This window comes from Cygnus olor, chromosome 1 (genome assembly GCF_009769625.2).
Source record: "Cygnus olor isolate bCygOlo1 chromosome 1, bCygOlo1.pri.v2, whole genome shotgun sequence".
Lineage (NCBI taxonomy): Eukaryota > Metazoa > Chordata > Aves > Anseriformes > Anatidae > Cygnus > Cygnus olor.
In genome coordinates, this window is record NC_049169.1 from 156,014,595 (window position 1) to 157,082,094 (window position 1,067,500).

At 37.7% G+C, this 1,067,500-nt stretch overlaps 2 protein-coding genes, 2 long non-coding RNA genes and 1 pseudogene across 7 annotated transcripts; 1 reads left to right on the plus strand and 4 right to left on the minus strand.

Moving 5' to 3' along the window:
- Positions 1-27,691: 27,691 nt before the first annotated feature.
- Positions 27,692-794,764, minus strand: GPC5 (glypican 5). Of its 3 annotated transcripts, none has more exons than XM_040538873.1 (8): positions 794,018-794,764; positions 779,405-779,566; positions 671,074-671,768; positions 648,917-649,050; positions 644,754-644,879; positions 551,446-551,566; positions 392,047-392,209; positions 27,692-28,007 (listed from the first exon to the last, which is right to left on the minus strand). In XM_040538873.1, the coding sequence occupies exons 1-8, from the start codon at positions 794,172-794,174 to the stop codon at positions 27,850-27,852; spliced, it is 1,716 nt and encodes a 571-aa protein (XP_040394807.1). In that variant the 5' UTR covers positions 794,175-794,764; the 3' UTR covers positions 27,692-27,849. The 3 variants fall into 3 exon arrangements, with proteins under 3 accessions (XP_040394807.1, XP_040394823.1, XP_040394815.1); XM_040538889.1 differs by lacking the exon at positions 794,018-794,764 and adding an exon at positions 787,128-787,254; XM_040538881.1 differs by lacking the exon at positions 27,692-28,007 and adding an exon at positions 311,666-312,436.
- LOC121064223 lies at positions 496,942-497,061 on the minus strand (annotated as a pseudogene).
- A 21,613-nt stretch (positions 794,765-816,377) lies between the features above and the next one.
- LOC121060790 lies at positions 816,378-818,946 on the minus strand. Of its 2 annotated transcripts, none has more exons than XR_005814927.1 (2): positions 818,743-818,946; positions 816,378-817,625 (listed from the first exon to the last, which is right to left on the minus strand). It is a non-coding gene; the product is annotated as an uncharacterized LOC121060790 (long non-coding RNA). The 2 variants fall into 2 exon arrangements; XR_005814926.1 differs by having other exon boundaries at positions 818,544-818,946.
- Positions 818,947-897,623: 78,677 nt separating this feature from the next.
- On the plus strand, positions 897,624-898,710 carry LOC121060794 (feather beta keratin-like). The gene is made up of 2 exons (XM_040538915.1): positions 897,624-897,744; positions 897,961-898,710. The coding sequence occupies exon 2, from the start codon at positions 897,982-897,984 to the stop codon at positions 898,276-898,278; it is 297 nt and encodes a 98-aa protein (XP_040394849.1). The 5' UTR covers positions 897,624-897,744; positions 897,961-897,981; the 3' UTR covers positions 898,279-898,710.
- A 79,657-nt stretch (positions 898,711-978,367) lies between these two features.
- On the minus strand, positions 978,368-979,860 carry LOC121063460. Its single transcript, XR_005816011.1, has 3 exons — positions 979,640-979,860; positions 978,779-978,884; positions 978,368-978,664 (listed from the first exon to the last, which is right to left on the minus strand). It is a non-coding gene; the product is annotated as an uncharacterized LOC121063460 (long non-coding RNA).
- Positions 979,861-1,067,500: the final 87,640 nt, after the last annotated feature.

Sequence of the window (1,067,500 nt, forward strand, 5' to 3'; positions counted from 1 at the left end):
TTAGGTCAGAGGCTGGACTAGATGATCTTGGAGGTCTCTTCCAACCTAGACGATTCTGTGATTCTGTGAATCTGTGAAAAGTTGTTTTTCTTTTTTATTATTTCATTCTCTTCTGCTCATATAGCTTGACAGTCATTGAGTTATCATCCACTTACTACTTCTCAGTTGCTAGAATCAGTCTGTATATATATATATATATATATAAAAAAAAACAAAAAAAAAGTGTATTAGATTGGTTTTGATTAGATAGATGCCATGCATCTGATTACATGTAGAATAATCACGTGGTGACATTTGGTTGTGACTTTGATTGATTTAAATGAAGTGAATACTTTCCTTGATCAATCAGACTGAATAATGCTCATACACTTCACAGTGACTAAAATCAGTGTTCCCAGAACAGCACCATGTGACTTCATTCTTCAAAACAGACTAGCAAAATTCTCCACTGTTCTCACACCTGACAACTTTACTTTCACATATTCAATTTAGTAAAGCTCAAAAGAAATTCTGGAAGTTGTCTGTCTCATAAAATGTTAATCAGATCTCTTACCAAGAAAACTGTTCCACTGTAATGTTCCAAAAATAATGGAAAATAAAATGGACAAGAAAACCACAAGTGACTTGGATAAACAATGATATTTGCTTGAGATTGCTTATAGGTGTACATGGCACAAGCAGTTTTACACTCATTTTAAATAAATGTTTACTGTTGTAACAAGCAAGAAACTGCCTTTAACTTAATGCCTAAACCTGATCTTAAAGTGTTCTGAAGTACAGTTTACTTCAGGACTTTGAAATGTATTCAGAAAACACATCAAATAAAATCATTTATTAGTAAGAAAGGCTTCTAGGAGGGAAAGTTCACCAGGTACCAGTCCAAGCGTGTTAAAATGTGTATGAGAACAAGTAAAACTGTAATAATAAAAAAAAAAAAAGTCTATAAATATTAAAAATTGATGGGCATGTGCTAGGAATAGATACTAGACACAACTCTTCTGTATTTGGTACATGATTCTCAATGATATAAGGATAAAATTTTTATAACTAAAAACCATGTTTATGACTAAATTACTGATTTCATTATTTATTTATCAAATATTTATTACCATTTTCACTAAATACCTGTTGTTTTCCTTTTCTGTTTTTTTCTTGTTTCAGTCTTCTGCTGATGAACACTTCTGTTTTTCATGGTGTAACATAACAAGAAGCATCAATTACAGTAATATCATCAATACCAACCCAAATTAATAGCATCAATTCCATGAGCAGCTGAAAAGCCCCAGTAGTACTGGGATGGTATAACAAGAAGGTGCTTAACTGTTACAGAAACTGTTCTCTTCTATGGTGCCTTCTCTTAACTTGTCTGATCTTAAATTGTATCAATCATTCTTATTAACCGTACAAAACTATTTTTTTTATATATATTATAAGACCTTTACAAATGTCCTGCAAGTTCAGCCATTTTTTTGACAGGGTTTCATTCAAAATGTGGAGAGAGCCATTTCTTTCATTTCTCTTCTGTTAAAATGACCTAACCCTATTACATCGGTATTTAAAAGTACACTGAGTGCACATGTTGTATTCAAAAGACAGTGTCTGTTCATGAAAGCTCAATATAGGGTCTTAATTCAAAACCTATTAAAGCAGAGAAATCACTGGGAAACAAAAAGTACTGATTTCAGTGTCCATGGAAAAAGGCAATACATGCAAAAAAATGTGTTTATTACAGTACTGCTGTATACAACATTAAGGTACATTCATTGCAGTGAATGCAAGTAATGGACAATGGAAACCCATAATAATGTACTTAGCAGTGAGCAGAGTTCTCACAGTGTAACTGGGGTTCAGGGAGCAATTTGACAAAGAAGGTCATACAGCAGATGATTATCAGCTTGTTCTTGCAAGCACAAAGGGATGTTTGACAGAAAGTGCATGGCAGATTGTGTCAGGAGGAAAGATTCTCTCCCGCCAATAGAAGGAAACAAAATGAGAGATAGCGGGGAAGGTGGAGCAATAAAATGCTTTAAAGAGGGTTAATGTTATATTAAATTGGGGGAGTCAGAGACCAGATTGCAGAAAGGTAGAAAACAAATTCTGAGTGATAAAACGGAAGGTAATATTGGTGGCAGTATATCTGATCTCAAAAGAAAGAGAAAAAAATTGCAGTTCTTATGACAGAAAATGGCTGCAACATCATTGAGAGCTTTAGCTCTGTTGCACTGATTTCCTCACACATTTTTTAAAGGAACTAAAAGACAATTGCATCATATTCTAGTAGGGAACTGATATGAAGAATAATACATTAAATAAAATATAACAACAAGTTCTTTATTCTGGGAGTAAAATATTCAATTAAGGATTTAAAAGTTCTCTATAGGCCTGACATTTAAGACTGCAGGTTTTGTTAAGTAGTTAATTTACATGGAGACCTCAGATCCTAGACACTGTGCAGGGAGCTGCCTGGTAAGAATGATGAGTTTAGAGGTATATCAGAAATCCCATTATCTTGTTGTGCTGTAAGGGTGTGTGTGCATGTGTGTAAGTGCATTTTTCAACTGTTCATGAACCACAGATGATAGGTAGGTTTTGGGTCCTACCTTTCCTTAACAGCCGGTGGTGATGGCAGACCTCTTCACTCGTTTGTGACAGTGAAGTGGATAGGATGAATGGTCAGGAAAGGTTTCATACCTTTGCAGGCCAAGAGAGTACAAATTCACACCTCTTCAGATCCAAGAGGCTGTCTTCATCAACCTAATTTTCAAGCTACTATCACTTCTAAGATCAGGGATCCTGTGCATTTTTTGATCTCAAGTGGTGTTCTTGCAAGCAGTTGCTCTTAGAGCAAGTGGCACTGAGACTGAAAAAATAAAAGTAGATTTTGATTTTGGCTGGTTAAATTTCCAGTTGGATCAATAAGTTGGTCTGACTCACTACAGAGGTTAGTTGAAACTGGTTAGCTGAAGTGCAGGAGGCAGTGGGAATGTAAAACGATAGGTGTCAGACTTGTATAGGTTTGCACTGTCAGTGTAGGACTGTTCCACATGGGCTTGGGGCACTCAGGAAGTCTCTGCTGATGGGGACAGGGAGAGATCAGATTACATGTTATCCCACTGAACAAGTAGGGAAAGCGAAAGAAAACCAAGCACATAAGGTAAATAGTAAAACAAAACAAAACAACAAAAAAAAGAAGTTGAAATATTTTAAACAATTTAAAATAAATATATTTTTTATGTTTTTTTGAAGAATAGCAGAACTGCATGAAGGACAGATTGCCAGTGGGATATGTGAGATGTGGAGATGGAGGATAGATGGACAGTTACTGGGAACAAATGGTACAGCTGCAAATAGTCAATCATAGAAGATAGTGTCACACAGCTTGAAGTGTTTCAGTAAGGAAGCTTTACGGGGGGGGGGGGGGGGGGGGGGGGGGGAAGCAAAAAAAAAAGATATTTTTGTATTTGTTCATCAGAAATTGAAAAATATCTTCAGGAATACATGCCTTTCCTTTTATAACAATTTTACTCATCTAACTCGCTAAGGGAAGCCAGTGGGTGCGATCTTTTTGGATTTTGACAAAGTTTTCAGTCCTGTCTCTCATAGTATCTGTCCTGGTTTTGACTAGGATAGAGTTAATTTTCCAGTATCTGGTAGGGTGCTGTGTTTAGGATTTAGGATGAGAAGAATGTTGACAGAGACATCTTGAAAAATTAAAGAACTGGACAATCATGAAGCATAAGAAATTTAACAAGAGCAGGTACTGGATTCTGCACATGAGACAGGGCAATCCTGAATATATCTATAAATTGAGGGATGGGATGTTGAAGAGCAGCCCCACAAAAGGATATCCGGGGGGTTTAGTTAATGACAAGATCAATATGACTCAACAATGTGACCCTGATTCCAGAAGGGTTAACCAGGGGTGCATCAAGCACAGCACTGCTAGCTGGTTGAAGGAAATGATTGTTTCACTCTACTCTGCTTTTGAGCTCCACAATATAAGGACATAAAACTACTAGGGAATGTCCAAAGGAGGGCTATGAAGATGGTGAAGCGTCTAGAGGGGAAGATCACCCTCCTCATACATTGAGGAGTGGCTGAGTTCACCTGATTTGTTCAGCCTAGAGAAGAGACTGAGAGGAGACCTTGTGGTAGCCTACGGCTTCCTCACAAGGAGGAGTGCAGTGGAAGGCACTGATATCTTCTCTCTGGTGACCAGCAGTAAGATACAAGGGAACAGCATAGACAAGTGTCAGTGTCAGGGCAGGTTCAGACTGGATATCAGGAAAAAGTTCTTCACTGAGAGGGTGATTGGGCACTGGAAGAGGCTCCCCCAGGAAGTAGTCTTGGCACCTAGCCTGCCTGAGATCAAGAAACATTTGGACAATGCTTTTAGGTGTATAGTTTGATTTGTAGGTATTTGTATATGGAGCCAGGAGTTGGACTTGATCATCCTTATGTGTCCTTTCCAACTCAAGATTTTCTATAACTCTATAATTCTATGATACCATGCTACATTCTGATAGATAAATAAAAGTCCGATAGCAGAGGTTCCTTCTTACATTCTAACAGAGACACACGGAATCAGTGTAGTGAAAACTATGAATGTGAAGATGCACAAATATGCAGCAGTATTTGTACCAGACCTCTTGCTACCTGAGAGCTTTGTGTTTCATTACTACTTGAAAAACAATTTTGAGTCACTGTGCTTGATTTGTATCTTATATTAAATATTAACATAACAATATTAATTACTCATAATGATATTATTTTAAATCCCAAATAAATAAATGTTTACTTGTAGCAATTAAGGTGTTGATCTATAGATCTGTCATGTTATAATTTTTACACATAAAATGGACATTATTTGAGTGCACTAGAAGCCAATTAGTTTTTAGGAAACATGTGCATTCACGTCATTTGAATATATGACAAATTGGAAGTCATTTAAATAAAAAAAAAAAAAGGATTTTTCAGATGTTATATGAAAGGGCAGCTGTCCTGGAAATCCTGACTATAGTATCTGTTTATTTTTGATGTAAGACTTAGTTTATATCCTAACTAATAATCCTTATCTTTTTAATTTGCCACTTGCTTTTAACTTCTGGCTTTGTAATCAGTATGCAAATTTTCTTTCTGAATGACAGTTGAAAGAAAAGAAAAAAAATCAACAAAAAGGAAGAAATGCAAACACTATATACTTTCACTGCTTGCCAATACCCCATTTTGTTTTACATTTCATTTTTTTCAGGATCTCATAAAGACAGATATGTATCAGCACAAAAATTTAGTTCCTAATTCTGAAAGTCAATGATGCAGATAATAGAGAATCAGAATCTCTTTGCAGAATGTACAATGTCCTTATGGTCATAGCCAGATGTTTTCAAAAACAGGAAACTGTGCTATAAAACAAACAAACAAACAAACAAACAGCTTGAAGGAAAGGTCTCCTTAGCTAGATTTATTGAGGTCTTTAATATGCCGTATGGTGGCTTGGCTCTTCCAAGAAGCACAGATCTTTGGATGAATGTACTGAAGAGTGCTGAGCAGCACTGGTGGAAAAATTGATGCCACCCTGGGGAAAGACATGCTTTCAGCAGTATTTTTCACTAGTGTCAGTTGTGATGCATTTCCAGGTAGTCCGTTTTGCCCCAGTATGCTTTCAATCAAACCAGTGATCTCCATTTAGCCTGTTGTTTAGAGGAATCTCTCAACATCTTGGTTACAAGGAATGGAGGGCATTTATAAGGTTTGTCATGTTATCTAACACAGCTTGCTTTTATCAGAATAATTCATGCAGGAAATCCAAACAAAAAGATTTGCAAAGGTTTTAAAAGCCATTATTCAAGTAAATGGAAAAAAAGGCAGAGCTCACATTGCTTAAAGTACTGGGGAAATCAGCAGATATTTTTTTTCCTTGAAAATAACTGAACACAGTTAACTTTTACCTATTAATATTTTCTGTCATCCAGGAATAAATGGTTTTATAGCAGTGATTTCCAGCAGAGCATTGTGCTTCCCTTTCATTAGGGAACTATAGAATTTTATAGTTTTATATTTTTACAGGAGTTAGGAAGATGAGCTGTAATACGCATACTAAATGCATCCTCAAAATATTAAATATGGTCTTACAAACAGCTAGATTCTCTCTTTACAAACCACTAGATCTTATTCAATTTTATTTTATTTTATTTTATTTTATTTTATTTTATTTTATTCAAATCCCTTTTCTATTATGACATTTACTCTCAATGTCACATTACTTAACATGTTGTAACATTAGCCAGGCAGTAAAGAAACTAAAGAGAAATACTTAAAAGATGCAAGGACTTTCTCATTAAGAGGCTGATCCTGCCTGTGAAGGCAGTAGCAAAAAGGGAAATGGAGGTTTAAATCCCTTTCCTTTCCTTTCCTTTCCTTTCCTTTCCTTCCTTTCCTTCCTTTCCTTTCCTTTCCTTTCCTTCCTTTCCTTTCCTTTCCTTTCCCATTCCTTTCCTTTTCCTTTCCTTTTTGCTCCTTTCCTTTCCTTTACGCTCCTTTCCATTCCGCTCCTTTCTGCTCCTTTCCCCTCCTTTCCGCTCCTTTCCTTTCCTTTCCTTTCCTTTCCCCTCCTTTTTTTTCTCTCTCACTTCCATTATCTTCCTCTTTTCACTCTTCCCTCCCTCCCCTTCCTTCAACCTCCTCTTCCCCTTTCTCTCACTCTTCTCTCTCCTCCTCTCTCCCTCTCCTTCCCTCTCTTTTTCTCTCCCTCCTTTCATTTATCAACAGCTGTTAATAAATATTACGAAGAAAATTTCCCTGGAGATAAGACAGATCTTATGGTAAGGAAGAGAACACGTTCCTAAGTGTACCTTGTAAGCAAGCTATTTTGATTAAAAAATAAATAACTAAATAAATTACACCTGATTTTAGGTATCCTTCACATGTTTGTCATCCAAGCTGATCTTGACAGTTTTCAGAAAAAAATATTTTGAAGATCAAAAAGCTAATGCAAATAACCACAACGCTCCTTTTTGTTCACTTCTACTCTGACATAGCAATTGTAAAAAAATTGTTCAATACGCTCAAAACTTCTTGCCATTAACTTTTATAATCTTTCTAAGAGGACTTCTCCATCAATGAAGATAATAATAGGTGACAAAAATATGGTCCAGAAAACTAAATTTTATTTACCCTTTGAGTATTTTTAGAAGATATTTGTATAGCAGTATTTTCAGAAGACCATTCTGTTTATAAGTTGACAAGCTGTTAGCTCTATTTCCTCTCAAGCAACTGAGTGGAAATCACTTGCAGATCTTAAACAATACTAGACTGTTTATTGCCATTTAGTGCTCTTTACGGTTCATTTCCAAAACCAAGCAAACAAAACGATTTCCTTGACTCTGTGCTTTAGAAATGTTTAACTTTTATATCTCCAATGATATATATGAACAACAAATATTAATAATTTTTTCACAAAAGCATTTAGAATTTACACATTTACATGCTTTTCCCATAGCAATTGATGTTTTCCCTAGAAGCGATGTTGTTTGAATTTATGAGTTAGTGAATGAAGAAAAATTATCAGCAAATTAGAGATAATATAAACTTATTTTTAGTTTTGCCACTGGCAAATAGTGAAGTGTCATTTAGTATAAATCATTATTTCCTATATACTGGTATTTACAGCGCCTTTGGTTGGCACCTTTGGAAGTGCAACAGGTGAGCCGTTAAGGCCACAGTAGAATATTGGTATCCGTCTGTTTTGTGTATTACATTTATTAGATAGTTCCTGATATATTATGATGCATCTTTTAAACTGAGAATTAACAACTGGAGAAAACACATTAGGAAAATACTTAAATCTATGCTTACCTCTTCTGGCATAGTCTTAGCAATGTACTTGCAAACATGACGTCCTGGTTCATAGAAATCTCCTACTGTATGGAGTTGGAGGTACATAGCTTTTATTTTCTTGACTTTTTTTTTTTTTTTTTGAGAAAGTTCAGAATGAGCTGGGCTGTACCCTGTGCATGTCTAGATTTAATAACACCTAGAAAGATTTAAAGTAATTGTTTTGGTTTAAACTTTTAATTATAAGAGGAAGTAAGGGAATCTTCTGATATTCCAAAATGGGCACTCTTTCACAATGTCCTAACATAAAAGTAAATAAGTATATAAAAGCAGAGAGAATCCTTAGCATACATTCAAAGTTTCAATTAAAACATTAAATATGAAACAGATCAGGAGGTATGGTACAAATCCTGCCATGAACTTATATAGCATCAGAGAATTTTCTCTCTTGGAGAAGATAAAATATTTTTCAGAATTTTTATCTTTTAAAGGTTCTCTGCACAAGAAATTGGACATTGATTACACTACCCTATGGATTTCATAATTAAAGCTATTTTAGTCTTACAAAAGAAAGAATATAAGATCTCATGATGTGTTTACTGTGTCATAAAGAGTAGAACGACATTTAGATTTGAATTTGGCAAATTCAGTTTCTTTCAGAGACTCACTGTTTTGAAGCTTTTTGAATAAATGAGGATTTTTTTTTTTATTTTATTTTTTTAAATAAATGAGATACAGCCTGAAGGACAGAGAAATAAAACACAGAGATAGTTCAGCAAGCAAGAGTTTTGTTTTTAACCTCACAATCTGAGACTCACCATGAACATACATCATATAACAAAAGCTATAATTTGTGAAAAGCCCATGTCAGGCTTTGATGTAAAGCTATTTCAATACAATGTGCTGTAGATCACAAAACCTCAAGAACATTTTATCTTGCAGTGTTTGAGAAATGATAATTACTAACCTTCATGAAAAGTAGACTTAATTTTACCTTAACATTTGATAGCTTTATATATAAGCCTTTTATATAAGCCTTTTTTGTGTTTCTGAAATTTGTCAGGGTGACAGTACAAGAAGCTAACATCTTTTATCTAGCCACTGAACAAACAACACCCACAGCAACACTGCAGGCTCCCTGACATTGCCTTGCTAAAGAATCATCTTGAGCTCCATTTTGGAAGAATCAGTGATAGACGCTGGCGCAGTTCACCTTCTCCTTGTTCAAATCTCAGCCTTGTTGCTGAAAATGCCAATGAAATATATTAGTTGCAACGTCTACAACTGCAGCATTCTTCAACATATATACTCCAGAAAAATGTAGAAAATAATGCAAATGGTGTTACTAATTTGGCTAAAATTGTGTAACCTAAAATTGAAACATCTCACAGGCACCTTGGCTTATTCAACTTCTGTGATAATTAGGCTAGATTCCTTGGAAAAGACTAGCATATCATAGAGGTAAATTAATTTTTCTGGATTATAGATTTTCTGATAGGTGATAAGGTGATAACACATATCAAAAGGTCATATCTTATCAAGAAAATGGAAGTAAAAATAGGAGAAAAGAGCACTGTGATGAAGAAGATGGTGCATATAAAGAGAAGTATCAATATTATTGCCTACAAAGATACATATGATGGATATATGGAGAGCATATATTCTAGTTAGATTCTGGAGGCTGAAGCTGATTGGTTCAGCCCAGCAAGAATCAGACTATATATATATATATAATCTATAATCTATAATAATCTATAATATAAAATTAATATATAATATATAATATATAATAATATATATATAAGCAAGCGAGCTATTCGGGGATGTCAAACGCACACACATGCTTGAGCAGCAATAGAAAGACAAGGAATTTATTAATTAGTTAGCTTGTTAACATGTCGACCCCAGAGTGATGGCAAGGGTACCAACGAGCACGATGTTTTTCCCAGTCATTGATGTCCATTACTGTGAGACCCAATAGTTCGTAGATACTTGGCTGGGTCATGATAGGCGTCCTTCACTGTGGTAGGCATCAATGTCTTGCAGGCATCCCCGCGGAGGCAATGTTGACCTTGGTCGATGTTTTTGCCCACCAACACAGAGACACTTGCTCTGTTTATAGGTTTTGCCCCTGCATGTTCCCAAACCCAGGGAGCACATGACTGATAGCCTCGGCCTCAGGAAGCACTCGGCAATCCCTGATAGGCTACTGTGTTCGTGCACAGCCGCATGGATAGTGCGTGCTGTGCTGATGGCTGTATTATTTCATGTTGGATTACTTGCAGCGTGGTGCCATATTGCTGAACAAGCAATACGTACTATCGCAAGGTCAGAGTTCTGCCTTGCTAGCTTCACAACAATGCCTGTTTCACATTGGACCAACCTAATGGTTTTTAGTCCTAACACAGTGTAACACACCTAGCCACTTAACAATGAATGAAGAAATGCTATTTTTCTTTTGAGATAGAAGAGCATGAACTCACAGGAATTCCTCAGTCTTACATCATGATTTGCCCACCAGGGTTTGCTTTCTATTTAATTATGTTTTTTTTTTGTTTGTTTGATTGTTGTTGTTGTTCTTTTTTTACTATATATGAATAAGAAAATATATTGTGACAGTCATCATAGGAGATTCAGAAACTGCATCTTGGAGTGAAAAATGTTTTTTAACACAGGACAGGAGGGGACCTCTTTATTCATGAAATGTGGTTACTCACTATCTCAGTCAACAAACTCACATAATTACTTCCCTAAACATATCCAGACCTATCTGAAAAACAATAGTTTTGAGGGTTGGGTTTTGTTGTTTTTCCCACTAGTGTCATCAGGAAATTTGCTGAATAAATTTACAGTTTTATGAATTTGGAAGATTCTTCTAATTTCAAAGCTGAAGTTTGTTAAAATTACTGACAGATGTCAAAAGAAAAGTGTGTGCCTGGAAGCAAAAGCTGAATTTTTGCTTACCAGCAATATCTTGTACCCAGGGTCTTGACTGGCTTTCCCTCATATTAATGATTTTTTGGGCATAAATATTATGGGAGTAAGCTATATAAACCTAAATAATATTGGGATTCCCCTTCAGCAGACCATGAACAAACATACAAAGAAACAGATCTGCTCTGCATATCATTAGCCAAAGTAGAAATAAAATTCTAAAATTGACAAGTACAAAAATCCAAATAAAAATATTATGCAAAAATCGTGACAGGGTAAGACATGAGAGAAATAACAAAATGATTATGCAATTGCAGGGATGAACTAGTCAATGATTGTACATCTGTGTTTTTGCCTGTGTTGCCAAAGAACTTGACAGAGGTTATAGTTAAGTAGGGATATAAAAAACACTGAGGGTAATATGTTAATTAGTATTTTGGCCCAGTGTTGTTTAAGTTTAAATAGGGAAAATAAGAACAATGGATATTGATGACATTGGATTTTTCAGGGTCAAATTATGTCCTTGTTTTGAAACTAGATTTTTCAGTGCACAGATAAGCAATGTTTCTCACTGAAGATTGGTACAGAAATTGATAGAGATAGTTATGAAGTATGCTGATTTCTTTAGAGATCAAGATCACAATGAGAAAGTGAATGTTTATGCTGTGCTTTTCTCCTGAGAATTCAATAAGATGTATGGTGTGCTTTTTTTTTAACACAGAAAGATATTCTTCCAAAATCTTATTATGACTTAAAGAAGAAACCACACCTGTTAAAAAATAAAATAAAATAAAATAAAATAAAAATTAAATAAAACAAAACAAAATAAATAAATTAATTAATAAAAAATGCATAAAATCACATAACATAACATAAAAATAAAAATAAAAAAAATGGAAAAGAGTGCTGGTATTTTTAACTGATATATTAGCACTTGCTTTTTCATATATATATCCAAATATAAATATATATACATGTTTATATGTATTGTTATAAGTTATAAAATATTTTTCCTTTCCTCATTTCTGCCCTAAGTGGTACTTGGTTAGTATTTCAGTACTCAGAATTCTGATTCCCATTAGCAGAGACTTTCAGCTAGGACCAGGGAACCTATTACTAATCTTGGTTCTTCTCTCCTGGAGATTGCTGCCTTTTCAGCAGTGATATGAGTGACTGTCCTTTCTACAACAATTTAGATGCTAATGTGTTTCTTCAAATTGCTAGACTGTAAGCTGTGGCAACTCAGGAGCAGATATGTTACCTTCTAGGAGGACAACAGCCTCTCTTAGAAGCATATAACAAAAAGCTGCTCCACCATCAAAGCTCATAGACAATGTGATTTACACACAGACAGCCTGAAATCTTGTGGTATTCTTTATGGACTGTGTCAGTATGTCATGCATGAACAATCAAATATAAAATGCACACACCACTTAGGGAACCGGAATGGAATTTCTGAGGACTTTCATCAGAGATTTCTATTAAGATAATGTCAGGTTTTCATTTTTCTCTCTCTCTCTCTCTTTCTCTCTCTCTCTCTCTCTCTCTCTCTCTCCTTCTCTCTCTCTTTTGCTTTCATTTAATGAATAACAGTGAATTTGGCCTGAAACATTTATATTAAGTTAATACAAAACTAAAGAGAAAATCTCAGTAGATATGAGAAAATTTCATTTGTATTTTCTTGGTAAACCACAGATTTTGACATGGTTTATTTCTTTGTTATTACAAAATCTCTCTCTATTTGAAATAGTAATGAGCATTGCTCAAATTAGGATGTAGGTTTATGGGATTATAAACCTCTCAAATAAGATGATCTGAAATTCCAGTTGTTTTCTAGAAAACCAGTAGGTGATTTTTCTGTGATTTTCAGTTTTGTCACATATATTTATTTATTTTTACTGGGGAAGACCTTTTTTTTCTGCTCAGAATTTCTCAAAAACTGAAAAGATTTTGTAGAGCTAGACCACAGTGTGCTCCATAGTGTAAGCTTATTTTCCAAACCTCTGTTATCTTCATCTTAATTTAAAAAATGTGGTTAAAAGAGAATAAAATTATCTGGAATTCTTTCTCTTGCTCTTCACTGATAAGATTGTTAGCTTTTATACCTCCTGCTGTCCTGTATGTGATGTTTGGAAAGCTTCATTCTGGGACTAGCTGTATTTTTCTCTGTATATCTGGGGTCCACCACTGCTGGAAAGAGGAAAAAACATTAAAAAAAAAAAAAAAAAAAAACAGACCAGAAAGCATTTGTGTAAGTATTGAACTGTGATCTGTATGCCAATAGCTGTCATATATGAGATGTTCTTGGCAGAAGACATGAAAATGGTCATCAAAATCCAAAAAGAGTTGAGGAGGTTACTTAGGAAAAGGTGAGGATTAAATTTGGTAGTTAAACAGGGAGAAATGTATTTAGTGCTTCATGTGGCTTATAACAATCTTTAATTCTTCTGACAGAAACAGATTTCAAGCAAAAAGGACCAGATTCAATTTCTAGTACTCTTTTATTAAACTCAGGCAAGTGTGCCTAAAAACCCACCTAGAAGAACAGAAAATTCAATTGCATTGTTTGTGTACTCAGTGACTTTGTGTACTACTGCTTGGTAGAAAGCAGTAAGTTACATAAGTGGGACTTTAACAAAGTCAAGATTTAAATGAACCATAAGTAACCTAACTGTTTGGCAAACCTCAGAAATCTTTGAAAGACAAAGCTACTATTCTTCAAAGTACAAAGTCATTCATGGTGGTTAGGGAAGGTAGTCACTACTCTCTCAATACATTTTAGTCTTATTCAAAGTTTATTGATCAGCTTAGGACTGCAATTGTTGCTCTTAGCAAAGTCATAGAATCATAGAATACCCCGAGGTGGAAAGGACCCATAAGGATCATCGAGTCCAACTCCTGGCTCCACACAGGTCTACCCAACAATTCAGACCATGTGACTAAGAGGACAGTCCAAATGCTTCTTAAACTCCAGCAGGCTTGGTGCCATGACTACATCCCTGGGGAGCCTGTTCCAGTGCACAACAACCCTCTCAGTGAAGAATGTCTTCTTGACATGCAGCCTGAACCTCCCCTGCCGCAGCTTGACACCATTCCCTCAGGTCCTATCACTGGTCACTAAAGAGAATAGATCGGCGCCTGCCCCTCTACTCCCCCTCGTGGGAAAGCTGTAGCCTGTGATGAGGTCTCCCCTCAGCCTCCTCTTTTCCAGGCTGAACAGGCCAAGTGACCTCAGCTGCTCCTCTACATCTTCCCCTCTAGGGAAGATCATACATCTTCCCCTCTAGGCCCTTCACCATCTTTGTAGCCCTGTTCATCCATGAAGCAAAGAAGTCCATCCACAAAACAAAGAAGTCTGCTGCCTCTTAAAGAGGTGGTTTACAGGGCTCTCCTACCAATTTCAGCTTCAACAATCTCTGTCTTCCTGCTGAGATGGGAGGTCTTGTGGGTGGTAACAGACTGAAATTCTCATACCCTCTTTTGCTAGCATGACTTGTGTTAGGTGTTCATTAGATGTGAGACACTGTCAATAAAAAAAATGTTGTAGCAATCTTTCCACCTACCTTGGTTCCCCTCTCACTCAGGGGCCCCAAGGCCACGTTTGTCTGGGCAGGACTGTGTTTCATTTACCTCTTCTGTCTTGTGCAGCAACATCTTCTCTTCGAGCCTCTTCCAGCCCTGCTCCACCCTCTCAAGTTTTGTGTATGCTCTGTTCTTTTGTTATTTCAGAAAGGGTTAACTTACATGCAGGCTTTATTCACCAGAAATGGTGTCTGTCTCCCTGACTTTAATCCTGGCTTAATACCATTACCCCCCCCCCCCCCCCCCCCCTCCCCCCCCCACCCCCCCCCCCCCCCCCCCACCCCCCCCCCATGCACACACTTATTAAGCAGCTCCTTTTTTTCCCCCAAACATTTGCAAACAACTCTGAGAACCCTTTTTCTGCCTCAGAATCAGACAACCAAGTATGTGCATAGTAAAACTGATTTTCCTATAAGAATAATCAATAAATCCAAATAGATTCAGTAGTAATGGAAGGAAATTATATTCTCAACCCAAGAAGAAACTAAGGAAAGAAGAGAGAAAGAACTGGGTATTTGATTATTCCATCAGTGTTTTATTTTCTTTTTCTCTTTTTTTTTTTTTTTTTTTTAATAAAGATAATTGTTAACGGTATAAGATTTTTTAAAGATGTGAGAAAAACAAAAAACATATCAAGGATAATAGGATATAAGTAGAAGTTACAATCAAGTCCTCCCCAAGAGGTATGGTCTTTTGCATTTGCAGCTTCCTGTGGCACATATTCAGAAGTGGTTATTGTGCAGCTAGGAGATATGCATGAAATTCAAAGTTAAACATTTCTTAATGTACATCAGTGAAGCAAAAACAATTGGGCAGGTTATCAGTGTTTGTTTATGGCAGTTTCCAAGGATCCCCAAAGTAAAAGAGAAAAATGAAAATATCTTTAGAATATTAATAATAATCATGATAATATTTCACTTCTATAAAGTCCTTGCCTGGAAGATCTAAAAGCACACTAGAATTGCTAGTGATTTTAACTATATCCCTAGTCTCACCTTCTTCTGATGATTTCTGCACCTTTCATGCTATAATATATTGCAGAAGGATTCAACATCTACGTTTGCTTTTCAGATTAGAATGAGAGATCTAAATTATGTCAGAGTTAGATAAAGTGGCATATTTCTTTATTCCCTATTTAAGTGGATAGTAAACTAGAACCAAACTGTAGCATGATATTTTGTGGAATCAGTTTTAAAGCTTTTAAGAGGTAGGACCCAGACCAGGCCTGAATTTCTGGTGTTGTAGAAGATCAGTCCTGCTACTGCAAGTATCTAAATTCCCCAGGCAGTTAATGAAGAGAAGTAAATACATTAGACGTTATTTTTCTTCTAGCAGGAGAAGCTGGAAGGAATTAGCTGTATTTAATCCCATGCTAAAAGTGATATTACCTCTTTTCACTTCACACATTAAACGAGTCAGTCTTGAACTATTCATTGCCAGAAGAAATCTATATGACCATAGATACCATTCTGAGTATGAGAAGAATCACTTTTTTAAGGTGCTCCATTGATTATGAGGGCTCAGTTCAGCTGGCCACACAGAAGCTTCTTTTGCCTTTTGGGATTCCCTAAGGCATCTGCCAGGAGCTGGCAGAAACATTGCAGAACATGGTAATAAAAGCCCCTGCCTCTCTGAAGCACCCAAAAGGGTGCATCTGATCCTGGTATGATTGCATAGTCCTGTAACATGGTATTGCTGTTGCTGGTAAACTTCCATTAGCTTTGTAGCAAGTTTTCAAGACCTCTGGACTGAAGCTCATCAGACTTGCTCAGTGAACTTTTCCTGATGTGCTTGTAGTTTTGGTTTGCTTGGTTTAGTTGTGGCAGTATATATATACATATATATATGTACATATATATATATACAAAAGTATATATATATACAATGTGCTGTAGCCACCTGGTCAATTTATATACATATATATATATATAATATATATATAATTATATAATATATAATTATATATAATATAGTATAATTATAATTATAATAATATAATTATATATATATATTATATATATATGTGTGTATAAATTGACCGGGTGGCTACAGCAAATTTGTTTTACTTTTGTTTATCTTCATATGAGACAACCATAGTTTTATACAGACTGTCCTGGTTTCAGTTAGGACAGAGTTAATTTTCCTCCTAGTAGCTGGCAGGGTGCTATGTTTTGGATTAGAATGAGAAGAGCGCTGATAACATGCTGATGTTTTAATTGTTGTAGAGCAGTGCTTACACCAAGCCAAGGACTTTTCAGCTTCTTGCTCTGTCCTGCTAGCGAGCAGGCTAGGGATGCAGCAGAAGCTGGGAGGGGACAGACCCAGGACAGCTGACCCAAACTGGCCAAAGGGGTATTCCATACCATCTGACGTCATGCTGAACAATATATAGGGGTGGCTAGCCGGGGTGGAGGGGGGGCCGGCTGCTCGGGGATAGGCTGGGCATCGGTCAACGGGTGGTGAGCAATTGCATTGTGCATCACTTATTTCGTACACATTATTACTATTAATACTATTATTATTATTATTATTATTGTTATTCTTTTCCCTGTCTTAATAAACTGTCTTTATCTCAACTCACAGGCTTCACTTTCCCGTTTCTCTCCCCGATCCCGGAGAGGGAGGGGGGAGGGTGAGCGAACGGCTGTGTGGTGTTTGACTGCCAGCCGGGCTAAACCACAACACAGACAGAAGTGACAAGCAGTTAGTCTACATAGAATGAGATATCTATGACTTTAACACAATGACATAATGGAGAAAAATACAGGCTTAGTATAACAGCAGAAGTCTTGAGAATTGTAGATACAGGATGTGTTGTAGAGGAGCACAGAGACAAGATGATAAAGGACAGGGCACAGGGTTTGTAGTGGAGACCCCAAGGCTATAAACAACTCACCTGTGTTCAATTAGGGAAATGCAGACCTCAAGCTAGACAAAACTAGTTTTAAAGGTAACAAAGAGAACCAAAAAAATCGTATCTAACTTATATAAATAGCACCATATATAGTAAATTCAGATGTAACCTGGAGCCACGGACCAATGGTGGAGAGCAAAGGCATAAAAGCATGTTAGCCAACATATGCAAATGACACAAAGTGAATCCTAAGGTGAGAAAGAATAAACCATCAACGTCAGAATATTCATATAATCATAGAATTAATTGGGTTGGAAAAGACCTCTAAGATTATCTGGTCCAACCTTTAACCAAGTACTGACAAGTCCATCACTAAACCATGTAACTATGCTCTACATCTACGGGATTTTGAAGACCTCTAGGGATGGCGACTCAGCTACTTCCGTGAGCAGCCTGTTCTAATATGTCACAACACTTTCAGTGAAGAAATTGTTCCTAATATCCAACCTAAACCTCCCCTGGTGCAACTTTAGGCCGTTTCTTCTTGTCTTATCACTTGGTGACTGGGAGAAGAGCTTGATCCCCACGTCTCTATAGCTTCTTTTAACCAAACGAAGCATACACCTCTCCAAGCCATGAGCAGCCAGTTTCTCCAGGAGAAGGAGAAGAATAACTGAAGTCTAGGTAGATCACATCCACAGCCTTTCCCTCATCCACTGAACGTGTCACCATAAGGAATGTTTCCTTTTTTCCATATGTTTCCTTCTTTCATAGAAGGAGATCGGGTTCATCAAGCAGGACCTGCCTTTCATAAACCCATGCTGATTGGGCCTGGTCACCTGGTTGCCCTGTAAGTGCCATGTGATGTCACTCAAGATAATCTGCTGCATGAGCTTCCTTGACACTGAAGTCAGACTGACAGGCCTGTAGTTTCCCAGATCCTTCTTCCAGCCCTTCTTGTAGATAGGTGTCACATTTGCTAGCCACCAGTCAACTGGGACCTCCCCTGATGGCCAGGTCTGCTGATAAATGGTGGAAAGCAGCATGGTGTGCACATCTGCTAGCTCCCTCGGTACTTTCTGGTGGATCCCACCTGGCCCCATAGATTTGTGTACATCTAAGTGGTTTAGCAGGTCACTAACCATTTCCTCATGGATTATGAGGGCTTCATTCCGCTCCCTGTCCTGACTTGCCCCTTCTTCTAAAGGTCATAAACCCTCTTTTTCGTCCTGAGCTCTAGCCACTACTCTGTTTAGCCAGGCCTGGTCTTCCGCACTGGGTCTTCTTTCGGTATGTAGGGATGATCTGCTGCTGTGCATTTAAGATTTCCTTCTTGAAGAGCGTCCAGCCTTCCTGAATTCCTTTGCTCTTTAGAACTGCCTCTCAAGGGACTTCACCAACCAGTCTCTCAAGACCAAGTTGGATGAGGCCCTGGGCAACCTGATCTAGTGGGTGGCATCTCTGCCTATGGCAGGGGGGGGTGGAAATAGATGATCTTTAAGGTCGCTTCCAACCCAAGCCGTTCTATGATTCTGTGCTGTCTCTATGATTCTAAACAGACCTAAGTCTACCCTCCAGAAGTCCAGAGTGCAGTTCTGCTAACCCTCCTCCTTACTTTTACAAGAATCAAAAACTCTATTAATTCATGATCTCTATGCCCAAGTTGGCCTCTAACCTTCACATCACCTACAAGTCCTTCTCTTTTAACTAGTAAAAAATCCAGCTGGGCACTGTCCCTTGTTGGCTCACTTACCAGCTGAGTCAGGAAGTTATCTTTCACACACTTTAGAAACCTCCTAGACTGTTTCCTCTCCATTGTATTGTATTATCAGCAGACATCTGGTAAGTTGAAGTCCCCCACAGGAGCAAGGGCTAGCAATTGCAAGAGTTATCCCACTGCTTGTAGAATATTTCACCTGCCACTTCATCCCATTGTGTGATCTGTAACAGACTCCCACCCTGCTGTCTGCCTAATTGGCCTTCCCCTTGATTCTTACCCACGAACACTCAACCTCGCCATTGCCATTGTTCAATTCTAGACAATTTAAACACTTCCTAAGATACAGGGCTACCCCCCTGTCTCTCCTTCCTATCCTGTCCCTTCTAAAGAGTTTGTAACCATTCATTGCAGCATTCCAGATATGTGAGTGTTGTGGTTTAGCCCGGCTGGCAGCCAAACACCACACAGCCGTTTGCTCACCCTCCCCCCTCCCTCTCCGGGATGGGGGAGAGAAACGGGAAAGTGAAGCCTGTGAGTTGAGATAAAGACAGTTTATTAAGATAGGAAAAAAAGTAATAATAATAATAATAATAATAATAATAATAATAATAATAATAATAGTAATAATGTGTACGAAATAAGTGATGCACAATGCAATTGCTCACCACCCGTTGACCGATGCCCAACCTATCCCCGAGCAGCCGGCCCCCCCTCCACCCCGGCTAGCCACCCCTATATATTGTTCAGCATGACGTCAGATGGTATGGAATACCCCTTTGGCCAGTTTGGGTCAGCTGTCCTGGGTCTGTCCCCTCCCAGCTCCTGCTGCATCCCTAGCCTGCTCGCTAGCAGGACAGAGCGAGCAGGTGAAAAGTCCTTGGCTTGGTGTAAGCACTGCTCTACAACAATTAAAACATCAGCATGTTATCAGCACTCTTCTCATCCTAATCCAAAACATAGCACCCTGCCAGCTACTAGGAGGAAAATTAACTCTGTCCTAACTGAAACCAGGACAGTGAGCCATCCCACCATGTTTCTGTAATGGTCTCTGTCAAGCCTGTTTTTATCCCTTTCCTGCTTCAAATCTAGTTTAAAGCCCTATCAGTGAGCCTTGTTAATCCCAGGCAAGGATCTTTTTCCCCCATAGAGACTACCTGTGAAGATCCCCCAAATGCTGATAAATCTCTCTAATGCCCTCTTCGGCAGTCTGAAACAACCACTTTTAAGACTCAAACAAACAGTGGAAGGGTGAAAATAATATTAGAAATAAATAAATAAATAAATAAATAGAGACTAAGAAGTGTATTCATTACAATTTGTGTTGTTACTCTTGAGACTTTTTCTGTATAGAAATACTCTAACTAGGTAATTATGCTTTCTTTCTTTTTCTATAATAATTAAATTGAGACTAGTAATGATACTTGAATTACATCATTAAGATTTTAATAATATTAACAGTAAATTCTTGGCTTTATATATGGCACATTTCCTCTTTGTCCATAAACAAAACTTTGAGTATAAAATATGCACCTATATTTAAACAACTGGACTACTTCAGAGTGCAGAAGAGGGTCAGGCATTAGGTTCTAGATACATGAGTTCAAATGGATTTCTTTCCCCTTTGCCTAAAGAAACAGGTCTAAAGCAATTTTTTTTTTTATTACTTTAATCAGTGTGTTTGTGGTGTTTCCTAGGATTTGAAATTGCATAGATACTTACAGTCTTCCATAAAGGTGATGTCTTTCATTTTTTATTTATAGAACACCATAACTAATATGATACAGTGTAGGAATCTTTTTGCCTGTCAAGAGTATACCTCAAAATTTCTCATAGAAGTTTCATAGTGAGCAGCTGTCCTAGGTCTAAGTGGTTTTATAAACTGTTAGATTAAAAGAATTTTCAGGGCAAAAGATTGAAATCCAGGAAAATAAGACAGTATTTCAAAATACTTATTTTAACAAAGTAGTGTGCAAATCTACTTGCATGTTTGAGCACAAGTAGTTTCCTCTTACCCTGGCCATTTAGATTACTAAGACACTGAAATTTTTAACACAAAATTATGTATTTAATAGGAAAATAGATGTTTTGTTTTGTTTTGTTTTGTTTCATTTTGTTTTGTTTCATTTTGGTTTTCTGCAACAGTCATATAGGTAAGAGTACACAAAACAAATTTTTATTTGCTAAATTATTTTTTTTGTTTGTCATGGTATACTTATAATCATTTTAGAACAGAGAAATACAAATTGCTATTACCTGTAATGTTGGATGTCCCTCTAAAAACAATCCTATTCTATTAAAAATATCGTTTCAGTTTTGCATGTAAATAATACAAAGCCAAGCTATGCTTGCAGTTATATCCATGGAATTCAATACAGTCACAAATGTGTAAAAGAACCTCTCCCATGCAGTAGTTACCAGATCTAACAAATGCTCTGACAATACAAATACCAACATTTATTCTTCAGCGTCATGTTCTTCTTTGCTTTTATCAATGGACTGGTATCACATATTTTGTTTTACATTAATAGGTTTCTGATCCTTTTAAAAAATAAAATAAAATAAAAAAGTAAAAGACAAGGATTTTAGAAATAACACTCTCTACCAAAAAAAAATAATAAATAAATAAAAATAAAATGTCATGAAAAATATGTTTAAGAGCCAGTATAAAGGTATTGACTATATGTAAACCGACTATATGTAAACCCAGGAAATAACATACTCCTATTATACCATACCAATCCCCTACAGTCCCTACAGGGGACAAAAAATAGGGAAATGGCTCAGGCTAAGATGTACTGATGTATTGGGCAGTATGCTTCTACCCATTGGCTAAAAAGAGACCTGTTATGGTCTCTCATAAGTAGCCTGTATATGAATAAAATCAAGCTTAGCTTTGATTTTTTTTTTTAATGGTCATATCTTGCTTTAGATAATGAATTATGAATCTGAGGTGCAATGTGGAAGCATTTTTTGTATATATGGTTATGTTAATAAACTGTTCTGATGTATCTAATATTATGTCCATCTTCTACAAATGTTTTAATTAACCGCCATGAGTACTCTGACCACCAGCGTCATTTTCTGTGGAGATGCAAGGTGAACTAGACCAAAGAGATCTTTAGAGATCATCTGACCTGTTTCATTGCATGGTCCTGTAAACTCTTGTACCATAACAAATGGGAGGGAGTGTGGCACTGAGAGAAGACAGAAAATCAGAAGCTGTCACTGAAAAAAACCTCCAAGTGACTTAAATTCAAGTCTAACAATTGATTTAGACTGCCTGACAAACTTGGAGAGAAACAGCTGTGACACTTAAATTAGGCATGCACAGCAGGTGATCTTAGCATAGACCTGTGCACTGTAAGGGGTAATGAGATGCGTCGATCAAGTCCTCCCAGCCACAGAAGCTCTGCATGTTATTCCTCTTTAGTGTGAATTGGTACAAGAGCTTCATGAGGTATCAGATATATTGTCTCTGGCATTTCACATTTACAAGTTCTAAAATAGAGTAAAAGATAAAATTTCCAACAGACAGACATGCAATTTTTTTTCCGTATCTGAAAGTCAAGCAGAATTTTTGTTTGTGCATCATCATCAGGCAAAAAAATAACAAATAAAAAAAATAAAAGCTAGAACTTTATTCATAGCTAGCTAAGTTTTCCAAAAACATAGTCTGGCTTTTCTTAGAGCTACATTAGCCTAATGTAGTTAGAAAAAAGTTTTTGTTGCTGTTCCTGTTACCTTCAGATGTGAGTCAGAACACACAGAAAAAAAAAGCATCATTTGTTGAATAAGATTCATGTTTACACAATTATTTCAGATTAGAACTGAATGTTAAAACAACAACAACAAAAACAAAAACCCTGAGGCAGAGATAATATCACCCTTTACTTTAATTGATACTTCTAAGAAGATGCTATCGAAATATCAAGGCTAATCAGAAATCTTAGATAGGTAAATATAAAACCTGTTATAATCTGAACATATAAGTCATCTGAGTAAACATATGAAAATATTGGTATAAAGAAATAAATTAAATTTTATAGGTGTATCTCTCCCTTTCTCTCTCTCTTTCTCCAGCCTTTGCATGGTTATAGTTATGCTTCATCTTTTTCTAGTCACTAAAGGAACCATGATGCTTGTCCTAAGGAAATAAATTTATTTATTTTTTTTCTTTTTCATCAATTACACCCAGGAAAGTTGTCACTGTAAAATATTTATTTCAAGTATTAGGGCATTAGTTATGAGAAAAAAGAGTACTTCACTACTTTTTTTTTATCAGGTACAAGATACATTTAAATATACACGTACATCTAAATAAAAAATAATATATATATGAAAAAATTAAAGAAAAGAAAAAAAATGTTTGAGAAGTAGCTCATTCTTACCAAATAAAAATATCATAGATTTTTGAAAGGTTGTATTTTTATAATTATTCTTTTATTCAAGTATTTTTTTCCAAGTAACTACACTAAGAAATTATTCCTTACAAGTTTCTCTCACCTTATGCTCACTTCTATTTTTTATTGTACTGAAACCATATACACAACTTTAATAGTAATATCCTTTGCAATTTCAGTATAAACATCATTTGAATGAATTGTCTATCTGAGAAATGACACGAGTTGAGTAAAACATTCCTACTTTAAACCATATCAGCTGCAATACATAAAAAGCCTATTCAAAAAAAAAAAAAAAATCTCATTCAGCAAAGGTTTTTTTGAGATTCAGAGAAGTTTTGGACTCTTAAGATGCTTGAGTGGAAACAAATGAAAACATTTACAACAACCTAGACCCCCATGCTATTTCTCAGGACACCTGGGGATCTCAACAGCTGCCCTGTGCTGCCTTTATGATTTTGCTGTTGAGAACAGCCTCTGCATACCAAGGCTACTGAAGCTGACTGGCTTCATCCATACTGAATACTGTCCACTATTTTTTGTTGGTATAGATGTTTTTATACTGTATTGTCATGATTGCTAGTTTAGATTTGTTGTTTGTTTGTTTTTTACCTCCTAGTTTCCCTGTTATACTCTTTATTTTTCTACTCATTGCTTGCCAACGACTATTCCTCAATTCATTTTTGGCTTTAATACAGGCAACATTTCAGTTTTTGTTTTCAATTATTTTTGTGTTGTTGATTATTTTTGTTGTTGTTGTTTATTTAAATGTTGTTTTACAGTTGTCAAACTTGGAGCTACAATTCAACCATGTTCCCACAGATTCTTGTAAGGCTGCCTCCCTTGCAAGGTAGTCTTGAGACAAATTGCCGAAGAGCATAGGTCCCTATGTTTCTCAAGGCCAGGCTGGATGGAGCCTTGGACAACCAGATCTAGTGGGTGGCACCCCTGTCTGTGACAGGGGAGTTGGAATTAGATGGCCTTTAAGGTCTCTTCCAACCCAAGCCATTCTATGATTCCATGATTCTTTCCTTATTCTGAGATGTTTAAAAAATTTTTATAGTTTTTTAAGAAACAAGAATATTTCTTTATGACATGTTAGATATAGTGAAAGAACTGCATTGGAGTCTGGTAGACCTACGAGTTTAAGCAATGATGTGGTGTGTGGTGGTACCTAGAGAGGGTTAGGACAGGACAGGGGGGAATGAGGTCTACAGGTTGTTGAGGGAACTCCAGACTTACCACAACTGTATTTGTATTGCCTGTGGAAGTGGTCCAAAATCTAGATTGTTCATATGTGTCTGGAAAGTAAAGACCTAGTTTTCCACTCGAGAAAGGATCTTAGAAATAGCAGTGTAGACAATAAGGGGAACAGTCTATAAACAAATGAAGTGGTAACAGAGTAATAACATCTGAAAAGGCCTTAGGATATAATTGCTATAATTATTTGAAAATGAGGCTTGTATTTCTAAGGTGTTATAGAATAAACTGTAATCTTCTTGACTACCCAGTGCCACCGGTAGGTACTTGAATTTCATAAGAAAGTGTAGAATGGGAACTAAGTGATTTGGGTTATTAAATCTTGAGTAATGCATAGTTAGAATTCTCTGGTTAAGAATATCTTATACAAAGGTTTATTTCATCTCCCTTGAAGGAACTGGTACCTTAAAAAAAAAATAAAATCATAATAGTAATAATAAAGGTGCTGGCCTAGACAGATTACTGGTTTGAGCTGATATGAAAAACAAAATGAATGAAATCAGATTTTCTTTCCCTGAATTACCAATGTCACAATTTCAGTGTATGCTGAGATGATAAGTGAATTTGAAGGACTGATTTACAAAACCAGCAAAAATAAAGAGGTCAAGTAAAATCTACACCCTGGCAAACATGGTTATATAATGATATTTGCCTAAGCATGGAATTGCTCTTAGGAATGTTCATTTGCTTTTTTAAACATTATTTTTGTTTACTTGAATGTTATCTTGTGTTTACTAATGACTAATGAATACATTTGGAAATAAAAATATTTATATATGTTTCTTCATATTTGTCTCATATAAAATTAATTGCTTTTGCAGTCCAGGAAGAGTTCTAGATACAAGGTTAGTGCATACAATACTACACTTTTTTTTTCTTACTTTTTTGCTCTTGTAAAGGAAAAATAACTGCAAAATATTCTTAAATAATTTATTGTCAAAATGACATAGGAATTAGTCATGGCAGGATAATCAAATCTTATAACAGTTATACATAATATACCATTAGTACTGTGGAACATTTTAGCTTACTTCACGTTATAAAGCGTTAAGAACTTGAGCTGGAGTTCTGATTGTGATTCAGATTTGCATTCATGTGTCACCATGTCAGCTAGTTACCTAAGGTCTCGGTGTGGATGATGGAGATCTGACATACAATTCACTGGCCCACATATAGATTCCTAGATCTATTTGAAATGCTCAAGGTCATCTGGCCACCAGCTGCAACTCCACACAGATTCCTTTTAAGGAAGCTTCTGGAATTTCTTGTAAGTCCTGCATCCTTGTGAGGATGCCTTGGATGCTTGAGGAAATCTCAGGTTGAACTAGCCAGACACTTTGGGACAGCTGAGTTCTTTTCTTAGGTGTCTGCTATCATGTGAGCTCTTAGGGCTTCACTGACTGTGTTGACAAGGGACTCAGGTCTCTTGCTTATAGAAAGACTTGAGCCCCTTTGTAACAGCAGCTTGATACCTGGGAGATTTTCTTACAGCATCTGAACTGGCAATAGTTGCTGGTGTTTTAGCAACTAAATGTTACCTTGTTTTTTCACTGGCTGTAATGACAGCATAGAGATGTATAAAATATATAAACATCTGTATGTAGACATATAGATTGAGATATCTTAACATAGGATTGAATCCAAGCCTTGCTGTCGTTCACAGATAAAATGCAATAATTTCTATGTATGTGTATATATACGAAGTATAAATATGTAGTTTTTCTGAGCTATGAAAGGTAATCCCTACCAAAACTGAGTTTACACTGTGTTTGTTTGCTTGTTTGTTTGTTTGTTTGTTTGTTTGTTTTCTGAGAGGGAAGGAAAAAATCTACATTTTCTGTTTTACAGGATTCTCTTAAATGAAGATAGGAGTTTAAATACAATATTCATAAAGTGCTGTGCAACTGTTTCATCAGATGATATCACTTGTTTGTAGGGTTGTGATTAGCAGCACAGAGTCCACATGGAGACCAAGTTACACTTGGTTTACCCAGGAGTTGATAGTAATTAATTTCTTCTGAGAGCTAGGCAATGCAACAGCAAGTTCTCACAAATGATACAAAACTGGAAAGATCAGCTGATACACCAGATAGTTGTTATTGCCATTTGCAGGGACCTTGGCAGAATGGAGGGATGGCCTGACAGAAACTTCATGAAGCTCAACAAAGGGAAATGCTAAGTCCTCCATCTGGGGAGGAATACCTCCATGCAACAGTGCATGCTGGTGCTGACTGACTGGAAAGCAGCTTTGTGAAGGAGGACCTGGAGTCCTGCTGAACAGCAAGTTGAACATGACACAGCAATGTGACATGAAAGCAAAAGCAACCAACAGCTTCCTGCACTGAATTATGGAAATCATTGCCACAGGTCAAAAGAGGTGATCTCTACTGAGCACTGGGGAGACTACATCAGCAGTGTTGGTCCAGGTCTGGATTCCCTAGTAAAAGGGACATGGACATACGGGAAGAAGTTCTGCAAAGGGCCATGAAGATTTTTAAATGACGGGAACATCTTTCATTCAATGAGAGGCTGAGAGATCTGGGACTGTTCAGGCTGGAGAAGAGAAGCCTCAGGGGGATCTTATCAATGTATATAAGTATTTGAAGGTAGGGTGCAAAGAAGATGGTACCCAGGACAAGTGGCAATGGGCACAGACTGGAATATAATAGAATCATAGAATAGGTAATATTAAATTTTAAAAAAGAAAAAGAAAAAAGTGCTATGATTGTTCAAGCAATGGAAACAGTGGCCCAGAGAGGCTGTACAGTCTCCATTGTCAGAGATATTCAAATACCAGTTGGACTTGTCCTTGGGCAACTTTTTCTGGTAGCCTCTGCTGTGAGCTTAGGGTTGCTTTGGATGAGCTCCAGCAGTCCCATCCACAGTTCTGTGTATCTGTGAGTTTGTGGTCTCTTTTTACAAATCGCTTTTAGTGGGTAATATTGGTGGTAGGGGGACGGTTGGACCAGATGATCTTAGAGGTTTTTCCCAGCCTCAATGATTCTATGATTCCATGGTAGTCAACTTATTTTTTACACAAAATATTGCTAAAGAAAACATGATTTTGCATGGATATACAGATGTTACAAAAATACAACAAAAATATTATATAAACAATGTTTTTAATATTCATGCCTAAGATCAGAGAGGCTGACGTTATGTAACCTATCAAAAATACTACTTTATCCACCAGATCCTTTATTCTAGGCTTGTGAGTGGGGATAAGCAGATGACAATGAAACATATATCAAGACAGAGCTAAACAGTTACCAAAGACTGAGAAATAATGTTACCAAACTCATCAGCATACATGTCATATAATCAGCCATTGTTTTACTTCCTGCTCCAGTTGCGTCTAAAGTGCTGCCATCGTTGGTTTGATGGATTTGCTTTACGTCACTGAGGTTCATCTTGCCTGGCACCCCTGCTGAGACAAATAAGAAAATACAGTATGATGCATGCTTTGTCACTACTAGCAACATGCTATAGCTAGAAGGAAAAAAAAATATATATATTCTCAGCACATGGACTGTCACAGCTTGGTTTCTGATTCCCATGATGCTGCCAAATTCAAAATACTTTATAATTGCATCTAGAAACACATACACTATACTATATGGCTATTCATGGTTGAAAGTAATTCAGAGGCCTGCCAGCTCTGAACAAAACTGTTCTTGTAGAAATATATCTCAACAAACATTTGCAGTCTGAAATGAACAGTTTTGCAAGTCCCAGTTGTACCTAAAAGACCACTCACTGCTCACACTTTCTTGAATTCGAAGGAAAAGGGAAATAATTTAATGTCAAATTGCTTGTGTCTACATTCAAATAATATTCCAAAACAGCATATACCTGATGCAGGGTATATAACAAACTATGTTTATTGCTATATAAACCCCCCCTTTTTGGCATAATTTAAACAGACTTTAAAACATTGTAAGGCAAAATTGTAAACCTAACTTTAAGCAGGAAACCTTTTACTGAGTTCCGGCTGAATATTTTTACTGTTTTGGTCCAAAATAAATATTTCTCCATCTCAAAATAGTGCTTTTTATAAAACAAGTATGTAATCACCCATTTTATTTCCTCTTCATGCTGAAATAATCAGAAGGGCTTGGAGACGCTCTAAGATTTGGAAGCATTGTCAGCTACTTCTATTTTCTATTCATAATTCTAGACTGTCTGATCCCATATAGCAACTTGTGGCATGCCACTATCAATCAAAATTAACAGGTCTAAATCCAGTGTTATTACATGCAACCAATATTGACATTGTAATTACACTGAGAATGAAAAAGCCTTTATATAAAGCAAAGTCAATATTTATGTAATTAGGTCAATACATATATAATTCAGAAGGTAAGCTCTACTATTGGAACAGCACTACTAGAATGAAGCTCAGCTCTACTGAGTTTACATATTGATTTTACTGTCTCTGTTTCTGCATTATTATTCATTGTGTAGGTACTTCTTTCCTTTGTATCATTAGTAAAGTTGAGTAAACTAGTGATTTATTTTTTTTTAAAGGGACTGTGATGAAGTATAAATATTTTAGTCATGGATTTTTCCTCTTTGTTAAGCTAGTTTAACAGAAGCTACAAAGAATCACTGTGTTTGAAAGGAACAACTTTTTTGGTGCTTGTGTCAAAAATACTCTTTTCTCTAAAAGCAGCTTGAAAGCTGCTCTTTGTGAACTTGCTGTATGTACCTAAAATCTCATTCCTGGAGCTTTGAAAAAATGCATTAAGGGAAGAGTCAGATAAAGTCAATCATGTTGTCTGAAAAACCTGCTAGAATGAATTTGTCTTCTTTGCTGCTGTACTCAGACAGCAGAATAGACTGCTATTTTGTGTGGATTTATTGATGCAGTGCTCTTGCCTGGAATTTGTGAAAATTAGCTCCATGAGTACAATGCAAGTGGGCACACAAGTAGGAAGAGCAACAATAGAGGCTGAGAAGGAGTGAATAAATTCCTCCTTATCATGCACATTCAGTAGTAATCTGTCTAGAAAAAGATCAGTCACTCAACACTTCACTGAATGGATGTTTGGTAGATCACCAAAGTGGGTAGATCAAAGTGTTTTTTTTTTTTCTTTTTCTTTTTTCTTTTTGTTTGTTTGTTTCAAGGATGTTTTAGAAGTAAAACCAAAAGGATTTGGGGGGGAGGGGTGGAAGTGGGGGTGGGGGGTCATTTCTCCAGAGCATTAGTGAAGAATCCCCTTATCTAAAAAGCCTAATTTCAACAGTCAAAAAAAAACAAAAACAAAAACAAAAAACCTCACCTGTACAACAAAAAAGTTCACCAAGTTCTATAGGTATAGCAAAGCAGATTTTTCCCAGTGTATTTACAGATAATCTATCACATGAAATGTATGGCCTTATCTTAAATACCTATGATTTTTTCTACTTATAATTAAAGGTAATTGCCACAACAAGGAAAATTCCTAGATTTACACCTTAAAAATAGCGGTCTTCATCTAGAGTGTGTGGTCTGAATCTGAAGAAAATGAGACAAGTTATTAATTACTAACTGAAGAGTCATCTTTAATATCTAGTGAAGATTTCATTAACAATAATATGGAAAATACAAAAAGAATAGTTTTCTTTTTATAGGACATGTTCTCTCTCTCTCTCTCTTTTTTTTTTTTTTTTCTTTTTTTTTTTTCCTCTTTCCAACCTGAACTGAAAACTGCAGACTTTGGAAGTTCCCATGAAAAGAATGTTTATAAAAAATGTTCAGCCATAGCAATACTTTTTACTTTCATCAGTTGAAATACCATAGAGCTGAATATTTTCTCTGATCTTAAACGAATATACTTTAGGATTGCAGTATAAACATACAGCAAGACTTTAATCTATTAAGCCCCATAGATCTATGCCACAAATTTGACTGTATTGAAATGAGAAGTGGAAAAAATATACTTAGATATGATCTTAAGAAAAAAATCACTGAACAGAAAAACACTTAAAAACAGTATATTTTAACAGTACTGTTTTTTTTGTTTTCATTGTTGAAAAGAACAACTTTTTTTTTTTTTTTTTTTAGTTTTAATAAGTTTTATTCCTATACTATACTTTATGTTTAAATAAGTAAATTCTGTTGCCCATTATATATATGGATTTGAAAATGTATGCCATCTTTCACACATCATAATCAGTCATGGAAGTCATCTTTTCCTCTAAATGAGTGTAACTTTCTTAGTCCACAACAAACTTGTAATAGTTGTAAGACCTGTACAAATATTTGTATATAAAAAAATAAATAAATAAATAAATAAGAGCAAATGTTTGGATTTAGTTTCCTCACATTAGACACTGAAATTTTCTTAAAGAAAATGCATTTAAGATTGCCAAATCTTTTAAATGATCTGTGATAAATGTCTCATTTATATCAAAATCATACTAGAGCTAATATTTTGACTGGAAATGGTGAAATTCAGAAATAAGATTCAAAGTTCTTTCTGAAGGAAAGCCATAATTGGAGCACAGCAGAAGATAAATCTCTACAATCCAAATATAACATTTTCATGAACCTATATAAAATAAAACTGTCAAAGATCACATCTCTGACTCCAGCATTAGCTGTGAAACCCAGTTATCGGCTGCAATTTAAAAATTTCTCAGTCTGTTTTAGAAAAGATTAATCAGTAAAAGAATTATGCCAAACAGTGTGATATATATTACAGCATCTTATTATAATAGCTGCAAAGTATTTCTAATGATCTTTTAGCATCTTTTAAAGATATTTAAAGCTTGTGAAAGGTAGTGATACTGACAGCCTTGACACCTGACCTGCTAAATTTTCCAGAACAGCTTCAGCAACTATACAATATCCTTTCAATATTCAGCAGCAGATTTTAACTTTGATTTGAAAAGTCATACCTAAAGACATGGAAGATTTTCATTTGACATGGAAATTTTCTATTGAGATTGTCAAAATCTTGCAAAAATGGGCTATGACTTTTAAACAGTCTAGGAACCACGCTAGGATTTTAAACTTTTTAAACATTTTAAACAGAACGTCCTTTAATAGTGGCCTAGTTTGAAACCAAACCAGGATTTTTTTTGTGTATCTGCAGTCTAACCTCAAATATCTTGCTACCTTATCTGCTATTTGTTGAGTAGCATACGCCAGAGCTGAGAAGGCTTTTCAAGGGAACAAGAAGATAGCAAATGAATTTCTGTGGGAACCTGGTTGCACATAAACCCTATCAAAGCTTTACAGAGGAGGAAGTACTGGATTTCCCTCTGTGCATCTGTTGTGGTTTAACCCCAGCAAACAGGTGTCCAGCCACTTCCAGTAAAGCAAAGCTCATCATGCACAACAGTTTCTCAGGAGGAAAAATGCCATCACTCTAAAAGCCATCCCCTTCCTCCTTCTTTACCGCAAAGACATGGAATATATCTTTGGTCAGTCTGGGTCAGCTGTCCTGACTGTGTCCTGTCCCAGCTTCTGGTGCACCCCCAACTTCCTCACTGGCAGGGCAGCATGAGGAGGTGAAAAGTCCATGGCTTTGTGTAAGCACTGCTCTACAACAACTAAAACCATTGGTTTATTATCACGACTATTTTCACCAAAAATCCAAAACACAGCATCACACAAGCCTCTACAAAGAAAATGAACTCTATTCCAGCCAAAACCATGACAGAATTATTCTTCTTATGACATTCCAGAAAATTCAAAATACAGCTCTTGTGGCACAAGCATTTTTTATGAGTTTCAAATATGAGGAAGAACTTGAGAAAATGGGGTAGTGTTTCAGATAGTTAGGAAACAATTCTGGAATGTGGCTTTTACAAGACAATATTCCTGTGAAGTTGTATAAAATTCTCCTAAGCAGAGCACATAGTTATTTCAGTCATTATATAACTAATCTAAATTTCAGGATAATACGTGAGACATGGAAAAAAAAATAAATTGATAACTGGTTCAAGCAAAGTCCTGAAATTCAGAAGAATTATCATAAATAAGATTTAGGAGAGGCTAAAGAAATACATAGAGTTTAAATGAACAAAAGAAAAGGCTGATATACTGTAAACATATGTATAATATGAAGTTAGAAATATAATTTACAATAGCGAGATACCTGGAAAAAGACAACGTTGCAGGGAGTTGGACATGAATTTATTGATATCAGTAAGGGTCTACAACATTTTGGTGAAACAGAAACAGGTAGATTTGGATGCAACTGATAAAGTAAATGACGTAATTTATAGGAAAAGGCAAGAAAGACGACTAACATAGAGATTAAGAAGAATGAAGGAATGGTGATAACAGAGTAATAGGTTCAGATAGTAATAGTAATAGGTTCAGAGATTTATAGATAACAAGAGCTAATACTATCTCCCTATTGTGTCAAGAAAATACCAACATTGATGAATATCAACACATTTTTGTCCTATGAAGGAGAACACAGTATTAGTTTGATTCTTATAATTCACAGTAAAGGGGTCTCAATAATGATTATGCAACTAAACATTAAAAAAGGTATTAGTTGATTTTAACAAACAAACAAAACAACAAAAAGAACAACAAAAAAACAACAACAACAAAGAACTTTACATTGGCATTCCAGAAGTTAAAAATACATAGTAGTTACCAAACATTTTCTTGACTTGACCAGATTTTTGCCAGCTGAAACTTTAAAGCCCTTAATGGATGTCTTCTCCCTTTCTTTTACTGTTACTCCCAGCTTTATTCCTAATTCTATAATATACAAAAACATTTCTAAATATAGTTATGTTAACTAGATCATAGAGCTACGTTTAAATGCCTCAGACATGCTTCTGTTTATATGTAGTGGTTTCTGTGACAACTTCCATTTCTTACTTTAAGAAATATACATATTTGTTTACTAAAAAATCACAATATATATACATATATAAGAAAAAAAATATTCAGTATTGATCAGATCATTCTCCAGATGGTGTTTTAAAGCCATTTATCTTAAAAAAACTCACAAAATAATGGTATCTGATTCTTAGAAAGAAAAGTAGAAACAATGGACTATGAGTGGTATTAGTCAGAGACACTTCCAAGTGAAGTTCTTGTGATGATGGCTGTGAAGTCTCAATGAGGGGAGAAAAAGATGGCTGAGAAGAACTACCTTATGAAGGATATATGGCAAATGAGGCCATATTCATGTTTTTATGACTGTATCTATATTTGCAGAATCTAAGGTGTATACCTAAAAAGAAAGCATATGCATTTGTCACATGAACATAGACCCTTCTTATAGTGCACATATAGATCATGTATACATCTTCTTTAGGAATTCTGTGTGTCTTTAAGATATTATGTAAGTTTTGCCTTCTCCATTGAGCAGTAGCTGAAATGAAAAAGAGCAGAAGGTTGGAGTAGGTGATCTAAAAGATCCCTTCTTATCTCAACTGTTCTGTGATTCTGTAAGTATTAAATGTTTCACAATTCAGCACTGGTCATAAAGCAAATGAAAAACAAAAATGTCTTTCAATAATAAGTATTACAAAAGAAGGAGCATACATTACTTCACCATTCTTTGACTGAATGGCTTTAGAAGAGGAGAATAGTGATATAAGCCATATCCCTGTTGAAAATTATCAAAAATTAACATAGTGAAAAAAGTGTCTGTTTTAGTTTCTTTAGTTTTCATTTAATGAAGAAGAAATTAACAGCTGATTCACAGAGGCTAAAAAAAAAAAAAGTCAAAATTTTCAAGCATTTTTCCAGTGGAAGGAACCTCCACTGGGAGGTTTTAGGCCTTAATTTTAAAGAAAAATAAATTATCTAATAATGAATTTGTCATATCTGTATTATAAATCAGTTTACTCAGATGGACTTCTTAACATCTCAAGCATGTAGTCTTTCATTTAAGTTCTGTTTGCTTCAAGGTTCATGAGAAAAGGGCTTAAAGAGTCAAAATGATTCATTTAGAAGGAATGACGGCTTTTGCTTTATGGAATTTATAGCTGCATAAACTTTTGTATACTTGTTGTCCCTATCAATTAAATTAATGAATTAGCACAGAAAATAGGATTCACCAATATTAAAATCGTGTGTTGTAAGATGGCTCTCATTCCTATCCCATTGTGTATTTCTGTGAGGGTTAAAGTCTTAATTTGGGTGTAATAAATTATTGTATCTGATTGTGTCAATCCCAATAGGTTGTCAGCAACTGTAAGGTGAAAGAGCAGAAAAGGTTCAAAACCAAAATACATAGATTTTGCCCAAACACTAAAGTCTCTATTTCACTTATTGCTTCTGCCTGTGACCATTGCCTGATGCTTTAGAGGTGGGAGTAGTAATAGAATATAATGAACAATTTAGATAACCAGACCATTGGGACACCTAACTTATGGCATTCAGTGATTAATGTGTGTCCTGGAGCATAGGAATACATATTTATAATCCTTATAAAATGGAATGAATTATTCCATAATTCTCAAAAATTCATGCCACGTTCTCTACAGCTACTTTGCATCATGCAAGAAGAAAGCAAAGTAAAAGCAATGAAACAAAAACAAAACAAACAACAACAAAACAAACAAAAGCACCAAAAATTGAAAATGTGCTTACACCTTCACAGTTGCATATGATCATTTTTAACTATAAAGGCCAGAGTCTTTTAAATACATTAAAAATATTCAGTACAGCTTTTTTAAAATCACAGGTGAACTCATGTTTTGGCAGAGCAGAATTTCATCTGTTTTGCTATAGTGGCTATTTGCATCAGTCTGTATCAGAAATAATTAGCTTCAGTGTGAGCACCATCCCTAATGTAACATAAGGTAGTGTTATGATGATGCTAAAGTGGTGAGTTTAAGAAGATAATCACAGATGATACCTAAGGCATTATTCATTCCACTTCATTTTTCATTTCTATTCTGTATACATTACAAAGAGGATTTGGTTGCCTAAACATAGCTATCTACTCACATGTTAGATGCTGGGGAGGGGTGTATTGCACTTGGCATACACCTACCCATCCAAAAGAAGCTTGTTTCTTAAAAAGCCCTGTAAGGATGTTTTGGATATACTAGAGCATCTCCAGTGGCATTTGGCACTTCTGTTTAGACAACTGGATCCTGCCCTGCATCAAAGTTATTTATTGCAGCTTCCACCACAGTGAATGTAGAGACATTAGTAAATGCAGCAGAAGGAAATGGAGTACTCAGATGTAGGTATTTAGTCAGAATTTGATTACATGAATTCTTTTCTCATTCACTACTGAATGATCAAAAAATATTTTCTTTGACTTAAAGTCAAATCTTTAAGTCAAAGTCATAACTTTGACTTTAAGCATTTCTTGGTTTCAGCATTAAGTTTGTCTGGTGTTGAAGGTCAACATGAAGGGCTGCCATTTTATCAGGAAAATAGTCCGATGTGTGCAAACATCTCTGAGGAACCAGTACTCTATGAAAGTGTTTCCTGCTGAAATATAAACAGATCCACTGTAACTATATTTACATAACTAAATACACATCACACAAGGAGATCCTTGAGTTAAGGTGGTATTGAGTGGCTTATGTCTACCATGCTCAGATTTCAGTTCCTAGAAGAAACTGCTGAACAAATCACAACTACATAGTGCAGTGTCCTGCATCCCTTCTTAGCCACATGAGGTTGTCTCCTTGGCTAGAGGATCTAGTTATTATTTTGTTTTAGTTCAAAGTGCCTGGAAACAAACGAACAATCAAACGATCAAAAACAAGAGGCTGTGCTGCAACTCACCAGATGGTGTTTTAATAACATGAAACTGGAGGAGCATATTACAGGTTCTGGGATATGATATCCAGGCATGGGAAAGTGTTCTGAAAATAACAAGCCGACTGTTGAAGGACTTTTTCAGGCAGAGAAATCCAAACCTTCAGCTGTCTGGCTTGTGCTGCCTTTTGGAAGCAGTCCTTGCAATGAATTATCCACAGAACATGAGGTTTGTTTTGGAATGGGGATGGTTGTCCTTATCACCAAACCGTGGAGTGAACTGACATTTATGCTATGTGGAAAACTGGAACTGAAACCAGGAGACAAAGCACAAGCCGAGATACTTGGCAGTACAGATACAGCAAGTGAAATCACTGAAATTCAGAGAATTGCCTAGTGTCACAGGAAGGTTCTTGGACATCGAGGTGCTCGAGTGAGTCCAGAGAAGGGCAACGAAGCTGGTGAGGGATCTGGAGAACAAGTCTTACGAGGAGCGGCTGAGGGAGCTGGGATTGTTCAGTCTGGAAAAGAGGGGGCTCAGGGGCGACCATATCGCACTCTACATGTACCTTAAAGGAGGCTGTAGCAAGGTGGGGGTTGGTCTATTCTCCCATGTGCCTGGTGACAGGACGAGGGGGAATGGGCTAAAGCTGCGCCGGGGGAGGTTTAGGTTGGATATTAGGAAGAACTTCTTTACTGAAAGGGTTGTTAGGTTTTGGAATAGGCTGCCCAGGGAAGTGGTTGAGTCACCATCCCTAGAGGTCTTTAAAAGACATTTAGATGTAGAGCTTAGTGATATGGTTTAGTGGAGGACTTGTTAGTGCTAGGTCAGAGATTGGACTAGGTGATCTTGGAGGTCTCTTCCAACCTAGACGATTCTGTGATTCTGTGACATTATAGCAGCAATTTCTTAATGTCCTCACGTGTCTCACCTCTGTCACTGGCCAGTTATTTCTTTCAATGAAATGTAATCACATAGATTTTCATGTCTGTTCCTAAGAAAGGTAGGTCAGGAACCTGTTTCAAATCCCAGGCCAGGACCTTGAGTATAAACACCAAAGTATAAACCTGATTTATATGTTAAAATGCAAGGTAGGACAGTGAGATGATGCTTGCTTAGGAGCCAAGCCTATTGATAATTTACATCTATCTTGCCTTCACAAGGGGAGATAATTTATGACTAGGATTTTTGTTTCCATATACAAAGTATGATGCCAATCGTGCCATCATTACTTTTTTGTTTTGTTTTGTTTTTTTCCTTATAGTAATCTTTGCTTTATCCAGTCTATTCTTAAGTGGCAGAAATTTCAGCAGTTTCTCCAGGGAAAGTTATGCCACTGCCCATATAATGTAGTTCTCCTTAGCAAGGTGCAGGTAAGACCTCTTTGAAACACATTGTACTGAGCTGTTTTGGGGTTCTGCTCTATCTACGCACTAAATGATCCTAACAGTCTTTTCCAACCTAAATGATTCTATGATTCTATTATTTTATAAACATAGATATTGTTATGAAGAAATTTTCTGAAATAGGTAGTTGGTGTTTATTTGGAGGATATAATTTGATCTAAAATAATAATACACAATTGAACACAAATAACAATTTTAAATGCACAGGCAATAGCAAGATGCAAGTAATCTCACCTACAAAAAAGGAATGTTATTATTAGAAAGCAGTTAAGAAGCCTGCCTAATAGCATCAACTAAGAGAATTGTGCATGGTTAGACATATGCTTGGAAATGAATCTGACATATCATATTTAACAGCACATGCTTTATGAAATCTGTATATTAGAGAAAAAAAAAGTGTAACCAATGATCTTAATATAAGTCTGGCAAGTCCTTTGAACTACAAGAGCAGCAGACATTAAGTCTCTAGTCTAGTATTTGAAAGCTCTCATTCAAAGTTGTCAGTGGCATTTGTTTCACATTATATATTAATGAACTTAGTATTTCCATTTAGAAAGTAAAGCTTTTATGAGTTAATGCAACAAAAACAAGTGATGTCACAAACCAAAACATATCAATTTATTTTGCATTCTTTAAGAGTCACAAATAAATTACATTATTTGTTAAAACTGTTAACATAATTTTGATTTGCTTGTAGGTTGATTTTAACATATAGCAAAGTATTTCATGTGTAGAATGCTTGCTTTTGTTTTGGACACAAAGACTTAACTGTATTTTTCCTCCAAGGTAGAGAGAACCACTGTAACCTTCATTAGCTCTTCTGCTATTGCTTTCTCATCCAATAACCTCTAAATCCATGTTCATTATAAAACATGTTCATTATAACTTCAGTGCTCTTGGGAGCTGGAATCAGCATTGTCAATAATGCCAGTTTTAGATTAAGAAATCCATCTTTCAATCTTTTTTTATCTATTGAGGAACTTTTAACCTTTATCATTAACTTATGCAAAGGCTTCATAATCAATACAAAGTGATAATAGAGCTAATGTTCTATAAATCAGACTGCGTAGAAGTAAGCACATTCTTCGTTCTTTGAATTTTCATCTGTTCAGTGCTAATTTTTATCTTATGAGTCAGAATTCTCATATAAATTACTGTCCTTCAAAGTAATTTACCTACATGATTCTTTTCATTATTATTTTTTAAAAATCTTTCTTAAATTATCATTATTTTGCTCTAGAAGGTTTATAATCAACAATTCTGGTCTGAAGAAAGCTAACATCTAGAAGAGAGAGATGAATTTGAACTGAAACTTGTGAAAGTAAGACACAAACTTTGAGAAAGTTTGGGTTGAGGAAGAAAGTTACTACTTAGGCCCATTAAAAAAAAAAAAAAGTAATATATATTTTTTTGTAAACCTTTCAGATTTGCAAGATTTATGACCCAATTTCACTGCAACAGTTCATTATTTTACTGTTTGTCTAGATGTTGCTTTTAAAATAAAGAAAAATGTGTAGATGTGTGAAAGATGTGTAGAAAACACATCTTTTCTAGAAGTTAAGTTAAATCATTTTACATTTATAAAACGATGTAGTAATTTTAGCAATTTATTCTAGTTATTCCACCTAGAACACCAGTTATTCTACTATCTTTAAAGGAAATATAACATGTATATTAGCTTAATCTGCCCAAACACTGATATATTAAACTGTGTTTATTTTTTTTTTTCAGTAGTACTTGATATATATCATATGGGTGCTTGTAGTGATTTCCTCATCTTGTCTGCCAGATGTAAGAGTACAAACCCACCTGTTGCCATTCACTGACATGTGCAAGATCCCCATAGAGAACCAAGTCAGAGGGGTGAGTGATCAGTTCTATGATCTTTTTTTTGCTGAAGTAGTTTTATTGAATCTTAAGCTTACTTTTAGAACTACCTCAGTGTGGGATCAGATAAGTGCTGGCAAGAGAAATAAGGATCATGATATTTTAACCTGGAAAAGGACTTCTTCTGTCAGACAAACATAACACCATAAAGCACCCAGAAACATGGTGAGAAAAACATAATCTACTGCTGATTTCTGACCTGAACTCACATCAAAAACTGGACTACTAACAAAAAAGGAAGTGTGGAACAATAAAGAAGGTTGATGCCCATGTGTCCATTTCCTCCATGTAAACAAAAACTTTTTTTGACGTTGTTGTTGTTGCTTGGTTGGGTTTTTGTTGTTTGTTTGTTGGTCGTTTTTTTTTTTTCCTTATAGAAAAGAATGCAAAACAGAGATCCTCTTTAGTTACTAATTCCTCTTCCTTCCCGGGATAACTTTTGTTTCCTCAAGTTTTAGCTCAGCTATTATGTTGGAAATGTACCAAAAGCATATGACTCAAAAGAGTCTAATTCCCAGTGTCCTCTTAAAACTGTATTTTCTACTCAGATTATGAGGTCTAAAAAATACAATTTTTCATAGAAATTTTCATTTCAGAGACAGCCCTTTTTGGCAGAGTGTTTCATTTACTTTCAGATTAGATGAAAGCCTGTGAAAAATACTGTGTGTTTGCTGATGAATATTGATCCGCATCCCTCAGCGTATTTAGTGTTATGAAATGTCATAGAAAGTCTTGTGTATCAGTACATCCCACAAGTGTAAGATTTTTTAGCTGAAGGCACAAAACATGAGCATTTAAACATTGAAACAAGTGCATTCTTGAAATTCAAGGATAACCACCAGCAATTCAAAGACTAAACCTGTTACCTGTAGCAGTGCTACCTCTCACTGGCAAAGCTGATCTTGCAGAATTCATATCAATAGGCAGGTGTCACATAAATGTATGGTTCTTATTCAGCAACATACAAATAGTGGTGTTTTTCTGACTCCCAGACATCCGTACTTGAATACATCTGTTCTGCTCTTCACACCCCATAGCCTAAAGAAGCTGATCATCAATTTGATTAGCTTTTTTTTTGCGTGAGTAAGGAAAAGTAGTTTCTAAGAAAAGTTTATCTGTCACTTTTCAGGCTTATAAGAGAGAGAAAAAATAAATAAATAAGTAATATAATAAGAAGTCTCAGGAGAGCATGTAGGAAAAGAAAAAAAGAAAAAAAGAAAAAAAAAAAAGATTGAGGAAAAAGGTGATATCCCTGTTTTCCAGGTGAGTGGTGTAGATATGAGGGAAACAAACAGAGAAACAAAAAGTATATTGTTTCAAGAGTTTGTTGGCTTATTAAATTATATTATTATAAGTTATAATGTTATGTATTATAAGTTTTAAGTTGTATCTCTTCCTTACTTCTAACTGAAGAGGAAAGCCCATCTAACTTAAATTACAGTGAAACATTAAAAAAAAAAAAATCAAACAAACAAAAATGAACTGCTATTTCTGTTTAATTAATATTCGATAATTTATATATTTTTTCAAAGCAGCTTTTTACTCACAAGGCACCTCTTCATGAAGAACAAGAGTGTAGATAGATGAGAAACAGCTGAACGTTCAGAGTCTGAGTTTTAGCTTGAAGATTTTAATCCAAGACAAAAAAAAAATAAAAAAAAAAAAAAAATTGAGCGAACAATGAATGAGGGTTGAAAAGCAAAGAGAAGAGAAAAGATAAAGAGCTCTATATGAACTACTTTTGGTGCTTGGGATGCACTAAAAGTGCCATAAAGCCATCTCCAGTGGGACATGGTAAATTGAACTATAGTATTGTCAGTGAGAAGTCATGTGAAAATGTTAAAGAAACTATTTTTTCATGCATGGGTGACAGGATATATTGTGGAGTCATTTTGTATGCTTTCTTTCCATTTCAGGACTTCAAGCCCTTATCCTGACCATTTCCTGTTCTTTAAGCAAAATAAATGTTCTTCATGAATCTATTAACAAGTGAAGGCCACCAGTCTCCCGTTGAAGCATCAGCATTTTTTTAAGTGAGAGCAGCAGATGGTAACAGAATGATTTTGGCAGATAAAAACTTTTAGAAGAGAAAGAAGCATTATGATAAAGATTGGTCTCAGATTCCAAAGGCAGCACAGCAGAGCAGGCTTTACAAGAAGCTTATACCCAAGAGTTTATGAATGTACACCTGACAACAAAGAACAATAATTCATATCCCTACCCTTCGTGTATGTTTCCTAGACCCTTCTTAAGTTGAGGTGTTGAGGTGCCTAGCTCTTCTTAGACCTGACTTATTGGACATTAGTAGAAAGAGAAATATTTCCAGTGTAGTTGAGCCTGGATATGAAACAGTTTCAAACATATGATACCTCTCGGAGCCCTGAAACTACTCTTGTCCTCAAAAATTAGAGTAGGTCAATTGCAAGGAACTTTCAAAGATCAAGTCCACTTGTCTGACCTTTTCAAGGCTAACTGAAAGTCAAAGCATATTATTGAGGACATTATCCAAACGCCTCTTGAACACTGATAGGCATGGGGCATGAACTACCTCAACAGGGAGTCTGTTCCAGTGTTTGGCCACTGATGAGACAGTTCTCATTAAATATTTTTTTCCTTATGTCCAGTCTGAACCTCACCTGGCAAAGGTTTGTGCCATTAACACGTGTCATATAATCACAGAATCACAGAATGGCTTGGATTGGAAGGGATTTTAAAGATCATCTAGTTCCAACCCCCCTGCCATGAACAGGGATGCCACCCACAAGATCAGGTTGCCCAGGCTCTCATCCAACTTGGCCTTGAACACTTCCAAGAATGGAGACTCCACAGCTTCTCTGGGCAACCTGTGCCAGTGCCTCACCAACTTCTGCATGAAGAATTCCCTCCTAACAACTAATCTAAATGCCCCCTCTTATAGTTTAAAACCATTCCCCCTTGTCCTACCATTATCAGCCTGAGTAAAATGTTGCTCTCCATCTTTTTTATAAGACCACTTTAAGTATTGAAAAGCTTCAACGAGGAGCCTCCTCTTTTTCAGGTTGAAAATCTCCCATTCTCTCAGTATTTCTTCAAAGGAGAGGTGCTCCAGCCCTCTGACCATCTTTGTGGCCCTCCTCTGGACTCTCTTTAACATATGCACCTCCTTGTGCTGGGGGCCCCAGACCTGGATGCAGCACTCCAAGTGGAGCCTCACAAGGGCAGAGCAGAAGGAAACAATCACCTCCCTTTGACTTGCTGGCCACTCTTCTGTTGATGTAACCAAGGATGTAGCTGGTCTTCTGGGATGCAAACCACACTGCTGGCTCATGGTGACCTGTCTTTTATTGCCAGAGAGAAGTGAATGGAATCTCTCTCTCCACTTCCTCTCCTCAAGAAGTTGTAGAGAGCAATGAGGTCACCTCTTAGTCCACTTTTCTCCAGACTAGACAACCCAAGTGTCCTCAGCCTCTCCTAATAGAACATGCCTTCCAGACCTTTTACCAACTTTGTTGTCCTCTTCTGGATGCTTTCAAGTACCTTGACATCCTTTTTGGATTGTGGAGCCCAGAACTGTACATGATACTCAAGGTGAAGCCACACTAATGCTAAAGATAGTGGAATAAACACCTCTTTTGACTGGCTAGCTATTCTGTGTTTAATTTATCTTAAAATGAATTTTGCCCTCTCTGCTGTCAGGGCACACTGCTGACTCATGATGAGCCTGTTGTCAAGTGGCACCCCCGAATCTCTTTCCGCAGGGCTGCTCTCCAGCCACTTGTCTCCCAGGCTGTACCTCTGTCCAATATTATTTTGTCCCAGCTGCATTTGCTCTTGTTTGACTTCCTGCCATTAATGATTGCCTAGTGCTCCAGTCTATCTAGATCCCTCTACAAGGCCTCTTGTCCCTCAAGAGAGTCAGCTGCACTTCCCAGTTTAGTATCATCAGCAAACTTGCTGAGGACGCATTACAATCCTGCACTCAGATCATTGATAAAAATATTGCACAGAACTGACCCTAGAATTGAGCCCCATTCACTATGACCCTTTGAGCTCTGTTGTTCAGTCCATTCATCACCTCATGTAGCATGAACCTGTACTTCTCACACTTGGATAATTTGCCCAGAGAGATGTTGCAAGGGACCGTATAAAAGCCTTTAATAAATTCCAGAAAAATTATGTCTACCTCCTGCTCTCCATTAACTGAGTGACCTAATCATAGAAGGATATCAGATTACTAAAGCAGAATTTTTCCTTCATGGACCCATGTTGATTTTGCCTAATAAGAGCTTTATTCTCTAAATGTCTTGCAATATTCCCCAGGATAACCTTCTCCATAACTTTTCCAGGTACTGAGATTAGATTAACAGGTCTGTAGTTTCCTGGGTCTTCTCTTATGCCTTTCTTGTAGATGGGTATAATATTGGCTAACTTTCACTCAGTGGGGGCTGTAATCCTCTTCCAGCAAATGACAGCTGAGTAAGCACTGGACTGCTTCACAAACCACCAGAGATTCAGTTTTCATCCTGACACTAGGGATTTGTGATATTATGGAGATGTTAGAAGGGATGAAGTCACTGAGATAAGGGTGAGGGGCTGTTCGGGATGAAGAAAGCAAAACTTGGTGTAAATTGCATCTATTTCCATTAATATGCTAAGCGGAAAAGCAAGCTATTTTTTCATGCCAACTGAATTTTTCCATTTTGAAGGACACCAAATGGGGGATCTGGATAAAATTATCATAAGTACAGTGGGGAGGATTAGAGTTCCAGGGCCCTAAAGTAAAATAAGGAGCAATCAAACTGACAAACTAGATGTGTTCTTTTAACATTAACTCCTTAGGAGGTTCATCAGGTTCATAATGCAGGGGAAAAAAAAACTACCACTTAAGAAAGGAAAAAAAAATTATATATTTTCTCTTACACATTAAAAGTTAAAATAACAAATAACTCAAATAACTTCCTGTCTATTTGAAAGCATTTGGTTTTGGGGAGTGAATCCAAGTTGGGTATATTTTTATTTTATCACTGATAAATGTTTTTAAAGGTTTATGACAAAATTGACAGATGAGATCATGCTTTAATGTAAAACAGTAATGGAGACATTAAGAAGAGTACTGAACCATTACCATCAACATCTACAAACAGTGTAAGACCAAGGATGAGATTATACAAACTAGAAAGTGGGCACGGAAAATGGAAATTCTTACACAACTAAAAAAGCAGAATTGGAGCCAAATGAATGAATGCTTTCAAAAGGTAATGTAAGTTAAGCTCTCCAAAAATAGTTGAGTAGAATAAGCAGGTGAACTAAACTGCTGAAAAGGCAGAGTCTAGTATTTTAATAAGTCAATAAAACTGTAAGTCTAGGAATGTGATGTAAGCTTTTAAGTGGTAGTCATGACATCTCTTTCCTCCCTTGTGGTGTGCCCTCTCCTTTTGCACCTTTTTTTTCCTTCGGACTTCTGGATGAATCAAGTTATGCCATCCTCCTCCTCCACACGCTCCCAGGGTGTGTTCAGTACATGTCTATAAAGCTTCAGCAGTTTCCAGAGTTAGCTGAGAGTTAAGGAACAACAGAGATGCTCAATTTGTGTAGCAGGGGAAGAACATCAGATTCTAATGTCCTCCCACATAGCAGAGCAAGATGGTGTCTACTCATTTTACCAAGAAAACTAACAAGAAAGACAGCTCTGAGTGGGGGAGCAAGATTACCAAAGAAAGATGAGAGGTGAGATGAATTTTAGGGGCTACTGCTACACCTATCTGGATGCTGTTCATGACCCTAGCACAGCCCATGACATGTGCTGGTGGGGCACAGTTCTGCAGCATGGGAACAGGCCTGGGTTGGTGACAGTAGCAGTTTCTATTGACTATCCAGAGATCCTCAGGCAAGGTGAGATGTTGGATCAGACCCAGGCCTAGGCAAAAAGATCTTCCAGGAACAACAGAAGGAAATAGGTCCAGAGTCAGGACTGGAAGTTTCCAGCAATGTGTGTCTGGGGCCATTCATGAGACAAGACCAGTGGTAATTATATCCATAGCATAACTCAGGGAAGGTCTAGGTGCCTAGGACAGACCTGAAATGGGGTTCTTGGGCCCATAGCCAAGAGGGTGTGGGTGGAGGTCCCAGGTAAGGCTGGTCAGGACCATTGTCTTTGAACAGGGAACATCGGTATACCTCTGTAGCAGGTGTCTAGAGATAGTCCTTAACTTGCCAAAGTTTCTCAGCATGCCCAGCCTCCAAGCAGAACACCAAGACCTCACCCACTTTCCAGAGGGATGCCTAAGTCTGTACAAAGTTCTTGTTCCACTTGTTACCTTGAGTATTGTAGAGGCACACAACGTGGACAAGCAACTGGTACTGTGTCTCTTATGCAGCACAAAGTCTCCCTCAAGTCTCCCTGTACATGCACCTACCTCATTTCTTTCCTGTTGCAGTACTAACCATGGACTTTGGAAGAGATAAAAAGGTTCTTAGGGGCAGCCCAAGGGAGGTCCTCCTGCCATCAGGGTACATGCCAATAACTGGTGGGGCACTCTGGGAATCATCTCCAACCTGTTTTTCTAGAATAGAATCTTCCAATGAATGACTGCGGTCCAGGCATCATCATATATAGCTGTGAATTTTGTTGTCCAGGTGAACATAGTTGATAGAAAGAGTGGAAAGCTGGGAACAGCAGTACAGTAGTCTCCAGTCACTATGAAGGATTTGCATGCTGGTTTTAATTCTTCAAATATATATGAAGGGGAAATTCCACCTCCAGTTTTCCCTACACTGCATTTATATTTCCAGCCAGAATGAAACAGAGGATTTTCAGGAACAGAAATTGTCCTCTTTCACTTTCTAGGTATCAGCCTCACTGTAGGGTAGGTACATTGGGATTAAATAACTTTGAAGGAACAAGAGAAACTAGTCAAGGCCCTTCTTTTAAGTGGACAGACAGGTTTCATTTTTAGTTCTAAATTATCAGTTGTATCTATATAACATATTAGGATTTTTAGGGATGCATAACTCTTCTTCCGTGGGAACAAAGTGTAGCACTTTCTGTGTAGCTTTGCTCCCTGCTGCTCATGTGTGGAAAAAAAGGTGACAATAGCATCAGCTACTAGAGAGGACCATGCCCTACGTGTGGGAATGTAGCAAGTGAATGCAGCCAGCTGCTCCAAGAAGCACATGGACATGACCCCCGCCTCTCAGAGTTCAGCATTGACTTGATTAGACATAGTGAGCAGACACAATCCTATCAGAAGATGCTAACCTGTTTGACCAAAACCTCCCAAATTCCTCATATTTATGCATTACAAACAATGATTTCAATAAGCTGTTTAGCCAAATTTGTGCTGATATTCTTACAGAAATGTGTACCTGTCACTTCATCCAATGATACCATGCTATAGTCTTTCTGTTCCTTATTACTGTCTTTACTCAATTTAGATCTACTTTATAGTATAACAAATCTTTAGATGAATCTAAAGGCAGATGTAACTATTGCAAATAGTACAGTGCTTCTTGCTTGATTATGCAAGGCTTTTTTTCACAGGAACCTATTCCTTTGTTCAGTCTAAATCTTGAATTTCCTACAATATAAGGATTTCTGTTTAGGCAAGACTTCTTCTAGTAGGCTTCTACTAAGATTGTATTGTATATACTACTCTGAAACAGAAAGAAGTAAGCAAAAGAAAACCAAATATCTCATTATTATTTTCAGCAGTATTAAATCACTATTACAATATTTTAGTTTATGAAAATATTTCTTAACATTTTAAAAAAAATGTACTAAAGAATTTTAAAAAGAATCCTTAGTTTTCTTGAAAGAAATCTTGCCTGGAAGATTGACTATTAACAAACTTGTGCAAGTTTTCTTCATTCACAGTGGTGGTTTTGTTTCCCATTCAATATTATCCGTGAAAATTTAGTAATAGGATAGCTAGTTTTCAAGACCAAAAAAGGAAGGTGTGAAATTCATAACGTTTAAAAACACTGCATGATATATACATAATGAACAAAATAGATTCTTTGTATTGCTAGACATTACTGACAGTATTAGTTGCTGTTTAATCCTTTTATTGTCACAGTGATTAAGCCTCAAGATGCAAACTATTTTAGTGTCTTTCTTTGCAAATGGACTATGAAAGCATAAAAAAAAAAAAAAAAAAAAAAGTAGATTTTAGAAAGATGCAATTTTATTTATTTATTTATTTATTTATTTTATTTTATACAGGTGGTCTAATTTATAAATAGGCAATGAAAAACATATATATTTATGCCTTTGGTCAATCAAATCTTAGCAAACTAGGCATTGCTACAAAATTGTAATACTGAGGACTGATTTAATTCTGAATTTAAAAAAAAATAAATCACTTCTGCATTCAGTGAATTGCAACATTACTATTCTTTTTACATGCATCAGTAAATGCAGTTTTGTTTTTTTTTTGGTTGTTGTTTTTTAATCTGGCACCTAGAAAAACAACAACAACAAAAATTATTATAGATGTATTCTATTTTTTAATTTTTGGAGGCAGGCTCTGTGGTATTTAAAACTGTTTTTTTAATACTTGAGCTGCAAAGCCCCAAATAGCAAAAATCAAGAACAGTTAGTCAAAGTCACTCAAATCAAGGACAGTTAGTCAAAGTCATTAAAATTTTTGCCTAACTTGATAAGAAATTGTAAACAGGAATATGAAGACACATATACCTAAATAATTATACATTCCCAAACATGTTTGTGGATGATACATCTAGAATAAATGTGGATACCTTAATACAGTGTGAAGCTGGTGAAATTTAGTGGCCTGCATTATGCACATCACCAGACTAAATGGCCAAAATGGAATCCTTTTGTCTGTGGAACTGTTAATCTATATGCAGATTGAAATCCTCTTGAAATTGAATTAATACTTATTAACTGGACTTCTACATAATCTCTCCACCCAAAAGCTCTCCAATTATCTAAATTCAAGTATAAGTGCTCACAAATAGGATAGCCTGACCTGATAATCCTGTTTTGAGCAGACTTATGGAACAGTTTGTTAATTCTTGGAATACTTATTTTTAATTTTTATTATTTTAATTGAAAATATAGAAAACATTTCAAATACTTAATATTTACCATAAGACTATTATGTTTACTTACTTTGACATATTTTCTTGAACTTTTATAATTTGCAGACGACATTCATCTTTCAAAGACATATAGAACCAAAACCAAATTTAAATAATTTCTATTATGAGACTATTTATGTCAGGAACACTTTTGACTTGAAATGAATTCATATGTTTTAAAGAAATAAATTCCTTAAAATAGGAAATTCCTTTACTAGCTGAATGTTGACAGATACTTACCTGAAACACTGTACTTAGCACTGTCATAGTCAAATCCCCAAGCACAATCTAGGCACTAGAAAATCTGTTCTGAGCCTCTTCCCAATTCATTGTATTCAGATGACATTTTTCAAAGCGTTCCTCTGTGCAAATACTTTGCCCAGAAAGATATTGTAACTCTGGGAATGAAGGTGATTTTTATGGGTTATTTATTGGTGCTATGAACCTGAGAAACATATGACTAAAAATGAGTAACTTTGCTCCATGCCTGTCATGTGGTGGTCCTATACATATATATATATATATTTGCATATATATATATATATCTATTTAAGGAGTATTTTAAAATAATTTGTGGTCTAAATATTCCATAACAGTATTAAAACTACAGCAAGTTTGTGCTCAACATTTTTGCCCTGTAGAGTGAATATGAAGGAAAAAGATTACTATCCAAATCCACATTTCCTAGACCAAAATTTCAGTTTGTGTAACAGAAATTATTTGCTCCATCCCTTTCCCTTCCATCCCCCCCTCCCCCTCCCCCCCCCCCCCCCCCCCCCCCCATTTTTCACTGGTGGTCTCAGTATAGAAGTATGATGGAATCTGGCCCATGTTTTCTGATAGAACTGGTTCAAATGTAAATAAATACATATTTATTTAAGAATACCCCGGTGTATTTTCAGATATTTTACAAGAGAAAGAATAAATTGTCTTTCAAAAAAAAAAAAAAAAAAGCCTACAGTTGTCAAGATTAGGAATGTTGATGTAAAATCAAGATGAATGTTAAGGAAGGAGTGTGTTAGAAATCAGCAAGATTTGCATGATTACCTAATTTAATCGAGTTCACAGCATTTGGTCTAATTATGGATACCCTCTATACCTTTACAACACTGTTCCCATAGAGAAACATTTACAGATTTGCTGCCTCTACCATTTTGCATGACATTTGAGAGACTGGAAATCCAGAAATCCTAGCCCAGTGATCACTCTGTATGCACAGAAAGTCGAGGAAAACAAAGCAAGTGCCAACAAGCTTACCATAGGTTCATTATAACCACTTTTGAGCTTACTTTTGAGTTGGCAAGACTGGATTTACAAGGTCAGTGGTTTATTGTCTGCCTCCAACCATGAAGTGTGAAAATGATGATATTTTAGTAAAGCTTTCTCTTAAAAGATATAGTTGCTCTCTGGTGAGTTTCACTGATATTTCTTCCCTGAACAAAACTGTAAATTTTCCACAGGGCAGAAATTCAGCAAATTTACAGTTTCTTGAAGCACATGTTTAGTCAAAGATGTATCAATAGCAGATACATTTTTGTTGTTTTTGTTTTGTTTTTGTGGCAGGGTATATACTTTCAATTTCTATCCTTTGTAACTATTGAAATATTTCTATTAACATTCAAAAGTCTTGATTATGGAGATATTTCTGTGTACAATGTAGGTTTATATGTGGCTGTATTTATTGTATTACCTTTCTTGTATGCTCTGAAATACAACCCAAAACAAAGAAAACTACACACAAATATATAGATTTTTCATTATAAAAAACAAGCTATTATGTCATCATCGGTATTTTTGGTATAAATGATTTGAGTATAATATATTTCACTATTTTGACTATTTCTTTAACACATAGAGATAGTTACTCTCCACTTTATTATACTGATCTATTCTCATTTATGTCTTCCAATACACACAGCAATAATGCCTGTAGTGTTTTTAAGGGACACAGTCTGAGACATCTGAGACATGTATTTTATTATAGTTGTTAAAAATGTAACACTATATCAGTTAGTAACAAATGCTAAGCCACCGAGACAAATAGTTAAATAATTTAAAATAATTAATTAAAGTAAATAATATATAATATATAAAATAGAAAATAAACATATATAAATACACAACAATAAATATATAAACAATGTAGAAGAAATAGATGGAAAATATGGCATACAATGACAAAGAGACTTTTCTTGAAGTATTTTTGGTTTTGGAAGGGTTTTTTTTGTAAACCAAAGTAATGTTAAAACTCTCACCTTTCCTTGTGGGATTTAATGAAACTAAGAAATGCCATATTGTTACATATAATTTTAACTTGTATTAAATCTGAGTAATTTAAGTCTACTAGGGATAATGAATTTCTCACACTACCTGATGAAACTCAAAGTGAATTCTTCATTCCATGCCAAACTGTAAGGCAAATACTGCTGATGGAAATATTTCGGTGTTATTTGTAAAGACTTTTTTTTTTTTTTTTTTTTTTAATGACCCCTTCATCTACAGACTGAGATTAATACAAAGATCTAAACCTAGCACGAACATGACACATGAAGAATTCTTTTCAGCTTTCCAGACACATAGATTTGCTATGAAGTTGCCAATATATAGCTCAGTGAAACAGAAAACATTTTTTTTCAAGTAATAGTTCTTTTCTTTTTGTTTTTTTTTGTTTTTTTTTTTAAATTCTGTATTAAATAGATTTCATAGCTCCCTGCCAAAATTTATTTTTGGTTTACACAGCAATGACTAGCTGATGGGCAAGAATTACTAACAGCTAGTCTTTATTTAATTGTGTATTTTGAGGCTGGGTGGCTGTCTTTTGTCCTGTATTGAAATCCAAACAAAAGTGTTTATTGACTACAGTATTTCTAAGTTAGATGCCAATAAAAGCTGAAAAGTTACTTTTAAGAAAACTTTTATTTGTGTTATGTAATTACTTCTGAATCAACAATACTGAACTGTAATATATTAAAAAGAACTATTCTGAATATCTGCTGCTCTCTAAATATTTTCGATATTTACAGGACAAAGTTAACTTTTTTCCAAGACTGGAATTCTTTTGTGATCTTTTAAACAACGTGAAAATCAGTAATGTGTGAAGGTTTTCAAAATCCCCTCAAATATTCAGAGAACCATTGTTTCAAAAAGGCTTAGATTTTATTGAGTCTGCACTGATAATATCTAGCTTGAGACAGTACTTTGTATCACCGTTACTAACACTACCCAAATGACTAAACTATCCCAAATGGTTAACAACTGGAAGAATAGAAAACTGTCTTGAAGCATTTATTACTGGGCAAACTGCTTCATATCCTTATGTTCAGCACATCTATTTCAATTTGTTTCTGGTACAAACTAATACAAAAGCAAGAAATCACCCAGAGAAAGAAACAGGAATAATATTCAATGATTTCAAAGTACAAAATAAACCAATTTAGCTAATAAAACAGCTAAAAGATACTTTCAGCTGAATGTAGTTATGTCAGAGCATCTGGAAAAAAAATCTAGGAGCAGGAGAGATTTTCAGTATTTCAATCATTCTATGATTCTATGGATATTTAACTGAAGTAACTGTATTTTTACTTCTAAAATGTGTTTGTATCTTCATGTATGTGTATGTGTCTGTATTTGTTTATATCTTGCTTTCTGGGGGGTACACAACTACCTCAGGGAAGTTATATATCTGGCTGAAAAATAAATATATTCAGAGATTATAAAAAAATTACAGATTTCATAAATTTTCAATTTCAAAAACTGTTTTTTGTTGTTGTTGTTTTTGTTTTTCTTCCAGGAAGATAGGCTTTCAAATACTTACAGACAAAAACTGCTAAGCTACCTGTGAGTTTGCTGCCAATGGTCTCTGATACAATCAGACTACAGTTCTAGGAGCTGGGTACCTAGAAAGAATGTGAAAGACTCCAGTGTTGCCTTCTGCCTGTTACAGGCTGATAATGGGAAGAACATACTACAAGAACTTTACAAGCTAGGGACAGCTGAATAGCTGACAAGTTCAGAACTTTAGATCTTCAAAGATATCCTGAGTAATGGGATCAGCTGTAGAGACCCTGGTCATTGAAGGCACCTTTACAATTGATAAATGTCTGCATGGTGGATTTGCCTCTGAGTGTTGTCTCTAGTCCACTCTTTTTTAAAGCAATTTCTGAACAAACTGCAGGCATCACAGGCTAAGGTGGACAAACTTCCTGCAGAAGTTCCTTTAACAAAACAAAACAAAACAAAACAAAACAAAACAAAACAAACAAACAAACAAAAAAGTGAATCTTTACAGTGTTCAGCTGGAAGATATATGTGCAGTGAAGCCAACAATATGTACATAATTTCTGAGAAGTGAGAATGGATTCCCACACCCACATGACACAGATGACACAGGCAATTCCTGCATTTCTAATTTCTAACACAGTGTACTCAGACCAGTATGGAATTTACTGGGTTTATTTATTTATTTATTTATTCTTTTTCTTTTTCCCAGAATTTACTGAGAAAATTTGGAACAGCCTAAACATGATTTGGGTACTGTTCAAACTATCTATCAATACTGATGCCTGAATTCCAGTGTCCAGATGGGCATTCCTGATCACTGTTGAATTTCCTGGTAACCAAAGAATCAAGATGAGAAAACAGCATTTGAAGCATTTCTTCTCAGTACATGAAATATTTTTGAACATCTCTCAGACTTGTAGAAGCAGTATGGAAACATCAGTCTGACTAGTCAATATAATAATAAGAAATGTTAGTTTATGCAAAAGTAAAACAAAATATCTAGATAACGAGGAAAGACACATTGAAGTATATTCATGCCTGTGAGTAGACCTGTGGCTGAACAAAGGGAAAAAATAGATCAGAGCAAAGGCAAATAATTGCTAAGAGTGGTTGTTGTGGAGTGAGTACATTGTAACCCAATAAGATCTTTAGAAATTATTTCATGCTTTTGCTACCATCTGGTTGTTTGCATAACTTGGTGTCAAGGAGAACTTTATCCCTTTCTGCCAGACTTTTCTAGCAGTGGAAGGTTATATTTCTTGAACTGACCTCCAAATTCCTAAACGAAGATACTAGATTCAATGCTTTTAAGCATTCCTCTTGGTGATCCAACCATTCAAACTTGTTTGTGATACATGCTTTAGATTTATACATGCTTTTATATCTGCTCCACCTACACTTAGTTTCTTTGTTATGTTTTTTTTTGTTGTTGTTGTTGTTGTTTCTAATGTATCTGTTTGTGCACTCTGTCATTTCTTTGTTGCATTTACTAATTTCATAACAAGCACCTTAATTTTTCAAAGCAGGCTACTACTGTTAGGAGGAATGGAGATGAAACTGATGGAATATGGATTCTGAATGGAGCTTAGGATGGAACTGACTAAAATATGGATTTCTGCATTTGTTATGTGCATCTACAATGAAGGCCTTGATACATAGACCAGTAAACTACAGAGGAAGCCCTTGCACATATGTCCTTGCACTGGAGGACGTATCTGAAATGTTGAACCATGTAACAGGGAAGAAGCCTGGGTAAAGCATGAGTCTCCTGGGAGAATGAACAAGTCTCCAGGGTTTTTATGATGTCTGTGAATCCCAGCTGGGAAATCACTAGTATGATGAAATAGGAGCAGCACTTGTCTCCTGAATGACAATAAATGGTATGTGATTCAGTTACTTACATATAAATCATAGAATCATAGAACGTCTTGGGTTGGAAGGGACCTCAACGATCATCTAGTTCCAACCCCCCTTGCAATGGGCAGGAACACTTCCCACTAGATCAGGTTGCCCAAAGCCACATCTAACCTGGCCTTGAACAATTTCAGGCATGGGGCAGGCACTACTTCTCTGGGCAACCTGTGCCAGTGCCTCACCAACTTCTGCATGAAGAATTCCCTCCTAACAACTAATCTAAATGCCCCCTCTTATAGTTTAAAACCATTCCCCCTTGACCTACCATTATCAGCCTGAGTAAAATATTGCTCTCCATCTTTTTTATAAGACCACTTTAAGTATTGAAAAGCTTCAACGAGGAGCCTTCTCTTTTTCAGGTTGAAAATCTCCCATTCTCTCAGTATTTCTTCAAAGGAGAGGTGCTCCAGCCTTCTGATCAACTTTGTAGCCCTCCTCTGGACTCTCTTTAACATATCCACCTCCTTGTTCTGGGGGCCCCAGACCTGGATGCAGCACTCCAAGTGGAGCCTCACAAGGGCAGAGCAGAAGGAAACAATCACCTCCCTTAACCTGCCAGCCATGCCTCTTTTGATGTAGCCCAGGACGCAGTCTGCATACTGGGCTGCAACTGTGCAATGCTGGCTCATGTCAAGCTTTTCCTCCACCAGAACCCCCATGTCCTTCTCTGCAGGGCTGCTCTCAAGGAGTTCTTCTCCCAGTCTGTACACCTGTCTGTGATTGCCCCAGCCTAGGTGCAGCACCTTGCACTTGGACTTGAACCTCAGTCGATTCACATGGACCCACTTATCTAGCTTGTCCAGGTCCCTTTGGATGTGATCCCTTCCTTCTGTTGTATCGACTGCACCACTCAGCTTGGTGTCATCTGAAAACTTGCTGAGGGTGCACTCAATCCCACTATCTATTTTGTTGATAAAAATATTAAAAAACACCAGTCCCAAGATGAACCCCTGAAGGACGTCACTCATCCCCAGCCTCCACCTGGACATAGAGCCATTGACCACAACTCTGTGGGTGCAGCTTTCAAGCCAATTCCTTATCCACTTAATGATCCACCATTCAAATCCATCTCTCTCCAGTTTGGAGATCAGTATGTCATGTAGGACTGTGTCAAAGGCCTTACAGAAATCCCTGTAGATGTCATTGGTCAGTCTTCCCTTGTCAACTGATACAGTCACTTCATCATAGAAGGACAGCGGGTTGGTCAAGGAATTACTAAGGGATATTTCAGGCACTGTCAGGTATCCTGCTTAGCTACTTATTATCACACTAGAAGAATGGGGGCTTCGTGTTAAGATTTGTGTTTTAACTATCAGTCTCATGTTTCAGATACCTTTGTCTTGGACACCCTTGGATGGTGCTAGGCACCTATAAAAATAAGTATAGAAGAATCCCACTCTAGTTGTCTTCCACTCTGAAGTTATCAAAAGTTGGTGAGAGTTGGCATCATGACAATGTTTGTATTTAACATGTTTTCTTTATGGTTCATCTCTGTTTACCTCTGTTTAAGTGGATCATAGATATTCCTGCTTTTTGACATGATGAGCTTAAAATTTGTCTCTTTCTTTGCTTGTGGACAAAACAATTTCATTAAATGACTGTTCAGTTGTAACGAACAGATGTCTTATCCAGATGAATATCCAAAGGAACATTTATTAGAAGCAAAATGTTTCTAAATTTCTTCCAAGTCTGATAATTAGATCCAGATCTCACAGGTGCCTGTGAGAATGTGCAGTTCTGCTGATTATCTGACTGTTTGCTGCCCTTGGTTTTCAGAAATGGAATGGTGATGGATATTGATGATGCGCATATGAAGTTATGAGAGAATATACTGGTTGTCTGAAAGAGTTAAGGTAAATTCCTATTTTTATTCACTTCACACATTCTGCATGATCATTTGAAGATAGTCACTTGCATCCATACAGAAGTGTGTACAAGTGGACTGAATTTCTAATGTTTCATATGAAATTAAACTATTCACTCATATCTTCTTAGTTCATACTTTTTTCCATGTATTGCTAAATATTTATACATTATTATTTTATTTTTCTGTACTTATAGTTTATGATCATTTGCTACAAATCACACATCACATGGTTACTGTTATGAGCGTGTAAGTTTGGATAAAGCATTGATGTTAGACATTGAGGTTTTGTTGCTTCTTCTTAAGTGGTGTGTGATGATGATGAAAAGAAAAATGGTATTCTGATGTATACATTACTGGCAACTGGATTTTATCCCAACACCTGTAACTTGTTAAGTACTTTTTGTTTGTTTGTTTTTTTCCTTCCAGACAGCTATATTTCTTGACACAAATTCAGTTAACACAGAAGTACATGAGGGCATGTGTTTAGGAAGAATAATCAAGAAATGGCAGATCCTCCTGTCTATAATTGAAACTAACCTTACCCAAAAGGTCTGAAAAGAATGAGATAGCCAAAATGAGTCCTTTCCTTTTGTGCTAATCAAAATAAAATTATATATGACACAATTAGCACTGTTTCTATTAAAAGAAAAAAAATGGAGACCTGTATCTTGGTCATACTGACCTTCATTCAAAGTGACTTTCAGAAGAAGGGAGCTGGAAAATGGTTGTTTATGCCTCAGTCCAGTATTACAACTGATATGGCACCTTAATGCTACATTCACACCCTTCTGCAAGTTCTTCCAGAACATAAAAAACAAAAACAAAAACAAAACAAAACAACAAAAACAAAACAAAACATTTATTTTACAGATGCTTTCAATTTCCTTGTTTTCATGAAAACATGTCTAGTGTTATGTATTGCTATCTTATGAAAGTTCAGAACATATGTTGTAACAACAAGGTTGTGCTCTCTAATCTACGCTTATTGTTATTTGATATCTTTATAATCCTTTCAAATTCTACACCTGCACAAGAATTTATTTATTTTTTTAAGTACATTGTGATTCATGTATTACAGTAACTGATTTATTTCTTGCTTGCTCCCTCTCCAGCACATGGAAAAATATTGTTTAAATCAGGAAGAGTGGATAGTAGGGATGTGAAGGGAAAAGTGAGAGTCTCATTTAAGAGTCTCATTTCTGCTCCAATTGCTTCCACATACAGGTCCCAACACTGATTATAATATTTTCTTCAATATTTTCTATCAATTTAATCTCTGCAGGGTGTAAAATGTACTACATTTTCCAATGTCTTCCACACTATTTTTTTTTTCTAGAATCATTTTCTAAATCAGAAAATTCTGATTATAAGTGTATGTGGCACCTCAAGTTTGACAGAACTCCTTTATTGAGATATCAAAATTCACATAGCTATTAAAATGGAATGAAAGTATCTATCTTTCCTGAATAGATATCAAAAATAATATCCTGAATAATTCTGGATAGTAATATATATCTTGAAAGGAGCTTAATGTTGTTTGCCATCAGATGATCACTGGTGTTGGCGATATCCCCTTTAATTAAGGCTTTCCGGACTTTCCATTAATGATGACTAGCTTTATTTTTGCCAAAATTTAATTATTTAAACACAAAAATATCTGCATATTGTTTGTAGAATGAATTCCAATTCTATTTTTTATTTGGAAATGCTCAGTCATAATGATTAAAGTGTATCTGATTGTCAAGAGATTAAAGAAAAATATACATTAAACCCTAACTTTTTCATCTTTGGCAGACTTTTCTCATGTGGGATCATCAATCAAGTTTTGGTATGAAAGGGTTTCAGTGGTTGAGAGATTATGCTTTTAGTGACTTGTAAAATCTTTTTTATTCATCTGCAAATCTATGACTATGCCTAATTATGTATGTTTGAGTACACATGTATTAGAAAGTTGATTTTGTCACTTAACTGTCTGAAGAAACCATTCTTTTCAGATTCTTCTTGTTGTGACTAAACTCTGCCTGCTTCATTAGAGTTACGTAACTGACCATGCTTCCTGTGCAACATGGTGAAAGTTCAAAACTTCTCTCCAGATTTTTTCCAAATTTGCTATTTGATGTCCTTAGCTGAGCTGGAATTCATATCACAGTCTGAGCACTGTCAAAGAAAAAAAGGTGGTCTTCTCTCTGTACCATTCATGGCATCAGACAACACAGGTTGGTGGGGTGGCCGTGAAATAATCTGACCTATATATAATGGAAATAAATGTCTCATTGAGAAGGGAATTCATTGGCTAAAGGCACTAACTGATACCAAGACTATGAAACTGGGGAAGGAGAGGAAGGACGTGGAATCTGCACGGAAAGATAAGACCACTGGAAACCATTTGGCTGGAAAAGCACATTCAGTTCAATAGAAGAAAGTGAACAGGGTGGTGGTGAGACGGACAGGAAAATTACATTTGTGAATGAGGAAAGTAGCTAAGCAAAAAAATGATAGAGCAGAATAGTGAAAAGGAGAAGATCAGCTGGTGAGCCAAAGACTTTGACATGAAGCTAGAGAAGAAAAAGTAAAGGAGGGAACAAAATAGAAGCTTAAACACATGAAAAGTGTTAGTTTGTGAAGCCACGTGGAAATGACTGAAAAGACAGATTAAACAAAATCAGTTACCATTGGGTTAAGTGAGCACCAAAGACAGCACTAGAAAGGAGGATTATCATTTACAGTTGGAGGGACAGTAGAATTGCCTAACTGCTGATATGGTGTATTTTTTGTTTTGCTTCTGATGTTATTGTGTTATTTTAGTTCAACCAGGGGAGTTTTTGCAGTGGATTTGAAACTTTAAGTCCCACTGTCACATTAAGTAGTTATATAATAAATAAATAAATAAATAAATAAATAAATAAAAACTCTACATATGTTTTTGTTTTGTTTTGTTTTCTTTTGTTTTCTGAGATAATTTCTTCTTTACAGTTTGTTTTTTTTTAGACAAAAAGAAAAAAAAAAAGAAAAAAAGAAAAGCTTATGACCAAAAATTTTTTAGAGAATTATTATATGAATAAAACATTGTCCAGTTAAAATCATGAAAAGTAAGAATTAAAAATACTTCTACAGAATTGATATGGATCTTTTATTAGACATTTATTACTAGATTAGACAGAGTTAGGGAGTGTTCTGTTCTGAGAGTGAATCATTTGCAATTTTATATTGTTAGAATAACCCCTAGCAATTTTTGTCCTGAGCTGACCCACACTCTCCAAATCCACTTCCATTCACAGGCTGGAAAGCAGTATGAAACAGATACCATTGCTAATAGTCTTTTTGGATATGGCCACCCTGTTTTGGCGGGTAAGAGGTTTTAAATTATCCACATCACTTGGCTTCAGTGTTATAAAACCATCCTATATAGATTTAGTTTACTGGTATAGACAAAGCCATGTTATCCAGCCAAAGAGTTTTTTTATTTAGAATTCTCATAGTACTTTTTTGTTGTTGTTTGTTTTCTCTCTGCTTAAATTCCAACAGTTATAAATGACAACTACTCCATGTGATGATAAGTAATATTACCTGTCCTGCATAAGTAATCAATTGCCTATACAGTTTACCATGAAAATGATTCTAGAGTTTTCATTGTTAACAAACTAATTCAATTTTACTTTTACTAAAAAAGCATGCTTAGAAAACAAAAACAAAAAAAAAAAACAAACAAACAGTAAAAAACAAGGAACAGTATATTTGCTTGTACAGTCTGTCAGACGTGTAAGATGAGTGTGAAGAGTCCTAAAGACAGATGAGAGATTAGATTTGGGATTCAGAAGTTCCTTTATAGCACTTAGAATAAGCCTACTCTATTATGTGTCTTTTGTAACAGTCTAATGTAAACTTTTACAAGGTAAAAACTGGTGATACTGATCTGCTTGAAAAAATTGTACCCAGTTTGAATATCTCTGTAATAGTAATAGAAAGCATGGACTGGACATTCTGTGCAAGCCACAGAAATTGGACAAGAACCTTCTTCAAAAACCAGCAAGGACTAATTTCTTATAGCTATTCAACTGAGTCACTTACTGTAGAAGAAAAAAATCTAATAATAGGTTTACAAATGCACAACAAAACCTCCCCCACTAGTATAACAGAGTTTAGGCATCTAAATGCTTTTTAAAATCTAGCTACACACTCAAGGTGGAATAAAAAAATAAATAAAATTAAAAGGACATTCTCTACAACCAGAATCTTCTCGTTATAATCATCATCGTCATCATCATCATCATCATCATCCTTGTTTACCATTCTTTTCTTAGTGTGGCGTGAAAGAAATATAAAGTCTTCCCCCTCCAAAAAAGTAGCAAAGGCATAAATCTCAGGACGGAATCATAGACTCATAGACCTCATAGAATTACAGACTCATAGACTTGAATCATAGAATCATAGAATCATAGAATCATAGAATCATAGAATCATAGAATGGTTTGGGTTGGAAGAGACTTTAAAATCATCCAGTTCCTATCCCCCTGACACGACAACAGACACCTTCCTGGTCCACTAGACCAGGTTGCTCAAAGCCCCATCCAACCTGGCTTTAAACACTTCCAGGGATGGGGCATCCACGGCTTCTCCGGGCAACCTTTTATAGTGCTTCACCACCCTCTGAGTAAAGAATTGCTTCCTGATGTCTAATCCAAATCTACCCTCTTTTAGGTTAAATTAATTCCCCCTTGTCCTGTCACTATACTCCCTGATAAATAGCCCATCCCCATCTTTCCTGTAGGCTTCCTTTAGGTACTGGAAAGTTGCTGTAGCGTCTTTCCGGAGTCTTCTCTTCTCCAGGCTGAACAACCTCAACTCCTTCAACCTGTCTTTGTAGGTTCCCCTTGATCATGTTTGTGGCCCTCCTCTGGACTTGTTCTAATAGGTCCGTGTCCTTCTTGTGCTGGATGCTCCAGAACTGAACACAGTACTCCAGGTAGGGTTTCACAAGAGCAGAGTGGAGGGGTAGAATCATCTCCCTCAACCTTCTGCTGTGCACTCTTCTTTTGATACAGCCCAGGATACAGTTGGCTTTCTGGGCTGCAAGAACACATTGCCAGCTCATATTCAGTTTTGTCTACCAGTACCACCAAGTTCTTTTCCACAGGACTGCTCTCTATCCACTTGTTGCCCAGACTGAATTCATGTTTGGGATTGCCCTGATCCAGGTGCAGGACATTGCACTTGGCTAATCCCAGTACAGACCCCTGAGTGACACCACTAGTTACTGGTCTCTACTTGGATATAGTTGACCTCTTTGAATGCGACCATCCAGTCAATTCCTTAGTCACTGAGTTGTCCATCTATCAAATCTGTCACTCCATTTTATGGACAAGAATGTTTTGCCAGACAGTATCAAATGTATTGCATGAGTCCAGATAGATGTTATCAGATGTGTCATGTATAGGTAAACAGACTACTTGAAAAGAGGGAAACCCAAGTTCAAATATCTGCCCAAAGTACAACAGGGACTTGAATCTCTGCATTCATCAGCCCATACAAAAAAACCAGTCTGTAGGTTATTGTGTTTTTTTTGTTGTTGTTGTTTTTGTTTTGTTTTGTTTTATTTTTCCTTCAAATTTCTGTCTTTCTTCCAACATAGCATGAATCTAAAAATCATCAGTAATACAGTTTCCATCATGGTTTCATTTACAATAGCCTTTCCCATGAAAAATAGCTTTATCACAACCAAAACAACACAGAAAATCTTAAATCACTTTTCTTAGAACGTAATAGGTATGGTAGGACATAATCTCTCATTAGTTTATCACTGACAATAGGTCTTCATAAATAAATCACCTTGTTTCTGGTACTCATTACAACTCGAGGAATACTTCAATAAATAATTAAATAAAGATATTTTGAAGTGTATATTTCAGAAAATGAAGGAATGGTCTTCATGCTCATTTTAATTGTTGCACTGTTTTGTTTTTTTTTTTAGTTGTCTTAAAAAGGTATGTTGTGACACCTATATTAATACAGAAAAAAAGTAACATCCTGTGTGCAAACTACCGTTTCCCCTGTCACTCTGAACAATACTGTTCCATAGTGAGAAGTAAAATTTTTCATCTTCCTAACTGGTCAGCCTGTCCTGTAAGCAAGTCATGAGCTGACATATAAGTGTGTATGGAAGAAGCCAGTTTACTAGTGCATTTTACTCAGGGTCATTAGTTTCACAATGGTAAAACAGAAAACATGATCAATACTGTTGCAGCTAGACCCTACAAAATGGCAGATTACAATGACCAAAACATTCTTAAAATCATAAGGAATTTATAGGGAATGATCCTCGTGATTTTGGAGAAGGCTGATAGTCTAAAAAAAATCCAGTAGAAATTAATGACTTTTAAACCAAGCAGATACTAAATGACTTAACCTAAAAGAGGGTAGATTTAGATTAGACTTCAGGAAGAAATTCTTTACTCAGAGGGTGGTGATGCACTGTAACAAGTTGCCCAGAGAAGTTATGGATGGCCCATCCCTGGAAGTATTTAAAGTCAGGTTAGATGGGGCTTTGAGACCTGGTCTAGTGTACCAGGAAGGTGTCTGTTGTCGTGTCAGGGGGATAAGAACTGGATGATCTTTAAAGTCTCTTCCAACTCAAACCATTCTATGATTCTATGAAAAAAAGACAAAAATTTTTACTGATGGGCAACTAGAAAAAAAAAAATCTGCACAAAACTTCTTTCTCTATGCCCTAGTCTACCACCATGGACCAGTAAGAATAAGTATTTAAAATTTGTGCAGTTTGCTGCATTGATCTCAATAAAATAACTTTATGTCTGGTGAGATTGAAGGGTACACAGCATTTCACTTTCATTAAAAAAAAAAAAAACAACACTTGAGTAAACATTAAGAGGATTTCATTAAGATTGTGTGAGTTTTCTTGTTATTTTTTTATTATTCAGGACATGAAATGGGAGGATACAAGCAACTGGAAGAACTCCTAAATTAAGCATTTTATGTACTCTTTGGCTAGAGTACTTGGTCAGTGTTTTGGAAAAGAACATCCTTTTCTGAATCAATCTTTTCTGTTCAGAGAGGCTCTAATACTTCTCATACTGCCCCAGTCATATTCTTAAATAGCGGAACCTCTCCACTATTTATCAAATATTTCAAGCTGTTGCTGACATTTTTTTTTAATTCATTTACATAGCGTATTCAAAAATATAACCAGTCAGGATTCTATGTCATCTAAAAAAAAATATCCACAATGACATTGAAAATGGGTTTTAATGTACAGTAAGAAGATCACTACTTTCTTTTTGTAGCTGTGAAAAACTTGTGTGATTTTTTATTTTTTTTATTTTATTTTTCATTAGACATAAAAACTACATTTAATCTCAATTAAATTTATTCATCAAGAAGAAGCCAACATGGATGTTGGAAATTTAAAACAAAATATTTACAGTTCAAAACAAATACATTTCTCCAGAAAAAAAAAATGAGGTTTTTTTTGTGAAATAAAAGTATTTCCATGGACTATAGTGCTGCAACAAACAGAATGTCGAGTGAGAAATATATTCAACATCAGTCATGAGAAAATCTTATTCCAAAGTAGATGACCTATTTATTACACTTTGATATAATTTTTCTCTGAAAAATTTTGGTACAAAATACTAACTAACATAGATCTCTTAGGAATTATAATTTCTTTCTGCCTTTTCATTGTACACACTAATACTGCCTGCCTACCTACGTACCTACCTTACTACCTGTTTGTATTTATGTATATATGCACATGTATATATATGCCACTTACTTGGTATGTTTCATTTGGTTATGACTTTAAACAACACATCATTTCCGAAATTTGTAAGGCAGGTTTCATCTGAAAAAATATTTTGCGCATAATATTATACTTTCCTTAAATTCTTTCTTAAAAAAAAAAAAAAAAAAAAAAAAAAAGTGTACAAGAACTTGAATGCAATGACACTGTTCTCATTGCAACATTTCACATTATCAATCAGGCTAAACAAAATATAAAAAATATAAAATATAAATGATGGTTTATGGAGTTTGAACTAGAGGCATCCAAAGGACAAAAAGCATAGTAGACCTGTGCAAAACCTGGCAAGTGTGATTTTCTGAGTCTTAAACCTTGTTTTTCCCCCTTACTTATATGGTTTTAAAGTTCAGCAATCGCTTTAAGTTTTTGAACTATCTGAAAGAATTTTTTTTACCAGCTGCATGAGGCTATGTACCTGGGTTCATTTCATTTAGATTTACAGGCCAGATTTTTTGTTTATTTGTTTTGGAGTCTTTTTGTTTGTTTGTTTTATGAAATTCAATGTTTTGTTTTCAAAACGTGCTCCTTTAAAGAAGCTGAAATAATATTTTTCTAAGTTTGAGTTTTTTACAAAAGATGCACAGGCTCCAAAAAATTTTAAATTATGCCCAAAAGTAAGCCCATATGTTAACCAAAATTGAGTTTTAGATGATTTCCAGTTTAATTTCAAATGTTTTTCTATCTTTAATATGTGTGATTATAATGATGATTTTATTGACATAAATAATCTAGTAGAATAAAAATATAAAAGCAAAGCAGGATTCTAGAGAACACTAGCAGTTTGGACATCATTTCAGAAAAGCACTTAAAAGGAAAGTAACTTCATCAAGAGAGACAGTAGACTACATGAGACACTGTAGAATGTCTCAAAAAGTAAAAGATCCCAAGAGAGTTAGAATTTGGCAGGAGTATAAAGCCTCAAAAATCAAGTGAATGGAAATTGGCCAGGAATGAACGAGTATTTTGAGGCAACTAAGTTGTTTGGAAGGCTGTGATTGAACCTGAAAGATGTGCCTCAAACTTTACCAAAACTTATCTCTGTGATATTATAGATCTGGTCATTAGTATGAAATCCTAGTAGCTGGAGAGGACACTAAATAGTAAGACAGTCTACAAAATCATGATTAATTGAATAAAAAATAATTTTTCACTCTTCTTGTTAATAAAATAATAAAAGGCAAAGAAATTAACAATAGTTAGATGTGTGACACAGTAAGACAAAACATGTAAGATGAAAAACAAACAAACAAACAAAAGGGAAGTATGTTTTCACAAAACATACATGAGCTGTATGGAACTCCTTGCTACAAGATGTTGTAGACTTGATATTGTGTTACTGGAGTTCAAGAAACAGGTAAAGCTGCTGCAGGAAAACCCAGCCAGAACTATGAAATACAAAAGGCTCAACTTATTTACTTAAACATTTGGTGTTTAATTCAGATTTTTTATTTTTACTTTTTATTTAAGTATTTAGTGTTATTTCTGATACCTTAGAAACCTGCAAGTGACCAGTAAACCTGAAAGTGACAAAAAAAAATCCTTCCTTTCTTGATCAGAGTTGGTGAGATAAACTTGAGTACTTCAAATGAGAATAGGCATTTGTGCTTAAACATCTGAACACAGGATGTTTATTTTAGCATGAATTGGATCTCCCTTGAGGTTCTATTGACAGTCTTGACTAGACAGTTCATTAACTACATGCAAGTCCATTAACTATAATTAAAGCTTAGACATCTAGCTCACACCTAAACAGTTGCATGGAGACATCTAAATGATATCATATTAATGTTTCACTAAATACCAAAAGCAACTACTTCTAGCTCAAGAAATGGGTGAGTTGCTGACCCACCAGAACTGGGACAATATGCCAGGAAATGATCAATAATCATTGCATTCTTGCTGTATTTGTAAATCACTAACTAAAGCAGCTACTATTAGCCAGTGAATACAGATAATACACAAAATAGATGAAACTGATGTACCTTGAACCATCCCAGCATAAGAGCACAGATGTCTTTATGTTGTTCTCTGGGAACAGTGTGTTGTGTATTCTTTCGTTTGAAGTTCAGATGAAATCAGTAAAGAAAAGTTGTTAAACATGAGCTGTATGAAAATTAACTGTTCCTGAAAGGATTGGAGCCTTGTTAAAATTATAAATAAATAAATAAAACTACTTTCTGCAGGTCATGGCATTGATTTGTTTGATCTGCTTTGTTTGAAGGCATAAACACATGCAAAATATCAGGGACCTACTAAGTCTACATTTCCTAAACAACTTATTTTCCCCATTTCTCCCCATTCTGCCATTGCATCATTTGCATCATTGCATCTCAGTACTGCAAACCTTGGTGTCTTTACCTTCCAGCTATTTCCAATATTTCTTTACATGTTCTCTAGATCTCCATTTATAACAACAATTTGCACAAACCAAGAGCAACAGGTTTTGTCAGTGCCATCTTGGTAATGGTTAGTTCTGGCATGGTTTTAATCCACTTCTCCAGAGAGAGCCTAGGAGTCATTTGACAAAGAGAGTGCACCAGGGGATGTTCTCAATAGGCAGAGTATATAATACTTTTTTTCTTCTTGGAGAGGAGGAGTCCAGCCATATGACTTTAAAGTGTCCTAACATTCATCATGTTTTATTTACTCACACAGATGTAACTGAGTTTTGCTGTTTGTTGTTGTTGTTTTTCCCCAGAAATTATTTAACCCACTTCTCAAGCAAAGTTGCAAGCTACCCTGGGGTACCAAAACATATTGCAGATTTATTATTCTTTTCTCTCTATCCGTTATCTTTGCACTTTCTATGTGCTTATTCTCACATTAATGTTTTAAGTACCCTCTACATCTGATCCTGCTATGAGCTTCAGGTGGTTAGGTCAATCTCAGTGCTCATATAAAACCCCACTGTGTTTTCTGTGACGCAGCTAGTTCAAATGTAGATGCCATGAATTCTGTTACAGTAATCCTCTCTCCCCACAAGGAGAGATGGTTTTTAATAACAGCTACATCATGAAGCAGTGGTACAAAGACAAGGTACTTCCAGTAAATAATGCATGGAATTTCAGAAATGTGTGCACCAAGAAAAGTTATAGCTTTATCTCTAGAAGTAAAAAGAACAAATTCTTTAGGGAAAAAAATAATAATAAAAAAAATCTTTTTATTCTTTTCTCATAAATTGCCTAACCCACTGACATCCACTGAAATAGAGATGAAACTAGTCAAAGCAGTTACTGGATTGCAATGCCATTATGTACACTGGGTTCCAGGTACTAGTATGCATGTCACAGTAATAAATCTGATCATTAATCTGTTGAGAAGACTGAGATTTTCCTTGGATACTTATGGTTGTGCAATTATGCCATATGCATGGCCATATGTGACAGTAATAAAGAAAGCTTTGCTTTTCCAAAAAGTTTTAAAGGACAAAGAATGAATTAATTTTTTTTTAAAATGTCATAATGGAACTAACTTCTCAGACTGCTACTAAGAACACAGTCATAAGTCACATGTTGTTCACTCCAGAAACTTGGGAATTTGTGATAGGAAGATGTAAGTGTATTTAAATTCACACTGAGGGACCTATAATGTAATCATTTCATTTCTGTATAAATTGTTTTTCAAAAGTTCCCAGCTATATATCTAATAGTTTCTGTTGCCTTCTGAGTCTTAAAGGAGAAATGTTAACAGTCTGTGACTGACCCTGCACAATAAGTGATTTGAACTGTATCTTATATGATTGAATATAGCAAACACTTCAGAAAGTACTGTACACTAAGCAAACCACAATCATTTTTGTTCTGTTTTTTCCAATACTTATTTAAACTAAATGTACTTTTTAATCCATCAAAGTCTACAAGTCCTTGTTATAAAAGTAAAACAAAATACAGCAAAGCAAAACAAAACAAAACAACCTTCCCAAGCAGATATGACTGTGAAATAATAAGATAGAAAGTTGTGATGGTTTTACCTCACTGGGCAACTGAACTCCACCAAAACTGCTTTCTCACTCCCCCTCCTTAGAAGAAGAGGGGAAGAAGAAAGTATGTTGGAAAGAAAAACAAATAAACAAATGAACAAAAACCTCACGGGTTGAGATAAATATAATTTAATTAAAGGGAAAAGGAAAAAGGTTGGATGGAAGCACAGAGAGAGAGAGAGAAGAAATTACTCTCTACTTCCCATCAAAGAGCAATTTTCGGCCATGTCCCAGGAAGCAGGGCCTCAATAGCGGTTGTTTGGAAGTATGGAAATGGTCATAACAAGAGCCCCCCCTCTCCTTCCCCTTTCCCACATTTTATTGCTGAGTGTGACATCATGTCATGGAATATCCTTTTGGTTGGTTTAGGTCAGCTGCCCTGGTGATGCCCACCCCCAGCCTACAGGTTCTTGGGGGTGGAGGGTTGGAGGGAGTCCTGATGCTGTGCCAGCACTGCTCAGCAGCAGACACAACACTGGTGTGACACCAATGCCGTTCTAGCTACAAGTGCAGAGCACAACAGTGTACGGGCAGGGAAAGTTAACTCCATCCCAGCCAGACCCCGTACAAGAGTCTTAGTGAATTGTTGACCTTTGTTTACACTACTAGAAAAACAATTTTCTTTGAGAAATTCTGTGGTCTGACTAATTAAGTGCCCATTTAGATCCACTGGGAACTCTGCTTACTTTTGCTTTCAAAGAATCAAACACATTTAAAGAGACTTCTTCCTTCTTGAAAGTCATATTATGGAAAAAAAAATTAAAAGAGAAACAGTGTAGAAAAGTAGCCGAATAATATTTCCTCTAGACAGTATCAAGTCCAAGATAAAACAACAGAAATTCTACAGTTAAGAAATATTGCTCTTAACATTCGGTTGTATTATTGGCATAGCTGATAGTTTACAATACACAGTTGTTCTTTGCTCTTAAAAATAAGTGAGTTCCCTTTAAATAATGATGTCTACTGATTTAATTCCATTACGTACTGGTTTCTGGTAAAGGACCACCTATTAAGTTAACAGAGGAATTATGTGCAATGAACTGGAGAAGAATTCCATAGAAAATAAGAATCTTTAAAATGAAAACCTAAAATAGGAAGCTAAGCAAGGCTTAGCAGAATATATGCAAAATCATTTTGATTTTCACTGAAAAATATAAATTGGTAAAATACAAAAAATTACAGATGAAACTTCATTAGTATATCTAGTCATGGGTTAGTTTACATAAAAATCTAGATGTTAATCATAGAAAGATTTTTGAGATTAAAGTAAGCAGTCAAAACTGAGGGCATGTATGTATGAGCCAAATTAATTTTGAGGGATGTAAATTTATTGTTCTTTGATATGTTTGAGATATATTTAAATAGTTGGAATGTCCCAAATTTAAAAATTTCATTACTTAACTTACTAAAGGAGGAAGGACCTAATTGTAGATTGTACAGCATATTATTTTTTCTGTTTGCTGTACCGATTGTTCTATTTAGTGTGTGGAATTAAAACATTTTGAAAGATTAACAGCCTGAACCTCTTTCATCAGGCAGAACTGTCCGAAAATAAGCATGTGCACAATGTATAAAGTATTTAGAACTTGTTTAAATTGAATTCTTTCCAAAAAGTTACAAATATGAATTTATATATATATATATACTTCATAAAGCATTGTACAATTATCATCTCACATCAGATGCAATAAGAGTCCTTCCTCATCCTTCCCCAGTATATATCAATAGTAATCACAGAATGCACAGACATATGGTCATATGCCATTAGAAGGAATTCTGTGTTACACATTTGGTTTCACTGGAAACTTTTTCAGTGATATGTAAGATTACTTTGATTACAACCTCAGTGAAAAACAATAATCTTTCTGATCGCTTGTTTTTCAGAATGAGAAGAGTAATTGCTTCTGGAATATTATTTCACACACCGTGTCACCACTGGACAATTAAGCATAATATTAAGGTAAATAATTTCCTTCTGACAAAGAACTTCTAATCAATCCACCTATTTATTTATTTATTTTTTATTTTATTTTTTTTAGCAAAAGAAGACTGGGGCCATAATATACAAATCTTTTCGTTGATTTACTATTTTTACAGAAAACAAGGTTTACAGAATCTTTGAGGATGTGTCCATGCAAATAAATAAAAGCTTCCCCTTTGAGAAGGGGGAGTGAGAGAGTGGCTGTGGTGGAGCTTGGCTGCCCACCCAAGTAAAATCACTACAATAACCCATCAGAAAAACTCAATATACCAAATAAGCAGAAACATACAACAGGCAGCAAAACGGTCTAGGATTTAGGGAAGCCAAAGTAAGCAAGATTCTCAGGCAGCCACCCAACCCAGAATAGCTGCTGATTCCTAAAATATGTTGAAGATCTGCCCACAAATCAATTTGGTCACCAATCAATGAAAAACCCACAGATATGACAGAGACTTGTCCATTGTCCTTTGTCTTGCACAGACCACAGGGCAGACCGCTTGGACCATGTGAGAGTGTGGGTGAATTAAATCTCTGAGAAAATTAATGCAAAAAATCAATTTATTTACACACTTTGTAGGGAAACAAGTCATCTTCCTCTGCTGATTCAAGTCAAAAGAATTTGATTTTGACTGCACTAATTTAACTAATTTAACTATAATTCCTCTGTGATTTACCTTAACATATTTGAAGACTGTTACTGCAGCATTCTCCAGGCTTTTATTCTCCAACTCTGCAGCTCAAATATTTTCATTTTTTTCTCATAGGACATGTTTTCCAGAGCTTGTTGCTTCCTTTTATGCAATATTAAATACATCCATAACTTTTCTGGCCTATGCCCATTCCTAAAATCTCACCACATTTGCCTTAGAATAGTGGATGATCAGACAAGCTACCTGAATGACCGGTCTCAGGAAATAGTGGCTGATGGGTCATGCTCTACCTGAAGGCCAATAACAAGTGTAGTGCTGCAGAGACCTTGCTTTGAGCAGGAGATTCAACTATAGATCCGTTCCAGTCTGAGTTATCCTCTGTTTCTTTGGCTCAGTGCTCAAAGAAAAAAATTAGAAAGGAAGAAGGAAAGCGGTAAAAACTCTTACATGCCTTTGTGGTTTATATGTCCCAACAGATAAACTCTTCCTTCACAATGCTGTAATAAACGTAGGCAAACATTTATTCAGCAACCCATAATAACTCTGAGGTCATTCTCTGCAGAACCTGTTTTTCCCTATTTTGCATCTGTATTACAGTTTGTTCCCTCCTGAGTATAATCCTTTCTTTTGACTTAGTTATATTTTACTTACTCATATTACTACAATGAATCTTTATTATTATTAATTATTATTATTATTATACATATATAAATATATAACAATATTAATAACAATAACAATAACAATAATAATAATAATTTTATCTTATCTCCCAAACTATTTGCAGACCTAGAGTTTCATAACATCTGAAAGTTTAACAAAAATCTTTTTTATTCCACTGTCATGAGTGAAAAATGCTACCAAGCCTTGGATATACTTCTGTGATACCACACAATAAATGTTTTTTCAGTCTGATAATAAGCCACAGTTAATTCTTTCCTACAATATTTTTCCAACAGTTTTTAACCATGTTGCAATTGTTTAATCTGGACAGTATTTCTTTTGACTGTTTATAAGACTGTCATGTGATAACTTCCAAACCTTTCTAAAACACAGTTATAACAACACTATAAAAATATAACAACAAAAATAAAATGTAACAACACTACTCTCCCTTCATCCACACCTTTTATTAAAATATAATGGATGTTTAGTTGAAGACCTTTGTTTGCTTCCCATAATGTTGCCAATTACACAGTAACAGAGTTCAGTATTTCTGGAAATTCACGTTTCCTGAAGGTATTTAATAGAACTTAAATTTCAAGATTATTTGATAAAGTAAAAATTAAATGAAAGTGTCTGACTCTTTGAATTAAAAGCAATTTAGCAGTACAGGGTGCTGAAACCAGTTTAATTTGCTTCATATATTCAGTTTCTGCTTGCAACTAACTGGATTTTTCTCTATAAAATACTTTCAATTTAACATTATATTGTGTGAATCTATGCTGAGATGTAATTCAAAATAACTCATGCTTTTGCTATATTGTGTGCTTTTCTCTGTAGTGAAAAAGTTTGGTTTTGCAGAATACTGAGGGTAATTTGCATTGACACTAGGTTGATATTAACATCCTAAGGACAAATTACCATTTATATTAAAGACACCCTATGGAAAGCAAAAATACAAAAGGCAGACTTCCCATAAACTCATTTCACTTCATCATCTTGGCCCTCCAAAGGCCCAGGCCTTCCAAAGGCCCTCCAAATACTTCCTTCTATTACAGTAAATTGTGAATTATTTTATCCTGCAGTACAATGTCATATTCTATCAATGATATGATCATATGTATCATTTTTTTCCAGCTACATTAATATTCCTGAAGGTTCAAAGACATCACGTCATAACACTTGATGTTCATTTACACCATTAGTTTCAATGACATTTTGTGCTGAAAAGCAGCTAGAAGGAAGAGTAGAAGTACGCTTTCTGTCTTTTACTTAATTATTCACACAACACTGCAGGTAATATCAGTAAGAACATAAAAAGGGAAGCCAGTTGCAACTCATAGCAAAATTTTGCTGAAGCAAATTCATACTCGTTAAAGAAGAAGAACAAAAAAGATACTGGAAAGCTAGGTAGTCAGTATAAGAGCCATGGGTAAGCTGCATCATCACTGATGCAGCTGTGCTTCAGAGACACTTTTCTATTTTTTTTTTTTTTTCGTTCTTTCTTTATAGAAATGTGAATTTAATGCTTTCAAAAAGACTTTATGAGCAAGACCACTGCCATAGAAAGAACAGAATGAAGAAGATACAGTTGTGGCTAGTGATATCCTACCCTGTGTGATAACACAGGACTTCCCAGATTTGGTATGGGGACTAAACTTTTCAGTAATGGAAAAAAAGTGAGAAGCCTCACCCTAGCATAAGTTTTTTTTTAGAGTAATGCTAGGGGTACAAAATGCTGCTGGTACAAATACCAAAATAATGGCTTGTTTGGGGAGAATGTTAAAAAATATGGAAAGAAGAGTTTAATTTTTCTTCCTGTTTTCTGTTTCTATTTTAGAGTTGGCAAACATAGAACTACAAGGTTTTTTTTTGTGTTTTTTTTTTTTGTTTGTTTGTTTTTTGTTTGTTTGTTTTTTGATTCAAAGAGCGTAAATGCTTCTGTGTTCGGTTCCTGCTAAATAAAAGTGAGCCCACAAGTAAGGAAAAATATGTTCTTTTCAAATTATTTTCAACGAATGAATATGTTATGCTCTGCTAGAGAGAGAATCATAGAATCATAGAACCCTGAGTTGGAAAGGACCCATAAGGATCTTCAAGTCCAACTCCTGGCTCCACACAGATCTACCCAACAAGTCAGACCATATGACTAAGAGCACAGTCCAAATGCTTCTTAAACTCCAGCAGGCTTTGTGCCATGACTACGTCCCTGGGGAGCCTGTTCCAGTGCGTGACAACCCTCTCAGTGAAGAACCTCTTCTTGACATGCAGCCATATCCTCCCCTGTCACAGCTTGACACCATTCCCTCAGGTCCTATCACTGGTCACTAAAGAGAATAGATCGGTGCATGCCCCTCCACTCCCCCTCATGAGGAAGCTGTAGACCGCGATAAGGTCTCCCCTCAGCCTCCTCTTTTCCAGGCTGAACAGACCTAGTGACCTCAGCCACTCCTCATATGTCTTCCCCTTTAGGCTCTTTACCATCTTAGTAGCCCTAGGTTGAGCGGTTAATGCCTATCCTAGGGAAGTCAGTCTCACAGTGCAGGAAACATGAATCTGAACAGAGTGGGTAACAAGGGCACAGGTACCTGTCAGAGTGCATTTTTTCTGGTATCTGTGGGCATTTTTCATTTTGCAGCTCACAGAATGATAGAATATCCTGAATAGGAAGGGACCTACAAGGATCATCGAGTCCAACTCCTGACTCCTCACAGGAACACCCAAAACCCAGATGATTTGTCTGAGAGCATCATCCAAACACTTCTGGAACCCCAACAGTCTTGGTGCTGTGACCACTTCCCTGAGGAACCTGTTCCAGTGCCCAACCAATCTCTCAGTGAAGTACCTTTTCCTCAGTATTCACAAATCGCAGGGTGCTGATGCTCATAGAAATTCAGTTAATGGTGGGTGTTATTAAAAATCTCACTGGTAGAGACAATGATATACTCAATAAACAAAGGGAGAGTTACCATTAAAACTCTGTTCTCATTTAAAGTAAAACAAGAGAAAGAAAAACAAACAAAGAGCTAGAGATACAAATCTATTTTGTACTGTTCGGTTTACTTATTAACAAGAAAAAAAGAGAATGCTGTCATATTATCTTTGTTAGGACCAGCTGCAGCAGATGTAAGAATTTGATAGAGTAACTTGGAGATAATCAGTCAGGACCATTTAAACATTTCTGTATTTCTGATGTACTGGAAACCCCTTAAATCTGTGTCAAGACCTTAAACCAGATCCGTCCACGCAGTGGTCAGGCCCTTCCATGCATTTCTTTTTGTAGGAGCCTCATTCACCTTTAAAGTTCACCAGCAGATGCAGACCTGAGATCTCTTTAATATCTTCTTGCCCCATAGGACAGGGAAAGTAAGTTTCATGGTAGAAAAACACTAATGTTATGACACTATGTAGCATCATACAGAGCTTTCAGTAACCACTTTTAAGTTCAGGCTTGAGTCAGCTAGTGCAATACACTTCTGTCCAGACAACATTTAAAGACAGAGCATTAGCTGGTCCACCGCATACCTCAATGTCCTTATCAAAAGGTAGTTGACTCACAGATGATGTGCAACTGACCCAAAAGTTAAGTTTGATTTGAGCTTAAGTAAATCACTGAATCACAGAATTGTAGGGGTTGAAAGGAACCTCAAGAGATCATCGGGTCCAACCTCCCTGCTAAAGCAGGTTCCCTAGACCAAATTGCCCAGGTAGGCATTCAGACAGGTCTTGAATATCTCCAGAGAAGGAGACTCCACAGCCTCCCTGGGCAGCCTATTCCAGTGCTCTGTCAACCTCACTGTGAAGAATGTTCTTTCACATATTGGTGCAGAACTTCCTGTGCTCCATTTTGTGGTCATTGCCCCTAGTCCTGTCCCCACAAACCACTGAAAAGAGGTTGGCCATATCCCTTTGTCTCCCACACTTCACGTATTTGTAAACATTAATAAGATCCCTTTCAGTCTTCTTTTCTCAAGGCTGAACAGACCCTGGTCTCTCATCTTTTCCTCACAAGGGAGATGCTCCAGGCACCGTATCATCTTTGCGGCTCTCCGACGGACTCTTTCCTGGAGATCCCTGTTTGTTTGTTTTTTTTTTTCACTGGGGAGCCCAGAACTGGACACAGTATTCCAGGTGAGGCCTGACCAGGGCAGAGAAGAGGGGAAGGATCACCTCCCTTGACCTGCTGGCCACGCTCCTTTTAATGCACACCAGAATCCCATTGGCCTTCTTTGGCCACCAGGGCACACTGCTGGCTCATGGCCAACCTGTCATCCACCACAATCCCCAGGTCCTTCTTGGCAGAGCTCCTCTCCAGCAGGTAATATGATAGGTAAAGCTAATATGATATCATAGACATCCTCCAAGAATACAATAAAAAATAAGCATTTCATCCTCCAAGAATACAAAAAAAATAAGCATTTATTGAATATTTTTCTGGAATGGAATATTGAAATATTTTTCCTGGATGCCAGTTAAAGAAGGGAGAAATACATGCAGATCTGACTCTTCTTCCATTAGTCACCGGATAAAATGCTAATATTGTAATGGAAGCAGGAATGTCTACTCATAGTAGCTTTTTGTCCTTGCATATAAATAGACTAATCCCAGACTTCTCCATCTGTTTCTCTGAGTCATTTTTCTCTGTGCATTCTTATACAGCTTCAGTAGACAAATAGTAGAAAATTATGAGAACATGTCTTTTTAACTTCCAGAACTGGAAGAGGAAATGGCCTGGACTCCTGGACTCATCCCTCCAGGTTAGTATATAAAGGGGCTTCTACTAATGCTTTTAACACCCTGCCATCACCCACTAAAAGGCAGGTTATTTAGAAGAGCCCTCAGTTCACTTTCAGCTGAATAGAAGGTGTATACTTAAGTATGAACTGTGAACATAATCAGACACACAAGGAAGCATCCATAGATGGCACATTATGTAAGTTTCATGAATCAGCCCATAGCTCCATCTCGATTTCTGCTACAATCAGTGGTTCATCGGTTTAGTCTGAGATTACTAATTCTAGAAGACAAAAAGTGTGTGAGTTGAATCCCTTATTACTGTCACAGAGTAAACCCTTCTTTGTGAAGCTCACACTAAATATTTAATGCTTTAACCTGACATGATTGAGATTGTTTCTTTTTTCCATTTTTATAATGTCTCTTTGAAAATCTGGATTGTTTTTAATTTCTGTTTAAAGACATGTTTAACATGGTTGGCATGTACACAAAACACAGATACAAATGTAGAAATACAGCTGTATCCCGTTACCCTTCCAGAAACTCCTTACTTCTGGAGCTATACTACATTCATCCATATCATTTTAAGCTCACAGGAAATAAACTGTTTTGAAACAATATCTGGTATGCACCTAAAAAAGAACAATAAAGTTACAGAGTTTGCAGGTGATGGTTTATGAGGAAAGGCGGAAAAATCTAATGGGTATTCATTTAAAAATGTCTAAATAAATAAATAAATAAATAAATAAGCTAATCTGGTGTCTGCCCCTTCTTCCACTGGGCATAGACTCTCTTTTTCTCCTGGATACTCAGCAAAATTACCCTGTTCAGCCACTCCGGTCTTCTTCCCTGCTGGCTCATCTTATGGCACATGGGGACAGCCTGCTCCTGCACCTTTAAGACTTCCTTCTTGAGGAGCATCCGGCCGTCCTGGACCCCTCTGCCCTTCAGGACTGACTCTCAAGGGACCCTCCTGAACACAGTGTCCTGAACAGTTCAAAGTCTGCTTCTGGAAGTGCAAGGTAGCAGTTTGACTGACAGCCCTCATGACTTCACCAAGAATAGAGAACTCTACCATGTCATGGTCACTCCGCCCAAGACAACTCCCTACCACTACATCTCCCACTAGTCCTTCCCTGTTAGTGAACAGCAGGTCTAGTAGGGCACCCCCGCTGGTAGGCTCACTAACCAGCTGAGTAAGGAAGCTGTCTTCCATGCACTCCAGGAACCTCCTAGACTGCTTCCTCAGGGCTGTGTTGTGTTTCCAGCATATGTCTGGGAAGTTAAAGTCGCCCATGAGAACAAGTGCTGGCGATTGCACATCTTCCACCAGCTGTTCGTAGTGAGTGTAAGTCTCATTCCTAGTTTAATTTAAAAAATAGATGTCACCCCCTTATGGGCAGGTGTGGCAGAAAGATTCCAAATGGGTAGTCTCCGGTGTTACTGACACTCAGGATACTGTGCAACAAAGGTTTGAATCTTGCTCCCAATTATATAATAAGTTTATGGGAGCAAGATTCCACAAGCTTATTACATAATAACCACAGAGTGACCAGAAAAGTTCACAACTGTCTCTATTTAGCTGAATCAGGTTATATTTACTGAGATCTAAGCCAGCATTATTACACTGCTAGTTTTCTTTCTACTCCACTAGAATTTTCAGCTTTTTTCACACTTCTCTCAAAATCATAGAATATTTTTGAGATAACAGAGAACAATGTGGGTCAACACTGTCTAAGGAATTAATACTTGTTCCCAGAAAATAAGTCCAACTCCTAAGAGGATGTGCATGGCATTTTGAAATTATTAGTTATTCCTCCATTGATTTTGTGGGTTTCATTTCCAGGTTAACAGAACCATTAAAGATCTGTTAAGTCAAATTTTATAAAATTATTAATTTAATCTGGGATCACTAAACTTAGGTATTGTAAAAGTGAGACCACAAATATATTTTGGAAGCTGAGACTTTCCTTCAGTGACGTACTGGTTTTGCTCTACGAAAGTGTTCAGAATGTTAAGAGCTTTACCCTTGATGTTTCAGGAAAGTCTGAGTCCTGGTTTTGGTTGGGATATAGTTAATTTTCTTTCAAGTAGCTGGTATGGTTCTGTGTTTTGGATTTAGGATGAGAATAGTGCTGATAATACACAAATATTTTAGTTGGTGTTGAGCAGTGCTTACACAGAGCCAAGGGCTTTTCAGCTTCTCATGCTGCCCTGCTAGGGAGGAGGCTGGGGCTGCACAAGAAGATGGGAGAGGATATAGTGAGGACAGCTGGCCCAGACTGATCAAAGAAATATCCCATAACATATGATATCATTCTGAAAAATAAACTGGGGTGGTTGGCTGGGGTATGGAGGCACTGCTCAAGGACAGGCTGGTCATTGGTCAATGGGTGGTGAGCAATCATATTGTGCATCACTTGCTTTCTATATTCTTTTATGATGTTTATTATTATTATTGTCCTTTCATTTTCTGTCCTATTAAACTGTCTTTATCTCAACCTATGAGATTATTTTTTTTTTTTCTGATTCTCTCCCTCATTCTACTGTAAGGTTGGGGGGGACTGAGCAAAGAGATGTAGTAGTTAGCTGCCTGCTGGTTTAAACCACAACAGTCTGCTTACATATTTTTAATAAAAAAATGATCATTTGGAAAATATGATATCTGAAACTCGTATTTATCATTTAACAGTCAAATTGCATCTGAAATGGGTTGCAAAGAACTTTAACCTGTCTACCCAAGTTATTTAAAAATTATATATTTTGCTCAAATTATTCTTTAAAAAAAAAAAAAGTTGTTCTCTATTCCTGTGTCTAGTCCGCTGAAAAATGCCTATTTTAAACTAAACCTTGAAGCTATTACTCAAGATTCAGATCAATTAATTTCAAAGCCAGTGCAAAGTTTATTTCAGCACTGTGAGACAAAAATGGGTTTTGTTGTCCCAACATGAAGGCAAAATAAGATTTTTTTCTCCTCTTCTTGGAAGCAAAGCACAAATCTATGGCAGCAGAGAAGGCATAGAGTTGAAGGGGGTGAGCAATGGTGAAGGATGCCTGAACGGAATCAGGCAGATTTCTAGAGGTGTTTGACCAGGCTAGAAAGCTGCTGTGAAGAGTGAGGATGTCACTGAGATTGTTCATGGCAGGGAAAGAGGGTGTTCATTCCCTGAGGGCAGCAATGGGTCTTATGGATCTTAAGCAGCCTCCCCTGAGACTTCTGCCCATTGCCCTGGTCCTCCTTCAAGCTCAGCTCAGGCCCCTGATCCTTCTAGTCTTAGAAGACACCCACTAAGATACTCAGGAATTGCCCATAGTAACAGCAAAAAAAGAAAAAAAAGAAAAAAAAAAAAAAAAAAAAAAAAAGGACTGTGCTGATGAGAAGTAGAGAGCAGTTCTTTAGGCACTGTGCACTGCTAAAACGTCTGATACCCAAAGGTTCTGCCAAACTGCCTTTGGGCAACGCTAGCTTTCAGTCATGCTTCACTGTTACTAACAACACATATGTCTCAGTATCAGTTAAATGAATGTAACTACGGGAAAGTCAACAGATGCAAAAGATTTTTGTTTCAAATATGCATATTTAAAATAGAAGTTGGCAACAGGAAAGAGTGGACACAGAACTTATAAAAAAAAAAAAAAGTGATGGTTGATTTAACTGATGGTAGGAAACTTATATGTATTCTCCCTGTTTTCTTGAGAAGCTTCTTTAAAGGTAGAAGATTTATACTCCTGTTCCCAGTAACCAGTGTTTTCCTAATCAACCTCTTCTTATGCTGCTGCCGGGGAAAGGGGATGGGCAAGGCAGGGAAGGGGAAAATACTGCCTGCTTTAAGGCAAACAGCCAAAGTGTGCACACACAAGCACACACACATACACACACAAAGTCAATACCAGGAGAAAGAAGTAAGAAATCATGTCCAAAGTCAGCAGGAGTTAACTTTTCACAGTCTTGATGAATCTAGTCATAGTGAATCTAGTCATAGAAATCTTAATTGCACATTGTATCCTGGAGTTATTAACTTACAAAGAAAATATTATGTTGCAGTAGGTATGTTAGATTGCAAGTAATGCTGTTTGACCAAAAGGTTTACAAAATATAGTCTGCAGAGTGTACTGATAAAAATAATGTTTCTATAAATATTTCACCTATGTAGGAAGCTAAATCTAAGGTGTTATTTTCTTTGCATGGTACTTGAAGATCTGTCTTTGCTATTTATATTTACTGACCACTGAGGACAGTGCTAAAAGGTTAAACTATGAAATCACTTGCCGGTTGCTGCTGGCTTCTCCTCTGAAGGTTTCTGCCAGTTCCTTCCTGACTACAGTTGTGAAGGAGACCTCTGTTGCAAATTGTGCTTCTGCATTGCTCAGTGTCTTCTATCAATGCATGCTGTATGCCTTTTCTAAATGTGTAACTTTTTCCCAGTACAAACTTAAATAAAAAATAACTGTACTAAACATTTCTTTGCATGTTCAGGCACATTCTGCATCATTTTAATATTTATTTTGCTTCTTCAGATATTGATGTTAGTTCCATCATTTCAATACTTGCTCTGGCACTGCAGTGTTCACTGGATAAATTCACTCTTGTGACACTTTCATCCTACTGCTCTGGTTTCTGTCTTACCCTCTAGCACTTGTCAAAACCATGTATGACCCTTTATATTAATTTGCTTGACTATTTGCTTTTGATGCTCCCAAAATATGATGCTTTAAATTTGTCATATCCTCAGGAATCTCAACATATGCTACCCGTTTCATTTATTTGACAAAAAATGTGTGTCCTTCTCCCAGGCTAAATCTAGGAGACTATTTTGATCTGATTCATCCCACCTATTTCTGGGCACATAACAGAGAAACCTAAGGCAAAAATGTAGACACTTAGGGCTCCTTTATAGTCCACTGGAGACAGTAAATTTGCTTTCCAGAGAAAATTAGAATGCTGAAAATGTTTTAGGCAATAGTGAATTTCTTTCTCCATTGTCTGTCTTAAGAACTTAACATGACTGCAGTCCTAAATTAAATCCCTATAGTAAAGTGGCATGAATGCACTAGTTGTTGTTTCATTATTTTTTTCTTCTGATTTGTCTTCATATCATGATGAAAGACCTTTACATTCACAGAGATAAGCTATATCCATGAGGGAGGACCATGTTTATTTGGTTGTCAGGGATTTTCTTTACAGATGTCATCCCATATGCCAAAAAAAAAAAAAAAAAAAAAAAAAAGGAAGTGTGTCATGCCCTGTCTGAGCCATCTCAAGGAGATTTCTACAATATACACTGAAAAATCATCAGTATGTGAACAATAAGAACACAGTAAAACATGCAAAATAGTTTTAAAACATGTTACTTGTTCCTAAGTTAGTTTTATTAGTATTTGTATTCTTGTCTTAGCATTAAAAATTAAAAAAAATGCAAATAAAACCATGGGAATTTTATATTGCTACATAATGGGAAGAAAACAAGCATCAGTTATGGATTTATGTTATATTTTTGCGCTGTAAATGTCCTTTAGCAGAAGTTGATTTGATCTAAAGTATAACATTTTCAGGTACATTAATGCCAGATATGAAAGTCATAGTAGTTTATACAATATTGCTAGTAGAGTTTTTGTTGAAGCTATATCTTCCTGAACACTCCTGGAAGAATTTTCCTGATTATAAATTTCCTGAAACAGTCTCAATATAATACTATATTTTTATCGTGTGAATTTACTCAGACACTTGTGTGTGTGATATATTTAATAATACGTATTGCCATTGCTTCTCTAAACAGAGAAGCTGGACAAATAGAATATGGAAATTAGTTTTCTGGTTTACATCTAGAGAAAGACCTATTTTATGTAATCTACACAAACTTATGAATAAATGCATATACATGCAAAGGTATATGCTTTGATTCATTTCTTCCTTTTCTTTTTAGTTCTGTTTATGAATTTATATTTCATTTTGTTAAAAGTAAGATAGCTACCATAAACTGGCAGGCTAAATGCATGCAAAGTGTGATTGGGCAGCTGCTTTGTTTCATTGTCTCCCTGACTGACAGTTTGTGTTGAAGCCCATCCTCTCGTATCCAAAGCACTGATTTATATTGAGGAAATATAGGAATCATCTTTGACTGTTAGAATTATGAACATATCTGTTCCTGTTCCTTTTTCCTTTTTATTTGTCTAAATATTTTTTTTTCTTTTTAAGTTATAAGCCTCCTACAAATATCACTTTAATAGAAAATAGCTGGCAAATGTAAGTTCATATCCCTAGCCAGAATATAATTAATGTGGTTCAGTGAAAATAACATGGTCACAAACAAATAATCAATCCAGAAAAATATGGAGCATTACCAGTTCCTTTTGAATTCAGTAGAACATGAAGTTAATCAAAAGATCACTAGAAATATTCAACATGATAGGTAAAGCCCAAATGCACTGGAATTTGCACTGGTACTGCAGACCCTTTTTAATTTTAAGATTGTTTGTTTCTCAGTACCCCTCAAGAGAGCTTCCAAAAAAAAAAAAAAAAAAAAAAAGAATAGAACAATCCCAGTTTAATTAGTAAGTCAGCACTAAAGAGTAGTAAGCATTTTCAAAAAACATGTAAAATGAGTACTTCTGATCCTTTTCCAATCTATTAATCCTCAAATTAAAATAAATAAACAAATAAAATGTCAGGGTGATACTTCATTAAGGCTTAAAAGCAGTGGAGAAAAAAAGAAAAAAAAAGAGAAAAAAAAAAAAAAACCTTGAAAATCAAAGACAAAACATTAGTTTTGCAAAATAACATTAATGTTCATGAAATATTCTTAAAGTGGAAATTGTTTTGGGAATTTGGGAAATGTTCACATAGTGATATATGTTACCACAAGATGCAAAATACAACAATGGGTCAAGAGTACAGTTAAGGTAAATCCAATATTAAAAGAGTAAAAAAAAAAAAAAAAAAGACTAAAAAGTCCTGAAAATGTTAATTTATTCGGTAACTGCATTTTCTTTTCCACTTTCAGTAATACTTTTGATTACCAGCCTCTTCAACCTTTTTCAAAACAAATAATTAACAAAAGATTTGTTTAAATCTAGGATTACCTATATTAGGTTTATTTCAAGGCAAGTGTTTACTGCTTTGTTTATTTTGGGATGGAGAGTGTATCAGTAGGGTTTTCAAAATAAAGAATATAATTTTAAAACCTCTTTTGGTCAAGGAAATTTATTTGGATATTTTTGCTTCTGCATTTGTTATAATAACTTTAAATTGATTTAATGGACCAGTGACATCATTTGCATGTCAAGATTCACTAGGACTTTGAGAAATAGTTAAAACCTATTGATTATGGGCAGCTTCTATGTTTTTGGTATTTTTTTTTTTCAACTATAGCAGCTGGCAAAATAATAGATATTATCCCTACAGCTTTTCTTGCATTTATGTTTATGTTATCACAGCTAAAACAGCACTATTATTAGAAAATATTGTTGTGCCAAGGGAGTTATTCAGATTCTCCCTGTTGTGTGCTATTTAGGCAGAGGAAAACAACAGGCACTGGTGTAATCTCACCAACTGAGCTTCTTTTAGCTGCCAGTGCCTTGGGAAAAAGGGGCTCTCAGGCTCCCCCAGGGCCAGCCCTGCCTGTGCCTCGACTTCTACCTCATGCCTGCACCTGATTTACCAGCCCCTAAAAAGCTGCATCATTTCTGCGACAGAGATGCTGGAGACATTGGTGTGAGGACATATGACTTGGCCTGTCAGACATGTTGGAGGGTGCTGTAACTCTTTTTTTTTTTTTTTTTTTTTTTTTTGAAGCAGACACCCTTCTACTCTTGCAGGCCTGCAGTTCTGGTTTCTCAGTAGGGGTAAATAAGCCCAGGTCCTGTTCTTCCTACCTGTACTGCTCTCTGCAGAGAACAGAACCAGCACCTAGGCTTCTTTATGGGAGTGATACCATCCATAGCCGTCATCATTTACTGGTAAATCATTACTTACAGGTAAATTATAAACTACTGATCATCCATCAATTTTTGGTAAATTCCCTGTCATAGTGTTGGCCAAGGAACCTAGCTATCCTTCAGTAATGACTAGACACAGAGAAAGCACAAGTTAGTTGTTCCTGATGGCAGTTTGAGTGCAGCCGTCCTCTTCCAATGAAGAGCTATATGGGATGTGCTACACAATGACAATTCAGATAAGATCCTGATGTAGCCTAGGTACAGCCAAAGCAGGAGTGTGTCCAGCTAGAACTACAGCTAGTTGAAGAATGCAGGTTTCCATAGCAATAAGTATAAAACAGACAAACAAACAAACCACATTTCACTCTAGAAAATCCATGTAGAATTAATACGTGTTTTTATAGAATAATGATAAGAGTATAGCCCACATTACATTGTGCAACAAACTTCTGAAATGTATTTGTAGACAGCTACACTGTGCCACCTGGATTTTTAATAAACCAAAACAAATTATTTTCTCTCCATCTCCAATCATTTCATTTACAGATAAACTATTCAGATTTTGAGCAAGAGTTTAATTCCATGAACTATAGATACAGAATTCATGAATAGATTTGCAATGTTGTGAGGAAGGTTCATCAGCTATCCAGAAAGCACTATTAACTGTGTAATTTGTCAATATATTTTGAATGCTGCAAAAAGGAAGAAAAATGAGGTAGAGATTGGTGTAAAAGCGTTGTAGAAATGATTGTTCCCAAATATTTTAGATACTGATATTGTGGATAAGAATCACGAGAATTACCACTGCAGAGAAATCTACAATAATGACAAATGGCACAAGTGACACTAAAAGTTCAGTTATTTTGATCCTTTTCTTTACTTTCACTTCTGCCAGCCTGAACAGCTATTTTGGCTGTTGCACAGCTTTAGGTTTGTGTCTGGCTCAAATACACTTAAATAGATTGGTCTGAGATTGAGGTATTGCTCAGCTGCTCCTGATGCAATTGCCCCTCTTTAGGAAATGCTTACTCTTGTTTGTTGTGCCTTTTTATCTAGGAAAGCCACTAGCTGAGAGAAGACTTCTGTAGTGAAAATATTCTGTAGATTTTTATTTTTTTCCCAAAAGAGCAAATGGTTGCAGCCCTTTTGTCAGTTAAAATATTTGTGCTTTTATGGCATAGAAATGTAGCAAATACAAAAATGTCAATATAAATCAAATTCATTTCCTTAATAACAAAATATTTTCATTTTAGTCACTTGAAGACAGATTCCTACTTTAGCAATATAAACAGCTCTCAAAATTGATAAAGGCTTTCCAAGATAAGAAAGTTTCCAGCTGAACCTGGAAGAAATCCATCTATTCAGAAAATGAATATGACTTTCAGCTTTGCCTATCTAGTAAACAAAGAAAAGAACTACACAATCTGAAGGGGATCTGCAAGTATAAAAAAGTATATTCTTGCCAACGTTGTGAGAATCAAAATCTCTCACATGAACTGCCAGTTTCTACATTCTATTCCTTTTTTCACTTGTGAAAGTCGAATTACTGCTAGTATCAGGAGTTTCAGAAGAAACTTCAAAAACCCATACTTGGCATGATTTCCATTTTTCCCACTAAAACAGTACGTTAATTTAAGTGAAAGTAAAAGGGCTCAAAACTCACAAAAACAATATTTTTAAATACAGAACTATTTTGGAGTAGAGCTACCATTAAACAGTCTAGCCAAACCTTTTACTACTGCATGTAGCTTTGAGCACCAACACCTGCTTACAATATGGTTTAGTATTAAACAAGACCAGCGAGTCAGCTCTGTGGTTTGCCATATGGAGTCTCACCTGTTTTCTTTTCTACACAAAGTCTTGATCTGAGCTGCTCTTTTTGTTTAATATGTTAGTCTCCGGCCACAAGTCTACCTCTTCCTTCTCCGTCTGTCATCCAGAAAGAGTTGGAATAGTAAGGCAAAAGTACCTGATGAAACAAATGTGTCCTGTCACTGGTCAGAAACAACCTAGGTATTGAGGTAGGAGCAACAGTTTCTTCTATCGGCAAGCATAGCCTGTTTTCCCGATGGAAATCAGGAAATTGACGTCACATACCTGGACTTGCGGAAAGTGACACTGTCCCCCCATGGTATCTCAGTCTCTAAATTAGAGAGACATGGCTTTAATGGATGGACTACTCAGTGGGTAAGGAATTGGCTGGATGGTCACACTCAAAGAGTCCAGGTGGTCAAATGTCCAGGTGGAGATCAAAGATGAGTGGCATTCCTGAGGGGTCAGTATAGGGACCAGCGCCGTTTAACATCTTTGTTGGTGACATGGACAGTGAAATTGAGTGCACCCTCACCAAGTTTGCCAATGACACCAAGCTATGTGGTGCAGTCAACACACTGGAGGGAAGGGATGCCATCCAGAGGGACCTGAACAGGCTTGAGAGGTGGGCTTGTGTGAACCACATGAAGTTCAACAAGGCCGAGTGCAAGGTCCTGAACCTGGGTAGGGGCAATCCCATGCACAAATACTGGCTGGGTGGAGAAGATTGGATCTCAATGGATTGAAGGCAACTGTGATGAGAAGAACCTGGGGTTGTTGGTTGATGAGAAGCTCAACATGTGCTGGCAATTGTATTCGTAGCCCAAAAAGACAAACATATTCTGGGCTACATCAAAAGGAATGTGGCCAGCAGGTCGACGGAGATGATTCTCCCCCTCCACTCTGCTCTTCTGAGACCCTACCTGGAGTATCGTGTTCAGTTATGGAACCTCCAGCACAAGAAGGACATGGACCTATTAGAACAAGTCCAGAGGAGGGCCACAATCATGATCAAGGGGAACCTACAAAGACAGGTTGAAGGAGTTGAGGTTGTTCAGTCTGGAGAAGAGAAGGCTCCAGAGGGACCTTATAGCAACCTTCCAGTATCTAAAGGGAGCCTACAGGAAAGTTGGGGAGGGACTCTTTATCAGGGAATATACTGATAAAACAAAGGGGAATTAATTTAACCTAAAAGGGGGTAGATTTAGATTAGACATCAGGAAGCAATTCTTTACTCAGAGGGTGGTGAAGCACTGGAACAGGTTGCACAGAGAAGCTGTGGATACCCCAACCCTGGAAGCGTTTAAGACCAGGTTGAATGGGGCAACTTTGGTTTCTTCTCTTATTCCTTATCCGTTTATGCCTGGATCCTGCTGAACTACCCAGCATGGTGGGTAGAGAGATTGGGCAGGGAGGACCTCACCTGAGACCACCTGTGCTGATGATGCCACTGTCCAAGGCAACTGTTTCTGCTAAGCCCCAGCCCCTAGCGAAGCCTAATGAGCCTGATTTAGGCACTGCTGCTGCTATTTTCTAACAGTGCTCCGTAAAATAGTCTCAGGGTTTCCAAGAAAATATATGCAATTTTAAAATGTCCACCTATAGATACAAAAGTGTAGAGAAAACAACAATCATTTAAATGTTCAGATTAAAAAAAAAAATAATAAAAATATTTAAAAAAATAAATAATAAAAAAAATCAAATACACTTAACAGAAAAAAAAAAAAAAGACAATAGGCCAAGTGATATATTTTCTTCTTTATTTTAAAGACCAGATATTACCCATAGAGGTTAATGATTTCAAACATAAAATCAGAAATACTGTTTCAGTTCTCATTGCCTCCTCATGCTCATTTCATGTTCTCTGGCACAACTTTGACAAACTGTTTGGCAGTCAGTAAAATAAAAACTCTTGTAGGCACTTTAAGGAGTAAAAGCAAATTTATGAATGTGAAAACATAAGTCTTGCACATATTTTGTTAATGACTCTTAATATAGCTTTTTTAGGAGTTTTACCAATGAAAATATGCAAATGCCATTATTTTTTAAAGCACAAAAATAAGTTGACTACATTAATAAAAAAAAAAAAAAATAAAGCCTTCCTGAAAATAACAGGCAACTCACTGGGGCATCACTGACCTATTCCTTTCTCACTTATTAAACGAATCTGAGGACTGCTTTCGGATTGTATTGATTGTGTTTTAAAAATGACAGGTGACCTCCAGATCAGTTTACACACCAGTGCCTCTTAATGGAGCACAGAAATGCTTGTCAATGGTGCCCTCAGAACTGAAATAGATGTTGATGGACAAGACCTTCAACTGGCTATTAAGAATATTTATATTTCCCCAATTAAACTGATCTTTCCTTGTTGCTATTGTTTTTTAATGAGCTTTTATTGATTAAGTTTTTACTGCTACAGCATATTAAAGCAATGTTCACAACACCATGTATGTAATCACTGTCATTATAAAACTAAGTTTTGTCACAGGTTTATAAACAGGTTGATGTTATTAGCTATAAATATATTCCTCCCTAGTGCAGTACAAAGTGTACAAGCTTGACTTTTTTCTATTTTGAAAAAAAAAAAAAAGTATGAAATTTCTATCAGTAAAACAGGGAGATGCATAAAAATCTATTGAGCATTTTGTTACTTCTCACAAAATGTAGCAAGATTACTTCTAGAGTCAATATAGTCGTTGTATACCTCAAAATTTGCTAAGAATTTTTAGTGTTGAAAGATGAAAACAAGCAAACATTATTTTAAGCAACACCTATGATACTGTTACACGTAAATGCTATTTTTTTTCTTCCTACAGAGCAACAGTGCAAACCAAATAGTAGTTTTAGAAATTGTGGGTATTACATGCATTTTCTCAGTGCCTGCTTTTGCTGTTGTGACATCCATTGTCTACATAGTACTTCACTATGAAGTACTGTTCAAAAAAAAAAAAAAAAGAGATCTTGATCATAATTACAGCAAATGTTTATTAAATATAAGTAAAGGAAAAAAAATCATATTATTTATAATCATTCATTGTTTCTTGAGTTACTCTGCAATGGGGCTTTCCTGTTTTTGTTTTCATTTTCTAAGAGAGAAATAAGTGTTATAGAACTATAATTGAATCTACGCTGAAGCACATTAACGATTCCTCCAGCTTACGGTGACAATACTTTTTTAGAAGTACTATCAATCATCAAAAGCATTTGCTTTAAAAGTATTTGCATTTTCTCTCAGCTTTTTCCCTCTTTGAATTAGATTACCCTCCTCTGTGAGGAGAGCTGGTAATGAAAATAGTACTGGACCCAGATTGGGCTCGTGTATGAGGTTATAACACACCACTTTCCTGCTTGACAGTTTTTAGGTAACAATAATTCTCTGTGTGATTCTGGCTTATGTCAATTACACATACCTTTTTTACACTGTAGGTAAATCTGAAGTACTGCTGTAGTTATTTTTCTTCCCATTTTGCATTTCAACTCTTATGACTTTGGATTGAAATTCTTCACATCATTTGACATGAATCCCGTTTGTTCCATCCCAAATCCCATATTTTTAAGAGTTTAAGTGAGGTAATGGATATTATATATTAATTCCAATAAAGACATGAATTTCATTCCAAAACTCCTGGGGTGACATTTAGACTATCTTACTCCATCCAAGACTGGTGCAGGCAGACTTTGGACTCATTTGTCTTGGCTACACGAGTTAGGATGGACACAAGGTTCTCTCTCTGCAGTTTGAACTGAACGACCATGGACCAGTCCAGAAATCATGCAATTGCATTTATCTTTCCCCTGTGCTAATATATCTTGCCTCTCAGTAAAGAATATCCACTCTGTTACAGCATACTGTTAATGTGTGTGGAGCATAAACCAGACTCAGTTCAAGTCTAGCCAGCTCGGAAAACAGACAAAGTAAATTCAGAGTTGCAGAAGGCAATTCAGACTATTTATTTTTCAAGTGCCACCATTAAAAATATCTAAATCAGTTGTTTCTCACAAGTGAAGGTGAGCACTGTAAAAATAGAAAATCTGGGCTTTGCCCAACTTCTTTTAACTTTAGAGAATTAGTATTTTCAGTAACTGAGAATATACTGAATCACAGACTTTCTTTTTCTTATTCCATAATTTCATCCCAGGATGGGTGAGTGACAATAAATAAGTAGCTATATTGTGTCAACTGATGATTAAGACAAGTTAAATAGAGGAGGACAGTATCAGATCCTGGTACTTGCTCCAGGTACTGTTGTGCATTTTCCATTGTCATTAGCACGTAAAAGAGACTTTGAACAGGAATGAGAAACATGATATACATTCTCCTCACTCAGTTAATAAATGTGATCATTTCTGAGTGAGATGAGAAGATTACTTCTTGCTTAAGTGAAATAAACAAAATTGCAAGAGTATCAGAAAACAAATGACACTGAAAATGCAATGATTCATTACCTTAACATTTGTGATGCATCATTGCATCTTCAGCAATCTATAAATTTATTGGTAATCCCATAATGAAAGCACAGCAGCAAATTTTGGATGTTGGAGGGTGGCCTTGATATCAAAAGTGCTCACAAGTTCAGTAACATTATAAAAGGAAAACATGCAGGAAATAAAGCCTCCTCAGAATCCTTCAAATAATATCACAGTGTTGGAAAAGAATTCTGTGTTAACAGCTGAAATGCTATCAGCAATAGTCCTCTGACAAAGTGTTTTTTAAAAAGCATGTATTTTTTTTTAAGTCCTTCCAGTTATGAGAAAACAATACTTTAGAGATTATAGGTAGGTGAATAAATTTGTTGACAGAATTATTTTGATTATCTTCAACTCTTTGAATAGTTTGACCGTTTATCTGAAAAAAATATTATTTTCAATTTTTTAAAAAAGAATAGCATTTCATGACTAGGTGTATTTTCATTACATTTCTATAAAGAGTTCTTATTCTGTTTGTTTTTTAATTTTAAATGTATGATCACCATCCCTGAATGTATTTCACCATCCCTGGAGGTCTTTAAAAGACATTTAGATGTAGAGCTTAGTGATATGGTTTAGTGGAGGACTTGTTAATGTTAGGTCAGAGGTTGGACTCGGTGATCTTGGAGGTCTCTTCCAACCTAGATGATTCCGTGATTCTGTGATCACTACAACATTTCTAGAGCAAACAGCTTCATTCAAGGTCTTGGCAGAGGCTGAGAAAACTGTTATATTCTGCTTCATTCTAAGGCAATGACCAAAGAGTAAAGACACTTTATTTTAACATAAAATGGGAAATTCATAATGAAATTTTGTACATAAATTAATTGTAACAGTTACTTAACAATGATTACTAATCACATTATTTCCATATCAATTTTACACCTCTCAATGGGATTCAAATGGTATTTTTACGTACCTTGGAATTTTCTCAGTTTAATTATACTTTTAGCATTTAAAATTAAAGCCATCATTTTGGCATATAGTTGTTTTTATGAATTTTAAGTGTTCATCAAAAGCTACTGTGTCTAGTGACACAGCCACTTCATTCTAGTAGATAAAGAGATGCTATCTACTGAAATGCTAAAATGTTTAGGAAAAGTAAGGATTCAGAAAAGTCCCTGTCAAAACACTAATGCTATTCAAATATGTCTTAGATGCATTTAAAAGATTGCAATGGGGAGAAGACAAAGTTTCCACTTGGGACATAACTTGATCTGTATACAAGAGACAGGTTCAAAACTAATTATTCAAGTAAGATTGCTGGATACTGTTCACAGTCACACAGTCATGCAGAGTCATAAACCTCTAACCAACTGGGAAAAGGGGCCTGGCTATTATGAACACTCAGACTTGCAAAAGCCTGGATTTCTGTGATTCTCTTTCTCTCTCTCTTTTTTTTTTTTTTTCTTTTCTCATCATAAAATAAGTTAATGTTTAATTTAAAATGTATATCCTAGTTGCTTTAATTCTGTGCCTGTGAATAAAATTTTAAAAGGCTCACTAGCCAGGGCTATAGTAAATACACCAGGAAATGGAGCAATATGCATTCCAAGGCAAAGGCAAATTTCTGGTGGGTTACCATGTCTTCACTAGCTAACTGGACAAAAATAATAAATATTAAACTAAGGTGAAAATCACAATTCTTCAGCTTTGAATTTTAGAAGAAAATGCATTGAAATATCCCTTTCCTTAGACTGTTTCTTAATACAAGCAAGCATCTATGAAAAAAAAAAAAATCAATCAATCAAACAACAACAACAAAAAAAGAGGCTGACCAAAATCTGTAGCTTGTAGAGGCAACATCCTCTTCATAAGATAAAGTATCAACATTGTTGTAACTGTTAGAGTTGTCCTTCTGATTGCAACCCTCATATTTATTAATTTGATGCACACTTGTAATGGAAATGTATTTTGTAAATAAAATGAACTGTTCGTTATCTTCATTGGTTCATTTCCCAAAGCAAAATTTTTGGCATGAAATCCTGCCCCTATATATCCTACACTAAAATTTTCATTAATCCTAAAGCAGCTAGTGTTTCACCCTTTCTTATTGACCTTTAAAAGTATCATATTATGAAAGCATAATGAGAAGCTGATATACCTGTGCCATTAGTAATATAAGACTGTATCAGAGCTTTATGCTAATACAAAGCTTTGTGGTGACTTCACTCCTGAGGTTTCCTTGCATTTAAATGAAATAGAAAATTCCACTGATAATAATATAACACATCCTAATTAGGATGGTGGAAAATGAAACATGGTTCTCTTATTCCAAGGACCCAAGAACCTTTTAATTATTCTATAAATACAGCAGGCACATAATTTAAACAGGGTGTGCTAAGCCTTTATGTACCACTTTCTGTCTTCAAAGTCTTGAGCAAACACTGACTAAGTACACTAGGTATGCTGATACATTTGCATTAAGTGAAGGAATAGCTTTTCTGGCAAGGACTAGGAAGGCTAATTGCCATGGTACTCTGAGCTGTATATAAGTCAGAAATAGAGGCTCTAAAAAGTAAGATGGGGAAGTTAACTACAGAAGAGTAAAGAAAAACATTTCCAGATAAGAGAACTACACTTTTCAGCTAGAATACAGTTTGTGACTTCAAACAGTGAAAAATGAGTGGAGAGATGCTGTGAGAAAAGTAGTTTGTGCAAACAGGAGCAAGAAGTCTTATTTAGATTTCAACTCTTCTGTTCATAACAAACTCTGCTAAACATCTGAGTGCATTAGCTTCCATTTCCCCTGATATGTTTACACTCCTAGTTTCTAACATATGTTTATTTGTTTTGTTTATTTTTATTTGACACATCAAATGCTTCAAGTCTCATCAGGAAAATCTTTAATCACAGCTTTATCATTGGTTCATATTGACAACCTACAGCACTCAAAAGCAATGAATCTGGTGAAAAAAAAAATCATAAAAATAGCTCAAAAAAAAAAAAAAAGAGAGACAAGAAAAGAAATTAATAAACTTGAGGGCTCCATGTAGGCTGCCATCTCATTTCTGGGCTGTTATATTACACTTGCTTTATATATTAGGCTTTTATTTTTTCAAACTCATAAGAAATCAAAGTACATTTGAAGAATAAATAGATAAAATATGAGATTCTCAGGTTATTATATAAGCAGCTGAGGTTTAAGGAAAAATAGCTAATCTTATTAACACATTAAAATTGTGAATGTGGATACTAGAGTTTATTGAAAGCGTTATGTTTACTCCTGTACATTTTTTTTTGTTTTGTTTTGAAGTTTTTGCTTCAGCTTCATCTAGCTAAATGTGAAAACTTTGACTAACAGGTGGCCAAGCGTGTTGATTTGAAAGGAACTAGATGAACAGATACTGATAAAAGTATCTTCTCCTGAAGTATGTCTATGTGTAACTAAATTCCAGTGATTACTGAATATTAATATAGTGTTCTTGAAAATTATATTAGAAGATTGATTATTTTAGAAAGAAATATTAAAACAATATCTATGTTGTTGTACTTTCTGACTACCACAATACAAAATAGTTAGAACAAGCTGTTATGACTGATTTATTGATTTTCCCAATGTCCTAGTGCATTTTCTTAATGCAGCTAGACATTGCAAAAAATTCAAAACTTTTTTTTTTTTTTTCCTATACAAGAGCACCGGAAATATTGAGCTTTTAAAGAAGATCAGAAGTCACTATGCAGTTCCAGTTATAACATTTCTTCATCCATTTACATTTTACAGAATTTAATAAAATTGGTTGTAAGTTGTAAAACCAAAGTCCTGAATCATTTTGTGATGAATACTGTGTGGTCAGTGAAAGGCATAACATTGATCCATATTAAGCATCTATTTACTTATTTAATTAGCTACACAGATTCTGGCAACTGGTTCCACAACCAGGTAAGTGGCTATGAAGTGTCTCACAGTAGTGTCTCAGAAGCCTCAGGGTGGTGACGCTGAAGCAGGCTAGCAGACATCTGCATTCCACCCGCAGTCATCACTGGACAGTGATTTCCTCAGTAGAGCTGAAATTTTTGGTTTTGCTCTGTAAATTCCTGAGTGGATTGGCACTTGCTATTTCGGAACTTGTTTCTTTGTCCTTGCTCCTTTTGCCAGAGATGGATTGAGCAATCACAGTCAACCTTGTTTCTACTTGCTATATGAGCATGTTATCATAGAATCACAGAACCATTAAGGTTGGAAGAGACCTTCAAGATCATCTGGTCCAACCATCACCTTACTACCAATATCACCCCACTAAGCCATGTCCTTAAACGCCAGGTCCAACTTTTCCTTGAACACCCCCTGGGGCGGTGGTGCCACCACTTCCCTGGACTACCCGTTCCAATGTCTGAGTGCTCTTTCTGAGAAGAAATGTCTCCTAATTTCTAACCTAAACCTCCCCTGGTGCAACTTGAGGACATTCCCTCTAGTCCTATCACTGTGAATCCTATCACTCTGCGAGAAGAGGCTGACAGCCAGCTCCCCACAACTTCCTTTCAGGTAGTTGTAGAGAGTCATAAGGTCTCCCCTGAGCCTCCTCTTCTCCAAACTAAACAACCCCAGCTCCCTCAGCTGCTCCTCCTAAGGGCCTGTGTTCCAGGCTCTTATATGTAAAGGACTGCTCCGTTTGATATGTTCTTTTACCAAGGGCTGTAATTATTTTACAACCAAAACCAAAAATAACTCTTGAATTTGAGAGACGATACAAGCAACTAGCTGAATGTGGGAATTTCTGTTTACCATGGAAATACAAAAGGCAATTATAAACTGTGCTCAAATTCTTACTGGAAAGATCAGTAAAGTAAATGTTCATTTTTAATACATTTAAATTTTATGTTTTTCCATGTTAAATACATGCACAATATCACATATATTCACCTCTAGTAAAACCATTTTAACACTAACTGCAGGAGAACATTCCTCTATAATATGCTTCTATTTTCAGCCATTCTTTGTAGTACTATATGGTTATTCAATTTAGCAGCCTAGAAGGCAACTACTGTAAACACCACAAACCATTTAAGAAAGGTAAAAAAAAATTCATGGAATTTTTAATCCAAGAAAAAATGTTGTGAGTGACCAAATGGAACTGCAGACTGAGGCTTAGCTACTATAGGTCATGCTGTGTTAAAGATTTACTGAAATAAAAGGAAGAAGAAAAAAAAAAAAAAAGAAAGGAAATAATAATAATAGTAAGTGGTTTAAATACAAGTTACTGGTTGCCTCATATGTGCTGCCTGACAGGAAATTTGTCTGGGGAAGCTGAACACTCTCACAGATAAGCTATATGGGCATTATTCCTATCTTTTGAAATAAATCATCTATAGGAGTGTCTTTGCAGAAAAAAATCTTTACAGTGATTAAAATGTAATTGCTCACTGGGAACTTGTTGCATAATTCAGTATCTGTCTCTATAATGGGAACAAACTATGGTTTGAACATGCTTTTAGATGCAGATTGAGCTCTTTTCTATCTCCAAGATGAAAAGGAGCCTTGGACTTGCCTGATAACTGCATTTGATTTTAGAATGAAAGTAGACAGACAAATTGGGAAAGTAAAATTTCAGGATCAAAGCTCCATCACAGAATCTTTTACAAGCCTGAGAAACAGAACACAATAGTAAAGGTGCTTTTATTCAAAGGTGTATCAAATGTGCATACTGGATTGTAGAGACAGATTCACTTCATCTTTGAGCTAGCACAGATAGAGCAGAAAAATAACCATGCTCAGAAAAAGCTTTTGCTTGCCCATTCCTGAGGGTGCTCCTGATGTAAACTTCAAAGGAAGGTATTTACATCCCTTATATTTTAATATATTATTGTCTTTGTAATGTTTGCCAAGGGTCGTTAGGAGGCAAGGTCTAGAAATACTCAAAGCACTTTCATTAAATATATATATATATATACACACACATATATATTGGGCTCAGTTTCAGTCTACTATCTTTATTTTCTATTCTGAGTCTTTAGAAAAGTCAAAAAAAACAAAGAGGAAAGGGAAAGATAAGGGAGCTCCAATAAGCTCTTTTCACCTAACTGATCCATATCAAGATTAAATTAGCGTTTAGATAACCCAAACCACTCACCTATACTGCTATTGTTTCCTTCCTAGGTAGTTCTAGTGAACATGAAAAACACAATTTCATTTGTTCATATAAAAATAAAATTGGAAAATAAATTTTCAGAAAAGGCAATGCTCAAGATACCAGATATAATAATGTCATATATTTATGCAGATCACAGCCTATTGGACTCCGTTCTTTTGCAAAATTCCTAGGTTCTCAGAAAGGTTGTCAAGAATCAACAATATAGTGATTCAAACACACAACTGTACATGCACAAGGACAAATTTTGTCTCCTAAGGTCTATCCATGATCCATCACAGTAATCTCCCACCCCCACCCACCCAAAAAATAAAATAATAATAATAATAAAAAAAAAAACCAATCAAACAAACAAAAAAAACAACCTAGTTCCTCAGGGGCAGTGTATCTCCCAGAGACATACCTAGGCATATCCCCTAGGCATAGGTCACTTAACTCACCTTCCATCATAATTCAATATTTTGAGAAAGCAAAGATAGATGAAAGAATTAGGTGTGTTTGCAGCTGCCAATCTGTTTAGTAAGAGGATTTGCCATAAATTTTGAAGCAGGTGGAGTTTCCTATAGGATGATGGTTTCATACCCAGGTATGTTGCATTGTCTTAGCTCAAATGATAAAACATATCTGAGAGCAGGTTATAGCCTGCTAGCTTTTGAGCAAGTGGATGCACTGGTGGTTTTGTAACTGCTGATGTCTCTCACAGAGAAATCCAGAAGCCTTCTCCCTAATTAATTGTGGCCATGAAGCATCCAGATGTATCTGCAAACACGTCAAAGTATTTTTTGCACTTGACATAACCTCCGTCCTGTTTGCCTTCAGTATCAGTTCTTGACTTTTTCATCTGGGAGATGATCTCTGCTAAGAAATAATTTATTTTAGTTATGTTGGTTATGTTTGGTCTGGACAAAGAGATGACGGTGCTGAAGCCCATAGTGCTTCACAAGCTGATATACAGATTATGTTAGATGTTATATACAGCCAGACCTGCTCAGTGCCCAGCAATGTTCCTCTGCTGCCAATCCATGTGTGCTCACGTTTGCAACCATAAACTTATGCAGGAATCTTTAAGAATGAAGAAACCCTGCTGCCTCTTCCACAGAAAATATTTGAATTGCAGCTTCCAAAGGGAATTCCTTGAGCATATATAATGGGCCAGGAAGGAAGAGAATAGAGAAATCCCTTAACCTCCATGATCTTAGATGGAGTCAAAACAGCCCAAGGGTAAGGAAAAACAAGAGAAATATAGAACAATGTTGATCAGCTTCTTCTCTAAAAAGCTATTTGTTAGTTCTACTACATGTTTTTCCAAGACAACTACTGGTTATTTACTCAGGCCACCTACAGGCAATTTTTTACATCTCTGTAAAAATTGATGTTATAATTATTCTGTGACTTTGCAAGTGTTGGTTATGTTAAGGAACTGATGAGGCTAGGAGCATGTCAGAGAACTAATCTTGATTAATTTTGGCTTAATATAATGACAATTTATTTAATCAAGCAGAAAAATTATTTCGACAATACGGAGCATGTGGCAAACAATATAAGAAATCACAGTTGTTTTTTCATGTTGCTTTTGTTTTCTCTTTTTGTTTTCCTAAGGCCAAACTTCCATTACTTTTTTTTTTTTTTTTTAACCCAATTTCAGTTTGAAGTGTGCCACTTACCCATATATCTCCTCTTCTCTTAGTTTTACTCCTTTCCATGTAACAGTAATGATTTGAGTCACAGCTGTTTCATTGGAAAAACATACTCTATTTCAATGCAAAAAAAAAGTAAACCTGTCTTAAACAGCTTCAGTAGTAGATTAAACTAATCTATTTCACTTTCAACAGAAATGGACTGGAAATTAACATGATCAGTTATGGCATCTCAGCTGTGAGTCTAGTAACAAGCAGCTGTGAGGGATAATTTCATAAACTATTTCAGCTAGAGGCATAAGAACATTTCTGCTTGTGTACTGACATATTGAGAAGTCCTGTAAACTCTGTGGGTTAGTTGCAGGGCAAATGAATTTATTTATGTCTATATATAATTAATAAACAAATCACTGCAGACCTATTGTGAAAGCAGATCACACTTTGCAAATGATTATGATATTTGGGTAGTTAAGGAAAGATTCTGCAATAAAATGCATCTGCCCACATATGTAGATCAAGTCAAGAAAGCAGAGGTGTAAGTGGCAGAGCATGACTTTTGTGTGTGTGTGTGTAAAAGACGCAAAAGTACTTCCAACAAGACAAAAACAGTTAGAACAAGGAGTGTGATGGTGCGAAGCAAGACAAGTGAAAATTGAAAATTGGTGAGTGGTACCCTATAAGACATTGAATCTGCCATCTGATTGCTGCTTTCAAAGTTTATGGTAAAACGAAGACCTGAAGGGCATGCCTCACTTATCTTCAGATAACTGATGTGTAATCATGGATTTCTAAGTGTTTGAAATGCTCTAAGATATCCTCCTTGTCTTCTCAGGGGCTGCTCCCAAAGGGTTCAGAATTCCCATGGAATATGTGCCATTTTTGCCAGCTTTGTGTAGATAACATAGAAATGTTATGACATCTAAAATGGTACATGGTATATACATTTAGGCAATTGAATTTAGATATCTGAATCTAGAGCTGAATTCCAACCAAAGGCCTCAGCCAGGGAGAAATACTCAATGAAACTAGTAGAAAGAAATGCAAACTAAAAAACTTCTGGACTCCTAATCGTGGCAAGGATTAAACTTTGGTAAATGTTTTATCTGAGTAACAAATCAGTCCTCAGCAAAAGGATCTGATCCAGCTTTGGGATTGTCTTGTCTGTGGAAACAATCTAAAAATCTACTGTATGTTATTGCAAGCAAATACTGCAAAACACGCAAAAATAAAATGAACCTATGAATTTCCAGCTGTGTGATAAAACACTTATTTGGTTTGCATAATACATGCACAGAACAAAGCTGGTAAATGCTTGGTGTATGCAGTTGGAAAAAACAGAAACAAAACCAAAAAAACTTTATGACAAATAAAAGATCTAATGTAATCACAGCTATCTTACAGATAAAGAAACAGTGACATGAAAATGGTCCCTGTTAATCTGCTAATAAATTGTTTATTTTAAGTTGATAATTTTAACTTTACTATCAAAAACAGAAGTCATTTGTAGTGAGTAAAAGTTATATTAGAATGAGAAAAAAATATGAGTTGTCAGGAAACAGAAGTAACCATATAGTCCACCCCCTGCTCCCCAGCGTAGGCTCAGTTGCACGTAATTCCTGACAGACTTACCTAGCCTGCTTCCAGATGATGGAGGCTATGCAATGTCCCCAGCTACTTAATTCAGTACTTCACTAAGCTTGCAATTCACAAAATTGTTTGATTGTTTTCCCTAATGCATCTTCATCTTTTCTGTTTGATTTGCCAGTTATACACAATGTTCCCTTCCTGATGAGTTCATCAGGCAAAGGCTACCATTAACTCAAAACAGAGCTACATTCTTACTGTGTCTACACAAATCCAGTTTTCTCTTCAGACATGAACACATTCCACCACTGAAGGCTATTAGGCAACTAAAACAGGTACAGAGAAATTTAAGAGTGAAACTTTTATAGGGTTCAGGTCTATCTATACCTATGTATGTCTGGACTGTTATTCAGGTTCCCCAAACTTGACCTCTGACATTCAGGTTCCCCAAATCTGATATCCACATTTGCTCAGCTGACCAGGTACTATTGCCTGTATTAACTAGACAACCACTAACTACAAGGGCGTTTACATATTTACAGCTATGATCCTATGATCTCCATGGGCTACAGCTCTGGCCCGGGGTCTGCTCCTGTGGGGGCTCTCCATGGGCCGCAGTCTCCTCCAGGCCACATCCACCTGCTCCAGCGGGGCCTCCTCCACGGGCTGCAGCGTGGAGATCTGCTCCATGTGGGACCCAAGGGCTGCAGGGGGACAGCCTGCTCCACCAGGGGCCTCTCCACAGGCTGCAGGGGAACTGGTGCCTGGAGCACCTCTTGCCCTCCTTCTGCACTGACCTTGTGTTGTGGTTTAGCCCGGCTGGCAGTCAAACACCACACAGCCGTTCGCTCACCCTCCCCCCTCCCTCTCCGGGATGGGGGAGAGAAACGGGAAAGTGAAGCCTGTGAGTTGAGATAAAGACAGTTTATTAAGACAGGGAAAAGAATAACAACAATAATAATAATAATAATAGTATTAATAGTAATAATGTGTACGAAATAAGTGATGCACAATGCAATTGCTCACCACCCGTTGACCGATGCCCAGCCTATCCCCGAGCAGCCGGCCACACCTCCACCCCGGCTAGCCACCCCTATATATTGTTCAGCATGACGTCAGATGGTATGGAATACCCCTTTGGCCAGTTTGGGTCAGCTGTCCTGGGTCTGTCCCCTCCCAGCTTCTGCTGCATCCCTAGCCTGCTCGCTAGCAGGACAGAGAGAGGCTGAAAAGTCCTTGGCTTGGTGTAAGCACTGCTCTACAACAATTAAAACATCAGCATGTTATCAGCGCTCTTCTCATTCTAATCCAAAACATAGCACCCTGCCAGCTACTAGGAGGAAAATTAACTCTGTCCTAACTGAAACCAGGACAGATATCCACCCCTTATTCCATACCATTTATGTCATGCTCAGGTTACACTCTTTCCAATACTTTCTAATTAATCACCATTTTCATCTATGATATATAGCAACCATGGTAGCGATGACATACAGTGTTATATGATAATTAACATATTATAATTCAACTCATGGGCTATTCTCACCCAGTATTAGGTCCCCTTGAGGTACACACCGGACCTCCCCATTCTCTTGCATTACCCACCAAGTGCATCCAGGTCCCCGAGCAAAAGCAATCCCACGAATGGGCTTGCCTTTTCCTGAGGCGGGAGTAGCCCAGACTGTCTTACCCAGCATGTTTCTTACGTGCACTACAGGAACTTTATCCCCTTCTACAGTGCGTAACAGGTTTGATTGGGCAGGTCCAGCTCGGTTGGCAGATCCTCTAGTATTGACTAACCAGGTGGCCTTTGCCAGATGTGTTTCCCAATTTTTGAATGTCCCAGCACCCATTGCTTTCAGTGTAGTCTTTAACAGTCCATTGTATCGTTCAACTTTCCCGGAGGCTGGTGCATGATAAGGGATGTGATACACCCACTCAATACCATGTTCTTTGGCCCAAGTGTCTATAAGGTTGTTTCGGAAATGAGTCCCATTGTCTGACTCAATTCTTTCTGGGGTGCCATGTCGCCATAGGACTTGCTTTTCAAGGCCCAGGATAGTGTTCCGGGCGGTGGCATGGGGCACAGGATATGTTTCCAGCCATCCGGTGGTTGCTTCCACCATTGTAAGTACGTGGCGCTTGCCGTTGCGGGTTTGGGGGAGTGTGATGTAATCAATCTGCCAGGCCTCTCCATATTTGTATTTCAGCCATCGTCCTCCATACCAGAGAGGCTTTGACCGTTTGGCTTGTTTAATTGCAGCACATGTTTCACAATCATGAATAACCTGTGCTATAGTGTCCATGGTCAGGTCCACCCCTCGGTCACGAGCCCATCTGTATGTTGCATCTCTACCTTGATGGCCTGAGGTGTCATGGGCCCATCGGGCTATAAATAATTCACCTTTATGTTGCCAGTCCAGGTCCACCTGAGCCACTTCAATCTTAGCAGCCTGATCCACCTGCTGGTTGTTTTGATGTTCTTCAGTAGCCCGATTCTTGGGCACATGAGCATCTACATGGCGTACCTTTACAACCAGGTTCTCTACCCGGGCAGCAATATCTTGCCACAATGCAGCAGCCCAGATGGGTTTGCCCCGGCGTTCCCAGTTGTTCTGCTTCCATTGTTGTAGCCACCCCCACAGGGCATTTGCTACCATCCATGAATCAGTATAGAGATAGAGAACTGGCCACTTTTCTCGTTCAGCAATATCTAAGGCCAGCTGAACGGCTTTCACTTCTGCAAACTGACTCGATTCACCTTCTCCCTCAGCAGCTTCTGCAACTCGTCGTGTAGGACTCCATACAGCAGCTTTCCATCTCCGATGCTTTCCCACAATACGACAGGACCCATCAGTGAACAGGGCATATTTCTTCTCATTTTCTGGTAGCTTCTTGTACAGTGGGGCTTCTTCAGCACGGACTACCTCCTCCTCTGACGATATCCCAAAGTACTTGCCTTCTGGCCAGTCCATAATCACTTCCAGGATTCCTGGGCGACTGGGGTTTCCTATTCGAGCCCGCTGAGTAATCAGTGCAACCCACTTGCTCCATGTAGCATCAGTTGCATGATGTGTAGAGGGGACCCTTCCTCTGAACATCCAACCCAGTACCGGCAGTCGGGGTGCCAGGAGGAGCTGCGCTTCAGTACCGACCACTTCCGAAGCAGATCGAACTCCCTCATATGCTGCCAATATCTCCTTTTCGGTTGGAGTATAGCGGGCCTCAGATCCTCTGTATCCCCGACTCCAAAACCCCAGGGGTCGACCTCGAGTTTCCCCAGGTTCTTTCTGCCAGAGGCTCCAGGTGGGGCCATTCTCCCCGGCTGCGGTGTAGAGCACATTCTTTACATCTGGTCCTGTTCGGACTGGCCCAAGGGCTACTGCATGAACTATTTCTTGTTTAATTTGTTCAAAGGCTTGTCGTTGCTCAGGGCCCCATTCAAAAGCATTCTTCTTACGAGTTACTTGGTAGAGCGGGTTTACAATCAGACTGTAATTTGGAATATGCATTCTCCAAAACCCCACGACACCTAGGAAAGTTTGTGTTTCCTTCTTGCTAGTTGGTGGAGACATAGCTGTTATTTTGTTGATCACATCCATTGGAATTTGACGACGTCCATCTTGCCATTTTATTCCTAAAAACTGGATCTCTCGTGCAGGTCCTTTAACTTTATTTTGTTTTATGGCAAAACCGGCCTTCAGAAGGATTTGGACTATTTTCTTCCCTTTCTCAAAAACTTCCTCTGCAGTGTCACCCCACACAATGATGTCATCGATGTACTGCAGGTGTTCAGGAGCCTCCCCCTGCTCCAGCGCAGACTGGATCAGACCATGGCAAATGGTAGGGCTATGTTTCCACCCCTGGGGCAGCCGATTCCAAGTATATTGGACTCCCCTCCAAGTGAAAGCAAACTGTGGCCTGCACTCTGCTGCTAGAGGGATGGAGAAAAATGCATTAGCAATATCAATTGTGGCATACCACTTGGCTGCCTTTGATTCCAGTTCGTACTGGAGTTCTAGCATGTCCGGCACTGCAGCACTCAGTGGTGGCGTGACTTCGTTCAGGCCGCGATAGTCCACTGTTAGTCTCCACTCACCATTAGACTTTCGCACTGGCCATATGGGACTATTAAAAGGTGAATGGGTCTTGCTGATCACTCCTTGGCTCTCCAGTTGACGAATTAGCTCGTGGATGGGAATCAGGGAGTCTCGGTTGGTGCGATATTGCCGCCGGTGCACAGTTGTGGTAGCGATTGGCACTTGCTGTTCTTCAACCCTCAGCAACCCCACAACAGAAGGGTCCTCTGAGAGACCGGGCAAGGTAGACAACTGTTTAATGTCCTCTGTCTCTAAGGCAGCTATGCCAAAAGCCCAGCGGAACCCTTTTGGGTCCTTGAAATATCCTCTTCTAAGATAGTCTATGCCAAGGATGCACGGAGCATCCGGGCCAGTCACAATACGGTGCTTTTGCCACTCATTTTCAGTTAGACTCACTTCAGCTTCCAATACAGTTAACTGCTGGGATCCCCCTGTCACGCCATAAATACAGATGGGCTCTGGCCCTTTACAGCTGGATGGCATTAGAGTACATTGTGCACCGGTGTCTACTAGAGCCTTATACTTCTGTGCGTCAGACGTGCCAGGCCATCGAATCCACACAGTCCAATAAACTCGGTTGTCCCTTTCCTCCCCCTGGCTGGAGGCAGGGCCCCTCTAGTCCTGGTCAGAATCTTCATTTCTGTGTTTAAAAGACTGCCTGCTAGAAGTTGGAGCAGCAAACTTTTCAGAGAACCCCTTTCTCCCGATTGTTTTCTTTTGCAACTCACGTACCCGTGCCTCTAGGGTCTCAGTAGATTTTCCATCCCATTTTCTCATGTCCTCTCCATGGTCACGTAGGTAAAACCACAGGGTGGTGCGGGGTGTGTACCCACCATATTGTCTTCTTTGCATGGATGCACGTTTACCCCTAATAGCTGAGACGCTGGTTTGTACAGGTGGGGAAGAAAATACACTCTCTTTAAGTTGGTGGACCTCTTCAAAAAGTTTCTCCAAAGTATTCTCTTTTAGTTGGTGGCCACTGGTTTGTTCAGGTGGGGGGGAAGATAAATTCTCTTTAAGTTGGTGGAACTCTTCAGAGAGTTTCTCCACAGCCGAGACGCAGGCCTGTAGGGAAGAGGAGAGATTTCCTTCGTACTCCCGGAGTTGTTTAGCCATGTCACCCACTGTGGGATCTTCACCGTTTTTCCAGGTTATTATTGCCAATGTGCTGGCCCATGTTGATGGTGCATTCCGTACAAACTTCCGCCATATGGGTCGAGTACACTGGACTTCATCTGGATCTGTGGATGTTTGTGCATCGTTTAAGTCCTTATAAATTACTTCCCGTACGGCTAATTCCCTCAGGTACTGAATTCCCTTCTCCATGGTGGTCCACTTGACTGGTACACATACAAGTTCTTCCTTGTAGGGATACCTTCCCTTCACAGCTAACAGGAGACGCCTCCAGAGGCTGTGAGATCGTGCTCCATCTCCAATTGCTTTGTCAATGCTTGCATCTCTAGCAAGGGATCCCAACCGCTTGGCTTCCCTGCCCTCTAATTTCACACCATTGGCTCCAGTGTCCCAGCACCGGAGCAGCCAGGTGACAAGCTGTTCACCTATACAGCGACCAAAATCTTTTCGCACATCTCGTAGCTCACGCTGGTATAGGGTTCGGGTAGTTACTGTTGACTTACTGACATCCTCATCCTCATCTTCATCCTCCTGCACACTTGATGGCCCAGCCTCGTCTTCTCCAGACCCAGACTTAGCAGAAGACTTTCTGCGTTCTAAACGACCTGAGTCTCTATACCACTTTTTCACCTTTTCTACAGGGGCAACTTGCACTGCTACAGCTCGCCTCTCCGACCCAGCCACAGGGTCTGCCACAGGGATTGGAATATCCTCTGCAGGGTCAACTTGTACTGCTACAGTTCGTTTCTCCAACCCAGCCACAGGGTCTGCCACAGGGGTTGGAGTACCCTCTGCAGGGGCAACTTGCACTGCTACAGTTCGTTTCTCTGACCCAGCCACAGGGTCTGCCACAGGGGTTGGAGTACCCTCTGCAGGGGCAACTTGCACTGCTACAGTTCGTTTCTCTGACCCAGCCACAGGGTCTGCCACAGGGGTTGGAGTACCCTCTGCAGGGGCAACTTGCACTGCTACAGTTCGTTTCTCTGACCCAGCCACAGGAGTGGGAATGGCTGCGGGAGCTGGAGCCGGAATGGCTGCGGGAGCTGGAGCCGGGACGGCTGCGGGAGCTGGAACGGCTGCGGGAGCTGGAGCCGGGACAGCTGCAGGAGCTGGAGCCGGAACGGCTGCGGGAGCTGGAATGGCTGCGGGAGCTGGAGCCGGGACAGCTGCGGGAGCTGGAGCCGGAACGGCTGCGGGAGCTGGAATGGCTGCGGGAGCTGGAGCCGGGACAGCTGCAGGAGCTGGAGCCGGAACGGCTGCGGGAGCTGGAGCCGGGACGGCTGCGGGAGCTGGAACGGCTGCGGGAGCTGGAACGGCTGCGGGAGCTGGAGCCGGGACAGCTGCGGAAGCTGGAGCTGGAACGGCTGCGGGAGCTGGAGCCGGGACGGCTGCGGGAGCTGGAACGGCTGCGGGAGCTGGAACGACTGCGGGAGCTGGAGCCGGGACAGCTGCGGGAGCTGGAGCTGGAACGGCTGCGGGAGCTGGATCTGGAGTGGCTGCAGGAGCCGGGACTGGAACGGCCGCAGGGTCTGTCACTAGGTTGATAGTAGCATCAATTGCAGCTCGATAGGCACAAGCCAGACCCCAGCACGCCACAGTGATTTGTGTCACTTTGGAACTGCCAGAGTCATGACACCTTTTTTTCAAGCATTCTACCAGTTTTTTAGGATTTTGCAGTTGTTCAGGGGTGAATGTCCAAAACACTGGAGGTGCCCACTGCCCTAGAAACCTGCCCATATCCTCCCACACTCCCTGCCACTCGCAAATATCCCGCCTCAAGACAGATCTCCGGATGAGATTCCTAAGTAGTTGTTTAACCTTAAACAAAACCTGAAGCGCATTCAGGAGACATAACAACAAGAACATGCTGGTCTGAGTATCCCAAGGATATTCAACATCTTGGAGAGCTACCGTAACTAGCTCGGGGGATAAGAGGGTGGTGAAGGAGGAAGGGAGAGTGAACAGGTAGGAAAAAATATCTTCCCCTGTCCCCTCCAGAGACTGACTCCCTGATGAAAAAAGGCAATAGGTGTAATTGCTAATAGTTTCTGAGATATGGTTTCCGAAGTATAGAGTCGACGACAGTGCTGAGTACAAATACCAGGTTAGAGTCATGACCAGATACTTCATCATTTCATAAGCCATCGTTACACCACACAGTACCATAACAATCTTAAACCAGGGCCCGGAAAGGGTAAACAGCACGACAGGGAGCACATACAGAAAGTAACTTGCTATAAAACTCAATTTGGGAAACAGGCACAGCAGACTTGAGATTAAGGCAATCAACATTGTGACTAGCAACTATTAAGCAGGTCGAATACTTATACCAATTTTAGTTTAACACACTCTGGTCAAATCTGTCGATATCTCAACCCTTCGAGCCCCACGTTGGGCGCCAAATGGGCTGTTGTGGTTTAGCCCGGCTGGCAGTCAAACACCACACAGCCGTTCGCTCACCCTCCCCCCTCCCTCTCCGGGATGGGGGAGAGAAACGGGAAAGTGAAGCCTGTGAGTTGAGATAAAGACAGTTTATTAAGACAGGGAAAAGAATAACAACAATAATAATAATAATAATAGTATTAATAGTAATAATGTGTACGAAATAAGTGATGCACAATGCAATTGCTCACCACCCGTTGACCGATGCCCAGCCTATCCCCGAGCAGCCGGCCACACCTCCACCCCGGCTAGCCACCCCTATATATTGTTCAGCATGACGTCAGATGGTATGGAATACCCCTTTGGCCAGTTTGGGTCAGCTGTCCTGGGTCTGTCCCCTCCCAGCTTCTGCTGCATCCCTAGCCTGCTCGCTAGCAGGACAGAGAGAGGCTGAAAAGTCCTTGGCTTGGTGTAAGCACTGCTCTACAACAATTAAAACATCAGCATGTTATCAGCGCTCTTCTCATCCTAATCCAAAACATAGCACCCTGCCAGCTACTAGGAGGAAAATTAACTCTGTCCTAACTGAAACCAGGACACCTTGGGATCTGCAGGGCTGGTTCTCACTCCTCTCTCCCAGCTGCTGTTCCTCAGCGGGTTTTTTTCTCCCCTTTCTTAAATCTGCTCTAACAGAGGCACAGACAACATCGCTTATTCCCTCAGCTCTGGACAGCACTGGGTCCGTTTGGAGCCAGCTGGAACTGGCTCTTATCTGACATAGGGCAGCTCATGGTCTCTTTTACAGAGGCGACCACTGCAGACCCCCTGCTACCAAGACCTTGCCATGTAAATCCAGTACAACCATATAATGGTTTGGGTTGGAAGATCACCTTTATGATCATCTTGTTCCACCCCCCCTGGCATGAGCAGGGACACCTTCCACTAGACCAGGTTGCTCAAAGCCCCATCTAACCTGGCCTTGAACACTTACAGGGATGGGGCATCCACAACTTCTCTGGGCAACCTGTTCCAGTGCCATATTACCCTTAAACATTTTTTTTCCTCATATCTAATCTAAATCTATTCTCTTTTAGCTTAAAGCCATTGCCCCTTCTCCTATCAATACATTTCCTGGTAAAGAATCCTTCCCCAGCCTTCCTGTAGGTCCTCTCTAAGTACTGATAGGCCACTGTAATGCCTCCCAAGAGCCTTCTCTTCTCCAGGCTGAACAACCCCAACTCTCTCAGCCTGCCTTCTTAAGAGAGGTGCTCCAGCCCTCCAACCATCTTCACGGCCCTCTTCTGGACTCACTCTATTAGGTCCATGTCTTTTTTAGGTTGGTGGCCCCAGAGCTGAAGACATTACTGCATGTGGGGTCTCATGAGAGCAGAGTAGAAGTGGACAATTACCTTCCTCAACCTGTTGGTCATGCTTCCAGTCAGTATACTGTTGACTTTCTGAGCTGTAAGTGCACACTGCTGGCTTGTTCAGTTTCTCATCCGCCAACATCCTCAGGTCATTCTCCTCAGGACTGCTTTCAATCTATTCTCTTCCCAGCCTGTATTTGTATTTGGGATTGCCCCAGCCCAGCTGGAGGACCTCACACTTGGTCTTGTTGAACTTCATGAGTCCATCTCTCAAGCCTGTCCAGGTCCCTCTGGATGGCATCCATTCCGCCAAGTGTGTTGACTGCTCCATGCAGCTTGGTGTCATTGGTAAAATTCCTGAAGGTGCCACTCAATGCCACTGTCTATGTCACCAACAAAAATGTTAAACAGCAATGGTCCTCATATTGACCCCCTGAGGGTCCCTGAGGAACGCCACTTGTCACTGATCTCCACCTGGACATTGAGCCGTTGACTACAACTTTTTGAGTGTGACCATTGAGACAATGCCTTACCCACCTAGTGGTCCATCCATCAAATCCATGTCTCTCCAATTGAGAGACAAGGATGTTGAGTGGGACAATGTCAAACACTTTGCAGAAGTCCAGGTAAATGTTGTCAGTTGCTTTTTTCCCCTATCCACCAATGCTGTAACCCCATCGCAGAAGGCCACCAGATTTGTCAGGCACAACTTGCCCTTAGTGAAGCCAAGTTAGCTGTCACCAATCACCTCCTTATTTTCCATGTGACTAAGTACAATTTCATCAGCTAGGAGCATCAAGGCTACATGATCTTGCCAGACACAGCAAAGGTAGGACTGACTGGCCTGTAGTTCCCTAGGTCATCCTTTTCTCCCTTTTTGAAAATGGGGGTCATGTTTCCCCTTTTCCAGGCAGTGGGAACTTCACTGGACTGTCATGACTTCTCAAATATGATGTATAGTGGCTTAGCAACTTCAGCTCCCGGTTCCCTCAGGACCTGTGGATGAATCTCATCCAGTCCCATGGGCTTGTGCACCTTTAGGTTCCTTAGATGGTCTCCTTTAAAGTATGTACATAAAGAACATGAAAAACAGGAGGTGGGATCTGAAGATCCAATGGGTGATTAAGACATAAAAGTAATTCTTTGAGAAAATAAGGAGCTAGCTTAGAAGCTAAGTAAATGTATTCATAGATGTTCACCATGACAGAAATAAAGCATTTCTCTCTTTTTGCATGAGGAAAGACAGAAGAAGTTGGACAAACTGGAGAATCAGGAGAAAAAAAAAAAAAAAAGGAAAATTTGACAAAATGAATACTAACAGCCAGGACCTCAGATTGTTAATCCAATTGTTGATTACAGTATGTGACCTAACACTTTAGATGATTATTGGGATTAGAAAAATGGAAGGTGATAAATATAACCAGAGATGATTCATTTATAAACGAGTAAATCTGAATCAGTAAAGCTAAATCTCCTAACATACTCATGAAAATCACAGTAAAAACTAGGTGTGAAGAGGGGTAAGTCAACAAACTTTTTCTATAAAGATGAGACCTTCCATAAAAATTACACAATCAAAAATGTTCTGATTGGCATATTTTAGATTATCAAGCAGACATTTTAAAGTCTCCTATAAGAGGCTATTTAAAACAAACAAGCAAACAAACAAACAAAACAAGAACAACAAAAACCATAGACTTACTGTATCAGTCAAAGCAGATCAAAAATTAGGAAAAACAAAAACAAACGAAAAATAAACAACAAAATAAGCACTCTTTTTTTTTTTTTTCTTTTCCTTGCCAGCAGAATGCATTCAAATTAGGTCCCTCTTTCTCATAGTATGTGTTGTTCAGCATACTCATTAATTATCTGGAGAAGAAGGTAAGTAGAATAAAATTTGCTGATGTTCTTAAGTTATTTGGGGTAATAAAAGTAAAAGATGACTATAAAGATGTGTATGTGCACAAGGATGTCAAAATATTGACTGAGTAGGCAATAAAGTGGCAAATGAAATTCAGTGTTGATTAGTGCAAATTAGTACACATAGGAAAACAAGACAAACTATACACAATGACTGATTTTAAACAGCTCTATTCCCACAGAGGCAAGAGAACTTGGATTTACTAAATACAGTTTTATCAACAGTTTGATTCAATGTTCATCATTAAAAAAAAAAAAAAAAAAAAAAAAAAAAAGCAGATTTCAAGAACTATCAGACAAAGAACAGGAAAAACAAATGCATCCTTATATCTTGATGTGCTGAATCATCTTGAATATATGGACTTCTGATTCCCCTTTGTGAAAAAGTACAGTAGAAGAGGTACGGAGAAAGTAAAGAAGTTTTATTAAGGGTTTCTAAACAATGATGTGTGCAGAAAAAAAAAAAAAAAAAAAAGCCTTTTTATGTATGGAGAAATTGAACGCACCAGAACTCATTGAAAGAGAGAGGTGAAGAAGAACGTGAAAAAGAATCACCTGTATAAGAAATGGAATTGGAAATGCTTATTCACCTGATAGTAGTGCAAAAATTGAGGTCAACATTTTATTTTTGGGGGTAGTGGGCATTAAAAAAAAAAAAGCATGCATAATTAACTACTGCACACATCATTTCAGGATGTTAAACTCATGAAAGAAAAATATATCAGCTACTATTAAATATAAAGATACAACATTTGACTCAGCTGCCGATCTCCAAAGATGAGGAGTGGCTTGTACAGGCTAGTATCACTCTGTTCTTCTGCTCTTTTACTTCTCCCCAGACACTGCATATGTGACCCTCTTAAGAGATGTGTTACTGGATTGGATGATCAGGTTACAAACTCAGTGGAACTGATATAGACGCTCTTATATTCTTATAGCTGCATTCAGAAAATAATTTGATGATGGCAATAGTATGGAATACTTGTTTTGCCTAGAACAGAGTTAACGTCCTTTAGAATATATCACATGATGCTGTGTTTTGGATTTGTGACCAAAACTGTGTTGATAACACACCAATGTTTAGCTGATGCTGAGCAGTGCTTACATTGAGTCAAGGCTGTTTCTGCTTCTCATGCTGTCCTGCCAGCAAGGAGGCTGAGGGTGCACAAGAAGTTGGGAGGGGACACAGCCAGGACAGCTGGCCCAGACTGGCCAAAGTGATATTCCATACCATGTGATGTCACGCTCAGCAATAAAATCTGGGTTAATGAAGGAAGAGAGGGACATTTGGAGTCATAGCATATGTCTTCCCAAGTATCCATTAAATAGATGAAATCTGCATAATGGATGAATTCCTGATTTTGCTTTGCTTCTGTGCACAGCTTTTCCTTTATTAAACCATTTTTATCTCAACCCATGACTTTTCTCACTTTTACATTTTTGATTCTCTCCTGTATTACACTGGGGGGACAGGGGACGGGGAGTAGGCAAGTGGCTATGTGGGGCTTAGTTGCCTACCATGATTAACCCACAGTACAGGGTTAGACCAAAGACCCATCCACCACAGCATCCTGTGAAGAATAAGCCTCAGGGGAGGAGGAGCATGCTGGTGATAAATTGGCCACTTTTGGTTCATGTGTTTGGTGAGATGCAGCACCCTGGAGGCCTTAGGGGACTGAAGGGCACTGTTAAGGGCAGCTCTCCTTCATCACTGGTAGGAGGGCTGGCTGGGCCTCCTTCCCACTGCTCAGCAAGTTGAATTTCTGACTACAGCAGATGAAATAGCTTCTGTTTTCCTTCCACCACACTACACTCTCCGCATTCCCCAGATGAAAAAGCAGAAGACGTTAGCAGAAAGTAGATGCCTAAGGAAGAATCAAATAACAAGGAAAGCATTTAGGGGATACAATTTCCATGGAAAACTCCTTCAGCCTTAAGCAATCTGGGTTTTCAGTACTTCTGAAAAAGTAATGTCTTTCCACTCAATAGCCCTGATAGACTTCACATCTATAAATATATCCATGCCCCAGATCAAATCAGATCTGCACTCAGAACAAGGAAATGAGTGCACAAGTGACTTTAAGCTGCTCTCATATCCCAGTGCCCTGATCTAAAAGCATATTTAAGACATCTGAGGAGAGCTGTGGAGCATTAGGATGTCCTCTGTTCTCCAACATCTATGCCAGTGTTGTGGCTTGGAATATTGTGCACTGTCATATTGCTGACCATGTGTTATGGGATCAGATACCTCATTAGAGGGCTTCACTAGCCCATTTTATGAATACAAAAAAAAAAAAAAAAAAAGTTCTTTGTCTACCATATTTTCCTCTCTTTAGGAAAGATATCAGAGCCGATGTTAGAGATTGGACATAATGACTTTTTTTTTTTTTTTTTTTTTTTTTTGGATTTGCAGAGAGCAGTCAATAACAGCCTGCCCAGTGGAAGCAACCCAAATTATGGGAGCAATGATTTTGAGGCAAACACAACAGAAAGCATATTGTAAACACAGTGAGAAGCTGCTTGTAGTTGCAGTGTTGGTTCTTTTAATTAAAAATCAGTTACCTTTCAGACAGAGTGAGCCTTCTCGCTTTATTAGCCTGGAGGTGGTACATGCAATAACACTATAGCCCAGGAACTGGGAGACAAGAGCAGTTTTTCTTGCTTCATAAGAACAACTGGTGGCCTCCTTCTGCTTTCCTTTCTGTCTAAATTTAAACTGAAAAAAAATATCTTAATTCAAAATTGCTTTAACTGTACTTATTACAGGCAGAAAGCAGAGCAGGAAGCCTTACTTTCACCTCTGTTTTAAATCTACCAATTCCTCTGATTCACTGACTCAACTTTTTTATGTTTATTATACAAATGCTGTTTTACTTCAACATTAATGCTGTTCCATTTTCTTACTTTTCCATTTACATTTTTCTTTTCTCAACACATTTGATTGTTGAAATAAATGCATGGTTATGTAAAATGAAAAATCAAAGCAAATCAAGCTCCAGATAATGAAACCATGCTCATATTAACTGCTCTGCTCTACTTTGGAGTATTTCTGCAGTAGAGGGTTGGCCATACATGAATCTTGGCTGAGCTGAATTTGGAAAATCAATTCTTTTACTTGTTGATTTCAAAGATGGAAATTGCCATCTAAAAAATCTCTCTCTTTGGGCTACATATACTTTGATAGATGAAAATATATGCTGCAACTCAGGATCTACTCTCTTTCAGGACACTGGAATTTGTATCAGTTTGGACCAGTCTGTTTATAGGCTTACTGACAAAAAGGAGAGAAAGACATCCCAGACTGGAAGTATACAACTGCATATGTAAAACCTAAACTGTTGCTATGTGAAACAGCTGTCATCCAAACATAAGCTGTGCATGCACCATACTCACTAATATGGCAGTAGTCTGGTGTAATGCCCAAGAAATGATGAAATCAGAATATTTGCTAGGGTGCAGTAATAGGCTGGTGTACCCAGGGTGCATTTAAAGTGCACACTGTTAAGTCTACCTGGTTTAACACTGAATATAGCAACTTTGATCAGCTGTGTTAGTTCAGCTGTTAGTGTACTGCACTTTATTATGCAGTGTAACCATGCTGATGTATTTTCCCAGCAAACAAGAACTACTTGTTTTTAAAATGAAAGGTACCGTACTTTCACATCTTTCTTTGCAGTTACTTGCATTTACATTTCTGTTCCTACTTTATGTACTACCATAAACCCTATTTGTGTTATGAACCATTTTTATTCAACACATTCCTTGTTTATACATCACACATGATGCCCATGTAATAGAGGAGGATTTTACATTTTCTATTTTTTAAATGTTCCAATATAAAATTGAGACAGTCAGATATTCCATATTTAATATACTCTTAGTTCATCTATGCATGCAGTATTTCTGTGATTGAATCTCCTGTGCTGATATCTCAGTAGCAAACCACAAACACTCAATAGAATATAACACCCAAATACTGTGTCAAACGGACATTTCGCAGAAATATTTACAGGATGTCATAAACAGAAACAGACATTTAAATATTAAGAGGGAAATCAATACAGCTTCAATATTAAAAACTGATTGTTAAAGGAAAGCAATACTTTACACAGTTAATCCTTTATCCCCATTTTTCTATATTGTTGCATATGTTTGGGCAATAGCACAGATTCATGACATAAAATGAAGCCCGGGGACATGCAAAACCTCTTATCTTTTATGCCTCATATTTCACAAATACTTTCAATCTGAAATAAGCAAGCTGGTACACCTAAAGGTAGGAAGAAGAGCATGATCACCTACAACCCTTCTTCTAGGGGTAGAAGCGTTATATCCAAATATCAAGAGGCAGACATTTGCTGTGCCTTAAAGCTTCGGATTCCATCATCACATGAAAATATTACCTTTTGCTTTGTGTGGCACAATGTCTCCAGCATCAGAGGGATTTTTTTACTGAAGATTTTTTTTAATTCTCAATTTTTTTGAGAACCTAATTCATGATGATTGCATTCTTTCAGGTTAGCAATGATTATATTTTCCTATTGTTCTCCAGTGTTTTTTTTTTGTTGTTGTTTGTTTGTTTGTTTGTCATTTGTCTTTAGGAATAAAAGCTACCGCTGTGTTTTAATTTGAATCTGATTTCCTGCACTGATATAGCCTTTGGAAGCCAAACTTTGTCTCAAGAGAAATCTTACAGCTCAATTGCTTTTAAAGCTTTCAAATGATAATTTTTAGTAGAAATAGAATGGTATACTCATAGCAAAACATGCAATAAATGAAAAAGAAAAGATGATTTAAATTAATTTTAATTAGAAAACTTCTATTAAATGAGCTATTTTTCCCACAAAATGGCAGATATTCCAGTGGTTTATAAAACTCTTGAATAGGGAGACAACTATTAATTCAAACCTAGCAAGAAAAAGAATAATGTATTCTTCATGTAAAAGAGATTAAAAATAGATTGGACATTTTCTGTCAAAAAGACATTAAAACTGAGACGATGATGTTGCTGCTGTTACTTGTTTTAACATGTCTTTCAGTCAAATATTGAATAGACAGCATATATCTATGACTTGTCAAGTTCAGTAACAAAGTTTTTCAAGAATTAAAACCAGATATCTATAGTGATATCTGGAAAGTAGAATTTTTAGAAAACAAGTTCAACTTTATCTTCAATTAAAATCTCAATAATTCAATACATTCATCTCAATAAATTCCATAATGAAAATTATTCTTAGAATTTCAAATAAAATTTAAATATCAGAAACTAAGCCAAACGTTAATTTTTAAACTTTCATTTAGAAAAAAAAATCTAGAAAATATTTATGGGCTTGAAAATACACTTCCACTCTTCCACCATCATATGTTGTCAGCCTTCTGTAATAAAAAGAGTTGAATCAAAATAAATAAATAAACAAAATCTGCTTTTTTATTATTATTATTATTATTTTTTTTTTTTAGGAAAATGTGAATGTGTAAAGCTGTTCCCTCTTATAAGTGTGTGACAGCATGCAGTGGTACACTATAATTGCCCAATAAAAGCTAGTGGAGTGTGAATAAAAAAACCAATAAGCTTTGTGCCTAATCCTCTTTCAAAGACAGCTGCACCTCCTTTTAAAGAGCATCTAGTGAATTCTATATTCTAGTCTTTTTTTTTTTTTTTTTTTTTTTTTTTTTTTTTTTTTTTAGGATTTTCAATGCTTTTTATTTACGATGAAAATTTATTTACTGAGAAACAGAATGTTGCTTTCCTCCATGACTGTCTTACTTCTAGCTGACTGTGAATTATTAAAATGTGCTTATCAGAGTTTTATGGAGAATAGCCCTGGAGGTTAACTGCATATAATGCTTCTGATAAACCCTGAAAAGATGGAATTTGGGCTTGTCTTTCAACCAAGATTTAAGTAAGTTGGCATTAGTAAAAAGGATTTAAACAGAGCTATGCCCAAGTCTGACTCATCATTGACCTTACCCATATATGAGCAGGAGAGGGTGAGTAAACATGATTATATCCTCCCACTCTGGTTGTACTGCAGATATTTCAAACGGCAGTGTCTCAGTGCAGTATATTATGGCTTGTTTGCTGAAAGAAAAGGAGATTCTATAAAAAGAGGTAAAGAGAAAAGGAAATTGGCTCATGACCTAGTATTTTTCTCTCACCCACAGGAGAGTCACAAAAGGGTGTCAGGCTTCTCTGCAGGATCAATTTTCCTTCCCAGTGCTCAAGAAGTTCCAGCAGAGAGCATGGCACACTGACCTGGAAGAACTTGCTCTTGTAAACGTTATTTTCTCAATCACAGTGAGGTGCCTGACTGTTTTACTGCTGTTAAACTGTGACACAATCACTTTCCCTTATTTCTAAATGTGATAAAAGGTTTTCATAATGCACCACATAGTGTTAGTGCAGTCCCTACCACTGTGTTCTGTATTTTGCATCCTGAAATGGACTCTAGAAAATGTAAACAAAGCAAACAAGCAAACAAAACCTCCTTTTATCCTCTGGCCTTTTTCTTTCACTGGAACATAAATGCCACATTTATTCAAGAAAAAACATAAACAACATTGTCACAAATGGATGGTGTTTGTAGTAAAGCTCATGATGTTTTGAGGTAAGTGAAAAGACAATTAAAGCCAATAAAGTATTAAAGGAAATCATAGGGAAATTTAACATAAAAGTGAAAAGTAATGTAGAATCCTACATATCAGATTTGTAATGGAGTTCACTTTCTCTTCAGAGGAATAAAGTCAGATGCACAGAACAGTGACACAATGAACAGAAGTTTCTCTCTGCAAAGATACATCCGTTGCAAGAGTCTGATTGGGTACATGGGAAAAAAAAAATCACAGCAACAGAAAAATGTTTAAACTTGCAAGACCTGTCTCAGGTAGAAACTGTGCGGGGGAAGACTGCAAAGCAAAACCCAAAGTTCATTCTGACAAATGCAAAAAGGAGGTGCCTTACCATCATGGAGATATTGCAGTCTCAGTTGCGTTGTCAAAGCAAAGATGGATAGTTACATTTGGGCTGCCCTGGTTTTTACTTCCTGACTATGGGCTGCAGCTCCTGAAGGATGAAGGCCTCTTATATGGTATCTGCTGCCCTTCTGTGGGGTCCTGGATACATTAGGCCATGTCAAATAACACTGAATTGCTGTGTGTGTTGACTGTATCAACACTTTCATAGTTTGGTGTATATTTTAATATATGCAGATTAAGTTTGTATTTAGTGTATTTCACCATAGAAAACCTGAATGCAGTCTTCCTGGGCCTGCTTAATATATATATATATATATTTCTACACACTGATTGTACCTTCTTAAGTAAAAAATAAAGGAACAGAGGCCTGAAAGTAGAGCAAATCACATAGCAGAACAACATGGGTGAAGTAGGTCTGACCAAAGTTCATGTTCTGTGGGAACTTCTGTCTAATAATGACTTGTAGCTGATATTTAGGGAAAAGTTTGGAAAATGTGATACTTTTCAGGCTATTTTCTCAGCTTTAAACAATCTACAGTTCAGGGGCTTCCTCAGGGATAAGTGATATATTTGTGTTTTAAGATTTTTCTTCTACAACTATCAGAGGCCAAACAATCATTCATTCCAAATGAGTGATGTGACTGTTTTCTAGGAGTTTATTGACAAAAAAATAAATGTAGCTATTATGGATAAAAATGAACTTTTTGAGCAGTGCACGTGATATAATCAGCTTCTGGAGAGATCCTTAATATATATATGTATGTATTGAAAAAAAAAATCAAGATTTTTATGTTTCTGAACATAACGGGTTTACATGTCTTGAATTGGAATGTGTAATTTCAAATGTCACAATGCAACGGTGACAAAATGTGTTTTATGTTGGTTTCATCACTCAAAGCAGTATGCATTACATTTTATCAGAAAGGACACTAATGTCAGCAAGATGAATGACAATACCTGTTCAGGTATGGCCCAGCAGAGAGAGAATATCATAAAGGAATTTGAAAGGGCCACACAATTCAGTTGAAAGGTAAGTTGTTATTGACAGACAGCTTCTTTTTTACATAACGTCAAAATAAACTTGCCCAACTATTAATAAAAGACACACCAAAAGAGGATTTAAATTCAGGATTGGTTCTGTCCCACAGTGCATATCAAAAATTTTAAACTCTTATGGAAATAAAATAGTATTTTCTCTCTGCTTACATACACTTTACAGAACAATTTAACAAAATCATATGATAATCTTTTCAGTTCTTTTTTTTTTTTCATAAACTGTGGGCTTTGCTAATGACTACACACATTTTTAAACTGAGAATCTTAAATCCCTAAGATTGTATGCTATAAAAATTCTAAGACATTGCACTTAAACATCAATATTTTACTGCCATGTAAGTCAGGGAAAAAAAAATGATTTTAGATGAAACTCTTTTTCATAAAAAAAAAAAAAAATCACTTTTGTACATCTTTCCCCAAGGAGGAGCCTAAAACATAGCTCTTAATCTAATTCACTCACCCTCATTAAAGCTGAAAGAAAGAATAAGAAGAAGAAAGTGCACTGTGCTTTTCCATAGTTATCAAGTAGCATATTGTTTCAGCCATATGGTTTATAGCCCTATCTCATGAACATATACAGTAGTTTGACCTCTGAATGACCTAAGAATAAACTGTTTTAGGAATAGAGAGGAACAAGGGAGAGCTTAAAATTAACATGCTCCATGCAGGAAGATAAGAAGCCTGGTAACACATGCAGTGGAAATAATCAGGCTGAGTAAGCCTCTCAGGGAACAAACTGATGGTACCTTTCCCTCCCCTTACAACAAGCCACATAATCTTCCATCATTTGCTTGTAAGCAAACAAGCTCCTGAAATGTTTTAGGGTTTTTATTAATAGAAACATTGTAGGATATTTACCCAGAGCATACACACTGTGTATTAAAAGCAATCTAACACAGTACCAGCGTGGGATTCACTACCAGCCCTTGCTTCCAGTCGTGAGTAAGTAAGAACTTACTCTTCTAGAGTAAGAAACTTCTAGAAACTTCAACTTCTAGAAAGTCTCACCAAAGAACTGCAATTACATTTCAGGATCTCTGTGCTTGAAATACATGTCATGGAAAGAAAACCATGAGAAGAATATTTTTGCTGTTGGATTTTAGTGTATAACAAATCTTGTAACAGCACAATTCGGTGAACAATCATGGTGTCTGAGTGTCTAGATGTACCTCAGAGATATAGCTTAAGACAAGTACAGAAGTGTGCTTGTTGGTTGTGTTTTCCTCCTTCTCTTTTAAAATTAAATATATTCAAAGTTTGAATTATTTATTTATCTATTTATTTTGGATATTTTCAACTCTATTTTCTTTTTGTCTTTCTTCCTCCTAGATTCCTACTTTCCTTCTTACATATCTTCTTTTTCTTTTTGCCACTGGGGAAAAAAAAAAAAAAAAAAAAAAAAAAGTGGTGCTGGTAGAGAGAAACAACAACAACAACAAAAAAACACAAATTTACATTAATTAAAATATTATTATTATTTTAATGTGCTATTGATGGTAATTTTTATCTCTTGCATATATTCCATTTTATTTTTGCAACAAATTATACATCAAGAACGGGATTGATAGCCAGTCAAGGGAAATGATTGTCTCGCTGTACTCTGTGCTGGTGCGGCCTCACCTTGAGTACTGTGTCCAGGTTTGGGCACTACAGTATAAGAAAGACATAAAGCTGTTAGAGTGTCCAAAGGAGGGCAACAAAGATGGTAAAGGGTATATTTGGGAAGACGTATGAGGAGTGGCTGAAGTCACTTGGATTGTTCAGCCTTGAGAAGAGGAGACTAAGGGGAGGCCTCATGGTGGTCTGCAACTCTTCCTCACGAGGGGAATGGAGAGGCAGGTGCTGATCTTTGCTCTCTGGTGACCAGCAATAGTGCCTGAGGGAATGGCTTGAATATGTGACGGGGTGGTTCAGGATGGCTATCAGGAAAGGGTTCTTCACCAAGAGGGTGGTTGGGCACTGGAACAGGCATCCCAGGGCAGTGGTCATGGCACCGAGCCTGCCAGAGTTCAAGAAGCGTTTGGGCAGCACTCTCAGACACATGGTCTGCTTTTTTGGGCAGTCCTTTGGGGACTTGTAGTTGGACTTGATGATCCTTGTGGGTCCCTTCCAACTCAAATATGCTGTGATTCTATGATTCTATGATACTTTTTCCATCTCATATAGTGTGGAATTTGTATCATGCTAGAATGTCTTTAGAAAGATAAAAAGCTCTTAAGCCTGTATCTTTCAAAAAAAAAAAAAAAAAAAAGTAAATGTATACATGGATAATCTGAAGTTAAGACTGCTGTATTTTACATATTAGACTGAAAACTTTTGTAGTTCAGGATCAGCTTCTCCTTCTGTTCCTATTATGAGGATGGCATGGAAGATGGGAGGGAGAGCGTGAAGGGGAATGGTGGTGTTGAGCCAACACTCCCTGTCTGAAATACAGACTTGAATCATTAAGTGAAGTGCTGGCATCATGGAAAATAATGGAAAAGCTCTTATTAATTCATCAGAGTGTGAATTTCATCACTAGTTTAATGAGACAGCTAATGTGCAATGCATTAAACACATCTTTTGCTCGTTACAGATGCAGGCTTCAGACTCGCATTTACCTATCAATATTTAACTTACCCTTGTTCTATCATCTCACAGTATGTTTCACTAAAACTAGCACCTAAAAGGAGTCTAAAATACTGGATGAATCATAAAAGCAAATGCTAGAGAGAAAAGTAATATTTATATATATACATATTAATTTATTAAACCTAATGTTATTCATACCTCTTTATTCCACCTCTGGTCATAATAGCATACATTGTATTACCCTGTTTCCTAAGTAGTAGTAAATAATCATGAGTGACTGTGAATATAAAGAACACTATTCTATGCCACTGATTTTCATCTTACAGCAGCAGAGGGACCCTAGTAACTCATAAATATAATTTTCCTTTTATTAATCATTTTAAGTACACATGCAGAATGTTGTCAGCTCTCATGCTGTTGTCATGTCTATTAATAGATAATGTTTTACATCAATATCTAGCTCTTGAAAGAGATGATAATGTAAGTATTTCAGATTTCATTAAAGAGAAAAAAAAAATCCAAACTTAACAGCTCTAAACACCTAAGCAGGCCCCACCTCACAAGAAAGAGCCTTTTGCTTTTTCTCAAATTTTTAGACATTTGGGCTCAGGAATGATGAATATTTGGGCGCTTTTCCCCTATATCACAAGGTCTATTTGAGTAGGAACTCTGACTTAATTATTCTTTATTGGATGCCTTCTTTATCTGTCAGTTACTTCCACAGATTTATTCATCTCCCATTCACCCTGGTGTTACTTGTATGTCTCATGTCATGTGAGATGACAGTGCAGAGAAAATGAAAACACCCAAACTCTTCTTTCCTCACTGTCTTTTTATTAGTTTATTGGTACTCCAGCTCTACTGGAGCTGGAAGAAGAATTATTTATTTATTTATTTAATTCACAGGATGTCTTGTACTTCAAAAGCCCTTAAAGCTTCTGTGACTAATAACCTAGTAAGTTGTCTTCTGTTCTTTTAAATTTATTGCAGTAGACTTTATTCCCTCTAGAAACTTATCTGAAACTTACATGGCAAATTTTAAAGATGAATAGGTAACCTTTTTTTTTAGAACTTAGGACTTATATTTTATAATAGTAAAAAGTCTGACAAATTAAGAAAAAAATACATGGTACTCTATTCTTGGATTCATTTGTATATAAATCAACAGAAAGAAAAAAACAATTCAGTAGCAGGGAATTTTCAATACACAGTATTACAATGGAATCATCTTACTATAGATTTATAGATTTATAGATCTTACTATAGATTGTTACTGGCAATAAAAAGGGAAAAATTCAATAAAAGGGAAAGTATGATAAAAAATAAAATCTTATGAGTATTTTTTCTGTGCTATCTTATCCAGTAGCATTAAAATTTTCATTTTTAGACAACTAGAATGACTAAGGAAAACTTCTTTTTCTCATGTGTTAATCCTTTCTTTCATAATATAATTCTGTTTTTATATGAAATTTTCTAACCATTTTATTAGATACTATAGCCAGATCGTCCTGTAGAAAGGACATCTGCTTTGTCAAGTAATACATTTAAACAAGCAAAGGAACAATATTTCATGTTATCTTTTTGTATTGTTGTAAATGCATGCATATATGCATATGCATACATATATACACATATGTATATATGTGTATACACACAGATGATCTTCTTTCAATGACATCTCAAGGCATTGCTATGGGAAGATTGTTTTCTTTACCCTTGACTTATGTTAAGTATTCCACTCGGGTTAGGGAAGATGGTTGTCTGATTGCCTGCCCTATTTTTCTTTGCCAGAGCAGAGTATGCTTATCTATTAAAAGCACTCCAGAGCTACATTAAGCTTGGACACCTGTGGAGCTTGTCAGCACAGGTTCTCATGCAGGTCACTGGTTGCTGGGGCAGCTTCAAGAACAGAATAGCAAGAACTATTTGATATGGGAAACACACATTTCTGCCTTTTTTTTTTTTATCAGCATACTTATTAAAAATTCCCTTGGATAATGAAATGTAAAAGCTCTCTAGACAAACTTGGCTTTTGTGTTCAATTCTGTATTTTTTGTCATCTTTGAAGCAATTATTTTTATTCTTGAATCACAGAAAAATTTAAATCTTTGTAGTGATTAGGATACCTGTGTATCACCTCCAATTCTTCTTGGAGAGTTCTCTTTGATTTCATGCTGTGACTGAAAAAAGAACAAACAAGGAGGAAAATGCAGGCAGTCTTTCCTGTAGCTGTCATTTTTCGACAGAGTTTAGAAAAGAAAGCTCATAGACACAGAAAAAGAATTGGCCATCTGTGAAAAAGAGGGATTGGAATATGAGCCATAAGAGAGGATTTGGCATGAGGTCATGGTTTTCAGGGGGTTGTATTCAGTTTTCCAGTCATAGTTGCCTGGTGACCTCAGGCATCTGAGAAAATTCTTTGGATACCTAAGACAGCTATATGTCTCAGTCAAGAGCCATAGGAAAGTTATGGTCTTCTAGAATGGAACTAGGCAGGAGAACTCTCAAAATCTAAAAATATATGAGACATTTATGTTCAGGAAACTTAACTGGTCCCCACTAAGTTTTACTTTTCATTATTGTACTGCTATGTAATGGACATAACCCTTCCCTCAATTCAGGTGCTCATGTAGAGGTGTTGGTAAAAGTTGAGATTCTCAGTGACATCCTGCCTGGCGCTAGAGGGTCCTCTGGTGGTGGTGTCTCCAACAAATCCGTGTGTCAAAGCTGACACACGCAATTGTCTCAGCTTCTCTAGCACATCTCAGATAATACTAGATGCTTTGGCATGGACAGTTGCATCAAGCAGCTGAGTATAGCTGGTAATAGACTGTCCACTGTAAAGAAAGTAAAAATTGTGAGAATACAGCTATATTTTTTTCAATATTTTATATGAAGATATTCTTTACCATTCTGAGTAACTTCTGCATAATAGTAGATGCAGGATATTGCACTCATTTCCTATAATTCTGGAACTTCCAAATTATTTCTTAACTGAATGATTTTATTAGCCTTTTGTACAAAAAGGTTACCAGGACAACCAGAATTTCTGTATTATCATGTAAAGATCAGTGTATAAGTATTCCTATTTTCAGGATATACTTGAAATGCTTAAAGTTTTTGTTTCACATATGTCTGCTGTTATAAACCCTGGATATTTTAAAGAAACAAACAAACAAAAAACTAAATTTACTCATTAACGTATTTTCTGGCAATTTCCAATTAACAAAACTCTTACTTGACACTGTTCAGATTTCTTTGTAACAGACTTTAGTTGTAGATAAACATTTATCCCTACAGATATAAACCATAGCAGATTTGTTATTAGTCTACAATGCATAACCCTGGTCTCATACAATCACCTAAAATAGATTCACTAACTTGCCAGCAAACATCATGCAGTTTCTGGCTATCATCTATATGACATTTCCTTGTTTTATGCATCTGCTTCTTGATTCATTCATTTCAGGAAGCTTTTCACAAAATACAATTCTATTAAGTACACAATGGAAAAATTATGATATAATAGAAGTGAATTCTCATTATTATCATTATTTTGAACTTACTAATTTTGTTATGTAATTTAACAAATATTTTATTTAAACACTGAGACAGTTTGACCATTTTCTTTTACCTTACAAACTGAGTTTCTTTAAAGCATGGGCACTACTGGTAAATTTTGAGTATAAATATATAAATTGTATGGATGTTCTACCTTGTTTTAGGCACCGAATCTGTCCCATTTGTTGTAGGCAATAAATATATATAATATATATCTCCTAACCACAGATTTATCTTCAGGTAAGATTCATCAGCAAATGAATATATTTCGTTTTATAAGTGCTTGTCTCTAAGGGAGCTAAGAGTTATACAGCAAGTCCAGTCAAGCATCTGGTGCAAGTTTCCTACCTGAATTTTACTGTGGCAGTATTGGTGCTTGCATCCATGGTCAAGCTGAAGCTGTGTCAATGTTTATTTAATAAATTATTAAATAAATAATGTGTAATTTCTTTATATATGCTTCACCTATATCTCTCTAGAAATATAATAATAATAATAATAATAATAATAATAATAATAATAATAATAATAATAATAATAATAATAAGCTGTTTGGAATAGCTGATTGTTGATCTTTTTGAGGAAAGTTGTGACTTCAGGGACCTCCTGCATTTCTGTCTACTCCTAACTATCATGACATTATTAGTTGAAATTTAAGGTTTGCTATAAAGTTTCAAAGTATTAAGCAGTGACCATGTCCTGGGCATGATATCTGTAGATGCAAAGGAAGGTCCCTATCAGATACTTACAACCAACTTTGCAATGAACTAATATAGAATCAAAAGAGAACAAATAGCTTGTAGGAAAAAAGTCGAAAACTTCAGAGTTTGAGTAATGTACAGTATAGCACAGAAATAAAGTAAGTATTAGGAGGCATTGTTACTTTTTCCTGGACTAAAGATTCTTCTCGTTCTTCACATGGTTCTCATATAACATTAGTTTTCTGTATAGTTCTTCTTCACAGACAGCAGACTTGAAGTTCAGCTGGAGGCTAGTCACTTTCTAAAAAGTACTTAAGCAGCTTCCATGGAACAGTTTTACTATGATGGATTAAGGATGTCTAATGGTTTTCCTATTTTATTGGTTTAAGTGGCAATGTTTCGGTAGAGGGGGATCTGCAGGGCTGGCCTCTCTGAGAAAAGACCATGAGCTGTCCCGTGTCAGATCAGAGTCAGGCTCCAGAGCTCCAGCCAGCTCCAAAACGGACCCACTGCTGGCCAGAGCTGAGCCAGTGAGCAATGCTGGTTGGGCCTCTGGGACAGCAGATTTAAGAAAGGGAAAAAGCTGCTGTGCAACAGCAGCTGAAATGGTGAGGAGTGAGAACCAGCAGTATAGTATATATAGTATATAATATATAGTGTATATATATATATATATATATAAAGTATATAATATATAGTATATAATATATAGTATATAATAATATAATAGTATATATATTATAATATATAGTATATATAATAGTATATATAACCGTATATATTATAATTATATAATATATATATAATAGTATATATTTATATATTTATATATATATATAATATATATTTATTTATAGTCTACCCAGGAGGATGCCTAGGGCAAGGAAGCTGACTCCACGCCTCAAGACAGCCTCCACCAAGAAAGACAGAAGGGTGATTGTTGTAGGTGACTCCCTTCTCAGGGGAACAGATGGCCCTATTTGTCGACCTGACCCTACCCGTAGGGAAGTCTGCTGCCTCCCTGGGGCCAGGGTCTGGGATGTTGCCAGGAAGCTTCCCAACCTGGTTTGCCCCTCTGACTACTACCCTCTTTTGATAGTCCAGGCTGGCAGTGATGACATTGAAGAGAGAAGCCTGAAGGCTATCAAAAGGGACTTTAGGGGACTGGGACGGTTAGTGGATGGAGCGGGAGTACAGGTGGTGTTTTCATCCATCCCTGCAGTGGCAGGGAGGGGTACCGAGAGGACACGGAAAGCCCACCTGATTAACACGTGGCTCAGAGGCTGGTGCCAATACAGAAATTTTGTTTTTTTTGACCATGGGGCGCTTTACTCAGCACCTGGCCTGGTGACCGCAGACGGGTCCCTATCTCCAAGGGGAAAACGGATCCTAGCCCAGGAGCTGGCAGGGCTCGTTGAGAGGGCTTTAAACTAGGAAAGAAGGGGGACGGGGCTGAAATAAGTCTTGTTGGAGCCGTACCAGGGGGAACAATGGCAAGGCCAGGGGAGAAGGCAATGGCCCGACTGAAGTGCATCTACACTAATGCACGCAGCATGGGTAACAAACAAGAGGAGCTGGAAGCCATCGTGCAGCAGGAAGGCTATGACTTGGTTGCCATCACGGAAATGTGGTGGGACCACTCTCATGACTGGAGTGCTGCAATGCCTGGCTATAGGCTCTTCAGAAGGGACAGGCAGCACAGAAGGGGTGGTAGTGTGGCTCTCTATATTAGAGAGTGTTTTGATGTTGAGGAACTTGAGGCTGGGAATGATAAGGTTGAGTCTCATTGGGTTAAGATCAGAGGGAAGGCCAACAAGGTAAGCATCCTGGTGGGGGTCTGTTATAGACCGCCGAACCAGGATGAGGAGATGGATGAGGAGTTCTACAGGCAGCTGGCAGAAGCCGCGAAATCGTCAGTGCTTGTTCTTGTGGGGGACTTCAACTTCCCAGACATATTCTGGAAGCACAACACAGCCCAGAGAAAGCAGTCTAAGAGGTTTCTGGAGAGCGTGGAAGATAGCTTCCTGACGCAGCTGGTTAGAGAGCCTACCAGGGGAGGTGCCCCACTAGACCTTCTGTTCACAAACAGTGACAGACTGGTGGGAGATGTGGTGGTCGAGAGCTGTCTTGGGCAGAGTGACCACGAAATGGTTCAGTTCTCTATTCTTGGCGAAGTCAGGAAGGGGACCAGTAAAACTGCTGTCTTGGACTTCCGGAGGGCTGACTTTGAGCTGTTCAGGACACTGGTTGGCAGAGTCCCTTGGGAGGAGGTTCTGAAGGGCAGAGGAGTCCAGGAAGGCTGGGCACTCTTCAAGAAGGAAATCTTAATGGCTCAGGAGCGGTCTGTCCCCACGTGCCCAAAGACGAGCCGGCGCGGAACTAGACCGGCGTGGCTGAACAGAGAGTTGTGGCTCGAGCTTAGGAGAAAAAGGAGGGTTTATAATCTTTGGAAAAGAGGGCGGGCTACTCAAGAGGACTATAAGGATGTTGCAAGGCTGTGCAGGGATAAAATTAGAAAGGCCAAAGCTCATCTGGAGCTCAATCTGGCTACTGCCGTTAAAGATAACAGAAAAAGTTTTTACAAATACATCAACACCAAAAGGAGGACTAAGGAGAATCTCCATCCTTTACTGGATGCGGGGGGAAGCTTAGTTACAAAAGATGAGGAAAAGGCTGAGGTACTCAATGCCTTCTTTACCTCAGTCTTTAGCGGCAAGACCAGTTGTTCTCTGGATACCCGGTACCCTGAGCTGGTGGAAGGGGATGGGGAGCAGGATGTGGTCCTCACTATCCACGAGGAAATGGTTGGCGACCTGCTACAGCACTTGGATGTACGCAAGTCGATGGGGCCGGATGGGATCCACCTGCGGGTACTGAGCGAACTGGCGGAGGAGCTGGCCAAGCCGCTTTCCATCATTTATTGGCAGTCCTGGCTATCAGGAGAGGTCCCAGTCGACTGGCGGCTAGCAAATGTGACGCCCATCTACAAGAAGGGCCGGAGGATAGACCCGGGGAACTATAGGCCTGTTAGTTTGACCTCAGTGCCAGGGAAGCTCACGGAGCAGATTATCTTGAATGTCGTCACGAGGCACTTGAAGGGCAACCAGGCGATCAGGCCCAGTCAGCATGGGTTTATGAAAGGTAGGTCCTGCTTGACGAACCTGATCTCCTTCTATGACCAAGTGACACGCCTGGTGGATGAGGGGAAGGCTGTGGATGTGATCTACCTTGACTTCAGTAAGGCTTTTGACACTGTTTCCCACAACATTCTCCTCAAGAAACTGGCTGCTCGTGGCTTGGACTGGCGTACGCTTCGTTGGGTTAAAAACTGGCTGGATGGCCGGGCCCAAAGAGTTGTGGTGAATGGAGTCAAATCCAGTTGGAGGCCGGTTACTAGTGGAGTCCCCCAGGGCTCAGTGCTGGGGCCGGTCCTCTTTAATATCTTTATCGATGACCTGGACGAGGGGATCGAGTGCACCCTCAGTAAGTTTGCAGATGACACCAAGTTAGGTGCGTGTGTCGATCTGCTCGAGGGAAGGAAGGCTCTGCAGGAGGATCTGGATAGGCTGGACCGATGGGCTGAGGTCAACTGTATGAAGTTCAACAAGGCCAAGTGCCGGGTCCTGCACCTGGGGCGCAACAACCCCAAGCAGCGCTACAGGCTGGGAGATGAGTGGTTGGAAAGCTGCCTGGCCGAGAAGGACCTGGGAATACTGGTTGATAGTTGGCTGAATATGAGCCAGCAGTGTGCTCAGGTGGCCAAGAAGGCCAACAGCATCCTGGCTTGTATAAGAAGCAGCGTGGCCAGCAGGTCTAGGGAGGTGATTGTCCCGCTGTACTCGGCTCTGGTGAGGCCGCACCTCGAGTACTGTGTTCAGTTTTGGGCCCCTCGCTACAAGAAGGACATGGAGGTGCTCGAGAGAGTCCAGAGAAGGGCAACGAGGCTGGTGAGGGGTCTGGAGAACAAGTCTTACGAGGAGCGGCTGAGGGAGCTGGGGTTGTTTAGCCTGGAGAAGAGGAGCCACAGGGGAGACCTCATCGCTCTCTACAGATACCTTAAAGGAGGCTGTAGCGAGGTGGGGGTTGGTCTATTCTCCCACGTGCCTGGTGACAGGATGAGGGGGAATGGGCTCAAGTTGCGCCAGGGGAGGTTTAGGTTGGATATTAGGAAGAACTTCTTTACTGAAAGGGTTGTTAGGCATTGGAATGGGCTGCCCAGGGAAGTGGTTGAGTCGCCATCCCTGGAGGTCTTTAAAAGATGTTTAGATGTAGTCCTTAGTGATATGGTTTAGTGGAGGTTTTGTTAGTGTTAGGACAGAGGTTGGACTAGATGATCTTGGAGGTCTCTTCCAACCTAGACGATTCTGTGATTCTGTGATTCTGTGATATATATTATAAAACTATATATATATATATATATTATAAAACAATAAAATTGTTTTGCCCACAACAATAATTGGTGAGTGATCTCCCTGTCCTTGTTGCAACCCTTGAGGCCTTTTCATTGTATTTTCTCTCCCCTTTCCTTTGAGGAGGGGGAGTGAGAGAGCAGTTGTGGTGGAGTTCAGCTGCATAGCAGCTTAAAACCACCACACCTATGCATAAGTAATGTACATTAATTTATTACACATTAATTAATATTAAATGCAAATATTCACATAAGGTAGAGGTAGTCTTTTAAAAGGCACAGATAAAACAGGCCACCACATACATTAATTCTGAAAACACAACTGAAAAAAATCACTGGGAGAGTTGAGAGCCATTATATATAAAGAGATTAATAACATTATTTTTAACAATCTTGATCTCTTTCGAATGGATCTGATCTGAAATATGTAATGCAAATAGTTATATGACCCTATTAAAAAAGTCTGTCTTTATTAAAAAAGTCTGTCTTTAGTTGTATGTTTGTATGTTTGGCTCTTCCCCTGAAGAATATCTCTTTGATTCTTTGGGATTTGTAGTTTATAAATGTCAGGTCATAGTTCCTCATATTCTATTGTGAGAAATGTATTCACCTTCTATGACACTACACAAAAGTGTTTAGCACTCAATTAAAAAAAGTGTTCATATTGAATTGGAGATGATGCATAATTCATACAGTCCAATTTAACATTTTTTCTGGGCATTAGATGATAATTTAGAATAGGACATAATTAATGATTTCTGAGATAGTGACATTCAAGATTGTACACAGTAATATTTAGAAAATATACAAAACTATGCTTTCATAGATAATTTAATGCAGTGGGTACTCTGTGTCAGTCTTATGGTATATTAAATTGTACAGCATGTGTTTATGCTTTCCCCAGATACTTAGAAGACACTCAGCAATTCTAGCATGGAAATATAAGATGAAATATTTGTTAATATCCCATCAGTAGGTTTTGACAACCTTGGCATTTCCACCTTGCCTGTGAGAGGAATTCCAGACTGGTAAAATTATTTTATGCTTTTTTCCTTTAGTTTTTTACTACCTTTCCCTTTTTGCCTAATGATTTTATATATTATGTTGTATACAGTCTAAAATCAAGGCCCAGGACAGAAGTAAAGGAAATCTACCATGAAATACTACCAGTAATCCTATTAAAAGCCTTTTAGCTTTGGCATTTTTAAAATGAGTCAAGATTTCACTCCTGTGTTCTGTCTTAGGTTCCATCATAAATTTTTTACGTGACTTTGGGAAAGCAGCTTCGGGTCAATCTTTTCATATTGGGTATATGTCTATTTTTCTTGTTTTTCTCAGGTAAAATGGTTATAACTCCTTGTACCCGAAAAAGGGTGAGATTTTGCGTGTTTGACATTCATTGACATCACATTGAACTGGGGCATCAGAAGTGATCACTCTGAGGCATGGTGGTTCCTCTTCTGGAAGCAGGAAATCCTGTAGCAAGGACAAAACCTGGTACAAGTTTATGTAGGCTGCTGTGACGTGTTTTCATGTGCTGTTCATTTGACCCCGTCACAAGGGCAAGTCAGTGTGTAAGCAGCTTAGGTAGTAAGTGCTGCAGCTGGCCTAACATATAACGAAGCTGAATGTATGTTGACTAGACTGTATTATTGTTTTTAGTGACCACAAAATTTTACTCTCTTCCACGTTTCTTGAGATACTAAGAACAGACTTAAGCAGTACCTATTTGGAAACATCAGATTAAAGTTCTTGTAGAATAACTACCGTCAGCAAGTTCAGACAACCTTGACACCTCAAGACAGCTTTACTCTAATTCCACAATTTTAAACCCATTTCAGTTAACTGACTTTCATGTTGCTGCTAATGAATCCCACTGGCAGAGTTAAGAATTGTGTCCTAAAATATACTTCATTGTTATTCTCTATGGCTTTCTACTCTGGGATGGGGCAGGGGACAGAAAATTTTCTTGAAGAACAAAGCCTGTTGTGCTTCATAGGTCAGACAATCATATTGGTGTAGGGAGTGTCACTGATGCTCATTTTTCTTTCTGGAGACTCATTTATCTTCTACGAGTCAACCCCTTTCTGAACTAGAGTCAACCCATTAGTGATTGTCATCAGAATGCTGCTGAGCTAGCTTGGATCTCCTATCTTGTTTTACCAAATGTGATGAATGAAATGTATTTTGTGACAGTAAATCTAAAAACTAAGGGCTAAAACTGCTTTAGAGGTTTCCAGAATTCATTTGCAAGTTGACTTACACTATTATAAACTGCAGAATCTCAGAATTTATTTGATGACAAATGCTGCAGTCTTTCTTCTACTCTCAAGCAAAATACGGAAATGTCATGCTTTTTTTTTACTTCTCACATTGCATGAAAAAGATGTTTAACTGGAACATAATCATATATATTGGTATGGATGCTGAGAAGTAGGCAGCTTAGAAACCTTGTTGTAGGCAATAAATGAAAAGCGAAGGTGATATTCAGGAAATCATAATTTCTAGCACTGTGCTTGATATAGCAACACTTTCTTTCAAAGGAAAGTTGAAAAAACAGAAAATAAACATATTACTCCATCATAGAAATGTGTTTTGTTACATTTTGCATTATTTATTAATTATGATCTTTCCTCCAGTTTGAGAAATTTCTTGTTGTGCCTTACTGCTCAGAAAAACAGAAAATTGTAAAAGTCACATGCAGCAAAAGCATTTTTGGAGACTCAAACATAGGACTGGGTGGGAAATAGCCAAATTAACCTTAAAAGTTGTACAATGCATTTGGTGGCATTTTTTGCATCTAAGATCCAAACCTGTAGCTTGACATAGGACCAGGATTCTTTTTGTCCATCTGCAGCCTCACTAAAACTTGGGTTTTAAGAAAAATGCCTGGTTTTGCAAGAGTCTTCCATTTTCCATTTCCCAAAGTGTTCCTACTCAGCTCCTGAATTTCTTGACTTTAGGAATTTAATGAACGTACCTAATTTAGTAATGTAGTTGCTGTACGATTCCTGTATTGTTGCCAAAGAGACACTGGAAATTGAGTGATTTAGAACTAATTTATATTATTTCTCTCCATTCGCTGCAGAAGGAGATATTATTACTTCTAGCTGAAGAAATAGCACTGAATGAAGTGTTTATGTGCACTCAAGAACTATGCTAATACACAGATTATAAATATGTAATATATATAATACCTTTGCTATAGACAAATACATTTAAACTTGTGTAAGTACAAAGAAATAAAACATGGATGATTAAAGGATGCGATTTCTGAACAAGGAACATCTTTGAATGGACTAAGGGAATTTGGTTTATTTAGACTAACAAAAAAATAATATGGGAGATGTTCTGTAAATATTTTGGAATGCAAAAGACATAAACACTTCAGATAAAAAGGATTTACTTTGGCTGAAGAACATAAGGAAAACTGAGCCATAGATAAGATATATATAAACCAGGAAAAAAAAAAAAAAAAAAAAAAAAAAAAAACTTTTTAACCACCAAAAGTACTGTGACTGTACTACAACTTTCTAGTAAAACCTGGAGCATCATTCAGAGAAGTTCATATAACTGTATTTGAAGCTACATATGCATTGTGGCATAATTTCAGTACTGTCTTTGCTACAATTCAGCGATCTATAACATTGTGTTATACTGCATATTTAACAACAACAACAACAAATCCAATGGTAAATTAGTTTATGATTTAAAATATAGTCACTAGGATATATGGAATATATATATAGAATACTTTGGACTGGAAGGGACCTTAAAGATGACCTAGTTCAACCCCGTCCCTGTCCACCCCCCTCCACCTCCCATGACGTGCAAGGACATCTCTCAATAGATCAGATAGCCCAAACACACATCCAACCTGACCTTGAACGCTTCCAGAGACGCGGCATCCAGAACTTCTCTGGGCAACCTGTTTCAGTATCTAACCACTCTCACAGTGGTTTTCCTCCTTCTAGCCTCTTTTAGTTTAAAGCCATTACTCTTTGATAATGGCTTTAGTAGGTTTTGGGTTTTCATGTACTGGGTTTGCATGGCAAGGTTTTGGTAGAGGGGAGGTGCAAGGGTGGCCTCTGTGAGAAGAATACAGAAACTGCCACATCAGATCAGAGCCAGTTTCAGTTGGCTCCAAAAGGGACCCACTGCTGGCTAGAGCTGAGCCAATAAACAATGTGGGTTGTACTTCTGTGAGAGCTAATTTTAAAAAGGGAAAAAAAAAGTGCTGTGCAACAGCAGCTGAGAGAGCAAGGAGTGAGAACCAGCTCTGTAGACCCCCAAGGTCAGTGCAGAAGGAGGGCAGGAGGTGCTCCAGGCATGCAGCAGCAGTTCGCCTGCGGCCTGTGGAGAGGCCCCTGGTGGAGCAGGCTGTCCCCCTGCAGCCCGTGGGTCCTACATGGAGCAGATCTCCACGCTGCAGCCCGTGGAGGAGCCCCCGGTGGAGCAGGTGGATGTGGCCTGGAGGAGGCTGTGGCCCATGGAGAGCCCCCGCAGGAGCAGGCCCCGGGCCGGAGCTGCAGCCCGTGGAGAGGAGCCCATGCAGGAGCAGGGGGTCTGGGGGGAGCTGCCGCCCATGGGGGACCCATGCTGGAGCAGTTTTCTCCTGATGGATGGACCCCGTGGTACAGAGCCATATTGGAGCAGTTCTTGAAGAGCTGCTGCCTATGGGAAGTCCGCGCAGGATCAGTTTGGGAAGGATGGCATCCTGTGGGAGGGACCCCACGTGGAGCAGGGGCAGGGAGTAACTATGAAGGAGCAGTGGACAGAAAGCGTTAGAGACTGACTACAGCCCCCATTCCCCCATACCTCTGTGCTGCCCCGGGGGGAGGAGGTGGAAGAGGGTGGATGTGGGGAAGGTGTTTTTAATTTTCTTTTAGTTTCTCACTGCTCTAGCATGGTAGTAATAGGCAATAAACTTCATTAATCTCCCTATTCTGAGTCTCTTTTGTCTATTTTGTCCATGATGATAATTGTTGAGTGATCTCCCTGTCTTTATCTCAACCCTTGAGCCCTTTCCATCGTATTTTCTCCACCTTTTCCTTTGAGGAGTGGGAGTGAGAGAGAGGTTATGGTGGAGCTCAGCTGCCCAGCTGGGTAAAACCACCTCGGTCTTATCATTACATGCCCTTGTAAAAAGTCTCTCTCCATCTTTCTTATAGACCCCTATTGAGAGGCTGCAATAATTTCTCCCTGGAGCATTCTTCTCTCCAGGCTAAACAACCACAACTCTCTCAGCCTTTCATGGTAGGAGAGGTGTTCCAGCCCTCTGATCTTATATTTGTATTAATTAAAAATTACTTTTTATACTGTATCTTTATAATATTATTATGTACAATAAATATATGTACGTTTTTGAGTACAAATATTTATTTTTCTGAAATGTTAGAAAATATACTCCAGATTTTTTGAAGATACCACATGTATGCATACACATACACTTACACGTATATGTGTATAGGCACAGACATGTAGACATTTTTTGCATAACCTCACAAACTTTTTGATTTCAGCTTCCTCAGTTTTAGACCATGCCACCAGCACAAAAAAATCATTAATGTTTCTTTCCCTGTTGTTCCAGCTCTTATGTTCTTTTATGTTGCCTACTAAACTATACTACAACAGCTGAAAAAAAAAAAAAAAAAAAAAAAAAGGAGAGAAAGCTGATTATTGGAGAATAAAAGATACTAGGGAGAGGAGATCCAGTTTAATATGAAGGGACTTCTCAAGGAGTTCTTTTTTTTCTGAACCATCAGGAAGTTGTAATCTCTGAGCAACTAAAGGCAAGGTGAAGTTTATCATGTAGGTAATCAAGGTAGGAGTTCAGATGAAGGAACACAATGAATTTGTCAAAAGCAACCGAAAAATAATTAAACAAATAAATCGACCAATTTACTCAGTAGTGGAAGTGTTTGAAGCACTTATTATTATGTGTCTCATGTTACTTGCTAGATCTTCAGCCACATTTATAAATTTCACTTTTAACTTGACCCAACTTTGTTCCCATTTAAGTGGTAAGGAGTGACAGTGTCAGTCTTTTAACTACAGAGAGGAAATGACTGGCGTAGAATTGATAACAAAAATTGGATCTTGTTTAGCAATACAAATCAGAGCTTATGTAGAGATTCAGTATATTAAAAAGCACCAAATAGAACTGAGTTGACTTACACAACAGGACAGAGAAGATAATTGCTGTTTGTTTTGATGACTTACTCATAAAGCATATAGTCATTTCCTAAGATCCAGGTCGGAAATATAGTCAGGGTACACTTTTAAATCCATGAAGTTTTGATCATACCATCTCCATTTACTTTCAAGGGAGTTGTGAGTGAGATCCCAAAAGACATCCACAGTGTTAAGATTTGGACTACTACGAGAATTTCCAAAATTCTTTGTAAAATGTCTGCCTCTTGTATTTTAACTGAAAGTGGAATCACATAACTGAAATATATCAGTCGGTATTACGAAGAACATTTCACACGCTGGTGAGTCTAATGGAAAGTACAAGAGAGGAGAAAATGTATTATAGATTAGGAAGTTTGATCAGAATAGAAGTGACAGGTTCGTTTTTTTGAAGCATACTCTGTGTCTAGTGAAGACAATATTTTGAGTTATTCTATACACTAAAAATTATAAAATACTTTTTACTACTCTTTTCTGTGTAGCAAAGAATAAAAATGCTCTGTGTACCCACCAAAGAGGCCATTCTGCTGTCCTGGGCAAGTTCCCAGTATAATTTTTATTTTTATTTTTTCCAGTTGGGAGGCAAAAAGTCCAGGCACAAATACAACAAAACTTCTTGAAGACATGGCTCATAACAGTATAGATTGGCAGTGAGAAAGGAAAATGATGCAAAAGAAATTCCCAGTCCATTAGAAATCTTCCTTAGCAGCCTTCTGTATTAGAATATAGGCAGTGAAAATATGGACAATGAAGTCTGCCTAAAATTAACTCTGATGTAACAACAAGAGAAATGAATTGTAGAAACCTATGGCTTTGCTCTAAGGAGAATGTATCACCAGTCTCATGACATTTAAATTAAATGTAGAGGCTGTAAGTTTAAATGTCCCAGCTGATGTCAACTACTGATATAAAGCAAAAAGACAGAAGAGGTCTCTAAGATACTTAGGAGTCAAGCATTAAAAGGTTTTATGCGCAAAATACAGTACCTTGAAATGTACTTGGAAAAGAATGGGAAGACAGAGAAAATGTTTTAGGACTGGTGCAATGCTTTCTTGCCTGTAAAACAATACTAGAAGGGGAACAAGTGTATTTTTTTTTCAAAAATATCCTTTTCCTGAGGTTTTCAGGTGCAGATTTAGCTCAGTTCCGTTGTATGCATCTGTAAGTGGTCCACAAGTGGGTCAAGTAGCATTTGATAAAGAAAAAGAACAACCAGACCACATTCATTCTGATAAAAGCTCTTTCAAATATTGAAGTATTTCAAGTAATAAGACAAATTGAAAAGAATTATTTCAATGCACTTCTGAAAATATGTTTTCTTACTGTTATGTAATTAGGCTACTATGACTACTTTTTGTTTGCATTCACAGCTTCTCTGGACAACCTGTTACAGTGCCTCATCACCCTCTGAGTAAGAATTTTTGTCTTCCTTATATCTAATCTAAATCTACCCTCTTTTAGTTTAAAGACATTACCCCTTGTCCTATCACTACACTCCCTGATAAAGAGTCCCTCCCCAGCTTTCCTGTAAGCCCCCTTTAGGTTTTGAAAAGTTGTTATAAGGTCTCCCTGGAGCTCTCTTCTCCAGGCTCAACAATCCCAACTCTCTCAGCCTGTCTTCATAAGAGAGGCACTCCAACCCTCTGATCATCTTTGTGGCCCTCTGTCCTTCTTGTGCTGGGGCCCCCAGAGTAGAACACATTACGCCGGCTGGGGTCTCATGAGAGTGGAGTAGAGGGGGAGAATCATCTCCTTTGACCTGTTTGTCATGCTTCTTTCGATGCAGCCCACGATATGGCTAGCTTTCTGGGCTGCAAGAGCACATTGCTGTCTCACATGGAGTTTTTCATCAACCAACACCCCCAAGTCCTTCTCCTCAGGGCTTCTGTCAATCCATTCTCCACCCAACCTGTATTGCGTAAAATCATAGAGTATTCTGACTTGAGAGACCCACAAGTATTATTGAGTCAAACTCCTGGCTCCACACAGGACCACCCAAATATCAAACCATATTTCATATTTCTCTGGACCCTTCACCATCTTCACAACCCTATTTTGGACACTACCTGATAGTTTTCTGTCCTTCTGATATTGTGGTGCCCAAAAACACATACAGTACTCAAGGTGAGGCCACATCAGTGCAAAGTAAAGCACTTCCCTTGACTGGCTAGCAATTACGTGCTTGATGCACCCCAGGATATGGTTAGCCCTTCTGGCTGCCAGGAAACACTGTTGACTCACATTCAGTGTGCCGTTGACCAGAACCCCAAGATACCTTTCTGTGGGGCTATTCTCCAGCCTCCCATCCCGTAGTCTGTAAGCATATCAGGGTTATATCTGTAAGTATATCTAGGGTTGCAACATTCTCAGGTGCAGAATATGGCACTTTCTCTTGTTAAACTTTGTGTTTAACAAGTTAATTTGTTAATTTTGGGGGGGATTGCCCCAACCCAGGTGCTGGACCTTGCACTTGGCCTTGTTGAACTTAATGAGGTTCACACAGGTCCACCAGTTTTCTCAGGATCCATGGATGCATCTCATTCAGTCCCATGGACTTGTGCACCTTAAAGTTCCTTAGGTGGTCTCAAACCTGATCTTCTCCTACAGTGGGTGGTTCATCATTCTCATAGCCCCTTCCTTTGTCTTCTGCGACTTGGGCTGTGTGGCTAGAGCACTTGCTGATGAAGGTAGAGGCAAAAAAGTCACTGAGTAGCTCAGCCTTCTCCATATCCCATAGCCACTTCTCCCATTTCCTTCTGGAGAGGGCCTACATTTTCCCTACTCTTCTTTTATCACCAATTTACCTATAGAAGCTTTTATTGTTGTCCTTGACATCCCTTACCAGATTGGCTTTAGCTTGCTTAACCTGATCACTGACTGCTTGGACAGTTTCTCTGTGTTCCTCCCAGGCTACCCATCCTCGTTTTCATCTTCTGTAGGCCTTCTTTTTCTGCTTGAGTTTGGCCAGGAGCTCCCTTTTCATCCATGCAAGCCTCCTGGAATTTTTGCCTGACTTCCTCTTTATTGGCATGCATCACTCCTGAGCTTGGATATTAACCAACTTTCTGGGGCCCCTCTTCCCTTCAGTACTGTCCCACTGTGCTCTACTAAGTAGATCCCTGAAGAAGTCAGAATCTGCTCTCCTGAAGTCCAGGGTAGCAAGCTTGCTGTGCGCCCTTCTTGCTGCCTTCAGGATCCTAAACTCCACCATTTTATGGTCAGTGCAGGCAAGGCTGCCCTTAAGTTTCACATTCCCCGCCAGCCCTTCCTTATTGGTGAGAACGAGGTCCAGCATAGTTCCTCTCATTGTTGTCTCCTCTATCACTTGAAGAAGGACGTTATCAACAACACATTTCAGGAACCTTCTGGATAGTTTACACCCCACTGTGTTGTCCCTTCAAAAGATATGGAAGGGATTGAAGTCCCCCATTAAGACCAGGGCTTGTGAACATGAAGCTGCTGCTATCTGTCTGTAGAAGGCCTCATCCACTCAATCTTCCTGGTCAGGTGGCCTGTAGCAGACAGCCTCTACAATGTCACCTTTCCCTGCCTTCCCTTTAATCATCACCCATAAGCTGTCATAGAATCATAGAATCATAGAATATCCCGAGTTGGAAGGGACCCACAAGGATCATCGAGTCCAACTCCTGGCTCCACACAGGTCTCAGTCAGTTCCTTATCCAAGGCAGAGTTCCATGCACTCTAGCTGGTCGTTGACATAGGGGGTGACACCCCCTCTATTTCTGCCTTTAGCCCTTTTTTAAGTGCTAAAAAGTTATAATTTTTCCTATATGTATAGCATTGTCCATTGCTATGTACTTAATAAACCTGCTTATGAATTAACATCTCCATTTTCCAGATGAGAAACCTAAAACACAGATAAAATCCCACATGTATTTTGAGTTCTATTGTCCAAGTCCAAATGAAAAAATAAAGAAACAGAACAAAACAAAAAAACCTACAACTTTATTTCTCCATTGCAATTACATTGTTGAATAGATATCTGAAATGAAATGAAAAATCTCTTCAAATCTCCATACCCTGACATATCTATATGAGAAGCAATTCAGGTTTAAACAATGTTAAAATATATTTCAATTTCCTAATCTGTGAATTAGCAAGTCTTAGTTGTTAATTATCTCTGTTCATTTTATTTAGGTGACTAGAGGTCTCTGAAACATTTCTTTCCTCAAAAAAAAAATAGTGTTGTCTCCATAGAATAATTCATGGTCATGTGTCCTTTCAATCAATTAATTAAATTAATGAGACTTCACTGCTTTCACCCATGCACCCTTAATTAAAAAGGCAGAGGAGAGAGGCACAAAGAAATAACATGGCACTACTAGTGTTGTGCCCAAGAGATCTATTTAATAACAGCTCAAGCTAATTTGTTAATAAAACCTAGTCATTGTCTCAAACTGCATAGGATCGTATGGATAACCTGTGAACTTTATAAAGTTTGTTAACTATTCTCTGCATCAGTCTCGATGAATAAACATTCTACCTTCAGTAGCAGTAAGGTGGAATATTCAAAAGTCACAATGAAAAACCTGGATTTAATCATATCAGCACACATCTTGAACAGACGTCACAATATCTTGCCAATCTTCATTGCTGATGATGAGTTTTGGTTAGCTAAAACTGTGTGCAGATTGAGTAAAGCAAGTATTCTTCAGGGAGATACAGTCATTGAAGTGTATTGAAGAAAATATTTACTCAACATGTAATATAGTTTGTTTCTCACTGAATCATTTTTTGAGGTTGTTGGTGTAACCTAAATAAAATAATAAATCTTAGCGACCAAATGAAACAGCTAAAAATGAAATATATATATGTTTATTACTATTATTATTATTATTATTATTATTATTGTCATGCGAACAGTAGGCAAGTGTGGGGATCTGGAATAAAACAAATGATACCTGGAGTGTTTGAGAAAGTCAAATGAGTGACTTCTCTTAAATTATTGTCTTTTCCCCTCCTAATTTCCTGACTCTTTAGAGAAATGAGGGTTCTGCACAAACATTACTGCACTCTGTCATATGCACACACCACCATCCTGAATAAATCCTGTTGGGAATCTACTGGGAGACTGGTTTTAAGCTCTCAGCAAGATCCTTCAAGACACCTAGTGCACAGCAGCAGAGAGAAGTCAGTGGTGGCATGTGGCATAACCCTGGAGGCACATAGAAGTGTGGACAGAAAAAAAAGCAGCTAGAAATCACAAGTCTTTTATTTACAAATACCTAAATTATCTGACCTTGCCAGTGGTTCTGTGCATGCAATTGTATCTAAAGAAATGCTCAAATTTAATTCACAAGGAAAAAAAAAATAATTCTTGCTATCTCAAAGCTTTATTATAAAGTTCTTCCTTTTAAGGACAGCATAATCAATTATTTCTTGGTCATTTTCATTCACACGAGAATCATCTGACTCCCTGTTGGTAGAATTTCCCAAGTTCCTCCCAAGGAACTAAAATAATGCTTTGCAGATGGATTTTAGTGGCTGTATTCCAATCTGTTTGTGTTCATTGGCAATACATTATATCAGTATACATTCAGAATAATTTCATTCTCCATGACTAGTTTTCATTGAATGCTTTAAATACTCAGTGCTCTATTACATTTCTACTAATATGAAAAAAGTGCAAGCCATTCACATACATAAATATATTCATGCATGGGACTGCATAGACTTATTTTAATTAAACGACTCTCTATACCAAGGCAAATAAAACCAGATACAATAATTAATAATCAATAAAGCTGTATCTGTAGTGGATATAAGGCAGGAAATTTTGTATGCTTCCCCTCCCCCCCCCCCCCCCCCCAATCTTGCCAGTCCCCCCAGCTTTTTATTTATTTATTTTTCTTTATTACTAACAAAAGTTAATTTTAATAACATTTTTTAGAAATGAATGATAAAGCACCTCTTTAATTCCTCACTTTAATTCCTACACCAGTTATCTAGTGGTGGGAAATATCTAAATCATGCTTTCTATTTCTGTTATTTTCCAATAACAAATGTCAATAAAAATGGAGAGAAAGCAGATTTTTATTCAAAACCAGTGCAGAATTTTTCTCTATATCATTTTTACTCTATTTTATTTTTAACGTTTAATGTATCCCGGATAAGGAAACTTCCTGAAGATACTCTGCACTATTACTTAATTCTAGGTGTTTTAAAATTAAAACTAAACCATAATTTATTTCATTATATTGTCCTAGATCTTCTCTCATCCCAATACTCTTTTTATTGTTCTAGTCTTTCTGAGTATGTCCCTTTACCATCCACAAAATTTGCTTTCTTCTGGTTTAGATTTCTGAAATAACCACAAGGACAGAAAAGTGTCAGCTACTACAAAGAAGAAATCAGAAATGTCCAGACAAGTGTATAAGTGAAGAATTATTTGAAGTAGCAACACTGTAGATCAGCTTAAGCTGTTGTAGAACTGTACTGTCCATTGTTTCAAATACCTGTATTATACATACTCTGTTCTTAATGAGCATTTGGAGAAGCTAGACACATCAAGCCATTTTCTTTGTTCTACTTTCATTTCTTTTAATCCCTTAAACAAGTTGTGGTTCTTCTTGAAATTGCATTTTATTTCTTCTAAGCAAATATTACATCCATCCATTGGAGATATTCACAACTGGGAAATTTACAGAAACTTATTAATACATCTCCAACTCCTGTCTAATTTGTATGACATTAACAACAGGCCACCTCACCACTTGTGGTTGTGGTGAATTCTTTGCATTAGGTTAAGAAAGCAAAAGAGAGAGTGAGAATCTTAACTGAATTGTTTTGGATTCAGATAGTGGATCAAATTATGCCCACAATTTTACTGATTTATTTATCTGATCACTTTCCTGGCACAAAGGATTTCGGTTATACTGACATATCTTTTTGACATGTTTTTTTTTTTTAGCTTCCCCTTTTCAAACATCTGTTTTGAAATAATATTTTTTCTTCAACACACACACAAAAAAATAATAGTAATAGTGAGAGTTCACCAACAAAAACTTTGAATGAAATGGCACCACCTGCTTTGGAGACCTAGGACAGTTGTTTTAGGAAAGAAATCATGCTGCACTCTGAAAACCCTGAATAATTTTTCTGACAAATACACACATTTAAATAAATGTTCATGCTATACAATACATAGGTAAGACAGCAGCCATTTCCAGCAAACACCTTGAGCAAATCAATTGGACAGTACCAGAATTAACTCCTGCTTTACCATGGAGTGAAGACAAGATCCTGCTACTTGGCCATCTCCCTTTGCTCCCTCATAAAACATGCACGCAAACACTCAGCAGCTTGCTGTCACCAGTACTTCCACTAACGTAATATATTTGCCAAGTAAACTGGACGATTCCATCAAAATTCTAATAACTTGAAACCTTGTCTGTTTTCATTTAGCTAGAGATGGCAGACATGTCTCATGTGTCTCATGTAGTACACAGTAAAAAGGGTGAAAAAAAGAGAAAAACGAAAAAAAATAAAAAGACTAAGAGATCATTTGCAAAGAGACAACACAGTGGGCTATAAAGAATATAAAGACAAGGAGATTAAACAATGGGTTTTATATTTTCTATTGGTAGTTGTGTGCAAAATCTTGGTTAAGTTCTGTATGTCTCTAAAAGTAAAAGCATTTCAAACCAGTTTTCAACATCTGCTTCAATAAAGTCATTCAAGTTACACAATACCTGGCCTGAGTAGTCAGGCCAGTATTTGACTGGCCTGAGTAGTTTCAATCACTAAAGACAGGTCTCTAAGATTCCTTATGAATTATTTAAGAGGCATAATCAATGCATCTGAGGAGAAGAAACATGTTTGGAGCTAGTCTACAAGTGGTGAAACCTGTGCTCCATGTCTTTCTCACCTTTCTCACCTTCATACATATTTGGTATGACCAAATCTAGGCCAAGATGAAGAGCCAAGTGAAACCATTCTTATGTCTTTCACTAAAGTTGGATGACTGTGCAGAAATAAATGCAATGTGCACAAATCCAGGGACGTTATAAGTAAATGCAAATTTGTTTCTATATCCCAGTTAATAAAGAATCGGTTTTCTGGTCTATGTTCCAAAACCTTTCTGATTTGTTTGGTAACAAAGGCTAAACACATAATCTGGCAAGGACAGATCAAAAGTTTATTGATGTCAAAAGTTTAATGATGTCAAGTAATCTTTTTTCAACTTATTTCCTCCTGAGATTTTGAGTGAGACCCCAAAAAATGATACAGATTCTAGGTGTTTATTATCTCAGATGTTGCATGATTATTTTTCAGTATTCAGATCACAAAATAGTGCTAGACAGGTAGAAAAATGGATATGTTTGATGTTCTAAATATATAAATGAATGACTTTATGCTCTTTTTCCCAGTGCCGGCCTTAGACTGAGACATTTATGCAGTTACTCAGTTGAGCTTTTATAAGGAGCTGTTCTGTTCTCAGTCTCTTCAGGTGTTAATTTTCTATTTAAAATGTAATTATGATATTCCTAATCCCAGGTGCATTATTTTCTCTTAGTTGAGGATCATAAAATGGGAAGAGTAGGGGACAGCAGAATTCTATTTTTTAAATTAAAAACTTGGCAAGTCACGTTTTAATAGATTTATATATGCACAGGGACTTCTATATATGCAGTAAAGACATAAAAGTGGAGACAGCAATTAAGAATGATCCTATGGGATATTATTATGTGAAGCCATCCTTTCCCCATTTGGAAAAAAGCTGTGTTTCCTACCAGATGTCAAACAGCCTAAGCACCACTGTCAATAGGCATTAAAGGAGTAATCACTCTGAAAGTCATGGACAGCTCTATGCAGGATTGGATCCTAGATGCAATGAATAACGTTCTCAGATTTCAAATTATGCTCAGAATCATAAAGGAAAACTAAGATGAAAATAATTTTATTGTTCTTCTACATGTGGGCAAAAGACAGAAGTGTTGGTAAGGCGATGAAAATTCAGCCCTGGAACATCTCTATTCAGGGAACTGAGTGGAAGGGGAGAACTCATCAAAAATGTATTTGATCAAGCTAGCTAGCCTAGGATAAATTATTCAGCAAAAGAATATGTTCAAAATACCAAATGCTTTTGTTTCTTAAAAGATAGCTGGATGACTGTAAAATGTTGAATAAAAACCACAAAGTGCCTAGGATAGGGGATGGGAATCCCATTTTATGTTTGAACAGATGACCAACTTGTAAATTTAGGCTATGTGAGGCAAAATATAACTCAAGAAGGCAGAACAGAATTCTACTTTGAACATAGTTTTAGATTTTTAAATAAGTATTTAATTAGCCCTTTGTAAGCATTCTATGTGATACATCAGAAAGGTAAAAGCAACCAGTGACATTTGGGACAATGATAATTTCAGGAATTGTAAGTGAAGAGAAAATATCTAGTAAAGCATTAGTATAATGTTGGTGCTCTTAGGCTGAGAATTGCTCTGACCTTTATGAGGATTACTATGGCCAAGCCTTTAGTCTTGTAATTACAGGAACAGTTGAAGAATTGTCCTTATGTGACAAAACTCATAATTCCTTTAATCACTAGTCTTCAAAAAACAATAGTTTTCTTTGGGCTTAAAAAGGAATAAGAATAAGAATAAGAATAAGAATAAGAATAAGAATAAGAATAAGAATAAGAATAAGAATAAAAGAATAGAAATGCATGCATATAATTAAAATGCTAGTAAATTCAAAATGGGGAGAATAATAAATATATATGTATTATTTTTATTTCTTTTATGAGTCAGCCCCATTCTTTATTTAGGAATGCTTAAATGCTTGGTTTGAGTGGTTTATATCTCTATATCAATATATTTGATGCCTCTTCTTTCTTTAAAGTGCCTTACACAAATGACAACCTTCTTTGACTTTTTTTTCATACAGCCAGGATACTTGTATTCAGAAAGGCACCTGTAGTAATTCTGAACAGTAAATAGCTGTACAGGTAGTTAATAAAGAATTGTGAAGTGTGGTACAGATGTAATAAAAGATTATAACACAATAGATAAAAAGCACAGCAATGCTTTTCTCCCTGGGATTTTGAAAAGGACTTGACTTTTTACAGTCTTAGGTACTTTAATCCTCATTCTTTATTCACTGTAATAAATAAATCAGTAACAAATTTATTGAGTTAACTGATGAGAAATATTCATTATTTTAGACTATATTAACTCCCAAACTTCTCTAGGGATAGATCAGTTGTGTCAAACTGAGGTCATTTCTAAGATCTTTAGTAACATAAAAAAAAGAAACACATATGCTTACAAATGGAATAATATCTGCTTATTCCTTTTACATGGAGAACAAAAGACCTTTTGCTCAAGATTTCTTTTTTTTTTTTTTCAAAATTCAGTCTCATACTTTCCCTGAAATGATTTTGTTGCTTATATCTATCAGATCCACCATCATCACATTCAGTACTTAGCTAAGGGAATAACATTTGGAGTCTAGAGTTGTCTTAGAGCTCTCTTATGGTCACTGAGAGAAATATACATTTGCAGGAGACATTTTTTAGTATTCTCTTAGATTTCCCTGTGGAGTTGTTGCTGCAATAATGCCAGTGCATAGTATGTAAAATAAAGTGAAATGAGTCCATGTGACAGAGGTTAGCAAACATACTTGTTTTGAATCTTTAAGAGCACTTGGCCTATACACATTTAGGTCCATAGGTTCTTACTGTGCAAAACAATGCCACACTACTACCTTCAAGGGAGGTACAGGCATGTTGGCTTAACTCTTCCTTTAAAAGCAATTAAAGAAGGACATTTCTCTAGAATTTCTAAACACCAATGACCTGGCCCAAACAGCAGCTTTGATCAGTGGCCAAATATTTAAATGTTCTGAACACCACTGAGTGATCACTGAACGTATGCAGCCAGTGCAATGCCTCCAGAACACATGGAGCATATTGTATCCATGTCGGCCATCTGTGCAGCTCATGGGCAAGTGTTCAATCACATCCCAATGTAAGAGACTAATCGTATGTGTGTTGTACATCACATACCCTCAGCTTTCCTGAAAGAAAGAAACATTCACAGAAATGGTAGGAATACTTCTCAAATCACTTGATGCAGTTACACCAGTGTTAAAACCTCTTGTCCGCAATTAGTTTGGACGTCATTATCTACTTGTTCATGAAAAAACATCATACAGCAAAGGCTGTTCTATAGGCTAAGAATTACCTTCTCTTTAGTTCAAATCTCAGTTTTTCTGCTTCTCCTAAGTTAAGCAGTCCAAATATGTAAAACTTTCCTCACTTGGAATCCTTTGCATATTTCTAATTTTTTTTTTTTTTTTTTTGAGATGCTTTCTGGACACATGCAGAAAGTGCTGCAGAAAGTTGGATTGCCATGGACTGAAATCTTGCTTTTCAGGATAGGCTGCAAAGAACCTTTGTCTCATTTTCAGCATTGTATCTGCAACCAGACCTTTGTGATTTTGTCCCTGATTGCTCGGACAGTGGAGTTTCAGTGGAGAAGTTTTGAAAAGCCTGAGAATGAGCAGACAATATGACATTAATGTACCTTGAGGGTTGCACTGCTTTCTGGATCTATTCAGAATGAGGTCTTCCAGTGTGATAGAAGATGATTTGAGTGACAGTTCTTCTCCCCTCACAAAGTTCTCCTGATAGAGTCACACCCAGACCAGTGCTATAAATGTGGTGTATACATATGTCTACCACAAGGCATGGAGGGACAGGTAAGTAACTACTCTTGAGAACAAAATGAGGATATCCACTGCATGCACTGCAATCAGTGATATCAGCTGGTCACATATATTCAATTGATGAAAGCTAATTTATTAAGAGATACATAAAATCAAGCTCTTAAAAATAGTATCCTAGATATAAAGGCAGATTTACTTCTAACCTCACACTTATCCCTTCTTGTGGGACTGAGTTTTGTTTCCTTCTGTTTCAGCTATGAATCACAGAATCATAGAATATCCTGAATTGGAATGGACACACAAGGATCATTGAGTCCAACTCCTGGCTCCACACAGGTCTACCCAACAATTCAGACCATATGACTGAGAACATAGTCCAAACGCTTCTTAAACTCCAACAGGAGTGCTATGACTAACTATGTCCCTGGGGAGCCTGTCCCAGTGTGCAACCATCCTCTCAGTGAAGAACCTTTTCCTAATATCCAACCTGAACCTCCCCCTTCACAGCTTGACTCCATTCCCTCAGGTCCTACTGAAATTTTACTGAAATCCAAAAATATTACATTAACTGGCTTCCCTTGATCGACTAGACGGATGACCTTATAATAAAAGGAACTTTGCTCACCATAATTTTTAAAAAATAAGAAATCTTTATCTACAATTCCTGTTTAAGAAACAAATCTAATTTGTAAAACAAAATGACCCTTTATAATCCCATGATTCTTGCTTACCAAGACTTTATTACCTTGGAACTGTTTTTTGATTCTCATCCTAGGGTATTATTTTAAGGATGGAAAGGTTCTGGAATGGAAGTCACACCTATGGGACTCTGCCCACTATGTTCACTTCTTCCTCTTTTTAAAAGCAAAAAACAAAACTATCCAGGTATGCATTTAGTTTGCTGCCAATTCTCCTTGTTATCAGAAATAATGTCTCTGTTTAGTAAGAAGACCAAAATATGCAGTCATTGGGCTCTTGGCTGTAGCTGACTTGTGGAGCAGGACACCATTTGTCCTTCACACCTTTGAAAAATCTCTTCTACCTATTGAACAGTTTCATTAACAACTCAGGAAGCACAGCATCTCAGCTGGCTGATTTGCACATGTTCAGCCTTACTTTTACAGGGTTTTCTTTCCTTGCTGAGTATTCATATTATTTTTTTTTCCTCAAGAATATTTTCAAATGGAAATAATGTCAGCTATTTTTAAATTGCCACCTGTTTCATTGCCTGCACTATTTTATCGTTTTAATAGATCTATTTTCTCCCCATTAATTCATTTGCCACTGATGTATTTGTATAATATTTTCTCTTTCACATTGACCTCTATGGTTAACCTAAACACATTTTGATTTTTGCTCCCTGTATTTTATCCTGAACACCAATAATATGCATAACATTACCTGGAAATCCAGATAGCATTAATACAATTACAAGTCAATGAGTGTTTTCACCTTAGATAATAGTTTTTGCTGGAGAGTAAATTCAAAGACAAGTGTGTTAAGAATGCATAAATGATTTTGCCTGAAGCCTCAGCAGGTACTGAGTCACAACCCATTAATCTTTTCATATACTCCTCAACACAAACAATTAATATCTCACTATAATGAGTCTATTAAAAGAACTCATGATGTTAAATATTAAAATTTAAACAATCAAACAAAATTTTAGAGAGTATTAAATGAATATTAATTATTGCTAACCAGAAACAATACTGATTCAACTGACCAATACTGATCAGTTCAACAGAGGCTTACCATTACAAGAGATAATACACTTTCAGCTCTGAATACTGCCCCATAAGATTTAAATTACAAATGTGATCATAATTCACGCTAGTGATAAGCCAGATTTATATTGATGTAATATCACTGACAGCAGTAAGGATACATCTGCATGAACGCAGAGTAATGTATTATGTTGTTCATTTTAGTAGCAAAGGACTTAGCTAGCTATATAGCTATTCAGTTCAGTCCTAGAAAACAACAATGGTAGAATCATATCAAGAAAGAGGATTTAATGTTACAAAACATAACGACTACTATGTAAAATCTCACAGAAGGCATTTATGCACTGTTCATAAAATCAAAACAGAATTCTAGACCAGTTTGGGTCGAGACCCTGTTCCATAAAATATTGTTGGATAATTTGGGTTAACTACTGTTTAAAAAAAATAAAGTTATATACTGTAAAATGGCTGTGGATTTACAAACCTTAGCAATTTATTTATTTATTTATTTTTAATTATGTCTATAAGAAGTCAGGCTCTGCCACTATTACAAATTGGAACATAAATCTCTGTACAGTGGGAATGCTGCAGTAGGGACACTAGAAAACATGCTCTGGAATTAAAGGTTGCCATTTACCCTTATAATCTTGCAATATATTAAACTTTTGGAAAACAGGAAATTGGGTATTGTCTTATCTAATTTTGTCTCTTAATTGAACTTGTAATAAATAGATATAGTATCAGTATGAACAAGGAATTTCAATTGCTTGAAGGCTGATTTGTTTCAATATAGAGATCATGGTTATTTCAGAAACTGTAAGAAGTTCACTAGTGATAGTACTTAGTGTTCAAAGGCAGCAGCAGATTCTTGAAGAAAAGTTCCATCCTTTTTCCATGAGAAAAAGAGTCAGTCTCCTAAAATTACTTTTTAATGTTCATTACTTTTTCAATTAAATAGAAAAAGTTACATCAAAAATAGGACTAACCACTAATAATGTCAAACAATGTTTTTAGTTAAGACAAATTTATACTTTAGGCCCTTTATTGTCTCTGTAAGTTCTTGCTGTGCAGGAAAATGGAAGCTGAGTTTCAGCTCAATGAGTTTTCTTCCATTATGTCTGGACTGTCACCAAACTCATATTAAAAGATTCAAGTTAGCATCATAAAGCTTTAGATCAGGTCTCTATTAAGGTGTGAAAGACTGCTTTTTTCTTTCTCCTAAATAGTTTCCTGAATTTCTTTCTCTCTTATGATTTGGGAATGCATGTAGCCTTTGGATGATACATTTTTTTCTCTCCCTAGCACTCTTGAATAACACAGCTTCTGTTTAAGCTTTATGAAAACCATGCCACAGGAGCTCTACTGAAAACTGACCTTACACCTGAATGTAGATAAACTCTCCTAGAAGAGTAGGCAAGGTGGGAAAATAAGATGATCATGTCTCTTATGGAGATTGGGAAAGGAAGGTAGAATATTATAGTATGGATATTATCCATTCTACTGTTGCCTTTTCAAACAACTGAGACCATACTAAGCCTTTCTGCCAAACACAGAAAAGGCCTTTCATGAATTTCTCAGGATGCAGTTAAATTGCAACTGAGATTCAAATTTAACTCAGATGTCTACAAGTTAGATATCTGAGTTTATCACTCTAGGCTCTTAGAGGTTTTAGCTCAATGTAAAGTTTCTACCAAGATGATTCATCTTATCCTGAGAAGTATGCACATGAAAGATACTTTGGAATCGCCCTTTCCATTGACTCTAGAAGCTTAAGGTGACCAATTCAGACATCTCAATTTAGGTGAAATAAGTTGCAACATAAGTTGACAACCTCTGGAAATATATAAAATTTTATTCCTCAAAGCAAAATATCCTTACCTAAAAAAAATATAGCAATACATTGTATTAAAAATGTCTGGTTTACAAGGTTTCCTTTTCCTAACAATAAGGATCTTATTTTAGCAGACTGGGAACATATGACTTTAATCAAATGGTGTATTAAGTTAGGACAGATGAATCATTCCCAAAACACATCCAGCAAATGTCACTATTTTGGTACATGAATCATCTATAATTTCTAAAGGTATAAATTATCAGAAATCATTACCCAATGAACGTAGAATATAATTCTTGCTCAGTCATTTATGGGAATTTCAGTAAGTTTCTAAGTTATTTTGGACTGCCTAAGTAGGCCTCATGGAATATTTCTGTTCTCTGATGAGATGAATATAAATCCTGAGATCTGATGTGTTAACATATTTGAATGTGAGTTGGAAATTCACTTCTTGCATGATTTATATTAAATATGTCATTGACAAAGACATGTAAAAATGTGTGTTAAAACAGAGACATAAAATGCATGACATTCTTGCTTTTAAATTTGCTTCAGTGAAGTGGACATAAGCTATTTTTCATTACACGCTTCACAAAAAAAAAAAAAAAAAAAAAAAAAAAAAAAGCAGAAAGCAAAATAATCTGTGGTCCAGAGTAGACATATAATGAGAAGCAACAAAGCTTCATAGGTTCTGCACAATAAATATAGTCTGACCACTGCTCTTATTTTCTCCTTTTGCCTCAATATCTTTTGAATTTTTTGTTGCATGCAACTCAACTGCTGCCTGAGCAGCAGTTGCAGCATCCCTCTGGGGGATTCAAAAATCCAGTCTTCTTTTCCTAAATCAATGCTTTCACCATGGTATTTTGGAATGATGAGAGGTTTTCACTTTTGGTGCCATCAGATACGCTGAAGCATGGGTTTTAGCTCCATGGGCTGCAGATATTTAGTAGCAGGCAGCATGAAGACCCTAGGCCACACATGCTCCAGTTCTTACTGTTTCTTGTTTATGTCAGTCATGGTGACAATATACAAGTGAACAGCTTTTTAGGAGTGGCTATTTCATCTCCATAAATCATACAGTGATAAGTTTTCCATCCCTATACTGGCCTATATCCTGCTATTTATGGGGGCTACAGTGCTTGACAAGTCACCTCAGCAATCTGATTACAGCTGTATGACTGCATTAACAGTTTCAGGGTTGAATTTTTTTCCAGTCCCACAATTTAATACATCACTTGGAAGCCACACCCTGAGAAAATCTTGAATAAACAAAACAAAACAAAACAAAACAAAAAAAGGAAAGGTATACATAAACCAACAAGACATAGAGAGATTTATTATCAAGAATTTGGATGCTCACTATGCCCCAGCATTTTCTTTCTTTCAGTTATAGAAAGCCAAGCCTTTTCATCTGTGCCAATCAATTACCATTAATTTTAATGGAATATCTTCTGTGTGTTGGAGGTCAAATTTTTGAGTCACATAGCTTTATTTTTTTTTTAACTTTTAACTTTAAAGTACTCTGTGAAGCAATGTACTGTCATCTACTTTCTGCAGAGCCAGAACATAGATACTTTTTTTTTTCCAACAGATCATAAACCAGTTTGAAACTAAGTTATATTTTGAGATTAGGGGAAAAAAAAAAAAAAAAAAAAAAAAAAAGATTTTGTGCTAATACAAAATGACATACACAGAAATAAGTAGGACTGTAACTAATCAGTTTCATAAACCGGGTTTAAATTTTCTAACTTTGTAAAGTACATCATTAACTGGAAATAGTTAATTTATTTTTAAAATGATTTGTCCTCATTTAGCTTCTGCCTATTCATCTACATTGCAGCCATATTTTCCACAATATTTTCTAGAAGAATCTTTCATCTTCAGGCAGAATTAAAATCCATACTGGGGTTAATTAATGACTAAATGCATAGCATAAACCTCATGAGGGGTGCATACAAAAATAATTCAAGGCATAAACAAAAACTTTTCTAGATGAAATCATGTATGTCGTGTTACTAATTGAACATGCTGTTCCTTTTCAATGCTATATTTAATGATAATAAAATATCTTTATTGTTCGGTCATTTTAAACTGTCTTATTGGTCTTAACTTAAATGAAGAAAACAAATAATGATCATGAAAAACCAACAATCCCTTCCTAGAATTTGGTTTGGCCTTTTAAAACAACTAACATGAAACTTGGTACGTACAAACATGCTCGTTTCAGTACTCCTGTATTTTCACCAGCCATTCAAATGGTAGCTGAGCAGAAATAAGTTGATTTTCTAGTTTCTCACATTTGGATAAATAAACACCGAGATGAATAATTTAAACTTTGTGTTATGTATACTGACTCAGCCCAAGAAACAGAATATTGGTAATTTATACCACAGTTTATGATATTCATGACTTTTAAATTTTTATTCATTTATTTATTTATTTTGCCCAGTAAAAAGGGAAAATGTTTGCTTGTTTTAGGTTTGGTTTGGTTTTTGTTTTACTGTGATCTATCACAGAATTGTTCTAGGTGTTTGCATAAGCCACTTCACATTGCTTTTCTCATACAAAACACAAGTGATTACTAGGTACACACTTTTGATATCCATAGGCAAGAATTGTTAAGCAGGTGCTAAAAGTGCACAGTAGTAACAGTTACTACAGTCCTCATTAATGCTCTGTGCATGCTACTTCATTGTTGTCAATGTTGTTTGGAGCAGAGATTGTTACTGAACTTCTAGAAAGCAGGTAAAAGCAGAAATAGAAAGGAAAATAGCAGGCCTGTCTGCCACCGTACAAAGAATTTTTGATAGCTGCAGGGAAATCTGCCTCCATGAGTGGGCCGATCATTTGAACAAGGTAGGGAGAAAGTATGGTGCTCTGCCAGGACCAGACAAGCCCAGGGAAGCGAGGGACAGAAATAAATGCAGAAATCCTGCTCACCTCACATACTCTGTGAAATGGCTCTGATTAGTGTAGATGATGAGAAAAGAGAGAGAAGTGTTTTAGGAAGGTGGAAAGAATTTTCAGTCATACTCACTCAGCTATTTACAATTGTACTAAAACCTTCTGCTCATCTTCATCTTGCTCAGGATCCCTCAGATTTCTTCAAGACTACAATCTGTCCTCCCAAACACTGCTCAGCTAGTTTCTCAGGAAGTGGCATAGCATTCCTACCTGTTTGCCCAAACTTTCTAGCTTCCTCAAGTGCAGGATCACGAAACAGGTGCTCTTTTTCCCTGTGTTGTTTTCCCCACTAGTCTGTTCACATGTATGTTCATTCGGCTCCAAGTGGCATCAAACCACTAATATATTTTTTTCTCAGCTGAGTCTCCATAGCAGCAAATTATAGCCTTTTCAATCAGCCGGCACTGCTCTTAGTGCTCCTGGCCCTGACCTAACAAACATGGACGGGTTAGCCTTGGGATGGGCAGGGTATATGCGAGTGAAACAGAAACTATACCACAGAGACTAGGTGTAGAAAAAAACAAGCAAGAACATGCATTGCGAGTAAAATGTTTAAAGAAAAATATCTCCTTTGCATAAAAGGAGAGAAAACAGAAAGAGATTAATTACTATTTGCCAGTGACATAGGAACAAGGTTTGGGCCTAAGTTTAGATCTTCTGAATCACTGTCCACTGGTCACTCTATATTGCACTGGCAATGGTGAAGAAAAGAGCCAAATACTAATTGGTGCTTAACTAGAATTTACCTCCAGGAACTAATTTCACTATCTTTAAACTAAGGGTAATAATAACTGCTGTTCAGTTCTGACATAGGTAAAAACATTACACTTAACAGAGATCCATTTGGCTGGTGTTAGTGTGTTAAATGGTGTGTAGCCACTGGTAAACAGATGTAAAATTTTCATCCTTTCAGTTGGAAAATTAAAATGGGAAAATAAAGATAAAGTTAAGTGAATAGGATCTTTACTCCTGTGCCCTTATTTCTGAAGTGATGTAAATGCAAGATATATTTAAATTTTGCAAGCAGAACTATCTGTTAATTCGAAAAAGAAACAAAGCCGTCATGAGGAATCCATTGCATAATGGTATAAAATTTAATACCAGACAGTATTTATAACACCAATGCAAACCTCAAAAAATTTCACTTAGTACACTCTCAGTAAAAACAAAAGGGGAAAAAAAAGGAGGGCAAATATCAACAGACTTTTGAATATTGTAAAAATAAGTCGACAGTGGACTAAAGCGATGATAAAAGTCATTTTTTTATTATTGTTTTGTTTTGTTTTTCCAAGCGGTATTCACACTAATTTCTAAGCATAGTAAAAAGCCAGGAATTTTAAATCCTGATTTTACCCTTTTTATGGAGATACTTTGACCTGAAGTGCACCACAAGGATGATCAATGGGCTGGAGAACCTCTCCTATGAAGACAGGCTGAGAGCATTGGGGTTGTTCAGCCTGGAGAAGAAAAGGCACCGGGGAGACCTTATTGTGGCCTTTCAGCACATAAAGGGGGCCTAAAGGGGAGGGACTCTTTGTCAGGGAGTGTGGAGTGATAGGACAAGGGGTAATGACTAAATTAAAAGAGGTTTAGGTTAAAACTATCGGGAAGAAACCCTTTATTCTGAGGGTGGTGAGGCACTGGAACAGGTTGCCCAGAGATGTTATGGATGCCCCATCTCTGGAAGTGTTCAAGGCCAGGTTGGATGGGGCTTTGAGCAACCTGGTCTAGTGGGAGGTGTACCTGTCTGTGGCAGGGTGGTTGTGGTGGTTTTACCCAGCTGGGCAGATGCACTCCACCAAAACCACTCTCTCACTCCCCCTCCTCAAAGGGAAAGGGGTAGAAAATATGATGCAAAGGGCTCAAGGGTTGAGATAAGGACAGGGAGATCACTCAACAGTTATCGTAATGGGCAAAACAGACTTAGCATAGGGAGATTAATAAAATTTATTACCTATTACTAACAAGCTAGAGCAGTGAGAAACAAAACAAACAAAAAACAAAAACACACACACACAAAAATAAAAACACCTTCCCCCTCATCCTCTCTCTTCTAGCTCCTCCCCGCAAGTAGTGCAGGGGAACAGGGAATGGGGGCTGTGGTCAGTCCCCAATGCATTGGCTCTGCTTCTTCTTCATGGTCGCTCTCTGCCCCTGTTCTAGCATGGGGTCCCTCCCATGGGATGCCATCCTTCCCAAACTGAGCTTGCGGGGGCTGCCCACAGGCAGCAGCTCTTCAGAAACTGCTCCCACATGGCTCTGTACCACGGGGTCCATCCCCCAGGAGCAAACTGCTCCAGCACGGGTCCCCCACGGGCAGCAGCTCCCCCCAGACCCCCTGCTCCTGCATGGGTTCCTCTCCACGGGCTGCAGCTCCGGCCCAGGGCCTGCTCATGCAGGGGCTCTCCATGGGCCGCAGCCTCCTCCAGGCCACATCCACCTGCTCCACCGGGGGCTCCTCCACGGGCTGCAGCGTGGACATCTGCTCCATGTGGGACCCATGGGCTGCAGGGGGACAGCCTGCTCCACCAGGGGCCTCTCCACAGGCTGCAGGGGAACTGGTGCCTGGAGCACCTCCTGCCCTCCTTCTGCACTGACCTTGGTGTCTGCAGGGCTGGTTCTCACTCCTCTCCCAGCTGCTGTTTTGAGTAGGTTTTTATTATTATTGTATTTATTTATTTATTTTCCCCTTTTTTAAATCTGCTCTCACAGAGGTGCAAACAACATTGCTTATTTGCTCGGCTCTGGCCAGTAGTGGGTCACTTTTGGAGACAGCTGAAACATTCCTATGCGACAAGGGGCAGCTGCTGGGATCTGCTCACAGAGGCAACCTCTGCAGCACCCCGCTACCAAAACTTTGCCACATAAACCCAATACAGGGCTGGAACGAGATGATCTTTGAGATCCCTTCCAACCCAACCCATTCAATGATTCCATGATTGTACTGCCAAAAAAAGAGTCCAGCGGCAAAAGCTGAAAACCCGAAGTTCCGATAGAACGAGGGCTGCAAATTTAAAAAACCTTTGTTGAAAGAAGGATCATGTTAACTCATCAAATTACACTAGAAATGCTTTGACTTTGTGGCATTATTTTTCTCCAATAGAAATATTCTCATCAAAGAAGAAACAAGTATATCCAGCATATGGAGTTCAGATGCTGGAACTTATATATAGGCAATATCAGCTTTCTTTCATGACAGAAAATGACAGCAGAGCAAGACTGTTTATGTGGTATTGTTAGAACAATTGAATACAAGCAGGAAGTGGGAGGCCTCTTTGAGGGTTTAGTAGAGTTTCATCAGTTGTACCTGGTTTCCAGTTTTGCAATGCACATGTGAATATGCTTCAGTATATGCAGAGGCATCTAATATAATATGGAAAAGGAATAGCCTTTACTATGATTACATCAGTAGCCTTTATCAAGTATTGGATTTATAATTCCCCTTTAAAAAACTCTTCACTCTTTGGATGAATTGAGATATTTTCAGATTATAATTCCAATTATTCTAAGTGAGGGGAAAAAAAAAAAGGTTAAATGAAGGAAGATACTAAGGATTTTATCCATACTAAGCATTTTTGTTGAAATATACAAGCACTCTATTTCATAAAGCAGAAGCAGTGAAGGTTGTATTCAAAAAAAGATTTTTTTTTTCTGACCCCTTCTTCATTGTTCTTATAAAGTAGTCTCTGAGCAAAATGAAAATAAACAGTAAGAAAACAAGTCTAAATTTAACTAAAGAAACTGCATGAAAAAGTTATGTCTTCTATTGAAATTATTGTGCCATACTAACTGTCTTGATGGGTAAAAAAAAAAAAAAAAAAAAAGCACAATACTATTATTTGTTAATTATATAATACCAAAAAACAAAATGTTCTAGGCAGCTAACCCCAAAGACCTTCCAAATTAAAATTAATATTGTGACCTCACTAAACAAGTATTAGGAAAAAATACATTCTGTGCGGTTGGCTTATACTCTAAGCAGCTGCACTTGAGTCTGTGGGTTGCACAGGCTGTAACAAAGATTTTGTATGTACAGTATATAGTTTATCTACTTAAAAAGCTTTGTATGTCTTTTCTAGCCCAAAATAAACTTAATTTGTAGTGAAAAAGTCAAATGAACAGCCCTGCTCTTAAAAAAATACAGTGCATTAGTGAAGTAATTAAATACCTTTACTTCAGTGTTTATTATGGTATTTTTAGAAAACAATATTGGCTGTAGAGCTTGTTACAAAATTTCCTTATAACCAGATGCTCTTTTGAGACCAAAGTCCTGCTGACTGGCACAAGAAGCATCTGGCCAGCTGTCAGGATTGATTTGGCTCAGTAGAAACAGGCAGCAATAACAGAATGGACGAAGGCTGCAATTACACTAGGCAGTAACCCCTCCAATTCCAATAGGTATGAACTAACCTGACACCTGATAAAGAAAAGAAAAAAAAAAAAAAAAAGCTGATACTTGCATTAGCTAAAAAAAGATTTCATATAGTTCCACTGGCACTTTATCATCAGCACCCTACAACAATCCTGCAGGAGCACGAAATGGCAATGGCAACTGGAGAAGAAAAAGTACAATGAAAAAAAAATAATGCTGTACTTCCTCCTCTTTTTCACTATCTGCTTTATGCATAAGCTCTTTATGTGTTATATTCTGTGTCTATTAATGACTCACATTTGCAGTGTCCTCATAAGTACATTCTTGTCAAATGTTTTGGGCTTTGTTATGTGTATGTGAATCCTCCCATGACTGAAAACTCTGACTAAAAAGCATTGTGGTTTAACTCCAGCAGGCAGCTAAGTACTACGCAGTCACTTGCTCACTCTCCCCAGGTGAGATGGGGAAGAGAATCAGAATGATAGAAGTAAGAGAATTTGTAAGATAAAGACAGTTCACTAGGTAAAGAAAAAAACATGCATGCAAGTAAAGCAGAAAAAGGAATTCATTTGCTATTACCCATCAGCAGGTTCAGCTACTTCCAGGAAAGCAGGGCTCATCACATATAACGGTTTCTTGGGAAGGTAAACTCCATCACTCCCAACGTGTCCTCCCTTCCTCCTTCTTTACCCTTCTCTTTTATTGCCTTCTCTTTCATTCCATCATATGGGATGGAATATCTTTTTGGTCAGTCTGGGGCAGCTGTCCCGGCTGTCCCAACATCCTGTGCACTCCCAGCCTCCTCTCTGGCAGGGCAGCATAACGCTCTGTATAAGCACTGCTCTGCAACCACTAAAAATATTGTTGTGTTATCACCACTATTGTCATCACAAATCCAAAACACAGCAAACATCATACAAGCCTCTATTAAGAAAATTAACTCTATCCCAGACAAAACCATGACAATAGAAAAAGGCAGGAAGGAATCTCTCTGCTACCTGCAATGAGAAATGCAATGAGATGCAGTTAGCTGGCACATGACAGATTCTATGACAATTTGTATATGTCACTTTTGTACTGTCAGCTTTCACTGACATTAAGCAGACTGCAAGGCGAAAAAGGGGAAGGGAAGGAAAAAAAGGAACATATCTGTAATACCTCTGTCTGTCATCTTACTCACTTTCTTCTGTCTGTATTCACAGGCCATTATGTACTCTGGTATTAGAAACACCTCTATAAATATATGTCTATTTCATCTGTAGGAATATAAGATGTTGAGAGGATTTTAAAGAAAGAACAGACCACCAGCATACAGCAGGGATGTAAAATAGAACCAAATTATCTTTCAGAAATCTAGCTCCACCTGGGTGGAGCCCAGCCCAAGTAGACTGCTTCATGCTTATCCAGGTTTCAGTCTGTCACAGAGTCAACAGCAGCTCCTCTTCAAGGAGAGTATGTGCTGAAGTGCAAAAGACTGCAAATTTCTTCTTGTCCTACAGGTAGGGAGTACTACTGTTTCAGTAGAGAAACATTTTTTTATTTTTTTTTTTCCTGAGCAGTATAACCTGGAGGATATTAAGTTCCTTATAGAATAAACAGAATTCTAAAACTCCTGGAAAACTTTTTCCCCCTCTACATAGTGAGTTTATGTCTTTGAAAAACAAATAAACAAAAGAACATATCTTTAAATCTATAAATGTTTCATGGTAGAACTATTTCCCTACTGCTATCTATGCAAACAGTTTTAACTTTAAGAGGTGTATCTCTTAAAGCATATGCAAAAAAACACACACAACCAAACATTTTCACTGAATGTGTAAATAGTGCAGTAGTATTTTTCTTTGCTGCCACTGAAAATTGGTTTCTATTAGAACAGCCTGGGCTGTACTAAAATTCTTCCCTTACATATATAAATATATCACTCTTTGATAGTCATCAAAAGTGGAATAAGTGCTTTAAGAAATCCTAAACGAAGGAGATGAACCAGTCTGCATCCCTCAGGTCATACTAATGGAGACAGTATGCTTTGCTGGTACCACTACCACTGTTGTAAGGAGTTTGTACTTTCCATGGCTAGACATGCAAGTGCTTCGATACTGCTCAAAACTCCGTTACTTATATTTAATGGTATTAAAAAGTCAAAGAAGAATTACCTCTGTCTTGTTTACTGCCACCTCTTGCTATACTTGTTTACTTCAGCTACTAAAATGGCCATGGTAGGAAGCTATTGTTCAAATTTTCTAGGGCAGTATGCACTATTAGTTCAGATTGACATTGCTGTGTATCATAACTCATGAACAATGTCCATTAAAGGCTTTCCTAGTCTTATAATAAAATCGGTATTATCTTGCTGGAATGGGATCTCAGAGCTGCTTCTGGGAAGTGATTAGAGTCACAGAATGTTGCACGTAGAAGGGACCTCTGGAGGTCATCTAGTCCAATCCCCTGCTCAAGTGGGGCCACCTGGAGCAGGTTGCCCAGGACCACATCCAGGCAACTTTTGAAGATCTCCGAGGAGGAAAACTCCATAACCTCTCTGGACAATCTGTGCCTGTGCTCGGTTGTCCTCAGAATAAAGAAGCATTTCCTGATGTTCAGAGGCAACCTCCTGTCATTCAGTTGAGTCTGTTGCCTTTTGTCCTGTTACTGGGAACCACTGAAAAGAGTCTGCCTCCAACTTCTTTGCACCCTCCCTCCAGGTATACATTGATAAAATCCCTTCTGAGCCTTCTTTTCTCCCATCTGAACAGTGTCAGCTCTATCAGCCTTTCCTCAGATGCTCCAGACCCTTTATGGACCTTTATGGCCCTTTTCTGGACTCCTTCTAATAACTCTGTCTCCCTTGTATAAGGAAGCCCATAAATGGACATAGAACTCCATGTGTGGTCTCACCAGTGCTGACTAGAGGGGAATGATCACCTCCCTCAACCTGCTGACAACACTTTGCCTATACAGCCCAAGAACCATTAGCCTTTGTTTTTCCGAAGGCACAAATTATTGCCAAAAATTGCCATGAGCCCCAGGTCTTTATTTTGCCAAGCTGCTTTCCAGCTGGGTGGCCCTCAGCATGTACTGCTGCCTGAGGTTGTCCCTCCTTGTGTGTAGGACATTGCAATTCTCCTTGTTGAACTTCATGAAGTCTTTATTGGCCCATTTGTCTGTGCTGCCCAGGTCCCTCTGGATGACCTTCTGGTGTTATCAACCACTCCTCCCAGTTTTGTGTTATCTTCAAAGTTGCTGAGGATATACTCTGCCCCATCATCCAGATCATTATCTTTAATGATCATATTGAACACTCTATGTATTTGAAAATCATTGTAATAGGATTAATGTATCACTGTTGCATTATTGGCTGAAAACCTAAATGCAAGAGGTAGCCCATATGAAATGTTCACTGGGTTTTGAATATGAAGTCATATTTAGAATATTAAAATGATTACAAAATTGAAATATCTGAATATTAAAAATTGAAGAAATAACTTAAAAAATGACAGGCACACAAACAAATATGTCAACCAGAACTACACAGCATCTAGATGGAGATGTTCTGTAATACGCTATCGGTCTAAGGTATCACAGGAAAAAATAAAGGTGTAGAAGAGGACAGAATACTATGACCTATTTTTTCTATGGTGGATTTTAGTAAGCAAAGAATAAAGTGTCTATTCACACTCTCTTAATGGATTTAAACCATTGGATCAATAGTAAAGGATAAAACTAAACCACTTAAGAAGGTATTGCATTAATAAAATCCCTCTCACCTGTCTCTGTGAAAGAGGATAAACAGAGCAGAGTTTCAGGGGGTGATTAAGAGAGCATCAGGTTGCAGTGAAAGGCTTAAAGGGGACAAATTGGCCTTTGCTGTACATGGAGATAAGGCAAAGGGCTGCAAGGCTGAGCAACATATTACAAGCTTTTACAGCAGATTAAATAGGGTGTTTTTTGTTGTTCTTGTTGTTGTTTTGTTTTGTTTTTTAAGATACTATGGGGATATCATATGACAAAATATCTTGAGGCTGTTTATATAACTAATAAAAAAGATGGTAAACTGCTGTGCTAGAGCTACCCTCAGGGCTGCTTGTTGATCTTATTTATTGCAGCCAGAATTATACTTGATTCATAGGTGTTCTTGTATTCATTTTGTAGAATGCCCACTGGGATGTGTGGGGAAAAATTTGGAGATTCAGTATGATTTCATTGCATTTTAATGATAACATGTATTGAATGCAATACTTTTATGAGCTTGTTAGTTTACAAATACAATCCTCCCTTTCTCAAGCTTCAGTGATTGAATCCCTTATACCCGTGTCTTTGTGCTTTTTTTTTGTGTTGTTCTCAGATGGCAGCTGTCTTCAGAGTTTCACAGATCTCTGGGTCAAGAAGGCCCTTTTTTCTTGGAGGTGGATAACCACTCAGTTGTACTTCTATCCTACCATGACTGAATATCTTTCTGGAGCATTAAAGAAGATTTGGTTGACTAGGCCTATCACTAAAGGTTATTAGGTAAATTATAGAGTAAAAGGTCTTTGTATGTATTTAGAGATGATTATAAAAGAGAATCAGAAAGTGACAGTACATGGCCACTCTCCACTGTGAATGGAGTCCAGTAATGAAGTTCCTTAAGAATTTGTGCTGGGACCCACATCATTCACCATAAATTCATAAATGACCTAGAAAAGAGGGTAAGAGTGACCTAGGGAAAAAAAAATAAAATAAAAAATAAAATATATTGCTGAAGATACCAAGCTATCTGAAGTAGCAAAGACCAGGGCCAAATCTGAGGAATCTGCCCAAGGATCTTGTGGGATTTGGGAGGAAAATAATCAAAGATAAGAGATGTAGATAAATATATGTTCATGGGAAACAATTATCTTTCATTTTAAGCTCTGAGTGAACCACTATCAATCAGAGGAAAGATCTTGAAGCTATAACAGAAAAATATGAAGATATTAGGTGAATCTCAGTAGCAACAACTACTGAGTTATTAGAAATGAAACAGAATAATAACAGAATGTCATTATACAGCTGCATAAATAACTTTGCTTACTGCGTGTACTCTATGTCCCCAGAAAACAAGGGTGTAGAGGAACTGTGTATGGTTAAGAGTAGGGCAACAAATCATAGAATATGTCGAGTCCGAAGGGGCACACAAGGATCATTGAGACCAACTCCTGGCTCCACACAGGTCTACCCAAAAATTCAGACCATATGACTGAGAGCATAGTCCAAATGCTTCTTAAACTACAACAGGCTTGGTGTCGTGACTACGTCCCTGGGGAGCTCGTTCCAGTGCAGGACCACCGTCTTGGTGAAGAACCTTTTCCTGATATCCAGCCTGAACCTCCCCTGTCGCAGCTCGACTCCATTTCCTCAGGTCCTGTCGCTGGTCACCAGAGAGAAGAGATTGGCACCTGCCCCTCCGCTCCCCCTCCCCTCAGCTTCCTGTTTTCAAGGCTGAACAAACCAAATGACCTCAGCCACTCCTTGTATGTCTTCCCCTCTAGGCCTTTCACCATCTTTGTAGCCCTTCTCTGGACACTCTCCAATATTTTCACATCCTTTCTGTATTGTGGTGCCCAAAACTGCACACAGTACTTGAGGTGAGGCTGCACCAGCGCGGAGTAGAGTGGGACAATCACTTCCCTTGACCGACTAGCGATGCCATGCTTGATGCACCCCAGGATATGGTTGGCCCTCTTGGCTGCCAGGGCACACTGCTGGCTCATATTCAGCTTGCTATCAACCAAAACCCCCAGATCCCTCTCTACGGGGCTTCTCTCCAGCGTCTCGTCACCCAGTCTGTATGTATAGCCAGGGTTGCCCCTTCCCAGGTGCAGGACCTGGCACTTGCTCTTATTAAACTTCATGCGGTTGGTGACTGCCCAGCTCTCCAATCTGTCCAGATCTCTCTGCAAGGCCTTTCCACCCTCGGCAGAGTCAAGAGGTCCTCCCAGTTTAGTGTCGTCAGCAAACTTACTCAAAACAACTTCTAGTCCAAACCATTTATGAAAACATAGAAAGGAACTGGCCCTAAAATGGAGCCCTGGGGGACCTCACTGGTGACTGTCTGCAAGTCTGATGTAACCCCATTTATCATAACTCTTTATGCCCTACCCGTCAGCCAGCTGTTCACCCATCGTATTATGTTTTTATCTGGACATGTTTTTATCTGTATGCTGACATTTATTCCAGTAGGATCGTATGAGCCCATCATTAACATTGAAGACAGAGGCAAAGAAGGCATCAAACGTCTCTGCTTTGCCTATGTCCTTGTTTGTGAGGTGATCACCCCCATCAAGTAGCGGACCTATGTTTTCTCTGGTCCTCCTGTTTGCATATTTTAAAAAGCCCTTTTTATTGTCTCCCACAGATCTGGCCAGCTTCAACTCTAATTGGGCTTTGGCCGCACAAATTTTGTCCCTACAAATGCAAACAGCATCCCTGTAGTCCTTCCATGTTGCCTGGCCCTGCTTCCAGCAGCCATACACTTTCTTTTTATGCCTAAGCTCCAGAAGAAGATCCCTGGTCAGCCAAGCCAACCTTCTGCCCCGCCTGCTTGACTTCCGATATTTTGGAATTGCCTGATTCTGTGCTTTCAGGAGGCAATGCTTAAAGACTGAGCAGCACTGATGGACGGCAACGCCTTCAAAAGCAGTTCATAAGAATATGAAAACTATGAAATAGTTTCTCTGCAGGGAGTAAGTAAGTAGGCTCTTCAGCTTGGAAAAGAAATGACTGATGGGGGAATGATAGAGCATGTAGAGAACTGATCTGTTGTTCTCTGTTCCTTGACAGCAAAAGAACTAGCAGGCATCAAATGAAGCTGTCAGCTGTCAGGTTCAAAACAGAGTTACGGACAGACTGTGCATCTCCTTGACACAGAGTGTTGTGGATGATAAAAACATAAATGGACGCAAAAGAAGACCATAAAAATTCCTGTTGGAAAAATCTATACAAACCATTTCTGCCTCAGGTAGTCTTGTAGGCTAGAAGTATTACAATATGCTGTTGTGTTTTTTTTTTCCTCTGGACTTTTACTTATAGTTGCTGTTGGAAACCGGCTCGTGTTCTAGCTTAACCTTTGGTTAATCTTTTTTGATGTCTTAGTATCAGTTGCCCCAGTGATGCCAAAATCTACAAAATCTAACAAGACATCTATCAACAAAGAATGAAGAAGACAGTGAAAGCATTTATTGAGAACAAACAATATTCCTCTTTTTTCTCCCCTCTGAGCTGCCTTGGGTAAAGCGTTTCAGCTAAAGTTATCTTCAACTCACTTTATTCCTATGAAGTTGAAAATCTGTGGTCTAATGCAGGTAACTTTTTTTTTTTTTTTTAAAAGTCAATTACATTGCTCTGTAGGAATTTGATAGATTAATAATAACAGCGTCCATGGAGAAAGAAATCAGGCGTCTTACAACTTCAACTGTAGATGACATAAGAGAGTAGAATCCTAGAAAATGGGCTCATTGGCGAGCAGTGGGCATGATGTTCAGGCTGACCTGATGCTAAAAGTGCAGATGTCCACATGTGAGCTGTAGGTCTCTAAGTTGTGGTCAACAAAGAACCACTGAATTCATCCTTGAGGAGTTAGGGAATGATTCCACCAACAGGAGCTTTTCTATACCTAAAAAAAATGCATCTCGTCATTTGAAGTACTCAATAGCATTTTCCAAGGGATGGCAGAGATGCAATCTGCATCTAGACCTGGAACAGATCTGCATTCTTCTGGAATCTCAGCTGGAGGCTTGGCATCATGCATGAAAGCATCTCAAACATTTAACCAACTTCATGACATCCTGTGTGCCTACTTAAGGATGAGGTGATCATTTTTTACACTCTATTGACATTATCAACTACATTTTCATTTATGATAATCAAACTTTATCCATCTATTGCATATGTATATACCAACATTATTGTACCCCAAATAAAGATATTCTAAATCCCATCCTGAACTTTTAGTAGAAATACACAGAAAGAGCAAATTTACCTAGTAACATGATCTCTTCTATTTTGTGATTCTAGACCCCTCTCATTGGGTCATTGCTGTGCATCAACTATGATGTATTCAGCAAAATCTTTCTTCCAGCAGGCTTTTTGGAAAATCAGATATAGATAGGTAGATTGATAGATAGATAGATAGGTAGATAAACGTAAATATTTGCAAATAAATATAAAAATAAGCAAAACCTTAAAAACTATAATTCTAAATATATATAGTACACTTGTCTGACACAAATTTAACTGTGATAACATATAATGTATTTTCATATTTCACAATTCATTACAAATATCTTTAATATATTTAAAACCTATGTGTAATGAAAATGTCATTTTTCTGAAAATGAAGTAAGGAGAGTTGTAGGTGTTTCTGGTAGGTTAGAATAAGTCATAACACATTCAAAATGAAATAAAGACATATATAAAAGCCACCTAATGATTCTGTAAGCCATTTGTAATGAAATATATATTTCTTAACTAAAGAGAATGCATTAGCATATGTTAATATGTTAAAATTAATCTTTTTTTGAAAGTCTTATGCCTGTTTATAAATAAACTTTTCATAAGTCATTGACAGACAACCATTTAAGTCACTCCCAGAAAAGTATTTCAGATGTATGTCTATTACATTCTGTAGTTACAGCAAAATTTTCTCATACAATTTTTGTAAATGACAATTATTTGGAACAAATACTCCTTATTTTAAGATCTACATATGAAACAGTATAACTTAAAAAAAAAAAAATTGTAACAATGAAGTTAATACAATAGTAATTTGAAAGCAAATATTTTTTTCTGTTGCAAGTTTCATGTTATGAATCCAATTTTCCACTTGTGAAGGATACAAGGAATGATGATAAATTTTAAGATTGTGATCTCAAGAAACTCTGGAATATCTCCTTCTGATTACTTATAAAAATGCAGTATGTTTGTAACATTCTTTACTTGGACATACCATGTTTCCTTGCCAAAGTAATAAAAACACAATTGTAAAGCTGTTGAGAACAATGGAAAAAGATGATATAGAAGTCTGGAAGGTGTCACTTTTTATTAGGTGACTTTGCTGAATATACACCGAAGTTCCTGTTCTCTTTTTATGGCACGTTATAATTTATAACTTTTACACTTCTTTACTATAGATATTGTATATTAGTAGGACTGGATATGTGTTTTATGGATTACAGTGTATGCAGAATTTCAGAAATTGGATGCTGTGCAAATGCTTCAGGAATATATTTCTTTGATATGGTTGCCTGTCATGGGAGATAGCTCTTTTGTTCTGACGAAGCCCTTAAAGTGTCAAAATGTGGTTTGCAAGGCCACACTTATGAGGTTCTGCAAAATAAATAAATAAATAAATAAATAAAGGTTTACCTGACAGAGCAGCAGCCTGCTTCTAACCAACATAAGTGTCCTGAAAATAAGACTGAGGAACTTGCAAAAAGTTTCTAAGAACCATTATATGTTATGCTACCAAAAGGTACCATACCTTATGCTTGTTGCATATAAGATTTAATATTACCTAGTGAGTTGATTTTGGTTGTTATTTTCCATTTTCCAGTTTCTTTCCAGAGTCCTTTTTACGCTTGTTTCAGGGACTCTGTTGTAAAAGCCTTGGTTCTAACACAGTAAGGCAAAAAAGACTGAAGTGAGGTTTGTATATTTTGAGAAAGATGTTTCTCTTTTATAGAACAATAGTCAAAAAAAAAAAAAAAAAACAGACAAACAAACAAAACATTTCAACCAGGGTTATCACACAAGTGCAAAATGTATTTTTTCCACAGCACTGGAAGCTGTGGAAGCCCTGTTACTGTTAGCCCTACACCTTGTTAAATATGGCTGGGCTGGTTTTACATATTTCAGTCATTTTTAATAACGATGATTTACTCATTGTAGCATGAGAACTCTTCATATTCTCCACTTCTAGTTCCCTTTAATAAATTGCACCTCTGATCTTGCTCTCAACATATTCCATCAAAATTATGTCTTCCTAATTTCCCACACATGGCCACTGAAAGAAGAAAAAAAAAATGTAGGGGATTCTTACATTTTCTGTTGCCCTCTGAAAAATGCACAGGAACTGACACTAGTACCTATCTTCTGTAGGATATAGAACATAGTATATAACTTCCTTTTCAGCCCTCCCTCAGTAGAAGACTGCAAATTAAATGATATCAAGGGGATACCCAAGAATTTTATTACCAGTTTCACCAGTACTTTTTTTACATTAGGACATTAGGATTTCTTTTTCATTTGCACTATGACAGCAGTTTGGAAAAATAACTCCGTATTTTTGCATCTCTTTAGACAGCTTGGACTGTCTATATATCTCTGAGTTATGAAGAATGGGATTTTTACTTACATTGCTCTTTCCAATGGGAAGATATAACAAATGCCAAAAATAAATATATGTCTTAGCTAAGTCTGTAGCTACTTGAATCCTAGAGAAGCGTGGAATCAATGTAAATCTGTAGGGTCTTAATTATGGCATAATTTCATGCTCAACTTCTATAGCATCTGGCATTGCTGTGACTACATTACAGCCCTTTTATTATGCCTGTGTGGCAGAAGGTGTTAAAAAATAATAATCAGGTATTTCTTTTATTTGAAGTGATTCATTTTTTAGAGAAGAACACATTTGAAAAGAGCTCAGATTGACTGAGCTCCTTTTTAATGCAGATGGTCGGGAATTATTTGAAGCATATGCAGGGTGTTCATCTCTAAGGACAGTATGTACCATACTGGGACTTAGAGTATAAAAGGAGAAGCCAAGAAAACACTGAGGGGTGGGATTCATCTCATCCACCCTCAGAATATATATAATAGACATAATATACATCATCGACATCTGCATAACAATTAGCTGTTTAGATTACATCTATTTTCAGTGAAAAAAGCACTTCACATCACAGTTCATGTCATGCTAAGATAAATGTGGAATAAAGCTCGGCTAAAAAATTTGCTCTAGGAGTGTTTCTTCTTTTTATTGGCAGCTAAAGAGAGACTAGTCTCTCAGTATCTCAAGCCAAATGAGGTGGTTAATATTCACCCATCTGGTTAAACTTTTAGTGGTCAATGCATCTAGTTAAAGAGGAAGACAACTCAGTGTGTAGCATAAGTAAAAAAGTAAATAAGATATTGGCCATCCTCTGGTCTTGAGGCGAATGCATCTATACCCTCCCTTAAGTTCTCCTTCCCCAGAACATCGAAATTACCTTCAGGAGTAGTCCATGCACGTCCTGCCTAAGCATGTGTAGGAGTGTGCAAGCTAGCATGGGCCAAACCTGTTGGGGAGCAGGCAAACATACGTTTTACAGCCAGTCACTGGACAATGCTTGAGGACGTTCACTGACCCTGACCTTATATGCATGGCTAAAGATTCCTCCAGACTAGAGTTAGACTCTGTAGCATATACAAATACACTAATTGGTAGAACAAGAAATTTTGAAGTTAGGACACTGGATGGATCTACTGAAACCTTCTTTCTCTGAATGCAACATACTGCAGTTTATACCTGTGTGGAGTAAATTGTGTAGTTAGTATCTCCAGAGTACGGATGGTTCCCCAAAGTCCATACAAAAATCCTTTTACAATGGCCCATTATTTATTTATTTATTTATTATTTATTTATTTTTCACAGTACTTTGTGCAGAATTAGAGTTTAAAAGATTTCCATGCATACACATTATGGATTAACTATTCTTGATTTTCTGAGGTACATATCATTGTGATTATAGACGAATGTCAGGGAAAAATAGAATTGCACAATACAGACAGATTCAGCCTTGCCCTGTCTGTCATCTCCCAGATAGACTTACAAGGAATAACACCCTTGGGAAACATTATATGGTTTCTTAACCCAACAAAGAAGGGCATATGGAACTACATTGCCTATCTCAAATGCGCACTACAGAGGGGAAAAAAAAAAAAAAAAAAAAAAGAGAGAGATTCATTTCATGATGTATACATGCCAATGGTTCCTTTTTGAGAGCTGGGCTCTCTAACTGTTAGTAAAGTCCATTCCTAAAAGGAAACGGACTCAGGCTAAACCCAGATATTTGAATAACATGGTTTTAGCTCATTCATTTGGATACATATGATACAAAGATGTTTCATTCTATTCCACTGACCGTATTTTGCAACTTACCTCCCATACATATGCAGTCTCATTAAAAAGAAACCAGATATATATTTGGAAAAATGTTAATGACTAAACGATATTTCTATTTGCTCAATTCTGAAAAGTAGATAAGAAAGAAACAGTGCTAGAGATAATTACCAAATTTCAATATTTATAGAAATCAGGCACTTGTGTAGATAATAAGACAATTCTCAATGTGCTTTGATGATGATGAAGTGCCAGTTTTCTGTAAATATTGAAATAAGGTAATTATCACTTGAACTATTCATTATTTATCTGCTTTCAAATCTCAATGAATACAGTAAAATTGCCATTTTTTCATAGGAATGTGGATCTAAAAATAAGTATTGTATTAACCTTTTATATACTCTTTTCTTGGAAGTAGCTTGAAAAGAATTTTTAAAAATGTAACGAGAGAAAATCTGTAAATCCACAAGTAAGGACAAATTCATCAGTTTATTCTTGAAGTTAAGAAAGATTTTCTATAAAATGAACTATCCAACTGCTTTTTAATCTCTGATCCTGCAAACTCTGACAACCACAGATAAATCTATTGGCAATGTATACGCATAATCTAAGTATATGAGAGGACATATAAGGAGTCACTGAGTTTTGTACTTGTAACAACTGTGCCATGGCATAATAAAGCTGACAAGCATCTAGACCCTTTTTAAAACTGACTGTCTTCATTGACTCTGTTAGTGTGAAGATGGACTGCTTTTGCTTCGAATACAGTTTACTTTCATCATAGTAGCTCATATCGTGCTGTGTTTTGGATTTGTGACAAAAACAGTATTGGTAATACACTGATGTTTCAGGTATTGCTGACCAGGGCTTACACTAAATTGAGATCTTTTCCCTTCCTTATTCTGCCCGGCCAGCGAGGAGGCTAGGAGTGCACAACAAGTTAGGAATGTTGTATTGGGTAGCAAGGGCTTGGTAGCAGGGGGACTGCAGGGGTGGCCTCTGCCCCATGTTAGATAAGAGACAGATCCAGATGGCTCCAAAAGGGCCACTGGCCAGAGCCAAGCCAGGGATCAATGTTGGCTGTGCCTCTGGGAGAGCAAATTTAAGAAATGGAAAAAACTGCTGTGCAACAGCAGCTGGGAGAGCGAGGGGTGAGAACCAGCCCTGCAGACACCAAGGTCAGTGCAGAAGGAGGGCAGGAGGTGCTCCAGGCACCACAGCAGAATTTCCCCTGCGGCCTGTGGAGAGGCCCCTGGTGGATCACGCTGTCCCCCTGCAGCCCATGGGTCCCACATGGAGCAGATCTCCACGCTGCAGACCATGGAGGAGCCCCCGGTGGAGCAGGTGGATGTGGCCTGGAGGAGGCTGCGGCCCATGGAGAGCCCCTGCATGAGCAGGCCCCGGGCCAGAGCTGCAGCCCGTGGAGTGGAGCCCATGCAGGAGCAGGAGTTCTGGGGGGAGCTGCCGCCCATGGGGGACCCGTGCTGGGGCAGTTTGCAGTGAGAAGTGGCTATGTTGGAGTTCACCTGCTCAGCAGAGTAAAACCAACATGAGGGGATTTAGCCAGAACAGCTGACCCCGACTGACCAAAGGGATATCCCATACCATATGGCATCATGCTCAGCAATAAAAACTGAGGAAAGAAGCAATGGGGGGAACATTCAGATTGATAGTGTTTGTATTCCTAAATAACTGTTACAAGTGATGAGCCCTGCTTTTCTGGAAATGGCTGAACATCTGCCTGTTGTTGGGAAGCAGTGAATGAATTTCTTGTTTTGCTTTATTGGCATGCACAGCTTTTGCTTTACCTTTTAATCTGTCTTTATCTCAGCTCATGAGTTTTCTCACTTTTACCCTTCCAATTCTCTTTCCTTTCTCAATGGCAGGGAGTCAGCAAGCAGCTGTGTGGGACTTTGCTGCCTGAAAGTGTTAGACCACAACATAATGCTGTTTCAAACCTACTTGCTCAAAATGGAATCTTCAAATTCACCATTATAATTAATCCTGAGTAGTTGATAAACATTTATTCTAATGTTAGTATTGCTAAGCGTATGTGAAAACATTTTCAAGAAAAATTCTTGGCTTGTGCAAGGACTATATATTTGCGCTGTTCTTTATTTCATTTTAGACACAGAAATATTTAAATGCACTATTCTTTTTGTAGATAATAAGACACTACATCACTCTCTTAGTGCATTTATTTTTAGAATTTCTGATAAGTCATTAAGTGATACACTAAATTGCTTGCAAGAGAAGTCTGATAATAATTTGGAAACATAGAGACATTGAAATGCAAATTAGCATGCCAAACAAAGATTTACCTTATGATGAAGTCATACCTATAAAACATTAAGCTCTATAGTATTTTAGTGCCTGTGTACTACACTCAGAATTATATTTTATTTTTTAAAGCCACAATGAACACATATTTCTTTAGCACCTGCTCCAACGGTGTATTTTTAAGCAAGTAACAGGAACAGTTTGCTATAATATCAGATGCACTGACAAAATAAAAGATCATTTGATTTTTTTCACCGTCCATTTGAAAATCAAATATATTCCATGTTTTTTAAAACTGTATGATCACAATCCCTTAAAATATTCAGAGCTACATTTGCAGAAGGCATTTAGCTGGCACGGAACCTAGTCTTAGGAGTGCTGGCTCTGCAGGGGCAGACTTTGTGGATTTCCCTGCGTTCAACAATTTTCCCTTTTTCTCAACAACACGCTACCTCTCCTCTGCTTCTCAGACACACCTGTGTGGGATTCTTGTCTTGCTATCGATGAGACCCTTGGAAATGTTGTACGGATTGGATGTGGCTATACATGGGCACAACTCTGATTAGGTATTTTATTAAAACAAAGATGAGTTACTGTTAGTCTTATGCACCTAAAAAGACTTGAGATGAAAATATTCTTCTGTTTCTTTTCCTTGAAAGCACTAAAGCTCTCTATATAAGAGAATCTGTCATAAATGGGGAAAGATAAAATGTTTGGATAAAACCTTGCAAGACCTTACGACATTTCATTGAAGAACACTTAAAATAAAATAAAATATGCCTGCAAGCTCATGGTCATAGTCTTGGTTCCTTTTGAAGAAAAACAATTTATAACTGTGTATAAGTGAACAGACCGGGGAACATTACAGTGAAATTCTTTGGGGACAGGCTGTTAGTTTCTGGCTAAATAGCTCGACAGATCTGGCCATTGTTGTGGTTCAACCTGGTAGGTAGCTAAATACCACACAGCCCCCAACCCCTCCCCCCCAGTGGGATGGGGGAGAGAATTGAAAAGAAAAGTGCAAGAGCTCATGGGTTGAGATAAGGACAGTTTAATAAGAAAGAAAATAAAGAGAAAAAAAAAAAAACAAGCAAACAAAAGGCAAGGCAAGGAAAATAATAATTAAATATATATATATATAAATAACAACAACAAAAAGAATAAACAAAGCAAGTGATGCACATTGCAATTGCTCACCACCAGCTGACCAATGCCCAGCCAGTCCCTGAGCAATGGCACCCCCAAACCCAGACAACTACTTTCAGCTTTTATTGTTCAGCATGATGTCATATGGCATGGAATATCCCTTTGGCCAATTTGGGTCGACTGTCCTGGTTCTGTCTCTTCACACCTTCCTGTGCACCCCCAGCGTCCTCACTGGCAGGGCAGTATGAGAACTTGAAAAGTCCTTGACTTAGTGCGAGTATTGCTCAGCAACAATTAAAATCACAGAATCACAGAATCACAGAATCGAAGGGGTTGGAAGGGACCTCGAAAGATCATCAGGTCCAACCCCCCTGCCAAAGCAGGCTCCTTAGAGCAGGCTGCCCAGGTAGGCGTCCAGGTGTGCCTTGAATATCTCCAGAGAGGGAGACTCCACAACCTCCCTGGGCAGCCTGTTCCAGTGCTCTGTCACCCTCACCGTGAAGAAGTTCTTTCGCATGCTGGTGTGGAACTTCCTGTGCTCTATCTTGTGGCCATTGCCCCTTGGCCTATCCCCACAAACCACTGAAAAGAGGTTGGCCAAGTCCCTCTGTCTCCCACACCTCAGGTATTTATACACATTGATAAGATCCCCTCTCAGTCTTCTCTTCTCCAGGCTGAACAGACCCAGGTCTTTCAGCCTTTCCTCATGGGGAAGATGCTCCAGGCCCCGTATCATCAGTGTGTTTCATCCTAAATCCAAAACACAACACCATACTACTAGAAATTAATTCTATCCAAGATGAAATCAGGTCACCACAAATGGGATTTATGCATCTAAACACAGGCAGTTCACCCCATGTACCCAAAACACCTGCCCAAAGCTGGCAGATACCAAACAGGTGTTATGTCAGGGCCACACTCTGCAGCTAGAAACCTATCACACAGACTCTAAAAACAGCACTAGATGAATGAATTTAAGCAACTGAATCTAAATCATATAGATATCGTCTGCCATTGACATCTATGGCTCTAAATGTGTGCAAACTTCAGGCTGCAATGAGCAGGATGTTCTGCTTTTTGGTCTGTTGTAGTTACATGATATATAAATAAAATCCTATGGTTATTATGCAAGTGGTTGCAGCTTTCTTGTAAAAAAAAAAAATAAAATGCAAGAAACAGACCAGAAGAATACATTACCACATCTTCAGCATTAAAAAAAAAAAAAAAAAAAAAAAGAGAGAGCTTCAAGTTAACAATCCTAAGGGTTACTATTCTATTTCATGCAGACAATAATTGCCAATTTTTTCTAAATATATTGGAAGCAAAAATGAGTAGTGAAGCAATCTGTGGGATGGTCTGCAAAATTACATCTACAGAATAATTTCCATTTTGTTTCTGTGCAGCCTTTCTAAGGATGTGTGGCTTCTTTACATTTTTTCCAGTCTATTGTAAATATACATGCCATGGCTCATAGGCACTCTTGTATTTGCATGTGTGCATGAGGGAGTGCATATCCATGTACAATTACATGGGAGAAAAAAAAAAAATATATATATATATATATTGGTGGATGGGGGTGGCATAACAATGCTGCAAGCACGTGTAATAGAAATCCAGAAATGAACACAAAAGGCGTGTGACTCGATATGGATGAAGATATGAGTGAGTACTCACATGAACGTCAATTGCATATCAGTATTACAGCAGTATTAACTCTACAGCAATATGCTCTCTAGAAATAGGAGAGAATTCTTACGCCTGTTTTAATTGTTAAAATCCTGTTTCCACATGGGCTGCCTGCAGCTGGGATTTGTATCAGTGCCAGGTCCTACTGACTTCAGACAAGGATCATAACCATTGATAGTGTATTCATAGCACTACAGTTTGTTCCAGTCTGTGTATTATTAAAACACACATAAAACATACCACGTGTCCACCACACTCAGAATCATTACTTTAACAGCACATTGTTTTTAAGCATAGTATGATGAATATTATATTAGCTTTTGGATAGGTCTAATTAACTGCATGAAAACAGATACAGCACTGTGGTTTGCTCTTACCTGTATTCACACAGGTTACAGTAGTGTGCCCTGGCAACCTAAGAAAGATGTAAAACTATTAGAGAGCATCCACGGGAGGGCTATATAGATGGTGAAGATTCTACACAGCAAGACATATGAGGAGCAGCTGAGGTCCCTTGGTTTGTTTAGCCTAGAGAAGAGGAGGCTGAGAGGAGGCCTCATGGCAGCCTGCAGCTCCCTCATGAGGGGCAGGCGCTGAGCTCTGCTCTCTGGGGACAGCAACAGGACCTGAGGGAACGGCATGGAGCTGGGACAGGGGAGGGTCAGGCTGGGTGTTAGGAAAAGGTTCTTCACTGAGAGGGTGGTTGGGCACTAGGACAGGCTCCCCAGGGAAGCAGTTATAGCACCAAGTCTGCTGGAGTCCAAGAATTGCTTGGACAATGCTCTCAGACATACAGTTAGATTTTTGGGTGGAGCTAGGAGTTGGACTCAATAATCCTTGTGGGTTCCTTCCAACTTGGATATTCTATGAGTCTATAATTCTATTTGTAGTTCTTTTTTTTTTTTTCTTTTTTTTCTGTTATTAAAACAAAATTTGATTTCAGAATCTCTCTGCAATTCAGAATATCTCAGTCCTTAGAGGTGCTTATCAGCTTTTATAGCTCAGAAAATACAAAGCTTAAGACTCTCTAGAATAGTACCATATGTTGACTTGGGAGTTTGCATAATACTGAGAAAAAAAATGATTTTTTTTTTTCAGAGTATCCCCAAGATACACATTATTTAGATGGATACAAGCTGCAAAATTTACATCATTGCTATTTTCCAGACACATACTTGACCTTTTGGGTTTGTACATGTGCATATGGTACATTCAAAAATATGATTTTTTTAAGTATGTATCAGAGACAAGAGTCATAAGCTGTGTTTCATGGGCACCAAAGAAAGTTTCTGGCTCAGTTCCATCCATTCCACATTAACAAATTTAGATACCACCAGACATAGTGTCCTAAGAAGTGAAAAGGTCCATCTCTATTTGTTTCTACATGAGGAACAACGCAACATAAAGCAGGTTCATTGTGCAGCATTTGATGGAGCTGACTGAGCATGTAGTCTTGCTACAAGTAGACTTCAGAAGAGATATGAACATGATTTGTAGATTAAATTGCTTTAAGAAGTGTTTTTGTCTCTAGAGTAACATCTATCTATGAAAATTAAAGCATAAATAACTATAGAAAATCAAAGTATTTTTATCTAATTTATTGCAACAGAAATATTGCAGAGTTTTATATTTTTTAATATAAAACATTATACCAATTGATTTCTCAAGTTTATTTTTTAATTTAATGTTTATTTTTACGTATGCTAGAGAAACAGACTTTTTTCTCATCATTTACTTCTTTGAAGACATGAAGTTGAATGGCTTGTGCCTTAGCTTGATATATTGTCCTGACTGGCTGAATCAACAAGCATGCATATATCTTCACTGAGAAATAAACTCAGTTCCACTGAATCAGCTGATTTATTCTCCATGTCTTTCCTTTTAGTCTATGCATAGTGTGACAATCATAGGTCATACTACCTTTTTATCTATACAGGCCTATATATATACAGTATCTATACATTTATATCTAAATAGGGAGTATAATACATTCAAAAGGTAGTACAATTGTTTCTCGTTGTGGTTTAGCCCGGCTGGCAGCCAAACACCACACAGCCATTCGCTCACCCTCCCCCCTCCCTCTCCGGGATGGGGGAGAGAAACGGGAAAGTGAAGTCTGTGAGTTGAGATAAAGACAGTTTATTAAGACAGGGAAAAGAATAACAATAATAATAATAATAATAATAGTATTAATAGTAATAATGTGTACGAAATAAGTGATGCACAATGCAATTGCTCACCACCCGTTGACCGATGCCCAGCCTATCCCCGAGCAGCCATCCCCCCTCTCCACCCCGGCTAGCCACCCCTATATATTGTTCAGCATGACGTCAGATGGTATGGAATACCCCTTTGGCCGGTTGGGGTCAGCTGTCCTGGGTCTGTCCCCTCCCAGCTCCTGCTGCATCCCTAGCCTGCTCGCTAGCAGGACAGAGCAAGAAGCTGAAAAGTCCTTGGCTTGGTGTAAGCACTGCTCTACAACAATTAAAACATCAGCATGTTATCGGCGCTCTTCTCATTCTAATCCAAAACATAGCACCCTACCAGCTACTAGGAGGAAAATTAACTCTGTCCTAGCTGAAACCAGGACAGATATCCACCCCTTATTCCATACCATTTATGTCATGCTCAGGTTACACTCTTTCCAATACCTTCTAATTAATCACCAATTTCATCTATGATATATAGCAACCATGGTAGTGATGACATACAGTGTTATATGATAATTAACATACTACAATTCAACTCATGGGCTATTCTCACCCAGTATTAGGTCCCCTTGAGGTACACACCGGACCTCCCCATTCTTTTGCATTACCCACCAAGTGCATCCAGGTCCCTGGGCAAAAGCAATCCCACGAATGGGCTTGCCTTTTCCTGAGGCAGGAGTAGCCCAGACTGTCTTACCCAGCATGTTTCTTACGTGCACTACAGGAACTTCATCCCCTTCTACAGTGAGTAATAGGTTTGATTGGGCAGGTCCAGCTCGGTTGGCAGATCCTCTAGTATTGACTAACCAGGTGGCCTTTGCCAAATGTGTTTCCCAATTTTTGAATGTCCCAGCACCCATTGCTTTCAGTGTAGTCTTTAACAGTGCATTGTATCGTTCAACTTTCCCGGAGGCTGGTACATGATAGGGGATGTGATACACCCACTCAATACCATGTTCTTTGGCCCAAGTGTCTATAAGGTTGTTTCGGAAATGAGTCCCATTGTCTGACTCAATTCTTTCTGGGGTGCCATGTCGCCATAGGACTTGCTTTTCAAGGCCCAGGATAGTGTTCCGGGCGGTGGCATGGGGCACAGGATATGTTTCCAGCCATCCGGTGGTTGCTTCCACCATTGTAAGTATGTGGCGCTTGCCGTTGCGGGTTTGGGGGAGTGTGATGTAATCAATCTGCCAGGCCTCTCCATATTTGTATTTCAGCCATCGTCCTCCATACCAGAGAGGCTTTGACCGTTTGGCTTGTTTAATTGCAGCACATGTTTCACAATCATGAATAACCTGTGCTATAGTGTCCATGGTCAGGTCCACCCCTCGGTCACGAGCCCATCTGTATGTTGCATCTCTACCTTGATGGCCTGAGGTGTCATGGGCCCATCGGGCTATAAATAACTCACCTTTATGTTGCCAGTCCAGGTCCACCTGAGTCACTTCAATCTTAGCAGCCTGATCCACCTGCTGGTTGTTTTGATGTTCTTCAGTAGCCCGATTCTTGGGCACATGAGCATCTACATGGCGTACCTTTACAACCAGGTTCTCTACCCGGGCAGCAATATCTTGCCACAATGCAGCAGCCCAGATGGGTTTGCCCCTGCGCTCCCAGTTGTTCTGCTTCCATTGCTGTAACCACCCCCACAGGGCATTTGCTACCATCCATGAATCAGTATAGAGATAGAGAACTGGCCACTTTTCTCATTCAGCAATATCTAAGGCCAGCTGAATGGCTTTCACTTCTGCAAACTGACTCGATTCACCTTCTCCCTCAGCAGCTTCTGCAACTCGTCATGTAGGACTCCATACAGCAGCTTTCCATCTCCGATGCTTTCCCACAATATGACAGGACCCATCAGTGAACAGGGCATATTTCTTCTCATTTTCTGGTAGCTTGTTGTACAGTGGGGCTTCTTCAGCACGGACCACCTCCTCCTCTGATGATATCCCAAAGTACTTGCCTTCTGGCCAGTCCATAATCACTTCCAGGATTCCTGGGTGACTGGGGTTTCCTATTCGAGCCCGCTGAGTAATCAGTGCAACCCACTTGCTCCATGTAGCATCAGTTGCATGATGTGTAGAGGGGACCCTTCCTTTGAACATCCAACCCAGTACCGGCAGTCGGGGTGCCAGGAGGAGCTGCGCTTCAGTACCGACCACTTCCAAAGCAGATCGAACTCCTTCATATGCTGCCAATATCTCCTTTTTGGTTGGAGTATAGCGGGCCTCAGATCCTCTGTATCCCCGACTCCAAAACCCCAGGGGTCGACCTCGAGTTTCCCCAGGTTCTTTCTGCCAGAGGCTCCAGGTGGGACCATTCTCCCCGGCTGCGGTGTAGAGCACATTCTTTACATCTGGTCCTGTTCGGACTGGCCCAAGGGCTACTGCATGAACTATTTCCTGTTTAATTTGTTCAAAGGCTTGTCATTGCTCAGGGCCCCATTCAAAAACATTCTTCTTACGGGTTACTTGGTAGAGCGGGTTTACAATCAGACTGTAATTTGGAATATGCATTCTCCAAAACCCCACGACACCTAGGAAAGTTTGTTTCCTTTTTGCTAGTTGGTGGAGACATAGCTGTTATTTTGTTGATCACATCCATTGGGATTTGACGACGTCCATCTTGCCATTTTATTCCTAAAAACTGGATCTCTCGTGCAGGTCCTTTAACTTTATTTTGTTTTATGGCAAAACCGGCCTTCAGAAGGATTTGGACTATTTTCTTCCCTTTCTCGAAAACTTCCTCTGCAGTGTCACCCCACACAATGATGTCATCGATGTACTGCAGGTGTTCAGGAGCTTCCCCCTGCTCCAGCGCAGACTGGATCAGTCCATGACAAATGGTAGGGCTATGTTTCCACCCCTGGGGCAGCCGATTCCAAGTATATTGGACTCCCCTCCAAGTGAAAGCAAACTGTGGCCTGCACTCTGCTGCTAGAGGGATGGAGAAAAATGCATTAGCAATATCAATTGTGGCATACCACTCGGCTGCCTTTGATTCCAGTTCGTACTGGAGTTCTAGCATGTCCGGCACTGCAGCACTCAGTGGTGGCGTGACTTCGTTCAGGCCGCGATAGTCCACTGTTAGTCTCCACTCACCATTAGACTTTCGCACTGGCCATATGGGACTATTAAAAGGTGGATGGGTCTTGCTGATCACTCCTTGGCTCTCCAGTTGACGAATTAGCTCGTGGATGGGAATCAGGGAGTCTCAGTTGGTGCGATATTGCTGCCGGTGCACAGTTGTGGTAGCGATTGGCACTTGCTGTTCTTCAACCCTCAGCAACCCCACAACAGAAGGGTCCTCTGAGAGACCGGGCAAGGTAGACAACTGTTTAATGTCCTCTGTCTCTAAGGCAGCTATGCCAAAAGCCCAGCGGAACCCTTTTGGGTCCTTGAAATATCCTCTTCTAAGATAGTCTATGCCAAGGATGCACGGAGCATCTGGGCCAGTCACAATACGGTGCTTTTGCCACTCATTTCCGGTTAGACTCACTTCAGCTTCCAATACAGTTAACTGCTGGGATCCCCCTGTCACGCCATAAATACAGATGGGCTCTGGCCCTTTACAGCTTGATGGCATTAGAGTACATTGTGCACCGGTGTCTACTAGAGCCTTATACTTCTGTGCGTCAGACGTGCCAGGCCATCGAATCCACACAGTCCAATAAACTCGGTTGTCCCTTTCCTCCCCCTGGCTGGAGGCAGGGCCCCTCTAGTCCTGGTCAGAATCTTCGTTTCTGTGTTTAAAAGACTGCCTGCTAGAAGTTGGAGCAGCAAACTTTTCAGAGAACCCCTTTCTCCCGATTGTTTTCTTTTGCAACTCACGTACCCGTGCCTCTAGGGTCTCAGTAGATTTTCCATCCCATTTTCTCATGTCCTCTCCATGGTCACGTAGGTAAAACCACAGGGTGGCGCAGGGTGTGTACCCACCATATTGTCTTCTTTGCACGGATGCACGTTTACCCCTAATAGCCGAGATGCTGGTTTGTACAAGTGGGGAAGAAAATACACTCTCTTTAAGTTGGTGGACCTCTTCAAAAAGTTTCTCCAAAGTATTCTCTTTTAGTTGGTGGCCACTGGTTTGTTCAGGTGGGGGGGAAGATAAATTCTCTTTAAGTTGGTGGAACTCTTCAGAGAGTTTCTCCACAGCCGAGACGCAGGCCTGTAGGGAAGAGGAGAGATTTCCTTCGTACTCCCGGAGTTGTTTAGCCATGTCACCCACTGTGGGATCTTCACCGTCTTTCCAGGTTATTATTGTCAATGAGCTGGCCCATGATGATGGTGCATTCCGTACAAACTTCCACCACATGGGTCGAGTACACTGGACTTCATCTGGATCTGTGGATGTTTGTGCGTCGTCTAGGTCCTTATAAATTACTTCCCGTACGGCTAATTCCCTCAGGTACTGAATTCCCTTCTCCATGGTGGTCCACTTGACTGGTAGACATACAAGTTCTTCCTTGAAGGGATACCTTTCCTTCACAGCTAACAGGAGACGCCTCCAGAGGCTGTGAGATCGTGCTCCATCTCCAATTGCTTTGTCAATGCTTGCATCTCTAGCAAGGGATCCCAACCACCTGGCTTCCCTGCCCTCTAATTCCACACCATTGGCTCCAGTGTCCCAGCACCGGAGCAGCCAGGTGACAAGCTGTTCACCTATACAGCGACCAAAATCTTTTCGCACATCTCGTAGCTCACACTGGTATAGGGTTCGGGTAGTTACTGTTGATTTTCTGACATCCTCATCCTCATCTTCATCCTCCTGCACACTTGATGGCCCAGCCTCGTCTTCTCCACACCCAAACTTAGCAGAAGACTTTCTGCGTTCTAAACAAGCTGAGTTTCTATACCATTTTTTCACCTTTTCTACAGGGGCAACTTGCACTGCTACAGCTCGCCTCTCCGACCCAGCCACAGGGTCTGCCACAGGGGTTGGAATACCCTCTGCAGGGGCAACTTGCACTGCTACAGTTCGTTTCTCCGACCCAGCCACAGGGTCTGCTACAGGGGTTGGAATACCCTCTGCAGGGGCAACTTGCACTGCTACTGTTTCTGAAATAGTTACACATATTTTGAACGGTTGCTCTACTGCTCTAGCTAAACTTCAAGCTGACTTTCAAAATTGGTTAGTAATAGTAGAAAGGTCATTTGTAGATTCTTACAGGTAAAGATCCAATCTAAACAATTAAAAAAAAAAAAAAAAAAAAAGTTGTTCAGCAGTTGTTGAGAAAGCTGGAAAAACTAAGTTAAGGTGGAAATGAATGTTATGGTAAATAATTCAGGGAGCAAAAGCATTTTTGCTGGTAAAATAAAATGAAAAATTGTCAAGTTCTGTGTGATTTGACAGCTCTCATTTTATTATAAGGCCAAAGGCAACCAAAATCTGTTTTGGAAAGTTACATGGCTAAGAGGTAAAAACTATTTGCCTTGGAAAAAGCATGTACATGAAAAAGGATCAACAGAGAAGTATAGCTCATTTTCTGAACTGATGCTTGCTTTAGTCAGTTTGGCACCTCCTGTAAAATTTTAATTAGAATAAAATGATTCCAAGAGTGGTTCAGTTGCCTAAGAACAGGTTTTGAGTGCCATTTTAGATGCCCTGGGGTGTCCACATGGCCTCCAGCTGTCTCTCTGGAAAGACATCGAAGGAAAATTTATAGACACCACAGCGACCATTAAAATGAAATTGCCTATTTTCAAGCTTATATAGCATTATTTAATGTTTAAAAAAGGAAACAAAAAAAAAAAAAAAAAAAAAAAAAAAAGAAGATTCTTGAATTCTTGAATACACACAGACATCTATCATCTTTACTTTGTGTGAAGCATATTCTATGTCTACACACCTAACTTGGAACTATACAAAGTGTTGAAATCATCAAACCCAAATCTTAGACAATGCCTAGTAACTTGTGACACCTTCTGCTCAGAATTGTTCTAGGAATCACTATTCTAGTGACAATATAGTGTTCTTGAAACACGATATTAAAAAATAAATAAATCACCATTTCCTTGAACTTTAGTCTGGTAACTATGATGGATGAATTAGCAGAAAGTGTAAATGTGGCCCTTTGTGCATTTGCTTCCCCTAAAATATTAGTGGAAAACCTACCTGTCTCATATCATTGTTAATGCAAAGTTAAATTAATTTGTTAAATATCATAATGAGATGTGTGATATTGTTTTTATGTTATTATTTACAGATGTATTGAGGCCACTTCAGAGAAGTGGAAAAAAATATGTAAAAGGTGTTCCTTAGAGTCACTAAGGAAAGACAGGCACTTCTAGAGCTTCAGAACAGAAGCCTATTGTAAGACTTCTGAACTCTTTTTTAATCAGAGGAGGAATCTGGGTAATTAGCTGCTTGAGACTAGCTCTAGCCCTGTTGATCATGTCTATACTAATACGTAAAAGAGGAAGGAGTAACCTATACCAGAGGTTGCCCATGCTGACCTTCTGGCAGCAAATGTCCCGGCAGTCCTGGCACTTCTGGTTTACATGCTGTCTGCATGCCATACAATACACACAAATGATATTAATCCTTTCTTATGGCCAGAGTTGGTTCAGGGTTAGATTCTATGAAGGGGGAACTGTTTTTTCTTCAAATTCAGTGCCAGAACAGAGCCCATGGGCCTTATCTATTAGCAGTATGATCAAGCACTGTTGATCCTCTTTTTTAGCTTCCTGTCTTCTCTGTCCTTGACAAAGCCTCATCATTTGTTTTATGCCTGTGCCACCTTGTTTATAATGTGATTTAAAAACTTACGCTGCACTGATTTCAGATCTTGTGAAGATGTTTCTAGGGCCATGTCCAAAAATACTGTTGTCAATTATTCCTAAATAATTCACCTGAAGCTGCCTTCCTCTAAAGGTTTGATTTGGTCCCCAGACTATTTCAAATATAAAGCTGTGGACATGCATATTCACAATATCTCTTAGGTTTCTGTTTTGAGAATAAATGTATAGATATCTATTAGAAATCAATAACAGAAATAGTATAATTTATCAAGATTATTTTAAAAGGCTCAACAGACATGCACTTCCATTTTTTTTCTTCTTAATATCTCTTTTCCTATGTATAAATAATAAAATATAAAATAATAATATAAAATGATAAATATATAAATAATAGAAATGCATATGTATTTTTGCATATATATATTTATGTGTGTAATCACAATGGATCTACCAGAAGACAACATTGCCACCTTTTCTTATTGGATTTTTATGAAAGAAATAAGCATACCACCCTGAAAAATGGCAAGACAAGTTTCACCCTGTAATTCTTCCAAAACACAGTTAGTTTCCCTAGTTTCCTCTGAAATCTTCTCTTCACAGCTTGAGCAACCATTATTGATAACCCTGTTAAGCTGCATATACTTCATGCGTGACAATCTCTTCAGTGTCTCCCTTCCATCTGGGATTTCTTAATTTGGATTTATCTGAAACTCAGTGTCAGCTTGTAGCTCAAGAGGATGCGTCATCTTTAACATCCTTCACCTAATACCAAACATGACTCTTCTCCTTGACATTTGTTGTTTTTCTTTTTTAACACTTTAAGACAGATGAAAAAATGATTGTTTTTTAAACTGAAATTCATTGTGTTTACTAAATTTCAAAGATAGAACTGTAAAGACTTTATGCATGCAAATGCATGTTAAATGACAGAGACTTATTTTTGACTAACTTCTAATAGAGTGAAATCATGTTTGTCCTTACTGGAGATAAAAAGTGAAGATAGGACAAAGAGATATGCTAGCCACTTTTCTTTGCTGATCAAAATCCAGATAAGACATAATTTCTTCTGTGGAATTTTTGTGCATTTTAAAACGTAGTTTTTGCTACATTCTTTTATTGTCACAATGGTGCAGTTTTACAAAACTTTACAGTTAGAGATCCAACTGCTCATTTGTTTTGCAAGCCTTTCTGATAAGAAAATGGTTCTGCAGGATAAGTAACAGCAGGGATTGTATTTTTATTACTTGTGAAGTACCAGTGCCTTGCCAGAACAGACTGAACTTCAAAGCCTGACTTAAAACACTATACATAGTTTATTTGTTTGGAAGATACAAAAATAAAAGCCAGAGCTGGGGCTGATACAATGGTATTTCAAACAAGCTGTTGTGACAGCCAAGTATTTGTCAAGGGCTGAATAAGCTTTTCATCACCAAACTATTCTTCTGTTCCTGAAGTTAGTAATTGATCGCTGACTTAACTGCTTTATTGCTGCTCAAAGCGTCATACTGTATCCAGAGCACAGAAAAAAAAGAATTCATATTTATGAATCTATTCCATCCTTTTATTTTCTTTAATAAGCAAGGTTTCTAATAGTTGCCTAATCTTAAATTCCTGTCAGGCTCTTTTAATTGTTTTTTGACCTACATACTATTATGGGCCTGATTAACAATTCCCCAGTCAAAGTTGCAAAACATTCTTCTTTGTGTTCAATAATTTAGAGATCCATGTGGGAGATGTATTGTTGCTCATGGTCTCAATGTGAATTTAGTTCATTCTGTGCATGTATTCTTGAGATTCATTTGAGTCAAAGTAATTTCAAATTTAAAAAAAAACAAAAAACAAAACAAAAAAAAACTTCTAATATATACCCAAAGAATGCAATGAGACTGTAAACTGTATTTCTCTTTCACTGTTAAAGATAACTACAAATTCATTTGTCAGGTGTGTTGATAGTTAGAAAAATGGCATGTTTGTTTTACCAGAAGCATTTAGGACTAAATATTAGCACAATTACTTTGAACCATGTAGTCAGAGTGCTTTATGCTATTGAGTTGTAACAGGCAGTCTTGAGAAGAGCATTACGATTCATGAACAAGTCACAGAAGATGACATAACCTTTACTTCCCTCCTTCTGTACTGCCAGGAATAAAGGAGCAAAGTAAGGAAAAGCATCCTGGACACAAAATACTGAAGTGTTGTGTTTAGAGTTTTTTAAGGCCAAAGGTCTCTCCAAGCCTAATTGGCCTGTAAATCACTTTGTTTCAGTAGCCGCGAGAAAAAGAGAGCAATGCATGCAGCTTAAAGTCCATTCAACATTTTCCCATGGGAACAAATGCCATTTTTGAAAGACTATAGCCTACCAAGTCATTGGTCTTACAGGAAGACACCTTAATGACTTCAGCCCTAGTGTCTACTTCTTGACTCTTCCTAAATCAGCAACCCTGCCGTAGCAAGAACCTTCTGCTTTCCTGAAAGCGTTTTCCTTTCCCTTTAATCCACACAGAAAATTGCTGGCTTGGATTCAGATGTGTTTTAAATGTAGGGAATGCTTTCAGATCGTGCCTCAATTTCTTTGCAGTTTATGTCCTGTTAAATATAAACACAGGCAAATATTATATATGTGATCTCTTATATTTGTGATGATATTTGATTATATATGTGATCTCTATGATATGTTCTCTTATGAGATTCCAGTGATTGATTCATACGGTTGGACAGTTTCTTTCACAATTTGTTGGAAAGGAACCAAGAGTGCTGTAGCCGAAACTGTTCCTAAGTACACTGGCATATGAAGAATCTGGAGAAACACGTGGTACTGTGGACAAAGTTTTCCTCAAAAAATGCATACACAAAGTTTAAGTCAAGGTGTTTCAGCTAGTTTGCTGATGACTTTAGTTAGCTGTTTCGCAACTTAAAATAGTAGCTTTAGAATTACTTAATGAGCCTTACTTAATGTAGAATTACTTAAAAAGCCCTAAGACTGAAAATGAGGGAACACGTTCACCAATAAACCTGCGACCTGTTCTTTACAGCCAGGGAAATTTACATCTCAGAACAGACTTTTTAAAGAATAAATGCACATTCAGCCAGATGTCTGATGCTTTGCAAGTCAGTTTTCCTTCAGGGAACTATGTTGAAATCCATTATAAATATTCACCCTCAGACATGTCTGTAGATAAATTAATGAAATCCAATAGGTAATTACTTTTTGCAAGAATCATATGAACTATTTTCATCACCAACAAGACAAGAAAACTTTTATAAAATATATTCCTTGTGAATAGTGTGTGAGCAGCAAAAATTGCCTGAAAAGTTCTTTTAAACAATTTCTACAGCATAACATGAAAGCTGAAGAATGTTTGTTTCATACATTGTTTATATTTTTAATTTTCTTCAGTTTTTAAAAGTGTAATGTGTATCTTTTATTGTTTACTTTTGTATAAACTACAATTATGGAAATGCATTTGGTCCTTAGCATTGTTTCCCTACGTTGTGACAGAAGCAAATTTGCCACATTAAAAAAAAAAAAAAAAAATCACATCTAGCATGGCTACAGGGACTGTAATGCTATTTATGGAATCTAAGAGGACACAAAATAAATAAGATATAAACTTCAGAGTCAATTTTAAACTCAGCAGAAAGATTATATTAATAAAATTTAGACCCTATCAGATAGGCATTATCAATACAAAGGTTTTCAAGATACTATTTGGATGTTTATATTAAAAGCCCCGAACAGAATGCAAAAACTAAAATAGAAGATAAATAGACATAAACTAAATAGACATAAAAATAGAAACTGTTAGAGAAAACGAGTGAAAAACTCAGCATGTTATGTACTTTATGTCAAGGTTATAAAAACTCTCCCGTTTATGTACTATATTCACTATGTAACTGCAATAAATTATATGCAATATAACTTAATCTAAAACACATTATAATTTCTGAAGCTAATGAAGGATCTGGGGAAAAAAACTTCAGATAGCATAGAAATTAGCAAGAAAGCACTAGAGGTCTTAAACTATATAAGACAGTGAACTGTAATTGCTAAAAAAATATCTAAATGTTTAGTCAAGGTAAATGATGAAGACTACATGCTCAAAGGACTTTCCTAACGGAAAGTTTTCTCCTAATGGATGGAGCCCTGTGGTACAGAGCCATGTTGGAGCAGTTCTTGAAGAGCTGCTGCCTGTGGGAAGCCTCCGCAGGATCAATTTGGGAAGGATGGCATCCTGTGGGAGGGACCCCACGTGGAGCACGGACAGAGAGAGTGACCATGAAGGAGCAGCGGACACAAAGCATTAGGGACTGTCCGCAGCCCTCATTCCTGTGGGAGTGTGACCATGGGGGTCGACAAGCCCCATGGTTGGTGATAGCATCGGACTCATAAGGATGAGACCATCAGGAATGTAAAGAGTTTAGAGGGAACAAAGAAGGGTGATTCAGGAGAGGCCTTGCTGTCATGGACTGCTTGTTCTCCAGCCGTTAGGACATGGAAGTTGCTGTGTGTTTGCTGTTGCCAGGCAAAGTTGTTTGACCAATGTATAGTTAGTGGAAGTGGAGCGAATGGTATAGGAAGGGAGCCTGTCCTCAATAAGTAGATGAAGTTATGCCCTCAGTATGAGGAGGAGTTGAAGTTATGACATCAATAAAGTAGTAACAGTTACTGATCCTAAAAGAACCCTGGTGTCCGTGTGGTCGTTACGCCACACATTCCCTGTTCCCCTGCACTGCTCAGGAGGAGGAGGTAGAATAGGGCGGATGGGGGTAAAGATGTTTTTATTCTGATTTAGTTTCTCACTGTTCTAGTGTGCTTGGTTAAGGATAAAAAAAAAAAAAAAAAAAAAAAAAAAAAAAAAAAAAAAGTTTTTATAAATATATTAATGGCAAGAGAAGGTTCAAAGAGAATCTCCCTCCTCTACTGGATGCAGGGGGGAACGTGACTACTAAGGATAAGGAAAAGGCTGAGGTTCCTAATGCCTTCTTTGCATCTGTTTTTACTAGCCAGACCAATTATCCTTGGGGTACTCAGCCTCCTGACCTGGAAGTCTTGGATGAGGAGCAGAAGAATTCCCCCACAGTTCAGGTGGGAACAGTTAGAGACCTGCTGCTCCACCTGAACTGTCACAAGTCCATGGGGCCAGATGGGATCCACCCGAGGGTGCTGAGGGAGTTGGCAGTTATGATTGCTGGACCATTTTCCATCATCTATATCAGGGAACATGGTCATCCAGGGAGGTCCCAGAGATCTGGAGACTTGGTAACGTGACACCCATCTTGAAGGGTTGTAAAGAGGACCCAGGGAACTACAGGCCTGTCAGCCTGACCTTGGTACCAGGAAAGGTGATGGAACAGGTCATCTTGAATGCAATCACACAGCATGTGTGGGAAAACATGGGGTTCATGCCCAGTCAGCATGGGTTCATGAAAGGCAAATCCTGCCTGACCAACCTCATCTCCTTCTATGACCAGGTAACCCACCTGGTGGATGAGAGAAAGGCTGTTGATGTAGTCTACCTAGATTTCAGCAAGGCCTATGACACAGTCACCTATAGTACTCTCTTGGAGAAGCTGGCAGCCCATGGCTTGGACAGGTACACTCTTTGCTGGGTTAAAAATTGGCTGGACAACTGGACCCAGAGAGTGGTGGTGAACGGAGTGAAATCCAGCTGGCAACCAGTCACCAGTGGTGTTCCCCAAGGGTCAGTGTTGGGGCCCATCTTCTTTAATATCTTTATTGATGACTTGGATGAGGGACTTGAGTGTACCCTCAGTAAGTTTGCAGATGACACCAAGTTGGGGGGAAGTGTCGATCTGCTGGAGGGTAGGAATGCTCTGCAGAGGGACATGGACAGGATGGGTCACTGGGCAGAGGCCAATGGGATGAGGTTCAACATGACTAAGTGCTGGGTCCTGCACTTTGGCCACAACAACCCCATGCAGCACTACAGGCTTGGGGCAGAGTGGCTGGAGAGATGTGCAGAGGAAAAGGATCTGGGGGTGTTGGTCGATGCTCATCTTAACATGGGCAGGCAGCGTGCCCAGGTGGCCAAGAAGGCCAACGGCATCCTGGCTTGTATCAGGGATAGCAAAACCAGCAGGGCCAGAGAGGTGATCGTTCCCCTGTACTCTACTCTGGTGAGGCTACACTTCGAGTGAGAGGCTGAAGGGGGAGTGAGAGAGCAATTGTGGTGGAGTTCAGCAGCTCAGCAGGAAAAAAACCACCACAAAATAAATAAATTAGTTAAGTAAAACATAAAATGGAATTTAAAATATTAATTGAACAGAAAGGTGAACATCTGAATTAAAACCATGACTTTATGAGATTAAATGTTGGTTAAATGTTGAATAGGTTTTCAAAAACAAACAAAACCAGAAAATACTTATTTAAAAATTATTTTGTTAGAGAAAAAAGAAAAATAATAAAACAAAAAAAACCTTCCCATTTCCTTACACATTTTTCCAAGAGAACCTACATGACAAAGCATTCATAATTTTGAATTCTGCTGCTTAGAAAGAATACACTATGTAGAAAATACATAGCTTCATCCATATTACAGTGCATTCTCTATTGCCCTGTGCACTTTACATTTCCTGTGAATATTTTAACAGTGACTGTACATTTGTACAGTTGGAATGGGTGGTCAACTATTCCTGAGGCTATTTTTAGAATACATTCCGGTCTTTACAGATGGAGAGATAACAGAAGGAAAAAAAAAAAAAATGGGAGAGAGAGAGAGATAAGGTAGATAAAACATAGCATAGATCAGTGTATCTTTAGGGATAACAGCCAGCTTCAACCATGATGGAATTACCCTTGTCAAAACAGGTGGTATTAGTAGTGATCAATGTTGAAATTGTAGAGGTATTTAACTGAGTTCTCCAAGAACAGTATCTAATATTTTTCCTCTGTTATTCACCGACAAAGAGTGGACTTTGCAGGTAACCAGATCCTTGGTAGTAGCTACATTAGAAATGGTTCAACCTCATTTAAAACTCCATGATGTTTCCAGGCACAACGAGTCAAAGCCATCAGCACCAGAGCTCCATAAAAAGAGCATCTGAGAATTCACCTTTGGTAACACAGCTACTGTTGTCCAATACTACTGTTTGAAACAGGACCCTATAAGGTGACATCCTAAATTGCCATGCTCCATCTCCTTCCAGAGAGTGGGCCATTTTATGGTATAAGTGTGCCTTTCATCTTATGATAGAGCAGACATGACATTTTTTTTTAGTATCAAGAAACTTGTTTCTGAAAAAAAAAAAAAAAAAGAAAAAGGAAGGAGTATTTATGACTGTTGGGATTTATTTTAAGTATGAGGTATATTCTTGTGATAAAATTTTTAAAATTCACCTTTCTTCTTCCTTTTTCAGAGAGAGGAAACAATTCTTACTGTTTCCCTTCCCCCCGTCTTCAGACATTCAAGAGCTGTTCTGAAGATTTCCTCTTTAAAAACCTTATTGACCTCGACAGGTTGGAGAATTGGGCGGGGAGAAACTTAATGAAATATAATGAGGGCAAATGTAGAGTCCTGAATCTGGGCAAGAACAACCCCACATACCAGTATAAGTTGGGGACTGCCCTGCTGGTAAGCAGTGAAGGGGAGAGGGACCTGGGGGTCCTGGTGGACAGCGGGATGACCATAAACCAGCACCATGCCCCTGTAGCCAAGAAGGCCAATGGCAATGGCATCCTGGGGTGTATCAGAAGGGATGTGCTTAGCAGGTCGAGAGAGGTTCTCCTCCCCCTCTACTCTGCCCTAGTTAGACCACATCTAGAATATTGCGTCCAGTTCTGGGCCCCTCAGTTCAAGAAGGACAGAGAACTGCTTGAGAGAGTCCAGCGCAGAGACACAAGGATGATTAAGGGAGTGGAGCATGTCTCTTATGAGGAAAGGCTGAGGGTCTCTTTAGCTTGGAGAAGAGGAGACTGAGGGGTGACCTTATTAATGTTTATAAATATGTAAAGGGCGAGTGTCAGGAGGATGGAGCAAGGCTCTTCTCGGTGACTCTTTTTTAACATTAGTGCATACAAACTTCTTGAGACTAAGATATGAGACTTCCATGCTAGATGTGCTACACATCGAATTTGAAGAGGGTCCAAAGTTATGTCCTGCCCAATTAAAGTTGAAAATAAGTACACTTCAAATGCCATAGAACCAGTAAAAAAGCATGCGTTATAAAGGTTAATTCTTTAAACGTAAGTAAAAATAAAAAAAATAAAAAAATGAACAAAATTTTCAATTTCTTATTTTATTGATACTTGACCACGAAGTGCATTTGCAGCTGGAGTATTAAAGAACTGGGCAGAAAGCTCATTATGATATACAACAGTATCTTCAATAATACTTTCTATAACAAAAAGAGCTCTGCAGAAAGCTTTTTATGCAGTGAGTGTTTCATGGACAGACTTATTTACAACAAATCTTTCTATGTATTGAGAGAATTGTCAATAGTTTGGGGACAGAAGGCACAGAGGGAACAAAATGCATAGAAAGACAAATATATTTGTCACAAGAGAAAGAGAAGTATAAAAACATCTTCAAAATTCTTCAGAAAGAAAATAATCTCCTTTTTCCCCTTCTGTCTAGTGTTACACCTCAGACCTCTTAGTGGAGTGGAATGTTTTAATAGTTAGCATGAGTCTGGCCTAGTTAACAGTACTGTTAGTATAAGCCCCTGAAATTTAACCAACTTTTTGCCGTAGTAGTTTTAAACAAAATATCATCAACCATCTTCTCCAAACAACAGAATATTGGTTTTGTGTGCTCCAGGAAATACATAGCCGAACTACAAAAAACAACCCAGTTGATCATCATGAAGTGCAATCATACCCAGGAAAGTCCAAAACAACAAGACTGTGAACACCAACAGTAATAGCAAATCAGGTAACAACAGTGCAATTTGATCAGACTAACCATCAAGGAGATACCTTCTACCCAATCCTGCAGATGAGGACAAAAGAATACCCACAGTAATTGAGAAAAGCCAAAGAATGACACTCCACAGCGGACCCAGAAAAAGAAGAACCTGTGAGACTCTGAGGGGACCCCATGGTTCAGGATGCACCAGGACCTGTATTATCTCTTCAAAACCCCAACAGACCCTGTGACCCTACAACTGCACACACCAGACCACTGCACTAAGCTCCCTGACTTCTCTTCTGACTGCATCCTCTCTCCCATGAAACAGGGACACAGTGTAATTTGTAAAACCATGTATGCCTGTGATTTAAGTGTTTTGGCATTCAACTCCGTTTAGCATTCACACTGTGATTTGCTCTTAGACCACAAGAATTAGGTTTCTGTTGATTTTTTTTTTTTTCCTACACAAGCAAGAAAACAAGAAGGAAGTTTTTAAATTAAAAGTTCAAGTTTTGGTCCCCTGCTACATCACAAAACATATCCATGAAGTTCCTGAGAGTCTCTGCTCTTATAATCCACTTGAAAGGATGAAACAGCAAGACTGAGCAGGGACATGGGATGCAGGTCTGTATGCTCACTAGAACAGTCCTCTGGATAACCATAACTGCTTCTGCATCTTACCCATGCTACGATGTAGATGTCAGTATGCAAGCCTAATCTTGCAGAAAGGATCTTATCACACTGCTCAGGGCTAGACACATTAAAGTCCAGGCATTTTTCTGTTGCCTAGCACTTCTCCTGGATCTCTTGTGGGACCAAGATGTAATAATTATTTCATGTATTTTTCTAAATGGTCTGGGAGCAGTGTGCTGAAGCCTAACAAGCTGAGTTATACAGCATGAAACAGAGGACAAGTATGATATTCTGGAAATATGGCATGAAGAAATAGTGTATTTTTTAAGGCCTAGAGGTACTTATGGAAATTAGTCTTGTCTCATTTGTACTGACTGTAAAAGCTACTCAGGAACAAATTATCCTAAAATTCATTTGGTGCTTTGTATCAGTGAGAAAATTAGTGGCTCTACTCCAAAAATTATTCCAGGGACCCAGTTATCTGGCACATCTGATTTTACCAGAACAGTCTGGAATTGAGTAGATATATGGGTAGTTTATACATCATCATAAATCCTAGAAATTTTGCTCATGCAGACATAGCACATAATTTCACTGTGCTTGAAAGGTACAGCCAATCTCACTCCCATGGAACAATGCCTTAACCACATCTACCACACTATTTAAATCTGGTATGCTTGGTGCCCTCAGACTATGACATCTTCTAGAAATCCTGCATAACTACTAGGTTAACACGTTAAATAATTATCTTTCCATCTGAAAATAGTGTTAGACATTCAAGGCCACATCCATACTGTCACTACCTACGTCATTTTGTACTCCATAGAATCATAGAATCATTTAAGTTGGAAAAGACCTTCAAGATCATCAAATCCAGCTGCCAATCAGACCCACTGAGTGCCATCACTAAGACATGTTTCTTTGTGCCACATCCATGCGTCTCTTAAATACCTCGAGGGATGAAGTCTGGATTTTAAAAGTAACCATATAAATTAAATCAATTTACAGAAGCACTTAAGAAGCAATTTAAAAATACCAACATGCTTATTAAATCCTAATAAAGAAAATATGAAGAGGCAAACCATGTTTATCGTATTTTCAGAACCTATATTAGCATTTAACAGTTTGGCTATATGGAAGAAAATATTATTCAGTGAACTGAAGCATCACAAACATCCAAACACACTGGAAATGTAACAGTGAAACTAATCTAACAAGTAAATTCTCCAACAGATGTGACATTTTAAAAGATTAATTTAATTATTTAAATAGCCATTGGAAATTGAAGATGTTAGAATTTTTTCTGCTGCACTCAGTAACACACTGAAGTTTCTGACATTAGTAGAGTTAGTTGTAATCACACTTTTAGAGGAAATGTTTCTCAATTTGAGTACAAAGTAAAGAAACTGATGCTTCTGAAATTATATCCCGTGGATGTATTTATATATTTGATATCAACTTATTACATAATTATGAAGTAAGCTAAGAAAATGTGCATTTACCTTATCTGTAACTTCACTGACATGCACAGCGCTATACTAAGGAGTTTGGATAGGTAGCAACAAGAATATAAAGGCTGGGACACAAATATTAGAGTGGTGCAAGTTTATTCTTTATTTTTCTTGCTTGGTGCTTAAATAGAAAGTTTACTTTATGAAAAAAGCATAAGCCATAGAAATCTTCTGATCCATAGTCTGATCTGTACTTAAATGCAAAATTCCTCAGTAATGAGAGAACAAAGGTATGTCACCAAAATATGTAATCTGTTCTCTGAAGACCTCAACGTGCCTTTATGTTAATTCCTTGAAAGCTGAAAATGCACATGTAGAGTTCTTTTGACCAGAAATATTTTGATTTGTTTAGACGAGTTAATGCTGCATCTGTTTAACAAAATCCTGATTCACAAATTTAATTTCCCTTTATGATAAGATCACCCCCATCTAGTCAACCAAAGGAATCCAGTTGATGTAATCTTTTTGGACTTCAGTAAAGCTTTTGATACGGTTTCTCATAGGATCGTACTGGAATAAATGTCCAGCATAAAGCTAGATAAAAACATCATACAAGTGGTGTACAACTGGCTGACGGATAGGGTTCAAAGGCTTATCGTAAATGGGGCTAAATCAGGCTGGCAACCCATCACCAGTGAGGTCCCCAGGGCTCCATTTTAGGGCCAATCCTTTTCTATGTTTTCATAAATGGTTTGGATGTAGGTCTAGAAGGTGTTTTGAGTAAGTTTGCTGATGTTACTAAACTGGGAGGAGCTGTTGACTCTGCCAAGGGTGGAAAGGCCTTGCAGAGAGATCTGGACAGATTGGAGAGCTGGACAATCACCAACCATAGGAAGTTTAACAAGAGCAAGTGCTGGGTCCTGCACCTGGGAAGGGGCAACCCTGGCTATACGTACAGACTGGGAGACAAGATGCTGGAGAGCAGCCCTGCAGAGAGAAATCTGGTAATGAAAGTGACTTAATTTTTTTTCTTCTGTCTTCTCTTCTCCTTCTCCCATTTATTTATCCAACAATAACAACAACAACAACAACATAAATAATAATAATAATAATAATAATAATAATAATAATAATAATAATAATATAAAACTGTCAGCTTAGCTTGGATAATGGGAATACTACACATTGTCCCAGTAAAAATGCAAGCTAAAGCTTATGCTGACTGTGCAAAGACCTATCCTAACCTATTCTTCTTGTTATCAACTTATTATGAGAACTTGGTGTGTGAACTGGAGCTTGGTACCAGGTGTCTCCTGGTGTGATGTAGAGTTTAAGCAAGGGATAATAGAAATTGCCTTGAAAATATTGTTGATAACAAAGGAGCAAGACCTATAAACAAGCCACAGATGGTCAATTAATTACTGGTCACTGAAGAAATACAATTTTCACAGTGGGGAAAAGACTGCTTTCAGCATATGAAAGAAAAGAAGCTGGTAAGTAAGAAAAAACAGTACCTGTCTGTTAAAGTAATATCTTCTTTGTGGAGTGCATATTCCAGGGTGCAAAGGCTAAACGCTAAAACTGCCTAGAAGCTCAAACATCCTCTAAAATGACAGGATTTGGAATTGGGTGGGGTGGTGTGGGTAGTGTCAGGGGGTGAAGAGTGGGGTACAGAAAAGAGGAAATAATTATTACAGGAACTGTTCTGCACAACCAATATAAGATTGCTGGAGTTCCAAGGGTGCTGTCTGCTTTCCCTGCCTGCTCCAAGAGTAGAAGTTCACCCTCTCTCTTGTTGCTTGCCTGCTCCAGAAGCTCTTCACTCCTTAAAATAATCTTTTGACCTGCTAAGGCAACTGTCCAGAACTGTGTATGGAGGTGTGTGTATTTCTGTCTTTCCCTGCCAAATGTTATGTATATCTCCTCTGTAACACTCTAAACCCTTATTATACATAAACACAAATAAGACATTTTGTTTCCTCATTTGCTCTTTATTTGACTCTATGTCACTCAGTTCATGTACCCTTGTATTATACAGTTTGACACTGACTAGGCTATTTTACATCCCTGAAAACACATTTTGGTGACTCTTAACACCAGTCCAAATATTCAACATGTTATATGCAAGGAATTCATTAGGAGTTGATGGCTATCTATATCTGTCAGTCAGTTTAGCATTTTGTAGTCAGTGGTCTAGTAATGAGTTTAACCATTATTACCTCATGGCTGTCCCTGATCAACTTCTTTGAATCAGCTGATCTTCATAAATGCTTCTTTGCAAGTGAGGGGTCAATCAGAAGACAGAGCTTGTTCTGTTGCTGATGGAAGCTTTTCCTCTCTTTGAGGGCTGAAGAAGATAATGTCTCTGTAAGGTTAAGAGATCTTGATAGACTTCACAAGTCTCTTTGTTTTAAATCTATTTTTCCTGTATTTAATAAATCTGACTTTAAAAATTTGACTCTTACATGGATATTTCAGCAGTTCATTTCCAAGGGCAAAACAATCTTGAAATTACAAAGTAGAAATGTGAAATAAGTGCTAAATGACACAGTCAAAGGGCATGGGTAGAATTTGTCTGTACCACAAGGAAATGTTATGAAAAATGCAAGAGCAGATTTCACTCTATAGGAAATGACAACAGCATCATTGAGCTGTTAAGAGAAGTAAGATGCCTGGTTTGTAGAAAATTCTCCTGCTAGCTTCTAGTCAATAAATATTTTTGCTTTTATTATGTTTTCCCTTTTTCCTGTTTCTGAGGTGAAATAGCTTCCCAAGATCGAATAGGGTAAAAATTCCCAATAGTGAAATCTATTACATGGTGACATAGTCTCAAAAGGGAAGTAGTAGAGGCTTTATTGCTAGGTACATTTAAATCTGGATGAGACAAAGCACTGGAAAATATACTTTAGGGAACAATCAACTGAGTACATGAAATAGAAGACCAAATAGGTATTTTCAACTCTAATTTCTACCATTAACATCCATGTTATGGTACGAATTGAAGGTTATTCAGAGATTAATGAGTTACAGTGCTGCTAGATGAGACATTCATTAAGTAAAAAAAAACCCTGTATTTCACAACGTTGTGCTCATTATTATAGATTTTAGGGTTAGTAATTTAACCACACTTAAAAGGATGCATACATTAATAAGGATTGAGCCGCAGCCAAAAATATCCACCTGGTTCTAAGTGGTTGCTTTTCACATAGAAACTAGAAAATCACATTACTAATCTGGCCTTTCCTCATAATCATAGACGTTGCCAAGGAATAGCAATTCAAATAGCATGTCAATGAATAAATCTCCTCGTGTTTTAATAGTTTGAAAATGGATAACAGAGACAGAAACAAGAAGACAAAATTTCTGGCTGACAAATATCTATGTAATAAAGGGTTGATATTTATTTATTTATTTATAAGAATTGTAGAACTGGAATGCTTATATTGCTACAGGCTACAATTAAGCAATATAAAGAGGGGATACGGTATAGATTTTATTCTTCTTTAGGTTTCTTTTCACAAAAATAGCCAATTCAGATACAAGTGAGCACTCCTGACACAACTGAAGGAATTTCACAAACACTCTCTACTAAATAAGAGGCCTATCTTCCTATTCTTGGCACTTCAAACAGAGTGAAATGGATATAAGCCTTACATTTCAGTTTCAGATCCAGAAACTAACTTCCCCTCTGTCTAGAAGACACTTTATTTTGTTGCTTTATTTGTGGCTAAGAGTGATGGACACTTGGAATCTTTGCTTTTGAGTCTGTTTTGGCACTGGACTTTCCTTTTGATCCTTCTGCACATAAAAGATGTAACTGTATGTACGAAAAGTGGCAACCAGGAAAATCAGTCTTGCCTTTTTGGTGATGTGTAGTCAGAATTATTATAGCTTCAGGTGAGTAGTAATTCTTGAGCATGTTATATGAGGAGACAGATGGGTAAAAATCAGTGTGATGCAGTACCTTTATAATGACTCTGGCAGTGAGAGTGTGAAACCATAGAAACAGCTACCTATAGCCTTCCTAACATTAGAGAAGATCCATAGCGTGTAAAACCTCCTCTAAATCACGCAGGAAAGCTTTAATGTTTAATGTAGAACACTGCTGGCAGAATGTCGAAGATAGGACTAGAAAAGATGTGGCCACATGCCAGCTTCAGTGACAACATGAAAAGTAATACAGACAATAGATACAGCACGGAGGAGGAAAAGACAAGAGGAAGCAAGGAAAGGATTAAGCTAATTTTTCCCTTAGGTTGCTGTCTTCTTGGCATCTAAAAGGAGGTCAACAGTGCAGAAAGAATGTGCTGTTCTTACAAGACAGAGAAGACGAAAAACTTTGGATGGACTTGAATTAGTGCTTTGAGGCTTTCAGGCATATGTTGACTTGCCCTGGTCCCATGTTAGCGTTGCTGCTGCATAGATCATTTGGCAGGCCAGCTAATATCTTTGCCTTTAGCTTTTGCACACATCTCTTTTCCCTTACCATTCCCCTGCAGCCAACATACACGTACTAAAGAAAAAAAAAAAAAAAAAAAAAAAAAAAAAAAAAAAAAAAACACCTTCAAGCAGAAAGAAATGCAGGTTATACTGTAGCTTACCAAACTATCTAATTCATGTTGCTTAAAACACAGCTGGTGAGGGAAGAAAAACAGTTAATTAAAATAGATCAAGCAATCAAATTATTTAAACTAGAATGAAGCTTTATGTTTCACTTACCATCATTTTTCTTACAGAGTGAGTTTTATTCATTTTTAATGCCTAATTTGCAGTTTTTAACTTCAAAGAAAATATAAAAGGAATATTCTGCACCTTTTGTAGAAAACTATTTCAGTAGTTCTGAAGCTTCCACGTATTTTCATTTGTAAAACTGTGTGTTTACAGGCTGTATATGACTCTCACAGGAAGCAACCAAAAATCTTTCTATTTAAATAAGGTTCTTACTGACGGCTAAACCTAAAAGTGCCCTAATGAAAAATAGGCTCTGTTATCATTCTCTCTGTCCCTGGATGGCATTTGCTTTCAAATAAAATATGCTGATTTACCAACCTAATCCTCTACTGGCAGAAATATAATGTTATTCTGTATTTACTGCTGGGATGGTGTTGGAAGGACCTGGAAAAAGCACTGTCAGAAAATACATAGATCTCATCCAGACGGGTCAACGTTTAAAATTTACATTACAATAGGGACTTTACCCTTCTTACTGTTAGGATTATTTTTTTTCCATTGTGATTTCCAGCTGTATTTGAGACAGGGCCTGAAATTACTGTTGTGATTCATGTGCACTAAGGCTATGCTACACATAGCAAATGGAAAATTGGGGGAACTTAACGCTAGGAGTTTGTCAGCTTTAATGTGTACAAGTAAAAACATGTGGTAGGTAGACCTTAACCAGCTGCCAGATTCCCACCCAGCTGCTCTCGCTTCCCTTCCTCAAAAGCACAGTGGAGAAAATAGGATGAGAATCCTCATGGGTTGAGATAAGGACAGGGAGATCACTTAGCAGTTACCATCATGGGCAAAACAGACTTGACTTGAGGAAAATCAGTAGAATTTGTTACCAATTAAAATAGATTTAGATAGTGAGAAACAGAGACAAAATTCAAAAAACACCTTCCCCTCACCTTTTGCCCAAAGGCTCAACTTTACTCCTTCATTCTCAAATATTTTACATCTCCCTGCCTTGAGTGTTGCAGAGGGGATGGGGAATGGGAGACTGCAATAAGTTCTTAACAGCTCCTCTCTTCTGCTCCTTTCTCCTCAATTTTTTCCCCTGTTCCTGTGTGGGCTTTCCACAGGCTGTAGTCCTTCAGGAAATATCCATGTGCTCCAGCATAAGACCCTCTACCCACTGCAGTAAGTATCAGCTCCAAGATTTTCTATTCCACAGTTTGCAGGAAAATGCCTGTTCCAACATCTGCAGCACCTCCTCCTCCTCCTCCTCTGACCTTGGCATTCTTCCTTCTCTTTCTCACTTTTTGTTCCTCACTGTCCTGGTTTCAGTTAGGACAGAGTTAATTTTCCTCCTAGTAGCTGGCAGGGTGCTATGTTTTGGATTAGGATGAGAAAAGCGCTGATAACATGCTGATGTTTTAATTGTTGTAGAGCAGTGCTTACACCAAGCCAAGGACTTTTCAGCCTCTCTCTGTCCTGCTAGCGAGCAGGCTAGGGATGCAGCAGAAGCTGGGAGGGGACAGACCCAGGACAGCTGACCCAAACTGGCCAAAGGGGTATTCCATACCATCTGACGTCATGCTGAACAATATATAGGGGTGGCTAGCCGGGGTGGAGGTGTGGCCGGCTGCTCGGGGATAGGCTGGGCATCGGTCAACGGGTGGTGAGCAATTGCATTGTGCATCACTTATTTCGTACACATTATTACTATTAATACTATTATTATTATTATTATTGTTGTTATTCTTTTCCCTGTCTTAATAAACTGTCTTTATCTCAACTCACAGGCTTCACTTTCCCGTTTCTCTCCCCCATCCCGGAGAGGGAGGGGGGAGAGTGAGCGAACGGCTGTGTGGTGTTTGACTGCCAGCCGGGCTAAACCACAACAGCCCATTTGGCGCCCAACGTGGGGCTCGAAGGGTTGAGATATCGACAGATTTGACCAGAGTGTGTTAAACTAAAATTGGTATAAGTATTCGACCTGCTTAATAGTTGCTAGTCACAATGTTGATTGCCTTAATCTCAAGTCTGCTGTGCCTGTTTCCCAAATTGAGTTTTATAGCAAGTTACTTTCTGTATGTGCTCCCTGTCGTGCTGTTTACCCTTTCCGGGCCCTGGTTTAAGATTGTTATGGTACTGTGTGGTGTAACGATGGCTTATGAAATGATGAAGTATCTGGTCATGACTCTAACCTGGTATTTGTACTCAGCACTGTCGTCGACTCTATACTTCGGAAACCATATCTCAGAAACTATTAGCAATTACACCTATTGCCTTTTTTCATCAGGGAGTCAGTCTCTGGAGGGGACAGGGGAAGATATTTTTTCCTACCTGTTCACTCTCCCTTCCTCCTTCACCACCCTCTTATCCCCCGAGCTAGTTACGGTAGCTCTCCAAGATGTTGAATATCCTTGGGATACTCAGACCAGCATGTTCTTGTTGTTATGTCTCCTGAATGCGCTTCAGGTTTTGTTTACGGTTAAACAACTACTTAGGAATCTCATCCGGAGATCTGTCTTGAGGCGGGATATTTGCGAGTGGCAGGGAGTGTGGGAGGATATGGGCAGGTTTCTAGGGCAGTGGGCACCTCCAGTGTTTTGGACATTCACCCCTGAACAACTGCAAAATCCTAAAAAACTGGTAGAATGCTTGAAAAAAAGGTGTCATGACTCGGGCAGTTCCAAAGTGACACAAATCACTGTGGCGTGCTGGGGTCTGGCTTGTGCCTATCGAGCTGCAATTGATGCTACTATCAACCTAGTGACAGACCCTGCGGCCGTTCCAGTCCCGGCTCCTGCAGCCACTCCAGCTCCAGCTCCCGCAGCCGTCCCAGCTCCAGCTCCCGCAGCCGTTCCGGCTCCAGCTCCCGCAGCTGTCCCGGCTCCAGCTCCCGCAGCCGTTCCAGCTCCCGCAGCCGTTCCAGCTCCCGCAGCCGTCCCGGCTCCAGCTCCCGCAGCCGTTCCGGCTCCAGCTCCCGCAGCTGTCCCGGCTCCAGCTCCCGCAGCCATTCCAGCTCCCGCAGCCGTTCCAGCTCCCGCAGCCGTCCCGGCTCCAGCTCCCGCAGCCGTTCCGGCTCCAGCTCCCGCAGCTGTCCCGGCTCCAGCTCCCGCAGCCATTCCAGCTCCCGCAGCCGTTCCAGCTCCCGCAGCCGTCCCGGCTCCAGCTCCCGCAGCCGTTCCGGCTCCAGCTCCCGCAGCTGTCCCGGCTCCAGCTCCCGCAGCCGTTCCAGCTCCCGCAGCCGTCCCGGCTCCAGCTCCCGCAGCCATTCCGGCTCCAGCTCCCGCAGCCATTCCCACTCCTGTGGCTGGGTCAGAGAAACGAACTGTAGCAGTGCAAGTTGCCCCTGCAGAGGGTACTCCAACCCCTGTGGCAGACCCTGTGGCTGGGTCAGAGAAACGAACTGTAGCAGTGCAAGTTGCCCCTGCAGAGGGTACTCCAACCCCTGTGGCAGACCCTGTGGCTGGGTCGGAGAAACGAACTGTAGCAGTGCAAGTTGACTCTGCAGAGGGTATTCCAACCCCTGTGGCAGACCCTGTGGCTGGGTCGGAGAGGCGAGCTGTAGCAGTGCAAGTTGCCCCTGTAGAAAAGGTGAAAAAGTGGTATAGAGACGCAGGTCGTTTAGAACGCAGAAAGTCTTCTGCTAAGTCTGGGTCTGGAGAAGACGAGGCTGGGCCATCAAGTGTGCAGGAGGATGAAGATGAGGATGAGGATGTCAGTAAGTCAACAGTAACTACCCGAACCCTATACCAGCGTGAGCTACGAGATGTGCGAAAAGATTTTGGTCGCTGTATAGGTGAACAGCTTGTCACCTGGCTGCTCCGGTGCTGGGACACTGGAGCCAATGGTGTGAAATTAGAGGGCAGGGAAGCCAAGCGGTTGGGATCCCTTGCTAGAGATGCAAGCATTGACAAAGCAATTGGAGATGGAGCACGATCTCACAGCCTCTGGAGGCGTCTCCTGTTAGCTGTGAAGGGAAGGTATCCCTACAAGGAAGAACTTGTATGTGTACCAGTCAAGTGGACCACCATGGAGAAGGGAATTCAGTACCTGAGGGAATTAGCCGTACGGGAAGTAATTTATAAGGACTTAAACGATGCACAAACATCCACAGATCCAGATGAAGTCCAGTGTACTCGACCCATATGGCGGAAGTTTGTACGGAATGCACCATCAACATGGGCCAGCACATTGGCAATAATAACCTGGAAAAACGGTGAAGATCCCACAGTGGGTGACATGGCTAAACAACTCCGGGAGTACGAAGGAAATCTCTCCTCTTCCCTACAGGCCTGCGTCTCGGCTGTGGAGAAACTCTCTGAAGAGTTCCACCAACTTAAAGAGAATTTATCTTCCCCCCCACCTGAACAAACCAGTGGCCACCAACTAAAAGAGAATACTTTGGAGAAACTTTTTGAAGAGGTCCACCAACTTAAAGAGAGTGTATTTTCTTCCCCACCTGTACAAACCAGCGTCTCAGCTATTAGGGGTAAACGTGCATCCATGCAAAGAAGACAATATGGTGGGTACACACCCCGCACCACCCTGTGGTTTTACCTACGTGACCATGGAGAGGACATGAGAAAATGGGATGGAAAATCTACTGAGACCCTAGAGGCACGGGTACGTGAGTTGCAAAAGAAAACAATCGGGAGAAAGGGGTTCTCTGAAAAGTTTGCTGCTCCAACTTCTAGCAGGCAGTCTTTTAAACACAGAAATGAAGATTCTGACCAGGACTAGAGGGGCCCTGCCTCCAGCCAGGGGGAGGAAAGGGACAACCGAGTTTATTGGACTGTGTGGATTCGATGGCCTGGCACGTCTGACGCACAGAAGTATAAGGCTCTAGTAGACACCGGTGCACAATGTACTCTAATGCCATCAAGCTGTAAAGGGCCAGAGCCCATCTGTATTTATGGCGTGACAGGGGGATCCCAGCAGTTAACTGTATTGGAAGCTGAAGTGAGTCTAACCGGAAATGAGTGGCAAAAGCACCGTATTGTGACTGGCCCGGATGCTCCGTGCATCCTTGGCATAGACTATCTTAGAAGAGGATATTTCAAGGACCCAAAAGGGTTCCGCTGGGCTTTTGGCATAGCTGCCTTAGAGACAGAGGACATTAAACAGTTGTCTACCTTGCCCGGTCTCTCAGAGGACCCTTCTGTTGTGGGGTTGCTGAGGGTTGAAGAACAGCAAGTGCCAATCGCTACCACAACTGTGCACCGGCGGCAATATCGCACCAACCGAGACTCCCTGATTCCCATCCACGAGCTAATTCGTCAACTGGAGAGCCAAGGAGTGATCAGCAAGACCCATTCACCTTTTAATAGTCCCATATGGCCAGTGCGAAAGTCTAATGGTGAGTGGAGACTAACAGTGGACTATCGTGGCCTGAACGAAGTCACGCCACCACTGAGTGCTGCAGTGCCGGACATGCTAGAACTCCAGTACGAACTGGAATCAAAGGCAGCCAAGTGGTATGCCACAATTGATATTGCTAATGCATTTTTCTCCATCCCTCTAGCAGCAGAGTGCAGGCCACAGTTTGCTTTCACTTGGAGGGGAGTCCAATATACTTGGAATCGGCTGCCCCAGGGGTGGAAACATAGCCCTACCATTTGCCATGGTCTGATCCAGTCTGCGCTGGAGCAGGGGGAGGCTCCTGAACACCTGCAGTACATCGATGACATCATTGTGTGGGGTGACACTGCAGAGGAAGTTTTCGAGAAAGGGAAGAAAATAGTCCAAATCCTTCTGAAGGCCGGTTTTGCCATAAAACAAAATAAAGTTAAAGGACCTGCACGAGAGATCCAGTTTTTAGGAATAAAATGGCAAGATGGACGTCGTCAAATTCCAATGGATGTGATCAACAAAATAACAGCTATGTCTCCACCAACTAGCAAGAAGGAAACACAAACTTTCCTAGGTGTCGTGGGGTTTTGGAGAATGCATATTCCAAATTACAGTCTGATTGTAAACCCGCTCTACCAAGTAACTCGTAAGAAGAATGCTTTTGAATGGGGCCCTGAGCAACAACAAGCCTTTGAACAAATTAAACAAGAAATAGTTCATGCAGTAGCCCTTGGGCCAGTCCGAACAGGACCAGATGTAAAGAATGTGCTCTACACCGCAGCCGGGGAGAATGGCCCCACCTGGAGCCTCTGGCAGAAAGAACCTGGGGAAACTCGAGGTCGACCCCTGGGGTTTTGGAGTCGGGGATACAGAGGATCTGAGGCCCGCTATACTCCAACCGAAAAAGGAGATATTGGCAGCATATGAGGGCGTTCGATCTGCTTCGGAAGTGGTCGGTACTGAAGCGCAGCTCCTCCTGGCACCCCGACTGCCGGTACTGGGTTGGATGTTCAGAGGAAGGGTCCCCTCTACACATCATGCAACTGATGCTACATGGAGCAAGTGGGTTGCACTGATTACTCAGCGGGCTCGAATAGGAAACCCCAGTCGCCCAGGAATCCTGGAAGTGATTATGGACTGGCCAGAAGGCAAGTACTTTGGGATATCGTCAGAGGAGGAGGTAGTCCGTGCTGAAGAAGCCCCACTGTACAACAAGCTACCAGAAAATGAGAAGAAATATGCCCTGTTCACTGATGGGTCCTGTCATATTGTGGGAAAGCATCAGAGATGGAAAGCTGCTGTATGGAGTCCTACACGACGAGTTGCAGAAGCTGCTGAGGGAGAAGGTGAATCGAGTCAGTTTGCAGAAGTGAAAGCCGTTCAGCTGGCCTCAGATATTGCTGAACGAGAAAAGTGGCCAGTTCTCTATCTCTATACTGATTCATGGATGGTAGCAAATGCCCTGTGGGGGTGCCTACAACAATGGAAGCAGAACAACTGGGAACGCCGGGGCAAACCCATCTGGGCTGCTGCATTGTGGCAAGATATTGCTGCCCGGGTAGAGAACCTGGTTGTAAAGGTACGCCATGTAGATGCTCATGTGCCCAAGAATCGGGCTACTGAAGAACATCAAAACAACCAGCAGGTGGATCAGGCTGCTAAGATTGAAGTGGCTCAGGTGGACCTGGACTGGCAACATAAAGGTGAATTATTTATAGCCCGATGGGCCCATGACACCTCAGGCCATCAAGGTAGAGATGCAACATACAGATGGGCTCGTGACCGAGGGGTGGACCTGACCATGGACACTATAGCACAGGTTATTCATGATTGTGAAACATGTGCTGCAATTAAACAAGCCAAACGGTCAAAGCCTCTCTGGTATGGAGGACGATGGCTGAAATACAAATATGGAGAGGCCTGGCAGATTGATTACATCACACTCCCCCCAAACCCGCAACGGCAAGCGCCACGTACTTACAATGGTGGAAGCAACCACCGGATGGCTGGAAACATATCCTGTGCCCCATGCCACCGCCCGGAACACTATCCTGGGCCTTGAAAAGCAAGTCCTATGGCGACATGGCACCCCAGAAAGAATTGAGTCAGACAATGGGACTCATTTCCGAAACAACCTTATAGACACTTGGGCCAAAGAACATGGTATTGAGTGGGTGTATCACATCCCTTATCATGCACCAGCCTCCGGGAAAGTTGAACGATACAATGGACTGTTAAAGACTACACTGAAAGCAATGGGTGCTGGGACATTCAAAAATTGGGAAACACATCTGGCAAAGGCCACCTGGTTAGTCAATACTAGAGGATCTGCCAACCGAGCTGGACCTGCCCAATCAAACCTGTTACGCACTGTAGAAGGGGATAAAGTTCCTGTAGTGCACGTAAGAAACATGCTGGGTAAGACAGTCTGGGCTACTCCCGCCTCAGGAAAAGGCAAGCCCATTCGTGGGATTGCTTTTGCTCGGGGACCTGGATGCACTTGGTGGGTAATGCAAGAGAATGGGGAGGTCCGGTGTGTACCTCAAGGGGACCTAATACTGGGTGAGAATAGCCCATGAGTTGAATTATAATATGTTAATTATCATATAACACTGTATGTCATCGCTACCATGGTTGCTATATATCATAGATGAAAATGGTGATTAATTAAAAAGTATTGGAAAGAGTGTAACCTGAGCATGACATAAATGGTATGGAATAAGGGGTGGATATCTGTCCTGGTTTCAGTTAGGACAGAGTTAATTTTCCTCCTAGTAGCTGGCAGGGTGCTATGTTTTGGATTAGGATGAGAAAAGCGCTGATAACATGCTGATGTTTTAATTGTTGTAGAGCAGTGCTTACACCAAGCCAAGGACTTTTCAGCCTCTCTCTGTCCTGCTAGCGAGCAGGCTAGGGATGCAGCAGGAGCTGGGAGGGGACAGACCCAGGACAGCTGACCCAAACTGGCCAAAGGGGTATTCCATACCATCTGATGTCATGCTGAACAATATATAGGGGTGGCTAGCCGGGGTGGAGGTGTGGCCGGCTGCTCGGGGATAGGTTGGGCATCGGTCAACGGGTGGTGAGCAATTGCATTGTGCATCACTTATTTCGTACACATTATTACTATTAATACTATTATTATTATTATTATTGTTGTTATTCTTTTCCCTGTCTTAATAAACTGTCTTTATCTCAACTCACAGGCTTCACTTTCCCGTTTCTCTCCCCCATCCCGGAGAGGGAGGGGGGAGGGTGAGCGATCGGCTGTGTGGTGTTTGACTGCCAGCCGGGCTAAACCACAACACTCACACAGCTCTGTCTGGCATTTTTTCCCTTTTCTAATTATGTTTTCATGGAGGCACCACCACCTTGGCTGCCAGCTGTGCCCTGTGGTGGGGTGATTAGAGCTGGCTGGAACCGGCTGTGTCCATGGCCTCTCCTCACAGAGGCTGCCCAGCAACCTCCTGATACCAAAACTCTGCCATCTATACCCAATACAAAACTATAGGAAGTGGAATAGCCATCCTGTTGTTCTAGTCAAGTATTAATTTCAAAGATCTAGCTAGACCAGTTTTAGTTCCTTTCAGGTCAGCTTCTACAGGTCAGAGGAAGTCACCTTGTAAAGCCCATCCTTTCCAAAAGGATACCATAGCGTTATCAGGTGTGTTGGCTTCTCAGATCATAGAATTATAGAATGGTTTGGATTGGAAGGGATCTTAAAGATCATCTTGTTCCGACTGCCCTGCCATGGGAAGAGACACCTCCCACTAGACCAGGTTGCTCAAAGCCCCATTCAACCTGGACTTGAACACTTCCAGAAATGGGGCATCCACAACTTCTCTGTGCAACCTGTTCCAGTGACTCACCATCCTCAGAGTAAAGAATTTCTTCTTTATATCTAATCTAAATCTACCATCTTTTAGTTTAAAGCCATCACTCTTTGTCCTATCACTACACTCCCTGATAAAGAATCCCTATCCTGCTTTCTTGTAGGCCCCTTTTAGGTTGGAAGGCTGCAATGAGGTCTCCCCAGAGCCTTCTCTTCCCCACACTGAACAGCTACAACTCTCTTAGTTTGTCTTCGTAGGAGGGGTGCTCCAGCACTTTGATCATCTTTGTAGCCGTCCTCTGGACTCGTTCTCATACATCCGTGTGCTTCTTATGCTGGGGGCCCCGGAGCTGAATGCAGTTCTCCGGGTGGGGTCTCAAAAGAGCAGAGCAGAGAGGGAGAATCACCTCTCTTGACCTTGCTGGCCATACTTCTTTTGATGTAGCCCAGGACATGGCTGGCTTTCTGGGCTGCAGGAGCACATTGCTGGCTAATGTTTAGCTTCTCATCAACCAATACCCTCATGCCCTTCTCCTTAGGGCTGCTCTCAATTTGTTCTCCATTCAGCCTGTATTTTTGCTTTGGATTGTCTCATCCCAGATGCAGGACCTTGCACTTGGCCTTGTTGAACCTTATGAGGTTCGCCCAAGCCCACCTCTCAAGCCTGTCCAGGTCCCTCTGGATGGCATCCCTTCCCTCCAGTGCGTTGACTGCACCACACAGCTTGGTGTCATCAGTAAACTTGATGAGGGTACACTTGATCTCACTGTCCATGTCACCAAAGAAGATATTAAACATCATCAGTCCCAATACCGACCCCCTGAGGAACACCACTCGTTACTGAACTCCACTTGGACATTGAGCCATTGATCACAACTCTTTGAGTGTGACCATACCACCTAGTGGTCCATCCATCAAATCTATGTCTCTCCAGTTTAGAGACAAGATATCATGTGGGTTCTATAGGTTCTCATAATAAAGATCCCTGGTCCTGCTATACACAGGAGTAAGCAGAGTTCCAGGGAAGGCAAACAACTGACATTTGTGCTGTCCCCTTCACTGTTTTTAAACCCTGGTCATGTACATGTATGTAACACTTCCTGAAAAGGAGGGACTAGACTTAAAGACATCTGCAAATAGATTTTATTCCATATTTCTCAGCTACATAATGCACCAAGACTCAAAAAAGTTCCCAACCTTTTTTGAACAAGTCTGCAACTGAGGTACCAGAGAATCTCTCTGATACTGCTAGTAAGGATTTTGTATTGTTCTGGCTTTTGTCACAAGGGAATAGCAGAACAAATATAATTCAGCCAGGAACTTCTAATAGTCCTCATCTTGAGACGGTGAAGAGAAACTTAATGTAAATTTTATATCTGTTTCTTGCCTAAATAATATTTGTTGTTGTTGTTGTTCAGATATCTAAGCTCCCCAGAATTCAGATAATAACTCAAAATACATTGTTACCTTGCTAGACATTTACAAACATAAGATTAAAAAAACCACATAAGATTAAAAAAATAGTAATAATAAATGCTGGCTTTTAGCTTTCAAGGACAATACAGTAACAGAAGTAAAAGTCTCATCATCCAAAAATTCAGGAGTTTCTATGTGCATAAATTAAGATACCATTCCCAATTATATATTCTATCATTCTGCTTCACCTTTCCTAGAATCCTGATGTATTTTTTCCTCTTTCTTTGGCTCCTTGAATGATTATTATTAACATAACCATTCATCTTGTTGGCATAATGAAAGATATTATGAAGAGTTATTTAATGTAAAAAGTTTAGGGAAATATGTGTTGCTTGGGAACATGTAGTTCTTTTAAAGTCATTTGAAAATGTACACTCAGGTACTTCAAGCTTTATTTTCCTGCTAAGATTTATGCTGAAACCAGCCTTTTTGCATGATAATGAAAGGATGAGCTAAAGCAATGAAATATACTTTTACAAGGAAAAGATCCTCTCTGCACTAGTTTAGAAATATGGCTGGGAAACAAAATGCTAAGATTGTTTTTTCACTTTCTTGATTTTAGCTTTATGTGACCATGGGTTTAGTGTAAAATTCTAAGCTTTTTGCTGAGCCTTAGTTCAGAACCTGTATATGTATACAATTTTTTTTTTTTTTTCATGTATATTACAGAATATAGAGTCCAGGCACTTGCAGAGTCTTTGATACCAAGGGAAAATCATTTTACTTAGAGGTAGTCTGAACTGAGAAAATATGGTTGTTGTGGTTGTTGTTGTTTTGCTTGTTTGTTTGTTTAAGAAAGCCATTCACATGTTTCTGGAAGAGAGATGTACGAAAAATCATTATTCTTGACATGAATCCTTCATAAACACTTTTTTATATATTTTAATTGCTACATGATAAATCATAACACAGGAATAACCTCTATTGAGCTAAGTATTTCACAGCCCTTGGACTATTTGCAAACGTACATTTAAATCTTCCTAGGAATGATAGAAACTTTATGCTATAAATTCCTCTAACACTAGAACTATAAATATGACTTTATGAAGCCTGCTTCTGCCTGTGTTTTATGGGTTGCCCTGATTTGGCTCTTCTTTGAGGGATTTCAGATATTACCTGTGAAAGACATTAGGCTTTTCCTTCCCAAAACCATCTGCTGAGAGTCACTCCAGACATACCATCAAACAAGTATTAATAAAAAAGGCTTAAACATGAGATCAGTCACTGCTGAAATGGATCTCATTTTAAGTCAAAACGGGAAGAAAATTAAATTGGAAGTTAATGAGAAAAACTTCCTGTACTAGAAAAAATGTCATCTGGAAAACAAAGATAGGTTATTTCCAAAATAAATGATTTCTCAGATTCTGGGCTACCTAAGTGTTACCTCTAATAGCAGGCAATAATTTATATGTATTGAAGAATATAAAACAGGATGTGTATAGGGTTGGCCTACTCTTCCGTTTCCAGAATGTGGGGCTTTTACAGTGTGAACTTGCATCTGAATCGTGATGTCTGGTGCTCACAGACTATTCCTCCATGAACTTTTCCTCTCTTGACTGTTTTTGGAAGGTGCAATATCTTGTGCTGAGTGAACAAGTATTGGTGTAGCTTATTTTAAACCTATTACCTGAGAATTTATTCAGATCCTTCAAGGTTCTCACATTTCATGATATAGTGATAATAATCCTTATTCAACTCCATAATTTAAAGCAACCTTATATACCACTGAGGGTCAAGCAAGGCTTTCTAAATGGGAAAGGTAAGAGAAATACAGCATGATAGTTGCAAAATCACAGAATCACAGAATCACAGAATTGTAGGGATTGGAAGGGACTTCAAGAGATCATCAGGTCCAACTCCCCTGCCAAAGCAGGTTCCCTAGAGCAGGTTGCCCAGGTAGACATCCAGATGGGCCGTAAATATCTCCAGAGGAGGAGACTCCACAACCTCCCTGAGCAGCCTGTTCCAGTGCTCCGTCACCCTCACCATGAAGAAGTTCTTTCGCATGTTGGTGTGGAACTTCCTGTGATCTATTTTGTGGCCATTACCCCTTGTCCTGTCCCCACAAACTACTGAAAAGAGGTTGGCCAAATCCCTCCGTCTCCCACACTTAAGATATTTGTAAACATTAATAAGATCCCCTCTCAGTCTTCTTTTCTCAAGGCTGAACAGACCCAGGTCTCTTAGCCTTTCCTCATAGGGAAGATGCTCCAGGCCCCGTATCATCTTTGTGGCCCTCCACTGGACTCTTTCCAGGAGATCCCTGTCTTTTTTGTACCAGGAGGCCCAGAACTGGACACAGTACTCCAGGCGAGGCCTGACCAGGGCAGAGTAGAGGGGGAGTATCACCTCCCTTTGCTGGCCACGCTCCTTTTAATGCACGCCAGAATCCCATTGGCCTTCTTGGCCACCAAGTTTAGTTCTGTCAGTGCCTTGGCTTTCCTGATCCCATCCCTGCACATAGGGACAGCATTTCTGTACTCTTCCCAGGGCAAATGGCCCTGTTTCCACTTTCTGTGCATTTCCTTCTTTTGCCTAAGTTTGACCAGCAGAAGATCCGGTCCTTAATTTTACACACAGGCTCTCAACCTGCTCTTGGCTGTTTCTTAGAGGGAACTCTTCACAATCAATTTCTTAACATAGAGGGCAACACCTCCACCCTTCTTTCCCTGCCTGTCTCTCCTGTAAAGCTTGTAGCCCTCTATTTCGATGTTCCAGATGTGTAGTTTGTCCCACTGCATTTCTGTGATAGCAATTAGATCATAGTTTTCTAATTGCACCATGGATTCCAACTCCTCCTGTTTGTTTCCCATGCTGCGTGCAATATTTTCCCTTCCATTTGTGTTATCAGCTTGATAGGGGTATATTGTCATTCACCCACATTTGTCTCATTGTAGTCCCACCCTCATTATATTCATCATTACTCCCATGCATCTCAGGTACATTTGTAAATATGTGGATGAGAATATTCTCCTGATTTCTCATCGATTTCTTAATTTCTATTTCCTACAAAATTCATGAGTTCTATCCACATCTTTTTGCAGTATACCATCACTCCTGTGTCAAGTAGTTAATTTTCTTTAAGGAGTCTAATGATACAATCAGATATTTTAAAATTATAATGCCCACTTTATTCTCAAGCTACAGGTGAAGTGATCACAAATATCATTCTGGGACTGCAATTCATTCTTTTAGAATCCATGTCAGAAGTACCTTAACAACAGGAACAGAAGAATTTTATTTTTTATGACAGGTTTTAGGGTCACACTTCAATTTCTAATACTGATTGAATCACTTCATTTTATGTACTAAATTGCTTGTCCTTTTATGTTGTAAAATTGAGTCAACGTAGCAGGGTAATGTTATTATTCCCTTGCTAAAAAAAAAAAAAAAAAAAAGTTAACTGGAGGAAAGTATATAGTTGAAAAAGCCAACGATAAATATTAAAATTAAGTTGGTGGTGTGCCATACTATGGCATTTGCTTTGGAAGAATGTTTGAAAGAATAGCTGCAAGAAGCTTATTTGATGAGATTTTTTTTCTTGAGTAAAATATGTCTCAGTTCCCTAGGATGGGAGGTGCAAACTACAGGGAAGTGATTTTCTCCCTCATCTACAGTTCTGCACAGTGCTTTGGGATTTTTTGCTTGTTTGTTTGGTTGGTTGGTTTGTTGGTTTGGCTATTTGTCTGTTAGCTTGCTTTTTGGTTTTGTTTCTTTAAGAAATCTAAAAGCATATTAATAACTCTTTGAAATACTCTTATAACTCACAGTACCAGTGGAAGAATATTCTTCCTCTCTTCCTCTCTCTTATCATTTCTTGTTTGTCCATTCAGTTGCAGGTCACCCTTTTTCAAACAACAGTTGAATTATTTTAATTTTATTTCTGACTTTTTCTAGACTGACAGTAAACTTCTGTCCTGCTGGCTATGAAAAACATGGGGTACATACCCTATAATTCAACACATGAAAGGGAAAAAATAATAATAATAAAATATTATATTAATATGCCCTGTGTTTTATGTTTAAGCATAAGAAAAGGATAGTCATCTGTACAATTTACTGTATACAAAACCTGGTCCTTCTATTCCCATTTTCATTGAATAGTCTGCCAGTAAGAGTTAGTAGCATTGCCAGCACACCATATGGCAACAACACTGAACTAGGTGTACGCTCAGTCATGAAGACTTATTGTCACTGCAAGTAAAGAACATAATGCCTACTCCAAAGAACTGGCTCAGAGTCAAAAGTAGACAATAGTCAGAGATGAAGGCTTACTATGACTTCTTTATTGCCCTTTCTGCATAGTCTTTTTGCAGAACAATAAGGGATTTGTTCACTCAGAGGAAGATTTTGATGTTTTCTGCTATATTGAAATATTCAGCATAACGGGATTCTCAACAACATGGATCCACTTAATTAATACTGAATTACCCTGGAAATCCTACCAAAGTGCTTACAATAATTATAGTAATACCAAATTAATTCAGGGAAAGTAATGTTATCACAAGACATACTAAATGAATTAATAGTGGTAAAACACTAAAACACTCCTGGCCTAGAAATGTTGAATCCTCAGAAGCATAGTTCAACTGGATTTAAAAACCAACCAAACAAACAAACAAACAAAAAACTCCAGAATGTTCATATATGGAGGGATCGAATAGCATTTTAGATATTATTTACAGGCTTATATGCAAATTAAAGCTTATCCTACATATGTGAATACGTCCATATTTCTCAAAGATTAAACTAATGGAAGCTTAAAGCCTTTTCTAAAAGGCAATGTCAAAGCTAAAGAGAAAGATGAATTAGAAATGTCACCTTGGCATTTTCCTCAAATGGGGAGTGCTTGAGAAAATAAGAATTTCACATTAACCTCCTTCCATTGGTGGCTATAAGACCATCTGGAGCCTTGTAGATTAAGAATGCCAAGCTTTCCAGTAATGCTTTGAAGTTGGAGGTACTTGTGGTCTGTGGAAAAAAGTTCGTGTACGTCTGTCTTCCTTGTCTTTAATTGGGTGGGAATAACAAAGGAGAAGGTCACTAGTAATTAAGAAGTCCGCAATACAGCAACCTTGATGCAGACCCACAAGAAGGGAAGATAGTGTTAAGTCATCTAAGAACATACCTTTTTAGTACTTCACTGCCAGGCATGGATATTTTCAAAATTCAAAATTTGTCTGCAACTCCCTATGCATAAATGTTATTCATTCCTGAAAACAAGTATTCTATCCTCTTTCAATTTTCTATACGGAAGTCTTAACACACTTTTATTCCCCCAATGTCCAGTACTAGTAATACAGTATTTAGCAGAGCAGTTGGCTATGTAGGAAAAGAATAATTTGCCAAAGGACTGTAGGCAGAACCAAACTGTTGGGACCCAATTATAGTTGTGCATCACAGTATAGGCATTGTACAATATTTGTGGTGAAAAATAATGTGTTTTTTTTTAACAAGGCTATATGAATAAGGACTAAAAATAATTTTAACTATTCTTAAAAACAAACGAAAAAATCTCATTAGATGCCTCAGAGGAACCTTTTCTAACACATTATTTTGTAGGGGTTATACATATTTATTGGTCAGCAAAGTAAAGAGAGGGAACTCTAAGCCTAAATTTAAACACTGGAATTTGAAAATTCGATCTGGAAAAACTGTAAATTGAAAATGCAAAAGAAGGAAAAACTATAGAATCATAGAATCATAGAATCATTAGGGTTGGAAAAGACATCCAAGATCATCTGGTCCAACCATCACCCTACCACCAATGTCACCCACTGAACCATGTCCCAAAGCACCAAGTCCAACCTTTCCTTAAACGCCTCCAGGGACGATGACTCCACCACTTCCCTGGGCAACCCATTCCAATGCCTGACTGATCTTTCTGAGAAGAAATGTCTCCTAATTTCTAACTTAAACCTCCCCTGGCGTAACTCGAGGCCATTCCCTCTAGTCCTATCACTAGTTATCTGTGAAAAGAAGCTGACCTCCAGCTCCCCACAACTTCCTTACAGGTAGCTGGAGAGAGCAATTTCTATTTTTTTAAAAAAGCTCGGTGATACTTTCAGTAATGAATCTTTACAAGAAAGCTGGATTCATTATATAACTTGAATGTTGATACCATTTAAATGGAAAAGAACTTTAAAGTAAATTTAGATTTCCCCATTTAGTTTATATTACTACAATATGAACCAGAAAAGAGAGAGTAAGAATATAATAGAATCTATTTTGGGCTAGAACAAAGAATTATAAAAAATTCAATCCTATGTCTTTGCTGAGTTGATGAAATATTCAGTATATACTTTAAGTTTACTGTGTTGTTTAGATGCTTACTGAATTACAGAATTACCATAGCACTTTTTATCATGGAACTTCAACTTATTTTGCAGTATAATATAATAACATTACATATAATAAAATGATATTTTATTACAAATTGTCTAACAGAAACATATAGTTTAATATGAATATACTAATTAAATAGTTAATACAAGACTAAAACACCAGGTATTTCTTTATAATGAAGACACCCAAGAAGAATTGTCCAGGTAATTTGTGACACAAAGTACTTGTCAAGCAAACAGGGAATCCATTTCACTCAAATTGACTGACATTGCTCAAAGGGGAGATATTTTATTTGCCTCTTTTTTTTTTTTTTTTACCTTTTTCTTTCACTCTCAAAGTCTTAAAATAAATACTTTCAACTGACACATAAAAATAGATAAAAGTCCTTTATCTTGTGATAGAGCCTTTGCTACAAACAGCAATATTCACTGTAGTCATAATGTGGAAAATCCAACAGAGGAATAATTCACATTGAAGTATTAATTTCACAATAGCCATAAAAATGAAAAATACAAATGACAAATATAGAAAGAAACAGAGTAAAAAGATGGAGCCCTTACTAGAGATCTACAGTGTTTTCAGTACCACCTCCACTTTCCCCCCAAATAGAAAAAATATATATATATAATATATATAATATATATATAATATATAATATATAATATATAATATATAAAATATATAATATATAATATAATATATATAATATATATATTAATATAAATAATATATAAATATATAAATATATAATATAATATATAATATATATATATATATCAAAACAGGTAGTGGGGGTGCTTATAAAAATTTGTATCTCCATGTGAATACATTAAAGCACTAAGGAAGTGACTTTCAAGTAGCTGTCATTCTTAAGAATCACTTGGCTAATTGCTTATCTTATTATTAGGGTGCAGTGTGCATATATGATTGGCAATGACAGCATCCTTTGTTTTCTGACCCTTCTGAATCACTTGGTTTTGGTAGCCAGGTGGGGGGGGACTCCTTCTGTGAGAAAAGACCAAGAGCTGCCCTCATGTCAGACACAGCTGTTTCCAGCCATCTCCGAAAGGGACCCACTGCTGGCCATAGCTGAGCCACTAGTGTCACTCCTGTGACAGGATATTTAAGAAAGGGTAATAAATTCTGCAGAGCAGATGTCAGAGAGAAGAGTGAGAAAAATGTGAGAGAAACAACTCCTGCAGACACCACAGCCAGTGAAGAAGCAGGGGGAGGAGGTATTACAGACATCAGAGCAGAGATTCCCATGCTTCATTCCCCTTCATGGGGAAGAACTTGCTGGAGCAGGTTGTCCCCTGCAGCCCATGGAGTACCATGCTGGAGCAGATGTGCACAGTGCAGTCCATGGAGGACCCCACGCCAGAGCAGGTGGATGTGTCCTGAAGGAAGCTGCATCTCATGGAGACCCCATGTAGGAGAAGGTTTCTGGCTGGAACTATGGCCCTTTGGAGAGGAGCCCATGTAGGAGCAGGTTTTCTGGCAGGAAGTGTGGTCCCTGAGGGACACATGCTGGAGCAGTTCTTGAAGTACTGCCTGTGGGAAGGACCTGTGTTAGATCAGTTCATGAATCCCGTGGGAGGGACCCCACACGGGAGCATGGGAAGAGTGTGAAGATGAAGAAGTGGCAGAGACGAAGTGTTATGAACTAACTGCGACCACTGTTCTCCTGCGCTGCTTGAGGGGATAAGGCTAAGTAACTGGGAATGAATTTGAGCCTTCCCCTGGGGTGTGGGGAAGGTGTTCTTAGTTTTGTTTTTAGTTGTTAGTATTCTACTTTGTTATTAATTTGAAATGAATGAAATTAGTATTCCCCAAATCAAGACTGTTTTACCCATGATAGTAGTTAGCGTGTGATCTTCTTGTACTTGTCTCAAAACACGAGCATTTTCATTGTATTTTTTCCCATCTTGCTGAGGAGAGGGAGTGAGAGAGCAGCATGGTGGGCACATGGTAACAAGCAAAGGTTAACCCACCACACAAGGTTACAAAGTAGGTTAAAGTTTAATCTTATCTTTATCCTAATTAAGGGTTCCAAATAATATAAAAACAAATGCCAGACGTTTAAGGATGAAATTTTTATATTCTTACACACTACTGAAATACATCTTGTTCTGACACTTTTTACCTTGGGTGATGCTGCTTAATATGAAAAAATCTTAGAAGTGTCTCAACTGAGTCTATAAATGTGTGCAAAGAATTTTTCTAAAATACACAACATTATGAGGGATATTTTCAGTAATTGTTTTGTTTTGTTTTGTTTTGTTTTAAGTATTTCTAATACTTTCCACACATAATAAACTCTATACCCTATGGTTTAGTAGGAATGAATGCAATCATAAGAGAAAAAAACAAGACTATCTTTTATTAATTAAAGAAAGCTGAAAAGGTCAGAACATGACATGAAAAAATCTTAAGTATGTAACAGGAACAAGAAGCTGATGTATTTTTTGTGGCTTTTTCTATTGGTTTGAATGCTTTTCTTGTCACTGTATGAATCTCTGATGAACTGTGGGAATATGATTGACTGCAGAAGAGATGACCCAGTGCTCTGATGGGTCCTGTGTAAAAATCTTATATTCCGTTCTAGCATCTACTGGAATGAGAAAACTCCAAAAGGAAATCTGAGGAAAGAAAATGTATTGCAAAACAAAAAAAAAAAATCCTTTTAGACTAAAGCATGTTTTTTTTTGTTTGTTTGTTTTTGGTTTTGTTTTTAAACTAGCGAAAGGGAACTCGTAACACCGAGAATTTGATAGAAATGTAAGTTCTTTGACACAAGAAATAATGTCTGGTGATACTTTTACTGTCTTTTCAAAAATCTAATTTTGAAGAATGATAATTTCCTTCCTATATTAGAGAACGTTACAGTTTCTAATAGTTAAATGCAGGCATAATCCCGCAAACATGAAATGTATATATTCCTTTCTGAAATGCATAGCATTAATTGTAACAATCTTAACATCCATATAAATATTTTTGAATATATATTCTCCTGTAAAAATTTATTGCATGATCCAGCTAGAGACTGAGGTATATATTAATAAGAACTCAAAAAAAAAAATGTTATAATTCATTTTCCATGATTTTGCATAGAAAATTTTCTCCCTTTATCCTTTTTCTTAAGACAGTAACATCTACTTTTTATTGCCAACTTATTTATAGAGTTTAAAGCTACACAACAGGGTTTACAGTGTTTGCCAGATCACTAGCATAAGTGATAAATTACTTCTACTTTCTAAATATTATTTCTTTTTTTCAGCACTGGGAGGAATTGGAGTTTCTGTTTCATCGGGTGTTAGAGCACCCTTCTGTGTAATTTCAGCCTGTCACCATCAGAGAACCATAAGGCTCCAAAAATATTGCTGTATGACTTCCTTTTCTAATATATTAAAGATCCTGTGCCTCTAAAAGAGATAGAAATATACATATTAGAGTAAAGGCCTGATAGCACTTGCAGGAACCAGCAACGTAGTAACGGTGGTAGTGCCAATGAAAATATAAATGGCAAGTACTAAGCTTTAGGACAAGCCACAGTGTATTGAGTTTATGTGGCAAGGTTTTGGTAGCGGGGGGCTCCTCTCTGAGAAGAGCCCAGAAGCTGCCCCAAGTTAGATAAGGGCCAGTTTCAGCCTGCTCCAAAGGGACCTACTGCTGGCCAGAGCTCAGCCAATAAACAATGTTGGTGGTGCCTCTGTGAGAGTAGAATTTTAAAAGGGAAAAAAATGCTGTGCAACAACAGCTGGGAGAGCGAGGGGTGAGAACCAGCCCTGCAGACACCAAGGTCAGTGCAGAAGGAGGGCAGGAGGTGCTCCAGTCACCACAGCTGAAGTTCCCCTGTGGCCTGTGGAGAGGCCCCTGGTGGAGCAGGCTGTCCCCCTGCAGCCCATGGGTCCCACATGGAGCAGATCTCCATGCTGCAGACTGTGGAGGAGCCCCTGGTGGAGCAGGTAGAGGTGGCCTGGAGGAGGCTGCGACCCGTGGAGAGCCCCCGCAGGAGCAGGCCCCGGAGCTGCAGCCCATGGAGAGGAGCCCATGCAGGAGCTGGGGGTCTGGGGGGAGCTGCTGCGCATGGGGGACCCGTGCTGGAGCAGTTTGCTCCTGGGGGATGGACCCCGTGGTACGGACCCATGTGGAAGCAGTTTTTGAAGAGCTGCTGCCTGTGAGAAGCCCCCGCAGGATCAGTTTGGGAAGGATGGCATCCCGTGGGACCATACGTTGGAGCAGGGGCAAAGAATGACCATAAAGGAATGGCAGAGACAAAGCGTTAGGGACTGACCACAGCCCCCATTCCCCCAGTTCTCCTGCACCTCGTGGGGAAGGAGGTGGAAGAGGGGGGATGGCAGGTAGGTGTTTGTAGTCTGTTTCTTGGTTTGTTTGTTTCTCTCTGCTCTAGCTTGTTAATAATAGCTAATAAATTTTATTAATCTCCCTATGCTGAGTCTGTTTTGCCAATGATGATAATTGTTGACCTATCTCCTTGTCTTTATCTAAACTCTTGAGTCCTTTCCATCATTTTTTCTCCCCCTTTTGCTTTGAGGAGAGGGAGTGAGAGAGCGGTTGTGGTGGAGCTCAGCTGCCCAGCTGAATAAAACCACCACACAATGGAAGCAACTCGGTGCTCTGCAATTGCTTTAAGAGCATCCCTATATATAGTATGGGGTTTGGCTAAAACAATGGAAATAGTTCCCACCAGGAGTCAATTTTTACTATTTATTTTTGTAATATCTTGTTTTATTTCTTCTCCTTGGAAGGAAAAAAAAAAAATCATCTGTTCTAGTCTCATCTCATCCTCTTTCATGCAACTCTGATATGTCAAGGGTCAGGGATGGGTTCTGCTATTGCACTAGTGTAATTTTTCCTTTGCCCATACTTTCCCCATAAGCTTTAAATCCAGTTCAAACCAAATAACAGCGTTACCAATAATTGAAACCATTGTTGATCATGGCTAAGATGCATGTTTTTTAAGTTTTTTTTCTGATCACAGACTTAGTCCAGGAGACTAAGAAGAAATAAAATTAAAATTAAAAACAAGCACATATTTTATGTCCTGTTACTGAAAACAAACAAACAAAAACGCCAACAAACAAACGACAATGACAAAAAATGGCTTTGAATTAAGTTCTAACTTATGAAATATATGAGTCAACAGCTTTATCAGCCAACACTGCAAATGTCTGATTTGGGGTAAAAATTTTTTGCCCCTCTCATCCGATGACTAGAAAAATTGGTATTACAATGACAAAGAAGTCACAGCTATCATTTTAAAACTACCACAATTTCTTGGTGACAGCCACAAAACTATATGAAACAGAGGTTTGCCATTCAAATTTTACTCTTTTTTCTTTTCAGTATTAATTTGAGACCAAAATTATTTAGAACTGTATTATTAACCCCTTCAACTATCAGTTTCAAAATAAGGAGGTAATATTATTAGGAAAATATGCTTAGTTTCACCCATGGTAAAGCTGTGTCTGTTCAACAGATAATAGAGCTTCTTGTGGACGTATAGAGCAGTTGACACAACCGACCTCTTTCAGAGCTGTCACAGTTTGCAATGTAAATATGCATGAGATCCACATTTTTAAGCTGATAAAAGGCAAATTCAACACATTTGAAATGTAAGGCTCAAAGGTAAGTGCTGAATCAATGGAAAGGCAAAGATCATCACAAAGCACAATGAGAACAGAAGTTGCCTGGAATTTGTTCAAGGACAAAATTTTAGATAAAATTAGGGGCATTACACTGTCAGTAACTTATTGTAAAAAGTCATAAAGAAAAAAAAAGTTCCCCTTTAATTTTATACATTCACAAAATATTCTCTCCGTTACTCAAAATCATCTTAGCAGAGAGGCTAAACACATGAACAAGAAATCATCACAACAATGACAGCAAAATAATATTAGTACTGTAAGCAGAGAAATAAACAATATTAACCTCATTATAACTGGCTCCTGCTAAACTTTACATATTGTGACAATGCTTTTTGTAAGTCTCATCTGAGTAGAATCTCAGTGACATACCAAATGGAAAGTGCAGTGTGAGTGTACTTTTTTTTTTTAAATTATTATTAGTTTGCCTTTGCTAATATAGAAGCTGCAACAGGGAAAATAAAGCTTCAGTCATGTTGCTATAAACAGCATTTAGCAAACCAAACACAGTCACTGTCTGAAAAGCACATGAGAAATATACACAGATGAAGAATAATGACAGTGGGAACACTACATAAAAACAGCAGTCCAAACAAACAAACAAAGAAAAAGGAAAATATTTTCAGGTTTTCTGCATCTTTGTCTTTATTTTCCTCTATCTGTGAAACAAAACAGGACAGGTGATGGGAGAAAGGGAAACTGTAGAGTATGATGAGTTACTAGAGAAAAGATGAAAAAAAAAAAAAAGAACAAGTAAAGGAAATTAGTGAGAGAAAGGAAGACAGGAAGAGAACCACAAAGCAGGAAAAGGGGACAGTGCAAATCTTTTCCTCTAGTTTTCATTCATTTGTGGTGGTTTTACTCGGGTGTGCGACCGAGCTCCACCACAACTGCTCTCTCACTCCCCCTCCTCAAAGAGGAACGGGGAGAAAATATGATGAAAAGGGCTCAAGGGTTGAGATAAGGACAGGGAGATTGCTCAGTAGTTATCATGACGGGCAAAACAGAATCAGGCCCTGGCAAGCTCTATGGAAGAAGAATAAATGCACATACAATCTCAGGGCCCCAAGGGCAACACACAGACTCACTGTCCCTGACAAACCTCACCTAGGACCCTTTGCCCAGGGCACAGGGACCCTATTTTGTCTCTACTGGACCCCATTGCCATCACCTCCAGATGCATCACTTCCAGATGGTCCCTGGCTGGAGGGGGGTCTGGCCCACCTCAACCTGTAAGTGTCAGAAGCTGTTGGTGGCTCTGTTAATGGCCATGGCTCTGCCCACCACACTCAGGCTCTGGAGGACAGTGCTCACCAGGGGGGCCTTGGCCAACCCTAGGGTCCCTGCTCCCAGACCGCAAGGGAGTTTCTGTCCAGTGCAGCGTTCTGCCTTATAGCACAAAACCTACTTGTAAGAAGTAGCTCCTTCTCATGGACAGACACTCAGGGAAAGTTCAGGCTGGAACATTGCTTTGACCAGTCTGTCTTTGTGCCTTCATCACAGAGAAATGCCATGAGTGGCTAGAAAGCAAAGGGTTCCCTCACCTGGGTGCCATCTCCAACACCCAGCCACTGCATACACACATAGGATGTCCAAGACATTCTATGGGAGATGGACACACACCTGTGTATATTATGCACTACCATGGCACTTGGAGACATTGGGATTGCCTAGCCGTCTGCTGTGGAAAGCCATATCCAACCTCACCTGGGACTATGCTGCTAGAATGTGTAGGATGGGTACCAGCTTTTGCAGTGCCCCACCAACAGCTGGTTGTATGCTTTCCTTGTGAGAGCTGCAGAAGAAATAAATGAGCTACAATTTAAAATACCATGGATTAGGTAGTTAACTGATTCTCAAATTTGTGCTAACAGAATTACCCCTCATTGTGCATCATAATCCTACTGAGGGTATATATTTTGTAGCATACTTTTACTATAAATATTTGCTCCCTTGAAGTAGGGTTTGCTGATTGATTTATAGATTTAGTACAATATATATATATGTATAAGTAAACATTTGCTTTTACAGCATGTCTGTATGTATATATGTCTATTATGACAACTCTTATTTTGACTTAGACAATGTTGGAGAAAATCTTGAGTTCTTAGGGTCATCTGATGACACCACTTGTTAGTATGTATTATCTTCAACATGTTAACAGTACTAGTTCATATATTTATATTTACATTTTTATTTCTTATTTAAACTGCTAAATTGTAAAAATTTAGATTTTCCACTTCTAAAATTAGAAGAAAATATTACTTCCAATTACTTAAAATAACATGCTAATATAATGTGCTGGGACTTTTGTACATGTAGCCAACTGTTAAAATACAACTACTGCTGTATTTTTTTTTTTGATTATTTAACCCTGCTAGGGAGTAGTAAGTCTTATTTTTACATAAAATATTCACATGCTTAACTCTGAGCACAAGTAACCTCATAAAAACCAATGAGCTACACATATGTTTAAAATTAATCATGACAATAAATCTTCGGGGACTCAAGACCTTTAAATTATATGTACCAAAAGTATTATAGTAACTTTCAAGGAATGACAACAACTTTTATTAAAAAATGCAGCAACACCAAATTCCAAAACACTTCTTTATACATTATTGAGCAATACCTTTGGATATTTACTTTTTCCATTAAATATCCAAACCCTAGACCAAATTAAATGAAGCTTGTTACTTATAAAAGGAAGAACACTAATTAAGACACATATGTGCTAGAAGGAAGGAGAAAGAGGGGTATAGTACTCAGAAAGTCATAACTTAAAAGTAATTTCTAAACACAGTCTTATTCAGAAGAATTATAGGGCTGGATTTAAAAGTGTGTTATAATCATGAAGTGCAACTTATGAGAAATTTAACATTTAAGAAGGTGATCCAGACTTCATCACCTTACATTTTGTTTGAGTTTTTGCAGGTGCTTAAATTCCTGCAGTGTCAAATTATTTACATAGCTTGCACAAAGGAGCCACTAGATAAAATTCATAAATGGATGCAAAGAATGAGTCACAGCACAGGACCTTTTCCTGCCCCTGTTATGCCTACAAGACCCGTCTATGATGTTATGTTTATGATTTCCTACTTTTATCCCTGGTTCAAACATTCCTGTATTTCTTGGCTGCAATATGGCCCAACTTCAATCTCAGCTATGCATCTGTCACAGGCTGTATTGCAGCTGGAGAGGTAAGAATTGCATGTGCTTGAGCTGAGTAAGACATTGGACCCAGACCTTTTAATTCCTCAGCAAGAGTGATAATATGAAAGGTGAGAAGTGGAAGTAGTTTGCCCTTTGAACAGTGTCCCCCTCCTCTATGGCCATATAATGAAGGTAGAGAGTCAGCTATCAGTATCTGAAAGAATGATCTGAAGTACATCAGTATGGGTCAAACTGAGTTAAGATGACAGCTGCCCAAACTGGTAAAATACAAGCTAGCTGTAGTTTGAAAACCCTGTAGCTGGACTCTTGCAGATGACAGCCACAGCAGTGACCTGTTAAAGTCAGCCTGACTGATCTTTGTGCAGGTACAGACTTGGAGTAATGTTATGTATCTATTTTTAGACTCGATGCATCTTATGGCCTGCTTCTTCAATGTGTTAGTGGAAACCATGTGTCATGCTTATGCCTCCCTGTACTACCATGTCATTAGGCTCCTGAGTTAATTAGTTAGTATGAGTATGTGTCTTCCTGGGCAAGGATTTTAGGAAACTTACCTGTTTTTGTGGATTTCAATACAGAATTATAAACATTCCATAAGTACTTTATTTTGTTATACATAAATCCTTGGGACCTCATTTCCTTATGACTTAACAACAGGTATTTTCTCTGATCAGCTGGGAATTAGCAATTTTTGCTGAAACCACATGCACAAAACAGATCAAGTTTTCACTTTGTACATTGAAAAATCTTCTAACTAAATGTATTGGGCTTATGTGACAAGGTTTTAGTACTGGGGGGGTGGGGGGGGGGGAGGGGGGGAAGTGGGGGGGAGCTGCAGGGGGTTGTCTCTGTGAGAGGAGTCCAGAAGCTGTTACATATTAGATAAAAGCCAGTTCCAGCCAGCTTCAAAAGCTACCTGCTGCTAACCAAAGCTGAGGCACTGGGTAATAATGGTTGCGCCTCTGTGAGAGTGTATTTAAGAAATTGAAAAAATAGCTGTGCAACAGCAGTTGCACAGAAAGGGGAGTGAGAAACTGGGAGAGAAAAAAACCCTGCAGGCACCAAGGTCAGTGAAGAGCCGGGGGAGGACATCCTCCAGGTGTCAGAGCAGAAGTTCCCCTGCAGCCTGTGGAGGAGCCCCTGGTGGAGCAGGTGGATGTGGCCCGGCGGAGGCTGCGGCCCATGGAGAGCCCCCGCAGGAGCAGGCCCTGGGCCGGAGCTGCAGCCCGTGGAGAGGAGCCCACGCAGGAGCAGGGGTCTGGGGGGAGCTGCCGCCCATGGGGGACCCATGCTGGAGCAGTTTTCTCGTGATGGATGGACCCCGTGGTACAGAGCCATATTGGAGCAGTTCATGAAGAACTACAGATTTTGGGAAGTCCATGTAGGATCAGGACAGCCCATGTAGGATCAGCCCATGTAGGTTCAGGAAGAACTGCATCCCATGACAGAGACCCCACACTGGAGCAGGGGAAGAGAGTGACTGTGAAGGAGCAGCAGAGACAAAGTGGGACTGACTGCAGCCCCCATTCCCCTGCACTGCTTAGGAGGAGGAGTTAGAATAGGGTAGATGTAGGGGAAAAGGTGCTTTTAGTTTGCTTTTAGTTTCTTATTGCTCTAGTCTGTTAGTAATAGTCCATAAATTACATTAATGTCCCTATGCTGAGTCTGTTTTGCCCATGACATTAATTGGTGAGTGTTCTTGATCTCTGTATGTCAACCTGTGAGGTTTTTTTTCATCATAGTTTCTCACCCTGATTTTTTGAGGAGGAAGAGTGAGAGAGCAGTGTGGTGGAGCTTAGCTAAGTAATCAATATGAAACCACCACACTAAACAACCCTAGAGAAAACAATCTAGATAGCCTGCTGATCAAAATTAGAGAGAGGAACAAGTCTTGAATTTTTAAAGGACTGCCAGTCCTGGAAAGATATTTTTTTTCCCATAAACTTGGACCACAGCAACAAAAACATCAGTAAAATCATAGAATCATTAAGGTTGGTAAAGACCTCCAAGAGCATCTGGTCCAACCATCACCATACTACCAATGTCACCCACTAAACCATGTCCCTAAGTGCCAGGTCCAACCTTTCCTTGAATACCCCCGGGGACAGTGATGCCACCACTTCCCTGGGCAACCTGTTCCAATGCCTGACTACTCTTTCTGAGAAGAAATGTCTCCTAATTTCTAACCTAAATGACTATATCAATATATATATATCAATATATATAAATTACTATGTCAATGACTATAGCATCTTTAAGATTACTTTGTTATGACTTATAGGATGGCAAATATTTCCTCTGCTCTCCCACCTTCTCCTTTTATAGCAAAAGGCATACTAACGCTGGCCTTAATCCCCAAAATAAATCAACTGGTCAGCCTTTGGCATTAAGTAGCATGATGTTAATTCCTACAATCAAGAGATAAACAGATACATTTGGAAAGTAACATTAGGAAAGTAATTTCAAATTCACAGTGTGCTATTTGTCCTTTTTCATTGTCAGGAAAATCCTGATAATGTGAAGATGTTTGCTACTGCCCTGTTAATCTGATTTTACAAAGATCTGTCTATCCTCTAATCTTGCTATGAAGGCATTCTGCTCCTTGACTGTAAGAATTCCATTATATATAGACCTTGTAGGTTGAAACAAAGTTCTTGTCACTTTCTTTCTAACTTTTCAGTGATTTCTGTTCATAATCATACCCACATAATTGTGCACAAATCTAACACTAATTGTTAGGAGCATTAAAACTACTAACTCATTTTGCATATAATGGAAAATGCTGATCGATTTCTGTATTGTTGTATACATATACACATATGGAGAGCATATACAATACCTTTCAGGGCATGATGAAAATCAAAGGAAACTACTGATATACAACCTCCCTCTGACAGAACAAGGAGCCAAGCTTAAGACTGTCAGGCACTTCCAGCTCCCATCTTCATGACAAAAATCACTCTGGTACTCCTGGCTATACTAGATCTATTTACTTCTGGCATCTTGTGGGCAGTTCTTGCTAGATGGTCAACCCTGAAGTCACAGGTTCAAAATTTTTAGGTTACATAAATCATGGACTTGTGGTAAGCAGACATCTCCCAAGCCTAAAATGTGGTGGGTCTCCAGCTTGAGAGTTGCTAGTCAAGAATCTAACCAAGAAAGATTTCAGAGGATAAAATCTGTAGAAGTAAATGTGGTCATAATAGGGTTCAAATGTAGTAATGAAAATGGTAAAATATAAAAATAAAAGTGAAACATTAGGGGTTCAGCCCATGGATTTTCTAGTGAAAGCCTTCTCAGAAAATTTCCATTTAGTTCTATTTGGTATGGAAATTATCATGCAGCTGTATACCTTCCAGTCATGGGTTATATAGCAGTTAAGTCTATGTATATGTATGCAGATGTATGATATATGTATCAAGCACTTCTACCCTTCTATAACAATTTCCTGTGCCCTTTAATATGACAGAACTTGTCACGGATGAAGAATTCTCAAAGTCAATAGGAACACACACACACAGGTGAATATAGGTGTATGATGTGTTCATTCAGGAGTAAGAACAACAAATAAATCAGAACTCTGAAACAAGTCTTGCATATTTAGAAAATACAATGAGGCCCCAACTGACAAAAGGCATTGAGATGCCCAGCCCTAATTGCCCAGCATTAATCCATTCATCCATGAGTTTCAGTATTGAAATAATCACTGTCCTACATGGTTCATGATTTTGAAAAGGGCTTTATATTCCCAATAAGAGATTGCAATGCACAGGGGGGATCTCTGGGTAAGCAGACATCTTCTAAGAAAGTACATTATGGCATAGAAAATAAAGAAAATTTTAAAATATTAATTGCTTATGGAACATTATAGATAAATATAACCCTGGAATTAAAATGATAAACTAAGAATAACTGTCTTCAGTCACTAACCCATTAGCTAAGTCTCACATGCACTGACATAAGCTGAACAACAAAATTGGCACAGTGCACAGGCTGCTCCTGACAGAGAAGACAATTCACGGCACATTCCATTTGCCTTGAAAAGCTGATGCAAAACACAAGCACATCATCCACAGACACTGCAAGGGAAAGTGCACAATGGGCCATGGAACTGCTGAGACATTCTGGAATGTCACAGTCCACAGGTGTCCTTGCTTCACCTAACATGGTAGTATTGTGATCCCAGGATCTTGATCATGATTTTGTTTAATACTTGATAAAGCAGGGAGGCAGTGGAGACATATTTTCTTGATCTCTCTACCTGATGTTGACTACCTATGGCTAGGTGGTTACTATCTTAACAATCAATAAATATTAACTTCAAAGCTACTGGCAATTAATAAGCTTGAAAGTAAATACCTGTCTGAGCATCTGTAACTCAGACAATGATGATATTTGCATTTTCTTAAAAGCCCCAACTGCTGTGTTTAAATGAGAATATAATACTGTTATCTGCTTTCATTTATTTCATAATAATAGGAATATTAAAGATGTGGATGCTGCTTCAGGCTTTTATTACAGAATGGCTTAAATGTAACATAAAATCTGATAATTATCTTCTGATAATCTTCTGAAAATACCTCCAACTCAAAGAACTATTCATCATTAGATCTAAAAGCACTACATGAAAGCAACTGTGTTATCTCTGGGCAGAGAAACAGCAGCCATAGTTTCACACCTGTTTTCTTCTTTTGCTGCCCTTGAGAGGTCACCTCAGTTTAGAAGGTATAATTGTTTGCGACAACATGCTACAGAGTGGATCAGTATCAGGTAGCTGAAGTGATTTAGTTTAAAAGTGTATCTTGGGGGGGGGGGGAATAATAAAAAAAATAAAAAGTCTATATTCACTCATCATGCTACAGCAGAACACCCCAGACACATGCATACACATTTGCGGTGGTTCAAATGGAGCTGGGAAAGGGTATCTAGCAATAGTGGAGGAAATAAAACTCTGTAAGCTGATGAGAAAAAACAGACAGTATAAATGCCTGATGCGCTGAATGGTGAAATGTCTACCTGAAAATTATCCTGCTGAAAAGGAGCATAAATGGTTGCGGATCCTGTATCTTCACAGAATCCTTTTTTTTTCTCCCATTTGGCTAGAAACAACATACAAGAAACAGAACCCTACTTTCAGAAAAGAACAATGTCAGTGATTTAGGTTAATTACTTAAATGTTAATATTTGGGTTTGATGATATTACTAGCTGTCTGTCAGAAATACCTGCCGCAGGCTTCATTAGAGGAAATTAAATCAGTGACCTCCTTATTCTGTTTTAGAAAGGAAGACAGGTCTACTTTATGATGTATTAATTTCTTTAAATTACAGACTGCAGTCAGTTATACCAGCTTGTTGATTCTTTATAGTGCTCTCTGGAACTTCAGACAGAAATGCCATTAATTTACATGATCATTATTGGACCTTTCCCCTCTGCTTTTTTCAGAAAGGAATTACAGTGGGTTTTCTCTCAGAGGGTTCAATACAATATATTTCCTCTTGGGAAACTGGTTGGTATTCAAGGGTTTTCCTATTACTTGTGACCCAGGATATACACTAATACACAGATCCAGAATGGAAAGACATACATTCTAAGACTTCCTATTAGCACCCTGCTGCACACATGAGGGCTTCTCCAATATTTTTTAAACCACTATGTAAGCAAATTTAAAACATCAGACCTCAACTGGCAAATCTGCTGAGTAGCCATTTAAACATGTAATGGTAGCAAGCACAAAGGCAGAGACTCGTCAATAAATAAAGAACATTAACAATAGGTGAAGAGTATAAAGTGTTATTGGAGTTAATCTAAGAAAACAGGAAAAAAAGAAGAAAAAAAAGAAGATCCAGTTCAGATATCAGCTGACATTCAAACTGATTTCTACTTTGTCTGTATAAGTTCAGTCAAGCATAATAAATCCTTCACAAACAGTAAAAACTCACACAGTGAGAAGAATAGTATTGCTACTTGTCATCATAATAGAGGATCATTGTAGACTGATTTTCTTCCTGAAGACTTTATAAATGCATTGCAGCCAAACCTCTTTATGCCTAATGACAGGATGAACAGCTTGTAGTGAGTTACAATGTCTACAATGGGTAGAAAAATGTTAAAGTGGTACAATTTGATTATATTAAGCTAAATATCTAACACCCATTAAAATCTGTTCTGTTTCTGTTAATGAATTTTAAAATTATTTTAAAGCATTATAATAGACAGTTTTCTAGGCTCTCAGAATTAAATTTTGCAGCATCGTCCCACAGTCTGCAAAACTTTTCTTGTTGAACTGCTATTTCCAAGATTCTGTGCAGCCATTAGTACACTGTTGGGTTAAGCCATATAAGTATATAGCAAATCTTTTTTCTGTTACTGTAACTTACCCTCGGCTATAGAAATCAATATTTCTCTTTAGGGTGTTCTCCACAAATTATACTTGAGAAATTTATTGTATGTTGTACTATATTATATAACTATTGTATGTTGTACTATAAATAATAGAAAATGTTATTCCTCATTTATTTCATATGCAACGTAATTGTGATTTCTATAACTCCCCCTCCCCCCTCCCCCAGTCATTATGAAGTGCAAACTTTACCTGCAGGGTAAGTTAAAATATGTAATAAAATAATTGATATTATAGGTAGGTACAGCCAGTATGTTTTAACTATCTATTTCTTTTGCTAAATGATTATGAGTTGAAGCAGTTCAAAAAACCATCATCATAGCACTGCAACTTTACTATCAGACCATCAAAAGAGTAAACTGTTCTGTTCATGCACACGTTATTCATTGAGGCATCTTTCAAGTAGCTCTAGAAATGTGGAGTTTGAAGACTTACATTTAAATACACAGCCAGTAACTGTGAAGTCAAAACTATTATCAAGAAGGAACATCAAATTTCTGGTTGTTATTAGTCATAATGCTCTATCACATTTTGGTGTCCTAAAGTTAAAAGAGTTGTATAACATTGTAAATATCTCATAATTTTATTTTTTTCCCTTTTCATATAAATGGACAGTTTGATCCAATGAAGAATCCACATTACCTTTCTTTGGTCATATGGAATAATTCAACACCACAAAGGAAATGGAATGGAAATTGTAGGAGAGTAAATAAATTATTTGAATGTGTAAGTTTTCAATTCCATTTTCATTAGGATTATTAGTAAAAATAAACTTATTGTTTAGGCAAGCGTACAAGGATGAAATAGTCTGATCACTCAAAGAGGCAGGCTGCATAAGAACGTACCAAACATGATCAAAGCCATGAATGTGTTAGCCGTGGATATGTTAGAAGCATCTATTAGAAGCCGAGATTACAGTGCCTTCTGTTTTCTGTCTTAATTTTTACTACCAGTAGACACCTACCCTCAGCTAATATTTTCTTGTTGCACCTGGAGTAGGCTTCCATAATTCTTTCCAACACTTTTAAAAAGATAGAATAGGTGACTGCAGATCTTACTCTTCAGAAGAAAAAATGCCTGCAAGAATTCTGAGAACAGTCACAGTAAAGTTAGACACTATAATTTAGGCCCTATGAATGATCTAGAAGGATCCTCTTCTCTCTCAGCTATTAAATGCACATGCACTGAACTATACCTGTACCTAGAATAACAGAAATAGAATATATTAATTATTACAAGAAATGGTATATTAATGGAAGATATAGCTCAATTCTAGTCGAGAAGTTCGTATATCCAGTATCACCCAAATTAAATTATTCAAATGTATGCACCCTTAAGGTTAATCTGTGAAAGAATCCCATATTCTGTGTTTGCAGACTACATTGAGATAATAACTTCTACAATGTGCCTTAAAAGACTGTTTCCTGCCTCCTTCCTTCAGAATATTTCTGAAATTCTCATACACTTCTCCAGAAACTAATGTAGCCACTAAAGCTTTATATATATTTCTACTGTACAGTTGGTCTTAATACCTTAGTTCTGTTTTGATATGAAATTATTAGCCTGCTTGCAAAGACTGTCTATAAACATTACAAACAATGTTAGAATAAAAGTAGATCCAAGTAAAATGTGTTAGCTCATTTCACAAGATTATTTTTATCAAAAACTACTAAAGGTGTTTCATTAAACAAAAAAGGCTTTTACTTTCACAGTGTTTCTAAGATTTTATAAGAAGGATCAGGTTTTCCAGCAGCAACTGACTAGCAGTCCTATAGCTGGGGCACATTTTAACGCATAGAAGCTGTGAAAGCAGACTTTGTCAAGATTTTTATCAACAGATCTTTAATATGTTAGCCTATCAATTTTCTTCAGTTCCTTGGCTGTGTTTAAAGTGCAGCTAACAGAGTTCAGCTGCCTTCTGACTCTTTACTTGGCTTGTAATTGCATACTGCCCTCTGTGTCTTCTAATCTGTTTACTGACCGACAGTATGTGTTGGCATTTTGTGGCTTTTGGATAGGGTTGGGTAGGGTTTGTGAAAATATTTGCAAATATTCCTGCATCAGTGTTGCATAACCAACTGTGTGAGGAACTATTTGCATTTACAGGCAAAAAAAAAAAAAAAAGATTTAACTTGTAACGTTTCCATCTCTTATGTTCCACATATTCATTAAGATCATTCATCATTTCTCCCACCTCTTCTCTTTTTTTAATGGTCACATTTGATTGGACATCAAAAACAAACAAACAAACAAACAAACAAAAAGACCCTTTCACCCTTTCTTAAATATATTTATGTATATTTACATAAGTAGAAATCATCAAAATCTGTAAGTAACGTTTCATGTCATCAGCTTCACTAGCAAAGACCAAACAGTACTTATTTACCTTTCCACTCTCTCTCAGACCATAACCCCTTTAAGACGGATTTCATGGTCTGTGTGACCCAGTTCACAGTGCAGGAAAGAATGCCTAGAATAACCAGTAACAAGTACTTTGTAGATCAAATGAAAATTTGGGTCCACATCCAGATACAACTTTAAAACTTTTGGCAGCCTGAGATGTCTCTAATATATATGCATTATTCATATACTAGGAAAAAATCTTTCCATCAAGATTAAAGAATTTCCAACAGATACGTACTTTTTTTTTAAAAAAAATCTAAAGTATTATACCTTCTCTTACCCGTAATATTTTATATTCATTTTTTTCTTTCCTTCTTTCTATTTCTTTATTTCTTTCCTCCTTCCTTCCTTCCTTCCTTCCTTCCTTCCTTCCTTCCTTCCTTCCTTCCTTCCTTCCTTCCTTCCTCCAGGGAATAGTTTAGCACACCTCTGGAATGGTTTATCATTTCCAAGTAACTATTGAGGTAGCTGGAAGAGGAAACCTGTCTAAATTATATGAACAGTACAAGGAGTAGCTTGTTGTTTTCATATTAAAGGAAAACATGAATCTGTTTTTCTGGTCTGCTTGAAAGAGCGTTGTGGTACAATGTTCAACTTACATTTCTCCTTCCTATCTGGAAAATGGCAGCTTCCTGCTGCCAATAAACTTTCTTTCTTCTGACTATAGTAACTGCTAAAACACTGCTCAAAAGAGTCAGAAAAGCACAATTCAATGGGCAACCTGATCTGGTGGGCGGCATCCCTGCCCATGGCAGGGGTGTTGATACTAGATGGTCTTTAAGGTCCCTTCCAACTCAAGCCATTCTATGGTTCTATGAGAATATTTAAATTAGGCTTCTAAATCACCTTCTGGTGGTGCTTCTTTCTTTTCTCTTTGAGCCTACATATACAAATCTCATGATTAAGACACCTGTAGTGGAATTAGACTTCTGAGAACTTAATTTGGCTGTCTGAATCTATTCCTGAGTACTTGCCTCTCTTAACAGAATGTCACCTTTACTGAAGTAGCCAGTGCTTTCAATAACAATGTGTGGTCCTTCTGGTTTGGGCCTTCCAGATTTCTAGATTTCCAGAAGATTTCAAGGTGTCCAAGTTTCCATTGGAAACCAGACAGGCAGATTTCCAATAACCTCAAGTTAATGGACATAGTGCACATATGAAGAAGGTACCTGAAGGTACTTCAGTGACACTGACATGCAACCTCATTACAAATATGGTATGTAGTCTTGCACTAGGGTCTGTACTCATTCAGGCACTAAGTCTGATTGCTGAGTATACAGCAGTTATACTGCTTTTTAAATGCCAGTGTCAATAGGGCAGCTAGATGTTGGAACATATTCTCTTCATATGATTTGAACACCAGTATGTACCATCTGCCGTAGATAACCACATCTCTGAAATCTGTTTAACCATTACTGTACTCTAGAAACTCTGACACTGAAATGTTTGTCATGGTTTTGAATGAGATAGAGTTAATTTTCTTCGTAGAGATTCATACAATGCTGTGTTTTGGATTTTTTATGAAAACAGTGGTGACAACCCACCAATGTTTTTAGTTGTTGCAAAGCAGTGCTTTTAAACAGAGTCAAGGACTTTTCTACTTATTATGCTCCCCTGCCAGTGAGGGTGCACCAGAAACTGGGATGGGACACAGCCAGGACAGCTGACCCAACTGACTGACGAGATATCCCATACCATATGGCATCATGTTCAGCAGTAAAAGCAGGGGTAAAGAAGGGGGGGTGGAGGGGGTGGGGGGGTAGGGGGCACGACACACATTCAGAGTGATGCCATTTGTCTTCCTAATAAACCATTACACGTGATGAGCCCTGTTTTCCTAGCAGAGACTGAAAACTTGCCTGCAAATAGGACGTAGCAAATTAATTCCTTGTTTTACTTCGCTTTTGTGTGTGGCTTTGGCTTTACATGTTAAACTGTCTTTATCTCAACCCATGAGTTCTCACACTATTACCTTTCCAGTTTTCTCCCTCTTCCCACCTCAGGAGAGCGAGTGAGCAGCTGTGTGCATCTGAGCTGCCTGTCAGGGTTAAACCACAACCCTGCTTCTTCTCATTTGATATCTTTAAAGGTAGTTTTATTGTTTCCAAATACAAAGGTACAATTTCAAATTTGTTGTATGCTCTGAAGTATTTTTCATTTAAAATTCTAAGTTTACAAAATAGGATCTTAGGATATGTTCAGTAATATATGTGTTCTGTGCTGGGCTGAGCAAGCTAGCTCCTGCGAACTAGGAATATGTTTTCCCTGGTTCCTATGCAAAAAATAAATAAATAAATAAATAAAATAGCAAAGAATAATGTAGAAGTGGTCTCAAGTTGCACCAGTGGAGGTTTAGAGTGGACGTTACAGTTAACTAGCGATAGGACTAGAAGAAATGGCCTTAAATTGTGCCAGAGGAGGTTCAGATTGGAAATTAGGATAAATTTCTTCTCAGAAAGAGTAGTCAAGCATTGGAACTGGAAGCAAGAAGTTGCACTAGAAATTCTACAAGCGGTATTGTGAGGGTTGTATGTCAACTGTGAAACCTCAAAGAACTGTATTTTCAGTGGCGCTTTGCTCTGCCAGCTAGTTAAAATCTCCAGTGTCCCTCATCCTATTGTTCTATTTGGGCTTAGTTGTGTACTGAAACTCAAGGAAACATTTCCAATTTCATTGAAGTGACTAAATGGGAAAAAGAAGTGGTCTTCTGTCCTTCAAAAATGTGGCTGAAGAAGCTTACAGGAACTGCTAGTGTGTTTAAAGCCTGGTCTATGGGATCTGCGTTTTTTTTTCATTATAGATGCTATTTTTTATCTATATAGTTAGCAACGAAAAATATCAAAAATTAACTCAGTGTAAAGAACATGTTTTCTAATGATGGAATTGCCCATTATCGTTGTTTTATCCTTGAGAAATGGCTCATAGATGGTGCTAAGTGGAGTCAATTGCTACCCACTCTCTTGTGCTGACAGATAATCACATTGCTCTAAAGGGCATTTTGTACAGAGCAGAATTATTTTTAGTTGCAGATACTTGGGAACTTCAAGTCATTACTGTGACTCATATGACATTAAACACCTGCAGCAAACTGCCATGTCTGACAAACTTTACTGTGAACCAGGAGAGACCACGATGATCCTGTTTACAGGACCAGGAATGGCTAACCTACTTTTGATATTTCTTCCCTCTAGACTTATAAAAAGACTGTTAATTACATTGATGATATATAGTCACACTTTTTTTTCTGATAAAGATTTCAGTAAAAACCTATAGCTATTTATATCAAATATTACTACTTCCATCACTGACTAAAATTTAAGTAATTTAATTAATTTATTCCTTTGTGATATTTTGGAAATGAAGTAGCTCTGAAGTTGGCATTGAATTGAATCTTCTTAATATTCTACCAAAGTATACTGCAGCATAAACCTAATTCTCTCAATAAGATGACACTTTAAATATAAAAAGGTAGGAAAATTGAATCTTTTTCTGTTGTGGTTTAGCCCGGCTGGCAAACACCACACAGCCGTTCGCTCACCCTCCCCCCCTCCCTCTCCGGGATGGGGGAGAGAAACGGGAAAGTGAAGCCTGTGAGTTGAGATAAAGACAGTTTATTAAGACAGGGAAAAGAATAACAACAATAATAATAATAATAATAGTATTAATAGTAATAATGTGTATGAAATAAGTGATGCACAATGCAATTGCTCACCACCCGTTGACCGATGCCCAGCCTATCCCCGAGCAGCCGGCCACCCCTCCACCCCAGCTAGCCACCCCTATATATTGTTCAGCATGACGTCAGATGGTATGGAATACCCCTTTGGCCAGTTTAGGTCAGCTGTCCTGGGTCTGTCCCCTCCCAGCTCCTGCTGCATCCCTAGCCTGCACACTAGCAGGACAGAGAGAGGCTGAAAAGTCCTTGGCTTGGTGTAAGCACTACTCTACAACAATTAAAACATCAGCATGTTATCAGCGCTCATCTCATTCTAATCCAAAACATAGCACCCTGCCAGCTACTAGGAGGAAAATTAACTCTGTCCTAACTGAAACCAGGACATTTTCTTAGTATGAAAAAGCATGTGCAGTTCAGATACCCTGGCAAAATACTTCTGCTGAACCGTAAAGATTGATGGAAAACTGAAATTTACTTGAGAGTAGGTGGTTTCCAGAAAGGGTGCTCTCAGTGGCAGTAGTGATTCCACATATTTTACATATTCAGCCTCACTCAGAATCGATGGGTGCTACCATTAGTTCTTACTATTTTCTGGCACATGTTCAACAGCTAATTTTATTGTCTTCTCTTTTTCTACAGACACATTTCAAAAAATTCTCCTCAGCTTTTATATTTCTTTATGCTCTTTTATTGCTCTAAAGTTAGACCTAGTCTGCACCTGCTCTACTTCCACTTGCTCCTTTCTTTCACCCAGTGAAGTCATATGGGGCTTTTCTCAGACTTTACAAATGTGTATGGTTCTCCATAATGACTTCAGGGTAAAATTTCATTAAAAAAATTAACTATTAAAAGCTTTTTTTTTTTTTTCTTTTGAAGATAATACTCATGTATTTAATGGAAAAAAAAAATCTTCCTTAATTTTAAAGTAACATTTTCATGAACAGATTTTTTTTTGCAAATATAAACGTTTTTTTTGTTTTGTTTTGTTTTTGGTGTTTTTTTTGTAGCAAGGAAGCAATGTACATTATCTCTAGTAAAGGTAATTAGATATTTCCTATATGAGGATAATTTTCAATAATATTAAACCATAATAAGCAGACACATATATAAGCAAAGATAATTTTGTTTTTTTCTCAGATGAAGATATCTAAATATTTCAGTGAAGGGAGGGTACTAATAAGAATTATGATGATAACTTATGAGTTGGATACAGTGTGCAGTTATTGCACTTCCAAAAAAGTAAAAATAAAAAATAAAATCATGTTACAGAATTCTTTATTAATATCTATATGGGTCTCCTAATTAATAAAAATAAATGTGCACTACATCTAAATTAAAGCTTTGCTTTCTTTTCTCATTTTTAAACAACTACAGAGCAACATCAAAATGATGTAGGTTCCCAGAGTAAAATGCTAATCTTAATTTAAATTCTATGATTTCAAGTAACTATCTTGTTCATTAGTTTTTCTGCTTGTTTGTTTGTTTTTGTTTGTTTGTTTGTTTGTTTATAAGTATATTCATGCAGGCTCAGATGTTTTGGATGTTCCTAAACTACAGCTATTCTTTTTGACCAACATCGACATGAAACATAAAATGGGTACTCAGTTCGCATACAGACAGTTTGCATATGGTATTGACTGATGCAGCCTTGTACAGTTCAGAGAATCAGGCTCTTACTACGTCTCTTTGACAGTAACAGGCAGCTAAGTGCATGTTTAAAACTAAGCAAGTACTATGTGGTTTTTCTAAAAAATATATTTTTTAGGATTATGTACTTTTTTGAATCAATTCTCCAGGTTTGTGACAGGAGTAGAGTAGCTAAAGTGGTAGCTATGGTTATTACAATAACTACAAGTATTGCTATTTTATCTCCAGTGAGAATTGTCAGTGCCATCTTTCCATCTAAATATAACATAGAAACAATTGCCACAAAGGGAGTCAGGGTTTATCTCCTCCACACCAGAGAGAGAAAATATCTTCCTTCACTCTTTGCTACATGAATCTCATGTATTACTTGAAACACTAACAGTTTTGCTTACAAATTACTAATGACTGAAATTTCAGAGCATAAAGCATAAAATAAAATGATTTCCTCAAAACAGATGTGAACAGGAGATAAGTTGTGCATGGGCCAATATGGGCCATATGCACCAGGTAGAATCACCTGGTGTGAACAGGCCTCAATGTAACCCTGTTTCTTGGCACTGATTTTGAAACAAAGGGAGCAGAGTCAATGAAGTCTATTGCAAAGGTATCACAGCCAGCTTGGCCGTGGGAGGAAATAAAACATTAAGTCATTTCTGATATGACTCAATTTGGGGGTAATTGGTAGTTACCCTCTAAACTACCTGGCACTCTGAAGGCAACATATTCTAAATTTCTGGCAGCCGTTAGAATGCTAATGTTTAAGGTTGGCATAAATTATACTTACCCAAGCCAATCTATTTCATGCTACTATTACATGCTTTGGTTGAATGGCTCATGTTTTTGTTACTATTTTCTGTGGATTGCTGGTTTTATTTTATTGCTGTTCTCCAAGACAGATGCATTTTGTTTTAATTAAGTCATTACTGCTATCTGGTAGATTTGCTTAGCACTTTCAATGTTTAGCAGTAATCTACATCTGTAATCTTCATCTCTATAATTAATGTTATTTTTATGATATTTTAATGTGAAATCAGTTTGAGAAAGACATCCTTTAGCTGCTAATGTAAGCTTTAAAGAGATAAAGCTCCAAAGGCCAGAAACAGCTTTGATCCTCAAGGCTTATTAATGAAAGCAACACACTTAGAGCTGGGCTTACATATTCAAATATTTTCAGATAATCCGAATCAAGTCTCAAGGCTCTACAAATTTGCATAAGTGGTTCAAATTTCCTAAAGCTCTGAATAAACTGGCAACCTTGGGAGGTGAGCTGACAAGAATCTCATGAAGTTCAATGAGTACAAGTGCAAAGTCCTGCACCTGGGAATGAACAATTCCAGGCACCAGTACATGCTGTGGGTCACACAAATAGAAAGCAGCTCTTCAGAAAAGGACCTGGGGGTCCTAGTAGACACCAAGCTGAACGTAAGTCAGCAGTGTACCCTTGCCACCAAGAAGGCTAACAGTATTCCTGGCTGCATTAAAGAAAGTATTGCTAATATGTCGTGAGGTGATGCTTCCCCTCTACTCAGCGTTGGTGAGGCCACACATTCAAAATGGCCCTACTTCTCATAACCACCAATCCACCTCATTCAATTGTATCTGATTTACACTGACTTTGTAACTATGCATCTGAAATTTGCTCAGGAAGAAAGTACATGTAAAATGACAAGAAATGGGATGAATCACAGAACTCTGCATGTGCTCACTTCCATAGGCATAAATGATTAAAAAAGATCCCCAATTTTTGCAACAATTTCTTTTGATTACTTTGTGATTCTTCACAACACTCAGTTTGACTTTAATTTACTTAGCATCATATGCCTGGAGATCTTTTCCATCCCCCCTGAGCTGCTGCAATTTTTTCTTAAAATATTCCTGGCTTCTTACCTTTTTGATTAAATTAACTATAAACCAGATCAAGCATTAAACCTGGTATATAACAACGGAATTCATTATGTATGTTATGTTGCAATGTAATTTCAATTGATTTTATACTGTAGTTGTCCTAGAAACTTTAATCAGATTTCTCTCTTCTATTTGAAATATAAAACTGTCTATTAATATATAAAAGATACAGCAACTTATGAAGACACATGGAAGCTCTTTGCAGTCAATGTATTATTTTTAAAAGAATGGAAAGGAATCATACAGATTTATTTATTTACTTTTTTATTTTTTTATTTTCTGCTGGCAATTGTTGGAGTTTACATTAATTTGCAACACAGTGTAAGCAAAAGCACTTGAACACAAAAATGTAGAGTGTTTTCTTCTGAGATTAAAGAAGGCATCTAGGCCACTGCACAAATATTCATTTAAAAGCATTGCATTTCTGTCTGTTTTTTCATCATTCTGTTTTCATATAAATTTAATCTTGAATTTAAACATTATGAAAAAATAGACAAAAATTTTCAATATAGCTATGAAGGTGAAACTGTTCCAAGTTAGAATGGAAATGTAAGCACTGAAAAAAATATGAGCCTTCCTATTCAATACTGCCAAAAATTATTTTATTTCAAAATTTGATTAGATGATTTATAGAATTTCTAATTTCCAAAAATACAACAACAACCAAAAACACCGAATAATAAGTTGTGTCTCTATAAATGTTTTCAACAGCTTATGCAAATGAAATATTTGGACTCTTTTAATGACTATTTTATTAATGCACCAAGAAGGAAAACTGTGTCTAAGAAGGGAACAAAAGAATAACTCTGCACCACTTAATTCCTTTATTAAGCTTTCAAAAAACAAAAACAACAACAACAAAAGTTAAGTAAAGCAGAAACTTTTGTGCCTTTTTGTTATGTAAGAACAAAATATGTTAATATTTTAATATTAACATAATATTTTAATATTATAATAATATTATAATTGATGTTATTTAATTAATATTTTAATAATAACCAAATATGTTCAGACATATTGCCATTTGTTACTCGGATAGATTGTATTAATAACATATTCATTTGGCAAACAAAAAGCAGATTTTGTACATTCTTTCATAAGAAATCGAGATGAGATTTAAGTGTGACTGTAGTGCAGTACTGAAAGAAATTTTAATAATTTTTACTATCACAAAAGCGATTTACAGACTGGAAAGACTAGTTCATTGTATTAATCACCGATAGCCACATCACTGCTCTGTACTATTACTTAACCATTTGAATTTCAAGTATTTATAGTAAAAAACAGCAGGTGTATTGAAAGTCAGGTGGCTCAGTTTGCTTGACATACATTCAGATGGATAGGCCTGTTTTAGTCTATATCTGAACAGGAAGCCAGGTCACTCAGTAACGAATGGTCAATAAAAATGGTGAAATAGGTTTTGTCCCAAGGACTGATGGCTGGATAATTTGCGAAAAGGATGGAGAAGAATCATGAAATGCCTCTGGATCAATGGCTATTAATTTAAGAGCTGCACATTTCCTGGAATGAAACAGTTGATGTTGCTATGTGGAACAATTACCATTTTCAATTAACTGACATTTCACATAGCTTTGAGACTAGAAGAAGACAATAACCCCCAGCACTAATCTCAGTTCTCTGTTGGGTGAGTCTTTTGTCAATAGTTTTGTGGTATTATTTCAAAGGCAAACCCAATACACTGTGAGCAATTACTTTCTTTGTCTTAAAACACTAAGAACCACACAGACACAGTTCAGGCAGAGTTCAGATACAATGATCACTATGACAACCACAGCATTCCATGCATATAAATATATTTAAAAATATGTGTGTGTGTGTGGTTTTAAATAGCTATATATATGATTTTTTCTTTGTTTTTGTTTGGTTTTTAATCTTTATTGTACACTTCCCTCCATGGCATTTCACTAACACGAGCAGCTCAGTGAGCTTGTTTGTTAGTTATAGTATGTCACAATAAAATGATAAAATAAATATCAGTGATATAGCCAGTTATCTCATTAGAATAAAAAGAAGTTGTATGCCCATGAACACTAAGTTTTGTATCCGGCTGTATAAACCACCATTTAATTTTCGTAATTAACTAAATATAGTTATTGGGATAATTCAATGAAATAGTCTCAGACTGCTTTCTTTTTCTTTCATTAATATGGATTAAGGGGAGGGGAGGGGAGGGGAGGGGAGGGGAGGGGAGGGGAGGGGAGGGAAGGGAAGGGAAGGGAAGGGAAGGGAAGGGAAGGGAAGGGAAGGGAAGGGAAGGGAAGGGAAGGGAAGGGAAGGGAAGGAAGGGAAGGGAAGGGAAGGGAAGGGAAGGGAAGGGAAGGGAAGGGAAGGGAAGGGAAGGGAAGGGAAGGGAAGGGAAGGGAAGGGAAGGGAAGGGAAGGGAAGGGAAGGGAAGGGAAGGGAAACAACCTTGTGTTTCAAACTGTTAAATGTATAGAAAGATAAAGAGATGGTTGAAGGACAGTGGTACAAAAATGTAATATTACACTGTCAACATTATGCTAATAAGGGGATATCTCATACCATTTGAGGGGACAGAGTTAAAAATCAGGAAGAGCCTGATACAGGTTGCTCATCAACAGCTACAAGCTGGTGTAATTTTGCCCTAATCCGAATCTCAACTATATCTTTCTTGGTACTCAATTCAGTCATCCTTGGTTCCTCCGGACAGTCAAATACTGTTCTGTTGCATTGAACACTGAAAAGGTGGATGAAGTGTCCAGCAAACTCTGAAGCATGCTCAAGAAAGTGGAATACAAGTGACAAATAAAACAAAGGGTGGGACTGCAACAGCCGGTTTTTACATCGGTGTAGACTACTTTTTAGTTTCAGCCACATTAAGAAGCAGTGTATGCTACAATTACAGAGGTTAATGCATTTTTAAACATAGGAAAAATCATTTTCTTACCTTGAATATAAATTACAAACAATAGGACAAATTTTAATGAAAAAATATGAAGAATGCTACATGATATTTTTATGTCAAAATAAAAAGTTAAAATGCTTAAGAAATTTATCTGAAGTGAACCTCAATGTGGAAAAAAATATATATATATAAAACAGTAAAGAAAAAATTAACTGGGTTGTAAAATTATACAAAAGTATGAATTTGTCTTTTGAGTTTTGGAATAGGGTTCTGGAGAATTCAGGTAACCACTGATGTAAGATTTGACTACCAAGAAGTAAGCAACTTATTTTATATAATGAACTGAATAATGTAAATTTATTTTTAATATATTGAGCTCATGTACAATTTGTAAAAATATCAGCTCTTGGTGCAAAGCAGAAATCACAACTGGTGTAGAATTTAATCAGGAAATTAATAAAATAAATGAGTGAGGAATAAAAAAGAAAAATAAATAATTGTACTACTGCTTTCCAAAAAAGTGGAAATGTTCTCAGTTTGAACCAACTTCTCTGTGTGAGATCAAAGTAAAATCCCATCCAAAGATGCTAGTTTCTCTTGGAAAAAAAAAAAAAAAAAAAGGGCAAAAAAAAAAACACTAAATATTTTTTATTTCTTTACACGCTTAAATGCATCTGTTAGAGACAGAATTGTCAGAAGTATATTCCAAGTATTTATTTAAACTGGATTTAAATCTTAAATGAAATTTTGTAAATAATAAGCAAATTTGCATGTAAGACTATTAACCAGGATTATTTTAAGTTTTAAACATGTGGCCACTGATTTAAAAATACAAAATATTTGGTTTTTGAGTAGTAATAACAATATTTTTATATCCTGTATATCCTACATTATACTAATTTTTGTTTTATCAGAGTATGATACATTCCAATAGCATTCTAAGTAATGATAATTAATTATTACTGTTATTATTTATTATTACTGTGACAGTAATCTGTCACAACTGTGTTTATCACATATGTAGTCTCTCACCCTCTCTTTAAGGAGAACACACATGTTGCTCCATTTTGAATATTTCTAGTTTTGTTTTGCTCTAAAATCTGCACACTTCTATGCTGGAGAAGTCATTGTGAGGGGCAGGTGCCTTTTATTTACAGAAAGGTGTGGTAGGATTTCTTATAATTAACACTCATATAGGTGTTAATTATAAAAACATCTGAAATTTTTATACGCAGCAGAAATTATTTCCCTTTTTAAAAGATTTCTGCATGCCAGAACTGCAGAACGTCGGCCCTAATTTTCAACCTGGAATTCTTAGATGCTATTGGCTTGGTCCGTTGAGCAGATCTTGAATATCGTTCAATATATTTGTATAAAAAATAGTTTCAGGAAGTATGCAAATGTCCTGTAATCCATGCATAGTATATATATCCATGTAATAAAGTCCTATGCAGATATATCTTTCTGCAGCTAATGAAAAAAAATAATGATCTTAAGGTTGGCTTCTCTCAAAATGGGTGGAGTTCTGTTCTTGGAAATATAGTAGTATTTAGAAGGCTTTCATAGCTAAATCAAGATCTCAGATGCCTAAGAATTGGAAAACCTCACTTCAGATGTTAAGACAGCATCTCAGCTGTGGTATTTTAAATGTTGAGCACTAACATGAATGACAATCTCTTGCAGGATAAAGCTCTCTTCATCCTAAAATTTTCTTATTCTATGGTATACTTTTCTTCCAAAATAAAATAAAATTAAAATAATAAAATAAAAATAAAAACAAAATAAAATGAAATAAAATAAAATAAAATAAAAATAAAATAAATGAATAAAATAAAATAAAAGCATGTACGAAACTGTTAGAGAACACTGTTTTCAAATGTGCACCACATCTATCTACATACCATGCAGTCTTCTTAGCCTTTGCTTGTCTTCTGGTCCTCTAGAATTATATAATGGCAGCTATGCATTTGGCCAATATAAAGGAAATGGGGAAATATCCTTTAAGAACTCATTGAGTTCTATGGAAAACCTATTAGGTAAAGTTGCTTGTTATTTGTTAAAATGTCCAAGGAACATCATTGATAGATTTTTTATGTTCTTGCATTAGAAATGATCTGTTATGAAATAGCAGCAAAATTATAATTAAAGTTATCCATAAAAGTTATTTTATATATTATTATTTTATTATATTATTAATAATATATTCTTATGTTTTATTATATTTATATTATTTTATATTAATTATAGTTAAAGATATCCATAAAAATAAAAGTAATTATTGACAACATCTAAAATATATCAGGGTGTTGCAAATACATACTGGTAACATAGATTAAGAAATAAAAGAGAAATAATGTTAACCTTTGTACACTGAAATTAAATTGAAATGATTTCTATCTCCCCCATATCTATTGCACTTACTGCCGGTTTTCATGGCTTTGCAGTATTCCCTTTTTCTGCACATTTTAAATAAACTATAGATTAGATTTTCTTGCTGAATTGTGTCAACCAATCTCCCTTTCGAAATTAACCAAGGGTCCAGACAAATTTAATCTTTCTTCCAGAAGCTTTTATTTCCCCTTAAGCCAGGAGACAGTTTGCTTATTCTTCTCAATTGAAGTAAACATTATTTCACTTCCTTCTCTTTGATTAGATAATGTCTCCTGTAATATAGTGACTAACATTTCCTTAAAGTGTTTTGAAAAAATCTTATTTCTCTCCTATTTTGCTACTGAAACAAAGTTCCAGAAAGTAAGGTGAGATATTTACGATTTCATGTGCATCTGATCCAATCCTGTGGGTTATTGATTCCAAAAAAAAAAAAGAAAGCCGTGTTCCTCCTTGCATCCCAACTCCTGTCTTCTCTCTCATCTCCGTCTTTCTCTTTCTTGTTCTACTGTCTCCTCTCCTCTCCTCTCCTCTCCTCTCCTCTCCTCTCCTCTCCTCTCCTCTCCTCTCCTCTCCTCTCCTCTCCTCAACTCTTTGTTCTCTGCAAATTTGTTCTGCTCAGTAAATCAACAGAAATCTACAGTCAAAATTTGCAGTGAAGTTTACTTTCTGTATCACCTGGACATTAACAAATATACATTGTAAAAACATGTAAGTAAAATAAGCATATGTAACATCGCTGGCTCTTGGTTAAGATCAACTACCTCCAAGCTGAGGTAATTATTCCTTATTGTCTTTCTTCTAAGTTTGCTGTAAGCATGGGTGATATTTGTCTTGATTAAATCAAGATATCCACAGTGTAGGTGCCTACATGTAATTGTGAGCTCAATTAGCCAGCTAATTATACATATGTAGTAGAGTTTGAGATGATATAGAAAGTCTGAGAAAGTCACAAGCTAGCATTAATGACAGGACCTACAGAAGATGTGCACTGAAATGCAGACTTAAACATAAACAGATGAATCTCATCTGCTACACCTTGATTTGAATACATCTTTGAAGACTATAAATATAATCCTGAATCCCCATTTTAGAACTTTCAATTTTACAGGCTCATCTAAGTCTTCAATTCCTTATAAACAGGACTTAATTAAATAGCAAAAGGGGGCAAGAGATGCTAGATAGACCTGATTCCAGAATATGATTTTTTCCAATAGCTGGGAAAATTGTCAGATAAGGATACGCATTTATGAATATAATATAGAGAGATATTATAGAATATATATTTCATAAAAATGTATGGTGTGCTAAATTACAACTCAGAGACTGTTCAACTGTACTGATTTGGGTCTTGATCCCATATACACACATTTGTGTGTTTGTGTACAACTTGTGTTTGAACTAAACATCTGTGTAAAATGTGGTCAGATTAAGATCTTGGGTAATAGGCTCTATCATCTCAGAATCTGCTTTGTTCAAATCTTAATTAAAATAAGGGAACTATTAGCTTGAACTATAGCTCTTAAAATCCAGCTTTAATGTAAATGTCATATTAAATGATGGAGCCAATTTTTTTTTCTGATATACTAAAATTTACCTCCTGATAAGGAGTCCTGTTAGGACCAAGTATCGGTGTAAATTCCACAAGTCAAAAAACATTCCCTGTTCCATTTTCTAATATGAATTTTAATTTCATATGTTCTGTAATTATGTGAAGTAAGTTTAAAAGCTAATACATTTTCAAATTATCTCCATATTATAAAAGACATGAATCAATTCCTTAGTAAGTCAGACTCCCACGTATCAGTTGGTTTGTCATGAGGATCTGATGTTCTTTGTAAGGTATCGTTTATATGAAATTAAGATGAATGATAATCTTTCTACTATAATATTTAAATTCTTTCTTATTTATCTAACTAAACAGTCTTTTAGCTTTCTAATTGTTTGGATGAATGCTCCTTTGAGATATTCCCTCTTTACTGAGGCTCATACTTTGAGTCTTCAGGGAAATTGCTGGTTAAAGAACATATATTACCATTAACATTACATCACAAAGGTCCTGATTCTATCAGGAATCCCTCAAGGAGCTTACATTGCCACAAATGTTCTGCATTATTTAATTGCCTTTTTCTCAAAGTTATTCTGCAAGGTTTTTACAGGCACAGATGTTATCTTTTCCAAGTATACACTTTGGGCTAAATCTTCCATTGGGGCCAAATCAACAAAAATGTTATTACACAGTGTGAAAGGAAACATTTCCAAGGCTCTAAATAATGGCACAGTTAATCTGAACATCAACCGGTCTGAATGTTGTGTACACAAATGGTTCCAATAAAAATGTGGAGGCATTTTTTATTATCAGAAGCTGTTACATTTAGGTGCATGAATATCTCTAACATGGTGTGGTTGTACTTTTGGAACAGAGCCATATCTAATGTTACAAATGTACTCCAGGTGTTTGGTGAAAATTAATCTCAGGAATTTACTCAGAACTACTTGAAACCAGAGGAGATGGATAATTTCCTGTGTTACTTGGACATATGTTTAGGTCTGGCTGTTTTGAAAACTTGAGTTTTTCATTCTTGCCACCACAATAGATATATCCTCAAGGGTACACAAGGAATTACTAATGAATATCTAGGTAAAATTAATTTATCAGATCAGTGTTACATACTGAGAATAAAGAAAAAAGTGAGTGGATCTAAAGCCTGGGAACCCCTATAAAGAGATCAGCTACTACAAAAATCCTCCTGTAAAATTACTTGGAGAAAAAAAAATGTAAACGTAATCCAAAACCAAACGGAATCCCATCTATTATTTTAATATACTTGTGAGCCGTGAAAATTGACTCTTTTCTCACTTTTCTAAGACTGTGATGAGCATTTTAGAAAACAAGTTGCACTATTTGCAGGAAAAAATGTTGCTAGTCAAGACTTGTTTTAGCAATCTGGAGAGGGTCAGAGGTGCCAAAATACGGAACAGAGTAAATATTAACTGATCATCAATTGCTCCATATGGCAATTTTTATTACCGAAATAGCAAACCTGTAGCAATAACAGCCTCAAATCTACACAGTAGCTCCAGTTCATAATGATTATTAAAATGCAATAGACAAATTATATAGGGTTCAGCTTGGTGTACTGGTGTATACATCCAAGGCATACAATCACAAAAACAGACTAGCATGCAATTGTTCAGACAATGGCAACTGCAATTTACTGCAAATCTTGGTACACTGACAAGCAACTGAGTCTTTCAATAAACCATCCAAAAGCACTTTATACATAAACAGTAACTGTTATATCATCAAGCCCAAAAGTACCTGCCAGAAGAAGAAACCAACACCCTTTCTCATATTTTCAGAGACCCCTACATAGTGTGATTACAAAACTTATAGTTGAAGCTTATCTTTTATAGAAGCTTCCTGTTTTCTCTTGTTTGTAGTAGTCATATTTTTCCTCACTGGCTGAGACTTTGACTCTTGATTCCGGAAATACAATCCATAAAGACATCAATACCTAAAATCAACATCTCCTATTTTAGGTAGTCAGCCACTGGCTTGGAATCCATAATCCTGTATTAGGCAGTAAACTCCATCTATATTTTTATAGTGTATTGAAAAAGTAAGGCAATAGCTTTAAAAATAAAAAAAAATAAATAAAGAAAAAGAAAAAGAAAAAGAAAGAAAAAGAAAAAGAAAAAGAAAAAGAAAAAGAAAAAGAAAAAGAAAAAGAAAAAGAAAAAGAAAAAGAAAAAGAAAAAGAAAAAGAAAAAGAAAAAAAAAGAAAAGAAAAAGAAAAAGAAAAAGAAAAAGAAAAAGAAAGATGTAGAAGAAGAAAACGAAAACGAAAAAGAAGAAAATAAAAAAGAAAAAGAAAAAAAAGGAAAAAGAAAAAAGAAAAGAAAAAGAAAAAGAAAAAGAAAAAGAAAAAGAAAAAGAAAAAGAAAAAGAAAAAGAAAAAGAAAAAGAAAAAAAGAAAAAGAAAGAAAGAAAAAGAAAAGGGAAAGGGAAAGGGAAAGGGAAAGAAAAAGAAAAAGAAAGAAAGAAAAAGAAAAGGGAAAGGGAAAGGGAAAGGGAAAGGGAAAGGGAAAGGGAAAGGGAAAGAAAAAGAAAAAGAAAAAGAAAGAAAAAGAAAAAGAAAAAGAAAAGGAAAAGGAAAAGGAAAAGGAAAAGGAAAAGGAAAAGGAAAAAGAAAAAGAAAAAGAAAGAAAACTGAGTCCTAAAGTAGTCCAAAATGGGCAATAAATAATTTGGATAATAAATTACCTGAACAATAAATAATTATTTTGTCAGGAGATGAATTATGTCTTAGACCAACTTATTTGTACCTATTGACTGAAAAGAAAACTTCAGGTAGCTGTCATAGGTGTGGATATCTACACTATAAATTTGGTCAATGAATACCACCTTACGTGTTCTGCCTTTCTCTCTTGAGAATGCCTAATACAGATCAGTAACACAGAGCTTACTGCAAATGTGAGTGTTTTCTTTCAAAAGAAAGAATGGAAAGGGTGTTTTACCCATTTATTATTAGAAATATAAATTGCCAGATGAGGTCCCTCTGTAATATTGAGTTTTTAAAGAGGATGGATGTGGAGTATACCACATTCAATTGGCATGCCGGTGGGAAATAGGAGACACAAGTTTCTCCATGCTGAAAACAGTACTGAAGTAGGAAGCTCTCCTTTTCTCCTTCCTATTTCTCTGACCACTACAGTACTGTATAAAAGAAGAGTAACATGCCATCACCTAACCAACTTTAGAAGAAAAAGCAGGAACTGTAGACTTTGTGGAATGTGATCCTGCCAATCTTCATTAGTTGTTCTCAGCATACACAAAATGCAAGGCACTTGAGTGGAAAAACTGCTGATTTAGACCCTAAATTTAGTTGTCACCTAGATGTCAAATTTCTGTTCCACTCAACAGAAATTTGGAGCTTAATTCTCTTGCTTAAATATAGTGCTATTTGAGATGTATGTGGGTTTTCAAGACATCCACATAAGGCTGCCAGGTTTGATAAGAACTTACAGAGAATTCTAAGCCTTTCTGAGGTGAGGAATGGAGGTTAACTTAAGTCAATTTAGGTTCTAAAAGGTCACTTTCTATATCTCAGATGGCACTAGATAACAGCTTGAGGTTACAACAACAAACTGTAGATCTCCATTCATTTAGGCACCCAGTTTAAACACAGACATCTGAACATTTTAGTGTGACAGCTTAATCTTTCTCTAGTTTCTGAACCAAAGCAAAGTGGTAAATTTGTTTTCAAATTCTGATAAACATCTAAGCAGACCTGCACTGAGTCTAATCCTAGGTTCTTGTAACATAAATTAATACTTCATGTATGGTTCAATTTCTGTATTGATGTAAAGCTTACAGTCCTTTCTAATAAGAACTACGAATTTTAAGGTGGTAATAATATTTGGTTTGCCTGCAAAGGTAAAAAAAAAAAAAAAAAAAAACACTGCATTGTGGCAGTGTTTATGGATGGGGTACATGTATATCTTTAATGTGGGGTACACATAGAATAGTAATGTACATATATGTGATTGCAGATTTGATCAAAAAAGTTGTTTTTTTTCTCTGAGATCAGTCTTTACAAAAGCTTCCACATGCTCTGTACTCACTATCAATATGTTAGTCTAAACAAAATAATGGAGGGAATATTATAGAAGAGGATAAGACAAATTTATTTACAGACATGAGTATCACACACAGAACTGTTAGAAAAGCTAGAAACATTTATAGCTTTTGTTGGGGGAGCCATTAACAAGGCTAAAAATATCATATACCATGAAATGCATTGGAATTTATTGATGCTTGACTACACTTGGTCTTTGGACCACAAAAGTTGTGTGAATTCATTAAGAAAGCAATGCAAAAGAAGCTGGACCATCACAGATTTTATGTATATATGGAGACACTACCTCTAAAATATATGGAATTGGTACATTCTACTCTCAGCAATAAACTATATCATTGTAGGGGCTTTCTACAAACACAGTTAGGATTTCAATTCAGCATTCTTTTCCTAACACAGCTTTTGTACTGTCCTTTAAGAGAAATTAATATATCACAACTTATACAAATGCATTTCCTGCATTTTTGTCAAGGTTAACTCCGTAGAAAGCTGGTGAGAACAGGGCTGTGACATCTATACTTCAGTCCAGACAAATAAATGTTTTCTTCATTTTTCATGGGATTTTATTTTTAAGTATTTATTTCTAATTTTTTTTTGTTCATTGTAATGAACATTGTAATGTACTTTAACAGTTTTCTGAGGAGGAAAAAAAAAGCCTCCCACAGCCTTTCTTACCACAGAATTTCACTCCTGTTCCCCTAAATAGAATGTGTAGTATTAATGAGGAAAACAGTCTTACTGCATTTTTAACACAACATTTAGTGTTAGGCATTTCCCTACTTTTCTTTCCACTAAAATTAATTAGAATCTGTCAGTGTTTGATAGATTAGGAAAGGGAACATTTTTCACTTCTCACTTCTGAACTTCCATTTTCTACATTAAATTGTAGGGACCAAATACTTTTTGTAGGGTCAAATACTCCTGTCAAAATCTCCTTTTGACAGTAATATAAAATACCAGAGAGATGGTTAAATATTAGGGCTAAGACCAAACCACCAGAATTTGCGTGTGGAGCTCCAGATGTACATCCTCTCCTTACTTACTTACTTAAGAGCTTACTCCTAATCTTCTTTTGCACACAAGCATTTACAAGATTTCTTCGTGAATAATTTCTAGGATTGGAGTACAACAGGGCAGAAAGCTCACATTCTATGTGATATCATTTTGTCTATCTTCTTAAGACTGATGTTAAATAAATGGCTGTGTTTTGTTTGCTTGTTGTTTTGTTTTGTTTTCTTTTAAATCCCTGAATTAACACATGAAATATTCCTTCTAGGGAATTATGAACCTGCAGGAAATTCCTGTCTCATCGGTAGTCCTCTGTGACAAACATACAAGAATGCTATATTTTCAGCAATGTCAATATCTGCTTGTAAACATTCTGTCTATCTTGTATGGAATTGCATTACTCTAACACTTGTCTTTTCCATAAGTATTCATTCCTATTTAGCTGAGTATTTGATTTAGAATAACAGCTGTCCTTCTGAGTAGAAAGACTGACAAATAATAAATTTTGAAATCAAGCAAATATCCATACTATGCACTCCACCACTGCAGTCAATATTATAAGGATCTGTAATTTAAATTTTGTCATGTTTTGTTGTTGTTGTTGTTTTTGGTGAGGTGATCATGAGGTTTTTATGGTTTTTGATAGTCTTCATCAGTGTTATAAAACCTAAGGATGATTTTATCCATGAAAAAGACAGTGAAGGATTTCATCTGAACCATTTCACAGAACTAGATTTTTTAATTTGATTTTTTAAACATTGGTTACAGAGGATTTTGAGACCTATACTTAGTGTTTTCCTCCCCACATTTGTCAGGGTTAGTAAAAAAAGGAAGGGAAGTATTTCATCGTAGTGATGTATATTCTGGTTTTGCTTTTTTTTTTTTTTTTTTTAATTCAAAATCCAGCTTTTCAGACTAGTGTCACATAGAAACTAGGTTCGTGCAGTTACATTGTACATATTTATGTTTGCATGCTTTTAATTATGTTGTCCCCAGCAAATTTTTAATTTAATCTTAGTTTCAAAGAAGAATGATGAAAATGTTTATTTTAGAAAAGGTATTTTTAACATGTTGTTGAAAGTACCCTGATGGAAAGAGGAGGAGCTTACAGCTGCCCTAATTGATAGAGATGATGACGAAGTATTCACAGCTTTTCAGTTTATTCAATATATATTGCTGTAGTATATATCCCAGATAACCTTTGACGTCACACAGACCTAGAATTCTGATTAACAAGTCATATGCGATGGTAGCTGTTTGGGATGCATAACAGGATTTCCTTTGTGTCGATAGCAGAGTGAAGAAAGGGCATAGCTCTGATAGAGGTGGATGAGGAACCTAGGTTAAGAATCTCGGAAGCCTTGGAAGGCTGCTGGAACTGATGTCTTATAGACACAGCCAGATACATTTTATAAATACTTCAACCTACAATGAAAACTTTGACCAGAAACTGCAATCAACCATAAGACACAGCATTGAATGAAATAGGTTTCATTGTTTCTGATGTTCATGGAAAAGGAAATTGCTTGTATTTTCTTCGTGAAGTTTGGTATTTTTGCTTTTACAAAAGCATGAGGTAATTTCCCTCTGTGTTGTCCAGGCCTTTGTCAAGGGAAAAAAATAAAAAATTACTTGAAATGCATAACAAGCACAGTTATGTTAGGAATATATGCTTGCTATAATGTGGCTCAGTGCCACATCTTTTGCATAAAATACTTACCCCTCTCAAATGTTCAGTCCTTAAAAAACATTATCTGTTCACTGCCTTTTGTAGCAATAAGCTTATTTAAGTATCTCCCCCCCACCAAGTTTTATGTATAACATATGTTAAGAAGAATTTTAATTCTAAGCAAGATCCTTTGTTTTCACCTCTTTAAAGAAACAGCAGTTTTATATTCCTGTGATAAAATAGTTAAATTGGCTAAGGACCTTGACTGTTAACATTATTGTTATACAAAACAAAGGCAGCTGTTCCAGGTAGTAGATATAACAAAAGATCATAATAGCTATAGATTACGTGATAACAATATAAAACCAAATTATCAGCATATATGTTATCTGTGCTCTTTAGACCATATACAAAACACTTTTTTTTTCTTTTAATTCCTGGCTTTTGTGTAGACATTTATTTTGATTAGGGATGAAAAGTATTTTAACAAACTCTGAAATTCTATTCTTTGCATGACCACCACCAATGCAGTTGCAGTATGTTCATGTTTCACAAACATTAACCCATTTACTATTACAAAATCCCATGGAGACAGGAAAGTATCATCTCCACTTCTACAGATGTGGCCAAAGACCATGCAGTTAAGACTACATCAGACACTGGAACTGAAGTACTCTAAGCCACAGCCCAATGCCTTTCTGCTAAGACATATCCTCATAAATTTCCTTGAAGACTCCCTTTTCAGTTGTCATTTCAAACAACACTTTATAGCATGAAGTGGTAATTATGTAACCTTATTTAGCGCTCTTCAAGAGTTTCCACAACTTGAAACACAGAACATTTTCTTTAGTATAAAGGAAGTCAAGGTCACGTTTTCTTCTTTCCTTATACTTTAAGTCCAAGTAAAAATACTTTTAATTGGCTTTAATAATTCCAATATTGACGTTAATGCAATATACCTGATTACCTGTGTAGTACAATATACCTTCTAATAGAAAAAGGAGAAACAAAACAAAACAAACACAAAAAAAAAGAGAACATTTTAAGGGATGGGCCCTTTGATGTATCTGCCAGTGCTCTTACATTACCAAATATTTCATACCTATCTTGTTATGGTTGCATTTAATCCAAGGATTTATGTTGACAGACTGCTAAAACAAGGTATTTATGAAAGAAAAAAATAAAAATAAAAAACTTAAGATATCATACTTGCAATACAATCTTTTGTTCTTTTCTTCTGTAAAGAGTGGTTTTGTGTGTGTGTGTGTCTGCATTTTTGTTTGTTTTGTTTGTTTGTTTAATAGAAAATCTATATTTTCATCTATTAGTAATTTACAAGTTATTAGATATCTAGTAATTAAATGTTTAATTTTGCACTAGTTAATAATGGTCCCCTTTTACAGTCAATGGAGAAGAATAAGCAGCAAATGATTGATCTGACCCGCCTTGGAATGGGGTGAAATTTATTTTAGAAATGTCTCTATCTTTCTAAATGCACCAATAAAGATATTTTTGAGGACTCAGATTTTGACATCTAACTTTTGGATACACCTAAATTAAGAGAGAATAATTCTATCTCTATTTGTAAAAATAAATCTTCCTCATCTGACAGCAACATCCTGGTGCTTTTTCACTTCACTGCTATTCTGCAGAGCAATATGTATCTTATGACTGAATAACAATATAGTTTTTGAACTGTACTCCTTGGCAAGCACACTAGCACTTTATTTTAGAGAAAACTTTAAAGATAGATTTTAGCCAGTACAACTTTTTATACATTATGTACAATGCTTTAGGTGTTTATTCTGTTTATAAATTGAGAAATAGTGTTATTTTTATTCTGTCCTAAAGATTATATCATTTCACAAAATAGAATTAAGAAAGATGGTCTTCCGAACTGCATCCATCATATAATGTAGATAACTTCACAGTTCACATCTATTTCTATAAAAACTAAAAAAGAGAAACACTTTTAAAATGCACTTTCAGAGCAAAAAGTAGTTTACAGATTTTTTTTTTTTTTTTTTTTTTTAAGTGAGAATAGGAAATATTTTGTATTTCACAACCGGGGTCCATCTGGCAGGCAATAAAAAAAAAAAAAAATGTTTTCTCTGGTGAGCAGCTAAGACCATGGGGACACCTTACTTATTTAGGATGCAAGATGCACAGATGCAAGTCAAACAAGGAGATTATGGCTTATATCTGAAATTTGGTCTAGAACCCTCATGAATTCATTTGTAGCCATAGAGAGAAAGTGATTTTTACAATATTATTATATTATTAGAATTGATATTGTCTTTGTAGTTTAGAATAAGGCTAACATGATCAGAACACAACCAAGGTAATTTAAATAAATGCATTTCACTGGGCAAAACAATTGACAAGCAAGAAACCCACGTTTGGTTACTATGCTTTCAGGAACAGTAATAATTGGAATGTGCTATTGAATTGTACTAACAAAACAGCAAGCAGTAATCTGACCACAGCCTAAACAGGGCAGGCAGTCCCATATGGCTCTTCCTGGGCATTGCCACAGAGCAGTCAAATATCTATGATAATCCTTTGAGAAGTATATCTTCAGTGATGTAGGGCAGTCAGTACATTGGACTTCCAAGACTGAATAATACAAACAGAAAGGATCCATCAGTTGTCAGTTTCATTTCATTTACCTCATCCCGCACGTGTGCAGATACTGGAATACTCCAGAGGGAGGAACAGTAGGGGAAATATAGAGAAAAGTTTTCTCTTTAAGGCAAATATGAGTATAATTGCTCCCATGAAAAGTATGTCGACAGCTAACAGTCATTAAATGAAGCAGAAATATATTTCACCTGTCCACTTTTTGCTATAAACTGATTTGTTCTTAGTGTACTACATATGGATATAATGCTGCCTTTTAGCTACTAAGGGAAAGATATTTCTTTGGGGACAAAAACCTGACCAAAATACTGAATGGTGAGCTCATTTATGGATATTTTCTTTACTGTAATAATTCTAGGGTACCATGTGGGCCTATCAGCAATAGCTCTAGTGCTACCTTATGTCAGTATTTAGATGTACTTCATTTACTGTATGATCAGCTTTCAACATGTTTTAGAGAAAGTCTGAACTATGTTTTCAGTCTTTCTGTGTATTTAACATACTCAAAACTGGGTTAGTTTACAACCTTATTTAATTATGATTTTGATTTTTTCCTATGACTCACTGGGTCTTAGAAAATGGTAAATAATATAAATATTTCTCAAATGTAGTTAAAAATAATATTGAATCTGATAAAAGCAAGCTACTTCCAGCTATTACCTTTTGTATATTTGCCATTAGTACTTACCTTTAAACTGATTTTATAAATGGTATTCACACTTGTGTTACACATGCTGGGTGTTTTATTACCAACTATATCTATGAGAGGAGTTCATTAAATTATGATTGGGTGACAGCTTCCTAGTGTCTTGGATAAAGATTTCTGAGTAGGTATATTGAACATTGTATTTCTTATTTAGAATTATATATACATATTAGAATGCATTATCAAAAGTATATGTTCAGGCTTAATTGACAAAAAAAGCAGGACATCAAAATATTTTAAAATCTGTGCTTTCAGCTCTAAGGATTGCATCTTCGAAGACATTGATATTTTACAGGTAACTAAATAGTATCACACAATACACAGGCCTTATCCTGGTGTTCCTGCAGCCTTCATATTAAATGTAAAGGATGTTCATTCACCAGTGCTCTTAAAACATCTGTGTTGACAATCTTTACAGATCTGTTTGATTAGGGAGTCAAATGACTCTATGGGCCTTCAGACCTCTGAAGACCTACTTTGTCTCTTTGGAAGATCCTTCATAAGGCATCCACTGTAAAAGAAAGTGACTGCAATTTCCAAGGATTTCAAGGGTATTTAGGGCCCTAAATATCCTTAGGCTTTGGGGCCTTATTTGTTAAACATTTAGCGATGTGCTTAAACACATCTTTTTTTTTTTTTTTTTTTTTTTTTTTTTTCCCACTTAATTGTCACAGAAAGGAATGAATAAGGTGCTTCTGACTTTAAGTGAGCTTACTTCTATTTTTGTCATATGTGCATACCACAGAAAGAGACTGACCTCCTAAAGCAGGTGGTCACACAAGTGTCTAAATCTAGATAGGATGTACTGGCTGTCATGAATGTCAAGCAATAGGGACCTACCAATTTTGGTATGCTTTAAGTAACCCTTTCATCACCAGAAATATGTAATTTTGTTTTGTCAAAACCAAATAACTGACACACACACTCTTTTCATTCAAAACAAAGCTATTCTTTTAAGTATAAACAGAGCAGCAAAAATCACTTAAAAATATTGTTTCCCTAATGAAAAAATGCAGTTAGAGCAATTTCTTTACAGAATAAATTGACTGTAAGTGGTTTTAATATTAGTCCAGCTTTTCTTTGAATAGGGGAATATATCCTTTTCTGCTAGCTGGTGTCTTATTTAATACATTCATTTATCCTCCCCAGTTTTCACAGCCTACGAAGTAAGAAGTGTCAGATTCTTTTTCTACAACATAGCAATTATTTTTCATTCATTCACAGTTTTCATGGCTCATGACAGTATCTTAGTTATTTAAAAATTAACTCTTTACTCTGGAAAGTTTATTTCCTGTAAATGGTATGTATTAAGAAAATGTTTGTGTATTTCAAGTCAATTTATATGTTGATAAGGCAAGAACTGCAGAGATACTGGCATACTATAAAATAAATAATAAGGTTTATCTTATTCTTAGAATAAGAAATGAAGGAAGCTTTTATAAAAGATTAAAATGATCATTATTTGGTTCAAAACACAGCATTACACACAGGAAAGGTTTTATCTTCCTGTATCTGAAATGTGATGAAATAGTTGTGGTATTATTAACATCAATATTTATTGCACTACACTTACACACTTCTAAGTGAATATATTAAGTCTAACAGGAAGTAGGAGTTTTTCTATATGCTTATTATGATCACAGGACTTTAAAGCATCTCATGGACTGCTGAATCTGGTCCTCTTATGTAGCAGGTACACAAAAGTGTTTCAAGCCTTAGATGACAATGAATTAGCTCTCCTGTTGCTACCACTTCTGTTGAAAGGATTTACTGGAATTGTGTTCACATATCACTGTCACACCACCTCTTAAAATTCCAGACTCAAATTCTTCATAAGAAGTTACAAATGCTCATTCTCATTCGACACCATCTTAACATATAAACTTCTTCCTCTCTTCCCAGCATTTATTCCCTTGATCTTTTTATAATCTATATATCTTCTCCTAACGTTAACTTTGGTAGACTAAGTAAATTATATTATTTTACTCTCACCTTATAAAATAAAATATTCTTCATTCTCCTTATTTTGTTGAGCCATTTTTACATTTGTTCCTTCTTAAATTAATCTTTTTTGAATGTGAATGTCCAGAAATACACGCAGGACTAGATGATGCCTTGTGAGTACAATGCCTTGTATCACAACACTGATGTTTGTAATGTAAATGTTTCACATAATACCTGTAATATTTTACTTTTAGTACAAGTGCTTAGGAAAAGCATTTTGCTTTTCCTAAGATGCCTTACATTGTTCATAAATCTTGGGTTTTATATATATACAAAATAGAATCATAGAATGTCTTGGGTTGGAAGGGATATTAAAGATCATCTAATTCCAACCTCCCTGCCATTAACAGGTATGCTACCCACTAGATCAGGTTGCCCAGGGCCTCATGCAACCTGGCCTTGAACACCTCAAGGGATGGGGCATCCACAACTTCCCTGGACAAACTGATTCAGTGCCTCACCACCCTCTGAGTGAAGGCTTTGCTCCTAACATCTAAATCTCCCCTCTTTTAATTTAAAACCATTCCCCCTTGTTCTACCATTATCTACTCAAGTAAAAAGTTTTTCTTCATCTCTTTTATAAGACCCCTTTAAGTACTGCAAAGCTGCAATTAAGTCTCTCTAGGGCTTTCTCTTCTTCAGGCTGAACATTTCTTCATAGCAGGTCTGCTCCATACCACTGATCAGCTTTGTGGCCCTTCTCTGGACGAGCTCTAACAAGTCCACATCATTCTTGTGCTGGATGCCCCAAACCTGGATGCAGGACTCCAAGTGGGACCTCACAAGGGCAGAGTAGAGATGGACAGTAACCTCCCTCAACCTGCTGGACATGCCTCTGTTAATGCAGTTATATATACGTATATATATATATATATGTGTAATACTGAATCTTTCTTGGGTTATTAGTTGTTTGTTTGTTTTCTGTCAAACTTTTAGTTCTATGTTCAATGTCATTAGGTTTCATGAGATTGTTACGGCTCGGATCTTCAACAACAGTGATATTTCTACTGTTCCATATATAAATGTTGCTTCTGAGTTTGTCATCAGATAATTTCTTCACGGTTTGCCTGTAACTTGTGTTTAAATTCTTATTGAAAATATTAAGTAAGATTGTGTAATCCTAAAAAACTCCACTGCTAACTTTACAGATCCATATTTCTCCTGAAGGACCAGTTGTTATCATTAATATCCTTGGCTTTTCACTCATTTTATAATACTTGAAATAATCCCTATTTTTCCACCTAGAATTATGAAATCTCATATGTCACCAATAAAACGTGTTTCTGAAACCCAGATGGTAAATTTTGATACATTTTCTTGTTTTGGACAGTAACATTATATGTGTATATATATATATATATATATGGTTATTCTGGCCTTATTTATATTAGGTAAACCTAAGTAGTATTTCATCATGTTCTATTTATATTTTACAGTCCTTTGATTAATCTTTCCTTCCCAATGTAATCAAAAGCTTATAGAGGACAACCTATTAGGGTTGCCTGGTTTACTTCTTAATCATTTGCTATTATCCAGACATATGGTAATACCAGAGACTTTAAAATAAATATATTCAAACTTATTTTGGCCTAACTTTCAAAATGCAGACTAAGATACAATTCAGTTTCCTTTATTTTAGCGCATGGGATTTTTAATTTTATTTCTGTGTTAGCTGTGGTAATTTTCATCTCTATATATTCATTACTGTTAACTCTTCACCTTTGTCTCCACATCTTATATTATTAATTCCTTGTTGAGAACTGGGGCATACTTGAGATAAGAAAAAAAAGAAAAAAATAGAAAAAAAAAAAGTACAGATTTCTAGTTTATACAGCGTGCATTAGTTCCAAGACAGCAAAATCATAGGAGGGAGGAAATCATTTAGGTGGAGTGGGACCATAAGGGAAGGAAGAAATCAGTAGGGAGAATGCATGGAAGATGTAAGACATACTTATAGGAAAGATGCAAAAAGTCTGGTGGGCATAAAGAAGAAAATTATGCTTGACTGATACAAGTAATGTTCGGACATTAAGAAAAAACTTGCAAAGACTTATTTCTAGATGTTACCTTGGATAGAGTAAATAACCTTATAGTGATAAGCACACACTTTAGATGAGACACTTTAAAGCAAGTAACAAAAAGAACATCAAACAAATTACTCTGAAAGAAAATGTAATGTCCTCATTGTTAATGTCTAGCAACAATAACACATATCAATTATTTTCAGTTTTTACTTTCTTTAATTCCTATCAGTTTGTCACAGCATATCCCCTGAAAAATAGCTTAAAAAAATATTTTTGTTTTAAGTGTTTATACTGAGGTTTATTTATTAAAAAAAAAAAAAAAAAAGAAAAAAAAAGAAGAAAAAAAAAAGAAGGAAAAAAAAAATAAGAAAAAAAAAAGGTGGTTATCATACACTGCAGGTGTTTCCTTTGCTTGCTTATTTTTCTTTTTTACATAATAATATGGTGCTTCAAGCATTAGCAAAAATATTTTGTATAGTGTGTGCTTCTGGTATTTTACCCATTACATAATTTTTGTCTAAGTATCAAAGAACAGGCATTGTGAATCAAAGATGTTTGTACCTGGGTAGAGTTTGGGGGATGTGAGAGCAGAGGTATGGCATTGTGATGAGCTAGTGCAAATTTTGCAATACATGTCATTGTAGGAGGCTCCAGAAGTTTGACAAATGTTTGTTTCCTTCAGCTTCTCCTTTTCAAAACCCTTTTTACTGTAGGTATTGGAATGATTCCTTTTCTTGGTCTTGGAAGGTTACTTTCTCCTGTACTCCCTTAAATAAGCAATTTTCTTTCTCTTCTGTCTCCTTTCACACTAAACATGTGTGAGCTACTCAGACAGGAAAGATAAGCCATCTAATGCCAGTGCACTTCATGGGAAAAAAAAAAAAAAAAAAAAAAAGTTAAACATTGTCCTGGGTTTGGCTGGGATAGAGATAATTTTTTTCATAGTGGCTGTTATGTCTGCTGTTTTGTATATAGGATGAGAACAATGTTGGTAACACATCAATGCTTTAGTTGTTGCTGAGCAGTACAACAACTCAAGCCAAAGTGCAACAACTAAGCCAAAGACTTTTCAACTTCTCATACCACCCTGCCAGTGGCGAGGCTGGAGGTGCACTAGAAGCTGGAAGGGCAGAGAACCAGGGCAGCTGGCCCAAACTGGGCAAAGGGATATTCCATACCATATGGCATCATGATGAACAATAAACTGGAGGGAGTTGACTGGGGAGGCTGCTATTTCTCAGAGACTGGCTGGGCATGATCAGCAGATTGTGAGCTGGGGGAAGCTTTGTGCATCACTTGTTTTTATTTGTTTGTTTGGTCTTCTTTTTTATTCTTCTTTTCTTCCTTTTCTTATTAAACTGTCCTTATCTCAACCCAAAAGTTCTTGTACTTTTACCTTTTTCCCATTCTCTCCCCCATCCCACTGGCGGAGGGTGAATGGATGGTTGAGTGGTGCTTAGCTGCCTGCCAGATTAAACCACAACAACATAAAAAAGTGGTCTCAGATATGAAACCTTCTGTCTGATGGGTTATCTCTTTCAACAACATTTGTCACCTCATTTGCCCGGTTCTCCCTCAACACTGCAGCAGAAGACCATGTCAGCAAGAGGTAAAAATCAGCTGTTAGTTTTTGCAGTGATAGGCAAATGTTCTCTGGCAGCAGAGACCTGAGAAGATAGTGGGATTATGGGTAGCATGGCTGATCTCCAATTCCTCAAACATATAGAGCAGACAAACTTAATTTTATTTTAATGTTTACCCTGTTTCACTCCACTTCACTCTGGGAATGAAGAAAAAAACAAGCAAAAAAAAAAAAAAAATCACGGTTCAGAGTTTGGAACTTCTTTCTTGTGCTCAATATTTCTTCCAACTAACCATCCAACTAAACAAATAAACAAATGAAAAAACATTCATGAGCTTTCATTATTATTTTTTATTAGAGCATAATCTCCTCATGCATTTGACTCCCAAATTATCCATAATAACAAGTGATTGAACAACAATGTGGATTATTTTATATCTGAATATCAGAAGCATTTATTTATTTGAAATTTATATATTTGGGATTAATTTATTTGAGTTCCTTGTCATACCTATCATCTTTATCTCTAGTCTACATCCTGGATTCCCCACATAAATTCCTGTTTTAGTACCATTTAGTACCATTATTGCTGTAATCTAGTAACTCTCAATCTCTGATTTTGTCTAGGCTTCTGAATAAACTTTTCAAATACTCGTTCTTTAAAAGAGGGACAGGTTATCTTACCTCAGAGTTATATACATGTTTTTTTAAAGATAAATATAATATTAAGATCAGAAGTACAAGCAAATAATTCTGAGCTCATATAGCAACAAGATCCAAAGCAACATTAGGAGAGTGTAAATGAAGACTACAGACTCCAAAATTACACGTTTCCTGTACTGAATATATGTGTATATATATATACATAGATATAGATATAGATAGATATAGATGATATAGATATAGATAGGTATAGATATAGATTAGATATAGATTAGATATAGATATAGATGATATAGATATAGATGATATAGGTATAAATATAGATAGATATAAATATAGATATATAATATAGATAGATAGATAGATGCTTCCAGTACAAGAAGCATTCTGCTAGGGCAAAATCATTCAATAAAAGTCTAACAGAAATTCTCAGCAAAGGCCATAGAAATTTAATCTATATAGGGATTATGTAAGTATTGAGGTGTGAATGAATAAAACAGTAATGGAAGATACAGTTTCAATTCTGACACATATATGAGAGATACCGAGAAAACAGCAGGGATTTTTGAAGACAGGATTAATATGAAAGGATGTGTATTTAAGATGGATTGTACACTTCAAAAATAAAATCGAATTATTGCATTTCTTTTCATTTGGGGCTAATTCATACTGTCCTGAGGGATGATATGGTCTTTTTGAAATAAATGTTAAACACAGAGCATGTTTTCAATGAAAATAATTTCATGGTTACAGAAAAATAAAATAACTACCATGCTCCTAGAACTATGTCATCAAGTATCACAATACCCTATTTTGTCAGTAGTTTGGGAACTGTGGAAACAATGAAACACATTTTGATACTATGTGGTATCAGAAGAGACTCATTCTAAATGATAGGTAAAATACACTTTAGATAAGGTTAAGAAGGGCCAGTAGAAAATTTCCAAATACTTCATCAATATGAAGAGAATAATATGCTCATGTTCTGTGCGCTCTTCACTCACAGCATTTTGCAGGAATGGATTTTTCTTTCAGAAGTAGTAAGTTTTAAAAAATAACATTAACGGAGAATAATTAAGTGTATGCAATTCATAAACAGTAGGTAGGCTGCCATCCAGCCTTCCAGATATTTACAGAACATTTTATTTGGAAAAACAAGAATGCTACACCAGACTGTATAAAAAGGTAAATAATAAAACAGGAAAACATACAGATGAGGAAACTTATAACAGCTAAAGTTTTGTAAGACCCACACAGGTTATCAGGACATTTCCTGACACACTGCTTCCCTGTACACTGCATTTAGCTAATGGAAGGGGTTTTTGTTTGTTTGTCTGTCTGTTTTTGTTTGTTTGTTTGTTTGTTTTGTTTTGTTTGTTCGTTTTGTTTTGTTTGTTCGTTTGTTTGCTTTTTTTCCCTAACAGAAAAGGAAATTTGTTTTCAATGTGTTTTAATAAATACAATTCCATTGGCCTCTAGGGTTTCAGGAGGGAGCAATTGTATTGATTTCACAAACTGAATTAATCACAACAATTTATATGCATAACTATCCATTAGTGCATTTCAGACAACATTGCAATTTTTCATTCAGTGTATTTGCAGTGTCCCTTGTCCTTTGAGTTAAGACTCACCACAGAAAGTAAGAGGCAAGAAACTGACTCCAAAAATACTTCATGTTGCTTAGCTAGCTAGTACTTGCTGTTTAACAGTTGGGGCATTTGGTAGTTTGCTGTCAAGACGTTGATTAGAAAATTCACATTCTTCTTGAAGTATATGTTTTTTCTTCTAGGAATATATACCTATTTAACCTCTTTCAATTTTACTGCATTTACAAGCAAGTTTTACTGTGAAAAGAAAATCACATGGTAGGGATTGATAAACTGTGTTTCTTGCCACATTGAAATACATCTAGTATATTTTAGCTTATTTTAATTTTTCCATTATGAAAGGATCATGAAGGAAAAAAATAACATAGCTAAGAGTATTTTGAAGAAAACCACAACCTTTCATATTCTTCCCGTCACCCCAAGTTTAAAGATGAATAAACAAAATACTTATTTTATCTGCCATAAATAGTTGCTCTAATACTCAAGGCATTGTGGTTTGGGGTAAGGTTGTTTTTGTTTTTTTTTTAAGTTTTTAGTTTTTTCTGTGGCTGGAGCGATCATAAGTAGTTACTGTAATGATCAGTCAGATGTCAATGTTCATTGTGATATAGTTTCATGTAACTGGGTAATTAAATCTTGCAGAAGACCCAGAAAGTTCCTTAACAGTCATGTCTTTGTGGAAGGTCCAGAAAACTCAGATTTTCATTTTTTTGATTCTGTCCTTTTTCAGTTTATTATAAACAAACTTGTATCTTCTACTGCCTTCACTTGTTCTTATAGCCTTCTTTCCCTAATGACCCTGATTGTTTTACGTTTGTATGTCTATGACTATCAAAATCCCATCTGTAGTCCTAGTCTTTCCAGTTCCTGGAGCCTACTTTTCAGTGACTGTCCATTGCTCAAACAATTAGTAATTTAATTGAAGAATTTGTTGTTGGTGGTGGTGGTTGTGTTATTTTTCCCCATAGATATTTCCCATATCCATTATTTTTGGAGCTAATCTGCACCTTTGATGTAAAAGTGCTAGTCAGGTGTTTAAGTTCCAGCAGAAGAAACTACAGGGATTACACTAATGTTTATTTTTCAACATAAATTGAGTATTGGTCCCAAAAATCACGTTACAATTTTGACCTGTTTGAAGTGAAAGAAATCCCAAAATCTTACAGCACTTTTCCATGCACAAGAGTAAATCATTAATATTCAGCACTGATTTAAGATCAAACTCTATACAGTGGTCATGAATGGGTACCCTCTGATACAACAGGAACCTCTGAAAGAACCATAAATATTTTGAAAAGTTATGAAAAAAATCACATATCTCAGTCTAGAGTTGAATCCTACAGAAGATTATAAAGCTCTAGGTCCAGATTAATTCTTCCTAGTTCTAGATATATGTTTTAGGTGACTATTTCAGGAGACAAGTTATCACGGTAATCTTTATATGCACTCTTTACTAAAACAAATACTATTCTGAAGGGTTCAGAAGTACAAGGAATGTACTGACATGCAGATTGCCTCCAAAGAGTACCTCTAGTAAGATGAATCTGTTCTCTAGGTATCATGATGTACAGAGATGAATACTTATTCTAAAGTATAGACTCATTTTTAATGTAGCCTCCAAAAATGACTTTTTACAAAAGACTGCCAATGTAAAGTAATGTGCAAATGTAAGCTATCATATTCTGAAATGAACTAGTCAAATAGGTATTAGTCTGGTATATAAAAAGAAAAGACAGTCCATCTCTAAAGTGAAGTATTTAAATAGATAGTTAATCAGGGCAGTTAACCACTAATGACACCAATTAATCAAGAAATGAAAGCACATTCACCTTGTAACCCCCCCACACACACACCAAATCCATTACGTTTTGAAAGAGATTGATTGTGTTTATACAAAAAGCCAACATTGTAATTTAATTATTATAAGACAATATCAAACAGCTTGTAAATTTGGTATCAGAACTACAGTCCTTGCTCAGACTAGTCTTGCACAGTTGTTAAATGTTTTGCTGTGTAAGGAGTACAGGACTGAACACTGCTTGAATAAGTAAGAACTAGAAACTATAGGAGGAGAAAAAAAAATCCCCTGTGAAAATAAAATAATAATAATAATGTTCTTTTTAAAGTATTCTAAAAACAGACAACAAAAACTTAAGCATTGCCAAGATATAGATTTCATCCCAAGACTCATTTTTATACAGTTAATGAAAAGGAGTTTTACAGAAAGGTAAGATCAGTTTTTCTGATCCAAAGACATTATAAGATGGAAAAACATGGAATTCTACAAAAAGGAAAGAATACTGTTGATATTACTAGTGAGGCTGCCAAGAAAATAGGCATACCTATAGAAAACACAACACTACCACATCTCTGACAGAGACTATTAACCTATGTTAGTAAGAATCATAATTTTAAAATTGCAATTAACCGCTACAGTGACTGCTTGGCTGACATTATTTAATCCTTTTTCTCATCTATACAAGTTAATTAAGTCAGGATAATATATTTATTTGTATCTTTCTTTTTTTACAGAAAGATTATGATGACTGCTCTGCTTTTCCTCAGTGCTTTAATTTTGTTTACAACCATTTATGTGATCACAATGTTCTTCTGTGATGCCAGCAAGAACCTGCATCACTGAGACACATGCAGGATTCTGACAAATACAAGTATCCAGGAAAGGTCAAGAAAGATAAAACACAATCAGAATATACCAAACTGATGTACTGATATAGGAAAGATAAATCTGAGAACAAAATAAGAACAGAATTACCACTCTTCTATCCTTTCATTCTGAAACTTTCTGTAATGTTTTATTGTTTGCAGCATATTATTCATAGAGTGAGATATCTGATGGGCATTGCTTTCACAGAGAGGATACAGCTTAGCAGTACTGATGTGCACAGTCAAGGTGAAGATCTATAAGCTTCATGAGATCAATTTGATTTGAATCTAAATCTCATGCAGTGCACAAAAACAATAACAACAAATAGCAACAGCAACAACAACAAAACACAATCATTAGTGTGTATTCTTAATGGTGTAATGCAGCAAGACAACTCAAGAACAATATATGCTAAGAAAAAAAACTCTAATCATTATTATTAATATTTAAGACCATTGTATCCAAAAATTCCAAAAGATTTTAAGATATTTGGCAGTCATGTTTTTCAGATGCTTAAAATGAATGTTCAAAAGTTGCCCGCAATCACACTCTTAAAATACACTTTATATCTTGACTTCATCACAGCAAAAGCCTATTTTCTAATGAACAATGCACACTCTATATAAGAAAAGACTAAAGAAGGGCTTCTGCAACTGTATTTTTTTGATATGGTATATAGTACAGAAGATCATCACTGGCCTAATCTGATGGTCTGATGACCATCATCTGGTCTGATGACCATCATCTGGTCTAATGACCAGAAAGAATGCCAAAGCCCATTTCCCAACAGTACACAAAAAAAATTTGAATTCACCATCCATATATGTAAATCTGATATAAATAACTATGTTCCCTTGATGGCATTTCTGCTTTCATCTGATTTTGAAGAATTTTAGATTCTAAGTTTTATGGTTAACAAAATATGTTTCTTATTCCATGTAGCTGAACAGGTGCTACTGCACACCCCAAATCAAACTGATGAGTGCTAAGGATGCAGAATCAGCCCTTTCAATACAGTGGAGTAAATTTTATTAAAAAAAAAAAAAAAAGAAGAAGTTCTCCACTTACATGATGAAGTAAGTTCTAAAACTGCCTCGGGGTGGGGGTGGGGGGGGAAAACTTAGAAAAGACACTGATCAGGCAGGTTGGCTCTTTCAACCCTTACAGCGACTGGACTGCTGCTAAATTTAAGGTCACTGGAAGTCTAATAGCTCTTGGCAAGAAGCTTGACATATTCTCTAGCAGTTACAGTAATTTAATTGTAGTTATCTTACAATATTAAAGTGTATGAGCCAATTTCCTGTAATAAGCTTGATTAAGATGCTTCTCATATATCCACAGATACAGTTTTAAGTCTCCTTTGAAAAAGATAAATCATGACCAATAGAACCTGTTTCCCTTCATTGCCTGTAAAGGGTGCACAAGTAATTAGGTCACAGGTAAATGACTGCTTTGTAGACACATCTATTTGGCCAGCTGAAGATTATCCTTCATGTCTACTATATGTGTTTGGACACAAATGATTCTAAGGCATTGCATTCATATTTTGCCTTGTTTTCCATAGGAACCTACCTGTCTGCAAACATATCACTTCAAGCCCCAGCAACAGTAAGGTAAAACATCAGACTCAACCAACAATGAAAGAAAGAAAACTGAGGTCTGAGTCACACACGGATGGCACACATGGATAGAGGCAGAAAGTCATATCAGAAAAGTAAAAGACTTTTTCAAAGCATCAGATGCTTAAGCTACTTATTCATCCATGATTTTTCCACAGACTAAAACACCGTGCTAACTTAAGCACAGAACCATTAGGTCAGTGCTCAGTAATTTAAGTAAATATCTCACGTCTTTATGGGCCAGACCTTTTTAGTTCTAGTGAAGGACTAAATCATGTAATGTCTACCTGAAAGTCAGATCTTGCTAGTGACTTCAATTGTCAGCTGAACCACAACAAAATTCCAGTCTTGACAACGCCAAAGTATATAATTTTTTATATAAAAGTGTATATGCAGAAAGTTAAGGTGAATTCAAGTTTTTACGACCTTTTTACAAATCCATTCATCTACCTATTAGTCACAGTTATGAGTTAGAATCTATATAGTAAGATGAAGATATCTCTGTTGAAGTTATCCTTGATATCTCTCTTGAGACTTTTTTCATCTCCGTGAGTTGTAAATCGTTAGACAGCCTTATTTAGAAATGTCCAGGCTGTTTGTTATTAAGGTCTTAAGATGAGTATCTTATGGTGCTCTCATTTCATTGATTTAGACAGAATGAAAAAGCTGTGCATTGAATTCTTGAAAATCGTTTCCTGTATTAAACTAGTCATGAGTACAGACAGGAAAGAGACTTTTCTGAAAATTCTTTCGGGTTTTAATATCCTCGAGCCTGAGATGAAGAAAGACTTTGCTAAAGGTCATTATTCTGTCCATCATAAAGTCATCTGAAGATTCCTGAATTTTTGTTTGCCTTGCTTCTCACAGTTATCGACTTTATAAATGTTCTAACTGTTATGATTTAACTTCACATTTGTTTTCTGGAGGGATAATCTTTTGGAAAAAAAAAAATTGTTGATATCTTTAATATATGGAAATAGGGCATTTGAATGAGGGTTTGGTGCCTATAACGTTCAGATTTCACATTCGTAAAGGCAAGGGCAGAAAAACTGAAAGGCTAGAAATATGCCCTGCTTCTATTAAAGAAATGTAGTACATGAGGAACAGTGAATGAAAAGAACATAAGTAAAAAATAATTCAAGAACAAATATGGTTCGTAGACACCCATGGTGGAGGGCATTATTCATTTCAATAATGTTAGTTGTCTTCTTTGAATGTTCTACAACTATGACATGCTGTTTGCCTGCTGATAGTGGTCCGGTCTTCTCTAGGTAAAAAAAAAAGAAAGAATCTTGACAAACTCCTGAAATCATTGTGACACAGCTACTCTGAATCTATACTGAAAGGTTTTCTGTTCCAACATGAAAATGACACAGAATCATGAAAGAAAATGAAAAAAAATAATAATAATTTTAAAAAAAAAGATAACATTAGGCACAAATCTTTCTTTCAAGAATCAAGTTGTCACTTCATTTCTCCTCTTGGTACATGTTTAGCTACCAAGTCTTTGACAGTTTAAGTCTGTGCATCGTTTGTGCAAATAATCAGATCTAGGCTTCGACATCTTTGGATTTTGCTAAGCTAAGGAAAGGGATCTTTTACAAATGAACTACCTTATTAGCTAAAATCACTTCATCAATTGGGCAGCTATGTTAACAAGAGTCATATGTATCATTTTAGACATTAAAGTTGGTTGCATATAGCAAGTTTCCATCAGAGATGAAAGCATGAACTACAAAATAGCTGTCATAAAATACTTTAGAAAGAAGCACAAAAGAATTTACTTTAAGGCAAATATGGCATGTTTTTCCTCTAAGAAATACTTAGTTTGACTATAGCTCAGCCACATATTTAATCTCATATACACTTCTGCTAAAAGAGAAAAAATATGAGTTTCAGTTTAACTCTCACAAGCCTGTCTGCAGCAAGACAGACTATGTTATGTACAGTATGTGTTCAAATTGGTAGTGATCCCACTTTAAATTCCTTCATTGTACTACAGAGAATTAGAATTTTAGAAATTCAGAGCAACTTCAGTCTTCAGATAGCCTATTCTTCCAGGTTGTGTTTGACTCCAGAACTCAAAGAGGACTTTATTAAATGAAGTATTCAGGACCAAAATTTTCTTAATTTTATGATCTAGGATCGATTTATAATAAAGATTGAAGGGAAGGGAAGGAAGGGAAGGGAAGGGAAGGGAAGGGAAGGGAAGGGAAGGGAAGGGAAGGGAAGGGAAGGGAAGGGAAGGGAAGGGAAGGGAAGGGAAGGGAAGGGAAGGGAAGGGAAGGGAAGGGAAGGGAAGGGAAGGGAAGGGAAGGGAAGGGGGAAGGGAAGGGAAGGGAAGGGAAGGGAAGGGAGGGAAGGGAAGGGAAGGGAAGGGAAGGGGTAACATGAATCTAGTAAGTAAGAATAAAGCAAATATTTATAGCATATATAGAAAGAAGGTGTTATATCTTGTAGAAGGAATCCATAGAAAATGAGCAAGATAAATGAACTGAAATAGAAACAAGATGACAGAATCTTTGAAAATTGAAGATGTCTTTGTGTACCATTAAAATAAACACGTGTTCTTAATGAGGATTGTTACATCCATTTTTTAATTGCATTCTTAAATATGTAACATCTCTAGACTTATGAGTTGTATTTCTGTATTTGGTGTCACGATATTTTCTGTACTGATTATAATGTATAGGTACTTTAATATAGAGAAAATAATAGGTGGTAAAACATTTTTTCATATAGGAGACAGAAACATTATTTTTATTTTTAGGTGATTAGCTATTAATACAGACTATTAGTTAACAGTTAATTTACTTTATAAGTATGAGAATGAAAACCCAGAACTCGATATATTGGAAACCTATTAATTTTTGAGTATTCTCTGGTACCAGAAACATATTCTGGTCTTGCTACTATGCAGTACTGAGTGTCATTGATAATTTTTATGTTCAAACTATAGCTCACAACTTTTGGTTGGAAAATAAAAATGTGAGAAAATTCATATAGATCACCTTATTCCTGTAGAACACATGAGAAAGAGTGTAAGAACAGGATTAGCCTAAAATAACTCTTCTTCAGAACTGTCTCCTAGTTTCTAGAATCAAAGTGGTTTAGTTGTTGATACTTTGGTGTTTTTTGTTTGTTTGTTTGTTTGTTTTCTTGTTTTTCTTTTGGCTGTGGAGCAGGGGTGTTCTTAGATTTTAGTCTGAGGAGGTTTGATGATGATGGGGATACTCTTTTCATTTGATTTTCCCCAGTGATATTTTCTTCTACAAAATTTTCACAGTTGCTTTGTAAACTCATGTAATCACCTATGTGGTGTGGAATTACACAGAATACTGTGTGAATAAGGGTCTTCTTTCTGGGGAGGTAGAGTTAAATATGACTGCTGTTAGTTTCATTAGATGTCCCTTATTTTTGAAAAGAAAATGAACAGTCATTCCCTTCTTCTACTTTCAATGCCACTCAGGATTTTAGAGACCTATTTCAATCTTCTATCATCTCCTCTTTTGCCCCCTGACAATTTTCTACTGTATTTGCTGACTGACTGTGCAGAAAGCACACCATAGCTTTGGTTGCCTTAGCAGACTTTATGAACCATATCTAGACCTCAGGAAGCTGGATAAGAGTTCTGAAATTGCCCTCAATCATTAGTGTGCCAGTGCATTTATACAATAGCTTTAAGAATATTTTCTGCTTTGTTATCCATTCACTGTCTAATTGTTTTCAGTACGTTTTACTTTCATGTTCATTCCTACTGAGCACTGGTAGTTTCATAGAACTACCTATTAAAATCTTAAAATCTAATTCCTGAGTAATATTTTATATTTGTCATAAATTTGTTGACTTCAACTGCATGGGATTTCTACATCCAGATACATAACAACCTCCTCATGTTTTAGAACTAACCATTCATTCACAATTTTGTTGTTATTGTTATTGCTTCTTCACTTCTAGACTTTTTATAAGTCTTTAGTGGGGACTTGATCAACTGGTTTCAAAAATCCAAGAATACATCGTTGTTCATTCCCTGAAAGAACTCTAATAAATGTTGTGACTCGTGGTTTCACTTTAAAAAAGGCATTTCATTTCTTTCTCCATGTACCATATCAGTCCCTGGGTAGCTAATACATTCTTTAAAGTAATCTCTACATGTTTTATAACATGTTGGGCACTGTTGTGCCTTTGCCACCATTGTGATAGTGTCTTGGCCACTGCCAAGACAGTTTCAAACAGAAGTGTCCATGCCTATTTTATCCTTGAAATGTTTTACAACTCTTCGAACTTTGCTACAGTAATTTGTTATAGTTTTGTTGTTGGTGTTGGTGGTGGTGATCTGTTCTGCAATGTTTTCCAGAAATATTTTCTATTATGAAACATGATCTCTAATGCATTTCACATTAAAAGGTTTTCATCTGGGACTCTTCACAAGCTGTTCTCTGTGAAATAAAAACTGTGGAAAAAAATTATATATATATGCTCTGACCATGTATTATTTCAGTGCTCCTTCATATTTTAATTGTATACTGATCCTAAAAATAAACAAATAAGTAAGTAAATAATTAAATAAATCAGACAGAATGGGCAAAAGTTATTTGCAAGTGAATTTTGTAACTCTTTGGTTCAGAAAAGTGTTTACAAAACAAATGTAGGATACTGGCAGACTGAGATAACAGAATTGTTTCTACAAGGTATGTATTTGTATCATCATCAAAGTTTAAAATGGGACATTGTTTATCGAACTATATGTAGTACTTCTCATTCGCAGTTAACATTCTAGTTCAGTACACACGAAGCATTTTGTGTTTCAAACAGTTCTGGTGGAGAGGAAGAAAATGAATATATCAACATCTCACACCCATCCCCAAAGAGTCTATCAACCTGAAATCAGTTGTCAAAAATGCATTAAAAACATATTCCAAGAGATGAAAATTCACAGGAGTATTCAAAGAAAATAAAACATCAGAGCAGACCCTCTGACTGTTTGACCTACAGTCAGTCCCGTCTAATGTAAACAACATTTGATGTAGGTCAAAACACCGAAAATTTTTATTCTGAGTAGGCTTCAGTTGGGCAAACAGAATACTTTCTTTGAATGATATTTTTCCCTCTTGTGTACTCTCTAAATATGTGTGTGTGTGTGTGTATTCCAAACATAATACAGGTATACAGGTATTTTTATTTATGAAAAATAAATAAATAAATAAATAAATAAAAATTCTGGTTTTAGTTTAATACTCAGGCTTCTCAAGGTAACATTAAGAACCTCCTTCCTTCTCTTTATTATTGTAAAAATGCCTTTTCTATTCCTTTTGCCCTTTTTGCATTGTGAACACAGATGAGACTACATTCCAGCAGCAGATATGTCAGCTTTTTATCTTGCCAGGGTAACATAAAAATCTCTGTGCACAAATGTGTCAAACACTGGTATTTTTAATAATGTAATGGAAAAAAAGAACAAGCAGTCTCCAGTAAATTTGAATATGCATAAGCCAATTTTTAGAAGTGTTAGCCTTAAGAACTGCTGAGTTTGAAAGCTTACGTATCTCAATCTAGTATATATTTATTTATCAAAGATAAATTCTGAATGTGTGATTCCTTACAATAGATGTGTTACAGTGAAAAAATGATTTCCCACAGGATCTTTTTTCACTGCATTCAGACTAATGAGCATCTTCACAGAATTACTTCTTTCTACCTGTGTCAGTAGAAAATAAAATGATAAAAATAGAGATGATACTGTATTTTGAAAGCAGTATTTGTGACTACAATTCAAGATCATCTTTAATTCACATATCTGTGACACAGATACATGTGATTTTTTTTAAATTTAAATGAGATTTTAAAGATGATACTCAAAGTCAATTAATTTAAAACAATTCTAATTAAAATTTCATCGGTTATGGTATGTGAGTGGGAAGTCAATTTTTCATCTTCATGATTTTTTCTCAGACACTACAGTAATTCTGTTATACATCATTGTAACTTTGAACACCATTGCAGTTTGATGAGATCAAACAGAATGGTACAGAATAAAGCAGAGCATTGGGATGTGATGTGGCTCCATAGAACAGCAAAAAAAAAAAATTGTCTGCTTTTCAAACTATTTAAAAAATGAGTGAGAAACCTTCTTGGGAAAACTCTCAAATATTTTTTCAATATATGTGTATTTAAAAATATTGATTGATTTTTTAAATCATTCAACTTTTTAAATTTTTGTATCTATTTTACATATAGAAAAATAATTCTAAAGATTAAACTTTTTTTTTTTTGTAGAGTTCCCTAGTATTGTAGAAGCAAGTTTTACCTTGATAGATGAGTGTTTTGTAAGAAAGCAGGTAAATTTACAGTATAATAGCTACTCCTCTTGCACTTTAAATTGATAAACATTTAACATTCATCCTAACAAACCTTGGACAATGAATTAATATCTTAATTAAGTTGCAAAGAGGCCTACTTTTCTTTAGTGACTGTAGAGAGATTTAGACCTTTTGTCTTCATTTGGATGCCAAGAACAAAGACCTGAGCATCCTCGTCCAACCTCATGTCTGGCGCTGCTTTGAGCAGGAAGTTGGAGCTGGAGAGCTCTTCATGCCCTTCCAAACTGAATCATTCCATTATTCTGATAGAAGAGAAGAAAGATAGCCCCAAACCACTTTATGCGATGTTCATTGTTCCACTTTGATATTTCTTATGCTTCTGGTTGGATTTTTCATCCTCAGTGTGGTCCTGTTGCACCACAGTCACATGGATATGAATATATGAAATGTGACATTTAAAACTAGTGTTATTGCAACATGCGGTGTCACAGCAATCAGTATAATGGACACAGACTCTGAGAAAACAAAGGGGAGGGCTTGGGGTAAAATATCCAGTAAAGGGTCAGATATCTGGAATATATTGGGAATTATTATAAGCAGAGGCTTTGAGCGCACTTATCCTGTCTACATATTGTACAGCTGAAATTGCCCTTAATTTTGAAAAGCTTTGCCCCTTAAATTCTTAAATAAGGTACATATCCAATAGATGATTTACAATGTAATCAGAAAACATCTAAAAGTATTTAGTTCAGTGACCAGTAATACAACAATCAGTTTTTAATTTATGCTTCGCTATTTTTCTCCTATCTTCTAACACGTATCATTTCAGTTTTCAGAAGACACATTAAAATCACATCTGTTAAAATGAAGGCCTGTATACAAAACAGTCTAGTGTACTATGTTACAAAATTTCTCCCTGCTAGGCCATGCTTCATTACGTCTATTCATTTTAAACAATTACCTCTGAAGAAAATGAGCAATAAACAATTTATGTGAAGAGGAGCTGATAGTTATCTTGGTCCTCTAGAACATATGTTTTAATTACATGTTGTTTTTTTTAGTGTTTGTACTTTAAAAGCTCATAAAAAGAAAGTAAAATATGATAAAATAGAATACCATGTTCTTATGTAAGAGAATGTACATAAAGTAATGAAGGAACAAACATTACAACTTACTTTATTAAGTAAAAAAATAAATGTGACTAACCTTGTAAATTTTGGTCTTGAATAGGGGTGTATGTGTGTACGTGTGTGTAACTTGTATGTGTGTACTTGTGTGCATGAAGTAATAACAGTAGCAAATACATTGAAATCTTGAATCACATGTGCATATAGACTATGCAATCTTTATGCACAAAATTTGGGGGAATTATACAAGCATATAAAGAACACATCTTTAAAATATATATTACAGCAATAGAATGTTTTCCACCTGCATTCACCTTTAATTTTGCTGTTAGCAAATTGCATGTATTTTTAGTGTTTTTTTTGCCATCTATTCCTTTCATAGGTCATCCACTTATCATAGAATCATAGAATGGCTCAGGAAGGAAGGGACCTTAAAGAACATCTAGTTCCAAACCCCCTGACATGGGCAGGGATGCCGCCCACTAGATCAGGTTGGCCAGGGATGGCCTCATCTCAGGTCGGCCTCATCCAACATGGCCTTGAGGGAACACCTCCAGGGATGGGGCATCCACAACCTCTCTGGGCAACCTGTTTCAGTGCCTCATCAACTTTACAGTGAAGAGTTTCCTCCTAACCTCTAATCTAAATCTCACCTATTTAAAACCATCCCCCCTTGTCCTGTCATTATTTGACTGAGCAAAGAGTAGCTCTCCATCTTTTTATAAGCCCCCTTTAAATATATTACTTATAACTCTAAAATTCCACAGAGTCTATGCATGTATATGTATCAACAAGCATTACATAATGGAAGCACAAAGGCAGAACAAAGAATTAGAATAAAATGTCAGGAATACATATAAGTACATATAAGTGCTTAGAAATGAGAACGTCAACATACTCTTGAATTTTTACACAGACTGAATGTTAATGTTAAAACCCATCCCTTTTATTTTGATCATTATTTTTCAGTTCTTCCCACTGTGTATGATAAGGGATCTCTGAAGTATCTTCTATTTGAATTTTGCAAGAGATAAGCAATAAGCTTTTGTCTTCATTAAAAATGACTAGGTATAGAAAATTTTGTATATTTTTGTTCTCTCCAAATATTTTTTCTAGTTGTTTTTCATTAGATGTAAAAAACTGGATGACTAGTATAAATAAATGTTGTAGTAAACATCCATCCTACAAACAGGTAGTCAGATCATTTATATTGTTGTAAAGATAAAGCAGAATGTCCAGATAAAAGTCCTAAAGCCCACTATTACTTGAGAAACTGCAGTTGTGTAAACTTCATTTGATGATGTGATTCAGTGAGGTGAATTAACCAGTAATATACAGCAAATGCACTCACAGTTTATCTTTTTTTTTTCTTTTTTTCTTTTCTTTTTTTTTTTTTCCCTAACAGATTCTGCTGTGGTTTAGTCTATGTTACAAAGTCTGATATTTCTAATGCTGGTTTCTAAAATCAAGTACATTCAGAGTATTAGAAGAAAATACAACATAGCAGCATTTTCCCCTGTAGTGGCAAGCTCCTGCTGCTGGATAAATAGGTTTGTAAACTAAAGGTTTACAACTGTGTGTTTTGTGGACTGTATCAATATGAAGCCATGCACATTTAAAAAACAACAACAAAAGCAACAACCACACGCACACAAAAATAATAAAACTTTTTTTGTTGTTGTTGTCTACAAATAAGATAATTTGGGCATACATATTCTTGTTCTCTATAATCACTGACCTCCCAGAAAGTTCTGGGCCAGCATTGAAGTTTCTTAGGAACTTATCAAAGGTATAATGAGCTCAGTAAAAGCAGACAACAAAATTCCAGCATGGTCCAGTATTGACCTGGATCTGTTCTTTGATGTGTCTCTGTGGCTGCAACACCTGGCAGAGTGTAGGACAGGAGTGAGCATCCAAGAAGACCAGGGGAAGCCCATCTATTTTCATTTGACATTACTATCAGCTTATGAAGGTTTAAATGGATCATGAGTTTAAAGCTCCTAGTTCCTGAATACTGCTACTACTTTCAGTGGGAAGAAATAGCATTCACAGATGTGTCAGGCCCCTTAAAATCTAGAGGTATATATTTTCATCACTGAGTGGAAGGCAAATGGGTTCCCATCTTTGTACTTCAATTAAGCACTGAAATTAGCAGAGATGAAATTGAGCCTACGAAAATGGCAGAATTTTACATTTGAATGATTAATTTTCTCTTTTTCTCCAAAGAAAGGGTAGATAACTTGTTGACAGGCATTAATAGAAGTCAAATGTTTCACAGCATAGTTAATTTCAGAGATTACAATGAAATACCACATTTTAACTGCTTTGGACCTATGCAAAAATATTTTGAATGGATTCCAAAATTCTTTTAACATTGCAAATAACATCATTTTACCTCATAGTTTTTTGTTGTTGTTGTTTTTGTTTGTTTGTTTCCAAAATATTACTCATTATTTGTAGTCATTCTGCCACTGTCTTAGTTTCCTGTTACAGAGGTTGTGTTTATGTCAATAATGTACATAGTGAGTTGTGTATTACATTATTAAAAATTATGAAGCTACCATATTAGTAACTTCAATATTTTTAATATTACTTAGTGCTAAATAAGCATTAACTATAAAGAATGCTCCAGACATATATGGACCCCTAAAGCAAAAGAGAGTCATCTGAAAAATATGCTATATCATAACATGTTATAGGCAGTCTGAAGAAGTTTGAAGCAGATGATAGGAACTTCCACAAAATTACACAAAGTCCATATCTGAATTTTGCTACAGTAAATAAGAAAGGCAAATTAAGAGAATTCCAAAATGTATTATTATTGGCATCTGAAAATTCTTCAACTTTATCTCAAAAATTACAACATCAGATTAGGAGAAAAAGTACTCTTTCCCCATCTACATATTTAAAATTGTGCCAGAGAGAAACATAACAAATCTCTTGGACTTTCAAGTGTTCCATTTCCCCCAAGCCTATCTCACACAGACTTTCTTCCCCAACTGTCCCAGTGAGACTTTTAGCTTCCTTTTCATTTGATCCTTCCCTGACACAGCACACAATAAAATTCAATTTTCTTCCCCTAAGACAAAGAGGAAAAAAAAAAAAAGCAACACACCTTAATGTTTGCTTTGAAAGGAGAATGGAGAGAGAAATTTTAAATAAATAAATAAACAGATAACTAGATAAATAAATCAATAAAGGAATCAAATAATGAAAATAATCCAAGTAATAATTTATGTCTAAAAACTTCAGTATTAGTAGTGGCACAAATCATCACTGTCACAGATAAACTTGCTGCTTGATTTTTGTGGATGACTGCATTGATAATAGCACTCAGGATTAGTTGAAATCCTGTGTGTTGTTGGAAGCCAAACTATTCCCTAGAGGGATAGCAGTGCATTGAGCAGACTACAGTTACTACTTTTAGGCAATTTGTTTTCTGAAACCTCTTTTCTGATCTTCCCCAACATTTTAAAATAAACAAATAAAAACTCCCATTTCTGAATTTTGTACTGTCATGCACAGTAGTATCAAGCAAAGGGATGAGACAGAAGAGTAGAATTTCTACTATAGCAGAAATTTTACAGGTGTTAGAGAAATGAGAGTCTATTGTGCCAGTTCATTTAAGCTCCATTTATGCTCAAAGTAGTTACCAAGACACTAAAAGTGAACAAGTCCTGCTGGGCCTATTCAAAAACATTTGCAGTAAACCAGCCAGCACTGCTTCATTTAAAAGTTACAAGTTTTAATTTCACGTGGGAATAATGGGAAAATTTATGTCTACCATGATTTTATCAGACTGATTTTATCCCCCCTTATCATGCAAAGTCTCTCTTTATTTTTTTTTCCCATGCATAATTGGCACACATCATAGATATATCTCTAATCTGCCCAATTATCTACCTACACAGCTTTTCAATTAAAGGATCACGGTGTGCATCATGATAGTATATTCTTGAAAGACCACAGTCTCTGTATGCAAGCTAAGAGTTTTGTTATCAGAAGGGGCATGCACTGATTTTTACCTGACATTTCATCTTCACTGTAGCTCAGCATGTACAAGAAATATGAAAGAAGCAATCCTCAGTCTCTTTCGCTGACAAATATTTAATAGAACAGCAGTAGCTGTAAGTGTTGGTGGCCTTAGCTCTGAACTGAAATGTCAGTAGTAGCTCTATAATGCAACGTCTATCTGTTCAGACACTTCAGAGAATGAAATCTGAGTGCAATACTTATAATAAGACAGTAACATTTATCAGTGCACACAAGGACACATGCACAAAAAAGGCACAAAAATATATGAATTACTGTAAGATGCTTTAAGATATGTTATTAGCTACGTTTTCAAAGGTCAAGAAGAGATATATAATGAACATAGAATTACAGACTGCAACGTACTACCTGTTAACCAAATTAAAGCATTTTTAAGAATGTAAATTTAGTCCCTCCAAAGATGAAGCCTATATTAAAGAAAGTCAGTAATTATATTTGGAAGAAAAAGATACTGAATTCTGCATCACCTCATCAGCAAAAACCTCTCTCTCCACCTTTCTGGGTAATCTGGGTCCAAACCGTTTGCTCTTTTCAATAAACACATTTCACTTTTTATGCCGTTCATGTAGTGCAGTATTAAATAAATTATATAACCACGTCTTAATTAGTTTTGGATGCTTTTAAAAAGCCATAGCTTTTTAAAGGGTATCTAGGATGTCAAAATCAGGCTACCCATGTATAGATTGGACTACCACTTGACATTTAGGCTCCTGCTCTCTCACCCACACGTGCTTTATTTGACTTAAAGATATATTAACTCTGCTCTGGTTGATCTTCCACCATTTTCTTTATCCAGCTGTGTTATTCTGATCATTTAATGACTGAGTTTATTCCCTCTGCCCACTTTCTCAGCTTCTCTGATAAAATGTTGTTTTTATGTTCTCCTGCCCCTACGTTTACTGTGGAATTTCTCTAGGAAAAAGTCATGAAACAATCCGGCAAATTTTACTTTCCCATTATAATTCCTTCACAGATTGCCAATTCCAATGCTTCTCATCTGCCTTTTTAAGAGGTTTTATTTTGATCAGCTGTATTAAAGTAACAGATTTGAGTGCACTGTCAAACACAGAGCAGATGCCCGGGATATTCTTCCACTTTGAAACTCATTAGCAAAAATCTAATGTGCTAATTTAATACCACGTTGGGGCCCAGAGAACAGACGTAGATGATGTATATTTATCATGTCATCCTCTGCAGCTTTTTTCTCCAATTGCAATAGAGAGAGTGCTATAGCGTTCTGCTTGTAGAGGCATTAGCAAAGTAAATTTTAACCCTGTAGGTAATTCTAGCCATTACTTTCTTAAATATATATAGAGAGAGATATAAAATAATAAAAAGCTATGCAAAACTTACTATTTTTCCAGATTAATGGCAGTTACATACAGGATCAGATTCCATTCTGTGCTGTTAACACATGTTAACACCTGCCTTGAGGTTGACTGTACACAAACTATCTATGCATCTATTAAAATCAGAGGCTCTTTGGGGATCTATTCTATTTCTTAAATATAAGCTATAGTGTAATTTGACAAGTTTGGATATCAGTTACCATAAGTTCTGTTTCATGTTTAATATGTGGCATTGGACAAGAATATCCAGGCTCAATGACTCAATGGATTCTAAAGACTCCAGACTCAGGTTGACCCACTTTAGTGTTGGGGGAATAGCTCTACAAAATCTGTTGTACCCACCAGCTGCAGCTTCAGAAAAGGTGCATCCATCTTTCCTTAGGCTTCAAGAAAAAAAAAAATAGGGGGGACAAGATAAATGGGTAAGTAGAGTGTGACGTATTTGATAGCAGATATGTGGGATGCCTATATCCTTCTGGAGCACCAGCTAGATCTAGGCAGGATACCTTGGGGCATCTCAGAAAGCACTGAACATCTACATTTAGGCAATTAAATTCCACCCTGTTGTCTTGATCTCCACTGATTACAGCAGCCAGTGGCTCTTTCAATCCACTTGCACCTTGTGCCATGGAGGAGAGAACTCAGAGGAAAAGCAAAATAAATAAAAAAAAAATAAAAATAATTAAAATAAAATAAAATAAAATAAAATAAAATAAAATAAATAAAAAAAGGGAGGGATTGAGATAAAGACAGTTTAATAAGTGAAAGTAAAACAAACAAACAAAAACAAGTGATACAAAGGCAATCACTCACCACTTCCCACCATCAAACCAATGCCCAGTCTCCAAGACATTACCTTGGAAAGACTATCCCTAAGCTTTACTGCTGTGCACCATGTCATATGGTACAGAGTATCCCTTGGGTTGTTTGGGGTCAGCTGTCCTGGGTGTGTTCCCTCACAGCTTCTTGTGCATCCCCAGCTTCCTCGTTTTGAGGGCAGCGTGAGAAACAGAAAAGGCCTTGACATTGTACAGTCACTGTTCAGCACCAGCTAAAACATTGGTGTGTTATCAACATTTAGTCTCAACTCCAAAACACATCAAAATATGTGCTGCTTTGAAGAAAATTAACACCATCCTAGCCAGACCTAGTGCAAAGGATCTTTGATCATGTGTAAAATCTAGAGCCAAATTTCAGTCACATTTTTTTTTTTTTTTCCCCCAGCTTTTATGAAGTAGAAAATTTTAGAAAGTTTTGACACAGATGACTGAACTGTGAACTTTTTGGGAAAAAAAAATGGTAGTATGTACTGTGTCAGAAGGCAATATGTATCTCTGTATCTTTAATGTTTTTTTTCAGCCCTTATCTAAAGCAATTTACTTTAAATATGTGTTTTACTGGTGCTTTTATCAAAGAAAGAAATAAATAAGGAAAAAAAAAAAGGAAAAGGAAAAGGAGAAAGAGAAATGAACACTAAGCTATCTCGGCAGTGATCAGTCCTGATTAATTTAAAAAATACATAAAAGCAGAGGTAAAATGATAAGATTATAAAAAAATGAGTAAATTAGCCAAGTAAGCTGGGGAAGAGAGAAAGAGAAGAAAGCTATACCTGCCATACACATCATGTGTTTCTCAAGATTCAATCAAAAGAATAATAATCAATATTATTTTTAAAAACCGGAATCAGTTCTTTTAATTCCAAGTATTGTCAGAGTATGGCTGTGGCAGACAGAATTACGTAATTGCTCACATTGATAAGAGGAGTGAGATAACTGGGAAGAAACATACTTAAATTCTCAGGAGAGAAACATACTGTTATCACAAAATTTCAGATTCTTCTGTCTTTTTCTGTACAGTAAAAACTCTGAATTTTATCCAGGAGCTAAGAATATGGTTAGATTGATGAATGGTACCAAACTAATCTGTATTCCTGACAAAATATGGTTGCGGTAATAAAAGAGAAAGTCACAACCTTTTTGTCCTTGTGACTATAATAGCATGACTACAATATTCAAAAGGAAGCTTTGTTAAAAAGACATGTTATAAAGATCATAACGAAAATGAAAAATGTTAAGGAACCAACCAATTAATCTAGCAACCTTTATATCCTTGTCTCATGCTGCCTTTTTTTTTTTTTTTTTTGGCTCTGGACATGGGATTTTCATGGCACTACTCCAAGTTATCTTGTTCTTTTATCTGATTAAAGATGAAAGAAAAGAGAATTTTAAACAAATCTATACTGTTTCATTTCAACGGTGGATATGGGGGGGGGGGGGGGGGGGGGGGGGGGGGGGGGGGGGGGGGGGGGGGGGGGGGGGGGGGGGGGGGGGGGGGGGGGGGGGGGGGGGGGGGGGAGGAACGCACTCAAAGCCATTAACCAACATTTAGTTTTCCTGAGATATTCTAGGAGATTTTAAAGTGAGTAACAATACTAAAGTGAAGAAGAGGACAAAGTAGAAGGGAAAGTCTTTACTTATGTAACTGAGTGAAATACGAACACATTTATTGGTTTCTTTCGTTTCCAGAACACCTTGTGTGTTACTTAACTTTAGTGGCACTCTGCTCAGATGCCTTTACTGTCTAAAAATCAGTTGTTGTGTCACATTCTTTTTAGGTTCCACATATGAAAAGTTAGTGAGAAAGGCAGATTTTTCCAGCTTAAGACTACTCCTAACTCATTAGCATCTCAATAAATTCCTTCTGTTTGTAATATATGGGTAACTATCATTTGCACAACTAGTGTTTTCAGAGAATATCTTATATTTCTGTCTCTCACATTTGTTTCCTTGGTAAGCACCCCATCAGCCTCCAAGGATTTATTTAAATTACATAATTCTCTATTATTTATTTGCAAATGATTTTGCATTTTAATTTCCTGGTGAAGGTGGCAGTGTGATTCCAGCTCACTGTCTATAGTATGGCTTAGTTTTGTGACAAAGCTCTTAGATGTGCATCTATAGCAAACGTGATTAATGATCACTTGGCAAAATTATCTGGGTTAGTAAACTTGATTTTATTTTTTTTTTGTCCAAAATGTCATCCTAAATATGATAAATATACATTTTATATAACAACATAATTATGTTTAACTGTGTATTTATAAAGGTGTATTTACATATTTCAATGTTTTTTCTCTTATGTAGAGAAATGTGGAGGTATAAACATTCTTATTTCAAGTCAAAAGTACACAATAAAAAATAAACACAAAATTCACAGGAGAAATTGTCCCAAAAGCAATGTGCACAAAATAAATACTCAAAGGCTATATCAATGTAGCAATGAAGAGACCTGGGTCATAAAACTACAGCTCTTGTTAGTTTTTGACAGATCGCAAGAAATAACTGGTGGTTGTAAATTTTTAACACTACTATAAAGCTGTTGTGACAAGAGGAAAAACTGGAAATGAAAAGGAATCAGACAGTGTTGTATAACTATCTGTGTAACAACATCATTTGCAACTAAGTATATTTTTGAAAGCTAAAGTTTCTGCTTCTTAGCAGGATTTTATACTCAAATCTTAGGGGAAAAATAATGCTATCTACATCTATTCACCTAATGAAGTTGGGAAAAATTATATATTTCAATTGTCTTCAGAACTGTAAAGAAAAATATCATTGATAGTTGTTTTTTTTTTGTTTTTGTTTTTTAACATTTGCATTTTTTACAGAATACTGAGTATATTTTGACTCCTAGCTGTCATGTGGTGGCCCAAGTAATCTTTCCTCCTACATGTACCAACAAGGTTGCATCCAGATTTTGGACACCAATCATTACCTAAGACATACTTCATCTTGGTAAGAAATAATCACAACTATATTTAACTGATGGAAAGTTAGTAACTTATGCAAGCCTGCCACTTGAGGTTTTTTTGTTTGTTTCTTGTTTTTTTTTTTCTTTTATGAAAAGTCCAAGATGCATTTCCAGATATCTATCCATCCGAAGACAGACATACAAATAGTAAGGATGTCATCTTCTGAAAGAATCCTAGAATCCTAGAATTCTATGATTGATTCTATGAATGGCTTGGGTTGGAAGGGACCTTAAAGATCATCTAACTCCAACCCCCAATGTGTACTGGGTGTACACAATAGTGTACAATAGTGTCCAATAGTGTACTGGGTCGGGCTGGGATGTTAACTTTCCCTGCAGCAGCCCATACAGTGCTGTGCTCTGCACTCGTAGCTAAAACAGCAATGGTATCACACCAGTGTTGTGTCTGCTGCTGAGCAGTGCTGGCACAGCATCAGGACTCTCTCTAACCCCCTAGGGGTGGGCAAAGATGTGAGAAAAGAAACATCACCAGGGCAGCTGACCTAAACCAACCAAAGGGATATTCCATACCATGATGTCACACTGAGCAATAAAAGGTGGAAAAAGGAGGAAGAGGGGAGGGGTGGGCTCTCGTTGTGAAAATGTCTGTCCTCCTCCCGAACACCAGCTATGTGCGTTGAGGCCCTGCTTCAAGGACATGGTCAAGCATCGCTCATTTGTGGGAAGTAGAGAGTAATTTCTTTCCTCTGCACTTCCACATAGCCTTTACTTGTTTTGTTTAGTTTTCCCTTTCCCCCCCCTTTTCCCCTTTCCTTTTTTTCCCCTTTAGTTAAATTGTTAATTGTTTAGTTAAATTGTTTAGTTAAATTGTTTAATAATAATCTTTCCTTAATAATTATTTTTTTTTCTTCCTTTTAATTAAATCATCCTTATCTCAACCCGTGAGTTGTTCTTTCCTTTACTTCTTCCCCTCCTCATCTAAGGAGGGGAGTGAAGAGCGGTTGTGGTGTTCAGCTGCCTAGCATGGTAAAACCACCACACTGACATAGGCATGGACGCCAACCACTCGATCAAGTGGGCCAAGGCCCCATACAGCCTGGCCTTGAACACCTCCAGGGATGGGGCATCCACAACTTCTCTTGGCAACCTGTTCCAGTGCCTCACTACCCTTACAGTGAATAATTTCTTCTTAATGTCTAGTTTAAATCTATCCTCTTTTAGTTTAAGACCCTTCCCTCTTGTCCTATCATTATCTACCTGAGTAAAGAGTCCTTCTCCATCTTTTTTTAAGACCCCTTGAAGTATTGAAAGGCCACAATGAGGCCTCCCCAGAGCCTTCCCTTCCCCAGGCTGAACATCCCCAACTCTCTCAGCCTTTCTTCTTCATAGTAGAAGTGCTTCAGCCCTCTAATCTTTGTAGCCCTCCTCTGGACTTACTTTAACAGGTCCCATCTTCACTGAGCTGGGGGCCCCAAACCTGGATGCTGTACTCCAAATGGGACCTCACAAGGGCAGAGTAGAGGGGAACAATCACCTCCCTCAACCTGCTGATCACACCTCTTCTGATGCAGCTGGCCTTCTGGGCTGCAAGCATGCACTGCTGGCTCATGTTGAACCTTTTGTCTACCAGAACACGCAAGGCCTTCTCCACAGAGCTCCTCTCAATGAGCTCTTCTCCCAGTCTGTACTCCTGTCTGGGATTGCCCCGACCCAGGTGCAACACTTTGCACTTGGACTTGTTGAACCTCATGCGGTTCACATGGGCCCACTTCTCCAGCCTGTCCAGGTCCCTTTAGATAGCATCTCCTCCTTCTTTGGTATCAACCGCACCCTCAGCTTGGCGTCATCTGCAACTTGCTGAGGGTACACTCAATCCCATCGTCTATGTCGCTGATGAAGATATTGAAAAACACTGGTCCCAAGACAGACCCCCTGAGGGACACTCCTTGTCACCAGTCTCCACCTGGACATAGAACCATTGACCACTACTCTCTGGGTGCAGCCATCGAGCCAATTCCTTATCCACTGGATGGTCCACCCTTCAAATCCATGTCTTTCCAATTTAGAGATTAGGATATCATGTGGGACCATGATAAAAGGCCCTACAGAAGTCCAATTATGACATCAGTCGGTCTTCCCTTGTTGGCTGATGCAGTTACTTAACATGGAAGGCCATCATTGGTCATAGCGCGTGACTTGGGAAGCGTTGGGGAAGCCATGCTGTCTGTCCTGGATCACCTCCTTGTCCTGCATGTGTCCTTAACATTGCCTCCAGGAGGATTCGTTCCATGATCTTGCCAGGCACAGAGGTGAGGATCACTGGTATGTAGTTCCCCAGGTCTTCCTTTCTACCCTTTTTAAAAATGAGAGTGATGTTTGCCTTTTTCCAGTCACCTATGACTTCGCCTGACTGCCATGATTTTTCAGATATGATGGAGAGTGGTTTGGCAACTACATCAGCGAATTCCCTCAGTACCCTGGGATGCATGTCATCAGGGCCCATAGACTTGTAGTTCTTAAGTTGCATCAGGAAGTCCTGAACTTGCTCTTCACTTACAGTGGGAGTGACTCCACTCTCCCAGTCCCCACCTAGAGTTCAGAGACTCGAGAGAGGTGGGAAACATGCTCCTCTTAAGACTTGTCTTCCAGACACTTCATCAGCTTCGTAGCCCCTCTTCTGGATATTCTCCAAGGCCTTGATGTCTGTCTTGTAGGGAGGGGCCCGAAACTGAACAGAGTACTCAAGGTGCAGCCTTGCCAGAGCAGAGTACAGGGGGGTGATCATCTCTCTGGTCCTGCTGGCTACACTATTCCTGATACAAGCCAGGATGCCGTTGGCCTTCTTGGCCACCTGGGCACACTGCCAGATCATGTTCAGGTGAGCATCAACCAACACCCCCAGATCCTTTTCCTCTGCACATCTCTCCAGCCACTCTGCCCCAAGCCTGTAGTGCTGCATGGGGTTGTTGTGCTCAAGTGCATGACCCAGCACTTAGCCATGTTGAACCTCATCCTACCGGACTCCATCCTCTGCCCATCGATCCAACCTGTCCAGGTCCATCTGCAGGGCCTTCCTAAACTCCGGCATATCAACACTTCACCTCAACTTGGTGTCATCTGCAAACTTACTGAGGGTGTACTCAATTCCCTCATCCAAGTCATCAATAAAGATATTAAAGAGGATGGGCCTCAACACCAACCCCTGGGGAACACCACTCATGATCAGTCATCAGCTGGATTTAACCCCATTTACCACCACTCTCTGGGTCTGGTCATCCAGCCTGTTTTTAACCCAGCAAAGAGTTTACCTGTCCAAGACATGGGCTGCCAGTTTCCCCAGAAGAATACCGTGAGAGAAGGTGTCAAAGGCTTTGCTGAAGTCTCGACAGACTACATCAACAACCTTTTCCTCATCCACCAAGCATGTCACATGGTTGTAGAGGAAGATTAGGTTGCTCAGGCAGGACTTGCCTTTCATGAACCCATGCTGACTGGGCCTGATCCCCTGGTTGTCCCGCATATGCTGCACAATTGCATTCAAGATGACCTGTTTCATCACCTTTCCTGGCACCGACGTCAGGCTGACAGGCCTGTAGTTTACCGGATCCTCCTTATGACCCTTCTTATAGATGCGCATTATCTTACCAAGTCTCCAGGCCTCTGGAACCTTCCTGGATGACCATGTTCCTTGATAGACAGCCTGCTCCTGCACCTTTAAGACTTCCTTCTTGAGGAGCACCCAGCCTTCCTGGACCCCTTTGCCCTTCAGGACTGACTCCCGAGGGACCCTCCCTACCACTGTCCTGAACAGTTCAAAGTCTGCCCTCCAGAAGTCCAAGGTAGAAGTTTTACTGACCCCTGACATCACCAAGAATCATAGAATCATAGAATATCCCGAGTTGGAAGGGACCCATAAGGATCATCTAGTCCAGCTCCTGGCACCACACAGATCTACCCAATATTTTAGACCATGTGACTAAGTGCACAGTCTAATCACTTCTTAAATTCAGACAGGCTTGGTGCAGTGACTACTTCCCTGGGGAGCCTGTTCCAGTGTGCGACCACCCTCTCAGTAAAGAACCTCTTCCTGATGTCCAGCCTAAACCTCCTCTGCCTCAACTTGACACCATTCCCACAGGTCCTGTCACTGGTGATTAAGGAGAGTAGGTTGGTGTCTGCCCCTCCGCTCCCCCTCATGAGGAAGCTGTAGACCACAATGAGGTCTCCCTCAGCCTCCTCTTCTCCAGGCTGAACAGGCCAAGTGACCTCAGCCGCTCCTCATACATCTTACCCTCTAGGCCCTTCACCATCTTCGTCTCCCTCCTCTGGACAGTCTCCAACAGTTCCACATCCTTTTTGTACTGTGGTGCCCAGAACTGCACACGTACTCGAGGTGAGGCTGCACCAGCGCAGAGTAGAGCGGGACAATCACTTCCCTCGACCCACTAGCGATGCCATGCTTGATGCACCCCAGGATACGGTTGGCCCTCCTGGATGCCAGGGCACACTGCTGGCTCATATTCAACTTGCTGTCAACCAAAACCCCCAGATCCTTCTCTGCAGGGCTGCTCTCCAGCATCTCATCGCCTAGTCTCTACGTATAGCCAGGGTTGCCCTGTCCCAGGTGCAGGACCCGGCACTTGCTCTTGTTAAACTTCCTATGGTTGGTGATTGTCCAGCTCTCCAATTTTTCCAGATCTCTCCGCAAGGCCTTTCCACCCCCAGCTGAGTCTACAACTCCTCCAAGTTTGGTGTCATTGGCAAATTTGCTCAAAACACCTTCTAGTCCTATATCCAAATCATTTATAAAAACATTGAAGAGCTGGCCCTAAAATGGAGCCTTGAGGGACCCCACTAGTGAATATCTGCCAGCCTGATGTAGCCCCATTTACCACAACCCTTTGAGCCATGCCCATCAGCCAATTGCTCACCCATTGGATGATGTTTTGTTTAGTTGTATGCTGGACATTTTGTCCAGTGGGATCCTATGGGAAATTGTGTCAAAAGCTTGGCTGAAGTCCAAAAAGATCACATCAGCTGGTTTCCCTTGGTTGACTAGATGAGTGATTTTATCATAAAAGGAAATCATATTGTTAGGCAGGACCTACCCCTTGTGAATCCATGTTGGCTGGGACCAACGACTGCAAGAATAGGGAACTCTAAAGCTTTTAATTCCACAGCTCACATTTAAGTACCTAATTTTACACAAACAGACACACAGTATTCGTGGTCCAATTCAGTATTGTCTTGAACCAGGACCTAAATATTAAAAGGCTGTCCACGTAAATACCTTCTGTGCTAGATTTTTGAAGACTAAGACCATCATTAAAACATATCCCATCATCTACCAATCTCTGAGAAATCTTGACCTTTTTTGTTTGTTTGTTTGTTTGGAAAAAAAAATCTGCTCAATAAGTTAACATAGCCAGGACTTATTTATATTTAAAGTCAATCATCTAATTTAATCTATGCAATCAGTCATGTAGGTGTAATGCAAATGAAAATCTCAAAATTTATACTTGTACATAATCAGAGCTCTTTCTTAACGGAAAACCATTCCAGTTAATGAAAGATTTGCTATCTATTTTTAATTGCAGGCAGTAGAACAAAACATCAAGAGTAATAAATTAGATTTAATGCAATGTGTATATTACCATGCTTAAGAAAATATCTAGGCAGGATGAGAGAGCATTGAGTCAATATTTGTGTGGTTATGGAGAACCTCTATTTCCAAAAGTTAGGTAAAAATCAGTTTAAGCTTCTGTAGTGGCAATTTAAAGAGGGACAACATTCACAATACTAAAAAAAAGTTAAGTTTACATACTAGATTCCATGGTCTTAACCACTCTGTACATCATAATCAGGAAAAAATAATAGCCATAATGACCAATATCTACTGAATTACATATCCTTCTGAAGTTCCTGCATTACTTCCACATTAATAGAGATCCAGATTGGATGCAGTATTTCTAGTTCAGAACTAAACTGTGATTGTTAAACACTGAGGCAGTGTCCTGGTAAAAACACTGGAGAAATAACTGAATAAACTTCTTCAACACAGTGAAGCCTTTTTTTTTTTTTTTTTTTTTTTTTTTTTTTTTTTTTTTTTTCTGAAAACAAAGTACTCAGATCATCAGATAATTTGATTTTGTCCATGCAAAGTCATATAACATTGGTAGTAGGTTCTTCAATTTTCGTTTTCAGAGTTGATTTTAGGGAAATCTCAGAAACATAATTTAAAGAGTGCAGAAATATGATCTAAAATTGGGGAACAGAAGGTTTTTTACTTGATTTTGATGTATGGTGATATTTCATTTTAATTAATTGCATGTTTTATACAATCATAATTAATCTAATTTTCCTAGCAATATTCAGGTCAGCAGATATCCTCAATTTAATTTTTAAAAGTACAGTTTGTGTTGAATACAGTGCGCAGCAATGAAATTTAGCCTACATAGAGTTTATGTATGAAAATTATTAAAGGAAAACGAGATCTAAGTGAAGGAAACAACTGTAATGAATATGTGCAATACTTGAGCACTTACTACATTAATTGTTTATAACTAGAACAGTTATGCTAGGGTCAATAACAAACATCAACAGCACTTCTAAGGAAATGCCTACTAATTGAGATCTATGAATTAGTTCATATCCATGGATCTTCAGGATCAGAAAAGCTTCTGGCTTATCACACAACATGGCTGCAAGAGAAATAAGCTTTTGCTCATATCAAACAACAGAAAACTGGGACAATTACAACACAAAAAAAGGGTTCTTCACTAAGAGTGTGGCTGGGCACTGGAATGGGCTCCCCAGGGCAGTGGTCATGGCACTGATGCTGGAGTTCAGAAGTGTTTGGACAACACTCAGAAATTTGGTTTGATTTTGGGGTGGTCCTATGTGGAACCAGGAACTGGGCTCGATGTTCTTTTTGGTGCCTTCCACCAGGATATTCTATGATTCTATGATTTTATTGGAAAAAAAAAAAAAAAAAAAAAAAAAACTGTTTTCTTCCTCACTCTTCTAGGATAATAAGCCAAAAAGTAGTAGTTTATGAAAATAGAATCTATTCTTTATAATCATAGAATATGCCAAGCTGGAAGGGACCCACAAGGATCATTGAGACCAACTCCTGGCTCCACACAGGCCTACCCAAAATTCAGACCATATGACTGAGAGCATAGTCCAAATGCTTCATAAACTACGACAGGCTTGGTGTCGTGACTACGTCCCTGGGGCTTGTTCCAGTGCGACCAGCCTCTCAGTGAAGAACCTCTTCCTGATATCCAGCCTGAACTTCCCCTGTCGCAGCTTGACTCCATTCCCTTAGGTCCTATCGCTGGTCACCAGAGAGAAGAGATTGGCACCTGCCCCTCCGCTCCCCCTCATGGGGAAGCTGTAGACTGCAATGAGGTCTCCCCTCAGCCTCCCGTTTCAAGGCTGAACAAACCAAATGCCTCAGTTACTCCTGTATGTCTTCCCCTCTAGGCCTTTCACCATCTTTATAGCTCTTCTGTGGACACTCTCCAATAGTTTCACATCCTTTTGTACTGTGGTGCCCAAAACTGCACACAGTACTTAAGGTGAGGTTGTACCAGTGTAGAGCAGAGTGGGACAATCACTTCCCTCGACCCACTAGCGATGCCATGCTTGAGCACCCCAGGATATGGTTGGCCCTCTTGGCTGCCAGGGCACACTGCTGGCTCATATACAACTTGCTGTCAACCAAACCCCAGATCCCTCTCTGCTTTCCAGCATCTTGTCACCCAGTCTTTACGTACAGCCAGGGTTGCCCCTTCCCAGGTGCAGGACCCAGCACTTGTTAAACTTCCTATGGTTGGTGATTGCCCAGCTCTCCAATCTGTCCAGATCTCTCTGCAAGGCCTTTCCACCCTCGGCAGAGTCAACAGCTCCTCCCAGTTTAGTGTCGTCAGCAAACTTACTCAAAACACCTTCTAGTCCTACATCCAAACCATTTATGAAACATAGAAAAGGACTGGCCCTAAAATGGAGCCCCGGGGGACCCCACTGGTGACTGTCTGCAAGCTTGATGTAACCCCATTTACCATAACCCTTTGAGCGCTACCCATCAGCCAATTGTTCGACAATTGTATGATGTTTTTATCTAGCTGTATGCTGGATATTTATTCCAGTAGGATCTTGTGAGAAACAGCATCAAAGCTTTACTGAAATCCAAAAAGATTCATCAACAGGCTTCCCTTGGTCAACTAGATGGGTGATCTTATCATAAAAGGAACTTAAATTTATTAAGCAGGACCTACCCCTCGTGAACCCTGTTGGCTGTGAGCTATGACTCCATTGTCCCCCAGATAAGCTTCAATAACTCCCAGGATAATCTTCTCCATAATTTTACCAGGTACTGACATGAGACTGACGCCCTGTAGTTACCAGGGTCTTCTTTCTTACCCTTCTTCAAAATTGGCACAACGTTCTTCTTGAAAATTGGCACAACATTGTTTACATTTTTATTAAATATCTTATGAGATATAAAACGAAGAAATTTTAAAGAAAACTTTGAATGATTTGGTACTTCAAAATACTAAGAAATGTAGCATAGTTATAAAAATATCATTATAATGATTAACAATGGAAAAAATGTTATGCAACTTTTTCCATTGATCTGATTTTAAAGCCAGGACCCAAATACAAAATATAACCCAGCCTTCAGATGATGTCAGAATCTGTAGCTTGATAGCTTCAAAATACACTTTTCTCAATGCTAGTAGTCGTCATGACTTCTGTTGTTTTTTGTTTGTTTGTTTGTTTTGACTGGGATTTTCTTGGTCAGCTTGGAGAACAACTAGAAATGACTATTGTCCAACTTTTTTAGCTTTAGCCTAGCTTTGTACAATTGAGGGGTATAAAACTTTTTGTTACAGCATTTTGGTATTTTGTGCAACTATACAATTGCAAAAAAACAGTAGTTATTCTGTATAGTTATGGGGTTATAACCCCATAAACTGCAAGAGTCATAAGGTAACAATCCCCAGTAACAGCTGGGCCCATCCGAGTTACTGGATCCTTCCTATCATGACACCTTCTCACTTCTTGCATGTCATCTTCTGTCTTGAGGACAGATTCTCAGATATTTTCCTGGCCTGTTTATTGAAAACGGGATATTGAAGAGATACTTCTGACAGTGAGCTTCTGAACATACTGATGTGGGTACCACCAGTGTCCCCTGAGAAAAAAAAAAGCGGTGTCTATTTCCAGCTGTTTGTTTATACAGCGCAATGCAACAAGCCCTAAATAGAAAAAGGATGATCATTACAGACACCAGAGAAATCATTCCCTAGAAGTACTTTAATTTTCAATGTGTTAAGTGTCTGCTATTTGTTAGGTACTTTAATAAAACAGACGATTACTGAACAAATAGACTCAGTCCTGTTTGTATAAAGTGTTGGTGTTAAGCTCCACAGTAACAAGGATATACAATTCAGAGACCAATTCATCCTGTCCTAAGATTTGTCCATTCCTCTTGATTATAAAGGAAGGCTATACAAGAAGTAGCTCAGACTGTCTACCTGTCCTTGAGATTGTTATTTTAGTGATATACATTCAATCTATAATAAGGAGCATTCACAATCATTTTTCCCCTTCATTCATGACCGGTGTTTCAGGGTACATTTTAGTACCACTACATGCACATTATTTGAACATTAAAAAATAAATAAAATGAAATTGCATTTGCAAAGCTGGCCAGCTGTTTTTTTACTGCTTGTATTAGTGTATACTTTTTCTCTGTAGATATAAGCAGAACATAGTCATTAGCACAGAGATTGTTCACTATTTTTATTAGTGTTTTGATTGACTTGAACATTGAATTTACAGAAATGTTTGTTTTTACATTATTTTTTCTTTTCCTCACAGAAATTCTATTGCTCTGGAAGAAAAAGCTTTGCAGTTCTGATACTGCACTTTGAACATGAATTTATAGCAGTCAATATGACATGCAACTCATTTTTGCATGTAGTAAATTCACACTGGAATAAAAATATGTCTGAATTATAAGTTTAAATTAGATTAATGATCTTCCCCGTGTTCAAAAGTTTCTGATAAAATCTTCCAGAGAAGCCCCATCTCCTTTCTTAATAATAGTGTGATCGATCTGGAAGCATTAGAAAAGCTGAAATTGAAATTGCTTTACGTGAAAGTCTGCAGGAAAAAAAGAAAAAAAAAGTAACAGGCTAGTCAGAACCTATTCATCTAACATCATCTGTTATGTATGCATGAAGGCAGATTCCTAGTATTACTAGAGTGAAATTATATAGTAGCGCATCCAGCACAAAGTCTTGTCTATAAACTTAAGTCATAGAAGAAGATTGCTTACTGTTGAAAAAATGTAGTTGTCTGATAAATGTTCATAGATTCATCAACTATTGAATTTAGAAGTTTTCCATTTCTGATTTCTAAGTACCATACATTCTTTCTGGAGTTTTTTAGACTTTCTGTAAACATGTAGAAGTAATATGACATTTATTTTAATTTTTCAAAAAAAGCATGAGTTTTCACATAAGAAATCAGACAGCATAAGATGGAAGCTTACTAACATAAATTAATTATAAATATGAGAAACACAATAGCAAAAGAATGAGGAAGTTTAGTCCACAGAAGAAAAAGCTGTGCATGTATTATTTCATTTTTACTATTTCATGTCAGAAGACATTTCAAGAATTGGAAAATAATATACAGCAATTTTCTTCTCAATACTTTCATACATTATGCTCACATGGTGGCATTTTAATTCATAAGCAAAGTTTTTGTTTCATAAAGCTGTATAAACAATAGTTTAAGTACACTCATATTTAATTTCATATTCCAATGAGTGAACGAGTGACTAAAATATAGTTGCTACATAATTAAGGAAATACTAAAAATGCTAAGAAGTTAAAATTATGCATAGCACATTAATTTCCCTCCTCCTCACTGTTTTTCTTGTTTTTAAAGTTATTATTTACTTTGTTTAGAAAAGTTTTTGCTACAGCATACATTGAAGCAAATATAAATTTCAGGGAATAAAACATGTCCTAGGTAAGTATTTACTCATTCATCAACATATTTCAAAACTAGTTAAGTATTAAAAATCACAGATTACCAAAGGACTTTACAACAGGATATTTTGAAGCAGATTCTTTTTTTCAAAAATGCCTATATAAACGCTTATGAAATCAAAATATGCTGTTGTTACACAGTAATACTGCAGTTCCTTGGGGTTCCAGTGTTTTCCCCAGAGATGTGAAAATAAACGTGTCTTCATTTTATTATCTCACCTGTTTCTTTCTCATTTCACACTATTTATTTTCTCTTTTTTTGTTGTGCTGTAGAGAAAAGTAATCCCTTTTGTATTATGTGTCCAGAACATTTATAGATGCATTCAGAACTCTTTTTTACAGCACCTTAAGGATTAGACAGTGTTTTATTTCTGCTATTTATAAACAATTCTTTCAATATCTTGCAGATATTCTGCTGATCAGATTCAAACAAGATGAATAAAATATCCCCTCTGTTGCAATGATTTAAAAGTTTTATTGCCCAACTCAATAAACTCAGAATATATCCTGTAGGTTATTGGACATCAGTGAGATGTATGATATGAAGCGTTTTCTCCTAGCTAGTTTTATATTATCCAGTTTAGAGACAAGAAAAGTATAATTTTACCATCCAGTTGATTTTTGCTTTATTTAAACCAAGCAGTGTACTTTAGAAGTATAATTATAGAAACTTTGAAGACCTACTTTAAAAGACTAGCAGTTATCTACAAGAGTAATATGTAAAATGAGGAAGAGGGATATACCTAAAATGTATTTGGATTATTTATTTAGTTAGTTATTTTTGCTTATACCACTCTACAGTGGCTCCTAAACCTAAACACAGAATACCATTTTAATTCAAGGGTTAGGCCTCCTTAAATACCTCCTCAGAAAATTGATATTTCATGCCACAAAATGGTATATCTTCCATCTTGGCACACTTGTTAATGGAATTTTGTCCATTAGGCATAAGAGTTAATTCATTAATGTTAATTTGCATTACCAACAAAATAGTTGCCACTACTTCTGTGAAGTGTACCTTAACAAAATTTTAAAAGTTACATCAGTGCCTAGAAATGGGATGCCCTCGTTTTCTGAATGTTGCAAGGTTCCACAGTTGATTACTGGATTCCTCTTCATGATAAAACAAAAACAAACAACAAACAAAAGTAAATAGTTAATGAAAAACTAAGTTGAACAGACTGATCATTCTGATCATTTTCATATTCCAAACTACAGGCTGGTCAGCTCCACCTCCCACCCTGGGAGGGTGATGGAGCTGCTAATCCTGGAAACCATTTCCAGGCACAGGAAGGACAAGAAATTCATCAGGATAGTCAGTATGGATTCACCAAAGTTTCACCAACATGAAGTTGATGAAATCATGAAATGACTGGCTTGATAGCCAAGAGAATAGCAGTAGATATTGTCTACCTCGATTTCAGTAAGGCTTTTGGCATGGTTTCCCATAGATACTTATGGAGCAAATGTTGATGTATGGTCTAGATGAGCAATGAGGTGGATTGAAAACTTGGGCCCCGAGAGCAGTGATTAGTGGAACAAATTGTGGGTGGAGGGCAGTAACTAGCAGTGTACCCCAGGGGTTGATATTGGATCCAGTCCTGTTTAATATCTTCATTAATGATGTGGATGATGAGGCAGTGTTCCCTCGGCAAGTTTGCTGATGCCACATAAGTGGAAGTGGAAGGAGTGGCTAACACATGAGAGCTTTGTGCTGCTATACTTTAACATGGTACAGATATGGCTGACAGGAACTTTATGCAATTCAACGAAGGAAGTGTAGAGTTCTGCACGTCAAGAGGAACAACCCCAGTACATGTTGAGGGGCCACCCAGCTGGAAAGCTGCCTGGTAGAAAAGTATGTGGGGATCCAGGTGGACATGGAGTTGAACATGTACCAGACTGTGCCCTTGCTGTAAAGAAGGCTAACTGTATCCTGGGGTGCATTAGGCAAGTATAGCCAGCAGGTCGATGGAGGTGATACTTCCCTTCTACTCAGTCCTGGTGAGGCCAGATCTGGAGTATTGTGTGCAGTTCGGAGCACCCATACAAGAGAGATATGGACATACTGGAGCGATTCTGGTGAAGGACCACAATGATGATTAAGAGCCTGGAGCAACTCTCCTCTGAGGAAAGGCTGAGACAGCTGGGATTGTTCAGCCTTGAGAAGGCTGAAGGGGAAACATCAGTGCATACAATAGCTGAAAGAGTATGTAAAGAAGATGTAGCCAGGCTCTTCACAGTGGTGCCCAGTGACAAGAGGCAATGGGCACAGACTGAAACACAGGAGGTTCCCTCTGAATGTCAGAAAATGCTTGTCTACTCTGAGGTGACCGAGTACAAGCACAGATTGACAAGGGAGATTATGGAGTCTCCCTTTCTAGAGATATTCAAAAGCCATGTGAACATAGTCCTACGCAAGGGGCTCTAGGTGATCCTGCTTAAATTAAGTAGGGGTTGGAAATAGCCTCCAGAAGTTCCTTTCAACCTCAACTATCCCATGATCTGTGATAAAAATTCCTAGTCTAGAATGGAAAAAAAGTGTTTCGTATTCATTTAGGTTTTTCTACCAGACTGATCTCTTTGTTCTACCCAGGCCAATTTCAGTCCATCCATGTTTCTATTAACATAAATGAGTGACTAGGAAACAGGGTGCTCAGCTTACAAAACTTTTACATTTGGAAGTCTTCCTGTCATTCTGGTCTGTCCACTTTTGTAACTACATTTTAACAGAAATTGGCTAGTCTTCCAACCCTTTCCAGTTAAGGGTTATCTGAAAAGTTCTGACTGATAGAATAACCTCTGTTAGACTGCAATTTTTTTCATCTCACTACTTCAGTTGAGAAAGATGAGATGATACCATAGAGACCTGAATGATAGATCACCATTATTTCAAGCACAAAATGTGCATTTGAAGTTAATTTTCCAATCATCCCCATTTACCTGATTTAGTTCATATGGCAGATTTTGGAGAACAGACAAAAAAAAAATGTCCTTATTTGGATGAAACTAGAAGAGTCACTCTAGGAGTGAACCTACTGCATTACAACGACTAACATTCAGACCACAGGACCACCCTGGAGCTAGATAGCACTACAACGCTACAAGTATGTATCATAGAATCATAGAATCATTAAGGTTGGAAAAGACCTCCAAGATCACCTGGTCCAACTACCCCTACCACCAACATCACCCACTAAACCATGTATCTAGCACCATGTCCAACCTTTCCTTAAACAATTCCAGGGACAGTGACTCCACCACCTCCCTGGGCAACTCATTCCAATGTCTGACTGCTATTTCTGAGAAAAAATGTCTCGTAATTTCGAACCTGAACCTCCCCTGGTGCAACATGAGGCCATTCCTTCAAGTCCTATCACTAGTTATCTGTGCAAAGAGGCCGACCCCCAGCTCCCACGTCTTCCTTTCAGGTAGCTGGAGACAGCAATAAGGTCTCTCCTGAGCCACCTCTTCTCCAGACTCAACAACCCCAGTTCCCTCAGCTGTTCCTCACAGGACTTGTTCCAGGCCCTTCACCAGTTTCGTAGCCTCTCTCTGGACACGCTCCAGGGCCTTGATGTCCTTCTTGTACTGAAGGGACCAGAATTGAACACGGTACTTGAGGTGTGGCCTCACCAGATCTGAATACAGGGGGACGATCACCTCCCTGGTCCTGCTGGCTACACTATTCCTGATACAAGCCAGAATGCCATTGGCTTTCTTGGCCACCTGGGCGTACTGCCGGCTCATGTTCAGGTGAGCATCAATCAGCACCCTCAGATCCTTTTCCTCTGCACCACTTTCGAGCCACTCTGCCCTGAGCCTGTAGCTCTTCATGGGGTTGTTGTGATTTTATTCATAAAATGATTACTTTCTAGGAACAAGTAACTTTAACAAATACTTGATAGGTACAACCTTTTTTGATTGTTTGTTTTACTGAAAAATAGCATCCAAAATGGCCAACTGTAGAGAGTGGTATGGTTTAGTAAATTTCTAATTACCAAAAGTAAACACACACACAAAAAAAATCAAAAGACTTGAGCAAAACCCTTGGACAGAGTCTGGCATTGGTGGTGTTCTTCATGTTTAGAAGGAAGGCCCAGATGGGAGTGGTTTGTCAAGAACTCATCATGGACTGCAGAATGTCGTCTTTGCAGTCCCAGACAGAGGGAGAAGAAGAGCTGTGGAAGTAGTAGGTAATGCTCAACCAAAGACTGAATCACACTTAGTCTCATGCTTATTCTTAAGAATGCAGGAGTTGAATAATTTCATGGTCTGTGTAAAAGAGCTTAACAGGACACTTAAAAGTGGAGGTATCATTAAGCACTGTCTGGCAAGAAAATGGGTGTTATAAGATATTAAATGACTAGTGTAATGTGCCATGAAGCATGATGACTGCTTCATGATGAGATGAGTTTTCAGGATTGCTTTTGTTGGTGGTGCATAAGCAAGAAGCCAAAGGACAGGGAGATTTACTGCAGGATCAAAGATGTGGAAGGGAAGTGGCAAAAGGACTAACAGTCTTTCACTCTACTTTTCTTACAGTGCTTAGGATTATAAACAGGAGATTGCTGCAAAGCTTTCCATCATCTTTGTGGCTGCATCCACTCTGTGATGCTCTTCAGGTACTTCAAGAGTAAAAGAGGATAAATAATTTTTAAAAATATTCCTTTTACCTCTAGTTCACAGTATCAGAGAAAGAAAGAAAGAAAAGAAAAGAAAGAAAGAAAGAAAAGAAAAGAAAAGAAAAGAAAAGAAAGAAAGAAAAGAAAAGGAAAGGAAAGGAAAGGAAAGGAAAGGAAAGGAAAGGAAAGGTGTGGAAAGGAAAGGAAAGGTGTGGAAAGGTGTGGAAAGGAAAGGAAAGGAAAGGAAAGGAAAGGAAAGGAAAGGAAGGAAAGGAAAGGAAAGGAGCGTAAAGGAAAGTAAGGAAAGGAAAGTAAAGGAGCGGAAAGGAGCAAAAAGGAAAGGAAGGAAAGGAAAGGAAAGGAAAGGAAAGGAAAGGAAAGGAAAGGAAAGGAAAGGAAAGGAAAGGAAAGAAGAAAAAAAAGAAAAGGAAAGGAAAGGAAAGGAAGAAGGAAAGAGAAGAGAAGAGAAGAAAAGAAGAGAAGAGAAAGAAGAGAAGAGAAAGAAGAAGAGAAGAGAAGAGAAGAGAGAGAAGAGAAGAGAAAAGAAGAAAGAAAGAAAGAAAGAAGAAGAAGAAAGAAATATATTTTCAATTTAATTCAAAGTTAACACTAAAAAAAAAAAAAAGTGCAGATGATAGGCTCTTTTTAACCCAAAAGACTTGAAATATTCATTGATTCATGTCAGAAGACCCAAAGGCTACCACAATAAAAAGGAATGAATAGCAAATAAATTCTTCAGAGCAATACCTTCTTCATGAAATTGTTTACATGTTTTTAGGCAGTTTATTTGGGGTCTTAGGACAAGTTATACAAGTGAACTAAGAAGTGCAATTTTGCAAACTGTCTCTAATTGTAAAGCTTAGAAAAAACTTGTTGCTTGTCTCTGTGTAGAAAGCAATTACTATTTTTACCTTGGTAACTTTCTCTTGCTGTGCTTGATAATGTATTACATGCATTTATCCCTTTTGGAGTTCAGCTTAAGGTGTGCTGCATTCTTTAGATTAGTATTAAGCTTGCTGAAGAGATGTGTTAATAATTAAGACAGTTAATAATTATTGCAATCTCTAAATTGTTCTGTCCTTACACAAAGCTTTTATCTTTTTACTTTTCATTAACATTACACAAAAGCCTCAGATAAGGATTGTGGTCCTAAATTCATGATTCTGAAATGTTTAGGGGGGGTAGAGATTGATTTTTTCTTTAGGATTAAAGTTATATAAAATGCACAGGCAAAGGAACATTCATGAAAACATGATGTCTTCTTGTTCACACCTAAGAGTGCTACTTATCAGATGCAGAAACATGTTACTTCATGAGACTTTCCCCAGGATTTTGTGAATCTGAACTTCCTCCATGAAAAGAGGTCTGGCTTCAACAGGAAATAGAGGCGGCTCCCATCCACTCCACCCTAACTTATGGCAGGAGTTGTTGACTCGGCCCCAGTTTAGGCTACTAAAAATAAAACCCGGTCTCCGCTCTTGAAAAACTGCCCTTAGCCTTAAAAGTTACTGCACAACATCTTGGCAGCATCAAGACTAAAGGCTGCCTTTTGAAAGAAAAGGCTAAGTCAACACGGTAAAGGGGAGCGTAGCTCTGGTTACAGGAGTGTGTTTCACATGCTTGCAGTTGGAAGTTCAGAGGCTAAGTACAAGTGAGCCACTGTTTCAGAAATACCCCTTGCTTCCATGCCCTGTGCATCCAGGTCCGTACCCTGAGACTTGCAATGACACTTTGGGTACTCCCGTTTCCTTGATTCCACTCAATATGTCAAACTTATATTAGTTTGAAAACTTCATTTTGCAATTTTCATAGTGAAAGCCAAACACCAGTATATTATGGACTTAAACATTGTAAAAGGAAAGGAGTCAGAATGAGCAGAATAGGATGTGCTTGTGAAACAGATCTAGCCATGAGAGGTCTCTTTCAGGTATTAAAATGGGTAAATGGGACTTAAATATGCTTGAGAACAATACAAATGGAGAACATACAAAATCATTTTGATCACTGCCCAGCTTTAGAAACCATTTTGAGAGTCCTTCCCATAGGTATTTTTCAGATTTATTTTGAATATAATGACATATGACTTAAGAAGCACACTGAGTTTTTCATTACTCATTTGCCAAAACTGTGCTACCAGACCAACCTCTCTTAGCCTACTTAACAGCCTGAAGTTTGCTAGCATGATGCACAGGAATAAAATTAGGAATAGAGTTTACTAGGAGGACGGACTGTGGTAATCAGGCCAGGCTTTTCCAGACAAATATATCAACCAGCAGGTTGTTTACATGCGCCCATCTATCTTTATCTCTTTTCCTTCCACATTGTTCTCCCCAACCTAGTTTGACACCAGCTTCACTTAGTTTTGGTCCCTTCCTCTAGGCATCCTGTAAGAGTTTTTCTGAATCCAGAAAACCCCTTCAAATATCCCAAGATAAGTTTGCTTTTTCCCTTCCCCCTTGTAGTGGGTTTACATGTCAAGGGTTTGGTAGTGGGGGCTGCAGGGGTGGATTCTGTGAGAAGAATCCAGCAGCTGCCCATGTTAGATAAGGGCCAATTTAAGCGGGCTCCAAAGGGGAGAAAATAAAGAGAAAAAAAAAAAAAAAAAAAAAAAAAACGCAGCACTACAGCAGATGGGAGAGAGATGAGAAACAGCCCTGCAGAGACCAAGGTCATTGAAAAGGGGGGCAGAGTTGCTCCAGGCACTGGAGTTCCCCTGCGGCCTGTGGATGGACAGGCCCCTGGTGGAGCAGGCTGTCCCCCTAGAGCCCATGGGTCCCACATGGAGCAGATCTCCACGCTGCAGCCCGTGGAGGAGCCTGTGGAAGAGCCCCCGGTGGAGCAGGTGGAGGTGGCCTGGAGGAGGCTGCGGCCCATGAGAGCCCCCACAGGAGCATGCCCCGGGCCGGAGCTGCAGCCCTGGAGAGGAGCCCATGCAGGAGCAGGAGTTTCTGGGGGAGCCGCTCATGGGGACCCGTGCTGGAGCAGTTTGCTCCTGATGGATGGACCCCATGGTACGGACCATGTGGGAGCAGTTCTCGAAGAGCTGCTGCCTGTGGGAACCCACACAGATCATCTGGAAGGACAGCATCCTGTGGGGGGACCCCCGTTGGAGCAGGGGTAGAGAGTGGCCCTTGAAGAAGTTGGTGGATGAATGCTACAGACTGACTGTACTCCCATTTCCCCCATTCCCCCACCCTCTGGCACCACTCAGGGGGAGGAGGTGGAAGAGGGTGGATGGGGGGAAGGTTGTTTTGGTTTCTTTCCCTTGTTTCCTTCACTTTCCTAATTTGTTTGTAATAGGTAATAAATTTTATTCGTCTCCCTATGCTGAGTCTGGTTGCCCATGATGGTAATTGTTGACTGATCTCCCTGTCTTTAATCTGAAATCCTTGATCCCCTTTCCTTGTATTTTCTATTTTCTCCCCCTCTTCCTTTGAGGAGGGGGAGTGAGGGAGTGGTTGTGGTGGAGCTTAGCTGTCCACCTGAGTAAAACCACCACATCCCTGACATCCATTATATTAATTTCCCCCCTTCTTACCAGTTCAATCATAACCTACCAGTTATGATTGAACCTCTTCAAGGCTTCAAGTGGTTCCTTCAAAGGTCCATCAGGCAGTGACCCAACAGCTCTGGTCTTTGCTATTGTATCTCCTGCTTTTAGGGTTTTTGTACCTGGGTCCTTACATTATTACTTCTTGTACCTCCTGTCCTAGTTATTATTACTGAATAACCATTCACAAGCTAGTTTCAGAAACTAGATATCTTTACATAGCACATACCCTTACACGCTGAAGCTACATATCTTTCTGCCTACCTATTGAGATCATTAATTAAATCACATACCATAGAGCAACAGAAATCCATTTTAATAAAAGTAAGCCAGAAGTGTTAGTGAAATATGCAGCAATGTTCACCAGTCCAAAACCCATACACCATGAGAAACAACCAAGATGTGTCCCCATAAGTGAGTCCCAATCAATATTTCAATATCTAAAGTACTTACAATTTTGAAAAGAGAGGCTATTTGATTGTTTTACTCTTTGTCAATGACCATTTGACTAACAAGCCTATAAACAGGTCATTATTAAACTTTTCCATTTCATTAATAAAGGCAAATTTTATTTTACTTATATTTTTTTTTCATTGAATATTCATTTTTGGTGTGTAAGTAGCAGTTTTGTGTAGAATTTGAGCATCAGTGAAATCAGATATTACTCTTCTGTTTAGAATTCTGAAGCATTATATGTTTCCATGGCTCCTAAAAAGAAGAAGCTAAAGTCAAAGGCCCAGGAGGTATCCTTGTTATTAAATATATATAAATACTCACATGCACACATATACCCAGACATTCTGGCATGAAAGGACCTAGCTGAACACAGAAGTGTAGAATTGACTTTTGTGAGTCCTCTGTTAATATAACATTGAAAAAGGCAAATATTGTGTCTCTTCCCTATGAGGGAGTCATTTAGGAGGTGTCAAAGCATAAGGCACAACAGGAATATTACTAGAGCAGGTCATGTGTAGGAACAGAGAAAAAGAAAACACAATTTGATAGTACTTCATTAAATTAATTCTCCCAAAAAGCAAGGTTGTAAGAATGACTATATAGGACAGAACAAGAAAAAGCATAGCAAAAATACATAAAAAATCCATACTGTAGACTAGTGAGAAACAAAATCCTAAAAAATTGTACGAATTCATCATGTAAAGAAAAATAGATAATCTGAAAAGAAGACGGCATTGTCTGTTATAGATATGTCTATAAATGTCTGCATTTGGAACTTAGACGGAGGGGACAAGATTGCTTGTGTCCAAGCTGCTCAGAGCTAGCCCCTGCGATTACCCTCATCTACAAAGTCAACAGAAACTGTCCAAAATAGTATCATAAACCTAGCAATTAAGTAGTGGAAATGATCATGTCTTTATCTCTTAATATTGCCACAACTATTTTTTGTTTAGTTCAGATGAGTCTAGAATATTAATCTAAAAAGATTAAGAGAAAAAAAAATAGGAAAATAAAACATCTTTTAAAGCATCCACAGTTCTCATGAAATTTACCCCTTTTATCAGAGTTTGAAATGTAAATATAAATGTAAATGTAAATGTTCACTTTTAAAATGACAAAGAGAAATAACTAAGCAAAGGACTGCAAAGACACAAACAGAACACTGTAAGCTTCAGATATAGCTTTTTACAACATACAGTGGACTTCCAAAATAAACTTGTCTTTAAACATGTTGACTCTGATGAAAAAAGCGCTGCTTGTTTTTAGGAAAGGTGCAGTAGCACTATGTAGTTTTTCCACTGACATTGCAAATGGAGAGACATGCTCCGATAGAACAAAATTCTTATTACAACTAGGGAAAATGCAACATTTCACTTTCGTTTAATAAAACAGGAAGCTTTTTGAACAAGAATGTCAAGAAACAACTCTATCTTTTTCAAGAGGCAATATTTAACCTGTCTTCTCCTCACCACCCATTTCTAAGCCATTAGAGATTTTTTACTACCATTTTTCAAGTAACTCAGTTTCTCCAAGTGGCATATGAAGAAATAATGAAATGCTGATCTGTTCATTTATATATGTTTGAAAACTACTCTGTGACTTCTACCTGCAATACTTCTTATATTTAATAATTGTTTTCTAAGCCTGTGCAAACCATTAAATATTAAAAGCAGTACAGAAATGTACTGTACATATTTCTATTTCTCCAAAATAAAAGCGAGTGCTGCTATTAAAAACTTCCCAATGCTGAGTATGTTTATGTGAGTATTTGTGTAGCTAGTTCAACTTTATTTGCTGCAATTTCTCTGAATCATAATTTTGTTTTCCTGTTTAAAATGTGCATGATTATGTGGGAGGCAGCTAATGTGCAAAGACAGAGCTATTTCCCCGATGCACATTAAACTTGACTTGCATACCACCATAATATTTGTATGAAGAGCATCTGAATAATACTATATTAAGTTATGATTTTGAAAAATGGGCAGAAAGAACAAATGCTATAGCTGTATTGCAATTAATAATACTTATCAAAGATATGGTGCTCTTCTGTAGTTCAAATACACAACCATGAAATAACAAAATATCACCTGGGTTTCACAGCAAATAAATGTAAATTAATAAACACTGTTCTTTAGAAATAAAGACATTATCTTTCAACAGGACTGCAGATTTCTGTTCCAATTCTCCATGAATTAATCTGTGCAGAATAACTGGTCAAAAAATTTACACCTCATTGTTTCACTTCTAGTAAATATAGAAATTAAACATAAAAAGAAAAAAACTATATGGAGAGATTTAAAATGTTTTATAAACTAATGTAATAATAACCATTAGATTATATGACAAGCATATTATTCATGAAATATACTTTGATGCATCTCATTAGTGCAACTCATCTGCTGGCTCAGATTTTTACGAACATGTCTAATACTATCAATGTCACTTTATTGTCATACCAGCCATCAGACATTGGCCACACCCAGAAACTGAGCTGTTTCACTGCTACAGACAAATAAGGCACCTACCCTAGACTTGTTGAAAATCAGTCCCTAATGCACTTAGTTTAAGCTACAAGCATGGAATGTTGAATTTTGTCATAAACTGACTATCAGTAATTTTGTGATGCTTCAGCACTCTGCGTGAATAGGATAGGCAAACTTTTTTAAAAATAGTAGAATAACCACAATGAGAAGAATTGACTTTCTGATTGTATTGAATTTACATGGCAAGGTTTTAGTAGCGGAGGGCTGCAGGGGTGAGCAGATCTCGGCAGTTGCCCCACATTAGATAATGGCCAGCACCAGCCAGCTTCAAAGGTACCCACCACTGGCTGGAGCTTGAGCCAGTGAGCGATGCTGGCTCTGCCTCTGGGAGAGCAGGTTTAAGAAAGGGAAAAAACAAACAAACAAACAAAAACAAACAAAAACTGCTGTGCAACAGTAGCTAGGAGAGAGAGGATTGAGAACTAGGCCTCAATACACCAAGGTCAGTGCAGAAGGAGGGCAGGAGGTGCCACAGGCACTGGAGCAGAAGTTCCCCTGCAGTCTGTGGAGAGGCCCCTGGTGGAGCAGGCTGTCCCCCTGCAGCCCATGGGTCCCACATGGAGCAGATCTCCACGCTGCAGCCCGTGGAGGAACCCCCGGTGGAGCAGGTGGAGGTGGCCTGGAGGAGGCTGCGGCCCATGGAGAGCCCCCACAGAAGCAGGCCCTGGGCCGGAGCTGCAGCCCGTGGAGAGGAGCCCACGCAGGAGCGGGAGTTCTGGGGCAAACTGCCGCACGTGGGGGACCTGTGCTGGAGCAGTTTGCTCCTGACGGATGAACCCTGTGGTACAGAACCATGTGGGAGCAGTTTTTGAAGAGCTGCTGTCTGTGGGAAGCCCACACAGGATCAGTTTGGGAAGGACAGCATCCTATCTTATTAGTAATAGGTAATAAATTTTATTAATCTCCCTGTGCTGAGTCTGTTTCACCTGTGACGATAGTTGTTGAGTGATCTCCCTGTCCTTATCTCAAACCTTGAACCCTTTCCATCGTATTTTGTCCTCCTTTCCCTTTGAGGAGGGGGAGTGAGAGCGGTTGTGGTGGAGTTTAGCTGCCCCACTGGGTAAAACTAGCACACTGATGAAGTGTCTTACATATCACTCTTCACTAAAACTGTGGCCTTGAATGAGAACTATCCACAGAACAAAATTACATGATATCCTGAAACAAAGTTGAACTCAACAGAATTTTCATGGAAAATACATAAGGCATAAGAAATAATACTATAGGAAAAAAGATGATTTGAAAGAGAACAGTGGAACTAACATAAAATGTGCTTTTACTTGTCACACTAGAGAATTAAGTGGGAAATTATAATGAGCATTGTGGGAATTGTAGTCAGCATTGTGCAATGTATTACTGTAAAGTAAAAATAGGCACTTGAGTACTATTATAAATTTTTCACACAAAATATTTGCACAATATTTCTATCTTTTTTAAAATATGAAAATAGGAAATTTGCCTACTCATTTCAGAAATTTCTAAACTTAACTACAAATATAAAAGCAGACATAATTCACTGATTTCATCTATGAAAACTTAACTATCTATGTTTAATTTTCAGTGTGGACTGTAAATTTTGTGGTGTTCAAACAAACACCCACAAACCATATTTGCTCTCCATTTCCAGTCACTTCTAGTCTGCTAGAAAGGATCTGAAGTGCCATTTACTGCACAGTTGCTCATATGGTGTTATACTAATAAAAGCAAAACAAAACAAAAAAAAAATGGTTACCTGAAAATCACCCTGTGCTACCAGAGATTTACTCTGAGTATAGGAGCTGCAATACAATAGTAGAGGAGATAGGTGTGTCTAAATTGCGGACTTAGGCAGTAATAAAACGATTAGCTTGGGTACCAGGGATAGCAAGTTAGCAAGGAGGGTGTGGACTGCTTTGTGAGTTCAACTATTGTGATTGTCAAGTGGCTTTTAAGACCATTTATCCTGATCTAATGTGTTCCTTATATAGGGTTGTACTTAAATTATCAGTTTAGCAGTTGTCATTATCAGTTTAGCAGAATATCAAACACAGGAAAACATTTGAAATTAATGTCTACATTAGCAGAGACTGCAGCACATAAGTGGGATTTATAGAGTGTAGATATGTGGAATTGAGGCTGTGTACCAAAGCCCACTTTTCGCACATTTTAGTGTTTTATTTTTGATTAATTCCGGTTCATTATGTCTTCGCACTGGCAGGTAGAGGTGTGTTCTTAGGCAGCATCTTCCAGTCTGATTTCTTCTGAAAGGAATCCCTCCTGTTTGTATACTCTAAGACAGCTGCACTATAAGAAAGAGAGAGCAGTAGCAGGGCAATCAGAAAATATGTTTCAAGTGTGCATTCCTCACCCAAACTCAAATGTTAAAGTAGATTAATGCTTATAACACCTTGCACCTAAAAGTGCACCACTTTAGCACAAGGGGAGGCTGAAACTTTAGCACAGGTAAAGTAAGAAAAACCCAAAGCTCTAGTCCTATGACTGATTACTTACAGCTCTCTTTTCCGCTGCACTTGTTCTACCCAACCCGAATTTGAAAGCTGGGTATTTGAATGCAACATTCTGTTTCAGGGCAAAATCAACGGGAACAAAATAGTAATTAGGTTAACATTGCTTGATTTACATGGGAACTAGATTAAAAAAAAATTATTTCAGCTGGAGGAGGTAAATGATTACATAAGTATTTCTAGTCTGTATCAGGACAAACACAAGTACATTCATTTAAACCAGTAAATCAACCTTGCCTTCACGTGAACTAGGAGAACTCATACAGTTACAGAGGAGAAATGTTTTCAGAAGAATTCCTCACTGACTCTCAGCTATGAGCAAACATCTAGCTTAAGTGCAGTATCTGAATATAACACTGCAACTGGTTTTAGCAGATACTAACATATGAATTAAGGATATTAATTAGTGCACAATAAATCAGCTGTCATAAAATAAATAAATAAATAAATTAATTAATTAAAATAATGGTCTCATTCCTGCCCAGATTCATTCTCAACTACTCAAGAGCTTAACTTAACTAAAAATGTGCCTAGTTACAGATGTTGTTCCCTTGGAAGCATAAGTAATACAGTTACTTAAATTTTCTGTACAATCACTAAAGAGAAATAACCAACTCCTAAGAGCACTAGATGATAAGGCAATCAATTTACATTAGGAATCTTAAGAATCTTTAACTGAGGTTAGGCAACCAATAAATCAGGGCTGGTTCCTTTAGAAAGAGGAGAGAGCAGCAGTGTTCCCTCTCCACCACAGTTGCAAAACTATTTATTAATTGATATTCACTCTAGTAGTGGACCACCAGGTCCTCAGCATCATGAAGTTATAACTGATCTCTGAAGGGATTCCCAGCATGAGGCACTTTCCACTTCTTTTGTTGATACAGGCAATCAAGGAGAGGGATCAGAAAGGATTTGTGACTTTTTACAAGGGAATGAACAGAAGTGGGAGAAGAAGACTTACGTCCTTGGAATATAGATGTGAAACTGTCCTAGGAGAGGAAACTGTTGATATCATTCAGTCTTCCTTTGCTCTTATTCATACTCCAGCTATACTCGAGACTTGGATTCTTGTCACAGTGTCTCAGCTGTAATTAGTGTGATAGATTTTGGTGGCCCACTGGGGACCTTTACCAAAATTTGGATTGAAACATTGTCCAGGTTGAACTGAACTTCTAGATGTTATTTAAAAGTTTTTTGTTGTTGTTGTTTTGTTTTGTTTTTTCTCTTCCAGAAAGTTCTGGAAACTTTGGGGCCAATGAGGTAGGCCCACTCGCCTTCTGATCCAAGTGCTTAAAGGTTTAGTTTTCAGTTGAAAGTAAATAGAATAAAGTGGAGTCTGGGACTTGAATGGAAATTTAGCTACCCAATGAATGGTTTAGATAGGTTTTAAAGGTATCATATTTAGTCCTTCCTTCCTGTAAACCAGGAGAACCAACATCCCACAACTTAAACTCTCACTTTAGTTTTAACACTTCAAATCAATTTTGCCTGGTTGGTTCTTGTGTTTGTATGTGTGTGCATGTGTGAGTGGCAGTCTCTAGAGTAGCTAGTTCTTTGGTGGGGGCCAAACATTTAAGAGCATATGTCTAATACACTGGCTTCAGGCTAATCTGGATGCTGATCACATACAATTTTTGGCAAAAGACTGGATGAGGAGGCCTCTGCTCTGATAAAAAAAGACATTCAAGACAATGTGGTTTTGTAAGTGTCAAGGGTCAATATATGATTAAAAAAGCTTCTTACAACACTCAAGCTGGAACTCATTACAATCCTAATAAAATACTTGAGGAAAAAATCTGTTCAAGAAAAGAGTACATTTCTACAGTCTTTTCAAAACTAAATTAACACAAGCATACAATTTAAATATCATATAGATATACTGAAGAAGGAAAAATTACTAGGAAAACCACATTTGTAAAATGTACTTGTGTCCCAGGAAGCACGTCAACAGAGATTTAGAGCAACCAAAATGTTCCTATTACAGGTAACATACTAAGTGAATGATTGTATTAAAGCCAGATTATGTATTGCGTGTTTTCCATATATCAAGAAATATCTCCTCTTCCATAGGGGAAAAAAAAAAAAAAAAAAAGTGCTAAATTGTTCAGTGTATTAAAAATAGAGTATTTAAAAGCTCTTTCCTGTTAGCATTTTGGAGAGGGAAAATAATACAGTGGCATGTCAGCCTTGGATTTACCTCATACCTGGAAGGAATCACTTTCAGTTCCAGCATGGAAAAGTCTAAATGATTTTGACTGTAATCTAGGTGTAATTGAGTTCATTCACTCTGTGCAGTTTGTCTTGAAAGAATGTTTCTTCTGCTGAAGAGCAGAAAAGAGCTAATTAGATTTGAATGAAAGTTGTGTGTTTTCATCTGCTGGAGAAGAACTGTACCTCAAAATTGATGTGAGAGAAACAGGCAGGGTAGGTAAAATGAAGAAGGTATTGTACTCTGGGCTGGACAGATGAACATCAAGAGGCAGCTAGGATCACTTTTCAACAAATGAACATTCACTTGAGAAAAGCTAATCCCATATCTTGTTTTGTAACACTCCTGTGAGACCCCACCTAGAGTACTGAGTTTAGTTCCGGGGTATGCAGAAAAAGAAAGATATGGATCATTCAGAGTGGGTCCAGGGGAGGGCCATGAGGATGATCAGAGGGCTGGAATATCTCTGCTATGACGACAGACTGAGAGAGTTTGGGTTGTTCAGCATGGAGAAGGCTCCAGCGAGATCTTACACTAGCCTTCCTGTACTTAAAGGGGGGGTGACAAGAAGGACTAGGAAAGACTCTTAATCAGGGAGTGTAGTGATAGGACAAGGGTGTTAAACTGAAAAGGGTAGATTTAGATTAGATATAAGGAAGACATTTTTCACGATGAGGGTGGTGAGGCACTGCAACAGGTTACCCAGAGGAGTTGTGGATGCTCCATGTGCTCAAGGCCAGGTTGGATGGGGCTTTGAGCAACCTGGTCTAGGAGTAGGTGTCCCTGCCCATGTCAGGGGGTTGGAACTAGATGATCTGTAAGGTCTCTTCCAGCGCAAACCATTCTGACTTTATGATTGCAGTGCTCAGTTGGCATCCTTCAGTTTCCAAAGTGCATTAACAGATTTCTCTATTGTTGAGTTACATAAGCAGACCTGATATTTATACCACTCAACATCACCTTCTAAATTTTTCTAGATACAAAAGTCTCTGTTTATATTCTGTATAGTCTTAAAAATAATAGAAAACTAAAAATCCCACCATTATGTACAAGCACCTTAATTAGCCCCATTCAGGTAGGGTTGTTTGATTAATTTTCGTTTGTTTGTTTGTTTGTTTGTTTGTTTGTTTTCCCTGTCATTGTTTGCTGTCTGCCAGTCAGAATAATCTATTAGATCAATAGAATTACACCAAAATACAGTATTGATTCCAAGAAACAGTGAGAAATGTTACATTTGCTGCTGATTCATTCTTAAAAGAAAGGTAAGGAAGGGGTGAAAAAGAAAAAGGTATGTTCTAACTGAAATATTTATAGCTTTGCTATTGCTAGTAAATTGTCTACTCTCTTCTTGCATATCTACTAATATAGATTGCTTAATAAAACCTTTCCTTAGGACAGAAAAAATTGAAATAATTGAACATCTTACAGTAAGATTATCGTAAGATATACTGTATCAGAGGCAAATTGCCACAAACAAGATTATTCAGACAACCCATAATTTCCCTGATTTAAAGACCTTTAAATTCTTTAGTGTTAGTATCTATGGTGTAGCTGCAGCCAGTGCAAGTGAGTATCTATAATAATAGGAGTGTTCCTATACCAATTGTGGTCAATATTTTTCAAAACAGTATCCACCACTGAGATTGGTATTCATTTCACTTAACTGTAGACATCAGTATCTGATCTAATTATCTCTGAATATCTTTGCTAAAGAAAAATAGACATTCCTAGGACACATCTCACTCTAATATAGACATTAGTGCTAAATTCAGTTACCTAAATGCCATTTGAGATGCTCTAAGATATCAAAAACTTGGGAACTGTCAGATTTTGAAACAGCTTTCCTAACATTTTGGAAAAAAAAAAATCTTATGGGATCTGTGATATGTTTTTCCCTTCTGGATCATCAGCAGAAGGCCAGGTAGGATATCTTAGATCACCTCATGTCATTAGGCTTGTCTAGTCAGTTTAAGTGAGTTCCCGGGACTGTGGTGAATCGTCTCCTAAATGAGTCAATTTCTCTCCATTGTCTGTAAAAGGAGCTTTCAGAGTTAGCTTGGATGTAGATTGATCAGATGATCCTCCCTGGAAGTTGCAAAATGGCCTTCCTTACCACTGTAGGACTTAGTGTTAACCTGGGATATGCAAATTCCCGGTTATAGGTGTGTATTCCCTTGAGTTATCTTAGCATTTATCCTTGATGGATGAGCTGGATCATAAGAGTAAAGTACTAGAAAGTATAATACCAGTTCTATACTTTATAACACTATATAGTTATAAAGTTAAATGTGGCTGTTCATCAGGGTAGTGACAGGAAGGGGGTAAAAAATAATAATCTTATTGCATGTAAAAACTACATGGACACAACCTGATAAATGCATCAAAGACTTCATTTTGAACACCTCTTTTCTTTTTTTTTTTTTTTCTTGACAGTACTGAGTGTTGTTAGATTACTCACAGAACAGTATTGTGTTGAAAAAGCATTTAATAAACATTGCAGCAATGTCAATGCCTCCTACAACGTGTAATGCTCTGAAATGCTACTTGAGTTGGTGAAAGAAGAGGGTCTCTGTCACGTGAGAAATGAGCTTAACTTATCACAAGAGTCTCCAAAACTGAAGAACTATGCTGTTACTTTCTTCCAAAATTTTTACTGCATTTGAAGAAAGAAGGTTCTCTAGACATTAATGAAATATTGAGTAACATCTTTGTATATGTAGGGCTTTTCACTTATACTGAACATAACAGTGAAACTACAATAAACTGAGTAATGAAAAAAAAAAAAAAAGATGGATTCACATGTATAGCATAGGGAAGAACTGAGAATTTGCTTCCATTCGTATTGATTTCAGCAAGAACTGGATAAAGATAGAGCCCAATGCTGGAGTATGTATTTATATATTTATTCACTAAATGAATAAACAGAAATTGTTGTGACAGAAATGTACGTGCTGTGCACAAGTTGTGGAAAAGAGGTTAAAATAGATGCATTCACTTTATATACCAATTTTTGAAAGAATAATTCACTAGACTGCTCCTGGAGCAGAACAATGATTCTTTTCATGTTTCTGAAGAGTCATGGAAATGAACGTAAAAAGATTCTTTTGAAAAGACACACATATAAATAATATATATAAATATACAGAAATATACATATTATATATATATATATGTGCTCCAAGGACAGCTCCAGCCATAGATGATAATACTGTATAGCATTGTCTATGTCTGCAATAGATAAAACTTCCATAAAGTAATGAAGAATTCTTCTTTAAAGGGAAGTATTCCCCTATAAAAATGTATGAATGTCCATCTCAGCTCTTCTCCCCACACCACACTGTTCTCAGAGATCTCAATAGCATGACAAGTTTTTCCCAGATGTTAACAGGAGTTTGTTAGTAAAAACACAGTATCAAAAGCATTAATTATAATTATCTCCATATGTCCTTATGTTTTACTCCTTCCAGTCTCCAGATTAACAAAAAGCACAAAACTTTTTCTAAGTACGTTATGCAAGTTGGCAATATCCCCTTCTTTTCACACATACTGAGATATCTTTGCACATCTGCAAAGATAAATTTTAAATGATGCTTATCAGCACTTCAAATCCGTCCATAACATGGTAAACTTAAATTTAGCATAATCAATGTTTGATGTAATGAAAATCTCTTGACAGAAGTTGATACACTTAGAAATAAGACTCTGATGCTTCATTATGTATTCACAGAAAGGTGAAATTTGTGGTGATTATCCACACCTCTGAAATGTGTCTCATTGGATTAACAGCTATAATTAGCATTTAAATTTATGAAAGTCAGCTTAAAATATTACTTCTTCTACCACAGATAATACTCTTATTGTTAATAATATTTTATTCCGTGAGCAAAAATAAAGAAAGTACTATTATTTTGCAGAATAGCAATTACTGTATTAATTTATCACTGATTGAAAAAGCCAGGCTTTTTTTCAGTCTGGAAGCTTTTGCTGATCTAAATTATCTGTATGCACAGCCATGTTTTCCTCAACCCACTCCAAAAATGCTAGGGAAGCAATTTCAAAGCACTACTTTCTATGCCGAAGAGAAATAGGGACTGTCTTCTAGAAGTAAAGACAGTCTCAGTAAATTTCCATGACCAAATCTCGGAGCGTGTGCTTCACATTATTTTAATTAAATAAAGAAATTCAGAAGTAGCAAACTTCAAGTAATGGCTGTTGAAGAACATGGAACAAATGTTTATGTAATGCATTCAGGAAACCTACACTAGGTCACCGTGGTGGGATTCAGTGCTACAGTAATGGCAACAGATTGCACATGTCATTTGGAAGCAATGCAACAGAGAAATATTTTTTGCTAGACAGATGTGTAAATAAATGATGTCTGTGTGGCCTACTGCAGCACTTTTTTAAAGGGATGAAAGACTGTAGAGAAAGGTAGTACTTAATCCTTTCATTAAAGCGGTGAGAATTTTTATCTAAATGATTTGTCTGTATGCAACATAGGCAAATATAATGTATGTGTTTTAAGCATTATAATATATGCGGATTATTCCATCCAGATTGAGTTTTTCAAATGATGGAGACACCTGGAATACTGTTCAATCTCAGTCACTTAGGTAGCTAGTAATTTTTTAATTCCACAGTCTAAGTATATGTAACATCTAGAAAGTAGATATGTTCCTGTTACTAAATGAGAAATATTTCAGGAAAAATGATGAAAAAAAGGTTTGCATTTAGTTGTCATTTAATTACTATCTTTTATCCCAAAAAAATATTTTATAGATTCATAATTTTGGTGTTTTTGGTGTTTCTAGCAGACACTTGTTGTCTTATAATCCTCCACTCAGAAGGCCACTGATGGAGTAGCAGCTTCTGTATGCGTTGCCATTAGCTACAAACCTTCATAGTCTCTGTTCATTATTCCTATGTTAGTGCACTAAATGTAATCAAAGCTTAGTCCTGGGCACTGTCACTTGACCATCCAAGATGTTAAATTGCAAGCATGGGGCTGGCACAATTTTGGCCTGAGACAAGTAGCGCTCCCAGAAAAGCTGGTTATGATTTGAGTGTTAGCATAGATGCAGGGTAAATCTGAATAAGCCATCTGCATGTCGGTATTTTTGGGGAGAAGGCAGGAGAGTTCCACTTCTGTAGGTGAGCTGTGCCATGCCTGCTGAGTTCAGAACCAGTTTCTGTATTTGCTCCAAAATATATAGGTTAGGGAGTCAGCTCAAGACACTAGGGCAGTTGCAGGCTACTATATATTCCACTCAAGATACATTGGTTTTGTAATGCGAGTTTGCATCCACACCTATAGTGGAAGGTTATACTAGTTTTTCCTTCCTTTTTTTTTTTCTTTTTTTTTTTTCATTGCTAAAAACATTTGATTACCAGATTATGGTTGGTTACAACCAGTTTTCCTTGTAATAAATTATTTTTTTTTTAAGCATAACTTAATGATTGTCTTTAGTTGTTTTTATTACTAGATGTGTTATAGAAAATAATGATTTTGTATAAGCCTGTCTTTTGCCTGTCTAGAAAGGTCAAACTCTTTTAATCTTTTCATAAAGTAAGTTCTCTAATTCCCTCCCCAGAGAAGTACTTTTCTTTACTAAGTCAAATCTGAAGTAATATATATTTTTTTTAAATTTCAAAACGTGGTTTACAGGAGCCCTGTAGAATGAACTAAAATACTTAATGTGATGCATCCAGAATAATGCTTGCTATTCTCCACCATTGCCTATATTGATAGTCATAGTCACTTGCAACTAGCTAATATATGCACTGTTCTTTATTGTTTCTTTTCACTACCACAGTACTTCAGTCAGTCTATATTATTGATGGTTTTCACCAATTACTGTTATTCAGTCACCAAATATCTAGTTATTCCTGTGAGATATTCCAAACCTTCTCTGTACTGATGAGAATGTCATCAACAGATTTCATGACTACATTCCTGATCTCTGCGCCAAGGTCATTTAATCAAAAATTATAATAAAATAATCTTCATTCCTAAGAATGATTGCTGTGGAACTCAACCAAACACTTCCTTATGGGCAAAGCTTTGCATACATATGGTACCAAGTTGTCTTTGATGTTTATCTATGCATTTAGAAAAATCAGATGAAAAGAAGATGAAGAAAACTGACACATACTCATATTTCCAATAAGCCTCTGATAATGGGTTATAATTGCCTTCAGCTATAGAATGAAAATTTGAGGCTATTGATGATGTACTTTAAAGAACATTTTCAGGATCACAAACTCATTGTATCACAGAGAGGAGGAGAAAATACATAGAAATGTTGGAGTGCTGCATTTACTTATTCCACCACTATTTTTGGATATAATAGGGAACCAGAAGTTCAGATAGGCAGAATTTAATTGCTATAACTAGTATATATGATTTATCAGGCTTACAAAGGGTTAGTATCTACTCATTTTAACTTAAAAGAATTTCCTGTCTTTTTCCAGGGTTCACATCAAGCAGATTTAAATCAAAGCATGGCAATGCTTCGTTAAAACTTTGACCTTTTAGAATTATATTGACACCTTACCAAAGTTTCCTAAAATAAAGGTAAATTACATCTATTATGGTACCTTTAGCTTTATCTCTCTTTTAAAACACTTTAATTTCCCAAATGTGCTTAGCAGAATTTGGTAGTGCCAAAAACTCAGTGGAGTTTTGTATTTATCTTGCTGTATTGTATTACCTTTTTGTATCTGTATTTTCTGTCTGCAAGTCAGATATTACTCATATACTGGGTTTTGGCTACAGATGTATTAATCTCTATTGTAATAATCACCATAGATGGATATATGTTTAACATATAAAAGGGATAACCAAAAAGCAGTCTTGAAAGTGTAACTTAAGTAGCATTAGGAAATAGCATATTTGGGGCAGTGTTTATCACATCAACTCAAATTCTAAAGATTTTGTGCTCTGTGAACAGAAAAGATTATGGAGTGTTTAATAATACTGAATTGGAAAAGACATCTCTCTCCATCATGTAGGGCATTTTGGGACCCCCTGGAACACATTTTACCAAGGTGCATTTAGATTGTGCATTAAACTTACATATGGGAAAATCAGCTCTCAGGATCTCTGTGAATGGCTTATTGTACTCTTGTCATTAGAACAAAACATATCCAAGACGGTTGAGCTGTGAAACATGGTATTTCAAGAACAGACAGACACAGGACATAGAGGATTAGTTTCAGATTTAGTTTTGGACCGGTTAGAGGGGATCTGATTTCAATGCTTGACTCTTGCTTTAACTTCTTTTAATTTTAATGCCTTCATGATATGTGATCCTAAACTAAGGAGTAGCTTTAAGTTTTATATTTTGTATCATTTGGAAGCAATTAACACTAAAATATTTACAAATACACTAGATAGCTAGATGACCATGTCATACAACAGCTTCTTTTTGCATGATGTGTGTGCACTCTGTTAAAACTACTGAGCTGCTGGAAATCTACACAGTTTATACTCGCATTAGTATCAGTATCGTAAAAACAGGATACAGAAATCCTTGTGCAAATCTGTACGGTACTTTTAATTTTTCAGAAAACAAAAAGTCCTATTTTCTGCATTTCTGGGTAATCTTTCTTAGCACATTAATATGTAATTTTTTGCCATCTTTAGGAATGCTTCTATTATGGTTTTGTTTTCTTCCAAATACTTTTATTATTATTATTGTTATTTCATATATTCTTATATTCTTGTAAGTATCCGGTAACTTACTGGCATGACAAATGATCTTACCTGGCCTTTATTATCAGTTATTTCTAAATGCCTGTTTAGTAGTGATGACTATGATTTCACGTTCTCCCAGTACAGCTTCAGGAGTTGTAGAAATAATGTCAGGCATTGTTGGCTATTGAATATACTTGACCTGCTTAACTTCAGATGATCACAGACCTTGGAAATCAGTGAACTCCTAAACCAGTGCATTCTAAAAATATATAAATATCATTTTATTTATTCACTAAAGTCTTTGAAGAGTTTCAGCTATTGAAATGTAGAAAAAATTTACGAAAAGCAGGAATTAATGTCCTTCTATTTCCTCCTCCCCCCCCCCCCCCCCCCCCCCCCCCCCCCCCCCCCCCCCCCCCCCCCCCCCCCCCCCCCCCTTTTTCTCTCTTTTTAATCCTGGCATCTCTTTTCTGGTACAAAACAAGGTATGGTGAAACTGACTTTCTGTCAGCTTAATAAATACTGATGTATTGGATGCAGCCAAGCATCACCCTACATGATCCATCTTTAAAGGTAAAGTTGTTTTGCAGGATGGCCACAATTATTTATTGTTCATGCATTCTTTCATCTTTGGAAAGAAATCATTATGTAAATATTGAGAACATTAATGAATAGATATAGAAATATTTTGGGTTTCTTCTTACAAGTTTAAACTGGTAAAATCCATAAAGCTGCCAGCAATATAGTGAGACTTTTTTTTCATATTTTCTCTCTAGTGACCAATATTTTTAATACATTTTTCAGCATAGCATGATTCAATTCCATTAAATGAGTCTAATGTGCTTATTTAAGTATATTCTTTACTAATTCTACTTAATATTTGTAGATTTGCTCCAATGTAAAAGTGGTCTGAGATCTAATTTGGATCAACATTCAATTGTCAATACAGTAATACTTTCAACACTAACACAGTTATAAATCCCAACATTTTGGAAGAAAAAAACATTTATTATGCCTTCAAACTGAATGCAAGCCAAAGGTATTCCAGGTTCCAAAAGGTTAGGCTCATTCCCTTTTGCATTCTCTCTAGGTCTAACAAAGTGATACAAGAAGAAGAAATATGACAGAAGGTGTTTAAATAAAATATGCAATTTATTTTTTTTAAATCCATATCTCAATTAGTCAAAGTCAAATTAATCCAGAGAGTCAGAAACAAACTGCAAATTGGGAAAAAAAAATGCCTTTGGCCATTGGCCTTTACATGAAATTTCCTGCTAGCTTCTATTAAAAAAAAGACCATTATAAATTAAATTTCTTGTTTTGTATTAATCATAAAATATCGGAATTCCAGGATAAATGCAAACATATGTAAAATGTTTTAAGAAGGATGAAAAATCTGATTTGTCCTTGCTGAATTGGTTTGAGCTATTTTTATTAATTTACTAATTTTATGCAAAAAATTACAAATTGTCTTAATATCTTTCCTCATGGTTAAATTCCTCACTATTTTCTGTACTCTGAATGCAGTAATCTCACTTATCTCTTTTCAAATCCAGCTCAGTTTTCAAGTGCAGCTCAGTTTTATCATAAAAAGCTTGTAGTATGTTATTGATAGTGTCCTAGTATATATGTAGTTTATTGAAAAGTTAATTTAAATATGTCCTGGTTTAAACTAGGATAGAGTTTTTTCCTTCTTGTAGCTGGTATGGTGCTGTGTTTGAGATTTAGGATAAGAATAATGTTGATACCATGCTGATGTTTTAATTGTTGCAGAGCAGCGCTTACACCAAGCCAAGGACTTTTCAGCTTCTCGCTCTGTCCTGCTAGCGAGCAGGCTAGGGATGCAGCAGGAGCTGGGAGGGGACAGACCCAGGACAGCTGACCCAAACTGGCCAAAGGGGTATTCCATACCATCTGACATCAAGCTGAACAATTAATATGGGGGGGCTGGCTGGGGCCGGGGGGACTGGCTGCTCAGGGATAGGCTGGGCATCGGTCAGCGGGTGGTGAGCAATTGCACTGTGCATCACTTGTTTTGTACACATCATTAGTAGTAGCACTATTATCATTATTATCATTTTCCTTTCTTTCTGTCCTAATAAACTGTCTTTATCTAAACCCACAGGCTTTCATTTTTTTATGATTTTCTCCCCCATCCCACAGAGGGAGGGGGAAGGGTGAGCGAAGGGCTGTGTGGTGCTTAGCTGCTGGCCAGGTTAAACCACAACACAGTAGAAGAGTTTTCAAGTAAAATATTTTCTTGCCGTAGAATTCTGTAAGATAAATCAAAACATTTTTTCTAACTTTTAGAACATTTTAGAATATTTGGTTTAGAACTTTTAAGAATATTTCTAATTTTGGTTACTATACAATAGCTTTTATTTAAGACTTTTCCTTAAAAAGTAGTGTTCCTTAATATCCTATTCTACAACCAAACAGGATCTTTCCCCAGTTTAGAAATGCATTATTGTCATGCAGTAACTACCTAGGAATGGCCAGAAATGGTTGCCTGAGGAAAGATTTCTTACACTATTACCAGGTTTCACACCTCTGTCTTCAGATGATATGTGTGACTACTCTGGACTAAAGCTGAGCAGGTAGAAGATCACTTTCACCCACGTGTGAAAGCTAAAAGTTGCCACAGCTGCAGAGCAGCCTGTGCCTTTGGAATTTGTTGGAGATAACAATATCTAGCACAGAGCAGTGAGATGCCAAAAACAGTATATTAGAAATTGTGAGGATGATGTATGATCTGCAGCTTTCCTCCAGGGATCTGAGTCAGCAAATCATACATAGCCCTTATTCCTTGCGTTGATGTAAGCATATGAGCCCTTTCAGAAGAGGACGTCAATGTTGTACTTTAAAACAGGCTCTCAGAAGACTAGGTAAAGCAGGCAGTGCTGGAAGCACCCGTGTTTACACCACAGGTACTGGAGACGCGACAGCCAAGAACCAAGTGTCACCTCATTCAGCTGTCAAGGAGCACGTGCTCACCTCATCCTTCCCATTCTGCCATCATTAGTTTTAACTAGAAAATGTCCCCCTAGGCCTAGTAAAAATAGCATTTTCCAGGTGGAAGTACTTTTGTCTGATATTCTCACCCAGATCTTTTTTTACAATTTATACTGACCACTGTTTTGATTTTCTTTCTTTAAGAAATAAGACTGCAGTATTTAAAACAGAGGTTAAGACACAAACGCTTCTTAAAACCTTCATTTTCCTATCACACTTAGAGCTTATAAAATGCCAAGATTTAATTGGCATGATAAATTATGCCAGTGTACTATGCCAATCATGTATCATAAATACATGATTTAATTGCATTTTAGTTTGTTTTGTTTTTAGTTACTGTAGTAAAAAGAAGTTGTGGACAGCAATTCAGTGAGGCAGGCTTTTACTTTTTCCCATAATCATTGCTAACTGAACTTCAGTGGTATCCATTCTATTTTCACACAATGTTCCATCAAGCCACTTTTTAAAACTTCACGCAATGTTACCATTTGTTATGATACTGCATTGCAAATTTCATGTATTACTTTTTTATTTGTATAGACTGAATTTTAGCATATATGGCTTTACAATAGCTTCTTTTTTTTTTTTTTCTGCAATACTTATTCTAAATTTTAAAATTTTATGAACTTAATTTCTTCAAATTTTCTTTCTTTTTCTTTCATACAGAGAGGGTTTTTTAACCAACATTTTAACTTGTTAGACCTTATCATAGTTTTAATTCTACAATGAGCTCTTAAGTTAGCAAGGTGTAAATTTCATAACCTGCTTACTTTTACCTGAAGATAATTTTACCAACACCCCAGGGTCCTTCTCAGAGCTGCTCTCAATCCATTCTCTGGCCAGCCTGTATTTGTGCTTGGGACAGCCCTGACTCATGTGCAGGACCTGGAAAGCAGCTCTGATGAGAAAGACCTGGGGGTGCTGGTTGGCGAGAAGCTCGACATGAGCCGGCAATGCGTGCTTGCAGCCCAGAAAGCCAGCCGATGCAACTGCGCTGCATCAAAAGAAAGCTGGCCAGCAGGTCGAGGGAGATGATTTTCCCCCTCTCCCCCTCTTCTCTGCTCTTGTGGGACTCCACCTGGAGAACTGCTTTCAGATCTTCCCAATATACATGGAACTATTAGAGTGAGTCCAGAGGACGGCGATGAGGATGATCAGAGGGCTGGAGCACATCTCTTATGAAGAGAAGCAGAGGAGATGGGGTTGTTCAACCTGGACAACAGAAGGCTCCAGGGAAACATTATAGCCTTCCTCTACTTAAATGGGGCCTATAAGAAATCTGGAGAGGGACTCATTTTCAGGTACTGTAGGGCTAGGACAAGGAGTAATGGCTTTAAACTAAAAGAAAATAGATTTAGATTTATATAAGGAAGAAATTCTTTACTCAGAGGGTGGTGACGCACTGTAACAGGTTACCCAGAGAAGTTGTGTATGTCCCATCCCTGGAAGTGTTCAAGGCCAGGTTGGATGGGGCTTTGGGCAACCTGATATACTGGAAGGTGTCGTGCCCATGTAGCGGGGTTGGAACTGGGTGATCTTTAAGGTCTCTTTCACCCAAACCATTCTATGATTTTATGATTTTATGATACAATTAATTCAACGAAGTTGAATTTCACGAGGTTTGCACAGGCCTCTCAAGCCTGTCAAAATCAATGGCATCCCTTCTGTCCAGCATGTCAACCACATCACTTAGCTTGGTGCTGTTCACAAACTTGCTGAGGGTGCACTCGATCCCCCTATCCATGTCACCTACAATGATGTTAAACAATGCCAGTCCCACTAAAGACCCCTGAGGAACACAACTCATCATCAGTTTTCACTCGGACATTGAGCTGTTGACTAAAACTCTTCGAGTGTGACCATTCAGCCAATTCCTTATTCACTGAGCGGTCCATCCATGAAATCCACGTCTCTCCAATTTAGAGACAAGGATGTTGTGCCGGACAGTATCAAGTGCTTTGCACAAGTACAGGTCAATTACATCATTTGCTCTTCCCTATCCACCAAAGCTGTAACCCCATTGTAGAAGGACACCAGATTGTCAGGCACTATTTGCCTTTAGTGAAGCCCTGTTGGCTGACACCAGTCACCTCTCTATTCTCTCTGAGCCTTAGCAGATAGTTTCCAGGAAGATCTGTTCCATGATTTCTCCCAACAAAAATGGAGACTGTAGAATGGAGTTCCACAATCTATTATGTTTTGGGATGTGACTTCCTGTTATGAACTTTGAATGTCAGAACAGTTCACTGGAGAGGTCATTCCTGCTCCATGAAATATTGCTACATCACCCAGTTTGTATTCATGTCTGGGATTGTCCTGACCCATGTGCAGGACCTTGCACTTGGCCTTGTTGAACTTCATGAGGTTGATATGGGCCCACTCCCCAACAGTTCCCACTGGATGACATCCCTTCCTTCTATCATGTCAACTGCACCACTCAGCTTGGTGTCACCCACAAACTTTGCCCCTGAGGGACACCACTTGTCACTGATCTCCACCTGGGCATTGAGCAGTTGACCTCAAATCTTTCAGTGTGACCATCCAGCTAATTCCTTATCTGTCAAATAGCCCTGCCTTCAAATCCTTCTCTCTCCCATTTAGAAATGACCATGTCATATGGACAGTGTCAAAGGCCCACTTAACGAGTTTGTCTTCTCATCTATCAATCCTTCCACATCTTCAGAGGCATCATAGCAGTTATCAGTAGCCATTATCAGTGTCCCATATATAACTGATGAACATTCTCTTTGTTTTCCTACTTTCTGAAACCCCAGGAATGAATGTGAATCTAAAGAGTTTTTTTTTTTTTTTTTTTTTTGTCTTAAAATAATCATTCTCTTATGTTGAGAACATACCTAGTAACAAGAGTGGTGGTGTTCAAACTGAATGCTAGCTTTAAAATAGCAGGGCTCTTGTTTGGCTGGAGAATTTCTGGAGCTCCAACACAGTTGCACATAATCTGCAAATGCAAAATCAAGTGAATTTCAAAGAAAATTTCCAAGGCACATTTATTTCCTTGGACTTTTTGGAGTTAGGACATTCATGAACAAAATCTATAAATATTGTTATACTTGTCTGTTTGTTTGTTTTACATTGTGTCTCCTATGCTAGGTTACATCATTCTTTCTTGTAAACCTTGGATGGTGTTTTGCTGATGAGGTGCTTGCTTGTTACTGTATTCAATCCTGCCACTCATGGTCTGGAATAAGCAAATTTTTATTTCTATTTTTATTTAAGTCTAAACACACAATATACAAGTAAAATGTCCTCAAATAAGTTGATAATGCACTATTTTACTAGGATTCACAGTACAATTAAACTTCTGTAATGGCTTCTGAGCCAGTACCTTAGAGGATAATACCTCCACTAACACAAAAAGAGGAGATAATTAAAATCTTTACAAAGCATCTGTCAGCCGACTATACTGATGAGGTGTTATGAAGACTGCAGATTACAAGAATAACGAATGAATAAATAAATAATCAGAAGTTCATACATAAAAATAAAACAATCTTTAATGAAAAACAAAAAGACAATGTTTTAACCTTCACAGAAATGCACAGATGTACTAAATCAAAAAAAAAAAAAGAAAAAAAAGGAAAAAAAAAACTATCTTTCAGACTTTCAGTATCATTTTGATGCATAAAAGAAACAATCACCATGTAGCATTTGCTGCGAAAAATCAGAATGATGAGATAGTGTGGATCACAGATTATTGCATTTATAAATGAGCTTAGACATCTGTGAAATTAAAACCCCAAGGCCAACAATTTATGTGACACTATGTTGAGAAAGGAACAAAGCTTTGAGATGCAAATTCCAGCTTTACATTGCGTCAGAGCAGGTAACCTTGCAAACAACCTTCACACAGACCAGTCCCCTCGACTCTGACTGATGTCTCGCATATGTATCTATTTCTCCTTTCTGTTTTCCAATCAAGTTGACAGCAATCCCCAGTTCATTTTCTAAAGAGACTGATAAAAGCCAGGCTGGACCTGTACCTATCATTAACCTCTGTTGTACCATTATTACTTATTTTTCTCCTTTGAGATAAGCAGTTACATTGCACTTGCTGATTTTTGCATGTGATGTGTTATTACATAAAAATGGTACTGCAAATGTCAGCCTATTACTGGTTCATTAAAGTCAGGTCATGATATTTGAAAATTTGATGTTCTTAACCTTTTCAGGAGTTAACCAAAATATATTATGGGTTTATTTGTCTTTGTTGTTTTTGTTGTTGCTGTTCCTCACATTAACTATTCATGAATACAAAAGACTATAGTACACTAAAAAAGATTTCATGAAATTTAATTGATTTATACATGTTATTGAATAAACTATGATTTAATCATTAAACATATTTGCATTATTACCTTTACTGGCCAGTTTGAGGCTCCCTCTTCATTATTTTGAAGGAATAACTTTGAACTCTACATATGCACAAATAATTTGCCAAATCTTTTCAATATATACTACGCAAATATAAATGTCATTGTTCTGTTTTGTTTTCTGTAAGTAAATAGGGTTTTCCTGCCTATCACTAGCATAATTGTATCTTCTTTTCAGTTATGTACACCTTCATATTTGTCACAAAACAGTGCTAAAGAAGGTTAAGCTAAGCAGAAAATAGATATTTCCCATTTTTAATTACAATTGGAAATATTCAATAAATATTCAATAAAAGGTATATATGAAAATAGGCTGGCATGATATTTTGCAGATACAAATTAAATGCAAATCTAAGCTAATATCTGAAACCTATCCTGTCAGAGAGGCATTATAAGATGCCAAAAACTGTGATACTTTCTTTTAAAAGATCAGTCCCAAAACATAAATATCTCAAGAGTTAATTGTTTTTCACAAGACTAGCATCACTTTGTGTCAGCACCTGCTGGGAAAAAAAAAAAAAAAAAAAAAAAAAAAAAAAAAAAAAAGAGTGGGCTTGAAATTGTATCAGAAATATTTCGGGAAACTATTCAGAACAGAGTTTAAGAACCCAGACTCCATCTTCCACTCAGATAGTCAGATTCTCTAATAAATCATTCCAAGAGTATACACTTCAATTTCTTGACTTTCGTACTTAACACAGAAGCCTATGCTTTCTTCAGACAACCTATTAATATGAGTTGTCTGGTGCTTTTTTTGAGGTATCAATTTGAAATTATTATGTAAACAACATACAGAGAATAAGTTTTCTAAATGTCTACATAAAATCATTTTATATATATATTTTTAAAATATGTTAAGTTTTATTGATTTGTTCAACATACTTAATGAAAAGAGGTAATTTAGAAAATCTATGAGAACGTTATTTGGTTGCTACTAAATAATTTTTGGAAGTTACTGAAGAACCCATATTTATACTACATTTTATAGATGGTTTTATAGATGAATACCTATGGAATGCTGACCATCTGCTGTCCAGCTTTAAGAAGTGAATTTTCATTCTTCATCTCTAAGAAGATATCACTTTTTTCCTCTTATATCATTATTCATGGACAAATGCTCCTGAAAATTTGAAACAAAACCCAAAGGGACTATCCATTTTTTTCAGTTACAATATTCAAACTCACATAAAATGTGCAATTGATAATACCACGGTAGAAAGAATGCTTTGCTTATCTTTGAAACAGAATCTCCATAGATGGAACAATATAAAAAGGCAGTTTTACAAACTAATGGTTAAAGAAAAAAAATTAAGCATTTCTCAAACTATAAACTGCACAAGACTGCAGCATTACTGTATTAATCACTTTAATTTATGAGAAAAATGGCATGAAATTGTTATAACTCCTAGGCAAAGTAAGCTGTAAAATATCACATAGTAATGACTCTAGCAGTCAGGAAGATCTAAGCTCCAGAAGTGATTTATTGCCTTCCTGGTAAAGTGGGTGAGCACCATGTGATAAACCAATTCTGAGTATGTATATTTTTATGGGAAGCTTTCCTTTCACGTTATCACAATAAGCTCTTGGCTCAGTCTCTGAATGCAACACAAACAGCCAGGTCTTCATCAGAGGGTCACTCACCTGGTGAAATGTATTATTCTTCCTGGTAGTACTGATATGGTGAAATTGTCTCCAAAATGCAAGCAGTATGGCTTTTCATATAAGGCTGACTATGCTTTAGTTAATTTTTCTCAAGCTTAGTTGATTTTTCTTGAGTAGTTACTACTTTGTGGAGGAAGCTTCTTTTGCCTTTTGTTACTGTGTTATTTCTGCCACTGGTAGAAATCCAGTGGAAGTGGAATGCTAATGTATGGCGTACTGTGATATTTGAACTATTTTCTTTCTTTAAGAAATCCTCATCTTTTATGTTTATCTTAGACCTTTTATTTTATATTTTTAAGATGGTCTGAGTTTTTAGTCAACATTTACTAGAACAAGGATGCACAATCTGCCTTACTTATGAAGTAAACATTTCTCCAGAGTTTTGACCCTTCCCTCAGGGAAATATTCCCCTGCCACACTTGAGAGAGAAATTGTTTAAATGAACTTTCTAATAACTTTTTACACAGTATCTAATTGTGGACTAGACTAGCAGGCAGCCCCAGCAGGTGCATTTCTTTCAAAATAATTTCACTGCATCTTCTATATAATTGAATTGACTAAGTTCTGCTGCATCTTGATGTTTTCTCTCATTATAATGACTGCTGTGATATATTGCAAGTTAGTAGCTCAAGCAGGAAAAAAGTGGGAAAAAGAGTGAGACAAAAAAACATCCAATTCAACTATAATTCTTCAAACTAAGCATCTGGAAAAAAAATAAAAAAAACAATGCCAAGATAAGTGGCCAATAAGCTGGAGTATTAAATATTTTGTTCAAAAGTACCTAGACTACCTGCACTTAAAATATTATTATTTGTGAGAACAGAAAAAAATACTAATGCCTTTCTTAGGTTTCTCAGCAGTGGAACGAGCTCTGAAGTTCTGCAAGGTAGTGTAAATCAGTTTTTCTTTCACTTTTTTCACCAAGAACACCCATTTCAAAGCATTCAGTTAATATAAGCAAAAAATATCATATGAATCATCTGAATGTCATACTGTAAATGCAATTTGCAGCCTTTGAGAAAGTGCCCTAAGAGTATTTTGCTTTCAAAAAGGGAGCTTATTCATAAATAAATAATTAAATAAATATGCCTCTATATCTGTTTTCAGGAAAGTACAGGAGTGATTTATTGTGACTGAGAACAGTGACTGCTGAATTAAAGCAGTACCATATAGTACCAACATCATAAGTAGCTTTTAGACTCAGCTGTATTGTAGTGTGTTCAGTTTTCTAATAATCAGAAATAATCTTCCTCAAATAGGACTTATTATACTGCCATAATTATATTTTTTATACTGAATAATACTTTTTATTTCCATTTGTAAACATATGTGACATGAGAGATATATAAATAATAAGATTGTTGAGCTATTAACTAATTCACTTGTCATTACCAATTCTCAAAGATTTCACCTGATGTGACAAATTGCTATAGTTCAAAACATCTTTTAAATGTTTATCAGAAAGTATTTGCATGATTATATTTTACATTCCCCAAACATGTTCCCTTTCTCAAAACCTTTTAGATACATTGAGCTACTATCTTTTACTACCCTGTGCACTACCTTTCAGAAACAGACAGAATGATGATATTAGACACTTAAGGATGTGGTGGTTTTACTCAGCTGGGCAGCTAAGCTCCACTACAACTGCTCTCTCGCTTCCCCTCCTCAAGGAGAAAGGGGGAAAAAATATGATGCAAAGGGTTCAAGGGTTGAGATAAGGACAGGAAGATCACTCAACAATTATTGTCATGGGCAAAACAGACTCAGCATAGGGAGATTAATAAATTTTTTTGCCTATTACTAACAAGCTAGAGAAGTGAGAAACGAAAGAAATGAAAAACACCTTGCCCCCATTCACCCTCTTCCACCTCCTCCCCGAGTGGTGCAGGGGAACAGGGAATGGGGGCTACGGTCAGTCTGTAGCACTTCATCTTCGCTGCTCCTTCATGGTCACTCTCTGACCCTGCTCCACGTGGGGTCCCTCCCACGGGATGCTGTCCTTCCCAAACCGATCCCGGGGGCTTCCCACAGGCAGCAGCTCTTCAAGAACTGCTCCCACATGGCTCTGTACCACGGGGTCCATCCCCCAGGAGCAAACTGCTCCAGCACTGGTCCCCCACGGGTGGCAGGTCACCCCAGACCCCTGCTCCTGCGTGGGCTCCTCTCCACAGGCTGCAGCTCCGGCCTGGGGCCTGCTCCTGCGAGGGCTCTCCGTGGGCCGCAGCCTCCTCCAGGCCACATCCACCTGCTCCACCGGGGGTTCCTCCATGGTCTGCAGCGTGGAGATCTGCTCCATGTGGGACCCATGGGCTGCAGGGGGACAGCCTGCTCCACCAGGGGCCTCTCCACAGGCCGCAGGTGGACTTCTGCTGCACAGCTGGAGCATCTCCTGCCCTCCTTCAATGACCTTGGTGTCCGCAGGGCTGTTTCTCGCTCCTCTCTCTCCCAGCTGCTGTTCTACAACATTTTTTTTTCCCTTTCTTGAATTTGTTCTCACAGAAGTGCAGACATCGCACATTGGCTTGGCTCTGGCCAGAGGCAGGTCCCTTTTGGAGCCAGTTGAAACTGGCTCTGATCTGACATGGGACTGCTTCTGGATTCTTCTCACAGACGACACCCCTATCCCACTACCAAAACCTTGCCACATAAACTCACTGCATTGGAAAGATTTCAGTTTGTGCAGAAAGGTGGGCCCAAAGAAGAAAAATGTAAATTAGTTGTATGCATTCTACGTGAGACTCTTTGCATATGCATGGAGGAGATGTGGGGGGGGGTTTTTTATAGCTCCTCATATGAATGACACGCAGACCATATGTACTGCTCTGTTGCCATCAGACTGCTCCCAGCTGCCAAGTGTTCCTCTTTCCTTCTTAAGCCAACTAAAGATTCAAGATTATGTAATGGTGGGAGGCCTGAGAAAACCCCAGGGAAAAATAAATAAATAAATGATGCCTTCAAGGAGGTTGTTGCCCCAAGTATAACTCAACATATTTGCTTACAATTTGTTCACTGCACACTTAAACCTTTTTTAGAAATGCTGACAAACAGGAATAGGCTTCAACATTTAGTCTACCATCCTGCCTTAAGTGGCAAAGCTCACTCCATGCTGGAGAGTGGCTCTCTCCATTGACTTTAATCAAAATTTATAAACCTAACTCATATGTAGACACAAGCTCAAAGTGTCATTTGAGAAGCCTTCGCCTGACCTGTCAGACAATGAGGAAGTGGTTTATTGGATCAGACATGAATGTCTACAACAAAGGTGTCTACATTTGCTTTTATGTGCTGCATTGAGGAGTTTTTGGGTGAACAAGACAAAGATATCCTTGGAACAGGAACAAAATTCTAGCTCTTCCTTGTTTCTACCTAATCCAGAACTGTCAGGAATTGTTTCTTGATTTCAGTTTTGCCCCATCTTAACATTGCTGGCTTTGCAACAGAATGACTTGAACAGAAAGATACTACATGTCAGTGTAGTCCATAGCTTGAGAATTGTCAGACTCTCATGAGGATCCAAGCTTAAACACCACGGGCACAGCGAGAAAAAAGATTCAGATATTCCATTCCTGAAAATCTATTCCACCACTCAAATATCAAGACGGTTGAGAAAATTTTGGCATGTCAGCACACATTACTGTACCTTCTAAAATGCAAATTATATCATAAAACATGAGACATTGATGAAACTCTCCAAGTGGAGATAGGAACAAACTGATCTACGTGACCCTATCAACCTACCTGAAAAGCTGATGTGCCATTTGTTTTCACATTTTGCCATAGACCAGATGTGATTTGATACACAATATTTTGAACAGCTAATTAATATTTGAAAGTGTCATTCTGGCATATTTGGTATAAACACACATTTGGAAAACACAACATCCTGTCAAATATAATCTAAAAAATAAGTCTAGCTCATGTTCAGTAAAATGGCTACAAACGTCTATAGAGTTGCATATGATGTGAATACTTCTGTCTTTATTGAAGACAACAGACACACACAAAAAAAAAAATCTGTCATTTTTTTCTCTCTTCCCTCAGAAAATTAAATATCTATAGAATCACCTTCATGTTTTTAAATACAGTGAAAATGTAGTTTCAATTAAAAAACATCTGAAAAATATCAGTTACATCTATCTGTCTTTAAAATAATTAAATTTTGCTATTCAAAATTAAAAAAAAAAAAAAACATAAATACTTTCTTAAAATAGTTTCAATGATTTAATTTATATATAATTTTAAACATTAAGCAAACTGTCTCCCTCTGAGGAAAAGGCATGTAGTAATAACTTAGTTATGTAGAAAGAAAACCGAAATTATATCTTTAATTCTGAATTAGTACACCGAATAAATGTTTAATATCTATTGAACTATGAGTAACCTACAGTTAATAAGTAATTTATAAATTTTAAATCTCAATATACTATTTTCTTAAAAGGTGATTGACAGAAGTGTTCCGTCTACCAATTTTATTCATACTTATTCAGAAATTAAATTAAAGTTCACTTTATTTCTGTCACCATTAAAAAAAAAAAAAAAAAAAAAAGGGGCCATCTGCAGTGATGTCTTCCAGGTTATTTAGTTACAAACAAAATATACGAAAGAGAACTACTCAACTGCCATAATGCAGCTATGGTTAAAGAAGCACAGAGCATCAAGACATGATTTCTGAAGCTAATACTGTTTTTATCTTAAAATGGAAAATGCCAGGAATTGCCATAATGCCCAGTGCTTAATTTCCATTCTGTCTTTACCAGTTCTTTGAATTTTAACAGTTCATTAAGTGGAAGAATATGGAAGTCCACTGAAATGTTAACTTTTGTAGCCAACACCTTCAGGAACTTTTCTGCAACACTGGATATAGTACAGCTACAATATCAACCACAAATATACTTTTTAGGTTTTATCTAGCCTTCAGTATTATAGGTAACTTCCTTTTTTTGTAACATTTCTCAGACAGTTAGATTCAAAATTTCAGAATACATAATGAATGTTTACATACCTGTGTAACTATAATCACAAATAACTTTGACAGAAGTAACTAAATTGAGAAAACATTTTTATTCAAACATATACCAATCAGTAATAATAGTAAATTACAAAATCTGAAACCTAAAGCACCTAATATCTTTTAATTCATTTAGGACAGTTTGTGGAGTTGCACATGTGGAAAATCTACTTTGTAATGAATAAATTAATGGTGTGAGAATAAGGGGTGGTCTATGTAACCATAAATTGATCTATCTTATTCAGGTCATGGACCCTAGCATTATAGCTGCATGGAGGCATAGCTGAATAGCTTTGTAAGCTAAATGTTTTCTACAAAAGACCATAAAAAAGGTGTCAAAGTAGGGTGATCAGATGATAAATATATATATATATATATAAAGCCAAGATATAATAAACAGCTGTACTTCAACAACTTATCCCAATAACAAACCTATATTTTGTTAAAAGATTTACTAGTACAGAGGTAATACATATCACATTTTACAAAAAAATATTAAATGGCAAGCAGTGATATGTGGTATATTTTGCTATATTTTACATAAGAAAAGTTGAGGGTACAAGTAATTTCTCCCATATCACAGAATATGTAGAATCTAAGGAAGAAAATTTTAGAACCCCTGTTTTCAAGGAATGTACTAAATGTTGTCTTGCTCATAAAATGTTAAATAGATCAGAAGAATCATTCTCTAAACTGCTTGTTGATATCTACAGATTACAAAACAGTCTATCTTGTTTAAATTGAGATATCCTATATAGCATGCAATAGCTTAGAGACATTAAGATGCCATCAATTTTCTTAGGCAGTGAGATTTATTTAGTCTAAGGTTCCCATTTCATTTTGGCTGCACTTAACTGTGCAGTCAGATATTCCCCCAAAAGATACTGAAATCAAACATGTATACTCCTTGGCATGATTTCAGTAATGTCCAAAGACCTGCTTGAAGTTGGTCATCTGGTTTATAGTTCTGTAAATGTACTGAAAGCTATGCTGTCGACTTTTATTTTTTCCCAAGCATGTTTCAAAAAAAAAGTTTTTCCTGCCCAAAGTATCCTGTATCTGAGAAACTTTGGGTGAATTCTGTATTTACTAAAGAAGCAGCTATGCACTGTGCATAATGGTCAGAGGCAACATGTTGATTCATTAAGAATCACAGTATTGCTGACTTTCAGTAATGCATTCAGTTATATTAACATCCATTAAATATTTGATAAAGTCCATACTGTAGACATTTCATTATCTAGTCACAGTTTAAAATATATATTTTAGGATGCAGTAGAGATCCTTCCAATCTGGATGATGGGGTAGAGTGCACCCGCAGTAAATTTGCAGAGGACATGAAACTAGGGGGAGTGGCTGGGGGCCTTGCTGCTGTCCAGAGTGACCTGGACAGGCTGGAGAGATGGGCTGACAAGAATCCCATGAAGTTCTATGAGGAGAACTGCAAAGTTCTAAACCTGGGGAGGAACAGCCTCAGGCACCAGTACATGCTAGGGGCCACCCAGCTGAAAAGCAGCTCTGCAGAAAAGGACCTATGAGACCTGGTGAACACCAGGTTGAACATGAGTCAGAGAGAGGGCAACTGTTGACATACATCAACCTAGTTTTTTGTTTATTTTTTTATGTTTTCAATATACTAGTTGGAAAACACACCACCACCACCCAAAAAAAAAAAAAAAAGACATTGTTTTTAGTTCCATTTTACTAGTTCCATGAACTTCGAGTACAAAATGTCTCTGAATTATAAGTAAAAAAAAAAATTAAAAATAAAATAAAAAATTGATTCACTCCTTTTCATAGATATATATGATAAAGGGATGCTGAACAAATGGTTTTAAACTAAAAGAGGGGAGATTTAGATTAGAGGTAGGGAGGAAACTCTTCACTCAGAAGATGGCGAGGCACTGGAACAGGTTGCCCAGAGAGGTTGTGGATGCCCCATCCCTGGAGGTGTTCAAGACCAGGTTGGTGAGGCCCTAAGCAACCTGATCTAGTGGGTGGCATCCCTGCCTATGGCATGGGGGTTGGAACTAGGTGATCTTTAAGGTCCCTTCCAACCTGAGACATTCTATGATTCTATGTTGACATTCAGTAGACTCTTTTCTCTCTCAATCTGCTGTTACAGCAACGTAAAGTATAGCATTAGATCATGAACTATTTCGAGAGTGGTTTTTCAAAGCAGATTGCATGTGTTTGTTAGGGCCATTGACACTGTTCTCATAATTTTCCCCAACAAATTTTTATTTTGTTTTTAGTTTTGTCATTGAAATAACTGTGTGTTCTGTGTAGTAAAGTTAAGTATTGTTGGGTTGCTGTATTGAATTTATCTTTTATCTTTGATGCACTTGCATTTCAGAGAAACATGAACTCTGTTTATTGTATGAAGTTTCTAAAGCCCTTCCCTGTGGAAGACAGATTGTACATAAACATAAGATGCTATAGCAGAAGACAGAATAACTTTTCCTTTATCCATACTCAGCTCATGTTTCTGGGTGAAATCCTGACTCAAAATGAATTAAATGGGAATGATGCCATTGACTTTCTTAGAGCTGGAATTTGACTCAAGTTTCTCTCCTTCTCAAGATCTCAAGAATCTCAACAGATTCTTTCGTTTTTTCACACTTGTATTTTATTTATTGTTGAAAGAAGTCAGTATCACTGCAAACTCATTTTGAGTTTTCATTAAGGACTACACCACCAAAGCACCTGGCAATGTTGCTGCTCAGCTTTATCACATGTAACTTTCAAGTTCCTGCCCTCCATAACTTACAGCCCTTAGCTAGCCTTTGAGTTAAAATCTTTTCTTTGATTTTATGTCAACATTGCTCCTTTGGGGAGAGAGCTGTCTCTCTCTATTCTGATTAAAAATAGGTGGAAGACCATGCTCTTTTTTTTTTTTTTTTTTTTTTTTTATGTTATCACTTTGAAAATTCATCATCTTTGCAACTATAGCCATATTATATTGTAGACATTTCTGAGATAGCCTACTGTATAGTCAGTCCATGGGCAGAAAGAAATAGGTATTGCTAGAATTCATTCTTCAGTAGATATCTAAACTAGGTCCCAAGCATTAAGGTATCTTTATCAGAGTCAATGAGGTAAAGGTGAGGAATACTGGTATACATCAAATAGTTGAACAAAGAAGTGTTTTTCTCAGTCATGATGCATTAGAGCTTTAGCAGTCATTTGCAGATCTGTAGCTTACTTTAAAGCAAAGTTTTAAGTATGCTTGTATATGTATGAAGAGCATCACCAGAGTACCTGGGATGTATCACATATACTAGCATAAAAATATTACATATCACTTTATCCAGTATGTAAGTATATGAGTGGTTCAGTCAGAGATAATTTCCTTTTTATATTCCCAGCTTTCAAATATTGCTATAGTTAAATATAATATGATGTAAAGTTTCATATTAAATTTTAGTTAAGCTATTTATCTCTAATTTCCTGTTGTAAGAACTTCTGGGACAGTTTAGATGAAGGCCCTAGAGAGGTGTGACCAGACAATTTACCATATCTATCTGGTAACTTGGGAAAACCTATGAGCAGTAGGTGCTGATGGACCCTTAATACTGAAAATGAAAACGAAACTACATTGTTCCTCTGACACTAGACATGTACTGGATGCCTGGCATTGGTAGTCAGATATTGGGAAGCTTAACTGACAATGAATTCTAACAAGATCTTTTTTAAGGAACACGGGTTGAATGGTGTAAAACACAATTAATTGCAATGAACTTCCAAATCCAAAAACATGAACCACTTCAACCTCTTCCAATTTCTTAAGGCCCATGAATTCTAACTGCATTATTAATATTTGCCCTTTTTCTGTTAGAGCAAGTGCACTCAATAATCATATGAGGTGCTAAAAAAATATCAATACCTTTGAAAAGAAGCATGAATTAATGAACAGACTGTGATAAAATGCATGCTGAAAGAAGATGCTGGATAAAAACGTGCTTGATATCCTTTCTCCCATTACGTGCTCTACCAAATTTTGCAACATCAATAACCTAAGAATACCTGAGCAAATCCCTTGCTCCAGTATGCATATTGCTGTTCTACTAGATGAAGATGCCAACTTGCATTTGTTTTCAAAATATTGAAAACTAGACCCATGACTGTTGTAAAGAAATTATTGTGAATGATTTTTTTTAATAGATGTGTACTAAAGGAATTAAGTTTCTCAGGATGAATACTTTTTAAATTCTACCCATTACCCATTTGTTTTCCTCCTTTTCTCACTGCTATTTTTCCTCCTAGTACTTTTGTAATGTTCAATATTTTCGCACTAAATTTTTCTTCCAAGAAACATTAGTCTTCCAGTTCTACATTCTGTGTTATGTTTTTTGATTTAGTTTATCTGCTCACTTTCACCCTCAGGTCAGCTCAGATCACTGTTGTCCACCTGACCACCTAGCCTGCCCTGACTGTGAGGTACTGCAGAAGCCTTATCCACCTTACTGGCTATGTTTACATTGCTAGATGAAACAGGAACATGGTACATTTTCCAGCTCTTACACCAAATAAATGGCATAACTGAGCCATATCCACACTACACCTGCTTCTGGCTGTAGTATGTATCCCCCTTCAGATTTGTCTCATAATTTGTACTTTCTGTATGTGTTTCATGTTCAAAATGACAAATAATTGGAGGGTCGTGTTGAAACCTATGAGCTTAGTGCTTTCATAGCAAGAAATGGAGGAAGAGGGCGAATGGCTGCAGGGACATTTCAAGGTGCAATGCCTGCAGGCACAGCACTGAGCAAGTGGGTAGATAGCATCACAGACAGAAAATGGTCTTGCCTCTACATTCCACTTCTCGCTCTGCCTAAGGGATGTCTGGCATAGTCCCTGCCCAAACTGTGCCTGAAGGGGGATCTGAGAAGTATGGCAGTTACTTGCTTCCCAGGCCTCTTTTGGCAATATATATATGCTCCCTGAACCCATATAATTTCAGAGCAAATATCTTTTTAAGGAGAATAACCTGAGGTTCTTTCTTTTAAGGTGTTCCGGGATTTTTCCCCCCATAGATACCTCAGCTGCAAGATAAAATATCTGTCCTGCAGGAGAAGAAAGAACAACTCTTGACAACATATAGGAAGGCTTTCAACAACTGTCAGCAATCCTGCTGATTTGCACCTTCTCTGAAAATAGATGGCTACGAAATGAGATCAGATTCTGCCTATACGATAAGAGTTTAACTTATTGTTCCACTCAGAAAATGCAATCTGGCCAACTTTATAACTCACACAACACCACTTTCTCTTTAGATGTCCCCACTCAAAAATCATTAAAGCACTTTCAGATAAAAATTAAGAAAAAGTAGAACAATAAGCAAATAGCCATAATCTAGAAAATATCACATTACAGAGCTAAGTGTATGGCAATTTCATATTTAGATCATATAAACTGTTAAACCTCTGAACTCTACATTTTTAGAATATTCCAGGGTTCATCCAACATTGTTTATGGACCAAAATTATCAAGCTATCACTTCCATACCTGAAGAAAAGTCATCTCTTCTACTAAACAAAATATTTTAATAGGCTAGTGTTCATATTGGTCTTTATGTAGCTTAATGAAAACAAATCTCAAAACTATACATTTTTTTATCAAGTAAGCTGAGAAAAAAAAATGGTTAATGTTGAGTATTTCTGTAAATCCCTTGGAAGCTTCATGGTAACTGATTTTCATTTTTTTTCAAGAACAGAAATTAAAGGTGGAGTACTTTTATTCAGATCTGTAAAGTACACATATCAATTTGTAAATACAGATCATAATCCTGAAATTCCAGTGATATACATTGCTCCTCTAACATGCTCCTCTGTGCCTGAACTGCCATTCCAGAATCAAAGCTGAAAATGTTATGTAACCATACTAATGAAGACATCATTGAATGCTGACATTTGCACAATCCGGTCTGTGAGTTTTGTTTATTCTTTAAACAAAATCATCACCATATCACAGGTGGACAGAAATACGTACAACAATTCATGTTGCATTTAATCCCAGGACCCTGTTTTTCTTGTCTAACTTTTGCTTATCTGGCCTGTATTTTACAGTATTCTAGGGTTAATATACCTAACTAATTTAATCAAAAAGTACAAAAAGATTTAATATGATAAAAAATATTTTTCCTACTTTCAACTTGTACAGTCTTTCTGGTTTATTAAAAGGTAGTTATTACAAGATATGCTCATCATTTATTCATGAACATATAAATGTATATGAATCATGAAGGAAAGAAAGGAGATAGTTTCCTTTTCCACATTTTCAATATAGATAATGCTATATCAGATTTATAAATCTAAACTGTTTCATGCTTTATTTCTGTTCAAAAGTTCATTTTTACTTGGAATTAAGTTTTTATTTATATATGATACTCATAGCAAGTTTTGTTAACTTTTAAGTTAACTTTTCATTAGTTTGCTGCATTAACACAGAGCAGATTATTTTTGAAAGGCACGGTTTCATACAGCCACAGAACCTCCAGAGAAGAATATGTAATTTCAAAAAATAAATCTATTATTTCATAATAGCTATTCTTTGAATGAAGTTTGATTATACAGGATCAAATACAAAAGCTAGAAAATGCTGGGTTTCTTTTAATACCCTTTTTATATATATTTTTAAACAGTACAACCAAAAAAGATGCAAATATTACAGCAATAAATATTTTTAAAATTATAGCAGCAAATATACTGAACTACCTTCCGTTTACCAGTTTCCTTCTCTGTGGCTGTACATTTATGTTTGCAGTATATTAAATACTGAGCTCAAGTTCTCTGTATTATGGAAGTCACAAAAAGTTTCTCAATACAGTATCGTAATAGATAAAAGTATATGCATATGTAATGGAAATTTATAACAGCTAGATTAGATTTCCAGTGATTTCATGTGCATATAACTACTCTGAATGCAACAGTTCATAAAATGAAACACTGCTTCAGTGGTATTTGGATTCATAAATATTCTAAAGAGTTTTTATAAAGAGTGATAAATATAAACTCTTAATGCCATTTAATATTCTGAATTGCTAATTTCAATTTCTTTTCCAGCACATACAGTAATATTTTCTTTATTATTTTTGCTTCTTTGCACAACACAATTTTGGCTAATACCAGCAAAGTAATTCAAACATGGATGAGGAAGATATGATGTGCCTTATTTCTCATAATACCTTATTGTTTACATGAATATCTAAGATGCTGAAGACAAGCACTGAAGAGTTATGCTTACTTATTTAATATTTTAAATAATTACAAAATTAGAGCACATAGTTGACAATGTATAGCTCAGGGATAATTATATTTGTTATGCAGGTTCCATTGGTATAGAAGTACCGTGAGAAATCACAAAGTAATATAGCTGTAAACATTCTTGATACATATGAATTAAACTGAAAAAAAAGGCAATATAAACCACTATTCAGTAAAACCTCCTTACACATTCATATCATATCACAGAGAATAAACTATATGTAACTTTAAATTTTTAGTGTTGACAGTTAACGAAAAGGATTAGTGTACCAAATCTTCTACAGTTAAGATGAATTAATTTAAAAATCAGTGATAAAAACAAATGTAATAAACTTGAAATGTAGTGGAAAATAGCTTTTTGAAACTAGAGATTTAATACATTAGCATTTTCTGAGCAATTAACAAATGACACTTTAGGGAGTTTAAAGATGTGTATGTAACACTCAACAAACTGTAGATCTTAGGTCAGTGAAGAACAAATAAAACATTTTTTTAATTTCCCAAATTAAGATTATGCATTACGCCATTCGGGAGCTAGTGAAATACAAAAAATTCACATTTCTGTGGGTGTAAAAAAATAGCCAAAATATTTTTTACTGTGCCTGCAGACGTTGGTAGGAAAAAAGAACAATGTCAAGTTGTTATCCTCAACCTTTCGAGCCCCCACATTGGGCCCAAAATGGACTGTGGTGCTCCAATATGGGTCTGTACCACAGGGGCCATCAATCAGAGCAAACTGCTCCAGCAAGGGTCCCCCCATGAGTGGCAGCTTCCCCCAGATCCCTGCTCCTGCGGGGGCTCTCCATGGGCCACAGCCTCCTCCAGGCCACATCCACCTGCTCCACCGGGGCTCTCCACAGGCTGCAGCGTGGGAGATCTGCCTCCATGTGGGACCATGGGCTGCAGGGGGACAGCCTGCTCCACCAGGGGCCTCTCCACAGGCCACACGGGAACTTCAAGCTGTGGTGCCTGGAGCACCTCCTGCCCTCCTTCTTCAATGACCTTGGTGTCTGCGGGGCTGGTTCTCACTTCCTTGGTCTCCTAGCTGCTATTGCACATCATTTTTTTTTCCCCTTTTCTTAAACCTGCTCTCCCAGAGGCAGAACCAGCATCGCTCACTGGCTCAGCTCTGGCCAGCAGAGCCAGTCTGCTGGGAGTTTGGAGATGGCCCTTATCTAACATGGGGCAGCTCTGGATTCTTCTCACAGGACGCCGCCCCTGCAGGCCCCCACTACCAAAACCTTGCCACGTAAACCCAATACACATATAGAATAAGGCAGTGGTAATAACCAACATTTATCAGGAAACTGACACATTTTAACTTTGCAATCTAGGAATTTGGATGTCTCTGGGAGTATTTTCTGTGTTCCAAATAGATAAGTTTCTACTCAGTGCTAGATTCTGCCATTTCTTCCTCTACTTGCTCAGGTGCCCTATGTTCATCTGGAAAAGCTGTTTACACAACTACATTGAATGTTTATTTTATTTTATTTTTGTTTGTTTGTTTTGTTTTGTTCCGTCGTTTATTTTTTTTCATAGTTTTCATTTTAGATAGGTCAGTTTCTCAATCTAGATCTCTGCACAGCTGCAAAAAATGCCCATGCTAGCACAGAACTGATGAAGGTGCAGCTGGGGTAGAACAGGGTAGAACACAATGAAATAGACACATTAACAGCAAGTCACAGCAAGAATTAGGAATGGCAATTAAAGTTTCCTAAGTTAGATACCTATAGACTCAGAGTCTCAGATTTCCTACATTCTACTGCCCAAAGTATAAATTTAATATAGGTAACTAGGATAAAAGACAATAAATAAATAATCTAAAAGTCTCAGTGTTTGTACAAACTAAGAATTCTACTTCTAAGAAGCACTCCAGAGAAATCAAAGGTATGTTTTCAGATATATCTACCAGCAGGAATAAAAATAACAGGTGTTTCTTTCCTCTTTATTTAAACCATATCAGAGGTTGTGCTTTTTTTTTTTCCTTTCTTTTTCACTTCAATGAAGGAGCTCATTTGCTGTTTCTTTCTAGAAAGAAGTAAGAAAAGAATGTAGTATTTTTTTTTTTCAGTTTATTGCAATGTTGCTTGGGGAACTAGCTGGCTGTTAGCTTTCTGTGTAGACTGACTCACATTTCACTTCTCAGCTGTGAAAATCTTCCTTTCTGCATGAAAATCCTTTCCTATTACAAAGATACTTTTTCTTCCATTCTGGTATGCTGAGGTTCTATTAAGACATAATCAGTTAAATCATCAATTTCTTTTCCTGGTCCATGTACTAATAGCAAAAGCTATATGTATTCTAGACAACACAAAATACATTATGGTTTGGGAGTTCAATTTACATTTCCAGTAAAACAGCTGTAGCAATGCCTATGTAGTAGAAACTGAGAGGGAGGACAGCAAAGTGCAAAAGAAACACAGAGCTCATCCCAAACATAATAGGCCCCAGTCAGTTTGTATCTGGAATATCTGGAATTAGAGAAGCTGGGACTCCTTTAAATCAAAGACAGAAAGAAAGAAAAAAAATAGGCCAGTCTGAAATTTTCTGGACATCTTGTGTCTACTGCTGAGAGACATTGGTTCAAACACTCAATGGCTATGTCATAACACTGTTATATATATGAAAAGTAATGTGGTATGGAAGGCAAGTGGTCTCAAATTACACATCAAAAATGTTTACATTTTTTCCTGAAAGAATAAAGGTTAAGAAATTGCCCTAAAATCTAGTGCATTAAAAGCTATGCAGCACAGGGTTCCCACCATATGAGCATTTTCACAGGATCACAGCTCATTCAAGATCATTCAAGCTCACAGGACAAAAATTAAGGTTCACCTTTTGTTTCCTAACTTCCAGATGCAAATCCAAATTTAATTATTTTAATGTATTTTTATATGGCATATATTATAGAAGAAGTAACTGGATCTGAAAGGAGTATTTAATAACTACATAGCTGCAACTTGTTTGCTCCTGGGCACGCTTTGCATGTAAAAGTGAAAGTGGCTTGTTTGGTTTTTGTTGTTGTTGTTGTTTTGTTTTGTTTTTGTTTTTTAAATTATAGCAGCAGAAACATCTTACCCTATTACTGAATTAAATCCACAATTAATGAACAATTTAATTGATCAGATTACCGTACAAAACACTCAAAAATCTTGAAATTTGAATGAAAGTGTTTTTCTTTCAAAGTTGTCTTCTATTTTTAAAATATTTTTGTTAATCTTTTCCTGATAACTAAATTTATTCCCTGCCTCACACACACATGAACACTCCAAATTAAAATGGACTTTCTCATGTATTCTTAATGGGATGAGGTTCAATATGGCTAAGTGCTGGGTCCTGCATTTTGGCCACAACAACCCCATGCAGCACCACAGGCTTGGGGGAGAGTGTCTCGAAAGCTGTGCAGAGGAAAAGGATCTGGGATGTTGGTCGATGCTCATCTGAACATGGGCCGTCAGTGTGCCCGGGTGACCAAGAAGGCCAAAGGCATCCTGGCTTGTATCAGGAATAGTGTAGCCAGCAGGACCAGAGAGATGATCGTCCCCTGTACTCTGCTCTGGTGAGGACGCATCTCAAGTACTATGTTCAGTTTTGGGCTCCTCACTACAGGAAGGACATCGAGGCCCTGAAGCATGTCCAGAGAAGGGCTATGAAGCTGGTAAAGGGCCTGGAACACAAGTCCTGTGAGGAACAGCTGAGGGAACTGGGGTGGTTTAGTCTGGAGAAGAGGAGGCTCAGGGGAGACCTTATTGCTCTCTACCTGAAAGGAAGATGTGGGGAGCTGGGGGTCGGCCTCTTCGCACAGATAACTAGTGATAGAACTAGAAGGAATGGCCTCAAGCTGTGCCAGGGGAGGTTCAGGTTGGAAATGAGAAGACATTTCTTCTCAGAAAGAGTAGTTAGGCATTGGAATGGGTTGCACAGGGAGGTGGTGGAGTCACTGTCCCTGCGGGTGTTCGAGGAAAGGTTGGACATGATGCTAAGGGACATGGTACTACTCTAAGCAACTGTAGCTATGGATAAGTCCATGCCACAGCAGGTATGTATACATCTGAAGTGGGTGTGGCCCATTAATAGGTCCACACCAGAACAGGTAAACCTCAAAGTGTCTGTGGCCATGGATAAGACGACGACACAGTAGGCAGACCTCTGAGGGGACTGTGGTCAATGGACAAGCCTAGGCTGAAGCAGGAACAAGGAGAGGAGTTCACTGCAATGTTAAACCCTATGGCCTGGTCCAGAAGGACAAGAGGTGGAGATTGTAATGGATATGCCTCTGAATTGTTGTAACCCATGACTTGAGTTGCATGTTATAGGAAGCAGTATAGTAGGGACCCCTTGCCACTTGCCAGGGGAGGGGAGGAATTCGTTGTAATTTTAAACCCTGGTTTGAAGCTCTCTGAGTAGATCAGTTTTCTACCTATATAAATTGGCAGCATACCACTAGGAAATTCCTGCTGTTGAAAGGTGCTGGTTAGGGCCTCAACAGGTTTTAAGGGTTTAAGGTTTTAAGTAATTCTGATCTGGATAGGGTGACAAAAAGAATCTTCTGATAATCAGTATATGAGCTACTTCAAGTTGTGGGAAGTCTTCAAAGACATCTTTAAGGAATAAATGAGGGAAACAGAAATTCTGTATTTTTTTCACTATCTTGGAAATATCTGAGATATTTCTTTTTTCTTCAGTGTTCCACACGGTGGAAAAAGTAAGCCTTAATCAGAGAAATAATTTTTTGGCAAAGTTTAAAAAGTAAGAAAAACTATTTATAAAAGAAATTGCTACGTAACCTTGATCGCATTCAATTTGCCCAAGTGAAGATTAGGGAGGATTTACAAATAATTGAGGCTAATAAACACTCTTCCTTGTCTACCCCCAACATGTTCTGAATTAGGAGTATAAATGAGAAGCAATAATTTGTTTTGAAAGTTAAAAACAACAATCATAACTTGTTTGTATGGTACATGTTACTCATTTTGAGTAACACCTTCCTCTGCAAATCCTTACAAAGATTTCAAGGGGATTATCATGGATTAGATGACTGTTCAGAGTAAGACTGGCAGAACTAGGTCCTAGGAGATTTCCTGTACTTTGCTCTGTTTCCTGAAGAGGAGTAGGAATTACACTATTAAAATTAGATTTATCATTTAATATATAGTTTAAGAAACATTCCCGCAGTTGAATGGGAACAGACAAGAGGACTTAAAGACTTAAGAGTACACATATTTTTCTCATATGTAATTCATATGATACTTTTAACTTGATCCTTGTCAAACATAATGCTGTTTAATTTTATTTTTAAATCCAATGAATTATAATTCTTTCCATTACTGGAATATATTAAAATTATTGTCTCAAACCTTGAATCCATTTACAGAAGGGTTTTATCTCCTTTTCTTTTTCTTTGTGGGGAGGGAAAAGGAAGGGGATGCAACCATGGACCATGTGATGGGAGAAAGTAGGAACAGGAAAATTATATTGTGATTTATCTTGGGAAAAGGAAATATAACACCTCACTGCACACTGAAAATGAGATATTTGAGACACTGAACAAAGTGAATTTCACTAATACATCACATCAATAAAGAAATACTAAATGAAATAATTTGATATGTCATCTACTGTGAATATTTTCAGTGTTCAGTAACTTGCATTTCCTTTTATCTTACATGCTTCTTCAGTATTCGTAGTCTCTTATTGAAATATTACAGTATTCAAAAGTTATTTGAAATGCTTTCTGTAAGATTTTTTAGAATAAGTAAAGCATTGCAAGTCTGCATCAAGAGCACTGTAAGGACCTTTGAAACTATAAATACTCTACCAAATTGTCTGTAGTCCTGATATCACTCATATTTTTTCATGATTATGGTTAAAAGACAGAACAAAATGCCACCTTGTGATCTGACATATCCTTGTAGAGGAAGTCTATAAACCTAGGTGTCCTACAAAAATCCCTTACTCTTCTGTTTTATCTTCTCTTAATTTTCCTTCATGTTCCTTTTTTAAAAATTATTATTATTATTTTCCTTTGTTTTCATGGAATCATAGAATGGTTTGGGTTGGAAGGAACCTTAAAGATCACCTAGTTCCAACCCCCCTGCCATGGGCAGGGACATCTCCTACTAGACCAGGTTGCCTAAAACCCCATCCAACCTGACCTTGAACACCTCCAGAAATGCGGCATCCACAGCTTCTCTGGGCAACATGTTCCAGTGCCTCACCACGCTCTTAGGTAAGAACTTCTTCCTTATATGTATTCTAAATCTCCCCTCTTTTGGTTTAAAACCATTACCCCTTGTCTTACACTACGCTCCCTGATAAAGAGTCCCTCTCCAGCTTTCTTGTAGGCCTCCTTTAGGTACCGAAAGACTGCTGTTAGGTCTCCCCTGAGCCTTCCTGTTTCCAGACATTTGGGAGTTTTGTTGTCATTTGGGGGACTCTATTTTTTCTTTTTTGTTGTTGGTAGTTTTTTTCTCCCCGCCCCCCCCTTTACATCTGACATAATCTATAAAAACACACATTATATAACAACATGCTTAAACCACAGTTAAATGTGAGCTAGTGTTGAAGGGAAGCGTTTCTGGAACTGCTATGAAATGAAGGGCATTACTTACTGAACTCAGTGCTGTGTCTGAAGAAGTGGAATCTGTGCCTCTAAGGAGCAAGAAGAACTGTATGCTTCATGATATTCTTCAATAAATAATATGACAATGAAGAAGCACACAGATGCCTAAGAAGGAAAATCTAACCTCAAATCAGTTTTGCTTTTACTTTGATTTTCTTGATTCACCTTGATCCAGCTCTGTTTCCCAAACAATCACAGTAATTATATTTAACTGAAGATTTGTGTAACGTACATATAAAATATGATGTATTAAAAAAAAGTTCAAAAAAAACCAAAACACCACCCATCACCACCAAAACAAACAAACAAACAACAAAAAAAAAAAGCCACAAGAGTTAGCACATTATCCAGATAGCAATACAGGTAAAATATTGCCTATAATCACAAGAGTATGCCACCCGGTATGTGTTGAGAATCACTCTTACTGCATGCAAATCAGTTGTTACCATATGAATGCACTCTTGAGTAGGCAATTTCCTCATCTGCATGAACAAACTTGGGTCTCAAACATATAAAGGTGTTTTTTTTTTTTCAAAATGCAAATTGGATTTGCACACCTGCTTGAATCTTTGACCTTCTTTAGAGACTTATTCCTTTCTTTTTATAGTCTCAACATTATTGATTTTATTCCTACTGCTCTTTATTTATATTCTTTTTCTAGGTCTCTGTATCTGGTTTTCATTTTTCTGTGCTTGTTTCTCTTGCTTGTTTATTTTTGCAGTTCATTTCTAAGAGCGCTCTGCCATCCCCAGTAGCTTCTGCTGATTGTGCTTCCTACTTTCCATTAAGTATTGTTTGAGGCAAGTGGGATATCACTGGGCCGTGATATGTTACAGAGGTACTGCAGACGCACTCTTCCGCTCTCAACCTGTCCTCGACAAATACCCAAATTAGCCACATCCCAGGGGAGATCTTTCTCCAGGCTGCCCTGCTCCTACCTACACCTGCATCTCTCAGGTATATGATTCTCTCACCCTTTCACAGGGTCTGCTCGCTCACAAAAGACTCTTCTTCTCCAAAGTCTGTCCTCTTTCTCCAACTAATAGATGTTAATGATGTTCTTCATTTCAGTTTTCCAGTTCAGAGCTGCTCAAATAGCGTAGCTACAGAGGCAGGATCTTGTTTCAAGCTGTTCCACTCAAGGAAATAAGGAGTAAGGATAGGCTGGATCAATGGCCTGGTGGAAGGATCTATGAAATCCACACAGGGCTGAGAAACTGTGATCAACCAATGTCACCAGTTCTCCCATGTGTTTAGCTGCTTATGCAGAAGGTGTATGTCTTATTTTTTTGACAGCGTGTATTGGGTTTACATGGCAAGGGTTCGGTATCAGGGGGGCTTCAGGGGCGACCTCTATTAGCAGATCAAAGAAGTTGTCCCATGTCAGATCAGAGCCAGTTCCAGCCAGCTCCAAAAGTGACCTGCCGCTAGCCAGAGTCGAGCCAATAAGTGATGTTGCTTGCACTTCTGTGAGAGCAGATTTTAAAAAGGGGGGAAAAAAACTGCTGCGCAACAGCAGCTGGGAGAGCAAGGACCGAGAAAATGTAAAAGAAACAGCCTTGCAGACACCAAGGTCAGTGAAGAAGGAGGGCAGGAGATGCTCCAGGCACCTCCTGGAGAAGTTCCCCTGCAGCCTGTGGAGAGGCCCCTGGTGGAGCAGGCTGTCCCCCTGCAGCCCATGGGTCCCACATGGAGCAGATCTCCACGCTGCAGCCCGTGGAGGAGCCCCCGGTGGAGCAGGTGGATGTGGCCTGGAGGAGGCTGCGGCCCATGGAGAGCCCCCGCAGGAGCAGGCCCTGGGCCGGAGCTGCAGCCCGTGGAGAGGAGCCCACGCAGGAGCAGGGGTCTGGGGGGATCCTCCGCCTGTGGGGGACCAGTGCTGGAGCAGTTTGCTCCTGGGGGATGGACCCCATGGTACAGAGCCATGTGGGAGCTGCTGTTCTTGAAGAGCTGCTGCCTATGAGCAGCCCCCGCAGGATCAGTTTGGGAAGGATGGCATCCTGTGGGAGGGACACCACATGGAGCAGGGGCAGAGAGTGACTGTGAAGGAGACGAAGTGTTAGGGACTGACCACAGCCCTCATTCCCCGATTCCCCTGCGCCATGCGGCGGGAGGACATAGAAGAGGGTGAATGGGGGGAAGGTGTTTTTTAGTTTTATTTTCTCACTTGCTATCTTGTTAGTGTGGTGGTTTTACTCGGGTGGGCGACCGAGCTCCACCACAACCGCTCTCTCACTCCCCCTCCTCAAAGAGGAACAGGGAGAAAATACGATGAAAAGGGCTCAAGGGTTGAGATAAGGACGAGGATATCGCACAGTAATTATCGTGATGGGCAAAACAGACTCAGCGTAGGGAGATAGTAAGATTTATTGCCTATTACTAACAAGCTAGAGAAGCGAGAAACAAAGGAAAGAAACCAAAAACACCTTCCCCCACATCCACCCTCTTCCACCTCCTCCTCCCGAGCGGCGCAGGGGAACGGGGGAATGGAGGTTATGGTCAGTATATAGCACTTCTTCGCCGCCACTCCTTCTCAGCCACTCTCGTCCCCTGTGCTGTGGGGTCCCTCCCATGGGATGCAGTCCTTGCTGAACTGATCCAGCGTGGGCTGCCCACAGGCAGCAGCTCTTCAAGAACTGCTCCAGATATGGGTCCATACCATGGGGTCCGTCCCTCAGGAGCAAACTGCTCCAACCTGGATCCCCCACGGGCAGCAGCTCCTGCCAGGTCACCTGCTCCTGTGTGGTCTCCTCTCCATGGGCTACAGGTCTGGCCCGGAATCTGCTCCAGCAGGGGTCTTCCACAGCCTGCAGTTTCCGTTGCTGCAGGTCCACCTGCTCCACCGTGGTCTCCTCCACAGGCTGCAGGGTGGAACCCTGCTCCACCGTGGTACTCCATGGGCTGCAGGGGAACAACCTGCTTCACCATGGTCCTCACCACAGGCCGCAGGGGACTTCTGCTCCAGCACCTGGAGCACCTCTCCCCCTCCTTCTTCACTGACCTTGGCGCCTGCAAGGCTGTTCCTCACTCCGCTCACTCTCCCAGCTGCTGTGTGGTGCAGCTTTTTTTTTTTCCCTGTCTTAAATATGCTCTCACAGAGGCGCAAACAACATCACTTACTGGCTTGGCTCTGGTCAGCAGCGGGGCCCTTACCTAACATGGGGCAGCTTCTAGATCCTTCTCACAGAAGCCACCCCTATGGCCCCCTGGTACCAAAACCTTGCCACGTAAACCCACTACAGTTAGTAATAGGCAATAAATTTTATTAATCTCCCTATGCTGAGTCTGTTTTGCTCATGACAACAATTGCTGAATGATCTCCCTGTCCTCATCTGAACTCTTGAGCCCTTTCCATCTTATTTTCTCCCCCTTCCCCTTTGAGACGGGGGAGTGAGAGAGCAGTTGTGATGGAGCTCAGCTGCCCCAGTGGGTAAAACCACCACAGCAATATTCAAAATTTAAATTTGGGGTTTCGCATTGCATTAAAATTTGACTACATGAATTTCAAGTCAGACTATGGCTTTTTTAATCCATTTTTAATGCAAGAAGCTTCTGAGATTGTTAAATAAACTTGACCTTGCAGCAAGCTTAATAGAAATTTTCAGTTATAACCAAAACCCCAAATTTTATGTTGATCTTTATGAATGACTGTACTTCTAATAGGCATGGAGTATTTAATTTTGTTACTGGAATAGCAATATGATAAAGTACAACTTGTTTGTAGTTCATTAACCTATGCAAAGGTATTTTATGTACAGCTTGTTTAACTTCATTTCAAAAGAGAAAAAAAAATAAAACTAGCAATAGATTGCAGAATAGACCTTTGTTTTCTGCATCTTATATGTACCTTTTTCTATGTACGTTTGCCTGAGGTCACTCATGGATTGTACTTTCAAATACGTAGACAGAGGTAGTATTGAAGTATTACTGAGAGAAAGTCCTTGTATCAGTCCTGTGACTGATCATATATATCACAACAAGCTCAGATCATCTACCAGCAATGAGGTTTTGCAGATCAAGTACTTTCAGGAATAGAGATATGGAAAAAAAAATAATAAAGGAAAACAGTTCTGGTTTTAGTTCCAAAACTTAATAGGATATCCAAAATCTCCAACCTGGCATCAGACAGATTTTCATCTTAATGGCTAATTTCTCCTCATCTTCCTTTCCTTCTCCTACTCAGAAACCTTACCAATCACACAGATCCCTCCAGAACAATTCTGGCACTGTTCTCATTTTTCATTTTTTCTAATTTTTGCTTCATTTACCTCTAGAGCACCTATTTTGAATCAGTACAAATTGATTCATATAATCATGTGCCTTCCAGAAACAGGAAGAGAAAGAAAACCAGCAAAATACGTGGGAGAGAAAAGAAGACGGAGTAGTTAGGACAAAACTAGGGTTGGAAACATCTGGTAATGTATAATTAGCACGCACCATGTTCTAAAATCCAGATTATTAACTCTGTAACTTAATAAAGTAATTCATATAATTCTGAAGTACTTAGCATGGGCGGTGATAGCATGAGATAGCCTTTACATATAGATACTGTGAATACAAATCACTGCTTCCTTCTAGTTTCACTCTTGTCCAAATTTTTATACAATACAATCAAGTTTTTATACAATACAATCTTGCACCCCTATAGAGGCAAGAACTACAGACACATGTTATGGTGTTCTGACCAAGCAAGCAGACTTAGAGGGATATACTTATACAGGATAACAATTTACTTATGGTAAAAACATAGAAGGAGGTTAATGATTAGGAAAAGTAATTATCAGAAAACAATATAATGAAGGTCATCACTTAAGCAAAGGTGTTATTACTGTTTGCAACAGCATGAATTTCATAGCCTTGGCCCAGCCCTTTGTCTGTTATCTTTACAAATGTCTTAGGAATTCCTCTATAGGATGTTCATCATGGATAATATTATAATGAAATTGTTCACGCTGTTGTAGTTAGTGATGTGCCAGCAATTTCTCTGTAATCTTTGGTTACACGGGTTCACAACTCTGTAGTAGAAGTGCTCCAGAATGAAGCTCGGCACACCAAAGTTCAATCATGAAAACACTAATTCAAAATATGAAGAAAAATGTGTTTGTTCAGTTTCGAGTTCTGACAAGAAAGGAGTTAAAGTATGGCAGTCTAAAACTTATTCTATTATTTTAAAATTAAGAAATATGTCAAGCTTCAGTGTGCCTTTTTCTGTGTTTTGATCTGCTTCTTAATGAAAATAGGTTCACTGTGACAGACTAACTTACTTAATTTTTTTTCAGAAGTATTTCAAGTTGTCCAGTCCTCTGCATGTGTTCACTACTATGTCAGCAAGTATCCTGCAGTGATTTTTAGCCTGCTAATCATAGAATTACAGAATCACAGAATCACAGAGTCACAGAATCACAAAATCGCAGAATCACACAATCATAGAATGGGTTGGAAGGGACCTTAAAGATCATCTAATTCCTACCTTCTTGCCATGGGCAGGGACACCTCCCACTAGACCAGGTTGCTCAAAGCCTCATCCAACCTGGCCTTGAACACTTTCAAGGATGGAGCACCCACAATTTCTTTGGGCAACCTCTTCCAGTGCCTTACCATCCTCTGAGTGAAGAATTTTCTTGTAACACCTAATCTAAATCTTCCCTCCTTTAGTTTAAAACCTTGTCCTATCATTATCTGCCTGAGTAAGAAGTTGTTCTCCATCTTTTTATAGTCCCCCTTTAAGTACTGGAAGGCTGCTATAACATTTCCCTGGAGCCTTCTCTTCTTCAGGATGAACAACCACAAGTCTCTCAACCTGTCTTCATAGGAGAGGTACTCCAGCCCTCTGATCATCTTCATGGCCCTCCTCTGGACTCACTCTAATAGTTCCATCTCCTTAAACTGAGGGCTCCACAGCTGAACGCATTACTCCAGGTGGGTCTCAGAAGAGCAGAGCAGAGGGGGGGACAATCCTGTCCCTCACCCTGCTGGCCACTCCTCTGTTGATGCAGCCCAGGATGCAGTTGGCCTTCTGGGTTGCAAGCGCGCACTGCTGGCTCATGTTGAGCTTTTCATCCATCAGAACACCCAAGTCCTTCTCCACGGGGCTGCTCTCAGTTTGTTATTCTCCCAGTCTGTGCTCATGTCTGGGATTGCCCCGACCCAGATGCAGCACTTTGCACTTGTCTTTGTTGAAACTCATCAGGTTCACATGGGCCCAATTCTCAAGCTTGCCCATGTCCCTTTGGATGGCATCCCTTCCTTCTATTTTATTAACTGCACCACTCAGCTTGGTGTCATCTGCAAACTTGCTGTTGGTACGCTAGATTCCACTGTCTATATCACTGGTAAAGATATTAAACAGCACTACTCCCAAGGCGGACCCCTGAAGGACACCATTCATCACTGACCTCCACCTGGACATAGATCCCTCAACTACAATTCTCTGGGTGCGGCCATCTAGCCAATTCTTTATCCACCAAATAGTCTACCCTTCAAATCCTTTTCTCTCCAGTTTAGACAAGGATATTCAGATATCCATGAAATAAGCTAAATAACACTAGGTAAAGGCAGGAATAAAGATGTAATGCTTTAACCTCAAATAGTTTTACATTTCAATCCCCCCCCCCCAAAAAAAAAAAAAAAGGGGGGGTCACAATTATAATTTTTGTCCTCTTAGTCATTGTATAAAAGCCAAGATTATTTTAAGCACCTCACAAATGTTGAAAAAGGGACATCGCTTAAAGTAATTCTTAATTTAAGGCTACTTTATATACTTCCATTCAAAATATTTCATTAAACTAAATGTTCAAAAGGCATCGGTAACAAAGGCCACAAGACTTCCTTTCTTGTAGCAACAGACAAGAAAAAAAAAATATATATATATATATAAAATTCAAAGTTTAAAGGACATTGGCAAGATGAATGTTATTTTTAAAGTGGATGTCATTTCTTTTGCTACTAATAACATTAGACTTACAAGGCTGAGAAAGGAGAAGTTAATTTAATTTTCACAATTTGTGTTGTCTGCTGGCAAAGTTCAGTGTCTTTGGAGAGCATTCTCTGTATCTGCACTTGATAGTATGTGAATAAGTTCACAACCAATTCCACCAAAAGAAACAAAGAAAAATGACATTAAAAAAAATCTAATGATTCAACTTGTATTTAATAGGAGAGATGAAGTTTTGCAAAGCACTGAGCTTTGGAGTAAGCAAACATACTGTTTACAGGGCACATACTCACTTGGAGCCCAAAAGAGTTAATTATTTACTAACAACAGAAGAAAGCATACTGCTAAATTTACCATCTTAGTAGATCTACTACAGCAAAGTAATGCCTTCTTTTTCCCAAGAAGCTGTAGGTCTCCAGACAATTTAGAAATCCAGAACTGATAATTCACTCCAGACTATCTTTTCTGCTTATAACAAATGAATTTGGAGCTGAAAGAAATCTTGTTGCTACTTAACCTTATCAGTGTTATTGTTATTAATATGTAGATTGTACTATCTTAATAGAAAGAGACCATTTAATTGTTCATTGCTTTAGTATCCCTAAAGAGAGCAACTAAAATCTATTATAGCAAACAATAAATATGTATCCTGCCTCAGATAATGTCCAGAAGGGCAAAGCTACTATAACTTTAATTATTCCTTTCTTGACTGAAGAATGAGAAAGGCACTCCAAGTAGCAGTAAAGATGCATGACAAGACAGTAGTGAGAGCTCTTGCCAGTGGGTGCGCTTGTCTATGAAATGGTTAAGAATGGAAACAGAGACCAATGCTGCTGGAGTGCAGCAAGAGTACATAAGCAAGGGGTGGCGAGATCAAAATTGTTTACAAAATTGTTGCGAAGGGTAGCTTGCTCCAGCCAAAATCAGAGGCAACAGAACAGAGTAAATGCTAATGTAAGAATATAGAAGATAAGACACTGCACTAAGCAGATGACAAGCCAGCAGTCTTGTGCTCCATATACGTTCTTAACTTTCTTTAGAGCACTAATACTTCTAGTAATAATCTACTATAGGACACTTATAAAAGTGTAAGTTATGTCCATCCATAAAAAGACACCATAGCAAGCCTTTGCAAATACAGTAATATTAAAGTTTCTATCCACAAAAACACCCTATTATTCTTACAGAGTCCAACTGCTGTTTACAAAGAGCTAAAGAAATCTAACTAGAGCGTAAATGACAACTACAAATATTATTTGTCTCCCATAAAATACAATTATTCTCTGAGATTTAGAAAGAAAGGTATAAACAGAAAGAATAAAAAGTACAGTGATACTTTGCAAAATTCATGTTAATACGATTTTTTTTCCTAGATGCTATAAGTTCATCGTGTCCATGTAAACAAAGAAAAAGAATTTCATTACAGACTAAGCTTTGCATTCGACAAAAATTAAGTTAAAAAAAATACATAAAAGTAAATTAAATCCAATGGAAAAATAAACACATTTAAAAATACTATTCCTTCATAGTTCAATTAATTCACGTTATTCACAGAAGGGATGTTTCTTATACTGTCTCCATTGGGCATGCTAACTTAAGTATGAGAGAGCTGTTTTCTTTAAGGAACTGTTTTAGATAGTAAATAGTCTGCACATAATTGACAGGTCAAGAGTGTAGGAGCCCCTCAGAGGTTGAAAATATCCTTCTACATTTGTAATATTAATGCCTAGTTTATTCTTGCAAAGAAACAAAGACTGTGTTTCCTGTTTATTCTGAAAACCCTTTTTATGTTGAAATCCCTTTTTCAATGAATTATGTGAGCACTTTGAGTGCTTAGCATGGACTGGTATTGTCCAGGATAAGAAATGGAACAGATTGGATTTGATTTATTAGGTTCTTGTAACAGTTGTACTTACTGGAACAGACAGAATGAATGCAACTTAAAACTGTTAAATCGATTATGAAAAATTACACAAAAGTATGAAGAAAATGGCATGCATGAATTATTATATTACATGAAACAGTCTCAAGACATTCATAATTTTACATCTGTTTACGTATGTTCTTAGAATTTTCTCATGAATGTACTAGAGATTTAGGTCTCCAGTGTTGCCACAAAAAATTACATAAACAATGAGTTCTCAATGGACTTTTTATGTGCTAATATAGAGAACTTAGCAAGCATGCCCACAATCATAATTTAGCAAAATAAATACAAATGCAGTTGTTGTTTTTAAAAAAGAAAGATTGAAAGGTCATGTACACAGTTATGTAATGCACTGCATATTAGAGCCATTATTTTTGTAAAACAAGAATTGATTTTGGCAAAAAGCATAGGTTATTATTAGCTGTACAGTCTTCACAGAACCAGTAAAAAATGCATTAAAACCAGATAGTTTTCACCTACATCAACTCCTTTGAGAAAAGACAGAAGAAAAAATAGTCATTGTACATTAGGAAGTCTAATCTCCCAATAATATCCTAATCTCCTAATAGTCTCCCAAGACTTTCCTAAAAATGCATTTTTATGTTACATATCTATTTGTGTTTATAAGTCAGTTTGCAAACTCAGCCTCTTAAATATTTATTATGAACCAGTTTCCTCTGGTTCATCATTTAGCTGTATGCTGGACATTTTGTCCCGAAGGATACTGTGAGAGACAGTATTGAAACCTTTGCTAAAATTCAAAAAGGCTACATCAACTGGTTTCCCATGGTCAACTAGATGGGTAACCTTGTTGTAAAAGGAAAGATCAGCATTATTCCAAATGACAAGCAATCTCTTAATATAAAACTTTGAAGACAAAATATCTGTCACTGACTTCAGTTTGCCATATATTTGTCTGCTATTACATATTTCCTTTTCCTTTCCTAGTATCTGTAGCTAATTATACTATACTCCAGGCAAAATGTAAGCAAATATAAACAAAAAGTTTAACTAAGGTTTAAGACTCAAACATAGACTTCATACAGTCTTGTACCAAAAATAAATAAATAAATAAATAAATTGGAGTAATGTATGTCACATCACATTTCTATAATATTTCTATAATGTAATCAGAAAAAACATATAAATGACAATATAAGTTTTTTCCATTGACAACCGTTTCTCATAGCTAAGTACAAAATACTTTTATACTTAAAGTTATGTTTCTTCATTGTTTTTGCTTTATAATTTAAAATAATTTTATTCACATTTTTATATCCATTTTTCTTCTGATGTAATTGTAATGTTAAATCTTAAAAAAAAAAAAAAAAAAAAAAAAAAGATTGAGTAAGTTTAATAGGACTATTTTGTCTGATTACAACATTGAAATGTAATGAAGGTTCTTGTCAAATAATGTGAATTGTTTCATATCTATACGACTTTCATAAGTCCTTTCAGCCTATTCAGGCTCAAGTAATTATTTAATTCTAAAAATAAGTTATCATACTCAATATGGCTGTTAATATATTTTTTTTTCCTCTGGATTTCCATTACTTTAGATAAACATCTTACTGTCACTGTCTAGTTTTGGATATAATTGAGTAATTTCATGTATTTGAAGGCTCTTCTCAGTGATATGGATATATAACAAAATTTCTGTATGCATAAAGCTATATAGGAATATACAAAAATAAGAGAAAATGAATTCCGTTTCATCTGTGCAATGACTTACTCTCTCAACCTGATCTTTCTATATAATACTTTCTGGGTCTGATGATGGGAAAGAGGATTTTACCATCGTACACACATATATTCAATCTCACGTCTACTGTTGTGCTGTTTTTACCCAGCTGGGCAGCTGAGCTCCACCACAACCATTCTCTCACTCCTCCTCATCAAAGGGAAAGGGGAAGAAAATGATGAAAAGGGCTCAAGGGTTGATAAGAACAGGGAGATCACCCACCAGTTATCATCATGGGCTAAACAGACTCAGCATAGGAAGATTCATATAATCTAGTGCCTATCACTAGCAGACTATCACAGTGAGAAACTAAAAATAAACTAAAAACACCTTCCCTTTCATACACCCTTTTCTACATCCTCACCGCAAGCGGCACACAGGAACGGGGATGGGGGTTGCAGTCAGTCCACAGCACTTCACCTCCGCTGCTCTTTCACAGTCACTCTCTGCCCCTGCTCCACGTGGGGTCCCTCCCATGGGATGCCATCATTCCCAAACTGATCCTGCAGGGGCTTCCCACAGGCAGCATCTCTTCAAGAACTGCTCCCACATGGCTCCGTACCATGGGGTCCATCCCCCAGGAGCAAACTGCTCCAGCACAGGTCCCCCACGGGCGGCAGCTCACCCCAGACCCCTGCTCCTGCATGGGCTCCTCTCCACGGGCTGCAGCTCTGGCCCGGGGCCTGCTCCTGCGGGGGCTCTCCATGGGCCGCAGCCTCCTCCAGGCCACATCCACCTGCTCCACCAGGGGCCTCTCCACAGGCCACAGGGGAACTCCAGTGCCTGTGGTACCTCCTGCCCACCTTTTTTGCTGACTTTGGTGTCTGCAGGGCTGTATCTCACTCTTTGGTCTCCCAGCTGCTGTTGTGCAGCAGGTTTTTTCCCTTTCTTAAATCTGCTGTCACAGAAGCACAAACATCACCCATTGGCTCAGCTCTGTCCAGAAGCGGGTCCCTTTGGAGCCCACTGAAACTGGCCCTTATCTAACATGGGGCAGCTTCTGGATTCTTCTCACAGAAGCCGTGCCTGCAGCCTCTTGCTACCAAAACCTTGCCATGTAAACCCAATAGAGCCGTAAATTCTAGAAATGAATTCAAAGTTCTGATGTAGGGTAAAATTTCTCTTTAAACTCATTTGATCACTTTTTCCATATTACATTTTCTGAAGGCTGTTGCAAAAACATTGTTTTTATTTTTTTTTTTTAACTAATTAGCGTTATTAGAAGGTAGAAAAATGCCATATCCTTACTTTCAAAGAATTACGGAAATGTAATCCTGCTACTGAAAATCACTATGTGTTTCTTTTAGAATGTTGTAAATCATTTTAACAGACCAAGTAAATTTGAAATATAGGACATTTTTTATCAGTGATTCAATTCCTTCTGATTAAACCTTCTGATTAATCAGTAAAGGTATACTTCCTGCTTAGGATTCTCTAACTAGACATGCTTTAGCAAAATAAAATGGCAGACTGCCAAAAGCACACCAGTTGGCATGAATGCAAGAGATAAACCACAGTTAAAACAAACAGGAATTTAGATTCAGTAGTAGTCTTCCAAATCGATTTAAGAATAAGGACTGTTTTGCTAAGAATAAGCTCAAACATAGAAAGGGGAGTCTACAGAAAAAGAGTAAGTCAGGAAAAATGAAAGCAATTTATTAAGGATAAGTCAGAGCAAGACAATAAAAAATATATGTGAGTTTGAAGGTTTAGATGATTCACAGAAGTTTAAAGTAGAAAATACAATTTAATACTGTGGGAGTACAAGATCAACACTGTTTTGCTGTACTTGAGAGAAAATGAGGGGTTAGTAGAGAAGGAAGTTAGTTTATAACATTTTTAGCTTGAAAGTGTTTATACATGAATACACATCAGTATCTGAATGACTAATGTGATTATATTCATAAATATTCATGGATACTCAAAGTACAAATGAGATGGTGAGATCCATAGAAGTGATTTAGCAGCAGCAATAGGCTTTGTTCTTTCTAGAACATCATCCACAATACTGAAGAACATTGCCTGACTTTCGCCAGAGCCATAGTACACATCCTGTAATAAAAAATAATAATAATAAAAAAAAAAGTCTCCAAAAATAGAATAAGCAAATAAAGTCTAAGAGATCTGATAATACTGGTTGATTAATTTCTGGAGATGTGCTGTTCTGGTGGAAAGGAAAGAAAAGTTATTGCATTCTAGAAAAAGCAAAGATTCCTCTTGAAAAGACAGAATTTCTAGTCTTTGGAGTCCTTGGTAGCTGATCCACCTGGAGATTTTCTTCTTGACTTTCAAAAGGTGATGTGCTGGAGGAAGGTTTCTGAGAGAATAGTCTAGGTACAAACCAAGTTGTAGTATCTTGCAATTGGGAAAGTCTTAGGGTGTACACTGACTATAACTACCGAGATTTAACTGAGAAGTGATAATGTATCAGGCTCCTAAAACTCAATTATGTGGCTTACAATTAAAAAAGAAAAAGAAAGAGGAACAAAAAAAAAAAAAAAAAAAAAGGAAGAAAATATGTAGAGTGATTAGAATAAAAAATCCACTGCTTTCTTAACTAAAACTCTTCTGTTTCTGCATTTTCCTTTATAAACATTTTATTCAAATTATTCACTCTGGAACGATCGGTTCTTAATTTTATAAGCGATGAATGTTAAGCTAACACTTATACAAGCAAAGATTTTAAAATCTCTTTGGATCTGCTCAGAAAAGATAAAAATACATGCAAAGTATATTATTCAAAACTCTATTTAAATATGTAGGTTAGACAAGTGCACACCACACTGAATTTGAGGGGATTGGTTGGGTTTGGCTTTGAGTAGGAAACTCCCAGGCAGAAACTGAAAAAAAAATAAAAAAATAAAAAAAAAGTGTGGCATTAGCATTTCCTCATGTCTGTTTTTATCCATTCTTATTTCTAATGATCTCATCAGAATGTCATTTTTTTTTTCTCTAATCATCCTTCTGCCCTGGCAGAATTTGAAACCATATGGGTGCCTTCTGTTGGAAGCAAAAGTATATACATGTTTTTTTAGGATTCCTTGAAGAGGTAATGGATAGCATGCCTTAGTATACTTTAAACATTTTTTATCTTAAATGCCACATACCTGCATGGATATGATTTTATCTCCAACTGAGAGAACTGGGCTAATCACATACTTCCATTTAGAAGTTCTCTTTAATGACAGCCCAGGTTCTGAAGCAAAATTACAAACCAAGTCTTCATTCTTACTAATCTTTTTGCTTTCAAATTATCTATAAAATATTGTAGCTAACTGTGGAGGAGAAGAAAATTGTACTCAAAGTAAATAAATAAATTTTTATACAGGTAAACTTTTTTATTTTATTTTATTTTATTTTATTGTGGTCAAGGGAGAAAGATGTTTGAGGGAATTACAGAGTTCTGGTCTGATGTCTGAAGGATTACTGAAGTCCTTACCCAAGCCAGAAGGACCATCAGAAGCAAAGCCTCTCACACTTCAGATAAAAGATGCAATTCTTTGACCCTGATTTGTAGCAAATAAAAAACTCCAGTACACATGTACTTCCCCTCAGGAAGAGGAAAAAAAATAATATCTATATATATGATGCAACGGATCATTAGTCATGTTACTTAAGTTAAGTAGTGATTGTGTGTTGATAACCATGATACAGAAACCTTGTAGAAGATAAATAGCAAATTCTCCTTCAATAATCAGCTATTGGAACAGAATTATCTTTGATCTACTTTTGGAGTCAGTTGACTCTCACTGTGCACTCCTAGGTAGTCAACACTAATCCCTATAGGTGGGTGTTTTTTTGTTTGTTTGTTTGTTTGTTTTTCCCGACTACATAAACAGCAACTCTCATTCTCAATCTTTGACTGACTTCCCTTATAACATTAATTCCTTTTCAGTGTTGACCTATTTTGCTTAAAAAATAAGGCATTGCTAACGTTACACTAATAGTTTCTGTGTGTTTTACCTAAGCTATACAAAGCAAAAAGAAGGGTGTATGTAGTTAGTCAGTATATGTTAAATTGCAAAAACCTAAGTCAAAAACACTAAATAGGGCATACATGTCATTGAAAAAAAAAAAATAATAATAATAATTCCAATCAATGCTCACTGTTTAGTTAATCGAATCTTTAGTAACTTAGTTATTTATAATTTTATAGGGTCTTTTGATTAAAGAACAAAAACCTGTTAGTTGGAAAAAAATAAGTGCACAAGTCACTATTTGATTTTAAATGTATTGAAATATTTCATTTGGTTTTACATAAATAAGTGCATTCAGACCAAACAAGCTAACTATGTTCATTCACTATTATGTATGGCTCAGTGCCAAATAGTCTACTAATAAAATAAAATTACAGGAGCTGGTCATCTTTACAGAGAGAGAGTCAAGTCTCCAACTGCTTCTTCCCTCTTCATTGTCTCAACAAAGTATGGAAAAAGAAGCTGTGATCCATTTACTATTTCTTCAGTTCTTGATCTTTTTGAAAAAAAAAAAAATATATATATATATCTTATTTTTTTCTTTAAACAGATGAAGAAAAGGAAGAGACTGATTTTGTGTGTGGTATAGTCAGTGAATTAGACTAGACTAGACTGTTCTAGACCAGACTAGACTAGACTAGACTAGAATAATTCAGTTGGAAGGGACCTTCAAAGATCATCAAGTCCACCTGCCTGACCTCTTCAGGGCTAAGCAAAAGTTAAAGCATGTTACTGAGGATGCTACCCGAATGCCTCTTGAACACTGACAGACATGGGGCATCAACCACCTCACTAGGAAGCCTGTTCCACTCTTTTTGACTACCATCACAGGATAGCAATTTTTCCTAATGTCTAGTTTGAACCTCCCTTGGTGCAGCTTTGTGCTGTTCCCTTGTGTCCTGTCATCAGAGAGAAGAAACCGGCACCTCTCTCCCCACTTCCCCTCAAGAAGTTGTAGAGAGCAATGAGGTGGCCTCAGCATTCTTTTCTCCAGACAAGACAACCCAGTTGTCCTCAGCCTCTCCTTATAGGACATGCTTCCAGCCCTTTCACTAGCTTTGTTGCCCTCCTTTGGATGCTTTCTTAACATGCTTTTTATATTGTAGACCCCAGAACTGCACAAAATACTCAAGGTGGGGCCATACCAATGCTAAAGATAGTGGGAGAATCTACTTGTTTGACCAGCTGGCTATGCTATGTTTAATGTGTTCTAAAATGAAGTTTGCCCACTTGGCTGCCAGGGATACTGACTCATGTTGAGTTTGCTGATGACCAAATTCCTTTCTGATGAGCTGCTCTCCAGCCATTCATCTCCCAGTCTGTACCTCTGTCAATCATTGCTCTGTCCCAGGTGTAGAACCTGGCATTGTTCTTTGTTGAACTGCATGCCGTTGATCATTGTACAATGCTCCAATCTATTGAGTCCTCTCTGTGAGGCTTCTTATCACTCCAGAGAGTCAACAGCACCTCCCAGTTTAGTAGAATTAGCAAACCTGCTGTGGGTGCCTTTCACTCTTGCATCCAGATCATTGATAAAAATGTTGAACAGGACAGGCCATAGAATTGAGCCCTGTGAACACCACTAGTGAGCAGCCACCAGCCAGGTGTCGCCCCATTTATTATGACCTTTTGAACTCTGTTGTTCAGCCAGTTCATTACCCAGTGTAGTGTTAAACCCATTTATCTCATAGCTGGATGATTTGTCTGGAAGAATGCTGTGAGGTACAGTGTCAAAGCCTTATTAAAATCCAGAAAGTTTACATCCACTGCTTCCCCTTCATCCACCAAGCAGATGACCTTATCGTACAAGGAGATAAAATTACTAATGAAGATTTTCCCTTGATGAACCCATGTTGACTATGCCTGATTACACCTTTGTTCTTTAAATTCCTTTCAATATCTCCCAGGATATTCTACTCTGTAACTTTTTCAGGGACTGAAGTTAAACTAACAGGCTGGTAGTTTCCTCTTCTGTCATGCCCTTTTTCTAGATGTGTATAGCGTTGACTAGCTTCCAGCCAGCATGGACCTCACTGGACTCCCATGACCTTTGGTAAATGGTGTTCAGCAATAACATCCACTAACTCCTGTCAGGAGTGAATTCTGGCAGGTTTCATGGACTTACGAACATGAAGCTGATATAGCTGTTTGCTTAGAATTTTGGTGACCACAGATGGAAAGTCACTGCACCACCAGTCATGGTCCTCCAACTCTGAGGTTGGGGCAGCCCAAGATCATTTGTTAAAACTAAAAACTGAGGCAATAAATAAATAAATAAATAGGGCATTTAATGCCTTTTCCTCATCTTCATCCTTACTTGTTAGGTGACCATCTGCTGCAAGTAACAGTCCAATGTTTTCCTCTGATCTTCTCTTTCTGCTACTATACTTTAAAAAGCCTTTTTTTGTTGTCTGACACCACACTGGCCAATGTCTACTCGAGCTTTGGCTTTTCTTGTTTTCTCCCTGCAGATGCAAACTGCAGCTCTGTACTCTCCCTGTGAAGTCAGGCCTTGTTTCCAGAGATCATATATTTGCTTTTCTAACCCATTTCCAGGAGGAATCCCAATTCAGCTAGGCCAGTCTTCTGCCCTGCTTACTTGACTTGCGGCACAATGGGTTCACCTGCTCCTGGGCTTTCAAAAGATGGTTCTTGAAAAGTGACCAGTTTTCATGGATCTTTAAACCCTCTAGAGCCAATTTCCAGGGAATGCTACTAACTATTTCCCTGAGAAGCTCAAAGGTTGCTCTGTTAGTGTCCACGGTGGCAACTCTGCTCACCATCTTTCTCCTTACACCAAGAAATTTGAACTCAACTATTTCATGATCACTGTGGCCAAGACAGTCATCTATCATCACATCTTCCATAAGGCTTTCTGTATTCTCAAACTATAGATTTAGAGAAATTTCAAAGCTTTGAAAATTTAACAGCTTAAAAACAATAAAAGTGGGATAAAAAGAAAGTACATTTAAATACTCATGGGGAAATTCAAACCCTTTAGAAATTTGATTTTTGAGCAAGTACATTTTTAATGGATATTCAGTGAACCTTGTTGAAGCAACATGAGGGTCTCCCTTTATTTAGAAAAAAAAAAAAAATTAGATATAAGCATATACTAGTCAGAAAACTAAAAAAAAAAATCTTTGTTCAATATGAGAACAGGGAGATTACATCCTAATGAAAAGGAACTAATAACACAAATTTGAAGACTCACTAAATAATTAGGTCACTGTGAGAAGCGAAGTACAGAAAAATGACACAAAGGTTTCAAGAAGAAAAATCCAAATATTTACAATTTTTGTTTTATTTATTTCCTATTGCAACTAAAAGACTGGATACGATCTCAGTACACATTAGTAGGATATCTTTCAATGCAAATAAAAATTCCAAAGAAAAATATATTCTTGGTGAAGATTGAACTTTCTTTAAACCAATAGTCAAAGGAAATGAGAAGTGATGCAGTCTGAACAAACAGTATGTTTCCCTACATAGTCGCATGAGATACTGACCACACAAAACATTAATACAATATTCTATATATGCTTTTTTCTCTTCGTAGGATTTTCTTATTGATGTGTTGGAAAACTCTTCTTCAGAGCTTATAGTAATGTATATACTACAGTAGACACAATGTACATAAACTACTGGTTTAGTTGTAAAATATCTTACTATTGTGATTGATGGTAGTTTGACTCCAGAACATTTTGGCAAAAAATTAAAAGGATTAAAAAAAGAACATGCAAACAAACTATTCCCCATGACTTTGGGAAAAGTGATTAGTCTGATCAAATCATTTCTTTAAAAGCAAACCACCTGGAAGTTAAATGATGATCTGTTTCCTGTTTTCCCACATCTATATTACATCTCACAAAGCCTGACAAAATAAGGCTTTTATTTTATTTTATTTTATTTTATTTTATTTTATTTTATTTTAGCCATCTTGCCCTCACTGCCTGGATCTCCAGGTCTTCTACTTTCAATCCCAGCTTTGAGTTTTTCCCCACTGACCTGAAAAAATTATCAAAGTCAAAATATATGACACACTCCCACCCAAACATCAAAAATGAACTAAAAGCTCATGCGTGTTCTCTTTCTTTCTGTTTTGTATCCCTCCTGTAATTTAATGAAGTATTACTGAAACACAGATAATTTATTAAAAGGGAACATTCAGGAGTGATCCATCAAAGTGTTTCATTTTAATTGCTTTCCACATTTTCTCACAATACTTACCAGTGCTGTTTTCCAAAATAAGAAAAGACTGAGAAATGGCTACAGTTGTGACAAAATGCTTCATCACAATGATTTTATCCATTATACTTTTTATATAAGCAACAGATGAAAACAATGCAGTGAATGAAGAAATGAGCAGTTTGTCATTACAAAATTGATGTGCACAGTGACATATTATTTGTTGGCCATCTCTCTTGCCCTGCATTTGGGTAATTGAAAAATTTTCTGTTGCTTACCAAATGCCTCAGCCACACAGTACTCTGACTCACAGGTACCCACAGGTGCTGCTGAATAATACATTTCTTGCTGAGCAGCAGTAAACATGGAACCCATAGACTATAGTATAAACAATGTTAGGTGTTCACTAGTATCAAAATTCATTTGGGCCTTTATTTTATTTTCAAGCCTTCCTTTATGTTTAGCTGTACGTAAGGTAAATATTTTTTGGATCAATCCTATTTTCCAAAGTTGTTGTAGTTACTGATAGAGGGCCCTAAGTTTGAAAAAAAATGGGCTATGTGATTTACTTACTTTATATTCTGTATCCAAATGTAAAGTAATTCTGTGCATCAGAAAAATGCTGGTTGTGCATTTCTGGCATGAATTTGCCTTTTAATTATAAAAATGTAATTTAACAATGTAACTGTATTTTATATCCTTAGCTTTAGAGTGTGTGTTTAGTATTCACAAAATCAAAAAAATGCACAGATGAGATCTTATGAAGAGGTAACGCAAAAACAGTTACCATGATAGTAAGCAGAACAAAAAGGCTCTATGCATAATTGCTATAACACATTTTATGGTGAGTCTAGCAAGAAGGCTAAGGTTCAATCCATAGGACTGCCATCACTTAAGACAATTTTGTGTTATTAGACCAATTTCATAAGAGTGTTCAAGTCCTTTGGCTGTTCCAACAAAAAAAAAAATATATATTTGGCAGAAGAATATTTTAATTAAAATTATAATAGGCATATAATATGTGAATTGTAGTTATGTCTCATAGTAATGAACTGTTCAATATTCTGTCACTTGATTAAACATTATTTCCAGTTCCTTCCTACATGGTACCTCACAAGTTTGAAAGAAAGGACAGACTGATCAGCTAATATTTACGAAAACAGCTAAAGCATAAATTTCAGTATTGTAAAAAGCATCCTCAATTTCTCCATATTTTGGTAGAGATCAATGTGCGTTTCAAAGCCATGCACAGAGACCACCCTCATATTCCACATGGTACCTTCAGAATTCTGATGACAAATTCTGTTATTTGCAACTAAAGAGATGAAAACTACTTCTAATAATCAATCTACCTAGCTTACAGAACAGGCTGAACAGTTGTGCTGGAAATGGAAACATAACTTTTGACCAACTGGAAAGAACCCATCCTCTATACCCAAATTCCATGTTGAGTTAATTTATGCCTATTTCTAATAGGCAGAAGCACCATCAACACCTGCTTAACCTCAAGACATAAAGTATGTAATTACTGAAAAATACATCTTTTTCCCTGATGACACAACATAGAATTTGCATTGTACATACCTTATTTGGTTGGTTTGTTTGGTTTAGTTTGGTTTGGTTTTGGTTGTTGTTTGTTCGTTTTTGTTTTTATTTAAACCTCAATGTGTTCTAAATGTTTCATAGTAGAAAACACTGCACAGCTGTGGTGGTTTTACCCAGCTGGGCAGCTGAACTCTACCACAACCACTCTCTCACACATGCCCCCCCCCCCCCCCCCCCCCCCCCCCCAAAGGGAAAGGGTGAGAAAATAGGATGGAAAGGGCTCAAGGGTTGAGATAAGCACACTCAGCAATTGTTGTCACAGGCAAAACAGACTCAGCAAATAGGAAGATTAATATAATTTATTGCCTATCATTAGCAGACTAGAACAGTGAGAAAATAAAGTCAGAATAAAAACACCTTCCCCCTCCATCCACCCTCTTCTTCCTCCTCCTCCCACGTGGCACAGGGGAATGGGGAGTGGGGGCTGTGGTCAGTCCCTAATACTTCGTCTTCTTCACAAACACTCTCTGCTCCTGCTCCACGTGGGGTCCCTCCCACGGGATGCCGTCCTTGCCAAACTGATCCTGCGGGCGTTCCCCACAGGCAGCAGATCTTCAGGAACTGCTCCAATATGGGTCCGTATCACGGGCTCCATCTGTCAGGAGCAAACTGCTCCAGCATGGGATTCCCCACGGGCAGCAGCTCCTCCCAGATCCCCTGCTCCTGCGGGGGCTCTCCATGGGCCACAGCCTCCTCCAGGCCACATCCACCTGCTCCACCAGGGGCTCCTCCACAGTCTGCAGCATGGAGATCTGCTCCATGTGGGACCCATGGGCTGCAGGGGGACAGCCTGCTCCACCAGGGGCCTCTCCACAGGCGCACCTCCTGCCCTCCTTCTGCACTGACCTTGGGGTCTGCAGGGCTGGTTCTCACTCCTTGCTCTCCCAGCTGCTGTTGTGCAGCTGTTTTTTTTGTTTTGTTTTTGTTTGTTTGTTTGTTTGTTTGTTTTCCTGTCTTAAATCTGCTCTCCCACAGGCAGAACCATCGTCACTCATTGGCTCAAGCTCCAGCCAGCAGCAGGTACCTTTTGGAGCTGGCTGGATCTGGCTCTTCTCTAACATGGGGCAGCAGCCAGGCTCGTCTCACTGAGGCAACCTCTTTGGTCCCCCTGCTACCGAAACCTTGCCACGTAAACCCAGTACAACCGTTAAATTTCAAGAACTCATTCTGGTGACATTTGATAGTGAATAGCACTGTCACACTGTAAAACTAACATGCACACATGCTTTGAATATATATGCTTTTTTTTTACATAGGCATCACTTTATCTCTTAGAACAAACAATTAATTGAGAGCTTGTTCAAAGGATATGATTTTAAAGAGGCTTCTTCTATTGATTGTATGTCTTTACAGATGATCAATCTGAGCTTTTTTTGACCATCAGTGGGGCTGATGGTAACCTCCCTCCCTCTTCTCTTCTGTCACCAGGAAATCATACTGCTGCCAAGAGGTAGTAGTTTCAAATTGTTCAAAATAAAATAAAATAAAAAAGCATCTTTTTTTGATAGATCTTTGGGGGAAGTTTGTGGGTTTTTTGTTTGTTTGTTTGTTTGTTTGGCTGGCCTGTTTATTTATTACCTGGGGAAAAGCATAGTTTCTAAAGCTAGTGATGGACTGCTAACTACCAGCATTTTCTGAGAAAAAGGTTTAAAAAAAGGAACCATGACACCACTGTAGATAGATGATATTGAACCTCTCTGCGATTAGCTGGGTGTAGAAGAAAATGAAATAGTAACCTAAGGACATAATTTTTTTTTAAGTGATTTATACAGTACATTAAACAGTGGGGAAATCCTTTCTAGAAAAACCCTCTTGAGAAAGAACATTTACTTACAGTGATGTTTGCTACAATGTTGTTCACATACATATCTATGTTGGTTAATACTGTACTAGGATTTCAGTTAATAAAATTACACCAAAAAATAACTATTCCCTTTAATGCCTGAACTCCAGATGCTTTTCTTTTCTGAAAAAAAAAAAATATATATATATATATGTATATATATATATTTCAAAATCTCATTCTCCAACAAAATTAAGAGCCTTGACTTTTAGGATACTCCCAATAATATCTTCTCAGGAGGAATCAATCAGATGCTGCACCTGATAATATTCCTACTCTTCACCCCTGCCATCATTCTTTCCTGTTTGTCAGTGAGTGCTACAGTGGCATCTTCTGGCATACAGAAGAATTAATAGCCATCTCGCTGTGAAAGAGCATCTCCATTAAAAGCATAAGCTAAAAAACAAGCTTAAAGAACTGAAATAATAAAACACCTGTTGCTCTTCTTCAATTATTCTGCTTAGACCAATTGAAACAATAATGAATGATGAGAAATTTAAATCCAGTGGTTTGATAAGTGGCCATTTGGGCATGAGAGTTTACGTATGAGGCAACTGCTTCGAGGGCTATTAGTATTCCAAATAACAGCTTTATAATTGTATCACTTGACATAAGATGAGAAATGATAGTTAATTAGAAAAAGGGAGAGCAAGAAAAAAGAGAGGTAAAGGCAACATATAGGACTACCAAAACAAAACAAAACAAAACCAAAAAAAAAAAAACCACTTGAAACTGATTATTATCTCTTTTTGAATCCATCTCTCTAAACACTTTCTGTTATGACTTATATTTAACAGAAACATTTAACAGCTGTTTCCAGCCAGCTCCAACAGCCCCAATGCAGGGCATGGCTGGGCCCAGCAGAAAAGATGGTGGTGCCTCTGGGGTAGCAGATTTAAGAAAGCAAAAATCATTGCCTGGCAGTGTGAGGAAGACAAAACCCCTGTGAATTTCAAGGTTGGAGAATAAGGAGAGGGAGGAGGTGCATCAGGAGCTGGAGCAGAAATTCCTGCAGCCCGTGGAGGATCCCACACTGAACTGGGTCAGTGTTCCCCAAAGGAACTGTACCAGATGGAGAAGACCCACGTTAGAGCAGTTCTTGAAGGACAGCAGCCCAATGAGAGGGCCCATGCTGGAGCAGGGGAAAATGTAAATAAAGGAATGGCAGAGATAAAGTATTATGATCTGATCACAACCCCCTATTCCTGATCCCCCCTGAACTGCCTGGGAGGGGAGGTACAGGAATCAGGAATGAAGGAATGAAGTTGAACATGGGGAAAGGGGATGTGTGGGGTAAATGTTTTAGTTTTTGTCTTTGTTTCTTACCATCCTGCTCTATTTTAATTGGCAATAAGTTAAATTAATTTTCCCCAAGTCAAATCTTTTTTGCCTGTGATGGTAACTGTTAAGTGATGTCCTTGTCTTTATCTCAGTCCACAAGATTTTTCCTTTTTTTTTTTTTTTTATCAACTCTTCAAGAGGGGGCATGAGAGGGCAGCTGGGTGGGTATCTGGCAGTCAGCCAAGGTCAACCTAACATAGCTATATTCATGTACAGCAGAAGTATATTTGGTTTGCCTTAAAGTGTTGGTCTCCAAATTGTTTTGGTTGATTTCCAGTATCTTGCATAGTTCCACTATTTCGGCTAGGGGAGACACAGCTCCAGAAGAGGTGCAAAGTGATCAGCAGAAACTATCTTATTAACTAAATCAGTTTGTAAAACAGGAGTCGATGCTCTTAGTTTACCTATATTTAAGGTTTGTCAAAGTGTCTTGTGCGTCTCAGTCTTGAAAGAGAGAGACTAGCACAACATAAACTGGAAACCTATCAATGTTTTTTACTATCTTCATTTAAATATATGAGCATGCATGTTTAATTATTGAATATAAATTCCCTGATGTGCACTTTTAAATAGCCAACATTTAGCAAACAATATATGTTTTAACAAATCTCAAGTACTTCTGCAAGTCACAATGTATAATCAATATTTTTGTCTATAACTAGGTTTTGCTGAACAATTTGATTAGGAAACCTTCACCTTAATTAATAGTTCCTCCTTCCTTCCTTCCTTCCTTCCTTCCTTCCTTCCTTCCTTTCTTTCTCTTTCTTTCTTTCTTTCTTTCTTTCTTTCTTTCTTTCTTTCTTTCTTTCTTTCTTTCTTTCTTTTTTCCTAATGACTGAATTTGTCTATGTAAGGTATCCACAAAGTATGTACAAAGTGATTATTAGGCAATTATTTAGTTCATATGTAGCTTCTTCCTTTGTAAACAACTGTATTTTTCTGATTTTGCTTCCCAGCATTTCAGAAATGGTCATTTTTAACAGGCAGCTGTCTCCATGCTGTCTGAAGACTGACATATTTTCCAAATGTCACCGTTGCAATCTGTAAAACACTCTTAAGGGTGTTATACTTTCTATATCACTACCACCTGTGTAAGTGTCATATACTGTGTTTCTCACATACAAAAGCTAGTCACAGGATCCACCCTTTTGTCTTGGAAATGGAGTCGTATATACATCAGCATTTCTATTCAAGGCTACAAACTTAAGAAATGGTAGAATAGACACAATAAAAGTAGTGAAGAAGGAAGTTTCTACCTATTTCTCATACATCTTTCTCAACTCAGACTTGTTCCCATTCAGATATTCCAGTCATACTTGTTCCTCAAGAAATTCTTTTATTCGCCTCCAGATTTTTATTCTTAGGGTTTCCATCTCAGTCTATGGCCTTTTATTAAGGCTAAAGTTTTGCTCTTCTAGGTTGGATCTCAGGCACATTTTGGCCCTGAATTACAATGGCATTGATTGATTCATGCCCATAATGCCTAAGGGCATTATTGATAATTAAATTTAAAAAGGGCTTGGTGCCCTTCCCTGAAGCCTGGCACAACTTTACGTATGGTTTGTCCATGCTCACAGCATTCATAATTCCAAATCACGTCTGAATGAGAAATGTACCAGCTACTCAGGGAGCCCTTACTTTAAGGTTGTGCAATAAAAGCAGTTACCTAGGGATGGCTGTATACAACACATGACTGACAAAGGAAGCCAAATGGGAGAAAAGATATGTTTTAGAGACCTAATGGATTTGACATAAAAAATACTAGTGACTATATGGTGCCACAAAGGATGTATTTAATGAAGTTTGTGTCTATTGAGCTGTGGCATAACCCTCTGTGCCTCCAACTGGGTAAATCACAATGAAGCAGGAAATATTTTCTTCCTTAATCACCTCCACTGGCCCTAAGCAGAATCTGCTAATGGGACTCCAAGTTTAAAAAATGACTCATGTTTAACATGTCTACTGTCACTGCTACTGGCCAACATCTGGCAGAGCATTGTTCTACTTAGCTAACCATTGAAAACACAAAAAGTGGAATTTATCTTCAGATTCAGTTACCTAAATGTAGTTGTCTACAATACAGGGTTTAATGTGAGCTAGCTATTGTTGCTGGAGACACAGTTCATACAGTTAAAAGAAACCAGTGAGCTATTCAGCACATACCGAAACAGATTTGTGAAATGATCTGCAAAAATGACAGCATGTCTAGGCAACTGAGTTCCACCCCCACAATTAGGTGTCTGATCTGGAGGGGAAATCTTCCCAGAGGATCAGGACACAGAGAACACTCTTTCTCTGCATTTCTTCCCAGAAAGTACAAAACAGTACTCATGCCTGTTAGAAGACTAATTCTAGCAAGCAGGCATCAAATTCATAGGTCCGATTGGAATTATACTGACCTCTAGCCACTTCCCTTTAAAAGAACAGAAGAAAAGGGAAACTCAGTTGCTGCCCTGTGGATACATTGCTTTGGAATATGTAGGTCATAAGTATGACTACAGAGTAGATTCAACCTTCTTTGGGAAACTTTTGCAGAATTTTTGTTTGATAATTACACACCTTTTGCAAATTTTAAGAACTAGGTCTTGCATATTCCTATCTCATATGTTATTTCTAAAAAAAAAAAAAAAAAGTACTAAGTTTATGTGACAAACAAAAATTGATTAATTCTCTCTTATTTAAAAAGTTAAAAATGATCTGAACATGAATTATCAATAAACAGATTATTCAAGGCATTGGATTTGTAATTTGTAATAATGGAAGACACAAATATGAAATTAATCTAAGTCTGCACACGTTGCAAAAGAAACTCTCGAAATCATATACTTTGATTTTTTAAACAAATATAGTAAAGACTGGAGACATACATGCCATGCAGAGGAACTACTTTTCATTATAAACTATCTTTGATTATACAGATGTGACATTTATCATGGTTGCAACCTGTTCAAAAATAGATTGAAAGACAAAGGTCTGCTGTGATTCACAGTTTTGAGAATGAAACAGATTCTCATAAGCAGACAAAAAGTGTTTTACTGTTCCTCTTTAATTCAGTGAAATGATTCATTTTTAATTTAGTGGTCTTGATAGTTTTGGTTTGCTGTAGATTTAACATCTATTTGTCTGTATTTCAAATCTAGAAAAAGATAAAACAGACACCAAGACACTTTGAAAACCAAATATACCATGGGATTCAAAGCCACTCATACATCCATTTGCTCCAGTAACTATTATCCCCATCACATATGATGGAAAAAAGATAGATTTCTTCTCCTACAAAATGAGTCTTTTCAAACAATCTGAATCCCATTTTACAGACATTATTGTCTGTATTTCCAAGTAGCTCCTCTGTTTTATGTTGCAACAAGACATTAGTGATCATTATGATAAAACCATAATATACATTGAAAAATATTTAACCCTTACCTAAAAATAAACAAAATGAAATTAAAACCAAAGCAAAAGCAAAAGAACCTAACTTGGATAAGGATTTGTCTAACTAACTTTGGATATCTTTGCTTGAGCTACCGAGGCTTGAGTCCTTTTACAATCATTTGAGAGAAATAGGATTCTAGGTCACAGCTTTCATCCTAATAGAGTTGCTTAATAACTAACGAATTGTGCCGTCACATATTTACTTGTTTCCAGTGAAATATATCTATTCCTTTCCAGTGACAATAAAAGAAAGCTAAATTCAGGCATAGATATTTACATTACCAATGGCTAGTATGAAGTAAGAAAAATCCTGTGCCTATATCTATTATGCTTAAAGTAAGATTAAATACTGAGGAAAACAGAAATGAACAGTAATGTATAGCTATCATCCAACATTCATATTTAGATTTTGGGTGGTAAGAATGTAAAGTTTTTATTGTAACATTAAAGTAGCTAACTGCACAGATGAGGGAAATGTTACTAGAATATGATGATCCTTTCAAAATTCATAGAGGCTAGCTTTTTATTTCCTTTCCCTCAAAGTAATAAGAAGAGTCAATTTCCACCAAAAAAAAAAAAAAAAAAAAAAAAAAAAAGCTTCTTCCTTGAGACATTTTCTTTGAGGCTTTATGTCAGTAAAGTAGAAACACAATAGAGGAGTAAAAGGGACATAAAAAACAGATCATAAAAGCTATCACAGAAAGTACGAGAAATGAAATATCAACTGTGGGACACTGGTCTGGTTTTTGTGCGTGTTTTTGTTTGTTTGTTCATTTTGTTTTATTTTCCCATAGAAAATTAAATTAAAATATAGAATAAATCTATTTCTGAATATTTTTATTTGTATAGAACAAATATATATTTAAAATATCTATAAATTAAATGTTATATATGTAAACATTTTTGTGAGAAACCTCATGCTCATTTTTATTTTGTACAAGGGAAATAATATAAATTTTACTTCACCGAATTTGTGGAAGAACTTAGTAGAACAATAAAGATGTTTTGGATACAGGTTGGGAGACCTGGTCACCCAGGATATGGAGAAGGCTGAGGTACTCAATGACTATTTTGCCTCAGACTTCACTGACATGAGCTCTAGCAACATGGCCCAGGCCCCAAAAGGCAAAGGCAGGGACTGGAAAAATGATGAACTGCCCAGTGCAGAAGATCAGTTTCAAGACTATTTATGGAACCCAAAGGTGCACAAGTCCATGGGACCTGATGATATGCAACCATGGGTCCTGAAGGAAATGGCGGATGAAACTGCTAAGCCACTATCCTTCATATTTGAGAAGTCATGACAGTCCAATGAACTTCCCACTGACTGGAAGACAGGAAACAGAAACCCCATTTTAAAGGGGGAAAAAATGGAGGCTCAGGGAACTACAGGGCAGTCAGACTCACGTCTGTGCCTGGCAAGATCATGGAGCAGTTCCTCCTGAAATCTATGCTAAGACATATGGAAAATAAGGAGGTGATTGGTGACAGCCAACATGGCTTCACTAAAGGCAGATCATGCCTGAAAAATCTGGTGGCCTTCTACAATGGGGTTACAGCATTGGTGGATAGGGAGAGGGCAACTGACGTCATCTACCTGGACTTGTGCAAATCATTTGACACTGTCCCCCATAATATTCGTGTCTCTAAATTGGAGAGACATGGATTTGATGGATGGACTACTTGGTGGGAAAGGAATTGACTGAATGGTCGCACTCAAAGAGTTGTGGTCACAGGCTCAATGTCCAAGTGGAGATCAGTGATAAGCGGTGCTCCTCAGGGGTCAGTATTGGGACCAGCATTAACATATTTGTCAGTGACATGGACTGTGGGATTGAGTGTGCCCTCAGCAAGTTTGCAGATTACGCCAAGATGTGTGTGTGGTTGACATGCTGGAGGGATGGAATGCCATCCAGAAGGACAGAGAGGTGGACCTGAGCAAACCTCATGAAGTTCAACAAGGCCAAGTGCAATGTTCTGCATCTGAGGTGGGGCAATCCCAAGCACAAACATAGTCTGGACAGAGAATGGATTGAAAGCAGCCCTGATAAGAAGGACTTGTGTGTGCTGGTTGATGAGAAGCTCAACATGAGGCGGCAATGTGTGCTTGCTGCCCAGAAAGTCAACCCTATTGAGGGCTGCATCAAAAGAAGCACGGCCGGCAGGCTGCGGAATAATTGCTGGAGGTGACTTATTGAGGCTAAACGTATGTCCACATCTTAAGAGAATGTTCAACACTGAGGAAACTTCCAGGGTGTGGTGCATCAGATATGCAAAGAATCTGTTCCATGACAGTCCCTTTGGTGACAAAACCTGCAACCTTAGGTATTGATAACAGCAAGGGAGCTTGGTGTGCCGACTCTAAGAGATATAGCACAGGGACTCTAAGAGATATAGTACAGTATAGAGTGGAGTGAAGACACAGCGGCCAGGCTCTTTGCTATCACTGTAGGCAAGGGGAACCTGACGGTACTGTGGAACTGATAGACTGCACGGTCAGCCCTGAGTCTAACTGATAACCAAATCATGTCCTCTGGGTGAAATTTGCTCATTATAATCTCATTGTAATGCCAAAACACACCACAAAGGCTACCCGCCTCCAAGGTGAGACCACCCCTCACTGAGTATGCACTCTGAATTTCTCTGAGCCTATACCTTTAAAACAAAAGCAAGAAAAAATTATACCAATCACAACAAAGACAGGTGTGACTAGAGGCACTCAAGTTCCGCCTAAAAGTAAGAAAATACTATAATAATGGCTCAAGAGGAGAAAATGTCAGGGAAGAAACCATCACAGACAAGTTGGAAGGAGATCGCTGAATTCTGGGATCAGTCAATGGGCTGAGCCTCTCTTCCCCCTCCCCCCGCCCCTCCCCCCCCCAAAGGGACACCTATGGGGTGAGATTCGAACTATTGGCTATACCAAGTGGTTCCCTGGGAAACCTAGCATTCTCTATAGAGTTGTTTCATAAGTTAGCACATGTGTAGTTGGTTGTGTTTGTCATATTCTTTGTATTTGCACGTGCTTTGCAGACAGTGTGAATCCAGTATCACTGTGAATCCAAAACAACTTGTAATCCTGTTGCTTCAGTAAACCACACCAGCCATTTACTAGACGGAAAGTGTATTGCGCTATTTGTGCATCTGTGATCGTGATAATTCAATATAATTAATGCAACCAGACTTATAGTACTGCAATATTGTGCTATTTGTGCATCCATGATCATGATGATTTAATATATTGAATGGGACTGGACTTATATTGCCAAATTGGGCATCACTCAGAATTTAAGCCCAGCCATGCCCAGCCCCTCTAATATCCAAGGAAAAGCTGGAACGCAAGGGGGTTTAGGTCCTGCAAAAGTTCCTTACCCCTTAACACATCACAGGTTGAGGGAGGTGACCTGTGAGACCATCTATCTACTCTGCTCTCGTAAGACCCTACCTGGAATTCTACATTCTGCTCTGGGGTCTCCAGCGCAAGACGGACATGGAAATATTAGAACAAGTCCAGAGGAGGGCCCCAAGGATGATCAGAGGGCTGGACCACCTCTCCTACAAAAACAGGCTGAGGGAGTTGGGGTTGTTCAGCCTGGAGAAGGAAGGCTCTGGGGAGACCTTATAGCAGCTTTCCAATACCTAAAGGGAGTTACAAGAAAGTTGGGGAGGAACTCTTTGTCATGGATTGTAGTGTTAGGACAAGGAGGAATGGCTTTAAACAAAAAGAGGCTAGGTTTAGAAAAGATACAAGGAAGAAAATCTTTTCTCAGAGGGTGGTGAGGCACTAGAACAGGTTGCCCAGAGAAGTTGTGGATGCTCCATTCCTGGAAGTGTTCAAGGTCAGGTTGGATGGAGTTTTGGGCAACCTGGTCTAGTGGGAAGTGTCCCTGCCCATGGCAGGGCAGGATGGCATTAGATGATTTTTGAGGTCCCTTCCAACCCAAGCCATTCTATGATTCTATGATACAGTGATCCCAAGAGTCATAAAAATTATTCTTTTCAGATCCATAATACATTATAATAAACTACTTTTTAAAAAAACAGGTTACAAATAATAACAAATATGATTCAGTGAAATAATGTTAGAACTCCTGCTAAAGTCAGTATGTGTTTTCTCAGGAAAATACAAGCTCCTATGAAGTCAGTGAAATGATGCTCACTGATTTCAGAAAGAACCTGATCAGAATTTATTCAAAATGTAACAGGTGTTACCCATAGTACCATAATATTTTGCAATGGGCCAGACTTTGCATAAACGAGCATTGTATCTTGACTTGTTTTTGCATATCTCAGATACACAGTAAAAAAAAAGTTAAAAATCATGAAAACAAAGTCCTAAATTCCCATCAGACACTAGTGAAGTGGTTGTTCAATTTCCACCCCACATACTAGCTGAATGACTTTAACCACAGCTGTAGAAAGAGCCTGATTATTATCTCCCTCCTGTTTTCCCTCATCTATCCAAACTAAAGAGTCTTTGGACCAGAGTGAGACAGCCTTATAATAAGTAAAGATGGGAGACAATGTACTTGGGCACAAGCTGCTTGGGCATAGCCTTCTATGATGAGATGACTAGCTGGGTAGATGAGGGGAGAGCAATGGATTTGGTGTACCTTGAGGTAGACCTTGAGCAAGGCCTTCAGCAAGGCTTTTGACACTGTCTCCCATAACATCCTCATAGACAAGCTCAGGATTGTGGCCTAGATAATGTGGACAGTAAGGTGGATTGGCAATTGTCGGGATGGCAGAGCTCAGAGTGTTATGCTAGGTGGTGCAGAATCTAGCTGTAGGCCTGTAGCTAGTGGTGTCCCCAGGGGACAGTAATGGATCCAGTGTTGTTCAAGTTATTCACCAACGACCTGGACAATGGAATGGAGCGCACCTTCAGCAAGTTTTCTGGTGACACAAAGCTCGGAGGAGTGGCTGATACCCCAGAGGGCTGTGCTGCCATTCAGAGGGACCTCGACAGGCTGGAGGAATGGGCCGAGAGGAACCTCATGAAGTTCAACAAGGGCAAGTGTAGGGTCCTGAATGTAGGGAAGAATAACCTGAAGCACCAGTACAGGCAGAGAGTGTGTGTGTGTGTGTGTGTGTGTGTGAGCTGCTGGAGGCCAGCTGTGCAGAGAGAGACCTGGGAGTCCTGGTGGACAGCAGGCTGACCATGAGTCAGCAATATGCCCTTGTGGCCAAGGAGGCCAGTGGTAGCCTGGGGTGCATTCAGAAGAGTGTTGCCAGCAGGTCAAGATCCTCCCGCTCTACTCAGCCTTGGTGAGGCCACACCTGGAGTATTGTGTCCATTTCTGGGCTCCCCACTACAAGAGAGACATAGCACTTCTGGAGCGAGTTCAGAGGAGCGCTACTAAGATTAGAGGACTGGAGCACCTGTCGTATGAGGACAGGCTGAGAGAACTGGGCCTATTTAGCCTGGAAAAGAGAAAATTGAGGGGAGACCTCATGAATGTGTATAAATATCTGAGGGGAGGGTGTTGAAAGGATGGAGCCAGTCTCTTTTCAGTTGTGCCCAGCTAGAGGACGAGAGGCAACAGGCACAAACTGAAGCACAGGAAGTTCTGGCTCAATATAAGGAAGCACTTCTTTACTGTGAGGGAGACAGAGCACTGGGACAGATTGCCCAGAGAGGTTGTGGATTCTCCTTCTCTGGAGATATTCAAAACTGACCTGGATGCCATCCTGCTCAATGTGCTCTAGGTGATCCGTCTCAGCAGGGGGGTTGGACTAGATCTTCAGAGATCCCTTCCAACCTTGGCCATTCTGTGATTCTATGCTGCTTTTTGAAGGACTAACCTTAATCAGTTTTCCACTGGCTCATTTAAAGGGATTGGATTAGTAAATAACACAAGTGTAATCATATTACATAATACATCAATAAAGTCATCATAGGTTAATATTAACTGGAAGGCTATTGTTATCTCATCATTCCTTGCCACAGTAAAACTGCCATAAACCTCTCCTCTCTCTCTTTCCCTTGTCTTTCAGGAACTGAAAGTCTTTTGAAGAGAAGGATTTACTGTAATCAGTACATTCCTGTGAAAAATTTGCATTTCACTAAATCGGTATTTTATTTCAGAAAGAAGACACATATTGTCAACATATATGAAGTTCAAAGATTCTTCTGTATGCATGATACAAGTGTTGGCACAGAAATACAAATTATATAAATTATTGAAGCATAAAAAAAGCCACAGTGGTACCCAAGTTCCAGTGATTTCCATGATAAAATCTCACTTGTGGACTACGTACAGCCCACCACCAGTCTATGAAGTTTGCACAGGTAAATCCATTGAATGTATGTTCATGTATAGACATGAAGTCATGAAAGAACAAAGCAATTCCATTTGAAATATCATGTGAAAACTGAGATAAATTAAAAGATAACTTCCTTGCATTTTATTTTACTAAAAGGTGTACTGACATGTTCATATTATCCATTGGGAAAACCAAATGATGACATTTCCCACTCCTGCTGTACTCTGTGCTGGTGTGGCCTCCCTTCAAGCAGTGCTTACAGTTTTGGGTGACACAATATAAGAAAGATATAAAACTATTAGAGTGTCCAAAGGAGGGCAACAAAGATGGTGAAAAGAAGCCAAAGATGGTCTGGAGGGGAAGATTCATGAGGAGCAGCTAAGTCATGTGGTTTGCTCAGCCCAGAGCAGGCTGAGGGGAGGCCTCATGGCAGCCTGCAGCTTCCTCAGGAGGGGAGTGGAGGGGCAGGCGCTGAGCTCTGCTCTCTAGGGACAGCGACAGGACCTGAGGGAATGGCGTGGAGCTGGGACGGGGGAGGGTCAGGCTGGATGTTAGGAAAAGGTTCTGCACCCAGAGGGAGGTCGGCCCCTGAACAGGCTCCCCAGGGAAGAGGCACCAAGCCTGCTGGAGTTCAGGAACCATTTGGACAGCGCTCTCAGTCGTATGGTCTGATTTTTGGGTGGTCCTGTGTGGAGCCAGGAGTTGGACTGCATGATCCTTGTGGGTCCCTACAAACTCAGGATATTCTATGATTCTGTGATTTCAATTCTGAATTGCTTCCTATTTAAAGAGTATCAACTCTCCCACTTGAACACAATCATTTGTCAGGAGTCAACATCTGTACATCTTGTGTAATGAATTTAACTTGATTAATGGATTAAAGCTGAGCTGTCAACTTGGATCATTACTTCAAAAACAAATAAAGGGAAGGGTTATGTAAAATTTGCTGAGGGAATTCACACAGGCTGAAATAAGGTCAGCTAATGCAAAATCTTGTACATTTCAACAGTGCATTGTCTGGTATTGATATGTTATACTCAGTAGGAAGATTAAATTATGACAAACTACCACAAATGCAAACAAAAAAGCACAATTACTTTTCAAAGGCTCTAAGTTATCAAAAAGCATTTAACAAGTGTACTCACTGGTCTAAAACACAGCACATCAGAGCAGTGTAATTATTACAAATTACCTGCATTAATAACATGAGGTTATATTTTACCCTATAAAAATACCACTAATTCTGAAGTTACCAGAAAATTGGAGCCTTTTACTGCACATATTATTTCACTGCAACCCATGTCTTAATATTCATATTCAGAGTTACCAGTAAAGAGACAAACTTTCCAGCAAAGTACCAACATACATTGCTTCCTTATTTATTCTTCTACATTTCCTGAGGAAAAGGAATAAGCTAATAGTTGCTATAACTATTTATCTGGATAGAGAATGGCCTGAAGGCTTTCTGCAGCAGAAGGAAAGTAGCCAGTGCCACTCTTACAGAAGAGTTACTGTTAGTGTTCAACCACCTGCCTCTTGAACAAATTCAGCCTTACTACTTCTCAGTTTTTAGTAGCTTTCCAAAAAACTGCTTCCTGCTTTATGCTTTCTGAAATAGAGCACAGAGGATACACTCTATTATGTCCTTTGTGTTCTGAATTCTCCTTGTGAAGGTTACAGCTCTTCAGGAGCTCCTTTTTGGAATAGTCAGAGAAATACAGAAAATTATATTGTGTGGTCAAGGTATGATGTAGCTTGTGTATCATCTGAACTACTTTTAAACTAATGGGCTATATAAGAATAAAGTCGTCATCCTGGAGATATTCACTTTATGTGGTACTGGAGCAGTAAAAGGTTAATTTATCAATCTGGAAAATAGTGGGGTTCCAATTAACAGGGCAGGAAAGAATACTCACTCCTTTCTATGGATTCATTCACTTATAAATTTTCCTTCACACCAGCTGGAGCACCCTTCAGGCTGTTTCCTTGATCAGAGAGGGGAAAATAGAACAACCCAAATTCTGATCTTCCAGATATGTAGACAACCTTGGGCTGTTTGAACCAACAAGTTACATACTGAATGAAGAAGTAATACACTGTTTGCTTGTTTCACCAGAAAGGCAGTTACAGATACAGTCCTTGCTCAGAACAGACATGACAGTGACTACTATGCCAAGACTCCCACTGTGGACTTTAAAATTGATTCTGAATGGTAGTCCATTTACATGAGGGTAAAAACACTTCTGTGTGAAAGTATGTTTTTGCCTGGAATTAATGGAGAAGTCACAGTGGGTGCTACAAGGGGGGCAATGCACTCTCTGCTTGCATTTCAAAATGGAATGGATTGTTCCGTAAGATCCCTCATCTTTCTGATCCTCCTCCACCATCATCTTTTAAACATTCTCTCAAAGATAACCCACCAACTATCAACAGAATTATTAGACAGGGAATAAACAAAGTCAAGAATTTCATAAGGTTAAAATGCCATTAAATGCCATTAGGTTAAAATGCATTTCAATCCCATTAACATAAAACAAGAACTATTGTTAAATATCAGTTCTTCTAGCTAAACAATAAATGGTTAATCATACTCATTCCATAAAACACAATGTAAAATCTGAATAAGAACATTTCACATTAACAGTAGGGGATTAAGAAGAATACTGTTGTGTATTAACAAAATAAAACCTGAAACCCTACTTAGGCATAAAGGTGCTCTTCCTTTACTGAAGTAATAGAGAATGCAGATTAGACTTTAAAACAATGTAACAGATGGCAAACATCATAACAGAGATTTTAGTGCTTTCACTATCTGGTGAATACCATTAATCGTAAATCTTTGAATCCCAAGACACTCAGAGACAGCAGAAATCTACTGAGAAGCCCTTCACCACATTGCTTTCATGATGGTTTGGACCACAGCACTGCTTTATTTTCGGAGCTGAGGATGGTGAAAGGGGTAGAAATAGCAGAACAGATTGTCCAGAAAACAAAGGAAGGTATTCACTGTGTTATATGACACCATGTTGACAACTTATGACTGGAAGTGTAACTTTCAGAGTTACCTACTTACTAGCTTTTGTCTTCCTTTTTTAATTGGACAATAAATATTTAAGGAAAGTGACCTGTGACCTGTGCAAAAGATGCTAGCGGATGATATTGCTACTACTTTAATATGACTTAATCTGGTGATTAAATGACTTTTTAAGATTAAGATTTTTAGATTAAATAATCTGGTGATTAAATGACTTTAATATGACTTTCTGAAACAAAGATATTGTTCTTCCAATATACTGCGATAAAGATGCATTCAAAGACACCAGACAATAACATGTTTATTGTTAAATATCTGTGACAGAAGCACTGAAATATTTTGAAGTAAATCATCAGATTCAGATTGGACTTTGCAAATAGAAAACCCTAAAAAATACTTTTGGATAAGCCATTCTCCAAAAGTCAGATCATTAAAGCAATTATTCCTAATAAGAATGTTGTAACCTATATAATTTGTATACATATATTCTTAAATCTGCATCCATATGAGTTAAAATATAGATTAAGTTTATGTTTTATGATTAAAGATCTCTATTGTTTAGATGTTTAATAATCATCTAGAGTCTCTTCATTTCATGTTTGACATTCTGTGTGGTTGTATATCACTTCCACATCAGACTGTAAATCCTCATCCTTCAGATTAAAATTTTATAGTGAATCTATCTCAATCTAGTGTTGTGATGATTCATTTAAACCCTACCTAATTAATGACAGATGGATTTTTATAATAAACACAGATCTAGGTAAATGCAGTCAATTTGTCACATTTACTTTTGCTGCCTAAAATTTTCGTGTCCCAGTCAAGCACCTTGAATGAACATTACCTCAGTGAAATCATGTGTTACAGTGTAGCTAAGATTTGTACTCAGCCTAGTTATTTTGTTCAGTGAACAGTAACTGGTCGATTTCAGTACTTCTAGGACAGGAATGAGAATGGCTGATGAAGCACTTGAGAAAAACAGCTGTACAAATGGCTGGTACCATTATCGCTGTTGCCATTGTACTGGGGAAGGGAAGAAGGGAAGGGAAGGGAAGGGAAGGGAAGGGAAGGGAAGGGAAGGGAAGGGAAGGGAAGGGAAGGGAAGGGAAGGGAAGGGAAGGGAAGGGAAGGGAAGGGAAGGGAAGGGAAGGGAAGGGAAGGGAAGGGAAGGGAAGGGAAGGGAAGGGAAGGGAAGGGAAGGGAAGGGAAGGGAAGGGAAGGGAAGGGAAGGGAAGGGAAGGGAAGGGAAGGGAAGGGAAGGGAAGGGAAGGGAAGGGAAGGGAAGGGAGCCAGCCATACTGAAGTAAGTGAAAGAGGAGAAAAAGTGTCTGCAACTTGAGAATGCAGTACAAAATCATATAAGAGACATAGATTAGTTTATGTGTATCATTGTACCCTCTTTTTATATGGAGGTCAAAACATAAAGCCTTTTCCAACTTTTATCACACTATTGCATAATCTGAACAAGACAATAATTATCAATAAATTAAGTAGTCATAGAAATCAAACATTTTGGAGACTTTTTTCCTCAGACAGAGTGAATATCAGATGAGATAAAAATCAAACAACTGAGAGACAAGATTTGCCTGTATATACAATAAGCACAAAGCATAATTTTACATATATGAGCCCTGAACTAGGACATGGCTGTAACTGTAGTAAAGCAATAGCTGCACTGAATTTTAAAACAACGAAGAAGAAAGACAAATCAGTGGTACAGCACTTTTCAGAAAATTAATGGTCTTGGTGTAAGTCCTATGAGAATTTTGATAAAACATATTGAGTACCTCAGAGGAGTGATAGCAGGATTAGCTCTTCCTTGCACAGCTATTTGAAAATAGATTCAAATCAATATATAGGTAATAAGTATTTGTCGTTATTACCTCTTGAATTCTGAAGGTGGTTGTTTTTTTTGTTTTTTTTTCTTGTGTGTGTGTGTGGAGGTAATTCATTGTGACACATGAAATAGTCCTGTGGGAATTCCTTGGTTAGGGTAGAATAAAACTATCAAATGAAGTGTCAAGACTTTATACTACTGTTTATTTTATACATTTAAAGTGCACTATCGCTTGTACCATTCCTCCAAAGGACGGCATCAATTTGCTATATTTTAAAGCTACTTGCAAAGAATGAAGCAGTCAGAGCAATTGTAGGACTTTGAAACACCAAATGACTGTTAGATATGAAAACAAATTTTCAAAATACAACATATTTTAAGCACTGGTATAATGCTAGGGCTATCATTTCTGAGTCATGAATAACAAATCTCTTCATTAGCCTTCCAAAGTCTAAAGCTTGTCACCACAAATTTGACACTCTCCAACACTAAGTGAAGACACTTCTTACATCTGTAATACTGAATGGAAAAATAAGTCATCTTCAACTTCAGGGATTGTTCACATAAAATTGCTAAATTTTTATCTTGGCAAAAACATCTTCCCCTTCCTCTCTGTTCTTCCCAAAGCTGAGAATCATACACATTCAGAAGACAATGACATGGTCTCAGAAAAGGCAGATACACATCTGCCTTTACATTTTTTACCTCTATACAAAGTAATGTGCTTAGAAGGGATAATTCTGTATCATACTTTATCAGCTTATTTAGATTATAAATTTGTTGGAAACAGGACCGTTCCCCTTCGTGAACATCTTTGGAATAGCTAACAAAGGGGAGAGTTGGCTTTGTATAAGGCCCCCAGACTTTACTATAATACCAAATACGTAGCAATCTCCCTTCCTTTCCCGGCTGATTATGAAAAACTGAAAAGTTGACCAGAAGCAAAAGACTATGAAAAGTTTCTTAGGTAAGGAAAAAAATAACACCATCTGTATGCCTGCGTGTATCAAAAGAATATAAAGTAAACTTTCCATGTGCATAATGAATCCAGTTAAAATGTGTATGTTACTAAACTACATAAATAATCTTATTCACCCACTAATGTGACTTGCTAAAAAGAAATAACTATGATATAACTCTCCATTTTATGTCATAATTCTTTTTTGAGCTTCAAAAATCATAAATGCATCTTTAAGTCATAATTATAATGTTTATATTTGAAAATAAAGTAAATATCTCAATCCTGGAGTTCATTACATTCTTTTAAGACAAAATGACTGTAATAAGAGTATGTGTTCTGCATGTGAACTGCAGTGGTAAAGGTTGACTTCATGTTCCAACATTTAAACTATTTGTTACTTCAGCACAAAAAGCATCAGAACTAACAAACTACCTAACTAACAGGTTGACCATGCCTGATATTTAGTCATGCTTTACAAAGAGCAGTAATCAATACAGGCAGCATAAATCTATCATTTCAATTTAGAAATAGGGAATTCAGGATCTGCTTTAGCTTGGAATCAGCAGCAGTCATCTGAAGCTAAGAAATTTCCACCAGATTAAATAGTGATGATATTTATTTCTTAACGTTTTCATTCTTGTTCATCACTAATCTTGAAAATATATTTTTGTTTGCTTACTAAAATAGGCTTATTTTACTTTTTTTGGACTTTCAATTTCATTTTTAATTCCTAAAATCCTACTTGTATATCCCAGAGATGCACAAGAATTATCTGAGCTCCAGTTTGTTATCTGAAGTATACACTTAAATGATTTCCCAAGAAAAAGATTTTCATGACCTATATTGTAACAAAATTCATACTACATGGAATCTTTTAATAGTTCACAACAGGTAACTCAAGCTACTAGTAAATCAAAAAATATACAAAAGTCGTAATACTAAACAGTATGGACTCATATTTTTGTTTACTAGTGTCTTAGAAAAGGTTTGAATGAAACAGCATTAAATGCAAACTTGCCTAATACATAGTTTATAATCCCAGAGATGCATGTAAAATAATGAGAATACAAAGTTTAATTAGCTATCTTTTTGACATTTTGAAAAGATTACACTGAATATATTAATATGAAGAAAAATCAAATGCAGAAGGAAAAAAAACATGCAATTCATTCAATATTTTTGCAATGTAATACTTGTTTAATATCCCTAGTCATTTCTAAGAATATTTTACAGTTTGTCCATACCATTGAGTGTCATTATCAAATAGATATAGTATATCCAGTAGTCCGAAGTACAACTGCTTTTAAGTATTTGATCTCTAACTTTTTTCTCCGAGTTTATATGTACAAAGAAGGCACTCTCAGGAAATAAGTGCTTGTTAACATTCCATCTAAAGAAACTTCATCAGGCCTTGAAAATATATATACTAAGTAGCAGTGCAACAGCATCTTAGGCTGAATGCAGACTGACCTGCTAATGCATGCCCACAATGCTCAGAGTCTCATTTCTCCAATTATTTAAATCGGAATTAGGCAAGATTGCAGTACGACTTCTCTGTGACTGAATTTCTAAATTGTCTCTTCACTATCAAATCAAGAAGGACCTGTCCTCAGAAACTCAGAGCACACTCAAATTCAGTAAATATAGGTAAACTCATGGATTAACAACAACCTTTACTTCTTAGATATTAGTACAGAGTGTTTAAAAATATAATTTTGATGATAGCAGGAATCTATTCCCATCATCTCTGCCTATATTTCTTCACTTGGAAGAGAAGTAAGAGATACGCAATATAGCACTGATTCAGAGAACCGGACAACTTATTTGTGCTTCAACCCAATTGCTCATACTCATATTTCTATGTCACTGAAATGTATAAACAAAGGTCTTACAAATATTCTTCGTACAAAATTCTTACAAAAGTGGTTCAGGAAAAAATAAAAAAGTAAGCAAGGCAGAAAGAAGTGTAAGCAGTAATAATGGCACTGATGCTTAGTGGGCTACAGCACATTGATTCCAATAGTTCTCTAAGAAATTCAACTCCCACAGCTAAATCTTAGCTTTTTGCCATAGTTCCATTACAAATTAGAAACAATTTCTGTGTGAAACTTCCAAGTAATACTTTTCATGCTAAATCAGTAACTCACATAAACATGTCATTGTATTGACTTCTAATGGGATAAAATACTGTGTTGAGGTCAGTCTACATAATGCAAATATGCATTAACATATGCTATGATGAAACTGATACTTATCATCGTACCGTCCTCATAGAAGTCTTGTAATTATAGTCCTATTCCTGTATATCTTGGAAACATTATACAGACAACTTTTCCACACCTGTTTCAAGATAATTCAGTGGTATTTCTTAGTGGAAAATATGTCAAATTCACTCTTAAAATGTATGAAGGAAACAGAATCATGGACTTACAGTCTGTAATTTTCATGACTCTTTTTACTTCTCCACTTCCTGATCCTCCACAACCATCTTCATCATCACAATCTCCACTGATTTGTTCATCCACACTTCCACCACTGCCTGTTTGTCGCAGATCCCAGTTATCATATTTAGGAAATGATTTGCTCTGCAATAGCTGAAGACAAGATACAGTGTGCAAGTTAGCAATACAGGTGGAAAACTTCAGTGAGCAGCCAAAATTTCAGATATGTCTCTCTGATATTTATCTGCTTTAAAAGGAAAACACCAGGTTCCACAGAAAGGTAATTCTGATTTTTTGTTTCCTCTGGTTTGCAGTCAGATGTAAAAGAGTGGTATCTGGACATGTATACTTCAGTTTTAATTTAAAAATGTGTAACATTTCTGTGTCTATACTGCTAAACAAGAGAGGATAAGGCATTAATCCCTAGCCCAGAGGCAAAGTCGCATGGATAAAGACACGTTCTTCACACCTTCAGACTAGTGTCCTTTAGAGCAGACAGACAGCATCCAAGCTACATAGCAACTGGCCCTAGATCTTTTCCAGACCCACGTGGTGTCCACATTCTATGATTCAATCACTAGGAATGCGTGGGTTTAGTACAGTCCTGTAGGGATGGGTAGTTCTTCCAGATTATTTATGATTTTCATTAATGACCTGGAACGGAGTATAAAACACAAACCATGCTGATAAATCTTCTACTGCTACAAAAAATGCAGAACTACTAAGTAAAAAATAGAAGTGGCAAACTGTCTAATAAGGTACCTCATCTGGTAAGCCAGGCAATAGAATGAATTTTTAAATATATACTATAATAAAACAGACAAAAGTAAATTTGCAAGTCTAAATATTGTATTACATTCATATTAGAAGATAAAATATTCTGTTCTATAAAATAGTCGACTATGAATTATCAAGACTAGTGTTCTAGCCAAAGGTTTTAGTGGGATAGCTTTGAAGACAGAAATAGGAATACTAAATCAGATTAGTACCACAATTAATACCAAATCAAGGTCTTGTTTCCTCTGTTCAGAAAGGATGGCACAGAACTGAGTTCTCCTGGAGTGTTTAAAAAAGGGAATAAACAAAACAAAACAAACAAACAAACAAAAAACTGTTATTTTTAACCAATGTGAAAATAGCAAATGAACCAAAAGCTTTGATTTATTCATTCAAATTAAATCAAACAAATCCACATTATCAATATTGTACATTAAAAATAAACCAAATAAGGGTTGTTCTATATCAAAATAATGTATTAACAGTTGTGGTCAAGTTCTTCAATATATATATATACATATATACATATGTATATATTCTGGTTCAGACAGAGGTTTTAGTCTTAAAGCAGGAATTAATTCAGAAGTTCAAGACCAGGATATGCAAGAGGTCAGAATAAGTAACCAAAAATGGCCCCTTCTGGCTCTCAAGAATGTATGAATCCATGTAACTAAATTTGGTTTAAATGGAAGACTGGATTCTTTTTGATTTCCTGTGCTTGCAGAAAGTTACAAGTGAGTTCATCTCTCATGAGTGATGAACACTGAAAGGCAAGGGAGCTTATGTTTACGCTGTTGAAACTTATATGATACTGATTCCCTTTCAACAAAAATCTAGTATCCCATTTACTTATCTTACACATCATACACCTTCAAGGGAAACATTGTTTTTTATTAATTTAATTTTATTCTTTTTTAATAAAAACATCTTGATGATGTTCTGCTGCAGTCAATGTGAACTAAGCTCAGTCATAGTATTTCTTCTCTTTCATTTATGTGCATATCTTAAACACCTGTGGAGGGAATCCCAAAGGAGACCAGCAGTAAATCAAATTTACTTAATCAAATCAAACCTAGAAGAACTATTTCTAGAAGCATGACTGTTTTGAACTCTTTCAAACCAGAAGAATAAATTATGCTAAAGTTTGTTCCTCTGCTTAGTATTATATACCTGAGTACTTAAAAGGACAGCATTTCTCTTTAAAAAACTACTCATGCGTCAGTCTTCTCTATTTTAAAAATCCTTCTTCATATCTGGGAGCACATTATACAGCTAAAACCCCTCAACTCAGGTTCTCACATGATTTCTGTCATGAGCAACTGATTTTCTTTCCAATTATTACTGGATTTGAGTGAAGAGAGAGGCAAAAGGCTCTTGTCCCTTGGTACACTTCCTACTAGCCCAGCTATGCACACTATCAATTTGGTTATTTCACAAAGTATTTAATTTTTTGGTCTTTGGGAAAAACAAACAAACAAACAGAAAACAAATGAACAACAACAAAAACATGTCTTACTAACATCTCACTGCAATTTAAGTCATCCTCAGGAAATTAAGTAAATGAGTCAGGCATTTCTAAGATAACCAATGTAAGCAAAATTAAACCCTAGCTTGTACTCTCCTTTCTGTCTAGGTAGTAGAAATAGCAGAACAAAGTCACATTACGTATGATTAATGTTTAGAGACTAATGTTCTTTGCCCGTTTCACCCATCCATGAAGATAGCATAGCTACAAACAGAAATAAATGAGAAAAATAACAAGAGAAACATAAATTTAAGAGGTAATACAGGCCAACAACAATGGGAAAAACAAACAAACAAACAAACAAACAAAAAACAGCAGCAGCAAAATTTCATTTAAAAAATTTCTAAAGTTATTTTATGAGCATTTTTAGTATCTCTTCTATAGAGCTATTGATCTGCTTGGATTTTTTATTTCACTGTTCTTTACTGCTCACCTGTTTCATTGTATTTGTTTTAAGGTTATTGGTATAACCCCCTCCACTAGACAGAGCAAATATTTTGCAGATAATTTGCTAATAATTTTACCTTTATCTTATTCTTGTGTGAATTTTACACACTTCTCCCTTGGTAAGAGTGGATACTAATAGACAGGACATCTACTAATTCCCTATTTCTACCCTACTGTGAGTGAGGAAATCGGTGATTTATTTAAACAACGGATTTCAGTGAATGTAATTCAGTGGCTGATCAGGGGAGCTGGTTCACAGCAAGCAGTACTGCTTCACACAGTTTTCTCTTACATACCAGAAGCATGATAAAATTACTTCTTCACAACAATTCCAACCCCCATCTGAGTGGATTCTGGTACAAGCGAGGAGAAGATGAGATCTTAGAATGAGATAGACTAATTCCAATAAAACACAGCTATTTCACTCTATTGGCAAGAAAGACAAGTTCAGATATTGAAGATTTGACCATATGATTCCTAAAATTTCACACTGTTGGGAAGGTATGCAGGGCAATTAAGGTATCTCATAAGGAATGCAGTTTTATTTGCCTTCCAAATTATGCCAAAAGGTAGCCATTGCTAATTTGGTTGGAAATCAGTTATGGTCATTTGCCCTGGGAAGTCAAAGATATCCAAAACTGCTGGTAACAGCAGATGTTCTTTTGCTCCTGGCTTGACAAAGTGCATGAAAGCCCTGTGAAGTGACTAAGCTTTCAATGAGTATTTCCTCATTGTAACACACAGTACAGAACTTTAACTTAAAGAAAAAAACAAAAACAAAAAAAACACCACCACCAGCAAAAACATGCTACATCTTAATTATCTGTTTTATCTGTACCATTTGGTTGTATAAAAATGAACAAATAAATTCAGGTCAATAGATTTCATTCAGCTACTCCGGACAAAGAACTGACTGAATTTTGTTCATCTTGATTTATTGGCTAACTAATTACATCCTTTTTAATTATTGAGAAATAAATTAATTCTTGAGAAATAAATTAATTTCTACCTATTTTGACATTATAATTTAACTTCACATCCACCATTTTACAATTTGAATAAGCTCCATTGAGAGATCAAAAGTACATTACATTCAGGTGAAGCCCTGTGCATGTTTGATACACAGCAGTGGGTAAAGCTATCTTGGATTATAGCCTGGTAGAAAGCATAGCTATGTTAAGGCAGTTAGAGAATGAATTCCTCATTTTTGCCACTTCCCAAAGTGGAAGTTCTTTCTCCAGTTCTATGGCATTTTCAGATAGCACTTATCCGGATCTTTGTAAAGAAAAAGGAAATCAAGAAGCAAAGGAAATAACGTTTGTTTACATGAAATGGAAGATGACCTTCCAAGGGAAAAAAAAAAAAAAAAAAAAAAAAGACCACTCAACCACTCATCTGAAAGCATCTACTTTGATGTTAGAATTTGGACTAATCCACTGGAACCATGATTATTAACAAAACATAGTATGAAAGATGCAGATGTGAGGAATGATAGCTCCCCATAAGACACACTATAGGAAAGTACTCCATAGTCCGGTCTGAAATATGTAGGAGAATCTCACAGGGCAGACATGCCCAATTTGTATTACTCTGATTATTAAATAGTTTCTGAATAGAAAAGCAGGAAAATAATATTACAGCAGGAAATAAGTCAGAAAACAGCAAAGAAAGTTGTTTCTGTTCAAGTATAATGCCAATCTAATATTGCGCCAATTTGCAGGCTCTTTGCACCTGAATTGTTCTGACAGGGATTCTGAGTGCCCCAGTTCTGAATAAGCCACGAAGCTAATGAATGATTATAAAGTCTATTCTCTGACAACTAATGATGACACCATGAAATAATTCACCCACAGTTTATCAGTACAATCAGTGAGAGATGATAGGTACCATTATCACTGGTGCCTAGCATATAATGCAGACTAATCAACAAATTATTGACAAACAGGACACAGGATACTCTTAATTCCTCAAGGAGATAAAAACATCTTTCTTTTAGTCCTAAAGAGTAGGACTCTTAGGTAACGCAAACTGGAAGTAAATTACAATGGCTACTGGCATATAAGAGGTAGACTTTATATTCATACACATCACTGATATCCACAGCAGCACAGTGGACGCGAACAGCTCAGGGAAAAAATTAGCAGGGCCACAAGCTGTGTTTGTAGGAGTCCTTAACATTTCAGAAATCTCTGCATAAATGTCAGAGTATGCCTCTAAGACACTTAAGTCTACCAACAAATAATTGCTGTAGAAGGCTACCTCCACAAAAGTGTTGTGGTCTGAACTTACCTGGGAATACAGAATATTCTTCTAAATCCGAAGCATTGATCCTTATAGAGTCTAGATCTGGAAGAATGATTACAGAATAATGGCTTATGCAGATTTCCACTAGCTCCAATCGAACGGAGGCATACACAAACAATAGGTGCTACCACAAGTGATTTATGCACTCAGAGAAAAGAGAGACTCTTATGTACAGTTATCACTGAATTACTAACAGCAAACTATGACACACTTCATCACATCTCATTATGTCAGAATTTTATAGGCTACTAAAAAAAAAAAAAAAGGTAAGTCTTTCAGCAAGACAAAAAAAAATATTCAGACTGTATTTTTATAAAACTGGTAGACTCCCAGAAGTATTTGAAACCAAGTTAAATAAAAGAAGGCAGTAGAAGGAATCCATTACTTTTGCATTAGCCATTGTTCTGTAGATAATGTATGTTAAAAATGGTCCCTCATAGTTAACAAAATATAAACATTAAAAATACATTTGCATCAGCAACAGCTGCACATGTACTTTTTTTTTCTCATATCAGAGCATTTCAAATTGATATAGAAGATGATGTGGGAGTACACACCTAAAAAAATAATAAAAAACAATTACTATGGAAGAAAAACCTTGAAAGTTCATTTATCTCACAATGAACTATATCTGTGTTGATTATAGAGTAGTTTTGGTGGGGAGGGATTATCTGCGCAAAAGTAATTTCCCCCCCTACTATGAAATAAACTGAGCAGAACCTTAAAATTATTAATAATCGAGAATCTCCTTAGGTAAGTGAGCTCAAGTAGCAATTACAAAAGCATATCACCAGTCCTTAACAGTGACTGTGCCTGGACCAATCTTTTATGAAGAGTTTGCTGCATTTCTTTTCCACAAAACATCCCATAGCAACAACATACGTCAAGAGGCCTTCTACATTATTTACCAAGTTTTTCTTAAGGTCCTATATATCTTCTTTTCATTTGCAGCATATATCCTTAAATCACAAAGCTAGTAAAAACTCTCATACATCATTTACGCCCCACTTAAGCCTTACAGAGAAAGTTTTCCAGTTTCCTCCCAAACAAGGCCTTTCTGCCACACAATTTACCCCCTGCTCCTGTTCCTGAGTTGCCATTTATTTTTGTGACTTCTATATAACTATACTCCTCTGGCTATGCTCATTGTGTAGCAAGGCTGCTTTGCATAAATTGAGACTCATCACATATGAAGGGCTATATTTTTAAATCCTCTTTACCGCCAAACTATTCTTGAAATAGACCTTGCTACTGCCTAGTCTTGTCAAAATTCATCATGCCTGTTTTTCAAAAACTTCAAGAGAATTAAGGTATTCTAGAAGCATGGAAGTGGTGGAGGAGGGGACACTATATTAGTTGAAGAACAGTTTTCTTGGTATATAAAGAAGTGAACCATTTGCAATCAGAGCCTTCTGAATGGTTTGATAGAACTATTCTTTAAGGCCCCTTGGGTCTTTGTACGTGTGATAAGATTGTAACTTTTTTTCAGAAAAACTAGCTTCAAGTTCAAGTAGCTGCCTATGCTATTTGTCTGCAACATTACTTATTCAGATGCAATCAAGTATCATGCAGAATATTATCACATAGAAAGAGTCTTTTTTGAAATTCCTGAGAAAGCCTGGCTCATCCGTTTTGCAGCTGTAATATGTGCGCAATACTCTAATTATAGTAATCCTAATCTATGCAGACTATGTTATTAAACGTGACATATACTTTAATTGTTGACAGATGGCTTTGAACCCTGCATAAATATTTATAAAGTCATATGTATTCCTATAGCTAGCACACACAAAAATTCCAGGTACATTAGTATTTTCAGAATCCTTTCTACAGGCACATGCAAGCTTAGGATTTCCATTATCATAACTATTTTATTGTTTAGGTTATCTAAGTCTGTAAAGGGACCACTTTCCTCCTAGAGTGAAATGAGTGGTGCATAGGTTATGGACAGTTTTTATTATTTTGGAAATTGAAGAATTTTTCAGCAGTACATTGTATTGTGTTAGGCCATGTGCTCTCAGTTATTAAATATTTCCATCACACCATTTATTTGTAATTAACCCTGTTCTTCCTGCTACCAACATAGGAGAAATTAATAGAAATCTTTCAGTCTTGAAGAACAGTTCAGAATCAGGATCAGTCCAGCAACACTGTTCATTGACATGTGAATTTAGTGCACTATTTCTTCTTTTTTAGAATGCAGAAATCCTAGTTTTATGACATATAGAATAAGAAACTTGTTTATATGTGCATTATAAAAACAATACAAAAAAAGTAGAAAATAGGTAGCATTTAGGTAGTAATGTATAGAATATTGATTGAGTAGTTGTATCTGAGCTTTTCAAAGATATCCTAGAATAGGCTTAAACAAAATGAAAGGTTAAAACTAAAGGGCTCACGCCAGTCTCACAAACTGCTTATGTATCCCTTCATCTCTTAGGGTGGGAGTCACTTAATGTAACTTTAGCAATCTAAACTTAGGCATCTATTTTTGCAGAAGGACAGTTAAATCCAGGGATTCGTTCATCTCAGTCTAAAGTAAAATGAAAGATGTTTATCAAAGCCAAAAGTCAGATTCACAGAATCACAGAACGGCCGAGGTTGGAAGGAACCTCTGAAGATCATCTAGTCCAACCCCCTTGCCAAGCAGGGTCACCTAGAGCACATTGCGCAGGATTGCTTCCAGGTGGGTTTTGAATATCTCCAGGGAAGGAGACTCCACCACCTCTCTGGGAAACCTGTTCCAGTGCTCTGTCACCCTCACAGTAAAAAAAGGGCCCTCTCAAATTCAACCAGAAGTTCCTGTGCTTCATTTTGTGTCCATTGCCTCTTGTCCTCTCACTGGGAAAAACTGAAAAGAGACCAGCTCCATCCTCTTTACACTCTCCCCCCTGCTCTAGTCTCAGTTTCCAGCTAAGAATACAAAAAAACAAAAAACAAAACAACAACAACAACAACAACAAAACTAGCTTCTATGTACAAATGAGGTTTAAATGTTCTTCACTGTAGGATTTGTGTACTAAATTTAAACATCTGCAGGCTAGCTAAATGGTACTAGACACCTTTTAGGGTCACTAGATCTTTCATAGTCAATGGAAAGAACTAGGTGTCTTCAGAAGGTTGACCTCATCCTACAATAAGACATGTAAGAACACACAGACATGTTACTGATTTTGGAAGGGTAGCAGCTGGCACTAAATATTCCAAAGAGGGCTGATTATTTCATTGAATTCTTGCACTAAAAACTCATTCTAGCAAAACTGACTCTGTCAGAAAATGTAGGATGGGGGAGGGGAAAGTGACCATTTAAAAGAACAAAGTGAAAATGAGAAACTTTACTATGTAACTAGGAAAACTAATACTAATTCCTGCCAAGGTGGGGTTATAATTTCTTCCTTCAAAGTCTCATGAAGAGATCAATAAGAAAGGAAGGAAAGAAAGTAAATGTCAACCTTTCGATGTCAGACTTCCTACTGTCTCAAAGACAGAGAAAAAAATGTTTATAAGTTCTATCTGAGAGCAAATTACAAAAGAATTCATTTTATTCATTTGGCTTGCAATTAATATATATATATGGTAAGTTTTATGCATTGCTTTAGCACAGCAACAGTAAGCTTTGAATGCTTTTTCTTATATGCAAAATACTTCACACAAAGCATGCCAACAACTAAACATCAGAAATAGGTGAGTCAGCATTCTACAGCTTTTATGAAACAAAAAATTCTGAATTCCTTTAAGATGAGCTATTCTTATTGTATTTTTTTTCCTCCCACATAGAACATTTAATCAGAAGAATACTAGAAACACCTATTCAATGCAGCTATGTATTTTTTTTTCTTTTTGTTGGGAGTAAGAATAGCATTAAAGGCCTCACTACAAAATTAAGAAAATATTGTTAAAGCCTAGAAGAATATCTTAAGACTTTTTCTAAGACACTTTCGGTGTTTTCAATCTATTATAATCCAATTACATATGTGCATATCCTTGCTGCTCCAGAGATAATATATGACAAATGGAGTTTGGATTTTGTTTCAAATGCTAGTAGAATTTCTTTATAGCACTTAACCTGACAAGGATTTCATTATTGCAATGCATTCATTTCTGCATGGTTCTGTAGTGTAAATTTATGTAGAAATAAGAATCATCACAAGATCAAGTATTAATGCAGAGAAATACAGAACACCTTTGATACAATATAAATCATAACGTATAAAAAGTCTGGGGCTTAGTTTCTAGGGTTCAGTGTTCCCATTTCTCTTTATATCTTTAAAACATCAAATGTTTAATAAATTATAAGCTGAAAAGGTGTTTGAATCAGGAGTGTTGCACACAATCATTTCAATAATAGACAACTTGAATACATGTACTATAGATGTTAGTATAATACAGTTGCATTTATAAACTAAAAGTCACTAAAAGATCATCTATCTATCACATATAGCAAAATGCTATCTTCTTTCTTTTGTAGTTTTATTGTAGTGTTCTTTTACATCCAGAACTGGGCTATACTACTCTATAAATTACAAAGAAAACAAAGTAGTTTTAATGGGAGCTGGTAGAGTGTAGTGCAGTACTAAGCACTACCAGTAGATTAACAGCTTGGTAGAAAAATAACCCTCATAATGTCCCCCAAATGCAAAGATAATTCATATAGGCACAGCATTATGGAAGCAGATACAGAATTAAGAATCTACATGTTTCACTGTTTCCTAAGTTTCAGCCAACAGAAGAACAGATATTGCTCATTATCTTTCATATAATAGCTTCATTATTAGGGTTTTTATGCAGAAAATGGGAGATTCAGATTGAAGCACTTCCCCTGTCCCCAGTGATTCATACCCACATTTTCTCCTGTTGTCTAACTCTCATGCTGTATTCTAGTTTTATTAAGTTAAAGGAAGATGTGTTCTCAAGCTACTCTTATGAAAATGCAACGGTGAAGAATAAATTACTAATATTTTCTGGGCCCAAAGTTCTGAAAAGAACGCATAGATTTGTAGCCTTATAGTTAAGGTCACAATGGTCATCTGAATGTTATACTTACAGAAGGATAAACAAAGTTCTTCCTTCTCAAAGATTCTACAACTTTGACATAAAGGCTCTCTCAATGGAGGAAGCTGAACTAGGATCTCTTACTTTTCAAGCTAGTATTTTAATCATTAAATTGTTATTTGAGGGGAAAGAAGAGAAAGAGCAGCAACTTTTTCCCTCAGATGTTAGAACACTTCACTATTTAGATAATGTGATTAAATGATACTCTTCACTAGTACAAAGGAACATATTGACACAATGACTGGAGGGGAACCTCAATAACCCAATCAGAGCCCTTCCCAGAAGATCCTCAGTCCCATATTCTGGGAGAACACCCACCACACCCACTGGGACACGATTTCCACAGATCACCTCAGAGACTAAGGTGGTTACTCCATAGGTGTTGTGGAACACATTACGTTATGCAGGGGAAGGGCATTTGGGATTATACTAGACTGAATATGAGATGCTTAGAAACATAATATGGGATGCTTAGGGGGAGAACCAAAATTGAGGAACAGGAGAGATCAAGGGGATTTAGGAAGGAATAAGCATGGGAAAATAGAATCAGAGAATCATGGAATGGTTTGGATTGGAAGTGACCTCAAAGATAACCTAGTTCCAACACCCTTGTCATGGGCAGGGACACTTTCCACTAGACCAGGTTGCCCAAAGCCCCATCCAACCTGGCCTTGAACACTTCCAGGGATGGGGCATCCACAACTTCTCTAGGCAACCTGTTACAGTACCTCAGAGTAAAGAATTTATTCCTCTAATGCCTAATCTAAACATACAATTTTTTAGTTTAAAACTGTTATACCTGTCCTATCACTACACCCCTTGACAAAGAGTCCCTCCCCAGCTTTCATGTAGCCCCCTTTAGGTACTGGAAGGCCACTATAAGGTCTCCCTGGAACCTTCTCTTCTCCAGGCTGAACAACCCCAACTCTCTCAGCCTGTCTTTGTAGGAATGGTGCTCCAGCCCCTTGATCATCCTAATGACCCTCCTGTGGACTAATAGTAATACGTCCATGAGATATATTAGAATAAAGGGATAAAGAATAGAGAATAGGGGGAATAAATAATAGGTAATAAGTAGATGGTTAAAGAAATGAAAAGAGATAGTCATTTGTAAAAAGGGGCTTGTCAGTACACATCTGGCCATGCCCTGCACATTGTCATCACAGATCTGCCCTGTCTTCTCATTAAACATAATCTCTAACTGTTATTTAGAATGAGGGACTCTATTCTGTGTTTGTGTGTATATGTGTATGAGGGTCTGAGTGCTATCCACTGTCTTGTAGACCATCAGTCACATGGATCTGTGTGTCTCTGGTACCATTGACAGGAGGCACTGGTTTGGGTTTTACCTTTTTTTTTTTTTTTTTTTTCATTTTTGTAATATGGGGTGCAGGGGGTGGTGTCTATTTCCTACAGAGGATGAACAGAACCCTGAAGAGAGGCCACAGTCACAGCAGATACACTTTTCTGTTTGGTAGGTTGTGCAACTTCTGTGATTCTGTTAGAGTCTTGCATACATCAACAAATACAAGCAAACAGTACATAGTCAACATCAGAAACATGGCCATTCTTTAAGAGGCACATAAACTTCCCTCTGGCTTGAGCTCTAACTTTTTTTTTTAAGCTTGATTTCACAGAGCAATTACTTTTCAGACTTGATGTCAAGGTTCAGATTCACAATTAATTTTTCCCTTTTTTCCTAACTATTATGCACAAAAAAAAAAAGGGGGGGGGGGGGGGGGGGTGTTGAGTCCTTAACTGCAAGATGAAATACATATACAAATCTGTATTTCTAAAGAGTTCATACAAACTGTTGGCAAGTCTGTCATATGTCAATGGCTGTACGTCGGCTGGCCCCCCATATGCTTCAGTATAGATCTGTTGTTTTAAAGCAGTTTTGACATAAATTAACACACTTGTTATATTATCAGTTAGTATGTGAGGAATCATTACCATTCTTTGTATAAAGAACAGTGAAATGTGTGGTATAAAGTAATGCTAGAACTCTAAAAGTTTCTCTTCTCCTCTAGCCAGAACAATACTCTCACCGTTTTCCTCACAGTTCCACGCAAAATCTTGACTACAGACTATTTGGTCCAGATCACTAAGACAACATAAGTTAGGCTTACTATGTAGCCCATTAAGACTTAGAATTAGATATAGAATTAGGTATATCATTTTGAAAATACCCATTACCATAGTAATTAAAATGTAAACATTGCCAGGGTTTATTGTATTTACTACACAGGTCCCAAGGACATATTTATATTTCAGCCTACATTTCAGCCTTACTCACATCGAATTAAACTTCTCATAGGTCTTTTAAATCTGAAATGATCATATCTTTCTTAGTCTGTTAATGAGAATTTCGTAACTTTGGTTTATATGCTGTAATATATAACATCCAGATAATCTATTCTTCACTTAAAATGAGTTGTTCAGGATGGGAAATTAATAAACTCTGTACCAACAAATTGAAATCAAACCTTGATCAATGACTTTTCAACAGGACTATTCCCTATTAGAATTCTAGTACTTCTATCTTCACTTCTATTGAAGATATTTTATTCTTGCCCAAACACATAATATTGTTGTCAGTTTTTATTTATGCATAGATTTGGACCAATTTCACAAGTCATTTCACCATAAGCTTTACAGTAAAATCTTTGCATATAACTCAGCTAATCATGAGATCATGAGATCAGAGAGTTAGCATATGTGTAACAATATTCAATTCAGAAGAATTTTAGCTTAATGTTAAGTATGTTTACAGAATTGCTAATGATTCAGGGCTGTAAAACTATTAAGAAGAACCTCCAAGCTAGTTTTACTTAATAGGCTAGTTTGAGACCCTCTCCTTATGCATGGACAGACTCAATGAAGTAAATTGGAAAAGAAAATAAGATGTGGTATGCAGAAGCTCATTTTCTTTTGTTCCTAATATTGTTTCCACTAAGTTTGCCATATAGAGTTTTACCCAAATACAAGAAAGACATACCTATACATATTCAGCACAAATTCTTTCAAACATTTCAAAGACTCATGAAACTTCTTGAAGTATTCGCTTTCCTATTATTTACAGAAAGAGAGAAACTAGCTTAATTTTGAAATAATATCATAACTGTGCTTCTGGGTTTGTAGGCCAAGTTATAGTATTAGGCATTTAATGGGTTAGTTGTTTCAACCTTCATTTCTCTTGCTGCTTGCAAAATATTCTTGGCATGTGTAGCCCAGCAAATTTCTTCCTTACTAAGAACAATCAGCTTTCTAAACTTAGCTTTGTACAAATTTTCAGTGAAGATATGACTTCATCAGAGAGCCAACTGTTTGCAGTTGGTATAAAAGGGAAAAAAAAAAATATATGTTCCTTTGTGGAGTAGAATTTTATTATTAATTTTCCCTCCTCTGCCCCCATTAATAAAACTGAGCTCTCATTATTGCAATTAGACATAGGGTTCAGATGAAGGAGACAAGGCAACACTGTTTAATATATATCTTCCTCTTCCTTGGGGAAATACAGACAGTGTTCATACAGAATGAGCACACCTTTGGAAGAAAAGCTAAAGATCTCAGGTTTTACTTGCTTCCAAAAGGCTAATTTTTCGCCCTTTCTGACTTCTATAATGGATCTCCTACCTTCCTGGTAGGAGCCTCATGATTCCAGCCACATCAGGATTTGGATGAAGCAGATTTAATCCCTTGTTTTCAGGGCAGACCACTAACCCTTTGCTGCTTTAGGAATGCAGTCTTCCCAAGTCTATTACACTGGTCTCTGGAAAACATGTGAGAGGATACAATCACAGGTTTAGCTACGTGATTTGCGAACAATCCAAGCAATTTCCTTAAGCTCCAAAATGCATTAAGATCATTTTGAGGATGTGTACTGGAAAGTCTACTCCACATTTTACTTCTGTGCACAGTGGCTCTACTTTAATTCTTCTGTCTACAAATTGGACAATTTGCCTCACAGTAGGGTTCTTACCATCTACCACAGATTCTATCCCCATCCTCCTACATGGGTATTTAACAGATATAGCTTAAGGTAAATATTTCCTAAATTTCTGGTGTGCTTGCAACAGTTCCTAAAAGCTTTGACTATCAATTACCTGTAAGTAGTAGCTCTAAATATATTTCATATGTTTAAATTATAAGTTAATAACAGAGAAAAATAAAAATGCTGTTAACAATATGTTAAGTAGTATGTCCTTTCATATGCAATGACTTATGTACAATAAAAAAGTCATTAAATAGTTACTGGTGTGATCAAAGAAAGTCCTCATTGGATGAAAATTAAAGATTTAGAGATCACATAGTCAAGTCTATAGATTCACTTCACTATCCATGACTGAAATACATATTAAATTTCTAATTCAAGAAAATGAAGAACAAAATAATTACCGAGGGCTCCAGAGGCATTTTATTTGTATTTGCTGTCTAGTTAATTGTAGAAGAATATATTGAGATGTGAAGTAGTGTTGTTCAGCACAACCTTTCTACTCCTGTAGTTTTGTCATTGTTCACAGTCCAGTTTAGGCACTGATCTATAATACTGCACAACTAAATTAATCAGTTTGGTATTGGGTTTTGTTGTTATGTTATTTGTTTGTTTTTTGTAAAATTTGCTACATAAGCCAGGACTCAAACAGTGCATCCCAGAGTCCTGGTGCCCTGATTGTCCAGGTCATGCAGACAATAGAGTGTACCATGATCTTGTGTCTGCCTATATGTCAAAGTTTTTTCAACTGAAATCAGAATGCAGGTATGTCATGGTTTCAGCTGGGGTAGAGTTAATTTCCTTCATAGTGAAGTGCGTGGGAGGATATGGGCAGGTATATCATGACTGTCACATCCAAAAAATCAGGCAAAGCCATCTGGGCTGATGCACAGTGGCAAGTTATTGCTGCCTGGGTAGAGAGCCTAGTTGCAAAAGTACACCACATAGATGCTCCCATACCTGACGGCCTGCTGTCTGCCAGGTTAAATCACAAGTGAATGTATAAATGAAGAAGCTGAACACCCAAGTTTCCTCCTGAAATGTAGTCTACAGATAGCAAGAATGTGAATGCAACGTATAGATTGAGAAAATGCTCTCTAGACCTGAAATTTAGAAGCACCCTACAAATATCAATCATGAACTGAAAATATAAATGTGTTTCAAAAACCCATAATGTGAATACCTTAATAACATTTCAATAAAAATAAAAGCAATTTATCCAGCAAATGTTCTTTATCAAAATCCAGTTCAGTCCTTTACCCAAAGTTTTCTGTAACGTGTCAAAGGGTCCACTACACTAGTCAGCAGAATGCTTCAAGCCTGCCAGGAAGGAATTCCGAGGGTTCTGTGTTTGCATCAGGCCCAGAGGTAAAAGAAGCAACCAAAAAGCACTCCAAGACTAGAGAAACATGCAAAATACAGTGAGGGGTCATGCACTTAATGCTCTAGAGGAAAGCTTCTATTTCTCTGGATTCCAAGAAAATTGATCTGAACATCATAACTGACAAGCATCTTCACTGGTTGAACAATATTGAAATTTTACATCGAAGTCTCTTTTTATCAAAGTAAGATAGCCACTAGATATGTCAAGATTCCATTGTGCATGTCGATCAAGGCTTCAGCAATGCTTCCCGTCTTAGTAATTTGATCTCCTTCTATGATAAGGTCATCTGCTTGTTGAATGAAGGGAAGGCAGTGGACGTAATCTTTCTGAATTTCAGTAAGGCCTTTGATGCTGTCCTTCACAGCATCCTTCTGGACAAATTGTCCAGCTGTGAGATATTGATTATATTCAGTCAAATATTGTTTGTTGCATGAAAATCTGGAACAAACCTGAGCTTCTTTCATATCAAGTGTATCGATATAATAAGAATAAACAATGTTGAATCCCCTTTTCCTTATGTAGATTTAAGGCCAGCTCGTTTCCTGATCAGAACATAAATAAAAATCAGCTTCGTAAAAATTATCTTTATCATCACAGACAAAATAATAGAGGGGAAAAAAACAGCAATAATCATATTCATATCAGTGAAATGATAATACCTGAATGTTGCAGACTTGTATCCCCATTACAAACGTTATAGCGGTAGCAAGACCATGAACAGCAGCAAACGAAGAGATTGAATTTTCTTCTCAAATGGTAACTGCTGCTGTAATCAAAGCCTCCATCTCATAATAATTGCAATATGCTGAATTGAGATGAATCCCACCCTAAGTATAAGCAAATCCATGGTAAGTGTCTATGTGAATGATTTTAGCTAATGCACTATTGCTTGAGTTGTTAGCTTTCTATCAGTAAAAGTTATACAAACTCAATCTTGTCCTGGTTTATGAATGTGTATGCTCATAATTACTGCATACAGTAACTGGTTCAACAGTTAGCATATAGCAGTTTATTCCTGTGTTTAAGCCATAGGTTTGCAACTTCAATTATGGATGCTGCTGTAAGGCTATATTTGCATTAGCAAATTCTGTGGATCAACAGAAACAGAACTAAAAAGCAAGGCAGTAATTGTAGTCTTAAGCTAAAGAAAACAAGGAAACCTTGAAGAAAACAGGGAGACTGGTGGCCTTGAGCTAGTAAAAGCAAAGGAGATAAGGGATGAAAACTAGAAAACAAGAAGGAGGAAAACAGCTGAAGCTGGATTACAGACTGACCTATGGTTACCTTTCGCTCATTAAGGTTCGTTAACATATTAAAAAACACACCCATCAAAATGCAAATGTATGGAAACGTGGGATTTGCTGTGTCCCCTCCCCTGATTGTTCTCTGTAATGTGCATGCTCAATAGAGATAAGTGAGCTAAAACAACCATTCAAAAGCAGCCAGAGAGGGGTTTCACAAGTTAGCTGTGTATATATGAAGGTGCTTCAAGGCAGAGGTGTGCTTGCTTTGTGAAAAATTGTCAAGCACCTGATTCTGCAGAATTATATAATTAATTATTTAATTAAAAGACCTTCCTTCTCTTTAATATCTTTATCGATGATTTGGATGAGGGAATTGAGTGTACCCTCAGTAAGTTTGCAGAAGACACTAAGCTGGGGGGAAGTGTCGATCTGCCGGAGGGTAGGAAGGCTCTGCAGAGGGACCTGGAGAGGATGGGTCGCTGGGCAGAGGCCAATGGGATGAGGTTCAACATGACTAAGTGCTTGGTCCTGCACTTTGGTCACAACAACCCCACGCAGTTTTTCAGGCTTGGGACAGAGTGGCTGGAAAACTGTGTAGGAGAAAAGCATCTGGGAGTGTTGGTTGATGCTCGCCTGAACATGAGACAGCAGTGTACTCAGGAGGCCAAGAAGGCCAACAGCATTCTGGCTTGTATCAGGAATAGTGTAGCCAGCAGGACCGGGGAGGTGATAGTTCACCTGTATTCTGCTCTGGTGAGGCCGCACCTTGAGTACTATGTTCAGTTTTGGGCCTCTCACTACAAGAAAGCCATCAAGGCCCTGGAGCGTGTCCAGAGAAGGGCTATGAAGCGGGTGAGGGGCCTGGAACACAAGTCCTGTGAGGAGCGGCTGAGGGAACTGGGGTTGTTGAGTCTGGAGAAGAGGAGGCTCAGGAGAGACCTTATTGCTCTCTCCAACTACCTGAAAGGAGTTGTGAGGAGCTGGAGGTTGGGCTCTTCTCACAGATAACTAGTGGTAGGACTTGAGGGAATGGCCTCAAGTTGCACCAGGGAAGGTTCAGGTTGGAAATGAGGAGACATTTCTTCTCAGAAAGAGTGGTTAGGCATTGGAGCAGGCTGCCCAGGGAAGTGGTGGAGTCACTGTCCCTGGGGTTATTTAAGGAAAGGTTGGATGTGGTGCTTAGGGACATGGTTTATTGGGCGATATTGGTGGTAGGATGATGGTTGGACCAGATGACCTTGGAGGTCTTTTCCAACCTGAATGATTCTATGATTAGTGTGGATTCTGTCTGTGTGTTTATTGGTGAGGCACACTGGGCATAAACCTATGGATAATAGTTGGTGCTGACAACCTGCTCCTCACTCTTTATACATTTCATTTTCTACTTTTGAGAAACTCCAGTTTAGTCCCTTGGACTGGATTCTCCTTTGTGACTGCGTTGCATTAGATTTGTGAGAGGAGTGAATTTTCCAGTTAAAATTTATCCAGTTAAAAAGTAAAAGGAATTCTCTGGAGGGTAAGTGAAAAGAATCAAGTGGGCTCCTGATATACATTTAAACACTGTTCCAGATGCACTTTAATAGACTTGGAATAACACCAAGTGTGCATGTATTTGCAACAATAACACTAAGAGCCATCAAATAGGTATCTGTGGAGTTTTACAAAAGCCTATCCATGTTGGTCATGGGTGTTATTATAGTACTGAGTGGATGAGGAGTAAAGCAAGAAAAAGAGAATGATATGATTTTTCATTTATCCAAATCTTTCCTGTCCTCTAACAAGAGAGGTACCATTTGGAAGTAAAGTAATTTTGTTTTGCTTTCTTTTATTGTGTTTAAACAAAAAGCTCCAATTTGTTGTCACAGAAGATGATGAAGATGCACAGGGTAAAATATACAGACAAATTGTTCATTTGGGGCATTTCAAATAATCATCAGAAATGTGGCAAAGAATGCAGCTTGCAGTAGCCCACCAGATTTTGAGATAGAATTTATTCTGGCATAATAAAAAACCTCTGCTTTCACAACATTACTACTTCTATTATTTAATTGAGTCACTGTCTTATTTTCTTTCAGCAGATCATTTTTCCCTGATTCAAAACTTCCAAGTAACACAAGTCAGGAATACCAATATGAAAACCGGATATTAAAGCAGACATATTTTCTATCAGGAAACCTCAAAGCAATAGATGATCTAGGAGAACGTAATTTCACCTATGTAGTTTAGACACTAAGGCCTCATTTTATGATTTTAATTATTTTGTTTAGCCATTACAGTTTTAAGTGTTTTGCGGTAATCAGCAGAAACTAATTAGACATAAAACTATAAGACATTCATTTTCAAACACTTTATCTTAATTACATTGCAAACGCCAATATTAACAGATTACACAGCAGTTTGTTTGGCTGCTTCATTAAATGATTGCTAGAGAGTGCTTTAGAAGCAGTAATAAATGCACACTAATGCCTTCAGAGTCCACAGTAGATGTGGACAGCTGAAGGAAAGACAGAAATTATATACATATACCTTCAAGTGCAATAGATACAGAAAGGGCCATTACTTATATCCCCAAGGTTGCAGAGTTATTTCAGGGCCACCTTTCATCAGTAAGGACAACAAAATGTTCTTGAACATGAATGGATAAAACAGAAATGTGTCTACCACATTAACTCTGAATTGTAAATCCTAATAATTCAAAACAAAACAGAAGACAGCCTTGAGCAAACAGAAAAAAAATAAAAATAAAAAAAAATAAAAATTGAAATGGCATTCAATTACATCAGTGGAATAATTCTCTCAGCAGTGATAGGACTACTTAAAGGACAAATGCAGCCCAAAACATGAACAAATATAATTACCTTCAGTTATTTCTAGGTAATTATGTAGTTTTAAAATGCCATCAATTTACTTTGGCAATATCTCTGTGACAAACTGTTATTATGTTGCTGAGAATTTTTCTCCTGCAACAGGAGGATTATAAAAAAAAAAAGCTAAACATACCAATGTGACATGCTATTAGAACAAAACATACAAAGAACCTTGGCTTAACCCTTGCAAATACTTCTTTAGTATGTTGTGTTTATTCCAGAAGTCCCAATTCAATAATGGAGTAAAATTTTGGCAAATCAAACAGAAGACAAAACATCTGGATGCATTCTTTCCAGGCAGTTTCATAGTTCATAATGCACATGCGCACACACACATAAAATATGAACAGAAAATAATTCTTAGATTTTTACCAAAAATCTTTACCTTCACATCTAAACACTATAGTGTAACCTCACTTTTGTCCAGAGAAGGGCAACGAAGCTGATGAGGGGTCTGGAGAACAAGTCTTACGAGGAGCGGCTGAGGGAGCTGGGATTGTTCAGCCTGGAGAAGAGGAGGCTCAGGGGAGACCTTATCGCACTCTCCAGGTACCTTAAAGGAGGCTGTAGCGAGGTGGGGGTTGGTCTATTCTCCCATGTGCCCAGTGACAGGATGAGGGGGAATGGGCTCAAGTTGTGCCAGGGAGGTTTAGGTTGGATATTAGGAAGAACTTCTTTACTGAAAGGGTTGTTAGGCATTGGAATGGACTGCCCAGGGAAGTGGTTGAGTCACCATCCCTGGAGGTCTTTAAAAGACATTTAGATGTAGAGCTTAGTGATATGGTTTAGTGGAGGACTTGTTAGTGTTAGGTCAGAGGTTGGACTGGGTGATCTTGGAGGTCTCTTCCAACCTAGATGATTCTGTGATTCTGTGATTTTCCTGAAATTGACCCATGCTTACTTCAAAGTCTTTCTGCAAAACAATTAGCATGCCAAGAGGTTCAACAAAAACAGTAAGTACAAGACTAATTTTAACTTTTCATTATCAGAAGAAATCATGGGAAACTATTACAGACTGCAGTTAAATTTAGAACAACTTTATTTTCTCTGCTTTGAATGCAGAGCATGAAAGTGAATCATCACAGTTTTGTATGAGACAAAAAAAGTAAGAAATATAGGGAATGACAGCATGTATAGAATGTTGTGAAAAGTTAGTATTTGACCACTGATACTGAGCAATCACACTATCTGTTATTCTAAATATAGAACAAAACTCACCATATACTGGTGACAAAGCTGAATTTTAGCTGTATCAATTGTACATTAACAATCTACACACTGAGGATCCTTTTTAAAGCTGGCACAGAAAATAAGCTCAGCAATTTCAAAGACTGCCATGGAATTTGTGAAACAGATTTTACTGAAATAAATAAAATGTGAATAACTTCTATAATTTAACAAAAAATATTTGAAAGACTGGTAGATAGATGTTGTCTTGATATGTCTTTCACTTTTGAGTTTAGGAATTTACTCCCTAATCAGTGTCTTTTAAAGATTTGTGTGCATAATTTACTTGTATTCTGTAGAATCCACCCAAGGATATCTGTACCAGTTGCTTAACTGGGCCATAGCTGTTGCTCAGTTGTCAGCCATAATCTTCCCCTCTTCCCCCAGAAAGCTGCTTTCTCAGACAGTTCTTCATCTTCACTATCCTCTAGACTGTATCAGTCGGCAAGGGCCTTAAGTTCCGAAGAGTATATTAACATTTAAACATTATGGTCAATCTTATGTTAGTGCCTAGGCTGGCCCTGTGCCTTTTCCCAGTGTGGATACAGCCATCCATCCAGTCTAGCAGGGTGACATTTAGTGTGTCCATGTGAATTGTCATATAATAAACAGGATATTGACAAACGGAAGACTGAGACAGTAATTATCACAGAGCTGTTGACACCCAGGGTTAGACTGCCCAAAGTTTCTAAGCTCAAATTCATACAAAAGAGAATTTGGTCTTCATTGCAATACTTAGTCTCATTGAGACTCTATTCCTAAAACATTAAAAACAAAATGCTTGATATAAAGGTTGGTGAAATCAATTAAGCAACTTTATCTGATTACAGAGGCTGGTGAATCAGACTGCAAATGTGTGGAATAGTTATAGTGTGAAACAGTGAAAAAAAAAAGATGTAAATTGAAGGGCATAATTGTTTTAAATGCAACCTCTGTAAAAGCAAATGAATGATTTAATATGTGGGACTCAGACTAGAAGTAATTGTCAGAAGTAAAAATTGATAGATTAGAGAAGAATTGCAAAATTTCAGCATGACATACATTATATTAAAATGTGCAACTGACTGCTGGGAGAAGAGTTGAGAACTGAATTATATTCAGTTTGTTTGCACAAAATATGAAGAAATACTAGTGAAAGCTGGTATTTGCTTTTTCACTTTCAAATAAACTTTTTCAGTTTCAAATTCATCATTTGAGTTCTAAGTAAGCTACAACACCAACTCAGTCTGGAATTCACGGTTCATATTATTCTCAGCACAATGCTTCCTAATCATCCATTATTGCCTACAGGCATGAAGCCAAAGAAGTCAGCAGAGTAAAATGTATTTATTTATTAATTTTAATCAATGCAGCTAATGTCAGGACCTTTAAACCATCTGCTTCAGTTAAGATAAAGGTATGGACCACTGGTGATGTTACCACTGAAAAAAGCATTTAGAGGAGAAACATATGTTCTGATGGCATTTGACTCCTGAGTGCAGAGGAAAAGAGGTAAACACTTAAAATACAAAAACAGGCTCTATGGTTACTGTTCCAGAGTTATGAATATCCTGAATTGCCTTCCTTTTTTTTTTTTTTTTTTTTTCTACATGTCTGGTAATGCTCAAGGTGGTAAGGGAACAGAAAAAAAAACCAACACTGCAAGCAGCCAAAAACTCTCATAACGTACATGCATGCACATTTCAAAAGAAGCACACGTACTCACATGTTGATGACTGGAACAGCAACCTAATTTGGCTCACTCAGACACATTCAGAATAAAAACAATGGCAAGCTTACCTGACAATTAACATTATGGTTTAACATGGGTACAAACTTTTAACTTAACCTCTGTCACTGCCACTTTTACTATTTCCTGGTTTATCCACACATTAGGAATCCCAAGTTAACATGGTTGTAGAAGGCCATTAGGCTTCTCCATTTGGGACTGACTTGTGTCTGGGGACTGCATACAGAGGCAACACAGTGCAATGTGGGCAACTCTCATGAGAGAAATTGTCTTGTCAGCATCTCGGTTGCGACTCCCACCCTTCCTATCCTTCTTTACTGTAACTAACAAAACTGAAAGCACTTCTTCATTGAGATTGCATTGAGGCATGCCTCTCCACAGAAAACATGAAAAGGCAAACAGAGAAAGAATCTCCTATGGAAAGAGAACTGACTGAAAAATAATCTAAAAAATATTTGTCTGTGACCTTGTTACTGCTAAGTAAATGAGGACCGAGAACGAATCCCTCCTCTGAGCTTTATATTGCTTTAAGCAAGCTCTGACCCCAAGATGCAATGATTCTTTCATGGGACTTCTTTTTACTTCATTGGTTAGAATAACATGAGGGAGCTGTGCCAGCCCATCATCTGTGCTTTTTCTATATTAAAGAGCAAATATTTGTGGCAATTTCTCAGTTGCAGTATGAGTATGTGGTGGTGCCTGATGCTCTAAAGCCTGCTGAGGCACTGCTGAAGGTCTGCAGAGATGCAAGGAGCCAGACTTACATGAGTAGCAGTACAGCCTAAAAAAAGCACTCTCTAGAGTGTAGTAATCTTGGACTATGAATTGGAGAAAGACTGTTCTTTACATATGTAAAACATACATTTGTGCAAATGGCATTTACACACATGTATTTGTTGTGATTGACAGTCCTCATAGGAAGCCTTCAAAAAAATCACTACAGTGCAGTAAGCAGCTGAGTACAAGATCAATCACTGAGAGGCCATTCATGTGAAACGAATAGAATTTGGTATTCATTAGGCAGCATGCTCTTAAATGGCATATACATCACGTACAATGGTATATGTGGTTTTTTTTAATAAAAAAGAATTTCCATGGATTTCTCTGTTTTTACAGATCATGAATGTTTCATATGAAAAAAAACAGTTGCTATTTATTCTGTATGAAAACTGAACTGAGATGACTGTACACCCTGTAAGGATTTGTTTACGACATCAGCATTGTCTTATCCTTCATTACACCCAGCAGGCATTGTGTTAAATGCCTAAGGAAAAAAATTCCTAGAAAGGTTTTCTGAAGGAAAACGTAATCAGAATTCTAGCTACAATATTTTTTTTTCTGTTTGAAAACTGCTACAGAATATGGTCCTTTCAATATTAAAAGTATAACTGTAAAGAAATTCATTGGGTGTACATACTTATGCATGACATACAAAGTTAGAAACATGTATCTGAAATCTGCCAGCATGTAAAACTAAACAGGATTCAACATTTACATATTTCAGAATTATATTGTTTCACCAAAGCATAAAATTTTAAAGGTATCACCGTACTGAAGAAAAATGGCAATTATTTTGTTTTTCCCATTCAGTCAATTCCTAAGGGTAAAACAAACAGACAAAGAAAACAAACAAACAAACAAACATAGCTGCTACTTAATTTTCATTTCTGTAGATAATACTAAACTCTTTCTGCTATTCAAATGCAGCGTCAATGGCAAGGCCCTCTAGAAAGACTTTGCAAGACTGAGTGACTGGCAGATACAATTCAATGTAGGTAAAGAAAGTACCATCGCTAGAGAAAAATAATCTCAGCCAAGACTATGTGATGCTCAGGACTCAGTTACAATTCAGAGAGAGGATTTTGAAGTTAATTTTGACAAATCTTGAAAATATGACCTCTCAACAAAGTCAACAAAGTTCTGATGATATTTCATGTATTGTTAGAAAGGATCTAGTGACCAAGGTGACATTTTATTGCCATATCAAATCTTGGAACCTTGGCATCTTGCATGCTTGCAGTTCTGGTTTCCCTTCATCATCCTCTCCCTCCCTTTCCTCCCCCGCCCCCTCCCCCCCCAAAGGAAAAAAAAAAAAAAAAAAAGGTAGGGAAGGTATAGAAGGATAACAAGGATGGAGCAACCGCCACATCAAGAGACGATGAATAAGCTGGCACTCTACAATTTGCAAGGGAGGCAATTGAGCAGATATGTTATTGAGGTGAATTAAGCTGACAAAATAGAAGTGTGACTGAGTGACTGACAGGACAGAGGCATAAGGATTGATGATATGCTGAATGCAAAGATATTATTCACCAAATTCTGCAATATTAAAGTTGTGCAAGAATGTTTTTGATGATACTAATAATAGATAATTTCAGAGAGATAAAAGAAAGTAGATCAGGAAGTTCATTTGTGGAACTTTTTGCCATAGGAGACTGTGAAGGTGAACAGTATTGGAAGTTTCAGAGAGGAATTCAACAAATTCCTGGATGACCTTAAACGTGTCCATTAACACGTATCAAAAGGGACAGGCAGGAATGTATCTGCTAATATCTCTAATACAACTATTGTGAATGCTAGAAGAATGTAGCAGGAATGGAGCAAAGATGGTGACCAGGATCACATTCTCCCCAAATAGCACCTCCTATTGCTACTATTAGAGATAAGGTATTGGACTCTGGATCTATTTAGATCACTGGTCTAAATGGAAAGGGTATTTCTGGTGTTCTTAATCATTTTACACTGTAGCAATATACATTTGAAGGGAAAGAACAGAAAATTCTATACATAGGATTAAACAACACTATATCGGTGGTAAAAAAAAAAAAAAAAGTACAAGAGAGTCTTTGAAAGGCAGAAGAACAGGTCTGCTTTAAGGCTAGAATAAAGATGATGCTATATTTCCATATATTTTAATATTTAAAAGCTGCCAGTGTAATTTCTAAGTAACATCACATCCTGGCCTAGGAACATAAACAGGTTTGCTATACTGTGTACTGTCCAAATCCATATAGCACCTGATGACATAGACATCATTGTGCATAAGCACCTTACCGAGCTTCAGACATTTGAATGATAAGCACATGGGGACAAAAATACAGGGCAAACATTTGCATAGAAGTGATTTAGATAGAACATTTGAATTTAAAACAGATTTTGAGCATTTGGATTAAGAACCAAAACTGAGTGAGAGGGATGAAGACAGATTAGACCAGAGGAAGTTATCTTTGAGCAATATGCCTTGAGATGCATAACTGTAGCATTTATGAATTCTAGGAATAGTTTACACTTGAGATGTTTTCTCAAAAAAAAAAAAAATCTCAGGAATTCATTCTTCAGTCCTTCACATTCTTCCCCCATTTTAATTTATCCAATTTTCAAACTGAACCAAAAAAAAAGATACCTAATAAATGTCATTACTGTACAGCAGTCACAACTGTACTAATTAGCAGAAGTTTTTTAAGAAAGCATTATTCACTTATCACTTTGAACAGCTAAATTACAATTTATAAATTATAAATTTAGTCTGAGTTAAAGACCAGAAGAATTAACGGGATAACAGTTAAGTTGCTTGTAGTTTTTAAACAGGGTCTTATTCAGTGGTATTCTAACAAATTTCTGACTAGTCATACTCAAAATAATCACAATTTGTTTTTCTACGTACATGTCATGATTTAATATGATACAACGATGAAGAAAAAAAATCTCTGCAAGAATTCTACCATCTAGAAATAGCTGTCCTGGTACAATAATCAGGAATAAACAATTCTTTCCTTCCCCTGCATTGGGAATAATGAAGGTTCATGCAGTCCACAATGTAGATTCCCTCCTCTGGATAATTCAGGCATTTGGCTGTAAGGACAAGCACACTACTGCTGATCCATTAGCAGATGTCCTAAGATTTACTCTTCCCAAATACAATGTGGATGTGCTCCAATCAGATTAAAAGTTTGAAATATGGATGGAAATGTTTAAATCTTTCAGCTTGCTGTTGGTCACTATCTTCATACAACAGTAAACATACAGCTACTTGCAGATTAAGGTGTAAAACCCAAACCTCTGCAGTCTAAACCTTATATCCACTGTGATGATAACTATAATATCTGATCAAAGATCTTGTAAAAGTAGAGAATAACCTCTGATATTGACATTAGTATTAAAAATACAAACACAGCATGATGCAAACAGAACATGTTCATGATAAAATACTGCTCTAAATTGAAGTAGACCTTTCAGATAGGCTGCTGGTTGACAGTATACAACATGCAAGGCACAAAATATGTTTTTGCTTTCGCTAAAACATGTTTGGCTTTTACAAATAATATTTTTCCTAATATCTTATCAGTGACATTATAGTAGTAGTATCAGTGGGGCTAGTGACACCATTTATGGAAAGAAATAAAAAAAATAGACAACAAACATGTTTTTTTTTTTTTCCAAAATAATCCCAAGGAATGATATTCCATGACAAAGCTTCCATTGTTTTTTATGAAGCATAATGGGGCTCTCAGTGATAGAAAAAAAAAAAAAAGCCACATTTCACATTTCTGTGGTACCTAGACTGCAAAAAGAAATAGCCACTTAAAACTAAAAGTTTTTGTTTTGAGTAATGTTTTATGAAAAAGATATATGACACAATTTCATTCTGACAGAAACAACACAGTGAAATGACCATCTGTGGGGAAAATGTTTCTATTAAAATTAATTTCTGTTGTGACTTTTAATTCTAAATATAACTTGGGCCATACAAAATTTAGTCACCACTGTGGTAGCTAGTAGCTGATGCAGAACTTATCACAGAAGTCATATGGATAGTAAGAGTCCTTAGCCTAAAGAAGGAAATTGCCTACTGTGATATTTTATTGTAGTTACAACACAAATCAAACACCAAAACCTTTGCTCTTGCCAAGCATAAAAGGCCAAGCATGGCCAGAAGAAAATAGAAACATGGTAGCTTTTGGTAATGGCTTTATTTTAAAGAGGATGGATAACCAACATCTAGTCTGGTGAAACGTCTTACTATATGCTTAACTTTTTGAATATTTCCATTACAGTCAATATGATAATTTAAATGCTTCCAGGATGAAGAGTATGTTGAACATTTTTTACCACTGAACAATCAGTTAGAGCAATGAATAGTATAAACATTTTGAACCTGATCCTCAGAAGCTACACAGATTTACAGCCACAAAATAAATAGAGGACTAAAAATTGTTAAATGCAAAGTATGGAAGAAGTGCAACCATTTAATCATTATTTTCTCTCTATGAAAGCAAAAAGAAATAATTTACATTGATTAATAAGACCATGGATAGATGCTGCTTTCTGGTAATATTCCATTCATTTCCATCACACAAGCTAAATATTCCATTAAAATTGAGCTAATAGATTCTGCAAATTTCATAATGTAGTAAGATTAAAAAAAAAAAAATTGTTATTAACAAATAAATAGTCATCTTTTAATTTTTCTCAGAGATTCAAATACCTTCAAGGAGCTAAAAATATATGAAAATCAAATAAAAAGGATTTGAAAATGACATTATTTAAGCATTGAAATACATTATGCACAACAACAACACTAGAGAATATAATCTGTTCTGAATTTCTGTCTTATTTTCTAATTAAGTATATGAACCGGCTTCTACTGACATTTTTAAAAAGCTACTTTTAGAGTCATGCCATGCTTTAAATTATTCCAGTTTGAAAGAATTGATTCATGACCAGTTTATCTGATTTACTTCCCTGCCAGATGGTTACAAAGAGACAGCAATGTTCTGTGTCACCAGCTGTGCTACTGGGTCTGGGAAAATGACTGGATTATTTTATGCATGGCACCTGAAGTGGCTTTCAGTGATAAGAACTCCATAAATCAGCTTAATAAATAAATTTAACACTTAGTTTGCAATAGTTATTGTTCTTAAGACTACAGGATAAGAAAAGTATTTCTTGAATTGTGTTAACACTTATGGGATAACAGGTTCCCCTTCTGGGTATCATGAACATGCACTTTGAACAGAGAGTCTCATTTTAGTGTGATCAAATGCAGAATGCCAGCAAAGCTTTTATTAATGATATCCCATGTGGGGTACATATCTGAAATTGAGATATATAAGCTTTGAAAATTCCAAAAGATAATGATATAAGAAAACAATTGAGTCTGGCTTAAATTCTGCATTTCAATATGCAATATGAGGGAAAACTTAATCTGGCATCAGTTTTCCCAAAGTCCCCCACATAAAACTTTCCTTGCCAAATTAAATGTCATTGAGAAGAGCAGTGCTATAAAATTAATAATAATAATAATAATAATAATAATAATAATAATAATAATAATAATAATGTTTTATATACTTATACATAGATTTAAATTCTTTAATTTTTTCTTTTCTGTTTTCATCACATACTGCTTCATAATAATTTTAAGATGAATATAGGAAAAACAAAAACAAGAACTGTAACTTACAGAAAACAGCACTTCAGCATTTTCCCTCTATGACTCTCTATGCAAGCACTCTTTAAAAGCTCCAAATTTATCCATAACACTGACATCTCACGTGCAACCTACAAACAATGGCTCAGTTAGCATCCAATTCATTCAGTATGACTTATTTTTTCTCATTTTAGTATGCATATATTTAAAATTATGCATATAAACATGTACATTGCTCCTCCTTTTGGCCTAATACGTTAAATGGGTACCTTAGTCATGCCTGTACATCTGCAGTGGTTGCCTTTGTTGTACAATTCAAAACGACTAAGTAAAAATCTAGGCCGATGTAGAGGACATTCGATAGCCTAAAACCTCATTGTTATCAATGAAGCTGTTTAAGTCCACAAGCGTGGGAAAAAGATCAGCCAGTTAGACTGTTTTGGACACTTTATCCATTCAAAACATTAAAGGGGTTGTCTGATTTTTCTAAAGCCATATATAACAACAGAGCATCTCCCTGGCATGAAGGTAAACTGGCAATAATCATGAAACTAGTGCTCTAACCAGAACAGTGAGCTACACCCATGGAAATTCCCTCCTGAGAAGTTCAAGAACAAAGTTCATTTATTAAAAGCCTTTGGTGGCACCTGCTGCAAAGGAACTACAGCAGCCTCTGAAGCCAAAATCCCCCATTCACATTGTGAAAGAAAAAAAGACAAAGTATCTTTAAGCCCAATGCTATCATTAAAGTTAGTAAACAACTCTGTTCTTTATAAATAAAGTGCTATGTAAAATCTTAAACAAGCTGAGAGAAGGTGCAAAAAATCTTGATGTAAAGCCATTAGCATAAAACCAAGTCACATAATCACCACAAATATTATCTTGATCAGGTGTGATTAGCATGCTAGGCCACCTGATTTTATTTTAATTATTGTCCTTTAACATCTAAGAAAAAAAAAAATAAAAATAAAAAGGAACGCAGTAACTGAAAGAAAAAAAACTAAAAATAAAGGTTTTTTGTTGAATTCTCTACCTTCAAGCTAAAATCAGCAGAATATGTAACAAACTAAGGCCAGAGATGAATGCTAAAGGTATAAAAGTATAAATATGGCAACATATCAGTAGATTCTGTTGTTTCTGCTCCCTCAAAAGATAAATGAATAGCAAGAAGGAGCTGGAAGTGACAAAAGTAACAGATGAAATGTACTCATAGAATCATAGAATGGTTTGGGTTGGAAGGGGCCTTAAAGATCACCCAGTTCCAACCCCCATGCCATGATCAGGGACACTTCCCACTAGACCAGGTTGCCCAAAGCCCCATCCAGCCTGGCCTTGAACATCTCCAGGGATGGGGCATCCACAACTTCTCTGGGCAACCTGTTCCAGTGCCTCACCACCCTCTGAGAAAAGAATTTCTTTCTAACATCTAATCTAAATCTACCCTCTGTTAGTTTAAAGCCATTACCCCTTGTCCTGTCGCTACACTCTCTGACAAAGAGTCCCTCTTCAGCTTTCCTGTAGGCTCCCTTTAGGTACTGGAAGATTGCTATAAGGTCTCCCTGGAGCCTTCTGTTCTCCAGGCTGAAAATCCCCAGCTCTCTCAGCCTGTCTTCATAGGAGGGGTGCTCCAGCTCCTTGATCATTTTTGTGGCCCTCCTCTGGACTTGTTCTAACACCTCCATGTCCTCCTCATGCTGGGGTCCCCAGAGCTGAATGCAGAATTTCAGGTGGGGCCTCATAAGAGTAGAGGGGGAGAATCACCTTTCCTTGACCTGCTGGCCATGCTTCCTTTGATGCCGCCCAGGGTATGTTTGGTTTTCTGGGCTGCAAGCACACATTGCTGCCTCATGTCAAGCTTCTCGCCAACCAACACCTCCAGGTTCTTTTCATCAGGGCTGCTCTCATGCATTCTTTGTCCAGCCTGCATCTGTGCTTGGGATTGCCCTGACCAAAATGCCCTTGCACTTGGTCTTGTTTAACTTCATGAGGTTCACACAGGCCCACCTCTCAAGCCACTCTCTGGATGGCATATCCTTCCTCCAGTGTGTTGACCACACCACACAGCTTGGTGTCATCAGCAAACTTGCTGAGGGTGCACTCAATCCCACTGTCCCTGTCACTGACAAAGATGTTAAACAGTGCCGGTCCCAATACCAGCCCCTGAGGAACATTACTCAATCCTCCTTGAGGATCTCCACCTGGACATTGAGCCATAGACCACAACTCTTTAAGTGCAACCATCTAGCCAATTTCTTAGCCACCAAGTGGTCCATCCATCAAAGGAGAGGAAACACCTTGGGAAATATATACCAGTATTTCCTATTACTATTACACTTTGGAAGTCTCAGTAGATCTGTCTCAAATTGTCAGAATTTCCACTAAGGGGATGTCCCCAGTGGTGGAGTGGCTGCAGTTCAGTGTAGGGGACGGTGAGATGCACAGCTAATCTCTTGTGAATTCAGTGGCAAAACAACATAGGAGGAGCACATGGGAGGTCTAATTACAGAGCCTGAGCTATTTCATCAGATTCCCAGTCTGGCCATTTGCTGAGAAACAGCCCTGGATGGCTCCAAGCACCAGGACAACTCTTGACACCATTCAGGGCAGGTTACTGAGGAGCTTGTTAGGCAGTTTGACACACATTTGTGATATCAAAGCACAGAGTAGTAATGAAATGTTAAGCATAAAAATATGCTCTGAGGTACATCCTCCCATTGAAACTACTGGAACTAATAAGAATAAGCAGTGTTAGAAACCACTGAAAAAGTTACAATTATTGAGTGACAGTTATTTAAGGATGTTGCATAGGTATTCCAACTAGTAGTTTCAGATGCATAGTTGTCTGCAAGGATAAAAGCACATCCACACGCCACATATAATCATTGTTAAGAAATGGCATTATTTGCTATCTTGGCAGTTGAAACCTGTAACTCATTTTTCAAACCCTTAAAGAATTTTGAACTATACATTATCAGATACGTAAGCGGAAGTGTACAAAGATGTTTTATTTATGTTATCTTATCTCCTCAGCACATTCCACAGAAATTTAGGCTATACTGATATTGTGTCACTTGGGAGCACTTCTGATTTCCTGGACTTAGGTGTTAACACCAGCCATGCTGTCTCCATCCTTAAGGATGAAAAGGGCTGATACCCAATGTTGAGATCAGACAAAGGAAAATCTTTTCTTGGAAATTAAATGCAAGCATCCCATACAGACTGACTCAAGCCATGCTCAAGGTTCTTAGTTGGGATCATCTGTTGACAAAGATATGTCCTGCCTCAGCTTGCCCCAGCATATAACATAGCCATATCCTTAATTTTATTCTGTTTTTAAACATAAGCCCCTGTTTGTGCATTATAACAATACACTCAGACTTGGTTTCACCGTAGTACATTTGTGTTTATAGCCTTCTGCATGCTGCTATTCCAACAAGATATACTCAGAAATTATATTGAACATGTATTTACTTTAACATTCTAACTACTTTTTCCAGATACTCTTCTTGAAACTGCATACTTATTCAGTTTCAAGAGAGAATAGTTTCCATATTTCATTGGCAGATTGCAAATTTAATCTTCATGATATGTGGATTTTGTTCAGGGATCTGCCAAGGAACCATGCATCAGGATTTTATATTCATATATTTCAGCTCATTTTAAACTTCAAATAATGCCTATGATTAAAAGACTGAACTTCTGACAATATGTCTCTGATTGTACATTCGTTCCTTGGGGTTCTCTAGGGCTGTAAAGTATAGCTCAATAAAAAGCTTAATATAAATGTATGTTGCTCATCATTTAGAAAAACAGAAGGTCTAAAATCTTACAGAATCTAAAAAGTTCTTTTTACCAGTAACCCCAACTTTTTCTGTACCAAACTAAGATGATTTTTCTTATTTTACTTCTAGTATTTTCAAAGACATGGAAGAGCTGATCTGGTCTGTTAATTCAGTTTATGCAGAAAACTGCCTTGTGCAACAGATAGCACTCCTGTGAATTTTAATATATTTAGTCTGCTGTACTACCAGAAGACTAACAGCGTTATGCTGATACTTCAAAGAGCAATCAGTCAGTGCTCTGAGTGAGCAGGAGGTGAGCTCTGGAACCTTTCCCCAGCAGCATCGCAGCTTCTGTGCTTTAAAATTAAAGAAGGTTTCTTACTGCTTATCTTGACCAAATGATGAAACTAAAATATAAAATGCAAAATGGGAACTGAAATCCATTCTAGTTGCAGTAAAGGGAGGAGAAAAAGCCAGCAGATTCTTTAGTGAGTTTCTCCTGCTTACATCTTTTTGCTCTGAACTATGTAATCAATCTCTATCATATTTACCCATTTGACTGATTTTGAAATGGAACCACTGTCACTTAAAGGCACTAGACAGAATTACTATGCATTTTCTGCTGGCCTCTGCATTACTTATAATATCTGGTCTTCATTTGATTTTTCCTTTTTGCATATTTATTTTAGCTTGTTCCTGACCACTGCCACCACTATTCCTAATTGTGCTCAATACTTTGCATGTACTTGAGGTTGGATTTTCATTATTTAACAATAATTTACCTCTCAAATGCTCATAATTTACAAGGTTACTGCATAGCACATTGTATATGGGAATATGCATATGGGAGTATAATAATACACTTTGAAGCATTTTCTTCATGTTGTATTCCAAATCTTACTCCCTTTGACACCTTTGCTGCATTACTCTCGATTTGAGGAAAGGGATAGGTCTATCCTTACCACAGTCTGTGTTGACTTTCTTTTATTCCCTGAAGATTAGTTGAAACAGTTGATTTTTAAATAGCTTTTATAAAGTAAAATAAAGGCTTTTATAAAGCAGCTTTTATAACCATTTAGCTTACTCTACTTTATTAGCAAAACTGAAAACTGCAAGGATCAAATTTCAGCATGACTAAAATTTCTGATGCCAAAATATAGAGTGATCAGAAACAAAAACAGAGCTTGTTAGATCAAATAATTCCAATGCATGTTTCCAAAATTATAAATTATAAAGCCACAGTAAATACTACAGTCTTCCTAGCTAACACTTGTTCTCACAGCTTTTGGCACTGGCAACAGGAGCATATGGGTCCTAGCTAGATCTCTTCTTTCTCCCATACAGGAGGAAACCATTACCCTCACACCCTACACTCTCCCATTCTGTCACTAGGACCCTAACCATGCCTCCGGTTTACAGTTCCCTAGTAGGATCTTAACCCCACACCACCAGTTTTTTCCTGCCAGTCCTTCAAAGAGGTACCCTCTCCATCCATTTAACTTCCTGACATTCTTTCTACTGATAGCTGTAATCACCTATGGGCAGGAATGTAATTTCACAGCCAGAAGCCAGAACCTCCATACAGGCAGTTATTACTCTGAGATTGTTGAGCTTCAGAGATTTAGATGTAGGACCTTCACAAAGACAATCATTAATCACTAGTATCTCCATTATCTAAGGCATCCACCCTGCAACTCAGGTGAGCTTCTCAACATAGGCTATGGGATCTTACAGACATGTTTCTTGTAATACCTTTTTCAGGGCTCAAACAGGCTGGGAAGTCTGTAGGGCAGCTGAACTATCAGATTTGATAAAAGATTTATAAGTCAGTGGTACCATAGTTCCTCTTATTTCTCAGAATTTTAAAATGTAATCAAGATACTGGCCCGGAGAATCTTGACTGGACCAGAATAATCCAATCCAGACTAGTGAAAGTAACAGTTTCTAAGTGTTTTGGGTGGGAATTGTGTTTGCATATTTCATCTTTTCTCCAAAGATATGAGAGCTCGACATTTTCTGTCCTGGAAGAACAGAAGAGGATTTTTTTTTTAGAAGAACTGTTCTTTTATTGCCTGACAGCACATACCTAATAACTTTTAAACGCAGTAGTGAATTCCAAGCAAATTTGATACAGGTACTGGAGTCCAGTATTCTGTGGAAGTCTGGAAATCGATGACTAACAGCCATTTCAAAAGGCAGAAAGGAGAGTTTAGTTGTGGTTGGCCATGGTCAACTAACAAGTTGTGACTTGACAGAAGTGAAGTGAAGGAAGTGGGAGTGTTCAAAGGGCATGTCTGCAATATACACTATGAACAGGCTTGTGATGATAATGGATTAGAACTGTGCCTATTTTAATGATAAAAAGTTCTTAAACAGTAAATGAAATGTCTAGAAATAATCGAAAACTTTTGCCAGCCTAATGAACAAATATGGTAATTAATTAATTTTATTAGTTCAATAATGCTCATTTCAAATTAGAAATTACAAATTTGTTTACCTCTGTTAATTGTTTTCTTTTTTCCATCAAATTTAGTGTCTAATAGCTGTATAAGACCTAGAAAATGTGAAGTGAGCGCATGAGTATCCTTTGAGAATGGGCATTAGGTTCTACAAGTCCAGAAAGAAAAGAAAAAGAAATAAATGTTCAAGTAATTGTTGGAGTCTAGAAAGATGAGAAATCAAAAATAAAATGTTCAGAAACTGGCATTTGAGTAATATATATATATATTTTAATTAGCAATCTGGTTTACTACTGAAATGCCATTTTCTCTTGAACAAATATAATAGCACTCCGACTAGAAAAGTCTCAGAGAGTTTTATTATGCATGGATGCCACCTACTGGAAATCAATGAAAGCAGAAAATCTGATCAGTGCTCAAATACTCAAAAGAAAATGAGTGAATTACTATACTATATAATGTCTAAACTCATAAGCCTGGGGTCAAAATACAGGCAAACTCACTGCCAAAATTAAAAATACAATACTATCTAGGTCAGTAACCTAAGGCAGTGCTAGGAATATCATATACCAAAGCATAGTAATCTGTCAATTCCCAACTTTGAACTCTAAACGAAATGACAAAAATGATCATCAGTGCTTACAGGATTCTGAAGTGTTAATTGCTTTTGTGCAAGGTAAAATGATAAAAAGAATGCGACCACAGGAGACATTTCATTATAGCCTCAGGCCAGGAGCAAAGATAATTTCTGTGGTAAGATTTGAAATAGACCTTCCAAACATATTTGGTCAAAAACACGTGAGAATTCCTAACAAAACAAAACAACAACAAAAAAAAAAAACATGGAGCAACAGACTGTGTAAAATGAAGTCACAATATTATATCAAGAAGAGTTAGTAGGGCCTCCAGTGTATCCCTAATGAGGAACTTGAGCAAAATACAAATTCCCTTGAATAGTATTTATTGACTTGAACAGCAGCTAGTATAGCCACTTAATCAACAATTTATGTTCTAAAGCAGAACGCGGGTCGTACTCCTATTCAGACTATTAACATCTTTTGTTCTTTTTTCCTCTCACAGATACCTCGTTTTTGTTTTTGTTTTTTTGGGTTTTGTGTGTGTGTATGTGTGTGTTTTAATCACAAACATACACACATAGTGTACATTCTAGACATAAATACTTTGTGACAGTTCAAAGGGCCTGTGAAGTCAAACTCCAGGCGTCCTAATTATATAGCTCAATTCCTACTGTCACTCAGATCCTGCCTAGCAAACACTAGAACACTTTTTAAGTACAAGTTAAAGTGTGAAAGCACAAATCACAAATGATATAAAATGATCTTAGATATTCTTAAAGGCAATCAGTTTGAAGTCACTACTGCTCCTAAAATACCATTCTATGTTTGGGGGTATTGCAATCTTTTTAACAAAAATAAAAAAGAAAGGTTGTGCTTGGTTCTTAGTGTCTCTACTGCTCTGGTCTCTTCAACATACCTAGTCTCCCCAACACATCTGAATAGGTTACAAATAACTTATACAAATGAAATGCTTCAAACAGAATTAGAAATGGGAAGAAGACATGGAAGAAATGCAATAAGAATGGAAAGAAGAAGAAAGGAATTTGACCGAGTAGTCTTGCTATAATAGCTTTACTGAAACAATATATATATATATATAAAACAAACTAAATAGAATGTGACAAGAACAAATCCTGTATTGGATGTTGAATCAACTAAGAAATAGTTATTTTTTTTAATAATGCACTATAAATAATAACATATATCAACTGTCAGTTCCTTACCAGATTCATCTACAGAGCTTTATCAGTTTGATACAGTATATATCTCAAGAAATAAATCCTATTCCAAAGAAAAGTGTTGTTCCCTTGTAAAATGTCAGTATTTTTGCACTGCTGTTGGCAAACACAAAAGTAAAGCGTAAGGGAAAGATTTCGACAGTGATAGTATCCTGCTAAGCTGTAAGCACCTTCTAGTAATTCTTGCATAGGAAAAAGCATTGTGAAGGGCTGTGTAGGTAAGATACGTGCTGAACAGAAATTGTAAAAACAGTAAGTCTGGTCCTAAAACTATGCAGAATATACTTTACAGTTACTAACTGATCTCATATATGCAGTGACAGTATATTCCTGCCAGGATAAGAGAACATGGAAGCTGTTTCCATAATCTTAGCATAGTTATAGCAATATTGAAATTCTTTAAAGCAAGCACAGAGTGATTTTGTCTCCATGGCTGCATTCTCTGTGCATCAGTTCTCACTGATCTTGGAAGAAGGAATTTTAGATACAAGTACAGAAAAGTCAAACCCCATGTCTCCTTATATAACATTTTCAAGTAGTACAGATGAGCAGAACAGGTCTGACAAAGTACAACTAGCACTGAACATAGGGGATGCTCTGAGGCATAAAGTAAGGTCACTGTAGTTCAGGAAATCCAAGCAAACAAATAGATCTGAAAAAGAAAAAAGGGAAAACAAAATTTCAGGAAAATCAATACATGCAATTGTCAGAATGGAAGAAAACCTGACAACTCCCTGCTCTCAAACCTCACACAACATGAAAAAACTTAGACTTCCCCCACCACCAAACACTTTCATGTCCTTGAATTTTATAAACTGTATGTAAGATAAGGAGGAGTCATGCCCGACCAACCTGATAAGCTTCTATAATCAAATCACCAGCCTGATGGATGAGCAGGCAATATCATCTTCCTGGACTTCAGTAAGGCCTTTGACACTGTCCCCCATAAGGTCTTCATGCAGAAACTGTTGGAAAATGGGCTGGATGAGCAGATAGCTTTGCCTAATGCAGCCAAATGTACAGTTAAATATATATATATATATATATATATATATGGAGTTCTGCAAAAAAAAATAGAGGTCTAGATCAAATGAAGGTCCCTGTACCTCCAGCAGAACTGATAGTGAGTTGGGTAACTGAGCTCTGTACAGAGAGCAAGACAAGAAATAGTTATCTAAAAACCATAAACATGAAGATGTCCCTTGGCAGGGGGCACAGCTCATAGAGAAAATGTGCAGAGAAAAGAAAGAAGAGTATGAAATCCTATCATTTTTTCCAGTTTAAGTATCCACTGTGGATTCCATTTCCAGTAATCACCTTTTAAATATTTACAACTGTTCTTTCAGATAAATAAGTAACTAGAGCACCCACGCACTCCTTCTGGTTCTGATTGTGATACCGCATCCTAAGTGTGTGGTACTCCTCATGCTCCTCTTAAAACTGTTTTAACTGCTCAGCAAAGAATTTAAGCAATAAGATGAGTAAACACCTGAAAAAGTTACTAGTGGCTACAGCTAAGAAGACACCTGTTATGAGTTCTTGTTGCAAGGGATGCACATAAGTTTTTATGCAGTTATGTTTAAAACAGGAACTAATATTCCTGAAATAAAATGCCAAGCATTTGCATATTGAAATGCTGAGTTGTTTATCTTAAGGTCCTTATGAACTGCCCATGGTTCTTAGGTTGGACATGTTATAGCCAAATTCCATGAATGTAGGAGAGAAACATGTCTTTAATTAAAGACTTCTAAATTGTCCCATTAATACTATGGTTTAACCATAATACTATGGTTAAAACCTGGTGTACCTTGGACTTACATCTACCTTCTCATATGCTCCCTCTGCCTATGTTCACTGAAATAAAACTGCGTCTCACCTCCACCTCATCCTTACAACAGCCCTGCTGCAATTCTGTTCTCCTCTGACAGTTCACCATCCCGCAATAGTATTGACAGGTCCTGCTACATCTACGCCCCCTGCTTCTCAGAATTTAGCAGTCTTTCATCACCAAATCCTCCCTATGATCCTCAGTTCCCTCTAGCAGTAGTTCCTCCAGCTTCAGTACTACTAGCTCCCTGCCTTCCTTTTTGGTACATGAATCAACTTAGTCAAAATCCTTGCAATTTCCCATGACTGAGTGGCATCTATTCTTTTGTTAAATGTGGCTGATGAAGGCTACAAGATCCAGAAGCTACCAGGAGAACTGGAAGATGTAGCATCACTGCACAGACTTGATTTTTTAAGGAAGCTACAAAAATGTTCATGACTGATTAGCAAATCCATTACTGTAGGCATCAACATTTGTATATTCCCCTTTTCTCTAAAATCTACTTTCTGTTGCAAAAAATGGGTTCATTCAAAATATCCAGATGTACTACTGCTGGGAAATTTTTTAACACATTGTATTTAATTAAGTCAATGATTGGCATGTATCTATACTGTAGTCACAAATATAATTTTTGCTAACTCTTTTGTATCCCAGCAATAATCTTATGTACCTTATATGCATGTCAGTGATGCATATTCAAGTTTCCCACTATAGAGACACATGCTACAGGCATATCAGTTTTAAAGCAAAAGAATTAACAGATTTACTCCAGCTTGAATCCAAAATGGTACTCAGACATGTTAGTCCAGTTACCAACACCGTCTGCTATTCAGGTTCAGCTTGCAATGTGGTTTTGTGGAATTTTAAACCACATCTTTCTTTCATTTCAATAGACAATTTCCTCATCTGAAAATAAATTACTCTTGGAGATATTTTGGTGAAAGGAAAAAGTTTCCAAGCATTTCGCATACATAAAATATATCAAGTACATTTGAAATGCCTCAAACAGAACACTCAGCTTGTAGCAGTGGCTTTCTATTTTACCTTTTATTCTCTGTAATAGTTACAAGCAGTTTTTCCCTTCTTTTCTGTATTTGAATGGCATATTTCATTTCACACATCCATTGCTTTCTGCCCAGCACTGTAATTCAGCTAAAGAAAAAAGCTTAGTATTTGAAAATGTCAGCTGCCCAAAACATATTTGGAAGTCTGTGAATGTTAACCTTTCTAACATTTGCTTAAAGCCATCTGAAATTAATTCTCTTCTCTGCCTTCCCGTATCTAAATAAGGAGAAAGAACTATTCCAAGATGCCTATTTAAGCAGAAACTGATACAAAATGTAGTATCTCTTTGGGGAAAACAGGCCTCCTAATACATGTATATAACTCCCATTCACGTTACCAGAATTGCAAAGGAACAGATTATTGTGCCCCAAGATAGTTATTCAGTAAAATAAAGTTATGTTCACCCCTCTCAGTTCCTCGTACTTAGTCTCATAATAAGTTTTCTCTTCTGATGTTCTGTGCACACCATTTTTATTAGTTCATTATACACAAAACTAAATGAATATAGATATACAAATAGTTTTAAATAATCTTAGAACTCTGAACATTTGTTTTAACCACTGATTATCAATTCATCAAGTCAGGAGTACTGGCAAAGACATAAATACTGAAGAAAGCTTTGAAATGGTTATCAAAACAAACAATTAGGGCTTCATTGTTTAACCACAAAACACAACCGAACGACAAAGTAAAATACTTTAAATTTCTGGGTCATCATTAACATGAGCCTGAGACAACATATTATATGTTGATTGGATCCTCTCTATAAGAAGTAAAATGAAGCTTTAGTTCTGATTAAAAAAAAATAAAATAAAAAAGTAATAATTTCAAAGAAACACAACAGAGATACAATTGTTTGTGAAGAAAAAGTAATGATCTTAAAATGATTTATGTTTGAAGGAAGTAACTTTTTGTTATTGATACAGTTTGTTCTCTCTATCACAAAAGTGTGTTTTAAACTTTGCCTCCAAAAATAAATACCATTTTCTTGACATAAATAGGTTCCATTTGGATAAAATTATATGAGTCTATAAAGGCAAATCTGAAATGTTTATTTTTTCTTTTCCTTCTGTGGCCTAGAAAAAAAGGAAAAGGCACACTCTCTCCAGATGATATATAATCATAGCCTTCTGCAGAAAAGTTGCTCTGGGCCACGTAAGTGGAAAAATGACCAGGGCAGTCAGAGCCAATATTAGACAATGTAAGGCCAAAACCAAGACTTATATAAAGCTCTACATTTTTCCTTCTGAAATACTTAGCCTGTGCTTTTCCTTTCAGAATCACACCTAAGAAGCATCTATATCTCTCCATCATCCATTCCATTTTCACATATCATTATCTTCCCAAAACATGAGAGAGCTTGATGTCTAGCCTCCTACCTTGACTGTCCTACCAGACATCCATCTTCTCAGCCCATGATAGGTACATCCCAAGTGTCCCCCAAGGAAGACCAGAGTTTCCCTTTTGCACAGCTGAGTAGTTTGTGTGTTAAACTGAGATTGCAACAAGTGCTAGCTGCCTTCTTGGTCACCAATACTTTGTGGAAGGAAGACAGGGCAGTTAATATCTGTTAGCTATAGTGTGTAGAACAGACATCTTGCAGTCTTTGCAGAACAGCTGGCACCAGGTATACATCTACAAATGTAGCCGTTTTGGTTTGGTTTGGTTTGGTTTGGTTTTTTGTTTGTTTTGCACATAGTCTTCACCTCACAGGAGGCATAGTTCCATAATATATGGGCGAGGGAGACATTGCCATATTTGAATTGGGAATAGATAATTATGTTCTTCAAAGAAAAAAAAAAAAAAAAGAGAAAAAAAAAAAGCTACATCTATACTAAATTATTTGTTTGTACTAGGCAGCATGCTCTTGCTCTCAAGTCTACATGCTATCTAAGTCTCAGACACACTGACCTGGCCGGTCCAAATCCGAATTATACATTGGAGAATAGGTATTGAATCATAGAATCATAGAATGGCTCAGGTTGGAAGGGACCTTAAAGATCTTCTAGTTCCAACCTCCCTGTCATGGATAGGGATGCCACCCACTAGATCAGGCTGCCCAGGGCCTCATCCAACCTGGCCTTGAATACCTCCAGGGATGGAGCATCCACAACTTCTCTGGGCAACCTGTTCCAGTGCCTCACCACCTTCTGAGTGAAAAATTTCTTCCTAACCTCTAAATCTAAATGTCCCCTTTTTTAGTTTAAAATCATTCCCCCTTGTCCTGTAATCTGACTGAGCAAAAATTTGCTCTCCATCTTTTTTATCAGCCCCCTTTAAGTATTGAAAAGCTGCAATGAGGTCACACTGGAGCCTTCTCTTCTTCAGGCTGAACAGCCCCAGGTCACTCACCCTGTCTTCGCAGGAGAGGTGCTCCAGCCCTCTGATCAACTTCATGGACCTATTGGCCAACAAAATATCCAGCAACACTTCAAACATATCATAGTATCAGCATTTCTACTAGATCACAATGCCAATGATCTAACCCTCGTGCACCATGTAAGGAAACATGCAACACACGTGCTTCTCTTTGACATTCATTTTGAACACATCTTCTTACTATTTCTACTCTGCTGTTTCTGCTCTTTGCATATATCTTTGCCATAGAGACAGACACTTCTGACAGTTTTACTCCTGGAAGAGTCTTTACTAAAAGGATGGATCTGTCATCCTTAAGCAACTAGTGGGGCAATTGGCAGAAAGTCAGGGAATATCTGCCTGGAACATTTCACACTATTCTGCAAGTCAGGAAGTCCCTCTATTCTTAACAGAAGATTTGGCACAAAGGAGATCTGCTCCTATGTGTATGATCTTATTCTGTGCAACTGAGAACAGTATAAATGCAAGGCATTTAGGAATGGCAACATTTAAGGTCTTTTCCTAGGAGGTAATACAACCTTTCAAGAACCTCTGTCTATTGAGAAACAGTCCCCACTATTGCAATTTATCAAATAGATTATTAATGGGCAACAGACAGCCTTCTGAGGTAACCAAATTCAACATGGATCTGGTGGTAGCCAAAGCCTAAAAAGAGTTGTTTCTCATGTCATTAGACTTAATATGGTTTGCATAAATCACACCCACAGCATGAGGCAGGTCTTCACCCAGGCTGAATTCCTCAACTCTAGGCAGGTATTAGGGGACTGACTCATAAACACAAAATACCACTAGATTCAAGATAGACCTTCATCTCTCAGGTCCTTCAACAGAGATTGCCGGTGTGCACGGTGAACCATATCCTCTTGCTGTTTTAAGATGTAGAGTAATATCTATGATCTGGATATCTGCAGTTTTCAGCCAAGACTGAACTACTGTACAGCTCTACACACACCTTCAGACAACTTACTAGATGCTGAAGGACTCTCAGGGACAGTTATCATGCCTACATACTTAAAACCATAAGGATTATCATGGTTTATTGTACCTTGCTATATTTTTGAGAGGATTCTTGAGAACTAAAACATATGCACGAAATCAAAATATCTAGTTAAACTTCTAGTTGACCTGGGACAACTGCTGCCAGCTGTTCTGGTAATCAGGAAAGGAGACAAATGAAACGTGCACAAAAAAAAAAGGTCTGGAGGCAGCACCACCGCAGCTGCCATCAATGGCCCTGAAACTTTATTCTTCACTACATTCTTCCCTCTAACAGGAATTCTGCTCTGCTTTTCCTACCCACACAGGAAAAACAGGAGGCTTATTAACAGGACACTACATCTGCCAAATAAATGGCTTTTGTTTGTTTGTTTGTTTGTTTGTTTTCCCAGTCATTACACACACATGCACACACAGGTAGATGACATAAGGAAAGTCTCTCTAAAATCCTCCCATGTGCAATGTAAGCTGACCACTCACCAAACCTGCAAAACCTCATAAGGGGAGAAGACCAATAGTATTCTTGCCTCCCCACTGCACCCAGAGTTTGACCCCCTCAGACTGGAGGTGGATTTCATGCCAGTCTGATGTGAAAAATTTTGGTCACGTGGCAGCATGCCAAATCAGAAATCCCACAAGACTGGCAACCATCACTTTTCTGTTGCTGCTTATTTCTTCTAACCATTGACCTATCTGGATGTGAGCCCCTGCGGGCTCATGCCTTCCAAGAAGATTGCGCATTCATGCAAAAAAATGTAACAGTGGGGAGAGAAAGAAATGAATCACACAAGTTTCTAGAGAAGAAAACGACAGCACAGCACATACTATCAAAATGCAAATTGATTTACAATAAACTATTCTAAGGGGCCAGTGTAGCTTAAAATTAAGGCGCTAGCTAATCTGTCACTGACTCACAGAATCAGCCGGTCTGGCTGGAAGAAAATAAAGAAGGGGATGGAGAGGGAAAGAACATACACTCTGCCTACCTGCATCAGCCACATGACAGTCAGCCTGACTGCTGAAATGAGATGAGTGATGGTATCCACGCATCTGTCTTGCCCCTGGGTCTCATGTGATGCTTAAATTACATCCTATATGTTTCTAGGCCTTGGTACAGCTTTGGCAATGATTTTATAGTTAAAGGCCTGATATAAATTGATAAAGCATATATGCCCAGCTGTCCAAATGGCAATTTTCTAGAGACTTTTTCCTGCAGCCTTCAACTGTTCTACAGATGGGTATGCTTAGGAACAGTGGGTTTCTGACAGGATTGGTTATAGCGCTGCTGCAGAAGTGAGCTCTCGGGGTTAGGCTGGTGTTACAGAAACTCACAGGTAAGAACAAGCTGTGGCCAAAGGACGATCCTCCTCCTGTCAGGTCCTCAGATGCAGGTTCCCACCATCACCTGGCGTTAGACCTAGCTACCATGCAGCTGAAAACTAAATCAACCCAAACTGCAGATCTAGCAGAAATTGCCAGAGCCCTGAGGGTACCACCAGGCCTCTCCGTCCCTGCCCAGCTTCCCCCACTCTGCCCAGGACCCCATTTCAGCACTCAAGGCCGTCAGTCCCTGCCCCAGCAAGGTTGCAGCTGGGCTGGTCTCCAGCTCCACACAGCACTGCCCTGCCCGGCCATGGGACCTGATAAGCTAGACCCATCTGCAGGGCCATGTCCTGGCCCAGTCTCAGCTCACCCCTGGCCCCAGGGAGGTGTTCAGTGCCTGTGGCTGGCTCTGTCCCCAGTGCCCCTGGCTGCCCTGCTCCTGGCTGTGTTGGTGGGACAGGCCCTGGCTGCCAGGCCTTGCCCTGATGGCCCCCAATGGGTAGCCCCTGCCACCCCCAGCATCCTGGCCCATGGGAGCAGCTGGCCTGCACAGCGGAATGACTGAAGCCTTTTTCTGAGGAAATGAGTGTTGAATCAGGTGAATGTACTCTCCTCACAGCCCTATTATCATCAGCTCCAGAGCAAGTGAAAGAGGAGAGGAGACAGTAAGGGTCATGATGAATTCGAAGGAGTACCCTTACAGCTTCCTCTGAAACTCAAAATAAGATATTAGATGTCTCAGAGCTAACAGACTGGTCCTACAAAAGCAAGATTTAGAAAGCTCTTCTCCACCACCTGTCTCTGTCCCTCTCTGCTTTTGGCTGTATGCTCCACATACTTTCTGTTCATTCTGCAACACATTGTGTGCAGCTCAACGCAAGTTGATATAATTGTCCATTCGGTAAAACACAGGAGGAAAGAAGGTGAAATTAATGTAGACCTTGTAGATTTTCATGCTGATATCCATATCACAAACACTTTAATTGTCATCATTTTGCATGGCAACTAAAAGATGTAGCCTTGCCTCTGCCTTCTCCCTGACTTTCCCGTTGTATTTTTTTGTTGGTGGTGGCGGCTTTTTTGTTTGGTTGTTTTTTCGTTGTTTTGTTTTGTTTTGGTGGTTTTTGTTTGTTTGTTTGTTTGTTGTTGTTGTTGTTGTTTTTTGCCTTCACAGAGCTTGTGCAGCCAGGCAGAGAGCTGAATCTGAAAAATAACTAGTGCTAAAAGAAACCCTCTGAATATGTCAGTTTTAACTTGCATCAGTTGCCTGATACAGTTCACTGTGTGGTCAGATGAATATACATGCTAGCAGAAAAGATGTAGCTGTGCTGGGCAGGGGAGAGGAAAAAATGTCTCTTTCAGAAGCTGTGTCATTTGATACCAACTCAAAATGTGACAGCCCGGTGAAAGGTAGGGTAAGAATACTAGTCACATATTTCTAAATAGCAGTTAGGAAGGATACGTACGAAGAGGTGTAGGAAAATGTGATTAGGCATCTGCATCTCATTACAAGCCAAAGACAGGAAGACCAACTATACATTTCAAGCGTGAAAACCTGTGCAATCTACAGAAAATATTATATTTAATTGCTCTGACATCACAGTGGTACTAATAAGCTCAAGTGTGTGTCAGTAACAAAATTATGTATAATTGAGATTGTTATGGGCATTAGGAAATTTCTAAACTAAACTGACAAAATAATACTTGTAATGACCTTTTATCCTCACTCAACTGCTCTTGATATGATTTTTGGAACACTGAAATTTGGTAACAGCAGTAACAGCATATTTAAAATACTATCCTCCTTCCTTCTTTTTTATGACAAAATCAGATTTTCCACAGATGACTTCAGTATGAGTTTATGGTAAAATGTAACTAAAAACTCTTAAAACCTTTCTTGAACTGACTTCTTCCAAACATTCTCTCAAAGATTTTTCCATCCAGCATACCCCAAATAAAATTTTGCATCCTTCCAAATACACTTTCTTGTGTGGTAGAATGTCTACCACCAGGCCTTGCCTTGAAGCAGTTCACACATAGCTCTTATTTGAGGTCAGTGTATGTTCAGCTGCGAGAAGTCCAATTAAACAAATTCTCAAATAATAAGTTCTTAGAATAAGAACAACTGAGTATATGACTATGTGCATTTTTAAGGTGCTGGGGTTTTTTTGGTGTTGTTTTTGGTGTTGTTTTTTGTTGTTGATGACATTGGTAGTTTTTTGTTTTGTTTTGTTTTTGGTGATTTGTGACTAAAGTCAACTTGCAGTGAAAATATCTTATAAACTGGTCAATTAAAAAAGAAAATGTATGAAAAGTTCATTAAAATCTATTGCGTGGACAAACTGAAATGGTTCATCTCAATTTTATGAGCTGTCTTTTTTAGTTAAAACTCATGAAATTAACTAAAACTGTGAAATAAAAGCAATTTCAAACCAAGAAATGATAACATTTACTTTTAAAAATCTTAAACTCTTTCAAATATTTCTTTTCAAAATCAGAGGTTTGGTCAAATTCATGAATACTCATAATACAAACTACTGCTGGATTTTCATATTTTGTCTGAACAAGTTTGAAGAAAAATTGCACTCACTTTTAATATTTTGTTGTAATTACATTATTAGGTGTAAATTACAATATTGTACAACCCAATATTCCATGAAAGAAATAACATCAGTAAAACTTAAATGTAAACAACATTAGTAAAACTGAAATGTAAAGTGTCTCTTTAAACTTTGATGAGCTCTTTTGTATACCAAAAAATGAAGCAAATTTTCTCTGTAAAGCACACAGTTATACCAAGAGGTGTGTAACTGACTAGATATAAACAGACAGAAAATAAAATAGAGAATGACCTTGAACAGATTGTGTTCCAATTTTGGACATTTTCAGTTAGGCAATTAAAACATATAATAACATGGGCAATTTTTGTGAAGGTCTCAGTTTATGATCGGTAAGGTACGACTTGTAACTACAGTGGAGGGGGGACAACTAGAGGAAAACCAAGAAACAATATGAAGAACTCAGGATGACAATTAACTTCACGGATATCCTGCTACATGTCTGTTTTGCTCAGGGTGATATGTGAAGACTTAATACTTTCTGATTCCGAATAGTGAACAGAGAGAAAAAAATATGAACGGGGTGGGGGGGGGAGTTTTAATCTTGGGACTGGAACCTCAAAAAAAGTGCGGGCTTAGGAGTCCATGTATGGCTCAATATCAGTATCAAAGATCAATATAAATTCTACCATAGCTGACATTGAGTGACATGACCCATTCAAAACCAAGATGCAGACATCAGTTTGCCCCTCCCATTTACCTATGAATTCTATGACACATCCTAGAAAAGCAAATCTACTTCATCCAACTGAATTCAATCTTCCAGACTTCTCTTCATATCCTTTTATGGTATGAAATAGTTTCTTGTTTTTCAGGCTTCTTTTTATTACTGAATATAACACGTTATACATGAATAAAAAAACCTAAAGATATGTATATAAAAACCTAAAGAGGCTTTTAGCTAATTTACCATAACTTAAAAGAAATTGCTTATACTTTTGTAAACCCGATGTTCTAAAAAACCTGATACCAAAATGCATTTGTGGTGATGTGAGATATCACAATAAATTCATTAGAAACAACTAATAGAAATCACTAAAATTCAGGATTCAAATGATCTTTTGAATTCCAATATTCCTACCACAGTAACTAGTAGGAAATATGCTCAAACCCATGTTACTGAAAATAATACATGAAATTTTCAACTTGAAAGATAATCATAAAATATCATAGGATATTCTAAAGATATGATTTCTTTTTTATGAAGTCTCATTTCAGAGCATTTAATATGTTAGCATTGTAGTTAGCAACAAATTCCCAGTCTCTTAACTTCCAATGGTGATCTCAAATGAAGAAAAACAGATTAAATGACAGATGTTCCCAGTTGTTGCCCAAACTTCAAAGCACTGTACTAAACATATTGAGCATTTTAGATCCTAAAAAACTTCTGCAATAAATTCACACACTCAGTCAAAAAGACTGAAAGCAAGAAAGAGAGAGAGAAAGAGAGAAAAAGAGAGAGAGCGAGAGAGCGAGAGTGAGAGCAAGCGAGAGAGCGAGCGAGAGCTACAGAAAGAAAGAAAGAAAGAAAGAAAGAAAGAAAGAAAGAAAGAAAGAAAGAAAGAAAGAAAGAAAATTTAACCTTGAAAGAGAAATACTGCAGTCTTTGCATGCATCTGTATATTTCTGTGCACATTGCTTTTCTGTGACTATCCACAATTGAACACATGGATAAAAATTAAAACAATCAAGGCTTTCTCAAATTCTCTTGATTCTGCAGAATTGAACCATGCTATGGGGTCTGGCTTGGCATCTGTCAGCAGGTGTACTTGTGCATTTGCTTAGTATATTCCTTTATCATAATTATTATCATTATTTTCCCTTCCTTTTCTGTCCTATTAAACTGTCTTTATCTCAACCCAAGATTTTTACTTTTTTTTTTTTTTTTTTTTTTTTCTTATCTCCCCTGTCCCACTGGGGGAACTGAGTGAATGGTTCTGTGGTGCTGAGTTGCCTGTCAGGTTATACCACAACTTTTTATAGGGTATCAAGGTCCCGTGGAGAGTGGAATGGGTGCTCTCTGAGATCCTTCTGACCCAGGCGTGTGGGAATCAGAACTCTGTGATCCACACAGCACCTTCCTAAGCCTATGCTTTCATACAAAAACAATAATTATACTTGTATGTTCAAATATTGAGCAAACATCATGTGTAAGTAACAGTGTTGAAGTTTTTGTTAATACCTAAAGGATGAAATTTTTACAAATTTAGCTATCAGCAGTGAAATGGATAAAGTTCACATACAATCCTTAAATAGTATACAGGAGAGACTTGTAAATAAAGTGGCAATACATCTGTTCTGACTTTCAGTCTGTGTATTATATATGGAACACAGAACTTTTAGAAATTTGTCAAAAGAAATGAAATCAAACAACAGATTATTTCCATCAACTCCTTACATTCTTATAGACTTTTACCACCACAAAGTAGTTAGTGTAAATTTTATACAGACCCTGAACCACATATTTTATGTTATGGCTTCTGGAACTCTGAAAATGAGATTAGAAGTCAGTGATGCTCAATTACTTAAGATGATATCCAGTTTTATCCTATGTTAGTATTAAAAAAAATCCACCAGAGACATTCTTATAATGAGCAAAAAAGTACACATAGGTCAGTGTGAATGGACACAGCAATTAAAATGTTGTAACAATGTCATTGGTGAATCACAATCATTCTGATTAAGTAATCTGAAATATTCATATCAGCCAAGCTTTATTTCAAAACACTGCAGTTTGATTGTGATATATGAAAGTAGGATAAAGTTAACTGATACAATTACATATAATTCTCTTAGTTAAACCATGCCAGTTTAGTGGGCAGATCGTCCTGACTTCAGTGAGTCTGCGCTAGGGGAACTAAAGTGATGTTCTTGGCATTTGCAGGTGTGGTCACATGTCTACACTGAACAACAGGAAAATTAGGCTAAGTTGCTAAAATATATATATCACGTATTTAATTACTAGTTGTTATTAATGATTTCTGTATTTTGAGAAAGTTTTATTGCTGTAGTGCTACACTTCAGACTGATATTACAACTCTCTTTTCAACAAGGAGAAAAAAAAGGAAAACCTAGGGAAGTATCTTGAAACTGATGATGCTACTTTTCAGGCTGAAAGCTAGTTCTTTATATCCTAATTTGAACTGACCACCTATAAATCATAGCCTTCAAACCTGGTCTCCAATATGAGTCTATACATATGAAAAATGTAAAATTCCTTAACCACGAAGAAGCTAAAAGCAGGATGACATTACCGAGCAGCAATGGGTTTGCTGGGGGCCAAAGAGAAATGTCACCATCACGCTTTTGAATTCTTACGCTTCACTCCTTGCTAATTATTTTATAACTTCACTACAGTTTTAGGCTTTACTCTTGAAGATTTCATAGTGGTTTAAAGTTCAGTTTAGATTACCACACGCTGGTACTCATAATTGCCATGGGCTTCACTTCTGTGTTAAAAGGGAAGGTAGTCAGAGTATCATGTGGAAGGCAGTGGAGGTCAAAGCTAGCCTGCAGAATACATTCTAAGACAAATAGGCCTTGCATTTCAGATGTATGTTGAACGATAAACTGACACTTAGAACTGCAGAATTCTCTTGTCTGATGTCTTGATTAAAGTCTCTGCTTGAAAAACAAAAACAAAAATACCATAGAAATCTCAGTTTGTTATTTAGGTCACAATACATTTATTTCTCTCTTTAAATGATGGTTAATAGCTAATAAAACTCTACGAAGCATTTCCCTTAAAAACAATTTGTGTAGGGAAGCAGTTAACTACAACAGACACTTAGCTAAAGACAGATGGGACTCAGAATCCATGATTTTAATTAATATGTTAGCTAATGTTATGTAAAAGATTTAAAAGATCTCACAGTTAAAAGTTTTTGTCCAGATGCAAAAGCTGCATATCTACCCTCAGCTGTTAGAGAGATGTTTCGAAGTACACTGAAGAAGTTATCATCAATATTAACAATGCTAAACAACATGAAAAATAATGTGTCCCATTCACTTGCAGTAGCTATCTGCACAAATGAAGTCTGTTTATAAGGAAGAAATAAACATAGCATATAGGAGAACTTAAAATGATCTCCAAGCATCCCTAGCAAATTTTCAAGTCTAGAGGACTCTCCAGAAGAAATAATATTTCTTCTTTTTCTAAGAAATTTCCTATTGTTATAATAATTCTTGTATGTTATTCTCTATATAGTATATATTATCCTAACAATAGCAATTATTAGAAATTAAATTTCTAATTGTTATTTAGTTCTGTGTCTATGGAAGAGGTAACTAGAGTTTTCTACAACAGTCTGTTCCTTTCGAATAGATTAAAAAAAAAAAAAAAAAGTACTGATATACTAAACAGATGGCCAGATCATGGCTTATTTTGTAATAAAGAACATTAACCTCTATTGTTTTGCACCAGGATAGATGTTGAGAGCTGTCACAAGCCATAAGAAAAGAACTTTCTTATCTTTGGACATCAAGAGATACAGAGCACATTTAAAGCAGCTCACTGGTTAGGATCCACACTCAGTCTTTTATATGTCATGATCTCATCATTCTTACAGCAGAGGTACAAAGCCCTGAGCCTTTATGCCAGGTTCATTAACTTGAATAACAAGTTAATTTGAAGTACAATATGAGGTGCTTTTTGTCTGGTTATCTCTCAAAAATCAGCTATATGTGAGAAACATTCAAGGAGAAAATCCAGAAGGTGTACTGAACCACCCTCTAGAAATGTCTTCCTCCCTGAATAGGCAACTGTATTTGCCTAATTACAGAGACAGTATAGGAAGGACCATTCCTAATTTAGGTGTTTTGGTTAAATATTTAAAGGTAAGTGAAATTGATCTAGTCTTATAATGTACTAGAATTTTGGACACATATGCATAGGCACTGGCCCAAGATCTGAGCAAGTTGTCTCAGGTGCTGAAAGCAACACAGCTATGCTAGTACAGTGCTTCAGGCAAAATAAATATACCGCTGATAAGCAAAGTATATTAGCTGAGACAGAGCATCATACTAATAAGGATGGATGGCTTCCATCATGCCAGCTAATTTCATATAAAATTGATTTAGACAGTTTTATGCTCCTGCAGCAATGGTGTAGGCTCACCTCTTCTTTCATGTGCCCTGTATGTTCTCCTTGATTTCCTTGAAAAAGTAGATCTTTGAGCTATGAGACATATATTGAAGACCCACCAGCTAGCTTTGCTGTTGTGACTGGCAAAACCAATTAACAATGTCTACAATACTACAAAATTATTTATTAGCTTAGAAGTGGAATTTTCAAAGATAGTTTCTTTTACTCTCCTGAACTCAGTAATGATTCTCCCACTGACTGCTTTTGATATTTTATTCTAAAATGAAAAATTTGGACAAACATTAAAAAAAAAAAAAGAAAAAATTATTAAATGGAATTTTTAAAATCAGACTATGGGACTTTAAGTTCTACTGAAAGTCAATTGGACCTGTGCTTTTTAGCCATTTAGATTTTAGTAAAAATATTTCCTTAATATAGACATATCTGTACTTTTCTGCAATTAAAAAAAATGGTAGATGAAACAGACAAAGGGAAACGAATCTGTAGGAAAAAAAAATTAAAAATAAATCAGATCACGTATTTTGGGGGTTATATTTATATCTCCATGCTAAAACAGTGTATGCTCTTCAGACTAGAGAAAAATTCAGTCATGTACACTACTTTCAAACTTTCCCATTCACACTGGATGCATACCAAATTCCAGAGTCCCTGGTTGTTTAAAATGAGACTTAAACTATGACCTAATCTTGAATTTCTCTAATCTGAAAAAAGATATATATATATATATTCAACATTTTCAGTCCAGACAGCCAACTCTATCTAGTTCAGCCTTCTTCTTAGAAAAATTCTGTGTATATATATATAAATATTTATATCAGTCCTTTAGAATTTTAACTTACATCTATGAGAAACCACAAAATTAAGTAGTTAAGTCAAGCATCTTCATTTATCAGATATTTTTAACTGTCAGCTTGGAAATTCAGCGATGACAAATATTTCCAGTGCTTCTTCAGCACTTTCCATCACTGAGCATAATTTTATGCTAGCAAAACAACAGACATGCAGCTCATGTCTTCAGCGTTAGAAAAAACTTTATTCAACACATCTTTTGATTTTGCACTCAGTAGTGGTGTGCACTTTCATAAGTGGATAATAAATTTTCAAAAAATATGTGTTGCTTCCCTAGTTCCAGCTACATCTACAGGTGGCCTTTAACAACAGCTATTTCTTCTTTTGCACTGACTTGCTGTGTAACAAAAAATCCGGTCTATTCCTGTACAATATATGTATCACTTGCTGTTACCAACAGCTTGTGAAGTTGAACATATAAAGGAGTTTTTGCCATCACTCCCACCAGTCAACATGCTGCAGCTGTAGATCAACAGCAAAACTGTTGTCTGCATAGTCCTAAAGTAAAATTAAAAGTTGAGTTTATCAATAAAAAGCAGAATTCTAGTTTTATTTTAGATTTTTGCATTTTCAGTTTGTTGAAATAACCTGAAAGTATACTGGGAAAAAAATAAAATAAAATACATATTTATATATTTTAAGGTGGTAGTTCCTGCAACTGTCTCAAGGCATATTGCTACACACAGGCCTGAAATCATCATATCAATTTCTGAAAGCAAATGAGACTGGGGAAGGAAGTAAAACTCCCTTCTTCGTGACTAGAGAGAAAAAAGAGTCTATCAATTTAAAAGAACATTTGTGTAATATGCAGAATCCCTCTTTGCTCTCAAAACTGGCAACTTCATGTTTTTTTTTGTTGTTGTTGTTGTTGTTTTTTTTTCCTCTTTAAAAACTGTAGTAGTGTCTGTAAACTCAAAGACAGAATGATGCTCCTATAAATCTACCATCTCATACCAAACTCAGTGAATCATATCATGTGCATGTTTTTACCTCAGGATATTTCATTTTTCTGCAGAGACCTCTTCTAAACAGCATGCTTCTTTTAGAGGCCTTACTTGCAGCAAAAAATATATATACATATATATATATATTTTTTCCTCTTAAAGACTGTGTTACTGTGAAAAAAAAAAAATAAGTAAGGCACATTACAGACTTGTGCATAACTGAGTACTGTTTTTATTTGTCTTTAAAGTCCAGTCCAATAAAAAATAAATAATCTAATTTTAAAAGAAAATCACAGTTTCTGTGTAGATGGCAAAGAACAAAATGAAGACTTAAGACTTATTGTATGGGAAGCATAACAGGGCATAGTTAGACAATTATTACAATTCTTAATTGCCAGTTGAGGCACAGGGTCAGTGACCTTCAGCCTTCAATGATTCATTAAGAGCAACATAAAAAACACTGTGAAATACCTCCTTCCAATGACGTAATAATCTACCTCTATTTGTTTTTCCACTCAGAAGAGTAAACAAACTGTTCTTATTAAAAACACACAACAAAAATATTCTTTCAAAAGCATACTCTAAACTCCTGTTAGTGTTATTAAAACTGATAAATGTTCACTGAGAAGAAAAACATACCCCAGTGTAGGACCTGGGTTAGCTATCAGTGAAGCATTACATAAAGTGGCAGAGACCAGGCTGGTAGGAAGCTCTGTGAAATGCAGACTTATTTTGACCTGTGGAGTACAGGGTGTGCAGTACTCAGTGATGCTTTAATTGCATCAATGCACCTATCAACTGGTGGTATTAAAAAGGCTTATTCTACAGCATTCCATGGTGTATAATATATATTGCTAATAATGCTAACTTACAGTCTGTGTGGTAAGTTTTATTATATCCCCAGTTTCTTGGGATAGAAGTATGAAACAGAAATTTCAGCAAGCCAAACAGCATGCATAGTTATTGCATTATAATTCTACCAAAGGTAGAAAGAGGTGAAACAAAATAAGTCATATTTTGAATTCCTTTTTTTTTTCTTTTTTTTTTCTTTCTGAAGGTAGACCTCCTCAGATATCAAAACTGGAACTCTATGTTATGTTCCAAACATAAAAGTAAAGTACATAATCTGTAAAGTTCCTGCCTCAAAGAGCATAAAATATGTGTAAGTAACAGAAGAAAAGGATAGGAAAAAGGAAGCTCTGTCTAAATGTTAGAAACCCTAAATTTAGACCCAGTGAGATTCTATAACCACCTAACCATTACTAGAATGGGACAATAACCAGGGAGTTACTGATGTCTATAAGTACTAATGAAAAATCAGTCATCCTGGCCTCAATGTTCATAAAGATCCATAAAGAGTCTTAAGCACTGTTATACTGAATTCCGTGACTTCTACCCAGACATGCATGACTCGGTTTGCTGTAGAGGTTGGAGGTCACACAAGACATTCTGTGCCACAGAAATCAGTTACAGAGAAATGCTGAAGAGAGGTATATCTAAAAGGACATCCTTCTGAGTGGTCTAGATACTTCGGTGTGCTTTAAGGATTGCTATCAGAATTGCAAATAACAGCATTTACTGTAAGGATCAAGCCCATCCAAAATCTACAGTTTTAGAATATATAAAGAAATAAATTAGGAATGGATTTGAGAAGATGCCTCGATTTGAGTGTCTAAACTGTACAGACACTGTAAAGACACATTTAGTCTCACCAGGCCTATGTCACTGTGAATTTTAACTTTAGTAACCCATATTTCCTGAATTCCAGGCAAGTATTTCCACCACTAAGCCATCATCTTTTTTATATAAAGCCTTAATACTGTAGGTAATGAATGCACTTGATGTTAAAGTCTAATTCTTATGGTCCCTTAAAAGCCTTATAATTTCATTCTCTGTGTATATAAGCATGTATCATCTAGGAATCCCTCTCTAGCAGACATCTATTTTTGTTTGTCGTTATTGTTTTTTTCTGTTTCAGGTAGAATCATCATGGTTTGTTCCAAACTGAAATGGACAACCTTGTATTACACTGACATCTCATTAGTTCATTAATTGAATTGGGGTGGGGAGTAAGGGAACAAAATAAGTAATCAGATATATTAATATTTATAGTATGGCCATTAACACTTCTTTTTTTACAAAAAGAATGCATTCCTCCCCTCAGATCTATTTGCAACCAGGCAGTTGCACCAGTGCTATAGGTTTGTGGGATCACTTAATGAATAAATTATCCAACTGTAGAAAACCTGCAGTCAGAGTCCATCAAAAAAACACAACACCCTAAAACCACACGTACAGGAAATGTTCATGTGTTTTGTAAAAATGTACCAAAAGACCACAGTTTTAACAACTGCATTGTACTGACTACATTTCATTAGCAATTCTTTCCAGAGTGTTTCAGTATGTTTTGTCACTGGAGAAAAATCAAAGAAAATATTTATTTAAAAAAAAAAAAAAAGATAATTATACCACCTTACAAAAGAAAGTAATGCTTAAAAATTACCTAAATTATTCAAATTATTTTAACCATGCACCAATCACCTAATAAGATTCTGTCTTTTTGTACTATGTTTATATCTTGTACTATACCTAAAAATTAAAAACAAACAAAAAAGGCACTAATCCATAGAATCACTCAGTTAAATTTAATTGTTGGAAGAAAATTTCCTGTGTACTAGGAAGAGAAAATAAAATAAATGTGATGAAATCACTTAACTCTATTACATTTAATTAGATAAGGTCAGACTTCATTAGCAATTTTGAACTATTCAGTTCTGGCTGAAAAAAAAGATTCAACAAAGAGCAGTGATTATTTTTTAGTATACAGAAGCAGAGCAAGTGTATGTTCCCCAGGTATTCAAGATCTAGTTGATTCTAGTTGTGTATGTTGTGGCTTAACCCAGGAGGCAGCTAAGCACCTGTTGTGGTTTAGCCCGGCTGGCAGTCAAACACCACACAGCCGTTCGCTCACCCTCCCCCCTCCCTCTCCGGGATGGGGGAGAGAAACGGGAAAGTGAAGCCTGTGAGTTGAGATAAAGACAGTTTATTAAGACAGGGAAAAGAATAACAACAATAATAATAATAATAATAGTATTAATAGTAATAATGTGTACGAAATAAGTGATGCACAATGCAATTGCTCACCACCCGTTGACCGATGCCCAGCCTATCCCCGAGCAGCCGGCCACCCCTCCACCCCGGCTAGCCACCCCTATATATTGTTCAGCATGACGTCAGATGGTATGGAATACCCCTTTGGCCAGTTTGGGTCAGCTGTCCTGGGTCTGTCCCCTCCCAGCTTCTGCTGCATCCCTAGCCTGCTCGCTAGCAGGACAGAGAGAGGCTGAAAAGTCCTTGGCTTGGTGTAAGCACTGCTCTACAACAATTAAAACATCAGCATGTTATCAGCGCTCTTCTCATCCTAATCCAAAACATAGCACCCTGCCAGCTACTAGGAGGAAAATTAACTCTGTCCTAACTGAAACCAGGACAGATATCCACCCCTTATTCCGTACCATTTATGTCATGCTCAGGTTACACTCTTTCCAATACTTTCTAATTAATCACCATTTTCATCTATGATATATAGCAACCATGGTAGCGGTGACATACAGTGTTATATGATAATTAACATATTATAATTCAACTCATGGGCTATTCTCACCCAGTATTAGGTCCCCTTGAGGTACACACCGGACCTCCCCATTCTCTTGCATTACCCACCAAGTGCATCCAGGTCCCCGAGCAAAAGCAATCCCACGAATGGGCTTGCCTTTTCCTGAGGCGGGAGTAGCCCAGACTGTCTTACCCAGCATGTTTCTTACGTGCACTACAGGAACTTTATCCCCTTCTACAGTGCGTAACAGGTTTGATTGGGCAGGTCCAGCTCGGTTGGCAGATCCTCTAGTATTGACTAACCAGGTGGCCTTTGCCAGATGTGTTTCCCAATTTTTGAATGTCCCAGCACCCATTGCTTTCAGTGTAGTCTTTAACAGTCCATTGTATCGTTCAACTTTCCCGGAGGCTGGTGCATGATAAGGGATGTGATACACCCACTCAATACCATGTTCTTTGGCCCAAGTGTCTATAAGGTTGTTTCGGAAATGAGTCCCATTGTCTGACTCAATTCTTTCTGGGGTGCCATGTCGCCATAGGACTTGCTTTTCAAGGCCCAGGATAGTGTTCCGGGCGGTGGCATGGGGCACAGGATATGTTTCCAGCCATCCGGTGGTTGCTTCCACCATTGTAAGTACGTGGCGCTTGCCGTTGCGGGTTTGGGGGAGTGTGATGTAATCAATCTGCCAGGCCTCTCCATATTTGTATTTCAGCCATCGTCCTCCATACCAGAGAGGCTTTGACCGTTTGGCTTGTTTAATTGCAGCACATGTTTCACAATCATGAATAACCTGTGCTATAGTGTCCATGGTCAGGTCCACCCCTCGGTCACGAGCCCATCTGTATGTTGCATCTCTACCTTGATGGCCTGAGGTGTCATGGGCCCATCGGGCTATAAATAATTCACCTTTATGTTGCCAGTCCAGGTCCACCTGAGCCACTTCAATCTTAGCAGCCTGATCCACCTGCTGGTTGTTTTGATGTTCTTCAGTAGCCCGATTCTTGGGCACATGAGCATCTACATGGCGTACCTTTACAACCAGGTTCTCTACCCGGGCAGCAATATCTTGCCACAATGCAGCAGCCCAGATGGGTTTGCCCCGGCGTTCCCAGTTGTTCTGCTTCCATTGTTGTAGCCACCCCCACAGGGCATTTGCTACCATCCATGAATCAGTATAGAGATAGAGAACTGGCCACTTTTCTCGTTCAGCAATATCTAAGGCCAGCTGAACGGCTTTCACTTCTGCAAACTGACTCGATTCACCTTCTCCCTCAGCAGCTTCTGCAACTCGTCGTGTAGGACTCCATACAGCAGCTTTCCATCTCCGATGCTTTCCCACAATACGACAGGACCCATCAGTGAACAGGGCATATTTCTTCTCATTTTCTGGTAGCTTCTTGTACAGTGGGGCTTCTTCAGCACGGACCACCTCCTCCTCTGACGATATCCCAAAGTACTTGCCTTCTGGCCAGTCCATAATCACTTCCAGGATTCCTGGGCGACTGGGGTTTCCTATTCGAGCCCGCTGAGTAATCAGTGCAACCCACTTGCTCCATGTAGCATCAGTTGCATGATGTGTAGAGGGGACCCTTCCTCTGAACATCCAACCCAGTACCGGCAGTCGGGGTGCCAGGAGGAGCTGCGCTTCAGTACCGACCACTTCCGAAGCAGATCGAACTCCCTCATATGCTGCCAATATCTCCTTTTCGGTTGGAGTATAGCGGGCCTCAGATCCTCTGTATCCCCGACTCCAAAACCCCAGGGGTCGACCTCGAGTTTCCCCAGGTTCTTTCTGCCAGAGGCTCCAGGTGGGGCCATTCTCCCCGGCTGCGGTGTAGAGCACATTCTTTACATCTGGTCCTGTTCGGACTGGCCCAAGGGCTACTGCATGAACTATTTCTTGTTTAATTTGTTCAAAGGCTTGTCGTTGCTCAGGGCCCCATTCAAAAGCATTCTTCTTACGAGTTACTTGGTAGAGCGGGTTTACAATCAGACTGTAATTTGGAATATGCATTCTCCAAAACCCCACGACACCTAGGAAAGTTTGTGTTTCCTTCTTGCTAGTTGGTGGAGACATAGCTGTTATTTTGTTGATCACATCCATTGGGATTTGACGACGTCCATCTTGCCATTTTATTCCTAAAAACTGGATCTCTCGTGCAGGTCCTTTAACTTTATTTTGTTTTATGGCAAAACCGGCCTTCAGAAGGATTTGGACTATTTTCTTCCCTTTCTCGAAAACTTCCTCTGCAGTGTCACCCCACACAATGATGTCATCGATGTACTGCAGGTGTTCAGGAGCCTCCCCCTGCTCCAGCGCAGACTGGATCAGACCATGGCAAATGGTAGGGCTATGTTTCCACCCCTGGGGCAGCCGATTCCAAGTATATTGGACTCCCCTCCAAGTGAAAGCAAACTGTGGCCTGCACTCTGCTGCTAGAGGGATGGAGAAAAATGCATTAGCAATATCAATTGTGGCATACCACTTGGCTGCCTTTGATTCCAGTTCGTACTGGAGTTCTAGCATGTCCGGCACTGCAGCACTCAGTGGTGGCGTGACTTCGTTCAGGCCACGATAGTCCACTGTTAGTCTCCACTCACCATTAGACTTTCGCACTGGCCATATGGGACTATTAAAAGGTGAATGGGTCTTGCTGATCACTCCTTGGCTCTCCAGTTGACGAATTAGCTCGTGGATGGGAATCAGGGAGTCTCGGTTGGTGCGATATTGCCGCCGGTGCACAGTTGTGGTAGCGATTGGCACTTGCTGTTCTTCAACCCTCAGCAACCCCACAACAGAAGGGTCCTCTGAGAGACCGGGCAAGGTAGACAACTGTTTAATGTCCTCTGTCTCTAAGGCAGCTATGCCAAAAGCCCAGCGGAACCCTTTTGGGTCCTTGAAATATCCTCTTCTAAGATAGTCTATGCCAAGGATGCACGGAGCATCCGGGCCAGTCACAATACGGTGCTTTTGCCACTCATTTCCGGTTAGACTCACTTCAGCTTCCAATACAGTTAACTGCTGGGATCCCCCTGTCACGCCATAAATACAGATGGGCTCTGGCCCTTTACAGCTGGATGGCATTAGAGTACAGTGTGCACCGGTGTCTACTAGAGCCTTATACTTCTGTGCGTCAGACGTGCCAGGCCATCGAATCCACACAGTCCAATAAACTCGGTTGTCCCTTTCCTCCCCCTGGCTGGAGGCAGGGCCCCTCTAGTCCTGGTCAGAATCTTCATTTCTGTGTTTAAAAGACTGCCTGCTGGAAGTTGGAGCAGCAAACTTTTCAGAGAACCCCTTTCTCCCGATTGTTTTCTTTTGCAACTCACGTACCCGTGCCTCTAGGGTCTCAGTAGATTTTCCATCCCATTTTCTCATGTCCTCTCCATGGTCACGTAGGTAAAACCACAGGGTGGTGCGGGGTGTGTACCCACCATATTGTCTTCTTTGTATGGATGCACGTTTACCCCTAATAGCTGAGACGCTGGTTTGTACAGGTGGGGAAGAAAATACACTCTCTTTAAGTTGCTGGACCTCTTCAAAAAGTTTCTCCAAAGTATTCTCTTTTAGTTGGTGGCCACTGGTTTGTTCAGGTGGGGGGGAAGATAAATTCTCTTTAAGTTGGTGGAACTCTTCAGAGAGTTTCTCCACAGCCGAGACGCAGGCCTGTAGGGAAGAGGAGAGATTTCCTTCGTACTCCCGGAGTTGTTTAGCCATGTCACCCACTGTGGGATCTTCACCGTTTTTCCAGGTTATTATTGCCAATGTGCTGGCCCATGTTGATGGTGCATTCCGTACAAACTTCCGCCATATGGGTCGAGTACACTGGACTTCATCTGGATCTGTGGATGTTTGTGCATCGTTTAAGTCCTTATAAATTACTTCCCGTACGGCTAATTCCCTCAGGTACTGAATTCCCTTCTCCATGGTGGTCCACTTGACTGGTACACATACAAGTTCTTCCTTGTAGGGATACCTTCCCTTCACAGCTAACAGGAGACGCCTCCAGAGGCTGTGAGATCGTGCTCCATCTCCAATTGCTTTGTCAATGCTTGCATCTCTAGCAAGGGATCCCAACCGCTTGGCTTCCCTGCCCTCTAATTTCACACCATTGGCTCCAGTGTCCCAGCACCGGAGCAGCCAGGTGACAAGCTGTTCACCTATACAGCGACCAAAATCTTTTCGCACATCTCGTAGCTCACGCTGGTATAGGGTTCGGGTAGTTACTGTTGACTTACTGACATCCTCATCCTCATCTTCATCCTCCTGCACACTTGATGGCCCAGCCTCGTCTTCTCCAGACCCAGACTTAGCAGAAGACTTTCTGCGTTCTAAACGACCTGCGTCTCTATACCACTTTTTCACCTTTTCTACAGGGGCAACTTGCACTGCTACAGCTCGCCTCTCCGACCCAGCCACAGGGTCTGCCACAGGGGTTGGAGTACCCTCTGCAGGGTCAACTTGCACTGCTACAGTTCGTTTCTCCGACCCAGCCACAGGGTCTGCCACAGGGGTTGGAGTACCCTCTGCAGGGGCAACTTGCACTGCTACAGTTCGTTTCTCTGACCCAGCCACAGGGTCTGCCACAGGGGTTGGAGTACCCTCTGCAGGGGCAACTTGCACTGCTACAGTTCGTTTCTCTGACCCAGCCACAGGAGTGGGAATGGCTGCGGGAGCTGGAGCCGGAATGGCTGCGGGAGCTGGAGCCGGGACGGCTGCGGGAGCTGGAACGGCTGCGGGAGCTGGAGCCGGGACAGCTGCGGGAGCTGGAGCCGGAACAGCTGCAGGAGCTGGAGCCGGGACGGCTGCGGGAGCTGGAACGGCTGCGGGAGCTGGAACGACTGCGGGAGCTGGAGCCGGGACGGCTGCGGGAGCTGGAGCTGGAACGGCTGCGGGAGCTGGAGCTGGAGTGGCTGCGGGAGCCGGGACTGGAACGGCCGCAGGGTCTGTCACTAGGTTGATAGTAGCATCAATTGCAGCTCGATAGGCACAAGCCAGACCCCAGCACGCCACAGTGATTTGTGTCACTTTGGAACTGCCAGAGTCATGACACCTATTTTTCAAGCATTCTACCAGTTTTTTAGGATTTTGCAGTTGTTCAGGGGTGAATGTCCAAAACACTGGAGGTGCCCACTGCCCTAGAAACCTGCCCATATCCTCCCACACTCCCTGCCACTCGCAAATATCCCGCCTCAAGACAGATCTCCGGATGAGATTCCTAAGTAGTTGTTTAACCTTAAACAAAACCTGAAGCGCATTCAGGAGACATAACAACAAGAACATGCTGGTCTGAGTATCCCAAGGATATTCAACATCTTGGAGAGCTACCGTAACTAGCTCGGGGGATAAGAGGGTGGTGAAGGAGGAAGGGAGAGTGAACAGGTAGGAAAAAATATCTTCCCCTGTCCCCTCCAGAGACTGACTCCCTGATGAAAAAAGGCAATAGGTGTAATTGCTAATAGTTTCTGAGATATGGTTTCCGAAGTATAGAGTCGACGACAGTGCTGAGTACAAATACCAGGTTAGAGTCATGACCAGATACTTCATCATTTCATAAGCCATCGTTACACCACACAGTACCATAACAATCTTAAACCAGGGCCCGGAAAGGGTAAACAGCACGACAGGGAGCACATACAGAAAGTAACTTGCTATAAAACTCAATTTGGGAAACAGGCACAGCAGACTTGAGATTAAGGCAATCAACATTGTGACTAGCAACTATTAAGCAGGTCGAATACTTATACCAATTTTAGTTTAACACACTCTGGTCAAATCTGTCGATATCTCAACCCTTCGAGCCCCACGTTGGGCGCCAAATGGGCTGTTGTGGTTTAGCCCGGCTGGCAGTCAAACACCACACAGCCGTTCGCTCACTCTCCCCCCTCCCTCTCCGGGATGGGGGAGAGAAACGGGAAAGTGAAGCCTGTGAGTTGAGATAAAGACAGTTTATTAAGACAGGGAAAAGAATAACAACAATAATAATAATAATAATAGTATTAATAGTAATAATGTGTACGAAATAAGTGATGCACAATGCAATTGCTCACCACCCGTTGACCGATGCCCAGCCTATCCCCGAGCAGCCGGCCACCCCTCCACCCCGGCTAGCCACCCCTATATATTGTTCAGCATGACGTCAGATGGTATGGAATACCCCTTTGGCCAGTTTGGGTCAGCTGTCCTGGGTCTGTCCCCTCCCAGCTTCTGCTGCATCCCTAGCCTGCTCGCTAGCAGGACAGAGAGAGGCTGAAAAGTCCTTGGCTTGGTGTAAGCACTGCTCTACAACAATTAAAACATCAGCATGTTATCAGCGCTCTTCTCATCCTAATCCAAAACATAGCACCCTGCCAGCTACTAGGAGGAAAATTAACTCTGTCCTAACTGAAACCAGGACAGCACCACACAGCTATTTGCTCACTCTACTCCTCCACCCACAGTGGGATGGGGAATTGGGAGAAAAAAAGGAGAAAGAAAAAAAAAAAAGTACAAGTTTGTGGGTTAGGATAAAGACAGTTGAATAGGACAGGAAAATAATAGGAAAATAATGATGATGATGATACTAGAATGTACAAAGCAAGTGATACACAATGCAATTGCTCACCACCTGCTGACAGATGCCAAGACCGTCCCTGAGCAGCGGTGTTTCCTCTACCCGCCCCCCAGTTAGTTGTTCAGCAACAATATTAGCTGTTCAGCATGATGACATGTATAATGGAATATCCCTTTGGCCATTTTGGGCCAGCTGTCCTGGTTCTCCCCACTCCCATTTTCTTTTGAGCCCCCAGTCTCCTCGCTGGTAGGGCAGCACGAGAAGCTGAAAAGTCCTTGACTCTGTGTAAGCACTGCTCTGCAACAACTAAAACATCAGCATGTTATCAGCCTTATTCTCATTCTATATCCAAACCACAGTACCACACCAGCTACTGGGAAGAAAATCAACTCTGCCCCAGCCGAAACAAGTACAATGTATCTGGAAGAAAAAATGATATTTTCCATCTTTGAAATACAGGGATATCTGCACTTTGCTAATAAAGAAAAGAAAAATCATTCTTCATGAAAATTATTTTTATTATTATGGTTGAAATAGGCAATTGCTCTTTGGCTAAATGTGTAGAGACAGAAGGACATTTAACATTATTAATGGCTAAAATTGTCTTTCTATATACAAGCACTTTTTTTTACACCTAAGATTATGTTCATATGTTACAAAAATTAAGTTACTAAACAGATTAACCAGCTTTCTTTCTAAAATGTAGTATTGAACTAGCTGCATATGTCTCCTTTAGACTTTGCACATGCTTCTAAATTTGTTTGAAAAGCACTAGGGATATTTGTACTTTGAATAATTTCAATATTGTTTTTAAAAGTTGAAACAGCTAATTTTATTAACATAGAAAGAGATGTAACAATCATTATAAGTGTTTGAGATTAACCAATACAAGGTTTAAAAAGTATTGTGTGTTAGTGTGTAAAACTATTAAACTTGGAAATAGCAAAATATTTAGTAGTTACATATTTCATCAACTTTTCAACAACTCATTAAGCCAAAACCACTGATAATGAGGAGCTTCAGAAGAAGCTAAATATGGTGAATAAACAGGGGAACTAAACATATAATGAAAGTGCCGGAAAAACAAAATAATTTGCATTAAAATAACTCTATTGATAAGTCACTCTGAGATCCAGCACTAGAGAAGTGACTGCAGAATAATTAGGGATAGATGGATTCTTCCAGTCAAGAAGACCAGCAGTATGATAAGATTATTTGAAAGTGAAAAAGGAAAAATACAGCCCTCTCAACAATCTACATTGGTAGAAACTTTTTTCACCAATGCTGCATAGAATCTTTTTCAGTGATATCAAATGGTTATAAAATGGCTGCTCACTTCAGCAACTAGTGAATTCAGTAGATAGTGGGTCAGGTCATATTTAATTTGTCTGATTGAAAAGACAGTTTCAAGAAACTGAAATAATGGTCTGGCCTGAGAAAATTCTAGTGGAGTATTATAACTGCTAAATCATTAACATGAAGACAGTGAGCAAAACTCAGAATTTTTCATAAGTTCCTTTTCCTTCTACTTAAATTTCTAATGAGTAAAACGGAAATACAAACATTTTGCCCGTGAAATTAAATATCACTATCTTCAGGATGATAAGGTATTCCAAATATAAAAATTTATCAAGCAGATGCTTCCTCAAGTCCATTTTTTTTATTAAAAGAAACAACATACAACATACATTTCCTTTTGTGTCATATACAGAGATGAGAAGCAGTAGCAAATCATGGGAGATATACCAGCATTTCTGCTTCATAGTAGCTGTAGTTCTGTATTTATGTCAGACATCATGTCTTCTTAATTAAGTAACTAACTGTTCTCAGTGACATATCAGTGGGGCCCAGTCTGCAGGTTATTTCTGCCTTTCTTTCCTCACCCTGTAATGAATAACTGAAAAGGAAAAGAGAATCTTCGAAATAGGAATGCAAGGAGGAACTTGAAAATTCAAAGACCAGTGCAAGGTGATCACCATGATGACAAGCCAGTAACTATATTCATTGCATATTACAATTTAGGATATTGTACATATTTTACAGGTAAAACATTTTTTGTAGACTGTAGAGAATACAAGTTTTATTTTCAATATAAAAGAATAGGGCACTATTAAATTATTCTAATATAAATTCCACATACATTCCAGACAGTTTTTATTTGTAGGCACCTTATTTTGAAAACCAAAATTCTCTTGTAAAACGTATGCAAATATATATATGTATATGTATGCATATATATATATATGTATATATATAAAATGCCAATATACATGACAGGAGGATTTTTAGTAGTGTTCCAAATTATAACATTATAACTTCTCCTGTGAAGATCTATGCACTATGAATAATGATACTACAATATAATGATACACATGAAATGCACCATTACCGGTTGTTTAGGCCTACAGAGCTGAACCTCTTGCACAGAGTCTTTTTTGAGACCTGCATTATCTTCAGCGCTAAGTTCTTCATAATGTGTAATTTGACCCTTCCTCATATGAATAATACCTTATTATTTTTTGTCCCATCCATCATGGCAATAAAGAACAAATATTTATGTTCCTCTTTACAATAATATTTTTATAGACCTGAGGTCTCATATTTCTATTTAACTTTCTTTTTGTTAGCCCAAACACTCCAATTCTTTCTTAGATTATATTTTAATAAACATTGACTACTCTTTTTGAGGCACACTTTACAATCATAATATTGTCACAATACTCCAGAAGATAACTTATTAATATATATGTAAGAGCTAGAAAATCCCTTGCATAAATTCAGAATGCTGAGGGGTGACATGATCTATGTTAATAAGACTTTCTAATTTTCCCCTTGCTATTTCTGCAATATACCCTCAGTATGTTGTATAGTTAAGAAGTCATTGTAAAGGCAGTGTTCACTGAGGTGGAATTTTCACATATATTAAAAGTATACTACAAGAAAAATACAACGAATATATTAATGTTTATGAGAATATTCACTTAGAACTACCTAAGTAAAACTATGTAAAATAAAATCTCTCTGAAGGATGTCCTATAGAGATCTTTAGTGCTCAGTAAGTTTAAGTTTGTATGGGATTTTTAGACAAATAGAAATTCTACACTGTAAGTATCAATGACTTCTCTGAGTAGATAACATTAAATCCAATAACTGAGCTGCATACATTACATATCAAGCTGCTCCCTGTACTTTCTAAATACATCTACATCTCTGTTGCTGATTTATGATTAAATGTGATTCTACTAAACCAGTGAGTCATAAAAATCCTATTTTTTCCCATGAAGATAAACATAGGCATGAATTTATCACTACAGTTATAGTCATATGAAAAATATGAGATTGGAACTTGAAAGATAAAGATATGTTTTGTTTCTCTTTGACAACAGTAAAATGTTTTCCAAACTAATAGATATAAATATTTGTTTACACCTATAATTACTGATTTGAACCTTGACAAATAAAGAATACTGTATGCTACAGAAAAGTTACCCCTGGGAAAAATAAATAAATAAATAAATAAAATCTAAATACCTTACAGAATAATTTTTCTAAAGTGTACAATTAAGAGTATAAAGGTTTCCCATATTCATATTTTGATCAAACTCGGGAAGGTACACAAGCTTTCATTATGCTGTGCCTCATGCTGTTGAGATCTTATCTTTTATTCTTTTATGTCAGAAATAAAGACAAGTTGATATATACCTTGACAAGCTGTATGCATACCAATGCCACAAAATCCTTGCTTGCATAAATTTCTGAGAGCTGAATAGTGTTATTTACTGTAGGTACTCCTATTCAACTAAAAACCAAAACAGTCCAGGGAGGGGTCCACTCAGCTTTGGAGAAGTAGCAAGAAATCCTGCTAATTTTGGTCATGACAACTGCTGCAAAATTCTTGGCCCAGACAAAAAAAGAAAAGTTTATATACGGATTTTGTATATATTGTATAAATTGTGTATTATTAACATAAATCATATATTACACTTTGTTTTACTTACTAGTAAACTTTTGGTAAGTAAATTTAACACCTTAGCCTTTGAGGGAGAATGTTATCACGAGATACTAAAAAGTGTTTAGTTTTGTCTGCTTGTAGAGTTTTCACAGAATCACAGAATTAGTTTGGTTGAAAGGGGCCTCTGCAATGGCCTGGGCCAACTTCCTGCTAAAAGTAGGACCTACTAAAACAGGTTGTTCAGTACCTTGTCCAGTTAGGTTTTAAATATATAGCCAAGGATGGAGACTCCATAATGCCTCTGGACAAGCTGTTATAGTGTTTGACCACTCTCAAAGAAAAAAAGAAAAAAAGAAAAAAAAAAAAAAACTTTAATTCCTTTCATTTAGATAGTATTTTCTGTATTTTATTTTGTGCTCGTTGCCTCCTCTGTTCTGTGCACTAAGCATTGTTCTGTCACTAGGAGACTGACTCTTTACTACTCCCACATCAGGTAGCACATACTAATAATATCCCCGAGCCTTGACTTTTCCAAGCTTTTCCACCTCTCTCATCTTCTTTTCATATGAGATTTTTTTGAGATTTTTTTTTTCCAATCCCTTCATCATTTTCAAGACACTTTCTTGAACTTGCTCTGGTATTCCTATGGCTCTCTTGGACTGTGGAGTCCAGAACTGGGCATAGGACTCCAGGTGTGGCCTCACCAGTGCTGAGTAGAGGGGAAGAATCCCCTCCCCTGACCTGCTGGCAACCAACCCTCTTCCTAATGCAGTAAGGAGGCTTGTTTGCCTTTGCTGCAAGGACGCATTGCTGTCTCATGTTCAGCTTATGTCCAAGACACCAAGTTTTTTTCTGCCTTCTACAGGCCTTCTAGCCCGTCTGCTCCCAGCATGCAAAGGACTTTGTCTTTCCCTTTGCTGAACTTCATGAAAGTCCATCCATTTCTCCAATGTCAATCCATTTCTCCAGCCTGTCAAGGCAGCACAACCATACAGTGTACCAGCTATGCCTCCTAGTATTTTGGAAGGCTCCTGCAGAAGCAGTTCACCACATCTGTATTACAACAAAACAAATGGTCTCCTGATAATGCCTGTTTCTCACCACTAATTATACAGGAGTCTAGATGACTAGCTCATGCTATACACAGAACTTTCCAACCGGCAAGCTTAGGCAAGATGAAGCTACGCTGAGTGTCTACATTATGTGTCAGAATAAAGAACTATGGGAAATCCAAAAGTGTATAGCTAGTTCATCAGAAAAAATGCTTCACTTTTCTCAAACTTTCTCTCTTTAGTAGTGGAAGTCTTGGATTGACATTTTGTCATACATTACATCTTTACATTTTATACATTAAAAAAGAAACAAACAAAAAAAATCCATTCTTATTTACCTAGTGTAGCATTTGTATATCAGTTCAATAATTCAACTTAGCATCTAGATTTCATTAGCCTGTTGGCAGACAAATATTTATTGAAATTTTGCTTTGTAAATCCTTCAGATCAAGGAAAAGATCATCTTTTAAGGATTTTCCAAGGAAAATAAGAAGATACGTTCACAGGGTAAGAAAATATTTGTCATTTAGCCTGACAGAATGAATGATCTTTAAGACAGGAGGCAAATATATATGCCGTGGCATATGTAGCATTCATTACAGTCTACATATTCCCAAAGCAAAGTTGATTCTGTTTAGGTATCTGGGTTATACCTACTCAAATATTATCAAAGTTTTGGCCTCATCACCTCTTACACATTCTGTTTGATTTTTTATCATGTTTTTCTAGTATTCATGACTTTGGCAAATGTTAATCCTTCAGGCTAAAACTTCTCAGAAAAGAAATCATATTGTCAGCGTAAATCATAAAAAATGCCCAAGTTCAATCTCAGACTATCATAACAAGTCCAATTTCATATTGGACACCAGATGGGACACACCAGGTAGAACAAGAGCATTCTGGGCAGCAAGCTGAACTTATTAGCAGAGCTTTAAACTATGTTCAGCAGAGGAAGGGGGTGTACCTCTGAGTGACAGAAAAGAACCAGGGAACAGCAACACTTTAGGAGCAACAAGATACACCTGTGAATTGTCCCAAAGTAATTAGGGAGGGCTCCTCTAAAAAGGTGATGGGGCCAATAGCCCAGCTGAAGTGCCTCTACACCAGTGCACACAGGATGGGAAACAAGCAGGAGGACTTGGAAACCATGGTGCTACTAGAAAACTGTGACCTAATTGCTAGCACAGAAACATGGTAAGATGAATCAGACAACTGGAACACTGGAATTGAGGGCTACAAGCTTTACAGAAGAAATAGGCAGGGAAGGAAGGGTGGAGGTGTTGCCCTCTATGTTAAGAAATGGATAGGTTGCGAAGAGATGCCTCTGAGAAACAGCCACAGACAGACTGAGAACTTGTGGGTAAAAGTTAAGGACCAGACCAACAAAGGACACCTTGTGGTTGCAGTCTACTACAGGCCACCTGACCAAGGGGAGCCTGTTGACGAGGCCTTCTTGCTTCAGCTGTAAGAAGCATCGTGCTTGCATGTTCTCATCCTGATGGGGGATTTCAACCACCCAGATGTATGCTGGGAAAACTGCACAGCAGGATGTGAGCAATCCAGGAGACTCCTAGAACGCATTGAGGAAAACTTCCTGGTCCAGGTGTTAGACAAAACAACTAGAGAAACGTTACTGGACCTAGTGCTCCCCAGTGTGGATGATCGCATTAAAGAGGTTATGACTGGAGGCAGTCTGAACTGCCATGTCCATGCCCTGGCTGAGTTCATGATCTCGAGGGATAAAGGCCTGGCAAAGAGCAAAGTCAGGACCTTGAACTTCTGAAGAGCAAAATTCCAGCTGTTTAAAGCAAAATTCCAGCTGTTTAAATGCGATGAGATCCCCTGGGACACTGTCCCTAGAGACAGAGGAACCGATTACAGAAGGTAACTCTTTAAGAACACTCCTTAGAGTGCAAGAGCTCTCCATCTCCATGTTTAAGAAATCAGGCAGGAAAGGCAGGAAAACAGCATGGCTGAGCAATGACCTGTTCATACTGAGGTGTAAGAAGAAAATACACAGGCAGTGGAAGCAGGGACATGTGGCCTGGGAAGAATACTGGGATGCCATCTTTATATGCAGGGATGGGATCAGGAAAGCCCAGGCACAGATGGAACTGAGCTTGGCAAGGGATGCAAAGAATAACAGGAAGGGATTCTATAGGTACATTGGCCAGAAAAGAAAGGCCAAGGAGCGTGTGCCTCCTTGATAAATGAAAAAGGAGAACTGGTAACAACAGACATGGAGATGGCTGAGGCACTCAACAACTTCTTTGCCTCAGTCTTCACTGCCAGTCAGGCTTCCCACCTCTCTTGAGTCCCTGAACCTGTAGATGAATGATACCTCCCACTGTTAGCAAAGAGCTGGATCAAGACCACCTAATGAAATTAAACAGGTACAAGGCTATGGGGCCTGATGACATGCATCTCAGGGTCTTCAGGGAATTGGCTGATGGAGTTGCCAAGCCAATCTCCATTATATTTGAAAAGTCTTGACAGTCCGGCGAAGTCCCTGGTGACTGGAAAAAGGAAAACATCACTCTCATTTTTAAAAAGGGTCGAAAGGAAGACCTATGGAACTACATACTGGTGAGCCTCACTTCTGTGCCTGGCAAGATATGGAAAAGAACCTCCGGAAGAAATGTCAAAGCACATGCAAGACAAGGAAGTGATCTGAGACAGCCAGCATGGCTTCACCATGGGCACATGGTGCCTGACCAATTGGTGGCCTTCTATGATGGAGTGACTGCCTCAGTTGACAAGGGAAGACCAACCAATGTCATCTACCTAGACTTCTGCAAGGCCTTTTACATAGTGCCCCATGACATCCTGGTCTTTAAATTGAAGAGATATGAAGAGTGGACCATTCATTCAGTGGATAAGAAATTGGCTGGAGTGCCACACCCAGAGAGCTGCATTCAATGGTTCTATGTCCAGGTGGAGACCAGTGAAGAGCGGTGTCCCTTGGGGTCCATCTTGGGATCAGTGCCCATGGCAGAGTGGTTGGAATTAGATGATCTTTAAGGTCTCTTCCAACCCAAACCATTCATTGACTCTATGATTCTGTTACATTTTTAATATACGTTCTCCCTTTCTTTTTTTTTTTTTCTATGTATTACATACATATTTCTGCTCTTGAAAACACTTGCAGACCTGCTGGACTCAAACTTTAAAATGCTGGGTGTGACAGTACCACAATTAGAGGAAAAAAATACCTGGGATTGTAAGCAATTCTATATCTTTCAGTGATTTGGGGGATTGACAGTGTACATAATAGGAGTGCTACATGGCATATGAGTTCATACAGACATATTTTCAATCAACCTATAAGTTTTATTGGCTTAATAAGATTCTTTTTTAACTGAAGAAGCTCTCTTACTTTGTTACCTGCAGAATTATAATTTGCTGTTATACAATAAAGCTCTCTACTTTTAAAATGTATTTATGATATATCTTTTCTTGCTTAATTTTGATCACAAATTTTGGCACTTAAAACACCTCTGTTTTTGTGGTATGTACTTTTTGTCTTCTTTTTTTTTTTTTGTCATTTTTTTACAACTTTTACTTGTGTCTCAGCATCTGAGATACAAAAGGCTAATCTGTGAACATTCTGTAATTCCATGCTGAAAATGTCTATTTATAAAGAAAGCAATTGAAAAATACAAAAGAAAAAGATTTGACCGTGACCTTCCAACACTCAAAGAAGAAACACTTATCTGTTATAATCAACAGAAAAATGTTGGTTTGGATGAGTGAAAGTAAATAGAGGAGATTTATTTTCACTGGAGGCAAGGGTGAGGAATGACAGTTTGGCTAACCACTTGCATATACATCCACCTAGCCAGCATGCACCTGTGTAGTTGAAATGCAGGTCCCTTTTCTGTTAGTACATTTGTTTTGTTTTTGCAGGTGAAGGAAACCATAGGGGGATGTTTAATTGAACTCTGGTGTGGAGAACAGACACAGGGAAAGCAGAATGGCTAGCAGCTTTCACTTACAAATTAAACAAAATCCTAAGGGATCTTTAACAGCAGGCATTTGGAGGAAATTAAATGCTAATGGGTGCAGTTGTACTTTTTACACCCACAGACATCAAATATATAAAGACATTAACTCCTCTTCTGTTGTAGAAAATTCATAATATATGCACAAGGTATAAGGGTAAATCTTACAAAGTAAGGTAGGAATTCAATATCAAACCATGCACTTGCAATTTAACATGAGCCCAGACATCTTCAACCTTAAACTGTTAAAATAAATGACTAACACTTTTTATGTGCAGAAATATGGCACTACTGCAGAATTAGAGAAGGTCCTTGTCGAATACTACGATGTGAATTATGCCCAGGAGAATACAGTAATTGAGATTCTGGGATGGCATAAAAACTCTTATGCATAAGATTTTGGTAGTTCCATCCAGAGAAGAAAAACGTTTCAAATATTTTCCACTTAAGAGACTTGGAAGAGACTTTGGCAACTGAGGATAAAGAGCATCTACCAACAATGGCACAGGATGAATGCTGGTCACACTGATTGGAAAGGTCACATGCTTTATCATAGCCTTTTTTTTTTTTTTTTTGCAAGTTATGAAGAACCTGTGCATGTATATAAAAGACAAATAATGATATTATTATTAATGTTTTATTACTGTCAACTGGTATCTTTAGGAGAGAGATGAGAATGCAAACAGCCATCTTGGGAACTAGTTGCAGGGCAAAATGGTTTGGGAAAGCACTGGATGACCATATAAACAGACTTCAAGAAACAAGTCAACCACTGAACATATAAAGAGATGACAAATCATGTAAAACGCATGCTTTAAAATAGGAGGAAAATTTGAATTTAAAATAAAACATTAATTCTTAGGTTTTGGTTTTCTGCAAAGAACAAAATAATACAGCTGTCTCCTTAGAAACCTAATATTGGATACTAGGGTTTGTATGACCTAGTTGCTATCTAAACCTGAGCTAGGCTGATTTTGCTGTCAGTGAAGAGAAATAGCTACTTAAAAAGTCAACCTAGATGACTAATCTTTAAGCCTTTAAAGTTAACTAAGGTGAATTCCTTCCCAAGTTCTTACTAACATTTATGCTTGACATTATTGAACTGCTTGGTATGGAAGTCTATAGTACTTAGGCCAAAGTGAAAACAGCATTAGAATATGAAGATGAGTACAATACCTAAAGTTAAGTGTTTCAATGGTGTAGTCCTTTTTTTTGAGTTTAATCTTTTGTAAGCACAGAAAATCAAAACAGAAATTCATGGAAGAGGATTCAGATAGTAAAATGTTAGAAGAATCTGAAAAAAATAATAATTGGAAAATAAAAGTAACAAAATGTCCTTTGAAAATGACATAGGAAAAGTTAATGAATAATTCAAAGAAATGCATGCATGTATAGTCAATACATCTGATACACAAACTCCCAGTATAGGCCCAGTAGCGATACTGCTAAGCTGTGTTGGATTTCTGTCTCAGCTTGGTCCTCTCTCTGCATCACTGTGTAACATGACTCTTCTAATTGCTCTTCCTTGCGTGAAGTCTCTCTCCTCTGGTCTCAAATGTTTCTAATAAACGTTAGGCTGCCACTCCTTTTACATCCCTTGAGCATGCTAGTAGCATTTTTATTGGAAATGTAGAACATTTTCTAGAAAATGAAAGCAGGATGTGGAGTCCCCACCCTTGCAGATATTCAAAAGCCAACTGGACAATGATGTGAGCATCCTGCTCTAGTTCGCTTTGCTTTGAGCAGGGATATTAGAACAGATGGCTTCTAGAATCATCTAGTTTCTCTTTCTGAGCATAACTTGGTGTTCAAAACGAAGGCTCTATATGCCTTGGAAGAAATCTATTCTGCCACCTGCAAGCTGGACCTACAGTCCTCATAGGCTGTGAAACCTACTGTGAAATAGCAGACCAGAATTAGAGCTGCACTGACAGTTTCACCCAGAGAGAGAGAGAATTACATCAACCATGAAGAGAATTTTATTGAGTGGCCAAAAATTATCTTTGCACATCTCTTGTTCTGGCCTCCCATTCCGGCTGCCTGACAGTTTCTTGCAATGTCTGTAAACAGAACCCTTGAAATTATCATTGTTCCTTTTGCTTTTGTTTAGTAATAAAGCGTTCAGATGCTTGTAGAGTTTACTCAGGTAAATTAAGAGTTTAAGGTTGAAATGTGCTTAGAAAGCCTTTCTTATTGCTACAAAAATACATGCTACTAAATTAAAAACTGTCTTTTTGAATGTATTTTTTGTTGTTTTTAGATACATAACAAACAAACAACACAAATAAATAAATAAAATAAAGCAAAACTGAAGCACACCAGCAAAGAAAGCAAACTGAAGAGCGCACATTTTCTTTTACCTTATATCAAAATGTTGCTCAGCAGAAAAGGACCTGGGGGTGTTGTTCAACAGCCAGCTGACCATGAGCCAGCAGTGTGCCCAGATGGCCAAGAAGGCCAGTGGCATCCTGGCTTGTATCAGAAATAGTGAGGCCACCAGGACTAGGGATGTGATTGTCCCTTTGCACGCAGCACTGGTGATACCACACCCTAAGTACTGTGTTCACTCTTGGGTCACTCACTACAAGGATATTGAGTTGCTCGAACATGTGCAGAGGAAATCAACAAAACTGGTAAAGGGACTAGAAAACAAGACTTATGAGGAGCAGCTGAGGGAACCGAGGCTGTTTAGGCTAGCGGCTGAGGCCTCCTCTCTGTAATATAGGTATACCTCATCACTCTCTATAACAACTTGAAAGGAGGTTGCAGTGAGGACTAAGTCAGTCTCTTTTTCTCAGGTGACAAGTGGTAGGATGTGAGGCAATGGCCTCAAGTTGTGCCAGTGGAGGTTTTGATTAGATACATGGAAAAATTTCTTCACAGACAGAGTGGTTAGGTATTAGAATGGGCTGCCCAGAGAGGTGTTGGAGTCATCGTCCCTTGAAGTATTTAAGACATGTGTGGTATGGTGCTTAGGGATATGGTTTAGCAGTGGACTTGTAGTGTTAGGTGGATGGTTGGTCTTGACGAGCTTAAGGTCTAAATGATTCTATGAAAATCAAGGATCTTTTTCCTTACTAAGCAGGACACTAAGTGGCACTGCTTACTCACTGTCTTTCAGGTTAAGAATTCTGAGAATGTTTTTATAAAATTTATTATCATGACCGAATGAATTTTAACACTTTTAAAGAATACTCTTGATGTTGTCTGCAAACTAAATCCCCTCTACAATAGGTTAAGCTCCATTCCACTCCCGTGAGTTGTTTTTTTTTTTTTTTTTTAATACTAGAACAGTCTAGTAAAAATAGAAGACTTCTACTCCTTTAGAACTTATCATTAGTAGGCAATGAGAATATCTCCCAAATTGATGAACATCTTTAATACCATATATGTAATGAGCTCTTCCACAACTAGTAACTTAAAATAAAAAGTCTTTGCTGAAGAACAGCCATGGGATTCCAGACAGGAAAAGAGAAAAGGTTGATGTTTACTTGATGTCAAAATATTTCCTTGTTCACAGAAAGATATGTGCTTTACTAAATTTCCAAACTCTCTGTCTTCCACAATACTCAAAATGTTTAATACTTCTATTCCTGACTAGTTATGCTCCCATAGTCACACTGAATTATGCCTTCACTGAAGCTAAGATGCTAGCCAGATGGCTGGAAGCTATGCAATGGTTACTTAACAGAACCCAGGCAAGATTTATGAAAAACTATTGCTCATAGGACAATATTCACTCTTAAAAAATGTCAGTGAGTGAACTGGTTTATATCAGAAAAGTGAAATTCATATTGCAAGTCATAGCATATTTTAGGTTTAGTTACAGCCATGTACTAATGTCTATCATTATTCATTTTCAGATCAGACATATATGCATTGACTTTACTTTTGTTTAGGGATCTCATTTCCCATAGAACTTGACTGCTGTTATAGAAGAGCATAAAAAAATTGCTGAGGACACATCATGAATTCATGTACAGTTTAGTTACTTTTCAGGAACTTACAATGCCAACTTGTTGCACACTTAGTCATGCAGGGTACAAAGAATGCTTTGCAAAAAGACTGTTCCATATCAGGAGTTTATCTTCCATGAAATTCTAGAAAAATCTAGGACTCAAAACAAAGACGCTTGGAGAAGTATTTTATTAACTGCTGTCTCTGAAAAGAATGCACATTTCTCTGGACAAAAAAATTAATATTCATGGTTTTAGAAGTACAGTCACATACTAGAGTTTTCATGCCATAACATGCAAAGATGACTGAAAGTTTTCTACTGAAATGCAGATGATGAAAATGCATGTAGGCTAAATGTACATTTTCATCTTTCCAGGTTGCAAAGCATTCTGTGATCCAAAAGATTAAATATAACTTTGCCTACAGAACCCCATAGAAGATCTCCACAGAGGCTGAGTTGCCTTTTAAAAGAAAGGACCATTTCTCTTTCCTGACTTAAAAGACAGAATAAGTGTTATCTCCAAGGCAGACTTTCAAACCATAAATATTGTCCTCCAGGCTATGAGGCAGAGCAGACTGAAACCACAGGTCTGTCAGCCCATGTATTCTGTTCTAGGTAGTTTGAGGCACTTCTGCTGTCTCTGTGCTGCATATAACAGAACTCATTCTAAAGCACCTAAGTATCCACATGCTATTTATTTTGTTTAAGGTCCAATAATGTTAAATTTAGGAGTTGCAGCATCAGCTCAGGATTCTCCTCCAAACAACACAACAACAAAAACTTGAATTCTATATTCCAAAGGAAGAGAAAAATTGAATCCTTTCTTCTCCTTTTTGATATAGCCTATTTTATTTAAATCAAGAACCAGCATTCTCCATCTCCAGAAAAAATATCCCAGTCCTAAAGTCACTGAGGTCTCTGTCCTTTCTGTTCATGGTTTCCTGCAACATCTGTAATATGGATGGATACGTAGTTGATTTTTATGTTGGCCAGGTCAATAGAATAGGAACACATATGTGTGCTGACTTATTTCTAGCGTTCCTTGTTTTCAAAATTCCTACTGGAACATGTTCCACAAAAAATTAATCTAAAGAAATGTATAGACTAAATATGCTATGGTGGGTTTATTTATTCATTTTAACGTAAAATTTGCTAACTTAAGTAACTTTGTGTGCTATTGGCTATCCATATCAATATTAGGAGGGCAGCTATTACCTACTCTGATCTGGGGACCTCAACTTGTTTTTATATGGCACTTTGCATAGCCCTGTGCTATACTGCTATACAGGTTTACCAGCTAGCTCAGGGATCTTGCAACAACATTGCACAGACATTACTGTTCAGTGAACAAAAAAAAAAACATAACAAAAAAAAAAAACCTCATTGGTTAGAACTGTTAGCAGAACTGGCCTTGACAAAAGAAGACAAGCTAGGGCAAAAGAAATGACAGGATTGGGGCTGGGAGCTCCATGCCTAAGAAGAAAATGACTGAGCAGAACCTACCTGTGGTACCAGCTGGGAGTAAGTATCACTGGAGAGGTTTTACCTCTGTAGTGGCCCTATATAGTTGAACTGCTGTTATGATGGAAGTTAACAACTGTACTTTATGGATATGGTTGCAATAACAGTGTAGATTTAGTAAAATATACAGACATGGCAAGAAACATTTCGCCTTTGCATTAAAAAAAAAAAAAAAAGTTTTAATTGCTTTGCTACAGAATATTGTTTTCTATTTATCTGAACTATTGCCAATCCATTGGAATGTTTGTAATGAATAAAATGTATTATTCAAGGCAAAAGTATTTTGGGGAACCTTGGCCAAACTAGTCTACCATTATTATAAGGAAGAATGTAGGGTTTGTTTGTTTGTTTGTTTGTTTTTTCTGAAGTCCCTAACTGATTTGGAAGCATAAGTCCTGTACACTTTGAAACATCTAGAAATTGTACTATACTGAATATGTTTTTCTTTCTCAGATTATGGGTTTTAAAAACATACAAGGTGTGAAAGATGTTCAATGAATACCATACTAGCAAGTGTAATGCAAGAATATAACAGGCTGTTATATCCCTGAGAAAGTGGGAATCTGCAACTGCTATTGGTTGTTCAAGCTGATAGAATTGAAAATAGTCCGGAAAAATAAAAATCTTGTCTGAGAAAATATAAAAGCATCATCTATTGGCTGTCACAGAAGAAAAACAGAAATTAACAGCATCTATTGGCTACTTAAAGTGGTATTGTTCTACACACCCTTAGGTCTGTATAATATAAAAATGGCCTGATTTCTACGCAAAATGGAGCTTCTCTAAGAAACTTCCTGTGCTGCACATACTTCGCTCTGTTAAATAGGCTGAAACTTTACTAGAACACTGGTTCCACTCTTAACTCTGCAATGCTATGTTAGACTAATGGTTAAGCTCTATGATGCTCCAAACCCATGCAGATCAACCTCGAAGTGACTTTCAGTCTGTTATTTTATTGGTTACCTTTCTGGTCCCACTCCTGGGGGTTGGCCTTTTCTGAAGTCATTCTTTACTGGTCCTGTTCTGAGCTTGGTTTTCTTAATTAGGCCCTTTGAGGTTGGTTTGTCCCCCATTTCTGGGATCCACTTGATGCAGCACTTGGTAGTGGTCATTTTATTACATATATATATATATATATATACACACATAATCTGTCATAAGTATAGTATTGTTAAGTATAACCTGTCATAAGTATAGGCTTGGTAGATACAATGATACAATAAATCATAGAAGGTTGGAGAAGACCTCTAAGATCATCTATTCTGATGTTTAACCTCATACTAAGGTCCACCATTAAACCATGCTAATAAATTCTACATCTACACATTTCTTGAAGACCTCCATGGATGGTGAATTAACCACTTCCATGGGCAGCCCATTCCAGTGCTGCACAACCCTTTCAGTAAAGAAATTTCTCCTAATATCCAACCTAAACCTCCCCTGACACAACTCAAAGCTATTTCCCTTCATCTGATCACTTGGTGCTTGGCAGAAGAGCCCGATCCCCACCTCGCTATAGCCTCCTTTAAGGTACATCATGATAAGCTCTCCCCTAAGTCTCCTTTTCTCTAGGCTAAACAACCCAGCTCCCTCAGCCACTTCTCATAAGACTTGTTTTCTAGCCCCTTCACCAGCTTTGTAGCCCTTCTCTGGATATGGTCCAAGGTTTCAAGTCTTTCTTGTAGTGAGGAGTCCCAAACTGGACACAGTATTCAAGGTGTGGCCTTACCACAGCCAAGTACAGAGGGACAATCACTTCCCTAGTCCTGCTGGCCAGTGTTTCTGATACAAGCCAGGATGCTGTTGGCCTTCTTGGCCACCTGAGCACACTGCTGGCTTATATTCATCTGGCTACAGACCAGTAACTACCTGCAAGCCCCTTTCTACCAGGCAGCTTTCCAACTACTCTTCCCCCTGCCTGTAGCGTTGCATGGGGTTGTTAAGCCCCAAGCACAGGACCTGGCACTTAGCCTTGTTGAACTTCATATGGTTGGCCACGGCACATCAGTCCAGCCTATCCATATGCCTCTGTAGAGCCTTCCTACCCTCAAGCAGATCAACACTTGCACCTAAGTTGGTGTCATACTGAGGGTGCACTTAATTCCTTCATGCAGATAGTTGATAAATAAAAACATCTTCCCCTCATCCACAATCTCTCCCACCTCCTCCCCCCAAGCAGTGCAGGGGAACAGGGAATGGGGGCTACAGTCAGTCCCTAATGTTTTGTCTCCACCACTCCTTTACGGTCACTCTCTGCCCCTGCTCCACGTGGGGTCCCTCCCACGGGATGCCATCCTTCCCAAACTGATCCTGCGGGGGCTGCCCACAGGCAGCAGCTCTTCAAGAACTGCTCCCACATAGCTCTGTACCACAGGGCTCATCCGTCAGGAGAAAACTGCTCCAGCACAGGTCCCCCACGGGCAGCAGCTCCCCCAACAACCCCTGCTCCTGCATGGGCTCCTCTCCACGGGCTGCAGCTCTGGCCCAGGGCCTGCTCCTGCGGGGCTCTCTATGGGCCGCAGCCTCCTCCAGGCCACATCCACCTGCTCCACCAGGGGCTCCTCCACGGGCTGCAGCGTGGAGATCTGCTCCACATGGGACCCATGGGCTGCAGGGGGACAGCCTGCTCCACCAGGGGCCTCTGCACAGGCTGCAGGGGAACTTCTGCTCCAGTGCCTGGAGCACCTCCTGCCCTCCTTCTGCACTGACCTTGGGGTCTGCAGGGCTGTCTCTCATTCCTCTCTCCCAGCTGCTGTGGTGCAGCACTTTTTTTCCTTTTCTTAAATCTGCCCTCCCAGAGACGCAACCACCATTGCTCCTTGGCTCAGCACTGGCCAGTGGTGGGACCCCTTGGAGTCAGCTGAAACTGGCTCTTCTCTAACACGGGGCAGCTTCTGGACATTTCTCACAGAGTGGACCCCTGCAGCCCCCCACTACCAAAACCTTGCCACATAATTGAAGTACAGCCACCCAGACAGTTTTTAATCCAATGAAGCTTACACACTTCCAGTCCTTGAGCAGCCAGCTTCTTCAGTAGAATGCTGTGGCAAACAGCGTCAAAGGCTTTACTGAAGTCTAGGTAGACCACATCCACAGCCTTTCCCTCATCCACTGGGCGTGTCATGTTGTTGTAGAAGGAGATCAGGTTCGTCAAGCATGACCTGCCTTTGATAAACACATTCTGACTGTGCTTGATCACCTGGTTGTCCTAAGTATCATTGTTATAAAGTATCATTGCTATACTATTGATGCGTGCAGTCCTTGCTAAGTATATTCATTGCTCTAGTATTGATAAGTTTGTTGAACCTATAATACCACCCTATATTTGCTGCTCTATTACTGATTTTCAGTACCTCTAATTGCTTTTCTACTACTTCTAATTCCTGCTACAATTAATTAGTGCTACTCCCTCAATATCTACTGCAAATATATTTGCTTTCCTGGTAATATCTATTGCTTGTATCTCTATATATACCCACCGTATTAATCATAGTATACAGAATCACAGAATCACAGAATCGTCTAGGTTGGAAGAGACCTCCAGGATCACCCAGTCCAACCTCTGACCTAACACTAACAAGACCTCCACTAAACCATATCACTAAGGACTACATCTAAATGTCTTTTAAAGACCTCCAGGGATGGCGACTCAACCAGTTCCCTGGGCAGTCCATTCCAATGCCTAACAACCCTTTCAGTAAAGAAGTTCTTCCTAATATCCGACCTAAACCTCCCCTGGCACAACTTTAGCCCATTCCCCCTCGTCCTGTCACCAGGCACGTGGGAGAATAGACCAACCCCCACCTCTCTACAGCCTCCTTTAAGGTACCTATAGAGAGCGATGAGGTCGCCCCTGAGCCTCCTCTTCTCCAGGCTAAACAACCCCAGCTCCCTCAGCCGCTCCTCGTAAGACTTGTTCTCCAGACCCCTCACCAGCCTCGTCACCCTTCTCTGGACTCTCTCGAGCACCTCCATGTCCTTCTTGTAGTGAGGGGCCCAAAACTGAACACAGTACTCGAGGTGCGGCCTCACCAGAGCCGAGTACAGCGGGACAATCACCTCCCTAGACCTGCTGGCCACGCTGCTTCTTATACAGGCCAGGATGCTGTTGGCCTTCTTGGCCACCTGAGCACACTGCTGGCTCATATTCAGCTGCCTATCAACCAGTATTCCCAGGTCTTTCTCGGCCAGGCAGCTTTCCAACCACTCATCTCCCAGCCTGTAGCGCTGCTTGGGGTTGTTGCGCCCCAGGTGCAGGACCCGGCACTTGGCCTTGTTGAACTTCATACAGTTGACCTCAGCCCATTGGTCCAGCCTATCCAGATCCTCCTGCAGAGCCTTCCTACCCTCGAGCAGATTGACACATGCACCTAACTTGGTGTCATGTGCAAACTTACTGAGGGTGCACTCGATCCCCTCATCCAGGTCATCGATAAAGATATTAAAGAGGACTGGCCCCAGTAGTGAGCCCTGGGGGACTCCACTAGTAACCGGCCTCCAACTGGATTTGACTCCATTCACCACGACACTTTGGGCCCGGCCATCCAGCCAGTTTTTAACCCAACGAAGCGTACGCCAGTCCAAGCCATGAGCAGCCAGTTTCTTGAGGAGAATGTTGTGGGAAACGGTGTCAAAAGCCTCACTGAAGTCAAGGTAGATCACATCCACAGCCTTCCCCTCATCCACCAAGCGCGTCACTTGGTCATAGAAGGAGATCAGGCTCGTCAAGCAGGACCTACCTTTCATAAACCCATGCTGACTGGGCCTGATCGCCTGGTTGCCCTATAAGTGCCGCATGATGACACTCAAGATAATCTGCTCCATGAGCTTCCCTGGCACTGAGGTCAAACTAACAGGCCTATAGTTCCCCAGGTCTACCCTCCGACCCTTCTTGTAGATGGGCGTCACATTTGCTAGCCGCCAGTCAACTGGGACCTCTCCTGATAGCCAGGACTGCCAATAAATGATGGAAAGCGGCTTGGCCAGCTCCTCCGCCAGTTCGCTCAGTACCCTCGGGTGGATCCCATCCGGCCCCATCGACTTGCGTACATCCAAGTGCTGTAGCAGGTCGCCAACCATTTCCTCGTGGATAGTGAGGGCCACATCCTGCTCCCCATCCCCTTCCACCAGCTCAGGGTACCGGGTATCCAGAGAACAACTGGTCTTGCCGCTAAAGACTGAGGCAAAGAAGGCATTGAGTACCTCAGCCTTTTCCTCATCTTTTGTAATTAAGTTTCCCCCCGCATCCAGTAAAGGATGGAGATTCTCCTTAGTCCTCCTTTTTGTGTTGATGTGTTTGTAGAAACTTTTTTTGTTATCTTTAACGGCAGTAGCCAGATTGAGCTCCAGATGAGCTTTGGCCTTTCTAATTTTGTCCCTGCACAGCCTCGCAACATCCTTATAGTCCTCTTGAGTAGCCCGTCCTCTTTTCCAAAGATTATAAACCCTCCTTTTTCTCCTAAGCTCGAGCCACAACTCTCTGTTCAGCCAGGCCGGTCTAGTTCCGCGCCGGCTCGTCTTTGGGCACGTGGGGACAGACCGCTCCCGAGCCATTAAGATTTCCTTCTTGAAGAGTGCCCAGCCTTCCTGGACTCCTCTGCCCTTCAGAACCTCCTCCCAAGGGACTCTGCCAACCAGTGTCCTGAACAGCTCAAAGTCAGCCCTCCGGAAGTCCAAGACAGCGGTTTTACTGGTCCCCCTCCTGACTTCGCCAAGAATAGAGAACTGAACCATTTCGTGGTCACTCTGCCCAAGACAGCTCCCGACCACCACATCTCCCACCAGTCCGTCACTGTTTGTGAACAGAAGGTCTAGTGGGGCACCTCCCCTGGTGGGCTCTCTAACCAGCTGCGTCAGGAAGCTATCTTCCATGCTCTCCAGAAACCTCCTAGACTGCTTTCTCTGGGCTGTGTTGTGCTTCCAGGGTATGTCTGGGAAGTTGAAGTCCCCCACAAGAACAAGCGCTGATGATTTCGCGGCTTCTGCCAGCTGCCTGTAGAACTCCTCATCCGTCTCCTCATCCTGGTTCGGCGGTCTATAACAGACCCCCACCAGGATGCTTACCTTGTTGGCCTTCCCTCTGATCCTAACCCAAAGAGACTCAACCTTATCATTCCCAGCCTCAAGTTCCTCAACATCAAAACACCCTCTAATATAGAGAGCCACACCACCACCCCTTCTGTGCTGCCTGTCCCTTCTGAAGAGCCTATAGCCAGGCATTGCAGCACTCCAGTCATGAGAGTGGTCCCACCACATTTCCGTGATGGCAACCAAGTCATAGCCTGCCTGCTGCACGATGGCTTCCAGCTCCTCTTGTTTGTTACCCATGCTGCATGCATTAGTGTAGATGCACTTCAGTCGGGCCATTGCCTTCTCCCCTGGCCTTGCCATTGTTCCCCCTGGTACAGCTCCAACAAGACTTATTTCAGCCCCGTCCACCTTCTTTCCTAGTTTAAAGCCCTCTCAACGAGCCCTGCCAGCTCCTGGGCTAGGATCCGTTTTCCCCTTGGAGATAGGGACCCGTCTGCGGTCACCAGGCCAGGTGCTGAGTAAAGCGCCCCATGGTCAAAAAAAACAAAATTTCTGTATTGGCACCAGCCTCTGAGCCACGTGTTAATCAGGTGGGCTTTCCGTGTCCTCTCGGTACCCCTCCCTGCCACTGCAGGGATGGACGAAAACACCACCTGTACTCCCGCTCCATCCACTAACCGTCCCAGTCCCCTAAAGTCCCATTTGATAGCCTTCAGGCTTCTCTCTTCAATATCATCACTGCCAGCCTGGACTATCAAAAGAGGGTAGTAGTCAGAGGGGCGAACCAGGTTGGGAAGCTTCCTGGCAACATCCCTGACCCTGGCCCCAGGGAGGCAGCAGACTTCCCTACGGGTAGGGTCAGGTCGACAAATAGGGCCCTCTGTTCCCCTGAGAAGGGAGTCACCTACAGCGATCACCCTTCTGTCTTTCTTGGTGGAGACAGTCTTGAGGTGTGGAGTCGGCTTCCTCGCCCTAGGCATCCTCCTGGGTAGACTTTCTACCTTGTCCTCACCCACCGGTCTCTCAAGCTCCAGGGCCTCAAATCTGTTATGTAGGGGCACCTGGGAAGGAGGGGCCTGTGGGGGGGTGCGTTGCCTGCGAGGTCGAGCAGGGACCTGTCTCCATTCCTCCTCAACTCCTAGGTCCCCTCCCTCTGCCCGACAGCGACAGGGCAGGGGGTCCACCCCCATTTGGGGTGTCTCACCCCGGTACCTCTCCTTCAAGCCCTGCAGGGAGTCGCTCCATCAGTCTATCTCCCGCTCACACTTCCTGATAGCCCTCAACCTATCCACCTCCTCTTTGAGTTCTGCCACCAGGCGGACCAGGTATCCACCTGCTCGCACCTCACACACACGGTCCCTCTGCCTCCCTCAGATGGCAGCAACAGACTCAGACACTCCCGCACCCAGAGACCTGAACTGCCGCATCGTTGAGTAGGCGGTCAGTCTGGGTGGTTACAGACTTTCTAGAGAGAGTGCTCTGCCTGGTGTAGACCATTGCAGCCCAGCTAGCGGTCGACAGCCGTTAAAGGTGTTGTTCTTATGGGCGGGGGGAACGTCCTGCGCTCTCAGCCCTCCCTGCTCGCCCAGTGGCAACTGTTGTGGCAACATACTCGCTGGTGACAATCTGTAATAAAAATAACTTTTAGAAAATAAAGCCTTCACGTCCTTCCACATTATGGAGTCCTACCACTGTTACTATCTCTGCACCTACAGGTCAGGTGACCCTTTAGATCATAACATTGTCTCAGGTCCTGTCACTGTGCACCATTGAAAAGAGCCTGGCTCCATCCTCTTTGCACCCTCCTTTCAGGTATTTATGCACATTGATGTGATCCCCTACCAAGCCTTCTCTTCTCCAGGCTGAATAGTCCCGGCTCTGTCAGCCTTTCATCACAGGAGAGATCTTCCACTCCCTTCATCATGTTAGTTTTCCTTCATTGGACTCTCTCCAGTATGTCCATGTCTCTCTTGTACTGGGAAGCCAGAAACTGGACACAATACTCCAGATGTGGCTTCACCAGTGCTGAGTAGTGGGGTGCAGGAAATAGGCTGACAAAACAAAACAAAACAAAACAGAAACAACAACAACAACAACAAAGCACCTAACCACCTTCAGGTGTTCAATAAGGGGAAGTGCAAAGTCCTGTATCTGGAGTGGAACAGCCCCAGTACCAAGGCATGCTGAGGGCCACCTGGCTGGAAAACACATTAGCAGAAAAGGGCCTGGGAGTCCTGATGGACACCAAGTTGAACAAGAGCCAGTATTCTACAGAATAACCTCATGCCATTACATTACATTCCAGTCCCCAAAAGTCCTTTCAATATTTTTGCCAAGTTTCACAAAATTGTATTTTAAACTGATTTCTTTAATTCAAATAAGCAAATCAAAACAGAAATCAAGATTGTAGTATGTGTGATCACAACTGAGTAGCAACCTGATGCATATTCTTGTCCGTCTGTTTCAGTGGAACTTCTTCAAGAGTCAAGTGCTATCTAAAATAAGTATATGATGTTCTCTCATTAAAACTGTGTATGGACTATTAGTATGGAAATTAGTTGGGAATGTACTCATTAGCCTATATCAGAAGTAGAATTTAATATTGGTTATTAGATCATGACTAATTTTGGTTTGATTTTATTTTACCTGTTTCTATTAAAAATAAAAAAAATAAAAAAAATAATAAAAAAACAATGGGATCACAATTGAAAAGAAATTATAGAAATGTGAAATAGTGATAGCTTAGTAGGGAGGAGAAGATGGACTGCTACAGTGTTGTTTAAACCCACAATTTTCCACATTGATCTTACTTCCAACTATTCTGCAAGTCCTTCAGCACACCCATACATTCCAATACTTTGCTTTTGTGAAATCCTGGTAAGAGTTATCAAAATCAGAGTGAGATCAAAACAAATATTTGCTCTCCAAGACCTCTGTAGGGAAAACACGACCAGAGAAATACACTATAAAATGCTTTTCCAGTTTTAACTTAATGACAGGGAACTGCCAACAACATATAACACCAGTGGAAAAATGGAGAAGCTGACAGCCATGTGTACTCTTTGACAGTGAGGAAATACAAATAGTTGATAAAAGAATCTAAACATATTCATGAAACTTCTAAGGCAGGTATTAAGACCAATAAGTACTACACTTCATCTGGAACAACAAAAAAAAATATTCTAGCACTGACATATGACCTAATGTTGATGCAGATGGCAAATTCGTCAATAAATCATAATGAAGCATACCAAACGAGTATAAGAATATTTCTATGTTTGGAACAAAGAGAGGTGAAATATTCTGCTGTTAGTGATAAAAAAAATACATCTTATCCCATCACTAAATAAAATTATTTTAAATGACAGCTGTTAAATATTTAAAATAGTTTACTTTTAAATTATAAAATATGGACACTGAATTTCGCCACAGCATAAACTGAAAAAGTTGTAGTAGGTAAGTCAGAATATACATGCAAACTAATCAGAGTAACTTGTAGGAAAGAACATTGAAATAATGGATCGAGTTGCAGTTTGGATGAACGATGAAGATTCTTTAACAAATTTCAGGCTACAGTGTAGGGTCTAGGGAATTTAAACAAGCTAATGCTCTCCTCAGTATTTTAAAAGGAAAATTGGTTGTCTAAGGCAACTGTGGGTCTGTTACATCAATCTCATGAAAAAGAAGAAAAAATTGATATGGGATACAGTCTATAAATACTTAACAGATGGCAATACAATCTTTGCCAATTTAACATGGCTTATATATATGTCTTCTTGGACAAGATTTATACATGTGTATGTTCTGATATGAACTCGTTTTTATGCATGTATGATCATTTATATGGGTGCATATATTCATATGAATAATCATCATTCAAAACAAAGAAAATTAGCAATAAATTAAGAATTCCATTGAATAAAGCACTCATGTTTTAAATGTATTTAGTAACCAAGCTGTCATTTATTTCTGTCTTGCATTACATTATAAGAATGTTAGACTAAACCAGGGACATCCTTTTGTCATGTTAAAATCATGAATCATCTATTCAAACAAAGCAACATACCATTACAAATGCTTGTGCTGATCTCTCAGGCAGGAAAGTGTTTTAGCTGTCTGTCATGATGGGGGGGGAAAAAATAAATCTTTGGTGATAGTCACACTGAACTTTTTTTACTTCCTTTTAGGAAGGAAAGGTGTTATTGGCTTCTGTTTCCATCTTTTTCCTATTAGCTTTCATAAAGTAATAGTGTATAAACACGACAGACATGCAGTTTATCTATTTGCTGCTAGAAACAGAAAATTTTAAGACAACTCTGTAGAAGGCCAGACCTGATTTCCTTGCTAAAGAGCTAGTACTGCACCTGTTATATGAATTCCCTGTCCAGAACCAGGTGAAGCAAGAACAGGAAATGAATGTTGAGCATGCAGGTTAAAATCTTCCTGATCATAATTAAGCAGCTGACTGACTTAGAGTTTGGCTAGAACAAAAAGGGGTGTAGACAACAAGGTAGGCAGAAATGAATACTCAAAACATACAGGTATACCTTATGTATACATGCATAGCTGTTGTTCCAAACTTCACCCTAGAGGTATGCAGTAGAACTGATTAAATGTGTTGGAGCATTTGACATGGAAGGTTTTTTGTTTGTTTGTTTGTTTGTTTGTCTTCTTCCGTTGGGGAACGATGTGAAAATCCCAATTTCCACAGAAATTCTAACCTCTCTTGTAGCAGTTACATACTGCTGTAGTTCCAGTTTTCCAGAGATGAAATACAGGAACTAAAGCTCTTAAAAAAAGATAATAAGAATGACTATTAATTCAAGAGAAGTAAAGGTATGCTGACTCAACAAGCAGTGGTTCTCTTCTGCTAAATCAGTGGAGGAAAAAGGAGTTTCTATTTTCCTTCTCTTCAGGATTCTTCTAAATCCACATTCAGAAGAATGTTGAGCTTGCTTGTTTTGTTTGTTTGTTTGTTTTTCCAATCCTCACTCACATAGATCTCATAGAACTTTAGTCTCATAAATGTATGTACTAAATCTCTATTTCATTTATAAGAAGACTTGCCTTCTTTGAACAAGGCTTGTTCATACATTTTTTATTTTTTTAGATGAAATGTAGATATTACTTTTACAGCCTTTCATGAAATGACTAGCAAAATAAACATGTCTACTGAACACTATATAAAGTTGTGGCACTATGAGAAAAATCTCAATAATTTTCTTCAGACAGGACCTTCTGTGAAGCTATTTTATTCACGATTGCAATGACGGGTGTCCTGCAAGCAGGAGTGCACAGTAAAAGTTTATCATAACCTTAACCATAACCCCATTACCCAACACCTAATTTCTCTCCTGTTTCCTCATTGCCTGAGTACTACAGGTTCACAACCTACTCGACGCACTTCTGTATGTACAATTTAATTTGACCAACCGTTAATTTCTCCTTTTCCTTTTTTTTCCTTCTGTCGTGACTAGAGGGTCCGTGATTTTTGTTTTTACTGATTTTGTACTGCTTGTCCTGTTTTTCTTAGCTATCCTCCTTATTTTGGGACAGTGGGACCTTCCCCTTATGTGCTTAACATACTCCCCACTGCTGTGCTGCACAATCACTTTTGAATATGCAAGGTTAGTGGAATTTTCCACTGCAAAAACACCTTCTATTGCAAAAACACAACTTTATTTCTCACAGCACAGTCTAGTTCCCCCCCCTACAGTCCACACCTCAGTGTTCTACTTAAGAAATTTTGGAAGAAAAAGCTGAGGTGTCAAGGAGTGAATGAGTTCCAACATGTGTGAGTGACACATCTTTTACAACCTCTTGTTAAGACTGAATAAAAAACAAGTCCAGCTCTTCAACTCATTTACTAATAAAGAATAGTAGTTACATTTACAAGCCTTGTAAATTCTCTTTAGGCATGTCCACTGCATAATGTGAGAGAAGTAAATCCCTGCTCTTCTTGTCAGGATCATTAAAGGCAGTCTGAAATCACTGAAGTATTGTCTTAGCAGAACTTCAGGAAATCTTTCTTAAACCTGTTTTGCTTAAATAAATACTCATTTTGCTCTTGGTTTGCGCTGATTTTTGGATTCTTTGGCTCCATCTGTATTTTCCTTGCAATATCCACAGGAGGATCTCTTTTTTTGCAGTTCATTTGGTACAGGCTGCTTGTATCCTACTCATTGTTAGACTCCTCTACAGTGGACTGACTACAATTCACTCCAGGACCTGGAATTAGCCTTGGCTTGGTAATTAAAGGCCCTGTAGACCTTTATACCTATCCATCTACAAGTTCTTCAATGCTTTCTACATACCATGCATGGTATTTTTCTGCTCAAAAAATGCATCAAATTGTGCAGTTTAAATATATTGTTTGTTGTTGTTGTTGTTGATGTTGCTTTGTTTTGTTTTGTTTGTTTGTTTTTATATATCAATGAGCATAGCCTGGGGCTGCACTCACACAGGTCAGAACCACCATCTGCAAATGTAAAAGGAGCTATAAGTTGTTGATTTGCCATGAGAACCCATAATAACACCTTCTAGACCTGAAACATTTAGAGATTTTTTTAAGCTGTTTTAATAACTTACTAAGCAACACATTAAGAAGAATGACATACACAGATGGAACTCAAAAGGCCAAGAACTGGGATAATGCTTGGTTTTAGGGTTGGACAGAGGATGTTGCTCATGATGTTATTTGTTTCATTTCTTAACTGGTATTTTAGACATAACTGACTACGCTATTTGGACCGGTAACAATACTGAGCTAACTACAAACTTTGATTAATACATTACTTCCCCCTCAAAAGTTCATTTTCCCCTTCAAATTCATTACATTCCATATGTTATTTGGAGGTAGATATTGATGCCACCATCTAAGTAGGAGCTAGGTATTTTGAATACATTTCAGAATATCAGTTTATGCTATTGGAGGATTCATTATATTGTCAAAAGGATCTTTCACCTAAAACAAACAACACTAGAACTGGGACAGGAACCAACCCCAATACATTGTACTTTTCTATATACATTAGGAAACAGAAAGATGCTCTGTTTTGCTCACTCAGTCATTTTATATCACTATTATTTATGAAATACTAAGACACTTCACACAGTATAGGCAGAGATCTCTCTCAGCCCTACCTGACCACAAGGCTTTCCCTAAATCTATTCATTGATGAGATAGGTGGTTTTGAAATTCTATACGAAGACGGAAAAACGAACAGGTAACCTCCCTCTTGACTGGTCTGTGAAGCACTTTTATATTTATGACAATATGGACAAATCTCTTCATCATTTAAAGTAAATGATGGGAAAAGCTGTGGTTGTTTGTTTGTTTGTTGTTTTTGTTTTTTACTTTGTCTGTTAGGTGTATTTTTAGCATTCCTAGTATATCAGGCGATTAAGGAACATAAGTAAAGATACAAGTGTCTAGCCTCAGTTTCATTTCAAACCCACTTAAGGTACTTTATGTAATTACTGATTCTTACCTTTTTTGCAGATTTTTTTGCAATCTGCAGATTATTTTGTCTAGCTCCTCATCTGTTTTCTACCTGCCTGCTATATTTCTTTAGCATGAAGACAGATTAAAGAAGATGGAATTCTTTCCATGTGCCTTAAAATCAACAGCAAGAATCACAATGGAAACAAAGGTGGATGTTAAACATAGCCCATTGTTAACTCTGTATCACTTAGTTGTTCATTGTTTCCTTAAGAACCTTTTAATTGTCAGCTTTCTCAAGCTGCTTATTTATTCATTTAAGCAGAGAAATAGAAAATCCTGCTTTTTGCAGGCAGGAACTGAAGTCTATCACCTAAAGCCTATCTATTCACCTTTCAACATTAGTCTGAAGCTCTTTTTAAGGCAACTGGCTTTCACTTAGCAAGTGGCCTTAAAATAAATAAACAAAAACTTGTCACAAAATACATGTAAAGACTGTAATATCTCATGGCAACAAACCCTTCAAACCTTATCTAGTTAATGACTCTAATGCTTCATGCCTACATTTTCTTTTTTTCTCTTGAAATTACCAAACCTTGCTTAAAAATAAATAAATCATCATATGTGGATAACAATATTATCACATTCTCCCTAACTTACCTAACTCTCTTTAAGACAGATGTCCCACCATTCTCAGAACATACTTTGCTGTTTCCTATTTCTATCATTTGTTATAAAAGAAGCTGAGTGTTACCGGCTTCTAGACTTTGATTTTTAGATATTTTAAGTTATAGGATGTAAATCCCACCGAAAGTATAGTTTTCGTTAGTTTGTATTCTGTGTAATCCATAATGTTTACCATTAGATGCTTTGAGTATAGAAATTAATAATAGTTAATTCTGTGATTTAGTAAGTGTTACAGAATTACTAAATAGAGTTCAATCATTTCAAAATTTCACGTTGACAGAAACATTTCTACTAGGTGTTTATAAATATCTCACTACGATATTTATTTAACAGGTAGAAAGAATCTACAACTATTTATCATTATAATTAATGGCAAAAAGCAAGGGAGGTAACTTCTGTGAAACCTACTGAAACCTACTGAAACTGAAACCTACTCCTCTGGTTACCATGTTATATTTGACAGTGGGTTTTTTAGCATCCTAGGTGAAGCGAAGATTGAGATATAGTTTGAAACTCCGATCTGGTTAGTATTGTGTTCATGAGTCCAGGTCAGAAGCTAGAGCACTAAAGTCTATCCTGAGGAATATCGTATTTTAATAAACAGTTAGATGGCTCTATGTTCACTTATGTTAGATTTATAAAGCAGATAACTAATATACTAGAGACTGTATCACCATATTCCGAATTTTCTTTATAGTTCACTTCTTCAGCCCTAGCTTGTCTTCTTTTTTCAAGCGCCCATAGTAGTTTTTCCAAAGCTATCAGGCACAAAAAGGGGCAGTGAAAATAATACATATAACAAAATAGTCCTGTTAACAGCGCTCTGTCATAATTAGAATATCTGAAAATAACTCAGATCTTTAAGTCTTTTTCAAAATATTAAGACTCAATTAAAAGAACTTGTACTACTGACTCTTATACAAAACAAAATGGAAGACATTCAAAATAAATGTAACGATTTTATTTTTCAAGTATGAAAATAACATGAATATTTCAATGAATACAGTATTTATTAATTCATCTTAAAACTATGAAGATAAGAAATATGCATGCAAGACTACCCTCAATGGTTAGCCAAACAATGAAGATGCTAATTAATCATGTCATTGCCTTCTGATTTTATGCACACCTGACTGAAAATAACTAGATGTACTATGGCTTACAGAGTGTTTAGTTGTGACTGTCTGAAATTATGGAAATCAAGACTGATATTTTGAATGCATTACCTTCTTCCTCTGTCCAGCCCTTGTGGTATTTACAAGATTTTCAATCTCTAAGAACTCCAGAAGTCTGATGGATCTGAGACCATTAAAGACAACGTGAAAAACTTAGCAAACTTCAGTGAGCTCAAATCAGATTCTGGGTAAGAGCAGTAAAATAGTTTTTCTCTCAGAAGTGTTATTTCTTAATTTAGCAGTATAGAAAAAATAATTACAATTTAAGTTTAAAATGCATACATAGAACTATGACAATAATAATTTATTTTTCTTTTAAAAATCTTACAGAAGAATAAAGAGATTTTTGGATAGTGTTCACTTTAACCAATTCATTCACTCCCATCTTGTTTGAATACGCTACATTTTGTTAATAGGCAGCTAGATCTTTTCCCTTTTAAATTCAGTCAATTAGATATGTATCATTGATTTCAGGTGAGGGATAGCAGGGAGCCTGGACATCAAAGGGCAAAAAAGAGACTTAAACACATTTGTTTTATTGATTACAGTTGACCACAACCACAAACCCATTAACAGCTAGAGAGGAGAAGAGGCCTTGGCTTTCTTATTGTTTTGGAAAGGAAAACAGAGTGCACACAAAAGTGAGACAGTTATAAGAAATGAACTGGTTTTGCAGAAATTACATTTTCTGAGTGATAGCAAGGCTCAACAGGCATTCTATGTATGTATATATGTTTAAAGTATGTTTAAAGTATATGTTTAAATCCAGCTTTTAAAGTCTAAATATATGTTAATATATTGATACCCTTCAGAAGAGAGCAGCTAAACTGAATTCCTGGTACTTCATTGGTCAGTACTACTCAATTTCTCTTTATAAAGTTAAATTGTTGTAATTAATTCACAAAATGTTATAAAGTTTTTATGATAAAAAGTTGCTTAATCCAAATCTCACAAAAAGCCTAGTAAATTAACACATTAAATGATTCATGTTCACTTTTTCTTTTTTTTTTTTTAAATTTCAAAAGTTAAAATATCACAGCAAACTAAGAATTAGTAAATAGGACCCGGAACAGATACCCAGACACAAGATTTGAAATCCCAATAGCAACATTTTGGGAGGGGCTAGGGGGGGAAGAGAGGGGAAGGGCGTGCAACAGAAAGAAAGAAAGGAAAAAAAAAAAACTGGTAAGGAATTTTTAGGTTGTGGTCAAAAAGTGGTAGCTGATAAATCAGATATTAAAGTGAGCTGGAATGCTAATAGAACATTTCAAGTGCAGCTGAGGGATAATTATCACTAAGTTAGTGAAACAACTAATGAAAAGATATGCTTCCTCTATCATCATTGCCTAACTTGCATTTATTCTTGTCCTGGTTTCAGTTAGGATAGAGTTAATTTTCCTCCTAGTAGCTGGTAGGGTGCTATGTTTTGGATTAGGATGAGAAGAGTGTTGATAACGTGCTGATGTTTTAATTGTTGCAGAGCAGCGCTTACACCAAGCCAAGGACTTTTCAGCTTCTCGCTCTGTCCTGCCAGCGGGCAGGCTGGGGGTGCAGCAGGAGCTGGGAGGGGACAGACCCAGGACAGCTGACCCAAACTGGCCAAAGGGATATTCCATACTATCTGACATCATGCTAAACAATATATAGGGGTGGCTAGCTGGGGTGGGGGGTCCGGCTGCTCGGGGATAAGGCTGGGCATCGGTCAGCAGGTGGTGAGCAATTGCATTGTGCATCACTTGTTTCATACACATTATTATTATTATTATTATTATTTTTCCTGTCTTAATAAACTGTCTTTATCTCAACTCACAGGCTTCACTTTCCCGTTTCTCTCCCCCATCCCAGAGAGGGAGGGGGGAGGGTGAGCAAATGGCTGTGTGGTGTTTAGCTGCCGACTGGGTTAAACCACAACAGTCCTTTTTGGCACCCAACGTGGGGCCATGCTAATCTTCTCTGTATCATTCCAATTTTAGTTTAACACACTCTGGTCAGATCTGGCGTTATCTCAACACTTTGTGCCTCCATACATGTCATGAACAATTATTAATAATAATATTGGATTTCAAGCTCCAATTGCCTAAGTGTTAAATAACATAGCCACACTTGGATCTGTATGGACCAACAGAAGCAAAAGGTTACACACACATATTGTTCCAAAGCGGAGCACGTAACAACTAACTTCAAGTCCTCAACTTAAAATATAAGATTCAGTGTCACAAAATGAGTTGATAAAGTTACTGGAGAAGAATCCTACTTTACTCTTGCTCAGAAATTTAAGACAAGAATGGGTCAAAAACTACTTACTGTCAAAAATAGGGGGTGAGGGCCTTATAGTTTGTAAACACTTGCTGCTCTGCTGTTCAAGTATGACCTGTCCTAGACACAGCCATAAAGTTGTACAGCTCCACCCACTTATATCTGAGCTAAGTCTATCCTGAACAAATGTGACCAGTTCTGTGAATTAAATCCAGACGGTGCCATAGGAATATCCGTTCCTTAAGTACGAAAGACCAGAATTTCCAAACGACATTCACAGGAAGATACTTTGGATAATCCAGGCCACTTACAAATACTGTGGACTATTTTCCTCGATGACTGAGAGAAACAAAACGGTCGGTAGGACTTCACCCTGTCCTTCTTTACTACATTTTGTTCTCCAGTAGTATATATAGCCTGGACTCTACAGTGCCTTGATGTAGAGAATGATATGAAGGGGAACAAAAAAGTAAGCAAGCATGACACACTCCACTTCTCAGGGCTGAGGGAATAAATGGATACAGGGTATGCTTATGTTCTGATAAATTCTGAGGCTATCTGGAGTCAGCTCAACCCAGCATCAACTTAAGAAGCTAAAGGTTTTCAGATTTATAGTCCCCCAAATTAATTTCCTGGATACTGTTATGGTAACTAAGAATTCTTGAAGCACATCCAGCTATTACCTATATAACTTCCTTTTCTGAGAAGAACAGACCGAAGTCAGTAGAGGGACAGACTGATGTAAAACAGCATCCCCAAATCACCATTCTGGCCCTAAGCCCAAACAAGTATATTCTCATTTCAGCAGTGTCTTCAGGTCATTGTTTTATTCCAAATTAATATTTTGCATACAAAAAAAAAATATATATCAACACTCGGCCTTTATGCAATACATTGCTAGCCTGTTACCTGAACAGCTCTAACAGTGCCAGCACAGAAATATATTCAGTGCCATATGTCAAATGAAAGAATGAAGTACCAAGAAGTGTTGTGCACTGGATACGCAGACCTGCCTATGGTGCATGATTAGCATAATTCTGTGACACAGGTTGAACAATGAGGCAATTACAGGAACCATCCTGCATTTCACAATCATCACTTCAGAAAACATTTTGTACACAGACAGTCATGTTGTTTGGAAAAGAACTTATTTTCAGGAGAGAGTAGAGCTGATTGATTCAAGTCTCTACAGAGAACATTTTAACCAAATGTGCTTTACTACAGCTTACCGCACTTTAGTTTATGTTTATAAACATGCAGTGCTGAGCATTCATTCGTAGACAATGATGTCTCTGTCACATGACTATTATGATACTGTGACTTTGTTAGCACGTAAGCCCTTTTATATTAAATTATTTGCATCATATTCAGTTCTGATGCAACTCCAAGGGTTTCACTGGGCAAGGAGATGAAATAGAGTTCTACAGTCTAGTGTGATATTAGCTCAAAATTAAGGAGTAAAAAAACGTTGAAAACAATGTGCTTTCCACTGCTAAAATCAATGGTGGCAAATCATGCTATTTGTAAAATGTAATCTGAATTTAAAGTTATCTTAAATATCAAATTCATTTAAAGTTAATTATACTTTAAATCCACCTAATACTCTGTAATAAATTTTATACTTGTAATGGATAGGCTCAGCCCATTAAAACAATAACTTTTTATTACTGAAATGAGACCAATTTAAAATAAAATGAACCTGTGGATGGAACGAGGATGGAATTCCAGTAGTCTAATATCTCAGACACAATATATACTTGCCAAGGGCACCCCTATCAGTATGCACCATATCATTCTATAGTGTAAAATATACTGAATTTGTCAGCCTTTTTATTCTACTATGATGGCCTCCAAGAACTGGCTTTGGCTTTATATAGAATAAGAACTGCTTCACACTAAGTAGGGAAAAAAAAAAAAAAAAAAAAAGTTCATTTTGGAAACAGTTGTTTTTCATTTCAAAAAGAAACAATGAAAAAATGACAGTCAGTTCTGGGCCTCCATATAATTTCTGTCAACACTTTCAAGTGAAGCTTGTGTTTTCTAATACATTTGCAGAGAACAGTAAACCTGTTGTTGCAACATACATAAACAAAGACATTTTTAGGCTATTCTTGATATAGGAATTAATACTTCTTAGCTTTCTTTTTTGTAGCAAATTTCCAAACTTCTCAGGAAAACACTAAGAGAATCTGATGCATCACTCTTGCCAACTGATTATTTCTTTCAAGACTGGCTCCATATGCTGTAAATACTTAGTGACAGTTTCTTATGCCCAAAATTCCTTTTTTCTTTTTTCTTCACTTTAGGTAATGTGAATTCTGCATTTTGACTTAAAAGTTTACATACAGGAGAAATAGGATTAAAGCTTCTATAGCATCCTAAAGCTTTTCTCTTAATCATATAAATTATTAATTCTGTAAATGCTAAAAAGTCAGGTAACTTACACTCCAAAGGAGCCACAATGATTTATTATTATAATCAGCACTACAGTAGCTTTCTCATTGATATTAACATTAAGCTGAAATGGTGTGGGGGGAGTGAATTAAAAAAAAAAAAAAAAAAAAAAGGTATTCATCATGACTTTGCCTGAGATCTTATATGTGTTTTGGCAACTTGCTGATCCGTTTGATTACTGCTTAAAATTGGTATCTTACAATACCTTACAATAGGTTTAAGCATTCACTTCTAATTTCCAGCAATATTCCTTTTTGGTTTTTGGCTGTGCTTACAAGTACAGAACAACATTTGCATTATTACATAGATTATGGCATTCCTACCTATGAAATTTGTTTTAATTGGCCTCAAGTTGCACCGGGGGAAGTTTATGTTGGTTATTAGGAAAAAAAATCATTACTGAAGGGGTCGAGAAGTATTGGAACAGGCTACCCAGGGAAGCAGTTGAGTCACCATCCCTGGAGGTCTTCAAAAATGTGTAGACGTAGAGCTTAGGGACATGGGGCTTGCTTAGGGATGCGATGAGCTTGCCTGTGCTAGGTTAAAGGTTGGACCAGATGATCTTAGAGGTCTTTTCCAACCTAAATAATTCTATAATTCTGTAATTCATTGCAAATTTTAATAAATATTTCACACATAAATTAGCATTTTACTACTGAGCACTTCTCTGGAGTTAGCAGTCAGATATTTTACCTGCTTTTGCATAACTACTGCTGTATATAACCTTTCACATTATAAACCTTATTTAAATGTTACAGTTGCAAAGTCAAATAAAATTGTCTGTCACACTGATTTAATTCAGTTTCTTACTGCATGCATATGTATTATAATCATCTTACTGAAGTTAAAATGAAAGTCCATAACATAGCCAAGAAGATAGCCCCATAAGATTCCTCTTCTATATTTTCAACATCAGAAAAAATAATTGCTTAGCTTGAAACCCTCTAACTCATTCAACATTCTTGCTCATCTTCAGTCCTGTCTCTGAACAAAGGCATATTCAAGCGCCCCAGAAAATATTCCTTCCCTACTTGAATTTTTCAACCCAAAGCCTATAGCTGGATACTGTTAAAGTATTTTATTTCAGAAACCAGAAATAAGTGCCCTTTTCATTCAGAGCATATTTCTCGCACAGGATGATTGTTTGTATAAAACTCATTGCCCATTTCTATCCTAAAGCCAAAAGTTAAGTGATTAAAGATGTCCTCCATCCTTTGTAATACATTGGCTCGTTTTAAATCCACATTTCTCCAAATGGTGTTGTAATGATCAGGTATAAATATTAGGGGTACTTTCAACTTCTGTAGCTGAAACTTATTCTTCACACATATTCACAAATATTTATATGCTAGAACAAGCATGACTATTGCACCTTACCAATTAGCATACTGAAGGGAGGGGTTGTACAGCACTCATTTCTGAATCTACTGTTTAAATGAGTTAAAACTAACCATGATTTTCTCGTTTGAAATGCTAATTTATTTAATGGTAACGGCTATATTATTGCTTGTTGTATGCAAATAAAATACTGAACAATTCCTCCTACCCATTCCACTTTTTTTCCCCATCCCTCTTCCCTTTTGACCTTACTGCTAGGTAAAGACCTTATAGAACACATAAGAGATGATTACACATTAGAAATGTAAGGTTTACATCATGTGTCTTGATTCCCATACAGGCACAAAGGGCTAGAAAGTAAGTCTAAGTTTTACTTCTCCCTTTTATATTGTCAGTAATAAAGCTTATATAATAATAATAATAATAATAATAATAATAATAATAATAATAATAAATATATATATTGGTAGGCCATTAAACAACTACAAATTATACCAAACTGATCTTAGTCAAGCTTTATAGAGTCATATATTTCTCCAAGGAACATCTAAATACTGTTTTGATATGTTTCCTTTGTTGTTCTCATTTGGCTATTTAAATAAAAATCATAGAATGGAGTTATTATAAATCTTTCCATTGCAGAAAACACCTGAGTATCAGGATGAGAATCAAAATGTTATACTGAATACAATGATCTACTGTACTGTTCACCAGCAGGGTTTCTGCCACTTTCTTTTTTTTTTGTTTGTTTTTCATTTTCACAGTCCTTAAAGTGTCAACAACAGACACTCTTTTCTGATCATGTAAGAATCAACTGCTTTATATTAGATAGTGATTATCACGTGGACAGCAAAAATAGAGCTATATCTTGTTTCTCCAGAATTCAGTTTAAACCTGTTGCTTTATGATAAGCTATTAGTTGTTCTTTTCCTTATTTGATATGTTTATGATGTGTTCATTTAATATAGATCGTTAGTCTTGATATAATATAAAGCATTATTACTGAAGAATATTGCAGTAAAAATCAATAGATAATCATAAGCTGAAATTACAACATCAGGCACCATCTTAAAAAATAAAGGAAAAAAATCTATTTCACCCCTTTTACACAAACACTTTCACTGGGCATATTGAAGTAGTCTATTTCTGGATTGCAGTATTTTTTTACTACAGTAAATGGTAAATGTGAATGTCTACAAAGTCCATTATTATGTTAGTATTGAAATATCTCATCATCTACTGTTTAAATTGCATTCATTAAATTGCGTGACTGTGTTAAAGATGATTTCTAAACAGTTTTGAAAAAGGCAATGTAATTACACAGCTGAAACTGTACTTTGCATATAGCAATATTTTGTATTTACATTATGTAGGAACGTGTGTTAAAAATAATAGGATGTATTGATCTGTACATACCTACATCTCAGCTATGTATCAAAATTGGTTTTGTAATCAGCGGAAAAAAAGATACTTTTAAGGCATAATAATAAACTGCCAACACAAGATGGTATTTACATAAGAGATCTAAAAGATTTCAAAGATAATATGGTTGAACCAACTACAGTCACGTTATCTGTTACTTACAATAGCCTTTGTATCTGAGGACTGGGAATAGCAAATATGATACCTGTGTTTAAAAAAAGAAAAAAAAAAAAAAAGAAAAAAAGAAAAGAAAAAAAAAAAAAAGAGAAGAAGAAGAAAGCACTCTGCAGTATCTTAGAATCTGAAGCCTGTAATCCTGATTTTTCTTCAGCCAACAGAAACTATGAAACATAGCTAAATGAGTGGGTAGCAGTATATATATATAATATATATATATATTAACAAATCTCCTATGAAGAAAAGCAGAGAGATCTTGGGCTGTTCAGCCTAAAGAAGAGAAGGCTCTGGGGTGACCTTATTGAAGCTTTTCAATACTTAAAGGGGGCTGATAAAAAAGATGGAGAGCAACCTTTTGCTCAGTCAGATAGTAATAGGACAAGTGAGAATGATTTTAAACTAAATGAGGGTAGGTTTAGATTAGTTGTTAGGATGAAGTTCTTCACTCAGAGGGTGTTGAGGCACTGGAACTGGTTGCCCAGAGAAGCTGTGGATGCCCCATCCCTAGAGGTGTTCAAGACCAGGTGCTGGTTGAGGCCCTGGGCAGCCTGATCTAGTGGGTGGCATCCCTGCCCATGGCAGGGGGGTTGGAACCTGATTATCTTTAAGGTCCCTTCCAATCCAAGCCATTCTATGATTCTATGATATATATTATATTATTATTAATACTATATTATATATAGTATTATTATATACAGTAAATATATTACGCAATATACATATTATATATATATATATATATATATTGCTTTCTACAACTACCTTAAAGGAGGTTGTAGTGAGGTAGGTGCCTCCATGCCTCCATTCTTGGAGGAGTTCAAGATTCCATTGGATGTTACACTGAACCTAATATAAAACATGCTTTGAGGAGGCTGTTGAAGGAAGTGACCTCAGGAGGACCTTTACAACTAACCTAAATTAAAATTATGATTTTCAATGTCTTCATTAATACATACCTTGAAAAAGAAACTGGCAGTGAAGTCTGAAGGATATTTTATGTTACAAAGTTACTCAGATGAATAAGGTCAAGGTTCAACTATGATCACCTGCGGAATTATCTTATAAGTGATTTGCCGAGAGAATGGGTGGTGTCATTAAACGGGGACAAATAAAAATTGGTTCATATGTTAAAAAAAAAAAAAGAAAAAAAAAAGGAATTCTAGCTTAATATCTATAGGTTTTGATATGTTTTTTTTTTACCAGTTTATAATCTTAGGCTTATGACAACCAGTTCCATCAAAATAGCAGATCAGTAAGTAGTATAATCAAAAAGACAAAACATATGCTAGAAATTATTAGGAAAGAATCATGAAACAATACAGGAAACCCTAGAGAACACTTAACCATTTCAAAATTCATGTCACACATATATTTAGTTTCGTGTGCAGTTCTGGTCACTCCTATTAAAAAAATAAAAATAATTTAAAAAAATCATAAAATCTTGAGTTGGAAGGGACACACAAGGATCGTTGAGTCCAACTCCAGCTCCACACGGGACCACCCAAAAATCAAACCATATTGCTGAGAGCATTGCCCAAACACTTCTTGAACACTGGCAGGCTTCACGCTGTGACCATTTCCCTGGGGAGCCTGTTCCAGTACCCAACCACCCTCTCGGTGAAGAACCTTTTCCTAATATTCAACCTGAACCTCCCCAATGCAGATTCATGCCATTCCCTTGACTCCTCTCTATTCACCAGAGAGATCAGTGCTTGCACATCCACTCCCCCTCATGAGGAAGATGTAGGCTGCCATGTCTTCCCTCAGTCTCCTCTTCTCTAGGCTGAACAAACCAAGTGACTTCGGATGCTCCTCAACCGTCTTGCCCTCCAGCCCCCTCACTACCTTTGTAGCCCTCCTTTGGACACACTCTAATACTTTTATGCCTTTGTTATATCAGGGCGCCTAAAACTGCCCACAGTACTCAAGGTTGCACAAGCGCAGAGCAGACTGGGACAGTCCCTTCACTTTACCTGCTAGCAGCAATGCCATGCTTGATGCAGCCCGGGATAGAGTTGGCCCTTTTGGCTGCCAGGGCACCCTGCTGACTCATATTCAATTTGTAGTCAACCAAAACCCCCAGATCCCTTTATGAACTGGAGACTCAACCAGTTAATGTAAATTAATGGTTATTGGATATGCAGAAACCACACTGCAGTGTAATGAGCATTAAATGAATGTATTTTCCTTTTTCTTACTCTTCCTTTGGTCATCTGTTCTAGCTAATGTTGGAGATGGGATGTTGGACTACACAGACCTTTGATCTGACCCTGGATAACCATATCGAGTTTTATGATAGGATTCATCTGTGTGCCATAATAAAGCTGAAACTCCCTTCAAAGGGTGTTTGATCTGTGTGCCACAAATCCCATTATCAGACAAAGTATAAAAAACGAAAGTATGTCAGTCAAAGGCAATTATTATAGAATCATGGAATATCCCGAATTGGAAGGGACCCACAAGGATCATCGAGTCCAACTCCTGGCTCCACACAGTTCTACACAAAAATTCAGACTATATGACCAAGAGCACAGTCCAAACGCTTCTTAAACCCCGACAGGCTTGGTGCCGTGACTACTTCCCTGGGGAGCCTATTCCAGTACACGACCACCCTCTCGGTGAAGAACCTTTTCCTGATATCCAACCTGAACCTCTCCTATCACAGCCTGACACCATTCCCATGGGTGCTTATCACTGGTAACTAAAGAGAATAGATTGGTGCCTGCCGCTCCACTCCCCCTCGTGAGGAAGCTGTAGCCTGTGATGAGGTCTCCCCTCAGCCTCCTCTTTTCCAGCCAGAACAGACCAAGTGACGTTAGCCACCACTCCTCATACGTCTTCCCCTCTAGGCCCTGCACCATCTTTGGAATTGCCTGATCCTGTGCTTTTAGGAGGCAGTGCAAGACTGACCAGCACTGATGGATGCGATGCCTTCAAAAGCAGTTTCCCAGGGGACCTCTCTAACTAGTTCCCTGAGCAGCCTGAAGTCTGCTCTCCCCATATCCAGGGTTGAAGTTTTGGTGGCAGTTTCCCTCCCTGTCACCAAAAATTTTCAACTCAACCGCTTCATGGTCACTATGACCAAGATGGCCGCCAAAACAAAACTCTGCCCTACAGCACCCAGTATTCCCAGGAGGTCACCCCTCCAAGTACTAACCAGGCCCAGCCCTACTTAACTTGCAGAGATTTGATGGGATCAGGTGTGGTCAGTGTGGGTTGGCTATAGGCAGCCACAACTGAATGGACCCTCCACTTAACAGCACGGTGCAGTTCCTTCACTGCTAGCCAGGAGCTGGGAAAGTGACAAAAACGGCTTTGGGGGTTTCTGTGAGCGCTTGGAGGAATGACAACCAACTTAAAGGGCGTGCTGATGATGCTATCTTGCAAATGCTTCGCTTTATCCCCTCAGCACCTGGACCACATTTATCCCTCACTTGCTTCTTGGCAACTGGAATTAAAAATAGACAGCATGGATTAGTTGCAAAGGGGAAGAAGAAAAAGTACTACAGCAGAAATGTTTCTGAGAAGAGACAGAGAAAGAAGAGGAAAAGTCTAGGTTCAATGCATTATCTACAGCATATAAGGAAATAATCACTGAAGCAAAAATGCAGGAGGGAAGAGCATGGCTGCTGGAGACAGGAACAAGAAATTACTTTTACAAAACACACTTCAGGGAAGAGGTCATTGTAATGTTTGTAATGATCTCAATCAGCAGCCAAAATGAAGCTCTCGCTGATATATATTGTCTGGGGCAAACATGTTCACATAAGAATGCCATAGAAATGTGTGGGTGGGACGCTGCTGTACAGCGACGGTGGCTATGATCAAGTATTATGTTTACTTTTGTTTTCATATTGCATCACAGTAAATGTGAAGGGGAACTTTCAGATGTGTATTTTGTGCTGGATCACCAAGGGATGTTTATTAAATCACGGTAATTTAAAATAAAGCACTATGATGTTCTGTTTAAATTTACTTTAAAAAATCCTACTTATTTTACAACTAGAAATTCCCCATGGTCATAACATGGAAGGGAATAATTTCCCTGTAATACTTGGATGGATAAATAAGAGCTGACAGATGGTATAATGCTCAACAAAACTTCCTATTGAGTTCAGAATATATATTACACAAACACAATACACATGTTCATGTATTCCCAGTGGCACTGATCTAGATCCTAGTGAAATCATCAGGACTATTTCCATTAAATCTGTTGTATAGCACAAGAAATTTAACTCTTTTCTGGTAATTTCATAATCAAAAATTAACAGAAAAATATTGTTTGTATAGAGTATTGAGAAGCATTGATTTTAATAATTCATGATCCTTCTCATTGTGTTTTATGTAGTACAAGCTGAAACCATATGATTAAACAATTATATGGAAGACATATGTGCAGTGGCTGAAATCACTGTGTTTGTTCAGCCCAGAAAAGAGAAGACTCAGAGGGGCCTGCAGCTCCCTCACGAGGGGAGCGAAGGAGCAGGTGCGGAGCTCTGCTCTCTGGGGACAGCGACAGGACCCGAGGGAATGGCATGGGACGGGGGAGGTTCAGGCTAGATATCAGGAAAGGGTTCTTCACTAAAAGGGTGATCAGGCACTGGAATGGGCTCCCCAGGTAAGTGGTTACAGCACCGAGCCTGCCAGCATTCAAGAATTGTATGGAGAGTGTTCTCAGACACATGGTCTAATTTTTTGGGTTGTCCTTTGGGGACCCAGGAGTTGGACTCAATTTTCCTTGTGTGTACCTTCCAATTTGGGATATTCTATGACTCTTTGATTCTATAAGCAAACTATATAGTAGTTAGGCCAGCAAGAATGCATAAAATATATGTAGTAATAGCAACGTTTAATTTGACTCTTTGAGAATGGATTCACTCTATGATGTCCAGAAGAAACACAAAACTGTCAATAAATAAAGCAATGTAAAAAATAGTTAAAGCTGATCATTACTAAAATGATAAAAAGAGGGGAAAAAGAAGTTTTTCTTTATCATCAACCATCATTTGGTTGATGATAGAAGTCCCAGCTCAAAAAACAATATCTGTCTAGAGAATTTAACCTGTAAGTACTACTTCTATTGTTCTGGGGTTCTGTTTTCCTAGTTGTTAACTGTAAGCTAAATTTGATTAATTGGTAAATAATTAGAAGATTTTGAATTTTATGCATAACAAAAAAAAGGAACATGAAACTTCTTCCTATTTGTATTTGGCAAGTAACTTGATAGCTGTGACAGAAAAAGGAAGATTTCCTTAGAAATTATTTTCTTTCTTGTCCCAGAAAATTGTTTCCTTTTTAATAGCCGAAGTAGAAAAAATAGCATGTTCAAGGAAAAAATTGTAATTATAAAGATCATTGCACTTTTTGCGTTAAAACCAATCAGTTGATATACCAAAGAAATGAGAAATTACCAAAAAAAAAAAAATTTACAAATTCTTTCAAAAGGTGTAGGACACCATAAACCTGGATTTTCCTTCATTTCATTTACCTTATTCCTTAGCTTTTCAAAAAGCAGTTTTATTTATTCTATTTATTTATTTATTTTTATGAAATGTTTGAACTTGACAGCTTTAGCAAAATGAAACTTCAGGTAGACATGAGGCAGACCTCAGTGATTGTGTTTGTCCTTATATGCAATTATCTGTGGAAATGCTAGCTTTGGTGAATGTCCTGTTCCCTTGTAGCCAAATAAAATGAGCTCCCAAGGGCAACTCTGTGTGTCATCCTTATTGTGCTTTTTGATCTGTTCAAACTGAATCTTTTATACTTGAGGTGTTCTGTTAAGTTGCCTACTCCTTGGGTTTTCCATAGCTGTTTCTGAGATTTGTGTCTTCATATGTTTTCAGTGCCACCTGGGTCAAACACAGCCCTAGCCACTTTAAATTATTTCTGCAAGTTTAAATATTTTTATCGGTGTATTCTTGTTACTTTTTTCTGCTTCTATTTTTCAATGATTTTCAAGTCAGAATTCTTATGTATTTTGCAAACTTGCAAGGAGAAGATGAGAGGGCAGTAGTTGTGAAAGCCACTCATTCTGGTCCATCTGTCTATTAAGTGCAAGCTCATGCATTTCATAAAGTGAAATTGTGAATATGTGATAAAATTGTATTGCCAGACATTAGAAGGCTAGAATTTGACAACAGTGGGTTTTGAGAGATGTACTTTTCTGCATGGTAATCTATAAAGAAAATAGGTGAACCATTTCAAAATATCATAGAATCATAGAATCATTCAGGTTGTAAAAGACCTCTAAGATCATCTAGACCAACCTTTAACCTAGCACTGCCAAGACCACCATTAAGCCATGTCACTAAGCTCTACATCTACACGTTTTTTGAAGACCTCCAGGGATGGTGACTCAACTGCTTCCCTGGGCAGCCTGTTCCAATACTTCACAACCCTTTAAGTGAAGAAATTTTTCCAAACATACAACCTGAACCTCCCCTGGCACAACTTAAGGCCATTCCCTCTTGTCTTACCACTTGGTGTTTGGGAGAAGAGCCCAAACGCCACCCCACTATAGCCTCCTTTAAGGTAATTGTAGAACAAAATAAGGTTTCCCCTGACTGTCCTTTTCTCTAGGCTAATCAGCCCCAGCTCCCTCAGCCACTCCTCATAAGACTTCTTCTCCAGACCCTTCACCAGCTTCCTTGCCCTTCTTTGGACACGCTCCAACATCTCGATGTCGTTTTTGTAGTGATGGGCCCAAAACTGAACACAGTATTAGAGGTGCAGCCTCAACAGAGATGAGTACAGACAGATATGGTAAACCATGAAGTAAGTTAAGAGTAGAAAAAATATTTGATTAGTTTAAAAAAGATTACTTGAAACAAAAAGTGGAAAAAAACAGACCTTGAAAATTTTATATATTATTATATAATAATATAATATATATTATATAATAATATAATATAATAATTATAGGCAAAGCAATCACTGAACTTTGAAATTGCCAGAAAAGAGAACTGCTAAACAATTTCCAGAGGTTAAGTTGCTTTATATTTTAAATTAAGTATAATAAACATCTTTCAGAAGAAAAAAAAAAAAAAAAAAGCTGTGAAGAGATTTTGGAAATAAAATAATAATAACACAGACTTATAGTTCAGATAGATCTACTGCTGATCCCCTCTGCCTGGACTTTTAGAATAACTTTTCATGAAGTCTAGAATAGATTAGAATAACTTTTAATGAAGGTTCTTGGATAGTGAGTGAACACTGGAAGAAAACTGAAGTGCAAGGAAAAGATATTCCAGTAAAACAAAGATGGAGCTCTTTGCAGATGTTATTTTACACCGACATTTCTGCAATTTCAGCAACCAGTAGTTGGAGCATCACAATGCTCTTTGGTTCTGTTTGGGAGTAGTGGTTGGATAAATTATTGTTTAGGTCACTATGACTTTAAATAACAAACAAACAAAAAACTAAAACTCCTAGCTGCAAACTATTACACAGTGATTCTCTGTTTGTTCCCTAGGTGAAGTGAGACGAAGAAGGATATGAACGTATTTATCTGCATCTCCCAGTTCCTTGCCATAAAACTACTCACATATCCATGTCAGAAATAAAATTTTTTCTCAAGATGCTCAACTTAATCTACAAGATTTTGTGTGTCACTGAGAATTTCTAAAACTCTATTTTAACAGGAAGCCGTTATTGTGCTATAGCATAGGAGCAAAAGATGGAGACTGACCATCTGAGGCCAATACTTCCTCCAGGCTAGAGCAATGTTATTCTGTCATCCACATGAGGTAATTCATGTATGCAAGGATTCAGATCTAGCCTACAAGCATAAGTTTACCTCTAAGGTAGGAGTCTAAACTATCATTATATTCAGTGAAGATCCAGTCAATACAATGAACAGAGCTATTTGTGTCACTGTAAAACCAGACATTGACATTTGATCAGCTGGTTCCCTAGACACTATTGTTGCGCTGCCAAGGGGCTCAATTCATTTGACCACAGGTATTGATTTAGTGTCACCTGAAATGGCGAAGTGTATCCTGCCTGGCTTCCAGCTGTTGATTCTATATGACACTTGTAGATTCTATGTTATATTTGCCAGCCACGTGCAGGTGCCTGAGGCATGCTTATTCCTTTCACGAGCCTATGTCTGGGCAGCAGAACTGATGCTTCACTATCTGAGCATGTATGTTGCAAAGGAAGTGAATTTCATGGCACACCCATTTCCAGCCTCCTTCATACTTATCCTCTCCCCTCCCCATCATGCAAACCAGGATATTTTGGGGGCATAATACAGCTCTCTCATATCAAGTACTGCCACCAAATCAGAGGTTGGGACATGAGGAGAATAATTTATTTTCAGTTTACAATCCCAGCACGTTTTCCTAATGTATGAAACTGAGACACTATGTACCAGTATTTGGACATAGCCTTAGAAAGCAAGGTCAGTGATACTATTCATATTTAGTTGGAGTGTTCTTTTTACCACATTAATAGCATGTTTGCAATGCAGAAATATTCACTATTAAGTAGCCATAACCATAGACAAGACTGACTCAAAGTCAGAACAAAAACTCACTATTTCTTGAGTAGTGAATGTTCTGTTAAGTAAATTACTTATTTCTACTGGTTTTACTCTGATTATGTGCAGTATGATTTAGAACATACAAAAGTGGGATTTTTTATTTTTTTTACATTTTGAAATTATATATACTATGAGACAGCTGTTAAGCTTTTACATCTAGGAAGCTTCGGTAAGTCGAGAACTAAATTATTCATATTGACAGGTATAAGTTAACGTGACACCATGTTTTCATTTGGAGCATTTTAGAATGGCAGCCTTCAATTGTAAATTTTAAGACTTTAAACATCTAAGCTTTAGGTGTGCTTTAAGTATTTATTTTAAAACAGCTAAACAGGATTAAGTTAATCTGTTTTCCTAAACAACCATTAAAAACAAAATAAAAACTCATAAAATCTAACAAAAAATCAGTACAATAAGTGCTTTAGATTATTAAAATTAAATTTCAGAAGGCTTACTCATTTTTTTAAGTGTTAGTGCAATTTGTGATTCACTTATTTATGATAATGAAAATAAACTAGTCAATTTTAATTTTGGTTATATATGTTTGAGTCTTGTAATCACTAGCTCTGTGCTTCACTTTCAACTGCAAAATGGAACTAAAATAAATAATGGAATATTTTGACTTTGAGTCTGAATCTATCCTTTTTCATACAAAGGCTGGATTTGACTATAAATTGCACTAATAGAGTTCAGTATTTTTTTCTAATGCAGTATTTGATCGTATAAAAGCAGAAACAGAGTCTGTAAAGAATTTAGAATCTCACTTTTTCAAAAATGTAAAATGTAAAGAGATGTTTTTCTACTGGTACCAATAAAATTACCTATAACTGTTTTTTGGTTTTTGTTTTGTTTTGTTTTGTTCTGACAGAGTAGTGAGTAGGTATTAGGATTATGTTTCAATGTTCAGCATTATCCAGATTACAGAATTAAGGGTATGTTTAAGAATATTTCATAGGAAATGGAAGTTTAACATAGAAGTCACTTTTAAGACAAACTGTAATAATCTAGTTGGTTATTTATTTATTGTTAGTTTTTGCTCTGTGTGCTTTTACAAGGGAAGTTAATATGGAATGAGAAAGTATCTGAGTTTTTGAGATGCCTTAGGATGCCCTAAGATATCCAAGACATTCTCACTGAGCAGACATGCTGTGGGATGAATGACTGAACCATAAACTTCTATTGTGGTAGGTAGAGGCCAGGCATTTCAGATGGCACAAGACACATGCATGCAGTAAAACTAATTGAATTCTTGGGACATGTTCAACTCACCTTCAATTCAAACCCTGGACTTTTAAGTATCTGTCGCCCTCTTATATATTTTATGCAGGCTCCGCCTGCCTCTACAGGACAAGAATCTCCTCTAGGTTCTGGATTTGCAAGGTGTGCAAGCTCCATGCAGATAACACTTAAAGAGGGCATTTGGAACATCAGTAGGTATATATTTTCAGGAAACTGAATCCTGCCTATTGTATCTAAAAAAGCTCTTTCACTGAGTACATGTCAAAACCTGCAGTGTAGATGCTTACTTTGAGATATCTGAATCTAGAGGTCAATTCCACTGTTGGTTCCAGACAGTGTGAACAATTTGTGAAAATGCCACCTTCTCCTTTGATTAGAATGTATTTGTACTTTTTTTGATTCAAATCCTTAGTCAAAACAAAAGACCAGTTTTCACTTTCTCTACAGCTGTTTCAGCATACAGATTTTTTAAAAAGGATAAAACATCAAAAGATATGTTTTTTAGTTTTTGAAAAGTGAAATCTCTTTAGTTATTGTTTATGTTGAATACAAATGGGTGATACTGTTTGTGATGCTTTGATCCCTTCTTTTTGCAGTATAACTACTCAAATTTCTTATATTTGAACTAGTGCCAGCAATACTTTATGTATGCAAAAGCAAAATTTCCTTTATTGGTCCTTAAACAACTTGATCAAAAGAAGAGCTCTGAAACTTATTGTGAAACCATAAATGTTGCCCTTTTAACTTTTCTTTTTCCCTTGGGTTATTTTTTGTTGTTGTTTGTTTGTTTTGTGGTGTGTGTGTTTTTTTCTCCACAGTACGAAAGGAACTGTCATTAAGCTCTGTTAACTGAGCATACCTTGTACTTGCAATTATCCTATCCCTTGTGCAATTCTCTTTACAGTATCAACTGAAGTGCTGAATTTTCAGTTTACTGAACTGCTTATCTTAATATTTGGATTCATGCCTACTCTATTTCACAAATTCAGCATTGCTCTTCCTTACCATAGTCTAGATCAATGTACATGACTTCAGAGTCCACTTCTTCCATACTGGGCTCAGAGCTGTATTTCTAACATTCCTGGGAATTAATTTCCATCCTATTCATCCAATTTCTCATCCTAAAAGCTGACTTCCATGTTGGCCTTTCATTCTGTGATTTCTCTGTCCAGTGATTTTTCCTTTCTGTGAGTCCCTGCTACAGATACTCTGGTTTCCTGGTTGAAATTGATGCATCTGGACCATCCTTAAGTGTCTAGGATGTTATAATTGCTTCCTCAACAAAGATTTCATCTCTTATTGTAAGTAATCTACCAGAATGCTTCCAGACAAGCTTTGATTTATTTGACAGGAGTAACATCCCCCCAGGGTTCATCTATTCTTCTGCATCAGCTTACCCTTTTTAACTTAATGACAACTGAAGAGCATGTGCTGGTTGCTGAGGCATTCAAGTTCATAGCCTGGCACATTCATTTCTTGTGCCACTGGTTTTACTTTAAATAGATATAGCAGGTGATGAACTTTGAATTGTAGCTATGTGCTTGCTTCTGGCAACTCTGGTTTCATTGGGGCAACTTCTGGAGAAAGATACAGCTGAAGAGATGTCAGAAATAACCTCTTTAATTACATGAAGAACAAGAGTTTGTCTGTAGTTATTGCCACCTTCTTGGAAAATATCCAGATCTTATTTTAATTCCTTAAGTGAGGCCTTCAGCTCCTTAAGTTTTACTTCAAATTTTCTGGAACATGCTTGAATTCCCCATTCCCCATTTTCTGTTTGATTTTGTTTCAGAAATGTACAAGTACATGCATTGTCTCCACGGAAACTGAATCCTGTGGTTGTCATCAGTACTACCCTTTTTGACCTACTTGATTAGAAAAAGTTCAGGGCTGTGTGGAGTCAAACAGTCCTTATGTGAACTTTATTTACTAAGGATATGCAGAGCTTTCTTTCCATGGACACAACAGAACTCAAACGAGACATTTTCTCTATATAGTGGCAAATCTCTTTCAGGCAACACTTAGTCCATAATCTTTCTTCATTAACTTTCTGTTACTGTTGTATTGCCTTTTCTCTCCTTTTCTTCAGTCCTTCTGTTCTTTTATGGGAAATATGAAGCTTCGCAGAAAGTTGTCAAAGAAAATTTTCCTCCATGTGTGCCTTTATTCAGGAGGCAACACCATCCTGAGTTTGAGGGAAAGGCTCCTATTTTTGTATATATTGAAGGTCTTCTTACAACTCTTGTCAAATGAGGTAAAAGGTTTATACTTCCAGAACCAGGGAGGATGAATCTGGCTTATAATAGCACCAGGAATCATGGAATCATATTGATTTCGAAGACAGTTTACATTATATTACTGTAGATGTTGAACAAAGCAAGTTTTCTTTTATTTGTACTCAGATTTTAATGTTGTGACACATCAGTTTTCCTAATGTTTATCAATGCTTGTGGCTTTTTGCCAGTGTGCTCTTTGCTAGAGTCATAAAAACTCCAATGAATGGTAACTTGTAAATAGTCTTGCTCTAGTATAGCTAAGCAACTTATTCACTTTCCAATTAAGTATTTAGAGTAGATAAGAAAAGCAGTCAAGAATACCTATAACATTTATCTAGACATGGTTAGGACTGAGGTGATCACTCTGGCAGATTTCATTCTTTTGGTTGTTGATTTTCTGTTATAGAATAGAATATATAGTGTGATATAACTACTGAACCTAGTTATATCTTATTAAAATTCTCTTCAAGTGTTCAGAAATGTTTCGAGGAGCTCGTTTCTTCACACTAATGTCTAGCTGCCTGATTATCAGTTCATTTATGCTTTCCAAGGAATCGTTTATTTTTTTAAGACAGTGTAATTTTTGTGCAAGCCTGACTGTTATCTCATTTGCTTGTAAAGTGACAATTAATACCTGATATATAGCCTCTAGTGTACAGCCCTTGTCAGTTACACAGTGAAATGTTCAGACACTTGCTTGGAAGTCTGTAAGAAAAAATTACTAAAACTTGTGTAAGTCTTTTATTTTTTATTTTTTAATACAAATGAAATTAATGTAGCCACATAGGTTTTGCATATTAACTACAGCAAGGCAATTTTTATAAATTGTATTCAAAACTACATTACTCCACATCTGATGATGCTGTCATTTCATTTTCTTTTGAAATTTTCCAGAAGAATGATGTTTGAGACAGAAAGTTCCTGAGAGCACTTCCTTAAGATGCTTGCTCTAGAAATTAGCTGTCTAGTGTGACCATCTGTTTGAAAGCTAGTTGAGTTAGTAAATTACTTTCAAACAGAAAATTACATTTAAAAACTTTAAAAATATATAGGTGACTTAACTTCCCCTAAACACTTAATTGCTCATTAACACATATTTGGAATGGAGTGTTTCTGACTCAGGTTAATAGGAGTTATGCCTTTGACATCAATGAAAGCCATAGAAAACATTCAGAGAAATGTGGGAGATAGAAAAATATCAGCCAACACAGCAGACATCTTTAGATGGTAAACTTCGATGGACTGAAGCAATATGAAGGGTATAAAATATGAATATCATTTTTAACTGAGGAAGAATTCCCTCAGAAAAATATCGAGGCAGGCAGACAGCTAGAGAAAACAGCTAGAAGACAGCCTAAAGAAGCCCTAGCAGACCATGCAGGGAAAAAAAAAAAAAAAAAAGTAATGTAGAGAGTAGTGGAACATAGATTTCAGTGAAATTTACATATTTACATCAGTAGAAATACTCTAGATTTGAAAAGACAGGAAAAAAAAAATGACAATACTAATCTGCAGCCTTGAACTGAACTCTGTTCCCATTCCCACACCTGTAGGAAGTTTCATTTTGTTCAGTAGAACTAGTTTATTTTGCACCTAATTTTGCCTTTAGATTAGCTGCCCTTGTCCTAAAACAGGAGATTACTAAAACATGTTGATGATAACTTCTTGGTACAGGTACTAAGGGAGCCAACTAGGAAAGATGCCCTCCTAGACTGTTGCTTGTAAACAGAGAAGGTCTTGTGGGTGAAGTCGTGATCGGTGGCTGGTTGCCTTGACCAGAGTGACCATGAAGTAGTGGAGTTTAAAATCTTTGGTGATAAGAGGAGAACTGCCACCAACACTTCAACCCTGAATATGGAGAGAGCAGATGTCAGGGTGTTCAGGGTTCTGAACTTCTGAAAGTTCTGATTTTCTGAACTAGAAGATCAGAAGGCCAGCTTGGCTGAGCAGGGATCTTCTTCCAGGTCTTAGGCAGAAAAATAAAGTATATGGCCACTAGAAGTGAGGTCAGCTGATGTGAAAGGACTACAGAGATGATGTTCATCATTGTAGGGAGAAAATGTGTGTGGCCAAAGCTTACTTAGAGTAGAAACTGGCCAGGTCTGTGGGGTACAACCAAAAGGTGTGTTGTTTTTTAATCTGTTAATGGCAAAGGGAGGAGCAGAGATAGCACTGATCCATTATTTGCTGAGGATGGTCATCTCACAGATAGGGATGTAGACAAAGCAGAGATGTTTAATGCCTTCTTTGTCTCTGTCTTCAACATCAATGATGGGCTCTGGTACCCCCAAGTGCCTGGAGCTGGAGGACCATTACAATAAATTCCCAGCCAACACCGAACTCTTGTGGGATTTGCTACTTCAGGTGGATACATATAAGCCTGTGGGACCTGGTGGGATTCACCCCAGGGTACTTGGAGAGCTCACTTATGTCACCATGAGACCTCTCTCAATTATTTTTCAATGGTCTTGGGAATCCAGAGAGGTCCCAGTCAACTGGATGCTGGCAAACGTTGTACCAATTTTCAAGTAGAGTGAAAAGAAGACCCTGGAAATTACAGGCCTGTCAGTATTACTTCAGTGCCTGGTAAAATTACAGAGAAGATTATTCTGGGAGTTACTGAAAAACACTTGTAAGAAAACACAGTCATTGATCATAGTAAGCAAAGATTCACGAGGGGAAAGTTGTGCTTAACTAATTTAATTTCCTTTTATGACAAGGTTACCCACATAGTTGACCAAGGGAAGCCAACTGATGTAATCTTTTTGGAATTCAGCAAAGCTTTCAATACTTTTTTTTTTTTCTTTTTTTTTTCACAGTATCCTTCTGGATAAAATGTCCGGCATACATCTTGACAAGTACATAATATTATGAGTGAACGATTGCCTGATGGGTCAGGCTCAAAGGGTTATAGTAAATAGGGTTACATCAGGATGGCAGCCAGTCACTTGTGGGGTTCATCAGAGATCCATTTTAGAGTCAGTTCTCTTTTATGGTTTTATAAATGATCAGGATGTAAGACTTGAGCATATACTGAGTAGGTTTGCAGATGATACTAAATTAGGAGGAGGTGTTTACTCCTTCAAGAGTAGAGAGGACTTGCAGAGAGATATTGACAAACTAGAGATGCCAGATTCTGCATCTAGGACAGGACAATGCTGGATATATGTACAGATTGGTGGATGAAAGGCTGCATAGTAGCCCCGCATAAAGCAATATGAGGGTCCCAGTTGATGGCTAGTTGAATATGAGTCAGCAGTGTGCCCTGGCAGCCAAAAGGGCTAACTCTATCCTGGGCTGCATCAAGCATGGCATTGCTGCTAGCAGGTAAAGTGAAGGGACTGTCCCAGTCTGCTCTGCGCTTGTGCAACCTTGAGCACTGTGGGCAGTTTTAGGTGCCCTGATATAACAAAGGCATAAAAGTATTAGAGTGTGTCCAAAGGAGGGCTACAAAGGTGTTAAAGGGGCTGGAGGGTAAGACAGATGAGGAGCATCCGAAGTCACTTGGTCTGTACAGCCTAAACAAGAGGAGACAGAAGGGAGACCTCACGGCAGCCTACATCTTCCTCATGAGGGGGAGTGGATGTGCAAGCACTGATCCCACTGGTGAACAGAAAGAGGAGTCAAGGGAATGGCATGAATCTGCATTGGGGAGGTTCAGGTTGAATATTAGGAAAAGGTTCTTCACCAAGAGGGTGGTTGAGCATTGGAACAGTTTCTCCAGGGAAGTGGTCACGGCACCATGCCTGGCAGAGTTCAAGTGTTTGGACAGTGCTGTCAGCCATATTGTTTTACTTTTGGGTGGTCCTGTGTGGAGCTGGAGTTGGATTCAACAATCCTTGTAGGTCTCTTCCAGCTCAGGATATTCTATGATTCTAAATTACAGCAAAGCTAACTGCTACGCATATATCATTTTTTGAAATATTTTTTTCTACTAAAAAAAATAGTAAACAAAGTCTTTGTAGCAATAGTATAAGGATTCCCATTCTCATCCTACTGAAAGTAGCAGTAAAAATTGAAGTGTTTTTAATGAATTTTGTCAGTGTTAATGAATATTTAACCAGAATAATAAGACATCTGTCCCCTTATCTAGAGTAATGGATTCTAGTAGCAAAAAGAGAAGGAAGAAAAACTATAGAGTATTAAAAGATAAGAGCAAATCCAGAGCTAACATATATTATTTACCAGACAGAGGCTCCAATTTAAAGCCCAGGAAACAGAATAAGCAGGAAACTTTGGGTTGATATTGCTGAGCTTTGCATGACTATGATAATGACTTCACTAATCTGCAATTGCAAAGAATTAATTTCCATTTGTTTCCCTGTCCAAATTCTGCTATTTTTTAAAGCTCCTAATGCATCCCATTCTATACAGAGGTATGTCCTTATTAAAAATATATATTTACATACACTTAGCAACTTGGAACTATACTTGAAGAGTTGTTTTTCAGTATCATCACTAATATAGCAATGGTAGGACAGGAAAATAATTTGATCTGGTGAAACATATGATAGAACAAATTTATCTTTGAGCTCAATCAGACAAATCATGAGAACATTAAACATTTAAACTCTATGCAATAACAGAGCATGATTGGCATGTATATGTATATATGCAAAGTCTGTATTTTATTAGGAACTTTCTCATCTCAGTAGGCATGTGCACACACAAGGATTAACTATTCATTTCTTTTTTTCCTACCTCTCTTGTAGTTTCTGTTTTTCAATAGCACCCAATTCTTTCCTTCCTTGGGGATAAACTGTCTTACATTTTTTTCCCCATTTTTAAGTGTTTTTTTTCTTTTCTTGTCTACATATCCCATTAAATATTTACTAGCATTTCCCATTTTTCCTTTAGATCTTCTGTTGTCTTGCCACACTTTTTATCTACCTTTCACTGAGACTTTGTAATTTCTATTTTTCTTTTACACTTTTCTAGACCCTCTGTTCCCGTTTTTTCTCCTCCATTCAGTTTTTTAATTATTTCTATTCAGCTTTCCATTTGTAATAATCAATTTTAAGTCAGACTTTTTTTTTTTTTTTTTGAGTCATGCAGGTCTTCCTGGATAGTTGTGAATTGCATGCAGCACAATATAAGCATCACATTACCTGTTCTAAGACAGGTTTCTCTGTGAAGCTTAAGTTACACTTTAATTCATTTAAATATGACAGCAATAGATAAGACTAGGCAGAAAAAAAAAATCTGCTTCAGCATATTTGGGAGTTGTAGTGAGGGGATATATTACTTTAATAAATTATCTATTGCATTCAGTTTAAAGTTATTTTGAAACCTGCACTATTGTCATTCTGTTCATACTCTTCCCTATGTAGCACTTCTTGTTGATCTCAAAGACTGTCAATAAGAACTATTGCAGCATTCCTTGGACTCCTCAGTCTTGTTTTCTGCATAGATATCAATTTGTTAAACAACCTGAATCTTTGACAACTTACACAACAGTTCAGCTAATGGTCCATGCTTTAATGCATCTTTTCAACTGCAAACATCTGCCTAAAGATGGCTGTGCTTTCATGGCTGTCAAGCTCTAGGGAAAATGTGAAGTTAGATGTCATTTTGTTGATTGGGTTTAAAGCAAGAACGCAAAGATAAAAGATTGCTGGCTCTAAGCAGAAATTCCATGTAAATTATTTATAGTCTAAAAATAATGCACTATTCAACACTCACAGGAAGGAGCCTTCTTTCTGTGTCTGTTTTCTAACTGTTCCTTTAGAATTATTCCAATTAATATTCAAAGATTACCAACTACCTACTTATAAATGAGTTGCTTATTAATATAACATAAGCTGTCCTCCTTTCTTCTTAAGAGGCAGAGCACAACATGCTGTAAATAGTATTGACAGGAAAATACATGGTCTGGAACTGTAGTGAAGCCATTTACCATTCATGAAGTCTTACCAATAATCATTGTCTGCTTATGAATTTCTCAGTATGGTACTAAAAAGAAAATTCTAATGTTAAGGTTTTAACAGGGCACTGAGGTCAAAAAAAAAAAAAAAAAAAAAAAAAAAGTGAACAGTAGTGAATGACCTAGAACTTATTTTATTTTAACTATATATATATACACAGAGCTATGTAGATTAAAGTGTTCATTTTGATTTCCACATGCAGATATAAGAAATGTACTTTTAGTTAGTTGGAAAAATCAGCAAAGAAATATGGCCTTACCACAAGCTAATGCAAAGCTCAAAAACTTGCAAATAGATCTAATCTACTGGCCATAGCTAATAAATAACAAAAGGGTGTCCTTCCATCAGTATGCCTTCGGGGAAATAGAATAACTATTCAAACAGGACAAATTTAAAACAATTAACAATACTCTAATCAGTGGTCAAAAGCTAAGTAAAGGTTACGTTTCATAATGATTTTACAACTCAGGAAGTAAACAAAACAAAACAGCCTACATCTATTTGCCTAAAAGCATGTAAAAATCAAACACAATAGCAATAAATGTAAAGCAGCACTACATTGAATGCAACTTCATAACTACATGCTGATTATTTTGACAAGTTCAGCTGTTCAATATCATGCCTGACTGCTTCTTTATGGTTGATGGTTTTCTTTTCTTCAATATGACAAGGCTAAATGAATTTGAACCCAAGTGAATTAAAACTGTGATTCACTTACTTTGGCTAAAACCCCTTATGCACAAAAGAAATGTGGTTGGTTTTGTTGTTGTCATTGTTGTTGTTTTTCTTCTGCTAATTCATTGGTAGAAACATTTGACTATCAAGGAATAACATCTAGTTTTTGCATATTCCATACTTCTTTTGCACAGGACAAAAGACTCAGGCACTATTCTTCAAAGGAGTGACTAAAGTCATCTTATGGCTAAAACTAATTTTTTAAAATAAGTAAGTGATGAAGATTTTGCTGGCTCTTGATATAAATTCAAATCAGTTTTGTAGATAATAAATATGGTATAACTTTGAAAATAGAAAATCGTATACTATAAGCGTGAGAATAATGTTTCCTGAAGGACACAAAAAGATTGCTAAGGAATGAGCAGTTTCTGTTCAGGCAGAACAGCTAAACCATACCAGGATGTAATATTTTATAAACTAAAGTTAACCAGAACACCATTGGGATAGGAAGGAAAACATGTGATGGCATTTTCTTTACTTAATATAAGCATCAGTGACTCTTTAATTCCTCTCAGGAGGATCACTACTACAATATTGTCTTTCAAAAGCCCCCCAGCATGAAAACAAATTGAATACAGACTAATTTTTTCTTAAATTAAAACATTTCCATAGCAATAGGCAGACACACAAACAAGAGAGTGTAATTGTTCTTTAAACCAAGTCTAATTTTTGTCCAGTTCTTTGTATACAGGTGATCTACGTGCTTAGCTCTGTAGAATGTCATCATATCACTTTCTATATTTCCTCTACATGTTGCAAAATGCTGGCTGAACTAATGTAGTGGGAGATAAAAAAGTTATAATAAACAAAAAAATGGGAAAGACAAAGGAACTAGAGGTATAAGAAACCAGGAGGTAGACTGTTGTGCAAAATAAATAGGAAAAACTATCCTTTCTTGAGTGGAAGTCATTACAAATTTTTTCAAGCCTACAAAAATATTTAAATAAATCCAGTAGATTCCAAACCAAAACCAAATAAAACAAACAAACAAAAAACACAGATGCATGAAGAAAAAAAAATGCACATTAATTATTTTTATTTCAATTTACAGAAGACCAGTGTTACCTTCAAAAACTTCTAGAAACATTTTTGACATACATTATAAGTACAGCAATTGGCTTAGCCAAGAAAATTCAGTACTCAACCATAAATCTCCCACTAAAATCCCTACTTCTCCGTCTTTCTCCCTCCTCCATCCTCTGAAAAATCTTCAGATAGATAAAAACTCATTGCAGACATTCCTGAAGGTAAGCAACTCAAGCCTTTGGTAGATGAAGAGATAGCAGGTAGATGTGCTATAAATGAATTTCTGAACACCTACTGCAACAGCAGGTGTGACCAAGTCCTGTGTTTCAGGAGAAGAACCATATTGATGTGTGCTAATGATGAGGCAGTGGACAACAGCACCAAGCTATTCCTGATGTGCTTGAAATTCTGGTTTTGTAGGAGTTTGCAGCATGACAGGGCTTTGGTTAAAATAATTTATTTTCCTTATCCTACAAGTGGTTCTTTCAAAGGGAGACATACTGTTTATTCACAACCACCCTTCCCCACCCTCTTGCAATAAAAGCAGACAGCTATGATTTTCTATATTCAATATAAGATAAGGCAAAGATATTGGATGTGTTTAGTTAAATCTAGAAAGCTTGGGTTTAGTACACTGGAAGGAACTCCATTATTTAAGAAATTTTTTTAGTTTGAAAGCCGAAAGCTGTTAGCAGATTCATAAACTGGTTCAGACACACACAAACACAAGACTTTAATACTCCATTGTAAAAATTCAGTAACTTAAGCCAACTTTTTACTCATTGAAAAGATATATTTATTCCATAAGCATATTGCATACATTCCTTTAAAATTCTAGCCAAACTTCAAGCCTGATTAGGGGTCTCCAGTGACTGTCAGAATTTTTTTTGTTTGTTTCATTAAAACTATACATCCCCAAAATGCTTTTGGTTTGGGTGTGTGAGAAAAAAAAAAAAAAATCTCCTCTGTTAGCACCACGTATCGTCTTGGGGGACATGTGGAAAATGTAATTTCTCAGGCAGTCTTCTGTTGGTTTTGTTGTTGTTGTTGTTTTAAAGGAATGCTTTGATTAAGTAATTCATTTGGAGAATTTAAATAATTGTCCTTTTGGAAATCTGGACTAAGTACAAAGTCTGCTTTAGAAATAAGTTGCATAAATTTGAGGGGCTTCTGAAATAAAAATAAAATAAAATCATACAGAACAAATATTTCTCAGGGAAAAAAAATATTCCCATGGAGAAATTTTGCAGTGAATCTTTTGGAGATATTTTTTCTTTAAAGCATTGTAAATATTTGGAACATCTATTCTAATCCACTGTATGATAGCTTATATTGTTTACATATACCTGAAATAACATGGAAAGTTACTGCATCATGCACTGCTCTAGTAATGTTTTTTAGAATAACATTTTACTAAAATGTTCATGTTCCAAAGAGAGGTTATAAATTCTACTATTTGACAGTGGCTTCGGAAACATTGGTAAACTGGTATGTACAGAGGTTACTATACTTCACAAATCTTTCTGAGCTAACTGATTTAAAAATTAAAGAAAACCCTTTCAAATATTTTCTTTTTTTGGAAAGCAAATGGTAAAGTACTTCCTGCTTGATTTTCCTACAGTTTAAGGCAGTAATGTCTTTTTCTTTTTTATGTCTCTTTTCCCCTTTCCTTTCTAAGGAACCAGATAAGACTTTTAAAAACTTTCAATATTTTTATTAATTTAAATATTTTTCTTGTAAGCCATTTATTACACACAGCCCTTCCTTTCCAGTATCCCATATACATTATGCAATCAGATCCCCTCCTATGCCCCCTTACTGCACGTTTCCCTGAACTCCTTCCAATAAAGCATTACTCCCTGCTTAGCACCATCATACCACACAATCACAGAGTGAAAGAATGACAGGACAGTTGAGGCTGGAAGGTACTTCTGGAGGACGGAGGATGTCTAGTCCAACTCTTCTGCCCAGGCAGGATCACCTAAAGTCACTTGACCAGGACCATGTCCAGACAGCTTTTGGAGTTCTCCAAGGAGGGAGACTCCACAACCTCTCTGGGCAACCTGTCCCAGCACTTGGTCACTCTCACTGTTTTCTGATGTTCAGAAGGAACTTGTTTTTTAGTTTGTGCCCATTGCCTCTTGTCCTGTCACTGGTCACCACTGAAAAGAGCCTGGCTCCATCTTCTTTATGTCCTCCCTTCAGGTATTGATAAGCATTTATAGAATCACCCCTAAGCCTTCTCTTCTTTAGGCTGAACAGTCCCAGCTTTCTCAGTCTTTCCTAATAGGAGAGATGCTCCAGTCCTGTCACTGCCTTTGTGGTGCTTCATTGGATTATCTCCAGTATGTCCATGTCTCTCATGTACTGAGGAGCCCAGAACTGAATGCAGTACTCCAGGAAGAATCCCCTCCCTTTACCTGCTGGCAAAACTTTGCTTAATGCATTCCAGGATACCATTAGTCTTCTCTGAGTCAAGCATACATTGTTCATTTGTGTCCAGTTTGGTGTCCACCAGAACCGAATTTCTTCTCTGCAGAGCTGCTCTACAGCTGCATGGCCCCCAGCATGTACTGCTACCTGAGGTTGTTCTTTCCCAGGTACAGGACTTTGAACTTCTTGTTGAAGTTCATAAGGTTAAATATTACTCATTTTTCACCTTTTGGAAAAAAAAACAAATAATCTACCTTTTTTTTTCTTCACTTCCATCTTTTTTAATTCTATTGTGAAAAATTACAGAAGCAGTCATAGTACTGACAACTTTAGAGATCTACCATACTAATGCAGGATATGAGCTATTCAGTAAATAGCTCATACATCAGTACACAGATGCCTGAGCAGATATGTAAAAACAAAACAAAACAAATCAAAACAAAACAAAACAAAACAAAAAATGCACACAAACCTAAGTTCTGAGCTGCCTGGAGTTTAAAAACCAGATGTGCTTTTCAGTAGAAAGAATAGATAGCTTTGTTAGCTTTGTTTACCTGAACAGCAGTTTCCTAAAGTGTTTCAAAAACATAAAAGGTATGGTCTCATCAATTGTGTTCAGGAGTTCAGTTAGGTGACAGACTAATTGCTGCAACTTTGGATTCATTTGTGGCCTTATAAAGCAAAGGAACATCTGGTGTATATTTCTGTCACGTCCTCCTTCAACAACACAATGCACTATGTCATCAACATCACGTATGCTTGTTCCTAGGTTATACTTTTTTTCTTCCCTGCATGGTTTCTATAGCCCATAGGCTATATAAAGTAATTTGGATGCACAAGACAGCAGCTCGTCTATAATGCTGTTAGCGCTCCTGGGATTCATCTATGTTTGAGCATAACACACTGACTCTGAAAAATAAAAACATACTTTTTGGAATTACAACTACAAGTGGGAATACAAAATGAAAATGAAAAAAATAAACAAGTATTCTTTCATACATAACTTGTTTTCACTAGTCAACAAATAGAGAATTAACTTGTGTCCATTTTCACAAAGCTCTGATGATGCAAACACACCTATCACAGTTCAAAAAATTCTTAGATTCTTATCAGTTTGTACTGGGCAGACCCCTACTGATTTCAATGAAAATTTTATTGACTGAGAATTAAGTAAGGCCTGCACATTTCAGCTTTATAGTATTACACTTCTGGATAAAGGCTTAGTGCAGAAGCAGGTCTACAGGGTAATGATGATGTTGATAATGCTGCAACTTCCATCGTGGTTTACTGCTTTAACATGATAAAAGACATAAATCACTGATATTTAAAATAAGGAGAAACAGTTTTGATGAAGTAGTTAGAAGTGCGAGTACATATATTTACTTGTATCTACTTATATACATATATAGATACAAACATATGTTTAAAAAAGTCATACTGCTAAAGAAAATTTTGAAAAGTGTGACGACCTTAAGTTGGAAGTTACAAAATTGTTCTCTAGTTTCAAAGCCAGTCCTAGTTTATGGATATACTTTTTAGAATGTTTGAGAATATGTGCATCCTGAAGGAAGTATACTTGTATACTCTTGTATACTCGTCTTCTTCTTCCCCTTCCACAAAAGGGGTATGTAGTTCTTTTCTTGTAAGAGTCCTAAGATTCTGTCAGGGTGCAGACAGGAGAAACATAATTCAGTTCCTGTCTAAGGAGAAAAGGCAACAGTAATAACTACACTTTCATTGTATGCCCAGTTTTGTGTAGAGAAATTAAAATTAGAAACCACAAAGCCCATACATTTGCAAAAAGTGATTTCTGAAGCTCTGGTAAATCCATACAATTCAGAATTCCAGTTAAAATAAACTATTAACAATCAGCTACAAAATAATTAGTACTGTCATTAAATGAAATGACTTCTAAGCATTTTCTTTTATAATTGATCAAAGGATACTGAATTTCAGCTTTCCAATCTTTTTTTTTTTTTTAATGTGAGCATCTCTTTGGCTGCATGAATGTACAGGAAGCAGAAACCATTAGTGGATTCTACACTGTTCCTTCCAGATTAAGACCCAAGAAAGTCAGCACACTCTTAAAGCATCCTATACATATTTTAATGTTGTTCGAGTGGTAACAAGATAAATACCCTTTGTGCCTTCTTACTCAAAAAACATAATCATTTTCTCACTTAAGAAATTACAGCCTTTGATGAAACTGAATTAAAAATCCTAGTTTCTGTTACGTTAGTTTTTTCCTGTAGAAACATACACTGAAATCCCTCACCACATTCACCAATATATATTTTTTAAATATGTAGGATATGTTAATTGTGCTTTCTTTTCATAGTGCACTGAGAGAAAACTAATTTTGGATGCTTAACTGTATTTCTCATTCCTCAGACTAGAAAAGCCACATGTATGCATGAATTTAGCAGGTAGGCATTACAGTGTCTCATCTGAGAAATGCTCTAATACCCTAAAAACTAGAGGTCAAACTCACTGGAGGGGCAAACTGGGACAGCTCTACAACTGACATCTTTTTCACCTCAAACCAATCAAATCTTTCTCTTACAAAGAATTCTATTGCTGTTGAGCTATCAAATTATTTTTTGTTTCTTCTGATATCTTCCGTGCAGAAAATACGAAAGGCTACCTTTTCTTTTCAATCCAAAATTTTGAATGTGTGTTCTTGCATGTTCCATAAGCATGCCAGACCACCATATGGAAAACATGGTATGTGAGGATAGATGTAGGAAAAAACATAGATATGAAAAGGAAGGAAAACAAAAGACAAATACATTTTCAGAATTAGTGGCATGGATCTGCGGATGTTTTTAGAAAGTGACTAGGAGGTAAAATAACAAGAGTAAAATAATTAGGATCCTGTTCTTAGATTAAACCTGGTCAAAATATAAACAGGAAGTTCTTATATTTTGCTACCCTTTTTTGTCACTAATAGTGGACAAAAAATAAACAGGATTTGTTGTTGACATGTTTGTTTCATTTAAGCTTAATTCAACAGCTATGAAGCCTTCTGTGGTACCCAACCATTTTTTTACTTATCTAGTTGTCTACCCATCCAGGCCATAGTGTTCCAACTCAGACACAAAAGTCTAACTGGAGTTAGTGTTAAGTACCTTCCTAACATTGAGGTAAATGGCATCTACTTCTTTACTTGTCTGCAAATCCAGTGATTCTACCACAGAAGACAATCAGGTTGGTCAGGCATCATTTAATCCTAGTAAGATGACTTACACCATGGTTTTCCCAGGGAACAAAGTGGAGCTGACAGGCCTGTAGTCCCTTGGGTTGACCTTTTGACATTTCTTTTTTACCAGTCATTGGGTGATGGCATGAATCTTTATGTCCTTCCAAAGATGATGGAGAGCAGCATTGCAAGGATATCAGCCAATTCTCTAAACACTCCTGGATGCAGCCTATAGGGTTCCAAGGACCTGTATGAGTTAGTTTTTCTTTTGTAACTGTCCCCGTTTCCACCCCAGTATGCTGCCTTTCCTCACTGGAGCACTCTCATGAGCAGTCTGTTTAACCAAGCCAGTCTCTAGTCTGCTTATTTCCCTGTATATCATGATGAACTGTTTTTGTGCTAGAAAGATCCTGTCTTTAAACACCTGTTGTCTTTCCTGACCTCTGCCCTTCTGTGCTGCTTCCAATGGGATCCCACCAAACAGTTTCCTGAAGAACCCAAAGTCTGCCTGACTACCGTCTAAGGCCTGAACTCTCCTGCTGCTCTCCTACTTACTACTCTTTGGATCCCAAACACCATGATTTCATGTTAACTGCAGCCACAGCTACCACTGGCTGCCATATCCCTAGGCAGTTCTTGTTGATGAGTATCGGATCCAGCTGTGAGTTGATCCATCCCCTAGCTGACCCTTTTGATACCTGCACTAAGAAACTATCTCTGGCACCCTTTGGAAAGCTTGCTTGCATCTTTCTGTGTAGCTCTTCCAGCAGATGGCAAGGAGTTTCAAGTCTCCCATAAAATCCAGGTTCTGCAATAAAGAGATTTCCTCTAGTTATTTAAAAAATTTGTCATCTTCCTGAACCTGATCAGGTGGCCTGGCAAAATTTCCCACCACAATGCCATGTTCACTGGCCATTCCTCAGATTTCCAGGTTACCACAACTTTTCAACCATCCTGCTGTCTGCTGTATACAAGACTTCAAGCTGCTCCTTTGCATTAAGGGCAACCTCTCCTTGATTTATTCCCTGCCTGCCCTTCCTGAAGAGCCTGTAACGATGCATCACAGCACTCAAGTTATGCAGGCTGTGCCACCATATCTCAGTTATTTCAGCATCAACGATGTCACAACTCTTCATCTGTACATGGAGCTTTAATTTCTTCTGCTTCCTTCCAAGGCTGCATGCATATCAGAAGGGCCTTCTTTTGCCCCATTTTGTTGTTCCTAAAGTGTCTATTTTTCCTGGCACTCTGAACCATTTGCTTTCCACCCCTGTCAACAGCTTCCACACTTAACTGGGTTGTAAATTCTCTCCACCTAGTTTAAAACTCTCCTCAGAAGGTTTGAGGTCTTGGCCAAGAGCCTTTTGCTCCACTTCACCAGGTGTGTCCTGTCGTTACCCAGTAGCCCCCAGGTTTGGACTACTTTGACTGCAGCTTTGTTAAAAAACAGAATGAAAACGTGACATATGAGGCAGAAAGATTTCCTGAAAAACATTGATCATAAAGCAAAGTGATATATAGAAAAAGAAAAACACATCCACAAAGCTAATAGCAATACAGTTATTGAACTTAATGAAACTGAAAAGAAATGGACAAAGTTAAAAGTTACAAAACATTAAAAAATATACCAGGCCAACAACCAGGATTTTGCCAACTACAACAGTTTTTGATAAATGTCTAGCCCAAGTAAATGGGGAACTTTTATTTTGGTAATATATTGCATCTTAAAAATGAACTCAGTTTTTATTGATTTTGAAAGTAACACTTGCAAGTATGAAGGTAATAGCTTTTTGATTGATTCAGTCAGGATGAGTTAGGCTTTGTGAATAAAGGGGGAATTAATCAGTAAGGGTTTGATTTAGGACCTCTTTCATAATATAGACTTCCATTTTTTTGTGTCATTGTTCTGTTGTTAAAGACCTGATGGACTGTTTGCACTGAGGTGAATGATTAAATGACTGTTACTGAGAGTGACTGAAAAGTGAGGCCATCTCAGAAGAATTAAAGTCTTCCTGAAATTAAATGCAACAATCAAACTCAATCTAAGAAAGCCTGCAGGAACTTATATAGTAAGCAAGCAGAAATTGAAACATTTTCCATTCCAAGCAAAACATCTCAGAAAAGAGACAGAAATGGTTCAGAAATCAACTTTCAGAGAGAGAAAGAATTGTTTAGGTGGAAATACATAGAGACATATATTGAGGTATTTGTGACAGGCATTCAAATGAGTGACGTACTTCCAGTCCACATCATTTGTATTGACAAGAATCACTGTATAAATCTGTTCCATATTGGCTTTTGAGATTCTCCCCTTCCCCCTCTCTCCCCATGTAGATAAATGCTATCTTGGCAAGGTGTAAAATATTATTAGGCTTGCTAATCTGTGGTTGAAACAGAGATCCTTGGATACTGAGCTGATCAAGTAGCCAAAGATTTTTTTCTTTGTCTTCAGTGATTAAAAGTAATTATTCAGGAGAAGTTAAACTATGGGAAGTAGATAACATTTCTTTGTTAAAATTCTTGAACACAAATTGCCATTATACTGTGTGACTAATTCTATTACAGGATAATAATCTATATAAAACTACAAATAATATTGATTTCTTACCTCTTAGGAACATAAGAGGCCCCTGTTACCTACTACCCATGAGCAGAGGACAATTCCACCACAGCTCTTTATCTATTATTATTTAATAATGACACATATCATAATTTATGAACTCATGTCCTTCAAATTGTGATGGTTCATAACATTGTCCCCAACATCTCTGCAGTATCATAAAGGTAGCATTAGGAAAAAAAATTGTCACAGAAAATAATTTAGAAATATTATTTCCAGTCCACATGTTGTGCACTTTTACTAGGTTTATTGTAGACTTTTAGTTCTAATAAAATTTGAGTTATAATATTATTACTAGGAAATTATTTTATGATAATAGGTAAATTATTGTAGGGATTTATAACCACTAACATTTCAGAGTAGAAGAATAATTGCACATTGCAATAGGCAAATTTGTGTCTGTAAAAGCAAACTACATGATACCAAAGAAAAACAGAGCAGATCATGTGAAGTAGAATCTAGTGACAATAGTATAAATAAAAACAAATAAGAAAAACCCTCAATAGGTTTTAAATTATTTAAAGGTTCCAGAAGTCATGTTGGGGAAGTTTTTTGCATGGGTATGAAGGAGTGTTGTGGGAACCCTGAGACCCTGTGATCATAAGATCCATGCAAAGTATGTTTGGGAAATAATTAGACAGAATCAACGTCAGGCAAATACTTGGCATGGGTTTTGGGGTGGGGGTTGTGCACAGGCGAACTGCCAACATTTTGCAATATGAGTAATATTTGTACAGAAATTGCAAATATCTATTTCCTGGAGCTGACTTAACTGCTGATGAATGGCTAGTCCCTTTTAGAAGCTAGACTTCTTTAAGACAGCATAGATTAAGAAAAACAATAAAATATGGCTTCATGATCTAGAACTATGATAACTGTGACATCAGATCATCTGAACAGAAAACTTGATTCTGGCAGACAGCCTACATTGGACACAGAAACCAACCATTCTAACAGGGATCAGACGGTGTAAAATAAGAAAGATGGATAAGAATAACTTTTCATTTCTTGTGATGAATGGAACAAGTATTTCCTTGGGGAGTGGGGGGTAGTTTTGCTTTGTTTTGCCTTTCCAGATTGCCATATAGTTTCTACAAGTTTAATTTACTACATTTGATTAAAAATGTTATGGTTAGGCATCTGTGTGGAAGTCAGCTTTTCTATGTTGGCTGCTGTCTTCCAGGTCAGCTGGATATTTAATAGAGCAATCTAATGAAACAAGATAGATAGTCAGATTCACAAACAAGCACAAAGAAACATTGGCATAAGGATTTCCTGGACTACGCAGTGCTGTTCCCTGTATTCCAAACAGGGGAAAGTCATGAATAGCACTCTCACCAATGCACCATGAGAAAACTGTAGCAAAATACAGAGAATCCTGTGTAGTCCCTCACACTCCAAAAGAACCTACTGCTGTAGGCAAACACACAGAAAAGATAATGGATCCTTTTTCCCTGAAACATAATTGCCAATTTCATCATCTGGTTTAGCATCACTCATATTTGGCACCACATATGCCACACTAACCTATATAGAAGAGGTTCTAGGTTAACACAAGAGAACCATTTGCAGATATTTTTTTTTTAAAAGAGATCTTTATAGGTATTTTGTTTTTTTCTTTTTCTTTAAACAACCAAAAAGCTTGTATGTGCCTGTTTTTGTATTATTTTGTTTTAATATGTATAGACTGCATACAAATGGCAACACAAAAGGTAGAGAGCTGCTGGGTAAGGCAGGGGAGTCAGTTAAGGGTCCAACAGGTTTCCTGCCAAATACCTGCAGATCCCTGCTGTTCTGTCAATGTCATTAGGACAGTTGAGAAACAGTCCCACAAATTCTAGTGGATCTCCCAAACTCTAGATCAAAGAGTATTGCTGCTAAATTTTCAAGCATGCTGTTTCAAGTATGCTGTTTGGACAGGAGTCTCTTTACCCATGTCTCTATGTCTGTCACCTCTGTTCCCCCTGACTTTACATGCCTCAAACAGCATTTTGTAGAAGGAAAGCTGTACTGAGAAAGTCATGTTCTTATCCTTGCAGACTACTCTGCCAATGAGGATGATATCTTGGGTATCAGCTCAGTATTCACTATACCTTTGTCACCCATCAACAACATATGAAAAAATGAAACCTGTGTGTTGGGTGCTTTCAGATGTATTATCAAAAAAGCATAAAAAACAGTGCTAAAAATTATACAAAGATGGCATGACAAGAAATTCCTTTCTTTTGCTGAAGCAGATGTACATTTTATGAAAATTTGGGAACAGAGTATTAAATTAATGGATTTTCAGACAGAATACTTTCAAATATCTTTTAAAAGTAGCTCCAATATCTTATTTTCTACTGCTCATTTTATTTTATTTTTCTTGCCAACAATAAGCAATAGTGTCTTTTGTTGTTGTTGTTGTTGTCATTTTGTTTGTTTGTTTTTGTTTTGTTTTGTTTTGTTTCCTGTGGCCACTGTAATAAAGGTCTTCTTAAGAATGCAATTTATTTTTTTTTCTGGATATGTCCAGTAGAGAACTGTGCTATAAACACTTGGTAAACACTTGGGCATACATTTTTTTCCCTCTTTATGCCTGGTAGTATATTGCACAGACAACTGTTTTGCTAAACACTCTTTAAGGACACTTCTCAGTATTTTCTATTACTAATGTACTGGAAGCAAGTTACTTTTTTTTCTTTTTCTTTTTTTTCTTTTCTTTTTCTTTTTTTCTTTTTCTTTCATTTTCTTTCTTTCCTTTTCTTTTTCTTTTTTCTTTCTTTTTCTTTTTCTTTCTTTTTCTTTTTCTTTTTCTTTTGCTTTTGCTTTTGCTTTTGCTTTTGCTTTTGCTTCTTTTTCTTTTCCTTTTTCTTGGAGAGGCATGGATGCAATGGGCTGGAGATATACAGTTGGAATTGTTATGAAGTGGTATTAGGTTTTGAGTTCAAAGGATTGAAGATTTACCAAGATATTTTCCTCTCTGAAGGCATATTCACCATTTCTGAAATATTTTAATATATATTTTGAGTTACACTTAGTGTTCAAATACATATTATTTGCTCTCTAAGCATGTCTTTCTAATAAATACACTGCAATTAAATATGACGCCAAGACATGACTATATGAACTCTGAAAACTCACAGCAATACTCTGCTCCAAAGCGTGTGGAAGTTACAGTCCAAAAACATATAAGCAAAGCAATCGTACAAGGCAAAGATTTTTGGTGAGAACATTTTTTACTTCAATAGAGGGACTTCATTAGAATAAGGGGAGAACCAGCTATCAGAAGACTCTGTAATCAATGACAATCGATTACTTGGTGAATTGAAAACTGACTGAACTGGATAGGCTCAGAGGGTTGTGATCAGTGTTGCAAAGTCCAGGTGGAGGCCATTTACTAGTAATGTACCCCACAGGTCAATACTAGATCCAATCTCACTCAATATCTTTATTATTGATCTGGACGACAGAGCACCGAGTACCCTCAGAAGTCTGCTGATAACACAAAATTGTGAGGAGTGGCTGATACACCAGAGGGTCTTGCTGCCATCCACAGTGAGCTGCACAGGCTGGACAAATGCTCTGACAGGAACCTCATGAAGTTCAACAGAGAGAACTATGAAGTCCTGTACTTGTGGATGAACAGCCCCAGGCACCAGTACTTGCAAGGGTCACTGAGCTAGAAGCAGCTTTGCAGAAAAGTGGATGAGTTGAACTTTAACCAGCAATGTGCTCTTGCAGCAAAGATTACCAACTGCCTCCTGGGCTGCGTTAGGAGTGTTAGCAGCAAGTCTAGGGTGGTTATCCTTCTCCTTCATTCAGCACTGGTGAGGCCACACCTGGAATAATGTGTCCAGTTCTGGGCATAGCAATACCCAGATAAGTATGGAGCTACTGAACAGAGTCCAACAAAAGGACATAAAAATGACCCTTTCATATTCACATTTATAAAAATAAAAGCAATAATTTTCTAATAATAACTGACGTGTGAAAAAAGAAAGATTGGTTCGAATGTTATTTCTCAAGAGAAAAAAAAAAAAAGGTAAATATAGCATGTTTATATAAATCCAAGTCACTATTGCTCTCACACAGGTAACAATACGTTTAAGATGGTTAGCCCTTATTGAAATAAGTACAATATAAAGAAAAGGTTTTTTATTTACCTTCTTTATATCAAATTTAGAAGACTTCTTGAGAACAGCCATTTTAAGCTATGCTTGTTTAAAAAAAAAATAAAAGTAGTTTGGAGAACCTCAGACACAAAGGGATTTCTGAATGAAGTTCATGCATTTTTTATTAACAAACAAAAAAAAAATCACCATCCATTTGCAAAAAGGTAAAAAGAGAAACACTGAAAATTATTTTTGTTAGGAATCATTAGCATTCACAGAGGCTAATATTCCGTATTGTCTACATTTATGCCTAAAGAGTGATTACAACTAAATCAATATTTTTCATTGTCGCATTCATGATAATATTTGAATGAACACCCTAGAGGTGAAAAAAAATCACCATTTAAAACAATTACTTCAGAATTCCAGTTTTAATATATTTTCCTGTAAAACGGAATTCATAATAAATAGAATTATGTCAGCTTTTGGAAAAGAAAAATCAAAAATAAAAATAAAAATCCAGCTTCAGATTAAGCATAAGTCATTGAAAAATAAAACAAATAATGAATGATATAGCTAATGAAGGTAGGTATTTTAATTAATGCTTTTATTAATTAATTAAGCTTTTTAAAGCATTTTTATTAAGCTTTACACTTACTAAGGGAAGAGAAAAAAACTTTGATTAGGTATGATGTGAATATGAAAAAGATACAAGATATAAACAATTAAACATTTCATACAAAGCCTATTTTCCACCTCAAAGTTGACTAATCAGAGAATTAAGAGCTGGAAAGTTACTTGGGAGTTCAACAGGATTTTCTTTTTCTTGGATGATCATTTTATTTCTTCAGAGAAAAAAAGGCTTTATCTGAAGCCTTTAAACTGAATATATTGGCTTACTAAGAAACACTTTATATATATATATATCTATTTCATTTTGCAAAGTCTCACATGACTTATAAGAATTTTACAGGAAACTTGGTTCAAAATTCACCATTCCTACAGTTTAAAATGTTCATGGACAACCACATAGCAAGAGAAACAAAATGTTCAAAAAAAGTTTTCATGACACATTTCTGATTGCAAATTTTCCCATGAAAAATTCGTGTGAGGGAAAAGTTCCTTATGGTTCAATTTTATCTTTCCTTATCTATGTAATTTGGAAATCACATGTGCAACTGTGTATCTGTGTAATTGTGAAATATCCATGGACAGAAAATGATTAAAGTGATCTTCACATCCACGCAAGGGTCAGCAGACACTGAATTTTAATAAGAACTTTTAAATATATTTTAGGGCTGTGTATGAAGTTTGGGGTAATGTTTGGGGTTTGAAGTAATCTGAACCTTCAATTCTACTAAATTTACTAATAGTAGAAATATCAATTCTGTCAAGACAATAAACTCTGAAATAAAATCAGTTCATCAACAGCATTTCAAAAGAATGTGGAAGGCACTATTACAGTCATTTTTAAAGTACTATTGATTTAAGTCCCGGCTATTCTTATTCATGTGATTTAATGAAAAGCTCCTCAAAGTAACACAATCATAATTTTCTGAGAAGAGAAAAAGAAACGAGGAGAGGAGAGGAGAGGAGAGGAGAGGAGAGGAGAGGAGAGGAGAGGAGAGGAGAGGAGAGGAGAGGAGAGGAGAAAGCATTTTTTTCATTGCTAATACTGGAAAAAAAATAATTTTTAATATCTAATTTTCAAGAAGCAGGCTATCATAACCAATTTTGAATGAAACAAAACAGTTTAATATTTATATATTGATTGGAAGTACTTAAATATTTTAATAAAACAGAAGTATGTAAATAAAAATTTACACTAGCATCTCTTCCTTGTAATAATATGAATCACTAAAATTAAGCATAGAATTTGAGAAACAGTCTGGAAAGTTGAAAGGATTTCTGTTTCAAAAAATAATCAAAGTATATTTTTACCCAATGGTTCCCTTCCCACACTGAAATACACTATCATATTAATAATAATATTATTAAAGACTTTCTAAATAAAAAAGCATAAAAATAAAAAGGGATAAGCAATAACATACTGAATTGGCAGAGCAAAAATAGTAAATTTTATTTTATATGGTTTATAATTCTAAAAGAATATTTAAACGTGATATAGCTTTAGAAAAAGCATTGAAGTTCCTTCTTCCCCTAAATGCCTATGTCATCATACTTTAATATGATACAGAAAATAACTGGGAAGAAGATAAATACATATTAAGAAACCATCCCCGGATCTGTAGCTGTGCTGAAGATAATAAGCTTCCCATGAATCCAAATTACAGGGGAATGTAGATGGCTCAAATCAATTTTCTGATCAGTTACCATGGTCTTACCTTCCTCATTTGCCTCCAGCTGATGAGCTTCAACCTCATGGAAATTCTTATTACTAACTGGAAGGCTGTCTCTTATGCACAAGCTTACCTTTCACATTTTCGTATTTCATCCTATTTTTATTGCTGCAGGACTTAAATTGTTTATTTGTTGCTGTACATTCTGACGTGTTTCTGATTGCCAAATCTCATGTGTGCTGGGTCTGGCTGGGATGGAGTTAACTCTCTCCACAGAAGCCCATATAGTGCTGTGCTCTGCACTTTTAGCTAGAACAGCATTGGTATTGCGCCTATGTTTTCTGTATTACTGAGCAGTGCTGGCACACTGACTCCCTCCAAACCCCCCATAGGCCAGTAAGCTGGGGGTGGGCAAGAGTTGGGGAGGGGACATCATCAGGGCAAATGACCTAAACCAGTATGACATCACACTCAGCAGTAAAAGGTGAGAAAGGGGAAGGAGAAGGGGGAACTCCTGTTATGAAGGCATCTGTCTTCCCAAGCAACTGCTGCATGTATTGCTTCCAAGATGTGGCCAAACATTGCTCATTGATGGGAAGTAGACAATGATTATTTTCTCTTTTTGCTTATGCATGGCTTCATGGCTTTTGCTTTTTTGTTTTGTTTTGTTTCTTTTCCATTACTTATATTATTCCTTATCTCAACCCACAAGCTTTTCTATTTTCTCACCCTGTCCTTCTGAGGAAGGGTAGTCAGAGAGCAGCACAGCGGAGGTGAGCTGCCCATTGGTTGTTAAACCACCACATCATGTTATTTCCAAACTCATAAAATGAGTTATTTTTAAATGAAGACTGTTAAAGAAAGTATTTAGCACTGGATGTAGTGCCAATATTTGAGGAACTTTCTTAATAATCTTCCTACAGCCTAACAACTGCTTTTTTAAACACAGGTGTTGGCTTCCTTCCTTCCTTCCTTCCTTCCTTCCTTCCTTCCTTCCCTCCTTTCTTCCTTCCTTCCTTCCTTCCTTCCTTCCAATTCCTTAACTACAAGGCCTATACTACTTATAGTTTTATCTAGGGCAAACAACTCATACAACATTATAGCAACCATCTTACTGACACCCAGAAAATTGTCCTATTATACTCCTTCAAGCAAAGAAAATACAACAGGTCGCTTGCTTGGAGTACTGGCAAGAAACTATCTTGCTACATCACAATAAACTCTCTGTAAAGTCATGTTGTCTCTGAGCACATATTCTGTTTTCTTCTTCTTTCACATTTTTCATCAAACTGATTCACAGAGGTGTGGTCCATCTCTTAGGTGTATAGAAGCCTGAACTGAGCTTACATTTTTTTTTCTTTGATCTTAATCACCTATATTTTATTTCCTTGACCTCATTCCCGTAACTCATTCTCCCTTATTCAACATCAGCTTTTTTATTGGAAATGTTTGTATTCAGTTCTCCCTAACTTGTTTTTACTAATCTTGATGAAAATTTTTATTACTATTGGTATTACTATTCCCTGCAATTTTAAGTCAGCTTGAATTTTCACAATTCCATGTTATCCCTGCACTTTCTAACTGTATATATTTCTTCTCTTTATTGGTCTTCCATCAGATCTCTTATTTCCAGTAGGCTTTTCAATTTCTGTTTATCCATTGCATTTGGATCCCCATGGTGTTATTTTATTTTTCCTACTGTTTCTTGACGTTCAAATTAGAGACAGCATCTACAATTCAGATACATTCTGTATTCAAAATTATGAACCTCTCAGCAGATTTGCTTTCATGTCCCTTATTTTTTCACAGTTTGAAATAAAAAATAAGAAGAAAAAAAGATAGCTACAGAACTTTTGTGCATGAATGACTTCTTTTTCAGCAGTATGTTAATTTAAAGTGTCAGGTTTTAAGGTGATAAAAGCAATTCAGTAAGGTGGGAAATGATCTATTGATGTCACTGCCAGCAAAGCATACAGGACTGCATTTAGATTCCTTTTAGTAAAGAAAAGCCCATTTGAGTGCCATCTATTTAGGTGAATAGGGTATAGACTATACAGAAACCTTCATAGTGACACAACATTTCCTCCTTGCTTACTCTTTGTCCATAATTAAAGTATAATTAAAGTATATTTCCTGAAAAGCATGGCATATCACACTCTAAACAAAACAAAACCAAAAACAAAACAACAAAAAAGCATTACTGGATTGTTCTTGCAAACTTTTGTTGCTATAAATTTTACAATAAAAATAAAATAAAACAAAAAATAAAAACAAAACAAAACAAACAATTCAGCCCTTCCATCAGTTCTGTTTGGGAATTATAGAATCCCATATTCTTTATGAAATTAGCTTTGGGTTCATTCTTACCCTGCTTTACAAGGGCCTAGAACTGAAATTTTACATTTCCTCAGCAAGCACTATAGTCACCAAGTTATCAGCTGAAGTTATTTTATGTGATCTCAGCCCTGATTTTTTCTCATCCTTGGAATTAGTTCACTACAGTCATATCTGTATTAAGAAACATTATTGATGGGAAGAAAAATTTTGTCCTCATCTTGGCAGTCCTGAGATAACTGGGGACCTCTACTGTAGAGTATTTCAGAGCTGGGTAAAAGCAATCCTCTCCTACCTATTCATACCCCACCCTCTCACACCAAAAACAAGCAAACAAACAAAAAGCCAACCAATCAAAACAAACATACAAAACAACAACAGCAAAAACAGATAAACCAAAGACTCTGAAAACAAGAATGAGGAAAAGAGCACTGAGGAAATCCTTTAGTATTTCTGCTAAAGCTTTATATTATGAAAATATATCCTGAGTTAATTAAGTACACTCAAATTACTCCTAATAAATCAGCTCATCGGGTTTTTTTAATGAAATCTGTGTGTCTGGGGAGCTGATAAATGGTTTTAAGAACCTACTGTGTTTTTGTGGTTCTGAAAAGTAAGTTGTTAATCTGTTCTTGAAAGATAGCTACCAAAGGTCAACATGAACAGATGTAAACTGAATTTGGTGTCAACCATAATGAATGAGATTTTATGTTTTCTTCCAAACACATCCCATCTCAATATGATATATCTCATCTGAGATTACGCCGTTTGGACTGTGATCATTCTAGAATGCCAAAACAGAAAAATGAGACATTCTAGAGTGTAACTGAGGTCATCTCAAGTGTCAATTTATTCCATAGGTGCCTTTTTCCCTTTATTAAAAAGAAAGTCTCAGGAATTCATTAAATGATTCAAGATGGTTTGACCCCAGGTTACTACATTGCTTTCAGTACCAAAGGAATGACAGCTATTCATGTTTGCTTTGCTTTGTGTTGTTTTGTTTTCTAGAAATACACTCAAACCCAATGAACTATTTTCCTGTCCTGAAGGACCTTGCATATTTCACATCCTGAATAATGGAACTGTCATACAACTTGGAAAGCAATAAAGGTAGGAATCAAAAATAATTATTGTAATGCTTGAAAATTGCTATTTTAAATACAGTGGCACACAAAAGAGAGAAAGAAAGAGATGGGAAAGGAGCATTGAGCTGCATAAAAATTAAAAAAAAAAAAAAGCTTTACATGTGAGCCACCCATTCCTGTGCAATATAGAAGTACAAAGGTAAAGAACACAATCTCAGGATTTGCAGATGACATTCCATGTTGCTTTATGACAGACAATAGCCTTGAAAGTAATTAGATGGTGCTTTAGCTAGAACTTCCAGAAATAAAAAGTAGTAATGAAAATAATTTCCTGTTATTTGCAGTATTGGTCCCTTTAAACAGACCCAAGTCTTTCATATTAGAAAACTCATCTGAAATGATTAAAAAAAAAAAAAAAAAAAAAGTATTGCAAGATATATCCTCTAAACCCAGTTATTTAGTAGCAAAATCAGCAACAGAACTGAATAAGACTTTTTTTTTTTTTTTTTTTGGTATGACGTGGATCATCAGTAGTTTAAAACTACTAAAACTTTTTTCTGAAAATTCTCTGAGGGTTTTTGTTACAAGTAACATCTAAGACCACTAAGGATGAAAAAGAATATATTCCACTTGCTCCATTTTTAAAAATTATTTCATTTTTCAGGCCCTTATACCCAGATATATTCCCTCTAGGTTCTTAAGAAACGCTTTGTTCACCTTACTTCTCCATCCCCTCACAGCTGCAAAATTATCTGAGCCAGGAGGATGCTCGCACACTAGTATCTAACTGGATGGTTGCGCTCAATTACCATGGGGAGAGTTCCATTTCACTCCACCAGTTATGCTCTTCTTACAGAAGTCTGTTTGTAGAGGAAAGGAAGTAACTGGATGTACTGAAGCTGAGAACCTGGTGGCACCTGGAGTGCAGGGGATGTGGAACGATTCAAAATAGCATTTCCAAGAGTTGATGAAGAAGTATTGCTGGGGTAATTCTACCAGTTCTCATAACAGTCTAAGGTACAGTTTAAGGTGTAAAATTTAATACCTGGAGCATAAGGAGAAAGGTAAACATAGATTGCTGCATTCAAGGGACTTAAACAGTATGATTAAGGGTCTGACATGTGCAGGCTCAGCAGTTCAGAAAAATATGAGTATGAATTGAATAGACAGAAAGACTGGCAGAACACAAAGAACAGATCATTAAGCCATGCACAAAATGAAAAGATGAATAATTCACAGCACATGAAAGAAAACTAGAAATCAGAATTTCAAAAGCTTTAGAATATATTCTGACAGACATCCTGAGAACTTCATACACTACACTAGTGCAGTCTCAGCGTCAAATACAATATACCAATGGGGAGCAATAATACCTTTCTCATAAATATTAGTTCTTCTGTATTTATTTATATACGTGTACATATATATATATATTTATACATATACACACACAAGTATCTTAAATCTTTCCTGGAAAAATCATAGAAAGCTTCTTTTTCTTCACATTGTCTTTAACTGTAGATTCTGAAATGTTCAAGAAAATACTGTTATTTTGAAAACAACAGTCGAAACACACAAGTGCATGCGCGTGCACGCACACACACAAAACAAACAGTCATGCTGATATGCAATTCTTTGGAAGACGTGGACAAGCTATACAAATTTGTCAAAATTAGAAATCTTCAGTTATGTCTCTTTTAAAACAATACAGAATCAAAAATTAAAAGAATGGTCAAGGGAAAAGTTTTGAAGAGAACCTATTATATAAATATCAAATAATGGTAATATAGAATTGCAAATATTCGCTGTTTCTTATTCATTCTTTTTTTCAGTAAAAAAAATATTATTCTAGAAAAATGTAATTTTTATTTTTACTTCAGTAAAATTTTCTTTTTTTCCCCTTGAAAAACAGTGCTAGAAAAAAAATAAAAAAAAGTAAAACAGAAATTGAATGTAATAGAAAACGGAATAAGGCATTAAAAAGTAGACAAAGTTAAAAAAAAATCTTTTCAATTGTGTCACTTAAGACAAATACTTTTTCTCTTTTTAAAAGCTCCAGATAAAAGCTTCCTTAGAATCCCCTCAAACTGTCATTTTTACTATTTCTTAGATTTATGCACAAAACATCGTTTCTTGATAACTTGATAAGACTTCTGTTCCCCAAATGCTTGTAACTGAAGAGATCTCCTCCTGCATAAGAAGGTACAAATCTTCCCACTGATGCGTATGAAAATTATTTTCTTGCAACTGAAATTCTTGAAGGTGACTTCTGTACATATACTCCCTCAGGATATATCAAACTGAGTATTATTCAGCTCATATTACCTCTTAATTTCAGACACCAAAACACAAATGTATGTTTGTAACATCTGCAGACTTTAACTATAGTCAGCTGAGAGAAAAAGACACTTTCAGGGTACAGTGTGACCAATCCAGTACCCTGTAACTGCCAAATGAAGCAGTGTGAGTTATGAAAGTAGGTTCTGGAAACTGTGGAGATGTCTGCACTTCACCAGCTACATCCTAACTTTACAATCTGATGTTAGCAACCTCCTCAAATAAGACTACCTTAAAAGGATTGAAATACAGTCAAACATAGTAGCGAGTGATTTCTTGAAGGTTTTGCACAGAATACTAGTATAAGTAATATAAGCAATACCAAATGCAATCTTTATATGATATGGAGTAACTAACTGATACTTGACAATCAAGGTTTTTGCAAGTTTTCTTTTTTTTTTAATGACTCCAGCATAATCTTTTTTATTATTATTTTTAAATTATATATATATATTATTATTTTTTAATTGTGGTACTGAATTTAGAATAGCATGACTGGAGGGTCCTAGCATTTTTTTGCAGCCATTGTCTGTAGCCACTGAATTTCTAATAGAAGACACTTAATGAATTTGAACACCCTAAGATCTTTCTGGTCCCAATAAAGTAAATCTGGTACTCAATCTTTCTGGTACTCAATAAAGTAAATAATTACTTTATTGAGTAAATACCTGGAACTGTGTGTCAATAAAAATGTGGATTGCCTCCAAAAGGATCTTAAATATTTTGTGGTTCATGTTCTGGTTTATCTGATATTCCTCTTACAAGGTTCAGTGAGCACATATCTTCACTGCAAACATATCAAGTATTCCAGGAGAGCCTGACTGTTCATATGACTCTTAGCATAGCAGCCCATTTCATAAAAGTTAAGGCTGGGAAAATAAGAAATATTCTTGAAATTCCCAGGTGACTCCAACACCTACTCAGTTCTTCACCAGTCATGCACAGTATGAGCCATGTGTCTTCATGAATGAAACTACACCACCTGTATAATGAAGTGGTTTGGTAATACATTGTAAAGATAAAATCTGAAAAGACTTTTCAAAAGTAGTAATTAACCTGCCTTGTAAAGAGATATATAAATATTTATTCAACGATACCACTATCAAAGTCATGATTTGTTATATATGTAATGAATCTTGTCAAGTTTTTCTCTGTGAATGATTTTCCTCTTTTTATTCTGTGCTTATTATAGAAGCAACTTAGAATCATTTTGGTTGGTTGGTTGGTTGGTTTTTGTTTCTGATAATGTACCAGTCAGCTGAATACTAAGCAGTTTAATACTTCTCTTCCTGGAGTACTTTCACCACAAACATAAGAAATAACTTCACTCTGCTAGGAAGTATTTGTATTTGTCTGTATTGTCTCTTGAAACAAAAACTAAATTAAAAATTGCATAGCTCAGCTTGTTTATGACACTTTAAGCCATAATGCTGAATGATGAGGCTTCATGTAAACTACATGCTTCCCCTTCAGCTCTGATTCTTCAGCCAGGTGCTGGCTGGCTCTTAAGATAACAGCAAGGCTTTGCTGAGCAAAATTTATGCCCTTAATATATTGTATAGTTTAAAATATAGATATATAAATATATAAAAATAGATTTCACATGCACATCGCAGAAGTGAAAAGTAGTTTAATGCACTGTACTATCGTGCTCTTCTACAATTTTCTACGTTTACAGAGAGAAAAAGACTAGGCAGATGAGTTCTTTAGGCAACAAACAACTCTCATAGATAACATGGGATTTTTGTTTATAAGATATCCAAGTAACAGATTGTTTTCCAGACTATTTCTTGTGCCTGCAGAATGCATTGCTTATTGCACAGACTGACAAGGAGAACAAATTATGATGATACCTGCAGCAAATGACTTGCTCTGTACTGCTGTCTACAGGCCACTGACTTGGAGGATTTCCCAGGGCTGAGAATAGAAGGAAATAACCTGTCTCAAATAGGAAACATTCAGTATGCTCAAAAACAATGTTTCGCTTTTCAGTTCAGAAAGTCTGTGGACATCAACTTTTCTCTCTCAGTAAGTGACTGCATACCACTGAAATACTGCTACAGTTCCTTTTTTGTAGTGTGTTGCACTACTGTAGTACCTGCTTTGTTTTAGATGCCGTAGTTTTGCACAGTGAGCACTGCATGTATTCTAAAAATATTTTTATGATCGCTGATAAAGAAGACTGTTTCCCATGACTTTCTGTTTTGTACTTGGTGACAACCTGTTTTTGTGGTTACAGCATTTATAATAACTGTTCCATGTGTATTATTTGGTGTTAATAATGTACAAGTTCACACAGTAGTGCTTTCCAAAGCTGTAGAGCTTGGACTGGCAAGAGGTAATATATTTCCATTTTATCAACACTTAGAGAAATGTGATTATCTTTGAAATGATCTCTGCTGCTATACAGAATCCACAATCAGTAAAATAAAGTGGAGAAAGTACTGATCATCAAGCAGTAACACAGGAATGTACACACAGCACAGTCATCTTGCTTATTCCCTTAATACATCAGCCTAGAGGAACTGCTCACTCAGTAATTTCCATAGTACTGGTGAGACCAGAGTTTCTAAGTGCCACTTAGATCTTAATGGTATCTACTGTAATTCCAGTTACTGTTCCAACTCTTTTTTTTTTTCCTTTTAAATGAGTTTGCTTGCATACAAATTATTTTGCTAATGTTTTTATGATATTGACAGACTACATCTGACATTAATTAGTATTAACAGAGGCAGTAAGCTGCTTCTCAAATTTTTGTTGATATCTTCCATACAGATGTGATATTTACTTGCTGAGCCTCTACTCAGAAGAGACTGTCAATGAAGCTGTGCAATGGTTTTATGATATGTATCAGATTTTATAAGTTAGAATCACTAATTTGATTCTCTCTTCTGGCTAGAGAGTTGATTTCCTGCTGTATTTAAATCTTTTAAAGTCTCTTTTCATAGGAAAGTCTACACCTCTCTTTCCTTTACCAAATATATTGTCCCAAGTATGTCAGTTTGGGAATATCTTATTCTAACTTTTATTAATTTATTTTTTTTATTCTCTAACTTTTATTACATTATTTTTATTATAATTATTATTCTCTAACTTTTATTCCTTTATTGTAGAATCATCATAGGATCATAGAATGGTTTGAGTTGGAAGACCACCTAGTCCAACCCCTCTTCAGTGGTCAGGGACATCTTCCACTAGGCAAGGTTGCTAAAGCCTCATCCAACCTGGTCTTAAACACTTCAGAGATGGGGCATTCACAGCTTCTCTGGGAAAATTGTTCCAGTGCCTCACCACCCTCTGAATGAAGAATTTCCTCTAACCTCTAATCTAAGTCACCCCTCTTTTAGTTTAAAACCATTCCCCCTTGTCCCACCAGTATCTGCGTCTGTAAAAAGCCACTTGCCATCTTTTTTATAAGCCCAATTTTAAGTACTGAAAAGCTACAATAAAGTTCCCCTGGAGCCTTCTCTTCTCCAGGCTGAAAAGCCCCAGCTCTCTCAGCCTGTCTTCATTGGCGAGATGCTCCAGCCATCTGATCATCTTCGTGGCCCTCCTCTGGACCTGTTCTAACAGTTCCATGTCCTTGTACTGTAGGCCCCATACCTGGATGCAGCACTCCAGGTGGGGCCTCACAAGGGCAGAGCAGAGGGTACAATCACCTCCGTTGGCCTGCTGGCCACCCTTCTGTTTATGCATCCCAGGATGCAGTTGGCCTTCTGGGCTGCAAGCATGCACTGCTGGCTCACAGCTTTTCATCCACCAAAACCCCCAAGTCCTTCTCTGCAGAGCGGCTCTCCATGAGTTCTTCATCCAGTATGTATTCATGCCTAGGATTGCCCCAACCCAGGTTTAGCACCTTGCACTTGGCCTTGTTGAACCTCATTAAGTTCACGTGGGCCAATTTCTCAAGCTTGCCCATGTTCCTTTGGATGGCATCCCCTCCTTCTGTTGTATCAACAGCACCACTCAGCTCAGTGTCATCTGCAAACTTGCTGAGGGTGCACTCGATCCCACTGTCTACGTCACTGATAAAAATAGTAAACAGCACTGTTACCAAGACAGAGCCCTGAGGGACACCACTTGTCACTGATCTCTGCCTGGACATTGAGCTGTTGACTGCAAATCTTTGAGTGCAACCATCCAGCCAATTCCTTACCCACTGGTCCATTCACCAAATCCACGTATCTCCAATTTAGAGACAAGGATATCGTGGCCACTAGATTTTCCTGTCACGATCTGTCCTTAGTGAAGCCATGTTGGCTGTCACCAATCACCTCCTAATTTTCTGTGTGCCTTAGCACATTTTCCAGGAGGATCTGCTCTATGATCTTGACAAGCACAGAGGTTAGATCGACAGGCCTGTAGTTGTTTGGGTCTTCCTTTTTAAACATGGGGGTTATGTTTCCCCTCTTTCAGTCATTGGGAACTTCACCAGACTGCCATGACTTCTCAGATATGATTGATAGGGGCTTAGTAACTTCATCCAATGGTTCCTTCAGGACCTGCAGATGTATCTCATCAGGTCCCACGGATATATGCACCTTCAGGTTCCACAGATGGTCTCAAACCTGATCTTCCCCTACACTGGGCAGTTCATCATTCTCGCAGTCCGTGCCTTTGCCTTCTGGTAACTGGGCCATGTGGCTGGAACTCTTGTTGGTGAAGTCTGAGGCAAAATAGTCATTGGGTACCTCAGGCTCCTCCATATGCCCACCAGGGCTTTGTCCCATGGTACTCTACCAACCAGACCCATGGTACTCTACCAAGCAGACCAGAATGAAGAGGCAAAAGTCTGCTCTCCCACAGTCCAGGGTAGCGAGCTTGCAGTGCTCCCTCCTTACTGTTCTCTGAATACAAAACTGCACCATTTCATGATCACTGCAGCCAAGGCTGACATTGAGTTTCACATTCCCCACCATCCCCTCCTTGTTGGTGAGCATGAGGTCCATCACAGCACCTTTCCTCATTGGCTGCTCTATCACTTGGAGAAGGAGTTTAACATCAACGCATTCCAGGAACCTCCTATGCCCTGCTGTGCTGTCCCTCCAACAAATATCAGGGTGCTTGAAGTCCCCCATGAGATCCAGGGCTTGCAAATGTGAGGCTGCTTCTATCTGTCTGTAGAGGGCCTCATCTGCTTGATCTTCTTGATCAGATGGCCCGTAGCATTCTCCTACTATAATGTCCCCTGCTGGCTCCTGGTGGGTCTCTGCGCTCCCTTGCGGGGGATGTTGCATACTTGTTCTGTTTGAGTTTTGCTCATTCATGCAGGTCTCCTGCCCCCTTTGCTTGCCTTCCTACTCATAGGGATATATCAGTCTTGAGCTTGGAGGAAGTGATGTTTGAATACTGACCAGCTCTCTTGGACCCCGCTTCCTTCTAGGGTCCTAACCCATGGGATTCTTCCAAGTAGGTCCCTGAAGAGGCCCAAGATTGCACTCCAGAAGTCCAGGGCTGCAGTCCTACTTTTTGCTCTGCTTCTTCCTCACAAGATTCTGAACCCCACCATTTCCTGGGCACTGCAGCCAAGGTTGCCCCCAACCTTCACATCTCCAACAAGACCTTCTTTGTTTGTTAGTATAAGGTCCAGCAGCACATATCTCTTTGTTGGCTTCTCCACCACCTGTGCCAAAAAGTTGTCATCAATGCACTGCAGGAACCTCCTGGACTATTTGTGCCTAGCTGTGTGATCTTCCCAGAAGATAATAGAATGGTTAAAGTCCCCCATTAGAACAAGGGCTTGTGATTGTGAGGCTACTTCCAGCTATATGTAGAAGGCTTCATCTACGTCCTCTTCCTCATTGAGTGGCCTGTAGCAAACACCCACAACAGCCATGGCAGCCTGACCATTAATCCTTACCTGTAAACTCTCAGCTTGCTCTTCATCCATCCTTAGGCAGAACTTGATGTATTCCAGTTGCTCTCTCAAATAAAGAGCAACTCCACCACCTTGCCTTCGTGGCCTGTCTTTCCTAAGAAGATTGTAGTCCTCCATGACAGCATTCCAGTCATGTGAGATATCCCACTATGTTTCTGTAATTGCAATAAGATCATAGCCTTGTGACCGCACGCAAATCTCCAATTCTTCCTGTTTATTTCCCATGCTGTGTGCATCGGTATACAAGTAATGAAAACAATGAATAATGCAGTTTGTACTGCAAGTAGCTGATGCTTGCATGCATCTCTGCAAAGTCCAATTTTTGTTCCACATGAGAAGATGTGGATGTGGTTCTTCAATCATAAGAAGAAAAACTCTTTAAACAAATCCAGATTCCATTAGGCAGGTCACTTTCAAGCTGAATTCCTAAACTCATTTCCAGTTGATTATATACTAATTGGCATGGTTGCCATTGCAAAGCAATCGATTCTCTAAATGGAAAGGCCAACAGCAAAAGTAATCCACAATACCGTTCCCTAAAACAATTGTCTACTGAAAGTGTCCAGAGACAAGGCAATTCTTAAATTGGCATTCAGTGGAAATTAAACGTATTTCCTTCACCACTTTTCTTCTCCCTCTTGAGAAGACATCACAAAGGTTAAATAAGTTGTTATCCAATTAAAATATGAAATTTGACAGCTTCATCTACATGTAAGGTTAGCTAAATAGACCTTTATATTTAAGAAGGCTTTTTTTTTTTTTTTAACTGTGAAAAGCACACATGCCAAAAAGAATCCCAGGATATTTTGGATGAGAGATTCTCTCAGTACAGTTAGGTAGTTAAAAATCTGACAATGTATCCACTGTCATATATTATGCAGTATAAGTCTCATCCATGTGTACAACTAATGGGGCACTAACTCATTGAAAAAAGAAGGGCTTTTCTGTTATTTGATGAAATTATAGAAGAAAGCAGAAACTTCCAGCATTCACATCAAAGTTAAGGAGGTTGAGTTAAGAAGGTTGAGTATGCACCATTGTACTACTGTGTCAGGGCCTTGAAGCCCTCTTGAACTCTGTAGTCTGTCTCTATTATATATCATTATGTATATTCCATTTCTTTTTTAAACTGAGATTGGGTATTAAGGGCATCAGAAGCTCCTTTTCACTTTCAAAATTGCCATTATTTCCATGTGGTACGGGAACAAAACCCCTTCTAGTTTTATTAGCTATGGCCACAGTTATGGGAAGTCTGAAATAAAGTATTAAAAATAAATAAATAAATCTATTTTTATCAGAGTCAAGGAGCATAAACGATTAATTATAAATAAGAAAAATAAAATTACATGGTTTTGCAGACAGTAACGTAGAACAGGTTTTTTAAAGTAAGCATCAAAAAAACCTGTGCCCTGACTATATTGTTTGTCATAGAAAAAATCCAAAAATCTCAAAACCCTCCTTCCTTCACTTAATATTGTACTTAAAAATAAGAAGATAGAACAACACTTCTCTTTCAATACTTCTGAGAAACCCTAACACAAGCAGTTTTTACCAGCTATAGCAGGAAGCAATTTAGGTGCAAAATAGGCTTTTGTAGAGAGAATCTGCGCCATAATGAATACTTTGTTTAGTGTCGCTGTCCACCTAATACTGCTGGAAAAGTCTGTCTTGTTTTCTGTGTCACTGTTTTCTGCACTAAATGGGTAAGAATTGATATTATCTCCCCATTGCATCAATGTGCATGTTTTCTCACTGTGCACTGTGCAGTGTTTTATAAAGCAAAAGAAGGAGAAAAAAATAACAAAAATACAAATGTTAGTTGTTTTGTTTTGATTTGTTTTGTTTTCAATTAGCTTTACACAAATTTGGACCTTAGCCTGAGTTCCAGAAAGCTCTGTAAAATGTACATTACTTTCTTTTGTTAGTCACATTTAGGAAAATCAAAAGCTTTTCATTTAAATACAAATAGTATTTTAAATCATTTGTGTAAATGACTGAAACTCCGATTAGCCTTTAATAATGTTGGTAAACTTCCTAGTGAAAAACAAAATAAAGCAGGAAAAAAGATTATCGAGCTTTTATTTAAATTACTGGGAAAAAAAAAACCTCTATGTGGCTAATGACCATCGATTATTTACCTCCTAAGCATCCCAACATTGGGAGATGCATGCTCTCAACTTCATGCCCTCATAATCACTTTTTCTTTCTCCGTCTTCATTCTGTACACTATATAGGTTTGAGATTACACATAGTTTTCCAGGACATGCAATCATCTCAGAATGTTCACATAAATTTTAGTGTTTTGAATTTCAGGAAGAGAAAGATCACCTTTGTGAACAACAAAAAGAACAAATGACTTCATTATAATCTCAGAACTGTTGAGAGAACCTTTTCACTCAAGAGATTCAAAAACATCAGCAATCCTGAACTTTTGATATTTATTTTTGAGGTTGAAGTGTATTGTAAAAGGAGGAGGATGTAACTCAGAAAAGAATTTCCCATCTCATTCCTAGCTATTTCCTACTCTGCGGAAATTATGTCAATATTTTATGAACAATGGTAATACTCAAAATATGTAACATAAGTTCAGCACCAGCTAATAGTCAAATCAATACTATGTGATAAGCCAGCTCTCCATAGATGTGCCAAAACAAACAAACAAACAAAAAAACAGGAACAGCTTACAACAAATACAGAATAGGTTTCTCTGTCAAGTATGAATATCCTCATATGACACATCACTCTGCTATCATGCCTTGCCATAGACGGAATCAGAAGTACAATGAAAGAAGAAGCAAGCACATAAAAAATTAAAGGGAGAGCCAACAAATCACTGGAAAAAAAAAATAATGTAATGAAGATATTGAGCTCTTCTCTACCTGCAGGAGTGTGATAATTTTAGAAGAAAAAAAAAAAAAAAAGTGGAAAAGGCAGAAAAAAAAAATCTAAAGCAAAATTAACATTTAGGTATGCATTTGTAACATGAAAAACAAAACAAAACTTGTGTAGCAGTCTTTTCTATTGAAAAAGAAACAAAAATAATAAATAAGCAGTTAGGTGCAAACAGATGAAATCAAATCTTGCACAAGTGAATGTTGAATGGCTGTTGCACAAAGTGCACTCAAATTTTACTTCCCAATTACCTCAATGGGATACCTGTTATAGAACAGTGCAAAGTGCAGGCTAAAATATATCAACAAAAAATTTTTGAGTAGAGGAAAAAAACGTTTTGGAAGTGAGTCTCAAGAGCTTGTCCCTGTTTCTGAAGAGTATATCGAACTAAGGCCCTAAGTATCTGACTGTTAAATGCTGTACTCTTGAGAATTCACTTGTTCCATGAGAAAGAACTGCATTTCAGTCATGAATAGTCACCAGCATGTACAATTCGTTAAATTTATACAGCAGTTTGAACTGTTCTAAGAGGCAGGGGGATTTTAACTGTTAGGCAATTATCATAACACTAAAGAAGGCACAAACATGTTATCAGTGATCAAAGGGAAGTACAACTGCAAGTACCACATCTTGCATATGAATAATTTAAAAACACAGTTCTTTGTACGTATAGTTGAGAACTCAGGCAATGTTTTCCATCACCACTTCCAATATGTACTTGGCAATATGTACTTGGCTCTCAGGAAAACACATATTAATTTGCCTGTGTTGTGGTTTATTAATAAAACCTTTAAAAAAAAAAAAAGCTGCAAAGCGTAGTTAGTATGAAAAATCAGTTTCAAAATAAAATCTTACTATTTTTGTGACATTTTTGAGACATGTAAATAGACAAATGATGGCATGGTCAAACACAGTGCTTACAACATTGTAATAATGACCACTAGTAGAGGAAAAATAGTTGTCACATTTAATGTCTTTTAAAGTAGTGTCACCTATTTATTCACTTAAAGGCTATAGACACCATTTTTAGCCAAAGCCTAAGCTTGGTGTGCACATGTAGTCATAAGAAAGTTAAGAAATGTTAAGATTCATAAGGAAAGAAATAGACAAAATTATTTAAGGAGGCCAAATTAACTACATTTCTGCCACTAAAATTTTCTGAGTCATCCCTAGGGAGTCTCTAACAATAGGTAACAATAGAACATGATATTAGATTTAATAGCCCATAGGTCCAATCATAGAATCATAGAATCATTAAGGTTGGAAAAGACCTCCAAGATCATCTGGTCCAACCATCACTCTACCACCAATAACACCCACTAAACCATGTCCCTAAGCACCACGTCCAACCTTTCCTTAAATACCCGCAGGGATGGTGATTCCACCCCCACCCCCGGGCAACCTGTTCCAGTGCCTAACCACTCTTTCTGAGAAGAAATGTCTCCTCATTTCCAACCTGAACCTCCTCTGGTGCAACTTGAGGCCATTCCCTCAAGTCCTATCACTAGTTATCTGCGAGAAGAGGCCAACACCCAGCTCCTCACAACTTCCTTTCAGGTAGTTGGAGAGAGCAATAAGGTCTCCCTGAGCCTCCTCTTCTCCAGACTGAACAACCCCAGTCCCCTCAGCCGCTCCTCACAGGACTTGTGTTCCAGGCCCTTCACCAGCTTCGTAGCCCTTCTCTGGACATGCTCCAGGGCCTCAATGGCCTTCTTGTACTGAGGGGTCCAAAGCTGAACACAGTACTCAAGGTGTGGCCTCACCTGAGCTGAGTACAGGGGGACAATCACCTCCCTGGTCCCGTTGGCTACACTATTCCTGATACAAGCCAGGATGCTGTTGGCCTCCTTGGTTACCCAGGCACACTGCCGGCTCATGTTCAGGCAAGCATCTATCAGAACCCACAGATCCTTTTCCTCTGCACATCTCTCCAGCCACTCTGCCCCAAGCCTCTAGCATTGTATGGAGTTGTTGTGGCCAAAGTGCAGGACCCAGCACTTAGCCATTTTGATCCTCATCCCATTGTCCTCTGCCCATTGATCCAACCTGTCCAGGTCCCTCTGTAGATCCTTCCTACCCTCTGGCACCTTGACACTTCCTCCAGACTTGGTGTCATCTGCAAACTTACTTAGGGTGCACTCAATTCCCTCATCCAAATCATCAATAAAGATATTAAAGAGGATGAGCCCCAACACCGACCCTTGGGGGACACCACTCATGACCAGTCGCCAGCTGGATTTAACTCCATTCACCACCACTCTCAGGGCCTGGCCAGCCAGCCAGTTTTTAAGCCAGCAAAGAGTGTACCTGTCCAAGCCATGGGCTGCCAGCTTCTCCGGGAGAATACTGTGGGAGGCTCTGTCAAAGGCTTTGCTGAAGTCTAGGTAGAATACTTCAACAGGCTTTCCCTCATCTACCAGGCAGGTCACCTGGTCATAGAAGGGGATGAGGCTGGTCAGGCAGGACTTGCCTTTCATGAACCTATGCTGACTGGGCCTGATTCCCTACCTGTCTTGCACATGCTGTGTGATTGCACTCAAGATAATTTGTTCCATAACCTTCCCTGGCACCAAGGTCAGGCTGTCAGGCCTGTAGTTCCCCAGATTCTCCTTATGAGCCTTCTTATAGATGGGCATCACATTAGCAAGTCTCCAGTCATCTGGGACCTTCTCCAGTTGATGTTGATTCTATGACTACTGGTTTGGACTGCATTCTGCTTATGACACACACAAAAATATGTACTCTTACAAGTCTGCACTGTACAACTTTTCCATTTGGCATAGCATAGTTACTCATGGATTTGGCCAAAACTTAGGCTTCAATTACTGCCGCATAATCTTAAAAATTCTTTAATCTGATACTATTTATTTCACAAACCCATTCAGCTTTTATACAGTTAGTCATTTGAATGCTGGATTTAGTCTCCCTTTGGGTTTTAGAATTTCTATCAATAACAAAAATACTATATTATTCTCATTTTGGAATAAATTTTGCTAGTTATGATCAGATAGCTTTTCCATTAGTGACATTTTTCAGCCCTTCATGGAAAAAATAAGTATTAATCCATGTATATCAGCTAGTGATCCAGGGGTTCTGCAATGTAAGATGTGACCCCTTCCAGATAACTTCAGGTACATCTTTTGCTACACCTAGAAATAGGAAACTATTATCCTAACTGAAGTGTTTAAATTTCCAGTATAGTCAGTAGAGGAAGGTGCCTGTGGAAATCTCCACAGGGAGATTCTGTCTGCCTCATATTGGCAGACATACACAGTGGTATTTTCTACTATGGCAGGATTTTCTAAAATTAGGAAGTCTTTATTTCACCTGTTAAAATGAGCTCCAAGTAATGGCTATTATTTTCAAAAACAGTACCTCTCTGAGATTATCTTCTAAAAGAAGAAATACATTGAAATGACCAAGATCCAATTGCCTGTAATCACAGCACCAAAATATCATACTTATTTCATAACCTTAGTATTTGTACTTGAAGGCAAGATAAATCATGTTTTTAAATTATTGGGGAAGAAAGAAAAATAATTACCATTATTATTGCTGCCATATGCAACTGACTTTGCTTATCATGACTGCCTATTAAATAAGAGTGATAGCTGCTGATTGCAGTATATAAGAGAATATGCACTGAACCCATTGTTGGCCTGCGATGAAGACAAATGAATGAGGAAGAGCCCATCATTTAAGAAGCTCTCCAAAACACCAGACTGTACAAGTGAGGATTTTTACAAAAGAAGGTGACTTTGTCAAACCATTTTCATCACTGACTGGTTCACCTGAATTCATGCTAGCTCCTCTAATTGCACTTCACTGCTGGGAGTACAAACCTGTGGAGTCCAGAGCACAGATTATAGCAGTCAGGGTCCAATGGAATCAAAAGTTCTATTGATTTTTGGTAAATCCACTATTTACAGAAAAAGAAGGAGGTTTACTGTGAGCCTCTCACAAAGGAGAAATGACATATGGGCCACTGTGGCATATACTGAAAAGGTCTCTGTCATAAAGTTTGTGAACAGTTGTTACTTAACCCTTGCACAGTAGCCCAGAAACCAAACCCTACTGGAAAGAGATGTTCTCCTTTAAACAACAAATTTAAGCAATGAGTTTAAATTTTTTAATTAATAGAACCTAGAAAACAGAGACTATGTTTAAGCACCTCTCCTGGTTTCAGTTAGGACAGAGTTAATTTTCCTCCTAGTAGCTGGCAGGGTGCTATGTTTTGGATTAGGATGAGAAGAGCGCTGATAACATGCTGATGTTTTAATTGTTGCAGAGCAGCGCTTACACCAAGCCAAGGACTTTTCAGCTTCTCGCTCTGTCCTGCTAGCGAGCAGGCTAGGGATGCAGCAGGAGCTGGTAGGGGACAGACCCAGGACAGCTCACCTAAACTGGCCAAAGGGGTATTCCATACCATCTGACGACATACTGAACAATATATAGGGGTGGCTAGCCGGGGTGGGGGGGCCGGCTGCTCGGGGATAGGCTGGGCATCGGTCAACGGGTGGTGAGCAATTGCATTGTGCATCACTTGTTTCGTACACATTATTATTAGTAATACTATTATTATTATTATTATTATTATTGTTATTATTTTTCCTGTCTTAATAAACTGTCTTTATCTCAACTCACAGGCTTCACTTTCCTGTTTCTCTCCCCCATCCCGGAGAGGGAGGGGGGAGGGTGAGCGAACGGCTGTGTGGTGTTTAGTTGCCAGCCGGGCTAAACCACAGCACCAAACATTTACATATTTTAAAGCAGATTCTTTGCTAGAGATTTTTACACACTTGTATATCTACCCAGTAAGAAAAGAGGAAATACTAGGAGACCCTTATTCTTTTCTGCAAGCAGGTCAAAATATTATTTGATCTGTTTTCTCATGTACACATTAAAGATGACCAGGAAGCGATTTTTAATGTATCTGTTCTTCTTTTGCTACTTGATAATATTTAGTCATTTGTACAATAAATATGTATAGTTCTGAGAGCTTGCTAGGTCCTCCTTGAATGAGCCCTCCCTTTACATCTCCAAATATTAACTTCACTCCTACTCTCCTGCTCAGATCCTTGAAAGTACAAAGAAAAATGTAGTGCAATTGGTGAGAAAAGGGGTCATCTGGTTTGATAACAAAGAGAAAGGAACATTTCAGAAAACTATGTATTTCTTCTACCTCTTCATAGCAGAGTTACTTTTTCTGTTCTAAAAGGGCAAAATATAATCAGGGTGTATTTCCGAATCTGAGTTTAATTATGTGTTCTAAATACCAGACTGGTCATCCTCTTCAAACTAGTCTTTCTATAATTTACCTTCTTTCTTTTTTTTAATGATTAGAAAAGACTACATAATCATAAAATCAGAAATGTGTCAGGAGCTCCCCAAATGTTTGGACATACCTTTTTGAGTTCCTGGCTGTCTGAACTGTACCTAAGGTCTCAATCATTTCACGAAAATTAAAAACCAAACAAATAAAAATGTATCCTAAGTACTTCGGCCCAACTCAGACACCTGCAAAAGCAAAAGGCTTCATTTTCCAGTAGACATTAGGTTGTTTTATGGTTTGATAATTCTGTGGTGCAACATACCCTTTGAAAAAGCAGAATGTAGTAGTAGAATAAGAAGATACAGTGTACCTGCTAAATATTCATTAGAATTAGAAAAGGACACATTTCTAGTTTGTGTTTTCCAACTGGCATCCTCTTGGAAAGGGGTCAGAAATACGACACAAGGTGAAATCCTTCAGATCAGGCACTTAACTGCAGGTGTTTACAATGTAGATGCCAACATGTGGGCAATATACCCAAACTCATTTTATATAGTCTGAGGCTAAAGACCTACTTTTCTTATCCTGAAGCACACACTCAGATTTAGCCAAATGAACAGCTCTCTAAGCTTCATGGACTAGACCTGCATGTGAGGGAAGCTTAAACACCTAAATGCATGTCTCATTACAGAAATGAATCCTATCCCAGCTGCAAACAGATGTTCTATGTTATCACTGATTACATAACATTTCACTGCATTTCACCATATTTATTGTGCGAAGTACCAGAAGCAAAACCTCTGATTCTTTTCTGGACACTGATATTCACCAAATGGTAGAGGCTTTTCATTCCTGAAGGTCTTGGTACCATGACAGGCTATTCAAGCAGAAGAAAATCAGACTATACTTACACCGATACACACAGCTCTAACCGTGATTGGAAGGAAGGGCCATATCCTCTCATGGCACCATGAGACAGAGAGCAATGCTGCTTTGATATCTTGTATGGTGTTTAAAGGCTGATGTAAAAGGTCATATAAACCTGAATTACCACCCATTTCCATTTCCTAACACAGACAGTAAATTGCCACATTTCATGCTCCATATAAAACACAAATAACAAAAATGGACTTATTAGAAAGCAAGGCTACAGCAACATGGAATTTATATAGATATATATATAGTTGCCTACACAAATAGAAGGTTACACATCATGTTGCCAGCCTTAAAACCAAATTAAAGTATATAAACCTTTATAAATTACAGGTATTATTCGTTATGAAAAGTAGGACAAATATGATTTTTTTTCTACCAAAATTACCTGTTTAAGCTTTTGTATTGCATAATACTACTCAGATAGAGTGCTGGAATTAAGTAGATAGAACTAGAACATATACAAGAGGTGACACCACAATCCATTAAGCTCCCCTTATTTAATCTGTCCTTCATAAGCTTAACATGTGATTCATCCTTTTCATATCACAAAGGACAAAAAGGTGAGCTTTTGTATTCGAATCTCTAATTTACCCTCCCCATCCTCCTTTTCCAAGCAGTAAAAGCTAGAGAAGAAAGCTTTTTCTGCAGTTTCTTCAGCCCTTTTATCTGAGGAAAAACAGTTATATATTGGGTCTCTAAGGTATTTGATGCTCTCTTTATCCACTGACCCTATTTCCATACTCAGAGCTACAAGAAAGGAAACTATCACATAGAAAGATAATATATTTACAAGTTATTAGGACTTGCAGTATGTAGATTATAAGTCCTTCTTTCCAAGACCCTCTCCAGTCTTCTGGGACAAGGACAAATAATCTCTCAAAATGAAATGCTTTATATTGGAATTGTTCTATTCCATTTGTTTAGATCCTCACCCAAGGAGGAAACAACACAAATCCTAGCCTCTAGAGGAAAACAATACAATAAACTATACAGTGCAGGTTTAATATCAAAGGACAACATTCCTGACAGATAAAAGACCTTGAGATTTACCCAGTAAGATTTGCAACATATTTCTTTGTAGAGTAATTTTTAGTTCTTAATTAAGTCATAGCATCTATTTGGAGGCAAAATTATATTCATTTTCTTACCATGGTAGTCACCATTTTAATAAGAAGTAGAGACAAAAGCATGCTGAAGCTGGAGGGCTAAATACAGTATTTCATTTTAGGAGGAAGGAATAATGACTGCCTTTGAGCTTGAATCGGGATTCCACTTATCCCAGAAAACAACCCTACTGATGGAAAAGATTTTATTTATTTATTTATTTATTTATTTATTTATTTACTATTTCACCAATTCTTTCCTTTTGTTGTCAGTTATTTTTTTACCAATAGAGAAATAAGAACCCAGAGAGTTCACCATGAAGTTATCAGTAATGTTAGAATGGCTTGCTTATTTCAACTCCAGAAACCATTTTGGAAACTGTACTTAAGAGCAGCTGTCAAGAAGATGGAAAAACAAAATTAAAGAAGCAGTCTTTAAATGGAACTAAATGCACTATGCAAGGAAGGGCTGACTAATATCTCTAATTCTCATGCTTGGAAAATGAGGTAGAGAAGGGGAATGGAGAAGGTAAAACTGCCAAGCTTGCATGCCCTCCCTGAATAGTCTCTTCTTTTCACCAGTGCAGATGAGAAGTTGCTGGACTAGATGGGTCCATGGCATGAAATGCTAATAGAGTAGTTCTTATCATTCAGTCTTCAGATCATGGTGGAAAATTTTATTTTCTAACTGAAATACAGAATTGCCAGCAAACTTATTGTTGCTTTCAACAGTCAGGTTTTTGTCCTGTAGTTATGGTTATCCATGATACAGATGATAACAGTATAACAAAACATACATGTAATCTTAAATGTATTACAGTTCTACAGTTGTGCAGGTTCATATTGGAACTGACTGCTTTATAAGCCTTAAATTTAGTAACTCACAAATATGCAATGAACTCCAATTTCTTTAGCAAGCATGCTATTCAAACTTTCTAGTGTTTCTATCTGATTTATAAACAATAAATCTTGCAGCAAGATTGATTAAGAAAGAATCTCAATTTAGTATAGATGGATGAGGGAAATTATGTTTTATTGTTTATAAATGTTAACCCAGTTAATATCGCTAAATTATACTGTTTGTTCTTCTGTACACTTAATGAAATGCTGAACTGGTACTCACAGGTACAGGTGGCCCAGCTGACAAAGTCTTACTTCCTACACTCTTTAACCATATGCAAATTTTTGACATCATTTCCAATAACTGAAGTGAGAGGGAGCAGATAGGTTTTTGTTTGTTTGTTTGTTTTGTTTTTTCTGGTGTTGACATACATTGAGCAATGACTTGAATTAACAATTACCCTTTAATGTACAGTAAATTCATACTTTTACTGGAGTTGTCTTTAATATTATACTATATTTATAGGTAAAAGAAGCTTACCTGAATTATGTGTTTCAGCTTGTCAATAATTTGATTTATTACAGGATCTGTTCCTTTCACTTTTACTTCTGGATTCCCAAACTGAGCTTTGATTCCACTGCCAACCACGCGAAGAGTATAGCTATTTCAACACACAAATACACACACAAAGATGATTTAGTAAGTTATTCTGCTCTCAGAGAGTCATCTTCTAGTTCATATTAACTCAATTCTCATGGCACGAACATTACATTTTAATGAGATGCATTAATTTTGTGCACATATTTTTAATAGAAAAGAAATATAGCAGAATATAATTACTTCATTCCACAAAGTTGTGTTATTTATTGCTGCTTTAATTTTACTGCAAACTTTAACAAGAAAAGAGTAGTTTACATTTTGAAGGAAGAAACATTTCTCTCTGAATATTTTTTGTGTATGAACTGTCCTTCATTTTGGTTTTGTTAAATACAAGCTAAACAGTGATTACCTAAAAGCATGACATATCAGGTTAAAAACAAAACAAAACAAAACAAATAAACAAAACCCTCCAGAGTCTACACACATGGTAGGTTCAGAACTATATCTGAAGTTTTCTCATGTTTTTGTGAATGCACATGCAGCTAGAATATTTATTGCAGGACAATAGACAAATTGTGCGTATATTATTTGACATTACATAACTGATACAAGTACAGAGAAGGACAAAATTTACTTCACAGACAGATATGTGCAAAAGAAACAATGGAAGCCAGATATATTCTCATTCAAGAAAGAATTTACATAGTAAGTAAAACATTGGTTCTAACATGCTAATATATCAAAACTCAAAATATAGACACTAACCACTTCGCAGAATTCTGTGGCTTATGAAGATGCAATTCTACATTCAACTTCCTATTTTTTAGGTAATAGTCAAGTTATGCAAGAAAAAATGAATTGCTACGTTATCACAAATACTGTCCATTATGCAAATACCCTCCATATGTTATGTTTTGTCTGCATACTCTGCAAGAGGATACCTCTATATATCTCTGTCTCAAAACTATTTTGCCAGCTGCTAAGCTGTAAGAAAAAGAAAGGAAAGAACACTATCAGGAATGGAGTACAGAAATGCCTAATTCCTGCCTACCTGCCAATGTTTTATGAAAAACATTGCAAGACCTCTAAGCTCAACAGGAAACCTTCCATATATGAAGCAATCATAGGAAGATTAGTCTGCTGCCTGAGTTTGCAGAGAGACGTGGAGTATAATTCTGAGGAGCAAGGACTGTTTGCCTTTTGGCCATCATATATGGAAAATGCCCAAGGAGAGCACTTTATTTATTTATTTATTTATTTATTTATTTATTATGGATCTGTCTGACAGGTGGAATTGAGAAAAGGAATTACCAAAAGGATGAAGGGGGCTATGAGCTGAGTTATTGTTAGTGGGAATTAGCACACAGAAAAGAATATAGAAAGAAAATGAGAGGAAAACATAAAATGGCAAGAACAAAGAAAGAAAAAAAGGAGGATGGGAAGAGAAAAAAAAAAAAACACTTGCAAAGTATATGCCTGTTTTCCCCACTTAACTGTACTTAAGAGAATGCTAAATACCGAATGCTGTTCATTAAAGCCAGGTTGCCACATAGCAACATTTTTTTGTCGTTGACCTTTGCTTAAATATCACCTTAAGTGAGACTGAGGATATTTCTAAGAAGGCATACAATGATCCAGATACCATTCCTAAAGTGATATTGGCCATGTTCATGGATATAAATTTACTGTCATACAAAATGACTCGTTTTCCATAGGACTCAGAGAGCAATTCGCCTTCATACAAATGTTACAAGAAGATACCTTTTGGACTGCAAAATACTTGAAAGGTGAATTAATTCTGAGGCACAACAAAGTTTTCACTGACTTTTAAGGCATCACAATCCAGCAGTCTTTGATTGTTTAAGTCCTTTAAAGCATTTGGTTTCACATAGAATGCTGTAAAATTCTGGACCTAAATACACCTCTGCATGTTCTATTGAGGGCAAATGTTCTATTTCTTCTGCACTCATTCAAGTTCACTACATGTAAATATACCAAATTTAAATTTAATTATGTATCAAGATATTGCATCAATGATTACCTGGGATTAGTCACAAGTTAAAGATCCCAGCTTTTTTCATTCTTCAGTACAGCAAATACATTGTCAGCTGTATTCAGCTAAAGTAAATACTAAAAGTAATACGCCCATTACTAAAGCCCTTACTGAGCCTATCACTGATTCAATAGCCACACTCTAACTTGGAATAGCTGTTAATACTGCACAATCAGGATAGCAAGGCTTAATGAGCATAACATAGTTCACTGGAACATGGTCGTTGAAATGAGTTGTTTTTTTTTAAAATCTTCATAGCAGTGTTGAATACACTGATTATATGAATGGCTCACATTCTTCACAGTGAAGTATTTTGGTTTATAGCAGATTTGAGAAAATATTTAGCACTGTGATTTGAGTGGAGTCAACAATTTTTCTGGTAGCTCCTAAGAAAAAGAAAGAAAGAAAGAAAGAAAGAAAGAAGGAAAGAAAGAAAGAAAGAAAGAAAGGAAGGAAGGAAGGAAAAGAAAGGAAAAGAAAGAAAGAAAGAAAGAAGGAAAGAAGGAAAGAAGGAAAGGAGGAAAGAAAGAAAGAAAGAAAGAAAGAAAGAAAGAAAGAAAGAAAGAAAGAAAGAAAGAAAGAAAGGAAAAGAAAGAGAAAGAGAAAAAGAGAAAGAAAGAAAGAAAGAGAGAAAGAGAGAAAGAGAGAGAGAGAGAGAGAAAGAAAGAAAGAAAGAAAGAAAGAAAGAAAGAAAGAAAGAAAGAAAGAAAGGAAAAGAAAGAAAGGAAAAAGAAAGAAAGAAAAGAAAGAAAGAAAGAAAGAAAGAAAGAAAGAAAGAAAGAAAGAAAGGAAGGAAGGAAGGAAGGAAGGAAGGAAAAGAAAGAAAGAAAGGAAGGAAAAGAAAGGAAAAGAAAGAAAGAAAGAAAGAAAGAAAAAGAAAGAAAGAAAGGAAGGAAGGAAGGAAGGAAAAGAAAGGAAAAGAAAGAAAGAAAGAAAGAAAGAAAGAAAGAAAGAAAGAAAGAAAGAAAGAAAGAAAGAAAGGAAAAGAAAGAGAAAGAGAAAAAGAGAAAGAAAGAAAGAAAGAAAGAAAGAAAGAAGGAAAGAAGGAAAGAAGGAAAGGAGGAAAGAAAGAAAGAAAGAAAGAAAGAAAGAAAGAAAGAAAGAAAGAAAGAAAGAAAGAAAGAAAGAAAGAAAGAAAGAAAGAAAGAAAGAAAGAAAGAAAGGAAGAAAGAAAGAAAAAGAAAGAAAGAACCTCCTCCAATGCTTTCCTTCGGAAATCCATTTTTCTTAGTCATTTGTGTACATCAAAATAGATAATTCAGAATGGATTTACAAAGCTCACCTCCCTTCTTCCCTCCTTCCTTCCTTTTCCGGCTGAATAGTGCAGTACATGGACAAGTGCTTTAACTAAACACAGGAATTTTTCTTCGTACTATATAACGCTATAAAAAATTCTTAAAAGGTTATGGCTATCCATTCTTTACAGTGCTCCCATTTTCTGTATTGCAGCATGCAAAACCTATATTCCTCTTACTTTCTGTCACTCAGAGTTTTTCAGTTAACACCTTTTATGAAATGCTACAAAACCAAACTACTGCACATTTGCCTATGAAATGCAGAACCATGTGAAAAAGAATCTTTTTTTTTTTTTTAATTCAATTGATAATACTCATTTCTCTAGCCATGCAGAAAGAAATAAGCCATTGTCTTGGCTACAGTTTTATTAATTTAGCTCAGCTGGGAATTATCTGGCAATGACTCATTCAAGGCTGGCCATCATTCCATTTTCAGTTATTTCCACAATTAAATCTGCACCTTTGCACAACCGGTCTTTACTGTACGACTAACTCTCTCCTTCCATGTGAGGGAAAGGGACACTGTCTTGAGAATGAAACAGATACTAGGAATGTCAGTCATGTTCCCTAAGCTTTTCAGAACTTTCATCCTCTACATTTCTCTTCAGTACCAATGTATCTATGTGGGCTAAAAACTTAACTGTAGAAAGTGTTGGTTCCTTCTCTCCCACTCCTAGTCATTCTGTTGTAGTCGTTTTTCCATATTCTCTCAAAGACAAGATATATATCTGCTCCCTAGGCAGAGAAGATCTAATGTCTAGTGGTTTTTTTGTTTGTTTGTTTTTGTTTTTTTTCCTACACGGTTGATTCTCCTTTCTCGTGAAAATAAAATAAAGTAAAATAATAAAATAAAGTTAAATTAAATTAAAACACCCTTTTTCAAATTTACACATTTTCAATGCTTTAAACCTTGTGTGGCCCAATGGCTCTTCACAATTTTGGGTTGGAAGCTTCAAGTCATCCCAGAAAGAGGCTCAAATTCCACTTGAATATTCTCTCAGTTCCGATGGCTAAGCCAGTTCCTATACAATGTTCAGATGTTCATACCCACATAACAGCACTGCTCATAGCAAATCTCTCAACCTTCACCTCTTTTGTTCTCTTTTGTGAGAAAATGCATCTCTGTACAGAAAGCAGATACACAGTATGAATGGGCATGCTCTAGTCTGGGAATATCCCTGTCCTTTCCTTCATTCTTGTGCCTGCTCTGGCAGCTTTGTAAAGAAATCGACTTTGGTAAGCATTTTATTCTTTTACAATAACTATCAGGCTACTTTTCCTTCCTGTTGGGAAGGAAATCCATTCAGTCACTTGCCTGTCAACCTACTCACACTAGTTACCTAAGCTGCACCCTTGCTGACTGATCTGAGGTAGGGTTTGCTCTTCCAGTTGAGAGTGGGGAAGGGTTAGAAGCTGAAGCAGAGATGGCAGGTGCATTGATGCAGCGACAAGCAGCACACTAATGCTTGGTAATACCACCATTTTAAGTGTGTTAGCATTGAAAAAGCAGATCCTTAGGTACTAGAAGTAACAGGCTCTGTATTGTCTGGTGTTACTTGCTCTGAACTGTCTAAAAACATTCTTTCTACATTCTTTATCTCTCTTGGCTTTTCTCTGACCCATGGCTGGTGTGATCCATTCCATCTCTGAGAGAAGTGATTTTGTGATCTGCTTCCCAACCACCTGCAGACTTCTTCTCCTCCACAACTATATTCCTAAGCAGAGCAGAGCACCTCCACAAACAAAAACTTCATAAATGCACTGTCTGACCCCATAACAGTTCAAAACTTGCTCTGTAACAACTGACACATTTTAGCCCATCCTTCTGACATTTTTGTCTGTTACAGGCCCCAACATACTGCAAATAACACACAAGGTTACAGCCACAGTAGCCACAAGGAAAGCTTTGTGTCCACGACTGATACAATCACTACTCATTTCAAATGCTTCTGATTTATCTTCAGGTCTTGATTTATCTTCAGGTCAAAAAAACACTTGTTTGGATGGAACAAAAATAATACAATAATACAAATGCATTGCTAGATGATGGAGGTCTCAGTATAGAACACATTGGAGTAAATGAACCCATCTGATTGCATTTTTTCCTGATATTGGAAATCCTAATCCGTGTTAAATTTACCTTCCCTGCAAAGTGATCTGGCTTTGAGCAATTGATATTAAAACCCATCCTTTAACCTTGAGTCTTTTGTAATTACAGGCTCCAACAAGTAACAAGGCAGGTTGACCCCCTTTTTCTTTCTTCAGATTGATAATAAGGCATTGACAAAGCCTTATGAAGCATTGTTTTATTGATTCTTACCATGAAAGTAAATTTATGAATGTCAGCCTCTTGTTTAATACATATTTTTTGCTGATTGAAATGATATTTTTTGCACAAAAATTATAACCTTACTTATATACTGCTGTTTTATTTTCCACATATCATTGTGTTTAATTAACAAATATCTATAAATATAACATCTTCAAACACTCTAATGTGGACTAAATGATCTGTTCGAACTAAATGAGCTATTGGGAGTCTAAGCCTGGTACACAAAACTTCATCCCTGTAGACTTTCATTTACATGCAAAATATGTTTCCATTTACTTGGCTGAAAAATACAAAAATCTCAGACTCTTGGTTTGAAAGCCTTCATTCATTATAAAGTTTTAATACAGCATTAATCACTTTCTGTTTTCTTTACTCCAAATGTGCAAATAATGGAGAAAAAAAAAAAAAAAAAAAACATTTTAAGGACTCCCACAGAGGTAGACCAACTTGAGCAAGTGTTGCTCAAATTTGAATCCTGGGGGAAAAAAAAAAAAAAAAAAAGAAAGAAAGAAAGAAAAAAAAAGAAAAATTTCATGCTAGAAATAATAGACCCACCATCTGTGCTCATTTCTGTGCAAATATGGTAATGTATCATAGCACTTTAATAGGCAGACTTGGTCCCCAAATACTATTCATTTTCATCAACACAAGAAAAAAATTTAAAAAGCACCAATATATTTGTATCCTATAAACATGTTTTAAAATGATGAATAACAAGTTGCCCATTCTCGAAGTTCAATATATGAATATTCATATAAATATGCTATTGCTCTTTATTGTATCTATGAATACAGTTTTTAATTTTTACATTTGATTTTATCAGTATCTCTATTAAAAGAGAAGGTCATGCTCTATTGGCTATCACTTGGTTCTTGTAATTAGAAAAGCTAATAGAAGTTATATAGATATGAATTCTCTTGAGAATCTGCCAAAATTGTGGACAAAGTGCTTAAAAGATCTGTATCTCTATATTACGTCAACATAAATAATCTATATTATATTGTGATGACAACAAACACTGATACATTATATTTATTGTCAGCAACTAACTGACCACGATTTTCCATTCCTTTGCACTAGCTTTATGGAGTTATATCAGCATAGAATCACAGAATCACAGAATCATTAGAATAGATGCAGCAGAGTATGAGATTGATGCTAAAATGGGTCTGAGCCATAAAGTTTTGATCTAGATCCAAACTTCCCCAGAATTCAACAGGTAGTGCCGGCAGCATTTTCCTTCCTACATGTTGCCTGGGGAACAACCCAGAGCTGGACAACTGGACCTGCTAGGAACAGGTGCTACCAAGCTCTTTAAGCCTTTCAAGACCCTAACCTAAGTTTGAACAGTCAATAGCTTTGACAGGTGGTAAGGATCCTGAACTCCAAGATATCTCCAATCATTCTGGAATTCTTGACTCTTTATCCCAAACTGTGAACTTGTTTGGTTTGGTTTGGTTGGCTGTGCTTTCCAGTTAAAATCCAAAGTTAAACACTTAAGTGAGAAGCAGGGTTTTCCAGCATGTTTGTAGGGGCACAACATCATGTCTTCTGAGTCACAGCAGTATGGCATAGCCCTGCCACTTCACAACACAAGTAAAATGAGTGCACATGCTCCATAGACTTAGCAATGAGTCCAAGGGATATCCATGCAGTATTCATCCATTAGAGATGGAAAGCAGATATACAAGTAAAGGGAAAGTAGGAGGGGAGTATGGTTAGGATAGACTTGTTTCTAATAGACTGGCATCTAAACAGGTATATATATATATATTTAAAAATAAATAAAAGAATAACTAGTGGTTAAATAGAAATCTTATGTTTTTCCTTTTCCAACATAATAAGAACTGTGATGTAGTGAAGTAAATGTGTATAGTGCCAAGGAAAAGACGACATAGTCATGAAAAAGCCCAGATGAGATCTCAGGCTTAGTTTGACACTTTCTAATAATTGCACCAGTACAACCCTCTCAGCTGTGGGAAAGCTGCATCTTTAAAGTATAGGAAGATTTCAAACTGCTAAATAGTTTCAAAATGTTGACAAAAGTACATATTGTTAGAACAGAATAATAAGAATTGTGTAGACAAAGATGCTTATGTAACTATGAAGATCATTCATGAGTCAAGTATTTAAAGAAACTCATTTTGACTTGGACTTGAAGACAAGGTGCAGCATTATCTGAAGAAAATTACATATAGTTGTATATATAGAAAGTATGTGTATATGTAAACATTTTAAACATCAAGGTTCCCCCACACACACACACACACACACACACTGTCTCATTCTGCTGATTGTCTGTAGGTTTGACAGGATTCAAGCCCATGAGACAAACCTACAGAACTTCTACTAAGAGAGAGAGAGAGGGGGAGGGAGAGAAATTTTCTTCAAGCAGCTACAAAAGCTAGGAACTGTTGTCTCTGAAATCGAGAGGTCTTGCACTGTGTTTTCATAGCTGTGTAGAGTCTGAATAAGGGTCCAGTATTCATGATCTTCTTTGTCTAATTGTTCTATTTCCATGTCCTTCATATTCCTAACTACTGAGGATCCCAGCCTCAACAGGAGAAAGACAGAGTGCTCCATGGTTTTCAGGAAATTTTTCTAATAAGCAATCATTATTTGCTGAGTTGCCATCAACACAGATTTTCAGGGAAACTGCACACCACCAAACACCATGGTTTCTTATTTCCTTTTTAGTGCAAATAATCCTTTTAAACAAAAGCAAATGGATTCAGAGCGACCACAGACTTGAAATTTATCTTCATCACATATCAGACTGCAGGAGAACTTGGGAAGTCTTTACCCATATTTCTAGCAAAAGATGCTTCTGCATGCTTTCAAATTCCTGGGAATCTTCAATGAAAAATGTGGGCACAAGTCAAGCTAGTAACTTCCTCCACTTACTAGCAAAAAAAAAAAATCAACATCTATAACAGTTTGTAATAATAACATTTATTTCTTATGTATGTAAGCTTGAAACACTGAACAGACAAGCAGGTGAGAACTGCATTCTTCCTAATGATGCTGAAGAAAAGAAGTGAATGACAGAGTGATTAATCTTGCCTTTAATGTTTTCAGGTTTACTGGGTATGTGCAAAAGGACATCAAGCAAGCACATCCACCAAAAGATGAACAGAGGATACTGAGTGGAATTCAAACTTGCTGTTCGGAAGAAGTGATGTTGAGCTTCTTTTAGAATTTGGACCATGTCCCACATGTGACATTAAAGTAACAAAAAGTGTATTAGCTCAACAGATTATGTTTTCTGGAACAACCTTAAGACAGCCAAGCCTCTCCTGAAAGATCTGGTGATGTTCTACACTTCAGCAAGTTCAGCTGTTCCTCTTAACCTAATGTCTCTCTACCAGATGCTATCATCGCCTTCTACCACCACCTTCTTGGGCTTGTTAGTGCTTGGCCCTACTGAGTTACTCAGGAATCTCTACCTTAAGTTGCCCAGTTACAGGATCATGCTATTGAGAAAATTTCTCTGGTTGTAAAGGGTATAATCAAAGGGCTGCATTGCCTTACCTCTGATATGTCTGTGTTTATCTGCTACTAATTCGGCATAAATGAAGCAATGTTGATTTTCATCAGCTGACTATTTGAAGTAAGCACATAAATGCTAGGGAAGTTGTTTGAAACTAGGTGCCTACTTCCTGTAGGTTCCTTTGAAAGCTCCAGTCAGACAATATTATATACAGGAGACCAAATAATATAATTTTAAAAATAATCGATTTACTGTATTTACCCTTTTAGTAAAAACCTTTAGTTCACCTCCTTTAACTGACACTGATACAGTAATCAAGATACACTTTTCTGCAATATGTGCCTCTTTCACAAACTGTGCTTTCTTGTTTTCATGTTCTAGTGTGGAAAAGTGGGTATTGAATGCTAAGGGATTTATTTCATTCAGCTTCTCACTTTAATTGAATTCTAAATTACTTCACGGCTTAGGCTGCTGGCACTCAAAGTTACAAGCAAGCACCTGTATTTATATAGTTTATATAGTTTCACTGTGGTTTAGGAAAGTATGAATACAGTGTGTCTACTTTTTTTTTTTTCCATTTATTTTCAAACTGGGGAAATACATGTATACATATTTTTAAACAACTCCTTCCTAGCTTGCTTTCTTTATGATTGCTGATAACTGCTGTTTTACACCTGCTATTGCTAACATCTTCATAACTGCTGGACACTTCAAGATTACAGGTAACTTTTAATTGAGAAATCAACCATTACCTGAACACTAGTAAAAATTAAACATGTACAGGAAAAAAAATAATGTTTGAGTGTTTAGTAGTCCAAATTTTAATTAATAAAGCTCAACAAATCAAAGAATCACTTCAATCATCAAAAACACTTGGAGCTTGGACAGGGGTGTTGGCTGGCTTTGTTTAGCATATAGAGAGTTTTGTAAAACCAAATACTATTGCAAAGCAAGCCTCAGAAAACCCATCAAAATATTTTATACCTAGTTATCAGAGACAGCAATTGTACTATTTCTGGGACAGATACCATTTTTCCTACACATTTCAAATACTTCTAAATTGATCAAACTTATTTTTAAAGAAAATGAAATGGCTTTGAATTTTTGAATGAGAAATTATTTTTAGGTCTATAATGTGGTATTTGTTTGGGAAAAAAAAAAAAGGTGATTGTATACTCTATTGTTAAATTTAGAGAAAATATTGTGTGGAAAACAGTTGACTAAAAATCGCATAACTTGTGTTTTATAAAACAAATCCTATAATCTTTTAGGTTAAAACATGTCTTATAAAGTATTTATATTTATTTTTTTCATCATTGAATAGAACTGCCTCTTAAATGGAAAAATAGCAAGTCAGCCTTTAGGTTTTCTGCTCTTGAAAAGTTAGTGACATTTGACTTCAGAATACTCCACCTTAAATAGATATTTCATAAAAACCTCCCTTGTTTGGAACTAGATCCATGTGAATGAGACAAATCACATAAAGTAACATTTGCAGAATCTTTCAGAATATTTGAAAGAAACTCTGAGTGTAACCTACTGCATATTGAGAACTAGTACAGTTTTGAGCAGTTGCCACAGTTGTGACAGTTTTGAAATAAACCAAATTTGTCAGGATCTTCATTAATTCATTGCAGCAATCTATTTCAACCTAAACTTGTATAAAATGTTTTAAGAACACTATCTTTTCCTGCTGCTTTTCCTTCTCCCTTTTCTTGGATTTCATCTGAATGAAGTAGGCCACATGCATCTACTAGTAGAATCCTAAAATAATTCTACCCTATGATAAGAAAGCTTAAATAAATTTCCTTGTAACTAATGTTATTTCCTGCTGCAAAAATTCTGTATTGTGTTATCAACCTCAGGGAATTTTTGTGTGTGTGTGTGTGTGTGTTTTTTCTTTCACAAAATTTAATCTTTGCATTGTTTCAAAAGTTCAAGAACTACAGGAATTCTCACTTGAAAGATAGCATGGAAATTAGTCTTCTTTTCAGTTAATGGTAACAACTGTAATAATTATCTAAGTATCATCTATCTGTGCTGCAAAATGAGCTCCACAAAGAACAAGACAAAACACCCTAAATATTCTGCCACTATTCTGCCAATGAGAAGCTTAAACTCTGTCAAGTGTTACACACCCAAAATCATTTAAGGAAAATGGGGGAGTTTCTCACTACAATGATCTCCAAATTCTACACAGAGGCAAGAGAAGAGGCATCTGAGAGGGAATCACTATCAATCTGCAGTGCTCCTTAACAAATAAATATGTTCTAGTAATTGCAAGCTCTGCTGAAGAGAAAAGAACTGAAGGTGAGCTTTGAGACAGATATTTCATTCAAACTAGGTGCCTTGGGTAAGTCACATTTACAACTGAGAAAATAAATTCTTACTACAATAGAAAATAACTAAATAGAAGACATATGCAAGTACACTAAATCTACATATCTAAGGACAACAACATCTCCATCTTCTTGTAGTATTCTTGAAATCTTCCTATAACCTTAATAATTCTACTGTAGCTTCACTTAACTGAGCAATGAAGAGAGATACATTAATTATCATAAACAAGCACATAAATGTTTATAGCAGGTAGCTGACAAAACAAAAGGAATTATCTTGGAGAAACAGTATAATCAACTTGGAAATACAAAGCTGTCAAGCCTAATTAGTCTAAAATTGGGAAACCTGCTTCCATATAAGACATAAGAAAAGCTCTGCTTGGAAATGGCAAAAGGGTCATGTAACTATGGCATTAGATAGGACACAAAACCTTGGAGACAAAAGTCTGACATTTCATATTTTCTCCAACATGATGCTTCAGGACACAAACCAAAGTACCTGCTAGAGACTTGGAATGTACCTGATAATTTTGGGACTGATGCCTGACACAATGCTGACATGGTCAATATTTATCTCACAGCAACATGGGAGTTACTCAAATACAAATCATGTCAAAGGTGCATTCCCACAATCCATTCTTTGTTATTGAGTGGTTTGGTTTTTCTGAAGTTATTTATGGAAAATAACCACAAAATGACAGTTAAGTTATGGTGAAGGACTATCAATAAACTTGAAAAAGATTATTGTCAAAAGAAAGTTACTCAGCAAATAAAGGTCAAATGAAGGAATCAGCCTAAGTTGCTGTGCAATGCCAAGTGAAATGCAATTTCAGCAAATCCCCTCACATGAGCCACTTGACAGATCTTCCCGTTTATTCTCAACAGTGAAATTCCCTGTGGTGGTGAAGCTGCTTTTTAATGGCCCTCTTTGTTGGCAGAATACACTCAGTTAGCAAAATATTGGTAGATTAATAATCAGTCCATATAAGTCACTGATCCATCTCTGTGGCACTGGATTCATTGTATCATCCCAGTTTATCTGAATGTGCACAAACGACAATGCTGCCAACTAGGAATTGATGACATGTATCGAACACATTGTGTTTTTCATCTTAAATGTTTTATGACTCCTATGTTCTTCATACTAATTGCGAGGGGGTTTTATACATATTTTTTTTTCACAAATAAAACATTTTCATCTAAGACATTCTCAGTTTTAATACTGCAAAATCCTAGAGAATATAACACTGTCTTCAGGACACATAATTGTATCTTCATTTAAACCAGCTTTACATTTACTCAAGCATGCTGTCTTCTTGTACATCTGTATGGGAAGAAAATCAGTCCACAACTGTATTAATACACAGTTTGGATTGGTTTCATTTTCCTACAAAGGATATCACACAAATTACAGAAAAAGTGTTTTCTCAACAATGAGAAGTTTGTTCAGCTACTAACCCATAACTGTATTCTTATCACAGCTTTGTAATTCACAGTGCCTCTCCTGAATGCATGTTACCTGATTTGCAAAACGCCTGCATTACCACTTCTTAGAGCGCAGTGAATAGCTTGTTTAACACACGTACAGCGGTACAGGTCAGAAATTCTACAGCATACTGTATTCTATTAAATAACAGAAATGAGCATTACAGTTTAATATGTGTTATGTGCTTGTCTTAGTTAATCTCTATGGGAATTTAAAAGCTTTTTTGAATGGCACAAATTGCAATTGAATAAAGGTCTCATTCGGTACTAGTCTTTAACTGGTCTTGTACCAAAGATAAATATAGCTGCATTAACTTTCTTAATTTTTGACACTTTTTACTGTCCACGATGGTAGGAAATTTTTAAAGCATTTCAGGACAAATCACAAAGAATACAGACTTTAAATAAAGTCATATTCAAAGACACTGGTGTATGCATGAGGAGCTCCAATTTCAGAAGAGACTTTTATCAGAGTAGTCAACTGAAGAGTCTGTAGAAGGTTAAAGGGTTGTGTGTGAATGCACTAAGAAGGTATCTGAATTGGCTTATTAAGACCTCTATCCTTCATCTCAAATTTTGTTAGACAAAATCATATCAATACTACACAAGCATATTTTAGATTATATGTTCTTTATATCAGAAAAAAGAATAGGAAAAATATAACCACTGTATAGTACAGGGAACATAAGAAGGGATAAAAACACCTTTGAGAATGTTTCAGTGTTTTCCACATTTCAGCCTGACTGTACTTGCACCCATGTATAATGTAGCACCATCTCTTAATGTTTCTTTAAAAATGAGAACTCATTCTTCCTCCTTTGTGTGCATAACCTATATATATATTTATATGTATGCGAGCTAGTAATCCCTTCATAACTAATATTAAATTATTTAAAGTTAGCGATTGTATTGGAGGTTTAAGAGCTTTAATCAACTTTTTGTTTTTCCTTTCTTCATAACCTCTCCTTCTTGTGTCTTTTTTCAAAGACTTTTTTTTTTTCAAAACCAAATAAATTTTCAAATTTCACTTATCACATAGAGTTACTGTTTTATTTTAGATCTAAATCAGTGGATGTAGTTAAATGTATTCCTTTTCTCTTTGGTGAATAAAGGTTCACCGTACAACAGCAACAAAAATAATTTTTACAGAAGAGTAAAGAAGATCATATTATGAAGACCTAATGAAAATAGCTGGTTCTCATTAGTTGCTCTTTGTTTCACTCAGTGATAACAATATTACAATGAAAATATGACAGACTCAGTTTCACATTTTTCTTCCCATTCCCCCAAAACCTAGCAAAATAGAGACTTTAGACAAATATGACATCATTTTCATCTGAGAATGCCCCTATAAGAAGAAGAAATATGACAAAATGACTTTCAGTTGTACTGAAAACCCTATCATCCTACACATCCTATCTTTAACTATTTAAAAATAAGGCACCTATTTCCTAAGGACCTATTGATCAAACTTCCCCTATAGTCAGAGTCGGGGAAGAGAGAGAAAAGAGAGAGAAGAGCCAAGGCTTTGGTGGACATTCAGCACCTACGGTAAGATGAAGTTATGACCATCTCTGCTGGACATGTCTCCTAAACAACTAGCCTGGACGCTATACTGTTTAAATAACTAAACTGAAATAACCTCATTTGCATTAGCCTTGGGGTGCTCATGCTGAAGTCATAGGGCTGCTGCAGCAAGCCTATTATTGCCTCAGCTTTCCAGATTTCCATTTCTAAAATCATAGTAACTCTTACATACCTGCGTCATGGCAGGTGCAATGAAAAGACAATGATAAAAGTTAAATATTATGATGCATCTAGATATTCCAGTAATGGGAACTGTGTATCTGAGCAGCAGTAGGATATCAAAGAACTTTGATTTTTTTTCTGGCACATGCAGTTCAGTGCATTCTACAAAATAGTGCAGCTAATGGCAAGCTTTTATCTTCCTTTTTCTTCCTAATGAAGCTTGAAGTATTTCATTTACTGAAATACTCAGTAGATCCTGACAAATTGAAGGACAAAACTTATAAGAAATTTATACAGATTGTAATGGACTGCTGGAAGCTAAACTCTTCCTAACAGAAGGGTTCCACTTTCATCCTTTGGGATCAAAAGGAGAAGTCTATTGTCTGCTGTAAGTTTGGAAGTGTCTGGAGTGAAGCTCTGTGTGACTGCTTAGTGTGCAGTCTAAAGGGAGAATCAATCCAGACAATGCTATTCTCAGAGATTTGATTTTTAACTTCACTTGAGGTATTGTCTTGGTTACAGAAATTAATGTCAAGTAAGTAACAAGGGGTTCAAGGATAATGTAAGTCAAACAGGCTATCTTCCCTAAGGAAAAAGCTGCCAAAAGAAGAAAAGAAAATGGGGTCAAACTGTTGCCAAAACTGTCAGGGAAACAGCACCCTGCAGCAAGTATTACAAGTCTGAAAACATTAAATGAATTTTGTGTTGCAAAAATATATACCTTTGTATAGGTGTGTATTTGTATGTGTATCCATATGTGTATGTGTATCCATATGTATATTACATATATGTACAGATGTACATTTCTGTTATGATCTACATGTTAAGCCAAACTTAAGTATCTCCCTCCCATATCATAGAACTTAAATTATTAGAATATTTATGAGCAATGGCTGGATTTTTAAAACACTGTGATAATGGCAACCTTCACTGAGAGAAAAGGCATGCTTCAGTATCATGGGACTTGGAAAAGTAGGATTTGTCTTATGTCTCCACATATTCCTGATTTGACATTGAAGAAGAAACTAGAGACTAGGTCTTTAACACTACAACAATGTTGCAGTGACATTTCTAGTCATAAGTTTTAGGTCACTGGCTGACATCAGGAAAACCACAGCCTAATTTCTTACACAAAATCTTTCTCGAGAGAGCAATTTAAGAAAGGGATTCACATGTCCAATGTCAATGTCCAGCACAGTCAGTTTTGGTAAACAGAGGTTTTTGGTAAACAGTTTTGACATCCAAAATAGTAAGGATGTGTCGTCTTCTGAAAGAATCATAGAATCCTAGAATGGCTCAGGTTGGAAGGGATCTTAAAGATCATCTAACTCCAACCCCCCTGCATAGGCAGGGATGCCACCCACTTGATCAACTTGGCCAAGGCCCCATCCAGCCTGGCCTTGAACACCTCCAGGGATGGGGCATCCACAACTTCTCTGGGCAACCTGTTCCAGTGTCTCACTACCCTTACAGTGAAGAATTCCTTCCTAATGTCTAGTCTAAATCTATCCTCTTTTAGTTTAAGAGCATTCCCCCTTGTCCTATCATTATCTACCCGAGTAAAGAGTCCATCTCCATCTTTTTTATATGACCCCTTTAAGTATTGGAAGGCCACAATGAGGTCATGTTTCTTTACTTTTATTTTTAAAGTGCTTAGAATAAACATAATATGAATTTTCTATGAATCTAAGTGATAATAATCTCACGGAGCATTCCATCTTAATTTTATTGGATTTGTCTTTATTCAACTGTCTATAGAATCCACTAAATTGAACAATAAACTATAAGATGGTTATTCAGCATCTTGTAATAAACTGAATTGACCATCAGTGCTTTCAGTAACACTTCAGAATCTGTCTGTAATATACAATTATTTAGGAACATATCCCTTTATGTCAGAAAATATTTCTTAACAGAATATAATGTATCTAGAGATCTTATAAAAGGAACCTGGGGTCCTGGTAGACACCAATCTGAACAAGAACCAGCAATGTGCCCTCCTTGCAGCAAAGTGGTGCAACAAGTCAAGGTGGATAATCCTTCCCTTCTACCCAGCACTGGTGAGGTCGCACCTAGCAGACTGAGTCCAGTTCTGGGCTCCCCAGGACAAGAGAGACATGGAGCTACTGGAGAGAGTCCAACAAAAGGCCACCAAGATGATTAAGGGAGTGGAGCATCCCACATAGGAGGAAAGGCTGAGAGAATAGGGACTGTCCAGCCTGGAGAAGAGAAGGCTCCAAGGGGATCTTATCAATGTGTTTAAATATCTGAAAGGAGGTTGAAAAGAGGACAGAGCCAGGCCATTTTCAGTAGTGCCCAGTGACAAAACAAGAAGCAATGGGCACAAACAGGAACACATGAGATTCTGTCTGAACATCAGGAAATACTTTTCTGTTGTAAAGGTGGCTAAGCACTGGCACAGGTTGTCCAGAAGAGTTGTGGAGATCTTCAAAAGCTATGTGGATGTGGTCCTGGGCAAGGGGTTCTAGGTGGCCCTGCTTGAGTAGGGTGGTTGGGCTAGATGACCTCCAGAGGTCTCTTCCAGACTCAGCCATCCTGTGATCATGTGAATGACACTGCATTGAGTATTATATTTTTATCATTACAGTCTTACTCACATATACAGCTGTGTATAACTGAACAGTAATGTTCAGACTAATCATTGCAACTGTGTGGTAACTGTGACTTCCCTCAGTAGAAAAATTAGTCTTTATTTTTTGAGTGTGTAAATTCTATTTCAGACTTGAAGAATGTTGAAAAATGCAGGTTTTCTAGGTTTGTAACCAAAGAGTTTTTTTTCCAGAAAATTCTCAGCCTGCTACCAAATATTTGGCTACTTTGCCATTGATTAAAACAGTCAGAAAGTTGAACAACTGATTCAAAAAGTAGACCGCTTTACACATTGTTTTTCTCAGTGGACTTGAGCAGAAAGTAAGTTTCTTGCATAATAGAACAGGATGCTAAGCAGCTTACAAACTTTGCTTTTTTTGTAAACTGCCAGGCATGTTGCAGGCTGTACCTACAAATGAATGAACTGCTTCATAGAGTGGCATCCTTGGAAGAACACAGTGATTATTACTTTGTATTTGGGAGGTCAACCACATAATAAAATGGCCAGTGAAGCCACACAGGTACTAAGAAGAGCAGCCCAGAACTCCGCAAATCATAAGAGAGAGCAGAAAGCTGGGTAGGGGAATGGAGTCTCCAATGGACTAGACCACAAACGAAAAATAAAATAAAATAAAATAAAATAAAATAAAATAAAATAAAATAAAATAAAATAAAATAAAATAAAATAAAATAAAATCAGGACCCCACGAAAGTTTCATTTTTGACAATGTTTTTTCCACAGAAAACTATTTCATAAGACAACTTTTCTTCACACTCACCTGTTTCTAATAAGAACACATATTAGCTTGTCAGCTAGTTTTTAATTCTGTGATTATGTATAGTAGTTGAGATGCATGAAGATCTTGGTGAACACGTTACACAGACTAGATTATAGTGCCAGCTCTAAAATACCCCCTTAAAGTTGGATATTAAGTGGGCCAGGCTCTAAGTATGAATTAAGAATGGGTTCTTTGGCTGCAGTTTAACAGGATATTCAAACACTTGAAGCTCAGTGTTAAGCATAAATCTTAAATTCTCCTTAAATTATCTTAAATTCTCCTATATGCTGCCAAACACCACCCTAATCCCTCCAGCAGAGTAGACATGAGATTTGATTCAATGCATCCAAACTGAAAGTAGTTTCCCTAGTGGTATCAAAGACTGACAGAAAGTGCTGTATATAAAGTACGAAAAAATCCCTGAACTGAACAGTATCACTGCTACATAATTCTCAGCTCACTTTATGAATATACCAAGGAACTAACTAGACAGCAATTGCACAGAAGGAATTGTGATAAATTCATTAAATATATATATATTCAAATCATATTTCTTTTCACAATCCCTGGAATCTCTTAATCTAAAGCTTGGCCTGAGAAGTGCAGGGTGTATACTTTGGGGAAAATACCTACATTTCTGTTCTGGTACCTACCTCAAGCCCTTTAATACCTTTTTTCCAAGAAAATAAGTTAACAGTGCTTACTTTCTACTTGTATGTAAGGTTAAATAAATCTACCAAATAACTTTCAGAGTGACTAACAGGTTTTTTGAAAACTTCATAACATTGATGGAGTGATTTTCAGAATGCAAATATGAGATAAGGAAGTTTACTTTCTGATTCATCTTCTGGAAGTGTGATTCCAAAACTGCCTCATAAATAAAGCTTTTTGTCCCTCAGAAAAACATAGCTTTTAATTCTACATTTCTGGCTTTTACTTAATTTTGATACTTTCCAATATGATTCATGGTGATCTGAATTTTAACTGCTAGTTCTCTTCAGTCTTCAATTTGTCCCATATGGCTAACTCTACTTTTTTAAAAACATGTTCTCTTCATTCCTGCTCATGAGTCTGTTCTGTGCTTCATCCTTGCAAATAATTTTTGGGGAATTTTTGTTTGTTTCTTTCTTTCTTTCAGGCCAACTGTTCTTTAAGTGTATGCATAGTTACTGCACAGCCTCACTGGCATAGCCCTGAAATCCTTCCATGAGATACATTCTCATTTTGTCTGAAAAGCAGACAGCCTGTCTTTACAGACAGCCAAAATTCAGGATAGCAATATTGTCCTACTTCAGTTCTTAGTAGCAGTTGAGGACAAATCCCATCTTGTCCCCCATATTCCTGTTTGTAGCCCTGAAAGCTTTCACTTGCCAGGTCAGATTTTGCTCCTTACTAAAAATCCTACTGGTATTGTTCTTTACCAGACTACTGGTAAAATCTTGTGCCTGAACAATTTTTAAGAACTTAAGGTTTATCACATTTTCTTATATACAAAGGGCTTTTATCCCTCCGCTCCGCTCCCCTCCCCTCCCCTCCCCTCCCCTCCCCTCCTCTCCCCTCTCCTCTCCTCCTCTCCTCTCCTCTCCTCTCCTCTCCTCTCCTCTCCTCTCCTCTCCTCTCCTCGAGTCTCCTCCCCTCTCCTCGAGTCTCCTCTCCTCTCCTCGAGTCTCCTCTCCTCGAGCCTCCTCTCCTCGAGTCTCCTCGAGTCTCCTCTCCTCGAGTCTCCTCTCCTCAAGTCTCCTCTCCTCTCCTTTCTCCTCCCCTTTCCTGCCCTGCCCTGCCCTTTCCCTTTCCCTTTCCCTTTCCCTTTCCCTTTCCCTTTCCCTTTCCCTTTCCCTTTCCCTTTCCCTTTCCCTTTCCCTTTCCCTTTCCCTTTCCCTTTCCCTTTCCCTTCCCTTATTTTTTTTTAACCTGGTGGTAACATAATTAAATCCCAAGAAATTAAATAAATAAATAAAAAGAATCAAGATTTCAGTGATGTTTCTTGGCTGCAATTTCTAGTCTAATTTCTAAATATGTTTTAAGTAAATGAATTTCTATATTAAATTGCAGGAATACTTCAAATATACAATGTAAACTATATATTAGCTTTGCTTCGTCAGTTTGCCCCTAAGGATGGGACAATAGCTTAATGAATGTAGCATCTTTACCATTTTTAGTTTGAGCTTCCTTCTGTTTAGTTATTAATCATAGACTGTGATAAATAAATAGTACCCGGAGGCATATTTTGCAAAATTGTCAAGGGCCAACACTACAGCAAGGTTCGTATGTGAAGGAGACCTGTCACAGGAGCAAGCATTGAGGGAAATGAATGGAAAAGCAAGGTCAGAGTTGCTGTATTTCTCTCTGAAAATGTGTCTTGAAAAGTTTGGTCACTGAGGGATTGACTTGAGAAACTTGTGACTAGGAAGTGCTTTGCTAATATGGACCACTGATGGAGCATTTCTGCTTGCCTTTCTCTGTGGTTATTTATTAATTTTTAATTGCTTCTGGAATGGTTTCAGCCACCAAGCTTTATTATATTGCAGCCCATATTGTGATCTATGGAACATAAAATCAAAAAGGAATGGAATAGTTTTGAGAGCTTCACAGTCTCTCTCCAAAGTTAACACTCACAGGTTTAGCTTGTAAATTGCATGGATCATTCAGTCATAAACCTGGCCACACACTGGGCTTAGATTTGATTTCCTAAGGAGCTAAATGCTTTCTGAAAGGCTTGTAGGTCATTTCACTTAGCTAGCTTTGCATTAATTGTTTAGATTTCCTTTTCCTTTAATTAGAAGATCGACCATGTCCAGAAGTGTTTTTATCTCCTTCAGCTATACACTCAACCTAGTGTGCCTTAGCTCAGCTGCAGACAGCTAGGATACAGTTCAAATTCTCACACACAAGTGCCTAGTGACACTTCAAAAGCCTAGGATGTTTTCCATAGACAGAACAGATTTCAGATCTGACAGAGGGGCTAGAGGAGACCTGCACCCTTCTGGTATGACACGTGGGTGCCCAACAGTGAAAGGCACTGATGTCCAAGTACCTCAAGCAAACCCTGCGTGAGACCCATGCAGATCTCATCAACATATGTAACAGGCCACTGTTAACTGGAAGAAAGCACAAAAGACAGCAGACCCTTTGGTTTAATAGACTCTGTGTCATAAATGTTCCCATGTCTGAACCCCACAGACATTTCAAGTGCTTGAACCTGAGCTGACATGACATACAACATTGAGTCAAAGATATTAATTCTTTAAAGGGTGCTCAAAGTAATCCAAAATGTTCCGCCATTTAATCCATATAGTGAACCTTTTGAAATAAGACCAAAGAATTTGCACTGGAAATATGTTACAATATAAAATATCTTTATGAACTAAACGTAGTATACTAATAAAATGAATAATATGCAGTTTTAAAATATTTTGGTGGGAAGTCAGCCCCTGAATGAGAAATTCAAACAAATATGTAGACCAACTTCCAGCGGCTCCTCCAGGCAAACAGAGGTACCCTAAAGGCCGTGCAACATTTCTGTGTCTATCTCCAGTATCATACTGCCAAGGAACTGAATTGCACCCTGGAGATACAGTGATACCTCTCAGCAGAGTTTAGAAAGCAGATCACCTCACTATAAAGCAGAAAACTACATTTCATCATCTGAATCACTTTGTAAACATTGTTAATTGTATTGATTGAATTGTCTAAACATGGGTGTCTAGTGCTATTCAAGATGACATTGAGTATCACATCTGGTCAACAGCTGCTGCTTCAGAGCTGTGCAGATCTCCCATGCTATATCTGCCTGATCCACGCAGGTCATCCTAGATACTTACTGCAAACAGCACACCTTACTAAACTGTAAGGTTTAGCACCTAACTAAACTGAAGGTCAGTGTTACAAATTCCAGACCAACAGTGGAAAAACCTAACATATTTATCTGTAGTTTTAAACTAACACTAACCTAAATGTATTCAGCAGTTTCTAACATCTGTGTTGAATGGGACAGTTGAATTTACTTGTTATTTAAAGAAAGGTCACACTCAAATTTAACTCTTTGATTATTTTTTTTTTTAAATCTGTGTAAATTTCATATGTGCTTTTTTAAAAAAATTTTCAGTATTACCCTCTGGGTCTTGCATGCCTCCTTTGCCTGTGCTCCAAGTTGGATGGATGCCAGCCAGCCCTGATCTGAGGATTGTGAGCTCAAGCTAATATGGTAATCCTAATGAGAGTACAGTACCGTGCTAACAAAGATGCACAGCTTTTGGATTGAAGTTTACTGGCCTTCAGCCAGCTCAGAGCACAAGTTAAATGACTGTAGGTTTGTCTTCAGAAGGCTAGGAAGATATGATGTGACTTGCAATAAGGCAGATTCCCAGCACTTCATAAAACGATCAAGTTATTGTCTCAGCCAGGTGTTGAAGGGCAAAATCTCTGAAAACAGCTGTGGCTAATGTTTGAATAAATACAGCATATATCAAGACACCTTTCTTGATGCTATAAGTCTTCTAACTTTATAGAAATGAAAGAATGAAAAATTAAGTCCTCGTGATATCTAGCAAAATGGAGTCTTTTTGGTATAGGCATATAAACTATATTTACAGGGTTTTTTACCCATGTTAACTGGGGATAAGGTACAAAGATAAAAATGCATACATACTGGGTTTAGGTGGCAAGGTTTTGGTAGCAGAAGGCTGATGCAGTGGTGACCTCTGTGACAGGAGCACAGGAAACTGCCCCATGTCAGATCAGAGCCAGCTCCAGCCGGTTCCAAAAGTGACCTGCTGCTGGCCAGAGCTGAGCCAGTGAGAAATGTTGGCTGTGCCTCTGTGAGAGCAGATTTAAGAAACAAACAAATAAAAAAGCTGCTGTGCAACAGCAGCTGGGAGAGGGGAGTGAGAACCAGCCCTGCAGACTCCAAGGTCAGTGAAGAAGGAGGGCAGGAGGTGCTCCAGGCACGTAGCAGCAGTTCCCCTGCAGCCTGTGGAGAGGCCCCTGGTGGAGCAGGCTGTCCCCCTGCAGCCCATGGGTCCCACAGGGAGCAGATCTCCACGCTGCAGCCCCCCCGTGGAGGAGCCCCCGGTGGAGCAGGTGGATGTGGCCTGGAGGAGGCTGCGGCCCATGGAGAGCCCCCGCAGGAGCAGGCCCCGGGCCGGAGCTGCAGCCCATGGAGAGGTGCCCACGCAGGAGCAGGGGGACTGGGGGGAGCTGCCACCTGTGGGGGACCTGTGCTGGAGCAGTTTGCTCCTGGGGGATGGACCCCATGGTACGGAGCCATGTGGGAGCAGTTCTTGAAGAGCTGCTGCCTATGGGCAGCCTGCGCAGGATCAGTTCGGGAAGGATGGCATCCTGTGGGAGAGACTCCATGCTAGAGCAGGGCAGAGGGTGTTTTTAATTTGCTTTTAGTTCTCACTGTTCTATTTTGTTACTAATTGGCAATAAATTAAATTAATCTTCTCCAAGTCGTGTCAGTTTAACCTGTGACAGTAACCAGTGAGTGATCTTCTTGTCCGTATCTCAACTCATGAGATTTTTTGTCATACTTTCCCCCGCTGTTCTGTTTTTTCTGTATAGTTTTTAGCAAGAAGAAAACATAATTTAAAGAATCAGGAAGAAGTCAGGATTTGAGATAGCGATCTAGTGGGAGGTGTCCCTGCCCATGGCAGGGGTGTTGGAACTAGATGATCTTTAAGGTCTCTTCCCACCCAAACCATTCTGATTCATTTTGTAACCACTTGAAATTGCCTAAGAACTTTGCCTATGCACAGAAGCAGAACTTCTGGTTCCCAGTTAAATTTTGTGATGACTGTTGGTGCCAAGGTAGGTATTTTGATGATCACAGTTTCTTACATGTACACACAAATCCTTTTGTGGATCAGAGCCAAATTTATTAACTGACTTGTGATGCAGAAAGTCTCTGGCAGAGGCTGGGACTTGGTGGATACTTGGAAGCAAAGGCAGCTCATGATTACAGACCTGATCTGGAATTAAGGAAACAGCTGTTTTAATTCCCTTCTCTGTCACAAACTTTCTGTGACCTTGACCAAGTCATGCTGAGTACATTCATTTACATGTGTAGGTACATCCAGCTTTCTTTTAAATGAATTAGTCTGAATCTCTGAAGCAACTCTAGTTACATACACACAGACAGACCTGTGAAGCACATAGCTCTTTGGAAGCTAATTCAGTCCATTTCTCTTCCAGTATTTCTTTATCAGCCAGACTGAAGGAGTGGAAATATTTAAAATAATTAAGTTTTAGTACTATGAAATCTTTCTTAATGGAAAAAAAAAAAAAGGCAATTTAGTTACCCTCTTTTCTACTCAACATGGACCAAATATTTACGTGAAGACACTTCCATCATTCTGATTCAGATACAACCAGATGGTATTTCCTGCTAAATTTTACTCTTTACAGAGCTGCTACTTCAGTATGACTAGCAAATGGGATCTTGGATGATAGCTTCACTGAGTCCTATGCATCACAACAGTTCACACAGTAGATAGACATCATTCCTTCGGTCCTTAGCATTATTGGCTAGCATTGATCTGCCAAGCTGAACTTTCCTGTTCAAGTATCCTTAATAGAAATAATGCAGAAGGATGACTAGAATTTTATTCTGTCACCTCTTCAGTTTAAAGTAATAAAAAACTTGTATTGCAATTCAAAGAATAAAAAATTAAACATTTCACAAGGGATTGAACAGGTTTAATATAATATATACTTTTCCAGAAGTCAGAAAATACTACATAGGTGTTTTAAGACCAATGATCTTAAAATCAAGACAAAGATTATCATTGAATTTTTATTCCTACTTAGCACTTTTGTTTCAGGCTCTGGAAGAGTTGGACAGCAAAGCAACTGCATAAATAAACCTGTCATTCTTTTAAGTGTTTTCAGAAAAAAAATTATGATAGTGAAATTGGAAGACTTAAGGAAGGCCATTTATGTTACCCAGGAGAATACAAATCAATAAAAGTTCATGGCTCAGAGATTCTCATTGATTGGAACATACTGGTAGCACGGTAATTTCAAAAACCAATGTAGGGTTTGCCAACCACACCGCATTTTCTGATTGTACACAATAAAACGTTATGACCTAGAAACAGCTCTCTACAGTACAGGCCTTTGAATGTCTTAATGTGTTTGACTTCAACATGGATCAGCTGAATACTGACTGCTTGAAATGTATTTCAGAGAATTATAAAACTTGTATAACATAAAATGTTTAATATAAAAATCTATAAAATATCCTAGGCTGAGAAGCATAGACATTATAAAGACAACAGAGAAAAGTAATATTTCAAGGAAAATTGTATTTTGTAAAAATGCACTTGGATACCATGTAAGACCCTTCAAAAAAGTACCTAACTAAACTCTTCTGTTAATTCATTACTTGTTGAACACAGTATTGGCTGTCAGAGTCAATTCATGCATGTCACTATGACAGTAATTAACTTTAGGCCAGGGTGGGCAGGGAAAAACAAGCACTCCCATTGCTTATATATATATATCAGTTAAGTTCTCAAGCAAAAATGGCCTACTCCATCAGCTGTTGCTGTGAAAAAAGCAGTTTATGTCTAAGCTGTATTGTAGCTCATTCAGACTTATGGGACACACTGTGAATGGAAACAGTTTCAAACCATGGAACAGAGGCCTACATAGTACATTCACTCCTGCTGAACCAAAACACAATGTTTAGTTGAAGAATAAAGAAATAATATATAATTTTTTCCACTTAAATTTACTATAACTGTAATCACTTTTGAGTTATGATAAAACATGCTGCTTTGTGAGGAAAAAAAGTTAAAAATAAAAGAAACATAAAAGAGATCGTAAAATAATATAGCATATGGTATCTTAAGTATTTTCCAACCTTATTTCAAATTCATGCTAAATAGGAAGATCATTCATTTTCAAGCAAATGCTTGGTTTTGAATCTTAGATATAATTAATGGGTTTAATGCAAATTCCCAGCACTACAGCAAGGATAAATCTACTGTGAAACACCAAGAGTGCTCTGGTAAATCCAAGAATATGGTTTACCTCATTTTCTGTTTCACGTACTCTTTCACCACTGGAGGTAAATGAAAATTTATTGAAGCAATGAGTCTCTTTTCATTGGTTAAAACTTGCTTTAATAATGAGACGTGCAAAGTAACTATAAAATAGATAATAAAATAAAACTCATAAAACATAAACATCGTTAGGAAGGATACATTGAATTCCCATCTGCGTTTTAATTTTCACATTTATGCTAGACGTTCCCCTTCACACCAAGGGAGGTTACCAGACTGCCTTCCTTGTCCTCAAGGAATCGACAGGATATTTGAACAGACCAGTTAAACAGGTAAAAAAGTAATCCTAGATCTGAGACTGCTACCTGTTTGCTAAAGTGCAGTACAGTTGGTGGTCAAGCATTCAAGACTCCTCATTTCCTGGGCTGAAAAAAAACAACTGAAGAGCAGCAACTCTACAAATGTTATTTTTCTTTTTACACATTTTGGTTTAAAGCAACAAGCAGGTTTTGCATGGATTGAATATGCGGTGATCCACCGTTAGCTCTTACTCAGTTTGGCTTTATCCTGTCTAATCCTCACAGTCAATAACTTCATATTCCTTTACTTCCCTCTATCACATGTGCCATGTCCACACGTATATTCACCAGCTGTTCTGCAGCTTTTGAAGGATGGTTTCTGCCTCACTATCTCTGTCCAGACTTGATAAAAGATTTCGTAAGTTCCTTTTTCATTGTCTGGAAAAAGACTTGACAGTGTCTTTCTTCCAGTTTCTTTCTTGTTTCTTCTAGTGTATTTTGAAAAGCACGTCTACCAGACTGCTACAGACAGTTCATCCTACACCTCTGTCCCTAAAACCATATAGGAGATGGAAGAAATTGCTGGTGTCCAAAAATGGATTTATTGGTAAGTGATTCTGGTTCATTTCTCATCTGCAGCCTCCACATCTCTCATTAGAAGTACTGGATGCCAACAAAGCCAGATACTCCTATAACTTCTGAGCCTAATTTGATCATTCTCTAATTTATTACTTTCACTTAAATATTTCAGGCTAGAAAATCCCCCAGTTTGTCAGTTTGCTTACTCTTGCTTTTCACTTTTCTTTCTTTTAATTATGTTTGTAATAATTAAATTATATTTGCATGTAATCTAAAGGACCATTAAAACATATTCCTTAGTTGTGAGCCAGAAAATTGACTTCAAGCCAAGTGAACATATATCCTGCCAGGTTTTTTTTCTCAAACCACCTGAGAAATCTTCTCCACCATAAGTGTGTTCTGTCCTCACACTGCACATGGAGTCTAAGCAGTCTTCCCTTCTTTTATCTTTTCATCTTTTGTCTTCTCCTCCTCCTAGCAGCCCCCTCCTCAACACCTTACATACTCCTGAAGTGAAAAGCTGTGCAATACAGCTTGGCCTATAATATAGCTAATTTTTCTTAGTCATACTGCAGAGCATCTAAGAACCAGCAGAGAGAGCGTCAGTGGAGTTTGAGAAGCCCTGTGGCTGCCCTGAGTTGCAAGGTTTGGGGCTGATGTCTGAGCGCACTTTAAATAGGGTGGAAAGCAGTGTAGAAGGGACAGACAACACCTTTCATAAATACAGAAGAGAAGAAAAGGCAAAACCAAGAGGTAATTCTTCTGCTAGAGTCAACAGGATAGGATTTACCAGGTTTCTTCTTTAAGGCAGGAAAGAAGATTAAACAGAGGAAGAGGGTTGAAAGCTGTACAGAGGAAAAGGTTTGGGGTTGCTAATTGATGCTTGCCTGAACATGAAACAGCAGTGTGCCCAGGTGGCCAAGAAAGCCAACGGCATCCTGGCTTGTATCAGGAATAGTGTAGCCAGCAGGACCAGGGAGGTGATCGTTCCCTTGTACTCAGCTCTGGTGAGGCCGCACCTCAAGTGCTGTGTTCAGTTTTGGGCCCCTCACCACAAGAAGTGCATTGAGGCCCTGGAGCGTGTCCAGAGAAGGGCTACGAAGCTGATGAAGGGCCTGGAACACAAGTCCTGTGAGAAGCGGCTGAGGGAACTGGGGTTGTTGAGTCTGGAGAAGAGGAGGCTCAGGGGAGACCTTATTGCTCTCTACAACTACCTGAAAGGAAGGTGTGGGGAGCTGGAGGTCGGCCTCTTTGCACAGATAACTAGTGATAGGACTTGAGGGAATGGCCTCAAGCTGTGCCAGGGGAGGTTTAGGTTGGAAACGAGGAGACATTTCTTCTCAGAAAGAGTAGTCAGGCATTGGAATGGGTTGCTCAGGGAGGTGGTGGAGTCACTGTGTAGTCCCAAAGGTTGGATGTGGTGCTTAGGAACACGTTCTAGTGGGTGACATTGGTAGTAGGGTGATGGTTGGACCAGATGATCTTGGAGGTCTTTTCCAATCCTAATGATTCTGTGATTCTAAGGTGCTTACTTCAGACCTAGACATTAGCCTTATCATAAGCTGAATGGCACTATGGGGAAACTTTGTAGTTGTCCTAGTTTCAGTTAGGACAGAGTTAATTTTCCTCCTAGTAGCTGGTAGGATGCTATGTTTTGGATTAGGATGAGAAGAGCACTGATAACATGCTGATGTTTTAATTGTTGCAGAGCAGCGCTTACACCAAGCCAAGGACTTTTCAGCTTCTCGCTCTGTCCTGCCAGCGAGCAGGCTAGGGATGCAGCAGGAGCTGGGAGGGGACAGACCCAGGACAGCTCACCTAAACTGGCCAAAGGGGTATTCCATACCATCTGACATCATGCTAAACAATATATAGGGGTGGCTAGCCGGGGTGGGGGGGCCGGCTGCTCGGGGATAAGGCTGGGCTTCGGTCAGCGGGTGGTGAGCAATCGCATTGTGCATCACTTGTTTCGTACACATTATTATTAGTAGTACTATTATCATTATCGTTATCATTATTACTACTATTATTATTATTATTATTGTTATTATTATTTTTCTGTCTTAATAAACTGTCTTTATCTCATCTCACAGGCTTCACTTTCCCGTTTCTCTCCCCCATCCCAGAGAGGGAGGGGGAAGGGTGAGCGAACGGCTGTGTGGTGTTTAGCTGCCTGCCGGCGCCAGTCCTTTTTGGCGCCCAACGTGGGGCACGAAGGGTTGAGATAACGACAGATTTGACCAGAGTGTGTTAAACTAAAATTGGTATGAGTATTAGATCTGCTTAATAGTTGCTAGTCACAATGTTGATTGCCTTAATCTCAAGTCTGCTGTGCCTGTTTTCCAAATTGAGTTTTATAGCACTTTACTTTCTGTATGTGCTCCCTGTCATGCTGTTTATCCTTTCCGGGCCCTGGTTTAAGATCATTGTGGTACTGTGCGGTGTAACAATGGCATATGATATGATGAAATTTCTGGTCATGACTCTAACCTGGTATTTGTACTCAGCACTGTTGTCGACTCTATACTTTGGAAACCATATCTCAGAAACTATTAGCAATTACACCTATTGCCTTTTTTCATCAGGGAGCCAATCTGTGAAGGGGACAGGGGAAGATATTTTTTCCTACTTGTTCACTTTCCCTTTCTCCTTCACCACCCTCTTATCCCCCAAGCTAGTTATGATAGTTCTCCAAGATGTTGAATATCCTTGGGATACTCAGACCAGCATGTTCTTGTTGTTATGTCTCCTGAATGCGCTTCAGGTTTTGTTTAAGGTTAAACAACTACTTAAGAATCTCATCCAGAAATCTGTCCTGAGGCAGGATATTTGTGAGTGGCAGGGAGTGTGGGAGGATATAGGCAGGTTTCTAGAGCAGTGGGCACCTCCAGTGTTCCAGTGTTTTGGAAATTCACCCCTGAACAACTGCAAAATCCTAAAATACTGGTAGAATGCTTGAAAAAAAGGTGTCATGACTCTGGCAGTTCCAAAGTGACACAAATCACTGTAGCGTGCTGGGGTCTGGCTTATGCCTATCGAGCTGCAATTGATGCTACTATCAACCTAGTGACAGACCATGCAGCCGTTCCAGCTCCTGCAGCCACTCCAGCTCCTGCAGCCGCTCCAGTTCCAGCTCCTGCAGCCGTTCAAGCTCCTGCAGCCACTCCAGCTCCTGCAGCTGCTCCAGCCCCTGCAGCCGCTCCAGCTCCTGTGGCTGGGTCAGAGAAATGAGCTGTAGCAGTGCAAGTTGCCCCTGCAGAGGGTATTCCAACCCCTGTGGCAGACCCTGTGGCTGGGTCAGAGAAGCGAGCTGTAGCAGTGCAAGTTGCCCCTGCAGAGGGTATTCCAACCCCTGTGGCAGACCCTGTGGCTGGGTCAGAGAAGCGAGCTGTAGCAGTGCAAGTTTCCCCTGTAGACAAGGTGAAAAAATGGTATAGAGATTCAGGTCGTTTAGAATGCAGACAGTCTTCTGCTAGGTCTAGGTATAGAGAAGACGAGGCTGGGCTATCAGAGATGCAGGAGGATGAAGATGAAGATGAGGATGTCGAAAAATCAACAGTAACTACCCGAACCCTATACCAGCGTGAGCTACGAGATGTGCGAAAAGATTTTGGTCGCTGCATAGGTGAGCAGCTTGTCACCTGGCTGCTCCGGTGCTGGGACACTGGAGCCAATTGTATGGAATTAGAGGGGCAGGGAAGCCAGGCGGCTGGGATCCCTTGCTAGAAACACAGGCATTGACGAAGCAATTGGAGATGGAGCACGATCTCACAGCCTCTGGAGGCGTCTCCTGTCAGCTGTGAAGGAAAGGTATCCCTTCAAGGAAGAACTTGTATGTCTACCAGTCAAGTGGACCACCATGGAGAAGGGAATTCAGTACCTGAGGGAATTAGCCATACGGGAGGTGATTTATAAGGACCTAGACGACGGACAAATATCCACAGATCCAGATGAAGTCAAGTATACACGACCCATGTGGCGGAAGTTTGTACGGAGTGCACCATCATCATATGCCAGCTCATTGGCAATAATGGCCTGGAAAGAGGATGAGGAACCCACAGTGGATGAAGTGGCTAAACAACTCCGGCAGTATGAAGAAAGTACCTCCTCTTCCCTACACAGCCTGTCTTGGCTGTGGAGAAACTTTATGAGGAGTTCCACCAACTTAAAGAGAATTTATCTTCCCCCCGACCTGAACCCCTGGCCACCAACTAAAAGAGAATACTTTGGAGAAACTTTCTGAAGAGGTCCACCAACTTAAAGAGAGCTTATTTTCCTCCCCACCTGCACAAACCAGTGTCTCAGCTATTAGGGGTAAGCGTTCATCCGTGCAAGGAAGACGATATGGTGGGTGCACACCCCGCGCCACCCTGTGGTTTTACCTACGTGACCATGGAGAGGACATGAGAAAATGGGATGGAAAATCTACTGAGACCCTAGAGGCACGGGTACGTGAGTTGCAAAAGAAGACAATCGGGAAAAAGGGGTTCTCTGAAAAGTTTGCTGCTCCAACTTCCAGCAGGCAGTCCTTTAAACACAGAAACGCAGATTCTGACCAGGACTAGAGGGGCCCTGCCTCCAGCCAGGGGGAGGAAAGGGACAACCGAGTTTATTGCACTGTGTGGATTCGATGGCCTGGCACATCAGACGCACAGAAGTATAAGGCTTTAGTAGACACTGGTGCACAATGTACTCTAATGCCATCAAGCTATAAAGGACCAGAGCCCATCTGTATTCATGGCGTGACGGGGGGATCCCAGCAGTTAACTGTATTGGAGGCTGAAGTGAGTCTAACCGGGAATGAGTGGCAAAAGCACCGTATTGTGACTGGCCCGGATGCTCCGTGCATCCTTGGCATAGACTATCTTAGAAGAAGATATTTCAAGGACCCAAAAGGGTTCCGCTGGGCTTTTGGCATAGCTGCCTTAGAGACAGAGGACATTAAACAGTTGTCTACCTTGCCCGGTCTCTCAGAGGACCCTTCTGTTGTGGGGTTGCTGAGGGTTGAAGAACAGCAAGTGCCAATCGCTACCACAACTGTGCACCGGCAGCAATATCGCACCAACCAAGATTCTCTGATTCCCATCCATAATTTTATATGCTTTGTCAGCTCTTCCTGATGAATTGTCTGTGAATTGCACCTTTTCTACAGAACTGTATCATTGTCCGGTTCAGCTTCATATTAATTATTATGATTTATTTATTGTTTATTTTTATTACTTATTGTCATAATCATTGATAAAATCCCCAGGTAGTTACAGACTAGCACTACAGATTTTTGGAGGATCCTGGACATTCTGTTAGGCTGACCCTATGGTCTGAGCAGTAAAGTTTTGACAGCAACTTCAGAGAAGAGGTCCTTAGAGGAGTTTCAGAAGCTGAGACCGATCTCTTCCATATAAAGCCTGTGTATAATGGATATCTATGAAGCTAAGCCTTTATTTTATGGGGATTCTTCTCTGAGGGTGACAAAACTGAGCGGAAGTGAGCACCACTAAAGATACGTCTTCACTGCTCTCCCAGGTGGCAATGTCCCCAAAAGCAAATACTGGCTTACAGAGCTTGTCAGTATATATCAGTATACCCCATCAAGGTGGAGAGGTCTCGCTGCAACCTCCATCTGGTACTTCATTATATATTTAAATATAACTATGGTAAAACAAAGGTTAGATTAGAAGAAGTATCTTCATGTGCAAAAGTAAAACCACCATCTTGCAAATCACTCTCACTTTTGTTTTTAAGCCAAAAAAACAGCACATCCTACTGCACAGATATCTCAGTTTCCAGACTTAAGAGGCTACGAAGTAAATACAGATTCCCCCAGGTTCCAAAATTAATCATAAATTGATGAGATTTCCTTGCCCCAAATAATTACGACTTCTAATTACAACAAGGTTCCATTTGTGTATATCCCAGTATTATAATGCAAACTAAGAACAGTTAAGGTATGTTGAAAAAAAAAAAGGCTAAGAATAGGCACCCAAGAGGATAATTATAAAAATATGTTTCTGTATCACCCGTCAGTTCAAAACACCTCTACATATAGTCATGGTTTAATGCTTCCCATTTCTCTTCTCATGTTCTTTCAAGTCCCCTCTGCTCCAACTAATAGGTTGGAGCCAGCGAGCATGGTGTAAATCACCCCCAAACTGGTGCTTTTATGATTTCTCCTGCTGTTGTTCTTCCTCTTCCAGCTGCTTCTCCTTCTGCTCTTTTGCCATTGTACAGAATAAAGGTGATACTCTGAATTTTGCAGGCTCATCAGTTGACAAATATTTTTGAAAAAGAAAGCCAGCCTTTAAGAATACCAGTTTCCAAAATGCTTTTTTTTTTGGTAATTTCCATAATAATTTCCAATCTGGTAGCCACTTTAGTACTGAACACTATATGGAGGCTCAAATGGAATTGTTTTTGCCACCGTAAAGTCATACAAGTTGCCAGCAATAACTTGGCATCCTTATTTTTCTTTATAATCTTTAGTGATCGAAGGAAAACTGCCACTAGAACTTCAACCCTGGCTATACGTACAGACTGGGGGATGAGAGGATAGAGACAGGTGCTGATCTTTTATCTCTGGTGACAGCAATAGGACCTGAGGGAACAGCATGGAGCTGTGTCAGTGGAGGTTCAGGCTGGGTATTAGGAAGTTTCTTCACTGAGAGGGTGGTTGGGCACTGGAACAGGCTCCACAGGGAAGTGGTAATGACAACGAGCCTGTTGGGGTTCAAGAAGCATTTGGACAATGCTGTCAGCCATATGGTTTGACTTTTGGGTGGTTCTGTGTGGAACCAGGGGATGGACTCGATGATCCTTGTGTATCCCTTCCAACTCAGGATATTCTATAATTCTATGATCTGCAGTTGAATTTCATATGGGAAACATGGCAGCATGGACTTTTGTGAATGGTATAGATTTCATCTAAAGATTACCATCTTTCATGGTAAAAATTTCATCTAAAAATCTTGAAATTTTTTGTGTCCAGTTACCATAGAGACATACAATATAATTCAAAACACCCATGTTTTCCTCTCTACTATGCAGAAGCCATAGCAACTGAATACTCCTGTAGCCCTGGATTAAAATTTGGAAGACTCATTTAGGAAAGAGACGTTGTCCCAGTGTGCCATCTTTTCCTCATAAAGCAACAGCTTCAACAGAACAGCCATCAACTAGTCCTGCTATTATTTCAACTAATAGGGCTATTTAAGGCAGTAGATAATTGGGTACATCACGGCTTCATCTGCTCTTCATTTCCAGTACTTGAAAGATTAACAAAATGAATCTAACTGGCAGTAAAATTTTTAAGAGCTGAAACAACTATTTGGAATATTGCCAAAACTAAAAGTAGTATCTGTATCTTAAAATGCCTCATTTGCAAAGCAACAGTTCAGTATATCTTTACCTGAATGACATTTATCAACTTGCTTCTCATTTAGCTACTCAGAAGAAATCATGCGTCCTTACAAGAGATCACACTTTGCTGATTTTGCAGGTATTCATTTTGTTGATTGTTTTTGTTTTGTTCGTGTTTTTTTTTTTCCTGCATCTTTTATTCTGTATCCGTAGCCCAAGAAGAAATCAAAATGGCCAGTTGTTTTACAGCAAAGATCATAATGAATTGTAACAAGTCTGTCTTGATAAATGTCAGTTCTTTCTGTATTTATCTAAAATGAAATAAATGATTTTATAATAACAAAACACAAAATTATGTTTAAAAAGAGAATGCATGAGCAAGTAACAAGATAGGGTTACCATAACATTCAGTGTACTTCCCCTTGTAATGCAAGAACAATCTTTTTAAAATAGTTTCTATTACCGTTTTGACCCTTGTACACAATATCTTCCTTAATGCAATGTCTCTATTTTGTAATAAATCCTGAGAGTTTCTCCCTCCAAAAGGAATATACTACATTTTCTTGAAAAAAATATATATATATATTTGCAATACATTGAAAAAAAAAACTCTTTTATCTCTGAATACAAAAGTTTGTTATCACATCCAATTAGTCAAAACTAAATTGAATTCTATGTATACTGGTCATATCTTTTTGATGTCTGGGTACTGAATAATGAACACACTATTACTAGACTATATAAAGAAGGATACAGCCTCCCTGCTTCATATGCATTTTAGAAAATCACTGTAGAATTTTCTTTCTGCCTAGTCAAGCTGCAAGGTAATACACAATTGGCTAAGTAGGAAATGTAACAGAAAAGAGAATATTTATATCCTGCAGGGTCAAATCACATTTTGAACTGTTCCTCGGCAAGGACTTTGAGTTTGCAATCTTCTCTTTAGCAGACTTATAATATCCCCTGGTTCTATTCATTTCAAATGCCTGCAGAGACCTTTTTCAGTCTTTAGAGAACAATTGAAACTTTTCATCTTTCATCAGGAGTCTTTGATGATGCATTGACTACAATGAGGTGCATAATCATAAAGGCTTCTTAAGTCCTTCACTGACCTATTCATTAAATGAGATATCATATGAGCAGCCTTTAGAACTCCTTCTGAATTTCTGACCACATGGGAAAGAAATACAGTCATAGAGCATAACAGTAGCTTCCTGCCTAGATGATCCATTTTCAATCCCTTCCCTTCAGGTTTTCTTTATAATCCTATTGTATATGTTTTGTTCCATTCTGTTCCATTTAATTCACGTGAAATACAGTTTAACATTTCTAAATAAAAAGACAAATCAAAATAAAACTATTCCTTTCCATAAATAGAAGAGAATTATTTTTTGTTACATTTTAAAACTTTTTAACACTTTTAGTTGAATTTTGCAAAAATTGGTGGGTTCCTCAGGAAGGCTGCAATTTTCAATAAGAGGCTGGTATTTTGAAATGAAAGAAAAAATCTTGTAAAGAGTATTTCACTTGGTAATCACCTGTTGCATAGTACTTTTCACAAGCCATGATATGCATGTTTATAGAGATAAAATATACATGAATTAATTCCAATTTTTTATGATGCAAACTCATTATAAGTGATTATAAGTTCATTGTTTTATATTTATAAATGAAAGCTTTGCTGTGCATACATACAGTGGTATAGTAAATCATTCAGTTTTTACAGGATATATGGGCACATTGGTCTTTGTATATTGTCCTACATCCAAAATTGCTCTCCGTCACAAGTCTTATTATTGTAACCAAGTGGACTATGATGCTTATCTCTCCACTTCCATGCAAAAAATGTGGTCATCAAAACTCCAACAGGGTCATTCCTGAACTAAGAAAAAAAATGTGAATTTAAATTCCAGATGTATATTTATTACCTGGGTAAAAATGAATTTATTAAAATAAATACGTTAGTGTACGTTAATACTTTTTAAGCATACATAGAGCTCTTAACCTTCTAATTCGTTTTAAATTCATTTCAAAGTAAAGGCAAGACAAACTTACTCAAGAGCTTGAAGAAAGCAGAAACATGCCCTCAGTAGACAGAGAAATGAGCATTGCATTAAGCATTTTTTAAAAAATCAATATAAATATTGCCTACTATTTAGGAAAATCAGGATTTTCTGAGACAGTTCTATTACTACAAAAAGACAAATTTCCTTATTGTTCAGAACTTGGAGACTTACTTGACACCAATGCTTCAGTTTTCTTTTTTTTTTTTAATGAAAGACTTCTTAAGGGTATCTTTATAGGTTACTTCCATTGAATAAATGAATACTGTATAAGTATTTCTCAGAATGTTCTCTTGATTATATTTAACAACACTGTTTCTTGGCCTGCTAATAAAACTAAATCTCCAAGGCGCAGCTTTTTCCAGCTCTGTAAGATCTGCAAGAAACTATTAGCATTACAGATCCTTCAGCAAATTCCATGTTTGCACTCCAGGCTGTGCCTATTTATCCATTGTCAATACTGATGGCTCCAATGCATATGTGTAATCCCACCACTTTTAGGGAGCAGACTCACTTGGCTCAAAATATAACTTACTAGACTGAGATCAGGACACTTAAATTTCATTGGCCATGTGAGACAATGTCAACTCACTGGTGTAAATAAAGGCATTGAGCATTATCTGAGATCCAGTGTATCCGATACATGGGACTGGCAAATATAATCCAAAATCTAACCTGTACCCATAAAGGTATGTCCTTACAAACTGGCAGGTAGGCAAGAAACAACACAATAGCTAAAACAGTGCTAAACACTCTCTTTGGACAACTCAGTAGATCTGCAAGTGTCTGACCAGCTGGATCATTCTCCATGTACTACTGTCCAGGCTGCTGATTCATTGGCACAGAAGTTGCCAATGAACAGAAGCTCAGGTACTGAACTTTCCTGCAAACATATATAAAGCTACCTTGCATTTCCATGTGTGCTGGCCTCGATGAAAGAAAGGTAGCCTTGCATTGTCCCACAGATTCCAGGATCCATTACACACACTGGGGAGAAGAAAGCTCTCACCTCCAGATTTCTGAGTTACTCTTTAAAGCCTCGCAGAAGCATTTCACACTGTGGCAAAAAAAGGTGAGCGTAGGCTTTTAGTTTAGGCAGCATTAATCACATTGCTTAAGTGTCAAATTTGCTTTCTAGATGCAGGTTCCAAAAGTGTTTGGGCAGTATTAATGAATTAAATTCCATGACAGAGCAGAGTATAATGTATCTGTTGAATTTTCCACATGAATTCCAAAGTCCTCTCTGCAACATATAACACATTTTTCTTTATCAACTACACTTACTGTTGCAGAACCCTATCTCCACTTCATCTATCACAAGACATGTGGTATGTGTTCAACTTACGACAAGATTCATTGAATTCTACACTCTAATTTGTGATTTTAAAAAACATGTATTTTACAACCCTGGACTAAAAATCAATTTTTCTTATCTTGCATAGAAAGATAAGAAAAGATGAAAAAATAAGATTTTTCTTTCTTGCATAGCAACAATCCTGTCAGAGAGTATCTTAATTCATCTGTTTCTTTGAGAAGTCCCATCCATATGTTGTTTCAAACTATATGGATAATTCTGTATGCATAACGACATTCCACAAATCTAGCTTTTATCATATACTGAAAAATTGAAATATTTTGCAGTTCTCTTGCTAGCAGATGATGAATTCCCTGTTGATCATTTTTCTTAAAAAAGTAGCCACAATGCATAAAATATGTGAAAATTATACTTAAAAGCCTAAGAAATAAACTTTAAATATATGCATTTATTTAACTCAGTGTTTGCATTTGTCTCCACATGTTAAATCTATCCTGACCAGACCAAAAACTGGAACTAAGAAATTCTGGTGATATTTGACAGGAGAAATATTTTATGCTGGAAACCAGAAATCAGACATCCATATGAAAGGAATTTTTAATTAATAAATAAAAGAATCTTAAATGTAATCCCACAGAAAAATGTTTGTGAAATGTTTCTTCAACTTTTATTATAGATACATACATAGATTGATAATTAGATAGACAAATATCTGGTAAATATTCATGTATATACCAAGCCATTATGGTTTTTGAAGTTTTGGAGAAAAAAAAATTGTACTCCTGAATGTTTCTGACAACTTTACAGCACAAGTAATTCTTAAAAATAACAGATGACCAAAACACATTTTTTTAATAATGGGATGTTACTGAAAATGTAACAATATTTTATTTTCTCTATATAATAATAATTAGGAGAATGTTTCTACCAGTTGTGTAGTGAACATTTTTGAAAATAATTATATCACCCATATTGTGGTGGTACTGTGGTTAAGACCAAGACTGCCTGATGAGTATCAGCCATACTTGTTCCCCAGGGTAGGCCACAGCTTCTATTTTACCAACTGTTTCAGATCTGCACTCAGAAAGACTGCCTATTTTTTTCAGATATATAATTTGATTTAATAAAACACATTAATTCTGTCTACAAACATTCTTTTATAAATACCTCGAATGATGTATTTATCTGTTCATCTGAGATTCTATTTATTTGTATAATGCAGTAAACAGCATGATGAATATCCAATTTTCAGTCTTCTGATTCACATTTAATAAAAGATCTCGCCAAATTAGAGTATCCTATGAAAACTATTTTAAATCTTTACCAGTACAGCATATTCTGATTTACATATAACACTGAAAAGAGTTTTTGAAACATTTGGACTTTTCCTAAATGAATATATTTACTCTGTTATGATATAAGGACTGCAATTATTAAGATGAATTCTCTGAATCTTTTTACCCCAATAGGCCAACAATGACACTACTTCTTTTGGATTTGTGGCCAATAGATACATTTTCTGTCCTACACTGAAAGTGCCTCACAATTTACTCCGCAGTTTCATGATATATACATTCTCTCCATTGAGAAAAAAACAAAACAGCATGGTCCTTAGGGCACAAGCTTGAATCAAAGGGATAAAACATACTTTAAATTGCTTTACTCTTTCCTACAAAAAATATGCTTTCTCTTCCATTACAATTGTGTAAGAGAAATAACTCCTGACAAATTTCAATTACCACTTGATAGGCTTCTGAGGAACTTTTAATTTCATCATTACATATTACAGTGCAGTACTGTGGTACTCAGTTTGGTTTTCTGGCTTTTCTGGCTTTTTATATTTCATTCAAAATAAACACTTTCAGAGTTCTGTAAATGTACGAGTTTCCCAAAAGAGAAAGACTATCTTAAAATAATCTTTCCATTAAAATGTTAAATTTCATAAATTAATAAGGGGGGGAGATTAAATTTCATAAATTAATAAGAGGGGAGATTTAGATTAGACCTGAGGAAGAAGTTCTTTACTCAGAGGGTGGTGAGGTACTGAAACAGGTTGCCCTGATAAATTGTGGATGCTCCATCCCTGGAAGTGTCCAAGGCCAGGCTGGATGGGGCTTTGGGCAACCTCGTGTAGTGGGAGGTGTCTCTGCCCATGGCAAGGGGGTTGGAACTAGGGGATCTTTGAGGTCCTTTTCAACCCAGACCAGTCTATTATTCTATGATGGTTGTATGAAAAAGAATGTGAAAAGACTTAGTTATCAATGCAAGACAATATTTAAAGTTTATATTTTAAATACTTTTAATATGTATAAGTAAGGCACCCCTTTATCAAGCAATGGTGTTTGTATATCCTTAGTTCCTCATTTGAAATATTTACCTTTAAGTTCTAAAATTAAACCAAAAAAAAATGCAAAGCCCTCAGTTCCTTATGACAAAATTCTATAGTGGGCCTGTTTCTCATTTAAACTGAAGGCCATTTACACATTTCTGGCAGGGTTAAGGAGACTTTTAGTGAGAGTAAATGTAATTTATGCTCAGCTAAAATTGAAGAGTTGATCTCTCCCTGTTCTGCAGTTACATTCTAATGCATAATTTACATATATCTGAAACATTAATGTCAGCTGAAATAATTAATTTTCAAAATCCTATATAAACTTAGTACTAAACTTCATCCTTAAACAAGTTGCTAGATGGACTTTAATTTATATGATGTACAGTAACCTTTTCCACTGGTAAATGTGCAGTTTGATCTGTCAATTAAATTAAAAAGCTATTCATGCCAGGGAAGATGTTCAAAGGATGAGCACATTCCTGACAGGAATACCTGTAAAGCTTCTTTGCTTCTCAAAATATAACAAGAAAACATTTCATCAGTACCTAGCATTAACACAGATTTTGTTTTATGTGATGCTGTCCTCTAGCAAGTATTGCAGAAGAAAAAAAAAGAAAAAAAAAGAAAAAAAAAAGCTTGATGATACTAACCACAGTATTATCTTATCTAATCCAGACCTCCACTCTTGAGAAATTTCTTTGTATTACTGCTACCTCTTCAAATTTTGTTAATGTTGAGCTCAGTATCTGAAGACTGAGACAAAAAATTAACTTACTTCTGAAAGATAATGCTAAGAAATAAGAATAACCACAAGTTACAGAAGTAATACATAAAAATATAAATAAATGTGAATTACAAAATGATTTTAAACATTGAATGAGTAACATACACGTCCCCTTAATCCTAATTCACAATTTTTTCTTTTGTTTCACTCTGAGACTGCATATATATCTAATAGTTGATCTTTCTCAGAGCTCCCATAGGAGGATGTGTCCTGCAGTGTGTCCAGGGCCCAGCCTATCCAGATGACTCGTGTGATTGAGCTTGCCATTGTGTCTGTCTGGGTAACATTTACAGATTTTATTTCTCCGAGGAAACTGGTGCATTGGTTTCTTTCACAAGACTTAATCAGGATGCAGCCCAGATGTGCTCCAAAGCTCCAAAGCCCTGACATCCCTGTGCCATCAGCAAGGTATTGGTATGGTCAGGGAAGGAGACCATATGACCAACCATGATCATATTAACGGAGGTAGACATTGGGAGTTTTGGTTTTTCAAGCAGCTTGCCAGGTATATTTTATTTAAATGTCAGTATTCTGTTAGAATCAGCATACTCAATTTTGCTATAAACTTCCATATCAGCACTAGTAAGTGCATGTATCATCTGAGATGTGATGGAGCAAGTAGATCTAACATGAAAGACCAAGAAAGAGTGACCATGCGAAATGGATGAACTTAAGAAAATGATCTTTGCAGAATCAATGACTGGGGCAAAAATAGACATGTAGGTCTAGTGATCCTAGCTAGCTCTTTTATTAATCTTACTGCGTCATTATCATTCTGGAACTATATTTTGGAAATTTTGGGTAAATGGGGCCAGTTTCTTTGCTGCTGTAAAACCACAATGCTCGTTTACACCACATGAGAATCTGGTCCACTGACTACAACAAATTCTGTCCACTTAGCTAAACTAGTTTGATGTGAGTGTATTCTATTCCATTTATTAGCAAGGAAAAGATCTATGACCTTGGTTACTTTCTTGTGAAAGCAGTCCTTTATCTCAGGATACAGAGCAGAAGTGTGATGTGAATAAAGCTGCTAAATAGAAACCTGAGAGAGAGGGCTACATGGGAAATATGGAAATAATGTATTGGGAAATCCCCTATGAGCTTCACAGTCTGGCATGTGTGCCTGAAGGCACTATTTCTCTGTAATGGTGACATTCTTAATATCTTGAGTGTGAATAAAACAGGCAGCTTCCAGGACAACAGCATTTTGATATCTGCGAGCAAGTTAAGGCTGTGACAAAATATAAAAGCAAAACGTAAAAGAAATTGACATGTAATGTTTTTGCTCCTAATGTTCTAGAACTTGCAACTGGAATATGTTTCCATTATGTTGGAGTGTGTATAGGGATTATATGGAAATTGTTTGTTTGCTTTTGTTGTTTGTTTTTCTTTTTCTGTAAAGATTGCAGCAATCTCTGTTCCTGAATTCCTTATTACAAATTTATATTGCACAGCTGTGTTCTGTATAAGCCATTGGGCATTTGTTGACACTACGCTGAACAGGTATATTTACAGTTCTCGAGAGAGAATGGTATTGCATTTGTTTTCAAAAAACTCCTAAGATATCTGCAAGATACAATGAAAAAAAATAAACAGAGTACATCACCTCACTTCAATCAGCAAATGCTGACTATTAGGAATTAATTTACCTTCTACTACACCCTTGATAGATTATAGTCATTTATCTTATCTGCCAGATAAGGGCAAGACCAGATTAAAGTTACCCAGAAATTCAGACATTTCAGGATGGTAAAAACTATAGGAAAGTATAAATGGAAAATTCTGTCACTAGACAATTTTGTTCAACCCTAGTGTAGAAAAAGGAACAGATACAATCAAGTTCACTTGGAAAAGATAAACCTACCAAAAGTTACTGTTTTACTATTTGGGGGAGCTATTTCAAAAATCAACAAAAATAGCACAAAATGTCACCTTAATCTGTTCAGAGTGATGGATGCCATGTAAACTTGGGTTATAGTTATGACTGAAGTCATATTGCAACATTAAGTGTTATTATTGCAAAGAAATAGTAAAGTCCATGTTTGCAAGGGAGACTAATCAAAATGGTGGATAAACAGAAAAGCTAACAACACAGGAGTGCCTATAGACGTCAGTATTTCTGATCAGTGAAATAAGCATCGGTTGTGCTGTGTTTTAGTAAGCTTTTATTTTCTGAGGGTACATTCTCTGAAATAACTCAAATGAAAAAAAAAAAAAAAAAGAAGAAATTACCTTTTCAAGACAGCAGAAGAATTATAAGACTTAACTGCTCACAGCAAAGGGCACGATAAACATACTGCTGTGATTATGTGATTTTGGTTTTTGTGGCAGCATGGAGCAGAAGTTCATTACACAGTAGACCTCTTCCAGACATATGTTCTTATGTCTGACTAGTTGGTGTTTGATTAATTTGAACAAACATATATTTCTAAACATAAGAGATTATTGCCATTAGAGATACCTATGTTTCATTAGAGATACCTACGTTTCTACCTTTTAAACTTCATCCTATTTATGGCAACTAGATTTACTGAATACCTTTAAAGAATTTAGGAGGAAAGTATGCACTTCTTGACACAGTCAAGGGCATTTGGGAGTCCTGGTCATTTTGACTAACCCTCTGCCAGTAAATAAACTGGACCAAGGCCTATTCCTGCTCCAGAGAAAAAGTAGCATGATGCAGCCCTATACAGCTGTCTGCTCCTCCTTCCGGTGGTGAGGTGATCATGCTAGTACTTGAGTAAATATTCTTTTCCCTACAGGTGTGTCTACTTTGGGTATGCAGCAGAATACCCCAAATTAAAGAGTAGTTTCTGCTCACTCTCCTCATGCATAAAACTGATAGGTAAGTCTCCACTAGTCAGGAGGCTTACGCACCTAGAAGGGGCCAAAGCAGACTGGAAAGAGGGAGGGAAAAATTTGCAGTGCAGGCATGGACCTCAGAGAATTTCTCCAGTCTCTTGATTCCTTGCTATTACCACATTGGGTGTAAATATCTTTCTGTACGAGTCTGCAAAGGGCCTCGATCCTAACTATTTACTATTAATTCTGTACTCCTGACTGCATTCAGTCTAATAAAGAATAATGATGATATTGTGAATCCTACTCTGAAAAGCCTACAGGATTGTTTAAGAAAACTCTCCAAATAATCAAATTAATATAAAAGTATTTTGCACTCTCAGTCCTTTCCCTAAGAAAAACTGGCCTGAACATCTTACAGTGCTGCTACCATTCTGTGAGACATAGTTAAGATGATTTGCACATTTGTGTACACTTTTGTAAATTAAAATTGTAGCGGTTATATGTTCAATGCCTCCCAGGTTAAGGGGCATGTTTCAGCAAGAAAGCTTGCTAATCTTTTCATGGTTGCGCTGCAGGTAAAAAGTGCAGATAGTGACTGGTCATCTAACAGTAGACACAGTGTCTACTGTTAAAAGCTTCATTTGAAAGTATTTTTCACTGATATTTTACTCATAAAAGACATTCGCTTTTGGAAGGGTGAGCAGAAGCAGCCTTCCTTTTTTTTGCTTTAATTCTATAAACATTTTGTATGGATTCTAGTTTAGAGCAACAAGTCCACTTTCAGCTTTTGTAAATCAGAATCCGTGAAGATTCTCCTATTATAACCCAACATGAGAAAAATCAATGAGTGTTGAATTTCTCTCTCTGGATGCCTGCTAGACAACGTTTATGAAAAATGCTGACACCAACAATGCAAAGGGAGGCCGTGCTAATCTGTAAGGGAAAAAGGAATGCATTCCTTTTCCTGTTGCCTTGCATTCTGCTTCAGAAAATTGGTATCCTGGATGCTAGAGCACATCTTCAACTCTCCAGGTTGATTACTTGGTAACAGAAGTCAGGAAAGAAAGATTTATCAGCATATTTAATTATTTTTGCCTTGCATACAGTACGCTGATGCCACCTATAGACACGAGTAAAAGCATTCCTAAATACATCCAATTCAATCTGTGAAGCTGCTACCCTGGATATTAATTAACATGTTTATTTCACTGACTGTGACTAGACTACTAATAGCTTACCCATTGGAGATCAGATCCCCTTTGACTAAAATAAAATAAATGTCTCTCACCAGTTCAGCAGAAACTGAATCAGGTCCTGAATCAGTTTTTCAGGCTTGTAATAAACCTCCCTCCCATGCCCTGCAAACCAAATTATATCCTCTAATTTTACTACTCAAGACAGAATGTTCCCTCACGTGCAGATGGTTAATTTCATTTGATTCTGACCAAAGCCTTATGAACCATAAACTGTTCTGTTACATCATGTATATCATTTCAGCAGACTGTCTCTCACATGAGCTTATCCCAACTAAACAGTCTTACCTGACAAATGCCAAGAAAAGACTAGCACTGTAAGGCATACCCTCGGGCATGGCCCTGCATTGCTTTCACATTCATAGATCATTCAGGCCTTTGAAAGGTTCCTCTTCCACTCACTTATCTCTATTTTAAGATTAAACAAATGCAGTCTGATCTGGTTTGGATTTTGTTTTGCATTTTTTTCTTTCCTTTCATGTCAGTCAAACCTAGAATAAATAAGGCCCTCTTAGCCTTCATTATGTCCCTTGAGGAATTCTGTTATCTCACCTGTCACTAAAATTTTGTTCAAGATATACTTTGTAACTGCAAAGCCTGTGACTGTTTATTTCTGGAAATATCATGCTGAATTCAGGCATAGTCACTAGTTCTTTTTCAGTAGATACTCTTTAACTTCATTTTCAGCAAAGCTGGAAGTGTTCTGTCTGTTGCATAATGTCTGATGAGGGAGGTTCTTGCCAAGATATCTGAAACATGGCTGAATGAATGTCACTAAAGTGTGCTCCTTCCTTTGAGATTGCACTTTCTAAAATAAATTTATGTAAATAAATTGTACATTCTTTATTACTTACCATGATATAAGCTGTTTACACAGTCAAAATCATTATATGTATAACCTCTTTTTCTATATTGCTGCAAATGTGGAAAAGGTCAGGACCACTGAGAATAGTCAGCACAGATGTACCAATGGCATATTGTTCCTGACCATCCGGGTAGTCATCCCTGATGAGGTGACTGGCTTTGTGGATGAAGGGAGAACAATGAACGGTGTATAACTTGACTATAATAAAGGCTTTGCAATGGTCTCTTACAGTATCCTTATAGCCAAACTGGTAAGCTATAGTTTGGACAAATGGACTGTAGAATAAACGTAAAATTGTCTGGACTACTAAGCTTAATGACTTGTGACTAGTAGAACAAAGTTTAATTGGAAGCAACTTCAGTGGAGTCGATAGTGGAACTGATGTTGTTTAGTGGCTTTATTAATGACCTTAGAGATGAAAGGAAATAAATGCACTTTCAGCAAGTTTGTGGATGATGTCAAGTTGTGGAAGAGCAGGCAATCTGTTGGAAAGCTTGGCTGCAATCCAGAGGCATTCCTACAGCCTGGAGAAATGGACCAATATACACCATATCCATGCACAGTTATTTCATAATATCCCTTATTCACCTACGTAACAGTAGAAGATGGGAGAAAAAATGTCATTGTGAAAAGTCCTGCTCCAGAAAAATGTGTATAGCAGCAAATACCATAACTATGTTGGAGAGAGAAATTCCAATGAGACGAGTGCTGCTGTATGGGTGCCAGGATGATGAAGTAAGGATTAATGCCACCAAATCAAGCATACACTGAGAATGAGAATTTTATTTTTGTTCTGTTTTGTTTTTTCAATCTTGGAAACGATCTAAGAAGAAAGGAGTAAACATCCTAGAGGATGTTAGAGTTCCGTCTTTAGGAAGATATAATTAGTTAAACAGAAGGAAAATGTTGGCAAAAGAAATAAATATATAAACTGGAGAATTAAAACATTTAAACTTAAATCAAGACTTTATTAACCATTAGTAAAACAGGATTCATAACACTATTCCAACCATGAAATACAGGAAAAAAGACTAATTCATTTTCAACTAGAACTTATTAAGATTATGAAAGAATAAATATAACACCATTGCTGCTGACAATAAAAGTGCACAGTGATCCAAGTTGCCTATTCCAATCCCGTGCCTCTTACTTTTGTTTGTCACAGTGACTCCAAAACTGAAGCCTTATTGTACTCTGTTTTTTCAAAAAGAAGATGGGTTGCCTAGGCTTGGATCTCACTCAGTGATCAGCTTTGCAAGGATGTGTGTTTTCAGGAATTATTAAAGGCTCTTACAGCCTTCAGTCAGTATGGAGAGAGATGTAAGGATGCAATCTGTGAGGCAGAAAATAATTTTCTTAAATAAAAAGGCTTTTAAAAGAGAGTACAAGGAAATACAGAGAGATATCTCCAAAACTAAAACAAGGCAAAGGTAATATTTTTTCCTTAAATTCATTTTGTATAACACAAAGAATTGGTACCTACAGCTTCAGTCTAAAGGAGGAGCTATCTAGGCCTTAGCACTGCTGGAGACAGTAGCTGTTCTACCTTCACCCTGTACTCCCTTACAGTGCAATGATGATGATGACTAATATTTTGTCAAAATTGGTGGAAATGAAAAAAATTCTGCACATTTCACTTTAAGTGCATAAAAGTGGAAAAGAATATTCAGATAGTTAAATGAATTATCCAATTTGTTTATACCATGCTACTATGTAGAAGTGTTTGCTTTCTTAATATATACTTCTTTTATTATTGGTTGAGATTGAAATATGAAACAGCCTTTTTTTGTTTCCTTCAGCAAAGCAACAAAGAAAACAGCTACATTTACCCAGTTTGAACATGTTTTAGTGAAGATTTTTGAGATGTGTATATGTAACTAGAATATATGCTATAAAAGAAAAGGGTACTAACATAGATAAACTTCTTTCCTTTTAACTTTATCTTGTTAAAGAAGATGTTAACATAGCTGTCAGAGCTCATAAGCTCCAGCTCATATGATTCAAAGCGACTAGGATAATTTTGCTGAGAGAGCCAGGGAGACTCAGCTGATGTATGCACATATAAAAATTTAGAATAGCACAAATGTGAGGTGACTGGTTTCACTAAGAACATGCTGCATTCTGTGCATACAGAAAACAAAAATAGCCTCCAAAATGCACTGGCTAGTCAGTTGATTAACAAGCATACAAAAATGGTTATATAGTTGGACAATTAAGACAAAATCTTGGTAAGAATGCATATTGAGAAAAGAGCACTGAAGTACATATTTGCACAATGAAGTCTGTGAAAAAGCAAAACTCACGACATTTTGAACTTAAATATTGTGATCTGAATAACTATAAAGCGAAGGTTGAAGTTACTGTATGAGGCAGAGTCACATTGCAAACTGACATTTCTATTGGTCAAACTGTTCTTGTGTCATCTGTGACACAGAGGTGGCTATGTTTTCTGAAATTCAAATGATCAAAGTTGTTTTGTAATATTTAAATCTGTTGATGTAAATGACATCACAAGAATCATCTTTTTTTTAGGAAGAAACTTCTTCAGTCAGTAAATTGTGAAAGGTGACTTAGAAAATTTTCTATCCAGATTTGCAGATTTTTTTTGACATTTGTTTATTAAACAAGGAAGATACAGCAAAACAACAGAAGAAAGAAATGGATATGCCAAAAATAAATAAATAAATAAATAATATGATTAACTGAAAAAGTCTGCAACTATTTCCAATATCTCTAAATACCCATAGATCCATACAGTTGCTACAAACTGACCACAACCAGCATACTCTATCCAAATCAAAATATTTATGCATTTAAATGGAAAACAGATATTTTTATACTTGGACTTCTCACAATTGTAATATTATATGGGATCATTTTACTGTAAGCATTCAATTACATTTTAAATTCTTAAAGAGATTAATGATGTAGGTATAGATTTGGCGCCAGCTATTTTCCAGTCTTTAACAAATATGATTTAGCAAGTTCTTGAAGCTGGATGTCATATAGATTGTATAATCTTGACAAAAGTATGTAAATGCCAGTGTCTGTAATTCATTTTAAACAATTTAGATGAACATGGAGTAAAATGCTAAAAGTTAAACAGCTGTTTATCAAATTCCCTCTTAATTATTTTTGTGGTTGCAAAATCTGTATAAATTAAACATTATCTGTGGGAGGAGTTATAACCATTCTACCAATGAAAAAAAAGAAAAAAAGAAAAAAAGAAAGTGAGAGAGTTCCAGTCAGATTTCAGATTTGTAAAACACTGGAGGAGATCTGCTTTTACACTGAAACTTTTTTGAAGCCATTTACAACTAAATTTCAATTTGCCAGGATGATTTCTGAGATAAAAAAAATTTAGGGTCCATCAGGTAGCTCAGGGCTGGGCGGCATGGTGTGAGAAGGACTTTGTGCTATCAGAGAGCATCCAAAGGAGGGCTGCAAGGATGGTGACAGGTCTGGAGGTGGAAATGTGAGAGGAGCAGCTGAGGTCCCTTGGTTTGTTCAGCCCAGAGCAGAGGAGGCTGAGGGGAGGCCTCATGGCAGCCTGCAGCTCCCTCACGAGGGGAGCGGAGGGGCAGGCGCTGAGCTCTACTCTGGGGACAGCGACAGGACCCGAGGGAACGGCATGGAGCTGGGACAGGGGAGGGTCAGGCTGGGCGTTAGCGAAAAGTTCTGCACTGAGAGGGTGGTTGGGCACTGGAACAGGCTCCCGAGGGCACTGGTCATGGCACCGAGCCTTCCAGTGTTCAAGAATTTTTTAGACAGAGCTCTCAGACACGTGGTCTGTTTTTCTGGGTGGTCCTGTACAGACCCAGGAGTTGGACTGCATGAACTTGTGGGTCCCTTCCAACTCAGTATATTCTATGATTCTTTGAGCTCCAAGACACATGTGCCCATATGTAGACTATCTCTTCTGAATGGTCCTTCAACTTTTGCTGACTCCAAATTATCAGAAATATGACCAGCCATGCTTTGCAAGACTGCTGTGTAGCACAAAAGTGCACCAAGCCTTGTTCCAACAACATAAAAGTAAAATTGCTATAAGATTCAGCACTATGCTATACAAAAATATATATTTTTGTGCGGTGTAGAAAAGCTTATGCCTTCCTAGAGACTATAAATCACACGTATGTAAGCTAGTCTCCTTATGTAGTTTCTAAATGTTAGATATCTAATGTCAGATGAATCTGACTTCTAAAATAAGAGATAAATACTTGTTAGTTAGCACATACAATATCAGACACTTTTGCATATCACCCTGTTGTTAGGAAGTGATTGGGAAGATGCCAGTACAATCAGGCCAGGAACAGGCACCAACACAGTGCCTGTGTTGTTCACCTGCTAGCCAGGAAAATCACTTTGCTTCATCCTAGACATATTGGAGATTTGACCTTTAAACATAAGTTCCACTTTAAATATTTGCTAAGTTACATTGAAATTAAAATGGAAAGGTATATTTGGATGGAGTCCTTTTGATAATGGTATACTTTATTGTAACTTGGAAAATTCATGGTGCCTGTGTGTTATGAAAATGTAACACTGAAGCAGATGGTCCACTGTGACTATGTCCAAATACAAGTCACACTAAGATTTGTGGATTATAGAAATGATGTAAAATATGGGCAGCCTAGGTCATTTGGACTGTAAGCAAGAGACTGAAAGCAGGTTAGAGGAAATTTAAGCAATTTTGATATACATTATAGAATGGTTGTTTCAGACTGTCAATGCAACACCTGGGTTTCTTGTGTGCTAAGGACCATAACCTAGCTGGGAAGGACTACTAGCTAGCCAGAAGAAGGTCTAACGATTTTATTCCCAAAAGATAGATTAGGAGAATCGGTCATCCAGAGGGAACATTATTTGTGGAAGCAGGAAACTTTTATGGATGAAGATGCATTAATAATAATAATAATAATAATAATAATAATAATAATAATAATAATAACAGTAATAATAATAATAATAATAATAATAGTAATAATAGTAATAATAATAATAATAGGTATTTATAGACTACCCATGTATCACTAAAGCTAAAGCCATCTCAGCTGGATATAAAGGTCACTGCAGCATAAAGTTTACAGGAAAGTTACAAATAGTTTGATTAGTCCATTAGGGATGGTAAAGAAAGAACTTAGGGGGAAAACTGAAACAGTAAACAATGGAATTGAAACTCAACAATGTTTGGTTAAGGACTAGAACAAGAAATGCAAGGCTCAGCTGAGTGCCTCCATTGCACAGAAGAGCACTGAGCCCCCATAAAGCCCTACAAACACTAAGATTGTTTTGCAAGGTGGTCAAACAAAGGTGCAGTTAAGGCTTAAGCCAGGGAGTTAGACCAGAACCTAGTATTTGGATGGGGGACAAAAGATTTTGTAACTGAAGAAGAGAACTGATGTACTAGGCACTTTAAACTCTAATTTAGATTCCAGAAGTGTGTTAGCATGTACAGCAGAGCTGTATGGATTTGGAAAAATGTATTGTTCTTGATGTTTCAGTTTTCCATCTGTAGACTGGCAGTAATATTGTCTTTCTCTTACTGAAGTTTTGGGAAGACAAATCAGCTAATAGATATATGGCTGCCCAACTATACTGACTGACTGACTGCACAAGCCACAAGCACCAGTGAGTTCTTGAGTGCAGTGAGTATTTGTCTGAAGAATTTCTTCCCGGTAGTTTTAACCTAAACCTCTTTTAGATTAGTCATTCCCCCTTGTCCTATAACTCCATTCCCTGACAAAGAGTCCCTCCCCAGCTTTCCTGCAGGCCCCCTTTAGGCACTGGAAGGCCACTGTAAGGTCTCACCAGATCTTTCTTTTCTCCAGGCTGAACAACCCCAACTCCCTCAGCCTGTCTTTGTAGGAGAGGTGCTCCAGCCCTCTGATCATCCTTCCGGCCCTTCTCTGGACTCATTCTAGTACTTCCATGTCCTTCTTGTGCTGGGGGCCTCAGAGCTGAATGCAGTTCTCCATGGGAGTTTCACGAGAGCAGAGTAGAGGGGGAGAATCACCTCCCTTGACCTGCTGGCTATGCTTCTTCTGAAGCAGCCCAGGGCACAGCTGGCTTTCTGGGCTGCAAGCGCGCATTGCCAATTCATGTTGTTCAGCCTGGAGAAGACTCCAGGGGGGACCTCACTGCGGCCTTTCAGTACTTCAAGGGATCTTATAAAAAGGATGGAGAAGGACTCTTTACTCAGATAGATACTGATATGACAAGGGAGAATGCTCTTAAACTAAAAGAGGATAGATTTAGATTAGACATTAGGAAGAAATTCTTCACTGTAAGGGTAGTGAGACACTGGAACAGGTTGCCCAGAGAAGTTGTGGATACCCCATCCCTGGAGGTGTTCAAGGCCAGGTTGGATGGGGACTTGGCCAACCTGGTCTAGTGGGTGGCATCCCTGCCCATGGCAGGGAGGTTGGAACTACATGGTCTTTAAGGTCCCTTCCAACCCAAGCCATTCCTTGACTCATTCTATGATTCTATGATTCTTTTCATCAACCAACACCCCCAGGTCCTTCTGTTCAGCGCTGCTCTCAATGCATTCTCTGCCCAGCCTGTATTTGTGTTTCGGATTGCCCCAACCCAGATGCAGGACCTTGCACTTGGCCTTGTTGAACCTCATGAGGTTTGCACAGGCCCACCTCTCAAGCCTGTAAAGGACTCTCTGGATGGCATCCCTTTCCTTCTGTGTGTCAACCACACCATGCAGCTTGGTATTGTCGTGTGTTGCCATGTCTCAGTTTAGCATCTAATTTAGAATGCATCCATTTAGATGTATTCAACTTAGAATACACTGTATTCATTTACTTTAATGCAAAACCAAGAAAACTAAATGCTAAACTCTCCAGCAAAGGCAATGTGAGGCTGGGAAACAGACAACTGAAGGAAAGATAATTACACTGAAATGGCAAATATCCAACCTACATAGAACCTGATTACTTCAATTCACTATCTGGTATACCTGATCTGTCTGTATTACATTAATTGACATTTGTGTTCTATAAACATTCCCTGACACCAAGATAAACAGTTGTGGAACAGCCCTTGGTATGCTAGTAAAATCTCTTAGCCTTCAAAACTGGGTGACTGCAGCATATTGCTTATTGGGAACAGTGCCTAGAACCTTCTGACTCCCAAATTATGCCTGGGAATTGTTTGGGAAAGTGACAGTTGACACAAATCCAAACCATTCCAGAGACTGTTGTAACAACGCAACAGTGATGATCATTTTTCAATGCCTAGGAACATTCCTGAACACCATCTACTTTACTTACTTTATATACACGTGTAAAGAATGAACGCATACATATATATACAAAAATACACAAGTATGTGTGTGTGTGTGTGTATATATATATATATATGTCACTCGTGTGAGCAGAAGTTCTGCTTGGCCAGAAGCAACTAATTTTCCAGAAAATCCAGTGAAAAACTTAAAAATAATATTTTGCTCCAGATTCCAATGACCAGAACTTTACTTGTCTTCTTCTATTGCACTGGACAGCACTGGGCATTGCCAATAGGGAAGCAGGACAACAGGGTGTAAATACTGGCTTAGCCTCTCCTTCCACTTTCTGATGGGAAACATTTATTTATAGAAGCATACTTCATCTAACTGTGGAACCGAGTGACTTGTGTAGAACACAACAATAATTTATTTATTTATTTATTTTTCTGGATTTTGAATACCTAATGAGCAATCACCGTGAATAAACAGAAAAAGAGAACTGTCAGCAGGGGAGGCACATGTCAGCTTCCACAAGAATATTTAAACATATACAATCTGGGCTTGGGGTAGAGAATAGAATTTGATTTTTTATCTATAAATTCCCTAATGTCCTGCAATTTACTTGGTAGATGGCTGTTGTCCCCTCCTTAGGCAGTACTCTTATAATAAACAATGGGGGTAAAAAACTCCCTGTATATCTTAAAGAGTTGGATGCCAAACAGCATCATACATATGATTCCCTTCCCTTTGGAATTATCCCTTTATTTCTGGATCTAACACACCCCATAATCTTTCAAACAGGCTGCACAGACTGTCTTCTCAAGCCAGCTCTGGTGTGGAATTTCTATTGGGAAAAAGAAGGGATGCAGTGGGATATTCTTAAAGTCAGTTCATTGCTAATGAGTAGCATCTGTGGCTGGAAGGAAAGCAAAATGTTGCTGGCTTGATAAAATTTGTTTTGTACCTGCTTTTTCTTGTGTTCTGAAAATAGATATACACAAAACCCTGGACTGGCATTCTTTGGAGAGGAACTCTGAGAACTAAAAAAGTTTTTAAAAATACTAAAAAATTGAAGGGAACTTACTGATTAAGTGTCCTTAATAAGAGTAATTTCCCTAAGTATGCACTGCCTATATCATATGCAAGGCAATTAGCATAATACTGCTACTTCTCATAATCTACAGATGAAAGCATGATGACTGCACATGTCATTTCCTCGGCTACCACTAGTGCTGTCCTGTTCGAACAGGGCCATAGCCCTGCTCTAGACAGGACTTGTATTTCCTGTGAATGACAAAGTACTCCGAAAACAACTAGTGATAATGGCTTTATATGGAGGGCAATCTTCATCTGGTATTTTTTAGCAAATAACCAAGAGAATGCCATCACTTTCTGTAAGCAAAGACATGTCTACAGCTCATATAAAGTCAGATGACTGAAATCCTGACAGAAATGCAATCTAGTAGGGTTATTTTATTTTATTTTATTTATTTATTTATTTATTTATTTATTTATTTTTGCAGCCAGGAGCTTGACTATTCATACAGGTTCCTACATAACTGCAACATCCTGGACTCCATGCTATCTGGTTACAAACCAGTCCAGTATATATACAAAAACTGAATTGTGTTGCACCATTGAATGTAATACAGATATAATCCTCAATAACACCGCTGGTATTTTTCATCCATCCATTTCAAGAACATGGTTAAATATATACCCAATTCAATGGTACATACTGTGTCCATTCCTAATAGCAGACATAATTTCTTCCACTTTTTCCATCCTTAGAACTCTTGGAGAATAAAAACAGTCCTAATCGTGGTTAAATCCACTGCGCTGTGGGACTGTTTTTTGTTTCTTTGATTTTTGTTTGTGTTTCTTTGGTTGGTTTGGTTTGTTTGGGGACGGGGAGGCTGGCTCTACACCAGCACTAAGCTGTTAGTCTCTGCTCTGCCTCTATCCCCTCTAACTAATCAGGCAATGAAAAATTACTTAAAGAAGAACGTAGGTATCTTTGCTCTGTTCTGGAGCTTCTACCTCTGATCTGGAGCCTCTGGGCTGGGGCTACAAGATACTACTGTTGCATCGCCGGACTACAGTGCCAGAAATCTTGGCAGACAGACAAAAGCTAATGAAAATTTCAAAAGTACAAGGCTCTTCTTGGAGCTGCAGAAAGTGACAGGGTTGTCAGAGGGATCATAACAGAAACACCTAAGTAAAAAGGAAAACACCACCAATAAAATAAAGGTGTTTTTTTTTTTTTTTTTGCTTTTTTTTTTATTATTCCCAGAGAAAACTAAGAGTCAAGTTTACAAATATTGTATATGTATTTTAAAATAAAAATACCTTCCCAATGCTCAGGAGGTTGTTGCTATTAAAGGAACTGGCATAGAAGGGAAAGTGAGGGGTTTTTTTTGTTTGTTTGTTTGTTTTTTTAAGGGCAGAAGAAGTACGTCTCACATTAAACATTTAAAAGTCTGGCAGGACTGAAGAGTAAACATACAAACATGGATGGCATTCTGTGTCCCGCAGTGTAAATGTCTCTGAAACCACAAATATTTAGCTGTTCCTCAGTCTGGTCTTTAAAAAGGGAGCTACATTTTCAGACTGTAGACACAAAAGGAATTAGATGCAATCTTGCGTATGTGCTGTGGTGTATTTAAAATTCGTCATGTACTGATCAGAAAAATAACACTAAAATAATATGAATATCCATGTATCTGTGGATTGATTTATCAAGATAAATTTTTAAATCATGACGATTTTTAAATTTTTAGTTTATTAACCTGAGACTCAGACTTCAGTACGCTTCAGAAAATAAGCTTGTGTTATATATACTGTATTGAAAACAACCTGCCTCAAGCTTTATGATAAAACATCCTTTTGAGAACTCACCAAATCATAGCCTGTGCTTTCAGTTCTATTTATTATATATGCTTCATAGATTTACAAAATCAGATTAAGGAAAGTATCTGACAGGGAGAGAAAACTGTTCTATATGACGTACTTTGCTCTCATCCAAAATGTCATTTCAAACATTAAACTATTACTAACTTCACCAATAGTCACATGGGCAATGTAAGGGTAAGAAGAGAAGTAGACAGAGAAATCCCTCCCAAACCCTTTCTAAATCTCCCCTTCTGCTTTATGGCTTAAATAAGCAGCACAAGCTTTCCTGCAGCTGCCTCTGTGTCACAGCTGGTGCAGCAAGAGCTCCCCCCTTTGTTTTCACAAACTTGAAACACTGCTCACTTCTGAGAGGGATTCTAGACTCTTGAAAGAAAGAAGACAGGAAAAAAAAAAAAAAAAAGAACAAAAAGAAGCTGCTATGCCTTATCGGTGGTGGGGAGAAGGAAGGAAGGAAGGAAGGAAGGAAGGAAGGAAGGAAGGAAGGAAGGAAGGAAGGAAGGAAGGAAGGAAGGAAGGAAGGAAGGAAGGAAGGAAAGAAAGAAAGAAATCTAGTTAGCTATTGCAGCAGAAAATATGTAACCTGCGTGTTTTGGGTTCTCTATGTCCGTAGTAGCCTTTACAAAACTGGCCACTTCATGCCAAGCTGGGCTTGCTTAGGTAACAAGATGTTTTGAAGTGTTCAGCTTGTGGAGAAATGAGTTTGTATGGCAAATACTTCAGAAAATGTCTGATAAGTCATTTTTTTTATTTTTATTTTTTTTCCCTAGATCAAACCCCAGAACCTTCTGAAAACAAATGAACACCTGGCATTTCTTAAAAGATCTGAGTTTCCACAAGCTGCTAACACTTCAGCCAACAATCTGGCTGCGAAGCAAGGACCTCTTAGGTTGAAGTGGCTTTTACTGAAAGCTGAAGCAGACATTTGAAGAATTCAAGTACATCCTATGAAATTCAGTAATGCACATCTATTGAAATGCAGTAAAAATAACAAGAAATGACAATCAATTCCAGAAAATCACCTAAGATAGGTAGGAAAAAATCCTATTTTCTCTCTAAAAATGAGAGTAAATTTTTGACTAAGAACAGTTACTGCGAATTTCAGTAACTATAGTAATTAAGACAGATGCTGTTAATTATATTTCATTGGGCATAAGCTGATGACAAAAAGGAAGACTTCTGGGGCTTTACTACCACTTATTTAGGGTAATGTGCCTTATTCTCAAACTCTAGCTGCATGAGTCAGGAGAAAAGTCGAGGTGCATCTTTTTAAATAGAAGATGCTTATACTATCATATGATTTAAAAAAAAGAAAAAAAGGGGGGGGGGGTCTCTCCTAATCAAATTAAAATGCAGTTGCGCACACAGCTACACCTTATCTAATGCACTGGCTCAAATGCTGCTGTTTCAGGGAACGTGTCAGGGCATCTCTAAAAGTTTCTGACTAATTTAGTTGTAGCTCCACAATGTGGCCAATGTGAGAATATATTGAAGGAGAGTGAAATTTCCAGTGAATTTCCAGTTGTTATGTGCATGCATTCTCCAGCTAGGCATCAATAGCCATGTGCATAGCCTCTTCTCCCACCAGTAAAGATTACAGGCTAATCTACTGATGGTCTTTTTGCCAATATTAACTTCAGGAACTTCACAATATTAACTTCAGGAAGCTTAATGACTTTTCATATCCTGTAAGATGATGGCTTCTTTATACAACTTCATACAGCAATAAATAAATAAAATTAATATACTATTGACAAAGTCAAAAGATGCATCTACCTAGTAGAACGGCTTTTCATTTCTTTGGTAAAATCATGGAATGGCAAGGAGGGAAACTGTGGATGTTTTAAAGACTGTAAAAATGATTGGTTGTTACTCTGGAACAATCTGCTAAATGAGATAAATATATTACATTGAATTATGGCTCATTGATCATTAAATTGTCTTACAAAATACTATATTATTAAGGTGAATTATTTGTTTGAAAAGTTTAAAGGTAAATCCATTCAGATTATTTGCTGTAATATCTATATGTGTGCCTAAGCTTGTTTGATTTAGAGTTGGACCACAGATGTAGATTCAAATATTCCTTGAGGTTGTTTGGAGACAATACTGATCCATTGTTCATTCAGTGTAAGTACTTATTGCAATGAACTTTTAGAATAAATATATTAAGATTTCCATTACTCTTAACTGCAAAAGTGATTAAATGTTCTCAGAGTTTAGAAATATAGTTAATTCTGTGCTACTGTTGCTGAACTGATTCATTCAAGTCAGAAAACTTTTAAACTGGCAAATTACTATATACTTAAGGTTGCCACTTTGCATTAGTTTATCCCTAGTTAAATTTTTCAGGCATTCATAAATTGACCATAAAGATTTGCTCTGGCCTGGGGCCACTGTGATATATATTAGGCTGACAATCTGTTCTCTATTCAGTTTGCTATGTCTAGATAAGATATATCACACGTTATCCCAAGTCTGCCTGCAAAATCTGACAATGGTATGAAGTTAAGGATCCAATGACAGATTTTATCTCCGGTTTTCTTACATCAGGTGACAGTGTTCTATACAATTTTGGTCACAGACTTTTGAATATCTTCACAATAATAATAACAGTAATACTTCACCAGAATACTTTATAAGCATGATTTAATGAATATTCATCATACCTTGTAAGGGGGTATATAAGGTAAGTGTTACTATCCTTATTTAGGGAAACAGAGAAAGGCAAAATGACTTGCAAAATACTGCATAATGAATTCACGTTAAAACAAGATTAAGACTGAGGCTTTCCTGACATACCCATTTTTCCAGATTATACTTCCTTATGTATCTATTAATCAATCAATCATATTTTAATTCATAACTTTTTTATATTTTCCTTTGAAATTAAAATAATTTTACAAAGCAAATATGCTTTTTTGTCATATATACTATTAAATTTTTGCACACTGGTGAATTCCACAAAACAACAGTAACCTTCCCATTCTGTCTGTCTTACAGCATAACACAATTCTTCCATATTAAGACATTTGATACTATGGATAATATTTGTACAATATACAAATGTAAATTCATTATTCCTAAGGTCATAATACCGTTTTGTTCATAATTAGTTTTGCGATCCAACTAAAAATTGGGACTGTATTTTCATTTTAAAAGAAACATAAGAAAATTTCAGTCATCACAAGTACATGCTACACAAAAACAGACTACAGGAACACACTCATAGGCTACATTTCACTTCAGTTTATGTTACACCACATAGACTGCCTTGGAGCTAAGCATCACAGGGGACTGCTTATTCTCTGCATTGCAGCATGCCGCTTGCAATGGCCTAACTCCCTCTGCAAACCATCATGATGTAAGGGGCATAGAGCTATCTCCTGCCTGCCTCGTTCAGAAGAATATGAATGGACACTTCTGTTTTAGAACGTCTTCCAGAAAAATCTAGTATTGCTAAAAGAAAGGATGAAGTATTTTTGTGAAGGAACAGAAGAATGAGAGAGAATCAGTTTCAGAAATAAAAGTATTGAACATTGTTTTAGATTTAGAAATTAAAGAAAATCCTCCAAATTGCACACTAGTATCCTTTTGGGATTTAATGATTGATGGTATGACATTTAGCCAAGGAAACACATAGCTTTGCTGAGTTTTTAATTATTATCATTTGTGGATCACCTATTGAAGTCATTAAAAACAGAGTACAGCAAGTATAAAAACAGTACCATTTCTAAGGCTTCATGGATAATTGCAGCCATAGTCTTCTGTATAAGCTTTCCTTAAGCTTTCTATGCTTTTTTTTTACATTTTGGGAGTATCTTTCACTGGCAAAGAGTGGATCATTTCCTTTTATCTTCCATTGTCATGTCATCAAAAGATGTGAATATATGCTGTATTTTAGTTTGTATAAACTTTTTTTTTTTTTCTCTGAAAGCATGAAGAAATATCAATTCAGGCTCTGTTTCTGTGTTCCAGAGACACAGAAAAAAAATCTAACTAACACAGTGAAAAAGAAGAGATAACCTTGACAATATTATGTTAGTAAGAGCACAAAAAGGGCATCGTAGAAGGAAATCTCTAAAGCACCTAGCGGCTGTGCCCCAAAAATCTTCCCAAAAAAAAAAAAAAAAAAAAAAAAAGATTAGTAAAAGAGAGAAAGGAAGGAAAAAAATAGTCCACATGGATGAGTACTCTCATTAAACTGAAAATCTGTCAATGAATATTTATCTTTGTTCTCCTGCCCAGAAGGGATGCTGGAGAAAGACTGAGCAAAAACACTTATTTCTGTCAATGAAGCTTAGTAATCAGCTCCATCACCAGAAGTCCTCTTACTGCCAGCTGTCATTCAGATGACAGGTTATTTCAATATATCAGCAGAGGGCCAGCTGGCAGGAGGATAGAAATGACATCCTTGCTTGAACAGTGAAAAATATTTTCAGCAGAATTAGCATGGCTGAGTTGTCTGTATATGTTTGGGGATACTAGTCAAGCCAGAGGTGGAAGGTATTTTAGCAAATAAGCATATTTATTCTCTGTCTTTTGATGAAAGTAAAGAAATATTTTCTTCCAAATAGCAAAAAGTATGCCACCTGTAGATAATTTAATGTTTGATCTGCTTAGTAGATTACCTTTTCCTTTTCTATGTTTATTTTTCAGTGTTATTCTCCTGCTCATACATTAAACTCTTAGAAGTTTCATCTCATCCCTGTTTCATTGCATGATACACAGTGTTTTCTTTGGACTTCTTTTTGCCATTGTAACTTTCCTTTCCCTCCCTTTCTTTTAAAGATTCTAGCTCTTATTTTATTAGTTATCTCAGATTCCTCTCAGTCTCGGCCATTTCTTCCTACTTTGCATTCATCTGAATTCACATTACCTTAGAGGTTTAACTCCAGTTGACTTTGAAATGGGGTGCTTTTGAATGGATAAAACTCGTGCTTTAAGAACTTCACCAACTAGTTTGCTATGGTGTAGTGCAATCATATGAAATTTGCACTGACTTTATCTGGAACTGAAGGTATCAAAAATTGAAAACCAGTCTCTAGTTGCAAGTATAGGCAAATGAAAACTTGACTTTCTTCTGCTACATATTTTGTGCATTTCTTTCATTTTTCACTTATACTACCTCATGTGTGTGGCACTGGAAAATTTAATTTTACAGTCTTCTGTGAGTTTTTGAGATGTAATGACTTTTGACATCTTTAGTTTTGGAAGTGTCTTTTGAATATGTCTTTTCAATTCTGACTTATTTCCATTAAAATGTTCACAAGCCCCTTTACTGAAAGTTTCCATTTTCACAGACAAATTGTGGATTTAAAGTGATAAAATCAAATTAATTGGAATTCTGCATCCTACTCCTGGATTTCAATTGTACTGTATTAAATAATAATTTTCACCAATAAAAACAATCTTGTAGAATTCAAAATGTAAAATACAAGATGCACATAGGTTCCACTTCCTTCAATTTCCTCTAAGGAAATCAACTCTAAAATAAATATTGTATTTTATATACCTCTAGTCACCTGAGTTTACTGAGCTATATAGTATATTGTAAAAAGCACATAAAGCGTTTGGAAATTGGAAAAAGGAGGGAGCTCATATAAAGGCAAATCATACCAAGTATTTCTCGTGCAGCAAATTGCATTACCTGGAGAAGAAAATATGCCTAGATTAATGTTTCTTGTCATACGTGTGCCCTCTCCCATCTGTTGTTTGTGAACATGATCCCATCATCACAGATCACCACAGGTTGGACTGTGAGAACAACACAAATTTCTGAGCAGTACCTGGACTGAGTATCAATATCCACTTTGTTCCCCCAACAACATCTTGATATGTTATTTATATATTTTTATGATGCCCCAGGGTATATTTTGGTAGTCTACTATGATATGCCTTGGATAGGTTCAGAGACATAAGGTAACAAAACCGCTATCTTCAACCATCTGAAGAAATTTATTAATTCACTAAAAATACCCTAAATTGTCCTAATTTTATAATGGTATATAGGTTTTTAATTTTAAGATGACATTTCAATAACAAGAGGCTATTTAAAACATAACACCTTTCAATTTCTAGATTATTTACCATATGAAGTATAAGATAAAATACCAGTATGAATAGTTTTCCTTTTGCCACCTAGAAGTCTTGCACTGCTCCATATTGACTTTCAAAAATGTAAAGCCGATGTCAGTAAAAGACTGAACAAACTCCAATGCTGATTTCAAAATATACCTTATAATATCCTTAACCAGCTTCTGAATATTAACAGCGGGTTTGAAAAAGACTGGGAAACTCTGTGTTTACCTGTGAGATGTATCTGCATTACAACATTTGTTTTCCTTCATTTGTACAGAGGTATTTGCACAGACCTGGTGGCACCCCTCAAGGGAGCAGCCCTGGGTCTTTGGAGGTATTTGTAAAGGTGCATTTGACACAGCCCATTTACCTGGCACTGTAACACCTTTAAGTAGCAAGTAGTACTGCGGCACCAGCAATGCAGCACTTCCATATCAGTGTTTCTTTGGAGTGCCTGGATGCTGGCACTCCAACTCTGCTCCTGGCTTTTCAAGCATGAACACCAAGACACATGAGCGATTCCAATTTTCTGTTCTGTTCCTAATTGCCTTGGCATCACCTTCATATGTGGATCATTTTTGTTCTCTCCAACCATTCTACCCTTCTTTCCAAAGGCTTTCTATCTCCTGATGATATTGAAACAATTTTCATTAGTACCTCACTTGTTTTGGCTGGCTGTTAGGAATCAGGGAAGTTCTGGCCACCTCTGTGTTTGTGTGTATGTATGAGTGAAGGGATGTGTACAAGCTCTATATCTGGATCTCTATAAGAAAAACTGTTAGTGAAGTTTAAATTTGTGGGGTTAGAAGCATTATAAAAATGTCTACTGAAACTTTTAGCTGTTATTCTGAGCAAAAACCAAAATGTTAATTAAACTTTCTGCTGTACTACGGATGCAAATACACTAAGTACACCACCTCAACATATCTGTTGGAAACCATAAAATAAAATTTAACAACGTTTTCACAAGAATAAAATACTAAAATTATTTAGTGTTTTTGTAAGGAACTATATAATCAACTGCAGTGGGTTTATGTGGCAACACTTTGACAGTGGGGGGCCATAGGGGTGGCTTCTGTGAGAAGAATCCAGAAGCTGCCCCATGTTAGACAAGGGCCCTGCCGCTGGCCAGAGCCAAGCCAGTAAGTGATGTTGGTTGTACTTCTGTGAGAGCATATTTAAGAAAGGGGAAAAAAGCAACTGATGGGGAACAGCAGCTGGGAGAGGAGTGAGAAACAGCCTTGCAGACCCCAAGGTCAGTGCAGAAGGAGGGCAGGAGGGCTCCTGGTGCTGGAGCAGAAGTCCCCTGTGGCTTGTGGTGAGGCCATGGTGAAGCAGGCTGTCCCCCTGCAGCCCATGGGTCCCACATGGAGCAGATCTCCATGCTGCAGCCCGTGGAGGAGCCCCCGGTGGAGCAGGTGGATGTGTCCTGGAGGAGGCTGCGGCCCATGGAGAGCCCCCGCAGGAGCAGACCCTGGGCCGGAGCTGCAGCCCGTGGAGAGGAGCCCACGCAGGAGCAGGGGGTCTGGGGGGAGCTGCCACCAGTGGGGGACCCATGCTGGAGCAGTTTGCTCCTGGGGGAAGGACCCCGTGGTACGGAGCCATGTGGGAGCAGTTGTTGAAGAGCTGCTGCCTGTGGGCAGCCCCCACAGGATCAGTTTGGGAAGGATGGCATCCCATGGGAGGGACCCTACGTGGAGCAGGGGAAGAAAGTGACCAAGAAGGAGCTGCAGAGACAAAGTGTGTTTAAGTTTCACTTGGGTGGGCAGCCAAGCTCCACCACATTAACAAAAAGCCAAATATATATTTTGGGATGGACAGTTGAGAAAGCAGGAAAATTATTCCTGATGCTAATATAATCAGGAAAGGAATTTGAGAAAAGTTAGCATTCAACTGACTGATACTTGAAAACCAGAAAGTTAAATAACTTAATTGCAAAGCAATTTCATAGAGATCTCCAATGTAATAGAATCTGAAATGGGAAAAATCTAAGGTAATGATAGCAGTATATCTCCAACACTTTTCTTTCAACAATGATTTTTTTAACATAGTTTTTAATTGGACAGCATTTGAGGCAAAAATGATTTAGTACATTTATTTTCCAAGCAACTTTGAAGACATGAGCACAGGTATCACTTAATATTCAAACAAACTATTTCATTCCAAGAGAGGGGATGGATAGCTCTAAAGAAAAATTAAAAAGCAATTATAATAGAAAATAATAAAGACTTGTAGTCTTGATTAGTTTTGTGCTACTGAAAAACTATTCCCTGTCATCAATTTATCTTTTTATGTGCCTGTGAAGCCATAAAAAGTCACAAATAGCTTTTTCAGCATTCTACTTAGGACATTGTTCTTAACTGAAGGCATGCTAAGATTTCTCAAGATTTACTTGAAGTCTTCGTTTTTCCATTCTCCTACCAAAGCTGTAGCCTGCATGCAAGCCCAGTTACCTCTTCTGCTTCCAACACCACCAACTTCCAATAGCAGGGATGGGATTCAGTTCCAGACTGCAGACACACAAACGTTGTTGTCTGCCCAGGAGATCAGTATCTACACTCCTACTACAGTAAATTAAATTTAGGGCTCAATTCAGTAGTTTGAGTAGAGGCATCCAGTGCCATTTGATGGCATCCGGAAAGACATGGTCTCTCAGGTCTGTCTCAAAGACCAGAGGACTTGGACTAGGAAAACACCAGAGGTCCTTTCCAAACAGCATTTGTATGAATCCGTACTTGTCAGCTCAGTGCAACATTTCAGACACCCTTGACATCTCAACTGGGGCCTAGTGTCTATGCTTTTTACATATACAAGATGTAACATTTAGCATATTTTTACAGTATAACAGAATTGTTATTGTACCATTACAGTAACATTTATTCAGCCACCAGTCTGCAGCAGAGTCCTACCAAACAGTACACTCTTTCTCAGTGTCTTAGTAACAACTTAGACAAACTGCTCATGATTAACTTTTTCTTGCACACTCTTTTCAGATTAGACCCTCCAACCTCATTCTGTGTCAATACATTTTTTTAATTCTTCCTAAAATATTTACCATTACTATTATAACGCTATACAGATATGTGTAAGCATGCTCATTATTAATAACAGTGTGAGAACACACTTTCATTTAAAAAAATAAAATAAAATAAATAAATGCAGCTATTAGTAGTAAATCACATTCAGTTATCAAAGGCAGGTAGCAAATACTCTTTTATGAAATATACAACTGACAAATATGATGTGTTACCTCTGGGTTTACATGGATACTATATAAAATATTTTATTTCATTAAGAATCACATATTGCATATGGATGGAGCCCTTCAACGCAGAAGTACACAACAGTCACAGCTGACTGAGTAATTTGAGGAATGATCACGGGAGGATCATGAGAACAGAACATCAACAGAAAATGTGGAATAGAGGGAAGTACTCCTCTGCATTGGAGTCTGTGGGGCTATTTAATTCTAAATTAATCTCTACTTCCAAGTACCATGCAAAACCCACTTCCACTATCACATGATAAGATATCACACTGTCAAAAATATTAAGTCAGGAGCCCATAGGACAATTAATATGTTCTATGACACTGAGAGGGGTGTGTAACAATGAGAAACAAAAGAAAACAAGATTTGTCAAGGAACAAGGAGGAAAACAATACATGAGGACATGTTAGACCAAGCTTTTACCAATCTCCTATATTGCTTCTACAGGTGTAGAATCATAGAATCATAGAATGGCTTGGGTTGGAAGGGACCTCAAAGATCATCTAGTTCCAACCCCCCTGCATAGGCAGGGATGCCACCCAGTAGATCAGGTTGCTCAGGGCCTGGTCTTGAACACTTCCAGGGATGGGGCATCCACAACCTCTCTGTCTCACCACCCTCTGAGTGAAGAATTTCCTCTTAATCCCTAATCTAAATCTCGCCTTTTTTAGTTTAAAACCATTTCCCCTTGTCCTGTCATTATCTGATTGAGCAAAGAATTGCTCTCTGTCTTTTTTTTAAGGCCTCTTTAAGTACTGAAAAGTCTCATTAAGGTCACCCCAGAGCCTTCTCTTCTTCAGGTTGAACAGCCCCAGCTCTCTCAGTCTTTCTTCATAGGAGAGGTGCTCCAGCCCCTTGATCATCTTTGTAGCCCTCCTCTGGACCCACTGTAACAGATCAACACCCTTCTTGTGCTGGGGGCTCCAGACCTGGACACAGTACTCCAGGTGGGGCCTCACAAGGGCAGAGTAGATAGGGACAATCACCTCCCTCACCCTGCTGGCCACTCGTCTTTTAATGCAGCCCAGGATTCAGTTGGCCTTCTGGGCTGCAAGCACACACTGCTGCCTCATGTCAAGCTTTTCATCCCCTAGAACCCCCAAGTCCTTCTCTGCAGGGCTGCTCTCAATCAGTTCTTCTCCCAGTCTGTACTCATGTCCGGGATTGCCCCAGTCCAGGTGATGCACCTTGCACTTGGCCTTGTTGAACCTCATTAGGTTCACATGGGCCCAATTCTCAAGCTTTTCCAGGTCTTTTTGGATGGCATCCCTTTCTTCTGTTGTATCAACACTCAGCTTGGTGTCATCTGCAAACTTCCTGAGGGTGCACTTGATCCCACTGGCTATGTCATTGATAAAGATAGTAAACGGTACTGGTCCCAGGACAGACCCCTGAGGTACACCACTCATCACTGGCCTCCACTTGGGCATAGAGCCATTGATCACCACTCTCTGAGTGCGACCTTAAAGACAACTCCTTATCCACTGAATGGTCCACCCATCAAATCCATCTCTCTCCAATCTGGAGACCAGGATATCATGTGGGACTGTGTCAAAGGCCTTGCAGAAGTCCAGGTAGATGACATCGGTCAGTCTCCCTTTGTCAACTGATGCAGTCAGTCAGTCATAGAAAGCTACCAGATTGGTCAGGTGTAAAAACCACAAAGCAGTAATATTGTCTAAACATTGTTTGCCAAAACTCAAATAATGCCAAGTTTTAAGCCTTGTCTTCAGTCAAATGCAAAACAGCCAAGTGAAAATCCTACTATTTAGGATCACAGCTTATAACTTCCATTATACAGTAACATGAAGATATGCAACCAGAAGCATGCCAGGTTCCTGTAGTTTCAATCACCTGATTTCATCAACTGGGACAAGGAAAAAAGATGGCTTAGTACAAACATCTACAGTATTGAATGATTTTCTGATTTTTTTTTAACAAAAACAACATTTTTTGTATAGTGTTTAATTGTTATTACCATATAAATACTGACTGCACTGGGAAAAATAAAAATAAAAAAATAAACAAACAAAAGAAACAGGAAATAACTCAGTTTTCAAGCACTCATATATCAAAACTTCAATGAATCTTACTCACAGTACCTACTTTTTCTTCCTTTACTGGAATGCTGACACTGAACTCTCACTATTAGATTTGCTTGCCATGCTTTACTTTAGAGGATATCCCAGCAAATTGCCATGAGCTCTCTTCCTTTGTAAAGCGAGGACTTAGAAATCTCAATGGTCATTGAAAGACTTACTGTCTCACACCTTTCCCCATGAAATATTCTTTGAAAACTTTCTAACTCTGTACCCCTAAACGTCAAAACAGCTTTCCTCCCTGAGTGCAATGCCGCTGCTTCAAAAGGTGAAACTAAGTAAAACTGCAGACATGACCATTCCCTGTTTCTCATGACAGAAGAAAAGATGAAACTGCTGCTTATACTTTGACCAAGCAGTACTCAGTGTTGTTTGGTACTTCGACAGTAGAATGACAAGTGAGATATAAATACATAGAATTGCTTGAAAGCAAACAATAAGAATACTGATCTAAAACCAGTCTTTAAAATGCATGACTGCACTATGTTTCTAATAAAGGCACCTTGAAGACAGCATTACTGAAAGCACAGAGTGGTTCTGAGTACCCTCTCCCAGTCCTCTTGGGAATTTATTACATTATAGAGAGAGGGGGGGAAAGGTAGACTCTTCTGAAATTAGATACTTGAGAATTCCATGCTGCAGCTTATGGCATAATCATTAGCATATTATTTCAAATATAAAAGAAACATTAAAGGATGTTATAAGAAAATGAACTTAAACAAACCACAAATCATATAATTAGTTTTTCCTTTTCTGGTATGCATCTCTTCATTTTTCCTCTTATCGTCCCTTCCCTGAAATCAACAGAAATTGCTTCAAATCCAAACAAACCCACCCAAGACAACAAACAGTGTTCAGGACTGGAGTCAGCCCAGTCTCACTGGGACATCTGCTCATTATGAATTCAGTACCCCCCATCTACCACATGTGCAGTGTAATGCAAGAATTAATATTCACATGGTGGCACCTTTCATGTTAAAAGTGAAAAATAGCATAAGAAAAAAAAAAAGTGATAATTTTCATAAAACTCAAAAAGATATGCTTAGGAAAAAAACATCCAGAAAAACACAAAAACAAATTAAACATGCTGTGGGAAGAACTAAACCTGAAGTCTTTTCAGAGAACTCATCTCTGCAAATCCACAGAAGTATATCAACCCACTGAATTTTAAATTACTGCATGGAATGTGCTTTGCAATATTTAAGTACAATCTTCAGAATTTTTAAACTTCTGACAAAATAGATTTTAAAAGGTGATTGAATAATCATCATCAATGATTCAAGAACGTCTAAAGCAAAAGAGGATGCTGCAAAGCAAAGCAGAGAGGCACCCAAAATGCTGAGGAGGCTGCCAAAAGGCTAGTTTTGAATGATATCATCTGATAAAGAAATTAATAAAACAGAAGTCATTAAGGAAATAAACCCTTTCGTAATGCACAACTCTGCTTTCACTAACCTTGCCAATATAAAAGAGTTAACGTACCAAACGAACGTTTGGACATACACTCCTAGTTTTTATGAATCTTTGTCTGAGACAGGCAGAGATAAAAATAGTAATAATGAAATATTAGCTCATGTAAATATTTAAGGAAAAGTGTAAGTATTTGGTTGGCTGTACATTGTAGGCACCACTGAATACTCAGTCATGAAATTTGTTCAATGGTCTCTGTGTTCCCTGCCTTCTTTTTTGTCTGATATTCCCTGAGAAGTAATGATGTATTATTTATGTATTTTTAACTCCACCAGATGTTGAAGACTTGATTTAGTTTCTTAGAGTCTCCCATAGATTTAACATATCCCCTTGTGTCATGTGGTGCAGCCTAGTTAAAACCATTAAAGGATGTCATATATATATAGAACTAAAGTGATTTAAAGAATTGGTGCCCCTATAAGGTGGTCATCAATGCAGAAACTGACTTTCTGGGCTTTTTTCAAAATTCTTTTTCATTCCTCTTCTTTCCCCATTTCACACACTTGATCCATCTGTCCTTTTAATAACTTGCCCCATGGTATCATTCATCATTCTCTACCCAAGCTGCAGTGAAAATCTTCATGTGAAATTTTTCCTGCCTTCTACAACATGACAATAATCTCCAGTTTTGTCTTTAACTCCCACTCTATAATTGTCCCATACAACCTGTGTTCTGCTACAGCTCTAATGGTGCTTCCTTCCCTAGCACATTTCCATCCCATGACTGGAGCGATACTTGATCACCAGCTATCCACCAATCACATCATCAGGTGCTGGGCTGCTTTACTGACCTGTGATTTTATCTGGCCACTGATATGCTGTACATGTTGTACACATCACCCTATTCCAAGACTTCTGAGAGTTAAATGGTAGTGTTTTCTGGTTCTGCTCAGTCCATTTGCAACAGCTTGTTTTGTACCAGATGTTTTCAAAAGAAGCAGTGTCTGGTAAGATATTCAGCAGTTATGGAGGTTTCTGTCAGAGTAATTAAAGGTTGCACATATAAACATAACTTAAATAAACTCATGTGATGCCACGTCCAGCTGCACTCTGTCCAAAAAACTTCAGTGACTTAAGCCTGAATATTGTAGAAAGATATAAACATAGTTTTGCAGCTGTGCTAACGCTGCACATCAGTAATTGCACTGGGATTTTATGATATTGCCAGGGAGGTAGGAAACAGCTGATATTTACATGTGAATCTATAAGCCATTTTTATTCATGCTTATTCAACTGATTGATTTAAATCAAAGTTAATCCTCTAATTTATGGAACCCCATTCTGCCTGTTTGACAATTACAAGCATAATTATTAATACTATGCAAGTAATTTACATACAGGTATAAATGCATAAATAATTACATTTATACACAAATAATTAAATTTACATCCTCAGCTACTTCAGCAATGAACAGGCAACGGTTTCACAATGGTCTTACATGCATTCCCAATGTCTTAAACACTTGAACTGACAATTTGCAGGTATTTGATTCTACTTTGATTATTTGTTGTATGCACTTTTATTATTTAAGACAATAATCATCTTTTTTGGGAAAACAATCAGGAAATATTAGCACATTTTCATTTATTTTTCTCTAGGTAAAGAGATTCTGTAGGAAAGAAGAATGGGAAGAACATAAGAAAATGAGTTTAAGGACTGGATTTTATGACAATGTTTACTTTGCTGGCATTGTTAAATTAATGTTTGATATTTCCTTCTAGAATGAGGAAAAGCTTAAATAATAATGGCCAAATATAAAAAGCAATGTACTGAAACTGAGCACAAAAGGATCTTAAATTCATAAAAACTAAGAACTGAAAAAGGAGCTGGAAATTTTCAAAACCACTGAATATTTCAGATACACAAACATATGATAGCACTTTGAGCACAGTTTGATATTTCAGAAAGAAAGTTTTAAATAAAAGTTGTTGCCCCTAAATTGGCAAACCAACTTCAATATTCATATTCTCAGGCATGTGATTTGGGCATAATTTCCCAATGCTATCAATTTTTCAGGTAATACTTTACTACTCTGCAAACCTCACTCCCTGTAACTGCTTAGCAAATACTTAGAACTACTTCATGAGTTTAATTGCATCTGCAGATGAGTAAGCATTTTTAGCATTTCATTCCCAAAGAGACTGACATTTAAATTCCATAATTTTTGTGTTCCTTTCTTCTGTCTTCAAAAATGCTTGGTCTCTTAATATTTTGCCCACAAATAGTAATTTCAAAAGTCATGTTAATCATTCCTCAATATATGTATCTCATCCAAATACCTGTAAAGGTGGTGAGAAAAACTCATGTTGCTTCCTCGGACAACAGGGATAAATAAGACAGGATTTTAAGAGAAAGAGATTGGTCTTCTTAAGGAAAAAAACAAAAAAGTTGTTGATCCTTTATCACTTTAATCACTTGCAAATCTTTACAGAGTACACAATATAGACGTTATGCTTTTAGAACAAAGTTCAAATCTTGATTTTATATATGACAGGTGTATCAATGCAATACATTGGTTATACAATCAATTATATTTATTATGTTTATTATACAATACAATTAAAGAATATAAGAAAATCAATTGCTCTTGTGAAATTAATGTGCATTGTAATTAAACAGCTTGTGACAACTGGGTGTTGGAGTCCTGGATTGGATATTATAACACAAACAATAATCTTCAAAGTTGTTTCAAATGTTTTTGGCAGAAAACCAAATAGGTATAATCTCACTCAGCTCGTGACAAATAAATAAAATTGTGCTTATGAATATTACTTGTTAATAACTATTTCACCCCATAGAAGAAAATACATCTACTGAGGGGAAAAAATGCATTAAAAATAAACCATTTTCTTCATTTAATTTTGGGGGAGCAGCGTGGTGCCTGTGGTGGATTTGTTTCCCTTGATATTGCGGCTTTGATATTGTGCCATATCAGGACTGTTTTAGTTGGTTTACATTCTGCTTGCAGCACCCACTGGCCCCAATGAGTACACCTAATAAACTGCCAAGGAAGTAAATGTCTGGTATAAGAAATATACAAAGTGAAACGGTAAATAATTTTTTTAATTTTATGTTTGTCTCATAGATACACCTGTCCAGTCCTTAGAGTAGCAAAGTAGTCAAGTTTTTAACACAGAACTCTTCTCCAGAAATAAGGCAATCCTACACCTTCCACTTTGTTTCAGGGTGCCATTGGCCTTAACCAGAGATTAACCTGTGGTTTCTGTCAGCAGGCTAACAGCCAAGTTACAGATTCAAAAGGGGAAAAAATGATACAGAACGTATACTAATTTTATATGAATAATAGAAAAAATATGGAAACAGTTATTATTTTATACAAAAGATTTTCCAGTTTGACAGTAATCCTAGCTCTTGCAGTCTGTGCCTGACCTTGAATAGGTCTTTTAATAGTTTCCTTCTACATATACAAGGGAGACGGGGGTAAAAGCTGCAGTCAATCATCTTCTGCTCTAGTGATCACAACCAGGTCAAGCGTAACTGTCCAGTATCAGAAACGGTAGAGTGAAATAAACAGAAATAATGTCTGTATATGCATGTGGATATGGCAATACGGTTGGAAATTCTTTATAGATACAGTTGTATCTATGAAATACAGTAGTCTAGTTCTTTCTCTGTTTATCATAAGACCCTTTACACAAAAGTAAAACTGTCATCCTCTGGTGAAAAGCACATGTAAAATATTTGAGTGACTGTGGCTTTTAAAGTTTCAGTCAATCTTTGCAGGAATTTCAGCATAAATACATTTTTTATCTAAACATAAACATGAAAAGAAATACTACGGTTATTGATTGCAAAAGTAGAGCCTGCTGCTTACTATTTATTTAACAAATAACTCTGCCAAACATAGAGCTTGTTCCTCAAAGACTTCATTATCTAACACCCCAGCTTTGCAAGTACTTTTTTTGTGTGTGCTTACACACATAAGCAGTTCCTTTGATTTCAGCAGTATTCCTCTGACTGCATTTACCTTCCAAAATGCCTTTTCATGGTCTGAATTTAAGCAGATGACAAAGACAAGGGAAAGGAAGCTTGCAAGAAAGACAAATTGGGGGATTTGGGCAAGGCTTCCTATGTTATCACAAGAGAGAGGTAGGTGCTTCTTCAAACTGACTTCAAAAGAAGCAGCTTAACTCAGGTCTTCCCAACCACCTTCCTGCAGAGCCTGTCCAGCTCTATTTGCTACTTAGGAAGCCTAAAATTAGTCTAGGAAAAAGCCCAAAGTCAGATGCCTAAACCAGAGATTAAAACCATTCTCCATTGTTCCCGCTGCTTGCATACCAAGAACTGAAGCACATGGACATCCATCTTGTGGAACCATTAAAATGTAGCTTTTTGGACTCTTAATCTGCTTCTCTGACTAGGCTAGAGAATTAATATCCTAGAACATGAAAGAAGGCTTCACACCCAGATTTTAGAGAAGAAAAAGAGTTTGTTTCCTTCTTCCCACATGGATGAGGTAGGCAGAGATGCCAGTTTGCGAAACATTTCCCTCTCAACATGAAAGAGAACTGTTCCATTAAGTGTTTTTATGGCGATGTGCCTAGTGCAGCAATCTGGCCCCAAAACACTTTCTGCACCTAAGAACTATTTCAAAATATTGAGATATTTTTATAATTAAACTTTATAAAAACTTACAATGTTAGGTAGTTTTCATTTCTACATATTGTGGGCCAGACATTTTCTTCTTGGTCTTTGATAATGCACTAAGAAGACGCACACTCAAACACACATATATGGGAATGACATATTCATCTAATAAGGTTTTTTTTGGTAACTGATATGTTATATATACCTACCGGTGTTACAATCTTTTTCGTATACTTGGTGAACATACAAATGCTTTGAGTTTATAGAATTTTCTTTTTTTTCCTCCTCAGATGTGTCAGCAGGTACACAAAGCTAATACATATGTACATATCTTGCTGTCAACCCTGTATCTAAAATAATGTATATTCAATTTTATTCAAAAACCAAAGACTTAATAGTTTCTAATTTTATCAAGTAATGTACTTCACATAGCTTAAAAAAATATCAACAAGTTTGTCTTCACAATTCTTAACAAGTACACGATTTTAACAATTGCTTATTTTGTGGGGTAAGATTAGAAAAAGAAAAATTATATGATAAGATATATAAGATAAAAACTCAATCATACAAATATGCAATTGCCTTCAAAATTTATAAAAACCTTTCTCTTTCAAAACCACTAAAGACTTAGAAGACTAAAAATTAATTTTTTTCTTTCATTTTTCAAAATATTTCAAATCTTTACCTCACCCCTTGTAACCACTGGCTGAAAGAAAAGATCTGAGTGCTCATGCTTTACAGTCATTAGATTTTAGCAAGAGGCTTGCACTGAACATGTAAAAGAATAAATATATATCATAAGGAGAAACTACTTAATCTGGATGAATCCCACTTTAAATGCTGTTTTATGAATGACGAGTTTCATTGATCAGTTGTTATTTCAAAGAAACAACCAACAACAACAGTTAGTGACATTTGATATCGTTTCACTAAGCAGTATACACACTTCAAAACTGGAAAAAAAAAAAAAAAAGAAAAGAAAAAAGGTTACCTGTCACTTTTTCTAGTCATCGGTCTCTTGATTACACTAAAGTGCCCCTCACTGTAGATGACTGTTCTAAGATTTGGGGCAACAGGAAAAAAACATCCCACTGTCCAAGGATTTTTTTCACCTCTGAAACAAATACTAGAGAGTTCAATCCAGCGACAGAGATATTTGACTTTTCAAAAAACAATGCAATCTGTATGACTGCAGTAATGCAAAGCAACTGTTTCAAAATACATACACACAAAGTCTATTAGTCTGCACTTGCTGTCTTTTCAGTAGTGGAAGAAAAATAGTTCTAACCTACCACACAGCCAAGCACATTCGGACACCCTTATATGAATCTCCTGCATTTTATCTTTTCCTCAAGCTATCACATAGCATTGTAGCATTCATTCATTCCGTTTGTCTTCTTTGCTTTATTTATTAGTGCTGGACCAGGTAGCCTTTTGATACTGCTTACTGAAATGAAAGCACTAGCAAATCACTATCTTCGGTGCCCCACTTTCAAGTTCATTTTTCCCCCAACAGTCAAAAATTTCTCTGCTCTGCTAAGACGATCCCTTTGTTCCAGATGATCATAGCAGTAGGATTTCAAAAGATGTCAGTTCCTTTATTATAACAGAAAAACAATGGCAAATACCTATCACAAAGCACAGATAAGATTGTGAAAATCACAGATTTTCATACTCATAACAACTTTGGTAAAACTAGTAATTTCTTAATCAGTACAACTAAATGAATCCCTGTTATATCTGCAACAATTTCAGCAAAAATGCCTGATACCTGAAGATCTTTCACCTTACTTTAAAGGATTAAACCGTTCTGTTGCAGGCATCTTTACACCCATAATATGGAACCCACACTGAGTGAGTGTCTGTACCCAGGGAGTATAACAAGCAAACCTTAATAACAGACTCAGCAAGAAATCTCAGTCACTTTGATATCTTTTTACAGAAGACAGGCTGAGAATGCACAAGGAGCAAAGCCACAAGTAATTTGTAGCATTTCACAGCTATATTAACACCTCTAATTGTAACTGACAGGGCAATTAAGGCAGAAAAACATCCCACTACAGCGGCTTGTACATGATGATTGCCCCACTGAAACAACCAATCATGTATTCCATTTGGAGGAAAACTGTTTCATTTTATTTTCCACCCTTGCAGTGTATGTCCCAGTTCATCATGTCTCATTAAAAAGGTCTGTGTTGGTATATACATTGTAATTTCAAACAATTACAAGCCTTTACATCTAGTATACAGTTTAACAATTCCCTTCTCAACCCTGGTATCATGATTCTTTAAAAAAAAAATTAATTACTATATATAATCAATTTAAATAACAATTTTTTGAATAATAAACAGGCAATATTCTGAATACAAATATATTTAGGACACATGCTCCCCCACTTTTTTTTTTTTCTTTTTTGAATGAAATCTAGGTAATCCCCCTCACGTGCCTGCGTTTGCCAAGTTTTGTACAGAGGTTTTCCCCTGTGGAACTGGTACTATTTTATCTCCAATCTAAATCATTGTACTGGCAATTCACCCTCCTCCCTTTTGCTCTCCTACCACCCCCCAACATACACAATTCTCTATGGTGAGGCTATGTCCAAAATCAGTAGGGAGTGAAATTGTGTAACAACAAATTTACAGAAATTTGTTTCTGTAAAAACAAAGGACTCTATATCTTCAAGACTTGTATTTGGAGATGAGAGAATGTTTCCAATTAGATCTACTCTAATCCCAAGGGACTGAATGTTCATTAGTAGTTAGGTTGTGTTAGGTGCAATCTTCAGTCGTATCTTTCAATTGAGTTTCTTCAGAAAGGAATCCAATTTATTTGCCTAAAACCACTCCACAACATGAACTGAAGTGCAGCAACAAGGAATGAATGAGAGATTTCCTTCAAAAGTACACTCCTGATCCAAATTAAAATGCTACTCTAGATGCATCTGTATCTGCTTCTTCACATAGAAAGCAGGTCAGTAACATGTCCTTAAATCAGGAGGAAATAATTCCCCTCCAGTTCCTGCTCATCTACTTCAAATTTAAAATGGGTGGATTTTTTTTTCTCCTCTTTTTCTCCTTTCTCTCCTGTCTCTTAGCTGTTGACTGTTTAATTTTTCAACTGCATCCTACTATACAAATGTGTATATCAAACATTAATAAAACTGTCCATACTTTACACAGCTGAGATTATAAACATACAGGGGAAAAACAAAATCAAAACATTAAGCCCAGATCCCAAAATGCTATCCCACAATTACAATCTTAAAAACAAGAACTAAAAATGCCTGAAAACTGAATAAGGAGGTAACTAGTTCTGGCAACTAAAAAATAAACAAAATGACTGGCTTTACAAAAATACTGGAACCTATGACCAAGGTGAGATAAGCAATTTCAGAATGTGAGTTTATTACCTTTCCCAAATTACACTCAGGACACTCAAGGTGCATCCAAGAAAATAAATTAATAAACAAACAAAAACCCACAACACAGCAAAACAAACAAATAATCACAAAAGTCATGGCAACATATGGTCCTTTATAGGCCTGAAAAGTGAAGTGAATCCATTAAGATGCCACCAAGATGTTTAGAGAACTTGACATATGAAGAAAGGCTGAATGAACTGTTTGTTCAGTTTAGGAAAGACCAGGCTCGGGGGGATCTCATCTCAGACTTTAGTTTCTAAAATGTAGGTACAAGAAAAGAAGGGGATACTATTTTTCCAAGGATGCAAAGACAGAGCAAGAGTTAACAGGCACAAGTTGCTTACGGGAAATGTTACTTGTCTATAAGAAAACATTATTCATTATTCACTGTGCAAAGAATTGAACACTAGAATAGGTTGCCCAGACAAGTGGTGAAATCTCTTGTCACTGAAAATATTCAAGAGTCAACTTGACAAAGTCAAGCCTATGGCCCTGCCTTGAACTGAAAGTTGATCTCCAGAGGTCCCTTCCTCACCCAGGTTTTCCTGTGATTCTGTGACCTGAGCAATAAAAAATGTCTACATAGAAGTGGAAAAAAAATAAAAAAAATCCCCTTTGGAATCCTGAACTGTTGCAATTTGTGCATTCTTTTACTTTAAAAGTAAAAAGCAGTCTGCATTTTTTGGGACATAAAACAAACAACATATATTTAGGCATAAGGGCTACATGAGACACTGAAGGCAGAATCAGCCTTGCCCTCCGCTCCTCTCTCCAAACAAAGACATTGGGGGAATAATGTGAAAAATTGAAATACTGGTCATTTAGTAACAGACTAGAGAATGGGCCTGCCTTTCAGCTGCAAATATATGAGGGACAATTTGAAAAGAGTTTGAATTTCTGTTGCTTTCAGAATTTCTAAAGAAAGAAAACACTCTGAGATTGTGTTTTGTAACTTGGCTTTGGTCATGGCAATGGCCTACTGCAGACTTCCAAAGTGAAGATTCAGCCATCATCTTATTTCATTTGTGTTTGGTCTATTCTGGAAACCCGTGGACTCATGGACCAGGGCAGAATGATGGCTGCTCAGGAATTGCTTCTGATACGGAAGCTACTAGTCACAGTCTTCCATATTTGTTCCTTAGAGTGACCAGTGTCCTTGCTTTTGTCTTTTTTTTTTCTTTTTTCCTTTTCTTTTTTTTTTTTTCCTGTAGGTCGATTCAACTTTATCTTGTGTCTTTCTTCCTTTAAATACTTCAAGTATTTCCTCATGATATACTACTTAAATACTGGTGGTTGCCAACACTTGCCTAACTAGCTTTGTATAGCTTTCCAAACACTCAGTGAAGTGAGTACAGAATGAGTCAGATGATTCAGTAATATAAACTGGAAACCTATTTTGTATTGCTTTTTCCTCAAAGCTGTGAACTGGTTGTTTAAACGTAGCTAAGGCCAAATGAAATCACCACTCAGCATCTGTGTTAGAGAGATTTTAACAGCACATGGCATAACTAAAAAAAAAAAAATCTTGAAACTAATGTGATCGTTTTGTAGAGTTCAAAACCCTGCTACAAATCACAGCTCTGATCCGTTGCCATATTAATCACTTTTTAATATTAATATAAATGGATCTACACTGTTGAATTAGGATGTTGTATGTCATATAACACACTGGTCAAAACTGAGAAAGATGTAGAGAATACACGTAAACCCTGGAGGTTTTCTACTTAAGATGCTGTGCTATTACTAGTTCACCTTATAAATCTGAATTAAAGCTGAATTAAAGCTACTGAAAACAACAAAAGCAAGTACAAGTACTGTATTTACTGAAGGCCACCCAGAGTTTTTACCCTGCATAATAAAGGCAGCCTCCATGTGAGTAACGAAGCTTCTTTCTGCAGCAACTAGAATTTACAGTCTTCTCCACTGGGTGGCAACCTAGGATCCAGCAACAGAATGAACAGTTTTCTCCAGAGGACCGCCAAAACGAGAAATCCACCGCTGCAAAGGTTTACCTAAAGTTTTTGCATCTGTTGCTGTTGCAGTTTCCATGCTATGAACATGAGAAAAAAATGAAACCTCGAACAATGGTGAATGATTATGGCCTCATCAGGGTGAGGTTCAAATAAGTACTAAAATAGCCCTAAAAAAATCCCATTTTGTGTTTAACTGTTTTTCTGTGATTTGTCCTAATAGTGTCACGAAATATGAACTACAGTTGCCATTAGAAGTACTTGAAAGTAATGCTGATTTCTGGTAAGCATTTTGTCACATACATCATGAGTACAGTTCTGCAAGTTCTTTTAGAAAAGAAATAATTTTAGTAGTCACTTGAATTTGTAGTAGGAAAATGTAAGATGCAAATGGTGGGGTGGGGAACAACAGATCTTATGTCTCTGATTTGTTTAAACTGCAGAATGCAATTTCTCTCTCAAAAAATGAGAGGAGGAGCCAGATTAGAGAGAGGGGAGGAAAAAAAACTCACACAGGCATTTTTTTTCCAGAAAAATAACAGGAAATTATATATAACTTTGAGCTCTTTGTACTATATGAAATTAAGAGAAAAAATGTTTCTACAGTGAGGAAGCCTCTAAGAGTTGAAAACATTTCTGCTATCACCTCTGGATCTCAATTCCCAATTCTGAGCAATTGCTGAAAAGCAGGACATTGCATAGCCTTGATAGCAAGGATGGCCTTGATCATTAGATTAAATTGTTTTCTTGATCATTAGATTAAATTGTTTTATATTCGAGTGCCCATCAATAACCTTTTTTTTTTTTTTCTTTTTGCAAGATGAGAATGGTTCACTGCAGTATCATGGACAAGAAGTTAGAATAATTCTTGAAGAAATATCTCCACTCAGCAAGCTTCAATCTAGTAGCAGCAACCACTGTCTAAAGTTAGCCAGCAAGAACTTGTTAAAAACATAATACTACACTTTCTCCCTCTTCTTCCTTTGGTATTGTCTCCTGGTTTATGGCAATTTATAGAAAGCAGAATTAAATCATAACTTCATCAATAGTCATTGATGAATTCTTCCATTAACTTGTCTAGCCCTTCTTTGAACCCAGGTACACTTTTTGTTTCCACACTATCTCAGCACAGTGATTCTGTGATTTAACTACATGCTCTGTGAATAAATATCTTTATTTTTAAGTTAGCTGGACAGAAATCATTTATTGTTGGCAACTGTGAAGAACTATTGCCTATTCACCTTTTTGGCAGTTTATAAGCTGGAAATCTGTTTTGGAGTTAAGATCTCCAAATCCTCCAGGAAAGTGATCTCATTTAAACAGAGCCATAGTGTCTCAGAAGAACCTATAATTGTCACTATTCTCTTGGTGTCCTTGTGTGGTGTTTTTTATGTTGTTGTTTAGTTTGTTTTGTTTTGGGGGTGGGGGTTCAGTGGGCAGCAGGGAGGTGGAAAACATGTCTCAAGATAATAGGAACACTAATTTTAACATGGCATAACATAATAGCTTTTAATGTGGATTTGTCAAGGGTTATTTTCATTGTGACTATTTTGGTGCTGGATTTTTGTTTGTTTGGAAACAAAATTTTCCAGCAGAAAGTTGTTTCTGACCTTATCAAGATATAATTTGTTTGATCTGAAGAGAAAAACTAAGGTAAAGGCAGAAAAATATATATTTTTAATTTTACTAAATGTAAAGTTTTATAGAATAGCAATGATATTTAGAGACAGATTTGGGTAATAAAGATATCATGCCTTACCGGAATTCTAGCTTTCCAGGTGCTTCTCTGTTCCCTTCAACTACAAGCCAACCTCAAGACTTTTAGCGTAATTTCCCACAGCTGGAACCTACATTTGACAATGCCAGTCCGCAGGCTTATCTTCCCCAAATGGAAGCTGACTTCAGGGTGAAATCTCTACTTTTGTCTGATCATCTCAACAGATTTCAGTTGAGGATTTCATTTATCCCCCAAGTTAATCTCCCCACAATTAATTCAACTGGGGAATTTATCTAAGTTCACATGTCTCCTGAAAAGCAGAGACATGTCTCTCCCCAGTAGAGTGAATTTAGCTATGTTCAACACGTTCCTGACATAAATAAATAAAGAAAGAAATAAAGAAGTAATTCTGACTACAGTATGCATGTGTACCTCTTCATTGCAGACTGACAGGTGAAGTTGCATTATTCCCAGATACACAAAAGTTTAAATGCACTAGCTCAGGACAATGTTATATGCACATAAAAAATGAGAAAAATGAATGTGGTGCTTAATTACGCTGTGTATTTATCAGATGAGACTTCCTAGGACATGAGTTGTCCTGTCCCTTGAGAAAGAATTTGTTCCTGCCCTATGAAATGATAATCTTGCTTATGCAGAACAATACTAACTGCTAACTTTTCTATACTCAAGGTCTATTTCCTGTTTATGTCAATTCTAATCCCAAACAGTTTAAAATTTGATGGAAGTATTAGAGAAAACTGCTCATTTGAACAACAAGTGCAGGATCTTTTTTACATATGGCTTCTCTTCATGTCTTCCACTCTAATTTGTGTACACAGCTGAGACAAGAGTTTTTCCAATCATAAGCATCTGTTTGACTCATAGTATGTGCTCTGTCTATCTCTGTGAACTGTTCCAATGGCAGTGCTGAAGCATCTGCCACAGTGGCTCTTTCTCTACAGTGGAGTTCAAATCTCCTGCAGAGGAATTTGAAAGAAGGATGTAGGGAAAAGCAATTCATTGAGCTTCTGCTGATGTTCACAAAACTTGTTTTTCTTTTACCTTCAGTGGTCATCTTCTGGTGACTGAGTATGGTGCACAGTGTTACACCTTTAACTACAGCTCCCTGAGGCCCAGGGTAGAAGCAGCCCATTTCTGTACTCTCTTTCTGAGAGTCATGACATATGTTTGGAATTCTTTCTGCTTGTCCTTTTACGGTGCAAACCTTTTTCCATCTGACTTGCATCTCTGTGAGGGCATGATTCAGATCACCTAAGCCATGTAGCTCTTCTGCACTGATCATCTTGGCTCACTCCCAGTGATTACAATGGATAGAAACAGGCAGTCCACAAGCACTAATCAGGATGTGGCACACTCCATTGACTATACAGACTCAGGGAGTCCAGATAAGACACCTCAGTTTTGCATAGCTTAAAATGTCACTTGAATTTCATTCCCAAAACAAAGTCTTCCTTTGTATACTCAAATATGGCATTATAAAGATAAGAAACCAAAAGAATCAACTGTATCGACTGAAGCATGAGCTGAATTTTTTTTTTCAATCTTTCACAAGTGTCTAAGCAACTTCTCATTGTTCTACCAAACTTTTTTATTCCTCAAATATATTCCCCTTCACTAAGAAATTAAAAGTAGAGAAGAGGTGGCACAGGCTACCTATCAACTCTTGAAATGGCTAGGAAAAAATTCTCATTTGAAACACTAATTCTCTAGATATAAAAATATGGGTTCGAAGTTAAATGAGTACTGCCAAGATCTCTAAGTACAGTCTGTGCTGTCAAAAGGCTGAAGGGCAGTACTCCAGAATGAGCTTTCGTTGGTTTGGATCATAGTCAAATCTTTCCTGAGCTAGATATGCATGAAATCAAGAGCCAGTTGCCCTGATCTTGGAATTGCTGTTCAAGGAACTGAGGAAAATATAGTGATAATCTGCAAATATAAAAGACCTTTGCTCAAAAAACAACTGTAATGATTTATTCGTTCTTTCTCCATTAGCTGCTCTTCAGAACTCTTGTACGGTTCAGTACTGCTCTTCTACCATATGGTATCACCACCTGTTAACTGACCACATCTATAATACTTCTGAATGGAAAATGAAACATCCTTATATCAAAAGATTTTATTTGTTTGATTTTTTAATTAGTTTTTATTACTTCAAACAGCTTCTCTGCAAGGACTTCAGGATGCACTAATAATATACTATTCTTCTGTAAGTAGAATATAATATGCTGCTTTGATGTTTGAACTGAAAGCAATAATCTTAGGTATCTGCCATGATATCTTTGTAGCTTCCAGAAATATTTCACTAAACAAAAAAAAAAAATGCAGTTTTATTAGACTGCAACATAGGATAGGCTTATTACTTCCTCTGTTACTGCTGTCCTTATGTGTGATTCAGAGAAGATTTTAAAGACATCAGGATATGAAAGTGAGACATATTAATAGGAGGATGAGTAGAAACATACTTGTGTACAGGAACATAAGCTTCCCTCAAATATTGTTGTCATCATATTTCATAAAAGGACATGAACATACCAATTTTCATAACACTATATTAGAACTGGAAATTTAAGACCTGAGTTCTAGATGCTATAACCTCTCCTACAGAGAAAATCATAGATTGTCTATGATAAAATAGGCTTAGGAAATATAGGGAAAGTGAAAGGAAATTTCTATATTCTTTCCAAAAACACTCTAAGTCTCTCCAGATCCATTACTAATTTTATTTAACCTTTACAAACAAACAACTTCAAAAAATTATGCAAAACATAAAATTGTATACCTTATTCAAGAATATGTTTCATCTTTGACCAAAGTTACTGAGAAAGAGCTAGTGTTGCTTGGTCCTGCACACTTTTATCCCAAAGTTATCTTCATACATCAATTTAACCAGAAGACCAGTACTATCAGAAACTGATCAGCACTGCTATATATTACTTTTAGAATATAGATCAAATCTATTTTGGTAAAATAGCTCAAAGACTTAAGCATAATGGGTTTGGATCAACCTCCCAGGTTTAACACCCAGTGTTTAGGGTATTTTGGTTTTTCATCTCAGTGTAGATATATTGTATTGTTGCTGAAAAACATCTAAGATTCTAGATGTTTTAGACTTAGACAATATAAATTCTACCACTACCTTTAGACATCTACACTGATGCCCTTCATAGCCAATGGAGAGAAACATGACCTTCTAGGAATTTCTATCCAACTACTTAAAGACTGAATGAATTGAGTCCTGCAAAGGCCCACATATTTCTTTACTGAGAAAGGCCAAAAGGCCAATTCAGGTATGCATTTCTTCACACGCACCTGGAATAGAAGAGATGAAGAATACCACAAATTTCAACGGTGCAAGCTCTTACTAACATAAGACATTAATGTTGCCAAAGCATGTGTTTAAAAACTAACATGACAGAGACTCAACCCTCAGATTCCTTTGGTAGATACTTATTAGGAAGAGCAGTATTACACAGCAGGATGCTATAGTGCAATTCCTCCTCCTGCAGGCATATTTTTTTCTTAAATATACATAATGAGTCCTAACAGTCTGATGGAAGGGCTTGCTGGCACTTATGTCTTTTACAAGCCATGCAGCAAAGGTGTCTCTTTTACTTAGGAAAGATTAAACTCAAAACATCACATAGAATATATTAAAGATGCAAATACATTAAATGGGCTAGCAAAACATCATTACATTTCTGTGTGAGAGACCACACCTTCATAATAAAAATTCTTTCTGAATCAAAGTGTCTTCAATTTGGTTTTGTCACTCAATGAACTAAGTCAAAAATGAGTTAACATCACTGATTTCTAAATTCACAGCCTTCATTAATTCAGCATAATTTTCCCCGAGTGCCCGCATTTGGACAAGTGCTGAAGTTAGACCTTGAGAATGCAGTGTTAGAACAGCAACAGCTACAACAAAATGGTTACTTTAATGAATACAGGCCGACCTGTGCTTCTCATCATAAAATCCTAAAGGAATACAAGAAGCTGAGCTGCTAAGGTAGGCAAGAAATCGTAACTTTTATTAAAGAGACCAGACAACCCTGTACTTTTGAAGTAGTTGCTCGTGGACTCACAGTTGTGAATGGCATATTAGTTTTAATTCATTAAAGAGAAAATAATGATTCTTTTAACTACAAAAGCAGCAAGAATAATTTGATACAATTGGAAAGAATAATACTAATTTACAGAATAAATAAAGTGAACTGTCATTCTTTGAATGCATTAATAAAATTACAATAATACCAATTTATCAACTGTATTACATAAATGACATTAATGAAATGAGACTTTACACATAATAATTTACAGAATACCCAGCAAAATAGGGCTACAAAGCAAAATTGCTCTTATATACCAATATAAGAGCTGAGAACAGCTTACTGCAAATTTCACAATTAGACATATAGGAAAAATCAGTGGTTTTCTCATATGATTCCTGACCAATTTCCAGATTTCTAAAATCAATCCTGATTTAGGATAACAGAAGTAACTAGGCCTGCTGTGGAGATGTAATAAATAAGTAAAATAAAATAAACAGCAGAATCTTAAATTTCACTAGTATAGATCCAGTCAGTACAAGATGCTCATTGAAAATCTGACCTACAACTCTGTCGAGAGGAAAGTCGTTAGCTAATGAAACATACCTTTACAAAGGTGGGAAGGAAAACCTGCAAATGCTGAAGTCCTGAACACTTGCGCAGTCATAAGTACTCAAAAGGTTCCTGCCTGGACTAGTAAACCTGCAGTGTTTATTCAGGACTGCTGTGAACACTACAGTGAAAAGAGGACCCCTGAGAAGATTTTTCACAACCCAAAATATTGTTTAAATAATTCAGTGAGAACTGTTGAATTACATTGCCATGGCTAGAGATGATAAATAATTTGCATTTAAAAATATAAAATGCTTCAGAACATCACTGTGCAAGGGGTCTTATTGTAAAATATCACTAAATATATTACTTGAAAGGTATCGTGTATATAAAAGTTTAATCCAAGTAGATTGTATTTCATTTATAAGAACTATATTTATAAGGCACAAATACACAAATCTTCTGTCAAGTATAATCAGCTATGATTCATATTTATTTTACGTTAGGCTTACTTTTGAACTATGCAGCATGAGTTTTCATTGGTAATAATGTCAAACCTTACTATACAAAAAAACAGATGACAGATTTTTTGCCTCCATTGTTGCATTTCACAAACTATGGTAAAGTGGCCCTGAACTCCCTAGAAGAACTTTTAATAGTCAACAGATCTCTAATGCTAAATTCTGGAGTAAATCTGTGGGTTTTTGTTTGTTTGTTTGTTTGCTTTATGGCTGTGTAAAATGAAAGAACAAAACACTCCAGAATGAAGGTATTATAGTGCCAGAATTCAAACTCTTAGAATACCCTTGGTCACTGTTCTTTCTCTTGTCTATCTTTCAGACTTTATATATGCTAGCAGTTATTCAACACAGCTCAAATCATGCTTTTCAGTTTAAAAGACAATACATTTTGAAAGTTATTGCCAACTTATTAAAAATAAATTCACCCAGCATTAGAACCCTTCCGTTATAACTTCTGCTGTGCATGACAAATGACAAAAAGTACAGAAAACTATGCATTTGCTCAAGTAAACAGAAGGATAACCAGATCATTTATTTACAGATAATCAAATGCAATACATATTTTTCTGCTTTTAAATAATTAAATAAATTCTATTCTGAAATGTCATGAAACTTATCTAAGTATATACTGAAAACTGACATTACTATTATTAAAGCAGGAATGATTTATTACGTGTGTATACTTCCTGACAAAATAGAGAACAAGGCCCACAATTAATGTAAACAAAGGAATTATATAACATTTCACTTTTCACCTAATATCAAACTTGGATCTCCTAAAAACAACTGACAAAGGGTTCAGAATTTCAGCTTTTACATAAACTACATAGTTTTTATACAATCTATTATCAAACCAGTATTTTTCTTTCTTCTGTTTTTTGCCTTTCTCTGGAATAGTTCAGATTATGTCCTCCCCTATAATTCCCAAATTCATTAAGATAATGTAAAAATAATATTTCAAGTTTCTCAAAAAAAAAAGGCAAGAAAAAGTTACTTCCAGAAAACCAGCAACTAGACAAATATCGTTATTATTGAATTACACGTTGATGACAAAAATATAAATGTCTTTTGTTTTCTGTGATGACAGAAAAAAATGTCATAAGACCCTCTCATTCTCACAACCAAAATAGGATCAATATTAACTTAATGGTGTTTCTTTTTGGGGCTGTGGGTGGGAGTGGTAAAACTAATGGCATTGCTGATTAGACATCGAATATAACCTGACACCAGCACTTTTCCAAATGCAAGTTTATAAATTGGAATGAAAAAATTCTCCTGAATTCAGGGAGGACCTTTTGAGCTACATATTCTTACAGGTTAGATGTCTTCATTCTTCATTATAGCTCAGGTGCCATATGCTGGTGACCTCTCTTCCAAGTATCCCTAAGGGGGCTGCAGCAGTTCAAAACAAAAATATTTCAGACTAAAGGCATCTGGATTTCTTTCAATGGGAGGTCAAAACAAAACTGTGAACAATTCTGATTCCAATTCCTAGTTTTAGAATGCTAGGCTTGTTTTGGAATGCTGTCGGCGCTAAGATTTCATGGATTCATGAGAAGACTGAACATTCACTGTTCTGGGGCAGGCATTGCCAAATTCGCCAGTTATGAGGAAACACAAATTTACAGTTGCTTTTCTCTAAGCATCTGTTGTTGGTCCTTGTTGACAATGGCATATTAGGCAAAGCAGTAAAAGCCACAGTTGGCTATTCTTACATTTCAATTTGCTCAGGTTCTTTTGTTTTTTTGCATAGGTTGCAAGTGGTGCCTTCCATAGTAGTTTCACCTCTGCCTCAATATGATGTGAGAGCTAGTTCATATAGAAGAAAACTAAGAGGAATTCATTATATCTCTTTATATCACCATTTATCTGCTTTTGTTGGCTAAGAACTAATTTGGGATTGAACTCTTGTTTCAGAATATTTAAGAGTCTAAGGAGAAAATTCCTTCCCCAGCATAAGAGCTGAGCTAAACCTAAACATTTCTTCGATGATAGATGCTTATTATAATCATTTTCTAACAGCTTGCTCAGCAATTAAAATCAATCAGGCTGTTTAATTCTTCTTAATTTGGATACTTTTGATATGTGTTTCATATGAAACTCTTCCTTCCAAACTTGATTAGCTGTTTTTAATAATCCCTATTACTTTTGAGTCCTTCAACATGCATAATTTTACTATTTCCTTCCCTCACATCTATTTTTGTTTCAGTGGAATCACTGGTCTCAAGATGTAAAGTCTACATTCAGCTCTCCTCTGTGGACTTTTAATTCATCCCTGTTCACGTTCTAGCCATGTGCTCTGGACAACCAAAAATGTATAAATGTCAGTTAAACCATCTCATGAATGAGAAGAAATCTGGTAAAAGGGCTGGAAGGCAGGTCCTGTGAGGAAAGGCTGAGGACACTTGGGTTGTCTACTCTGGAGAAAAGGCTAAGAAGCGATCTCGTTGTCCTCTACAACTTCCTGAGGAGGGGAAGCAGAGAGGGAGGTGCCTGTCTCTTCTCTCTCGTAAATGATGTCAGGACATGCAGGAATGGCATAAAGCTGTGCCAGGGGAGGTTCAGACCGAACATTAGGAAAAATTTCTGTACCATGAGGGTGGTGAAACACTGGAACAGGCTTCCTAGCAAGGTGGTTGATGCCCCATGCTCCATGCCTGTCTGTGTTCAAGAGGCATTTGGATAATGCCCTGAATAATATGTTGTAACTTTTGGTTAGCCCTGAAGTGGTCAGGCAGTTGGACTACAGGATCGTTGAAGGTCCCTTCCAACTGAATTCTTCTCTTCTCTTAAATAACATGAATACAGCAGTTTAGGGATTCTTATCTCAGTTTTGATAAAAGTGTGAACCTACACCATGTAACAGGCTACACTCAGAACAAGTTCTAGTTTCAGAGTCGAGGGCCGAATTGTTATGATATTATGGTTATTTAAAAAATATATGTGTATTAAGCCAAAAAGGAAGCAGCTGAAGCATATGAAATGTAAACCGTTAAGAAAGCTTTCATTTAAATAATACCCTCTTTTCTATTTTTTGACCTTTTCCCATCCAGTCTTGATAATCTCTTAGGTGGTATGAAATATGGCAAAAGGTACAAGATTTATCTGATTTATGGTCTTACAGCTAGCAGTTAAAACCCTAAACTAAAAAATGCACAGAGGAGAAAGAAGAGAAGCAAAGATTTTTTTTTATTTTTTTATTTTTTAACATATCCATCTTCTGTCTCCAGGGCTTATTGCTGCTTGCAGTTTTAAACACAGATACAGCAAACATTCTTAGTGATCTCTTCAGGTGCTGATACACATGCACCAATATTATGTAGCCTATGGAAGGGCCAAAATTGCAGTCATCAACAGCAATGGTACATGATTTTTAAATAGAAAGCAAAACCAGAGAGAGATGAAGAATGTCGAAACAGATAAAATCCATTTACATTTAAGTAGTGTGAACAATACAGATTTTTCCCTCCTCTCCCTGAGTAGCCAGGAACACTGCACAGACAAATTCACTAAGTGTGTGTATGTGTGTGTGTGAGACAGAGATGATGTCTGCTCACATCATTATTGCTTCTAAATGTCACAGTATCCTAGGATCATGAGAACAGAAGTTGAGCAACACAAGATTTAGATAATTCTAGATTCAGAATCCGAAGGCTGAACGAGCTCCTAAGAGGTTATCCAATTCACCTCGGTATCTCTAAGGAAAAATAGTTTTTTGATGCATTATTTTGCAGTACCTTGCTTTGCCTGTTCTTAAACATCTTCCTGCAGGCAAATGCCAGACCCGAAACTACCAGTTTTTGTCGTTTACCATCCTCACCACTAGAAATCTCTCTCAAATATTTAATTATAATTTACATGTTATGTGTCCTAGCCATTATAGAAACAGATAATAGATACTTTTCTTCCCCTTAGCAACAGCCCACTTGCGCTTTGTTTTTTCTCCCATTGCTCTTTCTTTTCCAGGTTAAACAGATTAAGGTATTTCATTCCTCTTATGTAGACTGAGTTTCCTAGATCCTTGATTGCTCTCATAATGCTCCTGAGAATACTCTTCAAGTTTGCCACTATTTTCCTGAAAAACCTGTAACTGGGCTTATGCTGAATTTCATCAAGATGATTTTGAACCACTTGCCCTGTTTTTTGTATTTCTATTCATTTTGTCCCTTCTAAATTGGTTTGTCTGTACAGTGGTTAGGATCACTGCCTTCAGTCTATGTTCCCAAAGCCTGATATCTTCATTTCTCTTCAAAATATCCTCAAACACCATCACTTCCAATGCTGCTTGACTGCTAATGCAATCAATTAGCTGATTGATTCATTGATCCATTCCAACTGTCATTTTCCAGCACAATATTTGGAGGAGATTAGGAACCTTTCTTGCTCGAACAAATTCTCCTTGTGTTTAAATTTGCAGAATTTGTTTGTTTAAGTGTGTTGAAAGTGTTTCTGAGACATAGTTTGACTTTCCATAACCCAAGAGAATACTCCAGGCACCACACACTTGATCTGTGCTCCTGTCCTGAACTCGTGTTACATGTGCCTTGTTTTCATAGCAAGCACATGAAACTGCCTAAGTGTAAAAATAAGAATGCCCTTTTTTCCATAGCTTAGCAATTCAGTAGTAATAATAAGAAAAAATAAACGATTTCAGGATGTGCAGGATGGACTTTTTTCCCCTTCAGTTACAAACGAACAAATAAAAAAAATAAAAAAAAAATGACAATAGGACATTTTGATTGAGTAACAAGGCAAAACAAACGGGAGGAATGGGAGGAAGAGGACAGATGTGAGAAAACAGTCATACAGCCACTGAAGCAGAAGAATATGCATCGTGATATAGTGTACAAGTAGAGGTGTTGAGTTGTGAAAACTAATCTACAGGTCTCAGCTCCAGCTGATAACCTAGAGTAACCCAGAGCATTCCGCTCTTCTGGTTTTAATCAGCTCTCTCTACTTCTAAATATTATCTACATACTACTGTTAGCTCTTTCACTAAGTTAACATTAAAATTTAGAGACAAAGTCAATATAAAAATGATATATATTTTTATATAAAAATAAAATACCTTAGTAAGGAAATGTATAAGTTAAATTAAGATCCAGGAGGTCTTTCATTTAACATATGGAATTCTTGTCACCACCCATATCTTTAGGCTGAGCCGCAAATAAATTGTGCTAATTATATATTTTAATCAAATAAAATTACTTTTAAAAAACACTGTAGTCTAGAATTTAATGAGATGTTTCATTGATGTACAAGGACTGAAGCTTCTAATCATACTTCTTAAAATATAACAGTGTAATAACAGTAACAATGTAATAATATAATGACTAAAATATAATAGTACTGTATAGTAATATAGTTTTGAAAATATATAACATATTAATAGTAAGACCATATGCGTATAAAGATAAGAATACAAGAAACTTGTTCTTAGGAAATCTGTAATTACAAGATACTTACTTCAAATTCTTACTGAAACATTTGGTAGGAGTACTATAACTCATTTGGGGAAAAGCATGAAAATAAAAGCCAGAATGTAAAGTTGCAATTAAATCTGAAATACAGATATCTAAGAAAGGATAATTCATCCTGAGAAGATTATTGACAAATTAGGACAATGAGAGTATTAAGGGTCCACCACTTATTGGGCCTTAGTGCTTGCAAAGCATTGGACTACCCAAGATGATAAACAAAAGCAGATCTGTAGCTGTTTGCTGAAAGGATATCTACGATTTTCTTAGACATCACTAATCAATACATTACAGCTCCTACATAACCTATTTAGAGATGCCTGAATCATAAAATCATAGAATTATTTAGGTTGGAAAAGACCTTCAACATCACTGAGTCCAACCATCAAGCCAACTTACTGAGTACTATCACTAAACCATGTCTCAGTACCACATCCACGTTCTTAAATAGAATCATTGAATCACTAAGGTTGCAAAAGACCTGCAAGATCATTTGGTCCAACCATCGCCCTACTACCAATGTCACCCACTAAACCATGTCCCTAAGCACCAGGGGATGGGGACTCCACCACTTCCCTGCGCAGCCTGTTCCAGTGCTTGACCACCCTCTCCCTTTCTGCTGGGCAGCTTTACAGTCATTCTTCCCCAAGCCCATACTGCTACATCAGGTTGTTGTGACCCAAGTGCAGCACCCAGCATTTAGCCTTGCTGAGTGACTTGCAGTTGGACTCAGCCCATTGACACAGCCTATCCAGATCCCTCTGCAGAGCTTTCATATCTTCAGTGGTCCTGCCTAACTCAGTATTGTCTGCAAGCTTACTGAAGGTACATTTGATTCCCTCATCCAGATCATTGATAAAAATGTTAAGCAAAACTGGACCCAGTGCTGAGCCTGGGTGACTGGCTGCCAAGAGGATTGGACTCCGCTATGACTCCCAGCCATCCAGCCAGTTCTTCACCCAACAAACTGTACACCTGTCAATGCCAGGAGCAGCCAGTTTCTCCAAGAGAATACTGTGGCAACCAGTGTCCAACACTTTACTAAAATCCAGGTAGACAACATCAACAGCCTCATCTACTATGCCTATAATCTTCTTCTCATATAAGGAGATAAGGTTAGGCAGGCAGGACCTGCTTTTAATAAACCCATGCTGAAGATGCAGACTGTCATTGCCTGATCTGATTAGTACCAGCTATCTCCCATTTTACTAATACACCTTTACAGCCTTTACCCACCTTCTTTGATACTACCTTATCTTGGTAATAAGAGCATGATCTTTACAAAACATAATTGCAATGAACCTCTTAATATTTTCATGTCACCACACAAAATTCAGAGAAATGCTTGTTTTCTTGATGAGAGCAATAAAGCAAAAACACAGGTATCATTTCTCTGAAAATCCATCTGACATTCACAAATGATAGTGTCTTGGAAGTTGTGAAACATATCGATTCCAGAGATATGCATCCAGGAGCCTAGCAATTTATTTTTATCTCTTCTTTGCCATTGCTACTGAGTGATGTCTCCCAAGCTAGTGCATACATAAAACAATACATGTGTTTCACCTTTAAAACATTTTATCTCGGTGCCTTAACTTATAGTGCTCTCCTGAGACACCACATATATTAAGAGATTAGTTCATTCTTCAGAGCCAGAGAAAGTTTTAAGCAAACAGCTTATCTGATATCACAAACGCTGTATTACACGGAGCACTTTATAAAAATCATCCTTTAAAAGAAAAATCCATATTCATTTTTTCCAACTATATTTTGTAATTGCCAGTCCATCTTTTCCTAACCAGTGTAAAGTTAAGCTCCATAATTTTGAAGCAGAAATGTCTGAGGACCAGTAAGATTCTTTTTTCTTTAACACATAAATACAGGGAGATTTTTTTTTATTCTGTTTATAGATGATGCCTGAGAGAAGGAAACCCATGCTGACTTGTTTTTCAAATGGGCTTTGACATATATCCAGAGAAACAATGCACTTGACTCCACTTGGCTAATTTAGAGCAATGAAAAATAAAGAAGAAAAGACAAAAGTGAGTGAAAAAGGTACCTTCTTACAACATCTTCTCCATTCCAACACGGGAGTCCATCAGCAGCTGCCAACTCATTACCGCACAGCTGATCAGCCAGCCCGCCGTAAAAGGCTCTGTAGAGCCGGAGGTGGCTGATAAATTCTCTGCACAGAGGAACATGGGAAACAATAGACAGTGTCAATCAATAACATTAAGCAGTTATGCTGTTGTGCATGTCTACAAGAAGATACAGAATATGCTTTTTCTAATGTTCTCTCTTGGTTCCAATGATGTTTTAAATCAATTTGTCAATTTCTTATTATCAAAGTTAGATTCTCTCTGACACATTTCAGTAGTTTACAGAGTTGATATTCTTATTGTCAAAATTAAACAATTTATTCATGCTCTGGAACAGGGGTTATTTTCCTCCATCCTGAAATTTTCTTGCCTAATTTTGATACAGCTTGCAATGCTACACTTGCACAAATGTAATAAAAAATGATCCAAAGGAAAGCATAGCAAATAAAAAAGCAGGTGTATATTAATGTCATCCATTTTTCAGTGCTACTAACTGGTCCCCTACACAGTCTTACAAATACTAGAAAGAGTATTGGTGAGAGTTATGGAGTAATTCAAGATTTAGGTAGGATGGGTTTAAGATGTAGATGTTAAATATTTAGTGGATACTTAAATTACTGTCTGCCAAAAGACATCAATTTTATCGTGTTATGCTGCTAAGTTATAAATTATGTATTGCTATTTTAAAGAATTGCCAAGTTGCCCAGAGCTAATGATAAGGTTTTGCACTTAAATCAAAACAAATGAATGACTTTTTAGTTAGTATGTTTGTAACTGGATTGAGATATTTCTGTTTATAAATTGTTTGCTTATGTATTGAAAAATCTCTTCCTGGAAGATCCATTCCTGCTGTGAAAAATTAAAATACTTATTTATTCTGGTTTAGAATATCGCAGTATACTGAGTTATCTATGATCCACAGGCATGAAGAAGAAAGGGACCAACAAATGCTGTGCTCGCTGCTCTGTAAGCCAGCAAGCTTGTCTTTATGTTAACTTCTTGAATGCTGTCTGGAGCTGTAAAAAAAAAAAAAAAAGCTCCAGAAGTTCTAGACGTTTCATTACATTTAGTTAAATAGATCTAAAATGGAATTAAATTTTTAATTTTTGCTTACTCAAAATTAACACAGATAAAACATGAGTAATTACACATAGTCTACCATTTAAAAAGCCACTTTTTAATTGTAAGTGTAGGGCAAATATTCTACACAAAGCACCGTGATTCAGATTTATTGTGATTATTTAAGGTGATCTAAGTGCATTACTGTCTAAAACTGCTGCTCTGAAAATCTCAGGTAGGGTCATTTTTGACTATTCATCATGTAATTGTATATGCACAGTTTATTTTAAGTATATAAATATGATTCACCTGCACTTTCCCAACCATGTATAGTTGTATCCTGTATTGTTCCATCCCCCAAACTGCATATAGTACACATAATATGTTTGCAAATTTCTTCCATTTCCCATGGAGGGGGACTGATTTTGATTTTGACAATGCATAGTGTTTTTGTTCTGGATGAAGACTACTGATTAAAGTCTTCTGATAATAAATAGTTGAAATTTCTTCTTCTGTACAATTAATCCATGTATAATACAGAAATGGAAATAAATACAGCTGCTACAATATATTATCCCATATTGCGTTGTAACAGAAAGGTCAGTTATTTAGTTTATTAGCAGATACATCCTGAGGCAAAGATGAAGTTAATACAGAAGTAATAACTGATTTCAGCCCCTGTAGATGTCTGACCAAAGTAGTTAGAAGGGCAGATGGTTTGAATGTCAATTTTCATATCAACATCTTTTAGACCAGATAGCATGTAATTATAGGCAACTGAGCACAAATGTGCAATTCCAGACAGTGCAAGCTACAAATATTTCTTATCTGTTTATTTGGCAATGTTTTTGTTTGTTTGTTTTTGTTCTTACAATTTTATTCTCCTTGTTATAACCTATCTGCAAAGCTAAGTTTTGGAGCAAAAAGCATTATATATGTTTTAAGATCGCATGCTATTATGTAATATTCTGCTTAGCAATTTTTAAAATTCATCTGACATTTTTAAGTGTCTAAAGCAAAGTGGAATTTCCTTTTCTTCTTATCTCACATACTGCTAGAAAATACCTGCCTAAGATGTTGATGTTTAAATTGATGGTGTTTCTGATGGTGAAAATAATTTAGGAAAAGTTCAGGCAGAGGTAGTCCAACATGTGCATTGTTCTTTAATGTACATGTACATGTAAACTTTCATCTGCAGGTGGATTTGAGAAAAATTAGGAAACGGGATCTCTCGGGAGTCACACATTTAATGGAGTCCTTTTGTTCTCTTGTTTTTTTCTAAGATAATTGTCATTGATCAAGCCTCCACCATTTAGGAGAAGCCTATTCTCTTCTGCTAAAGCTTGTGAAAGTTGCAGAGAGCAACTCTGCTGCCAGAGGTAAGCAGGTCAGAAGGTAAAAAAAAGTGGAGCTTGACTGGGAGAATCGTGCTTCCTTAAAAGCAGGCTGTAAGGTTTGCTGAAGTTGCTCTTCTGTATGAGGAATTGTTACAGTTCCCATGGGAATATAAAGACAAATATAAAGTGGTTGTGACTGATAAGGAAGAAGGTGATCCAGGAGGTTGCAAGGGAAGATGATATGAAGTTGATAAACTGAAATCTTTGCCAGTGGATCTCAAAAACTTTTCTTCCCCTCATTCTACATCCCCCATCTTTTTGGTGTAGTGCCTGTTGCAAGCCATAAAGTGGTTCCAGCTTCTCAGACAGGGGTAAACCATTGGAAAACAACATTGTTTTGTGCTGCCCACTGCCTCTGGTATCCCATAAGATCTCACTGAGGTCAGCCTAGACACTATTTTTTTGAATCATGGATCAGCCCTTGATAAATTGAGATATTAGAATACAATTTTATGTTTGCAGAGTGCTAGCAATGAGTAAACATCAGAAACTTGCTTAGGAACATGAAGAACATTGCACTAGCTAGAATGGTCTGCCTTTGAAGCTCAGGGGCACATTTGCTTCTCCAGACATCAGAAATTAGTAATTATTCCTTGGAATTCTCTCATTTCAGTCTCCTTTTGCACTGCAAACTGAAATGAAAGAAAAAGAGGCCAAAGAAACCATCTCTGTATTTTAGTGGACGCTGTGATGGGAATGAAATTTCTGATTTTTCCTTTGCATATGATTTGCATTAATAGAGCCTTTAATCTCACCAATAATACTATCCTTACTCCTTACAGTGCAATTACTCCTTACAGGCATTAAAGACTTGATTCATTTGTCTAAAGATAGAATATCTGGTGGCCTTTAAGGTGCCCTCAGCTATCCAGGATCTCTGCGCAAGGCTGCAGCATATGGCAAAACTTACAGGACATCTGTATCCTTCTGGGCAGCAGATCAGTTGGGATACCTTAGGGCATCCTCAAATGGCACTGAACTCATGCTGTTGTGTGGGCAGCTGTACTGAGTCCTCCTCCCCACTGAATATAATGCCAGCTTAAACACTTAGCTCCTACACAGTTAGGGAAAGTTTACGCTGTAATGCTGAACCAGATATAAATCAAATACCTAAGTCTTTGCAGTCACCTGAATTCACTGTATACTGGCTAAAGAACCAAAGAAAAAAATCTGCAGGATTTGCTTCAACAAGAACTCCAGGACTTAACCCTAAATACTTATTTATCTCATTTTTCACAATAGAAAGGTATGTAAGAATGAAGTCATTATAATTTTTGTCTGGTCAATTTGTACAGTCTTTTGGTAAAAGGGACAATCAGGTCTTGACAGATGCAGTAATACCCAATGATGTGCCATTTAAATGTAATTTGAAAATTTACACATAGAGCTGATATTCTTATTCATATTCATATTTTAGTTATCCACTCTTTCAAATATTTCAAAACACCCCAAATGACCCCACTCATACATCCATTATACTGGAAAACATAAAGTCATAAAGTCATAAAATGACTCTTTCCAAAATGTAACCGAGCAGGCTGTGTTGCTGAAATGCTTCATTCTTTGCAGTTGTTATTGCATGCCACTGCACTGAATATAAGCTATTCTGTTGTAAAATTAATGGCTTACTTTATTCTTTCTTTCTGGCTGTAAAACTAATGTCTTACTTTCTTCTGTTGGCAAGGGTTTCTTCACTGTCTCTTGAGAACATCTTCAGCCCTTCATTATCTTTGTTCTGATCAAAAGAGCAACTTGGAGACTGTGCAGGCTTCCTTACAGGAGGGCCACATACCTTGTTCACCTAAAGGAAAAATAGTCATAAGAAGGAAAGAACATATGTAAGCAAAAAATATTACATATCCCTCAATTCAGTTTAAGTCCATTTTAATAAGAAAGAAAGTCTGTGGACATATGCTAAAGATTAGCTACAAAAAATATCATTAGTTATCATACTTGTCAACAGTATGTCTATAATGAATGCAGTAAACACAATTCTATTTCATTTTATAAAAGAAAAGAACAAACAAAATCACTCCTTTTGAAGGAATATAAGGGGTATAAGCAAGTCACCACATGTATTTTATTGAATGTGGCTTTTTTGCTTTTTATCAAGAAACTGTATGTTTATGCAGACAGTGACAGTAACTTCAGAGATCACAACGTGTTGTGAACAGCAGCATATTTCCATTTTTCTGTATTACACCCCAATCACATTTTTAATATGTATTGAACTCTGTGATTTCTTTCAGGGTTGATGAATTATTATGGCACGTTCAGCACAGATACTCAGAGCGTATAGTGAACACTTAGCATGTTGGAAACCTGCATTACAACTTTGCAAGATGTAAATTTAATGATCCAAGATGCATGTTTAATGATTCAGACCACAGATGTTGAAAATACCAAGGGATTTTATATGCCTGGTTTTCTGATCCAGATGTCAATAGATACAAATTCACATGAATTCCCATTTTCTTCTTTGTAAAATGTGATAGTGAGCATTTTGTGCTATAGACGATACCAGTTCATGTTCATAACTCATTAGTCTTCCTAGTCACTGAAGAAAAATAATTAGTGCCATACATATTTATTAAGTAAGAGATTCTTCATGGTGAGGATCACATCAGACAGTATGTTAAACAGACTGAAGAGCACATATCTTCTTTAACCTAGCACGTATGCAGTACTGAAAAACTAATACTGCATGTGATTTATTAAAACTCAGTTTTGATAAGTAGTCAACCTTCTTAAATGGGACAGAGGAGATCACTTCGGGCTCTACAATAGGTATACAGTTTTTGAAAGACAAACACAGGCAAACTGCTTTCACAAGAAAGAGGAAAGTGTACATATATTATAAAACAGGGATTATCGTTCCCTGCTGCATTTTTTATCTCCAAATACAAGAACAGAGAAAGAAAATTAATTTTACATTTCAAGTTACAATTACACACCTTAATGAGTATCACACAATTTTATGCCTAAAAACTGATATGGTGTTGGTTAAGATACATATTTAAAATTTAAAATTAAGTGAACATATGCAGTTTTGATGCTTTTCTTTGCTGTTATGCATGGTGGTGTAACTGGTGTAAAAATGGAAGACTTGTTGAATGTTACTAGCTTAGAAAAAATTCTGAAGGAATCAGAATTACTACTACATATCAATAAGCCTTATGAATAGAAAGTGAGAGTAAAGTTGAAGGTGAACAGCCCTTTCTGACTGTGAATCATGTGTGTTAATTTAGGTGGCCAATATGTAGCTTTAATTCCCTTCAAATGAGGTGCATGAATTTACAGTTGCCTCTCGACATATGGTTAACAGGATACACCTTACACATCATGTTAAATATTCACCTCATCATTTCCTATCAGAATCAGTGTCTTGCTGGAGAGCATCTTACATTTGTTCCTGCCCTCAAATTCAGTTTCAGATCTCCCTCACACTTCTTCCACAGCTTCCCCCGTTAGTTGTTCATCAGAGCAGATTACCCTACACTCTTCCTGATTTTTAATGGGCTCCCATTCCCTCCTTCCCCCTGCATGCTCTTTCTAGGCTTCACCTATTCTTGTGCAAGCTTGCCCCAACATTTTTCCAGCCGCTGCAGCAGTCTACCCCCTCAGCCACTCTGCAGCAATCTGAAAAAACACTTTTGTCATTTTACTTGACTCACTTTGCTCATACTGTCTACTGAAGTGACACTGGCGTGGGAGTGTTATAGGTATGATCAGTTTTTATGACAAAGCAACTGATGTTTTGGGTCGCCTCCGTCCTAGCTTGCCATACACTCTTTAACAAGTTTTGCCTCGTCAAGAATAAAAATAAGGGTTTAACAAATACTGAGCGTCAGATCCAGATGTTTGGGAAGGAGCATCTGTCTCATGACAGGCATAGGTTAGGTGTGTACATTGTGCCAACTTTGGCCCTTGGATGTCTGAAAGAGATGCCACAGCTGTCCTGGCACTCTCAGAGAGTGCATGGTGTGAGCCTTTTAGGGACAGAGAAACATGGTGTCAGCGATTTACCAGCTAATACAGGCTCTGAGGAGGTGAGTGATGGTCCTTTGGGAAAGAGGAAAAGGAAAAGGGGAAAAGGGAAAGGGATATTTAGCTCCAGCTATAATAAACTGAAAAAACATATGTATTTGTTGCTCCATATGTATTCCTATTGCTCCCCTAGGAAGGCAGGAGAATCCACAGGTATCTATATTCCTTGAAATTAAAATAAAATGTCTTTATGTTTTACTCCAACTAAAATGAACAAATAAAGAAAATGAGTAGCATTTACAGTCACAGTGGCTTGCAGTACGGACAATGTTCATTTTATACATTATATGGCTGCTTCAAAATATTATCTCATGACCTTTCTCTCTGTTTACTCACTTTGAGTGAATGTCTCAAGAAATGCATAGCATGATTTGGGGAATTTTGCATTCACTGATACATTTACAAATAAACCTTCGTTTCAAATATAAAATCTTTTTCAAAAAATAGTCTTATATAAACTTTGCATACATATCTATGGAATATTCTGAAAATACCATTAGTTAAATTGTAAAAAGTGCCTGTGCAGCACCACACACACCTTTGCCATTCCCACAAAGAAGTACACGCCAGTAGTCATACTGCTGAGAGCTGTTATATTAATGATAGCAACAGCTCTTGCAGCTGAAAGTTACCTCACTAACTTTTAGCAAAGTCACTTCCTTCTTCAGACAGAGTTTCTGCAGAGTGAGCTACTTCAGCATGTACAACCAGGTACTCTGATAATGTCTTTGTCTGTTACCTTTCTCTTTTTTTTATTTTTTTTTTATTTAAAATCCTGGGAACACTGCCTGCCTGGCTAGCTTTGTGTGGTGTTGGTTTCTTCATTTTATTTGACACGTTACACTTGCATCACTCACCCACCTGAACCTGATCTGTTGCTTTTTGTTTGTTTGTTTTGTTTTTGTGTGTTTTTTTTTTTTTTTCAGCTGTTCACTGGTGGCTGTCATCTTTATGTCATATTCAAACCATTAACTGTACAGGGATGCCAGATGTACCTTTGCCTCCCTCACTGGCCCAGTCTTCACTGTCACACAGTTTCTTCAGTAAGCTGTTGTGCACATTAAAAGGTCATGTAGTACTATCTTGCCTTCGGATGCCTGCTATGTCTGTGAGCCAAATATTTTAAAACTAAAATGTCAGAATTTCATTTTCCACTGTAGAGCTGATGATACACTTAAAAAAAAAAAAAAAAAAAAAAAAAAAGGCAAGCACACTTTTCCATAATAATGTCTACTCGTTTTTGTATGTATTCTTTAAGTATCTGGAAAGTGTACATGGTACAAGTATAATGCCAGCTAGTTGTATTTCCACCATTTCCAGAAGGATTTTAACAGCCTTTAGCCACATTGTCTCAGTATTCTTAGCCTTTGGGCTGTAAAAAATTCATCCAGTGCTATTACTGTCAGTCCTTGGAGGCAAAGACTTGAATCTTCACTTTGGGAGAAGGGGGTTGCTCTCACTACACTAATGAGCTAACAAATGATCATTTTGCAGCAATATCTGATCAGAATGTATTCTTATCGTCCTGCCCTCCAGTTGCACTGAAAGGGTATTCACACTGAACACTCCCACAAACATTTGAGCATGTTTCTTGGCCACAAACACAAGATCCTTGAAAAGTATATAAAATGATTCTCAAAGGGGACTGAAAACACCCTGAGGAAAATGACACTGAAACAATTACCAAAAATATTATTCTAAAGAGAATTACAAATCTCACCAAATTTCAGAAAGAATTAAAGACCACTGTAAAATTTTAAAACAGATAAGCCTAAGCAACTTCCTAGGATTTTTTCTTTTCTCCCCATCTCCCCACTTTGGTCCAATTTTCTTAAACAGATACTGCACAATATTTAATGGCATAAAAGGAAACCTCAGAAAATTATAAAACTCCCGATTTTCACAGTTCAGACAAACCTATTGTCATTATACTCAGCATGCTGTTATTATGCACAATTTGTATGCCACAGAATGATGACTGGGTTAATTAAAAGCTCTTGTAATAACCATGCAGTTAAATTGCAATTAGTGCCACACACGAATTTTATGACAGTTTGATTTTGCTTGGTGCAATTTAGTTGAACATCTCTGGTTACACACAGTTTGGAAAACTTGAGTGTCATAAACCTTTACATTTAAAGAGAGCTGGACAACGATGTGAGCATTATGTTGGTAACAGCAGGACACCGCCATATCAGTTCACAGGTTCAATAGGGCCAATTGGTCACATCCTTCGGGACCTTTTTGCACTGCAAAAATGGTTCTTTCTGACCTCAGCATTTCTACCGAAATTATTTCACTTTTTTTTTTTTTTTTTTTTTTTTTAATTCTGAAATGCAATGATCATTCCTACATTTAATTTGAAGACTGAAAATAAAAGTGCCACTCCTATTCACTAGGCTAGGACACAGCCTGCTTGGTGTGCTTTCAGTAACTGATCGATAGCTTTCGGTCTAGCTATCAGATCACAAATTTGCCATCACCCCTTACAGTTAAATCCCCTCAAACACTTGTGGGGGAAAAAAAAAAATAGCAGAACAACTTGTTGAAACTATATTACCAACAACAACAATAAAAATTGGGGTTAAGTGAATGTTTTTAGGTTTTCTAGGAATGCACAAGTTGAACACTTTCTTCAAGAAAGAGATTTTTGACGTCACAAGGGTTTCCAGCAACTGATTACTAACCAAACTGCCCAAAATGTTTATCCAGAAACACAAGGCAGTTCAAGTTTACAACATTTCCTGATTCAGATTCAAACCCTGCAAGTGGATGTGCAGTCCTTGCAGGTAGATGGCTGTGCATCATACGGAGGACAAAAAGAAGAGCAATACAGGTGCAGGACAAGAGTGTCCTGCACCTCCTTCTGCTAGGCGGCCATTGCCAGCAGCAGAGGAAAGGACGGCTTCTTGGCGTTTGTCACTTTTTGGTCATCTAAGCAGGTGACAATGACGATTTCTCAAAGCAAGATTAGCTTCTCCTCTTAACTTGTAATAATCCCCAGCTAAGCTCCTGCAGCAGGAGCCGGTATATCAACGTACTTGGCGCTTGTTTAACTTGCTTTTTCTTCTTTCAGTTAAACCACAAGAGGGAGCACCAACATTTCAGTATTTCCAAGGACTTGAGCAGGCTTTTATCGTTTATTGTTTGTAACAGTTGCTTATTTAATATCAAACTTCTTTTGCAACGAAAAATGTATTTTGAGATGTCAGAGCGTGCAGAGGTGCATGAAAGAGTAAAGGACTCCCTAATGAGACAAAGTTCAAGTTCTTAGATACTATGAGAACAAGCATTTGTTAAAACAGGATGTTTTTTCTTCAGAACGGGAAAAAGATGTTAATGAGATTGTCTGAGGAAAGAGCAGTGGTATGTCACCAGTGTTAGCAACATAGGAAGATCATGGGGAAATACTGTATTGTTTTCTTTGTTAATTCTTTTTCTGCAACTAGTCTCTTTCTCTACTGTAGTCCCAGGATTCTTGGTAATACATCCTAAACATCCAAAGCTTTAAACTCCAGAGTTACTGCGGCAACCTAAAGTTTTATAAGTTTCACTAACAGGTTTCATCATTTTACAGAACTTATGAGAGAAGTCCAGCATAACCTAGAAGTGGAAAACGTGAACAACAGCCTAGAGCATTACAGACTAAAGCTGATAATTGAATGATGCTTGCACAAATTATTAAACACTCAATTTATAATCACCTGCAAGACTTAAATGGACTTGTTAAATAATTACGAATTAATTTTATTCAAAACTATAATTAGAAACTCAGCTGATACATGAGAAAGTGTATTTACAAATTTTTCAAGTAAGATGGAGTTGTGGTGGTTTTACCCAGCTGGGCAGCTGAACTCCACCACAACCACTCTCTCACTCTCCCTCCTCAATGGAAAAGGGGGAGAAAATACAATGGAAAGAGCTCAAGGGTTGAGATAAGGACAGTGAGGTCACTCACCAATTAGTGTCACAGTAAAACAGACAGCATAGGGAGATTAATATAATACATTGCCTGTCACTAGCAGACTAGAGCAGTGAGAAACTAAAAGCAAACTACAAAACACCCTCCCCCATCCTCCCTCTTCTACCTCCTCCCCCCAAGCAGCACAGGGGAACAGGGAATGGGAGATGTGGTCAGCCTCAAAATGGGGGTTGTGTCCAGTGCAAAGAAGTAGTAGCCTCATCAGGAAAAAAAAAAAATAAAAATAAAAAAGAAAAGAGGATTATATGTTGGAAAAAAAAAAAAAGGAAAGGAAAATCTTTTCTGAGATATATAAATAAATGTACCACTGGAGAACTAATTATTCCACTATGTTTGGTAGTAGTGGGGCATCAGTGTCATTGCCATGCACTTTTCTGGGAAATGAAATCTATACTCAGGATGGAGGACCAAAGAAGAGACAATAACAATAGGTATTTACAAAATATATATTTTTTTTTAATCTTTTTTTTTTTTTTTTTTTTTTTTTAATAGGGGTTTGCAAAAGACTGCTGTCCAAGCTGTTGGATTGGGACCCACAGTTCATGGCTTGCATGTGACTGAGACCTGTATCCTCCTCCTCTACCAAAACCAGTGCTTCAGCCTGGGTTCTTCAGGCTGGTCTCATGTCTTAGTCTTTAATTATCTCTGATTTCCTTCCTCATTCTGTACATTGTGATTATAAAATAAAATCTGCTAGTTCATTAAGTATGAGTTACTTAATATAATTTTAATTTAAAACTTCCACTTTTTAATTATCAAATCTTAAATCGTTTCAATTCTGCTGCTCCTTTCACGAGGGACTAACAGTAAGTCTGGCAGTAAAAAAGAGCTTCCTCTTCTGAATGAGAGTGAGAGGGAAGTGATTTTTTTTTTAATGGCTTAATGTTAGGGGAAATCCTAATGTTCTTGGCCAAGTTATCCTACAGCCAGAATACAGCACTGCCAGTTCAGACTCCTCAAAGGCAGTTCAACAAAACTGCTTCTTGTGAGAGGCTGCCAGCTCTCCCAATCCAAGTCTGCTTCAGTGGATGCCAAGGTGTTTCATTTATGTTCAGTGAAAACACTCTGTGGTTCTCCTCTGAAAAGCAATTATATAAAACCGGCAGTAGTCCTTTCCAAAGATCAGCTCCCTGTGTGTACCGAGACTGACATATCTGTGCTCTCTAGTGGTTAAAATATACTTTATTGCTCCTTATTTCTGTGTGCCCTGCAAGTATAGCTCTGACGTAGAGGGTTAACATTATTCTGCCTTCTCATCTGATACCCACAGAATTGTTCATTAAATCTAAATATAAGTCTATCCAGAGTCACCAAAAGAAACTCAGTAGGAATGCAACTGTCAATGAAAAGCAGGAATGGGGCTCTATAGCCTTTATCAGACATGCTGCTCACTTAAAAGAAGAAACACATCACAATTTACAACACATAAAAGAGTTTGTGGAAGCAAAACAAGTTCACCGCGTTTGCATATTTGCTCTTTGGGCTTACACTTTGTGGCAGGCTCCAATTTAAGTTTCAAAATTGTGAAGGCAACAGTAGTTTTGAAAACAAGATCTGTAACAGAAGTATGTATGTCAATAAAATCATGCACATTTACAGTAACAGTCATAATACATTATTTCATTCAGTGTAGGTCACTGCCATCCATTCCTTAGATAACTGGAGGTCTACCTTTTCATGATAATAAAGAATCAAAAAAACACTGATTAAAAAAAAGGTGTGGGGATGGGAGGGGAGCCCCGCTATTGAGACAGCTAACATTTCAGAGAACCTATTTTTTTTTCACCCTTTTCAGACTGCATCTCATGAGATTAGTGTTTTTCCTTCTTTTGTCTGTATGTTACGTGCTTCAATGTCTCCTCACCCTCTCATTTGAACCTCAAAAAACAGTTTTCTATGAAGATCTTTATTATGTACAAAGCAGTCACTTATTCATACATGTATATGTCATGTAAGGGACCAAATTAGTCTAAAAAATTAATCTGCTTCACAATCTCTGGATTTGCCATCATATAGTTTTTCTCTTGCAGTACGAAGAGCTGATTTAAGGGCCAGCTGAGAACCAGAAGACTGCTCAGCTGAGTAGCTCACTATTAATCTGTTTCAGAGTGAAAAAGGAAGAGCAAAGAAAAAAAGAAAATACAGACTACAGAAAGGATTTGTGGTTCACTTCTTCCTTTACACTTGTTCGAGCTTCTTATTTGGCTTATGGAAAGGAGTGCAAAGCCATCTTTCTTCTCTTTCTGCAAATACAAAGAACCACACTGTTGCATTTTCAGCCTCTTGGACCATCTTCCTCACCTTCAGTTAGTTTCCCAGTGAACACATTCAGACAGCTTGCCATGGTGCCAAAGCAGAATTAGACATCCAGTACGCCATCTAAACCCAGAATTTGACGGCAGTCCAGAATGCTTATTCCACACTATTTTTCAGACCTCTGAGTCTGAAAAGATCAATGGAATGCAGTCAATGGAAAGAGGAGGACCATTTTGGATCTGTGCATTTTGTCTAAATTGTGCATTTTGTCTAAATTTTGCCCAACCTTCTGTTAAATGTGTCCATCCCCCCCCCCCCCCCCCCAAGAAAGAAGGTATATTAAGGACTCTATTATTTCCTGACAAAGCACATCTCAATTTTAAAAAGGAAGTGCAGCAAACTTGAAGATTTAACAAAAAATGTTTCAAATTGTGATGCACATTTGATTTAAGCACATTAAACAGGAATGCATAAAGCATGCCATGATATGTTTCTACATTATTTGGCAGTCTGTATTGAACTTACCTTATGCAAAACTGCACTGCTTGCTGTTGCTTGCCAAAGCCATGTCTGTGTTGATCGTGAGGGGGTGGAGGACAACCTGCTCCACCAGGGATCTCTCCACAGGCCGCAGGGGAACTTCTGCTCCTTGCCTGGAGCACCTCCTGCCCTCCTGCTGCACTGACCTGGGGGTCTGCAGGGCTGGTTCTCTCACTTTCTTTCTCATTGCCCTCTCTCACAACTGCTGTGTAACATTTTTTAACCTTTCTCATATATGTTTTCCCAGAGGTGCCCACCCATGGCTGCTGGACCCAGCTGTGCCCTGTGGTGGGGCTGTTGGAGCCCGCTGGAAGTGGCTGTGTCTGGGGTGGGGCAGCCCCTCAGAGGAGCCCTGCAGCCCCCTGCCAGCACCGTGCCATGGACACCCAATAAAACGAGTATCTCCAGCAAAGCGTTGAAGAAGAGGAACCCAGGCAATTTGGCAAATGGTTTGAAAGAAGCACAAAGCTTTTCAGAAAGGCGTGAGACGTGAACTTGACACTGGATTTGAACCTCTTCTCACCAAGGGTGAGAAATATGTTCTCTCGCATTTCCATAAATGAAAGGAAAATTGGCTGAAAGAAGGGGAATTGGAAATGATGCATCTTGAAGCAGGTATTGAAAGCTGTGCCACCATATACTCAAATACTGAGAAGAAGAGAAATGAATGTAGCCGTCAACTTTATTTGATAGACATGGTTCCATGGCTTCATGTTCTGCTCTTGTATTTAAGAAGTTCTTGGCAGAAACAAGTGCTTGCCACACATCTGTTGGTGTACCATAAACCTTAAAATAAAGACACTAACAGAATATTAACAAGCATATATTCAGCATAACTCATCATTTTTTTATTCTTTCCAATTTGCATTTGAAAAGTGATGCCCTGCTAAATGAAAGGGATGGATCGTATCCTAACATATATTTTTTCCAAAATGCATGCATATTTATGGATGTATTACCGCTTCTGTTAATATTTATTCTATCCATGGTTGGAAACCTTTTTTTCTACACATTAAAAGCAAATAAACCAATTGCAGTGGAAAAGGCACAAATTTTGGGCTGAATTCTACAGAACTGAGCATACAACAGGGATTCTGACAAACAAGAAATGCTGAGGGATGTTTGCTACAATTTTTATGTTAAATATGGTAGCACTATAAATGTCCATGCTGTTTTATAGATTTTGTCATTATTTGGAAAACACTGTTTTTAGTTACAAAGTCTATAAAACATTATGGACATTTATAGTGGTAGAATATAGTGTGTTGTGAAGAGGGCAAGATTACAGAAACAAGGGAGATTAAGCAAGAAAAAATAAATGGGAAAAAAGATAAGCAGAGTCTGGAAATGACTTCTTATGCATAAGATGAAATGATGTAAACATACTCAGTTGTTATCCTTTATACAAACATCTTTCAACTAATGTCTGCCATACCTGACTTTTTGTTGATCATTTCATATATTTAAAGAATAAATTTAAGCATATATATTCAAATTGTTTTGTATTAGACAACAGAGCATTCTGTCTATTAGAATTTAACTTTGGTTTCCTCTATATTTCACTTTAGAGTTGGAAAAGACTTGCAAATCAAATTGTCTATCATTTAGGCTATCAATATCACTGAACTTACACAACACCCATGAAAACCTCCACACAGAATTCCAGATTTTAACTTACATTTTTGATGCCCTGGGTAATTTATACTCACCTAAAAATACAGTCAATGATGTCTCAGAAAATCAGCTCCTGAAAGTTGTTCCAAAATAGACCATGCTTCAGTATAGTAATCTCTAATGCTGTTTTGTATTTTTACTTTATTTGCGCACACAAACCAGGACCCTTAGTTGTGTTTTGTTTTTGTTTTTATATACAACCATGCAATAAATATATATGCAATATATATATGTATATTAACATGTAAATTTTCCATAATCCTCAGAGTTTCTGTAAAAATGTTTGTCAAAGACTACCACAGTAAATACTCTCAGGTTGCCTGGCACTAGGGAGACCTGGGTTTCTTTACTTGAAATTTATTTTCATTTTAAACACTGACTTTCTGTAAAACTTGTGTCATATTTTTCCATGTTGTATTTGCATTTATTTTCCTTAATACCTGCAGAAGTGGACTGTGAATTAGTTTGTATGTTGCTTTGTAAGTACTTAGTATGCACAGGTTTCCTGAAAAAGGTCTTTATTTTTCCAGGCAATATTGTGATTGAGCATTGCTCATTTAAAACACCAAACAGCATAAAGTTTCAGGATCAAATATGAGACTATTCATCTTCGGATCAGCGGATGCATGCTTCTGTGGTCATATAGGTGATGGTGGTTTTTTTTTTCATTTTCACTTGGAACCCTGACCACAAGTTTTATTCTCTTTCCTCAAAATTTTCAATAGGCTTCAAAATTTACCTTAAAATTCCTCTTATCCAATGCTAGCTGAGAAGAGTTTATATACTTCAGTGTTGCTGTGACTGCAGTGGTGAGAAATAACACTTGTGATCTCTTGGCTGTCCAATGACTTCCCCTCTTCATGTCAGACATGAGACATGGCTTAAACCCTCCCATGCTTCTTACCAACTATTTTGGTAATTTCACTAGTTCCAAGCAAGTGATAAAAACTTGCTTTGTTGATTTTCACTGTTTTCAAAATTTTCTATTCTTTTTTCTTGTGATTGAAGCTCAGTTAAGCCTCTGGAGAAAGCTTCTTGACAGAAGCAAGGAGCTTTTCCACTTTGAAATACGGGGGAAGTGAAATATAACACTAGAGGAATCTGAATTAGGTGGAGGTCATGACTGCAGTACACTTGCTCCTTGCTACATTCAAAAAATGACTGATGTATAAAAATATTTTATATAATTTATTATATAAGCACACAGTTTTTCACAGCTGCAGTTGGATGCTTATCTGTGGATGGAGGGAAATGGAAGGTGATGGTGTTCAACTGTGTATTAAGTTAGGTATCAAACCTTCTTTTACAACACAGTGAGATTAGAATACAGAAGTGTTTAAGATGAAGACTTTAAATTCAATTACTGTTCAGCAGCTTCCACAAATCAGTTTATATTGATCTTCTGAAGTAATTTAAATTTATCAATTTATCAAGTTATTTAAATTCAACAAAGTAAAGATGGCACAAACATAAGCCAAAAGCTTCAGGCAGAACTCCACAATTTTACTCCAAAGTCTGCTTTGCTGAAAATTACATATTTCAGATTTTCCTTTTTTTCAAGAAGTATATGGCATGTAGCTCACTCTGGTTCTGTCTTTTGAAAATTGTTAATGGGAATACATGCTTGCTTAAAGTTAAAAGCACACAAGGCTGAATACAGTTAGACATTTTGATACGAAGAAAAATATAATTAATTTTATGATTAAAATTAAAGATATAATACAAATCGTAATTTTAAAATATAACTAGTTTTATAACTAAAGCACCCCCAGATCCCTTTCTGCTGAGCTGCTCTCCAGCCACTCTTCTCCCAGCCTTTACCTGTGTCCAGAATTACTCTGTCCCAGGTGCAGAAGCAGGCATTTTCCTTTGTTGAACTTCATGCCGTTGATGACTGTCCAATGCTCCAGTGTATCTAGATCCCTCTGCAAGGGCCTCTTGTCCCTCCAAAAGTCAACAGCACCTCCTACTTTGGTATCATTAGCAAACCTGCTGAGGATGCATCCCACCCCTGCATCCAGATCACTGATAAAAATGTTGAACAGAACTGGCTCTAGAATTGAGCCCTGGTAACACTGCTAGTGACCAGCTGCCAGCCAGGTGTAGACCCATTTCTTACAACCCTTTGATCTCTACTGTCGAGCCAGTTGTTGGCTCAGCATAGTTTGAACCTGTTCATCTCACAGTTGGATGATATGTTTTACCTATGGAAAGTTGGAAGAGACCTCTGGAAGATCATCTAGTTCAACAGTCCTGTTCAAGCAGGGTCAACCTGAAGAAAGCAGCTACAACTTACCGCACCTGCAATGCACACTATATTCCTGATAAACTATGGGATGTTGCTGGCAGTGGAACCTGGCAATGACCTTGCTCCTCTGCTGCTGCTGTAGTGTAAGCCTGAGAAGAGCAGAATGTTGACAGAGTGTGCGGCACCTGCACATCTTCCCCAGGATCCACTTCCCTCATGCCTACTCATACTCCCTTTCACAGAATCACAGAATCATTAGGGTTGGAAAAGACCTCCAAGATAATCTGGTCCATCCATCAGCCTACTACCAATGTCACCCGCTAAACCATGTCCTTAAGCACCACGTCCAACATTTCCTTGAACACCCCCAGGGACGGTGACTCCAACACTTCCCTGGGCAACCTGTTCCAATGCCTGACTACTCTTTCTGAAAATAAATGTCTCCTAATTTCCAAACTAAACCTGTCCTTGCACAACTTGAGGCCATTCCCTCTAGTCCTATCACTAGTTATCTGCGAGAAGAGGCCGACCCTCAGGTAGTTGTAGAGAGCAATAAGATCTCCCCTGAGACTCCTCTTCTCCAGACTAAACCACCCCAGTTCCCTCAGCTGTTCCCCACAGGACTTGTGTTCCAGGCCCTTCACCAGCTTCATAGCCCTTCTCTGGACACTCTCCAGGGCCTCGATGCCCTTCTTGTACTGAGGGGCCCAAAACTGAACACAGTACTCAAGGTGCAGCCTCACCAGAGCAGAGTAGAAGGGAAGGATCACTTCCCTGATCACTGCCCTGATCCTCCCTAACTCTCTGCATCCTATCTCAGAGAAAATTCTCCTTTGGAGTTAAACATGTCTGTTTTCCTTTCCAGCAAGAAACTGCAAGTAATCCACTATACATACAACATGGGCATACATACATACTTTTGTATGCACAGTGTGATTTGGCAATTCAATGCCAAAAGTAAGCATGCTGTAAATCATCTTGTCTCCCTATCACCCAGACTGCTAGTGGCAACAGGACTGAAGTTTGGGAAGAGCTATCTAATCTAGGCCACTGGTCCTTACTATGGCCATCCTGTGATAGAACACTCCATCTAACACGGACAGCACTTCTCCTTTCAGCCCACACAAAGTACAGCTGGAGACTTCTGTTACATGAGACTCTCTTGTGAACAGAGAGGGAGTGATCTCAAAGGTAATAAGAGCAATCACGACCAAGGAGCAGGAGCGTGTGTAAAAGGATGTCTGGGATTTGAATGCAGTAAGTTGTTCCTGATCTCAAGCTGCTTTTTTTTTTTTAAACTACGGCATTGGAGAACTCCCTCATAATGATGCTGCCTGCATGTCTCTGCATTGTGCAAATGCTAAAATATGATGCCTACACAGCAGCAGATGAATCATAGACAGATGAAGTCAACTATTTGGAAGAGCCAGCTAGATATTTGGCTCTACTTATCTATTTCCAATCAGATAAAGTACGCCTAGAATGTCTGCAATAGAGAAATTTACTGTGCAGTTTAAATACCAATAATATGTATAATAAACCAAAACAGTCATAATTTGTATAGTGCAGTGTAATCTGCTTAATGTGTAAAATAATAACTGAATAGGTTACTCTGTAATAATTGCCAGTTTTGCTCTAGTATATATAGGAAATTGGGCTGTGAAATTATCTTTTCACATAGTTAATTCTTCTTATGTGTAGAACTTTTATTTCTTTTTAACTAGTGTTTTGATTTTCAGGCTACGCTATTTCATAAAAACATCTAAACAGAATTTTTTATTACATTTAATTTACAAATAACAAAACCTTGAATGCATCAATTTCAAATGTTTCTCATTTCATTTTATATTAAGGGAATGAGAAGACTGAGGTGGCAAGAGAAAAATGCATAAAATTAAGGTTAAAGCCCTTATCCATTTTGATAAAGGTTATGCAGCATTCCCATTCATAGTCCTCAAAATCAAGGAATGATGAATTGCTGATTACTCCAGCCATGAGTCAAAATAAAAGAAGTTGGTGGTAAAATAGTTACTGTAGTTGATAACAAATGTGTGTCTCTTCTGTGTGTATGTTGTTAGGTGCACTGAAACATACAGAAATAGTATTAGAAGACATTCATATGGCAGTGTTTAATTAGACAGACTGAATTGTTTTAGGGTAAATGTTTATTATTTTCCTCATTTACTGCGTTTTTCTGAATCTTCATTTTTAATGGAAGTGCTTTTTTTTTTCTTCTATTTTCCTGAATTTTCATTAGATGGTTAACTCTTAAGTTTTTCAAACAAAATCAAGGGCAGATATTTTAAATAAAACTTAGAAGTACAGCCTAATATTTTCCTTATAGTAAAATATTGTATCTCTGATTGTTATCAAATCAACAACTGTTTTTGGTAAACGCTGTACTGTGTGTTCTTATAGGCATCCGATACAGACGTTCATTTCAGGTGGGCTGAAAATAGCTCATGAGCTACAACTTTGTTTTTAAGTGATGAATTTCAGATCTCTTTCATGACCTGATTTATGTAGTAGATTTATTTTCCAGTATTAAGATTCCTTTAAAACAGAGCAATGAAAGTTTTATTTTTAATATGATCAAATAGCTTGTGAACTTATTTAACACGAATCCACTCTTAGCAAGCAACCAAAGTGCAGTAACTGTGAAGCAGTATGCATAGTACTGCTATATTTGGAGGTATATAAGTAAATAAAATGGATTTAGATAGTAAGGCAGTGGATTCACAGGATAGCTATTTCAAAAGATGCCGATTTCTTGCAACTCTTTAAGTGCCTCAACCTGTCAAATTATGAAAGTTACTAAATATCCAGGTATGGCACTTCCCACAATTAGAAATACTGTTAATTTGGTCTTTTGTTGACTGTCAAGCTTCCTCCTTCCCCAAAATAAAAATTGCAATTGTACTGTTGCTTGCAAGTATATAAGTGTGTATTTGGGTCATCCAAATGTGTTTTTCATTGCCTTCATTCAGTTTCTTTTTTAAATCTCAGGAATTAATTGGTTTAGTGCATTTCTATAAGTACTTTATATTCTGGAATGGCATTGAATAAGGTTGTGCAATTTGGCACTAGAAAAGCCCTAGTAAAAAGTAGCTACATAAACCAGATCCTAGAAGGAACAGAAAAATAAATATTCTATTGATAATGTTTTTTAATATCTCTCCTCATGGGAATATGAAATTCAGCATGTCACTACTGCAGCAATTCAGACTGCTTAGGTGTTTATAGCTAGTGTGGTGGTTTTACCCAGCTGGGCAGCTGAACTCAACCACAACCATTCTCTCACTCTCCCTCCTCAAAGGAAACAGGGAAGGACATATGATGAAAAGGGTTCAAGGGTTGAGATAAGGACAGGGAGATCATCCAGCAATTACTGTTACAGGCAAAACAGACTCAGCATGGGGAGATTAATATAATTTATTGCCTGTCACTAGCAGATTAGAAGACTGAGAAACTAAAAGCAAACTAAAAACACCTTCCCCCAACGATCCTGTACCACCTCCTCCCCCCGAGCTGCGCAGGGGAACGGGGAATGGGGGCTGCGGTCACTCCCTAACGCTTTGTCTCCGCCGCTCCTTCGCAGTCACTCCCTGCCCCTGCTCCACGTGGGGTCCCTCCCACGGGATGCCGTCCTTCCCAAACTGAGCCTGTGGGGGCTCTTCAAGAACTGTTCCCACATGGCTCCGTACCACGGGGTCCATCCATCCCCCAGGAGCAAACTGCTCTAGCACGGATCCTCCGTGGGCGGCAGCTCGCCCCAGGCCCCCTGCTCCTGTGTGGGCTCCTCTCCACGGGCTGCAGCTCCGGCCCGGGGCCTGCTCCTGCGGGGGCTCTCCATGGGCCGCAGCCTCCTCCAGGCCACATCCACCTGCTCCACGGGGGGCTCCTCCACAGGCTGCAGGGGAACTTGTGCTCCGGCTCCTGGAGTACCTCCTGCACTGACCTTGGTGTCTGCAAGGTTGTTTCTTACTCCTCTCTCTCCCAGTTGTGCAGCTAATTTTTTTCCTTTTCTTTAATCTGTTCTCACAGAGGCTCAGTCAACATTGCTCACTGGCCCGGCTCTGGCCAGTGGCGGGTCCCTTTTGGAGCTGGCTGGAGCTGGCTCTGACCTGACACGGGGCAGCTGCTGGGCTCTGCTCAGAGGCCACCCCTGCAGCCTCCCTGCTATCAAGCCCTAGCCACACAAGCCCAATATAGCTAGTCATTTCAAGAAAAATAATAAGTAAGCAGAGTTCTAAATATAGTCTATTAGCTTCTTACTGCTGGCATTCTACAGCACAAGAAAGATTTTTTTTTTCTATTATCAACAGTATTAAAAAAAAAAAGCAGGACAAAAGTCTATTTCTGTACAATATAATCATGCACATTTTCAGAAGACATATAACACAATTTCTTTCAGGATTAGGCTAAGATAAGAGAAATATATGCACATCTTTGTATGCATATATAGCTTTCTACATCACAGTCACATACTTCATTTTCCTCCAGATCCCCAAATCATGAGTGCCCAGAATATACAATGAACAACTAATCAATATTTCTTTTCATCTGTTTTACTCAGTATTAATCTCAGACACCATTGATCTTTTGGGATTCAACAACAATAGCTTAATGTTAAGTTTAGTTTGGAGGAAAGATTTTAATTATAAAGGCTTATGCTTTTTCTCATTTTTTTCTTTACTGATCCCTTCCCCTCTTCCTTCAGCTCTTGCCTCAAACCCATTTCACCTCCTCTCAAGTCCTCCATACTGCTTTACCCAGCACATGACAGCACAATTCCTAACACCATGAAACCAAACCAGGGCTCCCTGAACCAGCTTTTTTTTCAGCTTCCTAACCAGCATCCACACAGGGAAAGGGATGGAGAAACATAACTGAGGATGATGCCAGACCAAGACTTAGCAAGCCAAGGTGAGGCTGGCTTAAGCTGTCATTGAGCCACACTGTGAGTGACATGGGAAATTGCCTTTCCGTGGCATGTGACTCTACCTACCATCAGCGCATGCATAAAGGGAGCAAGTACATACTTTTCCACAGGGGACAATATGGTCCATCTACACTAGAACTTTAGAAATCTTACTAAAATCTCTCTTTTTCCTGCTGTCTCACGACTGAGATGCAGTGTCTAGCATCTGTAGATGCAGTGTCTAGCGTAACATCTGTAAAATGGAAGTAACATGAAACACTTTATGATTACTTGTAAAAAGTTTCCGTTTTTTTTTTCTTTTTTTTTTTTTTCCTTTCCCTTAAACAATGTTTAAATGTATTACAAAGTTCCTGCATATTCATTGGACTGTATGGTTGCCCTCACTGGGGATTTTCCTGACTATGCCATAGCTCACACAAATCGGCATGTGGCTTGGCACAGACAGCATAGGAAGAAGTTACAAGGTCCTATATAGAAACAGGCATTTTTACCTGTTATCCAGTGGATAACAACTGCACAGTATAATCTTTTTCGATTATCTTAATAATAAACAGCTTATACTATTCTCACTTTGTACGATGCTGCTCTCTTAAAACTCTATGGCATTACGTTTGCATGAGTGTACATGCAGAAGACTGCTAAAAATGTTTCTGTTTCAGCTCCTACTAGCTAAAAAGCATAAAGCCCGCTGCACTGAGCATAAACAGTGCATAAATGGGCATACGTAGGCTTCAGGAGCACAGAACAGAACTGGCATTAATTATGTGCCAATATGTATATGTGAGCATATATAAGTATGTGAATATTTGCACAACCCACAAATTTCCACTAGAGTCCATGGAATAGCATGGAAAAATGTCCAGGTATAAAGATGATGAACTTATGCTTCATTTATCTGTCAGTAAATGGAGCTGTGGGAGGAAGGAATTAAAGGTGTGAATTCAAAATAGGAAGAACAAAGGGAAAGAGAGATTGCAACTGTAGACAGTGTGGCACTGCTCTGCTGACCCAAGAAGAAAAGTGAACAAGTTGTAAATTACTGAGGAAAAAAAAAAAAAAAGTTTTGTAACAGGAAGTGGTGTTATGCAGGCATTGGTCTTTCCACACCAAACAGAACAACATAACGTATGAATATACACTAGATTTAAATACAGATAAACACACAGCATGTTAGAAAGAAATCCTTTAAGTACACTTATTTACACAAACATACATATGATTAGATACAGAGCTATACAAATCCATGTATCACTGAACAGGATACACTGCTGATTCTTACATTAACATTTGCATATGCATATTCCATATTTCCATACATTTTAAGATATTTTTTCTTCTATCTGCTTCTTTAAGATTCAAAAAAAGTACTTACTGTGATGAAATTCAGCTTTAAAACTGCGGAGACTGCTGAATGCCTAAGCAAGCCATTATTTGCTGGCTCATAATCATCTCTGTGTCTGTTAGGATCACTGATGCATTAATTGCTTATCTAAATTTGAAATAGTTCATGAGTCACTCTGAAGATAAATAAATAAATATTAATGAGCCAATTTCAACAGAAATCATATCCTCTTCTTCTAAAAGCTGAGAGACTGTTTTTATTCCATGTCAGAATCAGCTTTTATACGTAATGTATGGGCAAGTCTGAACTATACTCAAGCCATAATCAACAGATCAGTACTGACCAACTAAATCACCATGTTTGAAGGGATCAATGTATCACAGTCTTATTGACCAAATTACATATCAAAGAAGGAACGAACTGATCAACTGTAACAAAGAGATTAAATGAAAGATGCCATAAGGTTTATGAATAGTCTAAACAAATGGATCTGATGCAGGTTGAGTGAAAAATGAATTTTTTAGCTTTTCAGGTTTGGAAATGATTCTATATGAAAAGATCTTACTGCAACAGAAGTAAACAGTTGATCTTCAAGCAAATACATTGCCACAAAATATCACTGCATAAGAAATTTTTGTGTTTCTGATGTCTTGTGAGGGAAAGGGACAAGAAAGACAAAGTTTTCAGAAATATCAAAATAAAGCATTTTGGTTTGGACCAATCTGAAATTTTCATAAAGCCAAAACACTGGGTGAAGGACTCTTCACTCATTTAGTTTTTCATTCAAATTGCATGAAAGATACTATTTTGGAGAGTAAAAACTTCCATTTTGAAAACACAAGTGTGCCAAGAGACTTTAAGCCTGGGGCAATGCTGGTATACGCTTAAAAATGCAACTCTAAATCTTGAGTGGGGAGCTTTTTTCATACCAAATGACCCAGCATGAAGCAGGAAAGAGGCCCATCCTTGAATCTTTACTTGGTTTTCCTAGCTTGTTCCTGAAAATTGTAGGGTAAAAGATTTTAAAAAATAATAATAATAAATAAAATCTTAAGAGGAGCAGGGACTATCCCTAAAAGGCAAATGTAGCTTGGGAACACATTAGGAATTGGACAGACATCACTGAGGCATCTTTAAGCCAAAATGTTAGATAAAAACCTGTTCAAAAATCACAGTTTTTCTTAATACAGTTCAGCAGCTAGAGATTCTGGCTAAAGTAGCTGGCTTGTGTAAAGTAGATCAAATGGGAAGTTCTGAGAAATGGTCAATTTACCTATTACTCACTGACTACAAGCAGGATTAAAAACCTGTTTTAATAGACTGTGGGTTTTAATACAGTAGGAAATTATTAATCCTCTATTTATTATGCTAGGGCAAGTAATTTATTGTCAGCTGCTTAGCAGAAAATGCTGTTTCAGCTTCAGCTAGTCAAGTAAGGAGGAAAGTTGTAGTACTCCTAGAAGTATTACTGGTACCTGCCACCCCACAGTGGTGCACAGCCATAAATGGACCTGTGTACCCTCCAAAAGTGAAGACATCTACCTAGACCAAGATATCCAATCCAGCTTTAAGAGCAGAATATGCCACTGTCAGTGAAATCTGCATGAAGAAATACAGAGAAAAGTATACTTACAAAACATATCATGGATTAAATATAGGAAGAATTTAAATTCTGCTACTTACACGGCTTTAATGAATTTGCAGGTATACTTTCATTCTAATGTGTAGCTAAATACTGTGTATTTTCCCAAACCATATTTAAATTCTTCACTTCAGGCATTCACAGATAAGATAGCTGCCACTTAACTTGCTTTTTCCCTTGAATTTATATAAGGAAGGACTTAGTTCGTGTTGCAGATGAACTGTGCTACGCTTCCTCTGAAACCCATATTATGCAAATAATATACTCTACATCATAGGTTCTGTGAGGCAGGCCATTGGAATCTAAAGTAAGAATTGCTTGTATTTCTTGTTATGAGGATATAACAATAACATGATCAAACAATTTTCTTATGTGGAGTTCATGAAAAACAGGTTTTTGTGCTCTGAAAAGCTGTAAGAAGATTCCAGTCTGAAAACAAATATTAATGCTGAGACTTACGCTGTCATTTTTACAAACCTTGGGATATTATTTTGTCTTTAAAGAATATTTGAACATATGGAGAATATATATTTGTGGAGTTACTTTTCACAAGATAATTTACTCTCCTCCTTTTAATATTTTAAGCTTCCAAACTTTACAACACATTCCATTTTTTACACTTGGTCAGTGTAGAAGAAAGATAAGATAACTTAAGAGATGCAGCTGTAAAGTTAAACCTAAAACTATTCGGTACATCTATTGAAAATGTCAACTTCTAAACAAAAAGGGTGAAGGAACTGAAGTTTCCATTCAGATGTGCAACAAAATTTTCACTCAGCAAAATTTTGAAATATCTGTGGTTTCAAGGGAAAATATTTTTTGACATTACTTCAAATATTTAGATGATTCTGATTTTAAAATACCCATGTATGAATTTCTTTCATTTTGAAAATCCTTTAATTTAAATGCTGCCAAAATGTTGAATCTCAACTTGATGCCAAACTTGTAAATTCATTATGTGAAATTAGAAGGTCATGTGGATGATTAAGGTACATCAAACTACAGTGTTGGAAAAACACCTTGTTAAATAAAGCTGAATTTGGATACAAATGTGTTCATTGCCATGAAAAAGGCCACACAAGTACTAGCTATTAGTGCTACTTTTTCTGGTGTCCTGTTTGCACCAAGCATGGATAACAACAGCTTCTTACCTGCTCAGATAATTCAGGTCCGTGTACATGAGCTTTTATAAGAGCATCGTTAACAACTGAATGAAAGTTTAGAAGCACGTGCTCAATGTCGTATGTACCATGCATGGCGCTTGAGAGCTCCTCCAAGGACTGAATGTACTCCTGCCAGTGAAGATCAACTTCTGCCATGTAGGCTAAGCAGCCTCGGATGACATTGAGGCAGTAGCCCATACAGGGCTTACTTGAAGTCAGCCCTTGGCAATGGGGGCAGTACTGCATTCTCAGTAAAGCTCTGCTGCAGTCTTTAGAGAAATGCAGATGATCTGTTGTATTGATCACTTCAATCCCCAAATTAAGAGCCTGCAGGAAAGTCCGGCTGGGTAACAGTGATCTTCCCATTTGTCCTATGACCTTCTTGGGAATGTTACCAAAGGGTCTGATATCTCTTCTTGCCATTCGGAGGCACTCCGCATATTCCAGTGAAACATCAGTCTGACCAGGGTTAATAATGTGATTGTAGACCACTGGGAACAGGTTGTCAAAAAATCTGTTGACAAATTCCTCTGTGCTGATGTCTGTGCCAAATATGAAGAGTCCAACATCTGTGAAAAACTCCTGAATATGTGTAGCAGCCTCAGCAGCCATGTTCCTATACACATTGCAGAAAAGCGTGCTTGTGTGATTTTCAGCTAGTCTGATGAGTGTTTCAAAGGTCTCTGTAATTAAAAACAAACAAACAGAAATTAGAGCAGGAACTTAAAACAATCACACAATCTTACAATGTAAATCTTACATTTATCCTGAAAGCATTTTTGTAAAGATTATGACTTAGAATTTATGGAGAGAGAAAATACAAACTCTGACAACTACATTTTCTATATAAGCAAACACCTTAAAAATAAGGTTACAACACTGTAATAATACACCTGTTTTCCTGAAAGAATTTATTAAGTACAGTCTAAACAAGTATAAAAGGAAATCAGTTGTAAGCTGAGTTATTAAGCTACAAAATAGAGCAAAGCATTGATGTACCTGTCTACACATATACATGTGATCTCTCTCGTCCCACAACTCATTGTCCAACTTGCAATAAAAAGTGAAATGCTCTTAGTCATTCTACCTCAAGTCTTTCCTCTTGATATCTTAAATGGTTGGGCAAAAGTAATATTAAACAATTGAAATGACTCTTCCATTCCATTAAAACTTAACTTTTAAAAGACAAAGAGTTTGTCTTGTCTTCCAAAGGAAGGAAATGTACCAAACACACAAGAGAACATGCTTTTAAATAACGCTGCTTAGACTGTCAATTGCTGTGGTCAAAGTGATGGAACATGGAGAATTTCTCTCACCAGTCATTGTGCTGGATACACCCTCTCTAAGCGTCAAGATCTCCATTGCCTGTTAAGCTTGAATAGGTAAATTTGTACTTAGTTATATGTGTTAGGTGATAATACTTATGTACACTGAGTAGTTTTTATCAAAACAGCTAAAATATATTGGAAAAGAATTCAGTCCTGACTTGATCTATGATTTACAGGTGTAAAAAGAAAGGAAAAAAAAAAAAGCAGTTTTCAAAACAGAACAAGAGTGTTTGCATTGAGGAATTCCAAGATCTGCCTGAGAAGTTTTCATTTCAGGTTAGGCAAAGGAGCAGTATAGAAATCAAAAGGAAACTTACTTGAGAGTTGAAAATAAAAACACAGTGAAACATCATGTATTACAAGTATTAACTCATTTTATCCACTAGACAGCTATGGCTAGGTCCTTTTCAACCCAGGCCATTCTATGATTCTATGATTCTATAAATCTATGATTCTGCAATTTGATGATTCTATGACTTGGTAAGTTTATTTCATTCATTCAATATGGAATCTAATGCCTTAGAATTAAAATTCTGTGTTAAAAAAATAAAAATAAAAGTAAAAAATCTTCAGAAGCAACATAGGATAGAAGACAAATAGACAAAGGGAGGGGCTCATAAAATGCAATAGTATAAATGGAGCAGTGTTATTAGAAAGACTGTAGCCTGGTCTTCAAGGGAACTCGACACATTTAAAAATTCTTTTCTTTTTTTTTTTTGTTCCAGTTTTTAAATGGAGCTCTCCATAGAAATAAAGTTGAGGGAAAGCATAAAGTACAGTCAATACTGTCCAACCAGTGATGTTAAAAATAGGAAGAGTCAAATAGTGTCAAAAGTTATCATGCAATTACTGAAGCAATTTGAAGTCTGATGAATAGGAAATATTCAGGAACAGCAGAACACCAAGAATAATTCTAATGTAGTCACCAAGAGTAGCTATCATGTCTTTAATATACATCTATACATAAGAATAAATGTCTCATTTCCAATAAAAAGCTTGTTCAGGTCAATGAAATAACTCTCACTGACTTCAGAGGGTTTGAAATTGCCATCTTTATGAAGAGAAAAAATCACAGACAAGCCATGTTTCACTAATCTGCTTATACTTTCTATGCATTGTTTTTTCCAATAAAAATGATATACATGCTTAGGTAAGAATATGTCATTACCTCTATTGCTCTGTTGCCTATTACCTATTAATTCTCTTCCATCCTCAAGAAGGTGGAAGGATTTTGCTACCTCTCTCTTTTCCATTCTTCTAGCATGTACATTAGTAAGAAAAAAAATGCTGACTGCATCCAGTAAAGAGTAGGAAAGTGCATTCAATTTGTCTCATTCTCATTATTATGACACATACATATGTGCCTCTCTTGTAAAGTGAATTTCTCTATAAGCATGTACACATGACAAATACCACAGTGCTTCAGCAAAAGGTTTGATCTGTTTCAAAAGTTAGACTCCTAAAGTTATGAGTCCACGTGCAGCTAGGCTCCTACCATACCCCATGGAGACAATTCCTGGATTCAGTACAGGAAACTACCTTCAGCATATCCCGTATGTTGACAAGGGGAAGTCCTAGCTGACTAAGACACAGTATCAGATTGACCAAGATGCTCACCTTAAGGCAACTGCACTGAGGATGACATCTCCACCAGCTATAAAGGCAGCCTCTACCACAGAAGCTTGACTTAGTTGGCTGAAGAGCGTTCAGTACCATTTCCAATGGTAGATGCCATTTAGCTGCCTGTCCAGAAGAGCATGGGTATCCTGCAGGTCCTACATCACACCTGACAGTTTAATGTGGATATTATGTAATTAAAATAGTACTAGACAGCTGTGTCTAAAGAACTGAAGTAAGTTCTAGGTATCTAGTTATCACTGACTGAAGAACCCTTAATTTGAAAGCCTGAAGTAGACAGAATATCAGACAAAAATTTAAGTCATATTGATTCCTGTTTGAGATGGTTTAAAGTAACAGCCAGTCAAATGGCTATTTTTGTAACTGTAGATCCAGTCTACACAAATTTTGCTAATGCTTCAGATGAAATTTATTCAAGGAGGTAATGTTAGTAAAATAATGATGTTATACTAATCTCTTTAGAACGACATGAACAAGACTTCTATGATCCTTTTCAATTTTTTATTATTACTTTTTCATGGATGAAAAACATAAAGTATGTGATCTAAAATGTCTGCTATAATCTATGGCTGCAATATTCTATTAACAAGAGCACAACTATTAGATGAAAGAATAAATCATGCTGCACATGGATAATCAATGTAGTGGATTTTACAATGTAGTCTAAACAATAACAAACTTCTGAGATTGAATTACATTTTAGTACCTCAGCAACCCACAGATGAATGGGTACAATAATCAGCTGCATGATTTATTGACTATTTGTGCTTTTCTAGACAGCATATGGTAATACTGGCCACTTGTGTTTACAATTCTGCATCACACTGTTTAATTGTAATTTTAGCATTTTATTTTGTTTTTTAATTTGTTAATTGGACTTATTCTACTGGCACGTTTCTTGTTTCAGAACTTCCAAAACTACTCAAGAAATTTGTTTTGCCCACAGACAGCTTGAACAATGACAGAGAGCAAAGCAGATCTATGTTTACTTACAATATTGAACAGCTCCTGTGAACATTTACAACGGCAATCTATTTACAACACTTTCAGAGACTTCAAGGACTAACCAGGTTATGCTGATTCAATACTGCAAGCATAAATTTAACAATGTGTTTCTGTATCTTTTTAAGTTTATAGGCCCAGACTAACATTATCAGTCTTGATTACTGAGCCACAAAAAATAAGTGGCAAGTTTTCAATCAGCATAAAACCAATACATATAAAAGACATTTTAAATATAACTAAGATGAGCCATACAAACTCTTTTTACTGTTATTAAATGCTCACTTGTTTATAACTGCTTCTCTAATTTTCAGGCACACAGGTGCTCAGTGCCTCTTATCTCCATCCTTTATGAGATCTTTGTTGTAACTACTATTGATACTTTCTGCAGCGCTATCATGAGTAGTATCTAGTATTTACCATGGGGAACATGCAACTATATATTTTTGCTAAAACAAAAATTATGATTTGTACATTCCTAAGTCAAAAATCAGGGCTGTCAATATACTAGCCCCTTAATTTTTTGAAAAAAAAAAATCTTTCTGGTTTTGCTAAGAAGCAACAAAACACAAGACTAAAAAAACAAAACAAAACAAAAAAGTAGATAATTCCTTACTGCATTTATTCAGAGGATTCTTCATATCTGGATTCATTTTTTTTGTTGATAATAGCATATTTAACTAAGTGATTACAAAGCGTGATGGAAAACAACTATCTGGTCTTTGTTTTAAAAGAATTGCAATCTTTCACTTCCTTTAATATTTTTGTTTCTGAGAGCCACAGATAGTTTTAAATTGTAAAGAAACCATAATATAGTAATCAACCCAGTAGATTGCTGGCTTTAAAAAGAGGACACAAAAGTATACATATGCCTTGTTTACTATTACAAGGCAAGGAGAGAAAGAAAAAAAAAAAACATATTATTTTTACTCCTGGATTTTAATCAAACGTAAGGGAAATATTACACCACTGAATTTGGATTGATTTTAAACCAGCTCTGCAATTTTCATTCTTAATACTTTGGGGGAAGTTTCCTTCTAGTACACATACCTTAGAAAATTAATTTAAACCAAATTTCTATGGCATCACATTTTTATAATGACTGCATTTTCTGCAGTTTACCATTTCTTCCCACACATAAGTGTTATATACAAGCTGCCAAATGAGAACATGTATGGTTGAAATTCTGTATTAACTTTTGAAACATCTATAGTGCTTTCCATAAATAGTTTAGTAAATGAAAATTACAGTATTAATAGTGGGCCAACAAGTTGTGAAGTCTTGTAATTCAGTTGTAAATCAACAGCCTACATTATATAATATATACTTAGGATACTTAAACTTAGTCAAACCAAGATACAGAATCACAGAATCAAAGAATGGTTTGGGTTGGAAGGGACCTTAAAGATCATCACCTGTTCCAGTGCCTCACCACCCTCTAAGTAAAGAATTTCTTCCTTTTACCTAATCTAAACCTACCCCCTTCTAGTTTAAAGCCATTACTCCTTGTCCTATCACTCCACTCCCTGACAGAGTCCCTCCCCAGCTTTCCCACATTTAGGTACTGGAAGGCCACTATCAGATCTCCCTAGAGCCTTCTCTTCTCAAGGCTGAACAACCCCAACTCTCTCAGCCTGTCTTCATAGGAGATGCTTCAGCCCTCCGATCATCCTCATGGCTCTCCTCTGGGCTCATTCTAATACATCCATGTCCTTCTTGTGCTGGGGGCCCTGGAGCTGAACACAGAACTCCAGGTGGAGCCTCATGAGAGCAGTGCAGAGGGGGGAAAATCACCTCCCTCGACCCGCTGGCCATGCTTTTTTTGATGCAGTACTGGACATGGTTGGCTTTCTGGACTGCAAGTGCACCTTGCTGGCTCATGTTGAGCTTTTCATCAACCAATGCCCCCAGGTCCTTCTCCTCAGGGCTGCTCTCAATCCATTCTTCTTCGCCCAGACTGTATTTTTGCTTAGGATTGCCCCAGACCAGATGCAGGACCTTGCACTTGGCCTTGTTGAACCTCATGAGGTTTGTACAGGCCCACCTCTCAAGCCTGTCCAGGTCCCTCTGGATCACATCCCTTCCCTCCAGCATGTCAACCGCACCACGCAGCTTGTTGTTGTTAGCAAACTTGAACTAGAACTATGTATTATAACCAGAGAGGTTAAAATCCATCCTTGAAATAATGGACATAGCATTTAGCATGAATGCTTTCCCAGTCCAAAGGGGATCCAAAAATGACATGTATGGATTACCTTAAGTATCAGCCCATAAGAAACACGAATCCAGATGACAGAATTCAAGCAAAAGATGAAAAAAAAAAAAAAAAAAAGGTAGTAATATAATGAATTAATGCATTATGACTCAAAAATCCTATGGGAAAGTATTAGCCTGTTGCTACTTTATGTTAATGTTCCGTGATCTAATGTTTTCCTCCTCTTTACAAACAGCAGAAATAATCCAGAAGCATCAAATACTCTCTACTAAAGATATATAGTCTGAGAAATTCCACACTAAAAATCATCACACAAGCCAGTCAAAGAAATCTGAGGAGATTGCTTATTTGTTATATGACTACATGTCATGGGTTTCAAAGAGCGTCCAAAGAGTTTGGTAAAGGATTAGATGAATTTATTATCTTTCACCTACTTCACTTCACTTCACTTCTTTTCTTTTCTTTTTTTTTTTTTTGAGGGGAAAAAAAAAGAGAGAGAGAGAATAAAGTATCCATTAAAGCTGCATTTCTTAAACAAACACCCATGTTTTCCACAGAAGATTCAGGAACACTGAATTTTACGAGTGGAATTGCATTATGCTGAAGTTAGTTTTATGTTTCTCTGCAACTACTAGACATCAGGAAGAAAAAATGTATGCACAGCTCTGGTATATTAGTGATTAGTGATCTAATCACTATTAGTGCTTAGTGATATGTGCAAAATTCTACTTGATGTAGGCAATGTAAAACCTTTTTGTTTTATGTCATATATTTCAGTACCTACTTTGCAGAATGATGCAAAACATAAGGAATGAATTTGAAGTATGCAGGTGTCAGATACGTTAATAAATGTACCTTTTCTAACTTGACAGTCCCAACACGCTCAGCCTCTCCTCATAGGAGAAGTGCTCCAGTCCCTTGATCACCTTGGTAGCCCTTCATTGGACTCATTCCAGTATGTCTAGGTCTCTCTTGTACTGGGGGACCCAGAACTGGACACAGTACTCCAGGTGCAGCTTCACCAGTGCTGTGTAAAGTAGCTCATTTCTACACTAATTCATGAGCCATTCTTCAGAAATCAAGAACTAAAAAAATACATGTTAAAAGATCCATTGCTGCTAGTAGCTTTGGCGCTTCCCTCTAGCTCTCCTTCAAATTCATATGCACTTTTTACTATAGTCACAGCTGAGGACAAAAACAAATTTATTCTTTTCACTTGTATTATGCTTGCTGCCAACTGACACTCTTACAGGCTTCCACAGAATCACAGAATATCCCAAGTTGGAAAGAACCCATGGGATCACTGCATCCAACTCTTGGCTCAACACAGGACTACCTAAAAATTAATCCATAAGTCTGAAAGTATCGTTCAAACACTTCCTGAACTCCTGCTGGCTTGGTGCTTTGGCCACTTGCCTGGGGAGCCTGTCCCAGTGCCCGACCACCCTCTGGGTGCAGAATCTTTCCCTAACACCCAGCCTGACCCTCCCCTGTCCCAGCTCCATGCTGTTCCCTCGGGTCCTGTCGCTGTCCCCAGAGAGCAGAGCTCAGCGCCTGCCCCTCCGCTCTCCTCGTGAGGGAGCTGCAGGCCGCCATGAGGCCTCCCCTCAGCCTGCTCTGCTCTGGACTGAACAAACCAAGGAACCCTAGCTGCTCCTCTCACATTTCCACCTCCAGACCCTTCACTATCCTTGTTGCCCTCCTTTGGACACTCTCTAATACTTTTATGTCCTTCTTATATTGTGGAGCCCAAAACTGCACACAGTGGTCAAGGTGAGGCTGCACTAGCACAGAGCAGAGCAGGACAATCCTTTGCATCAACCAGCTAGCAATGCCATGCTTGATGCACACCATGATACAGTCGGCTCTTTTGGCTGCCAGCGCACACTGTTGACTCATATTCAACTTGCTGTTGACCATAACCACCAGATCCCCATCCATGGGGCTGCTCTCCAGCCTCTCATACCCCTGTTTGTATGTATATCCAGGGTTGCCTTGTCCCAGATGCAGAATCTGGCAGTTGCTCTTGGTAAACTTCATATTGTGGGTGGTTGCCCAGCCCTCTACTCTGTCAAGATGTCTCTGCAAGGCCTCTCCACCTCGAGAGTGTAAACAGGTCTTCCCAATTTAGTATCATCAGCAAACTTACTTAATACGCATTTGAGTCCTGCATCCAGATCACTTATAAAAGAGAAACCCCACTAGTGACCGGCTGCCAGCCTGATATAATGTGATGGTAATGTCGCCATGGCATTAGCCGGCTCTTTGAGTACCCTGGAATGAATCCCATCAGGCTCCATAGACTTAAGTGCATCCAGCTGGAGCAGCAAATCCTGCACAAGGTTAGAGTTGGATGGGAGTTTATAGTTACCACAGTCATAGTCCTCCAGCTCAGGGCTCCAGGGGGTCTCAGGGCCCATCATCAGCATTAAAGACAGAGGCAAAGGAGGCATTAAACCTCTCTGCTTTATCTACCTTCCTATTTGTGAGGTGACCATCCTCATCGAGTAACAGACCAATGTTATCTCTCGTCTTCCTTTTGCTGGTAACGTACTTAAAGACCCCCCAACCTTTTTTTTTTTGTGCCCAGCAGTACTGGCCACCTTCAACTCTAATTCAGCTTTGGCTGCATGAATTTTCCCCCTTCAATGGGGAATAGCATCTCTGTAGTTCTTCCATGTCACCCAACCAGCTCACTTTTCAGTCTAGCTTTCTAGCCTCATGAAACCAATGAACAAAAAGTCAAAACCTAGATTTCCTTATGCAGTTCACATATGTGGTCAAGATGCAGACTACTTTATGAAAATTTCTGAAAACCTATCTTTTAATAGCTGTTGAGACTTTTCATGAGATTATCTCATGAATTACTACCTGATTTTGGTTGGCAAGATGCTTTTTAATGACTATTAAAGTTTAATTAGAGCTCACTGAATGGACCCTAGAACAATAGAGGTTAAATTTAGACACAAATCAATAACGTTTATTGTGGTATAAATAATTATGTAACTATGGGTTAATGTGCTTATTCCCTTGAGCTTTGTATTTCAATGCTCTTTAACCTTCACCAAATTCTTTTCACACATAACCAAAAAAAACAAACAAACAAACAAAAAAACCTCTCTGTTTTAAATGCTACATTATTTCCATTTAGAGACACCATTGGTATAATAATACATTATCTATTTTTACTATCCAGCTTCACAGGGGGTGCTCATAGCCTTTCACCCTATTTGTAGATGCTCTGCTAAGCTGTGTTTTGCAAGTCCTGCTACAGCACTGCCAATTAATACATTCCCAAGGCACGTAATGGCTTCCAGGAAGGAGATGGATATAATAGTTGCTGGGAACGTGTCTCTTCCAAACTATAACCCCCGTGTGAATTCCACTCTATTATGTGATTCTACCCCATCTTGCAATACAAAAAGGGGTTCGCGTCTATTGTACAACTTAAAATTGAATGGTTACCTCCCCATTCCCTTTACATCTGTGTAACCTAGTTTATGAGAACCTAGAATCTGTCTCAGTAAGTTATAAAACCACATAGAAACAAAGGGCTAGGAGGAACACGAGATGTCCTCTAATACATCCTTTGAACACAGGGCAAGTTTAACTATATATATGTTCTCATATATTAACACATTCATATAACTTATTCTTAAAAAAAACACAGGGAGGCCACAATCTCCAGGAAAACCATTCCAGTGCTTCACCATCCTCTCGTATATTCACACCAATGCAAATAAATTATTTACTTCTTCCTCCCTTTAGGTATTTCAGCTTAGATCACCCCCACTTGACTGCAAACATCTACAAAGCCCAAATGCAGCTCTGAAGTAGATGTCTGCATCACAGCTAATCAGTAGAAAGGAATGGGCATGATTCATCTGACCCAGTTTAGGTGTCCACATGGAAATAAGACGAATCACGCTGCTTCTCCCCTCTAATTATAGAGAGAAAGAGGTTGATTAGTTCGGAGAACATATGTAAAGTCAGGTGATTACTTAACACCTAAAGGTGTTACTTAACATCTCTTCTCACATACCCACAGTTTGGTTCCCTGGCATACAGGGAAATGAGATTAACTTGGCCCATCTTGTCCCCAGTAAATAACATTTCATTGTTTCTTATCAACTTGATATCTTCTTGTACTTAGTTTCTAAATATTTCTGCCTGAAATTAAGCTAACCGGTCTAAAATGATCTATCTGTCCCCTTTTTTATTTAACAAAACAAAAACAAACAATTGCCTATTTCAGTCTTTTGCTACCTCTATATATCCAAAGACAACTACTAGTATACTTCAAAGCATGTATTTTGACAAGTAAAGATCCTTTACATGCTTCCAACCCTGCTCCATAACTGTGCAGAGGTCCTTCATCTGTTAAAAGTGTGATTAACATTGGTGATATCTGGGCTTGAACTATTTCAAGTGGAACCTGGCAGAACACGTGAGAACACCTGAACATCTTGCTCTTCAAATGCTCTGCATTTTTGAATGACTCTGCATGAGAATCTGATTTATATTATTATAAGTAATATATATTGCCATGTCAGCTATTAATACATATTTATCTCTGTGCTACAAATTATCAGGCACATTATGGTGCCTTCCAAAGAATACCATTCAATTCATAAATAATTTTGAACGTATGCATGCCAATACTGATGAAAGCAGAGATGGTTACTAAACAATGAGAACTTCCAAACCCCAAACCCACAAGTAAAAAGGGCAGCAAAAGATTACATCACCTTATCACACCTATCACACAAGTGCACAGGGTGGTGATTCATCTCAGCTACCACCTCAGCTGAATACCACATTCTCTTTTTTTTCTCAGTGGAAAGTAATAGGGATGTTTAAGGTGTGACTCATCTTACCTATTTTAGATGTTTATGGGAAGATGAATCATGCCAAAATGTTTATGAAGAGATGAATCATGCCAAAAAAGTGTCTCTCCCAATTTACTATAGAGATTACTTGAGGGTGACAAGCCTAGCAATCCATTATCGTCATTAGTTTTGCCATTTCACCTGTATAACTCAGTTATCTTAGTTACATATTTACTTATAAATTATGTATTATTGACATATTTACTTATATCTTCTGCATTATTATTACTTATAACTTCTGTATTAACCTGTAGCATCTACATCTGAATTTCCACTGTAGAAAATTAGATCAAACTGTCTCCTCCAGAGATTTCTGTCCAAAGACTTTCCTGTAACTAGAACTGCTTTTAAAACATTATATTCATTGAAATTCAACTGCACAAATGCAATCTATAACACAGAAAGAATTTTTTGATGAACTCTTAAAGAAAACATACATCCTGTAAAAAAAAAAAAAAAGCTGATCAATATGCCTCAGTAAGTTAAAAGTGATGTCCCATTTCTTTATGAAGTCTACAGAGTTTAATGTTGGCCTACCAGCCACACAAATGTGTGTTCATCGACTTTTATATGTGCATATTGAATATACATGCACTTGTATACCCTATATGCTATTCCTTCACTAGAAGAGGCAATTTGGAAAAATATGTATTACATTATCAACTATAGTTCTTTTATCTTTTAATTTCTGTCTCTGTCAAGCTATTTTGATTCTGTGTTAATAACCAAACCACGTCAGATTAAAAAGGGTGCAGGACATATTGGAGGTGAATTTTTGCTTATGCAGACAGAGGAATTTTAGTGCCTTTTTCACTACCAGTGACTCTACCAGCACAGACTCTCATATTTTCAACCACTCTTCATAAGTAAAATGTGTCATGAAAATGTAGTCTCGTTTTTCAAAATCTCCCTTCTATTCACTCTGAACATGACTCTCTTCCAGAATACCACTACAAAAGATGTGCAGTACATAATGTAACTGTCAATACTTGAATGCTAATACATCAAGTAACAAGCCAGAATTCCAAAAGGAATTCTGTACTTTGACAGTACTTACAAAAGATACATGCAGAATCTCTCTGTCTGAAAAAAAAAATATTTTCTAAGACACTGAAGAAAGACAGTGTATTTGTAACATTAAATTAGACTGCACTACCAGCATCCCACACTTCTAAAGCTATCCAACAATAATGAGTAACAAGCCCACTGTGGAAAAGAGGTCTAGGGAAAGAATTTGACCACAAGAGCCATAACCAATAGTTTTCTCTTATCTTTTTTTTTTCAGGTCATCCCTACTAATTCTTTCCAAGGTAACCCGTGTGATTCTATAGAGAAGATCTACTACAGGTACCACTCCCAAAACACAGTATGGATAACACTGTGTAACTTTGGGCACTCTCCAGTTTTCCAATATTGCTCCAGAAAGCTCTATATCCTCTATATCCTTCTGACACCCCAGCACAGCACCTCAGGTTCATTTTGGTTGGTGTAGTACATTCTTCATACTATTTCAGACTGAAACAAAGAATTAAAAAAAAATTAAAAAATCATGTAAAATCAAGAGTGCGCACACAACCAAGTGGTACATGAAAGGATGTGGCCAATCTGTTCCAGAAGAAGCTGGCCCTAAGTGGTATCGACACAAGCAACACCATTGTCTGGCCTGTGGCCTGGTAATGTCTCTATAGATCTGCACAGACAGCAGTGCTGATATGGCTAATATGTCCAGTTCTGGCCAACTTCCTTCTATTATCTGGGAGAGAGTGCTGTGATGCTCTGTCCGTCTTGTATGCCTTCCATCTCTGTGCCAAATTTTTATTTGGTTCCAGAATGGCTGATGGGGCTCCCTCAACCCTCTCCTAATAGAGATGGAAGAAATAAAAGAAGTACAGGGTAGATAAGCATTGAAAGCTGTGTCCCTTACATTAAGAGTGGTGGTCCTATTTTCCACTCAGTTTAGCAGACACATTTTAACCCTCTGCCAAATCCCGTTTCACAAGAAGATTATATATTAAACTATTTCCTGAACTGGCCACTGACAAAATGGTTGTAACCACAACTCTTCAGCACACTGTTGAGAACAAGAGCAGGGGAAAAAAAGAGGAACAACAGAGAATATTTCTCCGTTGTGACCATCCAAGGGAAGAAAACTTCCAGTTCCAGCAGTATGTTTCTCTTATAAGAAAGGCATGTCAATTCATCCTACTTTAATCCTAAGGGATGGGTGATAATTCAGCCCCTGAACACAGAAAGTTACTCTTGAACACAGGGTACTCCAAAGATGTAAAAGCTTTCTGCATGACCATGAAAATCATCTCTCTAGAAAACAACATTCTGCCTTCTCATATCCAGTGCATGCAGGAAATACACTTCCAAATTACCAAAAAATGTTCCGTGAAAACAAGAGAAGGTTGAACAGCCAGGGAAATTCTTGAGAATCTTAGATGTGTCCTGCTACTCGCTTCGCAAGTTTGTGTATATTAAATGTTACAGGAATTTTCTGTTGTGAAAACTAATTACCTTTTTCACTTTATTTGTATGTCTTATTCAAATGACATTTATGGCACAGATACAGGAACAGCTTGCTCTTTTTTAAATGTCCTGTATACTGTTACCAGTGGTTCAAGGAGAATCCCCAAACCAGTGAATGTTGATGAAGGACTCTCGATGAAGGACTCTCCTTGAGGAAGGAAAATGCATCCAGAAGCTGTCATTTGACTTGAAGCAAATGGCATGGAAGGGCCATTTCCCTTTCTCCTTTAGCGGGCAGATAATGCGCATTAATATCCCTTAATGCTGTTCATGTAAATACATGACTCTTAATCCCTTAATGCTGGTCATGTAAATACATGACCAGTCACATGCTAGGAGGGTGAAGAACAGAGCATGTGTGCAATGAGTAGCACTGAAGTGTGCTTCTGAAGCAGCAGTGAGCATCACTTATCTAAAGTTGAGTATCAAGCCATTATTTAAACTACTAATTCTTAGATTCTTTGAGTTCTTCCTTTCATGAGTTTGGTTGGTTGGTTGGTTGGTTTGCATTTTTTTTCACTTAACATCTTTCTGCATGTTTTGGTTCAGCTGTACAAATTTCTGTACGGCATGAGCAACAATAGTTGGTCATTTAGGAACTTGGAAGAAAGCAGCATTTCAAGAACCATCGTGGATAAACTGGAAAAAAATGGATTTAGAAAAATTCCATCTACCTGAAAAAAGGTGACAACCATAACTATTTTTTTTGTGGAAAAATGCACCACAACATAAACCATTCCACTGAGCAGATACAGGGCTGTGAACACTCATGTTACAGTTATATGTCTTTATTGATGGCATGTACAAAAAAGGATTCAGAGGAATAATGAAAAAGGTAAAATCTATACAAAAAGAAATATTGTATTTTTTTTTCTCTTACAAGAAGAATGCTCTCTGCTTCTTGGCCTATACTGGTTTTAGCTTTTCTAGATATGCAATAAATAATAACACAGTTTAAAAAATGCAAATTTCTAACTTTATTGTCTTTTAACTATTGATGCAGTACTTTATTTCATGCAACATTAATACATTGCTTCTACAATCCTGTAAAATCTATAGTCTTCAATTATTAAATATATATACATATATTTCAAATTTCTCCTGGATGGCTTAGTTTATATAGGTATGTAAGACAATTCTAAAGTTTGAATTTGCCACTGATGATGTCCTGAGTTGGGGGAAAAAATAGATTAGATAATATTTTGTCTTTTCTATATGTTTAAAAATGGTAATTCATAGTACCATAATAATGAGGTAATTTCTGCGAAAATGTCTTTTTTTTTGTCAAAGTACAAAGCAGGATTCACTTCACCTTACTTTATCCATCTAGAAGTTAAATACTTAGTCTACCCTAGCTATGCAGATGATCAGTGACAGGCAACTCCTCATATTTTATCTCTGAAGCAAATTCAGGAATACTGATTAATTAAATAGATGCTTTAACTGTGCAAGCCATAGTTCCCACTCAGACAGACAGCTCTGAAGGGCAATTCATCCTGATTATGGCAGCCATCCACTTTAGGATGGGATGAGTTCCACTGTAAGTTGCATTTATTTCTTCATGAACTATGTTGAGCCTAAATGATTGATAGATTAGATACTCCTTTAGCTACTTTGTGCGTTGCTAAAATTAGAAAAGATGAATCCCACTCATACAGTCTGCAAATTCAATCAGGTTTAGTGCTAAGTAAATTTAATACTGACTTTACCTACATCGCAGGTCTTCAATTGCCACAAAGATATTTTCATTGAATTATTTTATAGGTAAAAAAAAAAATTACAATAAGATTCTTCCTTATTTGGGAACCTTTGGCTGTTAAATTAATTTTGCAAGGGCCTTCAAGTGTGGGTGACTATCACAACTGTGAAATGTAATTTTTCCTCCTACTCGATTATGTGCTAACTCCTGGTGAAGACCAAAAGGTCTAACCCATTACATGAATTAGTTAGTTACTTTCAGCAAACATTCCCAAAACCTCAGGAATCATGAGGGAGAAAAAAAATGACAAAAATCTCCTCTTAACGGTGCACTGATTTTGTCCAGCACAAATCAGGCATGTTGCTATTCATTTGTTCAGTCAAACCCTGAAACACTGAATAGCATTCAATAAAGGGCAGAGGAGACTCTTCTTAAATCCTATTAAATGTATCCGACTAAATCATTAGTTCTTATTCAATATATATTCTTGTTTATTCTTATTTATTTATATTCTTATTATTCTTATTGAATGTATACGAACAGGTTTATCTTTTTTTATTATCATTTAGCTTACATTTATCAGTAATATATACATATATATAAACTTTAATGAGTGTGTTGCTTGATATACTGGTCAATTATCACCCATTCAAGAATTTAATAATATACATTTTCCCCAAGGTAAGGATGCAGCACACTGTTATTTTAATATATTTTTCCTAGATAATACACTACAGTATTATTTACTGGTATGATTTACTGGTATGATACTGGTATGATTTTTTCTGATTCATCCCATAGTACTAGGTAATTGGAAAAAAAATACTGCAGTAGCAACTGTCTGTATTGTGCTGACTTTATTTAAGCTACCCTTTTATAGCAAACAATTATTTCCATTGCAGTTCAATCACAGAATCACAGAATAGCTGAGGTTGGAAGGGACCTCAGAAGATCATCTAGTCCAACCCCCCCCGCCGAGCAGGATCACCTAGAGCACATTGCACAGGATGGCACCCAGGCGGGTTTTGAATATCTCCAGAGAAAGAGACTCCTCAACCTCTCTGGGCAACCTGTTCTACTGCTCTGTCACCCTCTCATATTCAGATGGAATGTGAAATGACTTTCTGAACTACATCTTGACTTCTAAAAAAAATCATCTGCAATTAAGTATTCTGAGTATCTTTATCTCCACATACCCCAGAATTAATTTTTCCTGGGTCTGGCTGAATGATCAGTTAATTCCCTGACCTGTGCTGGGACAAAGCACAGCTACATAGCAATTCCCTGTCCCAGAAAATAAACTTCAATTAATTTCCCCAACAAGGCCCACAATCAAAATATCCAGGAGAGCAAGACCTGAAGGTAGGAAGCCACTGATTATCAAATAATAACACTTCAGTTTTTCAGGAATGCTGGTATACTAAGTTGAGCTTGCTATATAGACATTTCTAAACAATACCCTAGCATACTGAATGTGAAAGAAAACTTTTTTATAAACTGATGCTATTTGATATTTCTAACTTAGAAACAATCCAAATACCAAAGTTTTACTGACACTTTGGCCAGCAGAGTCTTTTACCTTCAGTGGAAGATGGAGAAAGCAGCTCGCATAACTTCTCAGAGTTATTTCCTTTTGATCACTTCTACCATGCATAAGGGAGATGATTATTTAAAAGTTAATATCCCAAAGACATTCTGACACCTAGTTATGTGCACCATTGGAAAGTAAGACACAGCAACCTGTATTGTTAATGTGTAAGTGCAGCCAAGGTTGTGGCATCCATCTATCCCACACACCAGCCTCTTTTACAGCATAAGACAGAAAAAGTAGCCTGGTTCCACTAAAGCTCCATAGATAATGGTTTTCAGACCAGAGTAAAAAATATCCAGTAACAGTTTCAAAGTTCCTTTGAGAAAAATGATGCAAGTCACTGCCCTGTTGGATCATCTACTTCTGCTTTATCATGTAATCACTTTCTGATCCTTGATCTCGAAGGCCAGAGGGGAGAATGAGCTTGGAAATTTCGTACTGTTCATAGAGATAAGGAAGTCATTGTTTATTGATGTTACCGGCTCTTGATCTTTTTCTGTGCTGTACTGTGGTCTGATCCTTGACTGTGAAACACAGGAAGTTCATTCATGTCATGTATTGCTGGAACTTGGTGATTACTCTTTCATTCTGTCCAGGAATGAAAAACTGAGCATGGGATGATAGCTGGAAAGAGCCTGGGTCAAAGCTGCCAAGAAAAACAATTGCATTTTCAAATAATGTGTTAAGTATGCTTATCTGAAGGAAATCAATTATTTGGATTGATAGTGAGAATAGTGTTGTTCTTTTATTTAGCAGAAATGAAAGAAAACTATTTCAGAGAGTAGAGTTTGAGAAGTTTTCAAAGTTGCCTGAGTTTCAGCTTGCATTTTCATGATGAATGAGTCAAAAGTAGTGAAAAAAATGTTTTTAATTCCTTCAGATAGAAAGCAACTGTACCTGAATCTCCTATATTCTGTGCATCGTTATAGATTAGTACATCAAAGGAGACTACCAGTACCACAGGAGCTTCCAAGAAAAATGCCAGGGCTGCCACAGTATTTTGTAGTGAGCCTAATCCTGCATACTGAACTTCTGTGACATTCAGGATCCCAGGAAATTTGGAACAGGGAGCTCTAATTTTCATATGCCCCTACAGTTAGGTTAAAAGCTTGTAAAGTTAATTAGAAATCGGATGCTTTTACACACTTATGCCAGCGTAACTTTTTAGTACCTTTGGGATTTTAGAAACTTCATTGGCTATAGAGTGTCAGCTAAATGCCAGTTTTTTCAGAGTACAGTTCTGGATATAGACAATCCCATTTTCTCTAGCTTCTGGTATTTCACTATCAGTCTGAGATAAGTTTGTGAATGAGTCATCCAAAAACACTGCTGTTCAGCAGGACTTGATTGCCTCCTGGCATCACATGAAAGTCTGAAAGTCACAGTTGTCAGCTGTACACATTAATCCTATTCACACACTTGTATCATGAATGTCTGCCAGTTTACAGGTTGATATAGAATATAAGCCTCAGCAGGCTGACACACATCACAGTGAAATTTATGTGTCAGACCTTAATATGGGAAGGATGCCTGAACCCATGGAAGTCAGTTTTTAGCTACTGTGTTCACTGTTTAATTGCTTCTCTGGACATAGCTTCTTAATCTAACTTTAAAGAAATTATTTGCATACTTAGCAGCTTTATTTTCACTGAATGTCAAGTACTAAAATCCAAACAAAAAATCCATTTTAATTATTTTTTTTGTACAATGTGGTAATATAAATCACTTGTCAGTCATACAACATAGTGAGCTATTAAATGGCACTTTGAACTGTGTATTTTATTGAGTGAACAGGTTAGACTGCTCATATTATTAAAAGCTATCCAATCTAAGATGAGATCTATTGGATCCTTATTTGTGTAAACAGCAGTTCATAGTATTTTTTTAAAAAAAAAAAAAAAAAAAACTACAGCAAGAGCAGGAGGCTTTTGGATCATGTTCCAACTGTGTTTCAGTAACAGAAATACTCACAGACTGTACAAAACTAGCAGTTATTCTTATCAAATGTGCTGTTATGATAGGGTTTTGTACAAAATCTTTTCCGCAGTACTGCAATATAATTACATTATAGTGGCAAGCTGCCTCTGAGATAACAGACTGAACTGTAAGGTATGTTATTCAGGATTGAGTACTGAGGGCCAAACAGAGCTAAATGAGGGTATGGAAAGGAAAGTAAAATAGTTACTACCTTTCATAATAATCTGTAGGGCAACTTGGATTGCTGAATAATATTGGGAATAAGGAAGCCTCAAATTCCAGGAACTTCCAACTGATGTTTATTCCAGCAAGATTATCTGGTGGAGGACTTCTAAGTTGGGTGACAATCACAAGAAACACACCTCCCAGACACATGAATTGGTGGGCTATCAGCCTGGACTTTGTAATTGATAAGACTGTGAACCCAGGGCCCCAGACTGGGAGGGTGCAGAAACTGCAAAGCTCTGCAAATCCATGGGGGTGTGCAGGGGGGAACCAAAAGCAGGGATAGGTAGACAAGGGGATAAAGGGGCCAGCTGCATGTAAAACAGGCTGATCAGTATGCTTGTCTGGCTGAGCTCTGCGCCTGATCACCAGTCTGTCCTATCTTCTTATACCTTTCATTAAATCTTTCCTTAACTATCTCTGTGTGTATTTGCACACTCTCTCCTGCGTGTACACGTGCTGCAAGGATTAAGTGTGAGCTACTGGCGAGACGCAGAAGTGGGTGAGTGAACCTCAGCAACAGCTCCTGGAGTCAGGCTAGGCGGGGTGTAGGCCCTGTGGACTGAGGTGCCAGCTACTGGAGTGAGCGAGGTCCTAACATCAGCTACTGGAGGCAGTGGGGTCTTCTGCTCCCAGCCACTGGGGCAAGACCAGTATGTGCTCCTGGGTTCTGGGGAAGGGCCCGGATGAGTGAGGTGACTGTGGGGCTCCCCACCAGTGGCTGGAGCGGGGCCACAGGTCACAGCACTTGTGATTGGTGCTGGCTGCTAGGGGAGCCAAGTGCTGCCCACCGGACAGGGGGGCCATGCCAGGTGCTCGAAAGATCCGTGAATGTATGTGAGCTTGTGAACCTGGAGAGTGCTGTGTGTGTGCCTTCAGTATCTCTACCTGCCAGAGAGGAGAAAGGTGTCTCGGCTGTCTGTGTCTATGTCTATGTGAGACCTGTGTGTAAGTTTTGTTGAAGGCAGCCCTTGCCTGGGGCAGCCTGTGTGACCAGCCTGTTTCAGTACATGTCTGTGTGTCTCTGGGATACGTACTCAGCTTTGCTACCAGTTGAGCCTGCAAAAGGGAAAGCAGCAGCTGCATCCCGTTGACTGGGCAGAGACCCCAGGTCCCAAGACACTGGTCTTGGCTCCCCATGGCTGGGCAGGACAGGTCCTTGGGCCAGAGTGGCTGGAGGAGGCAGCTGTGCTCTCGTCACTGTTTATGTAACAGTCAGACCACCAGGAATATGTACAGACAAACTAAGAAAAGCAAAGGCACAAACTGTGGAACAGCTAGCAAGGAACATACAAAGATAAACAAACAAAAAAGATCAGTAAGTACATTAGTTGCAAGAGGACAAAGGAAAAAGCTGGTTCACTACTCAAAAGGAAGAAAGGCTATTAAGTCAATGCACTAACAAAACCCTAAATGTTTAATACATTCACTACTTCAATCTCTACTAAAAAGGTTAGATGCAATCAGGCAGGTAATGCAATTAACATGAACAACAAAGCAGTAAGAATTTAAGACAGAAAAAGGAAGCAGGTTAGAGAATACAAATGTAAATAAGTTAGTTAGTTTTAAATCAACCAGACTTGATGAAATTCAGGTAGGTTAGACAACAACCAAATATTAATTCACTGAAGTAGTATCAGAAGCACTTAAAAAAGCTCATGAATGATGAATGGAATTCTGGAAGACTAAAAGAGATCAAACAAATTACCTTTCTATCCTTATAAAAAGGGAAAGCAGAAAGAGCTTTGGAGTATGGTATAACAGACTAATTTCCATTTCTAGAAAAAATCTAGAAAATGTTAGCAAACAAAAATACTGCGAGCCTCAGCAAAAGGGACAATGACTAAGAGCCAAAACAATTTTCAAAAACAATTCATGTAAGTTTGGGAGGAGGTAAGAAAGAGACTGGAAGTGCAAGTACAACCATATTTGAAAGAGCTTTTAATATGGCTTCTGATACATAATTTTCTCATAAACTGTCTTTAAAAAGTTCTACATGAAGTTCCTATTATATGCAAAACTCATTGCAGCACTGTATTTGGAGAGATTTCAGTGATTCCCTGTTAAATATCAAGAAAATACTGATTTGAGGTTCCTGTTGATCTGCTGTTGGCCTAACCAATATTTTCTTCATGATAATGATAAATCGAAAGTTTTGAGAAATGTGAAATTACAAAATCTGAAGGTGTTGCCACACCTGTTGCCATAACTGTAGGCATTGTTGCTGACAGAACTAAAATTGGAAAGGACCACCACATATTGGATAAAAGTTCTTTAAAAGCACAATGAATTTCCACAGAGCAAAGTGAAAAATAACTAGACTTGGCTAGAAGTCACCAATGGCACAAATGCAAGCTATGGGGTAACAGTTTGTAGAAAAAAAAAAATAATCTGGAGGCTGTAGTGGATATCAAGGTGAACATGAGTCTTCTATGTCTCATCAGAAAGAAAAAGACCATGCTACTAGTGTATAAAAAAGAGCATATAGCACATATAATATGTAAATAATCATTCAATTGTAGCTGGCTTTAAGATGCCTTTGCCTAGAATACTATGTATGAATTTGTACCAGAATTCCCAAAATAAGTGGATTATCTAGAAGGAATAAAGAGCACATCAACAAAAATAATCAGAGATAATGATTAACCATGACTTGTAATGAAAAATACAAGTAACTGGGGCTGTTAAATACAACCTAAACGTGAAGAAAGACATGATAAAAACTGCAGAGAGGAACAGAATAAACTATTTTTCATGTCCACTGTGGGTAGGACAAGTAATAATAAGCTTTAACTGCAGAAAGGGAGATTAATTTAGACATAAAGAAAAGCCTACCAGAAGTGATAACTATGCTCTGGAACAGATTGTCTTGTAATGCTGCAGATAATCCATCAGTGGGGATTTTAAAAAACAAGCTAGACAAAAGCTGTCTATTTTTGTCTGTTGTTCACTATCACCTACAAAATTTTGAGAGATTCTATCTTGAAAATATAATGCCACCTTTGCTTCCTAGATTTCCTGAGCTTGTTGGGGTTCTTGGTACCCTCATAACCTAAAGGGGCCCCAGTACCTAAAGGGGGCCCACAGGAAAGCTGGGGAGGGACTCTGTCAGGGAGTGTAGTGATAGGACAAGGAGTAATGGCTTTAAACTTAAAAAAGTTTTTTTTTTAGTTTAGATTATATGTAAGGAAGAAACTCGTTATTAAGGGGGTGGTGAGGCCCTGAAAGAGGCTGCCCAGAGAAGCTGTGGATGCCCCCTCCCTGGAAGTGTTCAAGGCCAGGCTGGATGGGGCTTTGAGCAACCTGGTCTGGTGGGAGGTGTCCCTGCCCATGGCAGGGGGGTTGGAACTGGGTGATCTTGAAGGCTCCTTCCAACTCAAACCATTCTATAACCAATTGGGGAGGGAGTCTAGTGACCAGCGAGACCCTGTAAAGGTAGAAAAGAAATGCAAGAAGGAAATACTGACTTGTTGGTCACACAGATGAGAGAGATGAAAAGCTGAGGTTGGCTAGCAAACAAGTTGGAAAATACAGAACCAAGGGTCAAACTGAGCTTACCAGCCTTTGATAGCCAGGATATCTCAGAAATGAACAGTTCAGCATGGATAATATTAAGATGGTAACGGGTTTGGATGACAGGTCAAAACTAAAGAGGGAGCAAATGAGTCCCAACATCCAAAAGTCAAAGTCCCTGCAGACTGCAGTAGGCTTATAGAAAATGAGACTGAAAACATGTTAACTCAAGGACACTTTCTGAGTTTTTTGTCAAAAGTTTTCACAGAATCCTCATAGAGAGTGGTTGAGGTTGGAAAACACCTTTAGAGGTCATCTGTTCCAACCCCTCTGCTCAAGCAGGGATACACAGAGTTACTTGCACAGGACCATTCCCAAGCAGCTTTTGTAGATCTCCAAAGAGAAAGACTCCATAACCTCTCTGTGCAACTTGTGCCAGTGCTTGGTGACCCTCACAGTAAAGAAGTGCTTCCTGATGTTGAGATGGAACCTCTTTTGTTCCTTCTGTTTGTGTGCATTCCCTCTTGCCCTGTCACTTGTATTTCAATCTTGTATTTTACTTGTACAAGAAGCATTCAGACAATGCTCTCAGACACATGTTCTGATTTTCTGGGTGGTCCTCTGGGGACCCAGGAGTTGTACTTGATGATCGTTGTGGGTCCCTTCCAACTTGGGATATTCTTGATTCTGTGATTAATCAACACGTTCCTGTGGAATATGTCTGCCACTGGATCAGCATTTTCTAGTGAATCTGCTCCCCTAACAAAATACTGAAAAGCAGTTTTCTGTAATGGAAATGTCTTGGTAGCACGGGGGCTATAGGAGTAGCCTTTGTGAGAAGAATCCAGAAGCTGCCCCATGTTAGATAAGAGCCAGTTCCAGCTGGCTTCAAAAGGGATCTGCCGCTGGTCAGAGCCAATAGGCAATAAAATATTATAAGTAATCAATTATTTATTGCCTAGTGATAGTCAATAAATTATATTAATCTCCCTATGCTGAGTCTGGTTTGCCCGTGACAATAATTGGTGAGTGATCTCCCAGTCCTTATCTCAATCTTGAGCCGTTTTCATCATATTTTCTCCCCCTTTTCCTTTGAGGAGGGGAAGTGAGAGAGCAGTTGTGGTGGAGGTCAGCTGCCCAGCGGGGTAAAACCACCACAGAACTAGATCTCAAAAAGTTGCAAGGGTCTTGTGCTCCTGAAGTCTTACAAAGTCTTTCAAATAAAAAAGTGGAACAAAACTTTTCTCTGAATGATACCACTTCACATGCTCTTGCTTAAAAACTTATCTTTCTTGTCTAAAGACTTGTATTAGGTGGCAGTGATGTTTTTATTATTTTCAGATAAAACAAGTTTCAGTAAGTAAATGCAACTTACAGTTGAGTAAAGAAACAAGAAAGAACTTTTGGCTGTTAATGATTGATATATCACTCTCTTATTCATGTGACTTATAATGCTAAGATAATCATAGAATCATTTAGGTTGGAAAAGACCTGTAAGACCATCAAGTCCAACTGTTAACCTAGCACTGCCAAGTCTACCACTAAACCATTTCCCCACGCACTACATCTACACATCTTTTGAATACCTCCAGGGATGGTGACTCAACTACTTCCCTGGACCGCCTGTTCCAATGCTTTACAACCCTTTCAGTGAATAAATTTCTCCTAATACCCAACCTAAACCTCCCCTGGTGCAACTTGAGGCTATTTCTTCTTGTCCTATCACTTGGTGCTTAGGAGAAGAGATCATCCCCCACCTTGCTACAGCCTCCTTTGAGATAGTTGTAGAGAGCAATAAGGTCTACCCTGAGCCTTGTTTTCTCCAGGCTGAATGACCCCACTTCCCTCAGCTGCTCCTCATCAGACTTGTTGTCCAGACCCCTCACCAGCTTTGTTGCCCTTCTTTGAACATGCTCCTGTACCTTGATGTCCTTTTCGTAGTGAGGGGTCCAAAACTGAATGCAATATTCAAGGTGCGGCCTCACCAGAGCCAAGTACAGCGCGACATTTCCCTAGTCCTGCTGGTCACACTATTTCTGATACAATTAAGAGGCTGATTGGATCATGGGTCACTCAGATTTTTTGCTGTTTCTCCACAGTGATTCTATATTCCTTACCTGCTCCAAAAATTTCGGCAGGAAGAACCAAATCTAGGGCTGATTTTTCCAAATGGCTGCACCAATGGAGGTGCATAGCAGCTGTCAGCAGCATGTTAGGCACACGGATGGTGGCAGTTCAAGGGTCAGGAAGAGCTGAGCAGCCCTGCTGATGGTCCCGGGGTAAGCAATCAGCACAGGCAGGGCACGGATTGAGAGGAACGGGGAAGCTCAGTGGTGTGTTACAGGGCTCACAGGAAAGTGGGATAAGGTCTTGGGACAGGACGTACTTGGTACTTGATGTGGATGAGGTTTGGGAGAATTTAGTCCCCGAGCTGTAGTCTCGGGCAGGAGATTAAGAGGAGTCATGGGGCTTTGAGTTTAAAAAGCTCGAAAGAACTCTAAAAAACTACGCTTTAGAGCTAGTCGGACAGGGAGACCTACAACAAACTTAGTGGACCTCTCCTGAGAAGTCATCAAGGCTCTTGAGCAGCTGTGGTAATAATTAAGTTCTGGGTAAAAGAATTACGGTTTGGCATGTGAAAGGCTCTGGGTCAGGAGAATACTGAGTTTTTCAATCTTCTTCCTCCCTCTAACCATCTATAACCACAACCTTGGGTCCTGATATAAGAAGGAATTACAAATACACACAGCTCCTCCTTCAGCTGACGTAAGTCTGCTGTGTTGCCGTACTGAACTTCTAACATGTTTCTGAAGAACATTTATCTTCCTTAATTTTAGATAACTTCTGTGTAAACATCAAGATATGAGTTAGCTCTACAGCTTCTCTTTATTGTCTTTACGGAGAGAAATATACTGAAATATACCCCTGTATGATTACTTCCATCCTAAAATGTACAACTAATACAGAATAGATCACCCACGAACTGCAGATGTCAACTTCTTTCCCCTACTATACAAAGATTAACTCAGATATAAAAACTTAGACTAAAAACATGTATAATTAGATGAGTTGAATCTCAGTTCTTTGCATGATAAATCTGCTTCTAAAAATACTATTCAGAACCATTCATGTACATTAATTTTTAAATTTAAAACTGGATGAATTAATGCTAAAATTAAATAAATACTTCTTGTAATTGTTAAAGAAAAAAAAATACTGCTACAATTTTGGTGGTGTGAGCACATGTCCAATGATCACATTTTTTCTTAGGTTAAATATATTATTATGCTTCTATTTCTCTTTGAGCTTAGTCGGGTTACTATCTATAATTACATGCCCATCAGCAGCTCCTAGGCCTTGATTAAATATGGGGGCCTATCTTGCACAAACAAGGAATTGTCTTCAGCCTTAGATACCCAAAAATCATATTACAGAAACTGATTTGTAAAACTTTACTACTCCCCTTTGTCATGTTAATACAGTTCATTTTGATTCATGTTGCCAATAAATGAATCCCTGTGAGACTTTCAGAGAAGACCACAACTTCTGCAAATTGCCCAGAAACTCAGTGCTGGTAAGTGGATCATGCTTCAGAAGCTGTTCTGTTTTGCATTCCAACAGCAGTTGCCAGTGCTTCCTCATGCATTTGTTATTACAATGCTGGATTGAAATTTCTCTCATTAACTAATAACATTATGCCGTTTGTTTTATTACTGTCATTTGGAAGCATTGCTCTGCTGTGCTTTGTAGAATCCGTTGTGTATGCATACAGTTAATCAATGGGTGGCAACCACTTTGTAAAGCTAGATTTCTACAGTTCTATACCTGTTCCTATCTCGTCAGAAAATGCTAAAAGCAAATATCAGTATCGTTTATGAAACCCCACCACAATATTTATTTAAATCATTTTACTAAATATATTCCATTTATTAATTACTTTAAAAAACAAAGATTGTATTTCTCTTCTGAAATCACTGCATCAGGAGTTTTAAAGAAAACATTTTGGTGTCACAGAAGAGTATTGGTAGAATAAATTATAAAAGTATAGATGCTGTTTTCAGATAGTATTTGCAACATCATACATGGACATTTTTGGACTTTTTTCATATTGAAATATCCTTTAAATATGTGCTCTCCTTTCCTCATTTCTTATTTCTCAGTGCCAAGGTATACTAAATATTGTAACAGTAAAAATAATATAACAAATGATTAAGGAAATCATTATCTTTCTTTTTAAAAGTCTCAAACACTTCGATGTGGTTCAGAATTAAAATTCGAAACATGATAAAATTAGCTTTAAATTAACTAAATTACTGAAAAAAGCAGGATCAGTTCTCACTTTCAAAGTCACCTGTAACTGGTTGACAATGTGCTAGAACATAAAGCCAAATTTACATTTACATTTACATTCAGCAAATAACAATAGAAAAATATTTAGACTACTTCTAGTTACTTCAGAGTACTCCTTAGGTTTTCCAAAATTGAGAGGGGGATGATTATTAGGATGATAAAGGTCAGATTATTATGAATTTAAAACCACCAACAACAACAATAAAACCTGTACAGTTCTTAGTGATATCACTCATGTTCCTAGGACAAATCATTTGAACAGGATTTGTATAAACTAGCTAGACAGATTACAAAATTTACGTGTAGAAGAATGACTCTGTCCCTGAAGCTTGTTCAAGTTAATGGACATTTTTCTGTGACTTAAATGGACTTTGGACCAGACCTTCTGTATATACTGAATATGTAGTATGTACATCTCACATTGAACAATATTATCAGAAGACTGAATTTTCTTCCAAAAGGAGTGTTGTGGTTTAACCCGGCCAGCAGCTAAACACCACACAGCCGTTCGCTCACCCTCCCCCCTCCCTCTCTGGGATGGGGGAGAGAAACAGGAAAGTGAAGCCTGTGAGTTGAGATAAAGACAGTTTATTAAGACAGGAAAATAATAATAACAATAATAATAATAATGATAATAGTATTACTAATAATAATGTGTACGAAACAAGTGATGCACAATGCAATTGCTCACCACCCGTTGACTGATGCCCAGCCTATCCCCGAGCAGCCGGCCCCCCCAACCCGGCTAGCCACCCCTATATATTGTTTAGCATGACGTCAGATGCTATGGAATACCCCTTTGGCCACTTTGGGTCAGCTGTCCTGGGTCTGTCCCCTCCCAGCTCCTGCTGCATCCCTAGCCTGCTCGCTGGCAGGACAGAGCGAGAAGCTGAAAAGTCCTTGGCTTGGTGTAAGCACTGCTCTGCAACAACCAAAACATCAGCATGTTATCAGTGCTCCTCTCATCCCAATCCAAAACATAGCACCCTGCCAGCTACTAGGAGGAAAATTAACTCTGTCCTAACTGAAACCAGGACAAGGAGAAATACTTCATAATAATTTTCACAGTGCAAAGTAGAATTTTTATGCATTAAACTCATTTTCATGTTAAAAAAAAAAAACAAACTCAACTACATATACGTGTAGTATCTAGTATATACATACATAATTAGGAATTAATCTACTGGCATATCCTTGAATGAGAGTGTAACTGAAAGTATGTCTTCACTGTATAAGTTGTATAATGGGCTCTTTTACTCTTAAATTCTTGTATCACAGCTGCATTATCAACACCATGCTTGCTCATTTTATTGCATGGCTGGCTGAAGAGCCCAGAACAGCCTGATAGACATCAACTACGAGAAAATACACATTCACTATCTTCTTTCCTAGCTGCAGCAAATGAAAGGCATTTATCAGATGAAAAGTTATTTAGGAACTGGGCATATATGATTATTTTGAAGAAATGTTTTATTATATGAATCTTCTGAATGACAAGAAACTGTTTAAGGTTCTTGAGGATTTGCTCTCATGGAAGGGATTTTTTTTAACATACTTGAAAGGAAAATAGATGACCAATTCAATTGAAAAGGTAAATGGTGGGATGTCTGATCTCACTTTGATTGTTAGAAAATACAATAGATAAAAAGTTATACTTCATTCTTCATTGCAATATAATACACTATTGTTATTATATTCCCTTTCCTTCCTCTCTTTTGAAAAAAAAGTTCTCTAAGGTACAATTTCTACAGCATCTAGACATATTACTCTACACAAACTCTCTGCAAACATAAAACTTTATTAACTGAACTAAAACACCATCAGTATGATGAACACATGAACTTTTAAAAAATATAATTAAGAAGATGTATGTTTTTGTGCATCTTAAGTTTTTTGTTCACATTTTGAACAGTTTTAAAACCAGTTGTTCTAGACAAGAAGGTAAGAGGTGCAGACTAAAAAACATATTTAAGGATATCAGAGAAATTAAATTATTTTGGTGTTGAGGAATGTCTTTCATATATGTGCTGGTTATTCCAACTTTTTCATTTACATGTTATCAATACTATCCTTGTGTGAAAGCCTTCACTATGCATAATGCATTTTTTTCCTGAGACAATCCATTAGCTTGCAGTGCTTTTGCTCTGAGTAATTCCCCTTCACCTCCAGCTAACACTTCTCATCCTTGAATTTTGGCGGGCAGAGGGGTCTGGAAAGTTTTGGTCTGTTTGGCTTTCTAGATTATTTCTAATTGATTTCCTGATTTCTTCTATTTCAACCCATCATTCTTTCTTTTAATAAACAGCATTTTTTTCTCTCAGCACTTAGTATCAAGAACCAGTGCCTAATTCTCAAATCCAGAGATGGACAGCAGAGATGGACAAACATACTTGTCCTACTCCTGCTACTAAAAAGGGAAGCCAGTCTCAGGCCTGAAACACTGACAAGATTAAGTATAAAATTCAGTTAATTAACTTACCTAAATTCTACATAATTTACATTCCATTTTACTGTGTCTAAACACTTCAGATCTGTACTCAGCATATGTTCTGGTATATTTAAAATCCACAGGAACTAAATATTTTTAAATGGCTGGTAACTGTTCACCGTGACAACAAATCTGTGAGCTTTCTGAGAATACTCCACAACAATGTTAAATTCAAAATAATCTCTCTATCATACTCAAAGTATACCTCTTCTTGTGTGATTAATATAAGAAAAGACATATCTGCAGTGTAGATGTCTATTTCAGCTACCAATTCTAGATTTTTTACAGTGGCATCTAATGCAGTTGCAGTGAAATAAGTCTGGAATATGCCTTGGTTGTTTTTTTGTTGTTGTTGTTGTTGTTTTCCATTGACTACAAAAGGAGTGGGGATGACAAATTCAAATGTAACTGTTTATATTATAAATATGAAAGGTTAGATAGGAGAAATTCTAGACTATGTTCTTGAGTATTATTTTTCCTTTTGCTTGCCATAAGGCAAATTTTCTTATCACATGTAGTGCCTCCATGCGTTGGAAAGTCTGTAAAACACTGGGAGATGAAATGTGCTATGGCACACCAAATACAGTCTACAAATTTAGTCTGAACTTTCTTTAATTCCAACATATTCCACCTTCCAGGGTTTGTTATGTGCAAAACAAAATGACTTTAAAGGAAATGCAAGTAAAGTCTGAGAACATTATATAAAGCAACATACTGATAAATTTAAATCTGGAAAAAATGTGGAGAAGACCAAAAAGCAGTTTGTGACAATAAAGTAAATTAATTCATTCCAAATGTTACGCTACGGTAGGTTATATGATTCTGCCAGATGTTTCTCTTTACATGAATTTTATTATGCCACAGAGGGCAATTTGTTTTAATGAGAATATTTTTTCAGGGCAATATTTGTTCCGGAAGGCAGTACTTTTCTAGCTTCGCATTCTAATGAGTACAATTTCCTTTGATTCATTGGTGTTAGTATTCTTTTGTTGACTCAGTCAAAACACCAATTAGCTGTATGAATGCTGCAAGAGTGAGAAAGTGGGAAAATGCTGATAAGGGGCCCAATCCTCAAAACTCTTGAGCAATGTCATTTACTTCAGTGGAGTACTTTACATGAACTGACTGCGTGATAAGGAGCTTAAAAGATGGGAACTTAAATGTGTAATTCCAAACACAGGATCAGATTACTTGCCTCTACATGTGAATAAACTTCTCAAGTCCACTTGGTAGGTATCTTTTAATTAAAAAGTTATGAATACCTTACTGCTATTGTTCATACCGTGTTATCTTCAGCTGTTTGACTTTCTCAGGTATACTATTGTTGCAACCCTTTTTCTTCAACTCACTGAATATTTGTCTCTTAGGTGTTACATGTTACCCATCTAGTGCTTCAGATTTAGAATTTGAAATCTCTCTGATATAAAGCTGGGACAAAATTAAAATATATAACTACAAGTGCTCTGTTTGGTCCATCTTCATCTCCCTGCATTTACTCACTCTCCTTCAAGCTGCTACCAAAAGGGCTACAACAACCTGTATTTTATGCTGAAAAGATAAAATGTAAAATAAGTGATTTTATGGAAGAAAATGAAGTTGTTTTCACTGGGATTTGGCTTGCAGTTTTGTTGTTGTTGGTGGTGGTGGTGTTTTTTGTTTTAATTTATTTCTAGTTACTTTGGTCAACACAGATTTTCTCAGGAAAAAATAAAATTAAAAATTAAAATTAAGTGTGTGTTAGGTCTAGAAAGATTCAGGTGTTTAAGCAAGGAAAAGAGAGCTTAGTTTATCTTTCACTGCAAGAACACATCTCATAAATTTCTGCATGTTTTAAAAAGTGTCTGTCAGAAATAGGAATCCCACAAAATTTATACAGCATATTTATCATGGATAAACTCAGAGTTGTTCATTTCTTGAATTAACAGGTCATATAAAAATGGTTTGCTGTTTACAGAGTAATCTCTATAGGTGATGCTGGCAGTTATGAAGTTTTACTTTGAAAATACATTATATTTTAATGACTATTAAAACTTATCATGTCATTTTTCACAGCTGGATTGCTGAAGGCTTGTCTTCTGACGCTGACTGCAATGTTATAAGCAAAATGATACAGTGTTCTCTTACTCCAAATCTGAATCATAAAAAATCTGGTAGAGACCAAATTTTAGCAAACAGACATATAAATGGAAATTACAATGACCAAGGAGAGATTCTTCAATCTTTCATTTTGAAATTCCAGTAACTTGCAGCAAATAAAATAGAACAACAGACTGAGTGATGTTCTTTATATAGTAGCTCTGAGAAAATACCTCCAATAAGGATAACGAGGTTTGACAGTTTTATAATAAACTCAAAACCAAAATTATACTGTAAATGTGATTTTTGCTTTTACACATAAATGAAGCAAGGCCGTTAATTCAAAACTTCTATTACTTTCTCTGGGTTATTTTATTTAAAAAAATATCAGTTACATAGTTCAGTAAGAGTCAGCTAACTTACTACATAAATGACCAGGAATCTCTTTGAAATAAATGGAATTTTAAACTTTGTTTTAAAAAAAAATCAAAGAATCATAGAATCCTTCAGGTTGGAAAAGACCTTCAAGATCATCAAGTCCAACCATCAACCTGACCTACCAAGTCTCATCACTAAACCATGACCATTAGGGACATATCCACACATCTCTTAAACACCTCCAGGAACAGGGACACCCCCACTCCCCTGGAAAGTCCCTTCCAAAGCTTGACTACCCTCTCCATGAAGAAATTTTTTCTCATGCCCAATCCAAACCTCCCCTGGAGCAACTTGAAGCCATTTCCTCATGTCCTGTCTCTGGTCACCTGAGAAAAGAGACTGACATCCATCCCGCTGTGACCTCCTTTCAGGTAGTTATAGAGAACAGGGAGGTCTCCCCTCAGCATCCTTCTCTCCAGGCTAAACAACACCAGTTCCCTCAGCTGCTCCAAGTCTTGTTTTCTAGTCCCTTCACCAGCTTTGTTGCTCTTCTCTGCACGTGCTTGAGCAACTCCATATCCTTTTTGTCATGAGGGCACCAAAACTGAACAGGATATTCTAGGTGTGGTCTCGCCAGTGCTGCATCCAAGGGGACAATCATTTCCCTAGTCCTGCTGGCCACCCTATTTCTGATGCAGTCCACGATGCCATTGGCCTTCTTGACCACCTGGGCATACCGCTGGCTCACGGTCAGCAGCTGGCTGTCGACCAATACCCCGAGATCCTTTTCTGATGGGCAGCTTTCCAGCATCTCTTCTCCTAGCCCATACTGCTGCATCGGGTTGTTGTGACCCAAGTGCAGCACCCAGGATTTAGCCTTGCTGAGTGACTTGCGATTGGACTCGGCCCATTGACACAGCCTATCCAGATCCTTCTGTAGGGCATTCCTACCCTCAAGCAGATCAACAGTCCTGTCTAACTTGGTATCGTCTGCAAACTTACTGAGGGTGCACTTGATCCCCCCATCCAAATCACTGATAAAAATGTTCAGCAAAACAGGCCCCAGTACAGAGCACTGGGGAACTGCACTGGTGACTGGCCACCAACTGGATTGATTTCCAGCCAGCCAGTTCTTCACCCACCAAACTGTTCAGCTGTTCAAGCTGTGAGAAGCCAGTTTCTCCAGGGAATACCATGGGAAATGGTGTCAAACGCTTTACTGATGTCTAGGTAGACAACATCCACCACCTCTCCTTCATCTACTAAGTGGGTCACCTTGTCATAGGAGATCAGGTTAATCAGGCAGGACCTGCCTTTCATAAACCCGTGATGGCTGCATCTGATCACTCCATTGCCCCTTATGTGGAACATGGTGACATTCAAGATGATCTGCTTCGTAACACTCCCTGGTACTGAGGTTGGACTGACAGGCCTGTAGTTCCCTGCATCCTCCTTCTGGTAGACTGGAGTCACTTTTTCCACCTCCAGTCAACTGGGACCTCCCCTGTTGGCCAGGACTGATGGTAAATTATTGAAAGTGGTTTGGTGAACACTTCTGCCGGCTCCTTCAGTACCCTTGGATGAATTCTGTCCAGCCCCTAAGACTTATGGACATTCAAATGATGTAAGAGGTCACTTCAAGTTTCCCATTACATTATAGGAGCTTCTTCTCGCTCCCTGTCACCGTCTTCCAATGCAGGGGGCTGGCTCGCTTGAGAACAATTGGCCTTACAAATAGAGACTGAGTACCTCAGTCTTTCTCCTCATCTTTTGTCACCATGTTTCCCATCACATCTTAGAAAGGATGGAGATTCTCCTTAATCCACCTTTTGCTGTTAATGTATTTACAAAATCAATTTTAATTGTCTTTTACTGCATTAGCCAAACTGAGTTCCAGCTAGATGTTAATACGCTTAAGGGTTGCATAAAAATATGGAATAGGTTGTTAAAAAAATGTGAGCTTCAGCCCTGACAACAAGGTTTTAATAATAAGATTACTGATGCGCAATTTGAAGGAAAAAATGGGTTGTTACCTCTGTTATATCGGTTTCCTTTATTATGCAATACTGCGGTTCACAATGAAACATAGCTCATCTTTCCTATTCCAAACTGATCTCAATGGTAATTTTGTACTACCTAAATAAATCATATTTTATTACAACAGCACTCATTCATCCAAATCAGAAAAAGAGTCTCATCATGCTATATAAAATATACATTAGATATAGCTCATTGCCTATGACACGCTAGAGGGAAGGAATGCCATTCAGAGAGAGACCTTGACAGGCTTGAGAAGTGGGCCTGTGCAAACCTCATGAAGCTCAACAAGGCCAAGTGCAAGGTCCTGCATCTGGGTCAGGGCAATTCCAAGTACAAATACAGGCTGGGTAGAGAATGGATGAGAGCAGCCCTGAGGAGAAGGACCTGTGGATGCTGGTTGATGAGAAGCTTGACATGAGCCAGCAATGTGCGCTTGCAGCCCTGAAAACCAAACATACCCTGGGCGGCATCAAAAGAAGCACGACCAGCAGGTTGAGGGAGGTGGTTCTCCCCCTCTGCTCTACTCTTGTGAGACCCCACCTGGAGTACTGCATTCAGCTCTGAGGCCCCCAGCACAAGAAGGACATGGAAGTATTAGAACGAGCCCAGAGGAGGGCCATGAGGATGATCAGAGGGCTGGAGCGCATCTCCTGGGAAGTGTGGAGATCTGCTCTGCTGTGGGGCCCATGGGCTGCAGGGGGACAGCCTGCTCCACCAGGGGCCTCTCCACAGGTTGCAGGGGAACTGCTGCTCTGGCACCTAGAGAACCTCCTGCCTTCTTGCTGCACTGACCGTGGGGTCTCCAGGGCTGGTTCTCACTCCTCTCTCCCATTTGCTGTTGCCCGGCAGGTTTTTGATTGTTTGTTTTCTCCTTTCTCAAATCTGCTCTCACAGAGGCGCAAACGACATTGCTTATTGGCTTGGCTCTGGCCAGCAGTGGGTCCCTTTGGAGCTGGCTGAAACTGGCCCTTATCTAACATGGGGCTGCTTCTGGATTCTTCTCATAGAGGCCACCCCTGCAGTCTCTCACTACCAAAACCCTGCCATATAAACCCAATACATAATGATAAAAGAAAATACAAAGCAAGCGAAGCACCATGCAATTGTTCACCACCTCCTGACAGATGCCCAGCCAGACCCCAAGCAACGGCAGTTCCTGGAGCCAATTCCCCCAGCTTTATTGTTCAGCATGACACCACACAGTATGGGATGTCCCTTTGGCCAGTCTGGGCCAGCTGTCCTGGTTCTGTCCCCTCCCAGCTCCTGGTGCACCCCCAGCCTCCTCACTGGCAGGGCAGCACAAGGAGCTAAGAAGTCCTTGGCTCTGCGTAAGCACTGCTCTGCAACAGCTAAAACATCAGCATTCTCATCCTAAATCCAAACCACAGCACCATAGAAGAAGATTGACTCTATCCCAGCCAAAACAAGGACAAAACCAAATTATATATTCCTTCTAAAGTCATTTCATTGTGGTTTTTTTTTTTGTTTATTTGTTTGTTTGTTTTAGCCAATTATCTAACTAATGCAGTTTAAATATAGAGAGTACATTAAACACAAAATAGGTTTATTTTAATTTTTGATGCTTACTATGTTGATTTTTAAACTACTGTGAATGTATATTATCTTAAGGTAATGACCCTAAGCCCACAGGTAAAATTCAGAAGGAACTACAGATGCAGCACACTGATAGCAATCAAGCAAGGTAACAAGAATCAAGTGCCTGAAGGCTTTTCAGTCATTTTATACATATTTATAATAGTCTATGTAGCATGTATATCTTGTCATACTCTGAAGTGCAGCTAAGCCTGTAGTACTGTTAGCTTGATCAGCACATGCACTGCTGCTGGTTATCACAGCACTTTCCACAGAAAGAGAAGAAAGAAATAACTGCAATCTGTTAAAGAGGAAACATCTACCAACATCAGTATAATTATAATTTCTATTTTTGCTTTTGCTATTTGAAGATGAAACAAAAAAAGAGGAAAGAGGAAAGAGGAAAGAGGAAAGAGGAAAGAGGGAAGGGAAGGGAAGGGAAGGGAAGGGAAGGGAAGGGAAGGGAAGGGAAGGGAAGGGAAGGGAAGGGAAGGGAAGGGAAGGGAAGGGAAGGGAAGGGAAGGGAAGGGAAGGGAAGGGAAGGGAAGGGAAGGGAAGGGAAGGGAAGGGAAGGGAAGGGAAGGGAAGGGAAGGGAAGGGAAGGGAAGGGAAGGGAAGGGAAGGGAAGGGAAGGGAAGGGAAGGGAAAAACACTATTACTAGTATTGTAGGACTGATCCTTAAGTGACTAGCTACTTACTGTAGCTAGTGGTTTCCCTAGTGTCTCATGTTTGGCTGGATTCACTAGAAAACTAGCAACTGGAAATGTAAGCATTTCTGGAAAAATGAAACAGACACTTGAATTTCCTGTATATTTACCATTCCTAGAAATATTCCTCAATATCAATGAAGTCTGCAAAGAGATGTCCTTCAGCAATATTTGCTAGAGAAGTGGTGCCTATTTAAATAAATATTTTTCAAGATGAATGAAAATATTATAGAAAGAAATGTAGGTTTAAGTTTTTTAAAGCACAGAACCATATGACGTAAACATAGAGAAGTTAATGGAGAGACAGAGCTTCTATGCCAATTCCAATAAAACTGCTCTGCTTTCCAGATTTCAGATTTCTCACTTTTGCCTGTTTGAGATTTTTTTTTCTTCCATAAATCCCTTCTCTCAGTCCCACTACATTGTTTCTATCCCAGCACACTTTAATCCTAAATATTATTAAATATATAAAGTAAAACTTGATTTAACATAAACCCATTTGTCTTATCCTGTATTCTTCCTCACTGTATGAGTAGGTTATTTGTTGCCTTATTTTTACATTATTAGTCTGATTGTCCCCTTCCAACTGCAGAGCCTAAGAAATACCTTGAGGGGAAAGAAATACATAAACACATGCAGAGAGAAAAAGACAAAGTTCAAATATACAGTGGTAACATATATGTAGAAATAAGTATATATACATACAGGAATGCAAAACTAATTTGTATGAAAAAGAGTTTGTTTTGACTGAATACAGGCTGAGAGATGCTTTCCATTATTTCATTTCAGACTGCTTAGGACTCTAAAGACAGTTTCCAATAGCACATATTTCTATCTGAGAGGGAAAATGACTATGTTATATCTAATCCCCCTCTCCCTTCAGTCTTTTCCTTTTTAATCACTGACAGTAATAATATTCTAGGAGTGCAATTCATTACTTACAATATCGTTCTACTTAGTGGACATGGGTCTTTTTCAAACTAGCCGCCTACTACTCTTTAATTTTCTGTTTGTTTCTAAGGCTATTTTTCCTACCCTTAAGGACTTAACTTAGACTGAGAGGACAGGATTTATGAGGATCAGTGCCCTCCCGCCCCCTCTTCTTTTTGCAAATCAATGCAACCTTAGCTTTCTCTCTTAATCCTCCAGTGCCTTCACACTTTTTTTTTTCAGCATAAATTACACTTGCAGCCAACTGTGTATAAACGCACAGGGTCCTTTCATATTTATGCAATTTGCAAATTTCTTTTTGTCTGACCACTGTTAAGTCCAGCTGTCATTTACCCTTCTTTCTTTGCTAAGGGCAAGGCCGTGACCAAGACCACAGCAGAGACCAGCAGGGCCAGGGGTCCTCCTGAGCAGCCCCACATGGGTACCAGCTGCAGCCCAGGCACCAGCAGAGGCACCATGCTGTCACTCCTCACTGCAGACCATGCACAGAAGCCGCGTGGTCGTGACTGACAAACACAAAGGAAGCAAAGGCCAAGCTATGGATCTCGGCCATCTGATGCAGTGACTGCTTTTTGCCCCAGACTGCACAGCTACGTCTCACCTGAGACTCGGGGTAGGTCCCAGTGTGCCGATCCACTCCTGTTTGCTCATGACTTTCCTTCCCCCACTGCTCACCAAGATTGATTTTTTAAAAATCACTTAAGCACTTGGCCACTTAGAGTCATTAATCATTAATTTAATCCACCTCCTCATTTATTAATAAGCTTACTTTCTCTCAAGTCCTTCATTTTCCCTTGATAGTCCTCTAAAAATTGTATCCACTCTGGTTGACATTAATCTGCTCTGTTTTGCTGTCCTTACCTTTTCCCTGAATTTTACATCACCCTATATCCATTCACAGGTGCCCCAAGAACAGACCGTAGCTAGCAAATGTCAACTGATCTGTTTTTGCACAGTCTCATGTTTATATATGATAAAAGGGTGAAAGACTGTATGTGGAGTAATTACTTTAAACCTTTACGCATTCGGCATCTACCCTGCGATCCAGTTGTTGGTCACCCAGCAAGACACCTGCTGCACTACCTACAGTTTGGGTGGCTGAAAGCACCAGATAATATTTGAAAGGTGCAATAAAATTACCTTGGGGGAGAACTACAAAAACAGGAAGATAGGCTGAGAAATGTGAAATTGCATCGACGAAGGATATTTTCTATTATTGTTGTTTCTTTCCTGATCCAACTATGGCTTATACTTTAAGCAAGCTGTTAGTGAATGAGCAGCATTTTTTAACAAATAAAATGTGAAGTCATAGTGATTTAAAAAAAAAAAAAACAACCTACAGGTACAATAAACTATGTAAGCGAGGAAAAGCAACATTAAATTGAGGCAGATTTCAATTCTGCAGGTTTAAATGTATTCTAGGAGTTAAGATGTAGTTTCTATTTTCTTTGAAGTGTATTCTTACATCTGGAATATTTTGGGCACAGTACCCACCTTTTCATGCAAGATTAGATTTTTTTTTTACCTTCTCAGCATTGAACTGTAAATGTAGTAGAGAGAGGCTGGCCCTTGCTGTGCCCTGATGATTACAAAGCATTTAAGTATACTGCCATGTAAACCTTGTGGCAAAAAGTGGCAAAAAAAAATAACGAGATTTTTATGTGCAGAAACAGGCAGGTAAAATTTATACACATGGCTTCAAAAATAACAGTTTTACAAAAACATAACCCTACCAGAAATAACAATCTTAATTTCTATAAGCATGCCTGTTATCACATCATGACAGAAAGCACAAGCTGTCTTCTACTGATTGATCAGACCCTACATAATAAATAAGGGAAGTGAGACGCTTCCCTGTGCTGCATGAATCTTGACCATAGATTTGGAGTTGAAACTTGACTTCAGTCAGACCAGCATCTCATTGTTCATTTCTTTTAAGAACTGACCCTTTAAAAAATTAAAATAGCAAAGAGTAACATCCACCCTAAATCCACATTAATGTGTCAAGACCAGATGATGTCATCACAAAGTCCCAACAAACCCATAGCATCCATAGGTGTACTACAAGACCCAGTCATCTTTCAAAAGAAAAAAAGCTTTCTTTTTTTGCAGTATTTTCATCCTAGCTACAGTTACTATTACAAAACAAAGATCCAAGCAAACAAATCAAAAACTAAATGAAAAAAGTTTAAAGGGATGGGAATGTTTTGTGTCTTTGCTTCTAGAGTTTATGTGTCAAGTAAAAATTAGCAAAGATATATTGAGTTTAGCTGAATGTTACCATCAGTGCTAACATGAGTCAGTGTTTTGAGGTAGATAGGAATACTTCCCGATTAGATTCATCACTTTTGCCAATGCAGTAATATTTAAAAGGAAACAATTATTCTCAATAAATAATGGGTTGGCTGTTTTGGGATTTCTTTTCTGCTGCATTTAACTAATTTAATTAACTTCAAGGCTGACCTTATTTATCATTACAATGAAATATTAATTTAAAACATTTCAGAGATTTGATTCCTCTGGCTGCTGCCATATACAGGGTTAGAATTAATTGTACATTTCTTCGATGTCTTTGCCTAGAGGCCTGAATTACCCAACCCTTTGCTCTTTTTAAAATCTATCTTTCTGTTATATTTATTATTCTTGAGTCTTATAGGCATTTTGGAATGGTAACATATTTTAATTTTGTTGAGAATTTGCCAGTGGAGTCTCTGTGAGAAATGAGAGCTACCTAAATATACATTGTTATCCTACTGATGTTTCATGGTGTATAGGATAATTACCCTGCTAGGTCTACTCTACTGGGGCAGAGTCAGCTCTAGAGTCATCAGCACCGTGGGTCTGGCATAGGCATGCAGAAATAGGAGAACTCACTGTATCCTGTCTCCTCCTGGGGGGCTTCAAAGCCACAATTTGTCCCTTCCCATGTGAGCATTAAACACATATTTTTGATGGCATTATTGTCTCATTTCTATCATGAGATTTGTATTTTATTTCATGCACTTTGCTTAATAATTTCTTCCAATACATACGGTAATGTGATGGGAGCATAAAAGCATGAATCACTAACAGAATCAACTTAACATCCTACATGAGAACAAGGACACAAAAAGTAACATTTTCTCAGAAAGAAACAGGCCGCTGTCATGAGGAAATACAAATACAGCTGTGTGGCAGAAGGCTAGGATTGACACTGAAAGGACAGTATTTGGATGCATTAAAAAAAAAAAAAAAAGGATTGAAACAGGAGTGAAGATGAGACAAAAAGGTAAAAAAGGCATAATAATAGTAGCACAAAGAATAAATTATGGCCAAGAGATTTATGTAGATGTACAAAAGAAATGCTGAAACTATGAAAGAAAATGAGAGATGACGATACACAGAGGTAGGAATCTTAAATCACTAGTACATCTGTACAGCATAAATCAGCCATGTTCTTACACTTTTCCTTCATGAAACAAAATGCTGATACTGCTTTTCCAGAGATGCAAAGCATCATTCTTCCTCTCTAGAAAAACAGGTCAAGTAAAAACTCCTCAAAATAAAATGATTCTAATAGTCTGAATCACTCAAAGTTTAATTCAGACTGTTCTACAACAGCAACTCCAAGTAAATGATCTTTCCAACCTCTGACCCTGCTCCAGCACTGCAGAGGTGCACCTGCCAGGCTGGCAGGACAAAACATCACGTCTGAGTTCACTGAGCTTACACATGCACATAGCTGCAGCTCCTACTGACACATGCCATGGCATGTCCGAGGTCCCTGGAAAACAAAACCTTCCTCAAAAAAACAAAACCATGACTGACACAAAAGAGTTTCAGAAAGATGTCAAAATCTTCACAGCATTTATCCAAGTGGCAAACTCCTGGACAAAGGAAAATAAAGCACACCGATGGAGTTATGAACTATTGATTCAAGGAATCAATATTTCGTAATAGTAATCAATATATCAACTATCCTCAAGGAATCATTGTGAGTCATTTACCAAAAGTGTCGTCTAGTTTCCTGGCAACTGTCAAACACGGAATTTTAAGAATTACTGTGAAAGAAAAAAGAAGAAAATAACTAATACCATCTTCCACGGCATGAATTACTAGGTATGAAGTATTACATATAAGAAGTACTCTAGGCAGTCACGCCCTAATCATCACACATCCAGAAGAAAATGGTAGGGCTGGAAAAGGTGTAGAGGACAGCCAAGTACATGTACATTTCAATTTCAGTTCCAATACTAGCTTACTGGTATGTCATGGCTGATGACAAATTAACAGCAAAAGAGAGACAATATTTTGCAACTTAAACATCCAAAATGTTAACAGCAAGTGAAAAGTGATTCCGTTTTTCCTTATAATGAAAACTCCATAAAATTTTACCTTCAGCAGTTCACCTACATGTTAAAAATAAAAATCAAAACAAGTAAACAGCTAATTTATTTTTCTGGTCACAGTTTGTTTCTTAAATGCGTATTGTTTGTATTGTTTGCAAATAGCCTACCACAGTCTAGATCAGTTAGTGGTATCTTACAGTCTAGCTATTTATACTTAGTTTAACAATCTTTTATTCTCTATATTTTTGTCTTAGCCATAAATAATCTACACCTTTGCGATTTCAGAGGGTGCCATCTTGCAGGAGACAGGATTGGCCAGCCACACACTTTCCTCTCCAGTAAAATATGGATGCATGCCATATTGTGTTGTAAAGGACAACTTCTCAGTAAGTTCTTTTTTGTAATGACGTAATTACAAACTCTTACTGGAAATTCTCACAGTTACTCACAATTATGTGAATTTTCCTACTACTCCCAGGTATTAGAGGGAAGTCCTTGCTTATTCAAGGAATTCCATGCTCAATAGAAAATCTGAAGAACAAAAGAACTAAAAAAAACTAGCCTGATGCAGTTCAAAAGATGCAAAGAAATGCTTAGGGATACTGCAATATTGCAAGAATGTCTTTGCGGATCTACATGAAGCATGACAGGTATAATCCAAGCTTTGACGGGAAAGATTAGTAAAAATCATACCACAAAGACATGCAAAACACGAAACTATGCTGTCATTAAAACATTACTTTTTAATATGTATTCAACAACACTTCAAAATATATAAATGACTCAGTATCGCTAGGGGGAACCTCTACTGCATATCATATTGTATTGCCATCATTCTTTAAGAATATGAGTTGTAGAATGAAGCAACAATAATACAGTAATTGAAATAAAAGTAATGGACACTAGATTATCATTCATAAAATGAATGGCTTTGTTCTTTAATATTTCACCAATTACCTGTGGAACTTAAAGGAAGTCAATTTATTCCTTTGTACTTCACTTCTCTTTCTCATTTACTCACATTGTGAGCTTCGTATGGTTGAGACTTTCCTTACTATGCCTGTACAGCACCAGAAGCAGATATCTGTCAGTGAAATACATACTTTGATGTGGTCCAATAGCTATTTTAGTAGTAATAAGCTATTTTATATACATATATATATTAGCAGTGCCTAATTTTACAGATTCAGACACTTCTTTACATGCTTCTTTGGTTGTCCTGAAAGTCTTCTTGATAGAAATCTATAGAATTTCTTGTATCCTAGGTCAGAAGTGCTCAGAAGCAAGCACGCAGCTGGCTGATTGCTTCTTAGACTCCAAAGAAATCTGGTAACTATTCAAATGACATCCTTCTTTTACCTAAATGCCTGGAAAAACACCCAAAGTCATTCACAGTCTTTATGGTAACTACCTACATTTCCCACAAAATGATCCAAGTTAGACATAATTTTACTTAATGGTCACGTTGTTAGTGCATTTTTCCTAGAAAGTAAAACAACTGTAATCTAGGTTCTCAGCTTGCTAAAGTCTGAACAGAGATCTTCCCTCTCAGGGGAATGCCCTTGTAGGTGTAGGAGGAAGGTGTGTGTCTGCTCCTTGGCAGGTATCTGGTCAAAGGAGCCACACACTAGAACATATAAAGACAAACCTGACAGATACTTGCTAAGGGAGGGCATGGTAAGAACAAACCTGGTCAGTGGCACTAAATAGTAAGGATACGTGGAGTGTGCACATGTCTATCTTTTTCAGTTGGAAGGATAAGTAAAGAGAGGTAGACGCACAGAGTCATAAAACCTGTCCAATTAGCATTAACAATGTCAAAAAAAAAGAAACAAACCTAGTCAGTCACACCAATTGATGAGCTATCAAGAAACTGCAAACAAGCACTTTCCAACTGATAAGGATGCAAACTTGGGGGGCACAGGCTGTTGGAGGAGGTCAGTGGGACTGTGCAAAGCAATGGGGCAGTGTGCAGGGGAAGGGTGAGCAGGGAAGAACAAAATGGGGGTAAAAAGGGGTACGATTGGGTCCAGTTGACTGTAAAATGGGGTCAGTCAATACACTTGTCTGTCTGATCCCCACTGTCTGTGCTGTCATGTCATATTCTCCTATGAAAACAGACTGAGAGAGCTGGGGGTGTTCAGCCTGGAAAAGAGAAGGCACTGGGGACACCTTATAGTGGCCTTCCAGTACCTAAAGGGAGCTATAGGAATGCTGGGGAGGGACTCTTTGTCAGGGAGTATACTGATAGAACAAGGGGGAACGGCTTTAAACTAAAAGAGGGTAAGTTTAGATTAGATATAAAGAAGAAATGGTGGTGAGGCACTGAAATAAGTTGCCCAGAGAAGCTGTGGATGTCCCATCCCTGGAAGTGTTCAGGCCAAGCTGGATGAGGCTTTGAGCAACCTGATGTAGTGGGACATGTCCCTTCCCATGTCAATGGGGTTGGAACTGGATGATCTTGAAGATCCCTTCCAACCCAAACCATTCCATGAGTCTATGATTTTACAATCTTCCTATTAAATCTTTTCCTAACTCTCTCTCTCTGAGTATTCTCACTCTCTATCCCCAGCAAATGACGCCAAATACTGGAGCCAGTGCAGGTCCTGGAGTCAGTAGTTGAAGGGGCAGTCCTTCTATGGATCTTAGGGAAGGTCCCAGGGACTTCCAGCATGATTTATCAGCTACTGGGGGGACTGGTATAAGTGGTCTTGGAAATAAAGGCAGAAATGCAAGAATCATTGTACCCAAGGAGAGCAACAACAACAAAAAAATCTGACTTTGTCTGTCTTTATCACTTGGGCACTAAGCTGAAAGGAAAAAACCAGAACTCTGATTCATTTATTTCTGAAAGCATATATATAATACCCAGGCACTCCAGAGACAGAAATTGATGTCTGCCGCTGGCCTCATGACTTATTTTTTGACTGTGTGACACAACGGTATTTTGCAAATTATCACCAGAGTGTTTTTTTCCATTCAGACTGGAATGAAAGCCAGTTACCAGTAATCTATATCTAGAATAATCTTTCTCCTTCATGTTAAATTTTGAATTTTTGCATTTTTCATTTCCATTTTAAGTTCACTGTATGATATTTTAAAAGTCATAATTGCTCATGAAAAAGATAAAAAATAATTAAAATAAAAAGATTAAATGAGTTTAGTTGTAACAAAATAAAATAAGGTTTATTAAGGTAGTATAAAACTACTACAGAGATCAATTTGGAATGAGAAAGATGAACTATGTTTTATCATGAATGGCAGTATTGAATAATAAACTGATATGACAGAGGTAACAATCCATTTTTTCCTTCAAGTTGTGCATCAGTGATCTTATTGTTAAATGTTGTCATCGTATGTTGTCATATCAAATGTTGTCGTTGATCTTGTTGTCAGGGCTGAAGCTCACATTTTTTTAACAACCTATTCCATATTTTTATGCAACCCTTAAGCATATTAACATCTAGCTGGAACTCAGTTTGGCTAATGCAGTAAAAGACAATTAAAATTGATTTTGTAAACACATTAACAGCAAAAGGTGGATTAAGGAGAATCTCCATCCTTTCTAAGATGTGATGGGAAACATGGTGACAAAAGATGAGGAGAAAGACTGAGGTACTCAGTCTCTATTTGTAAGGCCAATTGTTCTCAAGCGAGCCAGCCCCCTGCATTGGAAGACGGTGACAGGGAGCGAGAAGAAGCTCCTATAATGTAATGGGAAACTTGAAGTGACCTCTTACATCATTTGAATGTCCATAAGTCTTAGGGGCTGGACAGAATTCATCCAAGGGTACTGAAGGAGCCGGCAGAAGTGTTCACCAAACCACTTTCAATAATTTACCATCAGTCCTGGCCAACAGGGGAGGTCCCAGTTGACTGGAGGTGGAAAAAGTGACTCCAGTCTACCAGAAGGAGGATGCAGGGAACTACAGGCCTGTCAGTCCAAGTTCAGTACCAGGGAAGGTAATGGAGAAGATCATCTTGAATGTCACCACGTGGCACATACAGGACATATATATCAAGTATAAATGCAAAATGGTGTGTCTAATTCAGGTAAATATACATGATGATCAGCATCTGAACCCTCTTATATTCAAAAATGGCAATAGTAAAAAATGCATAATAGTCCCCAGCAGTATATTTTTGAAACATCACTATCTGTTTCACCTTGTGTAAGGCTGTTAAATTTCATGTTATGTATGATACATTGCCTCAAGTTAAATAAAGAAAGTCAACATCTTAGCATCAAAAATTAATATCTGCAAATATAAAAATAAGGATTTTCCTATACAATCTTTAATGATGTTATTTTCAGTTTACTCTAATAGGCAGTCCTTTAGAAAACAAAAAGACAGTTCTATTTCCTTCATTTCAGTCCCAGAAATCTCCAGAGCTTGACCATTTATTGTTCTGGAAACCATTAAGTTTACCAACTGCATATATCTGAGATAACTGTGAAAATATCATGCCTTGCTTGATAATAGTAATTTTTAATTTGGTTCACTGTGCTTAAGACCCCACTGTGTCTGACAGTGATTTGGATGAGGTCACAAATAAACACCAGAAAACAGAAGTGAACTACACCCATGCCACGCTGATCTTCAGCCGGTGTTAATGCCAACTCATCTGACTGACAGTAGTTAGAAATGTTGTCTTCTTAATTTATTTTCTTGAACAATTTAACCAAGAGTGATTCAGAGACCCTACACAAACTGGACCCATTTACCACACAGCTTTCATTACAGACAGCAGAATCATACGTTGAAGACCATCAACACTCAGAAAGCTTTGAGCTGTGTCTGGAAACTTCTGTAATTGTGTTCAGATACATTAGCTCTATTACCCTTCTTGCTTGCATAAACTCCTACATTAGTCTACTAAGATCATTGAGTTGGCAAGATTTAGGTTCCAATTCAGCTGAGCATTTAAATACAGGTTTATATAAATTGCTGTCTAGGAATGGGTTTAAGCACACGGTTAAATGCTTGGTGTGCCATACCATAATCTTTACAAACCCAAAGTACAATGTCATTTTTATTTCATAAGCTCTTCTAAACATTTACAAAGTCATATAAAATAGCATAGTATTCCATTTTTATCTTTGGTTGTTTAGCCTTCATAATCAAGGAGATATAATGCTCTGAATAACAAAGTGTCAGACTCTGCAGAGCTCTACCAGGAGAGGCTCCAAGTGTGCAGCTCTCAACTCACGTCAAGAGGCTTTCTCCTTCCACATCCCAGACCACTGCAGAAATGAGCTTAAAAAGATCCCAAAGTATAGTCGTAAATCCACAAAATCATTGCTGGCTTCTTCTGTTTAACTTTTTTTTAAATTTGTTTTTATTACTATTCAGTATAAAGAAACACTTTTTAGAAGTCCCAACAATGCTCCCAAACTAGCAACAAATGTAGCTTATCTCCATTTACCTCATTAAGTCAGAAATTAAATGTACTGTTTTCCCTTTCGCCAAGATGATTAGCTGTCACATTAAATAGAGATTTTCATGAAAAACATAATCCAGATGTTACTAAAAAAGCTAAGTGAACCATACATGGAAATTCTCCCCTCAAAGTTTTTTTTTTTTTTTTTTTTTTTAACGTGGTGTACAACTTACCGCTTATTACAGCTTTTTAAATATCCACTTTCTTCTGCAATACATTAAGCAGAAATTTCCAAAGCAGGCATAATGCATACTGTGATATGTAATTCCCAGGATTCATTCTGCACAACTTCGTAACAAATTTGAGAGCTACTACCCCAATGGTATTTTATTTTGTGGAAATCTAGTTTCCCAGCAAAACCCATTACTGTGTGGGTCCATCCCTTGCCCATGGTCTCTCCTGGAATCTGAAGATTCCCACTTACAGTACAGAAGTAGGAATCCTTTTTCTTCTGAATTCCCTTCCTCCATTTACTGCCAAGAGGTCACGTACGGTCATACTTGACCTGCTAAGGCTACAGGGAATGAATAAGGAATGTCAGAATACTTTGTTCTCATTGGGCAAAATGTGTTTTTGAATGAACATACTGTATGTGAAATAAAAGTATTCCTAAAACAGAACCTTGGACTTCTTTTTCCAATCAAAACTGTGCATCTGCACTGAAAGCAGGTTCTAACCTACCCACACTACATTCATTCCCATGACCTTTACATGCCTGGCCATATAACACCTCAGCTTCAAGGGGAAAGATGAAAAATACTCTCTTCAGTATAAGCTAGACCAGGGTTTCCCATATTGAAAAAAATCATGTCTCTCTGCCTCTGGCTGGCTGGATAAAAATAAATTAATGGTGGGACGCTCACTTAAAAGCTACCTCTTCTATCATGGAATCACAGGATGGATCCACTGCAGGATCAGACAGGATATGAAGGTATTTTGTAACTGTTGTAACTGAAGGGTTAAATAAAACCTATTAAAATGATTGTGAATCATCTACGAGATGAGAAAAGTAGAAAACTGATGTACATCCCTTGCAGTGTCAACTCCTGAGCAGCATGATATTGCTAAGGTTTGGTGAGATAACATGTCCATCGTATTTGTTTGCTGGTATTGAAAATTAAAGATAAAAGGACAAGGCACCCATTGCAATCAAGAAATACCATTAATGAACATAGGGTGAAAACAATGCCAAAGTGAAAAATATATATATTGAAAAGGTAAAAGAACCTAAGAGCAGGTACAGTAAGAAACACAATAATTTAGTTTTGATAGTCAAAGCATAATCTAAATGTTCGAATGTGTGTGTATGTTTTATCAATTACTTTATCCATATTTTATGTTTTGCTGTCATTTCATTTTATTTCCTGTTAAAATCAACTCTCCTTAAACAATAGTTCCTTTCACTTTGTGCTTTTCTATGCAATAACAGATGTAAAAATAAAACATCTGTGAGTCAGCTAAGGAGAAGAGTCTGTTACACGAAGGTCAATTAACCTGCCCATGGAGTCAGCATCAGAAAGGCTTTTGACACCGTTTCCCACAGCATTACTTTGAAAAAGATGGCTGCTCAAGGCCTGGACAGGTGTTCATTTTGTTGGGTTAAAAACTGGTTGGGCCCAAAGAGTTGTGGTGAATGGAGTTAAATCCAGTTGGAGGCCAGCCACTGGTGGCATCCCCCAGGGCTCAGTACTGCGGCCACTTCTCTTCAATATCTTTATCAATGATGTGGACAAGGGGATTGAGTGCACCCTCAGAAAGTCTGCAGGTGACAGTGAGTTAGGTGCAAGTGTTGATCAGCTCAAGGGTAGGAGGACTCTGCAGAGGGATCTGGATAGGCTGGACCAATGGACTGAGGCCAGCTGTATGAAGTTTAACATGGCTAACTGCTGGGTCGTGCACTTGGGGCACAACAACCCCATGCATTGCTACAAGCTGGCGAAAGAGTGGTTGGAAAGCTGCCTCAAGTAAAGGGACCTGGTGGTATTGGTTGATAGCCAATGAGCCAGAACATGAGCCAACAGTGTGCCCATGTGGCCAAGAAGGCCAACAGCATCCTGGCTTGTATCAGGAATAACATGGCCAGCGAAGTGATTGTCCCTCTGTATCCATCTCTGGTGAGACTGCACCTCGAGTACTGTGTTCAGTTTCAGGCCCCTCAGTACAAGAAGGACACTGAGGTGCTGGAGCGTGTCCACAGAAGGGCAATGAAGCTGACGAAGGATATAGAAAACAAATCTGATGAGGAGCAGCTGAGGGGACTGGGGTTGTTTGGCCTTAAGTTGCACCAGGGGAGGTTTAGGTTGGATATTAGGAGAAACTTCTTTACTGAAAGGGTTGTGCAGCACTGGAATAGGCTGCCCAGAGAAGTGGTTGAGCCAGTATCCCTGGAGGTCTTGAAGACACATGCAGATGTAGAACTTAGTAGCATGGTATAGTGGTGGACTTTAGTACTATGTTAAAGGTTGGACCAGATGATCTTAGAGGTCTTTTCCGACCTGAATGATTCAATGATTCTATGAAAAATGAATTTTCCAACAGAGTATATTCCATTTCAACCCATTCTTCACAGTAATTGCTTACAGATAATGGTAGAGCACTCAGTAGAGGGTACATACAACAACAGCTCTGAAAGAGAAGCAAATTTCCCTCTTCTTTGTTTGAACTAATTTGAACCTAGCACAGAGCGTACAAAGCTAACAGTCTGGTTAAGCTCTGAGCTTCTTTCCTGACATTCCAGGTCAATGGAAAGAGACAACAGGCCCATACAAGACTGCCAAAATACAGTAAGGTATACAAGGAAGTGATAGATACACGTGTTATGGATACACATGTATTCTTGTACAAACAATATTGTTTCCTATTCCCATGAAATATTTATTTTTCACAAAAGTAAAGACAAAGCAAATGACATGACAAGGAATCACTGCTGTCACACCATTTAAAACTGTAGTGCCCACCCCACCCACCAAAAATAACTCTTAGAGTGACCCCAGACAATAAATAACATTGCATGCTACTTCTATAACAAGCAGCAGGCAGAGGTATGTCCACAATCCATTGACAATAACAGTTTTAGGAAGTTACGTTGGAAAAAAACAATGTTTGCATTGTTTTACTCAGAAAATACACTAAGTTTAAATGGATAACTAAAAAAAGAGAAGGTTTGATACCAAAAAACAGGTGTAAACGTCTGCCTAAATATCTGCATATGTGTCTTATTTATTCATGATTTGAAAAAGTTATTTCCTTCCCATAAAGGAGACACTTCTTACATATTCCATAATTAGGTCACAAGGCTTAGCATCCACAGAGAACAATTTTCTGAAGAACTCTGCAAATTTCCAGAAATACTGAAGCAGAAATGAACTTGTTATTCAGTGTAGCTGCCGCTACCGTGACAACATCTCGACTTGGATGCTAAAATGACTTTTTATTTCAAAGTACTCTAGCAGTAAAAGAGCAATCTGAGAAGCATAAAATATAAACAAGCGCACACAAACAGAGACGCACGAATGCTAGCGTAGAATACTGAACTCAGTAAAACTTGTCCTCAAATATATACATGTTAGTAGTGCATGGGCTGCTTGGCAAACAGAGAAGATGCTGTTTAGCAGACCAGTATCAGCCTCTAGCGTTACGGGCCAACTGTGGGTAAGATCAAGAGTGTCCCCAGCTATTCAGAGCGTCTCCAGCTCTCCAGGGACACACATTGTGACCGTGTCCTAGGTGCATGTTGTGATGAGAGGTGGGTGTGCACACAATGGTTGTCCTCGTTACCATGAACTGGTTGCCATTGGAAGAAAGCACTAACCATTAGGCAAAAAAGGAGCCAAGGAGCCAAGGACAAGCGAATCTGTTCTGATACTGACTGTGGCTTCCCAGGTGTGCAAAGGTTTCAGAAATATACTGAAAAAAAATTTAGAACTCTCTCTTCAGTTTTCCTTATTTAAGAATTTCCAATGAACAAGACTGGCAAGATGAATATTTTTTAAAAACAGCACTACTACTTAAACTTGGATGACAGCAAGGCCTGAAATTACCAACTGGAATAAATGCAGAAAAAACATCTTCCATGTTCTTACATACTGAAAAATACATTAATGCACTTATGCTGTTGATCTCTTTAAAGAAATAACCTCTAAATTCAGACAGGAGGAATCCCTCTATAGAGAATGTTGTTTGAGAAAGCTGCTGTAAGAAAAAGGGAAGCAGAAATTCTCCCTAACTTAAAAAGCTGCTCCCACTCTCCTAGTAGTCCATGCCTGTAATATCACTCTGCATCAACCAGCACATTGTATTCTAAAAGATTTTATTGTAGAATATTACATCTTTATTATGTGTTGTTTTTTTTCCAGTTCTGAAAACACTTTTTAAGACTAATTTTCTGTAAAATGTAAATAATTATGTACTTTTCATTTTTAGAAAGATAAGGGAAACTGAAATGTGAGTCTTTCTTATTACAAAACTAATGATCATGAAAATACTACAGAATGTGCACCAATAAAATTGTTATTAAAATTATATCGTAATAACTGAGAAGCCAACTATCGTGCAATCCATTTTATTTTATTCTTTATTGTTGCCATTACATTAGCAGGAAATAGAATGAAATAAGGTGTAACAGTTGGCTATTAACAAGGAGTTAAACTAAGAAGCAATGCATGAATTCCATGGAAAAGTACTTGACTTTTTAAACTTTTTTTATTTTTTAATTAAACTAATTATTCTTGCACTATCTAAATCCTTCTGAAATAATTTCATACTGGCTGAAGGAAAATTCACTGCTGGGAGAAAAATCAGCTGATTCTTTGAAAGATGCCTGAACACACACACAGAAGATGCTTCAGAATTCAAGCGGTTTTCAGATTCTAGGATTAAGAAAAGTTTACATTAATGTCTTCCAGTGGCATTATTTGCAAAACCTGACATCCTTGAGCTTTGCTGGGCTCTGAGGTCAGTAAGAAAGTGATATAAAAATATTGTATTTGTTATCACAAATAAACCTATGAGTTTGTACCAAACTCTGAGAGCATAGTATTTATACTGCTGCCTAACCCATTGTTTCTACAATGCAGTACATTGAAAGACTTTTGTCATCATGGATTTTTGAAGTCTACTTTTTGTAACTTAAAAGAATATATACTGTGTAACACGTTGCATACTGAAAAATGAAAACTGAGTACAAGTATTACTAAAAATATGAAGAATTAAAATCTTTTAGAAGTATACATCTGGACAGGAAGGGAAATTCTTTACATAGATCCTCATAATATATGCATGGCTTTTCCCTATTACATTTAGCTTTAGTCAGGGTACAAGAAATATAAATACTGCCATGGTAAACACGTTATCATCACAGCCATGTGAGCCAACTGATTATGAAGACTGATGGTTCCCACAGACCACTGCAGATCAGTCTCAGTAACAACAACAAAAAAATTAATTTGTTCTCATTCTAAGACATGTTTCATCAACTTTCTTTAGTAATAAAATTTATTGTGTGCTTCTAGATGCACTTTCAATATTTGGAAAATTGGAAAGGAGGATGGAAGGCAAAAAGGATGTGATGGATGTTGCTTTTCATGGTACTGTTTCTGGAAATTAAAAAGTTGTCAGTTACTGAAAGGATGGCCATGAATACTAACTATTGCTCCCAATAACCAAGTGACCAGTCCTGAAATGAAAGCAAAAAGCCTACAATATATGCATTCACCCATGTTTTTTATGAGAATTTTTCTTTGGCTTACTGATAGAAAATGGGTGTGAGAACATGTAAATCCTTCTTATGGTTCCACAAAGTTACAAAAAATATCCCTGAACAGGATATACAAACTTTCAGAATGCCTGTTCACATGAATCCCTCTTTGCTCTGGAAGCTCCTTTGCCATTTAATTGCAATCTGTTGCATTTCCTTATTTCCAAAAAATTTTGCTCTTTTCTGCTGCCTAGAACAGCATTACAATACAAGTTTAAGTATACAGGCATTAAGACTCCACCTACCATCACCAAGGGGAATGCCAAAAACATGTGTCATCTGCAGCATGACGTGTAACAGCTATTACCTACATTTTGCATGGTATGTTTGTGTTCAAAAACAAATTCTAGCTCCTAAGCAAACTGAAGGGGATTGAATCTTTTTGGACCCTGAACACTTGGACATACTTAGTATTTTCAGCCAAAGAAGGAACCTAAATCAGTCAGACTGGACTGTTTGCCTGAGGCCATTGTCTCCACTAATTGTATAGGAAACACCCAGTTTTGCACAGCAGACTGGATTATCCCCACCCCTAGGGCCCAGCAACCCAAAAGTGAGACAATGCCTTACTCAGCATCTTCAGTCAGGCAAGCTGTATGCCAAACTGTATTCCTTTTGTGACCTTCTCTTCTGTGAGGTTACTTTATTAATTAAAACCAAGCTATGTGCTGTGTGCTCTTACAGAAATTGAAAGAGTTCATTTTCATTTTATTATCAAAGGAATGAAAATCAGCAGCTCAATACTTCAGTGACAGCAGAAAAAAAGAACATTAGGCAAATATCGGGTCCTCTCTCTAAATGATATGCTAGAAAGGTGAAGAAAGCTGGGGAGGGGCTCTTTATCAGGGATTATAGTGATAGGACAAGGGGGAATGGTTTTAAACTAAGAGAGGGTAGGTTTAGATTAGATATAAGGAAGAAGTTGTTTACTCTGAGGGTGGTGAGGCACTGGAACAGGTTGATTCTATATGTATACAGACTGTATGAAAGGAAGATAACAAAGATTTGAACATCTGGATTTATTTCATTTTATAAAAACATATCTTATCTGTAAAAGTCCTTACTACAAAGGTCAGAATGCACCCAGTAGCTTCTCAAAGCCATAAATATGTGCAAGGGAGTCTAAAGAGCACTTAGTTTCTCTAAAGTCACATGGAAAATATTCAAAGGCAAAGAGTGAGATTTGAAATTGAAAAGTGGAAAGCCAGAAAACACAAAAATATAAAAGCAACAAATCTGTATAAAGTACGATTGACAAAGGAATGAGGAGTAAAACAAAATATGATTCCCAGCTTGGATCATCTCTCATTTTATTCATGCTATATGCAGGGCTTTTATTTTGTTTGAATTTCCTAAAACATCCACCCCACAAAATTCAGAAATGATCTAGAACAAAGAAGAAAACGCACAGGGGAAAGAAATGAGAGCACTAATTGTGTGACATTCAGTGCTCCTAGCTCTCTTTAGATTTTCTTTTAAGTGGACCAAGGCATTTCCCAGATATTTTGTACTACAAATTAATCTAAAATCGAAGTCCTATAAGATGTCTCTTTCTCCTGTAGTCACCACTGAAAAATCTCCTTGGCTTCAAAGATTTTACTGCTCAAGGAAGAATTGTAGTCAGATAAAAGTAACATGACACAGCATCAGTTTCCTTAATTACTTCATTTCAAATTCATCTACAACTTTTATCTTCTACGGGTCAAATACCCGTGTTTGGCTTCCTTCATATAGCTATGAAAAACCTTGGCTTATGACATGACTTAGAGAATGAGAAGACCACCAACATGAATTAAAAAATAGCTTTATTGAATAATTCTTGCCAAGTGAGAAGTAATCTCAGTTATCCTCTCCATATATGCTTCCTAATGTAAGTTATTTTTCTAAAGTTATTTTTCTAAAGAACTGCATGGGCAAGGTTCTAAGCCAAAGGTTTACTGTAATTACTTCTGTTTAAAATAGCTACCAGGTGAAAACAGAGTCCTTAATATTTCTTAACTTAATGAGCGCACAACAGAGGTCTCTTTAACAGTAAAAATTACAAGAAGAACATGTAAATATAGTAAACCTTTTCCCCGAGCTTCCAGTTGAGAGCAATTATCTTTGTCAGTAGCTGACAGCAATTGATTTACTGTGATCTCAACACTAATTATGCCTATAGGGAGTCACTGCTCTGATAAATTACTATTTACTTTCTCATGTGGATTCTAAACAACATGATCACAGTTTGCTGAATAGCACTCTCTCTCAATAACAGCCTCGTATGCTTGATTGAAAGTATAAAGAACAGACCAATTATGAGTGTCCCTTAGTTATTTCACTATTCAAAGCCCTGGTAGTGATGGACTCTTAAGAATATGAACGGAAGAGCCACGTTGTGACACAACAGGCGATCCTTTTTCCTTCTCCGAGAAAAATTCAGAAAGGGTAAGTTACCTATAGGCTACTGGTGCACAGTACCTATTAAGATGATAAAACGAGGCTGCAGCAGTCTGAACGGTGCATTTTGGGTTGCTTTAATGATTTCTTACACTTCCAATTCAAATCACAGTTAAGTCCAAAGTGTAATGCTTGATTTCCGAGAGAGCATCTGCTTGAGGGAAGATGCTCTAGAGCATGAAAGCTAAGTTATACTATAATTGGTGTTTTGACAATCTGCATTAAGATGACCTCACCATTTAGCACCTTTAGCTAAAAAATAAAGCATGAACTACTGAACAGTTTGGATCCTTTGACCTTAAATCATAAAAATCTAGAAATTTCCAAGACAAACAACTTCTGTCTGTATTGAGAGTGTAGCTCCAGAAGTAACGTACAGAACAGAATGTTTCAGATAAAATTCAGGAATCATTTTGGCAATTAGGTTATCTGTCGGCATATATGTGAACTTTTGTGTAGGGCGTATCAGTCTTAAGTGCCTCTGATCTTTGGCTAAAGTACTGCCAGCTAAGAAAACTGTGATATGACAGAAAGAATATTACAAAAAATGTTAAGAACTATGGAACTCATGAGGATTCCTACCAAGATTTCAGGCAAAAGTGCAATCTGATATGCACAGAGATCATAAGAATCTATTACAAAACTTGTATAGCATTAGAAAAGATATAACATCACCAGTATCAGGAACTTAATGTGGAAGCAAAAAGCATAGACTGTGCAGATTTCTCTCCTGAAATTACCTGCTCCTACTTTTTTGTCACATTGCAAATTTTACTTTTGTATATTTCTAGCAGATTTAACAATAAAGATGAGTCAAAAGATTATTTGTGAGCTGATTAAAAATGAAAATGTTCTGAAGAAAAGCCTATTTCCTAAGTTCCTAATCTAAGTTCTAACTTGTCTCTTTCCTAAAATATTATATTATTGAGCAGGTAAAGCTACCTGTAAGATATAAGAATCAGTACTTGCTAGAGAACATTTCATTTTTTTAAAATCTAGACATGTGATACTGCCAATACAGCCAACATGTTTCAGGTCTGATCAGAGAAATACAGTGAGCTGAGTATCACTTAAATGCTTCAGGGTCAAATTTCACAGCTATTGCATGCTGCCAATGTGCTGTTCATATCTTCCCTCTCGACACAATAACACAAATTCTTTCCACAGATTATAACCGAGGTGAGGATTTACATCACATATAATATCAGATTTTGAGCATGGAACACTTACTGATTTTAACAGCGATGACTAATTTGATGAGAAATATTTACTTCTAGTAAATTATTAGTGAGCTAACAGTAAATAAACTAATAGTAAATAAATAAATAGTAAATAAATAGTAAATAAATAAATAGTAAACTAATTAGTAAACTAATAGTCTCGTAAACTATTAAGATCATTACTCCTCGCTTATCATCACAGCACGCTTATATCTAATAAATAAAACAAGGCATTCTTCAAACTATAGGGGTAAATAGCACACAGGAATAAATTTATCATCACTTAATGAAGAGCTTGGTCTATTTTAAGTGCAGAAAGTATTTATTGATCTTTGACATCAGTAACAGCATCCAGTGTCCAACTATTTGGAGACTTACAGTTTCAAAAGTGAGTTGTTGTGGCCAATGACATTTTTCTGCAGAACAGCCTTGACTGGCAAAGAAATTTCTGTCCATGGTACCAACCAAATGAACATCCTGCCAGGACGGAATAGCTTTGTCTGTAAAACATGGTTTTGCAAAACCTATGTGCCAGAACCCTGGCAGAAGGATAGGCTGTAGAATGGCTTATCAAATGAGTCTATTATGGACAGGAGGAAACAGTAAGAGTAATTTTTATTCTACAATTTGTCAATATCACTTTGCAAAGTCTCATAAACAATGGACACCTTAATTTCTTATCTATAAGTAATCTATAAAATGTACCAATAAGATTTTTAACAGTAGTCCACCACTTAAATAGCTTTGCTTACAGTGGCAGGAAAGACTGATACAAACAGTATTCCTGATAGGCAACTGGTCAGCTCTCCAGAAATTTCTTGCCTTGCTGTTCCTTTCTAGCAGATAATGAATAACCACGGTTATCCCATGCGAGGGAATGCCAAGGATGCCAGGTCTAGAGTTTGGTACTATACAAAGAAGAAGTAAGTGAGATAAGAACTACAGCACCCAGAAGTGACAGACAACTGACCACAGAGTTCGCCAAACAAGTGAAGTCTGGAAAGCTATGCATTTACATGACAACCTCTGGCTTCGTTTTATTCCTGTTGGGTTTGATTTTCTCCTGAGGAAGAGAAAATGCATCTCTAAAGGGATGTTACATGAGGGTATGCCTAGTTCTCCAAGACACCAAGTGACACTTGAAGTAGTTCTAGGAGTGAATCTCACATGAGACTTGCAAGTATGACACACTGCCTATACGACTCGCACCTTTCTGAACTAGCAGGTCGTGATCAGACAGGATCACAGAATCACAGAATGGCTGAGGTTGGAAGGGACCTCTGAAGATCTTCTAGTCCAACCTCCCTGTCAAGCAGGATCACCTCAAGCACATTGTGCAGGATGGCATCCAGGAGGGTTCTGAACATCTCCAGAGCCTCTCCTAGAGGCACAACCAGCACCGCTCACTGGCTTGGCTCTGGTCAGCAGCGGGTCCCGTTGGAAATGGCTGAAACTGGCCCTTACCTGACATGGGGCAGCTGCTGGATTCTTCTCACAAAGGCCACCCCTGCAGCCCCGCATTGCCAAAACCTTGACACATAAACCCACTACACCACCCCCATGATGATTTCCTCCAACTCTTTCCTTTTACCTTGGAGGACTTTAAAGCAAGGGGAATGTGAGAAAGAGTACTTGGATACAGGAAACTGCAGTCTTACAGCTTAAACATGGGTGAGGAGAGTGATATTCCTTGCACCATAAAACATGAACTATGTTAGCAACTTGCAAAGTGCTGTTGGCTTATTTTTCATAATTTTAACACCTCTGGATCTTGATGCCTTAGTGTACTTTCCTGCATTATACCACTGGACATAATTTTAGTTGACCAGGGATGGATTTTTAGGCTTTCGAGGAACAGGAACCATCACTGCAAGCACTGTAAGAAGCTCCGTATTAATCAAAGCATGCACAAGCTATGTTTATCCTTGAAGGAAATAAACTGGACAGGATGAGTTTCATCTCACACTAGTTTAATACTGCTGTTTAATAAAGTTGGTTTAATCTATAAGTCATACACACTCACTTTATAGTGAATGATGGGAAAGAGATACCTTCAGAAGACAAATTGTTTCATTCTGAGAGAAATGTTTTAATAGATCAAATGAACTGCTCATTGGAGAGCATGCATGATTCCTAAGTGCAAAAAGAGCCTTTTCCAGAAATACAGAAATTGTGAGAGACACTAAGATTTACCTGCCCTGATGAAAATACCCACATCTGAACTAATCACACTAGTTTATGCTGTTAGCATTGATATGGACAATTTAGCATTTCAAACCACAATATATCCCCTTCTAAAGTGTACAGTAAAACATGTTGCTGGGTAAGTGCTTCTTTCTCTCCAGTGACTTTAAATGAAGTCTGGAAACCTAGCTCAGGTAGAGATCTGCAAATTATCGATACCTAAATTTGGGCAAAATTAAATTTCACCCGAAGTACAAAAAAGCTCAGACCAAATGAGAGGGACTGGACTCCCTGTGAGAGCAACACCAACCTGGTTTACACTCATCAAGAAAACTGACAAGAAAAGGAAAATTATGTTAAAGAAATAGAAAATGAAACTATATTGTTACAAAGACATTTTATTCTACAGAATTATACTGGCCAGCAACTACTACATTTTTTTCAGTGAAAAGAATTACCAGATGTTCATCCAAGGCTATTGAAAATTACCTCTAGATCAAATTATTTGGATCTTTAAAAAATAATTGATTCTAGGGAACTTCTGAAAGGTTGAAAATGTTGTGATGACATTAAAAAAAAAAGAAAAATGATAGAGTTCATTCATTTAACTTACACTACCCTGATGCTATTTCCAGACAAAATGGTGTAGGTGTTCCTGGAAAAGAGAAATTCCAGAATGTTCTTAAAAGATATAGAATAAAAGCACAATTAATTCCAATATGCATGACTTTGTGGAAAATAGGTCTGCTTGGCAACCTTCTCATTTTTTAATGAGATCAGAAGACCTTTTAGTTGATAAAGGCAAGTAAGAACCTAAAACTCTTTACATTAATAATTAACACAAGAACAAGCACTATTTGAAGCAAAAATGGAATTCTTATCATTGTTGGATCGCTACAATTAATCATGAGGTTTTCTAAGATCCTGTGTGTTGACTTACTGCTTTTCTTAGAATAAATGATAAAATCACTGCTGATATAATTTGCAAATGACATTTGCAAATGACTTAAAATTGGGGGAGATACAAATAATGAAGTGGTCATGCCAATCCTACAGTTAAATCTGGATCTTTTGGTAATATGCAATTATTCGCACAGCCTAAGACAAAATATAGCTGTCAAACGCAAGGTCAAAGGCATGTAAAGAGAAGTAATGCAGTATCTTGAAATAAACTGATACTGAGACACAGAGAGCTAAGCTCTTTCATGACAGTGTAGTTATAAAGGATAACACAATCCTTAGGAGCATATTAGGTCAGAATTGATACACACACATTTGTCCTTTGGAAATCTAGCTAAGTAACTATTTTTGTCATATGGTTGATAGCTGATTTGTTGTGGTAATGGTTGTAACATCACCAAAAAAATTAATTCTGCCATCCAGAATTAGACTAGCTCTAGAAGGTGCTTAAACCTTGTTGTAATAACCAACAGGAAAGATCAAAATCACCAGTAACATACTGCCAGGCATGAACTATATCATGCATAATACCAAAAAGCAGAACAATACACAAAAGGAAAGTGAAGATACCAAATATGCACCCTCTGCATTTATTGCAGGAAATGAGTAACTTAACAGATGCAGAAAACTAATTAAACAATTATGCAAATGTGTGCCTCCATTAAGAATCTTAAGACAATCCCTCACATGCAGCAACTGCTGCAAAAAAGATTTTATAATGCTACTGAACAGATAACAGTAAGAAGGTAAAAATATCAGGCATTTTATATGAATAAGGAGTATTGTTTTTTAAAACAAAAAGACAACTTCATTCTGATAGATGTCCTTGTTTCATATTTTTTTCTACTTCCCATTTTGTGGTATAACCTGACATAACATGGGAATAAGAATTTCAAAGTTCTTAGAAGTGATATGAATGAGGCTACAACATGAACTGAAATCCCATTTCTTCCATGTAAAGACAGAAATGATTGTTTGTAAGAAAATGACAGGAAGGAAAACAAAACAAAAGAACAACAACAAAACATACAAAAAAGAAAAAAGAAAAGAAAAAAACATAACTCTGCTTCGGTAAGGACAATGACAACTATAGAGACACCTGACAAAATATGACCTGAAATGTCATCACTTAAAGGTTGCATTTAATGTTGGTAACCTATGAGAGATTCTGTATGTACAAGAATAAACCAATTTCAGAAATGTCATTTGCAATGCATGGAATCACATTTATCCTCGTACTGGCTATGTCCAAGTATTGCTACTAATCACAAAGCTTATAAATAAATTGGGGGTTTAAGGTTGAGAGGTAAAATAGATAAATTCAGGTACCTGACATTCTCTCCTGCAGAGTTCCACATTTTCTTTGCAGTGTTTAACAGTGACAGAAATCTCTGTTTCAACCATTGTCAAAGGCATACAGAAATAACACGAGATCAATCAGATAGAGATTACTCTCTGCAGATGACAGTAACACATTGTCCCAACATCTCAAGTACAAACAAAATAAGCAAAACGTTTCAAGTCATCACTCTTCCTGCATGTAGTATTGACAGGTAGCAAAGGACAGAGGTCACAATACTTGATTAAACTGATTTTATTCATTCTTCTTCCTTCTTATCTCATCCCACATTAAAGAAGCAAATTTATTTTCTTTATGCTTTTTTTTTTATTATTCACAATATTTTATTTCTTTCCTCAGAAGTATTGATTTTTTTAACAATATATATACATATATATACAATAGATATACATATCTCACGAAACCCATCTTTATGAAAATCTCTCTGCTTAGTCAGTTTTTATCAATTGGAATAATTAGGATCAATTTGTGTATTTAAATATTGTCTTATGAACATCACCTTATTTGGCCTGAATTTATACTAGACATTTTAGACTAAATTTTCTGAGTAGTATGCGTCAAATTCTAATATTAATTGCAAATTACACAGAAATATTAATAAAACATACAAGTTCAGATGCCACAATTGTGTTATATATATATATACACAAATATATGCCACCATTATGACACAAGAAGGTTATAAAGGCTAATAAACAGAAAAGCCAAATCATCAGTCTCAAAGGCTATAAAAGTGTATCATTATCTTCACAAATACCTAAAGTATATGCTATTCTTAATATATACCTCGAGAAGCTATTTCCATTCCCTCATGTGAGCACAAATATGTTCAGTTTCATGTTTTTCTTTATTCTAGGGGTGCATTTCAGAGACCACATACTTTGATTTTAAGTAAAATGCATAACTTCATCCTACTTCAGTCATGTTCACTGCTTCAACTAGCTTCAATGGAAAACCAATATATGCAAAAGCAACACTTTGAGATCCCGTTTGTGCCAAAGTTTAGGAGACTCACTGTGCGCTGCAATACATTTTCTCTTGAGACATACTGTAAAAGCAATGGAAAGCCAAAGTACTTTTCATGCTTGTTTTTCCACACTTTCAGTGCAATGCTAGTTTTTATTTTTCTAGTTCTTTGGCAAAGACTGCAGCATAATTTACCATTACACAGATTCTAGATAACCTATAAACTCATGAACCACCTAAGTCTAATTATTGTGAAATAATTAAATCATTATTATTTAATATTTGCATATTATTTATTAAATAGAAATTATTGGACTTCCAAGTACTTACCACAAAAACAAGACAATTGTTCCCCTACTTTTCTCAGCCATGACTGGCTCTTCACTCCTGAAGCAGATACAATGTAGTGCCTTTGCTAATGAACAACTCTTTCATTAGAATTAAGTTTAAGACTGAATAACTTTTATGTCAGGAATGAATGACAGGAGGATTCCATTAAAGTTACTGAAACTCTGTGCATTGATCACATGCTATTTCATGTATCATTTCTGAACATCAGCCTCACCTTTGGACTGGGGATCATTTTTAAAGCCTTTATGAAATACAAAGAATATGACCACTATACTTCCGCAGTGATCTGTCCAAATAATAATGAACAGCTCTGGAAGTAGTTTGCTATTAAATGGCTTTGTGCACCCTTCATGTTTGCTCAGCACATTCTTTTGCAAAATCTAGGAGACGTATTCCATTGACCAAGGTGTTGCTTGGTAGCAGTTTCATCATTTGATTCTTACTGGAAAGATTAAAACTAGAGCATTTCAGCACTGCAGTCAATTTCTAACACTGTGAGTCAAGAAAGAAAGGCAATGAAGAAAAGACCTAATCTGAAATTCACATTAGCACAATTGCTAATCAGATGCAGCTTCTGATAAAAATTCCACATAAAAGCTTTTTGCTTTATATATCACAGGCCAGAAGAAAGCACAGTTGAGCACAACATTAAAATATGTCTTCAAACTCCTTGTGACTCAAAAAAAGAAAAAAAAAAAAAAGAATCCCAAATGTAAATGCTGGTAGGTAAACTTTCTAAGAATTTTAATTATGTGCTGGTACAGTAGTGTTTTATTAAAAGTAGACTATAGGCAGGTTGGTAGAAATGATGTAAGAGTAATTTTCAGAACTTTAGGTCTACAGGCACCTAATACACTTAAGCTTCGTGTTTTACTAATAAACTGAACGTGGCTGTGACTACCCTTAGTCACTGAAGCCAATTTTCATGGAGTGGCCAACATACACTCCAAAACAGCATGCAGACTCCAACAGCAGATGTTCTTGACCCATACTAACTGCACAGCTGTACAGAGGAAGTTTGTGGTATTGCGTTACTCACAAGCAATCAAGGGACTATTCCAATCATTGAACAACATACTGAGTTCCAGAACACAGGCACGTGCTCTAGCATTTTCTGGTTAATCAAAAACAAAACAAAACAAAACAAAACAACTTTAATTTCCAAAGACTTAAAGTTCCTAGATGGGACTTAAATGGAGCACAAATCACAATTAACAAGTGGAAAAACAGAAGTAAACAAACAGACAATGATGAGGAATCTAGCTGCACCAGGGGATGTTTAGGTTGGAAATGAGGAGACATTTCTTCTCAGAAAGAGCAGTCAGGCATTGGAACGGGTTGCCCAGGGAGGTGGTGGAGTCACCATCCCCGGGGGCGTTCAAGGAAAGGTTGGACGTGGTGCTCAGGGACATGGTTTTGTGTGTGACATTGTCAGTAGGGTGATGGTTGGACCAGATGATCTTGGAGGTCTTTTCCAACCTTAATGATTCTATGATTCTATGATCCCTGACTTTGGAAGAGTGGCTCACAGAAACAGTGGTGAGTGAAATAATAAGATGCCACACAAGCAGTGGGACTAGGTGTACACCTCCTAAGCATATAATGATTTCATATTTAATGATTTAATGCTTTATTAACAGTGGGGTTCTTCTGTTGACAACCTACAAGTAGTAATATATACCTTGAGTAAGTACTGGAAAATCCTGAACACAAAAGGATTCCAGCATTCCCATCTTCTGTGGCATTTTGGTGCCTTATTCAAGACTTTGCATTAAGTACCTCCAATTACTTGCCACTTACAGTCCATAAACAAAAATCACTTTCTGAAAATCTCAAACAAAGTGACTAAGCCACTACTAGTGGCTGTGGCAGCGTATAAAATCTTTATCTTGTTTAGACAAGAAGGGTGAAATCAACTCCTTGTGTTCAAAGAAGTAAGCAGGTCATGTCTTCAAATTCTTAACCTTAATTTGCAATGAAAAGGGGAATTTAACATAAATACAAATTAAATTTGGGGTGACTATCTCCTATGATAAGGTCACCTGCTTGGTGGATGAAAGGGAGGCAGTGGACGTAATCTTTCTGGATTTTAGTAAGATATTTTATACTGTTCCTCATGGCATTCTTCTGGACAAATTGTCCAACTGCGAGATGAACAGGTTCACACTATGCTGAGCGATGAACTGGCTCAACAGTAGAGATCAAAGGGTTGTAGTAAATGGGTTTACACCTGGTTGGCAGCTGGTCGCTAGTGGTGTTCCCAGGGCTCAGTTCTAAAGCCAGTTCTGTTCAACATTTTTATCAATGATCTGGATGCAGGGGTAGAATGCATCCTCAGCAGGTTTGCTGATGATACCAAAGTAGGAGGTGCTGTTGACTTTCTGGAGGGACAAGAGGCCCTTGCAGAGGAATCTAGATACACTGGAGCACTGGACAGTCATCAACGGCATGAAGTTCAACAAAGGAGAATGCCTGGTTCTGCACCTGGGACAGAGTAATTCTGGACACAGGTCCAGATGGGGGATGAGTGGTTGGAGAGCAGCTCAGCAGAAAGGGACCGGGGGGTGCAGGTCGGCAGCAGGCTCAGCATGAGTCAGCAGCATGCCCTGGCAGCCAAGAGGGTAAAGTGATTTGGGGTGCATTAAACACAGCACAGCCAGACAGTCAAAAGAGGTGATTTAACCACAATATTTATCATTGGTGTGGCCTCAGTTTGAAGATTGCATGTAGTTCTGGGCTCCACAACATAAAAAAGATGTTAAGGTCCTTGAAAGCATCCAGAGGAGGGTAACAAAGCTGGTAAAAGGGCTGGAAGCATGTCCTATGAGGAGAGGCTGAGGACGCTTGGGCTGTCTAGATTGGAGAAAAGAAGGCTGAGAGGCCACCTCATTGCTCTCTACAACTTCCTGAGGAGGGGAAGTCTCTGTGATACTGGTCTCTTCTCCCTGGTAACAGATGACAGGACACGAGGGAAAAGCACAAACCTGCACCAAGGGAGGTTCAAACTGAACATTAGGAAAAATGGCTTTATCCTGAGGGTGGTAAAAAACACTGGAACAGGCTTCCTAGAGAGAGAGGTGGTTGATGCCCCATGCCTGTCAGTGTTCATGAAGCATTTGGATAATGACCTTAATAACGTGCTTCGACTTTTGGTTAGCCCTGAAAATGGTCTGTGCAGTTGGACTCAGTGGTCTTTGCAGGTTCCCTCCAACTGAACTATACTTCTCTATTTCTTACTTGGGAGACAAAGCATTACATTTCTAAGTTTCACTTCAGACAAGTCTACAACTTAAAACAAAGGGTTAACCCAAAGTAACATAACTGAAATATACCAAAAGGAAACAGGTCTGACTTGCCTGACAAAGCCGGTGGCCTTCTACAGCGGGATTACAGCACCGGTATACAGGGGAAGAGCAACTGACATTATCTACCTGCACTTGGGTGAAGTGTTTGACACTGTTCTCCATGATATCCTTGTCTCTAAATTGGATAGACATGGATTTGACAGATGGACCACACGCCAGGTAATGAGTTGTCTGGATGGTCCCCCTCAAAGAGTTGCAGTCAGTGGCTTAATGTCCAGGTGGAGATCAGTAACAAGTGGTGTTCCTCAAGGATATGCTCAGTACTGAGACCAGCACTGTTTAACATCTTTGTCAGTGACATGGACAGTGAAATGGAGTGCAACCTCAGCAAGTTTGCAGATGACACCAAGTTGTGTGGTACGGTCGGCACACCGGAGGGAAGGGATGCCATCCAGAGGGACCTGGATAGGCTTGAGAGGGGGGCCTGTGTGAACCTTATGAAGTTCAACAAGGCCATGTGCAAGGTCCTGCATCTGGGTCAGGGCAATCCAAAGCACAAATACAGGCTGGGTGGAGAATGGATGAGAGCAGCACTGAGGAGAGGGACCTGCGGGTGCTGGTTGACGAGAAGCTTGACATGAGCCAGCAGTGTGCACTTGCAGCCCAGAAAACCAAACATACCCTGGGCGGCATCAAAAGAAGCGTGGCCAGCAGGTTGAGGGAGGTAATTCACCCCCTCTGCTCTGCTCTTGTGAGACCCCATCTGGAGTACTACATTCTGTTCTGGGGCCCCCAGAACAAGAAGGACATGGACCTATTAGAACTAGCCCAGAGGAGGGCCTCAAAGATGATCAAGGGGCTGGAGTACCTGTCCTATGAAGACAGGCTCAGGGAGTTGGGATTGTTCAGCCTGGAGAAGAGAAGGCTCAGGGGAGACCTTATAGTGGCCTTCCGGTACCTAAAGGGGGCCTACAGGATAGCTGGGGAGGGACTCTTTGTAAGGAAGTGGAGTGACAGAACAAGGGGGAATGGATTTAAACTGAAGGAGGGTAGGTTTAGATTCAACAACAGAAGAAATTCTTTACTCAGAGGGTGGTGAGGCACTGGAACAGGTTGCCCAGACAAGCTGTGGATGTCCCACCCCTGGAAGTGTTCAAGGCCAGGCTTGATGGGGCTTTGGGCAACCTGGTCTGGTGGGAGGTGTCCCTGCCCATGGCAGGGGGGTTGGAACTGGATGATCCTGAAGGTCCCTTCCAACCCAAACTGTTCTATGATTCTATGATCCTAAGGTCATCGCTGATAACTAAGTAAAAGAAGAGCATGTGCCCTACCCGAGGATATTACTTACTCATAGGACATACACATAGACTATAGTCAGTAGGATGAAGCATTACTCATTTAATGGACAATAGATAAGGAAATAAGGATAAATATGCCAAAGCATGAAATTAGCAATCCCCATGCATTCTAATTTGCTATCTTGGTTGTGGGGTTGTTTTTTTTTTTTTTTTCATTAATAGGGATCTACTGACCTCTGACATAACAGAGAAGTCATGTTTAGACAGTTTTGTTGCAGAACAGAATGTTGTTAGTTCACAATAACATCGGGCTTACTAGTTATGACAACCTACAACACTGCAAACTAGCTCATAAATGCAAGAGCAAGTAGCGTTCACCACAACAAGCCTTTGAAAATTTTTGAAGTGTACTTTAGTGTTAAGTACTTATGCTAAAATTATATTAATGTACTATGTACTCAACAAGTATTCCATGTGATATTTGTAAATCCAAAAAGGTTTTGTAACATGACTTATCACTACCATTCTGTGTTTTTTAAATCTTCAGTGAAATATATGAAGTGTAAATTATGGCAAGTGTACATGTGATTAACTTCTATATGAATTTATAAAGTTATTTCTCAACTGAATACAACAATATTAATTAAATAAATTTCATTCTAAACTTCTATAATGTATCATTTAAAGTATATATATGTTAATATCAAAAATATTTTGCCTGATTACCGTATATTTAAAGAAAAGAATCATCCTTAACTTAAACTGATATTTCCCAATTAGCATGTAGCAAACATAACAATAGTTAAACTAAAAAAATATAAAAATATCATTTTTCAATGTAGTTCTCACGAGCGTGATACTTTAAGGAAAACAATGATTTTTCCACTCAGAACACCATAAATGACATTTTGATTCCACTTAATCTCGTAACAGCCTGGTTGGCTCTATCATAACTGAAGGGATTGTGGAATATCTAATTTACTCATAAAATCGCAACCCTTCTTTCTTTCTTTTTTTTGCACATTTGTGGTTAAAATGTTTTTCCATCTTAGGATACTCATACAAAGATGTTGGTGGGGAGTCCCTTGATTCTGCTTTATGCTCTGGAAAGTACTTTTTGACAGAGGGGAAGAAAAAAAAAGTTTGTTGAAATGCTCTCCTTCCTGCAGATGTAGACGCTGAATAGAATAATTAGACTCTCCTACTTTTCCACTGAGAGAGTTTTATGAGCTTTAAAGGATATTATCCAGATCACCAAGATGTGTAAATTCAACATCTGGCATGTGATCCTTCCCATAAAGCTGTGCTCACAAAAATGATCCTTCACCTAGAATAAATTATCCTTTCCCAGGAACAAGCTAATGGGGTTCTTTGTTTATTACGTTCTGTTTGCAAGAAAGATATATGAGATCTCTATCAGACTACGCATTTTGCATTTATTTAAGGCAATTTGGATATGGATCCAAATAAGTTCTACATCACATGAAAACAAGTTATCTTGTCTCATATCCTTTTAAAACCATCAGTAGAAAATTAATTCATAGTATTAACATTTAAAATTACTGTATTTCAATGTTAGTGCTAATATTATAAGGAAAACCCAGCTCCAGCTTATGAAGCGATTGCTTTTTGTTTTCCTACAGATCTATTACAAAACCACATTATACTTTTATATAAGAGGTAAAATCTTTTTCAATGAGTCTGATGACAAACCCTGCATTAATTTCTCACCCCTAACCTTCAGAGTGTAAGGAAAAGTTGAGGGGAGAAAAGTGAAGAGTCTCTTCACCTTTTTGGATGTAGCTACAGAAAGGAACAAGAGCTTCATGGAACAAAAAGGAGAAGTTCAATGAAGATCCATGGTTTAAGGTTAGGGCACTCAACCATAATGCAGAATATTGTGTCTTCCTCCCCTCACTATTTCTATTTTTCTTGGAAGAGAACAGTGAGGCATTTTATTAAAAAATAAAAAATAAAAATGAAGGCTTCTGCTGCCAGTAGAGAATTCTAAATTACGTCTTATAAGACCAAGACATCTGGCTGCTTTGACTGTATCAATGATACTTTGAAGGGGAAAGGGGTAAGGGAACAGATTTTTTTATTTTTTGGCATTCTATACCTACATGGTAAAAATACAAGGCAGTCTGCAATCACTACATACAATTTCAGAATAAACCTTATCACCTACCTACAGCAATCTGCATTTCAGATCCTTCACTAAGAACCAGAGTGAAAAATTTAGGCATGGTAGTAGCTGACCTGCAAGTAGGGGCTGCACATAGTATTTGAACTTACTCCACTACCAAATTTAAATGAGTTTTTCTACAGTTCATACCTCAATCAATATTTCAAGATGAAAATACAGCAGTATTAATCAGCACCTACTGAAAATAAATATTAACAAATCCTCCATATTATGACTTGAGTACTGCTTATGAAAATTTCTAAAAAAATTCTGTTAGACAAACACTGGCAACATGCCTGTGCAAGACATTATGTACCTTGTTACTAGAATAGACAACGTGGTGAGCAGATAGAAGATTTGCATGCTTGTCTTTTAAAATAAAAAGGAAAAATATCTGGGTTTGGAGAAAAAGTAATGGTGCTGTTAACTAAAAGAAAAGTTATTCTGTTTGATATAATAATTACAAACTCCCACTGGCAAATATATATATTTTTACAGATTTTTTTTACAGTCTTTAAAGAATTAGATAATGGATACCCAAAATTGTCTTCTGTAATTTATGAGAATTATTTTAAATGCGAAATGACTAAAGATATTTAAAAAAAAAGAATATCTACTAGCAATTCTCGATAAATAAAAAAATCCTGAATTAGCATCTCTTTGGATTTTTACTTCCCTATCTTTAAATAGTTGAGTGTAAAAGCATAACGTCATTCCCCACATTTTTTCCTTTAGCCTACTTTAAGTTTATATTACTTTTATGATCCATATCAAATAGAGGAAATAATTTCATCTGCTTATAATACTGAACTGCATCAGAACAAAAATCCATCTACATCCATATTGTGTCCGAAGTGGTGGAAGAGATGCCTATTGAAAAGCATCACACCAGAGCTGCCATTCTCCAGGACCCTTTCCTAACTTCCAGCTATCTGAGACTGTGAGATTTCTTTAGCCAGGGGTGGTAACTTTGCACTTACTAGTGAACTGCTCTGTGGAATAGAATAGATGTAAAATTTTTGCAACCACTCCAGCCTGATGCCATCAGTTTCACACCTTGTGTGTTCTGAGAAGAGCCACCTTCTGGTAGGTTCACCTGATGTCCCCTACTTCTTGTATTGGAGGAAAGAGTGAAAAGCAGATCTCTGTTTATCCTCTCCATGCCACTCAGGATTTTATACATCTTTAACATATCCTTCCTTGTTAAACCCTTTTCTAGGCCAAAGAGCTACTGTTGTTAAAGACTTTTCCAGAACTAATTTGTCACTCATCATACGGAAGTCTTTCTGTATCCGTGATACCTTGTTTCCCTATCTGAACCTTACCAGTTCTACTACAAAACCCATTCTGAGATGAATGAAAAAGCTGAAACTTTCAAAAATGCAAGCCTACTGTGGCTTTTTGTTCCAATATCTAATGCTCTATTTTCTTCTCTTTTTGCTGAATTCCTAACACTCCATTTGGTTTTGGTGGTGTTTTTTTTTGTTTGTTTTGTTTTGTTTTTTGATTTGTTTGTTTTTACTCCTGTTGAGCACTGAACTGACTGACTTACAAAACTATCACAAACCCAGTATCTCAGCACTGAGTGGAAACAGTTCAAAGTCACTTTTTTTAAAATAAAATTCATATTTTTCTTTTTCCATGAATGCCATTAATCTCATACTGTTATCTAGCTTTCTAGCTTTCAGTTGCTCTACCTCTCAAAAGATACCTCTGCAGCCCTGCACAGTTGGTCCTGATTTTACTACCCTGAAATACTCACTACCAATAACTTTCATGTTGCTGTCCCCTTTTCAGATTACTTAGAACTATGATGAGCTGCATAGAGCCCAAAACATATCCAGCTAGAAGTTTTCCTTCCATTCTGAGAATTGAGTATTTTTTTATCCCTTAATTCTTACCTGTTAACTTATTATTCATCCATACAAGACCTTATACTTTATCGTATGGCTGAGTTATTTGTCAAAAGCCTTTTGGAAATCCAAGTAAACTATTTCCATTCCAGATTATCTCCTTTACCTAATTACTTCCAAAAACTACAATAAACGTGAAGGATGACTTCTCTTTACAAATCCACACTGGCTCTCCGCCCACATTACTTATATATATATTCGCTAATTCTGTTCTTCACTACAGCATCTACCAATTTGCCCAATGTATCCTTTCCCAGATGGAAAATGTCTGCAAACCCTTAGCTGACTGGAAGAAGTTGTGAAAGCCCTAAATAAACAGAAAACTTCCATGCTTGGTAGTATGATACTTGGTTTATTGTGTAACAGAAGTGATATCAGCCCTGGTAGCACACAGAACAAACTGAAAACCAAAACTATGAGTAAAAGTCTATTATGGAACCAATGTGCTCTTACACTCTTCTTAGAATTACATAAAACTTACAACATATAATTCAAGGGCACACATTCGTCTTGTATTTATTTGTAGGGAAAAGGGAAAAAGAGAAAAAGGGGAAATGGGAAAAGAAGTCTGGAGAAGCAATAAAATGTAGCTGGAAATGCTAGTGTGAGATACTCATTGTAGTAGTACAGTACCAAACATTTGTATGAAAATACCCCGGATTCACTTTACACTTTGATGTGCAGTGTTTGTTTCCTGAAAGTGTTCTGCATCGCACTGATAACTCCACGTACTGTTTGATGCAAGACTGGTTATGTAAGTTGCCCTTAATGAATTCCCTTTGGGCAGCTATAACCTGTGCTCTGATATTAAAAGAATAGACTAACAACTTCTCAAACTAAAAGGCTGAAATCACAAATCAATCTATAAATAAAATGGTATTTTCATGGACAACCTCAGGTAATTTTAAATTTCCACATTTTCTCCATCTTTTATACTAACAGACTCTCAGCTACAGTTTTGTCAGAAAATCATAGTATTGACTCAGTACAAAGACATGGGGAGTTTCTCACATGCTATTTTATGTAGTTCCAAAATATATGTCAACACTTGATCATACTTTCATTAACTGGTAACAGCAGCCAGCTTTCCAGAACAGCAGTATCCTATAAATCACTGAAAAACACTGCAGTGGATTTCCAACAACTGTGCTGAAGACTGAAAACAGAAGTCAACACTGACACTGATTTCCTTACAGCTCCTCGTGGTAACTTCCTGATTAAACCTTAAACAAAGTTCCCCTTTGTTCTGATTCAACACCTCAAAGTCTTTGTATTATTTATCAAATTTTGTATTATTTTCAAGTAAAATCTGCCACCTCCCCTCACAATCCTGTGCAATATTTTCTGGAAATCTATTTTCTATCTCATGTTGAGAGCAACTCGATCACTGGTTTCAGAAATCTTGTCTCAGTCAAATTCATTCCAAGAGTAACTGGAAAATATTGTAATAAATTAACAGTCTATTCTGAGAGATTTCCATCAAGATACACCATCACTTGTATTTATATCATCTGGTACAGACAGGAAAACTCATAATATGATATCTTCATCTGAATGCCTTTTATCCTATAAACAAATTAGGACAAAATTAGATGAAGTTTGAGCTAAAAAGCTAACTCCCGATTCCCATTAGTAGCTCATCATTCCCTGCTTAAAGCACTGCTTTCTTTCACTCTGCACCATTGTATCTTTGAAAACAAATTACTTAAAATCTCACTATCATTTCACAGAATAATAGTATGGTTTTGCTTGGAAGAGACCTTAAAGACCATCTAGTTCCAAGCCCCCTGCCTACAGGGACACCACCCATTAGGTCAGGTTGCCCAGGGCCTCATCCAAGCTGGCCTTGAACACTTCCAGGTATAGGGCATCCACAGCTTCTCTGAGCAACCTGTGCCAGTGCCTCACCACCCTCACAGTGAAGAATTTTTTCCTTATATCTAATCTAAATCTACCCTCTTTTTAGTTTAAAGCCATTCCCCCTTGTCCTATCACTACACTCCCTGACAGAGATCCTCCCCAGCTTTCCTGTAGGCCCCCTTTAGGTTCTGGAAAGTCGCTATAAGGTCTCCCCTGAGCCTTCTCTTCTCCGGGCTGAAGAGCTGTGGTGGTTTTACCCAGCTGAGCAGCTGAACTCCACCACAACTGCTCTCTCACTCCCCTTCCTCAGAAGAACAAGTGCAGAGCACAGCACCACATGGGCCATTGCAAGGAAACTTAAGTCCATCCCAGCCAGACCCAGTACCACAACCCCAACTCCCTCAGCCTGTCTTCATAGGAGAGGTGCTCCAGCCCCTTGATCATCCTTGTGGTCCTCCTCTGGACTCACTCTAATAGGTCCATGTCCTTCTTGTTCTGGGGGCCCCAGAGCTGAACGCAGTACTCCAGGTGGGGTCTCACGAGAGCAAAGTAGATAATTATTTCAGGAGAGTAGAGAATTATATTTCAGGAAAATATGTTTTCTAAACATTGCTAAAGATATTGGAAATTGCCTCATCAGTTTTCCGTGGAAACAACTGATTTGATCTCTAAACAACGAACTCTTTATAAACATACTTTGTTTAGTCATTACCTATTGAAAGTGACTGGAAAAATCCAGCGAAACTCTGAAGGTTCAATCCTGTAGGGAAGGTCTAAAGTAAAGAGATAGGATTGCGTGTATGATAGCAAGCAGCTAACACCATGTAACCCAAGCCAACAAAATACATGAATACAGGATATATGCCCACCCAAACCCAAACAAAATCTTCTTGGTTTGGGTACACATATATTCTGTAAATATATATCCTATGTAACACTAGATTCTTCCCTCCTATTTGGTTTAACTAATTACTCTGACATTTATGTTCACTGTTACTCTTTCTCTGAATAGGACTGCTGAGGTACAATCAATCAGGTTACTGTAAACAGCCTAAAAATAAAATAAAATAATAAATTAAAGTGTGTTAAATATCAATTAGAAATATCCATTAGCTTATGACATTAACGCTCCCCTACAAAAGAAAGGCTTCTAAATTTACTATAATGTATGCATAAATGCCTTTAATTCAGATTGTTAAAAGGAAGATAAGCAATAGTTAAGAGCAACGGCTACACTTTCATTTCAATAAAACAGTATAAATGGATGGGAATTAGATGGAAGTACTAGACGCAAATAGAATATATCGAGAAAAACTTGTAATAGGGGCCTAAAAAGAGAGAGATTCGTAACACTGCAGAGAATAGTCAGACTTCTTAGTGTCACTGATAAGCATCAGCCTTGGACAAGGGGGAGCTGAGCAGCTTGCTCCTGCTTCTCTCTTATACAACATTTGTGGATGGAGGTCTGCAAGCTTGGTGGGAGAGGTTACTGAAGGAGGGAGTCTTGTGGTGGCAGGACGGCCCTGTTTTGGTGGTGGAACAGGATCTTGAAGGCCACGGTGCCCCGAGTAAAACCTTTTGCTTCATTATTTGTAAAATTAATATTAAAGTTAACAATCCTGGATATAACAATGAGCTTAATGAAGAATAGGCTAAACATATATAACGATAGTACTCAACTCTCCACCCAAATCATGCTAAACATTGTCCTGGAGGGAAGAGGGGAGATGACAAATAAGGTAAAAATATTAAGGAAAAGAGGGAAGTTAGTATTAGGGAAAAGAGCCACTGTTAGCATTAGCAGTTAGAAAAAGTGAGAGAAAAGAAAGAGTGGGGAGAGAAAGAAGAAACTGGAGACCTAGAAGAGACAATTGATGGGCTGTGCTCCTTTTCCTCCACCAAGAGAGGGACACCTTCTTGGTAAGCTCTGTGCCTCCGTCCTTTAGTGAGGAATACCCAGGATAGCATTTATCTCATTTATCTTGCACTATTATCATATATTTGCACTATTGCAGTAAATGTATTTATCAGTGGCAATTCCAAATCTGTTATATCTGTTGCCTTACTAAATATTTTCAACTTCGCAAAACTGTCTCAGTGCAAAGCCCTAGGCAGATCTCTGAAACAGGAAAACATTTGACTCTGATAAGTACCCTTTAACGCGCACATATTACCATGCAAAATCAATTGATGCACAACTGTTTGAACAGAGGCAGACCACTTCCAGTCATGAAATGACAGAAATCAGTGTGCCAAATTTGCAGAAGGAAATTATTAATAAAAAGCCTGCAAACATTAAGAAAGATTTGGAAGGGGAATTCTCTTCATTCTCTTATCATTGGTAGAACACAGAGGGAAAAGTAAACACCTCATATCTCAAGTCAGGAGATGACAATGGGAATCATCACCCCTAAAGGCACTGAGAAGAAACTGTTATCCCATCTTGCATTCACCCTGAACATATAAAATTTACAAACAGTATTCCATAATCCCATACAGTCCCCGTGTTTTCAAGGGTCTTAAAAGTTCTTGTTTATTGGGAAAATGCTGTTTATTGGACTTAGGATGACAATTTTATTTGTATATAACTTAGTGGAGTTTGGTTTTCAACTTTCCTCCTTTGACTCATTAGTTCTACATGGCATGCTTTCAGGATCAGAAAGACATTATCTGTATACTGCAGGTATTTAAGACCATTGTTTCTTAAAAATTCTCCACAAGTTTCACTCAGCAGTAGGTGAAACCTTGAAGTGTTTGGGTAGGGGACACTGTGGAGGAAAAAGTTCAGTCACTTCTCATCATACTCAGCTAATCCTGAAAGGAAAAAATGCAGTATGAGATGTGGTAACAAAGATTACGGACAGGTTCAGGAAAAAAAACAGTTATACACAAACAAGTAATAAGAAGAATGCAATAGAAGTACAAGAAGTACAGAGAAAATGTAACTTCTGTAAATGGCATTGACATGATTGTTACCATAAAATCCTATGTAGTTTTTAATTTTTTGTTAAAAAAAAAAAAAAGATACTGAAGAAAAGAAGCAGTAAAACTATTTGAGGATCAGATAAAATGTTTTACAGTAAGGCACTTAGCTAGTTGCTTCACTTACTGAAACTATTATTGAGAATTGTATCATTACATTCATAAGGAGAATATTATATTGAGAAAATACTGAATATTAAAGGACTCTTTAATCTACCAGAAAATATGTTCACATACACTATAATTACCTACTTGATCTAATTATCAAGGAAAGCAATGGTTTCATCCTCTCCTCATGAAAACTTCAAAACAAAATCGGATTTCTCTCTGGAAAACATTTAGTTAAATTTTACCTATTAAATTCAATATACACATAATTATATAACATTTGACTAGATGATCTACTGAAGCAACTTAGTCAAAGATTTTACCACAGTTCAGACAGGGCTCCAGCTGTCAAAAAGTACAAGCAAGTAACTATATGAGCAGGTCTGTGGGAGAATAATATACTTTTCTCACATGCGGGTGATGATAGTAATGGTGACTCCCCAAAACTTAGAGCTGGTAATCAAAAAGTACAAACTAGCTACACATCACAGAGTTACGGACTAGTACTATAGCAAAGCAATGCAACCAAACTGACACAGGGAGTCGTGTCAATATGCACCTTAAAACATCTGGATTTCTGTAGAAACAGTAATGGCTGCAAAAGGAATAATTCAGCCCTGCAGGCTTGACCTCATTTAGCATTTATGTCCTTTCAAGTTCACAGTCCAGAAGCTGTGCATTATTGTTATAGCCATAAGTAAGTGAATGAACACACTTGCAGTTATTACAACAGAAAACGGAAATTTGCTCCCTCTTTCTTACTACATTTAATCCATCTCATAATGTTTCTTTTAATGTCGCTTTTCTCATATGTTGGTATTTCATTCCCTGGAACATTGGCTTATGTATTTTATTCCACGGGATTTTAACACAACAAAAAGCGATTTTGTATATTTTTTAACTATTCCAGGGATAATGTATTATTTGAAGGGCAAATCAATTCCAAAATCAATTCTAAAATCCAATTCTGTAGTGTGAGTGAATTTATTTATTATACAATAAGTCTAAGAAGGTTAGTAATCTAGATTCCACGTTTTTAATGTGCATTACTAAAGGTTGCATATAGCTAACTGAATAGGAGGGGGAGGAAAAACCTCTAAAATAAACAAAAAATGCATCTCTTTAGATGTGATTATGAGTAAGTGGAAATGGATAGTGTGTAGTAACTGCAAGAAACCAGATTATCCTTATCTAACAAAATCATATTTAAAGGAATACTTCAAAATATGTGTGACAGATGCACTCTCTTTATTCTATGCTGGCAGCTCTCTGGCTCAAGCATTGCTGATAATTGGGACACAAATGCTGTAAAATTGTAGAGTCACACCTCAGAAGAACTAATTCATGTCTAACGACATGAATTCCTATGCAGAGGCGGTGTGGTTGAGAAACTACTAATGAGAAAAGAAATAATCAGCCTGTATTGCATGACTGTAAAAGGAAGAAGCTTGACAACAAGTCAACAACTTTACACTATAAATATTTGCAGCCACTAGAGCCCATTGAGCTTTCTTGTATGGCAGAAGGCTGCATGGCTGTGATCTCCCCTTGAGCAAGGATACTTCTCAAGGTCTCCTCAAGAGAGGAGAGATCTCTTACCCGGCATCTGATGTTTGCAGAGAGGTAAGTGACACTATTTATATGCATGCAATATTCATATATATCAAGTTTAAGAGATATGTTGTGTAGCTATTAAGCTATCTTAATTTTTAGACATGTTAAGTAGTACAGTGTTTGACTATCATTAAGCATCAATTAACAAGCTCTTTTGGCTAATCCCACGTCAAGGACTTGCTTCAGTAATTCACCTGCAACAATATGCCAGCCACAAAACGCAGTAAGGATAAAGAAGTTTGGTCAGGTTCTCTGTCTATTCATACCCATCACCAAGAGTAATTTCTAGGTCCTCACACTTCCTAACATCTACGACTGTTGTTTTTTTTTCCTTTTGTCTTCTCTAGCACAAGACACAAGTGGCACAAGAAAAAACCTTGCCAAAGAGTGTAATAATGCTTGGGCAACCTGTATAAAAAATAGCTTCCATCTTCCTCACAGGCAGTGCATTATTTATTAGTACAGACACAGCCTCAGAGTTAACCGAAGTTAGGAAGTATGAATATCATGGAATCATAGAAACACAGGGTTGGAAAGGACCTACAAGATCATCTAGTCCAACCACCCTCCTATCACCAATACTACCCACTAAGCTGCTAAATTGTATCTCGTAGCACCTCATCCAGGCACTTCTTGAACACCGCCAGGGACAGTGACTCCACCACCTCCTTGGGCAGGCTGTTCCAGTGCCTGACCACTCTTTGAGAGAAAAAGTTTTTCCTGATATCTAATCTAAATCTCCCCAGGTGCAACTTGTGGCCATTTCTTCCAGTCCTATCATTAGTTATCTGCGAGAAGAGGCCGGCCCCCTCCTCATCACAACCTCCCTTCAGGAAGTTGTAGAGTGCAATGAGGTCTCCCCTGAGCCTCCTCTTCTCCAGACTACACAATCCCAGCTCCCTCAGCCGCTCCTCACAGGACTTGTGCTCCAGACCCCTCACCAGTTTTGTTGCCCTTCTCTGAACACATTCCAGGGCCTCGATGTCCTTCTTGTACTGAGTGGCCCAAAACTGAACACAGTACTCGAGGTGCAACCTCACCAAAGCTGAGTACAGGGGGACAGATCACCTCCCTGCTCCTGCTGGCTGCACTATTCCTGATACAAGCCAGGATGCCGTTGGCCTTCTTGGCCACCTGAGCACACTGCCAGCTCACATTCAGCCAAGCATCGATCAACACTCCCAGGCCCTTTTCCTCTTCACAGTCTTCTAGCCACTCTGCCCCAAGCCTGTAGCGTTGCATGGGGTTATTGTGGCCAAAGTGCAGGACCTGGCACTTGGCCTTGTTGAGCGTCATCCCATTCGCCTCAGCCCAGCAATCCAGCCTATCCAGATCCCTCCGAAGGGCCACGCTACCCTCAGGCAGATCGACACTACCTCCCAACTTGGTGTCGTCTGTGAACTTACTGAGGGTACACTCAATCCCCTCATCTAGGTCATTAATAAAGATATTAAACAAGATAGGCCCCAGTACCGACCCCTGGGGGACACCACTTGTAATGGGACGCCAGCTGGACTTAACTCCATTAAACGCTATCCACTGGGCACAGCCCTCCAGGCAGTTCTTGACCCAGAGAAGAGTATACCTGTCCAGGCCATGGGCAGCCAGTTTCCCCAGGAGAATACTGTGGGAGACCGTGTCAAAGGCTTTGCTGAAGTCTAGGTAGACTACATCAACAGCCTTTCCCTCATCTACCAGTCTGGTCGCGCGGTCATAAAAGGAGATGAGGTTGGACAAGCACGACTTGCCTTTCGTAAACCTGTGTTGGCTGGGCCTGATCCCCTGGATGCCATGCACGTGCCGTGTGATCTCATAATATGAGCTTAAGATCATAATGTTGTCACCCTGGATGAGAGCACCCAGGTGCTAGAGGCATGTCTGTGGTGCGAAGTCGCATCTGTGTGACCGCATATGTGTGCCAATCACACCTTTCTCTGACTCAGAACTGTCAACATAAATCTACCCTTTGCTCTCTAGCTCAATTATGCTTCTTTTTGTTTGACAGGCTGCAGATATCCAATTGCTACAGTTTTTCTAAAGAGCTGAGAACTGGTGTATTTTCAAGCAGAAGGGACTTTTCTTGGTAGGGACAACATACATCTAGAAGGACTTGCCACATTGAAACAAAAAGGATGTTTATGACAGCAGCTAATATAAACATTTGCCTGTTTCTCTCAGTTTTAAAATCTCTCCAGAAAAGGGCTTGTCTACCCCACATTTTGTGGGATACTTCCTTACCTAGGAAAAAAAAAAAAAAAGGCATCTTTCACATTCATTTTTAATTAGAATTACAATTTTATGAACATGATGAAGCTACTAAAAGCCCAGCAGACTCAGGGTATGACATTACTAAGAATTTCTTTGATTCATAAGTGTCTTCTGAATTATTATTTATCACATTATATGAACATGTATTTTTGGTAAACCTAATCTTTATTACCTTTATTTTGAGATAGGTGTTAAACTTCAAAATTCTATTTTCTTCAGATGGATGCGACAGTGAGACTTTGAGGGATAGAAGAAATATTTTAAATGAAACATTAGTCACATCTTCCATCATTGCAACTTCAATGCACCCCTAGCTTTTACTCTGAGTTTGAGTTCTGCTGAATTTCAGAGTTCAGTTCAAAAATTTTACAGTAACTTACAGATCCAATTTGTGGATCACTCACATGTGACACCAGAAATCTCTAATATAATATTTTTTCAATTATTGCTATTTTCTTGATAGAATTATGTGTATTGATTAACTACCAATATATTTTCAGTCTGCATTGTACAGAACTCAAGTAACAAATTTTCATATAAATTCTTATGAAGTTGAAATACTGGTTCTCATCCATTTTATATTTACTTGAATATTAATATCCAATATTAATTAAGCTATTCTATGGACAAACTATGCCTATTTTTCAGTTAAATAGGTTTTGATGTTAGTTACGCAAAGCACTTGATGTGGTGATACTACTTCCCTTCCCTGAACTTGAAGTAGCCCATTTGATTTACAGTAAACAGACACAATTAATAATTACATGTTGGGATGAATCTAAATATCTATTCTAATAAGATTATGAAAACACAAGTTATGACAGACCCATAATCATAGCTGTCTTTTAATTATAAGCACTGGAAGTAGCTCAAAAGCACTGTGTCTAAGGCTATGGTTTCACAGATCTCTGGCTGCAGTATCAGACAGACATGCAACTGTTTGTGCAGCTGCTCCGTGAAGCAGATCAGGAAAGTATCCAATATAAAAATAATACAGAAGGAAAACTATCCAGCACCAGTTTCCCACTCTAGTTCACAAAACAGCCACAAAAGTGTCTGAGCTACCACAAAGAGTGACAGGCACAGCACGTCCTGTCAAAGAGGCTGGAATGAGCAGCAAGGAACAGGAAAACCTTAAAGTTCATATCTATGATACAAGTAAATAAATAGAAAATTTAAAACAGCTTTATGAATATTCAGAATCAAAATCAGTACTTTACTAAAAATTGCCAGTAAAAGCTATCCCCTCCTGCTTCAATGCAATACTATTCCTCAGCATAAAAGTTTGTGATAGGAATCAATGAAAAATAGAGTCTGGTCAGTAAAACCAGACAAAACTAGCTACTTCTGTTAAAAGCCATCTCCAATACTCACCTGGCATGCAAGCTTTTCAATATATTTCATCCTTCCAATACCACAGATACTCAATGAGGTAAGGAGGTATTATATAGAGGTATTATATAGACCCGGGGAACTATAGGCCTGTTAGTTTGATGTCAGTGCCAGGGAAGCTCATGGAGCAGATTATCTTAAGTGTCATCACGCGGCACTTACAGGGCAAGCAGGCGATCAGGCCCCGTCAGCATGGGTTTATGAAGGGCAGGTCCTGCTTGACGAACCTGATCTCCTTCTGTGACAAAGTGACACGCTTGGTGGATGAGGGAAAGGCTGTGGATGTGGTCTACCTTGACTTCAGTAAGGCTTTTTACACCATTTCCCACAACATTCTCCTCAAGAAACTGGCTGCTCGTGGCTTGGACTGGCGTATGCTTCGTTGGGTTAAAAACTGGCTGGATAGCCGGACCCAAAGAGTTGTGGTGAATGGAGTCAAATCCAGTTGGAGGCCAGTCACTAGTGGAGTCCCCCAGGGCTCAGTACTGGGGCCAGTTCTCTTCAATATCTTTATCGATTATCTGGATGAGGGGATCGAGGGCACCCTCAGTAAGTTTGCACATGACACCAAGTTAGGTGCGTGTGTCGATCTGATCGTGGGTAGGAAGGCTCTGCAGGAGGATCTGGATAGGTTGGACCGATGGGCTGAGGTCAACTGTATGAAGTTCAACAAGGCCAAGTGCCGGGTCCTGCACCTGGGGCGCAACAACCCCAAGCAGCGCTACAGGCTGGGAGATGAGTGGTTGGAAAGCTGCCTGGCCGAGAAGGACCTGGGAGTACTGGTTGATAGTTGGCTGAATGTGAGCCAGCAGTGTGCTCAGGTGGCCAAGAAGGCCAACAGCATCCTGGCTTGTATAAGAAGCAGTGTGGCCAGCAGGGCTAGGGAGGTGATTGTCCCCCTGTACTCGGCTCTGGTGAGGCTGCACCTCAAGTACTGTGTTCAGTTTTGGGCCCCTCGCTACAAGAAGGACGTCGAGGTGCTTGAGAGAGTCCAGAGAAGGGCGACGAGGCTGGTGAGGGGTCTGGAGAACAAGTCTTACGAGGAGCGGCTGAGGGAGCTGGGATTGTTCAGCCTGGAGAAGAGGAGGCTCAGGGGTGACCTTATCGCACTCTCCAGGTACATTAAAGGAGGCTGTAGCGAGGTGGGGGTTGGTCTATTCTCCCACGTGCCTGGTGACAGGACGAGGGGGAATGGGCTCAAGTTGCGCCAGGGGAGGTTTAGGTTGGATATTAGGAAGAACTTCTTTACTGAAAGGGTTGTTAGGCATTGGAATGGGCTGCCCAGGGAAGTGGTTGAGTCACCATCCCTGGAGGTCTTTAAGAGACGTTTAGATGTTGAGCTTAGTGATATGGTTTAGTGGAGGACTTGTTGGTGTTGGGTAGGAGGTTGGACTGGGTGATCTTGGAGGTCTCTTCCAACCTAGATGATTCTGTGATTCTGTGATATACAAGCACAGAAACAGAAGATAAAAAATCATGCTCACAAGAGGATGAAATTCTTACTGATTTAATGTAGAAGCTACATAAAATAAGTATGCCAGAATTGTTGGGTACCTCAGATAGCCAACAGAGAAACTGATTTCTGACTGAATCTACTGAACCTCTATTTGCACAAGGAGTCAGAACATAGATATTAGAAATCAAAATACTTAAAGGTAGTGAGTATACCTTCTAAATACCTAAATTCACAATGCCAATCCTACTCCTTCTGAAATCAACGGTACTTGATACCTCAGTTCATGTTGTCTAACTTTAGGTACCAACTGAAGCATCCTATCATGTCACCAATGAAGGAGGAGAAGCAGACTCATCTCCTGCAGATATCTTTCTCTCTCTGTAGACTACACCACAGCCCTGAAAAGCTAAGCTCCTAAACTTAGGTGTCTCAGTTAAGAGGAAAGAAGCTGGGTTCTGAAGACTTTGTAGATTTTGGACAGCAACTCAAATGCACTCCACTTAAATGCAGACAGTAAGGAGTATCATGGCCCCAGGCTCTTTCTGGTGTTAATGGAGAAAGGTATCTCCTGGACTCTGACTTGGGTGCACTGCGTTATCCTTTCTCTCTACAGTCTACAAAGGGACTTTAAGTCCCTAATTTAAAGCAGAATTACATTCAACTAATTTTCTAAAGATTAAAATCACTAAGTGTGAGCAGACAACAGTAAGAAATAGGTACCTTTAAACAGCTAAGTCAGACGACTTGTCTCAGAAAAGCCTTTTAGCATGTCCTCAACAGATGACTTCATTATCTCAGTGATTCCAACACTCCGCTGTCGAGTGACTTAATGCTAAATCGCCATACTATTAAGCTAATTTCAGTGAGGTGTACCCTCCACTTACCAACTCTCAGATGAAAAAAAAAGCATAGATCCTGGACTTCAAAGTCTTCACACATTCAGTGTATGCACATGAGGGTGGCAAAAATACCTGTCCTTTTCATAAGAATTTATAAAAAGAAAAAAAAATATATATGTATATATATATGTAACCTGAACACAATTGTGTACGCTGCAAAAACTCCTGCTTTTTATGTACCAGAGGAGACAACATGCATTGAACTCTGCTGGGTTACTGTGCTTGTAGGTTCAAAGCTACAGCTGTTTACCGATAAATGTTCCTCAAACCCCTTTTCCTTCAGACTGACAGTGCAGGTGTTCAAAGCAAATATTTGTAACCTTTGTACCAAATGCAACCACAATGGCTTTTTTATTCTTCTCAGAAGAGAAGTATTAGAGAAACATATTTATAAACCACTACATGCAATCATTCACGGTTATTCTTAAGAGATTTTTATGTGAAAAATTAGTAAAGAATAGAAACCATCAGTATTCACTTACATGTATTTATAAGTGTGAAGGAAAGGATCAAAGGCAAGAGTAGAACTTCTCACAATACCTTCCTTGTGAACAACAGCTGAGAAGTCTGGAAAGCAAACTAATTGCTTTGCTTTCACATTATCAACAAAGCCGTCTTTTGAAAGTGCTGTTAAAATTTCGGTCATCTGTTATGTTTGAGCAAGCTAGTTTGGACTGAAATGCTCTAACTGTCGAAAAAGAGAGTTCTATTTTCTTTAAAGAGTTTCAGAGGCTCTTAAGAAAATCCTATTTCCTTTGACTTCTGAAACTTTTGGGAAGAGGTTACAGGAAAAGGAAACCTCAAGTACTACCCATCAGATCAGTCTAAGTGATGAAACAAAATCATACCAAGTTAGAAAAAAATATACACTGAACAATGAATGTCCATTTATTATATTATCTCGTCTTTCTGATACATTATCATTAAAAATTAAGGACATGTGATTCTATCACTATATATGGCACGTCAAACAGAATGCATGTTTCAAGTCCCAATCAGCATAAAGGCATCGCCCAACACAACTCCTCTTGACAGGATTTTAATCTGGCTCCCAGGTATTTTAACGAGCAACAGTATTGGGAAAAGGAAAAGGAAAGCTGAATTTCCACAAAAATACCCAACTAGCTCTACATTAGGCCATCTGTGTGATTCAGACACGAGTCACATTTCTTTGTCCCACCACTGACATCAAATCCCTCTTTGCAGGAATCAAGACACTTTCTAGTAGTTATGGCCCTTTGATTGCTGCTGTCCTTTTATCCTCAGAAAACAGCTGTGTAACTTCAGCAATGCTTCAGCAAAGCATGTCAATGTATCAAATACCTGCTTGCTCTTACTTGGGAAGACAGATTTCTGCATGAGTTCCAGTACACTACATACGTATGCTAAAGCTTTCCTGTCAGACCAGTAAAAAAAACACTTATCCTCCCAGTCTCAGTGTTCAGATAATTCCTGAGTAAGTGTTAACAATGTTATTAACTATCAGTTCCACTGCCATCAAAATCACTGTCAATAAAATCTGCTTTAAAGAAATTTGAATGGTCTTTAGCTACCTAAACACAGACATACAGTGAGACTGCAAAAAGCCCCTGAATACCCATGACAGCCAGGAAGATGTGGCACAGGATCTCCAGATCTCCAGAACAGCTAATTGAGGCCAGTTAAGAGGTTCCAGGTCATCAAATACAGTGTTAGACACTTGTGCTTAGGAAACTAAACCACAGCTGCATAGTATGTCTGATATATGGGAAAGGAAGAGTTTTGCTTTTAAGTACAGACTTTAATCTCCGATTCAAGTGAAGGTATTAGACAAAAATCATCAAACTTAAATTAAATATTGAAAAGAAAGTTATGAACACTAAAAGGTAAACCACATAAACCAGAGAGGAAATGTCTGAGCAAGAGAATGAAGTATTCAACTTAAAGAAGTACGACAATCCACCAAAAAAAAAAAAATACTCATACTCTGCAAGCTGGCTTTGCACTGTTATCTTTGCATGACTGGTATGTTTTTATTCCTTCCCACTTTTTCCAGTGAAGAACTCAGCACATCCATTAAATGGGGAAAGGGGGTCATCAAGGATTCTCCCTCACCTGAGAGTGATTACCACCGGTGTTTTCTGCATTTCCTTGGCAATATAACAACATTTATATTTGCAAGACATTTACTTTCTGAAACTGGTGAAGAGATGATGCAGAGTACAACTGCTTTAGAAAGAAGGAAAGAAGGACCAAGAACTTATCTATAGAAACAAAAGAAAATGACTAAAACAAAGGGCCTGCACACACATTGCAATGCTCCCGAAGTAAAATGTGCTGGAGCTTCCTAGTACGGTATTTGGGAATGAAGTTTAATTTTCTTCCCTGAAGATCACATTTCTCCCTCCAGCTTAGCAACAGGCATTTCAATCACTTTTTAGCTATATATTCAAGCTCTCCTCTTTGCAGCAAAACAACTCAGTTGTTTGTGACCTCCTCCGGCAAGGAAGAAGAAAACAACTGTGCTGTACTTAGAACTAAAGCAACAGTAGAAGGGATTGGGATCTCCATGTTGTTAAAATACCAAACACCTAAAACATTGCCTGTTTTCTTGAAGATGTGTTAAAAATAACAGAACTGAATTAACTCTTCGCACACGTTACTCAGAGGAAAAGCAATAGAACTATTAAACTATATATATTTATTGATTAAAAAAAAATAAAATCATTCCTCAGATTAAAATGTAAGTGCTCTGTTCTCCTCATGAACAACTTACAGTTTCTATGACCACATAATAAACAACTGCCAGATTTGAATTCTCCCGAAATGATGGCTGCTATGAGCCTCTGCCCTGTGGTTTCTGAAAGAATTTTTTCTGAAAGAATTTTCTGAAAGAATTTTTTCTGAAAGAATGATTATAGAATCACAGAATGGTTTGAGTTAAAAAGGACCTTAAAGATCACCTAGTTCCAACCCCATTCCATGGACAGAGACCTCTCCCACCATATCAGGTTGCCCAGGGACTCTTTCAACCTGGCCTTGAACACCTCCAGGGATGGGGCATCCACAGCTTCTCTGGGCAATCTGCACCACTGCCTCACCACCCTCTGAGTGAAGAACTTCTTCCTTATATCTAATCTAAACCTACCCTCTTTCAGTTTAAAGCCATTACTCCTATCACTGTCCTATCACTACACTCCCTGATAAAGAGTTATGTTACTTACATTCTCCCAACAATTTAATTTTATAAAATTCCTTTGCTTAACACTGAACCAAGTCCAACCTATACTTAGTCATAAGCCTGTTTTGAAGAGCTAGTGCCTGGATCAGGGATGTGCTGTTCTGCTCTTAAAGAGTCTAGCACATAGAGTGTCAAGCTAAGAAAAGATATGCACTCAAAAGGCAATCCAGTAAGATAATCTTACTCTTTTAGCACTACTACAGTCAATTTCTGACTTTCTTTCCTTTTTTAATGACAGTAACCTCAGTTATCATTAAAATCCATTCCAAGCTGAACAGCTGGAGTTTGTAAATCCTCCACGCCTAAATGCCACCAGAAGAAGGCTCAGCTGAAAGGATGGACCAACTCATGTATGTCTGGCTGTGTTTTACCAGCTGTAACAGTGCTTGAAAGAAGTACTCCTGAAACATTCATATTGAAAATAAAAATAAAAATCCCCTCCAACCTTTCCATTATAGAGACCTATAATGATCACCTGAATTCCACCTTTGTATTTAGGTGTGCTGGCAAATTCAGATTGTGTCCAACCACCAATGATGTTACAGGAAGATTCACCTCCACCAGTGCTGAACCCTCTAAAAGCTCAAAACACCACAGCAATATTAGCTATGACTAAGTTTAACCTAAACAGTCCCACCTTTCTCTACTTTTGCTTTTACGAGTGATGCCCCAGTCCCTTCATCATCTCCATGGCTCTCTGCTGGAGTCCCTCTTATAGCTGTTGCACCATATAGTTGCACCGTATCTCTCTTGTACTGGGGAGCTCACAACTGGACACAGTACTCCAGGTGCACCCTCACCAGTGCTGAATCATCAGGTTCATCAACAGGTCATCTCCCTCAACCTGTTGGCAGCAAGCCTCCTAATACAGCCCAGGAGGCTGTTGGTTGTCTTTGCCAAAAGTGCATATTGCTGGCTCATAGAATCATAGAAAAATTAAGGTTGAAAAAGACCTTCAAGATCATCTGGTCCAACCATCACCATACTACCAATGTCACCCACTAAACCATGTCCCTAAGCGCCACGTCCAACCTTTCCTTGAACACCTCCAGGGACGGTGACTCAACCACTTCCCTGGGCAACCCGTTCCAATGCCTGACTGCTCTTTCTGAGAAGAAATGTCTCCTAATTGTTTTAATTGTTGAAGAGTAGTGCTCTTTGTTCAATTCTTTGTTTTAACTGTTGAAGAGTAGGGGCATGGCATTTCCATTTTTCCACTCACCAGGGACACTGCCCAAATGCCAGGGCTTTTCAACTGCGATGGAGAGAGGCTTGGCAACTACATCAGCCAGTTCCCTCAGGGCCCTGGGATTCATGTCATCAGGTCCCATAGACTTGTACTTGTTTAGATTCATCAGGTGGTATCGAACCTGCTCTTCACTTACAGTGGGTAGGACTTTGATCCCCCAGCCTCCATCTACGGGTTCAGGGAAATGAAAGACTTGGGAAGCCTGTCTACCAGTGCAGACAGAGGCACAGAAGTTGCTGAGTACCTCAGCCTTCTCCATATCTGTCATTACCAATTACTCAGATATAGAAACTCACTCCTAATATAAGAAATTAGGCATCTATAATCGTTTACACACTACTATTTTCACCCCTCAGTCTATTTTCACAAATGTTAAAGGTGCATGATGGCCCTTGAGGACTCCTCCTGTCACTCCAGCGCAGCAGCCCGAAGGAAACTGGGTCCTCTCTTGTGATCTTCCTTGAGGCTCTGTGCAGAAGGGATGCCACCTCTGACACAAGGGCTGGGGGACGGCAAAGAAGCACTCACACAACCCCTGAGAATCGGCAAGAGTTCTTTACTGCCAGGACATCTTTCAGGTGAGCCTGCAGGATGTCCGTGGTGTTTGATGGCTCTAAGCTAATGCTTGGGATGGAGCTTGCGCGACGAGCAGGGAGCTCGCCGGGCACTCCTGCGACGCTGTTGGTGTGCTCGCATGGCAGAGAGCGAAGAGGTGCCGGGGTAGTCAGAGGTCTGGTCTGGCCGAGGTGTATCCACCTCCATTGGTTCCTCCACATCTTCTTGTGGATCCGGCTCCATGGGCTCCAAGGTGTTTGGCAGAAGGACAAGCCAGTCCTTGCCCGGGACTGCCCAAATGGGATGCCTTCCATCTGGAACGTTTTCAGGCCAGGGTGCTGAACCAGGGGGTCATCCAGTTCCGTGCCTGGGTCCCATGCCACTGTCCAGTTCATTTCATATAAGGATAGCTAATTCCTTGCTAGATAAGGCTAGGGCTAGCTTTGTGACTCAAGGTCACACAGGCTATGTACATTTAGAAGCCCTGTGGCATAATAGAAATGTATCTACAGAGTGAAAAAGTTTACACAGATGATCCATTGTTCACACTACTTGCATTTTGGAGGACTTTCCTTCAGACAAGGTCAAGTCCCACAGATCCCATGCTCACTAGTGGCTGGAGAAAAACTGATGTAATCTTAAAATGCATCTTTCAGTTCAGATTCATCTGTAAGGAACTGAGCTTGTGAACTGCAGCTGCAACTGCTCTGTGATCTGAACCTAAGTGGAGTCTGTGAGAGCAACAGGGGGAATCAGTTTTTAACAGACTTCTCTTAATCCAACCTGAAACATTAATGTAAATGCACCCACACAAGCCCACAGAGCAGACTTTCTCATTTCTCCTGTCCTCTATTCCATCAGCTTGGCTTTAAATCCTTCCCTTCTCTCTAAGCAGAAATACACATCAAGGGCAAACATATCTATTCACTTTAGACACCCACATACTAAGGTAGCATTGAAAAGTAGTTTGTCTGCATCACTGGCTAGAATTCAGCTATACTTCTGATGGCTTAACTTTAGGTAGGCCTTAGACTGAATTCTCCCAGGGTGACTAAATGACTTCTTAGTCCACATAGGAAATCTATGGCATTATTTATGATTGAACACTGTGGTCCAGCCTACTTTATTAAAACGTAGCTACTGTTCTGACACAGTATTATATAAAAAGATCAATTCTCAGGTTTCCAAACAAACTACTTAATCTTACTGGGAAAAATACAGTGCTGTATTAAGCTTATGTACCCACAAACAAGAAACAAACAAACAGATAAATATATTAAACCACTAATTTACATACACTGATACACACAAATCCAAGCATTAAGTTGCATTCAGTCTGGAAATGCACAAATTCTCTCCTTTAAATTTGGAGAGAGTCAGATGGGGCTCCTCATATGGCTACCAATCAGCATGGGAGAAAACACCTTCCACCTCTCCTGTGAAAGCTCAGGCAGTCACCCTCTGGCCTGGAACGTACGGCTCCCATGGCCTGAACGAAAACAGGCAGAAGAAACCTAGCTCTAACTGATTGATCAAAAACTCAGATAAGAGCAGAAAGACTCTGTTTCCAAAATCTGTTTCCAAGACAGAGAACAAGGATGTCATGTCAGTGTTGGGAGCATTCCTGTTTCTACTGTTGTTTTGAATCCAGTGGCCCTCCAAAATAAAACAAAATACATAAATACTACAGAGAGCAGAGTCCAAGTCCCCCTACTGTCCATTTCTAGGAAGGCACCTTCTCCCTCCTTGAATGGAAAGAGATGAAATACATGTTTGCATAAAAGTAGCATAATTAAAGCTTCATCAAACACCTTACCAGGTCATGCTCTAAGTCCAAGGAAGATTTTTTACCAATGCAATCTCAACAAGTGAATACTTAGAAGCAGGTGCTACATTTTTTAAAAGCTTACCAAAGTGACAAGACAAAAAAGTCAGTCACAAGTAAAAATCCTAGAATTTTCACTTAATGCATTTCTCAACGGCATAATTTTACTAGGTTAATCATAGCAACTTGATTACAATAGGCTTTGGTCTTCACAGGGCAACTAGACACCGGTATTAGAAATAGACCTGAGAGTGGACAAAGAAAAACACTCTTTCAAAAACTCCTGAAGCAGAACTTAACTGACATAGTACTGAGACAAGAATTTTGTCTTCAGATTGATTGTCATTTATCTAAAATCTTTTATCTTATAACTCTAGTGACCTGATGCAATAGATAAGGCCAGGGTTTGTAGACAGAGGTATTAAGAGCTCAAACAATACAGTTGAAAGCTTATCCACTCAATTCAGAACACGAGACATTACCCCCACCAATTTTTGCCTTATTTTATGTAAGAAAATACAACAAAAATTCAAATTTTAATGATGCTTTACATGATATACAAGTTCTGTTTTGCCATCCTAGCATGTTCATCTCCTTCAGATAAGCATGTTCTCAATTCTATATACTTGCTATAGTAACACTGAGTCATGTATCGCAAAAGATAAACTGGATAGCAAGAAAGAACATCTGTTCTTCACTAGAGAAGATTATTTCTCCATGAAATAATGTTCACTGGAGAAACATGTATACAGTATAACCAGGTTTCACTTAATACACAGGTAACTTATAATGTTTTTTTAAGATTTAGCCCACTAAAGAAAGGAGGGGAAATGTTATCTCATAAAGAGTAAAGAATCATTTAATAAGTAATAATAAATCATAGCAGCTTGCTTTCATATTTATTCTTTCCTTATATTATGTTACGGATTTCATTTGATAACCTAAAGATTGCATGGGGGAATATTGGAAGGGAGATGTTTCTTCATCATAAAATAACAGCGTTGCAATATTTCAAGATGCTGAAACTATCTTAGACAGGTAAGAAACAAAGCAGTTGTCATGAACAATCTTTCTCCATTTGTGACCAATAAATCCCACTTAGTTGTAAAACTGCTCGGAGAACCTGAATTCCATGCAGGAACCAGGTATTCCATTAACTATTTGCACAAGGAAGAATACTATGGGATAATGTGCATAGGGTAGACTGCATTCAGTTTTCTGATTAAATTGATGTTATTCACCTATCAAGAAACCATTTTAATTCCAGATTATACTACTGTGAATGCCTTCATATGTTCGCATTCGCTGTTTTTAAGGCTCAAGTGGGATCGTAGAATCTGACTGCTCTAACACACCTTGGGCATGCAAGAGATTTCTTTGTTAAATAAGGCAGTGGCTGGCATTTGAATACAGCACATCTTCAAAAGCTGATGTTAAACCTGAACTGAAAAACTTGAGGTGAGGTTTGATAATCTATCACTCCCACAGATAGTCTGTTCCAGTGGCTCTTCTAGACAGGCTTGGTTCCCTCCAGTCTATATAGCTCACCATCAGTATTCCAGCAGCATTTGCCACTCAAGCACCACCATTTGCCCCAATACCATACCCAAGAGTTTGCAGCACATACATTTGACGCCATGCTATAAAAACACTACGTGGATAGGTTACCATCATCATTTCATTCTTAAGCATTAAAGACATTCTTAAGCAAAAATGAAAACCTAGAAAAACGGTCACGTTACGGAGTACAGGGACAGCATACAGCACAGCTCAATGCTATGAAAATGGATGTGGCTAGTCTGCTACAGAAACGCTGTCTTGAATATTGCTTATGCCTGGATATTGCATATGCCAAGTTGCCTCACCATACGTGGATGCTTCCTCACGGTCAGGGAACACCCCCTTAGGATTTGCATTTAAAAGTGTATTGTTAATCTATGCATCGACCAGATCCATATCCTGCATGCTTTAGGTAACAGTGTTTACCCTATGAAAGTGAATACAAACAGACTGCAAAACAATGCCACTAACACTGCAACTCCATGTTAAAAAGGCAGTAATGACTTCTACATTTTAAGATAACAGAAAATCCAGATGTAGCTCTGTAGAGCACATATAGCACCGTAGAACAGCATACATTTTTTTCCCAGAATTTGTACAAATTTTAAAGTTTTTGAGTCAGATTAACCATTTCCACTTTCTCCTACAGTATTGTTTGGGGAAATTCATTTCACCTTTATGGGAACTGAAGAAGGTTAACAGCTTTTTTGAGAAACCACTTTGAATTAATCCCAACATGTTCTATTTTGAGTGCTTTTCTTGCTTCATTTTGCTAGAATATCAATTTGACTTTTCTTGGTCTTAGAATTTTATTTTTTTCAGGAAATGTTCTAACTCTGTTCTTATGCTGTATGAAATTTCACACTTTCAAATGACAAATTAAAAAATTATCAGCTGTTCTGAATCCTTGGCGTACACAGTGAGAAAATGCTGTGGTTGTCTTTCCTTAAACGTTACAGAATAGACTTGCATGTAAATGGTCCAAGCTGGAGAAGTATCCCTTACAGCCTCTAGTGATAATGTGTTTCAGTGAAAATTAATGCTAGATGATACAAAGAGAGGAATCAGTCTCTAAAAAATACAATCAAATTTTCTTTTCTTCACAGTACATAAGAAGAAGCATTCGCATTTGAAGAGTGGGAAAAGCAATTTCCTGGATTCTCTGTGACAACCTGCTGATTAACTGGATACACCAAAATCTTAATGCTGTCTTCAAATTCTCCTTTCTGTTACTTATTCATTTTAGGCTGTAATTTCTCCAAGAAAGGTCTGTGTTATGGTCATATACTGCAAAGCATGATGGAAATGAGAGCACAAAGTTCTATAGAAAAGGAAAAAAAATGAAAAAGACCACACCTATTTCCCCTTTTCTCTTTTCTTCTTTCGTCCTAAAGCTCTCATTCTGTACTTCTCCCATTACTTCCCTAAGGTTTTGCTTTCTAGGATTTATTCATATTTGGTTTGTTGTTTTTGTTGTTGTTGCTGTTTAATTGATCCATTTCTTGTTTGATTGCCTTTACTAGTGCACTCACTTAAGCTGATGCTTTGATTTTTTTTTTTGAAGATCTCTAATTGACATGGATATGTTTAATTATTTAAGTGACTTGTGTAAGTGCTCTTGATCGGTTTTATGAGAGGAGCTGAGTTTTAAGAAGAGATGCAAAAAGCTTAAGCCTAGGTGCATCTTCCTAAATCTGCTCGACAGAATGCTCCTGTTCCAGTTGCATTAGGTACCATAGCAACTGCAGGGAGAGAAGCGGAGAATCAAAGAACTATTTCAGCTAGGGAAGCAAATCTGTAGTTAGAAGCAAGAACAAACCTATGATCATGATTTTTTTCCCCTGCTACCTTGTCTGTTCTGTATCTAATTCAAAAAGTGTGAGGTTCAAGATGAGCAGCAGTCTGAATTACACTTTTTTCTCCTTCCCGTCCCAGGCTCCAGTGACTGTTCTGTACTGGTGGCATTGTGTAAGGCCTTAATATTGCTGAGTCCCTTACTTTTTAAATATTAATATACACTATATACACTGTATGTAAGTAAACTGTACACCATTAATGTAAGTGCAGTCACTGGAGCCCACAGTGCATCTTAACTCCACTTAAAACAGACATACTGGATCTTATCTTTGGTTGTTATGGGACCAAATGCCCCTAGCTCACATACAGACACCAGATGTGAGCATCTACAGTCTGAAAGAGTGAACTTCAAACTTTCAACAAAATTATGATGTCATTTGCTATTCCCTGGGTTGTGCAGGACACCCTCCGCAGGATTGGCAGATACAACAGAAGACAGACAGGACCAGCACCTCTGCACAGGTAGGTCTGGAGGATGGACAGGACACCAGAGGGCTTCTGAAACAGAACTAGAGATGTCTGTACACAATCAAATTAAGCCCAGGATTTTATCCCAATGAATTGCTGCTAACACCTTTGTCTCTGGGAAGGCCACACTCTATTATATCACTACCTTTCCTTATTCTGTTAACAGCTGCCTCCTCATGGTCCCCTTCTAACTTCACACTATTTCTATTTGCTCATACTTGGGCAACTCAGTAACAGAACCCATAAAGCAGGTTTAGATTGCACAGTACCATCCACTGAGAGTGTGCCTCAAAGTTTTTGACCTGTCATTCAAAAGTAATTGAAAATCTGTTTGATAAAGGAAAGAAAATAAACGAAAGGAAGCAAAATTTAAATTTTTTAAACCACAGGAGTCATTAATCTATTTCACAGTAAGGACTAAGCTCCATGATTGCAGCAATGGCTATATTTAAACCTTAAATTATAATAAATACTTAAGAAAACATTATCTTTAAAAGAAAACAGCAGGTTCATTATCACCAGGTGTAAAAGAAAAAAAGAAAGAAAAAAGCCAGCTTAATGCACCATTAAATATAAAATGGAAATATTAAATGAAAAACAAAATCTTTCCCAAGGGGATAATTCCCACAAAAGTTCCTTAAATATTAGCTTCTACCTATTAACAGAGTAAAGGAAAAGCCCTCGAATAAAACAAATTACAAATCTTAATCCTCTACATTAAAAGAAATCCTTAGATTAGATGGCTATTTCAGTTTATTTTTAAAACAGGAAGAGTAAGTCATGAAAAATCAGGTCCCTTGTGAGACTGATCAAAATTGAATTTTCAGTTTTCTATACTATGCTGACAATCATTTACAATAAAATCAGAATGATAAAGGGAAATTGTCTGTGGGGACCACTGAGCCAGGTAACAGCTTCAGTTTAACACAGTTATACTGAAAAAAAAATGTAAATAGAATTTTAATATGGCTGAACGAGGCCTTACTTTGCTTACAGATTTTTTGCTTGATGCTTTCAAATAATATATCAGGAGTGACAAAACTGAATACCGACTGGTGATAATCAGGTGTCCTACATTACCTGCACTTTGTTTAAAATAACATGAATTTAAAGCTGTGTTAGGCAAAAACAGAAAAACTGGATTACAAACTACATTGTTTAAAATTGCCATGATATATCAGGAGCACAATACAAAACCACGCTATACCTTAAAATTTCCAGTCCTCCTTTGCACATCTACAAACCTTGCAAATTATAACAATATATTATTATCCCAGCCTCCAAATCACAAAGACTGCATGATTTATAAGCACAGCATAAAAAAAAATACTTGCAATGTTTAGTTATTTTTAGTTATCTAGCAATAATTGAATATATTTATACAAACATACTGCATTTTACATAAGCAGAGAACAAATACATGCTATATTCTGAAATAAAAATGACACATTGATTTGATTTGAAAGAAATTTATTCAGCCACCTAATTAGCATGATCTTGCAGAACATGTATTGTATAATTTGCAAAGTTTATCTCATTCAAGCCAAACAGGCAGACCACAACTATCACAGCGGTGGTAGTGGAGGGGAACAACCATCTGGAATTTACATTCTCCCTTCTTTCCGTTTGAGAAGTTAGTTGGCTCCTGTTCAGCACATAATTCCTTCTTTTCAAAGTCCTGCTGACAGTACGTGATCCATTGAAAAGGGCAACAACAAAATTGATGAGAGCTAGATAACTAGAAGTATAACCAGCCCAGAATTCACATGTGCCTTGAGAAAAACTTGTTCTACGGTGAGTCAGGCCTGCCAGGTGATGCTATGCCAGTGCAGTCCGTGTTTACAGATAATACAAACAAAAATACTTACTGGAGCAGGAACTAGCATCTTTCCTTTGTTGCAGATGAATACCTAGCTACTGAACTACAGTTATTTTTTCACATTGCTTCTGTCACAATGAATATTAAGTAATTATACAGAACAGAACAGCTGTAACAGGAAAGTTTAAGAGTTATATGCTGCAAAATAAGAAAATAACCCAGAAAGCAGCCCACTCTACTCAGTAATCTGTATTTTTAGACATTACATAAAAATATTGCACAAATAGCTACTATACATGTACTAAACTGCTATGCAGCTGATCTACAGTAAACCTTAGAATCCATATCACTATCTGCTATGCATGTGTCATTTATGCACGTGTTTTTAAATGCATGTGCTCAAAAGAGTGAATATAAAATATTCTCCTTTGCCACTCCAGAATCAGCAGACCTCTATCATGGCACTCCTCTAGTCTGCACAGACCTAAGTGCAAGCTTTTAATGCAAGCTGAAATTTGTTGATTTATTAAAAATTGACACTACTTATATGCATATTCTTTTAAGGATCAAAGTAAAGATACCTATGTCTGCTGCTGAACTGTTTAATATCAGTAAAGGCTTGTTTCATTACCACTTTTAAAATTACTATACCACCTACTTTATTCCACGAGATGGACGTACCTTTCTGCTTCATTACAGGGAAAAAAAAAAGAGTGGAAAAAAAAGAAAAGGAAAAAAAGTAGAAAATCATTTCATATTTTGCATGTCTGGCAGGAGGGAAGTAGCAGTAAACCAGGTTTCATTCACTTCAGGGTAAAAGCAATCACCTCTTAGTAGCTGATAGGCTGGAACCTTAAATATCAGCTTACTCCTCAACAACCTGCTCGTGTTGCCAGACCATAATCACACCCTTGAGCTACATTAGACCTGGCTGCTGTAAGATTTCAGAGAGCAGGGAAGTTCTGGGGGCTGTTACTTTGGCATGTGTAATATACACCCTGGCACAGCTCCAGACACCTCAGCGTATGCATCTAAATACTTGCGTCCACGCTTTCAATACTGTCAAGGACGACAGAGGGCTCGGTTCAGTTGCTTCACCATAGGTTTCTAGTGGCATTCAACATGCCCTAAGGTATTTAGCAATAACTTTGGATTCTTTATCTCCACATGAGCCAAAATTCTCTTCCCAGCTTTCTGCTTGCTATTCAGATCTTTTCTGCAGATTTCCTGGGTTATTTCTCTTTTTATCACTCATCTACTTTTCAAAGTAAAGGTGTAGTCATATACAAGAAAAACTCAATACTTGCTTTCTTGAATTTTGTAATAGTGTATTTTAATGTTTGATGAATTTCAATTTGATGCAAATCTGCCCCTCACTTTTCCTTTTTTTCTATTTTAACATGATTGTTTTCTAATTAAAAATAGCACTTAAAATACAATTATATTTACCTGATTAAGATGTAAAAACATTAAACTTTAAAAATTTCACCTAAATGCAGATTATTTTAGTTTTGGTGGGAAAGAGAACTGTTTTTACTTCTCACAAAGCCTTCAAAAATGCAGTACATGATTCCATTTCTCCTAAGCATTATGCCAGGTTCACTGAGATGCAATTTGAGAAAAGAAATGGGGGTAAAGATAAGACTATATTTCAAAAACGACAAAATTCATTGAATTTCCTGTGTGGAACATGGAGTTCTTAATAACATAATTAATAACTGCACATATTTTGTAGCTCTATGCACAACAGTTTCACTGTAAAAATAATAAATAATGAAATTATTTTGGGGGTACAAAGTTTTGAACAAATGACTGTTCATTCATATAAATATATTCCTATACTATATAGGAATATAGTATTCTAAAGTTCATCTTTATGTCTGAAGCAGTCCATCCCATTATGTTAGAGTACTTACCTTCCTGGAGATAAATTAATGAACTCTTTTTTGTCAGATCATGAAGCAGGTTGAGCAGTCTAGACTATCCTCCTGCCCCAAAGCATGATCAACCATATCTACTATATAATTCTTGGCACACATTGTCTTGTACAGCTTGTTTCTAAGACATTTGGACATTGAAATTCCCTACTAGTTTACTCAAATAATTTTAATGTTGTCATTGGAAAATATTTCCTCATATTGAACCAACATTTCCTTTGCTACAATATAAAAAACTTTTTTTTTTTTTTAAATCCACCCCGCATAACAGACTACAGATAACTACGTTCTTCTAGATAGTTATGGATAGTTATGACCCCTATTTTTTAAAGAATAGTGTAGTTCTTCCCTAGGTCTCTCATTTTGAAGGAACCAGGGCCGTCCCTTTTTTAAGCTACATGTTTAGATTTCAGAGCACACTTTTGCTCCCTTTTCTGGCCCATTTTCTTCTTCATGTAAGCTATTCAAAACCGAACAGTCTTCCAGCTCAAGGTTTATCAGCACAAAACAGACAAGTTTCAGTTTACGAATCTTATCTGCTGTCTTTCTGTTTAAGAATCCTGAGACGATAGCTGTCTTCCTCACAACAGCAAGAGATTACTGACTTCTGTCAACTTTTGATCCATCATTATTCCAAGAACTTTTCTTACAAAACAGATCCACAGAAAGTTATCCCCCATCCTGTTATTTCTTCCACTGTTTCTTCACGATTAAAGGTAGCACCTGTATTTGCTCCTAATGAACACTGTTTTTCAGGCTTTGTTTCCAACTTCTCAATATTACTTTAAGTTCTGTCTTCCAACAATAATTGACTGGCAGACAATTTATTTCATTTTCTTAACAGAGAGAATAGAAACACTAAACAGAAATATAACTTTTCCACTTGTACTTGAAAATCCTGGAAATCTAAATGGCTACAGAAAAATGCTATCTTTGAAACAACACAAAACAGTTGTCCTAAACTACCAATTTTATACTGTCTTCTCTTGGACTTCGGTCTCCTTTCAATCTCCTACATTCTACCAAGAAATCAGCTTCCCAAAATTTTCAGAATAAGCAGTATGCAGGCATCCACAGTTACATGAAAATGCAAGCCACTGCACAGAAGAAAATGATGTTTTAAAATTGTACATCACTTTTCTTTTTTCTAATGCATAAGCACAGCATAAAGTATAAAAGTTTGAGATTAGCATATGTCTATACTGATCACTTTGTTACAAAGATCTAAACCAAAATCGCAGTTAGCTGGGTATTAATATATATATTATATATATTAATATTATTGTTATATATATACATATAAATGTTATATATTGTTATGTCAAAATCTTGGTATTTAACCAGCATTTGACTCTGAAAATTTAGCTGATATCCATGATGACAGGACTGCATAAGTACCAGTCTATCTAAGTCAGCTTAACTGTAACTCGGGTATTACTGCAGCTAGTAAAAATAATTAAGTGATTGTAAGTAACCATAGCTTGAGACAAGAATCTGCAAGCCTAAGAGCACACCAGAAGAAATACAATTTTAAGAAAAGACTGACGTGTTAAAAACTGTTATTACAGAATCCCAGTGAATCCCTGTGTTTATAAACCTCAGGAATGCCTGTAGCAAAGCATACATGTATGCAAATAAGTACCCAAAAGGTAAGAATGAAATACAATGAAAGTAAATCCTTCCAGAATCATAAAAGACATTTTTATTATCTGCAATACAGAAATAAAACTCAGGATTAGTGCTTAAAAGTATTAATCTAAATATTGAGATTTCTGCACTTACAACAGCCCCTTAATGCTGTGCTTTATGTGTATATAGGCATACTGGGTCCAATTCTAAGTTACAATAGTACACTGCTTATCCTGCTTTTGCATTATACAGAAAACAAAATACCACCTGAATAGATGATTTCTGAAGTTAATAAGGATTCTGTAACAACTTTGCTCCCTAGACCAACCAGTGGGTATAATCATTGCCTTGCTATATTAACATTCTCTACTTTTATTTGAAAATTCATAACAGACTGGTGAAGTTGTCACTGACTGGAAGATGGGAAACAAACCCCCGCTGCTTAAAAAGGGAAAAAATGAAGGCCCAGGGAACTACAGGCCAGTCAGACTCACCTCTGTGGCTGGAAAGATCATGGAGCAGATCCTTCTGGAAAGTACCCTTAGGCACATGGAAAATAAGGAGGTGATTGGTGACAGCCAACATGGCTTCACTAAGAGCAGATCATGCCTGGCAAATCTGGTGGCCTTCTACGACGGGGTTACAGCACTGGTGGATGGCGGAAGAGCAACTGACATCATCTACCTGGACTTGTGCAAAGCATTTGACACTGCCCTGCATGATATCCTTGTCTCTGAATTAGACAGACATGGATTTGACGGATAGACCACTTGGTGGGTAAGGAATTGTCTGGATGGTTGCATTCAAAGAGTTGTGGTCAATGGCTCAACGTCCAGGTGGAGACCAGTGACGAGCGGTGTCCCTCAGAGGTCTGTATGGGGACTAGTACTGTTTAGTATTTCTATTAATGACATAAACAGTGGTATTGAGTGTATCCTCAGCAAGTCTGCAGATGACACCAAGCTGTGTGGTGTCAGCAACACACTGGAGGGAAGGGATGCCATCCAGAGGGACCTGGACAGGCTTGAGAGGTGGGCCTGTGCAAACCTCATGAAGTTCAACAAGGCCAAGTGCAAGGAACTGCATCTGTGTCAGGACAATCTCAAACATCACTACAGGCTGGGTGATAAGTGGATTGAGAACAGCCCTGAGGAGAAGGACCTCGGGGTGCTGGCTGATGAAAAACTCAACATGAGCTGGCACTGTGTGCTTTCAGCCCAGAAAGCCAGACGTGTCCTGGGCTGCATCAAAAGCAGCATGGCCAGCAGGTTAAGGGAGGTGATTCACCTCCTCTACTCTGCTCTTGTGAGAACCCACCTGGAGTACTATTTCAGCTCTGGGGCCCCCAACATGAGAAGGGCATGGACCTGTTGGAGCAGGTGCAGAGGAGGGCCATGAAGATGATCAAAGGGCTGGAGCACCTCTCCTATGAAAAAAGGCTGAGGGAGTTGGGGCTGTTCAGACTAGAACTCTGGGGAGCTCTTAGAGTGGCCTTCCAATACCTAAAGGGGCCTACAAGAAAGCTGAGGAGCAACTCTGTCAGGGAGTGTAGTGATAGGAAAAGGGGAATGGTTTTAAACTAAAAAAGGGTAGATTCGGATTAGATATTTAGAAGAAGTTGTTTGCTCAGAGGGTGGTGAGGCACTGGAACAGGTTGCCCAGACAAGCAGTGGATGCCCCATCCCTGGAAGTGTTCAAGCCCAGGTTAGATGGGGACTTGAGCAAACTGGTCTAGTGGGAGGTGTCCCTGCCCATGGCAGGGGAGTTGGAACTAGATGGTCTTTAAGGTCCTGTTCAACTCAAGCAATTCTGTGATTCTATTCCTCAGCCCAAGAGGTAATACTATCATAGCTATGGGGAAAGTTCCACAGGGTAAGAGAATGAGGTGTGTAACTCCAGTGAACATGAGACGTTTTTAAGACCCTTATCCCTCAGAACAACAACTGAGCGACAAGTGGGTCTCAGCCTGTCCACTTTCTTGACTTTTAATATAATCAGTTTCATTTATTTAATGGAAGTTGGGATTCATAGGTACTTGGATTTTAGCTTATTTTTATCACACTTAAAATACAAAGGATTACAGAGTACAGAAAGGGAAAATGCTGGAACTTCAAAGCAGCTCTTTGCATTGCAAATTATACAGAGGGCAATCATCATTTGAAACCTTAAGTGAGATACAGCAGATCCTGCTGAAATAGTTTTCTAATTTTCAAATAATTCTTCACAGAACTTCACAAATGGAAAACAATTGAAACAGTGCCAGAGCAGATATAGTATTACAAGGATGAACAAAATTTTATTATTTCTTATGGCTTAGCATGCTACCAGAGAAAGCAGCTCAGAAGTTTTCAACACATTTTCTAGTTCATATAACTTACTTTAGCTACGGGCTACAACTTTATCATATTTAAATGTAGGAAGTGTACTGTGACCTCAAACAATCTGATATAAGTTTGATTTCACTTAATTCTGATCAAGCTTAAAGTCAACATTGATCTATTATGCAGGAAAATTATACAGGGGAAAAAAAAAGAAACTGGTTTGGGGCAAGGTGATTCAATATACTCCAGAACTTACATCACAAAAACTGTAGAGTTTTCCTACATAGTAGTAAAAGTGTCAGGAAATACTGTAGTGAAAGAATGCCATTTATTACCTCTTTCTTACAAAGGTATATTTGCCAAGCCCGCCATTTTGGTGAAAGGCTGCCACATTCATTAACAATCCAAGGTTCCATTTTGTAAAATCAATTTTACAATACTAGAGATCCCAAACACAGTAGCACATACCAAAGTCCATTTGCTTTCAGACTCTCCAATCTAATTATCTCTCAATTTCCCTTTCAACCAGACAAGCTGCTATGTCATATACTGCCACCTTCTAAACAGTTACATGCTCTGTGTGAAAAAATAACAGTGACACAAGATCTGCTATCCTTTGCCTGTAGCTCCATCCCACTCCAAATCACCAGCTTCCTAGATGACTGACTATTCAGTTCTTCTTCAAGTGGTTGGAGAGGAACTCCTCTCTGTTGTGATTTTTTTTCCCCCTACACATAACTTGGCACTGCACTGTGACTATACAAGAGTCATACATCCATGACATGGTATGGCTAGGGGGGTCAGAAGGAAGCCCTTTTCATGGGTATAAGACATAAGTTCTTTCTAGTCATCCATACCCATCATTTTGGCTGCTTATTTTTATTTCAAATGTTACTATGTGAGCACTGGTGTTAGGTAATAAAGCATTTTATTACATGGCAGCTTGCGTCACCTGTGATATGCCATCGCATATGAAAACTCTTCAGGTTTCTCTTTCACATTCACAATATTGCTCTGCATCATGTCTTACTGGACTCGGCTATAAGCATCATTTGGGGGAGAAGGTATTGCCCTCACCTCATTAAAGAAAGCCTGAAATACAGAGAATTTAAATGTTTTACTGCTTTCCCTTGTCGAAAACTGCAAACGGTGATCCAAGAGTAATTCAGAAATCATCCCTTAGCGGATTGAATGACACCCACCGAGGTTCACTAGCATTTAGATACCAGTATTTACTTATTTCAAACCAAGCTCGCACACATAATGCACTCTTATTAAAGCCTTATCATGGTGAAATTCAAATGTGTTTTCCTCATGAGAATCAAAGGCTCGTTAAGAATTACCTCAATGCTAAATTTTAACTTTCTCTCCCAAATCTTTTGAATTCTAGGATGGTTCAAATCTTGAAGAAGGTATTTTCACATGAGATAGGCAGGAAGCTTCAGCATGATAGTTTATTGACAAGACTGTGCTGAAAACTCCATTTTAGTCTCAACCACCTATCCTGTTCTGCAAAGCCTATCTGGCCTGAAACAGGTCAGACATTTTTTTCCAAAACCTTTGCTTTGCTCACAGAATAAACATTTTTTCTGCTACAGGTCACTAGTGATTTTTTTATTTTAACTGCAGTTCCCATCCTCTCATGAACCTATTGCAATGCCAAATAGTGAAGAGACTGTAAAATAAGAAAACCAGATACAAATTATATTGGTAGAAAGCATTTCATAAATTTGCACTTCGATCTTTATGGTAATAGAAAGGTTATTCCTAGTAATATTAAAGGAAGCTACAGGCTAGTGCCACTTTAGTGTTATATATCTGATTCCTGAAATCTAATTCACAAATCTGTGTCCAATATTCCTGTTTATTTTACAAGAAACAAAAGGTAAGTATCGCAATAGCACTGTCATGATTATAAGCAATAGTAAGGCTAGCCAGTAAGAAACTAACAGAGTGATGGTTGAAATCATTCTTCTGAAGTCCAGAAGTGCAGTACTGCTTATCCAACCACTCTTTAAGCAAAATAGATAAGCAAAACTGCGTAAGGTGACTGATTGCTGAGTCTTTCCCTGTCTAGGCCACATCCATGTCACTTCCAACCTTAACCAAGCAACAACCTCTCCAGCAGGTCCCAGGCTCTGACAGGGGACACACAGCATCCTCTGCCCTGCGCCAGTGGTAGCTGACCCTGCAGGTGTGAACACTTCCAGGCAGGGAGCCAGACAACCATTTCTGCCTCCTCCCTTCTGTGTTGGACATCTCCACCCAGCTCTCCCTGGAACAATGCCAAAATATTTTGAGAGGAACGGTTTGTGCCAAGATATCCTCTCAAAAGACAGTATGAGCAAGTCAGGTTTAAACCTCTCAACACTACAACAGCTCAGCAGACCTAGCTATCATACATCTATGTTCCCTCCTAGATGTTCATGTTAAGGAGGCACTTCGGTGAACTGTCTTCACATGAGTACAGATACTTCAAACTAAAAATAAAAAATAATAAAAAATAAAAATCTGCCAGCCCAAGACTCATCCCAGAGGAAACTTCTGGCCAAGTGCTACACAGAGTGTCTGGAAACCATGGGTCCTACAAGCACCGCTTCCAAGCAGGACAGTCACAAGCCAGACCATGCCAGTTGACCTCTGGTAGCCCTCTGTCTTCCTTCATTTGGAGGTATCAACAAGAGTCAGTGTGAACTTTGTGTAGTACCTAAGAACTCTGCCGAAGAAGTATATATATATAGGTCTACAGCATATAAAATAAAGGTTAAAAAAGCAGTTATGTGGTTTTATGGTTTCCCCTAGAATGGAGATGGCATTGCAGTACCTGCACAGCACTCACAGTCCTTTTCTTACTTGTTATTAAGACAACAAATGCTAAAAATGCAAAGATGTGCAAGAATCCTATCCTACCTAACATAACTGTCTTGAAACACTGTTAGCATGCAGCCTAAGTTTTGTAGTCACCTTCCCCAAGGGAAGAATGATTTCTTGCTCTCCACAAAATATATCCCACTTACTAGATTAATATCTAGGCTGGCATATATTATCTTTTTTAACTTCACTCTCTCTTATCCTTCTGTTCCCTCATCGCTCTTCAAAGGTATTAACAAGAATCAAGATGTGGAGTGAAAAAGCAGACGTACATTTTAAAATGCCCTGAAATGTAAGGAAAAACCATAACAGTATTTGCTAAGAAGCAGTACACAAGTGGTACAATTTACATCATTTAACCTGACGTGTTTTAAAAAGCCTGGATGGAATTTTTGCAACATTTGAAAACTGTCAATAGAAGGCAATGCTTATCACAATATAGTACCACAGGATTTAAAGAAACAATAAAAGGTGGCATAGACATATCATATACAGGTATTTTTACTCTCATATGAAGAAACATGCACACAGAGTTAACAGATAGACACAGATGCTTTATGAGCAAACACAGTGATCCTAAAGTACTTATTGATCCTTTAGTACTTAGTATGTCTCGACTTCATTTAATGCATACAGAAAACACGCCCCTGAAGATCTCCAAAGGCAGACACAGGTGACTTATTTTAACTACTTCTCACTACTGAATATGTATGAAACTGAAAGAAAACATTACCTATTTGTTTCACTTGGAGCCAGTCCACCTCTTTCAGGCCAAGGCATCCAACCTCAACAAACAGAGGCAGGTAATAACTGTGGTGAAGTCCATGACACCTGCTCCCATCTGCACACACCCCAACAACCCGCTTCACACTTTCTGCCTAACTGCTGAGATGCCTGACCAGTTGCCAAAGTAGCAGGAAAGTTTGGTGAAGTTTTCACTTTGAGGTAATCTCACTTCCAGCTGCACAGCCCAGCCTGAAAAAAAGGTAAGGGGAATGCCTAAAGGTGTGATCTTTCTCCAGGTGGTGAATGCTGAGACAAAGGCACTGGGAAGGGCCTTCAGGAGGTCTCCAGTCTAAACTCCTGCTCAAAGCGGGTTAAAATCTGAACTCAGACCAGGTTCAGGATTTTGTCCAGACAGAAATATGTCTATGTTCCTAGAGTTCAAAACCCAAAAAACATCAGCAACATCATTTCATGGTTTCTGAATCTGAAACCATACAGCTTGAATTTCAGTTAGCAATGGGAGCAATTCTTCAATTCTTCAAAAATGGATAGTATGTACAACTTCATGTTTTCCCACAAATTCCTACTTCAAAGGCAAAGAAGGTTTTGTATCTCAGCAACTCTGGAATCTACAGAATATTCTCTCTAATTCTACTTCCTTGCATAGATGGAAATATAAGACAAAAGTACCAAATCATGTAATTTAAAATATTTGAAGTATGTAACATATACAAAATATATACTTCATAGCATATGCATTGAAAAATATTAGTTTAAAAGCAAATAATGAAAAAAAACTAGTGGGATTAGTACTGAGTAGTTAGGCTACAAATTTCGGAAAGATGGCTTGGGTTCCTGCTACAAGCACTGCTCATGTGTTTTTCACCAAAAGATGAAAAAATGTAATCCTCAAGAGGTGCTCAAACCATCCCTCTAGTAGGAGGATGAATCATCACTAGTGCTTCTTGAATCCTTCTACGCTGTAAAATGGCATTAGTGGGAGAATTTGAAAGTGCATTTGCTCCCTATTAGCCCCTAAATTGGTGATTAGGGCACCTTCCTGAACTTGCAGGGGTTACAATTAAAATCCTTATAGGCCAAAAAGAGCCACATCCTGAATAATTGCTAAGATTGTACATGAGGGAAACACCTCATCATCATTTCTCCTCAAAGTGATGCATACTCCTGCCTTTCAGAGAGAACTCAACTACAGGGGTAGGTATATGCTCTGCACACAGTCTGAAAATATGCAACAGACTGAACCTCTCAGGATATAAAAGGAACAGAAAAGTCAGTTTCTGGGTCCTGATTTCACTTAACATCACTTTAATTTCACTTAAATCCAATTCCTGTCAAGACTGAGAAATTCTGGGATTGCACAAGTATATAATCTAGGTGTGTAAAGGTGGTTTTTGTTTTTGTTTGGTTGGTTGGTTTTTTGTTTTGTTTTGTTGTCCTACGGCTGAGGGAAGGCAGCAGGTGTTAAAGTCCCACAGTAGAAAGCACAGCCCTCACTTAAGGAAAGTACTGCTGGTTCCTCAGCTCTACAGAGTCTACAGCCTCAGATCAGCAAAGCAACACAGCATGTTGCAAAAAAAGAAGGCTAATTTACACAAGCTGGAAGGAAGAATGAAAGCAGATTACAGGGAGGCAGAGCTTTCTTTGTGCACTTTACCAATGATCTCCTGACCATGACACACACTGACAGCTGTGTTATCCAGGCTAAATGGCAATGCTTCCAGAAGGCAGACAACAACTTGGTCTTACCATTAGACAGAACCTAAACTTCAAAAGAGGGAAGTCCTTAGGAGCTCAGAGTCAATTTTGCGGCCCATTTATGAGCAGTTGTTTTCAATCTGCTAATCATTTTTGATTCAAAGGTTAAAAACGAGAGCCACCAGAGGGACAACTTCCTAAGCCTGTATATCTTACCCTGTTCACCCAAGTGGCCATAAGTGCATATTAAGGCTGTAAGTACACATTAATAGACAAATGACAAGACTGTAGGGCTTTGTCCTTAATACGTGTGAATCCTATTTCACTTTCCATCACATACAACCATACATTGCCACTATTTCTCACATATTCCCAGTTCCTGATGAATTTCCGCATTAATTGATGCCTTATAAATTCAGAGTAAAATGAATAGAATGCAGGAAAATTTCTTAAAGGCAATCCCAGCAACAGCTCAGACAGCTTATAATTCATGAGATAGTTTCCTATCATGCATTGAAACAAATGAAATTCACCAGACTCAATTTCATTTCAACCAATTTCAATTCAACTGAAATTCAATTCAATTTGAAATTCAAATTTTATTTATTTTTATCTTTTTTTTTAAAGAAATTCAAGAACTTACATAACTGGAACAAAATTTGATCCCAGAAATGTACCTCAGGAAAAAAACACCCAAGTATTTCCATTAAAACAAGACAATGTGATGAGCAGAAATAGAATAACAAAATCTGTTTTGTAGCACACTAGGCAATAGTTTTGCCAAATTAATTAAATTATCATCCAAATTAAAGAAGTCTAGGAGGAAAGCCAAGGTAGTGGTTTATAAGCTTAATCAAATCATCTTTTTAAAACTGCTTCTTTCTTTTTTTTTCAAATATTATTTTTCAAAAGTCACTAGTTCCAAAAGCAATGCAGTTGCTTATCACCTACATGATTCAATGCTCCTTCTGCAGGGAAAAGAGAAACGAAAAAATAACAGATAACTTTTATTATACACCTAAACTAATCAAAGATTAAAATCAAGAAAAGTATGAACAGGTTTGAAGACAAAAAGCAGAAAGCCTTACCTTGAAATGCAGCTGCATTACGAGATATTAAAAATTTTAATGTAGCACTTGATGTTTGAAGCACTTGGTGTATATCTTGCTTTGCTGCGGTCTGATATCTTTCTTCCATCTTTTTGTTGCAGCATGTTGGATTTTTTGAAGTACAAACCTGGAGATCAACCCCTAGAGAAAGAAATAATTACAATGATTACAACGGAACAGAGGTACACAATATATGAAGGCATAGAAAACGTTTTTTGTTTTTAGCATAGGTATATATACTTAAAAGAAATACCCAGAGCTTTAAAGACATCAGATCTTGTTAAACAAAAATTAGATGGGGGTAGTAACCAAAATTCTGTGGGAAGAATACACTTATTACAGTTAATTAGTGTCATATAACAGCATTTCCTTGACACTGCGATCTTATTTCAGCTTGAATATTACTAGCTAACATTGGTCAAATACATTGGATATGTGCTGTATATCACCTAGAATACTGATCTGCTGGGCTAGCTCATGTCTGGCATTCTTGTTCTCCTGTGAAACTTGGGCTGGAAAGAGCTAACTACTGCCAAATATTACAAACACGACAGCAGAAAGCCCATTCCTGATATGAACATTCTCATATTAACTTTTATATGGAGCAGTCCTAAATTCCAATCTAATTTCTCTTACTGGTTTTCTCTAATGTCTAACATTCCCATGTAACTGTCATGCCAATTCACTACTTCACTACTGCGATGGGAAAAGTTCATAGAAATGAACATCTTTTCAAGTTGTTGGCACACTGAAATTCAAGAGGGGGAATTCAGTACTGTTCTGACAGCCGTTTCATTTTTATTTTTTTAATAACTGGAGATACTCAAGCATGAAAACACCTTATTTGCTCTCTTTGTTATCATGTGGCATTAAAATGTTTTACATTGTATCAAAAAAAAAAGTTTTCTAAAATAAAAAAACAAACATTCCATGAAAGACGAAAGATGTGAGAATTTAAATGACATTAACACAAAAAGTGTACTGTTCAATTCAAACTCTGTTCTGATACACTGTTTCACTGACAGGAATCACATTTTTATCTGCTCTGTGGGCTGAATGGTAATTCAGTGGTTGTGTGTATATACATAATTCTTTCTTCATAATAAGTAGAAAGGGAAGATCATGATGGGAATAAAAAAGCAAGACATTCTAAAATGAAAACTTAAATCTGTGTCATCCTTGACTCTATACTCACTTTCAGTTCTTACACTACCTCCCTGAAGCTAACCTTTTTATGTTAGGCAGGTGCCCTAACATTCCTTTTAAATCATACTTCTCTTTTTTTCCTCCATATTTTTTCTGAAAATTCGTTCAGAAGTAGTATGAATATAGTTATGACGAAAGAGAGGCCTTACACGTTTGTACCCTCAATACTCCATTAGTTATTTAAGTTAGCTGGTTTTAAATAACATATTCCAAAAAGCTTAAAAAAAAAAAGCTACTGATCAGAGTACTCTTGGAGAATGACAAAATGTTTAAATTCATTATATTGAATGTATGTTCCTTTATGCATGTGCTGGTTGAAGACATCTTAATGAAGAGATTCCTGGTCCTGGAACTTCACTTCAGCTACACAGTGGGAAAAATGTTATTTACAGACAGCAACGCCAAGCCTGAAACAGGAACCCACTGCATCATATTCAGGCAAGTAGAAAACATTCAGAAGATTCCTTAAAAATCACATTTAGAAAAGCATGAGACCAGAATGAAAAAGGTAAGTAATATAGACCATTCAAAAGTTGTGTTCATCTAAGACTCTAGATAAAACTTGTCTCTACAATACTCTCAGAGGTAATTTAATTCCCTTGACAAATATAGCAAATGACAGATAATATGGTCTCTGATTTGCTCAACATTTCCTTCTGGCATTGGTGGTTTCCATCATCACAATTCCCTTGTTCCTCCATCCCAAAGCAGGTATGGAAGAAAGATACATTTCAACCTACAGTGTTAAATACTACATAATTTCTCTTCATTTTTAAAGAATCTTTTTTTTTTCTTCATGCACATTTTCAGGCAAAATGAATTATTGCAGTGAAGAGTGCTGTTCAGGAATTGATAACACTGCTTCATATCTATGAAGACAACTGTTTGACTTCATATACATGACAAATGTTTGACCCCACATACACAGGAACATTTCACCGCCCATGTTAAGAATGTGTGCCTTGAAATAAATCCATTTCACAGACATGAGCAGGAGTAAATCTCATTATGTTAAGGGTAGAGCAGTAGATACTTTAAGAAATCCTGCTACCATACAGAATTCAGAAATCTGAGATTGCCTTCATGGAAGCATGCAAAAGCAAGAATGTGACCTCTGGATATGAAAATGAACTCAGGCGAGTGGTATCCCTGTAAATCTCTTTGAAGTGGTTCTTGGCGGAAGCATAACACAGCGATTGGCACACCTACGTGCCACAGTCCAGGAAGCTGAACCCAACAGAAAGATAAAACTTTATTCTAATGCAGCCACAAATCACTGAACTTCTGCAACTATTAAGAAATTATATTTCTTAAGTGTTCTAGTAATGCTACAAGATACCTTTTTCATCATACTACTAGATGTTTTTGAAAGCTGTTTACCCTTATTGTTTATTTAAACGTGATTTCCATGTTCTTCAGTAATCAAATTTTTACAGCTTACGAACTAATTTCTCCTGGCAAGCTGCCTTTGGATGTACACATCCCATCCCCAGACATTCCAATTCAGCAGACAAATTAAAATAAAACTGCAAAATTAAAGGTGGTCTATTACATTACCTATTAGATACTTTTGCATTTGCTATGCACGCCAAAGAAAATAGTTAGCATCAGAGCCAGCTTCTCCCTCTCCTTCATCTCCAATGCTTCCCCAAGCCTTGGAGAAGTCTTCTGACCCTACTGACTCCAACCTCCCAACCCATACCGAACCTCCAAACCAAGTCCCCTAAACTGACCACCTCTAACTTCCCACAGCATTCCCACATTCCCAGTCCTAGGCAGCACCCCCAAATACAGAGACTCCTCTCATCCCATTTTGCCTTGCAAAGACAAGGGCACACCAAATCGCAGCCCAAGATGCAACAAAGCAGGCATAGGAATTGCTGCTTCACAAAAGAGCAATATAATGCCAATTCACTGCTCTGGGTAAGGGCCCCTCTGCAGAGGGCAATTGCTATAGAGCAGCTGAAACACAATGAACAGAAAGAGGAGCAGCAGCAGGGGGGATGAACCAGGTCATGGTACCGCAAGCACATACTTCAGATGCTTAAGGCTGGCCACACCTAGCATTTAAAACAGGCAAAGCTGGAACCTGAACTGCATGAAAGTCTGTTTTTCTACAACCTATGCTGAAACTTTTATGACACTTGTTTAAAAGTTCTGTGTTGTTTTTTTTTGGTTTGTTTGTTTTTTTTTTGTATCAGTGCAGTGGTCATTTTGCTTAAGTAAAGTTTGGTCCTGTAAAGAGAGAGCAGGTTACTCCACAGAATGGGTCAAGAGGACAGATTAGTGATGCCTGACTCAAATCAAAAAATATAAGGATTTAAACTATGTTAATGCACTCTGTTCCAGGGGTGAGTTACACCACATGTATATAAAACACTTATCATTTCAGGTGCAATATCTCATATGCAAAACATGTCCAAGCTGACATTGTCTAAGGGATTAAAGCACTGCAAGCTTCTATTAAAACTTTTTAAATCCTCTCGCTTATGATCAGATACATTTGCTGTCATAAGGAATACTAATTAATTTAAATATTAGCTGCATTAAATGAGAATTTTAAAATAACATACTGTTAAAGCAGCAAGAGGCAAACTGGACTAATAATACCACCCACCTACATGCAAATTAAAGGAATGATAATAAGCCTGCAGCAACATTTACTCATCATACCAGAAAGGTCTATTCACAGGTACAACACGCAGTTCTCTCTCTGGCGTTTTTTTTTATTCTCTTCGAGTTTATCACAGAGAATATCACAGTACAGGGCAAGCCAAGGTATAGGCGGTAGTATGCCAGCAGCAATACATCTACAAACATCAAGAGAAAAAATGTTTATACTGATAGCAATATTCACAGTATTGCATTATAACAGCCTTTTTTTTCCCTCTCTTTTTTTTGGTTACTGAGTATTATCTACTGCTTGTAACAAAAATCAACCCACTGCTGTTAAAAAGGCAGGCAGCTACCTAGTCATGTAACTGACACTGGAAAAGAGAGGAACCATGTTATTAAGTTGTTTGGACACATTTCAATGCCATAGCAATTTCAGACTTACTATATTCTTTATTCCCCTACATGTGTTCTTTAAGTTCTTTACTGAAAAGGAAAGGGTTTATTTATATTTTCTTATTTAAAAATGGATTCTGAACTCAAATGGTTTTTGTCTGTTTTTATTATTATTATTTGTGCACAGATTTTCTCTTTCCTAACCTTCAAATAAACCAGCAGGGAGCTCAAAAGGAAAGAATTAGTCCTATAGTCAAACCTGATCTACTGGGCTTTGTCTATTGGTCTTACATTGACATAGCAGGCAGTTTTACAATTCTTTGCAGTACTTGTTCTTTCTTAGAACTACATTCCTGCTTTTTCAGGGAAGTCTCCTACCTTCATAAAGAAGCTTCCAGCCAGCATGACTTCAGAAGAGAAATGGAGGGGAGGCCACTGATAATAATACAAATCTAAAACAGAGTGCTTTTTAACCCAGATGCATGAATAAGATGTCCTCAAGAAATAGAAGTTTAAAAGTTAGACAAGAATACATCATTTTATCTAATCAGACTAACATATGGATTAGATTACGAACTCTTATGTTGCTGAAACCTCTCTGGCTATTAGAAATTGTACTACGTGATGTGTGTTAAATTCATGTCTGACCTTGCCCAAAGCCTGTCTCTGTCCAGAATCACGCTCAGCACCTACTGACACAGAAGCTGAACTGGAACAGCACAGAGCTTGGATTTCTCCCAAAGCTGCAGCAGTTTTATAGGGACAAAAACATTGTGAAATGAAAAAATTATTTCATTTCTAGTTATCCAGAAGATAACCCAATGCTCCTACACTATTCTGAAAAGAGTCTCTCCACTCTTCCTGCAGTTTGCTCCTCTAGTTTACCATTAGCTCACGACGACTTTGGCTTCCAAACCAGCACGCTCCTCTGACTTCCAGTTTCACAAAGCAGCCTGATCCATTCATCTTTTACCTCTCTTTCATAAATATTTGATATCATTATATATCTATATTAAAAGAAATGTTTTCTATTATAATTCTTAGTATTTTTCATGTTTCTTGATTTCACAGTTTTGAAGTTTAATATGCTTAACTATCCTTTTTTCTTCTTGACCTAATCGCATTTGATGTATGAGCCCAAAAAATTGTTAAGATTAAGAAACACAACAGTTGCTTGAACTAGAATTAAATCACCAAGAGGTTTTATCTAGATTAATCTATTATTAATCTAGATTAATTTTACTAAGTATTGTCTACATCAGGATTTCCCTGCAGAGAACTTGATGACAAAGAAAAGGTGTGACAGAACTAAGCAGTGTCACACTGAAGACTCACATACTCCACTATGCTTTTTGCAACTTGCTTTTCTGCAGTGAAACATCAGATATAAACATTGTCCTGAGATGAATTCAGACACAAAAGTCTGCATTCTATATGCAGCACATTTTGAAGGCCACAAACAACTAAAACAATCACACGTAGTTATAAAAGCAGAAAAATTTTGAGGGTTAGACTGTTAATTCGCAGGTGTAATGTAATTAATACATTTCAAGCCTGCCTTTCAGGGCTAGATTAGCTGGTTTAGAATAGTTGAAGCGAAAAGCATTAAGAATCAGAGGGATAATTAAAATAATAAAAATCAGACACCTCTACATTATCATCATGAACAAGAATTTAGAATTTCTAGTTAGACATTCCCCAGCAGCACCTAAACAGAGAATAATCAGTCTTTACTGACTAGTTTTGAACTTGGTCTCTGCTCTTACATATTAGTCTGAAATATCAAGTGCATCTTTTTTAGAGTGTCACAAGACTATTTTCACTGTATTTAAAGTATCACAAGCAATTATTCTGAATTTCTTTATGACATTGATTACTTATTGAAGAAGCACAGTTGGTAAGTGCCTAGAGTAAAGCTGATCCAAATGGAGCACAGAAAATTGTTTTATCCTGCTTTTACTTCTTCTTTTCTTTTTTCTTTTCATGGGTGACATCTGCAAATGTCTTCTTGTACTGTTTTTTGTTGTTGTTGTTGTGTTTTTTTGTGTGTGTGTGTATGTAAATATGGTGGGAAGCAGGGAGAAGAATCAGCTATGAGTGGTGGGGGGAAGAGTTGCAGCTAGCTAAATTGCTTCAACCATGACTGAAGAGCTAGAATACAATTTTTGGCTTGCAACCCCTAGGGAAAAGGATGGCAGCAGCTACAAGGCAAGAATAACAAAGCAACCAAAAACCCAATTAATGAAGCAACCCGTCAAAGCATGCAGAACGCTCGCTTGAAACTGGTAATTCACAAACTTGCGATGTTCCCACTGCTGCTTCGTTTTCCTGCTCTGAGCTGCGTGCAGAAGGGCAGCGCGCCGACAGAGAGAACTCCTCAGTTTTAACCTCGGCAGTGCCACAGGGGTGTTTTAAGCCTCAGCCACGGGGCTGCAGGTCAGCAGGCAGTGGGTGAAGGGAACTGCGTGGTACAGCTCCACAAAGACTTGAGGACTCTCACACATTCCGGTTTAGTTGTTACTGCAGCGAAGATCAATTCACTGATATTAAAATAGGGAAAGGGCTATAGTCGTTCACTTTCTAGCATTGACTAAAGTCTGTGACGACTAAACACACACGGAGATACAATGTTTTATTCCCTGAAACCCTTCCCTGAGAATTTAAAATTTCAAACACTGTACCCTCCTGGATGGCTCTAGGCTCTAAATTTCCTGAAGAGCAATTCTTGTCCTTTTTGACATTCATTTGAGACCACATTTATCACAGTGCTTTAACTCAATTCTGTTTCTAGACCAGATTAAAAAGGGGGGGGGGGGGGGGGGGGGGGGAAGAATGCCATGTTTACCTGATGCTCTCCTCAGGTCTAACATACAACACTTTGGTTTACTAGCAACATACTGGCATCGCATTTTACAGAACCAAACTGCAGTCACTAATAAACTTCAGAAGATTTTTTTTTCTTTTAATTAGAAGATTCCTTGAAACTACAATCTTTCTTTAGTTTTACATAGAAGAGAACAAGCAAAGCACAACTTCAGCAGCTCAATTTATGTATTTTATGATTATTTAAAGCTGATTTCATTTATTCTTCTTCACACAATCCACTTATTAATTTAAATATGCAATAAACTATTCACGTTTCCTATAGTTATTTCAAATATTCCTGATCTAAAGAAGGTCTGATAGTTCAGTATTTGACTTTCCAAGGCCAGAAGTATTCAACTAAGTTTGGAAAGCCTGCTTTCTATGACACAACATAATCTTTATAATTTATACTGCTCCAGACAATACTGCAGTGGATAAATACTAAACTTTTCAATAAACTTATTTCACAGTCTGTATACCAAAACATTCAAGAACTAAAAATCTCTCTGAAAAATCTAAAAAAGGAAAACTAGACATAGTGAACTTCTCTTACATCACTGTAGTCTTACAATTTTCTGATGGGTGACTTATTAGAAAGACATTGTAAAATATTGTGCATTACAGGAGTCTCTCCGGTAGAGCTCCTCAATCTTCAGATTCCAACACAGCTCATATATGGGCCCAAATGCCAGCAGGGGGCTTACAGCTGTTCCCAGTGAGGGAATATAGCTGTGATGGGTTTAGAGAGGCTTTTTGCCTTTTTTTTTTTTGTCGTTTGTTTTTCCTTATAAAGTGCTTAAACAGACCAAAAAAAAAAAAAAAAACAAGAAGGAAAGAAAAAAGACTCTCAGTACCATGTGTGTAAGACGACTTGCCTCTCTCCAAATCTTAGCAGATAGTAACTACACATAAATGTCCTCTCTCTGCTTGGAACCAAAAACATTACAGAGAAAATTTGACCAAGTGTTATTATTGGGTTGCCTAAAACTCAAATAACACTATGTTGCATATAGCATCATTTTGCACGAGGGCATTGTTGCACAATAAACCATAATTTTGTGATGAGAAGTGTGTAGCTGTAGTCACATTAAGCTAAAACTAGAACTTCTAAGTACTGCTCCTCATTCTCCTACTGAATGGCAAGTGTACCTTTCACAAATAAGCAACAATTTCATTTCTTAGAAGCAATGACTTCCTTTTCCGTATGAAGTTCAGAAAAGCTGACCTTGCACAAAACCTTTGTACCATTCTTCCAACATGTAAAGTATAAACCCCTGCCCTTATTTCATCTTAGTTACTAACAAACAATATACACAGCATCTGCTCACATGCAGTTCTTTGTGCATATAGTCACACATACGCATGCTTGTTTAGTATTAAAATTACATCACTACAAATTAGGTGTATTAACCAAACTGTGCTTAATATTTTAAATAAACATTAGGCACTGCTTAGCTTTCAAACTTTGACATCTACTCTCTCATAAAGCAGGAATTAATATGAAATTTTATCCAGGCTTGTTACAGACTAGCTTCAAGAAGACATTCAGATTTTTAGCAAAACTATAGCAATAATGATTTTTTTTATGGTTTCAGCTGACTCTTCAATATTCTTTTCTCCCTTTGATTTTATGTTTTTTTTTTTTTAAACAGCATATTTTTAACATGGATATCATTCCTAATCCTAAGGGAACTGTGTTTTTACTTTAAGACTGCTAATCACGTACATATACAGTACATTTTATTGACTTAATTCTGTTCCAGCTCATTAAACACAGCTGCTTTCAATGGTCAGGAAAAAATAACTGAAAACAACATGCAAAAGAACCCAACCAACTAAAAATTGTGGCGTTGCTCAAAATCTGCAGAGGGGCTTTGTAGTTGTTTCTTAGAGCGCTACGGCACAAGCAACAGCTTAAGGACAGCGTTTCAGGAGAGCACAGAAGCAACTGATTCAGGTCATCCCATTTCAGTACAAACAATATAAAAAAACACACACTTTTATGTGTTTTCACATCTAAGAGTCCTCCTGTTTTCAACAAGAACTGTTTATCGACAGCCATTTATTCTGAAATACAGTGAGAGAACAGTTTCTACTGTAATGAGCAATTGCGGCTCTTTTCAGTACCAAATTCTGAAGGCACTATAACTGCAACCTGAGTTTTTTATAGAAAACCACAGAAGAAAGAAAGTAAAATAACTTAGTCTGTTATGTATAGATAGATATTAAGATATACAGTTACAGTCTAGGAAAGGTTTCATAATTGAAAACAATCTAGATGGGTGCAGAAAAAGAGCTCGGCAAGAATAAAATGTAATAATTCTGAGGTATAATTTTACCTATTTCCAGAAGATCTGGAACTGATTTCAAACTTTCATTCATGGTCTCAGCCCTACAAATCCATATTTTCAGTAACTTGAGATAAACAAGTGCTGACAGGATGATGATGTTAAATGCCAGGAAGAGAAAATACCACGTGTGGTATTTCTGCTTGTCAGCTTATACAAATACTTTCATGAGATCAAATCCAGAGTCTGATAAAACCCAAAACAGACCTAGGATTGTCATGATAAACAGTCTTTTAAGAGACAGCACTGAAATGCCGCAAGGTCTGGAAGCTGTTGTTCAAACAAGTGGTTTGCTGCAAAATGGACTTGCAACCTGTGTCAAACACGAGTCTCTCATGCTCGCCCTTTAAGATCTATTTGCTAACTCATCTTGGCTAGAGCCACTGCTCCACACTCAGCATTCATCACCACCATTAAGACTCCTGTAAAACACTTCAGCTTGTTAAATAAAATAGGTAAGGATCAAACTCAAGCACATGACCCTGACTGCCCACACCGTTGCATTATTTACCCAACCTTCTTCTGTGGCTCTGTTCAGACAGTTCCAGTGTGTCGATCTCCTAGAGAAGGTGCATTTTGTATATGGCCTTCAGAGGACACCGCAGGCAGCAGGTCTGGCTCCTTAGCACCCTCAGAGATCACCTTCCTACTGGCAGGCACCCTAGCAAGGTATAAGCACCTCTAACATACCCTCATGCTACAGCTCAAGGCACAAAATGTGCATTCATGTCACGCTACACACAACACCTCCAAAAATACTTTCAATTTTTAAGATTGTTTAAATTGGCAGAAGGGTGAGGACACCCCAAAACACCAGAGTACCTTGGTATTACAAGAGTATTACACTGGATCTAGAGAAAACTCCAGGGCAAACACCAAGTAGTGAGGACACAGCACGTCTGAGAGGATACCAGCCTTAAGTACCACAGACACAAGCCAACCTACTCCATTCAGCACTTTGGTCCCATCCTCTATTTCGCAGTCCAGACACCACTTTTCAGGTCGTCCCAGACAGATCAAGGCTTCTCAGCACTACTGACTTCCTAGAGAAGTTGAAATATGGGAAATAGATATGGGAAAGCTGCCACACTGCTGATTCCCATTTTTCTGTTGTTTTTAATCCCAGAATATTTTTAAAAATCTTTTTTTTTTTTTCCCCAGAGTGGTCATTTTGTGGATCCAGGGGTGAAATGCTACTTGCACTCAGAAGCCAACAGCGTAACAACATAGGCAATAATCCCCACAAAATACATGGATGTGATAAAATGGACTTTAACAACTGATACAAGCAAGCAACCGTTTCCATTCCCACCTAAATCCTTTTCTGGAGATCTGCATGCGTTCAACAAACAGCACAATCAGAAGTAGGCATATGCACACACAAATCCTTGATTTGACCTCCAATAAAACCAAAACCCAAATTACCTAAATTTAGATCATAATTAAATTTAGATCAAATTAAAATTCAAAGAATAGTTTGGGGTTCCATCAGTCTGACCCAGATCTTTAAATAACAGTAAAAAATCAGTTTAAACTGAACTAGCAAGAATATTTTAACTTGAATTAGCAAAAAAAAAAATAGACACCAACTTTTTCTGAGATTATGTCACCCTTCAAGCAGTTTTTTGCCTCAGTTATTCAATTTCATATGTATAACTGCTTTCCATCAAAAAGTCTTTGCAATAAAATTTATACTAATCAGAGTCTTCACTCTTTTTATTATGCTTTTTGTTCTTATGACTGCATAAATGACCTCCAAAAAACTACTGAAAAGAACCCTAGATTGATTCCTGAAGGTAAAAAAAAAAACGCTTAGAGTTTGGAAAAATATCTCAAGTGCTTTTTGTCTACATCAGTAGGAAACGCTTGATTCTACAGTTCTAGGAAATGTAACTTTTTTCAACAAGCCATGGAACTCAGCTTTTTGGTGCAAAGAGAAGCCTGACAATTTGTTCACTGACATACCTAGTGGAACTTAGTGTGGCAAGGGAGACTGGTTTACCATTCATTCTATTCTGCTGTTCTGGGGGATTCTGAGAGAAGGAAACAAGAAGGAAACAATCTTATTTGCAACTGAGAACAAGGAGATTTGAGAAATGAGCTTTCCAGTTAACCTCTCTGAAAAATGAGCTGATGATATAAGCTAAGAATTCTAGCTTTACTAGCATATATGGGGTAAAGAAGTGGAATTCTTCAATAGACTATAATATCAGAAATAGAGCCTAGGAAATAAAAATATCTTTAAAAAATAATTTTGCAAACAGCATTTTTTTAAATAATCCAACAGTCATACATACACACACACAAAAGGAGGCCTTTTTGTATTTACTTCATGCTTTGCATATTGTTCACTTCTCCACTACAATTAAAATGGTCTTTCAGAAATTGAAAATCATCAAGTTTTACTGTACAGTCCCAACACCACTACACTTGTAGCACAGAACCAGACAGGCAGGGAAACAAAAAGTATTTTTGCAATTATCATTTAAAATCAGCATGACAGTGATAAATGTTTCATTATAGCATGCAATGGGGCTGACCACAGGTCTGTACACAAATCACTGCTACAAGATTGAACACAGTTAGACAAGTTTTTCCATTGCAGAGGGCAGCACTAGAAACCTTGTTTTTGTTAAGGATATTCATTTATCTTGATTATTAGTTACCAATTTCAACACCAATCCTGTGTTATGTGAATGATAACACAAACTCAAACATGAAGTCCCTGTATCCTTGATGATCATCTTTGCTTCATGCATATACCAGGCATTTTTGCATACAACGAGAGATAGTTTTGCTCCTTTAAATATACAGAAACTACACAGAGGAGCTGCAAAACTAATTGTACAAACTGCATGTTTTTTGAGATGATGCATATTCAAAATAAGGACATACACCAGTCCCTGAATGAAACGTAATTACAATTTGCATGATTTGTCGATATCAGGCTGTTTCATTTCTTTCAGCACTAAGAAAAGGGAAAAATAGAAACTACAAATGCTATTCTTTGAATTCACAAAAAGAGAACAAGGCCAAAATCAGCCAACTTTCTCCCTATAATTTTACTGACTGTAGAGTTTACCTTCCACTGCATGCCAGCGCATATCCCAACATTCCCACTCCCCTTCAGCTAGTGATCCTTCTCCACATGAAAGGTGTGATTCAGCTTCACACATTCAGAAGAAGGTGTCCTTACATAATAAGATGGCACTAAAAGAAATGCAGATAATACAACAGAGGCGGAGGGGCTGCACAGCTCACCCCCAAGCTGCCACCCAACATCTGAACCAAAAAGGAGGAGCCCCCAGGCTGCACCCACCACTCAGTGCGGTCACCCACCTGCGGTGCCAAGGGTTCCCACCTGGCTCTCCCACTCCACAAGGTGCCTCAGAGGGATGGGACCTGACAGCCCCACGAAGATGCTCCAGAGGCTGCAGGGAATCCCCAATGCTGCCAGAAGCCTATGTTTGGGCAAGCAAATTGAGACCCATAACTGCGACTCTGACACCTATTTTCACAAGTAGGCACCTACCTAAGGTGCTTATATACATACATAGGATACACACATTTCTAAATGCCTTCAGAAAGAGTTTTAAAATATTTTTCACTTCTTGCCTCAGAAGAAGGCTGAGTATAGATCAACAGCAGAAGTGACACTTCTTTCCTCTTCCCATTATGTTTCCAACCTACAAATACCTTTTATCAAACTTAAATCATCTAAAATACTCATTTAATCCCCATTTTCTTGTCATCCAACTCTGACCAGATTTTAGCGTTCAGAACCATTTGTTTCATGTACCTCTGGGATCAAAGATACTCAAAGCAAGAAATCGTGCATGTGCTCGGCTCCTTGAGGTTTTCCACGCTGCCCACAGCACCACAACTCCTTCAAAGAGCGAACGGCTGCACCGCACCTCCTGCTGACCGCTGCTCGCAGGGCACCAGACGAGAAAGGCATTCTGCTACTCTGCACAAAACCGGTTTTTGCTTTGGATCAGGAAATTCAGAAAAGTCAAAAGAAGAAAATGAGTGGTGGCATGAGACTTATAGAGAAAGGGGGGAAGACAGAAGCAGGGCAGAAGGAACGTGCATAAAGTACTACAGTTGTTTCCTCTGGAGGCAACACGTTTCTTCCCTGTCTGCAGTACACAAGTGAATGTCTGGTGCCAAAATAAATGGTAATGGCAAAAGAAAGTGCAACAGCTATACCAGACTATGTAATGAGAACACAACCACAATAGCTCTATCATTCATCCTGATGTCATTCATGCAATTAATCAACACCAAACATTTAAATCACTGACAGGGCTTTGACTCAGATTTCAGTTTCCAGATGAAGTATCTTTATTTGCACAGTACCCATCCAGCCAGGCTTTCCAACAAAAGCAATTTTTTCCTTTTTTGTGAAGATGATAAAATCTTTAGCTAGAGACAAAGTAAGAAGGCTATGTATATTATTATAAGTACTGGTGACTGAAATATAACAGATAATCTTAAATGTAACGCAGCATTACAGTGCACAATTTACAAACCAGAGTCTTTAAAAAGCTGTATTTTAAAGTGATTTCTCAAGGAATAAACACAGCATCCCTTATCGTGACTCACAGAATGAATAAAAACTACGCAGATCAACTTAAGCAAAGGAGGAGACGGCTGATGTTTCCAAGCAGGGTGGATGTTAATTCAGCTCCCGCTGTACACAGAAGTCATTTTCTACCAGGAAAGCATCAACTCGCATTTACTAGCATGCCTGACACCTAAGATGAATGGATTTTACACGCAGGTCTTCATTTTAAGTTTGTGAGGAGCACCACTGAACCCAACCGAGGTACTCACACGGCTGGAGAAAGAAAAAAAGCAAGCAGCAGATCCCAGAAGGTAGGTCTCCTTGATGCGATTTGCCACATCACTTTGCATGCGCTTACAAAGTTTCGCTGCCCGCATAACGCTGGGCTGCACTCCCAGTCCTGCTACTTAACACGTTGCTTTCCGAGGGAGTTTGTTTAATTACAGCTACAGCGGTGCAAGCCCCTCTCCCTCTGCACAAGGATAACCCGGCTTCTCCTCGCCCCGGTCCAGCGGCACCACGACCCCCTGGCTGGGCGAAGCCCCCTCCCCGGGGCAGCGCCTCCTCCCCGGAGGAAGGGGCCGGAGACCCCCTTACCTGCCCGCGGCGAGTCCGGCACCCCCCGGAGGGGCCCGAGCTGTCGCAACTGGAAAACTTTCCGCACCGCCTCACAGCCCCGCGGCTCCCCTGCCCCGAGGGCTTCCGTGGCGGCCAGGAGGAGCAGGATGACGAGGCCGAGGCTCTTCCCCGCCATGGCCCCGCCAGCAGCCGAGGCGGCGGGGGGAGGCCGCCAGCGTCGCCCCCTGCGGGCGGGACGGGACGGGGACGGGGACGGGACCTCCCCCGGTCCCCGCCCGCAGAGTGCGAGGGGGATCCCCGGAGCCCCTCCGGGGGAAGGGGCTGGCCGCCTCTGGTGGCCCCTGAGGGGATGGGGGTTTGTAGAGGGCCCGTCCGAGCCCGGGAGCGGCGCTGAAGGGAGAGGAGAGGAGGAGACCCCCGCAGCACGGGTGTGAGGGGAAGGGGCAGCGCAGCGCTGTGTGAGGAGGAAGCCCGAGGAACCGCCTTTAGGACAGCCCTAAAGCGACCTGCTTTCAGAGACGCTGCACAACGGGCTCACAGCTGGCAGCAGTGGTCGCGGATCGGTTTTGTGAGCTCGCCTTCTGATGCCAGGCTCGCGCTTTCCTGAAGAGTGCCTCCGAAAACTCAGCTGCCTCCAAGGTAACTTCAAAAATTTCGGTTTTCATAGGCAAACGTGACAGAGGACTGGTTTACAAAATCTCTGATTTTAGAAGCCAATGTCCAGTGGTAGCTGTCGGAGAAACCAAGGTTCTCTCTGAAATTGCTCCCTTGATGCCAGAATTCAGAATCCCCTCAAGTTGGATTCCCTTATGAAGCCCACAAGTTTTAATGATGTATCTTACCCCATTTAACTGGAAATATTTTCTTACAAAGTTTCGAAACTGCCGGTGGTCATTCAGAACTTTACAACATCAGTCTATCCTAGCTCACTTAAATCTTTCCACTTAAATCTTTTAACTGTGGCAGCAGTTTCAATGCAAGACTGCAAAAAAACGTGGAGAATGTGTGAATTATTCTACACATCCCTTTGAATAAGGGTAACAAATTGACACATCAGTTATTAAAAACTGCATTAGAAATCAACTACTTCACTGCTGAGCAAAGCAATAAGAAAAGGGAATCATGTTGACATCCCATGTACTGACTGACGATTCGTAACAAGTGGAAAGAACCAGCATTTCCTTTTTTCAGCCACCTATGCTCATGGACTTGGCAGTTTTCTTCTGTCAGCAAATTCCAACATATATTATTTGAAATGTCCTTTAACAGAATTTGTTCTACTGTTCTTCTACTGTTGGTAAACAGAACCATGACATTTAATATAAAGAGTGAACGCAGATGACAGGTTACAATCTTTTGATAAAACAAACTACAGCAAAAGATATTTGGGGCCCTTTATGAGGAAAAAGAGGGGAAAGCAGAACATGATGTACCCCTGCAAATAAAAAGATTTGTTTTAGACCAAAATAGAAATAATTAAGAATGCAATACCTTGTCTGTAAGCTGTTAATGGACAACAAATCCCTTGTCAGCCAGTAGAGCACAAGTTCTTAAATAGAATACTCTTAAATATTGAAAAATAACACTGGGGAAAACAATTTGGATGTGGGAGCCAGAAAGTGGGGGATCTTATTCAGCAACTCGAAGATTGTAGAGGAAATTCTGGGAATCGTGAAACGCCAACTTCAACACCTAAGATAAGACATGCACAGCATTCACAATAAATGTATGAAAGTTATAAGAGGAGAGGGGAAAAGTCTTGCAGGATAAGAAATACAAGTATTCCTACTTTAAAAAAATGCAGGTTTCTTGTTTACATCACAACTGCACAGTAGTTTGCCAACAGCAACAGATGATCCTGGACTCCAGGGATTTACAGTGAACTGATCCCGTCTTCTGCCAGTTACAACTCATTGAAATCTCTACCCTCCAATTCTACAAATTAAGGGGAAAGTGAGGGTTTTTTGGAAAGAAGTTGTATATACATCTTTTAGCTATCTCATTTGAGATGAAGAAGATTCAGGTTTAGTACAAAACTTTGTTTTGTTGTGGGTTTTTTGTTTGTTCTAAATGACTTTAGCATAACAACTATGAAGGAAACAATTAACTAGCCTAATAAAGAGACCCAACTTATTTTTCTTGCAGGTTTTACACTTTGAATCTTTCCTGATTTTAGTGTTATAGAAAAATATATATATCTTCTAGCTCGTATGTTTTATGAAACAAATATTCTGGACAAAGTTTCTGCATATGTGCAACAATACACATAAGAAAGGAATTTTATTTTAACATGAGGATATACAGGAACTTGGTGAGAGAAAACATCAGCATTAGCTACAGTCTTGCCTCTTTTCCTGACCAGAGCTTTGACACATACATTGGTGTCCCCTCACTGATATCTGGCTGTCAGCTCAGAATGACTAAAGAATAGCACTTTCACACATTCTCATTTTGCCTTCATCATCATGAACACTACATTACCTCAATCTCTAGTGCAACTCTCCTCTCTGAATCTCATCAAGCTAAAATGAAACTTTATTATTTTGGCCATACAGCACTTAAGTTTCCTACTTACCTACATATCTAACATTGTCTTCTTAAGACTGCCATCTTGCTTGCAAATACTGAAACCCTTTATTTGGCTGTGCTGCCTTCCCTGATTGTAGCAGCTCCGAAAGGATCCAAAAATAACTTTCCTGACCCACTGCTTTATCCACATCTACTTTTTGCACATTCCTTTTGTCATGTCAAACACAAGTCTTTGATCGCATATCCCTTTAACTGTTCCCATCTCACCAATGATGCAAAAAAATGTTCCCACTACAAGACCTGCCTCCATCTTCAACTTCTGAAGTGAGGAAATACTTTCATACTATCTCCTGTTTTGTTTCATGTATCTGAAAGTAGTTCAAACATCTGTTAAGCTTTCTCATTCTCCTTTAAGTCATTCTTCAAGGCTTTCTTGGTGCTGAGTCATAACTATTATTTTTTACACGCATCATAGCGATTAAGGAAGCTTTATCAAGACCATGGACTGTTGTGTTGACTAGTATGTTCACACCATGTCCCTGTGGCAAATTCCATGCATCTATTTCTGGTCTAATGACCAGAGCTCTTTGTAAGTTCTTAATTCCAACACTGTCCTTTTGCTTTGAACAGAGCGGGGGATCCTAGCACACAGATGGAGCTCCTTGAAGAAACAACAGGGAACTATATATAGTATAAATATTTATTTCCTCCAGTTATGCGGAACTATTCTACAGTTAGTAAGGTGTTTTTTTCTCCTCTTACTTTAGGTTGAGCTAATTAAGCTAGTAAACAAGAAGTAAAAGCTATGCACCATTTGGTTTCATAACACTACCTTACTCTGCTACCAATGACCCCATAAATTTATGAGGCCAGTAAAATTGCACACTCATCTCTAAGTTTAGCTCATCTAAGAATCCATTAACTGCAGCACTGAAAGAGTTCATATCAGTATTGTGAAAGTTTGAGAATGTGTTTACAAATACAGGTCAAAGTGTGGATTTTCTTAATGAGCTATTAAATTTTACCAAAAAAATCTATGAAAATGTTAACAGGGTTTTTTGTTGTTGTTTTATTCTTTGTAATTACAATGAATAATCAACATGGAGACAGCTGATACAAAATGCTGGGGAAATCATTGCTGGTAACAACAGAGCATGGTCTTTTTTCTCCCACCACCACCACACCCACACCCTACCACACCCCACTGTGGTGGTTTTACTCAGCTGGGCAGCTGAACTCCACCACAACCACTCTCTCACTTCCCCTCCTCAGAGGAAGGGGGGAGAAAATACAATGGAAAGGGCTCAAAGGTTGAGATAAGGACAGGGAGATCACTCAATAATTGTTGTGACAAACAAAACAGACTGAATATAGAAAGATTAATACAATTTATTGCCTATCAGACTAACAGACTAAAGCAGTGAGAAAATAAGAGCAAGCTAAAAACACCTTCCCCTCTCCCCAACCTCTTCTACATCCTCTCCCCAAGCAGTGCAGAGGAACAGTGAACAGGGGCTGCGGTTAGTCTATAGCACTTCACCTCCGCTGCTCCTTCACAGTCACTCTGCCTCTGCTCCACGTGGGGTCCCTCCCACAGGATGCCGTCCTTCCCGAATTGATCCTGCGTCGGCTTCCCACAGGCAGCAGCTCTTCAAACACTGCTCCCACACAGGTCCGTGCCACAGGGTCCATCCTTTGTGGAAACCACATAACAAACGCCCTTCTGCTATTATTGCAGAACGTTAATCGACGCTTACCCCCCCCACATTTTGCCCCAACCACCCCTTGTTTCCCCGTTCCCTGTCCCTGCGCATCTCCTCGCAGCATCGTCCCGCTCCCCACGATACTACCAGGGCCGGATCCCCAAAAAGCCGCCGCCGGGCCCCGAGCAGCGCCGCTCCCGGTCACGGCCCCGGGGGGCAGCCCCCTGCCGGCTGCGGGCAGGGGGAAGGAGCCTTGTCCCCTCCCCCCCAACTTTTTTTTTTTTTTTAAAATCACTGCTTCCCTTAAAGGGAAAAATGGTTTTATAAGTGTAGGCAATGCATGCTGCCTGCCTAGAAGAGCTTCGGTTCTTTACAGTAATTTATGAGTTCAAGCATTCACAGAGGAATGTTGTATCCCCAGTGTAATTGCATATTTTTTTCAGTTTTTTTTAAATTAATAATTTACACTTAAAGCATGGCTCAGCAATCAATGTACTTTCAAAAGTACTTCTCCTTACCACTAGGTATAGTGTTCCCATAGGGACCTCCTCAGATATCCTCCTGTTGAACATTCTTACTGTTTCCTTTTGATTAGTATCACTCGTCTTGCTTTCAAGATATTTAACTCAGGACCATCCAATTAAGACATTATCAGACAAGACCATCTGCAGTGTTTCTCTAAGAGGGAATGCCCAGTAAGGAAGACTACAGCAAAGGAAAGCAGCAACTTACACAGAACACTCACATGCAACAAAGAAAGGTGGGTGACATGTAACTGGAAGTACAGCTCTGCATTCTGATCCTAATATAAAAAGAGTCTGCATTCAATATCACCATTTACCAGCATCAGTATTGAAAAAAACATGCACTTCTGATGATACTTAAATACTCTTCTTTGAAAGATTTACACAAGGTTAACACACTATTTTGGTCACCCCTAAGAACATAAGACACAGGGAGCACCTATGCCTTTTCCTAGGTGTCACAAAGGGAGAACCATTCCTATCAGTTGATAAAATATTCAAGTCTCATCTTGCCTAGAGAGGTGAATTGATTTCCCTTAGTCCACATGTGATATATGAATTACTTTTACTTCATCAGAACAACGATGCCCAAGAAAACTTTGCAATCAGACTTGTTCAAGAAGAGGACCAGGCACCATCCTAATGAATTAGCAGGTAAGTCAACGTTCACATGTATAAGTGCTCATACTGTAATTTGCATCATTCATGATGTCTGTTACTATTCCTTACACCCTTGCAACTGGTGAAGCATATATTCCAACTCTGTAGCTGATGCCCAGCTTTTTTTTTAGGTGAAGAGAATATGAAAAGCTACGAGGTATAGTCCACAGGACTTACATCTAAACAATGTACTTGATCCTTCAACTTTGTGCAACTGAATTAAGTGCTTATATTGTCGTGAATTTTAGCATTCCCCCTTTCTACAAGTGGGGAAGGAGGGCCCAAATATGCCAAAAAAGAGCATCTCACAACAAAAAAAGATCTTTATTTTATTGATTTACTAAATTCTGAACAACTGTAAATCTCAAGTGTTTGTTTTGTCTTGCAGTTATGTGTGAACCTTACCTATACAAGCTCCAAGGTAAATAGCAAACTAGAGTTACATTCATTCTATTTTAAATGGCACCAAAAGTTAAAAAAAATAGTTTGCACAGAGTGCAATTTCAGTCCTAAATGAAAAAAACTCAACCCACAGAGCTACGACCCTTTTTGGTGTTTTTCCCTCAGCTCTCATGTTTTTCATAGTATGGTTTACAGTTTGTAGAACAAAACTGAAAACAATCCTGCCGCATCTCTCAGGTTTTATTCTACACCAAGTTCTGCTAGTAGGGATCAACACTTCATCACTTTATTCACTTTATTGCTTCCTAACCTGGAATCCTAGTTCCAGATTTATGAGATGTAATCCAGGCTCTTAAAGGGGACTGATTCATTAGCATTACATACAGAATTCAGTCATTCTAAATTGTCGTTTAGACAAACCTAGGCACTGCCAGAAGTCAATAAGGGCTTAAGTTTCCATCAGTAACGGCTCTAGACACTTTTGTTTAGAAACAGACTGTTACTAACTACACCCTGCCAGTGTTGAGCAGGTGACCTATACCTAGTCACTAGGTCCCACCTGAATCCATAAATTAAGTGAAAGAACGCCTTCCAAATCTAGAGTTCAGTCCAAAATGCTGTAATTGTCACGTTTTGTGGTCAAATATCAATGAGGGTGTTTGCACCCATTTTTTTGGTTTTAGTCCCATTAACACATTCAAAACAGAATCTGGCAGCATTTGTCTGTTTGGCATGATTCAAGCCTTCCACACCTCTCCCAGGTGAACATACCAGATATTTGTTTATTTGGAAAGTGATAAGGCTGCACAAAGTCCTTCTGAGGTTATCCCAACACATACTATAGTAGTTGTACTATAATAGTTGTAGCAACTGGCCTGAAGGAGAATAGAACTTCAATCCACCAAGTTGAGGTACTGGAAGTCAGTACTGGACTCCTTTGACTTATGATCAAGTATTTCATCTTGAAGTTCTAGTGCAGATCTCTTTCTGCACTATAAATAAACAAAAATAGAGCTGTAACTTTCTATTGAAGGGCTGTTGAGCCTTCCTAACTGCACCTCGTGCTCTCTTCATAAATCACTGTATATTTAACAAGATGCAATTTACACCACTACATAAAGCATTTATGACCTTGGTAAGGAATTTCAAAACTTAAGTCAATTTCCAACCTTACATTTCATGAAAACCACACTGTATATAATGATGTGAATGTCCACCTGCCCCTAATTACTAGTTAATGGGTACTTCTGGGGAGTTACAGGTATGAGATCAGAAATGCCTCTTACAGAAAAAGCTTCAAGTGGAAGTTTGATTACTTCAGACAACAAAACCAGCCACAAAACTAGAATGTTTTCTGCTGTTCCTGAACTACCTATTAAGTTGTACTTCTCGTTTAGTTCTCCACTTTGTGAACAAATAACCTAATGTGTGGAAATAGTTAGGCCTAGGTCCTCATTATAAAAAAAATGAAAAACAGCATGGTTATGTAGATACAGAGATACCACCCCTTATCACTACCCAAAGAAACTGAGTTTCCTCTTGCATATGAAAAAAATCTTTTATAAGCTGGAACCCCTCCCAGTTAGTGAGCTGACTAGCTCAAGGCATACCCTTGAAAAGGATCTCTGAACTGCATGCATTTCCTAGCTTGCCAATAGCATTAACATACATTTCATGGAAACTAAATATTGCATGTGAGTGAGGAATACCTACTTGGGTCTTACAAATCCACTCTATGAACAAGAATTGGACATTACAGCATGTAAATATTTAGAAAAGTTAGCCTACTGTTATCCACCTAGCATTCCAAAGCACTGTAAAGACAATACAGAGTATCTAAGTTTAATCTTAGGTTTCATCAGAATTCATGAACACTTGGTAGCTTAAAATACTAGAAATATTAAAATAAGACAAAAATGGAAAAAGAACATATCTGTGAACTGTTTCTATAGGCTCAAAGGAAAAGCTAAAGCAGCTCTCCTTCATGACTCCAGCGTTGTCTTTAAGTGCAAGTCCTGGATGACTTTATATACATCAAGAAGAGTCAGAAGAGTTCAGAAATCTTAATTTTATAAGCCAAAACAATGAAGGTACATGTTGAATGATACTTATTTTTGCATCATTTAGCTAGAATATACCATTTGATGAAATATTGCAAAGATAGCATGATGTTATAGAGCAATCTGAACTGTTATGCAAATTCTGCTCAGCAGGGCTATTTTTGTTCTTTTCTCTCCTCCAGGAGACAGAAAAAAGTGTCTTCGCAAGGAATTTTGTTTGCATATGGCCAATGCTGCCCCCCCCCCCCCCCCCCCCCCGCCACTGCCCCAAGTGAACTTCATCAGTGTGTAACACTCAACCCTACAGAAATAGAAAAGCTACAGACTGCACTCTCACCTTGACTCATAGTGACCTACGACTTCTCAGGCTGCTCTCTACCTCACTCTAGTTCTAAGGGCTAAACCGTATCTGAAGGTTGGTCTCCTCATGCTTTTGTCCAGCAGGGCTGTTCCATGATAAGCTACAGAAGCTTAAAGAAGGAAACATGGTAATACAAAAACAGGTGAGAAACAAGGCAGAAATGAAAACAGGAACATAAGGTACCTACAGTAGTTCAGGATGGCGTAATACAAATATTTCAGTTAAATTATTTTTTTTTTTAAAGAAAGGAGAAATTAATTCTACGTTTTCATTTTCCTGCAAAACATGTAAACTCAGGAAGAGTTTTCCATCCTCTTCAATTACATTTTCAGGGACCAAAAAGTTAAAAAATGACCCAAAAAATGCAACACACATCCCTGGAAATTTCTAGTCTAATTTCCACTTTTTTTAATCCAAGGCTTTTTCCAGATTTCTAGAACTAACACCTTCTACAAAGTTCTCAATTCCATTCAAGTTCTCTGTTTATTAAATGTTCATGCAGTCACATGAACAAAAGTGACAGCTCACCAGCATGGGCTCTTCTCTTAAGTTATGATCTTACTCTATCAAACTTCACTGCCCTCTAAACCCTTTGTTTCAAGCCAAAAACATTTCCCTTTTTAGGCATATAAGCAGTTGCCTGTCTCTCAATTTAAAGATTGACTACATAGTAGACATGCTCCTCTCTGCCTTTTCCCAGAAGCTGTTTGACTATTTTCCCCTGCCCCCCTTTTGGTCAGGATAGCTGTCATCTGTCTTGCCTGTGCAATCCTGCAATATGGAGTAGGAGTGGTCTGTCAGCTGTGCTGGTTTCAGAAACATTGCTACCAATTCTGAATTGGCATTTTGCAAGGTAGACTCTTACATTTTATCCTAAGTTTGACAGGAATATTGGAGTTAGTGCTTATTTAAATATTAAGAAGGGTTCTTCCATAATGGCTTAAAGTGCAAGCTGGGAGTGTTTGGCTATTTACGAAGTCTGTCATTCTAAGCTTCTAACCAGTTCAATATATACAGCTAGAACTGAATTAGCTTATTTTGGCATTATGCATACTGACAGCTGCAAAGCATTGGAGCCACCAACTGTTCGAACATGGCAACAGCTAGCTAACTTCTATTCCAGAGCAGTTTATACAAAACACAACATGCAAAGTAAGTTCTGTCACCACTGAGTTTCCCTCATTTCTTAAGAGGCAATATTATAATACTTATCCTATTAAAATTCTGAAGACTTTGCATTTGACCAAACAAAGTTGGGTATTTAAAATATTTCTACCTCTAATGACATAGCACGAACTTAACAACCTAGAAGCTCTTCCAGTTCTCAGTTCTATTAGGCACCTAAATTAGAGACAGAGTGCCTGGTAGAGGTATATAGCAGATATAGTTCCTGTGTACTAGTTCATTCAAACAAGTTTACACAAGACTTCAATAATTTTGCACATTTATCACTACAAGCAAATATATCAATTATTTTCAAATACTTAATGGAAACTTAACAACAGATTAATCAGCAGAAAAAGTAGTCCTTTCGGAGCATACTGGTTAAAAAAGTGTTCTGCACAATGTATACCTTGATATTGGATCTAATAATATTGCCCAAATTTTAAAATTTATCTTGAACTTTTATCTTGAAATCTAGATCTGCATTAATTTCCCTCTATTTCCTCACAGATCCTACTTTACCCATTATTTTCCATTATTAAGCTGTACCAATTCAGCTGAGGCAGCCAAATTTGTCAGCTGTTGTGAGCCCTGCCATTGTCACCTGCTGAATTCAAGTCAGCACAGATGATGAAACCTGGACAACATGAACTGGCAACTTTATTAGGATATTTAACCAGCATACAACCAGATGTACTGCTAATTTCAGTCTGCAAAACATCCCGGAGTAAGCTCAGTTTATGTTACAGCATTCCAGTACTGAGGTACTGGAACAGTCCTCAACATTTGTTGTCAACTACAGAGGAAAGCTCTTAGAGGTAAGTCAACCACACAACACAACTTAAGTCTGGAACTTACAAACCTTTAGCAGATGCTGAACGAGGCAAAGGCTCAGGTCATAGGAACAACCACCAAGTTCTTATAAAATTGGAGGGGGAAATCACAAAGAGAGGAATCAAGATTATCACATTTTTACTATCACTTTGCATGACATTGCACTCAGTGCTTTGAAATAACAACTGATAAGAAAATAATTATAGACAACTGCAGCAGACCCTAGTGAGAAAGAATCTCATTAGATCAACTTCAAGTATTTAAGTTGTCTTAGCTTTCTTAGTGTTATACCACCAATTCCATAATGTCTCCATCAAGGAATACATAACACTCCCCCTTAAGAATATAAGGAGGGCTGTGGCAAGGTCATACCACAGCTCTGTTCACTCAGTATCCTAACTCTAATAGCAGCTCCCTAGGGAAGAATCTAACATTTCCCTCAACGTCCTTCCAACCAATCATCTGTGACTTTAGAAATACTCAAATTACCAATTACATATATATATACATATATATATATATTAAAGAAAACATCCCTTAATTGATATTCTCCTCCCATTCATTTCTTCCAGTGGCACCCCACACCACTCAGGACACACTTGAGCATCTTTCTACGATTGCTCTCCAGCTAATGAAAAAGCTCAACTTTCCAATAGTTCAGGGAATTCAAGAAAAAGGAAAAAAACTTGTGTATTTTGTGTACCTCCAGGTTCAGCACCTGCACTGTCCTCAGCTGATTTCAGTCATCAGAAAATGCATTCAAGCCAAAAAAAGTTTCTTCCCCTCTCAACTGACAGGTTTTCCTGGAAGATTTTAGCTTCACATGCACCACCAACAATGTAAGTATAACATATGCACGGAACACAGAAATTCTGTCAAGCAACAGTGAGTTTTTTTCCTCCATTTCCTGATCTTTTGTAGCAGATACTATGCAGGAAGGCATTTTACTAGCCAACCTGTTCTTTGCAATTGTGAAAATATGTCAGCTTTTGTGTATTAGTAACATTCCCCTTTATCTTTTGGATGTGTAAATATAGGCATATGTACCTATACACATACACACAGTAAGAAAAAGCATAGACTAGGGAAATCAGAAGCAGCTGTGAAGAAATACCATTTCCTTAAGTTTGAAGAAATTAAGAAGGCTCCTGATTTGTTTGTAACATTTCGCAGCCCCCTCAAGGATAAAGATATAAAGTCATTAGTAAGTATAGTTACTTTTTGGCCTTGCATGCTCAGGAAAAGGCCAGCTGTAACAAAATAAAAAGTCTGAACTATCAGAGAAATTGTAAACATCTGCAGCTTCATTAAATGTCTCCTATGTTTGGTGGAATCCATGAAAAATTTATTGGAAAACTGAATTGCATACAGCAAGTCAAAACTAGATTTTAATATTAAAGAATCTGTATTCTAAATAATGCTATAAAATATTTTTAATTATTTATACCTAAATGGTGGGATGGGGAACTACAGGTAAGTGTACAATATTAGTACATCTTGCAATGACAAATTCTAAATCTGGAAAAGCATGGTTATGGTAGAACAAGAACATGAAACGTTGGCTGTGCCAACATCCAGTAATTTCCTTGATTTGGAGATAACTGTAAGTGACCTTCCAAAGGTATACTCAAGTTTAGAAACAGGATTCCTGATACCTACATAAAAAAACACCATCAAGTCCAAAGGAAGATCCTCTCCATAGTCTCTCCAACCTGAGGCTTGGAATCCGAGTCACAACCCATGGGGAAACAAATATCTTTGCTAAAATATTACAGCAGTCCACACCTCCTTACGCTAAAAAAAGGGGGCTTTCCCATCTTGAACACACATTCATCATAGTGTTGTGCAGGTTCTACAGATGAACACAAAACCTCCCCACACAAAGTACTGGACAATCAGATTGCAATGTGGCAGTTTGACATGTGAGGTAAAAGGTATCAAATATTCCATCAAAAGGATGTCTACAGGTTAGAAGTAACTGAGTTCAACTACATAAAGTTAAATCTATTAGAATGAACGCTGTTCTCACCTTAGTTTTGTCTTCATGATACATCCAGAAAAGTTTTGGAATACTTACCTCACACTGAGGAAATGTGTTTTTTTTTCCTTCAAGTCTTGAGAGCTTAATCCATCAATTTACAGCTCAGTACCTCTGAGTTTGTTTCTGCTATGCCTAGACAAATTAGGTGGGAAGACTGGAAGCTCCAAGGGCACAGGGGTTGGAAGCAGCACATAAGACACCAGTTTGTTGTGATTTTACTTACTTTTTGGGCAGCCTAATGAAGTAAGTCTCCAGGTCTTAAGACTTTGCTAGATGTTCATAAAACATGGGACTCACCCGTTTACTCATCTTTGCCAGCACTCCCATTGCTTAACACATTCCCTCCTAGTTCCACATCGCTGAGATCTGTGAGCTTCCAGATCGACGTATTTCTGGATTATCTGCCACATTCTTGCAGATTTGTGTTTGTACATTTAAGTCACTTTCATTGTTAGTACAGTACTACATCATTCCACTGCATACTAATACTGGTCCTTAGTCTAAACTCCCTTATTTGACCAAGAAGCATGCTTCATACGCTGTTATTTTAGGCAGAAAGCCTCATTTTACACTAGCATCACAGTGGACTAAACTTCCAGGTGTACCAACGTTCCTAGACTTTGTTGCAACTGCTGCACTTTCAGATCTATTGGCAGACTTAAGAAAAGGAGTATGAGAACTTTGCAAAAAAGGCAAGCATAATCCTGATACTAGAACAGACGGACCTGGTCGATCAAGGATGAACATCTGCATGGTTAGTATTTCTGAAACTCTCAGAATAAGGTAATGCATTAACTTCCAGACTGAAAACCAGGAGCACAAAGCCAACAGATGTTAATCTCAGTCTCAGTAACATCAAGATAGATCTCTCCTCAGTGAATGAGAGTAAAGCAGCTAACCACTGTCCTGACGGTGTTCAAATTGTCTGGGAGACTCATGCAGTGATAAATGCACCAGTTCTACAGGTTACAGCCATACTGCACATGCTTTTCCTCACCAAGCAATGTGTGAGCTCACACTGCACATGCTTGGTATCACCAATACAAGGCAGTATTGCTGCCCTATGAAGCTGGCACTGCACACCAGCTGCACACCTTTCATGAACTCTGGCATAGTGAGGAGCTGTCGTTATTTCTCCAAATACCAGTGGACTTGGACATCAGGCCAAAAAGGGCATCCACAAACAGGAAATTCTTGGCAACCCAGGTGAGCAGAAGACTTCAGAAAGTCATGCTTCCATGCCTGGTCTTATTGCAATGGTAAGGACCATTTAATCTCAAGGAATGTTTCTTTCAAAGCAGCGCCTTCTCAGTTTGGGACTGTGAACCAGCACCGCTGTCTGATGGAAGCGGTAACAAAGACTAATTGTTACAACAACAGTTCTAAGGATGATTGATTGATCTGGTTTTCTGTTCTGGGCACAAAGCAAATCTTAACAGGTTTCCTTCTCACTGTTGGAAGCCAATAAATATTAAGAAAACACTGAGAAGGGACAGGTATTTTAATTCCCATTCAGCTTTTATAGTTTTCTCCTTTCAGCATGGTAGTGTCCTTTGCTGTAAGGAAACAAAATCTTCACCAGTAACAGTCCTTTAACATCCCTCTCCCCAAAAGGAGAGTGCACGGAGTCTCTGGCTGGCAGACTACGCAGCCTTAACACTACTTTGGTAGCTCTGCTACAGCACCAAGCTCTCAGCATTTCCTTCTATCCCTCTTTCAGCACAGGAAAGGAGTAGAGATGTATATTTTTATGCACCTTTGATTGTTTGTTCTGCTGTGCTTCATTAAAACCCTCTAGATTACTAGGCAAATAGCTTTTTACCCATTTATTGTTTAGACTGTTTTGCTAAGACTCCTTTGCATGTACCTTTTGTAAAGGCGAGGCAGATTTTCCAAGCCCTTTACAGGCTATAGAAGACTTTATCACCAACAGAACTTAAGATGAGTAGTCCCCATGTTTTATGAATAAAGCATATCCCTTAAATTTCTCAAATGCTAGAAAGTTTTGTTTCTGCAATGCCTGCAAGACTACGCTAACATCCTGTTGGCTCCCCATGCTTCTTTTACAACATAAGGCAAAATGTAACCTAATTTAAATGTCCTATTAATCTGCAAACTTCTAAAAGTAGGTGAAATTTGCTATAGCTTCCTTATCCCCCAAAGGGGAACAGGCCTACAAATCACTATATATTCCAGACTTTGAACTCTTTAATTCAGTACTGGAGATGCACATGAAGTGAAACTACATATATACACTGATGGAGCAGATTATTTTCACGATTTTCAGATTAACTGATTAACTCCATGTGGCTCCATTACACACCATGTCACCCAACCATCAGTACTGAACACCTCTGCATACACTTCTGTTTGCAGTTCCCACACGCTGTTTCCCCAGGGGACCACTCACATGTCAGAGGCTTGAGGTTTGTCTGTCAAGGCCAGCAGTGCTGCTCCAGTTTGGGTGAGAATTATACTGGGAGGTGAAGGGTCTAGCCCAGATTCCAGGTTGTGCCCAGACGTGCTTTTCTGACAACCACTACATGAAAGCAACCCAGAGAAACATCCAGTCAGTGTAAGGGTTACCTCTTGGTATACTGAGCTAGCTACACTGCCTGGAAACAACCTTAAGACTAGATAGAAAGAGGTAGTCTTAATAGAAGATAGAATCACAGTCATCTTCAGTTGGAATCCAGGACAGTATCAATTCTCTAGGGCTATGAATCCTTTCTAACCATTATTTTCCACTCTCATAAGGAAAAAAACTATTTTTATTTTTTTTAATTCACAAAAGCCAATTTGAAGTAGTGACCTGCAAGACTCTCAGTATCCAAGAAAGTACAACTGATTCATGTCAAAAGAAAAAAAATCTTCACTTATTCATTAGCCCAGTTCAAAAATTTAGTACTCTAAATTTTTACCCTCTTAAAAGAAATAAAAACACAAAGCCTCCATATGTAATACATCACCAGAGCACGACTGGATACTTTTGAAAAGTCTAAATACTTTAGACACATTCAATACCTATGTTAAGATGTGACATTAAGGAAGAATTAAGAATAGTCCACTGATCCGGCATACAAAGCTCTGAAGGCTTTTGTCACCCCTCCCACCTCCCTGCACCAAAACCAAAAAGTAACAAAGAAAAATAGAGTTAGAGTTCACTTTTAATGAAACTAGGCTTTCAACATACACCTCTACAGCATTGTGGAGATCCAGAGTTCCAAAACTGTTTCTCACAAAGCACTCTCAGCGCTTTCTTGAAAGAAGTTTAAACCTCCCCAGCACGTAGACTTGTATTCCACTAATGATTTTTCTCCCCTTCCCTACTCTAGGGGAGACTTTTAACCTCCATCCATCTCAACTTTCTCTCACGTTTAGAAGTGTTTTATTCACACAAATGTGCTATGAAAAAGTGTGTTTCTCCTCCAAATCACAAGGGAGTCCATGTATAAGCATCTTTCAACTGACTGGGTGCTTTATTGGTTAAATTTTAATATAGACCTTAAAAAAAGGACAAAAATAACTTTAACAGTAGACATTAACAAATGAACATCTGTTGTCAAAGCCATCAGTACAATCCTTAGACGCGAGTTGCTAGGAAATAGAGGTAAAAAGAAACATCCTAACTCAAAATTCAGCTTCAAAGAGAAGCTGACTCAGGCCTGGTCAGACAAAGAACACGCTCACTTTTGTTTGCACCCATCTGCGTGGATAACCCGTTACAGATTGCTCATGCAGTCTCACTGAGCAGAACCTGCTTTCACTATCCTGCTGAAGCACCCTCTCAAACACTGACCATTAGGATGTATTCATAGTTTGACCACTTGATCTCACCTCGGATCACCGGGTTTTCTGCAGATGGGCATATGAGAGTTGGGAGAACAGGAAAGAACTACTTCTCTACTCCTCCAGACACAGATATTAAAGCACATCAACAGAATTAGAGGGTTGGGCTTGTTTGTTTGTTTTTACTACCTCCAGACCCAGTTTGCCACAGAGTCAGGAGTGTTTGCAAGCTCACAGGCTGACTGTTGATAGTACTCCAAACGCCTCTGGTATGTTTGTTGCTCAGGACAACTCTAAAATTCTCTCTACATGTATTCTTGCAAGTACGTCAGTAAGCACATTTGAGCTTTCTAACACCTAGCTAGTTCCTAGAGCACAGTCACCTGCACAGCAATCCAGTCCAGCACTTTCAGAAACACTAGCAAGCTGTTTCTACAGGACCAGGGCTGTATTCCTACTAGAAGAAACTGAAAAATACAAGGAACACATAGATAGTGATACACAGAAGGTATGCTAAAAACCTTCAGACTGGAGCCAACTTAGGAACTCAACAGTTCAGAGAGGCAAAACTTGCTCTTGGAAGTTAAGCACCCTGAGCAGTATTATACTGCAGTAAGAACTCGCAGAATTTTTATGCGATGTTTTAAAGGGGGGCACTTCGTAACACAAAGTGCTAAAAGGGACCACTTCCTGCCACAGACCTTAGGAACGTAACCATCACGCAATTCTGAGGAGTTTCCATGACTCGCATTGAAACAGCATTTTGACAAGACACACAGATACATACTTCACAGGTTGCTTTCATGCATTATCTAATAATACCGATTCACATGAAACATTTCAGAATCAGAGTAGTACCTTGCTTACTATCCTATGTTGTATCAGTAACTATTTAATGTAAAAGAAATATGCAGCTGCATCTCATATATACCAAATTTCACTGAAAACAATTTAGGCACCAATTACTGTTTCAATGAGCATGTTCTCACTGAAAAGCTTTTGCAAGATAAGAATTTGGGAGTTTTTACCTAGAGGTTGGTTATCCACCAATTAGCAGAGCTTATCATAGACACTGGCACTTACCTCTTTAACTATGCTTTTATCTTTTATTTTATACTTTAGTTCACACTTCATATTTTAATAGTGAAACACTAGCTTATGGAAAGCTTTTAAGTGTTTTGTTTCAGTATTTTTACTGCACTAATAGAAGAAATCTGATGAGCCACCTAGTAGCACTGATTTCTAGAATTAACTGTAGACAATGAGATATTTGGAAAAAAACTCTTTTTGGGATGCGGCATTTTTAGTCATTAGGAAAAAAAATAGGAAGGCCTGTAGAACTTTAGAAAATATCTACACAGTCAACTCTACTTCAAAGTATTTATAGCCTTTAAAATATTAAAAGGATACTTGGAAAACTGGAGTAAAGGTTGATTTCCCACAAAAAGTATGGGCCTTTGCCAATATACTGTGTATATGCGGGAATGGGAAGGAGAGGGGAATAGAAGAGATGCACATACCAAAACACAAGTAATCAGTGACTCAGTACTTCCGAAGTGCTCATATTTTACAGCTCTGCAGAGAGGACAGTAAAAAAAACTAGAGAAGTGCCTAGAAAAGTACACTAAACAGGAACTAGCTAGATTTCTTCTATAGCAGGGAAGGGAACTGTAATAAACACACTTAAAAGATGTGGGTATCTGGAACCTTTTAAAGATTCTCTAACATGCCACCCAAAGGATTTCTTATTGTTGCATGGTGTCTTATCCATTGTTAAAATCCAGACCATTCCTATCCAAACTGCTGACATGCCCCACAGCAGGACAGTTGTTCTAACATTCTTGTCAGTCACAGCAGCACAGAAGGCATAGAAAATACCAATTATTAAATAACACAAGTTATAGTAGCCTCCTGCTTTAACTGAGCTTTATAGTCCCTTTTTCTTTTCCCTGTCCATTCTTGTATTCATCTTCCCTCCCTTCAATGGCATCCTTGATCTCCTCCCATCTCCCAGGCAAGGCAGTATCACACATTTTCCAGCAGGCCTGTGTATTTCTACTGTAAGTAGGACATGACCAGCCATCACTTATCTGCAGGTCAGACTCCATGTAACACACCTCTCTTCAACCAAACCCAGGAGAGCAAAGACATACTTTAGTAACTTTACTCTCCAACATTACACCATTAATGGCTCAGAGTATGCACTAGCTAGCACTGATCAGCTAAATGAGCTGGCAGCAGTCAAAGCCAGTCTGAACCCCAGATATGCACCAAACACGCATCTCAACCGGTGGTTTCTTCAGTTAAAATAGTCTCAGCTATCTCTGTTCACCAATCTTGTGCAAGAATCTGTGCATTAAGATGGCTTTCGGTAAGAGCCATTAAGAACATAAACTATGGAGATGCCTTCCCTCAGCCTCAGTGGATCCTCCCTAAACCTGGTCTAATTTACAATGGTTGAAATAAATCAGTGGTACTTTTTTCTAGTAGTGAACAGAAATGCTAACCTCCTCAAGTGAAAGGAAATATTTAAGGCTACCCAGATCACAGCTATTTGCTTTTATGGCTCTGTCTACACAGTTTGCTACATATTTATAGAACCTGATTCAGTTCCTAAAGAGCCTGAAGAAGTCGGCATGTGGCTGTAACCAAGCATTCTGTATTTGGATACTTACACTTAAATTACCCATGTGTCATGTCACCCTAGCAATTTAAGGATAATGAAAAAACACCCCACCCTGAGAAGCAGGTGAGCCTGAAAGGAGACTGAATTTACAGAACTGTTCACCCATTAAATCGTTTTGGGACGCTACAGAAAATGAGTTTTGTTTAACAGTAAGTTAAACACTTTTTTGAGAGGCCCAAAACTGAACACAGTACTCAAGGTGTGGCCTCACCAGAGCCGAGTACAAGGGGACAATCACTTCCCTAGACCTGCTGGCCGCGCTGCTTCTTATACAAGCCAGGATGCTGTTGGCCTTCTTGGCCACCATTTTCTGTTTGTCCTCTGTGTCCCAAAGTACCTTCTAGAACCAGAAGCTTCAGAACTGGCAACATAAAATGACGCTAGGGTGGGAACTCATTTACAGCCTCGGTGATGCCAGACCAACAATTCTCATGCATGTAAGCAGGTATCATTCTCTACTCTTCTGTTCACAACACCAACTGAATCAAGACATACTTGTTAAAATTGCTACACAGAAGTAGAAGACAAACTCAACAGATAATTCATCAGCAAGGTAAGAGAAGTATGTACTAAGTGGACTAGAGAGAACCTCAGACACATTTAGTATTTTTCAGTACCTTCTTACCTAAACCTCATCCTAAATAAATTGATGAAGCAAGCCACTGACCAGAAATGAAAACTTAAGAACACAAGTGCAGACTTCATAGCAAAGCTGTGATAAAGAACCAATACACGATGTAAGCCCACTGCTTTATGATCAGCTGCTTTATCTCCTCTATCAAATAACATTTATGTATTTTACATGGTGAATAATATTTGCATCAATTATTCTGAAGTTACTAAACCCAAACATATATTTATGAAGGGGAAAGCTACAGGAATGAATTCTAGTAACAGGGGGTGGCGCAGAAACAAACCCTGATTTGAAGAAATCTTCGGGTCCTGGAGCGAGACTTGAAGACATCATTTACAAACTACAGGAAGAGATGTGATGTACTTCAAAGACAAGAATTAGTGAAAAACAGAACATCAAGTGCCGTGTTAGGTTTCTCATGATAACGTCAGCTATGCAGAAGAGACAACTCCATGCTGCCACAGCAGGGGATGTCCCCCTCTAGTTTTATGTTCATTTAATGACTATGAACTAGCTATTACTCAAAATGTCTGCTCCTGACAGTCATCTCACTAGTTGCTTTGATATTTGCAAGTCAACACAAGAAAGTCAGTTCTAAAGAACTGTTTTTTCGGTATCATCCAGTGACAAATCAGTGAAAAAGCCGCATAATTTCCCATCATGCTTTCAGATACTAGGAGTGTATAGAGAAAAAAGTTTTCTATGATTAACAGACAAGGTTTTCCTTATAAGGCTAACTGCAATCGTGCTAGAAACTCCAGGCAATTAACACTGCTTGGAATTTCTTACTTTTCTGCTCACCAAGACAGACTAAGTTACAGTCTTCCTGCGTAATACAAACTCAATCATTTTATGAAATTCCTAAAAATTTCTGCAGGCTTATCTTCATTAGTGCCAAGCTTACATCAGTGTATAGGGCTCAAACTAATTCGTAGCAGTAGATTACTTGAAAAAATGATTACCTGTACCAGCAGAAATAGGAGCTTCCCATCCACATGAGCATTTTAAGACACAGCTGAACACATCTGCAGAAAATACCTACTTTGGTATTTCAAATGTTATTTTATTTCTGCAGGTTTTTTAAACTGGCACTTGTTTCAATTATCTAACCACTCCATTCCAGTCAAACTTTACAGAAAGAAGAGTGACAGGGCTCTCAACTTAATTTATTAAAGCCAGCTGAACTTCATAGCAGCATGATTTCTTACACTACCACTGTTATTCAACTAGTTTAATGTCTTCACTGAAACTAACATATATTGAATAACAGTTATTTCTGTGGAGTTAAGCAATAAAAAAAGTGAGAAATGATTTACAGAACTTGATGTGACTTACTATATATATAGCCATCAGAAAACTACCAATCTGTTGGAATGAGTTGAAACCCAGAGTAGATTTAAGTTCTCCCTCAAAAAAAATAAAAATCACGGGATAAGCTTCTGGTAACATTTCACAATTAGTAACACAAAGCTGCATTGAAAGCATGCACCTAAGATTGTTATTACAGTTACAAACGCATTGTTATAATTACCCCTTGACATAGCATAGCTAACTAAGTCTTTAAAACACTACATAAGTTATAAAATTATTCCTCACAGACTTGCAACATTTTTTGTGCACGCTTTTTTTTTTTTTAAGGCTGGGCAATTAAAGGATTAAATGAAGGGAAAAGTAATAATTGTGACACAGTTGGTTTTTTTATACAAAGGTATTAAAACTAGGTAGGTACTCTCCAACAAATCTAATGGACGATTTCAGACTCCATGGGTATAAAAACTGCTTCCGTAAGTGCTCCGGTTTAACAAGGTTTGCTGTCTAAGATGCATCTTCATGAAGTTAAAAAATGGGATGCTTAAATGGCAGTATAACCATCACCACGTATTAAAACGGTTCCTGCATTTCAACTTCTAAGAATGCTGCTTTCAAATTCAAAAAAAGGAGATAAACCTGTTAGTACTAACAAATTACTGCAAAAACTTATTGAACAGCAAGCAGGACATGAGACACTTGCCTTCTTCACCTGGTGACTTCACTGAGACAAGCCTCCTCTTTTCTGTAAACCTAACAAAAATTTTAAGCTTGGGAAAAAAATGTTTCGTGTAAGAAACCTATCCAAGGAATTTGGAGTAGGAGGAAGAGGGGCAGAAATGGAGTAGCACATAGTTAAAGACTAAGTTGGCTTGGCTACTTCAGAAATAAACTTAGAGATGCGAAATCCACCTCTATCTTCTACATTTTGCTAGACAATGAAGTAATATTCCATGCAGCACCACAATATACATTGACTGACTCTGGAAAGCACTGCCTTGGAAACAATAACACATTTAGTTTAATGTTGTTTTAATTTGAGGTAAGAACAACAAGCAAGGGCAGCATTGACCCACATATCCTTACTTTTTCTAACACACAGGTATTTTAAAAGGACTATATAGTTTGCATAGTTTGGCAGCTTTAAGCAACAAATTTGATACTTGTCTGAATTTACAGCATTATTTCTCAGGAAGCCTGTCTTAGAGAAGAAAACCATTGACGTTTGAGCAAGAAATGCAGTTTACTAACATGTGGCCAATTCAAAAAAAACTAACATGTGCCAAATGCTCCACTTACAGATTTTATACTTATGCTTCGTAAATAAGCCAGGTACCCAATCTTCCCCAACCAGCCTTATGATGTCTTTTTGAAGCAGTGGTATGGGTGAGCTCTTCAGATAGCTCTAGAGATGTTCTACTTTCATTGCTATGCATCCTATCATAAGCGAATTACTCCAAAGCCTGCAAGCTGACTAGTCTTAGACTCACCACCAACGTGGATACTTCACAAGAAGTGGACACCTAACTAGTATTAAACCTCCATAGGTGAGGCTTGATTAAGGCCCTGCCTGTAGCCTCCTTTACTATGCTTGAACTTGGCAAATTCCAGACGAAGAACAAAGATTAAATGCCCATTAGAACATCCAGTTTCGATATAATAAAAAGCAGTACAGAAGAAAGCTGAAGAATCCTTCATGTAATTTGATTTTGAGAAACAAGCTTACAGCAAACAAGTAAAAATTTTCATCAGGATTTTTTGATGCTTACAACCCATTTCTTCCCAACAAATTAATGGAGAAGAAATTGTAAAATAGTATCCACCTCAGTTTAATAGAAAACTCATAACAGCCTTTTTTAAATAAAAAAACAAAACTCACACTCAAGGACTTCAGCAAGTACTTATTATCAGCAACAAATCCAATGCATACAAACAAGCCAGGTACAGAAAATGAAAGTCTAGTTACACAGAAAGTTACATGACACTTTTTTCAAGAAGAAACTTAAGGTTTTAAGGTTTCCCGGATCAGTGAAGGAGGGAGAAATTCCTTAAAGCTATGAAGTGTTTCAGCCTCTATCCCCACCAACCTCAACAGGCCGGGACAAGTGCAATACCACAGAAACACACAGCATTGCAACTGATCCCAACCTGTGTAGAAAGGGGTACAATTTGTCCGCATTTACTGACTGACTTGTCACTGCCACAGTCAGTTTTGCATGGATTTGCACAGCAGAGTATCATACAGCTGGATGCAAACCTGCAAAACTAACCAGAGAACAGTGTTCAATTAAACAACAAATAAACTCCGAGACATGCTGAATGTGTAGTTCTACAGCTAGCAGTACTTTAAGTGCTTATAATGCAGTAGATTAGTGAACACTACCTGCACTATAAGCACTTTAGTGCTACACAAGCTGTTATTCACTAGATTGCTGTTAAAAGTAAGAAAGGCCACCAAATATCCCATGATCAGCAGAAATCATTCAGACTCCTTGATGTAGATTATAACAGGCCACCATCAGTTTTGCATAGATTTGCACAACTACATTCTTCTTGTAGTGCAACTATGCAAAACTAACAGAAGACTGCAAAGCAGAAAACTACTGGAACATCTACAGTCTTAACCTGAGTGACTGGATGAAAACATAACTTCTTATGCCAGAAGGAGCACTTAGGGCAGTAGATGCTAATCTACTTCACTATCTGCACTAGATGCACCTTAGTACAAAAAGCACTTGACACCACCACACTGTACCTTTCCAATCTCTGAAGTCCTGCAAGATCTCCCGAGGCAGTTGTCAACATAATGCTACAAGTGCCTTCACTGCAGTAGGTTCTACATATCACTACCTGCACTGTAAGCACTTTGACATTACTCTGACGCAACCAGCGCTTTTAGTAATTCAAGATACGTCGTCTACTTAGTACCTGCTGAAAGAAAGAACAAAGTGAGTATTTGATCAAATTTTGAATGACAGTTTTGACAACAAAGCTTTGAAACAAACATTCAGGACTTTTGTTTTTGTCTGCGCTGAAGACCTCCCTCAGGAAAAGCTGAACCACTGCATTACCCCATCCAGGACTCTCACACGGAATTACCAGGAGAGCCAAAATCAATGCCTATGACAGCAGAAGAGCCCAGTTGTGAAAATGAATCAACTACTTCTCCCATATGATTCTCATTCTCAGAACACCAAATTGCGGAGGTAAAAATAACTATTAGTTTTCAGAGACCAATCTGAAGTAGGAAGGGCATTCTCCTTAACAGAAAAGGAGAAGGCCAGCAAATATTAAACAAATATAAACAAAGTTAATGCCCAATTTAGGTGATTAGACATTTAGATGTTATACTCAACAACTCATACCTCTTAAGCTCAGACTTCTTAAGTTCAGAAAGCATCCTGTCTACCACATGCCAGGTGCTCTGTTATGTTTTCTACTTATTCACCTTGCTGGCAGAATACAGCATTTACTGCTACAGTTGCCTTGCCTCAAACTAGAATTCCTCCCACTGCATTTAGATTGGCCTACCCTGAACTGAAAAAGTTTCTAATGATGGCTCTATATGCAAATATGTAATAGCCACAACCAAGTTATGGCTGCTTACTACTGACTTGAGATACTATAAAGCAGGAGAGTGCTATATGCAAAATTTGAAAGCACATTATTTCTTCAATATGGCGTATTACATCACTGTAAAGTCTGTCTTACCTGATACATGCAGCAAACTTACTATCATAGTTTTAACCTACAATAGAACTTTAACTTTTGTTCAACTTCAGAATGAGCTTTTCCCCAAAAAAATAAAATCCCAGATATGGAATTCAAACATTTTGAAGACTTCCTCACCATCCAGCTGCTTCAAAATGTGTGCTCGAAAGACTTGGATTATTCTCCTCTAAATGAGAGGAATTGTGGGCTGCTGAACCTGCCTCCAAACCCAAGAAAGTGTTTGCAATTTAGTGCTCTTCACCAAAGTCTCAGGCTTTGACTCTGATGCACAGGCTCTCCCTCTACGTTAAAAAAATAGTAAAAACTAAATACTTACCATTTTCTGCAAAAAAGCAACTTTCTCCACGAATCCTCTACCTCAACGTCCCCAGCAAGCCTTGTTACCTCCCGCCGCATGTGTCCACGCTGCGAAACCACCGCCGAGCTCCTTGCTTTCTGCCTGCTGAGCAGAGAACAAAGTCACACACCGAGTTCCCCAACACCGTCGCCTCCCACCCGCGCTCCGCCCGCCACGAGGGCGCCAAACGCTCGGCTGCCCCCGGAGCACCTCAGAACACCCCCCCCCCGCCCCTCCCCACACCCCCAGACCGCCCAAAAACCCCTCCCCGAGCACCCCCACATCCCCCTCCCATTGGGGACTCCCCCGGACTCAGACCGCTGCTGGAGGCCCGCGGGGGCCGCTGAGGAGCGCGGGCAGGGCGCGGGACGGCGTGGCCGTGCTCGGCGGGCCCCTTCCCGGCCGGGCCCGCCGCCCTCCCGCCGCAGCACGTGTTCGTGCCGAGAACACAGGGCCGGCGGCGCGGACCAAGTCCGCCAGGGGGCGCCGGCAGCGGCGGCGGCAGCGCGGAGGTCACAGCCCGGCTACAGCGTGACGCCCCCCCGGGCCCGCCGAGCCCCGTAGCCCCGGCGGAGGGGACGGGAATGGGGCCGGGCCCGCCCGGTGCCCCCCCCCCAGCGCCGCCCGGGCCGGGAAGGGGTCGCGGAGCACCGGGGGGGAGCCGTCCCCGCGGGCCGCCGCTGCCCACACGCGGCTCGGGGCCTAGGAGGGAACAATCGGCCCCAGCACGCAGCCGCCGCCATGTCCCCCGCCTCCCTCCTCCCCCTCCCCAGCAACATGGCGCCGCCGAGGCCCCGCGCCTGCCGCGGCGCCGATTTCGTAACGGAGCCGCCGGCCCTCGCCCGGGCCCCGGCCCACAGCCCCCCGCCGCCCTCCCACGCCCGCGAACCCCCCCCCCCCCCCCCAAAGGCCGCCACCACCGCCCAGCGCGGCCCGGAGAGGGAGAGGGGGAGGAAGAGGAGGGCCCGCCGCCCCCGCCCCTCCACGAACAAAAGCCCACGCGGAGGGGCCCGGGACGCGATCGCAGCCCGCGGCGCTGCCCCCTCCCCGGGGCCCCGCGCCCCCTCCCCCGGGGGGCGGCGGAGCACAAAGCCGGGAACTCCCCGAGAGGCCCCCCCCCCCCCCCCCCCCCCGCGGCACCACGGCCGCGCACACCCCTCCCTCTTCTCCTCCTCCATCGCCTCCTCCTCCTCCTCTTTTACCGCCGCCGCCGTTCCCCGAGCTGGGCGTGGGCGGCGAGCCGAGCCCCCGAGCCGCCGCGGCCTCTGCCCCATGTGCTGCTTTGTTCTGCTGCCGCCAGCTCCCCCCCGCGCCGAGCCGGGCACGCCACAAACTTTCCCGGACGGGGCCTTCCTTCCCGCTCCCTCCCGCCCCACAACCCCCCCCAAAAAAAACACCCCCCCCGGGGGGCAGCAGCCCCCTCCCCGGCACCCCCACCCCCCCCGCCCAGCTCCCACCCCCGGCCCCCAGCAGCTGCCATTGTGCTGCGCTCCGCTCCGCGCCACCCGCCCCGGGAGACTCGGCCGCTCCCGGAGCCCGCCCGGCGGCTCGCCCCGGGCCCGGATCGCGGCGGCGAGGAGAAAGGGGAGAAAGATGGGGAAGGGCTGCGGGGGCGAGGGAGGGGGGCGCCGGGACTCACGGCGGCAGCGAGCGGCGCGCACGCTTTTCAAATCTCCCTCATTCCGGCCCCTCCCGCCCCGTCTGCGAGCTCGGGAGGCGCCGCCGCCGCGGCGGCCGCTGCCATGCGCCCTGCTCCCGCTCCCCCCTCGCCGCCCACCCACCCACACCCCCCTGCCGCCGCCGCTGCCACCGCCCCCCGGCCGCCCCGAGCCGCCCGAGGCACCCCCCGCGCCGCCGCCCGCCCCCCGCACCGCCGGGCGGCTCACAACAGGTCTCCCGGCAGCGACACTCACCAGCGAGCGAGCGGCGGCCGCCACCATCTTCCCTCCTCCTCCTCCTCCCCCCTGCGGGGCGAGGCGAGGCAGCGCCGCCGCTACCCGGCGGGGCGGATGGGGGGCGGGGGGGAAGCGGCGCCAAGGCCGGTCTCGGTGCTGGTCCCGGTCCCGGTCCCGGTCCCAACATCGGCTGTGGAGATCGGGGACCATGTGGGTGAATGAAGGGCGGCGGCTCCCGCCTCAACGTAAATATCCACAAGCCCCGCTCCGCCCTCATTAGAATAGAAAACAAAGTGCTTCCGAGCGCCGCGCCGCCCAATCGCCGGCCGCAGCACCCCCCACCCCCAGCGCCAGCGCGCCCCCGCCCCGCCGCGCTGCAGCCGCACGGCGGGCGGGCGGCACCACGGCCTGGCCCGGCTCGGCTCGGCCCGGCATAGTACGGCCCGGCCCGGCCCGGCCCGGCTCAGCACGGCTCGGCACAAACTTTGTCGCCCGCCGCCGCGGGGAGCGCGGTGCCCGGCGCCCCGCCATGCGCGGCTCCTGCTGCGGGATGGCGGCGCTGCGCGCATCCTGCCTGCGCAGGCGGTGGGGAAGGGGAAGGGGAGGGGAGCGGGAGGAAAGGAGGGAGGGGAAGGGTGCGGTGCGGGGGGTGCACGCGGTGGGGAGGGGGCTTGGGGGTGTCCTCGCCGCCGCCGGGGGTGGGGGGGGATATGGGGGAGCGCGGCCACCATTTGCTGCGGGTTCCCCCCGCGCAGAGCCGAGGCCCTGAGGAGCGGGGACGGGGCGCAGGCAGCGCGCCCCGGGTGGGAAAGTGACAAAAAAAGTGACAAGTGGGTGCGGGGGGCACGGCCGGCCCCTTCCCCCACTGACCCCGCTGCTCCGGCGGCAGCTGGGTGAGCTCCGAGCCTCGGGGTGACGCAGGAGCCTGCTTCACAAGAATGCACTGAACTCACGGCTCTGAAGGGTGAAAGTACCTCAAATTTGGAGTGTTTTACGCTGTACAAGGCCAGCAACATCTCCACAGTCCCTTCTCTTCATATAACCGGGGATATCACTTTATCTTTCAAATAAAAAATGTCAAAAATGATAGCCTGAATTTGCCCTTCCCAAAGTGCCTGGAGTTTGTGTTTGCTGCTGTCCCACCACAGTGATTTCTGCAGACACTAGGATATATTTATTTTTACCTGTTATGCTGGTTACCTGAAGTATGTATCAGGAAAAAAAGAAGTGTGCTTGTTCTCTGTGTTGTTTGGTGGCTGTTCGGAGCAGAACACACGTGGTTCCCAAACTGCTCGGTGCATTTCATTAGAGCTACAGCGTTATCTTTCAGATGGCTTTGCTGTGTTTGAGCCCTCAGAAAGTGATGCACATTCAGTAGTATTTTTTAGCATTTATACGTGGTGTTGAGTCTCATGGGCACAGACCTTGAGGTTTCTTCACCCACACTCCGTAGTTTGGCTTTTTTTCTTTTAACTTAAAAGAAACACTTGTATACTTGTTGCTACACACAAATTTATTTTACAAAGCTGTAGTTGATAAAGGACCATTTCAGTTGAAAGCCATAGCTGCTCATTTACACCACGACAGTATAAAACATAGTCGTTTTTGTATCGTATTTTAGTAGTATTGATGTGGCTCTCCCTCACAACCGAGATGTAGACGCTCTTCCCACTCCTTAACCCTATTCCTCCACACTGCAGTTTCCTTCTTTTGCCTTTTTTTTTCTTGCTTTTTATTTTCTGTTTCACTTTTGGCAAAAAGGCCACCAAGAGGTAATAAGATTCACATATAGACATATTTTTGTTCTTGCTGCTTTGGATGAAATCCAGGCCTTACTAGAGTTGGTGGCAATATTCTTGCTGGTGGAAACAGGTAACATTTCAGTCCTTATCTTCCATCCAGAGATCCCACAGAGCTTTTGCAAAGATGGGCAAGCATCATCTCAGAATATAAAATAAATGAAGTGGTAAGGAAAGTAAAGTCACAATCACAGAATCATCTAGGTTGGAAGAGACCTTCAAGATCACCTAGTCCAACCTCCGACCTAACACTAACAAGTCTTCCACTAAACCGTATCGCTAAGCTCTACATCTAAACACATGATACCTTACTAGTGAAAAGTGTGCGCAAGAACAAATAAAAGTGTAGGGTTTTGTTATGTTTTGTTTTGTTTTTCCCCCAATGACTTTGATCATTGGCAACAGAGGGAATGTACTGAATTCAGGAACCAGGTTTTTGTGTCACTGCCACCATACCGTGCCATTGATGAAGAGAAAGAAATGTGCCCAAGTAGTTGTTCACAGGGAACAAAATCTGGATCCCACTGAAATCAGCGGAATGATGTTCGTAAAATTCCTGGGCACATAGATTATCTGCAAAACACACGTGTCCTAGTATTTTGTGTTTCTGAGCTCTGGGGGATTCTACTGAAAACTTTCTTTGAAAGTATCTTTGAAATACAATCCACTACATTAAAATGGGTCTCCTAAAAGGAAGAAGTCAAAGTCAAGTTTCCCTTAAAGTTGAAATATGTGTTAAACAGTAAATACTGTTCTGCATCTTGCAGATAAAACTCATATACAAAGGTCCTAAGGTCAGTCTTCTTTAACATGCGCTAACTCATCTTTTTGTCCTTTATGGAGTGCTACCCATCTTACTTTTCTTTACTAAAGCAGCTGAGCACATCACATTTATTACAATATTTACCCTCACAACACAGTGTGGCATAGCAATTGCCATTCCCACATTGCAGATGAAGAATCTGACACAGTAAGGAACAGACCTCGGCTCTTTCACAACCAAGGCTGACACCGTAAGTGCAGCTGGTTTTCTCTGTTTTAATCAATACAAAGAATATGGAATAAATCATTATACGTCAGTCAAAATCATGGGCAATATTTATGTTATGCAGTACACGCTGATGAGAAATCTTTGGAAAAAACTAATTTACCAAACACTTGTAACCCCTTAAAAAAAAAAAATAAGTTAAAGATCAAAAACTTTTATAACTTGGTTAAACAACCATAATTACCAAAATGCATGTCCAGTGGTGATGCCAGCTCCTTGTCAAATTGCAATTCCTGAGCTAAAGACAGTGAGGGATATTCAAAAAGGCATTTGTAACATTCTTTTTGGTGACTTTAGGGTTATTTGTTCTTAAAAATAAATTAACTGAGTGAGTACTGACAGACTGACAGAAGTTGCTCTATTTGGTATTTTACTTCCAATGTTTTAAATTTGCCTTTCCTTGGATCCATATGATTATTTTGAAACTTCACAAACTGTTTATCTGTAGCAGAGATGACAGATTTAGTAGATTTCAGTCAGAAAAAAATGAAAACAGGACAAAAAATAATATCCCCAAATATCTTTTTATATTTCCCTCTCTCAGCTAATGCATAAGTCAAATAAAAAAGGAATTGAAAAAGTAAAAACTTTTGGTGTTACTGATTTGTCAGAGCTAATACTTACTCTGTTCATAGTTTCAAGTACATTATATTAAATTGACTAAACAGCAAACAAACAAAAGCGGTGCAAAAATGGCTTCTCTGTTTTTAGGATTAAAATACACCTTCCCGTCATGCTGGTTTTTTTTAGAATCAAGCCTTTAATTCCTACATATTTTATCATACTCCAGCACACATAAATCATAATTTCAAATATTTGTATTTTGAAGGAGGCATGCACTCTGTAGGGGGGTGAGTTATAACAAGATATAGGAGTCCTCAGTCACAGACAGTTAAACACCTATATCTGATTATTATTCTTGGGAGTTTAGTGCTGTTCAGCCATTAATTTAATTTCCCAGTGTTTATGATGTTATCCTGACTGGAAATCAGTGTTTGCACAGACTCTACCTATTCATTTCACTTGTAAAGCATTCCCCTTTAAATATTAGCTTCATTTGAAGTATGGAAGTCTTTAATTTGTGGATACATTTCAGCATCTGCAGAGAGATGAAAATTTCACAGCTTTCACAGTATGGGAAGAGGGAACACTTACAAATGGAGAGTGTCAGCTTTGCAGCATCGCTTCCCCTATCTCTATCCTGCTCTAAGGCTCAGGATTTGCTTACTCTGAGGCTGGGGTGGCTGGGTACAGTCAGGACGATGATCATGCCGGTCAAAGTTGTCTGCTTCTGTGATTTTTATGGAGCCAAGTTTCGCTGCAAGGTGCCTAGGCTTCTTCAGAATGCCAACAAGAAACTGGAAATGCTTCTTCTAGTTAGGATGTTGGGCTATTCTGAAATACTTCAGAGGGATGTTACTGTGATCTACACTCGGAAGAAGCAAACAAGTTGCTGGGAAAAGAAGAACTAAAGATAAGCTGTCTCATCGTCAACTGTTCTGTCCTCTGTCTCACAATTTTTCTTTCTTGGCTGTTGAAATTCTCACTCCTTACTGTTTTAAGCTGTTCACTGCCTTTCCTTCTCTCAGTTCCTAAGGATCCTCCCTGTGCTCTCTTAAATAAGCAGTCTAGGGGGATGTAGCATGAAAAGCACTGAACAGCTGGAAAACAGGAGATGCCACAGAATTTACTTCTGAGCATGTAGATTTAAAAGCATGGGGAATAAAAGAGCATGGGTGCAAATGTGGTCTTTAAAAAGAAGGGATTTCAAAAGCAAGAAAAAGATGCTGAAGAAGCAGCTCTGAAATAAAAGGGGGAATTAAAACTGGAGAGCAATAGGGACCGGATTTCTCCAGAATTAATCCGTGCTCTGACATTTTATACAAACATCCAACAAAATCTGTCCACACTTTTCAGGTACTTTTCGGTGTAGTTCTTGCCTTCCGTTCCCTTTGCATTCATGCAAAAAGTATGTACTTTTTTCTGCTTTGTGAATATCTGCATGAATGAGAGCATGGTTTAAAGCCTAGCGGTGCTTGTTCGAAGCTAGATCAAAGAAGATGCCAGGAGAAATAAAGCATAATAGCTGGTGTACTGGTAATGTTGCAATGCCTTCCTCAAAATCACCTCTCTACACTCTGTGGGATAGACTTCTTCCACTGTTTTATAGGAATGAATCCTGGTGCATTAACACATAAAATTATGTAATATACCTTCACAGACGTGTAAGAACAATTATTAAAATAGATGCAGTTATAGAAACTTGGTTATCTTTTAGAGATTCCTGTAGCTATCTCAAATGCTGCATAGATCTACCTGTCTCCTGGATTAATTGGAGAATGAAGATGAGCAATGAAGGAGTGGGAAAGGAGGAAAAGAGAACACGGAAGGACAGGGACACCACATGTACTGCATGGGTTTGGGAACCTGACGGTTAATAGACTAAGGGAGAAAGAAAATTAGTGTATAAGAGGGAGTTGTTGTGTAATGTAGAGAAAATTGCAAGTGGTGAAAAAACTGTGGGAACTGGAGAGATTTTATGTGTTCATGTCAGAGCAAAAGCTGAAAGCCAACGTTCAGTGGGACCTTGCAAATTATACACTAACACCTGTAGATATCATTTTAGATATTGTTCATAATATTTTTGATATTTGTATTTAAGGACTTTACACCTCTGGCTGTACACTGAATCTCTAGGACTACTGTAAAATTGTTCTTCAGGTCTTCTTCTGAGATCCCTGCTCTGTTGGGGCACTTTGACCCTGAAGTTAGCCACTGAGCACCACCAGCGTGGCACCAGGACCAACATAATGTCTAGTAGCCAATGATAATGTTTTTTTGAAGCATTTTCCAGCCTTGTTGGCCAAACATAACCATGCTGTCCAACCAGAGGCCTGAATAACTGGGCTGCAGAATGGACTCAGATGACTTGAGAAACATCTGTTTATGGAGGATATGCAATAACAAATGTTACCTTGCCCTTGTTGCCTGCTTCTTGAAACATAAATCTAAGACATCCTTTGGTAACACCTCCTGAGTGGTGCCCATGCAGCTGGGGATCATAGAGGACACCCCAGGGTGCCCTCATTCCAGGGGAGAATGAAGCCATTCAGCCTCTGCAAGCTGTGTGCTCTCCATCATGGCAGACCGTGCCCTTATTTTGCACTTCTGGAAATGCTCACTCCTCCTTGTCCTCTCCAGTGACATCCTGAGCTCCTGCAAAACCTTCTGCTGCAAAAGTCCCTTCTTTCTGAGATGGGACACTATGAGAAGGATATAGATGAAAAGGATATTCACAAAAAATGTATTCTCATTTAAAATCATTTGGAAACTACTAACATTAGTCAAAATACGATGAAACTTCATGAATTGGTTTGCTCCTCTTTCCAAACCTTGTTACTCTACCTATCGTAACAAAATATAGTAATTTAAATATATATATATAAATATATATATAAAAATATATAGTAATTTTAAAAATATAGTAATTAGTAATACTCTTCAATTTACCTGGACAGCTGCGTGATCTGTGTACAGACTTTTAAAAGGCACTCTCTGTTGTTAGTGAGCAAAGTTGTTCAGTAAATTAAAGTGGATGGCTATTCATATCTATGTATTGAAGACCACAGTGACTCTGCCCTTCACTGTGGGACTGTTTTTAAAATACTATACTAAAAATGAAACAAAACAAAACAAACAAACAGAAAAACCTGAAAAGTATATATAAGTGCATTCATGCACCAATAAGGATGTTATTGATGCCATAAACACTCAGCTTGCCCTAGTCTACTGCAAAATATTTGGCTAAGTTTTCAGATTTCTCCGTAGATTTTTGTCAGTGAGACTAATGGCTCTTGGTGACATCAGTGTGCCCATAGATGAATGCCCTGTGCTGGGTCAGCAACTTGTGAGAATTTATGACTATTGCAAGCTGGGTTGAATACACTGGTTCTAGAAGAGAAGGATGATAGGTCCTTTCATACGAAGACATTCTTCTGAATTGCTTAACCACCATTTTAGATGGCTTCAGGCATTGAACTAAATATATTTTCATGATTCTAATTGCGATCTTCCCTAGCTGTTACTAACAACAAGTTGTCTGTATCAGTGTTGTGTATTGTTCAGCTGACTTCAGCTGATGAGTGCTCTGCTGCTTACAAGGTATTCTTGACTAGCCCACAGCCTCAGCAAGGATAGAGTGGTAAGGGAGAGGCTGAGTGTGCATTTGTAGGAAGATGTGTAGCAGGGAAATAGGAAATAGTAGACAACTATTGGCCTAATTCTGTGACTAGTCCTTGCCTCTTCTTCCTTCCTCCTACTCAAATTGTTATGGAAACTATTGAGAAGTTCAGAAGCGAGGTGCTGGACTAGATGCTGTCACTGTGCTGACAACACACAACTCTCCATTTTACATGTCTCCTGTGCTATGATTCGCATTGCTTCAGTAGAAAAGATAATACAGCATCTGCTGGAGACCAAGGCTTGGACAAGAGCTGTCTGGTCAGCTAACATTGCAGTAACAGAGCTGGGAAAACAGAAGGGAAAAAAAAAAAAAAGGTTCTTTGTTTTGATTAATGAGTTTGACTACCATTTGTGACATATATTTTGGACATGCAGTTAAATCCAAGGCTATTTGTGCAGATGGATACATAAGTAACAGAAGCAAATAAAGATGTGTTTTCAACTACATTTAGACAAATTACATCACCTTTGCCGACAGTCAGCAAACTGTTCTCCAGTTGTGCACCTCACTGTTGAATATCAGTTGTAGTTTTGCAGTACAGTCTGCAGTGAGCTCCTCTGAAGCTAGTCCAGATTCTTTCTCAAACAGGGATTCATCTCAACTGAATACAGTGTTTGTGTTCAAGAGCTGGGCTAAATTGTAGCATGGAACTTAAAATATTAAACTATAGCAAAACAAATATCACACTCTGCAAGCTTTCAGATACTACAAGTCGCTTCCATGCCCTTTACATATGGTGTTTATTATCAGAGTGAATTTGAAAAAAGATATATATTGAATCTGTATCTTATCGGTTTTTTAGAACAATATAAACCCACAACTTTTTAATCTCATAAATTAGCCTGAAAATAGCACAGTACAGAAACAATTATGAATTTAATGCGTGAATGAAAATACAGATACAATAGTGTCACAGACAAATTCTCTTTTGAGGGATCCAACAAATACTATTTGAAAATTAAAAAATCAAAAATCACAACTTCTGTATTTAGAGGAGAGAGATACTTTTATTAAATGCTATAATAGAATGTAATTAATTTTTAAACTTATTTCATTTATTCAAACATAGTTAACCATTTTGCTTTTAGATACTCCTTCAAATTCTATCACAATGTATCTTTTTAATATAGGCTTAAAATTTTTCTTTTTAATGTGTTATGTTTGGCTTTAAAGACAGTGAGGGAATCCATAGTTTGGTTTAGAAGAGGAAAGCAGAACTCCATTGCCATTTAGGTAGTTTTTCTTGTTACAATAAGATTGAATTTTCTATTAAATCTATTTTATAGTGTGAAGTATGACTGTAAAAATAGAATCTGCTTATTTAGTGGATCTGCTCCTTGCATATAATCTGAGTCATATTTACTCACTTGATTAACAAGATCTGTTTGGTTTAATCCTTATTCATTACACCTTAAAAAACAGTGTCCATGAGAGATTGTTGTATATTTTCCCCATTTTATTTTCATAATCAACAGAGCTGTTAAACATTTCATTTGTAAAGAATGCTTGAGGCATAACCCAACAATATAGTTTCATATATTTGAACAGTGATAAGCAACTGCCTGAAGATAAAAAAGCAAAAACCAAAAAAACTTATATGTAACCAGTTGCATTTGCTGTCTCATTTTTTTTTCATTTAGTGAAAATCAGCTACACATATTTCAAGTGTTGAATTGCCTTTAATGAAAGAAAGCACATGAATAAAGTTAGAGACTTGCACAACAATGTGTTGTAACTGTTAATCTTAACTGGCAAGTTAAAAATTAAAGCTGGTAATGATGAATCGTCAGCACTAGACATGTGTGCAAGTAAAAAGAAAGATCAAGTGGCTTTGAAAATATGTGAATAATTTAAGTTATTTTTTCCAGTCATTTTTATAATGAAAAATATTTGACAATATTGTAAAGTTCAATTAGTAGAATATGATCACTCAGGAGTATAAAAAAAAAAAAAGTTCTAGGCATTAGTGAACAAATCTGGCATCTTTCTTTTTGTCATGGAATGATATACCAAAAGTTAAGAACGTGCTAAATAATTTGGCTAATGTGCCAAATAATTTGAAATACTTTAACATAGCATTATGATTTAATTGGAACAAATACAAGACAAATACAGAGGCAAAAGTAGAATTTTTATGAGGAGAAAGAAATAAAAATAGCTCATCTTTCTCTAAGAAATTGTTGTAGTCATTAAGACACATACCGATTATGACTGTTAGCTATATTTTTAATAAAAATGGTTTGAAGAGTTCTATATTAATTAAGCATAGTCATGTTCCTTTTGGAGCAACGGGAAAGCTATTTCTGATCTCAGCTGCACTATTTCCCAACATGAGTAAAACAATCTTATATTCTATATTTTCAGCTTTGATGGAAGACTAATTGTCCAAAAATATCCTGGCCTTTTTTTTTTTTTTTTTACATTTTTAAACATGAGCATGTGTCAAAATGAGCAAGTAAGATAAAGTGTTCCAGCGAATACATCAATAAAAGTTTCAAATACTTTCTCTACTTATCCTCAAAATATTCTCTCATTTTATTTTATTCTATCATCTCCTCTCATTTCATCTGCATCACACACTGTTTTTTTTTCTCAAAAAGATTCTTCTGCCCCATAATTAGCACAAGCATAATACTGTTTCTAGTGCACAAACCAAGCACACTAGCAGCTACTTTATGTATCACAGCATCACACTGCATTGTAGTAGCCTGTGGACACACTTGCAAGGCACATTTTTTTCAGAAGTGCTGAGCAGCAGTAACTCGTGAAACACTAAGTGCCCCGCTCCTGATTGCTCGCACTGGGGTGTAAATGTACTTATTGCCTCCCTGTATACCCAAATTGTGTCCTTCAGTCTTGAAGAGTGAAACTGATGTTTTGATGTAATGCCAAAATGAAAAATATTTAAATTTATTTTTACAGCATGCATATCCATATGCTATTGATAAAGTGATATTGATGACAATAAATCTGCAGTGATAATTGTAGTTAATTTTTTTGTTTTTTTTTTTGCGAGATTGTCTCATTTTTCTCTGATGAATGCAGCACTTAAAGTATCCAGGTTTTTTACTTTTACAAAATTATTGCTGCTTTGGTCATCTATACCATTCAACTGTAAGTTTATCTGGTGAGCAGAAAACCTATGTTAGCAGCTTGCAAGTAAGCTGAATTTAAGCTCTTGTATTTTGTATAGAATGAGCTGGAAATATTTGATTTTTGAACTTTACCTATACCGTTGTGGCAGGTGGAAATAGGTTTAATTTTTCTCACAACGAGAAAGAAGTTTTTCAGGACCTCTGAACTTCAGGCTCAAACTCCTGTGTATAAGAGGCATAAGCAGTATGAAATAATGACTTGGTACAATATGTACAAACTTTTCTTTTTTTTTTTAATCCATAATCTAAAGGATTTTAAGGTACTGCTTTACTAAAAAAAACGTTTCACTACTCCACTTCCCCACCCCACCCCCACCCCCAGGCCAGTATCTAAGCAAAATATTTGATATAACACTGATTTTTCTCAATAGTTTTTTCTGGCCGGTAACCGTGGGACAGATTTATCAATAGCATAAATTTAGTAGACTTTTGACACCTTATGGTAGCTAACAACTTGATCCAACAAATGCAAGACTGAAGATAAAAACAAATCCCCTGCAGAATGTAGAAAAGCATGCAAACTGATATTGACAATATAAAATGCATTATAACCCAAGTCCTTATGCTCTAACAAACTGAGGAATCAAATCCATAGACAACAGAAGAGAATAAAAATGTTATAGATGTAATCACAATGTAAGGAGAACTAAAGAGAACAATAGCAAAGCATATCGATATTTAAATATATTTTCAAAAAATACAAGGATGTTCAGTTAGTTCAACTTTAATATCTTTGTCTTTATTCTGATTTAGAAGATTGTGGTTAACGTGAGATGTGAGTTCTCCCATTCCTTTCCATATGTTCCTAGACCAAAAATAGTTTCCTCTCTTCATAGGGATTTATCCAAATAAGGAGTGAAGAAACTGTAAATTAACTTCTCATTACTACAGAACAAATGCATACTTCCAATATGCTGATCTGGGGGGAGAGTAGGAATGAGGAGACAGCTCTTTGGAAAACTCTGTTGAAATCTGTCTTCTAGAAATCTCCCACTTAATTACAGTATTAAAAAAAAAAAAAAAAGTCTTTAATTATTTGCCTTTATACATATAAAAGAAGAAAAAAAAAAAGAAGAAACCCTGCAACTTCAGCAGAAGGTCAATAAATTAATTAAACTAGATTTTCCAGTGTGTTTCATTACATTTGTAAAGCCTTAATTCTGATTAGAATGTGGTAAAACAAAAAGTTAGGATGATCCTATCAAAAATCCCACACGATGGAACAACATAAATAGTAGTGGCCACCAGATAGGAAACTAAGATAGAAGTGTCAGGCCAAACTGAACTACACAGTCTGCTGTAAAGAGACTCACAACAGAAAGCTAAATAGTTTTCTTGTCATGTGCTGTTATCCAGACCTGTGGATCTTCAAGAAAAGATCTTTGGGAATGACAGATTCTACCTTCTCTTTCTGTTTTGATTATTTCTTCAGCACCACTTGTCCTTTAATGCACAGGAAATACAACATCTGTTACAAGATGTAACAACATCTGTTGTCAGCTATTGAAGGAAAATAGACGCAGCTAGATGTGCTAGATGATCCAGAATGACAGCATTTATGGGTCTCTAACACAAATACGTACAATTGAAATTAACAGCAAACATAGAGTTTCACATACACTAGGACATTAGCCTCTACTGTTCTCTGAGAAAACATGATACTTGGATGGAAATTTTTCTAATGGCCATACTGTAGCTTTTTGGAAAACGAATCCCAAAGTATAATCTATTCAGGAAATTATGTATGTGCATATACATGTTTAGATATGTTTAGATTTAAAGATACTATGCATTATATTATGACAGTGTTGGCTTGAAGATCCTTATACCCTAGAAAGTTCTAATAATGTTTTTTTTTTCCTTTCACTTACATATAAACTTCTGTACATATGTGTATATAAGCTAATATACATATTGATAAGCAGATATATTTTCTCGTTAATTCAAATGATTTGACCTTTACCATTAGCCTATTTACCTGACATTTTAGCTCGATACCCTACTTGAGCTCAAAAACAGCATCTGCTTCCCCATTGTTTTATAACAAATCTTCTGCAGAACAAATAATTGCTACACTCATTGCAAGCATGGAGGTTAAAATCAAGTTCCTGACCTTAAAAGTCAGTAAACAAAATTATCTATTAGAGTCCTGTTATTTTTACCATTTTTCCTCACATTAAAAAAAAAAAAAAGCATCTACTGCCTTATCATCTTTAGCCCTTTTTGTTGATGCTGCTAACTTTTCCTGGTATCTTCATCTTGTTTATTTTGAAATCCTCATTTTTCAGTATGAACAACCCTGTACTTTTCAAGGTTTTCAACATTTTCAAATATATATTTTAATTTCCCACATGTAAGATTTAATTACTTTGTTACTGCATTTTTGTTTACACAAACTCTGTTTTACCTTCTTGTTGAAATGCATGGAAGTTGCTGTATGAGCTGACTTATGGCATTTCTCTAAATTAACAGGGTTCTCAGATTGTGTTTTTGAGAATTAACTGTTCTCCAATTATAAATTGCTGCTAAGTGGAGCTGAATTTGAAATTTATATAGTGTGCTATCTCATTATTTGATTCCATGTCTTATAAAATACTGTTTTTTTTTTTTGGGGGGGGGGAGGAAGAAGGGGAGGTTTTTAGGTGCCTCTTCAATCATATGTAAGTTTGACATTCATTTAAAAAAGTTTTAGCTTTCCTGGATGCAGAATACAACTTGAAGCCATATATGCTGTAATGCAAATAACAAAATTATATTACATTGTAATATGATATTGTAATTATATTTTTTATTTTATTACATTTCTTTTTTTGGGAGGGGAGGAATGCAATTTATTTTTTTTAACAGTTTGGGATTTTAGCATGATTTCAGATTTTAACTGATGTTTGTCTTTTCAATTCTGCAAGTTTGTATTTTTCATTTAGTACTGATGCCTCGACTCTTATAGATGATGATTTAAGGGATAGCAAAGATAGATATGCATTTCTAAGTTGATAATAGCTCAAAATCCTGAAAATGAAAAAAACAGGAGAAGACTGCTGATTATGATACTGGGCATTAGTGCTATAAAGGACTGAGCTTTCCAGACATGCTGGACAGGCTGCTTGAGTAGTCTGTCCTTATACCTAGTTGGAAATGGATGAGGAATAATTAAAAAATTACCCTCAAGCACTTCAAGCATTGTATGCCATCAGACACTGGATGCTATATATAAATCCTTACAATGCTGACCTATGCAGCAAAATTAGTTATATTAACATAGGCATCCCAACTAGCACTCAGATCTTGCTCCTGTGCAAAGTTATCCAATTAAAATGAAAGGCAAACAGTGAGATTCACATCTTCAGTTATGAAGAACTATTGGAGAAACTGAAGGCAAAATTTATATGCTCAAATGCTGATATAATATCAAAATGTGTGCAGTTCTCTAAGTTGCTCCTGGATGACTCCAGGAACATTTAAAACTGTCCCCTTTTGTATGGATAAAATAGGAGTACAAATGGCTTAGGCATCAATATCAACAATACCTGACAATCAGCAAGCTCAGATAAGATTTTTTAGTTTGTTTGGTTTTGTTTTTTTGTTTTTCTTTCATACGTGTGAAACCTATTTCTTTGTTTATGGAGGGGCTATTAGCTGACATTAATCATAAAACAATTAAAGATGTTGCCAAAGATCTAGCAAATACTTTGCTGCACCCTGAGAATATAGAGATTCATAGTTATAAATATGCAGTGTAAAATCTACATATACAAGTGAAATGAGTTGAATGAATCCACATGGGTGAGAGAGGAAAAATACTCTAAGAACATATATATTTACTTTTTTTTTTTTAATTACAACAAAAACTTGTTACTTATTCTAAAATAAAAATAATAATAAAAAACCCTTATGTGTTCTAGACTTTTTCCTTCTTCCAAGCAGTAGCTCTACTAGAAACTAAATAGGAGATTGTACGTGTCTGATCCGTTTTACAGATGCAGTATTTGACTGTGACTTAATTGTCATGAATTTTATTTCTTTTATATGAAAAATAAGTTTAGTTATGCAAGCATGAGCCCACATTTAACTTATCTAAAATTATACCATTATTAATGTACTTGATATAAACCGATGGCAAAACAGATTCTACTCCATATTTAGCATTTAAATTGTGGAATGGCACTTACAGAACATGTATTGTCTTCTCTTGACATTTGTTCACAGAAGCTGAGAAGAAAAGAGACAGCATCACCTCTCTTTGCAGATAAGTGAGTGGACAAATAAAACAAATTAAACCATAAACTTCAGAGTACGTGGGACTTAGCACCTCCAGGATACAGTGAGGCTGGAATTCTGGAGGGCTCTCAATAACAATTGTGACTGCTTTCCCAGTGTTGAGTTGGTTATAAGTATTTTTATGAGGTTAATGTTGGCTTTTGGCGTGTTACATTTTTGCTTGGTACAAAAGACCTTGTGCCACTTGTGCCTTGGAGGGCGAGATTCACAGAAGGGATCCTGGATACGAAGCTCCTATCTTTGCTGGCTTGTAACAAGACATAATAAAACAGAGCTCTCGCAAGCACAGTCAGAGATCCAAAAATGCATCTTGCAGTGCTTAGGGACATGGTTTAGAGGGCAATACTGGTGATAGGGTGGTGGTTGGACCAGATGATCTTGGAGGTATTTTCCAACCTTAATGATTCTATGATTGATTCTACGATTCTGTGATACTTTCTGACTGATGCCAAGGGAGCCTTACTTGGTACGTTCAATTCCATTTCACACATCTAAAAGTTAGATGTGAATATGTTAGATTTTACCATACAAAGTTACTTTTTTGATGTGGATCTCAGTGAATTCGATCCTGCTAATTTTTTATCCTACTGCTCACATGGAGAACTGCTGTTTTTTGTGGTTTCTAGAAATTTGTGTGTGTGTGGCCATTACTAAACTCCAATACATACTTTTTTTTTGTCCTGGTGTTGTTCTACCCCATGCAGAATTCATCTTAAATTTCCTCTAAAATCTGAAGGGTTTTACCTTCTAATCTTTACATTCTAATATTCTTGTGAAGTTAATGTGCTATATTGCATGCCAAATTTAATATTTTTTTTCACAAGCATTATCTACAAATGTTCACGCTATACACACAATGTTAAAACTTTCCCGTACCAAAAAATAACCAAAGAGCTAACATGAAATCCATCCCATTTCTTCATCAGTCACTAACTGAGAAACAATTCTAGTGTTTAGTTACTGTCAGGTGGTCAGCCAGTATAAGTCAAGACCTTTGTTGGCCACAGATGAACTTAGTCACAAAACTGCTGTTGACATTCACCTTATTAAATGTATGTGTAAACTGTAGGTGTCTACATCTGATCTAGTCATCTAGGCTGCATTTTTATACACTACAGAAGAACAGTTTCTTTTAGCTTGGACTTTTTATATCTCAAAGTCAATATAAAAAATTCCTAGAAGTGCCTTTTCCTTTCCTTTGATTATAAAGGAAGTCTGTGCTGACTGGCTCACATTTAGATACTGTAGATACCTAAAGCTCCTTGAGATGTACCACATACTGGCAAGATGCTTAGTTCTGTTTTCCACTAAAAATAACATGTGTTCATATAACTGCTTATTAACCACTAAGATCTAATCTAACAGAAGTAGCTTTCAGCCCTGGAAACCACAAGTACCTTTGATCACATTTTACTCCCCAAAGCACTACACTGTATGTAGGTATTCACAATAACTTGTATACCTTGGGTCTTCAAACTCCTCCCACACACCTGGGGAACAACACTCTTTTATGCCTTGGCATATAATATACTATACAAATGTGTTATGAACTCTGATTAAATATGATAAAAAATCCAACTTCTTTAGAGTTTAAATTCCCATTTTGCTTGATCTTTCTTCAGGTTTTACAGTTCTGGAGTTTGAAATAACAGGATTATTACCTCTACTTCAGTGTACTTAGTGTCTGAATGTAGAAGTATTTTGAAGAGCTTCAAAGTGAAGCGAGAAAATTTTACAGTTCAAAGAGGAATATTAAATTGTGTCAAAGTATACCTTAGCAGCTGTTCTTTCAGTCTAGAACTATGCAGACAGGATGTTACTGTAGAAAGAATATAAAGAGGCTCAAGGTAGGAGCAGAGACAGAAATACTGATCTTCTGGTACCTTGACATTGATAGGTTTATGATCAGTTGTGGAATATGTTCTGTATACTGATGTGAGCAGGTAATTCCACTTGAAGTGGTAATGCAAGGAAATATGTAGTTCTGTAGCTTGTATGATGGTGAAGATGAGATATGATATAACTTGGTAGAAACTGTCCATATTGAAAAAAATGGTGGGGCATGAAATCTCACCCCCGTGAAAAGAAGATGCTTTCTTTATAATTACCATGCACAATATTACGAAAAATTTGGCGATGTTGAAATCTTAACATCAGATGAGGGTAGCTGTGATTTTCCCAACTTCTACTCCTTTCACTTCTTTCTTTCTGATATGCTGTTCAGGCTAGAGAAAGAAAAATGTATTCCAAGGCAATTTTGAAAATGTAGAGAACAATACAGCTCCGATGAAAAGAACAACAATATTTATATAAAGCAACAATATTTATATAAATGTTTAAGAGTGTATGGCTGTGTCCTTAGCAAAAAATACATTACAAGAAAAGTGTGTTTAAATACACTCCCTGTTATCTCAAGCCCCTTAAACAATGCAGTAGTCTCTGGTCAGCATAGCTCTATCATTGCTCTCACTCTACCCAGCTTCCCAGGTTCTGGATAGTGATAAAACATGCTTTCTTAGCTCAGTAAGAGATCCATGAGTTCTGTGATGATTTGATAAAACCAGCTTCCTTTTGCTGTCAATGTAACTTGAAATCCCTGTTACCTTTTTTTTTTTTTTTTCCCAAGAAGATGTCTCAAATAATTAGCCTTTCTTCCACTGGTTCTTGAAGCAGAACATCATTTTAAGGTTGTGGATGCAACTGGAATTACAAGCTAGTTCCTTTTATAGTTAGTGATGTATGGTCTCTTAAATGGATGGCTCTGGTTTTCTAAGATAGCTGTTTAGGATAACTGGCATACATCACCCTTAGACATTCCTGTTTCTCCACAGTGACCAGCCTAGATCACTAGTATCAGCCAGATACAGCTTTAGCTTGTTACGGCTGGACCATGTTAATTCCAGCCTCAGAAATTAGACTGCCATTGCTTATCTTTACTAACCCCCTTTCTCTCCAGAAATGTTTTGAATAGATGGAAACCAAAACAAATGCCATGTCTTCCTATTGTGCCTATAATGAATGGCAACATGCTTTTGTTCCAAAGCACCTACCATTGGTATAACTGTGCCACTGGGTACGAGTTTGACGTTGTGAGGAACATCAAGCCAGCATTTGGCCACTGGATGATCACTCCAGTGAATCTGAAACACAGCAACAGAAGTGGATGGATGACTTGACAGTGCTGCCAGCAGTCAGACATACCAAAGAGACAGAAGGAGACATGAAGGAAGGAAAGAAATGAAAAATGGGAGGCAAAGAGATTGTGGAGAATCACAAAAAGACCATAAAATGCTGCTTCAGAATATCTCTGACATGATTATGAAATGAACGGGTGAGACATAGATTTTTCATGGGACATGTTTAAGAGAGTATGTAGTTAGAAGAAAGAAACCTCAGTAATATAAACATCTGTGGTTTTGTTTCTGCATAATCATGGACTACAAAATATGCAAGCAATATTTTGGAAAGGGAAAACTAGCAAATGAGGCACAACCCAACAAACCATTAGCAACATAGACTTCATTCTATCTCTATTCAAGTCTCTGAAATAAAAACAGATGCAGTATAATAATGCTTATAGGAGCCCCCAGTAACAAGTTTTAATCTTATATCTGATATTTGCACATAACTGATGAGTTTAGTGCAACTGTATGCCTGCTTTTCTAGGTTCACTGAATTTAAACGCAAATAAAGAGAAAAGTGACTTTATTTCTTAGAAAGTAAAAAATATTAGAGTTGAATACAAAAACAGTGGACTCAATGTACCATACAACAGTCCAAATTTGCCATGCCACCTGATTATTCAACCTGATTATAGTCTCCAGGCAGCTTGCACATGTGACTTAAAACAGCATCCCTAATGTCTTCATAGTAACAGACGATGTCAGGAAGAAATTCAGTTGGTGGTTGCTTGTATGTAAACGACACTTTCAGAACTCATAATTCACATAACATCTTAAATTTAGGAAGGTGATCCACCCTCCCTGAAGACCATAAGCATCATGATGTACTTACCATACCCAATCAAATGAAAGACAGGAGTAATGCTGCAGTTCAGATGAGTCAATTAGAAATGCCATCTTGCTGTAGGGCACCTTTTGCCACAATCTGCAGAGCTCAGAAAGCAGTTCAATTAGACAGATAATGTAGTCCAAACAGAAAATTTCCCAGCTGTCCAGTTTAAAGACCAAGTTTAAAATTGGTATGCATCTTATTTTAAATTTGATTCCAACATGGAAACCTGCTGAAAGACATAAAAGTTTGTTTTAAGGAAATATTTCAATGATACATGCTTGTTTATTGCAAACATAAAGGACAGCATACAAGAAACCATAAACTGCCATAAACTGAAAGTAAGAAAAGTTAAAGTGAATTATTTTAGACAGAATTTTTATGGGAGAGAATAGAAACAAATGAAAATCTTTTACATTCTTTTTATGTTAGGATATTGCTGCTTCCAGCTGGTTACAACATCATTGGTCTTTGGTCTTATGAAATGGTAAAAACGACACTAGCCGAAGTTGAAAGGTCTCAAAGAGATCTCACAGTAACCTCACAGTATGTTAAGCTGGGAGAAAAGCTCATTTCAGGGTTTTGTGTATTTTGTGATATCTGAACAACTGTATTTATGGAGCTTTCATTTGCAATTTACTGCTGTTTGGGTCTACTATCACTATGTTGGGCTCTCATTTGAAATAATTTGCAAATACTTAACCTAGGTGAATATATGTAGAAGACCTTCAAAATGACCAGTCATGTGACTCTGAAGGTGGAGATTGCGGATGGTAACTTTTGGAAAACTATATTATATTTTGTTTGATACCTTTCTGTATGTTTAACATACTTTGTTATTCCAACCATTTTTCTTCTTCATTTTTTCCTTATAAACATTGTTTATAAAAATATTGGTATAAGTGAGTACATTACATGGTAATAAGTATTAGGCCAGCTGTACATATGTTCTCATAAGAACCTAGACACATCTTGAAAGAACACTTATTTCTTCACAAATATCTCAAAATTGTTGTCAATAAGGAGGTAATGCTAGAAGGAAATTCATTATTCCCACGAAAATGACGTACTTTCTTGACTACTGTCACTTAAAAGTTACATCATTAACATTTTTTAAAGTTTCCAAAATGAACAAGGATGTTTATATCACCCTAGTGATATAACAGTTGCAATACTAGCATGGCTTTTTATTGCTATTGCCTTTATTGAATATTAATAAAAACTTTCAATGATCTCCTATGGAGACAAGACTTCTGTGACCGCACTCGCTGTGTGAGCATGGTTGTGTATTCTACTAACATTCAAACACGCAGCTTAATTTCAGTCACTCCTAGTAGAGCTCTAAGAGTCAAAAATACTAAAGTTCCCATGAGTTTCATAAGAATAAGTACTTGGGAAGGGAAAACCACATCAGTCTTATTAAAAGAAAGGCTTCAGTATTAATTCAGCCCATGAAAAAGGCCAGGGAATGTACAGGGACATATGATGGGAGATGTATGTACCACTGCTAAAGAAAAAATAAGGAACACAACTTTACTCAATTGGTAAGGGGTCCCAATTCACTGCCAGGTACAAAGCTGTCCAAAGATGAGTAAGAAAATTCAATTTACCTGACTTAGACATCTTATTTCCACCCATAACTGGGATTGGAGTTACCTCAACATCACCAGTCAACTAAACATTAGCTATTTACCTCTATATGTGGACATATAGGCCATATCTGTTGTGCTGAATGAAGCTCTGAACACGAACAGCACTGAATAGCAGTGACTAATAGCACTAACAACCGTCCAGGCAACAGGTACTCTTTTGAGAAGGACTGTTTCTGCAGACACATGAAATTAGGTGTAAGGTGGCTGATAGAGATGGACTGAGTTCTGCTTCAGATTTTAATTAATTCTGGTGTTCACTGAACAACTTCAATATCATTAATTGCATGTGCATCTTAAACAATGGATTTGGCTGGGAGAAAACAAGTTGTAACAATCCAAGGCACTGCCAGGAAGGCAGTAAGCAATTATGTACTGTGAATAAGTAGGTATCCAGTGTTTGAGCTCATTCCCTGATGCTCTTTTACTTGACAGTAGGGTATCTACAGTCAGTGCAGCTAATGGGCATCTCCAGAGGATGAGATGAATTATCCTCTGGAAAGACTTACCTCTGCTGTTGATCATAGTTGAAAACTAAGCAATAAACTTAGATTAAACAATCAGCTTTTAAACAGTTTGAATTAGGTATGATTAATCCCATCCTGTAAACTACTGAGCTGCTCTGAGGGCACCTGAGTTCCTTGTGCACTCAATGAAGGCTAGGTTTTCTTAAAGATACCGTAAGGAAATCCAATTAGCTTAACTTTGTTTGTTAAACTGAAGTAGGTAGAATCACCCTCTTGAGGTCTTCAGATGAAACAAACTCTTATTATTGACTATCCAGGAAACTTAAGCACTTGTTTTATAAAGATTGCTTCAACTATCTGATGCAATTCAGGTGTATGGTGTCTAATAAAGGTGCATTGACTTCCCTTCCAGGTTTCAGTGAACAACCTTAACATCATTAGAGATATCAAAGTTTAATATTAAAATTTATGCTTATACTGTCGTTTTTTCACTATCTGTTACCACAATGGCAGAAGATCAAAAACTGACAAAGATATGCTAGAGAAGACAAAGCATTCTAAAATGTCCAGTTTTTCAACCATATTGTCAACATAATTTGTATTATTGACATTATGAACTTGTCTATATTGAGGAACCCAGGAACATTTTCCAGGTATTGGATACAGGTGCATAACCCAGCTGCTTCCTAATTACGTGGCAGTAGTTACAGCGTTTCAAAGGGAAATGTGAGTGCATAAGAAGGGAAGAAGCTGTGCAAGAAGACATGTTGCTTTGCGCACCTTCTTCAGAGTTTGGGCTGTGAAGATTTAAACAAAAGTTAAAGACATCAGTTTGGCAATATGTATATATATATATATATGTATGTATGTAAAATACTTCTTTAGATACAATTACAAAACATTATATGAGTTTTGAAAACAGTTTTGTTAGTTTTGTTAACTAGAAGGTCATTTACTCTAGAAGCGACATGCACAGTAGCAATCAAACAATTTCCCTGAAAGTAGTACGATGAGGTCTGCTTGCTGAATTTGCTCTGAATAACAGACTAAAAAGAAAGAGAGGATACATTTGTAGCAAAGGGAAGTAAAATTGCTCAAGGCTGCAGCACTGTGAAGGCTTGGGAGAAATGGGAGTGTTTTCAGTCGCTAGGGAACTTTGGAAACGATTCCAAAAGGCAATACTTCAGGATGGGCTGTAGCTGAATCGTTTCCTCATTTTTTATGGCTAAGATACACATTAGGGAAATCCTTATGGATAGCAAAGAACAGACTTTAAGGAGTTATTTTGAAGCATGTTCTAAATCTGCCTTTTACAATTTTTGTTTGCTTGTTTATGGCTTTTGTAACTTTGATTCTCTCACTCAGAAGTTTACCCTTCCCCTTTGCTAGGACAGACCCGTTTTCTCCCTTAGGCCTGTCCGTGACATTAAGAGGAATCTCAGGTAACAAACAGAAGTCACAAGCACTCCCAGTAAAACAATGCTGTTTTATTTGGCTATCCTCTGGCTACCAATAAACTCGGGTGAACCTTGAGGCTACATCTATATGAATAAATAGAAAGGACAAGGTGTTGTCTGCTGGCTCTGATGGCACTAGCAAATGTACCTATAAAGCTAAAATCGTTTCTCATTCCAACACACGATGGCCTCATCCTTACTGCCTAGGAGAGAACAGTCTCTGTCCGGTGGTATTTCCTAGACAGAACCTAAACATAGTCTCATAGGGCTTCGTCAAGGACTAAAAGCACAGGAGGTTATGTGCTAGTAAATCACACTGTATGGGAGATGGTGTCCTGGTAAGACCTGAGCATGTGCCATGTGGCCTCATCCTATTTATTAGTACTACAGACACAGGAAGGGTCCAGGCAAGATTCGGGGACAGTATTTTAACAGTTCTGGTTTCTTAGTTACCTTTAGTTATTACAGCATTCATATATGTTGTATAATAGAACTTCTCCATACTAGGAGCTGAAAAGTAGACCTTAAAGAAAAATATCAACAAGCCCCGCTCCCCAATATCTTATTGCTCCTTCCAACCGTCTTTTCTCTTTCCTCCACAGATATTCTAGAAAAAAAAAATGCAGGGAAATGGCAACCATTAAAACTAGAGTCAGTATTACCAATATAAAACCAAAAGCAACCCCTCAGAAAGAACAGCAACATAGTTATGTAGAAAGCCCTTGCTTTTTCACTTTTTTATATATATAAGTATATGAAGATCAGTTTTATTAACTAGTGGTATTGAGAAAAGACAAACAAACACATTTTAAATTACATTATAGCTATATTCTTAAACTATTCAGAATAATCAATTACTTTGGTTAATGATGCACAACACATTACTTGTCTAAGCTATTACATGTCAGTGTGGTTTGTCACAAAATACAATATTTTAAAGTATTCACACTTGACCGCATTTATCAAATTCTCTACTTCAGGGGGAAAAAAAAAGCAATGAAATGCACAGATGAACAGACAAGTTTGGAAATGGATCTATGTTTTCAACACTGTATTTTCAGTAGTGCAGTTTTTATCTGGGAAACAAGAATCAAGAGTTTTAGCTCATCATAGGTTTCTAAAGAATCTGTTTCAGATGAGCTGCCATTGTCAATGCTGTTTGAAGGCAGAGATTTGAACTCACAAAGCAGGATTTCAGCTTATTCAACTTTATATATGAGGCTTTAGTAGCTTTGTCAGTCTATAATATCTGGGATCTCTCTTTCACTCATTGGAAAGGAACAGCTAACAAATCAACTGGAATTCAGTTTGGATGGCAAAGTTTTGTCTGTAGTGTTATTTACAGAATACTTTCTCTAATGAGTTCAAACATCCCTAACAGATACATATGATATCAGGATGTTTGGTTCCTCAGCCAAAACTACTAGTGCCATTCTAAATTTAAAGCAGTCTGAAGGATAGTAAAACTGATCAGTCTAGGTTTTGGTTTCTGGACAGCTATTTGTTTAAGAAAGACAGAAATGTTAGGGTAAATTAAGTAAATGTACGTAAAGACAGAGAGATCAAAGCTACTTTCCAAACAGACATAGTAACAGTCACTGCACATACTTTGTCAGTTCTATATTTTTACTTTCTAAAATTAGGATAGCTAGTAAGTTAAATAATAGTTTTTTTTTTTTAAGTTTCTATTGGTAATATTTTGATAAAGATGTCACTTGAAGATGACAGTGCTATTGAAAAATTTAGAGTTGTATGGAGTGAAAATTAAAAGTTCAGTCGAGAAGATATATTTTATTTATCAATGAAAATATAAATAACCATTGAATCATTGCTTGAAGTTGATTTCATGATATTTGATGTCTGCTATGGCTATCTCTATAGTAGATTTCAGTCAATAACCACAATATTGCAGGTTTCTCCACTAGGGGAAATATTAACAAAACAGATGTATTGTAAAATGGAAAGTAAAACAAAACAAAACAAAACAAACTTATTGTAATGATTAGCAGAGAGCTGAACATGATTAGTGAGCATCCTAAAAAAGCTGAAGGGCCAGAAAAATCATTCGTAAGATGAATGCTTATCTGAAACTTTTGTGACTGGAAGCTTGGTATAGAGATTTTGTTCAAATTGCTGATGTAAAATGGATAAAACAAAAGGGCAACAGAACAGAGTCATAATCTAAGACACAGGAACAGCAGTGAGGAGACAGTAGAAAAGGGAATAATGTGCGAGTGCGAGTTTCCCTAGTCAATGGAAAGATGGATGTGTGTAAAGTTAGATTTATTTTACTGAGGATTGCTCTTTTTCTTCAGTACTGCTATAGAGACATGGAAACAGATCTATAGTAGGATCTTTTTGAAATGAGTCAGAAAGCCAGGTAACATTAACGACAGCTTTTTTCTTTTTTCTTTTTTCTTTTTTTTCCCCATCTCTCTTTTTTTTTTTTTTTTTTTTTTTTTAAGTTGATGAGCATCTTGCTAGGGATTTATTTTATTTTATTTTATTTTATTTTATTTTTAGATTTTGGTAGAGTGGATTCTTTGATACAACTTCACATTTGAATAAAAAATAAATATTTTGTTACATTTTTAATTTTCAGGCTTCATTTTCTACAAAGATTGACAGAATGATATACAAGTTGATGCTGATTGTTCACAAAAGCTCTTGTAAACATATGTAATCCTTCTTCACCTTAACTGTGATAGCTTTGCTCAAATTTTCTAGCTTCAGCAACACGATAAAATTTTGAAGTAAAATTCTGTAAACTGATATGTTATACTGTTATACCGTGATCAGATATACCTGAAATTGCAGACTGTGAGTGCTGTGCTGGTTTTATACATGTGATTTTGAGGTAGCGATGACATCTTCCAAGCACAGCGATACTCCAGGTAAATGTAGCTTTGGAACAATCTCCTGTTGCACTATAAACCAGACCCAATATTTAGTGCAACTTAAGCTTAAATGCCAGTTCACACTGCACAATTCCAGTTACATACACAGATCTTCCTGATCTGCTATTTCTGCATGGATCTGGGTTTTCATGCATGCATTCATTCTTTTGCAGTGTTGAAGATTTCCATTTGAGACACACGGACAGAGCCATAGAAACAGCTTTAGAGTATCTGTACATATTTCAGAAAAATTAGTAAAATCACGGAGGGGGAAAAAAAGAAATACGAGCCAAGGAAAAAAATGAAGGTTAATATTCAGTAATCCAAGGTACTGTAGATAAAAATTAATGCTCTGATAAACATAATAATTCAGGCTCTGATAGATTTAACTCAAATGATGGTGAAGCTGTTACACTTCAAAATAAATCTAGATCTCTAGCAATGCAGGCAAGATCTACTCTACTGATTATATTTAAATACAAGGCAAAGCTCTACAGAATGGCTGGGTGACAAAGGGTAGGAAGCGTGTTAGTTATTTCTTTGTCAATCAGTGGAAAGAAACAGGTGCTTCCTTGGTGTAATTCATCACACATTAATAAAGAAAACTAAAGCTGGCCAGATGAATTGTACTCCAACAGTACTTCTCTCTTTTGATTATAAGAGGGCCTAGGATGACTAACTCAAGTGTAATTGTTTGCATAACTGATGCCTAAAACCTGCTGAATATTTTACCCTAAAAATCACAATGGAACTAAGCTTCATTTGTTATGTATACCATCTTACTCATTAATTTTGATATTAACTTAACATGTAAAGTAACACATTTATGTAAAGAATATTTTGTCTTCCAGTTTTAATTTGAAAAAGCGATGTGAGCTGGTACTATTTCCAGCTGAGTCTTAAAAAGTTATGCACATAATGTATGGAGCATAATCATGCTCTCTGTATCTCTGAGGTAAAGTGGAAGTATTAGATTTGTTTTATTTACACGGAAATTAACAATGTGATGTTAAATTTAGCTGAAATATTCCCCAAATATACCATCTTCCAAACTTCCTTTCTTAAGTACCACTTTGTACACGTAATGAATAAGCAATATTTGGTTGATTTTCAAAAGGAAAACTTTCCTGTCATCACATATAATAAAGTCTAGAAAATTATTTATATTATTTTAAAATGACGCATTATCTTTACATTCTGAAAAGGTCCAGCATCATACTTGCCATTAAATCTAATTTATTCCATATTTTCTTTTAGTAAACTTGTAAAATGGATTTTTTTCATTAATTAGCTTTAAACATAAGGCCTTTGTTACATTCTGAAATATGAAAAATAACCCTTTGATTATCAGAAAACTGTTCAAAGTTTAGTGTATGTATGGATATTGCAATTATTAAGTAAGCACTGAAACATTTATGAAGTAAAAACACTCTGTTTATAGACTTACTTCAAAAACACACTCATCTAAAAAAGTGGAATCTGACATTATTAATAGCAAAATTTCCCATTTGATGAAAGTGGGAAAGTAAGCTCTGTCAAAATATCATTAAAAGCAACAATCTAAGGCTACTTACAGGTCAGCTGTGTTTAATGCCAAAAAGTGGTCAGCTCTATTCTCCATTATAAAAGTAACATGTTCACCAAATCAGTCATGCGGTAGTATTTTCTTACCATTTTGAAAAGCTGAAAAAAAATAAAAATCCAAACAAACCATTAAACTGTATTTAAGTTTGACTTTGGATACTTGAGGAAATCTTAAAAATCTCAAAAGGATATCTAAATTATCAGATGGCATACCTCCCAAGTTCACTTCTGAGCCCTGATCTTGTTATCACTTACACAGTGTAACTCTCAATTCACTTATGGGCTTTCTTTTCAAAAAAATACCCTAACTTCTTCTGAAAAAAAAACCGGGATGAACTTTGGGGGATTGTTCACCTTACTCACAATTCTAATGCATTTTAGGTCTAATACTAACTGTTCTTAGTAGAATATTTAGTAGTCAACTTGTGGATGGTTTGAGAGAGGTTTCTGAAAGGTTTGAGAAAACAGATCTGTACAAATCACAAACCATATTGGTTATTCATTATTGCAACACTAAAAAAATGAGAGTATCCAACTGTTTTATGATGGAAAACATTAAAAAGAAAAAAAAAAAAGCCTTTGCCCTGTATTGTAACTTTATCCTACGCTCCCCTTTTCACGTTTAGCTTGAGTTGCCATGTGTCTGTCTCTATGATATCAGAAACAGCTAGTGAAATCCCCATTGTAGGGCTACAACGCAGTACACACCAGCTCTGGTGTATGCATCTTATTCAGGTGTGTTGTTGCGCTGGGCTTGTTGCGTGCACTTAGCACAAGAGGGAAATAAGACTGAGGAATTTTTTACCAAAGTTTCTAAAGGTTTGAGAGGGATGGACCTCAACATCCACAAAGAAAGAACCACACTCTGGTACATTGCAGCATTATTCAACCATAACCCTAACTTTCTCTGATGTTGCTCTGCCAGGCTAATCAGTTATTCCCATTTATCTCCACTTATTGGAGACACGAAGGGTTTTGTTTTCTCTTTCTCAAAAATACTTAACATCACTATTAGTGCTTAAATATTTTATTTTACTTTATCTTATTTTATTTTATCTTATTTTTATTTTATTTTATCTTTGCGGTGCTTCAGGACAGGGTTGTAGAACAGTATTAAGGACATTAAGGTGAAGAAAATTGTCATTCAGACATACTACTTTTTTTTCTGTTACCAGTTTGCTTTCAGAAAGAATTGAGAATTGGTATCACATCCATGAGTAAGGAATTTCCTTAGGCCATTCTTCACCTCCTAGAAGTGTGTTAGGACACATTTCTTACTTAGTCATCTTACATATTGAAAAAGACTGTTGTGTAGGTAATAACTACTTCCTCAAGAAAACTTAATATTCATGATCTTTGATGGATCCTGATGGAAGCCAGCTGAGGGCTTAGAGCACAAAGATGTTGTGGAATGCAATAGTAAACATTATTTGCTATGAAATCCCATGTAGGATGAGTTCATTTTCACTTCCAGTCATTCTGATTAACACAGAAACACTAACCCTAAAAAAAAACAATAAATAATAATACTAAAATAAAAATCAGAAGCTATCTTGATGTTGAAGAAACAAATACTGTAAGCTGTGTTAAGTCACTTATGTAAACAAGATTTCTGAAGAAAGAAAAAATACATTCTGAGCTGTAAATTTAATTTATTAGGTTCTTTATTAACTCCTCAAAATGTACGTTTAGTCCATGACTGTTGAATCATACAGAGATAACTTTTCAGATCAAATCTTTGTTACTTCAATCATGAATGTTCACACTTGTGGAACATACAAAACACAAAAACAACAACAGCAACAAACAAAAACAAAAGTCACTTTTTTTCTTGGCTAAAATGAAGCAGACCTAGAATGCTCTTTTTATATATTGACTATAACTTTATAATGACATTAACTATAGATCAGTGATTATGTGATTAAAAACACCCTACTTTCTGTCACTGTTCATCAGCATTTGCAGAAATGCAAGGAGATTTCAGTTGTTTAACCCTTCCTTCCTTACTAAATATTGCAGCTGGATAATTTTCATTACAGAGCCAGCAGTCATGCTTCAAATTTCTACTTTTATCTAAAGCTACAGTTTCTGAAAACTGATATTCAATTTTGCTTCATAAGATGAAGAGCATAATAAAGCCCACACCTTTCAGGACTAAATGAGAATTTTCTAGCTAACTTTTTGCTTTTCAAGACGCATGTCTGCTTCTGGAGGTGGTCACTTGAATAGAGTCCACTGTATTATCACAAATTGAATTAATTTCATGGTTTATATAAACTTTTTGATAAATTAGGCTCTGTAGTCAGGAGTTAATAGTCACAGTTCTCATCAGCACTCCTTGATGATACTGAAGAAAATTTTCTGTGCTGTCTAGATTCAGATTTACCACTTGAATACTCCCAGAACATATTCAGAGATCTACATCTTGCGACCAGGAGGCATAATGTAACACCTACTTCACAGAATTATTATCTTATAACAGCATATGATGTCCAAGGCAAAGTTACAATCTTTTTAATGCTAAGATTTACAGTGCTTTAAAAATCCCACCCAACCGAATTGCTGAGACTCAAAATAGGTCAACTAATTTATTTCATAAGTAGTCGCAGGACAGGGATACTTATAAGCCAATAACTCCCGTTAAAGGTTTATCCCAAAGGATATTTTTTTTTCACCATAGAAACAAATGAATACTTAATCTCATTCACAAAGCTATAAATGCATCTACAAATGCAGGGACATGAAGTAGTCATGTAACAGTAATGAACAATGTATTGTACCATATACTTTGTACAATAAAAATACAAAAACTTACCGGTAAATTCCAGCGTATTTTTGTGCTTTTTCCATATATTCTTAATTTGTGTAGAAATCCAGGTCTGTCAAATATGACAAGCATACAAACCTTAGAACTGCCAAACATGGGTTGCAAGAGGTTTCTGGAGATCATCAGGTCCAACCTTCTAGTTGAAACCTTACCATTTCCCCATTACCACGTTAGCTTTGGGGTTTGAAGCCCTCCAAGAACAGAATCCTTGATGCTAGTAGGCAACCTCTTCTAGCCTTTCACAACCCTCTTGACAGGTCTTTTCTTTGGTTGGTTGCTTGGATTTTTATTTATTTTTTGTTCCTTCCCAAAATGAAATCTGTAGCATTTGCCTGCTTATTACATCTTCTGGCACAACTGTTGTCTTTGTAACTGCACTCCAGGTAGTTACAAGCAATTGCTAGGTTCCTCCTCAGTACCTCTTCCAGAGACCACAAAAGACCAGGTTCCTCAATCCCTTTTTTGTAGGGCATGTTTTAGGCCCTGACCATCTTGGTGGCCCACTACTGGATCAGTTTCTCCTCATTCTTCCGTAACTTGGAGGCCCCAACACTCACCATTGTACTCTGCGTACCAGCAACACATAGAGGGGCACAGTAATTTCCCTCAAACTGTTGGCCACCCAGACTCCTTGTAACGGAGCCTAGCATGCAGCTGGCCCATGAAAACATGCTCTGGGCTCATGTTGGCCTTGGCATCTGCCACAGTGCCCTGGTGCTTTCCTGCAGGCCAGTTGCTTGCGGAACGGTGGGGATGCGGGGTGACACCGTCCTGGTGTGAACCCTGGCACCTCCCCAGACAGAGCCCCAGAAGGCTTCCCTTGGCCCCACCAGCCCTGGGCGCTTTCTGGCTTGTGACCTAACACGGGGCAACTAATTACTCTGGCAGCATTACCCGATGGGAAACAGTGACTCTCTTTGAAAGTCAGACCTCTTTGTTCCCGGGACAGAAAGTAGCGTGATGCCAGGAGCTGGTGCACACCAGCAAGCAGCGCTCTGACAGGGCTCCCGGTGAAACAGAAGCTTTAACCTGCCATAAAAAATCCACTTCCACGGCACTGCCCGCCGCAGCTCGCCCTCTCCCGCGGCTCCTCCTGACGGGGCGACACCGCTACCTCCAGCGCACGGTACCCACCAAACCCCCCCGGCCCCACCGCCTGCTCCGCCCCGGTCCCTGCCATGCCCGCCCCGGCTCGGGCCCAGGCCTCGGTCCCGGTGCTGCCACCCAGCGGCCGCCGGGGGTCGGGAAGGAGGCGGGGGGCGGCCGGGGCCGGGAGCACGGCGGGCCGCGGTCGCGGCCTGCGAGGGCGAGGAGGGAGCGGAGCGGGCCCGGCCGGGGGTGCCCGCTGTGGGGCACGATGACAGATTCCGCCCCCCTCGGGGCGAGCCGGGGGCTGCAAGGACGCCGGGCAGGGTCTGCTCAGGGTTCCGATGCCACCAGAGGAGTTAAATAAAACGAGAGTTAAACCAGAAGGGAAACGCCGCCCGCGAGTTGTGGTGGTTGTTAATCCCGCACCCGAACTGGTGGCAACAAAATAAATAAATAAAAAATCGATATCAGATTTTTATATCTAAACTGGCCAGTGCTTAGAAAAGTCTTGCTCTATCAATCCTCCTACTTTATTTGAGGAAAATCCCTCCTGTATCACTTAAAGAGGGGTGTAGTTTATTGTGTACTGCCTCTTTAAAATGCTATATGTAAAGTTTTGTTGCCTGGTTCCGTTTTTTTTATGGATACCAGATGTAGGGGGAAAAAAAAACAGTTTATGTTCCAACAAGTCTACAGAGTGGATGTACGCTTTCTAGCTGTTAGCAAAACATTTGCTAATTACGATACTTATTCCTTCGTTCTCTGTAAAACATCGATATCCTGCAAAGTGTGCTCTTTGCTCATGTAACCGAACATTATGGTATCAGTGCTATTTTTTCAACGAAACAGCTCAGAAACTGTTGAAAATTCAAATAAGCTCAGTAAATACCTTAATCGAGATTGGGAAGAGCAATTTTTGTTTTTGTTTTCCCCGTTCGAAATCTAGAGAAAGTGACATCTGAGTCGTGAACAGATGGCATAAATCAGTCAGTACAAATCCTGCCTAACGTTGGTGTTACCGTGTAGTACTTTACTCACATAGACCTTAATATTGGACATCGACAGAATTAGTAAGGAAGTTTGGAGGAGTAAATTTCTCCACATGCGGTATATGGCTTCAGTGATTGCAATTTTTTATTTTTGGAGTGGATGAATAAGCAAATAATTATTAATACATACATATAATTCCTAAATAGATGGGACTTTTTCTTTGTTTGTTTGTTTTGGTTATTTTATTGAACAAACTCAAGTTTTAAATAAAGCTGCTGATAACTGTGACTGACAAGATTACCCAATGGATTATCTCTGTTCCTCCTATATACACAGTGCAGGGCAGTCTCTTTTCACCTAATGGCTTTTTTTGGCCATCTTTAGTGTATTTTGCCTTTTCAGTAGTGTATCAATCAGTCTTTCTCCAATTTTTTTTCCCCTTGCCAGCCTACCTTCTTCTTCCCACATGCATGGGGAAGGGGAAAATTGCCTCACATATTCTGATCTCCCAGCAGGCGAGTGGGAGGTGTTTTATGATACCTTATTCCTCTGTAATAGGGAAGCCACAGATTTGCCCTACTACCTACACTTACTCATATCTCTTTTTAATCTAGAAATGTATGCACACATTTTAGGAGAAAATAGTTTTCGAGAAAGTAAGCAAAATGTGTAATTTTGATTTGGATCTAGTCTTGTGTGAACTGAATACTGAACAGGGCTATGCTTCCCCCTTTTTCCATAAACCGTTTTGAATGACTCCAGTAAAGGCTCACCATGCATTGTGCATTATTGCCATGCAAGTGGCTGTTGTGGTAGGAAAGAGATTATAGTCCTTTCTCAAGCTTCAGAGTGGGGAGGACGCACACAACACTCACTGCCCTTGGGGCACAGCTGCTTTTAACACCCTTTTGCTGTGCGAAGCAGTACTCCATCACCACCTGGGAACCCAGGGAGGCCCCAGGTCCCCCCTGCTCCTGTTCCTGGACCTCTGTAATCACAGGCACACTCTGCCCTGTGCTCCCTGTTTATCCCAGATCACATCTCTCACACCAGCTACCACTGCTGCCAGCTATCATGTTTTTATTACTTGCCACCACATACTTGCTCTTTACAGTTATTGTGACCAGACCCCAGGAGTTCTGCTTTCCCACAGAGGTGTGCTAGGCTGGAGAATGAGGTTGTTTCTTTTTGGCTTTCTCTCTTGAAATTATGGTTCTGTTCCCCATGTGGTGGCCCAGCAGTCTCTTCATACTTGCTCTTAAGGACCATCTCAGGAAAACAAAGTTTCTGGTTGAAACCCCTCTGAGTGAAGCTGGGCAGCATTTCTCTCAGTGAGTGGAGAGAAACTGTCTGCTTATTTACAGCACTAATCTCAGAGATGCCTTAGGAGGAGGCTGTAGAGTTTTCTCTGCTGATTGTAAGGAGTTTGAATTAATGTTTTTAACTCTGATGAGGACTTAATATATGTAGGAGAGAAATATTCAGGAAAATGGGTTGTGAGGGAAGGAGAGCAATGTCTCAGTCATCCCAGCTTCTGACAGTAGCAAACAACAGTTTGTCATAGATTATTCTAGTGGGTGGTAAACCTCAACCAAAGCCTCTTTAAGAACCAGTTATGTTGCTTTTAGCTGCTGATTACAATCAGAATACAGGCTTCTAATTCACATGCTAAGAATATGGTTGCTGAGTTTAGATGGCTGCCCTCTATGTCCTGCAAAATGAAAATTAAGAGCCTAGACTTGACAGTTTGAACATGACCTGGACGGAGATGCCCATCAGAGAAGAACCTATTTAGATCCTCTCATGACTCAGTTTTCACAACTCTGTGCTTTGCTCTGTCTCTGTCAGCTACAGGTACCATGCATCATGCACCCAGCAAAGTATCAGCTGTACAGGTACTATGCAGAACTCTATGTTCACATTCATGGAATAAGAATTTCAGAATATTTTAAGAAGTATGAAGATAGAATTTTTTCCCCTTTCACAGTAGGTTAATGACAAAAAGGATGGTGATTTCAATGAATTTGTTTTTTATAGGGCAAGTCTCACTATGCCTGAAAGCAGCTGAAATAGGAGACCAACCTATAATCACTTTTTTTTTTTTTTTCCTTTTAATGAATAATTTGGAAGGGAAACAAAGTCAGAGGTGTGGAAGGAATGAGAGAAAAAAAAAGAAAAAAAGAAAAAAGATTTTGATAGCTGAGCTGTAACCAAACAGGAAACTTTTTTTTTTTTTACTTTTTTTTTTACTTTTTTTTAAAAATTGCTTTTCCCAACCTCATGTTTCTTACCAATGAGAATGGTGGTAGTACTTTTTAAATTTTGAAATTATTTTCAACCAGTCATGATCCTGGAATATCTTATTCCACAGCATTCCATGGAAAATGACATATTTAATTTGAGAACAGTGTACAGAAATCCCTCTATGTGATAATACTCAGAGAAAATGTTAAAGCAAAACTAAACCAAACCAACCAACCAACCAAACAAACAAAAAACAAACACCGAAACTCAAGGAAAAGTATAACAAGTAAATCCTCTCCAATAATGATAAAACTTTTAACAGGAACAGAGTTTTCTTTCTTATAATATACATATTTTTGGGGGCACGGGCATGTGATTGCTATAACTGTGACAACCGAGGGATATATCCTCAATTATGCTATGAAAGAAGAAAATGTTTTTCAATTGCTGGTGATTTTAGTTGTCTGTATTATAATCTGAAGAATATTAAAATATCTAGATTATACTGAAAAAGAGCAGTCTGGAAGGAAATGTAACCATTTTTCTTGATAAACTGTACAGCAAGAAAGATTACATGTTTTTGTTTTGTTTGCTTTAAAACTAAATTTTTTTATCTTCCAGAAAAATGTCAGTAAAATGCACTGCAAATGAGAACCTTCTTCTATGGATATTAACAACCTACCCATATTTTCATGAACAGTAAGATCAGAAAAAATCCTCTTGTGAAGGAAGCTTTACGTTACACCAACAAGGATGATGTTTAAAAAATTTTGGGGAGATAAAATATTTTATCATTATGTTATTTATTTATTTATTTATTTATCTACTTTAATCAATCGCTCCAAATGCACTATGTTAAATCCAAGAGAGATTTCTGGAACTTCAAGAATCTGAACATGATGTAGTTGGAATAGATATATTCTTACCTCCATTCTTAAGAAGAAACAGTCACTTTGATAATGATCCTCAGGTAGTAAAGTTATTCAAAACCAACATTCACAATTTTAATACAATTTTAAGCCAAGAGTCACACCTTAGCTCTTTAATGAAATCACAAAGTGAAAAGGAAGAATATACAGCTGCAGCAACAATAGCAGGAAACCAGAAGAAAAAAGGGGTGGGTTCTACCTCTGGATCTGAATATAATCAAGCTAAAAGTAAATTTAACCTGCTTTGAAAGTAATTGCACAACAGATGTCCTGTCTCTGGGAACATTTTTTTTTATCTTTTATTTTTTCCCCCACAAGTATCTAATAGTTAAGACTTGGATTCCTTAGCTTTTTGACAATTATGGAATTAGCTTTTCAGCTATTTAGAACTGAACTGATTTGGGGGTCCCAACTAATAACACTTCTGTGTTTGACTCAGAACTGAAGAAACAGGAGTTGAGGAGCACTACAAAATGGTGCATTTTTTCTCTTTCTGGTGCAGTCTCAGTTTTCTTATGGCTTCAGGACAGCAGAACCATGCAGATTCTCCAGGGGCCACAGACATCAGTGTTTTACTTTGGAAACAGCTCTTCTTCCCCTTCTCTCTTCAGAAAAATAAAAATTTAGGGAAGTCTGGTCTCACTCATATTAGGAATGAAAACAAATATTAGAAAGGTAAGTTATTTTTCAAACCTGGAAATATTTAAGATTAGGACTGTTGCCATTTCCCTAAAGTCTTCCAGTTCTAATTAGGTAGTGTATTAGGCTGTATTAGTTCTATTAGGCTGCTACAGCTATCCTAAAGGATGTCTCTTGTGTCCAAACTATAACATTGTTCTTAGTTTACAGGTTAATTTTGATTTTGCTCATTTCTCTCAGACAAAAAAAATGTTTTGAAGAATATACAAAGTGTATAAGACAAGAAAGATCTGTATTCTATAAGACAAAAAATATCTATATTCTCCACTCTATTTTGTGTGAGTTCAAAGTTTTTCTGAGCTGTGCATGCTATGAGTGTATGTAGGAATATGTAAGATATTAATACTCTTGAAACTTCAGAGTTTTGGCATAAAGAAGCATATATTATTCTGGAAGCTACCTGAAACAAACAAACAAACAAAAACAAAGTTATCACAGCACTTCTCCATTTCCTCCTGTATACTTGTATAAAATGCTCTTACACACAAAAATGTAATCATGAAGAACTTGGTCTCTCCACACCTGTAGCGTGCAATACAAGCAGTTCATTCAGGTATGTCCTGACTTCAACCTTGGCAAAAAATGAGTAAGGATTGAAGGGACTGAAGTTTGGTCACCAGCCTCATTTCATTTAGCTTGCTCAGGAAGGTGAATCTTGGCTCTTGATAGCAGTCAGGGATATCTTTTGTACTGAGGCTAATAAATGATTCTATGATTCCATACAGGATTGTGTTCTTGGCTACCTTAATGCAAATCTTAATTATTTTACTGAGTTTTTCCTTGAAAATAGGACTAGATGTTCAGATACCATAGCTATAGACAAAGAAGGCCTGATTAGGTTAATCTGCTACAAGAGACAGATTTTCCTTAAGGACTCAAGAGCTTCCATAAAGTATAAAACATCATTGAAAACAAGGTATTAACTGACATTTTCAGTTTGATCTCTTTACATCTGTTTTTTGACATCTTTTTCAGGCACTTTTTTTTTTTTTTTTAATATGTATGTAGCTATTAAACACAAGCAATTTAGTCTCATATTATTGTTCTTTCAAGATGACCTCTGTCACCTCCAGTTTTTTCTGATGGTGCAAAAAAATGTCACAGTTAACTTGGAAGCAACAAGGGTGAGCTTAGTGCTAGTACTGAAATCAGTTCTTTGTTGTCCATTTTAAAACTACAAATGAATAACATAACATGAAATAAAATTTTTAAAGAGTGATTTTAAATATAAATCTATCTATTATTTTTTGTCCTTTCATATTAACTATGAAATTTTGAGGATTTTTTTCTGAAGCTATCAATATTTATGCTTGTAAAGGTAACATTAAGGTGTGCCAATGCTTTATATCTATATATATATGAAATAAATATATTGGTTTTCTACTACTAAAAATGGCTACTACAGGCAAGTGTTTCCAATAAGTTTGAAGCAGCCTGTCCCACATTACAGATATGGTGGGGGCAGTGATGCAGGTAGAATTTTATAGCAGTGGAGTCCTAGAGAAGGAGTGACATTGCAAAGGGATGGTGGCAGATGAAACACTAGAAAGACAGAAGAAACCACAGAACAAAATAAATGTATCCAATAGATTGCCACTAAGCACTGTGAAGGTAATTAGGCAGGAACAACAAGAAGGGGAAACTTGGTTGTAGTGACATGCATGACTCTGAGAGAATAAGACCTCATATGTTATTTGGGACTCTGGGAAAGAAGGTTACAAAAACATTTGAAGCTCTTGGCTTTCAATTCTTTCATTGATAGCCTATACTGATAGCCAGGTATTCATTATCAAATGGCTAATTACTATTACATTCTACACTGAGTTAAAATATATATTACCTGCATCCTAGTCAAAAACTGATATGACAAAAGAAAAAAATGTATGGAATATAATGGGTTTGCTTAGTTTTATGATGCAAACCATGCTAGTTCTCATTCTTTCAAATCACTAAGATAACTCATGAGGAAGTTGGAAGTGCTTCTGAAAACCTGTGAGTTGATACTGGTTTAGGGATGAGCTTTGAGTAAGGAGAAAGAACCTACACTATACTTATCCTCAGTGTACATCAGTTGCAGGCTATATACATATTTGCTTGCAGGCACAATTTGTCCATATACCATTTTTTCAAACCCTGTGCTTATTCTGATCTTTTTCTATATGTATCTTTGCTTGCCTGTTGCCATGATCCTGATATTAAGAATTAATTCTCTGTCAGTTAGGTTCTGTGACAGCGTCTCAATTTCAGCTTTGAAAAGCCAATTCATTACAGCCGAAAGTCACTTCTGAACAACTTGTTTTTGACTATTGGAATATGCTCTGCAAGCAATGATTACTTAAACTTGGCAAAGTCAATATTTGAGTGGTTGTGTTTTTATAAAACATCAGTAATATTGAATTAATGGATAATACCAAGGCTAGCTGACCTTTGGTCTTAAATTCCCTGACTATTGGAATGTAGACCACTGATTTTCTTCATGTTTCTGTTCATGTGTACATAATAGTAACCAAAACAGATCCTGTGTTGTTTTTAACCAGTCTCAGAGGATTGAGGGCATATACTGTAAGAACTGACCGTACATCACCCCTAGCTTCTCTTCTGGATGCCCCTGAAACAATTACATGCATGGAAGTGCTTTCCAGCAGACCTTTTGGTCTGGATGGTAGGGGATCAGGACTGAAGAACACGTCTTCATTTTAGGTACAACTCTAAGTTCTATATGGCAATAACAACACAAGAATAACTAAAATGTATATATGACATTTTCTAAATCAGGCCACAATATTGCTGAAAATTTATTATCAATCACAAAACCAGTATTTTCAAAACTGCTGTCAAGTGGCATGCCCTCCTGCCAAAGTATAGGTAGGGAAGAAAATAATATCAACCATTTATAAAAACACATTTTTTTTTGTCTTACTCTCTAGGTGGGTACGATGTTCATGCATGTCTGTGGAACTCTAATAGAAGCTGAATCCAAAATATCTAAATATACGCAAAATCTAGCAATTAGAAGAAACTACTTCAGACAAATAGTGCCTTTTACAAAAGTGCACAAAATTCTGATTACTTTGTGTTCTTCAAGAGCAAAATTACTCTTTTTCTTTATTTCATACCAAAATATAAAATTATGTTTGTATTGCCTTACCTCAGTGAAAAAGAGTTTCATAAATTTGTAAGGTATGTCTCAGAAGGAAACCAGAAGTGAAAATTAATGACTTGTCCATCTCCTCAAAGACAATAATAAAAAGTGGTGGAGGTTGAGGTTTTCCCCTCTGTCTGCACTGGTTGTCAATAAATATATTTTTCCTGTCTTAAAATGACAAAATACTATGTGTTTTCATGTTACAGAAACACAGCATGGTTGAGGTTGAAAGGGACCTCTGGAGGTCAGCTAGTCCTGCTCAAGCGAGACCACCTAGAGCCATTTGCCCAGGACCATGTCCAGGTAGCTTTTGAAGATTTCCAAGGAGGAGACTCCATAACGTCTCTGGGCAACCTGTGCACATGCTTGGTTACCCACACAGTAAAGAAGTGTTTCCTGATGTTCAGGAAGAACCTCGTGTGTTTCATTTTGTGCCTATTGCTTATGTAATGTCACTGGGCACCACTGACAAGAGCCTGGCTCCATCCCCTTTGCACCCTTGCTGTTATTAGTTATAGACACTGATAAGATCCCCTCTGAGACTTCTCTTCTGCAGGCTGAACAGACCCAACTCTCTCAGCCTTTCCTCATATGTGAGATGCCCTTCATCACTGTTGTGGCCTTTTGTGCTGGACTCCCTCCTGTCGCTCGTGTAGTGGGGTACCACAAATGAGCATAATACTCCAGCTGTGGCCTCACCAGTGCTGAGTGGTGGATCTTTTCCTTTCCTTTCCTTGAGGAAAGGATCAATGCCCTTGACCTGCTGGTAACACTCAGGCAACACTAATGCAGCCCAGGATGCCATTAGCTTTCTTTGCAGGGAGGGCACATTGCTGGCTCCTGTTCACCTTGGTGTCCACAGGTCTTTTCCTGCAAGGCTGCTTTCCATCTGGGTGGCCCCTGGCATGTCCTGGTGCCTGAGGTTGTTCCTCCCCAGGTGCAGGGCTTTACTTTTCCATTTGCTGAACTTCACTAGCTGGTATGCTAGCATCTGTATTTTTTTTGGTGTGTGTGTTATTATTATTTATGTAAATCAATTCAAATTTTTGATTCTTTGAAACAGTTAATACAGAAGCTTCTTGCCATGTTTTTGAAAAACTCTAATCACTGCTTTACGTATACAGGTCCGCCTGTATTTAATTGTACTTCACGAATCTAAGATAAGAAATACTTGTCTGATTCATGTGAGTTAGGTTGCAATAATTGACCTCATACTAGTTTACTGTTTTTTACACTCAATTTGCTTTTTTGCTAAAAAGTTCTGTTATACCTGAACGTATTTTAAGTCATTTAAAATGATAACTATAAATCTTTTATAACTAACAACAAAGGAGCTGAAGAAACTGTAAATAAAACAGAATAATTCTTTTACCATTAGTTCATATCTAAATACACTTCAGATAACCACATTTATGATCAAAAATAGCATACAGGTCCCATTTCAGCAAAATACGTGAATATGTAATTTAGTTTTGAGTCCTTGACTGACTCTCAAAATAAGTAACTCATACCTAATACCTTCAGTTATTTCTATTAGACTTGCATATCTCATTTATTTCCGTATACAATAATGTTACTACATAGATATCCTGCAGTGCATGTCACTTATTTCCATTAATCTAAACAGTAAGTTTAACATTTTTGGTGCTACTATCTGAAAAGAACACTACTTAGTCTAAAGTAGCAATTCAGCTGCAGTTTTTGGATGGGATGGACAAAATGAATTATTTAGAAACACTTTTATTTATTGCAATAGACAGAAAACTCCAATAACATTTGTTTGCCTTATTCTGGGTCATATACAGTATTAAACATATGTATATATATGTGCATATGTGTTATTGCGTGTTTTGTGCTTATGAATTTAGTTTTTTTTATGCACCTGGTTTTGTTAATACAGCAAATGTCTTTGTCTGTGAAGCACAGTGTGTATTTTTCACAGTAAAATATGGATAAATTATAAACCTAAACCCTGATATTTAGCTTGTAGCAACGTACATTTTTTCCTCTAGATGGCAATATATTGCAAGAAATATTGTCAATCTGTTTGCAGTACTTTTAAACAATGAATTTGACACTCAACAGAAGGTATTTAAAGTGAAACTACTCTTTACTTTTTTTTTTTCTCTTGAAAACATTACGTAGAAATGCAGGGATTCATGATAGTTATGTACCAGCTTATAGAAATCTGGAACTTATATATTTATCCGTATGTTTTTAGAAAATGCTGTATGCACCTACTGAAAAAGAAAAGAAATGAGACACTGTTTGGATTCACCTATAAGAAGCTATTTGAGATATCCTTTTTCTATACATGAGTTTGATTTTTCCCTACAAATAAAGAAAAATAAATACTGATGCTTTATCTGAAAGATTTTCACCTTCACTCTTTTCAGCAGAAGCTGACAGAGCAATGAATCAGCCCAGAAGATTTATTCATCATTTATCTTTCCCCTTAAACTTCTAGTATAGATTCTTGAGGAATTACTCAAATAAATGTTTTTCCCTGTACTGGTAGTATGAATGTCAACCTTCACTTTTGTTAAGTGAGGAGATGATCTGGTAGCATCATAATGAGGACACAGCAAGGGAGATGAAACAGCTGTGAAGTATGGCCATAAGAGAAAATGGGAGGGGGCAGAAAAAGGTGGCTGAAATGACAGTTTTAGGGCAACATGTCTCCAAATTTATGAAAGTTAGTCATATATTTTGCCTAAGGAAAACTGTGTGGGTTTAGAACTGGATTTCTCATTACAGTTTATTTGCCCTCTTGAAAAGGAAGTGTCTAAAATCTTATGTTGAACTGGTATTATTTGATTGTTGGATCTGATTAGGAGAAAGGGGTGGTACCTGGGGCTAACAAATACGGAAGGGAAAGGCACAAATAAAAGCAGCTGGGTATTGGATAGTGCTGGTGAAAAAGATGTGGGAGTTTCCTTTGAGATGGTGAAAGAATGATGAGGACCTGACTGTTGATTCTACAGATTTTAAGATGACTCAAGTGAGGAAAAGATTAGAAAACCAGCTAGCTGATTTCACTGTACAAAAAGGATAAAAGCTGCAGATAGCTGAGAGTTAAGAGTACAGAAGAGAATTTTGCTAGCTGGTTTCTTTGAGATAAAAAACCACAAAGGTTAAAAGACTAGAGGAGGGACTGAACTGTTGAAAACAAAACATAAATAGCATAGATGGAGCTATACATCATGTTCTGGGCAGAACACTGGTGGAGAAGCAGAGGAGTTAGTGCAGAAAGAGGAAAAAAAAAAAGGCAGAACTTTTCCTCTTAGCTAGCTAGAATGCAAAATCCCCTCTTTGGATGGTTGCCGTTTCAGAAATTTGGAATTTAATGAGTTATTGTGACATCTGGAGCCTATTTTTTGTGTCCAGCAACAAAGTACTGGAAGCAGAAGCAACACTGGAGCTGAGCACTGTGTTGAAATCCTTGAAGGGCTATGGAAAGAGAAGGGGTGTGACATTGCTGCAGTGGTGCATCTTCTGCAGAGGGTGTTGGTGTTCAGCAGTCTTTGTGAAGTCTGGAAGTGTTCATATAGCACTTCTTTCTTAAACTACTTCAGACTCCACTGTAATACATTAGCAATACTGTATTTGCCATTAGGAGTCAATGCTATGCTCTCACTGCTACTAAGTAGGTGTTAAACATCAAATTGCCCTTAAAAAAATCTTGCCCTTAATGCTGGTGAAAGATGCATGCTTAAGACAGAGAAATGAAGCCCCTTGTACAAACCTACAAGGCTGCAATGATACAAGTATGTCATACACATGGCCTCTGTGCTGTGGCATCCCTCTGGAGTATATTTCTCCTGGTGTAAAGTTATTGCAGAGCAAATCTGAGGGTAAAAAGGACAAGGAAATGGACTAGTAGGTTAACCCATCTGCTAGAATAGAGATATGAAACTATCAGATGCTTCTTTTTACTATTTTGTTTCTTCCTCCCAAGAATCAAGGGACAGCTTTTTCAAGACTTAGTTTGGAACAAAGACACAGATGTGGTGTAGCTCTTACAATATAGCCTTTCTTTGTTTGAGGCCTAAGTGAAATTGGTGATCTCCAGCTGCTAGATTAGACCTAAAGGATAACTTGTCAGGATAAAAGTCTCAGGCTTTTTTTAGCACTACTGAGAGCTCATCGCCTTCCTCTGTCTTTGGGATAAGTGAACTGTGTAACAAAAGCATCAAACTGACTTTGCCACCAGCATCTTTGGCATTTATGTTGCTTAATGAGGTTAGACAAAGGAAGTATTATGCCAAAGCATGAATCAGTAATTATAAAAGTATATGTTATTTAAAATGTAACTATAAATCAGAGAAGGATGCAATAATGGTTAAGATTCATCTGGCTACACTAGATTTCTAGAATTTAGTCATCCATTGTCAATACTGTTTACCTCAGACTCCTTTGATAGTAACTATGGAAAACCAGGAAGCTCCAAAAAGTAATTAATCTCATCCTAAATTAAATATTTAGGACAGATCTGACCAGAAAGTGATCATTTCTTTCTGTTGACTAGCTTAGTTTTAGACACCTAAATTTAGACGAGGTGAATCTCACTCAATGTCTGCTCTGAACAGCCGTAGCATGTGTTATCAAACAAAACTGCTCTAGGATCTCTCTATATTAGGACCACTATTATGATTATAATGAAGTTACAGCAGAGTTACAGCAGTTTAATGCGGGGAGAGGTGGCTTGTGATGCCATTATAATGTCTGGAACATTACATAAAGTACCGTATTTTACTGAAATGCCACCAGTTCATCATATGAGCTTGCTAACATTTATAAATTAGGGTTTACACAAAGGCAGCTGAATTTGTTAGATATTTTCATATGCAAATTTCTCTAATGAAGACAGATCCTTAGATGCTGTAAAAATAATACTCCACTGTCTTGCAACTTTTAAACTCATTTTGATCTATGCTAAGTTCAAATGCATAATGCTGTAAAACAGCAGTATCTATTCTCTTAACATTTGTTTTGAAGATGCCTAGTAAATGAGATAAATGGCAAGGAAGATAACAGTGATATTACCTTGCACTCACGTTGCACTTTTCATCTGCAAAAGGTGGCACAAAATTGAAATAATTCATGGAAGACTTGGCTCTTTACTTCATGTTCAGAGGAGAAACTAGTTCTATGAACTGTTACTTAAGGAATCTGATTTTTGATGTTAGTGCTAGAATAGTTATGCAGTTATTCACTGAGAAAGTTCTCTCATCTATGTTTCCCTTGAAAATACCCTTTCTGGTTATTTCACTGTTTCACTCTCTTTCAAGAACTACTTTTTCATGTGTTACCTCTGATTGACATAACAGGGAATATATCATTCTTGAAATTCATGATGTCTCATCTATATTTGTAAAGACATTGTGTAGTATCTAAACATATTTAGGAACCTGTTACTGTTTCTAGAAAGTACAACACCTCTTTGATTCATTTAAAAAATAGGGATGGATGAGAGAGCATGTTGTGTAATGTGGATGAAATAATAGGAATTAGCAAAATTCCATACAGCTTTTGAGAAAGATTCTGTGGAATGTGGCTACCATTAGGACTGTGTCCTGTACTGATATTCATCTGTGCAGTCAAACTAATGCTAAAAATGCTAGACAGCTTTCTGAAATACCAGGTCAGCAACAGTCTCTCCTTCTCTACTTTGTGCACAGGCTCATTTGACTTAGTCACTGGACTGAGAAAGGGACTAAATTACTTTTGGCATTCAACCAGAATCTTTATGAAATCCTGAGAGTCTGGGGCAACAATGTTCATATCTGAGCTGTTTCAGATGATGCCAGTTCTGAGCCAGAGGATTACACATAGTTACCACCACTCAGTGAAGGGTACAGTGTGGCCTGGTTTGTGCTAAGTACATGTATTCTGGATGCTTAAATCCAAAGTTTTCTCTGTGTAACTATTAGGCTGAATTGTAAATGATTTTTTCTTTAGCATATTTAATGGCAAAATGTGATCAATCATGACAGTTAGCCCTTCTCCTCCAAAACAAGTGTCTGTCATCCCCTGCCTGCTCAAAGATTTCTATCACCTTGCTGTTGCTGGTACTGATGTTTGCAAGACTGAGAACTAGCACCGGACAGAAACAAGCCCCAGCGCTATCAGTTCCCAGAGCTGTCTCACCGCCTGAATCCTTGTGTATGCACAGGGAAGACAGCTGGAATGAGAGAAGCTCATCAGTAAACTCAATTTAGTTTAGATTAAAATAACTATGTCTTTTGTTTGCACTAGCATAGTTCAAAATTGCACATAGCTGGTGAGTTTTTCTCATCATGGTGAGTTTTTCTCATCATAGTACTAAAACTCCCCCTGGAAAAGTAGTGTTAAAACTTTCAGGATATTGTCCTTTTGCACATTTAGAAGGAAGACAAAGCAGTTAATCAAACATTCTAACAATATATCTTTAATTTAAAGAAATAATAAAAGTCCAAACCAACAAATCCATTGGTCAGACACCATCCTTTTCCTTTGTTTTCCCATTTGGTCTTCTGTCTGTCTACTGCTATTGATTAGTACTCAACGGTTACTTTGCTATGGTAATTATATAAGACAGTTCATTAACAATGCCTAGAAGGAGTAATGAAAAAGGTTATAACTTCAGATATTTTAAAGAAACCATTTGGCAAAGGCTTGTTTCCAATAGTAAAAGCCAGATAATAAGATACAAATTATTCCACCATCAGACTGAGACAGTAAATAAAATGTATTGGAATAGTTCAATTTATTTTTACTCAGATGCTATCAATTGCTGCTTTCTTGCTTAATGGAGAAAACAATGAAATTCTGTTATTTTTAAATGACACATTTTAGAAGTCAGAATACTTGATGTTTCTGTACGATTTTTGGAGGATACGGGCCTGAGTTTCCTGAGCTGTAAAATGGGAATATTTTTTGACAGGGTTATAAAAAGTCTTAATTAATTAATATTTAGGATATACTTTGAGATCTACGGATGGAAAACTCTTTAAGTTAGTGCTTCATGGATAGTGTTCCAAAGAACTGAGTATGCTGCTCATACTCACATCTGCCAAAATATTCTGCCAAATATGCAAGTATCAATCAATCTTTAGAAGTGAAAGCAATTCAGAATTGCTAAAACTGGGTACATCATGGAAACTAATTAAATTAACAGAAAATGGAATAACTTGCTTCCAATATGGAACAGAAACTACCTGACTTGTGATTATTATGAAGGAAATCTTTTCTTCTACATGTTTAATACAGGTTTTTATTTTAGGATACAACAAAGAAGCTACTCTCTTTACAGAACAAACCATCGAGATTTGAACATTAATTGTAAAAAAAGGGTTTTATTTTGATGATCAATTAAACATGCATTTTGTCTCTAATGGTGTTTAACTACAGATTGACCAACTTGACTTTAAGAGAAGTGCCAAACTGAGAGTGTAATTGTTCAAACCTCCCTGAGTATCTGATCAAGAGAAATAAATATCTCTGAGGACAGCAGTGATTGTAAATGTATGGAATCATTATTTAAAAATACTTATTTTTATCTGCTATGTATATAGGGAAATTAGTTTGACTGTAGCCCAGTCCCTCAGTTGCTGAATCTACTTCTTAAAAGATATCACCTATTAAAGGGGCAAAAAGAAGTGCTAGCAACGAATCCAGCTGTTGTACCTGCTTGTAAGGGACAAAAAAGCACAAAAAAAAAGACAGAATGTAACAAATACAGAAACATCATCATCAACAACAAATCAATAAACAAACAAAGAAACAAAAATCACCAAGAGAGATGTCAGCTTTCCTGTTATTGAGTATAAAGTATATGTACTTTATTTTTATAGTGGTGTTCTGATCATGCTGAGGGAAATCAGCAAAAACATTAAAAGAAGCAGATATAATATAGGCAATGAAAAAAATACTGTGCCAAAATTCTATTTGGGTATCATTTTATACATAATGGCATCACTGCACAGCTCAAAAGCAGACAGATAAGCCCTTAGTTTATCAGGAGTTCAGGGAACAAAAAAGCAGCTCGCTAGCTTCCTCCACCTGTGTCAGGCACAAACACATTAGCTAAATGCTGAATTTTATTGCTAAATAGAAAGAACCAAACAGTGAAATTTTAGCAGAAAGCAAGAGCTAAAGCTGGCAGCAGAATAAAAACAGTAACATTCAAAAAAATAACAGCAACAAGAAAGGACTAACACTGTCCAAAAATGAATAAAAGACAAGGGACCACATCCAAAAACAGACAAGGTTATAAAACATGGTTAGAGATAAAATATTCCCATTGGAAGTAAATGGGAGAAGCACTATATCTCATAATGTGGCCAAGCAGAGAATTCTACAAATCAGCCTTTGTACAGACACCAAATTACACATTGACACATTATCCCTTCATTGTTGTCCCTTTTTAGATTTTAGGCATTGTATATTTCTTCCCATGCTTTTTATTTGGGCACTATTTTAATCTATTTTCTATTTTTCTGTTCTTTTAAAAATGGCATTTATTTATTTATTTATTTATTTATTTTTAAGGTAGCTTCTTTTTAACCATTACAGTCATCTTTAATGGGGAGCTATCAACACGGATTTTTAGGATATCCCTGCTATTGGCTTCATCAACTTGGCATATTTTACTATTTTGGGTACTGAAATAGCTGTGTGAGTGAAGCCCTTTCTCTTCATTTAAAAAAGTTATAGAAGCTTGATACGATCTCTCATAAGTCATTTTCCTGTAATAAAAGAGAAGGAGCCCTCAGCTCAAAAATATCTGCACCTGGAATGGACGCAGAAGTCAGCTATCTCACAGAAAATTTAAATAAAGCAGATATAGATGTATTGAATATTGGTCTAGTGAGAAGCTACACATGTACAGATACAGTTCAGCAATATAGCTGATGTATTATCTGACTGCCACCAAAGTCAGATGGTTCATGCTCCTCCTACCCCTATCCCTGTGTTTCTCCTGCATCTGCTCTAGCACTTATTGGACCTTCTGATGAACAGATTGTTCAATAAATTAACAGTAATTTAGCAGGATACAGAAGGGAGTAGTTTTCAGCTCTTTTAAAGGCTGAAATCAGCCAAGCGGGCACTTCCAGAAAAAAAAACAGAAACGGGGCAAAAGAGGGACATGGACTGTGCAGTTTGAACTGCATGGGTATACAGACAGAAACCAAGAAGTGTTTGTTGGGTGTCCGCTGTCACCTGATGTAGCAGTAACTGGCTCAGCTCTGCCACTGAACTGCATCCTTAGAGAGAGAAAATCCCCAAGAGCATAACATAACTCCCCTGATAATGTAACTGTCATTGAGGAAAAGCTGGAGAGAGAGCTTTTATGTTGAATGTTAGTAGTTCCAGTTTCCCAACTCTAGGGATGAAGACTGTGTGTAGCATTTATAAGAAAAAAAATCTTCTTTCACCAAAGAAGTGACCAGTTCTAAGAACAAATTATTTTCTGAATTGAAACAATTTATATTCTGAGCTTTTTTTCTGTCTATGTAGCTCAAAGAGAGGTTAACAAAAATGTTACTAATTGGTCTTATTTTTAAGAAAGAGGTCTGGAAGCAAGTCCTGATGAACTTGCTTGGGTAAATGATTCGGAGAAAGTATCTATGGAAATCTGGGATGGGCAAAAGAAACTAATAAAAGTATCCTAGTAGAGACCAAATGGAATTTAAACCTCACAGTTCCCCCCCCCCCCAAAAAAAAAAAATGCAAGAAGAGGTGCAATAAAGTCTTTGCTAGACCCGTATAATGGATGGCATCTGCTTTATTATTATTATTATTTATTTTTATTTTTATTATTTGATATATATTTCATAATTTGTCAAGCAAATTTCTGTGGATGACCAGAAGACTGATTTGACTGTTTGGCTTGCCTAGGCTGGAGCAGAATGGGTCAAGGTGAATCACACTGTAGCCTAGCAGGGAGCACAATCCCAAAGAGTCACTCAACAGGGCAAGGTAGGTTTAGATGTGCAACTCTTGCTGTGCAATATTATGAAAGCAAGAAATGACAGAAAACACTTAGAGTGATTCCTCAGAAAGGAACAAGTGAGTTGCCAGACTCAAGATGGTGGGCAAGAAGCTTTTTCTAAGGACGATACCTCAGATGAAGTGTGCACATTTTTTTTTGCAACCAATGAAAATCACTGAAAGCTGTTAGGTTGAGAACAGGTGTGGAAAGATGTAAGCACAACTCTTTTCTACATTTTCTCTCACCAGTCTTATTGGAGGGGTTCTGCATTTTCATGAGGTAATTTGTTCAGTTTGGTGTTACAGCAAGATTGGAGAACTATTTCCTTTAGGGAAAAATTCTCTTGAAAATTCTGTCTGCTGTAAGCATTTTCTCTAGTTGGTCATGAAAGCACAGCTGAAAACCAGAACTAAATGAAACCAGACTAAAACAGGCAGACAGAATAGGTGTCCAGCAACCTAACTGCAATGTAGAAGAGGTTTTCTCCAAAAAAAGCTTTGCTCAAATAACTGACAAAGATGGGCAGTGCAGGAAAGACTGGCAGTGTAAAAGTATCATGCAGTCACAGACCTTCATGATGGCGAAAGGTCTAGCGGGGAAAACATATGGGGAGTGGCTGAGGTCACGTGGTTTGTTCAGCTTAGATCATAGAATCACAGAACTGTAGAATCATTCAGGTTGGAAAAGACCTCTATGATCACCTAGACCAACCTTTAACCTAGTATTGACATGTCCACCACTAAACCATGCTACTAAGCTTTATATTTACACATTTCTTAAAGACCTCCAGGAATGCTGACTCAGCCTATTCCAGTGCTGCACAACCCTTTCAGTAAAGAAATTTCTCCTAATATCCAAATTAATCCTCCCCTGCCAGACATAAGAGAAGGCTAAGGGGTGACCTCATCATGGTCTACAACTTCCTCATGAAGGGGAGCAGAGGGGCAGGTGCTGATATCTTCTCTCTGAGGACTAGTGATAGGACCTGAGGGAATGGCATGGAGTTGTGTCAGGGAGGGTTCAGACTGTGTATCTGAAGAGTCTCCCCAGGGAAGTGGTCATGACTGTAAGCATGTCAGAGTTCAAAAAGCATTTAGACAATGCTGCCAGATATACGGTTTGATTTTTGTGTGGTTCTGTGTTGAACAAGCAGTTGGACTCAATGATCCTTGTGAGTACCTTCCAACTCAAGATATTCTATTCTATGACTCTATGATTCATGGAAAAAGAGCCACTTTGTTTTATGATTGGGCTATCCAGAGAATTTACATTGGATTGGATATTTTGCAACTTTTTTTTTTTTTTAAAACTGAGACTTGCTAAAGAAGATTCAATTTGCAGTGAGTGAATTTTAAATATTTAGGAATATGAAGTGGATTTGAAATTGACTGAAGATAGGATTAAGTCACTTAATTGTTGTGAAATTTGCTAAGCTATGAACATCCCTGTAATAGAATATGGTTTTTGTGTTTTGAATGAACAGAAGAATCATGTAAAATTAAATTTTTGAAACAAGGGATTATAACAATAATAGAAACGTAGTACTTGAGTGTTGATAAGTAAGCAAAATACATCCACAAAAAGGTATTTTAGTCAGCCTGAACTGAGCATTTTTTTGTTTTGTTTTGTTTTTAAGAAATCTTACTGCATCAAAAACTGGATGAGCAGAGAAATTTCCTTTTGACATTATTTGTTTATTTAATATCTCATGGTTGAAAGATAATGATAGGAGTATTTAGAAATGTGTTGGAAAGCTGCAGAAATGTTGGGCAAGTGAAGAAACTGAAGGTGCTGGATCCTGATTTATTAGTGAGCTGATTAATAATAGTTATGAAAGAAAACCATTCAGTCAGCCATAAGTGAAAAGAGCAAAGTTAGTATGTGGTATGCTTAAAAATTCATATTTGAAAGGAAATCTGGGCAGATGAGATAAACCATAAGACAGTCTCCTATGAACTTCAGGGTTCAGTGTGATGTCTCAATACTTAACTGCATGCTAGAGGTCTCTCAGTCCTTGCCACAGTCACTGGAAGACGCTTTTGCCTTCTCTGATGCCCATGGTACCTGTTGTTCTTCTAGCCCACATTGTTCAAGTGAGATGACACTCTCATCCTTTGGCTACAGCGCAAGACAAACTGAAAGAAATCAAACAAAATACAAATTTAGTCTAGTTACACTAAAGTTATGTAAAGTCTCTGCTTTAATAACTTGACTTACATCCTTACTTGTAGGCTTCTTTCATGCTTGCCTTCTGCATGGTGTCAAATATTCTGTCTCTTATACGCAGTCTCCTCTTCAAAGTCTTTTAGTGGTTGCAATTAAAAACAGGCTGACCCTCCTCTTAATTGGGGTTCATTTCCCTTCCAGATACATGCAAATTCTTTCTCTCTCTCATTACTTCTTCCTGTCTGTGTTTCTTTGTCTTTCTTCCCTTTATTCTCTTTCCTTGTTTCACTCTTTCTCTATTTTCTTTTCTCTCTTTCTTTCCCTATTTGTCTCTCTATTTTAAACAGCTGGAGTTGAATATACTCCACTACCTTCATTTAACAAGTCCAGGAAAGCAGAAACTATGATATGTTTCATAGATGGAATGGTAAAATTCTGGTTTAACATCATGAATCTCTGAGAATTCAAACTGTCAGACCTTTAACAGGTTAAAATGTGGAACAAGTTAAATTCTTGCAGAACAAGAAGATTCTCAAACACATTAGATATGAAGATATGAAGAGGTTTGTAGAACTTGTTACAGAAATGGACTGTGTGCATTTCTGCACGTTGCAATACCACCCCATAGGTGAACGGGAGACAGTTTAAAAGATTTAAGCTAACATTTTTGTACTTGAAAAGGCTGTTACTAATGCTTGTGTATGTGTTTCAGGAAGTCTTTTGTATTGGAAATAAATATTATCACTTCTGGTTTGAGAGCAGTTAAAAGAATGATGGATTTTTATAACATGATTCTGAGTTGTCCAAAAAGAAATTTTGTGCTATGAAATAGAGTTCTCAGCAATTCTGAAAGCTGAGGAACATTGCTTTCACTGATTGCCTGAGCGGAAGTTCGTGGTCAGGGGAAAACATGCATCTTAGCATGTGTCTTTAAATACAGAAATAATGAGAAGGGCAACTCATGAAGAGACTGGAAAAAATACAATTTAATGATTAGAAAATGCATAAGGACATGAAATAAGGCTAGCATTGTTGAGACACTAATTATAATGCTCTAAGTGAGAAATTGAGAAACTGTTTACTGAAAAAAATATTAACTCAGATACAGAAACAATCTACTCTTGTCTTGTACATTTTACTGATTGCAGGAATGGTGTTCAGAGCAATCAAAACCTATCAAACACAGGGTCATGCTAACAAAATTGTAGGTGATTGTAAGATGATGTAGCAAAGTGTTACCTAGAAAGATTTTTTTTTTAAACTAACATCAATATTGCAGAGGCTTAGCAGTATTTGCAAGGTTGAGCTGGTTCTTTCCCTTGAAGAAGGCATAAGTTTGTAAGAGTGGCATGCTGTATTTTTTTCACTGAGTTTTTATTACACAGTCAGCAAGAATATCATGTGTGACATTTTACTCCCAATCCATAAGACTCAGTAAAGAAATCTGTCAACTCCTTTGTGTGAGGTACTGAAGAAATCAAAGAGATTTGGATTTTGAAACAACATCCTGTTTACAGTTGGATTTTTTTTTTTTTTTGAGGGATTGCCGTTGATCTATTAAAGAGCGATAACGGGAACAGTTAAGAAAAGGGATAATCCTGCCATTAGTTGCACAAACACTGAAAAGGACTATAAACACTACTGATCTGAGTATATGTATACACACATAAATATATATAAAGTGACTTTACAAGAACTGATTGGATCCCATGCCTACCCCTATGGACCTGTGAGAACCATCTGATTGACCAATAATCAGCTTGTCTGAGGAACTACTAGCTACAGGAACTGAAATTAGTTAATAGAACAAAGATTGCTCTCTGAAAAATAATTAACAGATGCTTGGGAATTGCTGTGCATATCATTTGGGCTTGCTACAAGGGGACTTCTCAGTCCGTTAATAGGGAACCAGAGGGGTCTTAATGAAACTTTTAGTGTTTTAAGATTGTTATGAATAACTGGTACAAAGTATCCTGACAGAGACAGTACTGTTGCATGACTGGCTGGAATTTGTTAGGTTAGATCTTCTCTTTCTGTTTGCAGAATATTTCAATAGTGCTCCTCAAACTGAGAGTTATGAAAACTAAAGGGTGCTGCAGGAAGGTTCTCTGAAGTCAAAAAATGTTAGAAAGCTCTGGATAATTTTAAAAGTTTAAACCATTATTATAAAATTTATAAAAAGAAAAAAAGAATATAATTCATGTTCTCTTATCTATTTCTAGAATTCAGTCAATTCCTTTAGCATGAGGAAGTAAGAAGCATCTATAACTACTGAGCAGGGTACAGTTAAACTACCTCTAGTTGCTGCCAGCAATGTAACTACTTCAGGAAACTGTGTTTCCTCCTGCAGTCAGGAATTACAGCTCTCTGACATGCAAGAAATGAATTGGCAGTAGTCAGCATCAGCTTTCTGGTTACTGCGTTTTACTGACAGAGATGCCCCAAAAGCAGTATAGTCCAAGAGGAAGTCTTGTTTGAGCAATGCTTTAGACCTTCATCATTTTGACAATGAAGGCAAGTTGGCTTGCAAGAGATATGTACAGGCTGTTGTGTCTGTGTTTTGTGTCATTTCCTCCCTCTCTCAGTTCCTCCCACCTCCCGTTGTTATACTTAGGTGCTCTTTTTGTGATGCTATAAAACAAAATAAAGTGTTGTTATTGTCTCTGATGAGTATGTGGCGTGTCTATTTTTCTCTAAATACCTGTTTTGGTCACAATATTTTTGGTTGCCTAAATAGAGAGAGCTTTTAATGATTTGAATTATAAAAAATAGTAAATGTCACCATGATATTTATCTTTGTATTATTTTTTCAGTCAAATAATCTTATTACTTTTTCATAGATCTGGATTGTTCTTCCTCAGATAAAAACTGCTTTTTATTACTTTTTTTTTTTTTTTTAAGAAGTCCCTTTGACTACAGTGGAAACAGTTATTATGAACATTACTATTCAGAGTGAGTAAGGGCGTTGTAATCTTGTCCTTAATGTGTATCCTTTCCAGAGCTTATTTTAAAAAAGATTTTTTTTAATTGCTACCTTGGGAAAAATGATCAGAGGAACAATTTTTCAAAGTTCCTTATGATATAGCTAAGGGAGGGAGGGTAATTTCTGACATCATTGTTTCTGTATATGTTTAGTACCATAGAACTGTGGGTTTTATTTATTTATTTATTTATTATTTTTAAAAATCTTCCTTGATTCTAACATATTTTGTTGACACAGTAGTTATTAAAGACCAAAAATTAGTGAAAATGTTAATGTTTTCTAAGTGACTACCCAGGGAAAATGCAATAACCATTATTGTTAAAGCTCCTGCATCGGCAGAAAGGATGGCAGAAAAACTGGAATGTATCAGTACTTTAATTCAGTTAAATTGAAATGTAAAGCATCCAAAAGAAGCTTTGTTAGGTTTTTAAAAAGCTAGCACTTGCGTTCATACCCAGCTGCAATGGCACAGTGCAGTACTGTCTATTACTAGTGCCAGTATAAATGAGAGTGTGCAAAAAAGGTTACTAAATATCCCTAGCATCATTTGGTCTGTAAAATGAAGCCCTCATCCAAATTAACATCTTATCTCCTTGTTATGAAGACAGTACATTGAGAGCATTTACTAATGCATTATCCTTCTGTTGTGTTTAATTATCACTTTCATCCTTTTTTTCTGTCATACTTTATAATTTTTCTATTTTCTCCCCCATTTTATACCTTAAATGTAATAAGGTTCAATGTGATAAAATGAAGTGTTTATAGACATTACCTTCCAATTACACACTCCACACACCAACATTTAACTTGACGCATTTCTGTTTTAGTCATTAAACTGAATGGCAATCTGCATATTATGGCTTTAAAAAAAAGCCTCTGGCTCCATGCAAGAGAATGAGAATGGAAGAGATTTAATTTGAGTTCTAGAGAGTTAGCTGTAACTGCTAGGACAGTGACTCAAACATGTGGGTGGATTTAGGTGTTTTTCCCAAAGCCTGCCATTCTCATGTCATTCTTATGTACTGGAAAAAATTACATTTGTTCCTGAGCAGGTGCAGTTTACAATCAAGCATGTAAAACATAAACCATATCATTTGCAGTTCAAGTTCACAATTATGTACATTTTGGGGTCTCTATTTACCAATATTGTTTCCCCTCATAGGTGAGCAAGGCTAGAAACTGGTCATTTACTGTCTTTATTTCCCTTTTCCAGATGGCATTATGCCAGCAAAGGACAATTTTGAGTTGCAATTGTATCTCTGATTTCAGTGAAGCTCCATTTGTCATAAAACTTGGAGATTCAGTTGCAAATCAGACAATATATTCTGTCACTGAAAAATTCAAAGACTAGTCTTGCTGTACAGAGAAGGAAAAAATTCCACAGTTTATAGGGTGGCATAATAAAGATTTTAGGATGCTTAAAGAATAATAACGTAACTTACAGTTTAAAGCAGTCTCAATATTTGAGTCTGCTTCAGATAGAGAGAAAATAGACTTCTGCTGTAGAATTTTAAGATAGAATCAGGTGCAGTAATGTAAACTTATGTGAAATACCAAGAAAACAGTGGTTCCTCAGGAAGTTATGAATGATTTATTTCTCCTCATAGATGGCTTATGATAATGCTAAGCTAGTTTTGCTATTGTTTGATATGTTCTTTCAATATTATAATTGTAAATTGGAGTGCGTTAATGATTAAAAAAAATCCGTTGCTGAAAAACCAATGGTCTTTTAAAAAGGTAAATCTCAACAATGGTTTGAAGTGAGTTCGAACCGTGTTCTCTGGAGTATCTTGTCTGAAACCTGGGTTCAAGCACAATCTAGCTTGGACTAGCCCTAGACTGTAAGTTTCTAGGAACATGAATGTTGCAGGCTGACAAGGAAAGGAGAGAAGTTTGTCTTTCTGTTAGGATGCATTGTAATGTTATACTCAATATCTCTATCTCATATGTGTGAATAAAAAAACACAGCCAAGCAAGAAAACACCGTTGCTGACAAAATGGTAAACACTCAAAACTGGGAAGTTGTGAGGAGTGTTCTTGTCCTTACTTCTAGAGAATGAGAGTATGCCTTGTTTTCTTCTTTATTTATTGAATGCTAAGTATATTGGGACCCTGAATTTCTGTTGTTACCTCATGTAGCAATTGTTTTTATTTAAATATGGAATGTAGATATCTATATCCTTTATATCTTATTTTTGATGATACAAATTCCCAGTTCATATTTATAATCATATCTTTACAGAAAAAGGTGTTTATATTTTTCTGTATATATATTGTACACCTAAAATAAAATGTGTGTGTATATTTTGAACATAATTTTTCTATTGCTATGTTCAAACTATGTAATTTTAGATGTTAATTTTACTTACAGATGATCTGCTAAGAGGTTAAGTACAACAGTTGCTCTTTATGGTGTGAGGCAAGGTTGAAATTTTGACTGAAAAAAGTATTCAAATAAGGCAACTAAATCAATGTTTTCTCTGCATATCTTTAGTTTGGGCATATTACTGTGCAAAGGTAAAGGTATAAATTAAGTATTAATTAAATGCTGATTTGTTTGGAAAGGTTCTACTTCACTCATCATCTCTGTCACACACACACACACACACAGGTTGAAAAGCATTGATTAAATAATGCATTGAAACAAAAATCCAAAAATCTTGTCAGTTCCAGTGTCCTTTAGGGGAGTTCCTATAGAAAGCATTTTTTTTTTTTAATAACACTAACCACTAACTCCATCCCCAAAGCGATATGATTGGGAAATCCCATCTGTGCATATCATCTGCTGCCTGTTAAATTACTTTACTCAAATTGGTTTTCAGTTATATTTATCAAACTCAGGCTTAATGCAATTCCTATGGAGGTGGTTAACGTTAACATCAGCTACTGGCAAGAGTTTAAATTATCATTGTTCACAGGGTACTAGGACAAATTATTTTATAGAAATATTTTAGGTTTATTTGAATTAAACAGCACTGAGATATAGATCTGAATTCACAAATTTGGAAAGGTACAAGTTCAGCTTGCTTACAAGAGACAATCTTCTCTTCATGCAGAACAAAATAGAAGCCCTTGAAAAGATTAATATAATGTTAGTAATTCATTTACTTCAAAATTAATTTAATAGCAGTAAGTTGCTGTGAATTAGTATGAGAACTCACTACCCACAGAAAAGACAATTATTATTACGAAAGAAGCAAAATGAAGAGTGGCAAATCTTTGGAGAAAGGGACCAACAAACTTCATTTACTGACTTAATTGAAATGATAGTGACCAGGAGTCAACTGCTAATCAGCTGATAGTCCTTCTTGCACCCACTGGTGTTGGATTGGCTCCTTCTGGATAAACCAAAGCTGAACTTCATAGCAGACCCTTTCTTCTAAAATTGATTAACCAAAATTTTGTGTCTGATCAACTGGAATGTATTCATCTTTAACTATTAGCTGCTAGAAAATCATAAATTTGAATCTTCTCATTTCACTAAGGCTTGTTTTGAAGAGCTGCCAGTAAAGCAGTGGTTTATCAGGTAACCTGTCAGGTAACATTCTCTTTTATCTTTTCAAATTGTAATAATCATGAACTGTAAAGGCAAAACAGAAAGTAGATGGTACAAATAATCCTGTTTACTTTATGATGATCTTTTTCTGACTCATTGAGAGGACCATAGAACAGATTTATTTATTTATTTATTTATTTTTTTCATGTTTTAAGACATACTGCCAGATAGGAGTAGGCAGTAATAGTGATGTCAAGTTGAAAAGGTAAGAGTAAAACATGGAGCGAATGAGCAAAGTTATTTAAAATGATCAGAAAAAGAAAAAAAAATGTGTATATTTAATCTGTTTAAAGGATGACTTAAACAGTGAAATATGGAGATTGTTTTGAATATACATATATGTAAAGTCTTGATTATTATTTTTAGAAACAGAGAAATAAAATATGAACTAGCAATTCATTCAAATTTGCTGGACTTCATTTCCAAAGAACTCAACAAATATAATACACTGAAAAAGACAGTATAGCAAAATTTATAAAAAACCTGCACAAAGTTTGATTAAAAAAAAAAAAAAAAAGTAAACATCTACATCAAACTACATACTGCTCTGGAAGGAAGTTAATAGTGTTGAGGTTCACACAAAGGGATGTCAGAGATGTAATCTGACACATACTAAGAGGTCTCCCTCTGCAAAAGACTTTGAAAGAAAATGTGTTTCCTCTCATTCTCTTAAGATTATACAATATTTAGAAACAGTCAGTAGTTTCAGCTTTAGTACTTCCAGTTTGTGCCTGTTGTAGGTTAGTCATGTATTATTTAAGACATGCAATGCTAGTATAGCAAAACTATGAAACAAGTTTCAAGATAAAAAGTAGGTAATGTAGGTTTGAGCATAAATGTAGGCAAAAAGATTCAGCTTGAAACTGAAAATACTCAGAATTAGTCTTTAACTTCTTGACAGCCAGATATATTAGCCCGTGGAACGGCCTCCCAGGGGAAGCAGTGAAAACTCATATACTTGGTGTATTTAAAAGTAGGTTTGGCAAATACGTATTAGATGTATAATAGCAAGCAATACTGCTTTGGCAAGCAGAAAGACTACGCAAATGTCACCCAAAATGCTATTTCATAAGCTTGAGGAATATAGTTTCTGTTAAGATGTGTCCTAGCATATACCTTTTGCTTAGCTAGAAGTGAATATTGTAGTTTTGAAATTACTTTGTTATTGATGAGTTTTGCAGTTTCCAAATAGCAAGGATAGAATTGATCAAATTAAATAAAACAAAGGATTTTTTTACAGAGGTAAAAAAAAAAACAAACTTTCAGAGTCTGGCAATATTTCCTTTCTTTCACTACCCCTGGGTCAGGAGAGGACTTTTTGTTTGTTTGTTTGTTCTCCAAGATTCACAAACTTGAGGTTTCCTTCTGTTTTCCTGAGTTTGTCTCTGTGATATTTTGAGAATCCATTTTTGAAACGTATCTCAAACATACATTTACAGAAATGGTCTGCAAATGCATTCCCATAGTCAGGACCTTGCGTTTTATTTATTTATTTATTATTTTTTGTTTGTTTGTTTGTTTTATTTTATTTCATAGGCAGAGCAGTGGGATTCATCACTGACACACTGTTCTGCATGACCTTTCCTGAACGGGATATTTATCAAATGTATCTGGCAAGTTGTGCCATGATCTTGTCATCCCATAGGTTTCTCCCTGATGAATCTGCTTTCTCTGTGAGTAGTTTCTGAGGCTCTATAGGAGCAGCAAAGCATTGGCAGACTTTGGGTGATGCCACAAATTTCTTGCGGGGGGAAGGCTACGTGGGTAAGTTGAATAGCTGGTACCCTTTCTTGATTTAATTTTAAGGGTGGCTTGAGACTGTTACTGTTATTCCACAATGAGGTTTATGTCCCTATCAATGAAAGCAGAGCCATCACTTTCTTTTGCCTGACACCAAAACTCGTTTTTTCTCATACATTCCCATAGAAAAGCACCAACATTTTCCCTAAAGTAATCTCAACTACCAGGGCTTGTCAGCTAACCAAGACTTCTGCAAATGTGTGAAACACTTGCTATTGTAGCTTCCCAGCTAGCTCCCTATTTGTAATGTACCCCATAAAGCAATTACATCTGCAATCTTTTTACACTTTTTTTTTTTCCTTAGTCACACCCAGATGCCCTCTCCTAAAATTCAAATAGAACTGAAGCTTGCTTATGTGTTATCAATCCGCAATCAGCCTGGAGTTCTCTAATGCACTAGCAATGTGACATGCATCATTTCAGAGAGGTCCTAAGCAGTACCTGTTTAAACTCTGCAAACTGACACAGTACCTAACCCTAAAAAAATCTGACTCTTGGGCTCTCTGATAAGGAGGACATAGCTGACATAGTCTTACTTATTTCCTTCAGCTGAAACTCTGACAGCATCAACAAAAGTTAACAATTCTAATGTCTTACAGGTAGTCTTAGGAGCCTTGTCATAGTCATCAAACCAAGCAGTTGATTGTACGAAGAAAAGACATGGTTTGTAGGTTGAGATATTATTTTTTTCTTTGAATAGCCTGTATAGTTGGAAAATGAACATGCGAACTCTTCTTAGGTTTGCTGTCAAAGCAACAGACTTCAAAGCTAAATATGAGTTGACGACACCTGCTCAATTTGATTTATATTGGTTTCTCTTTACGTTTGTGCCAAATTACTGGCTAGTGGTAGCAGAAAAAGAAAAAAAGAAATGAAAAATAGTTGTTTTTTCTCTCTCTCTTTTTTTTTTTTTTTTTTCCCCACAGCTTGTTTGCTTCATCTTTGTTTGGTTCCTTCTACTTGTCACTGCTGTCGGCTGCATTATTTACTCCTCTCTTGTGCTGTCTTTAGCATTTTGTGGGATTGCAGCAGATTCAATTCTTTAACCTGGCCAACCCCCACCCTGCCACCTCTGTTATTTTTTCTTTTCTGCAAAGTTAGTTTTTTTTTTTTTTTTTTTTTTTTCTATTTTAATGAGGTGAATCAGTTTATTTTGTGACCAAATCAACAACAGCACTTGTTCTAAGTAAGCTGTAGGAGTGTGGGGTAGTGCAAATGGAAGAGAAAAGCAAAACTTTCTGCTCTGAGAATCAGAAAGCTGTTCAATTCAGGCCTGAAATATGGACAAATAAATGTTTCCACCAGGGTTAACAGAAATATTTTTTAAGCTTACAGACATACCTTTTGCCATATATTAAGGGCGAGCTAAGGGATGGTGTGCTAGAATCAGAGGGACTGTGTCCTAGTGAGGCCCTTCGGTTGGACACACAAGGTGCTGCGTGTAGGGAGGCGCATTTGAAGTGCTTCTACACAAACACACGCAGTATGAGGAACAAAATGGATGAGCTAGAAGTCTTGGCCCAGTCCCGCAGCTACGACATCATCGGCGTAAGCGAAACCTGGTGGGATGAGTCCTGTGGCTGGTGTGTTGCAATAGATGGTTACAGGCTCTTCAGGAGGGACAGGCAGGGTAGGCGAGGTGGTGGGGTGGCGATGTATGTGAAGCATGGGCTGGACTGTGTGGAACTTCAAGTTGGCGATGGCAAAGTTGAGAGCCTCTGGGTAAGGATTAAGGGATGAACAAATAAAGGGGATGTCGTTGTGGGAGTCTGTTACAGACTGCTTGGCTAGGATGACAACGCTGATGAATTATTCTTTGCAGAACTAAGAGACGCCTCGAGATCGACTCCCCTCGTCCTAATGGGGGATTTTAACTTGCAAGACGTCAACTGGGATCACCACACAGCTGACACGAGCAAGTCCAGGAGGTTCATAAAGCACCTAGATGATAACTTCTTGGTGCAGGTGCTAAGGAAGCCAACTAGGAAAGGCACCCTCCTAGATCTGTTGCTGGAGAACAGAGAGGGTCTTGTGTGAGACGTGGCAATTGGCGGCCGTCTCGGTCATAGTGACCATGAAGTGGTTGAGTTCAGAAACTATGGTGACAGAAGGAAAACTGCCACCAAAACTTCAGCCCTGGATGTGGGGAAAGCAGACTTCAGGCTGCTCAGGGAATTAGTCAGCAAGGTCCCCTGGGAAACTGCTTTTGAAGGCATTGGTGTCCATCAGTGCTGGTCCATCTTTAAGCACTGCCTCCTAAAAGCACAAGATCAGGCAATTCCAAAATATCGGAAGTCAGGCAGGTGGGGCAGAAGGCCGGCCTGGCTGACCAGGGATCTTCTACTGGAGCTAAGGCGAAAAAAAGAAAGTGTACGGCTGCTGGAAGGAGGGTCAGGCGACGATGAAGGAATATAGGGATGCTGTTCGTGTTTGTAGGGAGAAAATTCGTGTGGCCAAAGCCCAACTAGAGTTGAAGCTGGCCGTGTCTGTGGGAGACAATAAAAAAGGTTTTTTTAGATATGTGAACAGAAAAAGGAGAACCAAAGAAAACATAGGTCCGCTACTAGATGGGGAGGTCTCCTCACAGACAATGACATAGGCAAAGCAGAGACATTTAATGCCTTCTTCGCCTCTGTCTTCAACGCTGATGATGGGCTTCGGGACCCAGGGTACCCTGAGCTGGAGGACCATGACTGTGAGAATGACAAACTCCCAACCGACCCTGAACGTGTGTGGGATTTGTTGCTCCACCTGGATCCATACAAGTCCATGGGTCCGGATGGGATTCATCCCAGGGTGCTTAAAGAGCTGGCAGACGTCATCGCGGGACCTCTCTCAATTATTTTTCAACAATCTTGGGAATCTGGTGAGGTCCCATTGGACTGGAAGCTGGCAAATGTTGTGCCAATTTTCAAGAAGGGTAAGAAAGAAGACCCTAGCAATTACAGACCTGTCAGTCTCACGTCAGTGCCTGGTAAAGTTATGAAGAGGATGATCCTTGAAGTTACTGAAGCGCACCTGGGGGACAATGCAGTCACTGGTCCCAGCCAACATGGGTTCATGAGGGGTAGGTCCTGCCTAACAAATTTGATTTCCTTTTACGATAAAATCACCCATCTAGTCGATCAAGGGAAACCAGCTGATGTGATCTTTTTGGACTTCAGCAAAGCTTTTGACACAATTTCCCATAGGATCCCACTGGACAAAATGTCCAGCATACAGCTAAACAAAAACATCATATGATGGGTGAGCAATTGGCTGACGGGCAGGGCTCAAAGGGTTGTGGTAAATGGGGCCACATCTGGCTGGCGGATGGTCACTAGTGGGGTCCCTCAAGGCTCCATTTTAGGGCCAGTCCTCTTCAATGTTTTTATAAACAATTTGGAAGTAGGACTAGAAGATGTTTTGAGCAAATTTGCCGACGACACTAAACTTGGAGGAGTCGTGGACTCAGATGAGGGTGGAAAGGCCTTGCAGAGAGATCTGGACAGATTGGAGAGCTGGGCGATCACCAACCACATGAAGTTTAACAAAAGCAAGTGCCGGGTCCTGCACCTGGGACAGGGCAACCCTGGCTATACATACAGACTGGGCAATGAGATGCTGGAGAGCAGCCCTGCAGAGAGGGATCTGGGGGTTGTGGTTGACAGCAAGTTGAATATGAGCCAGCATTGTGCCCTGGCAGCCAGGAGGGCCAACCGTATCCTGGGATGCATCAAGCACGGCATTGCTAGTCGGTCGAGGGAAGTGATTGTCCCACTCTACTCTTCGCTGGTGCGGCCTCACCTCGAGTACCGTGTTCAATTCTGGGCACCACAGTACAAAAAGGACATTAAACTGTTGGAGAGTGTCCAGAGGAGGGTGACGAAGATGGTGAAGGGCCTAGAGGGTAAGACGTATGAGGAGCGGCTGAGGTCACTGGGCCTGTTCAGCCTGGAGAAGAGGAGGCTGAGGGGGGACCTCATTGCAGTCTACAACTTCCTCGCGAGGGGGAGTGGAGAGGCAGGTTACCTATTCTCCGTAATCACCAGTGACAGGACCCGTGGGAACGGTGTTAAGCTGAGGCAGGGGAAGTTTAGGCTGGACATCAGGAAGAGGTTCTTCACCGAGAGGGTGGTCACACACTGGAACAGGCTCCCCAGTGAAGTAGTCACTGCACCAAGCCAGTCTGAATTTAAGAAGAGATTGGACTGTGCACTTAGTCACATGGTCTAAACTTTTGGGTAGACCTGTGCGGTGCCAGGAGTTGGACTTGATGATCCTTATGGGTCCCTTCCAACTCGGGATATTCTATGATTCTATGATTCTATGATAAGGATAAATTTAAGGGGTAAATATAATGGTTTGTGGAAGAGGGAACTGAAAACATAGGAACCACCATTTGAAATACATACCAATTGCCAAAGGTGGAAGCAAATGGTACTGTTGGAAGTGTTTTCCTTAACATACTCATTCTAATGGGGCACTGTGTCAATATTTGCTGAAGCTATACATATGACAAACTAGAAAAATTACATACATATGGAAGACATCAAGGAAGATCCAGAGACATATACATGAGCCCTTATCCTGTGACCCACTGCTTAGCTATGAGAGAGTAGAGCATTAGCAAAATGAGATTTGGGATTCAAAGCAGTGGTGTTTTTTTTTTTTTTTTAATTTGTTGATATTTATAGACACAAGAGATTATTTAGATAATTTGGAAATAAATCATATTGTATCACAAAAACAAACAAACAAAAAACAATAACAAAAACCAAAATCAAACAACACTATAAAACATCAGCGTATAAAAGTGTGGACTCAAATCATGGTAAATCATGCTTTTTTTTTTTTTTTCTGATGTTTCAGAATTTGTTTATCTGATACCTGTCAAATGGTTCCTGAAATGGTTCCATTTTTACAATTTTTTATGGAGAAAAGTATGTAAAGGGAGACATAAACTTTTTCCCTCATTTCCCTTTCTTTTACCCTCATTTATTTATTTATATATTAGAATCATTAAGGTTGGAAAAGACCTCCAAGATCATCTGGTCCATCCCACTACCACCAATATCACCCACTAAACCATATCCCTAAGCACTATGTCCAATCTTTCCTTAAACACCCCCTCCTCTAATTGCCAGATAATGCAGTTCAGTTTGTTACTTTGGGTGTATACATTCCGACCAGCCACAATACTGGGTAGTATTGGAATGAGTATAGCGGTATGAACTTAATGAGGAAGGTAAATCACATCAAAAACATTCCAGTCAGCACTTTGATTTTAAAATGCTTTTTATTTTGCCTTAGATGATAATAACAAGTATTTTTGAGACAGAGAAATGTATGTATTTTTAGAATCATAACTTTCTTTTAGAATTTCAGGGCTTCTTCATCCTCTTTCTATTGATTCCTTGTCTCTCACGGTTATTTTTTTTCCATAGAGAAGGAGCTATATTTGTTGGAAAAAGTAACAGAGACAAACTGAAGATTTTAGGTGCTCTTTCCATGCTTTTACCTCCCTTTTCTATCTTCGGTAAAATTGATTAAAAACATTCTTTTCAAAATCAACTTCTACCTTTCAGTTCTCATGCTTATCCTGTCCTTTTTTTATTTTTTAATTTTTGTTATTATTATTATTATTTTAAATTTTGTGCTCTTTTTATTTCTCAGGGAGGATAAAGGGGATGAGTAAGTAAGGCTCCTCCACCTCTCTAATTTCATTTTTATTAAACTTGTCTCATACCTTTCTACTGGAAAACTGAAAGTGAACGTGAAAGAAAAAAAAATTAAAACATTTTTCTATTGTTTCAAAATTAGAAAAAAATCAAAATAACTTGAAATCATAACTTTTAACAAACTCATTTTGCATAATTTTTACTCAGCCATATTTTGTAACTGAAAAAAAAATATTTTTTTCTTTTCCTTTTTACCTCTGTTTAGTGTAAGCACAGTAGTTCAGGGTGTCTTATTACTGAGTATGTGCAGCACCCAGCACAGCGGAATCTGAATGATGTTCAGAACCTGAGATATGCCAGAGGTGGACTGTTAATAAAAGAAGTAACAGGGGGAAGTACAATCTTTAATTATTTTGTAGTAGTCAAAAAAGTACAGAAATAATAATGCAAAAGCTGCCTATTTAAAATTTAAGAAACTACTTATGTCAAACATTCTATAATATTTGAAATAAATTACAGAAATATCTTTTTTTACCTAAAGAAATTTTGAGGAATATGTATTTCTAACCACTGTATATTTATATAAAAAATTTACATTTGCTTCAAAAAAAAACACAAAAAAACCACATGAATTTGTATTAATGAAGCTAACTACAGTAAACTAAAGGAACACCTGGAATGGATATTTTACTTGTCAAATAAACATACACAAATATATATATATATAATTGTTCCTGAGAAATGAAAAAAATGAATTTTCTTTTCATCAAAACATCTTGTGAAGTGACCCATTGTTTATAATGTGGAAAAAGACTAAGAAATGCTTGCATAATTTTTAATTTCAATATTATTGTAGTTTACACTTTGTCAAAAGTACTAGTAATTGTTTTAGGGTGATACTAAAATTATTTTGCTTTCTGCTGCCACTCAAACCCACACTGCTCTGCCCCTTGCCCCATCCTGTTCTGTCAACAAAGACCTTGTTTTTTTGTCCTCAAAGAAGCTTCCTGCTTTTCATGAAAGCAGTGCTTTCAGCTAGCACCTTAATATTCGTTTTTCTGAAATAACGTGTATAGAGTGTGGAGTTTCTTTGAACAGCAGAGAAGCCATACAGAGAGCAGGACTGGGAGAAGAACAGAGATAGCTGCCATCTGCCACTTTAGCTAAACTGAGACAAATTGAAAAGGCTCTTTAACACAAATTCTTCTTTCTATTTATTTAAGCCCATTTTATAGAATAAGCAACAAAACCCCTTCAGTTAAAAAAAATACTTTTTCTGGCACTGTATCTTGCTTTTACTGATTAGACAGGGATATTTTAGGAAAATAATATACAGTGTATGACACCATATTTAGCTGGGATTGAGAGCAAAGGATATGATCACATCGTACCCATCAACATACATAGACGGAATGTAGAGATTTGCTAACCTGTATACAAACTTAATCCAAATACTCCATATTTTCAATTTGAATGTTTCAATAATGAGTTGGAAAAGTAGTCCTGTAAAAGAAGGGCATATGCTTTTAAGGTTAACATGAGGAGAGAGAACCAAGAAACTGCAAATGCTTGTATTAACCTACATGAGTAGTCCTATGGTACTTATCCTTAGAGCAAGTAAGAACACAGAACATATTTATGCCTTTGCAAGAATATAATGTTTGGGACTTTGATCAGTCAGTAGCTGTAGTCATTGTGCGAGTCTTTTGTCTCTCTAAGTCACAAAAGACTAAAATGAACTGAAGGCTCAGGATTATTCTGTATGTTTCTGAAAGAATTGTAACTTTTACATCATTATCATTTTCAAAAGTTCATATCTGAAGGAAATAAAACTAACAGCAAGTCTTGTCCAAATATGTGTGTTCATGACAATAAAATAATGAGATGCAACAAAGTAATAATGATTTCCAGGAAGGTCCCTAAGAAGCATTCTGTTTGTGGTATATTCACAATAAATTCATACAAACAGGTCCATACAAATATCTGAATAAACTCATTTATGTAGCAAAGCTGTGAAATTTATGAAGGAGAGCATGAAGTTTTTAAAATTGGAAGTCCATGACTTAGCCAGTGAAATTCACCTATTTAGCTGATAAACTGTTTAATAGAATGTATGATCTTTTTTTTTTTTTTTGTAATCTTTTCTTTTTCCCTCATATTTTTCAGGAGATGATATCTGTAGAAACAGAATGTCTGAGAACTATACTCTCAATCTGAAGGTCAAGTGTTAAATATAATATGAAATGAAGAAAAATAATAAGGAACTAGACCATTTGAACTCTAACTGTATATTATAGTGTGACATTAGAACTATGCCTATCTCTGAAAATCCCAGGAGTAATGGGAAAAAAATTAATTTGGAAAAATAATTTGACTCTCTCTTTATTGATTACAAGGTAATCCAGATGATATGTCTTTAGTTGTTTTGGGAAACAGGAATATTGTAGTTATCATAGTTTCTTATTTTCAGAATACTTAGTCTTTGTTTTTGTTTGGCTGTATGTGATTTTAATGGTTTGAGACACTGTCACTAACAAGAAATGCAATATATGTTATATCTTTCTTCAAAGTTCTGATTTTTTTTTTTCTTATTTTATTTCCTGGTATTCCATTTCTTCCTGATGGATCCAAGTAGGTTGATTTCTCTTAAGAACATTCTATTTGCTTCCAATTTAAATATATTTATATCATCCTATATTTGAGAGACCAATAAATATAAAAACTGCAGACAAAATATGTCCTATCATCATCTGTGGGATGAGTTCATTTTCAGAAGATTTGACTGAGCAAAGGGAAAGATGTGACTATTTTTAAGGCAGTCATTTATGAGGCCATACACATACACACAGGTAAGGAAATTTGATTTGAAGTACCTACAGTTTAAATATGCCTAGAAATTTAGAAAGATTTAGGTAGTATGACAGTGGGGAAAACAGACTTTCATTTGTTAAGAGCTTTTTTAATCATTGAAGAAGTAAAATATTGACAGAAAAATGTAAATACAACTACGTAATTAATGCCACCATTTAATTTTATATTAGGATCTGTAGATAAGTTCCCTTAGCAATATGAATAGTCTCACAAATCTTATTAGGAAAACCTGTGCAGGTAAATTTTTTGTATTTGATTGATACTGTGTTCTCCAAATGAGAATTCAAGCTGATTCTACAGACCACTGAAGTCAAACCATTCAATGCCAGTTGTGAAGAATATAAAGTAAAAATTTGTGTTACATTGAAGTTATAAACCTGACAGGTTTTTAGTAAAAGTTATAGATAACAATAACATGATAGAAGTCTGAATAGCTACTCATTATGGACTCAGTATGACTTGAAAATGAATACATAGAGAAGCATTAGTTAATCACAGCGCATAGGCACTGGCAAGCAGCAGGGAAATTTTTTTTTCCTTTTTTACTCTGAAATCATTGAAGTGAGAATTAGTTAACACTTTTCAACAAAAACTATAATAGCCATTTCTGTGAAGTAGTTTTTAGCTATTTTACTCAAGTGGTAGAAAAGGCTTGCACACACAGAGTTGAATTTGCAAAGGGCTCTTAGTTTTGATCTAACTGTTTTCTTGTGGTCAGTTGTTTTACAATTCAGTTTCAAAAACAGCAGACATAAGTCACAGCTCAAGGCTTTTGAGAAAATATATACTTAGGAATTTTAATGTATTTGCTAGGATTTTCAAAGTACTTTGTGAGTACAAGCTCCAAGAGTATGAGTGGTGGGTGACAGGGACTGGAGATCTCCTCCTGAAGGAGATGGAGGCACCCATCTGCCAGCCAGACTTGCTTTCATAGGAGGTTTTGTGTCTGCTAGAGAACTGAGATTTTTAAAAAAGAATGTTAAGCCTGGTCTGGCCCCTAGGCAAGCCTTTGTTACTTACCCATGTGGGAGCTGTTGACGCTGCAAAGGGAACAAACCAAGAATGACCAGAGAGACTATAAGGAGCCCTGGTTATACTCCTCTCCTTCTAAAAGGCAAAGGGTGGTCTGCCTGGCTCACAGGCAGTACTTTGGTTTTTGACCATGAGTCCTTCTTTACAGAGGAGAATTGTAACTAAGAGAGGGGTTCTGTATCTGGAAACCTGTTTAATTTTGGTGAAGAATGACTGTTTTGCATTGCATTAGAGTCTAGGAACCTACTGAGTATTTGGTATTGCTCAAATAAATCTTGATTTCATAAGACTATGATGTCTTACAAAGCTAGACCCAGGAATGGTAAGGACTTTTTGACTCCAACAGAAATGGGAGGGCAGCTTTGGAAGAACTTATACACATTTTTTTTTTTTCATGAATTACTGAAAATTTGCTTATCAAATTGCTTATAATTAGTTTTCACGTAGAAATTAAGAGATGGCCCATACATTTCACACATGTGGCAAGAACGCATTTTGTTTTTTAAAATTTATTGCCTAAGTCAAGCGCTTCAGCCTGAAAGGTTAAAATGTCAAAAACAAAAAGGCTTTTGTTCTCTTTTCCTTCAGAAATTTCTAGTTAAAACCTAAACAGCTATAGATTATTGCACATTACTTTGTTACTTTGCATGTAATTAAGAAGATATTTATGGATTGTGATATAAATATTCCATATAGGGCTAACACACATCCTGGAAGTGTTGTAGGTAGTTCGTCTTAATGATTTATTATGGCTACTAACAGTATACCAGTCTGACCTGTGGTTTGCACTGAACACCAACTGCCATCTGCTCTGATGTATTATCTGCTAACATCATTGCCTCCAGATACGATAACACATTTAGTTGAAAGTGGCAAGGCATTTCCTGTTTATGGTATTCCCGGTTAAGGAAACCTGTGAAATGATTAGAAATAACGCACAGTTAGATGGAACTGAATCTTTACTTGTGGATTTTAATGGGAACAAAGAAAGCAAAAATAACAAAAATCTGGAAAAAATTTAACTTCCTTTTTATAAGTTGTAGATTACTTGGTTTTGGATGGAAAACAAAATACCGCAATAAAATGAGAGTTTCACAACTGTGGTATGTCTGAGCTAAATGAACTAGTAAGACTTTTCATACATGTGTATGTTTACACAAGACTTTCGGATGTGATTCCATGTTTTTTATTTAAGCATTCTACAATGGTGGAAGATTTACTTGTTCTTCATTTATTAATGATTAATTAACATAAAAACAGTGAAACCAGTTCAGTGTAAATCAAAAGATATCACTGACTAAGCCACAGAGACCAGTGCAAGCTTTATCTCTACTCAGGTCAAAACCAAATGTGCTGAGGAATATGAATCAGAGACACCAGATTTTTTTGTTTGTTTGTTTGCTTTGTATTGTGTTTAAGCTGTTCTTAAGTTGCAAGGTGAAGTGTATGGAAGCTTAATATTGCATAGTTTGTTGTGGTAAACCAATATTTTACCTTTTAGTGTTTTTTTTTTTTTTTCATTTTTGTTTTAAATTAATTTTGATGTGTGAGGGAAGTGAAATACAAAGTGATATTGCAGGTTATTTAAGTTGTAAGCCTAAAATAAAAATAAATGGAGAATGCAAATTAAGGCTTCCATAGAAATAGTAGTTTACTAGTATTGAAGATTTGATGTGTTTGCAACTGTTGATGGGACTATTGTGTACTTTGATGAATAATTTGTGCATTTGAAGAGTTAATGGCTCTGTGGAAACCTTCAGGTCTTATGTTTACTGACTGTAATGGAATAAATAATTTTCTATTCAGTATTATTTTCCATTATTTTTTCACAATTGAAATGTTGAATTCACTAAAGAATTAAAACTTCAGCTTCTTTACTATAGTTACTTTTAGTGTCTGATGTGTTTATATGTCAATAACAGCTGGGTGTACTCCCCTCTGTATCCTTAGAGACCCTTATCTCCTTCCTCCCCACTCTGTATCCCTAGTTATTATAATTAGAAGTAGTTGAAAAAACAGTAATTGGTTGTTCTCCATACTCCCTAATAAATTAAAGCTAAGTGCACTTAATTGGTCTTATTAAGCTCGCTCCCTTCATTGGTACCACAACAATCTTTAAATATCTTTAAAATTTCTTATATCTATATTATACATATTTTTGTATACGTAAATTTTTAACTCTCTTGTCCTGAAAATGTTAACGACAATCTTGGTCTTGGTTAGCTGGTTAGCTAACCAGCATAGTTAGCATCACTAACTAAACTAAGTAAACATGAAACAAAACTGTTGCGTTAATTTCATAATCTAACACTCAAAACAAAGTAATTTCGTAACCTGGAAACATTAAAGGATGTGGTGGGAGGCCTGTCAATCACAACCAGAAGACCACTGTTACCACAGCATCCGATTCCTGCTAGCCGTTATCTCAAGGAAGATAAAGGGTTTCAGTTCACCTATATTATATACAAGTCTTGTCTCACTGACTCAGATGGAAACCTTTTACAACCTCTAGGTAGATATTTAGTCATTGAATACAATTTTAATACGATACTTGTGGAAAAAAAAAAAAAGACAAACTCAGCTTTTTAACTTGCAGCAGAGCATAGCTTAGCAGTAACCATTTTTTGATTTTTAGTATTGAACGAACTGAAGCATGGACAATGATCTGGACATAGAGAAGGGATTTTATAGACACATTTTCAAAGAAGCTTCATGACTATTTAAGAATAATACTTTTCCTGTTTTCTGAAGACTTTCATTTACTACTGTAATGCTCCAAACCACTGCTAGGATATGTATGTAGACTTTTGCTGTAGAGTAAACGAATACATTATATTAGCTGCAGGCTAGTGTTCTACATATATCTGTTCTATAAGCAAAGCAAAGTAATTTGTATTTCAAAGTTTTGAAAGCTGGGAGAATACTGCAAGTTACAAAAAAAAAAAAAAGTCTGTAAGTCTGTAAGTTACAAAAAAAAAAAAAAAAAAAAGAGGAGAAAAAGAAGTTTAGGAAGATTTTTTGCTAAGCAGACTACTTAGCAATGAAAGAGGGCTGCCGGGTAGTATCTGGTACTGCACTTCTATTGCATTCCTTGTTGTATCTTGAGAATTAGGCAGTGACGAATAAGTGTGAGCTTTTTAAAGGTACATTAAGTAAAAAGAGAAAAAGTTATGTTTTGACATTCTTTAAAAAAGAAGATTTTTTTTTTTTCTTTCTGTTGAAATAATCTTATTCTGGAAATTACAAAAATTTAAGAAAATCATATTTAAAAAATACCTTAAATGAAGCATTTTGGTAAAGTCTTGTCAAAGAAAAATTAAAAGAAAAATTTAAAAAAATAGGTTATTTTTTTTTTTTACCTACTGCTGACAAGTCCTGAATGGAGCATAGACCAGTGCATTCACAGCAAACCAAAAGAAGTCAGTGGTGCTTGACTAAACATGAGTGAAGTTTAACTCTCCTTGCTTAACTAGCTAGCAACATTTAAGAACTGTGTGTTTTATTAACTGTGCATAAAACAAAGCAAGACTGCAAGGCTTGTCCAGAATTGCTCATACCTCCTATATATTTAATTAATGAGAAAGCAATAGCATATTAGCCCACTTACGTAAAATTAACTAGTGCAACTCGGAAACTGGATAGTGAGTTCTCTAGTTGACTATTGAATCCAACAGTTACTTGCAGTAATGATATTAGTGGCTGATTTTCAACTGCATATGAAAAATATCATGCCCTGCTCTTCTCAGTTCACAAAAAGAAAGATAAGCTGAATTAATACAAAATTACAACTACACATTCTAAAAACATAAAGAAGTTGGAATATGAAGCTGTGTCATTTTGTGTCATCTTGTTATTTATAGAAAAATATTTTATGTGTATACATATATGTATATGATTACATATGTCATCAGTAGAGGGCTGATGACAGCAGTTAAAGCACCTCATTGACAGGGGCTACACACATTAGTTTCATTTCATTTCATTTACTAGAATCCACAATTCTCAAATCACATTTAAAATACAGAAGTAGCCCTAAATTCTGAATAGATGAGATAAGAATCTTTTCTCATTTTTAATTTTTACTAATTTTCCCATTTTACAGACCGAAAAAGAAACTCTTTCTCTGTGTATATACACATAATGATGTGTTCAAGAATACAGAAAATGAGGATGCAGGGCAAAAGGCACATCAGGATATCCTTACTCAGAAATTTATCTCTAGGCCAATTCTGTTTCCCAGATTAGGCAAGAGGATGATTTAAACTTTTGTTGTTGAGAGTTGGGTCAAGTGATCAAATGCTCTGTTGCTAAAATTGCCTGTAGCGATGCAACAGTTTTGAACACTAACTTGAATACTATAGTTATTATAAAGTTAATATTGTCTGCTAGACATTCTGTTAAATAACTATTTAGATATTTTAATCTGAGTGTTTATGTCCCATTTTCCATTACAATTTTAACTAACAAGAATAAGAAGTAAAAATAAACTGAATGTAGTCCTGGGAAATTATATACTGTCCTGGGAACTTTTTGATAGGAATAGTTAAAAGAGTCATGCACATACAGGGAATTCCATCAGGAAAACTGTATTGGAGAAGCAGGTTGATAGCTTAATGAAAAGATTTTCATTGATTCTGACAGTAATATATTTAACTATTGAGTTTTCTGTTAATATTTCATTAACAGATTTTTACAGTAACAACTATGTCCATATCAGTCCAAAATTCGAAACTGAGGAATCTAGGAGTACATTTGAGCTTCATGATCTCAATCTGTATTGGCACTGGGAACTCCATGGGAACCTAGATTTGCAGACTTGCTGTTCCACTTTCCATGAGAAGCAAAGGGTTCTTGAACAGGCTCGAGCCCCATGGTTGCACTGGTTGACCAGGAAAACAGAGAATGTGAAAGCATAGGAGTATGCCTGTATAGGCACAGATTATATGCACTACAGTCTAAACATATCAGAGCCCAGACGGACTGCTCTCTAGCACCACCAAGTAATTCGACACAGTACAGGCACAAACTCGGAGATTATAGAATCGTAGAATCATTAAGGTTGGAAAAGACCTCCAAGATCATCTGGTCCAACCATCACCCTGCCACCAATGTCACCCACTAAACCATGTCCCTAAGCACCTCGTCCAACCTTTCCTTAAACACCCCCAGGGACCATGACTGCACCACTTTTCTTGGCAACCTGTTCCAATGCCTGACTGCTCATTCTGAGAAGAAATCTCTCCTAATTTCCAACCTAAACCTCCCTGGCGCAACTTGAGGCCATTCCCTCTAGTCCTATCACTAGTCATCTGAGAAGCCACTAGCCATCTTCAAGCCACTGAACCAGTTTCTCCACATCTGAGACACAGGCCCATAGGGAGAAAGAGAGATTTGCTTCATACTGACAGAGCTGCTGGCCAATCTATCCACTGCTGAGGCCTCTATATGAAAGGAACTGAAAGGTCAGTTCAACACCGGTCAATATGAAACGAACTGAAAGGTCAGTTCGACATTGCCAGTGTGATGATGGTGTGCTCCATACAGACCTCTGGCACATGGATCATGTGCACTGGATGTCATCCAGGTGTTTGGATACCTGATTGTTGTCCAGGTCATTATAGATCACCTCCAACACAGCTAATTCCGTCGAGTACTGGATACCTCCTTCCATGGTGGTCCACTTGCTTTGGAAATTTACATTATTTTCCTTTCCAGGATACCTTTCTTTCATGCCTGATAGGAGTTTCCTACAAAGGCTAAGGACTTCTTCCCCTTTTCCAATTGCTTTGTCAATGGCCTTTTCCTTAGAAAGGGAACCCAGCTGATGGGCTTCCTTGCCCTCTAATTCTTGATTATTACCCCAGTCAGAGCAACAAGGTGACAATGTGCTCTCCTAGGTGATGGCTGAAATAGAATCATAGAATCATAGAATCATTCAGGTTGGAAAAGACCTCCAAGATCATCTCGTCCAACCATCCCCCTACTACCAATGTCACCCACTAAACCATGTCCCTAAGCACCATGTCCAACCTTTCCTTGAACACCCCCAGGGATGGTGACTCCACCACCTCCCTGGGCAACCCGTTCCAATGCCTGACCACTCTTTCTGAGAAGAAATCTTTTCACATATCTCACAGCTCACTCAGGGACATGGATAGGGTGTTTTCTGACTCAGTTATGATTTCTGTCTGCAATTCCTGTTCTGCTCTGATGCAGAGCAGCCTGCCTCTTCTGATTCTTCCTTCTGGTCCCTCTTAGGAGAAGCTTCTTCCCTTACTAAACAAACTGACTTCTGCTTTCATTGTTTCTTCTTGTCTATAGGGGTGACTGATACAGTTGAGGATTGGCTCTCCAGTTTAGCCTTAGTGTTGTCAGACCCAGAGACCTTATCTTCTCCTAGAGGGTACTGAATAATGTTGAATACAGTTTGAAGGTGTAAGCCAGTCCCCAGCACAGATTGTTAAGAATTTGTATCCCAGTAAGAAAATGCTCTTGTCACTTGATATGGCAAAGAGATTTTGGCTGGTTCCATCACTGAGAAGATGGAGAACTTCACTTTCCTGAATTTCTGAAGCCTAGGGTGTCATAGGAAGTATAGTATTGCCACGGGTAAACAATGAAAGTGTGTTGTATTGCAGTCTGCTTGCTGAGAATGGAAAATCAATACGTATGGGATACGTGCATAAAAGCAGGACTCTACAGGATAATAAAAACTTGCTGATTACCATCTCTTTCTTGATTAATTGCTAATTATCTGCTTCTTTTTTCTTTCACTACCAGACTGCTGCTTCTGGACAGAGCAATTATCATCCATGTCCATCTAATCCATTTTTCACTGTTCTCAGCTGCTGGGCAATAGAACAAGAGATACTGAGGTCTGAAATGAGGTCGCAAAAGTGTCTGACTTTCATGGGCATGCTGAAGAGGAAAGCTGAGCATGTCCTAGAGAAACTGGAAAAAAGTGGGCAAAGTAAAGATGAATATAACAAAAGGTAAATTTGTCTCCTACTCCCTCATTCCTAGCATAAGCATTCTTAATACAGTAGTTTAGACACATTTTTAACTTAAAGAGACTACAAAAAAAAGTACAGAAGTACTTTTTTTTTTCTCTCTTTTTTTCTCTCTTTTTTTTTTTCTCCCTCAGTACAGGAGTTTTAGTGTTTAGATGGGAGATTTTTTGGAAGCTGGTATCTAAGACTGTTTGATTTTGAGGTGGAGTATCTCAAAAATCATATGAAAACTGAACTTTTGTCAGACACTATGGTGATGAATCAAAACCAATACCAAAGTTGAGGGCTAGAGCTAGAACATTGGCAGAGAAATTGTTTAATTCTGTAAACAAGACTGAGTATTGATAAGATTTAGTGTAAAAATGCAAAAATGCAAATAAACATTAACAAGCAAATGATCCTATTTTAGTCATCTATGAAAGTAATTGTCAGAAGGCTTCAATTAATAGTACATTTTATTTTATTTTATTTTATTTTATTTTATTTTATTTTATTTTTTATATTTTTATTTTTACACTGATAGCAGTAAATTACCTTTTTCACTTTTTGGGTCCATGTCTCTATCTACCCTAACCTACAACTTAGAAGACTATCCTATGCAGAAACACTGTTTCTGAGAAGGCATAAAAGTTTACATGGCATCATAACAGAGATCTAACACAGAGAAATATCCTGAAGTCAGCAGATATGCCCACAGCCAAAGCCCACTGCCTCCTGTGCAGGTACAAGGACCTAACAGGAGAGTTGAAAATTAAAAAAAAAAAAGAAAGAAGAAAAAAAACACTCTGGGGAGAATAGGGACATGATAGGTGAGGTGTCCCCCAGTTAGTGTCCTATGCTAGTCACACATACACATCACTGTAGCAAAAGATTAACTCTAAAAGACAAAGACTTTAAATGAGAGCTAAGCAATGTAAGAAATTCCAAACAACATGTGAATTTCTCCTGATGTTAGATTGCAGACAGTCTAAATGCCATCAGGGTATCCAACCTGAATGGCAAGTTCATACTTAGACAGAGTTATGTATCATGTGAAGCTTTGGTGGTGGCCACCCCTGTCATAGGAAAGTGTTTTCAAGTCTTGCCTTGTATTTTAGGATGGGAAGGAAATGTGTGTTAAGCATTTTTAAAATCCTCAAAGCAAGTCCCTTAGGTTATGAGGCTGTCATCAAATCCTGTGGTTGGATACCCCTCATCGCAGGCTGCATCATTTTCCTGTGCTGATGTATCATTTCCAATGGAAATATTTTGGTCTCTAATCCTGTCACTTGAAAGGAGCTTCTGTGGCAAAATAGGCATGTCATGAACAGGGAAATTAAAAGGTAGCATTACTGGGAACATAAAACAGTGTTCCCATTTACTTAATTTCAGTGCTTTGCATACAAGATGAGCTTGTAGGTAAACACATTACAAGTGCAAATGGTGTCTCTGGACCTGGGGCAGTCTGGAGCACTATAAAAGCCCGTCCAACAGCAGGCTTCCTCATCGACTTCTCTTGCCTTCTCCTCCTTCGTGAACAAGGTGAGCTGCAGTTGCCTTCTCCTCACTCTCTTCTTTCTCTTGCTTTATCCTCTTGGTCTTCTGGCCTCAACCAAGTCTTTGCTTCCATGTAGGTCTTGGTGTGATCCTTGTTTGTTGACTCTGCTCCCTCCATCACTGTTCTGCTTGCCACTGTGGGGAGAGGCTGTCAGGCTGCTGCTCACACGCTGCATGTGCTTTCCCTGCCCTCTCTCCCAGGTGCACTTCCATCCCGCAGCCATGTCCTGCTATGATCTGTGCCGTCCCTGTGGCCCGACCCCTCTTGCCAACAGCTGCAACGAGCCCTGTGTGCGGCAGTGCCAGGACTCCCGGGTGGTGATTGAACCGTCTCCTGTGGTGGTTACCCTGCCAGGCCCCATCCTCAGCTCCTTCCCCCAGAACACCACCGTGGGATCCACCACCTCTGCTGCTGTTGGCAGCATCCTGAGTGCTGAGGGAGTGCCCATCTCCTCTGGGGGCTTCGGCCTCTCTGGCTTTGGTGGCCGGTACTATGGCAGAAGGTGCCTGCCCTGCTAAAGCCCATGAGGAAGTCCAGTGAGTGCATCAACCGGGAAGCCTGAAGCCAGATTCCAAACTGAGGATGGAGCTGCTGGCTGGGGTTTCCAGATGGGCTGAGCACCCTTGTGCCCTCCTGCAGACCAGAGAGGGAAGGCAGGGTGCCAGCCTGTACTGTCTGGAAACACGGCCAACAGATACCTTCTTCTCTCGTTTTCTTCTCTGCACCACGAGTCCTTGTTGTCTCCTGCTGTCCTGTGCCATGGGTTCATCCAGAAGAAAGTGTCCTGTTCCTTCTCCCTCTTGCCACATGAGGGAGGAAGACATGCATCGCATGTGGTGAAGGGGTGTCTGACTGCCAGCTGCCCTTGTGGCAGCCTGGACCAGATTCCTTCCAGCATTCACTGCTTTGATTCTTTCTTCATACCCATTAAAGTTTATGCTGCATTGTAATCTGAGTCTCCTCATGTTCCTTTTGCTATCGGGATGCCCAGCCAAGCAGTCCAGGGGGAAATGCAGTATCTTGGAGTGGAAAAGAGTAGGTGGATATGCTCCTAATGTGGACCTCCTTCCTGGCTGGAGGAGTTAGCTACCCTCAAGGGAGATGACTACTTTCCTCTGTCCACTGTTATTCCATAAAAGTAATAAAGGATAAAAAGAAAAGTAAGAGACAGAATTTTTCTTAAGAAAATACCTTTTTGTAATTTCCAGTAAGTCTCCTCTACTTTTAATGTAACAATTAAACAAAAATTAGATCATCTATTTTTCATGACCTGGCTGAATTTCACATAGTTATTTCAAAATAATTAACAGATTTTAAATATATGGCTTCAGATAGATATTGTGGAGAGATGGAATTCGTGGTGTTACATTTTTTTTCCTGCCAGTTTCATGCACAGAATAACCTGTTTATCGCTGTTTTATTCAAGCTATTTGAGGGTGCAGTTAAGTGCTTTTTCTTTATTGGTGCCTGACATGGTAGGACACTTTTGCCCAGACACAGATCAGCACAACAAGTTGTGAACAGGAGCTTACCTAAGCAGCTGGAGAGGTTTCCTTTTATACACATGGAAATGATAACTGCAATATTTAAATTTAAACGAACAAAGCAATGCATGTAGTTACACATCTATATCTATGTGTAAGCAAGTACGAAGCCAGGGCATATTTCTGTGGGTCTGAAAACAACTTGACAGTGAGGGAAGCAGTGTGAGTGCTGCTCTGGGAGGAAGCCAAGAGAGAGACAGAGTGAGCTTCTTTTAGGCATAGAACTGACTGCAAAACAGACTTGGGTTTTTGAATAAAGAGCTGGCCTGCTGTTGTTTATTCTGTTTGAAGAGAGGATACTCTGTAATTTTCCTTTGCAAATAAACAGATTGGCACCAAAAGATACCTGAATTAAGATTGTTTCCATCTCTACCTTTTTTCTTTTTTTCTTTTTTCCTTTATTTTATGGGAACAGCCTGGCAAGGCAGTTAACATTGGTTCATTTCCAGCAGCAACAGCAGCTTGTCTGAGAAGTTATCTTTGCAAATAGCACGTAATAGGGATTGCTGACTCTATCCTGCCTTCAGAAAAGGGGAAGATCAGAGATAAAATTGACTACTAGAAGAAGGGATACATACACAGATGTAATCTAAGTATATTCACATAAAAATGTTGGAAAAGATATGGTTTCTTGAAGGCATGGCCACTTGTAGGTGATGTGGTAGCTTGTCTTCTTTGCTGGTATGTCTAAGTGTATGTACATATCACACAAACCTGTTCTCTCTGGGATTAAATAAAAAGATCAAATAAAACTTTGTCATTTTCTCCTGCTAATGATATGAGTTTTTCTCCAGTTCTAGTCATGCAGCTTGACTGAAGAAAGTGTTGTATAGGGTGTATGAAGATTTTTGGATAACTGCCTGTATTACTAGGAGAGCCCCCGTGTGGATAGAGTGCCTTGCGTCACACAGGCTGAGGCTGGTAGGACAATTATTTTCTGCTTAAACAGGGTCAGGCTCCCGTCTCACTGGTAACACTACAAATTTATGTTATTAGTGGAGCTACACAGCTTTGAAATGGGCAACATGAAACATCCAAGCCATGACCGTAAATCGTAGTTCTTTCCCCATCTGAGCAATAAGCTATTTCTCATGGTAATCTTGCCTTATTTATTTATTTATTTATTTATTTTTAATAGCTTATATATTCATTGCAAATTAACATGTTTCACATCATGGAAAAAAATGAAAGAAGAAGACAGCAGCATGGAATCACGTAGAACAGACAAGCTAAGATCCCTTTTACACATTATCAGTGTGTTTCTGTTTAAATTGCGTTTGCTATTAGCTACCACAGTGCTAAGTGCTTTAGATAATGTACTTTTCAAGGAAATTAAAAAAAAAAAAATCCACAACAAAGTAGTGAGTGTGTAGGTAGCTTCCATTAGCAATAATGGGTGTTCGGGCACACTGGCAACTTACAAAATGTTCAGTTTAAAACCTGTTTATCAGATAATGGTTGCAGACCCAGAGTGGGAGCATGGGAGCACTAAATTAACACATCTTTTCAGTCCCATACTCTTTGCATGGAACCAATTTATTAATTCTTCTCAGTTTTAACTCCAAAATATGTATTATTATTATTTTTTAATTTCAAGATTTTTAGATTATGAATAATCTCTAAAAATTCATATAGTATTGGGAAAAAAACAAAACAAAAAAAATCACTTTTGCTGTTTGATTTTTCCAGCTAAGAGAGTATCCACCATTATTTTTATTCTTTCAGTGTCATTTAAGGACAGTTTTTATACATGTGAGACTGAAAGCCCATAAAAAATGCTGAAAGTACTTTTGGTTATTTTAAGGTTAAGACCTACTCTTTTGTGTAATATGTACTACAGAGTGAGTCTTTTGCACAGGATTTGTGAAGTGGACACGCGTCAAAAAATCCACCAGATATAGACTGTCTTGGGAACTTATGCTGTTGAATAATTCACAGTAGCCTGAGGCTGAGTATTCATGAATTGGTTCAGCTTAAGTGGATGTCTCAAAAAGCATTTATATTTGGGTATTTGAACAACATTTTATATAAGAATGATACTTCTTTCTGACCCCTGAAGGGATACTTCTTTCAAGCCAAGGCCTGTTGAGTCTGCCATCTAGTGAGACAGAGGGAAAACACACTGAATCAAATAACTAGGCAATTACATTGCCTTGCCAATTGGTGGTGTAATTTCAAAAGTTTTCATATATCAAGACAGTTTGTGTGGATTCCTCTTCCTGCATTTAAATTTAGGAATAGATTCTGGATTATTACTGACGAAAAGTCTATTTTTTAGACCAGGACTCTAGATTTTTCTTGGTTGTTTTTGAAGAAGAAGAGGAAAAGAAAAAGAAACAAAATTTATTTTCTAGAATTGTGGTGTACATGACTTTACTAGAAGGCACATGTATTCAGCATATCTGAAATCATCCCTGGCAGTAATTCTGTCACTGCCTGCATGGGATCTCATCTGTGGGTTCTCCAGGTCAGATTTAGATAGTAATAGAGTTATTAGTTTTGATAGATAGCTGAACTGCACTAACAATTAAATAGTTAAGGTGGATACAAACTTTTCAACTTGCATTTGGTGGATAATAAACCTAATAATTCTGTATAGATTTGAACAGTTTGCCTGTGATACTTGCCAAATTCTTTCACTAAAAAGGTAGTAAACAGGAAGTGGAGTAGGGAAAATATCAAAGATTTGTTTAAAGAAAATAGCATGAGATGGATTGATCCCAGAAATATGTTTAAATGGAATTGGTAAAAATAGTAAGAGTTCAATTTAAAATTCCTTAGCAATTAAAAATCTATATTATAAAAATTAATGAAAATTGGATCAAGAGAACAGCTCAGGATCTTAAAGAAGAAGGATGTTAATAATTTCTTTGGTAGATTTTGAAATAGAAACTTTGAATTTCCATCTATTCCATATTCCTTCATGTTATTCTGACTTGTCAGAATTTTTGTAACCAGCTTTTATTTTAAACAAAGCATAACTTATATAGTCTTATAAAAAGCAAAGGGATATTCTGAATCTTGTTTATAATACAACTAAAACCACAAACAGTGAGATTTTTATGTGCAGGCCTTGTCAATGCACAAATCCATTTTCATACTGCATCACACACTATATAGTGGACCAAATAATTACCTTAAAGTCAGAGCTAATGGTGGCAATATGATCCAAAGCATTGATTGTCTTGCAGATATGCATGATGGGATCCTGAAACTCTACAACACAGTGATAGAATCTGGTCTGTATGCTTATTATTTCTATATCAGAATTGTGCAGAGATCAAAAAGGATACACAGTTTGATTTTTGTCACTTTGCTTCCACTGGACTCCTTAATTGCAGCAGCTGTTACTTGTCTCCACTGTTGTGAAGGCCATCGAACAATTTCCAGGATATCCCATTGTTCTCACAACTTTCTGAAACATTTCCCTTTGGAGCTGAGGTGTTTCATGTTTTGTCTCTGTACCAAGAGCAAAGTACCTGCAGTTTGTTTGAAGTCTTGGGAAAATTAGAAGAAACACATTATTTTCTTTATAAATTGTCTTTCCTTTTAAAGTAGGCCAGGGAAGCTACACTATTAAGAGATGCTGAGAAGCTGGTACTGGTTTCTATAGTGTAAATAATTTGTTAACATGATTCTGTACAGATACTAAATGTAACATAAATTTTAAAGCATGTTTCAGAGTACAATTCACTAATCTGTCAACTATTATATATATATATATATATTTGTTTGTTTGTTTGTTTGTTTGAAAATGCATTACTATCTTCTAAGAGAAAATGACCAAAACACAAGATGAACTGGAGCTCTTATGAACATGGACATATCTGCTGAAAGCTGGCACTTTGTACCAAAAGCCCTGAGATTACTGAAGTCTATTTTATTCCTGAGTCTTGGTGTAGTATAACTCCCAGCTATACCTAAAATATATTTTTGCATTCTGGCTAAAAGTAGTTATTGGATCCGTCTACCAATTTATTTTGATGTTTTACCTTAGGTGACCTTAATATCACGTTTCCATGTGTGAAAGATTAGTATAATAATTTAATGCTCGAATTGGATATTTACAGTTGATTGTGTTAAACCTAATTTCCAACTGTTCCAAGGTGTAAATAAGAACTGAAAGGACACTGAGAAAAGGAAGGAAATCAAGTCTTCCCTCTTTTCCAAACCAAGTACTGAAAAAGTCTTCTCAGCTTGCTCATCATCATGTTAACTCATGGCTCATGTACTCTTTGATCAGCCACATCACTAGATTGTATGGCTATTCCTGGCTATATAGTTTGTAGACAGGGTAACCTGGACAAGAGAGATCAAAGAGCAATCTGCTTAGAATTCAGCTCTGATCTCATATGAAGTATGAGTGCAACCAACTGGATCCATAGTTTCTTTTTCTTCTTTTTTATTTTTATTTTATTTTATTTTATTTTATTTATTTTATTTTATTTTATTTTATTTTATTATTTTATTTTATTTTATTTTATTTTATTTTATTTTATCATTTTATTTATTTTATTATCTTTTTTTTACAATCAAGTAATGATGGAAGTTAGATAATACATTACATTTTACATCAATTACAGTTTTATTAATTAGCATAACAACAAAATATAGAGTGCATTGGTCAAAACTACCTGCACTTAAGATAAATCAATAGCATTAGTAAAGTCAGTTCAGGACACCAAAATGTAAGTTTTTCAATTTTTTATTTTCTGTGATGAGAGGAATCTTGAATAATTTATTATTAAAAAAATAATTACAAAATAAAGGAAAAAATGTATTATTAAAAGAATAATTACAAAATAAAGGAAAAAAAAATCCTACATTTCTTCCAATCAATTAACAAATACTTCACGGTAAAGAAAAACCCCACAGTCAGAATGGTATTTATCTTAAAAACTCAAAAAAAAACCACAAAAAACAGTTATCCAGCATATTAGTCCAATATGAAATCTGGAGAAATTAGGAAGTAGTGATTAGGCATTATTTGTCCTATATGATCCATTCTCCTCTCCTACAAGTGTTCTTTAAAACAAACAAGCAAACAAATAAACAAGTCATCTTGTCAGCAGTCATCTCAGGAAACTGAAGGACTAAAAACAGTATTATTGAGATATATGAAGTTATTGTTAACTAGACAAGTTAAAATAGTTCTCTCTTTTAAAAAAGACAATTGAATATTTTCAGTTCCAACTTTCATACTAATCCAAATCCTCAGCTGATGTAAATTAGTACTTTGCCATTGATTTCAGGGAATTAAACAGCTGGGCCATTTTGTATATGGAGATATACTGCTCTTTAGCAGTACAGTAGTATTTCCCTTTGTAATACTTTAATTTGATGGCTGAACTCTTAGGTATATCATCAGCATATCAGTAACCTGAGTTTTCAAAAATTATAAAGATATTGATGCTGAAAGTGTTTTTTTCTTTCAGTTGAATATGTTATCTACTACTCTGCTACTCTGATGCATGTAATATTTTGCATCTGTATAAAGCAGTATATCCCAACATACTCCATAGAAAAAGGCAGTGAGATGTTTGAAATTCAAAGTGTCATTTTCAGAATGATGTTAGTGGATTTTATTGTGACTTTTTCTTCTGAGATTCATTGGACACCACAATAAATTAACTCAGAAAAATAAATAATCTATGGTAAATTCATGTCATTCAGAAAGTAAAACATAAATACCTAGAAAATCTGGTTTTATAACTCCCTCAAATTCTTATAACACTTAGATGATGAGGAGATATCCACTTACTCACTTTTAGTTACAGGTATATGTAGTCAGATGTACTGATTCCATAGCAATAATTGTGATTATCTTATTTTATACTAAATTCAAAAACATCAAAGTCAGATGGGAGTTCCAGTGACCTACATTCTATATGCATATACAAAGGAGAAATTAATAGTTGTAGGTAGATTTTAGATTAGTAATTATATTTATCAATGTCATATTTAAATTAATCTTAGAGTTGATTTAACAACTGTTAATAACAGAGGAAAGGTTTCATTTATTTGCTTGTCTGTCAACCCATTGTCATTAGCATTGTTGTTTACACACAGCTAACAAAGGGTTTTAAAAATAATTTAGCATCACAGCTATAAACACAGAAAAATGTTCATCTCTTTGCATTCTCTGCATAAAAGAAGGACAATATCAAAAGCATAGTCTGTATGTAATGGACTTGCATGGACAGAATGTGTCTATAAATGAAGTTAATTGTGCAGTATTCATTCTTGCTCATCATAGTGTTCCATGGCATTTCAGAGCCCTGTATGGTGAATGTGAAAGCTGTTGATTTTATATGATGCTTCAGAATGCCAGGTTGTAAACAAAAAATATAAAAGGCCTAACATGGTCCCAAAGTGAATGCATAGCTACATTCATTGCTTTGGATTTGTTGATTCACATAAAGTGATTTCAGTTGTATTCTCATGACCACAGCTTATGATGATAAAAGGACTCCCTGAATAATCTCAGTCCTTGCATTCATTCTGGAGATATTTTTTTGTCCTTTGAGAACTGAAGATAGTATGTGCAGTACTTACTATAATACGTACTAAATAAATGGCTCAAATAACAATTGTTCTGAGTTCATTCTGTATCTCTGTCACAGAATGGCTTTAATTTTCTCCTCAGTTTGTGGGACCTGGGCAGTACAGTACCCCATACAGCCTCTATTTTAATGTGTGAATGTTAGAAATATACACTCGCTACTGCATTTTAGGAGTCCATTTCTGAGCTAATCATACAGTATGCACTTCTAGGATGCCATTTATATGATATTGCAGTACAAATTTTAGATAAAGCAGTCAAATTCTGCCTCTAAGTCCTACTTTCTCTTGACTGCAAAGTGGCCTTAATTCTTACTATAATCCCCCCCCCCCCCCCCACTTTTTTTTTTTCTCTTTTTTCTCTTGCCCCTCGGTGAAAGAAGTAAAGGGCCACAAATTATATTCTTTCTCAGACTTTGTTTCACTAAAACTAGGTAAGCCTGCTCTTTGGGTTTCTTTCCTCATCTTCCTAAGCCCACAGGATCTCCTCTGTATCTATTTGAAGTTTTTCTTTTTCTTCTTTCTTTAATAGGTTTATCAGAATTATGTGCGGTATCCCACTTTCTCAGTAGGACAGCAGAACTAATATTTCTGTAGCTGAGAAGGATTATATTTGCTTTGTCTATACTACATTGGCAACTCAGAGCTTCCAGGGAAACATAATTGTTTTTCTTCTTGTCAGTTTAGGTAGGATGCTAAATTTTCAGGTCACAATATCATTTGTCTTGTATTGGTCTCTAAATGTTTAATCTAACATTTCTGATGTATACCTTCTTATTTTACTAGTCCAGCCCTCAGTATTGATACATTCAGTACTGAACATCTCCAGTCTTCATTTAAGATTCAGATTCTACCTATAGATACTGACTTTTTGTGTAGGTCTATTATAATCAAAATATTAAATAAAATCAATTTCAGCATTGATCTGGAAAATCTACTGGTCACCCTTTTTCAACCTGGCTGGAGAAACATCCTTTTCCATGTAACCTGTTGCCACCTCTGCTTTACCCAGTTCCTTAGTTAATTTATGGATTTATTTACTAAGCTCATCTCATTTGCTAATTCATTTACTAATGTCAGCCTCTTCAGTTAAATGAACAACTTGTCATTTTGGCATCACATCAAAGGTTTTCCTAGATTTTAGCTAGATGAGGTCTTTTTCATCTCTTTCATCCAGTCCTCTCTTTGAGCCTGTCACAGTCTTCTCATTTGGCAGCTGATTCTCATTACTGTGGAAAAAAAATGTTGGAGTTAAGTGTAGAAACAGCCATTTCCTCATCTCTTCTTCTGTGAATTGCTCCTTACGCTGGTTTCATTTTGGTGGTTGTTGGAGGGGAAGGAATAAACATATCTGAATGAAAGCTTAGTTATTCAATGCACTGAACTATTTAACTATTTTACTCGTTACTTTTCAGGAGCTGTTTAGCACAGTGATAATGATCCGCAGTATTATGAATAAGTCTAAAAGTATGTAAAATAGTTTGTTTTATAGCTAAGTTGACCCACAGTATAATTCTATAAAACTGCTCCACTGACATTACAGAAGTGTATATAACCCAGACTTTCTGAAAATATATCCCATTTTTAATCCCAAACTGCAAGAATTAGGGAAGATGACTTTTTGATGACAAGCAGCTGCACTGGCAGGATCTATGTTGTTTACTAATAGAGCAATTGGAGTAACGATTGGATTTTTGGGAATTCATCTCAGGAGAAAGATGTGATTTATAGGAGAAGGACCAATAACGTCCTTAGAGATGAGAAAGTTGTGAAATGAAAAAAAATTATAACATCTTTAGGAGGACAATGAGTAGATTCTGCTCAGACTTTTCATTTTCATCCAGAGACATGCTTTTTTATGATCTCTCAACCAGTTTGTGCACAAGAAGAGGCTCAGAACTTCCATTTCTCTTCATTCCACCAAAGTTGCTGCCTGCCAAACCATACACTGACATTAAACTAATGCAAATAATGCGGCACTGATTGGTAGGGAAATACTCATAATCTATGGCACATCCTCTTAGTGGTAAAAACAATCTAGCTGGAACTCTGTTTTGCTGGAGTAAGGCATTTCAAGTTTTAAGATCCAGATCTGTTAAAACTAATGTTTAACTACCTATAAAATCAATGGAGAAAAGCAGATGTTATTGAAAGACTCCTGAGATATATTTGTTTAGCATTCTAACCTCAAGTGCAGACATGAATAAAGTAATTCTAGGAGAAAAAGAATATGATTTATGAACTGTTAAGACAGATTTCTTATCATATAAGTGCTGGAACATTTGTGCCTTAAATTTATTCTAAAATAAAAAACCCTTATGACTGAGATAATTTTATAACTTTTGAGATGGGCCAGGTCTTGACCCTGCAAAATGAATAGTATTTGTCTGTAATTTTATTTCTTTTCACAGACCATAAGAAAAAAATAATCTTTCTGTATAAACTGCTGGTGGGAAAGACAGATATTGAAGGAAGCCAAGCATATAAAAAGTATTAAGATAAATAAATTCATATGCCTATTAAATTGCAAATTTTAAATCTATATTATTGTTCTTTTATCTAGATATTCCTGTGTGGAAGAAAGGCAAAACAAAACAATACAAACAAAACAAAAAATAAGACAAAAAACATTTCTAGTAAATGCACTGTTTAACACTTCACTGAATATCTGCACTGAAGCAGAGTCTAGGAAAAATCTACATAGGCCTTAAATAGGTCAGGGAGCTGGAACACTGCATGTGTTTGAATGAAATGTTTTTTAATCTCTCCAACGGACATTAGATGGCAGCATTAATCAAGATATTTAAGGTTGCATTACATTACAGTGTTTCGCTAAGGGAAAAAGACCCTCAGAAAAATCTCGTGAAAAAAATATTTATAGGTTTTGTTTTCCCATTTTGAAGGAAAATTCAGATTAAATATTTACTGCAAAGGTATGGAGGTTCCAGGGCTCACGACTTCATAAAATAACGTCTGTTTGTGTAAGTTAAAAAGGGAAAAAGGGACAAAGTTGTGATATAGAATGTGGAGGGAATAAAGGATATACAAATTTTAAAATGAGGAGTAAAGTCAGAGACATCACAGGGGATGCCAGAAAATACAAGCAAACAAACAAACAAATAAAACAGTGGAAAACAAATAAAACAGTGGACTGGTGGAAAAACATGAGAGATGATAGGGTTTTGAGTAAATAACCTACCTATACACAGATTTCTCTTTTTAGGTATCTGAATTATTGATGTATTAATCACTTAACTAACACACCTTCTGTGACTTACTACTTAAAAACCTCCACAGCTTTATTAGTTTTTTTAAAAATAAAACTTCATATCATTCTATAAATGACAATGATGTAAACATAAGCCATGCAGTGGTTGCCCAATGCCTGTTTTTTCAAACGGCATCATTAGAATTTCTTTTCTTCACTCAAGAGATGCTGATGCCTGACAGCAAAAAGACACCCAACTGAGTCACTCCTAAATATTTGCAGAACTTGCTTCAGGATCTGCTTTTACCTTGAGACCCACATGACTGGGTGCCTGTCACAGAACTATTGGTTAAAATTCAATTCCTGTTAAGACACTAGAACACCTTGCTAAGATGTCAACCTCTGAGCAACTGAAGCCTAATAAAGTGATCAAAACTCCATGATATTTAAACCATAAGCCAGTGTATCTTCTTTGTTTGTGTCTGTAACCTGCTTATTCAATAGGGGTCAAAAAGAAATGAACTTCATATTGCACTTCAATATGAAGAAAGGCTCTTCATATTGCTTCTTCTCAACAAAGAAATGAGTCATAGCGAATCAAAATATCACTATGCTGATGATGTCACCACAAAGTAGGTGCACAAATGTGGTTGTAAGACGTAGACAAAGAATAGTGTTTGGTCACTTTTGGTTAAAGTGGAAGTGAGTTTTAGGTGAGGTCACAAGCAACTGTGTCCTAGGCCCCAGTTCTGATCAGCACTTCTGCTGGGGTCTGGAGCACCCCATTATACCCAGAAAGGGATTTGGTGGCCTGCATACAAGGCAAGCTTTGATAAAACATGGGTCTAGAGCTGTTACCCAGACTGCTGGAGAAGAGCGGTAGAAGAAAGAGGCGGGAGAAGCTGGGCGTGTTCCCTCTTCTAGCCCTTGGGAGTTGCAATTTAGCCAAGGCCCTTGTTTGTGGCCTGAGCTGTATCTCTGCCTGGCCTTGTTCCTGCTGATTGTGACTTGACTGACTTGCTTATTGATTTGATTTCCCTTCCTGGCCTTGTCCTGTCCCCAGGGAGGTGCCTGGAGCCCAGGGCTGTGGCTCCTCGCTGAGGTGGTGGAGTAGGTCCTGGCTGTGAGTCCCTGCCGTGCCCACCCATGGGGAGACCCTGGCTCCTGGGAGCAACTGATCTGCATGGCACCCTGAGAAATTCATTATTAGGTTGAGTGCCCAAATAAAAAAATACTTTTCTAAAATTTGCACTGCTACAATACATAGGAAGGAATCACACTGGAAGTAAAAGTGGTCACCACAAGGAGAGGAGATTTGAATAAAGTGGGCCTCAGCAAAGACCTTTAGTAAAGTAATAATAATAATAAATAAAAAGTAATAATAATATATATATATGTATAAAGGAAAAAATGGATGGGCAGCAGTACTAGAAAAAATAATTTTGAAATCATACTTGAACACAAACTAAAAATGAGTCATCCATCCAGTGTGCTGTAAAACAGGCAATTTTTATTCTGACATGCATTAGCTAAAACACTGCATGTGAATCATGAGAAGAAATTCATTATCACACTTTAACTAGAATAGGAGAAGCCTCAGATAGAGTATTCTTTCAACTTTGGTCACCCAATTTTAAAAAGATGTAGTCAATTTAGACAGAATTCAAAAGAAAACTAAAAGATACTAAAAGGTTTGGAAAGCATTAACTGGGAGAAGGCATGGTCTCCATGATTTGATCTTTCACGCGTTTAAGACTGTCTCTATTAGGAAATGTTGAGTTATTCCCTGTATCTAGCAAGTAAGTACAGGGAAGAACAATAAGACATTACTTTCATCTGAAGGAAAAAACAGTTTTATATTTAGTATTAGGAATATTGGTCTAAGTTTAAGAATGGAACAAGACAGTAAAAAAGCTATTGAGAAGACTGTAGAATGTACTTCACTCTCCAGTCTCTTGATGTATCTTCCAGACCTCCATTTCTATGGTCTGGCAGACATGACCTATATCTGATTTTTCTCATATTTATGTATTTTTTGCATATTGTACTAACAATAATGGGAGTTCTGCACTGTAAGGAGAGCAGAGCACTGGAGATCCTTTAACAGAAATCTTATGATGGAATTTTGTTTTATAATGCATGCACAGCCCATGCCCTCAAGAACAAGGTCAACCATAATTACAACTCATTAAATGCTGTGGAAGTTCCTCTAGATATTGCAACATAGATATTGGTAGCATCAAGTACACATCATTATAAGACACTCACTGAACTACCTGAACTACACAGGTCACAGCTTGGTACTTTAATAATTAGAAGCTCAGAGATATTTTATAGGCTCTGGAAATGTGTCTGTCTGTTGGGTAAGCTAGACAGCTAGCTTATTTTGTGGCTGAAGCTTGTGTTTATAGCTTCATAAAACATGGCCTGTAGTTTTATTACAGTGATCATCCTTGTTTGTCTTTGTGACTGCAGGTGAAAAAAATGCTATACAGCTTAAGAGAATGTTGTCATCCCTACAGGTTTTTACAGAATTCTGTGACAGGAATACTGAAATCTATAGGGTGGCTTAGAGCTCTGTAGGAAGCTTCTTGTTCTGTTTATTTTAAATCATCTTAGTGCAATAGAGACATGCTCCTGCTATGGTATTTCTTCTGTATATAAAGGTTGTTTTTCCATATTAATTCTATGAAAATCACTACACTGAAAATACAGATGCGTAGCCAAGAATAACTTGAAATTAAATAATGAAGTAAGAAGTACCTTTATAAGCATGTTATGGTTAAAGGAAGATAGAAGTAGTGAAGGAGTAAATGCTTATTGTGGTTCAAGTTTTACATTTAGCTACTAATGGGTAAACACTATAATTCAGAGGTTTTTCCGCTGCTTATCAATACCTTCTCCATTTTATTTCTTGATCACTAGATCAAAAAATATTTTTATTTACTGTTTTTAAAAGTTTTTTTTTTTTTTATGGTTTCACTGCTGAAATGATTGCAGTTCAGTTTTAAAACCAATAAAGAGCTCACACAATCTGTGACTATTTCATGTTGAAGTCAAGTTTAAACATTAAGCAGTAAAGTAAGAACAATGCCTAAAATGATAAGATTATACTGAAAATGTAATTTCTCTAATTTATAACAAAGCAGGATTCTGACAATAAGTATATCGTCAATGTTCTTAATAATGTTCAGATGCCTGCTCTGATGCAACATGAAGATGCTCCTCCAGTTTTGTGAATACTTATGCCAGCTATTCTCAAGAAAACCATTAGAAGGCACTGTTCGCAAGAGAGTACCTTTGCAATGCTGCAACGCTGCTGGAAGCTTTAAAGCATTGTGTTTTACATGCGTTTATTTCTTATTTTAAACGTTACTGTTTTATCACTTTTTATGTATTTTTTTTTACAGACTATAAGAAACCACAGAAAAAACCCTGAGATCCTGTTCATGTATTATCATTCTTTGCAGGACTGCTTCAGAGGTACAGCACAGTATTCTTTATTACTATAGCTTCCCCTTCATTTAAATCATCAGGGCAAGGCCAGGCAGACCATCAAGTAGTGCAGCTGTGAAATGAGGCATGCATATCACCATCTCTTCTAATTTTTTATAATTCAAATACAATAATAATTTTAGAAAATAAAAAGTGAAATGGCGGTGTTTAGATCTAAATGTGATTGAGCTTTAATATTCTTAGATTTTTTGTGTTATATTTTAAAAATATAATATCAATAATCTATTTTCCCCACCTCCATGAAATATGTTCATACTATTGTCACTTTTTTTTTTAATGCTTTAAACAAAAAAGTTCTATATTAGATTGTATATAGATTAGATATGTTGCTTCTTTCTGCTTTATGCAGACTGTAAAGTCCAAAGATGTTTATAGCTCTGATATCAGGATTCAGTGTCTTCACTGTCAGGAAGTTATAGTAGAAAGGTCAGCAATCATGTTAAGCTATAAGGATGTTGAAAGACAGCTGCTACCAAGTAGAGAAGACTTAACTATTTGGTTGGCTTTTGTCTTTGTCTCAGTCTGTGAGAAGGGACCAGATCATGCACTGATACGGAACAAAATGGTATTTTGGAAGAAAGCATTAGTGTATTTCTTGTGGTGATCAGAAGGAAAACATATAACATGACATCATTTTAAAACACTGAGAAAACAAATATTCCAGTCAGGACATATGGTAGTACATTTCAAAACATAAACTGCTAGAAACGTTCTACATTATATATTGTAAAAATTTTGGTAAACATGATAATCAGTCTGAATTACTTACCAGTAAGTAAATGATTGCATTTTATAACCAAATCAATGTTATTTTAAAAAGTATGTGCATTTCAGTTGAGTCTGAGGGATTCTTCTGACTAAATGTAATGCCCACATTGTGTGTGTCTGAGTCTTAGAATTCTTAATCTTAGAATTCTTAGAATTCTTAAAGAATATGCAGAGAGAAAATAGGGGTTCGGATTAGTTGACCCATTTTGAAAGTCTAGTTTAGGGTAAGTTGAATCATGTCTTGGAAGTCCCCATTTCTATTCTTTGACTTTAAAGTTAACACCGATGATTAACTGAGATGTAGACAGTCACACTGCAAAATACTTCATGTTTTACGAATCCTGCCTTTTATGTGTAAATTCTAAAAGCTAAAATTCAGTATAAACATTTTCATTCTGTTTTGATTATGAGGAAGACAATTTACTTCATTATTTGCATTACATGCCTCTATTTAGTCTTTGGCTGAGAAAAAGGTAGAATGCATGGTAAAAGAAAAAATTAAAAATTAAGGCCCTCCCTTCCTGCTACTCCCCCCCCCACCACCCCTGCTTTTTAATTTTTTTTTCTTCCCTTCTTTTAGTCAGGCTAAGAGCTTTTCTGCATTTGCTATCTATCATAATTGCATACAGGAAGTGCCTAGTATTTGGAGAACACAAATCTTCTTAAAATTAAAAAGTGTTTAGAATTGTGGACTACTGTATTGAAATCACCAAACCATAGTTTCTTAGAAGAAAAGTATATCAATAAATAAAATATAATCACAAAGAACAGTCTTGATAGAGTATGCAGAACTAAGGCAGATATCCATTAAATGTAGCCTTTTTAAATTTTTTTTTTTTCATTTTTGGAAATGTTTAACTTATGTCAAGAAAATTTCTAGACATTTAAAAGTATTTGAATATAGCCACTAGCTATAGTCACTAAGAATTGCACAGAATTCTCCAAACTTACAGACTTTTTTTTTTTTTTTAAGAGAAACAGTATCTTGATTAGGATTATGCCATAGGCATTTGAACTTTCTTAGGGAAAAAGAAGCATTTAACATTTTTTTCCCTTCAGGATATTTCACTTGGTGGATTAGTATGTACTCTTCCTTTACTAAATACACTGAAATGAGTATTTTAATCAAGAAATAAACTAGTTGTATAACTTGTTTTTCTAAAATTAACTAAATAATCTCATTAGAAAAATGTATTCTGTGGTTAAAGTTTCCTAAACCATGTTGAAGTCATACCCTGTAGATTTGAGGATGATACGAACCAATTCTCTTCTTAAAGAAGAAACTGTTCCTTATTGGAGAAAGTTCTTATGAGAGGAAAACCCATCTGTTCAGAAATTTAGGAAATATGTTCAAACATGTTATCAACCTATTTTAAAGAGAGACAGTATATTGACTTGAACCAGCACTTCTGGAGTTATAAACTCTCATAATTCTTTTTTTCCTACTGTATAGCTATGATAGTTTGCATCAGTAGACTTTTTACACCACAGTTTTCCATGTTATCACTAGCATTTTGACATGAAGATATCAAGCATGGACAAAAGCAACCAGCACAGAGGAACTGAGTAAGGTCTGGTAATCTTCCTGTGATGTGAAGCCCTCAGATTTTTCACATAGTCAATAGCAAAAAGTGTTTGTTGGTTTACGTATTTGTTTGTTTGTTCTGTTCTTTAAGCACACCTCTATCTCAAGTGGAAAGCTGTATCAGAAAAGGTCTTTGTGGTCCCAATTTGTGCTAAGCTTTTTTTTAGTGGCTTTTTAGTTCATCTGAATTTGAAGTGCCTGTGAGATTCAGCCACTAGATAACAGATTTGAAAAAGTCTAAAACTCCTCAAAATTCTTAACAGGCAGTTAGTTAGTTTTGCTGTGAGTTGTGCTAGCATTGGATCCTAGGACTTCAAAGGAAGCAGTCTCAGACAAGAAGATGAATTTGAAAGTGTGATTTTCAACAGCAACAACAACAACAAAACCAACCAAAGATTGAGGATTATGGTTTGGATGAAGTTTTCCCTTCACCCCACTGTAACACAAGCAAAGACAATGGAGTGAAGAGGGGGAAAGACCAAAACATGATCAAAGCAACTGTATTTCATACAGGGCCACACAACCCTATTACACTAAAAAGCAAAAATAAACTGAGGTTATTAACGTTGTTTCCACAGTTTCTCCTTCAGTAATTTAACGACAAAGAAAGATCCGTTGGCTCTCTTTCATCACCTTTTTAGAAAATATATTAAGGGAGAAAATGTATGCATATAGTATATATATTGTATATATCCTTGTTTTGGAAATCATACTTTTCTTTAAAAATTGATTTTTATAGTGAATCTTTGATAGTTGTAAATGAATGACCTATTTAATTGGACTTGATATTTTTTTATTAGGACTTTGGGAAAATGAAGATACAACATGATGATGACAGTCTGTTATATCCAATGTTTTTCTTAAACAAATAATGGAAGCAAATGCAATTTCTTGGGACTCTCAGAGCTGGTATCCTGAAACTGATATATGCTTGGGAAAAATAAAAAAAAAAAGATGGGAAAAGGTTTGTTAACATTTCTGAGAAAATTGTGATCTTTGGTGAAAGCTGTTTCTTTATTTTCAACTATCTTTAAGCAATTTCATTATATTTTTTAATTTGTATGATTTGATTCTTGAAGAGCAAACACATTTAAAAATACTGTTGGGAAAGAGAAATATAAGTCTTAAAGAAAAATATTTCTCATGATTTCTTTGTGATTGGAGGGATTGGAACATTTTATTTCAGGAGAAAAAACAAAAATCTAACTTGAGAAACACTTATTCTCAACTTTTCTCTACAAAGCAGACATCAAAACATGATCTAGTTCATCCTAGGTCACCTTAGTGATCAATGGAGAGAGAAAAATGTCACCTCCAAAAGGCAGTACATTTATCTCACACATCTGTCTCAAAATTAGATATATCATATCCTGAAAATGTGTGCTTCTCTCATTTGGTAAAAGGGGAACATGTGATGATAAACTCAGACACAGAAGTTTTACTTTAAAATTTCCATGTGAGAATAGGTTGCTTATACCTTACTAGTTGGGTTTTCCATGTTATTCTAAGGCCAAGTACCTTTTCAAGATGTTCTTACTTCAGGCCAGAAATGAAGATGTGATTTTGCAAGGGTTTGGCAGTTTATAATATACTGAAAAAAATGTGAAAAATGTGTTTTTCAGGTGCAACTATCCATTTTCATATATGTGCTTGCACATGGTTCAGGTCAAAACCTTTTACTCTTGGAGCCCATATAGCGTGGCTCCCTCACATTTATTTTGGAAACAAGGCTTGCAAGAGTGACCTTCTTTGAAGCTCTCTCATTTTGGGGAGCAAAGACAAACAGGCTGGGAGACTACACTGCTGGCTTCCATTGGTGTCCCATCTCCTAATTATTCTTGTATGCCAGAGAGGTTCATGGGAGTCCCAAAATATATTCCTCAGCCTCTGGCACCCCCTCCACATTTGAGCTAAAACCTTCCACCTTGTTTTCTGTACAGAGTTCTGCTTGGTCACAGAGGTGAATTATGCTCTTAATCTTTTCTAAAGCAGAATTCTAAAAGCAAAAGCACATTATTAGTGAGTTTTTGGTAGAATATATTTCCATTCTTTAATTCTCATTTTTATTCATACCTCTTCTTCTGAATTACATTAATGTTAGTATCAATCTCTTTGCATTACATTTAGGAATACAGAAACTGCCATATGAGTGCTTAGTTTCCAGGCACAAAGCAAACTTTTCATTTTGTAGATAAAACAGTTTCAAATCTCCTTTAAGATAACCTCCCTTTAGCTCCAAATTTTTTTTTTTTTTTTTTTTTTTTTTTACCCTCTGTGGAATATAGCTTTTTTTCAGAACTTCAGCATAGAAGTAAAACTCTTCAGGATTTCCAGCAAATTAACAGGAATTTTGCAACCAGCTTTTTGAATCACTGTGATTTAATAATCCATAATAGTATGGTTTACCATTTTTTACTTTACTAGTTTGCTGCAGAACTCCTCTTTCTAAAATATGAGGTTAGAGGTGGTGTAGTGTTTTGTCATTTCATGAGTGTTTATTGTTGGTTGTTACAGAGCTAACAGAAAATTTAACTCCAGTTAGTGAGGAATAAATCTGAATTCAAACACTTTCACAGACTATGGTGTCCATGGATCATTAAACTTAATAAAAAGCTTTTCTAACAAGTCAGCATACTAAAGATTTTTAGACATATTTCATTTTATATGTACTGTTATATAAATTTCCTGAAACTAATTAATCTACTCGTTATCTGAATAATTTGGGGCATTTTTTGATCATTCTACTTCCTCCTTAAGTACTGTTTTAATATATCCTCAAATAAAATAAAATAAAATTACATTTTGATACAGAACACATATCTCTGTATAACAAAGCAAGATCGATAGTTTTATTCACTCCACTAAGGAAGCCTCAGCCCAAACCTGTTGGTCCTGAAAAGCAGAAAATTCTTTGACTTCAAGATAGTTTTTTTTTTCTCTTGGAAGATGGGTAGGACTAGGCCCACTAACGTGCAAACAAAAGAAACAATAATCGAACTATAGCACATAAAGAGCAAAGGGTGTTTTGCCTTCTTCACTGCAGGAGAGGCCTGACTCCCTGTGGATTCCCTTGCACTTTCAGTTTCAAAGGCTGACACTGAAGCAGTGTTTGACCTCTCCAGAACTGGTCTGATCACAAGAAACCCTGAATGTGTTCAGTGGAGTATCGTAAGTGAGGATGCTCAGCACTAGGAAATGAGCACACCCAAAATTTCATTGAATTCAGTTAGGTTCTTTGGCATCAGTTAACCAACCAAACCACTGCTGTGCTGATATTAGAAGTAGCTGAAACACTGTATTGGGTTTATGTGACAAGGTTTTGGTAGCAGGGGGCTGCAGGGGTGGCCTCTCTGAGCAGTGCCCAGAAGCTGTTCCATATCAGATAAGAGCCAGCTACAGCTGGCTTCAAAAGGGACTCATTGCTGGCCAGAGCTGAGCCCGTGAGCGATGTTGGTTGTGCCTCTCGGAGAGCAGATTTAAGAACCAAAAAAAAGCTGCTGTGCAACAGCAGCTGAGAGATACGAGTGAGAACCAGCCCTGCAGACAACAAGGTCAGTGCAGAAGGAGAGCAGGAGGTGCTCCAGGCACCAGAGTAGAAGTCCCCCTGTGGCCTGTGGAGAGGCCCCTGGTGGAGCAGGCTGTCCCCCTGCAGCCCATGGTTCCCACATGGAGCAGATCTCCATGCTGCAGCCCATGGAGGAGCCCCCGGTGGAGCAGGTGGATGTGGCCTGGAGGAGGCTGCGGCCCGTGGAGAGCCCCCAAGGAGCAGGCCCCGGGCCAGAGCTGCAGCCTGTGGAGAGGAGCCCACGCAGAAGCAGGGGTGCTGGGGGGAGCTGCTGCCCGTGGGGGACCCGTGCTGGAGCAGTTTGCTCCTGGGGGATGGATGGACCCCGTGGTATGGAGCCATGTGGGAGCAGCGCTTGAAGAGCTGCTGCCTGTGGGAAGCCCATGCAGGATCAGTTTGGGAAGTACGGCATCCTGTGGGAGGGACCCCACATGGAGCAGGGGCAGAGAGTGACTGTGAAGGAGTGGCAGTGGTGAAGCACTATAGACTGAGTCCCATTTCCCATTCACCTGTGCTGCTCAGAGGGAGGACGCAGAAGAGGGTGGATGGGGGGAAAGCGGTTTTAGTTTGCTTTTAGGTTCTCGTGGCTCTAGTCTGTTAGTAATAGGCAATAATCTTTATTAATCTCCCTATGCCAAGTTTGTTTTGCCTGTGATGATAATTAAGTGATTTCCCTGTCCTTATCTCAACCCTTGAGCCCTTTCCATCATATTTTCTCCCCCTTTCCCTTTGAGGAGGGGGAGTGAGAGATTGGTTGTGGTGGAGTTCAGCTGCCCAGCTGGGTGAAACCACCACACACACTCAGACAGAGCTTTCATTTTTTATTATTGTTGATAGTAGACTGGTAGCAGTGCTGACCATGGATACTGTGCTTGCCACTGTTCACTCAGGCACATGAAGTAGGACAGCCCATACCCTGCAATTTGATATTGGAGATAATCAGGCAAATTCAAAGGGAGGTATGGACAGAAGGTTTTCATAGTAACAAACTTCTAATGAAATAAAATAATGAAATCAGGTTTCTAAGATCTCTAGGAAGGAGGTGAAAATTAGTGGTCTAGAGTTAAGGAAAGAACAAAGCTATATCCAGTCATCTCATATGGACTTGAAATCCATGAGTCTCTAGATGACCACTTCCAATAATTCAAAATGTTTAAGGACCATTTAAATATTCGTATAAATGGAGTTAAGTGCACATTATTACAGTAATAACGGAAAAAAAGTCATCTTGCAAAGGATAACCACAGATTTAAGTATCGATTGTAATTGTCCGTGTATGAACTCTCTTTGCCACTCTTTCTCTCTGGAAAGTCTACGGCATTCACAGCCCGTATGCCCTCTAGTTTTGAAGAATTTCTCCAAAGTAGTACTATCTTATGTGTGTGGAAAGGGTATGGTCTGTTTTGCAAATCAGCATAACCTGCTTCTCTGCGTAATTTGGTTTCCATTAAGGTCAATGTAAAGTCTCCTGTCAATCTTAATGAAATCTGCATATGACCTTTATAGCCTTCTTGAAAATCATGGCATTTATTTGTTCCTGTGAATCAGAAAGGGTTCCAGCTTCCCTGCACACTAAAATAACATGCTGAGTCTAGAATCCAGTCATTCTTAGGAAAAATACTAGTCCTGCTTAAGTTAAGAAAACAAAAAGAAAGAAGTAAAATGCAATTACAATGTTCTATGCCACTATCTTCATTAGGTACAAATAGATAGGAGAGGTAATTAATACCAAATAATCTGAGATATGATTGTGCTTTGTCCTGAAAAAAAGAACATACTATTTAGTGTCTGTTTTCTTGTACTGTTCAGGGAATATCTCAGGTGATCTGATAAAGATCATATAAAGAAGTACATAATGTTAGCATTTTGTTGGCTGATGAATTTTAAAAAAAAAGTTAGAATGAAAATCTGTCCTACTGAAATAGTCAGTGAAAAAAAAAAAGGTTTTTACTCTCCTTACACCTAACATGACTATTTTTACTTCGGAACTTTCAAGGTAACCAAACAATTCACATTTCTCTTTTAACACCAGGTGGATCCCTTTTAACCCCAGTGGGGAATAAAACAAGTTATCCAGGGCTAAATGGGTTTAGGAGAAAAGTTCATCAGAAAGGTGAAGGTGATGATCTCTGGTGAGGTTCATCTGCGTTTTCTGAGATATCCTTCTCTGGATGAGTTCTGTCTTCTGTGATGCATTATATTCAGTGCTTCATTTTTTTGTCAGTAGTTTCCTGTATCACAAGTGACACTCCAGCAGTGGGTAATTTCTTTGTTGGAAGAAAATGATTGGCATGCCATAGAATGTTTTAGATCAGCTGGCTTAATTCTGGTATTGTAAGTACATAATTCTTCCAATGGTTTGAACAAAAGTACTAAGGTAAAAGAAGTAGATTAAAGTTTATTGATCTAATCTTCATAGTAGAAACTTCTTTGGAGTGGTGTCTGTATTTTGTTTTGAATTTGACTGTTTCTGACACAACATACTCCTTCTTTCAGAACCCCTTAGAGAAATTTTAGATTCTACAGTAATACAATAATAATAATTCTATACTTGGTAGCAAAGACATCAGAAAGCTTATAAAATCACAATAACAGTAACTCTGCTTCATTTTTTTTTTCCTGAAGGGTTTAACTGATCCTGCACAAATCTGTATTCATGTGTATATCCCTAGACACGGAGAGAGCTGCATATTCCTAATAAGAAGTAGGCCAGCATTTACCTTGCTAGCTACAATAAAAGCCTGCCTGAATTCCTCACAACTATAACCCTCTGTCCAATTTTAAGAATGCATATTTTTTTCAGTTTTGTTATATAAATTTGCATATATACATATGTAAGTCTAAACTATTTCTTTTTATCCAAAAGTAAAGACTGGATAGAAAGAGAGCTATGAGAAAGACTTTCAGAATAAATAACTCATAAAGAATTTCAAGTTTAACTGTCATAGGAATAAACATTAAAACTGTCAGTTTCCCATCAACTCCTGGGAATAAAAGAGAAATATTCTTTCAGAGTATTATTTTTTTATCAAATAGTGTCTGTATATAAAGGTAAGTTCAAGAAACCGAAGGAATGGTCACATAAAGAAGTTGGAATTAATCTTGCAAGAAGACCCACATAGACAACTCCCAAACAGTTTGCCTGTAGAGGGTTTGTTGTTGACTCAATACTTTATTGAAGTCAGAATCTATTCAAGAGGAAGAGTTGTCTAAAAAGACCTGTATAGGAAGTTTTTCTTTATTAGAATTTTTTTTTTTCCAAGCATAACCAAAAACCAATTTTCAGAGTTCTAAAGCTTTTTAGAAATGGAGACAAATAAGACATTCTTAGTTTAAATAAACTAAGTGCCTTCAGGAGAGCTTTGTGAATGAACTTTCCCTAGTCAGCCCTGTAAACTTCCTCCAAGTCTTATATCTCTTATATGTTTTGGGATAAATTGAACCTGGAGCACCTCTCTGCAAAAACACTAATTTTGTTCTATTGATACATAGCAAGAATGTCAAATATCCTTGTCTCCTCCGATCTTCTCAGATAATGGGCATACCTGCCTAATAACTGTAAGAATAATTTTTAAGATATGTCTCTCTTGAAGACTGTAAGCTGATTAAAAGTGATGAAAATCAATTTGTTTTAAATGGAAGTACTGCTTCTTTACCCAAAAGAGTACAGCCAATGAGACAGGAATTGTGTGCACATCTCAGATGATTGCACCTCATCTGTACCTCCTCAGTTCTCTCCAAAGTGAATCTCACAGCCTCATGCAGCTTGCTCCATGTTTATCAGTAACTCTGTCTCAAAAATTTCTGCTCTCCCTATCTGTGGGCTAGAAATCTTAGCTTCTTAGTAGGGTTTTTATTTGCTAGCTTTCTTGATTTCTGATACTAATCTCTGACTTTACAAACATTGGTTTCCAAAAATCACCCTACTAGTAAAACTCAGGTAAGGATTTTTTCATTCTTTCTATCTCTTAGAGGTTCTTAGGGCTCTGGGTTTTTCTCTCTGACATGTTATATTTCTGTCTTGCCTCTTTTTTTTTACAGCTCCTTTCAGTCAAATTGCATTTTGTTTTTCAAATAGGTAAACGGAGTCATAGATGATTTACTCTTTAAGTAACATAGATCACTCTCAGATAGTCAAATATCTGAAAGCAATCACAGAGACAACTTTTAGCATCTTGATACTTCTGATGTTATTTTACACTTAAAAATCTTTCAAGATATTATGGATTTTGGAATGGAAGGGTTTTTAATGTTATTTGGAAGTACACGGTGACACACTGCAAGCCTAGAGTCTAGGAATACTCTACATTAAACAAAAAAAAAAGTCTAAGTTATAGAATACCACAGTGTGTTTATGAATTCTTGTGTGAAGGCAAAAGACCTAGATTTTGGGGGAGTTCCTAAAATGGAGGGACTGTCTATGTATGTTTTTTTTTTTTTTGAGGAAGGGTTGGTGTATTTTTTTTTTTATCATTTTTTTCTCTCCCATTGGAGACAGTGAATCATCTTCCCTATGAGGTGATCCTACCAGATCCCTGTGAGAAGGTCTTGGTCTATCCCTGATTTTTCTTTTCAAGATTATAGGGGGATGTTTCAATTGCATGTTATGAGATGAAGACTATAACACCTATTTTTGAGACAGATTTGTGCATTTCCAGCTTTTAAATCTTTGGGAAAATAAGTGAACCTTAAATATCAAAAGGTTGTTTTCAAGGATATAATCATGCATATTGTTTCCTTTGTCTTTTGATGAGATTTTTCCACGTGTTCATGCTGGTGAGTATTATGCTTGAATCCATGTTCCCACTTCTTGCTAGAGTCTTATTTCTTAACTCCCTTGAAACAAAGGAGAATTTAGTCATTACTAAAGATACTGCACTTTCTCATTTGCTTAGAGCACCTTTTAGGGCCAAGTTTGGTGATAAGCTTATTGAATGAATGGTGCAGACAGTAAAAAATCAGTAACAAGTTCACAGTCCAAGAATAAAATTCACAATAAAGGACTGAGAACAGAGAAAAATAGAAATTCTGTTTGGTTTCTTTTATTAAACAGTTCACGGGGCAGATTCTAATTTATAACTGCACAATTCAAAAGCATTTCTATTAAAATGAGATTTGCAGCTTTGCAACTAAGATTAGAATCTCTGCCCTATTCATTTTAGTAGTGCTTTACTTGCTAATTGAAAGTGTGTTATTCTTCTCAGTCTTTATGGTGAGTGGGAAGGAAGAGCTTGTGGATGAGTAGTCGAATACTGCACATTCAACTGATTGTGCAGCTGGCATCAACAGCAGGGATTCATCTTTTTGTGACCATGAAAGACTCTTTGAGGATCAATGATCCTGTAAGAGACAGGATCTTCCTGACAAAGTGAGATAAGTGTTTTTGTCAACAGGTTGGCCAAACTAGTTAGGAGACCTTTCAAGTAGGAATGACAGGAGAGGGAGATGGCAACTGGTAATCATGTGGACTTAGCAGGTTGTAGCAAGCAAAGGAGCAGGATTATGTGGATGAGAGATACCTCATAATCAACAGAGCAGGGCTGACAAGAGATCACCCCAAATGCGCAAATGCACATATTTGCATACAAATGTGGAAGTGCTGAGAGGACAACAGCGAGATGTGGGAAGCTTTCATACTTTTTCTAGGAAATTAGTGTGAAGGTCTGCCTCTGTGAAGTACCTGCGCACGAATAAACACACAAACAGGAGGTTCTGGAGATCTGCTTGCATATCAGGCATATAATCTCAGTGGGATTTTGTAGACGTGGTGGGATGGCTCCCATGGTTGGAGTATTCTAATGGAGGGATACAGGTGGGTAAAGGAGGAAGACAGAGCTGCTGTTTATGTGAGAGAGCAGTGGGAATGCCTGGAGCTCTATTGAGGGCTGGAAGAGGAGCCAGGATTTATATCAATTTATATGTCAGGATTAGTGGGCAGCTCATTTTGGGTGATGTAGTAAGTGTCTGCTACAGACCACCTGAACAGGAAGAAGAAGCTGGGGCCTTATTCAGACCACATGTTTGCAGGCTGTTGTCCTTATGGCAGATTCTAGCTTCCATGATATCTCCTGGAGGAAAAATACAGCAGGACACAAATAATGAAGGAGATTCTGGAGTGCGTTAATGACAGCTTCCTGACACAGGTGAGCACAGAGTGGATGATGGGAGTTGCTTTGCTGGACCTGATTCTTACAAACAAGGAAGAGCTATGTGGCGCCCCAAGAAGGCTGTGGACAGCCTTGGCAGTGACCATGAGATGGAGTTCTCAGGAGTTCCTCTTGAGAAGATGAAAAAAGGCGAATAGCAGTATCACAGTCGTGGACATCAGGAGAGCAGAGCTTTAGCCTATTCAGGGAACTGCTTGGAAGAATGACAGCTGATGTGGTCCTGGAGAGAAAAGGGCTCAGGAGAGCTGGTTGATTTTTCAAAGGATTACATGTTCTAAGCTCAGGAACAGTCCCTTCCTGCAAGCTGGAGTGGGCGGGCTCATGTGAACCTCATGAAGTTCAGTGATGTCGAGTGCAAGATCATGCACTGTGGTCAGGTACAGTAACAACAAGGACTGCAAGATGAATTGGTTGAGAGCAGCCCTGTAGAGAAGGACTTGGGGATACTGGTGGATTGAAAAAATGGATATGAGCTGGCAATGTGTGCTTGTGGTGAAATGTGTCTGGAGTGCTTGTTTGAGGTCTGGACTCCCTCGTAAAAGAGAGACAGGGATATACTAGAGTGAGTCAAGTAAGGGTACACAAAGATAATTAAGGGTCTGGAGCATCTTTCATATGAGATGTGGCTGAAAACAGGTTGCTTACCCTGTAGAAGAGAAGGCTTAGAGGTGGATCTTATCAATAGGCAAGAAAACCTGACAAGATGGAGTTATGATGGGGCTAGGCTCTTCCCAGTGATATCCCGTGAATGGACAACAGGAAGTGGGCACAAACTGACCTACAGGAGATTCCATTTAAACATAAGAAACATCTTTCATGTGAGAATAGTGAAACCCTGGAGCAGGTTGCCCAGAGAGGTTTTGGAGTCTTCATTCTTCGGAGATATTCAAAACACAACAGGACATATTCCTGGGAAAACACCTCTGTGAAAATGTCTCAAACAGGGTTTGGACAAGATGTCCTCCAGAGGTCCTTTCCAACCTCAAGTATTTTGTGATTCTCTAAGATAGAAATGAAAATTACTCTTCATTGACATGAGCCCTGTGAACTCTAAGTCGTATATGCTGAAAAACACAAGGAAGAGAATAACGGAATTTCACAAGAAATGAACACTTTTCATTAAAAAAAAAAAAAAGTAATTGTTTCTGGTATATTAAGAGTTAAACAAATGAATGATCTTGAGCTTACCTGCATGATCTTATTTAAAAACTGTTTGACATTTTATAAATTTTACTTTATTTTGTATTAGTTATTGTTTGATAAATCAAAAAGATGGATGAAACAAAGCAGTACAAACCAGGAGAGTAATTACTGAAATCAGTCATAACTTTGGCAAAATATGGAATGCTTTTTTATCTTAAATTTAATTCAAACTTTTTAATTAAAAATGACAAAAGCTCAGTTTGAAATTGCAGAAGGAGTGAATAAAATGTTTTGTGCCTCTTCAGCAGTCTATGCAAGTAACCTAATTAGCTTGGTTCAGTTTCAGAGTGAATGTTCGCATTGCAGAAATCGTTCGGTAATTATGCTCTGCTGTTTCACGGGGTCACAGATCATGCAAATTAGGGTCTTTCCACAACCCAGTCATCACTAAATGACTCTAGAGCTGTAAGTAACCACTCACAAGTTGGACTAGGTCAAAATCCATTCTAAATTATACTGGAAACTGCAATAATTCTGTTGCTTGACCCGTACTGTCTCTGCTTACTTTTTGCTTGCCTTCTTCATAATGACTAATCCTTTAAGGTGTGGAGCATTTCAAATGACATAGAGATACCTCCATGTAGCTTGAGCTATCAGTGTAGACATTTGAATCAGCAATGACTGCCAGCCCACAGTGAAATAATAAAAACAAACAACATGAGCAAACAAACAACACCAAAAAAAACCACACAAGCCCCAAATGATTAGAGAATCTGTAAAAGCTAATATTTATAACAGATACTTTCCATCTTTATGACTGACATGGATATATAATCTTTGGGGTGGCATCATGATCTCACATCAAGCATTAGTGATTTAAGGCAGAATAATCTTTATCATTCAAGAAAAAGAATATAATAATTATGCATGCAATGCCCAATCAAGGCAAGGGAAAGAGATGAAATAGCTATGAAAGCTATTACTCAAAACCATATCTAGTAAATGCTAATTTAGTCTTGCTTTCTGCTTAGATGAAGACAGGTAATTAAGCATTGTAAATGTCTTAACATTGGCAGTTCATAAGAAGACTAGAAAGATTGCGGAGACTAGATGTAATTGAAAGTTTTCTTCACGCTTAAGGCTTCCATACTAAATCAGTTGAGCCACAATCTCAGAGTATGGAAAACAAAAAAATAGAGGCTAGAAAATACAGTTGCTCACTTCATTCTGATATTTTCTCTGTTTTAGATTGTTGAAACTGTTTTAGATTTCAACTATAATATTCAAAGCCTTTGATAATAGAAATAGATTTAAGAATATTTCCAAAAATAATTGAAAAGATTGTCTCATTTTTTGAATAATATCAGAAGTTTTCTCAAACTTAGTTGACACATTGTCAAGAGAAGGCTCTGGGGTGAACTCATGGCAGCATTTCAGTACTTAAAGGGGTCTTATAAAAAGGATGGAGAAGGACTCTTTACTCGGGTAGATAATGATAGGACAAGGGGGAATGGTTTTAACTTAAAAGAGGGGATACTTGGATTAGAGGTTAGAAGGAAATTTTTCACTCATAGGGTGGTTAGTCACTGGAACAGGTTGCCCAGAGAGGTTGTGCCCCTATCCCTGGAGGTGTTCAAGACCAGGTTGGATGGGGCTTTGGGCAACCTGGTCTAGTGGGTGGCATCCCTGTCTATGGCAGGAGAGTTGGAACTAGGTGATCCTTGAGGTCCCTTCCAACCCAGGCCATTCTGTGATTGTCATGAGAACAAAATCCAAACTTAAGAGGAGGAAAAAATGTTTAAGGAAGTCAGCAAAGTCTTCTTCATATAGCCATCTTTTCCTGCAATCTTTCACAATATACAGTACCTTAGTAGGGAAAAGAACACCAATATAAAAACAAAACAACAAACAAACAACCCTCAAGTGAAAAAAAAAATCCACTGGATAAATCTTATTTCAGCAAACCACTCCTTACAGCAACTAATAAAGTAAAGGTCTGCCAAAATTCATAATATGGTCAACTAAACTTGGAGAAGCAGTAGAAATGTCACTAGGAGAGACGACAATAAAATGAGTTACTAGATGTAGAGACCCAATCTTAAATTCATGGCAATGCTTCTTTCTAGAGTCATTTAGTCATAGAGTCATTACTTCGGATCTCTAGTCAGAGTAGAGACAAAAGTGGTTATATCTTTCTTACAAAATGCAGGAGATGGAATGAAGTTTACACATTGCAATAGCATCTATTTGCGCAGCTCATAAAATCAACTTGATTATTTAGTCTTCAGTCATTTTTGTTAAATAATCATCATTCAAATAGACCTGTCAAAAATTATACTCATGAAACATGTTTGGGAAATATTTATGGAACACTTATGAATTTTGGTTGTTTTCTTCTCTTTATTTTAAGCAAAAATAAAAGGTGGGAATAAAGGAGCAAAAAAAACATCACTATATTATTTTTATAGAAATATTTAAATTCTTTTTTCTTCTTTAAAAATATGTTCCTTTCTGAATTAATAAAGTTAAATCTTTTCCTTCCTTCCTTCCTTCTTTTTTTTTTTTCTTTCTCTCTCTCTTTTGCGTTAACAAATCCCAAACTCTACCACTCTACCAGGTTTTGATTACAGTTATTATACACACAGTTCTTGATCCTGCTGCAATACACATCACTATTTGAGGTGAAGTCCCTAAGGAAGTGATCCCAGTGAAGTGCAGTTGTATTCAAACATTTCATATGCCTTATCTAGCAAATAAGCACTGAATTTATAATCTGTGACTAGTATTCCCTTGAAGATTTTGTTTTGTTCTCATCTTGGTTTTGTCAGGGTGAATAGTTAACTGTTAAACACCATATCCAATAAATAAATAAGTAAATAAAATCTATTTTTGTGCAAGTGTCAACAACTTAGTGTGGCTACTCAAAATAGAAAGAAATACAGCAACATTAAATAAAATATATAGAAAAGATCTTGCCTGCTTCATCCTAGCTTTGTGTCATAATTTGTAACTCTGTGAAACAATCATGAACAACAGAATTTTTAATGCACTCAGTTCTCTTTGGTAGGCAGAAGTATTCTCTCACTAGATCTGAAAACTTCCTTTTAAATAATAATCCATTTCTTGCTGAAAAGTAAACAGTGACCTTTATTTATTTGACAGATGAGTTTATAAAAGCAATTTAGTCTTGAGAGACATGGCGTTGACAAGCTCTCTGGAATCTAAACTGGATAAAAATTTCACTAAACTTTTTTTTTTTTTTTTTTTTTTTTTTAAATCTATAAACATGAAATAAACTGAAAGGTTGTACTATGCAGAAATCCACACCATTTAAATCATTTTCTTTTCTTATGACTAGGAGCATTTTTCTTATATACATAAAACTCTTTGATTATAGATTTGGGGATCATATGAAGCTTTTATTTCATCCATTTCACATTGTTATTTAAAAAGAGTACAAATTCTGTTGAGGTAATAATACAATGAAGCACATAAGTTGTAAAATTGAAGGCTTTCTAAATGCTGCATATAAAAATTCCTTTTAACTTAATTTCCCTATTCAGAATTTGAAGTGTATTAGAAACAACCGAACAAACAAGGACCTAATTCCGCATGATTGTATGGGTTTTCATTTAGTTTCATGGTGTAAAGTTTCACATTTCAAGACCCATCCATCTTGTACCAACAGAAATGAATATTTATAAAAGATACAATTGAAAATCAGACATAGAAAGGGCCTGAAGTAGAAATTGGTTTTTATGTAATTCTTCAGATCTTCAACTGGGAAAGTACTTCTCACCATGAGGTGGAAAAAAATGAACATTATGTACATGTGTATACCAAGAAAATGAATATATATCTTAATATAATTGTATATATAGATGTAAAAATCACAGCATGTCTAAGTTTAGTTACATGTCTAAGTCTACCACAGGATAAATGCAGCTGGACCTTGCTCACTGTAACCTCCTTTTTTTTTTTTTTTTTTTTCATTACAAAGCCCAGATTTTTTTAAGCTGTCTCTCAAAGAGACAACATACATTTTATCATTTTTTTCTCAACTGAGATTTTATTAACCTGGTAATGTTTTTGAAGGGACATTTTTCTAGTAATCCTGACCAACAGAGTGACATTAAATAATATTTTCAAGCTGCATGTGAAATCGATATAGTAATTTTCTTCCCTTTCTGCTATAGTCCAGTAACTGAAGTTTATATCACTGGAATAAATACTGCAGCTTAAAAACTGCTGAGATCTAAAATTATATCTGATATTAAGAAGCATCTTAGTAAATATTTATCTTTTATTATAAAGGAATTAAATAAGTATGTCAAATAACCCCAGAAAAACTTTCTTCTTTAGACATCACTCCTCACTATATTCCTTTTTATATTAAAAAACTAGGAAGTCTATGACCTCTCGCCACCTTTCCTGAAGAAGTATATATATTACATATAACAAAGACCAAGGTTTATGACATGTACAGATAAAAATAAAATCTATTTGGTAGTTCCATGCAAGATTTAAGGCATTACATGTATATGCAGAACTTTCCAGTTTTAACATAACTGATTGTCTTTTAAGAAAATATAAACTAACATTTCTGGCCGAATTGTTCTTCTTGTCTCAAAGGACCATCAATGTTCTTGATCATGATAAAATTTCTTTACAGATCTCTATGCTGTCTCTGTAGATTTAGCCATAATATCTGAACTGTAGAAAAATATGCTGGCTTACTTTTCAGCTCCATTGGTTCCTAACCTTTCATGAGCACTTAATTCCTCACATAGAAGGAAACAGTCACACCATAGAAGCCTGTGGACCATGAAGGATAATTGGATAACATCTTTTGAAAGATTTACAAGCCTGCCAAGGATTTTGCCAGCTTTAAAACTGACTGATTCAGTGTGAAAATATCTGAACAATTCTGACCTAAAGGTTTAAAGAGAGACCTTTCCTGTGAAAGTATAATTTAGAGCCTGTAATAAAAGTGCATTGAAAAACACCACAAGGAAGAAAACAACCATAAATTGAAGAGCTTAATATTACATTACAGGACACTTCTGTGACATATCCTCTTGTCCTGCAACATATTTCTGTTGCCTAAAACTGTTTTTAATAGTTTCTTTATGTGTTACAATGGTAGCTTACCAATAAAAGGATAGTAAGGAAGTCATTTATTTAATATAGCTGAGAATGTTGACTTTCTTTCTCTCTCCCTATACGAAAACATATATGAAGTAAGACCAGATCTTTGTATATTTCCATAAATAAGAAATAAGGACAAGAGTCATGAAGAAAATTACACAAGGGATAGGTTCTCAAAATTGCTGCTTAACATCCATCCCACCTTGAATAACCAATGTGCATCCAGCAGTAAGATTCTCTGTGCTCCTTCATTTCTGTTGCTCTGCTGACCAATGCAGTCCATAAAACACTGTGGGATATGGAAACAGGAGACTTTCCCTATTCTTATCTGCAGGGCCCAGGTGGGTAACCCACCTCTCAGATAAATGTGAAATGAGGCTACTTCATCCTCCCTTGTGTCTTCACACTTTCTCCGTGGTAAAACACTAACAAATAATGTAAAAGTTTTATTCAAAATCCTCTTTCTTCTCTTTCTTTGAGTGAATTAGGGCACTGACCTGAAGCGAGAGACATATCTTTGCATTCTGAGTATGGGTATTCTGAGGTGAAGGTCTCTCATTTTGAATGATTCTTCTGAAATTTTTCTATGATATTGATACTGAGGACATTTTCATGGAGACCCCTGGGCAAAGTAATTCCCACTAATCGAAGTATATAAATGGAGGAATCTCCCTCCCTCTGCATGAATCTCTCTCCAGAATTTGCTGCTCCCAGGGAATGCACTGTAGAAAGCTTAACTTTGTAGAACTCACTTGTGTAAACAACTTTAGTGCTTTATGTTTCTGTACCATGGGAGTGGCACCTAAGAATTAAGTGCTGCAAAGAGACTATCTTGCTGAACTTTGCAAAGACTTTACACATAGAAAAACACTGAAGCCTTTGTAACCAAGTAGTTACATCCAATGAGAAATACAATGTAAATTGTCTCTGTAATTTCTTGGAGATCTGCTTTTATAAATTATTACAAGCATATGTCACTATAGTAAAGACCTCCGCACTTCCACCGTATCTTCATGTGATATTCAGGTAATTTAAAAATTGAACTACATATATTAGTCATGGGTTTTAACAAGGGGACAAATTCTGTGTTTCCTTTGAGATCTGTGAATAAGTAACTCCTGGCAAAGTGTACGCACAGAGGCAGTTTCTGATCTGAGAGCCATCAGTACCACTTTGCACAGCTCAGACAAAAAATAGCGTAATTTTCAATGAAGTACTTTTCTTCTACAGGTTTTTATTTATGACTTTCAAATGATATCTCCTGTCTTCCTCCATTTGTTCTGATTGTAGGACTTTCAGGGTTGTTATTCTTGTATTCTACTTTATGGTGTGTGCCTATGAGTAGAGATTTTTGGAGGCGTATTATATGAACATAGCAGTAAGCAATTACTTCATACAGACTTACCACTATGGATTTTCAAAATAAGATCTGCCCTTGGGCTCCTGTTTGAATTTCACTGGTGTGAGTAACACGCCTCTAGGAAAGCCAAGAACTATCTCCAGATATATACTGGGGGGAATGTATTTAGAGATAATCACAGCGAGGATCTGAAGCACTGAATGAATAAAGAATGTTGAGGGAAAGATCAAAGTGGGACTATGAAGTATGGGCATGAGGGAATCTCTGTGACACTATTAAATGGGGAAAAAGTGTTAGAGACAAGTTCACCAAAACAGCTAGAGAAGAACTGGGAAGAGTGAAAGAATTTGCTTGAAGAGCACAGAATGATTCCATTTATTTGTAAACTTAGACTTTGAAATCAGATGAGAATTTCATAGACTAGCTAATTCAATGTTTCCTATTCTTTTTCCTGACAAAATTGAGAAAGGTAGGCTTCATTCTGATCAGTATACTAGTGTATAAGTTTAATTTTGTTAAAAGCAGTATATTTCATCGGTGTCAACATACTGTAAGGTAGTTTAGAATCTGACCAAAGAGCTAAAATTTATCATGTTATTGTTTTTCTGAAAAAAATATATTATCTATCCATTTATCTACCTATCATTTAACAGGCATAGTTTTCTAAACTAACTAAAGATTTGTACATACGAAGGGAATTAGGATTAGCTCCATAACAGATCAGATCACCTTCCTGTGTTCACACTCTGACAAAATTTAGACAAAATGGCACATGGTAAAGAAGACAGCTGAGCATAATTTACTTGATGTTTCATTTTCGGTGGATAAGCCTTCAGGGTGAAGGATTACCAGAGTCAAATCTGAGAAACATTGTCATGAAAATAATTAGAGTTTGACATTTTGCAGGTACTCTGTGACATGATGATTGCTGCTTTAGGAATGTTCCAAAGTGCAATTAAATTGCATCTCTTACTAACAGACCATAAATCATTATCCACAGTTCAGTAGGATATCTTCAGACCATACATTTTAGAGGAATTATTGTAGTTCATCATATTGTGTATCTTTAGGGAGCCTTAATCTTTAAATAATTGCAGTAATAATTGGAAGGACATACTAAGATATGCTTAATGACTCAGGTTATTGACATACTAAATCAAAGGAATCGTATTGTTTTCGTGATGCTTAGGCATATTTGTGGAGTTAAAATACATTATTCTATACAATATTATTCAAATAGTCTTTATTTGTAATCTTTGATTTCTTAAAAATTTTAAATGAATTAACTGTGCATTACAACATAAAAGCTATAGCTTTTCTACTCCATGAATCACAGAAATATATCAATGGCAAGCTGTAGTGCAGCTCTTCTTCCAGATGGAAGATTTCCTCACTGTTATAGCCCTCTTTGCAGCATTATAGAAATGTGGTTTACCCCATTTTAAATAATCTGGAGTGAATGTACCTTCTCTGAAAGTGAGTCCTGGGATGTAAACCTCATATAATCAGTGTCTTTTAAAAATTATGCTGAATATGCAACTTGACTCAGCTGTCTGAGGAGACTTGTAGTTAATGGCTATTCAATAGGTGCTGCCCCATTGAGCATATAACAAGGAGCACTCCTAAGGCTGCTAAAGACAAAATGACAAGTAGAGCAGTGGAGAAACTAGTTGCTTCCAGAGTCCATCACCAGCAATCACGTTCTCTGCAAGTATTACCATTGTGTATAGAGGAGACTGGGGTAAAAAAGTCTGAGTCATGCCCACCATCTTAATCTACTGTGGTGGGTTAACTTTGTCTAAGGGCCAAACCCCCAGCCAGCCACTCACTCACTCACTCCTCAGCAGAGCATGGGGAGAGAGTAGGCTAAGAAAGCTTATGGGTTCAGATAAAGACAAGGAGACCAGTTACCAATTACTGTCATGGGTAAAACAGACTTGACTTGCAAAAAAATAATTTATTGACAATTAAAACAGATTCAGGTAGTGAGAAACAAAGACAAATATTAAAGCAATGTTTAAACATTAAAACAGTTTCTTCCCCCTTTTCCCAGACTCAACTTCACTCCTTCATTCCAAACTTCTCTATCTCCTCCTCCTTGCCTCCTGTTTCAAAGTGGCAAAGGGTGGCTGGGAAATAGGCATTGTGGTACTGCTCCTTCCTGATCACATTTTTCCCCTGTTCCAAAGTAGGCTCTACCCATGGGCTGCAGATTCCTTTGGGGCACATCCACCTGCTCGAGTGTGGGGCTCTCCATGGCCTGCAGAGAAATCTTATCCTTTGTGGTATCTCCATGGGCTGCAGGGGAATCTCTACTCTGGTGATTGGAGTACCTCTTCCCTCTTCTTCTTCTCTGACTTGTGTGTTCCCTCTGCTGTTTCTCACTCCTTTTGTTTGTTTTCCCTCCTCCTGTGCAGTGGTTTTGCCCTTTCTTGGTTGTGTTGTCACAGAGGCATCACCAGCTTGGCTAACTGGCTGAGCTGTGTCCTGTGGTGGGTCCATTTTTGATCCACCTGTGTCTGGCATGGGATCGGCCCCTGGTATCTTCTCAGAGTTGCCACCCCTGCAGCTCCCCCCAAGCCAAACCTTTGCCACGTACACCAAGTATAGTTATGCACTGTTCTTAAGGCTTGTAATAAAAACAATGCAAACACCTCAAAAATCATCCTGAAGAAGGTAGAAACCAGATGATCCTGGCTATAACATTAAAACAAACAAACAACAACAACAAAACATGAAAAACAATAACAACAAAAATCTGTTCTGAATTTAGTTAGAGGGATGGTCTATGACTGTAATTAGAGCTTCTTCTCTGAGGTAGTTCTAGTTAAAGCACACCCATATGCCCATTTCAACGTGTCTCCTGCTGAGCAGGGCACAGCTAGAAAAGCACAGAGAAGGTAAGAGGCACTGAAAGATTCAGAAAGTGACCTTAATTTAGTGGCCAGATGGTAGAGAGCACCTTTCTAGGCAAAACAGAGGTGGTACACTTTTTACTTATTTTGAGAATTGCTTTAATAGGCAGAAAGTTACATGATGATCAATAGAACAAGTCAAATGAGTCTTTTGTGATACAGCCCTTGGAAACCAGTCAGCTTGCACACATCACAGAGGCACTATACTGTGTGGCCACAGGCTGCCCTTTACTGTTCTTCTCTTCTTTCATATCTTCACCACGCTGGTCTTTAATTTTTCTCACTGTGGCAACATTTGATCAGACAGGCATTTGACAGAAGCAAGAAATCCCAGACATTATGAAATAATTTAAACAGTGTAGTTTATCCATAGATGGGGATGGAAAAGTACCCATAATGCAGGAGTACCAGAACTTGTTTGCATTTTGGGAAAAAAATGCAAAGCCATTAAAACCTTCATGGTTTGATGTTTCTGCGGAGTCACCTTTGTGCTTATCTAACCGCTGTGTTATATACTGCCCCAAAAGACCAGGTGCTGATATGCCCAGATGAGCTAACCCTTCTCAAATCCTCTAAAGGAAATGTGGAAATGTCAAGAAACTGTCAGAAAAAATGTGGAGATGAAGCAAAAAGAAACATGCCAGGAAATTATAAGACTAAATTATGACAACCATAGAATCATAGAACGATTGGGGTTGGAAAGAACTTTAAAGATCACCCAGTTCCAACCCCCCTACCATGGGCAGGGACACCTTCCACTAGACCAGGTTGCTTAAAGACCCATCCAACCTGGCCTTGAACACGTCCAGGGATGGGGCATCCACAACTTCTCTTAGCAACCTGTTCCAGTGCCTCACCATCCTCTGAGTAAAGAATTTCCTCCTTATATCATATCTAAAAGTTTAAAGCCATTGCTTCTTGTCCTATAACTACACTCCCTGATAAAGACTCCATCCCCATGTTTCCTGTAGGCCACCTTTAAATATTGGAAGGTTGTTATAAGCCTTCTCTTCTCCAGGCTGAACAACCCCAACTCTCTCAGCCTGTCTTCACAGGAGAGGTGTTCCAGCACTTTGGTCATCTTTATGGCCTTACTCTGGACTTGTTCTAATACATCCATGTCCTTCTTATACGGGGGGTCCCCAGAGTGGAATGCAGTACTCCAGATGGGGTCTCACAAGAGCAGAGTAGGTCCTTCTCATCATGGCTGCTCTCAATCCATTCTCCACCCAGCCTGTATTTGTGTTTGGGATTGCCCCAGATGAAGGACCTTGCACTTGTCCTTATTGAACTTCATGAGGTTCATGCAGGCCCACCCCTCAATCCTCTCAAGGTCCTTCTGGATGGCATCGCTTCCATCCAGCATGGCAACCACACCACACAGCTTGGTGTCATCGGCCAAGTTGCTGAGGGTGCTCGGATGATTTCTCTGTTCTCCTCCCAGGCTATCTGTCCTTGCTTCCACCCTCTGTGTGCCTCCTTCTTCTGCTTGGGTTTGTCCAGTAGCTCCTTGTTCAACCATGCAGGCCTCCTGACATCTTTTCCTGACTTCCTCTTTGTTGGGATGCATCTCTCCTAGCTTGAAGAAGGTGATCCTTGAATATTAACCAGCTTTCTTGGGCCCCTCTTCCCTCCAGGGCTCTGTCCCATGGTACTCTGCCAAGCAGATCCTTGAAGAGGATGAAGTCTGCTCTCCCACAGTCCAGGGTAGTAAGCTTGCCTCCTTGTAAGTAAGCAAGGGAGTAGTGAGCTCCCTCCTTGCTGCCCTCAGGATCCTAAACTCCACCATTTCATGTTCACTGCATCCAAGGCTGCCCTTGAGCTTCACATTCCCCACCAGCCCTTCCTTGTTGGTGAGATCAATGTCTAGCACATCATCTTTCTCCTCGTTGGCTCCTCTATCACTTGGAGAAGGAAGTCATCATCAATGCATTCCAGGAACCTCCTGGATTGTCTATGCCCTGCTGTGCTGTCCCTCCAACAGATATCGCGGTGGTTGAAGTACCCCATGAGAACCAGGGAACCAGCTGCTTTTATCTTCCTATAGAGGGCCTCATCTGCTTGGTGATGGGGGTTTAACTTTTTTTTTTTTTTGGGGGGGGGGGATAATTAAAAGGTTTAAATATCTTAGCATCACCCTACTCATATTTCCTAGACTTCTTCAAGGACTTCTTCCATGTTCATACTTAAAATGCTAAACTTGTAGCTATTCACTTCTTTTCTTCCTGTTTTAGAAGCCATTTCTGATGTTGCAACCCTTACTACATTCTCTAGTCTAGTTAAAGAGTATCATATATTCATCCACAGTCATATGTGTGCAATTTTAGATCTAAATTTTGATGACTGCTCATCACAGGCAAACACGTGGAGCCCTGTATTTTGCTGCTACCTAAAGACTGATTTTTTTCTTGTTCATTTCCAGCAAACAATGCTAACTGAAAAATTGTGCTCCTTAAACACTGCACTAAGACTATCTTGCACTATGACTTAGTAATCATTAGTGTTACACTAAAGCGTATATACCATATATAATGTTATAGTCATGGTAGGGGGAATATTTTTAAAATATGAGTTTTTCTTCCAGTATACTTCAAAATTTGAAGATTGTAGTACAGTCTACCACTCCTGCACAGTCCTTAGCTATTGAACATTTACATAGAGATTTTTAAAAATTATTTTTGACTATAACCCAACCAACGAATTTCAGACCTTTCTGAGATATTTGCATCTATTTTCTTCATATTTCTGATATGTTTGCAGTTTGCAGATATTTCTGATATATTTGGCCCATTATTTTTTTCCTCATGACTTCAAAAATCCTGTTTTAGGAAAAATAACTCTGCTACTCTAAGTCTGTCCTACCTCTGCAGAATATGGATTGCTCCTATTATTTATGGGTTTTGTCTTATTCACTTTCACAATTAGACAAGTTTCATAACTAGGAATTCTATAAATTCAACCCCAAACTTTATTTGTTTCTTACAGGTAGTCCCTGGCTATATACCCTTTTTCCCTGTAATTTATTCTAGACTCCTATGAGTACAGGCCTAATTCATTAGGTTTCTAATTTTGACATTTCTTACTGTTGCAGTTGATGAGGGCAGATGCATCAGATTTTTTCTCCTTATTAGCTCATTACAGTATTCCCTAGGCAGCCAAAAACATAGTTCAAAATAAGTAGTGATCTTAGAGCCTTTTAGGGCATCCTTGTTATTTGGCGTAGTGATGTGATGTAGCATATAGTGGGATGGTCGAGGTTTGGTGAGAATGCAGGGTTATTCTGAGATGGCCAAAAAACTGACATCAGCAATGCACACCCAAGAAGCAGTGTATATGAAGTTAATGCTAATATAGTTTTCTGGAGTGGAGCTGATTCACCTCCTGTGTGTTTGGAAGTTGAGGAGAATAAATACAGACCTGCTCAGAGCTCAGGCAGCATGGCATAGTGCACACAGTGCGATGTGTGTACAGGTTATCTCACAACACAGTGGACATATCGTGTATATATATTGATGACATTGTGATGTGACTGTTCCCTGGCCCTCTCCTGCCTTGAGTCTAAAATAACAGCTCTTCAAATACACTAGGGACTTTTTGATGTTTTGGCCTTCTAATGAGCATGTACAGGACTTGACTTATGACAGCTGAGTGTATTCTTACCCTAGAAAAGAAAAACTGCAGTAAAAAAAAAAAACAACTGACCTCTGCACCATGCATGATGTCTCAAATGTATCCTGGTAAGAAGATTTATAGGAATAATAGATTTTAAGGACAGCTGGCCTGACCCTTTCGACAGAGCAGGTCATAAGATTTTCAGTCTGTGACTCCTTCAAAAACCATAAAATGATGTTGGTGCTGAACTCCTACCTGAAAGATTAAATCTTTTGAATTAACTGTCACACTTAGGCATTTTCCTGCAGAAGTTAACACTACTGACAGGGAAGGATAGGATGTGAACTCAGACCAACACAGGTGATAGTGCTGAGACAGGAGTGGGGTCTAACTTCACTGTAGCACAATGTGAAAAGTAGAAAACCAGGCTATTATGCCAACATCCTGTTTTGCATTGTTTCTTTGATTTCTACTCAGCATTAATTTTATGGCATTTGAGAACTTTTTGACTGCTGTCCTGACCATGCCAGCTGCTTGGATATGAGCTAGTATTCTCATATGCTTTATTTTATAAAATTGCATGGTTTATATTTGCTTTCTCTTTAGCTTTTAGCGTATCAATCCAGTTGCCCTGTTGTGTACTAAATAATACATACCCATGAATTCTAAACCAGCATAGGAGAATACATGGAGTACTTATTTTTCTTAAATATATATAAAAAAAAAAAATCCAGGTTCATTTAATAAGTTGTTCAGTATGGGAAAAAAATGAGTAAGAATAAAAAGTGAAGCTATTAAATAGCGTGGAGGAAAAGCATGAATGAGAAGTAAACTAACTGCTAGTATTAAGTTTTGAACTAACTGTCTTTTCTCAAAAACAAGTTCTCCTCCATTGAACACATTTGGTAAATTCCTTTTTCATTGGTGGAACACTGAAGCATATGTGAACAGTCTTTTAATTATGGCCTATTTAATTAAGATTTTAATCCTAAAGTTATATATTAACAGTCTTTCAAGAAACATTCAGGAAATTGGAAGGGAATAACAAGCCAATTTAAAAATGTACATTGTCTTATTACACTGCTGAATAACAAATCTGCTGGCCTGAAGGTCACATTTTCTTTGGTGAAAACTTTCTTTAGGAATCTTTTGTTTATTAGTTTTTTTTTGTTGTTGTTATATGTACTTTTAGTTGCACTTCCACAATTGTGTCCAGTAAATATTCAAACATCTGATGCTATTCAATTATGAAACTAACAAGGAAACTGAGTGATATGTGACTTTGTTGCTGACACCCATTTGGGAGGATTTTAGGGTTGCCTCAGTTTTACTGCAACCTTCTGCCTTATTAACATAACTAAGTATGTCACATATAGATACATATACATCCTTTTAAATCTTCATACAGAATTCTTTTAATTTTAACTTGTTAACATGAAAATGAAAGATTTCTTAGATTTCCTGTGAGGAGGGAAAAAAAAAGAAACAGGTGCAATTTATGTGCATCTCATACAGTAAAGGTGAAAAATTATCAAGAAGGATTCAGTAAAATTACATTAGTAGTTATACTGCTATAAATTTGGACTAATTCTGTGCCTTTAAAGGAAAACAAATTCTTGATATTTCATTGAAATATTTGAAGAAGGTTTTTATTTATTTATTTTTAATTTTATTTATTTTATTTTTAATATTCCTTTACAGTTTTGTTACTGGAGACATTTACTGCTCGTATGTTATCTTGCATAATAGGATTATCAGTTTAAGCTCTCTTCTTTCAGAGTCTGGCATCATGAAGTGCAGCTAAATGGAGCAGAAAGCCTCAACTTCTTCAATAAAGCAAATAAGCTTTAATAGCCAGTTCTCTTACTGATGCAAGTCATAACTGCTGTATTTAAGAAACAAATATTTTATAGGAACTCTCATGCATCCTTTCTTGTATTATTTGTGTAGGTTTTCTCCTGCTACCTTATCTTTTCTTCCAGTCCCCCAGCATTTCTTTCTCTTTGTGTCACATCAAATCTTCTATTAGGAGTAGATTTTTTTTCTGTTATTCTTACAATATTTTTCCTTCTCATCTCTTCAAACATTTGGCTATTTGCTTAGCTGTACATAGGTATATACATACTTTATTAGATCTAAATTTATGCTCTTCAGAAAACTAAAGATAGAAGATAGAAATGTTTAATATAGACAGTGTGGTGTCTTATTTTTAGAAATTTCTAAATAACTTATGACAATACAATGGTGTTGTGGTTTAACCCAGCAGGCAGCTAAGCATCACAGCTCTTTGCTCACTCCCCTCAGTGGGATAAGGGAGAGAAACAGAAAAAAAAAAAAAAAAAAGGAAAAACTCATGTGTTGAGATAAATACAGTTTAATAGGACATAAAAGTATAGGAAAATAATAATAAAAATTAGCATAAAGGAATATACAAAACAAGTGATGCACAATGCAATTACTCACTACCCCCTGACTGAGGCAGCATCTGCCTCTATACTCGGACTGGCTGGGATGGAGTTAATTTTCCCTGCAGCAGCCCATATAGTGCTGTGCTCTGCACTTGTAGCTAGAACAGCACTGGTATTACACAGCATTGTTTTTGTCTATTGCTGAGCAGTGCTGGCACAGCATCAGGACTCCCTCCACCCCCCACCCCCCAAGAGCCTGTAGGCTGGGGGTGAGCAAGAGGTGGGGAGGGGACATCACCAAGGCAGCTGACCTAAACCAACCAAAGGGATATTCCATACCATGTGGTGTCACAGTCAGCAATAAAAGGTGGGAAAAGGGTGTGTGGGGGGAGCTCTCGTTACGAAGGCATCTGTCTTCCCAAACAACCACTATGCCTATTGAGGCCCTGGCCCTGCTTCCTGGGATGTGGCTGAACATTGCTTGTTGATGGGAAGTAGAGAATATATTTTTTTCTCCCTGTGCTTCCACACGGCCTTTTTTTTTTTTTTTTTTTTTTTTATCTCTCTTGTCTTTCCCTTTAATTAAATTATCCTTATCTCAACCCGTGAGCCTTTTTTCTTTCCATCATACTTTCTTCTCCCCCTCTTCTTCTGAGGAGGGGGAGTGAGAGTGACAGAGCATGGTAGAGTCCAGCTGCTAAGCAAGGTGAAAACACCAAAGCCTTCCACTGGCCAACCCTCCCCCCCCGCCCCCGCCCCCCCCCCCCCCCCCATTTTATCCAGTTTTATAGTTTTATTGCTAAGCTTGACACCACACGATATTGAATATCCCTTTGGCCAGTCTGCGCCAGTTGTCCTGGCTGTGTCCCCTCCTGGCTTCTGGTGCACCCCCAGCCTCCTCACTGTCAGTGTAGTAGGAGAAGCTGAAAAGCTCTTGAATTAGTGCAAGAACTGCTCTGCAACAACTAGAACGTCAGCATTTTGTCAGCATTACTCTCATCCTAAATCCAAAACACAGCACCATACTAGCTACTGAGAAGAAAATTAACTCTATCCCAGATGAAACCAGGACACATGGAAAGGACACAAGGAACTCAGATCAAGAAGCAGTATAGCTATATTGCTGCTGCAGTTAGTGCAAGCCAACCAACCCTGTGAAGCAACTGGTGTGAATCCAAATAGGGGAAAAAATAGCTATACTGCTTCCAATACTCAGCATAATTAGGCATGGCACTATGTTGAATGACTGCAAGCATGTTTTATGCCATTTGAAGTCCCTGAGATAGACAGGTCTGTGAGTATGCCTTGGGAAAGTCAGATTCTGGGGATGAGTTTATCAAAGGTCATTATATTGGGAAAGAATTATAGAATATCCAGAGTTGGAAGGGACACACAAGGATCATCAAGTCCAACTTCTGGCTCCAAACAGGACCACCCAAAAATAAGACTACAGGTCTGAGAACATTGTCCAAATCCTTCTTGAACTCCAGCAGAAGATGTGTGGCTAATCAACAGAAATAGGATAGGTCCCCCAGGCTTTTCCTCAATGAAGCAGCACAACAGGATTTAAGATATTCAGTTCTGAAGATCAGAAAATTGTTTTTTAGCCTTTAGTTTGATTGATTTGGAGTAGATACCTGAATCCCAACTCCAGCCTTCTAAAACTGCTTCCCAGTTGCCAGACTACAGGGTGTTTTGGGACAGCTCATTCTTAGTGCATCTCCTTGGACAAATTTATTTAATTTCACATAAAATATGTAGTATGTGGGGGACATGGTTTAAACTTGGTGTCTCCTATATTCCATCTGAAGTTTGTCAATTCACTGACAGACTACAGGTTTATAAAACCAGTTGTGTGTTTCCTTTCTGATGTTCTTTGTTGATGATTTCAGGAAGGACTGCATATTTCTGCCTTAAAATAATTGATATTTGTGGGATGAAGATGTTCTACATCTCCTCAGGTAGGGCTGGGAATGTTATCACTGATTGACATAGACCTGGCTGCCTCTCCTGGCTGCATTTAGGAGGAAGCACAGAGCAACGGATAGGGTCTTGCTGGCTATGGCCAGTCACTGTCGAGTCAAGAACTGACCACTGGACTTACAAGATGGGTGGCACTGGTTGCCTCCAGTCTACTGAGGCAAGCCCCCTGTATTGCAGATTTATCCTTCAGGGAGTTAGCAGAGATGGTACAAAACAAAACATGGGCAGTAAGATAAGGGTTAGTTTGCGTGTTCAGGAGCCTCGTGATGGCTCCTTGGCTCTCTTCTACACAGCAGCACAGTGGTCCCTGACTGCCTCTTCAGTAGTCCTCTTCATGCCTCACAGTTTCTTGGGGAATAGCAAGTAGAGCACTATATGGTTTGTAAATTCCTGTAGGACTTAGTTGTGAAATAAACTTGATGGCTATGAGCAGTTTGTTGCCTGGAGATTTGTTGGCATGCCTGGAAAGCAGAGGCTCAGCTGCCAGCCTATTTCCTTTGCAGAAGCTGTTTGCACAAGCAATGCAAGAGCCCTAAGGCCCTCAGTTAAGACAGGCTCCTGAGGACCTACCTTTTACACCTAGACAACTACTGACAGATAAATGGCACTTATGTGGTTATGGGAACCTCAGATAAAGTTTCAAATTATTGAGGTCTGAGATTGGTAAGCATTTCAAAAAATCTAAAATGAGGTTTAAGCCAATACTAAAAACCCCAAGAGCTGCCAAAATATTTTGAATATATGCCTTGTTGGGTGTTTTTTAAAATGTCACCTCAGTGTGAATTGCTATCAGCAGCAAAGAAATAATTTTTATGACTGTAGCGTAAGGCACCCATTATATTTGTTTGTTCTTTGTAATAATGAAAATTCTAACCAGAAAAAAAAACAAACAGCTTTTCTGTCACACACAAAAGCATTGCCAGGCTGAGGCTGAAATGGGTGCAAGGTATCCATTTGAGTCTAATTACACAACCAGGTTGAGCACAGCCAGTCCAAAAAAAACCCCAGCTGTAGTTCTTAATTGCCTTAATTGAGCTCCTAAATAACTATGTGGAGTTAAACCACAGCACAGAGAACACAATGTAACTACATAGAAACTCTGAACACCCAGGGCTCTAGAGTGCTCAATTAAACTTTCCTTGATTATTCAATAGAACAGAAGTGTGCAAATTAAAGGCTTTCATGTTACAGCAGGCTACGACCTCATTCTCAAGTTTCAATATTGCAATGGAACTTAATTAAGATATTCCCCATACAAAGCATAACCCTAGAGGTAAGTTTTGTTCCAAATACCTCATATAGGTATCTCTCCTGCTGTTAAGTGAATGGTTCTTGGTGAATCAAAATAAATATTGTTCTGGCATATACTCACTTTTATTGTGTACACTGTGAGAAAGTAACAGTATGAAATCATTAAAACATTTAACTCACCATGCTGAAATACAGTTGCTAAAAATCCTTATTCACATTGCATTCAAACTGTAAAACGTTGTAAAAATAGTCTGAGGAGGACTCACACTAATTCCTGATTATGTGATAGACATCCAGTTTCAATAGGAATAAATCATATTTCCCCAGGTATGGATAAGCGCAAGTATGTAATTTTGGTCACAAAGTTGTGGTTGGTGAAAAAATTGCAAAGCCAATTTTCAATAGAAACAGCAATTTAATCTCTGAGTATTTCTACGTTCAAATGGCGTCATGAAATCTGTATGTATTAATATCAGCAAAGTACACTGGAGTAAGTTTTGAAGTCATTTTGAGTTGAATGTATTATTGATTATATGAACAGAATATTAAATGCAGTGTATGTGGTCATATAAATATACAGATTTTGTCTTTAGCTAAATGATTAGCTAAGTCATTTATTGCAAACAAAAAGACCTCTTCATTTTTATTATGCATTTTGTTTGATCATGTTCATCTAATCAGACTGAGAAAGCCATGCCACTTTAAAATTTTGCTTCAGTCATTAGACAAATTTACCTGCTACCTTAGATTATTCCCATTTGGTAGGGCTTCTGATCAGGGCTTCAGTTTGCATTTCTCTTGTCTTTCTGTTATCTTATCATCATCTTTTATATCCCATCCAGGAAGTGACATTAGAAGCTGGTGGTTTTGTATCATTTATTGACTGAACATCAGTTCAACTTTTTCAAAATGAAGTTTTCAATATTATTTTAGGAAATTAAAAAATGAAAGAGTGCAACATTGACACAAGAGTTATATTCTTTCTCTCAACACTTTATGCTTGTGGTATATTACCTTAAGCCACCCACAAGGCATCTGAAAGCTAGGCATTGTAATCTCTATCTTTTAGGCACCTGTATGTTGCATAAGATGTAACCAATGGCACTGAAGACAGAAGTGTCCGTTTAGCTTAAATACAAGAAGCCTCAGTCTATATCATCTAGATCATCTTTCCACTAGACCAGGTTGCTCAAAACCCCATCCAACCTGGCAATAAACACTTCAGGGATGGGGCGTCCACACCTTCTCTGGGAAACCTGTTCCAATGCTTCACCACCCTAATAATTGTAAAGAATTTCTTCCTTATATCTAATCTAAATCTACCCTCTTTTAGTTTAAAATCATTGCTTCTTGTCCTATAATTATACCCCTTCGTAAAGATTGCCTCTCCTGATTTCCTGTAGGACTTCTTTAGGTACTGGTAGACTGCTATAAGGTCTCTCTGGAGCCTTGTTTTCTCCAGGCTGAACAACCCCAACTCCCTCAGCCTGTCTTCATAGGAGAGGTGCTCCAGCCCTTTGATCAGCCTCATGGCCCTCCTCTGGGCTCATTCTGATACATCCATGTCCTTCTTGTGCTGAGAGCCCCAGAGCTGAATGCAATACTCCAGGTGGGGTTTCATAAGAGCAGAGCAGAGGGGGAGAATCACCTCCCTCAATCTGCTGGCCATACTGCTTTTGATGCAGCCCAGGAAATGGTTGGCTTCCTGAGCTGCAAGCAAACATTGCTGGCTCATGTCGAGCTTCTCATCAACCAACACTGCCAAGTCCTCCTCAGGGCTACTCTCAATCCATTCTCTGCCCACCTTTATTTGTGCTTGGGATTGCCCCAGATGCAGGACCTTGCACTTGTTCTTATTGACTTTCATGAGGTTCACACAGGCCCAACTCTCAGCCCTCTCAAGATCCCTCTGGATGGCATCCCTTCCATCCAGCATGTCAACCACACCACACCACACGGCTTGGTGTCATCATCTTGGACCTTGGATCTTCCCTCCAGGGCTTTGTCTTATGGTACTGTACCAAGCAGCTCCCTGAAGAGGACAAAGTCTGCTCTCCCACAGTCCAGGGCAGCGAGGAGGGAACACAGTAAGCTCAGGATCCTAAACTCTACCATTTCATGTTCACTGCATCCAAGGCTGCCCTTGAGCTTCACATTCCCCACCAGCCCTTCCTTGTTGGTGAGATCAATGTCTAGCACATCATCTTTCTCCTCGTTGGCTCCTCTATCACTTGGAGAAGGAAGTTATCATCAATGCATTCCAGGAACCTCCTGGATTATCTATGTCCTGCTCTGCTGTCCCGCCAACAGAGGGCTGGAGTTGGGACCAGAACAACCATTAAGCTGGTCATACCTGAAGCATCTTTGGAGCAACCAATACAGTCAATGTTTAATTTTCTCACTTAATCATTGGGTGTGTTAGATCATGTTACCATAGAACAGCACAGGCATTTTCACAGTCTGTTCAATCCTGCCATTATGTTACATACATTTATTTTAAAAGCAGACTGGGCAGGGATGCCAAGGGCAAGAAGAATTAGGTTAAGGAAAAAAATAAATAAAAGAAGAAGAATATAAATTCCTATAAGGTACAGATAAGTTTCAGATAAATATTATTTTGTGTATTTTTTCATCATCACATTTCACTTTTTTAAAAAAGGCTTTTTATGTAGTTTATGCAAGTTATACCTACATTATCTACCAGGTGACTTCTGCATGTAGGTGTAAATCTATCATCCTTTTTATGGAAGTGGGAAGTCTTCCCCTTCCAGTTGTTGTCATGTTCTTTGGTGGTAGGGTAGTTAATCAAGGGTACAAAAGTGTCCTTTCAATCAAACTGTGTGCAAGATGGCATTTGCAAAAATAAGAGGCTAAGGCTGAAAAATCTAAACTTATATCTGTTATGTGTTTGAATGTATATGATGTAAACAGTGATCATCAGATAATCTCTCTCAAACTGCCCTGATAAATGTGAATAATCCTTATGAGTTTCATGCTATGAAATGACAGTGGCAATATAATTCTTCTAAATGTTTCACGAAAATGAAAATAAATAATGTAAACTAACTGGTTATTAAGACGTCCTCTGAAAAGAAAGAATACCAGTGAGATACTGTATTGTTAGGGCTTGCTTCGAATAGAAAGAATGAAGGAGGAAAGCATACTACTAAGTCAACTCACAATTCTCTAGGAGGCTTTTTTTTTTTTTTTTTTTCTCTGTGATATGATGATTTCTTTAGAAGTTATAGCTGTTTAATGTTCAGTCAGCCTAATGAATAGCAATACAATAACCACCCATCTGATGTTTCAAACCAGTGCACAAATGTTCAGAAATAATTTTTATTGTGCAATTTTATAGTATTATGGAATTGCTAATTAAAATATTATAGCTAGTTTACAATTGCTTTTATGATTTAGCAGTCACGTAATATTTTCATGAAAGCAAATGAAAAAAGCATTCTCTGTTAATATTAATCTAATTGAGAATTAATGCTAAGGAACAGCTGTTCTTGTACTGCTTTCAGCTGCTCCAGTTACAACAATCATCCCTTTTAATTGCTAAATACTTTTTATTCTATTTGATAGAAATTGTTAACTTCATTTACATTTCCACTCTCTTTTCTGACCTTTAAAATGTTTTATTTCTCTAATGTCCATTTACATGGTTTATTACTTTAATTCTTTTATTTAATCTCGAGAACCCTAAAAATTATAACGAGATTAATTGTGAAGGGAAGTAATATTTCCGCTTTCTAGCTTAACCCAGATACTTGCTTTGCAGTCTTGCTGTAACAAGACAAAGAAAAGAAAAAGATGTCATTAGAATTAAAGTTATTTCTCAGTGATAGTCATAGACAATAGTCTATCTATGAAGTCTTGCTCCTCAAACTACTCCAGCTGCAGTCTGTCATTGTTGAGCTTGTTGAATATCTGATTAATACAAGTGAGAAATAAAGTTGTTCTAAGGTGACCATTACTTTCAATTAAGAGCAACAGTGAAATAGAATCCATAACATCTTATTCCTACTTTCTGTCACATGCTGACCATGAATTTATTTATTTATTGAAACCTATGACATAGTACAAAATTATAGAATCATCTATATAGTCATATAGAATATATTCAAACATTTATATTCTATTTATTCTGTATATTCATCATACATGATTCTATAATTTGGTATTCCAAATGACATTATTTGACAAGAACACTTCTCTACTGTACCTGATTGTCTTTTGGCATATGCAAAAACAGCTGAGCATTTACTTTCCTTCCACAGCCAAAGTTTCAGTCTTATGCAGGTGTAGAATTGGGATCATAGGAAATGTCATATTTAATTTAACCTGAGGCTTAGTCATTATTCTACCATTAAATCTACCCCATCTCAGATACTCAAATCAGGAAATCTTTTGGTTATCAGGTACAGTGGGGAAAACCTTTTCCTAAGGGAAGAAGTTTGTCCTCTAAGTTCATATGCTTTGAAGAGTAGTATTATTATTTGTTTTTTCTTTTTGTGTGTGCATGTTTAGTACTGTAAGAGAATGTCTCTGTGGACTTGTTATGTTGTCTGTGTGTGCAAGTGCATCCAGATGTTTAAGTATGGAGGAACTCTACAGAAACAGAAGTGGCTTTTTTTTTTTTTTAATATGTGTAACCATACAATGATTAACTGTGAAGATTTACACATCAGCAATCTGAAGAAAAATACTGTATTCAGACCTAAAATTTCACAAGCTAAAAAAAGATATTTCTTTTCAGCTGAGACTCTTGCATATCCTATTATTGTTTTCATGACAGTTGAAGTTTAAGGCATACAATAACAAAAGTTCATAACATAGCTCAAATAACAAATGGCTACATTTGTGACACTATTTTTCAGTGCTGTGTGCCTTTTACCTCCTTATTGATGCCTCTGAGATCTGTGCTGGTAAGCTTAACATAAATTTATGCATTTCTATAGTTGTTTGCATTAGTGAATCTCAAAGTGTTTTATTAAATGATAGCATAACTCTTGCATTACACATGGTAAATGCTAACATTTTTATTCTAAGACAAGTGGAAAAACTGGCAGAATAGTGTTGCTCACTAAGCTGAATCATTTGCAAGTCTCATTGCAATTCTGAGTCTTCCAGTGCCAGTTTCAGGCATAGACACAGAAAACGTTGGCTGAGAGCAGAAAATTTCTGGGAATAGTCTGGGAACACCTGTGCCAGGCTACCTGGGCATATGGATCTGTGCCACCCTGCTGAATCTTAAGCCTTGCTCGACGAATGGCACCGAAGTTTCGTGGAGTAGAAAATGACACCCACTGACTTCCAGAAGCTTGTGTATCTGCTGGAGTCTCCTACTGTGATGTCTTCTCACCCCATAAACACAGCAGGAGTCCATGATTTTCCTGTCATATTTCACCTTCCCTGTACATCGACAAGATATATGGGATTGAGCAACCCTCAGGAATGAGGTGAACGGGAGCCAGCTTTTGTAATGAAGATGCTGTAGTTAGTCATTTTTGTCTCCGAGGTCTCGTCTATGATGCATTGATTGACCTTGACCAAAACCTCTTGGCGCTGCAGCCGACGTTATTGTGGAAAGCCTTCAGAGAAATTACACATCCCCTGAAAATCCAGTAATCCTTCTCCACATCCTAAAATGTTTAGGAAACTTTAATCTCTATACCCCAGGCCTATTAATGAAGAAAATGATAGGCAACTGGGGACTCACAATAATAGTAACATAATGAGAGGTTTCAACTTGTATTGAAAGATGAAGTTAAGCATTATACCATGTTTGCAGATGGTATACAAACACAAAGTTATGCTTTGAAAACAGTAAAAAGTGGTAGGCCATCTTTCCTTAGTGTATGGCTTTTAAAATATTTCCTCCAATTGTTTTGTGTCTCAAAAAGTATGTCAGCTGAATTCAGTCATAGCAATAGTAGCTAATAGTAATCCACTAATTCTCACAGTTTTTGGTAAGATTATTCTAAGACTTAAAATCTGTATTTCTAAGTACTTACATAGTGGTTGGTGTACACCTCAATGATAGTTGTTCAATTCATGAGTATAGAGTAAGTAGAGGATGATGCTGGCTAAACGGCCTCAGAGTAGGGTCTTTTTTCTAAAGACCTAACTATGAATATGGCATAAATCCATATGTCTTCAGATGGATTTTGCTGGGTGCCTTGTGGGGCTTTTCTGAGTTATGGGTATTGCAGAGCTGTGTCCATAGCTATAAGGCATGCAAGGCATAGATCATTCTGCACACTGTACCTGGACCTGTAGCATAGAAAGGTGTTCAGGGATAGTCACTGTGTCAACGGCAGTTACAGTGAAAATAGGAGTTCACATACTGAAGTTCAATAACTGACTGGTTTCATATCTTAATGACTTTGCCCATTGTCTATGACATGAAGATAATGGACTTCACACATTTTCAGGGACAAGAAAAATGGGAAAGTGCTGATTGTTTTCAAGGTTTTTATTGATGTTATACTTTCCTAAATTTCCATCTGAATGTAGTGTTTGCTCCTTTTCAACCAATGTTTTTGAGCTTTACTTTGTCTTCATTACTGCTACCATTTTTGTTCAGTTACAGTCTTTTGTGAGTCATGCCAATAACCATGAGCTGTACTTCATTAATCAAAAGTTCAATTTCAGTGTTTTTTATAAAAAAAGCTTTATGTCTACTTCTTTAATCATCTTCAGAAGTGGTTAATTCCTTCCAGAGGTACATTTACTCTTCTGCTTTCTTTCCATTTAAGATGTTAATGGTAGTTCCATTATTAACAACTAGGAAATTTAATGTCTTTAGTGTTTTTATTTTCATGGACGGCAAGTTAAGTTTTTAACACAGCTAACATGGGCAAATCTTAATCCTGGGCAAATTCACAATGCTACAGTCTGTGGGTGACTTTGGAAATACTTTGATTTGCTTATTACCCTCTTTTATTTTGTGGCTTTTATTTGTTACAGAGCTGGCAATGAACTAAATGAGAGCTCTTTATATATAAAGATTACCAAAGCCAGATTAATTTAACTATTATCTTCATCAGCCTACTTGTCCAAAACAAAAAGTGACAAATTCAGATTTTCAGATGGTTTAGCCTTTTAGATATTGCAAAATGAGTACTGTATGACTTAACACTTAAGTTTGCCAAGTGGTCATTCTTTTTCTTCTGCTCTAGTAAAGAATGCTCATTTCTTATATACTTGTAAAGAATACTAAGTATGCTACCATGAAAAAGGTGAGGAATAAGTGGAATAAGTCACCAACATAAGAATCAGTCATCCTGCCTTATGTGATGGATAGTTCTGAAAGATTTAAATGATCAGCTTCAGAAATCTCTAAATACATAAGTAGGTGCATTTAGTTATCTGAAAGTTTTCAATAATTTTAAATTTTGAAATAATTTCTGATCAACCACAGCTCCATTTAATTAAGAATTTGTGGAGTTTTGTGTGTGCTTCTTTCCTGGAGGCAGAGGAGAGGAAGAGTGAGAGATGAAAGCGGGAGGAGAGATGAGGAAGAGGTGAGAAAAGGGAATAAAAGATCTCTCGATACATTTTCTCACTTCTACCACTGAGTAATACAGTTCAGCTTTGAAAAAGTATATTTTGAAAAAGTTCACAATATTAACTGTGATTAATGCTCAGCAGTAGGTAGAGCTAACTTTTATAGGGCTGAAAAAGTGGAGGAAATCTAGTGAAAAACTACTGCTGTTGATAAGTTTGCCTGTGACTCAGAAGTGTGTTATAATAACAGGTTGGTTTAAGATAATTGAGAAAATAATTTTACCCTCTGCTGTGTTCTAAGCAAAAATCATTCTAAAACTTGTTACCTGCTGTCTTTTAATATAGTAATTATGTCTGGACATTTTTTTTTTACATATTAATTTATGCTTTGAAATGCCTGATATCAGTATGTAAATATTAAATTTTCAAACTGAGGTCAGATAATTTAATCATTTCATCTGGGCAAAACTGTGAAAGTTAGGACTTGATGACTTGATTCAGCAAATAAGAAAAATATGATGTCCTTTTTTTTTTTTTTTTTTACACAACCAGGTAGAAGCAAACTAAAATTAATTTATTCCTGATCTTAGACTTGTGTCCCCACCTCTCAAGCAGCACATGATTTGCCATCCCAAAGTGTTGTACATATGTGTGCTTAGAAGGAAGTGGAAGATGAATTATTAGATTTACAGTGTTTCAAAGAGCACAAAAAAGTAAGTCTTTAGGTCAGTTAAACAAAAATAGGATTTTAATACATTGCATTTTTTGCTCATCCAAATGGTGTGTACCTAAAAATGGCATGTATCTAGTGACATATAAATTCTGACCCAGAATGGAAGCTCAAGATCCTACAGGTTTTCACCTGCAGTTCTTAGTCTGGGAGCAGTCCAGGCTCTACTCCATCTGCTATCCAGGAGTAGATAGTATACTCTGATATGCAGTGATTTTCTCTTCAGAAAACAACAAACAGAGGGTTTCTCCTTATGTTTTGAAGTAAACCCTAGCATTTATTGGACACATCTAGGTTGACCTCAGCACTTGGAATTCCACCATGCCTTGATCCATTTTAAAAAAAATATTTTTTAAAACATTATGAAATACATGATGAACAAGAACTGGTCTCAACTTTCAGTGATGAGTCCATTTCTATAACACAAAAAAGACTGGGGTAAGACTGAACCATAAAAACATTTTTTTTTCCTAGATCTTTTTTTTCTCTGCATCATAAGATCCAATAAAATCACTCAGGAAATCATCAAAAGATGTTGCTCTTATTAACTGATCATACTGAATATTTACCTACTTTTAAATGGAAATTAATAGTTCTATTTACACAAGGGTAATGTACTGAAAAAAAAAAGTATGAAAAAGTGTTGGTATTTTTTCTTATTAATGACACCAACATTTTCTGAAATCTCCAAATACTTTGGAAGGCCCTTTAAAGTTCATAAATAATTTCAGAAGTTTTAAATTGAATAGATCCTATAAGGGTAATGATATCTTTCACATCTCAGAGAATGGCCTTCTTTCCAAAAATCAGCTCTTTTCAATGCAAGGCACATTATTGTGCTGATTCCTTGTCTGAATTATTCTTTGGAGACTCTGTAAAATGGTTATATTAAAAATGAATAGAATCAAACCCCAAAAACACAATACACAAAACATGAAAGCACTTGTATAATTTGAAAAATGAGTTATTAAGTACAGATGAAGATACTTATTACTTGTTGGAATGTAATTCAGTAGAAGAGAAATAAAATGAAAGTTGAATTATGATTTTTTTAAAAGTTTCCTTTTTATTTTACATTTGAATTATAGGTTGAGAATAAAAAACTATAGAGTTGGATAAAGAAAAAGATTTAATAAGTAATTAAATATATTATGAATTTGTTTTGAATAGTAGATAGTAGGATGCTCTCTCTGTTTGGTTACTTTAAATACATCTTATTACTGGTGTCTGTCAGGAATGAACAGTATAGGTCCCTGGGGCCTTCCTTGTCCCTCTATTTGGGAAATCATTGTCACATATGACTACTTTGTTATTTTTTTATTGTTGAAATTGTATTTTTACATGAAAGTCTAAGTCAAAGAAAAACAAGAAGTAGCCAGGGTAAGCTGATTAAATGACATAAAATTCCTTTCTTTGCCCCTCCTACCTATTTAAAATAAAAATCTCTGCTTCATACACTCTCCTTGAATATTTATTTATTTTTTAACATATTGCTATTTTCTTCCATCTAGGAGTAAATTATGTTAAACAAAAGGCTTATCTAATACAGTCTTGGCCAAATATAACAAGAGTGATTTGAAAAAGGAGTGCTTGTTACTGTCCTGTTGCTTATCAAGTTATTTGCATGAGTGCAAAAGTGAAAAAATGCTGATGCTTTGTTATCATAGAATCACAGAATATCTGAGTTGGAAGGGACCAACAAGGATCATTGAGTCCAACTCCTGGGTCCCCAAAGGACCACTCAAAAATCAGACCATATGTCTGAGAGTGTTTTCCAAACACTTCTTGAATTCTGGCAGACTCAGTGCCGTGACCACTTCCCTGGAGAGCCTGTTCCAGTGCTTGACTGTCATCTTAGTGAAGAACCTTTTCCTGATATCCAGCCGGAACTGCCCCTGTTGCAGCTTCAAGCCATTCCCGGGTCCTATCACTGGTCACCAGAAAGCAGAGATCCGCACCTGCTCCTCTACTCACCCTTGTGAGGAAGCTGTATGCCGCCATGAGGCCTCCCCTCAGTCTCCTCCTCTCCAGGCTGAACAATCTAAGTTACTTCAGCCACTCCTCATATGTCTTCCAATTATTACTATTATTCTTATGAGTAATACTGGTGGTTTTACCCAGCTGGGCAGCTGAACTCCACCACAACTGCTCTCTCACTCCCCCTCCTCAAAGGAAAGGGGGGAGAAAATGGGATGGAAAGGGCTCAAGGGTTGAGATAAGGACAGGGAGATCACTCAACAATTATAGTCATGGGCAAAACAGATTCAGCATAGGAAGATTAATGTAATTTATCACCTATTACTAACAGACTAGAGCAGTGAGAAACAAAACTAAAAACACCTTTCTCCCATCCACCCTCTTCTATGTCCTCCCCACGAGCAGTGCAGGGAAATAGGAATGAGGGTTGTGGTCAGTCTATAGCACTTTGTCTCTGCCGCTCCTTCTCGATCACTCTCTGCCCCTGCTCCACGTGGGGTCCCTCCCACGGGATGCCATCCTTCCCGAACTGATCCTGCGGGGACTTCCCACAGGCAGCAGCTCTTCAAGAACTGCTCCAACATAGGTCTGTACCACGGGGTCCATACATGAGGCGCAAACTGCTCCAGCATGGGTCCCCCAAAGACGGCAGCTCCCCCCAGACCCCCTGCTCCTGTGTGGGCTCCTCTCCACGGGCTGCAGCTCTGGCCCAGGGCCTGCTCCTCGGGGGCTCTCCTTGGGCCGCAGCCTCCTCCAGGCCACATCCACCTGCTCCACCTGGGGCTCCTCCATGGGCTGCAGTGTGGACATCTGCTCCATGTGGGACCCATGGGCTGCAGGGGGACAGCCTGCTCCACCAGGGCCCTCTCCACAGGCTGCAGGGGAGCTGCTGCTCCATGACTGGAGCACCTCCTTCCCTCCTTCTGCACTGACCTTGGGGTCTGCAGAGCTGGTTCTCACTCCTCTCTCCCAGCTGCTGTTGCACAGCAGTTTTGTTGTTGTTGTTGTTGTTTTGTTTCTTAAATCTGCTCTCACAGAGGTACAACCAACATCTTATTGTCTCGGCTCTGGCCAGCAGTGGGTCCCTTTTGGACCTGGCTGGAGCTGGCTCTTACCTGACATGGGGCAGTTGCTGGGCTCTGCTCAGAGGCCACTCCTGCAGCCTCTCACTACCAAAACCTTGCCATGTACACCCAATACTGTAATATACAGAAGTATATAGGTACAGCTGTGCTACTAATGATAAGTAATTGTGGTTCTACATAGCCACTGTTGTATTATGTAAGTAGAAGTTTGTATATTATGTCGACTAGTCATAAACCACAAAGTTGTTCTACTCTTGTGGTGCAAGCAGTGTAGAATCAACTTTGAGGCATCAGCACAACATGGAATCATAGGCTTGAAAGAGATAGAAGCAAAACTATTTAACACACTAAAGAACACATTTTATTCTTGCAGATAAGCATTATTTATTCAATGAAGTTAACAGCATGAGGAAAATCAATAGTTTTCAGATAAGTGTATATTTTTATTGTACCTTGATGTTATATTTAATCTAATAATTAGTTGCCTGGATCTTTGCTGTTCCGCTTATTAAAAATGGAAAGAAAAACAATCATAGAGTCATGGAATCATAGAATCATAAAATCATAGAATCATAGAATGGCTTGGGTTGGAAGGGACATTTAAAGATCATCTAGTTCCACAGGAGTTAAAAAAGACACATAAGGCCCACAATAAAATCAGAATAGATAATAAATATTAGAGGTATAGACAAAGGTTTTTAATAGTTTTAAAGAAAGAAGCAGCTTTGTAGATAAAATCTCTTCTGTGAAAGGAGAATCCAAGGTGTCACCCAATTAAATAATTGCACAGTATATTTTAAACAGAGATTTTTATTTATTTATTTATTTTCTATAAGGAGCAAAATTTAATTGTAAGGTTCATATGTGACAAGACATTCTGGAAACCAAAAGTGTATGTTAGCCCCAAAAGAGCATTGAATGTATTTGTCTATCAGACATAGTGGTCTGGATTCAACATCCAAATCTGGAAAACCTGAACCAGAGGATAGTTACAATTTGGGAAGGTGTGTTGTGGATGTTTTTCATACGCTTTTCTGCTTAACATCTGCTACTGGCTATTGTTGAGGAAAAGATGAGGAAAAGATGATGGGCTAGACGGATTCAAAGACTGTATCTCTACTGCTAAATAAAACATGGTAAGGGACCATTTTCTGGCCTTGAAGCCAAGTGTTACATCCTGGCTGCAACCAAACTTGGCTCTGTTTCTCTTCTGGGCTTCATGCCATTCTTTTTCTTTTTTTTTTTTTTTTTTTTTTTTTTTTTTTTTTTTTTTTTGTCCATAGCATATAGTTATCATTTTGTGTCCTTTTTATTTATTTATTTATTTATTTTTCATTCCTTTTTTTTTTTTTTTATTCTTATTTTAATTTTTTTTTTCCTATTCAATTGTTTAAAAAATATGAGGGCATCCCACACACCGGGTTGGTATTTTCATAGCATAAATCTGAGAATATATTTTGCAAACTCTCAATGTGGCATCAGGGCCAGCAGGGATGCTCCAGGCTCTGAAAATCCTGCTGAGATAGTGTTGGAGTGTGAAGGGAGCCAAGTCCGGTGTAGTCTAGTTCAGACTATGTAATGGGAATTCAGATGACATGTGTTGTCCCCTGAACTGTGCCCAGGCACTGTGCCAGTGACTGCTACTTGGCATAATCTAAACGTGACCTCTCTAACTAAAAGTTAAACAGTTCAGGTGATGAGAGAACCACTGCTCAAACTTGTTTCCTTGAGTGTTTTTATTTTTTAGCACTTTACATGCACAGGCAAAATGAAATCTTATTTTCTCTCTGAGATTATAGCATGGCTTCTGTGTGAATTTCTTGGGAACAGCTTAAAATGTGACACAATTTTTATCCAAAGCACAATCCCTGTGTAAGTTTTAAAAATTTGTTCAAGAATGTTTGAGTATTCTACTATCCATAAACGCATATTTATGTTTTGAAGTTGTTTCATGTCAGGGTAAGCTTTTAAGTTATCTGGAGGACGTAACAGGATACTGCCTAATTGTGATAGAAAGGTTCCTTGTGTGGCACCAGACACAAGACAATATGGCCTGCATGAGTGGTTGCCTTCCTCAGTTGCTCCTCAGTGGTTCAAGTCTGAGCTAGCCGAGTTTTGTGCTCAAACCAGTATGTGATCATGTTATTAAGCTCCTTTTAACTTTGGTCTAAAACTGCCAATGATGCAGCTGGGAGTCTCAGGTTTATTGTTTTGCTGCATTGCACATATTTCTGGATTTGTTTGTGTGCTTTGATGTGCAAGCCTCCCCATCCCCTTTCCATTCCCTTTAGGGCAGCAAGTGCTTTAGTCTGGGTAATTCCAGTGACAGATGAGAACAGATTTTGTTGTATTGTTGCTGCACAGCCCAAGAACAGGGCATCTCTTCAATATGACCTCAGAACAACAGATTCAGAGCTAGGACAAGCCTTTCCCTTAGCTGAGAGATCCTTTTCCCCAGATTTTTTTTAAAACCTTGTATGAGGATGCGCTTAACTCCTTCACATTTTTTTCTACTCTAATATATATAGGTTTAATTTTATTAGTCTGTTCTCCCAGCAAAACCCTTGCAAATTTATTTTAAATGCTATCTGCTACATTTTCTGTGCCTTGCAGACATAAAATATCCTGTAATGGCTTGAGTACCTTACACTTTGTCTACAATATCATATGAAAACAGGAATTAGGTGTAGCTTGTCAGTGACTTTCAATATGGTCCACATTTCTATTCCCTTGCATTTTCAATAGTTATTTCATTCAGTGGAGGAGAGATTTCAGTCAACAGGTACAGTTGTGTTTTATGTAGTATTGTGATGGAGAAGCAGCTTAATAGATCATACAAGTGAAGCTGTGGACAAAATGAATCATTTGTCTGATCCACCACAACAAGTACTTTTGTTAGAATATTGTCAAGAGGCAGAGTTGTAAAAAGAACACAGTAGAGTAGGATCTTGCAGCTGTCCTTACACTAAGAGTAATATTTTTATTTGACTGAGAGCCTTAAAACACCCCACAGGAGCTGAACGCCACTGAGGAGACACTGCAGATGACAATGAATACATGAAGAAAGGGACCTTCTCTCCTCCAAACCCAGACAAGATTGACATTCTGGTCTCACAGAGGATACTGTCCTTCACATGCAAGATATGTTGCTTATACTGGTAGCAAGCCTTCTGGCTTGAACATCTCAAGGGTCAGAAGTTGCCCAGGAGCCAGAGACTTTCCACCCCTGCGTTATGAGAAAGGTGAAATGTAAAAGAAGCAGATGCTTCAGACTGCAAAATTAACTCAGGAGGGCAAACCAACGCTGCACCTGATTTTCACTTGTGCCATGCAGGAGCAATGAGTGTTTTAAGAATCATAATGAACGTGTAAAATGGAAAACAACAACAACAACAGCAAAAGAAACAGAAAAAAAAATAGGGGAAACTGAAGGAAGAAGGAAAACCAGAAGGAAACTATTATTTAGAAAGTATACAAATGATGGATGCATATACAGAAAAAATCCAGCAGCTGGAAAACAAACAAATCCCCTGATGTTAAAAATTAGTCCAAGAGACTTAGTGTTTTATTTGTGTTTGAATAGCTTTCTTTTCAACTGTAAGTGTTAGAGTGAAGTGCAGTACACAAAACAGTACCTCTTGCTCTGCAACAATGTGTAGTCTCTGTGGCAGCTCCCTTGAAATCCCTCAGTTCGCCCCACGAAACGACTGTTGCATTGTTCTTAGAGCATATTAGTTGTCTGCAGGCTTCATCTCAGCTATTCTTTGAATTCAGTAAGGCACTGAAGTACTACTCCAGGCGTTTGGCTGGTGATTTGAGAATACAGCAGGTGTAATTAGGCTCAGGCATACTGATAGAAAACCCAGGACTGCTCTTACAGTATACGTGCGCTATAAATGAAGCTCCCGTTGTTATAAAAGAGTCTGTTTTCAGTTTCCTGCCATTCCCAATGCAGCACAGGACTGTTCTACAGCAGGGAATCCTTTTAGATAAGGGCAATAAGAGTTGACTACTATGGGTCAGCCTGACATGCTTTTGTAGGGCCTGGGTAAGGAGTTCAAACAGTAAGATTACAGGTTTTTGAAGCCTTGAATACCTAACTTAACTCTTTGATGCTTATAGTGAGGACTGTCTGATACTAAAACAGCACCAAAATAATTTGTGTTAGCAGTGGGATTATTGGTATCACAGAAACAGAGCTTGTATGTGAACTACTGGACTGTGCTAGTATAGTTTCCCAATGTGCATGGTGCATTGTCTGAGGAACGGGCTAAGTACTGAGCTTTTGTCAGAGGAAAGCCCTAGTGGCATGTGTCTGTAGATGTAGATATATACCTAAATCGTAACTATTTTAAATAAGCAACAGTTTCTGGTAAAGTTAAAACTGTCTGTTTTGCATCTGGATAGAATGTGGTGTACTTTAAATGCTAAAATCTCCTGACGTCACCTTATGAATATGAAAATTCAGCTCATTGATTTTTTTTTTCTCTTGAAAATTCACCTGCAGTATTTTGCTATTCTTAGAGCAAGGCTCTGATTCTAGATTTTTTAGAAGAGCTGTAGTATTTCACTATTACTTTGTGAGTCCAGGGAATAGAACAGATCAGCAGAATATTTGCTTTCTTCAAAACCCCAAACAATTAAATAACAATGCGTAATAACTTTGGTATATTCAGTTGCATAATAGTCCTTTATTCATTTAGGTCCCAGGTCATGAGGGTAGTGAAGGGGGTACATTACTTCAAATGTGCTCAAGCAGTCCCACTGAAATTCAAGTGTGTGCCGGAAGTTAAATGCCTTTTAAAGTTCCATGGTGAATTAGGATCTAAGTATATTAACTGCTTTTGCAGAGGCTTGTTATTTAATTAACATAACCTCTTTTATGCCACTGGACACCTTTAAAGTACTATTGAAACACTATATTTAAATCATGCAGGCTGAGAAAATAATTTGATTGCTGTATGATATGTGCCATGTCAGCAAGAGCGCTGATATGATCTCTTTTCTCAGTACTGGATAAAAACTCCTCTATCCTCTGCATACCCAAAGAGGTGAATGCAGGAGCACAAAATGTGAAATACTGTATGCAAAGATATGTATTTTGTGTAGTTAAAAATACCAGTAATGATTTTGCTGCTGGAGACTATAGAATGTGTTATGCTTTGCTCTCAGAGGAATGTTGTTTTTCTTAATATTACCACAAAAAAGAAATCCTCCAGCAATAGCACCTACATCTCCTAATAAGCACATTAGCCACTTCTTTTGAAATCACCTTATTCAAAATGAATAAAATGAATAAACAATCTAAAATGGAATAAACTTCTAAAACCAATAAGAAAGACAAAAAAAAAAAAGAAAGGAAAAAAAAAAGAAGCAGTCAGCAAACCATACAAGATGCTCCCTGCTGTTCTATTTCCTTCAGAGAATCTCTGCTACAAACTGGAAGCATCTGGATCTCTCAGGAAGATTTAACCAACAAAACTATTAGCTCAACGTTTGCATCAAATATAATTTCTGATCCTCCAAAAACCTTTTAATAGAGAATATCTCTTATGCTTTACACTCACGTGAATAGACATAATTCTTTCATCAACTCTAAGTCTTCCTGTCTGTCATGCTCTCATTCAGCCTGAGTTCAAAATGACCCTCAAAACCCCACATCCCAGACTTTCTTCACTTCTTATCGCTCCATCACTTTCATGATTAAGGTGGTTTGCTAAAATAGTTGCTGAGATGTTCTGAGTCTCACAGTAGCAGGTAAATTGCAACCTTAATGTGCTGGTTGCAGAGAGGTAATGATAGTACAAATTGTGAGCATATTTGTAATCTTTCTTTACAGCTGTACTGGGAAATGAGCCAGCTTGGAGCAAAATTCTAGGCAGAAGCTCTTCAATGAAGCATGAAGACAGCTTTAGAGCATAGGACAGTTTTACAGATAATTCTGTGTTATTAGATTTTCTTATTTCTTTACCTTTAGATTTGGGACCTTTTAAAGTTGGGATCCTTTAATTTAAAATAAGGACACTATGTACATAGGAACAACAACAACAACAACATGCACACAGTGTGTTACTGTATTGAGCAATGAGCTTTAAGAGCTCTGCTATAGTATGTCAGTGTTTCTGCTTTTGCCTTTTGCTCACATAGTCTGTCAAGATCATGGGCCCTTCAGAGCAGACAGCATGGGTGGGATTCATTTACTAGATGAAGACTTCTACATCTGATCTAGTCACCTTAGATCCCTTTTTAGAGTGCAGTTCATATTATCCTAATTTATAGGTCTAAAATAAGTCAGATTGTGCTCTAGAATTGTGTACTTGTCTGTTTGGATTTTATACAGAGCCTGCAGTGACCAGCTTATGCTGTTGGCTTCTTAGGCTAGGTGTGTTGGTCCAGAGGGAAGCGTAATATAATAAAGAACCAGTTCTCAATAAGAAGAGGTGGGAGTGGCAGCACTGTTATCAGGCTATGTGAAATAGTAATAAATATGATTTCTTTTGTGATATCTTGACACAGCTGTAGGATAGGATACATGCTTTTTTTTTTTTCTTTCTTTCTTTCTGATTTGCTCTGTGTAAGCATTTGAAGAGTTTTAACTAAAACAAAAACAGCACTCTGTGTAACATTTAACATTTGTGCTCACTTTAATTTTTTTTTTTTTGGGTGAGTAAAACATAAGTGTGGCATTACTGACTTTTAATCAGTAATGACAAAGGAAAGACTTTTCAAAACACTAATTCCGAGACAGACCATGTCTGACTGCATATTTCTTTTTAATATGCTATTATTAACTTGACCCACTATTATGAACTTGGCTCATTTATGTGGCAGATTTATGGATCTAGTGTGGAATCCATCACCTTTAGTCTCCATTTCCATCAAAAGTAGCGTATGTGCTAATGCAGAACTACTAACATGAAGTTGTGCGCTTATCAAAACTATATAGAGAAAACAGCACTGGTTGTATGAGCTAATCACTCTTCATTATTATTTTAATAAGATTTTCAGTATTGTTTCCATCCCTAAAAAAATAAAAATGCAGACAAATTGCCAGTACTCTTCTCAGGCTACATGCCCTTGCTTGTCCTCCCCTTTGATGTTTTATAACTACTGACATAAATAATTGCAGGGTCACATTTTATATGGCTTTGGTTGCTAGTGGGTAGCATCTGAAATCCATATTTTGCAGATGTAGTAGAGAGTGTTATAAAATTCATGGGAATTCAGGAGAACCTGTCCTGTGGAATTTAAAACACATTTTGTTTTTCCTGTGCTGTGAATTTTCTGGATAATTTTCTAATTTAAAAGCAATGCAGACCTTCTGTAGCACAGCTAGTAAACCCCAGATGATGAATCTGGCAGTCTTTTGAGGACTCACTTTCTCTTTGAGAGTGTTCATGTTCTAAAATAAGAGTGTGTAATCAGTTGGGTGCTCCCTGTAGTGTCATCCTCAAAGGAAGAGAGAATGGTTTGCAATATGCGAGTAACTGCAGTAGATGTGTGTCACCCATGTGGCTCCTGGGGAAGAAGGGATCCTGAAAGAGGTGGATTCACTGACTCAGTCGTTATTTTACTCAACAGGAGCAGCACAAAGCAGCTTTATTCTTTTTGCAGGAGGGAAACAAGGATTCATACGTGTGTCTGTGTTTTGCTCCATTTAATCTGAATGATAAAATACGCGTAGGGATTCTAGGTGAGAAAGTAGCTGCGTGGCTTACTTTATCAATAGACATGAAAAATAGAGTAAAGCATTCAGATTTTTACTTCATTTTTTATAGTATCATGCTGCAATGTAAGGTGAATGTTTCTTCTGTATTGCCCTTGTAACTAGGAACAAGAATGTTTCACCGACCAAGGCTTAGAGAAAAGAGAGCAGAGGGAATTGGTCCATTCTTTGTGATTGTAACAACAGACATTTTTATTTTCAAGGGATCTGTGTCTTTGTTACATTCTCTAGTGGTAATGGTAAGCCTGAGGCATGATAATTTATTAGCAAAGTCCTGCCTTTGCGAGGCCATGACACTCAGTGGGCTGATCATGGTTCTTACAGTTTTCTCAGTTGTATCTTAAATGGCATATTAAAACCACAAGTCTGTGAGGGAGGCTTTAGAAGCCTGATTTATTTATTTTTTTAAGTCTCATTTATTTATAATATATTATTTGTCTTGTTGTGCTAACCTGTTTTATGTTCAGTTTGGAAGAAAAACCCTCAAGACAGAGATACCTGGAAGTTCACCAGCTATTCTAAAAGTTATTTGCCATGATTTGCAGCAAGGTACTGGGCAAAATTTAGCCCTGTTGTGATAAAGAATAGGTTTCTGGGACAAAGCTAGAAGCAAGGTTACATGCACATAAGATGTCAGAAAGCACATGATGTCTAGCACAAGATGTCTAGCACAGTGGTTAAGGAAGGACTCTTCCAAGACTGAAAGAACAGGTAGAAACAAACTGCAAATAAAGAAACCGGGGAGGTATTTTGTAGATGTTGCAGCTTCTGGTAGAGCAGTTTTCTGTCAAAATTAGTGTCTAGTACCTGAAATATGGAAGTGCTTAGCAGTGTTGCATTATGGTGAGGGATGCTATCTGCAATTCAAATCACCTTCCCCAGAAGGAGAGGGACAGGGAAAGAGAAAGAAATTCCTCTGAATACAAAGCTTGGATAACAGCCTCATATGTAGTTATACAGGTCACTGGTTTCTGCATTTTTATGGTAGTAAATCTTTAGAAACCATAATGTACTTGCTCTGCTGCTCAGAAAAAAATATAGTAAATTCCCTACAGACTATACTGAATTTCTGGGACAGGTATACCTGTTGAAAAATATGATTGCTTTCAAATATTCTCAAAATCTCCTAATGTACTTGTATTAGCACTGAGCCTTCTTGGGCATGTCTGTGTGTTCAAGAAGTTAAATGAGGCATTGTATATGCATATACTAGTCCAAGCATTTCCCTGACTTACCTCAGCTGGAATCCTCATTATTTGGGTAATGTAGCTAGTTTCCCGTCATGTTTGGGAGGGATTCTTGTCATGCAAAATTAATTCAGACTCTCTTTTCATATTGGGTCTTAGGTAGGCAGTTATACATTAGTCATTAGTATGATATCCCCTCCCGCCCCCCTTTTTATTTTTGTTTTTCAGAAATGATTGTAGTGGTATGTCATAGGGGTTAGGATTTTCACTGAGTACCTGAGAAGAGAAAGCAAGTAGGACAGATGTGTGCTGACAGGCCTGAAATGACTTTCTGAGTCCAGGTAACTACTGTTCCCACATCGCCATGGAAAATAAAAAGATGTGTATCTAAGCTATGAAGGAATGGCAGCAATGGATCAGTCCCTGATCCAAAAGAGTGGAAAACACAGGACTTGGAGGATAAAACCATCAGATAACTCTGGAAACAGCCTGTCATGTTGACCTGTCTTGTTATCAATAGCGTTAGCAAAGGTAAAATCTTCAATGTCTCTTTCCTTCCCGGGAGAACTGAACTAAGTAATGAAAGTAACTTTGTTTGTTCTGATACGTTAGTGAAACTCCTATTGCTTCCTGAAAAGGGACCAGCATGATAGTTGGACTTGGAGGGGGGGAACTGAAATTTAACCAAGAGCAGAAGAAAAGAACAGACTAAATTTTGCTTGATGTAATCCCCCCCAGCTGGCACATTGTGTGTTCCCTATTTAAAAGCAGTTCTGAGCAATATTAAAAAGACGAAAAAGAGGAGCATAAAACTGGAATGCTTGTATATAAAAATATATATATTCTCTATATCATCTTGAAACAGTTGACATTTCTCAAATGACACATTCTGTAGAAGTTGCTCTTTTTTTCAAAAACTTTGTCCTTTTCAAGGTAGAGGGCTTACTTCTGAGACATCCATGTACACAAGGAATAATATAAAAGACCACTAACCACTCACGATTATTATGTACCTACGAAATGCCTTACAAATCTCTCTCTATATATATCACATCTTGAAAAAGTGAAATATCCTTCAGAGTAGAAATAGATTGGAAGATTTTTTTTTTTTTTGTGACAAAACAAAACAAAACAAAACAAACAAAAAACAAACAACAAAGAAACAACAGAAGCACACAAAACCAACTGGTATCTGTACTGTGTTAAGTTTAATTCAGATAGCAGATGCTCTTTTCCAGGCATTAATTTGTAAAAGGCTAGCTTTAAAATTTCTGTTGTGTGGTAAGATGTCTACCTTGGAATTCTGCAGACAAGAAGGACTGTATTACTTCAGTCCTTCTTCTGTATTACTGTGAGAGCTTGTCACAGTCTTACTCCAGGCTGATTTGATTTAATTTTAATGCTCTGCTTGAGATGGGATAATAAAAACATGGTCTTTAAAATTCAAGAAAGCCATCTTGTTTTTCCAAAGTTGAAAGTGAGAAGTCTTCAGAAGCTAACTGCTGAAGAAGCTTCTTCACTGATGGTTATATAACAGGGAACACCCCTCAAATCTGCTTAGGTAGGTACTAAAATTTTGCCTGTGCTCAGAAGAAAGCCCTACTAACACAACATTATCTGACACCATCTCTTTTTCCCATGTGATATTATTACTAGTCTAACCAGGTAAAAGAATCTGACTGTGTGCCACTGCAGTCAGTTCACATTAGAAGTACTTTAATTTACAGAAGCTGAGTTTCTGTAGCTAAACATGAGGGTCAGAGAAAGATCCGTGACCTCAAGACTTATAGACCTACTTACCTCTGCACTGCCTGGACCAATCTCCTCTGAAGCAGACTGTCCCTATACACAGTATAAGGTGTTTTTCTGTGGATATATCCTGGTATAGTGCCATTATGCCATTGATCTTTGCACAGTTCAGAGTGTCTGCAGCAAAGGAAGAGCTGTTTGTATGTATCTCACCAAGTTCACAGTACATAAAAGCGTATGTATGTAGTGCACGTGCAAGCTGTGACATTAAGCAATAGAGAGACTATGTGAAGATGAAACAGCTGGGTAATTTTGCAAGGCAATGTAAGACGAGAAAGCTGAACTAAGCACTGTCTAGTCTGCCCAGCTGATTAGAAGAAGTCCATGAAGAAATTATCCTCAGAGTTGTGCCCAGGCATTGCTTGCAGGTATGAAGTTGGACAGATACGGGGAGAAAGCTACAAAAAATGGTAGGGATGATAAGGAAATCAGTGCATGAGACCTTTTCTGGGGCTGCTCCTTGGGTGGATAGCAATGTAGACACATTCTATAAAGGCTGCTCAACAACCAAACTACCATAAAATTTTAAATTACCTTTGTCCACTTGTTATGGAAGCTGGATGTACTAATGCGGTTTAAAGCTAGCATTATATTTGTATACTAAGAGGAACTTGCAAGAATTGAAGAAAAAGTGCTATGGTTCATATTTTCAGTATGATGATTATAGTGATTACTTGCACACTAATAGCAATTCCAAAACCTTTCATATTATAAGGTAATTTTCTTTGTACTGTTTGAATGCCCATTTTTTTCTATTCACAACAAATTGAAAATTTGATCTGTTTTACAGGCAGTGGGCTTTTAGATATTTTTATAATATGTCTATGCCATTATTTTAATTACTTTTAATCCACATGTATCGAAATAAATTGTGACCAGATCACAGAAGTAGGTCTAAATTGTAAAAGACAATCTAATAATTATTATATATATATTTTTTAATTTAAATTTTGGACAAACAGGAGACCTGCAATATTTCATTCTTACAGTAGATGGCAGACGTAGTCTACATATTCCTTAACAATTTAATTTTGTTACCATCTTAATAGAAGAGTTATCCTATTTTCTAAAAAGCTATATTAGTGTTTAGGAGCATCTGCATGTTAAAAATATATTTTTTTCCTAAAAATTTCTGTTTTAAGTACCACTAAGCTGTTACAATGCTGAAAATAATAATAAAAATAAAGCTCATGTTAGGAAGAAAATGGTTTGGAATTAAATAATTTCTACTGCATTAACCTTGAAGTCAATCTTGTTTGTTTCTTATGCTTCCATTTTCCTGGAGTTAAATAAGAGCAAAAACATTTCTGTAAAAGAGCAATTGGTTTCATATACAACAAGCAGTATGCTAGATCTGGCATGCAATAGGTTATTTGAACCTGGCTGCATTTCCTCTGGTAGCTTTATACAACAGTTCAGAACCTCTGTTGATTAAAATAGAGTTACATGGGAAGAATTTTAAAGAACAGGTTAAAGCACTGCACATGTATTTTCACTGGCAGCTAATGGAGTTATGGCAGACTTTGTAGATGCCTTCTTGAGCCTATGATGATTTCATGGTGGCACAAATTCTTACGTATCCTAAAAGCCCTCCATTCAAAAAAAAAAAAAAAAAAAAAAAAAAAAAAAAAAAGGTTAGTGTGCTAATGTGCTAATGTGAATGGCACAAAAGAACAAAAGAAACATGGACTTTAGATTTTCTAAAATGGTTAAAGAACATTTTTTTTTCCTAGTAAGAATATTAATATTTGCATGGTGCTGCAGCTTTTAATCTTTTTCAGCTTTGTCAGACTCTTACAATGTGGTTTGTTCTATTATTTTTATATGTGCTTTTACATCGTGCTTATCATCACAATACCTGAGTGCCTTATGGTAACGCATTGAATAATTAATATCCATTGGATATTTGTACTGTCAGATTCTCCAAAGAAGAGAAATGTATGTGTGAGAGAGTTCCTTTTGGCACTTAAAGCAATACTCAGACATGCAGTGATACAAGTTAGAGAGGGCACATTCCTAAAAATATTCCTAAAAATATGCCTTACAATTAGAGTGATCTCATGATTCTTTAATTCCTGAGGTTGTGCATTCTTATTTTTTTTTTTTTTTTTAATAATCTGTTTACTGCATATTAGAGTCTTTTGGAAAAAGGAAAAAGGTAAAGGACCACTGTCTCATGAGAGCATATGGATAGAAATTTTAACTCATGTATGTGAATACAGAAATGGAAGATGCCTATTTAATAAGCTTGCAATGGAATCAGTAGAGTTATAATGGGAATTGGAAGGAACTTCTATACTGTTCTCTATACAATTTATATTTCATTAATAGCTGCAGTCTTTCTGTGCCAATATTCTTCAAAGAACTCTTTAAAATTCTACTGCAGCAAGCAAGTATGTTACCTTGAAAAGGCATCCTGTTTTCTCTCTTTTTTTTTCCTTTCATCTTTCCTTCTGTCCTTGCTAATCAGATTATTGTATTGTCACATTAGCCAAGGGCAATACATGTTTGCGTGATTGCTATTGCTGGGAATCAAAGATATATACTGAAATATGTATGCATGAAAAATTCCTGTTGTTTAGGTAACAGCCTGACCACTGAACAATTACAACTGTGAATGGAATGGATGAGAACTCTTCTCTTGCAACTGAGAACAAAATCTGTTAAAGTAGTGATGCTGGATACTATCCAAAACTGTTTCTTACATTACTCTAATTAGATAAAAATTGAATAAAAAAGACTGCATTATTACTCCCTTCATAGATTCAATTCTTTACCATTCCTACCTCCTTTGCAAATTACAGAAGATTTCATTTGATCTGATCCTTGATAATAGTTAATATTAGTTGAATGTATTTGTCCAGCAATTACCAATCTATTGCAATACCAGGTAAACAAAAATAGCAAATTCTGTGATCATTTGTGTCTTATTCCCATTAGAGGGACTTTTAGATTCTGGAATCTCAATCTAATTATGTTCCTTCAGCTAATGAACAAAGAAACAATTCTCTTATTTGTCTCTCATAAGAAAAAAAAAGGAATAGCTAAATCAGGGCTTTTTTGTTTTCTTTTTTTCTTACTGCTAATTATTTGTATTATCACAGGATCTAGGAATCTGAGTCCCAATGCTCCCATTATACATGGTACTGTAAAACAGAACAAAAGTCATTCTCAAATGAGTATATAAAATAAGGGACAAGAAACGGATTTGTGTAAGGAAAAATAAGGGTTACATTTTGAATGTCAAATTGTCTTTATGCCCTGTAAAGGCTAAATTAAGGACTTGGAGCTTCTAAAGCATATTTTAGATTTAATTACTAGGAAAGCACTGCATTCCTGGCTTTTCATTCATCCACGGAATAGAAAAAAAAAAGAAAAGAAAAAAAAACACGTAGTGGAAATGATGTCTATAATAATGTTAAAACTCCTTCATGAGCCACTTAGGCTGAGGGGTTGCCTTTCATCATTGTTTCTTGGCACCTCTGCCATCTACTTATGTGGAGTCTTCACAGGATGAACATTTCCTTGAACGATAGTGGAATAACTGGATCCTTTCGTGCCCTTGATAACAAACTAAAATAATAATTGTATTTTACATTTCCATCTCATCATCTTGTGTGAGAATTGCAAGTAGCTGGCCTTAGATTTGTCTTGAGAAAGGGTGGGAATAACAAACGTTTTGTTTAACAGATTTTATTCATTTTTCAATTATGGATTCTAGGTTTCATTAACACTCAAACATAATACAATCTCTTGCTAAGCTAACAGAATGTCTTCAGCTATTAGCACTTTTCAGTAATGATGAATTAAAACGTGCCAAAAAAGTTAAAGATAACATTTTCAAAAACGTTGACTGATTATACTTGCCTCCCAGAAAGGGAAAATTTCTCAGGATCAGCCAAAGGCAAATGCATCAATGGGCATCCCAAAAGAGAAAGGATTTGATATACTAATTGGTATATATTTATTCTTATTCAAATAAATATTAATATTGTGGTTCATTATTTACATCTGCATTCTGCTTCTTTTACTTTGGATTGCTGTGCAATGGTCTTATTTTTCATTTGCCTAACTCCAGTTAGACCTTGTGTTTATCTGTGTCTCCATATGTATTCTTATATTAAAATATTACTGCCAGCACTAATTGAAGATTATGAAAATAATTTGGAATTATGTGATTTATATCAAATTAAACACCCAGATTCCTGTGGATATAGTCCGTCTGGTTTGAAATCTCTGTTTTACTGCAGAGACTCATGCTAATTTAAATCTGCTCACAGTATTTAAATTCATGAATGTATTTTATTCATGGTCATTCTTCAAGCAGGAAGATAATTGTCTGGAAAAGCCAAATTTAGTTTTTTTATTGTTTGGTTGCTTGGTTGGTTGATTTTTAGATGTATTCTGCGTTGCTGTTCTGCTGAGCAGAAATTATGCTGAGTGAATATCTACTCATTATTGACAATTTAGCTGTCTGTGTGTAGTTGTCTAAATTGCAGATAGAAATAGTCTTTGATTTCCATTTAAGGTCAGTGTGAGCCCCAATTGCCCAGCTCTTTGGTTACTCTACCATTCACAGTGGACTGTGTGCTTGTGCTTTAACATTGTGGATGTGATATGAATTCAAGGGTATACATCAGATGAAATTCACATATAGTTCAAGCCCTAGGACCTCACCTTAAACCTGAATAATACTAGTAGTTTGTGTATTTTCAGAAAGACATTTTTTTTTGTTTAAATAATAAAGAAAAATAAAACGTTCATCTAAATGTTGTTTGAAACAATGAAAGACAATCTTATTTATACTAAGAATGAAAATAGACATCAACTTTGAAGACAACTCTTTCCAATTCTTTGTCAACAATAAAACTGTTTCATCCAAGTTTTGTGTGTGGATGAAGTGGGAAGAGATGAATAGGAGAGTGAAGACTTTCAGAGTAGCTGAGAAAAAAAATGCTGTTCTAAAAATTGAGTACTGGTTGCAGAGAGTGGTAAGAGTCTTGCATTCTGAACACTGTTACAGAAAATATAAAGTGTTGCAAGGATGAGATGGAGATTATTCCCCATCCTGGTGGAAGCTGTTTTAGTGATGGAAACAAAAACCTGGACTGTGGACCACTGAGAATGCAAGAAGGGCTGTGGTCTTGTAGTCAGATAGATGGCTTTTTTTTTTTTTTTTTTTTGTCCTGTATGTTTTCAATTAAAGGGTTAGTGGATGAAGTGCAGGAACTGAATTAGGAATGAAAAATCTGGGCTAGAAAGAGGATATGTCCCTCTTGTCACCATTTTCTGTTGACTGGCCTGGGCTTTTGATTGTTTTCACTACTTAAAAAAAATCAGGTTTTAATTATTAAAATGATGCTTAAGGTTCACAGAAAAAAAATAGGGGATACTTTTTAAAAAGTCTTTTTACTTGTGCTTTTGTATTTATTTATTTATTTATTTATTTTTAATTCTAAATACTTATCTGTTTAAAAATAATGCGATAAATCTTTAATTCAATTAACTGTGTTCTCTAAGACCTGGATTTGGTCTACCTGAGTTTAGAAAAGTAACTTTGAGTTGTAAAGGGTGCATGACCTCTCCATGGACAATAGCCCAAGTAAAATCTGAATTGGCCAATGGAAATTCCTCCCCACTGACAATGGAGGAAATGTGGAATGACTACCCACTTACATTTAGGAGCCTGAAGACAGGTGGAAAGGAATTTCAGGCAAATGTTGTTTTGTTTTGTTTTGTTTTGTTTTGTTTTGTTTTGTTTTATTTTATTTTATTTTATTTTATTTTATTTTATTTTATTTTTTATTTTATTTTATTTTATTTTATTTTATTTTATTTTATTTTATTAATTTTTTAACCACAGCTATTGTTAAACATTACTCAAACCCTGTTTTGAGCAGAACATAATCTTAGTTTGGTCAGTGTTCATTCCACTAAGAAACAGATGAGAAACTACTCTGAGAAAAGAAAGAACTAAAGCTACTTTTTTTTTACTTAGTACTCTTAGCTGAGGCATTCACACCAAACTCATCATTACTATGAGAAGCAGTAGTCTCTGTTGGAATCAAAAGTCTTTCTGCAATTTTGGCAGTTATATAAAGCTAGAATTTCAGCATATTTATTCTAAATTCTGAGCTTCATTCAAGATAGAAGAAGCGTGCTTAAATGAAGTCACAATATTGGAGAGAAGCTGGCATCGCTGTCTTTTGGCACAAGACGTAATTGACGGCAAAATACAAATCAGAAGAGGTACTTACATATGACGGCAGGGTATTCTTCAGTTTGGAAGCTGTAATGGTGCTCTATAAAAGTTTTAAGGTTACAGCTAATTTCTTTCAATTGCCATGTAAAATATGATAATAGTGGTAAGGGGACCCTTAAATTCTTGATACTTACATCCATTAATTATTAAGCATCTGTTGCAGACTTCAGTGCACACAAATCTTCTTGGGCATTAAGTTCAACTATCTGGAGTTTAAAAAGAGTTTTATTTTAAGTCTCAGCAAACCTGTCTATAGGATTTCTTTAAGAGTTGCTTTTAGAGATTTCTTTTTGGTTACAGTTATTTTTAGTAATTTTTTACTACTCATTATTTTAAATTATGAGAGTGGGTTGTAATCATTTACTTAGTTCTTATATGTATAGAGATCTCACTAGCATCTATTATTGTCTATTATTATTGTCATTAATGATTATGATCAACAGTGTGTTGAAATACAGTTCAAGAACACTTGGAGACTGCAGCAGAGCTCATAGCCTCATTTTGCCAGGCTTTACAATAACACACAGCAAAAGACTATGCCTCTATTTCAGTGTAAACAGATGTGAAACATAGGAGCTGCAGGCTTGATATGATCAGGAAGGGGAGCCTTCTAGGTAGTACAAAATTGATTCTTTATTTTAGTTGACTGAGGACATGATTTCAAAAATACAAGTCACTCCAGTTTTTTTGCAGTTTAAAGCATTGTTCCAGAATATAAGGGATAACAATTAATTTGTTTTCTATTTTACTCACTTTAAAATACATTAATTGAGTAATAAGATTTTGTTCTGAGATCTATAACCACTGGTACAAGGTCTAACAGTTTTCGTCAGTCAAACTATTGATCAGATTATATGGAAAAACATGAAATAAAAACAAAACAAAAAACACCTTGAAATATTCTTATTGTATCCTCAAGTGATACAATAAGAATTCATTGGAACCGAGTGAGCCTCTGGAGGATCTAGCTTAGTGTGGTTATTTCGCAGCTTAGTGGGTTTTGCTGGATCTTTTGTGTTCAGCAAAGAACATGGAAAAATGCTTTAACCCGTAATGTCAATACCTATACATTCAGAAGCATGGTATGATTTTAGTAGTAGGATTTTAGATACAAAACATGCTAGATGAAAGCAAGACCTCTCATCACAAATTGATCATAGAAGATATAAAAAGTTGTTTTTCTGACTCCTCATAATATGAAAGAGGAAATGGAGCCACATCCTATTAAATATAAATCTAGAAATATTTCATTTCTCTCTTCTGCAGAAAGTTCTCTCTGAAGATTTTTTAAAAAAATCTTTGGTTTGATCTCCAGTTTATCTGCTTCTTTTGCAATGCTTGCCTCTCTTTGTTTCCCTTTTTTACTTCCACCAGGCCCCTAAAAATTATTAAGATTTTATTTTTACACAGGGTTAGAAATAATTTATTGTTCCTGAGATTAAATTCAACAACTTTTCTGTATTATGGCAAAGTATGGGTTCCTTTCATCTTCTTCTTTATTCAACAGCATGGTCTTGGAAAATAAGTTTAAGAGATGCCTTACATTTTAACAGCAAAATGCTGTGGGCTGTATTGAATGGGTAAAGCTTGTACAGTGACCTCCTGTGAGATACATGTCTCAGCTCAGCACTGAAAATGTTTCATTTGCATAGACAGTCACCTTATTGATTGCAGCAGAAAAGACAACAGATAATAAATATGATAAAAGTCAGTGCTGCTCAGATTAATACTTGTTTTTACTCTGTATGAATGCTCAGTTGGAGCTTCTGTGATGGGACTGGTCTCTGAAAACATTTATGTCTCACAGACATTTTGCAGAAAATCTGCATGAAGTGATATAGAAAACCAAAGGAAGTCACAGCTTTATATTCATGACAGTGAGACAGCATTGTAATTTGAAAATGTTTCCAAGAAAATTTGAATGTACTTTCCTTGATCTGACATCTTCAAAACTTTTCTGGTTACTGTACTTAACAGATATCCTGTGGCATGTCACATACATTTTTGGCATTTATCACAATCACATCTTTACATTTGCTGCAGGTTTTACAGCATTTAGCTAGATACAATGTGTTATCCTATGCCTTGCTGTCTTTTATTACCTTATCTAGCAGTTGAAAATGATGTCCTGTGCCTGCACACATAACAGGCTTTGAATCTTAGATTCAAAGGAGAAAACTTGGGGGATATTGGATAAATTGTAGTGTATTATATTGTATTGTATTTATTTAATGCATGTTATCACGTTTGTCTCTAAGATTCTTAATGGCAGGAAAATAATGCTCCTTTAGTAACACTCTTCAGTGTTTCTGTTCCAGCAATTCATAATGCCAATTAAAGCCATAAACAAATGGACTTGGGTTCATCTGCCCTCATTTAAGCATCTGAAAATTGGATGCTTAAATCTGAGCTAGTCAGCCCAGATTCTCCTTTCAGGCAAATGAGAAAAATATTTACCTCCTAAAGGTGATTCATTCCTAAGGAATATTTAAGGTAGATCCCTTAGATCTCTGAGAAGTGTGTCTTTCTCCCAGAAAGAGAGTCTCTGGTATCATACATAAATGCAACTTTTTGAAGACACTAGTTATGCTGAACCTGTTCTTGAATGCTTCTAGACATAGATGTCTGAAGATACCAGAAACTTCAGCTGGTACATGGGATCATGTAAACATTCCTTGCCTACTTCATATCAAAGACAGTGGTATTTAAATAGCTCAGAAAGATTATTGTATGTTTTTATTATTATTATTTCTGAAGTAGGATAAGGAACTGTCACAGAGATGTCTCACCACGCTCTTGTAGGGCTGGTAATTGCACATGGATGTCCACAAGCAGCAGTAGCTCACATCCTTGTTATATAATGGGGTTCTCAAAAGAATTTGTAGATATGCATGTGTGTGTGCATACATATAACATATGGGAAGTTTGAGGAAAGTATCATATATAACAAGAACAGTATAAATTACATGCTGTCATCATAATACTAACTCAAGGAGACTTTAATATTTACATATTGAACATCCCCCTTCCCTTCCCCCCCAATGATCAAGGTTAAAAGACCTTTTTACTTTGTCCTGTTTGCCTCTTCATGCTCAGCTCATGTCACCACATGCTGGTTTCTGTGAAGTCAGGGAAAACCAGCAATCAGCTACACTGAGATCTACAGTACATGAAAGCATGAGGTGCATGAAAGCATGAGATCTCTATTATGCTATCACTGAACTTTTGTTTTGTTTTGTTTTGTTTTCAGCACCTAAAATCTGTCATTCAATATCATCATAAAAATAGCAGTCAAAGTACACAGTTACACATTGTCATTTTTATATATGAAAATTTACATGTGAAAATAAATTTTCGCAACTCAGCTCATGCATGAAATTACAGGATAACTGGGAAAGCAGGACCAAGCAACTCACTGCTTTTCATACTCAGCCTGCAGGTCATTGTGTACTCACCTGTGTGATTTTGGGGATAGTCAGGAAAACCCCTGCTGAGGATCCCTGTGCTGCTGTGTTCTTCCTGTCCTGATGTATCGTGAGGATGTCACTGGTGCCATCATGTGCCCTTAGTATGGGAGAGAAAAAAAGATTTTACTGAGGTTTATCAACTTCTGGTGGGAGTAGATACCACTATACCCAAGGTAAGAGATGCACCTGAGTTACAGTCCATTCAACAGTATCAGTTTTTTTTGAGTGCATCAGCTGTTTCCAACATACTGACTTTGGTGCAGCTATATCCTCAACTAAACCATGGTAGATGCATTACCTACAAGAAACAATGAAAAGCCAGAAGATTCACAAGACTAAGGGGACAAGTGAAGCACAACTCTCTCAGCCAAGGAGAATTCTTGCAACTATTTTGTAGAATTCACTGAAGATGAAATCATGATCAAATTAACAGGCATATGAGTAGTAAGAGAGGGATGCCGAGTTCAGAAATAAAATTCATATTTTCTAAATTTTCAGGCTGCTGTCTAAACCATCAGACTTCTTTTCCAATTAAGTGTCTGGTTTCTGCAACTGGAAGTAAATTTTTATTGATACCTATGAGAAATGTTATTAACTTTCCAGTAATTTTCCATTAAAAAATATATGAACACAACTGATATTTCATGCTTATTTTCTCAAGTTGTCTTATCCTTAATTATATGGCTGCTTAATGCTAAAGTAAAACATTAAATAACATGGGATCAAAGACTTTACCATTTTTTTCTGCGTCAGGGGAGAATGCTATGCTGACATAAAAAGATATACAATAATCTTTATTTTCATACATCTGTCTATCTTACTGTTCTGCTCCCAGAATGCACTGTTAAAATGGAAATGGAACCAAGGTTGTTGTCCAAAAGCAAAAAAATGAAGAAAAGGCAAAATAATTTTATATTGTTATCAAGACCTGGGGTTTCTCATTATTTTTTTCCTAGGCTGGGTTTCAGAAACTCGGAGTTGAAGCCTGTGGAAATTTTCAATTCTGTTTTTTCCTTTAAAATGCCTATAAACAACAAACAAACAAACAAACAAAAAAAACCCACACCCTGCTTTTAGTTGTCACAGTAAGGGATAAATTAATTATGGATTGTTATACAAATATGAGAGATATTACAACCATTTAGAATATGATAAAAATCTTTGTTTTCCTTTTCTTTGCAACAGAAAATGCAACATGTATTATATATTCAATAATGAATGAGTGTATTTAAAGTTGAGTTTCCTTGAGATTACTGTGAAGTGTTATCTTTTTTGACATTAAGCACTATGATTAGTCCAAAAATAGTTTTCTTTAGAAGTAATCTGTTAGTATTTGGGTTAATATTAACATGTTAAAATGAAGGGCAGTTAGATTTATTATTAGTAAATGAAAATACTGCTAAATATGCACATTAATATTTTTATTGGAACCTTATCTATTTTAAATATTCTGTAACATAATTTATATAAAAGCAAATTCAGTTTTAATATGTCAGATAGTGTTATCATCTTGCAGGCAGCCCTCCAAGGTTAATAATGTCAGGAAATATGAAGTGTTTTTGACTATAAGATTAGACTTCTTATTTGGAAAAAGGCTTTAAATTTCATTTCAAAAGTAGATTTCACACCCCATGAAATTTAAACTGTGACATTTAGAAAACATTCACTTTATTATAATGCAGTGAAAAATTATAGTGTACATGCTTCTTGCTCACTCCATCAAGGCTGCTTCTGGAAAGACTGTGAATCTCTTCACAGGTGAAAAATGTGAAATTCACTGAATAACCAATGTCACCAATTTTGCATTCTTAGGAGACAGATAGTTAGGCAAAAATAATTACTTCCCACTCTGTTCACTGGAATTTGAAAACAAAACCTTAAAGTGCATTCTAAACTTTTTATTTTTTTATGTTTAATGTTTTATTGTTGTTGTTGTTGTTGTTGTTTCCCCCCCCATAAAGATTTTATTTCCACATAGAAATTCCAGAAAAATTCAATTGAAATTGAACTGATAATGTTGGTTACTCTTGCTATATTAACTGCCAAGACTGATTTAACTTGAACAGATAGTGCTGTGATCCCAAATGAACTTTTCATGAAGTGTAGGTTGTCTTTTAAATGAAATATACATAGTTACAATTTTCTATTTTTTACTACTAATACTGAGACTCTGATTCCTTCACTTTTTACGGTTTAGAGCTTTGCATTCCAGTAAAGTACTGGAAAACACACAGAATACCTTGTAATTAGATTTTATTAGTTGCATTTACTTATTCAGACATATCAACTTTATCATTGTCATATGGCATCAATGCTACACTTTATACAGAAAATTTTCCTCATATGTCCTAAGATCTCATTAGACTTTCCAGAGACTCATCTAATTCTTGATTCAGGTGTATCTCTTGATCACAGCTGTCAAGAGAAAAACAGAAAAAATAAAGCTCAGATTTAAGCATCCAAAGGTACGTGCTGAATGTATTCTAATTTATCATCAGACTACGACTCCACAGCCATAAAATGGTTTACCTGCAAAGTCCAAATTAGTAGTATATATTTTTCCAAATGATTCTTCAGTCCCTTCATTTGGAGAGCCAAGACTGCAGGGCATGCAAGAGTTCACATCTACTACAATCTAGAAGGAATTAGACCAGTTGTCAATGTTATAAGATTTGTAGAAGACGGATGACATTAGGCAAAATATTACCAATGGAGTTATGTATTACTGACATTTTCAAGGAAGTGTAAAGCACAAGATGCAACTATACTTTTACTAGGCTGGGCATGAGGCCTTGGGAAAGAGGAATTATTGGAAAAGATGTAGGGAATGATTTCTATAATTGTAAGGAGAATGGAGAAACCATGTATGAAGTAGTAAGTCAAAGAATGTATCTTGTTTAGTGAAGATTGAGAACAAGACTGCTGTCTGTGTATATCTGAGACATACTGTGGAGAAGAAAATCCTACTTAAACAATGGCTCAGGAAAAAAGTTGAAAACATCTTAATACATTTAGAGTGGAGATTAGAAGATTGTAATTATGAGAAGACAAGAATGAAATCCTGGAACAGCTTCCTACTAAAAGTATTAGGAACCAGCAGCTTTACTTTTAAGAGGATATTGGTAAATTAACAACTGGATTATGTGATTTCAATACCTGCGCCACAGGAAATATTTCTGTCAAGGCTGACTTGATGCGTAAAAGTAGTAGTTAAGTGCCTAAACTTGAAGAAAGTTAAGGCTAGTGGAAACGAAAAAGGACAATATGAAACAGATAGCAATAGGAGTTTCCTGTTAAAGATGGCAAGTGTGAAATGTTTCATACTTTTGTCATTTTATCAGGGAATAAAGACTCTTAGGGGGGAAGGAAGCAAAAAGGATTGCTGCTTACCCTTGAAAATAAGCAAGTGAAATCTTCTAGGCTAGTGCTGATGATCTTTGTAGGTATGTCTTGATATTACTTTTTTTATAAGGAATGGATTTGAGCTTTAAAATTACTGAAGCAAAAGTAAGTATTTCAGTTAACTACACTGTCATAGTCCATCTCTGCAGAAGTGGAGAGCCGCTCCCAGCAAAATTCTGGCCATTCCTCTGGTCAGAGTCCAACAGAGGAAATGGGAAAAGATGCAGCTAGAAAATGAGCTCAGCGGGCTATCTTAAAGAATCATTGCTAAAAAGGGATTTGTTGGAGCAGGAAAAGTGACCAATTTACTACTCTTCAGGCACCCTGGCTGTTTGTTGTGGAGAGATAGATAGTAGAAGCAGACATACTTTACATTCCTGGGTTGCCCTGTTAACAATATGTATTTGTTAAGCATGTAGGAGCAATGCATCTTTGACCTGAGATTCATTAGTACTGTAGTCACATAGATATATATGAACCATACTGCTTCATTTAGCATCAGCCAGGAACTGACCATTCATTTCATCAATCAACATCTGTGCATCATGGACTAGTTACAATTAATGTTAACTAAATTGTGTATAACAGCATGTAAAAGCTCTGGCAAATTGCAAATATTGTAGTTCTCACTGTGCTTTATGTTTTTTTTGTTTGTTTGTTTTGTTTGTTTGTTCATTTGTTTTTTCCCCATGACTTGAAGGACGTTTTGATATAAATAAGAAAATAAAAGGCGGAAAAAATAGATATCTTCATTTTAAACAAAAAGTTCAAGACCCACAGCCACAGTTAAGAACACAGATATTCATCTGCACCCTTCCCAACCTTTTGGTAGAAGGGTTATTTATAATTATTGTAATTTAGCTAATAAACCTGTGAAGTTAAAGGCATGTTTGAAATCATCTTCATCTCTTAGATACCTAACTACTACTGAGTTAAGAACTATGTAAGACTGGATTCAGGTTTGTAACTGTTTATTGCAATCAAGAACTTATTGCTTGGAATCTGAGTAATAACGTCTTCTATTTTAAGAAACGTTTTGGTGGTGTTCTTACTTAGCTTTTTTATAATAGTCCAGATTACTTAATTTAGTCAGAAATTTGAAGAAGGTGAAAATTAGAGAGCTCAATTTGGTGATGCCCTCAGCATGAATGTATTTCAGGACACATCTTCCCTGACAGTGTATCCGGTACTAGATTATAAATTAGTGTGCATGGAGCAACCTTTCAACTCTTCAGTTGAGCTGATACATTGTGCAAAACAAAATTCAAGATTAATAAGGCTAGAAAGGCAGAAGGTGAGCAGAGAAAGCAAGAAAGAATAGATTTGAAATTCCATTACATACATTACAGTACATTACGTACCAGCCATTACAGGCTATATACTTGATTTCCACATCTCAACTTTCTAGGTGATTTCACAAAAAATTACAAATTCAAAATTTGTTTTGCACTAATATTTAACAGTAATTACAGAAAATTTATGATTCACTTACCATTTCTATTTAAATGCTCGATTTACATTTTCTTTTTTATCACAACTGAATTAAATCCTGCAGAGTCTAATATGGCTCCATATGTTGCTGCTTTGGAAAACAAATTTAATCTTTTTACCTCTATTTTTCTTTGGTCTTGTTACCATTTTGGCTTTCTTAGTTGGCTTTATTTATTTTTTAATTGGTGTTGTACCTTTAGTAAGGTTGATACACTAGTTGTATCTGAGACTATTCAGACTAGATATATCATTAGAAGATGCAAGGGTTAAATGTCTCCATTGCTGTTTTACACCAATGATGTTTTCATCTTTTGCTGTTTTCTCTCCAAATATATATTGTTTACTTGCTCTTGAAATATCCATTTTGTTTCTGTTAAGTGTCAAGATTTTAATTATATTTTGTTTCCATGTGATGAACTTTATCTGGCATCAACGGATTTCTCTAACATCATAAAAAATTTTCTTCTGTGGCTTTACTATGGATTTACCTAATACTTGCTACAGAAGCAGCTAGCAAAAGCATTGAGCACAACAGCAATTTCAAGTTTTCAGCTGGAGATTGATTTGTTTTATTAAAAATAGGAAAAATCATACCAAATATTGTTTAAGAGTATAGAACAACGCTGTGTTCTTTCTTCTATATATTACCTCAGGAAAAAAGAACAAAGAGATGCATAACAAAAGCAAATCCAGTCCTTCTTTCACAGATATCCTTAACTGAGTTTTCTGTTCAATAAAGTTGATTCATGGCCAACAAAATGATATTTTGTTCAGCAATACATTCTATGAGTACTAGCCAAGGTGTCTTTTCCATTTTTCATCTACGCATTTCTCTCTCATTTTTGTATGGTTTTACTCTTGACAGAAAACAATCAATGTCCTTATCACTTTGGTAAATGAATTCTTTTTAAACATAGATTAATAAAACATTGGTAAAAGCCATTATTGTGCACATATAACTGAAGTGAAAAAAATTGATTTTACTCCTCTAGTCTTTTTAAAGCTGCAGCATTATTGGTTGTCTCACTCCTGTTGATTTCCCTACTGGAAGATTTTTTTATTTTTTTAATTTTTTTCTTAAGTAATGAAATGCCATGGTTCAGTGTAGTGCAACTTTCATTAAATCTGCAGTGATGAAATCTGTTTAATAATGTGCATGACATTTTTTCCTCTCCCCCAGCTTTCATCTGGGATGGAGGTGCAATTGAATTGTTTTCCTGTTATATTTTCCATGGGCAGGCATTAAAATCCATTATATTTTTAAGAAATTGTGAATTCTCACCTCTTGTCAAATTAGAACCTTTTTAAAAAAAATATATTTGCTGCTAGCAAATACAAAGAAGCAAAGATTAGCAAAAAATTGCAGTTAAAACATCATATTTATAGCTGTAACTAAGCAAATGGTAAAACAGAAACAAAAGGAAAATTGTTATTGAAAAAAAATGAGACTCAGTCCTCAATCCTAAAAACATTTAAGCCTATGGATACTTTTATATATCAGAATAATCTCTTTGATGTTCAAGAGATCATCACTGTAAGCAAAACTGAAGCTTTCCTTAAAATCTATAGTGAAGTGATTAACTATGATTACAGTTTCAGTTGTAGCTCATGGAAAATAAATAATTTTGTAAGCTCTTATCTTTATAATAATGGGTAATAACTCACATTTTCTTTTTTACTGAATGCATGAATATAAGCTGTGTTATGCACAAAAAAAAATAATTCTATTTGAATTTATAAAGCAAAATTCTGAATCTTATTCAGTGTCTTAGATCAATGTATTGGGTTTATGTGGCAAAGTTTTGGTAGCAGGGGGTGCTGCAGTGGTGACCTCTGTGAGTAGAGTCCAGAAACTGCCCCATGTGAGATAAGAAACAGTTCCTGACAGTTCCAAACAGGACCTGCTGCTGGCCAAGGCTGAGACAACGAGTCAAGGTAGTTGCACCTCTGTGACAGTGTATTTAAGAAAGGAAAAAATGCTGTGCAACAGCAGCTGGGAGATAGGAATGAGAAAATGTGAGAGAAACAGCCCTGCAGACACAGCCGTTCCTTCAGTGCAGAAGGAGGGCAGGAGGTGCTCCAGGCACCACAGCAGAAGCTCCCCTGCAGACTGTGGAGAGGGCCCTGGTGGAGCAGGCTGTCCCCCTGCAGCCCATGGGTCCCACATGGAGCAGATCTCCACGCTGCAGCCCGTGGAGGAGCCCCCAGTGGAGCAGGTGGATGTGGCCTGGAGGAGGCTGCGGCCCGTGGAGAGCCCCTGAGGAGCAGGCCCCTGGGCCGGGGCTGCAGCCTGTGGAGAGGAGCCCATGGTGGAGCAAGAAGCCCTGTGGAAGCTGCTGACCATGGGCGATCCATGCTGGAAAAGTCTGTTCCTGAAGGACTGCACACTGTGGTATTGACCCATATTGGAGCAGTTCTTGAAGAATTGCCATATGTGGGAAGCCCATGTAGGATCAGTTTGAGAAGGAATGAGTGGGATCAGAGGGTGACGATGAAGGAGTGGCAGAGACAAAGCATTATGGACAAGGAAATCTGCACTAGCACCTAGGGGACCTCCTCCTGCTCTTTCTTCATGGATCTTGGTGGCTTGACGGTTGTTTCTATCCTGCTTTCTCACTCTTCTCCCCCTGCTGCTTCTGTACAGCATTTTTAACCCTTTCTTAAATATGTTATCACAGAGGTGCCACCAGTATTAGTTATTGGTTCAGCTTTGGCCAACACGGAATCCCTTTTGAGCCATATGAAACTGGCTGTGTCCAACATGGTCTGTTTTCACAAAGGCAACCCCTACAGCCCCACCTCATTACCAAAACCTTGTCATGTAAACCCAATACATAGCACTTCTCTGTCTATTTTAAATTACAGATGAAGTTCATAAAAACAGACTATGTCTACATTTTCTTTGCTTCTACCAAATAGAGCTGTATATTTCAACTACATCTTAATACTTTTAATTTTCAAAGCCACAGTAATTCTATACTGTAGTATGAGTAATTCTATACTGTAGTATTAACCAGGTCTAATGGAAGGAGTTTAGGGATCCAGCTCTTCAGCTTCCTCTAATTTGAATCAACTTATTTTTCTTTATATATATTTTTAGACATAGGTCCTTTGGTCTTTGCTACTAGTTACAAACTCATTGAAGTGACATAGTTCTGCAAAACCTGCACTTGTAAATGGCTGTACTGTGAAAGTATGGAAAAACACATGGTTTAATCCTAGGAAGAACAGCTCCTGTGGGACTGTCTTTAAGGGGAGAGAAAGGCATTGTAATACAGCCCAGCTCAAATAATAAAGTTGCTTATGACTGATCTTCAGTTACACTGTTAGAAAGTCAAATGGTTGCCTCTCTGACCTGCTCTCCATGAGGTATTAAATATTATTAAATAAAGAGCAGTTAGGGGCTGGACACATGACTGTCCTAACTGCCTGAATGTTATCTTGCTGCCTGCTACTGTTACGGGCTGGCTTGCTCCAAGGCAAAGCTTGTCTACAGGGATCTAAAGTTAAGCAATGTGGATAGGAATCAATTCATTAGCTTCAGATCATCCCTTGCTTTTTTCTTACCTCCCACTGTAGATACAGCCAGTGTGTCCTCACATGCATGAAACACCCCTTCTTCCATATTTGATGCTGCTGGAAGCTCTTCCAGATAAAAACTAATTTGATTTGCTTCCCAATCAGTGATAGGATGATAAGGGGACAGGCATCAGAAAGTGGGAGACTGCTGGGGAGCATGAATGTACCTGACTGTGTCCTCTTCAAACTGTAAAGTAACAGGTGCCTGTGCTGAGGGCAAGTATCCAGACACCCACCCTCTTCTTTATCTCATGTTTAAGAACTGAGATCAAAAGAGTTTGGGTTTGGAAAGCAAACACTCAGATAAATGAATATAATATAGTATAGACCTATCCTCTTTTTAAGAGATTGCATCTGTGCTACCCACAAAATGGCAGCTATATTTTTAAAAAGTGGACTTCTAGAAATGTGGTGCATCTGAAGGAAGAAGCACATATGCTGTGTGGATCTATACACTCTAATCTCAGTTTATTCCTTTGTGATGGTCAGTGCTTACATATTTTTTTTCAAACCTGAGCATAAATAATTTGGAAGTATTTTGTAATATTTAAAAAGTCTTCTCTGTAACTTTTGTTGATAGAACATAATAGTCATCACAAAGGTTCAGAGTAATTTCAGCTGTTTTCAAATTTTTGCCACCACATGAATAGGCTAACCACACATTTTTGTTCCTATTCAGACTTTTAACTTTTGACTAGTTATTACAACAGCCTGAGTTCTGTTAACCTTTGTTCTCTACTGTTAATTTTCCTTTCTAGTAAGTTTTTCTCAGAAATAACTAGAAATATAAATAAAACTTATAATTCAGTCTCTTTTAGAAGAACATTTCACTGTATTCTCTTTATCTGCTCATGTCATGTGTGATGCAAGGCTACTTAGTATGCATTTCCTTTCCCTTTCCTTTTTTTTTTTCTCAAATCTTGCTTTTTTTTTTTTTTCTTCTACATATAAACCAGTTATCTGAAAAGTCTGAATATCTGAGTGTATTTTGTCTGAACAAAAAGTATGCTGCAACTGTTATGTCTTCCTTAAACTCTGAAGAAACAATGAAAAGAAATCATCTGGTGAAAAAAAATGCGTAAAGAAAGAACAGTATATATCTATGTATAGGACAAACAGTATGGTTAAAATAGTGGTAAAACAATGATAAAATTGCAATTTAAAATAACACATGGATGTGATCTGAAGAAATATCTTTGCTTTATTAATCTTGATGTGATCAGTACACCTTGTAAACAGACAATAAGGAAAAACCCCTACATTTCTAAAACCTATGAATTTAAATCACAAATCCTTTGAATTTCAAAGAATATTTTGATATTTTAATCTGAAATTCTTACATTTTTTGGAATCAAAATGAAAGGGTCCATTTAAAGTTTGGGTCCATTTAAAGTTCTGGCAAAGTCATGGCATTTAAAGTTCTACAGTTTTTACTGTTTTATTTTATAGACTTCACAGGAATGGCATAGCAATTATCTGCATTTGCACACATCCCAGATTATTCTCGGCTCTTAATGACTCTAAACTGCAACCTATCTCCAGTTTAGGTAAAATCTGACTGGAGAGAGAGAATAGGAACCAACTGGAGGAACTACCTCTCATATAAATGGTTTAACACAACCACGCTCAATTACAGTTTTGAACTCTTGCTCCTTTTCCACACTAGCATTGATTTAAACATCTTGTTCTTCAGTTTTGCGTGTTGTAGCTGAGTGACACATTTTAGAAGCCTTGTGGGATGTCCCCCTGGTACTGTTAGAGCTGGATGGATACAAGTTCAAATTCCCATAAAGCTTAAAAATAGATTCTGAAAGAATCCAGTCACTTCCAGAAACTTTTCCAATAGAGAGGACACATAATATGCAGCTCATGTGTTGGTCAGAAAGCACGCTCAAAAGCTTGAGGAAAATTCTGTCTTACCAACTATTTATTGTCAATAAATAGAAAAACAGGGGAGAATCCATAAATTCCAAAATTGTTTTCCACAGTTTTCTTTTCTTTGAAAGTTCAGAGCTCCCAGTTTCTTTCCATCTAGTGTTCTCTAGAACATTTTTTGTCACTGACTCTTATTTAAAACAGCTTTTTTAATACTCAAGCCACATAGGTCCAGAATAAACAAACAGGTATATCCCAGAATCACAGAACAGTTGAGGCTGGAAGGGACCTCTGGAAGTCATCTGGTCCTACCATTCTGCTCAAGCAGGGCCACCAATCCATAAACTTGTATTTCAGCTTTGAGATAAAATGCGTGTAAATCAGGAACATTGTTGGACCTTGGTACAATACAGCTGTTGCTTTCATAAGCCAAATATTTTGGGCCTCATTATTTTGCAGTCGTGTAAATTTGAATCAGGATTCAAATTAATTCTGAATTGCTCCTAAGGTCTACAATTTTCAGGATCTGTGCAACAAAACAATGGTGGTTCAAGAGAAGTAAGAACCAATAAGAGATTATTCCTAGAGAAAGGGAAAACTTCCATGCTATCAAACAGCAAGGCAGCTGTGACTTTGCAGCTTCTCTGCTGCTGAGAATTGCTTTTCTTGGGAGAGATTTGTTATACCCACACAGTCTTAATAGGGCACTGCTCTCATATGACAGGAAAGGTAGCTATTAGAAATAGGACCATATCAGGGTCCAAAATCATGAGGAGTCTGGAATGATAAAGAACGAAGAAGATGACATAGAGGGGTGTTTTGAAAGACAGTGTGTATTGCTTCTGTGTAAAGTTACAGCTCATGTCATTATTTGTTAAATGGAAGTGACTTTTCTGACTTTTGGGACATAGTGTATCTCTAAGCATTCATTTATGATAGGCATAGTGCTGGATGGTGAATGATTTTCATCTTACTTGAGGCTGTATCAGAAAAGGTGGAAGGCCAAATAGCTTGTTCCAAAATGCTAGCAGTTTGATTTAATACAAGTGATCTCAAGCAACAGTACAGATGACCTGCTTATGCAGTTCTAGTTGCCCCCATAGTCTTTATTCCTACGGCTTACCTGAGCAATTCCTATCCTTTGGCAAAATGAATTAACTGTTTATAATTCTATGCTGTTGTATGCTAGTGCTGAAAATACAAACACTAGATGTGCTTAATGAAGTAGGTGAAAATGAAAACTAAGGTTCCTTCCAGTTAGGGGAGGAGAAAATATGAAGAGGACCCTTAGTCTAGAGAAACTGTGGGTGAATAGAGGCAGAGGAAAGCAACAGTTGTAACTTATGAAAAGGTATAAGAGAAATCTAAAGAACAAATCAAAAGTATTTGATTACTCAGCAGTTGTTGCTGAGCTGAAAAGGAAGCCATTTTAGTCACTTGGGCCAAACTGTCACTGAAATATGTGCTACTTGCTAATGTTAAAAATCAAGCTGAGGTACAGCAAACAGAGCAAGATATTCTGAGAAGTCTGAGGTAAGAAGTTAATAAGGAGAACTCTTCTGGGAACACTAAACAAGGAGAAAAAAATATTGTACAATACTTTAAGCTGGACTAATGCAAAGACTTAATTTTTCAAATTGCAAGGACAGTTACTGTAGATGGAAAAGCATTTGATGATAAAGACCTGAAGAGTGATAAAGAATGCTTGTAGAATCCATAGAATCTGTACTTTCAGCTTTGAAAAAGAGGGATGAACTTTTAAGTGGGGTACAAAACTCATAGCTAAGAAATGTTACTATGTGTCAGCAGAAATCCCATTGCACAAAAAAACCTAACAGAGCTACTAAAATCAAAGGCCATTTCTGCTGCAGCTGTCAGCTTAGCATCTGATGAATCAACATGTATTAGAGCTGTGGATCAGCTCTTTTTGGATTTGTTGTGTCAGTGCTAAAAGCTTTGGAAGCTCAAAAGATTTGTCTTTGCGAACACCACGTTAGAATCTGTAGAGAAAATATATTTGTTTCTGACCATTTAGTTTGTAGTGGAGGGAACATCCAGCTAACTCTACAAGTACTTTAAATCTAGATAGATTTTACAGTCCCTCAAAAACTTCTGTTTCATTGCTGCATGAATTTATGTGTGTTAAATTTACCATATTTATAGAGGGTAGATTTAAGTCTGTGATCCAGAGCAAACTACTTTCATGCACCGAGTGTACCAATAAATAAATAAATAATAATGAAAAAAAGCAAAATCGAGGATGTCATTATGAGAATGAGGGAATATCTTGGATCTGTGGCACCTATTAGTATTGAAACAACTGTGTACTTACACACTGTGAGGAAAGGCCAGGGTGTTGATACCTACACTAGCCACCTCCATGTATCCAATCCATACTCTGATTATGTCCAATGTATAGTAACAAACATTTGGTTTAACCTGAAATCCTCACTAGACTGGCAATTTTATTGTCTTTGGCATAAGGACTCTCCTAGCTGATACAGGGCAGCTCGTACCAGCTTCTTTTTGTGATTTTAAATAAATCTTTGCTGACTATATTAAAAAATAAATCAGGACCAGAGCACATTCCTCATCACTAACTTGTGATTGCTTTGACTGCTTCATTCTTAGTGTCATCACTGGTACAGTTTTGGTTGTGCCAAACAACATTCTCTCAAATTTTGTCTGAACACAAATTGCAGAGAGTGGATGCCAAGGAACACTCCCAAAAGATGTTATAGACAAGACTCCAGCTCTCTAGCACTATCTTAGAAGGCTTTGAATTCTCAAACTCCCCACATATTTTTATGTTACATTACAGATTTGCAGTGTAGCAGCTATCATGCAACTTCAGTGCCAGCTGTACATTTTTTTATTTACTTTTTATTAACAGAGACTTTGAACTGATAAAAATAAATAAAATATAACAACCAGGTTTGGTGGCCAGCAATGCCCTACATGAGGCCTGGAAAATATGTGTAGCCAAGTGCTATGCTGTGTAAAGGTGGCCATGCCACACCACTCAGTCTCAGGGCCAGAGGATGGTTCCTTTTTCTGTTTAGTTTATTAATTTCTGTGTGTTGATGTTCGGTGATCTGTTGACCACCTAAAAGAAGACTTGCTGTGTGCCAACACAACAACAACAACAACAGCGGAAAAAGGTGTTCTGCAAGATCCCAGCTCACTCCTAAGTGCAAATCATTGGTATTTTGTGGTGTCACTTCCTGGTTTTCTTTTCTGGCACCTCTAAGACATCAGTGCAATTTCTGGCACTATTTAGGGTAATCCTTCCTGCCAAACACCTTACATTCCTCATGGTGTTATTTGCTATCAAATATAAATAATTGCTGTTTTCAGATTAAAAATATTTATCTTAAAGTATAACAGACAGATATGCAAGTAGTCTGATGCATTCAGTCAACGATACTCACAGAAGGTTCATATCTTTTGTGAAGTCTTTAAGGTCTTTTGTTACCACTTATTTAGCAAGAAGGAGCGAAAGTGAACTCTCCGCTCCTAAACACTTCAAATTGCAGATTTTATAACAGTGTTGGGAGAAGTGAGAGAAGCCTATATGCAGTTTTCCAGTTACTCCTACCAAAAGTAGCAGTCTTGTATTTTCTTCCTGACTCCTTTTGGCTCAATAAATCATCACTTGCTGTACTGGTTTTATGTGGTAAATTTTTGGTAATGGTGTGGGGTGGATGGGCTGCAGGGTTGGCTACTGTGAGAAGAGACCAGAAGCTTCCCCCATGTCGGATACTACTGGTTCTGCCTTGCTCAAAGCTTAGCCAATGAGTGATGATGGTGCTGCCTTGGTGATAACATATTTAAGGAAGGGTTAAAAATGCTGTTCAGCAGCTCTGAGAGAGAGGAGTAGTAAAAAAAAGGAAGAGAAACAAGTCTGCAGACAACATGGTCAGTGAAGGAGTGGGAGAAGGTTTTCCAGGCACCAGAAAGGATTCCTCTGCAGCCTATGGAGAGGACAACAGTGAAGGAGGTTGTCCCCCTGCAGCCCATGGAGGACCACATTGGAGCAGATATCCACAATGCAGTCCATGGAGGACCCCATGCCAAGGCAGGTGGATGTATCCAAGGAATCTGCAGCTTGTGGAAAGGAACCAGTGCAGGAGCAGGTTCTTGGCAGGAACCTGTGGGGAGGAGCCCACACCTGAGCAAGTTGTCTGTCAGGAACTGTGGCCTGTGGGGGACCCACACTGGAACAATCTGTTCCTGAACAGACCCCGTAGAAAGCATCCACATTGAAACTGTTCTTGAAGAACTGCATCCCATGGGAGGGACTGATGTTGGAGCAGTTCATGAGAGACTGTATCCTCTGGGAGGAACCCACACTGGAGCAGGGGACGAATGTGAGGAGAATGGGCAAAGATGAAACATTATGGATTGACTGCAACCCCCATTCCCCATTTCCCCTTTGCTGCTCAGGGTGGGGAAGAGGTAGAAGACTTGGGAGTGAAGTTTAACCTAGGAAGAACGGACAGATGGTAGGAGGAGTTTTTAGCTTTTTTTTTTTTTAATTACTATTATTTTTATTTTTATTTCTTACTATCCTATTCTGTTATTAATTTCAATACATTAAAATAATCTTCCACAAATTGAGTCTGTTTTGCCCATGATGGTAATTAGTGAGTGATCTCCCTGTCCTTACTTAGATCCACAGTCTTTTTCATCGTATTTTCTCCCCTGTCCTGCAAAGGAGCACAAACCCACCATGCTTATACACATACTAAATCAGCTAGCTATCCCACTAAACCCAAATACACAATAGGCAAAGCATGCCTATCGGGAAGCAGAAAAGTCAGTCCCTTGAAGAGGTAAAACAGTTTAAACACTGTGTACAGAATGCTGTATTCAGTAGAATACCTTCCAGATCAAGCTTCTTGGGGAAGCTTAGATGTAGACTAAATTTGTTGAGAATAACATATCTTACAAAAGAAATAAATATCTGTGAGCATGCAGAGAAACAAGACTGGGATTTTGGAATCTTTCATATAGAATTACATGTCTGTAGGTTTAGCTAGGCACCCAAGGATTTAAACCATGCTATGATTACATTATGATCTTGCTTAAATACTGCAACCTGGTCTAGTGGAAGGTGTCCCTGCCCATGGAAGAGGGTTTGAATTAGATGATCTTTAAGGTCCTTTCCACCCCCCAAACCATTCCATGATTCTATGAAAATAGAAGGGGTAGGCATGAACAAATTACTGACCTAGCTTTTTCAAGCCATACATACTATAAAAATGGAATATTTAAATGGTAAAGTGATTTCCTTCTTGGTTTTGGTTCCTTTCTCATAACTGTACTATTGATAAATCCTTAAATCCTAGCATAATTTTCCATCTTTGGTAGAAGTAGTGCTAATAATGGATCAGAAATATGTTAGGAAGATAATACACATAAAAGGACTACGTGATTTTCTTCAGAAGTCACTATTTGAGTGACATACACACTCAAACAGTGACTTCTTGAAGAAAATCTGTTAAGTTTGATACAAAAGTGCATTGCAAAGAAAGTTAAATAGCACTCTTAGCAGAAGGATCACACCCCTACAGTGTGATAGGAGATGCACCAGAGGACAAAAAGATTAATAACTGTTGTCTCTTAACTCATAAATCTGAATTAAATATTGTTTAAAATTGTACTCGTCTAACATAGAATTGTTCTTGTCAAGCTCACATTGGATATAGGTATGTGGTGGAGTAGCTTTGTCCCCAAACTGAGCTATAGTTTAAGACTAACTGATGTTCCATCATCCCTCCATTGTCAATGGGTGACAAGCATAGTGAGTGAGTATGAACAGGTGCTCCCTGATCATGTTTCAAACACTTTTGCCCTGAATTGTTGCCCAATCTGAGAGTTACCAGAACGATATATTCTGGAAGATACCAGAATTGCACAGCTAGTGGAAAATACCAGAATTATTTTATACGAATAGTATCCAGGATGGAAAATTACTAATAGTCAATCATCTGATGATCCTATAAATAGTGGTCCTAAGCCAAGAGCCCCTTGAGATCTCTGGGATTGCAGGGGGCTGTGACTCAGGAACTCCCCCTGAGTTGGGATGCCTCTCAAATGCCTTTCAGTGCAAACTCCTTGAGGTTCAATGATCATCCACTGACAACCAATGCACAATTGCCTCTCAGGGCGGACTTCCTGAGATTCAAAGATTGTTCGCTGACTAATGCTGATGCATAAAGAGTGAGTAATTCACCAAAGGGGAAATCCTTAGGCACAAAACTAACTTGAGAAGCCCTCAATACCCTGCAATAGGTTTTGTGTGAACTTTGCCATTCTTGAATCTTTAATCGAGTCATATCTAATCATAACTAATTTTTCTTAAATTGCTATATCGTATCAATAAACCTTAAGAATTGTTAGACATCATATAAATTCAATTTATATGACTATATTAAGTTGGCTGATGACTAAGTGTTGTTAAAAATCACACAATCTAATCTTGTGATTTACCATAAAATATTAATGAACCCTAATTTCTGTTAAGTTCATGTTTGTCTACATTAATTTATGACACGGTAAGACCTAGTTTTGATAGATTATAATTTTATACCTTAATTTCTTGTTCTTAGATTTTGAATAGAATTTAAATCCTTGCCTGTCAGTCTGTACAAGCAATAGAGACCATCACATCCTCTTCCATTTTATTTACAGAATAATAATAAAAAATCCAAAACCAGCACTGTGAAATGCCAAGGGCAAGATTTTGACATTCTTACCCATATGAAATTGCATCTAAGAGTGGGTATGTTTCAAAAGTAAGGGGAGAAAATCAGATTTCATCTGATTATAAAAATGTCATTCCTGGGTATGAATGAATATTGGTATAGTATGGGCATGGTATGAATATTACAGATACCAAAGACAGACATTATAAGATTTCTTCCAAAGTCTCAGAAGATTATGGAGAAGTCCCACAGGTTTAACAGGATTAGTCTAGAAATAAGGAGGTAAGAATATATATATACATACTAATTGCCCAAATGCTTCCTGAGCTCCTGAAGGCTTGGTGCCATGACAACTTTCCCGAGAGCCTGTTCCAGAGCCTGATCACCCTCTCAGTGAAGAACCTTTTCCTAATATCCAATCTGAACCTCCCCTGATGTCATTCATCATGTCATTCCTTTGGATTTAATATAGACCTCCAAAGTTTTGAACACTAGATAGTCTTTGAAAAACAGTAGAAATTTAAATGTTTTTGTAAAGCCTCACACACTTTCATGGGATCACTTTATTTGGACAAATTATGGAAAGCAAATTCTTTAGTCTAATGGTACAAGAAAGAACAAATAATCTTTGACAAATTTTTCAAAGCTACCAAGGAGAATGCCTGAAAACTTTGCTTATTCACAACATCATATTAAAATTTCAAATGAAAAAAAAGAAAAGAAAAGGAGAAAAATTTAAATTAAGTAAGTCATATTAAGTAAGTCATATTTTGAATCTTGTCTCGGAGAAGTTTTTCTCTAGATTTTATGTATATATATATATATACATATATATATATTCTAATATATATATAATAGTATCATAGAATCATTAAGGTTGGAGAAGACCTCCAAGATCATCTGGTCCAACCATCTCCCTACCACCAATATCACCCACTAAACCATGTCCCTAAGTACCGCATCCAACCTTTCCTTAAACACCCCCAGGGACAGTGACTCCACCACCTCCCTTGGCAACCCATTCCAATGCCTAACTACTCTTTCTGAGAAGAAATGTCTCCTAATTTCCAACCTAAACCTCCCCTGGCACAACTTGAGGCCATTCCCTCTAGTGTTGTCACTAGTTATCTGACAGAAGAGGCTGACCCCAGCTCCCCACAACTTCCTTTCAGGTAGTTGGAGAGAGCAAGAAGGTCTCCCCTGAGCCTCCTCTTCTCCAGACTCAACAGTCCCTGTTCCCTCAGCTCATAGGACTCATAGTTCTTCCAAGGACTTGTGTTACACACCCTTGACCAGCTTCATAGTCCTTCTCAGGACACGTTCCAGGGCCTCGACATCCTTCTTGTAGTGAGGGGCCCAAAACTGAACACAGTAATTGAGGTACGGACTCACCAGAGCAGAGTACAGGAGAACAATCACCTCCCTGGTGCTGCTGGCTACACTATTCCTGACAGCTAGGATGCCATTGGCCTTCTTGTCTACCTGGGCATACTGCTGGATCATGTTCAGGTGAGATGAAAAAATGTTTTTGTTTGTTTTTAAAGCATATGTTGATAACTTAGAAATGATGAAGCAGATTTTGTCTTTGTCATAAAGTAAGACTATTAGGTCTTACAATCTATAAAGTCTAAATATAGAGAACTTAAACATCACATCACTTATTTGTCCAAATTATGGATTTATTCCACTCATTCTTAATGGCAGTACAGAATGCTATGATTTATGCATGCTATTCTAGGAAAAACATAAAATATTGAAGAAAATCATGCTTTGCTAAAAGGTACGTAAGAATAATTGTAATTTTGGCAATTGTTCCACTGAGGTTGTACATGTCACTCTTGGTTTATGATTGTATCTCAGAAAAAGATTTAAACACAAAGATGTATTTATTGAATCCCTTTAGTTACACAGTCTACATGTTTAGATTTCTAAGTGATCTTTAAAACATTTTTCCATTACATGTACCTCTTACAACATTTTTGTCAGGCAGAATACTCAATGTTTCTGAGCATATTGGCAGTACATTCCTGCATGCATATAAACTCTTGACAACTTTAAACAGCATGTTATTTATATTCTGCTTGTTTTTTTTTTTTTTTTTTTTTTTCACACATATCCTTTCATTTCATAGCTGGAATTTAACATTATTGTTTAGTCTGCTGTCTGTGTTGGTGAGGGCTGCAGTCATTCTTTAATGTCCTGTATCGGGTTTATGTGCCAAGATTTTGGTATCAGGTGACCACTGGGGTGGCCTCTGTGAGAAGGGGCCAGAAGCTGCCCCATATCAGATAAGAGCTAGTTGCAGCCAGCTCCAAAAGAGACCTGCTGCTGCCCAGAGATTAGCCAATAAGAAATGTTGATTGCAACCTGTGAGAGCAGAGTTAAAGGGAAAATGCTGTGCAGCAGCAGCTGGGAGAGAGAAATGAGAACCAGGCCTGCAGACCCCAAGGTCAGTGCAGAAGGAGGGCAGGAGGTGCTCCAGGCACCACAGCAGAAGCTCCCCTGCAGACTGTGGAGAGGGCCCTGGTGGAGCAGGCTGTCCCCCTGCAGCCCATGGGTCCCACATGGAGCAGATTTCCATGCTGCAGCCCTTGGAGGAGCCCTCGATGGAGCAGGTGGATGTGGCCTGGAGGAGGCTGCGGCCCGTGGAGAGCCCCCACAGGAGCAGGCCCCGGGCCAGAGCTGCAGCCTGTGGAGAGAAGCCCACGCAGGAGCAGGGGGTCTGGGGGGAGCTGCCGTCTGCGGGGGACCCATGCTGGAGCAGTTTGCTCCTGACGGATGGACCCCATGGTACTGACCCATATCTAGAGCAGTTCTTGAAGAGCTGCTGCCTGTGGGAAGTCCCCGCAGGATCAATTTGGGAAGGACAGCGTCCCGTGGGAGGGACCCCATGTAGAGCAAGGGCAGAGAGTGACTGTGAAGGAGCAGCAGAGGCAAAGCACTATACACAGACTCCCATTCCCTGTTCCCCTGTGCCACTTGAGAGGAGGATGTAGAAGAGGTTGGATGGGGGGAAAGTGGTTTTAGACATTTTTTAGTTTCTCACTGCTCTAGTCTGTCAGTAATAAACAATAAATTACATTAATCTCCCTATGCTGAATCTGTTTGCCCATGACAATAACTGTTAAGTGATCTCTCTGTCCTTATCTCAACCCTTGAGCCCTTTTCATCATATTTTCTCCCCTTTCCCTTTGAGAAGGAGGAGTGAGAGAGTGGCTGTGTTGGAGTTCAGTTGCCCAGCTGGGTAAAACCACCACATGTCTATACTGTGAATTTACCCCAAAAGGTGGTCCATGTTTTTTAGATATTTGATGGAGATCAGCATCATACTTTAGGTCTCATTCTGATTGTCAGTAAAGATACTGTTTTTCTCCCAAATAAATGTTTGATCTTTCTAAAACCGTATTATGAATGTTCTTATCAATAGTCCCTCAAGTCTGTATCCATAGTCTATGTAACATGTTATTTTTACCATTGAATGCTGTAATAAGTGCTGTAAAAGATGTTTTTGATGACCATGGACATTCTGTGTATTTGCTTATTGGTGCTCTGGTTGCATGTGCCAGCTGGAGGGAGTCACAAGCTCCCAGCCCCCTTACTGTTTCTGGCATCCCATCATTAGGACTACACTGGTGTCATCTCTAACCTGCCCACACAGGTTTCCTCTGTGTGAAAGCTGGGTACATATGCTTGGTATCTCACTGTATGAGACATATGGTTGGGAATTTTGTGTGACAAAATTTCTGTGTATGTCCTGTGCTCATCTGTAGCACTATCCAAGAGCCAGGAAAGGTACCTGAGAGTGCTCCAAATGACTTTAACTACCTGTGTTTGTGAAACTTGTTTCAACACTTTCCAAAGATGGCAACACCTTTCAGTTCCTAATGAACTGCTTTGGGGATGGGATTCAGTTACCAATGTGTGGCACTTAGTACCATTTGAGATGCATATAGTACCCCATCTGGCCTCCATCTGCAACCCAGAACGGTGCTGGCAACTCCAGTAAATTCTCTTCTGCATCTGTCAGATCCATGCAGACATCTTGGACACCTCAGTGTACCCCAGATGGGGCTAAATGTCTGTGTCTGGACAATAGAATTGAACCTTAGATCTCCACTGATTGCTGTGAGTGCTTGTATGTAGATATAAGATATGTACAGAGATGCTGTATAAGATATATACAGAGATGTTTTTTGCCATAGTAGGGAGAAAATTCTTGTGATCAAAGCTCAATTACAGTTAAAGCTGGCCAGTACTGTGGGAGAAAATAAAAAGGTCTTTTAAAAAAATGTTAAAAGCTAAAGGGGAACCAAAGATAACATTGGTCTGCTGCTTGATGAGGATGGTCACCTCACAAATAGGAATGTAGACAAAGGAAAGACATTTAATGCTTTCTTTGCCTCTGTCTTCAACATCTATGATGGGCCATGGGACCCCGGAGCCCTGAGCTGGAGGACTGTGACTGCAGAAGCAATAAACTCCCATGCAGGATTTGCTGCTCCAAATGTGTATGTTTGTAAGTCTATAGGCCTGATGGGATTCACCCCAGGGTACTCAAAGAGCTGGCTAATGTCATTGCAAGACCTCTCTCAATTATTTTTCAATGGTCTTGGGAATCTCTAGAGGTCCCAGACAACTGGAAGCTGGCAAACATAGTGCCAATTTTCAAGAAGGGCAGGAAAGAAGACCCTGGTAATTACAGGCTTGTCAGTCTCGCTTCAGTGCCTAATAAAATTATGGAGAAGGTTATTCTTGGAGTTATTGAAAAACACTTGAAAGGCAATTCAGTCATTGGTCATAGCCAACATGGATTCTGGAGAATTCCAAAGATGGTTGCATGGGTTTTGGTAAAACAAACTAAAGAATCATATTATCAAAATCAGATCTATAACTACATCCTATGAAAAGCTATACAGAAGAGCAAAAACCAAATTCTATACCTATAATCTAAAGAAATTCCCAATAAAACTACATTTTATAAAGTGAAGACACCAAGGATGGTGTTTCTTTGTGCTACATCCTTTAGAAACCTGACTGTCTTGGCCTGGAGCTGAACTTCATAGAATCATAGAACATCCTAAGTTGGAAGGGACCCATAAAGATCATCAAATCCAACTTCATCCCAGACTGTAGTTTATGATAAAGAGTTTACAGACCTAAAATTTACAGCTATATTCCTATTCTGACTTTAATAGCTGTGATGAGACTTTTTTAATTTAGATTTTGCCCTTTGTTAGTGCTCTAGCTGTAACAGCATGCTTCAGTTATTTTCGAATTTACTATTTTGAATAAAATTAAAAATAATTAATACTTTTTTTTCTTCCTGGTTTACTGATTGTAATGGAACAATTGTGAAAACTTTTTTGTCTCCTGTATACAAGTAATTTAGTTAATTTAATCTGTATGAAATTTTTTGCAGTTCATCCGTGCTTTAGCATATGTGAAAGGAGCTGGATCTTGATATGGAAAACCTATTTTCTTCAGCTTTCACAGAAAAGCACTTCAGAGAGGTTTCTGATCCGTTTTTAATACTGCTATTTGAAGGTAGTGACACCAGAGTATAGAAATTAAAAGTTGCTTACATTGTGCAGGTGCTACATCTTCCTTGTAATCTTAATTTCTTTTTCTTTAAATGTTTTTCAAAATGTACCAATTGACTAGATAGTCTCCATTGAAGAAAAAAGCTTCCATTTGAAAAAATAAAAATAAAAACTAAAAAATTGTTATAAAAGATTACTCTAAAATTTCCTCCCACAGATGGCCAGAAAATCTATTTCACTGACCGTGATGACTTATAAGCACCTCTTTAGTCAATTGGATAAGTTTTGCTCACTTTGCATAAAGAGAGCATTTCATACTTAAATCTATATAATCATAAAGCAGTGCCTGTCTGAATATAAACTACTAAAATACAGTAGAGCAATGTAATTAAATAAAGAATCTGTGTCTAAATAAAGAATACTGGGTCTGTTCAGTCTTGAGAAGAGAAGACTGAGAGGGGATCTTATCAATGTTTACAAATATCTTAAGTGTGGGAGACAGTGGGATTTGGCCAATTTCAGTGGTTTGTGGGGACAGGGCAAGGGACAATGGTCAAAAAATGGATCACAGGAAGTTCTGCACCAACATGTGAAAGAACTTCTTCATGGTGAGGGTGACGGAGCACTGGAACAGGCTGCCCAGGGAGGTTGTGGAGACTCCTTCTCTGGAGATATTCAAGGCCTGTCTGGAGGCCTGCCTGGGCAACCTACTCTAGGGAACCTGCTTTGGCAGGGGGGTTGGACCCGATGATCTCTAGAGGTCCCTTCCAACCCCTACAATTCTATGATTCTGTGATTCTGTGATCTATAGACTGTCATGAATATACACAGATGTATTAGATTCAGGGCATAGAGACTGTGTGATAACAAAGACTCAGGGACTGCTGATCTGTAAGAAACCAGGGAAACACCTGAGAAATGTCACAAAGGAATTCAGAATTCTTTCCCCCAAAATGTGGCAGGATAAATGGCCCAACAGAAGTGCATCTATACCAATGAACAAAGCATGGATAACAAACAGGAGCAGCTGGAAGCCATTGTGGAACTGGAAAATTATGACATAACTGCTATGACAGAAACATGGTGGAATGACTCACACAACTGGAGTGCTACAGTAGATGGCTATAAAATATTCAGAAGAGTCAGGCAAGAAAGGAGAGGCAATAGAGTTGCCCTCTATATAAGTAAAGGATTGACTGCATGGAGCTGTCATTGAAAAATAGCAATGAGCATGTAGAGAGCTTATGGGTGATAATTAGAGGCCAAGCCAACAAAGGAAACTCTGTGGTAGGTGTTTGCTACATGCCACCTGATCAATGAGAGAATGTTGATGAATTGTTCTTTTTTCAACTACAGGAAGTATCATGCTCACAAGCATTGGTCTTGCTGGGGAACTTCAACCACCCTGACATCTACTTGAAAAGCAGCACAGCAAGCAGCAAGCAGTCTAGGAGCCTCTTAGATTGTACTGAAGACAATTTCTTAATCCAGTTGATACATGCTACAAACAGAGGAGCTTTACTGGACTTGTTGCTCACTAACACAGATGACCTCATAGGGACGTTAGTCTAGGTGGTAGTCTGGGTTGCAGCAATGATGCCATAATACAGTTCATGACCTCCAGGGATATGAGCTAGGCAAAGAGCAAAGTTAAAACCTTTAACTTTAAGAAAACAAACTTTCACTTGTTTAAGGAACTGGTGAATACAGTGCCATGGAAAACTCTCTTCAAGGACTCTGAAGCAGAAAAAACATTGGGAGTTCGAGGATTTATTTATTTATATATCTTTTTAATTTCAAGCACAAGATCTCTCAATTCCTAAGTGCAAGATATCAGACAAGGAAGGCAGGAGATCAGCATGGCTGTGTAAACATCTCCTGGTAGAACTGAAGAGCAAGAAGAAAGTGCATAGGCAGTGGAAGCAGGGACATACATCTTGGGAACAATATAGGAATGCTTCTTTGGCATGTAGGGGATGGGATTAAGAAAGCCAAGGCATGTCTGAAACTGAACCTGGTGAGGAATGTGAAAAATAACAAAAAAGGGCTTCTACAGGTATGTTGATCAGAAAAGGAGAACCAAAGAAAATACACCCTCCAATCCTGCTAGACAAATCGTAAGATCTAATGACTGACATGGAAAAAGCTGATGTACTCAAAAATTTTTTGGCCTCAGTTTTGCCTGGTGATCAGTCTTCTCAAATCTCCCAAGACCTCAAGACAGAACCTGGGTCAATGAAGTCTCTCCCATCATGGGAGAAGACTTCGTTAGAGACCATCCAAGGAATCTGAACATACACAAGTCATAGAACATGGTAAGGTGCATCCCAGGATACTGATGGTACCAGCAGACATAGTTGCCAAGCCATTGTCCATCATATTTGAGAAATCTTGGCAGTCAGGTCAAGTCCACAGTGACTGGAGAAAAAGGAAATATCACACCTATTTGAAAGAAGGATAAAAAATGAGACCCTAGAAACTATTAACCAGTTAGTTTCACTTCATCCCGCAGAAAGGTCATGGAACAGATTCTGACAGAAACCATGTCGAAACATATGGAGGCTGAGGGGTTGACTAGAGATAGTCAACATGGTTTCACCAAGGGCGAATCATGGCTAACTAATCTGGTGGCTTTCTATGATAGAGTGACTGCATTAGTGGATATGGGAAGGGCAACTGATATCATCTACCTACATTTCTGCAAGGCCTTTGAGACAGCGCCCCGTAACATTCTTAACTCTAAACTGAAAAGATATATATTTGATGGATGGTCTAATAGGTTGATGAGGAATTGGCTGGCTGGCCACATACAAAGTGTTATAGCAAATGGTTCAATGTCCAAGTGGAAACCAGTAACAAGTGGTGCCCCCCATGTATCTGTATTGGCGCTGATATTATTCAACATCTTCATTAATGATATAGATGATTGACTGGTACCCTCAGCAAGTTTGTGGATGACACCAAGCTAAGTGATTTAGTAAATACACCAGATGGAAGGGATGTTATCTAGAGGGACCTTGTCAGCCTGGAATAATGGGCCCAGGTGAACCTTATAAAGTACAAAAAGGAAAAGTGCAAGATCCTCTGCCTGAGTCAGAGCAATACCCAGTATTTGTACAGATGGGTCAGCAATATGATTGAGGGCAACACTGCAAAGAAGGACTTGCGAATAATGCTGGATGAAAAACACGAGCCAACAATGTGAACTTGCAGCCCAGATATCCAATTGTATCTTGGGTTGCATAACCAGAAGTGTTGCCAACAGGCTGAGGCAAGAGACTCTCCCTCTCTACTCCACCCTCTTGAGGCCACACTTGGAATACTGTGTATAGATCTGGGGTCTCCAGTATAAGACATGTATTAACTCATTAGAGCAAGTCCAGAGGAGGGCCATGAAAATGATGTGAGGGCTGGAGCACCTCTCTTATGAAGAGCTCAAAGAGCTAGGTTTGTTTAGATTAGAGGAGAGATGCCTTTGGGGAGACCTTATTGTGGCCTTTCCATGCTTAAAAGGGCTTGTAGGAAAGACAATGAAAGACTTTTCACCAAGGCCTGTAGTGATAGGGCAAAGGGTAATTGTTTCATATTGAAAGAGGCTAAATTTAGATATATGTAAATTTAAATTTATATATATATATGTAAATTTATATATATATATACATTAACCACGAGGGTGGTTAGGTGCTGGAACAGGTTGTCCAAAGAGATTGTGGATGCTCCATCCTTAGAAGTATTCAAAGCCAAGTTGGATGTGGCTTTGGGCAACCTGATCTAGTGAAAGATATTCATGTCCATGGCAGGGAGCTTGGACTAGGTGATCTTGAAAGGTCGCTTCCAATCTAAACCATTCTATGTTTCTGTGATTCCATGTTTCTATGTGTAATAGTATATTAAGTAACAGATAGTGTAAAAAAAAAAAATCACAAAACTTCTAAAATATACATTTGTGTAAAAGCATTGTGTTTCCTTGAACTTGATTTTGTGTGTTTTAAGTCATATGTTTATATTATGATGTGTATCCACAGCAGTTCCAACGGGGTTTAAAAGCCACTAGCTGTGCCATCATATATATTTCTAAGCTGAAAACAGCCATGGTACTCTCAGTGGCATAAATTCAGTCACAGAGGCAGCCTTTCAAGATATAATTGCATGAGCTATTCAAGATTTTTATTTTTTTTTGCTTGCAATGCTGCATAAAATATGATTATGGCGTGTAAGTGTAAATAGATGTGAATATTATTTCTGTAGATGCAGACGAATGGCAGACAACAGCATGCATAACTTAGCAGTGGTGATGATGTTTTTGAAAAAAAACAAAGCAAAACAAATAGTACAAGCAGAAGATCACAGATAGGCTTCAGAGAGAACAGAGAAAATTTTGTCAGCCATATTTATTGTGTTGCATAAAAAGGAATCAATTAACATGATTTAATTTGCAGCCAAACTTGCAAAGGGTAGATTATACTATGCTACAGTTGTTTGTACTAGGCTATGTTAGTTTGTACTGGGCTACTCTTTTGCTAAGAACTTGTGTTCAGAGGAACCCTCCCCTCAACAAACAAACAAACAAGCAAAAAATCACCCATAAAGGACAGGCTGAAAATGACAACAAGATTCAGAATTTATATTTGAAAATTTATTGTGCTTGACAATTTTTGTCAACACTACACACTAACAATTCTGTGGTGATAAACCCAACATAATTGTATTAGAATGTAGTTTGATAAAAGTGTTTATTGCTACAAGCCAGAGGAAAAATTCAGTATAAGCGAATGGCAGTATTGTATATGAACCAACTAACTCATCCTAACTTCATATATTAGAATAAATTGCCAAAACTGACAGTTTTTTTTTTTAAATCCCCAGAAATGCTCTTACTCTTCAAGAAAACAGTGAAAAAGATGGTTGCTTTTCATTTGGATTACAAATTCTATGGGAAATCGAGGTTCAGGCATACTCTGCAGTGTCTAGCTACATGTTAAAATGCTTATGTTTTAGATCAGACACTGAGAAACATCTCTTGAAGAGCAGCATACTACATTAGAATCATAGCATCATAGAATATCCCAAGTTGGAAGGGACCCACAAGGATCATCAAGTCCAACTCCTCACTCCACACAGGGACAGCCAAAAATTAAACCATATGTCTGAGAGCATTGTCCAAATGTTTCTTGAACTCTGACAAGCTTGGTGCCTGTTGTTTCCCTATGGAGCCTGTTCCAGGGCCTGACCATTTTCTCCATGAAGAACCTTTTCCTAACATTGTCTGAACCCCCCTTCACAGCATTCCCATGAGTTTTGTGACTGGTCACCGAAGAGAAGAGAGCAGCACCTCCCCATCGTGAGGAAGTTGTGAACTGTGATGAGGTCAACCCTCGGCATTCTCTTTTCTAGGCTGAACAAAGTGACTTCAGCTGCTCTCATACATCTTCCTCTCTAGACCTTCTTTGTTGTGCTCCTTTGGACACACTGCAGGGAGTACTCAAGGTGAGGTCTCACCAGCATGGAGCAGAATGAGTAATCACTCACCTGCTACCTCACAAAATGACCCAACGTGATTACTAAGACAAGAAAAAAGCAATGACACTCAGTGATTACTGGGGCTATTGGGCAATAAAAATGTGGTTTATGACATGATTTAGAAGATATGTGTACATATTTTCATTAAGAAACAGAAGGTAACATATTTTGCTATTTTAGCCTGAAATTGCTTTTTGCACCAGACAAACATGAGTTCAAATACAGCAACATTTAATTGTACATTCCGTACACTAACAAAACAGTGAAGTTTTTTCTTTCTTTTTTATTTATTTATTTATTTATTTATTTTTAATTTCATTGAGCTAGCAACTAGTCAGGACAATGACAAAGACTTCCAGAGGCTGGCACCTAGTCCCAGTTATAAACATTGTGCACTGTTTCACTCTGTAAAGTCTGGATTTGAAAATTCATGTATCATGATAAGTACAGATTCAAAACTGCTCACAGATTCCCATAACTATACATGAATATTTGCTCTGACATTTTTTCTTGAAAGATTATTCACTACCACTGCTTATCTCTCAAGAGTGACATTATCACTCCACTGTAAATGTCAGTTAGGCATAAGCAAGTAGATACATCTCCCAACCCAGTTACAGATAAAAATTGTTGATAATAGCCCTGATAAATGGCTGGGCTACAACAAATTACTAATACATATTTTATTAATACATATGGAATACAGATATTACTAATTACATGCTAATGAGGAGCAGAAGGCTCTGCTTAGGAGCCGGGGAAATACAGGCCTGTCAGCCTGACCTTGGTACCAGGGAAGGTGATGGAACAGGTCATCTTGAATGCAATCACACAGCATATGCTGGACAACCAGGGGATCAGGCCCAGTCAGCATGGGTTCATGAAAGGCAACTCCTGCCTGACCAACCTCATCTCCTTCTATGAACGGGTGACCTGTCTGGTGGATGAGGAAAAGCCTGTTGATATAGTCTACCTAGACTTCATCAAAGCCTTTGACATGGTCTCTCACATTATTCTCCAGGAGAAGCTGGCAGCCAATGGCTTGGACAAGTACACTCTTTGCTGGGTTAAAAAGTGGTTGAATGGCCAGGCCTGGAGAGTAGTGGTGAACGGAGCGAAATCCACCTGGCGACCGGTCACCAATGGTGTTCCCCAGGTGTCGGTGTTGGGGCCCATTCTCTTTAATATCTTTCTTTATGATTTGCATGAGGGAATTGAGTGCACCCTCAGTAAGTTTGCAGATGGCACCAAGTTGAGGGGAAGTGTTGATCTGCCAGAGAATAGGAAGGCCCTGCAGAGGGACATGGACTGGTTGGATTGATGGGCAGAGGCCAATGGAATGAGGTTCAACATGGCTAAGTGCCGGGGCCTGCAGTTTGGTCAGAATGACCCCATGCAGCGCTTCAGGCTTGGGGGAGAGTGGCTGGAAAGCTGTGCAGAGGAAAAGGATCTGGAGGTACTGATTGTTGCTCTTGTGAACATGAGCTGGCATTTTGCCCAGGCCAGTTGCATCCTGGCTTGTATCAGGAACTGTGTAGCCAGCAGGACCAGGGAGGTGATCATCCCCTTGTACTCTGCTCTGGTGAGGCCGCACCTCAAGTACTGTGTTCAGTTTTGGGCCCCTCACTACAAGAAAGCTGTCAAGGCCCTGGAGCGTGTCCAGAGAAGGGCTATGAAGCTGATGAAGAGCCTGGAACACAAGTCCTGTGAGGAGTGGCTGAGGGAACTGGGGTTTAGTCTGGAGAAAAGGAGGGTCAGGGGAGACCTTCTTGCTCTCTCCAACTACCTGAAAGGAAGTTGTGGGGAGCTGGGGTCAGCCTCTTCTGTCAGATAACTAGTGATAGGACTAGAGGGAATGGCCTCACGTTGCACCAGGAGAGTTTTAGATTGGAAATTAGGAGACATTTCTTCTCAGAAAGAGTAGTTAGGCATTGGAATGGGTTGCCCGGGAAGTGGTGGAGTCACCATCCCTGGAGGTGTTGAAGAAAAGTCTAATCTGGAAACATGATCCACAGTGGAATGTGAAAATGTGCTCAATATATAGTTTAAATCCTGTAAAATGTGAGGAAAAATGGATCTATTGATTATTTCCATTAGCTTACTAAAGAGAAACAGAGTCATAGCAAGATCTATGTTAAGCTCTGCTTAGATTTCGAAAATAAATTCTAGAGGTCAGAATCAAGATGGCACTATAATATCTATGCATATTCCTACGTAAAAATAAAAAAGTTTAAAAATGTTTTTTCTATCTAGAATAAATTCAAATTAATTGGTTCTGTGCTAGCATAAGTATCCCCGCTCTCTCCCGAAACTATTCATCTGTCCTGACTGAAAATGCTGCTAAAAATGACATAGACTGGCTAGCTGGATGATTTGAGTGCATAGTTTCACACATAAAATCTTTAAGGTTCAAATTGTTGAGAAATCTTATACTCATAAGTAAATCTAAATATAAAAGAAAATCCATTCTGCTTTGTAGTATCTTTTTGCATGCTGATATTGGCAATTAGACTTGCATGATATACAGGTGAAATACTTATTGACATGCTAATCAATGCAAATACCTCAGGAGGATTTATAGGCAGTCAGAAGTGAGGGAGAAATCATTTAAGTAAAATGGGTTTTTTAGTTTGCAGATTTTAACCTTAGGACACAAACTGAGAAGAGTGACTTTAAGCAGATCAAGGAAGGCTTTATCAAAGAGATAACAGAACCTGAACTTCTGCTAACAGATAAACTTCATGCTGTTTCTGAGAAGAAGTGTATATTTTCTGAGGTATAAAAATCCATCACTTGGTAACTTGATAAAATCAGAAGAGACTATACTCAGGTTGATGAAAGAGACATGGAAGGAATGTAAATAAAAATATCGACAATATGAAATCTTCATTGAACAACTATGCTCTGGCAAACTAAGTTGTTACTTTTATTTTGCCTTTTTAAAATTAACATAAGATTTAACAGTTTAACATTAATGATAATAAAAATAAGGCTTATGTTTGATGGATTTCACTGAAGTTAAAAGAGATAATATACTGTTACATTAAAGGGTAAAGAAGCTTGACAGGAACTAAACCTCCTTGTGTTCCAGCTTGTCCTCACATATTAGAGGGGCTGGGGGCAGCTGGGCTTAGATTCTGAGTGATGCCCAATTCAACACTATAAGTCCAGTTGCATTCAATATATTGAATTATCATGAGCATGGATGCATAAATAACATACTACACCTTCAGTCTAGTAGATTAATGACTGGTGCAGTTTATTGAAGCAACAGGAGTAGAGGTTCTTTTGCATTGATGGTGACGAACTGTCTGCAAAGCACATCCCAAAAGTCAATGATGTCCTTCTGACTTGTCTGAGATAGTTTCTTCCCTAAAATTCTTCCTCTTTTGAGCCTTTTTTATACTATTTCCTTACTTTTAGGTGGAGCATGAGTCACTCTAGTCATACATACCTTTGTTATAAAATTTTCTCACTTTGTCTTAAAGGAATAGGTTCAGCGACATTGAGAGCACATGCTCAATGAAGGGTAGTCATATCTTGGAGGCAGGTAGCCTTTGGGATGGAGGTGTGTTTTGGCATTATAATGAGATTATAATGAGCAAAGTTCACCCAGAGGACATGATTTTGTTATCAATTAGACTCAGGGCTGGCCATGTAGCCTATCAGTTCCATAGTACCATCAAGTTCCCCATTCCTGCGGTGATAGCACAGAGCCTGTCAGCAGAGTTTACCCTCTGCCTCACCTTCTGTGCTATTTCTCTTAGAGTCAGCACACCAAGCTCCCCTGGTGTCACCAATATCTAAGGTTGCAGGTTATGTTGCCAAGGGGACTGTCATGGAATAGATTCCTTGCATATTTGCTGCATCTCACCCTGTAATTTTTCTCAACGCTGTACCTTCTCTTAAGGTGTGGACATACCTTAGTCTCAATAAGTTAATTCCAGCGATTATACCACATATAAAAAAAGGTAGGTTTTGATAGGGACTACTAACCAACTAGTTGAGACCTCCCACACTTTATTTGTCCTCACCCAAAGAGTTGGGATTTAGTTAGAATAATTTATTGGCACAGCTTCTAGCTAACTTGGTAAAGGCTCAAATAAAGCACTATTGCTGTATTTTACAAAGGCTTATTCCTGCAAACATAATTAATCTTATGCATTTAAGAAAGTGCAGTTTTAACAGAAAAGATCAACAGAAGAGCAAGCAATACCAAGCGATACCTATGAAACCACAGTTCACTTCCCATTAACCTTGGGAAAAGACTGTGCTTTTGATGTGACACGATAACACAAGTGCTTTTGTGTACACAGTGCAGCAGAATGTGATTCTGCCCAAATGGCATGATTTTTTTTTCAAGTTGATTACATTACTTTTTATAAGACATTAATAAGTTCTTCAAGGTCTGTTTCCTGATACAATTTTTGAGAGGCCAGAATGATTTAAGATAGCATGAAAGAATATTTTTGAATGAAATAAAAAATGTTTAACACAATACAATCCTATATCCAGTTCAGGAATATCAGAGTCTGTGGAAAATATGCATTATAAATGAAATTGATACAGTTAGGACCCCAACCTGAAAGAAGAAAAAAGAAGTTCAGTTTTAAAATTTGCATTAATATTTTCAAAAACAAAGGTCCTAATAAAAATAATGGTGCTGCAGCTAGAAATAATTGACCAGAGTAATCATAGCTGCCATAATAATTCATAAGGAAATCAATATTTTTAAATTCCAATTTAGAGGCAGATTTCTCGTTATTCATTTTGTGTAGCTAGCAGATAACACATTACTGCCACAAATAAGTCTTAGCAAGATAAGATACATAATTTTTACTGCCATCTTTTTTGAATTGTGCTGAATGCTTCTTCATGTACACTTTGAAAGATATGATGTCACAAATTAATGAAAAATCAAAAAATTGTTTTATCTCATATAGCACCTGTGTATGTTACACAAGCTCCTAAGCTGTATGCTATCAGTTAAGTGTTGGATCTAGAATTAAGTGAACCCCTTCACTTCTGTTTCAGAAATGGTTTCCAGGACCTTTCAAATTCATCTAATCTATTATTTAAATGATAAATTATCTTCAGATATACACAGTGGGTATTTCTGTGAAATCTGCAATTCATTGCTTCTTGCTTAACTCTGTCATTTCTGTGAAAGCCTGAACAAAATGTATTTTTTTCATCTCTCATAGAATAACTCATTCAACACCATAAGAATGTACTTAGAATTTGATTAATGTGTTAATACACCTATTAACATTGTGGGTCTGTCATTGAGTATGACACTTATTCATATAAGGGAGCTTCCAGGTAGATTTGTCTGAAACATACTTTTTGTTCCCTCTGAAATTTGTAATGATTTTAATGCTCTTGAAAAATAAATTATTATAGGTCTTGGCTATGTGTTTCTTAAATTTTTATCACTGGAGTTTAGGCTTGTGCAATTATATATCACCAAAATTCTTTGACTTTCCATTGAACAGTCTATGTGAAAATCTAATACATTAATATGGGGACAGTAAATCTTTGTAGCTTTTTTTTTTTTTTTTTTTTTTTTTTTTTTTAATATCTATATCTATATCTATATCTATATTTTACATCCATAATTTCCCCATCCCTGGAAGTGTTCAAGGCCTGGCTGATGGAGTTTTGAGCAACCTGGTCTAGTGGGAGGTCTCCCTGTCCATGGCAAGGGGGTTTGAAATAGGTGATCTTTAAGGTCCCTTCCAACCCAAACCATTCTATGATGTTATGATTCTACTGTCTGAAATTCATATACCTTACAGCTAATTTAAACTGAAATATAGACTTCAGTTATTTATATGTGGTCAAATGTGGGAAATATAGAAGGCATAATAACCTATGTTTAAGTGAGCTAAATCCTACTCCTTAACTTTAAGGACTGGGTTCAGTTACTAAGCATTGCTATCTGTGTGGCATTAAGGCAAATGGACTGTTTGCAGGTCCAAAGTTTTCTGGCATAGTGTGTGAGAGCTATTGAGGGTAGAGGGAACCAAAGCTGGACTAGTCTCCTCCAAAATGCCATGTGGAAGTGGTGTTGAGAACTTTCTCCAGACTGTGCCCTGCCTGGAAACAGAAGAGTCATTGGAGCAGCCCAGAAAGGACAAAGGAGTGACCTGATTTTTAAGTGTTGTAGATCTGGTCAGCATTCCAGTGCTTGAGCTTGTTCTACTTAGCAGAAGAGGCAGACCATTGGATAAGCCAAGACTGAAGTTATCAACCTAAGATGTTTAAGCCTATGAAGAGTTTGGGAAGAGCAGAAAAAACAGCATGCCTCCATTCAGCAAAGAATCTTTGCACACTTGCATAACTTGACTTATTCCAAACTGCACAGCACATGGTAGCCTACAAAGGCTGTTTAATGAAATTCAGTTAAACTGACACATGGATCATTCCTGCAAATTATGCATTTAGCTTCAAAAAGTACATCAGGTCAACAGGATTTTTTGCTATCCATGTCTGAATCTCTGATTTGCTTTTGGTTTTAAATAGAGAGGACAGCTTGGAATCTGAGTATACAAAGAAGCCTCTGGGGCTGTCACTCTGAATGGACTAGTACTGGCAGAATTTGCAAGGAAAGCTTGCAAAATAGCCACCAACTTTAGCAAGTCTCAGGTCAGAATTGCCCAATTCCAAAGCAGTTTTTAAAAGCAATAGAAAAGAATCACTACAAAGCATTGGTAGGGACAAAAGTGGAAAAGGTTCTGTAAGTATATGGGTGACATTTTTTAAAAAGTTGATGCAAAGCATCATATAAATGGACACAAGCACACAATTTACATAGCATTCACAGAATCCCAAAGTGGTTTAGATTGGAAGGGACCTCTGAAGGTTATCTGGTCCAACCTCCCATGTCAAACAAGGAATCTTAATCATTCATTGCTTTTTTTCTAGAAGTTGTAATATAACAAAGGAAATAGCAAAGTAAAATGGTCACATTTAGCATAGCTATACAAATTGATTCCCATAAATTTTTTTTCTTAAATGTTGAAAAATAAGAAGGGTATGTTCTTAAATAATATTATATTATTTAATATTGTTAATTTGTCTTTTTAGAAACTTCAGTTATGTATGTGAATTTCATTGGATACTCAGCACAGATCATTTACTCTGACAAACAAAAAACACAAGAGTGTTTGAATATGAATAAGATCTGACAGCTCCTATAACAGAACCACTCTGCAGTGTTTATTTTTCAGTTTGTAGCTGAGAGTGGATGTTATTGCATTACCTGTAACAGTAACTACTGTAGCTTATGGCAGAAACAATTCCATTTAGTGACACAGATTAGTAAATTTTATTTCATTATCTTCCCTCTTGAAAATATTTAAATGAAATGAAAAAAAAAAGTATTTCCTAAAAGGCTTCACAGCTCGTATAGCAGTCATATAACATGAAACATATTATATTATTAAAAAGACAGTTCTCTGTTGGAAACTGTATTTTTGTGATTGAGTAAAACTGAGTACTCTCAGCATCTGGCCCAGTGGCATGGACAGCTGGCCTCAGAACCGTAATCATGACACTATGTACTGCTTGTGAAATAGCGGTAAAAAAAGAAAAAAAAAAGGTAGGCAAAACACAAAGTTATAGCCTATTTTCCAGAATTTACCATGTCAGAATGTCCTTATCTTACTATTCTTCCAGTATGTCCTCGCTTCTGGCACCTCATGCCAAACCATGCAATATGATATTATTTTTTTTCTAATTTCACAAAGTTTGACTGAAAAAGAAAAATATGTTTTCCTTCAGAAATAGAATAAAGAAATGGAATAAAGATCTTGCAAATAATTTCCACTAAAATTTAGTCCTAATGTATGAGATTTTCATATTCCCTTTATTATCTGAAATCTGGATCTGAATCTGTCTGGATTCCATAGGTTCAATAGAAGAAGTGAGGATCTCGCAGGTGTTTGAAGGAACTCAGGAATTATAGCTCTCAAGTCAAATTCCATTATTTACTAGGACATTGACTACACTGTGATAATTACTTCTGTCTAGAGTGTACAGTTTATTAATGAAGATCACTCCCTTTGAAATTGTTTTCCTGTGTTTCTTTTCATTCTTTTTCTTTAATATAAAGGTTCAGGATTCTGCATGAGAATGTAACTTAGCAAAGTCATGTCAAATAACCCTCTAGTTCTTGATGGGTAAAGACAATGAACAGGCATTCACAGTTCACCTTCTTTGTGTCATTCATGACTTCACAGATTTCATCATCATCAGTCATCATTACCATCACTCGTCTCTCTGTCTTTCCCCATTTTTTTCTTTTCTAGTTAAAAGCCCAGATTTTTAGTTCCAAGTTTCTATTTGAACATTTTCCCATTTTATTATGTCCTTTTTGAGACAGAAGAACAAGAACTCCATCTAGTATTAAAAAGCATGAATGAGCAAGTGGAACATGAATTTTTAGTGGCACTTCTTTTATCTTTATTGTCTGTTGTCTTTCCTTGTAGCTTCTAAGTTTTAGTTGAATTTTTGTTTATTACTGAACACTAGGCTGATCATTTCAGAGAACCATGCCTTGGGATCTTGTCTCTGTATGGCAGGAGTCACCTCAGAGCCCATCACTATATAATGATTTTCTTGCATACAGCTATCATCACTAAAGATTTATCTACACTAAATTTCACTGCTAACGTGAATGAAATCAGGCTGTTATGTGAAACCAAAGTTAAGTACAGATGCAAATGTTCTGAACTGAAATAAAGTTCTCAGTGATATCCTTTTTCCATAAGGGAAAAAATAAAAGAAAAAGGATACTAGCCACTTATATCTGCAGTTGTTTTATCTAAATCATAAAAAGAAGGGGAAAAACAGCACCAAAAGAACCCCACGACTGGTAACATATACTGCAGAACCAGAACAGTCTGAATCATAGGAGAGCTGCAAACACACGTACACCAAGGAATTGATTCATATCTCTTTAATTATTCAATTAATTAAAGTGAAAAAATAAAATGTTTTCTTAAAATTGAATCATAATGAAGTATGAGATGACTTCCTAATTTTTTCAGTATAAAGTCACAGGGGATTCTAATCTTAGAAGTGCGTGAATGGTTTTCAGTGTCAGCTGTTTTTTTTTTTTTTTTTCTTCTTCTTCTAGTTTTGCCTAATTAAATCTGGGTGACATGACAAAACAATTTCCCAAAGGGCTATGTGATGTCTCTTCTTTATCAGCATAATTTCATTGTACATTGTAACTCATCTTCACACAGAGTACAAGGCAATGCTAGTTAGTGACCTCAAATCTACCCATCCATGCTAGAGAACTGAGAAAAAATGAATTAAGCTTCTTAGTGTTATGAATCTGGAAATCTATACAGAGTTATCTGTACTGATATTAATGGACCATGACAGCTTATACCATCTGAAAAGCTGTTTCTTTTCCAAGATATTTCTTAGCCTGAACTGCAGATAATTAGTGTGAAATGCTATTTTAAACTCAAGTATTTATATAAACAGCAGTCTTGATTACTTATATTATCTAATTATGCTTTAAACTAGCTAGTAAGGAAATTTCCCCCAAACAACATTGTTTGATTTTTTTTTTTTTTTTAAGAACTTGCCAACAATAGAGTTCTGTCCTCCTGGCAAACCATCCTTTAAAATTTGGTGTCCTAGACTGGCTTTAATTTCAGTCATCCTGATGTCAATCAGGAATAATTACATCAAGTCACTTGAGCTACTGGACCAGTGTCCAGTTTTTCTAAATGCAATTTAATAGTCTAACTGGAGCATTCTGCTTGATTTAAGGATGACATTTAATATATATTAATGAATAGATTAATGAGAAGAAGCTGTAGAATAATGTATTTCAAAAAGTATGTTCTTATTTTTCAGTGAGATATGTGTAAATCATGTGACGTGATGTCTAGAAAGTACGGGTCTGGTTGTGGGGGGCTTTCCAGTGATGTCTGAATGCAAAGATGAATGGTCCCGTCTTATATACCAGATGCAATGACACCCTTAATTGTGGAAGGAAAAGAACAAGGCAGGAAGAGTGTGGTGCAACAAAATTTTCTGTTATGGTGTGACAGATGTGACAGTGTAGTCATGTACTCAATTTCTCACGTGTCTAGTTGGAGGCCTGAGTTGTTTAAATGTTGTTTAAATGTAAAGAACTTACAGAAACCTGGCTGTTAGTCAAAGTTCTCCTGACCAAGCTCTCCTAACCAACCTGGCTGTTAATCAAAGTCTGGCTGAACAATTGTTTGTGCCTGTCTTCAAAAAGAATTATTCCTTCTGAGGAATATTATAGATGGAAATGGGTAAACTGTTAGTCAATACACATCAAAGCCTCTATGTGTCTAATCTTGAAAAAGGCCTACTGGTTAAATCCACCTAGGGACTTGTATGGGATTTAAGTATAAATAATCCACATAGGAACTTGTATGAGATTATCTCTACATGGTTTTCTAGTCCAAAATTACTATCCCTTCCATCCCAATGCCCATTGAATTCTGACTCTGAAAATATTTATTGCTTCAGAACACTGCTTTAATATCAGAATCTCAGTGTGCCAGAAACATTTTACTTCTAGAAGTGCAGAAAAGGTCTGTCTCTACTGTAACATTTATAGCCTGCTCATTTGCATATCTTGTCTGCCAAGTCAGATCTGTCCCATGCTCTCAGATACTAATGAAACAGACTTTTGGTGAGAGAGATCCAATGAAAAGAGCCAAGTGGAGATTCCAGTAATGGGATCAACTACTACAGCATCCAGGACAGTCTTCTTCTCATTCAAATTTCTTCTTTGTTCTGGGCCAGTGGTTTGTTTGGTACAAAATGTGCCACAGCAAAAGGAATACTTCCACTTAAAATTGCAGGGCTTGGAGTCCAGCTTCCTCTTTGGACTGTTTGTTTGAAAATACTTTGTCCACCAGAGTATGCAATCTGTTATAAGATATTCTGTTATAAATCTATTATGATTCATCTTGGTAAGGTTATTTTACTTTTCAAGAAGCATTTTCTTAACCTGAGTGTGATATCAGGATTCAAGTTCTTAATTTTATGCTACATTATATATTTAATAACAGAGCAGTATATATGTGTGTGTGTATGTAAATGAAAAGACAAAATATTTAGATTAAGCAATGGAATTGAAATATTACTTCTGGTTGCTCCTGTAGTATTGGGGATTAAATAAATCACCTTCTAGAAGGAAGGATTGAGATATCAATCACTTGTGGTCCTGCTCTTAAGGCTATGAGTTCTGTGTATAGACAGAGAGTACTGTAATGTATATTCTTAAGTCCAAGCATCTTCTGTTCTGATTCACTGTCTAAAAGCTAGCTAGTCATTCCAGTCATCCTTTAAATTCAGAAGAGACAAACTGTCATCTTTAGGGGGTTATACATATCCTCATAAGACAAGCAACTGAGACAGGACAGGTGAATTAGCTTCTGAACACATCTATTTCTCTCTAGTGATTATAATGGGTGGATATCTTGGCCATAAGGCAGACGAATTCCACCCCTACTGTCCCATTTAGGTGACCCTCATAATGTGCAGAGTCTTGTGAACTCCTTTCTTACTAATTTAACTCTTTATGCACTGGATGCAGAGCCTGAATGTTAACTGTGATTTTTCAAAGTCGACTAGACATATAGATGTCTAAAAGTAAGGCATATATTAAATACCCAAACAAATCTTAAGAAAAAAATGGGTAACTTACATCCAAAGAAGGCAGATATGAAACTTTTGCAGAGAAGGAAAACCTACTGGAAGTGTATTTTTAGTTTGTTTGTTTTAGGGTGGTCATTGAAGGCCACTGGAGATTTAAAGAGCTAGAAAAGGGGATTGGAACACTCAGTATCTTTTTATTCAATTGGTAGTACTATGCCCATGCTCCAAAGTAGACTACATTTCTACTGAAAAAAATAATGTGGAGCACAATATTATTTTGGAGTGCTGTGCTACTAGTGAATTGTTTAGGAGCAGAGATGCATTGCTGAGGACCTTCATAGAGCATTGCATAGCAAATAGAGAGAGGAAGTACAAGTCTGAAAAGTTTCCTCTATAGGCACCTGATATGCCTGCTTTTAGTTTCCAAGGTTTATAACTCAACTATGAAATTGTACCTGGTTTATAGCCAAGCTTACATAGAAAGCATACCCAGTTAACAATAACTATATAATGACAGTTATATTTGAAGCACTAAAGGCTTTCTCTGTATTTCAGTATGGAAACTGGTTGGTCATTACTACCATACAAATATTTGATTCAGGGAAGGGTAGAGGAGATGAGAATGGTAGTATTCTTAAAAACATAACTCTTGCTAGTAGAGGCAAGTGCACTGTCAAAAATGTTCTGTATGGGAGAAGGCAGACAACATGACATAGATAGGGCAAAAACTGTTCCCTGCTTTCTCCATGGACACGTAAGGTTGTAAGGTAACGCTTCACCCCTTCCTACATTGCAAAATGCTGTGAGTGGAAATAAGGGCCAAAGTAATATATTATGGAGATCTCTGTGTGTACTTGGTCTGTCAGAGATGTGGATAGCTTTCTTTGCAGCAACTAGTATAGTGCTGTGTTTCACATTTCTAACTAAAACAGTGTTATAACACATAAGTGTTTTGGCTATTGCTGAACAGCTAGAGTTCCTACCTGCTGAACAGTGAGTGAGTTGCTTTGTGGATTCTTAGCTGCTGGCTGGGGTCAGCACACATCACAGTGGAAAAGATTCCAGCAGATAAATACTACTGTGGAATTAGCCAAAGCAGAATACTTTTGAGTAATTCAAGTGACATGTACTGTCTATTTTAGATTTGCTCTCGATGATATATATATATATTAATTTTTTTCCTGTCACTTCCTTCACATTTTCACCTTCCTTTCAGTCAGTATATGTGACCCATTTTCCACATCCTTGCCCTTCTCAACCTCATTCTCTCTCTTGTCCTCCTGCTCTCTCAATCTCTACCCTTTCTCTAATCTGTTTATCTCCTCTGTCATTCAAATACAACTAAAACCATGGCTGTAGAATGCCATATGTTTCCATCAAGTTGTTTGCTGTTAATTTGTTTTATATATCATCTGTTACTTTGCATAAGATTAATGTCATTTGACTGTAGATTTCTACATCTAACAAGCCTATATAAAAGCTGGTCACTTCGTAATCCCTTCGTATTGAATGGGAGAAATAGATTATGAAACATCTGACCTAATTCAGATTTCTATACTAAGATGAGATGAATTAACCCTTCCAAATGTTTGTTTCTTTCTGTTTAGTCAGATGAATCCCATGCTTTGTGTCAGTAAGTAAGGACTGGTCTCAGTGGATGTTCAGCTAAGCAAGAAACTTAATATATAAGAAGTTTACCATGGCAAGAAGAGCAAAGTAGGTAACTCAGATGACTTGAATTGGCTCAGAGAACTGAAAACATAATTTCATTACACACTAGAAGAAGGTTCCATTTGGGAATATGTGTTTTGTAATTAGCATTAATCCAACATATTTCTTAGTTTCCTGCTATGTGACAGTCAAACCAATGCTTGAAGGGATTATAGTATCCTTTTGTGGGTGTGATAACAGATTGTATTTTTAAAATTTGAATTAATAGGCTCATTCAAACAAGATATTTCATTCATAATACTGGAATGGGGAAAATCATGTAAGTAGAAGCAGATTACTGGAGGACATGAAGTCATGTGTGGACTGTGAATGACAGCTTAAGTGTTATAGAATAAAACAGATGAAAAGATTGGAACTAAATACTCCTTTAAGGAGCAAGAACTGTTACCTAATTCAGCATAATAGTATTATTTAAGAGATTAACTTGATGGACAGTTAAGGAACACAGTCTTAAAAACAGACATTTAAATGAATGAGTGTCATGAAACCTACAAGGGAAAAAGAAAAAACAATAAATTATAATGGAATAGACAAAAAACAAACAGCATACGTTACCAATGTTTTAAAGCTGAGTCAACTGAATATCTACTCAATATGTAGGAATTAATTAAAATTGTGTTCCTTTTAATTCCTTAGATGTTTGCTGTTTCGTTATGAACCATAACATCTGTAGTATATTAATGACAATATCAGTTGTTCAAATTATAAGTTAATTAATGTTCATTAAGTTTGTACCTTTTAAAAGACACTTATAATTATTTTAAAAAGAGGATATGGGGGAAAATCTACTTCAGTACCTTGGCTATATTTGAACTGAAATAAAGCCAACAGCTTCAGGCTTGGCATGTTATATAGTTCAGTGTGATAATTCAATTATAATTGCTGTTACTAAACAAAAGGTTAATTATTGAGCAGGACGATAATGTCAGGGACCAATCACTGGAAAAGCACAGCAAAACTTTGTAAACAGATCCTCACTTAAATATTACAAAATGTGAGGAAAAGGTAATTAAAATATCAGTGTCATAAAGAAATTAAAGTACATTTCAAAATAATCCAACATCTATAGTGAATTATTTGCAAATATATATATTTGAATTAGAATAAATAATGCATATGAAATTATTGATTAAAGAGTTACATAATGTGCTTAAATTTCCTACTGTTTCCTCTGTTATTCTACTTTTTCTAGATGACAGTGCAATCTCCACAAAAAGAGAAGAAATCCATAAAAAATAAATAAAAATAAAATAAATTTGGGTATTGGAGCATAACCCTTAAGAGAATAAAACAAAACTGTGTGATATGTGCTGGGCAGAAAGCCTGGACAGAATGAGTGTGGAATAAAACCTAAGTGAAAAGAAACATCTAGTTTAGGCATTAGAGACGAAAGAAACAAAATAAAACAGACTAAGACCATCAATTTTACAAAGAAGGAAAGCAAAGGTGGTAAAGGGATGGACGTAGACCAGCATTAAATTTAGAGTTCACTTCTTTTTACCGCTCATTATTTTTCACTGTATTATATGGCATGTTTATTTGCACAGTTTTGGTGCTCTGTATTAACTTTACTCCACTATTCTGTAGGCTTCTGTATTCAAAGGGATTACAAGAGAAAAGATTTCTCACTCTCATTTGCATAGTAAGGCAATACTTTAATTTCTTACAGTAATGCTTCTATCTCCCTTTGTCATTCTTACACCCCTGCATATTCTGAAACCTTACAAGGTGAGGAATTCTAATTATGCACATAAATATCTCATCACTCACTATTTTTCTATTGATTTTGACAAAATTTTATTTTTCCAATGTAATGTCGCCACCACTTTTCCATTTGTATTAAACATTATTGAACTTCAAATTTTATAACAAATTAAATATGAGTTTAAAAAATGATTCTTTGCTATTATTGAAAAGAATAATGACACACTGGAAGTTATGAAAGAAGCTGGGAAAGCACATGACAGTGTTCATTTTAAAAGTGGGATACTGTGGACCTCTTGAACATGGAATTTGCATTGATTTCCTCTAGACAGTTTTAAAACCAGTATAGTTACTCTAACGGAAACCATAGTATTCATACCCCTCCTTTTAGTTAAGAATGTTCTGCATTTAAACATAGTCCTGACCTAATCTAAAAGGAATGAAAAAAATTTCCATGTGCAATTGTCATGTAAAATTGTCATTGAGTTGAACAAGCTTTAGCCCCTCTAAATTCAGGCGCTTAGAGGAGGTACCTAACTTATTCTGGATAAATTCTAGTTAAATACTACCTAAGTATTCTAAGTTAAAATTTAGTTAATACTTTTCCTGTATGGTCAACAGAAAGAAGCACCAGCACACAACAGGCTATTCAGATGTTAAGTGAGTAAGACTGGTCCTGGTTCCCCCCTTATGCTGGCTGTAAAGGGGGGTTAAACTCAGTAACTTTATGGCCTTAGTCTGGGGATGCCACTAAATAACTAAATTTTTGTGGGATTCATGTAGATCAAAGGCTGAATAGAAAGAAAACCTTCTGATAACATTAATGAATGTAAAATAACAAAAATGATCTTGTGGTATTCGTGAAGCAGAGCAATCCTGAAAAAAAGATGTACTGAGGATTCGTTAAGACAAAGAATAGAATTATATACTGTTTAACATGGATCAGGACATGGGGATTCATTCATTTTAAAGCTAAGCATAAAAATACATCTGGTTATCAGGGGAAAATATAGTAGGTATGGAAAGGCTAACTTTTTTTTTTTTTTTTAATTTACATCTATTAATCACTTCCAGCCCATACTCATTAGCAAATGAGGAGGATCATGTATGGAATAGGACGATGATCCATAATGTATTAGAAAAATAGTATAAAAGATGCAGAATAGCCCTCCTGGGAAATAAGTAAGTAAGTAAGTATAGTCTAAGGCAAAGGATAATACTAAACTCAGCTGCATTAAAGTCAGCTATATATATATGTACTGATTAAGACAGTAGAAAAGATGCCTTGTGCAATGCTGTCATATAATCAAAACTGGACAAGCAAGAGATAAGAACTAATACGATATATGTACTAAGGCTTGCTATTAATTTCAAACTTTCAGAACAGCTAAGGCCACATTAGTTCAGGGATAAGAGTAGACTCCATCAGAAAGTGCATATTTTTTACTGAAGAAAGGGGCTGATTTGATTATTGCTTCTCTTATTATTTTGTACAGAAAGAAAGAGGATAGAGAACTTGTGACCCATAGACCTCTTTGACATTTTGGAAATCTGGGGAGTAGATGCATCTCTAAATCATCAACTGATTGTGGTTGCTGCTAACTGTGAGATGTTAGGTCCTAATGTTGTGCATATACTGAAATCCACCCAAAGGTTTTCATGCTTCATCAGCTGAAAGACTGAGGTTTTCAGAATTTCAGTTCTATGTTACATAGAGATTAAAATCCCAATGATATAACCCCAATACTGACATCTTTGCTGAAGTGGTCTTCGAAACAGGATTAAATAGTATCTCCTGTAGAAACCATGTTTGCATTATTTCATACAGTAGGATGTGCACTACTACTTGCTATCTACTTAGATGAATATTTGTGCTTCCGTCACAGCACATCTACATTCCTGTAACTCCTTTGTTGTCTTCATTCAGAGATCTAGAGACAAGGAAGAAGTATTATGTTTACTTTACCTAAAAACCCCAAAGCTAAGAATAACGATGATCAAATTTACAAAATAGAAACCTGTCTGTTGGATTCCAAACATTTTCAATAAATACTTCAAAAAGAGTTCTTATTCTGATGCTCTAAGTAAAATATAAATATTCAAATAGACAATATTGGAGAAAGAACCATAAGAAGGTGTCATTGTCACTGTCTCTTGTCCTACTGAACATATTCCACTGGCACATGTGAAAAATACTGGAAATAAATGTGTGTTCTGACTTTTCGAATACTGCAACATAACTGGAATCTCCAATTGTTTTGTTTTTGGTAAGTTGGCAGTTTGTGTAGGGACCTTGAATATGGTTTGAAAAGCTCAAATGCAAGCATCCACATTACAGTCACAGTGAGAAATTTTGATGTGTGCTGCATATTGCTCCTTCAACATATTGAACCTCTACCTCTTGAAAAAGAATACATACTTAAGTAACTTATGTGTTTATTGTGCTACTGCTTCACAGAGGACAAATGTGCTTAAATAACAAGTACTAATTAAACTGCACCACTTCTGAGAATGCATAGGAAGGCAAACGATGGGAAAGGTAGAAATGTGGCTGCATATATTTGTGGAGAGTATTCTGGTATGTATCAATTTTCTGTTGGCCTTAGGAAGGAGGTCAGTGGAGAGATATTAACCTGCATGGTCAGATCTGAGGTTTGGCTTTAAGTGACTGATTAGTGGCATTAGCAGAAAAATATACATTTGTGAATTTTGGTAGACATAGAAAGGGTATTTAAACAGTTTTGTACTCTTCATGTTAAAATACCTTGATTTTATGTGTGTCTTTTATTACTGAGCCAAAACTAAATGTGACAGTTGCTGTCAGTATTCACGTGGCTTTTCTTATAGCAGCATACGTAGTTATATTAACAAAAAGCAGGGTTTTGTGAAATTTTGATATGATGACTTTCTTGTAATTTCTTTTTAAAACACAAACACCAAAATTTTGCATTTATTTAGCTGTGTGCTGTATGTTTATGAATCCTGTAATTAAAATCTGTAGTGAAAATACAGATTACCCTCTGTCAGGGTAATTATTATTCTGTCAGGGTACCTTGTGGCCTGGGTGCTTGCTGGGGTGCCAGGCACAGGGGGAGTTCCCCACGGCAAGCCTGGGGTCCAGGCAAGGCCTGGCAGCCAGGACCCATCCCACCACTCCATCCAGGAGCAGGGCAGATGAGAAGGCAAAGAGACAAGCCCTGGGTATCAGGCACCTCCCTGGGGATGGGGATGGGCTGAGGTTGTGCTGGAACATTGGCTTGCAGGTGGGTCCAGGCTAGCAGGACCCATGGCTGGGCAGGGAAGGTCTCTGGGGAGATGGAGACTGTCCCTGCTGTGGCCTTGCTGGGGCAGGGCCTGATGGCCCCAGGGGCTGACTTGGGGTCATGGGCCCTGAGAAGGGTCTGTGGAAGCTCTGGGGGGCTAGGCCGGGACAGCGAGGCCTGGTGGTGCCCTCAGTGCCCTGCCATATTCCTTCTCATTAGAAATTTCCTTTGCAATTCCAGTCCTCCAAATTTTGTTTGATTTCAATTATGTCAGCTGGAGTTTTATATACGCTAATAGTGCAGAAGTAAATATTGAGATCCTGGCACTGAACTTTTCTCCACATGGAGAACACTGCAGTTTCTACACACTGTCTAGTATTTCAAGAGGACAATTTGCCTCCTTTAAAGAGGAGTTTGTTTGTGCATGTTATAATTTTCATTTACTTAGATTCAGTAGAAGGTTTTAATGGAATAGATCAGTCAATAAATATGTAAAACTTTATTATTTTTCAATTAGTGTGTCTGGTCTTTTAAAACCTCAGTACCACGACTTGAAAGAATGATAAGTTATCTAGTATGCAGTACACAGTGATGGATATGCATAACCACTGTAATGTCTGCTCATGGTATACTACTTATTTTACTGGTTCCAAATTTTGACCTCTAACATTAGTCATGCACAAACATTTATTATTTTATACACGACATTTCTTTTGTAAGACTAAATCTTTCCTTCCACCTTAAAGAAAGACTGCCCTCTTAAAATAGTCTTAGACAGATGTTTCTTCACTTCTGAAAATACATTCTAATCTGAGAAAAGGGAAGACATATAAGGATTTTTTTGTTCTCTTTTTACTAAAGACTTTAGAAGAAGTATTTAAAAGGAAAAAACGACAAAATCCAGTTATTTTCAGTTTGTTGCTTTATTAACATTTTCTTCCTTCTTTTTCTGTGTCTAGTAAAGTATCAATGTGGCTCTTTTTCCTGGAGATCTGAGGGCTAAATATGTGTTGCATTTAAAATCAGATTATAAATCTTTTTCAAGAGCTGGAAAATAAATGACAACCTAGGGTTTACAACAGCTGCTGTGGTTGAATAAACCATGAACTTCATATTATCAGGCAAATATCTCTGCTGAGGCTTTAGGCACATCTCAAAGCTGTAGGATATTAAAAAATAATTTGGTTTTTATTAACCATGGCATCATACCGAATAAATTAAAAGTAACTTTTGATGGATGGTGTATAAAAGTTTTTCCTGTGCTTTAAAATGTACAATCCATTTCTGTCAGATTGACAGGATTATATGCTACCTGGTTAATTATATGCTACCTGGCTGCACATCAGGTTAATATGTATCATTTGTCCTACTGAAAATAAGAACTTAATTCCTCAATAGAGAGTACCATTTCCTTCTTTTTCTTTCTTTTCTTTCTTTCTTTCTTTCTTTCTTTCTTTCTTTCTTTCTTTCTTTCTTTCTTTCTTTCTTTCTTTCTTTCTTTCTTTCTCTTTCTTTCCTTCTTTCTTTTTCTTTCTTTCTTTCTTTCTCTTTCTTTCCTTCTTTCTTTTTCTTTCTCTCTTTCTTTCCTTCTTTCTTTCTTTCTTTCTTTTTCTTTCTTTCTTTCTTTCTCTCTTTCCTTCCTTCCTTCCTTCCTTCCTTCCTTCCTTCCTTCCTTCCTTCCTTCCTTCCTTCTTTCTTCTTTCTTTCTTTCTTTTTCTTTCTTTCTTTCTTTCTATTTCTTTCTTTCTTTCTTTCTCTCTTTCCTTCCTTCCTTCCTTCCTTCCTTCCTTCCTTCCTTCCTTCCTTCCTTCCTTCTCTTTCTTTTCCTTCTCTTTCTTTCCAATATTTTTCAGACAATACCATGCTCCATATTGTTACTAAATTTCTTAAAATAAAACTCTAGAGGCTTGTCCTTTTCTTACCATTTAACAGTCTTTCCTACTTACTAAGTGCTCTCTACAAGTCCCATGAAAAGTGAATTAGTCACATGATAACCTGACTTGTTCTGTCTTTAAATATTTGGTCATGCTATGTCAAGTAGTCCTAAAGAATTTTGCCTCTGATTTGATTCTCAGTGTATTACCAGGTTTTGAGTGTCCGCAGAAGTGAATATCTGTCTGATCCCTGTGCCTGTTCATTGTAGTCTGTCTTATCTTATATTTCCTCATTATTTTTTTTCTTAACTTTATGTGTATTTGCACTCTCCTGTGTGTGCATGTACTACAAGTCAGGCCTGGGATATAGGCAGGGGTGCTGAATGGACAAAAGGACCGTGCCAGTACTCAAAGGATCCCTAAACTTGTGCGTGCCTATAGAGTCCTCTGTGTGTGCCTTCACTTGTGAACTTACATCTCTACCAGCTGAAAAAAAGCTGTCTATGTCTATGTGTTACATGAATCCTTTGTGTGGGTGCTGTTGAAGGCAGCCCTTGGCTAGGGCAGCCTGTGTGACCAGTCATGTCAGTGTCCTGCCTCTCTCCGTGTCTCTGGGATATGTGCTCAGCTTTGCTACCAGATGAACACGAAAAATGGAAAGTGGCAGCCATGTCCCCCAGCCTGGGCAGAGAAGCTGGGCTGGGCTCTGGTGGCCGGGCAAGAGTGGTCTTGGGCTGGAGCAGCTGGAGGAGGCAGCCATGCTCTTCACTGTTTACCTATGTAAACATTTAGTATGGATTCAGTTAAGTTTTCAGCAATTTTCCCTTTAGAGTAGCAGAGAAGAAGCAGATTGTTATTCATGGGGGGTGCCAGTGATACCACTGATTATGTTTATCCTTATCCTTTCCCTGACAGGAATTGCCAAAAGTAGATACTAAAGGATTAGCGTAGACTCAGGCTACTTAACAAGCTTTGCAGAAAAGTAAACAAAACTTTAAGCAAAAGGATACATGTTTCCAGTCACAGTTAATCCTCTGGGTCTTAGTTCCCTGCTGAAATTGCTCATCAGTTTAAGTGCAAATGATTTGTGGAAATCCAGGCATGGAAAACAATGATTCTCTTACTAGATATACTGGCTGGAGGAAACTTTTACTGTAAACTTTCCTACTTGATAAAACCTTCCTAGAAAATTATTTGAAATATTGAGAAAATAATAGAACACTAACTTTTTTCACCATGCAAATAGTGATTTTGTGGCATGCCATGCTATTTAGAACTTGCTGGGTTAAATATTCTTCTAGTACACAGGAGTCCTACAGAATGTAATAGATATTTGTTTTACCTTTATGGTGTTTTCTAAATGTTTCTGCATAATTTGCAAAAGAAGGTAATGTTACTACCAAGTCATGCAGAATTCTTTTGGTTTCTGTCCCATTTTCTGGAACAATTCCATAAAGGGGAAATCCAACATAAAGATGTTTGTTAAGAATGACCCTTGTCTGAATTGCCCTGTGGAAATGCTCATCTCTCTCTATTGACTTATCCCCATTAATTGCTTAACATTGTGAGAGCTAAATCAGAAAATTTTAAGTCGTCAGCAATACATTAATTGAAGATGTTCAAGCAGAGTATCACATTAGCTCCTTAAGGATGAGGAGTCAAATATCACTTCTATCAGGTTCAAATGAGAAACTTTCATCCTTCCATGTTCAGTTCCAAGTTTTGAGTTTAACCTTATGTATTTTAAATTCCTGTGTATAGTTTATGACAATTAGAGAGTAAAGAGATTATCACAACAGAATACATACAGAAAGCCTCTTTCAGTTTATCCCTTCTACAGTGAAATTTTAAGTTCAACTCATAGCGTCTGAGATTAGTGATGCCTCAAATTTGTGGTTATAAACTGGAAACAAGATCACAGGTTTAAATGAAGGGCAGAAAAACATAGCTTTCAAAACATCAGTGCATTTGCATTTGTGTCAGCATACCATTAAAAAACACAAGGGCACTAAATTATTTCTGTAATGACACTCCTCTTTAATGGAAAGATTCTTTTCTTTGTAATATATCCTTGATTCATAAACTACTAGTCATATTTTTATGTGCTAGCACAACATACTAGCCAAAACATAAATTATATATTATTTCACCCAGGCTTTTCAGTAAATCTGCTGTGAATATATTAGAAATCATCTGTTTGCAAACAAATTCCTTAGAGAACAGAGACAAAATGTTTAAGTAATTTATTTGCAAGAAAAATACTACTGGTATAGCTGTTCTTTTTATTCATTATGTTTCATTATAACTGATTAAAAATAGTTTAAAGAATTGGCATGCAAATATTAATAAAATACTATAACATAAATTAATCACAAATAATGTGACAATAGATTTTGCTTTTCAAATAAATATAAATAATACCTTATAATTTGTAACGTAGTACTTAAAGGTTAAATTTATACTAACTATTAATATGGGCTAGGAAGTGTTATTTGATTCTGGGGTCAGTGGACATAGTACAGCACATAAACATTCAGATCATGTACATATGCCATGCTTACATTTCCTTTATAATGAAACATAATGAATAAAAAGAACTACAGCTATACCAGTAGTATTTTTCTTGCAAATAAATTACTTAAACATTTTGTCTCTGTTCTCTAAGGAATTTGTTTGTTCTTTTCTTTGTAATATATCCTTCATTATTCTAACATAAACTATTAATCATATTTTTATGTGCTAGCACACCATACTAGCCAAAATGTTTCTTACAATGACTTTACATATTCTTTCTCTCTGCAGACAGGATGGGATATTCAAACTGTCTGTTGGGTGTAGTTCCAACAGATACCCCTCCTAAACTTGCTCATGTTTTAGTCTGGAAAATGTTAATTGGTATGGGTTAAATATATGCCATGGATAGTGCTAATAGCCAAAAGTGTGGACAACTGTGTGCCATTGCTAAGGCTCAGTTCTGTTTATTTTACTGGTGTATACTTAACATTCACGGAGGACAACAACAACAACAACAAAACAACAAATAACCAATCCCCCCCCATTTTACCCCTCCCTCCTGCTGTCCTGCTGATTATCATTTTGATCTCATCAAAGGTTTGGAATATTTTGCTTTAACAAAAGCAACAGTGTTAGAAAAAGCTGCGTTACTGACGTTCTGAATAGTTCTCTTCACTGACCAGCTTAAGTTCTAGGTGACATGAATGTGTGCTCCTTTATGCTGTCGTCCCACAGCAGTCATCACAGCTTCAATTTGTGGGAAGTATTCTGAATAACTCCATTTCTAGACTTCTAAATAAAGATCATGTTCCTCAGATATAATATATTTGCATTTATATTCTGGAAGAACCAAACTTCTTCTCTTTCCCCTAAAATTTTTAAATTCAGTACCAGTAGTTGAGTTGAATAAAGAAAAAAAGAATGATTACGTAGTTGAAAACATACAGAATAAACGAGAGTTAATCTTGATTTTGATCAGGTTCAAAGCTACATTGACTTCAGTGAGAATTCTACATGGGAAATGATTATAGATTTGGATCTCCAAGCCTTGCAGAGCAATTATTACATTCTGCCTCAGTTCTTCAAAAGTTCTTAAAGAGTACAATCACAGAATGTAGGCAGGTCTCTCAGGAGGCCTTATTACAGCCCTGCTGTATTTCTTGAAACCTATTCCCTTGTTTTGTAATTCTGCTAAACAAACAAACTAACCCCCCTCCCCCCAAAAAAACAAAACAAAACAAAACGAAACACCAAACAAACAACAAAAAAAATCAAACCAAACACCCAGAGATTTTATATTTATATCAGTATTTATTTGGTGGAAACATAACTAGGAAAGTAATTTGAAATGCTTGGGGCATGAGGAATACAGCCTCCAATATCTGGCTTTCAATTCCATTCACAGAAGTATGAAAAAATATTGTGCCTAATTGTGTTAATTACATTAACTGTATTGTGAATCATCAGGGAAAAGAAAAAAAAAAGAATGTTATATAGAGATGTTATATAGAGATGTAATTAATGTTATATTAGCTATTTAATTATCATTATATTAACTACTATATTAATTATGTTATATTAATGTAATTAATGAGTGAAATATACATTAATTTATATCTATCAAACACAACAGATAAGTTCAGAAATTGTCAAGAGCACAAGTGAGACGTGCTTTCAGACTATCTAGTGACCAAATTATTCTATTCTGTACTTAAGCAGTTAAAATTACTTCCTTTTAATGTTGCTAAAATGGCACTTTACACCCTGATGTATCTCACATTGTATATTATATTAATCTTTTGATCTTTTCTTTGATGATGACTAATGTGGTAATACCCACCCTTCCACATGTTGAAACTTTAAGACTGGAAAGGGAGAAAATAGGGACTAATTCACAGCAACAAAGCTAGTTACAATATAAGTGATAAAGTGTTTTGACAGAATCGTTCAAAAGTCACGCTAAAGTAATTTTTCATTGCAAGTTTTATGTTCTGTAACCTATCAACAACAACAAAAATATCTAGAAGTTTTTAAGCCCATATAAGATAAATTGCCTTCAAGATATACACTTCATCACTGAAGCCAAATGAACTTTGAAGTGTTAATACACTAGATGAAGTAATAGAAGCCTTCATGAAGTATGTAGATGCAGACCAACAAACTTCAAACTAATCAGAAAGAAAAAATTAAAGGCAATGATTACATCTGGAATTCTGACATTACAATGCATACTCCCTTCCTAGCATAAGTATCCATTCCTTCTTATCCTAATTTTTATTTGGTGTTTAGACACCAAAACCAAGCTTAATCCCAAAGCAAAAAACCTAATTTCAAGACTAACATAACAAATGGAGACAGCAAAACAAGCACCAAAAGTCACTTCCTAAAACTTCAGATGAAAAAGTGGAGTCAAATGAGATTAGATCCTGAGGCTTAAAAATGGATATTGAGTACTATTCTCAGTTTGTAAGGTATCAGAGGAGTCCATATGAGGCTTACATGGACCTGCAGGAGACCCACACCCATACCCTAGCAGGTGACTAGACAGTCAAATGAGTGAGGACCTTTGGACATTTGTATCAACATACTCTGGTTGGGTGACTGAGCCTCTTCAGTACTGTCTTTATGGCCGAGTGTCATTATGTAGATTCTGTAAACCTTTGTTGAGCCAGAGGAACCTGTGCAAGGCAAAGATCTGAGAACAAAGCATCTACTGAAACTCCAACAAAGTGTGCATCTGTTACACTCTTTCTGAAGGCTTATAGCTGGCTCTGAAGGAGGGACCTGGGTTCTGCCTCTGGAATAATTAGTGTCCCAAGGAATAATGCTAAAAGTAATTTTGGTAATAAAAGCATAGAAATGAGGCTTGTGGCATTCTTTATGTTCTCTCTAAATCTCATACATGTTAATTGATCAAGAGGAAGTGAGCAGGCTGCATAACATCAGAGAAGATGAAGGGGAGATAGACAGGATCTTCTCTCAGACAAACCAGTTGAAAAGCCTCCAGCCTCACCATAGTAGGGAAGCAGGTGGTGTCCACCCCCATAAAGGTAAGTGCAACCTCTGGAGAAGTTGAAGGATGGAAGCTGGTGACTTCTGACACTAAGAAGGAGTATGGGCTTACAACTACAAAATAGGTTCACTGCTTTCAAAGTTGAAGAAGATCCAGATGTACCTTCAAGCAAAGGATCTGGTCCACCTGACCCTAAACATACAAGACCACCAGGAAGAAACAGTGGGTCATTGTAGTGGGTTACAGAGCTGTACTGGGTCTGGCTGAGGTGTTAACTTTCCCCACAGCAGCCCATGTTGCGCTCTGCACTTGTAGCTAGAACAGCACTGATATCATGCCAATGTTTTGCCTGTTGCTGAGCAGTGCTGGCACAGCATCACAACTCTCCCCAAACTCCCCCAAAGCCAGCAGGCTGGGGGTGGGCAAGAACTGGGGAGGTGACATCTCCAGGGCAGATAACCTAAACCAACCAAAGGGATATTCCATACAGTATGACATCACACTCAGCAATAAAACTAGGAAAGCGGAAGAAGAAGGGGTGCTCTCATGAAAATGTCTGTCCTCCTGAACAACTGTTATGTATACTGAAGCCAAGCTTCCTAAGATGTGTCTGAACATTGCTTGCTGATATGAAGTAGAGAATAGTTTTCCTCTCTCTTTGTTTCCGTGCAGACTTTGCTCCCCTCCCCCCCGCCTTTTTTTTCCATCTCTTTCTTTTCCCTTTAATGTAATTATCTTTATCTCTACTCGTAAACAAATTTTTCATCATTACCCCCATCCCTTCTTTTGAGGAGGGTGACTGACAGAACAGTGTGGTGGAGTTTAGTTGCCCACCACAAGAGGCTCCCATCAGTCGACCTTACTTAACAACTAGAGAGGTTTGCTGCCTGCCAGGTACCCAGATCTGGGATATTGTGGAAGCACTACTGAAACTTGTCCCCCCCTCTGACTACTATCACCTGCTGCTCCTCCATGTGGACAAAATGATACTCCTAGAGGAAAGTGGTATCAGAAGAGACTCCAGAGCTCTAGGGGCAGTAGGCAAGGTCATGGAGACTTGGGCAGTATTCCCTTTAATCCTGCTAGTGAGAGGAAAAGGTGTAAAGATACAGGCAGTAGTAGGACAGATCAATAATTGGCTGTGAAACTGGTGTTGGCAACAAGGTTCTATGACCATGGGATACTGATTACAGATCAGTGTCTGCTTGGGTGAGATGAGGTCCACTGCACTGAGTGGGGCAGAGCTATTGTTTCCAATAGGATGACTGATCACATAATGAAGGTCTTAAAGTAAGTTATGTGGGGTGGAGAGAGTAACCAGCAGCCCTGTGAAGGAGTGATAGACAGGGTCAATAAGCAAAGGGCAAGGGGTGCTATGACAGGAATAGAACACAAAATCAAGAAAATGTGGTTTAAACTGTTTCACCTACAACACTTGCATGTAAGCATGGGTGTACCAACAAGTCACCATTATGGAGAAATCTCCTAAATCCTTTCTAGGAACTTGATATGTTGGGGTGCCTCTCTTAAGTGCCTATATACTAAAGCATAGAGTATGGGAAATAAACATGTTGACTTAGAGATTTTTGTGTGGTTGCAGGACTATGATCGTGTAGACATGGTGGGATGTATCTCATGACTGGAGTATTGCAATGAAGTGGTACAGGACGGACAGGCTGGAAGACTAGAAGGCAGGGGTTACTCTTTACATGAGAGAGCAGCAGGACTACATAGACCTCTGCCTGGGGTGGATGAGAAGATGACTGAGATCTTATTGGTTAGGATTTAAGAAAGGACAAGGGAAGGTGAAATTACAGTGGGTGTCTGCTGCAGGCCACCTGACTGGGAAGAACAAGCAGATGAGGTGCTCTACAGACATATTGGAGCAGCCTCACATTCACTGGGCCTGGTCTACTTGGGGAACTTCAAGCAACCTGATATCTGCTGGAGGGACAACACAGCAGGACATAAATTATCCAGGAGGTTCCTGGAGTGCACTGGTAATAAATTCCTTCTCCAAGTGACAGAGGAGCCAACTAGGAGAGGTGCTCTGCTGGACTTCATGCTTACCTATAATGAAGGGCTTTTTGGTAATGTGGAGGTCAAAGGCAGCCTTGGCCATGGTGACCATGAGATTGTAAAGTTCAGTGTCCTTATGACACATCCTTATGACGATGAATGGCAAGCTCACAACATAGGATTTCAGGAGAGCAGATATTTGCCTCTTCAAAGATCTGCTTGGAAGAGTCCCATTGAATAAATCCCTTGAAGAAAGAGGAGTCCAAGACAGCTGGTTAATATTCACGGATCACCTCCTCCAAGCTCAAGAGAAGTCCATCGCAACATAGACTTTCATGGATGAACAAGATGCTCCTGTCCAAACTCAGCCCCAAAAGGAAGCATACAGAGGTTTGAAGAAAGGACAGATAAACTGGGAGGAATACAGAGACATTGTCTGAGCAGCCAGAGATCAAGATAGGAAAGCTAAAGCACAACTAGAATTGAATCTGACCAAATAAATAACAAGGGCATCTGTAAGTATATTGCTGACAAAAGGAAGACTAGGGAAAGTATGGGTCTACTGCTGAATGAAATGGTGGACCTGGTTACACAGAACCTTGTTACACAGAACCTTGTTACACAGGACATGGTAAAAACTGAGGTACTGAACGTCTTCTTTGCCTCAGTCTTTACCAGAAAGACCAGCTTTCAGGAATCCCAGGTCCAAGAGGCCGGATAAAAAGGCAAAGAAGCAAGGAAGATGTACCCTTGGTAGAAGATGTCAGGTCAGGAAGTACTTAAGCAAATTGAACATACGTAAGTTCCATGAGCCCTGATGGAATGTACCCATGGGTGCTGAGGGTGCTAGCAGATGTGACTGATGACACTTTCAATAATTTTTGATCAATGGTGGTGACTGGGAAAAGTTCCTGAAGACTGCAGGAAAGCAAATGTCTCTAATATTCAGCAAGGGAGGACTCGGGGAACTACAGACCACTACACTTCACCTTGATCCTTGGGAAGGTAGTAGAACAGCTGATCCTGGATACCATTTCCAGGAACAAGAAGGACAAGAAAATCATCAGTAGTCAGCACGGATTCACCAAGGGGAAATCATGCTTGACTGATTTAATAAACTTGTATGATGAAATGCCTGGTTTAGTGGATGAGGGGGGAGCAGTGGATGTTGTCTTCCTGGACTTCAGTAAGGCCATTGGCACTGTTCCTGGTAAGATTATCACAAAGAAGCTGTGGGAGGATGGATAAGCAGACAGTGAGGTGGATCAAAAACTGACTGCATGGCCAAAAACCAGAAGGTGGTGATCAGTGGCACAAAGTCTAGTTGGAGGCCAGTAATTAGTGATATACTCCAGTGCTCAGTATTGGATCTAGTCCTGTTTAACATATTCATTAATGATACGCATGGTGGGGTGTGCCTGCATGATGAGAAAGTACCCTTAGCAAATCTGTAGATGACACAAAACTGAGAGGAGTGGTTGGTGCACCTGGGCGGGGGGGGGGGGGGGTTATGCCTTTCAGAGTGACCTGGAGAGGCTGGAGATATGGGCTGAAATGTACCTCATGGAGTTCAACAAGAAGTGCTAAGTCTTGCACCTGAGGAGGAACAGCCCCAGACATCAGAACATGCTGGGGATCAACTGACCGGAAAGCATCTTTGAAGAAATGGACCTGGGGGTCCTGGTGGACATCAAGTTGAACACGACCCAGCAATGCATCTTTACAGCAAATAAGGTTAATGCTATCTTGGCATCAGGCAAAGTATTGCAAATAGGTTGAGGGAGGTGATTCTTCTCTTCTCAGCACTCGGTGAGGCCACACCTGGAGCTCTGTGTCCAATTCTGTGCTCCACAGTACAAGAGTGATATGGACATAATGGAGAGAGCTGTCAAGATGATCAAGGGACTGTAGCATCTCTGCTATGAAGAAAGGCTGAGAGAGGTGGCATTGTTTAGCTTAGACAGGAGAAAGCTCAAGGAGGATCTCATCAATGTCTATAAATACCTAAAGAGAGGGTGAAAAGAGGATGGAGACAGATGGTGCCCAGTGACAGGACAAGAGGTGGTAGAAACAAAATGAAATACAGGAAGTTCCCTCTCAGCATCAGGAAATACTTTACAGTGAGGGTGACAGAGCATTGGCACAGGTTGCCCAGACAGGTTGTGGAGTTTCTCTCCCTGGAAATATTCAAAGGCTATCTGACCACAGTTCTGGGCAAGTGGACAACTCAAGAAGTTTGTTCTTCTCGAGTCTGGGTGGTTGGACCAGATGACCTCCAGAGATCCTTTCCAACCCCAATCATTTTGTGATTCTGAGACCTGGGACTGTCTGTTGGTTGATATGGGACTATACAGATTAAAAAGTTAATGTAGTACTTTTGCACTGTTCTTTAGACTGTATTTCTTAGACAAGTTAACAAAATAATTTTATTCCATTGAGAACTGATCGGAATCAACACAAGTTTTTAACCAGTTTTGCAATATTAATGAGTGTAGTGCTCCACATGTTTACAGAGTAATACAAAGAAGAAATGATACAATTTGCTTAACATAAAGATATCTCAGTGGCTGTAAGGGTATGCCAGCTCACCCCAATCCTTCTGATGAAGTTGATAGTTTTACTTTTTGCAGAGCAACTGTGCTGCATGAATTGAATTTCAGCCACTGCTTTGTTTCACACAGATCACTGAACAGCCAGAAGGCCATTTGAAAATAAATGATCCTATATTCCAGAACCAGTCCCTTGAGCTAACTGAGTTTTTGTGTTAGAAAGGAGAAAACCAAGGATTGGAAAGAAATGTTTAAAAGGCTATGAAGGGCATAGCTTGGATACTCTGTAATACTGCTGAATGACATCCCAGGTGAGGCTGTGCAACCTGCACTTGTGCAACACTTGTGCAAGAGAAGAAACAAGTGACTACTTCCAATAAACTCTGAAACTACATGTTTTAATGGAAAATAGTGTCTTAATCTGTATACCAAGCTAGATACAACACGTACTTAAAGTGCCAGGGGCTATATAGTAACTAGGACAGGAATGGACTAGAGAGAGAGAGAAAGAGAGACAACCAAATATACATTTTATATGACCTCTATGTTTTCTGGGATCATTTTGTATTGCACTAATTATAGACCAATTTGAGTTATCTGTATTCAACTCCTGGCCCATCCGTGGTTTTATCACTTTGCCACTCAAAACTAGTATAAGACAATCTAGTTTGCCTAGAAATTCACAGGCACAGGGATTTCTCCTGTGACTTATCATGTGATCATTACCATTATTTTGAATGAACAAAGTGAAGCCAAAGATGTTCTGTGTTCTATAGTTTTCCCTTTGGGATAGTCCATTTTGAAAAACATATTTTAAGTTAGTTTTCTTTCATGGCTTCATTTAAGGCTATTTTTAGGTAACAGCTTTGTCCTTTCAGAATTGATATACTTATATTCAGAAGACACTATTATGCCGTCCTTTCAAGGAAATCTATTCTCATCCTGCTTGTCATCTAACACTTTCAAGTAAAAAGTCTGTGCAGAGGTTTTCTGTCAGTGACAAAGGGCACATGCCATAAGCAGCCTAGTGCTGAGAAAGATTAATTTCATAAATGAAAATAGTAGCTCTCTTTGACTCTATAGAGGATATTTTACTTGTGTTGATTCTGATCATCAGTTCTCAATGGAATAAAATTATTTTGCTAACTTGTCTAAGAAATACAGTCTAAAGAACAGAAAATTCCAGGGCCTGACACTTGTTGAAGATAGTATTCTTATGATATAGGTACAATTATATAACTTTGAAAGTCCATTTATGATGACTTTTGAGTAGTAGTTTGACAGGGAAATATTTGGTTGCAATTTCCTTTTGTCAGTTTTTATATTCACATAATTGGATTCACTAATCTACAATAGTGTAAAACATTTCTGTTACTTTACTTTTAAGTACTAACTAAAACAGCATCCTCTACAAAAACTACTAGCAGAAATTTACTGATGCTGTGAAATTCACAGCAACAAAGGACTCATGTTTTTTGAAATAATACAAGAAATCAGCCCTAACAGATTACTTACTTCAAAAATATAATGTGTAGCAAATTAGCAGTATAAGGAACCGAGAGGCTGCTTAGTAATGTGTTGGGCAACAGCACTTTTTTTCTGTTGGTGTCTTGAAAAGTACTCTCATGTGTAGAACCTATAGTTGTACTAATATTAACAGTCAATGCACATTTAATTCCTTAAATGATTTGACCAGATTGTGAATAGAGCAGAACAGAACAGAACAGAACAGAATAGAATAGAATAGAGTAGAATAGAATAGTTCGTTTGAAAGGGATCATCCAAGATCATTGAGTCAAACTGCCTGACCATTTCAGGGCTAACCAAAAGTTAATGAACATTAATGAAGGCATTGTCCAAATGTCTCCTGAACACTTACAGGCATGGGGCATCAACCTATGACAGTGCTCTTCCCCCCCCACCTTTGGTCTGGCCATTGCCTTGCTTAAACACTGACCATTATACCTGAGGCCTTGCTCATGCATATAGCGACCACAATATTGGCTTAAACTGGGTGCTAGAGAAACTGACAGACATACATCTTGCTCAACAGCTGAGCGCCAATGGTGCATGCATCAAAAAAAATATGAATATTAGTCCATCATCTTACCTCATAAATAGTGAGTAAGCCAAGAGACCTTTGAGCTCTTCTGCACTGCAGCTGGCTGCACGACAGGATCTCCCCTTCAGTAGGGATGCCTCTCAAGGTCATGCCTGCTGCTCTTACTCCTCGCATGAGGTTCCTTGCCACAACAGATCCTCAGTAAGTGATTAATAGCTTGCTAAACTTTGTAAGCTTTGCTAAGATTGTATCTTAGATAGATTGTGCACATATGATCCTTAGACATAAAGCGTTGACAAAGTCTGGGACTAGGAATGTATTCATTTGCACCTGGGCTCCTTACTCTTTCAGTTCAAGGAATTTGGAAAGCAAGGAGGTTTGCTCTGAACCTTGTGACTCAACAGGAGGTCTCCCTGATGCATCTGACTTACCCTGTCCTCTATGCAGTAAACCAACTCAAATCTTGTTAAGTCACTGTTTTATTTACAACTAAGATTTGTTAGATCACTGCATTGTATCAACAAATCTATTGCTGCTTCCCCCTTAAGAGTGAAGTATATAATTTTATCTGCAACACAACCACCCTCTAGAAAACCTGTTCCACTCTTTGACCACCCTCACAATAAAGATCTTTTTCCTAATGTCCAGTCTGAACCTCCCTTGGCACAGATTTGTGCCATTCCTGCACAACCTGTCTTCTGTTACTAGTGGGGAGGAGACCAGCAGCTCCCTCTCAGGAAGTTGTAGAGAGCAATGAGGTGGCCTCTTAGCCTTCTTTTCTCTAGACTACACAAACCAAGTATCCTCAGCCTCTCTTCATAGGACATGACTTCCAGCCCTTTTACCTGCTTTGTTGCCATGCTCCCCTGAGTGCTTTCCAGGACCTTAACACCCTTTTTATATTGTGGAGCCCAGAATATTCACAATATTCAAGGTGAAGCTGCACCAATGCTAAATGTAGTGGGACAATCACCTCTTTTGACCAGTTGGCTATGCTGTGTTTAACACATCCCAAAGTGCTGTTTGTCCTCTTGCCTACCAAGGCACACTGCTTACTCATGTTGAGCCTGCTGTACCCTCAGGTCCCTTTCTGCTGAATTGCTCTCAAGCCACTCATGTATCCATGTATCTAGATCCCTTTGCAAGGCCTCTCATTCCTCCAGCAAGTCAACACCACCTCCCAGGGAACCACAGAATCATAGAACTTCTTAGGTTGGAAGGAACCTTAAAGATCACCTACTTCCAACTCCCCTGCCATAGACAGGAATGCCACCAACTAGATCAGGTTGCCCAGGGCCCCATCCAACCTGGCCTTCAACACCTCCAGGGATGAGGCATCCACAACTTCTCTGTGCAACCTGTGTCTGTGCCTCACCACCCTCTGAGTAAAGAATTTCCTCCTAAATTTTAATCTAAATATCCTCCCTTTTAGTTTAAAGCCATTAAACCCAGTTTAGCATTAACAGTAAGCTTGTTGTGGATGCATTCTACCCCTGTATTCAGATCATTGATAAAAATGTTGAAGAGATCTGTCTCTAGAACTGAACCGTGGGGAACACTGCTAGTGACCAGCTGCCAGCCAGGTATAGCCTCATTCATTGCAACCCTTTGATCTCTATCATTCAGCCAGTTCATCACCTAACATAATGTGAACATGTTTATCTCACAGTTGGACAAAATGCCCAGAAGGATGCCTTGAGGGACAGTATCAAAGGCCTTACTGAAATCCAGAAAGTTTTGTCTGCTGTTTTCCCTTCATCCACCAAGCAGGTGACCTTATCCCAGGAGATCAAGCTACGAAGGCAGAAATCTCCCATGTTGACTAAGCCTGTTAAATCTGAATAGAAAACCCTGATTTCCTTTCCTTTTATTTTTTATTTATTTTTTTTCAGAACATTTTTATGAAAGAATTTCACAAACATTGGTCTCATGAAAATTGAACTGAAAAAAGATGTTTAGCAAAGACATGTTCATGCAAAATTCCATTTTTAATTTTATATTTTTTACAAAAGGAGAGCAGCCATTTTTGAGCATTTAGTCACCTGAAAACTAAAATATGCGTAATAATATCAACCACACAAAACAGAAAGGCAAATATAGGTATTTCACATTTAGGTTAGTTTCACATAGAAGTTTCACACCAGGACTTTTTAGTATGATGTCAATATTCTGTAATCAATAGATAAATCAATAGCCAACAGTATTGAGGAAGAGGTGAAATGTAAATATTATTAAAAATTAAAATAAAAAAGTGTTTTTTAAGTTTTTTCAAAATTAACTCAGTAGTATTTCCAGTGACTCTGTTGTGTCTGTGTGTAGATTTTGCAGTTACTATTTAGTTGGGGTCGATCCATTCTACCTAAAATAGCTACCTAAAGTCCCTGGAATGTCCAAGGAAGGAAGAAGACAGCTCTAAAAGCAGACAGTAATTGTTCTTCAGGCATCCAGTCTCCATTGGTTACTGGGACCATAGACATGTCAGGATGTTCCTGCAGACAGGTTTAAATGAATTCTCTTCTGAGGATGGACATCAAATAAATCAGTATAATAAAGGACCATAGTGGCAGCACTGTTCACCTTTCATATAATAATCTAATTCATTGAAACATTCCTCCTGAAAGAGGAAAAATTCAATTCTGTGCTCTTTTTAACCTGACACTGAATCAAAGTCTTTGCTGTAACCAGGTATTATCAAGTCAAAACAAAAGAAAAAAAAATCATCATCATCAACAACAAAAACAGCAAGGAAGAGCATGTTTTTTGTGTAGTACATAGGTCAGTCATTTGAGTGGCCAAAGAGGCCTAAATAACTGTTTCACTCCTGAGAATGTTTTTGTTCTTTATTCAGTGTTCATCTAATGTAAAATGCATTCAGAGGAGTGCTGTTGGGAGCTTCAGGTCACTTTTCCCACTATGTGTCTTCAAGCACTCTCAAGCTCAGGGAGAAAACTGTTTTCCCACACTGTGGATCAGCATTCTCACTATGAGGCTACTTTTCTATAACTGTCCACAAAATAGGGTATGTTTTCCTAAACCTGAATTTAATTGTTATCTTCAAGAGGCAGGCATCAATCTCCTCCAAACAAGCAGGTCTCATCATACCTTGGTGACACAATTAGCTTTTAGTTAAAAAGGGGAAATTAACAAAGTTAGCTGCCCTGGAAAAGCAGGCAGATTGATTTATGTTTGACACTAAGTGTGCTTTAGGCTGCCATATCCTGACTGAACTTTCCTATCTATAAAGAATTGCATATATATCAGGTGACTGGAGAGTTTTTAGAAATGGGTAGATTTAGGGACTGGGATATATTTTGTGAGATAGGAGAAAAGCTGCTTTACTCTGCCACCTTCCTGTCCTAGAATAATAGCTGAATACTTCTTATCAGTCCTGTACTAATATTAGTAATGGAGATACAAAAGCTTCCTGAGGTCTGTTCTATTTGCTTTGAAAGTGGAAAGAAAATTTCATAAGAATTACATCCTGTCTTCTAATTCTATCTCATTAGCTATGTGTTGTAACAGTACTTATCACAATGAACTCATCTGATATTAATGCAATGTATAATTGACTTTCACTGTAGTTCCTAATTAAAGGGAAATAATTAAATATTAATTACCATTTCAGTGTAATATATCTATTTTCTGAAAATCTGTTTATAAAAACCAGTAAAAATGTCATGTGCAACATGACCCAGGAAAGGGCAACTGCAAAAAGGTAGAGCAGCAAACCACTTGTTTAAGAACCAGTTCCACAAAACAGCATGGAGGATGTTGGTAGTTGGAAATTCTGAGAGACACTGAGGCGCCAATTTGCTGCCCAGGCAATCTCTTGAGAGAAGTTTAATGCCTGCCTGGGGCCTGTATTCTTGACATCACAACGAGGCTACTGAGCTTGTTCAAGCCTTGGACTGTCACCCGCTCCTGCTCTTTCATGTTTTTCAAGGGACAATTGAGGCTACGACAAGGAGACTCAGAAACATCAAAAGAGACTTTATATCCCTTGGAAAGTTGCTGAAGAGATCAGGAGCACAAGTATCGTTCTCCTCAATCCTCCCAGTCAGAGACTGTGACCTGAGGAGGAGGTGGCGTATGGATCAGGTGAAAGATTTCAGGCTCTATGATCTCGGGCACGCTTTTGAGAGAACAGGCCTGCTGACATGGGATGGGGCACATCTGACTAAGTGAGGCAAGAGCATTTTGGGCAGCAAGCTGGCCAGACTCATTAGCAGAGCTTTAAACCAGATTCAGTTGGGAAAGGGGATGTACCTGTAAATGACTCAAAGGAATCACTGAATGCCAATACTTTAAAAAACAGCAGGGAAAAACCTGTGAATCATCCCATAGGAATTAGGAAGGACTTCCCTAAAAAGGTGATGCGGTCCATAGCCCAGCTGAAGTGTCTTTACACCAATGCATGCAGCATGGGAAACAAGCAGGACCAGTTGGAAGCCATGGTGCAATTAGAAAACTGTGACCTAATTGCTATCACAGAAATGTGGTGGGATGAATCACATGTCTGGAACATTGGAATAGAGGGCTACAAGCTTTACAGAAGAGACAGGCAGGGAAGGAAGGGTGGGGGTGTTGCCCTCTGTCCTGGTTTCAGTCAGGACAGAATTAATTTTCCTCCTAGCAGCTGGTAGGGTGCTGTGTTTTGGATTAGGATGAGAAGAGCGCTGATAACATGCTGATGTTTTAATTGTTGCAGAGCAGTGCTTACACCAAGCCAAGGACTTTTCAGCTTCTCGCTCTGTCCTGCCAGCGAGCAGGCTGGGGGTGCAGCAGGAGCTGGGAGGGGACAGACCCAGGACAGCTGACCCAAACTGGCCAAAGGGGTATTCCATACCATCTGACATCATGCTAAACAATATATAGGGGTGGCTAGCCGGGGTGGAGGGGGGGGGCCGGCTGCTCGGGGATAGGCTGGGCATCGGTCAACGGGTGGTGAGCAATTGCATTGTGCATCACTTGTTTCATACACATTATTATTAGTAATACTACTATTATTATTATTATTATTATTATTATTATTATTATTATTATTATTATTATTATTATTATAAACAATCGGGAAAAAGGGGTTCTCTGAAAAGTTTGCTGCTCCAACTTCCAGCAGGCAGTCCTTTAAACACAGAAACGCAGATTCTGACCAGGACTAGAGGGGTCCTGCCTCCAGCCAGGGAGAGGAAAGGGACAATTGAGTTTATTGGACTGTGTGGATTCGATGGCCTGGCACGTCAGACGTACAGAAGTATAAGGCTTTAGTAGATACCGGTGCACAATGTACTCTAATGCCATCAAGCTATAAAGGGCCAGAGCCCATCTGTATTTATGGCGTGAAAGGGGGATCCCAGCAGTTAACTGTATTGGAAGCTGAAGTGAGTCTAACCGGAAATGAGTGGCAAAAGCACCGTATTGTGACTGGCCCGGATGCTCCGTGCATCCTTGGCATAGACTATCTTAGAAGAGGATATTTCAAGGACCCAAAAGGGTTCCGCTGGGCTTTTGGCATAGCTGCCTTAGAGACAGAGGACATTAAGCAGTTGTCTACCTTGCCCGGTCTCTCAGAGGACCCTTCTGTTGTGGGGTTGCTGAGGGTTGAAGAACAGCAAGTGCCAATCGCTACCACAACTGTGCACCGGCGGCAATATCGCACAAACCGAGACTCCCTGATTCCCATCCATAAGCTAATTCGTCAACTGGAGAGCCAAGGAGTGATCAGCAAGACTCTTTCACCTTTTAATAGTCCCATATGGCCAGTGCGAAAGTCTAATGGTGAGTGGAGACTAACAGTGGACTATCGCGGCCTGAACGAAGTCACGCCACCACTGAGTGCTGCAGTGCCGGACATGCTAGAACTCCAGTATGAACTGGAATCAAAGGCAGCCAAGTGGTATGCCACAATTGATATTGCTAATGCATTTTTCTCCATCCCTCTAGCAGCAGAGTGCAGGCCACAGTTTGCTTTCACTTGGAGGGGAGTCCAATATACTTGGAATCGGCTGCCCCAGGGGTGGAAACACAGCCCTACCATTTGCCATGGACTGATCCAGTCTGCGCTGGAGCAGGGGGAGGCTCCTGAACACCTGCGGTACATCGATGACATCATTGTGTGGGGTGACACTGCAGAGGAAGTTTTCGAGAAAGGGAAGAAAATAGTCCAAATCCTTCTGAAGGCCGGTTCTGCCATAAAACAAAATAAAGTTAAAGGACCTGCACGAGAGATCCAGTTTTTAGGAATAAAATAGCAAGATGGACGTCGTCAAATCCCAATGGATGTGATCAACAAAATAACAGCTATGTCTCCACCAACTAGCAAAAAGGAAACACAAACTTTCCTAGGTGTCGTGGGGTTTTGGAGAATGCATATTCCAAATTACAGTCTGATTGTAAACCCGCTCTACCAAGTAACTCGTAAGAAGAATGCTTTTGAATGGGGCCCTGAGCAACGACAAGCTTTTGAACAAATTAAACAGGAAATAGTTCATGCAGTAGCCCTTGGGCCAGTCCGAACAGGACCAGATGTAAAGAATGTGCTCTACACCGCAGCCGGGGAGAATGGTCCCACCTGGAGCCTCTGGCAGAAAGAACCTGGGGAAACTCGAGGTTGACCCCTGGGGTTTTGGAGTCGGGGATACAGAGGATCTGAGGCCCGCTATACTCCAACCGAAAAGGAGATATTGGCAGCATATGAAGGAGTTCGATCTGCTTCGGAAGTGGTCGGTACTGAAGCGCAGCTCCTCCTGGCACCCCGACTGCCGGTACTAGGTTGGATGTTCAAAGGAAGGGTCCCCTCTACACATCATGCAACTGATGCTACATGGAGCAAGTGGGTTGCACTGATTACTCAGCGGGCTCGAATAGGAAACCCCAGTCGCCCAGGAATCCTGGAAGTGATTATGGACTAGCCAGAAGGCAAAGACTTTGGGATATCATCAGAGGAGGAGGTGGTCCGTGCTGAAGAAGCCCCACTGTACAATGAGCTACCAGAAAATGAGAAGAAATATGCCCTGTTCACTGATGGGTCCTGTCGTATTGTGGGAAAGCATCAGAGATGGAAAGCTGCTGTATGGAGTCCTACACGACGAGTTGCAGAAGCTGCTGAGGGAGAAGGTGAATCGAGTCAGTTTGCAGAAGTGAAAGCCATTCAGCTGGCCTTAGATATTGCTGAACGAGAAAAGTGGCCAGTTCTCTATCTCTATACTGATTCATGGATGGTAGCAAATGCCCTGTGGGGGTGGTTACAGCAATGGAAGCAGAACAACTGGGAGCTCAGGGGCAAACCCATCTGGGCTGCTGCATTGTGGCAAGATATTGCTGCCCAGGTAGAGAACCTGGTTGTAAAGGTATGCTATGTAGATGTTCATGTGCCCAAGAATCGGGCTACTGAAGACATCAAAACAACCAGCAGGTGGATCAGGCTGCTAAGATTGAAGTGGCTCAGGTGGACCTGGACTGGCAACATAAAGGTGAATTATTTATAGCCCGATGGGCCCATGACACCTCAGGCCATCACGGTAGAGATGCAACATACAGATGGGCTCGTGACCGAGGGGTGGACCTGACCATGGACAATATAGCACAAGTTATTCATGATTGTGAAACGTGCTGCAATCAAGCAAGCCAAACGGTCAAAGCCTCTTTGGTATGGAGGACGATGGCTGAAATACAAATATGGAGAGGCCTGGCAGATTGATTACATCACACTCCCTCAAACCCGCAGCGGCAAGCGCCACGTACTTACAATGGTGGAAGCAACCACCGGATGGCTGGAAACATATCCTGTGCCCCATGCCACCGCCCGGAACACTATCCTGGGCCTTGAAAAGCAAGTCCTATGGCGACATGGCACCCCAGAAAGAATTGAGTCAGACAATGGGACTCATTTCCGAAACAACCTTATAGACACTTGGGCCAAAGAACATGGTATTGAGTGGGTGTATCACATCCCCTATCATGCACCAGCCTCCGGGAAAGTTGAACGATACAATGGACTGTTAAAGACTACACTGAAAGCAATGGGTGCTGGGACATTCAAAAATTGGGAAACACATTTGGCAAAGGCCACCTGGTTAGTCAATACTAGAGGATCTGCCAACCGAGCTGGACCTGCCCAGTCAAACCTGTTACGCACTGTAGAAGGGGATAAAGTTCCTGCAGTGCACGTAAGAAACATGCTGGGTAAGACAGTCTGGGCTACTCCTGCCTCAGGAAAAGGCAAGCCCATTCGTGGGATTGCTTTTGCCCAGGGACCTGGATGCACTTGGTGGGTAATGCAAAAGAATGGGGAGGTCCGGTGTGTACCTCAAGGGGACCTAATACTGGGTGAGAATAGCCCATGAGTTGAATTGTAGTATGTTAATTATCATATAACACTGTATGTCATCACTACCGTGATTGCTATATACCATAGATGAAAATGGTGATTAATTAGAAGGTATTGGAAAGAGTGTAACCTGAGCATGACATAAATGGTATGGAATAAGGGGTGGATATCTGTCCTGGTTTCAGTTAGGACAGAGTTAATTTTCCTCCTAGTAGCTGGCAGGGTGCTATGTTTTGGATTAGAATGAGAAGAGCGCCGATAACATGCTGATGTTTTAATTGTTGTAGAGCAGTGCTTACACCAAGCCAAGGACTTTTCAGCCTCTCTCTGTCCTGCTAGCGAGCAGGCTAGGGATGCAGCAGGAGCTGGGAGGGGACAGACCCAGGACAGCTGACCCAAACTGGCCAAAGGGGTATTCCATACCATCTGACATCATGCTAAACAATATATAGGGGTGGCCAGCCGGGTTGGGGGGGCCGGCTGCTCGGGGATAGGCTGGGCATCGGTCAACGGGTGGTGAGCAATTGCATTGTGCATCACTTATTTCGTACACATGATTATTATTAGTAATACTATTATCATTATTATTATTATTGTTATTATTATTTTCCTGTCTTAATAAACTGTCTTTATCTCAACCCACAGGCTTCACTTTCCCATTTCTCTCCTCTATCCCGGAGAGGGAGGGGGGAGGGTGAGCGAATGGCTGTGTGGTGCTTAGCTGCCAGCCGGGTTAAACCACAACACCCTCTATGTTAAGAAAAGGATAGATTGTGAAGAGCTCGCTCTAAGAAACAGCCAAGAGCAGGTTAAGAGCCTGTGGGTAAAAATTAAAGACCAGACCAACAAAAGGCATCTTGTGGTTGAGGTCTGCTACAGGCTGCCTGATCAAGAGAAGCCTGTAGATGATGCCTTCTTGCTCCAACTACAGGAAGTATTGCACTCACAGGCTGTCATCCTCCTGGGGGATTTCAACCACATGGATGTTTGCTGGGAAAGCCATGTGTCAGGCAGTAAGCAATCCAGGAGATTCCTGAAGTCTACTGAGGACAACTTCCTCATCCAGGTATTAGACAAACCAACCAGAGGAGAAGTGTTGCTGGACCTGGTGCTCACCAATGCAGAAGAGCTCATTAAAGAGGTTAAGACTGCAGGAAGCCTGGGTTGCAGTGACCACACTGAGTTTGTGATCTCAAGGGATACAGGCCTGGCTAAGAGCAAAGTCAGGAGCCTGGACTTCAGAAGACACAGCTTCCAGCTGTTCAAAGAATTAGTGGATGAAATCCCATGGGACATGGTCCTTGGGGACAGAGGATTTGATCAGAGCTGGCAGCTCTTTAAGTATAGATTCTTTAGAGTGCAAGAGCTCTCTATTGTCATATGTAATAAATCAAGCAGGGAAGGTAGGAAATCAACATGGTAGAATAAGGATCTGCTGGTCAAACTTAAGCAAAACAAGAAAATGCACAGACAATGGAAAGAGGACCATGTGCCCTGGGACAACCAGCATGACTTCACCAAGGGTAAATTGTGCTTGACCAATCTGGTGGCCTTCTGTGATGGAGTAACTGCATCAATTGACAAGAGAAGACTGACTGATGTCATCTACCTGGACTTCTGTAAGACTTTTGAAACAGTCACACATGACATCCTAATCTCTAAATTGGAAAGATATGGATTTGAAGGGTGGACCGTCTGTTGGATAAGGAATTGGCTCTATGGCCACACCCAGAGAGTGTTGGTCAATGGTTCTATGTCCAGGTAGAGGCTGGTGGTGAGAAATGTCCCTCAGGGGCCTGTCTTAGGACTGGTGTTTTTCAGTCTCTTCATCGGTGACATAGATGATGGGATTGAGTGCACCCTCGGCAAGTTTGCAGATGACACCAAGCTGAGTGATGTGGTTGATCCAACAGAAGGAAGGGATGCCATTCAAATGGACCTGGACAGGCTGGAGAAGTGGGCCCATGTGAACCGTGTGATGTTCAGCAAGTCCAAGTGCAAGGTGCTGCACCTGGGTCAGGGCAATCCCAGACAAACTGGGAGAAGAACTCACTGAGAGCAGCCCTGCCAAAAAGTACTTGGGGGTTCTGGTGGATGAAAGGCTCAACATGAGCCAGCAGTGTGCGATTGCAGCCCAGAAGGCCAACTGCATCCTGAACTGCATCAAAAGAGATGTGACCAGCAGGTCAGCAGGTAATTGTCCCCCTCTAGTCTGCCCTTGTAAGGCCCCACCTGAAGTACTGCATCCAGGTTTAGGGCTCCCGGCACAAGAAAGAAGTGGACCTGTTAGAGGGAGACCAGAGGAGGGCTACAAAGATGATCAGAGGGTTGGAGCACCTGTCCTATGAAGAAAGGCTGAGAGAGCTGGGGAAGTTCAGCCTGGAGAAGAGAAGGTTCTTGGGGGACCTCACTGCGACCTTTCAATACCTAAAGGGGTCTTATAAAAAAGATGGAAAAAGACTCTTTACTCAGGTAGATAATGATAGGATAAGAGGGTATGGTCTTAAACTAAAAGAAGATAGATTCAGACTAGACATTAGGAGGAAATTCTTCACTGTAAGGGTAGTTAGACACTGGAACAGGTTGCCCAGAGAAGTTGTGGATGCCCCATCCCTGGAGGTGTTCAAGGCCTTGGCCAACCTGATCTAGTGGGTGGCATCCCTGCCTATGGCAGGGGTGTTGGAGTTAGATGATCTTTAAGGTCCCTTTCAACCCGAGCAATTCTATGATTCCATGATTCTATGATATAAAAGAAGACAAGGGTACTGAAATTATGGCTTGGTTTATAGAAGATTTAAATATACTGAGCTTAATTCTTTGTGCCCTGCTCCAGTAAATTCCATGCAGTAGCTTAAGTAGCTCTCTGTAGAATCTTGCGGAAATCTTTGCAGATTAAGGCCCTCCACATTAAAGACAGAATAAGAGTAAAGAGAAAATATAAAAAATATTTAGATATATTACTGAGACAGATTCAAAAATGAAAAGTGCAACCTTGTCTTACCTAATAAACATTTGTCAAGTACATCCAGATACTAAATAAGAAAGTACAGTAGAAATAGGAAGAATGACTGTTTCCTCTTTCTATGATTGAATTAAGTAAACAAAATGTTGTGTTAATTATCTTTTTGTTTTGGTTCGTATGTTACATCATTTAAATAAAATTTGTTCTGATTTTCAAAATTTAAGTTGCAAATCAATCATTCTGAAGTTCTGAAAAAATCACTCCTATATATTTTATACTTAGATGTCAAAATAGCATGCAACATTACTAGAAACAATGGGTTCACACTCTAGAAACAGGAGTTTACTTCAGAAGATGTACAGTCCAGAAAAGAATGGAGGAATATAGTAGTAATTTCTTATTACAGATTCAAATACAATGGGGAAATCTGTGTAGCATAATCTGTATTTTGAGATGAAAATGAACCTTATAAATACATTTCTTACTATTAGCTATGAGAGAAGTGCCTACATCTGTACCACATTTGCAAATCTTAAAATTATCTAACGAGAAACATTATTTTAACTAGTAAAACAATCTGTTAATTTGTAAAACAATTAACTATGCATATTCTGTAGAGGCTCAGAACTGTAAACAAGTTTAATGAAATTTGTATGACATGTATTTTGAAACTCTAGATATATTATTAATAAACCGAGTAATTTAGAATCAGTTTAAATAGGAAGTGAATATAACGAAAGTTAAACATCTAAAGAGTCATAGGAAATCTTTAATTTCCAACATACTTTAAAGGAAAAAACAGCACATTATTTCAAAAACTACCCCTAACTGTAGCCGAGTACACATGAAATGAACTTTAGTGAAACTTCGCTCTACACATATCAAACTATGTCAAACACAGAAAAAAAAAAAAGATAATGTGTCCATATTTTTAACTTTTAGGGAGTATACCGAAAGTTTAGTTTTGTAGTTGAGATGCATTTAACTACATGATTGAAAATATTAAATAGTAAGAATATTAGTGTTCTACTTGTGTCTTTTTCTTTCTCTTTCTTTTTCTTTTTCTTTCTTTTTCTTTCTTTCTTTCTTTCTTTTTCTTTCTTTCTTTCTTTCTTTCTTTCTTTCTTTCTTTCTTCTTTCTTTTCTTTCTTTATTTTTTCTTTTTATTTCTCTTTTTCTTTTTCTTTCTCTGTTTCTTTGTTTCTTTCTTCTTTCTTTTCTTTCTCTTTTTTTTCTCTTTCTTTCTTTTTCTTTCCTTCTTTCTTTCTTTCTCTTTCTTTCTTTCTTTCTTTCTTTCTTTCTTTCTTTCTTTCTTTCTTTCCTTCCTTCCTTCCTTCCTTCCTTCCTTCCTTCCTTCCTTCCTTCCTTCCTTCCTTCCTTCTTTCCTTCTTTCCTTCTTTTTCCTTTTCTTTCTTTCTTTCTTTCTTTCTTTCTTTCTTTCTTTCTTTCTTTCTTTCTTTCTCTCTCTCTTTCTTTCTTTTTTCTCTTTTCTTTCTCTTTTTCTTTCTCTTTCTTTCTTTCTTTCTTTCTTTCTTTCTTTCTTTCTTTCTCTCTCTCTCTCTCTCTTTCTTTCTTTCTTTCTTTCTTTCTTTCTTTCTTTCCTTCCTTCCTTCCTTCCTTCCTTCTTTCTTCCTTCCTTCCTCACTCTCTTTCTCTCTTTATAATTTCCAACATTTGAGATATTTGAGAGCTATTCCTCAACACACATCGTTCTCTTTATGGCTATTCCAGTAAAAAAAAAAAAAAAACCTGTAACACTGATGTTCTGTATGGAAAATTATCTTGAAATCATTATGAAGGAGGAAAAAAATCAATTGAGAAATAATTTTTTTTCTATAAAACTGTTCTTCAGATGAATGAAATGAAGAAAATCAGGTCAGTGGAACTCTACTGTCTAAACTGAAAAAAATTATATTAAGCTACTTTCTATTAACAGGAATAATGCCTTCAGTTTGTGCACTAACAGAAGGGTTTCCAACCTTTCCTTTGTATTTGTAGTGGAATTAATTAAACTGTTGATGTGCTTCTATACTATATTAGCTGTTTCTATTGCTAGTGTTTCCTGTCTGAGAGACTAGAAAGTCTGACACTAACTCTTTATATAACTTTATATGAAGAGAAATGAAAATATATTCATTTTTTATTTTCTTTCAGCCTCCTGGTGTTTCTGTACATGTGCCCAATAAAATTTTATGCTTTGGGCCCTTAGCATTCACAGAATGGTGGTAATCTAGTTTGAGCTGTATCTTGAAATAATTGTAATGAATAGAAAAACCTGGAGTGATGACAGAGCAATGGAGCTGGTATAGCATGAGTGGAACCACAACACAAAGTGCAGCATGTCACTACTTTAAAAAAATGAGTTCAAAATTATGCAGAAAATCTGTCAGTTAGGAAGTGACAGCTGAAGCAACTGTGACCAGTAGAAAATAACAAAGCTGTTCAGACCTTGCTGATTTCATTTCATTATGTTCTAGTACCACACCTTTACTGTCTCTGCCTGATTCAAGGAAGGTTTGGATAATGAATTCTGCCTCCAAAAGCCTTTCACATCTCAAAATGTGAAACAAAATAACTGGAGACTGTTGAGATGTATTCCAGAGTCTAAACACCTGCAAAGTTCTTGGTTTGTTCTGATTTATTATGTTACTTTGAGTTTATCTATAGCATCAAAGAGTATAAATGTAGAAGAGATAGCAAACCAGTTGCCTTGATGTGATTTCATCTTTTGATTTAATTTGTTTCCTTTGCAGTCATGATATCAAATTCTCTTTAGAGAAAATTTTAGAAATTGAAACAGACACATTTCAGATGCAATAGATTTATTTTCTATTGTAATACTTTTGGGTATAGGTCAAATTACTGAGAAACTCTGAAAGAAAAAGAGAGATGTCCAACAGCACTACTGTATTTAGAGGTTTGTCAGCATGTCTATTATTAACCCTGTATTTGATGCTTTTTTTATGCTATCAGATTAACCTAAGGAACTAAAGATATCATCTCAGATGTCATTTATTAAGATAAACAAACAGAACAAAAAACATGATAATTGGTAAATTGATTCTTCCCTTAAAATATTAGTGATAACAAAATTAAAAAATAATTACTACTAAATATTTGCTCACTAAAAATTCTATTAAATTTTCTATCAAAGAACAATGCCAGTAGAGACAGAACATACACTTACTGTAATCCCATGGTTGCCTGTTTTTATAACTAGCATAAGGAAACCATTATGGAAGCAGAGAGTCTGGAAACTTCTTGTATGTACTCTGTTTTGTCTTCTACCTACTGTAAGTTAAAATTTGTGTGGCAGGCCTGGTCTTGAAGTCACTTTAACATGCACTTTATTATCTGAACATAGATACTTATGGGTGTGAAATGAAAAAAAAGTGGAATAAAGTCATCATATCCATATACACATGCAAATGTACTACATGAAAAAAGCAGAAAAACATCACATGCCCAGCTTTGTTTGGACACTTGTATTGAGTGTACATGTCAGATAATGGTGGGGGGCAGGGGGGTGCTGCAGAACAGGCTTCAGTGAGGAGAGGCAGGGGTTGCCCCATGCCAGTTATAGCCCAACTGCAAGGCACAGCTGAACCCAGCAGCCAATAAAGTGATGCCTCTCAGAAAATGCACTTAAGAAAGGGCAAAATTCTGTGTAGGCAGTAAGGATTAAGGAAAAAAAGTATGAGAGAAACAACACTGTTAACACCAAGGTCAGAGTAGAAGGAGGAGGTGCTCCATTTATTGGAACAAATATTGCCTTGCAGCTCATGGGAAAGACCATGATGAAGCAGGATTATCCTTGCAGGCTGTGGAGACACCAAGGCAAAACAGGTATGACTCTGCAGTTCATAGAGAGGACCATGCTGGAGACCACACTGAAGACCTCTCACTGGAGCAGATGAATATATCCAGAAGGTACCATGGCCTATGAAGAACCTATGCTATGGCAGGTTTATCCTGAAGGACTGGAGCTCTTGGAGAGGACCCTCACTAGAGCAGGGGAAAAGTGAGAGGAGCAAGGACTGGTAGGGAGAAGTGTTATGAAGTCCCACCATCACTTCTACTCTCCAGTTCCCTTGTGGTGTTTGAGGGGTTGGAAGTAGAAAAGAATGAGGGAGTGAAGTTGAGCCTCGGAAAAAGGGGGTGAATGAGAGGAAGGAATCATAAAATCATTAAGGTTGGAGAATACCTCCAAGATCATCTGGTCCAACCATCACCCTACCATCAATATCACCCACTAAACTATGTCCTTTAGTATCAAGTCTAGCTTTTCCTTGAACATCCTGAGGGATGGTGACTCCACCACCTCCCTTGGCAACCCATTCCAATGCCTAACTACTCTTTCTGAGAAGACTTGTCTCCTAATTTCCAATCTAAAACTCTCCTGGTGCAACATGAGGCCATTCCCTCTAGTCCTATCACTAGTTATCTGTGAGAAGAGGCCAACCCCCAGCTCCCCACAACTTCCTTTCAGGTAGTTGGAGAGAGCAAGAAGGTCTCCCCTGAGCTTCCTCTTCTCCAGACTAAACTACCCCAGTTCCCTCAGCTGTTCCTCACAGGACTTGTGTTCCAGGCTCTTCACCAGCTTTGTAGCCCATCTCTGGACACTCTCCAGGGCCTTGACAGCTTTCTTGTAGTGAGGGGCCCAAAACTGAACACAGTACTTGAGGTGCGGCCTCACCAGAGCAGAGTACAAGGGGATGATCACCTCCCCGGTCCTGCTGGCTACACAGTTCCTGATACAAGCCAGGATGCTGTTGGCCTTCTTAGCCACCTGAGCACACTGCTGGCTCATGTTCAGGTGAGCAACAATCACATCTGCCAACTCCCTCAGCACCCTTGGTTGGATCCCATCTGGCCCCATGGACTTGTGACAGTTCAGGTGGAGCAGCATGTCTCTAACTTTTTCCACCTGAACTGAGAGAGAGAGGGAGAGGGAGAGAGAGAGAGAGAGAGAGAGAGAGAGAGAGAGAGTGTGTGTGTGTGTGTGTGTGTGTGTCTTCTGCTCCCCGTCCCATGCTTCCAGGTCAGGAGGCTGAGTACCTCAAGGATAAGTGGTCTGCCTAGTAAAGACAGATGTAAAGAAGGCATTAAGAACCTCTGTCTGTTCCTTATCCTCAGTAGTTATGTCCCCCTTGCATCCAGTAAAGGATGGAGATTCTCCTTGGCCTTTCTCTTGCCATTAATATATTTATAAAAACATTTTTTGTTATTCTTCACCATAGTGGCCAGGTTGAGCTCGTAGTGAGCTTAGGCATTCCTGATTTGTTTTAATCTAAAGCTAATTAAATTAAATTGAATTAAATTTAATTTCCCTGTTTTGTCCATGATGGTAATTGGCAAGTGATCTCCCGGTCTTTATTTTAACTCATTCATAACATTTTCATATTATTTTCCTGCTCTGTTCTGTTGAGGAAGGGGACTGAGACAGATGGGCAGGGTTGACCTTGACAGCTGCCAGTCAAGGTCAACCCACAACAACACAGTATATTAAATATATATATATATATATTCAGATTATTGTTTATATTTATTTAGAATATTAACTTTTGTTGTCATTTTATTAATTGTCTCATATGACTTTTTGTAACTTCCTTAGAGTTTTGACTTTGATTTGGCCAGTAGGACGCTGCTACTAAACAATCCATCCTAGGAACTCTAATTTACTTTGTTTCTGTTTGTTTTCAGAAAAAATAAGCATATTTTCTTCAAAACATTGTAGCTGAGACAATACTATTAGGAAAAGACTGAGGTTTTCAGACTTATGTGTGTAAATTAGGTTCTAGATGACCTTTTTATTTTCCCTAGAAACTTATATTCAATTGTTTTACAAATAAACATAATGATTAAGATTTCCAAAATCAATAATGATTTTTAGTGTTTGAATTAATTAACTCAGGCAGGACCTGCTTTTTAAAAACCAGATATCAATGTTTCCTTAAAGTTCTTTAAAATATTCAAATTGAGTACATATAAACTGAATTGTCAAAAATAACTACACTTTAGAAAAGATTTTTCTGCTTTTATTGTAATCTATGCAACCTTTAGAATTCCTTGCTTCATCAGTCTTTCTCTATTGAATAGCATATATTCATACATACTTTAAAAATGGTATTGATATAATTTCAGTAGTGCTTCTCTAGACAAAGTGTATTCTCATTTAAAGACTGTTTGCAGATTGTAATATAGGTCTGAACAGACAAGATAAGACTAATGACATTAAATTTTACCATCTGAGCGAAGTGCCTATATTGTGTACAAGTACTATGTTTCCTGTGTAATCAGCTAAGATGACTGAAATTCTATTAAAGTCCCTTGTTCTTCATTTTCCACTGGGAGGGCTCAAGGCCAATGGAAGCTCTCAATACTAAACACCAGCAGAGACAACACAGTTAGAAACCATTTAAATTAAGACAAATCTAGGTTGACCTCCCTAGCATAGAGCTGCTTGATCTTTTAACTTACTGTGCAAGAATATTGGTAGTATTTTTGACTTTTGTGGAAACACAATTCATGTAGCTATAAACAGTGACAAGTAAAACAAGTAGAACACTTTCTATTATTTCATTCACCATGGGGTAGATTGTATTCCATATAATTTTTTATCATTCCAAAAAGCTGTCAGTAATGTTGTAGCATAAATTTACTGTGACACTTTAACATTTCTAATGTAAATCTGTTTTTTTTTAAATTTTATTTTATTTTTTTTTTTTCTTTTTAACACTGATCTAACACTGATCTCTAATAATTATTTTAAGCCATTTTACAGATGGAGAAAGTTTGTCCTCTATTTCTATGTAATATTCTCATATTGTCTCTATTTTGTTTTATATTTATGCTTTAAGGTGTTAATTTTTGTTTTCTTGTTGGTGGAGGCGATACTTTATAGATTTTTATTTACAGTTACAATAAGCTTTGAAATTTAAGTGTTATAATCTGTATAATAATTTCAAGACTTATCATTAAGAACTGATTCATATTTCTACAGAGGTGCTGAAAAAATGTTCACAACACAGTTATGTATTCACTTACATAGCTGCTATCTCCTGATAATAGCTCTAATTTACAATGGGAGTGCTCTGCCAACATTGCCCTTGAAAACATTTGTAATGTCCTTCATCTTCAGGCTGCTAACAATGTCCTTTCATGGCTCATTTTACTCAGTTTAACATCTCCAGATACCATTGACCCTGGCATCATTTTACATCATCTTAAGCACCTTATAAGTCTCACTGGCACAGTTTTATCCTGGCTGATATTTTTATCTAACTTAGCTGTAATGGTGTAAATTAATTACTATGAATATATTTTGTTGTTGTTGTTGTTTCCTGAGCTGGTTTTGATTGCTTCAGGGGTCTAGATTGTATATTACAGTTTCTGTTACTATATATTTCTACTTTCCCATAGTTTTGTTATATTTAATGCTATGACACCTATAACATTAGGTTAATGCTATGACACACACTTAAATAATAGGCACATGTTTTCTGAACTTAGTGTTTTCTTCTTAAACTTAGTTGTTTTACTGTACTGTCTTTAAAAATGGAAAATTATATAACTGAATTCAACTTAATCAGGTACGTATAAATGACATGGAATTTTCTATTAAGCAATATTCAGTGAAGCATGCTTCTTTTTTTTGGCATCTATAATAAGAAGTATACAATAATCTAAAGGAAGACAATATATTCTGTTGGGAATATTGAAGGGCATTATTTGATGCTGTTTGTGAGTTATTTCCAGAAAACAAGCATCCTCCTGGAATTTAATGGCTCACAAGGGGTATACTGTATCCAGGTGTGTTAACATTGAATGATATTCCCTCACTCCAGAAGTCAAGAGCTCACATAGTGCAATCTAGTGTGTAGTCACTCATTTAGTGTTCCTGTTACATTGTTCCTTCATATCTATTCTCATTAGATGCTTCTGTGAGCACATCCTCTGCCCAGGAAGATACCCAACAGCTTTCACCCTCCTGATGGAACCAACTGCAAAGTTTAAGATGGAAATATCTTATGTCAAGGACAAACATGTTCAATAGTGACACCAGACTGCAGTCTTCTAAACCTTCTAGCTTTTTTTTTTTTTTTTTTTGTTTTCCCTCTCTAATTTTAGTAGACTGACTTTTATAGGGACTGGCTTAAAACACACAGTGGGAAGGTTTTTGACAGGACTGTTAGCTCCACAAAATTCCACTGACATGTTTAAATGTAAAGTTAACTCCCACTAACCTTAGTTCATATGCACAGCCTTTGCAGTTAATTTGGGAGTATGTACATTTATATCGTCAGAACTCTCTGAATTTCAGCCTTGAAACTTAATGGACTGGTTAGTTACTCTGGCTGCATGGTGGTGCACATCCATGAGTGTGGAAGTAAAGCTGATAGACGCTTGGATAGAATCTTTACCCGCTGTTAGGAGTCTGGATGTTCCAGTGGCTCAGGAATGGTAGGCAAAGACAGCAGAGATGCAGACATTTTCACATGACAACTTTTCATTTATATTCTCCTATTTAGGGAATTTACTGCTTTCAGTTCCTAAGGATCCATCTTTTTCATGCGGCATACTGAATACAGAGATATCATACTTTTGGCTCCTGGTTTTAGGTCAAACTTTGTCACTTTAGATGTCTGTATCAGTTTCAACACCTTGTTCTTTAATGTGTAATGCTAAGTCCTTGTCCACAGACTTCCTTGCTCACTACTGAACCTTATTCAATATGAAAAGTAACATCCAAGTAACATCCAAAATACAAAAGTAACAATACAAAAAAGTACAAAAAAGTAACAATACAAAAGTAACATACAAAAGTAACATCCAAGTAACAAAAGTTGCAAGACAGTAATGATAGCAAAAGCACAAGGGACTGCAAAAACTCAGGACATCCTGCTGAAAACACAAGGATGACTGCCAAAGGCAAAAACAAGATAAACAGTACAATAACCAGTTGAGGCACCCCTTTTTTTGGGGGGTGGGGCAGGGGATGAGAAGTATACAACACTAAGGACAACACAAGGAAATCAGAAAGGAAGAAAGACAAGCCTGTTTCAATTTGAAATTATCTCATTGAGGAGTTCTCTGGCCTAATCACTTTGACTCCTCTTACTAAGATCCACCAAGAACTGTAGCTATCAACGCTAGCTGTATAGCATTCACTCCATGGTATTGTATACTCACAGATAATTTAGAATAGGAAAGTTAAAGACTAACAGTTTTATACATGTAGGTGACGATTAACTGTGCAAAAACAGACTGAAAGCATAAAGTGTGTTGCTAAGTAAAGTTTTGTTTAGGCATTTAAAACTTGCCTGATTCATTGTCTTCTAAACAATTCCATAAGAATCATCTCCAATTCCTAAATTGGTATATACACACGTATATTCAGCTGCCATGTCTTGTTCCAATTCATGTTCAATAACAGAAGTATTATCTTATAATTAGAACATAAATATATAATTTTATATATAGTTGTTTTAAATGAAAATACATATTTTTATATATCTTCTAGCTTTGAAATTTGAAAGATTTTTGACATATCTTTGCATGATCATTTTAAATAAAAGGTAGCAATTTGCTGAAATTCTATATTCCCTTTTTGGGGTAGCTATCTCAGAACTAACTGAGAAATACACATTTCTCAGGGCCAGATACATTCTCTTCCATAGCTATATCTAGCCTCTGAAGTTACAGTTAGTCAGCTCTGGTTTAAAAAGAATTTCAGTTCAGTGCATATGTATAAACTGCTGGAAAGATTTTTTTAAAAAGAAAAAGTAATGAAAATCAACACTGAAGAGAATCAAAGAATCATAGGATAGCTGTGATTGGAAGGGACATCTGGAGGTTATCTAGTGCAGTCCCTAGCTGGAGCAGGTCTTCTGATGCCCCCCTTTGATTTATATACAATGATTTAGTTGTGTTCAGGAACGGGACAAGAGGCAAAGGGAAGAAACTGAAACACAGGAGGTTCCCTCTCAGTATCAGGAAACAATCTACTGTGCAGGTGACTGAGCACTGGCACAGGTTGCCCAGAGACACTGTGGAGTCCACCTCCTTGGAGATATACAAAGGCCATGGTCCTGGACAAGTGGCTCTAGGTGGTCCTTCTTTAGCTGTGTGGTTGAAACAGATAATCTCCAGAGGCTCCTTCCAACCTTAACCATTCTGTGATTCTGTGTTGAGATCCCCAGCTGAACCTTTTCTCAAGGCTGAACAATCCCAGCTCTCTCAGCCTCTCTTCATAGGAGGGATGGTTCAGCCCCTTAAGCATCTTTGTGGCCCTTCATTGGACTGTCTGCAGTATTCCTTGTCTCTCTTGTAGTGGGGAATCCACAAGTGGACGCTACTGCAGGTGGTGAGTAGAAGCATTTGCTGTAGTCCATATTATTTTTGTCTCAATCATATAGTAGCTGTCCAACCAGAATTTTCTATTTGTTCTTTATCAGCTGGTATTCATATTACCCCTCCCCACAAAGTTCCTGTCTATAAAATCTTACCATAGGAACAAAATATCCTGATTAAAACCGTATAATTCTTCTCTTAGTAATTTCTTCAATAACAGAAATGTTAACTGGGTTACAGAAAACTGTTCATAGCCTACTCAAAAAGCAAGGTTTTCCCATTCTTTTTTTCACAAATCAGTTTCTGAAGTCATCTATGATCCAAGAACATATATTAACAAGAAAGGCCAGAGGAAAACATTTGAAAAAGAGAGAGAAAAAAAGGTTTCTCTCTCAAAGACATTGTAAATTTGAAGATTTGTGACAGCTACAGGACAAATTTTTGTGTCTTTTCTTTGAGAGGCAGTTTCCCAGGTCAATCTAAGTTCCGACTGGATAGAAGCCCATCTCAGCTGGTGATTTGTTTCCTCTTTCTTCCTAGTGATATCAACCAGTGCTGAAAACAGCTGACAAAGAATCAAAGACAGAATCAGAGTTATTCCAAGACCAAGTTACACTGTTAAACTTGAAAAAGCCTTGGCTATTCACCCAACACACTAAGAAGATGGGGAAGAAAGTATTCTCTTTTTGAAAAAAAGAAATACAGAAGAAGCATAATAAAACTAACCAAAGAAAAAGGTAAATCCTTTTGAGTTCCTCTGTTCAAATATCCTAGCAGAATGTTTTCGGTGGGTTTATTTATTCATTTTTCTTCCTCTTACCTTCTTACCCTCAAGACTTATGTCAATTTGAAGTGGAGGTGTTTTTTTTTTTTTTTTTTTAAACAACAACAACAACAACCAAACAAAACTTAAATTACTAACTTGAATTGTGCAACTACTCTAATGGTACACCAGAGAACTAATGTGACACTTGTACACATGAGCACTTTTCAGGAATTATAAAGCATAATAAAACTCTCTGGAAGGTTAGGGTGGAGAAAAAATCACAATATCACTGGAGCCATGGCTAGTGACTGCCGTAAGTTGTCAAAGAGGGAAAAAGAAAGTATTAGAACACACATATCAATCATGCATAGTTGGTTAAACTAGGGAAATTTCCATAGAAGGACAGAACATCTTAAAATTACTTTTAAAACTGCTTATATTACGTAAAATACTTAGGCTTCTGTTTTCAGACAGAATATCGTGGGATGGTGTTTTCTGAGTTTAACTGTAAATTTTACTGATTCCCAAGTGTCAATACCAAATTCAGAAGAATTGAAATTCTACTTGCTGTTGCTCCTGAGTTATTGGATGTTCTATTGATACTGTCCATGTGTGTACCCATCAATTCCATCAAGCTTTCTTTTATGCCTCTTTTGACTAAAATGAGCAGGTAATCCAGATAATTACTTAAGAGAACTGTAAGGAAGATAGGGTTTTCATGTTTAAACCCAAATACAATAAGTAGGTAGATATTTGGCTTGCAAATTTTCTTCTAACTTCAATATACCATTACATTACTTGCTTCATTATATAGCAAGGCTACATTTATGCTGGTAAATAAAAGGGGTACCAAGAGAGAGGGACCTCAAAGCCAAAAAAGACCAGACAATGCTAACTCCCCATGCAGCAAAGGCGTTTCATTCACACTTCATAGCAGTTAGTCGTAGCTCTTCTCTAAGTGTCAGATGACCCAGAAACATAATTATCATTTTGTCAGTACTTTTTTCAGTTACAAATGTTGAAAGAATTGAGGACTGTACTGTAACCGACTGCAGTGTGAAATAAAAAAATATGTGCAAGTAAGGGTGGCATATAAAGGAGTGGAAAACCTGTTGAGACAGTGTGAGAAGGCTGTCTAGGAGCAGCATGAGTGGAGTCTTTTGCTACTGCTTGTTGGGAGCTGTTCCTGACATGAACACGAGGCATGTTCAGCTATTGCATTGGGCAAAGGAGCTGGCCTAAAACAGCCAAGGAGTAACAGCTATCTACATCGTAAGGACTCCAGTGACTAAACTTTCTCTCTGGTCCATTTTATTTAGTAGTGTAGAGATTTCTGTCTTTTTAAAGCAGCTGAAAGAGCTCTTAAAAGGATTATAGTTTAACTACTTGATACTCACTAGCACAAATAATTCTTGCTTAGCCTAATTAACTGCAAAGAACTAGAAATACTCAAACGAGAAATAAAAATGGTGAGACAGAGGCCACAGTGCCACTGCAGTATTTTTATTTTTAGCTAACAGGAATCTTTTTTTTTTTTTTTTTCCAAATAAATAGGAAAAGCTAGAAGAAAGATTTGGAAGAATCAAATCCTGAATTGCTCTATGTCATTTAACTTGAGAGCCGATATTTCTGTTTCAGAAGAAGTTATATACATAATTCATTGTAGCTAATGGTTATACAGTTGGAAGTGAAAAATCATGAAAATTAACTTAAAATACCTTTCTTTTTTCCTTCTCAATTTCCTTCAATTATTTGATCAAAATGCAAAACTGCTGTTGTAGGCTTTGTTTGTTTTCTTTAGCATATTCAAATAAATTTAGTTAAAAATATATGAAAGAACATGGGTTCTATTCAAAACAGAGAGTTGACACCACCAAGTCAGTGAAGTGGTACTTCATTTTCTATGCCTCAAAAATATAATCCAGAATCTAAATACTGCTTCCTATGTGCCTTATTCAGGAGGGTTTTATGTCTCAAATATGTCCAAGTGACAAAACGGACACTAGATGGATTAGAAATAGCCAGGAAGAAAAGCAAAACATGGATCTTTATTTGAAATCCTCTCTCTCCTGAGAAGTTAGGCATTTAAATTGTTTGGGACAATATACTTTGAATCTATTGTTATAAGGAGGACTTATAACAATTCTTGCAGTGAATGGAACAGTTTTCGCTCCACTTTCAGAAAGTACAGATGATACGTGCTGTGCTTGATTCTACCCTTTTCATTCTCTAATATCAATATGAGCATGATGTGGAAGGGCTGCTTAAATTGCACCTTTCGCCCATGTATTAGAAAACGGGGAATTCAAAGAAGATCATTGAAGAACAGACTGAAGGTTGTCTAAACTTCTGTTGTAAGTATGCACACAAAATTCATGGGACCATGAAGAGAGAACACAAGAAAAATCCTGTACATAACATAGTAGGTAGAGAACTCACCTGAGGAACAGGTGTTCTTATATTTGATCCAAAGAGTGTTCTTCTTTTATTTTTAATTTAGTATCTGTATAATAAGAAATGTAGTTTGTGTCTCTTATTGAGATCAAAACAAAAATATTTAAAATGAAAGTCCCATGTAATATTCCACTTCTGAATGCCTTCGAGAATTTTTGTCTCATGTTTTGACTCTTCTGAAGAAAAACAGGGCTGACCTACTGGGTCAAGGAAAACTGCTGAAGTTACATTTGTATGGCAGCAAACGCATTCAAATATACAATTAGTGGCTAGAGAAGTGACTTAAATGTTCTGTCAGGCAGTGATTGGAAATTTATTTTATTTTATTTTATTTTATTTTATTTTATTTTATTTTATTTTTGATTTTTTTTATTTTGTTAACTTTTTAATCTGTTCACTTCTGTTTATTTTTGTATTTTGTAGTTTGCATTTTGTATTTTGTTTCAATATATTTTTTAGGAGATAAAATCAAAATCCTGTCTCCTAGAAGAGAGGAGACCAAATTTTAAAAAAATCAGGCAAAAATTTATTTTAGAACTGTGAAAGCTAGGGAGAAGAAGGAGCTACTTGATTTTCAAATACCAATTAAGTTCAAAAATAATGGACAAATGTTCACAGCTAAGTGCTAGAGGCACAAACAGGTATGCATAAGGTAGTTTAAGTGCAAACAGTTTGAAAATGTAAGTAAAGAGTTGTATATTTTTCACATCTCTCTCACAGAATTTTATTTTGTAGGGTTGTACTGAGAAAGAGTGCTCTTTGGCCCTGGTTAGTAAGCTGTGGGCCAAATGTTAAAAACAGATCCTGTAACTCAGAATTACTTAGAAGGTATTATCATCACCTTGAAAACTTGAAAAATAGGAACTGGAATGAATCTGAGCATTTCAGATGGAAAACAAAACAAAACAAAACAAAACAGAACAACTGATTTTGAGAGAAAATAAAGAACTATACATATGAGATATCTGTGAAGGGTACATTTCCTCACCTACTATTAGACTTTTCATTGTGCTAGGATATAAAGTAACTACAGTGAAGAATGTTCCTCACTCTCGAAACCATTATGAAACTACATATTTTTTAGGATTTATGAACTATTCTATTTCTGCCAAATTCCTCTATGTACCATTCCAGATATTCTGGAACTGGAAAGAATGGCAGATTAGTGTTTGTTTCTTGTTTGTTTCTTGTTTTCACAAGAAAATCCAAAGTGCATCTGATTTCAAAAGTACTGTACAGGAAGAAAATGTCCTGATATTGTACAGAGACTAACTTGGACTTCATATGCTTCATATGCAAGACAAATCTCACTCATTAACATCTCCATCCAGAAATGAATTATGCATCTTTAGATAAGGAGTTCCTCAGATTGGGTTAGAAAACTTAACAATTTCTGGAGTATTCGTAATTTTTATTTTTTTCCCTGATAATGAACTATCAGCTTCTGGTGTCCACATCAACTGACAGAAAAGGTATGCCTGAAGCTGCTTTTACTCATTCTGCATGCTGAACTACCTTTCTTGCTGAAACTGAACATGGCAAAACACTTTGACTTACATGCAGATGTCAATCCATTTTGCTTTTTAAAAATATTTCCGATGTTTTCTATTTTGTGAAAAAAATAAAGAGAAAGAAGCCACTACTGATGTTCCTTTAATTATGATCTCCTGTTTATAATCCATCATGAAGTTAAAATCTCCAGGAATGATTTATTCATTAGTAATCAATGTGAATAATTTGGATTTGCCTGTGTAACGAAACTGCTTTATTATTTCATCATTTATGAACAACAAAAATTTTCAATGTTAATCTTGATGAAAGCACCTTTTGCATCAAGGTGTAAGGAATTCATTTAGACAGAAGAACTCTACCTCACTAATTATTTGTCACTAATAATTCACACCAGCTCTCCTATGATTTGGAATGGACACCTATTATTCCTTCTGTCTAAATACTAACATCAATAAGGAATATAAAAAGTCAGTATTTCCAAAAGCTAAAATGGCATACATAGGTTTTAATCTATATAACATACACATTAATTACTTTTGCTAATACTTTTACTTGTAAGTCTTGACCAGTTGAAGCGGCCTAAAATATTTTCATTGGATGTTAACATGAAGTAATGATTGTTTCCAAAATTCTTACAATAGAGCAATACAAATCACTCATGGTTCAGCCAGCTATGTTGCTAGTTCTTGAAATATTCTTTTACTGTCAAGAGACATATTATAACAAATTTGTGACTTGAGTTAAAGTTACAAATATATTAATTCAAGATCAAATAAAATATTTCCCTATTAAAAAAAAAAAAAAAGAGACAACACAGCCTGTATACAATATGGAGCTCTGATGTTATAAAATGAAAAATTTGCTGGCTTTTGAATAAATAAATACTTGTACTTCAAACCTGAGTAGAAAGCTCATATCTAATAAAATATTTATGCACATTCTTAACTTGTAATATTTGAGTAATCCTACTGAATTCAACAGGATTGTTTACGTTCCTGTTGCTCAAAGCTGTTTTTTTTTTCTTTTTTCCTTCTATTAACCTTGAGAGCATAAATTCAGGAAGCTGATAAGATCAAAATTCAATCCATTACTGATTTTACTAGTAATGGTAGCAGACAACTAGAAAAACAATGTTCTGATCCTATCCAACATATATCTTTCCACCTTGTGGAAGTAAGAATTAAATGGCTCAGAACAAAAAGCTTGGATGAAAAAAGCAGAGGGTGAAAACAGACCATAGGATGAAAAGTTGGCTGAGGTGTGAGGATAAAAAATTGAAGGTAAACCACATCAGCTGGACACATACAACCATACTTTTCATCTAGGTAAGCTATGGGAATTACACTAACACTTTTTCTGCAGTAAATATTGTGTTAAAACATTCTCAAAATTTATTTTAGCTACGTATTTGATACAGAAAACTATGTTAGATAACTGGGCTACCGCAGTGTGTAGTTAGCTAAGTAATGTGGAATGTTGTGGCAATTACTAATGTCCGTTAATGTGAATTATGTTAGCATTTTGACATGACATTAAAGGCTTTAAAACAGTGAGTGAAAAAATGCTTATTGGGAAAAAAGGTTAATGAGACTTGCACAGGTAATGTGCATGGAGCTTTAAAATATAGTACTTGGGACATTACACTCTGAAGAAAACAAGGAATGGTCATTAAAGGTCATTCTTAATTCAGGGGCATAAAAAGGCCATAGAAAGGGCCATACAAGAACAAAAGACATTCTAGATATGCAGTGCCCCAGAGAGCATTACATGCTGGCTCTCTAGCTGTTAAAACTCTTGAAAAGACAAGCATATTAAACTTAGTGCCTTGGTTCAGCATTGGCAATGTGTAACCTAAATATCCGTCCAGACTTAACTTTAAAAAAGAAAACAATTTTTACTCAGTAAAACAATAGTACCATTTATATTTTGTAATGGCACCACAGTCATCAGAATTCCTAGGCTGCTTCTAATACCTAGCTTTCTTGGTCTATAACATTGTTTTCCTTACAGAACATTTTTTCAGCTTTCTCAGAATGTTACATTATAAAACTACATTATATTTTGCTCTTTTTGGAATTATGTTTTGTGCATGCACTGCCTTCCCATTTCTTAAAATTTCAAAGTGATACTTACTTTTCATAGATGATCTGAAAATGCAGAAGGTAAAAAGTGTTTTTTCCATAACATACTGATTTGATTACATTTTAAAGAAAAGTGCTACTATGATGAGGAACCACTGACTCATAAATACAGGAATACATTTTTTTTTTTTTAATTTATTTTTAGCATATGAAGTTTTGTATTATGTCTATATTTGGGCATGTCTATGTCTCAGGTTTGTCTTGCATTAGTTCTTTTGCATTTATGTTTGTATCATTAGTGCTTTTCCTCGACTTCATAAAGTCCCAAAGACACCGTGGTAAATCAGAAGGACAAAGGACCATAAGAACGTAGTGATCAAGATTCTGTTTTATTTGTAATTGCTAAATGGAGACAACATGCCCCAATATTACAAGGGCCCTCAGAAACCTCTGTCAATAATCTGAAAAGAATTGTCTTCCTGGTTCTACCAACCATTCGGCCACATTGTAAATTCAGCCAGGCTGATGTAAACCCTTTTCAGTACAATAACTTCAAGTAATATGAACTGCTAATAGCAAAGATATATGTTTTTGTTTTCCATCTACGCATTTGGAGCAGATTCTTATAAGTATTTAGATATATCAAGATACAGCAAAACATCTAGTGGGATTTCTTCAGTACAATTTACATGCACAACAGTTCCTAAATAGCCAGAAAGTTTCTATCTATATAAATATTTTAAAAATGGCTTAGTTTTAGAATCATATGACAAAGAGATATGAAATTATGAGTAACATGAAGAGGGTGAATAAAAGATAATCTGTTTTTCCAGGACAAGAACTAGAGAAGTATAGAAAGATAGTGCCTGCCTATAACCTGTAGGACTCTGCCAAGAGATACTGTGGATTCAATTTTATAAAATTTAGGAAGCCTGGACAAGTGTTCATTGACTGATGTAATGTGAATTACTAAACATCGCTGTAACAGACCTAAGACATCGCTCAATCCATGTGTGGTGTTTAAGAGCTGAAACCAATCTGAGACCAGGAGAGTACTGGGAGACTTATCACACATTTACCTAGTTTTTAGTTTTTTTAGGTGCCCACTCAGGGCCATTTCTGGAGATAGTTTGTTGGGCTGACCCTGTACAGCCATGCATATATGAACATAATTATAGTCCTAAATATATGAGTTACAGAAAACTAAGGCATGACATTTAGGGAGAAAGATATGCATACGCTTCCATAAAAAATCTGAAATTTAAGGAGGACAAACTAGTTATCTTTTGCCAACAGCGAAACAGAGGTGGGGAACAACAGCCTTTTGTGTTCTGGTGCAGAGAGGCACCTGCCACCCTCTTCTGTGGAGACCCCAGAAGGAGTAAGCAGTCTTGAAGAAAAGGCTCCTTTCTTATTGTGTACTGACTTTAGTTTATATATTTATCTAGCAACCATTTCCATTTGGTCTTATACTTCCAAGCCAGTCTATTCCCCTTGAAACAGTAAAAGTCATAACATGCTCATGGGCTCTATGTAAGAATTTTGCTGAAGACATTGTATAACAGGTGATTCTCATGTTTAAGTTATATATGTTTCTATTGGAGGTCTATATGGCAACAGCAGGGCTGATGGAGCTGGGACTGTCCAGCCTGGAGAAGAGGAGGCTCAGGGGAGACCTTATCGCTCTCTACAGGTACATTAAAGGAGGATGTAGTGAGGTGGGGGTTGGTCTATTCTCCCACGTGACAGGATGGGGGGGAATGGGCTAAAGTTGTGCCAGGGGAGGTTTAGGTTGGATGTTAGGAAGAACTTCTTTACTGAAAGGGTTGTTAGGCATTGGAATGGGCTGCACAGGGAAGTGGCTGGGTCACCATCCCTGGAGCTCTTTAAAAGACATTTAGATGTTGATCTTAGTGATATGGTTTAGTGGAGGACTTGTTAGTGTTAGGTCAGAGGTTGGACTAGATGATCTTGGAGGTCTCTTGCAACCTAGATGATTCTGTGATTCTGTGAAATCTCTCATCAGAATAACTATGTAAAGCAAAAGAGGAGTCAAAGAATTAGCACGGTTAGTTTAGAAAACAAGCTTTTGTCGTTGTTGATTTGTTTATTTATTTATTTATTTATTTAACTAGTGCATTGTAATTTATCAAAGTGTTTTACTTTTGAAAATACCCCAAATTCTGCAAGCTGGTTTGAGGACAATGCCGCTGCAGTTAATGGCACCTTGGGCAGAAGTGATCTATCTGTGTTATAAAAGGTCTTTCTCAGATATGACTTGTCTCTG

What these genes read in the sequence shown, in the direction of transcription:
- GPC5 (XM_040538873.1), bottom strand. Translation starts at nt 794,174, where the DNA reads ATGGCGGGGAAGAGCCTCGGCCTCGTCATCCTGCTCCTCCTGGCCGCC. An exon ending in GACCTGAATTATCTGAGCAG is followed by an intron (nt 649,051 to 671,073) that starts GTAAGAAGCTGT and finishes TTTTTCCTTTAG; the next exon opens with GTGAACAAGGTATGTGGCCC. An exon ending in AGTCATGAAAATTACAGACT is followed by an intron (nt 28,008 to 392,046) that starts GTAAGTCCATGA and finishes TTGTCTCAGCAG; the next exon opens with GGGTGCCAGGCAAGATGAAC.
- LOC121060794 (XM_040538915.1), top strand. Translation starts at nt 897,982, where the DNA reads ATGTCCTGCTATGATCTGTGCCGTCCCTGTGGCCCGACCCCTCTTGCC.